This window comes from Bos taurus, chromosome 12, assembly GCF_002263795.3.
Source record: "Bos taurus isolate L1 Dominette 01449 registration number 42190680 breed Hereford chromosome 12, ARS-UCD2.0, whole genome shotgun sequence".
In the NCBI taxonomy this organism is placed as follows: Eukaryota; Metazoa; Chordata; class Mammalia; order Artiodactyla; family Bovidae; genus Bos; species Bos taurus.
In genome coordinates this window covers 83,779,899-84,848,905 of record NC_037339.1, presented here as the reverse complement: position 1 = coordinate 84,848,905, position 1,069,007 = coordinate 83,779,899, and the positions used below count along the sequence as shown (strand labels likewise).

The 1,069,007-nt window shown below is 45.9% G+C and overlaps 2 protein-coding genes, 5 long non-coding RNA genes and 1 other non-coding gene across 11 annotated transcripts; 5 read left to right on the top strand and 3 right to left on the bottom strand.

Moving 5' to 3' along the window:
- The first annotated feature begins 193,266 nt into the window (after positions 1–193,266).
- IRS2 (insulin receptor substrate 2) lies at positions 193,267–223,825 on the top strand. The gene is made up of 2 exons (XM_025000170.2): positions 193,267–197,799; positions 221,400–223,825. Exons 1-2 carry the CDS (start codon positions 193,827–193,829, stop codon positions 221,402–221,404), a joined length of 3,978 nt encoding a protein of 1,325 aa, XP_024855938.1. The 5' UTR covers positions 193,267–193,826; the 3' UTR covers positions 221,405–223,825.
- Positions 223,826–302,155: 78,330 nt separating this feature from the next.
- On the top strand, positions 302,156–312,972 carry LOC101905776 (uncharacterized). Its single transcript, XR_009496752.1, has 2 exons — positions 302,156–310,784; positions 311,684–312,972. It is a non-coding gene; the product is annotated as an uncharacterized lncRNA (long non-coding RNA).
- Positions 312,973–340,137: 27,165 nt separating this feature from the next.
- On the top strand, positions 340,138–344,565 carry LOC132346801 (uncharacterized). The gene is made up of 2 exons (XR_009496751.1): positions 340,138–340,546; positions 341,623–344,565. It is a non-coding gene; the product is annotated as an uncharacterized lncRNA (long non-coding RNA).
- Positions 344,566–462,309: 117,744 nt separating this feature from the next.
- On the top strand, positions 462,310–487,045 carry LOC112449089 (uncharacterized). Its single transcript, XR_003037580.2, has 2 exons — positions 462,310–462,768; positions 486,707–487,045. It is a non-coding gene; the product is annotated as an uncharacterized lncRNA (long non-coding RNA).
- LOC132346800 (uncharacterized) lies at positions 477,899–486,710 on the bottom strand. The gene is made up of 3 exons (XR_009496750.1): positions 486,543–486,710; positions 484,111–484,282; positions 477,899–478,102 (listed from the first exon to the last, which is right to left on the bottom strand). It is a non-coding gene; the product is annotated as an uncharacterized lncRNA (long non-coding RNA).
- A 62,324-nt stretch (positions 487,046–549,369) lies between the features above and the next one.
- Positions 549,370–1,068,493, bottom strand: MYO16 (myosin XVI). Of its 3 annotated transcripts, none has more exons than XM_059892322.1 (35): positions 1,068,421–1,068,493; positions 940,878–941,141; positions 909,047–909,117; positions 901,168–901,311; positions 876,030–876,138; positions 867,495–867,619; positions 854,426–854,551; positions 842,550–842,625; positions 839,738–839,891; positions 820,399–820,549; positions 812,569–812,679; positions 808,616–808,681; positions 806,711–806,838; positions 804,567–804,672; positions 797,895–798,012; positions 789,203–789,350; positions 751,654–751,765; positions 748,831–748,948; positions 747,988–748,059; positions 746,702–746,843; positions 726,506–726,578; positions 711,578–711,730; positions 708,495–708,695; positions 694,082–694,157; positions 688,814–688,989; positions 686,430–686,510; positions 685,943–686,148; positions 648,221–648,323; positions 627,709–627,805; positions 622,767–623,013; positions 619,840–620,111; positions 606,871–607,896; positions 580,164–580,322; positions 569,179–569,264; positions 549,370–550,609 (listed from the first exon to the last, which is right to left on the bottom strand). In XM_059892322.1, the coding sequence occupies exons 2-35, from the start codon at positions 941,101–941,103 to the stop codon at positions 550,400–550,402; spliced, it is 5,469 nt and encodes a 1,822-aa protein (XP_059748305.1). In that variant the 5' UTR covers positions 941,104–941,141; positions 1,068,421–1,068,493; the 3' UTR covers positions 549,370–550,399. The 3 variants fall into 3 exon arrangements, with proteins under 3 accessions (XP_059748305.1, XP_024855937.1, XP_059748304.1); XM_025000169.2 differs by lacking the exon at positions 1,068,421–1,068,493 and adding an exon at positions 1,067,696–1,067,902; XM_059892321.1 differs by lacking the exon at positions 1,068,421–1,068,493 and adding an exon at positions 968,709–969,226.
- Positions 609,779–609,850, bottom strand: TRNAY-AUA (transfer RNA tyrosine (anticodon AUA)). Its single transcript has one exon. It is a non-coding gene; the product is annotated as a tRNA-Tyr (tRNA).
- LOC132346799 (uncharacterized) lies at positions 640,060–643,341 on the top strand. Of its 2 annotated transcripts, XR_009496749.1 has the most exons (4): positions 640,060–640,635; positions 641,482–641,648; positions 642,023–642,062; positions 642,418–643,341. It is a non-coding gene; the product is annotated as an uncharacterized lncRNA (long non-coding RNA). The 2 variants fall into 2 exon arrangements; XR_009496748.1 differs by having other exon boundaries at positions 640,063–640,635; positions 642,023–643,341.
- Positions 1,068,494–1,069,007: the final 514 nt, after the last annotated feature.

Here is a 1,069,007-nt window from a genome sequence, read left to right as displayed (position 1 = left end):
AAATTGCCAACATCCGCTGGATCATGGAAAAAGCAAGAGAGTTCCAGAAAAACATCTATTTCTACTTTATTGATTGTGCCAAAGCCTTTGACTGTGTGGATCACAGTAAACTGTGGAAACAAATAGATGGCTTAATTCAGTGGTTTGCAGAGTTCAGGCCCTAGACCAGCAGCAAGAGCAGCCCTGGAGACCTTGTTACAGACACAGACCCCGGGGCCCCAGCCCAGACCTTCCAGCCCAGCAACTCCAAAGAGCTGAGAGCCGACATCCATGTGTGACGAGCCCTTCACGTGGGGAAGATGCACAGTCAAGTGTGAGCGCCCCTGGTTTACTTAAATAGCAACCTGGAGATATGAATGAGTATTCAAAATTAAAGGGGTTAAAAATAAAATTGTCTTTTATCCAGTGAATCCCTTCCTAGGAATGGACTTTCTTTTATGCATTTATTTTTATTGTTAATTAGAGTATAATTACTTTACCATATCGTGATGGCTTTTGCAACAACATAAATTGCCCATTGGAATACACATGTCCCCTCCCTCTTGAACCTCCGTCCCGCCTCCCTCTCTATCCCACCCCTCTAGGTTGACTCAGAGTGTGGACACACTCCTGCAAGTGTGCGATGAGGCAGACACAAGTTCTGGACAAGATGGAGACACTGGAGGGTGGTCTGGTGGAGCTCTAGTGAGCTCAGGGAGGATGCACATGTGGTGAACACCTAAAATTTCTCGTGATGCGTTGGCTCTGCAGATGCTGGTCCGTGAAGACGCTGGATTCCTGGTGGTAGAGGGAAAGCCTCCTGCCCAACCATCTACAGGACGCAGCCCTGCTGTGTGTGCCATTGGCGGTAACATGCACACACAAACACATTGGATAGTTTGTGCCTGGAAAATACACAACATGAGCTCGTACAAATTTAATAATTTTAGAACTAGCCAGTGGGAAGAAATAAAAACCAAAAAATGAGGCAGGGGGAGCCCAGAAGTTTCTCTGGGCTCTGCTGTTTCTCCCTGACCCCCGTTCTGGACGGTTATTACCCTGCTTCTCAGCAGACCGGAGCACGAGCTCATTTCCTCTGTCTGTCTGTCTTCCACAGAAACCGAGATATGAGGTTGCATCATGCTTGAAGATTCGCAGCAGCCTCATAACCTTTATTTCCAGAATAAATAGTCTAATCTCATTGCCTAATTTCTCCTCAGAAACCCTTAGTCATCTTCGGGGTTCTTCTGTGGAAGTGCCTAGAGTTGGGCTGATCTGGAGATGCCAGGATAAGGCAAAATTCATTTCACCAGATAAGATAATTTTGTTAGGGTCATTACAAGTCTGTGGCTAATCATGATTGCAACAGCGGGGTCCTCACTGGCTGAGAGTGATATTTGGCTGATAGATATGAGAGAAGCAGACTTTAACACATGGCATGAATGAGGGGATATGAACAATTAAGTCAACGAATAGATAGAACTGATGCTTTTGAATTGTCGTGCTGAAGACTCTTGAGAGTCCCTTGAACTGTAAGGAGATCAAACCAGTCAATCCTAAGGGAAATCAACCTTGAATATTCCTTGGAAGGATTGATGCTGAAACTGAAATTCCAAAACTTTGGCCACCTGATGGGAAGAACTCACTCCTTGGAAAAGACCCTGATGCTGGGGAAGATTGAAGGCAGGAGGAGAAGGGGATGATAGAGGTTGAGATGGTTGGATGGCATCACTGACTCAATGGACATGAGTTTAAATACCCTCTGGGAGTTGGTGAAGGACAGGGAAGCCTGGTATGCTGTAGTCCATGGGGTCGCAAAGAGTCGAACACGACTCAGTGGCTGAAAAGCAACAACATAGCTGGATAGACAGATGGGATAGATAGATAAACAGATGATAGACATAGATAGATAGATGGATGATATAAATGGAGGGATGGATGGGCAGATAGGTCTTTATAGATGGATATACAGATGATAGATGACAGAGAGATATGAAGGTCATCAGTGATCAAACCTCGACCACAAAACATGCTCAGCTCCTCTTGACACAAAGCAGCTGTCCAGGGGGACGCCCCAGTCTCCTTACATGGGGGCCTGGAGACCAAAGCTCCCAGGGACGGGGCACCCCGCTGATGAGACATTAGGGCCTCCTGTTAGCCGTTGGCGTGTTGGGTCTGCAGAGCACCCACGAGAGCAGCTGCCTCCACAAGGGAGCCCCGGTTCCCCCACTTCCTGGCCTCCCCAAAGACTCAGGGAAGAAAAACTTCTCTAGAAGGAGAAATCTATCACAACCACATCCCGAAGCACTCTGCTCCTGTCGGAAGACAAGCCGCGGGGCTGAGGCACGTGCCTACAAGGACCCTGGGCCTGCGAGCAGGTGGGTAGGCAGCAAGGGGGAGCCGCTGTCCGTGTCCGTCACCCGTGACTGAGGGTGTTAGGGCAGAGAGTCCACTGCTCTTAGGGCCGATGGCAGTGGTGGTTTCAGTCCTTTTAAACTCTCCCGTCGGAAAAGATGTATTTACTCATTTTGGGTCTATGCTTAGTCGTGTCCAACTCTTTTGTGACCCCATGGAATTCTCCAGGCAAGAATACTGGCGTGGGTTACCATTCCCTTCTCCAGGGGGTCTTCCCTACCCAGGGATCAAACCCGCGTCTCTTCTGTCTCCTGCACTGGACGGGAATTCTTCCGAGATCAGGTGAGATCGGGTGCGTTCAGGGTGGTATGGCCATAGACGGCAGGCCAATTAGTTACCATTGTGCCTCCATTTTAATTGGGAAAAGAAGAGAAACATGGAGACGAGTTAGTTGCCCTGGAAACACCCAGAGTTCTCACCTGGATCCTGACTGTGCAGCGGGGAGCTAGGCTTCAGCCTCAGCTTCATGGCGCCTGAACGGTGTTCTTAAACTTGGCAACCATGAGAATAGAGGAAGTGTGAAGCCGAGTGCCCATGAGGGTGGATGCGCAGCAGCGGCCTGTCCCCTCTCTGGGGGCTTGGAGAGCGTGTAATCCAGGTGTGAGCCCCCTGCCTGCGGACTGGTGCCATTTTCTAGTCTCTGGGGGCTGTGGCAAGGCCCCTGTTCTTGGAGCTGGCTTCTTCTCTGCACTCAGCATCATTCTTACCAATTTCTGGATTAGTTATCTGTCCCTTTTAGATAAAGTGTAAATGATGTATCAGAGCTTATAAATTACAAGTAATTGTTATATCCTAATATAAACCTCATTAAACATAAAGGGATTATCCAACTGACATTGCCTAAAGCAGCAGTTCTGGGCAGGGGAGGCTGGAGGGCTACAGACCGTGGTGCCAAAGAGTCAGACACGACTGAGTGACCGAACAACATCAGCCAGAGCGACAAAAACCAACAGTTAAATGTGTGTTTAAAGAATGATGATGGAAAGCACCCAAGAAATGAAAGATAAACGTGTACTTTTAGAACCACATGAATGCTTTATTTTTATAATTAAAGACAATTTTTTTAATGTTCTATAGTGGAGAAGTATAATTCTAAATATGAGGCATCCCTTTATTGTATTTTTTAAAAGTTCTAATTAAAAAAATATGTATCAGAAACCACTTTAGTTTTGCAATATTTTGTAGAAAAGAGTTGCTGATAAATCTCAACACAAGTTGAAGAAAGTAGAAAAAATGAAATGCATAGTTGGAGATGTTCTACTCACTGAAAAAGTATCATTGGGATAATCTGGACTAATTTATCTCATTAGCAAATAATCACAACCTCTGGAACTCTTGGGAATTAACATGGACATTTTTTCAAAGTAGTACCTCCAAATTATGTTAGCTCACAATGGAATAAATGTGATTCTGAGGACAAATTATTACAAGACCTCAGAATGGAATTAGCATTTTATCAGATTATTCAACACACGGACATGAATCCAATAAGATCAATTGTTTGATGAAAGAGCTCTTGTCAATTCGTGTGAGGTGTGTACAGAAAACGTCAAAATCGGTCTTAATTAATGAAATATTCTTGTTTTTTAAGCAAGTTATAAAAGCATGTTCTCTCATTGGTGTATCTTGGACATTTTCGTTCTGTGGAACTTCAGAATCATGGTAAGTAATTGCCTTAAAGCGACTGTAAGGAGTCCTTCCCTGACCTCTGGACCAGTCATGTACTTGACCGTTCGTTCCCTGGGAAGCAAGGAGGGCTTTCTTCTCTGTGCGTCCATTTTCCACGTCATGAGTCTTTTCTAGGAAAGAAGAGGTTACATTTGAAAGACACTTCTCATATAGAACAGGCAGATTTCAGAGACTTACTCAGTTCAGTTCAGTTCAGTCGCTCAGTCGTGTCCGACTCTTTGCGACCCCATGAATCGCAGCACGCCAGGCCACCATCACCAACTCCCGGAGTTTAACCAAACTCATGTGATGCCATCCAGCCATCTCATCCTCTGTCATCCCCTTCTCCTCCTGCCCCCAATCCCTCCCAGCATCAGGGTCTTTTCCAATGAGTCAACTCTTCGCATGAGGTGGCCAATGTATTGGAGTTTCAGCTTCAGCATTAAGTGTCTGTTTCTGGAGACAGAGGAGCCTGGGTTGACAATGAGTTTTCTGTGTTTGGTATCCTGATGTATCATGGTGACAATACCAGCCAAGACTGAGAACACAAAAGCTAGAATAAATGCTCGAGTAAGGAGTAGAGAAAAAGCCCCACTTTTTAGTCCCAGGGTCTTTAACAGCAGACCCTGAGGACATCAGGGTCCACATTTGGCAAAAGGACACAGGAGGGTCAGCGTGGAGATCCAGGGCGAATGGGTCAAAGGGCTAGTGCCGTCACTGCGTCAGTGGTGGTGAGACATGGTGAATGGAATTCACCGAGGGAAGTAAACGAGCCAGACTGTCGGACCGAGTATCTCCTTGAAACTACTTCCTGAAACCACTGGGTCAGGCCCTGGTGAAAGAGTCTGAGGATAGGAGAGGCTAGAGTGGAAAAGACAGGTGGGCCCATGCTCTGGCGGAGAGGAGGCCAGGTTTCCAGAGAAGGGGTCTTCCTGGGGGGTGCTGGGCGGGGGATGGCCAGGGGAGGCCCTGCAGCACGAATGCACAACGCAGGCTCTGGGGTGAGGGCCGCTGGCCTCCTACTTGGCTCTTGTCAGCCTAAATTCATCTGAACAGACTCTACTTCTAACCTTCCTGCTAGAAACAACAGCAGGATTGGATGCGTCTTCCTCCCAGAGTATAAAGCATAGGTGACTCGACACTTTCTTGTGTGCGCTAAGTCACTTAAGTCGTGTCCGACTCTTTGCAACCGCGTGGACTGTGGTCCGCCCGGCTCCTCTGTCCGTGGGGATTCTCTCCAGACAAGAATACTGGGGTGGGTTGCCATGCCCTCCTCCAGGGGAACCCGGGGATCGAATTCGTGTTTCTTATGTCTCCTGCATTGACAAGCGGATTCCCTACCAGTAGTGCCACCCGGAAAGCCCAGTAAAGAATACCTGTGCTTATTTTAGACTGGTGAGGGGGGGACATTAGGAGGCATTTCACAGTGGCTGCAGGAGGTAGAATCACACGCCCCTGGCCCAGATGTCCACACCCCAGTCCTTGGAACCTGTGAGCATGTTACCCTGCATGGCAAAGGTACCCTGCGGGCTCGATTAGATTAGGATCTGAGCTGAGGAGGTCAGTCTGGATTTCCTGGGTGGACACGAAATGGTCACAGGATTCCTCAAGATCTGAGGACCTTCCTACCCGCAGAGGACCAGCGGGTGGGCAGGTGAGATGGAGTTTGGCTGCTGCGGATAAAGAAAGTGGATTAGAACCGAGGAATGAGGTGGCTTCCAGAAAGCAGAAAAGACCATGAGGCAGGTTTCCCCCAGAATCTAGAAGGAACACAGTCCTGCCTTGATTTTAGCCCAGGAAGACCCACCTTGAACTTCGGAGCTCCAGAGCGGTAACATAATAAACTTGTATTGTCTGACACGTTACCGTATTTATCACAACAGCGACAGAAAACTCCCCGGGGGCTTTTTAAACACGTAGTATGCTGACATTTGTAGTCTGGAAGTTTATGTTTGAGTACATATGTGAAGAAACTGTGTGTGTCCTCGAGCTTGGAAGGCCCTGTTGAATCACACATGGCTGTCTATGTACGACACAAAATATGGTCTCGAGATGGAAAAAGAGCAATCGCTGCTCAGTCGGAGGAGTTCTCTTTTTCTCAAGCAAGCCTAGCACTCTGCTCCCAAGTGGAGAAAAAAAAACCTGCCCTCGTTTCGGGCCACCTGTGTCACCGTCCGGTCACGTGACGTAGAAAGCATTCCTGTCCCCGAGCTAAAAATAGGTGGGTGATATCGTCTTCTGTTAATGAGCACACGGGCTGATTGGAAGGCTCGACTTTGATCTAGACTTCAGTGGCTTCACGTCTTTATAATCATTTTCCGTGAGAACTCTAGACTGACTTCCTTCTTCGTTGTTTTTTTTTTTTTTTTCCCCCACCGAATGATCAGTACATACCGCATCTGATGCACCTGTGACTGTTGTTTCTTGAAAAGAAACCTTCTTTTCCCCTTTAAAGTCTTGAATCGAGTCATTCTTGTCCCTGTCTTCTTTAATACACGAACGTTTCCCATCACTGCCCACAAGGAACCAGAGCAGATTGCTTTCTTCCCGGGGTCAGATTGACTCTCTCGTTCCCAGACAGGGCCCTCTCACAGGGGGTGACGGCCCTAGTTCATGTTCAGACCTGTTGTTGGGAATTTGGAACCGATTTCTCCAGATAAACAAGGTAATGGAAGACGATCCGGCTGCCTTTTTCAAGTGTCTTTGAATCTCCCCCAGGTAACGGACCCAGTGCTGTCAGAGGGTCTCAGGAGGAGCGAGAAGGGTGAGGAGGACCCCTGCCCTATTTCTGGGTAAATACGGTAGCCAATTGTTGAAAAGGGCAGTTCATTTTCTTCGTCCACCAATCCGACCTTCGCCGTGGCTTTGCCCCCACAGGAAATCCAGACTATCAAGCTCTTTCCTGTGATCTGAGACGCAGGCTCTCCAACACTCCCTCTTCAGAGGTCCCTGATGGACATTCATCAGATCAGTGATTCCTTCAGGAGGAGCCCCTCAGGACTGTGGTCCACTCTGAGCCCCTCATTTCTCAACTGCTGTGGTCTGAATGTCTGAGTGCCCCCCGCCGGGCCCCCCGCCAGATTCATAGGTTGAAACCTGATGCTTAAGGTTAGACTTTGGGAGGTGGTTGGGCCGTGAGGGTGCAGCCCCCATGAAGGGATTGAAAGTGTTGGTTGTTCAGTCGTGTCTGACTCTTTGTGACCCCATGAACCATTGCCCACCAGGCTCCTCTGTCCATGGGAGTCTCCAGGCAAGAACACTGGAGTGGGTTGCCATTCCCTTCTCTAGAAGATCTTCCCCACCCAAGAATTGAACCCAGGTCTCCCACATGACAGGCGACTCTTTACAGTCTGAGCCACCAGGGACATGCTAAGGGGATTAGACAAGGGTCCTTGTAAAGGAGACTCCAGAGAGCTCCCCACCCCTCCACCAGTGGGGGCCCTGGCGGAAGGCGGAGATCTGTAACTCAGAGAGACCTCACCAGACTGCAGCCGTGCTGAGAGCCTGCCCTTGGATTTCCAGGCCAGAACAGTGAGGAATAAATCTCTGCTATTCATAAGCCACCCAGCCTTGGGGCTCTGCAGCAGGAGCCCCAGTGGACTGGGACATCAACACTTAGGGGCTTGCGTGGGGTGAAGCCTAAGGGGTCTTCCACCCTGACCTCCTTGTTAGCAAGCCCAACAGTTTTAAAGGGGACAGACAGCCCATGCTGGAGGCTGTCAGATCGTGGACACCAGCTGAGGGTCCCTGAGTCCTGGCTTCCTCCCAGGGACCTCACTGCTCCCTGCGGAGGCCACCTCCACCTCCTGGGATACTTGGAACACTCCCTGGCCCTGGGACCTCTTGAAGGACCCTCCTGGCCTTGAATTCGGGAACCTCAGATTTGTCTCCCCTCTCTGGGACATTTTGCCATCTACATTTGCTGAAGATAGGGAGACCCATCTCTACAGGCTTGCAGCCTGAGTAGAAGGGAAGGGAGAAAAAATGTGGTCCCACTTGATCTGCACGGTCATCTCTTCCAAGAGCTGGCTGCCTGACACTCATCTCCGGCTTTCCTCTGTGAAGAGGAGCCATAGATACAGATATATTGTACCTAAAGAAGAATATATATCTATGGCTTCCCAGCTGGTGCTAGTGGTAAAGAACTTGCCAGAAAATGCAGGAGACGCAGGAAACATGGGTTCAATCCTTGGGTTGAAAGATCCCCTGGAAAAGAAAATAGCAGCCCACTCCACTGTTCTTGCCTGGGAAATCCTGTGGACAGAGGAGCCTGGCGGGCTACAGTCCACAGGGTCACGAGAGTCAAACATGACCAAACACACATATGCGCACACGCTCACACACACACACACACACTCAAATCACTTAGTTGCACACTAGCAACTAATATAACATTGCAAATTATACTTCAATAGAATAATAAATAAATGTGGAAGATGTAATATGGAGTGTTTCCTGTACTATTTTAATATTTGATCGCCAAGAACTTTTTACTGGGAGCATCTCAAAGCTTCCAGGGTCATGCCTCTGAAGCACAAAATGTTGGGTGGGGAGGGAGGGACCCCCATGTGGGTGAAAGTAACTGTTCATGGTCCTGAACCTCCTTCCCTCCGGGCGACTCCAGGGCTGGCTCTGAGGAAACCTGGCTTCCGAAGGCTTCTGCAGACTCTTTCAGGGGTTCCGAATGACAGAGGGAAGAGGAGCCACAAGAGGATGAAGGAACGAGGGAATGAGGACTAGCCAAGCCCATGGGGGAGGCAGAGCCCCGAGGGGTTGCAGGGAGAGGGAAATTAGGAGACCTTGCTCCACTGTTTTAGAAGAATTTAGTCACCAAGAAAGCAATCGCCATGGACTATGATCAAAACTTCAAAGGATAAAGGGGTGTAAGAGGTTGACTTGTGAGGTGGTTGAGATGAGATAAGTGCCCTTGTGAATAGAGGAGCTTACTCTGCAGTCAGAGTCGCCAAGTGATAACAAAAGTCTCTTTTTTAACATTCAGTCGATCAGTTACGTGTCCCACTCTTTGCAAACCCATGGACGGTAGACCGCCAGGGTCCTCTGTCCATGGGATTTCCCAGCAAGAATACTGAAGTGGGTTGCCATTTCCTACTCCAGGGGATCTTTCCAACCCAGGGCTCGAACCTGTGTGTCTCTTGCATTAGCAGGCGGATTCTTCACCACTGCACCACCCAGATGTTTGTAACTACTTAATTCATTATTGCCAAAATTTGTCCTTCAATAGGTGAGTGGACAAATAAACTGTAGCACTTTTTTAATGGTGGGAAAAATCTGTCCATTTAATGCAGGTCGAAGTGTCTTTCCTTATTGTAAACATTAAGCAATATTTTTCCATACTTTGAGGAATTGAGGAAGCTTAGTCCCATCTCTTCTCAGGGGCTTCAGGCCAGCAGGCACTCGGGCTGCTGGCCCACTGCTTCTCATGGGGATGTTCAGGCTTCCGTGAACCCGTTTCGGATGTGGGGCACAATCTCTGGTCTTTCCGTTCTCATCTGTGTCTTCCCAGGCAAACATCGCTTCAAATATCAAAGCAGTTATACTTTAGTTCACACTCTGAGTTCTTCTAAAATACCTCTGTCAAATAGAAAAACATATTTTTGTTTTTCCAAATCACTAGAGAAAAAAATAAGTTGAAAAAGTCCCTTTTAAATCCATAACTAGAAGTACTCTGTGAGGTGTCTGCGACTTTAAAAAGAAATGTTACTTTCTTTTTTTAAAGTATTGAATTTGTCACAATACTGTTTCTGTTTTATGTTTTGGTTTTTTGGCCCTGAGGCATGTGGGATCTTACCTCCCTGTTCAGTTCAGTTCAGTTCAGTCGCTCAGTCATGTCCGACCCTTCGTGACCCAATGAATTGCAGCACGCCAGGCCTACCTGTCCATCACCAACTCCTGGAGTTCACTCAGACTCTCGTCCATCGAGTCAGTGATGCCATCCAGCCATCTCATCCTCTGTCGTCCCCTTCTCCTCCTGCCCCCAATCCCTCCCAGCATCAGAGTCTTTTCCAATGAGTCAACTCTTCGCATGAGGTGGCCCAAGTACTGGAGTTTCAGCTTTAGCATCATTCTTTCCAAAGAAATCCCAGGGCTGATCTCCTTCAGAATGGACTGGTTGGATCTCCTTGCAGTCCAAGGGACTCTCAAGAGTCTTCTCCAACCCCACAGTTCAAAAGCATCAATTCTTCAGTGCTCAGCTTTCTTCACAGTCCAACTCTCACATCCATACATGACCACTGGAAAAACCATAGCCTTGAATAGATGGACCTTTGTTGGCAAAGTAATGTCTGCTTTTGAATATGCTGTCTAACCAGGGATCAAACCTGTAACCCCTGAAGGAAGGTAATGTCTTCACCCCTGCAGGAGGCAGCGTCTTCAACCCAGGGCCACCAGGGTTGAAGAGTACGCAAACGTTACTCTTATATTCTACTGCTTTTGACCGTGGTTCTCAGCCCAGGGGCAGGATTAGGGGAGGTCAGTGAACCCTTTCCGAGTCCCCCTTTCCAGAGATGCTTCTCCCTTGGGATAGGGGGGTGGGCATTTTAATGAGCTCCACACTGAACATTCTCGGGGCTCTTTGTCTATCTCCAGTAAAACTTTGCAAGTCAATCACAGCTGATAGATATCTTGAAAATGATGTTTTAAATGGCCTAAATAATTTAGCGTTGAATTCTTTTAAGAGGTGAGTTGAGTCTTCACTGGAGATGTTTTTCCTATTTTCCGTTTCCTCTGCTTCAAAATCCATTCTGGAATTGGAGCAGAAGAAATGCAAAAGTGACTAATGGAGGAAAGATAAAGTAATGAATTACTCCAAGTTTGGAAAGAACGGGGTGGATGGCAGAGTGAAGTCTGGCTGCAGGCAGGAAATGCAGGAGAAGACGGCCATCTGAAAGAGGGACAGCTGGGCTATGCCTATGAAGAACCACACTCACCACTTGAAAGCCTCGTATTTCTTAAAAGGCGCAGTGTCAGGGGCTAACTGGCTTAGGAGCAGATCTGAACATCGAAGAGCAATGAACGAGCTTAGCATCACAGAAATCAACGAGACAGCTGCTCGAACTGTCTGGATGTACTTTGCACAGAAGAAAATTTGGCTTTAACTTCTAACCTGGCTTTGGATAAAAGATGTGCATTTGGCAAAATGAAAGAAATGTGAAGAGGATGTCATTTTTGAAAACAAGGAGTGGTGACGTCACATTTAAGGTATGCTATGCTATGCTAAGTCACTTCAGTCGTGTCCGACTCTGTGTGACCCCATAGACGGAAGCCACCAGGCTCCCCCGTCCCTGGGATTCTCCAGGCAAGAACACTGGAGTGGGTTGCCATTTCCTTCTCCAATGCATGAAAGTGAAAAGTGAAAGCGAAGTCGCTCAGTCGTGTCCGACTCTTAGCAACCCCATGGACTGCAGCCTACCAGGCTCCTCCATCCATGGGAGTTTCCAGGCAAAAGTACCAGAGTGGGGTGCATTGCCTTCTCCGCATTTAAGGAAAGGCGTAAGTAAATTTTTGGTTGTTTATTGTCGTAAGTAACTCTGACAGATGCCTTCCTGCAGGGGTCGAGCGCTCTAATGTGAGTTGGGAAGTAAAGCTCTGCTGATGTGTTGGAGAATACTATAGCTTTATAGCGAAAAGTAGTTATATCCCATTTAACAAGGGATTCTCCTAAAATTATCACGTCAGATGGGCTTTTTCACCCAGTATCTTTCCCAAGACAAGTCACTACTCTAAACTCAGCGTGTTAAAATACAACAGTATACAAGGACTATATTACCGCTCGAGTTTGGTTTTTCTAATTTTTGCTTTAGTTTCTTATTTTGTGGGCAAAATTCCAAATGTTCCTGAGTGACACAAAGTAAAAAGTGAAATTTCCCTCTTTCTGTAACCCCTGGGGACATTCCCGGGTGCTCAAAAATCCTTACTCAGAGATCATTATACTATGAGTTCTCTTCTGCAATATGCTCTCTTTCTTCATTTAATACCACTTACACTTTTCTCCAAGCCTCGTTTTTCCAAAGGACTGAAAGATACTCTTCGGGAGGATGTTCTGTAATAAATCTAACAGGCGTGTCTTCACGAGCACCTAGCCTGTTTCGGACGGTTTCCCTAGTTTCAAAGAACACTGCAGGACTATTGCAGAGCGTGAATGCACAGGCTCCCGTAGTTGTTCGAGTAGCGGACATAGTTTTGGAAGTAGAATTGCTAGGGCAAAGCGGACCTGCATTTTCAATAGTCGATCACCCACCGCTGCAAATCGACCTCCAAAGAGAGTGCAGCCAGATTTTCCAAATTATGAGAGTGTTAGCTTATTTCTGGCTTGACTGAAGACTTGGTTTATCAAACTATTTTTTCACTCTGGTAGATAAAAACCTATCTCTCATTGCAGTTTAAAGTTCCTTCATGATATCGAATACTTGTTCGCACTTTAGTGTCAGTCTGTATTTTTAACTTAAGTTTTCTCTGTGTTTTGTGAGAAGTGCTTGTGTAGAAGGGAATTAAACCTCGGTATGTTTTCTATGTTGAAATATTTTTTTGCCAAAATGGTATTTTGAATTTGTTTATGGGATTTTTAAACATGCATTAGTTTAAGTGTGTGTTTCTTTTGGTATTGTGTAATCATGTAATGTACTAATCTTTTCTTTCCTGACTTGTGGGAGATACTGCGATTTTAAAGCTAGTTTAATTCTGTTCTCCCACCCTTTTTTCCTCTTGCTATATTGGTCATATTTTGTTACTTGCATAAAAGACTCCCTACAACCGTATTGCTCATTTTTTTCTTTTACTCTTTCTTCCCCCAAGGACAGTTTAAGGAGTATAATAACTCCATTGCGGGCACTGGGGTGCAGTTCACACAGGCTTTCCATTTGCTAAGCATGTCATTATCCTGATGGGATTCTCCAATTAATATGAGCACAGACCAGGGAGGCTGGGCAGCATATTTAGAAGCTGGAGGAGGGATGCAACTCAGGGACCCTGAGATCACTCAGTTTCACGTTGGTTTCTTGTTTGCAGCTCACACATGATTTCACATTCTCATGTACTCTTTCTAGGTGAACAGTGATTCTGTGTCAATCTTACAAGTAACTGCTGTTGTTGTTCAGTTGCTAAGTCATGTCCAACTGTTTGCGACCTCATGGACAGTAGCCCGCCAGGCTCCTCTTTCCATGGAGTTCTCCAGGCAAGAGTACTGGAGTGCGTTGCCATCCCTTCTCCAGGGGATCTTCCCGACCCAAGGATCAAACTCGGGTCTCCTGCATTGCAGGCAAATTCTTTACCTTCTGAGCCACTGCTGCTACTGCTGCTGCTAAGTCACTTCAGTCGTGTCTGACTCTGTGTGACCCCATGGACGGAAGCCCACCAGGCTCCCCCATCCCTGGGATTCTCCAGGCAAGAACACTGGAGTGGGTTGCCATTTCCTTCTCCAATGCATGAAAGTGAAAAGTGAAAGTGAAGTTGCTCAGTCATGTCTGACTCTTAGCGACCCCATGGACTGCAGCCTACCAGGCTCCTCCCGTCCATGGGATTGCTGAAATTCTCCCTTCCTCCCTTGCTTTTCCAAGATGAATTTAGATAAACAGGGACAAGCTTGTTTGACACCAAATCAAGATAAGTGTTAGAAGCTTTGGATAAAATGTTGTTACGGAAAAAAGTGACGGACGGCCGAGAACGTGACTTTCCAGGCGGTAACTGTGCCTATAAACACCAGAGAGACCTGCGTCTTGTCAATTTCAAAAGTGGAAGCGTTGTTTTAATTACTTTCTTTGACGACCGGCAAAGTCAAGCACGGCTTCATATGTTAATGGCCTTTTGTATTTCTTGCTTGGAGACGTAAAGCCAGTCCCTTTAAAACTTGTTTTTGCAAACGGTTGCTTAGGCAATGCTTTTACCCTCTGCTGCGTGGGTGGGGTACCTCTGTGGGCACAAGAAAGAAGGAGCTGGGTGCTGGCTCTGAAGGCACGGTCCTTACCGCACGATTACGCGTGTGTGATGTTGGCAATGTCTTCATGGTGCATGGTGACCGTCGTGACACGCGCCGACTGTTCGTTCTCACAGGTTTGGTTGAGGAACAAAAGAGATGGCAGCTGGGAAGTGTTGTTGAACTTGTAAATCACGTATAGATGTTACACCACAGAAAACCTGATCCATTTCCTCCTGTTGAGGATAATGATCACGTCAAACGGGCAGTAACCCTTGGGAACTCTTCTGTTCCCACAGATGCGGACTCCAAGCCTCTGCTTCTGCACCAGCCCCGGTGCTGGTCTCCACTTCCCTTTATCTCAAGGCAGGGTCTTAGGACTTTAATCTGAATCCTAACATTTTCTCATGAGGAAGCTTGAGCTCTCCCCATGCCCAGGAGGAATTTTCCTGAATGGATTTTCTCTGAATTCCCAGTTTTAGCAAATGCCATGGATTTTGTGAAAACTGAATTTTGCTTCCAGGTGTTTCCTGCCGGGGTGTTTCCAGGACTTGTTTGGTCCGGTGCCATCCCCCTCTGCTGCTTCTGCAGGCTGTAGGGTTACTGCGATGGTTAGTGAGAGGCCTCTGTGGGGCAGGGGAGCACACCTGGTTTCCTGATCACTCTCCTTGCTGTGAAGGAGTTTTGCAGATATGCATCTGTAGTCAAGTGACTTTGAGCAAAGGAGATCACCTCTGTAAGGCAGATGGGCCTTATCCCAACGGTTAAAGACTTTCCACACAAAACTAAGGTTTCCCCAGAAGAAGAAACTCTGCCCCTTTACGATTGCATTAAATTTGTAATGAATTTCAGATTTGCCAGCCTCCCACAGTCATGTGAGCAAACTCCTTAAACCCTATCTACCTACCTCCTTACCATCTATCATCATTTACCTGTCTATCATCTACCTACCTGCCTGTCATCTATGTATCTGCCTCCGTCTTCTATCTTTTTATCTGCCTACTATCTATTGATCTGGACTTCCTTGGTGGATCAGACAGTTAAAGGATCCACCTGCAAAGCACATGGAACCTGGGTTCGATCCCTGGGTCAGGAAGATCCCCCAGAAAAGGGAATGGCAAAACACACTCAAGTGTTCTTGCCTGGAGAATCCCACAACAGAGGAGCCCATTGGGCCTCAGTTACCTACTATCTACCTAGCTGCCTGTTGCTGCTGCTCCTGCTAAGTCGCTTCAGTTGTGTCCGACTCTGTGTGACCCCATGGACGGCAGCCCACCAGGCTCCCCCGTCCCTGGGATTCTCCAGGCAAGAACACTGGAGTGGGTTGCCATTTCCTTCTCCAATGTATGAAAGTGAAAAGTGAAAGTGAAGTCGCTCAGTCGTGTCCAACCCTCAGCGACCCCATGGACTGCAGCCCACCAGGCTCCTGCGTCCATGGGATTCTCCAGGCAAGAGTACTGGAGTGGGTGCCATCGCCTTCTCCACCTAGCTGCCTACGTATCATCTTATCTATCGACCAGCTCCTATTGGCCCTGTTTTCCTGGAGAACCGGACTGACATTATCACGGGCAAGGATCAGCAGGTGTGGGCACCCGAAGTCCGACGTAGGCATGAGGATTTTGGTATTGACTCTAGAACGTACCTTAGGCACTTTCCAGGTGGCGCTAGTGGTAAAGAACTCGCTCGCTAGTGCAGGAGACGTAAGAGGTGAGGGCTTGATCCCTGGGAGGGGAAGAGCCCCTGGAGGAGGGCATGGCAACCTGCTCCAGTGTTCTTGCCTGGGAAACCCCATGGACCAAGGAGCCCGGTGGGCTACAGTCCATGGGGTCACAGAGTCGGACCTGACTGAAATGACTTGGCACGCACACACATACCTGGTATTTTCTGCACACACATACCTGGTATTTTTTGCTCATATCCTCACAATCGACTGGTACACGTTGGTGAAAGCCAACGTGCTAAACCCAATGGACACCAGGAAAACAGCACAAGCTGAGGTGCAGAGTTGCCCCATCTTCAGAGCCTTGTAAATTGTGCTTTGAGTGGAATTTAATGTCCAGATAGTTAACTAACAGGGACTACTCCCTGAATAGAATCAGAGTTTCAGGACGAGCCAGGTAAATAAAGCTGCTTATCTGAAGGCACTCTGTGCTCAAGCTCCTTTGAACTTTATAAAATGTGGTAATACTTGCACTTGACTTTGTAAAACTTGATGAGGGAAGAGTTTGAAGTGAAATTCTGTCACAGTTTATTCGATATTTGATTTAAATCCAGTTCCTAGAAACCTCAGATGAATGTGGTTCGTGTATCAAAGTACTGAGTTTAATTTATTGTGGCTTTAAATACGCAGCTAGCTTACATGTGAATGAATACACATACCGAGAAAAATCTGTTCCCTTAAGAGCAGTCAAGGGACACCATTTATCAAATTTCTTGGTATGTGGAATATTAATGGCTCCAAAGCGCCAGTGTGAAATTATTTGACTTGAACTCACAAAATCGGAGTATCTTGCTATTTTTAAACAAGGTTCTAACATCTTTTCATCTTGAATGCCAGCAGTTCTCAGGCTCTAGCTCTTCATTTTTCCTTTCCTGTTTCTTTTTTTTTCTTTCTAAACAAGCTGTTTTTCTTGACATAACATGATGCTTAGAAAACTAATTTCTCTTTATCTGTATATAAAGAATAAAGAAAGTGGAAAATTGTCAAGAGAACATTTTGGGGTTTAAACTGCCCTTGGGGAAGCAATAAATTGCTAGGTATTTGTGTTTTATTTTGTTCAACATCAAAATGCATTTGCAGCAATGAATCATAGGTGAACACGATTGGATCAGGGAAACATGGGAAGGTGTTCTGGAGAAGTTAGGTTTGCTTGGAGCTGTTATGTCTGTTGGTGGGAGGCTCCCTGCCACCTGCCACGTGAAGCTTGGGTCTTGGCAAGGACCCTGGTCGTGCGGGCGCTGGCCTCGCGGGTGTCCCACTTGCCCCCTGCGGCTTTGGTCTGTTGAAAGATGTGTTAAGCGTCCTTAGAGGGAGGCTGACGTTCACTCCAACACGGATCGTTTTCTTTTCGTGCGGTGAGTTATATTTTAATGTTGGCAACTATCCACTTTGGAATTTCGATATTTGGTGCTGGGATCTTGAAATTTTATCCCTCCATTTATTTATTATCTGTCCTTTTTTGGGGAAAAGGATATGAAGTGAGTAGGTTTCCACGACAAAGAAGGGCTTGTCCCTTTCTCAATGTCATCACCTGAAGGCCAACCACTGGCTTTAAAAAGCAAGCTGTCCACTGTCCATGAAGTCATTAAGATTTTCCTTTATTCTCACTTCATTTTGCAGGAGACTGTCATTAATGATTTCAAAATCTCATTTTAGAACTTTTGCCTTTCAGATCCTGAATCTGCATGATCTTATCCCGGCGAGTTTTAGTTTCAAGGTAGATTTACCGCAGAGACACACTTTTGCAGGGGGACTTCCCGATTGGCAATGAAGGAGCAATGGAAAAAACAGCAGGCTCATGGCTTTTCTCTTTCTTTTCTCTAAGTTTTAGTGAAGGGAAGTAATTAATGCCCTCCATCAAACCTGCCCCTCGCCCTTCTCACTTCCCCCACCCCTCCTCCCCTTGGGACCCGAGTGTGTGATGGGTTTGATTTCTGCACAAAGGAAGATTTATTGCTTTCATGTCTTTGTGATTTGGTCTCCTGTAATCTTACTCGGGACACGAGGCAGGGCATCCTGTCCTGAAAAGCACTGTGTCTGTGTCGGGGGAACAAAGTGGCCGCCATCACCCTCTTACATCTTACGTCCCCGAGTTAAAAGTTGGCATCTGTGATAAAAGAAGATCAAACACTCAGGACAGGAGACACTGAACACCGAGAACGTAGGGAACACCGATGAAGCATCTCACGTCTTTCGTATCTTCTCCATGAACCCTATGGTGACTGCGACTGAAAATGCTTACCAAGTGCACACACACCTCCGTACACGGAGCATCCCAATTTTTCATTGCTTTCCAACTTCCTTAGATGTTGGATAGAACGGTGTCGTTGTCACCTTGAACTGCATTTTTTGATTCACGATTTAAAGATATATACGGGTGGGTGGAGGTCATTCAGCCGCTTTTGTGAAGATGAGCCTCCCGGCGGGTCTCACGCCTCGCCTGTGTCTTGGAGGCCTGCTGAGTAAGCTTGAGGTTGGCCAGAGCCCCAGTTTATATTAGAAGTTTGGCAAAGTCTTTGGTTTTCTGGCAACTCTGTTGATAATTGAACACAAACGGGCAAGTTGGTTTCCTCTTTGTGCTTGAGGTGACAGTGGGCTCTGTGTGTGGACGGGATGTGGAGATACTCATGTGCGCCACTCAGGTGGGGGGATCTGTGTGACATCAGTGTCCCCGCTGTGACTTCACCGCTGGATGAGGGGTACAGAGCCTTGTCCCCAGGACTTCTAACCACCGTAAGCGAATCTACAGTCATTTCAATAAAACTTTTTATTAAAAAACCAAGTTAACCTCATCTCCTAAATACACTTTCCAAATCTCTAAATGTTAGCACAGCAATGGAATCAGACGGAAAAGTGAAATGGTGCCCTTGGTTATTTTAACTGTGGATAATGTTTTCCACACTGCTCCACCGATAGGCATAAAAATTGATTATCACGCTCAGTTAGGCGAAGGATGGCATCCTGTGGCCGTACTGGGACAGATGAATGAAGTGATGTGAACATTTAGAGCTGTGCCACCGAGGCCTTTTTATTTTTTCTCTCTGACTATAAACATAAACACTGAGGCCGTTTCATTTTTCTCTATTTATAGAAAATTGGGAAAATAAAATAAGGCACAAAGAAGAAAAAAACTCTGTAACACCCGGGCTCAGATTTAACCATGGTTGACATTTTGTTATAGTTCCACCAGACTTCTGAATAATTCAAATATATGTTTACATATAACAAGTATTCTTCCATTTTCTAGGACGCTCTTACAAACGACATTTCCAAGACTATAAAAAGTACATTTGAAATATGCTCGTACAAATCTGATACTCTGCCCACGGACACCAATATGGCACCAAGTCAGGGTCCATGCTGGTCAGCCAGCATCTTTTTATGGCCATGCCCTGCTTGATGAGGCCAGTTATGAAATATTCTGAAAACTACTTACAGATTGTAGTATTTGATTAACCATGTATTTGATGTTGGGTAGGCAAGTTGTTTTGAATTTTTCATTATGATAAACCATGCTGTGATGGAAAATTTTTTGCATAATTTCTCTTCTGAATTTGGGGTTCTTAAAGGTCCGTCTAGTCAAGGCTACAGTTTTTCCAGTGGTCATGTATGGATGTGAGAGTTGGACTGTGAAGAAAGCTGAGTGCCGAAGAATTGATGCTTTTGAACTGTGGTGTTGGAGAAGACTCTTGAGAGTCCCTTGGACTGCAAGGAGATCCAACCAGTCCATTCTGAAGGAGATCAGCCCTGGGATTTCTTTGGAGGGAATGATGCTAAAGCTGAAAGTCCAGTCCTTTGGCCACCTCATGCGAAGAGTTGACTCATTGGAAAAGACTCTGATGCTGGGAGGAATTGGGGGCAGGAGGAAAAAGGGATGACAGAGGATGAGATGGCTGGATTGCATCACTGACTCGATGGACGTGAGTCTGAGTGAACTCCGGGAGTTGGTGATGGACAGGGAGGCCTGGCGTGCTGCGATACATGGGGTCACAAAAAGTCGGACACGACTGACCAACTGAACTGAACTGAGGATAGATTCCCAGAAGTAGAATTAATATGTGAAACTATATGACTTTTTCAGGCTGTTAATATGTAAATTGCATTCCAAGAGGGCATCAATCTTCAGATATTCACAACTGTATAGGTTCCCTCAGTAGGCAACCTCTCTCAACTTTACTGATGTTACAGATAAAAGTTGGTATGTCACTTTTAATGTTCAGGAAAGGCAAACATTTTTCTTATACGTTTGTCAGCCACGTGAATTTCCTCTTTTGTGATGTGCTCGCTTATGCACTTTGTCTGTTTGTTGGGACAGGGACCAAATTGAGCAACCCTGATACGACTTGTCACTAATAAAGAACTACTCGGGGTTTGCTTTGTTGAGCATTTTAGGACTTTGTAGTAGTTAAACACGAGAGATGTTCTGGGGCATTCATTACTTTCTTCATAATGCTTAATTTTTATCTTTATTACTATTTCCATTTTGAGATGAAATCCAGTGCAAAGGGGGGTGAAGGATGGTTTGAAACCCAAAGCACTGGAGTGGATTGCAGGGCCGGGTCTCACGTCATTTGGATCGGAGGAGAAGTACCGGAGAGAACAAAAGTTACCCTCTGCCTCCCTGGGGCTCCTTTTCCTGCATCCTGCTTAGTTCTAACCCCCCGGGGTCCCCAGGCTCTGCCTCCTCACTTCCTGTTTTGCAAATCTATTCTTCGACACTGTTCGTCTCTAAGACATGGGATTTTAAAACGTTGCTCTTTTTTTTAAAGGAAATTTTGTGTGATGATATCGTTCAGATAAACTGCAATTCAATACATTTAAATTCAAATAAATCCTTCAGATAAATTGTAGAAACGCTGTCAACTCTTAGGCAGCAGCCGGGAAACAAGCAGACCCTGAGGTTGCCTCTGTCCCGGGTCAGCGTCAAGTCCGGCCACTTTTCAAAACGACTGGAGTTAAGTGAGGAGCAGCGCCCTGAGGCCGGAAGGACGGCTCTACACGTTGAGGCTTCAACTCTGGACGCGCTGGTGCGCTGTGGTCATCAGATACCAGCAGGAAGAATCTTTTAAACCAGCTTTATCTGTGCCCGAATCACGTCTCTCTTTTTGGACCAAAAATAAACTAAACAAATGCTTAGTTCCATGTAAATGGGGGCACTTGGAAAACTGTGGTTTTTAACTCTGGGTTCGTACAAGTTTGTGGTTCCCTCGTGATTGCATCACTCATCAGCTTCAAAAGCTGTCCCCACGTTTTCCGTGGCGCCTCCAGAAAGTACAACGGATGAACTTTCACCAGTTGGATGGAATTGCGGAAAATACGGCATGTACGATTTCTAAGGAGATGATCATCCTTCTACTTGGATTTTCCCCATGGAATGAATCGATGGAAAGAACGATGTCTTTTGCCTCCTGGCTTCTTCCTAAACATCCTTCAAGTCTGCTGGGAGGTGTCGCTTCCCTAGCCTCTGGGATGCCGGGGCTGGCTCCGCTGTGCCCCAGTCTCAGGGCTGGCTGGCTGTCTGCATGACAGCCCACAGGAGGCCATGTAGTGAAGGTTTGGGGGTGTCTGTGCTTCACCTGCTGTGTCCCCACTGTCTCCGGGGCTGTGTCATCTTCCCTGCTCATCCCTGGATCTCTGAGCGATGCTGGCATTCATGGAGCGCAGGAAAAATATTTCACCAATGGATCAGTGAGTGAACAGAGAGTCCTCCTAACCCTCTAGAGCTGGTATGTGGCCGTCGAGACCCGCCACCCCCACCACCAGTCACAATCCTACCCAGCCTGGCAGGAGAGCAGCTCCCAAGACCAGGCCTTCCTGGGCGGTGGACACAGCTCATCCAGCAATGCTGCCCTCCTTGCCTGCTTTCTCACCCAGAACAGGTGCCGCTTTCTCTGGGGAAACCCACTTATTGACCTTAGATGCCGGCCTCCACCCATGGAGGACATCCCTGGTGGCTCAGATGGTAAAGCATCTGCCTAGAATGTGGGAGACCTGGGTTTGATCCCTGAGTTGGGAAGCTCCCCTGGAGAAGGAAATGGCAACCCACTCCAGTACTCTTGCTTGGAAAATCCCATGGACGTAGGATCCTGGTGGGCTACAGTGTGCTGCTGCTGCTGCTGCTAAGTCGATTCGGTCGTGTCCGACTCTGTGCGACCCCATAGACGGCAGCCCACCAGGCTCCTCCGTCCCTGGGATTCTCCAGGCAAGAACACTGGAGTGGGTTGCCATTTCCTTCTCCAACGCATGAAAGTGAAAAGTGCAAGTGAAGTCACTCAGTCATGTCTGACTCTTAGCGACCCCATGGACTGCAGCCTACCAGGCTCCTCCATCCATGGGATTTTCCAGGCAAGAGTACTGGCGTGGGGTGCCATCGCCTTCTCTGGGGCTGCAGTCCATGGGGCCGTGAAGAGTTGGACCCGACTGAGTGACTTCACTTGCACTTTCACCTTCCATCCATGGATATTTTTATTTAAAAAATTGTGTTTTGGGTAGGGAAATACTTTCCATCATTTATCTGGAAGGACAGATGCTGGAGCGTGTCACCAGCAGGGCTGGGTGGGAAGAGCTCGGTCCCTCTGTCTCTCTAGGCACCGGCGTTTCTATCCTAGACGATGTGTCAGGGGTGGCGCTCTCACTAACACCATCATCCCTATTGTTCCAGAGCACCAACCCCTAGAGCAAAGAGATCCATGCTTGTTGTAGCCACAACATACTCATTCTTCCCTGTGAAATCTGTTTGTGCAGATGCTTGCAGTGTCTTTGTGGTGATCAAGCAAGATTTCCAACGGTGAATTTTCAAGTTGATGATATAAATGTATAATGAGTTAATTTTCTTTATTGTTCAAGCTATATTCTGTCCGAGTCCTCAGTAGCTAGCAAGGTTTTCTTGTCATTCCCGAGTGATACTGAGCCGCTATCTTTTGCATGGTTTTTCCAGGGGTCATGTATGGATGTGAGAGTTGGACCATAGGGAAGGCTGAGCACCAAAGAACTGATGCTTTCAAGTTGTGGTGTTGGGGAAGACTCTTGAGAGTCCCTTGGACAGCAAGGATCAAGCCAGTCCATCCTAAAGGAAATCAACACTGAATATTCACTGGAAAGACTGATGCTGAAGCTGAAGCTCCAATACTTTGGCCACCTGATGTGAAGAACTGACTCATTGGAAAAGACCCTGATGCTGGGAAAGATTGAGGGCAGGAGGAGAAGGGGACAACAGAGGATGGGATGGTTGGATGGCACCACTGACTCGATGGACATGAGTTTTAGCAAGCTTCAGGAGACAGTGATGGACAGGGAAATCTGGGGTGCTGCATGCAGTCCCTGGGGTCACAAAGAGTCAGACATTACTTAGCAATCAGATAACAACAACTATATTCTTCATAAAGAGGTACACAGGTGATTTCTTTCTGACGGTGTGAAGGACTGGTGGAATCAACATCCACAGAAGCCCCCTTAGCTTATGAAGTGGAGGTGAAGTTTCCTTTTCCTCATTTGGAAACCAGGGAGACTGCAAAAATGAAGCTGATAGTTCTGTCTGGACAATATCAAAAGGTATTAGATCCACTGATTTTGCCTTAGAGGTAGGGTGGGGCTAGAGAGTCTTACAGCACAAGACACTTTTTATTTGACTGTTAATAATTTATCATCAGCATCCCAGTTGTCTTTGCCTTTTGAATAAACCTATTCCAGGCAGACAAGGAGTTGTTGGAATATGCAGATGGATGTCGGCCTCCCAAGATGAAAAGCTGCAGAGACGTTTCTGGGTTCTTTCTGCCTTCCCGTGGATTTTGGTTTCCATCTGGTCTAACTTGGCTTCAGCCTGAGTTACTTCTTTCTCGAGCAAATATGATGGTGATGAATTCTCCCAGCTTTTGTTTGCTTGAAAACGTCTTATTTTTGAAAAGCATTTTATTTTTGAAAGATATTTTCATTGTTGTAGAATTCCAGGTTGACACTTTCTTTCTTCCGTCCTTTATATTGTCATTCTATTGATTTCTGGGCTCTGTTCAGTTTTTCCTGATGAGAAGCCTGTCATCGATACATCACTGTGTCCCTGTAGGCGACGTGAACCTCCTCCCTGGCTGACTTTCAGCTTGTCATTTGGGACGTCCCTGGTGGTCCAGCGATTAGCCTCCAAACTTCCAATGAGAAGGGCATGGGTTTGATCCCTGATCGGGGAACTAAGATCCCACATGCTTCATGTGCTGCCAAGGAAATGTATTTTAAAATAAAAAAAATAATAATTTTTAAAAAATCTTCAACTCTGTGGTGGTTATGTACCCAGGTATGATTTTTTTTTGGTTTTCTACCCCAATATCTCTGTCTTCTCCTTGATTCTAGTTTCATGTATGTTACCATGTGTGATATCGTCTCAGGGGCCCCTAAGACTCTGTTAGGTCTTATTTCCCCTTATTTCAGCAGGTTTAAAAAAATCTTTTTTTCAAGTTTGTTTATTTTTCTTCTGCCGTATCTGCTCCGCTGTTTAGCCCATCAGTGGATTTTCCATTTCAAATACTGTGCTTTTCAGCTCTGGAATTTGCGCCTTCACGGGTTCATTTTTCTGATGGGATTCTCCTGTGCTCACTCATAACCGTATTCTTCTTTAAGGTTTTGAACGTCCTCACTCCATGTGTTCTAGGGACCTTCTTTCTGCACCATCTCAGGGGTCTGTTTACACTGGCTTTGTTTTCTCTTTATTAAGTCGGATGTGCTACTTTTCAGGTCTAGAAGCTTTGGATTGGATGACAGAAGCTGTGGCCAGTCCCTTGCAGGGAATCTGGATGGTGTTTTTCATTTACACTATTTTTATTTAATTCTTGTGCTCACCCTCACCATTCAGTGAGCAGTTTGAAGTAAAAGAAAGTGAAAGTGTCAGTCGCGTCTGACTCTTTGCAACCCCATGGACTGTAGCCCACCAGGCTAGACTTCTCCAGGCAAGAATACTGGAGCAGCTTGCCATTCCCTCCTCCAAGGGGTCTTGCCCACCCAGAGATCAAACCCGGGTCTCCTGCATTGCGGGCGGATTCTTTACCATCTGAGCCACCAGAGAAGCCTCAGTTCACAGATGAGCAAACTGAACCTTGAGCTTGAGGAGAAGCTGCCCGGTAGCTGGCACTCACCCGGGGGGTGAAGTTGCCACTCCCAGGAAGGACTCGCACTGTTACGGGGTCAGCTACACTGGAAAAGACCTGATGCTGGGAAAGACGGAAGGCAGGAGGTCGAGATGGCTGGATGGCGTCGCCGACTCAAGGGACATGAGTTTGAGCAAGCTCCGGGAGCTAGAGGTGGACAGGAGGCCTGGCGCACCGCGGCCCATGGGGTGCAAAGAGCCGGACACGACCGAGCGCCCGAGCAACAGCACAACAGCACGTTCGCCCGTTAGAGCTGCCTCGTCCCGCCCTCCTTGGTTGTGCCCTGCGGGCGAGCGCCTGCTTTCTCCGAGAGGCCGGGCCTGCGAGGCCCTCTGCTGTCCAGGGGCTGCAGGCGGGCCGCGGACCTCAGCCCGCAGTTTCTGCAAACCGTGCGGCTGCAGCCGCTGCGTCGAGCCTGCCCGCCTGCCGCCTGCGCCTGCCGAATAAGGCGGCCGGCTCCCGGCCGCTAAGTAACCCCCAGGGTCTCGCTGAGGGGCCGCGATCAGCTGAGGTGTTTACTTGTCTGAAAATGTACCAGGCTATAAATAGAAGCTGTTCCCAGTCTCCTGCGATCCTGGGCTGGTTCTTCCCTTATTTCCTTCCCCCGTTTGTCAGCTTTAATAAAGAGGAACGAGAGGAACGGGGGAAGCAAAGCCCACTCAGTGCGCTGTTTTCAGAGCCACAGCGAGCGCGTTCGCGTAGCTTCTCGCAGACTCTGCGGCAGGGCGCCTGGGCCGCGGGAGAGGAAGCTGACTGCAGAGGGGACACTCGGCTCCTCGAGGACCCCGGTGCGGAGCGAGTCCAGCGCGGCAGCGTCGACGGGGGCGCCCCCGGGCAGGTCCTGCCGCCGGCACCCAGCACACCCAGGCGGCTCCGGGTCTGCTCCATCCTCGACGTCCCCCAGTCTTGGTGGAGGAGACCGTCTTCCTGTAGACTGGGATCCGGCAGCTGCAAACTGTGGGGTTTTCTCTTTCCTGCTCAGGTTTCTCTCCGTGGGGCGCACAGGCTGTTCTCTGAATGGACACAGAATTCATTCCCAAAGGGGAGCGATGCACTGGGCCCCCGCCATGGTACTCGCCCCATTTTATACTTGCAGAAATTGAAGCAAAAGGGATTAAGTAACTAACCTAGGCTTATGCACTAGTCGCTGTTTTAGTCACTAAGTCATGTCGGACTCTTTGTGACCCTATGAACTGTAGGGCACCAGGCTACTCTGTCCATGGGATTTTCTAGGCAAGAATACTGGAGTGGGCAACCCAGTATTTCCTTCTCCAGGGGATCTTCCAGACCCAGGGATTGAACACACCTCTCCTGCTGGGCAGGTGGGGCTTCCCCCCCCCCCCCCCCCCCCCCAGCACTGAGCCACCTGAGAAGCCCCAGGCTCACACACTAGGGAATATCCTAGCCAGGTTTCCAGCCGACCTGCGTCATCTTCCACTTCTCGTGCTCGGGGCTGACCGTCTCCAAAGGGACGCTGGGAAAAGCCGGGACTGAGAAGCCTGCAGTGAGTCCTGTGGGCCTCAGCAGTTTCAGAAACGCGGAACAAAGCGAGAGCAGCGCTGCCTGGGGAGGAACCCAGGGCTGAGAGTCCAGAGAGGACAGAAGCGCTGGTTCCGAGGTCGTCTGTGGCCGCCCCGGAAGCCCTTGTGTTCATGGTCTCTCTCCCTCCGCCCAGCAGCTGGAGGGCAGCTGATGGGTGAGGAAAACGAGAAGCAAGAAAAGAACAAAGATCCGAGTCTGGCTTCCGAGTTCCCCCGTAAGGAGCGGGCTTAAGAGCCGGCTCCCTCTCTCCTTGGGACCCCGAGGCCCTGAGTCTTCAGCTCCTTTCATCTGTTTACACCCCCACCCACACACGATGCCTCACCAGAGGGTCTGCCCCGTCTCAGGCTGCTGGGTGGGAGCACAAGGTAGATCCCCAGTGTTCTGGAACCTTCTTTCTTTGTCCGCCCCCTCCCCCGCCTGCCCCCAAGTGCCTGGACCAACGGTGCTCTGGTCCCAGCTTCTTCCTGCAGCTCCTGCTTCCGAAACCCAGGCCTGAGTGAAGGGGAGGGTCTCTGGGAGCTCCCCAGCCAACCTGGAGGCACAGTTATGACACCCCTTAGACCCCGGGGAGCACATACCCAGGACCCAGGGGGAGGGGAGACACCTGAGACTTACGCCCGTGAGCAGCGCGAGGTAGCGGCCTCTTCAGGCTCCTCCCACCGCGGCTCACGCCGGCCGCACGCGAGCGCTCCATCAGCCAGAAGAGCGTGTCAGGCGGAGGTGCCGCCTCGGGGCGCCGTTTAGCGCAGCGATCGCGTTGCTGTCTCCGCTGCCTCTGGTTTGTTCTTGCTCCGAGCATGCAGTGGTCTTTCAGGCCCAGGTCCTCCTTCCCCGAGACATCCTTCGACCCGTGACTAGGGAATTTTAAAATAATACAAATATCTCTTCCACTTAAAATATCTCAGCATTTCATCCTCGTCTCCAGGATGAAGTCCAGACTCCCCGCTGACTTTCTGGACTCTGGCTCCCTGGCCGACTCCGTGAGTATCAGTCGCTTAGTCATGTCTGACTTTTGCGACCCCATGAGTTGTGGCCCACCAGGCTCCTCTACACATGGGATTTTTCCAGGCATTTCCAGGATTTTTCCTGGACTGGGTTTCCTTCTCCCCACCCAGGGACCGAACCCTGGTCTCCTGCATTGCAGGCGGATTCTTTACCGACTGAGCCACTTGGGACTCTGGCCAGCTCAAGGCCCCGTCGTCCTAATGGGCATCAGCTGTTCTTCCCAGCATTTTGTGTCTTGACAGAAGCTGTTCGTTTGTGTCCTTCCCTTTTACGTTCAGGGTGTGAAAGTCTGCTCGCCCTTGAAAACCCCCCTGAGCATCAGCTCCTCCAACAAGTGTTTCCTTGCTTCCTCGGAGGGAGTTGACTACTTTGTCTTTCGTGGCTGGAATTTGTCCTAGTCCTTCTCAGGGCACTTATTACACAATGTTGTAGCAATGTGTGCACGTCTCTGCTTCTGTTTACTGTAAACTCCTGAAGGTCAGAAATCATCTGTTCGTTCATATTTATGTCCCTGGTGCCTGGCACGAGTGTGGAAACCCCTAAATTGCTCAGAAGCTATCCATTCGTTCATGTTCGCTTCCCTGGTGCCTGGAACAAGTGCGGAAACCTCTCAGTTCTCAGTGGATCACGTTCTGTGTCACGTGTGGCTTCCAGGGACGGGGCGGCGGCGCTGCTGGCGGGGGTGGGAGGCAGGACCTTTCTTCCCAGAGCCGGATGAAAAGAAGGAATGAGAGGGAAGGGCCTGTCTTTCTCATGCCAAGACTTCTTTTTAAAAGAAAAAAATTTTTGACAGCAAAATCATCAAGAAAGAATTATGTTTAAAAATCTCTGGGTTCTAGTGTGAGACTGGAGTGGCCATCAGGAAGAAAAACTGTCCTGGAAAAGCAGAAAATAGCAAGAGCTGTCAGACACTGGACCTCAGGTGTATGTCCACTCTACGAGCTTACAGACGTCATCCCACTCAGTGGCTGCTCCGTAAAGACGTTATTCCTTCTCACCATCATTATCATCATCAGTAAAGGCATTAATTGCCTGAATTGCTTGATCACCAGCATAGGTGCCATATTCACTAAATTCTCTAAAGGCATGTTGATGTTGGGTAGAAACCAATGCAATACTGTAAGGCAATTATCCTTCAATCAAAAATAAATAAAAAAATTCTCTCAAGGCAGAAATAAAAATATGATGCAAAGAAAGTTTCCAGATGAATGCTCAGAGAAAAGGCCTTTTGTCTGCCGCATGCAAAGTGTCTTGCACAAATGCAGAAGAGAAGGACATGGTGTGTCATTTGAGGGGAAACTGAGAGATGAGTGAATTCATTTGACTGGGACAAACGATTGGGATTCACATGGCAAGCAGATACAGTCGTGTGGGACCTAAAATGCCAAGCTCAGGCTTAAATTCTGCCCTGGTTCTGTAACTGTTCGTCTCTGGTGATTTAGTGGTTAGGATTCAGCATTCTCAGTAACTATTGGAGAAGATTAAATCAAAGTCACATTTTAAGAGAATTGGTATCAGCCAGTGGGACACTGTGGGAACGAAGACTTTCTGGGGACAGGCGTAGTGATGGTGGCAGCCTGGTGTCAGTTGGAGCAAGGGGGGGCAGTGAGACGCGCCCCTGATGCGGATCCCAGACCGTGTCCTCCTCTCTCGCAGTGAGACTGGCTGACACTCTTTAGCTCCCCCAGGTTTTGGTTTCTAACCTGTAACATGCTGGGCAAGATTGAGGGCAGGAGGAGAAGGGGCGACAGAGGAGGAGATGGTTGGATGGCATCAGTGACTAGTGGATATGAATTTGAGCAAACTCTGGGAGATAGCGAAAGTCAGGGAAGCCTGGCATGCTGCAGTCGCAAGAAGTCGACCACAGCCGAGTGACTGAACAATAACAGCATTAATGTGTTGGGAAGCAGCCTCAGAAACCCCTTTGAACCTTTCAGATTAGCAGTCTGTATTTTTGTGGTTCCAGAGACACATCCTTGAGGACAAGGATGAAGGGAGACTCAGCAGGGACTTGGAGAGGCTGAGCCCCAGTGGATGAGGAGATGGAGATGGTGTCTGTTGGGGACCCACATGCAGAGATGCTAAAGCGATGGCATTGTAGGAAATCAAACAAGCAGCTCTGAATGGCAGACGCTGGGCTGGCTTCCCTTCCAAAGGCTTCTTGGAGGTAGATCCTTAAGTGAACTTGGAAGGAAGGGAGGAGGAGGATTGGCTGGTGAAATGGTGAACAAACAAAACAAACCAGACGGGCTTACATCTGTGCATGGGGAGCTCGCCCACTCCTGGGTGTGCTTCTTCGTCTGCCTCCAAGGGGCTGCCTCCCATGAGGCGGGTGCCGTATTAGAGACGAGAAACGAAAGGAAATGAGGAGGAGGGGGACTGCTTCTGAGGCTGTGGCTGGGGCAATGCTGCAGTAATTTGTGTGTGAGACGGCAAGAGAAGCGGAAGGCAGGATCAGATCCGAGAACCACAGGTTGTCACATCCAGGCTCAGGAGATGCCCGTTGGAGCTGTGTATGGTCCGTCCCTCTGCTGGGTGCTGAGCAGGGATGCAGTCCAAGCTGGAGATGTTGAGACGTCACCGAGCTCCCGGCCCTTCTGCTGTATGTGAGAGAAGCCGCAGATGCTGAGAACATGCCTAGAGGCCAGTGTGATGACCGCCATGTGGATGACGACATGACATCGGCCCTGGAACCACCGTGAACACTCAACAAAACCTCACCCCCTGATGCTCCTGCATTCTGGCGGGCCCTGTCCTTCACTGATGGAATACCTGAGCAGTTGGGCGTTTTGTTGTTTTATTGGGGCGTGTGTGTGCTAGGTTGCTTCAGTCGTGTCCAACTCTGTGCGACCTTATGGACTGTAGCCTGCCAGGCTCCTCTGTTCATGGGATTCTCCAGGCAAGAATACTGGAGTAGGTTGCATGCCCTCCTCTAGAGGATCTTCCCAACCCAGGGATTGAACCTGTGTCTCTTAGGGTCTTCCTCATTGGCAGGCGAGTTCTTTACCACTAGTGCCATCTGGGGAGCCTTGTTTTGTTGGAGATGTTTGCCCAAATTGCCTTACTTATGCACTGCTAATAAAAGTAAGAGAAATAATGTAATTTGGCTGAGTTGAGCTGTGTTATCTAGTCGCTCTCTACATCACGGAAATGATCCTCTGCACTTTCCCTAAAGTTTGCCTCAAGACCCCTTGGACATCATGGACTCATTGGGAACCACAGCTACACCCCATCAAAGGGTCATCCCAGAAGCAGCACTCAGCGAATTCTATGCACACCATGTGGGCGACACTCTGCCATGTAGAAGGAGAAATCATTAACCAAGGATGTTTCCACATAACAAAGGCAGAATTATACTAGCAAGGAAGGAGGAAAAATAGATACTGGGTAGGCAGATAATAGTATCTTTGAAAAGAATTACTGAAGATTGCATATAGATTTTTATATATACGTTATATAACATACATGGGCTTCCCTGGTGACTTAGACTGTAAAGCGTCTGCCTGCAGTGTGGGAGACCTGGGTATGATACCTGGGTCGGGAAGATCCCCTGGAGAAGGAAATGGCAACCCACTCCAGTGTTCTTGTCTGGGAAATCCCATGGACAGAGGAGCCTGGTTGGCTACAGTCCAAGAGGTGGCAAAGAGTCAGACACGACTTAGTGCCCAAACAGAAACAACATGAAATGAGAAATGTAAGATACCATGCAGACGGATAGACGGGCGCAATAGGAAGCAACCGAAAGCCTCTCGAGTTAAGAGTCTGGCTAGAGAAGTGGTGAAAATCCACACAATATGATATGACTTAATCCTTATACGCCAGGCAGGAGAGGCGTATTTCAGACTTGGCAAGACTTCATAAGGCATTGCAAAATGAAAGGTGAACTTGACTCCATACGTGTGGAAAGAGATCACGCAGGGAGAGGAAAGCTAACACGTGTGTGTGTGAACACAGAAAAATGCACGGGAAGACGCGCAAGATGCTGATGGCAATTATAATGGCAGGGGATGAAATTAAGAGCGTCGGAAGATTAGGGAAGTGTCTTTTGTGTTTTTATGGGCTTTCCAAGGTTTCTCCATCAGACAGATACTACTTCTGTAATCTAAAAATAAAAAGTGATGAAAAAATAAAGAGGTGAGTTTACCTTTTCCTGACGGAGTCCCAGGGAAATGAGTCGCTTCATGGACTGGGGTCAAAGCAACAGAAACCTGCTTTCTGGGTTCGGAGAGTTTATGTTCAAGGAGTTCAGGGCTTATTTGTGGTCAACAAGCTCATGGCTTCCTGCCAGACGTTCTCACCCGTCCACATTTGCTTTCCGGGCAGGTAAACAGATGGGAATTACCGTGCTCTGGTCTGTGCTTCATTGAGCTTTACTCTCATAATTGTATTAATTTTTAAAGCGCTCGTTTAAAATTCATGCTACGAACATATTGATCTTAAATTTCACTGTTCCCCATGAAACGGGAGGGTTTTTTTGGGTAACTTTTCATTTGAAACTTTTCCTTGGCAATTGTAATTAACACTGAGAAAAAGTTTCATTTCTTAGGGGAAAATCCTCCTTCCTGAAATGAGTGCGCTCTTGATTCCTTGCAGAGCACACGGCACAGAGTGTGCTGGGAGGGGATCTATATTTGTGTTCCGTGGGCATCCGTGTTTCGATGACGCACGTCCTAATAAGGGCATCCCAGAGCTTCGTGACCGGCAGGAGCCCTTCTGTTCCTGGCGTTTCAAGTGCTGCTGACGGAAGGCTGGGAGGGACCCCCTCCCTCGGGGGTCTAATAGGGGCCGCTGAGCCCGTGCTCGCTCACTGTCAGCTGCAAACAAACGGCCTTGTGAGCAAAGCAAGAGGCTCTGTTCTCTCCCCGAATGCCTGGGCCGGCTCCCTGGAGACAGAGCGGCAGGTTGAAAGCTCACCCTGGGGAAGCCCAGGGCTCTGCCTCATTTGTTCAGTGCGGAGTATTTCTATGTCCCGGGTTAGGAACCCTTTCTAGAAAAATGACCTTGAACTATGCTGGGCTATTGTCATATTTATTTTATTTTTCAATGACAGTGTCTGTCTTTCCATTGTCCTCCTGGGACAAAAAAGAGAAAATGACCAGATGACATACAGGAAGACGGGGGTTGGTTGAGACCCCAAATGAGACAGCCCTTTATATCCAAGCAGCCTTTAAAAAAATTTTTTTTAGTTAATTGATTTTTGGTGGAAGGATTATTGCTTTACAATATTGTATTGGTTTCTGCCAAACCTCAACATGAGTCAGCCACAGGTATACACATGTCCCCTCCCTCCTGAACCTCCCTCCCACCTCCCACCGCAGGCAGTCTTTTATTAGCTGAGACAGGTATGAAATAGAGGCAGAAGAGTCGTATTCTGAGGGAGGCTGATATAGAACACTGGCTTTGGAGTTGAAGATGGATTCACTCATCGAATAAAGGACCATTGGGCAGTCGCAGTGGGTCAAGCACAGTCCTGGGATGTGGGGCACAAACGAGATAAAACCACCCCCAAAACACGTGTGCACTCAGGTGTGGCAGAAGAGGCAGACACAAAATAAGATGACTTCAGGTTAACAAGGGTGAGGGTGAAGGGCAGGCCCCGGTGCCAAAGGGAGACGCTGGACCGGGTGGGGGGCGTGGGGGCTGCAGGCAGGACAGGCAGGGACGGCTCTGGGAGAACGTGAGCTCTGGGCTGAGACGCTTACCACGGGTTGCGGCCGGCGTGGAAGGATCTGGAGGAGGGACACTCCAGGCAGAGGGAAGAGCAAGGCAAAGGTATGAGGGGGCAAGGGACCTACCTGCTGGGAGGACCGAAAGAGAATGGGACAGTTTTTAGGGCCCTTTTGGCAACAAGGTGAATTCGGCTGAACTCTGAAGAACTGATGCTTTTGAACTGTGGTGTTGGAGAAGACTCTTGAGAGTCCCTTGGACTGCAAGGAGAAGAGTACTAGAGAAGGCACTGGCACCCCACTCCAGTACTCTTGCCTGGAAAATCCCATGGACGGAGGAGCCTGGTAGGCTGCAGTCCATGGGGTCGCTAAGAGTCGGAAACGATTGAGCAACTTCACTTTCACTTTTCACTTTCATGCATTGGAGAAGGAAATGGCAACCCACTCCAGTGTTCTTGCCTGGAAAATCCCAGGGATGGGGAGCCTCGTAGGCTGCCGTCTATGGGGTCGCACAGAGTCGGACACCACTGAAGCGACTTAGCAGTAGCAGTGGACTGCAAGGAGATCCAGCCAGTCCGTCCTAAAGGAGACCAGTCCTGGGTGTTCATTGGAAGGACAGATGCTGAAGCTGAAACTCCAATACCTTGGCCACCTGATGTGAAGAACTGACTCATTGGAAAAGACCCTGATGCTGGGAGGGATTGGGGGCAGGAGGAGAAGGAGATGACAGAGGATGAGTTGGTTGGATGGCATCACCAACTTGATGAACATGAGTTTGAGCAAGATCCGGGAGTTGGTGATGGACAGGGAAGCTCAGCATGGTGCAGTCCATGGGGTCCCAAAGAGTCGGACACAACTGAATGACTGAACTCAACTGCGCTGGCAACAAGATGAGAATCAGAGAAAATAATAAAAAGTGATCCTAAAGTGTTGGTCTGCAGGAAAGGGGGTTGGAAGGGAGGCTGATGGGTGGATGTTATTATCACAATACGGGAAGATCCTAGGCCAGTGTGTCCTGGGTAGCGTCTAAAATAAACGTCTCCTGCAATACTCTACATGACAGCTGTTTGAACAGAAGTATAATTTAATGTGCAAGTTAGTTATTAAGTAGTTGACACAGTAGTTTTGCACATTATCTTACTAAATAAATCCAAACCCTCAGTCATTCATCTTGTACTAATAAAAAAAAAATACCATTTTGTTTGTTGGGTCAGATTTGCCAAGTTCATGGAGCAGGTTCCCGTCCTGCTCAGGGGCCTGACTGCTGAGTAGAGCTGCCATCCAAGGCTGTGCTTGCAGAGGTGTGTGCTCAGACCGAGCTGTTAGCTCTTTCATCATGCGTTACGATTACTTGGAGCTTTCACAGCCTGTCTGCTGATGGTGGTTGGGTGTAAGAACCACCTTTTACCTGTTCTCAAGCCTTCTAGACTTCTCTCCTAAGATGGCTGTGAAGCTCTGTGAGATCCTTGGTGGGGCACCGATGCTCATGCTTATCCCCTTTAATCCTCCATGAGAGCATGGCTGTAAGTGAGAACAGGGTGCCATTCTATGAGAAGCTGCAGATTCTGCCCTGGAGGGTAGCTCTGGTGTGAAACCACACAGCTTGAACCTGTGATTCACACCACGTCTTGAGGAGTGAGCATTGCAAAGGGGCAGACCTCAAAGGAGGGTGCCCCGTGGGGGCCGCACGCAAGCCTGGCTGCTGCTCCATCGGGAATCACGAAACGCCGTGTCCCTGAGTTCATGCCTGTCATCTTCCTTTCAGCTCTGCTAAACATCTGCGTAGACAAGAAACAATCCTCTTACTTGAAAACAGCGATGACCATGAGGATTAGGTTTATATTTCAGTCCTTTTTAAAGGAGGGAGTAAGTACCCTTACTCAGACCTACAGAAAGTTATTTATGGGAAATAAAAACCGCAAGAAGACACGTGGGGGAAAAGGGATAACACGTTCCGACCAGGGAAGGGAAGTTGTAACGAGATTAAGTTTCTTCCTTTTTAAAATTCTCTGTTTGACACAGATGGAATGCTTTATGTTGGAAATAAAACCACATTTAACCCCTCAAAGATGTGTCCCCAGGCCATTGTTGTGGGGTCATATTTGTCACAGATTCTACTGAAATGTGCTCATTTTGCACCAAAAATACAAAATAGAGGGAGTGAATTTCATGGTCTCCAATCGTGAGAATGGATTATGTGGAGAACTGTATGGAGAACTGGCGGAGGGCGTTGTGGGGGGGGGGGTTGGTGCTGAGCCAGCGTCCTCAGGCTGTGACCAGGAATCTGGGGGGAGGGCCCATGACAACTCGCTCTTGACTCGCCCCATCTCTTCCACTCTAGGAGGGGTTTTAAACACTTCCCTACACGTCCTCGGGCTTCCCGGGGGTGCTGTGTGAGTTAGTCACTCAGGGGTGTCTGACCCTTTGCGACCCCATGGCCTGTAGCCCCCCAGGCTCCTCTGTCCATGGGATGCTCCAGGCAAGCACACTGGAGTGGGTTGCCATGCCCTCCTCCAGGGGATCTTCCCCAGGGACTGAACCTCGATCTCTTGCATGGCAGGCGGATTCTTTACCATCTGAGCCACCAGGGAAGCCCCTTAGTTCATCCACAGTGTGGTGTTAGGTGTGCAGCAAAGTGGTTCAGTTATACATACACATACACCCGTTCTTTGTCAGGGCTTTTCCCATGTAGGTTATCATGGAGTGTTGGATAGAGTTCCCTGTGCTACACAGGAGGCCCTTGTTGATTACCTTTTTTATATAGAGTAGCGTGTATATGCGGAGAAGGCGATGGCACCCACTCCAGTACTCTTGCCTGGAAAATCCCATGGACAGAGGAGCCTGGTGGGCTGTAGTCCATGGGGTCGCTAAGAGTCGGACACGACTGAGCGACTTCACTTTCACTTCCATGCATTGGAGAAGGAAATGGCAACAACCCACTCCAGTGTTCTTGCCTGGAGAATCCCAGGGATGGGGAAGCCTGGTAGGAGGCCGTCTATGGGGTTGCACAGAATCGGACAGACTGAAGTGACTTAGCAGCAGCAGCAGCAGCAGCGTGTATATGTCAATCTCAACTTCCTAACTTTTCCCTCCGCGCCCGACCTTCCCCTTTAATAGCAAAGTCTATGAGTCTGTTTCTGCTTTGTAAACAAGCTCATTTGTGTCCCTTTAAAAGTTTTCATGTGTAAGTGATATCCTATGACATTTGTCTTTCTCTGATTTGCTTCACTTGGTATGATAATCTCTAGGTTCATCTATGTTGCTAAAAGAGGCATTGTTTCATTTTTTGGTATGGCTGAGCAATATCCCATTGCATATGTATAATATCTCACTGTATATCTTTCTAAGTATAAAAGTGTTTTAATCTACTGACTGTGAGTCTTAGAAGAGTGATCTTTACAATCCAAAGAAAACTGGTGCACATGTTAAAAATTAATGCTCCTGTGACCTTCTGATGTATTTTGACTCTTCTTCGTGGCTTTCTTGGTATTAACTATCTTTTTTATTATCAGTGTTAGGGCAACGTCATGGCCTATACATGGGTTTCCAGTCTTCACTGATCAAAAAAGATTGACCAAAACCACCTTTATCATACACTCCCTCCAAATCACTTCCACCCCATATGATTTTTTTAGGCTGGAGTTGTAATACACGTAATTGGCTCCAGCTTCTCGTGGCGGTGGCTTCTCTTGCTGTGGAGCTCGGGCTCCAGGGCGCGAGGGCTTCAGTAGTTGGCTCCCAGGCTCGAGAGCACAGGCCTGAGAATGGTGCCGTATGCCCTTGGTTGCTCCAAGGCATGTGGCGTCTTATCGGATCAGGGATTGAACCTGTGTCTCCTTCACTGGCAGGCAGATTCTTTGCCAGCAAACCACCAGGGAAGCCAGAGAATAAGACATTTTGGGTCAATTACATTTCCACTGATTTAAGCAGGGGTGCTGGCGATGAGGAAGAAAGCCATTTAAACCTCGAAACGCTTTGCCAGACAGGTCAGCGTCAAGTGTTTCGAATCATGTTCTTTGTGAGTGGAAAGCGAGGAAGTCCCTATTTCTTTGTGCCTGAAGAACTGGCCCCGGCTCTCCTTCCGACGGTCCTTTGAGGGGTCCCCAGCTAACTGGGGTCACACTGTCTTCTTACCAGCCACTTGCTATCTTGTTAAGTGATGTGGTGGTTGCTCTTGTGGAAAAGGTTCTTGAGTGATTTTAAAGGCACATCCTTCCATTTGTGGTGAAAGTTTCACCCACTTTCTTTTCACTTACAGGCTTGCTCAGAGGCTCCTAAAAACGCCTCTGCAAGGATGGGTGTCCGGCTGCCTTTCAGAGGGGTGTAGACACGTGTTCTCCATAGCAGTGGAGTAAGTAGCAGTCGCCTCCTCACAACCGGACCTCTGTGGCCTCAGGTCAGGGGCTGAATGAACGTGTCATCACGCTTCTTTCTGATGGATGAATTCAATACATCAGGGTAGTCTGAGTATTCTTAAGGGATAAGAATAAAACGGTTAGGGAAAATGGAAATAAATGAGTGCTTTTCAAAGGCAGAAGATGAATCAGTTGTTTAGCAGCTCAGTCGTGTCTGACTCTGCGACCACATGGACTGCAGCACGCCAGGCTTCCCTGTCCATTACCAGCTCCTGGAGTTTACTCACACTCATGTCCATCGAGTTGGTGATGCCATCCAGCCATCTTGCCCTCTGTCATCCCCTCCTTAAAACTTTCTCAGCATCAGGGTCTTTTCAAATTAGTCAGCTCTCCACATCAGGTGGCCAAAATATTGGAGTTTCAGCTAAAACATCAGTCCTTCCAAGGAATACCCAGGACTGATCTCCTTTAGGATGGACTGGTTGGATCTCCTTGCAGTCCAAGGGACTCTCAGGAGTCTTCTCCAACACCACAGTTCAAAAGCATCAATTTTTGGGCCTTCAGCTTTCTTTAAGTCCAACTCTCACATCCATACGTGACTACTGGAAAAACCATAGCTTTGACTGGATGGACCTTTGTTGGCAAAGGAATGTCTGCTTTTTACTGGACCTACCGGAAGTCATGTCAGGAAAGCCTGTCCGGTCCCTTGGTGAACCTGGCCCTCTTCTGATGGCGTGTCCTCTGCCAGGTCAGTGCTGGTCCTTTGCTGTGTGCGGTCCGTGCAGCTCACACGGACTCTGCTCTTAGTTTTCACGACTGAGGTGGGGCAAAGCCCTTTCCAGAACACAGAAATGAACAGACTGGCATTGCTGTCAGCATTAGGGATTCATTTCTTCACTGTTGTCCCGATGTCACCTAAGTGGTGAGGACTGGTGACCATCAGCAGACAACTGGTGACCATCTCCGTCAACAAGGAGAGAAAATAGTGGTTTCAGATTCTATTAATATGATGCAGATCTCTGAGGGTCAAAAGCCTCTTTCCAATATTCCTGCTTCCTAAAAAAGTGAACATTGCCCTGTGAGTATCTCTTAATGATATGGTGGTTGTAGCCCTGCCCATTATGTCCTTGTGAGACGCCAAATTTATCTTTAAGATGTCCCAAGTTTGTATGATGGTGCAGCTTCAAGATTGCAAAATAAAAAAAAGAAAGCATGTTTTCTCATTAGTAATTTGGAATTACTGAATTATGGAAATCAGTCTTTGTATTGACTGATAAAGTGCTACCACCTTTAAGAGCCCTCGATTTTATGCCCAGTTCCAAATATATTCATTCTTTCCTTTCTCCATTAAGGTGATGTGTCTGTGGGTAATGACTTGTTCACACAAGGTTACCAGAATGTGAAAAGAGTAAAGACCTCTAGCTGGAACCAGAGGCATATTCTCTTGGCCTTTAGGACAAATATTAGCCGAGCGGAAGAATGTGAGCTGGTGGCAGTGACAGAAATGAGTGCTGACCCAGGGCATCCATGGTAAGAAGTGGCTTTACCCCCTCTTAATCACCAGCCCCAGCACTCTGAGTCACATTCTAATTCCAGTAGTCCTTGGAGGCCACTCTGGTGCTGGGTTGACATCTAAATAATAAAGTGGAGATAAAAACAGAATCACTTAACAGGAAATAACTGGCAAGTAGCTTTTTGATCTATGGCACTGATGAGAGGCATCTCACGAGGCCGAGGAGAAACTCCCAATTAGACGATGTTGATGGATGGGCTCCATCAGGTGGTGCGTACACCTTCTTGGGATTTCTAGAGCTTCATTTCCTTATTTGAGGGCTGGGATTAGCTACTTCTTCTATTATCAGAGATTATAAGTGACTCCAAAAGTTGACTCACTGGAAAAGAACCTGATGCTGGGAAAGATTGAGGGCAGGAGGAGAAGGTGACGACAGAGGATGAGGTGGTTGGATGGCATCACCGACTCGATGGACATGAGTTTGCGCAAGCTCTGGGAGATGGTGAAGGACAGGGAAGCTTGGCGTGCTGCAGTCCGTGGGGTCACAAAGAGTCGGACACGACTTACTGGCTGAGCAATAACAACAAGTGACTAAGCCCAGTACTTGTTTTCTTACTAAAAAAGATTTCTATCTGTCGTTTATAATGTTGAATACAGACAAGCCTGATTGATAATGGGGTTTTATGATGGATCATTAACTGAGTGTGCAAAAGATTCTGAAGCCATGCCACCTCTCAGAGCATAGGCATGAAATGCATTTAAAAAATTCAAAATATTACCTGTATATCAGGCATAAAGAGAAGCAACAAATCAGTCTTAAATTCCATGAGTAATGAGCCCTGGAATAAGAATATGCTTTTAAAACAGACTGCTTAGAAGAACAAAATGTTTCAGGATAATGTAACCCTGGTAATTTTTTTCAGTGGAACTTTCCACCCACAACTTCTGAAAGGAAAAAATAATCTTGAGTCTGTGCAATCCAATGTACATTTACTTTTTCCTTAATAGTAGCTGGCACACTCACTGTTGAGCTGGGTGTCCTGGGACTTCTCACCATGTCTTCATTATTGCTCTTTTATTCTGTGAAGTGGCATTCCTTGTTAGTTATGAAGTGGAAAATGCAGGTATTAAAACTCACTATTCTTGCTCATAAGAAGTAAGACTAAAAAGAAACTAAACTATTTTTTCCTAGGTCTGAAAAGACAAACAAAGGTTTGCAAGAATATTTCAACTCTCCAGTCCTCTTCCATATCTAACTGGAATAATTTCATAATCAATTACTAATATAGTGGAATAACTTAAATGAATATCATAAAAGTTGATGTCATATGTTTTGAACTGTTAGAGTTTTTATTAGAAATTTGAAATAAAGAATTAATTAAAAGAGTTAGCAGCTGAGCTATATTATTTGATCTACTATTTGGAAGGACCCACATGCCTGTACCACTGAACCCTAATAATGCTTGCTGACAAAGGAAAGAAGGCATTGAGAACCACACTGGTGTGACCCCACTGAACTTCGAGTGCTTAAACTGTGGTGAAATCACCAGGAAGAGACCAGAAAAGACATCGCAGGCTTTCTTAGGACACTCTCTGTGGAGTACCAAAGTAAGCATTCCGTTAAGCTTATATCTTACAAAGTTGAATAGCTCATCCTGGGGTTGACAGGAGGCTCCTCTTCATGCCTATCTTACTAATAGAAGAAAACGTCAGAAAAGTAGCTGGTATGATATTAAATGTTTGCCGGCTTCGATTTTTATAGGAAGTCAAAACTCATGGCAAAATCAGATGCCTGAGTCATTCAGGTATTGTGATGCCTAGCCCTCATCCCTCTTTTTCTCCCAGGGCTCCACACAGGTCTTATTGGCAACACCAATCCGGATAATAATCTGATGAAAGGTAGTCCTGAAAACCAGCAGACTCTCACTTACCCATTCACGCTTCCAGGTACTTTTAAAGTAAAACATAGTGGAATCATCTTCAAATCGAGGTCTTTCCTCTTGCTGTCCGCACTGAGCAGAGTGCCTCACTTACCTGAGCCTTAGTTGATTCATCTGTATGACTGCCATAACTCTTCCTTAGTAGCATAGTGAGAAGCACCTGGAGTCCCTGTAAGTTAGTAGATACTCAACAAATTGGACTTGGTATCATACAGTCCAAATAGATGGAACAAATAGTTTTCTTCCCCAAATTTTATTTCCATCTCTTACCCAGATTTATCCACTAATTCCTGAATTCTCTGATATAATGTGTATTCCTTATCACTATTAAACTCAGTAGAAAATTTTGAAAAGTGTGTGAATAAAATTAACAGTTTCTATGAAGGTCATGACAACCATTAATCTAATCATGAGGTCACATTCCCTTCAAGCTCCTTCCTATCTCTTCTCCTAAACTCTTGTCTAAACCCCCAGGAGATACCCAACAGGCAATCCAACCATCCCTAATTTTCAAATAACTCTCGTTGTGCAAATCTCACACTCGAGACAATCTTGCGTAAACCATTTGCTCTACGACTTAATTCCATTGTGCTCGATGCAGTTCATGTGTGATCAGAGGTTTTGTGTAGTTAATAATGGTTATTTGGTCCATGTATGTTATTTTACAATTCAAGAGGCATTAATCGTTATTCATGACTTAAAAGCAAAATCATTGCCTGAATAAGAAGAAGACTTTCTGCTGATTTGCAGCCGCAGGCACGGACCCCGTCTTGTGGAGCAGACACAGTCTAGACATTTGACTTTGATTTGAGGTCCAGCCAACCTGATATCCATGGACCCACTGAGACTTAGAACTGGGAGTCCTCAGTGTGTCAAGAAGAGTGGGAGGTGGGGTTTCAATGGCATACCCACTCTGTCTTACCGAGACGAAACTAGAAGACGGATGGAAAGAGACCGGAAGCAGACCGCATGGTAGGCGGCGTGCATCCTCGCCTTGGAAAGGGCTTGAGTCTGCTGGTCCCGGCGGTGCGTGCGCCAGTCGGAGACACGAAGACACGGATTTGCTCACGAACGAGGAAAGGCGTGCCCTCCCCTTGGCTAGATCAGACATAATCCCTAACACGGAGTCTTCCTGGCAGAGAGAAATCCTCCCTCAGGTGCTGCCAGCGTGGAGCTGTTGAGTCACCCCGTGTTATGGAGCGTGTCCAGGGTGATTACAATAGAAACCATTATGGCTGGGGTTGGCAATGAGATTCTCATTTTTAGGGTCTATTAGTTGTTCCATGATACAACCCAATTTACCTCAGTCATTTCAACTGCCTTTTAACTAAAGCTTGGTAAAATTTTCCTGGTAGTAAAAACTTCCTCATGTTTTATGGTGACTCCTGGTGCTATGGAGGCTGAATGGGAGAAAAGTCAGGAGGTGGTGCAGGGCGCAAGGCTCCTTTTGACATTTAAGTGATGGTGGCTGACAATGTGCCCTGTACTCATCAGCGGGTCTTAAGAGAGTTTCGTGTGAGTGTGCAGTATGTAAGATTCATTTGCATCATCGAGTTACTCAAAGGGCCAGCATGTAATACCCCAACCCAAATCTCAAGGATGTTCCCACGTTCTCTCAAAGATATGGCACCTAATCATATCAATAGATCAACTCGTAGGTCAAGCCAGCGTATTAAGCTGTAACATGAATCTGAATAGTTGGCTGGTTTATCAGGGCAGGACAATGTTAGTCGCTCAGTCGTGTCTGACTCTTTGCGACCCCATGGACTCCTCTGTCCATGGAATTCTCCGGGCAAGAATTCAGGAGTAGGTAGCCATTTCCTTCTCCAGGGGATCTTCCCAACCCAGGGATTGAACCTGGGTCTCCCATATGGCAAGTGGACTCTTAACCATCTGAGCCTCCAGAGAAGCCACTTAAATGATGTAGCCAAAAATTCTCCTTCAGGGTGTGGCTGGATTGCTCCGACCACATGTGTCAGTTAAAACCGCAGAGCAGGATTGGAATGCTTGGACCGGACAAGGAGCTTTCCCTGGTTGCTGTCTCCTCAGACTGTCCCTCATTATGAGACATCTCCCCCTCCTTCTGACATCAGGCACAGGCCCCCTGAAGCCCAGCTCTGTCTGGGACACAAGGCGAGGACCAGGGCAAGGTCCAGGGAGAGGGGCCGTCCTGGGTGAGCTGTGTAGGATCAGTGTAGACTTCAGCACGTGCTCACTTTCCAGGGCTGAGCCTGGACCTGCCCAACCTGGGTGCCTCCCTCGCTCACCCCAGTCCTGGCCCTACTTCAGGGCCAACTGGACCCCAGGGCTGGTTCTGAGACCCGCCAAGTGATGCTTGCTCCACGACTGGCAGTGACTTCATGCCACACTGATGACCCCCAGGACTGTCCCTGGGATCCTTGGTCCCTGGGATTCTCCAGGCAAGAATACTGGAGAGGGTTACTGTGCCCTCCTCCAGAGGATCTTCCTGAACGAGGGATCTAGGGATGGAACCCACTCTCACGTCTCCTGCTTTGGCAGGGGCTTCTTTACCACTGCACCACCTGGATGCCTCTGTCCACGCTTCATCCTACAGAAGCTGTGAAGTGGCTCATCGTCCTTGACGTTCAGACGAAGCTCAGAGAGGCTGAGAAAGTGGCCCAAGTCTCATAGCAGATAGTAGGGGGCCTGGGGCTTGACTCTGGGGTGAGGCCAGCCTGTATGTGTCCTGGTTCTGATGCTGGTGCCCTGGGACAGAGCTGCCTCCTGTCACCCTACACCCACACCCCACCCTAGGCCTGTGCTCTCACATGTCTCTGTCATAGACGCTGTCTGAGGGTTCCCTGGAGATGCACCCCACTCTCCAACAAGAGACTGCGTTTTCAGCCAGCTGCTGGAGCCTCCAAGATCACTTCCTCTTGGTCTGGTGGTTGGTGGGAGGGGGGCAGTCTCTGGACTCCTGGTTTCACATCTAGCGGTGTGTGACCTGGGGAAGCTCCTGACTCCTTGGCACCTCAGTTTTCTCTTGTAGAGTGGGGATCCCCTAAAACCTATGCCTCAGAGGCTGTTGGGATGACTCAGTGGGGCGTGAACCAGAAGTCCCTTAGAACAGCACCTGACCACATGCACCGTTCAGCCAGCCTCTGCAACTATTGTGATGCTTTCTGATGTCGGATGTTTACCTTCCTCTTGGGAGACTTCCAAGGTGCTAGCCTCTGTCTGCAGGACCACCCTGGGGACCACACTTCTCTGGCATAAAGTGGTGGGCTGGTCTCCAGGCCCCTCCTAGATGCCGTCAGCCACTGTGATGAGCAGGGCCCTGCCTGACTCCGTAGATAGGCGGCCTTCACGAGGAGTGGGCTGATGCATGGTATGAGAGATGCCATATTGGGAGAGGGCCGAAACCATGCCTGTGAGCAGAATGACCTGGGTACCACCTCACAGACTGTGAGCCAGAGCTGCCCTTGCCTCAGAGCCCCTTCCAGGGAGAACCTTCAGCATTTTGTCCATCTTCAGGGCTGACAGGGCTTCCCTGGCAGCTCAGCTGGTAAAGAATCTGCCTGCAATGCAGGAGACCGTGGTTCGATTCCTGGATTGGGAAGATCCCCTGGAGAAGGGAAAGGCTACGCACTCCAGTATTCTGGCCTGGAGAATTCCATGGACCATACAGTCTATGGGGTTGCAAAGAGTCAGACATGACTGGGTGACTTTCACTTTCATTTTCACAAGGCTGAGAAGCACAGCTGTCTTTTGTGAAAGACATTAGCGGCCTTGTAAATAGTGAGAAGCATAGGTTTCTGTCTTAGAGAGACTGAGAGAGAGAGAAAGAGATTTGATAGAGTCGGCATGCATGAATGTGGGGCTGGCAAACCCCAAATACCCAGAGTGGGCTACAGGGAAGGGCCAGTCCTGCAGTTCAGGTCAGAGGGCATCTGCTGGCAGAAGTCCCTTGTCTTCAGGGATGTCAGTTTCTTTCTAACGTCTTCAACTGATTGAGTGTGGCCCGCCTACACTGTGGAGAGCAATCTGCTTCACTCAAAGTCTACTGATTTACATCCTAATCTCATGTAAAAAATGTGTTCATAGTAATATCCAGATGCCTTTGGTCAAATATCTGGGGACCATGGCCTAGCCAAGCTGATGTGTAAGATTGTCCGTCACACCAGGCCTTTTAAATGGACTGGATGTTGCACACACTTTCATCCTTCAAGTGGGACCTGACGGGAATTATCTCAGGCCAGAAACACTTTGTCTGGTCTATGACGTCATGGTGATTAAGAAACTATCCTCTTTGGGTGATTGTGAGGGCTTTTCAAATGGACAGCTGGCATGCTCATGCAAATGGCAGATGTATCTTTGTAGAACATTCTCCAAGCATTGGGTGAGCGCTTCTGTGACTCTTAGCAGAGTCACACACACACACACACACACACACGCACACTGCCTCTGGAGTTCAAACATAGAATGTTCTGATTAGGAAACTTGGTCCTGGAGGGAAAAGGAGTGGAATTTTCATCACAGGCCTGGAGCCCCACTTCTCCATGGCAGATGTAGAAAGAAATGAGATAGTGTGTTATTACCGATTCTCTGACTGAGGATACTAAGATGGCGTTATGGGGGGGAGTGACTTTCTACATTTCTGGGCACCAGCCTGTTCACGACATAATGAATTATTACGATGGCAGAGAACACTTTGGTGCTTCTGATATGCTTCTGAGATTTTATGGATGCTGGAAGGAACAAAAATATGATCTTTAATACTCCAATTTGTGCGTGTAGTACACTCTGTGATTGTTTGGGAAACTGCTCGCTCGTCCTCTCAGAGGAACGACATACGTGGACAGACATTTTTTATGTGTAGTGGATAGTAAAATGGTGCAGAGGCTGAGCGATCTGAGGGGGCAGGGACTGGATCGCCTGGACCTCCTGGTTATCATTTCTGAGCACTGCTTTTTCCCTCACGGGACCCGCAGCTATTTTGAAAGAATGTGGATGTGGGAGTCAGAGCTTATGAATGCAAACCTCAGCCCTGAAATCAAAGCTTTCTGTCACGCCTGAGAGAAAGGAGAACTTGGAGGGGTTTAAACTCTGCCGCATGAGACCTGTGACTCTGGGAGGGCGGTTGATTTTCTGTGAAGTCCAGGCACTGCTCTCTTTTTTTAAGGTTCCCATCCTGGGAGCGGGTCTGGGCCTTCTAGCACAGAATCCCATCTGCACGGGGTCACGGCCCTGGTCCACACTGGCCAAGCCTCTCTGCAGCCGCCCCCCCATCCCCGCTGGCTCCCGGCTCCATCCTGGGGCTCCACACGGCTTCATGCCACTCACGGGAGTGCCCGTCCGTCCAGGGATTCTCCCAGAATTGCTTGCCTCTCATGCCTACGTTTTGGACGTTCCCTTGCTCTTTGCCTGTAAGACTCACCCTTTCACGGTTTTGGACCATCTTCTCCGCTTTTACCCTAGAGTTTGCGCTGCTTCTCTTCCCCAGTAGCCGTCTCTTCTACTAAACATTGAGGAGTTTGATGTCCTACAGAGGTGGATGTCTTGCTCTAAGAGCAGGCTGATCTAAGCTCTCATATCTCTCCCACCCTTGCTGCCGAGAGGACAGTACAGCTCTCTTCTCCCGTATCCCAAACAGCACCGAGCAGGAGCCGGCGCTTGGACGCCGTGAGGGCTCGTGTGACTTAATGACCGTGGAGCGCTCTGTGAAAAGGGCCCCGATGTGTGTTTCTCTTCTAGTAGTAGTTCATGGCACACGTGTGAGCTGACTCACATTTGGGGAATTTGGAAATAGAATATTTTATAACAACACTGAAACCACAGTCTTTTAGATTATCCCCATGCGGTCATCCTTTCTGTAGTTATCTGGATAATTCCAGTGGACACTGCGGGTTAGGCAACATCCTCTCTTTAGGGGAAACAGATATTCTTAAGATCCAGGGAGTTAAAACGAAGCTTGGGGTGGGCAGGAAGGAGCTGAAATGTAGAATGGAGGGACAGGGACTTCCTCTTGTCAGTGTATATGGACGAAGAGAGGAGCCAGGTTCTGTGTGAACCCCAGCACAGCCCCAGCCGACTGAAGCGGAACGCAGACTGGACTTAGGAGTCATGCTCCCAGCATTGCTTTGGATCTCATTAGTCAGGAAGTGATGCTGGAGGGTCTGGCCAGTTGTACCTGCGTCTCTTTGCTTCAGGGCTTTTCCTGGCAGCTCAAGCTTGCTCTGTCCACAGTAGGTCACCCACAAACTCTTCCCTAAACCAACAACTGTCGGAAGCCGGTATAAACACCTCCACTCTCTCACCCCTAGGATGCGACAACCCACCCACAGTGGTTCCCAGCTTCAGAAGGTACTCAGTTCAGTTTATCTCTTGTCTGTGGCCCTCATCCCATCCCTGACGGTGAACTTGGTGAGACAGTCAGTGCCTACGCCTAGCTCCTTCATCTGCCAGGTAATTATACGCCAGCCAAACTACCTCCCAACAGGAATGTATGTGTCTCTGCAGATCCTGGGTCTAGAGGGACCATCAGGGACCATCTGGAGGGTCTGGATGGACTCTGCCCTCACCCCATCCATGTGCTGACGTGCGGGGGGTTCAGTTCAGTTCAGTTCAGTCGCTCAGTTGTGTCTGACTCTTTGCGGCCCCACGGACTGCAGCACGCCAGGCCTCCCTGTCCATCACCAACTTCCAGAGTTTACTCAAACTCATGCCCATTGAGTCGGTGATACCATCCAGCCATCTCATCCTCTGTTGTCCCCTTCTCCTCCTGCCTTCAATCTTTCCCATGTGTGTGTGTGGGGTAAATGTCCCAAAGTCAGTGCCTGCCATTGCTGTATGGCAGGAGTTCAGAGGGAAGCCGCGAAACCTTTGTTTTAAACAAAGTAAAATTCTATGTGACTTTTGATGAAAGTAAGTCCATTTTCTGTTAATGGGTCCTACTGCCCCCTGCCTGGGCTGCCCCCCGCCCCCGTGTCTGAACTGCTTGCTGGTATCTGACTCCTCGAGAGCCCTGGGACTGTTCTCTCTGCCTGTAGGGCAAGCACTGCACGCAGCGCTGATGGAGATGAAGCTACGTGGCTGCTTGTTACCCATGGAGTGGATGACCTGATGGGACCCTGAGCTTCATCTCGGATGAGCAGCTGACTGGGTACCAGGCAGGAGAGAGCTCTGGGCTCCATGCTCTCTGGAACAGAGTGCCCGGGGCAGACGCGAGGCATCTGCTGGGTTCTTAGAACTCCTGGGCGTCTCTCCTGCAAATCCTCCTCTAAAATAGCCTTTTCTGAGCAGGCGTTTCCACTTAGCTCCTCCAGCGACTTTCCTTCAGGGACACGCTTTAGAATATGTGCCAGTGAGTACGTGTGTCCCAGCTTCACACCATTTGCAGACACCGAATGGCCTGGATACTCACGGCTCAGTCCAACAGCCTCGTGTCAAATGACTCAACTCCACTTTTTCCAAGCTCACTGGGACGTGCCGGGCCAGCGTGCCCTGTTTGCCTCTCACCTCCTGCAGCACGGCAGCCGGAACGCCTGGGCTGATGTGCCTCCCCTGCCCCGGAGGAATCTGAGAAATCAGCTCCCCACCCAGGTTGGTCCCAGTCACGGAAGCCAGTCACTGTGATGGCGGGGCATCAGGTCAGATGCCCCCTGTGCTGGGGGCCGAAGCGTCCTCTGATAAACATGATCACCTGCTCATTCATGGCCTCTGGAGCTGGTGGACGGGGGCTCTCACCCAAACAAGGGCAGGAGGGACCTAACAAGCTACGGCGGCTGGCAGCGCCCGGCCAGCCCGAGCTCTCTGCATCCTCTTGCAAAGCGGTGTTGAGTCACCTTATGCGCAGTCACCAGGAACTAGCATAATCGGACTCCTGTATTTGCAAACTTTGCGTCTGGTTTTCCTTGGAGGTGTTGCTGTTGGTGTTGTTCAGTCCTGACGTCTTGTCCAGCTCTTTGCCACCCCACGGACTGCAGCACGCCAGGCTTTGCCGTCCTCCACCATCTCCCGGAGTTTGCTCAGAACTCATGTCTACTGAGTCGGTGATGCCATCCAACCATCTCATCCTCTGTCGTCCCCTTCTTCTCCCACCTTCAATCTTTCCCAGCATCAGGGTCTTTTCAAATGAGTCAGTTCTTCACATCAGGTGGCCAGAGTACTGGAGCTTCAGCTTCAGCATCAGTCCTTCCAATGAATATTCAGGACTGACTCCTTTAGGATGGACTGGTTGGATCTCCTTGCAGTCCAAGGGACTCTCCAAGAGTCTGCTCCAACACCACAGTTCAAAATTATCAATTCTTCGGCATTAATAGTTATATCAAATATTCATAAAATGTGTTTAGAGGAGAGAAAGAACAAACATGATGAACTTTGGGCTGCACTGAAGAAGTTCAGGATGTGGTCAGTGTCACTCAAACATGTTGAATTAGTATTTACTGACTGCAGGTGGAAGAGGTCTCGCTAGGAACCGCGTGGAAGTTTAGTGTTTCCCAAATCCCATCTGAAAAGGAGGAGCAGAGGAATGTTTCTCTCTCCTGCCATTGTCTTTAGAGATGCTCAGTCAGTTCAGTCGCTCAGTTGTGTCTGACTCTCTGCAGCCCCATGGACTGCAGCACGCCAGGCCTCCCTGTCCGTCACCAACTCCCAGAGCTTGCTCAAACTCATGTCCATTGAGTTGGTGATGCCATCCAACCATCTCATCCTCTGTCGTCCCCTTTTCCTCCTGCCTTCAATCTTTCCCAGCATCAGGGTCTTTTCCAATGAGTTGGCTCTTTGCATCAGGTGGCCAAAGAATTGGAGTTTCAACTTCAGCATCAGTCCTTCCAATGAATATTCAGGACTGATCTCCTTTAGGATGGACTGGTTGGATCTTCTTGCAGTCCAAGGGACTCTCAAGAGTCTTCTCCAACAGCGCAGTTCAAAAACATCAATTCTTGGAGACGCTCACTGCTTCCCAAACAGCTAGATGGAGCTCTTTCCTCTTTAATTAGGTGGAAGCCATTTTAGGAAATAGTCAAGCTGGAGGAGGAAGACCAGGAATTACTCAGGGAACACATCTTCCTGGAGACAGGGCGGTTGATGGGAGAAGATGGGGCGGAAGGAAGGTGGGCTGAGGTTAGCTAATAGGTGATTCGTTGCAAAGAAGCTCTCTGCAAGCTAGTGCACAAACATGATGCAGGTGGGAAAGCACCCAAGTGTGTGACATGGCCTCGCATTACTTGAGGTGATGCCTTGAGTGGGTATCTCAGAGCGAGTCAAGCAGAGGGCGATGATATTTGCTTGATAAACCCTGGGGCCAGTTATTCCACCAAGTGGATTTTTCTGTAAGTGGTTAAGTAAACCTTGCATGTTTTTTTCCCCAAGGGTATTTCGGCATTCAGGAAAAAAAGACTATTGGAAACTTTAGACTCTGGTAGGAGAAGGCAAATACAAACTTTGCTGTTTGTTTTCGAAGAGAGAAGCACATATTTCAATCTTGTCTTCACTCAGCCATAAGATTCTTGAAGACTAATGTATTCCTACGTTCTCTAAGCTGACTTGATGTTGGATCTTAGGCAGTAAATACGCTTTGTTTCGGGGTATGAGGGGCAGAGGCTTTTGTGTTAAGAAGAAGCTCATATGGAAGTTCAAACATGGTGTGATGAAGGGGGATAACAGTTTCCAACATTTTATTAGAAACATTTCAAACATGCAGCAAAGTTGAAACGGTTTTGGTTAACACTTGTTTCGACACTGCCTAGATTCTATCACTAACATTAGATTGTACTTGCTTCGTTATTTATCTGCTATCTACCTATTATCTATTTATCTGTCATTTTTATCTATTAATACCTGTCATCTATTATTTATCTATCCTCTATTGGTTTCATCTCCATTCATTAATTCAACTTACATTTTAGTACACTTGCCTTGCATGCATAGACATGTGTATCTTTCCGTAGAGTTCAGTATTTATTAACTGATTTTTCTTTTTCTATAAAACTTAGTCTTTGAAATGCACAGTACCAAGGGTGTGCATTCTGAGCTTTGGTATGTGATTACACCTATGTTGTCGAACCTTCATCAACCCATAGAACATTACCACTGTTAACCCAGGAAGTTTTCTTATGCTTCTTCCAAGTTAACTTCAGCTTTCCTCATGCCCAGAGGGAACTATGACTCTGATTTTTTTCAAGGGAGAGTCTGGTAAACACTTATTTCTCTTTTGTTAAATGTACCCTAAAATACCATTCACAGATTATATCTACTGCCTATGTTTTAGAAAAAAATAGCTATGCCTTGGCAAAGAATGGCAATGCCCTCTGACCCACAGTAACCCCTAGGGGTTTGACATTCACCCCCCATGAGTTCCACTAGGGCAGATGACCCCAGGTGGTTCCCTGGAACAACAGAGGGTAATTTCTAAGGTTGCTGTGATCTTTAGTTAAAAGTTTTCAAATACCTATACGTTATAAAGTTTTTATTTTCCTACCCAAATCATTCAGACAGGTCTATGCCTTCTGTAAACCCACTCTGTGTTTATAACCAAAGTGACTTTCTTGCAAAGTACAAAGTATGAAGGAAGATGCTTTAAAATTTCCCTGGCCTCTGTGTGCAAGTCACTGTACAGTTTTGGAGTTTTCCAAATTAGCTGAAAATGGTATGTTTGACCAGCTCAGAAGTCAGTTCATAAATTTCCTTTTTACGTGAATCAAAACAGCCTGAACTCAATGGCAAAGCTCCCAGGATGTGAACAAGAGGAGTGGGGACAAGCTTCAGTGACAGGTCGGGGAAATATGCAAAATTAGTCCCAGCTCACTGGCTGGGTTCAAGAAAAAAATACTTGTGTTATGAATGTGGTACTATGCACGCCATTTCTGGACTAATTACGCTGCTGCTAAGTTGCTTCAGTCACGTCCGACTCTGTGCGACCCCGTAGATGGCAGCCCACCAGGCTCCTCTGTCCCTGGGATTCTTCAGGCAAAAATATTGGAATGGGTTGCCATTTCCTTCTCCAATGCATGCATGCATGCTAAGTCGCTTCAGTCGTGTCTGACTCTGTGCGAACCCATGGACAGCAGTCCACCAGGCTCCTCTGTCCACAGGATTCTCTAGGCAAGAATACTGGAGTGGGTTTCCATTTCCTTCTCCAGGAGTAATTATGCCAGCATTTGACTCTGGAGAAGAAAAGAGACCATGAAATTATTTATGTCCTAAGGCCTCCAGCAAGGTTCATGTAAAAACTAGAGACCCCAAAAATCTCTCTTTCCTTCTTTAGGAGTACACGACCCTCCAGGAACAGGCTCCAAGGCTGTGGGACGTGGATGGTGACAGGGACATGTCCTCCGTCCAGCCAAGTGCCCCCAGGGTGGCGGATTAAAGGCACTGACGAGTGCTCCTTGGATTGAAGGTTCTGCAGAGAAGCAGCCTTGTTGTTGTCGTTCAGGTGCCTTGCTGTGTCCGACTCTGTGACCCCATGGACTGCAGCACGCAGGCCTCCCTGCCCCTCACCACTCCCAGAGTTTGCCCAAGTTCATGTCCAAAGGTCACTAGTTTCTGGGTAAAGATCTCGTTTTCTAAAAGCAGGTGATCCATTTTGCATTCTGTTTTATAAACAAACAAATAAATAAATAAGTGATTCATTGTAAAGTTGGATCTTTCCAGATCTGGAAAGAGCTTTTCTCTGGCTCCAATTTATCCTTGTATTTGTGGATTTCTCAATGTCAGCACAGTTCTGGGAGCTTCCCAGGTGGTGCTAGTGGTGAACAACCCACCTGCAGCAGACGCAGGTGTGATCCCTGGGTTGGGAAGATCCCCTGGAGGAGGGCATGGCAACCCGCTCCAGTGTTCTTGCCTGGAGAATCCCAGGGACAGAGGAGCCTGGCGGGCTACAGTCCACAGGGTCACAAAAGTCAGACACGACTGAAGTGGCTTAGCACGCATGCTCAATGTTGAGGGCCTGAATGCCAGGAGAGGCTTCATCGTGTGGTCGTTTCATGGATGCCAGAGCTGAGGCTGGGGACGCGTCTGTTCCCGGGCGTCCTTCCTTGAGTTGGCCAGCCTGCCTGCTCCTCTGGTTGGAGGGGTGTTCTCCCAGCAGATTCTGTTTGCTCCCGGGGCTATCCCCTTCAGCATCTACCTGAGTTTGTTTTCATTCTTAGATAATCTCCCCTCCCCTGGACAAGAGGACCAACTTTCTGTGTAAAGTGCCTCAAGTCTGAGTGAGACTAGACAGTGTTCTTTGGAAGCCTTTGCCTGGGAACTCACTCACAGAGCAAGGAGCTCTCTCTCTCCAGACACCAAGGATGTATCTCATCCTAAAATACGGTAAAGCTCCTTTACACCATGATATTCATTACGATTTTCTCATTGTGTCTGATTTTGACCTCTAAGAGAAGGAACACTTTTAATTACCCTGATATATATAGATGAAGAGAATTGTCAATAAAATGTATAACCACTGAGAAATATTGCTTTTCTGTTTGTCTCATCTGTACCCAGGTGGGTGGGTTGTACATTTACAGATGATGACCATGCTAGACGAGAGAAAGCTGAGAAGCTGGACCGACTTCTATTGAATTAATTAATTCAGCAAGTAGTTAATTGAATGTCCTTCATAACCCAAGACTCTCATGGGTGCTGAAAAAGTAAAGAAATAAGACATCTTCTCTGTCTTCTCAAGTTAATGGGAGACGAAGAAGTCAAGAACTTTCCTTAAAAACTGGTCAAAGTGAGGGGGCTTCTCTGATGGCTCAGGGGTGAAGAATCCGCCTGTCAGTGCAGGAGACACGGGTTCGATCCCTGCTCCAGGAAGATCACAAATGAAGCAACCAAGCCCATGCACCACAGCTACTGAGCTGTGCTCTAAATCCCGGGAGCTACAACTACTGAAGCCCATGTGCCTGGATTTCCACAGCGAGAGAAGCCACCGCAATGAGAAGCCCGTGCGCCACAACTAGAGAAAAGCCTGTGTGCAGCACGGAAGACCCAGCACAAAGTGATCGACCAGAGGGACTGATGGAATACATTTAAGAGTCAAGCTCTGTGCTCTTGGATTTTGAACGGAGGAAGCCGCTCATCTTGACTGGGGTGATCTGAGTGATGACACAAAGGCGTGGAGTTCCGGTGGATCCGGACCTTGGAGAACAAGCAGAGGCCTGCGGAAGAGTAAGAAAGTTTCAGGGGGTTCCTGGAGAAGGAAACGATAGAGGCCAAAAGCTGATGAGAAAGCAGACAGCGTGATTTCAGAACCATTACAGAGATGGGAGGACGGACTGGTTTGGAATCAGAAGGTCCCATGTTCTGTGTGTGGGCTGCAGCTTGTGACGGGGTCGTCACCTAGAGGCTCTGAGGTTTGGTTCCTCAAGTGGGAGTGGAGGAGTCATGATGCTCCACAGGACTGGGAGCGTGGAATGCACAAGGCACGTGGTGAGTAGAGCCCCTTGGGGTGCGCGGGCTCTTGGGGCTCCCTCTGTCACGGCAGGGCAGAGCCCAGCAGGGAAGGGCCTCATATCAGCCTAAGGAGAGGGGGGACTCTGGGGCAAGCACTGGGGAGGCTTCAGTATTTTCTTAATCAACTAGGGGAAATTGACTAATGCTGTCTGTGTTTTAAGCAGCAACACCGTTTGTCTCATGAAAGATGGGCCAGTAATAGAGAATGAAAATAGAGCATTTCGGCTCTTGCACTTACCTGTAGAAGAAAAGTCAAAAACCCTGGATTTAAAAAGTTTTCCACACAAACGTGATGCATGCATCGTGGAAATTTGAAAATTACACAAGAGAAAAAGGGAAAAATATCAGCCATGGTCCTGCCACCTACAGGCAAATAGAATCATAAGTACCTTGGTGCAGTCTGTTCAAGGTTATTTTTGTGTAAGTTTTGTTTTGTATCACAAAATTCTGCTCACACTCAATCCTGCCTACGAAACCCCCAGCGCTTTATCGTGTGCATGATTCTACATTCCGAATCACGGCTCTTGATCCTCATTTTAAAAGCTTAGCTATTATGAATCTGTAATGAGCATTTTTGTGCCTTAAATGTTTTCCATATTTAACAGCTTTTTCATAGGATGGAGTCCAAGAAGTGGGATTAACTGATGAAACTATACTTACACTTGTGAAGTTTGGGTAAATTTGCATACTTTCATCCATGTAAGAGGATGCCGTATATTAATTGATAATTAGTAAACAATTATTAAGGCTTCCCTGGTAGCTCAGCTGGTAAAGAATCTGCCTGCAATGAAGGAGACCTGGGTTCGATCCCTGGGTCAGGAAGAGCCCCTGGAGAAGGGATAGGCTACCCACTCCAATATTCTGGCCTGGAGAATTCCACGGACAGAGGAGCCTGGCGGGCTACCATTCATGGAGTCGTTAAGAGTCGGACATGACTGAGTGACTGAGCACAGCCCAGCAAACAATTATTCCTGCTATGTAAAATGTTTCTTAGTGTTAAGAAAATGATAGTACATTTTCATTTTAATTGGAATTTCTCTGGAAGGACTTTTCTCATGTCCTCTCTTGAATATTTCTATTATTTGAGTGATAAATAGTGATGGTTTGTCCAGAAGTTTTGTACTAAGACCTGGAGTACTTGGATCTTCCGGTTCCGACGTCATGCCTCTAATGGCTCTGCCCACTCATCCTACTCGTTTATCCATCCTCTCATCCAGTCGTTTGGAGAACCTGCTTTACGAACCTAGGACATCGACTCTTACAATGGCGCGCCCCGGTCTCTGCTGGGCTAAGAGCGCCACTTTCAGGGAAGCTGGAGTATGGAAACGGTAATGTGCATGTAGGAAGGGATGGTCTAGTCCAAGTTACGTTTGCAATCTTCATGTCCTCACCTTTTTTTTTAAAGCCCCTCTCTTCTAAGCTGCCATTTGGAAGAATGTAGATAGATTCACTTGAAAATGATGAATGAGAAAGCTCTAGTCTCTAAATACTGGAGGAAAGAAAGTTATATTAATACCTTTAAGCACTAACAAGATTTAGGACAACATCAGGCACTCACACAAGGCAGAACAATAGCTTTAAGCACTGACAGAATTTAACACGACATCATCCTACTATCAGGAATATCTTTTGGACAGATCTCACCTCGGTCTCTGTTTACTGTTGGTGAATAAATCCAGGGTTCTCTCCCTCGCCTCCTTCAGCATCTAGAGGCAAGACAGCAGGGGAGGGGGATGGTCTGCAGGCCTGCCTGCAGGTTGGATGCTAGACGTCAGTGAGGGAAAGGACGGGGGTGCAGGGAGGACACCCCCTTACAAGCTCTCAGGGAAGCGGAGGCTCTTGCCCTGTTGGAACTCCGTCTATGGCACCTCCCATTTTTCAACACAACACCTACCCCGGGTGGACCAGTGTTCACAGCAGCAAATAATTACCCAAATTAATTAACTTATTCTCTTTGTGTACAGACATCCATGCTCCAAGGTAATGGTTCATTTAATTAAAGCCTTCAGCCTTAATCAGGGTTACCTTATAAGTAAACCACACACATTTAAGATGCGTCAACTGAAGGCTCTGGAAGGCCTGCACGGATAAATGCTTTATCTTGATTCACTCTACTTCTCAAAATGTGAGTGTCAGTGTTTGCCGAGGAGGTGCACGTCCATGTTGACATCCTTGGATGCTCCTGGACTGGATAGGAACCCGTGTGGGCAGGAACTTGAATCGTTTGCACAGAACCATTGCTGGCAGAAGGGATGTGTATGTTCCCATCAGAGGAAGCCCAAGCCTCTTTAATACTGGGTTCAGCTCGTCTCAACTAAAGCGAGGTGCTGAGGAAGGGATCTTGGGGGTCCTTCTTTCTCAGCTGAGTTTTGGGCTCATCAGTCCTTTGTATTTATAGTGGTTTCTTCTCTGCCTTTCTCTTCCTTTCTGGAGCCTGTTTAGGGTATTTGGAAGTTTGTGACAAACGTTTCTTCTTATTTGTCCAGCTGGGTTATCTGTGTTCAAGTAGCATTGGTTTCTGATGATTATAAACACTTGAGCAGAAATATGTGGAAGCAATGCTCAGAGTCGAGGCTCTCTCCCACCCTAAACTGGGCTGCTGCCCTCTCACGAACTGAGGGGTACAAACCGTAAAACTCTGGGAAAGGATCAATATTTCTTAGATAACATATTATGGGAGGGCTCTGACATGAATGTTATCTACGAGAATTTGCTCTGAAAAAAATCTGGTGTTCTCTGCGGGAAGCTGACTTAGACCACCGAATGCATAAAATGAATTTGAAATCAGGTCTGTTGTAGATGCAGCCTTTATTTAGGGAAATTGTCAGAATGCAGTTTAAAAATTGTGTGGTTAAATGATTTTTCTGATTTTTTAAAAAAGCCATGTTGAAGTTTTGACAAGCTCTTGGCCTATTCCCACGATTCTCCATCTGGGCACGCGTAAGGATTTCTCCCTTCATTCTGCATTTGCTCTCAGACATCATTCCTTTACACAGAGCCCTCTGAACTGAGAGCGATAGAAAAGCACTTTTTTTTAATGTCAAAAGAATTCTGCGAACAAGTGTCCAGTCTCCCTAGGCACGTAATCAGGGAGGCCAATAACCTTAAAGCACATTCTTCTGTGTTCTTTACATGCCTGTGCTTGTACAGACTGAGACAGTTCTTGCTCTGTGTCCTGTTCAGGACGGTCAATAGCACCAATGTTTTCTTTTTTTTTTTTTTTGGCCACATCGTGCAGCATGTGGATCTGAGCTCCCTGACCAGGGACTGAATCCTGAACTCAATGCCTGCCTGCATTAGAAGGGCAGTCTTAACCACTGGGCCACCAGGGAAGTCCCGACTGGTTAATAAAACATCTGGGCTTATTGAACATCTTTTATTGAATTCTTGATGGGTGTCGGCTCCTGAGGAAAGGACTGTAAGACAGGATTTTATTTAACCTTTATAACAACCCTCTGAGGCAGTCTTAACCATCTAAGCCACCACTCATCAGAAGGGGAAACAGACCCAGAAACAGTTCAGTGACCAGTTGTGAGGTTTTGGCTCATTTGCATCGACTTCTGGAGTCGCAGTTGGCTTCTTTTGTGCAAGCAGGGTGATGAGACGGCTCCTGGGAAAGTTGCTGTGACGTGTAAGCGGGTTGCAAACAGAGCCATGGAGCGGAGTGACCGGCGGGTGTCATGCTCTGAGTAAATTTTTAGCCTTTATTTGTTGTAGAGTAACCCCCCATTTTTTTTTTCAAAGAGCAAGGTGTGCTCCTCTCAGATTGCACTGAGCACATCTGACTTCGGGAGGGCTGCCCGTGAGAGAAGGTCACGTTTGCCACCAGCTAGGCCCTGACTTATACTTTATCAAGCATTGTTCACAATAGCAGCAGAACTGTGTCTGACTAGCTCTTTGAAGTGTGATTACAGTGTGATTTTGGCGCTAGACTTACGTGTTGTATTTTAGCTATTGAGGAGTGTGTGTGTGTGTGTGTGTGTGTGCGCACACACTGATTTATAGCTCCAGGTTGGAGCTAAGGGTTGCATAAATCGGGAGTATACAGTCCCAAGTGGTTTCTGAAACACACTTCTGGTGAAGAGTCATTGCTTTACCAAATGGATCTAAATTAGAGTTCCTGAAGAAAGACACAAATCAGTCTTACCTACTGGACTCCTGGACTTTCACATCCTGGTTGCAGGAGCTCGTGGGCCCGGCATAGAAAGTGGTGATCCTACCAACTGGAATTATCTTAAAGCACAACAGCATCTCGTCTGGTGAAACTGTTTAAGGGCCACTGTATGGCAAGGTAGAGCAGAATCGAGGCGTTTCACGTGTGCATCTGATGCCTGACTCAGGTCCAGCCTGCTCATCTTCTGACCCAGGGCGACTGCGCATGTGGCTAATCAGGGTTTTACACTTAGTATCCTGTGATCATCTCCTATGGGACACAGCACAGCTTCCTTCCTTCCTACCTTTTCGTTACCCCGTTCAAAAATTAGCAATTTGCCAGGCACTTCCTCCTCGCACCGGTAGGTAAGTGCTAAGTGTGGTTTAGATTCCCTGAGAACTTTCGCTGCCTTTTAGCGGGGCATGAAGTGCTTTAACAATGTTAATGTTTAAGCTCTCGATTCTGTAGACTGTGCTAAGACAGAAAAACAGTAACACAGCCTAATGTCTTGCCAGAGCGCAGTGTCTCTTCACTTCAGCTCCGTGCCAAGGTTTGTGAGCCTGAAATACAGCTAGGTAGGCTGAAACAATACGAATCTGTGAACATCGAACATAAAGACAGCATTCACCAGGAAGGCTAAAGCCACACCCGACTGCGAGGCCGCAGACCCTCAGAGAAGCCGCGTGCTGTGCTGCGCTCAGCGTGTCCATCTGACTCTTTGTGACCCCAGGGACTGTAGCATGGACTCTGTCCGTAGGATTTTACAGGCATCAATACTGAAATGGGTTGCCATTTCCTTCTCCAGGGGATCGTCCCGACCCAGGGATCGAACCAAGATCTTCTGCGTCTCCCGCATTGGCAGGCAGAGTCTTTACCACTAGCGCCACCCGGGAAATCCCTTATGACATCTGTAGTGTAACATAAACCACTTTTTTTTTTTTTTGCACAGAAGTTAAAAAAAAATTTCCTGTTTACTGTCATCTTTGTTTGCATGAACAAGGCACGTGCCCCACGTAGAAGTGAAGGATGTGCGTGAACCTAAGTTCCTTGTCACAGAGAAATTGCCATCGAGTCAACCAACTCTTCCCTAAAATGAAATAGTTTAGCAAATGTTTATTTTTATGAGCCCGCACTGTATGTTTATACTGTGTTATCTGAGCAGGATGGCAATTTTATATGATATCGTATCATAAGATGTGCTGGAATTAGCCTCTGGTCTCAATTAACTGCCTTCTCACTCAACTCCTTACTGCTTTATCCTGTGGCTGAAGTGTTAGATCTGCATCTTCAAGGTTCTGAAGAATAGCTTCTGACATTTTGCACTTTCTGGGTTTAGCAAAACTTGTTTAGAAAATGTAACTGAAAAGTCAAAAAATCTTTAATGCATTTTGAGTTTATTTTTGTGTGCGGCATTGGGAGGCCTTCCTAACTTCATTCTTCCTAACCCTAGATGTCCCAGAGGAGATGCCACAGAGGAGTGGATACAGAAGGTGCATCCGTACGATGGGGTGTGACCCAGCCATAAAATGGAATGAAACTGGGTCACTGGTGGTGGTGCGGACGGACCTAGGGTGAAGTGAGTCGGAAGGAGAAGAACATATATCGTACATCAACACACACACGTGGAATCTAGAAAAATGCTGCTGATGAACCTATTCGCAGGGCGAGAATGGAGACGCAAACGCGGAGAATGGGCTTGTGGACACAGGGAGGGAAGGAGGGGGTGGGACAAGTTGAGAGAGCTGCACTGACACATGGACCCCGTGTGCAAAGTCGTGGGGAGCTGCTGCGTAGCACAGGAGCTCAGCTCGGGCTCTGTGATGACCCCGAGGGTGGGTGGCGGGAGGCGAGGCTCCAGAGGGAGGGGATACACATGTACTTACCGCTGACGCTCGCTGTTGGACAGCACAAACGAACTAACACAGCATCGTAGGGCAATTATCCTCCAATTAAAAAAATTCATGAAGAATCTTGAAGATCCAGTTGGGCCCATTCTAGAATGTCAGAGAAGCACGCCATCAAAACAGAGGCGTGAGTGGCTGCAGAGAGCCTGCCTGAGGCCCAGTGTCTGGGGATGGTCCCGGCCGAGCCCTGGAAGCCGCAGAGCAAGGACCTGGGCGCCTGGCCCTCGGTGGCTTCATGGTTAAATGAGTAAGGCAGGCCTTTTGCCTGGTTCGCTCTTGAGGCCTGTCCTGATATCTGATCCTTCTAAAGTATTTTCTGCTTATTCTCCACACATCATCGCCAGAACTGTTCCTATAGGAATGGTCACTAACCTAAGAGTTTTTTACATACTCAAAAGCCTTTGGGTCCCTTTTTCCATTTTAATGACAAGGGGACCAAAAGACTGCAGAGAGTCTAGGTTACAAACTAGCTTTCTTAGTGCAGAAGCCAGGTGAATTACGCTGATGTACTTTATAGGAGCCAAACTAGCTTTCTCAGTGCAGAAGCCAGGTGAGTTACGCTGATGCACTTTATAGGAGCCAAACTAGCTTTCTCAGTGCAGAAGCCAGGTGAGTTACGCTGATGTACTTTATAGGAGCCAAACTAGCTTTCTCAGTGCAGAAGCCAGGTGAGTTACGCTGATGCACTTTATAGGAGCCCTTGCCGTTAGAGACTGGATTGGGTCACCCCAAATTCATACAAGGACCCTCTCACCCCTAATCCTTCAGCATGTGTGTTAAGGTCGCTTCAGTCATGTCTGACTCTTTGCCACCCCATGGACTGTAGCCCCCCAGGCTTCTCTGTCCATGGGATTCCCCAGGCGAGAACACTGCAGTAGGGTGCCATTTCCTCCTCCAGGGGGTCTCCCTGACCCAGGGATCGAAGCCGCATCTCTTCTGTCTCCTGTATCACAGGCAGGTGCTTTACCACTAGGGCCACCCAGGAAGCCTTCAAGGCGTGACCTAGTCTGAAAGGTGGGGTTGGGCTGATGTAGTTAGGTTACGATGGGGCCCCACTGGAGCAGGGTGGCCCCAAACCCAATGGGACAGGGTCCTCACAAAGGGGGATTCCAACCCAGGCACACACAGCTGTCAAGATGGGGACAGAGATGCGGTGATGCTTCTGGAAGCCAAGGAGCCACCAGACGCTCAGGAGGAGCCCACCCTTGGACACGGCCATCTCGGCCTTCCGGGCTCCAGACTCCGAGACCATACATTTTTGTTGTTTAAGCAGCCCAACCTGTGGTATTTGCTATGGCCACCCAGGCAAACCAATATGCCCACACACTTTCTCGGGGTTGAATTTGTCTGTTACAGAATTTATGAAGGGGCTAGAGGAGCCCAACATCTTGTGGATTTGGAAATATCCGTGGCGCTAAGGCAGTCATCTTACCGAAGGCTGCACTTAACCCTTTAGCCCTTTTTACAATTTCACCTGATTTCTTCTCAGCCCCCAATCAATGGATGTCTGCTAATTTACGCACTGAACTAAGTTGGAATGGGAATGCTGCCTGTCTGTCCCCTCCCCAGAACGTAGGTACCAGCTGGGGCCAGCATACACAGCAACCAGTCACACACCACAGTCCTGACTGGTGACGAATGAAACATCAGGGACTCAGAGTCATGAAGCCTGTCTTTTTATTGCCAGAGTACAGGAGACCCCAGCTTCCACACTACAGGTAGCATCTTCGTTCATTTCCCAATGGTTAGGGTTTCAGAAGAGTCTACTAGATTTAGGGCATTCTGCCCCATCTGTAGGGCTTCCCAGGTGTCACGGTGGTAGAGAATCCACCTGCCAATGTAGGAAATGCAGGAGATGCGCGTTCAGTCCCTGAGATGGGAAGATCCCCTGGAGGGCATGGCAACCCGCTCCAGTATTCTTGTGGAGAATCCCGTGGACAGAGGCACCTGGCAGGCTACAGTCCATGGGGGTCGCACCTTGCAAACTCCTGGAGGAAGGGCATTTTCGTCACAATCCTAAAGTTATCCTCTTAATTCATTTCTCAATATTTCTATCTGCAGAATTTTTAGACTCAGTCCATCCCCTCACCCCCCATTTCTCTAAATCCTGGGGAAAGAAAAACAAAGCACATTTCTCTTTCACTAAATATATCCGAAAGGAGATACTGTGAAAACACTTGCAAATCGAGAGAGGTCTCCAGGTTCTGTGCTAACTGCTTTCTCAGCTCTGATGTCACCGCGAGGGATTTGGTCTGTTAACTTGCCTGGTGGTTTTTGTAACCTCGATGCTTCTGGGAACATCCAGGGTTGAAGCATTCTGGAGGGTTTGTGCCTTCTACCTGTTTGGACCACATTTCTCTGCCCTGAGACCCAGCCCTCTCTGCAGCCTGGGCTCGTGACGACGTCGGTCCTGGCGGGACTTGGAGGGGCCCCTGACTGTAGTCGTGCGGTCAGCCTCCACCTGCCTGCGTGAGTGTGTGTCGCAGGGAATGTCTGAGATCTCTTTATCGCTTCCTCTGAAATTACTCTCAGAGGTCTTTACTGCTGATAGAAAGAAAGGACCAAAGCAACAGGAAGTTTTGAGTGAAGTGAAGCTGAAGACAGGGATGGCTCTACTGTCTGTGGTTCACACCTGCGGCTGCCTCGTGTTACCCTGGAGGAAGGCATAGCGTGAGGGTTCTGGAAACGAAAGAGAGGGGCGGGACAGCGGCAGAAGGAGCCAGAGTTCCGCAAAGAGAGGGTCCAGTCTACGGCCAGACCACCCCGAGCATGCCCCATCTCAGCCGACCTCGGAAGCTAAGGAGGGTTGGGCTTGGTTAGTATCCAGTTGGGACAGGGCCCAGGTGCCAGGAGGTGATTGCCTGCCTCACTGGTAGCCATGCTCAGGGCTGGGCTTCTTGAAGAGAAGCTGGTAACCGCTCCCCCAAGTATTACGGTGGGGGCACTCTGCAGGGACCCGTGATGCCCAGTCTAGGGGCGTCGTTCTCAGCACCAGGCAGGGGGCCGGGGGGGTGTGCATGCCAGCAGGGTGGAAGCCCCCCACCCGCATTTAAGCAAAAACACTGGATCTCAGGGAGGAGGCGGTGCATGTGGTATTAATATCTGGAAACCAAAACATGTACATACTGTTTTCATAAGGCAAAAATAGAAAGCCACGCGCAATAAAATCTTTGTTTTACGTATGTTGCAGTTTATCATAGTTTGAGTACATAGAATTTTCTCTTTTAAAGTAAAGCATGGTTTATTAAAAATAATGCTGATTTCTTTTCCTTCACTGAAGAAAAAAAAAGATGAGGGGGCAAAGAAGTGTATGAAGTATTTTAAAAATGGGAGCATGGGTTTTAAAAGTTGCAGAAACACTGACGGAGAAGTTTTCCATTTTGTCTTCCAGGATTCTCCTGCTGGTCCCGTTTATTAATCAATGACTTGCATGGAAACGTTTAGCAATGTTGACAGATACGCAAAGCATTTCAAGGTATGCGTCCTCTACATAAAGCAGGCTCCTTTACTTTGTGAAAAGCACAAAACTTGCGAGGGCGGCTGGGTTTGAACCAGAATCCTCAAAGGTCTTGATATATTGAAATGTGGGGCAATGTACGTGCGTAGAATTCAGTTGTGATAAGTGTGTCGTGCTTGCTAAGTTGCTTGAGTTGTGTCTGAGTCTTTGCGACCCATTGGACTGCGGCCCCTCAGGCTCCTCTGTCCATGGGGGTTCTCCAGGCAAGAATACTGGAGCAGGTTGCCATTTCTTTCTCCTAGGGATCTTCCTGACCCAGGGATAGAACCCACGTCTCTTACGTCTCTTGCTTTGGCAGGCGGGTTCTTTACCACTAGCGCCACTTGGGAAGCCCTGTGATAAGTGCATCTGCTCTTAAAAATCCCAGACGTATCTCAGGTGTGGGAGAATCAGAGCTGAGCTAAAGCTTCTGTGAAATAGAACTCAGAGGCTTTAGCAGACAGAATGCCAACCATGTAAGTGATGCAATGTGCTTGCTGAAGGGAACTGAGCTGCGTTAATCAAGGTATTAACTTTACAAAAGGGAGGTGCTCATCTTAATATTGATTAGAGAGGCCGTGTCTGGAGATATGAGGCAGCACACACAACATGGGGTTTAAGGGTGTGGGTTCCAGAGTCTGTTTGTGCTCAGATGCTCAGTCGTGCCCAACTCTTTGTGACCCCATGGACTGTAGCTCACCAGGCTCCTCTGTCCATGGGATTTCCCAGGCAAGAACACTGGAGAAGGGTGCCATTTCTCCAGAGTTTGTTTGCCTGGGTTCAAATCCCTCTTCTCCTCCTTCCTGGCCGAGTGAAGATGTCAAGTAAATTATTCAGCCTCTCTGAGCACCTGTCTCCACTCTGTTAAATGGGGTGATAGCAGTTATCTACCTTTCGAGATGCTTTAAGGCTGAATGGCACTCCTTAGTCTGCTCAGGCTGCCATAACAAATACCACAGTCTGGGTGACTGGAACCACAAGGGGCTGGTAGCCCCTGATCAAAGTGTGGTTGGTTGGTTCCTGGAGAGACCAGCCTTCCTGGTGTGTAGATAGACAGCTGTCCTTGCCGTGTCCTCCCCTGGCAGAGAGAGCTGCTGTCCCTTCTGGTAAGGACACTAATCCTGTGGGATCAGGGCCCCACCCGTATGACCTCATTTAACCCTAATACAGACTCCTAATACAGTCACCTGGGGCATGGGGTTCCCACATAGGAGGGAACATCACTCACATAGCAGGGGTCATAGGCTCAAAGCAAACCTGAAACCCTTTACAAGGGCATCTGACAAGGTCGGTACACATTGAATGATGGTTATTATTATCTTGATTTTGCAATTCGAATCTGGGCACTACTTCCCTTGGACTGCAGGGAGATCAAACCAGTCAATCCTAAAGGAAATCAACCCTGAATATTCACTGGAAGGACTGAGGCTGTGGCCAAAGCTCCCATAGATGACTCATTGGAAAAGACTCTGATACTGGGAAAGATTGAAAGCAGGAGGAGAAGGGGATGACAGAGGATGAGATGGTTGGATGGCGTCACTGACTCGAAGGACATGAGTTTGAGCAAAATCCAGGAGCTGGTGAAGGACAGGGAAGCCTGGCGTGCTGCAGTCCACGGGGCCGCAAAGAGTCGGATATGACTGAACGACTGAACAGAAACAGCTACTGCTTTACTGAGGGCGTAAACAGACTGGAGTAGGACCCGCTTCCATGATTGTTCAGTGGATGTGAACTTCTGGGCTAAACATATAAGACTTTGGGAAGACTGCTAACCGTCCTGAAATATTCACAGGCTGTCAGATTGATGAGTTGCAAGCTTTGTCCTGGCTGTCTGTGAGTGTTAGAGTGGGAAATTACAGAGCGACTCAAAGACTCAGTGCAAGGAACGCCTTTGCAGGAGCTGTCTGTAATTCAGTGTTGAGTGATACTTCTTCTTTTTTTTTTTTTTTTTTTTTTGAGAGGACAATTTAGTGATTGCAATCAAAAGTCTTAAGAATGTGTGTGTTTTTTAATGCTGCAATTTTATTTGGAGAACTTTTTCAGAAGGAGAGAATTCAACGTACAAATGTGTACACAGAATTTATTCCACTGTCACTTAAGATAGCAAAATCTTAGAAGCAGCCCAGCTTTCCCCAAATAAGGGATTGTATAAATAAACCAGTGCACATCTAGCAAAGAGAATATTGTGTAAGAATTTAAGTAATTTTATGTTCCTAGATGGGCTTCCCTGGTGGCTAAGTGGTAAGGAATATGCCTACAATGTAGGAGACCACATGCAGTGCAGGAGACATGGGTTCAGTCCTTGGATTAGGAAGATCCCCTGGAGGAAGAAATGGCAGCCCTCTCCAGTGTTTTCGCCTGGGAAATCCCATGGACAGAGCAGCCTGATGAGTCCATGGGGTCACAGGACTCAGACACAGCTTAGTAACTAAACCACCACTACCATGTTCCTGGATATATTTGGAAGATTGAGGAAAGTATTTAAAATAATTCTGTGTTTCTCAAGATGTCCATGAACAGTTGATTAGAGAGAAGGGCAGGACCCAGGAGGAGATGTTGTGAGTAATCTAACTTTTAGAAAGTTAAAAAGAAGGAAGATGGCTACATGCTATGCACGTAGGCACATGTACCGTGAGCAGATAGCCAGGAGACATGTAATGGGATTGGGTTGCTATGTCGCCTTTCCTTTTTTGTATTGTATAGTTTTTTCTTCAGATGTTTTTCATGGACAACTTATGTGAAAGTAAATATACACTTCAAAATGAAGATGGCACTTGGGGATCTGAAGACCTGAGACATTTAAAAAAGCTAAGTGATGGCCTGATTTCAGGGGAATGATGATGTGGTCTTGTAGTGGGAAAGGGCAGGAGCAGCAGCAGCTGTCCTGTGCAGCTGAGGCAGCCTCACCCACCCCAGGTTTCTCCTTGTGTTGGCGACAATCAGGGTTGCCATGGCTCCCCATCCTGGGTATCCGTATCTTTACAGTTATTACTTGTGGTTAGGATATCTTGATCAGTGCAGAACCACAGACTGTGCCCATCATGGCAGAGGCTCTGTTGGAAGGTGCTGCCTTCTAGCAACATAGGAAGTGGGCGTGTGCTGTTGAAAGAGCAGAGCTTTGTTGGCAGACCAGAGTGGATTTGAGACCCAGCTCTGCCACTTCCTAGGGGACTGGACATGATTACTGGAGTGGGTTGCCATGCCCTCCTCCAGGGGATCTTCCTGACCCAGGGATCAAACCCACATCTCTAATGCCTCCTGCATCAGCAGGTGGGTTCTTTACCACCTGGAAGTGCCACCTGGGAAGCACTTCACTAAGGATAAGTTCATTGTAGTGCTTGAGTGGAGAGACCACTCTATTGATATTTGTTTATAAATAGATGGAAAAGCATGTAGAGTTCCAGCACCTGGTAGTACTTCCTCAAGGGGGCCATAAGTTGGTGGATATGTTTGAAGGGGGTTGGAGCCCAGCAGCCTTCTTTCCCACCCCCGCCCCTGCCCAGTATCAGTTCAATTGAGTTGCTCAGTCGTGTCCGACTCTTTGTGACCCCATGGACTGCAGCACACCAGGCCTCCCTGTCCGTCACCAACTCCTGGAGTTTACTCAAACTCATGTCTATTTAGTCGGTGATGCCATCCAACCATCTCATCCTCTGTTGTCCCCTTCTCCTCCCAACTTCAATCTTTCCCAGCATCAGGGTCTTTTCCAAAGAGTCAGTTCTTCACATCAGGTGGCTAAAGTATCGGAGCTTCAGCTTCAGCATCAGTCCTTCCCAGTATAGATTAGGCAATTCATTATGAAGCTTTTCAAGGCATGCTCTAATAAATATTAGGAGGATAAGGTTTCTCACAAGACACAGGCATTCGTGATATTGCTAAATGCGTGCTGCCACGAGCAATTTGTCAAGAACCCATCTATCAGTGAGCATGAGAAGTATTCTAACAGGGAAGTCAAATTGTCTAATCCCTGTCTGTATTACGTGAATGATCGGTTCTGTCTGCTTAGCAGGGCGAGCTGGGTACTCGCGTCTGTGAAATGAGTAGTCATCGTCAGTGGCTTGTCACGTCTTCAGGATCCCGACTCTGCAACAGATACGCGTGGTGGCAGAGAGAGGAGCATGTGATGAGCCAGCCTGAGAGGTCTGGAGGTGCCAGGATGTGCCCGGGAACCTGCAGGCTAGCTGGCGGTGCCGCGCGGACGGATTCAGTCATTCCATCTCTGCGCTGCTCCTCTCTGCATCTGGGACCTCTCTTGTGTTAGGTTTGAATCTCTCATTTGAATTCTGCTGGGGCTCCTGGTTTCGTCCGGATCCATCCCTGCTTCATCTGTGTATCTGTCACCCCTTCCCACATCCATTTTAATGATCCCATTTCTGCCACATTTTTTTTTTTTTTTTGGCACTAGGGCTCTTTGTAATGGGGCCCGGAGAATATTCTATTTCTCCTGATTAAATATGTTAGATTTTTCTTTTTTTCAGGGCCTTGTTGAGTTCTTTTAATTTCCTCCTGTTTATTACTTTTCTTCTCGATGACGTTACTATGCCTCGAGTTCCTCTCCTGTGCGTGTGTGTGCGAGTGCGCACGCGCCTGTGTGTGCGTGCCTTTAATTACTTGCAAATGAGCACATAGGGGGATGAAAGAGCCCGCGGAGAGAAGCGTGGCTGACTTGCCAGCCCCTGACTTCAGTCTAAGACCTCACTTCGGTCCGTGATGAAACATCGTGAATCCACTCGGGTCGCCCTTTCAGAGCAGCTTTGGAAAACAGACATTGGGTTTGGGGGCGGGGCGGGGGGTGGGGAGCTTGTCAAAACTGCCTGATTAAGAAGCTGGCAGAAGCCATCCTTTCTTCTTGGCTTCTGGCCCCCAGCATCGTTCACGGGGCTCCTCCGCCAACCGCCCCGAGACGCACCGTGCCGGCCTCGCCTCCCGGCTCCACTGAACGGAATCCTTCGTCCCCAGGGCAGCGCTCTCTGCCTCCATCACACGCCCCGTCTAAGCATCCTGCCGTGTGATTTCTCCAAGGGGACAGATGTCTTGTGTAGCTAACTTGTTTACTTTGCTAGACAGTATGTAGCGGGTTACTGACAGTGGGTCGCTTGGGCCGGGGGCTTCTCGGGAGGTCGTTTGCAGGCGGAGTCTCCAGTCCTGCTCGGTGGGAAACCGTTAGCTCCGCCCACCTGTCAAAGGTAGGCTCGCTGCAAGGTGATGAAACCTGAAAGGAAGGCTCCAAGGTGATGAAACCTGAAAGGGAGGCTCCCGCAGAGAACAACTGGCACACACCGGGGCCCCGCCCGCCACAGGACGCCCGGCACTCCGGGAGTCACATGTCTGAAGGGTGCACGCCCTCCCCAGGCGGGCAGGGCTCCCGGCTCCAGGATCTGACCGACGTCCCAGAGAGTCCCGGCTGCTCCACACGGCTTCCTGTCCCTCTGCCTTCCTTGGTCCACTTTTCGAGCTGATCCCAACAGCTGCCCAGCACATTTACAAGAAAACCCAAGCTCTTTCCTTGGCCGACCAGCCCAGGCCCTTTGCCACCTCCATCAGTCACCCTCGTCTCACGCCTGCCTTCACGAAGCACACCTTCTCCCAGCTGCACCCCACTCCTCCTGCTCAGAATTTTGTACGAGCTCTTCTCCCCTTGCCTGCCTCCCCTGCGGGATCTTAATACCCTCAGTTCTCATCTTAACTCTCGCTTCTGGAAGTGCCATTCCTCTATCATATGCCTCATATGATATGGACCAGTGGATCATACGACCCACTCCTGTGTCATAAAAAGTATCCCCATCCCATCCTCTATTATGGTCATCTTTTGTTCCCCCATAGTACTTAATAGAGTTTCATTTTTCAAAAACTCACTTACCTGTTTATTGACCATCTTGCTCACTGAACTATAGGTTTTACGAGGACACGGCCCCTACCTGACTTGTCCCTGCCCGTCTCAAGAGTCAAGCACTCTGTGGCACAGAAAACGTACCCTCGGAATTGTAAACATCATGAGCCATGTCAGGATTGAGTCATTGTGTGTACTTTAAGTCACATTCATTGGTTAATTTCTATCATGGGGTCAACATTTTGTCTTTTTATTTCTTCATCCCTCACTTTCCATCATTTCTAGAGTGTTAATGAACAAAGACGGAAGAGAAAGATTCTATGTACATGCTGGCTTTATATTTCCTCATGGGCAGAGTTTATTATTCTCAGCTTCAAACAATTGTCTGATCCAGAAACAAGCTCCTATAGTTGTTTTTGCTGTCGTGAGATTAATCACACACATGCAATGTTTATTGATATTCATGTATAATGTTAATGCTTTTCCATCATGAGGTCCTCTGAAGCTGGTGATGGGTCAGCACTGCCAGCTGCTCTGTCTTCCTTGTGGCCGCTCCTGTCTGGGGCTGGACGCTGCCTGGGTGTCGAGATTTTAAAGAGTGGGTGCTGTAGATGCCTCAGGCCTTGAAGGGCTAAGTCTTCCTTTGCAGAGACTGATTTATTTTTCACTTTGAATAAAAACAAAAGAGACAGACTATTTCTAACTGGCCTTTGACAATCACAGCACTCCCTGGCTGAAGTTGTCAGAGCGCATGGTTCGGGGGAGCTCTGGGGAGATGAGATTTGAGGCTGGGGAGATGAGATTCAGCCCTCTTCATCCACTCCGCTTTTGTTTACAGTGTGATTACTAACATGTCCAAGCTCTCTGGAGTCCAAGGAGAATACAGAGCAAAGAGTTGGCCTAGATCACCAATGCTGGTCAAATTAACAAAACAGACCAACAGAACAGCACTATCCGGAGCTGTCTGGTCAAGGGCACTCTGTGGAGATGGCCTCCTAGGAGAAGGATGGCCTCAGTAAGACCCCCGTTTCCCGGGGTGGAGAAAGCCAAGAACTGAGGGGCCCTTGGCTCCAGGCTAGGTCCTCCATCTCCCATATCTGCCATCCCTGCCTCCTTCCTTTAAGGCTGCTGTTCCTCATCTGAAAAGTGAGGATAAAATATACTGCGCCCCCCGACAAAGGGCCACTGGTAGGATTAAAGGACCCTCTTCAAATAAGACATTAAAACTCAGTTATTATTGGTGTTATTATGAGTGCAAATCTCCCAAGACTCAGTCACATAACACGACTCTCCCTTGACTGGTCATACCCACCCTTGGTTCCAAAGCTTCCGCTGAAGTAAGATCTGTATACTAAAGCTGTTTACTTAGGAATTCATGCTTTACCTGCACCAATTTCTAGATGTCCCTATCTCCAGGTCCATGGCTCTCAACTGGGGGGTGACTGCACCCCGCCCTCCTCAGGGACACCTGGCAATGCCTGGAGACGTTCTGGCTTCACAGTGGAGGTGAGGGGAGCCCCGGCATCTTGTAGGGGCGTCCAGGGAGGCTGCCAAACACCCCACAGCACACAGGGCCGCCCTGATGATCGTCGTCTGACCCCGCGTGCCAGCGGTTCCAGGCTGAGAAAGTCCGGTGTGGGGTGCTGTGCATTCAAGGACCCCCTTCTTCATTCTCTCCCCTTAACACAACTAAAAGCACACACGGCTTATCTTGCAAACTGGTCATTTTTCAACCTGAAAACAAAATTGCATCTTGAGTATCTAAGTCACACAAGCAGACTTGATCTTCCAAACTCTTCATTTAGGGCTTTAAAAATATACTGCTGTTGAATTTATGCACCAGGGAAAGCCATTCCTCTTAATTACTTATTGAGAAACACAAACAACAACTATAAGCCCAGAGCAGTGTGTAAATTAGCAGTGTAGTAACAGATTCAGTTCCTTCAGATCATCAGCGATTTGTTTGCTGAGTATCCAAAATAGTTTCTAATCAATGGGTTCTAAATGAATGGGAGTGGAATGCAATGAAGAAACAGTAAGGAAATACGTGTATTTTAGAGCCAGGAAAGCAAAAACTGTCATTTTCTGGTTTTCCCCCGTGCAGATATATTTAAAGATCTTCAGCATTTTCCTTAGCTTTCTGAAGATTATATTCCCAACGTGTAAATACGGGTCTTGACCCAGATGACTCTGAGATCGCTTTAAGCACTTAAATCCTAGGATTACATAATATTTCACCTGGAAATAGCACATGTTTGTACAGGCATCACCGGTCTCACTTTCCTCTTGATTTTCCTCCTAAAACAAAGTGCTTTCCCCTCTTGACTGGTTATGTCTTTCCCCTTGATCTCCGTTAGACTCTGCTGTCTTTAATACGTCCCAGGAATCAGATGTTTTAATGCACTTTCCTTTCAAAATGGGCTGCTTTCATCTCTGATCAAATACAGGATGACAAGGAAGAGGCACGTGCCTTTCTCAGCTGGCTGGCACCGCTGTGGAAGGACGGTTAGGGTTTTACAGCCCTGTGATGTGAGATGTCAGATGTGTCAGCGGGGCCGCTGGGAGCCCTGGACTCCTGTTCTGATGGCGCCTCGGTGCCCGGGGGGCTGCTGACAGGTCGTGGAGGAGCAGGGGCCTGGGCTCCGGGGGCAGAAGAGGCGCCTTAGCTCTTTGTTGGGGGCTGCAAGAGCGCTCGAAACTGGGGACTACCTAGAGGGCTCCTCTGTCCGTGGGATTCCCCAGGTAAGAACACTGGAGTGGGGCGCCATTCCCTTCTCCAGGGGATCTTCCCGACCCAGGGATCGAACCCATATCTCCTGCATCTCCTGCACTGGGAGGTGGATTCTTTACCACTGAACCACCTGGAAAGCCCCTCTAGAGGAGCTGTAAAAGGCTCTAAAAGGCACATGCCTGCCTGAAATTTTCTTGAGCGGTGCAAGGGGCCCCAAAGGCTTGGCCACTGCCCAGCTCTTGCTGCTGCCTCCTGACTCAGTGCTGGGACGTGGTCCTAAACCCCGTGGGAACTGGCGCGAACTCACCAGGGCAGTGGGTCTCTTGGTTTTCGAGCATGACCTATTTTGTGCTTCCATACATCTCATTCGCATGTTCAGAGTAGTCATTTTAGCCTAGGCTTTCCCATGTGGCTCAGTGATAAAGAATCTGCCTGTCATGCTGGAGATGCAGGAGGCATGGGTTTGATCCCCGGGTCAGGAAGATTCCCTGCAGGAGGAAATGGAAACCCACTCCAGCGTTCTTGCCTGGAGAATCCCATAGACAGAGGAGCCTGGTGGGGTACAATCCACAGGGCGGCAAAAGAGTTGAGCACGACTGAGTGACTGAGTGGCCCTGGTCATCTTAGCCTGGCCCTGTTTCCTTTAAAGAGAGTAGTCTTAGAGTCCTCATTTGAAAGTCATACCAAACACACTTCATGTTCAACTTCTTGTCACGTCCCTCTTCTCACTATGACATTCTGTGCAGGAGAACTGGCCTGTGTTCCCATGGAAGCGGGGGGCAGGGTCCCTGCTGTCCACCTTCCCTGCCCCCGCCCGGGACCCTCCCCCTCACCCACCTCTACAGTGCCTCCTCTGTGGTCCTCAGCCCCACACCGTCTTGGGTTCAGGATGGAAGAGAACTTCTGCACAGGGAGGTGGGGGTCCCCGAGCCCCCGAGTTTCATCCCATGTCCTTAGAACTCGGCGTGGACCAAGAGCACAGCAGGCTAACCGAATCCATGTGACAAGTCAGCTGGCTGTGAGAGCTCCGGGTCTCGGCTTCCTTCTGACTGAAGAGGCCCGGGGGCTGCGTTATAAAATCCATCTGCAGCCAGACATCGCTTCATACTTTTCCCTGAATCCATATACTGTATCTCTGTTCTGAGTGTTGTAAGCTTCAGTCGGTGATAGCATTTGCAGTGTCCTTTCCTGGGAGATACTAATTAAATTGAGAGTTGTTAGGTGTTACAGGGAAACATCACCAATGAGAAACAAATACACACTCCTGGGAGGTGCTTCCCCATCTCACGTGGAGGAGGCACCTGCAGGATCCGGACAGGCTGATCAGGGAACAGAACCTGGTGGCAGAGAAAAGTTTACTAGTAACCCGTTGGCATGACTCTGCAGGAACCACACTGGAAAAGATGGAGCTAGAAATCTACACACTGATGAAGCCAGATGACGGTCACTTCAGAATCAGACTTGGGGGTGGCAGGTACCCACGTATCCCTGTGCTTATGGAGGAGACAGCAGAGATGCTACAGCTGAAGCTGTGCTGTGTCGATTATCGAACTCTCCTCCCATCAGCCTCGAAGGAGACGACGTCTTCCTTCATTCCCAGACAGCCGTCTGTTTGTGTCAATTTGTTCTATTTTAATCCGGGATGAAAAACGGACTGTTGGAGCCCAGTCTTGCCAGATCTTTACTGGCAAAGGGAAGAAGGAAATTGTGTCTATTTCCTGGCTATTTCAGACAACACCTTTCTCTTGCTCCTAAATGATGTGGGCAGTTTGCAGCAGAGAAGGTTTTTATTTTCTCTCCTGAATTTTCCAGATCAGGGCCCCAGCTCTCTGCCTTCCTGGCCATGGGAGCCTGGCCTTCCAATAGGTGATACAGAACACGGCTGACTGCAAAGAACCACTGGATCTTTGAAAAGCTCAGACCAGAGGCGGGAAAGTGGATATTTCTTTCAAGCTGAGAGGAGAAAGCCAATTTCATTTCTGTCTGTATTTAAGGTCTGGTCTCTGTGGCTCGTGTCCCTCCTCTCTCTAGTCCTGTCATGAGGGTCACCCTGTGGGACTGGTGGATGCTGGGTTTTGTAGCATCCCCAGATCTGAACACACAAGCCTCCATCCAGCACTTGGCAGGGAGGTGGTGGAGCACTCCATTTTTCCTTCATTTTTTTTTTTTTTTACTCCCAATCTATCCCTCTCCCTCCCTGCCCGCCCAGTAACCATAAGTTTGTTTCTGTGTCTGTGACTCTCTTTCTGTTCTGTAAATGAGTTCATTTGTATCATTTTCCTTTAGACTCCGAATATAAGCAGTAACATGACATTTATCTTTCTCTGACTTGCTGCTCTTAGTATGTTAATCTCCGGGTCCGTTCATGTTGCTCAGATAGCATTAGGGAAAGTGAAGTGAACGTCGCTCAGTCGTGTCTGACTCTCTGCGACCCCACGGACTATGGAGTCCATGGGATTCTCCAGGCCAGAACGATGGAGTGGGTAGCCTTTCCCTTCTCCAGGGGATCTTTCCAACCCTGGGACCAGACCCAGATCTCCCGCTTTGCAGGCAGATTCTTCACTGTCTGAGCCACCAGGGAAGCACTATTCATTCTTTTTAATGTCCGAGTAACTTTCCGTTGTTTACACCCCGCATCTTCTGTATCCATTCCTCTCTTGGGGGACATTGAGGCTGCTTCCATGTCTTGAATATTGTAAACAGTGCTGCCGTGACCTCTGGGGTCTACATCCCCTTTTGAACCGTGGTGTTCTTAGAGTATCAGCCCAAGAGTGGGATTGCTGGATCACATCATCTTCCTACTTTTAGTTTTTTAAGGACCCTGCCTACTGTTTTCCACAGTCTGCAACAATCTGCCTTCCCACCGAGAGTGTGGGAGGTTCCCTTTTCCCAATACTCTCTCCAGTATTTATTGTTTGCAGGTTTTTTTTGATGATGGTCATTCTGGTTGGTGTAAGTGATACCTCTCTGTAGTTTTGATTTGCATTTCACAGATAATTAGAGATGTTGAGCACCTTTTCCTGGGACTGTTGGCCATTTCTGAGGAGAGATTGAGTTTAAAGGATCTAAGACACACGGTTCTCTTAAAGCCAATGTGGAGAGAGAGCAAAGGCAAGTGGCAGACAGTCGGGGAAATACCGTCTAAGTGCCTCCGCTCTGGAGTTGAGGGGTGGGGGCTGCTGGGATCACACGCGATGGCAGTGTCCCCCAACGTCCTTTTTCACCTTTGGAAGCATTTCAGTGTCTCCTTAGGCACCCCGGCTTCCTACAGCATCACTGAACCCACCAGAGGTCAGGTGCACAGACATTCTTTACTTTCCATCTTTCATGTTTTTTAAAATAACTTTGTTACTTGGGCTTGGATGTAAGAAATGCTGATGTAAAAGAAAAAAGAAAGAAAGACAAGGGATTCCCTGGTGGTCCAGTGGCCAAGACTCCATGCTCTCAACGCAGGTGCCCCAGCTTCGACTCCTTGTAGGAGAACTAGATCCCACATGCTACAACTAAAAAGACTCAGCACGGCCAAATACACTTAAAAAGGAAACAAATGTGTATATTTCCCCAGGTTCTATTGTCAGTTCAGTTCAGTCGCTCAGTCGTGTCCGACTCTTTGCGACCCCATAAATCTCAGCACCCCCGGCCTCCCTGTCCATCACCAACTCCTGGAGTTTACTCAAACTCATACCCATTGAGTCAGTGATGCCATCCAACCATCTCATCCTCTGTCGTCCCCTTCTCCTCCTGCCCCCAATCCCTCCCAGCATCAGAGCCTTTTCCAATGAATCAACTCTTTGCATCAGGTGGCCAAAGTACTGCAGTTTCAGCTTCAGCATCATTCCTTCCAAAGAAATCCCAGGACTGATCTCCTTCAGAATGGACTAGTTGGATCTCCTTGCAGTCCAAGGGACTCTCAAGAGTCTTCTCCAACACCACAGTTCAAAGGCATCAATTCTTCGGCGCTCAGCTTTCTTCACAGTCCAACTCTCACATCCATACATGACCACAGGAAAAACCGTAGCCTTGACCAGAAGGACCTTTGTTGGCAAAGTAATGTCTCTGCTTTTTAATATGCTGTCTAGGGTCACAAAGAGTAGGACACGACTGAGAGACTGAACTGAACTGATGCTGGTCATAACTTTCCTTCCAAGGAGTAAGCGTCTTTTAATTTTATGGCTGCAGTCACCATCTGCAGTGATTTTGGAGCCCCCCAAAATAAAGTCAGCCACTGTTTCCACTGTTTCTCCATCTATTTGCCATGAAGTGATGGGACCAGATGCCATGATCTTTGTTTTCTGAATGTTGAGCTTTAAGCCAACTTTTTCACTCTCCTCTTTCACTTTCATCAATAGGCTCTTTAGTTCCTCTTCACTTTCTGCCATAAAGGTGGTATCATCTGCATATCTGAGGTTAATGATATTTCTCCCGGCAATCTTGATTCCAGCTTGTGCTTCTTCCAGCCCAGCGTTTCTCATGATGTACTCTGCATAGAAGTTAAATAAGCAGGGTGACAATATACAGCCTTGACGTTCTCCTTTTCCTATTTGGAACCAGTGTGTTGTTCCATGTCCAGTTCTAACTGTTGCTTCCTGACCTGCACATAGGTTTCTCAAGAGGCAGGTCAGGTGGTCTGCTATTCCCATCTCTTTCAGGATTTTCCACAGTTTATTGTGATCCACCCAGTCAAAGGCTTTGGCATAGTCAATAAAGCAGAAATAGATGTTTTTTCTGGAACTCTCTTGCTTTTTCGATGATCCAGGTATCAAAGTAGATAATTGAAATAAAGGAGACCAAGGACATTTTTGTTTCATGAAGAATTTTCTCAGGGCTGACTTCCAAGGTTGGGATTTTTATGCTCATGGATGCAGAATTCTATTATATTCAAGGTTAAATGTGGTCCATGCAATTTCAGCTCAGAATAAAAACAAATATTTTTACCAACACACTGCTTTACAAGTGACAAATTTCCCTGAGAGAAGGTTTTCCAGTCGTCATGTACATCCATACAGAAAGAAGGCTGAGCACCAAAGAATTGATGCTTCTGAATTGTGCTGGAGAAGACTCTTGAGCATCTCTTGGACTGCAAGGAGATCCACCCAGTCCATCCTAAAGGAAATCAACCCTGAATACTCATTGGAAGGACTGATGCTGAAACTGAAGCTCCAATACTTTGGCCACCTGATGTGAAGAGCAGACTCACTGAAAAAGACTGTGATTCTGGGAAAAACTGAAGGCAGGAGGAGAAGGGGACAACAGAAGATGAGATGGTTGGATGACATCACCAACTCGATGGAAGTGGCTTTGAGCAAGCTCAGGGAGGTGGTGAAGGACAAGGGAGGCTGGCGTGCTGCAGTCCATGGGGTTGGAAAGAGCTGGACACAACTTAGCGACTGACCAACAGAAGCATGGAATTGTGGAATCATGCCTAAAATAAGCATCTATTTTTGCAGTTCACTGTTTTGTGGCTGGTTGTTACCGGACACTGTTGGGCAGATAGCTGATAACTGAAGCAGGGGTGACGGTCTCGATGTGGCAGGGACTCTTTAAGGACATGGCTGTGTACCCAAAACATGGAACAAATGTTGAAAGACAGATGAATACATTCAGGTAATGTCTCGAATCACAGGAAACACACGCCTGCTCTGCAGCCCTATTTAGCCTAATCAGAGCTGTGTCACACAGTCTGAAATCTTGATTTATAAATTAGTTAATGAAGTTAGTCCTCGTCGACCACCAGAGTAGTAAAAGTAGAATTTAATAAGGCAACTCTGGATGCTGAATTGCCTGGAATTGAAGGTGGAAATTGTCTGGCTAACGGTGAGTCAATGCCCCCTTTTGTTACAGGAATTCCAAGGGTTTGAAGATAAATCTCAATTTGATTAAAGGCTTATTTTTCCATGAAACCAAGAGAATAAGGTATAGAACGAGGACAAAAATTTCAAAACACAATACGCATGCCTCATGTTACAAGCGCACATGTATTTCTGTTCAGCACTGCAGAAGTATTTTTGTGTTTGCCAAATTCGCTACATGCCTCTCTGTTTGAAAAGGCCAGAGAAAGGTGGTTTTAATAAAGGTTTTCTAATGTAATAGAGCAAGCAGTAATAACATCCTGTTTGAAATCCCTGGGAAGAAAAGAAGTTTCTTTTTGAAATGTTTTTTCAAGAATTGTTTTCAACTAACCCGAAGAGGAGAGATCAGTGTCAGGGTCCTGAAATGGGCCCTCTGTAGAATTTCAGAGCTATGCCTTTTATCTCCCTGATGGATGATATTATTCGGGCTCGGAATTACTCTATAATCAGACGAAATATCCAGAAAGCTGAAAGCAAAGGGAAGCCTTTGAATGCGGTCACAAAGGGAAGTGAGTTTTCCATTTCTGTCATCAATTAAAGCAGAGAAAGTGTGCATGTGAAATCTATATGTGTGCGTCCTGGAGCTGGTGAAAAAGCTCTGGTACCATGAGGAGGGGGGTGGCTGGTTCCCGGAGGAGGACAAGTGATCCTTTAAGGGAAAGCAGTTACATAACAGCAGAGAAATGTGACGCTGAGCTGCGAGCTCCGCAGGACGAGGCCCTGGCCTGCGGTCAGCCGTGACCTCAGCCGCACATCGTGAGGCTCTGGGCGTCGTGGGCCGCGCGTCAGCCCGGGAATTTGTCCGTACCTGTTATTTGGATGCTAGTCGGGGGGCTGAAGCAGTGGAGTTTTATTTTCTTGTTTGCTCTCGGGATTCTCTTGGCTTTCCTTCTCACTGACCTGGACGGTCTGTGACAGGATCTAGTCTGTAGGCCTAATTTCCTAGAACACTGAGCTGCAGTAACTGGTGGTCCCGCGAAAGGAATTCGGGTTTAAACAGCACTGTCTCCTGCCAGGAGAGCATGGGAGTAACAAGGAGGCTGTGTGTGAGTCCCGGCAGCGGAGGACCGGCCGGCAGAGAGGCCTCCTCGGCCTTAACTGACTCCGTGGAGACAGGGCTTCCTCCACGGGCAGAGGCCAACTGCCTCACATGGCAATCAGGAGCTTGCCCCACAGCTTGTGGAGTTGTGACAAAGTGGAACAGGCCAGAGATATGGGAGATGCGGGTTCGATCCCTGGGTTGGGAAGATCCCCTGGAGGAGGGCATGGCAACCCACTCTAGTGTTCTTGCCTGGAGCATCCCATGGACAGAGGAGCCTGGTAGGCTGCAGTCCATGCCGTCGCACAGAGTCGGATATGACTGAAGCCCCTGAGCATGGGCCAGGCCCTGGGGGCACATCTCAGCAGGAGGCCGCCTTCCAAGCGGAGGTTGGAGTGGCCGTCACTTTGGGTTCCGACAGAAATCGTTTTCCTCCAGAGTCCTCCCACAGCGGCCTCCTAATTTCTTTTCTTCTTCCAAGACCTCAACTCCCCCCCCCAGAGCACTGGACGAGCTGAGGTAATAGCAAAATCCACCACCCTCTGGGCACCTCCTTTCTTCTGCCAACACTTGTTCTAAGGAAGATTTTTCATTCCCATCTGAAGGATGGGATAACTGAGGCTTCTGGAGGCGGCCTCTTGCCTGGGTTGCACAGTGACGTTGACCACCTTCCTGGTCATCTTGGGTCTGAATTTATGGGATGTGCAGAGGGGTAATTGTTGGCATCAACTTGGCTTGTCCATGGTGCCCAACTGTCTGGTCAAATGCTCCTCTAGATACTACCGTGGGGATGCTTTGTGGATGTTGACCTCTCTGATGAGCTAACGAGTAAAACAGGTCACGGGCCACTCTGTGGGTGGGCCATGTCTAATCAGCTGAAGGCCGTTAAGAGCAGACACTGAGGTTTCCCGAAGAAGCAGCTGGTAGATAACATGGCTCCTGGCATACACAGATACAGATATTTGCATGTGTGTGTATAGACTGCATAGATTAGTCCTGACTCTTTGGAGACCCTCAGGCAGACGTCCATCCCTCCTCCATCTCCTGTCCTCCCCCCAGGCTTTTCCACACTGTGACTATAATGTGAGAACGTGGCTGAGTGCAAACTATATGAAACCACGAGGAAGTAAGCTGTGGGGCTCGCGACTTGGCACCGTATCCTGTGAGTCCCCATTACGCCGTAAGAGTTAAACAGTGACTCTAGGCTTGGTCGCCAGCTTGTCTCTCCTGTGCAAGGCCCTTCACTCACCTTCATGCCCCACAACTGTCATCAGTCTAATTAACCAGCTGGACCTGGGCCAAGCCTCCCCACCTGGACCCCTGCGTGGCTGGACACGGTGCTGGGTGATGCTCTGACTCTGAGACATTGTGTCAATCAGATTCTCCAGCGAAACAGAACTAACAGGAGAGATACAGACATGGATGCAGCTATCCACAGAGAGAGAGATGATGTATCGATGTAGAGAGAGCTACACAGATACAGACATGCAGAGAGATACAAACACACAAAGACCCAGACAGACACAGCAACGTCTCAGGGTCCCAGCCATCCTGCAGTCTTGGGGCTCTTTTCTGGGGAAAATGCTGAGGAGTCTGCCCCTTGTGCAGGGGCCCTTAGGCTTGCACTAAGTGGCCAGGGTCCAGCCGACCGTCTCTAGGGGACTGTGTAACTTATTGCCCAAGCTGGACTGTTCTTGAGCATCGGAATGATGCTCTGGACAGTTCCACGAGGACCAGTGCAGGATGCGCGGCCCTGCCTCCGCGTCTTTCTCTGCACAACCCACGTGAGCCCTTGGGAACTCCTCTTCCCGAACATCCTCAGGGTCTGAAGACGTTTTAGCTGCTCCCTGTAAACCCCGCACAAGCACACCCCATCCACTCTTCCACGAACGCTGCCATTTCCCAGCCCACTAAGAAGAGTCTCCATGTAACCGCTGCAGACGGTGGTCTCAGAATCTTGGTCCAGGGCAGGGCTCACCCCAAGCCCCCTGGCGAGGTCCCTGCCTCTCTGACCCTGAGCTGGCCGCCTCTCTCCTGCTTTCCCTCCTGATGAAGATACACCCACGTTCCCCTGCTCCTCCCCCAGCCGCCCCCCCCCACCAACATGAGACCTTCCAGCCCAAGACTGGACTGCCCTGGGGTCCCCCCTGGAGCGGCCCACAGCCCAAGGACCCTAAATTCAGTCTGTCTTCTTTTCTGAATAAAGAAGATTTCAGAAGCACTGTAACTGTAGACAGTTTGAAAAATGCAGACCTGCCCTAATCCTCGCCCCTTTATCCCCCCGCCCCTGCCCTGCTGCTGCTGGAATTAGAAGCGCGCTTCTCCGGGCGGGGTTGGGGTGGGGGAGAAGGCCGGCCACGGCGCTGGGTTTGGCTGCGTGGCTCCCCTCCGGCCTGGGACGTTAGAAGCAGCAATGGATGCAGAGCCCGAGAGGGCCTTGGGCCGGTGCCTGGCCCCTCTTCTCTGCTGACCCCGTGAGGAGCCACCCAGGCCGGCCGCGGGCCCGGGCGCGGCGGCGGGGGACCGGGAGCAGGAGGAGGAGCCTGTGGGGACATGGGCGGAGCTCCGGGGGCCACCGGGCCCAGACCTCAGAGCCACCGCGCCGGCCCGGCAGCCCCGCTGAGGCGGGAGGAAACGTCCCCCAGCAGCCGGCGAGGAAGGCAATCTAAACGCGGGCTTAGCAGTCCGCCCCCACGTTCTGGGGAGACTTGTTACACGGCATTACAGCGGCGCTAGGTGACCGGCTCAACAGACGAGGCTGCACGTCCACACTTTAAGTGAGCACCCAGACAATCCTGGAGTAAGTGGTTTGCTGGCTAAAAACTGGTTAAGTCTAAGCGATGATTCATTGGAAGGATCAGAGCCTTTGGATCCCACATTCCGAAAGGTTTTTTCCTTTTTTCTTTTCCTTTAAACCAAGAACGGATACTGTTAATTTTTTTCACATGCCTTTTAGGGGCATCTTTTTAGATGATCACATTTTTTTTTTTTTTAATGTTACTGAGTTATATTAAAATATCCTTGTGCTTCTTGAACAATTTCACTTGATCGTGAACTATTATCATTTTAATACACACTTGGTCTGAAATTGCTAGTATTTTCTTTAGAATTTTAATAAGCCTATTCATAGCCTGTCATTTTCTTTTTTGTGCCATTTTTGTCAGCTTTTGGGATCAGAGTTGTGCGGGCTTTGTGAATTGAACTGGAAGTTTCCTGTAATTTCCTCTGCTTTGGAGCAGTTGACATAGCTCGGTAATTATCAGTTCCTTAAAAGTTGGAAAGGGCTTGGCCCAAAAAGTCTGGGCTTGGCATCTTTGGGGGGAGTAATGCTTTGATAATCCTTCAGTTTTTTTCTGTGATCATTATACATTTAGATGATATATTTCATCTTCAGAAGGTTTTGGAAAATTACCATTCCTAAAAAAAAACATCCATTTCTGAAAGATTTCCAAATGTGTTATCATGGAATTAACCATCTTGCTTATAGCGGGGTTCACTGTGCTATTAATCTGATTTTCTCTCTAGCTAGTTCCTCGTTCTTTACTCTAAGTTGGTGGGTTTTCTCATTTTTCTAGAAGAGGTTGCCAGATGTTTGGCATTTTAATTAGCTTTTTTTCCCTCAAAGTATAAGCTCTTTGTATGTGTATCTGGTTTTATTCTATTTTTGCCACAATTTTCTATTTTAAAAATTACTTCCTTCCTCCTGCTTTGTTTTTCTTATATTAACTTCCTGTACTGAATGCTTTCTTTTATTTTCATTTCTCCTTGTTTAATAATAAAAGCTTTTATGGATATAAATCTGACTTTGAACACAGCTTAATTTTATTTCCCTGTGGTCTGAGTATTTGGCATGCACAATTTCTGCCTTTTGAAATTCAGCGAGGTTTTATATGTGGTCTCATGCATACTCAATTTTTGTAAATTTTCTGTACAATCCCTAAAAAGAATATATGTTTTTCTATAGGGAACAAAATTAGGGATGTATTATTTCACTTACCTTTATAATGATTTCATTCAGGTCCTTTAAAGATTTATTTTATTTTCTCATTCTTCATCCGTCCAAGACTGAGGAAATTTTCTGATAGTAAAAATACTTTATTGAATAAAAATACATTTTAACAAATGTGTACGTGGGCAAACCTTTGAAAACGTCCTTGCATCTTTTCTCTCTCCATTCCCTCCATCCCTTCACCAAAAACAAAATAACTACCATAGGCAGGCACCATTATTACTTTCTTATATTCTTTCAGAATTTATTTATGAAAATCAAGAAAATGCGAATGTATATTCTCATTTTCACACCGTATTGTTTCACATTTTTGCTGAAATCTTTTCATGTTATTCATAGACATCATGGTACAACACTATAAAATACTTTAAAACCCATCTCAAAAATTAGGAAATCTTTCTGTTTAGTCAATATAGCATTACCCCAACCAAAAATTATTAAGTTCATAATATCTTCTAGTACTGAGCGCATAAGCAAATTTTCGTACTTTGTTCTGTTCGCGTCGGCATGTCTGCTTTACTTTCAGTTACTTCGTCTTGTACGTCTTTTGTTCCTCCAGCGTTTTACAGTATGTTTTCACGTGTTCAGAAAAGTGAAAAGATACACTATCAGTTACCGCAGACACAAACCAGGGTGGCCAGGCAAATGCGGACATGTTTACACAACTGAATCTAATCGTGGTCACTACAGCCTCTCTCCCCCTCTCCACCATGACTTCATGGATATTTATTAAATCAGGGTTTTCCAGTTTCAGCCCACGATTGTGGCTGTTCTCGTTGTTCCAGGTTTAGCCAGCCGTCACCTCCTCCTGGCTCCTGCACCTTCAGCACCCCTGCCTTAATCCTTGAGCACCTTCTTGATCTCTGGTGAGACGGGGTCAGATGATGGTTGTGTGTGCGCCCCAGTCCTGGGATCAGCCCTTCGGGCTTTTAGAATTTGTCTTAGAAACCAGGGCCTCTGGGCGCAGCTGTTCACTGTCCCTAGAAGCCAATGCTTCTAAGGTCTCCCTGTGAACAGTTTGCAAGGTACTGGAATGGCCTGCACGTGGAAGTTTCGTTGGTATCACCCTGCCGACCATTCAGACCTGACTTTTTAAGACAGAATTTGTCTTTGTTTCTTCTATGGCACTTGCTCTGTTTGGACGTCTCAGCAAATTATCCAACTTAAAATTTAAAAAAAAATATTTTTGCATACAGTGACAGTTTCTTTTGATGAAAAAAAAAAGTCATCTCTTGAAGGATTTTCTTCTCTGTCATTTTTAATTTTGTATTTGTGCTCTCATCACCTTTTCTTTCTTTTCCTCCTGTGACTGGGCTAGCCACAGGTTCAGTGTCGTCGCTGAGATTACAGGGGATTGCCTTTGCTTCTGTTTTTACCCGCTGGTCCTGTTCTTACTCTGTTGTACACTTTTTATCTGGGCTCTTTCAGTATATTTTGATATTGTGTTTAACTCCTTGACTTGGTTGCTTAATTTATCTTGCTGTTTTATTTCTGTGGATATAATTTTTTTTTAATCGGAGGATAATTGCTTTACAATGCCATGTTGGTTTCTGCCATACGTCATCGTGAATCAGCCGTACGTGTACACATGTCCCCTCCCGCTTGAACCTCCCTCCCACCCTCTCCCCATCCCACCAGACTAGGTTGTCAGGAGCACGCACTTGAGCTCCCTGTGTCTTACAGCAGCTTCCCACTGGCTCTCTGTTTTACACACAGCAACGTGTATGTTTCGGTGCTACTCTCTGAATTCATCCCATGTTGTCTATTTCTTCTTGAGTGATTTCTGTACTCATTGCAGGAGCTGGTCTGTGTCATGTACCTTGTCACACTTATGACAGAGTTGCTCGTAGTGCTCCCTTGCTATCTACCCAAAGTCTGCAGGGTCTGCAGTAATATAATGTCTTTTCTTTCTGATACTGCTAATGTGTCTTCTTTCTTTTACTGTGATCGGTTTGTCTAGAGGTTTATCAATTTAATTGATCATTTTTTTTTTTAAACTTTTGTTTCAATGATTTTTTCTATTTTTATAGTTTTTATTTCAATGATTTCTGATCCTGGTTTTATTATTTTTTCCTTCTGATCATTTTGAGTTGAATTTTCTCTTTTTTTTATTTCTTAAGTTAGAAGCAAAGATAGCTGTCTTGGAATCTTTTCTGATATAAATATTTCATGCTATGCATTTTTTCTAAGTTATAATTTAGCTGAATCCCCAAATTTTCATATATTGCATTTTCCTTTGTATTTTTTTCCAAAATGTTTTCTGATTTCCTTGAGACTTCCTCCGAAGGTCTTAAAGTGCAATGCTCAATTTCCTAATGTTTGGACGTTTTCAAAGTATGTTTCTGTTACTGATTTATAGTTACATACGGCCAAAGAAATTACTTTGTATAATGTAAATTCTCTTAACTTTTTTGGTTAAGATTTGTTTTATGGCCCAGATATGACCTATTTTGATGACCGTCCTCTGTGAACTTGGCAAGAATTTGTGTTTTGCTTCTGAAACGGAGAGTCTGTGATGTCAGTGAGGTGAAGTTGCCCTGTGGTGCGGTTAGGGTTTCTACTTTTCCTGTTCATTTTGTATGACTTTTTGATCAATCACCGCAAGAGGAGAACTGACATTTCACAGGACAGAGGTGGATTCATCCACTTTTTTTCAGGTTTTGGGTCACATCATCCAGAGCTTTGTTGTTAGATGCGCAACCTTTTAGGATTATTATTTCTTTTTTATTAATTGGCCTTTTCAAATTTTGAAATGTCTATCTTTATTCTCAGTAATTTTCCTTGTTCTGAAGTCCTTTTTCTAATATTTTCAGTTCAGTTCAGTCACTCAGTTGTGTCCAGCTCTTTGAGACCCCATGGACTGCAGCACGCCAGGCCTCCCTGTCCATCACCAACTCCCGGAGTTTACTCAAACTCATGTCCATCGAGTTGGTAAAGCCATCTAGCCATCTCATCCTCTGTCGTCCCCTTCTCCTCCTGCCTTCAGTCTTTCCCAGCATCAGGACCTTTTCCAATGAGTCACTTCTTCACATCAGGTGGCCAAAGTATTGGAGTTTTAGCTTCAGCATCAGTCCTTCCAATGTATATTCAGGACTGATCTCCTTTAAGATGGACTGGTGGATCTCCTTGCAGTCTGAGGGACTCTCAAGAGTCTTCTCCAACACCACAGTTCAAAAGCATCAATTCTTCAGCACTCAGCCCTCCTTATAGTCCAACTCTCATATCCATACATGACTACTGGAAAAACCATAGTTTTGACTAGACAGACCTTTGTTGGCAAAGTAATATTTAGCTTTTCTAATATCTAACTTTTTCTAATATTACTGTGGTCAATCTAGACTTTTTGATTAATGTTTACTTGGTATATTGTCACTTCTAATTTGTCTATATCATTATATCTGAGAAAGGAAATACAATGAACAGTGGAGGCCTGGTGGGCTACGATCCACCAGGATTGTAGGGTTGCAAAAGAGTCAGACATGATTCAATGATGAAACAAGAACAACAACTTATAAATAACATATTGTGAGTGTGTGTTTTTTTAATCAGTCTGTCAGTTTCTTTTAATTGGTGCTATTGTAGGCCATTTATATTCAGTGTAATTGCTAAAGAGGACTGGATTTGGGCCTCCAGTTCTATTGCCCAAAATGCTGTAGATTTGACATTTGGGAATTTTCAGATCGGCTCCTGTGTTCCTGACTTGTCAACCTAAGGGCACTTCCCTAGTTTCTGCCACAACCACAGGATGTTCCAGGCACCTGTCCCTGCCTAGCCTTGGAGTAGCTGTTTATCTCGAGAGCTCTAATTATCACCAGGAAAGATATTTAGGAACCAAGGTACAAGTGCTGACTGTGTTCATTGCTCCTTTAGTTCATTCATTGTTTTTAAGCTTTCTTCATGGATAGCTCAAAAAAACATTTATATGTGTGTAAATGTACATAAATACATCTATAACTCTTTCAATATCTATCTGTGTCTCTTTGTGTTTTATTCTTTAGTTCAGGCCTTCGGCGTCAGTTCAGCATGCTGAGGTTCATTTTAGCATCCCCCCTTCTTCATTTGAAACTCATTATTCTGACAGAGAGAGTCCCGGTTGTCACTACTCAGACCCTCAGCTGTGTCTGACTCTTTACGACGCTGTGGGCTGCAGCCCACCAGGCTCCTCTGTCCATGAGATTGTCTCGGCAAGTGTACTGGAGTGAGGTCCCGTTTCCTCCTCCAGGGGATCTTCCCGACCCGGGGATCAAACCCACGTTTCTCACATCTCCTGCATTGGCAGGTGGATTTTTTATCACTAGCGCCACCTAGGAAGCCACTGCCTGAATGTATTTACTTACTTTTTCAGTCTTGTAACACACAAAAACTAGTTTCAGAATTTCTATCCTCCGCGCCTGTGAAAACAGATTTGCCAACTAGAGTACAACATTTGTATGCTGTTCTGTTTGCCTCAAAGTCCCTCACATTTTAATTATTTCTATATAATTAATTGACATATTTAATTAATTATATATTAATATATTAGCACTGATTACAGCCAGTTCTCTGGTGTTTATCAGTCATCCATCTACCAAGATCTACTCCACTGAGGTTTGCTTTCCTGTTACTGCAGCCCAGTCTTCTTATTAAATATAATAATTGGGAGGAGGATTTATTTTTGGATAATATGAAATAGGCCTTTGCTAGAAATAATGAACTAACGTGGTTCAAGTTCCAGAAGGCGTTGCTCCAGTGGCCCTTCCAAACTCAGCACCTTACCCTGCCAGCTTCACATTCAACATGGAGAGTGCTATCCAAAGCGCATTCTGCCTAACTGGAAGCAATTGAATAAATACAGATGTAGTGGGAGGGGGGGGATTAGAATGGTCCTCGAAGCCTTAGAAAGGAGCTCTTTGTGACGGGGAAAGCTCTTTCCTACTGGAGATGCAAGAGTGGCAGGGGTGGGGTGGGAGCTGCCTCATTTCCTTGTGTGCCGTCGGGTTATTGTAAGTCTGTCCTCATTTAACTTTAGATTCTTGAAAATGACACCTCTCCTCTGGCAGAGCTTGATGTTTCTTTGTCCCATTTCTTTTGAAATCTTTTGTCTGTTTCTTTGTATTTAAGAAAATCTGAAGAGTAACGTTTCTCTCCAAAACTAACTTTGGTCTTAATAGTCACAGAGTCATTTTACTTAAGAGCCACCATCTTACTCTGATGCTAGAAATTTCCTGTTTGTTTTCTAATTTGCCATCTTCTGAATAGTCTAGAATATACACAGCCTAACAGTGTCAGTCTCTTTCTGGAGGAGGAAGACTATTTTGCTCCTGTATTTTAAGGACTTCTGGGGTTAGACCATTTAACATGTAAGTGGGGGCTGGCCTGTGTTACTGAAGTTATTACTGGTCTTGTTAAATTTAAGTAACTAATTGAACATCCAAGAATGGGGGCTTTTAATACTCCCATAAGTTTTAATGCTGAAAACTCTGTGTCATTTGTTTTACGGGTACGTTCCATGAAATTACAATATACTTCTTTGCAGCATGCAGTAAGGGAGAGTTTCTTAACCTCAACGTTCCCATATTATCCAGAGATGTGTTTAAGAGACATTAGCCTGCCTTTCAATTTAACCTTCTGTCTAAAGACAAAAACAACTGCATGCAAATGATGTTATTAAGTTTGTTTAAGAGATGGTGACTATACAGAGTAGGATTCAAATAAACATCAATGCAAATTTGATAAACTTCAGTAATTGTTTTTAATGACTTTTATTTGTGACTTGTTCTAACCTGAAATTTGTTTCTCAACTCAAGAAGTGTTTTTTTCCAATGTGTTGTTTTAACATGTCCTCAGAACATTTGATTATGCTTGTTTTCAAACATCAGAAAACTTGAAAGGCTTTCCCAGTGAATAGCTAGGTGCAACCACTGACATTTCATCGTAGCTTGTCTCACATCTATTCATCAGCATATTTTTAAAGGAATTCTTAACTTGGAGTCAGACTCAATATTGAAAGATGCTTGGCTTTCAGGTAAACTTGAGGTCAATATCCCTTGAATCATATTTGCCTTCAGCTTCCAACCTGAGCCACGTGAACCTCCCAGCTCTGCTCATCCCACGTCACCTCCACGGCCCTGGACCTTGGGCTGGAGTGCAGGTAGGCTGGGGCTGGGGTGGACTTGGGTGGGCCTCAGGTGGACTCGGGTGAACTTGGGTGGACTTGGCTGGTCCCGGGTGGACCCGGGTGAACTTGGGTGGACCTTGGATGGACCTGGGGTGGACTTGGGTGGACCTTGGGTGGGCCCAGGTGGACCTGGGGTGGACTTGGGTGGGCCTGGGGTGGACCCGGGGTGGACTCGGGTGGGCCCGGGTGGACTTGGGTACACTCGAGTAGACTCGGGTGGACTCGGGTGGGCCTGGGGTGGACCCGGGTGGGCCTGGGGTGGACCCAGGTGGAATCGGGTGGACCCCGGGTGGGCTCGGGTGGACCCCGGGTGGGCAGTGGCCCTCGTTGGTGTTATTCGGGCAGCACCTCAGTAGGTATCTGGATCTCTGATGGCTGCCATCCCACCACAGCTCACCCTCCCCGCCATGGACCCCAAGACTGAGAGGGCCCACGCTGTCTCTGTGTCACGGCTCCACAGCAGAGCCGAGCTGGTGGAGGCTAGGGGGCGGGGTCAACTGGGAGGGGAAATGGGGCTCGCCCCCAGGATGGCCTCTGAGCAGACCCACAACAGAGTGTGGAGGCAGCTCAGACCTGTCCCTGTGGCTCACAGCAGCCAAGGCCCCACGTGGGCCTCGATGGCTCCAGTTCTGGGGCAGGGGTCCTGGGTGGGGGCAAGGGAAAACACCCACTTAAGGGGAACAGAGCCCGCTCAGACCTGACCCTTGGGACCAGAACCCCCTCCCCAATGGGGCGCTGGTAGCGTCTGTGCAGAGGGGAAGGCTGGGACCAGAAACCCCACCCCAATGGGGCACAGGCCGTGTCTGAGCTGAGGGTAAGCCCGGCCACACCTGGTTCTGGCCCTGGGCCCTCCACCCCCAGCCTGGCCTCCTGCACAGTGACCGCTGTCAGCCTGCCCAGAGGAAGGGCACCAGCTGTGCTCACCTCGCTTCTGCGCGCCCATCAGAAGCCTATGGGGTCTGTGTGGGTGCACCGCCACCTCCGTGTACCCCTTCAAGACCGCAACGGGTAACTCTCACCTACAGTCGTAGAGACAGAGGAGTTAAGCAAATGGAAAGGCAGAGAGACTGCTCTCCATGGAAAGAGCAGGAGAAAACCCTTATAAAGCAAACAATGAAGCAGAAATAAACAATTACTCGATAAAGAATTCAAGGCAGTGGTACTGAAAATGTTAAGTGAATTAAGGCAAAGAATAGATGTGCACTGTGAACATTTTAACAAGGAACTGGACCACATGAGAAAAAGACCTAATCGAAAAGAAAGGATTCAAGAGCGGAGCCCCAGGACTGAGCACCCTGCTGGGAGAGGCGCTCAGGGTGGTGGAGTCACAGGACCGCTCCTCCAGGCTGCCTGTCACTGGCGGCACCAGAGAGATGATCAGAAGTCCTTCTCGGGGGGCCCAGAAAGCTGAAAAGTGAGGGAAGCTCACAGGGTGTGTGTGATCCCAGCACACTGAAAAGGCACATTCTTCCTGAAGTTTCCTGGAGAGAATTCGCGCGGACCTCGCCGCGGTCCATCCTCTCTCCCGAGAAGCTGGGCGTCCTGATGCTCCCAAGCTGCAGTGCTGCAAACGTCAGGCTTCAGGGCCTGTAACGCGTCCCTCAGCCGCTTTCCTGGTACCTGAGTGAGCCGGATCAGCTTTTAACTCCTGGGATTTCCCTTCAGTTTTCTTTAAAAATAGAAATATCAAGGGCCACACGTCGCCCACTTTCCTGTTGTCCTTTTGAGAGGCTTTGACACCCACATCTGAGAGTGCTGATTGGGGTGTTAAAGAGTCAGGAGAAACTGACCCCTAGGGTGAGTGGCCTGAGTGCAGAGGCAGGGAGCCTGTTTCCCGGTACAAACGCCGCGGAGAGGAGGTTGGAGACCAGGTTTGCACCAGCCTTCGCCTCTGACCACGTGAGGACGGTCACTCTACCGGTTCGCCTTGAGGCACCAGAGAGCCACTCGGTGCCCTTGATTCACTCACGATTAGTACCTGAAGCGTGTCACCTCGTGCCCTTTTCTAATCCTTCCAGATACTTTCCCAGCTACTGAACAATCTGGAATGAAAACAAGAGCATTGTCCATTGATATCTTGGTGCAGGGTTGCCGCAATCTTTCTCCACGAATGGGACTGGTCAAGTTTCAAATTTGGAACAGTGGGCGCCCAACTGTGGACTGTGATTCAAGGGTGTTAAGACTGTCCCTGTGTCAAGAAGAATCTATCTCCTCTGTTCACTTAGGATCTTTCCCCTGGGGTGCATTTCTTTCCGTTACGGAGGATTTTATTCTCTATGTTGTAATAACCTAGAATGGAAAAGATTCTGAAAAAGAATGTGTGTAACTGAATCACTTAAATCAACTGCACTTTGATTTTTAATGCACATTTAATAAGAAGGCTAGCTCCTTCGCCTGTAGTGGGTAACAGCTTTTCAGAGGTCAGTTGGAAGTCCTCTGGAAGTGAGATCGCCATGCTGGGGGTGGCCCTGTGCATGGGAAAAACCCTGCCAGGGTCAGGCAGACACACCTGGATGGATGCCAGGAGGAAGAGGGGTTTGACATTGGCAGGGAAAGATTGAAGGCAGAAGGAGAAGAGGGTGACAGAGGATGAGATGGTTGGATGGCATCAGTGACTCACTGGACATGAGTCTGGGAGATGGTGATGGACCGGGAGCCTGGCGTGCTATAGTCCACGGGGTTGCAAAGGGTTGGACACAATTAGTGACTGAACAACAGGCGGCATCAGTCAAGGGTCTGTCACCTGAACATCACAAGCTACAGGTGTGCAGACCCAGTATCTGAGGCTTATTGGAAAAGCAAGCTTGTCCTTATCGAAGCTTTCAGCAAGCTGCTTTGTAGGACAAACACAGGCAAGAAGCATCTGAAAGCTTCTCAGAGTCATCTCTCCAAGTCCCCTTCATCACAGCGCCCCTGTGATGAGCCCAGCGCTCTAGGAGAGGGGACAGCAGCTGCCTTCAGCTTCCTCATCATTCCCCATGCCAACTATCATGCTAATCAGCCGACCACCCTCATTAAACACACCGTGTACCGGCCCCTATGTCTGATCCAGGGGAAAGAGTCTGTGTCTTCTCCTTCTTTAAATCAACCTGACTACAAGAGACAAACATAAATCAGTTCATTTCATTCAGGTTTATCACATTGCATCACAGGAAAATTCTGACGAAACATGAAGATAATGGGTCTCTCAGAAAAAGACAAATACCATGTGATATTGCGTATCAGTTCAGTTCAGTTCAGTCACTCAGTCATGTCCGACCCTTTGCAACCCCATGAATTGCAGCACGCCAGGCCTCCCTGTCCATCACCAATTCCTAGAGTTCATCCACACCCATGTCCATTGAGTCGGTGATGCCACCCAGCCATCTCATCCTCTGTCGGGCTTCTCCTCCTGCCTCCAATCCCTCCCAGCATCAGAGTCTTTTCCAATGAGTCAACTCTTCGCGTGAGGTGGCCACAGGATTGGAGTTTCAGCCTCAGCATCAGTCCTTCCAATGAACACCAAGGACTGAACTCCTTTATGATGGACTGGTTGGATCTCCTTGCAGTCCAAGGGACTTGCAAGAGTCTTCTCCAACACCACAGTTCAAAAGCATCAATTTTTCGGTGCTCAGCTTTCTTCACAGTCCAACTCTCACATCCATACATGCCCACTGGAAAAACCATAGCCTTGACTAGATGGACCTTTGTTGGCAAGATAATATCTCCGCTTTTGAACATGCTATCTAGGTTGGCCATAACTTTCCTTCTAAGGAGTAAGCGTCTTTTAATTTCATGGCTGCAGTCACCATCTGCAGTGATTTTGGAGCCCAGAAAAATAAAGTCTGACACTGTTTCCACTGTTTCCCCATCTATTTGCCATGAAGTGATGGGACCAGATGCCATGATCTTCGTTTTCTGAATGTTGAGCTTTAAGCCAACTTTTTCACTCTCCTCTTTCACTTTCATCAAGAGGCTTTTTAGTTCCTCTTCACTTTCTGCCATAAGGGTGGTATCATCTGCATATCTGAGGTTATTGATATTTCTCCCGGCAATCTTGATTCCAGGTTGTGTTTCTTCCAGTCCAGCATTTCTCATGATGTACTCTGCATAGAAGTTAAATAAACAGGGTGACAATATACAGCCTTGACGAACTCCTTTTCCTATTTGGAACCAGTGTGTTGTTCCATGTCCAGTTCTTACTGTTGCTTCCTGACCTGCATACAAATTTCTCAAGAGGCAGATCAGGTGGTCTGGTATTCCCATCTCTTTCAGAATTTTCCACAGTTTATTGTGATCCACACAGTCAAAGGCTTTGGCATAGTCAATAAAGCAGAAATAGATGCTTTTCTGGAACTCTCTTGCTTTTTCCATGATCCAGCGGATGTTGGCAATTTGATCTCTGGTTCCTCTGCCTTTTCTAAAACCAGCTTGAACATCAGGAAGTTCACGGTTCACATATTGCTGAAGGCTGGCTTGGAGAATTTTGAGCATTACTTACAGGTAGAGCTAAAAATGGTGCAAATGAACCTATTTACAAAACAGAAAGAGAATTGCAGATGTAGAAAACAAACTTATGGTTACCAGGGGGTAAGAGGGGAAGGGGTGCATTAGGAGACTGGAATTGACATATACACGCTGAAAGTGAAAAGTGAAGTCCCCCAGTCGTGTCTGACTCTTTGCGATCCCATGAACTGTATACCCTCCTAGGCTCCTCCGTCCATGGAGTTTTCTGGGCAAGCGTGCTGGAGTGGGTTGCCATTTCCTTCTCCACATATGCTACTATATATAAAATAGATTAACAAGAACCCACTGTACAGGAAAGCCTACTCAATACTCCATAATGGGGCTTCCCTGGTGGTCAGTGGTAAAGAATCTTCCTTGCAATGCAAGGGACACTGGTTTGATCCCTGGTCTGGGAAGATCCCACAGGCCGCAGGGCAGCTGAACCTGTGCGCCACAAGTAATGAGCCTGCTCTCTGGAGCCCAAGAGCCACAACCACTGAGCCCGTGGGCCTCAACTTCTGAATCGCGAGCACCCTAGAGGCCACGCTCTGCACCAAAAGAAGCCACTGCAAGGAGAGAGGAGCCACGCAAAGCAGTGAAGACCCCAGGCAGCCAGAAATAAGTATTTTAAAAAATAGGGCACAATGACCTAATGGGAAAAGACTCTAGAAAAGAGCACACGTGCTCGTCTATGTGTAGCCGATTGTCTACGTGTAGCTGGTTCACTTTGCCGAACAGGAGAAATTAACGCAACATCGCAAATCAACTACACTCCAACAAAAAATTTATGAAACATGAGTTTGTGATCTTGGTTCTTCTACATGTGATGGGCTTGGATAAAGTAGCTCAGAGTAACTTATGCTTTAAAAGTAGGGTGGTGTGTCTGCCCATTAAATGCACGTTCCTTCCTTTGATAACACGCGAAGCATGAATTATTGTCCTTGAAAGAAAGTAAGTGAGAGATCGTTCTGTTCCTGCTGACTCAGGGCTGCTTTTGGAAAGGAGGTCAGGACAGTAACCTCAGAAAGTGTGGGCTCCTTTGATGCGACTCTGAGGAGGCGGGGGTGTCATCAGTCCACACAGACAGGACAGCAGCTGCTTCTCATCCCATCGCCTGGGGCCCGGGTCCCCTCGCCTGGGGGCTGGCTCCCCCCCAGGCAAAGCTTGTGTCCCCGAGGAAGTGTGGCAGGTCTCTTGAGGAGGTTCATGGAGAGAGCTGGTTGGTTCAAGAGTTTAGCCTAAGTGGCGTCTGCTGGGAGCATCTTTCTCAACCCGTCGGTCTCCGTCTCTGTAAACTAGGCATCTTCGAGCACATAGCGCAATCTCTTGGCATCTCAGTCCAGGAAAACTTTTCTCTCCTTGGCACTGACGGCTGGGGCAAAAACAGAGCCAGGCCACGTACAACTGCGCCCACCATGTGTCATGGTCCTTACATGGGAGACAAAACACTGAACGTGTTGGCAAATAACTTCTTACACAATTGACTTATATTCTAAGCACAGGTGAAGAACTCACATTTTAAAGGAAAACCATGGGTGAACCCTTAGAATTCATTGCTTTTCTCTGGTTTTATGTGGTTTGTGGTAAGAAGTTTAATATGTTTAATTCTTTTTTTTTTCTTTTTTGCCCCAGCATTCATGTAAGGATGTGAGAGTTGGACCCTAAAGAAGGCTGAGAGCTGGAGAACTGATGCTTTTGAACTGTGGTGTTGGAGAAGACTCTTGAGAGTCCCTTGGAGTGCAAGGAGATCAAACCAGTCCATCCTAAAGGAAATCAACTCTGAATATTTATTGGAAGGACTGATGCTGAAGCTGAAGCTCCAATTTCGGCCACCTGATGTGAGGAGCCAACTCATTAGAAAAGACCCTGATGCTGGGAAAGATTGAAGTCAGGAGGAGAAGGGGACGACAGAGGATGAGATGGTTGGATGGCATCACTGACTCAATGGACATGAGTTTGAGCAGACTCCGGGAGACAGTGATGGATAGGGAAGCCTGGTGTGTTGCAGTCCACGAGGCCACAAAGAGTTGGACACCACTGAGTGACTAAACAACAGCAACGTATTTAATTTGGGGCTTCTCAGGTGGCGCTGGTGGTAAAGGACCCGCCTGCCAATGCAGAAGACACAACAGATGCAGGTTAGATCCCTGGGTTGGGAAGATCCTCTGGAGGAGGGGGTGGCAACCCGCTCCAGTATTCTTGTCTGGAGAATCTCATGGACAGAGGAGTCTGGCAGGCTGCAGTCCATGTGGTCACAAAGAGTCAGACACAACTGAGCAGCTCAGCACCACAGGTATTTAATTCAGTGACTTTGGGGTAAACACATAGATCTTTCACTTACATATTATTCAAATATATTATTAATGACAAGACCAAGCTTGGGGTGTTTGCGAGAACAAGACAGGAAAGGAATTAACATCACTCCCAAATTTGCCCCTTGAGCCTGGCCAGGAACATGACCAGAACCCTAGCTTGGTGATTCCCAAGTTCCCTAACAGCGATACAAATACTGCCCGAGTGAGGTCCAGTTTTTTCACGAATTAGATGATGATCAATTTCGAGGGCATCTTGAGGGGTAGAGAAGCTCATGATTAACTTCCTTGGAGTGATCTGCACACACGTGGGCAGCAGAGTCGGTGGGGACCACATCTGGTTTGTGACGGAGGCCCTGGCAGACTGGTCCCGAGAAGGTGGATGTGACCGCATTGATATTCCCAAGCCGTATCACGAATGCAAATCCTATTCCTTCTGGGGTGTTTAAAGATCACACTTCTAAATCATAGAGCCATCTGCCTCAGTGCCTGTGGAATAATTGGGCTGGTTTAGAATCCATTTACGAGCGGCTGAGGCCATGACGCGGCCATCACGGCCAATGTTATGATATGATATTCACGGAGAGTCGTCCCTTGCCTGGGACTCAGCCCAGCTTCCCGGGCGTCACCGGCTCTAAGATCCATGGAGATGTGGGCTTCTGATTGCTTCAGCTCATAAATATGCTAATCATGAACATCAAGTGACCACAGAACACGGATCTAAAAGAGATTTATGGGCGTATAAAAATAAAATGGATGGCACCGTCTACACCAGCAGAAAGTGTTAAAATTGAGGTTAGCATTAGGTGTCCGAGGCAGCAGAGGAGACAGGGACTCTGAAGGGCCTGGCTTGTGGATCTGAGCCCGAGTGGCAAGGGTGCGCTTTGGGGAAATGCAGACTCAGACGTTGGCACCGCCGGCAGGGGTCCTGTCAGCTGAGGTGCCAGGTCAGCTGCCAGGCGGTGAAAGCGCGGATTTGGGGATGCTGTGTGGGGTAACTCCTGGGAGAGAGGAGGTGAACTTGGCTCCTCAGGGCCAAGGCCGAGGATGCCTTCTTGGCAGGCAGAGCCGAGGCTGGACCGTGGATGTCCCAGTGGGCAGAGCTGGCCCTGAACGGACCCAGCTCTCGGAGGAGGCGATGCCTGGCTGCCGGCTATGCCCGATTTCTGCTCTGCACACGGCGCTTTTTGGAGTGGAGATACTTCTTCCCTGTGGCTTTTGATTATATCTGCATCTTCCATTACAAAATAAAATATCTTTTAAAAAAGGGCCTCCAAACAGAGGAATTCCTACCGAACAGAGATGCCGAAAACTGTGTGCCTGTGAGCCAAGTCACTCAATCGTGTCCGACTCTCTGCGACCCCCTGGCCTGTAGCCCTCCAGGCTCCTCTGTCCATGGATTCTCTAGGCAAGAACAGTGGAGTGGGTTGCCGTTTCCTCCTCCAGGGGATCTTTCCGACCCAGGGATCAAACCTGTGTCTCTGATGTCTCTGGCATCGGCAGGCAGGCTCTTTACTGCTAGCACCACCAGGGAAGCCAAAAACTGTAACTCTTCTAATTATTATAAGCGGACAAAACACGGCTTAAGAAATAGAGGTACGTGGTGACAGTCATTTATCCGTGCATTGTTTTTACATAGGTCGACTTCCCTGAAAGTTGGTCTAGGAAATAGAAACCAGAGAAACTAACCCCCAGAGATCAAAAGCCCTTAAGAAGAAATTGAGTGTCATGAAAACTGGCCCGGCTGTGTTCACAAGGCCCCCGAGTAGCTGGGGACCCTCCAGCTACGTTCGCAAGGCCCCTGTTGCCAGCAGCAGGTAGGTTATGTGTCAGACACAGGGAGGAGCATCTGTGAGCCCCCTGGGGGCGGGGGATGTGGGATGCTCACGGAGCTGGCTGGAGACAGTGCTCTCCAGTTCATGTTATTGCACTGGTCCTGGAAGAACGCAGGCCTCAAGGCCATCAGGAACGCTGCATTGCTAGCAAGGTGCCCCCATATCCACCCCGTCCCTGGGTGCCACTTGTTTCCCGGGCTCCTGCCTTGCTTCTCAGCCTTTCTGAGTCTGCCACGCCTGCTACCCCTCTAGTCCCTCTGTGGAAGCTTTCTCAGCCTGCCCTCTGCCTGCCGCCCGTGGCTGCCCCTCCATCTCGCTCTCTGGCCCCGCTCCTAGCCCGCTGTGACCCGCTGTGGTTTCAGACCTGCCCCTGGTGGCTCTACTCTCCTGCCACTGTCACGTCCAGACTCTGAAGTCAGGGACTGTGACCAGCCCAGCTCGTCTTTGCAGGCCAGTCGCCTTCAGGCTGGCCGATCAGCCGTGGTCAGCCACGGCCTCTTTCCTTGGTCCCACGGGGGTGATGGCCACAATGGTGTCCACGCAGAGGGCAGGCACACTGGCCGGCGGGCCCAGCACGACAGGGCCGCAGGGAGGGTTCTGTGAGCGGAGGGGACGGGGGAAGGCTGCAGTGTCTACCGGAGGCTGCCCCAAGGAGGCGAGCTTTGAAGACAGGCGAGATCAAGAATCTATACCAACTGTACCAATCTATACCAACCAAGCAGATATTTTAATAGTGCCTGTGTTTGTTGAAATATTGAGCTCCCCTACTTCCACAGTTCACAGAATGTTTTAGAATGACCTCAAGTTTCACAGAAGGGAAGCCCTCATAGATTTCTCACGGGGGTGTGAACACTTTAACGGTGGTTACTGTGTCTTACTTCCTCTGAGATCCCCAGAACTTATTCTAAGTTCTTCCCGGCACACGGGAATTACTTACAAAAACAAACCCAAGTAGACGAGAAAACAAAACGTAACAACAGAAAGATCAGAGTTCACAGAAAGCATTCCTAAGTCAGATGAGCAGGGGCGGCTTACTTAAAAGCAGTTTGAGATCAGTCTGACCGGAAGACATGGGCCTTTGGAAGACCTGCCTCCCCTGGTCAAGTTCAGGGTTTCACTGCTTGAGTTCGGTTTCAAACACGACACAACCAGGCCCAGCTTGTGGGCTGCCTCTGAACCAGGCTGCCAGGCCAAGGGGCAGGGGGCCCAGGGCTGTGGCCCCAGAGGAGGGTTTCCTAACTTCCCACAGCTCCATAAACAAAATGGACCGCATCCAATGGCCCCATCCTCTCAAGGAAACCAACCTTCTCGTGTGATTCCTGAATTCTTCAGAATTTCTCCCTACCCCCGACATGCCAAGCAACGAAAATCCACTTGAATGCAAGCTCGGTTCTGTATTTGTTTATCCCCTCCGAACAAGGAACCAAAAACCACAAGTTGACAAAAGCTCAAAAAAAAAATCAAATATTTCACTATACCCATGTTTGCTGAATCACTGAGCTCCTCTACTTCCACAGTCCACAGAATGTTCTAGAATGACCTCAAGTCTCACAGAAGGAAAGCTCTTATAGACTTCTCATTCACAGAAGGAAAGCTCTTATAGACTTCTCATGAGGGTGTGAACACTTTCAGGGTGGTTGCTGTGTCCTGCTCTCTCTAAGATCCCCAGAACTTATTCTAAGTTCTTCCTGGCACTCAAGAGAAATGTGATGGGTGCCGAAGGGCTTCTCAGTCCGGTTTCTTGGTGTAGTACTGAGAGCAAAGGCCAGAGGCTGGGCTCTGAACGCTGTGTCTTTGGCATGGGAGCTGGAACCTTTAAGCACTCAGAAAACATGTTTAAATGAAAGAATCCATAAAAAGTAGGTTCTTAACAGCGGCTATTGTCTAATGAATGAGCGGTTAGTAAGTTTATACTAAAGTGCAAATGACTGACATGACACGCTTTCTGAAAGCAGGCATTTGTTTGGGTGAGGAGCTGGTGTTCAGGAGAGAGCAAGGCCTGTGGACTTTTGACAAATTAAGAAGCAGCAAAGACTGGAGTAGAAAGGGGACCCCAGACAAGACATAACTGATTTTTGATTTTTTTCCTGGGGTCAGCCCTACATACTTTCAGAAATTTAATATCTTATTACAAAAAATAAAATAGATAAAATCTAACCTTGTATTGTGGGTAGAAAATGATTTGCTAACCAGTTAGACATTCTTCGTCAAGGCAAGATTAGAAGATCCACTTCCTTCCACCTGATTCATTCATTCATATTCTTTAAACTCTAGGCTATTAATGGCCCAGCGAATTTTTTGAGCAATACCCACTGTCCCTATGACTTTTTTCAGCTGGCTATCATAATTTCATCTTTTTTTGCTAAATCATAGTCATACAGGTCTGTTACATCTGTGAATGGATGAGGCTGCATAGAAAAGAGGAGGACTTCTTAAGGGAGATTTTTTTTACATGAAAGTTAAAAGACTTCAGAGCAAGCACACATATGCTAATGACATGCAAATGACATACAAATCATATGCAAATCTATCTCTCATCTCCCCACCCCTCCTCTGCTTTGATGTGGCCCATGGGAAGCATTCTCCTGGAGATCATTAATCCAAAGAGTTGATTTAACAGCTTTCCCATTCTTTAACCTTTTGTTATCTAATTGCCTTCATTAGCTTGGATAGTGCATAAACCCATCCTAGAATTTCATAAATAAGAGCCCATAATTTCCACAAAGGGATTTTTATTTGGTGAGTACTCACATAGATATGTGTGTGTGTGTCTATACACACACACATACACACACAGAAGCTCTGTCTTGAAAGATGTTATAGAAATTAGAATGCAAATAGATGTATTCATAACAGTTACCACTTTCAAATTAAGTACATGGATAGAAATGCCAGCTTTATGCTTCCCTTAACAGTTGTCCTTTGAAATTCATTGTTGTTGTTCAGTCACTGTCCCATTGGATTTTGGGGGCCCATAGGCTGCAACATGCCCGTCTTTGCTGTCTTTCACTGTCTCCCGGAGCTTGCTCACACTCACATGCATGGAGTAGGTGATGCCATCCAACCATCTCATCCTCTGTCGTCCCCTTCTCCTCTTGCCTTCAATCTTCCCCAGCATCAGGATCTTTTCCAATGAGTCAGTTCTTCGCATCAGGTGGCCAAAGTATTGGAGCTTCAGCATCAGTCCTTCCAATGAATATTGAAGGTTGATTTCCTTTAGGATTGACCAGCTTGATCATGCTAACTCTCTTGTGTGAGCTGTTGGATGTCAGGCAAGTTGTTCATAAGTTTCCCTTAAGTATCTCTATTTCTCAGTGGTGGCAAAGAGCAGGAATATGAAAATATGGAAAAGTACTCAATGATAGACTTTGTTCCTCGATCATGACCTGCCCCCTCCCCTGGTGTGGACAGAAAAGGAAAGGAGAACAGTGAACTCAGTTCAGAAACGTGTTGCCCTCAGAAACATGTTAACAAGACCTCAGGGGTCTTGTTAACACTGAATTGCATTTAAAGGAGATGAAGGGGGAAGCTTTATGATGAATCAATACTCACATTTGTTTGCATATCTGCAAATATTGTCCTTTCCTCTGCACATTTTTTATCAACGTATTTTCTCACTCCCAGATTTACCTAAGAACTCAACATCTTATCTCATGAAAATGTAAGAGAATAGCCTTAAAACTGCCATGTCCCTGTTGGTGGGAATGTAAAGTGATATAGCCACTCACTATGGAAGACAGAGGAGAAGGCAATGGCACCCCGCTCCAGTACTCTTGCCTGGAAAATCCCATGGATGGAGGAGCCTGGTAGGCTGCAGTCCATGGGGTTGTGAAGAGTCGGACACAACTGAGCGACTTCATTTTCACTTTTCACTTTCATGCATTGGAGAAGGAAATGGCAAGCCACTCCAGTGTTCTTGCCTAGAGAATCCCAGGGACGGGCAGCCTTGTGGGCTGCTGTCTATGGGGTCGCACAGAGTCGGACATGACTGAAGTGACTTAGCAGCATGGAAGACAGAATGGAGATTCCTCAAAAAAATGACAACTACCATATGAACCAAAATTGAAGAAGGTCACATGTGCCTAATGTTCCTTGCAACACTATTTACGGTAGCTAGGACAGGGAAATAACCTAGATGTCCATCATCAGATGAATGGATAAAGAAACCATGGTACACATATACAGTGGAGTATTACTTAGCCACAAAAAGGAACATATTTGAGTCACTTCTAATGAGGTGGGGGAACCTAGAGCCTGTTGTACAGAGTGAAGTAAGTCAGAAAGAGAAAAACAAATGTCCTATACTAACGCATATATATGGAATCTAGAAAGACAGTACTGATGAACCTATTTCCAGGACAAGAGTAGAGACACAGACACAGAGAACAAGCTTATGGACACGGGCAGGGCGGGAGGAGGAGGAAGAGGGTGGTACGAACGGAGAGAGCAATGTGGGAGCATGTGACTGCCATATGTAACACAGGCAGCCAACACAACCATTTGCTGTGTGACTCAGGGAACTCACACCGGGCCTCCGTAACAACCTAGAGGGGGCATGGGGAGGGAGGTGGGAGGCAAGTTAAAGAGGGAGGGGACACATTTATTCCCACGGCTGATCTGTGGATATGTGGCATGGGCCAACACAATATTGTGAAGAAAATTTCCTTCAGTTAAATATAAATGAGTTTGGAAAAATAAAACAGTCGTGACATTTCAAAGAGGAGCTGCCATCCCAGGCGTGACTCTGATCCGTAGCAGACAGATCAGGCATGAACAAACAGATAAACAGCCCTGAAATGATGTATCTTGCTTAGGTTCATACACCACAGATTCAAACCCAAGACAATTTAGCTTCAGAGTCTACACGTGTAATCACTGGGTTGGGCTGCCTTGCTTCTCAGTAGCTTCACATGATCCCCTAAAACTTCTTGTTGTGCTAGTCAAATGCAAGAGTGAGTCCGAGGATTAGGTACTGGAGGGGGTCCAAGGCAAATCAGGTACCTTCCGAACTGGGCAGGAAACACACATCTAGAAGTACATCAAGAAACAGAGGGCATATTTGCTTATAATCTTGGTGCAGGAAGTGATGGTCCAACCTGGTTATCATCTGAGCTCCAGGGGGCGGCCGGGCCCTGTGCTGCCTGAGATATGAGTCTGCATTGCAGATGAAGGGCAGGCCAATTATTCCCAGGGATCAGACCGAAGACTTCAGTGAAGCCGGAACAGAAAATGCCTCAGGTTTTGAAAACTGTAGCCAGCAAAGAAGATAAGGTGGAAGGTAGCCAGACAAAAATCAAAAAGATCCATGGCTGCCTCCCAAGGGGCAGCCTGTGATCTGCGATGCTGCAGAAAGCATGGGATCCAGAAGGGGAATGAGACAGTTGTCAGCGGGAGGGTCCGAAGCTAAGTTTTCAAAGCAGGTATGTGTTCCTCCTTGGAGAAGAAAGTTTTGGGCTGTTGCGAAAATGCTTCATGTCTAGCCCACCTCGGTTACTGGCAGTACCCCATGGGGGCAGGTGGTGGGGATGGGGCTCCATCCAAGTCAGAGGGAAGGTTGGAAGCTCCCTGATTTGTCATTCAGCACCTTCTCCAGCCTGCCTTCCTCTTTCTCCTCTTAAGTAAGTGTTAGTCACTCAGTCTTGTCTGACTCTTTGCAACCCCATGGACTGTAGCCCCACCAGGCTCCGGATTCTCCAGGCAAGAATACTAGAGTGGGTTGCCATACCATTTTCCAGGGCATCTTCCCGGCCCAGGGAATGAACCCAGGCCTCCTGCATTGCAGGTGGACTCTTTACCATCTGAGCCACCAGGGAAGCAAGTAATTACATTGGTCATCACGAAATAAGGCCACATTCTGAGGTCCTGGGGCTTAGGATGTCAACAGATGAATTAGGAGGGCACACAACTCAACCCATAGTGAAACCTAGTGGCCTGAGATTTGACTGCGCTCACATGTCGTGTAGGTCTGGAGGTCACACAGAGCCCAGTGGGAACGGCTGGTCCCTGCTCCATGGCATCTGGGTCTCATGTGGGAAGCCTCACATGAACCTCACATGTGTGAACCCAGGCTGGAAGCCACCGAGAGGCTTGATGGCTCACACGTCTGGTGCCTGGGCTGCGATGCCTCCCAGATGAGGACTGCTGAGCTGAGCGCACCCCAGGGTCTCCCGTGTGGTGGGGCTTCCTTTCCACGTGGCCACCTCTGGGTCGTCAGACTTCACCTGCTCGCTCCAGGCTCCCCAGGTGAGGGCTCGAGTGGGTGAGGCAGAAGGCGTGCAGCCTTTCATGGTCCACACTGAAGTCACAGGGCACTTCCCCTCCTCCACACTCCTCGGGAGAGAGCTGATGGAAACGCCCAGATTCAGGGGAAGAGGAATTCAATTAAAGGTGGTGATGGGAGGGTAGCATCACATTGTAGAAAGACACTCAGAGCAGGAGATGCTGAGGGGACATTTGGGGAAAGTGAAACCAGCCCCGAGAATTGCCCTCCACACAGAGTTGGGGCTGGTGGGTAGTGAGGTCTCATGGGGCCTGCCTTTGGGGATCTTTTTCTATCTGTCATCTATCTTTCCTTTTTCCTTCCCTTCTTTTCTGCTTTTTTATTTTTGTTAAATAACTCCTTTTGTGTACTCTCTTCTTTCTTGATTCAATTTTTCCAAAGGGGGGGAAAATCTATTTGAGAATTCCTCTATGACATACAGTAATACTAATTCACAGTTTCTGTCCTAGAGGACCCAGGATAAATCATATCGGACCCTGGTGAGACTTATAGAACAGTCAGAGAAGCCAAAGCAAAGGGAAAGTCCCGGCCAACACGTAACAATTCAGTGTTTGTGTGCTGAACGAACCACTGGCCGCTGCAATTAGCTTTCTGTGTCAAAGAAGATCCCACAAATCCTCATGGAAAAATCAGGATGGAGTGTTTCCATCTCACAGAGAGAAGATACAGGGTATACTACCTGTCAGGAGAGAAACTGCAGGCAAGCCTTCTCTGTCTTGAGATGGGGGCTAGCGTTCACTAACAATAATTCAAATTCTTCCAGACCCTAGAAAGCCCTGTCTCACCAGGTAGAACTGTCATCCTCAGAGCAGCCGGGCTACGGGTTTCCCCAGCTGCCTACAGCAGACTTGCCTCCTCTGACTCCTGCTCTCAGCTTGCACAGGTCAAGGGTCGCGGTTCCCATTCTCTGCCGATTGTCTGCGGTAGCGGCTAGAAGCTGGCTTCCAGGACCGCTAGCCCTCTGGTCACGTGAGAACGCCCTCTTCCCCACATGCCGGATGCTGAGTTGGCCAACAGGAGCGCAGTGCAGAATGGTTTTCTTCTGTGTTCTGGGAGGGCTCCTCAAGCCTGCTCCACAGTTCTGACTTCTTTCTTACAGTATCAGTTCCCACTGTTAGGGGAAGCACACGGACTGAAACCGCCCACCTTGGCCAGGCACCGTAGTAACCATTTGCATGAGTTGTTTTATGACAGGAGGTCCTGGTGAGGAACACGAACTAATGAGCCACCAGCAACCGGAAGAGTTCAGGAAAGGTTAAAAGGGGGCACAACGTGTCCGACCACCTCCCAGAATCCTCCTCTCTGGCGTCCATCTTGGCTGGACAAAGCGTGCACCGCCAGGAAGGGCTCTGAGTCAGAGTGGCTGGCTGAAGATAACTTGGAAACTAATCCCATCACCATAAACTTGAGACTGGGAGCCACGTGGCAGAGCAGTCCTTCTGGGTCCCCTTACCCTCCTGCTCTCCACCTGGGCGCCCTTTCCCAATAAAATCTCTTGCTTTCTCACCACATGCATCTCCTGGGACAGTTTATTTCCGAGTGTCAGACAAGAGCCCAATTTCGGGCCCTGGAAGGGGTCCCCCTTCCTGCAACACCACTGTTTACTCTTCCCCATGCCAAGTCACTTTCCTTATTGCACTTTTTGAATTATTTAAATTTTTAAAATTTTCTCATCCACACTGCCTTTGTTGCAGGTCTTATGGACTTTTCCTTTAGCTTCTTGGAGACCTCTGTTGCGTCCCAATAAGGTCATTAAACAATCTAGAAAGCATTGTTCTGGGTGTTCAGTTCATTTTCAGAGGTCTTTCCTGAGCCTGACAGGTTGGGGGGTAACCTCGCATCCCTCACCTGCTGGGTCATCCCACGCTTTCTGTGTGTGTGCGCGTGTGTGCTCAGCCTGAAGACTGTTCAGTCAGACCCAGCACTGGCCAAACAGCTGGTGGACCAGGTGCCAGCACCCAGCACCCCGATGCCCCATGGACTGAGAGATGCCCTTTTACTCAAATGGTAGGAGTTGGCGGAGGCAGCCTGGAGCTCTCTGTCGAGGTCGGCTGAGCTTCCATGTGGGGTGGTCTGCAGGGAGCGTCTACTCAGCCCCGCAGGTGGTTCTTGGACACCTTGAGCCGGCCGGGCGCCTGTGAGTCTCCCCAGGCTTGGCCACCATGCCTCTCTCCATCCTCCAGGAATACCATCTCATCGGAACTGTGCGGTGCAGACTCCCCCACGCTCCTGACCTCCATGTTCCGCCACTGTTCTTATTTTTGTGTGGACACACTAAGCGTATGAAAAATGGTGACGGTGGTGGGTGTTCTTTTGGTATCAAGGGAGCTGTCCTGGACAGCCAATTGCAAACAACCCCCATTTATAGCAGAGGTTTGGCTGCCAAGTTTCCTGGTCCCTGAGGGGGGAGTCAGGAGGGGAGGGGGAGAAATGTCTCCTTGTGGCTGTCTGTCTGGCAGTCTGCTGTTCGGGGCAGGAAAGAGAACGTGTGTGAGGTGCTCACTTGTGTGTCTCAGATTAGCGCCCTGTGGATGAACTTTCCTTTCTAAAATGTGTATAGTTAAGTGTGGTCATGCTTTGCTGTCTTTTCTTTGTCTTGGAGGGCTGTTTCAGAGGCTATTGGCTGGAATTCATGCTTGATAACAGCATCCCAGTAGACTTTCTGGCAATCTTATTTCTGTCATAAACGATTTTCATTAGCTATACATGTAAACATTATTGGGTGTCAAACAGTTATCAACCAGCTTTAATTCCATTGAACGGTGGACTCATCAGGGAATCAGTAACTTGTGGTTGGTTCTCAATTATGTAGGTGGACTGGCTGAAGTTAAGGAAGAAAGGAAGAGAGGAAGGAATAGGGGGGAGAGAAGTGGGGAGGAGGAGGTGAGGAGGGAGCCAGAGAGGAAGCTCTGAGCTCCTAAATCCAAAATCTGCCAGGCAATTAGAAACATGCGTGAAATGAATGTTTCATTTACTGACTACCTGCAGATCAGGAGAAGGCAATGGCACCCCACTCCAGTACTCTTGCCTGGAAAATCCCATGGACGGAGGAGCATGGTGGGCTGCAGTCCATGGGATCGCTAGGAGTTGGACACAACTGGGCGACTTCACTTTCACTTTTCACTTTTATGCATTGGAGAAGGAAATGGCAACCCACTCCAGTGTTCTTGCCTGGAGAATTCCAGGGATGGGGGAGCCTGGTGGGCTGCCGTCTATGGGGTCTCGAAGAGTTGGACATGACTGAAGCGACTTAGCAGCAGCAGCAGCAGCAGATCAGGAAGTAAACGCCCTAACTAAAAGAGAAAATGCAGCATTCAGATAAGTCAAGTCCGTTGTGTTTCCTGTGCATATAAGCTAATATTTTATGGTTAAGAGCCATAGCCAGAATACGAATTCTATCTGGACACTTTTGTTGATATTTTTGTTATAAATTTAGAAGCATAGAACATACTAGGCTTTTTATAAACATCACAGCTTATTAAGTCACTGGAAAGCTGGCAACAATCCACAGCTTTTCCGTATCTCAGTAATAATTCCCAGGCTGTTCTTCTGTGTATTCCCTTCTCCTGCCAAGTGCCTCCACCAAACAATTCATTTATTTCACATTAACTTCAGCCGTGCTCCGAGTTACTTCATCCATAGCCTTAAAGGAATGCAGTTAACCCTGCCAAGTATTTCTGCAAGTTTCTGCTTTACTTATAGTTTATCTCCTGCTTTCCATAGCCTTCGATTCCAGACATTAACTGGCATAATTCAGGATGTACTGGAACCTTCACCTACTTACTGCTAATAGATGTTCCCTGAACAGTGTCTCTTTGGGGAGGCATCCTGACCATGCAGAATTTTCCTCTGATAGGTCACTGAGGAGTCTTCCTGACATTGAAATTTATTTGTCATTTTCCCTTCTGGAAGATTGCTCCCCGGGGTGAATCGTGCCTCTGTACCAATGAATCAACCAGTCTGGATCATCCGTCCGTGTGACTCAGTTACATCTGATTTTTATGAAAGTGGCTCAATTTTGTCACATGCCTGCCATGCCCTTAGATTGCCATCAACATGCAGAATTGCTAGAGATGATGTCTCAGTAGGAAATCCTGTGACTTTTCACCAGGAACTCATGGAAAATCACAGTATCTTCTGCCTGCCTAAAAAATAATAATAATTACCTTTAAACTTACAATGTATAAATTTTTGTCAGAAATTCTACTCACAAAGGAATGTGAGCTGATAGCTTTTTATGTCAACCTGAGGATCTCTGAGTGAGTCATGGCCCCAACAGGGTTTGGGAGACTCAGGTCTAAATACCACCCTAATTAACATTGTTAGACAAAGATTAATTCGTTTGCTGTGGATTCACAGGGCACCTGAAACATGATTGCTCTTTATGAAGCAAAAGAAAACTACATTCCACTGTACCATGTAGGTGAAATGTTAATTCTGGACTTCATAAGACCTGATGAAGCTTAAACAAGCTAATAATATTTCACCAAAGAGAAGCTAATACCAGGTTGATGAATAAGGCCAATAGGAAAGCATTTTCAATTCTGCATGACACACTCTTGTCCCTTGTACTATAAATAAGAGACTTGGGTACAGTCACATTGCTGCAGGCTGGAATTGTTTACCATCTGAGGTCACTAAAGCTTATTCTGGATCACAGGTTAATGACCCAACTTTTTTCTTCTAGAAGGAATGAGCCGTCGGTGAGTGTGTGTGTGTTAACTATGTCAGCAGCTAATTCAGTTCCTCTGTTCACTAGGTCTGGGTCTATTTTGAGCAAATGATATCAATAAAGTTGATAGAAGGACCACATGAGGTCATCACCCGTGATGCCTGCATGTGAGCGGCCACTTGGGGTTTTCTATACCAAGCAAAGATTTTGTCTTTGGTGATGAGAGATGCATAAAGACAAAAAGCAAGAGAAAGAAACCCAAATACTAGGCACCAATAACCTAAAAAGAGGCAAAGGAAGGCTTATTCTTGTTCAGTTACTAAGTTGTGTCCTACTCTTTGCGACTCCCTGAACTGCAGCATGCCAGGCTTCCCTGTTCTTCACATCTCCCAGAATTTGCTCAAACTCATGTCCATTAAGTCGGCCATGGAACCATCTCATCCTGTGTCTCCCCCTTCTCCTCCTGCCCTCAGTCTTTCCCAGCATCAGGGTCTTTTCCAATGAGTCGCCTCTTCCCATCAGGTAGCCAAAGTATTGGAGCTTCAGCAGGAAGGGTGCTGAGAGAAAAGCCACAGAGGAGTCTAAATACAGAAAAATCAGGTAGTATCATGGAAGGCCACAAAATTTAAGTCAGTTCAGTTCAGTCACTCAGTTGTGTCCTGCTCTTTGCGACCCCATGGACTGCAGCACACCAGGCTTCCCTGTCCATCACCAACTCCCAGAGCTTGCTCAAACTCATGTCCATTGAGTCTGTGATGCCATCCAACCATCTCATCCTCTGTTGTCCCCTTCGTCTCCTGCCTTCAATCTTCCCCAGCAGCAGGGTCTTTTCCAGTGAGCCGGCTCTTCACATCAGGTGGCCAAAGTTTTGGAGCTTCAACTTTAGCATCAGCCCTTCTAGTAAATATTCAGGATTGAATTCCTTTAGGATTGATTGGTTTGATCTCCTTGCAGTCCAAGGGACTCTCAAGAGTCTTCTCCAACACCACAGTTCAAAAGCAAAAAGCATTAATTCTTCAGCACTCAGCTTTCTTTATAGTCCAACTCTCACACCCATACATGACTACTGGAAAAACCATAGCTTTGACTAGATGGACCTTTGTTGGCAAAGTAATGTCTCTGCTTTTTAATATGCTATCTAGGTTGGTCATAGCTTTTCTTCCAAGGAGCAGGCATCTTTTATTGTCATGGCTGCAGTGACCATCTGCAGTGATTTTGGAGCCCAGAAAAATAAAGTCTGTCACTGTTTCCACTGTTTTCCCATCTATTTGCCATGAAATGATGGGACCAGATGCCATGATCTGAGTTTTCTGAATGTTGGGTTTTTCACTCTCCTCTTTCACTTTCTTTAAGAGGCTCTTTAGTTCTTCTTCACTTTCTGCCATAAGGGTGGTATCATCTGCATATCTGAGGTTATTGATATTTCTCCTGGCAAATCTTGATTCCAGCTTGTGCTTCATTCAGCCTAGAGTTTCTCATGAGGTACTCTGCATACAAGTTAAATAAGCAGGGTGACAATATACATCCTTGACGCACTACTTTCCCAATTTGGAACCAGTCTGTTGTTCCATGTACAGTTCTAACTGTTGCTTCTTGACCTGCATACAGATTTCTCAGGAGGTAGGTAAGCTCGTCTACCATGGTAAGATGGTATTCCCATCTCTTTAAGAATTTTCCAGTTTATTGTGATCCACACAGTCAAAGGCTTTGGCATAGTCAATAAAGCAGAAATGGATGTTTTTCTGGAACTCTCTTGCTTTTTCAGTGATCCAACATATGTTGGAAATTTGATCTCTGGTTCCTCTGCCTTTTCTAAATCCAGCTTGAACATCTGGAAGCTCACAGTTCATGTACTGTTGAAGCCTGGCTTGGAGAATTTTGAGCATTACTTTACTAGCATGTGAGATGAGTGCAATTGTGCAGTAGTTTGAGCATTCTTTGGCATTGACTTTCTTTGGGATTGGAATGAAAACTGACCTTTTCCAGTCCTGTGGCCACTGCTGAGTTTTCCAAATTTGTTGGCATATTGAGTGCAGCACTTTCACAGCATCATCTTTTAGGGTTTGAAGGTCACAAAATGTAAGTCAGCTAATTTAATTTAATTTCATATTCTATTCAAGCCCAACAATGGATAGCCCCTCTGCTTGGAGTCAGAAGAATGTGACAAAGGAGAATTGTCAATGCTGGGATTCCCCGATTAAACCTCTCCCATTCTTATGAATTATTCAGGAACAAGAAAATGTTGAGGATGGTGTAACGGCTGGTGATGTGGCTTTCTTGTAAATTTCCCTTCTTTCCAAAGTATTTGGAAGGCAAACTGTAGTTCCTTAGATGGGGGAATCTCTTGAAATCAGGGGCCGTGTTGAAACTGAGGTCCACCTTGAACATCAACTTGATGTTCTGAAGTCTCATAAGCTTTACTGGCATTATTTCGCTGCTTAAACCTTCTAGCAACAGACAAATCCCATTATTTTTCCTGTGAAAAGTGCTACTCCTCGAAAAAAGCACCTGGTCCAGTTTCACTGGAGAGTCCCTTCTAGACTCCAAGGATAGAATCAGTACTGTTTAAACCATTGCAGAGCTTTAGAAAGACTTCTTTTTCATAAGTCAACAAAACTAGAGTATCAAAATGTGATGACAATACTGCCTGCTACACACACACACACACACACACACACACAGCCCAAACTCAGACTAACCTAAGAAAGCACATTTATGTGGATACATAAAAACTCTTACTTAAAACAACAGCAAGTAGAATTAAGGAGCACCAAACATTTGATTCTCCATGAACAAGTATGATAAGCCAGGGATACAAAGAAAGTTTCCAATGAAAATATATGTAATATGTACATGTGGAGGGGATGAAGAAGAGTTTATTAATAGGGGAACACTCTCCAAGGCCTTAGCATTTAATTACTTGGCAAAGACCTTGGAGATTGAAGTAATGTTACAAGTTTAACTCTTGAAATCTTTCTTTTCAGTGTATTTTTGTATGCTAAATAAAAAAAACACTCACAAAAAAGTAGTTTGTATTCATTCATTTTGTATGAATGTATAATACTAAGTTTCCACCTCAATATTAAGAAGATGAAAAACCCAATTAAAAGTAGCAGGAGATTGCAGACACATGTTACAAAAGATGTACAGATGAGCAGACACATAAGATGCTCAACCCTGCTAGTCACCAGGGAAATGCAAATTAAAACCACCATGAGATGCCAACACACGAACACACACACACAGCAGAAAGTCTGAAGTCCTCGTCTCCTCGCCTCTCCATAAAATCTATTCCCCCCTTTCCCCAGATAACCAGCAACCCTGTTTCTGCCGCTAGAGATTAGCTCACCTTTAACAGAATTTTATACAAGTGTGCACGATTTAGTGTTTCACGTCTGGTTGCTTTTACTCAGCAAAATGATTTTGAGGTTCACCTGCACAGCTGTGTGCATCGTAGTTTAATCCCTTTTATTGGTGAGTGTTATCTCACTGTATGGATATATCAGAATCTGTTCGTCTTGCTGATGGGCATTTGGGATGTTTCCTGTTCTGGTCTAATAAATAAAATTGCTGTGAACCTTTGTGTACGAGTATTTGTGGGGTATATGTTTTTGTTTCTGTGGAGTAAACGTCTAGGAATGGAATAGCTGGGTTATATGATAGATACTTTTCTTTTTCTTTACATTTAAAGAAACTGTTGGTTTCATGAAGTGTTGGACTGAAATGCTTTCTGCCCAACAACACTCAACCTCTCTTGAGCTCACTCAGTATGATAAGCCCAGCACCCTGTTTACAGTCTCTTGCAGTTGGACGGTGGCCTTTTCAGTCTCAGTCAGGTCATGTCACTTCCCTCCTCAGCCACCTGCCCTGGCAGGATGAAGGCGGAACCACACAGAACCTCAGCCCTAGCTGAGTAAGCCCAGCCCGTGAGACCTGGGTCAGCCGGCCCCTGGACGTCTCATCTCATCTGTGCCGAGACCCGCTTTGCTTCACGCTTGGCTCCTGCAATAAGCCAAACTTGTCTGGCTTCTGGGAATTTGTCCCTGGTCCTCTCCTTTCCCGGAACACTCTATTCAAGCATCTCATGAAGCAGCTTCTTTGTTCTCTCTGCTATCTGATCTCTTCAACAGAAACTTCCCTAAACGTCTCATCTCCATGACGACCCAGTCTCACTCACTCTCCCCTCCCTTCTCTGTCCCTCAAGGCTCTCTGGCCGTGTGAAAAGGACCTGCGTGTAGCTGACCGGTCCATCCCTCACTAGAGCATACGCCCGCAGAGCTGGGGGTCTCCTCTGTTAGATGGCCCAGGTGTGGCTGCCTCTTCAAATCCCCAGGGAATGCGTGCTGGACGCCACAGACCTCTGTTTGGGGCTCATGAGGAGTTCATGGTAAACCTGGGTGTTTCAGAGCCCCAGGCCGTGGGCTTGGAGGCCGCGCTCAGGCTGGGAGGAGCCCTACCGACTTCTTGTACACCACCCGGGGCACACGGGCAGCTCTGTGCAGGAGACGGAGTGGAGGATTACACACGGGGCCTTAAATCCTTCCCCAGAACGGACACCAGCCCTCTGTTCATCCTTTACTTACAGGACATGCTACATGGCCCTTACCCGCTCCGAGGGCACATGGGCCTGGGGCGGAGGAGGAATGATTGCAGGAGAAAGATTGCAGGAGGAGAAATGGCTGAAATGACGTGCCCCCCACTGCCCTCCTATTCACTGGACCCAGAGCGTCTAGAACTTAGTCACCAGGGCGCGCCTTACCCTTGATTCGCAGTACATGCTTATTCAATGAGACTCACCATGTTCAGATCTCAGTTTTTCTTGCCAGGGAGGCAAGATCCTAAGAGAATCCCTAAGAACTAGTGCCAGGGGTCCTACCTCCCTCCTCCTGGCATGTGTTCTTAGCCAGCGTTCTCTTGTACTTCACTCTCTCTCCCACTAGAGCTGACGCATTTGGTTACGCATTAACGCGGTGCATGCATGCGCGCTCAGTCGCTTCAGTCATGTCTGACTCTGTGCAACCCCATGGACTGCAGCCTGCCAGGCTCCTCCCTCTGTGGGGTTATCCAGGCAAGAATACTGGAGTGGGTTGCCATGCTCTCTGCCAGGGTGATCTTCCCAACCCAGGGATCAAACCCACATCTCCTGCCTTGACAGGCAGATCCTTTACCACTAAGCCACCTGGAAAACCCATCATTGACACAGTACTGAGAAATAATAGACTTCCCCGGTGGCTCAGATGGTAAGGCGTCTGTTTACGACACAGGAGACCCGGTTCGATCCCTGGGTTGGGAAGATCCCTTGGAGAAGGAAATGGCAATCCACTCCAGTCCTATTGCCTGGAGAATCCCTTGGACAGAGGAGCCTGGTGCGCTACAGTCCGTGGGGTCGCAAAGAGTCGGACACGACTGAGCGACTTCATGTTCACATTTATGAGAAATAATTGACAATATCAGCCGGCCACAAAGTACGGATATTACACGTGGGTGCTCCAGTCTGGGAAGGATATTTTTTTGAAGGATATCTTTCTGGTGTTTTACAACCAGAAGGCAGGAGTGACCACTTACTTCTAAAAGGGTCATTTTCTCTGATGCTCTCTATCTTGTTCGTTTTCATCACTAATCATATTACTGTTATAGTGAGCAATTTATCCTCTGCCCAGAAAGGTGGACCGAAGTTAGGAAAACAGCAAGCCTGTCTTTGAGGGTTCCCTCATTTTTGTTGGTACCAAGGTCTTGTCTGTGCGTAGGATGATGTACTCTGGGTGTTGGAGGTCTGAGGAATCTTCCATTCTGACTCACAGAGGAGCAAAGCAGAAGCCTGGAGGTTGAAGGAGTCCCCTGGTTACACCACTATCTAGGGGAGGATTAGGCATGAAAACATAAAGTCCCCACTTCTAGCCAGGAGCCAAACTGTCTAAGAAAAAAATACGTAATCTTACTTTTGGTAAGTAGTTGGTTCTTTAAAAATTCATTCTTTAAAAGTCTGAAGTAAGACTTGCCTGTTGGTTCAGTGGTAAGAGTCTACCTGCCAATGGAGGGGACATGGGTTCAGTCTCGGGTCCAGGAAGATCCCACATGCACGGAGCAACTGAGCCCGTGTGCAGTGACTACCAAAGCCTGTGCGCCCACGGCCTGTGCCCCACAATAAGAGAAGCCACCGCAATGAGAAGCCCATCACTGCAACAGAGAGTAGCCCCCTCACAACACAAGAAAGCCCACTGTCAGCAATGAAGACCCAGCACAGCAGAAATAAAGAAATGAAATAAAAGGGTGAAATCATTAAAACACGGTTCAAAAGGACGCACACATCCCAGCGTCCATGGCAGCACCGTTTACAATAGCCAAGACGGAAGCTACCTGTGTCCATCAACAGACGGATGGATAAAGAAGATGTGGTACCTGCAGACAGTGGAATATTACTCGGCTGCTGAAAGGAACGAAACCGTGCCATTCACAGCAGCATGGATGGACCTGATGTTTATCATAAACAAGTGTCAGATGGTGTCACTCACACGTGATTCCAAAGGAAAAAATGATACAAACGAGCTTATTTACAAAATAGAATCAGACTCACAGTCTTAGAAAGCAAATTTAAGGTTACTGGGGGAAGGGTGGGGGAGGGACAGATTGGGAGTTTGGGACTGTCACGTACCCACTGCTGTGTTTAAAATAGATAACTAACAAGGACCTACTGCACGGCACAGGGAACTCTGCTCAACACTGAAATAGCCTGAATGGGGAAAGAATTTGAAAAAGAATATAATAGATTCATGTATTCATGTAACTGAGTCACTTTACTCTACACCAGAAAGTAACACAGCATTGTTCTTCAACTCTACACCGATACAAAATAAAAAAAAAATTTTTTTAAATCTATCTGAACTCAAAGATGTCAGTAGGAACACACTGTCTTCTCATCAGAAAGAACATATCACTTAATTTCCACTGAAGTTGAGTCAGGACTTACAAAGCACCGGCAAAGCAAGCCCTTGAGGTTTCCACGAAATTTCACCCTGTATTTCTTGGAAATGACACAGAGATCCTTCGTCACTGAGAGGAATTAAGTGAGATGTAAATTAAACTCTCTCCAGCAACAGCGTGTAATTTACAGATATCAAACCCTCAGAACTGATGTCACTTTCACTCTGCAGGAGAATTAAATTCTTGCTGGATCTTCATGAGCAGAAACCAAGGAGCTTATATATTTTGGAACAAGTGAAGAAAGAACTGAAAAACAAGAGGTGAAATTTTTTCCCCCCTAAGGACCAATAAAATCTCCATAGCGCTATCTGCTTAAGCAACACATTCTGACAAAGGCAACGGGGTGAGAGGTCAAGGGCACGAACTCTGGAACCAGACTGGACCCGCCAACCCCGCCGCCCCTTACCGGCTGTGAGACTGTGGCCCGGCGGTGTCTGTTCCTGGAAACTAGGGGTGCTGAGCCTGACAGCACCTGCCTTACAAGGGGGTTGGATGAAATGCCTCAGGAGCATCAGTTGTTGTGACCTGCTGTGTGTTACGCACATCTTTTAAAAAACATATTCTTTGCGTATTTTATTGAAATATAGCTGATTTACACTGTTTCATGGGAACAGCAAAATGATTCAGTTCAGTCCAGTCGCTCAGTCGTGTCTGACTCTTTGCGACCCCATGAATCGCAGCACGCCAGGCCTCCCTGTCCATCACCAACTCCCGGAGTTCACTGAGACTCACGTCCATCGAGTCAGTGATGCCATCCAGCCATCTCATCCTCTGTCATCCTCTTCTCCTCCTGCCCCCAATCCCTCCCAGCATCAGAGTCTTTTCCAATGAGTCAACTCTTTGCAGGAGGTGGCCAAAGTACTGCAGTTTCAGCTTTAGCATCATTCCTTCCAAAGAAATCCCAGGGCTGATCTCCTTCAGAATGGACTGGTCGGATCTCCTTGCAGTCCAAGGGACTCTCAAGAGTCTTCTCCAACACCACAGTTCAAAAGCATCAACTCTTCGGCACTCAGCCTTCTTCACAGTCCAACTCTCACATCCATACATGACCACAGGAAAAACCATAGCCTTGACTAGACGAACCTTTGCTGGCAAAGTAATGTCTCTGCTTTTGACTATGCTATCTAGGTTGATCATAACTTTCCTTCCAAGGAGTAAGCGTCTTTTAATTTCATGGCTGCAGTCACCATCTGTAGTGATTTTGGAGCCCCCAAAAATAAAGTCTGACACTGTTTCCACTGTTTCCCCATCTATTTCCCATGAAGTGGTGGGACTGGATGCCATGATCTTTGTTTTCTGAATGTTGAGCTTGAAGCCAACTTTTTCACCCTCCACTTTCACTTTCATCAAGAGGCTTTTGAGTTCCTCTTCACTTTCTGCCATAAGGGTGGTGTCATCTGCATATCTGAGGTTATTGATATTTCTCCCAGCAATCTTGATTCCAGCTTGTGTTTCTTCCAGTCCAGTGTTTCTCATGATGTACTCTGCATATAAGTTAAATAAACAGGGTGACAATATACAGCCTTGACGAATTCCTTTTCCTATTTGGAACCAGGCTGTTGTTCCATGTCCAGTTCTAACTGTTGCTTCCTGACCTGCATACAAATTTCTCAAGAGGCAGATCAGGTGTTCTGGTATTCCCATCTCTTTCAGAATTTTCCACAGTTTATTGTGATCCACACAGTCAAAGGCTTTGGCATAGTCAATGAAGCAGAAATTGATGCTTTTCTGGAAGTCTCTTGCTTTTTCCATGATCCAGCGGATGTTGGCAATTTGATCTCTGGTTCCTCTGCCGTTTCTAAAACCAGCTTGAACATCAGGAAGTTCACGGTTCACATATTGCTGGAGGCTGGCTTGGAGAATTTTGAGCATTACTTCACTAGCGTGTGAGATGAGTGCAATTGTGCAGTAGTTTGAGCATTCTTTGGCATTGCCTTTTTTTGGGATAGGGATGAAAACTGCCCTTTTCCAGTCCTGTGGCCACTGCGAGTTTTCCAAATTTGCTGGCATATTGAGTTCAGCACTGTCACAGCATCATCTTTCAGGATTTGGAATAGCTCAACTGGAATTCTATCACCTCCACTAGCTTTGTTCGTAGTGATGCTTTCTAAGGCCCACTTGACTTCACATTCCAGGATGTCTGGCTCTAGGTCAGTGATCACACCATCGTGATTATCTGGGTTGTGAAGATCTTTTTTGTACGGTTCTTCTGTGTATTCTTGCCATCTCTTCTTAATATCTTCTGCTTCTGTTAGGTCCATACCATTTCTGTCCTTTATCGAGCTCATCTTTGCATGAAATGTTCCTTTGGTATCTCTGATTTTCTTGAAGAGATCCCTGGTCTTTCCCATTCTGTTGTTTTCCTCTATTTCTTTGCATTGATCGCTGAAGAAGGCTTTCTTATCTCTTCTTGCTATTCTTTGGAACTCTGCATTCAGATGTTTATATCTTTCCTTTTCTCCTTTGCTTTTCGCTTCTCTTCTTTTCACAGCTATTTGTAAGGCCTCCACAGACAGCCATTTTGCTTTTTTGCATTTCTTTTCTATGGGAATGGTTTTGATCCCTGTCTCCTGTTCAATGTCATGAACCTCATTCCATAGTTCATTAGGCACTCTATCTATCAGATCTAGGCCTTTAAATCTATTTCTCACTTCCACTGTATAATCATAAGGGATTTGATTTAGGTCATACCTGAATGGTCTAGTGGTTTTCCCTACTTTCTTCAATGTAAGTCTGAATTTGGCTATAAGGAGTTCATGGGCTGAGCCACAGTCAGCTCCTGGTTTTGTTTTTGCTGACTGTATAGAGCTTCTCCATCTTTGGCTGCAAAGAATATAATCAATCTGATTTCGGTGTTGACCATCTGGTGATGTCCATGTATAGAGTCTTCTCTTGTGTTGTTGGAAGAGGGTGTTTGTTATGACCAGTGCATTTTCTTGGCAAAACTCTATTAGTCTTTGCCCTGCTTCATTCCGTATTCCAAGGCCAAATTTGCCTGTTACTCCAGGTGTTTCTTGACTTCCTACTTTTGCATTCCAGTCCCCTATAATGAAAAGGACATCTTTTTTGGGTGTTAGTTCTAAAAGGTCTTGTAGGTCTTCATAGAACCGTTCAACTTCAGCTTCTTCAGCCTTACTGGTTGGGGCATAGACTTGGATTACTGTGATATTGAATGGTTTGCCTTGGAAACAAACAGAGATCATTCTGTCGTTTTTGAGATTACATCCAAGTACTGCATTTCGGACTCTTTTATTGACCATGATGGCCACTCCATTTCTTCTGAGGGATTCCTGCCTGCAGTAGTAGATATAATGGTCATCTGAGTTAAATTCACCCATTCCAGTCCATTTCAGTTCGCTGATTCCTAGAATGTCGACATTCACTCTTGCCATCTCTTGTTTGACCACTTCCAATTTGCCTTGATTCATGGACCTGACATTCCAGGTTCCTATGCAATATTGCTCTTTACAGCATCGGACCTTGCTTCTATCACCAGTCACATCCACAGCTGGGTATTGTTTTTGCTTTGGCTCCATCCCTTCATTCTTTCTGGAGTTATTTCTCCACTGATCTCCAGTAGCATATCGGGCACCTACTGACCTGGGGAGTTTCTCTTTCAGTATCCTATCATTTTGCCTTTTCATACTGTTCATGGGGTTCTCAAGGCAAGAATATTGAAGTGGTTTGCCATTCCCTTCTCCAGTGGACCACAGTCTGTCAGATCTCTCCACCATGACCCGCCTGTTTTGGGTTGCCCCATGGGCATGGCTTAGTTTCATTGAGTTAGACAAGGCTGTGGTGTGTATCTGTTCATCCCAAATTTCTAACTTATCCCTCCTGCCCAGATGCTACCAGCAGTGATGTTGCTGTCATATCTGTGGTCTCTGATGGAACAGAAGGACCATCCACCCAATAAACACTGCCAGGAACCCACAGCCACCATTCCTTGTAGGGATCTCGTATTTGAATATAGTGCACATAATTACCGGACTAATATTAACTAATTACAGAGGTCATGGGGGTCGCCCCAAGCCTGAAAGTGAAAGCGTTAATCACTTCAGTCACGTCTGACTCTTTGCAACTCCATGGACTACGGCCCACTTGGTCCATTCTTGTCCATGGAATTCCCCGGACAAGAATACTAGGGTTGGTAGCCCTTCCATTCTCCAGGGTATCTTCATGACTCAGGAATTGAACCTGGGTCTCCAGTATTGCAGGCTTATGCTTTACCATCCGAGCTGCCAGGGAAAGCCCTAAATGATCAAACTCCAGGTGGTTCTGACTGCACGTGTTTAGGAGGTGCTGGCTTAATAGCTAGCTATTGTTGATGTAATGTCATCATCACGATGACCTTCATTATAATATATATTTTACTATGTACACAGGAATCGAGCCAGGGTCTCTGCATTGCAGGTGGATTCTTTACCAGCTGAGCTATCAGGGAAGCCCCAATATATATTTTAATGTATCATAAAATGCATTCAATATACATGTAATAATTTAACTGTGTCCAGAGAGCTCGGAAGAGTTTAATTCAGCTTTTTCTTGGGAAGAAAAGTTTATTAAGCAATTACATTATTTTTATGAGTCCAGATTAATTATCAGATTATTTCTACTCTCCTGGAAGAAGGGGATCCGGGCTGAGTAAACCACACCAAGGGGAGGAAAGGGGCAGCGAGCCGAGAGCCCAGGGAGGATCCAGAGGGTAGCCCTGGGCTCCTCTCACAGGACTCTGGGGCTTTGGTGTCTGGGAAGAGGGAGACAGCCTGGACTGGCCCCAGGAGGTCACTTCAACCCTGCTCACCCTTCAGTCCTGTAAAAGGAGACGGTACCAGCGTGGATGTCAAATCTCCATCAAGCGGAAGCTGAGACTGTCTGCTCAAGTGCCAGATTGTGTAGTTCATACCCAGCAGCTGCAAGGTAGGAAGCAGCCCATCCCAGCTGAGCAGAGTCCAGGCTCAGCTTCCAGCCCGGGATAGCCAGGGTTCCCCCTCTTTCCTATCACCCCTTAGTATGCATCGTGTGTCTGGTTATAAACAAAAATTTTCCCACACTTTTTTGGTCATCAAGCTAGGTTTTTGAGTTGAGTCACCTTCACTAGAAAGGAGCTCATGCTAAGTATTTCTTTTTCTTTACAAAGGTAGGATATGAATATCATGCTCATAAGAAGGAACACTTGTTTTGTATACACAATTGGTATTTTCCAGACAGGAAACATTGTCATACACAGAACCACTGAATTACTCAGCTGCAGGTTCCCTTTGTCTATATGTGATGTGTTTGTTACACGTTTGTCAACCAACATCCTGCAAGTAGGCAAGGAAGCTGTCGTTCCTTTGAAATTTGAATCATAATAATTGTAAAATTACAGAGAAACCAATGAGCACGCAACAACCAGTTGATAGAACGGTGATGGTGAAAAATAGATTTGTAAAAAAGAGAGATGTTAGCCTCTCCGTCGTGTCTGACTCCTCATGACCCCATGGATTGTACCCTGCCAGGCTCCTCTGTCCCTAAGATTCTCCAGGCAAGAACAGGAAACCATTTCCTTCTCCAGGGGGGTCTTCATGACCCAGGCATCAAACCCGGGTCTCCCACATTGCAAGCAGATTTTTTACCATCTGAGCTACTGGGGAAGCCTAGATTGGTAAGAAAGAGAGAGGGGGGCACCCTTACATCCACAACCAAACCTCTGAGAGGATGGGAAGGAAAAGTCACAGGTCGCCTGTTTTGTCTGATACGCAGAGGTCGGGGAGGACGGGTCTAGATGTGGCGCCCGAGGGAGGGACCACAAGTCCTCCTGGGTGTGTGGAGAGGTCCCCGCCTCCCGTTCCCAAACCCTGATAAATAGGAGGATGAGTAGGCAGGGACCCTTCTTTAAGAAAACTTGAATATCTCTTTGGAGTAACATGAACTAGAAACACTGATAGATGAGCGTCCCCTGTGAATAGACCGCTCTCTGGCTGCCCCCGAATCCTGCCCGTGACATGTGAGAGCCTCTGCGGGTCAGAGCGCTGCCTTGGCCGCCCTTGGGCCGGTTCTCATCCGCACACTTCTGAAGGGAGCATCTGGGGCAGCCAGTGGTGTCCCCGTCAGTACCGGCTCAGTGGAGGGAGGCCCTTCCCTCTCCAAACTGGCTCCCTGGGAACTCCTTTCACGGTGCAAACACAACGCTCAGCCCAGGCTCCCCTGGGCTCTCACCGTAACCTCTGTGGGCCTTCATCACAGGACTAGAATTGCCCCTCTATCAGCCCCTTTGAGGGCTGCTGGATCTGACCCTGGTAGCCGGGACATAAGGAGTGGACAGTGTGTGTCTCTTCTCACGCCTTGCTTCTCAGCGTGTGGCCCCCGAGGCACCGGCGTCGCTGGGAAAGGCAGAGGCAGGTCCTCCAGCCCCCTGGCCTGCAGCGCCAGCCTTCCTGCAGCCAGAGGCCCAGGGACGCGGGCCACGCCCGGGGCGGGATGCGGTCCACGCACGCCCGGGGGCAGGATGTGGGGGTGCGGGTGCACACCCAGGGGTGGGAAGCCGGTGCACGCCCAGAGGCCCAGTGGCACGGGAGCACCACCGGCGCAGGACGCGGGTGCACGCCCGGGGGCGCGATGCGGTCCGCGCCCGGGGGCGGGATCCACCAGGGGGCGGGAGGCGGGTCCGCGCCCAGAGGCCAGGGGTGCGGGTGCACGCTCTGCGCGGGATGCGGTCCACGCCTGGGGGCAGGATCCACCAGGGGGCGGACGCGGGTCCAAGCCGGGGGTGGGAGGCGGGTGCACGCCCAGGGGTAGGATGCACGCTCCTAAAGCCCTGCAGAGGCGACTGCCTCCTTTCAGGACAGTCTTCGCTTTCTAAACAAATTTTGGATCACGGGAGGGCTGGAGAGCAATGGAAACACTCGTGTCTCTCTCATCCCTACATTTGAGGCCGCCCAACCGTGAACTCAGACATCAGGTCTCCTGATGTTCAGGTGACTATTTCTGGAGCATCACTGAATTTTTCCATTAAAAAAAAAAAAAGAAGCAGAACTCTACGGTCTGACTACCACTAACATGTTTGTCCCATTTTCAGCTGAACATTGCACCCCGAGAAGGCAGGACGAAGACCGAGTGTCATGAAATGCAGCTTATTTCTTCCTCTAGAGATCAAGAAGGGAGAAGCAAGGGCAGCCCACTCCAGTGCTCTTGCCTGGAAAATCTCATGGATGGAGGAGCCTGGTGGGCTGCAGTCCATGGGGTCTCTAAGAGTCAGACACGACTGAGCGACTTCACTTTCACTTTTCAGTTTCATGCATTGGAGAAGGAAATGGCAGCCCACTCCATTGTTCTTGCCTGGAGAATCCCAGGGACGGGGGAGCCTAGTGGGCTGCTGTCTATGGGGTCGCACAGAGTCAGACACGACTGAAGTGACTTAGCAGCAGCAGCAGCAGAGATCAAGAAGGAAAAAAAAAAGCACTCTACGTCACCTTTCAAATGACTTTTACCTGAAATTTAACCCATTTTCTGAGTTGTTTGCTGTATCCTGCATCATCCCACACTGGAGCTGGCGTGTCACGCATACCCTTGGGCTTCCCTGGTGGCGCTAGTGGTAAAGAACCTGCCTGCCAATGCAGGAGACATGAGAGATGTGAGTTCGATCCCTGGATCGGGAAGATCCCCTGAAGGAGGGCATGGCAACCCACTCCAGTATTCTTGCCTGGAGAACTCCATGCACAGAGGAGCCTGGGGGGCTACAGTCTGTGCAGTCACGAAGAGTCAGACACGACTGAGTGACTGAGAATAATAACAAATGCACACCCTCTCCTTTCTCTCTCTCTCTCACACACACATTAAAATAAAGACTGAGGACATGGCACCTTGTAAGTTGAGCTTGATCAGGGTCAATCTCCCTCCATACAGCATCACTTTGGGATTATTCCGTAATTCTGCTGCATCTGTTTTGTTACTGGGTTTAAAGCCAGGCTCCCAGAGACCTGAGCTGTGTGTCTGTGACCTGTTTCCCTGGAGGGACTCCCATCCAGGGACGGGGCAGGTCTTGCTTGCCTGCTGGTCTGGAATGCTCTGCACCCGTGCTATGTCTAAATGTGTGTGACTGTGCAATGGTTCTTCCATCAAAACCTCCCACCGCACTGACTTTGCCCGTGTGACACAGGGCTTGTTCAGCCACCACTTGGATAACCACCTCTACACCACACTTAGATTTAGAGTTTAAAACGTTAGAATGCATGCCCTTGTGGCTCTTAAAATTCTGCTTTGACCTATTTCAGTACATCCATGTTTATCCTGGAAAGAAACCAGCACAGTAGCCGTGGCTTCTGTTTCGAGCAGAGTCAGAGGCATGGCTCTCGCTGTCCCAGGCTGACCGACCCCACTCAGGGAAGCAGAGATGCGCTTCCCTGAGGTCAGGTGACAGGGCTCCCAGAGCCCAAAGGAGGCTATTTCTAGGCCATCAGTCAGCTGGCCGACCTGTGTCTGGGCCCCTGAATCTCACAGACGTTCCTTTTACACATGGAGAGTGAAAAGGGACACATTAAAGAGAAGATGCTTTACTAACCAGGAAAAGATCTGTTCGCGCTCTGCCAGTCCTTAAACGCTCGGGGTGGAGAGGGGACTGGAAACCCACAGAGAGCCCCCCTGCCACCATCCTGGCACCCACGTGGGAGGCCTGCTCTGTACCCCGTGTTCCAGGGCGAGAGAGCCCCCTGCCCCAGGAACGGTGGGGGCACGGTGCTGGAGCGGTGAGAGGCTGTGAGCTCAAAACCGCACAGTAGGTCTTAAAAAGTGACGCTGTGATTGGAAACCCAACTGTTCATTTTCTAAAGGCAAATCCTGGCATGAGTCCCAAAGTGGAAACCGCACTGAACAAAGGTGTCACCCTCATTTATGAAGTCCTCCCCCATCCTCTTTATCCTCCTCATCCTCCCCATCCTCCCTTCTATCGTCCCCTATCTTCCCTCCATCCTCCCCATCCTCCCCCATCCTTCTATCCTCCCCCATCCTCCCCCCATCCTCCCCATCCTTCCCTGTCCTCCTCCGTCCTCCCATCCTCCCCATCCTCCCATCCTCCCCCCATCCTCCCCATCCTCCCCCGTCCTCCCCATCCTCCCCCTCATCCTCCTCATCCTCCCCATCCTCCCTTCTATCATCCCCTATCTTCCCTCCATCCTCTCCATCCTCCCCCGTCCTCTCCCCATCCTCCCCATCCTCCCCTCCATCCGCTCTCTCCCTGTTTCTTTCTCCTTTGCTTCCTTTTCTCTCTTTTTTTTCCTTCTCTTTTTAGACAAAGTACTCAGTGTCTCCATCAAACTCATTCCAAGCATGTCATTTTGAAGGGCCCTGTGTATTAACCGGGCTCTGGGCTCTTGCTGGGGCAGACAGTCCTGTGTCCGTCACGTGTGTGGACGCAAACTCTCTCGTGTTTGGACACCTGTCAAAGCCTTGCCAGAAGCCAGGGCCGGCCGGGCGTGTTGCGGGTTTCTTTTATCCATGAATCAGTATCAGAAAGTGCTGGTATGGCTGGCTCTTAAGTTTCTTGGATTTTTGAGATGTTTCTCATACCAGTCCCAAAGATTATTTTATCAGTGACCTTTGTAGACTAACTCTGCAGTAAACAGGAAAATATCCAGCCCCTGCGAATTATGTGATACTTTGAGATTGTCTAGACAGTGTGAGGAGGGCAGTGCGTGGAGCGGATTCTTAGAAACGGAAAGCAAGTTGGCAGCAGGCTTCTCTCCCGCGGGGACGTCCGTGCCTCCCTGTTGCAGCCTGTCCGTCCGTCTGCTCTGCACTTTTGCTTGCCCACCCTTTGGTCCCAGGACACAGAAGGATTTGTTCGTAGCTGGGTGTGTCTACCCTTTCTTCTGATTTAGTAACGGGGTGTAATGTCAGCGACAGGCTCATCAGTCATATTTCTTCAGTCTCCTAGCTGCCTGGAAAAGTTAATAGGTGAAGAGTCGAGGGTTTTGCAGGCCAGGAGAACGCGTAACCGTGGAAGGTAGGCTGCGGGGCTTTAGCTACGAAGGCAGGAGGCTTGAAAGGGGGACAAACGGATACACTCCCTTGAGCACGCTGCTGTTCACACACAACACCCATCTTCAAGCGCTTTCTCCTCCCAGCACACAAAACACTGTGCTTAGAAGCCTGTCTTTATTTAGAGCGTATTTACGTGGTAGGTGTGAAATAAGACGTTATGAAAAAGACCTGATAATCCGGTCATCATTTACTGAGAAGTCGGGTGACTGTCTGATGAATGAATACATGCAAAACTACTATCAGAAGAACTTTCTTCCTGAACGAAAACAAAACAAACCCGAGCTCTGTGTCAAGGTCCATTAGGAGCTGCAAGAAAGTATGAAGTCGGGCCCGGTCTGGGCAAAGCTTACACGTCCATCTGGGAGCGAGGCGGCGTGCAGATGAAGGTGGTGCTGCATCACGCGGTCCCCTCGAAGGACCAGAGGGACACGCTGATGGAAAAGATCAGGTTCCTGTTGTGCCCAGGACTCAGAAATGGGTCGGCGGTGGTGAAAATGGCTCTGAAAGGAGGGGAAAGTGAAAGTGTTAGTCGCTGAGTTGTGTCTCTGACTCTTTGTGACCCCACAGACTGTAGCCCACCAGCCTCCTCTGTCCATGGGATTCTCCAGGCCAGAATACTGGAGTGGGTTGCCATTCCCTTCTCCAGGGGATCTTCCCATCCCAGGGATCAAACCCGGGTCTCCTGCTTTGCAGGCGGATTCTTTACCTGCTGAGCCACCAGGGAAGGGAGGGGAGCCCCAGTCAAATGCAGAGCAAGAAGGACATACCGGTGAAGGTGGGAGAGGGTGCCCAGTGGAGTTGGCAGGCAGAGGAAGCAGCGGCTGGCTAGGCTGGGTCTGGACCACTGGGGGTGTCCCGAGAGCCCCGCAGGACACCTGCCAGCTCTAGTGTACCAGCTCGCTGCGGCTGGAGCTGGGACCCCTCCTGTCCCTCCGTACCCCACAGAGGCCTGTGGGGCAGCGTCTTCCCTGGGTCTGCCCCTGCCCCCAGCAGACCAGGAACCAGGGTCTCAGGTGGGAGCAGTTTCGCGTGGAAACACAACAGGAGGAGGCCAGCTAACAGAGGAGGGGCCATTCAGGGACACGGGGGCACTTCTGCACGTGGCTGCCGCGGGGCACCCTCAGAGGGACGGGGACCCCTCGCAGCCGGGTGGCGTGACCACAGACCCCCCCGGGTCCTGGCCCCTCTGTGGTCAGGCTGTCCTGGGTCCTGAACACCCCAGGAGGTGGTCACGGGGAGCAGAGGCTCAGCCGGCAGGCGGGCAGCTGGGACTGTGGGAATAGGCAGGGCTCACCCATCTTCACAGCAGCTGGGGGGCCCTGCTGGACGTCTGGGTGAGATGGGTGAGTAAGACGCCAGCGGCACTTCCCCAGTGAAAATAAGGCAAAGCCGAGTCGCCGTTTCTACAGGGCTTCTTCACGGACTTGTTTTCAGTGACCATGACCGGGGTCCCTCATCTGAGGCCACCTTCGGGCGTCAGGGATTACCCGAGCCTGGGGCCAGGGGCTGGAGGTGGAGGTGGGCCCTCCCTCATCTGAGGCCACCTTCGGGCATCAGGGATTACCCGAGCCTGGGTCCGGGGCTGGAGGTGGAGGTGGGCCCTCCCTCATCTGAGGCCACCTTCGGGCGTCAGGGATTACCCGAGCCTGGGGCCGGGGCTGGAGGTGGGCCCCTCCCTAGGTGTCAGCACCCCCTCCACCTGGGGGCGTCGGGGTTAGGGGAGGGCTGCAGGGGGAGGAGCAGGGGCGCCTGTCAGGACTTCTCAACACTCCCGGAAAAGACAGGGAGAGCAGACTAGAGTGGAAAGACACAGGAGGGGGTGTTAGGGATTTGGGGGCCTTATTGGAAAACTGAGTCTTTGAAAACCATTTGTTTTTTGGAAACATAACAACTTGTCACTTCCAAGGAAGATTCCCTTTGACCTCTGCCTGCTCTCTCCTCTGGAAAGAAGCTCAGTGGTTTCTGGCAATGTGCAAGGATGGATGTTGACGAGCACGAGAAATGGGGAGTGAGCCTGAGCAGAGACCCCTGCCCCACTCCTGTGTCCCTCGAGAAGGATGCTGGGGGTCTGACTAGTGGATTCAATTAGGCCTGACCGAGAAACCCAGGCACGGCGGGGTCAGGCTTCCTGCACTGTCCATCAGCCTCCCCTGGCACTGCAAGGGCAGAAACCTCCCCGGGGCCACCGCACCAGAGACCAGGGTCTCCCCGAGAGGGTCTGAGGGAGCAGGACTGACCAGCTTTCTCCACAAGCCTTTAAGAAAGAACCTCCCTCCCAGCAGCGCCCTCCCCGCTTCATCAGGACCCCCTCCCCACTTTGAAGCCCCTCCTTCCTTGGGCTCACAGAGGAGTGGAGCAGAGCGCGTCACAGCTGGAGAAGAAGTCAGCTGGTCACTAAGAAATCAAGTCAATGGATGTCCCCTAGCCCCTGCAGAGGTCACATGAGCTGCCTGAGCCAGAGCAGCGTGGAAAAACCTTCCAGATTTGATCTCTGGGTCTGGAAGATCCCCTGGAGAAGGAAATGGCAACCCACTCCAGTATTCTTGCTTGGAGAATCCCATGGACGGAGGAGCCTGGTGGGCTACAGTCCCCTGGGGTCACAGAGTCAGACACGACTGAGCGACTACCACTCACTTTTTTTTTTTTTTTCATCTGAAACTAACATAGTAGTGTAGGTCAACCAGACTTCGATAAATAGAAACGTGTATCATGTACAGGACTGCTCCCCTCACGCTCTGCAGTGCTAACCAGCAAAAACACCTGGGAGGGGGTTCTCGCTTCTCCCCGCTTCGACGGCAGGCCTAGAAGCATGACTGTGGCTCCATCTCTCCTCCCCAAGGCTGAGGCCGAGGGTGCTGGTGCCATCACGGGGCTGAGGCAGGACAGTCTCCGCTTTGTGCACAAAGATCCTTTGAGCATGAGTTAAAAATCTGAGAAAAGCACCACCTCCTGCCACCTTGTAAGCCACGCCCGGGCTTCATTCCAGCGTCTCTCCAGCGCTCACAGGTGCCGAGAAGACAGGCCAGGTGAACACAGACGTTCTCCAGAGGCCTGGGGTCCCCCGGAGGAGACCGGCCGCTTCCCCAGCAACCCCTCCTGCACCCTCGGCTGGCTATGAAGTGAAGTGAAAGTCACTCAGTCGTGTCTGACTCTTGGCGGTCTCATGGACTATACAGTCCGTGGGATTCTCCAGGCCAGAATACTGGAGTGGGTAGCCTTTCCCTTTTCCAGGGGATCTTCCCAACCCAGGGATTGAACCCAGGTCTCCCGCATTGCAGGTGGATTCTTTACCAGCTGAGCCACCAGGGGCTGGCTGGGCCCTGCTTAACTCATAGGAGCTCGATTCTCCTGGGAAGCCGTTCCCTCCTGGCCCGGCGGAGTCGGGGTTGTGCCCGTCTTCGCACCGTCCCGAGGACACATACACCTCACGATGTGCTCCCGAGCTTGCCCCGACGGGTCTGAATCCCTCGCCTCTGTTGTCGCTGTTCGGTCGCTCAGTCGTGTCCGGCTGTCTGTGACCCCGTGGCCTGCAGCCCGCTAGGCCTCCCCATCCCTCTCCTACTCCGGGAGTTTGCCCACAATCGTGTCCGTTGAATCCAGTCCTCACTACTGTCTCCTCAAGTGGGAGCTGTTCTGGCCCAGGCCTGGCCACAGAGCAGAAAGCCCAGACGTGTCTCACGACAGAACGGGGGGGAATCGGAGCACACAGTCCCCGGGGACCAGCTGTGAGGCGTGGGGGACACCAGAGTCTTCCAGGGGCAGAGTGTCCTGGAGAGTCCGGAGGCTGAGTGAGAGCTGGTCCAGCCAAGAGCGGAGAACAGCCTCGTGGGCGGAGACTCAGCGCCGGCAGAGCCAGCGGCTGTGACAGCACCACAGCGGACAGCGGGGCACGGGGGGCCCGAGAACAAGTCCTCACGAGGTGCAGGGAGGCCCCTGGGAGGAGGGGCAGGGCAGCCCAGAGGGCTGCTGGAGAGTGGCCAGGGCATCGAAGAGGGCACCGGGGGCGGTGGGAGGCGGGCGTCACCGACGGGTGGACAGACGGAGTGACATAGCCCCGAGGTTCTGACTCCAGCGTCCCCAAGCAGCCGCACCCAGACCCTCCTGCAGAAACTCTCTGGAGGGACTCTCCTAGGTCTGGGCCTGAAAAGTCTGCTCTGGAGGGTTGGGTGGGCGTCCCGTGTCTTCCACAAAGGCCGGCGTTGCTGTTGTGAAGGAGGGAGAGCCTGGGAGTTTGGGGTTAGCGGATGCAAACTCTTATAGATACCCTGGATAAAAACAAGCTCCTGCTGGGTGGTGCAGGGAACTATATTCAATATTCTGTGATAAACCATCGGGGAAGAGAATATGGAGAAGGATGTGCTCAGTCGCTCAGTTGTGGCTTTTCGACCCCTGGACTGCAGCCCACCAGGCTCCTCTGTCCAGGGGATTTCCCAGGCAAGAATACTGGAGTGGGTTGCCACTTCCCCCTCCAGAGGAATTTCCTGACCCAGGGATCGAACCCGTGTCTCCTGCATTGGCAGGCAGATTCTTTACCACTGAGCCATCTGGGAAATCCCAAGAAAGAATATATATAAAGTAATTCCCCTGTGGCTCAGAGAGTAAAGAGTCTGCCTGCAACGTGGGAGACCTGAATTCGATCCCTGGATTGGGAAGATTCCCTGGAGAAGGAAATGGCAACCCACTCCAGTATTCTTGCCTGGAGAATCCCATGGACAGAGGAGCCTGGCGGGCTACAGTCCATGGGGTTGCAAAGAGTCGCACACAACTGAGTGACTTCACTTTCACTTTCACTTTCATATATATATGTATAGGAATAACTGAATTGCTTTGAAAATTTAATCATTTTGTTAATTTTTGCCGTGACAGCAGAAGTTAGCACAATACAGTAGATCCACTGTGCTGCTGCTGCTGCTGCGTCACTTCAGTCGTGTCCGACTCTGTGCGACCCCATAGACGGCAGCCCACCAGGCTCCCCCGTCCCCGGGATTCTCCAGGCAAGAGCACTGCAGTGGGTTGCCATTTCCTTCTCCAATGCATGAAAGTGAAAAGTGAAAGTGAAGTCGCTCAGTCGTGTTCGACTCTTAGTGACCCCATGGACTGCAGCCTACCAGACTCCTTCGTCCATGGGATTTTCCAGGCAAGAGCACTGGAGTGGGGTGCCATTGCCTTCTCCAAGATCCACCATACTCCAACTAAAGAAATTTAAAACACGTCCTGCTGACACTAACTTGTGTGGCCATCCCAGCAACCCCATGGAGGGGTCCTGAGTGGGCTGGTGTAGGACTGATGGGATGCGGCCTGGAGATGGAGGGATGGTTCGGCATCCACCCTCAGGTATCGAGAGGCCATGCTGACCAGCAGCCGGGTTTGGGGAGAACGGGCCCCCTGTCCCTTCCTCCAGCACACAAGCATCTCCAGGGCGGCCGAACCCCAGGGGGAGGGACGCCCATGAGAAGATCAGCACGTCCCCGGGAGACGTCGCTGTTTCCACAGAGGCCGCCGTTGCACCGTTTTCATTCACAATCGTGGTGGCACAGCTGACGGTTACCACTGCGTCCCTCGAGTGGAGGCTTCCTCTGCGAACAGGGTCCTCGCCTGCCCCCTTGGCCTCCCCCCTCTCTTTGACTCTCCGGCTGATCCCTTTCGGATTCCGGGTCTGTTCCTGTGGTTTCTCAGCACTCCCCGTCTATTCTCCAGGGGCACAGGAAGGGCCTTCCGGGGCTGGGGGAGACGGGCGACCCCTTTGTGAGCACGCTTCTTCTTTGTATGCCAGCCGCGCCCAAGGATGCCGGCTGCCTTTTGTCTGGGCGGCGGGCTGCTCCGTTGCCTGGCAACGAGCGGGCGCCTCCAACTTGAGAAACCACTTTCTCTTCCCGTCATGTGTGTGCTCGGCCAGAAAGACGACAGAGCGATGGGGGAGTCCTTGCCTCCTGGACAGGGTACCGCAGATGGTGCCCTCTCAGCTGAGGCCTGATAATGTTTCAAGGGGCTGCTCTGTGTCGTTCCCAGGAACGCGGCCTTTCTCGTTCTGTCTGGAAGGAGGGGGCCTTGTCTGCCTCTGGGAAGGAGGAGCAGTGCTCTGGAAGGAGCAGTGTTTTCCTCCGGCCTCTGGGTGGCCAGGCGGCCAGGCCAGGTGTCTGTGCCGCATCCTGCCATGAACCTGCCAGGCAGACGGGCACACCGGGAGCCCGGCCCCTTTCTGCGCTTCCTGTGTGGCTGGCCGCTCAAGGCTGGGGTTTTCTCAGAAATGATGATGGCAACTAGGTTTGCTTCTCATCCATCTTAGACAAGACAGTCGTGTGACAGGCAATCCGGCCGGCTGACATGATCGGCATAAAGTCATCACCCCGTTGATGCTCCTACCTTTCTGTTTGTAACGTTTGGAGACGATCAAGGTCCTCTGAAGCCGGGTGACCGAAGGTCAGGTTCCCTCGGAGTTTTATGAGCCCGGTGATCTTGGGGAGGAAGTAACAATAAAATCCTTCTAGTAAGTCCGCCACGTGGGTTGAGCTCGTCCTCCCTGCCAATTATTGTGCTGAGCTCCAGCAGGACCGTCCCATCCTCAACCCACGGGGATCCTGGGCAGGTGAGTCACTCACCTTATCTGCCCACTGTGGCTCAGTGGGGGATGATTAAGTTGCCTTCCTGAACCCAGAGACAGCCCTGGGCATCAAAGCCAGTGGCCTCCCAGGGGGGACCTTGCTTCCTGCCAAGCAGGGCACGGACGTGCCGTGATGCTGTGCCTGCCCCTGTCTGAACACAGCCCTGACTCACAGCTCCTAGTGCAGGCGCACAGGGACGCTTTGCTCAGAGCAGGATAAAGTCAGTCCTGCTCAGCTAGGCTCAGCTCAGCTCCCTAGCAGAGGGTACCAGGCACCCCGTGATCGCGAGCAGGATGGCCAGCAATGGGCAGGAGCTTAGATCTTGTCACCCGAGACCCTGCGTCGGTGAGCAGCGAACCTGAATCAGAGATTCCGTTGCCCACGACTCTCGTAGCATTTGTTTTAAAGTGCATTGCACACTCGGTTGTGTCTGACCCTTTGGGACCCCGTGGACTGTATTCCTCCAGGCTGCTCTGTCCATGGCGTTTCCCAGGCAAGAATACTGCAGTGGGTCACCATTTCCTCCTCCAGGGGATCTTCTCGACCCAAGGATCGAACCAGAGTCTCTTGCGTCTCCTGCATCGGCGGGCAGATTCTCTCCCGCTGTGGCACCTAGATTCTAGCAGTGCTTGCTTAATTTTTAATAAAACGCTGATATGTCCGTGTGTAAGTCAGTCTGAAACAGCAGCTGACTCTAGTTGTAATTACTCCTGGTGACACCGTTTTCTCCATTGTGTAAGTTTTGGTTAAGGACCCACAATTCCACGTACAAAGGATACTGGATCACTCTCCAGGTTTAGTCCTACGTCTGGAGCTCACTTATTGCATTTTTTACTGCCCCAGGCTGTCCTGAGCGCTGTGAACTCAGCTATAAAGCTTTGCCACTAGGCATTGGACTAAAATTGCATTTTCCAAGAACAGGCTTTGATCAAAAGGCAAGATTTTATTAAAGGACTGCAAATATTTCATAGCCCTTCTTATGTGTTTTCCTGAGTGTGTGTGTGCGTATGTGTGTGTAGACACAAATAGTATTATTGGTTGAATTATGTTCCCCCCCATTCATATTTTGAAATCCTAATCCCCAGTACCTCAGAAAGTGACGTCACTTGGAAATAGAGTCTTTGCAAAGGTAGTTCAGTGAAGATGAAGTCGTCAGGGTGGACTTTAGTTCAGTCGGACTGTGTCCTTTTAAAACGGGGACCTGGGACGCAGAAGCACATATGCTGATAATGTCATGTGGCGATGAAGGCGGGGACCAAGGTAATGTGCCTACAAGCCAAGAACCACCAAAGACCACCAGTCAGCCCCCAGAAGCTGGGGGTGAGAAACAGGTTTTCCTTCCCGGCCTCAGAGGGAGCCAGACCTGCCCACACCTTAATCTCAGACTTCCGGCCTCCAGAGCTGTGGGACGATGCGTTTCTACTGCGTAGCCACTCAGTCTGTGTAGTTTGTTATGGCAGCTCCAGCAAACGCACAGAAATTTATAGATGATGGATGGACGGAGAGATAGATGATTGGCAGAGAGATGATGATTGGCTGATGAGATTTAGCAACCTGCTTTGTATCCACAGTCATTTTCTTTATACATAGAGAGTCGGACACGACAGAGCGACCAACACATACATGTATATATATAGTCTGTTTATACATTTTACATATATATACTTAAATATATATATATATGTGACTGTCTATCTGGATGCCTGCCTGCCTACTCAGTCACTTCAGTCGTGTCCAACTCTTTGCAACCCCATGGCTGCAGTCTGGCAGGCTCCTCCACCCATGGATTCTGCAGGCGAGAACGCTAGAGGGGGCTGCCATTTCCTTCTCTGTATATCCATGTATATCTACACAAATTTTTATTGAAGTGAAATGTGCGTTCAGACAGGCACACGTGCTGTAGGCGGACAGGCTGGCAACTTTCTCAAAGTGGATGTACCTGTTAACCACCACCCGGAATCAGAAAGAGAACACGACCAGCCTCCCGAGAGGCTGCCCTCCCGTCACAACCCACCACCTTCCCAAAGGTACGGCTATCCTTATTTCTGCTAACACAGGTTAGTCTGCTGACCTTGAAATTTATAAACACAGAAGCGTATCATAGGTCCTACTGTGGACCTGACGCTTTTTCCTATCAGGCTACGCAGTTTGTCCACGGTGTTGGGTGTAGCCGCATCTCATTTGTTTTCACTGCTGGACAATATTCCACGGTATGAACGTATCACACTTTATTTGTCATTTTACAGCTGAAGGTCGTAATGTTGCCAGCTTGGGACTCCCACGAATAATACTGCTGGAAATATTTTTGCTTAAGTGTTTGGTGCACATTTGTATGCATTGTGGGTGAACACATGCTTAGGAGTGGAATTGCTGAATCGTAGAGCATGCGTATGTCGGGTTGTAGAAAATACTCCACTTTCTACCACAGTTTCAGTTCCACAGGCTCACCAACACTCATGCCAAATCTTTTCTTTCTTTCTTTTTTCCTTCTTGCTTGCTTTCTTCTGCTCTCTCTGTCTCTCCTTCTTTCCTTTTCTTTCTTCTTTTCTATTTTTTAATAACTGTAGCTATTCTGATGAATATGTACTGTTGCTGGGTTTTATTTTCATTTCCCTGCTGAGTTTGAGTATCTTCGTGTGTTCTCATATGCTTATTGGCTAGTTGGATAGACTCTTCTGTGAAGTACCGTTTCAAGTCCAGACTTAAAAAAAAACAAAAAACAGTTTTCTTGTTTTCCCTTACAGATAAACAGGGAGTCTTCATTTATTCTGACAAGTCTCTCGTTAGCTATATGTATTGCAACATCTTTGGCAGCTTTGGAGTTTGCATTTCCAAGTTTTTTTTGGCGTTGCTGTGTCTCGTGAGGGCTTTCCTCTGGTTGCGGTGCCCAGGGACTGCTCCTCGTGTGACGGGCGGGTTGCTCACCGTGGCGGCTCCTCTGGTTGCGGTGCCCAGGGACTGCTCCTCGTGTGACGGGCGGGTTGCTCACCGTGGCGGCTCCTCTGGTTGCGGTGCCCAGGGACTGCTCCTCGTGTGACGGGCGGGTTGCTCACCGTGGTGGCCTCTCATTGCGGAGCACAGCTCTAGGGAGCACACGCTTCGTTACTTGTGGTGCTCTGGCTTAGTTTCTCCGTGGCATGTGGGATCTTTCTAGACCAAGGATCAAATCCGTGTCTCCTGCTTTGACACAAGGATTCTTATCCACTGTACTTCCAGGGAAGACCCTCCAAGTTCTTAACAGTATCTTTTCATGAACAGAAGTTTTTCATTTTAACGAAAGTTTATCTCTGTCCCCCTTTCTGGGTAGCACGTTTTGCCTTCCATTTTTCTATAATTTTGCCTACTCCAAGATCATAAAGATACTTTATATTTCATGTTTAGATCTACAACCCACCTGGAATTTATGTATATGATGAGGTGGGAGTCATAATATATTTGTAAAACATGGACACTCTGTTAATTCTGCAGCATTTACTGGAAAGGTTCATCCTTTTCCCGCTGTATTACTGGATCATTTTAAGCTTATATTAAATACGTGTGTATGAAGGGGGCTTTTTCCAGGTTTTCCTTTAGTTTTTCATCCTTGTGATAGCAACACACTATTTTAAACAGTGTAATAAAAGCCGTGACATCTTCGAGGACAGATTTCCCAGTTTTGTTACACTTTTCCAATATTGTCTTGGCCACTCACAGTTTTGAAACAGCTGCCAGTGTTTTGATTGAGGTCGTGCTGAGTCTACAGAGCAAATCACAGACAACCTCCAGCCTCTCACTCCACGAACATAGTATGTCCTTTTACTTATTTAGATGTTCTTTGATTTATTTCTATACAATCTTCAACTTAATTACTATCATTAGATTGATTCCTGCTGCTGCTGCTGCTAAGTCGCTTCAGTCGTGTCCGACTCTGTGCAACCCCATAGACGGCAGCCCACCAGGCTCCCCCGTTGCTGGGATTCTCCAGGCAAGAGCACTGGAGTGGGTTGCCATTTCCTTCTACAATGCATGAAAGTGAAAAGTGAAAGTGAAATCACCCAGTCGTGTCCGACTCCTAGCGACCCCATGGACTGCAGCCCACCAGGCTCCTCCATCCATGGGATTTTCCAGGCAAGAGTACTGGAGTGGGGTGCCATTGCCTTCTCTGAATATTAATTCCTATTTGCTGTCTTTTTAATGTTATTATATTTTGTGTTATATCCTATTAGTTTATTGCTGGTATATAGAAATAAAATTGGTTTTTGCATGTGAACTCACCATTGAAATTGCTAATTTGGTAAATTGATTTTAGTAGTTTGTGGACACATTTGGATTTTCCATCGGTATTATCATCTTGTCTGTGAATAAATACACTTCTGTTTCTTCTTTTCAAATCCCCATACATCTTCTTTCCTTAAGATATTGGCTAGAAACTCAAGAAGAGCTATTCACTAAAAGTGGTGGCAGCGGGCATTGCTGTTGCTTGATCTCTAAGTCGTGTCCAATTCTTTTGGGACCCCGTGGACTGCATAGCCCGAGGAGAGCCCAATCTCCTCTGTCCATGGCATTTTCCAGGCAGGAATACTGGAGCGAATTGCCGTTTCCTCTTCCAGGGGATCGTCTCAACCCAGGGATGGAACCTGCATCTCCTCTATCTCCTGCATGGTGGATTCTTTACTGCTGAACCTCCAGGGAAGTCCTGGTCTTGGGGGAAAAACTTTAAACACCTTTAAAAAAGGTGTTTTGCATAGCTGTAGTGCACGTTTATCAGACTAAAAAAATTCTTTTTATTCCTAGTAGTTTTAAAATCATACATGTATGCTGAATTTTATCAAACAATTTATTTATATCTGTTAGAACCATCTGACTTTTCACAATATAGTGAATTACAATGATCAGTTCTTGAATCTTAAATCCACTTTGTATTCCAAGAATAAGTCTTGGCTTGGTTTGATGGATTACACATCTCATATATTGACTCAGTTTTCTATATAGGATTTTGTTCAGGGTTTTTGCATCTATACGAAAGTGGTGGCTTATAATCTTCCTTTCTGGTAATGTCCTCATCAAATTTGCTATTATGATTATGCTGTTTTCATAAAAAGTTGAGAAATACTCCCTGTATCTCTATGACCTGAAATAGTCTGTATTAAGGTCAATGCCTTTTCTTCCTTAGAAGTTTGGAAATTTTTACCCATGAAGCCACGTGGCCTGGATGTTTGTATGGGGATGGGGAATAGAGGTTTTTAATACATTTATTTGTAAGATATAAGGCTCCTCAAATTTTCTATTATTTTTGTCTTCATTTTGGTAAATTGTGTTCTTTCAGGAATTTACCCTTTTTATATAAGATTTCAAATTTATTGGTATAAGGGTTATACATAATATTCCTTACAATCTTTTCAAAGTCTATAATGTCTATAGTGATTTTCCTTTAGTGATATTCTTCATCTGGATAGTATTTGTCTTCTCTCTCTGTCTCATTCTCTCAATCTTGTCAGGAACTTAAAAATTTTACTACTCCTACAAGAAAACCAACTTTTTAACTTATCTATTATCTTAATTGTCAGAGAGAAGGCAATGGCACCCCACTCCAGTTCTCTTGCCTGGCAAATCCCATGGATGGAGGAGCCTGGTGGGCTACAGTCCATGGGGTCGTGACTGAGCGACTTCACTTTCACGTTTCACTTTCATGTATTGGAGAAGGAAATGGCAACCCACTCCAGTGTTCTTGCCTGGAGAATCCCAGGGAAGGGGGAGTCTGGTGGGCTGCAGTCTATGGAGTCACACAGAGTCAGACATGACTGAAGTGACTTAGCAGCAGCAGCATTATCTTAATTGTATATTTAGGTTTTAGTCTTACTTCTTATTATTTTTATTCCCTTTGTGTTTAATACGTTTGGGTTTTCAAATTCCTTGATCATTTACTGGGATTATTTAATAGTTAGCCTTTCTTTGTTTGTAATATATAAATTTAAGGCTATGAATTTCCTTCTGAGTCTGGTTTTCACCTCACCTCACAAGTTTTATTGTGCTGCATTTTCATTATGATTTAGCAAAAAATATTTTCTAACTCCCTTTGATATAGCTTCTTTAACTCATAGGTTTTCTTTAAGTGTATTCCAATACACTTATTCCAATACACTTATTCCAATAATTTCCAATATTTGGCAGCTCCTGGCTATATTTTTAAATTAATTTCTAGCTTGTTTCCAATGTGGCCGCAAAACACAATTTTTAGTTTCAGTGTTTTGAGACTGTTTTTTTAGATGTGTTTTCTGGCCCCATATTTTCAGTTTCGTTAAGCGCTTATGGGCTCTTACCAAAATAATCATATTCCTCTTTTGTTGGTTGGTGACTGCTAATTTAATTTTGGCCGCAATTAAAGAACACTTGTGTTCCTTGATTCATTCCATTGGCTTCCTGGAGAAGAAGAGAACTTTAAATTTCTGAACGCTTACATAGCCATCAGCAAGAAAGACAAGCTCTGTTCGTGGCACGTGCTGTCAGTCAGGCCAAGTGGCAGCCTGTCTGGGGACAGATGTGCCCTCATCCGAGGCGCCTCAAGTCCCTGGGTGGGGCACGGACGAGGTAGACTCGCTCTTCTCTGCAGAGGTGCGCAGGGGTGTTTCAGGGTGCTTCCAGGTGTGCTCTGCTTCCTGTGGTCCTCCTGTTCATCCTTCCTCTCTCTTCTGGTCCCCGCTCTCTCTCTCTCGCCAGGCTCTCATTGGTTCTTCTCAGATAGGACTGCCAAGCCTCACGCCAACAGCCTCTTAACTGGTCTTGTTGCCTCTCATCTCACCTCTGCAAATAAGATGGTAAAATCCACACCACCCAGGTCACTGCTTCCAGCGGCTTCCCAGGACCTACAAATAGAGTCAATCATGTCTCCATGACATCTGAGGCCCCCTGACCAAGCCCCATCCCGCATCCCGTCTCATCAACCCGTGTACCGCGTGTGTGGCCGTGTTTAGCACAGCCCCTCGTGCTCAGATTTTAGGCTGTGCTATCCGTGTGGGACGCTTCCCCCATCCTCACAGGGCCTACTTATTCTTTTTGTTTCACCTCCCTCTTAGCATGCTCTCGGGTAACTCTCCTAACCCCTTCGCGGCCCACAGCTTGTCCTTTTCCTGCGATCTCCATCTCTCTTCGGCGTGTGGGGTCCTGTGTCCTTCTCTGTCACTCCATGATGTTGGCTCCTGAAATGCACAACCCTTGTTGAAAGCATGTTCTGGTCCCCTCGTTCCGTGTGACTCCTTCAGAGTCACTTGATAAATGAATGTGGAATGGAATACCCTAGAGTCTGCTACTGCCCATAGTAACTTGTAAAGTATGCGCACTTCTTAGAACCAGTTTTTCAAGTGAAATGAGTCATCTGAAGGTCAGGCTATATCGATGTGATGTTTTCTCAGTAAGTATGAAGCAGGAAGCGTCAAACAGGCAACAGCCCAGAGCTGGGGATAAACAAGATTAAGGAGAAAGGGGCTTGTGGGTTGCCTTCCAACTTAGAAGATTAGAATTTTCACTTTCTGTGTATTAAAAATAAATCTACTATCTGAAATCCGAGGGTGTGGTTAGCGTGTTCCCTCCCCCACCGCCCCTTGGAGGGCTTGGCCTCTCGACGGCCAGTGTTTCAGAGTCTGCCTCTGTAATCCTGAGCTCAGATATATCAGCTGCAGTTTGCGGTGCTTGAGACGGGAGGGATTGAATTGGCAGAGAAAAGTAACCAAGAAGGACCTGAGACGGCTGTCCCGATTATGTTTCATGTCCTTTTCCCTTTCTGTAAAGAAGGGGAGTGGACATCCTATCACACACCACGAGGCAGTGGGCTTCTCAGCGCAGCGCCCAGCCCGGAGACCTTGACGCAGGGGTCACGTCTGCGTGTCTTTCATTCCCTTCTTTTTCTGCCGCCAAAGGCTGCTATTTCTTTCCCCGAAACTGACCACAGCTTAGACGTTTCGCTTCCAGCCTGTCCCCTCTAACCTGCCCTGGGCTCCATTGTTCCTGCTGGTTCTCGGGCCACCAGTGTCTCTCCTCTTGCAGCCACTTCGAGTGCGTTTGCAGAGCTATCTTCCTTAATCGAGGTATAGTCACGTCACTCGTTCTGACGAGCACACAACAGGTCCATATTCTTTCGCCAATCGTGTTTCACTTCCTCCGCCTAATTGTCAAATCACCTCCTTACCCAATCCTGTCTGCTTCTTTTCGCCAAAATCTAGTGCAGAGTTTGCATGACTTGGTGGTTAAGAAGATGCATTAGGCTCCACTGTTTGCAGGCCGTGACACCAGTGACAGCTATGTGCCTGCGTATCCTCACAGATAAAGCAGGTGTACTAATATCCCCTTACAAACTGATGGTGGAAATTGAGTGAGTCTACATATGATGGTACCATGCCTGGACTAAGCTGTGAATACGAAGATGATACTTACTGCCAGGAAGTGGATCTGCTTACTTCTACCGGCTTGTGTTTGCGCTTTCCTCTCGAATTCTACAGAATCATCTGAACTCTGGAGCCTTTCAAGACTGTGACCACATCCCAGGTCGCTCACAAAGATTAAGCTCCCCTCCGTGCTCTGAGCCCCCACCTTCTTAGATGGACTCTTCGCAGACTGACAGGCTAGCAGGTTCTTTTGTGATGGTTCATTTTTGTGTGTCAACTTGACTGGACGTGGGTTGCCTGGATTATGCATTCTTTTTGGGTGCATCCGAGGAATGCATTTCTAGATGAGATTAGCATTTGAATCGGTGGCGCAGTAAAGCGGCTCGCCCTCCCCCGGGTGGGGGCAGGGGGAGGAGGGCACCCAGCCCTCCACCGAGGGCTCAAGGGAACAAAAGGCTGAGGGCGGAGGAGTCTGCTCCGGGGCTGCCCGCCCTCCAGGCGGTGCTGGGGGTGCTGGCCTCCACCCTCAGACTGGGATTCCTGCTCCCTCGTGCTCAAGCGTTTGGAATTACACCACCAGCCTCCGGGGGCTCTGCAGCTTCCAGATAGCAGATGGTAGGACTCCTTGACCTCCGTAACTACTTGGCCAGTTCCTCACCATAAATATCTATCATCTGTCTATCATTGTGCTGGTTCCTCTGAAAACCCTGACTAATCTGGCTTGCAAGTAGTTTATGTTGATCTCCCCTAGCTAAATTTTAATCTTAATTTATTATTTATGAATCCATTTTCTCAGTGAGTATTTATTGACACAGTGTTCCTGGCTTTGCAAACTTCTGCTCAGGGGAACACATCCTTGGTCTGCCTTGTGGCCTGTTACTTTTGAATAGGATAATAAGCTCACAGTCTAAAGCAGACGTACCCTTTTAGCATTAGATCATTAGTGCTTATGTTAATTACGTCCTGGAGGCATCTGCATTTGTTCACTTGAGGTAAAATTTCCTGTAGGTATTTCTTTGGATATATATAAAATAAATATGTGTATAATATATGTATATATACATTTCAAGAAAAAAGTGAAAGTGAAAATGTTAGTCGCTCAGTTGTGTCTGACTCTTTGTGACCCCATGGACTGTAGTCTGCCAGGCTCCTCTGTCCATGGGATTCTCCAGGGGAGAATACTGGAGTGGGTAGCCATTCCCTTCTCTAATTCTTACTAACCCAGGGATCAAACCTGGGTCTCCTGCTTTGCAGGTGGATTCTTTACCGTCTGAGCAACCAGAGAAGCCCCTAATACATTTGATATAAGATATAAAAACTCTATTCATACATAAATTCCATTCATATATGAATTCCATATATGTGAGTTTGATCTCTGTCTGTATATACACCTATGCTTGTCTGGTGGCTCAGGCAGTAAAGAATTCGCCTGCAATGTAAGAATCCTGGGTTTGACCTCTGGCTCGGGAAGTTCCCCTGGAGAAGGAAATGGCTACCCACTCCAGTATTCCTGCCTGGAGAATCCCATGGACAGAGGAGCCTGGTGGGCTACAGTCCCTGGGGTCGCAAAGAGTTGGACCCAACTGAGCGGCTAACACTTTCACCCCACATATCTTACCTGTGAAAAACATTCATTGGTTAATGCCTTAGAGTTTTCACTGTGCAACAAGCAGTTGGTTGGTCTTCAAAGAAGCTCTGGAATGAGGTAGCCCAGAAGCCCCTCTGTGAGAGTCACCATGAAAATGGACACATGGAGTCTCTTAAGTAAGCCTTCAGTAAAGAGAACAACTAACTTTGTTTAATTTAGGATTTTTCACACTTATATGGACCTGCACAATTTTTCCTAAGAAATGTAGTGCTATGAGTTCTTATGTCTAAAACTCTATCCCTAATAAGCAATTATTATTAAACAATATGTGTTTGTGGCAGTGAATGGACCCACAATGGATCTGAAAGATCAAATATTAAATAAGGTGCTATGCTACCATGGTGATTTTACTATTTGTGTAAACATATGTACGGATATGGACTTCTCCAGTGGTCTACATCTGGGCCAGTAAAGAATCTGCCTGCAGTGCAGGAGACTCAGGAGACGTGGGTTCGATCCCTGGGTTGGGAAGATCTCCTGAAGAAAGGCATGGCAACCCTCTCTAGTATTCCTGCCTGGAGAATCCCATGGACAGAGGAGCCTGGCGGCTACAGTCCATGGGGTCGCAAAGAGTCGGACACGACTGAAACTATTTAGCACACACACACACACACACGTGTATAAAAGTTAATTATCGATTAAGCCGATTAACTAAATTCCTAAAATTCTGTGTATTCATTCCCTAGCTGGTAGAAGCTAAAAACCATAATGGCATTCCTGTAATAGTCAAGTGTATCTCTTTCATTACCTGTCTTTTCCTGAAAATGTCAGGAGCCTATCTGGTTTGGCTGTAAGCCAACTTGAATAGTTCACACCCCAACCCCACATTGTTCATCATTTCCCTATTTCATTTCTAGTTTCATTTCACTCTGAATTCTTACTGTAAGTGAAGCATCTGTTCCTTAGTTTTTAGCCAGTTGAAAGAATGCATAGGCTTTTATCATAAATTGCTACACTAACATCAGAGAAGGCAATGGCACCCCACTCCAGTACTCTTGCCTGGAAAACCCCATGGACAGAGGAGCCTGATAGGCTGCAGTCCATGGGGTCACTAAGAGTCGGACACAACTGAGCGATTTCACTTTCCCTTTTCACTTTCATGCATTGGAGAAGGAAATGGCAACCCACTCCAGGGGAGCCTGGTGGGCTGCGGTCTATGGGGTCACACAGAGTCGGACACGACTGAAGCGACTTAGCAGCAGCAGTACACTAACATGGCCTTTCAGATGTGTGGACATTAGGAAAGACCCATTTTTTTTTCTTAGGAAATATTGACAATGTATCCTTTTGGGGTAGACAGGGTAACAGGCCCCACCAGTGTCTCCGCCGGTCTCCAGAACACGTAGACAGGATAAAGTTGCTGACCGCTGACCCTGAGACGGGAGAGCACCAGATGACCCGGTAGGCCCGTGTGGTGGCAAGGGGTTCAGAGTCCGAGAGACACCCTGTGAGCCAGGCCCCATGGCCACTGCTGGCCTGGGGGTTGACAGGGGCATGAGCCGAGGAACGCAGCCCTGCAAACATCCTGATTCAGCCCCTTGAGACCCATCTTGGACTTCTCACCTGCAAGACACCAAGATAAAAAATGCAAATTTGCCACCAGGTGTGTGGTTGCTTGTTACAGCAGTGGTTGGCAAGTAACATGCCCCCCTCCTCCAGTGACTTGTGGGAAAGGAAGGAAGTGGTTCTCCTGAAAGTCTGTGCTGATTCAGCTTCCCTGGTGGCTCAGCTGGTAAAGAATCCGCCTGCAATGCGGGAGATCTGGGTTCGATCCCTGAGTTGGGAAGATCCCCTGGAAGAGGGAAAGGCTACCCCATCCAATATTCTGGCCTGGAGAATTCCATGGACTGTATAGTCCATGGGGTCGCAAAGAGTCGGACGTGACTAAGCCACTTCCACTTTTTAGGCTATTAGAGAAAGCTTTTTGCTTACTGCATGTGTGCTCAGTCATGTCAGTCGTGTCTGAGACAGTCATGTCTCTTTGTGACCCCATGGACTGTAGCCCGCCTGGCTCCAGTGACCATGGGATTCTCCAGGCAAGAACACTGCAGTGGGTTGCCATTTCCTTCTCCAATTCATGAAAGTGAAAAGGGAAAGTGAAGCACTAGAGGCAGAAAAAAGCTACCAGGGTCCATGAGATAGACACAGGGCTTGACTCAGTCGTTAGACCAGCAGACCCCTCCCCACCTGCTCACGTGGGGCCTGGGATCCCTCCCCAGGGGCTTTGGCCCTGGTTCCAGCATCAGCTGGGACAAGAGGAGACCGGGGTGGTCCCCGAAGCCCCCAGATCCTGCCGACGCTCAGAAGCCCCTCCCCAGCTGTCTCTGCGCTCCCTCTCCTGTCACAGGTAAACTAACCGCGCTGAAAGTCTGCTTCTCTGGTTGTGAACCTCTTCCATGGCTCGGTTCATTCCTCCGAGCCTCCCTTTTCTCACGGCCTTTCTCAGGACGTGAGTCGGGAGCCAGCCTTCCATCTTCGTGCAAACCCATCCCGATGCCAAACACCCATGATTTCACCTTCTGGAACACCCCTTCCGGCCCCTTGTCTCACCTCCCAGCCAGCGCAAATCCCTGGGTCCGAGCCGCTCAGCATCTGGTAACAGAGGTATCCCGGGGAGCCAGTGACAAGCGGAGACTCAGTGCCCGGACGTGCGGGACGAGGCCCTCCTCCATGCAGGTCCCAGGTCCTCTTTTGTGCCCATCGACATCCGAGCGGCGTGGCCCACCATCCCCACCCTGTCCCGGCATCTCCACGCTGGCCCTCAGGACCCCATCCGCCTCCTGGCACCTTGGTCCTCACGCCTTTGTGGGCTTGTTTCCTCACCCCCGCACCTGGGTGTCAGATGCCCTGGGCTCTCTTGCCAGACCCTTCTTCTGAAACTCAACCTGTTCTTCTAGCAGCTTCTCATCCATCCGTGTGGCTCCTGGGGTCACTTACACATACCTGAACCCAGACACTGTGTCCAGCTGAGAGCTCTCTCTCTAACTCCAGGCTATAATGTATCTGCTGGGTGGAGCTCTCCAGCCTCCCGGCCCCACCGGGCACACAGCCCCTGGCCCACAGGATCCAGCTCAGTCCCAGGCTCTGCTCTGTTTCTGAAGGAAGCAGCGTCATCTCGACAGTCACCCTCAGGTCAACCTGATTCCTCCTCTTTTCCTTATTCTACTTAGTAACCAAAGCAAGGCAATGGCAACGCGCTCCAGTCCTCTTGCCTGGCAAATCCCATGGACAGAGGGGCCTGGTAGGCTGCAGTTCCATGGGGTCGCTAGGAGTCGGACACGCTGAGCGATTTCACTTTCACTTTTCACTTTCACGCATTGGAGGAGGAAATGGTAACCCACTGCAGTGTTCTTGCCTGGAGAATCCCAGGGACGAGGGAGCCTGGTGGGCTGCCATCTCTGGGGTCACATAGAGTCGGACACGACTGAATTGACTCAGCAGCAGCAGCAGCAATTCTGTTTAACGGGGGAGCCTGGTGTGCTGCAGTCCACCGGGTCACAAAGAGCTGGACCCGACTGAGAGACTGAACTCAACTGGGGCGCCCCCAGACCTCCTCATTTCAGGGGACTCTCCTGTGACCCTCCTTCCCTCCCTCTGGGGCATAAATGCTGTGTAGTTCCACAGTCACCACTACAGTGGCCTTAACTGGATTCTTGTCCCTAGTCTGAGTCCATTGTGACCTGCTGTCTTTAAAAAAATACGTAGTCCTGTAAGTCCCTTAATGAAGAACATGCAACGTCTCCCTGTTACCTATTGACCCAGGTCCAAATTTATGTTAAGACATTCACGTTTGCCTCTCATTTCTCTTAGTCTCCTCCTCCTGGTCTATGTTTTATATCAGTGACTCTATACTCTGCCTGCAATTAGAATCATCTTCGGCGATTTAAGGGGACTCCCCCTGTAAAGAATTCGTCTACAATGCAGGAGGTGCAGGTTCAATCCCTGGGTCGGGAAGATCCCCTGGGCAAGGAAATGGCAACCCACTTCAGTATTCTTGCCTGGGAAAATCCCACAGAGGAACCTGGTGGACTACAGTCCACGGGGTCTCAAAAGAGTTGGACACGATTTCGTGACTAAATAACAATGGTTATTCTAGAAGAACGGGTTGAGTTTCAAAATTGATAGTTCAAGACAATCAGTGCCTGAGGCCTCCTGTATATCAGAGACTCTGGGTATGGGGTGGTATAGACATTATAATAGGAGTGGACAAGAATTCTTGAAATTCAAGGCCATACCACTTGCCATGGTCTCTAGCAGGTGGCATCTTAAGTCCCTACCCTAGCAAAGAATCATCTCTGTGAGGGAAATGAAAGAACATTCTTTCCTTTGCAAAGACAGCCCTTTTTGTAATAACCATAATGGATTTCAGTTTCACTCCAACTTGGTGAAGATGAAAGTGAATGTAAGAAGTTCAGTAAAATATGATCTTCCAGGAATTAAGACTTGCCAGAGGATGCATTAACTTAATTGGTCTGTAGTAATAGAATGAGGCAAGTAAGAGTGGTCTTCACATGTATCATAAAAGGATATTTGTTGTGTAGATTTAAGAGAAAATCATAGTGATTTGTGCACGTGTGCATGCATCCAAGCATGAACTACCAGTGTGTGTGTGTGCGTGTGTGTGTGTGTGTGTGTGTAAGGGAGGAGTGTGTATGGGTGCAGGTGTGTGGCTGTGGAGTCTTGAATGCTCTTTTTCATACCTGCTTTGTCTCTGGAGCCTGGTAAGGACACCCAGGAAGTCTGAGCTGGGACTAGCCGCACCCTGATCATTCACCAAAACCAGAGAAGGGGGTGCTCTGGAGCCAGGGAGCTTGAAAGGCTCCTTGTTGGGTTTTTTTATTAATTATTTTTTTGAGGCTAATTACTTTACAATATTGTTTAGGTTTTGTCATACATTGATGTCGAAAGGCTCTTTGAATTGATCTACCTGGTGGCTCAGACAGTAAAAAATCTGCCTGCAATGCAGGAGACTTCGGTTGGATCCCTGGGTCAGGAAGATCCCCTGGAGAAGGAAATGGCAACCCACTCCAGCATTCTTGCCTAGAGAATCCCATGGACAGAGGAACCTGGTGGGCTACAGTCCATGGAGTTGCAAAGGGTAGGACACGACTAAGCAACTAACTCTTTCCCTCTTTCCCTCCTGAAAACAGAAAAACTCACCTCTAACAGAAACGGATGGCAGAATACTCCCATACCATCTTATTCTCAGATAAAGTAGAGTAAGGGAGGGGAGTGATATTCCTACAGACAGCGCCTGACAGGCACAGCCATTCACGACACCTACAAGAAACAGAACCCATGATGCTTCAACGTCAACCAGAAGGGATGACGGAAATAACAGAAGATACTAAAGGGTGGAGTAACTCAGAATTAGCACAGCTCAGGGAGGTGGGGACCGTAGTCAGGGATGAAGAGAGAAAATCATGTTGGAAGTGAGATCTAAATAGGAAGAAATACAAGGCAAGAAGAAGGGAACGTTTTAAGATCAAAAAGAAGAGATTCAAGAAAAAGTGGAAAAATTGAGACAATAGGCAAAGACATTTAAAAGAAGTATAGCAGAATTTTCTAAAGAAGAGAGCAATGAAATAAAGGGTTAGAAACTAAACATCAATCCATCTTCCCTGAAACAGAAAGGAAAGCCTATAGACATACTGAAACGAGCCCCAGCTTTCCTGCGGGGGTGAGCCCACAGGGCCAGCGGGTGGTGACGGCGAAGGGAGACTGACTCTATGTGTTCGGCTTCTGTTCATGGGAACAACATGCGGATCCAGAACATCAACATGGAGAAGAAACCAGTGAGGAGAACGAAAGGCTCAAAGCCCTTTACCTAGTTCTGAAATGTGGAGCCATAACACCGCTATGGTTTCTATACTTAGGAAAACTCACTTTCTGTTTGTGATGAGTTTATCCAGATGCTCCATCCAGACAGACAATCCCTGCAACGGTGGATCTCGTCCACGGAGCACGTTGTCTTTCCAAAAGCGTTATCCAAAGACCCTTCAGGGAGGAGCAGGACCAGCTCGGTAACATCAGCTCCGCTCCCACGGCAGTAAATTAGGAAGCTCTGAGGGCAACCTCGGAGGAGGAGTAAGGCCATCTCCCCCTCTTAATTAAAAGAAAACAAAGCTGTGTGGGCTGATGTGTTTACTTATGCCACTGACACGTGTTCCCTGCTAGGAACCGTCACTGGGTCCGGGACTCGCTAGTGTTCACGCTGCCGTCCTTTCCTGTGATGGCTATTTTGACTGTCTCACGATGAATGCTATCATTCCACGTCACAGCCAGCCTGGCATTTGTGATGCTCCCTTGTGCTTCTCAAAGAAGAAGCTAGTAGGGCCATGGGGCCCAGCAGGATGAAGAACTGCAGATTGGTTTTCAGGTGTGGAAGAGAAAGAAGATGTCTGAAAAGTTCATTCTAGGCTCTCTGAACACAGCTAAATGCTCTGGCACTCAAGCTGGCCACTTGGCAGGTTCTTTCTGTATACAGTGAAACGGCTGGAGGTACGTGATGGAGTCTCCTAAAGGCAGAAAAGTCCACAGAAAATTTAGTTCTCCAGCTTTTAGATCAGAAAGTTGGCAAGTTTGAAATATTTTATGAACATTTTAAGTATGGGATTTCTCAAGAAAGGGAGCTAACAAAGGAAATAGGTATTTTCTTATCCTGGAAATAAAACTGGAAAGAAACAAACAAGAGTTATTTACTTTCTTACCTAATAAGTAAGTCAAGTGTAAAGTCCTATAGGTGATTTTCCAGAAAGGGTATTATAAGTAAGAGACTTTCCAGAGAGGGCGTTACAGCTAAACCGAATGAGCAAATATTTGGGACAGACCGTGTGCAAAGCATTGCCCCGCCCTGGGATTCCACGGAACACAGTGGTTTCTTCAGAAATAATAAAGGGCACTACACTAAAGTCAGAGATGAATTTTGACTTTTAAATATGAAAATTTAACTTTTGACTGTTGTTGACAGATGCCAAAGTCCCCAGTATCTTAAGGACTTACTTTGTTTGTACGGAAATGGAAGAAGAGTAAGAAATTATTTTTCTTTTTTAAATTTAAACACATATATATTTTATTGTAATAATATATTTATTTTATTGAAGTATAGCTGATTTGCAATGCTGTGTTAGTTTCAGATGTACAACAAAGCGATTCAGTGATACACGCATGAACACACAGTCTTTCCAGACTCTTTCCCCGTGGAGGTTATTACGGACCATTGAGTAGAGTTCCTTGTGCTGTACAGGAAGGGGCTGCGGCTTAAGGCACAGTTGGGAATAGTCCATAAATAAGACCTGGGGATTTAATGATCACAGTCTCCAATGCTGTACCATAAACTTCAAAATTGCTGAGACTAAGGTCTTAATTGTTCTCTCCATGAAAAGGAAATGACCGCATGTGACATGATGGAGGTGTTGGCTAACCCTGAGGGGGACTCACGGTGCAATAAATACATGCATGAAACCAAAAAGTCAAAGCCCTTAAACTCACACAGGGTTTATGTCGACTGTGTCTCAATTAAAAAAAAAAAAAGACTTCTGTCCTGGAAGTGACCGCCAGGTTCTGTTACCTCTCAAGAGAAAAGATGCCCTTGTAGTGAAAAGCGGCAATTTTGACTACAGAACAAGGAGCTGTGGCTTTGCATCTGGGAGTGTGTGGAAGTGAGGATCTGCCTGGTGAGGCCGGTCTGTACCTGTTAGAGCAGGAAATTGAGTGAATGTGACCATTTTGCCTTCTAACTGACTCTTCAAGCCCTCAGCTAACTCCTGCTTAACACCATTAAGTATCAGTGGTGATCTGCTGGGGGATTTCTGTTTCACTAACAAAGCAAACCCATGACTGGAGCTGGAGAGCGTCTTGGACCACCTCAAGGTCCTATGAAAGCAAGAACAGATGCTGAGGAACGTTCTTGGCTGGCATCTTGGAGATGTGATTTGACCCTGGAAGATTCTTCGTGTTTAGGAAACACTTGTGCCGTGTTGAAACTTTCCCTGGTTTTCTTCTGCCGCCCAACTTTTCCATCAGGTACATTGTTTTACTCTTTCACTAAGCATTCTGAACAAAAGAAAGAAAACTTGGCATTTTGGCCTATTAATTTTTAAGAGGTTTGTGATAAGTTAAATCAATGGTAGTAACAGTCTTTGTCCCCAGAAGAGAAAAGATGCTAGGCTGACAAACGTGGGTAGAGATCACTACTCCTTTTAATTATCTGCTGTGCAACTTTAAGTGGTTTAATTGACTTCCCTGAGCTGCGAACTCATTCTTTGCACAAATATGAGTGGCTGCACCTCCTGCTGTAGAAGAATCAAGAGACCAGAGCCCCCAGGAGGGGTTCAGGAAGTTCTCGTCGTATCTTCTTTGTCCTTCGCTCAGCCTTGTGACCTCATTACTGTGGATAATTGAGGAGGTTGTTGCTGTTGTTTTAAAATTTCAGGGGTCCTGCGTAGGTCTTGGGTCAAGTGTCAACTGACCGGGATCTTTCTGCTCAGGAATGCGCAGATGGCTGGCTGGACGGGGGGCAGGAGGGCAGGGCAGGGCAGGCGAGCTGGCCCAGTGGACCAAGTGGAACAGAGAGCTGCCCTTCTCCTGCGGTCCCCACGGGAGGGTCCTGAGCCCCACCTGCCAGCTTGGCCTCCATCCTGGGCTTCCCTTGTCCTCTCTCGGGTTTCAAGGCCACTGGTCACCTGGGGCCAGCGCTCACCACCCAGAGCTTTCTCTCAGGCTGCGCATGTGATTCACATCCTTCCCCAATATGGGAAAGACTGGATTCCTTCCGAAGCAAGCAGGCAGGGGGTGGACACTAAGGCTAGAATTTGCACGTTTTGAGGTCTGTTTTGTTTTGCTGCGAGCTAGCTGGGTAAACAGAGAAGGCAATGGCAGCCCACTCCAGTACTCTTGCCTGGAAAATCCCATGGATGCAGGAGCCTGGAAAAGCTGCGGTCCATGGGGTCGCTGAGGGTCGGACACGACTGAGCGACTTCACTTTCACTTTTCACTTTCATGCCTTGGAGAAGGAAATGGCAACCCAATCCAGTGTTCTTGCCTGGAGAATCCCGGGGACGGGGGAGCCTGGTGGGCTGCCGTCTATGGGGTCACACAGAGTCGGACACGACTGAAGTGACTTAGCAGCAGCAGCTGGGTAAAAGGCTCACTGAAAGCATTTCATTCAAACAGCTTTTACAGAACAAAGTGTTGTGTATTTTAAAATGAAAACCCATCGGAAGATGGCCAGGGGCTCAGGGCTGGTGGGTCAGGCATGGAGGCTTGGTGTCACCAGCTGACATCTGGGCGGCGTGGCTCCTCCCAGGCTCAGTCCGGACGCCTCGGTGCTGGAGATTCCACCGAGCACCCAGTGAGCCCACCTAAGCTGAGCTCTAGTGGAGTTGGGAAGATGTGTGGTGAATTAAACACCTCTAATGACTCACGCCCTGGAGTGTTTTTATAGAATGCAATGCAGCAATTGGAGGCTGTGTTCCAGGCTGCCCTGTGAGAGGGCAGTGGAGACCTGCTCTATTTTTAATAAGTGAGGTCATGGAGTATTTATATGTACCCTTGGGGCGGCCCCACCACCGAAAGAGGAACGTAAAAACGTACTCTAGTGACCCCGTGGCCCCGCAACTTCCAGTTTCATTACAGTCAAGCCTTTTATTACTTTGGTATAAGGCAGTAGGGAAGAGAAACAAAAGAAAAAACTTCACGGATGAAGAAAGCATTTTCTTTTCACCTCCCCCCCAGATGTCGTTTTCTTTATTTAAAAAGATCAACAGACTTGGTCTATTCAGTCCGTGGGGTATTATCTGGTGATTAAGAGACACGAACTATGAACCCACCAACTTGCACGGAGGAATCTCTTTAAAAACTCTCTTCCAGAGCTTTCACTTTTGCTTCTTTTTTTTTTTTTAATAAAAAACATGTACTGAGGTATAAACTCGATTTACAGCATCATGTGCATTTCAGGTGCATGGCACAGAGGTTCAGAGAGAGTGGGAGACGGCCCTACTCCCAAGAGACTGGGCAGAAGGATGAATCCCATAGTAACGTGGCGAGCGCTGTGCAGAAAAGGGCATCTTCAAGGGGGATGTCCGGGGCAGACCTGTAGGATCAGCAGGAACCAGCCAGACCCAGAGGAGGGGGTGGGCAGGAAGGCCCCTCAGACTCCCTCCGGCAGCCCTCCAGGTGCCAGGTGGCTCCCCTGTCCCCAGCTTAGCTGGACATCCCAGCGGCAGCCAGGGGCACAGAGACCCATCCTCACCCTCCAGTGGTACCTCCCTCCCTCCATGGAGCATCCATCACTTCGTGGATTATCCTTCAAGGGACCATCTCCAAAGTCCTTTGGGGCAGTTACACTGCTGGGTAAGCCTGTGGATCATAACATCTAACACTTCTAACTCACCTGGTCACATAGCATCACAGTCGCGAGGGGTCTCGGGAAGCCTCCATCCCTTCTAACGCTAAGGACCGAAGCCCTGAAGTCCAGTCTGATTAGTGCTTTCCCTTCACAGTAAGGCTATTTCTCAGAAGCAAGGTGAGAAGGACAGAGGAAACTTGGGGAGCAATCGCTTCATTTGGGCACCTTCCACCTGAGCAACAGTGTGTTTATCACATCAAGGGCACGGATCCTATGTTTTGAGGTCAGCCCGTGGATGGCCATGTACATACACAGTCCAAGGCGTTCTCAGGACGCACCCCCACCGCACACTCCTGCCCAGGTTTGGAGACTTCTAGGGGCATGTGACATCGCCGTTTCCTGGAAGTGAGCCTCTGGATCAATGGTCGCCTGCTGCTGCTGCTGCTGCTAAGTCGCTTCAGTCGTGTCCGACTCTGTGCGACCCCATAGACAGCAGCCCACCAGGCTCCCCCGTCCCTGGGATTCTCCAGGCAAGAACACTGGAGTGGGTTGCCATTTCCTTCTCCAATGCATGAAAGTGAAAAGTGAAAGTGAAGTCGCTCAGTCGTGTCCGACTCTTCACCACCCCATGGACTGCAGCCCACCAGGCTCCTCTGTCCATGGGATTCCAGGCCCTGCCAGAAGCAAGACACAGGGGTGCTGGCCGCGGTCCCCAGAGCAGGTCTCAGCCTGCTAGCAAGGACTGAGAGCTGGCCCCTAAACCAAGTACCTTGGTTTTGTCTTAATTCATCTCCTAGGCATTGTCTCAGAGAAGGCAATGGCACCCCACTCCAGTATTCTTGCCTGGGAAATCCCACGGACAGAGGGGCCTGGTAGGCTGCAGTCCATGGGGTCGCTGAGTCGGACATGACTGAGCGACTTCACTTTCACTTTTCACTTTCATGCATTGGAGAAGGAAATGGCAACCCACTCCAGTGTTCTTGCCTGGAGAATCCCAGGGATGGGGGAGCCTGGTGGGCTGCCGTCTATGGGGTCGCACAGAGTCGGACACAACTGAAGCGACTTAGCAGCAGCAGGCACTGTCGCTTTCTGTTTGCTGTATTAGTTTCCGGTTTTCTTAAAAGAGGACAGTGCGGTGCAGCCCTGAATATGCAGTTGGTGGCTCTGCTCTGTGGCTGAAGTGAAAACAGGGCTGAGAAAGGCCCTGGGGGTGGCTGGCTGGCTGACAGCATCCTCAAGCCAAGCGTCTTTAGAGGGCGAGGGAGGTCGAAACAGTGGCTCCAAGACAGAAAACCGCCGCCACCGCCACCACCAACAGCAACAAAAAGTGCCTGTCGTATGAAGATACAAGCTTTCCAATCCCAAACTTTTCAGTTAGCCTCGTAATTGTGAAAAGCAGAAGCTCTGTTTTGCTGTGTATCTGCCTGTCCCCATCCCTCTGATGTACTGTTTCGTCTGCAAACCCCGCGGGCTGTTGGTGTTGAAGGCGCTCTCTCTGCGCGGGTTCTCTGACGTTCAGGAAGCAAGCCTGCTAGTGTGGAGCACGGGGCGCGTCTACGCAGCCCTGGTCTGCGTGGCGGGGGTCCCCGGCTGGCCTCGCCGCTCAGGTTCCGGCTGCAGGGTGGTCGGGGCACACACGCCCCCACCCAGACCAGGGGGACTTTTCTCAGAGGAAGGAGCGAAGCGAAGGGAACATGCAGTTGTTGCAAATGAGAGGAGTTGAGACCAGCTTTGCAAACAGGCGTGTGTGCCGCCCAGACCGGTCTGGGCGTCAGTGAGTCCCGTCAGGTCTCCGTCTCTGTGAGCCCGTCCCTGGGGCGACTGTGGGCACCTTGGGGGAAGATGCGGGCAAATGGGAGGGCTGAGGGCAGGCAGGGTGGTCTTGACGACGAGGCTCGGGGTGGTGCTCCTCTGGAACTCACATGGGTGCTGGCCGTCCTTCCACTGGCCCAGCTGTGTAGCCGCTTCTGGGCGTCGGTTCAGATAACGTCTGGGAGACCCTCCCCACCCCTGAGACGCTCTGCGAGCCCAAGACGCTTCATCCCGAACGGCGACGTCAGCGGGGTCCGTCCCCTGCCTGTCCCATCACAGCTGAGTCCTGGAGAGGAGAGGCCAGCCCTCAACTCTGTGCCCCACGACCTGGCACAGTCCTGCTGCTCATCAGCATGGAAAGACAGCAAGGAGATATCGCACAGCACATATTCAGTATGCTGTGATAAAGCATGATGGAAAAGAGTATGTAAAAAGAATGCATAAATATGTATAACTGAGTCACTTGATTGTACAGTAGAAATTCACACAGCCTTGTCTCCAATAAAAAGTAATTAAAAAAATAAAATGCTCACTCAAAAGAAAAAAAAAGAAAAAAAAATAAAAAAAATGTTGTAAACCAACTCTCTGCAGTCCGCTCAGTCAGTCGTGTCCAGCTCTCTGCGACCCCATGGACTACAGCCCGCCAGGCTCCTCCGCCCATGGGATTCAACAGGCAAGAGCAGTGCGGTGGGTTGGGGTGCCCTCTTCCGTAAATCAACCAAGAGTAAGTAAGTGTTAGTTGCTCAATCATGCCAGACTCTTTGTGACCCCGTGGGCAGTAACCCACCAGGTCCTCTGTCCATGGGATTTTCCAGACAAGGATACTGGAGTGGGTTGCCATTTCCTTCTCCAGGGGATCTTCCCAACCCAGGGATTGAACTCCTGCACTGCAGGCAGATTCTTTTGAAAAAAAAAAAAAGAAAGGAATACTTGAGATGAACAAGAGCCTGGGACTCAGCCAGCAGGATGGGGGTGCTGAGCGCCAGCTCCTGGCCCCACCTCTGCTCTCACTGTCCCCCCACCCCCAGGCTAAGCACCCAGTTCCTGGACTACAGGAAGTAGACCCCACACATCATGGTGGCTTTACTGTCTCTGCACTTAAGCTAATCATTCCTACACAGTCTTCCTGTTTTCTCTGAAATGTCTCTTGTCTTCCATAATTATATATATTTTGGAGTACTTCCTATGCCTCTGTTCTATTGTTTGCTTGATTATAAAAGAGAGGCTGCCTTTTTTTAGACTGAGCTATGAATTAGCCTATTGCACTAAGTTATGTAACAGGTATCATTTGAAACTGAATAGAAATTTTGCATTGTCATCCAAATGACAAAATTCCAAAGTTTTATGACGTGGCAAAAACTGGTTGCTTGGGTTAACTGATCCACAATATAGTTAATTCATTCAAGAGAAGTGCCCTATTTTTTCCTTTGATTACTCATGATTTCGTGAAAATGTCTTTTTTCTGTCAAACATGGATATGCTTAAGCTTCAGCCACCAAGGAAAGATATTGTAGAAAAATATCGAATGACAATAGAAAAACAGGCCTTACATATTAAATAAGAAAGTGTGTTAGAATTTCTATTACAATATGATCCCAAATGTGAAAAAAGCTGGTAATCTTCTCTGGTTGGTGGGCTTATGAATGATTTTCATTTCCTTTTGTATGTTTCTCTGGATTGGTGTGTTCTGAGATGAAACGAAATTTCCTCGTATCAAGGGGGAAATGTTTTAAAAATCTTTGGCATTTTGGAAGCTTAAGCTCTGCATTTCCTTGACCATCTGGAGAGCGAGGAGCCCTTAATTCACAGGAAGACCAGAAGACCCGCACTGCTCTCCAGAGGTGTACAAGTCTTCACTGCTGCTCTAGGTTCACAGCAGGAGGGAGGTCACTGGTATTTAAGGTTAGGAAGCTGAATTGGGGAAAGACAGGAGTGCTCTGAACTAAGAAGTCATCAGTGACCAGGAGAACCATGGGCCCAGAACGGGTGTCGCTTCGGGGACTCACATATTCAGGGAGCGCTAAGAGACCAGCCCTCCAGGAACAGTCCCTGGGTGTGTCATGGAAGGTCACGCCTTCCACGGTGACTCTGTAACAGCGCCCAGCGTTGCCTAAGGAGGGACAGCACCAAACGATGATATGGGAGAGACAGACTCTCCCATCATGTCTGCCAGCTCGAGATGCTTTTTTCAGAAGTAACACTTTCCACAAGGAGGAGAACATTTCCAAGTGTGTGCTCCGTAAACCGGGCAGTTTACATACGGCTTTCTGTTTAATGTCTGGAAAATAAATCACATCCCCATTATACAGACGACAACACTGAGACCTGGGGGATAAGAGCCCCAGAGGGAGGAAGAGGCACAGTTATCACCCACACCTGCTCCCAGGTCCATCCAGCCCTCCCCCTCCTCACCACCTTGCACCCCATCAGCAACAAAATGTGGCGGCTGCACCCCCTTTTTAGAAAATGTTTACTTTTTGGCCACATAGCTCGGCATGCGGGATCTCCGTTCCCTGACCGGAGATGGAACCTGCGCCCCCTGCACTGAACACGGGGGTCTTAACCACCAGACCACCGGCGAAGTCCCAGCTGCACCATCTTGAACAAGCCCTTGTCTCCTAGCTTCAGCTTCTGCCTGTAAAAGGAAGTGGCTGAGTTAAGTGGATTTTGATTTCTCTTCAGCCCTTGAGTTTATGCTTCTTGACTGATTTCACTCATATGCTCGATGACGACTTAATACAGGTTTTAATGAAACGCTGCACTCCTTTCAGCATTAACTACACACAGTCTAACAAGCAAAGCACAGCAAAGTCAAGTCAGGTCACAGGTTCAGATGACAGGATTCCAGGAAGGCCGCCACCAGAACTGCATTTCCGGAGGCCAGGGCTTCCTTCACTGAACGAGAGCAGGAGGCTGGTGAGACGGGAGCATTGCCTGCAGTGGGAGCGTGAGTTTCTGAGCGGTGCACTTAATTAAGCATTTACAGCGTGATCGCTCTCTCCTTCCAAGATCCACACGATATGTACCGTTGAGGATACACAAGTAAACTTCCCATCTTGTTGGAATTCGAATTTCCTCAAAGTCTTTAAAACGAGACTCCAAAATGGCAAACGGAATGCCTCCCACCTTCACTTGGAGTCTGAACTAGGATTGAAATAAACATGCCCATCACACAAGAGCATGAAAACAAATATTTTCAGTGCCTGTAAGGGTCTGGGCTTGAGAGGCCACTGGAAACCGAGGGGATTAACACAGTAGCGTTTTAGACAATGAGCCAAGGGAGCCGTGGGGAGTCCGCTCTGGTTCAGGCAGCACTTGAACTTGGGTTTGTCTGCAGGTGATCTTTATCGAGTCTGGAAGGAAGAGTACGTTTGACTGCAAAAAACGTTACAGTTCTCTGTTTTTTATCCAGTGCTAAAAATGGGAAATTAAGTTCCTAATTTTTATGAATGTGTTTGTAAAGGCATACAGTTAGTATTATTTTTTGAATTTTAAGAGTTGCATGTGTATTTATTGAGGTACAATTGACATATATTACATTTACATTTCTTTTTTATTTTCTTTTTTAAATTAATTAATCTATTTTAATTGGAGGATAATTACTTTACAATATTGTGGTGGTTTTTGCCATACATAGACATGAATCAGCCACAAGTATACACGTGTCCCCTCATCCTGAAACCCCCTACCACCTCCCTCCCCACTCCATCCCTCTGGGTTGTCCCAGAGCACCGGCTCTGAGTGCCTGGCTTCATGCCTTGAACTTGAACTGGTCATCTGTTTTACATATGGTAATATACGTGGAGGTGATGGAATTCCAGTGGAGCTCTTTCAAATCCTGAAAGATGATGCTGTGAAAGTGCTGCACTCAACATGCCAACAAATTTGGAAAACTCAGCAGTGGCCACAGGACTGGAAAAGGTCAGTTTTCATTCCAATCCCAAAGAAAGGCAATGCCAAAGAATGCTCAAACTACTGCACAATTGCACTCATCTCACACGCTAGTAAAGTAATGCTCAAAATTCTCCAAGCCAGGCTTCAGCAATATGTGAACCATGAACTTCCAGATGTTCAAGCTGGTTTTAGAAAAGGCAGGGAACCAGAGACCAAATTGCCAACATCTGCTGGATCATGGAAAAAGCAAGAGAGTTCCAGAAAAACATCTATTTCTGCTTTATTGACTATGCCAAAGCCTTTGACTGTGTGGATCACAATAAACTGTGGGAAATTCTGAAAGAGATGGGAATACCAGACCACCTGACCTGCCTCTTGAGAAACCTGTATGCAGGTCAGGAAGCAACAGTTAGAACTGGACATGAACAACAGACTGGTTCCAAATTGGAAAAGGAGTACGTCAATGCTGCATATTGTCACCCTGCTTATTTAACTTATATGCAGAGTACATCATGAGAAACGCTGGGCTGGAAGAAGCACAAGCTGGAATCAAGATGGCTGGGAGAAATATCAATAACCTCAGATATGCAGATGACACCACCCTTATGGCAGAAAGTGAAGAGGAACTAAAAAGCCTCTTGAGGAAGGTGAAAGAGGAGAGTGAAAAAGTTGGCTTAAAACTCAACATTCAGAAAATGAAGATCATGGCATCTGGTCCCACCACTTCATGGCAAATAGATGGGGAAACAGTGGAAACACTGTCAGACTTTATATTTTTGGGCTCCAAAATCATTGCAGATGGTGACTGCAGCCATGAAATTAAAAGACGCTTACACCTTGGAAGGAAAGTTATGACCAACCTAGATAGCATATTCAAAAGCAGAGACATTACTTTGCCAACAAAGGTCCGTCTAGTCAAGGCTATGGTTTTTCCTGTGGTCATGTATGGATGTGAGAGTTGGACTATGAAGAAAGCTGAGTGCCAAAGAATTGATGCTTTTGAACTGTGGTGTTGGAGAAGACTCTTGAGAGTCCCTTGGACTGCAAGGAGATCCAAACAGTCCATCCTAAAGAAGATCAGTCCTGGGATATCTTTGGAAGGAATGATGCTAAAGCTGAACCTCCAGAACTTTGGCCACCTCATGCGAAGAGTTGACTCATTGGAAAAGACTCTGATGCTGGGAGGGATTGGGGGCAGGAGGAGAAGGGGACGACAGAGGATGAGATGGCTGGATGGCATCACTGACTCGATGGACATGAGTCTGAGTGAACTCCGGGAGTTGGTGATGGACAGGGAGGCCTGGCGTGCTGTGATTCATGGGGTCGCAAAGAGTCTGAGCGACTGAGCGACTGAACTGAACTAAATATACACTTCAATGCTATTCTCTCAAACTGTCCCACCCTTGCCTTCTCCCAGAGTCCAAAAGTCTTAACTAATGACTGAGAACTGTTGGGGCATCTAGGTTATATGGGTTTTTTGGTTAAAGGAACCTGTCTGCCAATTCAGGTGATACAAGAGACATGGGTTAGATGCCTGGGTTGGGGAGATCCCCTGGAGGAGGGCATGGTGACCCACTCCAGGATTCTTGCCTGGAGAATCCCATGGACAGAGGAGCCTGGCGGGCTACAGTCCACAGGGTCACACAGAGCTGGGCACGGCTGAGCACGCATGCGTGTAGACGGGTGTCTAGACTTCCTCTGTGTTCAGGGGCACGCAGGCTACACCTGGTGGCTGGAGCCGCTGGTGCCAGCTGCTGGCCAGCAGACTTGGCCTGGGGACAAGGATGCCTCAGTGTCCAAGCTCTGGGCACAGGGGAGGTCGTCTGGGATCCGGTTCTGCCATCAGGCAACTGTCGGGTTTTGGCTGGTTTTGCCATGTGTTTGAAGTCATGTGACCACAGACACGTTGCTCATCGTCTGAGCCTCCGAGTCTGGGAAGGCGGCTGAGTAACCTGCTTCTTCCTAAGATGGCGGAGAGGCTGGCAGCAGACAGCCCAGCTGACCGGCCAGCTGAGGGCAAGACTCAGGCCAGGAGTCCACTGAAGGCTGGCATCACTGGGGAGGAAGCGGGCGTGGGGTGGAGTGCCCTCTCCAGGGAATCCCGGAGGGGCTGGGGAGGGGCGAGGGGGGCCCTGACCAGGGAAGGCCACGCTGCTCGGAGGAGGCCCCAGGGGTGGGTATCAGTCACTGGGTTCTCCTTCCCTCCCGAGACTGGCACGTAACATGGTGTCTTCTTTCCTTTTTTTTAAAGCATCATTCATTGGACGACTCCGCCAACCACTCAGCATCACCTCAAAAGTAACTCTCACTTGCATTTTCTCATGGGGGCTGCTCTTGGCTCTTGCGTTTGCAGGAAAGGTGCGTCCACAGACACGAATCTCCACCTGCCACGGGTCCCGGGCACGTCTCTGCACTGGTCTGCACCAGCGGCCCTTGCAGGCTGGAGAAGCTCGGCGGCTGAGCCAACGCCCTCAGCCAGAAAGGCTCTGCGCTGCAGCAGAGACAGGCCAGTGACCTGCGGAAGCCACGGGGCTGGCCGACCGGAAACCACGCAGCAGAACAGGGCAGGGAGCGGACCTGGGGGACGGTGCACGCCGGTGACAAGGCAGGGGGCCTGGGAAGCCCCACCCCACCCTCACGGGGGCACAGTGTCCCTGCGTTTCTCCCAGATTCAGCCATGGTCTGCCCTGACTGGATGGCTAATCTTGGATAAGGTCGTCATTTAGAAACGTGAAATCGCACCATGCAATACCAAAGACACTCACTTTAATTTGAGGGAGGAGAAAGATAATTTCCATCTTTCATAGCTTCAGAGTAGAACGGAGCGCAAGACCCACCATCCACTGAACGGTTTTGTCATCGGCTTAGAAAGTGGACAGCATGAATTTTGGTAAAGATATACAATCTTGCAATGCTAGTAAGTCAGGTTTGCAAAATTCACTTTTAACAGATGCTGATTAATCTGTAGGCAGCCATAAAATAAGAAGTCATGAGTTTTAAAAGTTAATTGTTCTATGGCATCCAAGGCTGTCCACCCATTAACCTATTTCTTTCTGCGCACCACGGAAAGCACAGATGGAAAGGGTTTTTTTTTTTTTTTCCTGACCAGTTATACCATCATTTTACTTTCAACGAAAGATCATGGCTGAATCAAAGGCTTACTGGGCAAAGTAAAGCTCTCCTGTGGATACTCTTCAGGATGGTGAGGCAGCTGTAGGGTTTTGGCTGGTTCTGCCATGTGTTTGAAGTCATGTGACCACAGACACATTGCTCACCTTCTGAGCCTCCGAGTCTGGGAAGGCGGTTGAGTAACCCTGCTTCTTCCTAAGATGGAAGAATCTTCTTCCTAAGATTGTCCTGGCTCTTAATACTTCCCCATTGGTTTCAGCCAAGGGTGAGCGTGTTATTTAGAATCTGATGTATTACAAGAGTTTTCAAGGTAAGAATAATTATATGATCCTTATCTAGGGAGTGTGCCAGGGTTTTAATCTTATAATAGCAAAGATAACATTTTAACCTGACGTATGCCTGAGGTTCTATTAAACTATAACATTCAGAGCAATTTGGATTAAAATGCTCTGCACTGTCTTGTCCCAGGAGACTGTCGTGCTTCTGATGCATATGGGGGGGGGGAGGGGAAGTGTGGGTTTTGAAATAAACTCCCCACAAAACATAGTTAAAAAAATTCTCTTTCAATGGTGAGGCAGAGGGTTGGTGCAAATAACCAACAGATGAGCAAATAAAGCTTCAAGGGGAGCTGCAAGTTGTTACATTTGATGTTTTTTTTAAATAAAGATACAGACAAGGGGTGCACAGTGTCCCTGGGTGGGGTGGAAGGGCAGAGACAGAACAGAGTGGAGCCCTGTCCTGGAGGAGAGGAGTCCTCACCCGCGAAGCTTTGTTACTTTTACAGGAAAACAGCGATGTTTCCTTACCCATCAACCATGGTGTTTCTGCATTCCACTTGGGGTGGATGCGGGGATTTTCCAAAAAAAGCAAGCCTTGGACACTCTAGTCTGTTGATCCAAGCAATTCATATCGTGTTTCCAATAGTTTGTGTCTCAGTGTTTATGGATGGATGTCCAGCCCCCCACCCCCCAACCCTTGTCAGAAAGAATTGGAACCCTGCTTGGCAGGTCTGAGGTCTGGGGGAAGGGGAGGTTCTGGGACCCCATCTCAGCAGAAATCCCTCCAGAAATCAGGGACAGCACGTGAGAGACAGAGAGAGGGGCGAGCAGCGCCCGGACCTGCTGGGAAAACGTTTATAATCCTAGGGCGTCTCAGTATCCCAGGCGTGAGCCCTGCCTTCGGGCAAAGCAGATTCATAGGATCATAAACAAACCAGCTGATTGGCTGACTTTCAAAGTACTTCTTATCGACAGGTCCTGTCCTCAAACATCTTCTTAGTCAAATCTCTAATACTGCAACGCGTCCTCATTTGCTCAGTCGTGTCTGACTCTTTGCGACCCCCGGGACTGCAGCCCGCCAGGCTCCTCTGTCCATGGGATTCTCCAGGCAGGAATGCTGGAGTGGTTTGCCATCTCCCACTTCTGGGGATCTTCCCAACTCAGGGGTTGAACCCATGTCTGTTGCGTCTCCTGCCTTGACAGATAGGTTCTTTCCCACTGCAGCACCTGGGAAGCCCATAAAACAACATTAGGAAAAGGGCTGGAAAATAAATAGTGAAAAATACAGGCGGATCTGCTCTAGAGAAAGAAGGAGGTGTGTGGGCCCAGAGAGGCGCATTCTAGATGGTTGTAGGTGGTTCTAGATCAAAACAGCGAACTTCAGAAGCAAGGGAATTGCTGAGTAGGGCTGTTCAGCAATTCAGCTCAACGGGAGCAGAGACGCTGCCGGAACCCAGTGCCTTTGAAACATGGTGGGACGACGTTCAGTCCAGCACACACTGTGTCTGTGGAAATGTATTTCAGCAGGAGGTACATTGTTTAGGAAGCAGTAAGTGAAGTCGCTCAGTTGTGTCCAACTCTTTGCGACCCCATGGACTATAGCCCACCAGCCTCCTCTGTCCATGGGATTTTCCAGGCAAGAGTATTGGAGTGGGTTGCCATTTCCTTCTCCATTAAGAAGCAGCGGGATCTACATTTCATCGTAGAAGACTTTCCATTGAATGGTTGAGTGAATATACCAGGTGTTAAAGGAGTCACCTTTTCTTTTCTTGTCTAGACAATTATTCTCACGAGGGGGAAATTCATTTAGTGACACTGGACAAAGAGGTGGTTTGTTAACATTAGACAACCTTCCACATACACTGGTCTTATTTTTCACATTAACGCACCAGTCTTTCGGGGCATGGAGAGCCCAAACAGGCACCACTAGCCAGCCTGCTGTCTCCTGCCCAGCACCTGGAATCTTCTCCAATCAAGGTGCTGTTAGCCACGTCAGCAGTCTGGCCACTCTCTCTTTCAAGGTAACACTGTCAATCCATAAGAGCCTGTTCTAGGCTCTTTCCTTGCTCTTGCCGGGTGAGTACCAAGGATGTGTTAAATCACGGGGATGTGGCTTATCAGAAGCAGGTGTCACAGCTGTATAAAACCTATTGTGTCCGTGAAGACGAGCAGTCTCCAGGTGCTCCCTTCGCCTCTGCCCCTCCTCTCTGTTCCCGCCACCGCCCTCCGTGTGAGGGGAAGGAGCAGCCGTGGAGCTCTCCTAGAGGGAACAGTCCCACTCAGGAAGCTGCAGGGATGGTGAACCGGCGCCCCGCGCCCTGCAGCAACGCCCGCCTCGTGGTCCTGGTGCTGCAGCGTGCTGTGTGAGGTCTCACCCTCGAGTAAAGTGGCCTGTGGGGATCAGAGGCCTCTCTGCATCGTGTTTGTAGCTACCTGTTATTCAAAGTCAAAAAGAGAGAATCCCTTCCTAGTTGGCACACGCCCTTTCCCCCCATCTTTCTGGGTACCCCTCCTCCACAGCCCGGCTGGCTGGCCACAGTCACCCTGGCTCTGTGGGGTCTGGAGCGGGGAAGAGGGTGGAGACTGGAGAAGCCAGGAGGCCCAGGCCCTTCTCCCCCTCCTCTGGGTTCAGATCCAGGCTGTCCCTGCACACCAGCCCGAGGACCAGGGTGCCGACAGTTTGAAGGCATCTCTGCTGTTTTGCATTCAGTATCGGTGTCCACGTTCCCGGACGACAGCCCTCTTGAGATGGATGTTTTTATTACCTTAGAGGACAAACTCACAGCTATTCAAGCACATGGCTTTTTAGGTACTTTTCTGCATCTCATGCAAACGCCTGTAGTGATAACAGAGCTGATCAGAGGATGCCCTCTGGGCTCCCGGGGGCTGTGGGCGGGAGTCCAGGACAGTCCTCCCGGTCCGTTTGATTGGAGGTGAGGAAATCTGGGTGATTTCCCCCACTAAAGTCCTGGGTAAAACGAGTAACATCACAGGACGCCGGGAAAACCCAACAAGAAAATTTCAAGTGTTTTCCAAGCATTACTCCTCTGAAAAGCATTTATGTCCCATCACCACATGTATCATAAGACGTGTGCCTGTGGCATAAGAAACGCATGCCTGTGCGTATAACGAACTTTTCCCTCTGAGACCTGCAAAGTGTAAATCGGAAACAATGGAGCAGAATTAAAGCATCTTCACTAGTGGAACGAAGATACTGCATTTTTGACATGTTGGCATAGTTCAGTCGCTCAGTTGTGTCCGACTCTTTGCGACCCCATGAATCGCAGCACGCCAGGCCTCCCTGTCCATCACCAACTCCCGGAGTTCACTCAGACTCACGTCCATCGAGTCAGTGATGCCATCCAGCCATCTCATCCTCTGTCGTGCCCTTCTCCTCCTGCCCCCAATCCCTCCCAGCATCAGAGTCTTTTCCAATGAGTCAACTCTTCGCATGAGGTGGCCAAAGTACTGGAGCTTCAGCTTCAGCATCATTCCCTCCAAAGAAATCCCAGGACCGATCTCCTTTAGGATGGACTGTTTGGATCTCCTTGCAGTCCAAGGGACTCTCAAGAGTCTTCTCCAACACCACAGTTCAAAAGCATCAATTCTTTGGCACTCAGCTTTCTTCACAGTCCAACTCTCACATCCATACATGACCACTGCAAAAAACCGTAGCCTTGACTAGACGAACCTTTGTTGGCAAAGTAATGTCTCTGCTTTTCAATATGCTATCTAAGTTAGGACATGTTGGCATAGCCACTGTTAATTTCTTTTTTTTTTTTTTTAATTATTTTAGGACTTCTCTAGTGGTCCAGAAGTTAAGAATCTACCTGCCAAAGCAGGAGACACGGGTTTGATCCCCGCTCTGGGAAGATCCCACAGCCACCGACGCCCGAGCTCTGCAACAAGAGGAGCCGCTGCAGTGAGGAGCCCGAGCAGCACAACTACAGGAGGCCCCGCTCACCGCAACCAGAGAAAGCCCCGAGCAGCGATGAAGGCCCAGAGAAGCCAAAAATTAAAACATAAAATTAAAAAAAATTTTTATTGGGGTGTAGTTTGTTTACAATGTTGTGTTAATTTCTGCTACACAGTAAAGTGACTCAGTTACACGTACGCCTACATCCTTCTTCCTATGCTTTTCCATTACAGTTTATCACAGGACACTGAGCATAGTCCCCTGTGTTATAAGTAAGATCTTGCTGTTTATCCATCCTTAACAGCGTATATTAGTTAGTTAGTTAGTTAGTTCAGTCGCTAAGTCATGTCCGACACTTTGCGACCCCATGAATTGCAGCACGCCAGGCCTCCCTGTCCATCACCAACTCCCGGAGTTCACTCAGACTCATGTCCATTGAGTCGGTGATGCCATCCAGCCATCTCATACTCTGTCATCCCCTTCTCCTCCTGCCCTCCTGCCCTCCTTTCCCAGCGTCAGGGTCTTTTCAAATGAGTCAGCTCTTCCCATCAGGTGGCCAAAGTATTGGAGTTTCAGCTTCAGTATCAGTCCTTCCAATGAACACCCAGGACTGATCTCCTTTAGGATGGACTGGTTGGATCTCCTTGCAGTCCAAGGGACTCTCAAGAGTCTTCTCCAACACCACAGTTCAAAAGCATCAATTGTTTGGCGCTCAGCTTTTTTTATAGTCCAACTCTCACATCCATACATGACCACTGGAAAAACCATAGCTTTGACTAGACAGACCTTTGTTGGTAAAGTAATGTCTCTGCTTTTTAATATGCTGTCTAGGTTGGTCATAACTTTTCTTCCAAGAAGCAAGTGTCTTTTAATTTCATGGCTGCAGTCACCAACTGCAGTGACTTTGGAGCCCCAAAAAATAAAGTCTCTCACTGGTTCCACTGTTTCCACTGGTTCCCCATCTATTTGCCATTCAGTGATGGGACCGGATGCCATGATCTTTGTTTTCTGAATGTTGAGTTTTAAGCCAACTTTTTCACTCTCCTCTTTCACTTTCATCAAGGGGCTCTTTAGTTTCTCTTCACTTTTTGCCATAAGAGTGGTATCATCTGTGTATCTGATTTTATTGATATTTCTCCTGGCAATCTTGATTCCAGCTTGTGCTTCATTCAGCCCAGCGTTCCTCATGATGTACTCTGCATATAAGTTAAATAAGCAGGGTGACAATATACAGCCTTGACGTATTCCTTTCCCGATTTGAAACCAGTCTGTTGTTCTAACCATGTCCAGTTCTAACTGTTGTTTCTTGACTGGCATACAAATTTCTCCAGGGGCAGGTCAGGTGGTCTGGCATTCCCATTTCTTTCAGAATTTTCCTAGTTTGTTGCAGTCCACACAGTCAACGGCTTTGGCATGCCCAAGGTGGGGGGTGTGGGGGGAGGGATGGATTGGAATGTTACACTGACTAATCCCAAACTTCCCATCCAGCCGTCTCCCCCAACACCCACAAGTCTGTCCTTTCTGTCTGTGAGTCTGTTTCTCTTTTGTAGACAGGTTCATTTGTGTAATATTTTGCCACTATTAATTTCTAATTGTGTCATTACTTTAATGACTGTCAGATCTGTTACTAAAAAGGTTCAGTTATTAAAAACATTTTGGAACATAGTATTTAATAATTCTAAAACACTGACAGCAAATGAAGCACGTGAAAAATTTTCTCAGGGGTTTAAGTAAATTATTATTAAAGAATTGAATGTAAAAGGAAATAACTAATCCTGGTCTTTGAAGTCCATTTGGAATTTAATTGACCATTAGGCCACCAACTATCTTGGCACATGACCATTTAATAATGAGAAAGTCAACCTTACATTAGGAAAGAGAGCAGCGTAATTCATCAAAAGCCACACCCCATTTGCATCGCTGTCGGTGGAGATTTCGGGGGAGTGCAGAGCATACAGGTTTAAGTGGTTTATGAGCTTTTAGCAGTGTTATAGCCATTGAGCTCTGACAGTAATGAAGCTGTTTGTTGACAAGTGTTGTTTGACTTGGGCTGTGATTGCTCCCTGTCTCCTGCCTTAGAAGCTCAGGCTAAAGCTGATGAAGACATGGGGTGGTACGTTTTGAAAAACCTTAGCAATGCTGATAAACAAAACATCTCCAGTGTTTCAACCAGGCTAAAACAATAATGCCGCCGTATGAGTGAGTGAGTGAAAGTCACTCAGTTGTGTCCGACTCTTTGCGATCCCATGGACTGTACAGTCCATGGAATTCTCCAGACCAGAACACCGGAGTGGGTAGCTTTCCCCTTCTCCGGGATCTCCCCAACCCAGGGATCGAACCCAGGTCTCCCACGCTGCAGGCAGATTCTTTACCAGTTGAGCCACAAGGGAAGCCCAAGAATACCGCCTTATATTCAAACAAAATCAAGTTGGAAAATTGTATTGCTGTTCTGACAAATTTCATTCAACCCATATGGAGCCTATTATCAAGATATCAACTTAACAATTAATTATCAGGCTTGAACAAGTATTACTCTCATGTTAGCACTGTGATACACATATAACCTGGAGAAGGAAAAGGCAACCCACTCCAGTATGCTTGCCTGGAGAATTTCATGGACAGAGGAGCCTGGCAGGCTACAGTCCATGGGGTTACAAAGAGTCGGACATGACTGAGCAACTAACACACACATGTATAACTAAGAAATATGATCAACACCATGTTTACAAATTTTGATCTGAAAATGGACATAACCTTGGTTCCACCACTGGGCTCTCCATGCTTAGGATACTGCATAGATCCTCACCAGCTTCTCTGTCTTGAGAGGTGGAACCAGAGACCTCAAAGGAAGGATTCTGCCTTCCCTTTGCATGAGCTCTGCTGCCCTGAGAATAGCATTCCGCCTCTCTGGACTGCAGGTCACTGCCCAGGATTCTAGAAAGTCATGGAGCACTGTGACTGTCAAGCTTCATCACATAAGGACCATTCATGTACCATTAAAATCTCCAGCAGCCACCATACAAAGAGCAGGCTTACCTTCCTTCTCCACTGATGAAAAGAAACAAATAAAATACATGCATTTATTGAATCCAGTCTATAAAGTCATTAGAGTTATGACTCTTAGCTAGTAAGCGTTGTGCTAATTACATACTTGACGTTAAAAGTGTACCTTATTAGTGTACTGATTTTACAGCTGAAGACACTGACACCTTGAGAGATTAATTAACTTGTTCAGGATCATAGCGCTGGAAAGATGTGGATTATTGAACCTTCAGAATTTACCCCAGACCCTAAATGCCATGTTGCAGACCTTGTGTGGGGCACAGCCAGAAATGACTACCGTAGGCTTCAGTGACATGTGAGTCTAAGGAAATTTTTCCTCATCAGTCACTGGAGCATCAGAGTAGACAATTATACCCGTTTATTCATCCATAAGCATTGACATGGGCTTCCTAGGTGGTGCTAGCAATAAAGAGCCTTCCTGCCAATTCAGGAGACGTAAGAGACGTGGGTTTGATCCCTAGGTCAGGAAGATCCCCTGGAGGAGGGCATGGCAACCCACTGCAGCATTCTTGCCTGGAGAATCCCATGGACAGAGGAGCCTGGAAGACTGCAGTCCATGGGGTTGAAAGAATCGAACATGACTGAAGCAACTGAGCACACTGGCTTAAGCAGTGATGATGGGCTTTGGATGGATGTAGAGGGTGACAGATAAATAATCAGTTGTGTTGGCAAACCCATCACTGGCTAATAAGGGCTTATTTTGATTCCCCGTGAGTGTGGGATGCCTCAGATTAGAAATGTGGGAGGCACGTATGCTTTCGGAGAAGCTGACTTCAGATGAATAAACAAAAAGATAACTCGAAACTTCTTCACATGGACACTACTGTATTATTTATCAAATGGTATAAATGCCTCCATTTAAGGAGGTTCCCAGGGTAAACAACAGGTAAGCAGCCTTCCCTGCCCAGATTTTCAGGTACGGCTCTGTCGTCGTGAGTGTCCTCACTGTGACATAGTTTAGCACCTCTGAAATAATTTTGACCGTCTCTGCTAGAAGAACCTTATTTTCCATTGCGATCACTGGGCAGGTATAAGACGCTCATTCTGAACTTATACCCAATAGACACCAACTGACCCCTGATAATGTTTATGTCATGAACCCAACTCCACCGCTCCATCCAAACCAGAGTCCTTAAGCAGCTTTGGGCTGGATTAATCTCATCTGGGATTCAATAAGACTCTTTTAACTGTAGGACTCATTTTTGGGGTGCAGGGTGGGGGTCCAGCAGTTACTCACACGAGTGAATCAAGCGCACAGGCTTTATCTCACTGTTCCATGAGGTTGGCATTTGCCTGATCGAGCAGCATCTTTCTAATGCCGCGCTCCGTACGTGTGTATTCACAGGGTGTCCTACGGGAAATGTACATTCACAGGTATTGTCACCTCGGTGACTAATGTAAATTGTTCCTAATTCCAACAGCATTGTTATTGTTTGGTTGCCAAGTTGTATCCAAGAGTTTAGCAGCCCCATGGACTGTAGCCGCCAGGCTCCTCTGTCCATGGGATTTCCCAGGCAAGAATATTGGAGTGGGTTGCCATTTACTTCTCCAGGGGATCTTCCCAACTCAGGGATCAAACCTACATCTCCTGTATTGGCAGGTGGGTTCTTCACCAGTTAGCAAGGAAGGCCCCCCACCCAAATTGCAATATCTCAGTGTATATATATAAATCCCATCATGAAAGTTATTTGAGTGTGGTTTAAAAGAAATCTTCACTCCTAATTATTTTTTAACCACATCCTTTATTTATTAACTTGAATCTTTACTTCAAATAGTCAGCAAGAGAAAACATTTCCCTACAGGAGTCAACTGATGCTGGAACGATCTTCATGTGATACCACGCTGCAGATGCCAACCGTTCTCCTTTCTCCAAGTTCTATTTGCTATTTGAAGTTTGACTAGCAAGTATTTACCAGCAATTCGTATTTTTAAAGGAGTAGCACAAATTTTCTTAACAATAAATATATTGTTAAGAATATATTTAACAATATATATTTAAGAATATATTTAACAGTATGTCTCAGTGATACTTAGATTGAAAAACAAAGGCTTCAAGAAAGTGTCCCGAGATGCAGAAATATGTGATGCATTCTCAGTAAGCGCCAACGACAGGACACGCTGTGTTGACTTCACTAATTGAAGCAAAAACAACAACAAAAAGCCCTCCACTGACGTGTTGTTTCCAGGCTCAAAAAAATTACTGACGCACAGGTGCTGTACACAATAGTGTGTGTCACGGGGTAACAGCGTGGTGATCCACAATTTTTACATGTCACACACCATTTATAGTTACTAGAATACTGACTTCTGCGCCCTGGCTGGTACACTCTTGGCATCTCACTTTATCCCTGAAAGTTCACCTACCGCTGTACCGCTCTTCCCCTTTCTGAACATAAAGAGCACTTTTGAAACTTTTCAGAAGCCCGACATTTCCCTACAAATTCTCAGAACAGAAATCTATCGGTTCTTTTCCTTTTGGCCAAAATAACATAGTCCAGGCCTCTCAACATTGGTTTTATATGAGTATTTTACCGGCGTGATTAGTTGCTGTACCTAATCTGTGGCTCATCACATCATTTTGAACAAAAATCAAAACCTGTCATTTTTTTCTTTTCAAAGGGGGCATATCCTCCAAAATATTTGACAGACTCAAGAAAAGGAATGTTTGGAAGGAGGCGTCCCCAAGTAATGAAGATCCACCACGTTCCAGACAGTTAGCACATCAGTGAACACGCCTGGTGCGGACTTTAGACTCTGATGGCAAGAAATGCTGTACAAACTGGAAATTATAAATAAACGTATTCTTTGCAAGTTACACAGAAAACTTTGTTATGAAAAACACAGCAGAGGAGGGGAGAGGAATTAGGTGTCATGTGGGTACTGCCCTGACGCGGATGGGAGAGTGTCCGGGGCAAACTCACGCTGCCACGTGCTGGAGTTGCTCACCCGCCGCTGGAAAGAACGTCACGTTTTTCACCCAGAATGAAACAGGGAGCCAAGGATTGCCTGAGAGAAAGCCCGCTGTGCAGAGGGAATGGAGAGACACAGCTGTCCTTTCTGGGTTAAATCAAGTCCCCCAGAGAGACGCCAAAGCCCTAACCCCCGAAAAACTGACAGACCACAATGATACAGCCGTAAGCTGTACTGCTCACAAAATCAGGGTTTTGGGTTTAAAACAGTTGTTTAGTCCCTAAGTCACAGTCACTCTTTGCTACCCCATGCACTGTAGCCTGCCAGGCTCCGTGGGATTCCCCAGGCAAGAATACTGGAGTGGGTTGCTGTGCCCTCCTCCAGGGGATCTTCCTGACCCAGGCATTGCCTCTGAGTCTCTGGTGTCTCCTGCGTTGGCAGGTGGGTTCTTTACCACTCGTGGTACCTGAGAAGCCCTTACATGTGGTGGAAGACTGTAATTTTTTAGAACAGGAAGGTGCCTTAGCAGACACCTAACCCAGACACCTGCCTGTGTTTAGACGGGAAGCATTACTGCTTAGGGTAAGTGTGCTACCCGTAAGTACACAGCTGTAAATCGTAGGAACAGAAGCAGAATTCAGATGGTCGGTTAGTCCAGTGTTCCTGCCACAACTACAGCTCTCTGACTTAAATGCCCATCAGCTCTGGCATGCCGGAAATGACTTTGAAGTGCACTTCTTTTGATGTGTCTGTTAATGGTTATTTAGAACAGCTTACTTAACACTTTTTAAGAATCAAACAGTATTAGAAAGAAGTAACTGTATTATTATATCTATGTTCTATTTTCACCCATTTGCTTTTCCCACTAAACTGCACCATTAAAAACAAAACAAAAAACCCTAAGTTATTATTGTGTCGTTTAGCAGACGCAGTCACTTGGAGATTACTTGGAGGGAGCTGGGTAGCCTGTGTAGCAGTTTGCATTGAGATGTATGCTAGACGCTGGGTGATAATTTACAGACAACGTGTCCCCTTGTATTCGTCTGGTCATCGTGCGTTGAAAGGAAACATCGGTCATATGTGGGAGCATCTGCACCACTGGCCACTCGAGCGCACGCGTTTGTGTCTCACTCTCCGCCTCGCATGGAGTGGGGTGGAATTCCAGCAGGGCTGCCTGTGTCTGCTACTGGTCTTCAGTTCACGGTTTTCCTCCTCAGTTTTGTTGTTTTTCAGTTGCTCAGTTGTGTCCGACTCTTTGTAGCCCCATAGACTGTAGCCCACCAGGCTCCTGTGTCCATGGGCTTCTCCAGGCAAGAATACTGGACCTACTTGCCATTTCCTACTCCAGGGGATCTTCCCAACCCAGGGATCAAACCTGCGTCTCTTGCATCTCCTGCATTGGCAGGCAGATTCTTTATCACTGAGCCGCTAGGGAAGCCCTCTCCATGGTTTACCTATTTTCAGAATGTTCATGCAGGCTCAGTCTTCTTTTCCTTCCACTCAGCATCTCAAACTGCAGGCACCAAGCAACAAAGCCGAGAGAGGAGATGGGAGCTCACTTCCGCTCCGCTGAAGACGGCAGCGAGCGTACGCTGAAAAGACTGAGTGCTTTCATCGTTTCTGGGGGAGAGTCAAGGGGCTTCTGTGGTCTGTTCTCTCACGACTGCTCCTGCGGTACCTCTGCTGGCCACTTACTCTCCAGTTCCTTATTCTATGGGTCCTGACACTTCTCTTTCCACTAAGAACATTCCCCTCCATCCTACATGACTCTGGCTGGCTGGTTACCTCTGGGACCCCCGTCCTCAGACACCAAATGGGCCTCTGGCTCAGCCTGGCAATCCTGGTGTCCCATTTGCCATTCTCAGCGGTGGATTCAAGGCATAGAGACCAGGTAGGACCAGCTGGAGTCCTTCTGTGATAACCAACACGGAGATGCTGGCAGAGAGGCTCTTTCTGCCTCCAGGTCACTCGCTGTAAAGACCAAAGACCCAGTCATCTTTCCAACCACGTGGAGAGAGTCAGCTTGCAGCTGTTGACAACAGAGCCTACAGGGAAAATGCAATGTAAAGAAGTTGAGAAGGGGGAGGGGAGGGAGTGGAGGAGAGACAGAGGCTAGATTATACCCTACCATTTAAGCTTTAAACTCCAGGTCCCAAAGTGCATTCCATCTGGATTTCCTGCTCCAGATCAGTAAGTGTTTTCTAATGAAGTCAGGGCAACATGTGGGTACCACGGGCTTCAAACGCCTTCTACATCTTTTCCCCTTTCTGCCTCTTAAGACACTCGAGTAGGTCCCGCGACTTTTCTGTCCTCCTCGGTCATGGGCACACTCACTTTCTCAGACACTAAAAATCCCACTCCCATCCTGATCAAGACTTCCCCTTTCTTCCTGGTCAAAGAGCTCTTCCGTTCAGCTCAGAGATTCCCTGAAATGCGGGGATGGGCGAGGAGAGAGGAAGGCTGGCATTTGTCCTCCAGTTCTCGGTGCCGTGGCTTCCCCCGGGTACACTGGCTTCCACAGAAGGGAAGGGAGACAGTCCTGCCTGAACAGCATCATGGTCTGACTGTCTGTTCCTTGTTTGCCAACGTCTAGACACGGGCGTTTCCGCACCGCGGAGTCAGGAGAACCATCCCGACCCCGCCGTGCCCCTCTGCCTTCCTGGGAGAAGTCCTGGGGCTCCATCCCGCTCAGCAACCTTTCCCGGGCCCCAGATGGTCCCTGGGGAAACCTGGCGCCCTGGCCTCTCCACCCCCGATCCCGGAAGAGCGTGTTTCTCATGCCCGTCTTTGCTTCTGCCACTGTGGGTACTTCAGCCTTCCTGCTCCTCTAAGGAACAGCCAGTCAAGTCTCTTCCTCCAAATACGCCCGCCAACTCCAGGAGAGCCGGGCGGCCCCCTGAGGCTCCTGGAGGCAGACTTCTTGGTGCAGTGCAGGTCTTGTGAGGGTCTCGAGGGTACCCTCTTTTCGTGAAAGTGCATCCTTGGTGGTCAAAGATTCCCCTGGATGTCCATCAGTTGACTTGAGAGCACAAAATCCAAAGTTGACCAGCAAGTGCCTTTGGGGACCGCAAGCTCAGCCATCAGTCTCCTTGACTTGCTCGTCTTCTATCATTTTGGCTGGTGGTACGTGATGGCGAAGGGTCTCAGAGGACCTTCTGCAGGGGCTGTGGCCTTTCCCATCACTGAGGGGGGACAATCCCGTCCCACAGTCTTGAACCTCTGAGGCATGAGGGAGGTTCAATGTATTAACAATATCCCAAGACAGTGATTTCAGCTTAGACTGAGTTCATGGCAAGCCAAGGAGTCCTGACAGGTGCACCTCCTATATCTCATCCATTCCTGAGGCCTTGGGGTCCACTTTTTATAGAAACTAACTTCTCCTCTGGAAGGTTCCTATAAATGTCGGGCTGATTAATGTCTCAAATCCCTCCCATCCACTTGGCATCCCCTGGGATTTCCCCTCTGCTTACACAGAGGTCCCAAATATTCTCTTTCTCACTCTTTGGCAGCAAGCGCTGGATGGATGTACAGACAGACAAGTCAGTGCAGAGATGGACCCGCTGCCATCACCCTGCTGTGTCAGACCAGTAACGCTCCAAGCGAAAGTTCATGACCAGGGTTCACGACTGCCAAAAACGTCAGACCGTTTTCCATCCCCACAGAAAAGTGCGCCTCTGTCTCTGTAGAGACTTGTCCAGCCTAGAGAAGTAAACCCTATTAAATGATCTCAGAGACAATGAGGACTCTCAAAGAAAGGGCAATGAGTTGACATCAACTTGAAAACAATGGAAAGCGAAGAGGCGCATCCTCTGGCCAAGCCCGTAAAACATGGGTCTGATGATGCACCAGCGAGGGCGGGCCTTAATCAGCTGCTACGAAGCCAGTGTGTTTGTAGTGGCAACCAGGTCAACACGGTCAACAATGCCAGCCTCCCCAGAAACCCTGGCTGTGTCCTTATCCACATCACGGGCTCTTGACCCCTCCCCCAAAGTCACCACTATCTTGGCTTTGACACTTCCTTACGTTACTTTATTGTTGTATTGCTGTCATTCAGTGGATAAGTCGTGCCTGACTCTTCATGACCACATGAACTGCAGCACGCCAGGCTTCCCTGTCCTTCACTATCTTCTGGAGTTTGCTTAAACTCATGTCTATTGAGTCGGTGATGCCACCCAACCATCTCATCCTCTGTCACCCCCTTCTTCCCCTGCTTTCCATCTTTCCCAGCATCAGGGTCTTTTTCAGTGAGTTGGCTCTTTGCCTCAGGTGGCCAAAGTATTGGAGCTTCAGTTTCAGCATCAGTCCTTCCAATGAATATTCAGGGTTGATTTACTTTAGGATTGACTGGTTTGACTTCCTTGCTGTCCAAGGAACTCTCAAGAGTCTTCTCCAGCTCCACAGTTTGAATTGTTGTATTGGGTTGATACTGTATTGGGTTGGTCAAAAAGTTCAAAGATGCTATGAAAAAACTGGCAAGAATGTTTTGGTCAATCCAATAGTTAAACTTGATTGAGTTTTGAATTCACACATAACTCCCCACCATCTAATTCATCGGCTTACTGTTCATCTGTTGAAGAATGTGGACTGTTTCTCCAGTTGTGCTTCTAAAGACTAGATCTTACTGATTGAGTCCAGCAGTTATCCTGTGCCTTCTGAGTGTGGCTGGATTCAAAGATTCGTTCAGATTTGGGTTCAGTTCCTTCAGTGAGGCCACACTGAACCGAACCCTCAGAAGGTAGGTTACGTCTATTTATTTGTCTGTTTTGATGCCCAGATCCAGTAGATTACTGGGGATTGGTAAATAGTTTGAGTCAAAATTTATCATTTTGTTTCTACTTCTTAGCTAGAATAAGTTTATAAGAGCTTTCTCCTCATCTAATCTTTTGTTAAATGTCTACATTTGATGGCAGATAAGCATTAAAAGTGCTTGATTCTATCCTTTTATTTACTGAGGTTTCAAAATAATAGACTCATTATTCATGCCTCTCAAGAAGTGACCAATTTGGCTTTTCAAAATATCATTATGATCACAAGGATTGAAGCCAATGTGACATACATCAGTCTTTGTCATTTCTACCCTTATTCAAACTCAAATTGCACCCTTTTCGCCAAGGGGGTATTTGTCAAGCTGGCTCATTAGTTCTTTTGAAATAAACCCAGTCGTCTTTTATTGCTTTGTAATTATCAGGAATTACAACATGTTTCAGGCTAATTGTGGTAGTTTCCTAGGGCTTTCATAGCGAAGTACCACAGATGGATAGTTTAAAGCAATAGAAATGTATTCTTACAGTTCTGGAGACCAGAAGTCTGAAATCGAGCTGCTGGTAGAGCCGAGCTGTGAGGGGAAGGACCAGGAAAAGCTGCTCCACACTTTCCTCTTGGTTTCTGTTGCCTGCGATCCTTGCTGTTCTGACCCTAACAGACCTGCGGCTCCAGTCTCTGCCTCCATCCTCAGGTGGCTCCTCCCTGGGGGTCACCACACCATCGTCCCTCCCTCTGAGTGTCTCTGCGTCTCTTCTGTAAGGACGTGTGTCCTCCACCACCTAGGGCGTGTAAAAAAGGGAGACACGCATGACCATCTGCTCTCACCCCTCTGGGGCTCCACCTGGACCTCGTGGTAATGTTTTCCCATCCTTGCCAAAAGGTCGGAGGCAGAATACATAACAATGGATCCAAAGATTTACAAAGAACAATAGCTTACAGACCTTTATACCTGGGCCAAGTTTTTGTAAATCTGCAGCCACGTACTTCCAGGAACCCTCTTAGCATCACACTGGAAGTGCCACGCTGAGCCCAGGGCTCAGGGCTAGGGAATAGCCAGGGATTTCTGAATATGGCAGGATCCTTCAAGCCCATGTTTGCTCATGGTACCATGAGCAGGGCACCAGATGGGCTTCTCCAGCGTGGCTCTTGCCAGGGGCTGACTGGAAGCATCTTAACAGTGAATAGCCAGTGGATCGAGGTTCTGAGAGGCGGGCTGAGATCTGGGGTTCCCTGGGGATTCTGTGTTGCTCTGGTGGCTGAAGGATCTACGGGTCATTCTCTGAAACTCAGTGAATCAAGTGAAGTTGCTCAGTCATGTCCGACTCCTTGTGACCCCATGGACTGTAGCCTACCAGGCTCCTCAGTCCATGGAATTTTCCAGACAAGAGTACTGGAGTGGGTTGCCATTTCCTTCTCCAGGGGATTGTCCCAACCCAGGGATCGAACCCAGGTCTCCTGCATTCCAGGCAGACGCTTTACCATCTGAGCCACCAGGGAAGCCCTGTTCCATTCCTCGGGCAGCGGAATGTCTTGGGAGCCAGGACACCTGGCTTCTAGGCCTGGCTCTGACACTAGCTGCATGGCTTAGGGCAAATCACATCACCTCTCTGGGCCTCCATGTTCACACCTGGACAATCCATTCCTCTGAAAATCCCTTCAATATCTGGCCCTTTTCTTTCCTGTGGAATTCGTTCAGCAAAACTTCAACCCGACTCGCACTCCAACTTCTCCAGGTTCTTGAAGCCAGCACTTAAATGTTACGGGCTGCGGAACGATGGGGTACTCAGATGAATGCGGAATGAAGAAACTCAGAGCACTCCGCAAATCAAACTCAGCTCCTTAAAGAATTTGAGGGCTGAAGGCGGTCTCAGGTCACTGTTCCTTCACATCCCATCTCCCATCTTCCTCCCCCAGAGCTTCTCCCCAGGAAGGAAGGGAGGGGGACCCAGAACCCTAATCTGGGTTCCTGGTGTGTGTGTGTGTTAGTTGTTCAGTCGTGACTGACTCTTTGTAACGCCATGAACTGTAGGCCACAAGGTTCCTCTGTCCATGGGATTTTCCAGAATATTGGAGTGGGTTGCCATTCCCTTCTCCAGGGGATCTTCCCAAGCCAGGGATCGAACCTGCATTGCAGGCAGATTCTTTACCGTTGGAGCCACCAGGGAAGCCTGTCCTGCTCTGTAAGCACAGCTTCATCGCTGCATCATTACTGTGATGTCTCTCCCAGCATACGGCTCAGCATGTTGCACACAGGAGGACCCAACCAGCCTTTTGCTCAGCTAATGGTGGGAACGGGAAAAAGTTATAGTGGCTGCGTGCATCCTGAGCCCAAATGTAGCCACACAGCTTTTGGGGTGGGGTGGCCCTGAGTCTCCACTGTGCTCCTCAGTAGCTGTGGGATTTCAGATTAAGCACTGCCTGTGCCTCAGTTTCACCACCTATAAAATGGGGATGCTGAAGTGTTTGGGACCATTCCCGCTGTATCTTCTATTTCCTTCACTCTGTTTTATGTCCTTCCTCTTTGGGTCCTCATTAGTCAGGACTCCTGTGTGCAGGAGGGTCACAGGCACGCAGCAGAATGTGTAGACCACTGTCCACGTCCACGGACAGCATCTGCTGGGGCCACAGCGCCTTGGGGACACTGGCCGTCAGACAGCGGTGATGATGCTCACAGGCTGATCTGGTTCTTCCAAATATGCCGAGCTTGGTGGCCCATGGGCAGCAGCAGGCCGGTGAAAAGACCAGGTGATTGCGGTGAAAAAATGGAAGAGTATGTAGCCATAAGACATTGATGCCACTGGGGACATTTTAAAGCAGTGTGGTTTCCATTTTGCACAGTAGCGCACATGCATGCAAAAAGATGGATACAAATGTCCTGAAAGTGCTGACAACGACCACCTCTGGGTGGGACACTCATGTTACCTTTTGGTTTTCCTCTATTCACTCCTCTGTAGTCTGAAGATTTTCTTCCCTAAGCAGTTATTCCTTCAATAATCTAATCAGAATACAGAGGTAGCATTTTATACGGCGACAGAAATCAACCACCGTCTCAGCAAACACGTGTTCACACACGGAGGTTCAGCGGCGGCAAAGCCTCATGTGAAAGTGAGCGTGTGCTGCAGGAGGTCAACGGGGAAGACAGACGTATGTTTGTTACGAAATAATTACGTGGTTGGGGGTTTAAAGCCTCTTTGGGCAATCAAATTAGGGTGTTCCCCCAGACACTGTTAACCCTGGATCATGGGTCCTGATGCTTTCTGTTCAAGGGCACCCCAGGTGATTCAAACTCAGGGCCTGCACCTCCCAGAACCCCCCAGGAGGGGCTGGTTGGTTAAACTTTTTTTGGATCTGGCAGATTAGGGTACTACCTGGTTCTTTTCTCCTTCAGGTGGGAAGGTCAGCGTTTTGCATTTCAGCCTCGCCTTCCCTTCTTTGATTTTCTCCATCCGTTTCTGGTCTCTTTTTGAAATAAGAACATCTTTTGCCAGCAAGATCATGCTGCAGTTTGTCTCCTTAGTGCTGTAGGTAACCACGGAGTTATTTGAACCCTCTCGGTAGAGGTGAAGAGCTGTAATCAAGGTGTGTTCTTGTAGGTAGAATTCACATTCCATAAAAGAGCCATGTTAAAATACGCGGTTCTGTGACATGTAGTAACGTTCTCACGGGACGTAGTTTTGAAACAAAATTTAAGACTTCGTTTTTTTAGAGCAATTTTAGGTTTACCACAAAATTGAGAGGAGGGTTTAGAGGTTTCTCCCACCCGACCCCCCATGTATAGCCTCTCCTGTTATCTATCACTCAACAGAGTGATAGATATTTACCACTAGTGAACACATATTGACACATTGTAATCACCCGAAGTCCACAGATCGCCTTAGGTTAACTCTGGGTGCTCAGTAGTCTGTGGGCTTGGATAAATGTGTAAGGACACAGAACCTTCCTCACATCAAGCACAATTTTATTTTCACTGACCTAAAAATCCTCTCTGCTCTGCCTGCCCTCTCTCTCCTCCACCCCCAGCAGCCACTGCTTTCTTTATTTTCACTGACTCCATAGTTTTGCTTTTGCCAGGATGACACGTAGTAGGAATTACACAGTAAGTAGCTTTTCAGATTGGCTTCCTTCACTTATTAACGTGCATCTCATGTTCTTCTACACCTTCTATGGTTTGAGAGTTCATTTTAAAGAAATCAGTGAATAATGCTCCATTGTGTGAATGTACCATAGTTTATTTATCCATTGACCTATGAATGGTAGTCTTGACTGCTTCCGATTTGAGCAATTATGAGGAGAGCCGCTATAAACATCTGTGCTCGCATTTTACACGGACGTAAGTTTTCCACTCCTTTGAGAAAATTCCAAGGAGCATGACTCCTGGATGGTACGCTATGATTGGGTGTGGCTTGGAGAAGGAAATGGCAACCCACTCCAGTACTCTTGCCTGGAAAATTCTATGGATGGAGGAGCCTGGTGGGCTACAGTCCATGGGATCACAAAGAGTCGGATACGACTGACCGACTTCACTTTTAAGAAATTGCCAAGCTGTCTCCCCACCAGCCCTGCCTTCGTCCGGCATCTCCAGAAGCCTTCCGCGTTTCTCTCATGCTCCCAGTCGCCGTCCATACGAGTCTGTGTCACCCGGCCCTCCCTTCCCTCCCGAGGACGCTGCTGGCCGTCCACCTTGGCTTTGCTCAGAGTTCCGTGTCCTTTCTCATCCCCGCCGCTCCTGCCAGGACAGCACTTGCAACCCATCATGGAAGAGCTCATCCTCAGGGACGAGGCTCATCTTTCCTGTCTTCTCTGGGCTGCCTTCTGACCTCCTCTGCTCCACAAACACCTCACCCAAGGAATCAACTCCCGTCTGGACCCACAGTGGCTTCCCTGTCACCAGATCCGCCTCCCTGGGTCACTCAGCATCATGATTCCCGAGGCTCTCCTCCACGCCTTCTCCTGATCACGAACCCTGCTGTTTTCCCTGCTTCAAAGGCTGCCTCTCCCGAGTGTCCTCTGTCAGCTCCCCTTCCTGACCCTGACTTTGAAACCTGAGCGTGATCTGGGGCCTCCTCCCGATTTCATCTCTCTCACCGCGAGTTTAGCACATTGCTGCTGTTCAGTCGCTAACTCATGTCCAGCTCTCTGCGACCCCAAATACTGCAGCATGCCAGGCTTCTCTGTCCTGCACCATCTCCCTAAGTTTGCTCAAACTCATGTCCATCGAGTCGGTGATGCCATCTAACCATCTCATCCTCTGTCGCCCCCTTCTCCACTTGCCCTCAATCTTTCCCAGCATCAGGGTCTTTTCAAATGAGTCAGCTCTTCACATCAGATGGCCAAAGTATTGGAGTTTCAGCTTCAGCATCAGTCCTGCCAATGAATATTCAGGACTGATTTCCTTTAGGATTGACTGATTTGAGCTCCTTGCAGTCCAAGGGACTCTCAAAATTCTTCTCCAACACCACAGTTCAAAAGCATCAGTTCTTCAGCGCTCAGCTTTCTTTATGGTCCAGCTCTCACATCTGTACATGACTACTGGAAAAACCATAGCTTTGACTAGACAGAGCTTTGTCAGCAAAGTGACATCTCTGGTTTTGAATATGATGTCTAGGTTTTAGCGCATCCCATGGATAAATACTCCTACATGCCTGCACTCCCAAACCGATACCTCCAGTCCAAACCTCTGTGACAGCCTTTCAGCATCTCAGATCACAAGCACAAACGCACTAGTCTACAGAGCCCTTAAACGGTAAAATACGTTACTTTTACACCTCTGAATAGTTAACAGATTCTTGTGTTATATTTTCCTTGCTTAAACCACATCTTGGGATGTTATGGTATGAATAAAGCTTCGACACGTCACAGTTGTATAATATTGCATTCATATATGGTTTGACCAGTTCCAAATTGCTGACCTTCGACTTGCTTCCAGATTTCTGCTGTTCCAGGTGAGAATGGAATGAAGGTCCTCCAGAACATACTATTTCTCACATGCACATCAGGTTCCGTTCTCAACAATACTCTTGTAAGGCAATTATTTCCCATACGTACCAATGATTTTTAGACATGAAATTGTCAGTCAAAGAGCACGGACATTTGTCACTTTAATGGACAGTCGGATTGCCCTGCGTGGATGCTGTTTGGGTCTGTACCATCAAGCAGCCTTGTATGGGAACCTTTCCTGACATCTGGATCAAGTAACCCAACTTCTTGATCGGTGCCAATCTGATGGATAAATGACTGTACCACACTGTGGTTTTAATCTGCACTTATCTTATTGTGAGAAAGGTTAAGCAGGCTGTTACTGGTTTAGACTTCCTTGCATTTATTCTCATCACTGTGACCTTTGCGTCCAGATCTTTCCCCTTTTATATTGTCTGTGGTCTCTTTGTTGCTGCCTTTACAGGAGCCTTGAACGTATGAAGTAAACACACAAGTAGCACTTCCTGTGATAACGTCTGCGATTTCTTTCCAGTTTGCTGTCTTTGATTTTGCCTTTCCTGTATTTTTCTGCACAGAATTCTATTTCAGAAAGTTAAATTTATCATTTGTCCCTTTCTCCCGCATTTGCGGTTTCATGTTTTAACATGTACATCTTTTATTCACCTGACATTTTCGTGAAAGGAGACAGGGATGCAATTTTAGTGTGTCTTCAGATGTATTTTCCAGTTATGCCAACATCATTTATCAAACAGTCTGTCTTCCTGAGACATGAAATAAAACGCCAGCTTTGGAGTACACCAGCCTCCCCTGTGAAGCTGGATCTATTTCTGTATTAAAGGCCGCTGGCCCCTGGCTTTGCCTGTGTACACACAGGCTGTCTCCCCCTAGTCTGTAAGCTTCCCTGGGGGGCTGAGACTTCGCTGCAATTTCCTTACGAGCTGATCACTTAGAGGCATGCTCGCTGGAAGAGGAGGTGAGCTTTGGGGGTCCGTGGTTTGTGCCACAGAAAACAGCAAGACCCGCTTCTGCTCCCTCGTCCCCTCCCTGAGCATCACGGGGATAACATGAGCGTCCCAGTGGCTGTCCCTACTGCGGGGGCTGGGGTGTCCTGGCTGGTTCACCAGGCGTGGGGATCCACCTCTTTGAAGCAGGAAATAAGCAAGCCTGCTGTCTGTCCTGGAGGGAGCCATCCCTCACTTTATTCCTTTTGTTGTTGTTGAGTCTCTCAGCCGTGTCTGACTCTTCTGCGACCCCGTGGACTGTAGCCTGTCAGGCTCCTCTGTCCATGGGATTTCCCAGGCAAGAATACTGGAGTGGGTTGCCATTTCCTCCTCCAGGGGATCTTCCCAACCCAGGGATCAAACCTGCGTCTCCTGCATCTCCTGCATTGGCAGGCGGGTTCGTTACCACTGAGCCACCAGGGAAGCCCTCATCTCTTAGGGCAACTGCTACAAGCTCAGTGCCCAGAAGGGGCTAGCACCAAGGGCACCCAGGGACTTGCACATCCAACTCACCCAGCAAGAGGTGTGGGCACCGGAGGTACCCCTGGAAGGCAGCCCCTCCCAAGAGGCACAGCTGGGTGGCTGATGTAGATTTGCATTTTGGAGTCAATAGTATCACACACACTTGAGCACAAAGTAGATGTTTAAGACACTGATAAATCTGATAGAATCAACTACTTTATTGGGTTAATATGAATTTATCACCAGATAATGTAACTGGGAACCATTTATTATTAATAGTATTTCCTACAAAGCAGGTAGTTCCTCATAGGATATAGACCTTTGGGATCATTGTCCAAAATATTAGCTTAAAAAATTAACTTAAAAATATGCTTGATAGAATTACTGTTTGACTAGTTGAAACGAATTTCCACTAAATGAAAGAGACTTTTTCCTTTTTTCTTCCTATTTTCATTCCCAGCGGAGTGGGTGTAAGCACTCTAAATCTCTCTTAAACAGATGCGCCTTGTTTATAAAATGGGCATTTTGTTGAAGTGAAGTGAAGCGAAGTCGCTCAGTCGTGTCTGGCTCTTTGCGACCCCGTGGCTCCTCCATCCATGGGATTTTCCAGGCAAAAATACTGGAGTGGGTTGCCGTTTCCTTGTTATTACAACTAAATGCTTTAATGATGCCTTGTTACGCGTGAAACTGTAGTCCAGTCAGGACTGAGAACAGTATGCCGAAGGTCAGCTGTGGAGACAAAAACGTGTTTCCCCCTCCCCGGAAAGTAGCTGGAGATTGCAAACGGCACTTAGAAGAGTGAGCCTGCGAAGGATTTAAAAGAAGGGAAAACAGAGAACCAGTGGAGAACAGCAGTGAGCCCCAGCAGCGCGCAGTTTAACCACAGTTAGGAAAGACTGTGACATGAAGGACAGGAATGTCAATGCCATGAACATCGGGGTTGTTACTCTAACTGAACACGGATGAGGACTCGGAGGTGCTTGTGTGACCACGTGGAAGCCCTCTGACAGCGCAGGGCCCCCTGCAAGTCAGCCTAAATGTTAACTGCTCGACACCTACAGTTGCCTCAGTTTACCTTTTATTTCTTCCCATGTATCCCCTTTCTTTGTTCTAACTGCAAATGGGATTTTTATCAGAAGATCCTTGCAAGTAACCAAGATGAAGTTCATTTCTGTTTTTTTTTTCCTTATTACATCTTCATATCACCTTTTCCTGGAATTTTCCTGAACGTTATATGATATGAGGAACTTTACAAAACTTCCTGGGCTTAAAGATGAAAATCACTTTATCTACCATATCTTATTAATTAGAAGAGGCTAAAACAGCAACATTACAAACTAAAATATAGTATTAAGAAAATTAAGAAAAATGCCATATGATCAGTGTCATAACAGACAATTTTTGTCTCCAAATTACATGTAACAATATTGTAACAAAAGATACAAAAAAAGGAAACTCCTCCAATGTAAATCATTGAAGAAAGATAGTACTTTATTATTTAGACAGTAAACAAAAGGGGCACAACCTATGTTCTAGATAATTCCTAACACGTTTGACGCTTAAACAGATAGTTCACACACCTTTAGCAATTCGATGATAATTCCTAACACGTTTGATGCTTAAACAGATAGTTCACACACCTTTAGCAATTCGATGCTTGCTGATTTTTATCTCTTGAGTTGAGAAAGATATAAATTCAACTGCATAATAAAGAACAATCCTACTTTTCTATTATTCTATAAGTAAAGAGTAATGTAACTTTTAACAATGACACTCATTAACAATCTGCGTATTCGTTTCCTTAAATTTATACCATGAGGGATACAGTTGCCATTTTGGAATTGGAATCCACTCTTAGCGTGTAGAAGCTTTCAAACCAGGGACATACTTGCCAAAATAAAAACAGAATAATAAAGTAAAATACCAATATATTTCATTTTCTGTGTGCTGCTCAACAGCAGTGAAAAATATGGCTTTTTAATACTTACTACTATCGAAAAAGATATTCTTGTAGTATCAAATGTAATTTCAAGAAATTTTCAGTATTTAAGTCTTATTTTTTCTCTCTCTTCGAGCAAGGTGATAGGCTGACATCTCGGTGAAGAACTAGAAGCCGTGAAGATGCAAGCTGGTGCGAGCCACCCAGTGACTCCTGGAATGTGTTTATCTGAACCGGAGTCTCCACTTTACATGGAACAGCCAGCGGGGAATGGTGATAAGTGGCATCTGCTCTAACTTCACAAGTTGTTGCTCTAATTATTTTCTCGTGAACCTCACGAATTCCTCTTTCCTCAAATTACTTCAGTTGAGTTAATATCATTTGTGTTCTAAGTGATTTAAACAAGGCAAAAAAACATCCTATTCATAAAAATAGCTAGTCATTCTTAAACATTGTATATGGGCTCATAGGATCCAGAAGGGGAATTAAAGATCTACCTGGATGCTTGCTTGTGTCAGAATCATATATTTATAATATTGGCATTATGGGAAAATGATACATGTTTATTACATTACAATAATATATTGATATACTGTTATTATAATATAGTTATAACTATACTGCTAGTGGTAAAGAACCCTCTTGCCAATGCAGGAGATGAAAGAGACCTGGGTTCAATCCCTGGGTGGGGAACATCCCCTGGAGGAGGGCACGGCAACCCTCTCCAGTATTCCTGCCTGGAGAATCCCATGGACAGAGGAGCCTGGCAGCTACAGTCCACAGGGTCGCAAAGGGTCAGACACGGGTGGCGACTGAGCATAGACATAACTATCCTAATTATACTAATATCAAGAATATAAACTATACTATTTGATTTGGTTCTCACAGACTGGTGAGCATCAAACGCCGTAACATGTGAACACGCTGGTAAACCACTCTCATCAGTTGTTGTCATTATCGTTGCTATTCTATGTACTAAGCTGTTGTTTCGTTTTTCTCTTTCATCCCTGCTAAAGGTACTTGAAGAACAAACTTGGGAGCAAATACATTATGTCTTCTGATCCCTTCACACTGTTTGGATAACTTAGCTCAAATACCATCACTAACTTGAATATCTCTGTCATTGGCACAGCCAAAAAACCGAGACTAGAGCAATTATGAAAGAAGGTATAATTTATACGTTTAACTTTGATAAATAAGCTATGAGTTCATAAGTTCAAATTAATCAAAAAGGTAGGCACTTTTGACATTTCACTGCCATTTGTCTTTTGTAGCTTTTAAAATGTTATTGATAGTTCTGAAAATGTATTTTCTTTCCTCCATACTTTTTCAAATACTTTTCAAAATCTCTCAAGATGACTTTGGCTTATTCTAAAATAGAAAAAAAAAAAAGAAATTGATAGGTCAATTTTGTGGAGAAATACAACCAAAAGTTTGTATCCTGATTGTAACCCTGAGGTTCCCCCCAGGAAATATTTGAAAATAATCTTGTTTAGATTCTTATTTTTAATTTGTTGGTTAGGTAGTTTTCTAAAGTCTTAAAGGACAATGACATACATTTTTTATATAATAGCTGTTCTCGGTAACTAAAGATGCAAATTGAGATATAAAGTGTATCAGAAAATGTGACCATATTAGCTTGACACTGAATCCAAAAAGAAAAGAAAAAATTATGAAGCTTCCTAACACAGTCATTCCTCATTTGTTATCTGACATCGTCTTTAGTCACTCCTTGATGCTACTTCTCTTTTATCTCAAGCAGTTTCTATCGACTCTAAATGTAAACATTTATGCCCAGCCAGGGTCGGTGAGCTTGCAAGCAGCTCTGCACAAAAGCAGGCACCTCTCTGGCTATGAGAGCTCGCAGGGGAGCTGGTCCTGCCTTGGGAGGAAGCCTTGCCAGTTGGTGGCAGCATTCACAAGAGCGGGTCATGTTTCCTCTCTTATCTGTAGGTTGGGTTTCAAAACAACTCTTGAAAACAGACTGAAAGGCGAGCTGGAAATGGCACGTGAACGACTGCAGGAAAGCGGGAGGCTTCTGACTACAGCCCCAGACGCCAGAGCATCTGGCGACAAGCGGGCAGCCGCTGTCCTATTTACCTCCTGAGCAGTTTTGCAAAACCAGGGCGAAAGCTGGCTCCTGGAGCAAATGTGCAACGGTGGGATCAGTGAGCTCCGGCTGACCTTCCTCCTTCCTTAACATCTGGGCTGTGTTCAAGGGCACTCCCAGCTGGCCTCACTGCTCACCCCCTCCCCTCCCAGAAAGTATAGCTGTGTCATTTTAGAGCCCCCCCCCCTTATTTATGTCATCTGCTCAGGAAGTACATATTGAGAAGCAGACACTTTAATTCTGATCTGATAGAAACAAAACAAAAAAACAAATAGAAGATAAACAAGGCTTTAACTCAGCAGCACAGCATCGCAGGACATCAATTTAGCCATGCAAAACGTAAGCTATATTATATTTCAGGGCCAAGAATTCCAAGGAAGAGGGATTTTCTGAGAAGGAACAGTTTTTGTTTGTCTTGATGATTCAGTAATGTTATATAGCCATTAATGTAAACTTTTAATTTCCATCATGGAAAGTCTTTAGGGGAAAAAAGTGTGTATGTGTTTTAATATAGAAACATATTCTCAAAATTCAAACACAACAGAATTCAGGGATGAATGAATAAGAAATGTAAGTCACTGGCTGTAGTCACTCTGTAATTGCTTGTTTATACGTTAGTATTTCTTCAATATAATTCTTTTAAAAATGAAAATGTTCTGAATATTGGATTAGCTGTCCTGGAGCTTACCACATAACTGAGCATTATTCTGAGCAGTTTTAATTCAATTTTTACACTTTTCAGAATAATTCTTGAGCATCAGAGTAGTTTGCTCAAGAATATATACACATAAGAAATCATTTACTTTAGAAAACTCTTCTTCCCCAAAAGAATATTTTTAAAAAGGATTATTTAAAATGCATCAGGATTTTTAAAGAGCAAAATAAATACTAAAGTGGAAAGCTTTACCACTTCCGAGAAAACGATACAGCCTATGAACAAATCCTGCTTTTTCAAACATTTGCAAAGCCACCCTTTGACAGTAAATGATCTGAACAGCAGTTACATTCTTTCACGTAAAACATTCTGTTGCACAGCACTGGCATATTACAAAAGCCTTGTGAAATTTCAGTTGAAACATATTAGCAAATATATTTGTGAGGAAAAACTAGCAGTTAAAGTGTAGGAAGACCCCATATGGACCCTAGATGAGGGAGTCTGTCCTTGGAGTCCATTCATCACAGAGGGGTGATGTGTTACATAAGCTACTGAAATACATTATCAATTTATTTTTAATTTTTTTTGAAATACATTATTTAATATAGCAAACTTGATGGAATGCTGCCACTCCTTCTAAAGACTGGGACATACACCTCTGATGTTAAAATCTCTACTCCTAAAATACATTTTAAGTTAAAACTACTCTAACTGCTCATATAATATTTCACTGATCACCTTCAGTTCAGTTCAGTTCAGTCGCTCAGTCGTGTCCGACTCTTTGTGACCCCATGGACTGCAGCACGCCAGGCCTCCCTGTCCATCACCAACTCCCAGAGTTTACCCAAACTCATGCCCAGCGAGTAGGTGATGCCATCCAGCCATCTCATCCTCTGTCGCCCCCTTCTCCTCCTGCCCCCAATCCCTCCCAGCATCAGGGTCTTTTCCAGTGAGTCAACTCTTTGCATGAGGTGGACAAAGTACTGGAGTTTCAGCTTCAGCATCAGTCCTTCCAATGAACACCCAGGGCTGATCTCCTTTAGGATGGACTGATCAGCTTAGTCAGTTCATAAATAGAGTCCATCAAGACAAAAGTACTGTCAAAGAGCTACAGGGTTAAGAATTAAAAACAAAACCCAAAAAACTCTCATGTTAACTTTTCTCCTGCTATACACACTTCCTTATGTGAAACAGAGAAGAAAATTAATGGTCATTATTATTATTACTTCCTGGAGAAGGGAATGGCAACCCACTCCAGTATTCTTGCCTGGAGAATTCCATGGACAGAGGAGCCTGGTGGGCTACAGTCCACGGGGTCACAGAGTTGAACACAACTGAGCGACTGACACACATTATTATTACTATTATTTGTATTATGAATTATTGTATATTTTTAATATCACACTTTTATGAAATTGACTACTCTATGAAAGGTAATTAAATTATTCCAGAAAGGACTTTTTGGTTTGGTTAAAAAAAAAAAAATCACTGTGTAAGATTTTATATTAAAACAACAACAAAACCAACCAAACAAAAACCAATATTTGTTCGAAGATACGGCCATTTTGTTATCCATTTCGGACCATGGGAAAGCATTTCATCCGGGCTCTAGCTGGCAACAGGCCACGCAAGCAGCACCCAGCCCTGCATAGGGAACAGGTTGGCAGATGTTATTAGCTGACTTTTGCTGGAGAACAGTTGGAAAAATCACAAGGTGTCAAACAAGCTTTAAATAAATAAATAGCTTATTTGGCAATGGAAAGGGAGAAAGACAACCAGTTCTTTCCTTGAGGAAGACTGGGATGTTTCTAATTACAGAGTTCCTTTCTGCTGGTTTCACCGGCTGACTTCTTAATGAGAATGGAAATTGTACTCCCACACTTGCAGCTAGAGGTTCTAGGACTTCAGAATGACAATTAGTTTGCAGTTTTGCTGCAGCTCTGTGATCCTAGAGTATGAGAACACCACTGATAGAGAAGATAAATTCTTCACCCTGGCTTGTCTGTACCTAACCAGGGACCGACTAACTAGTATAGGGGGGTGTTAGCTGCCAGCAGACAACTTCTGACACCATTACTGGAACGCTGGTATTGAACACCCATTGGAACAGCTTTAAGGGGCGGGGGACAAAAAACAAAATCCAAGATGGACTTGTTGACATCCAAAGGGCACAACAACTAAATATCCAATGAGTATTTGAAAACTTATTTTGTTTGAAAAGCCAAAATCAAGCGCAGAAATCCTTTCTTTGAATAAATTATTATGGCATGATGCTGGAAAGAGGTTACCCCAGAATCACCCTCTGCTTGCTAGGGTTCCTGAACATTTAGGCAGGTCCGTTCACTGGAAATGATCACAGAGACAACAGAATCGGTCTTGAAGCTCCCAGATGAGAAGCCCCATCAACTCTCCTTGCTGGGTGGACAGCTTGCTAGGCAACATCTGTTACCATAAAAGGGACAGCAAGATCTAAAAGTAATAGGACACACACAATCACACACACGCAAATGTACGTACACACCCATGCCCACTCACAGAAACGCGCACGCGTACACACACACACACACACACACACCACTCATGGAAGTATTATTTTGTAAAGCATGGTTTGTCTAAAATGAAGGATCGACTTTGAACACACCTCTTTGAGGCAAATTCTGGTGATTTCTGTGTCATTGATCCTTCTACGTTATTCATCAGGAACCGTAATTCACACAGCAACTACCAAAACCAAAACCACTACAACCTTCCGCTAAGTAGGGGTCTCTCGGCCCATAATATTAACTAGCAGAGTTTTCAGGTCACATTTCTACAAATATGTTCAAATACTTATCACTCTTTCAAAAATTACAATCTTAAATTATTTTTCTTCAATGTATGACTCCATGACATTGGAAACGAAGACTTTTGTAAGGTATAGACAGCATTCAAAGGCAAACTTCCAGGAGTTAAAACAAAAATTTGTTTCAAATCATTTCATGAAGACGCAATTAAAAACAAACCCAAAAACCCGACTAAGGCTTGTGTCTATAGCCTTTTTCGTTTCAGCAGGATTCGTAGCCTGCTCGGATCTGAACTCGGGGACTCCCACCCTCAATAGCAGCCCTCACAGTCATTTAGGAGACGCGTTATATGGTAGGTCCTAATTTGTAATCGACTTTGAAAGTCACAGAAGCCACGTAGATGGAAATATCTGAAGCATCCAAGGGCATCTTTCACGCGGCACCCGCTGCTGGCGTGTAGTCCGGAGACGCCCACTCCCGCGCCTCTGCGCGCGGGGCCGGGGGTCGGCGGGGGACTGGCCGCGGCCGCGGAGACCCGGCTCGGCTCGCCGGAGCCCGCCCTCTTCCTGGCACGATGGAAACTGCAGTCTTCTCCGCCCGCTCGTCCTCCCCTTTCTCCTGTTACATCTAAACAGACGATTTCAACTTCCCGAGAACCTGCAAGTGAATGGCGCTGATGACGCCCCGGAAAGGGCCCGCGATCAGGCGCGGGGGAAGGGCAGCCCTGAGCGGGTGGGACCCGGGGAGCGCCTGAGGCCCACGCGGCCCGCGGCTAGGGCGCCCCCATCCGCGCCCCTTACCGACCCCGGTTCCCCTTCCAGGAAGGGGCTCGAAGCTGCTATCGATCCTGAGCTCACCGGTGACTAATGGGATGCTCGTAAACAAGCCGCGGGCCGGGCACCAAGGGAACCACCCAGGCGCGAACCCGCAGTGCCGGGGGTGGTGGTGATGGGGGCGCGCGCCCACCCCCAGCCCGGGCACCGGATCCGCGCGCCGAAGTGTGTGCTGCTGGGGGAGGGAATTTCGAGGGGGCAGCCAAGTTCACTGCCTCCTCCGAGCCCTAGCCAGTGGGGCGGCGGCGAGGCGGTGCGGGGCCCGGGGGTGGAGGGGGGGTGCCACCGCCCCCTCCCAAGCCCCGAGCCCGGGCTGGCGGTCTCGCCCCTTGATCTCGGTCGGCCTCCGCCCCCTGCAGCGTCCCCTCCCGGGCGGAAGCTCCGAGCCCAATTAATTGAGTCAAAGGCGGGAGGGCCGGGCCCTGAGCAGGCGCCCGGCCCCCGCCCCTCCCGCGCGCCCCTTTTCCCGCCCTGGGTGGCATCTCCTCCGCCGGCCTCCGCAATGAGCCTCTGATTAATGAGGCCCGGCCGCCCCCGCCCCGCCGCGCCCCGCCCCGGCCCGGGCCCCCTGCGGGAGGGGGCGGGGGAGGGGACGGCGGGAAACGCGGCCCCGGGAGAAAGGGGGGCGGGGCGGGGACGCGCGGCCCGCCCTCCCCGCGGCCCGCGCCCATTGGCCGCGCGCGCCGTCCGTCGGGGGGCGCGGCGCCAATGCGGACGGCGGGGCGGGGCGGCCGCGCCGTGTGTGCCTGCGTAACGGCGAGTCACATGTTGTTTTGCTCTTCTTAGTTCAGTCACTCGGTGCGCGATGTGTTACTCACTGTGCGGCGGGGACCGCGACGAGCCCGGGTCGCCGTTGGCAGCGGCAGCAGCAGCGGCAGCAGCGGCAACGGCAGCCCCGGCAGCGGCGGCACGGACCCCGAGTCCCCGGGCACACCCCGGCACCCCGGAGCGCAGCGCGGCGGCGGGACCCGTGCGGCCGCGCGCGCCGTAGGCTCGGCCCCGCGGCTCGGGGACCCCGACTCTCGGCCCAGCCAGAGAGTCCCCCAGGCGCCGCCCGAGAGCCCGGGAGGCAGCGGCCGCGGGCAAGCCGGGCCGCGGGGAAGGGGGGGCGGCGGCCACCGCCCGCGCCGGGCACCTTCTGGGGCCCCGGATCGCAGAGGGCGCTGCGCCACCGCACGGGTGCCGGCCCCCGCGGGGCCTCCCGTTCCGAACCTTCCCCACCTCCTGGGCCCGAGGGACGCGGGCTCCGGCGGGCGAGCAAGGGGTGGTGGGGAGCCGCCCGCGCCCCCCTGCACTCCGTCCCCCGACCCCCAGCCCCGCCCCCGGCCCCTCCAAGCCGGGCCGGGCGGCGCGGCCTGAAGCGCCCGCGATGGCGAGCCCGCCGGAGCACGGGCCCCCCGGGCCGGCGGGCGGGGACGGCCCCAACCTCAACAACAACAACAACAACAACAACCACAGCGTGCGCAAGTGCGGCTACCTGCGCAAGCAGAAGCACGGCCACAAGCGCTTCTTCGTGCTGCGCGGGCCCGGCGCGGGCGGCGACGAGGCGGGCGCGGGCGGGGGCCCGGCGCCGCAGCCGCCGCGGCTCGAGTACTACGAGAGCGAGAAGAAGTGGCGGAGCAAGGCGGGCGCCCCGAAGCGGGTCATCGCGCTCGACTGCTGCCTGAACATCAACAAGCGCGCCGACGCCAAGCACAAGTACCTGATCGCCCTCTACACCAAGGACGAGTACTTCGCCGTGGCAGCCGAGAACGAGCAGGAGCAGGAGGGCTGGTACCGCGCGCTCACCGACCTGGTCAGCGAGGGCCGCGCGGGCGCCGGGGACGCGCCCCCCGCCGCCGCCGCCACCTCCGGGTCCTGCAGCGCCTCCCTGCCCGGCGCCCTGGGCGGCTCGGCGGGCGCCGCTGCGGCCGATGACAGCTACGGGCTGGTGGCGCCCGCCACGGCCGCCTACCGCGAGGTGTGGCAGGTGAACCTGAAGCCCAAGGGTCTGGGCCAGAGCAAGAACCTGACGGGCGTGTACCGCCTGTGCCTGTCGGCGCGCACCATCGGCTTCGTGAAGCTCAACTGCGAGCAGCCGTCGGTGACGCTGCAGCTCATGAGCATCCGCCGCTGCGGCCACTCGGACAGCTTCTTCTTCATCGAGGTGGGCCGCTCGGCCGTGACGGGCCCCGGAGAGCTGTGGATGCAGGCGGATGACTCGGTGGTGGCGCAGAACATCCACGAGACCATTCTGGAGGCCATGAAGGCGCTCAAGGAGCTCTTCGAGTTCCGGCCGCGCAGCAAGAGCCAGTCGTCCGGCTCGTCGGCTACGCACCCCATCAGCGTGCCCGGCGCGCGCCGCCACCACCACTTGGTCAACCTGCCCCCGAGCCAGACGGGACTGGTGCGCCGCTCGCGCACCGACAGCCTGGCGGCCACCCCGCCCGCCGCCAAGTGCAGCGCGTGCCGGGTGCGCACAGCCAGCGAAGGCGACGGCGGCGCCGCGGCGGCGGCGGCGGCGGGGGCGGGGGCCGGGGCGGCGGCGGGCAGCCCCCTGAGCCCGGGCCCGGTGCGCGCGCCCCTGAGCCGCTCGCACACGCTGAGCGGCGGCCGCGCGGGCAAGGCGGCGCTGGCGCCGGCAGGGGGCGGCCTGCAGCACAGCCGCTCCATGTCCATGCCCGTGGCGCACTCGCCCCCGGCGGCCACCAGCCCCGGCAGCCTGTCGTCCAGCAGCGGGCACGGCTCGGGCTCCTACCCGCCGCCCCCCGGCCCGCACCCGCACCTGCAGCACCCCCTGCACCCCCAGCGCCCCTCCAGCGGCAGCGCCTCGGCCTCGGGCTCCCCCAGCGACCCCGGCTTCATGTCCTTGGACGAGTATGGCTCCAGCCCCGGGGACCTGCGGGTCTACTGCGGCCACCGGAGCAACACGCCCGAGTCCATCGCTGAGACGCCCCCGGCGCGGGACGGCAGCGCGGGCGAGCTGTACGGCTACATGACCATGGAGCGGCCGCTGAGCCACTGCGGCGGCCGCGCCTACCGCAGGGTCTCTGGGGACGGCGCCCCGGACTTGGACCGAGGGCTGAGGAAGCGGACTTACTCGCTGACCACGCCTGCCCGGCAGCGGCCGGTGCCCCAGCCGTCCTCCGCGTCCCTGGACGAGTACACCTTGATGCGGGCCACCTTCTCGGGCAGCTCCGGCCGCCTGTGCCCATCCTGCCCCGCCTCTTCTCCCAAAGTGGCCTACCATCCTTACCCCGAGGACTACGGCGACATCGAGATTGGCTCGCACCGCAGCTCCAGCAGTAACCTGGGCACGGACGATGGCTACGTGCCCATGACCCCCGGCGTGGCCCTCCTGGGGACGGGCAGCGGGAGCTGCAAGAGCGACGACTACATGCCCATGAGCCCCACCAGCGTGTCGGCCCCGAAACAGATACTGCAGCCGCGCCCCGTGCCCGCCGCCTTGCCCCCTGCTGGGGCCACGGTGCCCACGCCCGCATCGGCGGCCGGCAGGGCCTTCCCGGGCACCGCGGGCAGCTACAAGACCGGCTCCCCGGCCGAGAGCTCCCCCGAGGACAGCGGGTACATGCGCATGTGGTGCGGTTCCAAGCTGTCCATGGAGAGCGCCGACAGCAAGCTGCTGCCCAACGGGGACTACCTCAACATGTCCCCCAGCGATGCGGGCACGGCGGGCACCCCGCCCGACTTCTTCTCGGCCGCGGGGGAGACGCTGCGGTGCGTGCCCGGCTACTGCTACAGCTCCTTGCCCCGCTCCTACAAGGCCCCTCACGCCTGCCACGGCGACAGTGACCAGTACGTGCTCATGAGCTCGCCAGTGGGCCGGGTCCTGGAGGAGGAGCAGCTGGAGCCACCCCCCGGCCCCGCGCAGCCGGCCAGTGCCTTCCCGGCCGCGGCGGCTGGCAGCGGCCACCCCCAGCCACTTCACCCCGTCGTGCCTTCTTCTGGGAGGCCTGGCGGTGGCGGAGGCAGCCGCCCCGACGGCTTCCTAGCCCAGCGCTGCCGGGCAGTGCGGCCCACGCGCCTGTCCCTGGAGGGGCTGCCGGCCCTGCCCCGCATGCACGAGTACCCGCTGCCCCCCGAGCCCAGGAGTCCTGGCGAGTACATCAACATCGACTTCGGGGAGGCCGGCGCGCGCCTGTCACCCCCCGCGCCCCCGCTCCTGGCCTCGGCCGCCTCGTCGTCCTCGCTGTTGTCCGCCAGCAGCCCAGCCTCGTCCCTGGGCTCCGGCACCCCGGGCACAAGCGGGGACAGCCGGCAGCGCTCCCCGCTCTCCGACTATATGAACCTCGACTTCAGCTCGCCCAAGTCGCCGCAGCCAGGCGCCCAGGGCCGGGACCCTGTGGGCTCCTTGGACGCCTTGCTGTCCCCCGAGGCCTCCGTGTACCCGCCGCTGCCCCCGCGCCCGGCCGCCCCCTCCTCGGCCCTGCAGCCGCCGCCCCCGCCGCCCCCACCAGGCGAGCTGTACCGCCTGCCTGCGGCACCCGCCTCCCAGGGCCCAGGCGCGGCCTCCTCCTCGTCCTCGGACACGGGGGACAACAGTGACTACACAGAGATGGCCTTCGGCGTGGCCGCCACCCCGCCACAACCGATCGCGGCGCCCCCGAAGCCCGACGGTGCCCGCGTGAGCAGCCCTGTGTCCGGCCTCAAGAGGCTGAGTCTCATGGATCAGGTGTCGGGGGTCGAGGCCTTCCTGCAGGCCGGCCAGCCCCCAGACCCGCACCGGGGGGCCAAGGTCATTCGTGCGGACCCCCAGGGGGGCCGCCGCCGCCACAGCTCCGAGACCTTCTCCTCGACCACCACTGTGACCCCCGTGTCCCCATCCTTCGCTCACACCCCCAAGCGTCACAACTCGGCCTCGGTGGAGAACGTCTGTCTCAGGAAAGGCAGCGAAGGGGGCGGGGCCGGGGGCAGCGTCCTGGGTGGGGGCGATGAGCCCCCCTCGTCGCCCCGCCAGTTGCCTCCGCCAACGCCTCAGCAAGCGCGGGCCTGGACGCCGGCTCAGCCCGGCGGCGGCCTGGTTGGCTGTCCCGGGGGCAGCAGCTCACCGATGCGCCGGGAGACCTCCGCCGGCTTCCAGAACGGCCTCAACTACATCGCCATCGACGTGAGGGACGAGCCAGGGCTGTCGCCGCCCCTGCAGCAGCACCCGCACGCGCAGATGGGCGACAGGAGCGCCTGGGGCCGCACCCGAAGCCTCGGGGGTCTCATCAGCGCCGTGGGTGCCGGTAGCCCTGCCGGGGTGTGCGGAGGGCCGGGCCCCGGCGCCCTGCCCGCGGCCAACGCCTACGCCAGCATCGACTTCTTGACGCATCACCTGAAAGAGGCCACGGTGGTGAAAGGTGAGGGCCTGGGCCGGGGAGGAGCGCGGGCCTGTGGGGTGCTAGAAGCCGCTTCCCTTCGGGGGTACCGTGACCTCAGTGCCCGAGTCCTGGCGCAGGGCTCTCGCTTTGTTTTGCCTTTGTCCCAATGCAAGTCTTTCCCCAGAGACCTCGCCAGAGCGCTTAAGTCGCCTTTGAGTTGAACAGTGAGTTTTCCGACCGGGGAGGCAGATCTGTTTTCTTTGGCTCCAGAGCCCCCCTCCTCTTCCCTTCTGTGAACACCTGGCGGGGGGCGGCGCGGGCGGGGCGGGGTGGGGGGGCAGGTCAGCCACTCCCCTAGGAGGTGGCCCAGGGGGGTCCTCCTATCTGTGAGGTGGGAAACTTCCACTTGGAGGGACCCGCCGCTGGCGGCTCCCAGGCCCGCAGACGTCACCTTTCTCTTTGTTTTCCTGGAGCCTGGCCGGGCTGATTCTTGCTGAGCCTCAAAGTTTATAAAAACAGGCCCCAAACTTGTTTAGGAAACTAGCATCCATTTTGGCTGGCCGTTGCAGGGAGCCCTGAACCATTTCAAGTTTACGTGGGGACTGTAGGAGCGTTTCCACCAGAGACGTGCCTGTTCTCTAGGGGGCTGAAAGGGTGACTCTGCTTAACCCAGCTCCGGAGCTTGAGCCCACCTGGGAGTCACCTGGAGAGTCCGAGGCGGGTCTGGCCGGGCTGGGTGGCCCCATGCAGCGGGTCTGGGATGTGGCTTCCAGTGCGCCTTCCTAAGAAGCTCCCCTGTTGCGCTGGTGCTGCTGGTCGGGGGGCCCTGGCTGGGGGCGGAGTTGGGGGCACTTGCCCCAGTTAGACTGCTGGAGCAGGTCTGAGAAATTACCTGAGGGGTCAGCCGCAGTCAAGGAAAGCGGCCAGTGGGCGGAGCCCAGGCGCCAGCATTTTCCCGGTTGCCCAGGCGATGAGAATCTGGGCTTCAGAGAAGACAGTGAAAGCCAGCCACATGGGTCTTTTCAGGAGCAGTCACGGTGGGGCGGTGCCCAGTGCTGTTCCTCCCTGTCTCCTCACAGATGGGCAAGGACAGAGGTGTGCTTGCCTTGACCTGGTTGTCTCAGACCCTGAATGACGAGGGGGAGGAGAGGAGGGTGGGCTCAAAGAGTTTCTTAATTTTATAGCTGCTCCTGTGCAGGAAGATAGAGGCGCTGTGGGAACCCCAGAGCACAGAGTAATGAACAGTACTCAGATGCTGGCCTGAGGTCAGCAGTCTGCTGGGGTTACAGGGTGATGATGGACACAGCTTGGGGGTCTGTACACCTTGTTCTGAAAGCAAACGCATCTGATGCGGCGTAAATCCAGCATGTGTTTCCTCGCATCCATGGGATGTAAAGTTACAGCTGGGTTCAAGAGGGCGGGGACATATGTACACCTGTGGCCGATTCATGTTGATGAACGGCAGATACCAACGCAATATTGTAAAGCCATTATCCTCCCAATAAAAATAAGTTTAAAGAAGAAAAAAAAAGTTGTAGCTGTAGGGTGGATACCCTGTTATACAATAGAGGAAAAGCGATTTGCTTTTTTTCTAAAATCATGGACTACAAGATGCAAAGAGGCACAGCGACCTCTCAGGGACACAGCCCTATGGCATCTAATGACGCCGTTGGAAGCCGTCAGGATGTGCCCCGTAAATGAAGGTCGCTTTTCTTGGAGGCACTTACGCCCTACAGGTGCGTCTGAAAAATTGCTGGCGCGTCTGGAGTTGAAGGATTATTAGGTGCAGTCCAAGACACAAGCCAGATAAACAGAGCAGCGTAACTAGACTTGACTGGGGGGAAAATCCGCATGCACAGGAAGGGGTACAGACCACAGTGAACACCGAGTACGTCTTGCTGAAATCTGATTCTCATCAGAAAAACAGCCTGAGAACACACCACCTTGTACTGCCTCTGGTGGAGCAGGCAGGAAAAACCCGGGCTGGACTGAGGAGGGCCCTGGGAGGCGGTTCTCGCAGCAAGCGGAACAGTGAGCTGGGGTGTGTGCCTCCAGGCCTGAAAGAATCCAAGGCCTTTCGGATAAAGTAGATACATTCAGAAACATGATTCACAGCTGATATAATGCCCTTTTCAGATGAGGGAAAATTTTAAACTGCAAGAGATAAGTTTAGCAAGAGGCCTGGTCTGCCTTGTTTTGTTCCCGATTTCCCACCAGTATAACATTCTTCTCAACCTATAGGATTCAGGGCTCTGAAATCAAAACAGTTTGTAAGTTCCGTGGTCACTGAAATCACTTTGGATGGCTGTTTGTCCAAAGTCTCTGTGGGTGTTATGGTAAACACCCTCTTAAGAACGGAAAAAGACTATTTTTAAACAAAATAGATAACTACAATTGATCCATTGTGTCCAAACCATTTTTTTTTCCCTTTCTTTCAAAAAGGCCTACATGCTAAATGGATTTCTAGTAGACCTATTTGAGCACAGAGAACAGCAGAAGAAGGAAGAGGAGGGTCTCATTTTAATTAACAAGGGAAGGAAGCTTAATTGTGTTCTGTGGAGCCAGAAAGGGACTGCCGGAAACCTTGAAGGAGCATCCACTTTTATTTAACTCCTGTTTGCACATAGACATTGGTTTGTGATGCTCATAAATAAAAAGTTAACAGGAGATGAGTGTTCTTTGAGAGCATGATTTATGGAGGGAAGACTTGCAAAGCATTTCTTTGAAGATAAAATGGAAAGCGAGCTTCCTGAGTCATTGGGTGCATGCCCTGACCCTCAGAAGGGGCTGTGTTTCCACACCCAGCTCCTCGGGTTGCCTGTGGAAAAACTCTGTGAGCTCCACAGAGTTGGCATCGTTCGGGGTCGCTTGGGTAGTGTCTGGCGTTTGGATAAGCAGTGACAAAGAGTTAAGGTTTCAGCAACGGGTTTGCTGGTTGGTTGTTTGCAGTAGAATTGGGGCTGGGGGCGGAGTTTCAGTGCTGGAGCCAATTAAAAAGTTAGTACCCCTTAGATTGACACCCAGACATGTGTTTATATCTGTGTAAGTGGTCCAGAGAAGACGAAAATTTAACTCTTAAGTTATGCCTCTCCCTTGGGAGCAGGGAGAAGGTGCTTGCTCTGTGTTTTGTGGGTGTGTCTGTTGAAAAGTCTAAGCCATCTTTACCGTGTTGTTGTTTGGGAGCAGACATGCTGCTGCTGAATTTACTGAGCATTCAAGCTGCTTTTTAAAATTAACTTTGTATGTTTGGTTGTTAGGATTATAGATTGTCCTATACTGTAAACTATGCTATTTTAGTATTCCTCTTTGGTGAGGTTTTTGTTCTAAAATTGGTGTGTGTGTATGTATAAGGCGGATTAGATAAGAATTACCCTGAAAGTATCTGTATTTAAATTTGTTTGATAAAAGGACTATTTATTCACATCCCACAGAAAGAATCGTGGGATAAGAGAGCAACACCATCACCATGTATGTTTAAAAGTGTTGTCTGTTGAAGTCTTCAAGCAGGGGACCTGAATATTTTTAGAACTCCAAGGAGATGGCTTGACAAACCACACACACTTTACTTTCTCTGTGGTGCTTGCTTTTCCGCTTTGGTTGGCCGGCTCTTATCGTAATAAGCCAATCGTGTGCCCGGCTCCCACCCTGTTCCCAGGGGCAGACGACTAAGGTGCTAATGGAAACACACACAGGCTTTCCTGAATGAAAGTCACATGACTCATTCTAGTTCCTCTATTGAAAGAGAAACCTTTACCAAAAGAGTACTGCGGAAAAGGAGGCAGGGTGTGTGAACACCAACCAGAAATCAGGAAACCGGGTTTCTAGTTGCTGATGTTGGTGAGTCACGTAGGAGACGAGTCCCTCTGTCCCACTTTCTCTGTCTGCAAAGCAAGGCCCTTATTACCCTTTCCTCCTGTGCTCCACCAGGAGGTCCAGGAGCTTGTCCACACCCAGAGAGCTTCAGCTCCGCTAAGAAGAATGCCAATAAATCCCGCAATGCTGTCGATACTTATTACCTTGAAACCGCGAGTATGTGCAGGAAAGACACTTCTGTCGATGCATGTTCTTAAATTAAAAACAAAACCCCAGACCCTCACAGTTGTCTGAACGTGGAGCCAGTACCTTCCTGAGAAATGCAGGCCTCTCCTGTTAGGTTTCACCCCAGTCTCTGAGAGCCTTTGTTTTCTCCAGACTCTGTTTCACTGGAGTTTTTTTTTTTTGCCATAGATAATTATCAGTTGTCACATAGTGTTTTAAATCAGGTAGCAGAGTAACAGCAAAGGAAAATAGCATTCTAATCCTGAAACTATATCAGGACCACACTTTCTGATGACCTTTTATGATGTGGCCATATACTTAGAGATATTGGCAAGATGAACCTGTGTAACTGGAATGTAGATTTCTCAGACTGACAGTGTTGGCCCTTCATCTGCAGAGCATCAAGAGAAAAACAGATCCCTGAAGCTTTGAGCTGCTGAGTCATCACTGTTTGGGCCTTCACTGCTCGGGGTTGACTCACGAGAGTGGGCACTCCTGACTGTTTTTGGTTTGGTCGTCCCAACTGGCCAGGAAAACCTCCAGTGTTTGATTCATTCATTCTTCCATGGGCCCACCACCCTCCTGAAAAGGATTTTTAATAGATAATTAATGCTTTATTTTCTTTAGACCTTAGTATTAAAACGAGTCTCTTTCTGAAAAGAACTTGCCAAAGTTTCAGGACCAGCACGGGGATAATGGCTTTTCTGTTAAAATTCCCACTAATGCATTTTCTGTAGCAGCGGAGTTCCGAGAGCCAGTTAACTTTTTGGTATCAGATTTGGCAGGTGGAAAGGGTTTTTTGTTTTGTTTTTTTGGGGTAGAATCAAGTGTTCCCATTTCACCTTAGAAGCTTAAGGGAAAATGTATCTTGACTCTTTTATCTGCTTTGCCAAGTACACAGAGTGGGGGGAAAACTGAGCGGGAAGGCGACCACAGTGTCCTGCCCCAACAGCTGGGTCTTCACCAGGGCCCCTGTAATAGCTGAGTTTCTGTAGACTTTCGCTGCTGCAGACATGGGTAGAATGTTTTTCCGTACAAGTTGGGGAAGGCTGTTAATGCTGGCATTTTTCATCCGCTGAACAATTTTCTGAACCTGCAAAATCAGTGGTTATAAACCTGTTACCAATCAGGTTGTAGGTTTCCTGAGAACAGCGCTCTTCACGTTTCAGTGCGAAGATTCTTTCTGTGTTAAGTTCATCAGTTTGGATGCGTTCTTCAAGATGGCAGCGAGTATTCTGAATCACTCAAGGCTGAATATTCTAGACGAGCTCGTCTACAATAGATTTGTAGATTTGTTTCTGGAGAGAACTGGTGAAGTCATCAGTCAAGATGGAGGAAATGCTGAGGCTGGTAATTGCTCCTGACTCTTCGATGTCTTTCTGGCTGGCTGGCACAGGCTTGCATTAACTGTGCGTGGAATTAAAGAGCAGAGAAGAAAGTGTGGACAGGGAGAGCTGGAGCCCCTGTTGGAAACTAGCGTTCACTCTGTGTGCTTGTGGGGTGGGGGGTGGGGGGGGGTCTCATTTAATTGAATTCATTGCATCAGAATGGAATTCATTGAATTGGGCTGAAATGTAATTGGGTTAAAACTTGTAGGCTGCATGTTTACAAGTGTTGTAACAGTCGAGTCAGCGGTTCTGATTTCTTTTCTGTTGGATTAGGAAATGTTAAGTGTGTATCAAGTGACTTTTACCTGTCCGGAGACTTTTCTAAAAGTTGATCAGGCAAAGTTGATCACGCTTGTCTCCAAGCGTGGCCCTGTGCTCTCATGCCCATAGACAGGACTTAGAAAATATTCTTGGCTTATGGTACTTAATTTGGAATATTTGGTCAAATATGGTGGCCTACAACATACATTAAAGAATGATTACATGCATAGCCTTTGGTAAATACTGGGCTTTTAGTATCAATTTTAATTAAAGAGTACCAAACTTTCCATAAAAATTATCATTTGGGGGTGACGTGTGTGCGTGTATGTGTTTAGTTTCATAATTCCTCATCCAGTTTTGCTCCAAGAGGCTTGATGTGGATTTTTTTTCATAATTCAAGGTCCAGTGCTGAATAAGAATGCTCTCTAATCATGCTAAAGCTCTGTAGCCTCAAGCATACTTGCACTGTTGGCTGTGACTTTAGTCTGCCCATTAGGTATTGGGGCAGACACTTGAGTGAATTACTATAGTACAGTGTTCAATTCCAGTTCTTTCAATGTGAAAAAAACAGGTACTATATACAATTCATCATATTAGTGATTTTAATAATTACTTTAAAATCCATATGTGTATCTTAATAATGATTTATATTTTTGCATAGAATCAATACATAATCTTTAATATTTATAAATGAGACCTAGTACTTTTGCAATGCAAATTCAAAAGTCCATACTTATATCTACCCATTTTTTTGCCTCCAAATTATAAGTGTAACTAGTAATCCCCCAAACGTGAAGAGCAGTGAATGAGGCTGAAAGAATGCTACTGAAAACTGAGATGATGAAAATGCAACCGTTACCCTGGTCAGTGCTGAAAGATTATTGCATGTCCCTCTCTCTCTCCCCTTTCAGCCAAGAGAAGTGTTTAAAATTCAAAGAGTAGGGTTTTTGTCATTTGATAGTGTTCAGAGGTTTTGATACCTAGAGTCTCACGTGATACTCCAAAAGCCGTACCTCAGAGCAGAGCTGCCTGGGTCCCCGTTTTTGGACTGAGGAGCCTGCAGCTCAGAGAGTCCCAGCAACCCGTCTTGGAATCCCTGAGCCAGGAAGGGCGGTGGTGCCGTCTTACACGTGACTCCCGGCCAGGGTGTCCCATCTTCCGCAGGCCCTACTCGTTGTTTGGGAAGCTCATGTGCCACAGTGATCTTGGGATTTTCTGTAGACTCGCCTCAGGCAGCTTTCGAGTTAACAGCTGGGTTGTTGTTTCACTTGGTGCCACTTACGGAATCTCCCTGTCTTTCCTTCCACACATTCGTTCAGAGTAAGATGGGGACAGCTAAGCAGAAAGACTGGATGATAAAGGAAAGTGCCCTCATTTTTTTTTTAATATATTAATTTTTTTTTACACTTTTGTTGGTCTGTAATTGACTGATAATGTTGTGTTAGTTTCAGAAAGCTCCCTTATTTTTTAAACTGGTTTCCACACCTGCTAGGTTGAAGAGCTCAGGATTCAATATTATTTTCAAGGCTCTGGTGGTGGTGGTGGGTTTCAGAGTTGAATCAGATTGTTGGTTGGTCATCTGTTCTGGGGATCCCAGGCTGTCTTCCTGGACTTCCAGTGACCTGCAGAGTGGACACTTATATTCCGCAGCTATCTTTGTTTTCATGAAACAAACTGTATATTATACCTGATAAGATACTTCCCCCTTGAAACACCAAATGCTTGAGAGCTCTCTCCACACAGTGTGGTGAGAATCAGAAAAAAAAAAGATCCAAGGTCGTTTTGAGGAAAAGGGGTGGAGAACTCTCAGGTCTGATGAAACTCACTTGAAGGTTGTGAAAACAGAGGCAGGGGAGGTGGGTGTCTTCTGCAAGGTCACTGATTTAATTAGTTGGTAGAGATGTTTGTAAACATTCTCAGGAAGGAATGGGATGTTCTGTGTCTCTGCGGGCCTGTGTGGTGATGAAGACCTTGCTCTTCTGACTTGGCCTGCCCCCTCTGGAATGATGCATTGTCTGTAGAAGTGCTATTTACTAGTCTTTTTTGTTTTGGAGCCTCTCAGGAAATTGCTTCGTGCATGCGCTACGAGGTGTGATGGTGGACAGAAGCAGAGAAAGCAGAAACACTTAGATGAGGAAGCAGCCTGGAATCAGGTTGATGGCCCAACGCCCATGTGGGCAGCGTCTCCCGGGGGTGCAGAGGGTGAGGGCTCGGCGGTCAGTCAAACTCATGTGCTTCCTTGTAAGAAAAAAGAGAGAAGGAAGAAAGAACGTTCTTGGGGTAATTCAGATCAAAAGACCTCTACGATCTGGGAAATGTAGGTCCTTTTTCTGTCGGTGGGTCACCTTGGTCCACTGAGCCAGCATCCAGTGGGTCTGTGGTCTCTGTCATTCCGTGAGGGGTCCTTAAGATGCACTCCTTTTCTAAGTGAAATACCATTTACTCCTCATGATGGATAAGTCCATTAACAGTTTCCTAAGAAATGAGTCATCTGTTGGATGATGAGTCTGTCTGAAAACCAACAATTTGAGAGTTTGCCTGAGGACCCCAGCGGGGCTAAGTGGCGATCTTCTCCGGAAGGGATCATTTCATCAGTGCCCTTGTTGTTTTTGAGGTCTTTTTCTTTTTTTTTTGAGGAAAAAAATGTATTTACTTACCTTCATTGTTACAGGATGAGACATGATTTTTCAGAAGGCGCTGCCTTCCTGAGGGGTGACTCCGAGCCCCCTTCGAATGGCAGAAAGGAAGATATAAACACGTGTAACGGTTCCCACAACAGCTCTCCACGCTCAGAAGAGAGGGTAGTCGGGGCCCTTCCGCCTCGCGCCCTGGGGAGTGGTCCGGGGCTGTGTTTACACGAGCTGACAGTCTCGCCAGCATCCGAGCAGAGACCACTTCCTTCCTGGCAGATGCAGCCTGGGGGTCAGGCGCCTGCCATCAGGAGCGAGTGCGCCAGCAATTCCGCAGCGTCGCTGTCTGCCGGCGGGGGGTAAACAGGCCGGGAGTGCATGGGGTGATGAAACTGCCCCTTGGGATCAGACAGAAGCCGAGTTCAGGGGCCCTGTCTTGGGGAGTTGGCTCTGGGGAGCACTTCCGCAGTTAGGTGGAAAGCGGATGGGAATCAAGATGCGAGTTAAAGCCACAGCGTCTCCCTGGAGGAGGTCTGACGCCTCCCCTGAAAACGTGCCCTCCTGCGAGGACCTGGGACGAAGCGCTGGCTGCCCGACCTGGTGCTGGTGCTGGAAAGCCACTGAACGTGGAGGCTTAGCTCAGTGGCCATGTCCCACCGTGGAGAAGCCCGGACCTGCCCTGGGAGGGACACACCTGTTCCCTGGCCTGCCAGGCCCAGTGGAGGCCCCACACGGTCCCTGCCGCTTCCCTCTTGTAGGGCTTCCGGAGCCCACGGTGGGTGGGTGGCTGGATGGATGATGGGGGAATTGAGAGGTGAGGGAGAAGTTTTGAAATTAGGCCAGGATGCTCTGCCTGAATTCACAGACTGTACAGGCAGTGTTTTAGAAACTCCAGGCAATAAGCAGGGTTAGGCAGGGAGTGGGATAGAGCCTGTGGTGCGGGTTGACTTTGTTTGAAGGTGAGGGATGGGGCAGTACAGCCCAGGACCCTCAGCTGCTAAGGCGACGGGAACTCCTAGAAGGGGAAAGGGTCCGTTTCTTACACCACAGCCTGCATGCGTTTTTTCAAAGATACATTGTTAACGTGATTTGTGGTGGTGCTATGCTATTGTTTTATTCTTATATGCAGTGAAATGAAGTCGTTCAGTTGTGTCTGACTCTTTTCAGCCCCATGGACTGTAGCCCGCCAGGCTCCTCTGTCCATGGGATTTTCCAGGTAAGAATACTGGAGTGGGCTGCCATTTCCTTCTCCAGGGGTCTTCCCAACCCAGGGATTGAACCCAGGTCTCTCGCATTGTAGGCAGATGCTTTTACCATCTGAGCCACTAGGGAAGTCTCTTATGTGATGCAGGTACTTTTTTAAAGTTGTTTCTAGCATAAAAGAGACCTAAAACAACACTTTCCATATTATGCAAGTGAAATGGAAAACAAAGCCATAAACTACTCATACGCCCTTAACTTATAAGCTCAGTTGTATTTATAACCAGATTTTTTAAACAAATGTCTAATCAAATATTTCTATCAAATAGGTTCAGCGAAACTACTACAAAGAACTCTTCTTACTTCACCAGTTAAACTTTTAATAAATGTACAGTTTAGTTGAAAATATTTAGATGGATTTTCACAAAATATCTTAGTAGCAAAACTGCAGTATCTATTTCTTTTTTCTTTTGAATATTATATAACAGGGGTGGATGTTTAGCTCAGTTTCAGAAAACCCACCTTAACTGGTTGATTAAACAACAAAAAATTTAAACTTTAATAGTGAATGATGTGAATATATTCAATATGAAATATCGACACACTCCTATAAATAGCACTCATGGATTTTGAAATATTCTTTCAATTTCATTTATTTTGACAGCTGTTTTAAATGAGCATTTTCTTTCCAAGGTGAAAGTTCACGTAGCTTCCAAGTCGATAGACGTTCCGGTATTGGGGATCGTATCAGAGCTGTGAAGACGCAGAATCAGGGACAGAGCTTAATGCCGTTTTAGTTCTTGCTTCTTGCCACAAGCAGTTTAGCCTGTGGGTCGTGCTGGTTTATGAACGGACTTGGTACCAAATGAAATATGCACCCTAGTAAAATACCCACGTTTCCCTGGCGTGGAGCGTTTCATTCAGCGCCTAGAGTAATTCTGGGTGATGAGCGTGCACCTTCGCCACTCCAGTCTGTGGCCATCCATCTGGGATGCTCAGAGTTCATCTTTGCGTTCCTGCTTGAGCCATTCTCGGCCAGAGACACAGGATGGACCATCGCTGCAGGGCCTGCAGGTGCCTTTGCCTGGAAAATTCCGGTGGGACCACAGCTTAGAGTGCCCCACCCACCCCCTCTCCGCCCCACACACTCACTTGGGGTCCATCCAAGGAAGTGGAATTTCCACGCCAGTTTTCTTCTCTGAGAACCCCCAGGTTGGATCTGCTGCGGTCCCAGCCCCGAGCTGCCAGCCCCTCCGCTCTGGGCCATCTCACCTCACCATGCATCACTCCATGCATCTGGTCTTTGCCGTCCGGCCCCAGAACCTTCACTAGGTCCCAGGACTTGGGACCCCTTCCCCTGCATTCTGAGTCTCCTCTGCTCGCCCATGACTCCTGCTGGAGAGAGATGGTCCCCTGCGGTCCGTGCGAGGGGTGGCTGGACCCACGCCCACCCCGGTCACCTGTCCTTGCCTCTCGGAGCCACGAACGTGAGCGTGCAGTGTGTTCAGGGCTGTGGCTGTCCGTGAGGAGTCAGCATTTCGATTTCAGTTAATATTTTTCTCATAAACGATCTGTGAACATTTCACATTATCACAATTCTATTTATAGGTCAGGCTTCAACCTTGCTCAGCTTTTAGACGTCCGGACAGTTTCTAAGGCAAGTTCTGTTTTCTTTAGGCACTCCTGAAACTGCTTGGCACACCCTGACTTGAGCCTTTTTAAAAAACTGTGTGTTTTATCTGTTTTTTTTTTCCCCTCGATAAAGCAAGCAAACAAATGTCAGGAGCTTCCTTTCAGGGGCTCTGGGGAAGAGGGGAGGGTGGGCTTGGGAGCAGGAAAGACGGGGCTGGGGAGGGTGCTCCTGCCTTCAGATTCAGACAGCCAGCTCGCTGTGCACGTGCCACGTTGATTCAGTCGTGTCCCTGACTCTCTGTGACCCCATCGGCGGTCGCCCGCCAGGCCTCTCTGTCCATGGGATTCTGCAGGCAGGAGTACTGAGTGGGTTGCCATTTCGTCCTCCAGGAGGTCTTCCCGACCCAGGGATGGAACCCGCGTCTCTTACCTCTCCTGCCTTGGCAGCCGGTGGACCAGGGATGGAACCCGCGTCTCTTACCTCTCCTGCCTTGGCAGCCGGTGGACCAGGGATGGAACCCGCGTCTCTTACCTCTCCTGCCTTGGCAGCCGGGTTCTTTATCACTAGTGCCAGCTGGGAGCAGAGATGCAGATTGTGGCGTGCTGTGGACTTTAAAACCCTCTCACCCATTTGAAAAAGACCAGAGTGCAGGCTGGGATGAAAGAGTTAGACTTCCAAGTGGAAAAACAAACGAAGGAAAAGCAACCCCCACCCCACCACCAGCAAAGCCAAAGGTACCGAATCTTCAAGCCTACCTTTGAAACTGAGGAAATAAATCCAACATTGACGTGTGTTCAGAGCGTGAAGTAATATAGGTGGTAACAAGTGTTCCAGAAACTAAAAGAAGGGAGAGGGGGGCAGAAGGCGAACAGGAGGCAAGGTCTAGGGATATTCATGGGGAGAGTCCGCGTGGGCAAGGGAGTGACTGGGGGTGAAAGGCGCTGGTGTGCCCCAGGACCGGGAGACCCATGTAGCTGACGGGGAGGGAGCGGGGAGAGAGCAGAGGCTGCTGAGGGTGAATGAACAGCCGCCCGTGGCGTGTGGAGCCTGGGGTCAAGGCTGTGTCTCTACTTAACAGCACAGGCGGAAAATGCAGGTGCTTTGGAACCACACGTGAAGCGTTTAAGAGCTTTCCGCGTCATGTCCCCATAGCGTCTTTTTCTCTTCCACTTAGCGTGGTCTGTGTCACCTCTTGACTTTCTTTCTCAAAGATAGTGCATCACAGGTGGAGAGACCCCAAAGTTCTGGGGGAAGGAAGCAGCTGAGGTGTCACTGGGGTGGGAGGGCAGAGGGGGCATTGTCACAGGGTGAACAGTGGCGTCAGGGCACCCGTGTTCAGTCCCAGAGCTGCGTATTCAGCTGCACAGACATATCTGGAAAGCGCCTTATGATTTGTAACACGCGTTTGGTTGGTATTTCATCCTCAGGCCCTCCAAGGAGGACGAGTCCCTGTTCTTGCTTTTTAAAGGGACCACCCGAGGGGGAAGGGGCCCAGTGCTCGGCGGGCCTGGGGGAGCCTCTGCCGGGCTGTGGGGAGCGATGCTCCGGGCGGCTCAGACTGCTTGGGCACCCTGGGACCTTCCTTTGAAACACTGGGTCGGTTACTCCCTCCCTACCCAGGACGTCCATCCGGCAGGGGTGCTGTCCTGTAAGGAGCCCCAGGTCAGGCTCTGCAGCAGATGGGTTTCCTTCCTCAGCTGACTGGGACACTAGAGGGGTAGATAAGTCAGTATTCCCTTTTTTCTTGGGGATGGGACCTCAACAGGAAAGCGCTGATGGGGTATTTTGGAGCTGAGGGTGTCAGAGCCCAAGAAAAGCTAGTGAGTCACACGGGAAAGACCCTCCCCTCCTTTCATCCTGCCTTCGAGGAAACCGCATACTTGATACATAGACTGGTGTGTGGTTATTTGTAACTTCCTTGACTTTTAAGGGCTTAACATGGGTATAAGTCTGTCTTTAGAATGTAGGCTGAGTTTTACTTAATTTTTCTTAAATAAGTAAGAAAGTGATGGTCTGGGTGAAGTACCTTAAGGAACTTCGTCCATTTGAACAAGAGAAAAGCGATGATGTCGTCCTAATTATTTATTTCACCTGTATTAGTCGTTATTTCTTCCCTTGGGGGCTGCCGTGACATCGTCCCAGACAGGAAGGATGAAATTCCGTTTTCTCCGTCAAGTGTGTATCTGAGGAAACATGCTTATGCGCATGGGTCTCTTGATGTCTCTGGTTCATAAAGTTGGTCTAGAGAACTTGATGGGTAGGGAGTCCCGGCAGGAGGCTGTGTGTTCGCATGTCGGGAGTTTTGTGACCAGCGCCCGGGGTCTCAGCGGGGGCTGTGTGGCCAGGGGCTGTGCCTGTTTCTCGGTGTCTGCCTCCCCGGCCCTGCAGGCAGACAGCTCGCGTAGACTCGGAAATAACTGGACTCCTGCGTCGTCTTGCCGGAGCCGTCCAAAACATCTGACGTGAGGTTTCCTCTTGTTCAGTTCGGTTACGGTTCAGGGCACTGTGGAGCCTCCCGCCCCATTCACGTTCAGTTCAATACAACAAGCAGAAATTGTGAAATGGCCAGCTGCCCTCGACGGACGATGGAGAAAACGTTATCTTAATCCATGTAGAGCGAGTGTCACAAAATCGTAAAGCTGTGAAGTGTGACGCGGTGAAAGGGATCTCCTGGGTTGGGGCACCCTTGTCCGCGCGATGCTCTGTGGGGGGCACGGGCCTCTGCGTGATCTTGGGGAGTCATTGTCGTCCTGTGCGTCCTCCGATTCCTGAAGAGGTGGGTGGGAGCCGCCTCCATTCTCGGGAGTCATAGAGAACTCCCGCCCAGCTTTTGGAGCCCAGGGATGTGTTCATGTCAGTCAGCACTTCCTTTTACTGTAAGCAATGTCTTTACACTGAGTTGATCGTCTCCCCGCGTTTCTCTTAACTTCAGCGGCTTGGGAAGCTGTGTTGGCGTGGCTGGGTGTTGAGTTCCCGCCCTCTGCCTTCTTTCCAGGGGAGAAGGCCGGGGCAGCGGGTTTGTGACCAAGGCCCTCCCAGCCGGTCCCCTTTGTGTGCCGTCCGGACAGGCCTGGGTGTCCTCCATCTCGTGTCTGCGGTCCTCCCACCTGGAGGCACCTCCCTGCTCAGCGTCTGACAGCTGGCGGCCCTGGGCCCTCCAGGAGGGGCTGGGGGCCAAGGGTTCCAACTCGAGGCTCCCACGGCTCTTGCGAGGGGCCCGGCTGTCCGGGGTCCCTCCCAGCAAGCGGGTTGAGGAGGAATTGTGCTGAGGTCAGGCTGTGCCGAGGCTCCACAGTTCTCTCGGCAGGTTTGCCCAGCCGAGGCTCCAGTTCTGAAGATATAAAGATGCTGCAGGTGTGGGCTGAACATGGGTATCCGGCAGCTTCACCTGGCCGGCCAGGCAGCTGATGTCTGCAGGTGAAGCTGGGCGGGGAGCAGGCGGTCATCTACAGATCAGGGGGTACCGGGGTCTGGGTTCCCCCGGCCCCTCTTCCCTGGGAAGGCATGGCCATCAGATGCTGTCTCCCCCCGCCCCTTTTTTTTTGTTTCCAGTAAATGAAGCTGATAAAGGTGGTCTGGAACTCTGCACGTTCCACTTTTTGTTACTGAAATCTCAATCAGGGGTACTTTCTTTGATCAGGCTGTGAACGGCTCTCATCGGCCACAGGGAATTGACACGTCTGTCTGCACTGGGGGCACGGCTGTGTGTGAGCCCGAGGGAACCGAGGTCTTGGGCCCCATGGCCCACCTGGTGGGGGGCTCCGCCCAGACGCGCAGGCCGTGCCCGGGGCCTGCGGAAGGCCCCTGAACCAGGCGCTCTGTGCCGCGTCAGAGAACGTTCGCTTCAAATGCCCCGGATTTAACCCCGTCCCCCCACCCCATCAAAAAACAATTCTGCTCTGTTCTGCTCCTTTCCAGTGAAAACAAGTTTATTCATTTTTTTCTGGGAGCTGTTTGCCCGCGTGTTTGTGCATTCATGGACTGTTTACTTGCTGCCCGAAGCTGCAGTTGCTGGTGACGTCACTCACGGGTGGAGGTTTGAATGAACCAAAGGCCGCGATGGCAGATGTGCCCCAAGACTCCGGAGTGCGGGGCTGCCCGGCTGGGGACCCGCGGCCTCCCCTCTGCAGGCAGAGCCTAGATCTCAGCCTGAAGGCCGGGTGGATTCTTCTCCCAAGGAGGGGAGCTGGCCGCCCGGTCAGGGATGTGTTGTCGGTGGGAGACTGACCCACCCCACAGCCGAGGCTGTTGAGGCCCCCATGGTCTGTGTCCAGTGCTGAAAGATGGTTCAGGTCACTGGCTGGAGGGTGGCGGTGGGTCAGAATATGTTCCTCCTTTTTTCTTTAAATCCTTTCTTTTTTTTCCCGTATAATGATAAACAAGTTTTTCACGGCTCCTATTTTTAATACATTTCCAAGTTCTTGCATCATCCTTAAGTATAAAAAACAGAGTTTCAGATTCCTGAAGGTGTATCTTTTTAACTAGACTCGTAAGTACATTTCCTATTCAGTGATATTTTAGAAGGGGTTTAAGTTGTATTTGGCATAATTTCAGATTTCCGGAAAATGCTTATTTCAGTTTCAATAATAAAAACAAAATGAATCAAACTGTAAAACAAAAAAGACCTAATAGAAACTCTTAAATATTTAAATATCCGAAGGAAAGAACAGTTCATTGGAATGTTATGTAACAGCAGGATATTTGGGGACGCTTATATTTTGAATAAATTGTTATTCTACATTGCTTTCACTTTATAGGTAGGTAGGTTTAGTCACTATGTCGTGTCCAACTCTTGCGACCCCACGGACTGTAGCCTGCCAGGCTCCTCTATCCATGGGATTCTCCAGGCAAGAATACTGGAGTGGGTTGCCATGTCTTTCTCCAGGGGATCTTCCCCAGTCATGGATTGAACCTGAGTCTCCTGCATTGCAGGCAGACACTTTACTGATAAGCCACCAGGAAAGCCCTTTATAGGAAAACTATAGTATTTAGGTTTGAAATATATACATATATATGTGTATATAAAGTTTCCACTTCATGAGAAAAGTATAGTATTTAGGCTTGAGAACTTCACCTAGACGCAGTGTTAACATTTTATAGTGTGCCTACTATACAGCTAAGGAAAGAATTGTCCCATTCACAGCACAGTTGGGATTTTAATGCATGTTCTATCATTTGGCCCCAAAACATTTATTGTTTTCGGGGGCAGACACATAAATAGTTGCATTTTCAAATGACCCAAGAAAGAGAAGAGATTTGGACCCTTTTTGAGTTGCAGGTCTAATGTATGTAACTTCTTTTCAAGTTGAAAGAGCAGTACTGTAGGATATATTTAGTTATAATCCGATTTATTCGATTCTGCTATGTTATTCATGAAACATCAAATAGACTTGTAAGGAAAACCGCTTCCACAAGAGCGTGGTGGCTTCATAAATGACTTCATGACTTGCTTTCTCCTTCTCAGGAGGGTCTGTAACAGGATAGCAGGCTGTAAGTGGATGGGATCAGATCTCGAAAGCACACAGGCTCGCAGATAATTTTCCAAGGGGCTATCCGTGAGTCTCGAGGTGTAACTCGCAGAGGGAAATACGTTTTAACTCTCACAAATTTACCCTTCCTCCTCCTCCTGCTTGTGTTCTGGGGCCACAACGTCTCTGCCACCCTCACTCAACCCCACCGTTGAGAGTGAGAAACAGCTGCATCCGAGTGAGTGACCGGGGCCACGTTCTGATAAAACTGCATTTGCAGAAATGGCAAGGGCCGGGCTTGGCCGTGCACTGCTGACCTCTCTCTCCGAAGGCCACTCGTGAGGTGACAAAGGATGCTTTCTCCCGGGCCTCGGACAGCTCCGAGTTGCTTTTGTGCTCCTTGAGAAGATTTTCATCCCGCTTTTCTGCCTGTGAGAACTGACACCCACCACGTGGCTTTTGGTTTCCGTTGAACTCCTCAGGGCTTCGTGAAGGACTTTAACAGGCCCGCGCTGAGTGCCGGGTACAAGATGGTCCAGGTGCGCCAAGCAGAGATCCACCGTCCACAGGGCTCCATGTCCTGGGGGAGTTTAGAGAGAGCTGATGGTCGCGTGTAAAGGTTTAGACGCCAGGACCCAAAAGGAGTCCTCCTCACTCCTCCCCGGGTCCCTCCTGTCTTTTATTTGCAGAAAGGGGTAGTGGCGTCCCCCTGCTGCAGTGACGAAACTTCTGGGAGAAGTTTAAGGATTATCCTTTCTCGCCGATTAGCCCTGAGGCGGCTGGCAAGTCACGGAGGCTCCCTCATTTGGCTTTACCTAGAAAAGGCCTTCGGAGAAGGCAATGGCACCCCACCCCAGTACTCTTGCCTGGAAAATCCCATGGACGGAGGAGCCTGGTAGGCTGCAGTCCATGGGGTCGTTGAGGGTGGGACACGACTGAGCGACTTCACTTTCACTTTTCACTTTCATGCATTGGAGAAGGAAATGGCAGCCCACTCCAGTGTTCTTGCTTGGAGAATCCCAGGGACGGGGGAGCCTGGTGGGCTGCCGTCTCTGGGGTCGCACAGAGTCGGACACGACTGAAGTGACTGACACACACACCCACAAACACGCACGCGCAGCAACCAGCCTGGGACACCTGAGCGCTCTCGTCTTCGGTGGTTCAGGTCTCGTGTGCAGGTCAAACACGAGCAGAGCAGCAGAGATGCCTTTATTAGCCCAGCCTCCTGTGAGTACTTGGATGTCTCACCCTGTCTCCTATCGTGTCATTAACATCAAGTTGCAACTTGATGCCAGGAAATGTCTTTAATCACAAGCATTCGGGATGAAATGATTTTAATTGTCCGTGATGAGCTCACCTCCAGAAGGTTCTAGGTCTTCCACAAGTTGGGTTTGTCAAGTCACTGGCCACACCCGTTTGTCCTGGGGACTCCGTGCTTCCGTATTTTCCTTGTGAGTTATTTTTTTTTTTTCCACTTGCAAAGTTTAAGTAACCGTTTTTCTTAGAATCCTTGGCTTGCTTGTTATCACACCCAACCTTACTTTTTTTTTTTTGTATATACTAAGAGTGTTTTTGCTTTTAGTAAAGTGGGGAGATACTGAATTATCAGGTTGCCTTTTCTAGGAATTTCTCATGTAACTGAAAACTATTTTCTCCCATCATTGTGTGTTTGACATAAGAAGTCTTAATGAACCTGTAGGCCATGTTTGGGCTCAGCAGCAGGTTTAGCTCTTTTTTAATCGTGTTTGCTACTAGAAATATAAATGTTTATTTTAAGAAGTATAATGTTTCCTTTTTGTCATGCAAACAAGTGTCAGTACTGCCTCTTACTCAGATCTGCCTGAAAATACTAACCCGTGTGTACCTGCTGCTTGGGTTTGCTTTCTGTCTGATGCAGTGGTGTTCACCAAAGCCCTGGGAGGTCCCGGTCCCTCCCAGGCAGGGAGGCCTGCACGAGCCCCACACGGGACTCTTGTCTACATCCAAACCCAAATAATCATAAGAAATCACTTTTAAAAGCCATGAGTCAGAACATGCTCCAGAATGCTGTTTGAGTTTTTTTTTTTTTTTGCCAGAGCACATTTCCCCGATTTATTTCTGAAACCTTCTTGATCCGCCACTCACCACATTTTCCACCGTGGTGTTTGCAGTCTTGGAGGCCAGCTCGGTGGTGGTGTGACGTGTGTCCTATTCCAAGGCTTGGCGGCTCCCCTGCTTGTCTCAAGGACAGAGTTTTTCAGTGATGTGTTTCCTTTTTCTTTCTTTCTCTAAAAAATAGAGCATATTGGAGGCAGGCCTTTGCTGACAACACTTGTGCTCATCTGCATTCTGGTTGGTCTTTTAAATGGAAGAGAAAGGGCGGAATTAGCCCCGGTCCCCAGGGAGTTACAGTAGCTGACAAAGGACTGTGTCCGTCACGAGGATGTCATGTGTCACCTGTGCCAGAGTGGAAAGAAGGTGGACGTGGCCGGGCTGCCTGGTGTGCTGTGTGGAACAGCTTCAGTCTTTCTGCTGAAACTTTTTTTTTTTTTTTTTAATCGAGTAGCTCTCGATCGATGCTTCCGTGAATGGGTCTCTTTACACAGCAGTGTCTAAGCTACAGAACAGTACCGCGTGTAATTACACGACCCGTTCAACGTCCGTCAGTGTTTCCACTGTTTCTAAACGCATTACCTCCAGGAGCAGAGTCAGAATTAGCATATGCTGCTCTCTGACTGTGTTCATGGGCAGCACGTGATTCCGGCCACGTTTGTTCCTCAGGTAACCCCGGCACCCCTCAGTTCAGAGAATGTCTCACATCGTAGTGATCAGCGCTGTGGAGAGATCAGAAAAGTAATCGTTTGTTCTTTGCCCTTAGTAGGATTAACATAGATAATAAGATACGGTTTTGCTGGAATTCATCGTTAATAAAGTTGAGGGGTGATGATCTAGAAGTTTTTTTTTTTTTCTAGTTGGCTGAACCAGGCTAATTTTCAGAGGGAGGAGTGATTTTAAGCTTCCCTGGTGGCTCAGCTGGTAAAGAATCCGCCTGCAATGCGGGAGATCTGGGTTCGATCCCTGGGTCAGGAAGATCCCCTGGAGAAGGGAAAGGCTACCCACTCCAGTATTCTTACTGGGAAAGTCCCCATGGACAGAGAAGCCTGGCGGGCTGCAGTCCATGGGATTGCAAAGAGTCAAACACGACTGAGCGACTGACTCTTTCACTTTCAAAAGTAAATAAATACAAGGTAACAGTGGGCTCAGGTCCTGGGTCCCCGCTCCTACTTCTGGCCCCTTCTTCCTGGGATGCGGGGTGTGGGATGCAGGATGGAGCGACAGGACCAAGAGGGGTTCTGGATGCTCGCCTGACCGCAGAGGCTGCTTGCTCAGCGCACGTGAGCCCTGAGGATCCTGGGTTGGGATTCCTGCCGGACCACATGCAGGAGGATCGCCCTGTGAGTCAGGGGTGAACCTCAGGGGTTTCAGTGGCAGGCGACGTGGGCGGCCTGGACTGACGTTCCAGGGGCGGGGGATGCAGAGGCTCCCTGCCCTGACCGGGGGTGTTCGGGGGAGACAGCTGGCGTCCACGTGGTGCCGCTGTGTCGGTCCAGGACACATCTACACGCTTGGATGCCGTCTCTGAGCTGACGCCTGTCCTCTCTCTGGCCTCAGCCTGCCCACATCCTCCCCACGTGCTGTGAGCACACCCTGCTCGCTCCCCATGACGGCTGAGTGTGGTGTGTGTGCGTGTCCTCGGGGCTCCCCCAGCCGCATGCGGGGCCACGCCCCTGCCCCTGCCTTTCCCTGGAAGCCTGAGGCTGCCCAGCCGTTGGCTCAGCACCTTGGGGAGCCCTGTTCCTCGCTGTCCCCACGTCTGGCTGTGTCCCTGGGTTGCCGATGGCCCACGCCTGTGCCCTTGGAAGGGCTGTCTCTCCCTTCGCTGGCGACCACAGCTGAGCGTCCTTTGGAATGCAGGTGTCTGCAGAGGGCAGAGCACCTGTGAAACAGGTACTTGCTTCCAGGCTGGGAAAACAGCCGTCCTGTGACTCCCATTCCGGCGGGAACTGCCTTCCTTATCCTCCCACGAGCCTCCCAGAGGTGCTGCTCAAGAGCAGAATTGGGAAGAAGGCCGAAAGGGCGCCGGGAATAAAAACACAGTTCACTTCTTGCCTCCTAGCAGCTCTCTGCTTTCATAATGCTAATGCTTAGAAATTAAAAGTTTTGACAGTTATGCAGTTTGTGCTTCAAAGAAATGACACATTCAGCTTGATTAGAACTGATGGAGTTCTAATGATAGGAGTTATTTCATAGCCGTAAAACATCTTCAAAAACAGAGCAAAAATGTCCATGGCCCTGTGAATCTGCAGATGGTAAAGGAAAGTAAGTTTTTCAGCAAGTATTAACCCTCATTTATATGACTGTGTTGGAGAAGGCAGTGGCACCCCACTCCAGTACTCTTGCCTGGAGAATCCCATGGATGGAGGAGCCTGGTGGGCTGCAGTCCATGGGGTCGCTGGGAGTCAGACACGACTGAGCGACTTCACTTTCACTTTTCACTTTCATGCATTGGAGAAGGAAATGGCAACCCACTCCAGTGTTCTTGCCTGGAGAATCCCAGGGATGGGGGAGCCTGGTGGGCTGCTGTCTATGGGGTCGCACAGAGTCGGACACGACTGAAGTGACTTAGCAGCATATGACTGTGTGCTTAGAGTTTGAGGGGTTAGAGAACTTACTTGCTTAGCTGTTTTCAAGGTAATGGGGTTGAGTGTTAACATGAGATGTTTTAGCCACATTTAGCTAATCATTAGTATAAAAATAAACTGAATGGAACTCTTTCTGTAAGTGTGACCCGCAGGGTCGTGACTACCTCTGTGGTGGCCACAGGACTCTTCCCGCAGTCAGGGCCGGGTTGACAAAATGCGGGCTCATTTAGGGGAGACTCGGTCCAGGTTGCTGTTGTTCAGCTGCTCAGTTGTGTTTGACTCTTTGTGACCCCTGGACCGCAGCACGCCAGGCTTCCCTGTCCCTCACCATCTCCTGGAGTTTGCTCAAGTTCATGTCCATTGAATCAGTGATGCCATCCAACCATCTCATCCTCTGCCGCCCTCTCTCCTCTTGCCCTCAATATTTCCCAGCACCAGCGTCTTTTCCAGTGACTTGGCTCTTCACGTCAGGTGGCCAAAGGATTGGAGCTTCAGCATCAGTCCGTGCAGTGAATATTCAGTGTTGATTTCCATTAGGATTGGCTGGTTTGATCTTCTTGCAGTATGAGGGACTCTCGAGAGTCTTCTCCAGCACCACAGTTTATAAGCATCAATTCTTCAGTAGTTCAGGTAGATTTTGACAACTGCCTGTGTACTTAAGGGGATGCAAACCCTTCACGTTCTCAGTTGAGAACTTGAAATAGATGGAGCCACGTCTGTGCTTTGGAGGAACTCCGGGGCCCTGTTCTCCATTACATTTCATGTTCTGAGTAGTTTACGTATTAGGTTCCTTAAAAGATATAAGTCTTTTTAAATATGATGAGATAAAGTGGCGCTGTCTCAAACGCCGCGTTGTTGGGAACTTTAAGTCATGAGAGACGACAGTGTTTACGTTGTGGGTAGACAGCCCTCGTCTGTGCCGGCTCTGGCTTGGGCACCACCTGGCTGCAGAGCAGGTGCCCACTCTCAGCCGTGGGACACCCTGGACACTTCCGTCTCGCTGGGATTAGCCCTCAGAGCTCAAGGTGAACAGAAAGCAGTAGACGTGCAAAGAAGTAAATCTGGGAGTGTGATCATTAGACTTCTAAGTGATTTCAGAATAATACGCAGAGGTGCTGGTTAAGTAACCTACAGCCTCGCAGGACGACACTGTTCTGTTTACAGCGGTGCGTGGCCCACCGGTCGCTCGTGTGACCGAGTGGTTACCAACATGAGGAGGGATGCTCCACCTGGCATTTTTGTTTAAGAGGCTTAAGAGAAGAGAGGCAGTATGCTGTGACGTGTCAGTCTTCACGGGTGGTGTGTCCCCTGAAGAAGGAGCACACACATCCAGTGGAAGTAAGCTGAGGGAATTCGGGAAAAGCTGAGGAAGTTTAGTCTCTCAGCCCAGAAGGGAGGAAGCAGTTGGAGCTGGTGGGCATCCTGCCAGGTCAGCGCCAGGGGGGTCGTCGGCAGAGGAAGGAGTATGTAACGGGAGGTTTTGAAATCTAGGATCATTTTAGGAACAGGGACTATTCATTGGAAGGACTGATGTTGAAGCTGAAACTCCAATACTTTGGCCACCTGATGCGAAGAGCTGACTCATTGGAAAAGACCCTGATGTTGGGAAAGATTGAGGGCAGGAGGAGAAGGGGATGACAGAGGATGAGATGATTGGATGGCATCACCGACTCAATGGACATGGGTTTGGGTGGACTCTGGGAGTTGGTGATGGACAGGGAGGCCTGGCGTGCTGCGGCTAATGGGGTCGCAAAGAGTCGGACACGACTAAGCGACTGACCTGAAGTGAACGAGGAGTAGGGTAGAGGATCCAGTGAGAAGGGTTTCCTTGCAGGGGCAGACGTGTGGACTTGTCACTTCTCCCCCTTTCTTATGTGACACATTTGTACCATCTGTGGTTGGTAGCACACTGTGACTTGTGGTGAGGTTTTCATTGTCTCTGCAGCCCCGTGAGGGAGGCAGTGGTTCCTCCCGCTTCCCCCGACTATCCACATGATGATCTGAGCCCCGGGCGGTGAGGGGGCCGTGGCCAGGTCACATGGCCTCTCCCCCCACCAAGGGGAGAATGCTGGCTAGTTTTCTTGCATTAAAAACATGACCCTCACTTGGTGGGTCTCACCAGCACACTGTGAGTCCATCAGCCCTGCTTCCAGGGACACCACGTGGGAGTCTGGCCCATCGAGCTTGTCTCTGGAGAAATGGAGTGAATAAACATTTGCTTCCCAAAGAGGGTCGTTTCCAAAAAAGGGACAAAGACGGTGAAGAGGGGGCCCTTGCCTCCCCACCCAGGGTGACTCTGTGTGCACAGAAGCCCACTGACGCGTCTCCTTCTCTTGCAGAGTGAAGACCTGTCCGGCTCCATCCCTGTGACTACACACATCACAGAAAACCATGGGAAGAAGACGCTCAGCATTTTTTTTTTAAACACATTGGAAGCTGCTTGCCATTTCCTTTTGGATCTGAGCGATCGTCGCGTGTGGACGCGCCTGTGACCCAGTTAGACGTGGACGCGCCCGTCTCCCCCGGTCTCCGGGGGTAGGGGGTGCAGTCATCCTCCTCGCGCTGTTTGTGTTTTGGTTTTCAACAACATGAGCGGAAGGAGTGACTCACGAGAAGGTCGAACAGTCTTGGTCGCGGCCAGTGTCTTTGTTCTCCTCGCCCTCGTTTGACGCAGCAGATGTATCCCGCAGCATGCTCGGAGATTCTCCCAGCTCGCGTTCAAGTGGTAAAATCTGGTGTTTATGGACGTCCACTCAAAACTACCACCGTCCTACCTCAGTCCCAGGTGAAGCCGGGTCGGCGTGGTTGGTGGGGGGTCCCCCTCTGCTGGCTGAGTCTCCAGCACGGTCATCTGCCTTATCCCCCAGCCCCGGACACAGCTGCTCATCGAAGTCCAGCCCAGGGACCTACGTGTTTACTCGCACACAGAGCCCCGCGTGGGACTGACGTCTCTCCACGGAGGTGCAACTAGAGACTGGACTCTGAAGATGGATGGATGAATAATAATTATTATATGTAACGGAAGCAAGCTACTCTTGCAAATCATCAACTGTACGGGGTGGGAGATGGTGGGAGGGCAGGGTCTGGGAAGGCCGGGTGGGGATGGGGTGAGTATCTCTTTTTACCTTTAAGAGACTTGTTCCAGCTTCTCTTTGTAGGTGTTTATGTAGGCACTTCAGACTGCAGCCACCTTTGATCCTATTGACAAGCTCAAACATCTCTGCCGTCCTTAACCTTGAGCTTGCGTTTCTCTAACCAAAAATTCACGTAGGCATGGAGCCCTTCCAAGACGGGGGGTCAAGGGTTTGGCAGGTCTCCTCTAAAATGTATTGTCTTGATGACGCTCTCGTGTCGGGCCACGAGGCTTTCCCAAACAACGACAACAAAGACACAGAAAGACAGAAAAGGAAAAGGAGCTGAGAAAGAAGGCATCCTGGGACACAGAGGAAGAAAGCGATCTCACAGTGCATGTCACTTGTCAGAGGAGTTCCCAACAAGCGACCCCTCTTCTGTGTGTCTTCAGTGTTCTGGGAATATCAGTGTTGTGGTGATCGCTGAGGGTGTCCCCAAGAACTGCCGCCCTTGAGCTGCAGAGTGTCAGGTCGCCTCCTCGCTCCTTGACGCGTGGGGCAGGGAGCTGCAGGCGCCCCCCACTCCCACGGGCTCATCCTCAGTGCCTCTTCTCTGAGAGTCCTGTAGACGTTACACGAATTTGTTGGAGATAATGAGTTGGGGTGTTTTTTTTTTGGGGGGGTGGTAGGGGGAGAAAAAATATATATAAATATATAGATATATATCAGTATAGAATAATGCATTCATAAAATGAGGCTTTTCTAGAGGAAGACCAAAAAGATTCAATGTCTTAAATCTATATTTAATCGCAATGCAAACGTCTTTCTCCTTCCACGCTGACCTTTCAGAACAGAGGATTGTATCGCAAGACAAAGTTGAATGTAAAGTGACCGCCCTGAACATTGCTCAAGTTTCACGCTTCTGGAATCACACAGCACAACCGTGCACAGACCATCTGATGTTGGTTTGAAGGTCGTTTTCAGTGTGTAATATAGAGAGACTTCATGAAAAAGATGTATAAAGTGTCCTAAAGTTTTGGTTTAGTTCTGGGACTCGGGATGGATGGAGTTGCTATGGAAACCGCCCCTCCCGCAGGACGGGTCATGGACCCTGCCGGATGCAGCGTCAGAATCCCCTTCCCTCGCGTGGTCCTGCCACCCTCCCTGTGGTCATGTTCCTCCTGCCGCTTCAAACAAGCGACATAAAAAAGTTGATAATATACTAAATTTTCTTCTATCCTGTACATTTCAAAAAAAAATTAAAAAAAAAAGGCATATGCAATATTTACATTTTTAATTTAGTTTACAGAATGGAACCAAAATGTATAAATGTTATGTTTGTTAAAACTTCACAATGTATATTGGGTCTTTGTACATTTTGCCTGACTTACCTTAAATTTAAAATATTTTTTGCTATATAAACTTTAACAGTTATGACAGTGTTTTCTTTTTGGGGGTACGTATTGTTTCTGGAGATCAAGATGTTAAATATATTTCTTGCTATCGTGAAATGACGAAAGACTGCCTTCTGCTGTCTTCCACCGTCTCCGCTGTACATAAGGACCAACATGGTACTGCTGGAAACCAGACTCCACGGAACTAGACTAGTGCATTGTATTTAGTCTGTATTGATCATGGATGCTCTCCTTAATAGCCATATGCAATACAATAAAATGCATTATTTATGAAATGAAGACCATCTGCACGATGCTTTTTCCTGTGTGGATAATGAATTTGACATCAAGCCATTCTTCTGGTGTTCGGAGTCATTAAGTAAATATTTGGCTCTTTAAAAACGTTTTGTTACATCTTCATTTAATAGTTGTATTCTGGAAACCAGATAACACCCCCCCCCCACCCCACGCCACAACGTGTGTGAAAAATCGATGTATTAAGAAAACAACAGAAAAAAATTCACTTTACGGAGCGTAGAATCATTGCAGGCATACAGGATGCTGTTTTGTTATTTTCTTTATTGTCTTGATGTCTTTTTGTTATTTGATTTTAGTTATTTTCTTGGCCGTGCAGCATGAGGGATCTTAGTTTTCCCATCAGGGATCAGACCCAAGCCCCCCGCAGTGGAAGCTCAGAGTCCCAACCCCTGGGCCACCAGGGGAGTCCTGGGTGCTGTTTTAAGTGCTGTGCAAACATTAATTCCCTTGTGGTTCCTAATAACCTTTGGTGGTGGGAATTGCCATCCCATTTTATAGATGAGCAGACTGAGGCACAAAACGGTTAAAGGACTTCCTGGGCTGGGGGACACAGAGCTCAGGAGGGGCGGAACCAGGACTTGGGTGCAGAAGCACACCCCCGAGTCCGTGCCCGTGTGCCTGCTGCGGCCCGACTCCCGAGATGCAGGTGTCAGACACACAGCGTCCAGGGCGTGGGGTGGTCACAGCACCGGAGCCAGGAGGTACAGAAAGCAGGAAGAGGACCTCTAGTGATTGCTATCAAGGGCAACTCCACCTCTTAGGAATCGCTTTTTTATACATCCACTTTACTGGCATTATATCAACTGAAATGCAGTAACGGGTGGCATCTCTTTTGAACAAATAAGATCAGAGCAATGTGGAAGGTGATTTTTGATTGATGGCTTTTAAATCTCAAGCCCATAAGCGCTGTGCAGCATCTGGGAACTTGGTGATGACATGCGGCCTGTTGGTGCCCAGACTGGTTGTTCTGGGGGTTCCCGTTAGACACCTAGGAGGAGGCATGATCTACAGGGTTTGACGCCCCTGAAATCTGCTATGTTAGTGATGAGAGGACTGTCATTTTAAGGGAGACATATAAGGCAAGAGTCAGAGAGTGTCTTTACCAATGTTGACTGTAAGTAAAGGAGGGAGGGGTTTTTAATCAAGGTCCTGTGGAAGCTGGAAGTATTCACCAGAAACCAATTTCTGAACTTGGAGGAGAATGCTAGATTAGCAGGGCATCATCCCAAGATGTAGGTTAAAGGCCCCCCACGTTGACTGGGGAGAGCTCGATTCTGAGCCGTTCGTGGGCAGCGTGGAGGATGCGGATGGGCGCCTTCAAGGATGACAGCACCTGTGAGCTCACCGGCAGCATCACAGCTGGCCCGTCTCAAAGCCCCGAGTCCCACGTTGGAGGTCGCTTGGCAAGTTTGCAAGCTGCTCGGGCTGGCCGTTCGCTGCTTTGTGCGTCTAACGGTGAGCTGTGCGGGCTTTACTTCCTCATCCATTCCACCCTTCGGGGCCACCAGTAGAAAGACAAAGGGGGTCGGGGCCTGTTTAGACCTCGACGGCGCTGGGTCCACCGCCGCTCGTTTAGACTATGCCTGTGATCAGTCAGCGCGATCCCAGGTCTCCAGGCTGTGTGTTTTGTCCACGGCTGGATGGCATCACTGGCTCAGTGTATTTTCCTCGTCCGTGGGTGTAATTGTTGTTAACCACATTGCTGTGATCTTGTTACGATGACCATCAGTGCAGTAAGGCCCGTGCTGCCCAAACAAAGCGAAACACACAAGACTCGTGACCCTCAGGGGAGCGGAGATTGGCACCTCCGTTAAAATAACTGAAGATAAGCTTCCAGTCAAGTGATGCCAGCTCTCTCGCCACGTTTTCCACCTGCCGCCTCCCTCCACCGTTCGGCGAGGCCAGAGGATACCCTGAAAGCATCACGCCCACAGCGACTTCACAGCAGTAGAGGTTTGCTTGATAACTGTCGCGCCGGGTGTGCGGAAACCGTTTTCCCCCTTAAAAATCGAGAGAGAGGCCAGGTTGTTAGTAATTTACAAGGGCGTCACACGGCGAAAACCCAGGAAAGCCCCTACCTTTACAAAATTCTTTTATGGGTGTGGTCGCAGCCCTCTCAGACTCCTTGAAAGGGACGGGGGATCCCTGGGCTGGGACCCAGCCTGGTGCTGCCTGAGGGACCCCCTGGTCCCTTCTCGTGCAGGAGTCCTATCCTGGCAGAGCCAGGAGATGCCACCTGGCCGTTCTCTGTGTCCTCTTCCATCGGGGGAGCTGAGCCCCGGTGGGTTTACCCCAAGCCCCATGGCCGGCCTGGGCTCCTCTGTCTCCCCTTCCGAGGGTGGGGGGAGCAGGGACCCCCGCCCTGGGCCCACAGCCCTCCCACCACCTTCTGAGCATCCCCCGAAGGGGCTCAGCAGCCTCCAGGCTTTGCAGGGTCCGTGGGAGATGTCAGCTTCTCCCAGGTGGGCAGCCGAGGTTTTGCTCCCCGCTCTCAAAGCAGACCGGAGCTCCTTTCTCCCATCCAGTCTAGTTTTTGAAAACACTCAGCTCCAGGCCGGCGGACCTCGCTTCTGCTTTCATCTGCTCAGCTTGGACCGAGGATGTCCGGCCCGCGGCCGGGGCAGCCCTTCCCAGGGCAGCACCTAGAGCCGCACAGAGGCCGGGCGACCTCGTCCCCTCCCTCTGCTCTGGGTTGCTCGCTAAGTTCAGTGACTTTTGAAGACTCGCCCAAAGGGCAGTGAGTCCGCTGGGGCCACAGGGTCATACTGGGAAAATAGTGCGTCTGCCTGCAGCTCATGCTGACCCTCACCCACCGGGGCGCGCAGGCTGCCGGCTCCCGGGGGCCCTCCAGGGTTCGCAGGAACTCCAGAGTCACTCTGGGGACGGCCCCTGTCAGGCCTCCTCCAAAGGGTCCTTGGATCCTGGAGGAAGCTTTCCACCGCAAATGTTTCCAGTTAGCAAGCGAAGCCGCTCCCCGACCCCTCCCACCACTCAACCTTCCTGCACGCAGACTCCCCTCAGTGAAAGGGATGCTTGCCTTCCGCTCAATGTTTTCTCCTGATCACCAGTAGGCATCCAGGTGTGGCTGGAAATCTGCTCCCGCCCTGGAGTTAATATCTGCCCCCCGAGGGTAGCGCATAGCCGGGCAGGCTGCTCTCCACACCCAGTGCGGCTCACTGCGTGACTCAGGTGGGAGGCAGGGCCAGGCGGTTGCTTCGGGCAGAGGCTGCAGGGCGGCTGGTTGGTTCAGTTCTTCTGGGAAGGGGGTTTCACACTCCACATTCTTTCTGTGGGGGCTTCCCAGGTGGTAAAGAACCCGTCTGCCAATGCAGGAGACACAGGAGATGCGGGTTCGATCCCGGAGTCCAGAAGATCCCCTAGTATAGAACATGGGAACCCACTCCAGTATTCTTGCCTGGAGAATCCCATGGACAGAGGGCCCTGGTGGGACACGACTGAGCGACTAAGCACAGCGAATACCTCTCCTAGGCACCCACCTGTAGCAGGCACGGTTCGGTTCAGTCGCTCTGCCGTGTCTGACTCTGCGACCCCATGGACTGCAGCACGCACGGGTCTTTCATAAAGTTCACTAATTTTATAATAAATGACAAGCACGAAGATAAGCCAGATAAGAAGCACTGGAGATGCTTCCCCCAATTCCCTAAACAACGTTCTGTGAGACAGACGATCGTGTCAACCAGCTACTCATTTGGTTTCAGGAGCTGAAAATGACCTGTGGCCAAGGTCTCACAGGGCCCCGTGTCCGCCCCCGAGAGGTGATGGGAGGCCCGGCTCATGAGGAGACGGACTGTGGGCCTCTCCTGGCTGTGGCCCGCTGTGTCCGGGGAACGTGGAGCCAGTGGCAGGCACCAGGCATGCTCCTCCGCGAGCCCGGTGGCTCCTGCCTGCTCTCCTGAGGGCTGGCCCTGGCGGCGGAGCAGGCCCGGGCTGGTCTCCTGGCTGACGGGAGAGCCTGTGGAGCAGACACCGGTCAGGCCGGTTGTTCCCACCCCGGACAGAAGCCCGGGCTAGATGAGGAGTCACCCCGCTGACTCACAGACTCAGGGCCTGCCCTTCGGAGCAGAGGGAGAGGTGTGTGCACCCCCAGGTGTCCCTGCTGGTTCTGTGGGTGATGTCGTGGGGCAGGGGGGGTTTCCTCCTGCACTTCCTCCCCCAGTGCCCCCAACCCTGCCCCCCGCCCTCGGTCACTGCTGCGCTTCCCTTTCCTCCAGCCCCCAGCCCGTCCCCCCCGACCCCGGTGGTCCCACGTGCCTCTCCATCCACATTACAGAGTCCAGCGGTCAGCCCGGAAAGTCCAGACACAGCTCACCTCCTGACCAGGGGACCCCGCGATCAGGGCCTCCTACAGGGGACACCCGCCCTTTCGTTCCTGCCACCCCCAGGATGCCCACCTGGGTTTTCTCATGCTCCCCCAGTTCGGCCTCCCCCTAGCACCCTGTCTCAGCACGGGAAGGGGGTCCTCGTTTCCACAGGGTCGTGTGCCCCATGCAGAACACCCACCCTCCTGCCTCCTCTTGCTGGACGACCAGCGGGTGAGCTGACCCTGCTCCGGGGCTGGGATGTCATGCCTGTTTGTCTGAGTCACTCTCAGGCTAGCTGGCATGGGGGGCTGGGGTGAGGAAGTCAGCGAGCCCCGCTAGGGCCTCTTGTAGAGAGCAAAGACCGGCAGAGGCGGGACGCTGGAGCCCCCGGGGCTGCTCTGCAGTTGTGGAGAGCTTCTGAGAGAGAACCCGTCAGCTCCGTCTTGGAAGGAGGATGGATTCCCCCTCTTCCGGGTGGAGCAGGGCAGATCGCGGTGACCGCAGGCCCTGCCCGCCGGCGACGGAGCCGTAGCACCTTCTCTGCGGACCGCTCACGACGAGACCCTCCGGTCTGTGGCCATCCTCACGCAGCTCTCCTGAGAACACAACGGGGGAGCTGGGAGGCAGCTGCCCCCGTTTCCCCAGGTGTGTGAGTTTGGAAGAGCACTCGAATGGCACGGATTGTCAGCCTCCACACCTCCGCACGCACGGCTCTGCCTCCCCCGGGGTCCGGCCGCCCAGCTGGCCGCCTCCCGGACGCAGCCCTCCCTGCGTCCTTTACCCTTTGACTCGCGTGGACCCCAGCATGCCTTCCGTGACCTCCTGGGTCTGCGTTTCCCTCCTCTGCGACCTCCTCCTTGGCCTCTGCTCCCACCCGTCTGCAGCTGCTCCCCAGCCCACAAGCCAGGATCGCACACTGATGGGCCTGCAGCCTGCCTCTGTCTGGATTTCTTGTTCAGTCGCTCAGTCTTATCCTCTGAGTCTTTGCAAAACCCCATGGACTGCAGTACGCCAGGCTTCCCTGTCCATCACCAACTCCCAGAGCTTGCTCAGACTCATGTCCATCAAGCTGATGATGCCATCCAACCACCTCATTCTCTGTCACCCCCTTCTCCTGCTTTTCTGAATGGCATCCTAAATCTAACATGCCTACAAGCATATCCTGTCTTCCCTGAAAACCAGTTCCGCCTCCTGACCATTTCCTCTGAGTCAACGAGGCTGACACTTCCTTCTGACAGCCCCTGTGGCCCTCCCCACGTCCCATCCATTTCTGTCTTTGGTGTCTCACCCGGCTCCATCCCTTGGCTAATTTCACCTGCTCTGGTGGGCTCTCTGCTCCAGCCTGTCTCTAGTCCCCACCTCTGTGTGTCTGCAGATTCTGTCGTCCTGATGCTCAGCTCAAATCATGTCAGTGCTCGATGTACAGACCCTCAGCAGATCCCTCTTGGTACCCAACAGAGTCCAAGCTCTTCTCCTTAGGGTTCCAGGCCCTCATGATTCAGCCCCATCTCCAGCTTCTCATCTGAGGATCCTCAGGGCCATGTGGTCCAGGGACGAGAAGAAATCAGGGGCCCTCCCTACACAGTTACGTGTGGGGAGCAGGCCCCTGGCCCGGCCCCAACAGATGTATGTGTTTAGAAAACTGACTCAGAATAAGAGTATGGAAGTAACTGTGGTTTTCTAACCAGGGATAGTCCTTGTAGAAGTGTGAACATTCTCTAGAAGAGTGGATGGAGCAGTAATCTGTGGATGCGGAGGAGCGAACAGCTTGAGGGGAGCTTCAGCCCTTCGAGGGGCCAGACTCTCCCTGGCCAAAAGTTTGCCCCTGTGCTGCTGGAGCTCAGAGAATGTGAATGTTTGGGTCTTCAGAATCACTTGCGGACTGGTGGGTTGATGTGAGGAGGCCGTTCTGTAGGGTCTGGGGTTTGATAAACGACGTTCGTGGCCAGTTTGCTCAGCAGCTACACTCTGCTCTCTGCTCTGGCAGGTCTGTTCTTGGGTGATAGGAATATGTGTGACTCAGACCAACATCGTAAGTGCGCATCATTTTTTGGCCATTTGGATTTGATAAACCTTTCCATAAGACAACTCCTAGATGTTTCTTTAGACGATCTAACCAGCTGATATTGGCCATTTGAGAAACTCTCTCCCTGAATTCTTTTGTTCATTGAAAATTATGTTAAACCTCATAACATGCACATCCATTTTTTTAAGGTATGGAGACTTGAAGGGGATGAAATCAGTTTGCATTGGGGTTGAGGGGGCAGCAGCTCTGCTGTTCCCTCCCTGAAGCTGATGCGTCTTAATGGGAAAGGACGGACATCACTCCCCAAACCTACTTCCTACCCCATCAGCAGCAGATACAAGGACTCCTCCCTCTAGTAAGTTGGACGCTTCGTATGCTTGCTCTGTGCTTTAAGTGTGCCGTCCTGGCTTGGCGTCAGAAGGGCAGATGCACAAACAAGGTAGCCGGAGGAGGCTGCTCTTCTGTCCACCACTTCCTGTGCCTCCAGCTTCCTCATGCTCTCCACCTCCCTGCATCTCTCCCCCGCTCCTGTTCCCAGCTCTCGCTCTTCCTGCGTGACCTTTCAATGGACCTTTCAATCATGCAGATTTGACCTGACGCTGCCTCAGACCCCCTGACCCCCCTTCCCCCTGACAGAACCTCTCCACGTGGTCCCCAGAACCGCCCAGGCCCCCACCCGGCCTCGGGCTTGCTCCCACAGTGCTCCGCTCGCCGCTCCCTCTGCCTTTCAGTTCATTCTTCATTCGGAAGCATCGTGACCCTGTTAAGAAAACAGGTCAGATGTGTCCCCGCGTCACTTGGAGGCAGTGTCTATGTCCTGGAAACCTTTCCGGCCCCATTGCTGGCTCTGCCTCCCCGCCCCTGACTCCAGCCCTGCATCTCCTGTCTCCCTGCAGGGGCTGGTGCCCGTGGACACCTCCCTGTGCCCACCACGGAGGACAGCTCCCTGGGCCTACTCCCCGCCCGCCCCTCAACTTCCCCGCTGGGCTTCCTGGAGTTGGCTCCCGGATGAAGGATTTGAACCCAGATCTTTGCCTCAGGGACAAAGATTGGAGGCACGAGACTGAGAGAATTATTTTCTCAGTCCATGCTTCCCTGGCTAGTATTTAAAATGAAAACTTGAGCATCGCCTCAGTACTTCACACGCACTTTTCTGTCTTGCTTTTTCTTGCTTGTCCGTCTTCCCAAGACCGTGTGTTTCCCTGATTGATCTTGTGTGCTGTCCGTCTTTCCTATAGAACGTAAGTGACCGGGGGCGGTGAGGTCCGCCTTGTTCACACCTGTTCTCCCGACCCTAGAATAAGTGTGCCATGCATACAGTAGGCATTCAATAAGTGCTCTGTGAATCTTCCGTCCTGGCAAAGTGAGACCGTCTCCAGCAGGTGTAACGCCACAGGCTCTAGGAGTTGGAAGGAGCCTCAGAGTGCGTGAGTCCTATTTTCTCGGCACAGAAGTCCTGGGTAATCGATGAACTTGTGTCCCCTTGCGTTATTTTGGGGTTAGGGACTTGAAACTGCACACAGCCTGTTCCTCTGCTGGAGAGCCCCAGCTCCAATCCACAGACATTTCTAAGAGAACGCCGATGCCCATGCAGGCCTTAGTGGATGTAGGTAAGTTCTCAGGCTGTCAGCTTAGGACTCAAAGAGGTGCCAGCCAGGGGCACAGTTAATGCAGGATGGATGAGCCGGAGGGTTGAGGTTGGAGACGGATGGGCCCTCCAGGCTGTAGCAGGCCCTGCCTCTGCACTGACTACATTTCCTTATTAAATAAACTAGTTTGGTACAGGGGCTCTGCGGCCCTAACTGGCTCACGCTAACTATGCAGGTCGGGGGAGGGGCATGTACTCTAGACATACGCTCAAAGCATGAGTCGGCAGTGCTGGAATTTCTGCTGGTACTTTGTGTTTAGGGGTGAATGAGCACCCCTAAACGCTCGTTACAATGAATCTTGACCTTCATTCATCTCTTTGGAATTTTATAAATAGACGCTGATCTTCCCGACCTACGGATTGTCAAGCAGATTCTTAACCACTTGAACCACCTGGGAATCCCAAGTAAGGAACTAGAGTAGCTCTATTTTCAGTAAGTCAACTGGATTTCCTTATTTATACTGCTATCTACTTCCACATGTTACATAAATTTTGGAGTAATCTGCTCTTTGGCTTAGAAACTGAATTGCCTTTGTTCAGTTCCGTTCAAATCAGTCGCTCAGTCGTGTCCCACTCTTTTCGACCCCATGAATCGCAGCACGCCAGGCCTCCCTGTCCATCACCAACTCCCGGAGTTCACCCAGACTCAACGTCCATCAAGTCAGTGATGCCATCCAGCCATCTCATCCTCTGTTGTCCCCTTCTCCTCCTGCCCCCAATCCCTCCCAGCATCAGAGTCTTTCCAATGAGTCAACTCTTCGCATGAGGTGGCCAAAGTACTGGAGTTTCAGCTTCAGCATCATTCCCTCCAAAGAAATCCCAGGGCTGATCTCCTTCAGAGTGGACTGGTTGGATCTCCTTGCAGTCCAAGGGACTCTCAAGAGTCTTCTCCAACACCACAGTTCAAAAGCATCAATTCTTTGGCGCTCAGCCTTCTTCACAGTCCAACTCTCACATCCATACATGACCACAGGAAAAACCATAGCCTTGACTAGATGGACCTTAGTTGGCAAAGTAATGTCTCTGCTTTTGAATATGCTATCTAGGTTGGTCATAACTTTTCTTCCAAGGAGTAATTTTAATTTCATGAAATTAAAAGACGCTTACTCCTTGCCTTTGTTACAAATGACCAATTAGCCTTATATTTTGCATTGTTGAATTTAAATCGCCTGACCCTTGATTTTATAGGGAACAAAGTTCTCTAAAATCACAAAGAAAGACGTATCCTTAACATCATCCAAGAAGTTTATGGATACAGTCCAAATTGTAATTCAGAACTGAGAAGGATGTATTAGGCTAAACTATCTAAAACCTAAGGCAGTAACTATGACTTAACTTTGTTATCCTGGGGGCAGATACATGAACCACATGTACGTAACGAGGGAGTCCTGGCATTATTGTATATCTTAAGGACCACTACAAACCTTCAATTTAAAAATGTGATATTATGCTATTAGAAGCTGCAGATTGAGGATGCAGAGTCAGAGACTGGAGCAGGCTGCTGGAAGCCGAGTCTGTCGTACAGTTTTGCAAGTTGAGTGTTCAGGTTTCTGTGGTTTTCAAACTTTGAGTCACTGTGATTCCCTAAAAATATATCATCTAGACAAGTCAACTTATTCCTTTTTTTTTTTCAGTTTTTTAAAAAAATAGGGCACAGTTGCTTTACAATGCTGTGTTAGCTTCTGCTGTACAGCAAAGTGAATCAGCTCTATGTAGTTCCCTTATGCTTGAAATGTGAATTTTCCAGACACGGCTGGGACAGGAAACAAGAAGAAAGGAACAGGCTCGTAGATGAGATGCCTATGGATTTGGGAAGAGATGGACACCCTTCCGGCCGTGTCTTCTGCAACTCAACTCCCTTAAATTGCACTGCACCAGCGTCTTTGCAGGGGAGTTGTCGGGGGTGGGGGGGAGTGATGGATGAATTTTGAAAAGCTGTGTTGAGGTGTGTCTCCTCCAGCACGATGCCAGTGAGGGCAGCCAGGGTCCCGGGGCAGACTCGGGAGAGGTTTAGTCCTTGAACCCTGCACGAGGGAGGCAGGGGCCCCGCGGGGTGGCAGGCATGAAGGGCCTTTGCTGAACCCTGCCAGCCTGCAGGCATTCCTGATCGGGGAAAACACTTTAATTAATATGTAAAACAGCAGTGGGAAGAGCAGCCAGGTTAATTTCCAAACCACATCACTGCGGGCTGCGTTCCGGTTGTGAAACCCGGGGACCCTTCCCGGGGTTGCAGTTAAAGGCACAGAGGTGCTTTTGTAAGTGTGGGAGCCGCCTCCGAGGTGCCTGGGGCCCTTTGATCTGCCCCCACCGTGGCATTCCTCTTCTCGTGCTCAGCAGCGTTGCCTCGGCCGGGCAGGCTGTTGTTTTTCATCTCTGCTTTCTCCCACCGTCTGCTGGCAGTTGCCCGGGACCAGCCTGAGAGCGCGTTGATGGGGGAGAGTGGCGGCCTTTTGTTCTCCTGCCTGCTGCTTGTGCCTCTCTGCTGCTGCTGCCTCTACCTGTGGAATGTGCGGAGGGGGCCCTCCCTGTCTGGGCTGGGACGGGAGCTCCGTTCCCGGGCGGAGGTCTCCAACCCTGGGCGGAGTGTGTCACGTCCTCCCCGTGCTGAGCATCACGTGGCCCCTCCGGGGAGAGGTGTGTGAAGGAGCCGGAGCCTTCCCTGGTTGGGCAGGCCCCGCTTGCCCTGGCACTGGACCGCTTAACCCAGTTAAAGAGCAGGCGCAGCTGCGACGCGCGGGCCTGTGGGCACGTGTGCCCTCCTGGCTCGGCCGGCTCTCTGGCGCGTCTGTAGGCCGCCCTCCTCTGAGGCTCCCCCCTGAAGAAAGGAGAAGCCTGTGCACAAGTAATGGCCTCTGCTTACCTCTCGTTATCCGGTCAAGGACCCCGTCCTGCCCGCTGGACGCCGCGCGTCTCCAAAAGCAGATAGGGGCAATTTTCTTGGGTCGTGGACATCTTTTAATAATTGAAGCTCCGCCCCCAGGAAGAAAACCATATTTTTGCCTGTGTGCAAAATTTGCCCACGTCCAGTTTTTCACACAGCCCGGTTCCAGCTCAGTTAAGTTGTCTCCACCAGCTTTCTGTCCTGTCTTCTCGGTCACCACTGCCAATGGCAACTCCACTCGCCACCTGGCTCTTGCCTGGATGGTTACTCTCACCCCCCGCCCCCAGCCCTGGCACCGGTTAGCTTCCCATCCGAGATCCAGGCAGGTGCCTTGCCTTGAGCCCCAGGCCCACCGATGGCCTTTACAATGAAGCCCCAGTGCCAGCTTGGCAGCACAGCCCCTTGCGTCCCTCCCCTCCTCTGGGTGTGCCAAGCGCCTCGGGTTTTCCCACACTCGGCCACCCAGCCCTCCTGACCTCCCCACACTTTCCCGTCAGCCCCATGTGAGTCCCTGGTTTGTCTAACACGCGGGCCTTTCTTACTCCCTCCGGGAATTCCTTGCTCCGAAGGACTCGTGTGCTCCCTGGAGCACCACCCGGTCAGCCTCCCACGCCACTCAGTGTTCTTACTGGTGGCTGAGCGCCTTCTGCCTTCCCTTGGGCTTCTGCAGGCACCGTTTCTGTCATCTGGGTCCTCCTCTCTGGACCAGCCAGGGCAGGAGCAGCCTCAGGTTTCCACAGGAAGGACTGTTGGGGGTGGTGAGCTGGGGAGGGCGCTTGTCCTGAAGCTGAATTTCATGGCAAGGACCACGTGCCACGCCGTGTGAAGTCCCTTCAGTCGCATCGGGCTTTGAGACCCCATGGACTGTAGCCTGCCCGGCTCTTCTGTCCATGGATTCTCCAGGCAAGAATATCACAGTGGATTGCTGTGCCCTCCTCCAGGGGATCTTCCCAACCCACGAATTGAACTCACATCTCTCAGTGTCTCCTGCATTAGCAGGGAGGTTCTTTACCACAAGTGCCGCCTGGGAAGCCCGGCGAGGACTATGTTCTAGCTTATATCCAGTGTATATTTGGGGCGGCTTGAGGGTTGGCAATTACACAGGGCAGGAACTAAGGCCCCAAGCCCGACCCTGCAGCTGTTACCCAACTGGTCGACCAGATCCACACCAGGGCCTGGTTCTGCAGCTGGCTCAGAGCCCACCCCACAGGACAGCTCTCTGTCCACCTGCATTCAGAATCCTAGGGAGAGGAAGGAACATGGTGTGAGAAAAATGCTACATGTGTCGATGTGTCTTGAGCTGGGCCAGGTACTCAATCTCTGGGAGCCTCACTTATCCAGCTTGTTGGTTCAATAATACTACCTCTCAGGGTCATTGTGGGGGTTAGAAATATCACCTGCTTAACACAGTCAGCACATTGCCTGCCACATAAAATACGTGGAATAAAAGTGGGATATTGGGGGAAGATGGCTTCATTCTGGGACCGTGCCTCACCTGGGAAAGGTGGCTCCTTAGAGGTCTGGGGTGGGGGGATAGAGTGGAGCCCTGCTGGGGACTAGCCCACCCCCGCCATCACTGATCCTCACCCATCTCTTGCTCCTTGACCGGTGGCCACAGCCTGTCCATTTGCGTGAAGGCAGAGAGTCTCTGTGGGGAAATGAGGCTTAACGTTTAAGGTTCATTCACCTCATTAGCACCCAGCAAGATCTGCATCCCTCTGGTCAGAGATGCTGGGGCTCAGAGAGGCTCCTTCCTGCTGCTAAGGTTCATTTTTGTGTGGTTCTGCTATTTCTTCTTTGAAGTTTTCTCCAAGACTTCGAGGAGGTCTGCAAGAAGGTGGAATTTTCCCTCTTGTCACTGATGATGCCAACCAACTTTGTACCTCTTTCTCACAGGTCCCCACTCTGAGCTCCAACCGGGAGAGTGTCTCTGTGGAGCTTATATTAGGGTAATTATGGTACCCTTGTCTGGGGGCCTTTGCTGCTTGGCATGGACTCCCATCTGTCACAGTAACCCAGAGGCTTAGAGTGATAATAACTGGTTTGCAGAGTACTTAGGTGCTGGCCTTGAAGCCTCACAGAGCCTTTGAGGTAGGGGGTCCCGATTTGCAGTCGTGGAGACCACGGCTTGATGAGATGAATGTCTCACTGGGAAGCCAGCCCCCACCCCCGGCCAGTGGCACCATCAGGGTCCCTTCAGATCCAGGCTGGCTTTCTCCCTTACAGAACTGGGAGCGTTCAGTTGATGTTGTTGTTGTTCCAAATTGGATTACACATAAATTCTCTCTCCCTCCAACATTCAGCAAGCTTCCTGGCAGTCACTGAGGACTCCTGGCCTAATTGTTGCCATGGGTGATTTTCTCAAATCGCTGCCCTGGGCCCAGGGCCACCGAGCCGATTCACCACGCTCAAGAGATGTCTTGTCAGAGCACAGGTGATCATCCACCCTTTGATCCACCTCCCGCTCTGAGCCCCAGGTTAAACTTAGGAGTTGCGTAAGGCAAGGCGGACCCTTCTCACTCCTTGGGGAGTGGTGGTCAGTGTGAGCTCCCGGGGTGGGCGGCCCTGCTCCTCCCTGTCTTCACCCCAGACCGGAGCCGTCTGGGGGCCAGCCGCGGGTTCTGCGCCAACATTATGGGCGATCGCCAAGGACTTAGAATAGCCTGAAGATTAAAATGCTGGACTTCAGATTCCATGGGGTCCCACTTCCCTGTCCCACTCTATCAGAACACTTAACACCCACTTCCTTTCTTGGCAGATTTATGTACTTGAGTTACCTTTTTTTTTTAACAACAAAAGCATTGTATATTGGGGTATAGCTGATGAGCAGTGTTGTGATAGTTTCAGGTGAACAGTGAAGGAACTCAGACATATACATACATGTATCCATTCTCCCCAAACTCCCTTCCCGTCTCGGCTGGCACAGTGTTGAGCAGAGCTCCACGTGCTGTACAACAGGTCTTTGTCGGTTACCCATTTTAAGTACGGCAACGTGTACGTGACCTTCCCGAAGTCTTTAAGTCTTCCCTCCGCCTGGCAACCGTGAGTTCATTTGCCAAGTCTGTGAGTTTGAGTTACATCTGATGGTTAGAAAAGTAAAAATAATCAATTTGGAGGGCCCTATATAGTTGCTTCCCAGATGGCCCTTGTGGTAAAGAACCCTCCTGCCAATGCAGGAACCACGGGTTCAATCCCTGGGTTGGGAAGATCCCTGGAGGAGGAAATGGCAACCTACTCCAGTATTCTCGCCTAGAGAATCCCATGGACAGAAGAACCTGGTGGTCTGCAGTCCATAGGGTCGAAAAGACTTGGACTTGACTAAAGTGACTTAGCATGCATGCACATGGTTTTATACCTCCCTGCAATTCTGCTCTCGGGCTCGGAAGCAAGTGAATGAGTGAGTGAATGAATGAAAGCTCCGAACCTAAAGAAATCAAGCACTTGAGTATAGAAATGATGATAAAATTTGTAATTGAGTTTCTGCATAGGGTTAATTAGAGCTTCTTAAAAGCTTGGGGCAAATTGCAAAGCATTCACAATTAATGGAGAAAGTAAATCACACGTTTTCAAACATCTGACACCATATATTAGCTATCTGAGTTTTTAAATGTCTCTACTGAAAAGATAACCCCCGCTGCCCCGACACCGTCGGTAGGAATGTAATGTACGAAGTGAAGCCATCATGGAAAACAGTATGGAGGTTCCTACAAAAAAAAAAAATAGGATTGTCCTGTAGTCTAGCAATTCCACTCCTGGGCAGAGAGCCTGAGAAAGCTCTGATCTGAAGGTACAAGCCCCCCAGTGTTCACAGCAGCACTGTTTACAGCAGCCAAGACGCAAACGCGACCCAGAGGCCCTTCGACAGCAGGGGGGATGAAGAGGATGTGGCGCGGATATATCCATATATGCAGCAGAGTCTTGCTGAGTCACAAAAGCGAGTGAAGTAATGCCATTTGCAGCAACATGGATGGATCTAGAGATGGTCATTCTAAGTCAGACAGAGAAAGGTGAATATGTGCTGTCACCTACGAATGGAATCTATAACAATGATACACGGGAATTACTTACCAAATAGGAACAGACCCACAGACACAGAAAACAAACTTCAGGCTACCAAGGGGAAAGTGCGGGCAGGCGTGAACGTGGAGCTTGGGGTTAGCAGATACACGACTGCATGTAAAAGATAAACAGCAAGGAATTGCATAGCCAGGGAACTGCACTCAGTACCTTGTAATCAACCTTTATTACATCGTATATTACGTTAATAGAGGCTGAGGGCAAGAGGAGAAGGGGGCAACAGAGGATGGGACGGTTGGATGGCATCACCAACTCAGTGGACATGAGTTGGAGCAAATGCCGGGAGGTAGTGAAGAACAGGGAAGCCTGGCGCACTTTAGTCCACGGGGTTGCAAAGAGTTGGATGCGACTAAGCAACTGAACACAACAATAAATCATAATGGAAAAGAATACATATATGTATACGTATAATTGAATCACTGTGCTATACACCAGGAATTACCTCAACATTGTAAATCAAGTATGCTGCTGCTGCTGCTAAGTCGCTTCAGTCGTGTCCGACTCTGTGTGACCCCATAGACTTCAGCCCACCAGGCTCCCCCGTCCCTGGGATTCTCCAGGCAAGAACACTGGAGTGGGTTGCCATTTCCTTCTCCAATGCATGAAAGTGAAAAGTGAAAGGGAAGTCGCTCAGTTGTGTCCAACTCCTAGCGACCCCATGGACTGCAGTCCACCAGGCTCCTCCATCCGTGGGATTTTCCAGGCAAGAGTACTGGAGTGGGGTGCCATTGCCTTCTACTTCAAAAAAAAAAACCCCAACAACTTGGGAGTACAACTTTTAAGAAATAAAGTAAAATGGAGTATTATTCAGCCATTAAAAAGAATACATTTGAATCAGTTCTAATGAGGTGGATGAAACTGGAGCCTATTATACAGAGTGAAGTAAGCCAGAAGGAAAAACACCAATACAGTATAATAATGCATATATATGGAATTTAGAAAGATGGTAACAATAACCCTGTGTACGAGACAGCAAAAGAGACACTGATGTATAGAACAGTCTTATGGACTCTATGGGAGAGGGAGAGGGTAGGAAGACTTGGGAGAATGGCATTGAAACATGTAAAATATAATGTATGAAACGAGATGCCAATCCAGGTTCGATGCACGATACTGGATGCTTGGGGCTAGTGCACTGGGACGACCCAGAGGGATGGTATGCGGAGGGAGGAGGGAGGAGGGTTCAGGATGGGGAACACATGTATACCTGTGGTGGATTCATTTTGATATTTGGCAAAACTAATACAATTATGTAAAGTTTAAAAATAAAATAAAATTAAAAAAAAAAAGAAAGAAATAAAGTAGAATGACTCCACCGTAGACCAGTGCTGTTCTATGACTGGGACAGTCAGGGCCATACTGGGATCTGCAGAATTTATTCCAGCCGCTCGAATGGTTTCATCTGACCACCTTTCTAACCTGCTTGTCGTTCCTTTCCCCGTGTTTTTTCTTTGTCTTCTTGGGAAGTATCACCTTAGTAGGGGGCACACCCATCACGTTTGACCGAGTGTTGAATTTAAGGGAGCCCGGAGGTGAATCCTTCACACTGAATTTTGCCTATTAATGAAAGTCCGTATAAATCAAGGCTCCCACAGCTCTGGCATGAATAAAATATCGCACCTGGAGGCAGCAGGGTACGCCGTATTTTACTGTCTTCATTAATCTGCAAATTTGCCGTTCAAGGTAGAGGCTGCCCATCACGGCCAGAGAGAAGATAGTCTACTGTTTTCTTGGACCAAGATAGTGTTCTGTCTTTAGTAAGGCGCATCTCTTTTCTCTGATAAACACCTTGCTGTGCTTTTCTGAGGAGTTACAAAGTCACTTAGTCTTATTCTGCTTCAGGGCTTGGCTAAGTCTTTGAACCTTATCTTTAGGCGTCTACTACCCAGAACCTAGACAGCATCAGCTAGACATCACTTTGCCAACAAAGGTCCATATAGTCAAAGCTATGGTTTTTCCTATAGTCATGTATGGATGTGAGAGTTGGACCATAAAGAAGGCTGGGCCCTGAAGAATTGATGTGTTTGAATTGTGCTGGAGAAGACTCTTGAGAGTCCCTTGGACTGCAAGGAGATGAAACCAGTCAATCCTAATGGAAATCAACCCTGAATCTTCATTGGAAGGACTGATGCTGAAGCTGAAGCTCCTACTGTGGTCACCTGATGCAAAGAGCTGACTCATTGAAAAAGACCCTGATGCTGGGAAAGACTGAGGGCAGGAGGAGAAGGGGATGACAGAGGATGAGATGTTTAGATGGCATCACTGACTCAACGGACATGAATTTGAGCCAACTCTGGGAGATAGTGAAGGACAGGGAAGCCTGGCATGCTGTAGTCCATGGGGTCATAAAGAGTCAGACATGACTTAGTGACTGAACAACAACCTTTTACTCAGGTCAGATGTGGTAAAGACCCCAGTGCGGTCAACAGAGTAACAACTGGATCCCCAGATGCGGTCACAGGCCAGGTTCTGTGAATGAGGGAAAATCCAAGCTTAAGTCAAGGTCTAGGCAGGAAAGTTACTGTGAACTCTGGAAAAATTGAGACCTTAAATATTTTGGTATAGTCCAATCCAATAGCGAAAGTGACCTAGTCTGACAGTTATTCAGGATGTACAATATTTCTTATAAACTATCTTATCTACCGAGCAGATTCTTCCGTGGGGCCATCTGCTCAGTTCTGCAGCCCTCAGCTGTTCTTGGAACTGAAAAAAAAAAAAAAAAAAATCCTGCTTTGGGAAAAAAATCAATTACTTCTCTTATAGAGACATAGATTTAATATGTCACAGGAATAGATACTGTAGAAATCCCTAAATTGATCACACTGATTATGTCTCCACTTGATTGAGAGATCTTAGGGTAAATGAAGTGTGGTTCCATGTAGGGGCTGTCAGATGATGTAGGTTACCATTTTAATAATGGATTCAGCAGTTTTAGAAAGGAGAGTAAGAACGCCATGGCATTTTCACACTGAAATAGATTTCAGGCATCTTTCCTGTCATAATGCCTGGTTGAGGCTCTTTTCCTGGTGTTTTTGAAGCTGTGGTTCTCTGCTACTAGCAGTTTCAAAAATAAAGCTTCGAATTTGGCTCCATTTGGGGTTCAGGCAAATTAGTGCAGCTTGTTCTGGTTTGTGCTCGAGGTGCTGTTGGGTCCAAGTCCTGGCATGGATGCTGTGTTTGTGAACAGGGCCTGCATCAGCTGAGCCCATGAGTAACAGGAAAGGCTTGGCTGGCAGCGCCTGGCGGCAATTACCCCGGTGCATTTGCATTCGTGTCCACAGGGCCTCTGCACTCCCTCCCAGAAGGGAGCATGGGCTCCCCGCCACCTCACCCCCATATTCAGGCTGAGCTTGGGGAGAGAGAGATGGCAGGGTGTCAGTTGGTGGATAAATACAGATGTTGAGATGCCTGACTTCTGCTCCCAGCCCAGCACACCTGCCCAAGGGTCAGACTCACACCTGTCAATGCTTGTGTTTGCTGCTGGGACCATGTGGGGTGGGGGGTTCTGAGGGGCAGGGCGCCAGTGAGCCCCACCCGTGGGTCAGCGTGTCTGTCCTGCCAGGCAGCGCGCTCAGCCCTTCTTCCATCCACGTGAGCCTGGTGGTCCCGCCAGCTCTGCCCTAGGTCATAGCGCCTGCATTTTCACACCCGAGGGAGGTCAGGCTCAGAAAGGACTGGATTGGAAAGCTCCACGACAGTCAGTGGTGGTGCTCATTCAAATTCTTTTCAGCCCCCAAGTGGTTCTGTTTTCTGCCTCGTGGTCTCCGTAAATACAGGTGGATGGTAGCATAAATAAATTGTTAACTTCAGCATTTTTACAGGCCAAACATCTGTGGAAACCACAGTAGTCTGATTATAAAGATCTCATGTAAATCAAATATCTTAATATGGTCCCACCAAGTGACAGCCACCTGTGTTACCTGAATGTAGCCTACGGTTGGCCAGGGATCGAACCCGTGTCCCCTACACTGGCAGGCGGATTCTTATCCACCACACCACCAGGGAATTCCCTAGGGAAGAACCTTTGTATCCTATTCCAAGTTCATCAGTAAAGGGGTGTTGCCTGTAAGTTTAACTTCTACATATAGGCCCATCTCTGGGAACCCTGCCTCCCAGGTAATGAGGGCTAAGCTAAAATACCTTTGTTTGGCTCACAGGAGACATCCTGACCTGGCCCACCTGTGAACGGATGCAGGAAGGAAGAAACTGGCACATCCCTTCTGAAGGCTGACCAGAACCAGGATTTGACCCCTTCCCCTTCCAGTATAAAAGCGGCCTGAATTCTCACTCAGGGAAAATGGGTCTTCGGGGTGCTAGTCCCCCATTGTCTCAGTTGACTGGCTTTCTAAATAAAATTGCTATTCCTTGTACCAGCAACTAGTCTTTTGATCCACTGGCCTGTCGTGCAGAGAGCAGTACAGTCACTTACGACCGTAACAGCCACTTACGACCGTTTCATTAGGCCCCCTTCATCTCCCGCCCACGGAGGTGGGAAAGATACATGACTATCCAGTTGATCAAGTCAGACCTGAGTTTAGTTGTGGACTCCATCACAATCGATGTACAAACCAAATTTATATACATCTCTGTTTTCATTTGCTGTGGGTTAGTTAAATCGAGCAGGCAGCTAGAATATGCAGCCAGTGCAGAATGTGGATTAAATAGATAAATGAAGTATTTATAGCACGTGTGATTATTAATTTTAGTACAGAGTAAAACTCGTACAGTGTGGTTTAGAAATGTTGTGTTTTTCACTTTTTTAAAATGAAGGAATGATATTTTATTTTTTGTGTGTTTTGTGGTTTGCGTTCCTGAGTTTTCCTACAAGCTTTGCTCACAATTCTAACTCATGGTCCTTGGTTGTGTCTTCATATATCATTACAGTCACCCTTTAAATGAACAAAATGGTCCCTTTGAACCGTGGAAGAGGTGAATGACCTTTTGAAATAAAAACACACTGGTGCAATGCAGCCAGAAGAGCCAAACGAGTTGCAGCCAAATCAGAAGTGATTGGTTCAGTGGAGGTGCACCTGCCAAATGAAAGCTGCCAGCTGGGAGATTCTTGCGCATTTTCCTAAGTGGCTGTTGTATAAAATATTGAGGCTGTATATGTAAGCAACCATCACTCTGATGTTTAAAGAGCCTTGTTCTTTTATTTTTTCTCTCTGGAATGGAGAGGCAAGAGACCGGGGCCGACATATCGAGGACAAGAAACCAAATCAGTGACTTCTTCTTTAAAGTAAGCCGGGCAAAGTCTTCCCACAACAGATGTAACCAAGAGCTGCCTTTCTGCAGACAGAGAGAGGAGGTTAGGAAAACAAAAATCTCTTCCACTGAAGCAATTATCTTTAATTACTGATTGCTTGTAATGTTTTTCATTTGCACAGAATCTTAGGGGTAAATGATGCTGACAAAGACCGATGAAAAACGGGAAAGGCTGGTTTTACATTCGGGGGGGCAGTGGTGGTGGTTCTGAAGGACTACCCTTCCACTTTGCCTACACGGACCCTTCTCCTTCAAAGCTCTGCTGCGACCCCTCCTCTTCAGGGGCCCTCTCCAACCCCTACCAGGCCCTGGTCCTTTCCAGCCTCTGAGATCCACAAGGTCAGTTGTCAGAGCTTCCACCTCGTCACATGGTTGAGCCCCTTCTCTTTAGCTGATAACCTGGGGGACAAGGGGGCCTCCATTCAGGGTTCATATTTAGCAGCGGAATTTGAGTAACTGTTTCTTGTATCGTCCCCGTCACATGGTCTGCACTGCAGACAGAAGGGAGACTGTGGATGTCTCTCTCTGTCCCCCCAGGCCCCGGTGCCTGCCGGGTTGACCGTGAGCAACCGGTGCATGGATGTGGAAATGTGGCCAGGTGACTTGGGCACTCTGGCTTCAAAAGTATATTCAGATATTTGGAGCAAAATCAGACACTCTCTCCAAAAGGTGGTAAACTCTGATCCTCCTGCCACCAGCTGGGGGTGAGCGGGCTGTCTGCAGAATCACAGTTGGCAGAGGACTTGACCTCTGCTCGGGGGTGTGCGTGACCAGATGCCAGGTCTGGTGTGTTGCTGTTCTTTGGCTTCTCAGGTCTGACCTTGGTGCAGCTAACGAGGTCCAGCTCTTCCAAGGTGGACCCATTGTCCACGGTGAGCAGTGTTGCAGTGGGAAGCTGAGGTTTCCTGATGAGATTGTAGGCCTTCCAAACCCCGTGGCCGGCCCTTTATCGCTGACCTTGACCAGACTCTGCCCAGGAGTTCATGACCTCTGTTACCACAGGTCCTACCAGTTCACCTATTCATCCCGAAGGCAAATTCTCGTTCTGGATTCCATCGACATTTATTACAAATATCACACATGGCACTAATTTCCTCCTCCAAAGGCAGTAGGCTCTCTCTTCTACTAGTTTTTACGAAGTTCTGAGAACTGTTTACTACTCAGTACACAGTTGGTATGTGAGACCAACTGTGAATTCCAAGTGCAAAACTAACCCTGAAGTATAGACAGGGTTTTGCCCTGGTGGTCAGCACAGTGGTGATGTATCTCCATTAAGTGGGGGCAGTATGGATGGATAACAGCATTCAGAAATAGATTTGAGGGACTTACCCAGTGGTCTCGTGGCCTAGACTCTGCACTCCCAATGCAGGGGGCCAGGGTCAATCCCTGGTTAGGGAACTGGATCCCACATGCTGCAGGGCAACATCCTGCATGCCGCAACAAAGATCGAAGATCCCATGGAAATATATATATTTCCGTCCTTTTGGATATGCCTTCTATTTTTTTTTTTTTTGCAAAATACATATTTTATCATCCCAAGAAAACATGTGTCTCTCCAAAGTGTATTGAAATATTTAGGTTGGTAATTCAAGCACAATTTTCCTTGAAAACAAACCATGATTTGTGTTCAGTTTCACAGGGTTCTTTAATTCTATTCCATACCCTTGAGATTTATATTTTAAGGAATTTCATCTTTTTGCCCTTTCTGTAATTCATGGTCAACCATGAATCAAGTTCCAGAAACTACTGTGGCTGTTTTCCCAAATCAATAGGAAACTGATAATGCCCCCTTTTGGGGCTTTTTAGTATTAATAACAATTATATAGATATGCCTTGCACTGCAAGCCTCTAAGGTATAGAGCAAAATGCTTCAATGCACTGTCGCATATAAACCTCCCAGTGATCTTTATACTTCAGGAGCTGATGAGATTCAGAAGCTCAGCCAAGCCCACCCAGCCTGGAGGCACAGATGCTATAGAAACCACACCCTATGCTGGGCTCATAGTTGCCCCTGCACTCAGCTGAGTGAAATCCTTCCACTTTGCTGGGTCAGAGCCCAAGGCATCCCCACCGTGAGCTGCTCCTCTGTTTGAAATGTCAACTTTGTCGTCAAAACAATGATCTTTTCAACTCAGTGCAATGTTCAGGGGGGTGTTAAATTAAGTAGGAATCCTCCTTCCTAGTCTCCAAATAGCAGGGGAATCTGTTAGAACGAAAAGGGTCTTCTCATCCATAAGCCCTCACCTCAGAGCTGATGGGCACACAGGGTTGTTGGTATTTCTGGCGACGGAGGGTTTGGGTCCTGAAGGAAGTGAGTGAGCTGCCAGGCAGGACACCCTCTTAACGAGCAGGTCCGTGTTTACCGCACACAAGTGATGCTTGTGTGAAGTGAAGTGAAGCAGTCTGGCTTCCCGTCCATCAGTGGGCCTGGGGTGGTGGGCGGCCGGTCTCCAGGCTTCCATGGAAGGAGAGGGTCTCAGGTTCCCTTCTGAGACCCCTCATCCAGACAGCTGAAGAACATCTTTTCCTCTTGACAGACTAGAAATGGCCGTGGGGACAGATGGAAGCTTTGAAAAGCAGACCTTGTAGGCTGGGTGTCCTGCACTTTCAGAAGGTCATGTCAGCCATGTTCCTTACAAATACATCCATTTTGGGCAGAATGGAAGCCTTAGTAAGTGGGTTTTTCTGACTTGCCTTTTCAGATCGTTCAACATTTACTGCTTTCTCTAAGATTTACTGATCTTACAGACAAAGGCTTTCATACAGAGATTCAGGGAAATAGGAGTAGATGTATAGTATTTATATGACTAACTAATAAAATTATCCCCTAAAATTGTTTAAAGTCCAAAATCTAATAGCAATGGACTACCTCTCATTTTTGGTTGCCTAGATCAAATATTTAGTTCTGAACATTCATTGGAAGGACTGATGCTGAAGCTGAAACTCCAATACTTTGGCCACCTGATGCAAAGAGCTAACTCACTGGATAAGATCCTGCTACTGGGAAAGATTGAAGGTAGGAGGAGAAGGGGACGACAGAGGATGAGATGGTTGGAAGGCATCACGGATTCGATGAACATGAGTTTGAGTAAGCCCCAGGAGTTGGTGATGGACAGGGAGGCCTGGCGTGTTGCAGTCCATGGGGTCGCGAAGAGTTGGACATGACTGAGCGACTGAACTGAAATGAGATCAAAAACGATTAGTTGAATCACTGTTGCTGTGGATTCTGTAGAATTCTTGTACTAACCAGGCGCTATATTGGTCATCATTATCCATTTCCCTCATCAGATGTGATATTTTGATCTTTTTACATAATGAGAAGTTGAGCCCTCCAGAATCTACCTGCAATGTAGGAGACCAGGGTATGATCCCTGGATCAAGAAGACCCCCTGGGGAAGGGAATGGTTACCCACTCCAGTATTCTTACCTGGAGAATTCCATGGACAGAAGAGCCTGGAGGGCTACAGTCCATGACTGAGTGATTGAACACTATGTTTAAAGAACTGGTGTCCCTGAGCAGTTTAGATCCTAAACTGAGCACCTTCAGAAAGAAGAGAGAGCATTCAAACAGAACTGAGTTGGTTTAGGAAATGTAGTTCATTTCACCCACCTGATGAACCCTCCTGGTTTCTCCCTGAATGGGCTGTGAATGGTGACTGTAGCCATGAAATTAAAAGACGCCTGCTCCTTGGAAGTAAAGTTATGACCAACCTACACAGCATATTAAAAAGCAAAGACATCACTTTGCCAACAAAGGTCCGTCTAGTCAAGGCTATGGTTTTTCCAGTAGTAATGTATGGATGTGAGAGTTGGACTATAAAGAAAGCTGAGTGCCAAAGAATTGATGTTTTTGAACTGTGGTGTTGGAGAAGACTCTTGAGAGTCCCTTGGACTGCATGGAGATCCAACCAGTCCATCCTAAAGGAAAACAGTCCTGAATATTCATTGGAAGGTCTGATGCTGAAGCTGAAGCTCCAATACTTCGCTCACCTGATATGAGGAGCCAACTCACTGGAAAAGACCCTGATGCTGGGAAAGATTGAAGTTGGGAGGAGAAGGGATGAGATGGATGGACAGCAGCACTGACTCAATGGACATGAGTTTGAATATGCTCTGGGAGTTGGTGATGGACAGGGAGGCCTGGCATGCCGCAGTTCATGGGGTCACAAAGAGTTGGACACTACTGAGCGACTGAGCTGAACTGAACGGAACTAGACTTGACTCACATGGAACCAGACAATTTTGGGTGAGAAAGGAACCATCTCATGGTGGCCCAATGGCACATTTTATGGGGAAAACCCTGTGAGACGGGCATTGTGACTTGTCTGAAGTCACATACCTGGTAATTGGCAACACGGAGATTATAAGTCAACTCTCCTGATCCTTAGTAGTGTTTCTCAACAGAATCCCAACGTCACCAATTATTTCATGAGTCAGACCCACATGGTGCTGCTCCGAAAGGGCAGCAACTGTCTTCCTGCCCCTGTCTTTGCACAGCCACTGTCTGCTGCACAGAAGGAGCTCAGCTGCATCTGCTGGACCGAAGCTTAAAGAACAAACATTGTTTCTCTTACAGCTCACTTTCAAGTGATTCTAATGCTTGTCTTTGCCAATGAATGTCTGCATGTTCAAAACTATGGTTTTTTCAGTAGTCATGTACAGATGTGAGACTTGGTCCATAAAGAAGGCTGAGTGCTGAAGAATTGATGCTTTCAAATTGTAGTGCTGGAGAAGACTCTTGAGAGTCCATTGGATGGCAAGGAGATCAAACCAGTTTATCCTTAAGGAAATCAACCTTGAGTATTCACTGGAAGGATTGAAGCTGAAGCTGAAGCTCCAGTCGTTTAGCCACCTGATGCAAAGGGCTGACTCAGTGGAAAAGATTGAGGGCAGGAGGAGAAGGGGGCGACAGAGGATGCGATGGTTGGATGGCGTCACTGACTCAATGGACATGAATTTGAGCAAGCTCCAGGAGATAGTGGAGGACAGGAAGGCTGGTGTGCTGCCGTCCATGGGGTCACAGTCAGACGTGATGTAGCGACTGGACGACAACAGCAAAGCTTATCTAAGGATACTAACAGTTTTGACCCTTCTGTTGCTCATGAATATGGTCATCTGAAGCTGAAAATAAGGAATAAGAATTAAAATTCAGGTCTGCTTTGGTACTTGTTAGCAAAAGTGAGAAGGTTCTTGGTGACAGAGACACAGATGGATGGGGAAATAGAGTTGGGAAGCTGCTACTTCTGGCATCTCCTGTCTTTGCTGTGTATGCTGCCATGATCATGCATGGAGCTAATATTCACAAAATATGTATTTACAAAGCCCATGCTCAGCAACTTTTGGTGATACTTAAGGCCATTAGGGTTGACCAATGCAGTTACAAACCCAATTAAACTTTGAAAAGCTTACTAAGCACTATTGCTTTCAGGAAGTCCATAGGAAACATATGAAAAAAAAATCCCAGCGAATTATTTTCTCTAGGGGGTATGGTTCCAAGAAAGCACTGTGACGAGCTTCTGCCGTTAATTCATCAATACAAGCAGATGTTTGAAGGTAATGCATGAAAACTATAGCCAGGGTACTAGGAAAAGGTACAAGTAGGTTTCATATTTAGACATGGGATGTCACGTAAAGCATGGTGTGTGTCTGTATGTCAGTCACTCAGTCGTGTCTGCCTGCCTGCATCCCCTCGGACTGTAGCCCGCCAGGCTCCTCTGTCCATGGGATTCTCCAGGCAAGAAGACTGGAGTGGGTTGCCATGCCCTCCTCTGGGGGATCTTCCCCACCCAGGGACTGAACCCAGGTCTCCTGCATCGTAGGTGGTTGCTTTACCATCTAAGCCACCAGGGAAGCCCAAAAGAGTGGTGACTATAGTTAAAGTTGCTGCATATTTGAAAGTTGCTAAAGAGCTTTTTCTTAATTTATCGAAGTATAGTCAATTTACAGTATTGTATTAATTTCTGCTGTATAACAAAGTGATTCAGTTATATGTGTGTGTATATATATTATTTTTCACATTCCTTTCCATTATGATTTTTATAGGTTATTGAATATGGTAGGACCTTATTGTTTATCCATTCTATATATAGTAGTCTGCATCCGCTCATCCCAAACGCCCCATCCTCCCTGCCCCACTGTCCCTCCCCTGACAACCACAAATCTGTTCTCTATGCCCATGAGTTTGTTTCTGCTTCACAGACAAGCTCACTTGTGCCATACTTCAGATTCCACGTAGAAGTGGTATCATGAGGTGTTTGTCTTTCTCTTTCTGACTTCACTTACTATTATTAATCTCTAGGTACAGCCATCTTGCTGCAAATGGCATTATTTCATTCTGCTGAAACAGTAGATCTTAAAAGTCTTCATCCCAAGGAAAACAATTTTTTGATTACTATGTAAAAATTAAAAAAATATATTCTTAAAGCAGAAGAGAAATTTATCTTTCAAATTCTTCAGCAACAGTTTGTAGTAGAGTGTGTTAGTTGCAGCGTTAGAAGAATCTGGTGAGTTTTCAGGATGTAGGTTGATCCGTACTGGCTATTCTGTTGACTACGTCTTTACATTTTCATTCTGCTCACGGGGTTCTCACAGCAGGAATACTGGAGTGTTTTGCCATTAAAAAGCAGAACAAGCAAAGACTTGCTCACAAAAGTCCATCTAGTCAAAGCTATGGTTTTTTCAGTACTTATGTACGAATGTGAGAGTTAGACCATAAAGAAGGCTCAGAGCCAAAGAATTGATTCTTTTGAATTGTGGTGCTAGAGGAGACTCTTGAGAGTCCCTTGGACTGCAAGGAGATCCAACCAGTCCATCCTAAAGGAAATCAACCCTGAATGTTGATTGGAAGAACTAAGGCTTAAGCTGAAGCTCCAATAATTTGGCCACTTGATGCTAAGAGCTAACTCATTGGAGAAGACCCTGACTCTGGGAAAGATTGAAGGCAAAGGGAAAAGGAGGCAACAGGGGATGAGATGGTTGGATGGGGTCACCGACTCAGTGGACATGAGCTTGAGCAAACTCCGGGAGACAGGAAGCCTGTTGTGCTGCAGTCCATGGGGTCACAAAGAGTGGGACACGACTTAGCGACTGAATGACAACAAACAAATGTCTTTACTTAACATGTGTTTCTATTACTTCTAAAGTCTGATCTCCAGTATACGAACATCCCTCAGGGATCGTCTAAATGTATTTGAAGTCAAAAGTCAATATTTTTCCATTGTTTTCAGGGTTGGTGTTGTTTGCCTTCCTGCCTGCCCCCCTTACGCAGATTCAAATTGCTTCTGAGATGACCTAGATGTGCTGAAATGTCTTGCATAGCAACACAGGAGCTGCCATTTATCTTTTCGGTCGAAGCCCAGCACCACGAGGTTAGGAGTCTGGACTGTACCAGAGACTCTTGAGTTGGAGTCTGGTTATCAAGTACGCTCTCCCTGCCTTTCCCTCCGGCTTTCCCCCCACCCCCAGGCACTGTGCCTACATCCCGTTCTTTCTTTCTCTCCGTGGGCTGTTGGCCAATCGCTCAAAAAGTGTCAGCTGATAATTTAAGGTGTGACTGCTCCCAGGAGTGTTGCATTTCAAAAGGGGCCTCCAAGGTAGAAAACACTTCAATTAAAGAAGCTGAGAAAAGGGAGGACCCTTGTTATTTTCTAACTCACTTGTAAGTGGATTGTCAGGACATTTAACTCAGTCCTTAGCTGGAGCCTCCTCGGAGCACCCTCCTGTGCATAATTCCTTCCAGTTCCGAGAGCCCAGGACTCTGAGACGCTTCCCACCTCCCAGGCATTACATCACAGTAACTTCACCCTAAAATCTGGTTTACTCACCTGTGTCTCAGCTACAGACTGAGGCTGAGTGTGGTTGATTTCCTCCTGAATAGAAATATGAAAAATACTCAATTCTCGAAGGATGCCTCAACAGCCTGTGAAGAAAGAATTGGTATTTCCAGGGCCCTGCACCTACTATAACTAGCCACACTTTATAAACACAGTGATGGAGTTCAGGCTTTGAGTGTAAAATGCAGTTACCAATTTGAGTCCCTGCTTCCCCAGATATTTGAATACACTGAAACATGAAGCTCCCAGTGTGGCAAAGTTTACTCACTAAGATTCTTTTGCTGCCCAAATCTGTACATAGTACACACTATGCGTGCTAACATGTGTATAGGATGTGTCTATACTTTGAATTCATTCTCATGTAACACCACGCTCCCTGGTGGCTTGTGGTGAAGAACCTGCCAATGCAGGAGACAGGTTCGATCTCTGGGTCAGGAGGATCCCCTGGAGGAAGGGACGGCAGCCCACTCCAGTATTCTTGCCTGGAGAATCCCATGGATGGGGGAGCCTTTCTGGCTACGGTCCATAGGGTTGCAAAGAATCAGACGTGACTGAAGCGACCTAGTATGCATGCATATTAATTTTACCTTTTTTAATGCTATTTTAAAACAACAATGGAGGTAAGAAAATATCCTTTACTCTTAAAAATATTTTTACCATGGTCTTCTTTAGTCACTCAGTCGTGTTGCTGCTGCTGCTGCTGCTAAGTCGCTTCAGTCGTGTCCGACTCTTAGCGACCCCATGGACTGCAGCCCGCCAGGCTCCTCCGTCCACGGGGTTTTCCAGGCAAAGTACTGGAGTGGGTGCCATTGCCTTCTCTACCCTTTCATTTTTAAATTAAATTTGTATTGAGTGATTAGTTTCTGCCAGGCACTGTGGGGAACAGAGGGAAAATAAATCTCCCTTGTAGACACAGGGCTTCCTTCAGTCCAGAGGAGCTGGGGGTGGTGGCTGAATATTCTCTAAAGACATTCCGACTCAGATACTGCATTTTTGGTGATTTATTTTATGTTGATATTTGTTCCCAAAGCATCCACTGTTCCCTGTTACCTATGGGATAAAGCTTTCAGGCTAACATGGGGAGTGACCACACTCTGACCCAAACCTGCCTTTCTAACTTGCGTTTCTCCTTCTCCCTTACTAAAGTCATTCTCTCCAGTGACAATGCCTTCTATTAATATTGTCATCAGACACTGGATCACCAAAGAGTCGCCTCTGCTTCTGGGGCCCTCACTGCTTCCCGTGAGCATCCGATTTACACATATTCTCCAAGAGTCAGCTCGCTTCTCATCTCCTCTGTAGACTCCCTCCTCCACCCCTCACTGCTCGTTCTGTGCAGACGCCCGTCTTCAGGTGTCCCCTCTGCCAGAGAGACTCCCTGACCTGGTACCCACTGTGGGTTCCCATGGCAACCGCTGTCTTCATCTTTCTCACCTCCCTCTCCAGCCAGGACGCTGGTGGACAGAAAGTAAGTTTGTGAACAGGAAGTAACTTTGTGGACAGGAAGTAAGTTTGTGGGCAGGAAGTAACTGTGGACAGGAAGTGAGTTTGTGGACAGGGAATTGGCCTCACTCATCTGGATCCCAAATGCCTAACCAACACGATGCTTGGTCCAGGGTGTACTTTCAGTAAAGGATTGATGGTGGATAAAAGTTCGTCTCTTTTCCTGTGTTGTAATATTATTTTACCTGAGTGTATGTGTGGGGAAGAGTGTGGAAAAGTTTTAAATCCTCCGTGGCTCCCCAGGTACAATTTACACAAGAGACCTTCAGTTAGCAGCAGTCCATTCTCAACATATAAAGTAGTTATATTTTCAGATCTTTCACAAGAGCTAATGATTTTAAAAACTAATCAATTGTTAAGTATTTTATGAATCATAACAAAGGTATTCTATGATAATTCTTAATTACATACAATTCCAAATGCTTCACTATTTGGAAATACCTGGGTGTCTTCAGTAGCTATATATAATTTATTTAATGTTTTTATAATCTGTGGAAAAATTTCTCAATATTTTTTTAAAAAGTATTTTCTGCTCTAATTATGCTTCAACTAAAATAAAATCTTAAAAACCACCAATGATGGTATTCTGTGAGTTCAGAGCCCCTGAAAAGCATCTGAAGCAATTTCATGGATCCTGTTTTATTTGAGCCTTAAAATAAACAGTGACTTAGACAGCTTCCAAGCTTAAGTACTCTCTCACAGTCAGCGATGAGGAAATTAGGTTAACACCCATCTTTGAGGAGCTGTGTAGAGAGCAATAAACAAGCCACAGTCTGGTTCTCGTTGGCCAACGTGTTAACCACGTAACCCGAAAGATGTCTGGAATGTACATAATCTGAACAAGATGAAGCAAATCTGACAACCAGGGAAAGACAGGGGTTCTTAAAATCGTGACTTGGCAGCGTGGTGCTCACACACTGGTGGAGGGTGGTGACTGGTCCCCGACTCCTTGGGGTTGAGTCCCGCTTGCCCTTCATCCCTCTGGCCTCGGGATTGCCCGACCGCTGGAGCCTCAGCCTCCTCGCCTCTCTGTGGGCGACAGAGTGGATAACGAAGTGCTTCAAAACCCTGAAAGTTCTTACGTCAGTCCAGGCATGCACTTGCTTCTATTGTTATACAAATGAATTTGATAACAAGATGGTAACTTCACGCAGTATCTTACCGGTCTGTATTTTGTTCTTTATTCAGTTCATTCATTTATCCGTAGATAAGATAAACCGTTTTCACAGCGACGTCTCAATCCTGTGCTCACACGTACTACTTGCCAGTGTGAGAAGCCGCGTGCTGGACGCTACATGTCTGTGTAAGGCCAGGGGAGCAGGCCTCTGGACCCGGGTCCCATAGGCCGCAGGCGGCTCACACGCTGTTCTCACGGAGCCATCCCGAGGGCCCTGGCCCCAGTGACACATTTCAGGGAGCTTTCCTTCATCGCACGTGTGCCCTGCTGGCCTGGCCTGCGCTCACCTGCTGTGACATTCCCCAGGCTGGCCTCCTCCTTGGGAAGTGGGAGCCCTAGAAGAAGCTCCCCATCCGCCCCCCACGGCCCCCAGGACCACTACAAAGGGGCCCCGAGGACCTAGCATCACTAGGGTCACTCCTGCTCTCTTCCCTTCTTGTGTGTGTGTGAGTTATCTCTCAGTTGTGACCCTCTGCGATCCCATGGACTGTAGCCTGCCAGGCTCCTCTGTCCATGGGATTCTCCAGACAAGAATACTGGAGTGGGCTGCCATTCCCTTCTCTGGGGCATCTTCCTGACCCAGGGATCGAACTTGGGTCTCCAGCATTGCAGGCAGATTCTTTACAGTCTGAGCCCACCAGGGAAGCCGTCTCTCCCTTCTTAGGGGATCTTATTTCTACCTATGCTCTGCTCCAAGCCCTCTTCCCATGACCTGTGGAGCAGTCACTCAGACTTTCTGAAATAAGCCTTGGCTTTTTATCCGAAGGTTTGCATTATGACCCCCACCTGCAAGGATTCCCACTCTTTAAAGATGGATCCTGCTTTTCAGAGGAACCACCGCTTCCCTGAGCTATGGGAGGCGGTCGGCCCCACCCTCGCCCTCTGGCCTCCCCTCATCTGCTCCTGGAGACTCTCCTGGGACAGAGTTACCCCCGCCTCTCTTCCAGTTTCTCCTTTGACGAGAAGTGGGTCGTTTTGCATCAGGTTGCATCAGATGATGTCAGAATGTGGAAGAAAACAAAGTGTCCTCCCCAGGGACCCAAAGACTCACAGCAGCGGGCTCGGGGAGGCCTGGGCGAGAGCATCATCTCAGCTTTAAACAGTCCCCCTTACACCCACGCTTTGTCATATTTTTTTTCATGGGCATTAAAAACACATTCTTAATTCTTAAGTGTTTTCTAATGCTCGAGACTCATTTTGTTTATATAATAATATTCAAGGTTATATTCAATTCAATAATATTCAATATTCAGGACTTGATTTTGCGTTCATCCTTTTTCAAGGACAGGGGATTAAAGAACCATCCATGGTGGGGGGGCGGGGCAGATCTTGTAGAAAGCTTATACCCTGTTGATGACTGTCCTGATGCATTAAAAAAAATGACTTATTTTTTTTGTCTCAGGATCAGATGTTTTGAAATAAAATTTATATGCCAAAAATATCTGCTTTTTTTTGTTTTTCTTTTGAGAGACAGAGGCAACAATAAGACTTGAATTGTACTTACTTCTTATTCTGGTTTCTTCTGCAGATGGTTTTTGATTACATTTCAGAAAAGAGTCTTTGACTCACATTGGGATGAGTTTGGGTAAACTCTGGGAGTTGGTGATGGACAGGGAGGCCTGGTGTGCTGCTGTCCATGGGGTCGCAAAGAGTTGGACACGACTGAGCAACTGAACTGATACATTTCCTATAGTGAGATCCTGGTCGACAAGCCCAGGGAAGGTTTTGGAGGGGGCCGGCCACCAGAGAACTGACTCAGGTCTCTGCTCAGAACATGAGGGTTGGCTGTGTGGCCCTTGGAGCATCCGGGCCCTGCCCGCTACAGGTGTGAGGTCGTGTCTGCGAGAGGCTTTTGTGTGCTAACTCATCTGAGCGTCAGAAAGGCACCCGCACGAGGGGGGATTATGTCGCTCACCTTGGCCTGTGCCTCTAACCCAGGGCAGCTGAGAATCAGTCCAGTTTCCTCCCTGACCCATGGTTTCTCCATGGATGCAGAACCAGGCCATCCTGAGGCTTCCAGCTGTGGTTCCCTGCATGGCGTCTGTCCACCCCACAGGCCACCCTATTTGAGGGGCATCCCCGGGACAGAAGGCCAGGAGAGGGTGACATGGGGATTCTCCCTCCTGCTCTCTTCTCCCAAGATGATCTAGAATGTTCCACCGTGTTTGGAGACATTTTTTTCCCACTGCTTTTCACACCCAAGGACAGCTGGCCCCACTGCTGAGGGGGAAGTTCTGGAGGGCAAGGAGAACAGTGGTGTAGGTAGTGAGCCTTCCCAGGTGGCACCAGTGGTAAAGAGCCCGCCTGCCAATGCAGGAGACACAAGAGACGCAGGTTCCATCCCTGCGGTGGGAAGATCCCCTGGAGGAGGGCTTGGCAACCCACTCCAGTGTTCTTGTCTGGAGAATCCATGGACAGAGGAACCTGGCGGCCTACAGTCCAGGGGTCGCAAAGAGTAGAACACAGATGCGTGATTAACATTCTCCCTCTTCCCACCTGTCTGCTCTGTGTCCTTTTATTTATTTATTTTTAAATTTTCATTTATTCATGCTTTTATTTTACATTGGAGCAGAGTTGATTTGCATTGTTGCTCTCGTTTCAGGGGCACAGCAAATTGATTCCGCTGTGCAAATACATATGTATCTATTCTCCTTCAAATCGTCTCCCGTTTAGGCTACTACGGAGTGCTGAGCAGAGTTCCCTGTGCCACATGGTAGGTCTTTGTGGGTTCCCGATTTTACATATGTAGTCGTGTGTATATGTCAGTCCCAAACGGCCATTTTATCCCTCCCCTCATCTGTCTGTCTTGGCAACCGTACGTTTGTTTTCTAAGTCTGGGAGTCTGTTTTTTAAATAAGTTCATTTTTATCATTTTTTTTTTTTTGGATTCCACATATAAGCGATATCGTGTGATGTTTGTCTTCCTCTGATTTATTTCACCTACTATGTCCTTTAGAATGTTTACATCTATTTGTCTATCTGTCTATCCATCTTCCTCCTCCTTCTCATCACCACCATCTCTGTCTTCGTACACGTGTGTGTTCATATGCACATGTGTGTGTTTAGTTTCAATAGGGTGCGAGTGCCCACTTCTACAGCTTGTTCCTTTCCTGTGGTACTTGTCCCTCCCTGGCAGCACATAATATTATAATTATGCAACTTCTATCCTCTCCAAAACCAGGTGTGTGTGACTGAACTTGTCCCAACGGCAATGTAACCCACGTCACTCACGCTGACCACTCGAAGGAGCGTCCACCGAGGCCAAGGCCTCCTGCGTTCCTTTAAACTCCTTGTGAGTGTTCTCAGCTTCCTGCAACTGCCGGTGGTTCGTCCCCGACACTTTCCCCTCTTCTGTTCTCTGTCCTGTGAACTTTCAGAATTTTCCTCTCATGTTTGATGTTCTCACATGTCATCAGGATGTGGATGTATTTCTTCTTCCTGTTGGGTCCTTGGTGGGCCGTGAGCTGAGCAACTTCAGCCCTGAAAACGATGCTTCAATCATTTCTCTTACTCTTTCTTTCTTTCTAACATCTCTGTCTCTGAACCTCTACTAGACAGTCTGAGCCTGCTGGACAAATCTTGCAAGACTGTGAAGTTTTCAGTTGCTCATCTGTCTGTTTAGCTCCTGGATCCGAGGAATTGCTTTGACTCCGTCTGTGGACTGTCTGGCCCACACGGTGGAGGAGGATTGTCCAGATAACCAGCTCCGTGTTTCCATCCATTTTTATTTTGTCGATCCTGTGACCCTGATTTTATTTCCAAGCGTCTCTTTCTCTTCTGTGGACGCTGTTTCCTTCTTCTCCTTCCCCTTCCCCCTCCTTCTTCTAATCGCGGCCAATTCTAATTTTATGGGTGCAGTTTCCTCTCTAATCTTTCACGATCAAATTGGGTTTATTATTATTATTATTATTGTTATTTCTGTTTCCTCTCTGGTGAGCTGCTTTATTTGTTCGTCATTATCCTTATCTTCCGCGCTGGTCTTTCCCCTCCTGTCTCGGGGCCCTGGATTTGCTGCGTTTTTATGAATGGAGGCCTGGGCTGGTTCCCGTGGGCGGTGATTGTGGGTTTCCTCTGCAGCCTGCACATCTGTTTCCTGAGCAGGCCTCTTCCGTGAATGGATAAGTCCAGGCCCCGTAGAAGCGGGTGAGGCGCCGAGAGTAGGGAAAACAAGAAGGCATCCTGGGGGCCCTCCCGGCCCCCTGCCCGGGCCAAGTGCCAAACCAGGGCGTTGATAACAGAGCTCAGAGACTTCTGTGCCTCCTCTGTCCTTGGCCTCACGTCTCAGCGATTTTTCACAGCAATCCCTAAGTCAAAAGCACATCCTTCCCACTCTGTATGAGGAATTGGGTCCGCACAACGTATTAGCTATTTATGTCCTAACAACTTAGCAACTGTTTAAAAAACTGAAACCAGAGTCACATTACTGTATTCTAAAATAGATAAGCAACAACGACCGACTGTACAGCACAAGGCGCTGCGTTCAACAGCAGAAGAGAACCTGGACATAACGTGTATGTATATGTGTAACTGAATCACTTTGCTGTTCCCGAGACACCAGAAATCAGCTATGCTCTGATTAAAAACAAAACCTCCCAAATGCGTGTAAACTTAAAAGAGAAAGCAGTATCTCTCTACTATACTAAGAGAACCCCACGGTTAGTGGGGGCTGGATGTACCCGTTGGAATGGAGATGCGTCAGATCGAGTACCCCATCCCACATTTTCCTGCCCACCTTGGTTTTATCATTCACTGGCTTTTGTTATATCAGTGTCACTGTTCAAAGAGGTGATGTTGCGGGAAGGAATGTTCTTTACTGCTTTTTCTAAGAAAAGCTTGAGTGGCTTCATACTCACTGAAGTGTCTCCAGCTTCAGTTCTAGACTCGCTATTCTGTTGTTACGTGTTTGAAGGTAGTGTTCTCTTTCTTCCAAACTTGCTGAGCAAAATCTGATTTTTAAAAAATTTGTATATCAGGGAGGAAATTTGACGTGTTGGCTATATATGTGTGTGTATATTTATGTATATATTTGTTGTTGTTGTCCAGTCGCCAAGTCATTTCGCACTATTTGTGATCCCATGGACTATAGCATGCCGGGCTTCCCTGTCCTCCACGATCTCCTGGAGTTTGCTCAGGTTAGTGACCAATGAGTCGGTGATGCTGTCTAACCATCTCATCCTTTGCCACCCTCTTCTCCTCTCGCCCTCAGTGTTTCCCAGCATCAGGGAGTATATCTATATATCTATAGATTCATTTACTGAGATTTATCTGGGAATAATGGAGTGAGCTGAAAATCTTAGGCTCTGTGGTGTGACACTTAACATTTCTGCAAAGAATAATTTCAGTTGTATAATAGATTAGTTGTCAGGTTTGAAACACTCGTGAGATTTGTTTTTTAAAGCTGTGTGGTAGTTGCTGAGCGATTGGAAGGCCTGGACAAGTTACCCCAGCTTGGAAATTCCGTCTGTTTCAGAGAGTCTCCATACCCCGGGGGGATAGCAAGTAGCACATATTTGGGGAAAGAAAATGGAAAAGTAAAGGCTGGGGCGAAATATACTTTCTGTCATAGTCACCTGAGGAATCTGTAGGAGCGAAAGTTGGCGAGTTTATGGCCAGTTCAAAAGTGAACTTTACGGTCTACTGCTTGGCGAGAGAAAGGCGAATGAAGTTTCCAGGCAGGCTGGTGATTATTCATTCAAAAAGAAGCAGAAAAATGGAATTCAGTCAGTCATGCTGGTTCTGACTTACACCTGGCTTGGAACAGAGTGGGGTTTTTCACCTGTAAGTGGACATAAAGAAAATTGATGATGAGCTATATTGACTAAAATATACACACACATATATTTTTAATGGAAGACTTATTGAAAAATCCAATTATTTCATTCCAACCTCTATGCATTTTGGTTGCCAGTGATGGACTTCCCATGAATTAGCCATGGTAGCCCAAACAAGCCGACTAGCATTCGTAGGGCTTGGAGTCTTTAGCTGTGAGATGAGGCTGTGGATGAGGCTGTGGACTGGGGAACACGCAGATGGCCCCCTGGCTCTGTGAGTGGCTGGGCTGCTCACCCATCCGTCGTTTGAGAATAACTGAGGCTCTCAGCACGAGGGGCAGTCCTCTTGGGTCCTCTCTTCTTTCCTCCTGAGATGCCATTTTCTCCTGGTTCCTTTCCTGCCTTCCTTGGTCATATAGTCTCAGCTTTCTTCCTCTCTCTGTTCTTTTTAGATAGTGTGATCCCTTTTGTTGCATTCCCAAACTGCTTTTTTCCTCCCGAACCTGTACACAATTCATTAAAAGCAACTTTACCCATAAGTACGAATTCACCTATTAAATTAATACTCTTAGCCCAGGCCTCTTTCCAGAGCGTCAGGCACGTATTATTCAGTCCCCTATAGACATCTTGCTTCAATGTCCATAAATGTCTTTAACTCAGAATGTCCAGAGCTGAAATCATTATTTCCTGCCCTTAATTGATCTCTCACAATAGAATACTAATTGATTTTTTGCTTTCAATGTAACCCTCTCCAATCCATGTTCCATCCTGTCACCAGAATGACCCTGATAAAACCCAAATCTAATCATGCTTCTCTCCTGATTAAAAATCTTTCGTTTCCCCATTGCATTCAAAGTTCATTTAAAATCTCTTTGCAGCTCTCCACAACCCCGTGCTCACCTGCATCTCAAGCTTTTGTTCTCTACCAGGTAGACCTTTCAAGCTCACAGCGATGGTGATATTTTTCTTGAGGTTTGCAGTTCTATCGGTTTTGATATGCGTGGATTTCCATGACCATCACCATGGTCAGGACACAAAATGGTCCGGTCAACTCCCCAAACCTCCCTCGGGCGATCCCTCACACACTCCCCACCCCTCAACCCTGGAAACCACTAAGCTGTTCTTCATTGTTGTTTGTTACTGTTCAGTTGCTAAATCGTGTCTGACTCTTTGAGACCCAGTGGACTGCAGCACCCCAGGCTACCCTGTCTTTCACCACCTCCTGGAATTTGCTCAGACTCACTGTCCATTGCATCAGTGATGCTGTCTAACCATCTGATCCTCTGCCGCCCCCTTTTCCTTTTGTCTTTAACCTTGTCTAGCATCTCTTTTCCAGTGAGTCAGCTCTTCACATCACGTGGCTGAAGTATTGGAGCTTTGGCTCCAGCATCAGTCCTTCCAGTGAACATTCAGGGTTGATTTTCTTTAGGACTGCCTGGTTTGATCTCTTCTCAGTCCAGGGGACTCTCAAGAGTCTTCTGCAGCACCACGATTCAAAAGCATCCGTTTTTTAGGACTCAGCCTTCTTTATGGACTAACTCTTACGTCTCTCACATTACGGCTTCCCAGGTGGCTCGAGTGGTAAAGAATCGGCCTCCTAATGCAGGAAATGCTGGAGAAGTGGGGGATGCGGGTTCAATCCCTGGGTCGGGAAGATCCCCTGGACAAGCAAGTGGCCACCCGCTCTAGTATGCTTGCCTGGGAAATCCCTTGGGCAGAGGAGCCCGCCGGGCTCCAGTCCATGGGGCAGCAAAGAGTCAGAAATGTCTGAGCATACACAAACTCTGCACACACCTGGTTGAGAAAATGAATAGAATTATCTCATTTTAAAAAGTTTCCTCAGTTACTTAAATTGTTGGCACATTTATGGCTTACCTGCCAGAAAGCCCTTAAACTGATGAAGAAAAGAGGAACAAGCACAAACTCCGAGCGGGATCCCTTGGATACAACTAATGGATGTCGCTTGACAGCTGGGTTTTCATAGAGAGCTGTCTTTGTAGTTGTGGATTTGGGTTGTGTGCTTCCCATTCTTTTAAGCACTAAGAACGAAGAATCCTAGTTTGGAAAACAAGAGTTGAATATCAGTACTTCCTTAGGCTTCACAACTTTCCGGCGTTTCACTCCCTAAATAAATTTAAGGACCCCTGTTTAAATCCAGCCACTCTACTGGATACTCAAAAACACCAGTGAAGGCGTTTTGCCAGGACAATTTATGCCCAGAAATGTGTTACTGAAAATAAGGTGGGGTCCATTTTACTTGATATTGCTCATCTTTCTTTGTTTTTCTGGGTGATAAACAGGAGCTCTTTCCCCAAATTTCCCCACATAACCGTTTAGCGCTTCAGTTGATGTCGGCCGTTCTGTTACAGTTTAAAATGTCAACCACAGCGTTAACCTTTCACTGCAAAAGTCCAGGCTTGCCCCAGAGCCTTTGGGCCAGCGTCTTTTCTATTTGGCCTCAAAGGGCTCCATTTGCTCCAAGAGGTCTGTCATGAGCCGGTTGCCATCAATCAGCAAAGAGTAGCTTTCGGGGGCAGAGACAGATGAACGCAGGGAGGAGCACAGGGACCCTGTCCCGCAGGAGCCGGGCCTGCATCCACCCCCGTGCCCCTTTCCGCCGGCCTGGCCTCCGTCCTGAGAGGGTCCTGCCCTGTTTTGCCAGCCCTGGGCAGTCTGGAGGCACCGATGTCCCCGCTCAGCCCAGTTTCTTGACCCTTCCCTTCGTTTTAGCCTGTTGACACAGCTCCGAGTCCAGATCTTAATCTTCTGTGTTTTCAGGCCATTGCCTAACGTTTCCCCTTTGGCCCGTCCACGCAGACCTGGCCGGAGGGGCCGCTTGCTGAAGCCCCACCTCGGCCTCTGTGGGCTCAGCTCCTGAGCTGCAGTAAACATCACCTTTTCCCCAGTTGACCTGCGGGTGCACAGAGAACATACCCACCCCTTCCTGCTCAAGTTACTCACTCGGACTTGACCGGGAGCCAAGCTGCTTTCACACAGGAGCCAATCGTGCGCCTCCAACTCTGTTTACCAAGGCGGGGTGGGGACCGAGGCTGCAGGAGGTGATACCAGAGGCTTTTTATCCTCAGGGCCACGGCAACCGCACAGCATTTATTTCCATTAAGTGAAGTTTAATGTGAGGAAAGGTCGTTTCTCACGTGCCCCATTTTCAAACCTTTGCTGGTTCTCCATCCGACCACAGGTGGTCCTCCGTGGCACGCTGCTCACTGAGATTTGCCCAGTCCTGTGCCCGCTGCCGGGGACCCGTGCACCCTGAGGGCCCAGCCCCGGGGCCAGTTACAGCTGTGTCCCCGTCAGACTCTCTCTCCTGGCCATCCTGGCTCTTGGTGATGGGAGTAAAGACCAGAGCTGGCAGGTTCCTTAGGCCCTGAAACACATTAGGGAAGATTTCGGATGTGCAATAAACAAATCGGAACTGAAAACTGGCAGGTTGGTTGGGCTTCAGTGTTCTGGGAACAGGGTCAATTAATGCCACACTTTCACTGGACTTTAAATAGCTTAATGACTCTTCTTTGGTTTATGAAGCAAAACTTTCAGACTGCATCATTCTCTCTGATGATCACCCCATGTCCACCCCCACACCCCAGTCCTGAACCACTTTCTGGAGCCACCAGCCCTGAGATGCGTAGATTGCCTCCAGGACTCACCTGCCCAGGAGCCCGGCCTCGTCTCTGCTGCAAGCTCCTCTCTCCACTTCTCTGTGTACCCGCCCCCGCCCCACGTGCCCCTCGCTGGCCATGCAGGACTCTTCCCAGGAAAAGCACACACCTACGTGATGTCTAGACAGTGGGTGTCCATGCTGTTGGGCTGGGGGAGGGGTCCTCTTCCCACCTTTGTAGAGCTGCCTTTCCCATGCTCTTCAAGAGTCATTTTAAACTTGAATGGTTTTCCCTGCAACTCCCCAAGCCCTACCCCTAGCAACTGAGCAGGTGCCCTGGACTTAGACTTGCAACAAAAACAGAGACCAGAGGGACACATCCTCGCCTTGCAGACCCCTCCCCACCAACCACACTAGCTAGCTCTTTGAAACTCAGGGAGGTTGTTATGGACTGGATGTTTCCCTCTCTCCAAATTCTAATGTTGAAACCCTACCCCCTGTACCTCCAGCGTGTTGGTGTTAGGAGCTGGGCCTTTGTGGGGTGATTAGAGCTAGATGAGGACAAGGATGGAGTCCCCATGCTGGGACTGGGGTCTTTGTAAGGAGAGGAGGAGACCCCAGAGCTATGTCTCCCCTGCAGGAGGACCCTGGGCGGAGGTGGACCATACGGGCACCCTGCTGGTGTGCTTCCAGCCAAGAGGACCCTGAGGTTCAAATTCCTGTCCTGGCTATGCGATTCTGTTACAGCCGCCGAGCTGACTGAGACATCCTGTAACTTCAGGGCAGCATGCACCACTGTCTTTTTCTGCACCAACCCATTATTTGGTGAAGTTCTCCTCTTCCCCTTTTCTTTCTTTTTTCCTCTTTTTTTTTTGGCCAAGCTGTGCAGCATGCAGGATCGTAGCTCCAAGACCAGAGATCGAACCTGTGCCCCTTGCATTGGAAAGTGAAAACGCTAGTCACTCAGTTGTGTCCAACTCTCTGCGATCCCATGGACTGTAGCCCACCAGGCTCCTCTGTCCATGGGCTTCTCCAGGCAGGAATACTGGAGTGGGTTGCCATTCCCTTCTCCAGGGGATCTTCTTGACCCAGGGACCAACCCAGGGTCTCCTGCACTGCAGGCAGAGTCTTCACTGTCTGAGCCCCCAGGGACGCTCCTCTTCCCTTTTTCTGCTCTTCCCCACGCTCTGTACGTGTATTTCTCCATACTCAGCACTGCATGGCCATCGTCACCCCGAAGCTTACCATTTCACACTCACTCGACAGACTCAGCGGCCATGCTGCTTGTGTCAAATACTAGATTGGCTCTCGGAAGGTAGAGAAGGAAGTGACAGCCGCACTGTACCCAGCGTCCTCGGGGGTCGTGTTGCTGATGTTCACTGATTAGCATCGACAACCCAGGACTTGGGCCTTCAGCGCTGTCTGCCCAGTGAGTGTGCCCGGTGAGAGCTGGGTCTGCACCGGTGCTGAAAGGCCAGCTCCGGGAGAGAATGAGCGCGGTGCCTCATGGCACAGCTGCGTGTGCATGGTGCACTGAGGGAGGGCTTCTGTGTGTGCCGTGCCAGAAGGTTCTCCTGCCTTTGCCTGCTGGGGAAGCAGTTCCTTGAGCTGAGTCTTCAGGCACGAGAAGGAAGGGGTCAGGGGTCGGGGGGTGGGGAGAGAGGGGGGCACATCCTAGGCAGAGAGACAAGAAGGCTTGGGGATGAGGGGCTGGGGACAAGCTCGGTGTGTGCAGGGAGGTTCCAGCCAGAGAGAATTTCACAGGACAAGTGGTCCAGGTGCCGCTGGGGGGAGGGGAGGTGGCCAAGGTGAGCCCCAGCTTGAACCTAGGACTGTGGGGAGATGTCTAGGGGGTCTTCTGATTGTAGGACTGTGGGGAGACGTCCAGAGGGGTGTTCTGACTGTAGGACTGTGGGGAGACGTCCAGAGGGGTGTTCTGACTGTCCTTTACCCAGCTGTGACCTAGGATTGTGGGGAGACGTCCAGAGGGTCTTCTGACTGTAGGACTGTGGGGAGACGTCCAGGGGGTCTTCTGACTGTAGGACAGTGGGGAAACGTCCAGGGGGTCTTCTGACTGTAGGACTGTGGGGAAACGTCCAGGGGGTCTTCTGACTGGCCTCTGTAGGGACCCTGGGGAGACGTCCAGGGGGTGTTCTGACTGTAGGGACCCTGGGGAGACGTCCAGGGGGTCTTCTGACTGTAGGACTGTGGGGAGACGGCCAGGGGGTCTTCTGACTGTAGGACTGTGGGGAGACATCCAGGGGGTCTTCTGACTGGCCTTTACCCAGCTGTGACCTAGGACAGTGGGGAGACATCCAGAGGGTCTTCTGACTGTAGGACGGTGGGGAGACATCCAGGGGGTCTTCTGACTGTAACCTAGGATGGTGGGGAGACGTCCAGGGGGTCTTCTGACTGTAGGACGGTGGGGAGACATCCAGGGGGTCTTCTGACTATAGGACGGTGGGGAGACATCCAGGGGGTCTTCTGACTGTAACCTAGGATGGTGGGGAGACGCCCAGGGGGTCTTCTGACTGTAACCTAGGACTGTCGGGAGACGTCCAGGGGGTCTTCTGACTGTAGGACGGTGGGGAGACGTCCAGGGGGTCTTCTGACTGTAGGGGCCCTGGGGAGACGTCCAGGGGGTCTTCTGACTGTAACCTAGGATGGTGGGGAGACGTCCAGGGGGTCTTCTGACTGTAGGATGGTGGGGAGACATCCAGGGGGTCTTCTGACTATAGGACGGTGGGGAGACATCCAGGGGGTCTTCTGACTGTAACCTAGGATGGTGGGGAGACGCCCAGGGGGTCTTCTGACTGTAACCTAGGACTGTCGGGAGACGTCCAGGGGGTCTTCTGACTGTAGGACGGTGGGGAGACGTCCAGGGGGTCTTCTGACTGTAGGGGCCCTGGGGAGACATCCAGGCAGTCTTCTGACTGTAACCTAGGACTGTCGGGAGACGTCCAGGGGGTCTTCTGACTGTAGGACGGTGGGGAGACGTCCAGGGGGTCTTCTGACTGTAGGGACCCTGGGGAGACGTCCAGGGGGTCTTCTAACTGTAGGACCCTGTGGAGACGTCCAGGCGGTCTTCTGACTGTAACCTAGGATGGTGGGGAGACGTCCAGGGGGTCTTCTGACTATAGGACTGTGGGGAGACATCCAGAGGGGTGTTCTGACTGGCCTTTACCCAGCTGTGACCTAGGACTGTGGGGAGACATCCAGAGGGTCTTCTGACTATAGGACGGTGGGGAGACGTCCAGGGGGTCTTCTGACTGTAACCTAGGACGGTGGGGAGACTTCCAGGGGGTCTTCTGACTGTAGGATGGTGGGGAGACGTCCAGGGGGTCTTCTGACTGGCCTTTAAAGGACCCTGTTGGGCACAGTGCAGCCCTGATTGGAACGGGGCCAGATCAGAGGAGGCAAACCTTTTTCAGCAACTAGGTGAGGGCCAGGGGGCCCTGAGTGATGGTAGGGTTGGCGAGAAGACTGCAGTTCTCCTGGCCTGGAGGTTGGGATGCGGGAGGACAGATATCAGCTGTGTCCCCCTGGGTTTCAGAACAGGTTGACTTTGCTGACGATTTGATTCTATATCAGTTATCAATCTGTGCTGGTTGTTCGGTTGCTAAGTCGTGTCCGACTCTGTGACGCCACGGACTTCCCTGTCCCTCACTATCTCCTGGAGTTTGCCCAAGTTCATCTCCATTGAGTTAGTGATGCCATCCAGCCATCTCATCCTCTGCCGCCCCCTTCTTTGGCCTTCAGTCTTTCCCAGCATCAGGGTCTTTTCCAGTGGGTCGGCTCTTCCCAGGCGGGGACTGAGCTGGAGAAGGACAGACTACCGGTTTTCCTAGGTGATGAGGAGCTCTGGGGAGGGCAGAGATCAGGGAGGGGCAGGGAAGGAGGACCTCCTGCCCCACCGGGCCTGCTGGGTTCTGGATCGCCAAACCGGGCTGGCCGGGCTGCGGGCGGGGTCTCAACCTGCTTCCATCGTCCTGCTGCTCGGCTGGCACGGCTCCCGGATGCCAGCCGTGGGGGGCACACCATCCTGCTTCTCCCTCCGGGCTGTGTTTTTCTTTGGTCTGTGTTTTCTGGGAAGTGGCCGAGTCAGGCGCTGTCTGAAACACACGGTTTCAGTCTTAAAGTTCCTTTGGGGGAAAAAAGTTAACTTTTTGGAAGGAAAAAAGAGCACCTTGGCACTAGCTGGTTTTCCGAGCTTCCCAGGCAGTACATGTGTGGGGGTCAGGCAAGCAGAGGAGAGGGCGGGTGTAGAGACACAAGGGGAAGGCGTGGTCCTCCGTCCCGGGGCCCATCCTCGGGACCCATCCCCTGGGGGGACTCTGAGGAGCAGTCAGAGTCTCCAGGACACAGACCGCGTGGAGGCCCGGGGGTGTCAGTGGGCACCAGACGGGCAGAGCTGGAGACACATTTGATGACCATCCTCCCTGGAGACGGTGGCCTGCGTCCCGCTCTCCCCATCCTGGCTCCAGACCTGGGGGCACGCATCCCCACTGTGCAGGCTCTTTCCCTGTCAACCCACGTTTTCCAGTTTTCTCTGGGACATCCTAGCCCTTCACTGCTCTAAGTCTTGGCCCCTGGACGCTGTCTTGTCCGTGTCCCTGATGACATTTCCACCTTCTCTTTGCACCTCCTCTGATTCAAACAGAGCTCCTCCCAGGGACCCCCCCAGGGACAGCTTCGTGCCTCTGCTCAGGTGTCCCCCTGGAGAACGTCCCGTCTCTGTGCGCCCAGGTCCCTTTCCAGCATCAAGGCCATCCCACGGGAAACTCCCCAGATGTCAGAGCTCTCTGATGCGACTCACGTAGCTTGTGCGTCTGTCTCTGGAGGTTTCCCTGCCATCATTTGTGGTTGTGTGTTGTGCCCCTCCTGGACTGTGAACTTCCAAGGATGTGGCCATGTTCTGGTCCTAATTCAAGGTCCTTCCGTGTTCATCACCAAATTCTGCCCACGGCGGGTGGCCAGTGCTGCCCCCGCAGGGACGGAAGGCTGACCCTTCTGCTCCCATCTTGGCTCAAAGGCTCATGTCAAGCTCTTCATAGTGGTGCCTCCGTCAAGGACAAGCCACACACAAAGCTTCCTTTATTTTTCTTTTCAGTCTCTACCCAAAACCTTTGAAATAAAAATGAAACCATTGAATACTGAAAATTCATTCATTCAGTAAGAAAATATTTCCTGTGTACAGACTACGTTGCAGGAATATCAATGGATGTCTCTCTCGCCTATCCCAACCTACCCCCAGAAAATCCCTGCCTTCATAAAGCTGCTCTTCTAGACAGATGGCAGATAATAATTGTAGACACCATAAATGTTAGGATGTGATAAATGCTGTAGGAACAAGACAAAAATAGAGCCATGTGAAGGGTAGAGGGCTATAATATTAGACAGGATAACCAGGGTGAGCCTTACTGAGGCAATCTGACAGTCCAGAGAGAGAGAGAGAGAATGAGAGAGCTTAGCCAAGCAGGCATCTAACGTAACAGTTGTTCAAGAATAACGGGAAAGAATTCTATCTGGAACATAATTGATAAATATGGCTTGTGTGGGTTTTGGGCATAATTTAGCTGTTTTTTTTCTTTATCCCTGCATTATAACTCTTCAAGAGATAACAGAGAAATTAATTGAATATTGTAGTGGAGTTTTTATTACAAATAGATTTATAAATCCTACAGTAAAGGGCTTTGAATCCATCTTAATTTTCAAGCGAGGATTTGAGAATCTCATATTTATCTAACACGCGTCTCTGGTGGAGTCTCCTTTGTTTTCATCGTCCTCATCTGCTGTCTCATCCATCTGGACATTGCTTTGCTGTTCTCATCTCACCGATGTTTCTCTTTGACTTACCTTTCTAACTGCTGTTGTCTTCGTGGTGGCTGACGGATGTGTGAGCAAGCAGCATTTGTATTTACCATATCGCATGCTGCGGCAGCTCTGTGGTTAGAAGTATAAAAAGTTGATCCTCGAAACAATTAAATTAAAAAATACGTAAACCATGATCCAAGATCGCCATTGTTCACAGAAGGTTTAATTCAGATGCTGTAGGCTCACACACGGCCGTGAGAAATAATATAGAGAGATCCACATGTCCTTTGTGTAGTTTCCTTTAGTGGTGGTGTTTTGCAAAACTACAGTAAAATATCCTAGCTGAGGCTGGCATCCACGCAACCCCCAACCATATTCAGATTTCTGTAATTCTACTTGTACTGTCTGTACAGGATTCAGAAGTACTCTTTTATAAGTATTGGTGGATATTCACAACCAATAGACCATACACCTTATTCAAACATTGCTGAATTACGGGAGCTTTCGTTGTATGTTTTCTCAAAGATGTTTTTTGTCAAACAGAAAGATTCCCCTTCTCCACCCAGATCTCACACACGCTCACATTTACACACACACACATGCAATTCACATACCACACACATCATATACCCACTCAGATGCACTCACACACACTCACGCACACACACACTCGTACACCACTTGTACCATATGCATCATACACCTCCTCATATGCACACATACTTACTCATATACACACATGCAACACACACACCCCCACGCATACTATACGCTTTATGCACCCGCTCAGATGCACTCACACACACTCATACACCACATACCGTATGCGTCATACACCTGCTCAGATACACTCATATGCTCATACACACACACTACACACCACACACACCATCTGCGGATCCAGGTGGGGCCTGATCACCAGCGTGTCTAGGAATAATGGCGTTTCTGCCAGGTGCCCCCGCTGGTCTGGGGCCCACCCCTGGGAAGCACCGGAGTGTGGGAACCCGGGATGCGGTGCAATTGCCCAGCTCTCCCCCGCGCGGCCTTGAGTGACTGACTCGCTCTCATGAGGGTCGGAGGCCCTAGCTTGGCCAGTCTCACGGCCTCCCCTCAGCCCCATTGTCTTTGCACCCCTCACGCGGCTCTCCCCTTCCGGAAAGCCCCTCAATCCCAGGCCCCTGTTGCCCCTGCTTCCTCTCTCTTCTCCTCCTCGGCCCCCGAGGGGTGGCTGCCCTCACGAGGTCCTCATGTGCTCCTCACCTCGCTGCTGGCTCTCTCCCAGGGCTGTCACCCCCGTTGCTAAGGCTTCAGTCCTCATTTCTAGGCAAGTGATGCCCAATCTCTGTCCAGTCCCTTGGACCGCAGCATGCCATTCCTAACATGTCCTCAACATTTCCCCTCCACATCTGTCCTTGGTGTCTAAATGATTAAGAAACAAGAGTTTCTTACTCAACATTTACTGATGTGGAAACTGGGGATGTGAGCTGGGGGCCCTGTCTCCACCAGGCCGTGAGCGTGTGCACAGCACAACAGGGAGTCCGCCAGCATACTTAGGTTGAGAAATCAGCCTGCCTGCAAATCCAGCCCCAGCGGGCCAGCTGCACGCTCCTATAGACAACAGAGTGCAGATCCCCTGACGCGAGTCAACTGCAAGCACAGTTCACTGAGTTGAGGATTTGTTATGAAATAGATCAACACGCGTGGTTTCCAGGCCAAAGTTACTCAAACAGTGAAGGTCCTGGCCAAGTTGGAGGTTCTTTCTCGATGCTTCTTCGTGCTGCAGGTTCATTCACACTGAAACTCAAAGGCACATACGCCTTAGCCAGGAAACTGCGTAAGACCAGGTCCCCTAGAAAGTTTGATTGTAACGTTAGGTACTCATCCAAATCCTAGCGACCTTTGCCTCCTGAGCTGATTGCAGGAAAGTAGGGCAGTGTCAAGGCCTTGCTGGAAGGCGTGATGAGGGATAAGAGCCATCATTTCTGCTTCATCGGCCATTGCCCCTCCTTTGGTTTATTTTATTTCTTTTGAGATATGATTCAGGTATCATAATATCCACCTTTCAAAGTGTGCAAGTCAACTGTGTTTGGTAGATTCACAGACTTGTGCAACCATCACCACGGCCTCATTCGAGAACATTTACATCAGCCCTGAAGGAAGCCCGTATCCATCTGTGGTCACTTCCTGTTCCTCGCCACCCCCAGCTCCTGGCAAACACCCATCTGCTTTCTGTCTCTGTTAACTTGGGCCTGCTGGTTATTTCAAATATATGGAATCACACGCCGTGCGGCCTTTGGCGTCTGGCTTCTTTCATTTAGATAATGTTTCAAGGTTTATCCGTGTGTATCAGTACTTCATTCTTGATGGTTGGGTAACATTCCATTGTACAATCAACCACATGTTGTTTCTCTGGCTTTATCATAAGGAGATTATTCTTTAAATGATAACGCAATGTTTTCAAGGGTGTTCCTCCTGACATGCCTGGACTGTCCCCTCACCCCTCCTGCAAAGCTCCTGTTGCTTATTTGGTGATCTCTCGAGTGGTGCTCCTTTGCTGTGTTCTTGTCCTGCCTGGGTGCTGCCTGTCGTGTAGACTCGGGCGTGGCCACAGCCACAGGCGGCTGCTGGTCTACCGTCACTGTCTCCAGGCTTTCCCTGAGATGGGCTCTCTGCAGTAGGGAAATGGGGGTCTTCTGAACCCACCAGCGAGGAGAGCACGTTCTAGCTCCAGGACAGGCACATTTTCTGCACTGCCCACATTTTCCAGGTGGGCAGCACATTTTCTGCACTGAAAGGAGAGCCAGCCCTGCTGTGTGTGTGTGTGGTAGGGATGGAGCAGGGTGGGGTGGGGTAAGTAGGTAGAAAGAATCAGTCTTTAGTTTTCCAAACGCCTTTCAAGTCATGGAGCAGAGTCTATAAAAGTACATGGTGGTTCTCAAGACTCTGTTTCCTCCCCTCCATCCCAGGCTTCACCGGTTCAGAGTCAAGTGACAATCTGAGGCTCGGTGCCTGGTGGCATCACGCCCTGAATAACCCTTGTAGGGTCGCGGGCTCTCCCCGTGACATGACCGGCCACTCGGCCGGGCAGAGTCAATGGAGGGCCCGGTGGGGCCGTGTCTGCTCAGCTTGGCTTGCAGGGTCCCCACCAGTTGGAGGAAGCTTCACGGTCTAAAGAAAGAACCCTCTTCAGACAGGATTTACCGAGGAGCAAACGCCCGCTTCCTCGACCCTGCACCCCAGCGATGCTAGGCTCCTCTCAGGCATGCCCTGGGAGCTGGCGAGGGGGCAGGGGGTCCTCCCCCAGCCTTGTGTACCCTCTGCTCTCCACTCTCCACCTAGCTCAGCCCACCCTGGAGCACACATTCTGAGATCGTTTGCTGAAGAAATCGTGAGGCTTGCCACAAAGATTTCTCTGACTGTGAGAGGAATATCCCCCAGTCTCAGAAGTCTGCTGTTTTGGTTTTGTGTTCTATAAGAATAAAATTAGTAACTGAACTTGTCTCTGAAGCTGGTGGAACAAAGAGATCCAAGAGCTCCAGTGTGGGACGGTCTTTCTCCAATTGTCTGGACTGAGCAGAGAGCAGACTTGGGCCCATGACTATCACAAGAAGGGAATGGCAACCCTCTACAGTGTTCCTGCCTGGAGAATCCCACGGACAGAGGAGCCGAGCAAGCTACAGTCCATGGGGTGGCAAAGAGTTGGACATGACTGAGCAACTAACACGTATCCTGAGGTCTAAATATTTTTTGACTCAAGGTTTACAAGATTCCCTAAAACCAACCTCAGAGCAACGTGGGAGGGAATGAGCTTTTTGGGGGACTCAGCCTGCTGAGTCACTGAGGGCCCTGCCTTCCAGGGTCTGGCCCCAGGTGGCTTCGGGAAGGCTCTCGCTGGTAGAGTTTAGAATGTGAACATCCCCCTCCATTTCTGGATTTCCTTTGTGACATTGGCTCAGGAAAAGTCACAAGAGGTCGGGTCTGGCTTGACCCCAGCCAACATCAGACACATACAGTGGAGCCTGCACTCACCCCAGACCCTTGTCTCCTCGGGGGAGGGACGTAGGGTCAGGTGTCCAGCCAAGCTGCTGTCATCCAAACCTCTGACACACCGTGGGATGGGGGACGGCCAGCCCGCCCCCCAGAAGGGCCGAGCCGGTGGCCGTGGAGCTGCAGTTGGCTCAGCTGCTCTGTGGCCCTTCACCTGGACTGTGGATATCACGGAGCAGATTTAGAACATCTGCGGAAGACTCCACCATAGGAGACATTTTCTCAAGCATTTTCATAAAAGCAGGACGTCCTGGACAAGTGGACACAGTTCAGCTGCGCCCTGGTGCTCCCGGAACCATTAGAAGGAGTGACCCAGGGCCCGGTCTGAACCTCCGAACTGGACGCACCTTGAGACCCCTCTCTATCTGCAGGGCATCAAGGGCGGGGGGCGGGGGGCGTGGACTGTGACAGCCCCCAAGGCTCAGGACACAAGCAGGGCCCACCCCGGGGGACAGCAGGCAGCAACCCACAGCGAACAGAGAAGGTGCCTTCCGTCAGTGTGAACTGGGTACTTTGCGCATGAAGACGGGTTGATCACGGGGACTTCTTGCCGCATAAAGTGCCACGTGTTTGTGCTTGCGTGTGCACTCAGTCACATCTGACTCTGCAACCCCATGAACTGTATCTCGCCAGGCTCCTTTGTCCATGGAATTCTCCAGGCAGGAATACTGGGGCAGGTTGCCATTCCCTTCCCCTGGGGATCTTCCCAACCCAGGGATGGAACTCGAGTCTCCTGCATTGCAGGCTCATTCTTTGCCATCTGAGCCACCAGGGAAGCCCAAAGTGCTGTGGCCCACTAAGCAATGGGAAAGCCTGCAGGGCTGTTTTCTGCCAGGAAGGGGTGGAGAGGACCGCCCCCTTCTTTCTTCTCCGTCACCTCCCTGTGCCCACCCTGCAGCAATGCAGAGAGCTCGGGGTGGGGAGGGGGCTTCAAGCTCAGCGGAGGTGGGGAGAGTCAGAGCCTCAGCGTGGTGGAGGAGGAGGGCTCGCCCACGCCTCAAGGCAGATTTCTGGGATAATTAAAATTTGAATTACAACCTTTCATACAAAAGCTCTTGCAAAGCGGCTCACATACTCCCTCTCACACCAGCGGGGCCTAATGTCACCTGACAGCTTTAAGCCCTTTGGAAAAATATCTAAAGGGAAACGGGAAGATTACGTTTCCAACTCGAGGAAGGCCCCGGTGGCCAACGATCTCTCTGGAACGTAGCACAGCCGCCATACGGAGTGAAGCCCACCTTGGTGGCAACCTGTGGCCCTGTGTCTTCAAGGAAGCATTCACTTAAAAAACGAGTGACTGTCTACAGGGAATATCTTTAGGGACATTTATCACAGGATCACATCTCTGGTTGGAAACAATTATATTTTTGACTTGATTTTTTTTTTAACTGTTAGAAGCTGCTTTCTGATCTCCAAATACAAAATTCTAGATTCAAAACAAATACCTTGCCAGTCAACACCAACTAAGCCTTCTTCCTCCGCCCCACCAGAAAAAAACAAAACAAAACAAAAAACGGAAGCAACTCCCCCCAGCCCCCTCGCAGGGCCACGGATTGTAGGAGCTTTTAATCGGGTTTCAGAAACTCCAGTCCAAATAGGAATTCCTGACATATTCCAGGCAGCTCTGACCTCCCGGCACTTAGCAACCGCGGGCACAGGCTTTTGAATTTGCTTAAAACTATTAAGAAGTAATTACGTAGTTAAAGGGTCTTTTTCCGCCTGGCTGAGTTTGGGAAGGGGTTTCAAAGAAGGAAAACAGCACCCTTGCTGGCCTGGCCTTCCTTTGAGCTGACCTTGCAGGCTGACAGATTCATCCTGTATTTTTCTGCTACTGCCAATTTATGGCCTACAGGAAACTAATCTTGTACAATAACTACCTTCCTGTACTTAGTTCCTAAATAGAGCCAAATGGATCTGGTGGTGGAAACGCTCATCCGCGGCCCCCGGGAAGCCAGGCCTAGGCTGCAGGAGCTCGGAGGCTGAGGCGGGCGCTGGGCCCCCACTGCCGACCCTGCCACATCCCGGTGCCCTCGCCTCTTGGCTGCCGTGTGCCCTTGTGAACGGAAAATTGAAAGCCATCCTCCGTGCCAGGCCTCCCGCGAGGGCCTCAGCTTCCACCGGAGGGAGGGAGAGATGAGCCTTGAGAGACACGGTCGTGTGAATTTAGGGAGTGAGGTGCACGCAGCCCGGCACCCTGGCGCCGAAGACCTCAGATGCTCTGGTGTGAAAGAAGAATCCCCAGGGAGTGAATCTGGTGCTCAGCTGGTGACAGAGCTGTGTTCTCCTTTGAAAGTCAAAGTCTTGCATTGTAAGGGGAAGGGAGGAAGAGACAGAGGCTGACTTGAGCCCTGGTGACGTTTATTCCAGAGTCGTTCACGGCCAGGTTGAGACGACAAGGGCACCCTTCTCAGAGCCTCAGGTGGCTGAGCCGGGAAAACTCTGGAGCTCTTGGCCCTCCACAGGGGCCCTGGTCCTCGGGTTTTCTGCTCCCCACTTCTACTCCATGAATTAAATGACTTTACGCCCACTTTGCTCAGCGGCTCACTCAGTGCTGTGTAGACAGGGAGCAAACCCAGATCTCCTGCGTTGCAAGCAGATTCTTTACCATCCGAGCCACCAGGGAAGGCCCAGAGTCCACTTCCTGTTAACTTAGAGTCTTGTTCTAAGTTGCGGGGAAGCCGCTAGCGCAGAGGGAAGTGGAGCCTTCTATCAGGGATGGAAAACACCACAAATCACGGCTGGGTCGGCGCTTTAAATCCAGGGAGGAGGGGCCCCATGGAGGCAATCAGGTGGGAAGCTCTGGAGTCTCTCTGTCCCAGGGGACTGGCCGGTGAGGCCCAGAGCTTGCGATGGCCGTGGGGGATCCCAGGGCTCTGTATTCAGCCTGAGCATTGTCACAGGGGAACCAGGGCAAGAGTGTCCCACGTGGAGCCCCCACCCTGGGCCCCTTGTCCTGGGTGTGCTGGGCACCAGGTTCTCAAACCGTTTACCTCTGACTGGGCCTTGAACCCGTATGCCAGGACTGGAACGCAGCCAAAACCTGGTCTTCCAACTGAGATCACAGACCTGGTTTCAGGACCTAATGAAGCTCAGGTTCTTGATGTCTCGTTGCAGAAAGAATTCAGTGAGAGACAAAGTGATAGGTAAGAAGTGGATTTATTCAGAGAGAAATACCCTCCACAGACAGAATGTGGGCCGTCGCAGAGGGCGGGCGGGTGGGCGGCCTCCAAACTTGGCGCAGATAGCTTTTATGATAATTTCATAGGCTAATGAGTGGGAGGAATATTCCAGCTATTTTGGGGAAGGAGTGGAGATTTCCAGGAATTGGGCCCCCACCGCCTTTTTGGTCTCCTGAGGTGCCTTGGAACTGTCCTGGCCCTTCCGGGTGTATCATTTAGCTTGCTGATTGAGGATTCTCTGAGAGATCAGTTGGTGAAGAATCTGCCTGCAATGCAGGAGACCCTGATTCAATTGCTGGGTTGGAAAGACCCACTGGAGAAGGGATAGGCTGCCCACTCCAGTATTCTTGGGCTTCCTTGTGGCTCAGCTGGTAAAGAATCCGCCTGCAATGCAGGAGACCCGGGTTCGATTCCTGCGTTGGGAAGATCCCCTGGAGAAGATCCCCCGTATTCTGGCCTGGAGAATTCCGCGAACATTATAGTCCATGGGGTCACAGAGTCAGACAGGACTGAACGGCTCCGCTCACTCTGAGGGTCCAAGTCCAGCCGCGGTCCTGTGTCTTCCTCCCGGACTCACTGGGTTGGAATGGTTTAGGTTGTGTCCTCGGGCCACGCTTTGTTTCAGAAGTTGTGCCCTGCCCCCTTCCCTCCTGTCGCAGTCCCCGTCTCAGGAGGAGATGTGAGCTTGCAGGTGGGGAGGTGATGATTCCGAGTCGCTCAGAGCCCAGTGGGGACGTGGGGGAGGAGCGGAGAGCGTGGTGCCGCGGCCACGGCTGCAGAGTGTCAGCCCAGGAGCGCTGCTCGCCCCGGGGGCTGCTCACCTGGCGTTTCACAAAGTCCAGCCGCGATGAAGCCCACAGCCACGCATGGAGCCCTTAACACTGGGCGCAGGAGTCCAGAGGGGTGGCTCAGAGAGCAGCCTGGGGATGAAAAGTGGGGTGTCTAGGAGTCCAGGGGGGAGGGCTCAGAGAGCAGCCGGGGGATGAGAAAGTGGGGTGTCCAGGAGTCCAGGAGGGCAGGCTCAGAGAGCAGCCCGGGGATGAAAAGAAGGGTGTCCAGGAGTCCGGGGGGGCAGGTTCAGAGAGCACTCTGGTGATGAGAAAGTGGGGTGCCCAGGAGTCCAGGAGGGTGGGCTCAGAGAGCAGCCTGGGGATAAAAAGAAGGGTGTCCAGGAGGGCGGGCTCAGGGAGCAGCCGGGGGATGAGAAAGTGGGGTGTCTAGGAGGGTGGGTTCAGAGAGCAGCCTGGGGATGAGAAAGTGGGGTGTCCAGGAGGGCGTGCTCAGAGAGCAGCCTGGAGATGAAAAGAAGGGTGTCCAGGAGGGTGGGCTCAGAGAGCAGCCGGGGGATGAGAAAGTGGGGTGTCCAGGAGTCCAGGAGGGTGGGCTCAGAGAGCAGCCCGGGGATGAGAAAGGGGGTGTCCAGGAATCCAGGAGGGCGGGCTCAGAGAGCAGCCCAGGGATGAGAAAGGGGGTGTCCAGGAATCCAGGAGGGCGGGCTCAGAGAGCGGCCCGGGGATGAGAAAGAGGGGTGTCCAGGAGTCCAGGAGGGCGGGCTCAGAGAGCGGCCCGGGGATGAGAAAGGGGGTGTCTAGGAATCCAGGAGGGCGGGTTCAGAGAGCGGCCCGGGGATGAGAAAGGGGGTGTCCAGGAATCCAGGAGGGCGGGCTCAGAGAGCAGCCCGGGGATGAGAAAGGGGGTGTCCAGCCCTCCAGTCACAGACGGTGACCCTGGGCCTGTCCCTGGTATTGCTGCCTCTGGGTCCTTACCTGTGAGAGTTGGGGAATATGCGTTACCTTCCTGGGGTCACTGGGATGCACTGAAAAGCAGAGTGAACCAGAGTGACCCTAGCTACGCTGCTTGCTTGTATTTGGCTTTCCTTAAATGCAGTCAGCACAGCCCCTTGGTCAGTTTCAGGTGTGCTGCAGAAGGTGCCGCCTCTGCGCGCGTTGTGAGATGCTGGCCACGGTCCGTCCACGTGTTGTGAGACGCTGGCCACAGTCTGTCCGCCTGGCAGGTCACAGGTGTCGCGTCCTTTCGCCTTCCGGGCCTCAGGTTTCCTCCTCCCGCGGGGACACTAATTATACTCCCTTTGCAGGACGGCGGCGCTGGTCACATGAGATGCTGGAGCCGAGGACTTAGCGCTGAGCATAAACAGCCGCTCTGGTTATTTTTAGCACTGCCATTACCCGGTCCTGAGATTGCCCGGGCGCTTCTCACCGGACGTTCACCTGACTGGCCTCCCCAAGCAGACCTTTCCTGACCCTCTCCTTTCCTCCTGGGTTGGCAGCCCAGGGGTGTCATTTGTGGCCTCACTGTCCTTTATTTAGGACGCTGGCACACTGCAGGGGGTTTGGTCACCATCCGCTGCAGTGGCAGCCTGGGGCACATTTGTGTCATCACAGGTCACATTCAAACGACCTGGGAACACCCGGCTGGAGTGGGGACAGCATGACCCCACATGGGTCCACAGGGTCCCAGGGGTCCAGGGTCTTACTTTCATCCAAAGTTCTTACCCTCTCTTTATGCATAAAGGAATCCCCTTTAGAAAGTCTGAGTTTTAAACAATCATAAACTACTCACAAAAAAGCTCAAAGTACCACCCAAATAATTTATTGCCTGAACCTTTTGAGAACGATTTGCCTCCGTTACATCCCACGACCCCTGAGCATTTTAATCTGTATCTTCTGAACACACGAATGGTCTCCACATGACCTCAACGGAGCCAGCAAAACAGACTTAACAGATCACACCCCCAGATGGCAGGCACGTTCGCCCTAAAAAGCGGTGGAGAATGAAAGGACCCACTTCAGAACCTCATGTTGCATTTGGCCATCACATTGCTTTGCTCCTCCCTGCCCTGGAGAAGCTCCTAGATCTTCTTTGACCCTCACGACCTTGGCCCTGTGGAGACTCCGGGTCTGTCCGAGGCCTCCTCTTGACCAGAGGCAGCCAGGCGTCTGGCAGGAAGGGCCCTGCAGGGACGATGTCCATCCCTGGCCACTGAGATGGCCTCTGCTGGTGTCCTCACGCCTCCTCCCTTCGGAGATGACACCATTCGGGTGGGAACCATCTTAAAAACGTGTGTGCAACCTGCTCCTCCTCCAGCAGTTGGTTTATTCACTTGTCTTTTGCCCCTACTGGTGTGAACTCGCAGTTTCCACTTCACTTGATGGATTATAATCTGTCATCACTATCACTCACTGTGATGCTCCAAGGTGCCTGGATCTGATGCTTCATCACCCTCTAAACATGTCCTCCCCATCGGCTTGAAGACAACGCGCCCGTCCCTGCCCTGGACTCTGAGGAGCGCTGGTTCCCCTAAGGGGAGAACGGAACTCGGCAGCGAGGTCTGGAGCGGGTGCTGGTGTCTGGACAGAGCCAGCCGGCATGCGCACCCACAAGCAGCTCCAGACATATCTACTCATACTGAGAACCCCGAGTTCACCCTGGAACCCCCTGTTCAGCAGCCCAGGATGGGCCCTGCCTCTCCTCCTGTGTCTGTAACCCCTGCCCCCGGTGCTCAGCCTCGCCAGCCGCTGTCGACCGCCGCTGCTACCCTTCCCTGACCTGCAACCTTCCAGCTTCCGTTTGGCCTCCTGCCAGACTGCACCCCACCTGGGCTTTCTGCCCACACGGTCACCCCCACCTTGTAAGCTCTGCTGTTGCTGTTCCTCCCATGTAACTCTCTCCTCCCCATGAAGTCTCTGGCCCTTTGCTCTGGTGCCTGGCCCCTCCAGATGTCCTCCTCATCCTGCACCCCCACCCCAACTCCGACCGCCACTTGGATACACTCTCCATTCTGCTCGGGGTCCCAGTACTCAAGTGTGTCCCTGATCTCAGGCTGCAGCTGTCCCAAAGGCTGCCCTGTTCCCACACCCTCCCCTCCCATCCCAGCCTCCATCTTACTGTACCACAGTGCCCAGCTCTGCCCCGGGCAAGGTTCACCTAATGCCGCTCTGCACCCCAATCTTCCATGGCTCATTCCACCCAACATGGACATTTATCTGGCTCCAGCCAACCAAGTGGCTTTAGGAGTGAATTGATGGGGAAGACAAGGGTTTCAAAGAAAAGAAGAAGACCCCCCCCTAAAATGCTTTAATGGTTTCAGCTATTTTCTAGAACAATGCTAATAAAAACTCACTTTAAAAAATGTACCTTGTTATGCCCCAGGACTTAATAGGCATGGAGCTTGGTGAGGATGAGACATCTGGTCACCCAGACCTGCCTGTCGGTCAGCAGAGCCCCTGGGGGTGTCCCTGGGGCAGGGGGGGTGGAGGACGCCACAGTAACTGATAGAAGCGCAGTGGCAACGGGCTCCCGGGAGCCTCCACGTCCATGTCTGTGCTGGAGGTACTCTGTCACCAGGCTATGGCGGAAGTCCCGTGGCTTCTTTCTGTACTCTCTGTCGACCTCCTAGGTGATTCTCTGGATGTCCGTTGGGGAGGCGGAGGCAGCGCGCCGGCTCTTACCCCAGTGTGGTCCAGGCCCAGGGTGATGCTGTCAAGATCCATCGTGTGGCCTTGAGAAACAGCGTGTCTCGAGCCTGGACCCTCTGTGCTGGGCGTGCTCCGTCTGGCTCAGACTCTGCATCTGCTAAACACTTCAATATGCAGTGACTTGTTTAGTGAGTGCAATGTTTACTCAGGAAATGCCAACTAGCCAACAGAAAGGTTCACGAGCTCAGAGCCTATTAGCAACGGGGCCTTGTGAAGCTGGGGAGGGGAGGCGCCGTGGGAAAAGAAGGGCTTGCTCACCGGAGACCTGCTAAGATGTGATGCCTCTTTCCCTCCCAGAGTCACGTACATTCTCGGTGTTCCCATCTCATCTGTAGATGCTGAAGGTCACTTTAAGAAGGCATTTTCAGGGACAATTGCCCTTAGATAAAACGTTTATTATGTGATTAAGTAAGCATGTTCAAATCAAGTGGAAGATGACATTTCCGTTTATAGATAACGCTAGGATATCAGAATATTTGTAAACATCTAGCAAAGCAGCAAACTGACAAAATGACAAAACTCAGATTCTTACTTCAAAGGAAATTTAAAAAATCGAGATGGACCAAAGGGTCAAATATAAAAAAGAAAAAAAATATAAAGATCTAAACTGAAATACAGGTAGAAATGTAACCAATCTCAGAAGCATGTTTTCTAAGCGTGAATCAATGGAAGAAACTACGAGAGGGAAGAGTCATAAATCTGACTTTGAAAAAATTAAAAACAAAAATTTTAATGAATCAAACCCAAAAGCAGGAATGAAATGAAAAGACAATCAGAGACCAGGTAAATATTCTGGACAAATTGTTCATGGCCTCTGTTGAGGCAGCTCTTTTGCCAATCAGGAGGAGAAAAAAAAAAAAAAGATGATTGTTCCCAAAAAGAAAATTTCCAAAGAGAAGAACAACAAAAATATAATTGCAAGTGGCCTAAATGAACTTTGAGCAAGTGCAGAAGGAGAGAGGATGTTCCAAACTGATATGTCAGTCCTGGTGTAAAGAAAGCCTCCATGTGACACAGATTGCTATGACACATTCTGGAGTTACTTACAAATGCAACAGAGAAAAAGTGCAAAAAAAAACTGACAGTGAAGGAAAAATTTCAGATCCAAGTCAGGAATTCTGCCAGCCCCCTAGCAGGCAGGGAGTGGTGACATGAGAACCCCACGGACAAATCGGAATTATATTTTGTTTCATGACCACATTCAAGTTATTCTTGGGTAAAATGCATCATAGATTTTCCCAACAAGTTTGCTATGGTAAGTGTTCACTCCCTATCAAATAATCCATTTAATTAAAAATAAAGAATAAAAATGATAGTACCTAATATTTACTGAGTACATTCTAGGTACAGTGTTACATATACAGAAATTTATTCAGTCATCACAATAAGCCTGAGCCTTAGGTTTTATTATTATTATCCCTGGTTTATAAATGAGGGTTTTGTGTCTCAGCTTTCATGTATCAGTTAGTGCCAAAGACAAAATCTAAGTTCCAAGGGCCCCCTTAATGTTAGTCATCACCACCACCATCAGCTTCTTCATCACTGTCACAACCACCATCACCATCTTCATCACCACCATCACCATCACCACCATCATCATCATTATCACCACCTTCACCATCATCACTACCACCATCACCACCATCATCACCATCATCATCATCATCACCACCACCTTCACCATCATCACCACCACCATCACCACCATCATCACCATCACCACAATCACCACCATCAGCATCATCTCCATCATCACCACCACCTTCACCATCATCACCATCACCATCATTGTCACCTTTAGCATCATCACCACCATCACCACCATCATCACCATCAGCATCATCATCACCATCACCATCATTGTCACCTTTAGCATCATCACCACCATCACCACCACCTTCACCATCATCACCACCACCATCACCACCATCATCACCATCAGCATCATCACCATCACCACCATCATCACCACCATCACCACAACCATCACCACCATCATCACCATCACCACAATCACCACCATCACCATCGTCACCATCATCACCACCACCATCACCATCACCATCATTGTCACCTTCAGCATCATCACCACCATCACCATCATCACTACCATCACCACCTTCACCACCATCATTGCCATCTTCACCATCATCACTACCATCACAACCATCATCTCCACCATCATCACCATCATCACCATCGTCACCATCATCATTGTCACCTTCACCATCATCAACACCACCACCACCATCATCACCACCATCATCACCGTCATCACCATCATTACCACCATCACTGTCGTCACCACCATCACCACCATCACCACCATCATCACTACCATCACCATCATCACCACCATCATTGCCAGCTTCACCATCATCAACACCACCACCATCACCATCACCATCATTGCCACCTTCACTATCATCACCATCATAACCATCATCATCACCCTCACCACCATCACCATCACCACTATCATCACCATCACCACAGTCACCACCATCATCACCACCATCATCACCATCATCATCACCACCACCGTCACCATCACCACCACCGTCACCATCACCACCATCACCATAATTCTGGGCCCAGTTCACTCTGGCCCTATAATCCCAAAGGTCTCCCACCCCTGATCTTTGACACTCCCACCTTTAACAGTTTGGCTGTTGAAAGATATTTTTCCTCCAAAGTAACTAAGTAAGTGTTAGTCGCTCAGTTGCGTGTGAATCTTTTCGACCCATGGACTGTAGTCCACCAGGCTTCTCTCTCCATGGAATTCTGCAGGCAAGAATACTGGAGTGGTTTGCCATTCCCTTCTCCAAGGTTTTCCCTCAAAGTGCATATCAAATGTTCCCTCTCTACAAACCCTGTGGTTCCACATCCTCAATGCCAAGTGAAGGCGTATCTCCTTACTATGGTATTATATACATATATATATAAATTCAGTGATAATATATGCCTATATCATATATAATGTATAAATATAAATATATATGTGTGTGCTTAGTTGCTCAGTCATGTCCCCATGGTTGTGTCCTCTCTGCGACCCCATGGACTGTAGCCCACCAGGCTCCTCTGTCCGTGGGGATACTCTGGGCAAGGATACTAGAGTGAAGAGCCTATCCCATCTCCAGGGGATCTTCCCTACCCAGAAATTGAACTGAAGTCTCCTGCCTTGCATTCGGATTCTTTACCAGCTGAGCTACTAGGGAAGCCCTAACCATATAAATATATATACACATGATTTTTAAAATGTAGAGTTTAGACCTACCCAAAGGTCTAGCACTTAAAACACCGCAGGTTATGGATTTGTGGAAAGCATGGAAAGCACATGACATTGCACACGCTTCCTATGTTTGTATCAAATAAGTCGGTTACACACTAAAAGTGAACAAATTCTGCGTCACCTGCTCTGTCGATTACAATGCAGGCCACAGCCACCTCCAGCAAAGCTCAAAACTATGGTGCCCACTTGGGAACAAATAAGGCCATTATTTGATATCTAAAGTGGATGGATCTCTTGAAAAAGAAATCTATTTGTTGGATTTCCCACCATCCTCTCCAGAATTTGACTCTTCTGAGTATGCCCTGGCTGAACAGGCTAAATGCTAACGATGCTCCGGAGTCTCATCACCTGAGACAGGTAAAGGAGGCTCCTGAGCCACGGCCCTCACTGTTTCAAAGCAGAGGCAAAAAATGACCAGTCCGTCATTGAAGCCGGATGTGTTTATCTGTACCCGCATTCACTGGGGACAAATACCAGACCCACTTGTGATTTTTTCCTACTGCTGGCAAGGCATTACCAAAATCAACATTGAGCTGCTGCAAGTGGGTTTGGAGATTATATGTATATATTTATTTAAAAATGAAGTTCTAAAATTGTAGCTAAAGCGGATGGGCACTGATCCCAGAGGACCGTGTTTCCTTCCGTGACAGCGCTTCTCGAGAGAGAATGTTTGCTGTGCTAAGATTCGCTCTTAGGATTTTCAAATCTGTAGCTTGCAAGAGCCCATCCAGAAAGATGAACATCCAGGAGGCAGATATGTACCTTACATGTGGAGTGGCTTGGTATTGCCAACTTAGATGCATGTCGATAGCAAAAAGCCTGTTTACGCTCCTTGGTACAGGGTTTAAGATGAGCGAGAACAAGGAAAACGTGCCAGACTCTCCCCACCCTCCCACCTTGAAAACTCCCAAGACTCTTTCCTCTGTCCAATTAGATAATTTCATCATGACTATAAAGGCTTTCATGGAGCTTGATTCTTTTAAAAACATATACCACGCCTTGGCATGGCAAACCTGAGACTCAGCATCATGCAGAAAGGCAGCGTCTGCATGTTGATCGCAGGATGGCCTCCCGCACGGCCGTGGTCCTGAGACTCAACAAACCTTTGGATGGCGGACTCTGGGGCTGTCTGAGGACACCTTCGGTGACAAAAGCTGAGCTTGCTCATTCATTCTGCTTGCCACCAGGAAAAACGGACAGCTGTCTCCTCTTGTGTGTGTTTCTTACAAGAGACAGGACAGCAGGGAGGAGGGGCAGAGACAGAAGGAAGACATCCGAGAGGTAAGGACACCAAGGGATCTGTAAACCAGTGACAGGGAAGTTTTGTAAGGGAAGAGGCAGCTGATCTCAGAGACCAGGTGTGGGTTCCTCTTCACGGTGCTGTATACGAGGGACAGGTTCTTCAGATCAGAAGCGGCACAGACAGGACCCCACGGTCAAGGGAGTTTACACTTTCTGCACCACCAGCGGACCCCTGCCTTCCTGTTTGGTCGCGTCGTTTAGCGGAAGCCTCTCCAGAGGGCCTCTAACCCGCATGGTTTAAAAGAAAATGCAGAAGAGGAATCTTGAGCATGTGGGAAGCCGCTGTCTCACTCTCCCCTTTGGGGCATGGAGAAGTCCTGCACCTGTGTGACTGTGAGGGCCTCTGTGGCCACCTCCACTTCCTTCTTTCCGTCTCGCGCCTCTCCCACAGCCCCCCCTCCCATGGAGGAGTTCTCGGTCTGGTGCCCCAGTGGCTCTCTGCTCCCCTGATAAGGAGCTTGCAAGGTTTCTAGCAACTTCCATGCCACTGATTCCTTCTGGGAAGTTCAGATGGACTGGAAGTTCCATGTAAAGGCACTGGATATTCATAAGGGCCAGGCTCTGCTCTGAGCTTTGCATTCAATTTCTCATCTTTTTTTTTTTTTTCCACAAAACTGTTAGGTTTGAACCCCCACCCCCCACCCCCTCAAATTATAAAGAAAAATGGCCTGGAGAATTCAAAATTTACCCCACTGACTTTTACGTGATGGCAGCCAAGATTCCAACCAAGATGGGTAACTTCTGTCTTAACCTGAATATTTCCTGTGAGCGAGCAGGTCTTCCACATACTGTGAGATGATAGTTCCCAGAAATAAGCCTGATGGCCCAGACCTCCTCTTGGGAACCAACCTGGGAGTCAAGGGCATCCAGGCTGCAGGCAGGCAGGGAATTTGCACGTGGATCTTGGAGAGAGCTGCGTGGAAGGCTGGTGAGGGTGGGCACTGGTGACGCTCAGATAACCCTGCCGTGACTCCCTGCACTGGCTCCAGGGCGGGCTCCCCTCATCCACTCACTCTGGTCAGAGCTGTGGTTTCTCCAGTGGTCATGTACGGTGTGAGAGCTGGAGCATAAAAAAGGCTGAGCACCAAAGAACTGATGCTTTCCAATCGTGATGCTGGAGAAGACTCTTGAGAGTCCCTTGGATAGCAGGGAGATCAAACCAATCAATCTTAAAGGAAATCAATCCTGAATAGTCATTGGAAGGACTGATGCTGAAGCTCCAATACTTTGGCCACCTGATGCTAAGAGCTGACTCATTGGGAAAGACATTGACGCTGGGAAGGATTGAATGCAGGAGGAGAAGGGGATGGCAGAGGACGAGATGGTTGGATGGCATCACCGACTCAATGGACATGAGTTTGAGTGAGCTCCGGGAGATGGTGAAGGACAGGGAAGCCTGTCATGCGATAGCCCACCTGGTCACAAAGAGTCATCCACAACTGAGCAAATGAACAACATCTTCTCATGTGCAACATCCTCCTGTGTCCATTGTCACCTTGGGAGGATCCACAGAGAAGCCCTCACTTGTCTTATGAAGGTATATTACTGCTAAATTGAAGAGGAAGAGAAGAAAAAGGGGAAATGAAGACATCCTCAGTTTAAAACTTAACTCTTCCCCTGAAACTGGGAACAAGTGTGTTGTTTATGTTGAAACTTCAGCCTGGCTTAGCTCACATGACACCATCTATCAAAATTCCTAGCTTGCAGAGTCATCCTGCCAGACTCAATTATGGAGTTAATTCCATCCTAACTGGAAACAGAGCTTTTGGTTCATTTCCTCTCCAACCTCTCTTGGGATGCGTTTGATACAATTCCAGGGCGTCCAAGTTCAGGCCAGTTTGGTTGGAATCAACGGGCGTTTTCTGTGGTGTAAACACACACACACATTCACACACACCACACACTCACACATGTGCTTGTGTGCTCTCCCAAAGCGCAGGTGTGCACACCCACACTCACGCACACACACACACGTACACGAAGGCCCTGGCTCCCCTCTCACATCTGGCCGCATGTTTTCGACAAGGTGCCCTCCTGCTCTTCCTCAACATTTGCAGGCCACGTTGTTGACCTCTGGCCTCTCTCCCAAGCTGTTTTCGTAGGTCACTACCTTCATCCTCTCCCTCATTGCAAAAGTCCTGTTTCGATGAGCAGGGTCTGACAAGAACAGAACACCGTGTCTTCAGTGAACTCACCACAGACGTATTACAACACCGCTATCATCAGATCGCTTCCTCAGACAGAAGGAATTCCTGCCAGTTCTGATACGCAGTTGAGTTGTGGTTTAACTCCTTGTGCTGAGAACGCCACGGGGAGTCAGATGGAGCGGCCCTGTGTTCTCTCTACGCAGTGCAGGTAGAGAACACCTTTGCAGAGACAGAGGCCATGTCACATTGATATTCTCATTCATTCGCTTCAAGGTAATGCTGGCAAAGTTTTCTGCTTTTTGTTCAACTGGCTGTGTTTGGTAAAACTGTATAAAAGAATCATTTTTTGTAGGTGACAGTCACTGAAGATCATCAATTTATATGTCTTATCACTAAAGATAAGCTCCCATGGTTGGAAATGTCAGATAGAAGGAGAATATGGCTTTTGACTTTATTGTAAGACAATCAGCTTAAGCCTGCATGCTTCGCGCTAAGTCATTTCAGTCATGTCTGACTCTTTGCAACCCCATGGACTGTAGCCCGCCAGGCTCCTCTGTCCATGAGATTCTCTAGGCAAGGATACTGGAGTGGGTTGCCATGGCCTCCTCCAGGGGATCTTCCCAACCCAGGGATTGAACCCGAGTCTCCTGCGGCTCCAGCGTTACAGGTGGATTCTTTACCACTGAGCCACTAGGGAAGCCCAATCAGTTTAAGACAAAGCATACAACTTTAAAGTAAAAACTAAATTAATTTAAAATTAAAAACTATGGTCATTTTCAAAAATAAGAATATAAAAATACCCCAACTTTCTACACAAGAGCACTTACGTTTAATGACAACACAGATGTACTTTATTATTTATTTACTTGGCTGTACCATGTGGCATGTGGGATCTTAGTTCCTCCACCAAGCATTGAACCCAAGCCGCCTGCAGGGGAAGCGTGGAATCTTAACCACCGGATGGCCAGGGGAGTCCCAAGCATGTACTTCAGTAGAATATACAAAAGTACAGTATATATTTTGAGCAGAGAGTCACTTTTAGTGAGAGACCACTAGAAGTGGTCGAATTTAATTGTATCAGTTTAAATAAATAAGTTTGTATAAAGTTTAATTGTATCAGGTTCTTGAGATGGAAATAAAATATGACGATGTGGTCACACAAGGTAAAATACATTCCTGAACAGGAAAAGCTCTTTTGTGAGTTGTATGTTGTGTTACCATCAGAGACACAGAAAGAGAAATTAAATAAGAACCATTGAAAGAGCAGATGCATCGAACTATAATTTCATGGAGAAAACAGTAGTTTTGTCTGTCTTGTATGAACATGAACCATTTTGATTCTAAATGTCACTCCAACCCCAGATCTCGTGTGAGCCTGTCTTATAAACTGGGAAAGTGCATAAGCTTTTTAGCCCCTACTTTTTAGGTAAAGTGTTGCTCACAAGGTCAAGTTATCTGAGGCTACGCCAGAGCTCAGAGTTGGTTGTTGAGAGGGGTCAGTGGCTACAGGACACACTTCAGGGCTCCTCCAGGACAGAGGGCAGCAGAGCCTCAGCTTCTAGGCTGCGGGGAGGAGACCTTGGCTGCATCTCCGTCATTGCTCTTCTGAGAGGGGAGGTCACGTTGTCGCTTAGCTGGGGTCACATCCCCACGTCTCGGGGCTCCAGGCAGGGTGCTGAAAGTTGTGGACCTCGGGTTCTGACTCCTGGTGTTCGAGTTCTTCTTAGTTTTATGACTTGGGCTGGGTTATTAAGCCTGAGAATTGCTTTCCTCCGGTTGGAATCATGACAACCTCTTCTCTGTAGAGCTGATGAAGGTGAAAGAGAGTGTTAGTCGCTCAGTCGCATCCAACTCTTTGCAACTCCATGGACTGTAGCCCACCAGGCTCCTCCGTCCATGGGATTCTCCAGGCAAGAATACCGGAGCGGGTTGCCATGCCCTTCTCCAGGGGGTCTTCCCTATCCAGGGGTCGAACCAGGGTCTCCGGCCTTGCAGGCAGATGTGGGAGTTAAATTAGCCAGTTCCTGCAAAGTGCTCAGCAGCGAGCCCGTTGCCTGTGCAGCCATTGGTCAGTGTTCTCTGGGGACACAGCCGCCACTGAATCACTTTCTGCGCTGGGACCTTTAACCCTGTATCTCAGGCCTCTGGCAATAAGGAAACACTTCGTTTCCGGCTTGGGAGCGAAAACCATGGCTCCAACTTTATGACAGGAAATACAATCCAAACAGTATTTTTGTTTCCCCAGGCTCAAGTTTCCTCCTTGAGATCACCAAGTGCCCTTTGCTGAGTCTCGGCGGGCACTTACGGCACTGATTCCCAGAGGCCGGACTGTCACAGGGCCCGGGGCACTTACAGCACTGATTCCCAGGGGCCAGACTGTCACAGGGCCCGGGCACTTACGGCACTGATTCCCAGGGGCCGGACTGTCACAGGGCCCTTCGGTTCTGGGAATGGGTATTTTCTGAATGTCAGAATTCTTGCACCTAAGTGACCCAAGTGGGGTCCCCAGACCTCAACTCCGTCACTTTCTCTCCAGGGGACACCTCCCTAATCAGGTCAGAGGGAGCGTGTGGACGTCAGAGCTCATGGCTCTCAGCACAGTGTCATACGTTTCAGAGTTGAAGGGCACGTTCAAAATTATTCTTCTGATCCCTTCAGTGTGCAGGGCCTGAACCTAAGACTGGGCAAGCAGACGTGGATGTGTGAGGCTTATTTCCCTGCAACCGGGCAGGGCTTAACTACTAGGCTCTGAACTTTAGTGGAACAGGGCGGACTAACCAGTTCTTCCCCACAGAGCTGGTCATTGCATCTTGGTAGATGTGCGCTGGTCGTGAGCGTGGACAGCCACTGAGCAGGAAAGGGTGGGGGCACCTTCCCTCTCTGTGCCACTGATCAAATAACAAATAAAACTGCGTGGGCACTGCAGGGTCTCCTCGAGCTGCTAGCATCTTACACATCTCTGCAGTGTGTCCGACCCCCACAGGGCTGGGATGGACCATCGCTGCTCCATCCCATGGACGGAGAAGCCTGCAGGCTACAGTCCATGGGGTCTCTGGACACGATTTCATACCCACTTCTGCCTTTTGAAGAGTCTGGCTTCCAGTCATCCAGAGCCCCATCTGCATGTGGCATGAACTTTCTTCCAGGAGTGGAAACAACTTCCCCGAGACCGGCTGTCCCAGAGCCTTGGGGACCCAGCCTGGCCCCTGGGCTCAGCCCTTTGGCTTCTGTCGGGGCTAATGCTTCCATGGTGCTCAGACCTGGCAGGCAGCCAGGAGAGGAAATGTGCAACCTGGGTGAAGAGCGGGCGCTCAGATGTTTCACCTCCTCCTCTCCTCAGTACTTTAAGGAAGTATTCATTTCCTCTCTTTTTTAAACTTCCTCTGGGAATGTTAAAAATGGAAGACTTTATTTGAGCTTATCTGAATTTGTTGTTACCTGCAAATCCAAACCTCCGTTTACCTGCTCACAATGCACTTGTCATCTGTGTCAGGAAGATTTTTACAGCTTGGATAAGATTGCCAAAATCAGGGAAGCGAGCCTATGTTCATACATACTCCTGTAAAGAGATTTTTTGGTTGCTGTCACAAGTCCTTAAATGTTTATTGGATAAATGAATGAATGACCGTTATAGCCACACCACTGCTATGACTTGAGACAGACTCCATCCACATTCTGAATGTTTATTTCAAATATCTATCTGCTGAGAACTTTTCTCTAAATAACATTTATATCTTGCAATAATTTTAGATTTTCAGAAAAGTTGCATGCATTTCGCAGAGAACTTTCCTAGTGTTAATGTTTCATGTAACCAAGTTGCATTGAAATTAACATTTCTGTAATGCTTTTAACTACAGACTTTATTCAGATTTCACCATTCTTCAAACCAATGTTCCTTTTCTCTTCCAGGATTTAATTCAGGGTACCATATCATATTTAGAAGTGGTTGGAGACATTTCTTCTCCCTCATAAAATTAAACAAGCCAAACTTCCCCTAAGAAAATAACAACTGATAAAATTTATTGGGAGGTGGAAGGATTATTCTAGAAAGGGCCAGATAGTACAGAGAATCCTGTGGATGGAGAAGCCTGCAGGCTACAGTCCATGGGGTCACAAAGAGTCGGACTCGACTGAGCAACTTCACCTTCACTTTTCACTTTCACCTTTGCAAAAGTAGCCACAGACAACGATTAAACAAGTGAGCACAGCTGTGTTCCAATAAAACTTTATTTGCAAAACACGAGGTGGTCATATTTGAGTCTTAGGCAATAGTTTTCCAACCTCTGATTTTATTGAGCCGTGATTTAACATCAAACTTGGTGTAATAGTCACTCCCTTCTTTCATTGTTACCAAAGCATGTGGAGTTCTCCTATGCCCTGGAGTGAGCTACATAGAGCCCCTTCTCCTCTTTTCTAGACTGAAGGTGGCAGAATTCTCTTGACTAAAGATACCTCTGTCTACTTTAACCTACACTCAGAAATCCTCTACTGTAACACTCAGAGAACAGTCACTATACAAATTTAAATTGCCAGTTAATGATCATCATCTTGCAATAAGGGTTGTATTAATATCCGCTTGGCTGAAGGGGAGAGGCTTTTGAAAACTGGTGAATCTTGTCAATCAATTCCACTTAACTGAAATTTATTTTTGTAAGATGCATTCACCTTTCATGTAGCTATGTTTGGAGATTACTTCTTTGAAAAGTGAGCTATTCATTCTGAGTTGTTAATCTTTTTTTTTGAACGTATATTTTATTCTTTGGAGCATTTTTAGGTTCATGCAGGAACTGAGCGAGAGGTGCAGAGTGTCCCCATAAGCCCCTTGGTCCCACCACTGCCCCCAGCTTCCCTCACTGGGTCATCCTGACTGGTCCATGGGGCCCAGATGTTGGTCAAACAGTATCCTGGGTGTGTCTGTGAGGATGCTTTGAATGGGATTAGCACTTGCATTGGTAACTAAGTAAGGCCGATTGCTCTCCCCAGGGTAGGCGTGGGCCTCACCCAGTCAGTTGAAGACCTGAAGAGAAGAAAGGCTGACCCTCCCCAAATAAGAGAGAACTCCTCCCCACTAACTGGCTCTCCTCTGGGACACTGGCTTTCCCTGAGCTCAGGCAGTGGTTTTTAATTTTAATGAAGTCCACCTGATGCACTGCGTCTTTCCTGGATTGTGTTTTTAGTGATGTTGTCACCAAATCCAAACTTATTTCGATTTGCTCCTGGGCTATCTTCTGGGAGTGTATGGCTTTGCATTTTGTGCTTAGTTCTGCCACCTATTCTGAGTTAATTTTTGTGAAGTTTGTAGGGTCTGTGTCTGGCTTTATTTTTTTGCATGTGGATGTCCAGTTGCTTCAGGATGTTCCTTTGTTGCAGAGTCTGTCTTTTCTCCATTGATTTACCTTGGTTCTTTTTTCAAAAATCATTTGTCTTTATTTGTGCGGGTCTATTTCTAGGTTATCTGTTCTATTTCATTGATCTGTTTTGTCTGTTCTTCTGCCAATCCCATACCGCTGTAATTATTCTACTTCTATAGTAAGTGCTGACGCTTGCTACATTAGTACTCTGACTTTTTTCTTCTTAAATACTGGGATGCTATTCTGGGTTTATTAACCTTTTAAAGTTTTGAAAGATTTGCAGGTGTGGATTCTTTACAACTATCTCTCTTTTTGTGTATGTAGGTAAAAATACATAGGATTTTTAATTAATACATATAAATTTCTTGGAAATCATTCCTTATTTTCTAGGCCCTGAGCCCTCCAGCTATGTTGAGCTTCCTGGGAATACACCTAGAGCTTGATTTTATTTCATTTTTTTCTGTCAGGGAAGCATGTGCCCAGTGCTGTTTTTGGTTATTTTTAAAAAAAGTTTCTGAAAGCTTTTAATGCTTCAGCTATCATCTGTAGAAGCCACAGTCTGAGGTGTAGAGAGTCCTTTCCATAGCTGTGGAAGATGAATTTCCCAGAGTTACAAGGTGTGGTTTTTGGCATGTTCAGTAAAAAAGAAACGAAGAATAGTAGAAAGGAATTTCTAAGAACATTCCTTTACCTGTGAGTGATCTTGTTTATTTCCTGCTTGATCTCCCTAAAAGGAATTAATCCTCCCGGGGACACCCCGAGGTTTCATGAGACCCCAAGGAAATTGTAGTTTACGACAGAGCTAAAAACCCTTGGTGAATGTTGCTGTCACAGAAGGAGGAGTGGACAGCTTCAGTCTGCGACTGCACAGGGCTTGCTGTCTCCTTCTCCTGCCTTTTGGGGAGTTTTCTGGGCCCACGAATGTGACTGGGGAATCAGGCAGACTAGATAATGACATTGCTAGTGGTTTAGCATGGCCTTCTCTGGAGTAGAGTTTGGTAGAGTGACTGGTACCATCATTATTAGGAAATTGGAGATTGTCCACTTTGAAATTTGTATTTTATTTTAAATCAGTGATTTTTAGCCTTTTTTTTTTTTTCAAGCAGTTTGGGAATCTCCTGGCAGTATATAGATTGAGTCCTTGGAAAAATACTGTTACACAAAGCTTTGCTTATAATTTTTAAGAGATACAAAGATGTTCTGCATCTCAGAATGAGAACTTATCTTTTAAAATCTCATTTTTGAACTTACTTTTTGTAAGGTATATACCAGGTGTTGGAGAAGGAAACGGCAGCCCACTCCAGTGTTCCTGCCTGGGAAATCCCATGGACAGAGGAGCCTGGTGGGCTACAGTCCATGGGGTCGCGAAAGAGTCGGACGCGACTGAGGGGCAGAGCACGTACCACGCTTGCCATATAACTTCTTCTAACTCACGTTTCCTGGAAGCATGCTCTGTTTACTGTAACAATTTTGTTTCAACGCTATAAACCAAGAGTGAGTCAACTGTGGCCCCCGGCTCTGATACGGGCACCCACCTGTGCTTGTAAATAAAGTTTTATTGGGACGTGGTGGGCACCCACCTGTGCTTGTAAATAAAGTTTTATTGGGACGTGGCCCTGACCATTTGTGTATGCCTTGTCTACTGCCGCTTTCCTGCTACAAAACAAAGTGAATAGTTGAGAATGAGGTCGCACAGCCTGAAGAACGGAAATATTTACTATCTGGACCTTCTTGGAGAAAACTAGCTGACTCATGCTATCAAGAGTGAAATTTGGGACGGTGCAATGTATGGCTTTTTATTTGATTCATGTCAATAATAAATTATGTTTGAAACATTCTCCAGATCACACGAGCTTGATATTCATGTAGCAGGATGCTTAATGAGACTTGCCCTGTTATCTCAGAATCTGGGCCAAGCCTGCAAGCTGAGACAACGATTGCTCACCTCCCAGGCTGAGAACAACAACCCCTCACCCCCGCCTCACCGGAGACCCTCAGTGGTTCCACTCAACCTTGCCCATCGGGTTCATCTCTGCACTCCCTGCCCTCGAACACACTGTTGAGAAAACAAATGAGTCAGTTCTAAAGGTTGCCATTACTCCATGTTAATGGGGTATCATGTATGTTTACCTTTTTCACTGGCCTGCCAAGAGAATCCAGGAAGAGTCTGTCTCATAGCACCCAGCTCTCACTCTTAGCCATTGTAGCTGCTTCTACTTCTTGTATAAAAAGTAGGAACTCGGGAGAAATGGAAGGCGGTTTTGAGAGTTGCATTCACTCATTTCTGCAGCCAGCATCCCGTTGGGCGGCTTCCCCACGCACTGCTCTGAACGTGGCCCAGAAGTAGAAAGACAAATCAGTGTGGTGGTCTTGCAGCTGATGGCCAAGCCTGGACCTCAGGTCCTGCCTGTGAGCCGGCCACCCTGGGCGCCATTGTTTCTGCTGACCCAGCATTAGGATGGGGGCAGCGCCACAGTCTGGATTTGCTCCAGTCAACCGAGGAAGGAAAGTCCAAACTTAAAAGTTCTGTGCATTGGGATCCACTCATCTCTTTCAGAATCAGTTCACCAGAGTGTAAAGACAGAATCTGAAGGAACAAGGCCAGGTGAGAAGTGACTCTGCCTTGTGGATCAGTTTGCATCTTTATGGTGGGAGAGGATGGGGAATGCAGAAGCCATCCCCCACCCTCACTTTCCCCAATGCAACATGTCTGCCGGAGGATCCATCCTGCAGAGCCCTGGGTCTGACCTGTAGGGAGCATGCTGGGGATCCCAGGAGCATCAGATGGCACTCACCTGCTGGGAAGAGTGCTCCAAGGACGTGCCCTCCCCAGCCTCTCCTTCTAGCACTTTGTAAGAGCCCCGGAGCCCCTCGCTCTGACCCTTCATGTGGCTCAGGCAGCACTAGGGGCGCTGGGCAGGATGGCACAACCTCTCACTCCTCCTGGAAGGAGGAAGGGATGCTGTCAGAGCCGCATCTGCAAACTGCAAGAGGCGGAGGGTTTGGCTTAATGCTCCGAGGTAGTGTATGCACTGGCTTCCGGACATGTGCTGATGGCTCCAGCCATCTGCTGGATGGACGTCTGGCCAACGCCCAAACACAGGTGCCAAATGGCCTCAGGGGCACCCGCCTAAGCTAGACTGTGGGTCCCTGGGAAAACGCTCTGTGCCCGGCGGGGCTGACCTCTCCACGGAAACAGCGACGTGGGGCCGCTTCCCCTGCAGAAGGTGGGAGAGTTCCCACACTGAGCGGTACTGAGATGCTGGAGGTCTGTTTTTATGTTAAATTCTGTAAACGGAATCACAGAGTAGAGAACAGACTGATGGTTGCCAAAGGGGAGGGTTTTGGGGGAGGCGTGGAGGGGGAGGTTGGGGTTCCGCAGATGTAAGGTTTTGCATGTAGAAGGGATAAAGAAGGTCCCTCTGTAGAGCACAGGGAATTATATTCAGTGTCCTGTATAAGGGAAGCTGCCCAGTCGTGTGCGACTCTGCGACCCCATGGACTGTAGCCTACCGGTCAACTCTGTCCACGGAATTTTCATGGACTGTAGCCTACTGGTCAACTCCGTCCACGGAATTTTCCAGGCAACAGTACAGGAGTGCGTTGCCATTTCCTTCTCCAGGGGATCTTCCCGACCCAGGGATCGGATCGAATCCAGGTCTCCTGCATTGCAGGCAGACACTTTACCATCTGAGCCACCAGGGAAGCCATCCTATATAAACCATATGGAAAAAATATTTTTAAAAGGAATATATAACTGAGTGACTTCATTATGCAGCGGGAATTAATACAACATTATAAATCACCTGCACTTCAGTAGAGTTTTTGAAAAAGTAGTATGTCATTTATTTGCAACACCACCATCAGAACCCCTGAGATAGGCAGACATTCCTTTATCTGCCTGTGAACAGTGCCTTTCCTTTCCTGCTTACGATGGAGCATGCCTGACACTGCTTGTCACCTGGCACCCACTTCACGCCACTGCCCTTCCCTCCTCCGCCCTCCCAACCCACGTCCAAGGGCGGGTGTGGCCGCCAGCATCGAATTTCACACCCTTCAGGTCTCCATGGGAAGAGGCTGACCTTTCCTTTCACAGGGCAACGCGGGATCATCTCAAGAGTTTTGAGAGCAGCAAGATTGTGTATTAAGAATTGCTCATTGGAAACGGGAACGAGAATTTCAAACGCTCTCCACACACCTCTTCTTAAAAACGGGACAGGGAAGTCACGAATTTGGTAGAACATGCATCTCCAACAGGGCAATGTGGTTCCCAGGAGGTGAAAACTGATCCTCGGTGGACAGAAAGCCCCTGAGATATGACCGCAGTCTGTGGGCCTTCAAATGACCACAGTACCACCACGTGCAGCGTATCTGTGACCAGAACAGGTCACAGGGAGGGGTTAGGAAGGACACGTCTAAAAACTCCTTCAGGGGTGGACAAGAAGATGTTTGAGGGACACCCACGCAGAGAGGAAATATTGCAGCAAGAATGAAGTCTGCAGGCAAAGTCACAGAAACAGGCTAACCAGGGACCGAGAGACTGAATGGTTTACATAACACTCCTGGGAGACCTGCTCCCGTGACCAGGTTTGATTCCTGGCAGGGAACTAAGATCCTGCATGCTCTGCCATGAGGACAAAAAAAAAAAAAAAAAAGATGTTGCCTACTTTCTTCAAACTGAGGGTTTGGGCCAACCCTGCCTCTAGGAAGTCTCTCAGTGCCGTTTGTCCAACAGTATTTGCTCACTTGGTGTCTCTGCATCATCTTTTGGTAATTCGTGTGATATTTCAAACTTTTTCATTATTATTACTGTATTTGTTTTGGCAATCTGTGATCAATGACCTTTGATGTTACGACTGCACCTTGCAGGCTACCCTGGTGGCTCAGCAGTAAAGAATCTACCGCAATGCAGGAGACGTAGGAGATGCAGGTTTGATCCCTGGGTTGGGAAGATCCCCTGGAAGAGGGCATGGCAACCCGCCCCAGTATTCTTGCTTGGAGAATCCCATGGACAGAGGAGCCTGGCGGGCTGCAGTCCACAGGGTCACAAAGAATCGGACACGAAGCAACTGAGCACGCATGTGCACTGCACTCTGCTGAAGCTCCGATGGTGTTAGCATTTCTAAGCAATGAAGTATTTTTTAATTAAAGTATATACATGCTTTTTAGACATAATGCTATTGCACACCTCCTAGGTGGCCATCCCTTGTAAATGGAGCTTTTATATGCACCAGGAAAGCAAAACATTTGTGTGATTCCCTCTATCGCGGTGTTTGTTTTACTGGGATGTTGGCTTCATTACAGTGGTCTGGAACTGAACACCTGCATCTGAAGGTATGCCTGCAGCTGGTTTGCAAGGCTGGGGAACACCATTTTCTCAGACTCAACCCCAGAGAAGACACACACGGGATGATATCCCTGGTGACACAGTGTTCGGCGCAGAGCTTGTAGTGCTAGGAGAGGAAGGAACTTTCCCCTGAGAAGGTCCCCCTAGGGTAAGTCCGCAAGTCGCTTAAGTGAGACGGCCTGGCTGCAGAGGACGGTGCTCACCAGGGCCTCGAGTCCAGGCTGTCCGGGCTCCACTGGCACGGTGGGACAGCGGTGCCCCGCATCCCTGGGGCGGCCCCTCCTCCGGGCCCCGTCCGCCTCCTCCTGGTCACGGCCACTTCTGAGGCCCCTGGCCTGCCTATTGCTGGCCTGTCCTGATGGCCAGGCTGTGTCCCACCAACGTCCGAATTCAGGGCTCGCTTTCAGAGCCGAGTATGGAAGCAACTCCTTCTTTTCCTCACCATGCCTTTTACATGCAATGTGTAGTTGATCTAATTTCTTAGTTTCCTATAGTTCTCCATCTCTAGGAACTTTGGGAAAATTTGCCCGAGTCTTGTTTGGGGGAATATTTGAAGAGTCTCACCTGCTGTCCTCCTGTTTCCCTGAGGTGTCAGGACACACCTCCCCTGGGATACCTTCCACTCGCTGGACCTTTAGAGGCTGCAAATAAACTGTACTGCTTTCTGTGGCAAAAACTCTAACTTTAGCCATTTTCCATTTCATGCTTTGTAGAGCTTCCCTGGTGGTTCAGATGGTCAAAAATCTGCCTGCAATGTGGGAGAGCTGAGTTGATCCCTGGGTCGGGAAGATCCCCTGGAGAAGGGCATGGCAACCCACTCCAGTATTCTTGCCTGGAGAATCCCACAGACAGAGCAGCCTGGCAGACCTCATGGAGGACCTTATTGCCAGGAGGACCCTTCCTGAACCTTCCTGGTGCCTACAAATACATATCCAGTCTCTTGTCACAATCAATATTCTTGGAAATAAGGAAAATTTATAGTTCTTAATACGCTGATTTTCTCCACAAATTTATTGACCATGTCAGATGAAGTTGAGCAAAACATGCTACATCAGAAAATTGTTTTTAATGTCTTTGTGCAATCTTCCTTTAAAAACAAAATGGGAGCATTTTAGTGCTGAAGCATTTTGCAAGTTGCCAGGCGCCGGATTGTATTTTGGTGTGTCACAGCAGAGGTTGTGACAGAACCATTGTCTTCTGAGGCAATCGTTTTCCATGGAGAACAGACAGCCTGGAAATGCTGGAAATTAGGGATCTTCTCATCTTTTGACCTAAAGGGTTGATCCAGACTCATTTATGGAGTTAAGGTGTGGAGTAAACGATGTTCAGGAAGGTTCAGCTTGGTAGCAATTACATAAGCAAAATCTCTGGAACAAAACAAGCAAATACAAACATTGCTTTGGCGTGTGTGGGCCCCGATTGCACAACTCGACGCCTTGAGCTGACCCTGTAATTAGTCATGATGGTTCCTGACGTGGATGTACCTGCATGGGGGCGGGGGAGACACGGTTACACCAACAAAAACATTCTCATTTTTGCATGACCTGACGTGGCCTCCTTTCTCCCAAAGGGGAGCTCGTTTGGACAAATGATGTTCGCCACGGGCAGATTCTGAACTGGCAAATGCAGGGAAACTAACAAAAAAGCAGCAATCAATGGAGAAAGAAAGTCCAAATCAATTCCACAATATGAAGAGGTGAGAAGAGGCAGGGGCCGTCTGTGTGAAAAGCAATGAACTGGGAGAAAAACGTGGGACTCGGGCCTCTCTCCTCCACCTCAGTCAGACTGCGTGTCCCTCTTGAAAATGACAAGAGCCCTGGAAACGCAGACGTCAAATTCAGCAAATAGGTACCCTGTGTTTCTTCCGAACAGCACAGACTTTCTGTTAGAATGGGAATCAATCTATGAAAAGAAATCAATCTGTCAATATGTTCCTGTTTTTCTCCACCAGCAAGGAACTCAGCTCATTTTGAAAAGCCAAAAGGAACACAGGCTGCCTCTTAGAATGAATGCCCCAGGGAAGCTCAGTGTTTGGAGGTCAGATGTTCTTAGGAGATCAGGAGAGCTCCTCAGTCTGCCTGGCTGTGGGGAGGTGGAGAAAGCAAGCCTGGGTGATGCTATGAGGTTCCTCCACTCACTGTGGAGGGCGGGGCGGGCAGAGGAATCCACAGGGCCCCAGTGGTGAAAGCAGAAGTATTAGTCGCTCAGTCGTGTCCGGATCTTTGCAACCCCACGAACCGCAGCCCGCCAGGCTCCTCTGTCCGTGGAATTCTCCAGGCAAGAATACTGGAGTGGTTGCCGTCTCCTTCTCCAGGGGGTCTTCCCAACACAGGGATAGAACTCGCATCTGCCACTTGACACTGGGGAAGCCCAGAAACAGGATGAGGTGTGCTAACTCCCATGCAGGGTTTCACTGAGGGGAAAAAAAGTCTTCGTCTGTCTAGTGATTATAATTCTCTCTCCGGATGAGCCTCATTTCACCCTGGGCTTCTCATCTTGAAGGAAGGAAAAAAACAAGTTGTATTCAGCTATCAGGGATTCTTGCAGACCTGGTAGATTCCCTTGTTCAAAGCTCTTGGGTTTGTGTGAAGAAGCAAACAAACTCAGAAAGCAAAACCCTAAAGCTTCTAACAAATTAGAAATATACAGTCAATGAGGGACAATATTTATCTTTTGGGGAAGACCTTTAAATAAAGACTCAGAGGGGGGGAAAAAAAAAACTAAAGAAAAAGAATCATTTGGTGTATTTCCCCAACATATTGGATTTTTGATTGTCAGTATATGCATTTTCACTTCCGCCAAGACATCTGCATCCATCCTGCTTATTACCAGAGATTGAGCATCACCAGGCAAGACTGTTACTATGGCAAGCGCTTTTATCGGAAGAGGAATGTAAATGAGAGGAACTCACAAAATGTACGGCGAAAACAGGAAGGCAGAGAAAAAAAAAATCTTCCTTCTTGGGCCTAAGCATTTTAAAGGAGATGGTGACCATGAAATATTTAACAATTACCTATTTAGGTAAGCAACCTCATTGTAAGAACTGTAGGAGGCACCAAGGCAAACACGGGAGGTTTCCTGATCTCAAGGACCTCGCATTCTGGTTGGGGAATCCTGCCATAATCAGCACAGATGGATGATCCCCTCGATGTGATACACACGTGGTGAACTGAGAAAGAAGCTAGAAAACAGGTGCGTTGGGAGCCCAGGTAAGGGAGATACGATGGGCGAAGTTTGATCAAGAAAGATCTCTTCTGGGAAAGGGTGTGTAGGCCTTGTTTTTAAAGGGCAGATAATGTCGGGATGGATCAGAGACAGTTAAGCATTACGGAAAAGTTCAAATATATATTCGACGGTTTAAGGGGTTGACTAAAATAGGGAAGAAGTAAAGGGAAAAGCTGGAATCCAGATGAAAAAGGTAAATGCATCTCAGTTCTGGGGGGATTGCTTTTGAAAGGCTAAGGAATTCGGACGATACCCTGTAGGGAAGGTTAGGGGCTGTAGGTTTCTGACCGGTCCTGGCTTCCCGCTTCTTTGTAAATAGGGACAGGTGTTGAATGACAGGTCCCCCGGTCCACCTTCCCCCGCTGGGGTCGGGCTGGGGGCGTGGATGAAGTCCTCATTCAGCAGTTCGCCCGCTCACCATCCAGCTTTGTTCTCATTCCTGTTCTGAGCTTGGCAAACACTCCCTGAAGTGTATTGTACTGTTTCCAGGCTACCCCTCACGTAGCACAGCCTCTGCAGAGTGTCGGCTCTCTGCCAACCAGCCCCGATCTGTTCCTGAATCAACATTGAGTGTCTGCAGCCATATCTCCCAGCAGCTCGCCAGCCCCCTGCAGGAACCCACCGGTTTCTAGGGGGTGCTGACTGCGTCCATGCCCTCTCACCGTCGTGGGCAGGGCTGGGCGTCAGAGGGAATGGCTCGCACCCTCCACGTACTCTTGGCCTGCCTTCAGATAGTCTTCTGGTTGCTTCCGAATTGCGGACTCACATTTCCAAGTGCTAGAAAAGTCCAGTCTCCATCACCCCTCCCGAGCTGGCAGGCTGGATGCTCAGACCTGGTGGATACTCTGTCTTCACCAGGAATCTCAGCTCAGCTTTTCCATACCCAGTCTACCTCCTAGCTAACCAGGCACGGGCAAGGAACATGATCTAGAAAGCACCGCACTGGGTATTAAACCTGCTCTTGTGTGAAATGCATTAAAAGAACAAACAGTGTTAGGAAGAAAGCTAGTGAAAGAGGCTCAGTGTCCATGCGGTGGAGATATCTGGGTTCTGGAAGTGATAGGTGTTCTTAGCCTCTGTCGGGTCTGACTCTTTGAGACCCTAAGGACTGTAGCCCACCAGGCTCCTCTGTCTGCAGGATTCTCTAGGCAAGAATACGGGCGTGGGTTGCCATTTTCAAGTGGTACTAGACGGGAAAGGAAGGGATAGATATGAGATTTGTTGTTTCTGTTCAGTTGCTCAGTTGTGTCCGACTCTGTGACCCTTTGGACCACAGCATGCCAGGCTCCCCTGTCCTTCACTGAGATAGATAAATAGGAAAAAAATGGACCAGACACGGCGACTCCTCGGCCCGAAGGAACAAACAGGACGGAGTCCAAGGCGACTGAAGAGCTTCTGGTGTGGACGATGGAGAGGAGGCAGGTGCCATTAACAGAAATAAGGAAACAGGAGGGACATTTACCATCCCCACCCCGGGCTGGGTGGGTTGAATTTAAATGCTCAAGTAAAAATGGAACTCTTCCTCAGTGTCTTAGAGGGGGAAATGGTGCTACTGGGTGAATTTGTTAGTGAAGGGGGAAAAAAAAAAAGGAACAAACTGGTAAGAGATGCAGGAATTAGCTCAGGGAAATGTTCATGTTTAAGAAGAAGTTTGAGGGGGGAAGAGGAAGAAAAGTCAATAAAGAGATAGAGAAGTGAGAGCCAAAGAGGTCGCGGTTGAGCCAAAGTAACTCAGGGTCACAGAAGTCAGGCAGCCCCAGATTTCAGAAGAAATAGACCAGTCATGTCACACGCTCTTAAGAAGTCATGGTGAGCGGGGAATAGCCCGGACTGGGAGAGAGGAGTTCACGCACGTTCAGTGGTGCAGTGCACCCGTCCTGGTGGAGATGGAGCAGACGCCGCCAGCCAGGGCGTCTGTAAGTATGAATAGTTCGAGAAGTTTACCCAGATCTGGATATGAATAAGCAGCGATCGTTGAGAAATTTGGCAGAGTCAAGAATGAGGGCTTCTGTTCAGTGTGGGCAAAGCAGAGACTGAGAAGATTCTGGATGAGGGGGGTCATTGTTTAGAAAAGAGGAGGAAGGTATTTTATGCTCATTTAGAAGAGCATAAAATGTAAAGTACTTTTGTACAAAATTTGTGCAACTGTAAAGCTGAGCGCTGAAGAACTGATGCTTTTGAACTGTGGGGTTGGAGAAGACTCTTGAGAGTCCCTTGGACTGCAAGGAGATCCAACCAGTCCATTCTGAAGGTGATCAGCCCTGGGATTTCTTTGGAAGGAATGATGCTAAAGCTGAAACTCCAGTACTTTGGCCACCTCATGCAAAGAGTTGACTCATTGGAAAAGACTCTGATGCTGGGAGGGATTGGGAGCAGGAGGAGAAGGGGACAACAGAGGATTAGATGGCTGGATGGCATCACCGACTTGATGGATGTGAGTCTGAGTGAACTCCAGGAGTTGGTGATGGACAGGGAGGCCTGGTGTGCTGCGATTCATGGGGTCACAAGGAGTAGGACATGACTGAGCTGCTGAACTGAACTGAACTGAAACGATGTAGAAAATAATAAACATTTTTTACCAAGAAACATCAATAGAAACCTATATAAATGGAAGGATCTGAATATCTTATCAGGGGAATCGTTAAAATATTTTGTTTTTTTCTTTTCTCCTTGTCTGTCTCTTTCTTTCTTATTTTTTAAGTTATGAAAATACGATAACGTATTTATAGGAGACATAGAAAATACAGAACAAAATTACGTATAGTTCCACTATATACTACAATTGCTTGTTTTAAGTAGATAAATTAAGATTTTTAGTTGGAATTTCAATATCGAATTCTCCAAAATTAATAGAATGAATGTAGAGAGAAGTAGAATACAGTAAACCTGAAAGACGTTGTGAACCAATTCGACACAATTAAGATTTACACAATTTTCACACAACAGTAGGGTACAAATTTCTATTCCAGTTCCCGTCAACTATGAACCAGGATACACTGGAGATGCTGGCACACTAAATCCAGAGACGTAACACCAGGTGCAGAGGTTTCATGGTGTAAAGGTGTTGAATCAACTCTCTGATAACTGATCGGCACGTTCAGCAAAGTCGCCTCTAGATCCCATCGCTCTTTATCTTTCTCCTTTAGCAGCTCCACAGATTCCGTGCACAGAGTGTCTTGAAGAACACTTGAAGCTAGGCGCCATCTCCATTTTTATTTGTAAAATCTGACAGCCCTGCCTACTCTCCGCGCCTGAAAACTGTCCAGGAATGTCCCCTCTGTGGGCTTCCCAGGTGGTGCCGTGGGAGGGACTCTGCCTGCCAACGCAGGAGATTCAGAAGACTCGGGTGTAATCCCTGGGTCGGGAAGATTCCCCTGGAGGAGGGCACGGCAACCTCTCCAGTATCCTTGCCCGGAGAATCCCATGGACAGAGGAGCCTGGCGGGCTATAGTCCATGGGGTCGCACAGAGTCAGACATGTCTGAGCACACACGTGCATCCCCTTCCATATCTTTATTTTGGTGCAAATCATCAGTACCCAGTTCAGGATTTATTTCCTTTTTCTGTTAGTGAAAGAGGTGTGGTGGGGTCTGGCTTCTTGCTGCCCAAAAGCCGCTAAACAGGCCAGGATGGTGGAAAGGACAGTCTGCTGTATTTCAGACGCTGGGAACTAGGGAGGGAGGGGGGCAGACATCTGTCTGAAGCCTGACTCCCCCTACCAGCCCCCAACTAGTGGGGCAGGAGCTTAGACGGAGTGCGGGAGAGGGGGGATCTACATCCAGAAACAGTCATCTCTGACAGTCGCCTTCAGGTTGGTCCTCGATGGTCTGATCAGCTCGTGCTGGTTGCTTTAGGTACAGCTAATCTTCAGTTCCAGGGCCCATTTTCCCCCATTTCTTTATGGCCAGTTCTCAGAGTGTGGCAGCTCGTGTCCTGGGTACGGTCTGGTCATCACGTAGTTATCCCGTCCACCTGGGGTTTCAGTATCTATAAGACAGCTCACACGATGTGGCCCAGAATATCATCTATAGTCCTGGAGAAAGAACTGAAGGTCCTTGACTATGGTTAATGAGTGCATTCTTAGTATTTGGTCTCCTTTGACTGTTTTCCTCTGTCTTCAAGGTTCTCAATTTTCTGCCGGGCCGTGGGGTCCTCGTCCCTGTCGGGTCCCGCTCTGTCTCGTCCACATCGTCGACTCTTCTCTTAGGAAAGCGTTTTTGTGGACATCTCTTCTCTCCTTGGGCACCTCCACTTAAATGTGTCTGAGAACAAGCTTGTTACCTTGTCTCGGAAACAAGCTAATGCTTCACCCCTGGCCTCCCTACTCACGTCAGGGATGCTGCCTCCAGATTCGTGGTTGCAAGGGACAGAAACTCCTCGGGCCCAGCCGTGGTCAAACGGCAATTTACAGCCTCGGCGACGAACCTGCCTGAAGGGCGAAGGCGGTAGGGCCCAGGGCGGTGGAGCAGGGCTCAGGCATGGTCAGCACCCTTCTTGTCCCTGCCCACCCTGTCGGACGGCCTTGTTCCCTCTGGGCATGCGGGTCCTAGAGGGCAGCCCGGGCTAGACTCTGGCTCTGCCAGTTCACAGTACGACCCAGCACCTAGTTACCGACCCTTCCTGAGGCTCCCTTTCCTCCTCTGCCAGCTCCACTCTGAATTTGGTTCTCGAGAAGCAGAGAGATTTGGATGCACTTGGTTGCCCGAGGGGATAGTCTCAGGAGAAAAGGAAGCAGGGAAGAAGCCGGACAGGCTGGGGCGATGATGTCGTCTCAGCTAGAGTCTGCACTCCCTCTGATTCCCTCTGCACTCAGCTGATTCCCTCTGCACTCCTCTGATTCCCTCTGCACTCAGCTAGAGTCTGCACTCCCTCCGATTCCATGGGGAGCTCTGCAGAGAGAGGTGGTGTGCAAGGCTGGACCCCTTTGAGACAAGGAGCCCGGAACCAGCCTGGGTGTCCCTGTGTTAGCTGGGTGCAGGTTGTCTCTGCAGGAGACAGAGCTGGGGAGGAATAAGCTCCCGGGAACAGAGGCTCCAGCAGGGTCAAGGCCAGTGGAGTAGGAAGGGGTATCCTTCAACTGGAAGCCTTGATGCTCAGCAGTGGAGGAGGCCAGGGCAGGACGCCAGCAGTGTTCACACTGCATGTGGAAGCAGGATCCGCCTTGTGGGTCTCAGTCACAGGAGGCGCATGCCTGCAGCGTGCTGAGGCGCTTCAGTCATGTCCGACTTTGTGCCACCCCATGGCCTGTAGCCCGCCAGGCTCCTCTGTCCATGGGATTCTCTGGGCAAGAATATTGGAGTGGGCTGCTATACCCTCCGCCAGGGGACCTTCCTGACCCAGGGTTCAAACCAGAGTCTCCCATGGCTCCTGTATTGCAGGCAGATTCTTCACTGGTAAGTGACAAGGGGAGCCCCGTGAGAGATGCTTAAGTCATTATCTGGCATACAACAGGCACTTGATAAATGCTACATGATGATTAGAGCTACTTTTCCAGTTTTACTAGTAGCTCATGAGAGATACTGGGCTTCCCCCGTGGCTCAGGTGGTAAAGAATCCGCCTGCCAATGCAGGAGACGAGGGAGACGTGGGCTGGATCTCTGAGTCGGGAAGATTGCCCTAGAGGGGGAAATGCAATCCACTCCAGTATTCTTGCCTGGGAAATCCCATGGACAGAGGAGCCTGGAGGGCTACAGTCCATTGGGGCGCAAAGAGTTGGGCACGACTTAGTGATTGAGCACATGCATGAGAGATATGGAAAACAAAAAATATGTGTTTTGCCAGAGTTGATAAAACTTTTAGTTTTTGCTCAAGAATCTGTGGTCTGTGATCCATGGTTTTACCATTTTTTTGGTACCATTTCTGTAGTTCCAAATATTCAGCAAGGGCGACATGTTTGACTATCCTTTGACTGTTGGTTTTTAAACAGATTTTTCAGCATCAAATCCAAGGTCATCTTTGTTGTCAGTCAGGGTTACAGGAGGCTCCAAAGAAGCAGTTCTATCTGTTCTTACTCATTTCTTGGCGGCCTCTCCTTGGCTTTCTGTTCTGTGACAGTCCCAACCTACACAGATGTATTTTGCAAGCGGGATTTTGTGCTACACTGTATCAAGTGTATTATATTGCAGTCGTCATTCTAGACATACATCAGCTGCATTGCTTTCATCTGTAAATCTTGTAATTCCATCACAAAAGCAATCAAGTTGTCTATGGCATGATTAGTTCCCAACAAACACCTGGTGATTATGGCTCCTGCTTCTATTATCCACGGATGCTTTCTGATTTCCCCCTCTCCTTCCTCCATTATTTACTGGAGATTCAGGGTGTGCACAAATAATTCAGATTTATCATGTCTCACCAGTTATTTTATAATGCCATTAAGTAGGAAGATGGTACTGTACTTCACAGATGAAAAAGTTAAAACAAAGAAATGTGTGAATTGAAGTGCGATGGTCCAACTGTAATTTTTATCTTAAAAGTCCTCAAGTTCCCTGGAATTGAAAATTTGGTTTTGATAGGAGTCCACCTTGCCCTTCATTTCCTTTGGGATCTCTCAAGCCTTTCTGACTTAGTGGGGCTGCAGATGACTACCACCTTTTATCTGCCTAGAGAAAACCAAGGTTTATCATTGTAGCTTTTCCTAGTGCACCTACTAAATTTGCAGCCACAGTTTTTCTCTTTCTCCATCTCACAGTTATTTGGGAACACGTCCAAATGCTGTAATTTACATGGTCACTGAGCCAGAATGTATCATTGTGCATGGAATACGGGTTGTTCAGTCGCTCAGCCATGTTCGACTCTTTGAGGCCCCATGGAGCACAGGTGGCCCTCAGTTCAAGCTGGAAAGGCGACAGAGTCACAGTACAGGGAGGATGGTCCCTGGGCCGAGGGTGCTCCAGGCATGCGTATCCTCTCTTCCTCTGACAGATGATTAGACAGTTGCAGTTGGGATAAGAAGGGGAAATAAGAGGAAAGAACTGGGGTGGAAGCACCCAAAGTGTTTGGCTTGAGCGGGAAGTGGGGAGCAGTTGCTGTCTTCATGTTAAGATCCTGGAGTACCTTCCGTGTAAATGAGCTCTTTCATGCTGAGGGCAGTAGAAATTGGTGTGGATGGTTAGGAACAGAGGATTGAGCTGTATAGCAAGCAAGGTTTTGAAATGTCAAATTTTGTTGTTTACTTGCTAAGTTATGTCTGATTCTTCATGACCCCACAGGTTGTAGCATGCCAGGCTTCCTTGCCTTTCACTATCTCCTGGATTTTGCTAAAACTCATGTCCATTGAGTCGGTGATGCCATCCAACCATCTCATCCTCTGTCACCCCCATCTCCTCCTGCCCTCAATCTTTCCCAGCATTAGAGTCTTCCAATGAGTCAGCTCTTCGCATCAGGTGGCCAAAGTATTGGCACTTCAGCTTCAGCATCAGTCCTTCCAATGAACACCCAAGACTGGTCTCTAGGATGGACTGGTTGGATCTCCTTGCATTCCAAGGGACTCTCAAGAGTCTTCTCCAACACCACAGTTTAAAAGCATCAATTCTTTGGTGCTCAGCCTTCTTTAGGGTCCAGCTCTCACATCCTTACCACAATTTGAATGCATCAGTTATTCGGCGTTTAGCCTTCTTATGGTCCAGCTATCATATCCATACATGACTACTGGAAAAACCACAGCTTTGACTAGACGGACCTTTGTCGGCAAGTTTAGAGGCTAAAAATCAAATTTCAGTCAGAGAAATTCTAGAAAACTAAGGACACGGTTGCTTTTTGACTGCATTTTGTTGAAAGATGGAGAGAACAGGTTGGCTCTTCGGAAACTCCGCAGAGATTCTTAGACGCTGGGGGCCTGGGGGACGTTACCTCACCCTGCTGGCAAAGGCAGCTCTTTGGTCAGTGGGATTGGATGGAAGGAGGCTCCACTCTTAGAAAAAGACCAGGTCTTTTCTGCATCTAGGGAGTGGGTGGAGCACACTCCGGACCTGGTGTTTGCTGGCAAACAGAAGTTAAAATGATGTTTAATCACGTTGTTTTTACATTTGGGGACAAGCAATTGTGGGAATCACAGAGTAGGCTTATAACTAGAATCGACATATTTGCATTGGATCTCATTTGCTTTTTTTCTTGTAATGATATCATTCAATTGATCTCTACATATTGATCAGAAACACGTGTTCACTTCATGAATAGAAGACGGAGAAGAGGTTCCCGAAGCAGCAGACTGGAGCGATGCCCTGAATAAATGCCTCGTTTACGGACACCAGTGTGGCTGTGTCCCCAACTCTGCCACCTGTGGGGGTTTATTGGTGCCCTAACAGCAACCGATGGGCCACATAAACACGTTGCATATTTATACAGAAGGCTCTGGATCAAACACGCTGCATTTGTGGGGTCAAACCTTTCCAGCTGCTGGCGCTCTACTGCCTATGCTCTGCCCATGATCCAAGCCATGGATAAAGTGCAACATATTTATTCTCAAAAACAAGACAGACTTATCCCAGTTTATTACATTTCAGCCACTACAAGCTCAAGATCATGAAGCCTAATGTTCCCGACTCACACTTTCCCACCCATGAGAGCAATGACCTTGTGCAGGTGAAGGTCATGCCCCCGGAGAAGGGCCGAGTGTAGACCTGTGTGAGTATACACAGGGGAGGCGGGCATGGGGGCCTTCCAGGGCTTGCAAACGGGGTCTCCTGCTCGAGGGTGAAACAGGGAGTGCGGCTGGAAACGGGAGGGCTGGTGTCTCTGGGGACCGGCAGCGGTGAGTTTGCTCTGCACCTGTCCTCTGGGCATCATGGGCTGTGTGGATGTGACGTCTGTGTGGAGGACGGGAAGCCAAGGTTGCCTCCCATCCACCTGCACGAATTAGCACAGCAGAGTGGAAACAGTGCACTCTGAAGCTGCACAGACCTGAATGTAGCTCCAGCTTTGCCTCTGTGTCGCTTCAGGGCTCTGCTGCCCTGAGCGGGGCGGTGCAGGGGCGATCCCTGGTTTCCTTCTGAGGGGCAGGGTGGCCGTGGTCACCTTGCCAGATCGCAAGCGCACTGCCCACCGTGTAATCAGAGCAGCTGGCAGAGTGGCCATTCTAGAGATGAGAGTAGTCGTTACTTCCTTTATCACCGCGGTACATACATCAAGAAGCATGTGAGGTTTTCTGGGTCTTTTCTGCTTTGCGTTGACCTGTAATACTAAGTGCGGAATGAAGTAAGCCAGAAAGAGAAAAACAAATATTGTACATTAGCGCATATACTTGGAATCTAGAAAAATGATAAAGATGAACCCACACACGGAGCAGGAATGGAGTTGCAGACACAGAGAGCGGATGTGTGACACAGAGGGGAAGGGGAGGGTGGGGCGGATCGGGAGAGCAGCGCCAAGTGTGAGTTTTCCTAAATGAAGAGAGCTTTGTGGAGTTAAGTTCGCAGTTCTTGTAAAACTATCTAATTGGTAGGCTATCCATCAGCTCTGATAACACAGGACCCCGAATCATAAATGAGCAGGATTTTCATCATTTTTTTTTCTCACCATTTCAGTTCTTTGACCAAAGTCAAGAATGAAAGGGAGAAGATGCTTCCTTAGTGGAAGGCAAAGGGGGACATTTTAAGTAAGTACATCTATGTTATGAGGTCATGGATCAGGATCTGAAACCTTATCTGCTAATTTTTCCTTCCATTTCGTTTGCAAGGAAGAGAATGACTGTCATTATCTGATGGATGTTTACTGTTGCATAGAGGGTTCAGCTCGAAAGCCTTATTGTGACTTTGGGGTCATTTCAGTCCACAGAAATGTGCGTGTGAGGAACGGGAAGCAGAACTCAGCTGCCTTGGTTTCCGGCGGGTTTCCAGCTGATGTAGGGGGAGCTCCCTGAAACCAGTGCAGCCGGAGCCCAGGAACCCAGAAAGGGAGACGCTCCGTGCCTGCCCTTCCCTGCCCCGCACAGGACCCCCCGCAGCCGGCACCCAATGCCCTTCTGGCCACACTCTTGCTCCTACTGGCCTGGCCGCAAACAGGACCCTGGCGCTTTGTGAGTCCACCCGGCGGTTCTCTCTGTGAAGTTGCCACTAACACTGAACTAGGCCATCCTGAACCTTTGCTTCAGGGGAAACACAGCACTAGGAAGGTCCCGTGAGCCACTGGGTGCCACATTTTCACCAGCTGATGAGAGAGAGCCCTGCCTTGGAGGGAAGAAGTTTGTTTCACGTGTCCTACAAAGGGTTTTGATCGCAGAGGAATATGGATAAAGCTGGACATGAAGGATATGAGGGGCATCTGAGGAGACGAGAGTGAGATGGAGCAGGACCCTGTGGGGCTCCTGGGCACAAAAGACGTCTGTGTCCCCCGTTTCTTGATTACAGGAATTAGGCTTCATTCAGGCTCCATGACCTTCTCTGAGTTCCAACAGGAAGGTTCAAACAGCTGCCAATCAGGGAAGGGAGGGGGTGCCGAAACCAGGAAAGAGCAGTCAAGAAACAGTAGGGCAGCCTTGGAGCCGGGCCCTGGTTCCCCTCAAGGGATACACAGGAAGATATCTTGGAGCTTTCTGCAGATACTGAAACCCTCACTACACAGAAGTTAGCTGCTTTCTGCCCACAAACACGGAGGCCCTGGACGGCTCGGAACCAGAAAGTTGATGATGCTGACTCCACTCCCTCACTGCCAAGCCATCAGAAGAGTGTCCACGAGCTGATCACGCCCTCTTTTAACTAATACCATACAATTCTTCACTACCCCCTCCAGATGGGGTCAGAGTTTTGAAGGCATTAGCCCGCTGGGGCAAACCCCTTTCCCTGGCAAAGCAATAAAGCTATTCTTTTCTAGTTCACCCAGAGTTCAGCCTCTGAGAATTTATTCTGTCCTAGGTACAGAGGTCAGACTCAGCATCAAGAGCGTGGCATTGCCTTAACTGAGATGCCATCTCCACTTGCTCCCATGGCCCAGCTTACGATGCTCTCGTCGGGACAATGACAGCTGAGTGGGAAATGGGATTGAGGTACAAGCATCAGGCGAGAAGGGGCTTTCCCGGTGACTCAGTGGTAGAGAATCCACCGGCAATGCAGGAGCCACAGGAGACGCGGGTTCGATCCCTGGGTCGGGAAGACCTGGAGGAGGAAATGACAACCCACTCCAGTGTTCTTGCCTGGGGAATCCCATGGACAGAGGATCCTGGTGGGCTACAGTCCATGGGGTCACAAAGAGTGGGACACAACTGAGCGACTAAACAACAGCCTGGCAAGAAAGAATGATGCACAAAGGGGATGATCTATAAGTCCTTAAAGCAGAGAGCCATTTTCCTATGCGTTTCACAGCTGGCTCCCCCGGCTCTTCCAGACAGACCTGTGCTGTCTGCATTATGACAGCTCTCTGCCTTTGTCCCTTGCACTTTTGTAATGCGGGAAGAGAGAGATTAATTGTATGGTGAAACTCTTCCACAATTTGCTGAACCTCTGCATTCCTGACATTAATCTTTCCCCAAGTGCCCTATGATTAACTTGAAAAATCAACCAGGCACAAGCATAGACTAGATTCATGTAAATGGAAACACATAAATAGCGTGCGGGATGGAGAAGGGGCAAGGCTGTCTGGCTGCCGAGAATCTGCAGCAAGATGATACATGAAGCTTTTCTGAAGACTGCTTTATCCGCGGAACGTGTCGGTTATCCGTCAGCCGGTGCTCAGGAGTTAGAATCGCTTCTTCTGGGCAGGGGCCTGGTAAGAGCACAGACCGGGGCTCCATTTGCAAGCTGCTTTCAAGTCATGCAAATAAGGATAACTTTTCTGTCTTGATCTTTAACAGAAAATCTCTCTTCCTCTTTGTTTGTGGAGTTTAGCAATCAGGTGCCTTTACCTGGATTTTCCTCTTTGTGAAGAGATACCAAGCACAGGAGGTCCATTTGGAGATTTTCTAGACAACGTTCCTGCGTGTTTACATCAGAGATGCTCTCCTGACGCCAGCTCGGATTAGTCTTACGCAGTTGGCTAGAGGGCTCTGTTGATCTATTCGCTTTGTAAGTTCTGAACCTCCTTTTCCTGATCGGACGCTTCCACACGTGAATTTGTTCTTATGTAAATAGAGCTCTTGATCTGTGCTCACAGAATGATGAGGATGAGCTGGATGGAAAAATGGAGCCCGTGTGCAGGGAGGCGAACACGGCCCTCGGGTGAATCCACCAGGGGTGGATTTTACCCCAGAGGCAGCCCCGGGCGCCTGCAGTCTGTGAGACCCTGAGCTGGCCTTCTCTTTCAGCTGCAAACTGTCATCTGAGTCATTCGCTACAGAGTTTCACCTCAAAGGCTGGCAGTTTGAGAATAAGTATGCACCATTGTTTCACCGACTACTTTGAGATTGCTAACCCTTGGCAGTCTGCCCTGAACTACAGCCCCAGCACATGAACCCGTCGTCCACCAGCCACCTGATGGGGCTTTCCTGGTGGCTCAGATGGTGAAGAATCTGCCTGCAATGCAGAAGATCTGGGTTCAATCCCTGGGTTGGGAAGATCCGCTGGAGGACAGCATGGCCACCCACTCCAGTATTCTGGCCTGGAGAATCCCACGAACAGAGGAGCCTGGTGGGCTATGGTCCACGGGGGTGCACAGCGTCAGACATGACTCAGCGGCTAAGCACAGCACAGCACAGCCCCCTGATAGAGGCAAAGCGATCAGGACATAATTAAAATGCAATTAGTCCAGTGGACAGACGTAAGTAGAGATTCTTAACAAGGGAAATGAAGGAATATGCTCAGGCCGTTTTCAGAGCTCAGTTGAAACTTAAATACATAAGTCATATCAAACCTGTAATGTTTGTATTTGAAGCAAAAATTAAAGTGGAATTTAGAATGGAAAGCGGCTCCCACTGATTATATTTTTTTCCTTTGTATATAGAAAGTGATTATATGACTGAGAAAGTTAAACCTTAGCAAAGGCTTGGATTTAAGTGAAAAGGCATGTAGGTTTATTTTCAATTATTCTTTCAATTAATGTTTATGGAGAGCTTCTGGGGTGCCTATCTCAGTATTCAGCAAATAGTCGTGAAGCTTATAGTGTCAAGAGCCTAAGACAAATACCTGGACGACAGTTTACACGGTTACATTAAACAGGTCACACGCAGAATTTCCTGAGCCTAGCCCCCTTGTCTCTCATGCCCATGTCTGTTGCTGGGAAGAACAAGAAAATAATTAGAGATTTAATGATTACGGACTTGTTAGGACTTGATTACTAACTAAATTAATAATTTATTTTTATAGGCTAGATGTTCAGCTTAAAATCACACATGAGTTTATATATGTAAGGGAAGTGCTTTTGAAATGTAGATACTTGTAGGGGTATAATATCAGGGAGCCAGATTGGACTAAAATTTGGCAGAAACATCACTAACCCACACGAACCATTTCCTTAAACTAAAGGTAGTGATTAATACTTCCATGTCATGCTGTGCTGTCCTGAGTCGTGTCTGACTCTCTCTGTGACCCCATCGACTGTAACCAGCCAGGCTCCTCTCTCCATGGGATTTCCCAGGCAAGAATACAGGAGTGGGTTGCCATTTCCTTCTCCAAGGGGGATCTTCCAGACCCAGGGATCGAACCTGTGTCTCCTGCATCTCGCGCATGGGCAGGCAGATTCTTTACCTCTAGCGCCACCTGGGAAAGTGTTAGTTGCTCAGTCATATCTTTTTGTGACCCCATGGACTGTAGCCAGCCAGGCTCCTCGGTCCATGGAATTCTCCAGGCAAGTATACTGGAGTAGGTGGCCATTCACTTCTCCAGGGGATCTTTCTGACCCAGGGATGAAACTTGGGTGTCTCACATGGCAGGCAGCTTCTTCACCGTCTGAGCTCAGGGAAGCCCAGGGCCACCTGGGAAGCATTTATTAAATTTATTAAATACTTACATAGCATTTATTAATGGAGAAGGCAATGGCAACCCACTCCAGTACTCTTGCCTGGAGAATCCCAGGGACAGCAGAGCCCGGTGGGCTGCTGTCTATAGGGTCGCACAGAGTTAGACATGACTGAAGTGACTTAGCAGCAGCAGCAGCATTTATTAAATGCAAGGGATTGTTCTCAATTCAGTTCAGTTCAGTTGTTCAGTTGTGTCTGACTCTTTGCGACCCCATGAATTGCAGCACGCCAGGCCTCCCTGTCCGTCACCAACTCCCGGAGTTCACCTAAACTCATGTGCATTGAGTCGGTGATGCCATCCAACCATCTCATCCTCTGTCATCCCCTTCTCCTCCTGCCCCTAATCCCTCCCAGCATCAGGGTCTTTTCCAATGAGTCAACTCTTTGCATGAGGTGGCCAAAGTATTGAGTTTCAGCCTCAGCATCAGTCCTTCCAACGAACACCCAGGACTGGTCTCCTCTAGGATGGACTGGTTGGATCTCCTTGCAGTCCAAGGGCTCGCAAGAGTCTTCTCCAGCACCACAGTTCAAAAGCATCAATTCTTCAGCGCTCAGCTTTCTTCACAGTCCAACTCTCACATCCATACATGACCACTGGAAAAACCGTAGCCTTGACTAGATGGACCTTTGTTGGCAAAGTAATATCTCTTACACACACACAATTCATTTATTTCTTTGAAGGAGCCTTATGAAGGGGATGGACATCATCTGTGTAAATAAATAAATGAAGGGTAACAGAATGTGTCACCTGAAAATATGCTTTTTTGAGGTAAAGGAGCTTGAAAAACAGCAGGTGTAACAAGGGTGCTCCATTCCCCCTGCCTTCCTAAAACCAGGAGATAAAGTGCCACGTGGAAGCCACGTGGAAGGTGTCCTCCTTGTACCAGGAGGGGAGACACACTCTTCTGACCAGTGTTGGGGATGGAGGCAGGGAAATCTGTGCAAATAGATCTCACTAGAGTAAGTCTAAGCTGTCCTTTGGTCCCCGTGTGTTTCAGTCACTTTCCTCAAGGGTCTGTCTTTGTTCAACCTGGTGTATGGGCAGGGAGACCTTGCGCCTCCTTTGAGTCTTCGTGTTTTCTGTGGGGTCTCACAGACACGGACCAGCTCCTGTGCCTTCCCCGGCTCGCCTGTCTTCCGTCACCTTAGCTCTCGTGCCCAGCCGGGAGGCAGCTCGCCTCCGCTCCCCTGACAGCCTCGGTGGCCCAGGGCAGTGGGTATGCTCACAGCCTTCTTCATCTTGCAGGGGACTTAGGGGATGGTGGAGACCAGCAGTCACACACCCATCAAACTCCGATTTATGGCAGGCCATGGACATGCACAGACAGTCAAGACCCAAGCTTTGGCCCCCAGCTTCCCTTCTGGAGAGAGGTGGGGGGCTGGAAAGCTGGTGAGAGCAGAGGGAGACCCCTGAGAAGGGAGCGGGCATGCAGTTCTGCTTAGAGGCCTCACAGAGGACTGGACACTCAGATGCTTGGGCTGTCTTCTTAGAAGGTGGTCAGGGCAAGGTGAAGTCATGTCCAACGTTCCCCCGATTCTAAGCCTGGAGTTGAGGCCATTTGGTGGTTCTAGCTGTGATCTTGTACCAAGCAGAGCTGTGGTCGAGATTATGAGCGAGTAAGACAGTGACTTGCTAGGCTTGTTCCTTCTAATGGAAAGATCTAGGTCAACCGTAGGAGACAGAGAATGGAGACAGTGTCCTTCAGGTAAAAGCAGAAGAAACTAGAGTCTCTGGAGATAGACTGAAACATTTTCTCTTGCCCCCTATTCCATTCAGGAAAAAAATCCATCAGCAACAGACCCTGACATTGACTCAATATCTGGGGTAACGAGATTGAAAAGCTAACAACACAGGGGAAAGGAATACTTCCGAGATCTGTATAATCCAGTGGTTTTAGCAGCTATCTTAAATCACTTAGTAAACATTTCTGAGGTGCTAAAACATGCCGGGGCCTACAAAGCACTTCATGACGTGAGCGTGTGGGAATTAGATCCTACACATGGTGTTGTCCGCCACCGTGTACTGACACGTGTGCACACGTGTGTGTGTGTGTGTGTGCATGCATGTGCACGCCTGTGTATATGTGTGATTTAACAGTCTCCAGTAGCAACATGGGATGTCTCCCTCCCAACATAATCTACCTAAGAGCCTGCACCTAATCTAGTAGGACCAGGCTCACGGTCACACGCGCACGGTCACAGCCACGCACTTCCGCTGGCTGTTACTTAGACTAGCACCACTGCGGGTAACTCTTTCCCTAAAGAAAGTGAAAGTCGCTCAGTTGTCCCTGACTTTTTGCAACCCCGTGGACTACACAGTTCATGGAATTCTCCAGGCCAGAATACTGGAGTATGCAGCCATTCCCTTCTCCAGGGGATCTTCCCAACCCAGGGATCGAACCCAGGTCTTCTGCTCTGAAGGCAGATTCTTTACCAGCTGAGCCACAAGGGAAGTCCAAGAATACTGGAGTGGGTAAAACCCTTTCTCTAAAGCACATTATAACATGTAATGACTGCATTGTAATAGCGTTTCAAGCATTTGCAGGTCACTTGCAGTCTTTGCTAACTTTAAGAAGGGGAGCGGACTGAACACCTTGTAACAAATGGCTGAAGGCTCAGCGTTGGTCCTTCCGGCCAGCTCGAATTCCACCCTTGCGAATTATGCTGGGTATCTTTATTTTGCCTGGGGAATGTACCGAATGGAAATAGTTGGCCACTGACCACATAAAACCGTTATCAGACATCTGGGCACTTGCTTCATAAAAGAAAAATTGTAATCATGAGAAAAGTAAAATTTCCAATTAAGATCTATATAAGTCATCTTTATGAAATGGAGACAAATCACGAGTTCTTCAGCCTCTGAGCCCTGAAGAATATGTCTCTCTTGATTGCTACCTGCACAGTATCTTCTTTGTCTGCAGAGCCATTGACCATTTGCTGTGATGATCCTTACTGGGTCAGGGAAAGCTTGAGAGAGAATGACTCTGCCTCAAAGAGTGGACACATGCGACAAGGAATCTCGTCCCTGGAATCCTATCCTGCAGAGTGGCCAGGGTTTTGAGAAGCTGTCAGCACTGGGAAAAAGAGACCATTTCTCACCTCCCCTGAAGAGGATGGTTATCACATCCCTTCGCCCTATTCTTTGAAAGAAATTCTGAGAAATAAAGACACATTCTTCATATGCCAGGACAAAAATCTTTCTGAAACGAGCATTGGTGAGGACATGGAGAAATCGGAACTCTCGTCCACTGCGGGCAGGAATGTAAAATGGTGCAGTCACTTTGGGGAACAATTTGGCAGTTCCTCGAAAGTCTATACATGCCTTTTGGCCCAGCAATCCTACCCCTAGGCCAACACCCATGAGAACTGGAAACTTACATCCAGGCAAAACTGTACACAAAAGTTCCTATCAGCATTATTCATAATAGTCAAGTTGGAAACAACCCCAGTATTCCCCAACAGATGGATGGATAAACAGAATGTGGTGTATTTGCACAATGAATACTCGATATTTTATAAAAAGAAAGAAGTTCTGATACTTGATACAACATAGATGACCTTGAAGGCATTATGCCCACTGAAAGAAGCGGTAACGGCAGGCTGGATACTGTGCGAGCCCATTTACATGATATGTTCAGAGCAGACAAATCCGTGGGCACGGGAAGTGGGTTAGTGGTTGCCAAGAGCTTGGGAAGACTTTGGAGGGAAATGGATTGTGACTGTGACGTGTTTTATTTCGGGGTGATGACAATTACATGGTGACAATTTCCCAACTCCGTGACTATACTAAAACCCACCGAATTACACACTTTAAAAGAGTGAACTTGGAGTCTGTGAATTATATTTCAGTAAAGCGGTTATCAAAAATCTTTCTGAGTGGCTTTCTAGAGTCCAGGCCCGCGTGCCTGTGAATTCCTGTAAATGATCAAGATTTAACTAGTTGTTTTGAGATGTACTATAGCCTGAAGATAAAATAAAACCTTTTAAAAAATAAACAAAGACAACAAAGCAATAAGAAGTGATTTTTGTCACATGTGCTGGAGTTTCATGTTTTCAAACATCCGAAGGGAATCATCCATAAAATGAATCAGAATGATAATAGATATGTTTTTGCAATGCTTTCACAGATGGTCTTATTCAAACACATTCTGAGTGATGATAAATACAGAAGCTTATAGAGTCAGACTGCGCTTGTGAGACTCTGGGTTGGAGATGAGACCAGAGAGCCAGTTCTCTGAGGGAGCGTCTTTTATTTGTCTTTGCATTTTCCGGGGCATGGATGACACGTTAGCTGAAGGAGAGATTAAATGGGTTATCACTTTCTGAGGGAGCACCTTCAACCGGCAATAAAATATCCCTTTATCTCTGAGATAATACAATCTTAAAGAATCACCGATTTCAGAATGTAGTAGATGCTGGGAAATGCTTCATGAAAGCATGCAGGAAGCAGTGCACATGTGAACGGAGAGGTGTAGAGTGTGTGCAAGTGGTTATCTGAGCAGATCCCCAGTGGGCTTCTAAAATCAGTTTCTCCTTTGCCTTCAGTGTGGGCTTTGCTGGTGGCTCAGACGGTAAAGAACCCGCTTGCAATGTGGGAGACCAGTGTTCCAGCCCTGGGTTGGGAAGATCCCTGGAGAAGGAAATGGCAACCCACTCCGGTATTCTTGCCTGGAGAATTGCACGGACAGAGGAGCCTGGCGGGCTACAGTCCATGGGTCGCAAAGAGTCGGACACAACTGAGTGACTAACACTTTCGCTTTCACTTGCCTTCACTGTAATGGAGTTGGAATTCTGAAACATTTTTAAGAAATGAAATGATCCACAAATATTTGTGGTCTGGTTTACGGGCAGAGTGTGTACCAAGATAGGCTTCCCAGGTGGCTCAGGGGTAAAGAATCTACCTTCCAATTCAGGAGCCGCAGGAGACATGGGTTTAATCGCTGGGTCTGATCCCTGGATCGGGAAGATCCTCTGGAGAAGGGAATGGCTACCCACTCCAGGTTATTACCTGGAAAACTCCATGGGTAGAGGAGTCCATGGGGGTGCAAAAAAGTTGGCCATGACTGAGTGCACACACACACACACACACCTGCCAAAGTGTTCTCTTGTGTCCTAATTCCTTCATCAGTTATGCTAAGAACTTCAGACTTGATGGCACTGTGAACAGGCTGCCACCCCTGAAACTAAAAGCAAGAACAACGTCTCCTGGTAACACACTGCAGACTCCTTATTCCGGAGTGAGACCCATCTCTCAGTTATATCATGGGATTAGAAATGCCTTTATAGGAATTAAAGTTACATTGAATCAGCGTGGGACTTTTCACCAATCTCTAACTATTGGTTTTCCCTCACACCAAGGAAAACCAATGTCCCTCAGCAATACAAGGATTTTAAACTTTCCCCAGTAGGGAAATGCTTATTGTTTTCGGGGGCGGGGGGGGGGCGGAAAGGAAATCAAGGGGAATGTGGTTTCTGACTATTACCACACTCTTCATTATTTGAGTTTCCCATAATTTTTCAGGTCACTTGCCTTTTTGAAAATATTTTTAAGCATTAAAGGTCAGCATGCTTCCCTCATGTTATTGAACTGGGGAAGTTTATAGTTCTCAGAATCTGTTCATGTATTGATTTAAAGAACAGGAAGATCCTCATTGGACTTTCTCTAAAATAACTGACACGCAATGAATCAGTTCACACCAGCCGCCGGCTTCAGCAGCATCTACTTATGAGGTCAAGGTTCATAGCCCAGGAGGGCAGAAATGATGGTCAAATCAACCGATGTTTAAACATTTTTAGAATTTCTTATGGGTTTACTGACATGGACCAGCACATTCTGAGATGAAGTAATAAGTGCATATGTCAGACTCGTGGGGAGACTCTTGAGTTAAACTTAGATATAATTATATTGCAATATTAGTATCACAGAGCATTTTATAGATAGAAAACTATACAGCGTGATAGATCTCCTACTTCTAGACTTTAAACGGCTGTTGCAGTCTTGCTTGATCAGTTTTGTTTCTCACCCTGCGACTGCTCGTCTTGTGTGTGCTGAGTCACTCAGTCTGACTTTTTGCAACCCCATGGACTGCAGCCCACCAGGCTCCTCTGTCCATGGAATTCTCCAGGCCAGAATACTGGAGTGGGTTGCCAGACAGCTCATCTTAAGTCATAATAAATATGAGACCCCCATCACCTCCATTCTCACCTCCAGCTAATTCAGTTCATGACCTCCCATCTAGCCAAACTCTCTAGTTAAATTCTCGACCCTCTGATTTTACAGCCTCCAATTCCTAATCCTGGCACTTTCTTCCCATCAGGATGCACAGGTCATTGCACTACTCTAGATCTACTTATTCTGTAAAATGGCCTCTGGGTAACAGATTACAGTCCCGAACATATGAAGGACTTTGATTCCCAGCATGCCTTCATAAGTTCAACAAAGCTAGCCTGGTTATGCAGCTAACACAACTGCCTATACAGTAGTGTGTGTGTGTGTGTGTGAGACAGTCACTCAGTCGTGTTCAACTCTTCACAACCTGATGGACTAGACAGTCCATGGACTTCTCCAGGCCAGAATCCTGGAGTGGGTAGCCTATCCCTTCTCCAGGGGATCTTCCCAACCCAGGGATCGAACCTAGGTCTCTTGAATTGTAGGCAGATTCTTTACTAGCTGAGCCACAAGGGAAGCCCAAGAATCCTGGAGTGGGTAGCCTATCCCTTCTCCAGCGGATCTTCCTGACCCAGGAATAGAACCAGGGTCTCCTGAATTACAGGTGGATTCTTTACCACCTGAGCTATCAGGGAAGCCCATATAGTACTGTAACAGGTTTCTAATATGTTTCACACAAATAATACATAAAAAACAAACACAAAAAATTAAGTCTGTTTTCATCTTAGAGTACAAGGTCTTGAAACGTACAGTAGTCGTGTACAACGGTTGGCGCACTGGGGCTGGCCCCGAGCGAGCAGGCGAGGAGAGTTCCTGAAGGGAGGAGGGAGAGGGCTGAGCTGAAGGAGCGTCAGAAGTGGGAGACAGAGGTAGGGGGAAGCTGCAATTTGACTCACTCCTGACGCCGATGGAGTGCAGGTTTGCATCGCTGAAAGTCTGCAACTTGAAGGTTTGTCTGTAGGGGACTTATTGTACAAGCATATCACCCTCCTGTGAGCTCTTGGCCATTCTTCTCTGTCTCAAACACGCGGCGCACACATTACCGACTTTGATTTGAAGTTCCATGAGGCAAGTCCGTGTCCGGTGCGAGACAATGTATTCCTGGAATTCACAGACCATCCTGGTTGATTTCTGCACGTGACTCCCTTCACACAGGTAGCCTTGCGATGACTGTTTGCGGACTGCCCGCGTGGAGGACAGGAGAGGAACACTGAGGCATGACTCCTCTAAGGGGTGTCTGAAGGGTGAATGATTAAACTTGCACAGGACACATTCCGTTCTTCCGTTTGACCTGTGGCTTTGGAAGTTGAGACCCTCCCGTCTCTGGGGCATCAGGTGGGGAGACGAACTCCTCTGAGAAGTACCTGCAGAGAACTTTGATCGTCAAGCACAGAGCAGAGACGAGGACAGATCTGCTTTGCAAAACTCTTGTTTTCTGCAAAGAGGCGTGCTTTATATAACACCCCTTGGTCACAAATTTGCCATCTGTTGCTCAAAATAGTGTTTAAGATTTCACCCCAGAATGCTTCCAAGGAACCCAGGATGAATGTGTTTGTCTTGATATAACAGTCAACTTGATTTTGAGAGTGAAATTGTCATTTTGGTTCCCTTACCTAGCAGAATGTGATGGCTACAGAGCCAGAGGATTTCCGCAAGTACCATAAACACATTTAACCAGGTGGATTGTTTTCAAAAGGTTCTTACACAGGCCACTTGGGTACAAAGGGTCAAACGCAGTCCAAACAAATGCACACCAGTAATAGGTACAAAGGGCCCGTGTCCTTGGTGAATGATTAATCATAAGCCATCATAAACAAAAATGTTCCATACATTTGATAAACAGGTTTGCAAAGGAGACCGGAAGCACAGGAGATAGTCACATCTTTCAACATGAAAGGTCAGTGGCAAGAGAGCTGTGTGCATTGGGGCCTTTACAGTTTTGAAGGGTTTTGTGTAATACTTGGAGTCAGACCGGGGTGGCTATGTCTGTACCCACAGGTCAGTAACAATATGTACATCTGTAATTGAAACTTGAGGTATTTCTTTCACCCTCTTCTGTTTTCCAGTCAGTAGATTATTTTATGCACGTCGACTCCCAGAATGGTCTAAGGGGATGTCAGTTTTCTCTCCCTGCATTTTCTCCTTGTGGGAATAAGAATTAACCATGGCAACCACAGATGGAAAGGCTGTTACACCCGGTTTGCAAAAATAAAAACAAAACACCGTCACATCCTCAGAGTAGCCTAAGAATAGTAGGCCAGAAGACGGGAGTGGGTAGCCTTTCCCTTCTCCAGGGGATCTTCCCAACCCACGGATTGAACCCAAGTGTCCCGCATTGCAGGTGGATTCTTAAGCAGCTGAGCCACCAGGGAAGCCCAAGAATACTAGAGTGGGGAGCCTATCCCTTCTCCAGGGGATCTTCCCTACCCAGGAACCGAATTGGGGACTTCTGCCTTGCGGGCGGATTCTTTTCCAATTGAGCTGTCAGGGAAGCCCAAGAACACAGGGAGATTATAAAAAAGAGACAGACTTTTGTTTTTTATCCACAGATGTGCTGAATGACATAGCCAAGTGCATGTCTTCTACTTGGAAGATTACACAAATATTTTCCAATTTTATTTTTTCTGTATTGGACAGCAGAATCTGCTTGCTTCAGAACACTTCTCAAGCTTAAGGAATTGTAATTGAGGGCCACTTTATATTAATAAGTCACATAAGAAAACTATTTCTTTCCTCTGGCTGAGAGTCGCCGGAAGTATAGGTACAGCTGACCTTCTCAGTACGTAAAGCAGGAAGGAAGCCTGCTGTGGACACAGATGATGGCAATAAAGACACCTCTGTGGGACTTACCTGGCCATCCAGCGGCCAAGACTGCCAGCTCCCGATGCAGGGGGCCTGGGTTTGATCCCGGGTCAGGGAACTACATCCTGCATGCCACAATGAAAGATTCCACATGTCGAAATGGAGACCTCGGGCAGTCAAATAAATAAATATTAAAAAAAAAAGAAATAAGCGAAGAATGAAATTCTTAAAGGAAAAAAAAAGAAGGAAGAAATCTGTGGGCCGACCCAGGCAGGCCCCTGTGACTTAGGGAATGGAGCACAAGCGGAAAGAGCAGAGGGAGTGGGCCCGGCGAGGAGAGCGCGTTAGGGTCCTAGGTCGACGGAAACACTCGAGAAATGGTTGCTCAGCCTCATCCTTGGGGCCAAGGCAGAAGAGGCCCCTCTCCCTCTGCTACCACATCCCCCCGCCTCCCCAGCCTTGGTCCCCAAGTCTTGTCTCTCTGGACAAGGAAAGCAAACCACAAGGAGAACAAAAGCCCACGTGTGTTCCAGGAGATTTTGGTCATGAAGGGTCGGATATCTGGCTGAAGCATGAGGGGAAAAAAAGGGCAATAAAGAAATGGAAAGGCGAAAAAAAAAACCCCGATCCATGTATATCCTGAAAGATGTTATTTCCTTTATGTAAATAATCATTTTTTAAAAATTCTAGAGGATGAGATGGTTGGATGACATCACCTACTAGATGGACACAAACTTGGGCAAACTTCGGGAAACGGTCAGGGACAGGGAAGCCTGGTGTGCTGCTGTGCATGGGGTCATGAAGAGGAGGACCTGACTTGGCGACTGAACAACAAAAACAATTCTAGAATCTATGTTCTCTCCTTCTCCTCCCCCCAAGAGTACAAAGTCTGAAGGACCCGTGCGTGGAGCTGCCCACAGGAAGTGCTTTCCTTCCACGCTGTATCCCGGCCCCTGGGATGGGTGTGTGCACCCCGGCATGGTCTCCTGAGGGCCCACTCCTGCTCTGACCCCCACGCCCACCAGGCTCCGGGGTCCCTGCTCTTCAGTGCTCTTCATTCCCTTCTGCCCCCCTGGACTGGATCATGGAGGTCAGAGCCCAGGGAGTTTGAATGGATAGTACAGATTCTCCGATTTTGTTACCATTTTATGCTGGGGTTTTCTATACAAGGGGTTTTACGAGATTCTCCAGTCCTCCAGGATTCTTCTCTTTGGACAGAAACCTCAGCCCCACAAAGGGATGGACGCATCAGACCAGATGGTGCCTAGAGCCTGTGTAGTGTGGGGCTGGGCATCGCAGGAGCTCCGTAGACGGATGGCTCCTCCTTCAGGAAACTCAGGCGAGCATCACGAGCTCCTGACCCTTCCTGACCTGCAGGCTGACCCCTGCAACTTCACTGCAGCCCACAAAACCGGAGTCACCCCCTTGGAGGTCCTTCTCATCTCCTTTTTGCCTTTTCAAACATCCTCGCTTTCAACTGTTCTTCCTAGGATATGATTCTTCTCTCCAAGTAAGTTCCAGTCTATTTTTACCAACAAAGCAAATATTTTAAAACTACCGTTTTGATGGATATGTTGAAGTCCATGTGTGTCAATCATTAAGCTATAATCCTTAAACAGGTACAACTTTTAATCTCCAGCTGTACTTCACAAATCCAGGAAAAGTTTTATGTATATAAAAACATATATATATATAACATTTTATATGTTTATATGTAATAACTTTCTATTTTATAGTTTACTTTTTAAAAAAAACTTATGCTTCCCTATTTTAAATGTTCTCAAGACATATTTTAAATGATTCTAATTAATAATGGTTATAGAGAAGGAAATCCTATAACCGTTGGTGGGAATGTAAATTAGTGCAGCCATAATGGAGAACAGTATGAAGATTTCTTAAAAAACTAAAAACAGAGTTCTGATATGATCTAACAATCCTAGTTCTGGGCACATACTCAGAAAAGATGAAGACTCTAATTTGAAAAGATACGTTCACCCCAGTGTTCATATCTGCACTATTTATAACGGCCAAGACATGGAAGCAACCTAAGTGTCCAACAACAGATGGATGATAAAGAAAATGTGGTACATATACACAATGGAACATTACTCAGTCTTAAAAAGAATGAAACAATGCCATTTGTAATAACATCGATGGATGTATGTAGAGATTCTCATACTAAGTGAAGTAAATTAGAAAGGCCACGTATCATGTATATCACTGATATGTGGAATCTGAAAAAAAATGATACAAATCAGCTTATTTACAAAACAGAAATAGCCTCACAGACATAGAACTCAAACTCACGGTTACCAGAGGGGAAGAGGGGGGGATGAATCAGGAATTTGGGATTAACAGATATACACCACTATATATAAAACTGATAAGCAACAAGGTCCTACTGTGTAGCACAGGGAGCTATGTTCAATATCTTGTAATAACCTGTAGTGGAAAAGAACCTGAAAAAGGATACCTGTGTATGTATAACTGAATCACTTGCTGTACACCTGAACAGTTGTAAATCAATTATGCTTCAATAACACATAAATGAAATAATGGCGCTAGGCATGATATCTTGCACAGACCACGTGCTGCACCAAACCTGCTTCATTCACATCCATCCTGTGCTTATCATCAGCATTTCATAAGTGAAAACCATGATCAAGCCACAATACACGTAGGCTCCACACCTACCCAAGTTCATCACAGATGAGATGGAAAAAGCCAGGAGTCAAACCCAGATCTGACCATTTTCAGAGCCCGGGTTCTTCTCTGCCGCCCGGTCTGTATTCCTGCTTCTGTGCTTTATTCGGGTTACAGCTAGAAGGCTGCTCTGTTGCCTGGTAACATTTGGTAGCTCCAGCTCTTCGGCACGTTAGCCTGGTGGCCACGTTCCAGAGGTCCCCCTCTCTCTCCCACACTTCTCTCTGGTTATATTCCGTTTTGTAAAATCACATCCACAACTGCAAGGAATCTGAGCCTGTAGATCGTCTGTCTGACGGACACCTGTCAGTCAGTTTCACGTTTCAGATACATTCCATGTTTCTTTGTTTGAATCAGGGTCATCTTTCAAGTCTCATTTCTTTGTATCTACCTACTGTCAGAAACTTTCAAACTGCCTTTTTGATACATCTGGCTTCCTAGGATGTGCTAGTGGCAGAGAATCCACCTGCCAATGCAGGAGACTCGGGTTTGATTCCTGGGTCGGGAAGATCCCCTGGAGGAGGGCGTGACAACCCACTCCAGCGTTCTTGCTGGGAAAATCCCATAGACAGAGAAGACTGACCGGTTACAGTCCATGGGGTCGCCAAGAATCAGACACAGCCGAGCACCCCCACACACATTGATACACATGTGACTTTGAAGAACCTTTTTTTTTTTTTTTTTTGGTCTCTGCTCCCAGGGTCCTGGGCTTCCCACATAGCTCAGTTGGTAAAGAGTCTGTCTGCAATGCAGGAGAGCCAGCTTCATTTCCTGGGTCGGGAAGATTCCCTGGAGAAGGAAATGGCAACCCACTCCAGTATTCTTTCCTGGAGATTCCCTTGGGCAGAGGAACCTGGTGGGCTACAGTCCATGTGGTCACAAGAGTTGGACATGACCTAGCAACTAAACCACGAAACCACCACCACCCAGAGCATCCAGTTCTTCCCCTCTATCAAATAGTAGTCGCTGCCAATGTCTTTTCTAAAATCAGGGTGAGGACTCATCAGTACGATGAAAGATGACTGTCTGGTCACATCCTCTGTGTTCAGCCCGACAGCTCTGGGGAGTTGAACTGTCCACCCATCTCTTTATTTCGCCTCTGTGTGAAACTTAAAAGCTAAACTGCAATCACAGCCTCAAGTTTTCTCTTCTCTTTCATCCAGTGGGTGATTTGTGTGTGCTCTCTGACATATTAAGATGGCCTTTGATCTACACCAAGAGCCTGTCCACCCAACCCTTGGGTTTGCAGTGTTTCCCAAAGCACAGCTCCGTCTTCCTTATGGGCGTATTAGTCCGTTACGGCTCTTGTCGCCAAGGACCACAAACCGAGTGGCTTAAAATCACAGAAACGTCTTGCACCATAGTTCTGGAGGCCAGAAGGCCCGAATCCAGACGTTGGCAGGGCCACGCTCCCTCTGAAACCAAGGAAACAGTCTTCCTTGTCTCTTCTGTCTTCTGGAGGGGCTGTTCCTCGGTGTCCCTTGGCTCACAGCGGCGTCAGTCCCTGACGTCACATGGCCCCACGCGTGCCTCTGCCTCTTCTCTCCGTGAGGACATCATCCTGTTGGATTCGGAGTCCACCCCGCTGATCTCATCTCAAGAGGATCACATCTGCAAAAATCTTATTCCCAAATAAAGTTACATTTACAGGTGCTGGGGGTTTGAAGATTTCAACATATCCTTTCCAAGGAAACCATTCAACCCACACTAGTATGGAGCCCTGCTTCTTTTTAAGACTGAGTACCCTTTGTCACCAAGTTCCATAATAAATCCCACCAGTCTGAAGCACCGTGTCATTTGTAAGATCACAATTACCATCTTAAATGATGACCTCAAAGTCACATCATTTGTTGCCTTGGGTACTGGCTGGCAGAAAAATGGGTACACACATCTTGTTCGGTTTTTTCTCTTGTCCTACCTTAGTGTCTCAGGATATCAGCATTTCATCGTCTGCAGGTTCCTACGTGACACAGCACCCACCACTTGCAAGGCTGTGTTCGTCTCCAGCCTCCAGAACCCACCAAATCACAGCCTGCCATTCTCCTCTCTCATCCTCTTTTTTTCAAATCACTCTATGGAGGTGATTTAATATATACAACTGTAGATATTTAACATATACAGCTTAATGACTTTGGGGATAAATACACGCCAGTGAAACCATCACCACCATCAAGGCCATGGACAGCTCCATTGCCCCCCAAAGTTTCTTCTTGTCCCCTTTATTTGTATTATTATTACTAGTGTGTATGTCTGTGTGTTAAGACCACTAAACGTAAGACCTATGGTCTTAGCGAGTTCCAAGTATACAATACAATACTGCTAGCTGTAGGCATGTACTGAGCAGTAAACCGGTATTATTCATCCTGCATACCCAGAACTTCATGCCCTTCAACCTTCATCTCCCCATTGTCTCCTCCCCACCATCCCGGGAGACTAGCATCCTCCCCTCTGTTCTACAGAAAGCGTCATCCATCTGAGAGCTTATAGTCATCCATCTGAGAGTTTATAATCATCCATCTGAGTGCTTATATCATCATCTGGGATCTTGACTTGCACAGTCAGTCTTTCATTTCTTACACCCTCTTTGCAGACATTTTTCCAGGCACAATGTGAGTGCTTTACCTCTATGTACTGTCATATGTAAACCATAGAATCGTTTTAGTGGCCTGTACTTTGATCCCCTGCAGAAGGCAATGGCTACCCAGTCCAGTATTCTTGCCTGGAAAATCCTACGGACAGAGGAAACTGGTGGGCTACAGTCATGGGGTGGCAAAGAGTTGGCCATGACTTAGCCACTAAACCACCACCATACTTTGAAGATCGGTTTTCAAGAAAATAAAATATACCGCCAAAGCTCAGCAGCTCAGAAACATTTTGAAATGACTCTTGACTCTAAAGAGAAAGCAAGGAGACGTGTCCTCTCTTGAAATGGGACACGGCTTCCAAGATGCCCCTTTCAGATCACAACTGCGTGGGCCCAAAAGAAACGCTGATTCTGACTAGCTTGTAGGAAAAAGCAAGTGGTGGGATTGAATTCAGTATAATAAAAACAAAACGAGCAGATGAACACCAGAATACATGATCTCAGTTTGTGGGTGAGTCTGAAGTGAATAGGACTTGTGTTTAATTCTTGCTCCTTACGTGTGTGTGGTCTGTTTCTCTGTGGGGCTGGGATCATGTTTGGTAAAAGTCCCAGATGGGACTCTGCCCATAAGAAACTCAGCTCAGAAGGACTGTGACAGAGGTGTTTGAACCTTCAAACACACCTGTAAGTTATGCCACATTCTGCAGAAGCTGGGCGTGGGTGCCAGCCAGTTCCCAGCCCCGTGGAGACCCCCTCAGACGTTGTCTTCAAGTCCCTTGGCTTACTAAATGACAAAGGAAGAAACCAAGAAAACTCAGTTCCTTTCCCAAAACTTGGCCCTCTCCTCCTCTTCTGATCCTTCTCTGAACAGTTGAATGTGGTGCCTGTGATCACCTGCTGAGATTTAGCGATGTCCCTTGAGTTAATCCCCCAGTTTCAATCTACTTCCCTTCTCATAATTGACAAGCACATGCCCGTCTGAGGGCAGCTGCGATACCCTTTGCGATTCTTCCTTTTCTCCCCATTATGTGGAAGGAGAAGTCCCACAACTCAGCCTTTCTCACCAGATACCAGCCTACAACTCGCCATCACATTCTCCTGCGAGTGAGAACGCAAAACCAAGGTATTATTTCTGTCCTCTGGGGAAAAGGTCCACAGCTATGTGTTCACAGAAGGATGTGAAGAGCTGGACGAGGATGCGGCAGTGGGCTTCCCGGGCAGATCCTCTGCTGGAGGCCAGGCTGTGTCTGCCTGGCTGATGGTCTGGACACCTGCCTCTCTGAAGCGGGCCACGGGAAAGACACTTCAGGTGTGGACCTATGATTGTTGAAGACAGTCCACCGTTGACTCTAAACAGGAAGACCTTTTCTCGAGTGGGTCATTACAGCCATCCAGACTGTGCCACTGAAAGTCACTCAGACGTGTCTGACTCTTTGTGACCCCATAAACTATGTAGTCCATGGAATTCTCCAGGCCAGAACACTGGCATGGATAGCCTTTCCCTTCTCCAGGGGATTTTCCCAACCCAGGGATCAAACCCAGGTCTCCTGCATTGCAGGCAGATTCTTAACAGCTGAGCCACCAGGGATGCCCAAGAATACTGGAGTGGGTAGCCTATCCCTTCTCCAGTGGATCTTCCCGACCCAGGAATTGAACTGGGGTCTCCTGCATTTTAGGCAGATTCTTTACCAGCTGAGCCACAAGGGAACTATGGTGACCAGTAATGGCAAATGACCATTTCCAGATGTAATGAGCCAGGAAAGGATCTCTGAGATGAGGCAGAACCCTCCAAAATCAATAAGTCCAAGCCAGAAATGCCACCCATTTTTACCTGCCTTTCACGTATCAATAATAAAAGTGCCAACCTGGTGAGAGGGCTCCGTGGGTATCGCCCACTGGAGCTCACTCACCGATGTGTTCCAGCACTGAAAGATGATTCTGTGGATGCCGATTAGCTCACAGGGCCAGGTGTGGCTGTACCTGTCAGGTGAGGCCCTGGGCAGCCCCGTGCGCTCCAGGTGCGTGCTGAATGTCCTCTGGGCAGCGGTCACAGCCGCTATTTGCATTAGGTTGTCACGGTGACACTGACGCTCACATTTCTGGCAGCAAATTGACTCTTCCTCCCTCCGTTGGCTGGGTTATAAAGTGAGGTGTAGCATATTAATGACCGATACTCACGTCAGAAGATTAAATTGAATGCACTGAAATCCGAATTGGCTATTAAGATGTAGACACAGGAACATTAAAAAGAGAGAGAGAGAAGCCACAGACTGTTAACCCTGACAGCTCATCGCAGCCAGTGCTCTGCCTCCTAAGGTAACAGGGTGTTTGATTAACGATGCCCCCACTCCGCCCCCAGCATCGTCTCCACCTCTGTCTGCCAATTTCTTCTCTTTTTCATCTTTTAAAAAAATTTTTCTATATACTTTCCTTGTAGCCTTACTCCATCCTTAAATGAGATCATGCTTTTGTAAATGAGAGCGAGTTCATGTTAGAGAGGAGCTGTGTTCGCCCAGAAGATGTCGGGGTTCCTTGGAATGTCATCAGTATCTTCACCAGGGTGTCCAGATGAGGTCAACAAGAAGGATATTTAGACAAAGAAGGGAGAATCCGCAGCAACGAGCACACTCCAAACCTCAGGGATGCTGGCGGTCTCCCCTACATGGGGGCCGTGAGCTGGGCAAAGCCCTTATCAAAGGCACCCTGGGATGGCTGAAGAAAATGATGATATATGAGACTGGACTCGCTGTGCGTATAATATATCATTAACTCATTCACTGTTGTTGTTCAGCTGCTCAGTCGTGTCAGACTCTTTGTGACCCCGTGGCCTGCAGCATGCCAAGCTCCCTGTCCTTCACTATCTCCTGGAGCTTGCTCTAACTCACGTCCATTGAGTTGGTGATGCCATCCAACCACCTCATCCTCTGTCGCCCCCTTCTTCTGCCTTCAGTCTTTCCTAACATCTGTCTTTTCTAATGCTTCGGCTCTTCACATCAGGTGGCGAAAGTGTTGGAGCTCCAGCTTCAGCATCAGTCCTTCTGATGAATATTCAGTGTTGACTTCCTTTAGGATGGAATGGTCTGATCTCCTTGCAGTCTCAAAAATTCATCATTGAGAATGGAGCAAAAAAGGAGTCAGAGGAAAATGCCCTCTCTCTGGCGTCTCTGGCACCCCTCACTTCTGATCAGGGTGACCCGATCTCCTAACTGCGCCACCCCTCGATGGAGTCGGGTCAGAACTGAGGGAGGTCCACCTGCTTCTCTCAGCCTCCGGTTCAGATGCTCGTCTCATCTAGAAACATCCTCGCAGGCACACCCAGCATCACGTTTGACCACATGTCCAGGTGTCCTGAGGTTCAGTTGAGCCGACACATAAAATCAAGCCTCGCGCCTTCTGCCCCGAATCCTTGGCTCTGTTAGTGACATTTTAGCAAGCGGAAAGGAGGGTTCCAGCTCCTTCTCAGGCCTCTCTTGGAATCAGTTGAGGTACCTAAGGAAATGGATGAAACCCATCAACAGAGCAAACTGTGGGTAATCATGTGTGAGATTAAAGAAATATGTGATCTAAACAAGCAAGTTTATAACAGGCTTTTACAGTGTTTTGCATACCAAGTAGCTGCAAGTACATCGGATATAATTTGCCTTTCCAAATAAACTGACACACACAGGTCTTCCTGTGCCCTGCATGCAGAGACCTCTCTCTGGAAACAGCCTCGGGCCCTGTTGAAACGATTCTTCGTACCCTTCCTTTCTTGTTCCTGGGAGCTAGGATCGGAGGGAAAGGCAATTTACATGATGCTTGAAAGATTGCACAGTTGCACAGGATAAACCACGCAGGTTCTGAGAGAAGACCTGTCCGGGGCAGATGGAAACGGGCTTCAACCCTCCTGCTGGTGGGGGTCACCACCTGCAGTCAAGAAAGATCATTCCTGGAGAAACACACCTACATGCACACATGGGCACACACACGTGCGTGCACGGGGCAGCTGAGAAAGGAGACAGGAAGGGGAAGATTTGAGTTGAAAAGCCACGTCCCCCCGGGACTTGTACTTTTCGCAGGCAATTTTCATGTCAGTGGGTAAATCGAAAATGTGAATAAGAGCTTTTTATTTTTTTCCCTGAACCTGAGGGAAGATTCTATCTTTACCCCCAATTCCAGTGCATTCTGTGAGAGCTGTCAATTTCGGCTTTTAACACGAGGCTCCAGGCTCCCCTTTCCTCGAGTAGGGGGTGGATCACTCACTGTCACATACATAATAGAACCTGTGCTCCTCTCCCCGCAGCTCGAGTGTTACCGATGTCTGTAGCCTCACTCTCTTAAAGTCGGAACTGGTACCCAGAGCTCAAATCTTGCTCTTAGATAAAGTGGCCTCTCGGTACCATTTTGACAATTTTGTCTCTCATCACTGTAGCTGGTGAGAAGGGCCCCGCGGGATGGTACTAATTTAAATTAATTCTTTTGTACCAAGATGATATGGGCTGTGTTCTCCCTTGCCATCTTTCCAGTAGTTTCTAAATGTTACTTCTCCCTAAGCCTCTCCGGGCCACCAGCCAGATTTGGGGCCATGACTCTCCCCCGCTCCCACTTGGAGTAAACAGCCACCTCGCCCACCACCCTCCCCCCACCCTTTGCATCTTGAGATGTCCCCATCAAACTGCTTTCATGAAACGGAAGTTTGCTTTTTGTTTTATGATCTGGGATTAGCACAGAGCTTTTATGGGCGTCTGTCTTCTCCTGTACCTTTGTTACTTGTTCCCGAGGGGTCTGTCCTCAATGAAGGTTCAGGGTAAACTTTGGCAATTTACTTTGAATAATGACTATCAGGGTCCCCTCCAATATTTCAAATAAATACTGCGGACTGTAATAAAATGGAGTTCTGAAAGAAAGCCTCAGACGCCAGCCAGACTTCAAAACAAATATTTTAATATTGTACTGAACTGTAAAACCATTTATTATTAGAATTAATTGTTGCTCGATTTATTGCCATGATTCCCTTGGTATCAGACAGGAATTCAAGGACATTGCAACTTACATCCTGCTGTCTGCTCCCCGTGTAATTGTTCTGCAGGGCGTACCCTGGCCCCCTGGGGGGGGGGTCCAAGTATTTGGAAGTGGGGTGCTCTGCAGAAAGGAACTTCTGGGCTCCACTCCATTCTCAAAATTGTAGTCGATTTACAATGCTGTTGTGTTCATTTCTGGCATACAGCAGAGTGATTCATTTATATACATAGGTATATATTGTCATATTCTTTTTCATTTTCATCATAAGTTATTATAAGGCATTGAATATAGTTCCCCGTGCTCTATACGCTGAACCCTCTGAAGAGAATTCTCAAAAGATGAGGCTCCAAGAACGTTCTGAAGCAAAGAAGGACAACTGAATTAAATCGTAGCCTCTTGGGATCACAGGGCCATTGAGGGACTGGGCTGAGCTTCCTCTGTTTGTATTTAAAAGAACACGCTCTTCTGTACCAAGGCGGCCCGAGGTGTGTGCGGAGCAGTGGGCTGCAGCCAGCGCTGGCGCTGAACCCCATGGGCCACGGGAACCGCATCCTCCTTTGGGCCGCGACGAGCCCAGTTGTGGCTTGACACCGGACGTTTTCCAATCTGCCCCTGCTCCCGGACCTTCACAGGACGATTCGGGACCTGAAGTGTGGATCCTCCCCACTGCCTACAAGTAAAATAAACCGTCGCTTCCCGCCCCCGTGCCCGTGGTCTGCGGGCCACCGGGAAGCCGTCCAGTGCCTTCCTGTGATCACGCAGGCCGCAGTGCTCTCTTCGGATCTGAGTGAGGCCAGTTTGGCTTAAGTAGGAACAAACGCAGTGAACCTTGAGAAAGCATCGTTCTTCTTCCTCTTCTGTGCTTCCCTTTGGCAGCTCTTCACGGGAATCTGGGTTTCTTGGTTGAGGACAGAGCCTTGCGTTCAGAGTGAATTGAAAGGAGAGGCGGGAGGAAGGAGCAGTCAAAGTGAGTACGAAAGGCTTCCTTGACAAAAGTGGGCGCGCCTAGGGCAATCTTTTTCCGTGGACATGTTGACCTTTCAAAGTACCTGAAATCTCATATAAGCTTTTTTAAAATCGTGCAATGATGATACAGCGAGGGTGCGTCTGGTATTCCCGGCTCACGGAGTTAGGGCGATCGCTCTACCAGCAGGCTGCCCGCGTGCCTTTGTATATCTGTCCTCGGGGTCTCAGACTTCGGCAGAGTCAGCGGACAGGACCCCATTTTAAAAACCTACCAGGTGTCTGGACTGTAGGATGCAATCAAGACTCACGCAGTCTCTTGTCTCAGATCTCAAGGCTGAGAGGGTCGTCCCAGTCGTGGACCTTGAGCCCCACGGGGTCTCTGTTCTCTCGAGATAGACGTTACCTGGCGTGCTTTGCCAAGTGGAATTTTCGAGGTGACTGGCTGGCACACGGATGTAGTACGTCAAGTCAGTGACGTGTCTCTCTTTTGAAACAAAACAACATCCCTCGGGGTTGTCCCCTCGTGCGCACATGGTGGCAAATAATTGTTTGCCAAGCTTTCTCTCTCCTCCCTCTCTGTGTTCCATTGAGATCATGGAAATGCAAAGCAAATAGCCATGGAGTAAAATGCCTCAGAGAGTATTTGTTTAAGAGTATTATTCCAGGATATGCACACAGATAAAGACTTTGTGTAATGAGTGAGTGACTCCAGAGGCCAAATACCAAGAAGTCATGCTCTGTACCCACTGTGTCCTGGCCGGGGTGAGGTCACTCAGGGCCCCCTCAGGACATGCCCTTAAAAAACGGTCACCTTGCCAAGCTCCAAATCCATGCGCGCAGGCGGAAACTCAAGGAAGGAGCTTAGGAAAATACCCCAGGGTGCTGTCAGTTTGTCCAGAGATCTAGGTTAGAAGCAGGCAAATGAAACCCGGTGGGCAGAGGACAAGGGAGGCCTTCCAGATCCTTCTAGAGCCAGGGGGCACTGGCAGATGTCCAGGAAGCCTCCGGACTTGGCAAGCGCTGGCAGCTCGGAGCTTGCTTCTCATTTAGTTCTTCAAGGACCCAAAGAGGCAACAGCAGCTCCTGCTTTTGATGTCCTGCGGGGTCTACGGAAACGACAGGAACCATCCGTGTTTGGAAATCAGGGTCGTGGGTGCCGACACGCCCTTGTTCCCTGCACGTGCAGCGGACAGACACAGCGCTGACAGTCTGCTTTGGACTAAGACCCGGAGCAAGAAGCACACGAGTGTCTCTGCATATTTCATGATTATTGACTTTTTAAATTGGTTTTAAAATAAAAGCTTTCTGGACGAAATACAGGTTTGAAAGGATGGCTAGGCGGTGTGGCTTAAACCCCACACTCCTCGTTCATTCTCGCCTCCGTGCATTTGCTTCACCATCCCCCTCGAGTTTCCCATAAACCTCTGTCTGCGCTGCAAATCGTTTTACCACCGAAAATGCTGTGCACGGGGCTAATGGGGTAATGAACAGATTTTTCATGAACAGACCCGTGTGTTCACTGACTGCCTAGAAGCAGGCTTCGAGGTGCTCGTGAGGAAGCACAGCGGGGCCCAGCACCGTCTTCCTTAGGGAGCCAGGCTTCCCGCTTTCCATAATAAGAACATAAAGAATCGCTTTTTATTGATATGGGAATGCATTTTTATTGCTTTTTCTGATTTAGCATCTTTCCTGAAAGTAGTGGATTAGACTCCTCATTTCATTAAAGGAAGATTACTGGCCCTGCTTCATTATCAGCGTTCTGGTTCTCAGGGAAAAGCAATTTTCCACAAAGCTTTTTGTTACTTAATGATTACAGAGGGTGGCGATCGTAAAATTCACATGGAACTCTGGTAGAAACGCACACGTGGTCTTTATGTCCCAGCCGTGGGGAAAGCGGAAGGCCATATTTTTGTTTCCTTTGTTAGACTGCTTCACCTTAGTGGGAGAAAGGCTTCTCAGGTGGGTTGGTGGTAAAGAATCTGCCTGCCAATGCAGGAGGCACTGGTTCGATCCCTGGGTTGGGGAGATCCCCTGGAGGAGGGCATGGCAACCCACTCCAGTGTTCTTGCCTGGAGAATTCCATGGACCGGAGCCTGGTGGGCTCCAGTCCGTGGGTTGGCAAAGAGTCGGACGCGATGGAGCACACATGAAGACCAAGCGGGAGGAATGTTTTCAGCTCACTTGCTCAGCAAGAGATCGTCATGAGTCCTAGGCTAGGATGCTTCATAGCTATGTGTGGTGCCCTCAAGTCAGATGGGTACCAAGGAAATTTCCACTCTACAGATGGAGAGACTGAGAAGGGCAGTGTTGGTAACTCCCCTGGAAATAGAAAATATGCAAGTTGTGAAGAGGAGAGGAGAATTTGAGATGTTCTGAAATTTCCATCAGCCCCTCCACACAAGACTTTTAAGAAATGGCAGTGGGTGCAACCAAAGTTTTTGCTGATTCATACCAAATAATCCTCACTTTCTCCTTTCTTGTCAGAGGGCCAAGAAAAACCCCTGTTGGTCTCTCCTGGATGTTCTGTTCCACCTGGATGTGTACCTGTGGTCACCTGCAGTGGCCCGCCAGGCGTCCACCAGCCAAAGCTGGACGGTCCAGGCAGCTCCCACCCGTGGGTGCTGCCATCCAGGGACCCAGGGCACACTCGCCTCCACATGCCTTGTTCCTGCTCTGTCTACACTGGGAAAGGGACCCTTGCCCGGCCGCCCAACTGCGGGAGATGCTTCACAAAAGTAGGGGTCTACCTCCTGGGGACCTGGGGATGGAAAAAGGCATTCGTGGAAAGTGCTGGGGCAGCCCCACCCGCCTGGAGAGGACACAGTCTATGCCAGCTACGACCTCCGCTCTTAGTGGAGTAGAACACCAATACCTTCATTCCCCGGAATCTCCAACCCCCAGCGCCTGAACACTGAGCCTGCATTTGTGGCTACCATTTCTGATTCAGTAGGAGGGACTTGACCTGGTTTAAACCCTTCCAGGTGACTATGATATGCAGCCCAGCTTGAGAGCCCATTGCTTTGGGCCCTGCAGTGGAAATGGCTGTCTCCTCATTCATGGTGAACACAGAGGCTCAGAGAGACCGAGTCATTTGCCCAAAGTTGCACAGCTGGGTGTCAGAGCTATGATTACAAGCTGAGGTTTTCTGAGCTTGAAGGCGGCACCGTGGCTGAGTATTGGGATCACCCAGGAAGGGGCGCTTGGGGACTGACGCCAGAGGCTCGTGTGACGTCAAGCATCCTTATCTTCAAAGTTCCCTGAAGAATCTAATGTGAAAACTGGATTTGAAGACAACTTCTCTGACCTGAAAATGGACATCCCTGGGGGATGTATTAACAAAACAGATTCCAGATTCCACCCCGAATCCTGCAAATCAGAACAGGTGAGTAGAAGCCAAGGATCTGGATTTAGCATCCAGGGAGAGCTTCTCTGGCAATTTCCTTACACACATACACATGGAATTTTGAGCACCGGTGTTGACCTTATGCCTTCCAGCTATCTCCATTTAGGGAGATTTCTCTCTGTTTCTCTCACTTTTCTCTTCCCCTCTCCTACCTCTTTTGGTTCTCAGTGTAATAATACTAACAACAATTTCTAAACTATGTTTTATTATTTTTTTTTCAGTCAATAGCTGTGCAGAGAAAAAAAGTTTCTTTTTCTCACATACACATACACACACACATCTCTTCTGTAGTTGGTCTGACAGTCTGCGTATTAAAACAAAATGAATCCAGCTTCTTAGCATAAACTTCTTTTTAGACTGAAGACTTTTAGCAGAAAATTATATAGATTCTGATTAACCAGCATAGTTACGAGAAGGGCTGTCTTGGCCTTTGTCTAGCAGGCAGAGCTATGTATATGGTTGAAGTTTATATAATTTTTTATTTAGATTAATGAGGTTTTACCCTTCCTTTTTTTTTTTTGCCAGTTAGGGTAACACAAAATGATGTTCTTTTATTCACATAGCCTGGATTTGCTGGAACAGAGAATGGGGAAAAGCAAGAACACAGGAAAGGGACAGAAGAGAGAACAGAGGAAGATGAAGAACAGACTGAAGATGATAAAGCAGTAACCCCAGCGACAAAGTGGAGGAGGTCAGGAAAGAAGGGCCATGGAGGGGCGGGGGCGGGCGGGGTGGGGGGTGGAGAAAGAGAAGAGGCTGAGGAGTAAGAGGAAGAACCACTTGGCGCTGGGTCAGGGGTTGAACGCGTTCCTTCCTCTTTGATCCGCAAGCAGTCCCAAGAGGCAGCAGAACACGAGCTAGCGAACTCGAGCAGGTGGGAACCCTGACGTCCAGGAGGTCAGGACCTGCCCCCTGGCTCCGGGGTCAGAACTGCGGCCAGAGCCCGGCGACCCGGTTTCCTGATGGCGCTTTCAGTTTTACTTTCTGGTCAACCGGTCCCACAGAAAAGACTACAGGGACACTGCATCTGCCTTCCTCAGGGCAGGAGCCCGAGGGGATGGACAGAGAGCCGGTGACGGAGGGAAGGAGAGCCGGGTGACGGACGGACGGAGAGCCGGGTGACGGAGGAGGGACAGAGAGCCGGGTGACGGAGGGACGGAGAGCCAGGTGACAGAGGGACGGAGAGCTGGGTGACGGAGGGATGGAGAGTCGGGTGACGGGTGGACGGAGAGCCGGCTGACGGACGGACGGAGAGCCGGGTGATGGAGGGCCCCGCTTGGGGCTCCCGATCGGCCAGCTGTCCCTGAGTTGTCACGTCGTGGGGGGGGGGACTGCCTCCAGGCACAAAGCGAACCCGGTCTGAGTTTTCCAGTCTCCTCTCGGTTAACTCAGGCCAGGGCTCAAGTTCCAATCAGATGTGAAGGCTTAGTTTCAAGGCGACTGGAATTTCCTTCCTGGGTGGTGAGCTGCTCCCGGGAGGCCTGTGGAGGGCTCCAGCTGCTCAGCTGCTGGCCAAGGCCACCGCTTGCCCTCAGGTGTGGCACATGCCGGGGCCTGAAGGCAGAGAGGGACAATGGCGTGGCTCCTCTCTGACTCACCAGCAGTGTCTGCCTTTTCTCGTTCACTTTGAAGGAAGAGGTGTCCCTGTCTCAAATCTCCTCTACTACTTGGAAAGACAGAGAGGGAGCCTTCTACCTTTGGGTGGTTCCCAGGGGACGCCCACTGTGGGTGTTTTGTTCCGAACACTTGGAAGTGTCGGAAGTAGCTCTTTTGTAAATGAACTTGAAGACAGGAACACCGAGTCCAGGGTGCAGGGTGGGTGTGTGTGTGTGCTGCACTGAGTCGTGTCTGACTCTTTTGTGACCCCATGGACTGTGGCCTGCCAGGCTCCTCTGTCCATGGGATTCTCCAGGCAAGAATACCAGAGTGGGTTGCCGTTTCCTTCTCCAGGGGATCTTCCCAACCCAGGGATCGAACCCGCATCTCCTGCATCTCCTGCTTTGGCAGGTGAATTCTTGACCGCTGCACCAGGATGTATCATAAGTAAACAGAGCAGTGGAGGCAGAGGTTCCCGTGGGAAGCCAGCATGGAGCGGGGACGCACCTGAGTCAGCTTCATGTTTCCTACTCTAAGGATGGTGCTTCATCAGAAAAAACATCCCAAGGTGACGGTGTTTTTCTCCGCTTATCTCTAATGCATGTTTTATGAGCCTCGAGTCGTGTCGTCTGAGGAGCACAGGAGTGGAAACAGCGGCACAGAAAGTCCTGCTGTGTATGCAAGTCTTAGAAATCTGTTTTCCTGAACAAACAAGTCCGTTGAAAGAACAAAGTCTGAAAGTGAATCATAAACTCCTGTTTTGTTGGAGCCGAAGCTGTTTTTGAAAACATCCCTGTTGGATTGGGGTCACGGATGGGCAACGGAGGACCAGGAATTAACTATAAATTTCCAGGAAGGACACAGACCAGCTGACAAGTCTGCTCTGTTCTGTTTCTTTTTTTCCTTAATCAAAGGCAAAGATAACACAAAATTTCCAACACACTGAGAACATTGTACCCTGGGTAAGCTTCAAATAAACAACTTTTGTTAACTCTCACATAAATGAATGTAGTAAGTGGAAACAACATCCTTAATAGGAAAGCTTTGTCAGAAGCCCAGAATGAATTTTCAAAGAATTAATGCAAGCAATGTGGTAAAGACTTCTTTAAAAAAAAAAATCCTGAAACATTATAAATTCCTGAAAATTATGCAGCTGACAGAAATCCTCTGAATTGTATTATTTCTCTCCTGGAGGCAGGTATTGCTCTTTCTAATGGGAAAGCAAACTCTAGTAAATGGAAAAATCCAAGTACTTTACTTTGAAGCATTATATTCAAATATTTTCTTTTTAGAACATGAACATAGATACAAGGAAAGCTTTGGACATTCTAATGAAGGGTATAGGCTACTTAGCTGGTAGAATACTTGTTTGGGATACTTGAAAATTACTTAAAATTAATCTTTGATAGTAACGGTGATCTGGGGATCACACTTGAAAATTACTCACAATTAATCTTTGATAGTAATGTGATCTGGGGATCACACTTGACAAGTTCAGTTTTCCATGCATACACACGGGACACTCGGGAGACGCGTGTCCGTTTGTGAAAACTGGCAGACTTTGAAAATATCCAAGAGGCCTCATCCAAACAAAAAAACAAAAGAGCAAAAATATTAAGCTTTGGGCAATTTCCTTCAAAAACAAAAGTAAAATTTTCTTGAGTTTTAAAATAAGTAGATTTATCATTAAAGTTCCCCACTTTCGGATGACACATAAGAACCACCGTAACTTGAATTGCTTTGGAAATCCCTGAATTAAGCTTTGTTCACTTTCGTTTGCCTCAGACGTCAAAACTGACCTATATTTGACTAGATGGAACGAATAGAAATACACAGAAGAATGAATTGTCTTCTTTAAGCATTGGGACATTTTTAAAAAAGTAATTACAAAAGGCTTGATCAAAGAGGCCATAATTAAAGGTCAAGAACAGGAAATGCAATCTTAGTCCCGAACACGCTGACTTTTCACACTTATTTTCCTCGTGTCTCATTCTGTCATAATCTACGCACGTGAACACAGCCAGATGATGACTTCTGCTTCATCCTCCGGAGTGCCCACGAGATTCTGGGCAGCAGGTGGGCATGGCCAGGGCCCTCGAGACCGCCAGCCACCTGCCCCAGCCCGCCTTGCACGGGGCTGGCCTTCGGGCACACGGCGCCTCTGCACAGCCTGCCAGGGTGTGGCACGGATGTGATCTTGTTTACAGGGCAATGGTCCTTCTGCTGACACTCTGCCAGGAATCCAGGCTGCTTTCCCAGAAAGGATGTTTTCCGCAGGGTAGATCAATATTCCCTCCCACTATAGGGAGAGTCAGGGAGATAACCCGAGAACAGCAGGTACACACCCAGGGCTGGCTGTGCACACCCGGGGCATGCACGTGCCACGAGGGACACTCGGGCGGCTGTATAGGGCAGTGCCCTGCCCTGGGCGCCCGCTGAGGGCGCGCGACACAGATGCAGGGGGAGCGGAAGACAGATGTCGCCGGGTTCCTGAGTTCCACCTGGGAGAGTGTCAGAGAAGAGAGAAAACCGAGCTGGGGTCTGCGAGAGGGGCAGGGGCTGAGAAAGCCCTCACACACACATGGCCGTCAGCTGGGATGGGATGACAGGCTAAAGAAGGAACAGGGAATCAAATCTGGCCCGTTTCCTTAGAACCCAGCCCAGGGCGGGAGCCAGGTCCACAGACGGTCAGCGGGGGAGGCAGAGGGCTGCCCCTGGAGGCAGGTGTGAGGACCGGGCTGCCCCAGGGGCACCCCGCTCTGCTCTGGGGCTGCAGGAAATCTCTGTCGGGAAGAGCGGCTGGGGTCCTGTGGTGGAGCATGACATGCAAGCTTCAAAGTTAAGTAAGTTCTTGGCATAGATTCATGAAAGGAGAACGCGCCTGAAGTGTAAAGAGAGCATCGGGGTGACTGGGGCAAAGCTGCTACCTTGGGGAGGGGAGGGGATGGGGTGAGATGAGACGGGATACATCGTTTCCACCTCTATTCTGTCTTTGTGCATTTATTGAGCAACTACTATTTTCAAGGACCTGCCTGAGGTGCTTCGACTACAGAGAGGCACGAAAGATCATCTCAGCTCCCCTAGCACGTGGATCTGCTGCGACGCCACGGAGTCCTGGGGGAGGGGCTGGAATAACCCCGGGGCTGTCCCCGCTGATCACCTGAACGGTGGAGCTCTCCTTACTTTGATATATTGACTGTGCAAGCTGTCTTTTTTGGAAATGCAAAGAAACTGGTACCATTTATCTCTTGTAGCTGCTCCTGGCCTGTGATAATAGAACTCTGAGATGTTTCTGTATCACGTTCTTGTCGGAAAACCCTCATGTGACACGGGTTGTATCAAACAGTTCACGGTCTAGATGCCCCACCCAAGCTGTGTTCCAGAACCAGCGTTTGGGAGACATGAACCTCACCAACTCTGCCCTTTTGGTACAGAAAGTGGAGGGATGGTTACATAACTTAGCCCCAGGATGTAGTGGGAGAATTGAACATGGAATTCTCAAAAAAGTGAAATTTGAAGGCTGTGGAGATTCAGGCAGCAGCTAACGTTTCTGCAGGCACCCTGGGAACGTCTGGGGATCCAGAGACGAGTAACGCTTAGTCCCTTTCCTTCCGGAGCTGAGGACTTGGCAATGGAGGCAGGTAAGCACCTGAAAAACAGGTGCACACGTGCCTCCTCTGAAATCTCGGCTCGTACAGTCCGTGGGATTCTCCAGGCCAGCACACTGGAGTGGGGAGCCTCTCCCTTTTCCAGGGCGTCTCCCCAACCCAGGGATGGAGCCCAGGTCTCCTGCATTGCAGGCGGATTCTTTACCAGCTGAGCCGCAAGGCAGGCCCTGTGACCCCACACCGGGGTTCATTTTCTGTTTATGGATCCATTCTAGTTTCTTCCCTGGTGGCTCAGATGGTAAGGAATCTGCCTGCAACGCAGAAGACCTGGATCTGATCCCTGGGTCAGGAACAGGGAAAGGGATGGCTACCTGCTCCAGTATTCTTGTCTGGAGAATCCCATGGACAGAGGAGCCTAGCGGGCTACAGTCTATAGGGATGCAGAGTCAGACACGACTGAGTGTCTGATGCTTTCACTTCTAGTTTCTGCAGTTCCTCTTTCCTCTGTTCTCTGCCCCACCTCGCGCCCCTCAGAAGCCGGGGAGGGGCAGTCTGGAGGCCTCGGCAGGGCAGCTCCAGGCCAGAGGCGCTGGTTTGCGCTGGCTCCCTGTCTCCAGGGGAGTGTGGGGACACCCACAGCACAGACCCCTTTCTGACTGTATTGCAATGTCATCTTTGGGGTTGTGAGGGGAGTGTTGACATTTCAGGGCTTCTCAGGTACGGTTAGTGGTTAAGAACCTGCCTGCCAGTGCAGGAGATGTAAGAATGGGGGTTCGATCCCTGGGTCAGGAAGATCCCCTGGAGGAGGGCATGGTAACCCACCCTGGTGTCCTTATCTGCAGAATCCCATGGACAGCGGAACCTGGTGGGCTACAGTCCATGGGGTCCCAAAGAGTTGGACACAACTGATGAGCCTTGGCACACACGCACGCAATTTGACATTTCCGAAGCAAAGCCTCAAAGGGTTAACAGAACATTTGAAAGCTGACAGTGTCATGACCCAGAGGGCATCACCAGCTGTGGCTCCATCCACAAAGGTCCAGGAAGGAGAGAGCTGCTGCTTTGGCAGGTTGGATCACTTCCTCACCACTTAAACCTGATTCCAATAAACTTCCCCAAATGATCACGTACTTGTTGATACACTCTCTGCCTTTGTGACACACGAGGGGCCCTCTTTCCTCTTCGTTTAATCTGCCTTCTGCTTTTCCATCCATTCGTTTAGTGCATCACTGGAGGACCTTGCAGATACCAGGCAAATGTCAAGCTCAGCTGCCAAATAAAGTCCGGACAGCCGGTGGTGCCGCAGCACCTTCCTTTGTTTGCTGGGGACCCAACTCCTGGAGGTCGGCTTGGTCCCAGGGAGACACAGGCCCCTCAATATCTCATTCCAGACCATGGTGCATCCCTCAGAAACCCTTTCTCAGCACCAGCCACTGAGTCCTTGACATAAAAGTTGACCAGGTGCATGAAGGTCTGTGGTCACCCTGCTGTCAAATAGCCCTGCTCTTTGGAGCAGAGGAGACTGAAGGCAGAAAGTATGACATAAAAGAAAAGACAAACTAATTATCTTGTCCAGTTCTTCTCAGACAGCACAGATGCAGTAATAGGTTTTTGCGTAAGGACGTATGATTTCTTGCTAACACAGGGCTTCGCTTCCATTACCTTGATCTATTTTATGCACTGATTTTTGCTCCAAAGGTATTTGTGGATTAGCACTGATTTCACAAAAGTTGTGAAAGACAGATCAAGGGACATTTTACAACATTAAATGCATCAAACTACTCTTACATGTGTTTCCCTGGTGGCCTGCAACGTGGGAGACTCGGGTTCAATCCCTGGGTTGGGAAGATCCCCTGGAGAAGGCAATGGCAGCCCACTCCAGTATTCCTGCCTGGAGAATCCCATGGATGGAGGAGCCTGGCGGGCTACAGTCTATGGGGTGGCAAAGAGTTGGACACGACTGAGTGACTTCACTTTCACTTTTCACTCTTACGTGTGTGCCTGTGAAGGGCTAGTTGTTACATAGATGAGGTATGATACCAATTTTTTACCTGGGAGCTCAGTGGATATTAAACACAAAACTGTGAATTATTTTTAGTAAAAGTAGTTAATAAGACTTTATTAAATTTTTAAAAGCACATTTCAGCCTGTTTGAATATTTTGATGTAGAATGCTATTATTCACTAATTTATGGCTTGTACTTTGCAGGACTGTTAGAAAAAAGATGTAAAAATCCTCAAAAATTCATGCAGTACAAATAATCCTCAAATGAATTTTTAAGGGAACTGTTTTGACCATGAACAACTTTATTTCAATTTTTGGTTTAATTTAAAATTTCCCTTCCATGAAACACTTCAAAAGACTACAGAAATATTTTTTGAATCTAGCTACCAATTTAAGTAAAAATTGCTATATAAATAAGTTATCTGTATGATCAAATAAAATTATTTATATATTTGCTGCAATAATAATGACTCATCCCATACAACCACATTATAGTATTTGATCATGGTATATAGAACTCATAGTTTATTTCCAAATCTATGAATCGCTTTAGGAATTTTATTTATAAAATAAATTTAAAATTTATTTAAATTGTATATAAAATTTCTGTTGCTTCAGTAGTCTGTTATTTTTCCAAATTGAAATAACAAAAATTGCCTCATAAAAGTCTAAAAGCTACCAAGATCCAAGAAAAATTGCTTAGGGTGTTATTACTGTCAATAGGACACAAATTATGTAAGAAAAGTCTTCATGATAGCATCAAAGCTAAATTTTTAAAAATATAGGCAAGGAAAATTGTTATGAAAGAAATATGTCATAATTTAATAATTGTGTATGTAACTATTTCATCACTTATCCAAACATCTCCAGGCCATCAGCAGAACGTCTAGAACTAAGCATGTGGAATTTATTTTGTGATTATAAAGACACAGTTGTCAAGGTGAGGAGAGATTGCATTTACTTAGCTGTTTATCCGTGTCTTCGTCCGTTTGTGCCGGTGTACCAAAACTCCTGATGCGAAGAACCAGCTCATTGGAAAAGCCCCAGATGCCAGGGAAGATCGAAGGCAAAGGGAAAGGGGGCAACAGGGAATGAGAATGTCAGAGGGCATCACCGACTCAGCGGCCGTGACTTGGAGCAAACTCTGGGAGACAGTGGAGGACAGAGGAGCCTGGCAGGCTGCAGTCCATGGGATCCCAAGGAGCTGGACACAGCTGAGCGACTGAACAGCACCATGGTGGATGGGGATGTTTGCAGAATCCATTGTCTGTTGACCTTTTCAATGAAGGATTGAATTCTGCTGTGGAAAGAACACTGGGCTTCCCACCGTGCTCACTGTAGCTTCTTGATTCTGAGGTCAGGGAAGTTTGCAGGCATTTGAGCACCCAGGTTATCCAAGAAAGCATTTATCTGGACAGTTATACTAGAGAAGGGAATGGCCACCCATTCCAGTATTCTTGCATGGAGACTTCCATGGACAGAGGAGCCTGGTGGGCTACAGTCCATGGGGGTCTTGAAGAATCAGACACTACTGAGTGACTGACACACACATACATACACACACACAATTATAATCCACACAGAGATGGCGCCCAAACCCTGAGGGTGTTGTTTCATCTCCCCACATTCTCAGTGAAGCCAGGTCCCCACAGGCAAGGCAGACACAGGAATTAACCTCAGAAATTTGTCACTGGAAAATAGAGTGACAGGATCATTGTTCTGTGCTTACTCGGTCATGTCCAACTCTTTGCGACCTCATGGACTATAGCCTGCCAGGCTCCTCTGTCCATAGGGATTCTCCAAGCAAGAATACTGGAGTGGGTTGCCATTCCCTTCTCCAGGGGGTCTTCCCAACCCAGGGATCAAACCCAGGCCTCCTGCATGGCAGGCGGATTCTTTTACTGTCTGAGCCACCAGGGAAGCCCACTGCCCCCGTCTTCAGGGAGGCACTTTCTCAAGATATCAGTGTGCTCAAGGAACACAGAACCCGGTGCATAGTAGGTGTTTGGTGAACAAGCAAAACTGAAAGTGAAAATGTTACTTGCTCAGTCGTGTCTGACTCCTTGCGACCCCATGGACTGTAGCCCTCCAGGCTCCTCTGTCCATGGGGATTCTCCAGCCAAGAATACTGGAGTGGGTTGCCATTCCCTTCTCCAGGGGATCTTCCCAACCCAGAGATCAAACCCAGGTCTCCTGCATCACAGGCAGATTCTTCACCATGAGTCATCACAAATGAACAGGTAAAATGTATGTGCATGTGAGCATCACCCAATAGAATAAATAGAATTCACAGAATTCTGAAAAGGGCTTGAATCAGCTTGATGGTAAAGGCTGAAGTGAGAAACCACGTACCCAGGTCAATCTGGCTTCTCTCCAAGTAACCATGTGAGAAGTGTTTTATTTGGACTGATATTGAAGAGTCCAGCATTTTCCTTCCGATAGTTATGCTACTGGGAGGCTGCTAAGTTCCCCAAATAGAGGAAGGAGTAGGCGACTCATCAAAAAAACTTTTTTTTTTTCCATTTTTTTCTGCATCTTCTTGGAGCATTTAGTCATCATCACTACATTTGTGGTCACATTTGAACGCTGCCTCCATTCCCTAAGTGGCATCTTCCAGAATTCAGAGGCCAAACCAGGGGGATCCTCAGTTCCCTGTTTGATGCTCATATGTTCAAAGCAGCGGATGCAGAGAAAGATTCGCAGGTTTTCCGGTGACTGCAGCGTGTCTGGGCCTGAGGAATGCACTCCATAAAGCCTCCTGTAATAGGTTTTGGAACACGGTGATTCCACTTCAGCACGTTGGCTTGGAAGTCCAGTAGCAATTTGCAAATGAACTTTGCTAACTTTCAAATCAGCAGTGGACTTGGAAGGAGGAGAAATCCCATTTTATCTTTTTAAAAACATGGCATCGGGCTCCCCTAGGTAACCAGCGCTCGTCACTGTTTCGTGAAGTGTAACTTGTTAAACTTTAAAAAGGTGAAGCCCAAGGGAGCATCACGAGACATCATTGCAATCTAGCATCTTTAAAATAAAAAGCAATGCTTGTCTCTTACTTGCAGTTCCCGGAACCAGCATCTCCCCTGGCTTTACCAGGTGCACATGGGCACTTCAAGGCCCCAAGGCTACTTTCCTTAAACTAGTTCCTCTGCCTCGTATTTTCATTGCCTCCCTAGAAAGTTCTAGGAAATTTTAAGCCCCTCTTCTTAGGAAAGGGAGTCAGAGTGTGGCATTTCTATATTATATGGAAAGAAAAGGGCCAGAGTGGAAAAATAACCCTGAAATGACTGGAGATTCCGGAAATCCCATAGAAGTATTGGCCACCAGATTCTGAGCCGAGTAGTCTCGTATCTCGTTCCACGGGTACCTCACTTGCTGTTGAAGTCTTTCTTAGTTCCTTAAAACAAAACTTCTCCACCAGGTTGAAAGCCAAGATGAGCATTTCCTGAGTCTGCATCCCCAAAAGTAGATTGAACATTTTCATCCTAACTGACTTTTAAATGTGACTTAAGCCCAGTAGGGTCTCTCTTTAAATATATATAGTTTAGGTACATGCATAATATATACATATATGTACACATCTGAATCATTATGTAGCTTTAGCACAGGCAGAGAAAGAGCTGATTTCTTATGCAATTACCAGCTTCTCCCCTCTTTAGGAGAATTAACATATTATGTAAATTATTTGACAAATATGGCGCAGATGTCATTAATAAAACATGAAAGTGGATCTGTGTCACCAATTAGCATTTTCATTGTATTTCCAGTCCACTCTCAGCTTACAGATTCTCTAGTTTGTGAAAAAAAAAAAAAAGTGTTGCCATCCTCAGAAGCCTTCTCTATGTAGAGTTCCAGGCTGAGAAGAGTGTGGCTGCAGGGCTGGTGGGGCAGGGCAGGGGGCTTTCTGATGGGAGAGGAGGGAGGGGACAGAGAGAGGAGAGTCCAGGTGGGCTCAGCTTCACCCACCCACCCCTCCCCCCCCCCCCGCCCCCAGCTGTCTTGGCACCTACACGCCTGGCAAAGCCTCATGTCCATCCCACCTGTTTCCCAGGTGATGACATTCTGGGCTTGTTTACGGAAGCTGGCTAAGTAGAAGGTCACATTTAGATATGGTAGACTTTACCCTCTTCTAATAGGTTGAGATACTGTTTGGTGTCTGGATTCAGAATCATCCACACAGTGAAATCTGATCTTCAGTGGTTTGTTCTGGGGGCACTGGTTGTGAGCAGGAGATGCAAGATTCCCGTTTCTGGGTGGGCTTCTGGGTGGCCGTCATAGGACGAGCATTAGCTTCTGCTATTGTGGACTTTTGGAGAAGGCAATGGCACCCCACTCCAGCACTCTTGCCTGGAAAATCCCATGGATGGAGGAGCCTGGCGGGCTGCAGTCCATGGGGTCACGAAGAGTCGGACACGACTGAGCGACTTCACTTTCACTTTTCCCTTTCCTGCATTGGAGAAGGACATGGCAACCCACTCCAGTGTTCTTGCCTGGAGAATCCCAGGGACGGGGGAGCCTGGTGGGCTGCCATCTCTGGGGTCGCACAGGGTCGGACACGCCTGAAGCGACTTAGCAGCAGCAGCGGCAGCATTGTGGACTTTTAAAACCAAAGATGCTTCTTACTTTGAACCATCTTTGGTTTTATAAACAGTCCATATAAACGTAGTGTACCATTTCAAAGGAAAAGAGGGTTCTTTTTTTTTTCCCAACAGGGACAGTGTAGTAATTGTCATCAGTCTTCACACAGCATCCCAGAGATGAGACGACGCCCATAACCTGGACAGAAAGCTTTGGAGAAAAATTACTTAGGCAGGGCTGTCCAGAGCGTGCATTCTAAAATTATTTCCCAGCCTAATGGAAACAATCATGCTAATAATTAAAAGGTGGTGCTATCAGGGGGCCGGATGAGAGAGGAATTTATATCTCTTTGCTCGGATCAACTCGGATGGCATTATGTGAATGATTTAGCAAGGCAGGGCACCTGCTGCGGCTTCCGTTAACCGGTTTGGGGAGTGGAGGGGGGAATGTGTGGTGGCTGAGGGGCTGGGGGTGGTGGAACAAAAGTCAGGGGGTCCGATAACCCAGCCAGACTGCCAGGTTGGCCACAGTCAAGGGTGGTCAACTCTCCCTTTCTCTGCGACCTTTGGTGGGCCAAGCTGTCATTAAACACATGTCTCCTTTCTTGTTTTGAAATTCCCATTCTTCTTGTCGATCACAGAAACTCTCGGGGACGTGGTCAGGAGCTCCTAGATGAGGATAAAGGATGTAAACCTCAGTCACCCGCCCAGTCAGATCCTGACCCACGACTACCCACAGGGCCTGGCCCCCACATCTTGCAAAACGCCGACAGCAGGCAGCGACCCTGCAGCAGCTCACCCATCTGCCCTCCCTGGGGGACCCCAGCTGCATTTCGTTTTCAAATATTTAACTTTAACCTGTTTAATATTTAGTAAGGCTAAAGGAATAAAAGATGAATTATTGAAGAGATTAATGTTTTTAACCGCCCCCCCGCCAAAGTCACAGCCAGGCAGCTTTGTATCAAAAACTCATTTCACAGGCATTAATTTTTTAATAAAATACTGATTGTGTGATGAAGAAGTGCTTCTAATAAGCTCCAACAGTCCGTGGGAAGGGCGTTCTTGTTTTCTTGGGCTAAGTACAATCCGAATTGAGTCGTTTATACTGTGGGTTCCAGAAACGGTTGGGAAAAAAAGAGGGGTGGGAGGTAGACCCTTAAGTTTTCTCCTAATTTGTAATCCAAGTGACCATTTGAAACCTGAATAACACTGGAAACCTACCTCCCCAAGAAGGGGAAGCTGTGGCTTTTCAGACCATAACTCAGCAGACAAAGGGAGCATCATTAGGAGTTGTGTTTTCTGGGGGCACAAGGAGAGGGAGGGGAGCCGGGGTGGTGAATATTCAAGCAGAGTCAATAGGTGGGGCTTTGTTAATAGAGAAATCCAGTCTGGAGCCAGCACAGATGGTGGGGCGGGGGAAGGGTGTGTGTGGGGGGGTGGAGCGGAGGAAAGATGGTGGCTAATTTCTTCCCCCACCATTTTTTTTTTGCCATGCATGTAATTTGCAATATCATCCTGTATTTCTCTTTTCTCTCTGCAGTTGAGAAGAGATGGGAGCCTCACATCTATTATTGCAACCCACAAAAATTCCTCAGTCATGTTTCCCAGGGAGGGGTATTTTCAGTAGTACATGGACGTGATAGTGGTAGAGACCGTCCCTCGCATGCAATTTCAAAACGGACACTGCAGATGGAGGCAGATGAGGAAAGACGGTGGACACGCTGCGATTTGGAGACTACTGACAAGATTTAGACTGAAAAACCTTGCCACTGGGAGAAATTTGCAAGTTTAGAACATCCAATTGGAAAATAGGGGGAATCTTGGATTCAGAGAAAAGGCAAAATTGTTTTAACTGGAGAAGGAGACGAGTCTGTCCCCGCGGCAAGCACTGCAGCACCGACTCTCTGCATAGCGACAGTTTATGGGGATTTATGCCTGCAGGGCTGCAGGGATGTATTTGTAAATGCATATTTATAAGGCCTCCCAAAGAAGCTGGAAGCAGAGCCGTGTGACAAGAGAGGGTCCTACTCAGAAAGAGTGACTCCTGCGCCCCTGGGTGGGAAGGGGCTCCGGCGATCACAGACACGAGACCCTCTGTTTTCCTGGGGAAGACCAAGGCTGCACCGTGCATCTCTTAGGAGCTCTAAGAGCCACCGTGTGTGTTGTTCCAAAGACAGCACATGAGGAAATGGAAACCCACTTTCAAGGATGCCATTTCACCAAGCTGGACGTGTGTTCCTTTTGTGTTCATTGTTTTGAAGGAATGGAAATTAGCAGCCAAGGTGAAGGGCTGCGGTGGTTGCAGACAGAAACACAGGCTCTTGAACTCAGCGTTTCACTAGAGAAAAATGCTAGACTGTGAAAACCCCTTTTTAAAAACATCGATACCTGCTATTTATAGGGCTTGGAAAATTGGTTTGAAGTCAAAAGCAATCATAGCGAACGCTTTAAAACTCTGCACATGCAAAATCAACTTACAAAGATCTTTAAAAACATGAGGTCAAAGGTTCAGGAACCAACACACGAGTCTGTCATCTCCAGTCAGTCTTGTGCACTTGGAGGAAAGTATGCAAAGTGACCACCAGACGTAGTTTTCATGACAGCTTCTACAGTCTGATCCAGTGGAGCCTGTGCTGTTTGGCTGAGATAGATTTCTAGAGTTTTGTCTGATGATTTCTTCTGGTAAGTTAGATATTTTATTTTTCCTGAAGTTCAGTATAACTCATGTATTTCAGAGAATGAAAAATCTCTCAGCACAGGGACTGCAGTTATGAGCAATCATTCATTGTGAATGTCTGTGACTGGTTGGTTTCATGTTTGCATAAATGCTTTCCTGGAGGCTCAGACAGAAAAGACTCTGCCTGAAATTCAGGAGACCCAGCTTCAATCCCTGGGTTGGGAAGATCCACTGGAGAAGGAAATGCAACCCACTTGGCATGGGAAATCCCATGGACAGAGAAGCGTGGCGGGCTACAGTCCGTGGGTTCACAAAGAGTCAGATATGACTGAGTGACTAACCTTTTCACTTCCCTTTCACAGTTAATTTACAATGTTGGGTTAGTTTCAAGTGTACAGCAAAGTCATTCAGTTACAGTACATACATATGCATATATACATATATATTCTTTTTCAGAGCCTCTTCCATCAGAGGTTGTTACAAGACAATGAGTGTATCTCCCTGGGCTCTACAGCAGGTCCTTGCTTCAGGATTTGTCTTATCCAGAGGTACCTGCTGTGAATATGCTTCACACGAATTCCTTCCTATGAAACTGAGAACAGGAACCGATTCTCATCAGACACAGCTGGGGCATCGGTGGCTCAGAGGTCACCCCAAACGTCCCCCACTTCTCAGGTTTTCCACCTGAGCCTTGATAACTTTCAGCAGATGGCTCCGTCCAGAATCCGCCGAGATATACTCACTGCGTGGTCTGCTCCTCTCCCTTCTCTTCCATCGACCTCGGTCTTTCTCACCTTCACCCTCTCCACCTGGCTGGGGACACACCCCTCTCCCGTTCACACCGGCCCCATCCTCAGCCTTCCCTCCAAGCCTGCTGTGTGCAAAGATGACCTCCCCTTCGCGGCCACCTCTCAGGGCTGAACTTGAACCTGACTTCCACCCCTGAGCCAGATTGTAAGCTGTGCCACTCACAAGTCTCCCATGCACTTTCCTCCTCTCTTTTCAGTCTCTCTTCCTTCGGCCTTGCCCTCACATCCTACCTTGAGGTCAAAAGGCCAGCAGCTGCCCCGTCACTGCTGAGACTTCTCTCGGACTGGATCCAAGGGATCCTTCTGTCCTGGGGGAAGCTTCCCCCCTGAGGCTGGGCCGCCACCTCGGTCTGCCTTGAGGCCCCATGAGCCATGACCCCCAGCTGTCTCTGGGATAATCATCACCAATGGGGTTGCTTCCTCCCATCAGAGAGCTCACAACTTAGAGAGAGAGCAACAGAGAGAGAGAGAGAAGGAGAGCATGCCCCCCTTAAACCCCAACGTGACTTAGTACAGAAGCCATGGTCCAGCCTGACCATTGACAACTACGTGAATGTCTGGTCAACAAGGAGAAGAGCACCTACCCTCCTCACACCAGAGAAGAAGCTCCTTTGAAGACATTGACCTCAAGGAATAGGATTAAGTGAGTGTTTACCCAATTCCCTGCTAGGAGCATGTGGAATGCTGAAGCAAGACCAGAAAACGCCAGAAACCCCCGTTCAGGGCGACTCAGTGGGTGGGAAGTCTTCAGATACCCATGCCTCCAAACAGGATATGCGAGAGCGTGCTATCTTCTACGTTTGTAATTTGAAGACAGATCTTCATTTCAGCCATATTTATAAAGTTGAAGATTCCAGGAATTTTGAGGTGGGCTTTGGGGACAGTTTCTTGCTCCTTTTCACTTGGGGCTGGGTCTCCGCTGAGGTTGCCACTCCTGCAAACATCTGAGCCTGAAAGTGAAACAAAACTCTAGTTTCCCAAGAGCCAGGCAAGCCCATGAGTCTTCCTGGTGTCCGCTGAATGCTGAATGCGAAGTTCCACAGTTGGGGTTAATGGTTAAGCAGACTTGGAGGAACTGAGCAAAGTTTTTGCTTTTTATTCCTTCTTCTTTGACACCAGACCCCAGGAAGCTCCCCGGCCCCATGGGGTGTCAGGGGAGCTGGTGCTGGGAGACCCACCTCCACCACTGGGTTATGGTAGCTCTCGTCAGTGATAAAGGCCAAGGGACTGGGTCCCCCACCAGGTGACTTTAGGGAAAAGAAGAGGCGGAGGAGTGGCCGGTGGACACGGGTTGCTGCCCTTGGGGTCCAGTGACCCTGCCTGGCAGTACAACCAGGCCAAGGATCTCACCCTTCAGATACAGCTTCATCCAAGTGTGGTGTGAGGTTGGGTGGCTCACAACCTCACACGAGTTTGGGTGTGTGAGAGTGAGAGAGAGAGAGAGAGATAGGAAGGGAGAGAGAACTTAGAGCCAAGGTTCTCCCCTTTAGGCAGACCCAGGGGAAGCGCCCCCATTTCAGATCACACGGAGGTAAGGGGATAAGAAGGTAAACACAAGAGCTGGATGATCCCTAAATACCTTATCCTGCCCTCAGGGAGCTTGGAATCGAGACAGGAGTAGCATTCATTCCACAAAACCGATCATTCATAATATTAACACCGAGTTGCTTTAGACGTGAGTCAGATGGAAGGGGAACACTGAGTTGGTGTTTGGAGCAGAGTCTTGTCCTGGAGGCAAGATGTTAATTAAAATATGAGAGATGATTCCAGCTCAATAAACAGAGAGCAAGGCATTTTGGATGGGAGCGCCTAAAGCAGTATTAAATGTCTGATCTTTTACCTGCTCCCGCAACAGATTCTTTGATTTGGGGGTTCAGGTTGTGACAACAACCTGCTAATTTCACATAAAACACGTGTTCCTATTTTAGAGACAAAAACAGGGGTTTGCAGAAGCAAGTCGAGCACCAGATGCTGGTCCTCCTCCATTCATGGTCCCAAAGTTTAGAACTTGTTGCGATGGATGCTGTTGGCTGATGCACAAACAATAAACCATTTTCTTACCTTTGGCCCCTGTCGTTCCTGAAGGGAAAGCTAGAATTAGACATATGAAGATAAAAATTCCTCAGGCAGAATGTTGTTAGGAGATTGAAAGTCTGAAGAGTTCTCATCACAAAGAGCCGTTTTTCTCCCCTTTCTTTTTGGTGTAGGCACAGATGAGGGGAGAGGTAAACTGGATCTAATCTGTCCCTCTCCCCCTTTGCCCCCCGCCCCCGGTCGCCGTGAGTCTGTCTTCAGTCTGTGCGTCTGTTTGTTTTGTAAATCAGTTCCCATGCATCCTTTTCTCAGATTCCCGGTCAGTGGGGTTTCATGTGAAAGCAAAGGGAAGCCGCTCAGTGATCCCTTTGGGGCGTTGACTTGTCTCTCTTGCTCAATTGTAACCGCGCGATGCTAGAAACCTAGATGAACGTGGCTTTGCCTTCCTAATAGCAGCAGATGCTGTGATTCGTCAGCTGCATATTTGCTAACGAGAGTGTCCCCCTCCTGAGGGGTTTCTCTCAAGCTTTGCCCCCAACTTGAAAACCCCTTGAGCTGCAGGAAGAAGATACTGTTACCTTTGTTCCCTCAGCCTCGGTATGTTTTATGATGGGAGGCACATACTCACCCAGTGTCAATGCATGTATATTTGTGGAAGGATGAATGACTGCGCAGAGCACGTTTCCTCCCTTTTGAAGTGTTTTGGGGTTGTTTTCTCTTGTTCCCTTCGGGCTTTTCTGGATATTACAGTGATGCTGGTGAATGTTTCCTGGAGCTCTTGGCTGTCATTTCACAGAGGAAAAACAAATGGAGAGACCTCGGGGTGACCGTCTCTGTGTCCTGGACAGGGAGGCGATCGTTCTGGAAGCTTGCCCTCCTGGTCCTGCAGACACCAGACCCAGCTGGGAGTGTTTCATCTCGTCTCGTGGCTCATGATGTGAACCAGACAGACCTCTCCTCCTGTCCTCCTTGCTTATCCTCGCCTCAGCCACCTTTATTTATGATTTTTTATACCAGACAATTGGGCTTCCCTGGTGGCTCAGCTGGTAAAGAATCCGCCTGCACTGCGGGAGACCTGGGTTCGATCCCTGGGTCGGGAATATCCCCTGGAGGAAGAAATGGCAACCCAGTCCAGTATTCTTGTCTGGAGAACCCCGTGGACCGAGGAGCCTGGCAGGCTGCAGTCCACGGGGCCACAATGAGCTGGACCTGACAGTAACTGAGCACAGCACCGCATACCAGACAATCATTAGCCACTGTCTCCTTCCAGGAAATGTACCTTAAAAGTGGAAATGCTCACATTTCTCCTGATGTTATATATATATATATGGTTTCTCAAAGGATTTCTTGATGAATATCTCCTTCTATAAATTCATTGAATTAACAATTAGGCATATAAATGGATTGGATAAAGAGTTCTCCTGAAGCCCTTTCCCCACGCTCTTAACTGAGTCTGCTTTTCCTGTTGAGGTGTGGCTGATTTACAATGTCGTCTTCAATTTCCGCTGCTGTACAGGTATGCGTACACATTCTTTTCACGTTCTATTTTGTTACGCTTCATCTCAGGATATTGGACACAGTCTCATGTGCTACACAGTAGGACCTTGTCTATCCACCCTATATACACTAGTCTGCACTTGCTAACCCTGAACTTCCCCCCGCCTCCATTTTTCTCTACCTTGAATAAAATAGGATAAGGGTTTTTGCTTTACTTTCACGAGGTCCTCACCCCCAAGGATCAAAGCCTTATTCTAAGAATTGTCTGTAGAGTTATCATTTGGGGAAGGGGATGTTTTTGGTGGGCTTTTTTTGTCTAGTAGAGTTGACAAGGAGAAGGGGACCAGAGGATGACATGGCTGGATGGCATCACCAACTCAATGGATGTGAGTTTGAGCGCGCTCTGGGAGATTGTGAGGGACAGGGAAGCCTGGATTGCTGCGGTCCATGGGGTCGCAGACAGCAGATACTTAGGGACTGGACAGCAGCAGACAGTGGAGTGGCAGAGGAGAAAGTGAGCTGTCTACGGTACCAGCAGTTCAGTGGGTACGCGGAGCCTTGTGTTGGGGGAGCTCAGTGGGAAACATTCATTTGATATATGAATCTTTGGGGGTGAGCAGATGCAAACTAGCATATACAGGGGGGATGAACCACAGGGCCCTACTGTGGAGCACAGGGAGCTATATTCAATATCCTGTGATAAACCATCATGGAAAAGAATATGGAAAAGAATGGATCTATGTATAACCAAATCACTTGGCTGTACAGCAGAAAGGAATGTAACTAAACTTCAGTAAAATAGAATTTAAAACCACGACTCGAATGGCGGTAAGGACACAGCAGTGGGCAAAGCAGCGTCCCTCCTGAAGGAGTCACACCGGCTCCCGGCTGAGGACGCTGGACCGGACAGGAGCACGTGTGAGCAGCCCCGGCTGCTCTGACCGGTCGGGTGTGGGGTGCGAGCGGCCCGGAAGCAGGGAGGACCGGGGCTTCACCCCAGGATGTTACCACCAGAGCCCCTCAGAGGCCACATCCCACATTTCAGATCGTCACCGTCAAGCAGCCACAGAAGCCGCGACACGCCTTCTCCACGCGCTGGGGGAAGGCCGCACTCTGTCTTCTTTGATTATTGTCTGCCGGGGTCCAGCCCCGGCTGATCCAGGGTATTCGAAGCGGGGACGGCGTCGGCGAGGATCAGGAAACAACTGCTTAATTAAACGTTAATTAAGGATATAAAGAGTAATAGAATAAGGATAGCTCAGTGAGGAAATTCAGTGGAGAAAAGAGGCTGAAATAAGGATAGCTCAGTGAGGAAATTCAGTGGAGAAAAGAGGCTGAATAATTCAGCCAGAAGTTTAAGAGAAAGAACGACATGGGGAGACCAAGTTTCGGTGAACAAGGCCCGCACTTTATTTTCCAAAGTAGTTTTTATACCTTAAGTTATGCATAGAGGATAATGGGGGAAGGGGTAGAGTCAGGCAGCAAACCAGGCTTTCTTCCTGCAAACTTATCATATGCAAAAGCTTAGGTGATTTGCATCATCTTCTGGCCCGGAGGCCTGTTAACATTTTAAGACCCTTTCTTCAGAAAACTTATTTTTCTCTGAAGGTGATTGGTCAGGAGCCACCCTCCAAAAGCATTAGATAAAGTTGCATTCCTACAGAGCAAAGGTGTGGTGGGCTATAACAAGAAAAAGAATTAACTCAAGGGTCCCAGGTTGCAAACATTAAAGCTACTACTTACACCAATTATATTAATCAATACACTGCCAGGGACACAGCAGGTAAGGGATATGGAAACTTAGCAGCAAACATTGGCCCAACAAGTGAAAATCCCTTCACCAATACACTTTCTAATCAATCTTTTAACTACTCAAAAGAATCTGTGTTTAGACAGTTTAGAACATCTCCTGCCTCTCACAGTTGGGAGGCTCTGAACAATCACATGTGGCTGGAAAAACCTATTCAGGCAGGCTAGAGGACTTCCAAAGGAGTTTGTAGGTTGAAACACTGTCACATCCAGGAATTATTAACTGGAGCTGTAAGCTAACTCTTTTTTCAGAGAGAGGTAGTGGGGGACAGCCCCCCCTAAAGTCAGAGGTGTAGGTGAGAGCACAAAGCAGAAAGTAGGCAGACTCTGGTTTGGGGGGTAAATGCTCGAGAATTTCCAGGGGAACTCCTGAGGCTCGATCCCGCCTTTGCGTATGCCAAGCCTCCTTCCTCATGACCTTTGCCACGGGCGGAGCTCGCTCCCAGCAGTTGTTCAGTGGCTTAGTTGTGTCTGACTCTTCGCAGCCCCGTGGACTGCAGCACGCCAGGCCTCCCTGTCCTTCACTGTCTCCTGCAGCTTGCTCAAACTCATGTCCATTGAGTCAGTGATGCCATCCAACCATCTCATCCTCTGTTGTCCCCTTCTCCTCCCACCTTCAATCTTTCCCAGCATCAGGGTCTTTTCCAATGAGTCAGTTCTTTGCATCAGGTGGCCAAAGTATTGGAGCTTCAGCTTCAGCATCAGTCCTTTCAATGAACACCCGGGACTGATTTCCTTTAGGATGGACTGGTTGGATCTCCTTGCACTCCAAGGGACTCTCAAGAGTCTTCTCCAACACCATCGTTCAGAAGCATCAATTCTTTGGTCCTCAGCCTTCGTTATGGTCCAACTCTCATATCAGTACATAACTATCAGAAAAACCATAGCTTTGAGTGTTTTGTGTGGAAGGAAAATTGAGATAGCATTTGGGAGGGGGGATCAGCCCTCCTATGATCTGCAAATATTTCTCCCACAGCCTCTAAAATAATTTGGAAAAGCTATGGATGTACCTCCTCACACATCTAAGAAGAAAATGAGAACTTTCTCACGTGCTGTTGCCAGGAAGAGCTATCCCTTACAATGTGTGTGGAGGTCTACTTGTTCTAAATGCATTTTTGTTCACACCTTGGAGTGGAAGATTTTTCTAGTCGCATTTATGTAAAATGATTATCACATGATCTAATTGAAACAGCCAGCTCTCAAGGTCAACCTGATTTGCTAAAGTAGACTTAATTTTTCCTAGAAAAAGGCTGACTTGGTCTTTTGCGTTAGCTGAGCGTGTCCCCATGGCAACCGTGTCCATTCTGAGCGCCATCCTTGGGAGACAGACACAGAGCGATGGAACTGCCCTGAGGTTGTCGCCTACGTGCTGTGAGCACTGGGGCTCTCGGTGACCCTTGTCTAAGCTTTCTGGGCTTGTCCTCGAAGGACTGTGGTTGTTTTTCATGCCCCTTTGTTCAGTGCCCAGAGGATTTTTGGTCCCGCCCTGACCCCAGTCCAGTCGGAATGGGTGTGTCTGACTCTCTGTGATAGAGTGGGAGGTGACAAACGTGAAGAGAGGTAAAGTCTCAGGGGCAGTGGGGATGCTGTTTCAAGCTAAAGGAAAGAGAGTCTGTATAAAGTAAGGATCCAAAAAAATGATCCCATGATAATTATTCCTCTTTATTTCCTACCTACAAATCTCACACACCCCGGAACACGCAGACTGCTGGCCATGATGGCTCTGCTGTAGATAAGAGCAAGTGTTTGAAGAGCTCAGTGATCAAATGAACGAGAAAGTTGCCACTCCCATGTTCCCTGGGATACACAGGTTCTCTGGCTACGCAGGGACCTGATCACTTAAGGGAAATGCAGGAGCCCTTCTGTATGGATGTAGCATCAGGCATTTAGATGTACATTTATTGAAGAATATATGGCTTCCCTGGTGGTCAGACGATAAAGTGTCTGTCTGCAGTGTGGGAGACCTGGGTTCAATCCCTGGGTTGGGAAGATCCCCTGGAGAAGGAAATAGCAATCCACTCCAGTTCTCTTGCCTGGAAAATCCCATGGACGGAGGAGCCTAGTAGGCGACAGCCCGTGGGGTCACAAAGAGTTGGAGACGACTGAGCAACTTCATTTTCACTTTATTGAAGAGTGACTTTCAGCAATAAGCAATGAACCATAATTTCTTTTCTGAACACTGACTTACAAAATGGAAGCTTTTATGTTTTGAATGTATATCAAATTAGAAAAAAAGGTTTTTCAACTGTTATTTTTAAAATCTTTTTAAAAACTATGTCAAGAGTTCAAATGATGGGCTGGAGGAAAGACATCAGAAGGACCGATGGTGACCCACGTGGACACCCAAAGTTTCAGGGCCACTGTTTAAAAGTAGACTGGCCTTGTTCTTACCGCTTGAGAGCAAAAAGCGCTCATCAAAAACATAGTGAAAAGATACCGAATGTTCAGTCACTGAAAATCATCGTTTCCATGAAAAAATAAAACAGAAGCTTAAGGGTAAATGTATTTCTAGTCTCAGGAGCTAGAAACCCAGCTTCAAATACACAGTGGTTTCAAGCTCTACTGAACCAGGGCCATCCCATTAATTATGGATGACATTAGGGTTTAAACAAATACAAACTGTTTTGCCCTCACCTTTAGAAGCTCCTGAAGCAAATGTTTTATTCCCAGTGAGAACCGCTTTGCAGAGCTCAGATCTTGGAATTATTAGAACAACTGCAGTGCTGGGAGGCCATCCACAAATATAACAGCGGCTTCTCGACACCTGGCTTTTACTGGGTTATTTACGGGAGGGGCAGGGGAGGACTTGAAGTTACTGAAGATGACTCGACAGGCAAATGAAGGCAAATGTCATCCCCAGGCCAAAGACTGCACACATTCTGACATTTGCCCGTAATCTGGGCTGCAGCAATCATCACTGATGGGTAAAGTTTCACAAAACTTCTCCACTCAGCTCGAACATAACAAGAATTTGCTAGGGTTTGTCGTAGTTACAGTGACTATGCTGAAAAACAAACAAACAAACAAACGAAAAAGGGCTTGTTAGAACACAGAGCTCCAGTTAGCCACAAGCCACTGATGCGAGAGGCTGACTGCGTCTCAGTTACAGCTTGTCGGAGCCAACACGTCTTTCTTCTGGGTAACCATGGACTTCAATGAGTTCGTCCGGCCTGGTCTATTCTCTTCCCTCTTGTAGGTTCAAATTATTTTGAAGGCTTTTTTAAAGACCTGCTCTTGCTGGACTGACATGTGGTGTGTAATCAGTGAGGCTCAGGTCTATGTTTTTCTACAGCCAAGTGCCCTTTGTCTATGGGCTACTAGTCCAGTCGCTGCTGTAATATCAGACTGGAGGCGGTGCCCGTGGGAGGGGAGGCATTTTTCCTGTTTTCAGCTGTGGCTCACACGACAAGCCACGGATCAGAAGCTCTGTCTGTGTGTACAGGTTGATTCGACTGACGTGGCTTTTGGTTTCATGCCTTGTCACCCACTTTGGGTCTTCTCCATCTGGGTCACAAATCTCTTGATCATCTCTAGACTGGGAACATGGTTTAATGAAAAGTGAAATCACTCAGTTGTGTCCGACTCTTTGCGACCCCATGGACTGTAGCCTACCATCCATGGGATTTTCCAGGCAAGAGTACTGGAGTGGGTTGCCATTTCCTTCTCCAGGGGATCTTCCCAACCCAGGGATCGAACCCAGGTCTCCCGTATTGCAGGCAGACACTTTACCACCTGAGCCATCAGGAAGCCTGGTTTAATGAAGAAGTATTGAATTCAAAATCCAAAGTCCTAGATTCAAATCCCGTGTTTGTCTTTCAAAAAAATTTCTATAGTTTGGGGTTGATATGCATATACTGTTATATTTAAAATAGATAACCAGCAAGGACCTCCTGTATAGCACAGGGAATTAACCTAAATGGGAAAAAAATTTGAAAGAGAATAGATACATGTACAGATATAACTGAATTATTGTTCTGCACGTGTGAAACTAACACAGCACGAATCAACTGTGGCCAATATAAATTATCAACAATGAATGTCTATTGAGAGCTTACATTGTTTTAGACACCGAACGTCAGCCTTTCACAGTTACTGTCTCATTTAACTTCACAACAGTCCTAAAGCAGATTCACAAGCTGTCCATATTTATTACGATGGAAAGAGTCTACGTAGAATGTCGTACGGAGGAAATACAGCCGCGGAGACAATGCTCTCAGTCAAGATTCTGGGTTGCCCCTGGCCAGTGTGCGACCTTGGACAAACTAAGCGACTTCTCAGAGCCCTGATCTTCCCATCTGAGTTTCAAAGTTCTCATGTGAAAAAATAAGTGTGAGAATGACAACCTCAGGGTGTTGTTGTGTTTGTCCAAAGAGGGGTGAAATTTCCTTGGGAGCATCCCTGGCCTACGAGAAGGTCGTTTGCTGTTTCTATCAGAGGAAGGAGAGCTCAGTTCTGGAATAGGGAACTGATGGGAGATGAGAAAGCTGCTGAGGCTGGAGGAAGCCTGCCCATTTCACTCCACGGTCCCAGCTGCAAGTCAGTCACAAATATGTCATGTTCAGTGTGCTAAGAGTGAGTGAGTGAGTGAGTGAGTGAAGGTCACTCAGTTGTGTCTGACTCTTGGCGACCCCACAGACTGTAGCCCTCCAGGCTCCTCTGTCCATGGGCTTCTCCAGGCAGGAATACCAGTCTGGGTTGCTCTAGTAAACAGCAACAGGTGAACATCTGGGCTGGTGGGGCACCTCTTCTGGTTTTTATACACAAGGGTAATTTATCCTGTGGGTCCTCAAAAATGCTGTGTCATATGACGGGGACTTACCCATTAAAGAGCTTTCATGACAAACTTTAGGAGGGTGGATCTTAAAACGTCCATCAGTGCTGTTCTGCAAAAAGCCAGAGCACTGTGGTCCAGGGAGAGAGCCCTCTGATGGTGTGACTTGATTTGTAGGGGCGTCTAAAGGTGTAGATTTTCCAGCATCTCAGGGGAGTGGGTCGGGGGGGTCCTTGCTGTTCCTCTTCACCTGGTGGATGACAACTTGGGGGCAGAGGTGAACCCTGACAGCTGAACCCAGAGCCAGAACACAAAGGGTTTAGAGATGTTGACAGAGCTCCCCGCCTGACCCACAGCTGCAAAGATGATCTGCTGAAACAGCGGGACTGCATTCCCTGGGGGCTGGCTTGAGCTCAGTGACACCAGCTGATTTCAGGCACGAAAGGAGCCTGAGGATAAACACAGATGAGGCTCTCACTGCAGAAGCTGCCAATATCCTCTAGAATCTTCTGCAATCTTTGAGCTAGTTGGGCTCCCTGGCTAATTAACTGATCATTCAATGCTTCTACTAATACTTATTGGGTCCACTTTGTCCTGGGAACCATACAAAGTGCTTGCTTATGGATAATCCCTAACTTCATGGAGTCCCTCTTGAAAAGAAGCTGGATACAGTGTGTCATTATATGAGACCAGGAAAGATGATAACCTGCCAGGAGCAGATGGCTCAGAGTGCTCTAGCAGGGCAAAATCACTGGAGATGAGACTCAACGGTGAGTAGGCGTTCACCCAGAGAGGACAGTGATGGACGATGTGGAGTGGGATGTGGAAGGCAGAGGGCTATGCAGAAGGTGAGGTGTTTGAGGAGGTGCAAGGATTCTCCCTGACCTGAAAAATGCAAAGATGGGGATGATGATGGACAGCAAAGGAAGATGAGTGTAAGGAAGGAAGCAGGGAGCTAGACAACTGATACACTGGCATTACCCCTTTGATAAAAAATAATGAAAGTGGATCTGAAATACCTTATTGAAAGAGAAACACTCTCAGATGATATATACAAATAGCTAAACTCCAATCATAGCCCACGAAGTCTAAAAACAGGTAAATGCAAAACACATACCCAGGAAAATGCAAAAAGGAGGGCAGGACGGCAGGAAGGGAGGAAGAAAGATAAGGAGCGACATAAACATGATTTGGTTAAGGTATTTCAAGGCACACGTGAAAAGAAAAAAGCATAGGTTTGAAAAATGCAAATGCAACATAAACTCAAATGTCACCGACTTTCCAAATATCAGGAGTGCTGGCTTCTTCCCTCGCGTCCTGCCAGGTGAGGTAACACACAGGTGGTAGCAACCAGCTTCAAGGCTGCTTGAAGATCAAGTGCGATGCTTTGGATTTTGGTGGAGTCCCTGCTCTGCTGGCTCTAACTGGGGCCGACACTTGGGACATTTCTGTCCAATGCATACCGATCTGCACACAGAGAGGATAATTGAAGACAGAGATGAGTGAAGACGCTTTTCAAGAGTATGAAGAAGTTGAAAGGCTTCTTTGATGCTCACTGTAGCCACAGGATTTAGAAATGTTTGGGAGACTCAAATGGGGAGCCAGGCAGGCCAGTTTTGTGGGGCCCCATGCCTTTTCCTGAGGGATCCTTTGATCACTGGGGGTGTGTGCAACTCCCTGGCAGCTCTGCAGCCACGTGGATGCAGGATGTGCTTCTGTGTGAGAGACAGTGCTTGAGTCAAGCTCTGATGATTCACGTTGGGAGAGCAGAGGTGATGCTGTGGGAAGTGGAACATGACGGTGACTCAGTGGGAAAAGGTGAAACTGTAGGCGAGAGGTGGGTGGGATCAGTCTGTCTCCCACTTCCCAGCTCACGGTCCTCTAGTCCAGCACACTCGACACCTAGAGCCCGACTCCGGGCTTGCTGAGGCAGGGGAGCAGGGCTCAGCATGGTCAAGGCTGTGAGTTGGATTTCCCTAGTGAAGAGGTAGTCTTTTGGGATAGGTAAGTGAGTAACCAGGCTGAGAAACTGATCAATTTTAGAGGCAGATCAGTTTCATTCCGTTGGGACATACACCTGGGGCGTACTCTGATGGGGAAAGAAAAAGCAGCCAGGAGACCCCAACATGCGGCTTTACATCCAGAATCCAGTGCCATGTGGATGGTCTGGCTTCCACCGTCTGCTGTCCTGGGGTTACAGGTGTAGGATGATGTATCCACGCTGGCCTTCCCAGAAGTAAAGCAGAGAATGACTGTGGTGCTATCAAGTTTAAGCTTCGTATCACTGAAGGGTTCTGGGATGGATATAGAAGAAAGAAAATGCCTGGTGGGTGTGCATCTCCGGGGGGCTCAGAAAGGAGGCAGATAACGCTCCCTGAGCCAAGAGCAGAGGTGCGTGTCGACACTGCCACCCAAGACAGGTGGCTCTGAAGGTGTCCAAAAGTGTGTCTCTTTTCCCACCCTGGCTTTCTGCAGCCTCCCAGTGATTTTAGAATCAGTGAGGTGAATGAGCAAGGTTTCATAGCACTGACTCGAGGACCAACTTGAAACTCAGGAGACCTTGGGTCTGCGTGCTCTGCTGAGGGCTCAGGTACTCTGGCATGGCTCAACAGGAGCCACATGAAACCCACAGTGGGCACAGCTCAGCCTCCTGGTCTCTTCTGACCCCAGGGTCCTCTCAGCCCCTCTCCTGGCCGTGCCGTCCACTCACTGTGTCCACAGTCCTTCCTGCCTGGTGAACTCCAGTCCCTCCCACCTGGATGACTCACCATCTCTTACACCCCCAATGGCTGTGAACTCTAGTCTCTTTGCAAGAAGACTGAACTGACTCCAACTTGGGAGACTTTTCTCAACTTGTGTCTCCCTGGATTGAATGGTAATAAGGACTCAACTGGTTGTATTAACAAAGTCACACACAAACACATGTGCTTATGTGTGTGCCTCTCCTGTGAGGCTGGAATTCCCACAAGGGAGATACTGATTTTACTCCCAGTTGAATTCCCAGTAGAGCCTAAACCTGTATGTCATAGGCATGCACATGTGTGCAAGATCAATGAATCAATACTCTTCGTGTACTGCTATACTTGGAAGGCTTTGTAGCCTCCTATTATGGGTCCTGGGGCTGGAAAGATCCCCTGGAGGAGGGCAGGGCAGCCCACTCCAGTATTCTTGCCTAGAGAATCCCATGGACAGAGGGGCCTGGTGGGCTACAGTCATGGTGTCTCAAAGAGTCGGACATGATGAGCATGCACACATTATTGAGTTAACGTTACCAAAGAGGTGTGTTGTAATTCTAACCCCCAGGACCTGTGAACGTGAACTAATGTGGACATAGAGTCTTTGCAGATGTAATCAGGTTAAGAGGGGGTCAGCAGAAGAGGCCTTAATCCAGCATGGCGGTGCCCTTCTGGGAGGAGAAAAGCCACGTGGAGACAGATCCACAGGAAGGTCATGTGATGATGGAGGCGGAGCTTGGAGGGAGGCAGCTGGGAACCGAGGGCCCTGAGGCTCAGCGGCCTCCACCAGCAGCTGCGAGAGATGAGGCGGGAGTCCACCTAGGGTCTGTGGGAGGGCGGCTCTGTGGGCACTTGAATCTGTGAGAAGACGTGCTTCAGTTGCTTTCAGCCAGCCACTGGGTGGCACTTTGTTGTGACAGCCCAGGACACTGGTCCACCTCCCAGTGCTGCTGTCGTTCAGTCGCCAAGTTGTGTCCAACTCTTTGTGATCCCTTGGACTGTAACATTCCAGACCTCTCTGTCCTCCATGATCTCCCAGAGCCTACTCAAATTCATGTCTACTGAGTCTTTGATGCCATCCAACCATCCCATCCTCTGTGGTCCCCTTCTCCTGCCTTCAATCTTTCCCAGCATCAGGGTCTTTTCCCTTAAACCAGCTTTTCACTTCAGGTGGCCAAAGTATTGGAGCTTCAGCATCAGTCCTTCAATGAATATTCAGGGCTAATTTCCTTTAAGATTGACTAGTTTAATCTCCTTGCCGTCCAAGGGTCTCTCAAGAGTCTTCTCCAGTACCACAATTTGAAAGCATCAATTCTTCAGTGCTCAGCTTTCTTTATAGTCCAACTCTCACATCCATACATGACCAATGGGAAAATCATAGCTTGAGCTAGATAGACCTTTGTTGGCAAAGTGATGTCTCTGCTTTTTAATATGCTGTCTAGGTTGGTCATAGCTTCCCTTCCAAGGAGCAAGTGTCTTTTAATTTCATGGCTGCAGTCACCATCCGTGGTGATTTTAGAGCCTAAGAAAATTAAATCTGTCATTTCTTCCATTTTTCCCCTTCTATTTGCCGTGAAGTGATGGGGCCAGGTGCCGTGATCGGAGTTTGTTATCCTTAGGGTACCCTTTTTGCATTCTGTTTAATCGATCCCTCTCAACAATCATATGCTTCCTCCAAAGAAAGGCAGCTTACATTGACAAAACACTATTTTCCTGGCTCCTTGCAGACAGAAAGCCAGGAGGAAGGGGAACGGACGGCAGAGTTAAGGCGGCACCTGAGAGAGGACTGGAGAGGGTTTTGACGAGACGTAGAGACTCAGGCGGAGAAGGCAGTGGCACCCACGCCAGTGCTCTGGCCTAGAGAATCCCATGGATGGAGGAGCCTGGTGGGCTGCAGTCCATGGGGTCGCTAGAGTCGGACACGGCTGAGGAACTTCACTTTCACTTTTCACTTCCATGCATTGGAGAAGGAAATGGCAACCCACTCCAGTATTCTTGCCTGGAGAATCCCAGGGATGGGGGAGCCTGGTGGGCTGCTGTCTATGGGGTTGCAAGAGTCGGGCACGACTGAAGTGACTTAGCAGCAGCAGCAGCAGAGACTCAAAAGACATCCTGGAAAGGAGCCTGAAGGGTCCCAGTGCCCCGCCAGTCAGCAAGCATCCTGCCATGGGGCTGTGCCTCCAGGATGACACACAGGTCTCGGAAGGCTGGGCTGACTCCACCCTGCAGGCGCTCGTGGGCCAGAAAGACCACCCTTCACCTCCCCTTGGGTCCCAGCTCTCTCACCAGCCCAGCCCAGCCCAGCCCAGGGCTCTCTGAGACGCACGTCTGGCCTCCGGGTCCCGGGTTCTGGGGGGACTAGGGCTGGGTGCCCCCTCTGCTAGACAAGCTTCCTGTAGCGGAGAGTTGGGCTGCAACCCAACAAGAGAGGAGAGAGCAAAGGACTTTTGAGCTCCAGTGGGGTGAGAAGTACTCAGGAATAGGAAACAATGATTTTTTTTTCAGCAAGGCCTGTTCAGTGTCTTCTGGGGAATACTAAGCCCTGAATACTCACAGGTAACCTCTTCTCGCGCGGTGCTGGGCGCTTCTCGCTCTGGAGTGGATGCTGGTGGCTCACAGTCCCTGTTTGGCCCCCAAGTGCTCTTCCCCAAACTCCCGCTTCCAATCACCATCCACCCAGGGCTCTGTTTTTTGTCGTTGTCGCTGCGTCGTTTCTCATGGATCCTGAGACGCGCTCCCCTCCCCAGGCCTGCTGGACCAGCACGAGGAGCCTGCAGTCCTTGTCCAAGCAGGAGAAGCCCCTGCGTTCCCAAGGGGACCCCATTGCTTTGGCTTCCTGCCTCTGGTGGCCGCCGGCAAGGTGGTGCCCTCCCTGCCTCCACAATGGCCCCAGCCCCAGGTCCCCAGACTATGACACTTCACATGGCCAGAGGGTGTCTGCCGATGTGTGTAGTTCAGGACAGGGAGATGGTACTGGGTTACCTGGCTTCCAAGGTGGCTCAGTGGTAAAGAATGGATATATGTACGTGTGTAACTGGATTGCTTTGCTCTACTCCTGAAGCTAGCACAACATTATGGATCAACTCAGCAGCTTCCCTGGTGGCTCAGGTGGTGAGGAATCTGCCTGCAATGCAGGACACCCAGGTTTGACCTTTGGGTTGGGAAGATCCCCTGGAGAAGGAAATGGCCACCCACTCCAGTATTCTTGCATGGAGATTCCCATGGACAGAGGAGCCTGGTGGCTGCAGTCTATGGGGTCACCAAGAGCCAGACACGACTGAGTGGCTAAACAGCGACAACCAGGTTATCTGCTTGGGCTCAAGGTGACCACGGGGTCCTTATGGAGAAAGAGGGAGACGGGAGACTCAGCATCTCAAGATGCACCGTCAGAAACTGATTGTCGGGGTCCTTGAAGAAGGAGGAAAACGGCATGAGCCCAGGAACACAGCAGTCTCTGGGAGTTAGAAAAGATATGGAAACTTCCTCTTCCCTGGAGCCCTCAGAGGGGGCCAGCCCTGCAGGCTGCGAGACACTGTTTGGATTTCCAGCCTTTACAAGGGTGAACTTTGCTCAGTGTCAAGAAGACAACATGTGTTTGGTAGAGAGGAGAGAAGAATGGAGCTGCAGTTTGCTGAGGGAGGAAATTGCAACACTTAAGGAGGAGATTCATGTCCAAGGTTTCAGCTCTGTATGTTTCATCCCGCGTCACCATCTAGTGCCTTCATTGTAGAGTTCCACCTGCCATCTTTCCTCTTATTCTCAGCAATCATTTGAACATGAAATAAAGCATCAGTAGACTTCTTAGAGGAAAAGGATCATCAAGCAACATTTAGCAACATGGAGAGATCTTGAAAACGCAGCACCAAGTGGAAAAACACAGCAGGGACTGTAGCCCAAGATTGTTTGGGCGGCTGAAGATCCCATTTACATGGTACCTCTTTCAAGGGCACATTTGTATCTGAGGACTTCGAATAAATACATCTGAATGGGTGCCTGGTATGGAAAGGGTCGTGGCATAGATGAAGAGGAAAATGATGAAATGGAATAAAACAGGAGGGTCCTTGGATAGGCCAGTAATGATGACGTGCCTCGATGCCCTCGACCCTCACTCAGTAGAGGGAAATGGAGAGAGAGAACTAAAGTGAAGAGATTTTTTCCCAGTTCTCTTAACCCAGTCTCTGCTTTGAGCACACACATCCTGTTGTGTTCAGAACCACCTGGGTTTCATTCATTCTATAGGAATGAGGAGCTGAAGGGAATCTGACCGTCAAAACCTCTCTTTTCTGGAAGAGCAGAGGTTTGCAGGGAGATCAACTGATGGGATGGGATGGATCAGGTTTTCCAAAATGTCCTCAAACTGAGTAAAATACACACACATATACACATCACCTCAGAATTCTCTGAAAGTGAAAGTGTTGGTCACTCAGTCGTGTCTGACTCTTTTATGACTCCATGAACTGTAGCCCGCCAGGCTCCTCTGTCCATGGGCTTCTCCAGGCAAGAATACTGGAGTGGGTTGCCATTCCCTTCTCCAGGGGATCTTCCTGACCCAGGGATCAAACCCAGGTCTCCTGCATTACAAGCAGATTCTTTTTCAACTTAGCAACCAAGAAAGCCCCTCTAAGGGCTAGAAAAAATATGAACAAAGTGACACCAGAACCGGGTGAAGGCAAGCATAAAAGCTGATATGTCAAAGTTTGGGCACAAATGAGAACTTTGGCAGCATCATTTTGCAGATAGATGTGGCCTTTGGGGGCCTTGGGTATGCTCGCAAAATCCTGTAGTTGAAGTCAAGCCTCCTGCATGAAACTAGGACAATTGAAGGAACTATATATAGCTTCAGAGAAATGATGACCGAAAACAAACCGCCTGCCTGCGAGGAAACCGAGACAACCTCTGTCCCTTTCCGAAGGGAAAAGTCGTCTCCTCTGAGGACGCGGGGTCCTGAGCGCGGCCTCTCGTGGACCTGGAGCTCCACCATGCTGCTCACCGCCTTGTGCTCAAGGAACCCCACCCCAGGCAGTGCGTGAGCATCTCCAGTGAAGTCCAGTAGATTTAAGGCAGATCCTCTAAGGGGAAAGTAATTCCTAATTCTGGACCCCAGGGAGATCCACATATCCATTTGGACACATACTGTGTGCTCAGTCACTCAGTCATGTCTGACTCTTTGCAACCCCATGGACTGTAGCCCACCAGGCTCCTCTGTCCATGGGATTATCTCAGCAAGAACACTGGAGTGGGTGTCCATTCCCTTCTCCAGGGATCTCCAGGGATCAAACCCAGGTCTCCTTCCAGCTCCTGCATTGACAGGCAAATGCTTTACTCCTGAGCCCTCTGGGAAGCCAGATATTGGACAGATATTACTCACAACAGAAAACAAATCACCACACCTTACAGACACAGGTCTGTATGAGGGAAAATAAACAAGCCACAAGTGACTCTTCTCAATTCACAAAGACTTCACATACCATAAGGATCGGACACATGTATAAAATGACCAAGAAAACAGAATCCAGGGAGGTTAAGAAAGAAGAATTAATAACAGGGAATTTGTCAGAGCTGATGAAAAGAAACGAAACCAAAGGTGCACGCTGGAAAAACAAATTTGGATAAATTTGGATGGCACCTTTAAAGGAATGAGAAGAACGAACTTCAGCCTGGGTTTCTGCCTGTGAGGAGATGATGTCGTGAGATCTAGAATGAAATAAGGCTTTTTAGAAAAACGAAGACTGAAGAACTTACAACCCCTGATCCTTCCTAAAGAAATTGCGGTGGAATCGATTTCAGAGAGATGAAGCATCTCATCTCCAGAGGAGAACCTGGACAGCAGGTGACCTCGGGGCCCGTGGGAAAGTCCAGCCATCATTGGCTTGTGGAACGGTAATTGAAACATCTAGTTTATGGGATGAAATTAAGCTATGCGATCACACAGCCACCAAGAGCAGGGAAGCCAGATGGGGGTGGGATGAGAGTTTGCTAAGTCCTCTGTGTCGTTCATGAGAAGAGTTGATATACTGAATTAACTTTAGACTTATATTTTAATTCAGTATGCATACATGTATACATATGTATACATATATATGAAATATGCATACATATATGCATACATATATACATATGTATATATACATTTGTAAAATAGATGAGAACAGAAAAATGAAATAATGCCGAAAACAGGGTGACAAAGAGAAAGGACAAAATGAGATGGTGGAAACCAATCTGATATGTTAGCAACCACAAGGAATACATCTGCTAGGTAAAGAGATTTCCAGACGGAATTTTAGAAATCAGATTATGTGCTCTTTGCAAGAGATATGCCTAAAGCATAAGAACAGAAACGCTCAGGTAATTAATTGAAAAATGTATGCAGGGCAAATAATGACCAAAAGAAATCTGACATAGTAATATTAACATCAGAAAAAAAGGCTAAAAGGGAAAAACATTGCAGATGAAGGAGGTCATTATATCTTGATTTAAGTTTAAATTGCCTACGAGGGCATAAAAATTCTAAATATTTATGGGTGTAATAAAATAGCCACAAAATATAAAAACAAAAATAGAATTACATGGCAATGCAGGCAAATTCATTAAGAGGCTTGGATATTAGCCACATAACTTGGTTAGAGATTGACAGGTCAGGCAGCAAATATTTAGTACAGATAGAAAGATTTAAACAACACAATTAACAAGCTGGATTTAATGGGCATATAATAAAAACTCCACTCAACTGTGTGAGAATACCATTATTTTCATTGCTGCAAGGAACATTTACATAAATATCATGCCCTGGGCCAGAAAATAAGTCTAAATGAGTCTCAAAGAATTAAAACAAAAACCAGGCCACATTTTCTGATTGTAATGCAGTCAAGTTGTACATCAAAGAGAGGACAATAATATTGAAAACTGCCAATACCGAAACATTGAAAAACTTCTGATTTATATCTCAAATATCTATTTAAGAAAAATCAGTACAGATCAAAAGAACACAACTAAGCAATAATAAAAACACCACCCATCAAACTATGGAGGGACAGTTCAGGTGAGGCTCACAAGGAAATTGAGAGAAATATACCAGGAGAGAAGTTAACCAGATATTAATGTTAAACTTTTTATTTAAGATGCTAGAAAAAACTAAGCAACAAAAGACTGGGATATAGAAAGAAGCAATAATGATAAAGGTAAGAACAGAGAGAAATAAAATAGGAAAGATAATATTGGGATGGTCAGTCAAGTCAACGACCAGTTCTTGGAAAAGACAGCAAAAGCAATCTGGTGACATGATCCAGAATAGATGGGGTGGGGGTCACAAATGCTCAAAAACAGGGCTGCAAAGTGCACCGCAGGGCAGACTTCAAATGCTTTTAAAAATTTAAACAAAATGGGCAGATTCCTAGAAATCTACCACGATTGGCTTTTAAAAACTGGAGATGATCTGTATTTGAGTTAGAAAACCTGAACAGTCTTATCAGCATTAAACAAATTGAATGAATATTTTAAATCTTCCCACATAGAATACCCGTCTTCATCAATTTTACAAGCAAATTCTTCCAAGTTTTCAAGGAACCCTTTGTTTTGAACTTTGCAAACTCTTCTTGAAAGTGAGAAATGAAGACCCCACTCCCAATCATTCTTGATATCAAAATGAAAGAAGGAAAGATGCAAAATAAAAATGAAAAATAATAGGGATGAAGAGAAAATTTCCAACGTCTCCTAGAAAGTCTGGCATCTTTAACATAGGCATAATAGAAATAAAAATATATGTATTTGGTACTGATAAAAAAAAATGAAAAATAAATCTCATTCAGGAACAGAGGTGAAATTCCTAGACATTACAGGAATGATCTTGGTGATTCCAGTCTGAATCCTGAATCATTCTGGGAGGAATCGGCTTTCATAGCTACACGTTAAGCTTCCTAGAGGTGGCCTTTCTCACCACCTTGGAGCTTCCCTACCAGAGAGCGTGGGGGGAAGTGAAGAAGGCAGGCAGGCGGGAAGGACCAACAGCAGCCCTGGGGGTGATGGGACTTCTCCTGCCAGGGCCTGACTCTGTCCGCGGCTCCCTGCATCTTTGCTGAGAACCAGTTGGCATCATGTCGGCTTGCGTGTCGTGCTTCCGTGCACATGCCCAGTCGTGCCTGCTCTTTGAGACCCCATGGTCCGTAGCTACCCAGGCTCCTCTGTCCATGGAATTTTCCAGGCAGGAACACTGCAGTGGGCTGCCATGCCCTCCTCCAGGGAATCTTCCCAACCCAGGGATTGAACCCTTGTCTCTCATGTCTCCTGCACTGGCAGGCAGGTTCTTCACCACTGCATCACCTGGGAAGCCCTTGGGGTTGGTTTGCCTTGGTCCTAATCAGGAGCAAAACAGCCTCGATCCTTGTCCTCTTAGAGCATCCAGCCTCCTTAGAAAGACAGACATCAAGCCAACCACCACAAACACACACAAGTAGAAGCACAAACCATGGCAAGAGGGAAGATCTTGCAGGTCCTCGTGGTTCTAGAAAAGCACGTAAGGGAACCTGGCTTTGCTTGCGAGTTAGTGAAGCCCATGGGGAAGGAATAAAGTTTAGTCTGAGATGTAAAGATGGATGAAGAGTTAGCCAGTTGAGGAAAGGAAGAAACGACGGACAAGGCAGGGAGAAGAGGATGCTCTCTTGCTCCCACTCTGGAGGGGACGCGGCGTCCTGTGGAGCTGGAGTCTAGAGCAGGGGGTGAGTGTCTGTAGTCAGTCCTGCTTTCTGAAGTCCAGTTAGTGCTGTTGAAACACGACACTCTTGCTTTCTCTGCTGGAGCAGCATCTTTCCAGGGAAGGAAATGACTTCCCTGGACAAAGAAGGGAGCCGTTCATTTTTCTACTTCAGTCACACATAGCTTTTTTTCTTTTGAGAAGAGAATTTTTGCTTCTTAAAGTACAGTGCATTCTAGACTTTATCAAGAATTGAAAAAGCAAGACAGATTACTAAGGCTCGTTGCCGCTCTTTACTCACTAAGTGGTGTCCGACTCCTTGTGACACACGGACTGTAGCCCACCAGCCTCCCTTGTCCATGAGATGCTCCAGGCGAGGACACTGGCGTGGGTTGCCATTTGCTTCTCCAGGGGCTCTTCCTGACCCAGGGATTAAATCTGGGTCTCCTGCTTTGGCAGGCGTGTTCTTTACCCACCGAGCCATCGGGGAGAGCTTTCTGCTAAGGTTCAGTTGACTAGTTAACTAGTGTGTCCTTATTTCTTGGAACTGGAGAGCCTTTGCTTCCTTGGAGGCTACTCACACCGTGGTCGGTGACATCCTTTGGGAAGCAAGGCATCCTTGTCCCTTTTTTCAGCAGTGGTTCTACCCTGAGCCTGTCTTTCTGCCTCTTAGGTACCTCTACAAGGACTGCCTTTGGGCGGGATCACGAGCACTTTATAAATGAAGTGGGGCCTGAACCACGTCTATATGCTAAAGGGACAAAGAAGGAAAAGAGAAAAACTAAGGTATCAACTACTTTGTAATTTAGATTTTTTTTTCCTTTCCTCAAATCTTTGAGGCTCCAGGCCAAACAATAGCAGGGAAAAAGGAAAAGGAAAAAAGATGGCCATGTATGTTCAAAATTCTATATCTAAATTGTTCACCATTTATTTATCCTTGCCAGTTCTATTAATTTCGGAAGAGTAGCCACATGCAGACTGAAGCATTTTAATGCATTATAATTACACAGAGAAATGTGAGTAAAGTTTCAAGAATGTGCATATAAAATACACATATAAATTATAATGTAAGGGCCTTTCCAAGAACATTGGCTTAATAAACAGTAAGAGAATGGGAATTTTTGCAATGCTAATTATGACACTACTTTCTCTTTCCAAATCTTACCAGATGCCAGGAGATATGTTACAGGTATTCATTTGGAAGAGAAATAATCTCTAACATACATGTCATGAGAAGACTGGAAGGTTAAAGAAAGCCACAGCTCGTGGTTCAGAAATGGCTGTTTCAGAATATTGTAAATATCAACGGGTGTTTGTGTAGTGATGGAAAGAAAACATGTTCATTCAAAGGTAACAAAGACGGCCATAGCCCCGGTCCAGGAAATAGGTTGGAATAAATCCATGCATCGTTTCAAAAATAGAATATGGAGAGGCTTGGTTCTGACCAAGATTGCTCCAGTGACTGTTTCATTAAGGAAGAGGGTATTATAACAGGAGTACAGGCATACTCAGTGACCTCTGAAGTATTTGCACTAATAGACTAATAACGTTCTCAAGTGTTCCCCTGGCACAAACCCACCTCAGGTTGGTTTCGCGGAATGCAGAGGTCAGGCAGGAGTTCAGGAATGCGAGTGAGGTCATTCCTCTGCAGCCTCTGGATGTGCTGTGAGAACCCACAGAGAATCAGTCACAGCTCAGGAACCGAGCAGCAGGGTCCAGGCTGCAGTGAAGAAACCCACTGCACGAGCTTGTGAAGTCTGACTCCATGGAGCAAGGCATCGGAAGCTCAAACTAATCATAATGCCAATCTTAGAAGTGCTGTTCTCCCTTAAAAGTAGTAGACCTCGCTGGGCTTTGTCACAGGTGGGAAATGAAATTAGAAGAGATTGTCTAGGCACTTAATCCAATGTCCACAGCCAAGCTGAAGGGCTCCCATGGAGGGCACAGCCAGAAGTGTCTTTTACCCCCTTGGGCAGTTTCTGAGACGCCTTCATAACCTCAGAGGTTTACTTTACTGGGGGTAATGAGGATAAACGTGGTTCAAGCTCTCATAGCTTCTCCGTTTCTAATTGTTTGAAACTCTGAGATCCGGACACACTGTAGGGTGAATTAGGGTGGTTCCCTCAGTGTCCATAAAGTGGCTGCCATTGACACTGAACTAAAAAGTAGCCAGTGTATGTATCGTACTTCCTTCTCACGCAGGGCTTCTCCTTCCTTCCGCTCCCTCCCTCCTTCTCTCCTCTTTTTCTCCTTTTCTTCCTTTCCTCCTCCTCTTGGCTTCTCCCTATCTATGTTCCCGTGTCCCCCGCCTCTCCCCTCCCCCTCCCCTGCCCCCCCAACACACTCTCCATTCATTCCAGCCACTGTGAGCATCATATACTGGAGGAGTAGAAAGAGGTCGGAACTGTTGTTACTTCACGTGCCCCCAGCCAGGGTCAAGGCGTGTTCTGGATGCCCCAGTCCTGTCTCCCATCCTTGGGGAGGCAGGGACAGCGGACATCATCCCCAAGAGGGTGCCTCGGGGGACAGGATTTCTTGATTTCACCAGGAGAGTGAGTTTCTAGCATGTGAGGCCACAAGGCAGACTTCTTTGGCTTTGATATTTGTTCCTCTTTTATGTTACCAATTTTTCATTTCAAACGAGAATAACACAATTGTTTATCCTTATCCGTTGTATAATAATTCTTTTAGCAAGACAATAGCAGTATTGTTACTAGTAATATCATTCGGAAGACAGCTTAAGGCTTTTTGTTTCAATTTGTGTTTCTTTTCAGTTCCCTTCGTCCTCAGGTTATAAGCCACTGAGAAGGTGCAGTGAAATGAAAAAACATCACTTGAAGTAACATTTCTCTGTGTGATGAGTCCTCCATCTCAATACACAGCTAGGTGCATATAGCTGCCGTGCATTTTCACCTTTAGGTATTGCTTTGTAAAATTGTGTATAATTCCATACAACGTTTGCATAGTTCCTAAATCCAGTCTACAAAATATATCATAGACAAAGTTTAGCTCCAGTCCCCTCAACTTTATTCCATTTCCATCTCCGTTTATAGCCTTTTAAAAGACGTTGGCTTATTTGTCCATTTTTGCATGTTTATGCACATGTACAGACACACACATATCTGTATATACTTAACACGTTTTGTTTTGGTTATTTACCAACGTGCAACAAATTGCCAGAAAACCGAATGACATGAACATAACCACACTCGTTTTCTCTCTGTTTCTGTGCAGAAAGTCTGTGGACCAGCTGAAGGGCTCAGCTGGACGATCTGGGCTCAGAGTCTCTCCTGGGGTTCCACTCAGATGCCGCCTGCAGCTGGAGCAGGAAATGGTGTCTCTGGGAGCAGCTGGGACTCTTTCCACGTAAATCTCAGGGCTGCTCCGTGCAGAGTCACTAAACGGGCCAGGTTAGGCTTCCTTAAGCATGGCAGCTGGCAAAGATGACAGGCAGGACACCAAAGCCTGCTTGAACAACATGAGTGTTAATAATAATAACATAAACGTGAATGGTAACAAATGCATGGAAGAAACATAATGTATGTTTAAATCCGCTGGTTCATAATGATAAAAACATTTTTATAAAGAACGCACTGGCTTTCCTCACTTGTTTAAAAGATGCTGGAGAAACAACAAACTATTTGGAAAACCAGTCGATAAAGGGAAAGACTCAAGTCATTATCCTGCCTTTCCTAAAGGCAGGAGGCCAGAGGCCCTGGCTCCCATGCAGACTTGTCTGCTTGTGGAACGTACGAGCTACATACTCTTTAAAAAGCACCTTTGGGTGAATGATCCTTGGGTCCTTCCTGTTTCCAGCATCATCCTGCTTCCCAGCAAGCTCTTGCCATCAGTACTACCACGGGAAATAAAGACACAGAGAGATGTAATTACTAGAAGAGGAACAGGAAGACCGAGGCTTTCCTCTGCAGCCCTGTGGATGTCGTCGAAGCCAATCCTGCCCAAGCACCGGGTATCACTTTAGGGAGCAGATGCCTGCTCTTTCTTCTCTTCTAGAGGAGGGTGGGGGTTTCTGTGCTCACACAACTTATCCCGGTGTTCCTGAGTTAGATCTGAGGCCACCGTTCAGACCTCAGGTGGTGCTAGGGGAGGCCTGCCCATGCAGACACACGCCTCCAGTGGGTCCATCCTGGCAATGCCCAGGTGATGCTCCATCTCAGGTCTCATAAACAGTCACGAGCTGTGGCTCCCTTTGGAACAGGGGACTTGCAATGCTGACACGACGCCGGTTTATCTTCTTGGAGCGCAGGCCACGCTGACTTTACCCTGTGTTTCTGCATTTTCGAATCAGAGGAAGACACTGTCCCCCATGTGCTGAGTGGAGCAGAAGCTCGTTACTGCTTGCCTGTCTGTGCCGAGGCTGGCACACAGCAGGCAAGATTGACTGATCATCAGAAAGAAATACGTGTGGGAAAGAAAACACCAGAGGAATGTGTGTTTTAGCTCACAGGCTGGGAGAGAAACGGATGCCAGCTTTGCTGTCCACTCTCTGCTGAGCTGCCATCAGTGAACGAATTTCAGCCCCAGATGGTCTGGGTGTAAAGCAAGCTGTTTAATCATTTAGTCCCGTAGACCTCTAAAGAGAAGGGTGGAAATGTTTCCACTGGCCTGGAAATTTACCTGAGCGGCTTCTGTTCATATATTGTAATGGCTGATGGGAGGAATTCTGGAAAATGGGTGGATAATTTTATACCACTTCTCTGATGATTAACTGGGACCCACAATTGGGTTTGGTTGGTTTGGAAACAACATCATTTTCTTTCTTGTGTGCATGCGTGCTAAGCCGCTTCAGTCATGTCTGACTCTTTGCAACGCAATGCATCATAGCCCCCCAGGCCTCTCTGTTCATGGGATTCTCCAGTATCCTTATACTGGAGCGGGTTGCCATGCCCTCCTCCAGGGGGATCTTCCCAACCCAGGGATGGAACCCCTGTCTCTTGTGTCTCCTGCATTGGCAGGTGGGGTCTTTACCTCTGTGCCACCTGGGAAGCCCCATCTTGTTTTTTATCATCACGTAATAATCACAGGTAGAAACGTGAAGAAAAATCGATGAGCTATATATTGTGTCTGTAAGGTGAAGTGATAGAATCCTGAATGGAAAGCAGGGGTTTTCACAGAAGGAACAAGTTTTGTGTCCGTTCTGTTCATTGTTATTGCCATGATGAGATACCCTTTGAAAATAAATCATATGTATTCAATCATTTCTTGGAGGCCTGTCATTAAAAAGAGGAGCGTTTATTACCTAATAGGTAATTCTCTTCTGCTTTGTCAGATATCTCACAGTATTTGCTTCCTATTACAGCTCAAACAAAGATAAATGGGAGAACTAAGATAAAATAACGTCTCAGATACTATACTTCATCCCTCATCACAAAAGGCAAATCAGATTTTTCACAGTGAGCATTTCTCCTGCGACGTCACGCAGCTCCCCTTTGTACGAGATGAGTAAACACCCCTAATGCACTAACACACCTTTGGCAACACATTTGTGTTATGCTGGTTTTTAATGTTTGTGGCTAAAATCAAGTTGATATTTCCTCTCAAACCCAGTGCTTCGTGTCATCAGCTTTATGAGGTAATGACGTCAATCCACAGCTGATTAATAGCCCGTGATTAAAAATAAATTGTTTTTGAATGGCAGACCATGATCATAACATCAAAAATATCCCCGGAAACCAGAAACAGAAGCAGCCGTGCCCATGGCTGCCTGCGTCTGTGATGAGACATCCCTTCGTCACCCTTCCCGGGCTGTACAGACTTCTAGAAAACACTGTTTCTGTGAAATCTAGGTTGTCAGCATGCAAAGAAAGTTGGCAGAACACAGGGTTCCGTTGCTAAGTGATCCTTGGCAAATAAGATACGTGTACATTATGGCATTTGATGACACCTTCAGGAGAGCAGAGATTCCAGCCTGATGGGAAACACAGTTTCCTAGAGATGGGAGAGGGTGGGGGGTCTGTCCTTCCTGGCCGAGAACCCCAAGCCTGCGGTCGCCTCAGTCTCAGTTGGGAAATGAAATCAAGTTCTGTTTAATATTCAGAGTCTCGGCTCTCTCTCCCTGTTGACTCTCGCCTGACCTTTGAAAGGGACAGAGTGATGGGTCTGGTGTTTCCTTTCACTTGGTCAGAAGGCAAATTCAGTGATAGCTCCATGCCCAGGCGAGGAACAGCTCTTCAGGGCAAAAGAAAAGGAAAAGCATTTCTTGAATACCACTGCATGCACTGGGGCAGGGCAGGGGGGAAGCATCTGAGAAAATGCTGGGGGTCGGGGTGTGGTTTTTAGTACCAAGTTCCATTCAGTTAGACTGGTCTAGTCTCCTGCTTCCCGTGTGAGATCCAGAGGCGTGGGATGAACGGCCCGTGAGTGATGACCTGAGTCCTGAGGTCATCCTTTGAACCTCTGTAGGGTATCCCTCAGGATGTGGCCATGTCTCTGCAAATAAACCAACTGATAAGACACAGGTGCTGATCTTTGAGAAACATAGACCCTTAATTTATGAGCTCTTTAATTTCAGCAAGAGTTACCCTTAATGACCCAGCAAAGACACCTTCCAAATGAAGACGAACGTGGATGAGAGATTTGACCACAGGATTGCCAGCTTGCTTGGTGGGACTTCCCCCATCACCCTCCTCTGAGTTGGCTTGGTTGTGGGTATTTTCTCCTGATTTTAACTGAATCCATTGGATTTTCTGGGCCAGTTGCTCTCAATTAGAATCGACACCTTCATCCAGGTCTTCCCAGCGCTTCAGGATGACAGCTGTGCCCATGATAACAATCCATTCTTTCTGTACTTGGGGATGACCTGATATTCTTAGTCACATCCACTGCTGTATACACAGGACTGTTGCACATGCCTGGAAGATGCTGACCAGAACGGTCAGCCATGAGGAAACTTGACAAAAGCAAGCAGAACCCAGCCACACTGAGAGGAGAAAACCTTTCAGAACAGGGTACTGTTCCGAAATTGAGACGTTTTTCTAGCAAACAACATGAATCTGGCAGTTGAAAATTGCCCAGCATGGATGTTCAACAGGCATTTCATTTCAGTGGGGACTCCTTTATCAGCTGTAGAGAGACTGCATCACTGAAAGCCTCCTCTATTTCTTAATCCTCCACGATCAACGCTCTGAATATTGTGCTGTTAACACGTAGGAAAGTCCCCAGTGTGAGGATTTTGAAGGCTGGATCTGTTTAACTCAGGGGCCTTGAGTTAGGAGCTCATTGCCTGCAGATGTTTAGCCCTAACGGGACTGGAAGCCTGGCTGCTAACCACCAGCTATAAAACGGGGTGAGTGGCCGTCACTCCAAGTTTCAGTTTCTTTACCTATAACACGTGGAAAATAAAACTACTACTTCTCAGGGTTGGTATAAGATGTATATTAGTTAATATGTGTGAAGTGCTTAGCACAATAAATATGTTACCATTACTTCATCTGTAAAATTAGGATAATAAAAATATAATACCTACCTGTAGGGTCTGGGAACACTAGCAGTGAAAGTCATTCAGTTGTGTCCAACTCTTTTCAGACCCCATGGACTGTCCATGGAATTCTCCAGGCCAGAATACTGGAGTGGGTAGCCTTTCCCTTTTCCAGGGGATCTTCCCCACCCAGGGATCAAACCCAGGTTTACCACATTGCAGGTGGATTTTTTACCAGCTGAGACACAAGGGAACCCCAAGCATACTGGAGTGGGTAGCCTATCCCTTCTCTGGAGGATCTTCCCGACCCAGGAATCGAACTGGGGTCTCCTGAATTGCAGGCAGATTCTTTACCAACTGAGCTATCAGGGAAGCCCAAACTGACCCCAAATGACAGGAATAAACAAAGCAGACAAATTATCAAAGGGAGAAACGAGCACAGTTGACAAAGGACTCAGAGAGGTTCGTAGATGAGTTCCAGCGACTTTTTAATACCCAGATTACCTCAATACTACTTCCACTCCTTCAGAGCATGAGAAAAGAATTCTGGATCCTTTTTTGTAATGTTACCATTAACAGTAAACAAGAAAAAAAAAGAGAGAAGCTACAGGTAAATCTCACAAATGATGATACAAAAGTACTAGATTAAATATTAGCTTACAAAAATGTTAAAAAGCACCGTATGAAGAAGTAGGTGGATCTAGTTTTAAAACAACTCCATGTTAGCTAACCTATCCATATGATTTTTATATGAATGTTGTAAAGGAAACAAATCCCAAACTTAAATTCATTGAAGCTGAAAAGGCAGGTGTTAAAATTTAACATCTGGAAATTCCCTGGAGGTGCTTGCCTGGAGAATCCCAGGGACGGGGGAGCCTGGTGGGCTGCCGTCTATGGGGTTGCACAGAGTCGGACACGACTGAAGCGACTTAGCAGCAGCAGTGGGTAAAACTCTGTGCTTCCCTTGCAGGGGGCACAGGTTCCATCCCTGACTGGGGACCTAACATCTCACATGCCGTGTGGTGCAGGCAAAAGAAAAAAAAAAAGTTAACATCTATTTGTAATTTAACAAAATGTAAGATAGCAATAGCTAGATAATAGTTGTATATGAATAGTTCTGTGTCAGCCCAAATCCAACATAGTACCAGGCTTAGAGGGCAAACGCGAGGCACGCTCCTATTAACATCAGCCACCATCGATGATGTTTACTGTTGTCATCACTTGTAACTTTGCTTTGGAAAAACCAAGGCATTGTTAGTTAAGAGGAAAGGAGAGGAGAGGCAAATGCAGCGGAGAGAGAGCAAAAGCACGTATATTCACGCAAAGATTCCATATATACATCCTCTGGTACGTGATAAAGCGGTATTTATAATCACTGGGACAAAACGGTTTGGTTATTTAATAAATGGTGTTGGAACAATTGAATCGCCATCTGCAGGAAAAAATAATGAAGTGAGATTCCCCTCCTCATTGCCAACAATAAAATAACTTTCAGCTGGATTAGACATTTGTTAAAAACAACAACAAACACACAAGCAACACAAGTTCACGTGAAGGCTGCTCTCACAATGGTTTAGGAAACAGAAAGCTTTTCTCAGAGTGCCAAAAACTCAGGTAATTCAAAGAAAGCACTGATCAATTTATTACAGGGTACTTTTTAGGAGATTTCATTAATAAAAATACAAGACATAGAGTCACGACATATTCAGAAAAAAAAATTTATAACACAAATTCCAGTGCTATAAATTGAAAACATCAGACTAGTTAATTTCTAAAATTCCTTCCAGCTCTAAATTTCCATTAACTTAATTTAATAGAATTCACATTTATTGAGCCATACACACTAGGCTTACCCCGTACATAAAGCAAAACATTTGGGTTGAGTTCCTAACCCCTAGAAAAATCTAGAATGTGGTTGAGGTGGCAAGTACATGAGATACTTAGAAGACTTGGAAAGAATGAACATCAGGAAATCTGGGAAGATGGTGTTGCTGATGCCTAGATAGTTTTGGACTTTTCCAAACATCTATATAAAACAGCGACTGGATGATCAAAAAAATCAGTCAACAACATTTATTTGTTGTTGTTGCTTTTCAGTCACTAAGTCCCGTCCAACTCTTTGCAACCCCATGGACTGCAGCATGCCAGGCTCCTCTGTCCTCCCCTATCTCCCTGAGTTTGCTCACATTCATGAATTCATGTCCACTGAGTTAGTGATATCATCCAACCATCTCATCCTCTGTTGTCCCCTTCTCCTCCTGCCGTCCATCTTTCCTGGCATCAGGGTCTTTTCCAATGAGTCAGCTCTTTGCATCACGTGGTTAGAGTATTGAAGCTTCAGCTTCAGCATCAGTCCTTCCAGTGAATATTCAGGGTTTCCTGAATGCTCTATCCAGCAAAAATTAAAAGTTACCGTGAAATATAATTTATATTGATCCCTATATTCATTTAGCAAATTTATAAAGAGCCTTTCGAATGTGCCAGGCTCGACACTGAATATTGTCCCTGAGAGAAAGCCAAGGGGAGCCGGGGTGCAGCATGAGATTCAAGTCTGGGAAATTTCAGAAATCTGAAATCCCAGCCGGTTAAATGGTTTTCTGAATCTTGCTCAGATTCAGACCAATTTGAAAATAGAGGTAAAACACTCAAAGATGCTTATTCCTGAAGCAAAGACCTGAAAACAAGCATTGCCATTTGCAGGCTTAATACTAAAGAAATCCACTCTGCACACACCCACCTGTGGGGCTGGGAACAGGGGAGGTGCACTGTTATATTCTCATGTCCCACAGGCTTCCAACTGGTCAAATCTCCAGTTAAAATGCAGCCAAAGATACAAAATGGCCAAAAGTTCAGCCAAAATGTTTCCTAACAGCATTGACCAAAATGACGACTTTGCAGATGAGCCTTGAATCGGAGCTAGACACCTTAAGCTTGCCTTACAAATTAGAAAGCCAAGTGACTGGGCGTGCTTTTACAATAAACAATAAAGGTAAAATCTCCGAGCGGTTCCAGCTTGTATCCAGGATATAAGACAAAGGAGTGTCTTTGAGAACAGAAATATTAAAGGATCTGTCACCTCTGGCAAAGGATGTGGTCATTGGGAAGACATCTTTTATTTAGAAACACTCGAGCCCTTTGTTTGAAGCTATTTTATGTTGCATTTGTGTGTGAGAAAGGAAAGTTTCCAAGCAACCGTATTTTACATTGACTCTCTAATCCCAGTAAAATCAGAGTGCTTTTTCCTGCTTTTTTTCTAGAAAAAAACTATGTATCTATTTTTTATATACTGAATCCTTCAGATGTGTGATGCTTGGTTTTCAGAATTGTTTGAAAATTGATAAAATTTTGACATTGAAGTTTCCAGGTGAGAGAAAAGACAAAGCCAGAGATAGACAGAAGCTGGATTGTTTTTCCCCTGCCTGCAAATGAAATACCTACAGCTTATTCTCATGTCATCCCTTATCCTTGCCAACAAATAGAAAAATCACATGAGTTTTCTTTTCCACCCAACAAACCCATTGATGGGTTTGATGATAAACTGAAGAATCAGATGCCATCCAGTGGGAGTACCTGTTTGGACTTGAGCAACCATTGCCCCTAGGCTTGTTAATGAACAAAGCCATGTATCCTACATCTTCCAGGGAAACGAGTTTGATCCCTTGGCTTGGGGAGTTCATGTAGATGATGCCCTTTGTGTCATGATCACATGCTCTTTCCCTGACAGACAGCATCTGGCTGTTCAGTTCATTACATTATGCTTATAAGGCAACTTCGCAGGACAACAATTATGGGCCAATAATAAACAATGACTCTTTCTTAGTCCCTTAGAGTTGGGCATAAGGCTGCTGTTGTTGTCCAGGCACTCAGTCGTGTCCGACTCTTTGCCACCCCATGGACTGCAGCACGCCAGGCTCCCCTGTCCTTCATCATCTTCCAGAGTTTACTCAAACTCATGTCCATTGAGTTGGTGGTGCCGTCCAACCATCTCATCCTCTGTCTTCCCCTCTCCTCTTGCCTTCCATCTTTCCCAGCATCAGGGTCTTTTCCAAAGGCTTGGTTCTTCACACCAGATGGCCAAAATATTGGTTGAGGGGATGTAGTTTGTAGTTAAATGTGCAGACTGGCAAGACGAATTGGGTTCATACCTTGGATCCACCACTCACTAAGTGTGTTTCTGGACAAGTTAGTTCAGCTCTGTGTCTCTCCATTTCTTTATGAAACTGAGCCAATGATGTCTCACTCGTATTGTGATATAAGTGCTCATTAAATGGCATCTGTTACGGGCTATTCAAGACTTATTATCACAATTTCTCCACAAAATAATTATTTATAGTAACTGAATAGTGTGTTGGGGACTTTTCCCTAGAATCCCTTCACATACATTTATGTCAGGAATAAATGTATGTCACATACATTTATGTTATTCAAGCAGGCCTGACCACAACTTGGGAATCAGTCTTTAATCTCATTAAAGTGTTCTTTGGACTACCGTTTTCTGGCAGTGCAGTGCGCATGTGGGATCTTAATTCTCCCAACCAGGGGTTGAACCCAGTCCCCACCCCTGCAGTAGAAGTTTAGGGGTTTTAATCACTGAACCAGGGAAGTCCTTGGGCCATCTATTTTGGGGAAAAAAATTAGCAAGTGAAAGATCTTGGGCCCCTTTTTGACTTAGAGAGCAGAGGATGTGGCCAACTCGATGATGACTTTGTGCCCAGTGCCCTGCAGAATTATTTGCACTTGGTCTGAAGCCACACGCCTCTCTCTGCGTTTGCACGTGCTGGAGGGAGACCGGTTTGCTTGTGGCGGGACGTGTCCTGGTCTGTTTCTCAACAGCCTTTGCAGCTGCCCCCGTTTCACTGAGCTTCTGTCTCAGTGGAGACTTCTCCACCAGGACAGAATACTAAATAGACAACGGCCGGAGGATTTGGGCCCGGGTTCACTGCCAGGTCAGCTGGAAGCAGGGCGAGGAGGGAAACAAGAGGCCGGGAGAAAAGCAACTGTGGACAGCGTGGACCTTGGCATGCGGGCAGCTCCAAGTGGACATGTGCCAGCAGGTTCTGAGTGTACACTGTGTGTGTGGGTGCCCCCCTGGGGAGGGGGCAGAGACCTCAGTGTTATGCGGGGTCCCCTGCAGAGCACCCAGGCTGGGAGGATTCCCAGGGATGCTGTGCTTTATCTCTGTGTTCAGCAGCATTTTGGACTTGATGGAGCAAGAGGGGTGGACCTGCTGAATGCAGTGTGCATAATGAACACCTTATCCGATGCAGCAGGACTTGGGCAGACATCCAGCAGACATTCTTCCCACCCAGAAAGAAGATGGAGAGGCTCCTGGGTGTCAACACGGGGCCTCTGTTTCCTCTGCCTCGGGGTCAGGTCCTGGGAGAACCGTGGACTTTTCCAACTTGCCTGTGGCCCTGAGGAAGCATGCACAGTATCAAACCAGTGGCATGTGGGTAAATGCAGAGTGGAGGTGCTCCCACCGCAGAGTGGAGGTGCTCCCACCTCAGAGTGGAGGTGCTCCCACCTCTAGGGTTTGGAGCGGAGAGAAAGCCTATGCTTTCTGCTCCTCCATTTCCATGTGCCCCAGCTCTCACCCTGTCCATCAGTCCTCCACCCTCTGCTCCAGTCACACCACCCTTGGGTAACTAAATCCCAGAGAAGGTCTGGTGCCCAGGCTTCTTCTCAACACAGGTTGAAGCCCAGTGGGTGGTTGTACAATTGTTTTTGATCAAATTGAGTAGAATGGAAACAAAGTCAGAATTTATCATGTTCAGTAAAGACAGGCATCACTTAATGAAATTTTTGTTTCAGTGCTGTGTGTGTGTCTGTGTGTGTTGTGTGTGTGTGTAATGGTAGATGCACAGACATATAGTTTTGCAGTATGAAATGCATTTCCTCTCACCAGTCACAGTCTATGACATCACAGACTTAGAGCAGAGGCTCCACAGGGCCAGGGCTGCTGTGAGGATGTCCCACTGTGCCTGCTGTGAGGATGTCCCACTGTGCCTGCTGTGAGGATGTCCCACTGTGCCTGCTATGAGGATGTCCCACTGTGCCAGGCACGGCCCACAACTGATGTGAACACTTCGGGGGCTCTCCAGTCTCGGCAGTTGAGTTTGGACCACAACTCTTCCCATCACTCATTAGAAAGTCCCTGATGGAAAACTAGAAGTAGAGCTACCATACCACTGAACAATCCCACTCTTAGGCATACACCCAGAAAAAACAGAAACTCAAAACTGGAAGAATACATACAGCCCTACGTTCACAGTAACATTGTTTATAATAGCAAAGATGTGGAAGCAACCTAAGTGCCAGTCAACAGGAGAATGGATTAAAGGATGTGGCATGCATATACAGTGCAATATTACTTAGACATAAAAAATAATGAAATAATGCCATTTGCAACAACATAGATGGGCCTAGAGATTATCATACTAAGAGAAGTGAGTCAGATGAAGACCAGTATCATATGATATCACTTATATGTGGAATCTAAAATATGATACATATGAGATTATTTACAAAATAGAAATAGATTCACAAAGAAAATAAACTAGTTGTTACCAAAGAGGGAGGGATAAATTAGGGGGTTGACATTAGCAGATACACGCTACTATGTATAAAATAGATAAACAACAGGATCTACTCTGTAGTATAGGAACTATATTTGATACTCTTCAATATCTTGAAATAATATATTACCTTCCCCCAGGCAAAAAGGTTGCCTGCATGCAGCTCATCGTGCTGAGGGTAGAGAGCAAGATGGTATAGCCTAGAGTTTGGACTGGCAAATAGAAGCCTGGGATGGGGGGAATCAGTGTGTCTCAGGTTCCTCCCCCCAAACAACTGAACTTATATAATATCTGAAAATTGGGGAAGGGGGCTTCCCTGGTGGCTCAGATGATAAAGAATCCACCTGCAATGCAGGAGGCCTGGGTTCAATCCCTGGGTCAGGAAGGTCCCCTTTATAAGGGAATGGCTACCCACTCCAGTATTCTTGCCCAGAGAATTGCATGGACAGAGGAATCTGATGGCCTACAGTCCAAGGGGTTGCAAAGAGCTGGACATGACTAAGTGACTAACACACACAGAATAATGTATGCTGGGAAAGAATATACAAAAGATTGTATGTATATAACTGAATGACTTTTCTGTGCCCCTGAAACATTGTAACTCAACTACAGTTCAATAAAGATCTTTAAAAACGTAGAAAGAGAAGGCTTTCTGACATTCTCCTGTCAGTGTAATGTACAAAAATATCGTAAACATGCTTTGCCCAGCCTGCGTGTGCTGTGTGCATGCTAATGCGCTTCAGTCATGTCTGACTCTTTGCAACCCCACGGACTGTAGCTTGCAGGCTCCTCTGTCCATGGGATTCTCCAGGCAAGAATACTGAAGTGGGTTGCCATGCCCTCCTCCAGGGCATATCCCCAATTCAGGGATTGAACCCACATCTCTTACATCTCCTACATTGGCAAGTGGGTTCTGTACCACCAGCGCCACTTGGGTAGCCTTCTACATGCGGTACCTGTGAGCTATTTGTGCTGCTGTGAACAAGGACGCAGTTACAAGAGCATCCGGGCAGGCTGTCCTGCATACTGCCCCTGACTGGAGTCAGAGAAAGCTCTGCAGGAAGTGGCGGTTTCTGGAATTAATGGTTAGCCAGCCAGAGGCTCTGCCCTGAGAACCTGACGCTCTTTGCTGGGGAGTTTTGAATGCATCAGCATGGCTGTCTGTAATGGCTGTGAAGACAATGAAAATGTTTCCATGCCACGTGTTCTGCTTTCACATTTGTTCCGCACCTCCTGGGGCTCTCCTCCAAGCCAGGCTTGCCTTCCCTGCGGGCTCCACAGTCCAGTCTTCTCTGCGGCAACTTGTTCCTAATTCTGTATCTCGATTGATCTCCAGCCCCACATCCGGCAGACATAAACGAAGCTACGGATTCAGAGAGCTCCTCCCTTGGGTGTTGTCTCTGGTCTCAGCAATGGTAATTTTTTTTTTTTTAATCTAAGACATTTTTATGTGAATAAAATAATCTCAGTTTCTAAACGAGACAATTAAACTCCATTTTACCTTGTTTCCCCAGGCCGCTGAGGCCTTAAATTGAGGGAACATCTTTGAGCCGTGCATGGGAGCTTGGCTTTTATTCTCTTTATTGACTGACATCTGTGCTCTGAATGCTTCCTGTCTGCACCAGGCGGACTGGATGGGGTGGGGATGAGTGGTGCCCTGCAGGTGTCTGTCTGAATGGTTTAAACCCAAGTGATAACCAGGAACTTGGGTTCGAGGTCCTGTTCTCCTTCCCGAAGGCCCACATCCCGGTGGGGGCAACAGCTGAGCCCCTCCAGGGTCAATTCCTGAAACTCCATGCAGGCGACAGCATTTCCCTTCTGTGCCCAGGGCCCTGTGGCTCCGGTGTCGCTGGGGGTACCGCCAACCTGAGAACTTGGTCGCCTGTGAAGCCTGTCACTGTAGGGGGAGCCCTGACTCTTGAGGGGGGATTGGTTTTGTTGTTGTCTCCTTTTCTGACGGACGACGCTTCTCTGCTGGTGGACACCAGCTGTGGCTGTGGCGTTGTAAGTATTCCTTCTGAGAGAGGTCTTGGGAAGATCAGGTCAGCCCGGCCCCCACCTGGCTGAGAGGTTTGTCTTGTGAGTGGACGGTACAGTGAGGGAGGGGTGACTGAAGCCTCAAAAGCCAGTCCACAGGTCTCCTGTTCCCCCCATTCCTGTGTCTAGATGGATGAATGCCCAGATCATGGTTCCCTGGGGTTAGGTCCCAGACTGAAGATAACCCTGAGCACAGCTAAGGCTGACCTCGATGGATGTGACCACAAGCAAGAAGTGAAGCTCTGTGGGGCGGTGGGAGTGGTGGTATTTGTTAGTAAGCAGCATACCCAGACTATCCTAACTGATACACTTTCTCATCTGCAAGTGTTTCCTAGAGAGTTACCACACCTTTGAACCTGGGGCCCACTGTAAATCGTTCTCTTTGGCCCCTCAAATGAGAGGATCCTAGTTCTAGTCCCCTTCCTCAGTAAATATTCCCATATAGGTTTTTTGACTACAAAGTTGTACAGTGACTTTTACTGAGAGGTTGAGGGGATGTCGGCCCTGGTGATGGATGGAGAGTCACTGGGACCAGGGCTGGTGTGACTCGAGCTGGGCGTATACCCACGGTGTGGAAGACACAGGCTTCAGAAGGGACTGTCTCGGGTGGAGCCAGGCAAGCTCAGAGCCCCACCGAAGGGTGTGCGGGCCTCTCAACTCAAACTCATGCACCGCATGCCTTTCCCCATCCCACCACAGGTTTACATTCCACCTAAACAGGGCCGGTGCAACGTGTAACAGAGGGGATCGTAAATGGAATCCACCCACACGCTGCACAGACATCGTACAACTTCAAAAGCGCCAGAGAAGGACTGGGTAGGTGGGACCTTGATCATTTTTAAAATAAGATTCCTGACTGAGTTCCTGCACAAACTTTGTGGACAGAGGATGCTTTTCTGTGCATGCATTTATATGGTGTAATGTATTGATTTTGACAGGGGCATTGAGCATGAACAGCTCATAAAATACTTGGAAAAGAGGAAGCTTTGTTGTTGTCACTTGAGAAACAAAAATGGAGAGAGTAAAAGCACTTTTGATTCATGGGGTGAGGGTCACTGAGAAGTGTCTTGCCTGAGGAGTGGGTGTCTTTAGCCCTGGAATCATGGCTGTTTTTTTTCCCACTGAAAGCAAGACCTGAAATGATTAAACGGCTCTCAGAAAAGTAGCTGTGCCTGAGAATAAAGCCTGAGGATATTTGTAGGAATCTAGAAACATCCATCACAGACTAAGTCCATGATGTCTATCATTGAGTAAAAAATTGTCCTTATGTAAAGAACTAGACAAATAGGAACAGGCCCTAAACAGATCTGAAAACCACATAGAGGATGGAATTAGTAGACAAGCATTTAAAACAGTTGCTGTAACCGTGTTCTTTATGTTCAAGAAATTAGAGGAAAAGTCAAGCATGCCAGTGACAGAGACTCGGAAGACACGAAACGCCTCATCAAGCTTCTAGTGTGTCTGTGTCAATCCCAATCTCCCGGTTTCTCTCTCCCCACCTCCCCTCTGGTAACCGTAAATTTGTTTTCTACATCTGTGACTCTATTTCTGTTTTGTAAATAAGTTCGTTTGCACCCTGTTTTTAGATTCCACATAGAAGTGATATCATATGGTGTTTGTCTTTCTCCGTCTGGCTTACCTCACTTACCATGACAATATCTAGGTGCATGCATGCCACTGCAAATGAAAAACAGATAAACGAACAAAAACCCCAACCCCTTCCCAAACTCCTAGCAATGAAAACTCTGGTGGCTGAGGGGAAAAATACATTCCATGAAATTAGTAGCAGACGACATATGGGAGAGGAAAAGATACTTGAAAAATAAATCTCAAATGAACTTGAAAACACTGCAAAAAAAAACTACCCAGAATGAAACAGAAAAAGGATGGACACACACATCAGACGGTACCATCAGCGGCCTGCGGGGCAGTGTCAAGCAACCTTGTTTTCTTATAACTGGAGGCCCCAAAGAAGAAGAGAGGAAAAACAGAAAAAGTATTTGAAAAAAATAACATGCAAAAAAGTTCCCAATTGAATGAAGGCTATAAAATAACGAATGTAAACAGCTTCACCAACCCACCTAAAAAAAAAAGCATAAAGAAAACGACATCAGGGCATACAGTGCTCAGTGATGAGTACCGCGGTACTGAAGGGGCGGTCCTCTTTCCTCCTTGGGTGCGGAGGTTTTATTCCACAAGAAGGCCTTCCGCTCGCCCCCCCTTGCCTGGAAACGTTCACTCTGCATTTCGTGGGGCCCTGGTTTCTTCATTCTTCCCATCTCAGCTTCAAGGCCTCCTCACGTCAGGTGTCTCCCACTGTTGCCATCCATCACACACTTCTTTCCTTTGAAAGCCATGTCACCTCTTGTGGCAAGGCTGGTTCTGATGGAATGCGCTCTTTGCTTCTCTCTGATGTGTGCAAAGGTGTGGGAGGACCAGAAAATTAGGGAGAGTGAAATTTCAGGCATGACACAAGGATGCTACCTGTGGGTGTGTGAGATTCATGCCACTCAGCTCTCTGGCCTGTTAGCCCTCAGGAGGAAGGCCCAGGGAAAAGCCTTTTTTTCCATCTTCAAGCATAAAGTGGAAACCCTTTACTGATCACACAGAACACTGTCACCCCAGGACTATATTTCACCCTGGGAACAAACGCGGTTAATATCACGCGAGGCGCTCATAGAGTGTGCAGAGGTGATGGGAAGGCTGTGGGCCACTTGTGTCCTTTTGAAAGCTTTATAAGTAAACAAAATTGCTTTTAAAATAAAAAGGCTGTGATAGGACTGGCTCTTCCTGGAATTATTCCCAGGACACGCTATATAACAGAACGAATGTGTTTGTGAGTTAAATGAAAGAACCATGAAATTCTTGGATAAAAATGGAGCATGTTGTGTTTTGGTCTACGAAAAGGGAAAATACCCTTTCCACGATGCCATAAAGGGATGGAGCTTTGGCATAACTAATGAAAATAAATCACATAGTCTTACAGAACATACGGAAAAATAGGCACTATTAGTAAACTTAGAAAAATGCTGTCAGTGAAAGACATTTTCATACGTTTCTGGGTTTAAAATGCACTAAAGGATGCCTTGGTTATGAGTGCTGGTAATTTGGTAATAACATAATGTGCTAGTTGGGTGACTTAGTTTGCATTAATTCGAAATTAGGGATTATAAAAAAACCATTATTTTAAATAAGCTATATTACATCTTAAAAACCTCAGTCATATAATTCATTACTTAACTACAGTTTATGAAGGGTTTTCTTTGTACTTATATGCTCCTGGACACAGTAGTAGATATGCTTTTGAGTTAATGAATTTTATTAGACTGTTGGATTCATCAATTTTGGGGGGGGGGCTATTTTCAACATGTACAAATACATTGAATAGTCTTCATGTATTCAAGCAGTCTATCAGACATCTCATCTTCTGTAAGTGAAAGTCGCTCGGTCGTGTCTGACTCTTTGCAACCCCATGACAGTCCCTGGAATTCTTCAGGCCAGAATACAGGAGTGGGTAGCCGTTCCCTTCTCCAGGGGATCTTTCCAACCCAGGGATCGAACCCGGGTCTCCTGTATTGCAGGCAGATGGATGCTTTACCAGCTGAGCCACCAGGAAATCCCTATCTTCTGTAAGGAGCATTTAAATTCCTCATCTTTCCTTCCTTCCATCCTGCCCTCCCGCCTCCCTTCCTTCCTTCCTTCTCTCTCACAAATTTGCCCTCCCTTGTGTGAAATAAGGTAAAACACTTAAACAACTTCAAAAACAGGAAAACAACATATTTTGGAAGCGGGTATGTGAAGGCACAGCCTTCCCGATGCTAAGGAATTCTTTGAAATAGAAAGGAACATCCCAGAAGGGAAAAGGGAGTCCTTGAACAGTGAACTTAATCAAGAATAAAGACTAACAGGGGTGACTGTAAGAAAGGGCAGATCACTTATTGCTTATAATTTACAAAAACTATAACAGACGAAGCATATTAATAAATCTCCTAGCAAAGTACTGCAGAAAAACCACAAGTCCATTTCAAACCCTTTGAAATCCCTAACAGGCTAATCCTTGAGAGTTTAGGACTCTTTCCCCCAGTTTTATAGATGAGGGCGTTGGGAGAGTCTCTGGTTTAAGGCCACGAAATGAGCAAAGAAAGGGGTGAAACTCATAATCAACAGCTCTGCGCCCAGACCGCAGAGAGACAGCCCTTCCAGTTTACAGAGGGCAAAATGAAACAATTCCACTGCTGTTCCGAGTGACCGGTTCAGCTGACATATGTATTTGCAACAGACAGAATCTGTCTCTGCCCCCCGCCCCTCCTCCCCACAAAGCCCAGTGCTCCACAATAAACGTCTGTGAAAGGGATGAATGCGGAGAACAAACAGATAAACAAGCAGGCTTCAGAGAGAATGTGTGCGCGTGTGTTGTGTAAACGCCCCGTTACCAAACGTTGGACCACAGCGTTCCCAAAGAGAACCTGATCACGTCGGCAAATGGGCAAAACCAGGAAGTGAGGGCCTTGGCGGATTAGCCCTGAGGCCCATTCAAACGTTCCCTTCTGATACCGAGCCAGGACCTGCCGGTGATGACGTGAAGACAGAGAAAAACCATTTTTTCTCTGGGTTAGGGACGAAGCCATAACTCTCTTTCACAACAACCATGCCTCATTCATTTCCTCTTTTCAACTTCTCGACGTGACAGGAGTTTCATTGCTCTTCTTCACTTGGATCTATGGGGTTTGTGGCTGAAGTTGTGATGCAAAAATGTATGTAAACAGCAGAGGTTTAATCGTTGAACAGTAGCTCCCTACTGCCTCTGCCTGGCCTTCCTGTCTACTGGGCAACAAGGCCGCGGGCACTGAATGCCAGTGACCTACGCCGCGTTGAGCTGTCAGCCTAGAGACAAGTTTGCAAGAGGGCTCACCACCTCCGCAGACCTGGCTCTCAATGCTGAGCTGCTCAAGTCACTTCTATCCTGCTGTGCTCCCTTCCTCAGACAGAGGTGTGTTTGTTTAATTGAACTAGAGTTGATTAACAGTATTGTGTTAGTTTCAGGTGTACAGCATAATGATTCAGTTACACATGTGAACCCTGAGACCCCATGGACTAGCCCACCAGGCTCCTCTGTCCATGGGGTTCTCCAGGCAAGGATACTGCAGTGGGTAGCCATTTCCTTCTCCAGGGGACCTTCCTGACTCAGGGATTGAACCTGGGTCTCCTTCACTGCAAGCAGATTCTTTACTGTCCGAGCCACCAGGGAACCCCCATGTACATATACACACATGTACGTATGTATTCTTTTCCGGATTCATACAAAGTGGCTCCTGGTGCCATACAGTATGACCTTGTTTCTTGCTTGCTTTATGTTTTATCCGTCGCGTGGCGTTTATGCTAGTCCCAACCTCCTAATTTATCCCTCCCTTTCCCCTTCCCCTTTGGCAACCAGACTTTTGCTTGCCACGTCTGTGGGTCAATTTCTGTTTTAAGACTAAGTCCACGAGTATCTGTCTTTCAGGGTTTGCGTGTGCGTGACAGCACACGGTATTCACGAGTATCTGTTTTTCAGGGTTTGCGTGTGAGTGACAGCACACGGTATTCACGAGTATCTGTTTTTCAGGGTTTGCGTGTGAGTGACAGCACACGGTATTCACGAGTATCTGTTTTCAGGTTTGCGTGTGCGTGACAGCACACGGTATTTACTTCACTTACTGTGACAATTTCTAGATCCATCCATGTTGCTGCAAATGGCATTATTTCCTTCTTCTCCACAGTTGAGTTGTGCTCCGCTGTATACAGGTACCACCCCTTCTTTATCCACTCATCTGCCGACGGGCATTGGTGCTGCTTCTGCGTCTTGGCTATTGTGAACAGCGCTGCTATGAATCCTGGGGTAGAGCTGACTGAAGTCAGATGACGTGGGGATGAATAGGCGTGAGCCAAGTACTGGTCTGGCCTGATGCTGAAGCTCCAGAGTGGAGACACAGAGGATGGATCGGAAGGGCATCCTTTCTCAACATCTCTAGGGGAAACACTTGACTAAGAAGACCCTCCTGGATGGTTGCAAGTTAGAAGATACATTTGGGAGTCAACAGAAAAGCCAATAGGGGGCATGGAATTATGAAACAACATCATAAACCTTCCCCAAAGGAAATTCTTCTAATAACATCTTTACTTCCTTTATTGAGTCTGAGAGTTTATTTGGTTATTAAAATCAGGAAGAGGATCTTCAGCTTCAGGAAAGATGGACAAAGAGAAAAAGACTTCAATCAAGATAATGCTTTTTTGGGCTGAGAGTACACAACATTACTGAAGCGTGTTTCATTTTATTTATTCTTTTTTTTTTTTTTTTCAAACCTGGGTAGGAAATTTTCAGCCTATCCTCTTAAATTGTTCTGTTTATTTATAGCAGCATTAAATTGGTACATTAGTGATTTCCATCTTGCTTTGCACAGTACATTTTTAATTATATTTATTGTAAACATCTCAATCTATTATCACGAAAATGTATTTTAATGCACTTTAATTTAAAAAAAAATCCACTCAAGCATGGAGGAAGAGATTTATGCAGGAGAAGCCGGGGGTGGTGGTTGTTGAAAAGTCAGACAATGAGAGGGTGAGCTGATCCCAAAGCCTGAGAACTGTGGAGCCAGATATTTCTGGAATTTCTTATCACCCTTTCCCTTCATCCATCAGCCTTGACCTCGGAAATACACCAGCATCTGTGACAAGAATAGCTTAACAAAACCTGTCCAAACTTCCAACAACTCTCCCAACCATTTCAGACTTTCTGCCTGAGGCTCCACTCAGGGCAGCGGGTCCCCAGGCCTGGGGTCCCCCTGGGGAACCGGACCAGCGCTGGCCAAGCCCCGGCTCCCCCTCAGGGTCTGGTCAGAGTCCCATCTCACTCACTTTAGTTGGAGGGAAGTTGAGTGTGTTAGCCCAGGGTTCATGTTAGGCATCACAGCTCACCAGATCTGGATTTGAAAGTTGACTGTTCTTTCCTGTTCTCTGTCAACCTCCATCAGTTCAGTTCAGTTCAGCCGCTCAGTCGTGTCCGACTCTTTGAGACCCGTGGACTGCAGCATGCCAGGCCTCCCTGTCCATCACCAACTCCCAGAGTTCACTCAAACTCATGTCCATGAGTCGGTGATGCTATCCAACTGTCTCATCCTCTGTTGTCTCCTTCTCCTGTCCCCAATCCCTCCCAGCATCAGAGTCTTTTCCAATGAGTCAGCTCTTTGCATCAGATGGCCATTGCCGGCAATCACTGACACACTTAAGGCTTCTCTTTTGTGGTCCAAAATGAATGACTGGATATTTGCTCTCCCTTACGACATTTGGGAATGTCTTTAGCTCCTGATGCCTGGGGGCTGCAGAGATGCCCAGCAAGACTCTCACTCACCCAGACACAGGGTGTCCAAGAGCCTGTCTTTCTGGGTCTCCCGAGCACGGCCAGGCTGTCCTTGTCCCCTGGCGAGGCTTACTGCCCACCCTCACCCCATTCTTGTCAGATCTGTTGCCGAGGACAGAGCCCCGTTTCTGCCGTGGGCACAGTGATGGATCTGAGTGGCCCACCAGCCCCCTCTTTCTCCTTCTGCTGTTCTGTCTTCTTCCCATAACAGGAGCCTGAACTTGGGCTGGAGTTTGACCCTGGCCCTTAAGCATGCGTGTCTAGCTTATGCAGCCCACCCCTAGTTCTGGGGAGAAAGAGGCTCCCACTCTCACAGGTGACTCCCTGAAAGGCCAGCCCTCCTGTTGCCTGGACTTGCCCCTGCAAGATCCACAAGAGCCCTAACTCTGTGGGCTTTGGGCAAAGTCTCCTCAAGAGTAGGAAAGTCTGTTCTCAATGGCTGTTATAATCATTAAATTTGGTGACATGTCTAAATGGCCTGGTAAATGCTTCATGATGTTTTAAAAAATTTTTTTTCTGATTACAGATTGGTTAATCTCTAAAACACTTAATGCTTGACATGGCAGCATTAGACTCACTGTTGATCTGGATTATCAAAGATGATTTTTTTTTTTAGAAAAAGGGGATGTCTGACCTGAACGGTGACTAGGAGGCCCCAAAACAACATGCATTTTCTCCCTTTTATGAGAATGCAGAGGATGCCTTGCTGACTTGAGCATCGGCTTCAGCGACACCAGATTTAAACACTGAGATATCTCCTGGGAATGGCCTTGGTCTCAAGGCATCTTTTCACCTGTTTCAATTTTATTCACTATTAAAATCCTCCCAAAAAGGGCTGGGAGGAAAGAAAATAAGAGAGATACTGGCATACTCTGGGCTACAGAAACAGAACATCAGATGGGAGATGAGGCTAATCCCATCTGCTGAGTGTCCAGAACCCAGACAAAGGGTCAGGATTTCCCCCTTTGTTGTTGAAGGCTGTCACGTCACAACCTATTACAGTGACTGACACAATCAATAAAGATGTGCTGAATGAATGATATGCACTTTACAAGGAGGCAAGCGAGCCTTGGGGAACACTTTCTAAAAGCACAATTCAATATCGCCCAAGTCTGTCCTTCCAGCTGCTGCTGCTAAGTCGCTTCAGTTGTGTCCGACTCTGTGCAACCCCGTAGACGGCAGCCCACCAGGCTCCCTCATCCCTGGGATTCTCCAGGCAAGAACACTGGAGTGGGTTGCCATTTCCTTCTCCAATGCATGAAACTTAAAAGTGAAAGTGAAGTCGCTCAGTCGTGTCCGACTCTTCTCGACCCCATGGACTGCAGCCTACCAGGCTCCTCCATCCATGGGATTTTCCAGGCAAGAGGACTGGAGTGGGGTGCCATTGACTTCTCCGTCCTTCCAGCTACAATGCGTTACATACTTGAAAGTCGTCTACTTAAGCCTTAAATTTAAAAAGCAGACAAAACTGCTTTTTTTTTCCTTTGTATAGTTTTTGTTTTCATGTTCAAGTCTGGCATTTTGTCACACCATCTGAGAGAAGTCGCTGTCACTCTTCAAAGATAAGGTCAGTTGAACAGAGAAAGTGGTACAGTGACCACCACAAGAGGAAATGCAGCATTCACACCCATAAGAGCAAATTTTATTCCAATAACTGAAAGTGGAGTTGGAAATAGAATGATAATCTGGTAGCTAATGGAGGAGTCTCATCTTCACACTTTGCTGAAAAAATGCATAGGTACATTCATCAGTTTTTCTCTCTGAAATGGAATAGGTAAAACGAAGGAGAGACCTAATCCATATTTCAAAGAAGTGCAAAGAAATGGGCTGAAATCCAATTAGTTCTTTGAGAAAAAGAAAGAATATAAATGAGGTTTGTTATGAGGCTTTTGGAAACTAATGATCGAAGGTCAGCTGTAGGAAGATGCTCTCGGTCTGGATGTGGTTTATCAGTGCAGTGAGCAGAAAATTCAACCTTGGGTTAAGGCTCCACTTGATCTAAGAAGGAGTATGTGTGCTGCAAAGGTCTGAATGTACCGCACATCGGCTGAGAGTGTGCAGAGTGACTGTCTGCATGGCTCTTTCTATCTCATTGCCATCTGTTCCTGGGAATGTCGTCAAGCCGCCATACTGGCTCACTTGGATTGGCTGGCTGTAAGCAAGAATCGATAGTCTTTGGGCCATAAGCACACACCATCCACCTTCTTCTCAACGCAGACTTATCCTCACACAGGTGTGGGTGTGTGTGCAGGTCTAGGAAGGTGTCAGCGTAAATAAAGAAAACGAATGAAAAGACATGACTTAAGATAATGTCAGACTCCTATTGCCGTCTTTGACTTCCCTCTGCAGTCCTTGTGGGAAGAAAGCACACGTTCCAGGGGTTACAACTTCTTTTCCCATTTGCCTCCACTCTGCCCTCACCAGACCCAGACGTTATGTACCAGTGGACAAATCTGTACCAGTGGGCCAATACTTTAGCCTCCTGATGTGAAGAACCGACTCATTGGAAAAGACCCTGAGGCTGGGAAAGATTGAAGGCAGGAGGAGGAGAGGATGACAGAGGATGAGATGGTTGGATGGCATCACCAACACAATGGACATGAGTTTGAGCAAGCTCTGGGAGTTGGTGATGGACAGGGAGGCCTGGCGTGCTGCAGTCCATGGGGTCGCAGAGAGTTGGAGAGACTGAGTGACTGAACTGAACTGGGCAGATCATGCTGTTAAGGCCCAGATCCCCTGTTACGCACCATGTCGTAGGGTGACTGTCTTGAGCACAAGGAAACGCTGCCTCAGTCCCACACGCAATTCGCAGACGGCCCGGACTGCACTCTGACGCTGTCATATACAGGGCACCGTTGGCTTAAAGAGCTTCAGGCAGCCCTACACACGCAGGGAGCTTTGTGGTCACGTTTATGCTGTGATCCACGAGAAGGGGGTGTGCCCAGCTCCCGAGGCTCCCAACCGTCCCTTCCAGGGGCTCCTCGTGCTTCGAATTTTCCCCTCATGACATTGTTTGCATGCGTCACAGCATCTCAGAACTTTACGTGTGTGACAATAGTTGGGAGTTAGGAGGAGTTGGACTAAAATGTGTCCTTAACTAGCTATTTTTTAAAGTTATTATGCAGCCAAGAGAATGGAGAGAAAATTATTTAAATCCACATTATGTATTATATGTCAAAAGAAATATAAGAGCTAAAAATCAACCAAGAATTTATTTCAGAAAAAACAGGAGAAATTTTTAAAATTTTCCACAATTTTGGAGAAAGCACATCAGACAAAAAATGAAACTATGAAAGAACTGATTGATAGACTTTTTTACTATAAAAATGTTATGATCATCAAAGATGAAAAGAAACAGAAATAAAAGAAATAAGGAAATAATAATAGGGAAGACATTTGCATCAAGTAAACTATAGAGAGAAGGTTAACACCTGAAATACACAGAGTTCTTCACAAAAATAATAAAATCACAAAGACTATAGTAAATGAAAGAGCCTAGGATAGGAATAAAAAATTCACAATGAAATATAAATAGTAAGAAGAAAATGTTTATACTCTTAGTTATCCAGGAAATGCAAATTAAAGCAAGACTTCCAACCATTTTATCCCTGTGAATCTTTTTTGAGAGAATAGTGTTCTATTCTGCTGGGCCTGTTGGAATATTTTCATAAATAATAAACAGTAATACAATCTGATACAGTCCTTCCTTGGTGAATTGTATAATATTGGATATACAAGCAATTGAATAATATTTCAATGCCCGCAACGTTTCAACCAACCTCTCATTCATTCAAGAAATATTTATTAAGCATCTATGAGGAGCCAATAACTATAATATGCTGGAAAATTTATGATTATTGCCTTCATAGTTCTTACAGTTGTTCTAAGGAAAAACGGATACCGCTATTTCTGAAGAAAACAAAAACACGAGTTCAGAAAAATACACGCACCCCCTACCTTCACTGCAGGCGTATTGACAGTAGCCAAGACACGAAGCCACCTAGGTATCCATCAACAGGAGAGTGAATAACGAAGATGTTGTAGGGCCCCCCGGTGGCTGGGCGGCAAAGCATCCTCCTGCCAATGCAGGCGGCGCGGTCACGATCCCTGATCCGGGAGGTTCCCACATACCACAGAGCAACTAGGCCTGCGGCCCACAAGGAGTAAGCTGGGCCCTGGAGCCGGTGCTCTGCAACGAGAGAAGTCACCACGGCGCGAGAAGCCCACGCATGGCAAGGAGAGTCACCTGAGCAGCAACGCAGCCCCAGCACAGCCAGAAGCATAAATAAATGGACAAAGAAAAACTGTGGAAGAGTTTAAAATGGCCCACAGCAAAAAAAAAAAAAAAAAATGTGGCATGTATACAATGGAATATGACTCAACATTAAACAAATGAAATCTTATCATCTGTGACATGGCTGGATCTCAGAGTGTATTATGAGAAGTGAAATAAGTCTGACAGAGAATGTCAAATACCGCGTGGTTTTGGAAAGAATAAAGCAGTGCCATGGTGGGCACAGTATCTGCCGCTTCTCCAAAGATGCCCTGGTCCCTGTCCCCAGAACCTCTGGCTCTTGCTACCTCTAGGGCAAAAGAGGCTTTGCAGGTGTGGTTGAGTTAAGAACTTTGAGATGGGGAGATTATCTTTGGTTATCTAGTTGGGTCCACTGCCTTCACAAGGATTCCAATAACAGGGAAAGAAAGCAGAGACAATGAGGAGATGTGAGGATGGAAGCTGTGTCATGTGAGAAGCCAACCCTCCATCGCTGGCTTTGAAGATGGAGAAAGCGGAGCATCAGCCAAATAACCCCAAGATGAGGAAGTGGGTTCTCCCCTAGAACGTCTCAAAGGAATGCAGCCCTCTCCAGGGACGCCCTGTTAGACATCTGACTTACACAACTGTTAGATAAGAAATCTGCATTCTTTTAAGCCACTAAGTTGTTAGTAATTTGCTACAGTAGCCGCAGAAAACTAAGGCAATGTTCAGTAAATATTTATTGAAATCGAACCAAAAGAGCTTACAAATATATAATGTATGATGCATTAATCATACATGGAAAGAGAAGAATTTAAATATGAGAGGTTCTAGCTATTAAGCTTCTGAATGTCATGTTTCAGAGCATGAGACAAAAAGATGGGGCTCAATTCAAGATTCAGAAAGATGAAAATTCCCCAATTAAATGAGATTGTTGAAACCAGGTTGAAGAGACAGTATGCGTCAACTTCTTTGAACCATCTCTTGGAATAGGAAAGTGCTCAGAAAAGACAAAATATTTGAAGGGACATAGAAATTACTACATTTCTATTGCTTTAATATTTTTTGAACTTGCATTTCTGAAGCACATTAAGAAGTGATGGAAGGCCCATTTCGTGGCTTTTCTTGTGTAATCAATGCCTTAGGAAGCCCCTCTCCCCTTTTCTGGGTTATGACTCCTCAAACTAGGCAAGCCTTTGCTTTCAAAAGATATGCATGAGAAATAATGGCTATCTTTAATAAAAGTATTTTGCAAAATATTGAGATATCTGATGAGATAATCAAGGGACATGATGGCTTTTTCCCAAGGTAATTTTTGTAAATCTAATTCTGATCCATGGTCACAGTCAGCTGATTTAGCACTGAAATCTGTCATTGCCAATGCTTTTCTTAATCCCCTAAGAATAGTATATTACTAAAAACCCTTAATTTTTCCCAATAACCATACATATCTACTGCTTTATAACTACATTTGGAAAATAATATAATTCTTTTTGAAAAAAGTATTTTCCTTTATTATTGTTTAGTTTCTAAAAATAGGGTGGAATTAAATGTCATGTACCTTTGGAATTCATTTTATAAATACACTTGGTAACTAGGAAACTCACATTGCCATTATTTATAATCTAGGAATTCTTTCCATGGTAACTGTTATAAGGTCACGATTGCGGCATTGCAATGGAGGCTATTTAAGAATCAACCAGAAAAGCCTTTTCCCAAGAGGTGGTAATGTCTGATGTCTCTATCACCCAGATTAATGAGGCAAGGCTTACTGACTTCAGGGGGTGGCCCCACCTACAGTTCATCTCTGTCTTCTTGCCATGGACCTTCTTTGGGCCAAGAAGTGTTGCCAGCAGCACCAGCCCTTTGATTTCAGAGCCCTTGGAGACTGGAGTGCCATGTATAGTGTGTGCCCCCTCTTGTGACACCACGAGTAGGTCAATCACCCTGGCATATCACAGGGCTTACCAAAGTCCAAGATGTAGGGGAGAAGTGGGAGGTCAAGTGTGGCTAAACTTCCTCACATCCCAGAGCCTTGCTGGGCAGCCCGGAGGGGCCCCGGGAACAAGCCCCAGGGGAGAGGTCCCAGCCATCAGCTTGTTCTCTGATCCCAAAAGAGGTGGAAATTGGCTCAAAAGCCACACAAAGAGTGCTTGCTCTGAGATGATGTCACAATTCATTCATGCTAATGAGAGATGCAACCTCTTGTCCTTATGCTGACAATCTTTACTATGCCAGCAATTACCCTAACCCCACTTCAAGTGGAAAAGACACTGAATTAGGATGGGGGTTGATGACAGACAGCAGCCAACAAGATCCAGGTGTCCAAAAATAATCCAAGGGCTTTGTTTTCTAGCAACCAGATTAGTCGCGAAGGACTTAAGCCCCATTTGAAAGCTTAGTGTGTAAAGAATCCGCCTGCAATGCAGGAGACACAGGAGATGCAGGTTCAATCCCTGGGTCGGGGAGACCGCTGGAGGAGGGCATGGCAACCCACTCCGGTACTCTTGCCTGGATAATCCCATGGACGGAGGAGCCTGGCGGGCTGCAGTCCATGGGGCCTCTAGCTTCAGGAGATGCTGGCAGGACAGCAGGTGGAGGCAGAAAGTCCAGCCAGAGGGAAGATGCTTCACTTCTTCTTGAAAGATGGAAGAGCATCCAGGGCATTTCATCCCCACCCAAGGACAGCAGCCCCATAGGAGAGGGTTATTCTAGTCCTATCCTGACACGCATTACAACAAACTTTGAAAGGATCACGATGCCAGGAAATGTTAAGAGGTGGGTGTACCAGCTGTGGTGCTTCCCTGGTGGCTCAGTAGTAAAGAATCTGCCTGCAATCCAGGAGACTGTCTACAGTGCAGGAGACACGGGTTCAATCCCTGGGTCGGGACTATCCCCTGGAGTAGGAAATGGCAGCCCACTCCAGCTCAAGTATTCTTGCCTGGAAAATTCCAGGGACACGGGAACCTGGCCAACCCCAGTCCACGGGGTCACAGAGATTCAGACACAACCGAGCAACTGAGCACACAAACAGCAAAAGCACAAGCATTAGAGCAGCTAATTTAAAACTCGGTCAACCAGTAATCGTGATGCTTTCGATTCAATGACGCTCTCATTCGTGGCTGGTGGGAGAGTAGGTGGTAGAACTACTGTGATTAAAATAAATGATTTAATGGTCACTGAAAAAGTCGAACACGCATCTACTCTATAACCCAAGAACGTCACTCCCCAAAGAAAGGAAACAAAAGAGCACCAGAAAATTCATGCACAAGTGTTTGCAGATGATTTATCCGCATTACACGTAATCCATAACACTGACACTAGGGAGGGACACGCGGGGACTCGGAGGGCTGCGGGCAGCGGCTGTGAGAGTCGCACTTGCTGCCGTCTGACTTTCTGTATTATAAGATGGTTTACCGTATCGCCCACAGTGTGATGGAGCCTGCCAGGGTTCACGTAAAAATCTTTACAGTTTTACACTATGCTTTGAAGCCAATTTTGGATTCTCTTTGAGTCAGCAAATTCATGTCTAGAAATGGATCTGAAGATAACAAGAATGTCCTTTACAGGGCTATTTATAACAGCAGAAAATTAGAGGCAATTTAAATATCCCAGAATAGGGGTTGGGTGGTAACGATTACAGTGCATCTATACAAGCTTTGTCCACAGCAGTGAAGGAGAACATTCAACGCCACGAACAACATACACTATCGCAGAAAAGATGTGTGCCTTGTGTGTGATCTGGAAGGCTGTACTCTGAAATGCCAATAGCCAACATCTCTTTATCTTCTGTAAAAACACGTCCCAATTTCCCAAAAGGCCTGTCCTCTCTTCCTTGACGCTCTTCTTAGAAAGCTGTGTGTGTCCGCCTGCAGTGCCCTTCAGGACACGGGGGCAAAGGAGGTCGGTGGACACAGGCAAATGCTCACGCTGCTTGCCTGGAGTGAATTGTAAAGTCTTTGCCACCAACCCGGGAGTCTTGCGTCTTTTGCCAACATCTGTGAAACTCTGCGGAGAAGGCAATGGCAACCCACTCCAGTACTCTTGTCTGGAGAATCCCAGGGACGGGGGAGCCTGGTGGGCTGCCGTCTATGGGGTCACACAGAGTCAGATACGACTGAAGCGACTTAGCAGCAGCAGCAGCATGAAACTCAGCCCATCTAACCCAACGACTTGTGAAAAGGGCAACACCGCTGGCCCTTCATGCCTCTTTGCAGCTCAGATGGAGCCAGAGGCTGGCATTTTGGGTAGAGACACTGGTCCACCAGTTTCATCAACTGTGAACACACTCTATTCTTCCCAACTTCCGCCAGCCTTGAGCATCACTTCTTCATGAGAGATGCTGGTTATTTCATGGGTTTTAACTCTGGATAGTGGTCTCCGTATTTCTCTCCGAGCTCAGGGGACTCTCACATCTGGCAGGGCAGGAACCCCAGTCCCAGAGACCACTTCTCTTGTTCATCACAGGACTTTTGTATTTTATTTTATTCTTAATTTTTATTTTTATAGAAGTATAGTGTATTTACAATGTTTCAGGTATACAGCACAGTGACTCAGTTATATATATCCTTTTTCATTATAGGTTGTTACAACATTGTAAGGGCTTCCCTGGCGGTTCAGTGGTAAAGAATCCATCTGTCAGTGCAGGAGCCGTGGGTTATATCCCGGGATCAGGAAGATCACCTGGAGAAGAAAATGGCAAGCCACTCCAGTATTCTTGCCTGGGAAATCCCATGGACAGAGGAGCCTGGCAGGCTACAGTCCATAGCGTTGAAAAGAGTTAGACATGACTTAGCAACTGAACAATAAGAAGAACCCAACATAGTAAATAAAGTTCCCAGTGCTATACAGTAGATCTTTATTATTTACCTATTTTATATAAAATAGTGTATATCCATTAATCTCAAACTCTTAATTTACCCCTCCCCTACCTTTCCCACCTGGTAACTGCAACTTATTTTTTATATTCTTAGGGCTTTGGGGATGTTCATTTTAAAAATCACTCATCTCTAAAGAGATGCATCTTCCCCAAAACATCTGAACACCAAATTCCAACCAAGAAAAGATTAAAGTAATCAGACAAGATGTTGGTGACCCTTACCCGACAAAAAAGTCAGAAAAGCTCATTTAGTGTACATCTCACAGATTAATCCTAATCTCTAATTAAATCAGTTCAATCCAGTTGCTCAGTCATGTCTGACTCTCTGCAACCCCATGGACTACAGTAGGCCAGGCCTCCCTGTCCATCACCAACTCCCAGAGCTTGCTAAAACTCATGTCCATAGAGTTGGTGATGCCATCCAACCATCTCATCCTCTGTTGTCCCCTTCTCCTCCTGCCTTCAATCTTTCCCAGCATCAGAGTCTTTTCCAATGAGTCAGCTCTTCTTATCAGGTGGCCAAAGTATTGGAGCTTCACCTTCAGCATCAGTCCTTCCGATGAATATTCAGGACTGATTTCCTTTAGGATGGACTGGTTGGATCTCCTTGCAGTCCAAATGACTCTCAAGAGTCTTCTCCAACACCACAGTTCAAAAGCATCAATTCTTCTGCGCTCAGCTTTCTTTATGGTCCAACTATACATGACCATAAATATACATGGACCACATCTATACATGACCACTGGAAAAACCATAGCCTTGACTGGATGGACCTTTTCAGCAAAGGAATGTCTCTGCTTTTCAATATGCTGCTATGTCATAGCTTCTCTTCCAAGGAGTAAGCATCTTCTAATTTATAATTAAATACACACATTTAATTGATAACAGGGACACTTACGTGAGAAACAAAGATAGATGTTGTGCTGTTTTTTTCCTCTAGATACTGCAGTATCTATATGAGATGATGGATTTTTACTAATTTATCGTGATTATCACTTAAAGATGTATATGAGTCAAATCATCACACTGCCCACCTTAAACTGTACAGTGCTGTATGGCAATCATATCTCAATAAAGCAAAAAGGATGAAAACATTAGAAGATTTTTGCAGTGATGTGGGACTGGGGTTACTTTGGCTCCCAAGGAGACTTTCGGCCACGTCTATAGACATCTGGGCTTGTCACAGCTGGGAGGAGGGGGGCTTCCCTGGTGGATCAGATGGTAAAGGATCCGCCTACAATTCGGGAGACCTGGGTTCCATCCCTGCACTGGGATGATCCCCTGGAGGAGGGCATCATATAGGGCAACTCACCCCAATATTCTTGCCTGAAGAATCCCTATGGACCGAGGAGCCTGGCAGATCACGGGGTGGCAAAGAGTCCTATATGACTGAGTGACTAAGCACACACACAGCTGGGAGAGGAGTGACTGCTGATAATGAGTGGACAGACCTAGGGGTTATGAGAAACACCCCACAGTGCACAGGACACCCCCCGCAACAAAGAGCCATGGAACCTGGATTCGTCACAGGGTCGAGGTTGAGACACCCTAGACAGAGGGACGAGTGACTCTCCAGTCCTGGGTCAGTGCAGGGGGGCAGGGAGGTATGAGGTCTGAACTGGAAATGTGGCGGCCAAGACAAAAGCAATGGATGGAATCGGAAAACATTTCAGGGCAGAACCCACAGAACTAGGAATTGACGAGTCCTGAGCTCCTAGGTGAGGGCTGGGTTCAGAGAGACACTTGGGTTTCTGAGAAGAGTCCCCTGCTCCCTGTCACAGCAGGGCCACACCTGGGAGGGGCACTGATGAGTCTGACCCAACAGGGCTTCCTAGTACCCGGCTGGAGTTCGCCGTCTGGTGGATGACTGAAAATTGATTTTGAAGGTGTTTGAAAGCCCCAGTGGAGGGATGGAGCTGTGCTCTCCAGGAATGCATCCCGTCACAGCCTTTTGTCTCCCTCGTAGCAATGGTTCATGGAGCTCTTCTTTGCATACGTTGGTTTGCTTGGTACTGTCTGTGTCTTCCCTCTTGAATGGCACTCCGCGGGTGCAGGAGTCTGGTCCACCCTCCTGGTCGACGTGCTTCCAAAGCCTAGAACCATGCTTGTCACCAAGGCACTGCTTCACTGCTCGTTCACGTGATCGTAGAATGAACACATGGATGGATGACCACACCCATGCCCACATCAAAGAGCGTGTGTGTGGACCTCGGCAAAGCTCAAGGCTGGAAACGCGATTTTCTGAGTTTATTTATTTATTGCTCTGCTGGGTCCTTCATTGCTCTAGTTGAGGTGAGTGGGGCTACTCTTCCTGTGGTGTGCAAGCTACTCATTGCTGTGGCTTCTCTTGTCATGGAGCATGAGCTGTGGGCTGCTCAGGCTTCAGCAGTTGTGACACATGGGCTCAGGAGTTGTGGTCCCGGGCTCTAGGGCACAGGTTATTCAGGAGTTGTGGTCCCGGGCTCTAGGGCACAGGTTATTCAGGAGTTGTGGTCCCGGGCTCTAGGGCACAGGTTATTCAGGAGTTGTGGGTCCCGGGATCTAGGGCACAGGTTATTCAGGAGTTGTGGGTCCCGGGATCTAGGGCACAGGTTATTCAGGAGTTGTGGGTCCCGGGCTCTAGGGCACAGGTTATAAAGGAGTTGTGGTCCCGGGCTCTAGGGCACAGGCTTAGCTGCTGCACTGCACGTGGGATCTTCCCGGATCAGGGATTGAACCCGTCTCCTGCATTGGCAGGTGGATTCTTTACCACTGAGCCCCCAGGGAAGCCCTGGATGGAAATATGACTAGAAATGGTGAAGCAAGTATTGTCCCTGCTCTGAGCACGGTGAGACTTATCTTGGAGAAAGAACCAGGCATGGGAACCAAACCAAACCTGGGAAGCACCCAAGAAACACGTGAAGTCAGGAGAAGGAGAAGTCTGGGAAATTATCATAGAAGGGGCAGAGAGGTGCCCACTGAAAAACTACCGGAGAGTGAGCAAGGTGCTCGGGGAAGGAGAGTGAACGAACAGTCAGGATGCTGTGAACATCAGTGGACAACCAGGAATGGCAGGCCTGGTTTAACCTGCCCAAAGGTGAGCATCGGTCCCCTGAGACGTTTATTCAAAGCCTGTGGCCCTCGTGTATATGCAGCCCCTTAGTCGTGGGCACCACCCTGACTGGGACCTGACCCTACAAGGCCCTGCCTGACTCAGCTGTGGAACACCCTCCTCAGTCTCCTGGCTGAGTCTTGATCTTGTTCCCACCACCCCCTCTCCCCACCAGCCTGTTCTCCCCCAGCTTGTGCGTGTTCCTTGCTCTGTCTGTGGCACCGCCCTTCCTGGCGGATTCCTAGTGGTCCCCAGGGACCCCCTTGCAGAGGGTCCTGGTCCCATTTTGCAGCCTCTCATATCCCCACAATGCCTCGTATACAGTTCAGTTCAGTCCCTCAGGCGTGTCCGACTCTTTGCGACTCCATGGACTGCAGCAGGCCTCCATATCCATTACCAACTCCTGGAGCTTGCTCAAACTCATGCCATCCAACCATCTCATCCTCTGTCGTCCCCTTCTCCTCCCGCCTTCAATCTTTCCCGAAATCAGGGTCTTTTCAAATGAGTCAGTTCGTCACATCAGGTGGCCAAAGTACTGGAGTTTCAGCTTCAGCATCAGTCCTTCCAATGAATATTCAGGACTGATTTCCTTTAGAATTGACTGGTTGGATCTCCTTGCAGTCCAAGGGACTCTCAAGAGTCTTCTCCAAAACCACAGTTCAAAAGCATCAATTCTTCGGCGCTCAGCTTTCTTTATAGTCCAACTTAAGCATTCAGTGATGCGTAGACTCAGATAAGGGAAGAGATTAGAGAAAGCAAAAGTAATCCACTCTTTATGCAGTGTGATTATTTAAGGAAATAGAAGTGTGAAGATACGAACACCCCCAAATATGTCAGCCTACAGCCCGTATTCCTTCACCCTGTCCTCAGGGAGAAGCATTAAGAGATCTTGTGAAGAAGCCTTATCAGCCTCAGATAATATTACAAGAGCAACAATCAGGCAGATGTCTGCCAAGCACTTTCCATGTGTCAGGCAGTCAGCTCTGTAACATGACTTAATTTAATCCTGGGCAACACTCTGCTGCAGCTCCGCTTGTTTACAGAGGAGATGCTGTCGGACTTGTGTGCTGTGGTATTCTGGGCTCCCGGTAGAGGACCAGGCTCCTGGTACATGCTTCATAAGCATTTGCTGAAAGAAAAAACAAACTCGTTTCACAAATGAAGAAACTGGCTTGAGAGGCTTGAAGCATGTTGCCAGAAGCCCCACAGTCAGGGAGTAACAGAGCAGGCATCTCCCTACTGACTCCAAACCCCCCTGGGAAGACGGCCGATTTACCAATGCCCTGCTGGTGGTGTGACCTGAGCACTCTCCAGGGTCTGGTGGGATGGCCCACTCCTCACCCTTTCATAATGTGTGTTGGGTTTCACCCTCAGTCTCCTGCCCACCCTCACACTCCAGTTACTATGGAAGGTCCCTGTCCTCTACGTAGGTGTGTGCAAGCCAAGTTGCTTCAGGCATGTCTGATTTTTGTGACCCCATGGACTGTAGCCCATCAGGCTCCTCTGTCCGTGGGATTCTCCAGGCAAGGATACTGGAGTGGGTTGCCATTTCCTTCCCCAGGGGATCTTCCCCACCCAGGGATCAAACCTGCATCTCTTACATCTCCTGCATTGGCAGATGGGTTCTTTACCTCTAGCCCAACCCGGGTGGATTATAGCAACTGAGCCAGAGCTGAAGGGTCCTTTTCAGCCTGGTGAGTCCCGTGCTGACGTCTTTGTGAGGGAAACTAGACCCTCCCCTTCCCCAGGCTCCCTCTCCTGTTCCTTCCCAAGAATCCTGGGACCAGTAACTCAAGGAAGTCATCTCCAATCCATTACCGATTTTCACTTCCTCACAGATGAGGATGGCTTCCTGGGACTATCGATTTCAGCGTTCTCGAGAAGAGAGTGAGAGCCCACTTGTGTGTGGAGGGCGGGGGGAGTGGGGCTTGGGGCACGGCCGTGTGTGTGCAGGCATGTTTCGAGGGTACTTGAAGCCGCAAGCACTCACATCATTCCGGTTTTCACATATGCCTCGCAAGCATGAACTTCGTTGTTCACGCTGCTCAGATCAAAGATTCCCTGTTATTTAATTGCGGTAAAGAGCCTGTCCATGCCGTTAATGAAAGCACGTCATCCTATACGCCTGTTAAAAGTGATATAGACGAAGTGTGGAAAGTGCTCTGTAGGGAACAGTCTGATGCTGGTCCCTTTGGGGATGCTTGAGATGAACTAATAGGTCTCTTTCATGTCTAATTTATATGATTCTAATTATAGAGTCATTTTCATTCCTGTGGTTATTCTCCTCTGCCAACATAAATGTGCTATACTTGTGACCCAGCCATCACTCTCTCCACTTTGCAACTCCCTCTTGGGTCTTCTCTCAAACTTTGATATCACTCTTTTTAGGAGACATTTTGCAAATTGCAGCCTTCTCCCCAGCAACACTGTACATTTAATAGAGACAGAAGAAGCCCAAGAGAGAACGCTTTCTCTGAGATCAGTGTGAAATAAGTTCGCTGTGGGTGAAAAGAGGGCAATTGTAGAGAGAGGAATGTGGCGATGTAAGCCACGTACCAATGGGAGAGTTGGACCATAAAGAAGCCTGAGTGCTGAAGAATTGATGCTTTCAAACTGTGGTGTTGGAGAAAACTCTTGAGAGTCCCTTGGACTGCAAGAAGAACATACCAGGCAATCCTAAAGGAAATCAACTCTGAATATTCATTGGAGGGACTGATGCTAAAGCTGAAACTTCAGTACTTGGGCACCTGATGCGAAGAGCTGACTCACTGGAAAAGACCCTGATGCTGGGAAAGATTGAGGGCAGGAGGACAAGGGGACGACAGAGGATGAGATGGTTGGATGGCATCACTGACTCAATGGATGTGAGTTTGAGCAAACTCTGGGAGGTGGTGGGCAGCGAAGCTTGGCATGCTGCAGTCCATGGGGTTGCAAAGAGTCAGGCACAGCTAAGCGACTGAACAACAGCAATGGAATCTGTGATTCTGTTCAGTGGTCATGACTGGATCTCACGTAACACATTCATGTTCAGTGTTTCGGCAAACACCTCATACTATTGCAGAGAGGATGGAGTATGTTCCCAATCCCAGACTTTTGGTAGCTTTTTGTCTGCACTGAAAATCAGAAGATGAAAAAATGGTCCAGAAAGAGCGTGTGGCTCCCTGGCTCGTCTTAGGCTGGGCAGGCTTGGGGGAAACAGAGAGTTGATTGTGGAAGCTCTTAGGATAGGTATGATCAGCCCAAGGAAGGATACTCTGCAGAGAACATCTGAAGCCTGGGCAATTTGCTCTTGGTTTCTGTCCAATCAAACGGCAGAGGAGACAATCCAGGGAAGAGATGAAACAGTGTTCTCTGGTTATATGTCCAGGAGTGGGATTGCAGGGTCAGAGGGTAATGTGAAGAGATATACGCACCCCAGGGTCCATAACAGCACTGTTTACAACAGCCAACACTTGGAAGCAACCTGAATGTTCGTTAACAGATGGATATACATATATACAATGAAATACTACTCAGCCTTAAAAAGAATACAATAATGCCATTCGCAGCATCATGGATGGACATAAAGATTATCATACTAAGTGAGGTAAGCCAGACAAAGACAAATATATTGCCTATATGTGGAATCTAAAAAAAAACAAAAAAACAAGTAAACTATTTACAAAACAAAAATAGGCCCACAGACATAGAAAACAGACTTATGGCTACCAAAGGGGAAAGGTGAGGGGGTGAGTTAGGAGATTGGGGTTAGCAGATACACACTGCTGTGTGCAAACTAAGAATGAGGACCTGCTTTACAGCACAGGGAACTCTTCTCAATGCCTCACAATAACCTAAAAGGGAAGAGAACCTGAAAAAGAATATATTATATTTGCACAGTTGCTGTTGTTTATTTGCTCAGTTGTGTCCAGCTCTTTGTGACCCCGTGGACTGCAGCACGCCAGGCTTCCCTGTCCATCACCATCTCCTGGAGTTTGCTCAAACTCACATCCATCGCGTCAGTGATGCCATCCAACCATCTCGTCCTCTGTTGTCCCCTTCTCCTGCCTTCGTGTATAGATGAAACTGAATCACTCTTCTGTACACCAGACACTAACCCAACATTTTACATCAAATTTGGAAGGAATGATGCTGAAGCTGAAACTCCAGTACTTTGGCCACCTCATGCGAAGAGTTGACTCATTGGAAAAGACTCTGATGTTGGGAAGGATTGGAGGCAGGAGGAGAAGGGGACGACAGAGGATGAGATGGCTGGATGGTACCACTGACTCGATGGACGTGAGTCTGAGTGAACTCCGGGAGTTGGTGAGGGACAGGGAGGCCTGGCGTGCTGCAATTCATGGGGTCGCAAAGAGTCGGACACGACTGAGTGACTGAACTGAACTGAACAACTGATGCTTCCATAAAAAATAAAAATGAATGTAGAAAGGCGCCCAGAGCAGGTCGCAGACCTTTTTCCAGACGCCCGATCGCTGAGATGGGCTTCCTGGTGCCCCTCGGGGCTTGCGGGCGAGCCGTGTGTGAGTGGACAGGCAGAGCCAGGCGGTGGGCAGTCTGCAGTGGGCTTCTGCCCGAATCCGTTGCTGAGGTCTCCACGTGTGCGTCCCCCTTGCGCCGTCTTTGTTTTTATTTACCCTTCTGCTGCTGTGCTGTTTCCTTTCATCTCTCTGCAGAGGCTGCACCGTCTTTCACTGTTTGACTTTCTCAAAAGATTTAAGCCCTGCCAGTGGCGGCGGACTGGCAGCCATAAATATTCAGCTTTGAAAATCCACACTAATCAAACAATTTCCCTATGTCGTTTGCATATTTTGGTGACTTGCAGATGAAATTAACTCACCAGGCAATCTTTACACACACACACACACACACGCTTTCATCACTGGAGAATTTTAGAATAATATCCTGAATGATATGCGTTTTTCTTCTACACAAAGACCCTCTCTTCTGATGGGTGTTTTTGTCTAAATTTCGACCTATTGAAAAAAAGGAAAGAAAACAAAATACTCTTGCAAAATAGTTTTAAGTGTGTTTAAAGTGCACGATGGTTCCTTGGACCCATTAAAGCCGTCTGTCTCAGCAACAAAAGATGGAATCAACAGAGAACACAAGTGGAATTATGCATGTCATTTATAATGAACCTCATTATACAAGGGGGCCTCATTCTATTATGAAGCACTGTAGTTTACAATCTTATTGCTATTCAGCTTTGAATAATGACAAAGAAAAAAAAATCCCCCCACCCATGTCAGAGCTAATCTTTTTTAATGCTTGCAATTTTGTATTACTTGTATATTTCCCTCAAAGAAAATTTCCCCATCACGATCATTCCACTCAGCTGTGTTCACCTGTCACCTTAATGACATTTAGCATCTTACTTCCACATGTCCTGAGAAAAATGAAAGAATTCCATATATCCTTCTGCCTCTAATAAGTCAGACACAATGGCCATCTCGCAGTTGAATATGGCATCAAATTTATAAACAATAAGGTCTATTTACCATCCCGGGTAAGCCTCTAATTCCATCAAGAGTGTTTATGTGCCTTCTTTGACAGAATTATAGCTGGGGGTGCGTTACATGGCCCAGTGCTGTGTGCTGGCTGTTTGCATGGCTTCGAGGTTTAATAAGACTATTTGCCATCAAACCCCTTTTCTGTACATTTTTATGACTCTACAATAAATTCAGAGGCGGAGAATCTGTTTGGTGCACGCATATTTGGAGGCATTTTGGGGCTGTTATTTTTAAGCACCAACTCGTAAATTGCAGAATAGGGTTTTAAACGCCGGAGCGTTTCAGCCTGGTGCGGCTCTCGTTTCTAACACAACACCCTGGAGTCAACGCGTGTCTCCTGCTTACCTGGGCTGCTTGTCAACATCATTTATTTATCTGCACAGAGAAGAAAGTCATGTTGGGACCAGTGGAGAGACAGGGAAGAAATAGAAAATTAACCTCTGTTCCGAAAGTGGTGCTATTTGTGTGTTTAAGGAGACAGAGGGGCTGCCTGTGTGTGTGGCTCAGGAGTGCTCGGGAAGTCTGAACAGCTGAGGGTGGGTGCAGTCGGCGGCGAGCTGGGCTTCTCGGCCTGGCCCTTCTCCTCCCTTCTCTTCCTGCACCGCCGCCTCCTCCTCTTCTGTCCCAGGCAGAGGCTGATTCGTAGCTTTGGATGCCAGCTCCATCATTTCCTAGCTGAATGTGGGATGGGTCCTTAGCACCCACTAAGCCTCATTTTCCTCAGCTGAGGAATAAAGATAATAGCAATTCCTCCACCACACGTATGTGGGTGAAATTTCATTCACATGAGATGTGCCTAGAAATCACGGTGCCCCGTTACCTTTGCTTTCCAGCTTATACCCATTTTTAAAGAATTTATTTGATTGAAGTATGGTTGATTTACAATGCTGCGCTAATTTCTGCTGTACAGCAGTGAATCAGTTATATATATATATATATATATATATATATATATATATATTCTTTTTCACATTCTTTTCCGCTGCAGTTTATCACAGGAGACTATAGCTCCTTGTGCGGTACCGTAGGACCTTGTTTATCCATCCCATACACGTTTGCACCTTCTAACCCCAAATGGATGGCGTTATGGCGGATGGATATTTATGGCGGATAAATGCCATATGGCGGATGGATGCCATTCCATCGCTCTCCTCTACCATCCCCTCTGGCAACCACAAGTGTGTTCTCTACGTCTGTGACTCTATTTATGTTTCATAGATAAGTTCATCTCTGTCCTGTTTTGGATTCCACATATAAGCGGTATCACACAGTATTGATCTTTCTCTGTCTGATGTACTTCGTTTAGGATGATCATTCAACTTACATCCATTTTAAGGAGACAAACGAGAGCACTGACTTGACCCTTGAGTTTGGTGGTCAGCAAGGCCCTAACGTGTGTGGGTGAAGGGTTCTGATTGTCCGAGTCACTGTCAGTGATTGGAAACAAACGGCAGACCGAGTCGGAGATGAGTCAGCGATAACTGACCCCTGACTCCTGTACGACCGTCTCTCCACGGAAGCATTTATGAAAAGGCAGGAGGATATTAGCTCACAAAAGGCTGAAGGCGCCGATACATGCCCCAACACTGACATCCTTGAAAACTCTAGCCAGTCACAAAAGACCCTCTATCGTACGATTCCATTTATGTTAGATGTCCAGAGTTGGTAAATACATAGTCAGAAAGTACTGGCTTCCCATGCGACTCAGTGGTGAAGAATCCACCTGCCAGTTCAGGAGACGGGGGTTCCATCCCTGGGCCGGGAAGATCCCCTGGAGGAGGGCATGGCAACCCACTCCAGTAGTCTTGCCTGCAAAATTCCAAAGGAATAGGAACTTGGTGAGCTATGGTCCATGGGGCCTCTAAGAGTCTCATACGTGGATTTGTGGTTGCCAGGAGCTGAAGGGGCCGCTGAGGAGTCAGGTCTTACAAATTCGGTTTCTTTGGGTAGGGAGGAGAATGAGAGAGCTGTGATGTTTACCCAGCTCTGTGACAGTCCTAGGAACCACACGAGGTACACTTGGAAAGCGTGGATCTTATGGGATGTGAATTCCATCTCAATAAATCTGCTCTGCAAAGTATCAGAGCAGGGCCACCGTCAGATCCTGAGGTTCCATGCATGTATGTGTGCTGTCGCTTCAGTCGTGTCCAGCTCTTTGCAATCCCATGGATTAGAGCCTGCCAGGCTCCTCAGTCCATGGGATTCTCCAGGCGGGAACACTGGAGTGGGTTGCCATGCCCTCCTCCAGGGGATCTTCCTGGACCCAGGGATCGAACCCGCACCTCTTCTGTCTCCTGCATTGGCAGGCGGGTTCTTTACCTCTAGCGCCACCTGGGAATCTAAGTGGTTTAATAACTAATGAATTGTGTAATAGTTTTTCTTTCTGGAGTTGATTCACTAGAAATAAATCCAAATAGCATCCACCTCATGAACCCACATACAAACCCACAGGAGATGTGAGGGGCAATGTTTTCCTTCATTCTTGCTGCTGCTGCTGAGTCACTTCAGTCGTGTCCGACTCTCTGCGACCCCATAGATGGCAGCCCACCAGGATGGCCCGTCCTTGGGATTCTCCAGGCAAGAATACTAGAGTGGGTTGCCATTTCCTTCTCCAATGCATGAAAGTGAAAAGTGAAAGTGAAGTTGCTCAGTCGTGTCCAACTCTCAGGGACCCCATGGACTGCAACCTTCCAGGCTCCTCCATCCATGGGATTTTTCAAGCAAGAATACTGGAGTGGGGTGCCATTGCCTTCTCCTTCCTTCATGCTTATCTGCTGGTAAAAATCTTCCCGTAAAGCAAAACACCTAAACAAGGATTAACTAAGATAACACCATGATGCATTTTGATACTATAATGCATTTGAAGAATCAAAACTCCTGAAAGTTTTTATCAAAAAAATGTTGAAGCAAACAAAAATAGAGTGAACTACCAGAATTCTTAGCACTATTTAATAGTTAGAAATGATTGTGTGCTTTAGACACTAAATATTAAGTAGAACTTTAAAAAAGATTAGCATCAATAAGAGTGTTTCATTGAAAATTAGAGCGATGGACCCTGTTAGCACAAAACTTTGATCTTTCCAAATAAGACAGTAAGTTTTTTGAAAATCATAAAAATCAAGGCAGTAAAATTTCAATCATTATTGATGGCAAGGTTTCACCGAAAGCTCTTTTAATAATTTCATGTGAAATTCAATATTTTTGAACTTAGTGATGTTTTCTAGTGATCTTGGGAGCTGTAAGTGATGTTATCGGGAAAAAAAAAATCAAACCTTGTTCTTCGTACATGGAAAAAATAAAGAGGCTTACAATAAAAACTTATTGGATTTTGTATAGATGTTATCCAGACAAAGTAATAGAGACAATCTGAAGTTTCAGCCAAAATTTAGAAACATACACTTTTAAATTTGGTGACATCAAAGTCATGATAAGATCACTATTCTGAATGTGTTATAAAAGGTGCAAATTGTCAGGCTCCTGTTTGCTGCTCCAGATAAATCTCATATTTGTATGATGTGCCAAATAAGCGCTAGAGAAAATTCAATAATGCATCTGAGACAAGTGGGATTTAAACAAGGAAAACTGGAAGATAATTCAGTGTTGATAGTATGTTAGGTTTAAAGTTGCAAAACTAATTTGAAGATTACATCACAATTTTTATACTCACTTTAATAGCAGTTGAATGTAGAAACAGTTAAACGTCAGAAAATATTAATCATTCTTTTTCATATTTGACTTTGTTAAAACTCCTTATGAAAAAGATGTTACTCTCTTTTTTTTTTCTTTAAAGCAGTAAAACCATTTCTTTCTGTTAATAGCCATCCAAAAGCATTCAAGTTATTCTCTTTGACTTAACAATAAAGAAGTGTTTTCAGCCATCAAGGCCGATCTATTTCTGCAAATCTCTTTGGATTGAGAGTGATCTATTAATAAAATTAAGTCAATGAATGGATGGAGCATGCTGATAAACAGTGTCTGTTGACTTGGCTAACTGAGATATTGAATGTTCTATGCAAACCTCAGACTGTATAACTGAGGCTAGAAAATACTTTGAGTATAATCACTGTGAAAAAAAATCAGAGGGAGTAAGGCTTGAGCAGTGAGATGAATAACGTGGTTGAGTGTAAATTCTCTGCTTGCTGAGGCTGCAAGGACTCTAATGACTGTCCAGGGACTGGAGGTGTCAGTGGGAGAGTTTGCTGCAGTCAGTCCTGTCGCGTCACAACAGACTGGGTCGCCCCTGATCTGATGACTGCAGTGTCAAAAGATCGTGGAAACAATTCCTCACCTATCAACAAATAATCTGGAAATTACTGTGATCATTTGGGAGAAAGTTATGCTAAAATATCACGTGATAAACACTTAAAAAATACGTGTAGTTTAATTCAAGTAGTGAATGGATAGAGAAAGACGTGGGTTTCACTCTTTGATTTGCATATGGATTCATATGTATGTAATTCATATGAACATAACAGTTAAAATTTGCAATGTCATTCGCCGTGTGACTCAGGGAACCTAGAGGGGTGGGATGAGGTGGGAGGCGGGAGGCAGGGTCAAGAGTAGGGGACATATGTATACCTGTGGCTGATTCGTGTACGGCAGGAACCAGCACGACATTGTAGAGCAATTATCTTCCAATTAAAAGTCAATCAATAAAATACCATTTCCCCAGAAAGAGACATCAAACAACTTAAATTAATAAGAGCTGAAAATTCAGAAAGCTGAATACCCTTATTTTTTATTCTCAAAAATTGTTGGTTTAGGGCAATTGCAAACAAAATTCCCTATGGAAAATTTGGGCTGGGGTTATAGGCAAAGTGAGTCTGAAAATGATCAAGAAGATCAGCCACGTGTAATTGAACAGTAAAATTTTGAAATAAAGTAGCGAGAAGCATTTTTGCCTAGACACAAAGCTCTGATAGAAAAGTCACTTTGGTCCTGGAGAAGGGCTCAGTGGATGAAATAGATGAATAAGAAACACGATGGCATCGTGGCTTTCCTGGCGGTCCAAGAGTTAAAACTGCACATTTCCACTGCAGGAGGCCAGAGTTAGATCCCCGGTGGGGGGAGTGGGATGCAGTGGGCAGCTAAGATCACGCATGCCATGCAGTGTGGCCAAAAAAATAAAAGAAACACAGGGACATATTGCAAAAGCAGTAAATAATAATAATAGCATCATGAGGTTATGAAAAACAGGAGGATTACAGTTTTCTGAAACAATGTATTATCTGTTGAGAAAACAAAAACAAAACCGGGTCAGAGTCTATCTTTACATATGGTGCAAAACGCAGGGGAAATACTTCTCTGTTCTGAAGACGGTCAAGAATTTTACAGTCAAAGCAACGGAAGAGAGCGTGATGGTTAATCAATACCGTCAGCTACATAAAAAGCTCCTCTGTTCCGCAAATCAGCATAAATAATATTAAAAGGCAGCAACAACCTAGGAAGAACTGCAGCAAACACGGCAAACATTAGATTAATGTCCGTTATGCAGAAAAACAGGGTATAAATCAATAGATGAGACAGTAATGCACCTAGAAGGGAAGTTGGCAAAGAATGTGAACCAGCAATGTATTAAGGAAAAGCTGAGAACCAGTATATGTGAAGCCATCTTACCTTTGCTTTCAAATGAGCAACTTTTCTATCATGTTAATAAGATTGTTTTCCCCTGAGGACATGTACAAACATATGCTATGATTTGCTGTGCTTTCCACTCTAAAGTTACTATTATGCCCCTTTGTGATCAATAAGTATCACATAGAGAGAGAATTTGAGATTATGGAAATAACTCAATTCTCATCACATTTTGGGAACCACTTTTAAGGTCCAGCCATGATTTTTGCTTGAAACGGTGTCTGCTGTGGTGCTTGTCAAATGGAGATTTTCTTCATTCTTCATTTTCTCCGCCTGTATTTATTAACTGGGATTTTGCTGAAAGGTCAGACATCTCCACTGGTGGAGAAACCTCCCAGATGTCAGCACCTATACAGTAGCATGCTGCATTAATGACTCAGTCATGTCCCAGGCTTTGTGACCCCATGGAGCCCGCCAGGCTCCTCTGTCCATGGGATTCTCCAGGCGAGAACACTGGAGTGGGTTGCCATTCCCTTCTCCAGGAGATCCTCCTGACCCAGGAATTGAACTCAGGTCTCCTGAATTGCAGGCACACTCTTCACCACCTGAGCCACCAGGGAAGTCCCAGTGGGGTCTACCAAATGGTGACTTTCTATTTCTAACTTTCCTTCTACTTGTAATAATTGGGGTTTTACTGCGAAGACAGGTTTTTTTTTTCCCAACAGTGGAGAAACCAGGCAGAAGCCACATTACCAAATGATCAAAGTTACCATCAGCAACGGAGCAAGTAGACATGTTTCTAGGTGTGATGCACCGAGCACATAGTATCTCCTCTGTTTAGAATTCAAAACCGAAATGCCATTATGGGGAAATGCCAGTCACACCAAAATAGAGGAATATTAGAAAGATAACTGAGCACTATTCCTCCCAAGTGTCAAGACCTCTGAGGACAGACCCAGGAAAGATCCAGATTAAAGGAAATTAACAAAACATGGCAATGCAACCGACTTGCTTTCTTAAATTTTATCCTGGACCAGAAAATGGACATCAGTGTAACAACTGGTGAAATTTGAATGAAATATGTAAGTTACATAACAGTATTATAGCAGTGCTCTTTTTTTCCTATTTTTTAAAGCTATTATCATAAGAAGAATTGGGATGAAAGATATACAGGAATTCTTTAAAGCATTTTTCCAACTTTTAAAATTCAGCAAATAAAAAATTAAAAAGGAAATGAAAACATAATACCTTTTTGAAAATAGTTTATTGATCTCCTTTAAGACACTTAACACTGTTTCAGCATTTCTCCACTTCACTCTTCTGTATTATTTTCTTAAAGAAATAATCAGAGTTGTTCTCGAAAAACATATTTCAAACATTTTCATAACAGTATTTTCATTTTTATATAAATGCAGTAAATTTACATCCAGACTGTCACTGAAGCAACAAAAATTGTGTCTAAATATTATTTGATGGCATGGTATTTGGGAGCTGGGTGGAAGAGGTGTTATATACAGAGAAATCCTAAACCAGTCTGAGAGCCTCAAAAGAACACTCATCCAAAGATAAAAAATAAGTTGAAAATGTTCAGATCTGTTTCATTAGCAAACAGGTCTTCTGCTGAGTTGCAACACCAGGGCCCATAAAGCAGCCCACGGTGCCAGTAGGAGCCGTGGTCAGGGTGGATGGTCCTGAGCCGTCAGAGGTGGGCAGGCAGGACTCACGGAGCAGAGAGCCGCCTCGCCCTCCCCATGATCTCACTGCTGACTCCGTGGGCGAGGAAGCGCTCTGACGGGGTCCATCCGGGTCACCCTTGATGAGCCTCCAGGCAGAGAGTGGGACGGAGAAAGGCGGACAACGGGTGTCCCTACCTCACAGCTGTTTGATTCTCTCCATTTTAAAAATGTCGAAGCATAGTAGATTTACAATGTGTTAATTTCTGCTGTGCAACAAAGTGACTCAATTATACAGGCACGCATCCTTTCCCATCTTCCTTTCCCTTTCCGGTTAATCGCAGGATACTGAACGCAGCTCCCTGGGCTCTACAGCAGGTCCTTGTCTATCCATCTTGTGTGTGACAGTTCGCTTCTGCTAAACCCAGGCTCCCAGTCCTCGCCTTCCCACTTGGCAACCACAGCTCTTGGATCTTTTGATCTTCCATTTCTTCCCCCTCGGACCTCACCAGAAAATTCCTGTTCATCTGGAGCTCAGGGGCTCCACTGTAAACCTGAGCCCCAATCCACCAAGGCTGGCACTTGACCTGTCAGAGGAGGACAAGCCGGGAGTTAGCAAACCCCGTCTCAGGGCGGAACGATGGTGAAAACTGGTGAACTTGTGAAGAGGGATTCACTGACCCCTCTGAGCCTGAGATGAAAACAAGCAAATCCGAGTCTTTCTCAGCAATGTCTTCTGGACTTCCATTCTGAATGTCAGAAGCTACATTTTTTTCTGGGCATCTCTGATATAAAGTCTTCGATCCTTCAAGGCAACTGTGCCTTGGGGGGACTCCAGTGACTGTCTGTCTCACTGGGGAAAACGAGAGATACCCAACGTGTTCCTGTTTATGTTTCTCAGACGATTCCTATTTCTCTAGGAAAAAATAGAACTGGAAATAACGTAACACATTAATACTGGGTTTTAGTCAAGGGATGGTATTGTGAGAAATTCTTGCTTCTTTTACACCGTTATTTTTTTTCCAAAATGTTTTTATTTTTATGATCAAGGAAAGAAACTTTTTTTTTCTTCAAGTGACCAGAATCATACTTGATGATAGAACACCGAGTTTGAGAGGTTATATTTGGGAGAAATGAGGCATGTGGCCCATCATTGCCCTAGGTACTCAAAAGGTGAGTGTTCGTCGCTCAGTCATGCCTTGAGTCTCTCCAAATCCATGGACTGTAGCCCACCAGGCTCCTCTGTCCATGGGATTCTCCAGGCAAGGATGCTGCAGTGGGCTGCCATCTCCTTCTTCAGGGGATCTTCCTGCCCCTGGGATCAAACCCAGGTCTCCTGCATTAGAGGTAAATTCTTTACTGTCTGACCCATCAGGCAAGCTCAAAACTCTGATAAATTTTTATCTTTAGAGGCACACATAATCGTACTGTATTAGCTTTTTGCAGAGTCACATTTTCTGAATTCTGTGACAGCCACACCTTTTATTCAATGTTGCCACTCTTTGACGATTTATGAGACTTCACACGCATATGTTAAAAGATATCTTATAAAATAAAATTGCTCTTTTCTTTGGAACATCTGTCTCCCTTATGTGGCAGTTATAGGGCAATTTCCTTAGAAATTTATTATTAAAACAGAAGAAGGAAAAGAAGTCTCAGGATAAACTATGAAAATTATGTTGGATATGGCATGCTTAAAAGATGAGGTGCCCTGAAACGAAAATTCTGGAAAGGCTTTTCCTTTTGCAATGTTTTCTTGATTTTATGCAAATAATTTGAGCTCCCTTTTTGACTAAGTCTCTCAGGATGGTGTTAGTTTGAGCATGTTCTAAGATAGCCAAGCTTGAGTACATGCAAATAATTGGGAATTTTAAAATACGATGATATCCAGTTTCTTCCCCAAACTGTCAGCTAAATTGATATTTTCTTCAAGACAGAGTAACAGGTGCCAAATTAAAAGGCAGTTTCTGCAAGAAGCTGTTTTGTATCCCTGAGATGTCATTTTGTTAGACCAAATGACAATGACTAGCCAAGAATTTGCTTCTTGGAAAAACTGGCCAGCAAGTGCTGTTAAACAGTCTCCAGCTTTACTTCCCTCCCTTCTTACCCCATGTCCCACTCCTTTCACATGCACACACATACACACACACACACACACACACACACACACACAAGCAAGCAATTAAATGCCAGCAAAGTGCAAAGAACAAGTCAGGACAAGAATACTTTTTCAGTTCAGTTCAGTTCAGTTCAGTCACTGAATCGTGTCTGACTCTTTGCGACCCCATGAATCGCAGCACGCCAGGCCTCCCTGTCCATCACCAACTCCCGGAGTTCACTCAAACTCATGTGCATCAAGTTGGTGATGCCATCCAGCCATCTTATCCTCTGTCGTCCCCTTCTCCTCCAGCCCCCAATCCCTCCCAGCATCAGAGTCTTTTCCAATGAGTCAACTCTTTGCATGAGGTGGCCAAAGTACTGGAGTTTCGGCTTTAGCAGCAGTCCTTCCAGTGAACACCCAGGACTGCTATCCTTTAGAATGAACTGGTTGGATCTCCTTGCAGTCCAAGGGACTCTCAAGAGTCTTCTCCAACACCACAGTTCTAAAGCATCAATTCTTTGGCGCTCAGCTTTCTTCACAGTCCAACTCTCACATCCATACATGACCACTGGAAAAACCATAGCCTTGACTAGACGGACTTTTGTTGGCAAAGTAATGTCTCTGCTTTTGAATATGCTATCTAGGTTGGTCATAACTTTCCTTCCAAGGAGTAAGCGTCTTTTAATTTCATGGCTGCAGTCACCATCTGCAATGATTTTGGAGCCCAGAAAAATAAAGTCTGACACTGTTTCCACTGTTTCCCTGTCTATTTCCCATGAAGTGATGGGACTGGATGCCATGATCTTCATTTTCTGAATGTTGAGCTTTAAGCCAACTTTTTCACTCTCCACTTTCACTTTCATCAAGAGGCTTTTTAGTTCCTCTTCACTTTCTGCCATAAGGGTGGTGTCATCTGCGTATCTGAGGTTATTGAGTTTTCTCCCAGCAATCTTGATTCCAGCTTGTGTTTCTTCCAGCCCAGCATTTCTCATGATGTACTCTGCATATAAGTTAAATAAGCAGGGTGATAATATACAGCCTTGACGTACTCCTATTCCTATTTGGAACCAGTCTGTTGTTCCATGCTTATTATCCAGATTAGACAGAAACAAGGATGTATAAGTTTAGGATGTGAACAAAAAAGTTACAATCTTTCCTGTTCTTTCAAACAGGTTGCATAATCCTGGGATATCTCTCTGCATTATTATCAGTCGGATGGGAGTAAAAAAAAGCAAATGACTTCACGTTGGCATCTGCTAGTATAAAATACTTAAGAAGCTGGTCAAACCTGTAGTGATTCACATATATATGTGAGAAAGACTAGCTAAGAAGATGGGTAATTGGAGAGGACAGCAGCAGGCATCCTCCTCACAACCGAGGAGCAGGTCAGGGCCTTAAAATGCACCCACATGGTGATTTTTTTAAATTAATTTTGCAAAAGTAGAGAAGGAATTAGATACCCTAGATCCTACTGGGCTACACGTTCTTATCCTTTCCTGACATAAAGGGAGTTAGTTGGCTCTTTTTTCTAAGTGAAAAAGAAAAGACTTCTCTTTAAAATTTATCTTCTAAGAACAATAAATGAGTTCTATGGAGTAGGTTTTATTTTTAGCTCACTAGGAGCTATAGTAAGATGTCTTATGCGAAATATCTCTTCAAAATGTACCTTTTGGGGAATATTAGTTAGTTCTTTGAAATAGGAATCTATGATGAGTTCAAAGGGAACAGGCCATAGTTTCTTTTTCCTGAGAGATCCTTTAAAAAGTTCCAAGTTCTGAATTTTTGTCTAAGTACCATGAAAACTAAAATAAAAACTCTTTCACTCTGAACAGTCAAAAAAAAAAAAAGGGCAAGTTATTCGTCCCACGGTGTCTGATCTGGAAAGTCTGTTAGCCATGGGGCGTTTTGGTTCTTTGAAGATTTCATTATAGCAAGTAGAATAACACATGCCAGAAAGAATGCATACACAATATAGGGAGTGCACAGCGTATAAACTCTTGTGGAGCTAATTCCCTTCATTAAATAGGAGAAGGCACTTTGAATGGCTGGGTTAGTACCTGCAGAGCCATAAGCTTCGTGTGGATTATAATATTTCTATTTGGTGTTTCATGGTTTTTGGAATCACGGGGCACATTTAAGGTTTTGACTTTTAAGGTTAAAGCTGGTGTATTTACAGCCAGGCCTACTTGGGAACTGGGCACCTCGAACTGTGTTAAAGCCACCGTGCTTACTTTGCCTCTGTCTTTTTTGGATAATCAGGCTCACTCTCCCATTGAACAAGGAAAACTGCGCTCATCGCCTGCAAGCAAAAGGCTCTTTCACAGATAACAGCGGTGCTGCGGGAGGCTTTGCAGGCAGCCTGCCGCTCCCTGGCGGGCAAAGCCAAGTGCTCTGCAAAAGCAAGGGACGCACACGGCACACGGAATCCCGCGGCGACCCTCGCTTCATTGCAGCCACAAGCGCTTTTGGAATTTAAACGTTTTTTTTTTTTTAAAGACGTCTCAGTCGAGGGTTATAGGAGGCCGCTTCTGGTGTTGGGAAAAACAACCAAAATATGTGTTCTCTCCCTGTCTAGACAGAATGGTACTGTCCCAGACAGAAAGGTCTCCACAGGCCAGACAGTCCGTGTAGTGCCCAGAGCACTGTGATGCCCTGTTGTGAGGCTGCGTCCTCAGGGTAATTAACAAGACCGCCAGGGAGACAGCCGCGCGCGCGTGCGCGTGTGTGTGTCTGTGTGTGTGTGTGTCTGTGTGTGTGGTTCTCGGCACGAGGCTCACGTTCTTGGACGCACATTCAGACACGAGCCCAGGGCGATAGCGATCCACATGGATCTGTAAATGCTGTGAGTGCACACAGAAACTTATTTTGAGCCCCAGATTGGTGCTAATGGAAAAACACAATTCGGTCTCACTATTTTATTTTAAAAATCAGTTTTCAAACTCAGAATTTCAGCCATGGTTTCGTTAACATCTAACACTTACTTGGATTTTGTGTTCGGAAGGAAAAAACAATGGTTCAAAATCCATATCATTTGCAATGTGCATGTTTTTAAATCTTAATGTGGTAAATTGCACACTTAAAAAAAAAACTCTTCTCCTCATTTTTCACCTGGTTCCCAGCCATAAAAGACGATGACTTAGCTTCCTTGTGGAAGTCCCCTGGTTTTCCTGGGACACAGGCACCCATTTATCATTCCAAATCACTATTTAATGTTAGGAGACCCAAAAGAAAGTTTGTGTGAATTTGGGTACATTTAATCCTTAAAGTCTTACTTTGTCTTAAACAGACCCCTTACTGAAGATCAGAGAGAATGGCAGTTTAGTCCCTTTTTGCATATTTTTCTGCTTTAAGAGCACAGTAAAATGTACTTGGCTTTAAATAACTTAAGTGTGCTGCTTTGTACATGGAGAAAAAAGTCACAGTGTATCTCAGAGTTTATTCTGATTGGTCCCTTTAAATGACGGAAATGGCTTCCTCTGCTTACAGACCAGTGCCGTTCATCTCCTTAGTCCAGAGATGACAAGCTTTGAGAAACACTGCCTGAAGTAAGGCCGTGGGCTCAGCCAGAGTCCCGAAGATGCTCACCTGATATATTGTCAGATTTCAGAAGATAAGAACTGTGATTTCCAGGTGCAATTTTGAGTCTTCACGGGCAAGTGCTTCTGCTGAAAGCTTCCTGCAGGAAATCTTTCCTGATGTATCCCAGTGGATGCACTTGGTCAAAGAAGCTGTGGCCAAGAACAGAGCTGGCATCGTGCCATCTTGCGGCTCTGTGTCCAGGGACAGGAGGCCCCCAGCGGTGGCTTTTGGTGGAAGGTGGCCTTCTCCCCCCGGAAGTCCTGAAGTCAGTGAACAATTTCATCGCCAGGCAAGCACAAGTTCTGTGATGCAGAGCACAGAGGAACAGGATGCTGCCTTTGAGATGAGGTGGTGGGCGTGCAGACTTGAGCCCACCAGGAGGGAAGCCTCGCCAGGTCCTGGAGGAGGTGACCTGGGGGAAGGGGAGCAGAGGGTGCGCCCCACGTGCCCAGGAAGCGGCTTCAACTTGGTCCCCAGGAACAGGCTCCGCCTCCACGCCTGCCCCACATGGCAGCGTCGTCTCCTGGCCTTTGGGCTGGTGGCCTGCCCACCAGGTCTGTGTTTGTCCTTGGTCACCTCGCCCTCCAGAGTCCAGCCAGGGACAAGCTGAGGATTTGCACAAACACACCAACGGCTCCCTGAGCTGCAGGTGGCTACCAGCAGCCCAGAGTCTACTTTAGTCTGTTCTGCAGGCTGGACGTGTGGACCAGCGCTTCATTTCATGCCTGATGTGTGGTCTAAAATTGTCCTCGCAAAAGAAACGCCTAGAGGTAGGTTATTAGAGTGGGGAGGGACAGAAACACAGAGTGGTGAAAAGAGTGGGGAGGGACAGAAACACAGAGTGGTGAAAAGGGTGGGGACAGACAGAAACAGAGTGGTGAAAACAGCGGAAGATCCCCAACAACAGCTGTGCTCCACAAGTCACGAGAAAAAGCTGTTGGACAGAAATTGAGCCCTCAGATACCAGTTTGAAAAGTACAGAATGATTATACCTGACTCAGAAAAGCTGAAAAATTGGTTTCTTTAAATCTCAGTCTACAAACTTTAAACTCTATTTTTGATGTTCATGTCTTTAAGAAGGATATTTTAAAGAATTTGAGTAGAAAAATATCCACTGTCAAAATCATTTTCTACAGATAAGAAACAATTTATCTACCATGTAGCTTTCTACATGGAAAGATTTCTCAATTCTCTACATTGAGCACTAAAATAATAAATGCATTTTCTCAAAAACTATAGTGTTCAGCATTGTATGTCAAAGTCAGTCATCAAGCACAAAAAACAAAAAAGCAAATCCTTCCCAACTTGGATATTTCAGGTTTTTTTCAAGGTCTCTACTAGTTTGAGTTGCTGTTTTGTTGTTTAGTTGCTAAGTCGTGTCTAACTCTTTTGTGACCCCACAGACTGTAGCCCACCGGGCTCCTCTGTCCATGGAAATCCCCCAGCAAGAATATGGCAGTGTATTGTCATTTCCTCCTCCAGGGGATCATCCCAATCCCGGGGATCAAATCTGCATCTCCTGCATTAGCAGGTGGATTCTCTACCACTGAGCCACCAGGGAAGCCTGTACTAGTTTAAGGGATCATCTAATTGAGAGACGCGTGGAAAAGTGCGAAAGCGGCTATCCTGGGAGGGGAGGGCTCCAGGGAGGCTGTGTTTCTTCTGTATGAGGTTTCATATTCTCTAAGTTTTAGACAATAGACCGTGTTAATTTAGAAATCTTAGGAGTACTGAGATTAGGTGATGGAATTCCAGTTGAGCTATTTCAAATCCTGAAAGATAATGCTGTGAAAGTGCTGCACTCAATATGCCAGCAAATTTGGAAAACTCAGCAGTGGCCACAGGACTGGAAAAGGGCAGTTTTCATTCCAATATCAAAGAAAGGCAATGCCAAAGAATGCTCAAACTACCGCACAATTGCACTCATCTCACACGCTAGTAAAGCAATGCTCAAAATTCTCCAAGCCAGGCTTCAGCAATATGTGAACTGTGAACTTCCAGATGTTCAAGCTGGTTTTAGAAAAGGCAGAGGAACCAAAGATCAAATTGCCAACATCCGCTGGATCATCGAAAAAGCAAGAGGGTTCCAGAAAAACATCTATTTCTGCTTTATTGACTATGCCAAAGACTTTGACTGTGTGGATCACAATAAACTGTGGAAAATTCTTCAAGAGATAGGAATACCAGACCACCTGACCTGCCTCTTGAGAAATCTGTATGCAGGTCAGGAACCAACAGTTAGAACTGGACATGGAACAACAGACTGGTTCCAAACAGGAAAAGGAGTTCGTCAAGGCTGTATATTGTCACCCTGCTTATTTAACTTATATGCAGAGTACATCATGAGAAACATTGGGCTGGAAGAAGCACAAGCTGGAATCAAGATTGCCCGGAGAAATATCAATAACTTCAGATATGCAGATGACACCACCCTTATGGCAGAAAGTGAAGAGGAATTAAAAAGCCTCTTGATGAAGGTGAAAGTGGAGAGTGAAAAAGTTGGCTTAAAACTCAACATTCAGAAAACGAAGATCATGGCATCTGGTCACATCACTTCATGGGAAATAGATGGGGAAACAGTGGAAACAGTGTCAGACTTTATTTTTTGGGCTCCAAAATCACTGCAGATGGTGACTGCAGCCATGAAATTAAAAGACACTTACTCCTTGGAAGGAAAGTTATGACCAACCTAGATAGCATATTCAAAAGCAGAGACATTATTTTGCCAACAAAGGTTTGTCTAGTCAAGGCTATGGTTTTTCCTGTGGTCACGTATGGATGTGAGAGTTGGACTGTGAAGAAGGCTGAGTGCCGAAGAATTGATGCTTTTGAACTGTGGTGTTGGAGAAGACTCTTGAGAGTCCCTTGGACTGCAAGGAGATCCAACCAGTCCATTCTAAAGGAGATCAGCCCTGGGATTTCTTTGGAGGGAATGATGCTAAAGCTGAAACTCCAGTCCTTTGGCCACCTCATGCAAAGAGTTGACTCATTGGAAAAGACTCTGATGCTGGGAGGGATTGGGGGCAGGAGGAGAAGGGGATAACAGAGGATGAGATGGCTGGATGGCATCACTGACTCGATGGACATGAGTCTGAGTGAACTCTGGGAGTTGGTGATGGACAAGGAGGCCTGGTGTGCTGAGATTCATGGGGTCGCCAAGAGTCAAACACGACTGAGTGACTGAACTAACTGACTGAAGTTTTAGACAATAGACCATGTTAATTTAGAAATCTTAGGAGTACTTATTTTAAACAGAGATTGTGTGTTGCTGGGCTGCAGAGAAAGCATCCTCCTCCCGCCCTCCTCCCCTGGTTTCCAGGCTGCTTCTTTCCCTTCTCCTTCTCACTCGACGCTTTCGGGCAGTCCCAGGCTTACTGCTCTCGGGATCCATCTCTGGGGCCCCACACCTTATGCCCCTGATTCCAGCACAGTCAACTGACTCTCTGTACCCTGACCGTCTCGATAACGCCTGAATGGTCAGCCAGCCTCCCACACTGTCCAGCCCCTCGGTGGAATCCCTTCGGCACATCACAAGAACCCCTGAGACTCCAATTTCAAAGCGGCATTCACCTGCCTCACCCAACCTCTTTCTAGGCGGTGTTCTCATCTCCACTCGCTGAAGCTGCCGTCCGGTGGGGGGACTTTGACGCGAAACCTCACTGTCCTTCTACATCCGCCCTCAGCAACCATCAATTCCTGCCTGTCCACCGACTACAGGGCTTTCTCCTGTCACCATTGCAAGGGGCCTCTAGATTGGTTTCCTAGACTTCGGGCTCATCTTCATTTGCTAGCAACTTATTTCCTCCCAAGGCTGCCAGAGTGACTCCTTTAAGAAACCACCTCTGATCACACCATTCCTCTCTGTCAGGTCTCTCGATGGCCCCAGATTGCCCCTAGATGAATTCAGACGTCGTGGTCCAGTCAGCGAATTTCAGCCTCTGCAATCTCCTCTCCTCACACTGGACTTCCTGAGCTGTCAGGTTACTAAATTACTTGCTGTTTCTATAATGAGCCTCATGTTTTCAAACCCACGTTTTCAGTGAATGCAGCCCTTTCCCCAGAATGCCCTGCTTGACAAAACTCCCACTTCTTATTTCAGAATTCAGACCTATTGTCCCCTCCTCCAAAAAGACTTGTCTGAGCAGAGTTGGGACCCTCTCCAGGGTTTATCACGCCCAAATAATTCCCTGCAGCCACTTCTCTACTCCCCATCTAGAGCTCTTTAAAGGCAGATTTTTTTTTTTAAATAATTCATTGTGCTGTTTCCAGCCTTCTTCATAGTGCCTGGCACATAGTTGATACTCAGTAGATACATATTGAGTGAATGAATGGATGTTGTTGCTGCTCAGTCATTAAGTCATGTCCAACTCCTTGCAACCCCATCAACTGCAGCATGCCAGGCTTCCGTGTCCTTCACTATGTCCCAGAGTTTTCTCAGATTCATGTACATTGAGTAGTGATACCATCCAACCATCTCAGGGATTCTCAATACATGTTTAAGACCATAAGCAACTAGGTTTGGAAACCATTAAGGGGCCAAATATGACCCCTTATTATGAATTTCAGGACACACCATAAGTTTCCTGAGCAGCTGTCCCATATTTAAAGCATCTCAGGCCTAAGGCAATAATAAATGATATGGAAATGCAACTAAATTTCAGACAGAATTGTTGGACAGGAAGGCCACCCCCAAAGAGATTGAAAAGCCTAAGTCTTGGGGGTCACACAGGGCTGGCATGGTGACTCTGACTGCTACCTGACATTAGCCTAACCCCAAACCATTCAGTCTCCGTGCCTCTGTTTCTTCATTTTTGAAACATGTCTGTAAGGTTTATAAATAAAACGTCTACACTATGCAGCCATCTCTTTGGGTAGGGTGGGAAGTTTAAAGAAATCAACATCCATTTTTAACCACTCTCGGCTTAAGAATTTCTTCTTCCCAGTAAGCAGGTCATCTGATCTCAACCTTTTCCTTGAGATTCTCAGTTTCACGAGTACATTGTGTTGGGTGCTCTTCAAGGAGCTCGGCAGCTTTGTGTCCCTTCTTGTCTCCGTGTGGCATAGTTCCAGGCTGTTGTCATTGGTATTTTATTTTCCTTAATTAACGTTAGCTATCTGTGATGCCTAGTTACACCTTTTGAAACGAAATCAATGTTTAGAAACAGTCTCTGATAATCTTGAACTGCTGTGTATCTCTTAAAATCTGAAGATTCACTGAAAAAACCAGTAACACAGACGGAATGTCTCTGTCTCGCTATTTAACATTTTTTTTCCTTTGAGACTGATCTACTATGCACTTAATTACCAATAATTGCCCACCAGGTATGAGATTATAAGAAGTAAATGTCAATAATTAGCAATCGTGTGAGACAGTTTAAATTTTTCCTTCGGAGAGATTTATTTCTAACTGTCTCTGTGGTGCGTAGCCTTTGAAATATTAGATAATGGATTTTTATTGATTTTTAGCTGAACACGGAAGAGGTATGAAATACATTTCCATAACTTTGATGGTCAGGAGACTCAGAGTATATTGATTGGATTGATGTAATACATGGGTTTGTTTAGAATATTCACGTCAGGAGAAGAGAAAGCACGTTTCGGCAGATAGATGCCAGGCTCCGCCCCAGAGGAGGAGGAAGACGAGGGGGAGCAGAGGATGAAGGCAGGGCGGGGGTGTTCGGGATCTGATGGCAGGCGTCAGCCTGACTGACTGTGTGTTTCAAAGACCTGCTCATCATGCCCACTGCGCTGTGCTTCTGGGCACCCAGAGTGCATCACACAAACGCTCTGTAACCTTAGCCTCCCCCTCTTTAAGTGACTGAGGCCAGGAAGCAGCAATTGCCTCTTAATGCGTTTGTGGGAAGAGAGCTTAGGAAAGCATAAGACAAAGCTCTGAGCCTGACGGCAATGCGGCCGGGGAGGCTGTCTCATCAGCATCACTTTCAGAGAAACGGTCTTCCAAGTGAGGTGCCAGAGGGGTCCCAGGGGCCGAGTTCTGGTCCACATCTTCCTTTCTTCCCCAGAGACACCTGAACAGTTCATTCAGAGGTGAATGGGGCGGGCCAAAAGTGCGGTGTTAAAACATTTATCAGAGAGACAGTTTGGGCTGGATCGGTCAGGCCTTTAGTTGTTCAGTCGCGGAGTCGCGTCTGACTCTGCGACCCCATGGACTGTAGCCCACCAGGCTCCTCTGCCCATGGGATATTCCAGGCAAGAATACTGGAGTGGGTTGCTATGCCCTCCTCCAGGGGTCTTCCCGACCCCGGGATCGAACCTGCATCTCCGGCATTGCAGGCAGATTCTTTACCGCTAACCCCACCTGGGGAGCCCACAGGTTTTAGACGTGTGACTCTATGTTCTGTTTCGCTGTGTCCTGTCTGATCTTATCTCAATATGATGATTCCAGGCTCACGCATGGTTCGTTTGTGAATCTTTTCTAGGAAAATGCACTTTCCCACAACTTCCAGAGGCACTGAGTAATAATGGATTTCAGTGTTGCTGAGCTCCTTGAAGATCAAGTGCAACCCCTGAAGGTGGGTAAAGTGAGGTTCAGGGCGTCTCCGAGGTGTCTCTTGATACTTGCTGGCAGAACGGTTTCCCTTCAGTGTCGTTAAGTGCCGTCCCTTCCATGGGGTGTACAACCCCTCGGGGCTCTCTGGAGTCAGTCTGTTGTTCTCTGTCTCTGTGCTGAGTAACCCTGGAAGGCCAAGCCACAAGATTCTGTGCGGAGATTCGGAAAAAAGAGAAAACATCGTGGGACGTGTATGCTATCCTTAAAGCCTCCGCTTTAGCTCTGAGTCGCCTGCTTTGATGACTTATCTTTATTTTCTCAGAATGATGTTTATTCTTTCCAAAGCCTTTAGGAGATAATAAAATAAGGATGGAAATAATAAGAATATATTTAGAAACCTAAAGTGACCCAGTATCATCAGGGTTTAGTCATTTCAGAGGAACATATCCAAGAAATTCAGCCCAGAATTAAACTTGGGGAATAAAAATAATATCTTAAACATTTGTGGTAGACCAGGGCAGAGAGTATGATTGTTAAGATGACTCTTCTAAGGAAACTATCCCTGCATTGCATTGAATATCTTATTGTTGTTTCTCTTTATTCTCTCAGTCGCGTCCAACTTTTGCAACCCCATGGACTGTAGCCTACCAGGCTCCTCTGTCCATGGGATTCTCCAGGCAAGAATACTGGAGTGGGTTGCCATTCCCTTCTCCATGGGAATCTTCCCAACCAAGGGATGGAACCCACATCTCCTGCATTGCAGGCGGGTTCTTTCCTGCTGAACCCCCAGGGGACCCCTTGAGGGATTCTCGTGACCACTATTTCCCACGGCATAAAGGAGGCGATGCAGGTATAATGTGGTGATTGAATGAAAGACCTACCTGCTGACCTGTACACTAAGTGGAGTGGCCCTGATGGATTTAACCAAATCAAATTTGAAAACACACAAAAAAATCTGTTGGAGTCCTTCCCTTTGCCTTCCTTCGGTTTTCCTGTGTCAGGAGGGGGAAAAAAAATCAGTAGATCCAAGGGCTCAGGATCGGATGCTCACTGCCTGCCCCTCCCCTGCCGTGGCTGCGTGCACGTTGCCATCTGGCCTCTCTGTTTGCTTTGCAATTTCCTATCGTTCATCATCGATTCCTTGTTTATGTGACTTCGCCTCTCATCGGACGATGATCCATACCTTTGGAAGCTGTCTGTGGCTTTCTATCTGAGCTGACTTGAGTAAACAATCAGAAAACAAATTGCCGCCTAATATTGTCTCAAGATGAACCGAGGATTAATGTCTGGAAAGACGGTTCTGTGCACAGCGTGTCAGGGTTGTCATCCCCGCTGTTGTTTGTAGAAATGTACGAGCCCTTCACGCCAAGATGATGCTCTAGGCGGTGGGAATAAATTACTCGGAACCTGTTGTCCTTTCTACCGGGACGATGTGTGCACTTGTTTGTTTTTCTGCCCTGTGGTTGCAGCGGTGGCCCGTTTCCAGGGGGGTTTCCTCTCCCATTGCTGGCTGCTCCTTGGTTTCGGCCCTTACTCCATCTTCTTACAGCGTGGTTCCACCTGTGTGCTCCGCATGAGTTTATTTTTCCACTAGCTGTTTCATGGTAACATTATTTCAAGATGTTTCACCATACCCTCGTCTTTCTTTTCCTTGCTTGTGCATGCGTGCTCAGTCGCTTCAGTCATGTCTGACTTTGCAACCCTATGGACTGTAGCCTGCCAGGCTCTTCTATCCATGGGATTCTCCAGGCAAGAATACTGGAGCATGTTGCCACGCCCTCCTCCAGGGGATCTTCCCAACCCAGGGATCGAACTCAGATCTCTTACGTCTGCCTTGGCAGGTGGGTTCTTTACCACTGACGCCGCCTGGGAATAGTGTTTTTAATTGCCCTAGGGGCACCTTCCATGGTGCCTGCAATAGTCCTGGCTTCCTACCTGTTGCCTTACTGTCATTACCAATGGTCTTCCCTTTCACACTGAAAAGGGAAAATGTTGAAATGAAAATTATAGTGGGGGTTTCTCTCCCCCCCTGGATCATGACGTCTTTCAGATTTTATAACCATCTTCTGAGGATCTTTCTTCCAGGTAAAGACTGATTTGATAGGTACTTAATTTGGATCCACCATCCCCTGCCATGAATGAAATCATAAAATGGGGCCAAGCTCTGAACCTAAGACTAAGTCAGTCCTAACGGGTGATTCTAAACGACAGACAGGGCGGGAGAAACATTTTCGAGCCTGCTAAACCTTTCTAGTCGTTGCTGTTGACTCAGAAGCTGCTAATGGTTCTGGGCTTGGCAGCGTGATCACTGGTAGTGAGCATGTAGCAATCACTTTATTTTCCTCTTTCCCCCAACACGTCTATTATATTTGCACAGACTGTGCACCAAACACTGCGCTTAGCATAAAGCTGTATCCATGAGGGTATCAGATAAACCCCCTACTGTTTATTCGGAGGGATGGAAGTAGAGTCACAAAATGACAGGTTCAGTAATTAAATCTTGAAAAAACAACAAAAAAAATCAGATACTATTAAGGCTTGGGAAAAAAAAAAGTGATATGATAGAAGCTGAAAGCCGCCGTGGAGCATAGCTAAGGATGAGAGACCCAGGAAAGGTCCTCAGAAACTGAGGTGGCATTTAAGAAGAGAACCAAATGGTCCATCCCCTTACTTTTGGCTGGACAGGGCTCACCCATCGTCCACTCCATTTTTCAGACTTCCCTTTGGCTAGCTGTGGTGTGTGAATAAGTTCTAGCCAATAGGTTATAAGATGAAGCATCGTGTGCAGCTTATGGAATGCAGCCTTAATGTGAGGCATGAGCGTCACTGTTTATCTCTTCCGTTTCCTTATTCTGCTGCTTAGAGCGGAGCCTTAGCTCCCGGAGTTCGAGCAGCCATCATGCACAGCGTGGTAGAGCCCAGTGCGGAGTCTGATCAGAGGAAGGTCCTAAAAGGACCCCGGCTCCCTGGTTCTTCCAGATATCTCTCTGGCTCTCTTCAGCTCTGCGCTGTGCTGCGCTTAGTCATTCAGTCAGGTCCCACTCTTTACGGCCCCATGGACTGTAGCCCGCCAAGCTCCTCTGTCTGTGGAAATCTCCAAAGAAGAATACTGGAGTTGGTAGCCTATCCCTTCTCCAGAGGAACTTCCTGACCCAGGAATCAAACCAGGGTCTCCTGCATTGCAGGTGAGTTCTTTACCAGCTAAGCCTCCCAGGAAGCCCCTTGTTCAGCTCTTGATGCTTTAAATAAGAAATTGATGGTATTAAGCCACTGGCATTTCAACTTTTCTGCCACACTCAGTTGTGTCTGATTAAAACAAGCGCTAACAGCCCCAAATGCAGAATGCTCCCGCAATGCATCATGTCACGCAGGCCAGCAACTCAGAGGAGATCGTCTGGGGTCGGACACTTGGAGCTGAGCTCAGGAGAGGATTCTGGTGGGGTGGGCTGGGAGCAGCAGTATTTTGAAGACTCTAAGACAGGAGAGCATGCACATCGTCAAAAAGCCCAAAACTGCGGCTTGAGCAGAGGAAACCCGTGTTTAGCAGGAGCCTGGAGAAGCCAGCAGGGCCAGATTATCTGTGACCTTGGAGGCCATGGAGCAAATGTTGGTCTTCATTCTAAAATAAAATGGGAAGCTATTTCAGAGTTGTATGCAGGTATTTTGATGATCAGATTGGGGTGTTTGAAATATCACACTTATTGCTGTAGGAGAACTTATTGGACTTGAACAAGGATGGGTAGAAGACCATCTAGGAAGTTAGTTGGGTCACATTTGGTCCAGGGGCGGGGGGAGGGGCCAGGAGGTGGCGTGGGAGGGTCAGCAAGAGGGTGGGGCTTCTGGCTTCATCTGCATTTCCCCTGGATGGGAATGACCTTCTCTGCTCCCTGCATATCTCCGTCTGTAGTGTGCCTACTGTCTCCTTTCCATCTTTCATTTTCTCTCCCACCCAGCAGAGTGCCTTGCTCACAGTAGGTTCTCAATGCATATTTACTGATTTAGTTAAAGGGTGGGTGAATAAAGCACAGTTGTATAATTCTTCCCAAAGAAACCCAAGGATGCTCACAGATCATGCTGCAAAGCTCCTCGGAGACGTTTTTCTTGCTGACTCTGTCAATGTTGGTCACTATGGCGGCATCATCTGGAAGCGTGGGTCTGATGTTGCAAACCCCTTTGCCTATGAAAACACCTCGTGTTGCAGAGCTATCAGCATGAGCAACAAGGATGGTGCAATCCTGGCGCTTTGGCAAATGGAATTTCTGAAGGAAAAAAAAAAGTACAACTTTAACCCACTTGCTCTTTTGCAACCTTGTAGCAATATCTGTAGGAGGCCAGTGGCTTTTCTCCCTTGGTAATAATGTAGGTTGAAGTAACAAGGTTTGAGTAACAAATGATTTTGCTCTGTCTGGTTAATTATTATGGGTGGTTTATCCCTGGATTGAATGCTCTTTGCAAGTATCAAGAAATGAAAATGGGAACAGAAAACCATCCTGTATTCCGAGAATTGCTAGGGGCTGGGTGAATCAAATGTTCCGTCTGTAACAATGTCGTTCCTGGGCAGTGCCCGCCTTCAGGGTGAGACATCCCAATGACAGGAGCTCATGACAAGACAGGGCCAAGTTCAGAAAGGCCTCCCGTGTGATGTCAGCGTGACCCACCCAACAGAGGTAAAGGAGGGTGCGAAGACCACCGCCCAGGGGTGCTGCAAACTGTGTCCTCACAAGGACTCAGAAGGAGCCCACTTTTAGGGGCTCCTTCAGCACCCATCAGCACGTTCACGACAGAGAAAAGTCAGTGACCCCGCTAAACGCTCACAGATCAGATCAGATCAGATCAGTCGCTCAGTCATGTCCGACTCTTTGCGACCCCATGAATCGCAGCACGCCAGGCCTCCCTGTCCAACACCAACTCCCGGAGTTCACTGAGACTCACGTCCATCAAGTCAGTGATGCCATCCAGCCATCTCATCCTCTGTCGTCCCCTTCTCCTCTTGCCTCCAATCCCTCCCAGCATCAGAATCTTTTCCAATGAGTCAACTCTTCGCATGAGGTGGCCAAAGTACTGGAGTTTCAGCTTTAGCATCATTCCTTCCAAAGAAATCCCAGGGCTGATCTCCTTCAGAATGGACTGGTTGGATCTCCTTGCAGTCCAAGGGACTCTCAAGAGTCTTCTCCAACACCACAGTTCTAAAGCATCAATTCTTCGGCGCTCAGCTTTCTTCACAGTCCAACTCTCACATTCATACATGACCACTGGAAAAACCATAGCCTTGACTAGACAAACCTTTGTTGGCAAAGTAATGTCTCTGCTTTTGAATATGCTATCTAGGTTGGTCATAACTTTCCTTCCAAGGAGTAAGTGTCTTTTAATTTCATGGCTGCAGTCACCATCTGCAGTGATTTTGGAGCCCCAAAAAATAAAGTCTGACACTGTTTCCACTGTTTCCCCATCTATTTCCCATGAAGTGATGGGACTGGATGCCATGATCTTAGTTTTCTGAATGTTGAGCTTTAAGCCAACTTTTCACTCTGCACTTTCACTTTCATCAAGAGGCTTTTTAGTTCCTCTTCACTTTCTGCCATAAGGGTGGTGTCATCTGCATATCTGAGGTTATTGATATTTCTCCTGGCAATCTTGATTCCAGCTTGTGTTTCTTCCAGTCCAGTGTTTCTCATGATGTACTCTGCATATAATTTAAATAAACAGGGTGACAATATACAGCCTTGACGAACTCCTTTTCCTATTTGGAACCAGTCTGTTGTTCCATGTCCAGTTCTAACTGTTGCTTCCTGACCTGCACATAGGTTTCTCAAGAGGCAGGTCGGGTGGTCTGGTATTCCCATCTCTTGAAGAATTTTCCACAGTTTATTGTGATCCACACAGTCAAAGGCTTTGGTATAGTCAATAAATCAGAAATAGATGTTTTTCTGGGACTCTCTTGCTTTTTCCATGATGCAGTGGATGTTGGCAATTTGATCTCTGGTTCCTCTGCCTTTTCTAAATGCTCACAGTGACCCTGAAAGAGGCAGACATTGCAGAGCCCCAAGGGTCAAAGACACCCACCAGAGGCCCAGAGCAACCTGGAGGGGCGGTGTTTCCTCCCAGCAGGCCACTTGGTTTTCTGCTGCTGCTGCTGCTGCTAAGTCGCTTCAGTCGTAGCTGACTCTGTGTGACCCCATAGATGGCAGCCCACCAGGCTCCCCCATCCCTGGGATTCTCCAGGCAAGAACACTGGAGTGGGTTGCCATTTCCTTCCCCAATGGGTGAAAGTGAAAAGTGAAAGTGAAGTCGCTCAGTCGTGTCCGACTCTTAGGGACCCCATGGACTGCATCCCACCAGGCTCCTCTGTTCACGGGATTTTCCAGGCAAGAGTACTGGAGTGGGGTGCCATTGCCTTCTCTGACTTTGTTTTCTACTTACACATAATTGGTGACAGCTCATCAGGAATCACTCTGACTTCAGTACTTCCTGGAACCAGGTAAAATGCACGAGTTAAGAAGAAAATGCACAAATGTATGTGCTCTCTCTCTTTTTCACACATACATGTACACACGTACACAGCTTATCCCCAATCCATAAATTTTGGAAAGTCACAACTGCCTGAATCATGCAGTGTCCAGCTATTAATCAGCAAATTTAAATAACCAAGAACATCAGAAGAATTGTCATCCAGTGAGATGAATAACCTCTGAAAGACAATTGCTCCGTTTGGAGGCTGTATTACGGTGTTTTTTCACTGCATAATTGCTTTTGTCCTAAATCTCATCTTGTGAATGTCAGAATTCGTCCTTTGTGCTTTAAAAAAGAATGTGTGACTAAGCAGATGTAGTTTCCTGTTTTTTTTCGTCACAAATTTTATTTTAATTACAAATGGCCTATGAACTCACTGCAGAAAACGTAGACAACACGCAAGAATAAGATTACTGGAGATGCTGTTTTGAAGACTTTGTTTCAATTCTGGGCTTTCTGAAATGTGCACCTGGGGACTGGCTGAGATAACAGTGCACTTTGACTGCATACGTGTCAGGCGTTATTGTGATATTGTACCGGCATCGACTCAGCTGTTTATCCAATTCTGCGTGACTTTGAACTTTCTTATTATGCCTTTCAGACACAGTTCTGTATATTCTTTCTATATCTTTAAAAATTCTTAGTAAACATAATTTTTAATGCCTGTGCCTTTTATGGGATAGATGTATCAGGGCAGGTTTATGTCATGCAAACAAGTAATGTTTCCAATTTTCCATTAATGTGAATAATGTAAACATTGTAATTTACTGTAACTGTATCACAATTATTATTCTGATGAAAAATCACAAGTTATTTTTTATATAAATCCTCAAATGTGTTTCTGATTGTGGAATTAAAATCGATTCCCAGAAGCAAAATGCTGGCTCAAAGGCTTGGAATATTTTCTATATATAGTATTTTTACAAGGGAATTTTCACAGCAGAAGGTATTTCAGTTTGACCAGATTGGCTAAAGTGCAAGGCCTGAATATCAGTTAATTATTCAGTTTCTCCCCAAACAGGGGAAGTGGGTGTTTGGAGCCCCTGGTCGGCTGGATATTTGCTTCTAATCCTGTTCTGCTTTTATTCAAATTCCCTAAGGAAAGTCGAAAAGAGCACACACAGTGCTCAGTGTCCCAGTGATTTCTGATGACTGGGGGCAAGGGGGCCCAGGCTTCCTTTATCAGCCCCCAGGTGCTGCCTCGGGGGCCTGTTTGTCAGAAAGGCATCCTGCTGGGCGGGGCCTCGTGGGAGCCTGGACGGGATGTCTCGGAGCAGGGCTCGGGTGTCTGGTGCCCAGTCAGCCCTGCCTCACCCTCTATGCAAGAGGACAGGGTTTCCAGGTCCGCCCCCGCTCAGAGCCCACTGGCACCAGCAGCGTTGGTCAGGACCCGGAGAGCATCTCTGAGTCATCGGTGCCTTTGAAGCCTCATCTGCGCCTTCCACTGAGAGAGACCAGATTCGGGGTCCACGTGGAAAGCCGCCGGCTTCCTACATTGCTGACGCCATCGTCCTTTTCTGCCGCTCTTCCTTGAAAGTCAGGACCGTGCTTAAAATAGAAATGAGTAAACTTAATATAGATGCAGCCTAACCGAGAGAGTCTTCACGCAGGAACCAAAACAGAGGAGATGAGAGGGATGTTCATACGGAGAAACCAGTTTGTTCACTGTATCCCACGTCACGGCTGACGAAAGCCTCCCAAGACGTGGAGTAAAATCGAGACTGCACCCCTGGAACGTGAATCGAGCACCTACAATGGCAACGAAGGAGAAAGTGGCTCTGTGATTCACAGAGTGTGGCGGGACCTAGGTCAGCTCTGGAAACTTTACTCTGAGCTGATCATTAAGTGATAGACGTGCTGGCGAGATTTTGGACGTGGTGAACTATTTTACACATTCGGTGATTGATTGAGACGGTGCACATCAAAACTCAACTCATTCTATGAGAAGAAAAATGCAGATGTGATTTTAATAGATTCATTGGCACGTGATTAGCAGTCATAAAATGCACATATTTAAAGTGTGCAGCTTGCTAAGATCTGGCCTGTGTGCACACCGGTCACCACCCCCTGCCCCCCACAGTGAAGGTGATGCGGGTCCATCCAAAGCTTCCTCGTCATCCTGTGTCATTCCTTCCTACCCGATCCCCCAGCCTCCTGCCCCAGCAAGTACTGTTCAGTGCTCCGACCCTTTTGATTAAATTGTTAGAATGTTACAGAAAGGACCAAAAGTAGCCATTCATCTGCTGCTTTAAGAGTAAATAATACCCTACACAACACGTGTTTAAACAATAAGGATCAATGATGCTACAGAAAACCCATCAATCATCTTGGCCGCCGGAGAAGCCAAAGTCCGCGTGATTGCTCCATGCAACATCGCAGTGTTACAAACTCATGAACTGGGGTTTCCCAACCCTGTCAGGACTTCTTGACTCTTACTGGAACTTAGTGACCATTGTGTTTAGCTATTCTCAGACCATTATTATAATAACCTTCTAGATTCTTTCTGATGTTCCAGCTGGTTTTAGAAAAGGCAGAGGAACCAGAGATCAAATTGCCAACATCTGCTGGATCATCGAAAAAGCAAGAGAGTTCCAGAAAACATGTATTTCTGCTTTATTGACTTTGCCAAAGCCTTTGACTGTGTGGATCACAATAAACTGTGGAAAATTCTGAAAGAGATGGGAATACCAGACCACCTGATCTGCCTCTTGAGAAATCTGTATGCAGGTCAGGAAGCAAGAGTTAGAACTGGACATGGAACAACAGACTGGTTCCAAATAGGAAAAGGAGTACGTCAAGGCTGTATATTGTCACCCTGCTTATTTAACTTCTATGCAGAGTACATCATGAGAAACGCTGGACTGGAAGAAACACAAGCTGGAATCAAGATTGCTGGGAGAAATATCAATCACCTCAGATATGCAGATGACACCACCCTTATGGCAGAAAGTGAAGAGGAACTAAAAAGCCTCTTGATGAAAGTGAAAGTGCAGAGTGAAAAGTTGGCTTAAAGCTCAACATTCAGAAAATGAAGATCATGGCATCCGGTCCCATCACTTCATGGGAAATAGATGGGGAAATAGTGGAAAGTGTCAGACTTTATTTTTTGGGCTCCAAAATCACTGCAGATGGTGACTGCAGCCATGAAATTAAAAGACGCTTACTCCTTGGAAGAAAAGTTATGACCAACCTAGATAGCATATTCAAAAGCAGAGACATTACTTTGCCAACAAAGGTTTGTCTAGTCAAGGCTATGGTTTTTCCAGTGGTCATGTATGGATGTGAGAGTTGGACTGTGAAGAAAGCTGAGCGCCGAAGAATTGATGCTGTAGAACTGTGGTGTTGGAGAAGCCTCTTGAGAGTCCCTTGGACTGCAAGGAGATCCAACCAGTCCATTCTGAAGGAGATCAGCCCTGGGATTTCTTTGGAAGGAATGATGCTGAAGCTGAAACTCCAGTACTTTGTCCACCTCATGCGAAGAGTTGACTCATTGGAAAAGACTCTGATAATGGGAGGGATTGGAGGCAAGAGGAGAAGGGGACGACAGAGGATGAGATGGCTGGATGGCATCACTGACTCGATGGACGTGAGTCTGGGTGAACTCCGGGAGTTGGTGATGGACAGGGAGGCCTGGTGTGCTGCGATTCATGGGGTCGCAAAGAGTCGGACACAACTAAGCGACTGAAATGAACTGAACTGAACTGAGATTCTTTCTAGGGATGTACTTTAAATTCACCAACCTGCCCTTTGCCTTAAGGGAATCTGCGTTTCCTTGGAGGGGTTTGAAATGCTTTTGTTTTCTGCCGTCTTTCCTTCTGCTCTCTGTTTTTCCAAGATCATGAAGAAGCCCCAGCGATCACACTTACAGAAGTTCTCTGGCCCCTGAGACTTCATTGTGGGAGCTCACAGCTTGTCTCCCTGCTTCTCTCCTGCTTCTTCTCTCCCTGCGTCTCTCGAACTAGAGACATTGGGTCTCTAGTCTTCTGATGCATCTCTGAGCCACTGGGCTCCTGTTGGTCTCAGCACGCCATTATTTCCAAGATTATCCTCAGGACAGAAAAAGAGGGAGAAAGAAAGAGAGAAACAAAGGAAGAAGCGAGGGGGAAGGGAAGGAGGGAGGGAGGGAGGGAGAGCTGCCGTGCTGAGTACTTGACCGCATCGCCTCATTGGCAGGTCCTGCTCATCTCTCACTGGCCAGGGGCCACTCTGAGGCACAAGAGTCTGGGCCTGGCTTTCCAGACTCTCAAACACATCCTTTAAATCCCTTCCAGCTCTTCTCAGCCATGTTATTCTTTTCCTGCATTTTCTCCTTTTAATGGACCCCTTAATCAGCTCTGCATTCTCAGCAGCTCTCCACGTAACTGTTCCTCACTAAAAGGTTTCCACTCTCCACAGCTCTACCCTGCAGTCCATGGCCGTGACCTAGAACTTTCAGCAGCATTCCAGCCTCTTTCTACTTACGCCCAGGCCCTTTGTCTCTGTCTTATCTTGTCCCTGAAAAAATAGCAGTTTGGGTTGGGGTTACTCCTGCTCAGCTGGGGGTGGGCAGCGGGAGTCCTGCAGGACGGAGGAGAGGGGTCTGGCGCTGTGAGCATCCGGGGCGGAAGAAGGGGTTTTCTGTCGCTGGTGCCGCTCCCTTTCCAGCGCAGGGGCTAGTTTTCAGTTTACAGAGGGAAACGCTGAACAAAGGCCGCATTCCTTAAAGCCCGCGTGTATTCCTCGCCACAGCCACCCAGGCACTCGGGGACCCCACGCAAACGTGCAGTGGCCTCTGGAGAGGAACTCGTGGTGAAATTCAAGAAACAGCAGCAACAGAAACAAGAACAGAAGCACCACCGGCTGGCAGAGCCTGAAGCCCCAAATCCCAAGGTTCTTCTGCATTTTGAGACCTTCTTCAACAACACGGACACTCTGCTTGGTGAGTCGGTAAGAACGCTCGCTCTTAGGCGCAGTGAATCCCTGTCTTTGTCAGGTTGGGGGGCTGACATGGCAGAGAAAGGCTGTGATCTGAATTTCTCCAACCAGGTGCAACCTAACAAGCACGTGGCTGGGGTCAATGTTGGGTGAACACCCAGGATTACCGGACAGATGTTAGCCTCCACCTGGCTGGGTGCTCACAGAATCCCCTTTATCCCCTGAAGAATTGCTAAAACCAGCAATTAGGAACAGTAAATGCCAGTACTTTGCCTTGAGGGGACTGGGAGCTTCAGGGCAAAATATCTAAGATGTGAAATCTGTCATTAAACAGAGCCTTGGTCTTAAATGTCCACAACCCTCTCCTTGCCCAACAACTTCTTTCTGAATTTCGCTGCCTCTGTTTAACAGTTTGTTTTCTTAGGGAGTAAGCTCTGTAAGCAACCAATTGTTTTCATTCCTGTGTTGTTTTTCCAGCTCTCTTAATTGGGATAAATGAACATATGGCTTGACTTTTAACCTAATTTTCCTTGTGCTTAAACCAAAAGAGTATACCATTATTTGTGTGTGTTCTGTGCACTGGTTTATTATCAATTCCAAGGACCTTACCAGTATGACCTGGGAGATTCTACAAAATGCGAAAAATTGCTCTCACCCTTTGCCATACCTAAAATCAATGGTAAAATGAAGATAAAATGGAATCTGATATGCCAGACAGTACTATCTTTACGGAAAGACTGCTTGCACTGGTATTTTGGACAAAGAGAGTTTACTAAGTATCTTTTGCTGAAAACTTTTCGTAGTACAGTGGATAATGGTTATGTTATTCATGGTGGTTAAGCTCTGTAGTCACCATGGACACAAGATTAGTGAATTTCAGGAAAACTCAGGAACCATCATTCCTGTAGAAAATAGTTCCTTTAAACTTCTGCTATGACATTTTCACCAGCCAACCGATTCATACCTTTGTTTTATGTACGTTTCTGTTTAGAGGTACCTTATTTAACAGATATGGATGGTTCAATAATGATAAGGTTAAACTCATGGTCAACCGCCTTATAACTCAGTCCCAAACAAAGCTGAACTAGCAAAGGTTTTCTCCACAAGGCTTGTCTCAGCCTTCTCACGCTTAGGGAGAGCAGACAGCACTCTGGTGCCACACTTGAGAGCCATTTTAAGCAGCAAAATCACCCAAAAAAGCACATGACGTGGAAAATGTGGCACTAACTGCCGTGAAAGGACCCCAGTCTCCAGTCTGAGGGCTGGGGCAGGAAGGCAGCTCAGTTCAGTTCAATCTCTCAGTTGCGACCCCATGGACCCCATGGACTGCAGCACACCAGGCTTCCCTGTCCATCACCAACTCTCGGAGTTCACTCAGACTCACGTCCATCAAGTCGGTGATGCCATCCAACCATCTCATCCTCTGTCGTCCCCTTCTCCTCCCGCCTTCAATCTTTCCCAGCATCAGAGTCTTTTCCAATGAGTCAGTTCTTCGCATCAGGTGGACAAAGTATCAGTTTCAGCCTCAGCATCAGTCCTTCCGATGAACACCCAGGACTGATCTCCTTCAGGATGGACTGGTTGGATCTCCTTGCAGCCCAAGGGACCCTCAGGAGTCTCCTCCGACTCCGCAGTTCAGAAAAGGCAGGCTGTCCCTGTGTGTTCTCACCTGGGAACGTGCCCACCAGGCCCACTTCAGAGTTTTTCAACTACATCCATGTCCGTGAGTGAGTAAGTAGCACAGTGTTGATCTGGGGGTTACAGAGAAATGTAATGAGTTGATTTGCAAATACAGAATCCATGGCCAATGAGGACCAGCTGTACTTCTGGAAGAATCTCTGAAGGCATCTCTATTCTTCCTGTCCTAATATATTTTTTGCCAATACTGATTATCTCACTTCTGACTATTCCAGCCTTCCTGACTTAACTTTCTCTTCTTAAAAAATTTTGTGGAACTAAAAAAAAAAATTTTTTTTCTGGTTCCTTATTCTCCACACCCAGCCTCCAATTCAGAATGATTGCACTTTGGTTGTCTGTGTAAACAATGATGGGAAAGGACGCTCAGAGGTTGCAGTGAGTGTGCCCCCCCCCGCCCCCGCTTGCATCCCCACACCTCGACATCCCCCAGCTCACCCCAAATACAGGTGCAGACGTGCTGGAGGCTGGCTGAGTCTTTTTGTCCGCGGACACTCTCTGTCCAGAGGAATATGCTAGATCCCCAGAGGGCAGAGCAGGCGCATGCGAAGGCGCGTGCGAAGGCCCGTGCGAAGCGATCAGACACCCAGCTCCTCACCCCTCGGCGGGAGGATTCTGGGGCATCTCCCTAGCAGCCCTTGGCCCCCCTGGCCCCAGGGCTCACCTGCACCCTTCCATCTCCTCATGACACCCTGTGGATTGCCTCTCTCATTAACTCGACCCAGGGACTGAACCCATCTCAGGCATTGAAATGCCAGGGCTCCTGCACTGCAGGCAGATTCTTTCAGATCCACCAGGGAAGCTCTCTCATTAACAACCTTTATTCAAATCCTTAATGCAGGTTCTAATGCAGGTTCCTTAATGCAATGCCCTTAAGGTAACTCATACTAAGGTGGAAACACTTTTGGGGTGGGGTGGGAATCCTAAGGAAAGATTTGCATTTCTGTAAGATGGTTTGAGCTGAGAGACACCAGAGGGCCCAGAGGAGAGGCTGCCCTCTGACCTGGCCTCAGCTCCCCCAAGACCCTGGCCTCTGTTCCCACTGCCAAGCTCCCCAGTGCCCTTGGAAGTTTCCTGGGCTGCTCTCACAGATCCCTGCCAACCGGTGCAGGTAAGGCCGGGAGAGGCTTTCTTTCACCACGTGGGCGGCCAGGAGCCTGGAGTACAGGAGCTGGCAGGGTCGTGAAGGCTCTGAAGGCCTGTCCCTTGGGCTCCGGGCTGGCCAGCAGTCTTGGGTGTCCCCTGGGCCGTGGACACATCACTCCAGGGTCTGTGTCATGTCAGTGTCCACATCTTTGCCCTTCTTCCTATAAAGACACCAGGTGTTGGATTCGGGCCCATCCTAGGACCTCATCCTATCTGCATTCTGCCTGCAAAGTCTGTTTCCAAATGAGGTCACGTGTACAGAGGGTTGGGACGTGAGCACACCTTCCGAGGACGCCCTTCAACTCAGAACCGTGCCCGATGCCCTTGACTATGAAATGCAGGCGTTGGGCGGACAAGTGATCTCTGAGTTCCAGTCTAAATTGTGTAGTTGCACAATTTAGGCGTCAACGATAAGTGTTGCTAGCACTTTCATGGCTATTGTTTTTCTTCTCTTTACTCTCTCACTTTCCCATTATAACCACAGTAGAAATCAGACTGTTGTTGTTTAGTCGCTAACTCGTGTCCGACTCTTGCGACCCCATGGACTGTAGCCCGCCAGGCTCCTCTGTCCATGGAATTTTCCAGGCAAGAATCCTGGAGTGGATTGCCACTCCCTTCTCCAGGGGATCTTCCCGGCTGGAACCAGAGTCCCCTGTATTGGCAGGCAGATTCTTTACCTCTGAGCCACCAGGGAAGCCCAGATATCATATTGCTACTGCTACTGCTAAGTCGCTTCAGTCGTGTCCGACTCTGTGCGACCCCATAGATGGCAGCCTATCAGGCTCCCCCGTCCCTGGGATTCTCCAGGCAAGAACACTGGAGTGGTTTGCCATTGCCTTCTCCAATGCATGAAAGTGAAAAGTGAAAGTAAAGTCGCTCAGTCGTGTCTGACTCTTAGCGACCCCATGGACTGCAGCCTACCAGACTCCTCCGTCCATGGGATTTTCCAGGCAAGAGTACTGGAGTGGGGTGCCATTGCCTTCTCTAAGATATCATATTACAGTTCCTCTAAAAAGAAATACACATATCACCTCACATTAAAATATAGAAAAAATAAAGCATACATCAAATTGACATCTCTTCCAATAATTACATTCTCAACTCTAAGCGTTTAACTTTCTAATTCAACCTCAGATACTCACTGAACATTTATAAAACATTTTGAAAGCACTGGGTGAAGGTAACTATTAGTCATGACACAGATTTCCTGAAGGACCATTATGTTACTTCTGATCCCCCGCTCAGGTACAACGTGTTACAAAGTTAATGTCAGAATGTTATCTGCCCAGGACTCCAGTGGGTTTGCAAGGTTCAGGGTGCCTTCCCCACAGTTTAACTGCTCCTGCCAGGGAAGGGATGAATAGAACCGACTGTATTTTATTTTTCTCTAAGCTGTAGTGTGTTTTCCGCACGTCGGGGGACCGGAAACGAGAATAACAGGTATGAATCATATCATTAACCCCAGGGAGCAAAGTCTGAGCGAGTCTGCTCTCCTGGAAGGCTGGTTTTTCTTTTTTTTCAGTCTGATTGTTTATTTTGTGAGATTTTTACTTTTTAAAAAGATGCTCTGTTTACGCTATAGCCGCCAATGGAAATAAAAACGAATTATCCTTGGAAGGAGGTAGGAAGCGTTTGTAGTGCTGTGCAGTGGGGCCCTGGCTGTGTCCACTGCGAGGAGAGATGACGCCTGGCCCAAGGGGCTGAGGGAAGCCACGTGGCCACCGAGCCCCACCCGTGATGTCTCCCGAGTCTGGGGACGGGAAGTCACGTGTGGTGTCATTTTCAGCTCCAAAGGGAGCCAGATGCTCCCAGATCGATATCGCACTCCAGTGTCAAAGAGGTCTTGTGATCTTACCAGGCATCTTTAACCAAAGAGAACAGCAAAACTTTCATTCCATGGGACCTGGCAGGAGCCTCCAAGGTCTCTTCCCTTTTCTCAGTCCAAGGGGTGAATCTAGGCTGAGCAGGTGATGGGATTCCTTTTTTTTTTTTTTTAATAGTTTTATTTATTTATTGCATTTATTTTGGGCTGCGCTGGGTCTTCGCCGCTGCATGGCTATTCTTTAGTTGCCACGAGCGAGGGCACCTCTCTGCTGCAGAGGGGGCTTCTCACTGTGATGGCTTCTCTTGGCGCGGCTCCCAGGCCCTGGATCACAGGCTCAGTAGCTGTGGTACAGTTTCCGTGAGTTCTTCCTGGGTCAGGCATCTGACCTCCGTCTCCTGCATTGGCAGGTGGGTTCTTTACCACTGAGCCACCAGTGAAACCCCTGGGGTTCTTAGATATTTGGAAACCTCCTTCAGCTGAAAGCCAGGATGGCCACTTTGATCTGATTATACTGTTTGTTGGGGTCACGTGGAGAATGAGCAGACAGCAGCAGTAACCCTCCTGGCCTCTTCCGACTTGAATGGAGAGTCAAGCGGTTGGTACGTCCACGTGCTGACGAAGAAGCTGGTCAGTATCCTGCTTACAAGCTGTCTTCTCAAGATGAACAGTTACATACGAGGAGTCTCAATGCATGATGAACGCGACTCTCGCCTTCAGAAGTTACCCAGGCAAAGTCAGAGAGAGAATTGAGGTGATCTGCTCTGAAAGGAAAAGGGGAAATTGGCTTCACTTTTCTTTCTGCATGAACAGCATAGTGGGCCTAATTTTTCACTTCACACTGTGGTCACACAGGAAGGTGGACACTGCCAACAGGAAGCCTTCCAGGCTTTCATTCATATTTTTCCCAAGTGCCTCCACCATCAGACCATATTAGTGTTTTGTGGGCACATGCAATATGACTGGAGCGTTGTAAGAGCCCCCTCCGGTCCCTCCAGTGTCATTTTCTACAGGGATTTCCACAGGTGGCAGAATATGGTCTTATTGCCACATGCCCAGAAAGTGAGGAAGTGGCCACGTTTTGCACACTATACATTTTAAGAGCTGGATGTTAAATGACGTCCCTGAGGTCACGCCAGGGCAAGAACGGTGGATAATGTTTGCTTAGTCTCCAGACTCACTGCTCACCCGACTGCCCACATGGGGAACCCCAAAAGCCCTGGTTTTAACTCGACTAGATTCAGACAGAGGGTATCTGGCTCCCTGATTGCTGGGCCCAAAGTCAACAAGACACATGCCTTTCTCCGGCAATTGGAAACTTTTCAGTCTCTCGCATCAGGTTCCTTAACATGTATCTCCTCATCACTCAGTTGTGCTGGGGACTTGTCCGGGTGAGAACACATTCAGAAGGGCAACGGTGTGCTGGGACCCCGGTTCTCAGCCTCATTTTGCAGGTCTCACCACCCAGCACAGAAGACCCTTATCAACACGTTTCCATTTTTCTTGCAAAGAGGGTTTTCGGTAAGAGAAAACACGGCGGTGAGGAGATACCCCACATCCAAGGTAAGGAGCAGCGGCTGCGCTTTGCTGGAGCAGCCGTGAAGAGATACCCCACGTCTACGGTAAGAGAAACCCAAGTAAGACAATAGGTGTTGCAAGAGGGCATCAGAGGGCAGACACACTGAAACCATACTCACAGAAAACTAGTCAATCTAATCACACTAGGACCACAGCCTTGTCTAATTCAATGAAACTAAGCCATGCCTGTGGGGCAACCCAAGATGGGCAGGTCATGGTGGAGAGGTCTGACAGATTGTGGTCCACTGGAGAAGGGAATGGCAAACCACTTCAGTATTCTTGCCTTGAGAACCCCATGAACAGTATGAAAAGGCAAAATGATTGGATACTGAAAGAGAAACTCCCCAGGTCAGTAGGTGCCCAATATGCTACTGGAGATCAGTGGAGAAATAACTCCAGAAAGAATGAAGGGATGGAGCCAAAGCAAAAAGAATACCCAGCTGTGGATGTGACTGGTGATAGAAGCAAGGTCCGATGCTGTAAAGAGCAATATTGCATAGGGACCTGGAATGTCAGGACCATGAATCAAGGCAAATTGGAAGTGGTCAAACAAGAGATGGCAAGAGTGAATGTCCACATTCTAGGAATCAGCGAACTCAAATGGACTGGGATGGGTGAATTTAACTCAGATGACCATTATATCTACTACTGCGGGCAGGAATCCCTCAGAAGAAATGGAGTGGCCATCGTGGTCAACAAAAGAGTCCGAAATGCAGTACATGGATGCAATCTCAAAAATGACAGAATGATCTCTGTTCGTTTCCAAAGCAAACCATTCAATATCACAGTAATCCAAGTCTATGCCCCAACCAGTAATGCTGAAGAAGCTGAAGTTGAACGGTTCTATGAAGACCTACAAGACCTTTTAGAACTAACACCCAAAAAAGATGTCCTTTTCATTATAGGGGACTGGAATGCAAAAGTAGGAAGTCAAGAAACACTTGGAGTAACAGGCAAATTTGGCCTTGGAATACAGAATGAAGCAGGGCAAAGACTAATAGAGTTTTGCCAAGAAAATGCACTGGTCATAGCAAACACCCTCTTCCAACAACACAAGAGAAGTGTCTATACATGGACATCACCAGATGGTCAACACCAAAATCAGATTAATTATATTCTTTGCAGCCAAAGATGGAGAAGCTCTATACAGTCAACAAAAACAAGACCAGGAGCTGACTGTGGCTCAGATCATGAACTCTTTATTGCCAAATTCAGACTTAAATTGAAGAAAGTAGGGAAAACCACTAGACCATTCAGGTATGACCTAAATCAAATCCCTTATGATTATACAGTGGAAGTGAGAAGTAGATTTAAGGGCCTAGATCTGATAGATAGAGTGCCTGATGAACTATGGACTGAGGTTCGTGACATTGTACAGGAAACAGGGATCAAGACCATCCCCATGGAAAAGAAATGCGAAAAAGCAAAATGGCTGTCTGTGGAGGCCTTACAAATAGCTGTGAAAAGAAGAGAAGCAAAAAGCAAAGGAGAAAAGGAAAGATATAAGCATCTGAATGCAGAGTTCCAAAGAATAGCAAGAAGAGATAAGAAAGCCTTCCTCAGCGATCAATGCAAAGAAATAGAGGAAAACAACAGAACGGGAAAGACTAGGGATCTCTTCAAGAAAATTAGAGATACCAAGGGAACATTTCATGCAAAGATGGGCTTGATAAAGGACAGAAATGATATGGACCTAAGAGAAGCAGAAGATATTAAGAAGAGGTGGCAAGAATACACAGAAGAACTGTACAAAAAAGATCTTCATGACCCAGATAATCACGATGGTGTGATCACTGACCTAAAGCCAGACATCCTGGAATGTGAAGTCAAGTGGGCCTTAGAAAGCATCACTACGAACAAAGCTAGTGGAGGTGATGGAATTCCAGTGGAGCTATTTCAAATCCTGGAAGATGATGCTGTGAAAGTGCTGCGCTCAATATGCCAGCAAATTTGGAAGACTCAGCAGTGGCCACAGGACTGGAAAAGGTCAGTTTTCATCCCAATCCCAAAGAAAGGCAATGCCAAAGAATGCTCAAACTACTGCACAATTGCACTCATCTCACACGCTAGTAAAGTAATGCTCAAAATTCTCCAAGCCAGGCTTCAGCAATACGTGAACTGTGAACTTCCAGTTGTTCAAGCTGGTTTTAGAAAAGGCAGAGGAACCACAGACCAAATTGCCAACATCCGCTGGATCATCGAAAAAGCAAGAGAGTTCCAGAAAAACATCTATTTCTGATTTATTGACTATGCCAAAGCCTTTGACTGTGTGGATCACAATAAACTGTGGAAAATCCTGAAAGAGATGGGAATACCAGACCACCTGACCTGCCTCTTGAGAAATTTGTACGCAGGTCAGGAAGCAACAGTTAGAACGACATGGAGCAACAGACTGGTTCCAAATAGGAAAAGGAGTTCGTCAAGGCTGTATATTATCACCGTGCTATTTAACTTATATGAAGAATACATCATGAGAAATGCTGGGCTGGAAGAAGCACAAGCTGGAATCAAGATTGCTGGGAGAAATATCAATAACCTCAGATATGCAGATGACACCACCCTTATGGCAGAAAGTGAAGAGGAACTCAAAAGCTTCTTGATGAAAGTGAAAGAGGAGAGTGAAAAAGTTGGCTTAAAACTCAACATTCAGAAAATGAAGATCATGGCATCCGGTTCCATCACTTCATGGGAAATAGATGGGGAAACAGTGGAAACAGTGTCAGACTTTATTTTTCTGGGCTCCAAAATCACTGCAGATGATGACTGTAGCCATGAAATTAAAAGATGCTTACTCCTTGGGAGAAAAGTTATGACCAACCTAGACAGCATATTGAAAAGCAGAGACATTACTTTGCCAACAAAGGTCCATCTAATCAAGGCTATGGTTTTTCCAGTGCTCACGTATGGATGTGAGAGTAGGACTGTGAAGAAGGCTGAGCGCCAAAGAACTGATGCTTTTGAACTGTGGTGTTGGAGAAGACTCTTGAGAGTCCCTTGGACTGCAAGGAGATCCAACCAGTCCATTCTGAAGGAGATCAGCCCTGGGATTTCTTTGGAAGGAATGATGCTAAAGCTGAAACTCCAGTCCTTTGGCCACCTCATGCAAAGAGTTGACTCATTGGAAAAGACTCTGATGCTGGGAGGGATTGGGGCAGGAGGAGAAGGGGCCGACAGAGGATGAGATGGCTGGATGGCATCACTGACTCGATGGACGTGAGTCTGAGTGAACTCTGGGAGTTGGTGATGAACAGGGAGTCCTGGCGTGCTGCAATTCATGGGGTCTCAAAGAGTCAGACACGACTGAGCGACTGAACTGAACTGAACTGAATAAGAAATAACAATGCATTCTTCAAGTCCAGCTTTGGGTCCTGCAAGCCTTCCATCTGGGACTGGAAAACGGGCTGCCATCCAGCACCTGCTCTTAAATGTCCCGGAGCCCGGAGCTCCGTTGAATGGATACACCCAGGACGTAAACAGGGTGCCCAGTGTGCGGGTTTGAATCCCCCAAATCTGGAGGTTCATTGTTCCCAGATTCTCGTATCATGTCGTATGCGCAGTGAGCGTTTCTTCAGAGCCCTTAAACGTTCACTAATCAGACACCGTGTTCTCGCCGCACTCTCCAGTTCAGCTCACACCTGCGGCAGGCATGTGGTGCCTCCGGGACGCTCGCGACGAGTACGGAGCGGAGACAGGCGGTTGCCCAGTGGCCCCAGTGCCTGCGGAGACTTTGCAGGGGCGCACGGGGGAGCCCCGTGCAGAGAGGGAGAGAGCCACATGCAGCTGCGGAGTTCCGGAGAGGGCCTGCAGGCAGAGACAACGTGCTTTCCCTCTTTCATAATCAGCCCCTGTAAACATGTAAGGAATGGTTTTATTTTGCGTGGGAAAAAAAAAAAAAACTATGCTGTTCATGGGACGGTTCCTTTATTTGTGAGGCAGGCACCAGTTGGTTTGGAGGCGGCCTGGGGATACTGCTGGCAATTGAAGCCAGAGGTGAGGAGGTCACACCCTGCAGGCTGCGGTGGCAGGTGGAGAGGACCCAGGCCCGGGAGACACGGGAGCTCGTGTGGCTTTATTTGAGGGGAGCTGGTGCAGTCTAAGGCCCAGGTGTGGGGGCCGCTGAGAGCTGCCCAGGGCCCTGCGGGGCAGGGGATCGTCCCCCGCCGCTGGCGGTCCCTGTCTGGGAACTGCTTCTGTGGGGCGGAGTGGCCTCGGCCGAGTTCAGCCCTGCCTGCTGGCAGCCTCCCGCCTTAGTCCACTGCTGCGTCTCTAACAGCAAGGTCTCACGCCGGGGTGGGCACCACCTGGGCTTAAATTCTCACACCTCCAGAGGCTGGAAGTCTGACGTAGGGGGGACAGCGTGGCGGGAGCTCGGAGGTCAGGGGGACCGTGTGGTGGGTTTCTACTGCGAGAACCCCTGCCCTGGGTGCCACACTGCCGACTTCGCATTGTGTCTGCACGTCGCAGAAAGACGGCGGGGGCTCTGGGGTCCCCTTTACAAGGGCCCTACCTCAGGGCATGGGACTCCACCTCCCCAACCTACTCGTCTCCCCAAGGACCGACTCTCTAATTCCACCACCTGGAGGTAAGGATCTCAACCAGTGAACTCTGAGAAGACACAAGTGTTCAGTCCACGCACCTCTGTCCAACGGCTGGTCAAGGCAGGCGTGCACACTTCGCCCCTGTTGCTCACCTCCAGACCATCACCCAGCCCAGTCCCGACCATCACCCAGCCCCACCCTGACCATCACTGAGCCCCGTCCCGGCTCCAAGGCCCTGGTAAGCTCAATGCATCTGCCGCCCGGCTCCACCTCCGTGGACACCATCCTGCTTCCTGACCCCCTGCGGTCGCTGTTCCCTCCCCTTGTCCCCAGTGGACTTCTTCTGTGCAATATGTGTCTTGAGTCTGCTTCCTGGGGAACCTGAGCTGTAAGTGTTCTGGTCAAGGGCGGCCTGAGAAAGCGGCAGGTCAGCTCGCTGTGAGGGCAACCGGGCCGCGGTCAGCATCCGGCATTGGCAAGGCTGCTGCAGCTGCCGTGACTTCCTGCACAGGAGATCTGGGCTGGGGGTGGGGGCAGGAGGGTGGGGGACCGATTCACAGCCTTAGCAGCTTTCCAGGCTCCAGGAGCAGTAATCCCAAAAGAATCCAGTGTCCTTGCTGGAGGGAGCTGATGCATTAGAGCGGAGGTTCTCAGCAAGACCGATTTTGGCTCCCTGGGGATATCTGGTGATATAAGACTCATCACAACTGAGAGGGGACAGTTGCTACTGACTGACATCAAGGGGCAAAGTCCGGGGATGCTGCTGAACACCCTGCAGTACACAGGACACCCCCCAAAGCAGAGAGCCACCAGGCCAAAGGTCAACAGGACCAGAGTCGAGAAACCCTGCATCCAAGGCAGTGAGAGGCAGGGAACTTCCCCGGAGGACCCGTGGTTAAGACTCTGAGCATCTAATGCAGAGGCCACCGGTTCAGTCCCTGGTTGGGGAGCTAAGATCTTGTGTGTCCCACAGGGCAGCCAAAATTCTTTTTAAATAAATAAATTAAAAAAATTTTAAAGATATTGAAAAGCTAAGAGTGATTAAGTTAAGGCAAGTGTGAAAGTCAGAGGTCTATGTTGCTGAAGCTGAAGTTCCAATACTTTGGCCACCTGATGCGAAGAGTTGACTCATTGGAAAAGACCCTGATGCTGGGAAAGATTGAGGGTGGGAGGAAGGGGGATGACAGAGGATGAGATGGTTGGATGGCATCATCGACTCAGTGGACATGAGTTTCAGCAAGCTCCAGGAGTTGGTGATGGACAGAGAAGTCTGGCGTGTTGCAGTCCATGGGGTTGCAAAGAGGTCAGACATGACTGAGTGACTGAACAACAACAATGTGTTATTTACTGAATGTTTGTGTCCCCAGATTCCTGTGCTGAAGCCCTAACACCAATGAGCTGTTCTTAGGAAGTGGGGGCTTTGAGAGCTGATTAGATGAGGTCGTGAGGGTGGGCCCCCACTGTGGGATTAGTGCCCTTGTAACAAGAGGAAGCAGAGAAGGCAATGGCACCCCACTCCAGTACTCTTGCCTGGGAAATCCCAGGGATGGGGGAGCCTGGTAGGCTGCAGTCCATGGGGTCGTTGAGGGTCAGACACAACTGAGTGACTTCACTTTCACTTTTCACTCTCATGCATTGGAGAAGGAAATGGCAACCCACTCCAGTGTTCTTGCCTGGAGAATCCCAGAGATGGGGGAGCCTGGTGGGCTGCTGTCTCTGGGGTCACACAGAGTTGGACGCGACTGAAGCTACTCAGCAGCAGCAGCAAGAGAAAGCGGCACCAGGGCTCCTCCTGCGATGTGTGGACACAGAGAGATGGCAGCCACCTGCAAGCCAGGATAAGGGTCCCCCCAACCCCCGCCCAGGAGCTGAATCTGCCACAGCTTGATCTTGGTCTTCCAGCCTCCAGTACTATGAGAAGTCAGTCCAGTGTACGGTGTTAGAGCAGCCTGAGCTGACCAAGAAGGCCTCCTTGGCTGGAGGGCAGAAGAAGCAGAGAATGGAGATCAGCACCTGGGGGTTAGGATAGCAGGTCCCAGAGGAAATGGGATTCCCACCTCCAAAAAACCTGCTGAACTGTACCCAGTCCTGATTTCAAAGCAGCCGGGCCTTGAAATATACTTCTTGGTGAAGAAATATGGTTAGTGGAGGTTAGTGGAGCTGTTTACAAGATGAACAGGGAAAACAGTGAAGGAGCCATGAAATCTTATTCGTTTATCCATTCGGCAGAATACTGTTTTGTCCCTTTAACGACCCTGGAAATGTCCGCATCATGTGGAAACATGGGTGTAATAGTGTTGAATAATATGGTAAATGCTGTAAGTGCCGTGTCAAATGTAAAAAGTTATACAATGTAGAGAAAATGATTTAAAGTATGTAAGATGTTTTCTTAAGAAATGAAAAATACATGAAAACACTGTTTTCTATGTTGTTAGAGTGTTGGAACGGTGCCTTGTGACCCAATAAAATGCCGTTTCTGAAATATTTTTCTTAATGACTGTAAATTAGTAAGAGTACTACCCCCTTAGGCCTTCCCAGGTCGCTTAGTGGATAAAGAACCCGCTTGCAATGCAGGAGACGTAAGAGAAGCAAGCTCAATCCCTGAGTCGGGAAGATCCCCTGGAGGAGGGCATGACAACCCACTCCACTGTTCTTGCCTGGAGAATCCCATGGCCAGAGGAGCCTGGAGGGTTACGGTCCACAGTGTCACAAAGAGTCGGACACAACTGAAGTGGTTTAGCATGCACACACACCACCCCATTGCCGTAAATATAATTTGCATAGTCATATGCCCTGCACAAAGGCTCCTGGCTTTGGGGACTAACATCCAGCCCAGAGGGTCTCCAATTAGCTTTCCTCATCTGCAGCAGGATGGATTTTCTAGCTGGCAGACAGGCTCAGCTATGCTGGGAAAGAACCTATAGAAAGTTTCAGGATGTGCCCACCAAGAGGACAGCTCTAGACTTACTTGCTTTGCAAAAGGGGTCCCACAGACACGTGATTAGACCCCTACTCAGAGGGGACTTGACCAATTGGACTTGAGTCACTGTCTTCCCTTCTGTGAACCGGGATGCATTCGTGAATCAGGAGACGATGAGGGCTCCACCTCTCCTCCTAGCCTGGCTTTCTAACAAAGATCCTGCTCTCCTGCTCTGCTTTTGAGGCGTCTGTGAACAAGTGCCGGGGTGAAACGTGGAAGGCAGGTGCCGGGAAGCCGCTGGAACGACCCTCCTGGGTGCCATGACCCATGAGAGCAGGGCGGGGGAGAGGAAGTGAGACAGCACAGGTGCCCTGGGGCTGGGACTCTGCATCCATCTGCTGCCTGGAGAGAGGAGGTCGCCACAGAGCAGAGTGATGCTCCGGAACCCTGGCCATGTTCTGGTTGCCCTTGGAGACACGGCCGGATGGCAGAGGAACAGGACCCGGAAGACGTGCTGAGGGCAGAGAAGTAACGAGCGTGGGCCCTGACAGGTGCTCCCGACCCATCGGCTTTCCTAAGAAACACGGGTGGGCTAGTGAGGGTGGGTGTGGATGGACACAGGGGCCTCTCGTGGCCCTGGGAGGTGATCTGGGGGGAAGATGGGGCGGGGTGCAGAGGCGAGGTTTTACTCTCAGCCCCAGGAGCAGGGAGAAGCCGCTGCCCGGGGGGAGGGCAGGGTGGCAGCTGGGCTGGCCTAGAGCCGGGCTCTGCACGTGGCGTAAGGCGCATCCTTCCCCTGCCCGGCCTCGGGGCTCCCCTCCGGTCCTGAGGTGTCCACAGATGGCACCGCGGGGCCTTGGTTCAGGTCTGCACCTCCTGGTTGCTTCACCACCACCGTCAGGTGGTCGCTCCTTAAGGAGGCGACCCGGGGGTGCTGAGCCCCTGAATTAAGCAGGGAGATCTCGGAACTGGGAGGGTTTCCCTCGGGCTTGGAGAGGAACAGGAGGCCCCCGAAGCCCTTCTCCAGGCTGGTGGTGTTTCAGAGGCTCCTGTCCCAGAAGAGATGGGAAAGGGGCTTGGCCAGGACCCCTTGGAGCCCAGCAGAGTCCCGTTCCAATTTGGGAATTCTGAGTCCAGTGACCCAGTTGCTTTCAATGGATTTTTCTATTTTTGCCACTGCCTCTGCAGCTGATCTCCAGTACATATTGGGCACCTACTGCCCTGGGGAGTCCATCTTTCAGTGTCCTATATTTTTGCCTCTTCATACTGTTCATGGGGCGCTCAAGGCTATACTGAAGTGGTTTGCCGTTCCCTTCTCCAGTGGACCACATTCTGTCAGAACTCTCCACCATGACCCGTCCGCCTGGGGTGGCCCTACGTGGCATGGCTCATAGCGTCACTGAGTTAGACAAGGCTGTGGTCCATGTGATCAGATTGGTTAGTTTTCTGTGATTGTGCCAGAAATTTTGATTTTCAGTTTGTCTGCCCTCTGAACTGGCTCATTTGAAAAGACCCTGATGCTGGGAAAGATTGAAGGTGGGAGGAGAAGGGGATGACAGAGGATGAGATGGCTGGATGGCATCACCGACTCAATGGGCATGAGTTTGAGTAAGCTCCAGGAGTTGGTGATGGACAGGGAGGTCTGGCGTGCTACAGTCCATGGGGTTGCAAAGAGGTGGACACGACTGAGTGACTGACTGAACTGCTGCTGAGGACAGATTCTAGCCTTTTCCACTCTTTTTACAGCTCCTGCTACCTAGATGCAGATACAAATATTATACACTGGCACAGGCTGTTCAAAATCAGGGCACCAGAGAAATCGGAAAGGGAAAGAAACAACATCTTTCTGAGGTGTGTTGTCTTTCCTCTGCCAGCCAATGACACTTAATGTCACTGAGCTGGGCACGTGGGCTTGTTTACTACAAATCGGCATTCTGGTGACTTCCTTATTTCAGTGATCTTTGAAAACTAGCCCAACGAGGAAAAAGCCTCGTTTGTCTGTTATGACTGCACGGGGGCAACCCCCTGCGTGGCATTCTCTTCCCAATGGACCGCCTTGTCCCTCGGGGCCTGGCCAGGGAGACCTGCCGGGGTTGTAAACCTGCTCTGGGCGTCTCCTGACACTACGTGTGTGTTAGTGAACGTGTCCGGAGTCTCGGTGAGAAGCTGAGGGTGGGGCAACACGAGGGGGCAGGTGATGGAAAGGGCCCCCTGGGGACCAGATCCTGGGAGATTTACTCTCCTGAATTCTGGAAAGGGAAGGGCTAGATGAGCTGGCGGTTCCCACAGCGTGGGGGTCCCTGGGGTTTCCAACAGGGTAACAGCGCATCACAGGCTTGAAGAGATTATTCCGAAGTAAGCCTGGCCCTCAGCTCCAGAGCCTCGGCCACTGACTAGTAAATAGAGGGGCCATGTAAGTTCTCTGGGGCTGTCGTGAACAAGTGTCACAAACCAGGCGGCTTAATAGACATCTGTTCTCTCAGAGTCCCGGAGGCCAGGATATTGGGCTCAGGGTTCTGGGCAGGGCTGGTCCCTCCTGAGGCTGCGAGGGAAGCTCTGATCCCCCGGCTCCTCTCTCCCAGCTTGTGATGGTTTCCCGGTCATTCTTGCTCTTACTGAGCGTGGACATGCATCCCTTCCAGCAATGCCTCCATCCATGTGGCTTCTCTGTGGCCAGACTTCCAGGCCCCATAAGGCCACCAGCCTTACTGGATCAGAGTTCACCCTAATGGCCTTATCTCACCTTGATTATTTCTGTAAAGATGATGTCCAAATATTATCATCTTCAGAAGTTTTAGAGTGTACAGTTTCAAGCTGCTTTTGAGGGGGCTAGGGAGCTGGGCAGGGGGTGAGACTGCTCAACTCGTGACAGCCACCAGGGAAAACTTAGCTTGGCCAGCTCATGACCTGCCCCAGGGACATGTTCCGTGTCCCTCGTTTATCGTGACCTACCTGCCGAGGACCCAGAGAGAGCTGGCTGTTCAATCGAGAAGCGCTTCAAAGCAGCTTTAAAATTAAATATTTATCTTGATCTTTTATAACCCTACTTACACAAGGGGCAATTACTGTGATGCTAATTAGTTTTACCAGCATATAGTTCTTGGCAATAAAAGGCCTTGGTGCATAATTAGTTTGCAAGAAAAAACAACCCTGGCAAATATTAAATATTTAAGAACTCAAAATAACTACGTGTTGTACTTGACTGTAGGCTGGACAGTCCGGGCTCCAGAGTGTGCTGATGGTTTAAAGGGTTCATAAAGCAAGCGCGTGTGCATCCCTTTAGATCTTACCTGGAAGCAGCCCAGCCTGCAGGCGACCCTCTCTTTCCGGCAGCTTCCCTTCCAGTCCCACGCTTCCAGCCTGTCCACAGGCGAGTGGAATGAAGGACGGCGCCACTTCAGCTGGATGGCAGGTGTGAGCACCGTGTGGACAGGCCTTATCATGACCTTCAGTTTCACCCAGGGGCTCTTGAGATTAAGGCTGCATGTTCTGCCAGAAGCTCAGTTTCTTAGAAATAATCTTTCCGAAAGCACTGGCTGTGTTTAAGCTGCTACACAAACGGGACCATTATGCCATTATTATTGTCCTCATCATTTCCATGACCTCTTTCAACACTGCTAGAGTGACAATCTCAGGTCCCCGTGCCCTGGACCTGTACAGGCAGGCCACGGGGCAGGTGGTGTTCCGCTTCATGTCCCCTGCTCCTGGAACTGTTGGCCTCCATGTCCCCTCCCTGAGCGTGGCCAGACTCCCACCCCTCACTGAGGAGGATGCCCAGCAGAAGTGCTTAGTGAGGTCGGCTGGTAAAGCACCTGACCTTCCTGCCTTCCCCTCCTTTCCTCTGTCCCTCCTCAGTCGCCGACTCTGATGAAGCTAGCAAGGCCCATGGGACAAGGGGCTGAGGGCAGTCTCACGCCCACAGCCAGAGAGGAAGCCTCAGGCGTGAGTTCACCCCTTGACTGAGCAGGCAGTTCAGTTCCGTTCAGCCGCTCAATTGTGTCCGACTCTTTGCGACCCCATGGACTGCAGCACACCAGCTTCCCTGTCCATCACCAACTCCTGGAGCTTGGTCAAACTCACGTCCATCAAGTCGGTGATGCCATCCAACCATCTCATCCTCTGTCGTCCCCTTCTCCTCCCACCTTCAATCTTTCCCAGTATCAGGGTCTTTTGAAATGAGTTAGTTCTTCTCATCAGGTGGCCAAAGTATTGGAGTTTCAGCTTCAGTATCATCCTTCCAATGAATACTCAGGACTGATATCCTTTAGGATGGACTGGTTGGATCTCTTTGGAGTCCAAGGGACTCTCAAAAGTCTTCTCCAACAACACAGTTCAAGAGCATCAATTCTTCAGTGCTCAGCTTTCTTTATAGGAAACCCTCTTAATATGGCTTACAATGATCAGAGACCTGGGTGTATTTCCTTGGTGGCTCAGTGGTAAAGAACCCTCCTGCAATGCAGGATTTGCAGAAGATATGGGTTCCATCCTTGGGTCTGGAAGATCCCCTGGAGAAGGAAATGGCAACCCCCTCCAGTATTCTTGCCTGGGAAATCCCATGGACAGAGGAGCCTGGCAGGCTACAGTCCAAAGGGTATCAGAGAGTCGGACACTACTGAGTGACTGAGCATTCACGCATAGACCTGGGTGACATTTTGACTGCAACCTGAGTGGTGTCCAGGCTCCCCATGTGAACTGTGAGTCATAAAAATAGTTTCCATCTGTTAGGGACTGACTTGTGGCCTTGAAAAATCTACATGTTGAAGCTGTAAGGATCATCACAGAGCTGCCAAGACTTGCACTCAAGTCTGCGGGGTGAGAAGAGATCATTGGAGGAAGCCAGCTTCTAACAAGTCAGACAAAGAAAAAACTGAAGAGAGCCACTGAGAAGGGGTCGTGTGTGTGAGAAGAGAAAAACCAGTATCTCCCAGGAGTTTTCTAGGTTGGAATAGCGTTCGACGCCAAACACAGTAGAGACATTGCGTACGTTCTGGGTTTTTGGGAAATCCACAGTGACAAGTTTCAGAGCTTTAAGAACAGAAGCAAGATCCCTGTTCACTGAGTGGTAGGCGAGCAACGTGACTGTAAAGTGAAAGGGAAATAGGGCGATGGGTGGCCAGATCACCTCGTGGTGAATTCTGGTGTGCGGACCCTTCCCTACGGGATTCCTTCCTGATCTGATGCTAGAAGTGCCTTCGTTCAGCTGGGTTTTGGATGTCCACACGCTGCTCTCCTTGAACGTTTTCCTCCTTTTTCCTCCATCTAGAGCATCACTGTGGAGCATGCCGTCAGATGTCGGCTGGCAGGCAGCACGTGGGGGAAGTGCTGAGGTCCACACGGGGCCATAGAGATCAGACTCGTGTATTTATGCAGAGGCAAGGTGTCTCAGAGCCCAAGCGCCTCCAGGCAGGTCTTCCAGCCACCGCACCCCCCACAAGTCCGTGAGTGTGGGGCAGTGTGATTCTTGAGCCAAAGGAAGTTTGGATTGGAAAAGACGGAGCTCAGAGTTGTCTGAGATTTCATCATCTTTGTGAGATTCCGAGAGTCCGGTTGTTCACTTCTCAGTCTACAGTAGAACGCAGCATGGCAGGAGTAGACCGCAGCCTCGACACAGCACAGCCTGGGGTGGGGGCAGCGGTGGCTGTGGAGGGGGCCCTGGGATGCGGCCAGCGTGTGTGATGCCCAGGCAGTAAGCAGTGGGGATTCCGAGACTCTCAGAACAGTCACAGGGACCTGAGACCCGCTCTTCGTAAGTTGGGACCATGTCAGCTGGCAGAACGCCCTTTGGAGGTGACAAAGACCACGGGTGTGTCTCCTGATGGACGGACCTGCCGTGACCCCAGTTGGCCACGCCCAGGTTGCCCGGGCAAAAGGAGGGACTGGTCCTCCCTGTCACTCTCGCTGTTGTTTCTCTGCATGGTGCTTATTGTGAACCCATCCTTCTCTGCTCGCTCTCATTTCTGCGTGGTGTCTGTGGGCCGGCTGTGTCCCCAGGAGAGTGTCGTCTGAGTGATGCTGGGGCCTCTGTCCCACTGGACCTTCACTAGGTCCCAGCGTTTGCTGCCCTCTGTCCTCTCCCGGGGCAGCCCTGGACTGGTGGTCTGTGGTAGCTCAGCGTTGTCAAATGTGCGGTTGTGCCCCTCAGTCTGCTCTCTCCCTGCTGTCCCCAAATCTCTTTCCTGCTCTGCCTGGGGAAAGGCTGTAAGGATACCAGGGTGAGAAATCCAACTCCAGATCGTCATCATGCCATTAATTTGCTTGATTATTTTAGACAGGTATTCTGGGTTGAACTGTGTCCCTCATACACAAAAAGGGGGCTTCCCAGGTGGCGCTAGTGGTAAAGAACCAGCCGGCCAGTGCAGGTGAAGTCAGAGATGAGGGTTCAATCCCTGGGTCAGGAAGATGCCCGGGAGGAGTGCATGGGAACCACTCCAGTGTTCTTGCCTGGAGAATCCCATGGACAGAGGAGCCAGGCGGGCTACAGTCCATGGGGTCGCAAAGAGACACAACTGAGCGACTAACACTTTCACTTTCCCTCCTAGTGTTAACATTAATGGCTATCAAGTAGATCTTTCTTTAGTTTCCAAGTGAAAGTGTCAGCCATCCTATGTCATCAATGGGATTGATTAATCCTGCCCCCTCGGGCCTTGTGTCCAGTGTGTATGGAGTAAACAAGGATGCCAGCCCGGCCTTGTAATATCCACCCAACCTTACCACCTTGTGTGAAATATTGATTCACACAAGCAGAAATAGGAGGCAGCGGCCAGGTAAGCTAAAAACTGAACAAGGATCAGGGACAAGGCCAAAAGAGAATGAGACCAGTTTAAGGGAGATCTCAGGATCACTGAGAAATGTCAAGGCCGAGCATCATTACAGGATGTCACAACTGTTTCTTCTTCCATGAAGGTGTTTCCATGTCCTGAAGAATGACGAGAGTCGGGTGTCAGTTCTCAGTCACTTTTTGTATGCACAGCTATCGAGATCCTTTCAGTTGGATAAGCACCAGGTGTCTGGGATATGAAGACATAGATAAATACCATGCTGTCTGTACTTTAAGTCATATTTTGCCCATGGGTCTGCCTATAGTTTTGTCTTAAGAGTAGCTCAGGTTAGATCTACAAATAAAGGGGGAAATTCTGACAGATCTGGGTCATGTTCATTATGTAGAAAGCAAGAGCTGGAGCTCAGAGTACATTGGAATCTGGTGGCCGGGTGGGTAGTTTGAGTTGGAGTCCTTGATGAGACAGTCTATAATGAAAGGGAACTAAGAACTAGTGAACTTTTCTAATGATGAAGCGTTGTGTAAAGTAGAAACGTAGGAAGGGTTAGAAAGTAATTGAATTTCTCCTTTTAGTTCTCTGGACACCTCGATGTTACATGGTTGTGACACCATTCCCCATTTATCTACCTCTGAGCAGACAGAGGCTCTGGATATACCTACATACAGTAGCGATACAGATATATTAACCACCGATCCATGGCCAGCTAGTGAGTGGGCCATATTTCACAGCTCTAATGTAATCAGAAGCTACAAAGTTTAATCAAGGTCTATGATATCTCATGCTTGTGAGGCCATTACTTTGAAATACTGTTGCTTTTTTTTTAAGCACCAAGAAAAGACCAGTACTTACATTGGATTTTAAACCAATATTATTGAAATATTCAAAAGAACTTAGATGAACCATGTAACATTGAGCTCAGATGATTGGAAATCTTAATCTGAAAACATTTTCCAAGTAGAAGATGAAGAGCAAAGTTGTCGGCTGTTTTTATTTTCACTGCTTCCTCAAGTAGAAGATGACTGGTGGGTGGCCAAGGTATTGTGCTCAGTCAGAAAAGAGAGAAATATTTCTATTATAATTATTCCTTTAAATGTTTCAGGGAACAGATATCAGCAGTTCAATTTTATAACAATTATAAGTAAGCCTGTCAAACTTTTCTGGAGAAAAAAGTATTGCCTTAATGTAATTTTTATGAATTGTTTTAAAGCCAGAGTATCATGGAGTGATGCTAACCTAAGTGTAACAGACTGATGCGGGACACCATCCTGGGTGCTGTTCCTCCGGCACCAGGGCTTTCAGTTTAGGGCTTAGAGACCTCATCTTTACGAGGGACTATTTATAAGGACCTTTCAGAAAGTCACTAGAGTTATTTGCAAGTTGGCAACAGATAATTCCCATAGTAAAGAGAAAACCATACATCGAAAAGATGCATCCACCCTGATGTTCATAGCAGCACAGTTTGCAGTAGCTAAGACATGGAAGCAGCCTAAATGTCCACTGACCAATAAATGGATAAAGAGAGTGTGGTATAGACCCACAGTGGAATATTATGCAGCCATAAAAAAGAATGGAATACGCCATTTGCTGCCACATGATGGAACTTCAGATTACCATACTAAGGGAAGTAAGTCAGAAAAAGAAAGACAAATATGATATCATTTAAATGTGGAATCTAAAATACGATACAAATAAACTTATTTATAAAGCAGAAACATACTCATAGACACAGAGAACAGTCTTGCGGTTGCCAAGCGGGAGGGACTGGGTGGGAGAGGGGTGGATTGGGAGTTTGGGATTACAGATGCAAATATTATACACAGGTTGAATAAGCAACAGGGTCCTACTGCAAAGCACAGGGAGCTATATTCAATATCCTGTGATAAACCATAATGGAAAAGAGTATGAAAGAGTGTGGAGATATATATATAGGGGCTTCCTCATAGCTCGGTTGGTAAAGAATCTGCCTGCAGTGCCAGAGACCCGCTTTCTGTCCCTGGGTCGGGAAGATCCCCTGGAGAAGGAAATGGCAACGCACTCCAGTGTCCTTGCCTGGAAAATCCCACAGGCGGAAAAACCCATAGGCGGTGGGCTGCAGTCCATGGAGTCGCAAAGGGTCAGGCAGACTGAACAACTAACACACACACACACACACACATATAAACTGAATCACTTTGTTGCGCATCAGACTATACAGCAAACAACAGCTAAGCTTCAATTTTTAAAAGAGAAGCATGTCAACACCCCGTAGATGGATGATTTCTAAGGTTTCTTCCAGCCCTTATTGCTTTATAATTCTGCTCCCCTTCATCAGGACATTTTAAAGAACCGCGTGTTCTCTGTTCTCAACTTTTGGCTTTGCCCGTCTCTTCCCCAGACAACCCATATCTACAAATCACTCACTGGGGGAGATTTATGTGGAAGTATTATCAGAAAGACATGCTTTTGTAGCAAGTGTCTTTCAGAACACACCAACCCAAAGCATTAAAAAAAAAAAAAAAACTTCAGTAACTCTAAATCAAAAGCACGCGTCCCTCCTTCACAGCTCAGGACCGTCTTCAGAGTGTCCGGCACACTTTCCCGTTGTGGGTTCCTGCAAGAGCAGGGGAATAACTGTCTTTAAATAGTGGCTGATCTTCGTATCATGAATTTCCTGCTCCGAAAACTGAAATGCCTTGTAATTAACCAGCTGTAAGAACACATAAGACGGTACTAAATTTTCCTTAAGTACAGCCTATTTCGAAAACGGAAGCCAAAATATATAATTAGGTTGGCATTAGAATTTGCTAGCTGTGTGTCTGGGAGGGGCACCGGGGCTGGGGCCCTTGTGAAAGGCAGGCTGCCTGGGTGATGGAGCACAAAGCGTTATCTGAGAGAGAGCGTGCCCTCTCTGGCCCTGTCTCCACGCCAGCACGGCCGTCCTATGACCAGCCTGCCAATACAGTAGGATTCCACTTGGCGGGCTCAGCCAAGAGAAGCAGCCTTGCCCATCTTTGGAGCAGACGCCTGCCCAAGTAAATGAAAGCAAGGGCTAATCAGATCACTGGGTTCCAAGATGACTGGCACAGGAAAACAGGCCGTTGTGCCCATTTACATGAATAAGCATCGCACTCCTTTTCCCGGAGGCTGCTCACGGGACAAGGGTCAGGCTTTTCCGGAACGAACTCCAAGAGAACTCTTCAGACAAGGAAGGAAAGGCTCGAGCTTTGACCTCTGGTCTGTCTGTAATTGTGATTAAAAGTCACTCTGATTCTGTGACAAATACCTTGTGTCTATGTCATGCTTTAAAAAACAAAAAAAAAACTCTTGTGATGTGGCTGCTGTCAGACCAATGTGAACACTTGGACAAGAAGAAAATAAACGTCTTCTGCTCACAGGTGGCTTCAAGTTTACAGCATATTCTTAAGAAGCAAAATGATATTGGCAGTTGCTAGGGTGCTGTCCGATAATTAAGCTCTTCTGACCAATAAAAGGGAAAGCGTGTTGGACTTGCTGGCTGGAGAAACAAATCCTAATTACTATTAATGAGATTCATTATAATATGGAGTCTCCCAGCAGTGAATTTTAAATTTCCCTTGTCAGTTTTTCTATCAACGTGGCACAGCAGAAAGCATCTGCTCAGGAGTGCCCATGGAATGGCATGCTTATTAGCTGATATGGTTAATCTATTTATTTGGGGACTCATCATGTTGGTAGACAAGGGATCAATCCCTCTCTCAAATCAACTTTTCCACATAAAGCTGAAAGCTGGGGTGTATGTGTGGCATGTTTTAAAAATCATATATTAAAAATAATTGAAAGGAATTAAACTCTAATGGCTTTTTTCTTCTTTCTTTTCCATTTTCTCCCGTTTGGACTAACACAAATGACCCTCGTTGCTTCTTGTTATCAGAGGGAGGGAAGCCCTATGTTGGTATATTTCAGAAAAATCAAGTATTTTTGTGGACGATACAATTCTAACTCTTTATTGGAGGGTGAGTATTCGAAAAGTGATGCCCACTAAAAATGAAATGTGACCCGTCTAAGTAATTTTAAATTCTCAGTAGCCACCTATTCAAAAATAAGAAGAAACATATGAAATTGGCTTCAATGATGCTTTATTTAAGCCAACAGATCTGAAAGAGCTTTGTCAACATGGACTCAACACAAACCCTGTGACTGCCTGTTCTGCTTTCTCTTCTTGTATTTCGCACTCACGGAACTTCATCACCCTCCTTTCAAAGTCTCCACAGACTGACGTGTGAGTGACATCACCTTGTACAACCCTGGTCCTGAGGAAATACTTCCTCGGATTCTTATTTGAGAAACTGGAAGGCAATGCTTTAAAAAAGAGAGACAACATTTAACAAAGAGAGACTCCATTTCATTGAAGACATTCAATGAAACATTTTTTAGATAAAATCTTTGTGATTATACAAGTGAAGCATTGTAGAGCTGTTAAACCTCACCCTTCTAACATCTGAATGACATGTCATTGCTAAAATGCAAACTTTTTCTTTTAAAGGTTAAGACTTAATTAAATATATTCGGGATGAATTTCACCAGCCAAAATCGCTTCAGATCTTCAGAATATCTAGCCAAGCTTCAGTAGATGTAAAACAATTTAAAATTTCCACATGTAGAGACAAATAACTTTTCTCTATGTATATTGCATATGGAAATTAAGCAACTTAATGCAATAACATAGCTATTTATAATAGTTTTAATTAGTCAAACATATCTGAAATGTTCATAAAAATAATTTTTAAATTTATTAATTTCATTCTCCATCTAAATCCTATTAATTTTTTAGTATTATTTGAGAAGACGACCCAGAAACATTGCCTGCTCCAGTTTTCCTGACAATTCCACTGCATCTAGATCTAAATGGTGACAGCCAACCACGTATGCTCCAAAGGAGGCATTTTTCGGAAGACAGGGTAGGGGTGGGGCGTTGTTTTTCTGTTTTTTTTTAATTTTTGTTTTATACTGGAGCGTAGTCAACAGTATTGGGCTAGCTTCGGGTACACAGCAAAGTGATTCAGTTACACATATACATGCATCTATTCTTTTTCAGATTCTTTTCCCATTTAGGTAATTACAGAGCAGCGAGCAGAGTTCCCAGTGCTACACAGGGAGTCCTTAACGGTTATCTGTTTTATGTATAATAGTGTGTACACATCAATCCCAAACTCCCAACCTATCCCTCCCCACCACCCTTCCCCCGGTAACCATATGTTCATTCTCTAAGTCTGTGCCTCTGTATCTGTTTTGGAAATAAGTTCATTTGTATCTTTTTTTAAGATTCCAAATATATATGATACCATGCGATATTTGAGGCTTCCCTGGTGGCTCAGCATTACAGAATCTGCCCACGGTGCAGGAAACAGGAGACACGGGTTTGATCCCTGGGTCGGGAAGATCCCCTGGAGGAGGAAATGGCAACCCACTCCAGTATTCTTACCTGGAGAATCCCATGGATGGAGGAGCCTGGCGGGCTACAGTCTGTGGGGTCACAAAGAGTTGGACACGACTTAGCAACTAAACAATAAAAACAGCTCCAACTCTTATTGAGACCACTTTGTGCTCCACCAGAGTCTCTGATCATGACCCAGTAGTAACTGTGAAGAAACCTGTATTGATTTGTAGCTATGTGAAGTGTATTTTAAAATTTTGCCATAACTGCTCCTTTGTGGGCCTTTAAACATCCTCTGAGTATGATGTTAAACATACTTCACCATTAGAAATGGTGTAACTATCCAGCTTTGGCAGTATGTGTATGGGAACTCTTGCTGGTAAATGTCTGTAGAAAACCAAGAATCAAGTGCTTAGCATTTAAAGACTGTTGACACGTTTCCCATCACCATTATTTGTTTCTGCAGAGAGCCCTGTGAGCTACAGAGCAGGTAAAACAGAAACTTAGGTTGTGTTCAGGTACCAGGGGCAAGACTGGGGCAGAATTCAGACCATAGCCCACAAGAAAGCTGTTCCCACTCTGGATGACTTACATACCCACTCAGGGCTTCAGGTGTATTTGTAAATATTAATATGTATTTACTAATGCTTTGATTATCCTCATATTCCGAATACTCATTGGAAGGACTGATGCTGAAGCTGAAGCTTCAATACTTTGGCCACCTAATGCAGAGAACTGACTCACTGGAAAAAACTCTGATACTGGAAAAGACTGAAGGCAGGAGGAGAAGGGGACAAAGAAAAATGAGATGGTTGCATGGTATCACCGACTCGATGGACATGAATCTGAGCAAGCTTTGGGGGATGGGGAAGGACAGAGGAGCCTGGCTACAGTCTACGGGGTCACAAAGAGTTGGACATGACTTAGCGACTGAACATCAACAACATCGTCATTTTCAAGGTTGGAATTGAATTACTAGAGGAGAAAGGACTTGCCGCAGGACTGACAGCCACAGGATCCTGGTAGGAATGCTCACAGGAAGTGTTATCAAGACCAGTAGGAGCCCTCGGCTCCGGTTCCCAGTTAACAGATGATAGAAGGCAAAGCCCCTCCTCTCCAGTGGGTTTTTCCAACCTTCTCTGTTAGTAGGACCGATCTTTCTGGTGAAGCTAGGGAAGGAACAGGAGTTGCATCCCAGACAGCTAAGGGGAGGGTAGCAGAGCGCTGGCCCCATGCCAAGGATGGAGGCTCCAGTCCAGGGGACTTTTACTGCAAAGTGTGCAGAACGTAAATGTGTGATTTTGCTGCTGCTGTTTTTGTTTAGTTGTTCAGTCGTGTCCGACTCTTTTGTGACCCCATGGACTATACAGTCCATGGGATTCTCCAGGCCAGAACACTGGAGTGGGTAGCCTTTCCCTTCTCCAGGGGATCTTCCCAACTCAGGGATCAAACCCAGGTCTCCTGTGTTACAGGTGTATTCTTTACTGCTGAGCCACCAGGGAAGCCCAGATGTGTGATTACAAAGCCCATTTCAGCTACATTTAAAGAATCCCAATAAAGATGAAAGGTCAAAGTCATGGGTATCGGAAGCTTCCAATAAGACAGACTTGATGACACTTTCTGGGAAAACTGTAGAGTGAATTAATAGACCATAGATTTATAGGTCCTTTGGATAAAGAAGGAATGATTTTTGAGGAGTCAGCGTGGGCTTGCTTCCGGCAAGTCATGCCTCGTTTTCTTTCTGAAGCTCTCACTAGTCTGGCAGCTCCTGGGATGACAGGGACACGGTGTATCTGGCTCTCATCAAAGCAAGTGACAGAGCCTTTTTAATGCTCATGGAACAGCAGGATGCCATGATCTGACTGATAGTAAGATTGGATGAAATGTAAAGGAGTGGATAGCCGTTAAAAAAAAAAAAATGGTGATTAATGTACTGATATCCACCTGAGAGGAAGTTATTAGCAGCAAGGCGAAGGGCCATGATGTGATTAAGTTCAGTCAAACACTTTTATCATTCACTTACTTGAAGGCATAGAAAACATGCTCCTCAAATGGGAAAGTGATCTAATGATCAGGAGGAAGAATCTACTACAGGAGATGAGTGTGTCAGATTCAAATAACCCAGACGTGCTAGCGTGAAGCTGAAACAAAGTGTCAGGCCCTTCTCCCCTAGAAATCCTTCTGAGCAAGGGATACGCCCATCAGCTCGAGGTTGGTGAGGATTCCTGCTTTTATCATGGCGAAGGGAGGCTGGCACTTCTCTTGTAAGAAATAACTCCGCAACAAGGGGCAAAAGAGAAATAAGTAAATTTCACTATTGATGAAAAGGAAGGAAGGGGGAAAACAGGAGAACAGTCTGTCAAAAGCAACAGACGTCAAACTTAGAAGTTATGGAAGGTGACCGCTGTGGTCTCAGGTCCCATAGAAGTCCGACAAAGTCCACAGGTTTGCAGGAAACAGCAACCCTGAGGAGCAGACCCAACCACACACCCACGAGGTCTGTAAGCTAGTCTCTCCAGTTGAAGGAGATTTGACTCACCTGTCTTAATCCCAGAGTGAGTCTGGCTCTGAGAAGTGGCTGAGCACACAAATGCACATTGGTGAGCTAGAGTTCATTATAGAACAGCAAACATGGTGCAATCATGCTGAGATTCTTTTTGGTAAAATTCAGTGCACGCTATAATACACAGTGTTCTCAAAGGTGTCATGAACCATTTGCTTTTCTACTTTACTGGGGAGAGCATGCCTGTGAATCACATTTAAAGAGGGCAGCTGGATCCTTTATCAAGATTTGAAGTGTACATAATCTTTGATTCAATAATTCCACTTTTGGAAAAAAATCTACTGATATATATGCATGTTGGCAAGATAATATGAAAAAATATAATATATAAAGTAGTATTATAAGCCTATAAGATACAGAATAAATATCAATTAGTCCATGCTATTATAAAAAATGATTGAATAATCCTTCACTCTCGTGTGGATAAAAATAATTCTGCTAATATGTAAGTTAGCACAAACATACTTAATGTTGGAGTCAGAATGGAAGGCTGCAGCTCAGGACCGTGTCTTGCATGGGGGTCTTCCTCTCAAGGCCGTTTTCAGGAATTTCATTATATCTTTTCAAGCATCTCCCATATAACAAGTCTAGCCAATTGGTATGTTATTGTTTAGTTACTAAGTTGTGTACAACTCCTTTGCAATCCCATGGATTGAAGCTCACCAGGCTCCTCTGTCCATGGGATTTCCCAGGCAAGAATACTAGAGTGGGTTGCCATGCCCCCCTCCAGGGGATATTCCCCACCCAGGGATCAAACCTGCGTCTCCTGCATTGGCAGGCAGATTCTTCACTGCTGAGCCACCAGGGAAGCCCATTGGCTAATTGGTCTGACTGTCTGCAAAATCAAACTATTTGAAGAAGGTGATGTGTTTTTATGGATACCCAGAACATGAGTGCAGGCTCACACACTGGCAATAGAACCGCTGACACACTGACATCGTGAGAGATTATTTTGCATGTGTTTTATTTGTGGTGGATCATCGAGGTTTATACAAGTTAAAATACATGAGAGAATGAATTGTGTGGTTTGTGTCTTGTTTAGTTTTCTTCTTCGCAGGGACAACACAAGCCTATAGAGGATAAAAATTCCATGGACCAGAATGTGACTTTTTATGAATTGAATTCCAAGAATAGGATCACTACAACTGGAACTGGAAAAAAAAAAAAAAAAAAGTCAAAGACTGCAATTAAGCAAGTCATTCACATCAATATCCGTGTCTGGGCTTTCAGCCCATGAGCTGGCTCATCGTCAAGGCCAACTTTGCATGACCCTAAATTCAACAGGTGTGTTAAAGCTATGAGCACCATGATTTGCTGTTTCGTGGGACAATTTGGTTACACAGTCCCCCTCTCTCCAAAAAGGCTGAGGCGTTTATACCGTCAAAGCTAAAAATCTAATCTTCCTCATCACCTGGTAACATCCCCTGGCTTTTAACAGCTGTCTTAGGAAATGCCACCAAGAATGCAGACAAGAAACCACAAGAGATGGCAAAACCTCCCCAAAGGTGCCATTTTTGGTCTTTGTCATGTTGTTGACCTTGCATTTTCATGCGCACAGAAGTAAAGTCCAGATGTGCTCTTCTTCTTTTTGCAGGAGCTCCCCTGGATTTCAACTATGACTCTAAAACAGGAGGCTCAAGGTTCATATTTTACAAGAGTCTTTGTCTTGTCTAGTGCAGAAACTGCCCCTTTAGAGTGCAGGCTTTGTTCCTTTTTTATTGCAGCAATGTTCAGCATGCTGCTAAGCGTCCCCCTCTGGTCTTCAAGGTCCTCATCACTATTCTCTGAACAGAGACTTGCCTGCAGAACTATTTGCTATTGACCAGGGCTTCCCTCGGAGAAGGCAATGGCACCCCGCTCCAGTACTCTTGCCTGGAAAGTCCCATGGACGGAGGAGCCTGGTAGGCTGCAGTCCATGGGGTCGCTAAGAGTCGGATACGACTATGCAACTTCACTTTCACTTTTCACTTTCATGCATTGGAGAAGGAAATGGCAACCCACTCCAGTGTTCTTGCCTGGAGAATCCCAGGGACAGGGGAGCCTGGTGGGCTGCCGTCTATGGGGTCACACAGAGTCGGACAGGACTGAAGAGACTTAGCAGCAGCAGCAGCAGCAGCAGCAGCAGCAGGGCTTCCCTGGCAGCTCGGATGGTAAATAATCTACCTGCAATACAGGAGACTTGGGTTTGATCCCTGAGTCAGGAAGATCCCCTGGTGAAGGGAACGGCTACCCACTCCAGTATTCTGGCCTGGAGAATTCCATGGACTGCAGTCCAAGGGGTCACAGAGTTAGACACTCCCTCCCCTTCCCTTTCAAGGTTCCAAGTTTTTCTCAGAGGCTCAGACCTTGGGATTCAAGGCAGCGAGCGGTCCGGCTTGTGATTCTGTGGTCCTGCTCTGATTACCTTTCAAATGCATTTGGGCTAAGTTTGTGTCCATCCTTTGCTGACAGATATATCCTGGATCTTTAGACTTAAATGCGTTTTCTCAAAAAAACCCAGCCATAATGTTGCATTAATGAAGCTTATTCATTAGGTTATGTAGGATTCTTTTCTCCCATCGATGTGAATATTTAGTTCCCATTCACGGTGAATTACATGGACATATTGATGCCAAAGGGCTTCCCTGGCCACTCAGATGGTGAAGAATCCGCCTGCCAATGCAGGAGATTCAGGTTCCACCCGGGGTCGAGAAGATCCCCTGGAGGAGAAATGGCTACCCACTCCAGCATTGTTGCTGGAGAATCCCATGATTCTCCAGCAAGAGAGGAGCCTGGCAGGCTACAGTCCATGAGTTCGCAGAGTCAGACACGACTGAGCGACTAACATAACACATTGACATTAAGACCGGACTGTGCAGAGAACATCTGTTAATATGTACTTTCTTTAAAAAAAAAAAAGTCACAAATCAGAAAAAAATTACTTTGGAAAGAAAGAGGAAAACTCTTTTGCTAACTTGGGAAGAATAGGGTTTGAAAGAATGCCAAGCTGTGGTTCCCAAGTATAAGATCAAGGACTGTGTTTCCCAGTAGGAGGCATCCAGAAGCAATGCGCCTTTGTTCCAGCCCCCTCCTTTCCCTCCCAGTTCCTACTGGCCATAGTCTCCTGCGGCAAAACCATTCCCTCTGTGGCCGCCCTGCCTGTGATGGATAAAGGGCAAGGTGGTGGGGGGCGGGAGGGGTCCACTTCACTGGCCACACGGGCCCCTTTGTGGACCCAAGCATATGCTGTCTGTGTATGTCCTCACTGAAGTCCCCAGTCAGACTATTTTTCTTCTGGCCTTTAACTGACTCCTGGGGGTTGTTTGGGCCGGTGGGCCTGGACCAAACCTCCTAGGAGCCAGAAGAGAGGAAAGGAGGGGGCTGGGGCTCGGCCAGCGGTAGGCCGTGTGAGTGCAGAATGGCCCCAGGGCGGCCAGTGGCTGCAGCGAGGCCTGGAAGCGCTCCACAGCGGGGCGTCCTCCGACCCCAGCTCCAGCCTCCCCAGGACCCCCCTCTCCCGGCGACTCCAACAGGGCTTTGTCCGGGCCCAAGCAGCACCTAAATTGAGCCCCGGCAACCGGTGAAGGTTTACAGGCTCAACAAGGACCAGCCGTGGGACAACCGGGGCGCCCGGCATGTCATCCCGCCGCGGGGAGTGGCGCAAGGGCACATCCCTGCCAGTCAGAACCTGGTAAAACGTGGTCCCCCGGGGAAGGGAATGGCAAACCACATCAGTGTTTTTGCCTCAAGAGCCCCGTGAACAGAGTGAAAAGGGAAAAGGCCATGACACCGGAAGACGAGTCCCCGGGTCAGGTGGTGTCCAATGTACTTCCAGGGGAGAGCAGAAAAACCGCTCCCCAAAGAACGCAGAGGCTCGGCTAAAGCGGTAACGGAAACATCTCTCAGTTGCGCCTGTGTCTGGCTGTTTCAAGGAGCTTGGCTAACTGAAGCTGCTGTTCCCTGGCAGTTCCTAAAAGGGTCCCTTTTTAGCAAATGGCCAAGCCTCATAATTTCCCCTAGACAGCTTGTTTGCTTGCCCTGTGCGAGCTCATGGTGATGGCAATGAACTTGAACTTTTGAGTAATAATTTCGCATAGCACGGGGCACGTGATTCAGAACCCACACCGGGTCTTCCCGTTCCTCGTGCAGTGGGCGTTGCCCTGGACTCCGGTTCCACCAGACGTGTGAACAATGTCCATCACAAAGGGAAGGAGCCGCACAAAAGAGTCAGGGCTGCTCTGAGAACGGGCTCTGCCCCCCTGGGGTTTCCTTACGGCCTGACAACCTGAGCTGCGGGGACAACCTGCACAGATGGTGTCGGCAGCTGTGGGAACCAGGTGCAGATCTGGACCGACTTCAGGAGGTCTCTCGTGCTGTTAGAACGATACAGACGCTCTCTAGAGAGCGGTGGGAGGAAAGGGGAGTGGGCAGGGGTGCCAGCTGTCCCTCTGGTCTGCCTAGGTTGGTACCTACCGCCCTCCCCACCCGTGTCAGTAATGTGACCTTTATGTCACCTGTACAAAAGCCTGTCTCTCTCTCTACCGGGGGGAGAGACACAGGAGCTGCACGGGATGGGGAGAGAGTTAAATTCTCACCAGCAGCACAGGAAATAGTAAACAAACGCTCTCCTCTCCCGCCTCCCAGCCCCGGGTTTCAATTAGAGATGTAAATATATTCAAATGTTCTGCCTGATACACCCTAGGGTGGTGCTGGAAATTTGCTGCCGTAGGCAAGATGGGGGAAAAAAAGAGCCACAAACCCACCTACCCCCTCACAGCTTACAGACCCTCCCATAATAAAGTCACTAAAACATTTTGCTGCCCTAGGCAACCACCTGCTTTTTCTGTAAAACCCATCCTAGGCCTGAATCCAACTCAGCCCTGTGGATTCAGATCACAGGAAGACAACCTCAGGTCAGGGCGAAAAGCAATTCAAGTGCATTCTAATGAATCAGTAAAACAACAGTCACCCCTCCAAACTAGACTGCTTTCAAGCTCTTCTTGTTAAACCATGGATCTTTAGTTCTTTGCTGTCAGGAAAAGACTGAAGGCAAAAGGAGAAGGGGGTGGCAGAGGATGAGATGATTGTATGGCATCACTCACGCAATGGACATGAATCTGAGCAAACTCCGGGAGATGGTGAAGGACAGGGGAGCCCGGTGTGCTACAGTCCAGGGGATCACAAAGAGGCAGACGCAACTTATGGCTGAACCACAAAAACAACATTGCTGTCATATTTCCTTTGGGATTAGAAATTCTAGATCACTTAGGAAGAAGCAAAGAGGAATGAAGTGGGTTTTTTTGTTTGTTTTACCAGAAACAAATTTTATCTCTATTTCCTTCCATTTTGATCACTTTTCCAACTTTCATATTATTGTATCACATGTCCCTTCCAATGTTACCTGGCTGGTCACTGAAAGTGAAACTTGCTCAGTCATGTCCAACTCTCGGCAACCCCATGGACATCCATGGAATTCTGCAGGCCAGAAGGGAATAGCCTTTCCCTTCTCCAGGGGATCTTCCCAACCCAGGGATCGAACCCACATCTCCTGCATTGCAGGCTGCTTCTTTACCAGCTGAGCCACAGGGGAAGCCCGGTCACCACACATTTTTAAAAATCCCTTTGAAAAAGAACAAAAATAAGCGAGTCAAAGTGATGGCTGCATCGAATAGCTTCTTGGTGTCCATGTATGCACTGTGCATCTGTGTGACTTGCTTGCTGTGTGTGGGGGCAGTCGGCCCCCCCATTTGTGGGGGCCAAGTCAACAATGCAAATGTAGCCTTCACACCTGTTACAAAAGGAGCTGGCAAATAGTTAATTCTGCCTGCTTATCCATACCCAGAAAGCTTGGGTTTGAATTGGATATTCTCAGATCCTTCTAACATCTAAGCTGGAATCAGGACTGGGCTTCATGACCCGGCCCCTCTTCTAGCTTCTTACCTTGGTCTTTGGTGTGCAGGTGGGCCCCCAGCCTGCAAGTCCAGGTTCAGCCCATTCCCCACAAACAGTGCTGGCTCCCTGGGGTTGCAGGACCCCTCAGGATGATGGATGGGAACCTGTTACAGGCTTTGAATGTGAATTCAAGAGTGTTTCTTCGGGATTCCTGGATCCAGAGGATGCAGAGTGTGGACTAGAAAAGAAAGCATCTCGCTCTTTGGAAGGACGAGGCCAGAGGAGGACCAGAGGGGGACCTCCTTAGCTCGGGCCGAACAGTGACCTGCATTCGTCTGTTGGGACCTTGTAAGCTTGATTCTAGCCAGGAGTCTGCACTCTGATCACATATCAAGTTCATTATCTCATTTAGTCCTTGCAGCTCCTGCAGGCTGTGTGTCACTCCAAGCAAGGGAAGGCACCCTGGGGGAATTAGCTCCCATAGGGGTAAGTGTACAGCAGAGATGACCCTGAGAGGGGACACGTGTCCCACTTCTCTCCACTACACCCAGGATGTGGGGCATTGAGTGAGCATCACGTAAGGACGGAAGAGGAGCAATGAGAGCCCAAAGCTCTCACGGAAGAACATTCTTCTACCAGCCGAGGAAGGAAGACAGGGTATTGAACTGTCAGGGACTCTCCAATAGGAGATCAAAAACTGCAGTGCTGGAGGAGACTCTTGAGAGTCCCTTGGACTGCAAGGAGATCCAACCAGTCCATCCTGAAGGAAATCAACCCAACTATTCATTGGAAGGACTGACGCTGAAACTGAAGCTCTAATACTTTGGCCACCTGAGGGGAAGAGTGGACTCCTTGGAAAAGACCCTGGTGCTGGGAAAGACTGAAGGCAGGAGAAAAAGGGGACGACAGAGGATGAGATGGTTGGATGGCATCACCGACTCAACAGACGTGAGTTTGAGCAAGCGCTGGGATTTGGTGAAGGACAGGGAGGCCTGGCGTGCTGCAGTCCATGAGGTCGCAAAGAGCTGGACACGACTGAGTGACTGAACAACAACTGCATCTCCAATAAGAGGGGGAGGAGCCTATAAATGACATGGAAGAGTCAGAGTCTCTGCCAGCGTCTCAGGACAGTGAAGCCACCTGTCAGGCGTGAGGAACTCCCCAGCATGCTCTCCCTCGAGCCGTCCTCTCAAAGCCCTGGCCGCTGCAGGGCACTGGTGGGCCCAACCCCCCTCTGTTTTCTGTTCCCAAACTCCTCGAGCCCTCGCTTTCAAGTGTAGTCACATACCTGTTGTGCACCTCATAGCTGCTGCAGAAGGTGGTTTTTATGGCCTCTGTAATGAGCTCATTTCTGCATTAGGCGGCCTCTCAGTCCAGTCAGGAAACTTAACACCTGGAGCTCCAGGTCTTTCTGAAATGCCCTGTATTCTGATACGTGGATTTAGAGTCAGGTTCCAAACCTGAAAGTCAGGGGTTGAAATGTCAACATTTCTCAGCCCAGGAGCCTCCTACCTAGGGGCAGTTTGGGTAGCGTTGCCATGGTAACCCCCAGCCAGTTTCAGATAACTGATGGTTACCCAGTGCAGGACAAAGGAGGAAAGATCAGCTTTCCAGGCCAGGTCCAGTGTGAAGGCCGAAGAATGAGGAAAGCCCCATTTCCCAGCATGGAGGATTCTGCAGCTCGGAGCAGGGATATAGCACGGGTTTACGAACACTGACCACGAGCACCCTCCAACTAGCGCATGCCAATTGTGTTTTCGTCTTCCTGCTCTGCAGTCATTATCCTTAAACTGTAAACGTTGGCGCAAAGAAATACAATCTGTGAAATCCTTCTTTTGTGTTTAGATGGAAAAACAGACGTGGTGTCTGAGAAACATCATCTTCCCTTCCCACCTGCCTCCTGCCTAGTGGGCTTCAGCATCCAGGCTGAGGGCTGATTCGGTTCCAGTGGGTGGAGCTGCCAGCAGACGCTGGGGATTCCAGGTGGGAGAGGCAGGAAGAGTCCCACACTGAGAGATGCCCAGTGAGGCAGTGGCCTCAAAGTACCATGTCCATTGGCACCGCCAATACTTGGAGCAAAGAGAAAGCTGTCTGGTCCTTCTTGTAAAATCCATTTGTTTCAGAAAACATAAGAGCACAACATTTAGGGTTGAGCCATCCAGTTCAGAAACAGATCCACTCTCTGAATTTAAAGGACCACAAATTTCTCGGTACTTGAACCGTAATATTGATGCTGTGAGTATTGACTTGCACAAGGCACACTCAGGAAGGAATCCTGATTAAATGTAATGGGAAAATGATGACCTGCGTACCCCTCATTGACATCATTATGACATCAACCAGTTTGCACTCTTGCTAGATAAACAAATTTGTGTATTAAAAAAACAAAACAAAACCGGGGATCGTGGTGAAAGCAAAGCGGTTGTTAATTAAGAACTGAATCCATAACTACGATGCATGGTTATGACTCATCCAGGTCAAAAACAGATTGTGAGTCTTGAAACCCGGCCTTGATTATTTGATATCATATGATAATGCAGCATGCAGTGTTTGCTAAGTGCTTGCGTAGGAACTGAAGGCTGTAGGCTCTGGTTGCTCAGCCTCCGGGGCCACCTCCTACGTGTCAGGAAAACAAGGCAGTGCATAAAGGTGATTTTCAATCTCCGCTGCACATTAGAGTCACCTGGGAAGTATACTTACAAGTGTGAGGAGGGAGTCCCATCCCACACACGAAGAATTAAAATTTTCAGGCAGATGTGCTTTGCACTCACTCTCTAAATATTTCTAAGAGCGTCCGGGCTTCAGAACTGCTGTATGACTAGCTTGACTTGTCGAATTTCCGTTCATTCCAGAATACCATGTCTTATGGCAGTGATTGGGCTTCCCAGGTGGCTCAGTGGTAAAGAATACACCTGCCAATGCTGGAGACTCAGGAGACACAGGTTCAATCCCTGGGTCAGGAAGATCCCCTGGAGAAGGAAATGGCAATCCATTCCAATATTCTTGCCTGGGAAATCCCATGGACAGAGGAGCCTGGTGGGCCACAGTCCATGGGGGCTGCAAAAGACTGAACAACAGCAACAAAGGTTCCCACCCCTGAGAACATCTCCTGAGAATCCCTTGAAGGACCTGGTATCCGGCAGGTGGCTCAGGCAGCACTTCTGAGCTCCCGACCCATTTGCCTGAGTCTGGGTCTTGGAAACTCGGGTTTCTAACAAGTTCCTAATCAGTCCTGATGCTGCTCTCTGGGTACCAGCCTCTGAGAGTCTCTCTACTAGGGTATATTTACACCCCCAAATTGCACACAACAAGCTTGCAATTTAATAATATGTATGTGATAGTATGATGTTATAATTTCACAGCCTAACGACTTCCCATAACAGAATCCCCCAATCAAATGATTGCATTTCTGTGGGTGGTTCTTGGTGACACAGCCCAGGGAAAGAAGACCCTGGAAAGTGTCCAGAGGGTTAACTCCCTGGAGGTGCCTGCAGATGGTCCCTAAGCATCACTGCTCAGCCTTCATTGACTTACGATTGCTCGAGTCTTCACCCCAAACGGGCAGAGACATTTTGTTCTCCCGGCACACTTTCCACCTTGCTCCCCTCCCCCCATCCATCATCTGCGGCGCTGGCTCTGGGACCAGCACACACCATAAAGCCGACGGGCAGCTTCACCTGTGCTATTTCCCAAACTTTTTGGCTCCCCCGCTTCTGGTACCTGGAAGCTTCCTCCTCCAGGGTTCCCGTTGCGGAGCGAGGGCCTTGTGGCAGGGGCAGCCAGTGAGTGACGAACTGTGCGTCCTCGTCAGGCTGAGCGTCCGTCACTCAGAAAAGCACACTTTGCATCTTCCGCCTTCCTAAGCAGTGTCTCTGCTCTCTCAGCCTCAGATGCAGAACGAGGAGACACTCCAAGTGATGGGCGTGGAAACGCTGAGAGAGAAATAAACCGACTGCTGCCAAACCTCCGAGACCCCCAGGCTGTTTGTGACTGCAGCAGAACCGCGCATATCCTAACGCAGACGCCGGGGCCGGTTGCCTTTGCCTGGATTCACACCAACCGAGAACGCTTCCGGTCCAACCGAGAACGCTTCCGGGCCTCGGAGTGACCGCCCAATGCGCAGTCAGTGCTTCTGCCCCCGTCTCTTCCCTGGGTCTGAACTTCTGCCTTGCATGCTTGCTACTCAAAATCTGAATACAAATTGCCGCGCCTTCATTTTTAAACTGTTGAATGTTGACAAAAGAATAGTCAGTTCTGGTTTCCTAGTTTTCCCAGTTCATGTTTCTTCACCTGTCACATGATAACAGACACAGAAGCCGCCTTCGGGAGGCTTGGTGTCAAAGGTCTATCTGAATTTCAGTGGATGTCAGATTCCCAGTGGTCCAGAGCCCCCGACTTGGGGCACCCAGAGTCTTCTGGTGTGTGCCGGGACATCCCCTCTGTGGTGTGACTGTGCCCTGGGGCCTCCCCCAGGCACGGCCTTCTCCACGGCCACTTCTCTTACCACAGCCGGCTCTCTGCAGAAGAGCTGGTTTGGAGGAAGTGTTGTGTGTTTTCCTTTCAACGCATCTGGGCTAAAACCTGTATGCTTTGTATGAGGTCCATCCAAATGTCTGATGTCGTCAATTCCTGAGTGTCCTCTAGGTAAGTTCAAGGCACAGAATTCAGAGCTCGGCGTGAGTCATTGGACCTTCACAACAAACTGGGAGTAAGTATTGAACCCATGTCACAGGTTAGGAAACTGAACCTCAGAAAGGGCAGGCCTGTAGCCCAAGATTCAGGCTTCACTGCTCAGTAGCTCAGTCATGTCTGACTCTTCACGATCCCGTGTATTGTAGCCCACCAGGTTCCTTTGACTGTGGGGATTCTCCAGGCAAGAATACTGGAGTGGGTTGCCACGCCCTCCTCCAGGGGACCTTCCCAACCTGGGGATCGAGCCCAGGTTTCCTGAAGTGCAGGTGGAGTCTTTACTGTCTGAGCCGCCAGGGAAGTCCATATATATACATGCATCCCCTCTTTGGGGGATTTGCTTCTCATTCAGGCCCCCACGGAGCACTGAGTACAGCTCCCTGTGCTGCACGGCAGGTTCTCGTTCATTGCCTGTTGTACACACATCATCTGTCAGCAGCGTACATGTGTCAACCCCAGTCTCCCAACTCATCCCACCCTCTTTACCCCCCTTGGAATCCATGCCTTTTTTTCTCTGTGTCTCTATTTCTGCTTTGTAAATAAGATAGTCCATACCTTTTTTTTTTTTTTTCTACAAGAGGTTTTTAAAAGTGCAGAATACAGTCCTGGGCTTGGGAACTCAAAGTTCTTTCCAAAACTGGAATGACTGAACCTCATCCCAAGCAGTGCTCAAAATAATAGCCCTTATGACTATTCTTGTTAGCGACCATCGGTGGAATAGTATTTTCTCTGGAGTCATTCTGTCGAATTCACTTTATGTATCAGTAAATGGGCTCTTTCAAACAGTCGTCCAAATAGAAAAGATGATCCACTCAGCCACACAGAGTGAGAGCAACAATCTTCATACACTCCGGATCCAAGGCTAATTTGCAAGGGTATATGTCTATTTTCACTTTCTCTGGAGATAATCCCATAATACAAAGCTTCTCCACAGGGAGAAAATTCCATGGTGGGGGATGAGAGGTCCCAGCTCTGCTCTGAGGATTCACCTCTGGGCCAGAAGACCCCATGTCAGGGCCCCGTTCCCCTAAGCCCCCACCACACAAAAAGGAGATGGGAAAGCCCTAATGCTCTTTACCTGGCTCCCATGCAAAGCAGAAGACAGCTGGCCGATTTTCAGCTTCCAGTGGGGTGATTCATTAGAGAAACAAAATTAATGCTTGTGAAATTTGGGAAGCAGGTTTATTACAGTCTGAGGACCTGCTCATTAAAATTTAATTTCTACAAAGTGGAAATAAATACAGATTTGCTGAAGATCTTAAAAAGAAAATGATTGGGGTAAGTGTTGGGAGGAAGGAAAAGAAATCAAGTTCTTTGTCCTGAACCAAAGTGGAAACTAAGAATTGTTTTGAATTTTCACCTCTGAAAGCTTGAGTTTTACAAAATGCTTTGGAGAAGGGAATCTCTTTTCGAATACATAATCTACTTTGCTTTCAGTTTTTCCTTTGTTTTAAAATGTATACTCAAATCACTTGCTAAATGAATATTATCAGTCTTGGTTTACCTTTGAGTATGAGGATCTTCCCATCCTATAACCCCACAGTAATGTCTGTGAAGATAAAGGCTGGGGAGACTTCCTTGGTGGTCTAGTGGTTAAGACGTTGCCTTCCAATGCAAGTGGTGTGGGTTCAATCCCTGTTCAGGGAGCTAAGATCCTGAATGCCATGCTGTCAGCCAAAAAAGAAAGAGAAGAAAAAGGAAAGTATAAAGAGAACTTGAAAAACCCCAGAGGGTTGGAAAGTTGAGAAAGGCCATAGCAGCTGCCATGAGGGATGACTAACTCCAGTTCTGCACCCTTCCTGGAGGAGGGAGCACTTGGCCCCTCTGGGTTTCCTTATTTCTGGTGGTTGTGAGATGCAAGTAAAACGTAAGACATTTGTAAAGCACTGCCCTGGCATATCCTAAGTCCTCAAGCGATGGTTGTGGTTATTTATTAAATATTCTATGACACACCAGTAATATATGTGATCCTTTTGTTGTTTTTTGTTTAGTCGCTCAGGCACGTCCGACTCTTTGCAACCCCATGGACTGTAGCCCACCAGGCTCCTCTGTCCATGGAATTCTCCAAGCAAGGATACTGGAGTGAGTTGCATTTCTTCCTCCAGAAGGTCTTCTGGACCCAGAGATAGAATCCGAGTCTCTGCTTGGCAGGCAGATTCTTTACCTCTGACCTTCCAGGGAAGCCCACACGTGGTCCTAAAGTGGAAGAATTTCCCACGCTTTATCCTGAAGATGACCAAGATCTTTTCTCTAACATGGAATCTGGTCTCGTTCCTACTTGCTTTGTTCACCACAGGCCATGTTGCAGAGATGGGGAGGTTTGTTTAATTAAAGAGATGTGTGCAATTTTGGCTAGTGGTCAAACATGCCCTACAGTGGGGCTCATTCCAAAGTTAACAATTATCTCAACCTTGGGGCTTCCCTTGTAGCTCAGTTGTTAAAGAATCTGCCTACAATGCAGGAGACCCGGGTTTGATTCCTGGGTTGGGAAGATCCCCTGGAGAAGGAAATGGCAACCCACTCCAGTATTCTTGCCTGGATAATCCCATGGACTGTAGCCTGCCAGGCTCCTTTGTCCATGGGGTTGCAAGAGTTGGACACGACTTAGCGACTAAATCTCCACCACCAATATTTACCTTATCAAGGGAGCTGCACTCTTTGCCTTTTCTTTCAGGGAACTCTCCTGCTGAATAAAGCTCAGATCAGTCAAGGCAAGTGTTAGCTTTTCAGAGCATCGTGCTCTGAACCTGGGAGGTGGGTTTCGGGTCACTTTGACGGTTGCAGGTGGGTTGAGGGTCTCCTTTGATAGGGGGTTGAGACCCCCTATCTTCACAGTAACATTGTTTCACCTTGCATGTCTGATTGATAGCTTTTAGCAGGTGGCCTCTGCTGAAACATACATTTTCTTCTTCCAAATTATGTCAGCGTGTGGCATAATGGATAAAGCCCTGATCATTTTCTTCTGCTAAGAACAAGTGAAACTTTCTGAAAACCTTACCAAGAAGTAACTGTATTGATTCTTTTAATTATTTTCGTAGTTGACCATTTTATCTTATCCAAGTATACACCCACCCACCACTGAACTGAGTGTGGTATACAGCGTCTTGGGACATGGGCCCCCTCCCTCAGAGGGTCATAACCAAGGTCAGTGTGAAGTGACTGAAACACGAGACTGGTAACCCCAGAGCCACAGCCCAGCCTTTAATAATGGCCAGGTGTACAAGCAGGACTTAATACCTGTTATAAACAAATGATTCAGGCCTCTAACTTGCACCTGATTTCTGAATTACTTTGAGATGGAGGGTCCAGCCATCACACTGCTGTCCTGTGTTTCTGTAACACTGAATTGCGTTATGTGATGATGATGCACCAAATTAAGAGGTGAATGGTGACCACAGAAGCTTATGCAGATCTCAGGGTTAATTTACCAGCCCTGTCATCAACCCCCAGGAGAGAGAGCCTCTCCGTGGGGACCCAGCTGTGGAAGATACAAGAACGTGTGCCACATCACACCTCTTGGGAGGAACTTCGACCTAGGTGAGAAGATTTATGGGCAAGAAGTAATTAGAGAATAATACAATTCAGTAGATAGTCAAGCACTTAACCAACTATAAATATGACCGATTAATGAGGAGAGGTGTTTAATGGCACTGAATAAGAGAAGAGCCTTTTTGAAAGAAGGCAAAAACGGGTTGGATTTGAGATAGTTTTACTCCCTATATATAAATTTTTGGCAAATAATCCTTATTGATATATATTAATTTTGACAGTGTTACATACATTTTCAGTATTCAGTATTATAATATATAGGGCCTCCCTAACGGCTCAGATGGTGAAGAATCCATCTGCAGCGTGTGCGGGAGGCCTAGACTTGGTCCCTGGTTCAGGAAGATCCCCTGGAGAAGGGAGTGGCTACCCACCCCAGTCTTCTTGCCTAAACATTCTATGGACAGAGGAGTCTGGAGAGCTATAGTCCATGGGGTGGCAAAGAGTTGGACACAACTGAGCAAACAGACACACACATTATAACATGTATGTTTGCATTGCCAAAATTATTTGCTCAAAATTTGTATGTCTGTGTATGTGAGCATGCTAAGTCACTTCAGTTGTGTCTGACTGTTTTCAGCCTTATGGACTGTAACCGCCAGGCTCCTCTGTTGTGTGTGTATAGCGTTGCCAAAAATTATTTATGCACAAAAAGCAACAGAATATAACACATACAACACTGCTCCTTAAGGTACTTTATTGCACATGCACACATACATACATACACACACACACACACACACGCACACCCCACTATATGCTCCAGCACCACTGAACCATTTGAGGACTTGGAAAAAATGTTGTGTGGCTTCAAAATGTTATTGTACTAATTCTCAACCTTGACCACACAGATAAATCACAGGGGAGCTTTAAAGATTACTAATGTCCAAGAAGAATCAGGCGCAATCGGGTGCATTCAGGAAGGTATAGCCAGAGACATCACTGTCTGAAATAATCAAATCTCTTGTTTGGGTGACAGCATCCGGGCAGGACCTGCATTTTAGGGCTGTGGGTAATTCCAGTGTGCAGCCAGGGCTGGAGCAGCACTCCTCCAGGCGAGTGTCAGCTATATTTTCTCTCAAATTCCCTCTCTCGAGGTTCTGTCTTCCAGGTGAGCCGCTTTGGACCTGTCAAAACCATCACAGAGTTAAACTTTGCAATAAAATGCCTGCTCCTCCAATGTTTCCAGTGCTGGTATAGAGAGTCACTCTTTCCTCTGTATCTTGAACGGAAGGATAGTTCACGTTCCGCCAAGTCAAAGCAGGTGACACCCATGGACCAGTGGCTTCACCATGTGAAAACTGGGACACATCGGAGGTGTATTTCAGACTCCACAGTTCCTCAAGGGGCCAGGCCGAAGCAACAAGCCTTCTGCAGTCACACCCCCTGCCTCCTTAACCATCCCTGCTCTGGGCTCACGCCCTGCCCAGGGTGCCATGGAAGCACATCGTATTCTTGGCTGATTCTGCAAGAGACTAAGACATAAGACCTAAGGCATTCACAGTGGTGTTTAATCCAGGGGTGGACAGGAGCTGGCTTGTGTGTGTGTGTGTGTGTGTGTGTGTGTGTGTGTGTGCACGCTCAGTTGCTCAGTCACTCTGTCTTATCTGACTCTTTGCAACTCAATGGAGTGTAGCCTGCTAGTCTCCTCCTTCCATAGGATTATCCAGGCAAGAATACTGGAGGGGGTTCCCATGCCCTCCTCCAGGGCATCTTCCTGACCCAGGGATCGAACCTCAGTCTCTTCTGTCTCCTGCATTGGCAGGTGAATTCTTTACCGTTGCGCCACTGGGAAGCTTCTACCAGCGTACAAAAACTAATTGTGAACATCTTGTCTCAGATCTGTACTGAGGGAAGTCATATTGATAGCTTGAAACCATCCACAGTGGGATGTGGCAGAGAGACTGAGGATTTAGAGAAATTGTATGAGTAGAAGCCATGAGAGCAGTTGTTGGATAAAGGAGTGTTACAGATAATTTTAAGACAATTCTGACTCAGGGAAAGGTGGTTCCATGGTGCATTTGGTCTGAGGTGCAAACTAGATGTGCAGTTTGAGAATCCAGGAAATGAACCAGACCTCCCACCTTCAGAGGTCACAGGCTCATCATAGCAGGTCAAACCAGAACCGGAAAGATGGTTGTACCATGGGGAAGGGACTTTGGAACTTTCCAAGATACATGAGACCTTAGTTACAGGTAGGAAGTGACCTGGCAAGAGCAGAAAATAAGCCGGTTCCCTGGGTCTCCTTCTACCTGATTAGACACTCTTCCCTAGGTCGTTGTTTCCCCTAGTCCCCTGGGTGGTTCTCACTGCCATCCAGACGTGCAGTTGCCTCCTCGGGGTAGCGCTCTGGCAGCTCCCCGCCTCTCCTGTAGGTTCTGTGCTCTTGTCTCCGATGCTGCTGCTGTTCACTCGAGAGCTCTTCCGTGGGGCTCTTCCCCCAAACCCTGGAGGTTTGCTGACGGTTTCTTTGGTGCTGTTCCCAGTGAACAGTTTGTAGGCTCCTTCTCTCTGTTTCCAGTGATGGTTTGACACACTCGATTACTCCATCCACGAAGGAAGACATTCTGGTTTTGCTCCTACATCCCAGGTCACTCCTTCTGAGTCTCCTTTGCTGCAGGATATTCCCCATCACTCCAACTCTCTTACATGGGAGGGCTCCAGGACTCTGTTCATGGTCTTTCCCCTCCTTAACATAATTAACTCCATGACCTCAGCCAAGTGTACACCTTTCAGTGCCAACCATATCCTTTAGGACTTCCAAATTCCTATTAGGTCCAGACCCCCCTCTTAACCCCCAGATTCACATTCCACTCAGTGTTTCCCCTTGGGTGCCTAAGGAGCATCTTGAATGTAACAGGTCTAAGACAGAAGTATGGCTCCCCGCTGCCACACACACACACATATTCATGTCCTTCCCTCCCTTTGTTACCTCCGGTCTCAGAACACCATCATTCTACTTTCTCATCTATGACCTCTCCTTTTTTCCACACTCCACATCCAGTCCATGACAAATTAATTTGTCTCTACCTTCAGAGTGTATCCAGGATCTGACCTCATCAGTGACCTCCACAGTGACCTTCCTGGCCTAAGTCTCCATCGCATCCCAAGATCATGCCTTACCCTCCTAACTGGGCTCCCAGTGTGCATTGCAGCCCTCCTGCAGAACATGCTCAACACAGCCATTCCTCTGAAACGTGTCAGTATGTGGTTGTTCCTCTGCTCAAAACCCTCCACAGGGTCTCCATTTCTCTCTGAAACCAGAGTCCCTACATGGTCTGGGGCAGGGGTCCCCAACCCCCGGGATCTAAAGCCTGATGATTTGAGGTGGAGCTAATGTAATAATAATAGAAATAAAGTATGCAGTAAATATAATGTGCTGGAATCTCCCCAAACCATCCCCTTCCCCCTGGTCCAATTCTGTGGAAAAATTGTCTTCCACAAAACTCATCCCTGGTACCAAAAATGTTGGGGATGCTGGTCTCATGGACAAAGCCCTTCATGATCAGGTCCCAATGTTTCTCCCCTCCTCAAGTCCTTCAAACCTCATAAGCCACCTCTCAGGCCCCCAAACCCTTTCCTGGACCCTTTGGTACTTGCTTCTCTCTCTGCTTGGAAATTCTCCCAAGTATCACGTTTTCATTGAGGCCACTATTTAAAGTTGCAATTCCTCTCCCTTTAGGACTGTTATTAGCAAGCTCCCTATTTCACTTTTCCATTGACTTTATCACCATCTGACAAATTGCATAAACAGTCCCATCACTTTAGTGCTATTTGATTCCTGAGTCGGGTACTCAGTTAGAACATCATGAGATAAGACATTATCAGAATTTATTTGGTGCCTGAATTTCAGATAGCAAGTAATGAGATATTGGGTAGCAAGAGATTTACCCAAATATTTACCTGTAGATGTGCAGTTCCCGTCTTTGGAAAGCTAGGAATCCTTACTAAATTTGCTTATTTATTTTGGTTATAGCACTCTACAAGTGAGATCATAAATGCATGGATTTTTCCTGTTTCAGTTCAGTTCAGTTCAGTCCAGTCGCTCAGTCGTGTCCGACTCTTTGCGACCCCATGAATTGCAGCACGCCAGGCCTCCCTGTCCATCACCAACTCCCGGAGTTCACTCAGACTCATGTCCATTGAGTCAGTGATGCCATCCAGCCATATCATCCTCTGTCGTCCCATTCTCCTCCTGCCCCCAATCCCTCCCAGCATCAGAATCTTTTCCGATGAGTCAACTCTTCGCATGAGGTGGCCAAAGTACTGGAGTTTCAGCTTTAGCATCATTCCTTCCAAAGAAATCCCAGGGCTGACCTCCTTTAGAATGAACTGGTTGGATCTCCTTGCAGTCCAAGGGACTCTCAAGAGTCTTCTCCAACACCACAGTTCAAAAGCATCAATTCTTTGGCACTCAGCTTTCTTCACGGTCCAACTCTCACATCCATATATGACCACTGGAAAAACCATAGCCTTGAGTAGACGGACCTTTGTTGGCAAAATAATGTCTCTGCTTTTCAATATGCTATCTAGGTTGGTCATAACTTTTTTCCCAAGGAGTAAGCATCTTTTAATTTCATAGCTACAGTCACCATCTGCAGTAATTTTGGAGCCCAAAACAATAAAGTCTGACACTGTTTCCACTGTTTCCCCATCTATTTCCCATGAAGTGGTGGGACTGGATGCCATGATCTTCGTTTTCCGAATGTTGAGTTTTAAGCCAACTTTTTCACTGTCCTCTATCACCTTCATCAAGAGGCTTTTTAGTTCCTCTTCACTTTCTGCCATAAGGGTGGTGTCATCTGCACATATGAGGTTATTCATATTTCTCCCGGCAGTCTTGATTCCTGCTTGTGCTTCTTCCAGCCCAGGGTTTCTCATGATGTACTCTGCATAGAAGTTAAATAAGCAGGGTGACAATATCGAGCCTTGAGGTACTCCTTTCCCAATTTGGAACCAGTCTGTTGTTCCATGTCCAGTTCTAACTGTTGCTTCCTGACCTGCATACAGGTTTCTCAAGAGGCAGGTCAGGTGGTCTGGTATTCCCATCTCTTTCAGAATTTCCCACAGTTTATTGTGATCCACACAGTCAAAGGCTTTGGCATAGTCAATAAAGCAGAAATAGATGTTTTTTTCTGGAACTCTCTTGCTTTTTCGATGATCCAGTGCATGTTGGCAATTTGGTCTCTGGTTCCTCTGCCTTTTCTAAAACCAGCTTGAACATCTGGAAGTTCACGGTTCACATATTTTTGAAGCCTGGCTTGGAGAATTTTGAGCATTACTTTACTAGCGTGTGAGATGAGTGCAATTGTGTGGTAGTTTGAGCATTCTTTGGCATTGCCTTTCTTTGGGATTGGAATAAAAACTGACCTTTTCCAGTCCTGTGGCCACTGCTGAGGTTTCCAAATTTGCTGGCATATTGAGTGCAGCACTTTCACAGCATCATCTTTCAGGATTTGAAATAGCCCCACTGGAATTCCATCACCTCCACTAGCTTTGTTCCTAGTGATGCTTTCTAAGGCCCACTTGACTTCACATTCCAGGATGTCTGGCTCTAGGTCAGTGATCACATCATCGTGATTATCTGGGTCGTGAAGATCCATTTTCCTGTTTAGCTCACAGCAATCTTCTAGAACAGCACCGAGCACAATTCAGGTCATTCAAAAGATAAATGTTGGCCAACTGAGGTAAGGGAGGAAGGAGAAAAAGCGAGAGACATCAACTAAACATAGATGGACATGGAGGTCAGGATATTTAATACCTTACATCTCCTCCAACCCTAAAATGTCGGCATTCAACAACGCTGGTCCTATTAATTCCAAAAGCAAACAGCAAGATCAGTCCCCAGATCAGGCATCAAGCATCATTGCTGTTTGAGGTCTCAATTCACTTCTGTGTAACTCCGCTCACTTTGGAGGGTTCCAGGTCATGAGTCCCATCTTCTGAAAGTAGGTATCTATCTTCCCCAACCACCCTCGAAGCCGAGACCCCATGTATCCCACGGGTCCTCCACAAGATGTACCTGTCCCAGACACTGATGAAGCTTGCACAGAGAGCAAGAGGCCCCCACAGGGCCCTCTGTCTGCAGAGAAACTCACAGAGGCTGAATCTCTGGACCACTTCCTGGTGGCAGCAGCAGAAATGAGTGTCTGTCTCGGGCCCGCTCTGCCTCGTGGCCGCAGCCCTTATGGGAGCTCAGGGTTACCCTCTTAAAGCAGCCCTCATGAGGACTTTTTGAGCCATTTAATTTTCTTTGATAAACTTATTTCTTTTGGGCTTAAAATAGACAGAGGTGGGATTTTGGCTTTTGCAGGTTGGTACCGGGTTTTACTGGGAAAGACTGAAGGTGGGAGGAGAAGGGAAGGACAGAGGATGAGATGGTTGGATGGTATCACTGACTCAATGGACATGAGTTCGAGTAAGCTCCAGGAGTTGCTAATTGACAGGGAGGTGTGGCGTGCTGCAGTCCATGGGGTTGCAAAGAGTCAGACATGACTGAGTGACTGAACTGAACTGACCAGGTCTTAAAGGGAGAAGTTCTGGTTACTAGGACACTTCCTGCTTCCTTTGGGAGAAAAGGATGGGAAGCAAATTTCTTGGTAGGTCAGTCTTTTTTTTCCCATTTGTGCTTATCTTTCTCCCCCCCTTTAAAAAAAAATAATTTATTTTTAATTGAAGTATAATTACTTTATAGTGGTGTGTTGGTTTCTGCCATACATCAAGACGAATCAGCCATAGGTATACATATGTCTCCCTCTTGAACCTCCCTCCCACCTCCCACCCCATCCCACCCCTCTAGGTTGTCACGGAGCACTGGGTTTGAGCTTCCTGCATCATACAGTAGTAGGGAGATTCTTTAAAAAAAAAACAACTAGGAATAAAACTACCATGTGACCCAACAATCCCACTATTAGGGATAACCGCTGAGGAAATCATAATTGGAAAAGACACATGTGCCCCAGTGTTCACTGTAGCACTATTTGCAATAGTTAGAAGATGGAAGCCATCTAGATGGTCATCAACCAATGAATGGTAGGTTGGCTATTTAACTGCAGTTTGAAACTTTCACAGTTGAAATGCTCGAAATCTTTTATAAATCGCTATTGTTTTGTCACTAAGTTGTGTCTGACGCTTTCCGATCCCATGGATTGCAGCCCACCAGGCTCCTCTTTCCTTGGGATTCTCCAGGCAAGAATACTGGAGTGGGTTGCCATTTCCTCCTCCAGGGGTTCTTCCTGATCTTGGAATCTAAACCACATCTCCTGCATTGACAGGTGGGTTCTTTATCACTGAGTCACCTGGGGAGCCCCTTCTTATGAATTATTTAACTGAAAAACAGTCCATCCAGGCCAGGATTCCTGAGGCTCAGGACTATTGATGTCTTGGGGTAGATTGTTCTTTGTTGTGGGGCATCCTGTTTACTGGAGGGTGTCTCCCAGCCTCCCTAGTTTCTATCCATGAGAGCCTGGGAGCATCCTCCCCTGCCCATGAGAACTGAAGATATCTCCAGACACTGTCCGTCCAGTGCAGCCCCAGGGAAAAAGCACCCTGACATCTGCAACCTCTACTCCAGAGGCAGTTGCACTGGTCCTCCATGAGTTTCCTTGTCGCGTGAGGGAGCCACGGTGCAGGGCCAGGACCACAGCCTGTGCCTCCCCCATATCCAAGGACGATGCTTTTCAGGGCCCCTGGTCGATTCCAGAAACCGTGGATGGTACCAAATCCTATGTATGCTGTGGCCTTTCCTATACATGCATACCTGTGATAAAGATTAATTTATAAGTGAGACACAATAAGAGATTAACAACAACAAACAATAATAAAATAGAGCAATTATAACAAGATACTGTGATAAAAGTTATATGAATGTGATCTCTCTTTTCCCCAAAATAACTTATGGCACAAATTTTGCTTCTTAGCTAAGCCCTTCTCATGCACCGTGGTGGGAACATCTGCCATTTAAGGTGCGACAGCAGACTAGCATGACTTTCTTCTTCCCAATCTCATGGAGAAAAGATGCATTCTTACTGCAGATCTTAGCTGTCTAAGCATACTGACTTTTTAACCTGTCCTCGTGACATTGAGAACTTGGACTTTTCACTTAAAGGAAAGTGAGCTTTGGCATATCAGAGTTTCCAGCATGACTTGTCTTGCGCTTTGGGGCCATGATTAAAAAAAATCAGAGTCACGTGAACACCAGGGCTGTGATCCGTGACAGCAGATGGGATAACTGAGGGGCTAGTAAGTGGCAGAGGAAAGGGACACCGGGGACAAAGGGAAGGTCCATGTCCCAGGCAGGCTGGGGCAGGTCAGTGAGAGATTTCATCACGTGACTCAGAACCGGGAGCAGTTTACAACTTATGAATTGTTTATTTCTGAAACTTCCCATTTTAGTGTTTTTGAGCTGTGGGTTGGCCGCAGGTAACCAAAACTGCCGAAAGTGAAACTAAGGGTGGGGGAGAGGACTAGATGATTGTTCGCTGGATGCGAAATTCAGAAAGAGTAGATTTTGTCCAATTGAATTCCTTATTGCTATATGAAAAATAAAACACAACAGTTGCTTTGAATCATAAATACTCTGTGTTGTCTTATTGCTAAAATATCTATGAGCTAGTCACTTCTCTATTATTAGAAATGCCACACTTTTATATCATATAGCATTTCTTGAAATGACTTGGCTGTCTAAAGTTAAAATCAGCAATGATGTGTTTGGGAAAGTATATAATTGTGGACAGGTAGATATATTTAATGTTTTTCCCCCAGATAAAGCCTTGCCTGCGGTCAGCCTCTTCCTGCTCAGGCCCTAATGCTCTGTTATTTTCATGTTTGTGTCGTGTTGGTAATATCTATTACTGCACATTTTACATTTCCTGGAAGTTTTATTAAAGCCATTTATTTGTAATAATAAGGTGAACAAGATATTTATAGCAGTCTCATTTTTAAAAATACTGTAAACACATATTACAAACCTAATAGACCATAGCTAGAATCTTGATATGTGGAAAATCTGTCATTAACACAACAGAGTCACTGATTTTCTAGCACAGCCACAAGATAGGTTATGGCCAACAGTGATTCCTAAAGATTACAAAAAATTTAAAAAGCTATTGTTAATATTATAAATAATTGATTATCATTTATTACAAAATAATTACCTTTAAGCAATTATCACAGTTAACAAGCAATTGCTTCGGGATTATTGCTTAATTACTATTAAACAGCAAAGTACATATGGCATATAAAATTCATTGTTTATTATTATTTTTACAAGCACAGATGGCTTGGTACAATCAGGAAGACTGATGGAGAGTAATCTTTTTTTAATGTAATTACCACATGACTATGTCAAATGACTTTTTTTTGTTGTTTTGCTAACATTATAATGTTATTTTAATTAAGAGGCTAAGGACAGTAATTTTTCCCACCTAATTAGACCAAAAGGAAAAGAGATATTCAGGATATTTTTAAAACTTGATTATAAAAAATTTAAATTTCATGAATATGAATCACATTGGTACATCTATCCTTGCTTTTAGCTTAGATGGAAAAAAATGCATTTAAAAAAATCTTGTAACTCAGTGGCAGTTCAGTATATCATAAAACTCTAATGGCTTATAATAAATAATAAAGTATCTATTATGGATGTGTGTGTAGCTTTGGAAACTGTGGTGATGAGAAGAAAAGACAGCACCAGTGATGACTGATGGTTCAGAAGATGCTCAGATTTCTGCAGGTCTTCGTTAGACCAACATGGCTATTCATAAACATTACATACGATTCCACACCACTTTTGTAAATACAAGACTGGCATTACGGACGGATGATTTTCTTTAGGGGGGTTTCTGCACCACCACCATCTCCCTGCAAAACTCTGAGACCCACCTTGTGTTTCCTGTAATTAAGCCCAGCATGAGGTTTGTCCAGGTTTAAACAAAACCAAATGTGGGCAGAAAATAAGCTGGTCCAAGGGTGAGTGCCTCCAGCTCTTGAGAGGATCGGGGTTTCCCGGGAGAGCTGATTCACAGCAAGTGTTGCCCTGAAGTCTAGGGCATTTAAGGACTGAGTTTCAGAGCAGACCCCTGCTTTTGAGGGGAAAAGCAGCCTTGTGTGCAAAACACAGATGGTCAGCCGACTTTCTGGAGGTGGTTGGAAGATCTGTTTGGTCAAACTGAAGAGCTGGCTGGCAGTTTGGCTCCCGTCTCTGGTCAGAATCACTGCTTTCGGCCACAGATGGTTGCAAGATGGTGGTGCATATGGTTGTTTCCGACTCTAGGGCCATCAGCATGGTCACCTCCTGATAGGATGCTCAGACCTTTCAGGGCTCCCCAGGCAGGTCCTGAACAGATGCTGAGGGTTCTCCCTGGGGTGCACACGCCATCCATCCTGGCCACAGGCGTCAGGGGGCTGCTGAAACCTGCGTTCAAGTCCCAGGATCCAGCTGTGTGATGATACAAAGCCCGATTCCCAGTGCACAGTGGTGACCTTGTGTGGATTCTGTAAAGCTTTCTCTCCCCAGTGGACACCAGCACCTTCCTCTCCTAAGGCAATGCCAAGCTCCAAAATCATGTGTTCTCTGGAAGACACATTACTTCCTGCTTAGAAGCGAAGCCGTGTGTTACTCTCAAAAACTGGGAGAACGCAGGGCTGTGTGGTCCTAGGGGCCTGTCCCCAGCGTGTGGCCACCTGCCACCAATTCACCAGCAGTTCTCTGAGCTCGTCCCCTACTAGCCAAGCCCCTAGGGAAGGGGTCTAGCACCCACCAAGAGCCTCCTCTCGCTTCCTGAGCTGAGGCCGTCAGGGCCAGCGTCGGGGTTAAGCTGGAGCTCTTTTTCGCCCAGAGATTTATTTCAAGTTCCTAAGAGTTCAGGCCAGTGACTACAGACAAATCACTTGAGTCTCTCTGCGCTTGTTCTTCCCTCCATCGTACGGTGAGAGTAGACTTTCAACAGCCCGCCTCTGAAGTGACGGAATCCTGCTCACGGTGCTTCATCTGATTTTTGTCCTACTCCCAGGCGATTCTCAAGGCTGGCCGCACATTACAGGCATCTGGGATCTTTTAGAGGCCACCTGAGGCCAGGACCACGCACATTCTCACATACCGGAGCTTCTGCGGGTGGGGAGCCGGCGAGGGGGTGTGCAGAGGAGCCGTCTTTCTGATCTCCCGGGAGGAACACGGTGGCTGCGTGTTCCTAAGGACAGGGTATAGGTAAGAGAGCGAGGTACGCCTACTAAGGCTTTCCTCCTGTCTAAATTAAACCCTATGGTTTATTCCCACTAAAACGATCCCACTAAATAAATACAGCTTTCTGAAAAAACCCCTGTAATTGTCTATCAGAGAAATGATGCAGAAGAACTGGGCAGAATAACCAGACTTCTCCCGATTTAAGATGTTTTTAAAAAGAAGAAAGAGAGAGAGAAAGGTACTCACGACTAGTGTGTCGTTTAGTCTTCTCTGTGAAGAGTCATCCATTCCAATTAAACAATTTTGTTATATTCTAGAGAAAAAACCCATGAACTATGAATTTCAACACATTTCAGTCTTGGTAGTTTAAAAGGTTTCTGTCTCAACTACTCAGCTGCGTCATTAGCAAAAGCAGATACAGGCAGCAGGTGAGCGGGTGAGCATAGCTGCATTTCAACAGCATCTATTTGGAAAATCTATTGGGGGCTTCCCAGGTGGCATTCCTGGTAAAGAACCTGCCTGCCAATGCAGGAGATATAAGAGATGTGGGTTTGATCCCTGGCTTGGGAAGATCCCCTGGAGGAGGAAATGGCAACCCACTCCAGTATTCTTGCCTGGAAAATCCTATGGACAGAGGAGCCTGGCAAACTACAGTCCATGGGGTCCCAAAGAGTTGGACACAACTGAGCAACTAACAGTACTATTTGGAAAAACAGGCATGGCTGAACCCACAGAGGACAGTTTGCTGACCCCCGGTAACTCCAAGCAAGCGATAAAGTTGCATCACTATAGCTTAACACCAGCTTGACGATAGGCTCTGTAGAGTACATCGAATCATCTCGTGTGGGAGCTTCAGCCCCAAGTTCCTCTCTGTCACGGAAATGCAGTGAAGTATTTTGTATTGTTTTCGCTTCGTTTCTGTTGCTATTATAGAATGCAAATCTTTGAAAGGAAGAAGAAACAGTTCTCAGAGGTTTCTGAGATGCTCTTTCTGGGTTATAATTCTCAAATTTGGCTGAAATAAAATTTTCCACTTCTTTGATTAAAGAAAAAAAAAAAAGAATATTTGATTCCCCTCACAATCCCCTTAGTGATTAAAAAAAACAAAACAAAACAAAACAAAACACAGAGGCTGGGCTGAAAGTCACGTCCACTAATAAGAGCAATCCCATCTAGTAAAAACTCTGATTCCTTTGCAAGATGCAAGCAAGGAAGCAGAAGCTTCCTCCAATCTCAGAAGCTTGCATTCAATATCTGGGATGGATTTTGCCAGTGAGAGGGATAAACTCTATCAGGTTTTAGAAATACAAATCCAAGGATGACTTGAAGGTTAATTGGAAATGAATAAAACCCAAAAGTTCACATAAACTACAGGGGGAACCACGGAGCTTGTTTCCAAGCGTGGTTTGGCATTGAGATCGTGTCAGCTAGGTCTTGTCAGGATACTTCATGCAGGCATTTCATTTCTTTTCAGTTTTTCCTCTGTGATTTTATTTTTGTTGCTGGAGTAAACATTGAACTAGTGGAAAGTAAATTCAGATTTCAGAGAACCAGTTTTGTTGTTAACCTGCTTGATGAACCCTAAGGGGACCTGTCCACACCTCAGAAAGAGGACAGACATCGTCTAGGACCACAAATTGTAAACTCCCAGGAATCACAGAATTCTGACTGGAGGAGCATGGAGACCAGCATGTTCCACGTCCACTCTCTTTCCAGCTTGCTCTTCATCTAGGAAAGCCCTCCTTTGGGATGGCAGGCCCCAGGGCCCCTGGCCAGGCAGGTGACGCTGCTGAGGATAGACAGGGGAAGAGGAAGAGGGATGAAGGGAGGTCGCGTCTGTCTCCGGGTGAAGAACCTGGAGTCCTTGACCAGCAGCTTGTTGTCCAATGGATGCCAATGGCCCAGCTCCTGCCAATCCCTGCCTTGGAGAAATGTAGCTTCTGGGGTTTCACATCTAATTTCTGAGGATTGGTGTGAAAATTCCCAATTTGTCAATATCGGTGCTTCTTGTTTCAGGGAAAAGGCCAACCTCCCTGTGCATGCCAGCAGCAGCTGGTGGGGTGGTGGTCTGCTTAGAGCCCCTGCTTTAGCTCTCGGAAGAGTATTTACATTTCAGGGATCTCCCTTAATTACAGAGAAAATCATCTTGGGGGAAGGTAAGGAAATCATTACCAACAACTCTCTTACTGTGTTAGTCGCTCAGTTGTGTCTGATTCTTGGCGGCCCCATGGACTGCAGCCCACCAGGCTCCTCTGTCCATGGGGTTCTCCAGGCAAGAATACTGGAGTGGGTTGCCATGCCCTTCTCCAGGGGGCCTTCCTGACCCAGCGGTTGAACCTGGGTGTCCTTCACTGGCAGGCAGTTTCTTTACCATCTGAGCCACCAAGGAAGCCCTATGGTAAGAGCAAATTAAGAGATTCTAGTGGCAAAAACTGTAGGCAGAGGGGTGGGAAACATGTTCTGTTTCTGTTATGAACATCATGGTCCTCATACACTGCTTTGATGGGTCCAGAGCAAAAGTGTTGGTGGGAAACACATGTCTGCTATATCTCAATATTGTTAAGTTATGCCCGAAAATTACCCTGAGTTAAAAATCCTCAATCCACGACCCCCTCACAAACACACATAACAATGAACTGAACAAGCTACGCAAATGTATGATACCAAGGGTGGACAATTACCTCTTTCTCCTTGATTTGATGACTGATAAAAAGGTTAACTGGAGGGAAAAAAAAGATTCAAGTAAGGACATATGCAGGGAAGTATCACAAAGAAATGAGCCTCAAGGAGGCAGCCAGGTGATGGAAGCGTATACACACCTTAGACCAATGAAGGAAAAGGGATTTTGAACTTCCAAGAGGGAAAGGCAAGTTATGGGAAGATGAGGGGAGAAAACCTACGTGAATGAAGACCGTCTTGTTACGCAGGCGAGAGTCTCTCAGGTGATGAGATTCGCGTCTGGAGTCGCTCTCTTCCTGGTAGGAGAACACCGTTAGTAGTGGGAATTTCCTTTACAAAAGGAGAATCTTATTTCCTATTTTTAGGCAGCTGGTGGGCGGTAAAGAGCTTTTCCTATGTCTGCTGGGACTCGGTCGCCTTTAGTTCAGCTAATCCTCGATCCAGAGGCGTATTTTGGGTGGCTCAGCCTAGTGAGCTCCACGTGTGCTAGTTACTCAGTGTCTAACTCTTCGAGACCCCATGGACTGTAGCCTTCCAGTCTCCTCTGTCCATGGGATTCTCCCAAGAATATTGGAGTGGGTGGCCATTGCCTTATCCAATGGCCAGTGCCAACCTGGAACTTGTTTCAGGGGTAGAATGTTGTCCTCTTAACAAGTGCCTTCCAGTCATAAGAACTGACTACTTAAAGATGATTTTATAACAGAATTCTAACTATAGAAGTTCTAGTCTCACACAACATAGCTTCATCTTTAGTGTGCTGCTTTCTGCTTATTATACCCACCTAGGATGGGGCTTCCCCAGTGGCTCAGGGATAAAGAATCCTCCTGCAATGCAGGAGACCGCTGTCCAATTCCTGGGTTGGGAAGATCCCCTGGAGGAGGGATAGGCTACCCACTCCAGTGTTCTTGGGCTTCCCTGGTGGCTCAGCTGGTAAAGAATCTGCCTGCAATGTGGGAGACCTAGGTTCGATCCCTGGGTTGGGAAGATCTCTAAAGAAGGAAATGGCTACCCACTCCAGTATTCTGGCCTGGAGAACTCCATGGACTGTATAGGCCATGGGGTTGCAAAGAGTTGGACACAATTGAGTGACTTTCCTTTTCACTTTCAAGGATGAAAAGCTATGAGTTGGAGCTATGGAAGGTGTGGTATAATTTTGGGGTGCCCTTAGTGGGGGGCAGGAATCTGCCTGCAATGCAGGAGACCTGTGTTCAGTCCCTGGTCTGGGAAGATCCCCTGGAGAAGGGAATGGCTCCCCACTCCAGTATTCTTGCCTGGAGAGCTCCATGGACAGAGGAGCCTGGAGGGCTATGGTCAGTGGGGTTGCAAAGAGTCAGACACGACTGAGCGACAACACTGCTGGGCAGCGTGTTCCCACAGGGACGTATCCACCTCGTGGGCTCATGGCCATGCAGACATTGCCTGTCAGCTTCCCAGGGGCCCGGAAAAGCAAGTTCGGTAGCACTGGAAGAGGCAAGAAGCTGATAATGCGTGTTTTCGTGGGCGTGAGGACTATTTGGCTGGGACACAAGGGAGAAATAAAAGTGTTTCGCTTTTGGGATTTTGGCGCCTTGTGAGTTCATGACCTGGTTTGCAGCTCAGTCATGGAATGGCTCCATGAGCAAATGGATAAACACAGGCCCGGCACAGAGGCTGCGGCGCAGCGAGGAGTGGCTCCATGAGCGAATGGATACACAGGCCCGGCACAGAGACTGCGGCGCAGCAAGGAGCCAGTTTACCGTCTTGGCTGAAGAAAGACGGGAGGTGTGAGAAACCGCACAGGCTGCCACCCCAGCCCTGCAGGCCTCCGTCGAATGGTCCCTAAAGAAAATCGGGTGAAGTAGAAGTTCTCTCAGCAACTTCCGGGAACAGACCCCATGCCTTTGCTGAATATCCCACCCGAGGCCAAGATGATGAATTCTGTGCGGGTGTCTCCTCGCTGGTGTGGGTACCACGTTCTTCTGCTTCCTCTCTTCTGTGGCATCTTTACCATGTGTCTCTGCCCACACCTCTCTATGTCACTGTAATTATGAATATGTGCTGTGCTGTGCTAAGTTGCTTCAGTCGTGTCCGACCCTTTGTAACCCCATGGACTATAGCCCCCAAAGGCTCCTCCATCCATGGGATTCTCCAGGCAAGAAGACTGGAGTGGGTTACCATTCCCTTCTCCAGGGGATCTTCCCGACCCAGGGATCAAACCCCCGTCCCTTACATCTCCTCCACTGGCAGGAGGGTTCTTTACTACTAGCGCTACCTGGGAAGCCCGATTATTAATATGTATGTAATTAAATACTGTGAGATAAAATGCAGCAAAATTGGAGGGAAACAGGTGTTGCTATGGAAAGCACAGTTAAATTATTTGGAAGACTTTGACACAAACAAGATGTTATTTTAGACTTTTTCCCGATGAGAGTAGGTGAGATTGTTGTAAAGGCACAGATGACGCCTGTATTTAATTGAAAAGAGAATAAGGAAGAGAGAAAGAGAACTATAGCAACAGAGCGTTGGCCTTACGGTCATCGGCAGAGTCGGATGCCTCACACTCCAGAGGCCTTTTGGGCTGAAATCTTTATATATGGTGGTGGGTGAGGCTTTGGAGCCCAGGCTCAAAGCCATTGCTCCCACTTACTTAGGTGAGTTAGGAAATGAGATTTCTCCGAAAACTGGCATTCCATCCGTAAGATTTTCAACCCTCCTATAGGTAAGAGGTAGAGCTTTGAGGCGTCACAGCTGCCTCTGAGGAGAAGGCAGACCCTCAGGGTGGCCCCCTGTCTCTGCTCTTCTAAGGCATTTTAACTCATCTGTCAGCCTGGGGATGTGTCATGCAAGCGGGCCCCTCCACCTCTGAAAGTGAAAGTGAAAGCCGCTCAATGGTGTCCAGCTCTTTGTGACCCCATGGACTATACATTCATGGAATTCTCCAGGCCAGAATACTGGAGTGGGTAGCCTTTCCCTTCTCCAGAAGATCTTCCCAACCCAGGGATCAAACCCAGGTTTCCCGCATTGTGGGTGGATTCTTTAGTAGCTGAGCCACGGGGGAAGCCCAAGAATACCGGAGTGGGTAGCCTTTCTCTTCTCCAGCAGATCTTCCTGACCTGGGAATGGAACCGGGGTCTTCTGCATTGCAGGTGGATTCTTTATGAGCTAAGCCACGGGGGAAGCCCAAGAATACCGGAGTGGGTAGCCTTTACCTTCTCCAGCGGATCTTCCTGACCTGGGAATGGAACCAGGGTCTCCTGTTTGCAGGCGTATTCTTTACCAGCTGAGCTGTCAGCCCACCTCTGACCATGCTTTATTCTTAGTGCTGTGAAACAAAGGAGCAGTGAGGGGCGCCGTCTCTTTGGCCAAAGGATCTCAGCCCGCAGAGGGCCCTGTTTGGAACAGGGAGGCTGCCTACCACTTGCCAAAACACGCTCATTCCACCTGATGGCAGCCCCTTGCTTCCACGTTAGAAATGGGCCTGGAGCTTAGAAGATGTGGTGACAAAAAATTATCAACTCTCAGAATGGATCAAAATCCCCCTTTTTATAAAACCGATTCATTTAAGGTACTTATTTAAGTGCTGTCAACACTAGCATTCTTTTTTGTTTGTTTGTTTGTTTTACTATAACCTTGTTCTGTGCTAAGTCGCTTCAATTGTGTCTGAACTTTGCGACCCCCGCCCCCCACCACCTCCATGGACCATAACCCACCAGGCTCCTCTGTCCACGGGCTCCTTCAGGAAAGAATACTGGAGTGGGTGGCCATGCCCTTCTCCAGGGGACCTTCCCAACCCAGGGATCAAACCCATGTCTCTTACATCCTCTGCATTGGCAGGCCAGTTTCTTTTTACCACCAGCACCACCTGGTAAGCCCCCACTGTAAGTGTTCATTTTACTCTAGTGTAAATCCATGAGCAGTCAAGAGCATTCTCCACCCGGTAGACATTCACCGGTGCTGTGTTCTCTGCCAGGCCTGCTGCTGGGTGCTGCCTGGAACAGCAGGAAGAGCAGATGCGAGTTGGTCAAAGGCACAGATTCCCCCTTCCCTTCTTCCTCCCGCCCTCCATCCCTCCCTCCCTCCCTCTCTTGCTCTCTGCTCTCATTCTGTCTTCAGTTATTTGCTTCGCGTCTGCAGTGTGGCAAACACTGCATCTCTACGGATGCATCCATTGGCCCTACTCTGCTGCGTAGACTCCGCAGTTGGATGGAAGAGAGAGCGATGCGTGTCGGCCACATTGTAAAGCGCCCTTTGAGGCCCTTATGCACAAGGAACATATTGAGTGGCAGCAGAAAGGCGCTGTGTCTGCCCGGCAGATGCCGCGGGCACCGACAGGCATCCCAGGGCCTTCATCCCGGTCGGCGGGCTCCCGGCCCGGGGACGTGGCGCGGCGGCCGCACACAATGGCTCCTTGGTGTGGCCGGGCTGGCGCTCTTTCTTACACATTCTGTTGCTTCAAACAGAAACGCCACTATCTTCCTCACCCCTTTCAGAGGGAAGTTGTTTTTTTCCCCCATCTGATCCTCCAGAGCATTCTATTCTGTGCAGATGTTGGTGGCAGGATATTAGAGGCTTTCCTGGCAAACGAACAAGTCTGTCTTTCTAACAAAAATAAGCAAGCAGCCAAATGCGCAGGAGACACAGGGTTGAAAATAGCTCAAGATAGAGGCCAGCTCACTCGTATTAGAGACCTGGCCTTCGTCTCAGGGCGGACGTCATCATCATTACGTGTTGGAATTTAGCTAGAAGGTGGATTCTTCTCTTTCAACTGTCAGAGCTTTGGGAACAGATGGCTCTCTTCCTCAGGGGCACTTGGTGGCTGATTGGCAGTGTGAGGCAGAAACAGGCAGAACTGCAGAAAAATCCTATATATTGGACCCTAGCAGCCTTTTTTATTTGGATTATTTTCCTCTGAGTAATGACAGCAGAAACCACGCAAATGCAGAAACCCATCCAGAGGAGATTTTACAAGATGTATGAAAAGTCTACTAGAAAGCCATCATTATCTTCCACTTGAACGGGGAGGAGCCCCACATATAGCTGTGTCTTGTTGAAATGGCCCTGACCTGTCACGTTTAGAGTGACCCAAGTCTATAGTCCGGAGAAGGCAATGGCACCCCGCTCTAGTACTCTTGCCTGGAAAATCCCATGGACAGGGAAGCCTGGTGGGCTGCTGTCTATGGGGTCGCACAGAATCGGAGATGACTGAAGCGACTTAGCAGCAGCAGCGGCAAGTCTATAGTCAAAGCTGTGGTTTTACTAGCAGTCCTGTACGGATGTGGAGTTGAACCATAAAGAAGGCTGGGCGCTGAAGAGCTGATGCTTTCACACTGTGGTGCTGAAGACTCTTGCGAGTCCCTTGGACTGCAAGGAGATCCAACCAGTCCATCCTAAAGGAAATCAGTCCTGAGTGTTCATTGGAAGGACTGAGGCTGAAGCTGAAACTCCAATGCTTTGGCCACCTGATGCGAAGAACTCACTCATTTGAAAAGACCCTGGTGCTGGGAAAGATTGAAGGCGGAAGGAGAAGGGGATGACAGAGGATGAGATGGTTGGATGGCATTGTCTACTCAGTGGATATGAGTTTGAGCAAGCTCCAGGAGTTGGCGATGAACAGGGAGGCCTGGTGTGCTACAGTCCACGGGGTTGCAAAGAGTCGGACGTGACTGAGTGACTGAACGACAAGATCTTCAGTTAGAGAGACTGAAGGAACTGCCTGTCTATCACCACTAGTTACACGAGAACAAGAGCAGCACTGCCGTTGGTCACCCGCAGATTGTGTAACCGACCAGGACGCTATGGGACCTTCCCAGGACAGGGGTGGGGCTTACCCCATATCCTCTGCTTTAGCTCCTCTCTGAAGTACCTGTTGAATAGAGAACAGAATTTGATGCACATTTCCTGAGTTTTGCAGATGTGACACTCCCTACCCCACCAAATGGAATAAGTTGACTGCTTGATTGTCATGAATGCCTAGCCCTGGGCCTCCTGGAGCCTCAGGACTGAGAATGTTAATCCCCACGACCCAGCCCTGTTACCACATCACCCACCACACCAAATCAACCAAACAGAGAATTGTCCGAGAGCTGATCACACATCCTGAGACCCTGAGACCCTGAGAACCCATCAGGAGCTCAAGGCTTTTCAGGGCACGAGTCACTGGATCTCCTTGCTTGCCCTGCAATACAGTTTGCTTGACCTCATGGTGCTTGGGGCACATGAATGCGTGTTAACCATTGTTCCTGAGTGTTTTTATACAGGGTGTTTCATAATATACTTCAACGGAGATTTACATATGCATTGCGGAAATCCGTCCTGAATATTCATTGGAAGGACTGATGCTGAAGCTGAAACTCCAGTACTTTGGCCACCTAATGTGAAGAACTGACTCATTTGAAAAGACCCTGATGATGGGAAAGATTGAAGGTGGGAGGAGAAGGGGATGACAGAGGATGAGATGGTTGGATGGCATCACCAACTCCATGGACACGGGTTTGGTTAACTCCGGGAGTTGGTGATGGACAGGGAGGCCTGTAGTGCTGCGGTTCATGGGGTCCCACAGAGTCGGACAAGACTGAGCGACTGAACTGAACTGAATTGTTGGAGACGCAGATCAACCGTTTAAATAACTGAAAATTACAGACTGGGCTGAATCTCACCAGCAGACAGGCTCCTTGCTTGTCCACTTTCTCTTCCCTGCCTCTCTCTGCACTTCTTCATCTCCCTCTCCTCTTCCTTCCTCTAGGACAAGTCAGCACCAAGAGCAGCATGACCAGAGTGGTGGAGACGGGCCTGGGGAACCACTGCTTTGGAAACTGGGGTTTCTATGCTCTCTCCAGGCCACACAAAGCTAAGCTGATAACTTAAAAATGTGGAAGGCATGGTGAGGCTGGACCCTAAAATTTCCAAGATTAAGAGAACTTATTTTATTATGCAAGTTATAATACGACCATTGTAAAAAAAAAATTAACTGTAATACTATATATTATGAAAAAGGAAAAAAAATCACTAGTAGTCTCTAGCTAATATCACTCTTAATATTAATATTTGTTTCCAGAATTTTCTCCAGTTTTGCATGTTTGTGTGTATGATTTTTAAAGGGTGATGCTATAATTATTTACAAAAATTTGCCTTATAAATTTGCCATGCCAATATATTCCAATCTGTTTTAACATTCTTAGACTGAGCGACTTCACTTTCACTTTTCACTTTCATGCATTGGAGAAGGAAGTGGCAACCCCGTCCAGTGTTCTTGCCTGGAGAATCCCAGGGACGGGGGAGCCTGGTGGGCTGCCGTCTATGGGGTCGCACAGAGTTGGACACGACTGAAGCGACTTAGCAGCAGCAGCAGCAGTAGCACATACATACTGTGCATGTCTACAATATGTGTTTAATAATTTAATAATGCCTGTATTAATGATCAGTTCAAAGTCTGATATCTCTCATGTAAAAGCAATGCTGTGAACATTCTCATGTATATATTTGTTAATTTGTCTTCTTTATTTGGATCAATTTCTGCCAGTGGAGTTCCTGAGCCAAAAGTTAGCTGACATTTGAACTCTGATTCCTACGACCAGAGGTTTACGACCCAACAGCCCCATAAGAAGAGCATGGTATGCTGATCCCAGGCAGAGAGGGGATTTAAGTCAAAAGACGACAGGACTGAGGCCGGCTCTTCTGGCTCATGGCCCTTCTTCCGCACGTTCGCATATATTTAAACCTAGTCTGCCTTCCCAGCCAGCTCCTCTGAGACTTCTCATCACCAGGAGTCACCCTGCCCCTCTCAAGTTTCCACAGATTTCATAATTATTGAGAAAAGACTCCCAGAAAGTAAAGAGGACAAGGGAAGCGTAGTGGGTGTGAGCAGGGGAAGGCTCGCGGCGTTGGTGGGGTTGAACGGAATGGCAGGATGGAGGCGTTTAGGTGCGGCGGGGATGAGGCTTAGTAACTGGACCATTTCACCTCTGGGAGGATTTTTCTTTAGTTGGGAATATTTATATGATGATGGGAAGGGCCCAGGAGAAAGGAGGGAGACCTGAACACACAGGAGGGAACTGTCTATCAGTCATCACGCCCTTTGATTACTAAGCAGATGAGATGAATGGGATCCAAAGCAAGGCAGGGGAGGGCAAGAGGAGGCTTTCCTTCTGTGCCACAGGTCTTCTGCGTAACAAGAGGGGAGGAGGCGAGTGAGTGCCAGCTCATGGCAAGTAATAGATCGTGGATGACCTTGATGGAGGAGCTGCCCCCAAACAGCCTCATAAGGAGGGGAGCTGGGGGCTGCCCCTGACTGTCTGGGAGCCCATGGAATCACCACCAGCAGCTCCAGAGAAAAGCGTGAATCAAGGAGATCACAGTGCAACCAGAGGGAGAAGCATAGAATCTCAGAGAAGTTTTAACTTAATTTCACCATCTCCTTTCTTAGAGCTCTTTCGTTCCCCCCTAAAAATCAGCCCACAGCACCAGCCCCGCCCTGCATTTCAAGCTCTGAGTCGTGGGGGTCTCAGCCCAGGCTGCCTCTGCTCTGTCTTGGCCAGTTGCAGGCAAGCAAGCGGTCTTCCGAAGGCCCTCGCATGATGGGTGAGCATCCATTTCACCTCCCTCTTTTGAGCCCCTTACGTTTCTTATCTTGGAGGATAACGAGCCACATTCCAGTTTCATCTCTTGCATAAGAATATAAAAATATCACCATTCTACCCCCGTCCCTCCCCTTGCCCCCATCGCTGTGTCTCTTGGCCAGGGCACAGTGTCATGCTCCAGGACTAGCCCCTGGTTCACCAATCGGACATGTGTGTTTCAAAGGACACACTGAGGCCACTCCTTTGGGGCTGGCCCGCTCCCACATCTCGGGAGTGTGTGTGTGTATGTGTGTGTGTGTGTGTGTGTATTAGTGTCTCAGTTGTATCTGACTTTCTGCGACCCCGTGGACCATAGCCCACCAGGCTCCTCTGTCCATGGAATTCTCCAGGCAAGAATACTGGAGTGGGTTGCCATTTCCTCTTCCAGGGGACCTTCCCGACCCAGGGATCAAACACTGGTCTCCCACATCACAGGCAGATTCTTTATCTTCTGAACCACCATCTATTTGTTTAATAAAAGTTCTGTCTGTTTGAGCTGTTAAAAAAAAAAGGCACATTGAGGGCCTGGTTTGGATGTGAGAAGGGAAGGAAAGAGATTATTAAAGATGATTCTTAGGTCTTAAAGCAGGAAGACCAAAGACTCATCACATCATGACAAGCCGAGGAGAATTGAGAACGTTGGTTCGGGGAGGGAAGACCCTGGATTTCCTGTTGGCTTGGCTGACCTTGTAGACTCTGAGGCTCGGCCAGGGACTGGATCTCTGATAGAACCCTGGCTGCCTGCAAGCAGACCTGTGTCCGAGTGGACACAGTACCTGATATACAGCCAGACGGCCTGCCTGCAAATCCGAGTGAAAAGTCAAAGCGTTAGTTGCTCAGTTGTGCTGGACTCTTTGCAACTTTACAGACAGTCACCCGCCAGGCTCCTCTGTCCCTGGAATTGTCCAGGCAAGAATGCTGGAGTGGGTAGCCATTCCCTTCTCCAGGGGATTTTCCTGACCCAGGGGCTGAACCCAGGTCTCCTGCATTGCAGGCAGATTCTTTACCAACTGAGCCAGAGGGAAGCCCATGGAAAAGGAGCAGCGTGGTGGTTCAAGGCACAAACCTTCACGTTCCAGAAAACAGTTACCTGGAGCTGATGTGCGTGCGTGCTAAGTTGCTTCAGTCGTGTCTGACTCTGAGCGACCCTATGGACTGCAGCCCGCCAGGCTCCTCTGTCCATGGGATTCTTCAGGCAAGACTACTGGAGTGGGGTGCCATGCCCCCCTCCAGGGGATCTTCCTGACCCAGGGACTGAACCCACGTCTCTTATGTCTCCTGCATTGATTGGCAGGAGGGTTCTTGACCACTAGCGCCATCGGGGAAGCCCGGGTGAGGCCAGGCTAATCTCTCAACCTCTCCCAGTCTGGTATTCCCCGCTCTTTCAATGGGGATGATTTGGATGGTAAGAAAAGCAATGCTGTACCTCACGAGCAGTAATGAAACGGAAATAGGGTGAATTCTCTGAAAATACTTTTTTAAGCTTTATAGAGCTTTTTGTATGTCAGTTGTTATTATTACAGAACATCCCCAAATTGATTTCCCATGAGAAACAGAGTGAGCTCTAAAGCCAGATGCCATCTATAGTGTCTACTTCATAGGGTTATTGTTGGGATTAAGTAAGTGAATACGTGCAAATTCCTTAAGACAGGACCTGGCACATGATGGATGCTCAATAAGTGGGAACACAAATCCCTTCTCCTGTGAAGCTCTTGATTCTTTTCTTTTTAATTGGAGTAGAGCTGTTTCACAGCGTGGTGTTAGTTTCTGTGTAAAACAATGTGATTCAGCTGTATGGGCGTATAGGTATGTATTTGTCCCCTCCCTCCTGGACCTCCCTCCCATCCCCCCGTCCCTCCTCTCTAGGTCATCACAGAGCTCTGAACTGAGCTCCCTGGGTTCTACAGCAGGTTCCCACCAGCTATCTATTTTACACACAATAGTGTATACACACACCAGGATTCCCTGGTGGCTCAGACAGTAAAGAATCTGCCTGCAGTGCAGGAGACCCTGGTTCGATCCCTGGGTCAGGAAGATCCCCTGGAGAAGGGAATGGCTACCCACTCCAGAATTCCTGCCTGGAGAATTCTGTGGACAGAGGAGCCTGATAGGCTATGCTCTGCAGGTTCTCAAAGAGCTGGACACAGCCGAGCGACTACCACACGAGTGTGTCTAGAGCAACTCCAGTCTCCCACTCCTCCTCCCAGTCCCCACCACAGCGTCCACACGCCCCGTCTCTACATCTGCGTCTCTGTTCCTGCCGGGCAAATAGTTTCCTCTCTCTGTTATTCTTTTATGGGTCAGTGACTGGAGGGAGAATGGAGTGCAGAGCATCAAAAAATTGTCTCTCTGATTCAATAAGACAAGAAAGGCGAGCTGACTGGGGGGAAGTCCTCCAGGGTGACTTGGAAAGGAGCAGAGCTCAGCGAGGTTTCATCAGAGGTCAAAGTCCCCCAGTTCCCTCGTGTGACTCGGGGAAACACGGCCCGTCCTCTGCCTCTGGGGTCTAAGGGAAAACCTCTTTCTCAGCCTCCACAAGAGGCAAGTGAGGGCAGGCCTGAGCTGGGGCGAAAGATCTCGGTGCTGATCGCTCGCATCCCCAGGTCCCCGAGGAAGCGACGACTCAGGAGAGCGGCCCGTTCCAGTTGAGGAGCCTGTTCTCTGGAATCGCTGTTTGGATGATGGGCGGATTCCTAGGAAGCCTGGCCAAGGCTGTGAGCCAAGTGGGTGAAGGTGGAGAAGGCGGGGAGGCCGCCGGGATGGGGTGCCAGGAATCCACAGCCTGACCCCCCGCCCCGCAGGGACGCAGGATCTGCAGAAAGGTCTTCTTACTTCTTCACGACAGTCTCCTTGGATTTTGGATCTTTCCACCCGTGATAACTTAGATGCTTTCCACATGAAGCCTCTCGCCGTGAAACAGTAGAGGGAGATCAGCTTGGAATCAGGCCGCTCTTTTGACCTCTACTTCAGTCTTGGCCGGAGTCGTTCCCCTAAATTTAGCCTTTGAACGGGAGGCCGAGCCAGGTCCCCTGTGGCCGAGTGAGTAAGAGTTGGCTGTGAAAGCCTGTTTTGTCTGCATGATCTAAAGAGAATTCAGAGCCAGGGGCTCCAGGAAGCCCTGCCCCTTTCAAATCCACTGCTCCTCTCGCAGCTGTTCTGTTGGGAGCAGGGGAGGAAACAAAGAGGAAGCCTTCCTTTCTTCATCAGAGGATTGGTGTTGTTTTAAAAGAAAGAAAAAGCAAAACGAAACATCTCTAGGCAACTCGTTCTTAGAAGACGGTCTCCCTGTGGGAGAGGCCTATGTCTGAGCTCTGTGACTGCTGCAGCGCACAGGCTTGCTCCTCTGCTTTATGACTCAGCACATACTTCTGGATGAGATTGCCATGATCACTGGGTGAATTGCTCCCAGATTACCAGGTTTTCAAATACAATGCCCCAGCCAGATGCCTTTCCTGACGTGACTATTAATTTTAGGTGTCTAGTTAGCTGGGCCAGAGTGCCCAGATCTTTGTCTAAATATTATTCCAGAGGTTTCCAAGAAGGTATTTTTAACATGAGATTTTGTGTGTGTGCTAAGTCGCTTCAGTCATGTCTGACTCTTTGCAACCCCATGGACTCTTTGTGACCTGCCAGGCTCCTCTGCCCATTGGCTCCTCCAGTCAAGAATACTGAGGTCAGTTGCCATTTCCTCCTCTAGGGGAGCTTCCCGACCCAGGGACGGAACTGGAACTCGAGTCTCTTACGACTCCTGCACTGGCAGGCGTGTTCTTTAACTCTAGTGCCGCACGGGAAGCCCGGGTAAGCCGTCACTACGTCACAAACCGGGAGAACCTTCTCCCAATTTGTGTAACTCCTTTATCATCATGCCTTTTGTTTCTAGATGTCCCTCTGCCTCACTCTGCCCTCCTACGATTGACAGCTCCTTTCCCTCCTAGGGATGTCCGTGGTGTTTCCCTGACATCCAAATAAAAATAAAGGAGAAATTATGACTAAGACCTACCCTTACAGGTCACCCATTCTCATTCCAGGCACTTAGTAAATGTATGAGGAATGAGTAAATGAATTACACTATTTAATAACGTGGGTAAAAATAATCATAAAGGTTTAGGGTTAAAGAGTCCTGAGACATTACTGATTATAATCATTTGTCTGACGTTGTCTCCTCTGAGCAGCACTGAGCCATTTGCGATAATTAAAAATTTTGATTGCTAGTGTCTATCAGCATGTACCATGTTCAAAGCAAATCAGAAGGAGGTACCTAATGCTGTGGAAAGTTCACGGACCTGCTGTGCACGTGACTCCAAGCCCTTTCAGGGCCACTTAGCGTGTCCTGGGCTCCTGGACTGAGGCCATTTGCCTCTGGACCTCAGTTGCCATCATGTCTCTCCAAGTCATGCGCCCCAGCCCTTCCTAAGACTAGAAATCCTCATTAATGGGCAGCATTTTTGTTTTTAAAGCTCTTTCTGAAAAGTGGTTCTCAATTTTCCTTGACTTTATTAGAATAGATACTGAAGAGTCAGTTAAGAGTTTCCTTAGGTGTGCATATGGACGGGTCAGCTCGTCCTTGCAGACCAAGCTCCATGGGATCAGTCAGGCAAGGGCATGGCATTTACTGAAGGGTCCCATTTACCAAGGCTACCAGGAGCCTGCAGGGGATGTAAATAATTTTCGCTCACTGAATAATCCACTCACAAGTGATCATTAAGTCTTTATAATATAGCATCTGTCAGGCGAAAGCATGAGCCTGACCTCTGTGTTTGAATCTTGGCTGGGCCACATGTGAGTGGTGTGTGTCCAGGCAGGTGTTTTTACCTGCCGACGCTCAGTGTGTTCACCCGTCAATGGGCAATAGCTTCACGGACCTGGTCAGATGCGTGAGGGTTGGATTCGCCAGTGCAGGTGAAGCTCTGGACCAGTGGGGTCCTGGTGAGTGCCTGGGGTTGCCTGTGGTTGTGGCTGTGTGACTGGCCTTCACATCCAGTTCTCTATGATGGGGACATGTGTTTTTTAGAAGACAGACGATGCCCAGGCCCTCATGGGTTACATCTATTGCTGGGAAGATGTGTAAACTGTCCAACAAATGACCATGCAATTAATTCAGGCCACGAGAAAGGCCATGACAACAAACAGAGCAAGGTGACAGCAAAGAGCGTGACGAGAAGTATCTTCTTTAGAAATAGATCAGGAAAGACAATGACTGGAACGTATAAATGGCCCAGAAATCCCAGCTAAGGAAATTCCAGGAGTCTTGAGAAGGTCTGCAAAGGCCTTCTGGAAGCATTTAGTGGGTCTGACCTACTCAGGAAAGGCCAAGCACCGAGCTGAGGGACATGGGGCAGAGTGCCATCAGCAGACCATCACGGAAAACCAGCAAGCTGCCTGGCTCCAGGGCCCAGGAGACTTTGGAAAATGATGGAAACCACTTGCAAGTAGCCAGGGCAGAGCTGGGTCATGAACAGCCCCCAAAGCCAAGTGCACAGTGCAGACTGGCTCTGGGAGACACAGCCTGTCAAGGACTCTATGTGGTCACGTGATGTTAATAGTGTCTATAAGGAGCAGGACAGGTGGTGGGAGCAGCTGGACGGTCCAACCCCCACCTTCCTGTGAGGTCAGAGGACCCAGCAAGTCACATTTCATATGAAGGGTACGGGGTGCAAGGGGAACGATCCTCTCAAGGCCCCTGGCTGACTGAGCTTGAAACTGAAATGACAAATCCACAGGAGGAAAGCAGGCATGCTTGGTCGCTTCCATTGTGTCCGATTCTTTGTGACCCTGTGGACTGTAGCCCACCAGACTCCTCTGTCATGGGATTCTCCAGGCAAGAATACTGGAGTGGGTTGCCATGCCCTCCCCCAGGGGATCTTCCCACCCCAGCGATCAAACCCACGTCTCATGTCTCCTGCATTGGCCGGTGGGTTCTTTGCCACCTGGGAAGCCCCAGCGAAAAACACATATGTGTGTTGTAAAGAATCTGCCCGCAGCACAGGAGACCTTTATCCATCCTTGTTGATCACGAAGCAGAGAAATGGGTGGTGGGTGATGAGAAATGGAATATTTGCTGCCATATCCGTAAAAAAGGATGTCACAGTCACCAGCAATTGCAGCCACCATGAATGGTGAGCTGGTGAACCTTGAGGGAAGTCAGGAAGGAAAGGATGCCTGCTATCTGGCAGCCATCAGACTGCAGCCACTCCCTACGGTGAGCCCTGAGGAGACTCAGGATGTGAAAACACAAGATTCTGGCCACAGATAGCTGAGATGCATATCAAAGGAATGATTTCAGTGAGCCCAGACTCATCAGAAAAGTCACTGATGTTGAGAAAAGTTAAAGGCAGGAAGAGAAGGGGGTGACAGAGGATGAGATGATTGGATGGCATCACTGACTCAATGGACATGAGTTTGAGCAAGCTCCAGGAGTTGGTGATGGACAGGGAGGTCTGGCGTGCTGCAGTCCACGGGGTTGCTGAGAGTTGGACACAACTGAGCGACTGAACAACAACACACTCTTGCATCTTTCCGTACATAGGAAAGTGCTTCAATCCTTGAAATGCATGGTTTTCTCTTTTGATTGTCAGACTACCTGCCCTTTGTTGAAAACCTTCTATATAACCTGGATTCCCCCTCCCACTCTGGCCTCCCTGGAATTGTTCTTTCAGGGTCACTTGAGATGCTGCCTCTGAAGCTTGAAGTCCTAAAAATTCTTGCCGAATAAAACAGAACTCTCAACTTGAACATGGTGCATAATTTTTCAATAGACAGTGAGCAGAGCAGAGAAGGGAGGGTAGAAAGAAGGTGGGGGCTTTGTGGGGCAGGCCTGGGGGGCAGGAGGAGAGCAGGGACTCTGCTCCAGAGCCACTGGGACGTTCGGTGCTCCCCGAAGTATGGATGACCCCCACGTTCACACTTGAGTCCCGACACTTCTCTTTTAGAGATCTGCTGTTTTTGCTGCTCTTGAGTCACTCAGTCGTGTCGAGCTCTTTGAGATCCCAAGCTCTTTGGGATTCCCTTGTGGCTCAGACAGTAAAGAATCCGCCTGCAATGCTGGAGACCAGGTTTGATCCCTGGGTTGGGACTATCCCATGGAGGAGGAAATGGCAACCCACTCCAGTATTTTTGTCTGAAGAATCCCCTGGACAGAGGAGCCTGGCAGGCTACAGTCCACAAGGTCACTGGGCTGGACACAACTGAAGGGACTTAGCGAACACATACACACACCACACACACACATACACACACAGAAGAATTAGATTTCATTTTTCACTGAAAAAAAAAACAAAACAAAACTGTGCCAGCTGCAGATTACCCACTTCAGGTTTCTAGAAGGTTTTGGAAAGGACCAGAAGTAGACGCAGGTTAGGTGTGGTGTTGAGGGCCCAGTCCTCTTTCAGAACAAAGGAGCCCTGGAGTCACACGTCTCTAGGCCCGTTCTAGCAAGTTTGATCTTTCCATTAACCCCTGGGAAACGTAACCCCTTCCTAATGCCAGTTAATTAACCGATTCCGGTGTGTTACCAAATGGATTCCCGGCCGGCTCTGGTGTGGTCCCGGGTCTGCCACCAGCCTTTGTTCTCACACTGCTCTTCCTGTGGGTTCACATCACTGTGAATCTCAGATGAGCCGCCTAATTAATCTGCAGCGCTCCTTTGGGATGGGGGGGCCTCTGTCCATTATCTTCACTCTGCAGATAGAAACAATTTAGAGGGCTGGGCCGAGGTCACAGGAGAATTAGCAGGAGAGACAGAATGAAATTCCCGGTTCCTAAGCCCCCATCCTCTTATCCTGTTCCCTAGACAACATCGTTTGGTGCTCTTGGTATAAAATTAGTAAATGCAGCGCAAGGCCCTCCCTGCCTGGAGATGAACTAGTTTGTTTGATACACGTGACCCAGTGGCTGCGGGGCTTTAAAGATGCACAGACCAGGCCCTGACTGTGTTTATTGGAGAATCTATCATACAGGATGGTTCTTAGACCTCATCCTGGAAGCTGTCCCCACAAAAACAGTCACACACACGAGCCACCTAACATCTGGGCTCAGAGGTTCTAGGTCCATGAGGATGTGTGGTCCCTCAGGCATTTTCTTGCAAATTAAAGAAGAAAGAAAGTCGAAAATATTAGTCACTCATTCATGTCCAGCTCTCTGCAACTCCATGGAGTGTAGCCCATCAGGCTCCTTTGCCCATGGGATTCGCCAGGCAAGAATACTAGAGTGTATTGCCATTCCTTTTTCCAGGGGATCTTCCCAACCCAGGAATCGAACCTGGGTAGTCTGCATTGCAGGCAGATTCTTTACTGTCTGAGCCACCAGGGAAGCCCCAGTGCAAACACAATGTGGGTGAAATATTATGAACTCTGTGTGACCTGTGGTGACTGCAAAAGATTACCTGTGCGTGTGTGTGTGTGTGTGGGGGGGGGGGGGGGTCTTTGTTCTGCAGTCTTGCTTGACCACTGAGAGTGGTTAATGGCGATCTTATGGTGAGAGACATCTTTTCCCAACACAGCAGGAAGTGTCTCACTAGCTTTGTGTGGCTGAAGCACAGGCTTCTGATTTTTTTCAGAACTAGATGTCTGGCAGGAAAGGGTATAAACCCAAGCTGTACTTACTCAATTCAGCAAACGCACTCAGAAACACCATCTCAGGACCAGTCGGGGACTGTGAACGGACTCACAAGCAGGCAGGGCTCCCCAGGCAGACTGTCAGATGACCTTCCCCTGCGTTTATTTGGAGAATCAGAATGGCAACCCTGATCCCCTGATTTCCTCCAGATCAACAGTCCAAGAACACTCTGAGCATGTCAGAGAAGTTTATCTTAGTTTTGATATTCAGTTGACTCCAAAGGCTAGATGCCCACCCCCTCTGTTAACAAGTAAACAAGTTCTTAAGCGGATCCTGGGAACTAAGTAATGAGTGATTAGTGGCATTCCATAAAGTCACTAGAATGGAATCCCAGGGTGGACCCCAGATGAGGGGAGAGTCTTGGATAATGCAAACACATTCTTGGGATTCCAGGTTTCAGCTGGGATTCTAAGTGGCCATGGAGCTTGCTGAGCTGAGATGCTGACCAGACTCCTAGGAGGGCATATCTGACCCTATGAGCTGTTATCCAGCAGGTCAGCCTGGGCAGGATCGCTGGAACCATTCTGATATCAGTTGTGCCTGCTTTGAGAATGAACGCCATCTTCATACATAGGTCGTACAATCTATACTTTTAGGCTTACTATCAACATGCAGCCCTGAAAAACTCTACAATTGTTATTAATGCATTTGAGTTGATTTTCAAGGAAACGGGCCTTCTTTCCATTTGGAAAATTGCAGCCAATAAAAGGCATTCCATTTATCATGCACTTAACTTCTGAGACGTAACAAATAGTCCTCCTGATAATTATCAAAGCTGAATGTTCATGGGAGAAACACTCTGTCCATAAATCTAAAAAATTGCTTATCCTTATAACTGGAGCATGTCTCAAAATTTGGAAATCATTACGAGTGTTTGTTGACTAGTTAAAGCTGACACATGGTAAACAGAAATGTCGTTTATTTCATTAGAACTGAAAAAGCCCACTCCTTCCCCTCCTCCAAAGTCTGATGTTCTCTTTTGATGAATTGGTCGATTATTTCCAACAATATCATTGCACAAATAGACATTAACTTGAATGATGGTGGCATGTCACTTCCCTGGAATTGCATTCAGAAGGCCTGCCTCTGACAGCTCACGTAGTCTTGTCTTCAGGCCTGTTTTTATGCAGCAGGAAAATAGGCTTTCTCAATGGATCACTTCATCACAGGTGTCTTACCTACCTGAGAGACAGCCTCCTGTCAAGACTGGCAGACTTTCTCATGCATAAACGACCCCGCACTCCGCTGGGAGCTGAGGACATGATCAATTAGCTGAAAAGAGTTCATTTGTTTTGTGTGTCAAACCCAAGCAGAAGCCCCGAGGTCTAAGTTTTGCAAGAGACTGTGCTTTTTTGACATGTGAAAGAAAAACAAGAAAAGAAGAGAGAGACAGAGACAAGAAAGTCAATGGTGTTTCCGAAGGAGCGCCTCACGGGGATTGAGCTCTGAGAACATCAAAGCCAGTCCACTGTTGTTCGCGTAAGGAAAGAGGTGCCTAGTGGTGACGCTGGTTGGCAAGTTTACGGAGCAAAAACGCCATCTGACAGACCCTGATGCTACCTGTTGCTGCTGGAAAAGGCATCCACGCACCCTAGCTAACCTCAGAGGGTGGCCTTCCCCAGATAAAGTCACTGTGCTCAGGGGCTTACCCTTGGCTTTGAACTCCCGGGAAAGCAGATCTGTCCGTCATCCCATGATGGTCTGGATTCAGGGGAACCGATGTAAATGTCAAAACAGTAATGCACAGTGGGAGATGTGAGTGCGTAGAGGGAAATATCATGCCCTCCCTTCCTGGTGCCCCTCTAGGACAGGAGGCACCCTGGCAGTGACCACGGCAATGAAGTGAATCTCCAAGTGGCCAGGTTAGTGTAGAAAGGGCCGGGAAGAGAATGGGGTCCAGGCCCGACATCTGGCCACCCTGATTTGACCACCGAGGTCACTGCTTTACTACGGAGCTGAAGACTGATCACCATCCCTGTCTCTTTTCTCTGAATAATCATGGCAAAACGCTGGCTTTCTGGATTTCCTTCCTTCCTCAATAATCCAGGTTGGGCTTTGCCTACTTAGTTTCCAGATAGTTAAGTAACATGGACATGGTCTCACTTGACTGGAGCTGATTCACATTTTAATTTCCCCCCTTGAACCAGTCACCTTGGTTGGAGCTCTGGGGGTAGTCTGTTTTCCCTTTTTTAAATAAACTTATTTATTTATTTTTGGCTGTGGTGGGTCTCCACAGCTGTGTGGGCTTTTCTCTAGCTGCGCTGAGAGAGGCTCCTCTTGGCTGTTCCGTGCAGGCCTCTTGTTGCACCAGGTTTTCTTGCTACAGAGCATGGGCTGTAGGTGCACGGGCTTCAGCTGTTGCCACACACGCGCTCAGCAGTTGAGGCTCTCGGCCTTAGCTGCTAAGCACCATGTGGGATCTTCCCGAACCAGGATCAGATCATGTCCCCTGCAGTGGCAGACGGATTCTTTACCCCGGACCACCAGGGAAGCCCTTGGGGTATAGGGGTTCTTACGGGACAGTGTTTTTCCTGCTTATCGGGCCATTTCTCAGAGAAGAGAATATGAAGGTTCACGTTCCGCAAAACCCTGAAGTGTCAGACCTGCCCCAGCAGATGCTGTTGCTGGTGTACCTGCTGGGAGGAGAGGAGAGGAACGAGGCCCTCTGTCTCCATGAGAGCGGACTCACCAGGACCCAGCATTTGTCTCCATGAGAGCGGACTCACCGGGACCCAGCGTTGCCGGTGGCGCACGCGCCTCTCTCCCTGGAGGGAACGATGCTGTCCACCTCTGCACTCTCCTTTGCTAAGGATGCTTTCTTTGCTTCCCCACAAAGTTGCCAGACAAAAACCTGCTTGTATTTTTATTTGGACTCAGAATGTTTTACTCTCTAAAGACACGATTGGTCATCAGACCTAACATAATCAGTCATCAGGATTGCACAGGTAAGTGTCAATCATCTCTCCCTTGTTTGCAGCCCATTGCTTGGTCGAGTATCAGATACAGCAAATCGAACTCATCACGTCTGCTTTTGGCTAGTTTTTCCTAGCAGGCTGCCTTAGGTCAATTCCTCAGGGATGCGGATTGAAGAGCCTCTGACCACTGCTGCCCCAGAGTGGGGCTTGGGGTCCCAAATGAGCCTAGTGGTCCTGGGAAAGCAAAGGAAGGGGTGACAGACGGTGTGGACCCAGTTCCAAAGGCAACACTGGAAGGAGGAGCTGAGGGCGAGGGAGAGGCTGATGCCCAAAATCATGGAAACAAGGACCAAGGGAAAGGACTGATGGTTAAAGCAAGTTCTGCACATGGCACCTTGTTAGCTGCTTCTAGCTCTTCCTGAATGAGACTCAGTTTCTCACCTAGTGGGGGACCTTGTCTTTCAGGGCACACAAAGAGTCTGGTGGGTAGCTGCCTATGATGGACTTTATAGGGAATGTCAGAACATCCCTGGGAGACAATGCAATGGAAAAATTTTATTCTTTACCATTGCTCCTTGAAAGGTCCCTATACATGATTAGAAAAAGTATCCAGATAAAACTTGGGTTGGTTGTGAAAGTGTCTCCTTCAAGGAAGATGCCTGAAAAATAACAAGTTAAATTCTCTCTTGTAACTTCAGGGCTTTTCTTCTGTTAAGGTGACTTGATAGTTACAAGGATGTCAAGTATTTGGGACGGTAAAAGTGGTCCTTTTTCTTTTCTGTTTTTCCATGTTCTGTACTCAGCTTCTCTTAATGCATGTTTCACAAATCTTTATTGCCCAATAGGCAGGTGGCTTAGATGGTAAGGAATCTACCTGCAATGCAGGAGACCCAGGTTCGATTCCTGGGTCGGGAAGATCTCCTGGAGAAGGGCATGGCAACCCACTCAAATATTCTTGCCTGGAGAATCCCATGGACGAGGAGCCTGGAGGGTTATAGTTCATGGGGCTGCAAAGAGTCAGACACAACTGAATGACTAACACACACACACAGACCAAGCTGCTCCTGAACTGGGTACTCAGCTGTTTCCGTCTGGGCTTGCCTTTCCTTTCTCTGTCCTACTAGCTCTTACACATAAATATCAGTCGTAAATATTGATTGCTAATAAATATCAATAATCAAATACTTAGTAGCATGTAGCACTTAACACATGTTGCCTGGCTAAGAATTCTGACCCCATCACTCGCTAGTGATACCAACAGTGCGATGAGGGCAATTTAATTAACCTTTCATGGCCTCGGTTTTCTCATCTTTAAAAAAAAAAAAAGAGATGCTCACACTCTCTCATGGGATTCTTTGGGGATTAAACGACAATACACATAAAGCCCTGCTGATAACTCCTGCCACACAGGAATTGCTCAATCATGCCAGTTATCAAATGCACTCATTAAACACCAACTGGATATTTATCGTCCGCCTGCCACTGTCCACAATGTCACACACATCAACGGTAATTACAAGTCCATGTGGTCACATCCTCACGATAAAAGTCTTAAGAGATAAGCAAGGGATCCTGACCCTCTTTAAACAATAAACCCGGTTGATGGTCAAGAAGGTTAAGTGATTTGCCAATGCATATATGGTCTGGTCTTTTATAATTGAGCCAAGGGATATTTTCCCAATTATATTTTAAAAATACCAGATTGTTAATCATTTTGAATATCTAATCTGTAGAACTTTAGAAAGTACAGCAAAATAGGCTGAAAAAATTCAAGGTTGACCCCAGGATGTTGATGTACAAACCCAGGTCTGCGAGATTAGAAACCCTCTTGTCTTAAAAATCAAGGGATCATGGTAACACTGATAACAGTTTAGAGACTCAGCCAGAAGGGAAAGCAGAGCATCTTTAGGGGTCTTTATACAAATTAGAGAGGGTAACCTCTCCACGTGTGATCTTGTTAGAAGACAACGGTGCTGTCTGATCCCGGCAGTGTGGGGACGCCAGTCCCTCTGTTTTAGATGAGAGTTCGGTCCCATGGAACGTGACTAGTGGGACCCCACCCAGCACGCCCCACTGTAGACGAGCAGCTGGGGCCCTCTGCAGGGGCAAAGCTGTGCAGGCAGGAAGCGCCAGGGGGCAGCGGGTTAAGGGGGCTGTCCCCCACCCCCAGGAGACCACATCCCATGAAAAGTGGGCCCGTTCTGGCTGGGGGATGACAAAGAGCTTATCAGAAGTAATTCTGGGGCTATCCCTCCTTTGAATGTCCCAGGTGGATCAGCAATAGAGAATCCACCTGCAAGGCAGGAGACCTGGGTTCGATCCCCGGGTTGGGAAGATCCCCAGAGAAGGAAATGGCAACTCACTCCAGGATTCTTGCCTGGGAAATCCCAGGGACAGAGGAGCCTGGCGGACTGCAGTCCTTGGGGTCACAGAGAGTCAGACATGACTGAGTGACTGAGCACTCACCCACACATTCTCCCTTCTACGTAGGATTTCTTGCTATTCTTCTCGGGCATCTCATCAAAAGTATGAGTAAAAACGTTTTAAAACTGGCTATAATTTGCAGTCATTTGGGGTGACTTACACTTGCTGTTTTCATGAGCCTTTAGAACTGCACAAACTGACGAGGTTTCTGTGTTGAGCATGCTTCCCTTCCTGGTGTCCTTCCTTCTCTGCCTCCCTCCCTCCCTTCTTTTCCTCCTTCCTTTGTCCCTTCCTTCTTTCTTCCCTTCTAAAACTTAGAGACTGTTAGCTCTCAACTATCTTTTTACTACCAAGAAATCTGTAAATTGCTACTGATCTCAAAACTTCTTTTATTTAAACTAATATCAATGGTAAGGCACTTTTAACTTTACAATATTGTATTGGTTTTGCCATATATCAAAATGGTAAGGCACTTTTAAAGGCACTCCTTAAAGAATTATTATGGAAATCGCGAAGCGCTAAGAAGCAGAGAGAGAAGGTATTAGAAGAACTCCACAGACTAATGATTCAGCTTCGAAACTTGACTTGAGGATAGTCTCTCACTTCATCTCCAATTCTAGCTTGTACCCCCTTCCCTGATTATTCGGAAACGAATCCCATATATCGTATCAATCCTTCCGTAAATATTTCAATGAGCATCTCTGAAAGACTGCTACAAATGTAACCTCAATACCATTATTGCATACAGAAACTGAGAGTAATTCCTTACTACAATTAAGTAGCCTGGGGGTGCTCAAGTTCCCAGTTCTCTCTTTTTATTCTCTTACAGTTTGTTTGAGTCAGGATTTCCATCAAGTTACAATCATTGCACCTGCTTGACCTTTGAGTCTAAATAAAAATATAGCCCCACCTTTTTTCTTGCATCGTATTTGCTGAAGAATCTGGGATGTTTGTCCTAAAAAGATGTTTTACAGTCTACGTTTTGCTGTATACCAGCTGAGTGATTCCCTTGAATCCCGTATTTTCTGTAAATTGGTCGTTAGGCCTAGAGTTTTGATGAGATTTGGATGATAGTTTTATTTATCCCACTTTTTATGCAAAAACATCTCATAGGCAGTATTATATAAGTCTGTCAGGAGGCACATGGAGTCCAGCTATATTTCTTTTTGTAAAGAGAGCTGCCATTAATAACCTATCTAGAATAGGTTAAAAGTAATTTAGAGGTTGCAGTATGGTGATATCCTAATTTGAGCATTCCTTTTTAATTTATTGTCTATAATGTGTCTTTCCCTCATATATTATTCAATTACCCTCAGGTAGAATCCTTTCAGAATATAAAAGTGCTTGACTATATCATCTTACTTACTATTCTTCAAAATAATGAATTGTTTTCCTAGCATCCTCTAAATATGGCCAATGAGATTTATTATTATAAATACATGAATTAATATCTTTGATGTGCTTCAATTTAGTGCACTTGTTAACCTTACATTTTTGTTCAGATTTACCCACTGTGCTCACTCAGTCATGTCTGACTCTTTGCAACTCCAAGGACTATGGCCCACCAGGCTCCTCTGCCTGTGGAATTTTCCAGGCAAAAATACTGGAGTGGGGTGCCATTTCCTCTAACAGGGGATCTTCCCAATGACCCAGGGATTGAACCCACATCTCCTGCATTTCCTGCCTTGGCAGGCAAATTCTTCACCACTGAGTCACCAGTTTAGTGAAAACCTCTTCAAGGTGAATGGTGAGTTTTTTGTCCGTGAGTCCAGTGGTCCTTGCTTATTTCCTGATTTCTGGTCCTAGACTAGCCCTCTAGCCATAAACAGATACACAGCCTATACAAAATGCATGGCTTTCAGTATCAAACAAACAATAGCTCAGGAACATAATCCACGGTAGGAAAGACACTTACGAAGTCTTTCTGATGTCTTGGCTTTCTGCCTGAAAATTCTTCTGGGTCGTGGCCCAGGAATGGGAACCCAAACAGAGAGCGGGGCCCCACAGTGACGGAGATCAGAGTTTGGGAAGCTGAAGTTGTTCGTTCCCAGGTCATTTCACAAGCAATGCACACTTGGGATTTGTGGGACAGAAGAGTGGGGGACAAGGAGCTATGCAGAGAAAGAGCTTCCCTTGAGTCTGAGTGTTAGTCTGGACAACTATTAAAGAAAGATCACCACCAGGAAACTACAAACAGAAAACCTACTGAGGTTCACAGAGAGCTGGGGGGCATTTGAGTCCCACCCCGCCCGAGTGGAAAGACCTTGCTGAACCCACATGGCATTCAGTAGTGGCTCCAGAAGAGCCGTGCATCAGGAGTAGGACTATCTAGCCCTGAAAAAAAGCTACTCTAAGCCCTAACAAAGCATTAAAGACAAAGAATTAGAAGGGTTAAACTAGTGTTCGAATTAATTGCCTTCCAGAACGAAGCCCAGTGCTTTGGAAAGGACAGCAGAATCCATGCGCTGGACAATACAGACAATGTCAAGCGCCGGGTTAAAATTACTGGGTATGTGGAGAAGCTGGACAGGGGGCTCAAGACCAGGAGAAAAATTAGTTACCAGAAACAGAGCTGTGATTCCTAAAGACCAAACCTGAAGATTTCAAGTCAGTAGTGATCGTCCTACTTGCCGTTGCGTTGTGCGATCCCACAGCCACACCCCACAGTCACCAGATCCCCTGACACGAGACCCCCTACTTACTCATCACTCCCACTCCCCTTTGTTGCTTAGTTGCCAGTTTGTCATGTTCAACTCTGTGACCCGGCCAGGCTCCTCTGTCCATGGGATTTCCCAGGCCAGAACACTGGAGTGTGTTGCCATTTCTTTCTCCAGGGGATCTTCCCGACCCAGGGATCGAACCTGCACCCCTTACAGTGGAAGGCAGATTCTCTACTATTGAGCCACCAGGGAAGGCCCTGTTGGCCCTTGGGTCGGTCCTGTTCCTAAGTATTAGTCTACCTCGTGGCTTGTATTTCTTTCTGGCTGACACTAAAAGTTCTCTTGGACAGTCTCATTAATCCCTTGTCTTCAACTGCATATTTAGTTCTGCATAAAATCCTGCTTTTATAATAATAAAAATATTACAGTAATTTTTCTCATTGTTGTGCCTATATGTATTAGGGGAGCTTCCCAGGTGACGTTAGTGGTAAAGAACTGGCTTGCCAGAGCAGGAGACATAAGAGACACGAGTTCAATCCCTGAGTCAGGAAGATGCCCCTAGAGGAGGGAACTGCAGCCCACTCCAGTATTCTTGCCTGGAAAAATCCCGTGAACAGAGGAGCCTGGTGGGCTACAGTCCAGGGGTCGCAAAGAGTCAGACACGACTGAAACGCATATGCATTCGATTTCATCAAGCACTATTATATACATGATCTCCTTTGCTTTTCATGGAACTCCTGTGGGAAGGAAAATTCAGGGACTCCTTCACAAAGAAGGAAATGAGAGCTCAGAGAGATTAAGAAGTTCGTTTCTCTAGGTCACCTGTCTGGCACAGTGTAGCATATAGGATTTCTGTCTCTCGGAAACGTGCACTTTGCAAGCCTCTAGTTTCCCCACAAGGACCGAACACGTGGTGGATTATCTCACATTCAGTAGTCGTGACACTTGCTGCTAAGAAATTGGTGGGGAGTTCACTTAATTTTGGAAGAGAAAAGTCTCCTTTTTGGGCAGTGATGTGCAGATGGAGTTTCTTTGCATAATGTCTTTAAATGGACCTAGGCAGAGCCCATCAGGTGATTCATAGGCCACGTCGACATTCCAAAGAGTCAGAGGGCTCAGCGAGCCTCTGGCTTTGTCCTCTGAGCAATGTGAACTATGTGAGCTCACACGTCCTCTCGTGGAGTTCTGTGCCAACGTGGATGTTCCGTTTCATTATAGAGCGGATTCTTACCCTGGTGGAAAGAGTCAGGAAGGTCCAGGGTAACTCCAGTCTCGGGCCTTGGGTTGCTTACCCTGGAATGCACTGGTGTTCACTTTCTTTATAGGGAACCCAGCGGCTTACGTAACAAACATTTGTCACTGGCGATGACAGCTTCTTTCTGGAGTTCATGCCCCATCAGAGTAGTTAGGAATGTCCCTTTACGCAGGAATCCCTAACACACTCGCTGATGTAACCCCATCGTGTTTGTTTGCTGTCTGACTTGGAAAGTCAAAGGGTTGGACACATTTTAACTCTCAGCAGGTTGCCTTAGCACAGTCAAATATGGGTCAGACTCAGTGCCCCAGGAAAGAAGTCTGTCTGTTCCATCTCCACACACACATACACACACACACACACACACACACACAAACCACCCTGAGAAAACAGAAGTTCTGTTGAAGCTCTTTTCTGTCCAGATCTAGCTTATCACTCACAATTTTAAAGTATTAATGCAAAGCATAACTTAATCTAATAAAAAATGTTAAATCATAGCCTCTGTTATACTTGTGAATCTAGCAAACATCTTTTCTATTTTTCAGATTGCTTACCTAAATCCTGCCTGTGGGATAAGTCACTTCAGTCATGTCCGACTCTTTGTGACCCCATGGACTGTAGCCTACCATGCTCCTCTGTCCATGGGATTCTCCAGCCAGGAATACTGGAGTGGGTTGCCATTTCCTCCTCCAGGGGATCTCCTGCCCCAGGGATTGAACTCGTGTCTCCTTGGTCTCCTGCAACGGCAGCTGAATTCATTACCACTAGCACCACTTGGAAAGCTCCATATGACCACAAAATTAAAATTGTGTTTTTTTCAAAGGAGGAACAAATTTCATATTTGTAGGTATGAGCATATAAAATGCTAAAAAAATTGTGTTAGTGCCCTGTGATATAGCATTTATTTTAGTGGGTATAAAAAAAAATTAGGGGCCTCCCCTGTGACTCAGAAGGTAAAGAATCTGCCTACAATGCAGGAGACCTAGGTTTGATCCCTGGGTCGGGAAGATCCCCTGGAGAAGGGAATGACAACCCACTCCGGTATTCTTGCCTGGAGAATTCCATGGACAGAGGAGCCTGGTGGGCTACAGTACATGGGGTTGAAAAGAGTCAAATGTGAATGAGCAACTAACACACAAAATAGTATTTTGTAACTTTGCTATTTATTTCTACGTAAAAAAAATGCATGCTTGCCACTAGAAAGCAAAACTAGAGCTAGGGGAGTAAGGAGCCGAGAAAGGGTAAATTTTGGGGTCTTTTCTGAGCTCCTTTCGCCCATGTGCTTGTATCATGTAAGTAGCTCACAACAGTGGAAGTCTTGCTTTCCGCTGTTTTTTGAGTTTTGTGTTGTTTGTCGTACGCTTTTTCACACCAGGCATTCACTCAGTGCTCCACGACAGAATCCCCGTGGTGAAGCCCGTATTTCCTTTGGCAAGAGCCTGAGCTAATGATGTTTCTCGCCACCTTGAAACAGTTAGGTTTAATATGGAGGCTTGTTGTGGCAATTCAGTTGGCATGAAAACAAGATAGGGTTTGGTTGACTTATGTTTCTAGAAGATGCATGATGTTGATTTCGCTAGAAAATGTGTTTATATCAGCGGCGTAGTAAGCAGATCACTGGGAGTTTGTTTGCCAGGATGTTTGCCAAAATTTAAAGTTGAAAGTGGTGATAAAACAGCACTACGTAAGTCCCCACGTCTCACATGGAAACTCTCGAGGCCTCTGGCTGCACCAGCACCTGCCGGAAGCTTTCATTCCGCCACCTGGTAAGGACTGTAGCGCTGGGTGGCGCCTCCTTAGAGCTACAGGCTTGATGGGGGTCACAGTAATCCTGCATGGGTCTATTATCATCTTCATTTAATTAATGAGAAAACTGGGGTTCACATAATCTAAGTAATTCCTTCTCTTACTATTTTAGGAATCCGTCTCTTGTTAGCTTATGCTAAGTCTTCAAAAAGTTGGCTTCCCATGTCCATCAGTGACAAGAATGCTTATTCGAAGTCTAATGCATATTTCAATCAGGTTTGTAATGAGTCCGTTTGTTGGCCTCTGCAAACTGTGTTACAACAATGTTCCATCTAAAGGGAGAGAAGCTAGGCTCAGAACCAAGAGTCAAAGAACTGGGTACAGAGGTCAGTGCCAGCAGCTGCCTGGCTGGGTTCTGTCCTTGTAGAAGTCTCAGGTTCTTCCAACATAGGTTCCTTGTCTGTGTCATGAAGGCATTAGGTGACATAGCTTCTAGGTCCTTCCACTGCTAAATTTCTGTGCATCTGTGCTGAATCATTTGGTTACAATGCATATTCTCTTTCAATCTTTTTGCCTACTACACAATCCACGAGATAGACTAGAAATAGGTTTTGGTTAGATAGCCTAGCTGCTCTATGGGGATTGAACTCTGGTGGGCAGAATAGACTTTTAAAGGGGGGCTCTGGGAGAACCTCACGTGGCCTGGAGGACCTTTTCAGGCATGACAGAGCCCGAGGGCCACGTGCCTGTGGTCTGGCTGCCTCTGAAACCTCATCAAAACAGGCCATATATGTTCTTTTTTTCTGATTTTTGGAAGAACTTACATATTGAAAAGTTGCTTTAGCTGTCTATTTTAAAGTAACAGATTACCTGGCTGAAAATTCCCCTCCATGATGAAAATTAATTTCATTCAAATCAAACACTTAGCTAAAATGTTTTCTTCTCTGCTGATCTGAATATGTAGACTTTAAAGTAAATGTGGTCAGAATTTTATGTTTTACTGTTATAAATAATGTTGCTACTGTGTTGCTGTTTAGTCGCTCAGTCATGTCCAGCTCTTTGCAACCGCATGGACTGTAACCCGCCAGGCTCCTCTGTCCAGGGGATTCTCCAGGCAAGAACACTGGAGTGGGTAGCCTATCCCTTCTCCAGCAGATCTTTCTGACCCAGGGATCGAGCCCAGGTCTCCCGCATTGCAGGCAGATTGTTTACCAGCTGAGCTGCCAGGGAAGAGAGTAAGTTTCCTAAAAACAAAGGGTCATTTTCTGGAAAGACTATTTAGCTAACAAATTTGAGAGAACTTCCATGTAAAAAACAAGCAAACAAAAACCCCCTTTGTTCCTGACTTAGCAAACTGCGTCAATCCATCTGCAGTGAGAAATTTTCTCAAGGTGTTTGGGTCTTGCTTCTAGCCTTGAAACTTGCAAGATGTAAGGACTGAAGATGACCCAGAGCATCCTCAGGACAGACTCCAGCCATTGCCTTGAGAGAAAACTCCTGTAGTCTCAGTTAGGACCAACTCCTGACTTCCTACAGAGGCAACATTGTTTTTCTTTTGTTCTTCAAAACTCTTGCTCAAAATAATGTTTTATTTTTGGCAATTTGGGTGAAGGAGGAAGAAGATATATAAAGCTACAGTTCATAGTTTAAATCAGGTAAATGCTACCTATTTTCCTTTCCAAGCTAAAATTTTCTTTCCCTCTCTTAAATCTGACTAGGTTCCTAACAGGTACCTCTTAATCATTGTACCGCATTTCAGGCCCTTTAACTGAACCACACATTATACTTTTAATGTGAGGGAGGAAACAATTTTGTTGACAGTTCAGTAGGGAATGTATCTTTCAATAGTCTCTGATCCTTTCCAACTGCATCTCTGTTGTATCTTCAATACGGTATTTTAAATCCTGTTGTCAGAGAAGAAAATCCTCTGTGGTCTGATTGCCCAGATTTTCTTGTTGCACCCTTTCCCTCAACTAAGTGACCTCAAATGTGTTACACTTTTTCGCTGTCTTGTAATGAGCACATAAAATGCCCTTGTGAACTATTGACAGAGTTTTACTTGGAAAATAATGCCAGTATTAATTCGGAGAACTTGGAAGAAACCAATTAGCTTCCTCAAATCAACAGTTCAGATTTGCAGGTGGTGTTCAAGGGATTTTTAATAATGAACACTTACCCATATTGATCTAGAAAATGCCTAATATTGCTTTGAGCAAATCCCACTGACTCCATAGATAAGAAGTCAGACTAAATCTGGCACCTGCTCAAACAGCACCAGGCAAGGCGTGTGCCGGACTTTTCCGAGCTTCTAGGCCATCAGTCAGACTAAAAGCGTCCACTGAGTTCTCGCTTTCTGAATAAAAGACGTGAAACAAAGAGACACCGTTTTGGCCCCACCAGACTTAAGGCATTAATATAGAGAATACTAAAGAGTTGCAAAAGCATATTATACTGTGCCTGGATCCTTACATGCTCAAGGAGTGTCAGAGTTAAACTTTGAAGAGCTGAGAATAAGGAGAGATGAAGAAAAGAGTGGAGTAGAGAAGCAGCGTTGGGCAGGAATGAGAAATTCTGATAGACGAGAGCATTAAAAAAAAAAAAAATCCTTTGCAGTGAAAGCCGGGTGGATGTGGGATCAAGGCCGTGGTCATCAGCTTTCTTTTCTTTACATGACAAGTGGGTCAGTTTCTCCTGAATATGCCCCTGTCAGTAACGGGGGAGAGTCCCAGCAGCCAGAGACTGAAGATTCCTGTCTCCCCTGGGGGTCCACATGCCCTGGCTGTTCCAGGACACCCCGTCTCCCCTGCCCTGTCCCGTGTTCCTCTCCCAACGGTCTCCTCTGCTGACTTGGACTCAGCAAGTTCCTGGAACTCATTGTAAAAAACAAGCAAGCAAACAAAAACACAAGATCATTAGCAGTCATGAATGACCGGGTATCTCTACCAGGTGAAAAGTGAAGAGTGCGGGAGACTCGTTCACTCGAATTCAAAGCCACGTTTCCAGTTCTTGAAATTGGAAAGGTCATTGTTTATTTGCTCATTTTTGGCTGCACTGGGTCTTCATTGCTGCTTGCAAGCTTTTCTCTGGCTGCGGCGAGCGGGGGCTGCTGTTCATTCTGGTTTGCGGCCTTTTCACTGCGGGCGCGTCTGCTCTTGCCGAGCCCCGGCTCCAGAGCACACGCTGCATAGTGGTGGCAGCTCGGGCTCAGCTGCTCTGCGGCCGGCCTGGGGGGTCTTCCTGGACCAGGGAGGGATCCCGTGTGCCCTGCCTGGGCAGGCGCTTAACCCTGGACCGCCAGGGAAGTCTCAGAAAGGTCATTCTGAATGAACATTTTATAGCAGAAGGTCACCCCGAAACATCCTCTGACCCCCTTCCCCACCCCACCCAGGACCATTCCTATTTCATTCAAAACTAGAAGAAGAGAAAAGGAGGCGGAAGGAGGAGAAGGATGGGGAAGGAAGAGCGGAGCTGCAGCCTGAGGGTGCCTCCATGGCTGTTTCCTCAGCCAGCTTCCCTGCTGACTCCAAGTCGCTGTGCTGTGACCATTCTGCAGTCAGGACAGATTTTCTCTTGACAGATGAATTCTTCTTGCCTTTCTGATGTTGGTTACATGATACTTGCCCTGTGCCTACTACTTTTATAGAATCAGGAGCAGGAGGAGACAGGGGTATGGGTTGTGGAGGTCAGGTGTATAGTCACCACCCCCTCCCAAGTGGTCCCGTTTTGAATGCCCTGGGCCTCCGAGTACCTAAGGCTCAGAGGAAAATAAAGACACATGATGTTCAGCCTTTCTTCAGAAAAAAAAAAAATACCAGGGAGTCAAAATGCAATTGTAAGCCTTATTATTCCTTAGCATTTAATAAAGCCCCCAGTGAGAGATGTTGAACATAAAATAAGCTGGCGTGGTATCTGCTTTTTGAAAAACTGAAACTCAAAAGACAAACCAGAGAAGCCAAACTATACAGATGGGCCAAGGACTGAAGCAAATACGGAGGGAGGGGCCCCGAGGCAGATGGTCAGGTCCGTGGAGCCTTCCTTTTTTTTCCTCCAAGATAATTCTTCTGGGTAATAAGGACCACAGAACATTCTGGAAGGAACTTGAAAAACAAATTTTTTTTTGTTTGTTTCATTTGCTTGGTTGTATTTAATCAAGGTTTGCTGTAAACAGTGAAGCCAAGCTTCTCTTAATCACGCTTACCATCAGGGGGTTTCAATACAAAACTCCCACTTAAAATTATAACGCTACTTTGATGAAAAACCTTCCCAACCCATTGCATTTTACATTTTTCCTGTTGGCTTTCTAAAACAGGACTGGAAAGTGCTAATGGCGTGTTTTGGAACTCTGAGTTCTTTGTGGTTCTTTAAGCCTCGTTAAAAAAAAAATATTCGGTCCTTATCACCACTAATCAGGGCTTATGTGTGACTGGAAAATTAGACGGTTCACACGTGGCAGGCAGGCAGGAGACACGGAGGCCTGGGCATAGAAGGAAAACATGTAGACACTGCTGCGATTGCTGAGGACAGACGATTCCCCAGTACCCGTGTGGGTCTGGATGCCTTCCAAGGTATTAATAGCTGAGGGGACAGGACTGTACATTAGACTGTTTCCTCATCGGCGGGAACAGAATGTGAGCTGTGGGGACTGTGACATGGAAACTATGTGGGCTGGCTCTCCGGGGCTTTCTTTTCTCCTTTTGAGGGCTTTCTGTCCTTTGTGCTTTCACTTCCGCTTGTGGGCAAACATCTCCGTGGACGACGAACAAGAAGTGACCTCACGGAAACAGTTTGGGGATGACCTTTGACTGTTTCAAAATAACGCACCCGGATTGGGCGAGGGGGCGTCTGCTTTCCCTGGGGCTGTCTTCTTGATCCCCCGAAGAGAATAAATCTGAACCTCTCTCCCCTGAATCTTTGGGGTGAAATGCCTGTCCCGGGAAATTCTGGCCTCAGATTTCCCTCTGGTGAGAAAGAGAGCGTTTGTGTTCCCATTGAGGTTGGGATCAACTCAGAAAGGGCAGTGGGGTCTCCCACTCCCCACTCAGCCCCTCATACCAAAGCCAGCTCCTGGGCAAAAGCCAAAATGAAGGAATGAATAAAACCACAGAAGGCAACCTTTACAAGAAAATAACCTGGGATGGATAAAATAATTCCTTCCTTATTTGTTCTTTTTATTCCAGTTGTTTCTAAAATAGGGCTGTGGCTTATTTTAACTTAATTTTTATTTGTATTGGTGTATGGTTGATTTACAGTATTGTGCTGGTTTCAGGAACATGGCAAAAGGGTTCAGCTATGCATATACATATATCCATTATTTCAAACTTTCTGGGGATAAACCAGGAGATTGGGATTGATGTTTGCACAGTACTGTGTATGGAATAGATAATCAACAAGGACGCTATAGCTCAGGGAACTCTACTCAATATTCTGTAATCGCCAATATGGGAAAAAGAATCTCCTTTCAGTTCTATTGAGATATAATTGACATATGTGTGTACTCAGTCAATCAGTCATGTCCAAGTCTTTGGGACCCCATGGACTATAGCCCACCAGGCTTCTCTGTCCATAGGATTTCTCAGGCAAGAACACTGGGGTGGGGTGCCATTTCCTTCTCCAGGGGATGTTCCTCATAGAGATCAAACCCAAGTCTCCAGCACTGTTCAATATTTTTCTTTTTCTTTTTGGCAGTGCTTCTTGTGGGATCTCAGTTTTCTGACCAGGGATTGAACCTGGGGCCGTAGCAGTGAGAGCTCCGAATCCTGACCTCTAGGCCACCGGGAACTCCCCAGCACTGCCGAAGGTGTATGACATGATGAATTAACTTACAGACATCATGAAATGTACATTCATAAGTTTAGTGAACACCCACCATCCTCATATTGATCCAAGATAAAAAAAAAAAAAAAGAAAAACAGTATTTTTGCATAAGAGAAGAACTCTTAGGCTTTACTCCCTTAATAGTCTTCATGGATGACAGAGCAGGGCTAATTGTATGCACCGTGTTGAGGATTCCCTTCCTAGTATTTGTTTATCTTCTAAGTGGATGTTCGTGCCTTTTGACCACCTTCATCCAGTTCCTCCTCCCCCTCCCTACCTCTGTAAACACAAATCTGACGTCTTTTTCTACGTTGCTTTTTTGCTTTTGAAGCATAACTGACCTCCAACACGACGTTAGCTCCTGTTACGCAACATTTGCGTTGTGTGCTTGCTCAGTCGTGTCCGATTCTCTGTGACCCCCTGGGTTGTAACCTGCCAGCCTGCTCTGTCCGTGGGATTGCCCAGGCAATACTAGAATGGGTTGTCATTTCCTTCTCCAGGGAATCTCCCTGACCCACGAATCAAACTCTGGTCTCCCGCGTCTCCTGCATTGGCAGGCAGATTCTTTACCACTGCGCCACCTGGGAAGCCCCTACAGCATTAATTTTAATGCATTTCTTTGTCTATTCAAAGGGATATTACCTTTGGTATCTAACATCTAAGAATTTGTCCAGGTGTAAAACAATCTGGGTTTGGGGGTGCCATGTGGCAAGATGGGATTTTGGGGTGGCATATAACTCCATGTCTCAGAATTAGTTTATTATCGTCCGCAAGCTACCTCTTCTCACAGTGGCTAGATTTGTATGCTTTAAGTCTTACGGCTGCTACTATTACTCAAGGGTAGAGATTGTTACATACTCAGGACCTGGAGCTCTGGAATTTTCAGTTTTTGTAAACCCTGGGACCACTGTAGACTCACCACATGGTAAATTCTCAAGAATATGGGTTGTTTGATTGTTTCAAGGGCCTAAGATGCTCTCTTTGGAATGATGGCTTAGGAAGCCATTCGTTCTGCTGTCGTCGCTTCCCCCCACCCCTAGTATATTCGAGGGAAAGACGACTACAGACCAAGCAAACGCATAATGGTTTTACTTGGGGAAAAAAAAAGTTATGCTGTCTGCCTAGTTCAATTTCAGTTTTAATAGCTATCTAAGTAGTTAAAAGGCTTCCCAAGTGGCTCAGTGGTAAAGAATCCACCTGCCAGTGCAGGAGACCCAGGGAGCTCAGGTTTCATCCCTGCATCAGGAAGATCCCCTGGAGAAGGAAATGGCAACCCACTCCATCATTCTTGCCTGGAGAATCCCATGGACAGAGGAGCCTGGCGGGCTACAGTCCACGGGGTCGCAAAGGGTCAGACATGACCGAGTGAGTGAGCACACACGTGTATTTAAAATGTGCAACGAGAGAGCAGTTTAGGGGTCTTTCCTGTTGCTTTGATCTAGAATCCTTCTAGATTTTGTGGAGACTCACACAGGAATTCTTTAAATTCCCACTTTACAGTTCTTGCCACAGCTTTAAATTTCAAAGGACCTAGCAGTGTGGCTGTACCCTGAAGACGTGTGCATTTCAGGAGCTCCTCTTAGTAATACCCCTACTTGGTCAGGTTGGATGTTCTTTTCTATGAAATCATATTTTAAACCTTCCTTGCAGTTTTGAAAAAGATCCTGTTTGACTTTGATAAACCCTGGCACTCTGAATTCCTTGTGTTTCTTCGTCTTCTTCCTTGGGCTTGCTGGAGGCAAGGTCTAACACTGTCAAATCATTAAGGAGGGGGGCTTTGTTTCCAGTTCCAAATCATCTCTATTTTCATCATCCAGAAAGAAACACCACATCTTGGGAATAAATGTTACAGCCTTCTTTGAAGACAATGGGCTCATGCTCCCAGCACAGTGAATCCTTGAAGTCACTTTTCTGCTTTACTTATTTTAACATGTATATATTCTTAAAACCGACTGTACACCTCTGATGGGTTTCATTCTTTGACTGTAGACAGGCCACCTCCTCCTTTGGGGTTGACTGTGGCTTTTATATTTTTCAGTTGGAACAAAAAAAATCCTTTAGCTATTCTACTGTGGTTATTTTTCCGCCAAAATGTCGATTATCTGATTACGATGAGAATCGTAACATTTTAGAATGATCATGTAGTGACTCACTGTGCATCCTCTCAGGTTGGGCTTCCGTGGTGGCTCAGTGGAAGAGAATCTGCCTGCCAATGCAGGAGACGTCGGTTTGATCCCTGGGTTGGGAAGACCCCCCGGAGAAGGAAATGGCAGCCTCCTCCAGTACTTTTGCCTGGAGAATCCCATGGACAGAGGAGGGCTACAGTCCTTGGGGTCGCAAAAGAGTCAGATATGACTGAGGGACTAAACAACAACACATACGTCCTTTTGCCTCTCTGCTCTGCAGCACACGCACAAAGACAGGCTAACCAGGATTTAGAGCCTGGACCCTAGGGTTCCAGCCCAGAGCTCCTTATGAAGGAGCAACATCAGACCCCTTCGCTTGGCACATAGCAGGGACTGGCCTATTAATTTTTATCTTTCCCAGGGCAAAACAGAATAACAAATAGGACCCATATTTATTCTTTTTATTTCTTCGCCTCAGGGCTGTCTGAGATCACCTAGGAAAGGCTAAGTTCAGTATTTTTCTGCTGTTCCAAGGGCTGCTGCTGCACGCTTCAGTCATGTCCGACTCTGTGCGACCCCAGAGACGGCAACAGAGAGTGAAGAGACGGAGCAGTGTAAGCCCAAAGCAGTGATTTCAGATGAAACCACGGCAGCTGATGTTTGCACAGTTGACAAACTGCCATCACACGTGTCTTCCCATTTCACACTCACGCCAACTGCACACAGTAGACTTCCACGTTACCCCGCTTTTATCGTTGAGCAGATCCGGGGTCACGAGACTTGAAGGGATTTTTCACAGAAGGCGATGTATCTGACGGTGAATTCTGTTTCAGCTACTGGGTTCCTTGTCTTCCTCTCCTTCTTTAATTTTGTTCTCTCTCTCCTTTTTTAAAATGCACTTTGATTTTTTTAAAAAATGCATTTTGAATTTCACCATCTTTCCGTAAGTGAAGATAACCTGTCTGTATTTGCTATGACTTCTGATATTTTTAATTTAGGCTTTTAATGGGCAATGCCTCGGGCTTGTTTATTGATGTGGCAGGTCCTGCCTCTTGTGATTAATCGAGTCAAGTTTTCTTTTTTTAGGTTTAAATTTTTTCTTCTATTTGTTTAAAATATAAAGGTCTGTATCATTCCTCCTGTAACTGCAGCAGAAGAGCCTCAGAGTTGGCGCATGGGACCCCCTTTCAAGCCAGCTCCCGTGTTGTGTTGCTGTGAGGGCTTCCTTGCGTTCCTGTCAGCCCAGACCACCCAGGCTCACTGACTCGGAGGTGACACTGACCAATTGGAAACCTAGGTCTGTGTGCTCCGTGTATTCACTTCTAATAGGGTTTGTTAAGGTGCTTTCAGTGGACAGAGCTCGGTTGTTTTTGTTTGTTTGTTTGTTTTCTGTTTTATTCTGAAAACAAAACCAAATCTTAAACCACAGAATTCTTCCTCATGATTCTCTATGGCTCTTATTAACATGTCAACTCATCTGGGTGATTCTGTCACAAAGCAAAATAGGTTCAGAATTATGTTTATGATACCAAATTATCAGCAGAGTTATTAAGTAAAATTCAAGTTCTCTTTGGAATTCTTTTCATCTCTTTGTACATCTAGTAAAGATGTACAAAGTACTCATTCAAAAGTTAGCTGAATTAATTTCTTTAATATATGATTACACTGTTATTTTGATTAGAGGAGGAAGTGGCCACACACTCTTGCCTGGAAAATTCCACAGATAGAGGAGCCTGGTGGGCTACAGTCCACAGGGGTCCCACAGAGTCAGGAACGACTGAGAGACTAAGCACATACATTACTTGGATATGCATCTTGGTTAATTTGCAACTACTCTTAATTTCAATATTTACTTTTTTATTATTTTGATTAAATTTTACTTTTTAATAAGTAAAACACTTAAATGTGTCAATATTATACAGAAAAGATACTCAGATTTATCACGTGTATGTGTGTATGCTAAGTTGACTCTGTTGTATCCAACTGTGACCCCATGGACTGTAGCCCACCAGACTCCTCTGTCCATGGGATTCTCCCGGCAAGAACCCTGAAGTGGGTTGCCATTTCCTCCTCCAGGGGATCTTCCTGACCCAGAGATTGAACCCAAGTCTCCTGCGTCTCTTGCATTGTCAGGCAGATTCTTTACACTGAGACATCTGGGAAGCCCCCTGTAGAAGTATTACAGTCCCCAAAATCAGTGAAAGGAAACAATGATTATTAGAAACACTCATGCAAAAAAATGTTTTGACTGTTTTTTTCATTACTGACCCTCTCTGAAGCCAGACTGAAAAGTACATGCATAGAAATTACGAGCTTTAGTGGACACTTTTGCCTAGGGAGATGTTTGGAATGAGGAATGAGGTGCTTCCTAGGAGAACAGAGGTATGGAGACATGGGTTTCTGTGTCTAATGCAGATGGCAACTCTCAGCCCCCTGTTTTACCCGGAGGAAAATTTGGGGTGACATCATTCTGCCAAGTGAGGGCAGAGGATGATTTGAAATGTGTGAGTCATGAGTTCTTAAGCTCCAGAATGATAAAAAATGGAGAAATCCTTAAGTGGGGGCAGGTACAATGCAATTAATAGCAAACCTTCCAGCTGAGTCATGGGGGGGGAGGCCCTTCTGAATAAGAAAGGCTTTGGGAGCATTCGAGTTCATTGTGTACTTACATACTTAAAGGATGTATTTGTTAGAGGGGATTGAATTGCGACTCCTCTTCCTCAGTGTCCAGTAAACCCTAGGATGACGGTCATTGAGACACCACAGGGAGGGGTGCTGGTGAGTCGCTCAGTCGAGTCTGACTCTTTGTGACCCTGTGGACTGTAGCCCGCCAGGCTCCTCTGTCCATGGGATTCTCCAGGCAGGCATATTGTAGTGGGCTGCCATTTCTTTCTAAGAAACAGGTTCCTCATGCGAGGCCAGTAGGTGATTTTTCATCTGTTCCAGGGGTCTCGGCCCTTTCTGGGCTGGTTTCAGGGACACCAGCTTTTCCATGGACTGGGGGTGGCGAAGGGGTGCCTTCAGGATGACTCAAGCACATTACACTTAACGTGCACTGTATTTCTGCTATTATTATACCAGCTCCGCCTCAGGTCATCAGGCATTAGATCCTGGGGGTTGGAGACCCCTGATACAGCCAACGTGAGCCAAAAACATATGTAGGGCTGCAGACTCAAATAAGACAACTCCTCGCTGGGCCAAACACCTACTGCCAGGAGCAAAATTCAGGGATGTAGCACCTCGGACCTTTAATGAGTCTTTTCTTAGAGTCATTGTGAACAAGCAACCTTGTGGCGTTTGGGCGTCTGGGCATCAAGCATTCTGGCTCTGGAGGGTCTGCCTTTCACCTGGGGCTGGAAGGTAGGCATTTCCAGTGCCCAGCAACGAGGCAGCATCACCTCAAATTCCCTCCGTCCCTGCCCTTGACAACCTTCAGGAGCTGAGATCACGGCCATGTGGATTTCTAGCCATGTCTCTTCTCTTCTCCTTGGGAAGTTATCTTGCTTTTGAAAATATGGAACGTTATCTTCTTAAAACAGCTCCGAGGCCCAAGGGAATCACAACAGTTCTCCAAATGCAGAATTTTTATGAAGAATCCTTTCCCCTACAACAGAAATGTATATACAGTCTGTTTATATACAAAAGTATTCCAAAAATGCTCCATTTGTTATTATTAAGGTTGCTTATGTTAGTCAACAATTATGTCGGTGAACCCCAGTAGGGACTCTGCTGGGTGGACCAGCTCTCCTGATTATCATACAAGACCTCGTTTGATGGAATGTAGCTTAATAGAGCCCCCAAGACAGGTTCAATGAGAAGAACCTCACGTGATGTGACAGAGTTTACACACTTTTCCACTCATTGTTTTAGATCAGGGACCTCTTTCTCTTTGTTTGCAGCAATCTTCAAAGATCAAAACCTCCAGTTGAATTTGGTATTATTCCATTTTTCTTTAGCGCTTTGATCTTTCCCCTTGGAATTTATCAATAGTTTCATTCTTTTTCATTTTCTTTATAAACTAAGTGGGGACATCAGGAGAATGTCATCCGGGCCAGCTCTGGAGCCTTCTTTTGAAGCAAATCCGCTCCCCAGGGCTCTAGGAAAACGCAAGCAAGCAGACAGCCCTGGATGTCTGTCGATGATTAATTCAAAGGAGAGAGAAGACACATCGGATGCATTCCTATTATAAAACAACAATTGAAATAAATGCATAGGTTTATCTACCTTTGATATTTTCTTATGAGAAGACATCAAGATTTTCTTCCGCCATTGTAACGATCCAGGAAACAACATAAAATTCAGATGCTATTGTGCTGTCAGATCATACAAAATTGCTATTTGAGGTATAAATAGATTTAAAAAAACCTGAAAAGTCATCTGAGAAATTAGAACAGGTGATAGAAATGTATTATAGGCAATCTATTAAGACTTATCCTTTGAAAGTGTCATCTTTACAGTTTTACAAAGCATCCTCTGGGTTTCTGAGAAACTTACTGAAACCACAATAATGGAACATCCCAGGGGACTGTGGTACTTAGGTAAAGAGAAAGACCACAAAGGTAATTCTTCCAGGCTGTATCTCAGCATGCTCCAACCCCTTGCTAGGTGGGTAACTTTGTAACTCACAGGGTTCTTAGAACATTGTAGGATTTGTTTGATAAAGTCACTGCTTATGAATAAGATGTAAAGGAAGTACAATAGGGTGAAGAATATATTTTCAGTTTTTTGGAAGCAGTGCTAATGTTTTGGGAAACCATGAACATTGTGGAGTACCTACCATTGCACAATAAATAGAAATATAATGGCTTTCATCCCTATTACCTGGATTTTTATGTACAGCTTTGAAAAATGTAATAAAATTACGTCAAACTTTTACTTGGAACACTTTTTTTCCAACCTTTGAATGACTTTTGTTGCAAATTTCCCAATGAGAATCAAAATAAAAATCAAACTTTTAAACTTCTAACTAAAGGCATACATGTAAAAGTTGAAACAAAGGGCTTCCATGGTGGCTCAGATGGCTAAAAATCTGCCTGCAATGCAGAAGACCTAGGTTCAATCCCTGGGTTCAGAAGATCTCCTCCAGGGGATCTTCCCCTGGAATACCCACTCCAGTATTCTTGCCTGGAGAATCCCCATGGACAAAGGAGCCTGGTGGGCTATAGTCCATGGGTCTGCAGAGTCAGACACGACTGAGGGGCTTTCACCTTAGCGGTGAAATGTGTCCCACTCTGGAGTGTGGGACTTGTGGTGCGACTTGTGGGATCTTAGTCCCCCAAGCAGGACCTGAACTTGTGGCTCTTGCACTGGGAGCCGAGTTTTAGTCACTGGACTGCCAGGGAAGTCCCCCAAGTTGTAATAACCTAGAGCTCTTTCTCACGATTGGAGTTGCGTTTGATGTCTGGCTAAAAATGGGCAGGAATAGAATTTTCCCAGAAATGTATCCAAACTTCTGGACTGTGGAATTCATAATATACGTTTTGTTCAAGTCTGTAATGTTCTTATGTGAGGTTCATTTACAAATCTAAGATTTTAATTGGCTGTTGCTTTTATTGGGTAGCATAATTCTACTAAATTACATACCACTATTTAAGAATACTAATGATATATTTTTCCACTGTAGAAAATGCATTTTAAATCATTTTAACCCACTATGAACATTTTGATAGTAGCTTTTAGAGCCCCCTCATAAAGCATTTCTTTAAAGCAATGAGGCTGGGCAGTGTTTGAACACAGGGTAATAATTCATACCAATTATATTGCTAAACATAAGGTCTCAAGCCTGATCATATATCATAATTCATACCTTATGGTCTGATAGCAATTAAAATACCATCATTAAATATACTGCAAACATACATATTTGTTGAAATCTTGCTTATGTGGAATAACATTCTGTGCTTTATTACCCAGAATAGCACCCCTGTTTATTATCCTGACAACGCTGTAATTGCTAGAAAACCAGTTTGAGAGTACATTTAATACCCCCTCAGACTCGGACTTTATCTCATATTATTACAACTATTAATTTTGTTATTAATAATACTATCGTGGCTATGAATGCTTTGCGTCTTGGCTGATTTTTCCATCATGTAAGTGGAGCAGGACAATCTGCTGGGTGCAGGGTAGTGATGAACACTGAAATCTCCCCACTGTGTGGAGAAGACTTGTACTGACTGAGTCAGGAGACTGTTTTAGAAAATCTTCAAGGGGTTTGGCCTTTAGCTGTAGAAGATGAATGACCTTAGATGAGACAAAAGGATTCAGTTCAGTTCAGTTTGGTCGCTCAGTCGTGTCTGACTCTTTGCGACCCCATGAACTGCAGCAAGCCAGGCCTCCCTGTCCATCACCAACTCCTGGAGTTTACCCAAACTCATGCCCGTTGAGTTGGTGATAGCATCCAACCATCTCATCCTCTGTCCTCCCCTTCTCCTCCTGCCCTCATTCTTTCCCAGCATCAGGGACTTTTCAAATGAGTCAGCTCTTCACATCAGGTGGCCAAAGTATTGGAGTTTCAGCTTCAACAACAGTCCTTCCAATTAACACCCGGGACTGATCTTCTTTAGGATGGACTGGTTGGATCTCCTTGCAGTCCAAGGGACTCTCAAGAGTCTTCTCCAACACCACAGTTCAAAAGCATCTTCAGTGCAAAAGGATTACTAGATATTAAATATTTATTATTGCATCACTCAAGGTACCCTGAGGAGGTGATGGTCAGGATCAGATTGTAATTACACGAGCCCCTAACCGTGACGACTGATAGAACAGTGTGTCATTTGGATCCACCCGCTCCTGGGAGGCTAGCTTCATGCACAGTTCCCTGTCACAGGTCTCCACCAGAGCTGTAGCAACAGTGCAACCTCCCAAAGACCATTTAATCAGGTTTCTTGAGACAGATTCCACACAGTAAGTATAGCGTTTCAGTATATCATGTTCAAATGGCCCGGGGTTTGGAACCGTGAAGATGAGGGTTTATATTCTGAGCTCAATTAAAGCTCTGAGCTTCAATTCAGGGTCAATACTTAGACGATGAGAATTATCAAGAAGGCATAGGTCAGTATCAAGACTGGAATACCGGGTGCAAAGGCGCTGAAACAGTCACAGCTAGGGCTCTGGGCACATTTGAAACAAGGTCTCACAGGTCGAATGCCCAAACTGTTCACTCTTCCCTCTGGTCTAAATAAAAACACGGTGTGTTAGGGGCAGAGATCCAGTTCACCCCTTTCATCCGACCAGGGCCACGGAGTGCCTTCGGTGTAAAGGTGTAGCCGGGAAAGCCTGTGTGTCAAGGACAGTGGGGTCTCTGTTGTCAGGGGCTGAGGTTCGGAAGGCAGTAGGAGTAGGGCTGGGTGACACCCCCTGAGGTTGTTGGATGTCATCGGTCCTGGTGCGTCTTACCCATGTCTCAAATCCGCCTTTAATTTTCTGCGTTCCGATGCTTCCGCATCCCCGCCTGGCCGAGGCTGGAGGAATGGTCTCTCCCGGGGGCACCTAAGTCCCAGGGACAGAGAACAACCACGACCACCCCAGACACCCCACCCCCCTTCTCCATACCCTTTCCAATTCCCCAACTCCAGAGCACTGTGCCCCTGCTTGGGGCCAGCAGGCGACAACCACGGGCAGCCTCTGCACCAGAAGTCCCCGATATCCTCCGAACCCATCAGTTCTGGACATGCACGCCTCGCCTCAGCATTCCTTCCCAGGAAACCCAGGAAACGCTCAGCCCCCCAGCTCCCTTCCTCTGTCTCCTGCCCCACCCAGGAGCTTCTCCGCGTGGTCTCCTCCACTCGGTGTGCAATCTGTGAGGACACGCACTGTCTTTCAAGGGAAGGCCTCTCCTCATTTACTTGCCTATTATTATTCCCATGTAATCAACATACTATGCTTACAACTGAAGTATGTCTATCTAGTAGTTTTATATGAATAACCATAAAAATCTCTTAAACCAGGGCACTTCCCTGGTGGTCCAGTGGTTAAGACTTCACCTTCCCACGCAGGGGGTGCTGGTTTGATCCCGGGTTGGGGAGTTAACATTCCACATGCCCTAAGGACAACACCACCCCCCCCACCCCCCCGCCCCAGAAAAACAAACATAAAACAGAAACAGTATTGCAAGAAATTCAATGAAGACTTTTAAAACTGTCCACATCAAAAAACCTGTAACACAAACAAACCAAAACTCCATTGATTCTGAAGTTTGCAAGATGCTGTGAGAAGAATGCAGGGAGGTCTCCTTGCCTCCGCAGATCAGGAAGCAAAAGCAACCGAGGAAAACGACGACAGCACATTCACCACACCACGGGAGAACAGAGTTGCACCCTTTTATTGGCACAATAACTTGTCAAAGGCTGGTATGAATAAAAAGTTCCAAGATGCAAGACATGCCAGTCCCAGGCCAGCAGAAGTGCACGGAGGAGCGAGGCGGGCGCATCACCACAGGGGCGGGGTCTAGCGGGGCGAGCGGGCAGCGGAGCTCAGAGAGGACCAGAGTCTTGCGCCGCATCACTGCTCAGACCAGCCATCTCAGCCCACTTGCCGGTACCCTGGAGACCTTTGAACGGCTGTGTCACCTGCATACCCTTCAAAGGAGGGTGCATCATTTCCTGTAATCCCTACTGAAGTCAGAGGATGAGATTTCAATAAAAGGCTCACCATCCATGTGCCTGGAACACAGGGCAAGGGAAGGAACTGTCTCCCGATCAATGAATGAAACATTCGAAGACATCGGACTCGAGCTGTAAGTCGACAGAGCTTGCCACGGCGAAGCTCAAACAATGACAAGGTCCCAGGAATTTCAGGTACTTTACATCAAAAAAAAAAAAAAAAAAAAGTAGGAAAAAAAAGTTCTAGAAATGATTTTTTAAAATCTGTATTTTGAAGAAAGGGAGCACCACCCATGGCATAAAATTATAAAATACAGTAACAAACATGTAAATCATTATCAGGATTGTAATTCCCATAAAACACAAACACCTACAGAGAAATAAACCCTATGTCCTGGAGAGTGCATGAGAGGCAAACGACTGGGGGACAAGAAACACGCGGCAGGACCGTACGAACACAGGTGTGCGGTGCGGGGGCGCCGTCTGCACCAGCCTCGCCTGCGGTCCATGCTGGGCCTGGCCTTTCCCTCCCCACCTCGGAGTAGCACGGCCCGGGGACCACGGAGTCTGGAGGCTAGAGTGTATCGCCACTGAACGGGCGAGAGCGCACACACACACACAGGGAACCGCGAGCATCTGACCGGGCTGCCTGTGCTTTTGTGTGTCGGGGCAGCCTCTGTCCGTGAGCTTGGCACCCTCGGGCGGCCACCCCGCGAATCTGCAGCTGGCCGTCACAGGGTGGAGTCCCAGAACTCGGGGGGCAGCCTGCGGCAGGGGGCCCCCTCGGGCTTCCTGCACGGAGGTGGGGGAGGCGCCCGGGGCTCCCCGGGGGGCAGGATCCGGGGCCAGTCCCCCCGCTCCTCGCAGAGTCTCCGTCTCCAGTCCAGGAGCTCCCGCAGGGCCACGCTCTCATTCTCCGACAGCCTCAGCTGGTGGATAACCTGGGGGAGGAACGCAGGAAGAAAGAGGAGCATCAGACACAGCGCAAGAGTGAGACAGAGGGCAGGGTCAGCGTCAGACGCTGGGGCTCCGCTGGCTGGGGAGAGATTTTGAGCACCCCCCGAGACCATCCCAGCTCTCCTGCCCTGGGAAGTGGCATCCTACGAGAAGCTGACTTCTAAACAGCAACCTGGAAGCCAGAAAGCAATGCATCACAGGTTCAAGTACAGAAAAAAATTCAACCTCGGATTCTAGACTCAATACAAATGTCCCTCAAAACTGAAGGTGAAATAAAAAATGTTTTTGGACAAACGAGAACTAGGAAGTTTCGCTATCACAAGTCTTGCCTGTTGTGTGAACCTCAACAAAACAGGCATGATGGAAAAAAATGGAAATTCAAGAGGGAAGTGAGGACCCTGGAATTGAATACATGGGTAAACGTAAGTTATGTGTTGGGAATGTTACAGACTTTAAGTTGTACATAGAACAACACACCAACAATAGCTGCAAAAGTCAGGAGGGGTCACGTGGAGCTCAGAGGCTCTGAGGTTCTAGCAGTATTAGGAAAAAGACAAAATTAACACAATTTAAGATGAAATTAGGGTTTCCCTGGTGGCTCAGTGGTAAAGAATCCACCTGTAATGAGGGTTTGATCCCAGGGTCAGGAAGATCCCCTGGAGGAGGGCATGGCAACCCACTCCAGTATTGTTGCCCGGAGAATCCCATGGACAGAGGAGCCTGGTGGGCTACAGTCCATGGGGTCGCAAAAGCGTCAGAAAAACAACAACGATGATGAAATAAATGAAGATTCATGCTTTATTTCCTAGTGAATGTACAAAAAGAATAATGATAGAATGTGTAATTAACAAATTAATATGAAATAATAAATTTCAATTAACCTAAAAGAAAGTAAGGTGCGATATATATATGCAGAAAAATATGTGTGTATATGAATACATATATACAGGAGAAGCTATATATATATCTAGGTGAACATTATATATATAGGTGAATGCATACATGGACATACAGGTGAATATATATCTAGGTGAACATATATATAAATGAAGGCCAAGTCCTCATGAAACGGAGTTGAGCAGAACAGGATCCAAATCCCCACCCAGCAGCTGGTGCTGCTCCTCCTCTGCGGCCGGCTGGCGTGTGCTGTGCTTGCTTCCACGCTGGTGTGACCACACACCCCTCCTCCTATCGAGCACAAAATACCTCCATTCTACAGCTCATCTCCATGCGAAACTCTTTTCAACAGCTTTTCACAATGACCACAAATACAGACGAGCTGGGCAAGGTGTGACCCTCGGCTGAGACCTTCGTAACAGGGAAGACCGGGAGACTGAGTCACTCCAGACACACCCTGACCTGCAGGGAGTGACTTGCCGCAGCTGCTGATCTGAATGAGGCTTGTGGGAGGGATTTTGACAAAAAAATGTCCTAAATCCCCTGAGTCATTGCTTCACTGCGGAAAACAAAAAAAGCTCTCTATCCTTTCAAAGCTTCTCAACGTTTACTAAAAATATCTGATTTCCCAAGCACATTATAAAAGGTGAAACCTATACACACAAGGCATTAGAAAGCACTTTCTTAACGAGTATATCGATGTCTTGAATAATGTAGTGGGTACAGAAGAACATCATCTTTGAATCAACCACCAAGAGCTTTCTATGCTTCCTTGATAAGCAAAAAATCGGACTGATGTTTGCAATAATCAACTAATGCTCAGAATAAACCCTCTTATTGAGAGATCCCATGAAACTTGATTCTGTATCACAGAGATTAATAGGTATTGAGTAAAATCTAATAGGTATAGAAAGTTGCCAGAATGGCATAAATGGGATACTAAAATATTAACATTATTGATCTTCATTTTAAAAAAACATACACAACAAATCTTCACAGGTTATATCTTACACGAAGGTTAAAATTCCGTGTAAGGACAAGTGACAGGTCACTGCTGTCAACACAGTGAAGTTCAGAGGGCGTTTTAAAACGATGACCCGTGAGACAAGAAACAGACGATCAGAAGGCGAGAACGGGACACTGTGCCTAATGATCCCTAACCTGATTTATTTAGATTTATTAAATGTATCAGGCTATGAGGCACAAAGGCTGTATGTGTCACAGTGAAGGAGCTTTAATATTTTAGAATAGCGAGCACATGCAACTATGAATGTTATTTAAATGGTGGCCAAGCAATACGTGAAGAATAAAAAGTATCTGCAACGTTATCCAGCACGGTAAAAACATCTAAATCACTTTTATCATTCTTTAAATTTCATGCCCTATTGGTAGTAACAAAAACTCTTACAACTTCTCTTATCATTATTTTATATTCCACAAGTTAAGTAACATCATTAATGACACAGAATAATACACGTATTATCATTACAAAGCCAATAATGGCTTTGTAAAATTTTGGCTTCAGTGTTGAAAGGAAACCATTTCTTTCCAGGAGGAGAAGTGACCCTGGGGGTTAAGGATGTTGATGTTTCTGGGAACCTGGAGTCAGCTGGCATCACCCCAGGCCTCACTGATCCTGACACGTGGAGGATAAAGGATGGCATATTGGTGTCCTTTAAATATCTTCTCATTGCTGTAAAAGACATATCTCCAACCCACGCCACCACTTCAGACAGCTACTTCCTTACTTATTTTCTTATCTGGCATGTTTTATAGAATAGTGTTTGCACAGACAATCATTCTCTTTCCCAGAACCGGAAGGTAAGAGTTGTAGCTGTGGAAGTAAGAACGGTTCCACACCCAGCGACCTCTGCGTTCCACGTGGCACCACCCCTGGGCTGCATGAAAATGACCAACGCCCTGTTTTTAAAGAAACTTCTAGACACGTCAGTCACGTAAGCGTCTTAACATGCTGCATGTGGCATGGAGACGGAGGAGTCAACAAGAGTTTGATTCTTGTTATTAAGTTTTCCTTTCTTTGTTTTTACCATTTACCTGGGAAAAGGGGCTCTATGAAGGAAGGTCTGGAGAGACTTCACAGAGGTGGGAACTTTCAATCTGAATTTTGAATAAACGAGAGGGGCATCAGTAGAACAGGGGAAGAAAAGACTGGGGGAGGCATTTTCACACGGCCGACGCAGACAAGCACCGTTTATGACACTGAATGTCCTTCTCTAACAGGGAGTCACAAATCCACGGGGATTTGGACTCTGGTATGAGCAGGGATGTGATGGTTGACCAACCAGGACTCTGCAGCCAAGGTGTCTGGACTGGAATCCTGAATCTGCTGCCTGATGACTGTGTAACCTGGAGCAAGTGCGTTGGCTTCCTCATCTGTAAGTGGATTCCAGTAATCACACCTCAAAAGGACAGGTGTGGGCTACTCCAGTGCCCTAAAAATGTAATGAGTGCTCTGTGAATGTGAGCTGTTATGACTGTGTCATTGCTACTAATAACTGCTTGACTTGAGAAAATCCCTAAACTTTCTGGTTTATGGTTATCCTCATGACTCAGTCAGATAATGTTACACGAAAATAATTTGTGGCCCAGCTCAAACGGTAAAGAATCTGCCTGCAATGTAGGGGACCCAGGTACAACTCTTGGGTTAGGAAGATGCCCTGGAGAAGGGAACGGCAACCCACTCCAGTGTTCTTGCCTGGAGAATACCATGGACAGAGGAGGTTGGCGGGCTACAGTCCGTGGGGATGCAGAGTTGGACAGAACTGCGTGACTAACAAGGAAAACAATATAAAGTAGTCTTCTCCTTCCTTATTCATAAGATCTCAAAATAAGAGCAACACTCTGGATTTATAACATAACTGTGACATACAGGACTCTAAACTGACACATGAATGATCATATTCTGAAGCCATTTCCCTGTGGGCTGGGATCCTCATCCTTGAACGAAATCTTTTCATTTCAGCAGGTTTTTCAGAAGATTTCTTCACTGAAACAAATCCTTAGAAAATGACACTAATAACTTTATATGGGGAACAGATGGTTGCTAGACTTAACATGGTGATCCTTTCCTAACATATGCAAATAGCAAATAATTAGCCTTGACACTAACACAGTGTAGTAAGTCAACTGCATTTCAGGTAAAGCCAAAAAAACACCACGGGGAGAAACTGGGCTCTCTCCAGTCTTTCTGACAACTGCATGCAAATCTAAAGTTCCCAGCTAAAATTTCAACAGAAAAAAAAAAAAGAAAATAGTGTTAACTAAGACACTGGTGAATAGGACCTGGAGAGTTTGGTATAGGGGGTTAGAAATAATGTTTTCTTCCCATTTTTGAGAAAATCTTGCTTATTAGGTATTTAAAAGTTTAAGACATGAATAGAGACTCAATCCCCCCACCCCCAACTCCAGAATTATAAACTGTTTTGTGTCCTCTAATGTCTTCCCTGGTGGCTCGGTGGTAAAGAATCTGCCTGCCAACGCAGGAGACAAGGGTTTGATCCCTGGGTCAGGAAGATCCCCTGGAGAAGGAAATGGCAACCCTCTTCAGTACTCTTGCTTGGGAAATCCCATGGACAGAGGAGCCTGGTGGGCTACAGTCCACGGGGTCACAAAAGAGTCGGACACGACCGAGCGACTAAGACAAACAACAGACACAAGGCCATGCTTGTGTGTATGTGTGCACATAATCGTGCTGGACACTTTGCGACTCCAGGGACTGTAGCTCACCAGGCTGCTCTATCCATGAAATTTTCTAAGCAAGAACACTGCAGCGGGTTATCATTTCCTTCTGCAGCGGATCTTCTACACCCTGGAATCAAACCTGTGTCTCTTGGGTCTCCTGCATTGTCAGGCAGGTTCACTACCAGCTGAGCCATCAGCGAAGCAACAAAGAATGTATCAGTTCAGTTAGCTCAGTGGCTCAGTCATGTCCGACTCTTTATGACCCTATGGACTGCAGCACGCCAGGCCTCCCTGTCCATCACCAACTCCCGGAGCCTATTTAAACTTATGTCCATTGAGTTGGTGATGCCATCCAACCATCTCATCCTCTGTTGTCCCCTTCTCCTCCTGCGTTCAATCTTTCCCAGCATCATGGTCTTTTCCAAGGAGTCAGCTCTTCACATCAGGTGGCCAAAGTACTGGAGTTTCAGCTTCAATATCAGTCCTTCCAATAAATATTCCAGACTGATTTCCTTTAGGATGGACTGGTTGGATCTCCTTGGAGTCCAAGGGACTCTCAAGAGTCTTCCCCAAGACCACAGTTCAAAAGCATCAATTCTTTGGTGCTCAGCTTTCTTTATAGTCCAACTCTCACATCCATACATGATTACTAGAAAAACCATAGCCTTAACAAGATGGATCTTTGTTGGCAAAGTAATGTCTCTGCTTTTTAATATACTATCTATGTTGGTCTTAACTTTCCTTCCAAGGAGTAAGCATCTTTTAATTTCATGGCTGCAGTCACCATCTGCAGCGATTTTGGAGCCCAGAAAAATAAAGTCTGCCACTGTGTCTAATGTTTCCCCATCTATTTCCCATGAAGTGATGGGACCAGATGCCCTGATCTTAGTTTCCTGAATGTTGAACTATAAGCCAACTTTTTCACTCTCCACTTTCAGTTTCATTAAGAGGCTCTTTAGTTCTTCTTTGCTTTCTATCATCAGGGTGGTGTCATCTGCATATCTGAGGTTATTGATATTTCTCCCAGCAATCTTGATTCCAGCTTGTGCTTCTTCCAGCCCAGCGTTTCACATGATGTACTCTGCATATAAGTTAAATAAGCAGGGTGACAATATGTAGCCTTGACGTACTCCTTTTCCTATTTGGAACCAGTCTGTTGTTCCATGTCCAGTTCTAACTGTTGCTTCCTGACCTGCTTACAGATTTCTCAAGAGGCAGGTCAGGTGGTCTGGAATTCCCATCTCTTTCAGAATTTTCCACAGTTTATTGTGATCCACACAGTCAAAGGCTTTGGCATAGTAAATAAATAAAGCAGAAATAGATGTTTGTCTGGAACTCTCTTGCTTTTTCGATGATCCAGTGCATGTTGACAATTTGGTCTCTGGTTCCTCTGCCTTTTCTAAAACCAGCTTGAACATCTGGAAGTTCACGGTTCACATATTTTTGAAGTCTGACTTGGAGAATTTTGAGCATTATTTTACTAGTGTGTGAGATGAGTGCAATTGTGCAGTAGTTTGAGCATTCTTTGGCATTGCCTTTCTTTGGGATTGGAATGAATACTGACCTTTTCCAGTCCTGTGGCCACTGCTGAGTTTTCCAAATTTGCTGGCATATTGAGTGCAGCACTTTCACGGCATCGTCTTTTAGGATTTGAAATAGCACAACTGGAATTCCACCACCTCCACTAGCTTTGTTTGTAGTGATGCTTTCTAAGGCCCACTTGACTTCACATTCCAGGATGTCTGGCTCCAGGTGAGTGATCACACCATCGTGATTATCTGGGTCATGAAGATCTTTTTGTATAATTCTTCTGTGTATTCTTGCCACCTCTTCTTAATATCTTCTGCTTCTGTTAGGTCCCTACCATTTCTGTCCTTTATTGTGCCCATTTTTGTATAGCAGACACCAATTAGATATGAAGACGGAATGTAAGTGATATAAAGACTGACTTCTTGCAAGTTTTTGCATCCCTAAGTAGGAGATTTATAATTTGTTCACTTACTGTCAAGGGTTAAAAAAACTCACAAAATCTCTCACAACTCAGAGGGAAACACAACACGATGGAAAGGCTTAATGAGGTTTATTACATATATATCTACTTACTAATTTCTAATGGTTTTCTATTGTGTCATTAACAGAGTCCTGTGACATGAACTAATTACAAAATGAGATTCAAATTTTCTTCACTTCCTGTGGCTATGCATTTTTATGAATAATACTAATAAATGTAAATTAATAATTTGCTGCTGATTTTTACCTTAAGTCTTCCCCTTCTAGGATAAAAATAATCTTTGTTAAATAATTCATATGTAAAATCATGTTGCTGTTCATTTGTCACAGAATTGATTTTCCTATTGACTGTTCACCCAAAGGTGAAAAGAGGCATTTACTGACATTTATGGAAATTAAGAGAAGGAAGCGGCTTGGCTGACTGAATACCGAATATTAGCGTTTCAAATGCAAATCCCATTTCCACTCATGCTAACAAGATGTTGGAGGAGAAAAACAGTACAGAATGAAATTCAAAAATCAGTTTGTAAAACCAAAGTTTACCTAAATAGACCCCAATGATATGGCTTAAAATGAAATGCCCTTTAAAAAGTCTTTGATTAAAGGGGTGTATATCTCCATACATTTTGAAAAAATTAAAAAAAAAATCTGAAATCGAAACAGCATTTCTCCTTCAGGCAGAAAAAGAGTTGATCCTTCTTAATTCAGAAATGGTCATTTATACAGCAATCCAATTAAGCTCATTCTTGCTATCTTGTTTCCTGTTTTTGCCTAAGGGTTAAACAAGGAAAACTACTCTTCCAAGGAAAGAATTCTATTGGAAATAAGAGTGTGTCTGGACAGCAGGCAGTGAGGGAGCAGAGGCTTTTAACTGTTTACCTTAGTCGTGCATGTTGACCTCTTAAAAAAATTAACCACTCTCCTTTACTTTTATAATAAGTAACATTATATTCGGAGAAGGCAATGGCAACCCACTGCAGTACCTAACCCTGGCAAATCCCATGGACGGAAGAGCCTGGTAGCGCTGCAGTCCATGGAGTCACTAGGAGTCAGACATGACTGATCGACTTCACTTTCACTTTTCACTTTCATGCATTGGAGAAGGAAATGGCAACCCACTCCAGTGTTCTTGCCTGGAGAGTCCCAGGGACAGGGGAGCCTGGTGGGCTCCTGTCTATGGGGTCACACAGAGTCGGACACGACTGAAGCGACTTAGCAGCAGTAACGTCTATTATGGAGAAGGGAATGGCAACCCACTCCAGTGTTCTTGCCTGGAGAATCCCAGGGACAGGGGAGCCTGGTGGGCTCCTGTCTATGGGGTCACACAGAGTTGGACACGACTGAAGCGACTTAGCAGCAGTAACGTCTATTATGGAGAAGGGAATGGCAACCCACTCCAGTGTTCTTGCCTGGAGAATCCCAGGGACTGGAGAGCCTGGTGGGCTGCCGTCTATGGGGTCACACAGAGTCGGACACAACTGAAGCGACTTAGTAGTAGTAGTAGTAATATTATATTGGAGCACACTTAATATAATTTAAACAGACATTTATTTGCATTTTGCAGCTGATTTTAAGTTTATAGCTAAGAATAAAAATGGACTCTGATGACCAGATGCATGTTTTGTTCCTACTGATGGAAAGTTATGAAATAGAAATTCATGACTATACATCTCATGAGATAATTAACCTGTGACATTTCAGAATATGGATTTTATATGAGCTCTAGTCTCTTACCTCAATTCACTGAAAAAACACGGCAGCACCAGTATAACTGCTCTAAGATTGTAGCAAAAATTAATAACATATATTTAGTGCACATTTACAGTGATGACATATAGTAATGGGTTCAAGAACTGAGAATATATGGAAAACCATAAATCCATGTTATTGGAAGCAGAGAAAGTAAGAGTGCCACAATTCCTTTAAAAATATTTTTCCTGGGATTAAATGGGAGACTCACTGGAGGGCCCAGGAGGCATTATTAAGGACAAACAATCTGTTGGATTTTCTCTCCAAAGGACGTCTGTTTATACACTTGGCTTGTTCAAAAATCTTCCAAGCCACTGCCTTTCCCTAGCACCTACTTTAGTAGGTGCACTAAACAGCCAAGTGCACCTGCCTTAGCGTGTCACAGAGAGCCCTGTATCTCCTGACCACACTAATCACTGCAGCTTCATCATCGCTCATCTTCACACAGACTCTGTGCCAGTCTAATGAGAGGTGCCCGTCCGATTACAGAACATGCTCTGTAACCCGACGTATCTTCTCTGTAACAGCCCCAGTCTGTACACCCAAATACAGAAAGCTCTGCAGTTCTCAAAAGCCCATTCCAAACATCAACTTTGTGATCTTGTTGTATATTCTTTTTTTAACTTTTAAAAATTAAAAAAAAATAAATTGGAATATTTACAATGTTGTGTTAGTCTCTGCTATACAACTGTGTGAACCGTCTGTATGTGTACATATGGCCCCTTCCCCTTGAGACTTCCTCCCACCTCCGATCCCACCACTCTCGGTCATCACAGAGTCACATGTTATCCTAGTAAAAAATCTCATAACCATGTGAAATAAGCAGGTTAAGGATTGTTAGCCCTCTTTTCATAGATGTTGAAATTCATCTTTAAAGCCCAAACTCACTTCGCCAATCAGTGGTAGAATCTGGATTCAAATTCAAGTACATTGAGTTTAGTCAACCTTCTTAACCACACTGACTTCCAAGTTTTTCCTGTCTGCTAGTCAATGAATGCACATACTTTCAACAATTACGAGACAGAAAGTGCTGTGATGGGTTTACAGGACTTAGAAGCACACAATATGACCAGCTCCCTCAAGAGGCTTTCATTCAAAGTGAGTGATAAGATGTAAAACTCAGAGAGTTAGATGAACAAACATGCGTAAACAGGACATCAACGCAAAAACCGCATGAGGAACCATAGCATTAATTGGCCAATAAATTGCAGATACAGTGACTGTGGCTGCAAGACTGCAGAGATGCCACTCATTTCAAGGCAGCATGGCCAAGAAATATCTACTGGGCTGCGGGATTTGTATTGGAATGAAAGGATGAGTCAGACACTAAAAGAAGAAAGGCTACTTGAGTCAAGTGAATCAGGAACCCCGTCCATCCTTTTGTTCACATCTACACTGACAATGACCCAGAAACGCAGGAGACAGCGAAGCACTCTGCCATGTGGTATGCAGCTTGAGACTTAGCTCCAAGCTAGCAGTGGAGAGGGAAGTCAGAAGGGAGGCAAGATGCCGGTGTGAAAGTAAGCAAAGCAAGGGTCTCAACCACGGCAGCTAAGTACTCCACAGCCTCCAGACGACGAGGTTCACGTCCAAGGACGCTCACCCCCACTGTCCAAACAGCCAGCACCCCCACTTGCAACAGTTCGTAGGGCACAGCTCACCTGACAAGTTATTCATTTCTGAAAATATTTTTTCTGCAAACAATTACAATCTGTGTGTCATAATATTAAACATTATTAAATAAGAGTGAGAAAAACCACTTCATGAAACTGAATGCTAATAAAACCTTTAGCCCAATTCCAATAGATTTTTTAAATCAACTATAATTAGCCAAAGGGTACAGTTTAGCAACTCCATGGACTGTGAACTTAGTGCATGGGGGAATGATCTCTGTCCTCAACCTCGAGTCTCCCTCCCAAGTCTAGCTGCCCACCAGAGCCGCCCACGTGAGAATGAGAGAGAAGACAGGCAATCCTTTCTAATCATGAAATGCACAAACAGGTCCCGAAAACATTAGACCGTTTCTCCAGGGCACCCAGTGTATTACAGGGGCTGATTTTGTCCCTGATTAAAATCAAGTCTATTGATTTTGAGGGATTTCTAAGTGACCAGTTGTTAAGAACTGCAAGCTTCTGTTTTACATATGTATGACTTGGTGGGGGCACTAATGATGATTATTTTGTATTAAAATGTCTGATAAGTAACATCCCAGCAATTCTATTATCAGAAGATATCAACAGGCATTTTTTTTACTATCTTAAATAATAAAGATTGCTAAATAATGGAGGTTAAACTTATTATTTAACTTTATAATATTTAACCTTATAAAGATTAGGTTAAACTAATTATTTATAGTGCTTAATTAGGTTAGGTCTGTCTAGTCAAGGCTATGGTTTTTCCAGTGGTCATGTATGGATGTGAGAGTTGGACTGTGAAGAAAGCTGAATGCCAAAGAATTGATGCTTTTGAACTGTGCTGTTGGAAAAGACGCTTGAGAGTCCTTTGGACTGCAAGGAGATCCAACCAGTCCATTCTAAAGGAGATCAGTCCTGGGTGTACTTTGGAAGGACTGATGTTAAAGCTGAAACGCCAATACTTTGGCTGCTTCATGCAAAGAGTTGACTCATTGGAAAAGACTCTGATGCTGGGAGGGATTGGCAGCAAGAGGAGAAGGGGACGACAGAGGATGAGATGGCTGGATGGCATCACCGACTCGATGCATATGAGTTTGAGTAAACTCCGGGAGTTGGTGATGGACAGGGAGGCCTGGCGTGCTGCAGTCCATGGGGTCGCAAAGAATCGGACACGACTGAGTGACTGAACTGAACTGAATTAGGTTAAACTTAATTAATGCTAAGTCACTTCAGTCGTGTCTGACTCTGTGCAACCCCATAGACGGCAGCCTACCAGGCTCCCCCATCCCTGGGATTCTCCAGGCAAGAACACTGGAGTGGGTTGCCATTTCCTTCTCCAATGCATGAAAGTGAAAAGTGGAAGTGAAGTCGCTCAGTTGTGTCCGACTCTTAGGGACCCCATGGACTGCAGCCTACCAGGCTCCTCTGTCCATGGGAGTTTCCAGGCAAGAGTACTGGAGTGGGGTGCCATTGCCTTCTCCGAAACTTAATTAAGCACCATAAATAATTCTCAGTAGCAACATGTAAAACATTAGGCCAAATAAATGATAAAAGGTATCTATCTGATGTTTGACAGAAAACAACAAAATTCTGTAAAGCAATTATCCTTCAATTGAAAAAATAATAATTTTTTAAAAAAAGGTATCAATGTCTTTTACTCAAGCTGCTATCTGTAACTGGCAAACCACAAATACCAATGGATGACCCCAAAGAAGTATATTGCTCATGTTAAGGCTAAAATGGGTATTTCTGCTCAGTAAATGACCTTCTACATTGTTGTGACTGTACTTTGCATCTTCCAGGGTCTTGGAATATTGTGCAGCCAGCTTTTGGATGGGAAAGGAAATGGAACACTCATAGCTGAAGGGAGGTTTGTAGGAGTCATGCCTGGACAGAGTGCATATCACTGTGGCTCCCTTTCCATTGGCTAGAACTCAGTCACATGACTGTTCCCAACCACAAGGATGCTGGGAAATGTAGTCTAGCCAGGTGCCTCAAAAGAAATGGATTAGGTGGGCATTAGGTCTGCCAGGGTGCGATGTCTGGGGTGAGTGACAGCGTCTTTAAGATATAATCATGGCAAACCACTGGGTACAGACGCTAGAGAAAATAGGGAAAGGAAACCAGATGTCAGGAAGCAGTAGGAAGAAAAAGAGACAAGATTTTGCCAAAGTTGGCAACATAAGAGAGCAAATCTCTTTAATTGAGACTTCCTTCCCAAAATAGATAATAAAAATCACCTGCAAGTGTATAAAATTAATTTAAATCCACTAGGGCTTCAAAATTTAGGCTTTTTATATCATTGACTTCATGAAACTTCTTCCCAATATCATAGTTCATCTGTTTTAGAACCTATTTCTAGCAGAGTCAGAAATACGAAATGACAGTTTCAAATAATAGTGTAATCAAAGAGATCAGCAAAGAATCAGGCCCTGGAGGTCTTCTAAGGTCATAAAATAAATTCCTTCACTGATGTGGGCTGATTACGTTTTAGCACCATGGAAAACTTTCTGTTCCTTTAGCCTAAATTTTTCTTTCAAAGTTGTCAGATCCCATTAATATACAAAGCATTGATAACCTCAGATACGCAGAAGACACCACCCTATGGCAGAAAGCAAATAAAAACTAAAGAGCCTCTTGATCAAAGTGAGGGAGGAGAGTGAAAAAGTTGGCTTAAAGCTCAACATTCAGAAAATGTTGATCATGGCAATGTAAGATCATGGCATCTGGTCCCATTACTTCATGGCAAATAGATGGGGAAACAATGGAAATAGTGAGAGACTTTATTTCGGGGGGCTCCAAAATCACTGCATATGGTAATTGCGGCCATGAAATTAAAAGATGTGTGCTCCTTGGAAGAAAAGCTATGACCAAGCTAGACAGCATATTAAAAAGCAGAGACATTACTTTGCCAACAAAGGTCCGTCTAGTCAAGGCTATGGTTTTTCCAGTGGTCATGTATGGATGAGAGTTGGACTATAAAGAAAGCTGAGTGCCGAAGAATTGATGCTTTTGAACTGTGGTGTTGAAGACTCCTGAGAGTCCCTTGGACTGCAAGGAGGTCCAGCCAGTCCATCCTAAAGGAGATCAGTCCTGAATATTCATTGGAAGGACTGATGCTGAAGCTGAAACTCCAATACTTTGGCCACCTGATGTGAAGAACTGACTCCTTGGAAAGACCGTGATGCTGGGAAAGATTGAAGGCAGGAGGAGAAGGGGGTGACAGAGGATGAGATGGTGGGATTGCATCCCTGACTCGATGGACATGAGTTTGAGCAAGCTCTGGGAGTTGGTGATGGACAGGGAAGCCTGGCACGCTGCAGTCCATGGGGTTGCAAATGTCGGACACAACTGAGCGACTGAACTGAACTGACTGAACAATTAACAAGTCAGAACATCTGGGGCCCAGGTTCCCAGGGGTCAATATTCCAATTCTCTGTTATTTTGGGAGGAGTGGAATTATTTGTCTTGTATCTCCCACTTACAGAAAATGAAAATACTTGCCCTTTACTTATTTTCTGAGCAGACCAAGGTTTCCAAAGCTGGTTAATTGTTTTAAAGAAAGACAATGCAATACGATCATAACTGGTATTTTACATTTAGCCTCTTGCTAGAGTATGTAACTTAACAGCTCCCCTTTTCTAGCACTAACATGTAACTCATGGTAATTTCTATTGCTCTTCATTAAAACATGGAGTAATATGTAGATTTATTCCCTTGCAGCCTCGCTGACCATCTCAAGGTCCAGGCTGGTTGTACGCAGGGTCTCTGCTCCTTCCCACCTGAAGGGCTCCCCTGACCCCAGCCTGGCTGACACTCTGACTTTCTACTTTATCTCTGCTCAGCAAGGTTTTTGTTTTGTCATCTGATTTAAAATTGCAACCCAACCCAACCTTCCTCCACACCACTCTTGTCACTCCCAGCCCTGCTTATCCTGGCTTCTTTCTTTAAAAAAAAAAAAATATTGAAGGAATGAGAAATCAGAATCATGACTATGTTTTTATAATCTTTGGCCATGCCACACGTGGGATCTTAGTTCCCTGACGAGGGATCGCACCCGTACCCCCCTGCAGTGAAAGAAGAGTCTAGACCCCTTGACCACCAGGGAAGTCCCGTGACCAAGTGTTTAAAAAGGAGAAAGGTGACCTGCAGAGACATCATGAGATCTTTCTCCTTTTAAAAACACAGTCACCAAGTGTCCTTCAATAGTTCAGTTTGGTTCAGTCGCTCAGTCGTGTCTGACTCTTTGCGACCCCATGGACTGCAGTGGGCCAGGCCTCCCTGTCCATCACCAACTCCCGCTGTACAATGTATAATTCTGTACATTGTAAAATGTCCAAAAGCACAGTCACAATTCTGCTCTCTCATCCTTTTCATACTTCTTAAAACTGAATTTTCCTCTTTGATGACAGTCAATGTCTTCACCGGATAAAAACATCATGCATTCGAAACATCTAGGTTACACATATGGTACAATTCTATGAAGGAAACATGTAAAATATGGAATTTATTTTCGTTATTTTCCAAGTTTCTATATATCTCTACAGGACATGTTCCTTCTGTTGAAAGTGCTGCCGTTTAAACTTCTACCATCCAATTAATTTACTGCCTTCATTTCTTGCACATAATCTGGAAGTCATGAGGTGTGCATACAGATTTCCTGAAACCTCAGCTGTGTGGAAGCATGCTCTATGTTAGGTCTCCCTTGGTTAGTAGCTTATCAGTGAGATACATATGATTCCATTTGAAATGGTTGTCTAATTTCTAATTCCCAGCATGTGTTTTAGAATCACGCCTTAACAATTAAAACGAAAGGTGTCTACATTTTACTGTTTTATCTACCACACTGATTCTTTTCCCTGCCACAATACATTTCAAGCAGTCCGTGTGACAAATAAAATGGATAAAGAAAGAAGGCATTGGGTTTATTGAGTGGTCTGCAGCTCTTCATTTCTTTGATATGTGACATTACAAAAAGGTTCCTTTGATGGTTCAGTAAAACAAACCACATAACAATTTGTTTCTTGATGTGGATCAATTGCATATTGATTCTGTTCGGGCTTTCATTGGAGGCTGTGTCGAGAGGCAGTAGATATTTATTAAGCTCTCAGGCACTGGATGGCCACTATTCTATCAGAAACCATCTACAATTTCTTACAGTGAATATCTGAATACATCAGATAGTAAGAACAACTTTTAGTGCTCTTTATAAAAGCTAAAGGATATAACAGAAGCCTTGGCAAGAAATACGATAAATGGAATGAAAATTACAGATTGTAAACCATGGCATATCACTGTGAGGGAAGGAAAGAGATGGACTAGGAGTGTGGGGTTAGTAGATGAAAACCCTCATATAAAGAATGGATAAAAAACAAATTCCTACTGGCTAGTACAGGGACCCTATCCCAGCTCCTGGGATAAACCATAATGGAAAAGAAAATTTCAAAAAGTATGTATGTGTATAACTGAATCACTTTTCTGCACAGCAGAAATTAGCACAGCATTGGAAATCAACTATACTTCAATTTAAACAAAATAGAGAATAGAAAAATAAAATTAAAAAAGAAACTTGTGGCTCTAAAGTAAATTTTATAGATAAGGAGAATAAAATCAAATTTGTGTGCCAGTCAAAATTCTTCTTTGTAAGCAACAGAAACTAACTCTCACAGGCAGAAGTGTTACTGGAAAGCAAAGTAACTGGGCATGAATTTAAGAAGGGCAGTTTTGGCGGGCGGGACCCAAGGCGACCGCAGTGGCTTGTGGTCACAGACACGGGCTAACGGCTATGGCCCCTGGAGGGAGCCACCACCCCCAGGTGGCCCCCCAGGGGTGACATCTATCCTCGACCCTTCCGTTGTATGTCTGGTAACTCATAATCCGCGGTGGACAGACTGAGTGCGTGTCACAAGGATCTGTCCAGCTCTCCAAGGAGGGGAGGAAGGTGAAACCTCTCTCCTTAAATTGTCACTGTGGTCAGTGAGCAGCTGAAAACACAGCCACAGATGGCCACTACAGCCAGTTAAGACTTTTACCTTGATCCAAACCACTTTCGGTTTGATCTTGACCCAAGTCTTTCGGAAGACTTTGCCTTCCAAATTTACGTAAAAGCCAGATGCCACCCCCATCACTTTTAGTGAGTTATGGCAAGTTTCTTCTCAGAAACAACACAGAGGATCTTGACGTCCATTCAAACCCTGGACTCTGCATTTTCCCTATGATCTCTGGCAAGCTACTAAATCTATTTCTTGATTTCTTTATCTGCAATAATGTCCAGACATTTTATCTTCCTTAAAGGGATTTCATTAAAATCACTGATGATGTTAATTAAAATACAGACATCCTCAAAGAGGAATTCAATTTTTAGTCAGCATTTAATTTTATTGTGGCATGCCCAGTCGGTTCAAGGCAGATTTTATAGAATTCTTACTTAATTGCTTTACTAGAAAATCTAGAATGCAAGATGCCTGACGTGTTTATATTTCCTCTATAAACGTCACCCAAGAGGCATTTGTGCTGAGATATGTGTGGTCATTCAAGGCAGAGCTCCGCCTAACCGTGCTGGGCATCTAGCACTGACCCACATGTCTTGCCAAGAGAAAGCCTGCACCAGGCATGCAAGAAAATGAGCTTGGTTTTCCATTTCCTTAAAAAAAAAAAAGTACTATGAGATAACTGGGGGTTGCCTGCCTTTGAAAATAAGCTCTCAGTGAAAGCTGGGAATGGAAAAGTATTCCCAGGACTTCCTTGGGGTCCAGTGGGTAAGACGCTGCCTTCCAATGCAGCGGGTGCAGCTTCAGTCCTTGGTTAGGGAGCTAAATCCTACATGCTTTGTGGCCAAAAGAAAACACACACATAAAACAAAAGTAGTATTGTAACAAATTCCATAAAGATTTTAAAAATGGCCCACATCAAAAAAACTCTTAAAAAAAAAAAGACAAAACAGAAAATTAGTCCTGGTGACCTCTCCCATCTCTCTTGACAACCAAATCAATGGAAGACCAGAGGGAAATTGCCAAGATGCCTCTGTTAATGCACCTTCTTTCCAGATGAACCCTCTTCTCTGTGACCCACAGCACAGTGGAAGCCCTGGGAAGGGCGTCTCTATTGCTGTGCTCCAGCACATAGGAGTCAACCCTTTGACAAAAATCAAGCCGATGTTCTGTTCTTTGCAAGCAGGTCCCCCGTGACTTACCGTAGATAAAGCATCTGTGATGTTTACAAGGTAAAATAAGTGCATCTCTGAGGAACAGAGGGGAGATCAGCACAATCTATTATTGCAAGCAATCAGCATTTTTTTTCTATTTCAATGTCTATATATCAGCGTAAGTGATTTCAGTATATTGCCTACTGTAAGATTTATCTTTAAGATTAAAATTATTGATTTTTCTCACTACCTCATCAGTGTTATTTAGAAAAATCTCAGTTGATAATATAACTGTGCCTATATAATGTCAAATATTCTGATGGAAACTGGATCCTTAGCTGGCTAGCTGGTTTCATGGAAACATCTAGATACTTGACTTTAGATAATTTTAGTGTAGATATCTGACATAGCAAAAGTTGTAATGCAACTTCATACAAGATAATCTTGTTGCTAAAGCAATGATCTTTAATATATCAACAGTAAAATCTGTAATACATTTTTGGTTGTGTACCACCTTCAAAGCAAAGTCATATTTTTTAAAGACTTTATTTTAAAACTGAACATAAAAAGCACACTAAACTATTGATATAAATCCTTTTTCTTTCTACAAATGCTAGAGTTTATTTTTAAGTGATAATCCTCTTTCTTTTGGCAAACTTTTTGAGGCCAAACACATTATGAATACATGTGAAATCACTGAAGCATAGCAAAACAGTTTTGTGAGCTGTAAACTCATTTTGATTCTGCAGTGTTCTGATGATGGGATAGTTTGTAGATGCATTTGGATTATGTGGGATTTGAGGTGCTAACTGAGAGATAATGGCCATAAAACTACATGGGCCTCAAGCATTTTATGTCCAAGATGTCACTTAAAGCCTTCTTACTTCAGCTGAGGTCAAATGCAGGAAATATGAAGACCTTCAGTGACTGCAATGTTCTCGTCACCTGACGGTGACTCTATAATGCCACAGATAAAGTATGTCTATAATGCTTCATTTAAGACCATTTGTTAAGTTTTATGCGTTTTGGACATTCTTCTTTTAAATGTTATTCACTCAGTCATGTCCAACTCTTTGCGACCCTATGGACTGTAACCCCCCAGGCTCCTCTGTCCATGGGATTTTCCAGACAAGAATACTGGATCTTCCCGACCCAGGTATCGAACCTGGGTCTCCCACACCGCAGCCGGATTCTTTACTGCCCGAGCTACCAGCAAAGGAGCAGAAAATAAATAGGAGTCAGCCAATACAAAAGGAGCGAGAATGTTGAGAAGAAACTTAAGGCAGAGTTGGAAAAAACTGTGTTCCTAGTCCAGCGGGAACAAACGCTCTTGGTCACACCTTCACGAAACTCTTCTTGTCTTTTAGCTCCAGTTATCACAGCAAAGGTGAGCATCAGAACATCGAGGGGTCCTTACCTGAGTGGTGTGACTCTCTCTGTGTCTCTGAAAGGAGGAGGCCCCACCCCCAGACAGCCTGGAGAATCCGTCCTCTTCAGGTAATCCTACAAGGGCAACACAGTGCAGCCGTTAAGTTGCGTGTCCTTTCCTCGAATAAAGTAAGTCAGGAGCTTATTGAACAAACTGAAAGAGTGACATTCCACAGACTGCAATGAAGGCCAGTAAACACTCGATGAATAACAAAGTCCTCAGAGCAGTTTGGGAATACAGGCATTGCTGGAGGCTTAGCTAAGCAAAGAGGAAGTGTGCTGGCCAAAAAAAAAAAAAAAGATAGAATGATAGAGAAGAAAAAATGTCACAATAGCAGAGAAGTAAGCAAAGAAGGCCTGAAAGGGAGAAAGGAAACTTTTCTAGAGGCTAAAAATAAGTCTGATGAAACTCTGATGGGGGAAAAAGAGAAGCTTGTGGACAACGAGGGTGAATGGGTTCCTGGGGTTGCAGTTTGTGGGGTCGGGGCAGTTAATAGGGGAAAAATAAACCTAAAAACAAATCACGAAAAAGCAGGGGAAGGGTGGGCGGAAATCTAAGATCAGACGCAGGCTGGCATTTCCGGGGAGCTGGATGAGCAGCAGTCAGGAATGAAATGTATGGCCAGGTAGTGGGGCAAAGCTACAAGCTTGGGCTTCGTGTGAAGGAGGGGTAGCAACTGTGTGAAGGGGACATGGGGCCCGTGACAAGCGAGCTTAACGTCTGCTTCTGGAGAATTCGGTTCACTGGACTTCTTACAGAGACTGGGGACCTGGGCAAGGAGAAGAAGGCCGTGACCCACTTTTTAAAACTGAATTATCAACTGGAGGATGGCTCGCAGAATCCGGACGGAAACTCAGCTCAGCGAGTATCCAAACTCAGAACCAAGTCAACAGCAAGACCCTCTTGACACAAGGCCAGCCGAGGAAAGTCAGGGAGTATCAGAGTGCCCTCTGGGTCACAGCGCTGGGAGACGCGATCAAGAGCCAAGAGAAGTCCTGCATCTGAGGATCTCAAGTCTTAACGGGAATGATTCTTAAGAAATGGAATTCGGAAAGAAGGTACTGACAATCCTTTGTGCAGGACAGCAAAGGAGACACAGACGTCAAGAACAGACTTTCGGACTCAGCGGGAGAAGGGGAGGGTGGGACGATTTGAGAGACCAGCGCTGAAACATGTATGTCACCATCTGCAAAACAGGTGACCAGTGTGAGTTTCATGTAGGAAGCAGGACACCCAAAGCCGCTGCTCCATGACAACCTGGAGGGGTGGGGCGGGGAGGGCGGGGGGAGGGGGCTCAGGACGGGGGGACACATATACCCACGGCTGATTCATGTTGACGTATGGCCAAAACCACCACAATGCTGCCAAGTAACTGTCCTCCAACTAAAGTCAGTTAATAAATCTTAAGAAAGGACACAGCAGGACAGCTCACAGGTTATATGGAGCATGAGTGGGGTTGAACTGGATCTGGAGAAAGCAAGCATTCCCTCTGGCTGGAGGAATTGAAGGAACAGGGATGGTGGACAGGCCACAGGCTGCGAACCTTCCGGGAGGGGTGGATTTTGAAAGGTGAGGACGGGCTAAGGCAGCAGAACACGAGAGGATTCCGCATTCTGGGGGTGGCCTGCAAGACGGGCAGGGCCGGGGTGGGGACGTTGAGGGGGGTGGGCCGGGGTGGGGACGTTGTGGGGCGGGGGTGGCTCGGGAGTTAAAGGCCCTCCCATTGGTCATTTTCAACCCAACTTCCCAACTACAGTGGGGGAAACAGAATGAAATTAAGTCCCAACTAGAAGTCACTTAATATGACTTCAAAATATCTTCAAATGGAAAGGAGGCGTGGGGCAGGGCTCTCCGAATGCCTGAGGAGCCTGCTGCCCTTACAAAACTACCTTCTGCTGCTCAGAATAGATAATTGCACAATATTCCAGATTGTCAAGTGAAGGCTTGCTTCTCAGGGCAGGTAGGCTCTGAATCAGAAAGCAGCATGAGTTCCAGAGAATCTATACAATTCTCACAAACAAGGTGATGTTGTAAAACCCATAGTCGAGTACATTCCACGGATCCCAACCAAAGGCTCCATCCCCCAGTGGTCTGGATCTATTCTTGAGTATAAGAGAGAAAGCCTTTCTCCGAGGTTCCCAGAGCAGTGTGGCTGGGTCCCACTACGGCACTGGGTTCACTGTGGCCTTAGGGTCTATGCACAGAATGCAGGGCTTCCGGTCTTGTAAGTGGTCTCACTCAGTACTGCATCGTCATAGATTATCCTTACAATGTGCTGAGGATAAATACGGCACAGATTTAAAAAGGCAAATCTTCTGAGAGTGGTAAATGTAAAACCAAATGTAAGGACTCTATTCTTTTAATTGCCATTTTTCTCCCCGATGCCCAATGATAAAATCCGTACTCATTCAAGCAGCAGAAAGTGGCCTATCTAGAATTTGTTAGGTCTGTCCCCACAAAATAAACATCTTGAGATTCACAATATTTTGTTTGATATAATGACAATGTTCTAGCACTAAAAACTGTTCTCTAATCTAATGATAAATAACCACAAGTCCAGGGAATAATTAAGTATACGAGAAAAGATCTAAGCCTGTGTTCACATCAGTAAAAGACGGCAATTAAAGTAAGTGATAGCTATAATTACCCACACATAACTATATTTCAGCAAATGAACAAACAGATCATTATTGCTGGGTAGCAGAGGTAGGGTGCAGATCCTGGCATTCAAGAGAAACTGTTTTCCTCGAAAATAACACGATTTCTGATTCAATTAAAACTTCAAGTTATTTTAAGCATTTATTCCCATCTCGTGACTTTATTCAGAAAGCATATTGACTATATGCTGTTGGTTGTGAATCAGTACTGCTAACCGATTTGGGTTATAATGACCACATTCGTATCATACTTCGTATATATGTAACATACTTAGGCCACGTGATGCGAAGAGCTGACTCATTGAAAAAGACCCTGATGTTGGGAAAGATTGAGGGCAGGAGGAGAAGGAGACGACAGAGGGTGAGATGGTTGGATGGCATCACCGACTCAATGGACATGGGTTTGAGCAAGCTCCGGGAGTTGGTGGACAGGGAAGCCTGGCGTGCTGCAGTCCATGGGGTCGCAAAGAGTCAGACACGACTGAGCGACGGAACAACAGTGTATCACGTGCTGTACACACACGATACGCAGTCAGTTCTTATCATACTGACTAGAAGGGATTTTCTGACTCTGGCCTCGGCACAGGACTCACGGGTTCCTATGAAACATGTGACGCTGTTCCAATCAGTGAAGGCTGGTACTGCATCTGGTACTGCATTGCCAGAGTCTTGTGCCAGATATTTTTATAGTCATGGGAAGGTTTCATGGTGTCAACACAAGTAGGTCAACATAAACACGTCAAGTTGCTTTGAAAGGCTGAAAGCCTAGCTGAAATAACTTTCCTTTTGTGCACATAGCTCTTGAGATTTTCAAGTGATCGTCTACGAATTGCAATACAGACCTGGCGTTATTTTAAAATCTGTTCTCTGTCAGCATTTAAGGGGTAATGTATAAGTCTGTGTCCCAGGGTTTGAACATACACTCTCAGTTACATACTGAAGTTTAGAACCCCAATATTCCTAAATACCTAATTTTATATGGTTCATTTCAGGCAACATATCCCACAAAAATTTCCATTTGGTCTACAGGAGTTTTGTTTTTGTTCCACCGGTTTTGGGATTTAGTTTGATTTTTAGAATAAGACTCAGAGTTTTTGGTATTTCACGAAGCCATAGTTTTTGGCTTTTGACTCAAAACACAGACAAATTAAATATTCTGTCAGAGGGGCATGCCTATTTTCTCTTTGCTCAGGAAAGAACAGCATCACCCTAGATCAGCTAGGGAGAATGGCAGGGAGTGAAAATTTAGTAAAAATGAAGGGATATATGGTTACCGTTTTAAACATTTGTGTATTCAGCTTTGATCATACAATATATTTTAAATTCCTTATTGGTCTAGCAGCTATCCTTAAATACCCCCAAATTGAAAATACATAGTAAATTATTACCTTCATACTAGATACATGCAGGCTTTGAGAGTTGCTTATCACGAACTTGTTGACTATTGCCATCATGCAAATTCCATTTTTACTATTTTAGAAATATGTAATTTCAATGTAATGGTATACAATGTTTTTGTTATCCTTTTCTTTTTATAAAGGGTTATCATCAGAGAGTTTAGAAAGCGATGTTTTTGCTCTTTAACTTTTTATGTTGGAGTAAAGCCAATTAACAATGTTGTGATAGCTTCAGGTGAAAACAAAGGGACACAAGGCCACACATATTCATGTATGAGAAAGATTGCATCTCTGTATTTCCATCTAAACACACACACACGTAATTTCAAACATTAACATGAAAAGTTTTACACAATGCCTATTTCCATCAAGTTGGAGTAATCCAACATAAACACCTAATGTTATTTCAAGGGTGGAAAATTGGGAGATAATTCTAATATCCAACAGGTTCAGTTCGGTTCAGTTCAGTCGCTCAGTTGTGTCCGACTCTTTGCGACCCCATGAATCGCAGCATGCCAGGCCTCCCTGTCCATCACCAACTCCCGGAGTTCACTCAGACTCATGTCCATCGAGTCAGTGATGCCATTCAACCATCTCATCCTCTGTCGTCCCCTTCTCCTCCTGCGCCAATCCCTCCCAGCATCAGAGTCTTTTCCAGTGAGTCAACTCTTCGCATGAGGTGGACAAAGTACTGGAGTTTCAGCTTCACATGAGTCCTTCCAAAGAACACCCAGGACTGATCTCCTTTAGAATGGACTGGTTGGATCTCCTTGCAGGCCAAGGGACTCTCAAGAGTCTTCTCCAACACCACAGTTCAAAAGCATCAATTCTTCAGAGCTCAGTCTTCTTCACAGCCCAACTCTCACATCCATACATGACCACAGGAAAAACCATAGCCTTGACTAGACGGACCTTTGTTGGCAAAGTAATGTCTCTGGCTTTTGAATATGCTACCTAGGTTGGACATAACTTTCCTTCCAAGGAGTAAGCGTCTTTTAATTTCATGGTTGTAGTCACCATCTGCAGTGATTCTGGAGCCCCCCAAAATAAAGTCTAACACTGTTTCCACTGTTTCCCCATCAATTTCCCATGAAGTGATGGGACCGGATGCCATGATCTTCATTTTCTGAATGTTGAGCTTTAAGCCAACTTTTTCACTCTTCTCTTTCACTTTCATCAAGAGGATCTTTAGTTCCTCTTCACTTTCTACCATAAGGGTGGTGTCATCTGCATATCTGAGGTTATTGATATTTCTCCTGGCAATCTTGATTCCAGGTTGTGCTTCTTCCAGTCCAGCGTTTCTCATGATGTACTCTGCATGTAAGTTAAATAAGCAGGGTGACAATATACAGCCTTGATGTACTCCTTTTCCTATTTGGAACCAGTCTGTTGTTCCATGTCCAGTTCTAACTGTTGCTTCCTGACCTGCATACAGATTTCTCAAGAGGCAGATCAGGTAGGACTCGCTTATTTAAGTCATGGTAGTTGTATCTGATGAGAAGCTATGCATTGCATACATTAATGACCAGCGGTCAACAACACAGATATGCATTGCTCACCTAGAGACAGACCACCTGAGATCCCTCAGGGAAAAAAGCAGGTGGTTCAAGCCATGGGTAGAGTGTAGCTCAAGCTTTGTTAAAAAAACCAAACATCTTATATAAGCACACAGATACATTTGTATGAAAAAAATACAGAATTCTACAAAGTGGAATATGAGACATGTTTTGGGGATTTTCAGGTAATATAAGGAATAGTACTTATTGTTTATTCTCTCCTGTATTTTTCAAATTGTCACATAAACATGTAGTTCCTATAACCTGCATAAAATGAAAACACCACGTGAAGAGTAAGAGATTACTTAAGAAGGCTGCTCAAGTCGGAGATAAAACTTAGGAAGACCCGTGCTGCGGGACCCCAGGTGCTGGTGCCGTCTCTGCCTGGTGTTGGCAGTAACACAGTTCTGGGTAACTGCAGGTCCTCTCCCTAGAAATCTTTACGGCTGGTATAAAAATCCTTCCGTGTCTTCCCTGTGTCATTTCCTTACAAGGCACCAGAAAGCCGCCATCCTATGAGTCAGCACTTCCAACCCTTACATGTGATCCCTGCTTAATATTGGGGTTGTGGGTGGCCAGCATTCAGAACCAGCTTGGGGCGTTTTCCACGTGTGTGCCACTGAACCAGTCTTGCTGCTGGGTGCCAACAGAACCTTCCCACATTACCCTGGGATCCTTCATGCCAAGCTTGAACAAACCCCGCTCCAGTCACCTCCCCACCCCATGACTCCTCCTAAGGAAAGCGAGACTGGTGATGCAAATTGCCTGCTAGATTTTATCCAAGATCCATTTGCCTCCTCCTGCTGGGCAGGTCAGCAATGAGCATCCTTGGGTGAGCAACATTCTCAGATGAAAAACTACACACACCCTATGACCTTACGTGGACCTGGAGGGAAGTCAGAGAAAGTAGGGTAAAGCCAGGGTACCACTATCCTGGCTACCAAACGGCCTTTGGGAAATACCTTCCCACCTTCCTGCTCCCTCATTTTAAAAAATATGGTATTTCATTGTCTTTGAATGTCCACTGATTCTTTGAAGGTAATTTGTCTTTGTATTTTAATCTCTGGCTGCTTTAAAGAATCTGCCTGCAATGTGGGAGACCCGGGTTCAATCCCTGGGTTGGGAAGATCTCCTGGAGAAGGGAAAGGCCTGGAGAATTCCATGGACTATACAGTCCATGGGGTTGCAAAGAGTTCGACACTACTGAGCGAATTTCACTTTCAGTGGCTGCTTTTAAGATTCACACTTGGTTTACTATGATATGCCCAGGTGTGGTTTTGTTTGTTTTTATTCTACTCAGCATTTTATTTATTTTTTAAAAAGTCACACTTACAGACAGAAAGATTCACCTTTATCGTACATGCTGTGCTGTGCTTAGTCGCTCAGTCATATCTGAGTCTTTGCGACCCCATGGACTGTAGCCTGCCAGGTTCCTCTGTCCATGGGATTCTCCAGGTTAGAATACTGGAGTGGGTTGCCATGCCCTCCTCCAGAGGATCTTCCTGACCCAGGGACTGAACCCAGGTCTCCCGCATTGCTGGCAGATTCTTCATCGTCTGAGCCACCAGGGAAGCCTGAATTTATAGGAACACACTCACTCCTGTTTGTTAATATCACATTCCCGTCTGCAGTCTGCTGTGGTCTTAACATCTCTGTCCCCCTAAAATCCATACGTTGGAATTCTAGCCCCAATGTGGTGGCATTGGGATGTAGAACCTTTGGGGGGTAACCAGGTCCCTGAAGGTCTGTGTCCCCCTAAAACTCACATGTTGAAATTCTAACCCCAAAGTGGTGGTGTTAGGAGGTGGGATCAACCTTTGGGATGATTAGGTCCTGAGGGTGGAGGCCCCACAAATGGGGTTAGTGCCCTTATAAAAGCAGCCCCAGGGAGCTGGCTACCTTCTTCCCTCCACCACTTGGGGACAAGCAAGAAGCCGGCCACCTGCAGCCTACAGGAGGGCTGCCACCCAAACCGGCGCCCTAACCTTGAACTCCAGCCCCCACCACTGCGGCCACGAAGCCACTGCTCCTCACAGACCGGCCGGCCTGGATGTTTCCTTACAGCAGCCCAGCCCAGTCTCCGGCAGCCCACTCATCTCTCACTGTCCCTGTGCCTGCATTTTCCAAAATGTCAAATAAATGGACTCAGAATCTTCGGATGTTTTTTTTTGCAGTGCAAAGCCTTCGTGATGCACACGTTTTTGTCACCTGCAGTAGCGGTTTATCCTTTTTTATTGCAGAGTTCATCCATGGGCTGGGCAGCCTGTGAAGTGGTCCCTGATGGGCCCACCTGGAGGCACTCACCCCTCACAGAACCCCCTCCCATGAGTTGACTGGACGTGTGGCCCAAACTCAACAAGCTGGACGTGGCCGGAGCGCTGGCTGTCTACTCCAGGAGCAGCCGTGCGGTGAGTGTGGCTTCCACCCCGGGGGCTCTTCCCAGCTTCCTGTGGACAGCTTGCTCTGGGGGAAGCCCCGGCCCTGTCGTGAGGCCTCCCTTGTGGAGATGCTTGAGCAAGTGATACTGAAGCTGGGCCATCTCTCCAGCTAGCCTCAAGAAGCCTGCAGTTCCAGCTGATGGCTGATCACTTCCCCGTGAGAGACCCTGAACCCAAGGCACTCAGCTCAGCCACACCCAGATTCCTGACCTGCAGAGACTACAAACAGCCGCCTCTGCATTCTGGGGGTGGAGGGTAATTGTTACAGGGCAGTAGATATCGAATACTGTCCAGTCACCAGCTGAAGGGCACTTCATTTCCAGTTTTTGTTGTTGTTCAGTCGCTCTGTTGTGTCCGATTATTTGTGACCCATGGACTGCAGAATGCAGGCTCCTTTATCCTCTACTATCTCCCGGAGCTTGCTCACACTCATGTCCATCCAGTGGGTGATGCCATCCACCCATCTCATCCTCTGTTGCCCCCTTCTCCTCCCGCCTTCAATCTGTCCCAGCATCAGGTTCTCTTCCAGCTCTTCGCATCAGGTGGCCAGAGTACTGGAGCTTCAGCTTCAGCATCAGGCCTTCCGATGAATATCAGGGTTGATTTCCTCTAGGATTTCCAGTTTTAGGTGACTGTTGAGTGTGAGCGGGATTTGCATTTGCGTACAGGTGTTCCTGTGGACGCTGTTTGCGCTTCTCTTCTGTAAGCACCTCAGGGCGGGGCCGCTGGGTTCCATGGAAGGCGCGTGTTTATAAGAAAGTGCCAACTTAAGCCAGTTGCTTAGTGTTTGACTCAGTGTTGGAAAATTCTCTCCAGTTTCTCACAAAATCGTGTCTCTCCCCCATGGACTCTGTCTTCTTTCCATCTAGGATTCCCTGACCCTTCTCGCCATATCCTTTATGTCTTTAAATCAATTTCTGAAATTTCCACTCTGCTTCTTTGTGCTTCATTCTGGATATTTTCTGATTTATCTTCCTCTTCCCTAGGATTTTTTTTTTTTTTAATGGCTGTGTCTAATTAACTTTAAGCTCATCCTCTATTGTACTTAATTTTATGACTGTATTCTTCAACCTCAGAATTTCCATTTGATATGTTTTTATGGTTTCTGATTTCTGCTGAGATTTTCATTCTTTTATCTCCGTAGGCAAAGTAAACATACTTACTTCAAAGCATGGGCCTCTGAACTCCAGTCTTCTGAGGCCCTGTGGATACGCTGCTATTTCTGCTCGCAATTTTTCATCTTACTTTGTGTCCTCGTCTGCCTGTTTCCTTTGGACGACGCAAAGAACTCTGTATTTGAAAAGTGGTTTGTAAGGACATCCTGAAGCTAAGGATGATGTCACTGTCCTTCGAGGTAGATCTATGCCCTCTTCTCCTCCGGGTGCCTGTGGCCTCTGTCATCCTGAAGGACCTCAGTCGGGCCCCAGGAACTGAGACAATTCACAGCGGAGCTGGGGGCCAACAAGCTCTGTGTCTGACTCTTACGGTGGACCCTTCAAGCTCACCTAGGGCTGTGGGAGGTTCTAGACACAGCCCGTCCTCACAGACCTAGGAGACAGCCCAGCGTCCCAGCTGCCTCCAGTGGACTGGTGAGCACCTCTGATGTCCTTCAGAGAAAAGCCTAGAATTGAGGCCTTCTGCTTGGCTTTCATTGAAGCCCACACCCATGCCCTCAGGCTCTTTAAGAGAAGGTCGGTCTGAATTTTCTCTTCAGACATTACCTAGAAGCCCTGGGCTGCTTCTAGGGTGGAAGGAATAAGCTGTTTGTCTAAGCCACTGTCAGAGAGCTTTTAGATACTCACAGCCAGGTCAGTTCCTGTAAGACACGTCCACTGACATACCCGCATCGAGTACCTAGACCTTCAATACTACTGTCCTTCACTCTTCTGAGGCATGGAAACAATCAACAGGAACTTTACTCACTGCTTGTAATAACCTATCAGGGAAAAGAATCTAAAAAAGAATATACGTGTGTGTGTGTGTGTGTGTGTGTGTGTGTATCTGAATCACTTTGATGTACATCTGAAACTAACAAACGCTAACAAATCAACTATTGCATACAAAAATTTTTAATTAATTACTTTATTTTAATTGGAGGCTAATTACCTTACAATATTGTAGTGGTTTTTGCCATACATTGACATGAATCAGCCATGGGTATAAATGTGTTCCCCATCCTGAACCCCCTCCCACCTCCCTCCCCATCCCATCCCTCTGGGTCATCCCTGCACACCATCCTGAGCGCCCTGTCTCATGCATCGAACCTGGACTGGCGATCTGTTTCACATATGATAATATACATGTTTCAATGCTGTTCTCTCAGATCATTCCACCCTCGCCTTCTCCCACAGAGTCCAACAGTCTGTTCTTTACATCAGTGTCTCTTTTGCTGTCTCGTATACAGGGTTATCATTACCATCTTTCTAAATTCCATATATATGCGTTAGTATACTGTATTGGTGTTTTTCTTTCTGACTTACTTCACTCTGTATAATAGGCTCCAGTTTCATCCACCTCACTAGAACTGATTCAAATGCATTATTTTTAGTAGCTGAGTAATATTCCATAGTGTATATGTACCACAGCTTACTTACATACAAAATTTTTTTAAAAAAAGAACTATATTTTTCTTTAAAAATACTATTAGAGCATCATCTACTCTGCTCAGGATAAGTTTCATTTTATACTGGCTTCCACAGACCAAATACTCCACAAAAATCTCTGGGGAAAAAAGCTAGCTAATATTGAATGCAATTTTAATTCTTTAACTTGAAAATAATAAGTTGACAGTATACCCTACAGTGATATTTCATCTTTCCCAGTTTTTAAGCCTACTTCATTTTTGTTTTAAATTCATTCCCCCTAGAAAGTTGATACAACTTAAAACTTGTATCTATTTACTTCTGAGTTTAAAGAAGTGCTTACCATTTGAGACGGAATTTCCATTTTCAGCAGTCATTGCACTGGACAGTGAATTAGAAAATTGAATCCCATGGTTATTTGCATTTCTGTCCTGCGTCTCTGATGTAATTTCTGAAGTACCAAAATCATCTCGGCTAGCAAGGTTCATGTTCGTTTCAAAACCTAAAATAAATTGTAGGAAAAAATGATTCTTTCCTGATCAAACGTACTCAATAAGTTGAATCAAATAGTGGAAGGAAATAATAAAACTCAGGAAGTCAAATGTTGATTACATTTGAAATAGTAAATTAATAATCATCCCTAATCAAATTTATGGTCTACAGTATATTCACCAGCCTGCTATACCGCTGTTAAATGCAATGGGCTGCATTGTGACAACAGTGAATTTCATAAATCTGCTATTTTCAAAGTTCTGTAGCATTTCTGATGTCATATGTGTAATTATAGAACTGCGTATCTTGTGAAGGTTATTTCCTGAAAGAAATATGATGATATATTCATGTTGTAGAAGTTTTCTGAGTTTTTAAGTAGAGCTGAGGCAAACTTAACAGTTTTGGAAAAAAAAAAAAACTATACTGTTATGGTTACAAAATATGTTATTATCCACTTAGGAATGCGTGCATGCTCAGTCACTAAGTCTTGTCTGACTCTGCGACTCCACGGACTGTAGCCCACCAGGCTCCTCTGTCCATGTGATTCTCTAGGCAAGAATACTGGAGTGGGCTGCCATGCCCTCCTCCAGGGGATCTTCCCAACCCAGGGATCAAACCCGCATCTCCTGCATTGAATGTGGATTCTTCACCTCTGAGCCACCTGGGAGTCCCCACTTAGGAATATTAAGACTTCAAAACCCTACTTCTGCATTCTGTGTGTAACAAAGTCACCTAAATGTCAACACGCACGTCCTATATTGAGCTCTCTGAGATGCAGAAACACAGAAACCACTGCCCAAATTAGGCTGAGGAGCCAAAAAAGAAAAAAAGAAATAGAGTTCCACCCCTGGGGGGTTCCTGTGTGACATCAGGATTCTCCATGCTGCTCCTGCCCCTTGGCTGCGGGTGCCCAGTAGACTCTTCTGTCTCTTAGGTCCTTCTGAAGTTTTAGGCTAAGATGTTGTTCATAAGGATAATAAACGTAATGCACTTTCCTGGATTTTACAGATGGTGAACAGTTCATCTGCTGTGATGCCGAGGGAGGCAGGAGGAAGGCCGAGCTCACCCCCGGGGCTGGGCTGGGCGGAACCCTAGCTCGCCCTCCTGGACGCAGCCTCCCCTGGTTCGGACGTGCACTCAGATAGCGCCCAGGCCTGGAGCCCCTACCCAGAGGCCCCACACCGACTCACGCTTCTGGGCCTGGGGTGGCCTCTTTCCAGCTCAGTGCCCGCTCCCCCAACCCAGGGTTCTGCTCAGAGCCCCCTCCCCCGTGCCGTGTGGCATCCACTCCATTACGAGTGAGCACGTGCCTGGTGGGCACACACAGGAGTGTGTGCCAGGCTTAGAGAGGCAAGAGGTGGGCAGACAGAAGGAGGGCAAAAAGAGCAATGCTTTGACAACCAGCCAGGAGTGTTTACGTTTCCCATTTCCGTGACCCCGGGAGTAGCTCCTGACCTGCATTTAACACACAAGTGAAAAGAGCACCCCTTGCGGCTCAGAGGTCAGGAATCCGCCTGTCACTGCAGGAGACGCGGGCTCGGTCCCTGATCTGGGGAGATCCCACAGGTCACGGGGCAACTCAGCCTGCAGGCCACAACTATTGAGCCTGTGCCCTAGAGCCTGGGAGCCCCGACTCCTGAAGCCTGCAGGCCGGAGGGGCAACTCCAGCGCGGCCCCACAACGAGAAGCCCCCTTCACTGCAACTGGAGAAAAGTCCGCGCAGCAAGGAAGGCCCAGCACAGCCCAAAATAAATAAATGAATAAAATTATATATAGAGAGAGAAAGTGGAAGTGAAGTTGCTCAGTCTTGTCTGACTCTTTGCGACTCCATGGGATTTTCCAGGCAAGAGTACTGGAGTGGGTTGCCATTTCCTTCTCTAGGGGATCTTCCCAACTCAGGAATCCAACATGGGTCTGCGTTACAGGCAGACGCTTTACCATCTGAGCCACCAGGAAGTGCATGTAGTGAAAAGGCTTTGGCCAGGCCGGCGTGGGAACAATGACGGCCAAGGTTAGGTTTTGGAATCATCACCCTCCTGGCTCATGACAAGCAGAGACCATCCAACAGGCTGGAGCTGAAAGAATTACCTGTTCGATTTGGTCAACTCTATTTTGCCATTTTCAGAAAAATCTTCTGAAAATTAGTAAAACACATTTGGTTTTAAAGCCGTCTCAAGACACACACATTTATCTGCTTCTATTTCTCTGGAAACTATTTGTTTCCACTCTTTAATTCAGCCGTTTATCGTTTATTGAGAGTTTCTCTGCCCAGACTCTCCCCGGGGCTGGGATACCGTGAGGCACAGGCAGGGAGCTGGGAGGTCACCTCCCAGGAATGTGGTCGACAGCCAACAAGCAAAGGATCAGGCCAGCAGGTGATGGACTGCGGTGGGCTCCCAGAGGGGCGGCAGTGGGGCAGGGCAGTCCAGGTTCTCAGGCCTTGTGGGTCAGGAAGCCTCCTCCAGGGGTCTTGTTTGGGCTCAGGGCATGAAACAGGGCATTGCCCAAGGTAACAGGGACTCTTCTTAGATCTGGCAGTTCAGTACTCAATCCTCTGAGACGGTGTGTGGACTCTTGGTAAGAGTGCATGATGCTAGCATCCCCCAGAATGAGCGGCTAGCTCATAAACAATGGATATATTTAATTTTGGTTGGACCCTCCATTTTTGCCATTAAAAGTTTAAAAAATATTCTTCTAATTCCAATCAGCAGGTTCAACTGTAGCCAAGAAATGTTTTAAAACGTGTCATACAAGTTAGGCTGCGATCCTTACATTATCTACTAAAGTATTCTTTATGTTTTTATCATAAAAGTGGCTGTTGTTCAGTTGCTAAGTTGCATCTGAATCTGTGACCCCATGGACTGCAGCACGCCAGGCTCCTCTGTCCTTCACTGTCTCCAGGAGTCTGCTCAAATTCATGTCCATTGAGTCGGTGATGCCATCTAACCCCCTCATCCCCTGCCACTCTCTTCTCCTTTTGCCTTCAATCTTTCCCAGTCTCAGGGTCTTTTCCAATGTGTTAACTCTTTGCATCAGGCGGCCAAGGTATTGGAGCTTCAGCTTCAGCGTCAGTCCTTCTAATGAATATTCAGGGTTGACTTTCTTTAGGATTGACTGGTTTGATCTCTGTAAGACCAGATATTTGTGTATTCCAAGGATGGCTCTGAGTTGGAATAAGGGAGTGAGTCCTTCTTAAGACATAAGAATGTGTGCTCACCCTGATGACGATTCTTCACACGGTTCTTACGGTAATCAGCACCTCCTGGGTGTTCATTGCGTGCCAATCTCCTGCTGCGGGCGGGACTTGACTTAATTCTCCCTTTCCTAACAGGGCGGTGGAGTCCTTACTCCCTCGCCTGTTTTCCAGATGATGTCACGAGGCCCGGGGAGGTAAACCCACCTGCGGACGCTTCACAGTGAGTCAGTGTAGCCGCGGGGTTTAGACCGAGGTGTGCAGGGCTCTGCCGTCCACCCACTCTCATTCCTCAGTTTGGCCTCTTACGTCAAGTCTTTCCTCCTTATTTCACCTGCTGATGTAAAGATAAGGCAGTTTCTTTTCTGGGTCTTTCCCACTGTGCCTTGGTGGGAATGAACTGGGAGCCCAGGTTGAAGAGCTGTCCTCTGGCCACTGAAAAGAGAGTTGCCACCTCAATACTGACATCCTCACTTTGGGGTTATGCTTATTCATGAATATCAACCAGGGGAGTCTTGGTTTCTACTTTCTGTGTCAGCTTCTGCCCCTAAGCGCCCTGATTCCACGGTGGATCCAACTGCATGAGAGTCTGCGTTCCAGCCTGTTCATCTCTCGATTCAGCCTCAGCGAGGGGCACAGGCAGAGGCTCCGGACAATTTGGTTTTGCTCTCCGCGGTCAGCTTCGTGGTGGAACGGCTGCAACATTCGTTGTCAGAGGTACGCCTGTGACCCTGCTTAAGCACTGAAAACATTGCAACAGCAAGACAGCAAGAGGACTCTGGCAGGAAGCCTGGAAAAGGCTTAGGTGTAAAACCGCAGGTTAGATGCCTACTTTGCGGAAAACTAGAAAAAAAACAATAACATGGAACCAATAAGGCCATCGTTTGTTCATGCCTCCAAGCCATGGTCCTCAGGGTTTTGAGGGTGAAGAAAAGTCACAGCAAAAGAAAACGTTTGAGATTCTCAACGAATCTAAGCAAACAAGTAGGCAAGTGAATGCTGGAAAACCCCACCCAGAGCTTTAAAGCAGTGTCTGGGTCCTGTCTGTGTCCCTGCACCTGGTGAGATCAGTGGTCCGTGTAGCTCAGGGCAGACTTCCGATGGACCGAGCGTTGACACTCGATAATTCGAATCCCTGCGGAATTTTCTTGTAGCCTGTGAACTCGGATTCTCCGTGACCCCACCTGGGGCTGCTCTCAGAGGTCTGCGGAAGATGAATCACGCTGGGATCTGACTCAAAGATAAAATCCTGGCCTTTATATTAAGATACAATGACTGAGCATAAGGAGGCCATGAAGGCACATTCTAGCTGAGTATTAATTGAACAAGAGAATTTGAGCAAATCTCAAAATCGAAATGCAAACAAACAAAAGCCCCGTAGTCCAATGCTAGCTTTTGTACATACGTTAGTTATCCTGGGCGGTGTGATGTTTCGAAAGCTGTGACTTTCAGTAAGAGATGACACCGCACCCCCAAACCTCCAGGGGACATGGGACACTGTCTGGAGACATTGGTGGTTGTCACACCAGGGAGGTGGGTGCCCGTGGCATCTAGGAGGGATGTTGCAAACCCGCTCACAATACCCAGGACAGAGCCGGCGTGCAGACCCACCTGACCCGGAGTCCATGCACCTGGCCACGGAGGGCGGAGGTGGACAAGCCCTGTTTCAAAAGCTGAGTTAGACACGTTCATTTGTACCACTGCGGGAGAGACGCAGACGCAGAGAAGGGGCTGTGGGCGCAGCAGGGGAAGCAGAGGGTGGGATGAGCTGAGACTGTGGTTGGCGCATATGCGTGACCTTGTGTAAGACAGACAGTGGGGAGCGCTGTATAGGCAGGGAGCTCGGCTCGGGGCTCCGTGATGGCCTGGGGCGCCGTATAGGCAGGGAGCTTGGCTCGGGGCTCCGTGATGGCCCGGGGCACCATATAGGCAGGGAGCTCGGCTTGGGGCTCCGTGATGGCCCGGGGCGGGATGGGGGTGGGAGGGAGGCTCCAGAGGGAGGGGATATATGTGCACATATGTTCGATCCACGCTGCTGTATGGCAGAAACTAACACAACATTGTAAAGCAGCTATACTGGAAAAAAAATGAAAACTTGGAATTAAAAACATAAAGCTAAGGCAGATCCCGCCCTTCCCTACTCGTGTCTCTCTGCCAGTTTCTAATTTTGTTCCGGTCAAAATCCAAAGGCTTCTTGAGGTTGACAGACCACCCCTCTCTAACCCCAGGATCCCACTCCCTGCTTGTCTTGATCTCATTTCCAACTACCTGCCGGACACCAGCCTCCCCAGCCTCACCAGCATCTCTACAACCCTCAACTCAGCCTCTGACTCTCCCCCGGGTGGTCCGAAGGGTGGGGCGGGGGCTCTGTACTTTGTTCAGGGCTCGGCTCAAACCACCCCGAGCAGAACAACCTTCCTGACCACCTTCGGAAAAAAACAGCACCTTGTCCTCACCCAGGTCAGTTTCTGTCCTTCTCACCATATTAGAAGGTCCTTCTCACCATATGACATGCTAAGTGTCAACTGTTGGCTTATTTTCCGTCTCTTCCCTCCAGAAAATTGACACCATGAGCTCAAAGGCAATCTTGGTGCCCCCAAGAGTGCCTGCACAGAGTAGATGCTCCACAATATTTGTTGAAATAAACAGAAAAAAGGATGCATAATGAACGAATGGATACAACAACAATGTTATACAAAACCCACTTTCTAAAAGAAACCACGCTATGTGTAACTGGAAGAAGAGTTGACAAATTTACGAACTGAAAAACCCGTGTGAATTATTATAGAAAAATCATACATCTCAGCAATTATTTCTCCCCATTCACATGAGATTATTGGAAACATATAAAAGGATTTCTGCTGTTAATGATATGCCTTTTGAGTTTTAATCACTACTTATAAAATTAGAAGGTAAGGAAACTTTCACACTCTGTGAGGAAGATGTGCTCTACTCATTCAAAGGGCCAGAGCTGTTTCTTTCCACCTGAGACTGCTAAATTGGACAAGACCTAATAGCCAAAGATGAAAGCAACCCAAGTGCCCACTGATGGATGAATGGATAAGGAAGATGCAGTACGTATCTGCCGTGGAATACTACTCAGCCACGAAAAATGAAATCTTGCCATTACTGACAACACAAACGGAGGCATTGTTTTAAGTGAAATAAGTCAGAAAGAGGAAGATGAATTCTGTATGCTTCACTTGTATGTGGAATCTTGAAAACAAAACAAATGAACAAACAACAAAACAGAGTCAGAGATGTAAACAGGCGGTTACCAGGGGGGAGGGTGGAGGCAGATGAGAGAGACGGGAGAGGGAGACTGGGAGGGGCAGGTTCATTACAAAATAACTGGGAGTGAGACACGCAGCGGAGGGAATACAGTCAACAGTGATATCATAGTTTTTAAAAACAGACAAAATCAAAGAGCCAGAGCAGTTTGATTTCTACTAAGAGTGTTAACTTGCAGAAGAAAAGATATGTGGATGTTAGAAATCTATCCCTGACTGATGGTGGGAGGTTTCACGTTTTCACTATTTTCCAACAATCACCACTGATAATTATGTCGTTATTGTTCCACAAAGGTCCTATATAGTCTCTTTAAACAAAAAAACCTCAGTGTTGACTGTGGCCTCTTAGCAGCTGGAGATGGGTAGAGGCGAGTGGACCCCAAGGCTAAAGGAGGAGGCTCCAGACTCCACCCCACTTGGAAAGGCCATTTCTAAGTCAGGCAAAGCACCCAGCTCATGTCTGTGCGCCTGATTGTTTTTTTTTGACAGAATTTCTATAATAACCCTGTTGTAGTAATACCTTTGTTATTTACTTTTTCTTTTTCTTTCAACAGATCTTCATCAAGCGTCCACTGTGCACAGGTACTTTTCTAAGCATAGAATAACGAGTATTTTGCTTAGACTGATCTTCTCATGTTAAATAGATGTCCGCTTCACTTCTTAAATTTGGGTCATTTTTACTCTTTTTCTTAAAGAAGTTCCTCCTTCCCCCGATTGCATAAGTTTCAATTTATTGAAAATAAGAAAAAAAAAAAGAGTCTGCTGCAGGCATAGAGGACTCTGGCAGTAACTCAGCTGGCCCAATCCTGACCCCTGGGGCCTGCTGCTCCCGAGGGCACGTCACTGAATTAGCGGATGAGGGCGACAGAGCAGCGAAATGCTGGACCTCATTGACACTCTTTGCAAGACTGATGCTGTTTACACGGGTCCTCAGGGCAACGTCCGAGCAGAGAGAGCCCAGCTCCTCACCGGGCACTGACTAGAGTGCAGGTTTACCTGGACGTGGGAGGTGTGAGTTCAACGAGGAGACGGGTCTGTGGCAGGAGAGCAGCCACGTGTTTTTGGTGGGGGAGAAAGTGGAGGGGAGACAGAAGCTAAGGAGAAGAACTTCTCTCGGGGAAGGGAGGTGAAGATTTTCAAGAGGGGAGAGAAGCTTCTTACTAGAGGGGAGACGGCTCCTTGAAGAAGTCTGGGGAGCTAGAGAAACCCCTGAGTACAGTGAGTGGCTGAGAGAACTTCCAAATCCAGAGCTGGAAAGTGAAAAACTGAAAGTCGCTCAGTCTTCTCTCTTTGCAACCCCATGGACTATACAGTCCATGGAATTCTCCAGGCCAGAACACAGGAGTTGGTAGCCTTTCCCTTCTCCAGGGTATCTTTCCAACCCAGGGATGGAACCCAGGTCTCCCACATTGCAGGTGGATTCTTTACCAGCTGAGCCACAGGGGAAGTCCAGATTTGGAAGACAGTGGCTAAGGGCAGGCTGGCCGGTTCGTCCCTAGGGATGCTGAGATGCCCCTGAGCTGGTGGTCGCCTCGGGGGCTTCCTGGAAACTGCCCAGTGGAGAGCCCTGAGCCAACCTCGTTCTTCCTCCGCACCGGGAGATTCCTCCAGGGATGGCGTTCAGACACTAAGCTGTATACAGTTCGGACCGCATGCAAAGAGTTAAGCCAAACGGTTTTTCAGAAACATATCTGAAAGAAGTGATTCCTCAAATGTTCCCATCCGAGGAGGGTGGTAAGACGCAGTGAATGACGGGGATGTGTGGAACCCATGGATGACCGCAAGAAGGGACTGTCCGACCACGCTGGGGGGACTAGGGATGGATATTCCGGAAGGCTCTCCTTCTGGGCGGAGTTAAGGTTTTGCTGGAGCTTTTTTTGCGTATGTGTTAAAGCCTTTGACACTTAAAATGCCAACACGAGGGGGAGGGACACCCGGTGTGCGTCCTAACAGGTTGCCCCTTCTCAGCCTGCTGGGCGGGACTCGACGCAGAAAGTGACAGCTCGGAGCGGCCCGCCTGCTCCCGACCAGCCGGGACGCGGCAGCGGGGAAGGCCACGCGGAGAGGGAGGTCGGGCAAACGCCCGGGCCTGCGCAGGAGAGACGGGGCTGCGGCGGGCGTGGGAGCCCTGCAGGGCGGGCATGGGGTGGGGTACCGCGGGGTACCACCGGGTACCGAAGCAGGGGCGGGGTGTGGCGAGGAGGAGGGCAAGGGAAGGCCGAACGCGGAGCACAGGGCGAGACCCTCGAGGGCCCGGCCCCAGCTCGGCCCGTCCGGGTGACGGTGAGACGGGAAGGGCGCTGCTAGTTATCAGCCCGGCACCAGAGGTGGACGGCTGACCAGCTTCAAGGAGGGCTTAGGAACGGAAAAGCAGTGAGAACTGAGTCTCGGGCAGCGGCAGGACGAATGGAAGTCGGGGGTTAGGTAAGTTACGGATCCCTGTGAGCCCAGGGCTGGGGGGTAAGTCAGGACCATCGATGAGCAGAAGTCTGGGGCCACGAACGTGGACTCTGGAGTGACAGCCACCTGTTGTCGTTACTGTTGTTTAGTCGCTAAGTCGTGTCTGACTCTTTGCAACCCCATGGACTGTAGCCCACCAGGCTCCTCTATCCAAGGGATTTCCCAGGCAAGAATCGTGGAGCGGATTTCCATTTCCTTCTCCTGGGGATCTTCCCGACCCTGGGATCGAACCTGCATCCCTTGCATCTCCTGCATTGGCAGGCAGATTCTTTATCGCTGGGCCACCTGGGAAGCCCTCGGGGGTTGTTAAAGCGAGTGCTGATGATTTGGACAAGACCATTTACTAGGACTGCAAACTGAATGTCTGGGGGGAGACTTAAAAATCCCTCGGGAGGGAGAATTTCTTCCAGGAAAAGCGACATTCCTATAAGGAGGCAAAAGGCAGAGCACACGTGGCGATGGATACAAACCGACTGCTGGAGACTCGGGGGCGGGGGCGGGGGGAGCACACGGGCGGGGGCGGGGCAGCTGGCGGGGGGTGGGGGTGGGGGGGTGCTGATGGTACCAAATGCCAAAGAAAGGTCAGGGGGACGAGGAGGGCCTGAGCGAGGGAGGCTGTCTTTAAAAAGACCGCTCAACACATGGCTTCTCTCTTAGGTACCTGAACTTGAGGTAGTTTTAGAGTGTGTGTTGGAAACGGATGAGACTACAATCCAGGTTGCAGTAACGCAAGAGCACAACAAATTACAGCTGTTGGATTTAATGCAGAGAGTGCTCTGTAAGGCATAAAAAATGTGAGAATACATTTGAGACTCATTACTTATGCTGGCTATCGTTCATTTTGCAACTCTATAGGAAAATTCCTCTGCACAAAGGCTACTGCATGCAAGAATGCGTTTGTTTTTATCCTATCTGGTGCTAAGGAAAAGCATGCAGGCTGAGAGGGAGCCAGGCATGAACCCACTGCTTCTCAGGCTCTCGGTTCTGGAATTCAGAAGTCGCGGCTTGCAGTCTCTGCCGATGGGCACCGTGGACAATGTGTCATGGCAGGTAAGCAGGGCCGCTCAGACCCCAAATCAGCCTCCGGCTTGTGTTAAACCAAATCTGTTCACTACTTTAGGGGGCTTCCCTGGTGGCTCAGATGGCAGAGAGTCCACCTGCAATGCAGAAGACCCAGGTTTGATTCCTGGATCCAGAAGATTCCCCGGAGAAGGGAATGGCAACCCACTCCAGTATTCTAGCCTGGAGAATCGCATGGACGGAGGAACCTGGCAGACTACAGCTCATGGGGGGACAGAGGCTTGGACACAACTGAGAGACTAACTTGATTCAGTACTTTGTGTTTCAAGGAACAACGCCTGAAGTCTTACGTTATTGCACACGAGTAAAAGGCACACATAGGGACCCAGAAATCACTCCGCAGTCCCCCCCCGGCCCGCCCTCTTCCATAACAGGCTTCTAGGATGTGAATTAGACTGTTTTCTTGCCCATGATAATATAATCCAGACATCTGGCATCTTGTCTCAGAGAAAGACAAATGCCAAGTGTCGGGATTCACCCAGACCCAGTGGCTGGTCCTAAACTCAAACATGTAGGTCTACATAAGGAGACGTCATGTGTGAGCAGAGGGCACGTTTTCAGGGAGATGCGATCAGGAGGACACACGCTGCAGGGGTGTGTCTAAAAAGGCATGCTTCTAAATGACCCTCAGCCCCAGGATCAGACTTCACCACCACTTTGCTAAGACACAGGAGTGAGTCAAGAGACAGTGTCCGTGTCTGCCGTGATGGGGAAGGGGGACCACGTGAGGTCCGTGCGATGGGTCGTGCGGCAGGCACATTGCACGCACGGTCATATCTCTACAGGAGCTGATTACTCAGGAAGCAGCAAAACACAACACTGGGATGGGCAAGGAAGAGGATGGGCGGCTTGAGCAAACAGAACTACCAGACCTGCTTATACCCTGAGAGGCCAGAGTCGGCCCTGGCACTCCCTTATGAAACCACCACCCTTGAGTAGATCAAAACTGCTTTTGAACTCGGTGCTGACCATTCTTCTGCAGCAGAAAGTGCCATCAAGGCTCATGCTCGGGGTTAAGTTGAGTGGAAAGAAAGGGCTTCCTTGGCCACCCTGCCTGCCCCTGCCAGCTCCCGCCACCCACTCCCCTGCCAAGTCTTGGGGAGATGGTTTGTGCTAAAAACACCAACCGAAGCAGGAAGCAGAGTGATATCTTCAACAACATATGTGCTGAGCAGGGCAAGAATGTACCCATAGTAAAGCTAAAAAATGACTGTCAGTATAAATAAGGTTTGCAGAACCCAAAAAGGCACAGAAATTTATGTGGTGCCAGTTTTCTTTCCAGGTTGACCAGCTGGCTCTTTTTGGGTCCATCTCCTCTGTCCGCGCCATAACTAGAAGAGGCCTGGCCACTATTCCGTTCCTTAGAGCTCGTCTTCCCTGTAAGTAGCGAGCGTTGCTGTTGTTTGGTCGCTCAGTCACGTCCAACTCTTTTTGACCCCAGGGACTGTAGCCCACCAGGCTCCCTTGTCCATGGGATTTCCCAGGCAAGAATACTGAAGTGGGTAGCCATTCTCTTCTCTAGGGAATCTTTCCGACTCAGGAGTTGACCCTGAGTCTCCTGCATTGGCAGGCAGGTTCTTTACCACTGAGCCACATGGGAAGCCCGTAAGTAGCTGAATATGTAACATTTAAACAAGCTGGCCTGGCCTGGAGACCCATTCCTAAAGCGTCTAACCTCAGAGGTCACACGGGCATTTGCATACCCAGTGTTTCTACACTTCCTCAGCGCCAGGTGGTGATGCAAACCCAGGAGGTCGAGAACACCGCACCTGCGCAGCTGCCGGGGGTGGGCAGTGCGTGCCCCCCGCTGTGTGTGCTCGCTCCAGAACCAAAGGCAGAGGGGGGTTATTCCTGCTCTTCTCCTGGGAGTGCTCAGTATTCGTGACATGTGCATGGTGTCACAGTGATGGGAGGCCAATAACACCACTGGAAAAAAAGAGGAGACTGCCCCCGGGACAGCTCCATCTTCAGCTCCCACATCCTTTCCCAGGAGAACCACCGAGGCCCAGGGTCAGCAGACCCCTTCCGATGAAGAACCGCTTATTTACTTATGTTTTCATTTCCATGAGAACTGTATTGACTCTATTTTGTCTCTTGGTATTTAACCAACTTTATATACGGCTCATAATAGAGCCTCACTTGGATTTCTAAGAGATAAATTGCTTTAAGAATAACTACTTGGTTCTTCACCTAGCTTCCCTGGTGGCTTAGACGGTAGAGAATCTGCCTGCAAGGCAGGAGACCCAAGTTCAATCCTTGGGTTGGGAAGAGCCCCTGGAGAAGGGAATGGCAACCTACTGCAGTATCCTTGCCTGGAGAATCCCATGGACAGAGGAGCCTGGTGGGCTACAGCCCAGGGGGTTGGAAAGAATTAGACATGACTAAGCCACTAACACTGTTCACATTCTTTACTTCGGTCCTCGAGAAAAATATAATCTACGTTTGTTCCACATCAGGGACGTCAGAAGAATGCTCATGTCCGTTTTCTAGTGTCTTCTGGCCAGCCCCCGCCCCACCACGTGAACCTCGGCACAACCGGACGTATGGCTGAATCACTTAAACGTCATACGAGACGGTCAGACTCTCATTTTTGGCGTTCACCTCACTGGTGTGGTTCCAGCTGAGTCAGAGAGCCAATGAAATCAATGCAAGTGAAAACCCAAACAGCAGTGGTATATGTTGAATCTTTTCAAAATCCTCGTTCAGAACTAATTATGAAATTTATCCACCCAAGGTATTTAAAGGGACTTCTCTATTGGCATAATCAGTAAAGAATCTTCCTGCGATGCAGGAGACCTGGGTTCGATCCCTGGGTTGGGAAGATCCCCTGGAGAAGGAAATGGCAACCCACTCCAGTATTCTTGTCTGGAGAATCCCATGGACAGAGGAGCCTGGCAGGCTATAGTCCATGGGGTCACAGAGCGTCAGACACGGCTGAATGACACACACACACACAAGCTATTAAAGGGCCCCAAGGGCACAGATCAGGGCCAGTGGGAACAGGCAGAAGCCATGCACCTTGAGCCTCTGCCTGAGTCTGCATTTCAGGGATGCAGGCCTGGGGTGGGAAGTCCCAGGAGTTGGGGGGTGTGCACTTGGGAGCCCTGGGGGGCTCAGGATGGCAGCAGTCCCCCTGCTACAGACGTGTGCCCACAGTTTCACAGCCTGGAGGTGCCGTGCACGTGTGTGGATCAGCCCCACTGCCCACACCAGTGGCTGCTGCCCAGCAGCTCTGAGGCCTTACATAACAGATTAAAAATATCTACACAGACTTAAAAGTCTTGTCACAAGTCTCCTCAAGCCACGTGGCCAGTCTCTCTGATGGCTCCTGTGGCTGCATCCTTTATGGAGGGGGGCTGGCCAGCCTCCCTGACTCTGCGTGCCTCCCGAGCCTCCAGGCCTGGGACTGAAGGTCCCCGGAGCTGTCACTCAGGAAGGATGAGTCACGGGGACTCTGCAGGGGCAGGCTGAGCCGGTCGCCAGTGGCCCTCATTTCCCCTGGAACAATCAGGAGAAAGCCCCTCGGAGCCGGTCAGGAGGTGGGGCCCCCTCCTTGTATGCCCAGCACCCGGCATCTCTCACCGTCACTTTGAAGCTGTATGTTTACACAGAAATGAACACAGAAGAAGCCTTTTGGCACCCCTGCTGCAGCTCCTCCAAGCATTATGTGGTGATGCCATCACGCCCCTGGATAAGCCCTCCTCCTTAGGGTTGTAAGATGCCCCAGTCTCAGCCTGAGGTAGGGTACCCCCTCTTTCTCTAGCTGCTTTGGCCTCATCCACCCCCCTTTCCTCCAAAGGAATCCTACCTTCATTTGGATCGGTTTCAAAGGACATATGTATGGGTTGAAAAAAATCAACTTAGTGCGTCATGATAAGCATTGAACAGTCAAAGAGAGTAGAATGAATCGAATAAAAATGCAGCATTTCTCAAGCATTAGGGGTAAGCTGTTTGAGAAACCCAAACAGTGTCTTCACCGACGTTTCTCGCTGTCCTGGGACCTTGTGAGCTGCTCGCGAGCCGATTCCATATTTTACTTTTAAACTCATACGGCTTAGGACAATACTCTGTACAAAACGCATCCTCAATGCATATTTCAAATGAATGAATGAAGCCTGTCCCTTTTATTTATGATTTGTCCCCCCAACGCTCTTTGAAAACTTGACGCGAGTAGCAGACAGCAACACAAAACGTGGCTGCTCATCAAATGGTTTTGCTTGAAGTTAACCTCTGATGTTTTCAATCCTGAAAAGAACTACGTGTCTCAGGGGCGACGTCACAGATTGGTTGTATTATCTGGAAAATGGAACCTTTTCCCTAAAGTCATTACAAAGGGTCCCAGTGATGGATTCCACCCCTGCAGCAATGGAAACGCTTTCTGGTTAGCAGCTGGACCACATCAGTGGGCTGTCTAATGAGCATCAGATTAAAGAGACATTTGTATAATCCCCCATCACCATACAGAAGCCCAGTGCCTTTGCCCCGCGTGGCTGTCCCAGCTGCAGAAATTAGACGAGATTTCCAGGCTGAGTAAGGGAATAGAGATTCCCCTCTCAGCTGTGACTACATCAGTGAAATGAATGCCAGCAACTGGAGTCTGACTGTCTTATTTGACATGTAAATGATTCAGTCGCATCTCTGGTTGTGCTAAGGCTCACACGGTGGGGCAGGGGGTGGCCAGAAGGCACTAGAAAGCATCTTACAACAGGAGCACAAGCTGGTGTCTGAGATGGAGCAAAGGATTACATTGTTCTTAAGGACCGAAGTAGTTCTGAGCACAATTTTCTATTAAAACTCCAAGAGAGATTCCATCACGAGCTATATATAAAGGTGGTTAAATACCGAGGACAGCAAGATCCAACCAGTCCATCCTAAAGGAAATCAACTCTGAATATTCACAGGAAGGACTGATGCTGAAGCTGAAACCCCAGTACTTAGGCCACATGATGCGAACAACTGACTACTGGAAAAGACCCTGATGCTGGGAAAGATTGAGGGCAGGAGGAGAAGGGGACGACAGAGGATGAGATGGCTGGATGGCATCAGTGACTCAATGGATGTGAGTTTGAGTAAACTCTGGGAGCCAGTGAAGGATAGGGAAGCCTGGCGTGCTGCGGTTCATAGGGTTGCAAGAGCTGGACACGACTTAGTGAGTAAACAACAGATATCAAAAGACAAAATAAACTCAATACAATTCTCATGAAAATAAACAAAAACAAAAAACTCTTTAGCTCTACAGAATCTATTGCTGGGCACTGGTTATTTATTTGAAAACAGATATGTGAACTGTGAAAAGTATTGCCAGGCTGGTTGGTTAGTTGCTCAGTCGTGTCCGACTCTTCAGCGACCACATGGACTGCAGCCCGCCAGGCTCCTCTGTCCAGGGAATTCTCCAGGTAAGAATCCTGGAGAGCATGTCATTTCCCCCTCCAGGGGGTCTTCCTGACCTAAGGGACTGGAATCGGCTCTCCTGCACTGGCAGGCAGGCTCTTTACTGATGAGCCACCTGGGAAGTTGGCGTGCTTTGATCTTCTGTGCTTGGTGTGTGCCCCTTTCTGCTCCTAAACCAGCCTGACCCCATCCAGGTGAGCTCACCTGGGAACTGGAACTAACTCCAACAAGCAGACGTGACTTCAGGAGTGATTTAAGGGCTTTGAGCTTTGGTTTGTGTTTCAGTAACATGGACACACCTGCATAGGGGCAGTGTCCACCCGCCGCTCTGTCCAAGTCCTCTGTCTCCTACTTACTCCTTCCTGGATCTTTCCATTTCAAAAGAGAATAATAAAACCAAGATGGAAAACACGCCGATCTGCTTGGGAATCACCCTGCTGCGCCCACAGTGTACACGTCAGTCCCTCCGTTCTTTAAAGTGGACATTTTTGGGCAAGAGTGTGTTTGATTTTGAGCCAGAGTCTGGGGTGTGAAGAAACTCTTTTGCAGGTTTTGCAGGACTTTGGGTGATGCACACATTTGCAGGTATCGTACCCTGAGTGTTCCACTGTAAACGTGTGTCAGCTCAGATCTAGCTCACGTCTGCCGTGGTTCAGTTCAGTCGCTCAGCCATGTCTGACTTTTTGTGACCCCGTGGACTGCAGCACACCAAGCCTCCCTGTCCATCACCAATTCTATCACCAGTTTCAGTAAACTCATGTCTATTGAATCGGTGATGCCATCCAACCATCTCATCCTCTGTCGTCCCCTTCTCCTCCTGCCCTCAATCTTTCCCAGCTCAGGGTCTTTTCCAATGAGTCAGCTCTTCGCATCAGGTGGCCAAAGGATTGGAGTTTCAGCCTCAGCATCAGTCCTTCCAATGAATATTCCGGACTGATCTCCTTTAGGACTGACTGGTTGGATCTCCTTGCAGTCCAAGGGACGCTCAAGAGTCTTCTCCAACACCACAGTTCAAAAGTAGCAGTTCTTCAGCACTCAGCTTTCTTTATAGTCCAACTCTCACAGCCGTGGTTTGGTTCCTGCATATTTTAAGACTGAGTCATATGTGTGGGGAGGAAAGTGAGATTGTCACTGGTCGGTTTCTTACAATTAACATGTATCAGCTGCATGTAAAATTGCAACGCCCAGTAACTGCCAGTGTACGACGTCTAAGGACGAGCATTACAGACTTCAAGAAGAAATTGGAAAAAGGGAGACGTGAAAACCAGGGCAGCAAAAGGCCCAAGAAGCTTCACACACAGCGGGTGTGAGGTGGCTGCTGACTCACAGGGTGCAGGGCTGGCGCAAATGACGCTGAATGTAGCGAGCTCTCAGGTGGTGTGGAAGTTTCTAGGTTAATCTGAGAATTAATCACAAAAATGATTCAGGTCGGCATAAAGGCCCTAAACACTCTTAGGTAGTTGAGAAATGGGTTATTCTCTTCCAATACGCTTAAGGAGAGAGAGAGAACACAGCGGTGATCCAGGTCATCTTCAGGAAAACGTCCACGCACCCTGTAGCTTCTAAGCATTTCTTCACAAAAGGAAGAACACCCCGGGACTGTATTCTGTGGCAATAATGAGATGCAGATAGCCAGGAAGGTCTTTATTAACTAGCTATGGGAGAGTCGCTGAGTGGCTTAGAGGATAAAGCACCGGGTTTCTCCTAGGAGCCCCCAGTGGGAGTTTAATTCGAAATCTAGTCTAGAGACCACCCCCTCCCACACACAATGGCTGCTTGCTTTAATGGGTTGATGGTATGAAAAATATGTACTGCTTATGAAAGATAATCCACTTCTGAAAAGACTGAATTTTTTTCCCCCAGAATTCCAGGTACAAAAGATCTCCTCCCCCTGGATAGCGCACTGAGAACAGTCCAACTGGGATGACTCCTCTGCGTCCTCCGGCTGTCTCAGAAATGATGAACTATTTATGCACGCTCCCTATCTCTGGTCTGACGGCATGCTGGCGGCTGTAGATTCACAGCCAAGCCGTGAAGGAAATTTCCCAGGAGAGTTTCACACCATTCGCCGGGTAACTTTTTGATCAGGTTGATCTAAATATTTAATTGTCACAACTCCCTGCTTGGTTTGATGCCTGGGTGTCAGAGAAGAATGAAGCAGCCACGTCCAGAGGAAGTAGCAAGCTCAGGAGGCCTTTGAGTTTAAGATTCTCCCAACAAATATTTATTGAGGGATCTGAGTATGGGGCTGATGCTCGTTTTTTTGTTGTTTTCAGCCGTGCTTCTAATTTTGCCATTACAGTATCTATATCTCTATATAGATATGTCTGAATATCTGTATCTGTAGCTGTATCTGTTTCTATAGCCACATAATCTAGGAAATAAATAGTTGCTGTAGAGACAGATGAAGTGGGCTTTTTTGGGCTGTGTGCCTTTCTCCTGGGCTTCCTGGGAATCCTGCCAGTGCGGGATACACTAGAGACAGGGGTTCAATTCCTCATTTGGGAAGATCAGCTAGAGGAGGGCATGGCAACCCACTCCAATATTCTTGCTTGGAGAATTCCAGGGACGGAAGAGCCTGGGGGGTTCCGTCCATGGGGTCACAAAGAGTTGGACATGACTGAGCGACTGAGCATGCATGCACGCCTTTCTCCTGCCCTGGATCGTACTGTCTTGCAAATCACTGCTGACCATCCGAGCAGCCCTCAGCGTGGCCCCTGGGACACGGGGAGAGGTCCCTGTGGCTTTACCGTGCGGCCAGTCCTGAGCAGGCATCCGAGACGCCGCACTCCCAGGACCGACACTCGGCCTGCAGTCGAGCACTTCCTCAAGGCAAGATGCTGGGTGAGCGTCTTGCAAGTGAAAGCAACTGCTGTGAGTGACTGCTCACCTGTAATTAGGAGCTGTTCCCAAGCAGAGCCTTACAGAGGCAGAGACAAAGCAGACAGAAAGCCAGGAAACAATCCTTCTGAACCAGAGGAATTATTCTGGTTCACCTGGGTGCTGTGGGTCCCTGACATTGCGGAGGGCAGACTGTGGGACGAGAGGGCAGAAAGGGCCTCTGTCGAGAAGCTTATGCTGAAGGGACATTGTCATTGTTTAGTCACTCGGTCGTGTCTGACCCTTTGCGACCCCATGGACTGCAGCCCGACAGGCTCCTCTGTCCATAGGATTCTCCAGGCAAGAATCCTGGAGTGGGTAGCCATTCCCTTCTCCAGGGGAATCTTCCTGACCCAGGGATGGAACCTGGGTCTCCTGCACTGGCAGGCAGATTCTTCCCCACTGAGCCACCAGGGAAGCCTTTCAAGGCTCGCTGGCCACATGCTAACAGGACCAGGTATCCTGAACTCATGTTTGGAGACAGGGCTCCCCACACACGGGCTCCTCTTGCTGCCCCACCTGCTCCCCTCTTTCTGTACCCACCTGGAGAAGTCCCAGCCCCCCGCCTCCTGCCCCCATCATCGCCCATCAGGCGTCCTGCTCGCGGGTCAGCCCTGGCGGGAGGCTCTCTGAGACACTACCGCAGCAATGAGCTCCTGCTCTGGGGCCGCCAGCTGTGCCCCCCTCCTGTGCCCTGCTCATCAACGCTCCGTGATGAAGTCTGGTCAACCTCTCCCCAAACAAGGCCCGAGCACACTGCTGGGGTTCACAGGCCACGTGGGGCTCAGTCACAGACCCACGGTGGGGGGGTCTATGCCCCCCAGGTAGAACCTCACCTTGAAATGGGGCGGACCCATCTGCCGCCCGCCCTGTCTGGAGAGGGCAGGGCACCCAGAGCTCGCTCTCTCCTCTCTGGATTCCCGGGGGCAAGCCCTGGGCTTGCATCAAGTGAATGCCTGGTGGATGACTACAAGGGAGTTAGCTCTACAAGTTAATGCAAGTCCTGGGTACAGGGCCCTGGTTGCACAACTTCCCTGAGTGAAACAGTTCTCGGGCATTGAGAGAGAGGAGGTGCTGTAAACAGGGAGAGAAATGTCACAGCGTTCACAACAAATATCAGGCACTTAAAAAAAAAAGTCCAATTAACACGGAAGACAAAGAGCCCTGTGCTCTTAACGTAGGTATGCCTGGCTATGGATCCATGTATTCCGGTTGAAAGCTCATCTGCAAGGGGAGACAGACTAAGGATTACTTCAGCTGGGCATCCGGGGAATGAGGAACACTGCAGCATCCGGCTGCAAGTCCCAAACACAGAGACACCTGCGCTGCGGTGCGGCCAGGAGCTGTGCAGGACATCGTCTGCTCACACAGGGCCCCACGTGTGTGTCAAAGCTCGGGTTCGCCGACCCGGCCGGGGCAGCCACATGCTAGCTCTCATCCTTCCCATATATCCACCCAGCGACGAGCGAAGGACTTGCTTCGCTAGAGATGCTAAGCTTGCCTTCCCCGAGGACTTCTTCGTTTGGAAAAACGAGGGAAACTTGGGGCTGATTTAAAATGGTTCCAGAAGGCAGAGGGATGCCTTCCTTTCACGGGAGGGCGGCCAGAGTGCCCTTGACTACACATCCATAAAGTATGTGCTTGCTCCGTCCACGCCCTTTCTAACACTCATGAAGCCTCAGGCCACCACCCTCCACAAATAAATCACCACGCAGAGAAAGCAAAGCAGCTGGAGAGTGAGAGAGATTAACAGCTCAGCACAGGACACACAGCTAGAAGAGCCTGCATATAGGCAAGACGCCTCGGGGATGCCGAGCCCTGCATCCCAGCATGGGATGCTGAGACCTGCACAGGAGGGTGGATGTCTTATGCTGCCATCTCATCAGAAGGCGTCGGAGGTGAAACAGAAGACAAGTGTCGAAACGTCTGCCGCAAACACCAGGAGCAGAGAACGGCAGTTTACCAACGCTGCCCTTGAGCACAGGTCACAGGTTTCCGCCTGTAATTCTGTGATATTTCAGCGATTTTAAAGCATCTTCTTGTCACCAAACAATGCATAAGTAATTGTGCTTAATTTGGCAGAGAAGCTTCAAAATCTCACTCAGTACTGATTGAGGAGGCAATGGGGGCTTTGCTGGTGGCTCAGTGGTCAAGAATCCAACCTGCCGTCGGAGGAGACAAGGGGTCGATCTCTGGCCTGGGAAGATCCCCACACGCTCCTTGGGTAGCTAAGTCCATGTGACGAAACTACAGAGCCTGTGCTCCAGAGTCCGGAAGCTGCAGTGACCGAGCCCACACACCGCAACTATGGAAGCCCGAGTTCCGTAACAAGAGAAACCACCACAGCTGGAGTGTGGTCCCCGCTGGCCCCAACGAGAGAAGCGCGCACAGCCATGAAGACCCAGCCGGGCCCCAAACAAATCAAAACAATTTCTTTGAAAAGATGCAGTTGTAATACATACTTGAGAGATTGATCTTTCATGCTTAGCTCTGTTTGGACATGACATTTAGAAATTCACCCCTTGAGGCTGTCGCTGTAGAAAAGTTATCCGCACAGCTGTCCATGTAGGGGGCTGTGCTCACAGACCCTGTGGAAGTTCTCGAAGGCCAGCGATTTCTGTTGGAAAGCTGACTCCTGAGAATTATTTCAGCTGCATCATGAAAAAATGATGCTCCAGCACCTTAGGGGTAGCTTCTGTTTTGAGCAGCAAGATGATGTTAGTTAATCAAGTCTAAGATGTTCAAACGGATCGACAGGTCTGTACTTATTAAAGTGACTTAGAATAAATCTTTTATTTTTTTTCTAAAGGACTTCCCTAACGAAATTTATACAAATATTTATCAGTAAATTGCTCTGACATTGGGACATATTTCCACATAATTGAGTGATGGTGGAGGAAGCTGGAGATGAGCTAAGATTGGTCACAGAGATAGTTCATTAATCCGCTGTACTTTTGTATGTGTTTGAAATTTTCCATAAAGCCAACTTTGAAAATAATTCTTTAAAAAATAAATGGTTTATGGAATCAAGCATTACACTGTAAAAATTTCATTTATATAATGAAAGTATTACTCAGTTGTGTCCAACTCTTTGTGACCTGTGGGACTCTTCAGGCAAGAACACTGGAGTGGGTTGCCATTCCCTTCTCCAAGGGATCTTCCCGACCCAGGGATCAAACCTGGGTCTCCTGCATTGTAGAAGGTTTCTTTTACCATCTGAGCCACCAGAGAAGTCAAAACTCAAAATATCCTTACTTGGAGTATTTATGCAATGAAATAAAATATTTGAAATTAAGAGTAATTTCCATTTGGCTGCAGTGGTTCTGATTTGTAAAAATGCCCCAGGGCCAGATTTATCAAATATATTTATATGTCAAACTGCTTTTTTAAAGGTAGGTTTTCATCAAATGTATTTACTAAACACCTAATACATGCAAAGAAATATTGTCTCTATGTTTCTTGTTGCCAATATAATTTTTAACTACCTATTTATATTATGTAAACTAAAGATGCACAGTATCAGAAAGTCACAAAATAATTTTTTTTTTTACATATTCTGCAAATCAGACTCCTCCACTTTCTTCCCCACGTTTCTGAGGCGTACTGCATTTTTGTTAATGCCTGATCATCCTGCTCTTTTTCAATGGACACAGAAAACATGCTCATTTTATTTCACATTCTAGATAAACAACCAGCCATGGAAGGAACCGTTTGGAGCAATGGCGCACCCTCGTGGCCCCAAGAAGCAAATGGTATCCACTCTGCATGTGAACTCCGTCTCATAATTTTTGAAACTAAGCAACTATAAAAAAAATTAGCATAATAATATTAACCATAATATGGCATCAGAAGAAAAACACCTTGTGAATGAATGGGATCAACAGAAAGGACAGACAATTAAACACGTGGTTGTTCTTCATTCTAAGGCCCAGCGGCCCCCAGAACACATTCTGCAGTTGTATGTATCCCTGAGCTGTGAAGTACATGTTTGGAATTTTATGAAGCAGTTTTCTTATCCAAACTGTAAGACTCTTACTTGTTGCACCTTGGGTGAGTAAATAGTGCTTTTTAAAGCCTTACTCTCTATTTTATTTTAATTCCCTGCAGTTCTGGGCCTCACGGTGTAGGTAACTGAGACAGTCGCCTCTAGAGCCAGAATCACTGCATTTAAGTCAGGCTGTGTCTCTCAAAGTGGGAGCAAGTTTAATCTCTATGCCTTAGTTTTCCCATCTGTAGAATGGGGACACCACAGCAGACACTGTTTAGTCTTGTGAGAACTAAACAGGTTATTAAAACCATGCCTGGAGCACAGTAGCCCCTGCAACCACAGCAGCTAAGACACCTCCTGCCAAGCTGTCGCCACGGCCGTCACCTGGACAATCACATTTTGTCCACCTGCATTCTGGACTCAAGAGCTTCTGTGACTTTGTGTTCCTCCAGTTGAATATCCAGGAGTCTATAGGAATACGATAGTTATGAAATCCCATATTTAGGTCTACAGAGTAGCAACAGAGTATAATTAAACACCACAGGACCTTGTTTGCTATCCACGACTCACCATTCCTTACGTGTTAATCAGTGCCAAAAGTAGTCTGGAGCGAATCCTCTGAATGCCTTTTCTCAAGTCCAAAGCAAGGAACTGTCAACACTCGACTATTTGTGGAGAGACATTATTTTATCAACAAAGGTCCGTCTAGTCAAGGCTATGGTTTTTCCAGTAGTCATGTACTGATGTGAGAGTTGGACTGTGAAGAAAGCTGAGCGCCAAAGAATTGATACTTTTGAACTGTGGTGTTGGAGAAGACTCTTGAGAGTTCCTTGGACTTCAAGGATATTCAGCCAGTCCATCCTAAAGGAAATCAGTCCTCAATACTCCTTGGAAGGACTGATGTTGAAGCTGAAACTCCAATCATTTGGCCACCTGATGTGAAGACCTGACTCACTGGAAAAGACCCTGATACTTGAAAAGATCGAAGGCAGGAGGAGAAAGGGACGACAGAGGATGAGATGGTTGGATGGCATCACCAGCTCAATGGATCTGAGTTTGAGTAAACCGGGAGTTGGCGATGGACAGGGAGGCCTGGCGCGCTGCAGTCCATGGGATGCAAAGAGTTAGACACGACTGAGCGACTGAACTGGACTGAGGTGGCTCAGACGGTAAAGAATCTACCTACATCTGGGAGGCCTGGGTTTGATACCTGGTTCAGGAAGATTCCCTGGAGAAGGGAATGGCAGCCCTCTCCAGTATTCTTGCCTAGAGAATCCCATGGACAGAGGAGCCTGTCGGGCTACAGTTTATGGGGTCGCAAAGAGTCATATACGACTGAGCGACTAATACATAATCTCTTCAAGGTCGCTCTCCAAAGAATCGAGGGGGAAGTTCTGAAATGCTCCCCAAATTTGCGGTACAATTTCCCCACATCACAACTGTCCAAAAATCGGGCTGTAATTAATTCAGGTGCCTTGAGGCAGAATTAGCTGCCCACTGGATTCTTTGGTAAGAAAGCTCTTTCGGGTGAAGAGAAGAGCATTTTTAAATATAAAGAGGGTAAAGAAAAATATTTGTAATCTTAAAAGAAGTCCCAGGACTTCAGTAAATCATGAATAACAGCCATGAGATTCATTTAGTAGAAAATGGATTCCTGGTTCCTGGATCACAGTGTGTAAACCTTAATAATCATATAAGCAGCTCTGGTGATTAGCTCCAGTGTGATGACTTTTTTTTCTTCCCAGTCTTCTCTTAAGCCCCTCCTGCATGCTGAAAGATGCCACGAGGACGCGTTCTGTGCTGTGGTCCAGGAGTTTCCCGAGTCACGAACTGTGAGGGATCACAGGGTTCTCAGCCGCACAGCTGGACCCCAGTCACCGGGTGCGTGGGGACATTTCCCGAGTCACGAACCATGAGGGATCACAGGGTTCTCATCTGCACAGCTGGACCCCAGTCACCTGGTGTGTGGGGACAAGCCTCTTCTACTGCAGCTGTTATTACAGCCACTGTGCTGGGGGCAGAAGCTGCCAATGCAGGCATTTGTAAGAAAGTCTTAAGTGGCTCCAGACAACCTTTTCTAAGTGAAGAGTATTTTGTAAAAGCCTACAGGAGGAAAATAGATGCTTTCTAATTTTAGAGTTGCACTAACGATGGTGTCCTTGAGGTTTTGATGGATGTTAGCGGGCACTGGTTAATGTCACCACGGGGAAATATAATTAGCATATCCGGGCACCCTGGCTGGAGACCTCTCTGTGGTCCTCCCTGCGAGTCCTAGATTTCAGTTCATTCAGTTCAGTCACTCAGTTGTGTCTGACTCTTTGCGACCCCATGAATTGCAGCACGCCAGGCCTCCCTGTCCATCACCAACTCCCGGAGTTCACACAAACTCATGTCCATCGAGTCAGTGATGCCATCCAGCCATCTATCTCATCCTCTGTCGTCCCCTTCTCCTCCTCCCCTCAATCCCTCCCAGCATCAGAGTCTTTTCCAATGAGTCAACTCTTCACATGAGGTGGCCAAAGGATTGGAGTTTCAGCTTTAGCATCAGTCCTTCCAAAGAACACCCAGGACTGATCTCCTTTAGAATGGACTGGTTGGATCTCCTTGTAGTCCAAGGAAGTCTCAAGAGTAGACTTAGGGATTTCCAAAGGATTGCCACCCATCTAGAAAATCATTAACTTCACTTTTCTGAATACATCCGAGAAGAATTCATCCAACTCTCATCTATAGTAAAAGGAGGCTTATGACGCTTTAATAAACTTTTAGTTCCAAAAGCAAAGCAAACATTAATGTGTTCGTGTAATGCTTTTCTTTTAGAGTCTGTTTTGTTTCTTGGAATGAAACATATGACTTGTGAAATTCAAGTCATCCCCTACTTACAAGGACAATTTCTTTTATTAATGACTTATAATTAAGAAGAAATGGCTAAACAATTAGCTTATTAGTCTGAAGAGTAAACAAAGAGCAGGTTATTCATCCATTTGCTAAGTGTTCTTAGCCTTGACGTACTTTTCACTTATTGAGAACATTTCCTAGGTTTTCTAGGGGGTTTTTTGTACCTCATCAGATGATGAAAGCCAATGCAGCTATGTATTTTCTTTAGGAGAAAGAGCAGGTAAGTGGCTACTTTTGGTCCTACTGCCTGACCTTAAGGAAGGTGCTTAGCCTCCTTGCCCTGAAGTCTCCCATCTCTGTAAAGTAAGGATGCCAGTAGCTGTCATCTACATAATGGCATTATGACCGAGGGACCCATTACAGTTTTAAGAGAAGATGCTTTATATTACTGTAGTTCACTTCCCAAATACAGAACGCTAGAAAATATTTTGGTTTCATATAAAAGCCTTCAGATGCTTTTTGGAAGATGACGATGTTCTTTGTGGTTATTAAGAGAATCTGAGCCCAAAGGCAACCTCATCTGAATGAGGTGAGCTACTAACGAGATCAACAAAAAATTCTTAATGAGCTTTTTTTTTTTGATAGCTACATTCTACTTTTATAGGGACACAAAATAAATACTTTTTGATACAGGCCACGGCCTCTGGCTGCCACAGTCTAGCCCTGAGCTCACTGGGACTGGCTTGTCAACAGCTGAGTAGTTGAGACGCTCCGCGAGAAGATGCAGACAGAACAGAATGGAGTGAAAATGGTCCTTGGGACCAGAAGGCAAATCATTTACTGGCAACAACAGCTGAAGAGGCTGGCCAGCTCCTCCGGGGAGGCTGCCTAGAGGCCTGAAGTTCGGGGGTGCAGCTGTAGGAGGCGGGGGATGGGGCCCCGCAGTGGCCTTCCTGGGCTGGGCTTCCTACCCAGTGGTACTGAGTGTCAGGGAGTAACTGAGAAGTAATCACTCCAGAGGCAGGGAATGGAAGTGAGACGGCCAGTAAGGCGAGGGTGTTCGGGTAACCCCAAAAGGACATCTCAATATAACAGCACGCGGCAACTGCCATTTCCAAGTTATATCCGGATATTGTTAGCAAAGGGAAGTCAGTGGCTCAAGCTGAGTTTTGCTCTAATGCCCATCGTTTCACCAGGCTGTCTGAAGCCTGGTTTTAGTGCAATGTGTTTTTAATATCATGAACTTGTGTCTGCAAAATGGGAAAGATGCATTCTTAACTACTTGGCCATACCGGTTGCATATAAGATGATCTTAAAGCCGCTACCTGCTCTGAAGGACCCTGCAGGGACCCCGCGCATTCCTTAACACCGCATTCCTCTGCACAGCACCCCTACCCTCACATCTGGACCTGTCTGAGCGAGCTCAGTGCTCCAGACTCACCCTGGGGTTCGCGGATCCTCCTGCCCACCGCAGACCTCCGGAGCACGCTCCTGCCGGAGTTGAACAGGCTGGCCAGCTCGTCCAGGGGGCTGCCCAGAGCTCTGGAGTTCGGGGGGCTGTAGGGGGCCGGGGAGGGGGCGCCAGTGGTGGTGGCCTTCCTGGGCTCCCCTCGGGCCGTCTTCCCGGGGGAATACGGGGTTTTGGGGAGGGGGCTGCAGGGCGCGCCTGCGGGGGCCGAGGTGGGCTTCGGGGGGACCCTGGGGGGCTCCGCGGGGGCCGCGAAGGGGAAGTGCCCGGGTGGCCGCGGGGCGGCGGGGGGCGCGGGCGGGGGCGTCGGGGGCGGGGAGGCTCCGTGCGGCCCCGCGAGCGCGGGGACGCCCGGGGACGCGGGCCGGTCGCCGTCCCCCTTGGGGGTTTTGGGGTGCTGGGGGGACAGGGGGCTGGAGCCCTCGGGCTGCACGGGGTACTTGAGGTTGGTCTCCAGCACCGGCAGCTTCTTCACCTCCAGGGGCGTCAAGGGCGACTCGTCGGACGCGGGGGAGCAGGTGGCCGGCGTGGGGGGGAACACGAGCAGCGGGGGCCGGTGCGCCAGCAGGTTGGGGAAGGGCGCGGGGATGCCGCACGCGTCCCCGCCGGCGCCGCCGTCCTCGGGGGCCGCGGGGGGCGACGCGCACGCCGAGCCGGCGCCCGCCCCCCGGCCGCCCGCGTCCCCGGGGGGCGCCCAGTACTTCATCTCCTCGTACACCGCCTCGGCCGGCTCGGGGCTGCCGGCGCGGCCCAGCATCTCGATGTAGACGGGCTCGGGCTCGGGCTCCGGGGGCGCGGGGGGCGCGGGGACTCCCGGGAGGCGCTGCGGGCCGCCCGCTCTGCGCCTCGCGCCCCCGGGCCCTGCCGCCCCTGGCCGGGCGCCCGAGATCTCCTCCGAGGAACCGCTGAGCTTGGTGTGGGGGCTTCGCTTGGGCTTCCGAGGGGGGACCTTCTTCATGGTGCTGTAGTCGTCGCTGTGCGGCCGGGGCCGGGTGAGAGCTGGGCCAGGGACAGAGAGGGGGCCGGAGCGTCAGCGCGACCCAGGCCCCAACCCGCGCCGGCCTGCCCCCTCCAGGGGCCCCGTCCTCCCACCCCCCAGGGTCCGGGTCTCCCCACACTCCCCGCGACTGCCCAGGAGAAAACCAGTTTTGGTCTTGGAGCTGGAGGACAAGGAGGAGGTACACTGGCCATAAGGAGACCCGGGATGCCAGGGATGAAGGGCCTGGGATGCGGTGGGGAGGGCACCGCACATCTCCCCTGGAGCCTGCTCACACCTGGGTTCTAAGGGCCTGACACGTGAGGACTGAGGACTGGCCTGACCGATCCTCAGGACTTCTAGGAGACTGGGGAGAAGGTGAAAATCAGAGACTTGGTGCCCCCTGGGTGTTTCTTATAGGAAATCCTCGGAAGCTGGGTTGTAGAAATAATCTAGGGCTTCCCTGCTGAGTCAGTGGTAAAGCATCCACCTCAAGTGCAGGAGACACAGGAGACAGGGGTTCAATCCCTGGGCTGGGGAGAACCCCTGGAGAAGGAAATGGCAACCCACTCCAGTATTCTTGCCTAAGAAATTCCATGGACAGAAGAGCCTGGTGGGCTACAGTCCATGAGGCCGCAAGAAGTCAGATATGATCGAAGCAACTGAGCAGGCACCCAGGTGAAATGAACACAACCCACCAATGAAAACAACTGCAGCATGGAGAGATTATCTTTCTAAAAAGAACTTTGTGAAAATGATGCCAAGAGTGAGTTTTACAATTAACTAACATATTTGCAGTGGAAGAAGCACAAGCTGGAATCAAGATTGCCAGGAGAAATATCAATAACCTCAGATATGCAGATGACACCACCCTTATGGCAGAAAGTGAAGAGGAACTAAAAAGCCTCTTGATAAAGGTGAAAGAGGAGAGTGAAAAAGTTGGCTTAAAGCTCAACATTCGGAAAACGAAGATCATGGCATCTGGTCCCATCACTTCATGGGAAGTAGATGCGGAAACAGTGGAAACAGTGTCAGACTTTATTTTTTGGGCTCCAAAATCACTGCAGATGGTGACTGCAGCCATGAAATTAAAAGACGCTTACTCCTTGGAAAGAAAGTTATGACCAACCTAGATAGCATATTGAAAAGCAGAGACATTACTTTGCCAACAAAGGTCCGTCTAGTCAAGGCTATGGTTTTTCCAGTGGTCATGTATGGATGTGAGAGTTGGACTATGAAGAAGGCTGAGCGCCGAAGAATTTATGCTTTTGAACTGTGGTGTTGGAGAAGACTCTTGAGAGTCCCTTGGACTGCAAGAAGATCCAACCGGTCCATTCTGAAGGAGATCAGCCCTGGGATTTCTTTGGAGGGAATGATGCTAAAGCTGAAACTCCAATACTTTGGCCACCTCATGCGAAGAGTTGACTCATTGGAAAAGACTGTGATGCTGGGAGGGATTGGGGCAGGAGGAGAAGGGGCCGACTGAGGATGAGATGGCTGGATGGCATCACTGACTCGATGGACGTGAGTCTGAGTGAACTCCGGGAGTTGGTGATGGACAGGGAGGCCTGGCGTGCTGCGATTCATGGGGTCGCAAAGAGTCAGACACGACTGAGCGACTGAACTGAACTGAACATACTTAAATCCTAACAAACAGTAGGGAAATCAAGAGTGTTATATTTCACTAAGAACTTAAGCGGGAACTGAAGTTGGAAAGAAGGACTGTATTTAGAAAAACAAAGGAGCACACTGTTGTGTATTAGTTGCTCAGTCCCGTCCGACTCTTTGCAGCCCCACCTGGACGTGCAGCAGCTACATGGACTGTAGCCCGCCAGGCTCCTCCGTCCATGGGATTCTCCAGGCAAGAACACTGGAGTGAGTTGCCATTTCCGTCTCCAGAGGATCTTCCCGAACCAGGGATCGAACCTGGGTCTCCTGCATTATAGACAGATGCTTTACCATCTGAGCTACTAGGGAAGCCCAAGAGCATACTATTAGAACTAATTTTGAAAGAGGCAGAAAAACTATTTAAATATGACTCAAAACTTTTATTAAAGTTAAAAATTCTAAAAGTCCTTTTCCTAATATTTTTACTATAAATCATAGTAGATTTTATTGAATACAATTTCTCTGGAAACTGAGACGCTAATTTTAGAAAATTACATACAGTTTTGCTGAAATATCAAAACTTCTCAAAAATCGTGAACTGTTTTACCAATTTGGTATTGTGCTAATCTGTAGGAAGTCTTGATCTAAATAAGCACATCTAATTTTGCTGAGTTCCTGAGTTATTTAAGGCAGGCAGCCAGGCTTTTCTGTCATTATGACTGCACATATGAGAGTCTCCACCTCACTTTGGGGGCAACAACTCCACTTTTAGGGTTAAAATGAAAGGCTCTGGAGTCAGACAGACTTGCATTCAAACTCCAGCAGGACCAGCATTCCACGCTGTTATTCATTTAGCTGTGTGTTTAACCAATACTTCTTAAGACACATCAGTGAATACACAGAAAATGTTCCCTGCCTCCTCTGCCCTCTTAGCTGAGTCAGAGAACTAAAAAAAAAAGTTATTTCTAATTCTATAGCAATTAGAACATGATATATATTATGAGGTGGGCAAATACAGGCCATAAGAGGGGGTCACAGAATTGGGTGTGTGTGCACACTTGTGGTTGTGGCATTCATGCAAATTATAATTTTAGAAGACCTCTTGGTCACATCCCTCTAAGCTTCAGAATGTGAAAGTCACTCGGTCGTGTCTGACTCTTTGCCACCCCATGGATATACAGTCCATGGAATTCTCCAGGTCAGAATACTGGAGTGGGTAGCCTTTCCCTTCTCCAGGGGATCTTCCCAACCCAGGGATTGAACCAAAGTCTCCCACATTGTAGGTGGATACTTCACCAGCAGAGCCACCAGGGAAGCCCAAGAATACTGGAGTGGGTAGCCTATCCCTTACTCCAGAGGATCTTCCCGACACAGGAATGAAACCGGGTTCTCCTGCATTGCAGGCCGATTCTTTACAACTGAGCTATCAGGGAAGCTTCAGTATAGTCATGCATAAAATGGTGATATCAGTAATTATCTCAGAGAAATAAAATGGTGTACGCAAAGGGCTTAGTTCAGACGCTGGCACTTTGTAAACATGAAACAAATGGGAGACATCCAGACGAGAATTGAAAAGAACAAAGTTAATTTTCTAACTCAATGGACATCTTTGGAGGCCAGTATTATACAGGGTTCACCAAAGCAGCCAACTTTTAAGAGCAGAAAATACCCCCAAATGCACAATTCTGTAATTAATGCGCATTATCCCGAAGGCTTTCAATGCGCTAAAGCACAGCAACTCATAAGCTTCTCCCAGAAAGTTAATGAACCAAACAAAATTTTAACATTAGTATTATAGAGTTGTTCTGAAGATCTGAATAATTTAAAGGATGTGTGGCAGACTGTATTTTCCAAAATTGCCTTCAACAATATTCTTAGTCCCTGCTGCTCTTCCAGAGCCTGGAAGCTAGAAGGACCTCTGTGCTGGCCCCATGAATAAAACATGGCGAAAGGAATGCCGCGGCTCCGCTGAGGCTTGCCGGGGCGGTGTGGCCCTGCTGGCTCCTCCTCTCTTGGGACACGTGTCTTGGTGGCCCTGATCTCTGCGGGAGAAGTCTGCGGATGCTGAAGCAGCCCTGCTGTGGGGAGGCCAGACAGAGGAGAGAGATGACAGAGCACCGTCTGCCCCAGGCCCCAGCTGTCTGCATTTCCCCAGCCCAGACTCCAGAGACCCAAAGAGCTGAGCCTGTGGGCTGTCCCGGCCCTGCTGCTGTCTAAGTACAGCTGGGAGACAGCTTGCAGGACAGGGCCTTAGCTGATGCCAGCCAACTGCTAGAGTGGAGAGAGAGACAGACCGACAGACAGACAGAGAGAGAGAAAGAGACAGACAGACAGACAGAGACAGAGAGAAAGAGACAGACAGACAGACAGAGACAGAGAGAAAGAGAGAGACAGACAGAGAGAAACAGAGAGCAAGACAGAGAGAGACAAATAGAGAGACAGACAGACAGAGAGAGACAGAGACAGACCGACAGACAGAGAGAGACAGAGAGAAAGAGACAGACAGACAGAGAGAAGGAGAGAGAGAGACAGACAGGGAGAGACAGAGAGCAAGACAGAGAGACAGACAAATAGACAGACAGAGAGAGAGAGAGAGACAGAGACAGACCGACAGACAGGTGGACAGAGACAGAGAGAGAGACAAAGAGACAGACAGAGAGACAGAGAGAGAGAGAGACAGAGAAGAAACAGAGACAGACAGACAGACAGAGACAGGGAGAGACAGAGAAAGAAAGAGAGAGACAGACAGAGAAAAAGAATGACAGACAGAGAGACAGACAGACAGACACACACACACACACACACAGAGGGAGGGAGGAGACTGCTAGTCTTCGCCATTTTAAGGCACTGAAGTTTGGAGAGGTTTGTTACATAGCAGCAGACAGCTACTGCAGATACTGGAACCTGGAATGCAGTGCTACTATTCACAAGAAACGCAGACTTTAAAAGCCTGGCAGGAGCCTTGGGAAACTGGAGAAATCTTGACGGTACTGTTAGCAGAAGTGTGACCTTCAAGAAAGCTCCCGGTGAGATTTAAAGGAAAGTGAGAAAGATGCTGGAAGCGGAAGGAACATGGCCGGTTTTGCACCTTTGTGGAAAGCTTAGCAGCCCTGTCACCCGGAGCAACGCCGACACCAGCCAACACGAGTGAGGAGCCGGATGGTCTACGACAGGTCTCGTCAGTGTGTAGGAGTGGACTCCTGGGTCCCTCCACTTCCCCGTGGGAAACATGGGAATAAAGCGGTGAGCTAAAGAAAGACCAACTATTAACTGTAAAGGAGCCTGGGATTTCTGAGTTTGAAAATAAGATTGTTTCTCACTGGGCCATCCAGATAGCAGATAACTCTGAAGTTAAGAAATGCCTGGTAAGCCCAGATTAAATCCGGGGTTATTTTCAAGAAAATATGATCTGAAGGTGAAGCCAAGGTCGTAACTATGAACCACTTTATTAAGACCCAAGAAAAGACTCTAGGTGGTGTTTCATGGATCCTTTCAAAGAAACAAAACCACAAGACACTCTAAGAATATTAGAACTGTATATATAAGATATATAACCATACAATATAAGAACCACAGTCTAAGAATATTAAGGGTATTGCCCTACAGAAATCTTCCAGAAAAAAAAAAAAAAAGGTAGAGAGGAGGTTATCTTAAAGAGATTTGTAAATGTGGCTTTGACTAAAGGAGTGGAATTTGATTCACAGGAAACTCAACAAAGTTTTTAAGGGAATCGTATCAGCATGCAATGAGAAAGGAAGAGTCAGTACAAGATAAAGAGGTTCTGGTGCCTCAGAGTTCTGTGAGCAGGAATCAGGCTGAGAAAACGACCACCCCCCCAAACAGGACTAGCCTGTTGTGGACTAGGAAATAATATCCTAAGGTAAGCCAAGATTCCAGAGCATGGATCAAATGGCCATGGAAAATACTTTCTAGGCACCAGGACTAAATCCTAACCAAGCCACAAGCAACATGCTAGTTGTGAGGAGAACAGGTAACCTGCCTTCAATAGTTTAGGACAGTCCTAGAGGAGCTGCCTACCTAAGGAGCCTGGTCTGAGCAGCTGGGATACGTGGACCGGATTTACACGGTGGGATCTGGAACTGGGACTTGAGCTTGGTAGTGGGGTGAGGCTTTGGGGAGTTCAGGGGAGGGGTGAGTGCATCTTTGAAGCTGCAGCTCCAATACTTTGGCCACCTGATGTGAAGAGCTGACTCATTGGAAAAGACCCTGATGCTGGGAAAGATTGAAGGCAGGAGGAGAAGGGGACGACAGAGGATGAGATGGTTGGATGGCATCACTGACTCAATGGACATGAGTTTGGGTGAACTTCGGGAGTTGGTGATGGACAGGGAGGCCTGGTGTGTTGCGGTTCATGGGGTCGCAAAGAGTTGGACACGACTGAGCGACTGAACTGAACTGAATGCATCTTCCCTGGAGAAGGAAATGGCAACCCACTCCAATATGCTTGCCTGGAGAATACCACGGATAGAGTTGCCGGGCGGGCTACCGTCCATGGGATTGCAGAGTCGGCCACGACTGAGTGACTGAGCATGCACCCAGACATGAGTGCATCTTCCATGTGGGAGCGATGTGAGCTGTTTTGTCCACAGTCAGAGGCAGTCTGAACTTCCCAAAACTTGGCCACAGTCGAGTTCCCAGTCCCAGCAGGAGGTAGAATCTGTTTGGCGCATGTGTGTGCTCAGTCGTGTCCAACTCTTGTGACCCCGTGGACTGTGGCCCACCAAGTACTCTGCCCATAGGATTCTCCAGGCGAGAATACTGGGGTGGGTCGCCATTTCCTCTTCCAGGGGGTCTTCCCGGCCCAGGGGTCGACCCGTGTCTCCTGCAAGTCTGCTATAGTGCAGGTGGATTCCTTATACCTTGGAGCCACCGGGGAAGCCCCAGAATCTACCTCATCTTTCCTACACCCGGGTGTGCTTTGGGACTGCCTGGCGGATGGACGTGGTGGGAGTGCTGCTGTGTAACTTCTAAGGCAGGCTCGTCAAAGGGAATGTACTGACCACCGGGCGTTCTCTTTCCTGGGTCATGTGCCTTGGACACGCTGACTCTGTGTGAGAAGCCCAGCCACCCCGCACCTGTCATGCTGCACAAACCAGGTGGAGAGACCCCCTAGACACAGAGACGGCCAAGCAGTCCCAGTCCTTAGACATTCAGGGGCCCCCGGAGGTGCAAGTCACCGGCTTCCAGGTGACTGCAGTTCCCACCTGTGGCTTCATGGAGGACCCTGAGTGACAGCCCTTCATGCAGATGAGCTCAGACCCTGAGACAGTAATAAAATGATCAGGCTCAGATGCTGATGCCAAGAGCTGCCCAAGAAAACCTGTCCTGTGCTGCTGTTTCACCATCCGGTGGTCACCATGTGCGGGGGGAACGTCAGCTCGCTGGGTTTAGAAACTCAGCTTCTGGGAAAAGCTCTCCGCTGGGAGCTTCTCAGCAAAGAAAAAGTGAAGTCACTGCCTGTTCTTCCCTTCCTGGTCTCTCTTTGCAAAGAACAATCCTAGACTTCTAAAAATCGTACTTTCAAATAGTTGGCTCTTGCTTGTTAATAGTTTGCAAACACATGTTAAAATTTACTGGCTCACAAGATTGTTTCCAGCTTTTCAGGCACAAAGATAGTGAGGAAAAAAAAAAAAAAAAAAGCCCTGGCCAGACGACCATGTTTACTGGATGAAAACCTCTAGGAAAGGCACATGTTACGAAGAACAGGACTGGGCAGAAAGGAATCTACTTCAGGGGGACCTAACTACTGGCGTCTCTACAATTTTTGACCTTCACTCTCCGGTTGCATCTCTTTGCACTCTACAGCCTTCTGAGTTCTTCAGCAGCTTTATTTCATAAAAGAAAAGATCCTGAAGTTGATTTGTGGTCTTGTTCTTATGAATGGTGTTCACCCAACATTTCAAGCAGTGATCAAATTTCCTTCCTATCTTTTGCAGAAGACAGATAATGGTGTGATACAGTTCTAGGTGCAGAAAACTCAGTATTCCCCTTGTGGTAAAACCATGAATTTGAAATTAGTGCTAATTTACTCTAGCGCCACCACTAAAAGCCTTTGGGTACTTCGGGTAAATTAGCATAGATGCTCTGGGTTAAGGGCTTCCCTCGTGGCTCAGATGGTAAAGAATCTGCCTGCAATGCAGGAGACCTGGATTCGATCCTTGGGTCGGGACGATCCCCTGGAGGAGGGCATGCCAACCCACTCCAGTATTCTGGCCTGGAGAATTCCATGGACAATCCTGGAGAGCTACAGTCCATGGGGTTGCAAAGAGTTGGACACGACTGAGTGACTCACACTTTCACTTTCTCTGAGTTAAAGTCCCCTCCTGTTTCATCACATAAAGAATCTGCCTGCGATGCAGGAGACACAGAAGTTGTAGGTTCAATCCCTAGGTTGGGAATATCCCCTGGAAGAAGGCATGGCAACCCACTCCAGTAGTCTTGCCTGGAGAACCCCATGGACAGAGGAGCCTGACGGGATACAGTCCAAATGGTCACAAAAAGTCGGATATGACTGAACGACTAGAGACACAGGCATGCCTGTCAAAACAACACTACAATCACCAGCATCTTTACTTTGAAGAGTTGTATATGTTCAACTGAACAAAAGTGTTTAGAAGGTTCATGAAAATTTTTTAAATGTACAAAAATAAGAAATTTTTTTGTTCTCTTCAAACAAATAAAAAGTTAAAAAAAATCAGTGCTGTCTATAATGCCATATACAATGACAAGGAGGAAGCTGGAGATTGTTCTACTGAGCGCTGCTGCTGCTGCTGCTACGTCGCTTCAGTCGTGTCCGACTCTGTGCGACCCATAGAAGGCAAGCCACCAGGCTCCCCCGTCCCTGGGATTCTCCAGGCAAGGACACTGGAGTGGGTTTCCATTTCCTTCTCCAATGCATGAAAGTGAAAAGTGAAAGTGAAGTCGCTCGGTCGTGTCCAACTCTTCTCGACCCCGTGGACTGCAGCCTACCAGGCTCCTCCGTCCATGGGATTTTCCAGGCAAGAATACTGGAGTGGGTGCCATTGCCTTCTCCCCTACCGAGTGAAGTCAGTCAGACAGAGAAAGACAAATAGCATATGGTAACAGTTATATATGGAATCTGAAAAAAAGGGGTACCTATAACATGAGCTTACCTATAACATGGGAGTAGATTTACAGAATTACAGGAGACAACAAACTTATGATTACCAAGGAGGTAAGGTGGGATAAGTTGGGAGACGAACTGACACACACACCACTGTATATCAAGAGATAACTAATACAGGTCTGCTGTATAGCATTGGGAACTCTACTCAATGCTCTGTAATGACCTACCTTGGGAAAACAAGCTAAAAAAGAGTGGCTGTGTGGACACGTATAATTGATTCACTTGGCTGTACACCTGGAACTAAGACAGCACTGTAAATCTACTAGACTCCAGTTTAAAGAAAACATCAGTGCTGTCGGATCGACTTTTGTGATGATAAGAAATTTCCCACCAGCTGCTCCAGAGTCCTTGGCACTGATGACTGAGAAACTGAACTTTTAGACTTTGCTCACTTTTAATTATTTTGAACTGAAATAGCCACTAGTGGGGAGTGGGCACTTTCTGGACACCTTTGGCTCCTGCGATGATGGCGTAAAGAGGACCAGGGTCACTGCTGACGGACGGCGTGCTAGACGCTGTGGATCGGAGCAAGTGAGCCCGAGTCCTAGAGCGACAGATGCCGGCCAGCACACCTGCTCTACCCAATCAGTCAGGTTACTCTTCCTATCTGTAAAGATCCACTTAAAACACACTGCCGAACGCAGGGATTCACCTGGAGCCTCAGGAGACATGTGATGGCTGTCAAGCCCTCAGGATTAAGGAAGAAGCACTAATGTGGATCGTGAAGAAGCAGCAGATTTATGGACTGGCCCTGCCTCTACGATGTGAGCTCCCCCCGGGGTGGGCCGCAGTGGGGAGACATCAAAAGCATCTCAGAACCACCTGTGAGCTGAGATTATATTTTAAGAACCTATAATTTATATAAAAGTCTTGCAAATTAATGATATCACAGCATGTTTTTTAAACAGGCAGCATTTAGCAGCTTTCTGATTCTCCATGTAGAAGGAATCTCAAGAGTTTTACACCTGGGGTCTTTCTTGCTTCCTCTTCATTAATCTTTTTTTTTTTTTTCCCTGTCATTTGCTTTTATGTATATTTTTATCCCCTGTGGTTCTTGACTAACATTTTTAAATTGACATTTGCTTTCTGCTACACATAGGAAAGACTCTCAACTGCAGCCTCAATATTTTGTCTCCTTTCCCTACTGTGTGACGAGTTGGCACCTGACTTCTCCAAATTCTCAATTCCAGGGCAGGTAGACTTCTCATGTACACACAGACAGAAAGCATGTTTAGGCTTTACAGGCTATTGCAAGGCCTGTTTATACAAATTAATAGAGTTCATGGATGGTGTTCAAATTTGGTTGGGGCTCCATCTTATATACAAGATTGCAAATTTTCCATCTTGTTCAGTACTTTTTAAAATTTATGATGCTGTCTTGAGTCTATATTTTACATTTTCCCATCTCATTGTGCTGTGCTGTGCTAAGTTGCTTCAGTTATATATGACTCTTTGTGACCCAATGGACCATAACCTACCAGGCTCCTCTGTCCATGGGATTCTCCAGACAAGAGTACTGGAGTGGGTTGTCATGCCCTCCTCCAGAGGATCTTCCCGATCCAGGGATCGAACCTGCATCTCTTATGTTTCCTGCATTGGCAGGCCAGTTCTTTGCCCCTGGGAAGCTCCTCCCATCTCATTAGGCTTAGCCTTTTAGATGCTATTCTTCCTTTCCTAACATATCCCCCCGGCCCCAGTTTTGTTTCAACCACAGTGATCTGCTCTATAATCCACTGTAGAAATCTACAAGTAATACTGGGGAAGTGGGCCTGATCTACCTTCTCAGGGAGCATATTTACAACTTGCGGAGACTATAAGACCCTTCTAGTTTGTCTTGTACACTGAGAAGAAGAGGAGAAGGGCTTGCTCCTTTGGAAGGCCTTCTCTTTCTATTTATTTTCACATCTAAATCCACCTGAAGGCTCTCCTCCAGACGGTTTCTCTCATGTTTTTGCTATGTCCCATATTATCATGATGCTGAAAACACACATTTGTCCTCTTCTCCCAAAGTAATGAATTTCTCCTTCATCTCCATCTAAGCATTACTGTAACGTGACTCATACATGACAACAGCAATTAAAAAAAAATTCTCCTGAAGATCTATTCTTTCTAAAGTAACGGATGAAGAGCGTCTTTGAAGATTACTAGGGTCAAGTCCTTGCTGTGAAAGATCTCACAGACCAGATTTCTGGTCCATGGTCTGCCCATCTCCTTGGTGTCAAAGATGAACTTATGGCTTTGCTGAGCTTTTGCATTTTTGGCTCATTTATTTACCAAAGAATTTGTGTTCCCTCCTCTGTTCATGTAATATTTTCCAATGAAACCTATGCAGCCATCTCATCTAGAATCTCACCTGGCATCACCACCTCTTTCTCTATTTCCCTATGCAGCCGTGGTCTTCTAAAATACTCTGTGTATTTATCTGTCTCTTGTGTTTTCCATCTGTCTCCCCCACTAGAGTGCAGGCCCCAGGAGGGAAGGTATCTTGGTTTGCTTCATATATTGTGCATCCTCCTGGGCCTAGAATGGGGCCTCACTTTCCAAGGGTGATAGCTAAAATCTGTGAATTTGTTAAACTTTTCTGCAAAGAAGGACCGTCTCTGCATTTCATAATTCTAAAAATTAGTAATTAGGCAATAACGCCACATGAACTAACCTATGATGAGTTTACTTGAGAATAAACTGTGGTTTTGCCTAAATATGTCTAGACCACCAACGCAGAAACTTTTGTTGTCTGGTCTCCAAAATTTCACTCATTGAGTTCTGCCGAGTCATGTTTCTCCCCTGCGTGAATTGGTTCAGTTACTGTGTGCAGATAAAGCAGGCTTAATTTTTAATTAGGTTGTGATAACAGGGAAGCCGGATGAATCTCTTTAGCTTTCTAATTCGCAGAAGTTTACATGGACTAGCGACCGACTTTCTGAATTGTTCTGTTTGAGGCTCCTCATTGGATGTGGAAGTTGGGATAGGAGTGAAGGAAAGTGATATATAAGTAGCTTTTCCCTAAGAGGCTTAGAGATTTGAATTAATATTCTTTATCTTTAATGATTAAGGGGCCCCTGGCAAGCCAAGGATGGATTTAATTCTATTAAAAATATACCAGGGCGGCAGTGCTGCACGGGGCACCCAAAGGCCGGAAGTCAAGCATCCATGACCCAGCGGGGCAGCCCCTTCCCTCCCCAGGGCTAACCTTCATTCGCCGAGTCCCTCGCTGCAGCCCATAGGCAGGCGCTCACAGCCTCGTAGGAGGCGCTCAGCCGCGTGGCTGGGTCCCTCTTTGGCTTGGGCGGAGGCTGTTTCCGTGGCGACGGGAGGCCGCTGCCGTCATCCAGGCTGAACACCGAGTGCAGAGAAGGGGGCCTGGAGGGCGGACCGGCCAGGGACTGGGTCAGGCCGTCCACTGCTGCGGGGACTGAGATGGAGCTACAGTGGAGACGCCTCGGTCTGCTCTTGTCTTCAGCTCTGTGGGGAGAGAATGAACACACAGAGCCCCAGCGGAGGGACCCAGAGCCATCGTTCAGATGGTAGCAGTGAAGCGGCTCAAGCACACGTCATCTCGGCTCTTGGGTAAATCAGCCTTCCCGCGAGGCTGGAGGATGCCTGCGGGGCTCCGGTACCCAGGGCCTCTAGAGGCAGCCACTCCATCCTTCCAGCCCCGCTTCCCGACAGATAAGCACGTGCGAATCTCATCATGATTACTTCAGAAAAACATCTCACCCAAACCCAAGACGTCTCAAGGAGTGCCACATTTGCCATCAGGCATTCGCTGAGTCAATTTTTCACACTCCGATTATTAAGCAAATCAAAAAACCAGAATTTCAATCTGAATGATAATTTCTGGGAAGTTCATCTTAATAGAGAGTTACTGATGCATCAGTTGCTGGGAGTTCATCACTGCTCATCCTTGCAAAAGAGTATATACTTACAATGATCAAAGATTTTCATTTTCCCTGTCTCTCTCTCTCTTTCCCTTGCCATTTAAATTCCATCAGCAATTATTTAATTATGTGCAGAATTGTTATTTTTCTTCTGTGGCTCCATCTGGTTGCCCAATGCCAAGTGAACTGCTGGTATTCAATAAATAAATAGACAACTACTTCTTCACTTAATTTTATAGCAGGCAAATGAATACATGATGAAATTGAGAAATTGGGGTGGCTGTTTAGCTCCAGCAGAGAAAATAATAAATATTATTCTGGAAGTCATATAAAATTAATAGTTATCTGGTTAAAAAAAAATTTCCTTCTGGCTTCACATGTCAATGTAATCGTGTGCGAGGGAGATGCCAACGCGTTCATTTCACAAGGAGTCTCGGAGCATTTGTTTTTATAATTATATCTTTGTGTGGCAGAGAACCAACAGGGCTGGGATCCACTGCCGGGCAGATCAGACGCCCGTGTAGGAAATGAACGAGCTGAAGATGAAAGTGTGGCACTCGGAGGATAATTTGTTTTCCCTGTAATGTTTAATTACAGTTTTCCGTACAAAGGGAATTTTTTCAGCATTTAATCACTGAGATAGTTGAAGCTAATTAGTGAGGGACACACCACCATTTCCACTTTAATAAAAAATCATTTGACATTGCAGTCAAGGCCAAGGGGGGCGGTCATCTGCAGTGAGGAGCAACTAGATATTGCTGTGTTCCTATGGGAAAGTACCTCCCTGAGACTTTGGGAAGGTCATGTACACACTGCTATATTCAAAGTGGAGAGCAACAAGGACCCACTGTAGAGCACGTGGAGCTCAGTGTCACGTGGCAGCCTGGATGGGAGGGGGCTGCGGAGAATGGATACATGTATATGTATGGCTGAGTCCCTTCACTGCTGTTCGCCTGAAACTACCATACACTGATAATCGTCTATGTCCCAAATACAAAATAAAACAGTTAAAAGTCTGGGGAAAAACAATCTTCCTGACAGCAAATTAGGATGGAAAGGACCAGGGAGGGCTATCAGGCATGAGTATCGTCATTTGTCACAGGGAGACAAGAGCGGTGACGTGGAGAAGGACCTGGATTTCTTCACTTGTTTATTTCCAGCTCAGCATCCACCGTGAACTCTGAAAGCTTTCCCTGAAGCTTTCCTTACTGGCAAAGAAGATGAGCGAGCTTCCTAAGGGAAATATAATACAGGCCACCACCGATCAAGCTCACTGCTTTTGTGTTTTTAGAGTGGCTTCTCCATTTTGGGGGTCAAACTTTCAGACGTTTCTGTGAGTCAGCCTTATTTATATATATGACACTTGCGTAAAGATGTCGAGATTCCAGCTATACGTTTTTGCTAAGATGGAAATATTAGATGACTTAAAACTCGGTTGGTGAGGGACTTCCCTGGTGGCCCAGTGGTAAAGAATTCATCTGCCAATGCACAGGGCACGGGTTCGGTCCCCAGTCCCAGATTATCCCACATGCTGTGGGACAACATGGCCTGGGCTCCATAACTACTGAGCCAGAGCCCTAGATCCTGTGCTTCCCAACAAGAGGACCCACCACGATGAGAAGCCCACTCACTGCACCTCGAGGGTAGCTCTCAATACCCACTCACGGAAACCAGAGAAAACCAGTGCAGCAGCAAAGACCCAGCACGGCTGATAAAGAACGAAATAAAAAATTAAAAAAAAAAAATCTTGGTGCTGGAGGTGGCAAATGATACAGGCATTAGTGTAGCAATTATTTCACGTGGCCTGAACTAACACACAGAGCATCCGTTTTCTAGAAGGAAAGCCCAGGCAATGTATCCTTTCAGATGTCAGGAGGTTTCACTTTACACAGTGGGCATGCGTATATGAGTGTTCTTCTCCCTACGGTCACGTGTGATTGAACTTTACATTAAGAGCTATCAGCACTGGGACTTCCTTGGGGTCCGGTGGTTAAGACTTCGCCTTCCCAAGCCACGGGGTGTGGGTCTGATCCCTGGTGAGGGAGCTGAAATCCCACGGGCTTCGTGGCCAAAATACCAAAATATGAAACAGAAGCAATATTGCAACAAACTCAGTGAGGACTCTAAAAATGGTCCATATAAAAAAACCATATTTTGAAGAGCACTATGGGCATTTTCTTGCTCCCCCCACCCTGATGAACCACGTGGGTGATGGGAGCTGGACACCGCCCGCCTTTACCTTTTGGAGCCTTCCTCCTGCTTGCCCCTGGCCTCCAACTTCTCTCTGTGGAAAGCAGCGTTCATCTCGTTCCGAAGCCGGTCATTCTCGCGGGCGATGTCCGAGGCGTTCTGAACAACCAGGGCGTCATAGGTCTTCAGCCCCAGGTCCTCTGTGACCTGCAGGAAGCTGTTGATGGATGTGACCTCCTGCTGCCGTATGCTCCTTTTCTGATGCAAGTGCTGGCGGGCTAAAAATCCTCTGACCACTTCAGTGAAAGAACACAACGGTGGGTCAGAAATCCAGACGTACACCAACAAGCCACAGATACATCATGTCTAAAGAATAAGTGTTAGCTGCTCAGTCGTGTCCGACTCTTTGTGACCCCATGGACTGCAGCCCGCCAGGCTCCTCTGTCCATGGGATTCTCCAGGAATATTGGAGTGCAGTTGCCATTGCCTCCTCCAAGGGATCTTCCTGACCCAGGGATCAAACCCAGGTCTCCCACATTCCAGGCAGAATTTTTACCGACTGAGCCACCAGGGAAGCTCTAAAATAAAATATTCTTCACCCAGTCTAGGACTTTACTAAAACATTCTAATGTTGTCTTAAAAAAGATACCCACACTTTTAGGAATGACAGGAATGGAGGTAAAAACCCTTACCCTGACTGGGCAGGTAATATCCTGACAAAGCTCCCTCCTTCTATGGTAACACAGTCTGGACATTGATGGAAGGAAGTCCAAACCCCAGAGAATTCTGGGTGTGTCCCAATGCACCAACTGCATTATATCAGATTATAACAGAAACCTCTGAGGCCCCTGGAAGTAGTCTCTGAGAATGTCATGCACATACTGTTCACAGGACTGGGATTTAAGTCGTAGAAAAACCAGCTCTGCATTTAAGGCTCTGGGAAGAGATTGTGTAGAAATATGGGGCATCCTTCTGCTTTCTGGGGAAGCAGGGCTAGAAAAACATGCAAGAATCAGGGGAAAAACAGGTGGGTGAACACACTTTGAAATCACTAATATGTCAGTAACAAATGTAAGACTTGCAAAGAAAAATCATGCCCGCTGTTCAAAGGCACTGCCACATGCCAGGATCCCATCCCATCTTTCAAGGCCCAAACTCAACGATCACTGATGTACCCATCCCTTCATTCTGTGGGCTTTCCAGGTGGCACTAGTGGTAAAGAATCTTCCTTCCAAAACAGGAGATACAAGAAACACGGGTTTGATCCCTGGGATGGGAAGTTTCTCTGGAGAAGGAAATAGCAACCCACTCCAGTATTCTTGCCTAGGAAATCCAATGGGTGGAGGAGCCTGGCGGGCTACAGTCCATGAGGTTGCAAAGAATCTGACACGCCTTAGCAACTCAACAACAACAAATCTTCATTTTGTACCCAAAGAAACAGAAGCTTACTGAGGTTAAGAAAATTCCTCCAAGGAGACATGGCCAACCAACAGTAGAGGCCAGGGTTCGAATCTCTGCTCTTACGAGGCCAAGCTCCATCATGCAGCCCTGGAGACATGCTCTGGAGCTCTCCAGATGGGTCACAACAGGGAAGGTGTAAGGAAGTGTGTTTGGGATCAATACAAGGAAGACATTTCAAACAATGAGCAAAGCTGGTCAATGGATCAGGCATGTCATGGGAAAAAGGGTCAGTTCCCAGTCCCTGGGCAAGTTAAAAACAGGATGGGCCCTGCTCAGGGAGGCTCTGACAGGTGTGGGGGGTGGGGTGGGGGAGTGGTTTCCAATAGTTGCCCAGATGCGTCTCTTCCCAGTCTAAGTTTCTAAGACTAGAAGGAGTTGTTTGGATTATAGGAAGAGCTATAATTGTAGGGAAGATTAATGTGGGTATGTGCTCAGTCGCTCAGTCATGTCCGACTCTTTGCAATTCCCATAGACGGCAGCCCACCAGGCTCCCCCGTCCCTGGGATTCTTCAGGCAGGAATACTGGAGTGGGTTGCCATTCCCTTCTCCAAATGTGCTATAAAGACACTTTATTCTCCTCTGTAGGGAGGAAATTACCCTGCAAAACATTAAGTGTTTTAAAATATTTCCTGGCTATGGGAGGACAAATGTGTAGGTATCTACATATGTCTAGGATATTTACTGAGATACCTTGACTCTGTTCAAATTGTTAATCAGCCATATCACAATACAAAATGTTTTTGGTTAATAAAAATAAATTAAAAAAATTTTTAAAGGGTGGGAAGGTGGACACAACTTTCTACAATTATGGCTTCAGAGGCAAAAAATACACAGATGTCTAAAATGCTCAAGGGCTCTTTTTTCTCAGACGGCAATACTAAATGTTTAGTTACTCTGAAATGCGGTTGTATTAACTGTAGAAACAGTCATGCTGAACTAATCTAAAAGAGAAAAAGATTAAACAGTGAAAGGTACAATCAGACTTCAGGAATATAAAATGCAGAATAAAACGCAGAAATATTAACCATGTGACAGGCACAGGGAGAGAGAGAAGCAGAAAGCCTCAAACTGGCCAGTTGACTTGCTCATTTGAAAAAGAGAGACTGTGACGTTTTGGTAGCTGAAGGGGAGGGTATATTCAAGATGTTTAATCTCTCAGAATAAAGAGATGGTTAACGTGGACAAGCCAGACTTCTGACCTCCGACTACAGAAGGACAATTCACTGGATTTGTGTTCACCCGGGAATCCTCTGTCTGCTGTTCAGACTCTGTTTTCCTGCACTTCACGCCAGTGATCGTCAAAAAATTTTATTAAAATTGTTATAGGAGTTGCTAAAATGTGGCATCTTTACTACGAGACAACTAATGAACTAAATCTGCCACAAATAGGTAATTGATTGTCTCTTTCTGACAATTCCATGCAGGGTAAAATGAAGGTATACAGTCAGAGGAAAATTTCTGTTGGGAATAATTTGTAATTGAAATGATTAAACTTAAGGAAGTTACAGCTTTCTTCCACCTAATATTTACAAGGAAAACCTGAGAACTCTTGAAAAACTGGAAATGACTCCAGATGCTATAACTTCTGAGTGAATTTCACATGTGCAAAAAGGACCGAAGCTATGGTTCCAAGAGATGTAAAAATAAAAATCAGTAAGTAAATACTTTGCATTGAAGAGCCTGTAAATTTAAAAAAAAAATGCTTTTACAGCCATTATTTCATTTATGCGATAGAAAATTATGGTTTTTATCTTGGTGCCATTTTTAAAAACCCATTCTCGATTTTTATCATTAGAGCTAAGGAAAGAACCACGGTTCTGCTCATTTCTTGTTTCAGCTCTGCAGGGCTCAGAGACTTAACACTGGTAACCAACCCGAGGAGGCACTTCTAGTGGGCACCCCTGCTGGAGGGCAGAGTGCACAGTCCTCTAATTACATGTTCCAGGAGAACGTTCATGCTAGTTGCTCAGTCGGATACAACTCTTTGAGACTCCATGGACTGTAGCCTGCCAGGCTCCTCCGCCCATGGGATTTCCCAGGCACAAATACTGGAGTGGGTTGCCATTTCCTCCTTCAGGGGATCTTCCCAACCCAGCGATCGAACCCAGGTTTCCCACATTGCGAGCAAACTCTTTATCATCTGAGCTACCAGGGGAGCCCTGAAAGAGTGACGTGTATAACAAGGGGGTGACTCCACAGCCCAGGGCCTAGCATACTCAGTCCCACCTCCAGCCCGAGGCTACAAATACACGTTCAGATTCAGCGGGTCTGGGGCAGGCGGGGCCTGAGACTCTGCATTTCTCACCAGCTCCCAGGGGATGCCAGGTCTGACCACACAAACAGGAACTGCAAAGGTGGTGGTCAAGAGTGGACCTGTGAGCCCAGCCTTTCCCTACACTGTGTATATAAGCTACGTGTGTGCTTAGTCACTCAGTCGTGTTCGACTCTTTACAACCCCAGGAACTGTAGCCCACCAGGCTCCTCTGTCCATGGGATTCTCCAGGCAAGAATACTGGAATGAGTTGCTACTTCCTTCTCCAGGGGATCTTCCCAACCCAGGAATCGAATCTGCGTCTCCTGCACTGCAGGCAGATTCTTTAACATCTGAGCCACCAGGGAAGTCCGCAAAGGAGGCCAGACCAGCCTAACCCAGACAGAAGCAAGGAGTGCACATAGCTGGGAGTTGGCCCTTTCCTCACCAGAGGCTCCTCCCACCACCCCGATCTCCAGGCTGGTCAAAGTGACCTCAGGGGACCAGGCAGAGAGCCTGCCATGTGGTCTGGGGTTTGGAGGAGTGGCTGCCAGAGGCTGACTGCAGGAGTAGCCCAGGAATCTGAATGCAGAGCTGCACCCAAGGGTCACATGGGGCTTTTCCCCCCCACTGCAGGTGTGGAGGTGCCTTCTTCTTGTCCTGTGTTTCTTGCAGGATCAACAAACTAGTTATTTTCAAGGTGTGCATGTGTGCGTGATCAGTCACTTCAGTCGTGTCTGACTCTTTCCAACCCCATGGACTGTAGCCTACCAGGCTCCTCTGTCCATGGGATTTTCCAGGCAGAATATTGCCATTTCCTCCTCCAGGGGATCTTCCCAAACCCAGGGATCAAACCCTTGTCTCCTGTGTCTCCTGCATTACAGGCGCATTCTTTACCCACTGAGCCAACAGGGAAGCCCATTTTCAAGGTGAGGGATGCATCCATTAAAAGATACGTATATTCCCTCTTCCAAATGATGGCTTAGGTGACAATGAGGCACAGAACTGCAGATGGAATGACCAGGGAATAAAGCACACTCTGATCTAGAAACAGGTAAACAGCCAACTTAGCCACAGTGCTTTCTGAACTCCAGAAACCTATTTATTTGCCCAAAGGTGGTGCCATGGGATGGACAGACATAGGGCCATGGCAGGGTCCTCTCTAACGTAGGTCCCCCAAAGATTTAAATGTGGGGGTTCACTCAATGGTTTGTATTTCACAGTTCAGCAAAGTTCAGAACTGTGACTGCACTGTGACTGTGAAATGTGTGACTGTTACCTTTTTGGCAGGTGATAATTTTTCTCTGCAGCTGGCGGCACAGATCGTTCAGCTGGCTGGCGTGCCAGTATTTCAGGAACACTTTCCGAACTCCAATCTAAAACGCAAACAGCAGGGAGACATTTAGCAGCAGGAAGATGCCAAAATAACAACGGGAAAATATTCAGGCAAGAGATTTTTTTTTTTTTCTTTTCAGAAAAGGATTAGCAGAAGCAAAGCTAACAAAAGTAATTCCAGTACCTCCTCTGTTTTTTTAAAACATTTTTCCACTTAATCAAAATCTCAAAGCTTTTGCCCTAATAAGTATGTTTTCTGTATGTAAACAGTGTCACTAACGTTTGCAAATACCCATCCACTGCAGTTGGGGTGGCTGCGCCAGGCAGTCGAAAGGAAAACACTGGTCTTGACTCTTTACTGGAAGATACAACCATTCCCATGAATGAATTCCTAAGTTCCAGAGCTAAACTCTTATCTTTCCTCTTTTTCAATCCTTTTCTTTCCTCAACTCACAGTAAGGAGGGCAAGTCTGTGAAAAGGGAAAAAAACCAACAAACAAAAAGACCATAAACAAAACCTACTTAAAGCTGACACATGGAACTGTTTCATGGCAATGATTTTTTCCTACTACTCCATGTATTATTATAAACCAAGTGTTTACGCAACTGCAACTGTAGAACTTCAGCACAAAAGTAAAGCGTCTCCACACAGTCGTCTCTGAGCAATAATCTCGAGGTCTGCCTGAACAGTAGCCATACCGTGAGCATCCTTATCTAGGGTTTGAAAAACGGAGTTTAGGCATGTTACCGAATCAGCTTCTACTGAAAGCTCTGGTGGTATACAAGTTGGCCCAAATGTTCCACTATTGATGAAGACAGCTGCCAAAGAATGTTCTTAAAAACACATAACAATAAGCCACAGCCGTGCATTTTCACGATAATTTTCCGGTGTGTTGTGTTTATTTTCTCAGAATTCACAGGACTTGGGGTACGTGTGAGGACTGTCCTTCACAATGGAAATGCTTACAGTCTCTTCGGGGAAGCAGAAGTGAATCAGTGCAGAAGAGCCTGGGAAATACTAAGATGAAGGGGCTGTGGATGCTCAGAGATGATGTCCTGTTAGATAAGAAAAAACACGGCCTGGGCAGACCTTGTGATACTGTTCATGGTCATCTCCTTAGCATTGGAGACAAGCACCATGGAACACGTGCTCCCAAGCATGGGCTGTGAGCACTGACACGCTGACCCTTGAAGCCTGTGGCCGACCTCACAGGGACACGAGGCTGGCACAGGTCTAAACACCATTAGGTATCAGAGAGGCTGACAGGTCAGACTGGTTATCAGACTGCAGAGCCTGAGGTGATGTTATGAAGCTTTTCACATGGAAGCTGAGTTGACTCCCAGACATACTTTGTCACATTCCAGAGATCAAACCAGTCAAGCCTATGGAAATCAACCTGGAATATTCCTTGGAAGTACTGATGCTGAAGCTGAAGTTCCAATACTTTGGCCACCTGATGCGAACAGCCAACTCTTTAGAAAAGACCCTGATGCTGGAAATGATTGAGGGCAGGAGGAGAAGGGGATGACAGAGGATGAGGTAGTTGGATGGCATCACTGACTCCATGGACATGAGTTTGAGCAAACTCAGGGAGATAGTGAAGGACAGGGAAGCCTGGCGTGCTGCAATCCAATGGGGTTGCAAAGAGTCTGACATGACTTGGCGACTGAACAACAACAGTCTTTCCATCTAGCTCTCCTGTAGGCCAGTTTGCTGTGTTCATGAAACAGTTTTGCAAGAGATTGAGACCTAAATCTTGCATTACAGCAGTTGAGCTAGCTCTTTGAACGGGCAGGGAAAGCCCTCTCCACTCTCCTGTTTCTGAGGCTCCTGGTTGACTAGATGTCCTCCTTCATTTACTTTTCTTTTTGTTGGTTGAAGTACGAGGCAGGCACTTGAGTGGGTGGCCACAGAGAATTGGTACTTTTCTCCCCATTGTATTGCCATTCTGTCTCCCCAGTTATTTTCCATAATTCATAGTGTTTTTTTTTTTTCTTCCCAACTGCTGACTTATTTTGGCAGTCAACAGGAAGAACAGTTGGTACTGTCTGTGAGCACCACGGAGCAAATCTGTGAGACAGGCACTCGGTGCGGGGCGGGGCGGGGGGGGGACATGTCATCTTCTGTTCATTGTCGATTGTGGAATGTAACTCACTGTGGATGTATGTGTGCTAAGTCGCTTCAGTCATGCCTGGCTCTTTCTGACCCCATGGATTGTAACCTGCCAGCCTCCTCTGTCCATGGGATTCTCCAGGCAAAAATACTGGAGTGGGTTTCCATGCCCTCCTCCAGGGGATCTTCCAGACCCAGAGATCAAACCCATATCTCTTTTCTCCTACACTGGCAGGGACTTCCCTGGTGGCTCAGATGGTAAAGAATCTGCCTGTGATGCAGGAGACCTGGGTTTGATCCCTGGGTTAGGAAGATACCCTGGAGAAGAGAATGGCTACCCATTCCAGTATTCTTGCTTCGAGAACTCCATGGACAGAGGAGCCTGGCAGGCAGGCTACAGTCCCTGGAGTCACAAAGACTTGGACATGACTGAGAAACTAATACTTTCGCTTTACCACTAGCGCCACCTGGGAAGCCCATGTGACTCACGATAGGAAACTAAATCCGCAAAGCAAAATCTATGCAGACTTGGATTCTGAAACAAAACTCTCAAAGCATTATAGGTAGCGATGCTATACAGCAGGCAGCCTCAGTATGACCACTGCAGGGCGCTCGCCATGGGGGAGCCCTCAGAGTGGAAATGCAAGGGCTGGAATATAGTTCTTCTCCCTTAATTCAGTGGAGACCATGGGTGGGAAGAGAGCTGGGTAGGATGGCGAAGATCTCTTCTAGTGATATTTCTAACAGCCACTCCAAAAATTCCAAGTAGGTGGATCTTGAGAACTTTGCTAGATTTGAGGATACAAAAAAAATTTCCAGGGATGATGGGAAAAGATGAAAGTGGAACAGGAACACTAGGCAAGGAGCAGAAAACGACAAACAGGCTTGAGTGGAGAGGCAGGAGGGAGGAGGCCACGCCTGTCCCTGCTGGCCACACTGGGAGGCACATTCCAGGGAAAGCAGAGACACTTTCCTGTGAACATGGGGCATACACTGGGAAATTGAAGAGGAGGCCATCTAACTTTTTACCAATTATTCTGGAAATGTACGAAGTTCCAGAAAGTAAGAAAGAGAAAAACAAGTATCATATATGAACACATATATGTGGAATCTAGAAAAAATGGGACAGCTGAGTCTATTTGCAGGGCAAGAATAGAGACACAGATGTAGAGAGATGTGGAGGCCGGGTGGGGAAGGCGGGGTGAGGTGAACTGGGAGGCTGGGATTGACATATATGCACTTCCAGGTGTGAAACAGGTCATCATGGGAAGCTGCTGTATAGCACAGAGAGCTCAGCTCGGGGCTCTGTGATGACCTGGAGGGGTACGATGGTGGGGTAGGGAGTCCCAAGAGGGAGTGGAAATATGTATGCATAACGCCGATTCAGTTCATTGTACAGCAGAAACTAACACGACATTGGAAGGCAACTATAGCCCAATTGAAAAAGCAAGAAAAGCCTGGCTTGAGAATGGATTGTTGGGCATGGTTTTGGCAGGACACCATAATGGGATCAGTGATTCAGGTTTGGAAGGTTGCACAGATGCTGCTTGTCCGTTGGCCCATTTCCATTTGTCCTGGGCCCCGCCTTCAGGAGTGGATTTTTGATGCCTGTTTCTTCCCTTCTGGTAGGGCTTGCATGACCTTCATCTGCTTTCCCAGAGTAGCCGATGAATGACCCTTAGATTCTCTCAGCATGCTGCAGTAGGTATTCACCACTGCACGTGGATATTTACATTTCCAGAAGAATGTGAAGAGATACTCCTGAACTTCACAAGTGGTAGGGTTGTGAGGAAGGTGACCGATTAGAAACAGAAGATGAGGAATTGTGAAGTCCTGGTAAAAGATGAGTCAGAGAAACAGATGATAATGTCTTCCAGGATGAAAAGAAGGTATGATGAACACCGAACACATAAGCCAGGACTGGAAGTCATTCAGCAAGTTGGAAATAAGACCTCTGACTCAGTAGGTGATACGAATAAATGATGGAGGGACTAAATGAAAAAGACAGAAGACAGAAGGTTGGGCACGATGATGTAGCTATTTAGCTGATCCTTCTCTTCCTGGATAGCTCAGTTGGTAAAGAATCTGTCTGCAATGTAGGAGACCCTGGTTGGATTCCTGGGTCGGGAAGATCCCCTGGAGAAGGGAAAGGCTACCCACTCCAGTATTCTGGCCTGGAGAATTCCATGGGGTCGCAAAGAGTCGGACACGACCGAGTGACTTTCACTTTCACTTTGTCCTCTACCGCGGGCTTTCCAGGTGGCCCTACTGTCTACCGTCCGTGGAGTCTTGAGGAGTTGGATGTGACTGAGCGACTTCACTTTCACGTTTCACTTTCATGCATTGGAGAAGGAAATGGCAACCCACTCCAGTGTTCTTGCCTGGAGAATCCCAGGGATGGGGGAGCCTGGTGGGCTGCCGTCTATGGGGTCTCACACAGTGGGACACGACTGAAGTGACTTACCAGCAGCAGTGGTAAAGAACCTGCCTGCCAATGCAGGTAGATGTAAGAGACGTGGGTTCCGTCTCTGAGTTAAGAAGGTCCCCTGAGGAGGGCAGGGCAGCCCACTCCAGTATTCTTGCCTGGAGAATACCATGGACAGAAGAGTCTGGCAGGCCACAGTCCATGGGGTCGCAAGGGTCGGACATGACTGACCAACTAAACCACCACCACCACCATCCAATAGGCAGATTCATTCAGTCATTCTTTATTTTTATTGTTTAACCACATGACTTATCTATGGGTTGCTTATGTCTGGAGATGCTCATTGAAATTTTTGCCTTCTTATACTGTTCATGGAGTTCTCATGGCAAGAATATTGGAGTGGTTTGCCATTTCTTGCCTCCAGATTGAAGGCAAAAGAAGAGGGCAGTAGAGGATGAGACAGATGGATAGCATCACTGGCTCATCACCAACTCAATGGACCTGAACTTGGGGAAACTCCAGGATAGTGAGGGACAGGGACACCTGTCCATGGGGTCGCAAACGGACACCACTTAGTGACTGAACAACAACTAAACTTGTTAGCATTTGCTTGGCTATGCTGGCTGAGGGAGCTTTCCCCAAGAGAGCAAATTGAGAATAGGGCCACGGTTGTGATAAGCAGGACATTATGAACAGAACCACACAGTATAACTGAGAAAAAAAAAAAGAGCATCTTATTTGTTGACACCATGCTAGGATATGTGGCCTAGATGGTAAAGAATCCACCTGCAACGCAGGAGACTTGAGTTTAGTCCCTGGGTCAGGCCTGGAGAAGAGAATGGCTACCCACTCCACTATTCTTGCCTGAAATATCCCAAGGACAGAGGAGCCTGGCGGGCTACATCCATGGGGTCGCAAAGAGTCGGACATGACTGATAGAGTAACATTTTCACTTTCACTATGATAAGATATTAAGAACTTAATGAAGCATTACTGAATGTACTAAACATGTAGTCATCTCAAAGAGACTGTAAAATAAAATATCCCAAATTTTATTCTTCAAAAATATGAAACAGATTCACCCCAAAAATGTTTCTTTCTCCTTAAAAATGAAATTAGCCATTTAGTAGCATTTCAGATTCCTTCTTCAGAAATTATTCCGAATAATACATTTCAGTCCTTAAGGCCTCGGCTCTCAATGATACCAAGGATTACTGTTGCTGTTTGGTCACTCAGTCATGTCCAGCTCTTTTGTGACCGCATGGACTCTAGCCCACCAGGCTCCTCTGTCCATGGGATTTCCCAGGGAAGAATACTGGAGGGGCTTGCCATTCCCTTCTCCAGGGGATCTTCTGACGCAGGGATCCAACCTTTTTCTCCTACATTGCAGGTGAATTCTTTACGGCTGAGCTACCAAGGATCTATACTAAGGATTAGTAGGACATAAATCAAGGAACCTATCTTCATCAGGAAAACCCAGACAAGATCCCTGCGTTTTCAGGCATTTACCTTGTCTATTAATGACACCGACAAGGAGAAAAGTGTTGGTCATTTTGATTTCGTTTGCGTGCTGAATTCATACACATTTACTCTGAAATCAGTGCCTTGGTATGCTATATCAAATCCAGTAAATTAAGATTCATCTGAATGAGACCAAATGTCGGGAGCACCTCCACTCTTGACTTTGGTTGCATTCTCTTCTAAAAAGCTGTTCTCACAACCAGAGAAAAGGAGAGCCTGACACGTTCTCCCACCCAGCCCTCCCCATGTACACCCTGGAGGCAGCGTGTTCCTATCTGAGACGAAAACCTTAATGTCATCCTGACTCCTGTAAAGTAAGCCATCTGTGAGTAGAGTCATCGCTATTTTTATTAGAAAACCATTAGGTTTTTTTTTTTTTCCTTTCTTGAAGGGACAGATTTTAAAAGATGAAACAAAATTGTCATTGATGACTTTGAGAGTTTCAACGACTGATACAGTTTTTAGGGGTTTTTCAGGGATGCAGGCTACGGAAACAGAGACAAGGCTGGATGGGCAGTTGCCATGCAGCGCAGGTGGCCTGGAGGCTGCGCTAGAGATGCTGAGGGCATCTGCGAGGTCCCTACCCTGCCTCCCTGTCCTCATCCTCAACTCTGACTGTCACTTCCAACCAGAGAGGCAGACATGGAGGGCTGCCCTTCTTGGAAAGAGGAGAGGGTCCCACACTTCCTGCTTCCGTGGCCTCACTTTTTCAGGGGCGTCCTTCAACACTTCACCACCATTTCTGCATCACTGGCCTCACCTTTTTAGGGACATTCCCCCATCCGATCACCCCTTGCTGTTTGGAAGATCGTGGGCAAAACTACCTTCAGAAAAGCCATCTGTGAATTAGAGTCATCACTGTTTTTATTAGAAAACCATTAGGGCTTTTGTTTTTGTTTTCTGAAGTGACAGATTTTAAAAGATTAAACAAAATTGTCATTGATGACTTCAAACGTTTCAATTACTGATACAGTTTTGAATGTATCTTTCTAAACACCAGTCTCATTATGTTCTGTTGTGGTTCAGTCACCCAGTCATGTTCGACTCTTTGCGACTCCATGGACTGCAGCATACCAGGCCTCCCTGTCCCTCACCATCTCCTGAAGCTTGCCCAAGTTCATGTCCATTGCATCTATGCTTAAAATTATTTAGTAGCAGGTCATAATTTCCAAGATCATGCTCAAACTCTCTTGAAATGTTTATTAGACTTTCTATAGTACAAGATCCTTTTCCAATGCAATTGAGTTTATTCTCAAATTATATCATCTTTCTTATTGTTTCTAAATAGGAACATTTTTCTCCTTCTGGCTTAACATATAACACTGTATTTTTCTTCATATCTCTCTCTAAATCATCTGCTAGAATGGCTCCTATTCATCCTTCAAAACCCAAATGGCTTCATGAACTCTCAGCCTAGTGGGTACTTTATAATAATGAATCATTAAAGTCATATATCTATGTCAGTAATGTACCTTGTAGATATCTCTATCTTCTAATGTACCTTCTAGAGATATCTCTACAGTGGAAGGCCACTGAATTCCCATTTTTGTCATTATTGGAATACCTGTTGGAATGTTCAACTTGACTGTGAAATATTTGTGGGCTAGGATACTGTTGGAAAAATATGAAGGGCACAATTTACACATATTAGGTGAAGGAAAGCAGATGGCATGACAAAATGGAAAAAACAGAATTTCAAAGAAAATGATTTTAATGGATAGTAGCTACAATGTTAGCTAAGATTTTTAAAATTATTTATTTCAAATAATTGAATCTTAAAAAAAATAAATCCATTTACACTATGTGAATGCATTCACTTAAGAAAAAAATGTGTCTAATGCAGCTGGAGAAACAGATGTTCCATGTCATATTTCTGGTGCCATCACATTCTGGTATAAGATAACTGTATCCAAAATCTAGGACTCCATCCTCTAATTCTTTACCTGCCCTTGGCTCACCTTGCCACTGCCTCCAGTCTATTAACACCCTAGAAACCTTTCCATGATTTTGTATTGCCTGTAAGCTAAAACGCATGCTTTGGGGTTTGGCATTCAAACGCCCTCATAATATGATCTTTATTAATCTCTGACGGCCTAACACTTTTTACTCCTCTAAAAGAGACGTTATTGACTTGAGATTCTAACTCCCCATGCACTGAGGGCAGAAACCCACGGGAGCCTTGTGTCAAGGGCCCGCAGCAGCTGAGCAGCGTTCTTAGTGAACGATGTCACCGCTGTGGCCACTGTTCCGTACGTGCCATCCCTGTATATCTGTGTCTGCGATTACTGGCAGCTTTTTGTTAATAGTTAGCACAGGTTAGATCTGACTGAGAAGGAGTTTACTGTGGGGGCTGATATTTTTGCTGCAAAATGCTGTACCCTTGTTATTATAGATAAAAAATTACTCTTTGAAATTTTTAATCTCCTTGGCTCTAAAAACACTAGCATTATTCAAATACATACTTCCCATATAAAGGCAAGATATATAAAATCATAGCTGGGTTAAAAGTAGTCAACTTCTTTCACTGTGATGTTGGAATTTAAAGTGCCCTCCCAATGTCAACCTGTTCAGTTTTCAAAACAGCTTTATTGACAACGACAAGGACAACACACTGTCTTATGTGTTTTGATGTCTGTGCCTCTCTCCCATCAGGCTTGTTCCTCTCCCTGCTGATCTGAGAATGTCACCGTGCTCCTGTAAAACAGTTCTTCTCCTTTTCACCATGCAAAGCACTTTCTGTACCTACCAGGTAGTCTCTTCCAGACAGAAACAGTCCCCCACGAACGCCTACATTCCCATTTGCACGCTATGAACAGACCTTCACACGTTCCCGGCTATTTGTCATTTTCACATAGGACTTAGGTGCATTGTGTATTGTATCTTTCCTGGTTTTCCTCTCTCACATTTGTTCACCCACTTATCCTACCATCTGTCTTATGTGTCTCTTCACTCATCATTCATCCATCCTCCTATCCACCCCTCCCTCCCTCTTTACATCCAGTCCTCTATCCATCCCTCCCTCCATCACCCCGTTCATAAATCACACATTTGTCAAGGGCTTTCCTAGTACCAGGCCCTGTGCCAGGCTCTAGACCACAAGGATGAATGGAATATGTCTTATACTCTCAGGAAGCTCAGTGAAACAACCACTTAACTAAAAGCCATCTCCTCCAGGCTGAATTCACATATTTCCCCTATTTACTTCTTTTTTAAAAAATTTTTTCTTTTGGGGTAAGAAATGGATTTATTCAGGTTCAGAGAGAAGCACACTCCACAGACAGAGCGTGGGCCATTGCAGAGGGTGAGCGCAGCCCTGTTTACTTCTTTGGTCTGTTACATTTCTACAGAAGATCACTGTTTTTATGAATTTATACTTACTATTAGTATTTCCATATTTTACATTTTCATGGTGGCTAATACAGATATCCTAAAGTTCAGTCTGGCTCTGATTGCACTTTAAAACATCACCAAAGGATACATTTGTGCTAAACATAAGTTCTTTTCTCTTTTTTATAAACAGACCATTCTTGAATTTTAACTTTAACACAGAAAAGATAATTACAGCCACACACTCTAATAAGTACTGTATCTTCTGGTATTTGAAGAAGGTGGTTTGGCTTGAATTACATGTAATTACAGATTAAGAAAAATTAATTACTCTCACTCAGAATCCTATGACCTGTATAGCAAGCAGTGATGAATAAAAACCACTATTTTGAGCTTATGAGTGAATTATGTACCACGTGACCCTTTGTATTATTTCATTATGGAAATCATACCAATCTGGTCAAGAGTGCTCAAAACATATCTCTTCCTCCCAGAGCAACACTTCGTGAAAAGCAAACCAAAGCCAAACCCAAACAAGGTTGATTAGCTCCAAAAAGTGCACTGGGTAAGTTAACGGGTCCTCTCAGGGAGCACCTTTACTCTGTCTTTTTAACAAAAGGGCCTCAAGAATGTCAATAACTGTTATGCTGCCCCGTGGAATGAGGTTATAAATGATTAACAGCAGCATAAACACAATCACAGCCGTTGTCCCCACTGCGGTGTGGACACAAACTCGAGAGCCCTGCCACCACCAGCACTCTCCATGTTACTGCCACTGTGTGCCCTGATGTTGGCTTTACTGCTAAAGACGCGTATCTTCATGAGCCTGTGTCCTCATCATCTGGTCTTATATTCTTTTTTGAGAGTATTTTAGTGTGTTAGTCACTCAGCCATGTCCAGCTCTTTGCAACTCCATAGACTGTAGCCTGCCAGGCTCCTCTGGCCGTGGGATTCTCCAGGCAAGAATGCCATAGTGGGTTGTCATTCCCTTCTCCAGGGGATCTTCCTGACCCAGGGATTGAACGTGGGTTTCCCGCATTGCTGGCAGGTTCTTTACTGTCTGAGCCACCAGGAAAGCCTTCTAAGATATTTTTAAAAGATTACCTAGGCTTCCTAATTTTACAAATATTTCTTCTGTGGTTCATTCATATTTGCTTTGCAACTCACCTATGTTTATTTTGTTTAACTGTCTTCTGCTTTCAATGCCTATGGGGCCAGGTCTTTCCATCTTTTTTTCAGTATGATTTTTACTGGAATTTAGCTGATTTGCATCATTGTGTTAGTTTCAGATGTACAGAAACGTGAATCCGTTATACACACACACGGGGGTTTCCCAGGTGGCGCTAGTGGTAAAGAACCCGCCTGCCAACGCAGGAGACATCAGGGACTCAGGTGTGATCCCTGAGTTGGGAAGATCCCCTGGAGGAGGGCATGGCAGCCCACTCCATTTTTCTTGCCTGGAGAATCCCATGGACTGAGGAGCCTGGCTGGCTACAGTCCACAGGGTCGCAAAACGTCAGACACGACTGAAGTGACTTAGTGCATAAACACACACACACACATATGCCCACTCTTTAGATCTTTTCCCCATATAGGTCATTCTGGAGTGTTGAGTCCCCCGTGCTATGCCTTATTACTTTTCTATTTATATATAGTAATGTGTATATATCAATCCCAATCTCCCGATTTATCCCTTCCCCTCCACTTCCACCCTGGTCACCCGAAGTGTGCTTTCTACATCTGTGACGCTATTTCTGTGTTGTAAAGAAGTTCATTTGCACCATTTTTCTTTGAGGTTTCCCATGTAAGCAATATCATATGGTCTTTTCCGTCTTTCAGAGCTCCACACTTATTCTGTGCAGCAAATTCACACTTGGACATAAGAGCATGAGCGTATTCCTGACCCAAACTGATGTGCTGGTTTTAAAAGAGTGTTCACTCTTTGAGTCAATAAAAGGTCACATGCTTGTTGACTGAAGGTCCCTGTGAGGGCCTATCCCTTCTCTGCCTCAGCCGCCCTCTGTGTCCATCTGCCCTGCTCTGTCTCATGTGGGTGACTACCTAAGGCTTGTTGCCTCGCTCCCCAGACCTAGATTTGCTTTCCAGTAATGTTTTTTTTCTTCTCATGTTTGAAGCCTGAATTGGATCACGGTGACACTCTCCTTAAAGCTCAATGGCTTCACACTGAACTTGAAGTAGGACGCTGAGCTTTGCTCCCATAAGTCCCTAGGGCTCTGGACCCCATGTCCCTCTAAGCATCCATTCTGAAGGGCGATTCTGCCCCAGAGGGTGACACTGGTTCATAATGGGCAAAACCCCTTAGCTATGACAAGGTTGTGGTATACAACAGGTGCTTAATAAGGGCCTGCTGAATGACTACATCATTCCAGGTGGCGCAGTGGGAAAGAATCTGCCTGCCAATGCAGGAGATGCAAGAGACCCAAGTTTGATCCCTGGCTAGGGAAGATGCCCTGGAGGAGGAAATGGCAACCCACTCCAGTACTCTTGCCTGAAGAATCCCATGGACAGAGGAGCCTGGCGGGCTCCAGTGCGTGGGGGTCGCACAGAGTTGGACAAGACTGAGCACGCACACAGCACACGGCGGACTGATGGAGAAAAGACGTACCTCGGGAGGGCGTAGGCACAACCCCCGCTCTCCCAGCAGCAGTAAGCCGGAGCCCGGACCGACCCGGGAAGGCGAGCCTCGAGGGGCCGCAAAACCCCGTAACAGCGGAGGGACTCTGTACCCCCTGCCCCAGTCCTAGTGCCTCGTCCATTGTCCTTTCTGGGGAGCGGGACTGACAGGCGAAGAGCAGAGGCTGAGAAACATGGCCTCACAGGGGGGCGCTTTCCCCCTCACGGCTGGGGCTTGGGGCTCTTCTCGGGGGCCGCCCTCCCGGGGGGCAGCACGCCCGCCCCACGCGCTACTTCCGGCCCAGCCCGTGCCTCGCCGCGCTACTTCCGGCCCAGCCCGGCGGCCCAGCCCGTGCCTCGCCAGCCTTCGCGTTTCAGCCTGGACTCGGTGGCTGTGGGTGTGCCCTTCAGGTCCCCGCCCACCTGACCCCGGGGCCCCCGGATGGCTTGCAGGACCCTAACTGGTAGCTCTGTGTGGGTTTTCTGCTCACGGCCCACTTCCCCGTTCCCCTCGTGAGGGGCACAGGCCGTTCCTCCCCAAGATGGCGGCACCCCTGCCTGTGTGACCGCGGGACACACACAAAGTGCGGCTCAGCAGTGGAGCTGACTCGCTCCCCCGACAGACCTGGAGTCAGCGGAGAGGGGGCTGACTGCTCAGACGTGAAAAACCGGGTTCGCAGGGGGCATCGCCTGCTCTCGCGTAGCAGTGGTTGAGTGCCAGACACTACTACCCTGAGCTTTCTGCCTAAAGAGGCTGAGAGGGAAAACGTAGAGTCGCTTTAAAAGAGAGACGAGCACACAGAACGGCAAGACTCGACTGCGCATGCTTCCATTTTCAAAGGGCGCTTGGGGTGAGGAGGAGATTCGTTCATTCAGCCATTCAACAAACACAAGCCGAGTGTCTGTTCTGACCAGACCCCTGGCGGTGTGATTGTGAAACACACACAACACACACGTGTGTGTGTGTGAAAATATGTAAGAAAAAAAAAAAAAAGAGACGTAATACCTGTCCTCAGAGTATAAAGGGATATACACTGACCAAGAATCAAACATCTATAATGTTATTTTTAAAAACCGAGTGAATACACACCAAGCATCCGGGGTAATTATCTATAGGTAGTTCAGTCAGTGATGGGTGTGATCTATATTGTCTTCTTCCTCTATGTTTCAGATTTCTTACAAAGATCGAACCCTTTGTAACAAAATCACAATTACATATGTGTGTATATGAATGTGTTTAGAACCTGAGAAAAATGGAAATAAATATATGTGCACATATACAGTAATTCCCAGTCATAATGCACACAGTACTAAGAGATACTCTTAGATACCTATTTTTTATTATGCTCAACAGTAATGATGCCTGAGAAAGAGGAAGAACATGAGAGAAAGAGTAGTTTTATAGGCTATTTTCTAGCTTGTACTTGTGGTTGATTTACGAAGTGCTCCTCCAGTAATAAAACAAAGGCTATAAACCATTAATTTATTGTACTAATAAGAGCCAAGGGCCCTAATACAATTGTCTCGTCTTCGAAGACGTAAAGAAAGTGGAGCATGCTTAAAACTTGAACAGTTCCTTGCTCTTACTTTTATTATCTTTTCTCTACTGGACTATTTTAGATTAATGAAATAATAAATCCTTCATCCAACTGATTTTATTTAATGTTATGGTAAAATGTTAATCTTGCAATTCTCAGTACTGTCAGAGTGAATCCTTGCGAGGCCATATATTTCAGAAAGACACGCAGTGGAATCTAGGCCATGCCTTACGCAGGAGGATGTGGAGGATGAAGCCTGCCTCAGAGGAAGGTGATGCAGAAAACAATGGCTGCGATTGCTCTGGTAGCGAATAAGCGCAAACAGGGTGAGTAGACGTCACTGAGTCTGGGGTTCGCTTTCTGCTCGTTCTTTCGGGGTCTCTTTTTTCTTCCTTAAACTACATTAAAAAAATTTTTTTACTAGCCCCAAGCAGCACTGGGACGACCAGAGGGATGGTATGGGGAGGGAGGAGGGAGGAGGGTTCAGGATGGGGAACACATGTATACCTGTGGCAGATTCATTTTGATATTTGGCAAAACTAATACAATTATGTGAAGTTTAAAAATAAAATAAAATTAAAAAAACTTTTACTGGAGTTTAGTTGCTTTAAAATGTCATGTCAGCTTCTGCTGTACAGCAATGTGCCTCTACTGTGCGTATACATACATCCCCTCTTTTTTGGATTTTCTCCCCATCTAGGTCGCCACGGAGCGCCGAGGAGAGTCCCCTGCGGTACACAGTAGGTTCTCATTAGTCATGTGTTTTACACATTGCTGTTGTTTAGTCCCTCAGTCGTGTCTGACTCTCTGACCCCACGGACTGTAGCCCACCAGGCTCCTCTGTCCGTGGGATTCTCCAGGAAAGAATACTGGAGTGGGTTGCCAGGCCCACCTCCAGGGGATCTTCCCGACCCAGGGATCAAATCCGGGTCCTCTGCATTGCAGGCAGATTCTTTACTTCCCGTCTGTGCCACCTTGAGCAAGTCATCGGGAGCCCTCTTGTGTCTGACTCCCCATCCTCACAGTGTTAGGGAAAGCAGGAAGTCTCCCTGAGGTTATCATCTCAGCTTCTCTTTCCATGATGTCCTGTGACAGATGCGCACGGAACACCTTTGCTCGTCCACGAGGCTCCCCTCACCCCAGAGTCCCAGAACTGTCTGGAAGGACAGTAAAAGCCATCCCTGTGGAAGCCTTGCTAAGCAGGGGGCTGCCCGGTGCCCCTGAACAGAGAGATCCATTTCTCTCTTCATCACCCTCCAGATGGCTTGAAAATGAATATAGCATTCAAAGAACTACACAGAAGACAGCATCCCCTACCCAGTTGATTCATATAAAATGTGTGAAAATCAGACGATACCACTTATTTTTCCACTTAGTTTCAGAAGTTTCCCCCTCTACGGAAGTGACAGCATGGCTACAGCAGGCCTGCCCGTCACTGGTGTATGGCTGTGAAAATCGGGCAGAAAGGGTTTGATAAATGAACACAGACTGGAGGGATTATTTTTAAAGGTAACTTTTAAAGTGGGACCGAATTAAAAAAATATATATATTTAAATAAATGAAATACCTGAATAATTTTTAAAAGTACTAGATAGTAGAAAGTTAATAACTAGTAGCTTCATTTAACTTATTTTCAAAATGGTTTGATTTTTTTTACCCCCCACAAAAGAAGCAATCCACAGACCTTTTGTTTCATGAAGAAAAATACCTCTGGTGAGACACAAAACTGTCCTGGAATTCAGTCCTGTAGAGTGTATTCGAATCGTTTCAGGAAACTTCAATTGTTTTTTGAGCAACTTACTTAAATTCTGCTTTGAAATAAGGATAAAGCTCGTCCAGCGTGTTTTTAAAATTTGTCATTTCATGCACATGAACGAGAAACCGCCAAGCACTGATGCCTTTCTAGCCTCACAATTTCCCTTCACTTCTCATCAAGTTAAAACTACCTTCTATTAAGGCAGTGATGCTGATAATGCACAGGAAGCAATGGCAGGACTGAGTCTGCCCAAACTTGTGGTGAGCAGCTCAAATGCTGTGAAGATTCCTTGGAGAAGTAAGGGCCGGTGGTGTGAACTATCCAGCAGGCTAATTGCTCTTTCAGAAACAAAAGTGCTTTAGAAAAAGCACTGTCTGTGTGACTTAGAATTCTTTCATACATGCTTAAAATAATTAAATTGGCCCCATGCAATATTCCACTTAAGCTGTATTTAGGTAGTGATTACAAATTCTAAACATCATCTTTAATTACAGAAGTAATCCACGAATTCATTTCACCTTCTAAATATAGACATACACTAAAATTCCATTTGACTCTCATCTCGAAACCATCCTTCAAATACCAGTGCTCTTAGGTTTCTGTGAATTATTCCAGATTTTAAAGGTTCGTATATGTCTGTGTATGTGAGTGAGTGCTTAGCCTCTAAGTCGTATCTGCCTCTTTGCGACTCTGGACTGTAGCCCGCCAGGCTCCTCTGTCCACTGGATTCTCCAGGCTAGAATACTGGAGTGGGTTGCCATGCCCTCCTCCAGGGGATCTTCCCAACGCAGGGATCGAACCCGAGTCTCTTACGTCTCCTGCGCTGCCAGGCGGTTCTTTACCACCATGCCACTTGAGAAGCCCACGTCTGCGTATATAGAGTCGTTTGATGGTTTCTTATCGATAAAGACTCATTGACTGGCTGGGCAAGTGTGCACCAAGCACCTGCCTGTGAGACGCCCTTGCTGGAGACACGCAGTCCACAGGGCGGACACGGCCTCCGCAACGCGCTTACTCCACTGGTGGGGGACAGACAGGCAGCGGCGCAGTAGAAGACGGGCTGGGTGACCTCAGGAGCGAGGACAAGGCCTGGCCACCCGCCTGCTGGCGGTGCTGCCACTTGGTTCAGCAGGACGGGTCTCCGCCTGCCTCTGCCCACGGGGTCAAGGCGAGGTGAGCACTCCCAGGGTGGCACCTGGACCGTGGATGCTGGCCAGCCCTGCGGCATCCCTGGGTGCCTGGAGCAGCCAGGTCTCCACTCTCAGACTAGAACGGACATTACACACGGGACAGCACCAAACATTTCCTCCCTTGAGCCCAGTTCCTCTGCTTCTCCCTTTTCTCCTTCTCCTCCTTTTTCCTTAAGTCAGGACCCAGCCTCCCAAAGCCGTGGCTGTAGAAGGGTCAGGGGGCTGACGCTCACTTAAGAAAGATTCCAATCAGAACTGGCAGCAACGGCAAGCAGCCAGCGTGTTTTATCTCCATCTACCGGGTGCATGAGAAACGGGAAAAAAAGACACTAACCACGGGAAGCAATCTGCTAGGCTCATCAAGGAACCTCCCAGTGCCTCTGATCAAAGCCCTGGTCTGGAAGCATAATCTGTGCCTTTCAAGTTGTGTCGTCTGAGTAAAGGGACTTTCAGTGGCTACATTAAAAGATACAGATCGGAGCGAGTGCAGCGGAAAGAACCCGCCACCGAAGAGCCGGGTCTGGTCCTGGCAAAGGGCCTTCCGGCCCAGACGAAATATTCACCCCACCTTGCATTTTGATCAGGAATCTGATCTCTACGGCGACTTCCTCATGTCTGCAGTGAGGTTATTCCTGTTCCCTGCCTCCTTTCTTTCTTCTGCATGGCATTGTTAGCTATCAGGGTTAACTTGGATAGAGCAAAGCAAAATAATAAAAACACCCTCGGAGTTGTTGTAACAGACTTCCAGGATGAGAGGAATCATTATTGGTGAGACTTCAGAAATTCCAAGGCCTCGAATACTGACTGGAAACCCACGGCTACGTGAACAGTAAACAGCACCTGCGGATCACTAAACAAATGCACAGCACTGAAGGAAAGACGACTCTCTCTCCTCGTGTGCAACAGAAGCAGACCCCAGGGTTCAGTAGCGCGTACGGAATTGCTCTAATGTGCAAAAGAACAGGAGCGATGGAGCTACAGCCCCCATGCTGATGCGGTGAGGGTTTCCTGCATGGGTTGTGATGGCTGTCGGGGAGAGAGGAAGTGATCTCACAGGATCCTCAAGACCCACGGGAGCCACGAGAAAAGACCCGCTTTTCAGTTCAGGGAACAGAATTTCTCGCTAACACTCCGCGCAGATTCACGCAGCCAAGGATGACTCCAGTCTCTTCCTGTTCGAGCATCACTTCTAAGTGCAATGGAAGAGAACAGCCATCAGTTTCATGCTAACCACTCGGAGCCAGAGGACGCACAAGGGCTGCTTCATGGAAAATATGTTGGCCTCTTAGCAATCTGAGGACCATGGTGCCTGAACAAAACCGCCCATTAGGACCTGCTGCTGCTTCAAACATTTCTTACTTAATCCTCGTCCTTGTTCACCTCCCACAAGAGACTGGTAACAACTCTGCCTGTAACTTTCAATGCATTTCAAACAAACACTTTACTTCTGAAACTGAGGGGTCTGGCTTTCTAGGTAAGAAGTTTTTTTTTCCAATCATTTGCCTTCGGACTAGTACAAGAGTGAAATAGGAATACACTTTATTTCTCTAGAGTCAATAATTCGTCTTATAGCATAGAGAATATGAAAGGTTACATCTTAGAGAAGCTGAAGAAAGCCACCTTTCCTAACTATTCAAGATGGAACGCGTAAGCGAATACGATCTGCAAATGAATACGTTTCTTCTTTTCTTTGGCCTCCTTTAGGGAGACAAAAAAAAAAAAAAAAAAGCCAAGGAAAATAAATTAGTGTAATGAAATGGGAACTCTTCCCCGTGTTTTATTTTGATGTACTTTTTCAAAGCCCCAGTGTGTGTGTGGTTCATCGTCACACCATACCCAGCGGCAAAGTCAAAAGTGTCCTAGCACACGTAGGGGAAGGGACAGCTGCCTGGCTGCCCTGGGTTGTCCCCTCCCTCCTCGTTTGACCCCAGACTCCAATCAGGTGTCTTGGAGGACCGAAGGCTGGTCAGGTGTTATGGCTCCTGCCAGTCCCTCTCTCAGTGGAAGAATCTTCCCAGATCCCTCAACAACTCAACATTCTTTCTCAACAGTAATAAAGTACATCATTCTTATCTATGTTTGTTAAAGAGTAAAATGCAACAAAATGCAACAGGAAAATCTTTGTGTTCTGCATTCACTTCTGTTCAGTTGTTGTTCAGTTGCTCAGTCGTGTCTGACTCTCTGCGACCCCATGGACTGCAGCATGCCAGGCCTCCCTGTCCATCACCAATTCCTGGAGTTTACTCCAAAACTCATGTCTGTTGAGTCGGTGATGCCATCCAACCATCTCGTCCTCTGTCGCCCCCTTCTCCTGCCCTCCGTCTTTCCCCAGACACTGGCTTAAAGTTCTGAGAGTGAGTCAGCACGCCAGCCCCACGTCTGATGCCGCTGAGTCCTGCGTGGCTCGCTGACTTCACTCTCTGTTAGCAACTCCTCCTTCCTCCTCCTTTTTTATCCTGTCTTTTGGCACGGATGTGCATCTGTGCCTACTACAGGCTGTGTGCGCGTCCTCCTTCAGACCGCTATTTAAAGTTCAACTCCGTTATTAGTTAAAAAAGGGAAAGAACAGGAGAAAGGATAATAAAGAAAGTGCTTGGGTGGCACCGACAATTAAACCGTTACTCATCCATGCTAAAATGCTGGGTTCCTGGTTCTTCGTCATAGACGGCTGAGGATGCTGGTGTCAACCCAGGGCTCAACGCCTGCCTTACCCACCCTGTCTTCCCCTTTAAGACACACCAGCAAGTCTGCACCTCCTCTTCGTGCCATTTCTGCACTAAAGCACCCTTTTTTGGACTCATCAACCATCATATATTTTCCCTCGGAGGCACTCTATCTCCCTATCATTTTTGAAAGATGAGACTTATGTCTGCTTTCCCGTAATTGTTCTGTTTTGCCGAAACTGCTGCTGCTGCTGCTGCTAAGTCGCTTCAGTTGTGTCCGACTCTGTGTGACCCCATAGACGGCAGCCCACCAGGCTCCTCTGTCCCTGGGATTCTCCAAGCAAGAATACTGGAGTGGGTTGCCATTTCCTTCTCCAGTGCGTGAAAGGGAAACGTGAAAGTCAAGTTGCTCAGTCATGTCTGACTTTTAGCGACCCCATGGACTGCAGCCTACCAGGCTCCTCCGCCCGTGGGATTTTCCAGGCAAGAGTACTGGAGTGGGGTGCCATTGCCTTCTCCGTTTGCTGAAACTACTGGCTACCAAACTCTCTGCCTCCTGTGCAGGTTCCGATGTTTTATAGCTAGAAACTTGCAGGAGTTCCTGGTGTCAAGGACCCCGATTCCCATCATTGCTCAGTTTTGTTTCTCAGTTCTTTTACATCTCACGTTCCTCTTCCTGGCACTACTCACGGCAGTCTTCTGAGTTGCTTCAGGGATTAAACAAAATCCAGGCTGCGCCACTGGGTTTCTGAAGAGCACTTCCCTGCCCTTCATCTCCTGCTCCTTCCTCCTCTGGAAGCATGGCTACCACCCCAGGGAACCCTGGGCTCTGTCAACCACCCCTGTTTTGGTTCCTCTGACTTCTCCCCTTTTAGACACTCCAGAAGGCTCTGCTGCCTATGTTGGGGTCTGAGATGCAGGCAAACTCCATCCTGAACTCTTCCCCAAGTCATGAACATTGGCTCCGGGCTTCCTTCGTCCTGTGTTTGCTGATGAAATTGGTGAATCAGGGCTGCTGTGTGTTCAGGGACTACGCTTGGCATCTCTCTTTGCCAAACACATCCCAGCACTTTGGTTTTGCTGGTGAGTCTCAGGCAGCGGCAACCCACTCTAATATTCTTGCCTGGAGCATCCCATGGACAGAGGAGCCTGATGGGCTACAGTCCACAGGGTCAGACACAACTGAAGCGGCTGAGCACACACACACACACTTGGGCAGCTCCTGCAATGACTCAGCTCACCTACTGGCAACCCTGACCTGCTCTGGTAGGAGCTTGGGGGTCACCCACCTGCCACCCTGGTAACGGGCAGTGCTTCAGGGCCAGCCGGCACCTCTCCTCGGCGGGCAGTGTCCTCTCGTTGCCAGGGAGGGTCTCGGCCAAGGGCCTGTACCTGCAAAAAGCAGCAGGGACAGGAAAGCCATGAGTGAACTGGTCAAGCAAACGACTTTTTTCAGCAGCATTGCCTTTGCTATCCAGTTTTTAAATCCTTCCCCTTTCCTACTTTGTCCTCTGTGCCCTCACACCTCTGTGTGTCGTGAATTTCACCCTGGATCACTTGGAACGGCCCTTGTCCTTTACATGGATGTGATTTTAAAAGGAACCAAATATACTTCTCAGTCCTCTAATGTACCTTTAATATTACCAGGAGAGATGCAAACCATTTATCAAAAGCGCGTTTGAAGAGAAAGAATACGAATTTATTAGTTCTCATTTAGACTTTTAGAATACTCTTAAAATACACCCTTTACGATATTCCAGCATTCTTTATCAATGTTTGAGACTGAATCTAGATGAAGTTAGAATCTATAATAAAGGCAGAAAGGCGCCCAGAAGTCTTATTTAAATGAGAGGTAGAGAAGTGCCCTCCCCATAGAGTAGAGATTGAGTGCTTTAAATCTTCTAGAGAGACCGTTTATTTTTGGAAAATTCTTCCAAATAATTAAATTTCACTCTCTGGTTGAAATTCATGGCTATATAAAGTTTTCCTCTGGGTTTCTTAAAAAAAAATGTCTTTAAAGATTATATGACCCATTAAAAAAAAAAAAAAAGGTGCAAAGGCATTTAACGTGACATGCGAGCAACACAGCATGAGGAGAAAGGGGAGGGGAGGGGCGGGGAGGGTGAGCACAGGAGGAAGGAGAGAAGCACAGGGGCTGCATCTGGGTGTTTATAATCCTCACACTGGGCCACCCTGGGAACTTAACTGCCGATCGGTAAGTCACTGCAATTCTGTCAGTTTCTGTGGAACATCTTAGCTTTCCATCTAAAGTTTGTTGCAGCAAATCTGGCATCTTCTAAAATGTGCTCTGCTTCCCGAGGGAAGCAGTGAATTCCCTGCACCCTTGGCTGCCCACCCTCCCCACCCGAGCACTGACAGGGCTGGACATGTCCCACTGGCAGTCACATGGGCATGCTCGGTCACCCAGTCGTGTCTGATGCTTCGCTACCCCATGGACTGTAGCCCACCAGGCTCCTCTGCGGATTCTCCAGGCAAGGATACTGGAGTGGATGGCCATGCCCTCCTCCAGGGGATCTTCCTGCCCCAGGGGTTGAACCCATGTCTCTCCTGCATTGGCAGGTGGATTCTTTACCCCTAGAGCCACCTGGGAAGCCCCACTGGCAGCCACACCACTTCTTCATTTCTGCAAGTACAGAAGAGAAATGAGGTGTCCATTGTGCGGGGTCGGGGGTTGGGGGCAGTGCAGCAGGAACTATGGATCTGGGGCACAGCATAAACCCTGAGAAGATACACCAGTGTGACCTTTTCAACAGCAGACTTTTGTTTCCTCTCTAAAATCCTTTTAGCGCTGTCCCCCACAACTCACCATTTTATCTGCCCTGGATTGAGCATCGTCATCGTCCTGCTAGCCATGAATCAGGCAAAATAAATATGGCAGCATCAGCAACATCCCTTCCCTCTCAACCCTACATTTTCCTCATGTATTAACTCAGGGTACAGAAGGGAGTAAAAATAGCAGCAGAGACTGAACATGCATTTGGAGCGCCAGAGGCGAGGCTCTGAAAGCTCTCGCTCATTGTTTTGATCACACCGAATGGTCTAAGACGATCTGTGGATGATATTCAGTGATTATTATTTTTTTTTTTTTGATAAGAGGCAGGAATATGCTTTCCTACCCAGTAGGCACTAGACTTGGTATCTGCTGTATTTATTTTTTAAGCTGGTCTTACTGTGGTTGCTGCAGAAGAGAGTCTTTCCAGGCTGGCACAGAGCAGAGGAAGCAGGGATAACAGAGGTTGTGTGTGGGGGCTTGGGAAGCAGGAGGAAGCTGCAGGGGGCAGTGGAGGGATCACCTGAAGGTGATAGGCATTCCCCAGAGATGCTGGCATATGACCTGAGGGCCTCAGTGGGCAAAAAGGGATGATGCGTTACCACGTTCGAGGGGTTCAAAGGTGATGCCTAACATAATTGTATAATGTTTCTGAATAGGAAAGAAACTGGACTGGGGGCCTAAACCCAGACTCAGGTTTCAGCTTCGCAGCGATTTGCTGTGAGGTCCTTGGCAAGACACCGAGCAGGAATTCTCCCCCTTCTCGGTACTGCACCTGCGTGCTTCTCAGGATGTGACACAAATTCTGTGTTGTGCTGTAAAGGTGAATTTACTTTTTATCTGTCCCTGAAGTGTGTGATCTTCCCCAGGGCACTGGGTTGTCTCTGTACATTGCATGGTGTCTACAGAATTGTCTATGTGTGGAGAAAGTAACTAGTGGGTTGGCCAGAAAGTTCTTTGAGGTTTTCCCATGAGGTGGTATGGAAAAATCCACAGGAGCTTTGTGAGCAACCCGATCAAGGATGGGAGGCCAAGAAGCTGGGCTGGAGGAGTGGAGGACAGGGAAGAACGTTTCTCGGGCGCCGAACAAGTGCCAGGAATTTTCACCTGCTGCTTCCCACGCTCCTTGAAGGTGCAGCACGTCTGGATGACTACCCTCTTTCGACAGTGAGAAGCTGATGGTCACGGAAATGAAATCCCTTGCCCAAGTTGACATGGATGATGTTGAATTGTGTCCCCCCCACCGACCCTCCGCTGCCCGGGATAGACGGCTCAGTGGGTAAAGAGTCTACCTGCAATGCAGGAGACACAGGATACACGGGTCCAGTTCCTGGGTCAGGAAGATCCCCTGGAGAAGGAAATGGCAACCCACTCCAGCATTCTGGCCTGGGGAATCCCATGGACAGAGGAGCCTGGCGGGCTGGTTGCAAAGAGTCAGAGACCACTGACGACCAAGCACAGCACAGGGGATACACAGATGTGACCTGATTTGGAAATAAAGGCTTGAATGAAGCAATGCAGTTAGAATGACGTCAGCAGGCAGGGCCCGAATCCCACAGGACTGGTGTCCTGACAAGAGGCAGAAATGCTGTATGAAGACAGAGCCACAGGGAGGACATCACTTGGCGAGGGAGGCGGGAGTGGGGTGATGCAGCTCAAAGGACTGGGGGCCACCCCCAAAGCTAAGGAGGCAAGGAAGGGCCTCAGAGGGCTGGGGCCCCGCTGGCGTCTCCGGGACTGTGAAAGAGTTCGTTTCTGTGGTTCAAAGCCCCCCCGAGAGACCTGACACAGACGTGGAAGGGGCTGAGCCGGGCTGCACTGGGGCGGCCTGACTCCGGAGCCGGTGTCTCCACCAGCGTCGGTCGTTCGAGGCATGGAGGAAGCCTCCCCGGCCCCAGGTGGTTCCAGAGTAAAAGGGACGACGAAACTGGGCACAAACGTCTCAAACGGCCAAACCCCCGGGGGCCCCAGCGGATGGCACTCTCAGAGACAGGACTCCTTGGTTCTCTGACCTCTGGGTGACTGGGCCTTCCTCTGGCAGTAAACTAAGCTCCTAATGAAATACAGACTCATTCAAACACTTAGGAAAATCAGCGCATTTCCACCACTTAGCCGGTTACACAATGAAATGAAATCACTCACATTATCTCTTTATTCTTTTATAATTGTCTCATTCTGGAACTCTGCTAATTATCACGGAGAATGGAATTGACATAATTCAAGTATCTGAATACAGTATTAACAAGTCAGAACAAAAGTCTTAACACGCGGTGCCTTTCTCTTCTCGTTTTATATCGTTCTTTTGACACTTAAAGTGGTATAATTCTGACATTTCAACCGAAAAGACAAAAGCGTCATCTTAGACAGGGTGAGGTACTCTATTTTAATGTAATTAAAAACATCTTGTCTCTGGAATCTGAGTGTCACCTCTAGATGCAGTCACGGGTCCACCCCTGCACTGAAGCTTGGCCTCTGGGAGACTTCCATCCCAGACCGAATAGTGATGACCACCGCAGAGCCGCACATGGTCCTGAGCACAGGGGGTGGGGGTCTGGAGAAGGGGCTTCTCCTTTCTTGTTCCCACACATCCCTGGCCTCTGGTCCAGGAGGTGGTCACCTCCATCCACCCAGGCTGACACCTGCTCTGGGCCCCAGAGGGACCAGCCAACCATAAGAAGTCAATGTTCACTCTTCCAGCTGACCCCCTCCTGTCTCAGCCCCATCTGGGATGAGAGACGTGACTGGTATCTGGTTCCATGTCCAGAATCGCGTCCTCTGTTTCATTCATTCGGGCTCATTTAATCAACCAACCAAAACTGACTCAGCACAAAACAGATCCCGGGAATGCAGCGGGAAACAAAACAAGTGTGTCAGTCGCTCAGTCATGTGTGACTTTTTGCAACCCCATGGGCTGTAGCCCGCCAGGCTCCTCTGTCCAGAGAATTCTCCAGCAAGAATACGGGAGGAGTGGGTTGCCATTTCCTTCTCCAGGGGATCTTCTCGACCCAGGGATCGAACCCGGGTCTCCTGCATTGCAGGTGGACTTTCTCGTCTGAGAGCACACAATAGATTCCAGGAACACAGCAGGAAGCAAAACGGACAAAAGCCCTTCTGTTCCATGATGGAGACAGAGAATAGAAATGTAAATGAGGAAGGAGGTCAGACCAAGAGCGATGGAGAAAAACGAAGCAAGGGAGGTTTCAGGGTGAGCAGATTCCTGCCCATCAGGAAGGGGCAAGGCCCTTTCAGGTAAACAGGATCCACACTGGACGTGTGGGGTCCGGCAGCCTGGGGCAGGTCGTGTGCGCATGCTCAGAGAACCAAGGGGGCGGGGCGGCTGGAGCACGTGGGAGGGTATACGGAGGAGATGGACCCAGAGGTAACCACACGGGGGGACGAGGACCCCCACGGGTGACGTGAAGGGCTTCATCTGGAACTCGGTGGGCAGATGAGCCACATCAGTGGACACTTGAAGAATCATAAAAGCTGCGAGGCAGAGAGCAGGCAGAGGGAATGAGCAGGGGGCTGGGGAGAGCCTCCCAGGACGTGGCTCTTCCAAACGATGGGAACTGATAACTCAGTCCATATTTGAGGCAGATCCAATAGGCTCTGCCACGCATTGATGTGGACGAGAAGGAAAGAGAGGATGACCCCAAGTATCTTGACCGAGGAGACTGAGGATGAAGTTGGCATTGACTGAGATGGAGAAATCTGGGAAGATAACTTATTTTCCTGGAGAAACTCTCCATAAACAGAAGGAAACAGTCGTGCAACTCAGGAGACCCAGAAGGGGAGTGGAGGCGAAACACCCAAAGGAGGTGTGGACCAGATGTCACCAACTCCCCCGGGCCAGACTTGGCGCCCCCCTGGTTGTCCATTCCTCAGCTGGGGTCAGCTTCTTTTCTGTCGGGACCTTCTGCCTGACTGGCAGGACAGTACTGGCCATGCGGGAAACTGGGTCTGTTTCCTTTATGATGCATAATACTCTGGGTTCTCTTGGGGTTGAAAGCTAAAACTGTGTTAGACACTCCATCTGTCTCATGTCTCTTGTGAAATGTGTCTCTGATGACTTTCAACTTCCCCTTCCTCCTGGTCTACAAGCTAAATTCCCAGCAAGTTCTAGCACAGTTCAGTCAGTCAGTTCAGTCACTCAGTCGTATCCGACTCTGCGACCCCATGGACTGCAGCACGCCAGGCTTCCCTGTCCATCACCAACTCCCGGAGCTTACTCAAACTCACGGCCTATCACAGTTACTGAAAAATTTTACGGCGCCCATACTCATCATTAAGTGCTCTTTCTACATCAAGGATTCATGAAAACTCTCCTTGGTGTACTCACAGAAGACGATGATGGAATAGTAACAGATGTGACCACCACTGACGAAAGTGTGGGCGAAAAAACCACATCACTGGCCCTTTCCTTCTGGGGTCTCTATCTAAGAGGGCTAGGGTGAAGTTGCAGTAACAGAGAAGAAGCTAACAATTAAGAAATGCAAAGTAGAATCTAGGAAAAGTGATGAAATAAATATTCCTCTTTTCAAAATGGGTTGTTCCTCCTAGTTTCAAGAACAATATTGAGATTCTATCCCTCATGGTCCTAGAAACAAAAAAAGAGCTCATTCAGTAACTGCAGGAATCTGGTTAAACATTGTAAAGACTCTTAGCTGACTCTCATAAAATTGTAGAATCACTGCCTTAGAAAAATACAAAGGATATATATTAAGCTAATGCTTAAAAAAAATACTTAGATGCAATCTCCTGAAATCGTTTGTTGAATGTTCCTCTCTTCTTTCTCAAAGAAAATTCTTTCATGGAAGTTTCAATCTCAAAAGCCCTTAAAATTTAATTCTATTCAGCAAATATTCTTTGGGCACCTGTTACGAGCCGCATACTCTGCCAAGGAATGCACTGGTCACCGAGTGAAGTCGCTCAGTCATGCCCGACTCTTTGCAACCCCATGGACTGCAGCCCGCCAGGCTCCTCTGTCCCTGGGATTCTCCAGGCAAGAATACTGGAGTGGGTTGCCATTTCCTTCTCCAGGGGATCTTCCCAACTCAGGGATCGAACCCAGGTCTGCATTACAGGTGGATCCTTTACCAGGGAAGCCCAAGATGTGTTCTAATTACTGCATATGCTCAAAGACGAAACACGCCCTTTTCTGGCTAAAATGATATCTCTGGAAAGATGTGGTTTTTTTTTTTTTTATTTCAAGACCTGATGATTGCATTTCTCTTATTAGGGACTTATTTTAATTACTTCACTGAGAACAATGAAAGGATGTTTGAGGATTCCTGATCACTTCATTCTCCCAGAGAAAGGCCTGGATAATCCACAGGAAGGGGAAGATGTTGGAGGGAGCTTGCCCTCGGGGAAAGACGGAAGAAGACATCAGGTAAGGTGAGTGTTTTGCTTCTTAGAGCCAAGGAAGAGCGGCCGGACCTCACAGGCAGCGCTGGTAGAAATCTACAGATTCTACATTCTCCCCATGCTTATTTTTGTGTATTTCTGCTTTTCTCCAGGTTAACGTGTCCGTTAATTTTTAGCTCCAGAACGATGAGGATGCAGTTTCTTCTCTAACCATTCATTCCCTTGATATTTCTCATACAGGGCCCTGCGTGGTTTCTCTACCTGGCGTCCAGCACAATCGTAGCTGTCTGGCTGGGGGAAAGCAGGATGCATTTCGCCCTTCTACACGCGTGCCTGGATTGCCATTTTGCTCTGCGTATTCCTGCTCTCGCGGTAAACACAGTGCAGGTGCGGAAGGGTGATTTTCTAGCTATTTGGGGCTAATTTCCAGCATCGGGAGGCTGAGTGGTGGGTTGAGGGTAACAGCTGCCTAGCAACGGGGCTGACACGCATCATGAAAATAGTGAGAAGTACGAAGATGAGGGAGCACAAGTGGGCTTGAGAGAGAAATAAAATCTCTCTCAGCGTGGAGGCTGCGGGGAGGATGAGAAGGAGAGATGAGACACACACAGAGAGGATTCACACAAGTGCTTTCCAACTGAAGAGGATCACTTGTTCTTCCGTTTAAAGAAAAGGATGCGAAAGCAAAGAGAGAAAGTTGTCCAAAAAACCCTCTAGTTCGCACAAAAATCTGTGTTCAGTGTTGCCCGTTCCTCTTTCTCTTCTTCTGTGACATTTAAGGTTCAGAAGTCCCCTTCCCAGGCTGTAGGTTGCTCTGAGGTTTATCCCCACTCAAGGGGCGGCCCGTGTGTTGGGTGGGCTCTGCCCTTTTGGCACCCCCCAGGCCGTCTCTGCAGAACAAAGCCTGAGACGCTTATCGGGTCCCGTGGAGCCTTTCCCAGCTGCACTGGCCCCCCTTCTATCAGCTCCCACGACCCTCTGCATTGAGCCGATCGAACCACTGCCGCCCCCCTCATTTCTCTGCCTCTGCTGCGCCCGGTGGCTGGACCTCCTCAGCCTGAAAGTTTCCAGTGGGCTCCCCTCCCTCCCCTCCTCGGCCTCCACTCAGCTTGAGAGGATAAAGGTAACCATGGTACAGATGAATGGATAAATGAGGAGTATCAGCAACAGGAAATGGCAAGAGCCAGACTCCATGCTACTGCCTTCAATGCCAAGCCTTCCAAATCAAGGCTGTTTTCTCCTTCTCTCTGTCTCCTTTTCCCCTCTCATTAAGCTGAGGGTACTGCTCTTGTGACTCTTATTTTAATAACATTATTAGGCGATTATCTTAATGTTATCACATGCATGTTTACTAGGCATTGATCTGTTACGATTCTTAAACACAGCATTCAAAATTCAAACTCTGGGCCTGCTTTTGCGTCATGGCTGGCGGAGATCCAGACGCACAAGAAAGGAGATAACACGGAGGAGACGGGGGGGTTCTGGGCCCAACCCACTGAGCCAGCTGAGAGCCTGGGCGAAGCCCTCTTCCCCTGCCCCCTTTGGTGTGCTCTGTCCCTTGGCTGTGGTCACTAAGGCGTCCACTGGCTGCAGCCTCTGAGCAGCTGGCAGGGCGAAGGCGGCGGGTACCACGCACCACGACCGAAAAAGCAAGTCCACTGACACTCTAGCCACTTCCTTGGACGCATCTCCCCCTTCATCCTGTGGCCACGCAGCCCGCCTGTAGATGCTGCCTCAATCCTGCAGTGTCCATTCATGCAAGACATATAATTAAGACAGAGGTTCTCATCCCGGACAATATGGGAGCCGAATAATAATAATAAAAAAAAGAATGCGAAACTCTACCTCGGCTCCTGGGACTAAGCCAGTATACCAATCTGCAGATAAAAAATGAATTCAGAGCACCTGCCTAGAATTTACATGACAATGCTCTCAAGTTCTCTGACTTCAAGCTGGCCCCACCATCTCATCTGAACTGTACAACAAAACGATATGCTGGATTTTCAGTAAGAGGATGGAAGCGAAACACTCGGAAGTGTCCTGGTGTGAAACACACACAGTGTCTGTTTCCTGAACAGTCTGTGCCTCGGGGCATCTTCTCTTGGTCAGGTCTGTGGGTCCAACACGGCCTGAGTTTATCTTTATATAGAGAATTCCCACCCGTGCACACACCACACTGCAGGGTCATCTACTGTGGGGACATTCAAAGCTGGGATCTGTGACGGAGCTGAAATAACCGTTGAGGCCAAGGACGCCCAGCCTGTCATTTTCCGATCTCGTCACACGTGGCCAGGAGGGTGCTGAGCCCTGCTGGTGGATGGGGAGGCCGCCGGGCTCCATCCTGCCCCCTCATCCCTGCTCTGCAGAATGTACTGGCTGAGCCATTGCCTGTATTTATCAGGTACTAGAACAGCTTGTCTCCCTAAACTGAAAAGAACAGCTGTTCTTTTGCTGTTTAAGCCGAAACGAGAGTCCTCTCTAAGCTTTGTGGCTTAAGTAAAATTACCTCGTCCCTAAATCAATTTACTCCCTAATCAAACATCCACTGGGGTCAGTCTGACCTCTTATGCTTGAGTAGGAACAGGAAACCGAGGCAGGTTGGTTTACTTGTTGGAGATATTTGTTGCTTTACTTGTTTCTCTGAACAGTAGAGAGTTGTTTCTCTCCCTACTAAACAGAGAAGGCACTTCTTGAAAATGGCTGAAGCATTTTATGGAGATTGGTGGCGAATGCCAGTTATTTTATGATTTCAATATGTTTATGTCGAGTTCATATACTGAATTGAGTTACTTACAACCATAGAAACCTGCTGCTCTGAATATCATTGTTATTACAATTGGTTAGCAGATCATGAAGAGGAATGAACTTATTCTGATCTCTGAAGGAGCAGCCTTGCACTGAAGCAAGCTCTCACGATTCCCACAGAGATGAAACTCTTTTCTGAATATCTACTGTAGAAACTGTGTGACGAGAGCTGAAAGAAGACTTGGGGTTCAGTATTTGAACCCAATTATGTTTGCTAACTTTGGAAAATATTAATTATCTAAAAAATGCTTTACTGAAGTGTGTGCATATTTACTACATTCACTGGGTGAGTTTGGAAATAATTGTACCTCTGTGAAATGACTGCAGCTATGAAATTAAAAGATGATTGCTCCTTGGAAGAAAAGTTTCAACAAACCTAGACACTGTATTTAAAAGCAAAGACGTTTCTTTGCCAACTAAGGTCCATATAGTAAAACTATGTTTTCTTCCAGTAGTCATGTATGGAAGTGAGAGTTGGATCATAAAGAAGGCTGAGTGCCTAAGAACTGATGCTTTTGAACTGTGGTGTTGGAGAAGACTCTTGAGAGTCCCTTGGACTGCAAGGAGATCAAACCAGTCCATTCTGAAGGAAATCAACTCTGAATACTCACTGGAAGTACTGATGAAGCTGAAGCTCCAACACTTTGACCACCTGTTGCAAAGATCTGACTCATTAGAAAAGACCCTGATACTGGGAAAGACTGAGGGCAGGAGGAGAAGAGGGTAGCAGAGGATGAAGATGGTTGGATGGCATCACCGATTCAATAGACATGAGTTTGAGCAAACTCTGGGAGCTGATGAAGGACAAGGGAAGCCTGACCTGCTGCCATCCATGGGGTCTCAAAGAGTGGGACACGACCTAGTGACTGAACAACAGCTGTGAAACCATCACCATTATGATGCCACAAAGAGAACTATCACCTCTAAAAGCTTCCTTTTGACTTCTGAAGTTTCATCTACTTACTTGTGATATGAACACTTACATAAGATTTACTCTCTTGGCACGTTTTTAAGATAACGAGAGAGCACCAGTAACTACAGACGAATGCTGCCCACGGACCCCCAGGGCTTACAAATCTTGCGGAGCGAAAATGTCGTCCCCCTTGACCGTCACCTCCCTGCTCGCCCCTCCTCCACACTGTGGCAACCACACCCCACTCCCTGTTTCTGTGATTTTTGACTACTTCAGGGCCACATGTAAGTGAGATCATACAGCATCTTTCCTTCTGGGTCTGGTTTATTTCACTCAGCATCATGTCCCCTAGGTTCATCTATGTTGTCACCAAAGCAATTCATCAAGCAGAACTTCCTTTATTTTTAAGGCTTACCTACAATGGAATATACATATTATATGTAAGTACCATCCAAAAAAGCATTAATTTTAAAATACATCATATAATCAGACTGAGCGACTGAACAAGTTCTTAACTTGTCCAAAGAGGAAATACAGATGGACAACAAGCACATGAAAAGATGTTCAGCATCACTAAATATCAGGGAAAAGCAAATCAAAACCGCAGTGAGGTATCACCTCACAGTGGTCAGAATGGCTGTTATCAAAAAGTCTACAGATAACAAATGTTGGTGAGGACGTGGAGAAATGGGAACCCCTATACATTGTTGGTGGGAATATATAGATTGATGTGGCCCATATGGAAAACAGTATGGGAATTTCTCAGAAAACTAAAAATACAATGACCAGATGACTCAGCAGTTCTACTCTTGGGTATATATCCAAAAAACACAAAGCCAAAAATTTGAAAAGACACCATTTAAAATTGCAGAAGGCATGGAAACCACCTCAGTGTCCATGAACAGACGCGTGCAGAAAGAAGATGTGGTGCGCACATACAGTGGAATATTATTCAGTCGTGAAAAAGAAAGAAGCTCTGCCGTTTGCAGTAGCATGGATGGGCTTGGCGGGCATTATGCTAGGTAAAATACGTCAGATGGAGAAAGATAAATGCTGTGTGACACTGCTTATGCACGGAATCCAGAAATTACAACAAACTAGTGACTATAACATAAAAGAGGCAAATTCATAGATGCAGAGAACAAAGTTTTACCAGTGGGGGGGGCAGGGCGATGCAGGGGTGAGGGGACGGGAGGCACCGACTACCCGGTGAAGGCAGGCTCTGGAGACGCTGGCGCACAACGCGGGGAACACAGCAGAGATCTGTAATAACTGTACATGGAAGGCAGCCTTCAAAAATTATATGAAAAGAAAGACGAGAAACTAAAAAAAAAGGCAAAATTGACATTTGCATTGTGGTGAGTCATGGAAAATTAGCAAGTAGTAAATTCTAATGTTAGTTAACTGAGTTGTCATCTTGAGCCAAGGAATGCAAGTAATGCACATTTTTAAAAACATGGGATCAAAATGCTACATTTAACATCTAATTTCTTTCCTCTTCAACTGTTAAGTCAAAGTCCCTCAGTTGTGTCCGACTCCTGGTGACCCCAAAGACTGAATTCTCCAGGCCAGAATACTGGAGAGGGTAGCCGTTCCCTTCTCCAGGGCATCTATCCAACCCAGGTCTCCCGCATTGCAGGCAGATCTTTACCAGCTGAGCCACCAGGGAAGCACAAGAATACTGGACTGGGTAGCCTAACCCTTCTCCAGGGGATGTTCTTGACCCAGGAATCGAACTGGGGTCTCCCACATTGCAGGCAGATTCTTTACCAGCTGAGCTACCAGGGAAGCCTCCTCTTCAATGAGACACTTTAAATACAGATATGCTACTCTTGAAGGCTATAACAGGGATGCTTTGATAGTGAAGAGTAACTAGCACTTTTGAATCAGAACCCAGCACACCCATAGCTTGAGGGAAATAAGAGGTGCATGTAATTGTCATATTAAATCTTGATGACTTATTACTATTTGAAAATATTGACTGAATAAATCCAAATGGTATAAGATGCACGCTGTTTGAGATATCTTCAACATCTAAGTATGTTTTGAATTAAGACATGTTTTGATGTCATGACAGGGGAGGGGATGGTCCTGGAATCTGGTGGTCGTTTCCAGGGATCCTGCTAACCAGCCTACCACGTGTGGGTCAGCTCACCATGACAATGACCTCACCCCAAAGCAAATATTTTAGGCTCAGCCCTCCCTTTGTAGGTGCCACTAGTGGTAAAGAACCCACCTGCCGATACCGGAGACGCGAGAGATGAGGGTTAGACCCCGGGTCAGGAAGATCCCCTGGAGAAGGAAATGGCAACCCACTCCAGTATTCTAGCCCAGGAAATCCCATGCACAGCACAGGCTGGTGGGCTGTAGTCCATGGGGTCTCAAAGAGTTCAGCATGACTGAGCACACACACACACTTACTGCCTTTGCAACGTGAAAGGAGCCACAGGCAGCCCGTGAACACACAGGGTGCCGTGCTCTGATGACACTTTCCCTAATAACCAGGCTACCAACCCGTGTGGCCCGATGCAGCGTGAAGGGGAGTAAAACCACATCATGACACGGTTTCAAACATTTAATGCTTATTAGCTACAGGGTAGCTAAGGGTACCCAAGGCACAGGGTAGCCGAGTTTTGTGCCTAAAACACACAGCTCTTCCTTCCTCTGGGCTCTTATTCTGTCTGATGTACTCAGGCTCCTGCAACGGGAATATCCTCCCGGGATGCCTTCGGATGCTCTTGACCGCCTCTCTTTATTCAAATCAGATCCTTAGGTCTCGCTCCAAGTCTGGGGTTTCCTCCATGACCTCGTGCAAGGAGCTCATTCGTCACCATCACCCAGGAGTCCTCTCGGAATTCTGTCTGGTGGGGTCACGGGCTTCACTTCTAGGCTCCGACAACAACCCTGGTACCATCTCAACCTGGGAGACACGTCAGACTTGGCCAAGACAGACTCATCTTTGTATCCTTAACATGGAGCACAGCCTCAGGTCGTTTGAAGGAACTCTATTAACTCTGATGGATAACTTTTATAGAGATGTCTTTGAGCACCCAAGCTTGTAGGTCTTTAGAGAATTCTTAGGTAAGATTTAGGGCAAGAAATAAAATAACTTTCAGAGGGAGATAAAGGACAGGCATCATGTAATGTTGCACTTCACTAGGCTGCATGTGTGATTGCTACTTAATGTTAAATACTTCAATGAGTGATATGTCTGCAGTTTCATAAGACTTTTTTTAATGAAATGAATGAATGATGTGAAAATCCTGAGGAAATAATATAAATATATACACATTGTATTAATATATTTATGTATTTTTTATACACACACACACATATATATATACACATTTCAAAGCCTGTGTTAACTAGCCTTTTTGTTTCTTAGAAACAGATCAGCTGTTTCTAGTATTATATACCTATTATATATTTTACTGTATATGTTATGTATATTAGTCAGTTCAGTTCAGTCACTCAGTCATGTCTGACACTTTGCGACCCCATGGACTGCAGCACACCAGGCTTCCCTGTCCTTCACCACCTCCTGGATCTTACTCAAACTCATGTCCATTGAGTCGTTGATGCCATCCAACCATCTCATCCTCTGTCATCCCTTCTTTTCCTGCCTTCGATCTTTCCCAGCATCAGGGTCTTTTCCAATGAGTCAGTTCTTCACATCAAGTAGCCAAAGTATTGGAGCTTCAGCATCAGCCCTTCAAATGAATATTCAGGACTGATTTCCTTTAGGATGGACTGGTTGGATCTCCCTGCAGTCCAAGGGACTCTCAAGAGTCTTCTCCAACACCACAGCTCAAAAGCATCAATTCTTCAGTGTTCAGCTTTATGGTCCGACTCTCACATCCATACGTGACTACTGGAAAACCCATAGCTTTGACTAGATGGACCTTTGTTGGCAAAGTAATGTCTCTTCTTTTTAATATGCTGTCTAGGTTGGTCATAGCTTTTCTTCCAAAGAGTAAATGTCTTTTAATTTCATGGCTGCAGTCACCATCTGCAGTGATTTTGGAGCCCAAAAAGTAAAGTCTGACACTGTTTCCATTGTTTCCTCATCTATTTGCCATGAAGTGATGGGAGTGGATGAAGCCAGTTTTTTTCACTCTCCTCTTTCACTTTCATCAAGAAGCTCTTTAGTTCCTCTTCACTTTCTGCCATAAGGGTGTTGTTTCTGCCAATATCTGAGGTTACTGATATCTCTCCTGGCAATCTTGAGTCCAGCTTGTGCTTCATCCAGCCCGGCATTTCACATGATGTACTGCATGTAAGTTAAATAAACAGGGTGACAATATACAGCCTAGACATACTCCTTTCCCACCTTGAAACCAGTCCATTGTTCCACGCCTTGTTCTAACTATTGCTTCTTGACCTGCATACAGATTTCTCAGGAGGCAGGTAAGGTGGTCTAGAATTTCCATCTCTAAGAATTTTCCAGTTTGTTGTGCTCCACACAGTCAAAGGCTTTGGTGTAGTCAATGAAGCAGAAGTAGACATTTTTCTGGAACTCTCTTGCTTTTTCTACGATCCAACAAATGTTGGCAATTTGATATCTGGTCCCTCTGCCTCTTCTAAATCCAGCTTGAACATCTGGAAGTTCTCAGTTCATGTACTGTTGAAGGCTAGCTTGGAGAATTTTGAACATTACTTTGCCAGTGTGTGAGATGAGTGCAATTTTGCAGTAGTTTGAACATTCTTTGGCATTGTCTTTCTTTGGGATTCCCTGACCACTGAAATGGAAGGCAATAGTACACAGTAAAGGCCAGAGGTATCTGCTTAAACCTTAACTTTTTGAGCCCTATTCTTGACCTGATAAATGGCTGATAAATGGTAGAGCAATATTTGCATGCAATGGTTGCAAAGATCTGTGAGATAACATATGAGAAATGTAAGTAAAAGGTACTTCTAAAAAAGCAGATCTCCCTATCCTTGTTACTTATTAATTTTTGAAATGCTTTAAGGATCTTTTTAATGTCTCAGAGTTTCCCTGGGTTAAATTGCTAGCAGGTCATCTACTAGAGAATGAGAAATTTCCTGTGAACTCATAAAATTCTACTGTGGGCAAAGCAGGTGAAATTTTTCTCTTGAGTCAAAGGTTTTTTTTTTTTTTTTTCTTTTCTTTTTTGCATGGGATGGGGGGCAGAACGTTCATAAATCTATTTAGGGCCCTGCACAAAAATATGCATTTCTGGCCATTTTGGTCATAGAAGCTTCCAAGCCATGAATTGCCTAAGAAAAAAGTCATCAGCTTCCTGGACAATTTCTAATGTGCTTAATTTTAGCTTAATTAAAATCCCATGCACATTCAAACAAATATAGTATTCGCCTCCACTTCCTATCCAAACTCTTGTCTAGCATCATTTTATAAAATACCAGCTGCTCTATGCTAATTTTTATTCAGAGATACAAGTATGTTTAGGAAAAACTGGTATACATAATTTGAAGATCAAAAGAGAAAAGCGTACCATTATCCAGGCTATCAAGAATTACCTTTAGAATACAGAAGCTTTCAAATAATAGCGTTCATTTTAGGAAGTTTTCTGTTGAAAGAAGAGATTACAGGTACTTACAAGCTAGCCCAGAGACAATTTAATAGAGAAACTTCCCATCAATTAGGAAACCAATATAAAAAAATAAGTTTATAAATGTCTGCTTTCAGTTAAGATGGAGAAACAGGGGCCAGTTTGACTCTCCCTCCTCAAACAATTTAAAACTGGACAACGTGTGAAACAGTGGACACTCGACAGGGAAGGGCAGTGACCTCTGGGAGACCGGAAACAGATGCATGAGGGCCTGGGAGCCCCCAGCTTACGGCCTGGCCTGGGAAGGGGGTTTGTGGTTAAAAGAGGAATCCCAAGCGATGCCTGAGGCTCTCCCCGAGGGCAGGAGACGGCGCTGGAAGAAGAGGGCCACCAAGGCAACTGGAATTCACAATCCAAGAAGACAGAGCCACACCAGAGAAGACGCCAGAGAGCCCCAGGGCCGCCCCAAGTCTCGAGCAGAAGAGCAATCACCACACGCAAGGGAAGAAACCATCTATCCAAGAAGACAGAGCCACACCAGAGAAGACGCCAGAGAGCCCCAGAGCTGCCCCAAGTCTCGAGCAGAAGAGCAATCACCACACGCAAGGGAAGAAACCATCTATCCAAGAAGACAGAGCCACACCAGAGAAGACGCCAGAGAGCCCCAGAGCCGCCCCAAGTCTCGAGCAGAAGAGCAATCACCACATGCAAGGGAAGAAACCATCTATCCAAGAAGACAGAGCCACACCAGAGAAGACGCCAGAGAGCCCCAGAGCCGCCCCAAGTCTCGAGCAGAAGAGCAATCACCACATGCAAGGGAAGAAACCATCTACAGCCCGAGAAAGAACCACCCGCGTGGAGGAGAGGAAACCAGCCCCACAACAAAGGGAGGAAGGGTGTAGGGCTCTTCCCATCAGCCAGAGTGAAAACTTCCACAATTCATCGGGCACCAGAAAAAGATGGAGAAGGCAATGGCACCCCACTCCAGTACTCTTGCCTGGAAAATCCCATGGGCGGAGGAGCCTGGTGGGCTGCAGTCCATGGGGTTGCGAAGAGTTGGACACGACTGAGCGACTTCACTTTCACTTTTCACTTTCATGCACTGGAGAAGGAAACGGCAACCCACTCCAGTACTCTTGCCTGGAGAATCCTAGGGACGGAGGAGCCTGGTGAGCTGCCGTGTATGGGGTCGCACAGAGTTGACACAACTGAAGCGACTTAGCAGCAGCAGCAGCAGCAGCAGCAGCAGCAGCAGCAGCAGAAAAAGAACTCAGTTGCTTTGCATCAGCAGTGTAAAATAATTAGGCCCAGACTACACACTGATTTGGTTCTAACAAACCAAGCATGTAAGAGAAAACTCTAAACAACCACCTTTTCCAAGTGACTTAACTGCTTTTTAGGCAAAATACAAGAATATTTATTGAAATAAAAAATACCACCTGAAAAAGTAAAATTCACAACATGTGATATCTAATGAAAAATAATTATCAGAATACTGTCACAGACCCTGTAGATATTAAAAGTGTAGTGAGGGAATGTCACAAACAACTCTTTATACTAATAAAAAAAATCATCAATTTAAACAGTGCAACTCCTTAAGACTACAAATTACTGAAATCCAACCAAGATGAACTAGGCAACATGAATGTTCCTAGAACTATTAAATGAATTGAATTCATACTTAAAATTCTCCCAAATAAGAAATCTCCATACCTAAGTGGTATATCTAGTAAATTCTACCAAATATTTAAAGAATGGGCTTCCTTGATAGGTCAGTTGGTAAAGAATCTGCCTGCAATGCAGGAGACCCCGGTTCAAATCCTGGGTCAGGAAGATCCCCTGGAGAAGGGATAGACTACCCACTCCAGTATTCTTGGGCTTCCCAGGTGGCTCAGCTGGTAAAGAATCCACCTGCAATGTGGAAGACCTGGGTTTGATCCCTGGGTCGCGAAGATCCCCTGGAGAAGGGAAAGGCTACCCACTCCAGTATTCTGGCCTGGAGAATGCCATGGACTGTATAGTCCATGGGGTCATAAAGAGTTGGACATGACAGAGCGACTTTCACTTCATTTCATTTAAAGAATAATTAACACCAATTCATTGCAACCTTTTTCATGACGTAGAAGACAGGATATAATCCTGGAGAAAATGCTTGCTAATTAAATGTTTAATACATACATGTCTTCAGAATCTATAAAGAACTCTAAAAATCGATGAGCACAGAGCAAAATTAGGCAAGACATCTGAACAGAAAATTCATCAGAGAAGATGGATGCGTAGCAAACACGCCCATGGGAAGGTGGCTGACACCGTTAGTCGCTAGAAAAGTGCAAAGCAAACTCACAGTGAGATGCTGCTTATATTCATTAGAATGTCACAAACGACATGACTGATCACACCAGAGCTGGAGAGGATGTGAGTGACTAGAACTTTCATACCCTGCTGGTGGGAATACAAAATGGTATGACCATTTTGGAAAACAGTTTGGTATTTTTTAAAAAGTTTAACATATGCTACCCATATGCCTGAGTCATCCCACTCCTATATTTCTACCCCCAAGTCCATCCCTAAAATGAAAACATGCATGCAAAGATTGGGACACAAGTGTTCATGGCAGCTCTCCTTATAATAGCAAATACTGGGAGAAACCTAAATACCGACCAACAGGTGAGTGAACAGTCAAAAGGAATACAACCCAGCAAAACCCGGATGACACGCAACCACACGGTGAAATGTCAGCATTATTATGGTAATCAAAGGAGCCGGATTAAAAACAAAGAGTACACAATTTATGATCCCATTTGTAAAATGCCTTAGAAAATGAAACGAATCTACAATGAGCAGCAGCATCAGTGCTTGCTTGGGGCTGAAGAAGCAGAGATGGGAAAGGAGGTGAGACTACCGAACGGGCAGGAGGAGTCTTCTGGGGCCACTGGGCACATTCACCGAGTTGATTTGTGAAAGGGTTTCTGAGATGTGAAATGAAAGTCAGTGTCACTCAGTCGTGTCCGACTTTGTACAACCCCATGGACTGTAGCCCAGCAGGCTCCTCTGTCCATGGGATTTTCCAGGCAAGAGTACTGGAGTGGGTAGCCATTCCCTTCTCCAGGAGATCTTCCCAGCCCAGGGATCAATCCCAGGTTTCCTGCATTGTCAGCAGATTCTTTACCATTTGAGCCACCAGGGAAGCCCTCTGAGATGTAGGTTTATGTCAAAACTTGTCATTTTTTTAAACCGAAAAACAGGTGCCGTTTACCACATGCCAATCATCATTTATTAAAACTGTTAAATTTTTGAGAAATAAGTAAATTCACATTCATAAAGAGAATTCAGAGAAACAACAAAAAAATCTGTTCTAGATGCTTACAATAGAAACCAACGTTCTTGCTTCTTCTGATGTTTAGTTTGTATGTTAAGTAAACACCAGAGGAATATCTCCTCTTGATGGAAAAAAAGCAAGGAAAACAGATTCAACATTTGCTGTTTATCTGAAATTTAACTGGATATCCTGTATCTTATCTGGCAATCTTACCTCCTCCCCAGGGCCCTAAGACACCCATCCATAATTTTTTTTTAACCCAAAGAAAGAAAGCCTTCCTCAGTGATCAATGCAAAGAAATAGAGGAAAACAACAGAATGGGAAAGACTAGAGATATCTTCAAGAAAATTAGACATACCAAGGGAACATTTCATGCAAAGATGGGCTCTTTAAATAAAGGACAGAAATGGTATGGACCTAACAGAAGTAGAAGATATTAAGAAGAGGTAGCAAGAATACACAGAAGAACTATACAAAAGATTTTCACAACCCAGATAACCACGATGGTGTGATCACTCACCTAGAGCCAGACATCCTGGAATGTGAAGTCAAGTGGGCCTTAGGAAGCATCACTACAAACAAAGCTAGTGGAGGTGATGGAATTCCAGTGGAGCTATTTCAAATCCTAAAAGATGATGCTGTGAAAGTGCTGCACTCAATATGCCAGAAAAGCAGAGACATTACTTTGCCAATAAAGGTCCATCTAGTCAAAGCTATGGTTTTGCCAGTAGTCATGTATGGATGTGAGAGTTGGACTATAAAGAAAGCTGAGTGCTGAAGTATTGATGCTTTCGAACTGTGGGGTCGAAGACTAGAGTCCCTTGGACCACTAGGATATCCGACCAGTCTATTCTAAAGGAGATCAGTCCTGAATATTCATTGGAAGGACTGATGCTAAAGCTGAAACTCCAATACTGTGGCCACCTGATGCGAAGAGCTGACTCATTGGAAAAGACCCTGATGCTGGGAAAGACTGAAGGCGGGAGGAGAAGGGGACAACAGAGGATGAGATGGTTGGATGGCATCACCGACTCGATGGACATGAGTTGGAGCAAGCTCCGAGAGTTGATAATGGACAGGGAAGCCCGGCGTGCTGCAATCCACGGGGTCACAAAGAGTCAGACACAACTGAGCGACTGAACTGAACTGAACAACTTAAGTAGTAGCCACCAGTCCTGTATCTGGTCCTGTGTTAGGTACTCGGGAAACAATCTATGATAGGAAACTGGTATATGTCACTAAGGTCACATCTAGATCATGTAGTAAGGAGATATTACGATAGAGTGGGAAGACCAAACTGCTTTATTCCCAGTATTTCCTATTCCAATACTAAAGAGTTGGGCTGGGGAAAGATGCCTTTGACGTTGCATTTCTAAGGTACGTTATAGCAGGTGTGAAGAAATGAACCGTTCTCAGTGAGCATGCCCCAGGGGGTGTACTCACTAAGAGGCCCAACCTGCGCTGTAGAACAAGAAACACAACTAGGACACGGAAGCTGCGGCCGTATGAGCCCGTCGGTCACTTGCCATGAACCAAAGATGCTGGCTTAGGCACCGGAGGAAATGCAGACCCTGTTAGCAGAATGCGTTTGCTTTGTTTGGAGTAAGGATCGAAATACAACAACGAATTAGAAGTCAACATACAAAAGAACCTAATTACACTGTGCCGCACCGCTCAGTCCGAGTGCAGGAAGAAGTTTATGGTGTCCACGCTGGTGCTGAAATGGGCGCACTGGGCACAGAAAATGAACTCCCTGCATGCCGGCTGCCCAGGTTTCCCGGCAGCACTTACTGAAGAGACTGCCTTTCCCACTGAATAGTCTCGCCTCCTCTGTCAGAGACTAGGGGCCACAGGTGTGTGGGTTTACCTGTGGACGTCCTGTCCTGTTCCATTGATCTGTATTTCTGTTTTTTGGGCCAGTCCCATATTGCTTTGATTAATGTAGTTTTGTAGTATAGCCTGAAGTTCGGGAGCCTAATTCCTCCAGCTCTGTTTCTCTCTCTCAAGACTGCTTTTTGGCTATTCGGGGTCTTTTGTGTTTCCATACAGAGTGTAAATATTTTTGCTCTAATTCTGTTAAAAATACCATTGATAATTTGGTAGGGATGGCACTGAATCTGTAGATTGCTCTGGTAGTGCGGTCATTTTCACAGTATTGATTATTCCAATCCAAGAACATGGTATATCCCTCCAGCTGTTTGTGTCATCTTTTATTTCTTTCAAAAATAAAATCTTCTTGCATCTAAATCTGTTCCAAATACACCTTTCACTGGGACAACACAGGTAGGTTTTTAACTGGTAGGTTAAAAACACAGGTAGGTTTTTAAGCCCAAGGAATGACTCCTTTGAATAAGTTTCTTCCTGATAATCCTATCAATGTTAATGTAGAAGCGGCATGTACGTCAGTCTCTAATGGGAAATGTATAGGTACAACCTGCTTGTTTTACTATCTTGGTAAATAACCATTGCTTTATTAAATCTAGTCTGTAAATGATTGCTTCTATTCCTCAGCTTTGTAGAGCTCTAATAGACATTTCTTAAAAAAAAAAAAGTGAAGGATGTAATTTTGCTGAGTGCCACACTTGGTGTGCTAGTTCCTGAGTGGGACTCTGATTTGTAGTGTCATGATGGTCAGAGCTGGAACAAAGTCATGTTGCCCCATCTCTAACCATCTGGCAGTGGTTGAAAAAGATTTTCATTCCTATTAAAGTATTTCTTCTTGAGTCTCTCACTATGTGCATTGATAATTTTCAGGTCACTCTGTATGATTCATTTTCCTGCAAACTTCATTGTTTTGAATACATTAGAAGTTCTTTCCTAATATAAGTTATCCCATTTTTGACAACTGTGAAGAAAATAGCTGAGAACTATGTACAGAAATACATTGGAATTTTTTTGGTAGTAAGTGGAGAGAGATCTGTAAGAATATTAGTTTAAAAAAGTTGTCCTCACCGTACTTTTAAAACCATGAATTAAAAAAAAGTAAGAATTTACTAATAATAAAACAAATTACTTTTATTCCTCCAAAAGTGATTTCCACTAAATGCAGAAATCTTTATTTCACTTATTAACTTGCCACAAAAGTGAATTTTCAGCTGTAAGTAATAGGGTCTCACAATGATGTAGGAAATGGTTCAGGTGAGTATACTGTGAAGATAGTAGTAAGTGGGTCAGCTCTACCTATAAATTAACTCTTAGTTAATAATAGCTTCTCCTTTAAATATAGATCATGAAACCAGTGTCTATTGTGATGTTTTTATTCCTAAAAGTATTTTTACCACGTAAATTGATCCTCCACTTTACAGTATTATGGAGAGTACTTTCAGTTAACAGAGCATTTCAAAGAACAAAGAAAGATCCATCAAATGAAGCCATTTTAAAAATCAATATAGAATGCTAACCCATGCACTGCTGTATAATTATAATACGACTAGAAATTTCAGAGAAGGACTCAGTGTTTTTTGAGGAGAATAATATTAAGCTGTGACAAAGGCAAGCCTGGGATCTTTATCTCATACTAAAGTTTAAATGGCTACCCGAAAATGGGAATTTTTAAGGACCTCTCTGGCAGTCTGGGGGCTTCCCTGGTGCCTCAGTAAAGAATCTGCCTGCAGTGCAAGAGACCTGGGTTCGATCCCTGGGTTGGGAAGATCCCTGGGAGAAAGGAATGGCTTCCTGCCCCAGTATTCTTCCCTGGAGAATCCCATGGACAGAGGACCCTGGCTGGCTGCAGTCCATGGGGTCACAAAGAGTCAGACACAACTGAACAATGAACACACAGACACACACAGACACACACACACACACTCACACACACACTCACACACACAGTGGCAGTCCAGTAGTTAAGACTCCATGCTTCCACTGCAGGGGGTTTGATCCCTGGTCGGAAACCAAGACCCTCCATGTTGCATGGCATGGCCAAGAAAAAGGCATGATGACACCATACATTTTAATTGGTTGGCCCCGGAACGCATCTCATATAGATGCGCTGAATGATACTAATGAATACTACTTGTTGGACACAGAATTTAGGGCTCAGTTATAAGATGATACAGGAAACTAAAAGGCTATTCATGTCCCAGCTTATTGAACAAATGTTTCTCAGCCGCCTATTATATATGCATATTGTTGCTGTTTAGTCCTTAAGTCATGTCCGACTCTTTGTGACCCCATGGACTGTAGCCCACCAGGCTCCTCTGTCCATGGGATTCCTAGGCCAGAATACTGGAGTGGGTTGCCATTTCCTTCTCCAGGGGATCTTTCTGACCCACGTCAGAATCGAACCCATGTCTCCTGCATTGGTGGCTCTTTACTGCTGAGCCCCCTGAGAAGCCCCGTTATGTGCGTATAGAAGAAGGCTTTCTGTAACAGGGCTTCTAGTCTACTGGGAATGACAGAGGTTAAAGACTCATGAAATGCAAGGGTACTCAGATAAGTAGAGGTTAAAGAGAGCTTTGGTGGCCTATTTTCTGGTATGCCAGGGACAGTCCCAGTTTACACCTATATTTCTGGCAAGATTATTAACAGTGGCCCTATTTCACTCTTAAACTTGCCCTGGTTTGGTCAACATGCACATGATCATTCTTATCACTGGAAAAACAAAATATTAGATTCTAGAATTCTTGCTGTAATATACTGCTTAGAGACTAGGGACAGAGTTCTAAATTTTGTGCATATGACGTTAATATGCAAATGACCTTATGTTTAGTATTTACTCATTGGACTCTCACTGGGAAACTGATGAGAGACTTGGCACTGACACACACCACAAACAAGCTCTAAATCAGGCACGTCATTAATGTGACTACCACGCACTGAATGTTTCTGCCCCCGCCGCCCCCCCAAAGAAACTTCATATATTGAGACCCTCACGCCCAATGTGACTGCATTTACCTTTAGACCCTTTAGGAGGTAGTTAAGGTTAAATGAATTCATCAGGATGGAGCCCTAATTCAAAAGAACTACTGTCCTTTGAGCCAGAGGCATTAGAATTTTTACTGTCTCTCTCTATCTCCCTGGCACCTTGATCTTGGATTTCCAGTCTCTGGAACTGTAAGGAAACAAATGCCAATTGTTTAAGCCACCCAGACTACGGTATTTTGTTACGGCAGCCAAACAGACTAATACAATGACTAACCGCTCAGAATGTTACACTGAAGGGCCCTCAGCTCCGAGCAAGTCATCTGGAACCTTTTTAGTTAAGTCTGAGCCAAGTCAGAAAAATGGAAAGAATGCTTCAGAAACAGCCAGTTCACTTATGCATATGGAATTTGGGACATTTAATTCAGAAAGTCAAGATAGTCACATTTGGGCTTTCAATTCCTTTGGGACTGAGTATCTCTGGACTTTCATTTGCAATATGTATTAATCCTTCTTACCAGGAACATAATAACAGAAGAAGATTTATAGTCAAATCTGAGAACATTACGGCTTTCCTGGTGGCTCCGACGGTAAAGAATCAGCCTGCAATGCAGGCGTTCTGGGCTCCATCCCTGGGTCGGGAAGATTCCCTGGAGAAGGAGATGGCAATCCAGTCCACTATTCTTGCCTGGAGAATCCCAGGGAGAGAGGAGCCTGGTGGGCTACAGCCCATGGGATTGCCAAGTCAGACACAACTGAGCAACTAACACTTGGGAATACTTAGGCTACTGGGATTTTATTACTGGACTTACTCTTTTGTTTTAATATTTTCACTTATTCTCATTGCAGAATCTCTGATGGGCTCTGTTGCACAATGTGTCAGAACGGGGTTTGAGATGGGAGATAAAATGCATTATAGTCTTGAAAACAGAGTGGCCTTGAAATCAATTAAAGTAATGCACTGTTGGCCCACTTCAAAATCTTTGGGTACAAAATCTATATTGCTTCTCAGAAAGACATGCAGGGAAGCAGTGGGTAAAGACAAAGGAAAGAATATTCTGAAAGCCTCAGCTGTCCCCCAGGAGCACAGCCAGTCCCCCTGTTATTGCAGGCTTCCTGGATGAGATCTATGGTCAGAACACGATACAAGGCACGGGGCTGGCCGAGGACACTTCCTCGTCTCTGCTGCTTCCTTAGAGTCAGAGGTAGGGTGATGCTCTGGGTCACTCTCTGATCCTTCACGATTCGAGGGGAGGTGAGGTGGCCAGCTAATCTAATCTAACCAGTAATTTTAATGAGAAGAAAGACAGGATTCTCAGCTGTTTGAGAACTGTTTGGAAGAAAAGTTGTCTTCCTTCTTTTCTGCGAGGTCCATGCTTTACCTGAGCAGCATCTGTCATTGGATGGTCTGCCTAAGCCCACATTGTCTGTAATTGGGGGAGGAGGGTAATTCTGCCCAATTCTGGGGTTCCACTAGCAGACACTGTTGCCTCTCACGCTAAGCAGTGTCCTTCAATCTAGACTTTATGCAAGAAATGTAATATTTTGATCGTTTTTGTCTTCTCAGTTTGGTCAAGAACTAGATAAGTAAAATGATAGGAATCAGGTCCAATTCAATGAACTACTGATAACTGGAGCTTCTTTGTGGATTCCTGAGTTCCTAAGATCATTTAGATACTATGAATGAAAACTATCACCGATGTCTCATTCAACAGTACTCCTATAAAGCTCTCCTATAAAGAGAATCATATAATTCATAAGGAATGAAACAAGCGACTTAGGTAATTATTTAAGAGTGGTTTGGCCCTGCAAGCAAGGTCATTTTGCAATTATGTTTTACCTGACATAACTTATAATTAAAAATATGAAGTTGTATCGGTGGAGGCTGGAAATGGGGGAGCCTATTTAAATCAAATAATCAATAAGATTCAGAATTCTGGGATGGGATTTTTTGGATGTACTCCCAAAATTTTATTAAAAATAAAGTATAGCTCTCAATATACTGAATTCACCCTTTGAAAATAACTTCTGGTCTATTTCCCTGATTTTGGTTGTTTCATATTGAATGCTTTCTTGTTGCTGTTTAGTTGCTAAGTCCTGTCTGCATCTTCTGAGACTCCGAGTACTACATCCCACCAGGCTCCTCTGTCGATGGGGTTCTCCAGGCAAGAATACGGAAGTGCATTGCCATTTCCTTCTCCAGGGGATCTTCCTAACCCAGGGATCGAACTTCTGTCTCCTGCACTGGCAGTCTGATTCTTCACCACTGAGCCACCTGGGAAGCCTTGACTAAGTGGAATCATATCTTGGTTTTGAATCATTTAGACTGGTCAGTTTTGCGTATCATCTCCAATGTTGTTTGAAAGTGAAGTCTTTTTGATTTCAATTTTCATATGATTTTTAAGGAAAACATTCTCCATTTTCAAGCGCCATTTTTCTCACTCTTCTTGAGCTGATTTTCGGAGGTCGTCACCTGCTGCTGTGTCAGCACCACACAGATTTGTGGTGCGTGTGATCTCTAGTGAACACGGCAGTAACTTCTGTCCAGGAAACTCCGCAGAATTAACCGGACTGTTCATCAGGAAACCGAGCAAAGGCCATCCAGGGTCAAGAGTCTAGTGCTGGGTTTCTTTGCCCCCACTAACGTCATAGAGCTGTTTGGGCATCCCTGTGGTCTGGCCTGTGGCTGCGAAAGGCAGTCACGCCTAAAGAGACTGCACACATCGTGGAAAAAGTAGAAGGAGCAGGTCCTTGAGGACATGGCCACTATCAGCACCAAGGCTGACGGAGGAGCAGTTAAAAATCCGCAGGGCTGAGGTGTGTGAGGCTTTGGACCACCAGCACGCTCCTTGGGATCTCAGTTTTCTCAACTCTAAAGCGGGCAGGGACTGATAATGCAGCTCGTGGGGACGCCGCGAGGATTTGATGAGACAACGCTTTCGGTCAGTCCTGATCAATCTCACCCAAGGCAAAAGTCCCGCAATTATTAGTTATATCGTACTAACAGGTGTGTAGTGAGAGCAGTCACCCCAAAAAAGGTTATTCTGAGGAACAGAGTCACGTATAACATGCAGATCTGGAGCTTCATCCACGGCGGGAATTCAACAACACCCATCAGTGACGCCCCAGGCACTCCTGACGGGAACTTCCCGAGGCGTAAGGGCACTCTGAGTCAGTAAAACGCCTGAATAAATTAAGCTGTTAAGTAGCTTCAGTCGTGTCTGACTCTGTGCGACCCAAGAGACCGCAGCCCACCAGGCTCCCCCGTCCCTAGGATTCTCCAGGCAAGAACACTGGAGTGGGTTGCCATTTCCTTCTCCAAGAATAAATTAAGAGTGAATGGAATAATGACAAAGAAGTGAGTGGTGAAGGAATGAGTAAATTAATGCTTTCATGGGAGACCATCTAGCTTATTAGAGTAGAAATTAGGATCAAGGCCAGATACTGGGGATAAAAGAGCAAACATCAAAGTCACGTTTCACAACCTGTCCCTTTTTCGATGGAAAAACATGCCCCAAATTCTATCAGAAAGAAGACAAGACTAGATAAAGGGTTAGGCACCCATGGGTCAAAACCACCCACCTTCTGTTAATGCCGACAGTTTAGCTGCGGTCTTGGCTGGCAGACTTGGAAAGGTCGTGCACGTGATAAATAAACTCTCCTCACTTGTTCACTGACAGGCTATCTACGAGTCAATGGCTACCTCATGGCTACCTTCTGCCACGAGGCAGAGCTGAGTAGCTATGTCAGTGATCTTGTGGCCTGTAAACCTCTTATAGAAAAAATTTGCAGATCTCCAGTAGATTAGAGGGGAATTTTATGATTCTTAATCCATTGAGCAGTAGAAAAAATTCCCAATAAAGATAAACCTAATTGTATTTAAACTGAAATGGCCTCGAGAATCTATTATACTTCTCATTCCTATTTTTATATTTCATTGAAAAATAACAGGTCCTCATTCCTCCCCAACCTCATTAAACTTTAGACAATCAGCCAACCCTGCAGAAGGGTTTTAGCAGAAAGAATACGCTGAGACTTGGCAAAATTATCCCTGAAGAAACTATATCCCTTGCCAGTTACATTAGAATATTTAACAGCTCCTAAACATGTTAATTCTCATTTCTATTAAAGATGTATTGACAGTAACTGACATCACTTCCAAGGAACAAGGAAGACGTTCAGACGATGCCAGCCTGGACCTGGAGCTGGTGAGTGCTGCACGGCGGGGCGGCCTTGGCCCTTTCATTCAACCCAATCAGCTGACGAGCATCTCCTTTCATCTGTCTCCACGCACCCAATTTAACGTCATGGCTGTGTGCCTTCACGGCCTGACCTTTCAGCAACAACTGTGTCATTTGAACAAGCTAAATGACTCTATTTCTACGAGGGATCTCATCCAGGAACAATCTCAAAACAGAGATCACAGGTCCTCACCTTGCCAAGCATAATACCAGTCCCTGCAGTGCTTTTACTGGACAAGCCCTTCTGTCTTCTGCAAATAAGGCACCTCATTAAAGGGTCAACCTCTCCCCATGTTGGGGATACTGTCCTGCTCTCCCCTCCAGCCACAGAGAAGTCCATACACAAATGACGTGCATGACCCTTCCAAGTCTGCCACCCAAGACCCACAGCAAGATCCTCAAAGATGTGCCTTTTACATCTGGAAAAAGATTACCATTCTAAAGGCTAGCACCCTGAGAAGAGTGGAAATGCACAGGACTAAAATCTGGTATGCCCCTGCATGACCATTAAAAAGCTACGTTACCTATAATGTCATAAGCATCATTGTTCCCTGTTCAGTTGCCAAGTCGTGTCCGACTCTTTGCAACCCCATGGCCTGCAGCACGCTAGGCTTCCCTGTCCTTCACTGTCTCCCGGAGTTTGCTCAAACTCATGTTCATTCAATCAGTGATGCCATCCAACCATCTCATCCCCTGTTGCCCCCTTCTCCTGCCTTCAATCTTTCCTAGCGTCAGGGTCTTTTCCAATGAGTCAGCTCTTTGCATCAGGTGGCCAATGGGTCAGCTCTTTCTTTGCATCAGAGACCACTTGAGGCCAGATTCAAGGAATGCAGGCCCTGCATACATCCAGACCCTTATCAGCATCCCTGCCCTTGCACCACTGGATAAAACTCCCCTCCTAATCCCCTGGGTGGTTGGGATACACTGGATAAAACTCCCCTCCTAATCCCCTGGGTGGTTGGGATACACTGGATAAAACTCCCCTCCTAATCCCCTGGGTGGTTGGGATACACTGGATAAAACTCCCCCACTAATTCCCCGGGTGGTTGGGATACACTGGATAAAACTCCCCCACTAATCCCCGGGTGGTTGGGATCCACAGTTTTTGAGAAGTACAATGTGCCCACTGTATCCTTCTTTGCTCCACAAAGCAACAAAGCTGCTCTTTTCCACTTCACTTAAAATTCTCTCTCTGAGATTCAGTTTTGCACCAGAGCACAAAGGCAGAGCTTTCGGTGTCATTTCGTTACTTGCATGTTATCCCTTTAAGAGGATGTTGTTGCTGTTGTTTAGTCACTACGTCACGTCTGGGTCTTTTGTGACCCCATCGACCATCGCTTGCCAGGCTCCTCTGTCCATGGGATTTCCAAGGCAAGACTACTGGGGTGGGTTGCCATTTCCTTCTCTCGGGGATCTTCCCGACCCAGGGATTGAACCTGCCTCTCCTGTACTGCAGACATATTCTTTACCACTGAGCCACCAGGGAAGCCCCCAAGAGGATGTGGTAGCTTGTCCCAAGTTGGCTGCTGTCAATCGCCTGCTTCCTAACAAAAATATCTTAGCCGCTCTGCAACTTTTTTGACCAGTAACATACAGAGGAAGTGATGCTGTGCTAATTCCCAGCCCAGCTTGTAAGAGAAGTTCAGGTTTCCTCTCTTGCCCCTGGGAACAGAGCCACAAGGCAAGAAGTCAAGACTATTCTGCTGGAGAAAGACCACATGGAGGAACATTGAGGCGCCAGGCACAGGGATGAGAAGCTGTCTCGTCCATCCATCGTAGGCCAACCTCTCCCGCTATATGGCCACAATGGCTGGAGAAACCCCAAGCAAGTATTGCCCCACTAAGCCCAGTTATCCCACAGAAGTGGGAGAAATAAAACTGCTGTTTCATGGCACTAAGTTTTGGGGCAACTGCTAACTGAGCCAGAAGTGTACACACCCCCACTCTTTCTTACCTGCTCCCTGGTGGCTCAGCAGTAAAGAATTCACTTGCAATGCAGGAGACTGCCTGCAATACAGGAGATTCTGGTTTGATCCCTGGATTGGAAGATCCTGTGGAGAAGGAAATGGCAACCCACTCCAGTATTCTTGCCTGGAGAATCCCATGGACAGAAGAGCCTGGTGGGCTACAGTCCATGGGGTTGCAAGAGTCGGACATGACTTAGCAACTAAACCACCACCACCATCACCTGGGTTACCTCCAGCAAGTACGGCGATTCTCCAAACCACAGGTGGCGGCCTAGGCCAGGTGACTGCTTTAACAATCGAATATAAGAGAGCAACAGATGCTGAATCTCAGTACACGTTGTAACAGCCACTCAGCCAAGCCTCTTCTCCCCTGATACAGGAAGGACATGTCCTAGACCCGGGCTATTCCTTAACCCGGGGTGCATCATGAAAAAGAGACCCAAATCAGAGATGATTCAAGCTAAAGTGTGTGACTTCTGCTGCTGCCAAGTCACTTCAGTCGTGTCTGACTCTGTGCGACCCCACAGATGGCAACCCACCAGGCTCCCCCATCCCTGGGATTCTCCAGGCAAGAACAATGGAGTGGGTTGCCATTTCCTTCTCCAATGCATGAAAGTGAAAAGTGAAAGTGAAGTTGCTCAGTCATGTCCGACTCTTAGCAACCCCATGGACTGCAGCCTACCAGGCTCCTCCGTCCATGGGATTTTCCAGGCAAGAGTACTGGAGTGGGGTGCCTTCTCCAGTGTGACTTCTAAATACAGTCAAATATAAAAGAGAAAGAAACCTTTGTTGTTGCAAGCCACTGACTTGGAATTTTATGTTCTACAGAATGTACTGGTGTGTCTGTCTTTTACAAAGCCATCAGAAAGTTCTCACAAACTGAAGGATCCAACTAACATTAGAGATAGCTGTTGAAATGGAAGACGATGGCAGATCTTTCCTGTTCAGTTTCGAGCGTAGACCCAGAAGCACGAGGGGTGGCTGGCAGCCCAGCCCAGTGCTCACGATGGTGTCCATGCACACAGGGAAACCCGCCCTCACCCACGGAGCCTGTGGTCTAGCGGAGGCATAGCGACTTTTTTCTGCAAAGGGCCAGAGAGTATTTTATCTTTGTATGTCAAGAGGCAAAAACGAGGATACTATGTCAGTTCAGTTCAGTCGCTCAGTCGTGTCTGACTCTTTGCGACCCCATGAATTGCGGCACGCCAGGCCTCCCTGTCCATCACCAACTCCCAGAGTTCACTCAAACTCACGTCCATCAAGTCGGTGATGCCATCCAGCCATCTCTTCCTCTGTCGTCCCCTTCTCCTCCTGCCCCAAATTCCTCCCAGCATCAGAGTCTTTTCCAATGAGTCAGCTCTTCGCATGAGGTGGCCAAAGTACTGGAGTTTCAGCTTCAGCATCATTCCTTCCAAAGAACACCCAGGGCTGATCTCCTTTAGGATGGACTGGTTGGATCTCCTTGCAGTCCAAGGGACTCTCAAGAGTCCTCTCCAACACCACAGTTCAAAAACATCAATTCTTCAGCGCTCAGCCTTCTTCACAGTCCAGTCTTACGTCCATTCATGACTACTGGATATTATGTAGGTAACCATTTAATATTTGACAATTTTAAAATGTAGAAGACATTCTTATCTCTCAGGTCATAACACAAGTAAGTGGCAGGCCAGATCCGATCTGATCGTCTGCTAACCTCTGCTCCAGTGAATATTTGATAAATATTAATAAATAATATTTGGATATAATATTATTCATAAATACTACTCATAAATATTCATAATAAATGAATATTTCCAGTGAATGTATAACAAGTATAATACATAAGGTCTTTCTGAAGCTTAGAGAAGAGACACAAACCATTTGGGGATTTTATAAATGATTTTTCAATAAGAGGATGGCTGAGTGAATCTTAAATATCAAGTAAATGTCACTGAGTAAATAGACAAAACAGTAGAAATGTGATTACGTGAGCAGAGACACAAGTTGTTGAAACCCCATGATATGTACATGTTAACTTGACTTCCTCCCATCAGCACAAGGGTATCATGTAACACAAACAAGGTATCCAGAACTTCTCAGTCAAACCCCCGTGTAACAGGTTTGCTATGTATTGACCCCATAGAAACACATACCCACAAACACAGGTGCCTCAACCAGCTCAGGAGACCACAGAGCTGGAGGGTTATAGCAGCAGAAGTGTGTCTTCTCAAAGTTCTGGAGGCTGGGATGTACAGCATGAAGGTGTGGGCTCATTTAGTTTCTACTGAGGTCTCCTCCTGGTCTGCAGACAGATGCCATCCCACTGGGCTTCCCTGGTGACACAGGAGGAAAGAACCTGCCTGCAGTGCAGGGGGACCCAGGTTCGATCCCTGAGTGGGGAAGATCCCAGGGAGAAGGAAATGGGAGCCCACTCCAGTATTCTTGCCTGGGAAACCCCACGGACAGAGGAGCCTGGAGGGCTATAGTTCACAGGGTCGCAAAGAGTTGGACGCAACGTAGCGACTAACCCAGCACCACGTTGCCTTCCCACTGCAAGTTCAGAGAGCAGAGAAGGAGATGCTCTCTGGCGATTTTTCCTATAGGGACACTAATCCTATTGGTTCAGAGCCCCACCCTTATGACCTCATTTAACCTTAATTACCTCCTCATAGAACCATCTCCCTGGAGAAGGAAATGGCAACCCACTTCAGTACTCTTGCCTGGAAAATTCCATGATGGAAGAGCCTGGTAGGCTACAGCCCATGGGGTTGCCAAGAGTCGGACTCAACTGAGTGACTTCACTTTCTTTCTTTCCGTAGTTCCTTTTGGAGAAGGAAATGGCAATGTGCTCCAGTGTTCTTGCCTGGAGAATCCTATGGATGGAGGGGCCTGGTGGGCTATGGTCTATGGGATTGCAAAGAGTCAGACACGACTAAGCAACTAACACACACACATACAGAACCATCTCCAAATACGGTCACATCAGGGGTTAGGGTTTAACATATGACTATTAAGGAGAAACGATTCAGTCCACAGTACGTGATCCAATGATGTGTCATGATTGCACTTAATAATTTACTTCTATTGCTCTGTTCTTTCTGGACCTAAACTTGTGAGGTCTTTGCCATGGAGATAGTATCTTGCCTTATTACCCCACTCAGAAGCTACTGCTGCTATTAGGGGGAAAAATTCGACAAGCATGCTTCTTATTTAATCAAAAGAGGATTTCTCCACAAACACAATTCTCCACTTTTGATTAGGAAGTCTCAGAATGATGGACAGCTATTAAAGCCAAGAAATCAGGAGGCACGTTTGCAAATATCGTCGCGTCGCCTCTGGATTCCACAGAATATCCATTATCCACATCCACTGTCCTGCTGGGTTTCAGAAGCAATAAATGCAGGTCCGATGAATAGGTGCTTGTTTCAAAACCGGACATGGTTTTCTTTGTCCAGTATTTTTCCAGTAACCATACTCCTCTTTGTAAACTAAACAAAATAATTGGTTTGATGGGTTTCGGTCCTCTAACACGTAAGACAAGGTGATATGAACAGAAATGTTTTACATAGGAATTGTTATATGATATTCTGAACCAAAGACTTCTACTAATCTGCACATTGAGGCTTTGTTTATACAACAATGCTTGACTGCCTGGGGGAACTTCAAGGTTCCGATGAGCTTTATGAATAAATATGTTGATGTGAATTGTGTTTTATTCAAGTTCTAAAGAAACTGAGAATCTCTCTATGGATCAGTGTTTTTGTGATAATATTCCAGACAGGTGTCCTTTATTCAAGCGATATGGTGACAAATTTCCACTGAAATACATTAATAATTCCATTCATGTATGTGCTTAGTCACTCAGTTGTGTCCAACTCTTTGTGACCCCATGGACCGTAGCCTATCAGCCTCCCCTGTCCATAGGGATTCTCCAGGCAAGAATACTGGAGTGGGTTGCCATGCCCTCCGCCAGGAGATCTTCCCAACCCTGGGATCAAACCCATGTCTCCCACATTGCAAGCAGATTCTTTACCATCTGAGCTACCAGGGAAGTTTAATTCCATTTATACTGATATGCAATTATAAATAAGGATGATAAATTGAAACTCACATCTCCTTTTATGTAAGGGGCCAGTAGAGATGCAGAGATTTACCAAAAAGCATCATTTTTCCAGACAAATATAGTATAGCTATGCTCTCTGTTATGCAGAAACAGTACTTTAAATTGAACAACTATTAACCTCCAGTGCCAGCTTCATTCTGAAACATTGACTAAACAGACAAATGCACAGGCACTGTGATTGAATAAGAGAAAGTCTCTGTTTAGAAGTCAGAATACAGCGAGAAATGTATATATGTGGAAAAGGGTACTTAATTTTAAAAGACAATCATTACAAATACTATTTTAATAGAGATAAGTCTTGGTAAGTATATATGTATATATATTAAATGAGACAAAAATAAAGGTCAAACATTTTTCTAATTATTATGCCATATAATATTGTATACACACACAGACTCATGTTCTCCACCCTCTTCTGGGAAAATAGGACAGTTTAAGTGACTACTTGCTGGAGTAGCTAGAAGGAAGATCCATGCAGCTATTAAAAATTATTCCAGAGAAACTCTGAGGGACACTTTAAAGCCAACTTTCTCTGATTGCATGAGTCTAAGACACTCTAACAAAATAAAGAGCAGAGAATGCATTGAATGAGCTTTAAAAAATTGTTTATAAAGTGAGATTAATCCTATTTCATATCCAATACAGAATCCATTTACAGTGCTCCAGAAACTTCAAATGTACACAGATCACTTGGAAATCTCAACAAATTTGCAAAGTTTTAATCCAGTAAATCAGTAAATGCCTGAGACTTCCTGGTGGCTCAGATGGTAAAGAATCTGCCTGCAGCACAGGAGACCATGGTTCAATCCCTGGGTCGGGAAGATCCCCTGGAGAAGGGACTGGCTACCCACTCTGTATTCTGGCTTGGAGAATCCCTTGGACAGAGGATCCTAGTGGGCTACAGTCCATAGGGTCGCAAAGAGTCAGACAAGACTGAGCAACTAACACTTTCACTTTGCATCCTCAGCAAGTGCCCTTTGATAATCATCAAGGCACTCACATACTTCCAATCCTTGGTGGAAGAAAATCAAACCAAATAAAATAAAGATATAATCTCCAAGTGAGTAGATGTTCTAGGGCGGTGATTCTCTAAACGTTGTCCACATACCAGCAACACCAGCTTCACCTGGGAACTCGCTAAAGATGGTAATTTGCGGAACTCATCTACACCAGGGGCTTTCCGGGTAGCTCACCTGGTAAAGAATCTGCCTGCAATGTGGGAGACCCGGGTTCAATTCCCTGGGTCAGGAAGATCCTCTGGAGGAGGGCATGACAACCCAGTCCAGTATTCTTGCCTGGAGAATCCCCATGGTCAAAGGAGCCTGGTGGGCTACAGTCCACGGGGTTGCAAATAGTCAGACATGCCTGAGTGACTAAACACAGCACAGCACATCTAGACCAGCTGACTGATCTAGAACACTGGGGCTGCCGCCCAGAAATCTGTGTTTTAACACGCCTAAATGGACGCTAACATTGGAGAACCATTGCTTTCAGCACAACTTGGGAAGGGAGTCAGTACTGCTGAATGAACTACAATTCATCAAGGCTGGGGACCCTCTGAGATCATATGATGCCTGCAGATAACAAAACCATACCCTTCTCCATCAGAGAAACCAGGGGTCCCGGGACCCCACTCTCTGTTGACTGTCGTCCAGAAGGTCTGGGATAAATATGGGGATCTATTACTTTAAACTTGTATTGGGCAGGCTTCAAACTCATTGATCCAAAGACTTGGATTGAAAGGGGTGGGAAGGCTGACTTTTAATACTTAAATTCTTATGCATGACAAATACATACTCATGAACAGACCAAACATTTCTGGGGACTATAAACAGCTGTCCATTGGGGAACAGCAAGAGGCAGATCAGAACTACCAGACACCTCTCAGTGTAGAATGAGCAGTGATGGTACCACCACCATCCCCACCCAACAAGAGCACAAATAATTCTTTCATTCAGCACGTATTAATTCTTAATGTAGCCCTGTGTCCTGCCTAACTTTGCAGTTCCTCTCTATAGATAGGAGGCAGTGTGTCTCTTCACTCATGAATAAGCATCTTTTACGTTTAAATCAAATATTTTGTCTATCTGCACTACACATTCTGCAGGCTAAACATATTCATTCTCCAGATACTTTATCCCTAAATGTGGCGAATTTTATCTTCTCCCTTCTGAACAGTCGATCACTTCTTTAACAATGAATGGCGCACACGATGCTTACTTTCTTATTTGTGTCTTTGGGAAATTTAAAATGCACAATAAACAACTTCTATTTCTGTCCTCTGGAAAATACAAAGGTTAGAAACGCTAAATTTAGTCACAGTTTAAATAGTATGCCCTTTGTTATGACTATTTCCAACTGGGTGATTTAAGTTTTTTGGTTGATAGGTTGTTTGAGTTTAGCAGCTTCTTCATACCAGTGGCCCAAACTGCATTGCTGCTCAACCAAAGTCTTAAACTGTCTTCTTTTAGATAAATGGTTTCCCAAATAGATTTCACCACACTACTGTTGCTCTAGTTTTTATCCATTAATGTTAAATTTTGTGCTCATAATATTGATATTACTTTATATCAGTATCACTTTAAATTTCCTGTTTTTATATACGATTACCAAATACTTTCTTTTTTGTCCACACTGCTTATTGTTTGACTGCCTATAAAACAGATACTCTCATTATGTCCACTGCCTGTGTTCCAATAAAACTTTATTTACAAAAAAATAGGTAATGGGCTAAATTTGGCCCATGAGTACCAATGCTTCACCTAAAAAATATTTTGTTCATACATTTAAGGAGAAAATAATCCCACACATAGCTTCTTATATTCAATTATAATTTTAAGTCAATATTATAAGCAACAGTTTTATAAATCTTTAAATCCAAGGGAACCTAAATTTAAGGAACTATGAAAATTGTTTCCAAGTGACTGTCCTCAGTAAATTTAAAAGCTTTTTATATAAGTTTTTATATAAGTCATGGTTTCCCAGAGCATTTTGTTTACTCATGGTAAAAGAGTATGAACAATAGAAGAAATGCCAGAAAAGCAATCAGAAGGTCCACCTACAATAACACCAGTATGGTTCTGGGGATGGTGGACACGAGAGAAAAACCTACCTCGACAGGAAATCGGAGAAGGAAAGGCGGACAGGGTACCCGTGTCGGATGCTCTTCACCATCTCCAGGATCCCGACATACTGCAGCTGAGCGGACACGTAGAAGTTATCAAAGGTGTCTGGCAGCTTTGAGTTATTGGGCTTGATGCAATGAATAAAGTGTGGAGTGCACTTCTGAAGTTTCCCAGTAATATCCGTCAGAGTTTTCTAAGGAGAGAAGTAAAACACAACTGATTCTCCAGAGAAGATCCCAACTGACAAGGTTGGGAATTTTAAATAAAGGTTGGCAATTTGTAAATAAAAACCTTTATCTTCAGTCCATGATTCTTATGTATTATGCATTCACTCACTGTGTGTGTGTACATGTGTGTGCATGCTTACTTTTCTGAAGTTACTTAAGTGGTCAAAATGGAAGAAAATTCCATGTAAAACCTTTACAGTCGATACAATCAAAACGGAAAATTTTGAAATCTGAAAACTTCACTAACCCTGAGTTGCGATGCAATGGTGGCTGGACCTCCCCGGTCGAGTCTTTGAAGAAATGTAGAATTTCCTTTCTTTTTTAATAACTGTAATGAAAACAAAAGGAAAGCGTGAGCAGGTTTGTTTTACTAAGTTCCCGTGTAGGAGAAAAAAAATTAACCCTCCCATGCATGTACGTTCACTCACAGGCAGATGGAGATTTAAAAGAGGCTATAAAAACCAGTGCCAAATGATTTTCTGCAATGGTGGGAAAATAGGCGACTACATGTAAAATAACCTTCACTGCGTCCTTTTAAGTCCGTGGCTGCCACCAATGTGCAACTACTTTAATTTGAGAATAAACAGACGTTGACTAGCTTGGTGGTACAAGAAACTGACCCTGGTCTTCTTAATTGTATTACTAATTGTTTGTCATGAAATGCAGCTTATTCCGGGGTAAAAGGATGCTATTTTATGTTACAAAAATCTGATGTTTTAATAACCATTGTTTTGTTCCCTAAGTTAACTACCATCGGTGTCTTACTCATTTTCTCCCTTCCTTTCCTTCTTCTTCATTTTTTAATGTTACAAGGGTTAGTAAACTACTCACCTGTGAAAACTGATGGTAGACTTTTTTGATAAGTAATTATATACAGCTCTTAAAGAAAAGAATTCACGTGCAGCAAAGATGAAATGATTATGGATATAAAAGAATTAAGTGAAAATGAAGGCAGTGGGTGAAGAGAGAAAGAGCAGAAGGTAATTAATTAAATTCTACCAGGGGTTAAGAGGAACCTCAGCCACTAACGTTCTGTTACATTTCACAGCATCATATACACCGCGACCAATGGATCTATCGATCCAGAATCACTTATCTTAAACTAAAAGGTCTCGATAGAAGAAAAATTGGATGAAACATTCTTGTCAATATGGTGCTGCTATCAAGGCAGTAGCTCATTTCCTCGCATTAGGATGAAGTGTCAAGCTGGAATGATCAAGTGCAACTGACAAGGGAAGGGAAAATGAAGTGACTGGTCGAAGATCAGACTGTTTTCTATAAACACAAAGCTGGGCATGACGCTCAGTTGAAGGGTGGGTAGAGAGCAGCCTTCTGGTCACAGGGGTGGGTGTGCAGGGGTGAGGACCCTCAGAGGGAAGTGAAGGATGGAACACTTAAGGAAAAATCATAATAAATAAATCTTCATCTGGTGAAATTGAACACTCAATTTCCCTTTCTGGGTGGAGGAACGGCTGTGAATTATCTCGCTTTTGCAGTCCTTTAGGGGAAAGGCTAATGGCATCTCTGCCTGGTAATGTTTAATAATTAAGGTTAAAAATTACAGTTTGGAGGTGTGTGGTGATTTCTTGCTCATGATTTCCAGGATGATTGAGAAAGCAGGGGCCAGAAGTTTCAGTGAAACCCCTGGGAATAGAGATCTTCCTTACAAAGGGGAACTCTTTGTCTTTTTTATGTAAAAGATGCCATTTTAATATGCAGTGAGATGGAATTCCTGTGATCCTCCAGTTATGTAACAGCTATATCAAAAGATTCGTAACTCTAGGGTCTACCGGCTACACACACACACACACATCTCTAATAGGCTGTACACATTTCTGCCACTCTTCTGTAACAGAGCTCATTTTAATTATGCTTTTATTTTAATTGGTAAGCAAAAATGCATTCCAGCAGGCTACAACGACTGAATTTCTAAAATGGATCATCTTGGACCCTTCCCAACCATACTTCTCGTCTTTTAAAGTTTCTGTAAAGGCGAGCAAAACACACTGGCACTGAATGCATAAACTCAGTACACTTCTGAAACAACTCTTCACTACATTTTTGTTCTATTTTTACAAATCATCAAAATCTTTAGGTTGTAAGTACAACCTCGCGGGTGTGGAACGAATACACATTAAAAAATTAGCGTAATGCAGAAACAAATTAAAAATCTACAAAACGCACAGTGAAACACTCCAGGACCTGAAAAATACATGATGTCTGTGTGAGAAACTACAATTTATTGTTTAGAGACCTAAAACCTCTGAAGTGACTAATGGCAACGGAATAAGGTAGCTAAGTGTATTCCCTTTAAACCTTCTGTCCCTGAAACCTCCCATTCATCAAAAACACAGTCGCAGAGATGAGACTTAAAAAGGGTGTTGCAAAGACAACCAATAAAATGACTAAGCCTGTATTTGCTATCAAGTTTTCACTCCACTGCATGCTCTCATACCATCCTCTCTCCAAGGGTTATACATTGGGTAAGCAGTCTTTCCGTTAATTTTGTTAAATTAAAATACCAATTTCTTTCCATTAGCATAGAGGACTGTACATTTTTTGTTTAAAAGAAGCAGCAAATGTGCTGAGCAAATTTACAAACAACCAGATACGAATCATAAAAACTCCTACCTTACTAAGTTCTAGATAATTCCTGTTTTCTCCCATCATTGAAGACGCTGTCATTCTCTTACTGAGCCGGGCAGATTTATGTCCTCTGAATTTAAAAGAAGGAGAGGACGATACGAGGGCTCCTGTTTGTGACAGTTTCGACTGGAACAAATGATTGATCACGACGTTTTCACTAGCTAGGAAATAAATAAATGAATACTGTAAGTGGCATTAGAATCGTAATTTACGCAAGCATTAAGCTAACCCCTCATCCTAGCGCTCTCACCATGAAAGCATTCTGTGCGGGGAGGGAATCGACATTTCCTTGTCCTTTTTGCTTTCATTTTCCCCACTACTCATCACACCGTTTGATGAATTCTGACTTTCTTTGCCCTCCACCCGGAGTCTGGATCCCAAGCTCTCCTGCCCTCGTCCTGCGCCCTGAAACCTTTGCTCTCAAATTCAGGGGCACTTGCTGCTCTCCTAACATCCAGAACCAGATCGGACCTGCTCAGACCTAAGACCTCAGGGCACTTGACCAAGCCATGAAGACTTATGGTTTCCATTATCAGCTCTCCGTTCCAGGAAAACAACTGCCAGGAGCCCACAGCCCCAGGAGGAAGCTCTCAGGGCGTCTGCAGACATCGGGGGAGCCCCTGACTCACTCAGCTGTCTCTGCTGTTGGGGGAAGAGGTGCCTCTTTTTCTGATCCAGTTAGGCTGCAAACGTGAAAGCAAGCTGATAACTTTTAGATGTCAGCTTACAAAAATTCTAGTAATCCTGGGTCCATACGTGTTTCCTGACACCTCAGGGAGAAAAGAGTGCATGAATGAATGGAGTTTTGGTGGCAAATCTGAACAGTCAAGTGAGAACCTTGTCTGTCAGTTAAGCACCTAGAAGGCAAGCTTCTCGTGTTACTTACAGCTGTATACAGGCAGTGTTTAAGCCTTAATTTCCTTTTCTAAAAAATAACCACTGAGTACCTACTTTGTGGGTTCCTATAAGACTGAAGGGTGATTTGGGATCAGTCTTAGCCCACTGGACAGTCAGCAATGGCAGAAGCAAGTGGTTTAGTTTCTACCATTTCCACACTCAGATGATTTCACTTGCCCAGCTGATATATTTACTAGCAGTGCATTCAGTGAAAAGTCACTGCAAGAATTAAAAAAAAAAAGAAACAAACAAACCAGCGAGCCAGGAGAAGGGACAGAGAAGCGAAGACACAATTATGGATTACAGGAAGGTAAACAGGAGCCTTGTGGTTATAGGTTTGAGTTTTGGGAATCACAATAAACTCATGACTTTTAATATACAGTTTTATATATGTGTGCGTGTATAAAATCTATAAGTATATTTAAAATTTTCTAGTTCTGAAAGGGTCTAAAAGCAGTAAGACTCCAGTTGCAATGAGCCCAGCCTGCCCCCATTTCTAAGTTTCTTAATACTATTCGTTTATAAAATAAGGCATCTTGGGTAAGTGGCTAGTTTAGGATGTGAGGCAAGGTAGAGGATCTTAGAATATTTTGGAAAGCCAGAATGTAAAACAGTGCTTAAAAAGGACAAGAGAACCTGTCAAAAGAACACAAGAACCAGCTTGGAGGGGTTCTCATTGGCTAAGTCTTGGGAAATTTTAGTATCAAAATAACGACAGTAATGGATTGTGTCCCTTAAATAAAATAACAATTCGTGAGTCCGTACTGATAATGAATGAACAAATGGATGGATGAATTATTAGAAAGGAGAGCTCTTATAGCAGGATGTCATTGCTGAAGACGGGGGTTATAAAAATCACACTTTTGTAACCAAAAGGGAAATCACTGATGTAGGCAACAATCATTGCCTCAGTCAGAACTAACGGGTGAAAGCTTGTGACAAACACTGCTTTAGAAATGACGTATCAGTTACAAACCGAAAACAGTGACGTTAGGGAGCTCTGAAGGACAGAGTGATCAAGGTGAAGGTCACCATGAGCTTTGGAACACAATGTGCTAAGAAGGAGACATCGTCACCTCCGTGGGGCTCCTGCCAAGAAGGTGGAGACTGATTCCAACGTGAGGAGATAGCAAACAAGCCCATATTGAGGGACATTCTTCAAAAACTGGTCTTCCACTTTTTAAAATATTAATGTCAAGAAGAAAAGCTGAGGAAGGGTCCCAGATTAAAGAAGACTACTGAGAAATGGCAACTAAACTCACAAATGATCCTGAATTGGGGGGAAAATCATTCTGAAAGAGATTTGTGGGATAATCAGTAAAGTGTTATTTGAACTCTGAATTAGATACTTGTGCCATATCAATATATAATAGTCTGATCCAGTGTTCTTGCCTGGAGAACCCCAGGGACGGGGGAGCCTGGTGGGCTGCTGTCTATGGGGTCACACAGAGTCGGACATGACTGAAGCGACTTAGCAGCAGCAGCAGCATCAGCAGCCATATCGATATTTAATAGTCTGGTCATTTCCTGGGGTTATGGAGGTCATGTCCTTGGTCTCTGGATAGGGACCAAAGGATTTGGGCAGAAAGACATTTGGCCATTCTCCTGTGGTTCAGAGCATGTGTGCACACACACACACAGATGGGAAGTAGACAGCAAGAGAGAAAAAGAGGAAGAAGACTAAAAAAGTCAGTCTGGGAAAGAGCATATGGGAGTTCTTTGTACTAATTTTGCGACTTTTCTTTAAGTCTGAAATTGTTTCAAAACAACAGTGAAACAGTAAACATATAATGCCATGACCTGTTTAACTAAAAATATTATTTATAACTGGTCTGTGGATGAACGGAACCACGCATAAAACAGTGCAGCAAGTCATTCCCATAATTGGGAAATGTCTTTACTAAACCTCTCAACTCTAGAAGTATGAACGGAAACACATAACTGACGGTGTCTGTCCCTTCTCTGGATCGCAGGCTGGGGCCGCGTGAAGGTCAAGTGGAGAAGCCGTGCCCTGTGATGGAGACACATCATCCTGTGACAGTGAAGCCCCGCCCACAGGCAGAGTGCGTGCGCTGAGACTTCCGGCCTTGATGTCGCGCCTAAGAACCTGGGGAGGAAGCCCTTGGAGAAGAGCCAGCTCTGGCCTCCCTACTCTATTTCTAGGAGTCACCTGCTGCAGGCATTTTCCTGCAGGTCCCCATATGCACAAGCGGCAATGAGAAGCACCCCTTGCTGGGGTCTCCACACAACGCTCTGGGCACCTTCCTGCCAGGAAAAGGGGATGAGCTGACGGAGGTGCCCAAGGTCTGTAAGCAGGAATGCAGAACCGCCAGCAGCAGCATCGGCAGTAAATAGCTTTCCTCTACTTCTGAGCAGACTGAAGAGTCTGGATTTTAACTTCTCTGCATCTTTTGGAGTCAAGTGGACCTGACTTCTCAGCTCAGGTGCCCAGAGGGACCCATGCTGATTTTCTGTTTAAGCAGTTGTCACCCAGCTCCCGGTCTGCACTGGGCAGGGGTCTCAAAGCCCCAGCCAGGTTGGCGAAGATCCTGCCACAGACCCCACCTCCTTCCTCAGGCAGAGCTTTTAGATAATAGGATACAAATCAGGTGCTGTAAGCAAAGTTCTTAGCAAGGTGTCTGGAAACATTACTGTTATCTGTAAACTACACTTTCTTTTAATAACTGTTTGCAGTGTTACAACATTCCACAGATTCATAAACTACTATCTCAATCCTCTTTGCTTGTATGACAGAATGGGTGAGCCACTGTGGCTTGGGTGCCAAATCCAGCCCCTTGCCTGTTTTTGTAAATAAAGTTTTATTGGAACACAGCCACATCCATATGTATTGTCTATAGCCACTTGCTCCTTATCATAGCAGAGTTGAGTCACTGTAACAGTGAACTTATGGCTCGCAAAGCATAAAATATTTATTCTCTAACCCTTTGCAGAAAGTGCTTGCCGCCTCTTGTATGAACATATAAGGACACATTGTAAACTTTATGCTCATGTTCAGATGTATCTATAGTCTAAAATATTTAAAATAAGGTTCACCTGTTTTCTCTTGGCACTTGTCAGGCAGCATACACAAAAGAGTAACTTTAAAATATAAGGCCTCTATTAAGATAAGCAGAATTGCAATAACACAAGCTATCTTGTTTTCATTCTAAATACATATTCTTGTGCCAACTTTGAAAACATGCTGTACACTAGACCTTCATAAAGTATATGGATTAAACTGAAGTATGTTATAAATGAAAGTCCAAATATTTGAAAACCAGAAGGAAGGTATTTCCAGTGATCATAAGCTCAATTATCTCACTCTTTTCTTTCTACACGGTATTATTCCAAGTCCATGCTTTTATCATTAGCCTCAACCTTTAAGAGAACTCAATAACCATACATCCTGAGAGGCAAGTGGAGTCATTCTCCATGAAAAGCAATATATTGCAACTCTGCTATTTGATTTAAGGTAACGATGTTCCTCAAGCCAGAAGTGATATGGATGTCTTGTTTCCAGCTCAAAGGCATCCAGCTATTTCATGAAAGGCTATCATATGCTTCTTTTCCCAGGAATGATAAATGGCTTCACCTCATTTAGAGCAACTTAAAGCACAAAAGATGATACATTTTAATTCTTTGAAGAGGTTATTAGGAAAATGTGAATCACTGCAGAAGTGCTATTAATAAAATAATTACTAGAGGGGATAGAATTTATATGTAATATATATAGATCTGTATATGGGCATCTATGTATATAACTATACTCTATATAAATACAGTACATCATTTTACATATACTATAGGGTTATATATATATATAAATATATGTATAAAGTACTAAGGTTCACTAAGTAGCTGTTGCCTATAAATCTATATTGGTATATACATATATGCGTGTGTGTGTATATATAAACTTGTACTCTCATTTTACTTTATAAACATCAGCTCTTTATATCTGAAAGTGCATGAGAATAAAATACCAGCCTTTGGTGTACTCCCGAGTCATCTTAAGTAATGGAATTCACCCTGCTGTGGCCTAAATAACTCTGGAAACCATATTCATCTTCATCAGTCCACACAGAAGAGCTTTTTTATATTCACACCGCCAGAGTGGGAAAGGTGTTTTATATTTCTATTTGCTAAGAGCTTAGTTAAATTATGGTTTCTACTAGACTCCAAATTAAATTGTAACCAAAGTATAGCATGGCAAGATCCATTCCTTATTATTCTGGGCATTAGAATGCAAAAGATATTTCAATTATCCTTAGCTGGTGGCATATTTTACAGGACCATGTTCAGAGACAGGGACATAAAGAATGGGTGGCATTTTAACCAAAGAGCAGGGAAACTTACTTTTCATTACAAATAGAAGATTCTGTGAAAGGGAGTCTTTATTTTTTTCAATTGCTCCAACAGCTTCATACATTACCTATAATAAAAGAAAGTAGCATCATTACTAATGGTTAAACATGACCATGAAAGTAATTTTCTTTAAAGAACAACTTGACTCAGTGACAGTTTTAAATTATTCATAAGAGCAGTATCTTCAGGTCATAAAGTTTTCGCTCCAAGCAAGTTCAAAGCTCTCCTTCCCAGGCTCTCCTCTGCACATTGAGTCAGGGACGCCTCTCCTGTTCGGATGGACAGAGTCCTCCTCCAGTGTTGGAGAAAATGGTGCTGATTCATGTCCACTGTGGTCCCTTTGGTTTCAAAAACTCTCACCTGCTCAGAAAACTCTCTAACCCAAGTTAGAAAGGCTTCACGACACCTTGGGAAGGAAGCAAGTGTCACCTCAGGACGAGAAAAGGAATGGCTTCTGCATTAAAAACTAAAAATGGAGCTACTGTGTGATCCCGCAATCCCACTCCTGAGTGTATATCCAGAGAAAACTCTAATTCGGAAAGAGACGTGCACCCCAATGTTCATGGCAGCAGTATTTGCCGTACGACAGCCAGGACACAGAAGCAACCTGAACGTACAGCGACAGAGGAACAGATAAAGACGCATGGCATGTAAACACAATGGAACACTGCCCAGTCACAAAAAGAATGAAACAATACCATTTACAGCAACATGGACGGATCTAAAAATTACCATACTGAGTGAAGTAAGTCTTTATGATGCTGGGAAAGATTCAAGGTGGGAGGAGAAGGGGTCGGCAGAGGATGAGATGGTTGGGTCGCATCACCGACTCGATGGACATGAGTTTGAGCAAGCTCCGGGAGTTGGTGATGGACAGGGAGGCCTGGCGTGCTGCAGTCCATGGGGTCGCAAAGAATCCAACATGACTCACCGACTGAGCTGAAGTGAAAGTAAGTCATGCTCAGTCAGGCAGTCATGTCCGACTCTTTGTGACCCCACGGACCATAGTCTGCCAGGCCCCTCTGTCCATGGGATTCTCCAGGCAGGAATACTAGAGTGGGTTGCCATGCCCTCCTCCAGGGGGTCTTCCCGACCCAGGGATCAAACCTGCGTCTCTTGTGTCTCCTGCACTGGCAGGCAGGTTCTTCCCACTAGCACCAGCTGAGCTAAGCAGTAAAGCAGACAAATAAACAACTTTCAGATACTTCTATAATCACTACCCAATTTGGTCCTAGGCCAAAACATGGCTTACCCGTGTCAGAATGGTTGCTATGTTATATATTACACGTTGTTGAATACAAGCAAATTTCTGTATCATCTAGAGCAGTGGTTCTCACCCAGGGCGACAGTGACCCTAACCAGTGCCTGGAGACGTCTGTGTTTGTCATAACTGAGGGGCTGGAAGGACCGGAATGCTGCAAACACCCTGGAAGCACTGCCCTGGAAGCACCACCGTGAAGAGTATCTGCCCCAGATGCTATCGGATTGGGGTTGAGAAACCTCAACCTGGAGCGTGGCTCCTGCTCGCCTTCCTGTATTAGAGGCAGTGACGCCCCTGAGACTCCCAACACCCAGCTAAGGCATCTACATCTTTGGGTAGATGGCAGGTTATTTAGCAGGGTATTTGGTGGGTCATTTGGTGGGTGTTTGGCAGGTTATTTAACATCCCAGAGATGACCCTGCAGTGTTGGGTCCTCCTCTCTACAGCCCCAATCTATAACTCTAACCTCTGCTTTTCAGGGGAATCTGATGATTCTGGATTGAACACACACACACACACACAAGTGAATGACTGATTGTCTCTAAAAACATTCCTTGTCTGTCTTTGCTCCTGTTACACCTTGTTTTCTGAGGGGCCTTCTCTTGTTTCTGGAGGGAGTAACTATGGATTGTTCAGCTCTGCCTCTGCAGCAACAAGCAAAGTGTCTTGTCCTTCGGGCAGATTCATTAAATAGTCAATGAAATGAACAAAAAGGTTCTGTTATAGTGACCACATACAGCACAAAATCATGCTGCCTGTTTTTATTTAAGATTATGTTGGTGGTGAAGTCACTCCCTCATGTCCGACTCTTGTGACCCCATGGACTGTAGCCCACCAGGCTCCTCTGTGCATGAGATTTCCCAGGCAAGAATACTAGAGTGGGTTGCCATTTCCTTCTTCATGGGATCTTCCTGACCCAGGAATTGAATCTGGGTCTCCTGCATTGCAGGCAGATTCTTTACCAACTGAGCTACAGGGGAAGCTCAGAGAGTATGTTGATGTCATTAACACAAGATCCTACGCTCTAGGACATCTCATGAATGGCATCCTGATTGTATTTGGATAGTTAGAGAAAAAGCTAGAGGTCTCCCACCAAAACAAAAGCTCAAAACTTGCCAGTCGGAGACTCCAACTGGCAAAGTTACATGGAAAAGGTACTGAACAAAATCCATACGTGTGCAGACACTCAAGGAGGGCGGTTTGATGCCTGTAGAAAGCATGGATTGGGCAAAAGTTTTTGCTTCATATAAAATCGATGAATCTTGAAGCAGGTGAACTTCATTATTTTGTGGCAATGGGAACACTGTTTTAGCTCTCTAAGTGTTTCTTTTTGGGGGAACAGACAAGGCTGTTCTAGCTTAGCTGGGCCACTCGGGAGGGGAAGAGCAGGTGCTGCTGGATGGCAGGAAGCAGGCTTCAGGCGTGGGTCTTTCCAGGTCACTCAGCCCTGGGGCTCTGATTTCAGCACCGCCCTTCCCCTTCCTGCTGGTTTATTACTTAGGGGATGAAAGGAGAGAAAGCCTGAAAGTCACAAAAGACAGAGGGCCAGGTTAAATGCTCTTTTCCACCCTCCATCTTTACATAATTGAAATTCAAACTAGTTTTTTTCTTTTTTTTCCTCTTAGGATTCAGGCTGTAAGTGACAGCGTCCCTCACACATGTAATAGAGACTTTATATGCACAGGGCCCCCTACGAATCTTTAAGGAAATTGTCATGTAGTCAAAGGTTTCCTCTCGAATGATTCTGTTGAGTAAAATGGCTCAAAGGCAACGGAGTCTCTCCCCCACGTTTCAGCAGTTAGCACACTCATCTGAACGCATTGCTGTGGACGCCAGGCCGGGAGGACAGCGTAAGCTGGGCGCTGCAGTCGCGCGTGCTCCTTTTTTGGATGTACTCGCTGTAGCACAATAGCAGGTAAATACAGTTCATGTCCCTGAAAGATGAATTATGTTCGCCGTATATAAAAACAGGGGTATACAACTTTCACCCTGGGTGTGAATCACTATCCATCAAGGTTCCTGGGCTCCTGGGTCCACAGAGAAAAGTTTACAAAAGGCCAGACCACACACACGGTCTTCCCAACTGGAGGTTGTCAAGCTCAGGCTTGGCTAATCGCCAAGGAAAGCTGCGGTGCAAAGGTGAGTGAGCTCCGAGGAGACAGCTCCAGCCAGCACCTCTGGTCTTAATTCCCTGAGTTAAAGCAAGAGCGGCGGGCTTATGCACCCGGGTGAAGAAGGCGTGGGCTCTTCCAGCGTGTCCGTACCGAGTCACTTCAGTCGTATCCACGTTGTGCAACCCCATGGACTGCAGCCTGCCAGGTTCCCCTGTCCTTGGGGATTCTCCAGGCAAGAGTACTGGCGTGGGCTGCCGTGCCCTCCTCCAGGGGATCTTCCTGACCTAACCTGTGTCTCTAAATCTCCTGCCTTGGCAGGCAGTTTCTTTTACCAGCAACGCCATGTGGTTAGCCTGGCGTCTTCCAGTACAAGGTCCTGACTCTCCAAGTCTGTGGTCCCAGTCCAGCTCCAGATGTCGGCACGCAGGAGGAGGGCTGTGTGAGGTCCAGGAGATGTGCCGTGGGAGCACCCACTCAGCTGCTGATCCACCGAGGACCTGCAGCGTGTCCGTAGCGTGAGCACCCACAGTGTGTCTGGGACTCACGGACCACACTCTCTGGTGTCGAATAAACATGCACACGCCTTGGAACCCACCCAGACCTTTTTTTCTTTCTAAGATTTACTTATTATTACTTTTGGTGCTGCTCTAGGTCTTTATTGCTATGCAGGGCCTTTCTCCAGTTGCGCGGAGCAGGGAGGACTCCTCACCGCGGCGGCCTCTCGTGTTGCAGAGCACGGGTTCTAGGCACCAAGGCTTAAGTAGTTCAGTGCGCTCAGCAGTTGCAACTTGCAGGCTCAGGCTCACAGGCTCAGTAATTGCGGCCCACAGGCTTAGTTATTCTGTGGCATGGGGGGGGGGTCTTCCCTAACCAGGGATCGAACCCGTGTCCCCTGCATTAGGAGGTAGATTCACTGGATCAACAAGGACGTCCTCCACCCTGTCCTTTCTGATCATTGTTTAGAGGGGCGGGGCCCAGCAATCTGCACTTTGAACTTGCCCCCTAGCTGATCCTAGTTCACGGTCAAGTTTGAGAATCATGGCTCCAGGGACTACTGCCTTGATGCTCTGTGAACTCTGCCTCTGGCGTGATGCTGGCAGGAGATGGGGCATCTGGGAACAAGGTCTGCAGAGGATCAAGGCTTCCTGGGCATTTTAAATATGGAACAGCTACTAAAGCAGATATTTGCTCCTAAAGTTTAAGACTGCTGCTAAGTTTAAGATGAGAATACAATATAATTATGAAGTATCTGAAGCGAAGGTCGCTCAGCTGAGTCTAATCTCTGCGACCCCATAAGCTGTAGCCTACCAGGCTTCTCTGTCCATGGAATTTTCCAGGCAAGAATACTAGAGTGGGTTGCCATTTCCTCCTCCAGGGGATCTTCCCAACCCAGGAACTGAACCTGAGTCTCCCGCATTGCCGGCAGATTCTTCACCTTCTGAGCCACCATGGAGGTAAGCTGGGAGGTGAAAATTGTGGCCAGCAAGCAGGCATCACCACCTCTGTTTCAGGACTATTATTAGCAAGTGGAATCAGGGTCATCACATTTAATCGGGACAGTGTTACCAGAGAAACAAGAAGATACATGAAGCAGAGGCAGTCTGCACGCCTTTAAGTAAAGAGAGGTATCCATCTCTTTACTGAGAATTCACATTTTTTCTACCGGTGAGAATTAGGAGACTGTTGAAGGGACCCAAGAGGGAGAAGGACATGACCTCGGCGGCTGAAATGGGAAGCGGGTGTTTGGATTCCAGGGTAAACGGGACAGAAACGCTTGTATTCAGTCATTAACTGGGCTTCTGGTTTCACCATGAATTGACAAGTGGGACTAATATGGAAAATCAGTTTCATTTATTTATTTACATTTTTTGAGTCAGTTGAGGGAGTGTCCGGAGATTTAGTTTAGTTGAGCTTCTGGATTTGTGAACGTGAAGACGCGACGCAAGCAGAGATATTAAAGGTAGACACGGAGCTGTGAAGCCCATAGAGACACAGGCAGGAGAGAGACAGGAGCCATCCCCATGAGAAACCGAATCATGAGAGCATATTGACTCCCCGAAGGAGACAGAAAATACTGTCTTGGGAAACACCAACATTTACAGAATGGAAGTAATTTCACTCGTCAGTCAATCCCCATCTCCACCACGATATTTACATGATGCAAAATATAATCCATGAGAAAGAGATGGGATTAACAGCTGATAAAAATCAGACTTTTGACATACATTCTCGAATTCTCTAGACCACATCAGAATGTCTGTAAAGTTGGATTTTACCCAAAGAAATAAGATTGTTTTTCAGCAAAGGTAAATGGGTCTGATAATTCTTCATGCCTGGCTTCAGCTTTCTACCGGAGGTTTGCTAAGAAGTCTGGATTTCACGTGTAGTGGTAAATTGATCTCTCTATAGCATCAATATTTGTAAGCAGAGGTTTCTGTTTTTTATTTTTCCATTAACTGATTCCATCCAGCAGTTTTGCTTGCTCTCATTCTGATTCACTTTAAGTCGATAGATACTAATCAACAAAATAAGTTACTAGAAGCAGATAGTGTTACTGTTAAGTGTTTTTAATATAAATATCTAGAATCTGGATATGGGCATTGAATTGAAATTACCATATCTGAAATTTATGAACACGCTTCTTTGGTTCCTTTTGAGAAGAAAAAAAATACCAGTCAACTAACAATAAGATATCAATATTCAAGGAAATTCTAAAGTTTCCTATTTATAAATGTCTGTCATTCACGAAGATGAAGGAACCAGTTAAATCTTTGGGAAAAAAAAGAAAACAGTGAGATTCCCTAAATAAAAGCCTGTGTTTTTTTTCTTCCTAATAAAACCCTGGATAAGGAAACATTTATCAAATCTACAAAAATCTACACCACAAGTGGTCCTGACACAAGAAACGGGGCACCAGGAGCCTGGCGGAGCTCGTTCTTATTTTCCTAAAAGTCTGCCCAAGAGGTGAACAAACACAGATGTAGATCAAGCTCTTTCTGTATGGGTCAAAATATCCTTGTCAAGTAACCTTTAATAGTAACAGTTTGGCCTAGACCAGACAGATTTCATTGTTATGTCTGGGGATTCTGCCTGGAGAAAAGAAGGAGAGAAATAAAAGGAAGCTTCCTTATTGATTGTGCGTCTCCTTTTTCTGCTGATTTAAAGGTTCACTTTCAGAGCTGTCTTGGGCACATGGGGTCTCCCACAAATCTCTGGGGGTGAAGGCCAGCCAACAAGCTACAGAAGACGCTCCTGACACAGGTGGCCTGGGGAGATTGAAGGGACCAAGGCATCCCCCCTCCTCCGCACACATGTTATGTAAATACGTCTGAGGGCAAAGAGGTTGGCTGTCATCCGCGTATCACCCAGAATGTAATGTATGGCAGCCTCCGTGAGATAAAGATCTCCGCTTCTCAGAAGTCTGGGCAACACCATAAATCTCACCCGACATGTTTCACACTTAATTTATTCCACAATGGGGGTAGATCCTTTTCAAGGAGCAGGGGGAAAAAAATTACGCATTTTACAGACTGGCCACAGATCAGTCTCTCCCCCACATCACTCCGATCAGCAATCTTTTCGTAATTGGGTTCCCGGAAAGGCTTGTGGAAATGAGTGACATGATGATAAGGGCCAGGGTCCACTGTCTGGGATTACGACTTTATCCATCTCGCTAGGATGTGACTTAGGGGGCTGGGAAAGGAACCCCGGTGAATGCAGTCACGCCCCACCCTCATAAAGATGCACCTACGAGCACATCATATAAAGTGCTTTACCTTTTCCTCCTGCCGTAAAATGACATCTCAGAATACGAATGGAAATTGCAGAGAGTGCTTCCATTTTCTTAAGGGAAATAACAGTGAAAGGATCTTTAAAAATCTGCAATAAAACTTCAAAGACCTTACAGGTGTGTGCTTGATTAAAATATTAGTCACAATGCTTAAATGGTAAAGAATGTAATTTTTACAAAAATTGTCTTTAATCAAGGTAGCATTACCGATCACAAAAATCACCAGGTAGTCAGTGAAAAACAGAATGTCACATCAACATAAGGTGAAACAGATTTCTAAATACTTTTTCTTTTAATATTATAGTTTCCACAGATAGAGGAAAATCTCAATTTTCTGCACTAACATTCCCCTGAAGGCTTTCAAATGATACAGGAAGTGTAAGAAAAGATGATGCCATGACTGTGGAGGTTATATATTCCTTATCATCTGCTAAAGCTGCATTAATACCATAAATATTCTAACACACTTAGAAACATCGATTTATATAACACGAGCATATGTATAACATACAAGAAGTAACAAATATCTTTTCTAACGAATCAAGGACCTTTACCAATAATTTAGAAAAGTTAGTCGGGACTCTAATATTCTCAGTGTAGCCAGTTGCTTACATGGCTCCTGAAATACGTTCATGACCTTGATATCTGTGATGGATGAGTTTAAAAGTGTGCTAAATATGGTGGTGATTCTGCATAGAAAGACCTTCGGCTCTTGTTGGGGAAATGTGACTGGCGTCTTTGACAGAAGGCTGCACAACAGTCCTCCTTGCACTGATCTCGTGCTTCCCACTTCACCTTCACTTATCTTAGCCAACAGGCCGAGAAGCCGTACCGCTTAAACTTCAAAGCGAGTTTTTTTGAGGTTCACAGCTCTGTTCCTCTTAATCACAAACTCCACCGACGTGCCGGCTGAGGGTCAGCGTGCTCCGCAAAGTCACAGCAATGGAACCCCAAGCACCCTGGAGCATCTATCACACGACGCAGATTCCATCAGGTGAGGTAACACAGACTTCACCACACACCACAGTGGAGAGAAAAAGATGTGGGGGTGGGGGGCAGCAATGAGAAAAGTGAGACACGCCCCCCAAAATTCATGCCCCCCCAGAACCAGAATGTCAGAATGTGCTCTTTTTTGGAAATAAGATCTTTGTGGATGTAATCAGTTACGATGAGGAGGTCCTACTGCATGGGGGGTGGGGTGGGCAGGGGGGTATGCAGTGACTGGTGTCCTTAATAAAGAGAAGGGGATACACAGAGACCCAGGCAGAGAGAAAACCTCATGAAGATGGAGGCAGAGACCTGGGTGCTGTGTCCACAAGCCAAGGAATGCCAGCTGCTGGCAACCCCAGAAGCTGGGGGAGAGAGACCTGGAACAGATATTTCTCAAAGCCTGGAGAGGGATCCGACCTGCAGACACTTGATCTCAGACGCTGGCGGGCAGAACTGTGAAGGATACATTCTACGGTCTGAAGCCACGCTGTGTGGGGGAGTCTGTCATGGTGCCCGCAGGAGGCTCACTCACAGCGGTGCAGTATTTGCTAAGTCACAGAACACCGCTCCCCCCACCCTGGAACATCAACACCGACGGTTGGGGTGGAAATGTTTCAGAGGCACTTTGCAACTTGAAAACGGCTATGCAAGCATCAGCCATGCTTGCTGATGAGGGAAGAGAGAGCAGAGTAACGTGGACGAGGCAAGAACTGGGGCCTTGGGAAGACAGGAAAGATTTGGAAAGAAAGAGGAAAGGGGTGTTCCAGGTGAGGAAACTGCGTGAGCAAAGACAGACATGGGGAAACGCGGACGTCATTTTCAAATGAATCAGGTGTAGTTTAAAAAAAACAAAACTACAGTATTACAAGTTACAACTCCTCACTACTTTTCTGATCTGTAAACGCTGAACCAAGGAACAGGCGCATTAATTCCCAGAGCTGCTGGAACCAACAGCCACTCTGGAGTCAGACATCCCTGCTTGCCATCCTGGCTTCTTCCAGCTTCTGGAGGCTCCAGGCTGCATTCCTTCAGTCCTTTCCTTTCTCAACTCGCCCTTGCCTCACGCTTATAAGGACACTTGTCACTGAGCTTGGGACTCAACAGATAATCCAGGAGGATCTTCTCCTCTCAAGACTCTTAACTACACATGCAAAGACCCTTTTCCAAATCAGATCCCATCTGTAGGCTCCAGGAGTGAGCAGCAGGGCCCGTCCTATGGGACGGGGACACTCTCTCACCCACCGTGCTGCTGTGTGTTTGGAAAGAGAGGGAGGCTGAAACACAGACACAGCACCCTAGGTAAGAGCGACATCACCAGCTTGATTTCCATGAATCATCAATGGGCCACTTACCCATGAATCACTTCATGCCAAAAAAACAACAATGATCACAACAAACAGTGTTCAGACAAAGACTTGCTGAGTAGACACCAAAGAGGATCAAATACGTGTCATATCAGTTCAGTTCAGTTGCTCAGTCGTGTCCAACTCTTTGCGACCCCGTGAACCACAGCACGCCAGGCCTCCCTGTCCATCACCAACTCCCAGACTCCACCCGAACTCATGTCCATTGAGTCGGTGATGCCATCCAACCATCTCATCCTCTGTCATCCACTTCTTTTCCTGCCCTCAATCTTTCCCAGCATCAGGGTCTTTTCAAATGAGTCAGCTCTTCGCATCAGGTGGCCAAAGTATTGGAGTTTCAACTTCAACATCAGTCCTTCCAATGAACACCCAGGACTGATCTCCTGGTGTTATAGGACGTGTCATATATTTGACAGCTATTAATCCTGATCTCTATTTTCATGAATTTAAGTTTTATTATTTCAGATTGCTTTACTATCTCTTAATCGATCCTCTTTTCTCACATTAAAGTGTAGGGACTTCAAAATACTACTTCTTTTAAAGTTTAGGAATCACCTTCAAGAAATTCAGCTTTCCTAGGAGCCAACGTCTTTTGCCAAATCATAATTCCTCCTTCCTTCAAGATTCTTAATTTTAAAAGCCAAATTAGATGCTCTTCCGGATTTAGTGCTTATCCATCATTTAAATCACCAGAAGTTTAAGAGCAATCCCTAAAACAGGTAACTCCATATACAGTTTAAAATTTGCTAAAACAAATAACAACAATTAAAAAAAAATCCCACACAACTCACAGCTTCTTTAATTCAAATTCATGCTCACTAACAAGACCTTGTTAATATTTCATGCACAGTCTCTTCCCACTGACTTTAAAATATTTCTGAAACGGAGAGTGGAAAATACATCACGCTCCTATGAGTAATGAAAAATTCAAATGTGTTTAGGGAAGATCTTTGGCTATAATTTAAATAATGTTGCTTAAACATTTCTAAAAGACCTCTGAGCCTCTGCTCCAAATGAAATTCAGAAGCCTGGTCGGGGCTCCTGCAGTCAGATGTGTGGGTCCTGGGGGCAGGCGGCTGGAGTCAGAATCATCACCAGCAGTGATGATCGCCCTTCCTGTGAGATGTAGTACCCTTCTACTAACAAAACCAGGTAAACGAGTCACGGAGGAACAAGTGGTGATGGGAGGGACTCTAGCACATCTGTCTGGGCTAAGAAGAGATGCCCATCAAGCCTGCAACCCCCCAAGCCATCGTGGTCTCCCTGGGGATCAACTCGGTCATCAGAGGGCTATTCAGGCTTGCTCATCCTACAATCCAAAATAGACCCCTGCCTGCTGGTTTTAAGCCAATTAGCTCTTTGTTACAACTTCTGAATTACAGGATGCAGAAATGTGCTGCTTTCCTTGAAAATGCAGTGCCTCAGAATTGAAGTGTACGCAGCTACATCTGATGATTGGAATGGCATATGGCTTGACATACTGCCACAAATTACATAGACTCTATGCTTCAACATGTGAATAGTCCTCAGGGAGTCCTTGGGCTAAGACTCATCAGTACATCTCAGTGAAATTAAAGACTTTCATAAAACCACAAAATTGACTCCAATTATGGAAAATCCTGCTTTAAAGTATAAAGGTGCTTTTACAGGAAATTTTGTGATTCCACAGGGTCTTAGCTATGTGGCAATTAATCAATGGGCTTTCTCTGCTTTGCTTTATTGCTCTCAGAGCTCGGTGATATAATTGTATTCATTCAAACTCTTCATTGCTTTCCCCCAGATTTTCTTAAAACAACTGAAATTTTATTAAGTGCTTGTGTAATACTTTTTGAATGCAAACATAAACTAATTAGCAAGCAAAATATTATTCCAAAGCTTGGTGCCATTGTTTAATACAATTAGCATTTACTGAACATCTAGTATATCCCCAAGATACAACACAGACTTACAAGGCAGGTCAGGAGGGTCAGGTGTATAGTTACTGAAGATGAAACTTGCAGAAAAATAAGTTTTCAACTAAATACTATGAATTCAGTAAATTATTTTTTAAAATCATCAAATAATTCATTTATTCATTAAATATGTATTGATGTCTTTTACATGCCAGACACTTTCCCAGGCACTGGGGATATGAAAGAATATAGAAACAAAGATAGTTGCTTAATAGAACGTCCATCAACAGAATAATGGATAAAGAAGATGTGGCACATATACACAATGGAATATCACTCAGCCATGAAAAGAACGAAATAACGCCATTTGCAATAATACAGATGGACCTAGAGATTATCGTATTGAGCGAAGTAAGTCAGAAAAAGACAAATATCATAGGAGGAACTTATCTGCAAAACAGAAAGACAGACTCACAGACGTAGAAAACAAACGATGGTCATCAAAGCCGAAAAGGGCAGAGGGATAAATGAGGAATTTGGGATTAGCAGAAAGATAAACTACACGTGAAAGATAAATGAGATCCCACTGCATAGCACAGCAAAGTATACTCAGCACCTGGGAATAACCTACAATGGAGAAGAATCTGAAAAAGAATATGTGTGTGTGTGCATATATACACACGCATAAATATACTTATGTGAAACTGAATCGCTTTATTGCACACTTGAAACTAACACAACATTGTAAATGAACTAAACCTCAACTTTTTTTTTTCTGACGCAAAAAGTTTTCTTGAAATGAAAAGTATCCTAGCATTCTAATGGTATTTTATTACGCAAGTATCTTTGTTTCTATGTTCTGTAATAAATTCTCAATATAAAGAAAATATAGATCAAAAATCTAAACACAGGACTAAAGATTGTCACTGCTATAAAAATCTTAAAGGCTAACTCTCTCAAATACAAAGATAGCTAATGATTTCTGAGAACATCCATTCATTATATAAGATGATTCACTGCCTTCCTCCCCACACCCGAGCCATCGCACCGGAACTTCCCCAGGTGTCCTGCCTAACCACCCTCTCCAGGCACACTTCCTGTTGGCCCTGACCTCTGCTTCCCTCTTGGTTTCCGTGATACTTTCCTTTCCTACTAATATCTTTCTCCCTCTTCTCCACGTTCAATTATCAGATACACATTTTCCAAAATATGACTGTTTCTAAAAACAACCAACCTCCCAGCATCATTTTCAGCATCTCCTGAGGGTTTCCATTCAAAAATCTCTAATTCAAAATATCTGAAACTGAGTTATCTTTCCTTCCAAAGTGCCTTCTCCTCTAGCATTTCCCTTCTTGGTTGGCCTATGACAACCTTCCATCAGTCAACAGGGTGAGACCCTTAGAGTCATTTCCAGTCCAATATTACTCTAAGCAAGTTACAGCATAAACACTTGTTAATTTCGCCTCTCCTTACTTGACCGTGGTATACTTGAGGTCTCTGGTTTGCTAATGCCTGGGCTGTGGCAGATGGGAGCATCCAATAACCACTGGTTGAAATGAACTGAAATACACTGAGAAGGAAAGAATAACTAGGGATCCCCCCCCAAACGGTTATTTGTACTACAGCCCAAACATGGGGGGCAAGCCTGGAGGCTACAGATTCAGAAGTAGAAGAATTCACCGTGGATGGCTAAGCGGGATGTGTAGGTAAGTATGGAAAGATGGATACAATTGGCCCTTGAGAAGAAGACAGGAAGGTATTTCTAGCTTGAGTGTGAGGGGCTTCATCTGGGGGTGCATAGAGAGCTGCAGGAAAACAGTGAGTGGACTGGAATAACGCATCTGCCTAGAGGTTTTGTAGAGGAGAGCTGGGCACATGAGCCTTGGAGGAAGTGAGGGACCCACTTGGAGAAGCCCAACATGAGCCTGGCCTCAGGGGTGTGACGGGTTTACACAGATCAGAGTTGGTCTGTGAAGGATTTGAAGCATGAAGCATGCTTTACAAACCTGGTTAGGGAATGGAGAGGGACCTGAGAGCAACTTTCCTAGGTAGACATGCTTCAGGAAAGTAATTTCATACTAACAACTATCGGAAAAGACCCTGATGCTGGGAAAGCTTGAGGGCAAGAGGAGAAGGGGACGACAGAGGGGACAACATGGTTGGAAGGCATCACTGACTCAGGAGACATGAGTTTGAGCAAACTCCAGAAGATGGTGAAGGACCTGTCCGTGCTGCGGTTCATGGGGTCGCAGAGAGACGGGCACGACTGAGCGACTGAACAACAGCAACAACTGTTTTGAGGGTAAGTAACCTCAGGTGTCCAGCTGGATTTCGAAAATATCCCGAAGTTCACAGCAGACCTTCTGCATTAAATCCAGCTCTCTTTTGCTCATATTGTTACAAATCTGGCATGCAAGCTCAGTCACTCACTCATGTCCCATTCTTTGCGACCCCATGGACTGTAGAAAGTCAATCTATATAGTCGGTCCTGTGTCCATGGGATTTCCCAGGCAAGAATACTTGCCTGGGAAAGTATGTAGTTTAGAATTTTCAACAGCAGAAAAGTTGCATTTTTTCTTTCTGGTACATAGACCTATACATGTGCCTGACTGCTAAGTCACTTCAGTCGTGTCTGACTCTTTTCAGCTCCATGGAGTGGGTTGCCATTTCTTCCTCCAGGGGATCTTCCCAGTCCAGGGATCAAATTTGAGTCTCCTGCATCTCCTGATGCAGGTGGATTCTTTACCACTGTGCCCCCTGGGACGTCCCAAGTAACAAATCTGGCAACATTATGAAAAGAATTCTACTGCACGCTTCATCACCCATGTTCTGAAGATGCCTACTCCTTATCAGGCAGAAAGGAAACAGCTCAGGGAAGAAAGAGCTTGTGGGTTGTTCGCCCAGTATCAGTGACCAAAACTCTACAATGTCAAGATCTTAAAGGGTTGCCCTTAAGGCCTTCGGTCCACGAGTGCTCAGTCCTGTGAACTCACCCGGCCCGCGTAGTGCATGACAGTGAAAGCTGCGCCTTGGTCTCGGAGGGCGAGGTTCCCATTTCCATCCTTCACGGGGGAGTAGACTGCATTTGTGTTTGAGGATTCTAGCAGACCGTGGAGCTTTTTGGGAAGACTTGGTTCCACTGACCAAATCATTTGACTTTCTTCGTCCAATAGAGAGAGAAATCCAGAAGGCTTCTGAAAGTTAAAAAGACAGCTGTTTTTCCCTTCCATTCCTCAGTCTGCTATTTTCGTTACTGTTCACACATACCATTTGCAGCCTCATCATGTTAATACGATCACTCAGAACATGAGTTTGCCTTTCAATACACGTCTATTTTTGTTCTCCACTGTGTCCCCACCACCTAGCAAACCTCTGATGTAATGTTGGCCTTCAGTAGTATTTTTTGATCAGGAATTAATAAATAAATAAAATAGCATGCTTTGACGTCCTGAAAACATGGGCGCTGTTCAAATATATATTCTCATCTTAAGAAAAATAGAATTTCCAACCACCGAAAAGTTGTATTTTTTCTTTCTGGTATATAGACCTATACATGTGCCTGCCTGCTAAGTCACTTCAGTCGTGTCTGACTCTTCAACTCCAGGGACTGTAGCCTGCCAGGCTCCTCTACACATGGAGTTTCCAGGCAAGAATACTGGAGAGGGCTGCCATGCCCTCCTCCGGGCGTCTTCCTGACGCAGGGGTCGAGCCTGCGTCTCTCAGTTCTCCCACTGGCAGGCGGGTTCGTCAGCACTCGTGCCACCTGGGAAGCCCCCAGACCTACGTATTTATGTAAAAATGCAACTTTCACTCTGTCTTTTCCTTGCACTTTGCAGAGAGATCAAAGAGAATTAGCAGCAGAAATACCCAGGGTCATTTCCAGACCCTTATGGCAGAAAGTGAAGAGGAACTAAAAAGCCTCTTTGATGAAAGTGAAAATAGAGAGTTAAAAAGTTGGCTTAAAGCTCAACATTCAGAAAATGAAGATCATGGCATCTGGTCCCATCACTTCATGGGAAATAGATGGGGAAACAGTGGAAACAGTGTCAGACTTTATTTTGGGGTGCTCCAAAATTACTGCAGATGGTGACTGCAGCCATGAAATTAAAAGACGCTTACTCCTTGGAAGGAAAGTTATGACCAACCTAGATAGCATATTGAAAAGCAGAGACATTACTTTGCCAACAAAGGTCCGTCTAGTCAAGGCTATGGTTTTCCCAGTGGTCATGTATGGATGTGAGAGTTGGACTATGAAGAAGGCTGAGCGCCGAAGAATTGATGCTTTTGAACTGTGGTGTTGGAGAAGACTCTTGAGAGTCCCTTGGACTGCAAGGAGATCCAACCAATCCATTCTGAAGGAGATCAGCCCTGGGATTTCTTTGGAAGGAATGATGCTGAAGCTGAAACTCCAGTACTTTGGCCACCTCATGTGAAGAGTTGACTCATTGGAAAAGACCCTGATGCTGGGAGGGATTGGGGGCAGGAGGAGAAGGGGACAACAGAGGACGAGATGGCTGGATGGCATCACCGACTCGATGGACGTGAGTCTGGGTGAAATCCGGGAGTTGGTGATGGACAGGGAGGCCTGGCGTGCTGCTATTCATGGGGTCGCAAAGAGTCGGACACGACTGAGGGACTGAACTGAACTGAACTGAACTGAACTGAATGACGAGGGTTCCACTGAGATAACCATTCCAAAGATGACCCCCAAGGATGAGAGTAACCAAAGAGATTAATTTTGTTCCACTGACCACTGTTTAGCAGCCAAGGACACAGCAGCAAGTGAGGAGGAGGGCAGTGGTACCCAAGGCTTTCCACATATGGTTAAGTATATGTTAACTTAAACGTATGTGTATGTATATGTTAAGTATATGTATTGTCAACCCATTTTTAAATGAAGAGTTAGACTATATATGATGTGCGTCATTGTGAGAGGAGGCTTTCTGGAAGAGAAGAACTTCTGTAATTAAAACACAGCACACTGACAAGTTAGTAACAGAAAGGAGACCATTCTGCATGTTATTAACAGGAAAATGAATAAAATAAAATAATTTATAAGTGCACAGTTAAAAAATAAAGGGTAGAAAGCCATATATTACTCTTTCCAATACTGAAATGGCATTCGTTTTAAACAATGTTCAAGTGTTTTAAAAATATTATTTGCAAATCTGTATAATGCCTTATGTTAGTAGACACAGATTGCTGTTTATATGAGAGATTTTCATTTTATGATGGTGACATGGAGGCAAAGATTCTTGCTTTATAAGGTACAAACAATAAAGATAAGCATAAACACCCACAGAAGTACTAAGATTATATGGCATGTATGTATACACAGTTTTCTTCCTGCCAAAGTTTTCCATATTCAGACTCAGAAATTTGGAGATAAACAAGATTTTTAGAATTTATTTTATGATCTTGCTAGTTTGGAAGTGAAAGTTATTCAGTTGTGTCTGACTCTTTGCAATCCCATGGACTGTAGCCCACCAGGCTTCTCTGTCCATGGAATTCTCCAGGCCACAATACTGGAGGGGGTAGCCATTCCTTTCTCCATGGGCTATTCCCAACCCAGGAATGGAACCCAGGTGTCCCGCATTGCAGGCAGATTCTTTACCAGCTGAGCCACCAGGGAAGCCCAGGAATACTGGAGTGGGTATCCCTTCTCCAGCAGATCCTCCTGACCCAGGAATTGAACCGGGGTCTCCTGCATTGCAGGCGGACTCTTTACCAGATGAGCCACCAGGGAAGCCCAGTCAGTCTTGGTACTATTTATAAAATAGTATATTTGTAAAACGGGTATTGTAACTATTCCAAAAGGAGAGTTTTAACGATATAACTGCTGTTGAATATTTTTATAACAAAATGATCTGATTATTTCTTGTTCTTTCAATCAATTGGTAATCCTTCAAGCATCCTTTCAGAGAAAGGTTGTATGCTCCTCAACTGACCCTGAATGATTATAAATGAATTAGAAATCATCAAGTCTCTTATAAATTTTCTTGAAAGAAAATTCTATGTCTCCAGTACTTTGAAATGCATGCATCCTGTGAACTATCCAATTATATTATATGAATACCTGAAAAAAAAAATCCAAAACTCCAGTCTGGTTACCAAGAGAATAAGCCGTTTCCATGGTAACTCCCTCTTGTACACATTCTGCTTGCTCCTGTAGAAAAAGCACTTCATTGATGTAGTGGTGCATCTTCTCATTGGTCATGTTGACACAGAGCTATTGTGGGGAACAAGAAAACAATTCACAAGGTGATTCGGCATGCACATGCGTTGTTCCAGGCCAGGTTTCAGACGGGCCAAGTGCTGACTCAAGAATGGTCAGCACCAATTAGCCATCCAGTCGGCCCTGAGAAGCCAAAGTAGAGAGCTTCACCAGATGTTGTTGAATTTATATGGTCTGATTATGCAATTGAAAGTGAGTATGTTAAAAACAACAAGAAGTATAATTCCAACATTAACTTACAAATTTGGGGTCTAAAATATACTTCAGTATTTAAAATATATATTTCCAAAATGAAATTATATGTGGGCCCTTGTAAACAAGTGAAGATAAAAGCTCCATTTTAATGAGAAACCAGAGAAAGGAGGAGCAATTTTTGCCTCCTCATTTCTGAGGCAAAAACAAAAACAAAACAGGATTAAAAACGAGGTCTCGGGCGACTGCCCTGCTTCCAGCAGTGTTTCTTGCACCTCTGCTTCACAGGAAAAAATGGTTTCAGTAAATCTGATGATAAGTGAATGTCTATAAAGCTGAAACTTCAGTACTTTGGCCACCTCATGTGAAGAGTTGACTCATTGGAAAAGACTCTGATGCTGGGAGGGATTGGGGGCAGGAGGAGAAGGGGATGACAGAGGATGAGATGGCTGGACGGCATCACAGACTCGATGGATGTGAGTCTGAGTGAACTCCGGGAGCTGGTGATGTTCTGGGAGACCTGGCGTGCTGCGATTCATGGGGTCGCAAAGAGTCGGACACAACTGAGCGACTGAACTGAACTGAACTGAATGTCTATAGACTGGATAAGCTTCCCTATTGCTTCAAGTACAAAATAAGACCTTTAAAAAAGAATTAACAAGAAAGAGGGAAAATTGCTATTAATATCTCCCTTATTCTCAATTAATAGTTTGAAATAAAAAAATATTTTTTTAAAGTGTGTCTGTCTGAAGATCCCCTGGATTGCCCCAGCCCTGGCTGATGCCTGAAGGCAGCAGGCCGACCCTGGTCTGAGAACCCAGGGAGCTGAGCGGCAGGGGCCTGGAGGGGCCAGTGGGCACAGGGGCCTGGTTCCGGGTATTCAGCTGTGGCCTCACAAGAGGGGCAGAGGGAGGGGCCCACGGTATACGTTTGTGGGCAACTGCGTGCCCAGCCTCATCCTTCTATGTAATTGATTAAACAAGGCTTTTTATACGCCCCTCCCCAAAGAGTTACAAATAAAGTAAGAATGACTGCTGCTGTCTTGGAAATCATTTTAAAATTGAAATAACTTGAGAGAGAATTTGTCCAGACTTGGAACATCACCTCTTCCTTCTACCACTCCATCTGGGATCTCTGAAATTTCTTGAATTTTCTTCTTTCTCTCTGATTTGGCCAGTAGATAACCAGAGCCTTTTCTCTCTTCCTCTTGATGACTACATCTCATGAGATATATGCAAAGCTGGAAGGGTTTTAAATTTAAAACTGTTTCCTAAATTAACTCACAACTTTGCAGATCAATTCTCTGAATATAAACATATTAAAAATATAGTTGCTTTATTTGAGAACGTACCATATAGAACGAAGTTTCCACTCTTGGTTGTTAAGGCAAAAACATTTTGAATACAGATATAGACCCATAAATCTGCATATGAGAGCCAGGAAAGGAAGGTACGGAATTCAGAATTTAAATATCATCTGAAACATATTTCTTTCCTGATACAATCCTGATACAATTGTGAAGTGAAAGTCGCTCAGTCACGTCCGACTCTTTGCAACGCCATGGACTATACAGTCCATGGAATTCTCCAGGCCAGAATACTGGAGAGGGTAGCTGTTCCCTTCTACAGATCTTCCCAACCCAGGGATCGAACCCAGGTCTCCTGCATTGCAGGTGGACTCTACCATATGAGTCACCAGCGAAGCCCAAGAATACTGGAGTGGGTAGCCTATCCCTTCTCCAGCAGACCTTCCTGACCCAGGCAATCAAACTGGGGTCTCCTGCATTGCAGGCAGATTCTTTACCAGCTGAGCTACCAGGGAAGCTCCGATTGTAGCTGATACAGTCTAGCACATTCATCCCCCTGACTTGTCCCATCAAAACTAAGTGATATCAATACATCAAGGTCTATGTTCATCTTTTCCATGTGGTATAAATCTCTGGGAATGATTCAGGAAAGACAAATCTTTCTCTGTAAAACAGTGCAGCATCTGTCCACAATAGGAGCTCACCGTGAAAGGAATATATTTTCTTATCACTGTCATTATAATCATAAACGAATAACAGAAATTTCTGAAAATTGTTGACAGAGTAAAAAACACAAAAATTAAAAAATACTTCACTTTACTTAAAAAAATAATAATTTGAGGTGTTCCTCCAAACTAATAATGTGATAAACTCCTTTTGTCCTGAGATAATTTCTGTACCAAAGGTTAATAAATGCTATAAAAGAAATTTCTTCAATTTGAAGTGAAATATTTACAGTAAATGTACAGAAAATAAATGGCTCCATTATGAAATGAAGCCATTGGAAAAGATTCACTTTGATTAGATGACATACGCAATTGAAATTTTTCAAACTTTTTGACATTAAAATATGCATTGAATCATCTAAGACAACACAAATAGATCCTACATCTCAGCAGTTTGATTTAAAAGCAGTTACAGAAGGTGTGCCTGAATGTTATACATTTGGGGAATAGATCACCCAAGACTTAAATGGAGAAGCCGTGAAAAATAACATGATGTCCATGACTGCATGAAAAAATAAAAAGAAGTCTGATAAAGGATTCTGAAATAAGCCCAGCAATGGCTGATTCTCTGCTGTAGAAGTGACATCCAAATTATGTGACACTTATCCTTCCCTTCATTTTGAGATGCTCTTGTTAAAAAGACTTAGGTAGATGTAGATTTCTCAAACATTTAATATAATAATTTTATATAAATTATATAATATATGATATGTATAAATCATACAATATGATAGTTCTCTGATCGTTTTGCATTCAGAATAGACTTCAGCTCTGTTATAAAAATTACTTTTGGTGACAACTGACTCTTGCTCCTGACTATTTATAGCTGACCACCTCTATATGTACACCTGGCTGCAGTGTTTGAACTGACTCAAATGCTTTTATAATAAAAACTAGACATTTTGATTGGTTTTGCTTCCTAACATTTTACTGAACTGAATATGGAGTTCAGCAAATTGATTCACTGTTTAGAAAGAATGACAATACCAAATGTGGATGTGGAGAAAGCCACCGTCGTTAGAAAGAGCTGGAAAAAGGGTTTTCGGTCTTTTTTTCCCCTACCTTTTTTTTTTTAAGCCCAGGAAGTAAAGTCTAAAATAATCTACCAAACTTTGGGTAACAACAAAAAAAAGATTCGGATTGCACTTCTAAACAGAGGAAGCCAAATGAATGCTCTTCTGGTCAAAATGATTCATAAAACATACAGCTTCTGTCCCGAGTGTTACTGTTTTGAAGCTGCAGTGTTGGGTGGGACTCGGTGACAGTCCCACCATATGTATTAAAAGTTCACATATATCAGAACTTTTAATTGTATACTGTGTTCTTTGTATTCTGGGGAGAAAAAAAATTTTATTAAAATCCCAAGGAAAACTCCAGTTAGATACGTACTGGTGAATAGCCTGTGATTTCTGACTTGCAGCCTTTTTAACAGAGGCGCTTCCTGAAACCGAATGTGGGCCTGGATTTCTAACAGCGCTGAGCGATGCATTTAAGGAAATCACAGCGAGCACACGGGGTTAGAAGTAGACGCTTTTCAAACTCATTTTGAAGTCATGCACACAAACATTTTCACCAGAACGGTTTTCCTTTCCCTATTCTAAATTGTTGGTCGCACTCACTGTTTCAGCAAAGGTTAAAATATAAAAGAAGTGCTAACAGCATGGACTTCAGAACCACCAGGACAGGCAGCTAGGGGGACGGCTGTGGACATATCGCCCTGAGGCAGGCCCCTCGCTGAAAAGAGAAAGAAATGCATGCCACTAACGGGACGGTGGCCAGAACCAGGACGCGAACCTGCCCATCTTGGTTTGTCCTCACTGAGCTGTCTGTGTTACACGTGCATACGCATGCGTGTGTTAAACACCGTCAGAGACAGACACAAAGATTTGCAAAGGCAAAGCACTTTACGTATCTAGAAGCATAAATCTGCATCAGTAATGAGATATCTCTGACGTCAATGCAAACAGTCATTATTTTTATTTTTCAACTCTATCCACGGAACTATGTTTGAGTTTCATTAAAACCCCCCAGTATTCCCTGGAGTAGATGTTAATGTAGGTAAAAGGTGGGTTTTCATAAATGATAATGAACAATTATTAAGAACTGTTTAATTAGCATGCACCTTCTCTGATTAAAATACATGCTTTGTACATTAGGTGCCATTGTGGAGCAGTTTAATAATAAAAACCATGCACCCTTTGAAAACACTCTTTAGTAACAGGCCATTATTGCTTATCCAGATGGCCCATCATTTGTATTAATGACAAACTTAATTTCTTGAGTAAATTTTCACCAACTGTTCTCCCTTTATTTTTATTACTCAGTGAAATTTATCTGAAGCAAAAATATAATAAAGCATGACATATGCATCACAGAATTAAAGTGGAGATTAATTAAAGCTGACTCCAGCTGAAGGCAGAGCCCCAGGCGTTAGACGGGGATTCAAAATCCTACTGAACACTGGAATGAACCAGGCACTTTTAAAAAAGGCTGATGTCTGGGTCTGACCCCATACCAATTAAATCAGAGTGCGGCCTGGCATTGATAGATTTTAGAAGTTTTCCGGGTGATTCGAACGTGGAGACAGATGATGGCATACACAATCCATTAACTGATTTCCACATCAATTTACACACACACACATGTGCATGACATATATCATACCATTATACCTTAAAGGACATTTGTTTCTGTCCAAAGTGTCCTTTAGTGGGAGCGAGGCTCACGAGGCAGGGGACACATGCCTACTTACAGCTGATTCATTCTGCACAGCTGAAACTAACACAACACTGTGAAGAAACTATTTGTCGTTGATGTTGTTTTAGTTGCTCAGTAGCATTCAACTCTTTCGAGAGCCTGTGGGCTGTAGCCCACCAGGTTCCCATGTCCATGGGATTTCCCAGGCAAGAATACCGGAATGGATTGCCATTTCCTTCTCCAGGGGATCTTTCCTACCCAGGGTTCAAACCCATGTCTCCTTCATTGGCAGGCAGATGCTTTACTGCTGAGCCAGCAGGGAAGCTCAAAGAAAATATACCCCAAATTAAAATAAATTAAACAACAAAAAGAGAAAACACCAAAATGTCCTTTAGACATCTGCCTCATCAGACATTTGGCCCATCCCACGCCAAAAGGTCCTTGATATCTGCATGTGGGCTCAGCTGCTTAGTCATGTCCGACTCTTTGCAGCTCTATGGACTGTAGCCCACAGGCTCCTCTTGTCCATGGGTTTATCCAGGCAAGAGTGTCAGAGTGGGTTGCCGTGCCCTCCTCCAGGGAGTCTTCCTGATCCAGGGATGGAACCCACATCTCTTGTGTCTCCTGCACCAGCAGGCGGGATCTTTACCACTAGTGCCACGTGGGCCATCTTCTGGGGAGATCACTGTTTCTTTAAGAAACCAAACACCCTTTCTGTCTCTCTGGATTCTCACTGAGATTTCAAATCAAACTCTGTGTTATAGGTTTTAAGCTAATAGAGCTGGCACTTACTTCACAGGCATGGAGACACTATTTTTATACAGATAACAAAAACACTTTCTCTTCCGACCATATTTCTTTTAGGGATTCTGTCATTCAGTGCAACAGGGGTTCAAAAAATAAATTCAAGGGAGGTGGGAGGGGGGTTCAGGATGGGGAACATGTGTATACCCGTGGCAGATTCATGGTGATGTATGGCAAAACCAATACAATATTGTTAAGTAAACAAACAAACAAACAAACCCAAAAAATAAATTCAACATTTTAATGAGTTTAATTCATGCCTAAAATCCCCTTTAACGTGAATCGCCAATATTTAGGGGTTCGTCAACAATAAACGTATTGGCTAATTTTCTGGCCATATTCTGCATCACAATCTGTTAATGTCAGATTGAAACACACAAACACTACTGAAATAAAGGTCTTTTTCAAAGAGTTCTCCTTATCCAGGATTAAACACAAAGCCTAGAGATACGGGCCACAAAGGAGGCTGAGCACCGAAGAACTGATGTCTTAGAACTGTGGTGTTGGAGAAGACTCTTGAGAGTCCCTTGGACTGCAAGGAGATCAAACCAGTCCACCCTAAAGGAGATCAGTCCTGAATATTCACTGGAAGGACTGATGCTGAAGCTGAAGCTCTAATACTTCGGCCACCTGATGTGAAGAACTGACTCACTGGAAAAGACCTTGATGCTGGGAAAGACTGAGGGCAGGAAGAGAAGAGGGTGACAGAGGATGAGAGGGTTGGATGGCATCACCGATTCGATGGACATGAGTTTGATCAAACTCCAGAAGATGGTGAAGGACAGGGAAGCCTGGTGGCCGCAGTTCATGAGGTCACAAAGAGTCAGACGCGACTTAGCGACTGAACAACAAGAAAGAGACCCTGAAAACATCACAGACGTCAGAGCACTGGCTAAGGTGCCAGAGAAAGAGCGCGCGGCACAGAAGTGCCAATTTGGGACCCAACGGATTTGCATGTGGATTCCCGTGTAGCCCCGGAAAGGTTTCTAGATGTCCCTCAGCTTTCTGAGAAGGTGCTGCAAGAGCTAGTGATCATAAAGGAAGAACGTCCGGGTTACAGGAGCGACTCCAGAAATCGTAGCCACTACTGACTGTTAGCAGAAGGCTAAACGGAACCATGCTCGCAGTCTGCACTCCTGGGGCTTTGCATCTGCAGACTCATTATCGTAAAGCTGAGCTTCTTCCTGGTCAGTTGTCATCAAAAGAACTCAACTGACTCTTATCTAAAGTGACCTGATACATATTTTCAAATACATTAATTCTTCCTATTACATTTTGCAACACCTCCTTTTAATCACCCTGGGGCAGGCACACCCCAGAGATACTTGAGTTTAGTTCCAGACCAGGGCGGGAACAGGAATATGGCAATAAAGCTAGGCACATGCATCTTTTGGTTCCCCAGACCAAACTTCTTGGTGAATGCAGGGGATTCACTGAGAAATGTTACGCATACACTACACTGTACTCTATTAAGTGTGCAATAGCATTATGTCTAAAGAAATGTACATAATTAAAAACGACTTTACTGCTAAAAATACACTGAACAGCGTCTGGGCCTTCAGCATGTCTTAGCAGTAATATTAATGCTCACCGATCACAGACCGTCATAACAAATACAACAATAACAAACAAGCATGGTGCGTGAGAATTACTAAAACACGACAGAAAGACGTGAGCTGAGCAAATGCTGTTGGAAAATTGGCTCCAGTAAAGCGCGCTTGATGAAGGGTTGTCCCAAAACTTTAATTTGTAAACAGTGCAATGTGTGTGAAGCCGAACGGAACAAAGCGCAGTAGAAGGCCTGCCTCCACTTTACAGGGAGAGGATACGCCTGCACTCGCCAACTCACTCATTCATATTAAACAAATGGATCTGCTGGAAAACTGCACTATGAAAAAAACAACGGCATATCAAATTTATTAAAAGTTTATTGCTTCTGTATTTAATAGAATAAATAATATAAATAAATAAATATTGTATCAGAAATACAAAAAAATATACCCGTAAGAAGGTACCAATTAAAGCTTAGGAAATGTATAATATAATAATAATGAATCTTAAAGTTTAACTTTCAAACAACCTTTGAAATGTTCTGGAATCAGATGCTGGTTCTGTGTATTCTTCCTTGAGTCGCTTAAATTATCTGAACCTTAGTTTCTTTAGCTCTAAAATGGAGATGTTGCTTAAGTGAAAAAGTTTTGAGGGGAAAAAATTCATTAAATGTGCACTTTCCATGCTCAAAACTGTTTTCTTCTGCTTCATTTTTTTTTGTGCCCCCCAAAATATTCTCAAAACTGTTAACCTATTTTTAAACACAGACTGCGATATTATTATAAGTACATTAAAATAGCATGTCATTAATTAATCTGCTTATTTTTCAATAGGAATCTGAATAGAACTATACTAGGGTTCTGCTATGTAAAAAAATAAATTTCCTCATTTGATTTTTTCTTGTATTGTATTATCAATAGTGTGGTGAGTTCCTGAAAAGATTTCAGAAAATTAGATTTCAGAAAATTAGATTTCAGAAATTAGAGAGAAGAAAATGTTCTCAGAGCTAGACATTTAATGAATGCATGATTTGGGAATTTAAATGTGAAACAACTTAATAATATTTCTTGTATTCGTAGATCGATTCATTGAGCTGAAAATAGATTTTATTGATACCTAATAGTCTATCAGAACATGTGCTATGATTAAACACCACAATGAGGTATCACACCCCCAGCGGTCAGAATGGCCATAATTTAAAAATCTACAAATGCTGGAGTAGATGTGGAGGAAAAGGCACCCTAAAATAGGTTAGAAACAAGGACCTACTGTACAGCATAGGGAATTATATTCGATTTCTTGTAATAGCCTATAATGGAAAAGAATCTGAAAGGGAATCTATGTATACACATAACTGAATACACTTTGCTGTACACCCGAAATCAACAAAACACTGCATAAATTAACTATACTTCAATTAAAAAAATCAAAGGAACAATACATGGGACTTGCCATACTAGGGGTGAACACAGAAGCCTTTTCCTCACTAAGGTTTTCCTAATTCTTCTCCCAAGATATCCACTTAGAATTAGTCCTTCTCACATTTGCACCCCACCTACCTCGCTGTAGTGTCCCTACCTTTCCTAGTGCCTAATGCAGAGTCTGGAACTTGGGACACATACAAAAAACATTTGTTGAATGAATGAACCACAGAGAACTCTGATGCAAATGAGCCAGAAAAAATGGACCCTTCCAGGTTCCGAGAAAACACTTTCTTACAGAGCAGAGACCACAGTACTCTCAGTTTTCCCATCTGTAAAATGGAATTATCTACATCAAGAGCAAATGGCTTGAGTTCAACTGATGGGTTCAATTGATGGCTGTTAATATATCCTCTGAGCTTCCCTGGTGGCTCAGATAGTAAAGAATCTGCCTGTAAAGCAGGAGACCGAGGTTCACTCCCTGGGTCGGGAAGATTCCCTGGAGAAGGAAACGGCAACCCACTCCAGTATTGTTGCCTAGAGAATCCCGTGGACAGACGAGCCTGGTGGGCTATGGTCCATGAGCTGGCAAACAGTTGGACATGACTGAGCGACTAACACTTCCACTTTCTTTCCATATGTCCACTGATTTCTTTCTGTATCATATCTAGGATAGTGATTTCACAACTAGGGATTGCATGGGGTTTTTTACAGGTTGAGGTTGACAAACTACATAATCTTATTTCATAGAACTTTAGAAGTCCAGGCATTTGGCTTTTTCCAAACCTTTGAACACTTAGCCCAAATCTGAGTTATTGTTCACCAGGACTTTCCAAAAAATCTCACTCTTTAGAAAAGATTTTGTAAGCAGGGAAATGTTTCAAATCCTTGAAGACTCTTCTGAAATCCGCTTAGACGAAGCCTCACTTGACGACTGGTCAGCTGTCATTATCTTATCTTCTACAACAGAAGCTTTTACTTTGAACAACTGTGTTATCTTTCCAAATTCTCTGTATTCTTGTAGCAAATTGCTGATAAGCAGTTTTACAGACTCCATGGCTTTAAGTTTCATTTCATGTGGCTGCATGCTATGTGTCTAGTGGGAAATGGGGGGAAATTATTGAATGTTAAATCATTAGCTTCCACTACTTGGTTCTTTATGACTTTGGTGAAGATCTGTAGCCTGCAGAGCTTGGCAATAGCAACTGTTGGGAGAACACATTCTAACATTTATTAAAATAATTTTCATATAATCTTAGCGTTTTCTCATTTATTCTAGATGGTACAGGCATATTGTATTTTATTGTGCTTCTCAGCCACTGCCTTTTTTACCAATTGAAACTCTCGAGTTACGTTGGGTCAAGTAAGTCTACCAGCATCAGCTTTTCAACAGCAGCTGCTCAACTCTTGCCTCTGTGTCACATTTTGGTAATTCTTGCAATATTTCAAACTTTTTTATTATTATTATATTTGTTATGGTGACTTGTGATCATTGATCTTTGGTGTTTCTACAAAGACTTGTTGAAGGCTCAGATGATGGTGCTTTTTAGCAACGAAGTCTTTATTATTAGGGCACATACATCGGGTTTTTCTTTGGCTTTTTTTTTTTTTTTTTTTTAGATTTAAGCTATAGCACACTTAATAGACACAGTGTAGTGCAAATATTACTTTCACACGCACTGTGAAACCAAAGGAAATACACGTGACCAGCTTTGGCAGTATTTGCTTTTTCGCTGTGGTCTGAAGCTGAATCAGCAGTATCTCAGAGGGGCACCTGTATATTATGGACGCTCTCAACATACTCAGTGATGAAAAGAATAACCCAATAAACCCCATCTGCAGTCAACCGACTGCAACAATTATCAACAATTACCACCTCATGGCTAATTCTGCCTTATCCATTTCCTTATCCATTACCCTCAAAATTAGATTCACTGAAGTAATTCTCAGACATTGTGTCATTTAAACTGCAAATATTTGAGTATAATTCTCTAACCTACAATGTCTTTTAAAAAGTACCTTCACAGTATCTATATCACATGTAATTTATATCAAGGATAATTTTTTTAATTTTGTCAAATATCCAGATTTCACATTACATTGATTAACTCATAATGTTTATACTTAAGCAAATCAGGACCCACATAGTGCCTATATATGTAACTGATTTATATGTCTCCTGGAGCTCCTTTAATCTGTAAGTCACCTTCTTCTTTCACATTTTTATTCTTGCATTTTATATGTTGAAGAAATCAGGTCATTTGTCTTGCACTGTTTCTTACAGGTTAGATTTTGTAGGGTGAACTCTTATAGTTTAGTTTATCATTCTGTCATCAGCTGTTTTTTTAAGATTTTTTTTGATGAGGACCATTTTTAAAGTCTTTATTGAATTTGCTATAAATATTGCTTCTGTCTTATATTTTGAATTTTAGGGCCTTGAGGCATGTGCGATCTCAGTTCTCGGACCAGGAATCGAACTCACAACTCGGCAAAGGAAGGTGGAGTCTTAACCACTGGACCGCCAGGGAAGTTCGTCCTCGGTCCCCAGTTTCTGTTAGTTAGTAGTTACATCAATGCACTTGATTACGCTCAGGACTTTTTCCTTTCCTTCCTTCTGCCCTCCCTTCCTTCCACCCTACCTTCCTTGGTGAGACACTTGACAAGCATCTGATATACTGTCCGCCTTCTTTGTAAGCCAGCTGTGATCGGCCCTCATCGCAGAGACGCCTAGATTCATTACTTATCAGGATCGGTGACGCTGACTTGCTCTAATTCTGTCATTCATTCTTCATTTATTTGTAGTGAGATTGCACCAAGTTATACTTATAAATTAACCTGGGGAGAATCCGGATCTTCGTAATAGCAAGGCTTTCTACTGATGCAGGAGGTCTTTTCATTTTTCACCTGTGATTATGCACCTTCCAGGAGCATTTTAGCTCTCACTTAGGCCAGTGGCTAACTTTGCTGATGTAAATGTTTTCTTCTTTTCCTCTGATTCCGGTAAACTGCCTTAAGAACACACAAAAGTCCTTTGTTTGACGAGCTGATGCACAACGTGCCATGTACCAGGCGCTCTCGCTGTCTGCGGCCACGTTTTCATTCGTCCTTTTCAGCTGTCTAAATATTAATCATCTCTGGACTGAAAAGTATTTTTGCCTCTCCCTGTCACATCATGCCTTAAATCGCCTTTGCTTTTCTAACATCAGTGGCACCACGATGCCCACGGGCACTGACATTTCCTAGTAGCAGAAACAAGCCCTCAGGTAGAGCATCACAAGCTTTCAGCTAGTTTTTGGGAGCTTCTTGAGCATACCCAGGCTGGTGGTCCTGATTTTTGGAGCACTTCTTAGGATCTTCTGAAACTGTCCCTGTCCTAAATATATGTCAAGTTTCTTATGGAAAATGCTTATGGATGAACAATTGTCAAGAAATATATAAATATATATTTTCCTATTCCTGAGCAAGAAGAACCACTAGCAAATTTACTAAAGATTTTTTCTTATGAGTGTGCTCTTTAAATTTTAATTGAAACACATTTGTTAGTGACCGGTCACTCAGTCGTGTCTGACTCTTGGTGACCTCATGGACTGCAGCCCACCAGACTCCTCTGTCCGTGGGATTCTCCAGGCAAGAATACTGGAGTGGGTTACCATTCTCTTCTCCAGGGGATCTTCCCAACCCAGGGATTGAACCTTGGTCTCCTGCATTGCAGGCAGATTCTTTACTGTCTGAGCCACCAGGAGAGCAAGATTTTTTCTTATGAGTTTACTCTTTAAATTTCAGATGAAACACATCTGCTAAGCTTGTTTTCTATGCATAAAGTGGTATCACACCTGACTGCACTCTGTGGCGGCTGACATTCTAGTGAGAAGCTCATAGGTCAATAAGCTCAAAACAGAATAGAACAGATACTTATAAAGACATTAAGATCCTTCTGAGTTTGGTTCTGAATATAATATTGATCTGGTAAACACTCTGCTGCAAGTTTCCAGTGGAATAAGACATGCGGAAGTTCACCATTCTATCAGCAACTTCGAATCTAAAATGCATCATTCAATCCAATGGCCTTTAAAACACCTCACAGGCAAATTCAGGAATCTGCTAAATCCACCGTAAGTTGAGATATGATTCCTCACAAAGAAAATAATTTTATTTTTCAGATGCCTCCTGGGTACTATCGTGCCCCAGTAATTAAGCAAGCCAGCGAAAACGGCATGGCCAGCCTACCCAGCAAACTAAAAGCACATCTTTCAAAATATTTACTGTTTTCTTAATTTAAGTCTAAAAAACTTCGTCTTGAGCTTTTACCCTTAAGTATCTAAAGCTTTTGGTATTTAACAGACTTGTTTTTTTAGATTAAAAAAAGCCATTCTTTGTTATATAAAAATCTCAAACCATGTATATGTTGTTAACTATATAATTAAAATATTTAACTTAAGGAAAGAGTGGTAAGGGATGCACATAACTGTAGTAAAGATGTTAGTTTTCATGAAAAGATAATATGAATGTTTTGCGCATTGCAGCTGCCAGCACAGGCCTGATCGGTGCCCAGGCATGGGCGCAGAGTGGGGCCTGGGAGCCCAGCCTGTGCGGACACTGCCCACCTGTGATTTTTGTGTATCACTAACCAGGAGATGCAGAAACTGTGAGTCTCCTTAGAGACCAGAACTCCATCTTTTTCTAAGACAAAAATGTAAGGAATCAGTACGACTGGCATCAACATTCAAACACGGGGGCTGAGCTGCGTTGGCAGAGGCGGCTGCAGGCCTGCATCTCTCGTGGGACAGCCTGCTGCCGGCTCTTCACTGCCTTCTTCTGTACGGGCATCACTGCTTCTCTTAATATTAAGCAGTAAATAAACAGACCACGAAGTCCTCCCTTTTGCATGAATCCATGGACACAGAAGCACAAAGGGAGAAGCAATCTCTGATCTCCTTGGTATTATTTCAGAGGAGAATTTGGGTAGGGTTTTGCAGAGAAATGATTCATGATGATTCACCCTGGATTAAGCGAGTCAGTATGATTAAGACCTAGTCACAGGGCTTTGCATCCCGTTTTTAGGGGGATAAAGGCCGAATTGGAAAAGGTTTTTGGGTGTTCCCACTTACAGAGGTGATCATAGCTACCGACCATTTCTTACACACGTGCAGAGAGCTGGAAAATGATACCAGAACCTCCATAATAGGCATCTTGTCTATGGTCACAGCTCTGTGGGTCTGTTGCCATCTTGACATTACAGATAAGGAAACCAAAGGTCATTACAGATTCTACATCTTAGCCAAGACAGCTCTGCTAGTGAAAGTCACAGAATTGGGTTTCAACCTCATGCTAGTTAATTTCTTATCTGGTGTCACTAACCACCCTAAGCATTGCATGCTTGACATTTTTCATGTAATATAATGCAGTGTGGCTTTTCCTTTTTCCACCTGTACCTTTTATAGGTTTATTTTTTCTTCTCTTCTGAGGCAAGTTTTATTTCTATTCTTAACATTTAATTTTTAGATACACTTAATTCAATTAAACTATTTGCACTATACTAATAGCATGCCTAAAGAACTGAGTGCCTTTCAAGTCCCCTAAATTGTAAATGGATTAAAAATAATCAATGCCTCTTTAACCTCCTTTTATGAGTTGGCCATTAGTCATATGTATGCATATGGCGTAAAGCTGAATCTACAAATAAGATCGTTGACCATGAAAGAGTATGTCCATTCCGATTTTTGGCCAGGGCTTGCTAAAGCCCTTCACCCTCGTTTCAGAGATGCCCACACTGTCTCTGGCCCAGTTGAAATGGCATTTCCATAAATACAGCTCCAGTCTTCATCTAATACTGTCTTTTAAAACAAGCGCCTCTGTTTAAAACTAAATGATTAGGCCAGTTTACAAGGTCATATAAAAATGATGACTATGTCAACAAACCAGGGACATTAATTTAAAACAGGGTGGCTAAGTACTTCTTTTAATTATATGTGTGCAAGAAATCATGGGGACAGTCTCTAATGCATTCACAAGAGGTAACTATTTGTTGGAAAAACCATTCATGTTAATAAAATTTCAAAAGAAATCCACTTACTTGTTCAAATTCATTCTTTTGAAATTCTTCAAATCCGAAGATGTCCAGAATCCCAATGCCCCACGTCTGTGAGCTGAAATGGAACAGAACACAGTTGAATGGGCATCCTTAACCCTGCCCACAGCCACTCCAGGTCAGAGGAACCCGGCCACTGAGCACGTCGTCGATAATCTGAAGTAAAAGCATGCACATGGTGATCTTAACCTGGTGAAAAACTGAAAATTAGGAGGGAAGAATGTTCTTTGAATGCTTTGATTCAAACACAGACTCATTAACAAAAATGCGTTTGATATCTAAATACAAACTGCAACAACAAATGGATGGTTTAACATTTGCTTCTCTGCAACACTTTCTCTGTCGTCTCCTTCAACCAGACTTGCTTCCTCTGAAGGACTTTGCAGCTATCTGTTGAGTGGGTCTCCTCAGCTAAAACTTGTACCTTGCCAGGCTACTCCAGCCACAAGTCAAGCAATTTCTCCGTCATACATAAGTACAACACGAGTTAACCCCATTAAGCCACATGCATGTTCTTTCACAGATTAAACTGAGCCTCAAAGTGTTCTTGTAAATAAAGAAGAACTGTGAAGATCATGAAATGCAGGTGCAAAATGGACAGGGATCCACGTAATGACTTCATTCTCCCGCGTAAACGATCATCCTCAGAACTCGCTCGTCCCGGACGGTCAAAACACAGATGCTGGCAGCCTCGCTCTATCAGCCCGTGTCCAGTCCTGCATCTTCTTTCAACCGCCCCGCCTCTTTCCACGCCACACACGGAGTCAGTGAGGAGAGGAGGGGGACCGTGCTTGACCCGGCGACACCGACAACCTGGATTCTGTGGGGCTGTGGGGGTAGCACAGGGTGGGGTGGGGGGTACCCCTGAGGAGCTTCTTGCAAAGAAAGGCCTGGATGCTTCTGGAACACTGGTCAGCCCACCCGTCACGTTAATGTCTCTCTCCAGTGCATCTGCAGGGGGAATGCGGTCCGCATTTTCGGCCAGTGGGAGTGACGGTCCCTCACGACGACGGTGCTCCCTGTCTCATCACCAGTCTCCTTGCCGGCGCAGAGGGTGCGGGTTTTGCTTTTGTGTGCTTGGCCGCGCCGCATGGCTTGCGGGGTCCACTATCCTGTCTCTATTTACTGCCAGTAGTACAAATGTGAGCTTCCTAAGTAGGAAGGAGAGCACTTTTAAAGCCCTAATACAAGCATCGCATGGCAAAGAGTGTGAGTCAGTTAAGGAAGCAGAGAACCATTCACTGGAGGTCTCTAGGTAACTAATTCAGTATTTTAGAAGAGAAAAAAAATAAAGTATTTCCCCCTCTGTCCAAATAAACTCTACATGGTTTAGAGAGTCAAATGCTAGAACAGGAAGCTATAAACACATACAGGAAAACAAATGTAACCATTTTCCCCCCCTTGTTTTCAGTTCTGTGTAAGGTCAAAGGAAAACATTCACAAGTATGATTATGCAAGTACTAAATTCCTCTGGAGGATAAATAGTTTAAATGCAATTAAATTCTGTTAGAAGTCACTATTGTTTTAAAATGCACGGTCTCTTTCATGTTCATAGATCTTTTGCACTGTCTTTTGCCTGCCCCACCTCTTTCTACCATCTTTACAATGTGGACAGAGGGACGTTGGGGGTGAAGCTCGCTCAGTGGGGACCATGGTGCTGAGGTTCAGGCTGACCCGTCGCTTTGCTGTTTGTGTGTGTGTGTTTTCCATGTAATGAGCTGCATCATTTCTCTTGTAGGAGGCTAGTGATGAAGCTTGTCAAGTTTGGGAGTTACTCTATCTTCGCAAGAATCCTGATTCAAACACTTTTTAGTTGGATAACTTTGGCAAAGTCATTAATACTTAAATTTTCTGAGCTGAAATTTCATCATCTGTAAATCTAAGATGACAAATCCTATTTATCCAGCTAAACATTCCCTATGTAAGAAGTGAGGTAAAGAAAGTTCTAGAATAATAACTAGTATACCGTGTGTCTCCAGTCACTGGAAGTTGCTTTAAGAAAAGTTGTTTAAACATGCTCTTGAAGTAAAGAGGGTGGCTAACAGAAGAAATATAAACATCAAATCAGCATAGTAAAATGTCAATCTCATGAAAATTGCAAAGGAAATAAAATTCTGAAAAATTATGATGAGAAAGATATTCCCGAATACTTTTGTTGGCAGCTGAAAACTGGCAGGGCCTTCTTGAAAAATGACTTCCTTACGTGGCATACGGAGAAGGCAATGGCACCCCACTCCAGTACTCTTGCCTGGAAAATCCCATGGACAGAGGAGCCTGGTAGGCTGCAGTCCATGGGTCGCTAAGAGTCGGATATGACTGAGCGACTTCACTTTCACTTTTCACTTTCATGCACTGGAGAAGGAAATGGCAACCCAGTCCAATGTTCTTGCCTGGAGAATCCCAGGGACGGGGGAGCCTGGTGGGCTGCTGTCTATGGGGTCGCACAGAGTCAGACACGACTGAAGTGACTTAGCATAGCATAGCATACGTGGCACAAAGCTTTGAAATATTCATATCATTTGAACCAAGACTTCCATAAGCAAGAACCAATACTAAGACAATGATCAGAAATGCAATTAAAGACAGAATGATGCCCATTGTTACAGTTAAACAACAAAAAGAAGTAACAGATACCCCACTCTAACGACACAATTAATTAAACAACATGCATCCTAGACGGGATTTAGTGAAACTGTCAAGTTAACAGAAACCAATACACAAATTCTGTACAAATAAGCTCTATTATATATCTAGAAGACCTAGAAAGAAGTACAGTCCACCTGAGAAGAGGACCTGGAAATGTCTTCAGTGGTAGACCCAGAGGTGACTTCTTACTGTTCACAATGTCCTATGTGTGTGAGATGCCCAGCCACTCAGTCGCGTCCGACTCTTGAAACCCCATAGACAGTAGCCCTCAGGCTCCTGCGTCCACGGGATCTTCAGGAAGAACACTGGAGTGGGCTGCCATTTCCTCCTCCAGGGGTCTTCCTGGCCCAGGGATCAGCCCTCAGCTCCTGTAGTGTCTCCTGCACTGCAGGTGTTACTGCCGAGCCACCAGGCTATTACAATTCTATTAGCCTTTGCTGGAAAGACGTGTGATTGAATGCAGAGTGGTCACCTTCTGAGCTGGTGGAGGAAGGGTAACTGTGACCTTCAAGGCAATGGAGCCCAGCCGAGGTGGTGTGGACAAGGGTCTGTTTTTCCACGCATGGGAGGTGCAGCAGGGACCCTGGGAGTCAGGGAAGAGCAGGGCTGCTTCCTGACGGCCAGGTGCCGGCCCAGAGCACGGCTGGTCGCTGCCACCCTGCACCAGGACCGCGCAATCAGGCTCTCAGGTCCGACTCCCCAGACTGGCCTGCTCAGCGGGCCTCCTCCAGACAGCCTGCAGTGTAGACAGGAGTCAGGAGAAAGGGTGACAGCCACGAGTGGCCAGACCTCACACACACTCTCTTCCCTTCTGTAACAACGGGGGCTTTGTGTGGACAGAGGACGCCAAGGCGGTCCAGCTGCACGCAGGTGAGCATGACGTTGATCATGGTTCCGATCAGGGAAAGTAAATTATTAATTAGTAACGTAGACTAGCATGTATTTGGTTCAAAGAACACTCCTTTCATTTATTCACATTGCATACGTATCAAATTCCAAACTACATTTTGTTACCAGATAAAATGTTTAAAAAAGATGGAGAAAAAGGAATAACTATTTTCAGGAAAAAAAAAATTAATCCAGGTTTAATGCATTTTAAGGATTATTTTTGCAACTACTGACAGACAAAATGTGTTTGCCTTTTTTTTTTTTCAAAAATCTATTTCATCATTTATGATTGAGTGAAATTTTGTTGTTCAGTGACTCAGTCATGTCTGACTTTTTGGGACCCCATGAACTGCAGGCTTCCCTGTCCTTCACTTTCTCCCGGAGCTTGTTCAAACTCATGCCCATTGAGTCGGTGATGCCATCCAACCATCTCATCCTCTGTCGTCCCCTTCTCCTCCTGCCTTCAATCTTTCCAAGCATCAGGGTCTTTTCCAATCAGTTGGCTCTTCGCATCAGGTGGCCAAAGTACCAGAGATTCAGCTTCAGCATCAGTCCTTCCAATGAATATTCAGGACTGATTTCCTTTAGGATTGACTGGTTTGATCTCTTTGCAGTCCAGGGGACTCTAGAGAGTCTTGTCCAGCACCACAGTTTTGAAAGCATCAATTCTTCAGTGCTCAGACTTCTTTATGGTCCAACTCTAACGTCTGTACACGATTACTGGAAAAACTATAGCTTTATGTGACTGCTACTGCAATAGCTACCTTGGCAGGAGGGAGTCAAGGGCCTGCAGCCAGCAAAATGCCCGTTCCATGCGGCAGTCAGCAGTGCTGTCATTTCACTTATTGATATCTCGACTCGTATTACACAGGCATTTAACTCAACATCCAATTTCTAGCAAGGAGGAGCAGACAGAGGTCATCAAATGAACCGGGATTCAATCCGTTAGGCAAAATTAACATATTAATGAGATGATCTGCTTTAGTTCAAATTCTGCCCTGGAAATCTCCTGAGGGTTTTCTTAACGGTTAACAAAAATGCCTACCCCGCATCGACTCATTAGTAAAATACACCACTTTCGATATCAGACAAAACGCTAAATGCCAGGGCATCTGTCTGACTTTGATTTGCCTTCCAGGCCTGTGGGTATGAGAAAGGGGAAAGCCTAAATTAAAGAGCATGTCCTCTTCGGAACACGGATGAACTAATTTTATTTGGGCAGCGAGGTTGGGGGATCTATCCACATCAGGTTTTGTCCTCAGTCATCTCTGGGCAAGGAGGGGAACTGACAGTTACCTAAGTAATTCAAAGTCAGCTCAGGAAAGAAATGAATGCTGTTTGGCACAAAACCCTTAGATGGAGCCAGAGCTGAATCAGACCCTGTGGCTGATCGCTGACACGTCAGACCCCAGATGGGGTAAGAAATATGAACATCCTAGCATCATCTGCAGTGTAGAGGGCTGATTCAGAGTTCACCCCCTGCCAGAACGCAGGGGGCCACCAGATGTTTGGATGTGACCAACATCTTCCAAGGGCTTCCTTGGTGGCACTGGTGGTAAAGAATGGAGACGCAGGAGACGTGGGTTCGATCGCTGGGTTGGGAAGATCCCCTGGAGTCGGAAGTGGAAACCCCACTCCAGTATTCTTGCCTGGAGAATCCCAAGGACAGAGGAGCCTGGTAGGCTATAGTCCATGGGGTCACAAAGAGTCAGACACTGGGGGAACATCTTCCAAAATATCCTGACTAGGAATCATAGAATCCTAGGTCCTGAAAGCAAAACCAAGCCAGAGAGATAAGCCAACACCCTTCATTTGTAAGCAAATGAAATGCGATTATCGCAGCTTCAGAGGTTGAACAAATTAAGATTCACAAGACATAAATGTCTCACTAAAGATTTCATTAATGCTAAGTGTCAAGCTTAGAATAGAAACCCAGATCTCTCGATTTCCAACTCCCTTAAAAAAAAATTAAAACCGAGTTAAAAGATAAAATTGCTGTATTCATAAATTAACTACCATCTTGAATATCCACAAAAATGAGACCTATATAACATCTCAGCCCACTAGTCGAAAGTACAGTAAAAAGTGCTGCTTCATTTTTCACTTATTATGCTTTTCTCTTTTTTCAACCATTTTACTAAGATTTAATTACATACAATGTTGTATAAGCTTAAGGTATATAGCCTGTTGACTTGCCACACACAGACTGCAAAATTATCATGCTTTTCTTAATAGGGTTCCTTTTCTCCATAATAATTCTGTCTGAATACAAACCCTTCTTTTTATGAGGTTCCTTCTATTTAAATTTTAAAGAGCACTTTGGATTATCTTTGCTAGTTAATAGTAGATTTTGAAGATCGTTAAAGTTTGTGATTAGTCTGCCCCTCAGATGATGATAGAGAAGAATGTTTGGAAGAACTGGGATCAACAATCATCTCAGAATCCCTCAGACCACCCAGGAAATGGACACCTGTCTTTCTAATCATCACCTTCAAGTACATACACTTGCAACTTGAGGTTCAAAGGAACCGCCATGAAAATTCAATTAACTAGATAGTGACTTCCAGCAAGTGGCTATTGTTGGTAAGCAACCAGCCCAAAACTCACTGACCAAACAAAACAGGAAGTCCTCATTATGGTTCTAGGTCCTTTTGTCAGCGTGGGTGGCCTGATGGGGGTTGGCAGGTCTAAGACAGCACCCTCCTCCCCAAGGGCCCTGGGGTTGGCCAGCCCTTGGCTGGCTCACAGCACCTCTCCCCACCCGAGAAGGACCTGGGCTCAAGCGTGAGGGGCAATGACAGGGATCTCAGGGGGCTCTTGTGAGGCATTAGAGTTGGCGCCTCTTCACCTTGGTTGTATTCTCTTGGCTACAGCAAGACACAGGGGCCGCTCAGACGCCAAGGTAGAGAGAACCGACCTCACCTCTTGATGAGAGAAGTGTCAGAGCGGTTGGGCAGGGCAAGGAGGCAGAGATGCAAGCAGCCGGGGGCAGTTTTGCCCCACGCTTCTTCACTTCACTTATTAGCTCGCTCACCTTTCAAACGGGTAGTTTGAAAAGTGCACCTCGTTCTGCAAAGGTCTGACAGAGACCCAGATACAAAGAACAGAGGGACAGAGGGCAGTGCTATCCTCAGGGACACGCCCGTGGACAGGCACGCTAACTCTAAATTATCATCTTGGGAGGAAATAAAGAAACCATTTACATTTTTTAAAGGTAGCTTTAAAACTATGCTTTTTTAAAAACTCAATTTTCTGACCGTTTCCATGTGGGAGATGTTCCTGGGAAAACTCAGGTTTCAAGTCTGACACGCAGGGTTCATACTCCAAGCCCACTAACTCCTCGCAGCTGGGTGACTCAACCCCTCTGCGCTCCAGGTTCACCATCTGAAGAACACGCTCAGCTGCTTCAGTCAAGTCCGCCCCTCTGTGACCCCAGGGACTACAGCCCACCAGGCTTCTCTGTCCAGCGGATTCTTCAGGCAAGAGTACTACAACGGGCTGCCATTTCCTACTCCAGGGGAGCTTCCTGACCCAGGGATCAAACCCGAGTCCGCTGCACTGCAGCCGGATTCTTTATTACTGAGCCACCTGGGAAGCCCCTATCTGAAGAGAGGAGACAATAATTCCTTCCACATGCTAATGTCAACATTAGCTGCAATAATCCCTGGCTCAAAGCCTGGCTCATTTATAGGCAATTTCCAATTTATTGTTTATAGGTAATTTCCAATTTATTATTTATTTCCAATTTATTGCATTCCAATAAATGCACCTCACCACCTACTATTACATCTGCACCCAGGAAAAAGCCAGGTTTGGAAAGTGTATTTTTAATAAGACGATGTGTCAAGAGAGAAAAGTTAAAAGCTTGGAGCTGACAAAAACTAAAAATGTCCTTTTGTTGAAAAGCCCATCCTCCTCCATGAGGAAATGATATTAGAACAAGGCACACCCCATTTAAATCGGGGGAGGTTTCCTTCCCGGTTTTCCTTTGGGGAGAGGCAGGGTCCCCGAGAGCCGGCCTGGGGCATCCTGCTCTCGCCTCTGAACGGTGCTGGGCCATCGTTTATTCTGGCAGAGCTGCCAGTGTGCGCCAACGACAGGCGCGGAGGAGCTGAATGCATACAGATTCTGTTAACTCTACCCAGCAGGACAGGTTATCGGGGGTGGAGCAGAGGCCAGACGCATTTCCCCAGCGAGAAATGAAACAAGAGCGCGGGCACCGCTAGCAAAGCGATGGGTTTCACCCTCAGCATAAAATAGACAAGCTTTAGCCTCTGCACTCTTGGCTCAAGACAGGGCTACAGGAGAAGGCCCACAGGTTTTTATTAGCCTAATACATCACTGAATCTCTTACATACATTATTAGATCTATTTGGCCCTCAAATAATATTTGCAAATCACATACTAGTCATTATCAAAAAGGAAAAGCACCAGTGTTCAATACTAAAAATGCCATGGTCTCATAGATCTGAAAGATCATCTCTTTTCCCCTCATGTCTCCTAAACACATGCACTCAGGGAAAAGTACACAGCTCTCTGTTGGTTTGATAAGTGACCTATTATTGAAATAATTTATCATATTATCATGATTAATATTTGTATTTAAACATTATTGTGTCCATAGTATGTGGTAATTTTTATAATAAGGATGGTAATTTTTAACCATCATTTTATATTTATTACGAAGTATTTAAAAAAATTTTGAGTAATACAATATACATGAAACTTTGGTAAACCTCTCACATTTTTTTATTTCTCTGGATCCTTTTATTTTTTTAAAAAAATGTATCTCACAAAAAAATGAAAAAAAAGTGCAATTACAAAGAAAAGGTTCATAGCTCTTTAGGAAATCATTATACATATGAGTGTTTTGGTAAGGAAATGGAGCAGAAGGAGAATTATTTAGAAAGCAGGTTTTGTCTTAGATATTTTGCTAAATTGTGTAGTTTTGGTTGTCATGGCAATAAGTACCATGATTTAAATGTCTATGCAGAAATAGAAGTCACTCCTACCATATCCATAAGAATCAAAGAAATCTCATTACTTAATGGGAAAAAAAATTCTCAATTTGGATGAAGGAGGGAAAAACACGGCATGCCAAATTTATTTTTCTGACAAACTGCTTGTTATTTAATCTCTGAAACAAAAATAAAGACAAAATATTTAGAATTAAACAACAAAGGAAGAGCTACATACAAATCTCCTGGAATGCACTAAGTAGGCAGAAGATACTTCATACACTCAGGTCAACAAAATCATCAGAAACTATGAAACAAACATTTCAGTGAGGAAGTCAGATAAAAAAGAGAAAAATTCAGAGTCAAAACAGGGTATCATAAAACTGCAAAGATTAGTCAAATAAATAGCATACACATGAGGAAGGACAACAAGGCAAATAAATTGAGTTTTGAAGACAATTCATACAGGCAAATTTAAGCAAGACGTGTCAATGAAACTGGGGCAAAGGCATAAATAAATAATATCAGGACCGAAAGCTATCAAACCAGAATTATAAGAGATACTGACTGGAAGATTATAAACAAAAGAAAACTGTGATTTAGTTGGTGAATGTACTTAAAATCTTAAAGTGGGCCATTTTCTAGAAAATATATATGACCTTAAAAAGAGAGAAACTAATCTGATTAGAGCCACACACTTTAAGATAGTATTCATAGGTCAATTCTCCCTTCATCTCCTCAAAAATTTTTTTGGAGAATTTCACCAAACACTCAAGGCATATATAATTTTCATTTAAAACATCTTAGAAGAGAAGAAAAACAGAATGCTCTCAATTCTTCCTTAAACATAGATGCAGAGGATAAGGTGGCGGGATGGCATCACTGACTCAAGGAACATAAATTGTGGCAAACTCTGGAAGATAATAGAGGATAGAGGAGCCTGCTGTGCTGCAATCCATGGGGTCACAAAGAGTCAGACACAAGTTCCCCACTGAACAACAGCAGAAACATAGACATAAAATCAAAAGATTCTATAAAAAAAAATCTTATCTCATTAATGAAAATAAATGCAGACATCCAAAATAATGACTAGAGAATTAAATTCAGTACATCATGACCAAAATAGGACTTACCCTGAAAATAAAGAATTACTCGACATCAAAAAAATATACATCACTAAAATTTGCCACATAAGCTAAAAAAGGAGAAATAATCTTAATAGATAAAAGAAAAACATTCAACAAAACAGCATCCATTATGGTTGAAAACATTCAGCAAAGATTATCTACTGGAACTCTACCTAAACAGATTTGCTGCTAAGTTACTTCAGTCGTGTCCGACTCTGTGCCACCCCATAGACGGCAGCCCACCAGGCTCCCCCGTCCCTGGGATTCTCCAGGCAAGAACACTGGAGTGGGTTGCCATTTCCTTCTCCAAGGTATGAAAGTGAAAAGTGAAAGTGAAGTCGCTCAGTCATGTCCGACTCTTATCGACCCCATGAACTGCATCCCACCAGGCTCCTCCGTCCATGGGATTTTCCAGGCGAGAGTACTGGGGTGGGGTGCCATTGCCTTCTCCTACCTAAACAGATTACTCACTGACAAATGTTTAGAGGTATTACATTAATTTGGACACAAGACAAGAATAGTCTACTATCACCAGAAATTTTTAACACTGTACTGGGAGTGCTGGCCAATGCAATAAAATAAGAATAAACAGAACGACGAAAAAGACAAAGAAGACAAGATCACTATGATCATTTTCATGAAGATATTCCACTGGAAAATTATTAGAACTAATAAAGTCAGCAGGGTTTCTAGATATAAGATCAACATATGAAACTCAAGATTGAGTATCCCAATAAACAAATTAAAATATAATAGAGAAAGAGCATTCGTCATAGCAACAGAAAGTACAAAGTAATTAGAAAAGAATGAAATAAAAATGTGCAAGAAATTGATAGAAAAAACACAAACATATTTAAGAAATTACAGAATGTATGAAGAAAGAAATATATAAGAAAATATATATATATTTCATATTTATGAAAACAAAGAATCAACAGTCTAAAAAGGGCATTTCTCTCCATATTAATCTATAAATATATTTCTCCACAAAATCCCAAATGAATCTTTTAATGGACTGAATCAAAATGACTATAAAATTCATATGCAAAAATAGAGATCCAGAGATAACCAAAATAAATAAGAAAAATAAGAACATATTGTGAGAACTTACTTATTAAAACAATATATTACTGATACAGTTTAAGTCAAATAGATTAAAAATCAGGAGGGGGTAAAAAAGTATTTCTAATAAGTGAGATAGGGATAATTGAATATCCATCTAAAACATAACATTAAATCAGTTTCTCATATAAACAAAAATAAATTCCTGATGTATGGAAAATCTTAAAGTTTGGGGGGAAAATGTAAGATGACCTTGAAGTAGGAAAAGAATGACTATGCTAAGTGCCTAAGTCAGGTCACTGTAAATCCCTGAACAAAGACCACCATGCCTGTACGAGCACGTCACCACGGGGGCAGCGCAGAACCTGCTTTTCGTGTAAAACCTCACTGGTAGTCAGAGAAATGCAGGTTAATACTCTCCCCATAATTCTGCTACTAAATATATACCCCAGCGAAAACTCTAAACAGATATCTCAGGGTGTGACATTGTGACTGAGAAGGAAAGAAGACCTAAGTGTCCATGTAAATGCAAGCAAATGTGGGCACTGTGGTTTCTCTGCAGGGAATTCAAGCAGCAGAAACAAAGAATGAATTAGCTCATTAGTATCAATGTAGTTAAACCTCAAAAGCCATGTGGGGTTAAAAAGGGGAGCACAGCATAAAGTGTACTGTATGAGAGCGTTTCCTTACTTCTTGATGACTCATGATGTTACACACTTATTATGAAACACCAACATCCAGATGAATTTTTAAAACTGTGGGACATTTACACAGAATCGATGACACAGACTTCCTGTGTTTGAGCAGGAAGGAGAAGGATGGATTTATGCAGGATAAACAAAAGTAACTTCAGCTTTTAGCTGCAATTTTCTATTTCTTTTGTGTTAAAAAATTCTGAAGCAGAAGTGGCAAATGTTAATCATATGAGATAATAGGTAAGGCTCTTCCTGATTATAATCTTTCACCTCCCCCAAATACACTTAATGAAGGAAGGTATTACATGCTAAATGGGGAAAAAATTCAAAAGCCTATTTTCCTTTTCTCACAAAGGCACAGCAGGTATTTTAGTATTTCTATGAGGCATCTGGGAGTTAACAGTATAAATTCATTTATTAAGAAGTGTTTTACATCATAATTAACAAGGCAGTGTACAAAACATCATTTTACCAACTCTTAATTACTTACAAGTGTTGGTATAAATTTTCAGATTATCTTTCTTCTGGATGTGCAATATCCATCAGAGAACTTAAATCTTTATAATCATTTTAACAAAGTTCTAAGAGGGAAAGATAAAACTAATAAGTAGATACTCGAGTCTGAATCAGATTTATTTACACATTCAGTCTCTGCTTCAGCTGCAGGTTTTGCTTTGTACTTGCGTGTCTGAAATGAGGACAGGTAAACACGAGAGAAACAGAGAATGAGATATACTCAGGATTCACAAGTGGTGTTAAATATATCAACAGGATCAGACGTTTCCTGGTGCAAACTAATTTCCAATTTTGTTATCAAAATAACGGTGAAAAGTATTTAATTTCTAGACGTTGTTCTCCTTACTTCATTTTCTCATCACCCAGTTTATCAATTAGATAGTTAACTTATTTTGGTCTCAAAAATCCTGTGTGCGTGTGCACCTGTGGGTGATTCACATCGATATATGGCAAAACCCACCACATACTGTAAAGAAATTAGCCTCCAATTAAAATTAATTAATTTAAAAATTCTGTGTGTGCGCATGCCAAGTCGCTTCAGTCGTGTCCGACTCTTTGTAACCCCATGGTCTGTAGCCCGCCAGGCTCCTCCGTCCATGAAATTCTCCAGCAAGAATACTGGAGTGAGCATTAAAAATTCTTCCTCACTGAGATTCCTTGAGTATAATGGGACAGATGTGTGGGGTTAAAGTATTTAATTTTGATATTCCTCTGCTTCTCAGTGGTCACACAGCCCTGCCAAGCCCTGTCCTGAACTACTGAGAATTAATACAGATCAGCTAGTGGATGGTCTCAAAGAGGAAAAGTATTTAAGCCTGGAGGGAGACACGAATTCCATTACAGATTTGGCAGGCATGGGGCAGGGGGTGGGGAGGGAGCAAGCAGATATCTGACAAAGTGTGTTGCTTCTTTTCAATAAAATTTTTCTGCAACCTCTGACTCAGGAAAGAGGAAACACTGCCCACCTTAACACTTCCTGTTGGAGAGAATGATGTCAGATCCTCGGCTAAGACCAAGGTAACCATCTCTGAGGAGGCAGGGCAGGACAGGCGTGTGGATGCTCTGAGGCCCTTTGGAGAGTTTCAAGTCCCAATAATGAGCGATTACAGTTGCCTGGGATGTAACCAGTGGATGTGGCCACTGGAAGAGATTAATCTTCAAATTTTAAACTCAAAGAAGTAACCTGACCAAACTGACTTCCTTGCAAAAGAGGAAACAAATGATACTTTTGTAGGAACCATCTGTAACTCTTGATGGCTACATTCTAGTCCTTTTAAAAAGTCAGGTAAAGTGAAGTCGCTCAGTTGTGTCCAACTCTTTGCAACCCCATGGACTGTAGCCTACCAGGCTTCTCTGTCCATGGGATTTTCCAGGCAAGAGTACTGGAGTGGGTTGCCATTTCATAGACATTTATTTAAAAAATCTTTTGTTTAAACAACTTAAGAAAAAAAATAACCGCCCCCCGCCACACACACCTGATTTGAATTTTTAGACATTTGCATCCTGGGAAACAGGAGGAGATGGTGCAGGAAGCATGACAAATCCAGCTGCACAAAAAGCTAAAACAACCTGTAGACAGAATTTGGAAACTGTCCTAAGACTCTAGGTACAGCATTAACATTTACAGGTGACGTATGCTAGCAGTATGGGCACGGACTAGAATCTAGAAGACGTTTCTCATGGTTTGTCTGTAATGCAGAGGACAGGGCTCCATCCCCAGGCCCCGAGAGTTTCATAAACTAAGACGCTGACTTCCTGTCCCTGATGGATGAGATCCTTGACAAATCCTCAGTTATAGCTGCAAATCTAATCTACTGAAAATAATCTTAAAAAGATTAACATTCTTACCCTCATATTAGTGTAGTAAAAATCACATCTATCAGGGGGTATCTCAGTGTATGTTTTTAACAATCACAGATTATATCTAAAACTACAAAGTCAATTTTCTAATTAAAAAGAAAGTCAACAACAAAATCATTACAAACAAATTATTTGACTTAAGAATCCTCAAAAACTAGCAGGAGACTATGAACCAGATTGGCGGTACTATCTCAGAATTTATTAAGGTATTTAATCAACACATTAAGAAGTTAATACAGTCCAGTGACATTGTTTGTTGTTTTTGTTTTTTTTTTTTGAGAGGAGAGTCCCCCAAAATTATATGTAAAATTGTGCATTTATTCCATTCATCAGATTCTCAAACTGGACTTTGACCTTAAATAAAGTCTAAATATACTATAACATTTCATAAGTACATTAAGTGCTATCTGGTTGCATCAATGAGAAAAAAATGGAAATCATAAAGAAGATTCATTATATCATATCATGTATATTATATCATTTCAATATAATATACAGCAAAACAGTCAATTCTGTTTAAAAATCCTTGGAAATTCAACCAATGTGTATATACACCACTGACTATTCATAACTTGTTATGAATTACTTGTGTGTAATACTACACACAAGGAGTTCTCAGCAGAACAAAGCTGAGAAAAATTCCCAAATGAAAACTTGAGCCATAAATCCACTTAGCCCAGTGAATTCACCTTGTCTTCATCTCAGAGCGTGAAGGTAAAACTCTGCTTCCACTCCAGTTCAGGGGGGCAATCTTCAGAGCAGCTACATAGGATCTCAAATCCTGAGCTGGGTTGTTTTTAAACCAGCCTTTAGAGTTCTTCAAGGCTATCCTCACTCTTTCCCCATTTGAAACACCTGCTGCCTCTAGGAAAGATAAACAAGTCTCACCGGTGAAGAAGTGCCATTTTTCTGAGTATGAAACTTACACTGCTTGCTACAATCTCAAGAGCGCAGATCCGCTGCATGCATTCCGATGCATCTCATGTTGTCAGATGCTGGAGAGGACCGTGCCCACCTGATGCCCCGACAGGACCGCAAATCCATGCCCCTCTGCTCTTCCGCCTCAGGCCAGGGAGTGAGGTGCTGGTTGTGAGACGCCAGGACCCGCTGTTAACATCACCATCCTTTACAATGACTCACCCGGACTGCTGGGGAACACATGTGCCTTGTGGCAATGCAATGATGCAAATCTCTCTGGAGACCCAGGGCATTCCATGCTGACTTACAAAATCACTTTCTTATAAATTAAAACATATGAATTTAGAAGTGAAAGTGTGAGTCACTCAGTCTCATCCAACTCTGCAACCCCGTGGACTGTAGCTCTCCAGGCTCCTTTGTCCATGGGATTCTCCAGGCCAGGATACTGAAGTGGGTTGCCATTCCCTTCTCCAGGGGACCTTCCTGACTCAGGGATTGAACCCACATCTCCCGAGTCTCCTGCACTGCAGGCAGGTTCTTTGCCTGCTGAGCCACTGGAAAAGACTGTGTTGCAGGGAAAGAATGAGGACAAGAGGAGAAAGGGACGACAGAGTAAGACGTGGTTGCATGGCATCACCAACTCGATGGACATGAGTTTCAGCAAACTCCAGGAGATAGTGAAGGACAGGGAAGCCCGGTATGCTGCAGCTCATGGGATCACAGAGTTGAACATGACTTAGTGACTGAACAACAACAATGAATTTAGAAATGGGATAAGATACCAAAAATATCCTCCTGATAATTTCAAGAATTAAATCATTGCATTGATGTGTGGATTTTAAAACAAAACAAACAAACAAAAAAAACAAATAAAATAACTTCAATCTCTGTTTAAAATAGTCCAGCTTTTCTCACGGGTATACCTATTCTAAACTTCTTCCTGCGTCTTCTCTCTCCAGGATCAATCTAAATCTACAGATCGAAGGACAAGGCCTCTGGACAGTTCCTGGAATGGTGACCCCTGCCTCCCGATGAGAAGCAGGATCACTTTGATATTTCAAGCCCGGAGCCTTCATCCCAATTTGACCAGCCACCTGTCTCCCAGTGCTCACAGGGTTGGCATCTCAGAGATCCCAAGTTTCCCCCTCGTCCAGTGCTTCCTCCACCACGTGGCCAGTTTCTGTCTACTCACTCGCCTGTCCACGCAAGGATACTACATGACTTTTTCCTCAAGGAGCCCCCACCAAGTGGGAAATGCCGTGATTACTAAGCCTCATGGACTTTATTTTTCCAACAATCAAAGCCCACAAACTGCGCTCTGGACCCCAGGTAATACTCTGCAAATGTGTCGCAGACGTGTCAGGAGAGAAGGGAAGGAGCGGAGGGGTGTGGGTACTGATCAGAGGTAACCCAACATCGCTGCTTCCTCTAAACTCAGCCAACAGTCACGCCTCAGATCCCAGTGGTGCACAGGAGTAGCCACACTACTCTTTCCACTACTCTTTCCCCATTTGAAACACCTGCTGCGTCTAGGAAAGATAAACAAGTCTCACCTATGAAGAAGTGCCATTTTTCTGAATATGAAACTTAAACTGCTTGCTACAATCTCACGAGCGCAGATTCGCTGCATGCATTTCGATTTGTTACTGTAGTTCAGTCGCTCAGTCATGTCCGAATCTTTGCAACCCCCTGGACTGCAGCCCGCCAGGCTCCTCTGTCCCTGGGATTCTCCAGGCAAGAACACTGGAGGGGGCATGGTTGCTGTGCCCTCCTCCAGGTGATCTCCCTGAGCAGCAACATCCCTATTCTTAAATTATTTCCTTTATTTGCTATTCTCCAAACAAGCAAGATTACAGAATCCACACAAAACAAGGAGTCTGGACTACACCTAGGGTTTCCACCATGCCCTCCATTTGCCTGTTTTTCCCAAGCTCCACATCACCACGGATGAACTAGGAAAGCTTCTTTCCAGCCACGGCCACCGAGATGCTGCTGTGGAACCACCCTGCTGTGTCCAGCACTGTGCTGACAGCTGTGTGTCCATCTCTCTTATCCTCGGGTGATCCTTGAAAGGGAGAAGGCAATGGCAACCCAGTCCAGTACTCTTGCCTGGAGAATCCCATGGACGGAGGAGCCTGGTAGGCTGCAGTCCATGGGGTCGCTAAGAGTGGGACACGACTGAGCGCCTTCACTTCCACTTTTCACTTTCATGCATTGGAGAAGGAAATGGCAACCCACTCCAGTGTTCTTGCCTGGAGAATCCCAGGGACGGTGGCGCCTGGTGGGCTGCTGTCTCTGGGGTTGCACAGAGTCGGACACCACTGAAGCGACTTAGCAGCAGCAGATGCTTGAAACCAAGCAGAGTTCTCAGCACCAGGCGCTGACCAGAGGGGCCGGCTTGGAGACACGAGAACTCAGGATGGAAATGGGTCAGAGTGAACTGGAGGGTTTGGTATCTGGCGACATTTGGAGAGCTCTCCGAATTTTCTATGATTCACTGAAGTAATTAATCACAAATACTTACATGTTTATGTTTAGCTCAAATAAAATATCAAAAGAATGTAATATAAGCATTTTTAAGACTTCAAAGGCTCAGTGACAAACAAAAAAATCTCCATATGTATGCTTGAAACTCAGTTTATTTACTGTCTTATAATCTGCGTGCCAAATTGTGCTCTCCAAAAATGTGGGTTCCAGATCATGCAGATATAAAGGAATAAATGAATGAGTGAATGGAGCATGTCTTCATTGCTCCTCTACTGAGTTATCTCCAAAACATCACCTACTTATAACCTTCCATCTATCAATACTTACTGTTAAGGTACTTCTACGGTAAAAAGTGGGGGCTGTTCCACAGGTTATATTCCTCAGGTGTCCCCGTATATATAAACCACTTTATTCAGAACTCATGGTGAAAATGAGTAAAAATAAACTAGAGGTTTCTATATCTGAAGAAATTTCCCAAAGTTTCCACACCTTCTCTGCCTCCCCAAGACCCTCTAACTTACAGGTGCCTCTACAGTAGGCATGTTAATACCAAAACTCTGCTGATGATGTCGGTGCAGGGAAAAAACAAAAAAACTTAAAGTCTAACACTGGTAATTCAACCCTGGATATGAAATGCAGAGATTGGGAAATAGGTCCAGTTATGAGAGATGCAAAAATGTGTTATCATTTGAACATTTTCAAGTTATTATTGTCCATTATACCTTAGGAAGAATCTGTATCTCATTTCATAATCACAAGGATAATAAACCTATTTGGAACCAAGGTAGAAAAAGTAGAAATTTTTTAAATGTATAACCTTATAATACTGTGCCTACTCTACTATGATCCAGAAAATGAACTCAGCGTTCTAGGAACAAACATGTCATCTACTTAAATGTCACTTATTTTCCCTTTACAACCTGTTAGAGTACATCTTATTTATATTTATTCTCGCATATTTTACAAAAATTATATACTGTGATAAATATGTCCTATTAATATAAAGCGTGCCTGCCAATGTTAACCACAGGGAGATACAGATATATATAGATAATACAGATTTTCTGACATAATTACAACATTTTTAGCAAGTTGAGGACTCATGAACAATAAGTCTATCCCAAGTTTATCCAAGTTTTGAGACTTCTCTGTGGCTTAGGAAATGGTTCTGTAAATCTATAAGCTTTCCATGAACTTCAACAAATTAAAAATACTGCAAATACAACCTTTCTATGCATTATATTTGTATTGAAACTCAGGTTTGGGTGAGTCATGGGAGAAACAGAGAAGAAAAAAAAGGGGAGTTATGACTCAAATGAGAACACTGTCTTTTAGAAGTCAAACTTCTGATACACTAATTTATCTCTAATTTTCCAATAATCCCTGTCCCTATGCATTCACTTAGTAAATAAACACAGAGCTAAGACTTACATCATAACCCACACACTGACACAGTAGCCGTGCTCCCACGGAAAGGCAAATAAAGTGTTTTCCAAGGTTTGTGTTTTCCTATGTGTGCAGTCAAAAATCCAGACTTTCTGTCAGTTTTTCCAACTGTATAATCTAAGTCTCTATAAGATTTAAATGGCAAATGGAAATTTCCTAAAAGTTCTTACCTGCTGCTAAGTCATTTCAGTCGTGTCCGACTCTGTGCGACCCCATAGACGGCAGCCCACCAGGCTCCCCCATCTCTGGGATTCTCCAGGCAAGAACACTGGAGTGGGTTGCCATTTCCTTCTCCAATGCATGAAAGTGAAAAGTGAAAGTGAAGTCGCTCAGTCCTGTCCGACTCTTAGTGACCCCATGGACTGCAGCCTAGCAGGCTCCTCCGTCCGTGGGATTTTCCAGGCAAGAGTATTGGAGTGGGATGCAATTGCCTTCTCCAAAAGTTCTTACCTGCAGTGGGACTTAAATACATTAAGGGTTGCAATGTCAGCTTCAGCAGAACAGCCAACAATTGCATACAAGACACATTTGGTTGTCTTAGCCTACTTGTATTATCCTGTGAATCGTCTTCATATTTAAAGGGAAATCACAAAGTAACTGGTAGCAAGAAATAATGACAAAATCCAGAGTCCTCACCACATCCAAGATTACGGATTATCTGCTTAAATGCAGGTAACACTACAGTGACCCTCAAGTCACAGACCATATATGGAACATGCCGATCAGTGCTCTGGGTTTTTTTACGTGTATATTTTAGTGAGAATTTTAGTATGCCTTTGTCCTTGGAGTCTTCTGAGATGTCTGCGTGTGTTTAAGAACTTTCCTGATAATACAGGGCTGTGCTAATGTTTTCCGGGGACCCTCTAAAAGGAGCGGCTCTCAGGAGTTTGGTGAAGTCTGTATGGACAACAAAGAAACCCTCAGGACGCGGCGTTCAAAGACCAGCAGACGTGTAAAGACTCCTGGACGTGATTTCGCTTCCAGGGGCCTGCCCTGCCCAAGGTCATCATTAGTGATGAGAATACTGACAAAGCCTTCCATTGGCAAGGTGCCGAGGGGATCTGTCGTTTTTAGATGATCAAACAGCCCCGAAAAGCTGCTGCTTAAAGATGACCGAGGCCAGGAGTCAACGTGGTTACCATAGAGATGCTTCATCAAATAACCCCCCAAAAAGGAAGGAAACAGGAGGGATGACCGAGCTGAAACACGGCATCCCATCGGGTCTAGAGAGACACGGGCGTCTCAACAGCGGCAGGGCTGCAGATATGCTCAAACGGTCCTCGCCCCAGATGTACACGTTTCTTCATACTTCTGGGTGCTCAAAAGGCCGCGTATGGCTTCAGCCCAGAGAGAAGGCATTTGCATCTCTATGCACAAGACATGACTGATTAATTCACCTAGGGGAGTGGGTGGGGGGCTCAAATCCCTTAAAAAAATAGTCTCTGAAATCCTGAAAGTAGAATCACCTCACTAAAATGAAATGTTCTAGTGACACTGGACTAGGAAGCATCTTTAAGAGCATGCCTGGCTGAATCGCCCTGGCGGGAAGGACGCGTGAGAGGCGTCCATCACACCCACCTGCTGGGCTCCTCGTCACTGCGGAGGCGACAGTTCACCGCGTTCACCAGAAAGCTGAACAGACGACTGTACAGGGACTTGGCCAGAAGATCCCGGTAAAACTCAGCCATCGCCACGGTGTGCCGCCGTGTAGTCACCTCTCCTGGGAGAGCGAGGAGGGGAGAGTAAGTGAGCACGAGGCTGTTCCTCGTTCAGAAGCCAACAGAGCTGGGCTGTTTATCCCTCCACATCCGCGCACATCAGAAGACGCTACCAACATGCTGTGACTCTGACAAATGCAGCCCCTGCCAGTTATTACAAAAATACATATCGGTGATTTTGAGAAAAAAAAAAATAATCCAACGGAGGAGGAGCCCTCAAAACCACAATCCAGAGGCAGGCTGGTGAGGCAATGAGCTACAGTGAGTGAGGGAAGGACGTTTGGGGAAGTCCCTCTGTGCACACCGAGTGCAGACCCACACCACAGAGACGGCCTCGGGAGTGTCCACTCGTCAAGTCACGCCCGACTGTCTATGTGTGACCCCACGGACTGTAGCCCGCCAGGCTCCTCGTCCATGGGATATCCCAGGCAAGAATGCTGGAGTGGGCTGCCATTTCCTTCTCTAGGGGATCTTCCCAACCCAGGGATCGAATCTGCATCTCTTGTGTCTCCCGCATTGGCAGGCAGGTTCTTTACTATTGAGCTACTTGGGAAGCCCATGAGTTGAATGGCGTCAGAGTCTAATTCCCAGCATGCCATTTACGAGTGATTTGATGCTCAAGTTTATCTAGCCTCTTTGAATCTTAGTTTTCTCATTCACTAAAGTGGAAAGAGGAGGGGATGGTTGGATGGCATCACCGACTGGATGGACATGAGTTTGAGTAAGCTCCGGGAGTTGGTGATGGACAGGGAGGCCCGGTGTGCTGCAGTCCATGGGGCTGTAAAGAGTCGGACACGAATGAGCAACTGAACTGAAAATGGAAAGAATTAAATCCATGCCTTAGCAACGTGTGCCAACTAAAAAATCCAGTGCTTATGGCACCCGCTACAGCTCCCTTCAGTTCACAAGTGCCCAGGAGGCAGCAGCTCTTGTTCTGTCTGATGAAGCAGAGGGAAAACGGTGCTCGCCAAGGAGGAGGGCGGGCTGCTACCACGGCCACAGCCACAGCCGATGTTTTAATTGCACAAATCCTCTTGGGTTGATGACTTTATGTCTAAAATGCCCCATTACCTATAAAAACGCAGCTCATCAGAATGGTCTCTCAAAAGTTCACAAAGGTGGAAGGCAAAGTACAGGAAACCTTACCCTTAAAATACTGGATGTCGGTGGTTAAAGCAGATGCCAGCTCATCCGGAGATACCTGTAGCATTCCAGCCACTGAAATTAAAGCGGTGAGGAAAGCATCAAGTTACACACATGTTGACAGCGAGAACATGGCGTTTTATAGTTGGGAAGTGTGTACAGACCCATTCGAATATGTGTGTCTCAAAGAAATGGAGCTACCACTGAAATTGGCAAATTCAACTAGAGAAACGGCTTGATTAAAACGTCGAAGAGCTCCTGGGGCTCCGGCATTAAGCTGCTGCAGGAGTTTCCCCCTCCTCACCCTTACTAACGGCCCGGGATACTTTTTTCCCCAATTTCTGGCTAAATCACTTAGATATGGGGTAAAGATACCAGTAGTTACCACAACCATCATTGTCTGTTAAGGTTATTTTGAAAATAAAGCTGGGAGTGACTAACAAGGCCACTTCAAAGGAGAGAGGTTTTTGGCAAGATCTTTAAAGGGAAGTAATTATGTTCTGTTTAAATGTTTAGTTAATAACATGCCCTCCAAATATACAGGGTAGAGGGGTGGGGTGGAGAAAACTCAGAACGATATAAATAAGCCCAATTACGTGCCAGAGCAACAACACTGTTACTCAGGCGGGCAGCGTGGGGACATCAACGTGCATCTTATTAATTTACACGACCAGAAAGACAAAAGAAGAAAGCGGATCTTGGCTTGTTTTCCCCACCACCCTCCCTGAATCCCACTCTGGCAGAAAGTGGGGTGAGCCCCCTGACTTTTCTGTACTGTGTCTCCATCTACTGGCCAGCCTGGAGAACTGCACGTCAAGGCATCGACGGTCCATGAGTTCCACTGACCTTGTTCCAGGAGCTGGAGGTCAGACACCAGCGCGGAGTCGGCCTCGGAGACAGCGGTGAAGCCAACGTCGCCGAGGTGCAGCACGGCTGCCAGAATCACGCACAGGTTCTCCACCTCCTACGCGGGTGACCAACAGAGAAGATAAAGAGTGTTGCTTAGGAAGAAAAGATGCAGAGACCGATCCTTTGGAAAACCTCCAAGTAGGTTAAACAAAATGATGCGCGGCTGTGATTTTTTTCCGACTCAGAATGTCCCATAAGGGAACCACCGATCAATGGTGAAAATGGGCACGTCCCATTTAGGGCAAGCAATGTTAGCCTTAAAAATTCCCAATAATTCCTGGATTCCTAATTGGTACTTTGGGCAGGAAAAGCTCCTGCCGGAGAGAGTTTTTTCCTAAGAGCAATTCTCATTTGCTCATTTGCACGGTGTGGTCTCTGTGCCATCCGTGAATTTCGTGCTGAACTTCCAGCTTTCAGGACAAGTAGTTTTATTATTAACAGCTTTAAAATGAGCACATTGAGAAGGATAATGTGCCATTTTCAGGTATAATCCTCTCTGACTTCAGCGTTACTTAGACATGCTTTTGGTAGCCTCCAAATCACAAATTAGGGCCTCAGATTTTATTGATCTGTGCCTGTCTGAATAACCTTTTCCAAGCTCCTTAAGCTACCCAGCATCTCCCTCTTCTGTTTTTTAAATAAATCCAGTCGACAGCTCCCTCTCCCGTTTTTAAATAAATCCAGTAACTCCTCATTAAAGTTCCCAGTGCTCCAAAAGAGACACACTCCTGGACACAGACATGAAGACTTTGTTCCGTCATCAAGGTTCTTGCGGTTCCGTACCGTGATGGAGACAGAACGGTGAAAAGCAGCCCGAAGGTGAGTGACGGTGTGGGGATACTAACAAGCTGCTCTGCGAGCAGGGGGTGGTGGCTGCTGTCAAGGCATTGACAGCAATGCGGTGAGCCATCCCCCTGTTGTCTTGCTGGTGATGGAGGATCACCTTCATGGTCAGATCTCCCGGAACCACACTCACGAGTTCTGACTCAAGGGTCTTGCCAGCCCAGAAGTACCTTCCTCCCAGTCTAACTTGATCTTTTCCTGCTGATGGACTAAAACTGTCACCATCTCAGTCATACCTGAGGATCAAGACGATCACTTTTCGGTCTTGGCTTAATCGCATGAATTTCTTTAACCAAAAAGCTTGTTAAATGCCCTGTTTGGCCCCTTATGTGGAGGACATATTCTGTGTGCCCTGCCTTTGAAAATCAGTCATGGGTTTCTACAGCCCCGTTTCCAACGAGCTGATACTTGGTGGAATGATTCCTTACCCGCCTCTCTATCTCAGTTTCCTGTAAGTGAGTAGAGATTGCAGACATAAATGGAGGAAGGGAAAAGAAGTAACAACAGCAAAAAAAAAAAAAAAGTAGCAAATGCAAAGACTGAAGAGTGCGAGTGGCAGGAGTTCGGGAAAGAGAGAAACAGGGGGATGGACAGAGAGAGCAGCAGAGAGCAAACGCCACATGGCCGCTCGCTCCTAGGATTCCAGTCCCTGATTGGAGATGGACAGAGAGAGCAGCAGAGAGCAAAACGCCACACGGTCGCTCGCTCCTAGGATTCCAGTCCCTGAATGCAGTGAGGCTGGCGTGGACCATCCACTGAGGGGGAGCCCCCACCTCCTACCCCTCCCTTGCTGTCACCCTGCAACCCCTTCCACCCCTTGCTGCCCCATGAGCCGAGGGGAAAGACAGGGACCCAAATCGATCAATGTATACTTAGTTTAAGAAAAAAAAACTAAATCTGTCACTAAATCTTGGCTCATGAACTACAGGCATACCAGTTACCCATGCAGTCTTATGTTGATTGCTAATGAGGAATTAGCTGTCATTTAAAGTGACCCCATACTGAATGTCGGGGACACAGAGATGATGCATAGGAAAAGGAGATTTGTGGGAATTTCCGAGGTCTTGGTGGCTCAGTGGTAAAGAATCTGCCTGCCAAAGCAGGAGACACAGGTTCGCTCTCTGGGTCGGGAAGATCCCCTGGAAGAGGAAATGGCCACCCACTCCAGGATTCTTGCCTGGAGAATCCCATGGACAGGGGAGCCTGGGGGGCTACAGTCCATGGGGTCGCACACAGTCGAACCCGACTGAAATGGCTGAGCACACTTCACATCTCTTGTTCTCTAGACCTGTGTTATTCAATTCAGTGAACACTAACCATGCAAGACCGTGTCAGTTTAAACTAATAAGAATTTTTTTAAAAAAGTTAAAAATCCATGTCCTCAATCTACCTCAGCCTCCTCTACCGTGCCCGGCAACCCCAAGTGGCCAGTGACTGCCATACTGTAGGTGAAATCTGGAGCATTTCTGAGATCACGGAAATTTCCATTGTGTATCAGCGGGCGTATGCACTTTAAATAGTACGTTTCAGCTTTAGAGGTATTTGATAATTCTTTAAGAATTAAAAAAAAAAGCACAGCATTCAAGAATATAGTTTAATCGAGTGATTAGATTACTCTCTCAAGTGGTACTTGGAAGCAGACAGTCCCTTCTGTCTGCCATTTTTCTGGAGTCAGCCAGTGCCCAGTTCTTATCTGTTTTGCTCATGTGGTCCCCGTGGGAAAAGGTCTCAAGCGCCTTCTTGAAGACGGCAGCCCATCTTCACGGTACCCTGTGGCCCTGGGCGTGATGTTTGCTCACGGCTCTCTCCCACTAGCATGCAAGCTCCACGAGGCAGAGGAATGTTTCTGAATGAATAACTTTTACAAACTAGCAGAGGGTTGATTTCCTCAGTGGAATATTTAACCGCATGACTCACCAAGTTACTGAAGCCAATTACATTGAGGGCTTGTTTCAAAACAGCAAATTTCTCCCTGTTCAGAGAATGCTCTGCTGCTGATATATCTTCTCTAAGGGTCTGGCGCAAATACCTGTGAGGAGGAAAAGCACACAGTTTTATGGCTTGGCTTGTCAACAAACCCCAGCGGTGAAGTCACTTCAGCCATGTCTGGTCTCCAGAATAATGGACATCACCTGGACACTGTGTCCCTGTGGTATTTATACGGCTTTGGTCCCTAAGAGCACATGCTGTTTCCGGAAGCAAGGAAGGAAGGTTCTTGTTGTACTAGAACATATTTACACTGCTTTCCTTGGTTCTCACTTGAGTGGCTCCCCTCCTCAGAGAAGGTCATGAGTACTTTGTGTATTTCATATAGAAATCTAGCAGATTCTACCGCATGCTTTGTAATTCATATTTGTAGTCAAGATTTTAAACTGAGAGCAATCTACGATTTCTTCTCATCAATATCTTTTAATTACGAGGTGGATGATTAATTCATGGATTTATTCCTTTCATTCAAAAAGCACAAAAAGGAAAAAAGAAGTTGACAGTGTTAATTGTTTAGTCGTGTCTGACTCTTTGCGACAGCATGGAGTGTAGCCCACTAGGCTCCTCTGTCCATGAGATTCTCCAGGCAAGAACACTGGAGTGAGTTGCCATTTCCTTCTCCAGGGGATCTTCCCGACCCAGGGATCGAACCCAGTCCTCCCACGTTGCAGGCAGATGCTTTACCGTCTGAGCCACCAGGGTAGCCCTAAGCACAAAGGACTCGCGCACCAAATACACAACACTAACCCTTGAGGATACAAAGAGCTTATCCTTGGAGGCCCAAGAGCACACACGGTGTGTCCACAGGCAGAGACAAGGGAAAAACATGGCTGGGATGCAACACGGAAGCAGAGTAACAGAGAAGGCCTCGGCCTGTTTGCAGAGTGCAGAAAGGGAACCAGGGGAAAGGCTGCAGGCCAGGACGAGGCTTCGGTTTCAAGAGCTGACGTTTGAGTGAGGATCGCCCAGGCAAATCCGAGATCCAGGGTGATCCTCAGAATAACTGGCACCACGCGCGAAGGCGCACAGGCAGGATCATATGTGATGTGTGTGTTGGAAACTTGCGTTGTTCGGCACAGTTGGAGCCTCTGGGGAGGGGGCGGAGGGTGATGAGGCCAGACAAGGAGCCAGGGCCCCGTGTGTCCTGCAGAAGAGTCTCCATGGTGGCGTGGAAGTGAGGCTGTGCCCAGGGTCTTGAAGCCAAGAAAGACTGGCGGTTCAGCAGGGATTTCCCCGCAGCCAGTGAGGTGGCCTGGAATTAGCACTCAGCAGCTGTAGTAGTTCAGTCGCTCAGTCGCGTGTGACTCTTTGCAGCCCCAGGGACTGCAGCCCACCAGGCTCCTCTGTCCATGGGACTCTCCAGGCAAGAATAATGGAGTGGGTTGCCATGCCCTTCTCCAGGGGATCTTCCCAACCTGGATCTCCTGCATTGCAGGCAGATTCTTCACCGACTGAGCTACGAGGAAGGCCTGGGAAGAGATGAGGCAAAGAAATGAGCCGGCAGGTCTAGGGAGAGACCAGCAGTGAAGAGAAGTGGAGGAGATGGAGAGGCAGGTGGGCGAGAGGAGGGCTGGCTGTTCACGGGGTCCGTGGGGGCGACGTGTCGATGGCGCTTTGTAAGTTTCTGTGTGGGGAAGTGGGGTGGAGTGGGCCTCAGCAGTCGGGGGGCATCTCGAGAGGAGGAGTGTGTTCTTGAGAGAGGGAGACAGAGTTTATCATGGCTGTGTTTGTTCACTTTGAATTACTTGCTAGAAGTTCATGTGGTGTTCCAAGAAATAATCGGCTAGAAGGATCTGAAATTCAGAAAAGTCCAGAAAATAAGCCCTGGAAGTCATCAACACGAAGACGACTAAAATCGCGGGAGTGGATGAGCGCCCTGCAAAGAAGGTGCCCACATTTTACGGATGAAGACAGAGCTGATGAGAAGAGACCGTAGGGGCAAGGGGAGGGGGTGACAGCAGGCAGGTGCAGACTCTGTCGGTGTCGACGAGGGGTCTAAAAGGCCTTCTCTGCCCTTGACCTTGGCTGGGATGGGGGTCAAAGTGAAACAGCCCACCAGATGGGGTGGGGAGTGGGGAGACATCAGGAGGCTTCTATGGTGAGGCAGAAGCACATTAAGACTGGAGGAAACGAAAAGACAGAGGAGGAAGGAGAGGGTCTGGACTCGGTGCCCCTCGGCCCAGTGGAAGGATGCTGCCCTCCCCATATTTGGGTCAGGCGATGAATACCGGCCAGTGGCTGGACATCTCAGGGAGTAGAGGGACCCCTGCTTATGGCCTCAGTTTCTCTAGGACGGAACGTAGATGATGAGGCAAAGCGGATTTGAGGAATGGGCTGAGAATCTAAGACACTGACTGTGGACAAGGGACACTGTGGTCAAGCAGAGGGCTTCCCAGGTGGCGCTAGTGGTAAAGAACCCACCTGCCAATGCAGGAGACACAGGAGAGGTGGGTTCGATCCCTGGGTGAGGAAAGTCCCCTGGAGGAGGGAATGGCAACCCACTCCAGTATTCTTGCCTGGGAAACCCATGGACAGAGGAGCCCAATGGGCTACAGTTCATAGGGCCACAGAGAGTCAGATATGACCGAAGTGACTCAGTAGGCATGGAGCCAAGCAGGGAGACATGGGAGGTTTAGTGAAGCAGCTGAGGACCCCGGGGAGCTGCTGGTCAGCTTCAGCGGGGCTCTCTCTTTCTCCGAGGATAGGTGAGCTGGGGGTTGGGGTCTCGCACCAAAAGGAAAAGGTCACGGGCTACCATGCTAGCAAGGGGTTGAGTTAGGATGGTCAGAGCCGTCTGGCCTAAAATTCACAAAATTCTAGAAGCTGTAACCAGTCTTAATTCTTCCTGTTCTTACAGAAGTTTTCCATCCATCTTTGCTGGTGTCATCTTTTCTTTTCTGCTTGTAGCATAGGATAGAATTCCATTCAGAGTGGTTATTTGACATCTTGTAAAGAACAATTAGCTCTCATTAACATTACAGAGTCAAATATGCAAAACATCACGGTTCCTTTCCACATTCTTGCAAGTTAATCAGTTAATGAACTCCACCTATGTAGAATTCAGTATTTCTTTATACCTCAGCATCTCCCACTTCGTGTGTCTTTATGGTGGGGATTTACGGCAGCTCTGACCTACTCCATGAAGCAGTTAAATTCTGGGCAGAAGGAACCATTGGAGTTAATCTGGGTAATTTAGACAGGGCTATTAAATCTGTGAGAAACCAGATCAAAATTGGGGGTTTTCCAGGGCAGCTGACCTGATGGCAGGAATGATGCTTGAAGACTGTCTGTGTTTTCCTCGATAATCAGAAAACTTGTTGGTATGAGGACAATGCAAAAAAAAAAAAACTAGATTTCAATGTCTTCTATACAAACTTTACAATCCTTCTACTTTTCAGTAAGGCCAAGGTTGATTTCACTAGAAATACAGGTCTTTACTTAACAGCCAAACTCTATCTTAAAGTGGGAAGGTGAGTATCAGGAAAAAAAAAAAAAATCAAATGTCTACATTTTAGACATTAAAAGCACGTTTTTTCCCTTTGAAATCATTTAATAATGAAACCGCACATACGGCAGGAGCTAGAGCAGCTCCAGGAGACGGTGACGGACAGGGAAGCCGGTGGGCTGCAGTCCACGGGGTCACAAGAGTCGGCACGACCGAGCAAGGGAACAAGGTCACACAGGCAGGAAAATCCTGGAGAAGTACGCCTGGCAGAACACTGCGACCAAGAACGCAGCAGAGCTCTGTCTGACCCTTTCTGATGGCATTTTAAACTTTTATTGTCCATAAAATGGAATAAAAGTAGGTTAAATGTGAAATTAAAAAAAATTCATTTCTCCTTCATGATGACTTTATGTTAATTAAACACGACACTATGTGTGATATGCTTTCTAAACTCAGATCGCAAGGTACACATAGAATAGGAGTATTTCCTGGAAAAAAATGTATCTTGCATGTGTGGAGAGCTTTTTCAGTGTGCTCGGTCATTAATGAACCTCTTTAATAAGATACATAACTAAGTCAAACGAAATACGGAACATTTTGAGAAATTACAACACACGCTATTAAGCATGTAGAATATTTTAAACTGTAAAATACACTTGTCTGTTCGCCAATAGATAAAAGTAATAAACAGATAAAGAGATCAAAATGTTCACTCCTGATCATTTTCTCCCCCAGCGTGAGTCACTTGAAGGTTGACAATCACATGTGTGTTTCCACGCGGTTTTAACACATGAACAGAGGCAGGAATGACCGTGGGCCACGGCTGACTGACGTCCCTGGAGACGAGCCAGGCTGCGTTGATGCTTTCCCCCAATCTCAACACCGTGGCTGAGACCCACCCGGACGAATCTGTGCAAGTGTTTCGTCTGATAGCTTCGGACTCTGTCACCTATCCATTGACGGTCCCACACATCAACGACAGGTTGGCAGGTGCCAAGAGCACTTGTCGGCAACTGAACAGCAACGACCACAAGGGCCTCTGCCCTCTGCCTCTGCGGAGATCGGACCCTGTACTGCTGCAGCTGCGCACCTTCGACACCCCCGCGGGGAATTCAGGGAGGAGAGGGAGGCACTCTGTGCTCCAAGGAAACTGGTGGAAGACGTCTTCAGATGGATAGATGTTTTCAGGAACTGATTTTGTGATCCTAATCCTCGCATCTCCTCAGATGTTGAAGCACACTGAATCCCTTTGTGGTGACATCAGCTCCTCGTGACTAGCAGAAAAGTTTTTGTAAAGTAGGCGCTTGATTGCATTGAGCTCCCCCTTCAGCAAAATCTCATATTTGGACCTTCCCCAGTGCCTCTCTGGAGCAGCCTCTCAGAGTGAGCTGTGGTGCTCTCTCCCCAACTGGAGTCCTCATTTTGCACAAAATAATAACTCACAGCTCACGCTGTGCATCGTTTTTAGTTGACACACAATTCCCAGTATTCAGATCTTAGAATATCAATCTTCAGGGTCTTTCATGGCATCTTTTATGTCTTGAAAGCCATATACTTATAGCTCAAACAGTCTGCTTGTATCATCTCCTCTTAGCTCATACAGAACTTGGAACAGTAGCATTTGGCAACGCGGACATGTCTGACCAGAGACAGAAACATCAGCAATGTGTCATTTGTGGAATCAGGAACCGTTGCTGTTTTATTTTCAAAAGGTGGACAGACCAGGGGACGCTCCGGGTGTTGTCCCGCCACAGAGCAGAAGACAGTAACGTGGGCTGGGCCGTGTTAAAAACAGTTGGTGGGTTAATACTCTGATTAACTGGACTCAAAAGGAAAGGTGGTGAGAACTGAAAACACATGTCAGACACTTCACTGGAGGTTCCAGAAGCACTTCCATTCGTCTTCAGATTGATCCTGAAAAGCAGACCTATCCTTGTGCCCATTTGTGATATGAGGGAACTGAAGCGCGTTTAAGATTTCCAAGCCCGCACCTGGCCGACGGACAGCACCCTCTGTGCCTCTCAGCCCTCCTGCGAGGGGCTGGGAGGAGAGGAGAGGCTGAACAGCACCACAAGGTACCTTCCTCAAGTTTCAACTGGGCTTAAAAATGTGGGCGAAGGAAAATGAGACGTGGAATTACTATTACACACGGATGGGTTTTAAACAGAATGCAAAGTCTTAACGAGGTTTTAAGATTCCACAGCATAGTTTATGATTATTCGATTGTGTCTCAACTCTATATGGTATTACAGGAACAAAATGGAGTAGCTGGTAACTGAGCAGGACCCCATGGGACCTTCCAGGGACAGACGCCCCTGAACCTCCACTGCCTCTTGTTTGTGGGCAAGTTTAGCTCCCTAGATCTTCCCCACGTTCCAAAGAATAAACTTAATCAGAGAAATGAGAACATGCAGAAACAGAGGAAAGCAGTCAAGTAAGACAAAATTATAATACCTTGATCGTTACGCAAAGAGTGCCAGAGAACTGATGCCTTCGAACTGTGGTGCTGGAGAAGACTCTGGAGAGGCCCTTGGACAGCAAAGATCAAACCAGTCAATCTTAAAGGAAATCTACCCCGAATAATTATTGGGATCACTGATGCTAGAGTTGAAGCTCCAGTATTTTGGTCACCTGATGTGACGAGCTGACTCATTGGAAAAGACCCTGATGCTGGGAAAGATTGGGGGCAGGAGGAGAAGGGGGCGACAGAGGATGAGATGGCTGGATGGCATCACTGACTCGATGGACATGAGTTTGAGCTACTCCAGCAGATAGTGAAGGACAAGGAAGTCTGGCATGCTGCAGTCCATGGGGTTGAGAAGAGTTGGACACGACTTAGCAACTGAACACAATAATCATTAAACAATGATTAATGATTAAACAAAGTCAAGGACCTTTAGTTCCTCCTGAAGAGCTATAGACATTATTCTTTAGCCATGTCCTTGAGCTGTTTTGCAGATACTGAAACCCCCACCAGTTGGGAGAAGTAAACTATATTTTTCCCTCAACAACTATATTCTATTCTATATATAGACCCCAGACAGGTTGAAACCAGAAGGTTGATGACATTGGCTCCTGATCACTTCACCACCAACCAATCAGAAGACTGTCTGTGAGCTGATCACACACCCTGCAGCCCTCTAGCTCACTCAGTCTTAAAAAGCCGTTCCCTGGAAATCACTGGGGAATTTGGATCCAGTGAGCTTTAGCTGCCTGGACGCTAATGGGATGTAGCAATGGCTATTTCAGTCACACTCCTGTGACTGGATGAACTCATTTCCTAGTTCCAGGAAAGAGTTTTGTTTGTTTGGGGTAGGCTCCTTGGGTATCTCCCCTCTCCTTTGTTGCTTTTTATACAAAACATGATGGTGATTTATTCCGAACAACTAAGTTTATAAATCTCATTTTTGAAGATCAGGATGAGAAAAGCACATCTGTACCAAAGAAACAAATGACTTTGTTTTCACTCACATTAAAAATAATGGCAAAGCAGGTGACTAGGTGTTAAACTGAAAGGCACAAAATCCCACTCGGCTCTGAAGGTTTTCATTACAAGTTAAATTTAAGGTAAGCCAGTAACAAGAAATGTTGACTTATGCTATTTCTAATCAACTGTTCCATGGTTCCAATCTGTTGACTGTCGCGACAACGAACAGTATTCCAGGAACGCATCTTCTAAGGTGGGGCAGAAATCTTGCTTGTGTCTGTGGTGTGCATATGCCTGTGAGTGTGTGAGTGAAGGGGGTGTGTGTGTGTGTATTGATAACTTTTGCTTTGCCATAAAGGGACACAGATTCTGGAATACACTTCCTATGGGTAGAGGGGCAAATTAAAATTGCTAATCCCCCAGGGTATGGCACCGCTGAGACAAGGGGGACGGAATTCAAGGTGGCAGCGATTTGATCCGAGTATCAAACAACGACCTTTTGCAAAAGAAGAATTTCAAGGGCGTGGTACCCCCCGGGGCACCTGCACCTCCCTTCTCAGAGCCCAGCCCGACACAGCACAGCTGTGAACTTGCAACTGGTGGGTGAATGAGTCCTGCAGACGTGATGTGCGGCATTGTGAATCAGTCTACCAAGGCGTACTATATGCGTCCAAGTTCTGCTAAACCTTAATAGTTATCCCCACAAAAAAGAAATGACAATTACGGGAGGTGACGGAGGTGCTAAATAGCACTAGAGCACATCCTATGTCAGTGTGTAAACGTGTCAAACCAACACGTTGTCCAGCTTCAACCGGCACAGCGGTGTTAGTCTCAGTCACGCCTGGCTCTTTGCAGCCCCATGGACTGTAGCCCGCCAGGCTCCTCTGTTCATGGGATTTTCCAGGCAAGAATACCGGAGTGGGTTGCCATGCCCTCCTCCAGGGGACTTTCCTGACCGAGGGATTGGACCTGGGTCTCCTACCCTGCAGGCAGATTCTTTACTGCCTGAGCCACCAGGGAAGCCCAAGCTCACCACACAAAGCTGTATGTCAATTACATCTCAAAAATTAACTGACTTGATTTAAAAACACAAGAACAAACAGAAACAGCCACCCTGGCCATGCTCATCAGGCCTCTTGGTTCAGCAGACGGGGGACGGCTCTCCTATGCCCACACGAGTGCCCAGCACAGATGGGGAGAGCAGCCTCCAGTGGAAACGCTGTAACGGGGGTCCCTCCTTCAAACCACGTGCCTGCCCCTTCACCAGGGGCTCACAGACCACAGACGGCGATTTTTTGCTGGTGTTTGATCTGCCGCAGAAACAACAGAAGAACAATGTCTTCTGACCGTGGGCAAAGCTGCCTTCTACTTGGGGAAGTTTAATATGTAAGCAGAAACCAGATAAGGCCCAAACCAGACAGTCGGCATCAACAAAGACAGCCCTGTTTACCAGCTGACGGAGGAAGATGGCAGCACGCTCCTTCCTGCTCCCCCACCCCCACCCTGCTCCTCAAAGGAAATTCTTTTCTTGACTGTTTTAAAACAATCTGGAAAGTATTAACCAATTTTAAATCCCCCCTCCATGGAATATGAATAAGATTTTTTTTTTTTAATTAACCGCAGGTTCAGATCCATAAATCTCCCCCAATGAAAATGTTAATCTATTAGCCGCAAACTGTTTTGTTTGGAGAGAGGAAACCCTGCCCGTGGTCCTAGGAGAAGAACAGAATCCGTTTAATAAATTACGCATTCAGAATGACTTCGGGTCTTGTGACATTCCCGGAATAGTTTGTCCATATTTTTCTCATCAGTCAGAATATTTCTGCAAAACATCTGGTGGGACAAACTCTAAACTCTCACCATCTTTCCAACGGGGGTGGGGGTGCGAGCGGTTGGTGCGTCTCATAAAGTCGTTTAGTTCTTGAACACAGAGGTGGAGACGCGAGAACAGAGCAGCTGCCTCCAGCACAAAGGGTCCAGGACACGGATCTGGGGGTCGAACCCCAGGCTGCACTCTGTCCCCAGCCCTCTGTCTGGACGGGACTCCTCCTTGCCAGCGGAAGGGGCGTCCTTTCCTCCTCACAGACATAGAGGACCAGCAGTGATTACATGGATGACTCAGTGAAATGGGAAGAAAGGGACATTTTCGCTCAGAGCCAGGGTCAGGGTCTGGCCTTTATGAACCTGTTTAACTCGCCAAGGCCTGGGGGAGCTGAGTCTGCTGGGTGGAGTAGGGGGGCTCCATACTTCCCCCAAGTCCAGGTCACAGCAGACCAGCTCAGGTTCTGCACGTGGGGAGGGGCAGCAGGTACGTCTGTATTCATCTGGCTCCGTCCAGGCTGAGCAGGTGCAGAAGTCCTCCTCGGGAAATCTCACCAAAAAGCTTTGTGTAGGGTCATACCCACAACACTGTGGTGAAGGATAACTCAGACCTACCCTGGGGTTTGAAATCCTGACTGAGGTTGACACCTGCATGGGAACGCCGGTCATCTGCAAGTGTTCCAGAAGGTGACAGTCCCGCTCATGAGCGTGTAGGGATGGTTACTGCTGATGCAGGGATTCCAGCACTGGGACCCGCTGTGGACTTGCACGGGTGTTTGTGCAAGCTTATCTGTGTGACAGTGCCACGCTGATGGCTGCTGTGGTTCAGCCGCTCAGTCGTGTCCAGCTGTGCGACCCCACAGACTGCAGCTCGCCAGGCTTCCCTGTCCTCCACCATCTCCCAGACTTTGCTCAAACTCATGTCCATCGAGTCGGTGATGCCCTCCAACCATCTCATCCTCTGTCGTCCCCTTCTCCTCCTGCCTTCTATCTTTCCCAGCATCATGGTCTTCTCCAATCAGTCAGTTCTTCGCATCAGATGGCCAAAGTATTAGAGCCTCAGCTTCAGCACCAGTCCTGCCAATGAATAGTCAGGACTGATCTCCTTTAGGATGGACTGGTTGGATCTCCTTGCTCAAGACTCAAGGGTCTTCTCCAGCACCACAGTTCAAAAGCATCAATTCTTTGGTGTTCAGTCTTCGTTATGGTCCAACTCTCAAATCCATACATGACCAGTGGAAAAACCATGCTGCTGCTGCCGCTAAGTTGCTTCAGTCGTGTCTGACTCTGTGTGACCCCATGGACTGCAGCCCATCTAGGCTCCCCCGTCCCTGGGATTTTCCAGGCAAGAACACTGGAGTGGGTTGCCATTTCCTTCTCCAATGCATGAAAGTGAAAAGTGAAAGTGAAGTCGCTCAGTCGTGTCTGACTCTGAGCGACCCCATGGACTGCAGCCCACCAGGCTCCTCCGTCCATGGGATTCTCCAGGGCAGAGTACTGGAGTGGGGTGCCATTGCCTTCTCCGTGTAAAAACCATAGCTTTGACTATAAGGACCTTTGTCAGCAAAGAGACCACCACAGGCGAGTCTTTGAATCCCACCAGGGGGAGCATGCCAAGGAGCCGTCCCTCTGGACTGAAGAGCCTGAGTGTACAGGCGAGTCCCCCAACAGATCAACCTTCCCAAGTCTTACTGGCCTCATGTCAACTCTCTACTCAGCTGAAACTTTCCCCTAATGACAGCCTCGTGCGTGTTTTCCAGCCTCCCCACAACACTGCTCTGCTCATCAACCCCTCCCTCTGTCCTGTTCCTGGGGGCCCCACAGGAGCTGGCCACCAGGCACCGTGACATTGACCATCTGCGCTTGGGAGCAGCCACCCCGATTCTCTTCCAGCCACACCATGCGCCCAGGAAGATTCATGGAACAAAAAGGCTGACCCTCCCAAAGGTAAGAGGGGTCTCCTCGCCCCACTGTCTTCAACCAGGACACTATCTTCTCGTCTCTACAGACCGGATCTGAAACACCAGCTTTTCTTGGGTCTTGAGCCTGAGTGCTTTTGCATTGGAGCTCAAGCCACTGCCTCTCCTGGGGCTTTAGCTCACCCTCGCAGCACTGGGGACTCCTCAGCCTCCATGTCTGTGTGAACTCAATCAGGTATATATATGTGAGCTCCCCTGGGCTCAGCGATAACGAATCCAATGCCAATGCGGATGTGGGTTTGATTCCCAGGTTGGGAAGACCCTCTGGTGAAGGAAATGGCAACCCATTCCAGTATTTCTGCCTGGGGAATCCCATGGACAGAGGAGCCTGGCAGGCTACAGTCCACGGGGTTTCAAAAGAGGCAGACACAACTTAGTGACTAAACAACAAATATATATGTGTGTGTGTGTATATATATATGTATGTGTATATATATACACACACGTATATACATGTCTATTACATATACACACAGACATATATAATATACATAAAGAAATTTATTCTTCCCCACTTTATTCACACATTAACACACTTAAATAGTAAATAGTTTTCATTTAACATCTACAACTTATAGGTCATCAATTTGACTCTTTTTGGATAGAGATCATGACAACCATGTTCCTGATTCAGATTCTTATAAAATCTAACTCAGTACTGACTGTAAGATTGTTTCCACACACACCTGAACATTTCCATGTGTCTTTGGGTTTTCAGATACACCTGCTTGGCTCTGTTTATACCCCGCAGGTTTCCAACATGCCTGTGAGAGGCCATAGGTAACTGGTTGATACATAAGCAGTGAACAGAAACTCCACTTTTTTCTTTGATTAAAGGTTGGCAAAAGTAAGAGAGAAATCGAGACCATAAAACTCAATCCTTCTTTCATCAGAAAAAAAACCCAAACAAAGAAAACCCCAGTGATACTACAGTGAAGAATTTCTCTGGGAAATGTTCTAGTGAAAAGGAGCTTCGGGTAAGAGAGACAGACATGCACGTACATGATCAGAGGTGATGCATCCGCTTTGAATTCTTCAAGGAAGGGCCGAAGGGAGGACTGAGAAAGCGGATGGGAGGGGAGACTGAGAAAACAGGACACTTCTAAACAGAAAAAGAGCTCACTTCATCAGTTTGCTGGCCTTTCTGGATAACGTAAGTAGACAAATAGCACCCTTTCTGGAAAACAGTGCACGTCCAGAGCAGGCAGAAAGACACCCACCCGTGGGCAGAAGCTCACTGCCCTGGCATCAGAACAGCGTCCATGCTAGCGGGTCTCTGTCATCTGAATAAGAAACACCAGGCTCTCCTTTTCAGCAAGCTGGGATTTTTGTAAAGAAGTTAAAATGAGTAAGGTCAAAATATGCTACGTCCGTAACTTTCATGAAGATTTAAAAATAAAGTTCAGGAAAATCTCAACCACAATGCCTTCTTAAAATGCAGGTAATGCATTAAAAAGTAATCTTGCCCACGGCTAAGTGTGCAACCAGAAGATTTCAGATGTGAAATACTAGAACTGGTTATCCCAGGAGAGATTCATAAATTAAACTAAATATCCCAGTTTTTCTTTCTGATAAATACCAATTCTCACTGAAAAGCTAAATAAAATTGTTCACACACAAATACTCCTGTACTCATAACTGATCCTAATGATGTCTAGAAAAGGGGATGGGGAATGAGATGTCTAGTCCGAGCCCTACTATTCTATTGTACTTTTTTGCTCTTAGTTTTGAATATTTTCTAGCAAAATACTTTTGTTGAACCTGTCCTTGTGATTACAAATGTGCTACACATTTTCAATAAAAGAATACATTATATAAAAATACAGTATAATATTATAACACAGAATTTAAAAAATCAGAGCCAAGATCATCTAAAGGAAAAATGATTGGAATTGAGTCCTTAGCACTCAACATGAAATGTTAACATATTCTCAGTTCAGTTCAAAACTTCTCTGAACTACTGCAATATTTCCACCTGAATGCTAAACTTGAACTACTTATTAGTAACAACAAAACACTATTCCCGAAACAACCGAGTTCAACCAAGTGCTCGAGTAAGTCCAGACAAGTGATCGCTGTGAGCTCCCCAATGTTGCACTGTGTTTCTAGGTCAAAATCCTTCTATGTGAGAAAAGAACATTTGCAGAAAAGGCCCAGGCATGTTGCCTAACTGCCATTATTCCCTGACACTTAAAAATTAACTGAAAGTCAAAAGTTCTGAAAACATTATTATTGATGGTGAGAATGACATGCTTTATCTCTTTATCTCCAGATGCAATAGCCTAATTGTGATATGTCAATACTAGAAATCCAGGAAGTTACACAAGAATATTAAAAAGCCACCAGTTATGCCGAGAGGTGTAGAATAAGTAAAAAAAAGTTCAAAACTAGTTTTTCCAAAGAAGGATGCTGGAACCTTCAAAGCCAGTAGGCATGGCTGTTTTCCATGCCTACATATGTTCATCCATCTAGAGCAATAGTAAACATTCTGCTTCAGCTTTCCTCTCCAGTGCTGAGGAAATGAAATGATGCTGTGACCTAGCAGCAATCAGGTCTTCAACTATTACTCTTCAACTATTACTACTACCATCACTGTAGTATCATTCTTTGTAGAAATAATGATAGTTTTCTAAACCAATTCTACACTTGAAAATGTTAATAAGTAACACTTAAAGAGAAATATGATGAAGCTCAGATACACCTTCCCTATCAGATTTAAATTTTCATATGTACAAAACTGCACATTTCCTTAGAAATAAATTTAAATGGATTTTGGGTACTGTGGATTCTTTAAACATTCTGCTGCTGCTGCTGCTAAGTTGCTTCAGTCCTGTCTGACTCTGTGCGACCCCACAGACGGCAGCCCACCAGGCTCCCCTGTCCCTGGGATTCTCCAGGCAAGAACACTGGAGTGGGTTGCCATTTCCTTCTCCAATGCATGAAAGTGAAAAGTGAAAGGGAAGTCGCTCAGCCGTGTCCAACTCTTAGCAACCCCATGGACTGCAGCCTAGCAGGCTCCTCCATCCGTGGGATTTTCCAGGCAAGAGTACTGGAGTGGGGTGCCATTGCCTTCTCCTTTAAACATTCTAGAAACATTATAAACATTCTCTGGTGTCTTCTTCCTGCCCAATCTGCTGCTTCTAACAACTTTAGTCTTTATATTTCAGGTGTGAAATATAAAGAGAGTTAACCCTTCAAAGAGTTAACCCTAACGCTCAAATTTTTTTGAAAATAAAAGGCTCTAAAACTAGGAAGATTTAAATCAGTAGGTATTCCATTCTGATTTGTTAGAAGACATACAACTTAAAATTGAGGGGCGGGGTGGGGGGGGACGGTAAGGCAGAATTAAATTATGGTTTCCCAGGTGGCTCAGCGGTAAAGAATCAGCCTGCCAATGCAGGAGATGCGAGTTCAATCCCGGGTCAGGAAGATCCCTGGAGAAGGACATGGCAACCTACTCTAGTATTTCTTGCCTGGGAAAGTCCATGAATAGAGCAGCCTGGCAGGCTGCAGTCCATGGGATTGTAAAAGAGTCAGATACAACTTAGTGACTAAAGAACAAGAGGATTAACTTACACAAATTAACTAATAAAAGTTAAAAACCATAGCTGTCATTATTAAAAAAAAAATGAGGGTGATCACTGCCTATTTCCCTGCAGTGATGATTTTAGGAAAGCTTTATTTGAAAATCAGGTGGCATGGCCTCTTTCGGTCTTTCTTTTTTCTTTCTCTTTTTCCTCTCCTCTCCAGGAGTGATGTTCCTGTCCCAAGCACAGTGGTAACAGAGGAGGTGGAGTACAAAGAAAAAACATCTAGCATTAATGTTTCATCTGTTCTGCGCTTTGTTTTCCTTCCTCTGGCTTCTAACCTTAATCAGCTGATTTGCTCACAGCTCTAAATTTCCTTCTCACTTCCCACTAATCTCCGTTTTCAGATAAGCAATCTCTTCCTGCTGAAATTGAAAAGCTTCCACTAAATGGAATCAATCACACTATCAGCCAAAGAGAAATCAAGATCCATTTGAAAAGGTCAGATAAAGTAGGACATTTACAATGTTGATGATGCTACATTTAAACAAGTGCACTGCATCCTTATAATGACCTAGTTCAGGAAATTGCTGTGAAGTTTAATGATATGTTACTAAGTTACACTGCATTTCAGCAGCCTCCATATATTGCGATGTGAGCCTTGTAAATAATATTCGAGTAGCTAAAGCAGAAATTTAAAGGCAACATTTTATCAACCATAATTTAATTTGCCCAACATCTGATGCTAAAGTGCAGTGCTTATGCTCGGACAATGGGTACTCATAAAAATGTTCATGTACTTTTTCTTTTGGGGGCCAAAATTTCATTTCTTTCACTAGATGACCATTTTTATCATCACAGCAAATAATCTGAGCTTTGTTTATGCATCAGTTTATTCTCTGTTATCTTCAGGTGTCTGATTTAATGCCAGTCACGCTTTCTTAGGCTTCCCAGGTGGCTCACTGGTAAAGAACCCACCTGCCAATGGAGGAGACGCAGCAGACATGGGTTCCATCCCTGGGAGGGGAAGATCCCCTGGAGAAGGCAATGGCACCCCACTCCAGTATTCTTGCCTGGAGAATCCCATGGACAGAGGAGCCTGGCGGGCTACAGTCCATGGGGTCACAAGAGTTGGACAGGACTTAGTGAGTAAACCGCCAAGTCTGAGAGGCAAGCCAATATTTGAAAAGGTGAACATTTTGGTGTTCTGAATCCTGAAATACTCCTTCATGTTTCAATCAACAATCGGTTTGATCAAAAGCTCTCAGTGTGCACTTCAATTAGCAACAGGATCAAATGTTAACAATTCTGTAAATGCCCTTCTCAGCCTACTGTCTAAGAGGCTTTATAATCTTGGGGGTTCTTCAAACATTAAAAAAAAAAAAAATCCCTCGTCTAAGGGAATTGAACTTCGAAGTAAAGCAGATACTTAGAGGAAATGTGCTTGTAATTCTATGATGCAAGACAAAGAAAAATTGTCAAATAATAGAGTTACTGTTTGAAACAATAATGAAGGATTAAAAAAAAAAACTCTAATCAAAGATGAGGTAAAACAAAGCACTTTTCATGAAATACAGGCCTCTTAGCCATGCTGGTATTCCTTGAAAGTGAGGAATTGATTATTTTACAGATTCAAAACACAGTCTATTTCTGCCAGTTAGTACACAAAACAGATTACTGCATTTATGCATAATTAAACTGACTTCAAGATATGAAGGAAAATTCAACGTTAGTTGAATAAAATTAATTTGCTCTGAGACAAGGAAGAAAATATGTTTGTAGTACCCAGAGCAGTAAAACATGTTATGCTAATTTTGAATTAGTTAGAACTTTGGTGGCCACAGTGAGCTTTTCATACCAATATCTACAGGAAGGGGCATTTCAATTCAATCAATGTTTGGGAGACATTTTTAAAGAAAATAAGAGGGCAGATGCGCATGGCCATCCATTTTCTGGCCCCTTCGAGTGTATCTGCGGCTTACTCTTTCCAAGGGGTCTTCTGAACATGGGACAGAGTTCTCAGCAGGTGCTTTTCAAAGATGGAGGGGCAGGGGGCCCCTGTCTGTCTATCTTGAGGTTCCCGTCTCCTGCCACTGACCTCCAGTGACCTCCCATTCTGGCTGCTGTGTTCCTGAAATGGGTTCACTCCTGCAGATCACGCAGAACCACTCCTGCAGCAGACCCCAGCCCAGCCCAGCCCGGCACAGAGCCCATCCTCTGCGGAAGCTGTGTCTGTGCCGAGCATCTCCAGCCATGGCTCCCACCGAGGACCCAGGACAGTCCTGCATCCTGGGAGGGGGCTTGAGGCTGGTAGAACACACAGCCAGTGATCCTTCCTGGGAACATTAAGGAAAGACTCTCTTCTGTGTAACGCAGGTCAAAATGTGCGTGCACGTGTGCTAAGTCGCTTCAGTCGTGCCTGACTCTTTGCAATCCCATGGACCACAGCCCACCAGGCTCCTCTGTCCATGGGATCCTCCAGGCAAGAGTACTGGAGTGGGTCGCCGTGCCCCCTCCAGGGGATCTTCCCGACCCAGAGACGGAACTGGAATCTCTCACATCTCCTGCCTTGGCAGGTGGGTTCTTTACCACTAGCGCCACCTGGGAAGCCCCTACAGATCAAAATACTTGAGTTTATTTCATTTTTAAAGAATTCACTGTGAAGAACACCTTGATACGATATCAGATTTATACCCAGTATACCTCAGTCTCTTGTACACCTCAGTCACATGGAAATGTGTGCATTTTGAGTGTTCAGGGTCTCTCTTTATTACGAATGCACTTTGCAAAGGTTATCAGCAAGCAATGATTTCCTGGTGAGGGTTTACAGGTACGACATGTGGGTGATTTTACGAAGCCAGCACACTGGACCTAAGGGATGATTGAGAAATAGATCCGTCGCCACTGCAGGATGTTCTGTTTACTGTGAAATATTTAAACAGGTGGGAGAGTGCAGTATTCCAAGACACGCTCTTCTGTACCCGGACACACGCACACACGTGCCATATTATGTGTGACCCAACCACTTGTCAACATCAGCATGGGGTCACTATTGTGTCACGCCACCCAGAGGCTTCTATTGACATTGATATTTGTAGCACTTGTCTTGAAAGAGTTGGATTAATCTGCCTAAAAGCTAAAGCTCTGGACTAGCTGGCTCTAACAAGTACAGAATAAGTACAGAATAAGTACAGAAATGTTTAGAATCTGTCCAAATATTTAGCTACAATCAAATTTAGTAATATGCATTTCTTGGGTGCATATAAACATGCGTCCAGTCACACACACACACACACACACGTCAGCACGATCCAGTCTACATACATAGATTGCTCATAAGTCTTAACCTAAAGCCACTATTCACTCTAGATTTGTAGTGAAGGAAGAGTCCCTTCATCCCTCCAAAAAGGCCATATTTTAGGTTGGTGCGAAAGAAACTGCAATTTTGCACTGTTGAACTTTGCCATTTGATAATAGAATATATTCTTAAATAAATGTGGCTGTGTTATACGTCATTTTAATGCACATTTCTCACTTTAATGTTTTTCTGGTAATGACTTATCACTTGTTGTTTATATTTATTTTAGACTATAGAAACGATGTTAGACAAATAGCAAATTCAAATGAGTTTTTTTATTCGAGTTCAAAATGGGTTGTTAAGCAGCAGAGACAACTCACTACATCAAGAACGCATTTGGCCTGGGAACTGCTAACGAACGTACAATGCGATGGGGTTTGCAAAGGAGAGGAGAGCCTTGAAGATGCGGGGCATGGTGGCCAGCCGTCAGAAGTTAACAACGGCCAGCTGAGAGCATCATCAAAGCTGGTCCTCTTACAGCTACACAAGAAGCTGCCCAAGAACTCACTGTCGACCACTCTATGGTCTTGGCATTTGAAACAAATTGGAAAAGAGAAAAAGCTTGATTAGTGGGTGTCTCAGGAGCTGACTGAAAATTTAAAAAGCTGTTGTTTTGAAGTGTCATCTCTTATCCTACGTTACAACAGCGAACCATTTCTCGATCTGATTGTCACGTGCAATGAAAAGTGGATTTTATATGACAACCTGGTGATGGCCAGCTCAGTGGGTGGACAGAGAAGAAGCTCCAAAGCACTTCCCAAAGCCAAACTTGCACCCCAAAATGGTCATGGTCACTGTTTGGGGGTCTGCTGCCAGTCTGAGCCACTACTTTTCTGAATTGTAATGAATCCGTTACATCTGAGAAGTATGCTCAGCAAATCGAAGAGATGCATGGAAAACCTCAACGCTGGCACTGGTCAACAGAAAGGGCCCAATTCTCCTCCGAGACAACGCCTGGCTGCATGCAGCACAGTCAGAGCTTCAAAAGTTGCACAGACTGGGCTAAAAAGCTTTGCCTCGTCCGCCATCTTCACCTGACCTCTCGCCAACCGAATACCGGTTCTTTGAGCATCTCAACAACTTTTTGCAGGGAAAATGGCTCCACGACCAGCAGGAGGCAGGAAGTGCTTTCCAAGAGTTCGCCAAATCCCAAAGGACAGATTTTTATGCTACAGGAATAAGCAAACATTTGTTGTTGGTAAAAATAAGTTTACTGTAATGGTTCCTATTTTGATTAATAAAGACGTGCTTAAGCTGAGTTATAATGATTTAAAATCCAACCACAATTGCTTTCGTACCAACCTGAATATATCAGCAGTGAAGAGCACCTCTAAGTGCACGTCTGGGACCGTGAGGACCAGACAAACTTAAACCTGAGTAAGGAGCGGCTCCTCGGCTCCCCAGAGGCAGCTGTGGCCTGAGCCTCAGCGTTCACAGGGACTTTTGTTTCTTCTGTTAACCAGGGGGCTGAGGTCCACGTGGGAAGGAGAACGTGGTTTTGACCCTAGATGTCACACAAAGCCAGACAACCCAAAGGCTGCTACCTCAATGGAAGAAACACCATAAAAACAAAACTCTTCCATAGACACAGACAAGCAACATGGAAACACATCTGGGTGGATTCTGGGAGGGCAAAGGGCACTCTACAGAAGTCACAACCACAGCCAGATCCTTCTTGGTTTCAGGGGTTTACATGCAGGCTACAGGTGCCCTTAGGACATTTTAACTAAGGAATTAGCATTAGAATGGTCCTGGGTCTTAAAAGACCCTGAGCGTTGACCAAAGCCAGAGACACTCTCTAACCTGCAGTGGCCCACAAGGTTTTGCCATCTGGGAAAGACCTGCTTTCCCGCAACACTATTTCTCCCACAGATTGGCCAGGGGCGGGGGGCGGTGGGGACTGGGGATGACTCAAGCTCATCACATTTATTCAGTTCATTCAGTTCAGTAGCTCAGTCGTGTCCGATTCTTCACATTTACTGTGAGCTTTATTTCTGTCATTATTACATTGGCTCCACCTCAGAGCAGCTGGCATTAGATCCTGGAGGCTGGGGACCGCTGTTCTAGGGAGCCAACCCTTGACCCGGGACTCTCCCAGCCTGGCCACCAAGGGACACCAAGTCATACCGAGTCACACCCCAAAGGACAAACATCAGGAGACATAAGCTTCCCTGAGCGGCTGTCAGCAGATGCAGTAAACAGCAATACTAGAAGCTTGAGAGCTTCAGATAACACAGTGATTGGTTACAGACAGTGAAACAAGCATGTCGGAAACAAATAAAAGAACTGGAAATATGAGAAAAGAACAAGCAGCAGCATTCAAGACAACGCAGATTTGAGAGAGCAAAGTACAACTCTTAGAAACAGGGAAAAGACATTGAAGTTAAAACACACGGTGTGCCTTAAACATCCAATTAATAACGGCTCCAAAAGAACGTGTAAACCATGAGAAAGCACTGCAAAGCTACTAGAATGAAGCACAGAGAGACACAGAGACGGAAAACAGAAAAGAAGGCAGGGAAAGAGAGAGGAAATGAGAAGGAGCAGCATGGATCTAACAGCAGTTCCAGAGCGCGGTGGGGGGGGTCATTCACAGAGATGCTGGCCAAGAATGTTTCAAACTTGGGAAAATATACGGCTCTGATGATTTGCAAATCAAAGTCTTGAGCAGAATAAACAAAACCAAACTTATATCTAGAATCAGTGGTATAAAATCAGAAATCTCCGTACACACCAGCACACACACACATAACAATGTTTGTTTTTTTATCCGTTTGATCGCACACCTATTTTGCACTCACGATGGTGCCAGGACCCGGAGGCATTAAGCTGCTGAAGTCAGGCTCCCAAGTCTTAGAATGCTTGCTTCTTCGGCAAAGACAGCGATGCAGTCACACAATATATACAACCCCGTGACGAGCTCCACGGCAGAACCAGGACATACTGGAGTTTAGGAACAAGAGAATACACGTGGTCCTTGTCATCATGAAGGACCTTGGAAGGAGTCAGGCAAAGCGTCAAAGGATGGAAGTACTTGAGACGAACTTTTAGAATGAGGGTGTTTTCTGTGAAGAAGGAAGAGCACGAAGGCTTTGATTCATCCACTCATTCACTCACTCACTCACTCCTTCATTCATTCACCCACCCTTTCATTCATTCAGACGCTGGTTAATACACTCCTTCACTTGTTCATCCACAGAACCCACTCAACCGAATCTTGCCACCAGAGGACAGAATTGGTGGGAACTGGGAGAACAGCTTGGTCAGGACTAGATGGAGATGTGTGCACGTGACTCTTAGGCAGAGCAGAATGCTGTAGAGAAATGATTTCAGAATTTTTTTCCATCATGAAAACTTTGAATATGAATCTTAAGGGATTTCAGTACACAAGACGGGTAAAAACAGAGATGCTCAGATCTGCTCAGACGAGGAGGACTGTGTACACGTGTGAGTGCATTTAAGAGTGTATGTGTGTGGGTGTGTTCACAGTTGGAGCCCTACGAGTCACAAGTCTCTGTTCTCAGGTCTGCATTTTATTTACTAGGTCTTTCTTATTCACATAGATTTTATACTTCAGCAGTACTGTTAGAAGAACTACCTCTGGTCGTCTGTGTTACCTAAGTGGTTATGGCTGGTACATATATGACCTTTTCATTTTTGCATATGTTTGTTTTGTAACTCAAAACACTACTGAAATGTATTATTAGTGGAAATTCAGTTCAGTTCAGTTCAGTCACTCAGTTGTGTCCAACTCTTTGCGACCCCATGAATCAGCACGCCAGGCCTCCCTGTCCATCACCAACTCCCGGAGTTCACTCAGACTCACGTCCATCGAGTCAGTGATGCCATCCAGCCATCTCATCCTCTGTCATCCCCTTCTCTTCCTGCCCCCAATCCCTCCCAGCATCAGAGTCTTTTCCAATGAGTCAACTCTTCGCATGAGGTGGCCAAAGTACTGGAGTTTCATCTTTAGCATCATTCCTTCCAAAGAAATCCCGGGGCTGATCTTCAGAATGGACTGGTTAGTGGAAATACTGTGCCATAAATTAACTGAATTTTCTAGGTAAACTTTCATTTTACTTGTAAACAATAGTAATTGTGTCTTATCCTTGATAATGTTTATTCCTTTTTATTTTCTTCCCTTATCACAATTATGACAACTTCTAGATCAATGTGATAAAGAGCCTGAATCATTTTCACAAATAAATACGATGCATACCTGGGCCTTGGGATAATATTTTTTTTCTTAGGAAAGACTCCTTTTACTTATAATAAAAAAAAAAAAAAAAAAGGATTTCGGACTTGAATGTACAATCTTTTTGGCACCTATAGAAATGGTCAATTCATTTTTCTGTTTTTACTTATCCGTGCGATGGGTAGTACTAATAATTAAATTTCCTCATCCTGATCGTTGAGTATCTTTTAATGATTTTAGACTCTACTTGTTAATATTTTATTTATGCTTATGTAACTAAAGTCAGATAGTTTGTATTCATTTCTTTAGTTGGTATACCTTTTGATATATTGCAGTATAGACATTCTGGATTTTAAATATTTTTTTAAAAAGTCTGACAGTGAGACTAGTTGTAAAAGTGGAACATACAGAGAGCCAATAGACCATTCTTTAACAATCTGAAAATGGCAAGTGTGACATATTTACTTCAGATCTTTGTTTTTTATAAATAAATTTCACAAAGTTCACATTCCCATCTATTCATTTCCTTCCTTATTAGACAGAGAAAGTATGATCGATTCTGTGTCAATATTCTCAGTCTATTTTTTAAAAATTAAATTATATCAATACACGTATGTACCTACAAAATACGTAATTTTGCTGTATTTAAAATTATATAAATATTATGTACATTATATGCATCATTCAGCAAATTACCTTTAACCCAACTTTAGATTTAGAAGATCTATTTTACACAGAGTTTAGGTTCGTGTGTTGATACCGTTTTAAAAATCCTCCACCACAACCACAACCTGATTATTTTATTTCCTGAAATAAAGTCGTTTCTTTCCTCCTTGCGTATCTGCCTCTTTGGACGGTGCGTTTCATGTCCACGTCCGTGATTTTCACGCACGTATGTGGGGCTCCCCTAAGCAGTGCTGCTCCACCAGGATGACTGAGTGCTGGGGTCCGATGACTCGTGGCTGTGGGCCGCCCCGCGGCGGGCAGGGGGTTCTGCCGTCCCACTGCCTCTGCTCACGAGCTGCCAGAGGCACCCCTCCCCAAGGGGCCAGAACCAAAGACGTGCCCACCTGCTGCCCAGAGCAGCCTGTGGGGTAACACCCACCTGCCTTGGTACGTTACGCCCGAGGCCAACCTGAACAAACACCGCTCCCCAGAGCGGCCGTCTGGATCTAAACTCTCGTCGGGAGTGTGTCAGTGCGGAGCCGGTCCTGTTATCTGGTTCGTTTTACCGGTGCAAATATTTTCACTGTGAAATGGCACCCAATTATCCTTTCAGTTTGCATTTCCTTGATTACTTGTGAGACTATGCATCTTTCACGGGACCACTGGAATTCTGGGGTTTCCTTTCTGCATAAGCTGCCTTCTGAAAAGGGAACAAAGAATTGTTTGCAATCGGTGATTTCTGTGATGCTTTAAACAATTTTCTGTTCTTTGAAGCTTTGAAAGTACAAGCTTTGGAACTTCCTGGGTGTGCCTTCTTTCGGGGATGGAAGTTGTCCAGGATCCTTCTGGTTTTCATCTCATTTGATTTTTCATTTTTTGAGTCAATGTCAACGGATTTTGTTTCTTCAGTGTCACACCCTCATGATCCTATGTCCTTTGTCTCTGCCACCAGGGATCAATATTTGGTTTTCTAGTGGCCTTTGTTTGCTTGCTTTTACTCCCACGTTTGGTTTCTAACTTTATCACTCTGTAGACAGAGAATAGACCCTGTACAATTTCTGAATTGGGGGATTTATTAAACTTTACTCTGTGGCCTACGATGTGCTCAATTTTTTAATAAGTACGCCACAGAGGCCTGAAACACAGCGTTTACACGAAAAGCGCAGACTTGGCTATAAGCTTTCATCTGCTCACCCAATGCATCTCAGCTTGTCATTTTACTTTAGGTTATTTCAGTTCAAAAGTAAATACAGCTTTAGGCTAATTCCTTTTCTATGAACTTTCACTTTACAGAACTGATTTATGTGGTCCTTCACATAAGCTACGCAGTCTGCCCACATACATCCCTTTTACCTACCCAGGGGTCAAACCCACGTCTCCTGCATTGGCAGGAGGGTTCTTTACCACTGAGCCACCTAGGAAGTCCACATATTATTATGTACACTACAAATAAAGCTGATTTCTCCTGCTTTATATTTGAGCTGTGACGTGGCACTCACTCACCTAGAAATCCATGTTTCTTGGATGCTAACATACTGGGTTGGCCGAAAAGTTCACTCAGGTTTTTCCATAAGATGTTTTGAATTAATGAACATTTTGGCCAACACATATAAGATAAGGATGCCTTGGAGAGAAGTCGCTCAGTCATGTCTGACCCTTTGCCACCCCATGGACTGTAGCCTACCAGGCTCCTCTGTCCATGGGATTTTTCAGGCAGGAGTACTGCGGTGGGTTGCCATTCCCTTCTCCAGGGAATCTTCCCGCCCCAGGGGTTGAACCCAGGTCTCCCACGTTGCAGGCAGACGCTTCATCGTCTGAGCCACTAGGGAAGCCTCGTGCGACGTGTGAAGGACTCAGCAAAGAACAGTTTGAAAGGAGTTTGGGAAGGGCGTGTGGTAGGCTGGTGGACGGGTGGAGAGGGGTCGGTGAGGCAGGGCCCAGCAGGCCAGAGACCAAGCTGCTCTTTCCCTTTCCATCCTCACTGGGAAGGAAACCCCATAGCCCTGAGTCACCTAATCCAGAGTACCCCCACCAGCTCTCAGCAGTCAGCAGCCCGTCCTGTGCAATGGTGTTACCAGAGTCAGAGACTCTTAGCAAAGTTTGTTGAGTTGCACCTGACCACCAGTTCCTGCAACTCCTCACTCTTCCCTGTGTCCGAATTCACACCAGTCTGAAGTGAAGTGAAGTGAAACTCACTCAGTCGTGTCCTACTCTTTGCGACCCCATGGACTATACAGTCCATGGGATTCTCCAGGCCAGAATACTGGGGTGGGTTGCTGCTGCTGCTAAGTCGCTTCAGTCGTATCAAACTCTGTGCGATCCCATAGATGGCAGCCCACCAGGATCCCCCGTCCCTGGGATTTTCCAGGCAAGAGTACTGGAGTAGGGTGCCATTGCCTTCTCCGACTGGGGTGGGTAGCCTTTCCCTTCTCCAGGGGATCTTCCTGACCCAGGAATTGAACTGGGGTCTCCTGCATTGCAGGCGGATTCTTTTCCAGCTGAGCCACAAGGAAGCCCAAGAATGATGTAGTGGGTAGCCTATCCCTTCTCCAGGGGATCTTCCTGACCCAGGAACTGAACTGGGGTCTCCTGCACTGCAGGCGGATTCTTTACCGGCGAGGCCACCAGGGACGTGCACATCAGTCTGAACCACACTTCACTGCACCCTTTGGTCAGCTAGCACCATCCCAGGGGCTGGCGGGCACCAGGACGGAGGAGCAGCTGGGATCTCTGCCCGCAGGGACCCCGGCCTCCCCGCCTCGGGTGTTGGACAGCCTTCCTCTGGGTGCTCTGGTCTTTTGTGGCTTCAAGTGTTTCCACAGAATCTCTCATGTGTTTCTAGACATTAGGGTTTGAGAGGCAAAGACATGAGGTGTTTAAGACAGGCTCCCGCACTCCTGGGATGTGACTTTGGGTGTTATTCACTCAACCTCCTGTCAGGCCGGGCTATGGATAAAGTGAGATGATACGCATCAAGTTCTTAGCATGAGCAAATGTTGGTTATTCTGATTTTAATTATGCCTCCCACGTGCTTTTAGACTCCACTGTGGATTCGCAAGAACAAACAGCCTTTGCTGAAAAGCAGTCCTTCTTACCACCGCCTGGAATGTCATTTTAGATCTGTGCGTGCGCACGCACACAAATGTTTCACTGTAGGATTCTACACAAATATCCACATCGTGTTATCAGTCTCCAAACTCACCCCGTGATGGACACAACGCACGTGTGGTGTGAACTGACAGAACCCACTTGGGGAGACAGGTGATCAAGAAAGAAGCATGCATTCCAAAATCTCATTGGGATCATTGTCCTCTCTGAGAAGTAAGTGTAGGTTTTTGGATTTAAAAATCTATGTTCTTTTTTTCTTCCCCCCTACTATAGCTGGTACAGAACGGCAAAGAATCTGGGGCACACGGATGGATTTTCTGGTGCAGGGAAAACGTGAACAGGAAGGTCTCCATGAGTGTGCAGGTTCTGCCCAGGGCTGCGCTTTCCCCCATGTCTCAGTCTCAGCAACACGATGCTCTCCGCGGAGGTGGGCTCCGTGGGCTCATGGGAGACCCCCGATTTCCCAGCCCTTGCTGCCGCCGAGGGGCCCCTGGTCCCCCTTTCCATCCTTCACTTCTTCAGGAAGGCTGCACGGACTTCCATCAAAAGATCCAATTACGCGTGGATCACCGAAACAAGTCATTCATCAAGGGGACCAGAGACTCAGAGCCCTACTCCCACAGCAGACACCGGGGAAGGTCCGGGGGAGCAGCCACGTGGAGGTGGAGTCAGAGCCCGGAGGGAGGGCGGCCCACACCCAGAGCTCCTCTGAGCGCTCTGATGCAAACCCCTCATCCGCTTCAGAACAATTACCAATTCGGCGGGTCTCAGGGACTTGGGTGGGAGAGAGCCCCCACAATCATGGTGACAGTTTTTCTGGTCCTTCTAGAGCGCGTTCTGGGACCTTCTGTGGAGGGCTCCCGAGGCAGCCCGCACCGTCCTCAGTCACAGCAGTGCCCGCAGGTCAGCCCTGCTTCACCCACAAGCACACACAGGTTGCCCGATTTTCCCCAACTGCCCAGCAGTTGAGTGAAGCGGCTCAGTCTTGTCCGACTCTTTGTGACCCCATGGACTGTAGCCCACCAGGCTCCTCCATCCATGGGATTCTCCAGGCAGGAAGACTGGACTGGGTTATCATTTCTCGAGAGGCGGCTTTAAACTGTGTCCTTTCAGCCAAGCGTACTGCTCTTAGCAGACCGTGCATGTTTGCCAACGAATATCGGGGACACGCAAAAGAGAGTCACCTGTCACGGAAGGCAAGTCCCTCCACACGCCAGCAGGTGTAGGACTTGACATCACAGCCTTCTGAGGAGCCTCTGCTCACAGCTGCTCGTGTTGACTGATTCCATGATGTGACTGTGAGAGAGTCAATTCCTAGGTAGGCTGATAAGTCCAGGGTTCCTGACGAGGAGAAAGGGGTCTGGGGCTCTCAAGGAGAAAAAGACAAACATTCTTTTCTACGTTGCTTTTCTTAGTCAATATAACAATGTATCTGGCTTGAGGACATGTTTCTCCTTAACAAGAACCTTCTGACTAATCCTGTCATCTTAAAATGTCTATTATGGGAGTGGGTCTGGTAAGATCTTTCTATTGTTCATTCTAATCTTGTTCCTTTAAGATGAATGTTGTGGGAGTGGGTCTGAAAAAAGTGTATAAGGTCCTGATAAAACTAGCTGGGGTGGGGGGATGTTCTGCGTCCCCCTTCTGATGTCTATGTCAGAAGCTTTCTCTCTCCATTTTCCGACTTTCATAAAACTCTGCTACACCAAAGCTCTTGAGTGATCAAGCCTGGTCCCTGGTCCCAAAGCTAAATCTTCTTCTTCAGAGATCACAAATCCAACATTGTTGACTGTAAGCTATCAACTGCCTCGATAGGATGAGGAACAGCATCTTATCCACTGGTTCATTTCAATTCAGTAGCCTGACTCTTTGCAACCCCATGGACGGCAGCACGCCAGGCCTCCCTGTCCATCACCAACTCCCAGAGTCCACCCAAACCCATGTCCATCAAGTTGGTGATGCCATCCAACCATCTCATCCTCTGTCGTCCCCTTCTCCTCCTGCCCTCAGTCTTTCCCAGCATCAGGGTCTTTTCAAATGAGTCAGCTCTTCGCATCAGGTGGCCAAAGTATTGGAGTTTCAGCTTTAGCATCAGTCCTTCCAATGAATATTCAGGACTGATCTCCTTTAGGATGGACTGGTTGTATCTCCTCGAAGTCCAAGGGGCTCTCAAGAGTCTTCTCCAACACCACAGTTCAAAAGCATCAATTCTTCGGCACTCAGCTTTCTTTACAGTCCAACTCTCACATCCATACATGACTGCTGGAAAAACCATAGCCTTGACTAGATGGACCTTTGTTGGCAAAGTAATGTCTCTGCTTTTTAATATGCTGTCTAGGTTGGTCATAATTTTCCTTCCCAGGAGCAAGCGTCTTTTAATTTCATGGCTGCAATCACCATCTGCAGTGATTTTGGAGCCCAGAAAAAATAAAGTCAGCCACTGTGTCCACTGTTTCCCCATCTATTTTCCAGTAAGCCCTGTCAATTCTGTCCCTCTGTGAACTGCAAAGGAAATCTGGGAGATGGTGGGGGTGTGCCTGTGGACAGCGCCGATGAGCCCAAGGGGCAGAGCGAGTAACTGACGTCTGTGTGCTCCTTCCTCTCTCCTCTCCACTGTCGGGCAGACATCGCTCACAGATGGAAGTAAGAAAGCCACAGACCCTGACTTCTTCCTATTGGCCTTTTTCACAAGTGAAGTGTACCGGCCCACTCACTGAAGTGATCCAACCTTCCTTGTACTTTGAACAGGACCTTCAGCTAAGGTGATCAATGCGCTTCAAACATTTTCTTACGCTCCTGGATAAAGAAACGGGCCAGGATTGCTTTTTCTGGTAGTTAGAGGGGGAGAGACTCCAGAAATGCCCTGAGTTAGTTGTGCTTAACTGACTGTAAATATTGATAAAAATGCACATACACACTTGGCCTTGCGCTTTCCCTCTCAGCTTCTTTGAAATCTCCTGGATGCAAAGCTGCAAACGCAGGAGGTGATATTTTACAGGCAGCGCTGCTGCAGAGACAACACAGGTTTAAGACCAAGAGGCAGACTCGGCTCCTGGCCAACCTCCCCATCCTCACGGCCTGGACCGTCTGGTGAGGCTGTGGTCCCGCATCCTCTGCCCCATAACAGGTGGGGGTTCAACATGACAAGGGAGACCCAGGAGAGGACCCCAACTGTGGTAAGTGCTCTGTAAGTTGCACTTATCACAGTTGTGATCATCATTTAATTAATAACAGAATCAGTCAGAAACTGAATGTAATACCTCCTGCCTCAAACCTTTGTCTCGGGACCATCTTTAAGCTTGGGGTGCATAAAATGTGCATCGAGTAAACTGTGGATTATATCACAGCATCGTTAAAAATCATCCTCAAAGAAATTTAAATTTACTCTTAACTTCTTAAAATTGTGTGCGTCTTTCTCAGGTTAAGTTCAACACGCATAATAAACCCTTAGCAAGAAAAAAAATGCATGTTCACTGAGAGTTCAGAGCTGCCTCACCTACTGTGACAGGTGTACTGGGGCAGCCCTCTCAAGTTCAAGTGCTCGGTGAGTCAGAGTTTCCCTTCACTAACACACAAGGTTAGAAGCAGGTCACACACGCTGAGTCAAATGATTGCTTGCTCTCGGTTTATAATTCAAACCTGACCTTTGCAGAGAATGCTCTGAGGCCACATCCCAGTCATTTCCATCATTAATCAACATGAAGGGAGGTGAGGAATCAATTCTCTAGATTTCAGAGCCCAGCTGTTCTGGGACTAACCCCGTAAGAGCTGTGCAAAGCAGGCTGAAGATGAGCAATTGATGACTACTTCTGACTTTCTTTAAATCTCAGTTCCCAGGAACAGACACTGTATTTACTTTCCAGATGCAGTGTTGGTATCACTTAAAATGTTTTGAAATAAAATCTGAGAAACAAACAGCCAAGAAAAAGAAACAGGGAATCATAGGAAGAACCGTCAATAAAAGAGACCTTTGGAGACAGGATAGGGGTGGGGTGGGTGGGCTGGAGTGAAGCTCCTCTCGTGGATGCCTCAGGAACACATCCTCGGATGCGAAGGATCTCACAGGGCACCAGCTGAGAGCTGGCAAGCATCCCCGGACACTGGAGAGGAATGTACAGATCCACGCAAAACCTGGGAGGGTGCAGGAAGGAGGGAGCAGGAGGAGACTGAGCAGGACCAGGCCTGCACCCGAGACAGCAGGTGGGGCTGGGGGGACCGAAGCAGGGGTCCGATCCCCCATCAGGAAGATTGTTCGGGACAGAGGGCTGGCATCAGAGGCTCCTGGAGAGCGCAGCAGCTCACCCGTGACCGGCTGAGGCTAAAAGGACTGAGAACCATGTGGACAGTTCCTGCTGCTGCTCTGCGTACCCCGGACAGGGACGCACGAACCCTAAAAAGGGCAGCTGCTGGGTGCTGGGCTGTGGGGATCGGATCGGAGCTTAATCCTAGGGCGAGGTCTGCTTTGCCTGTGGGGAGAGGGCCCAGGAAGACGTGAGGGAGGGCTCTGCGGTGGGAACGCCTCGGGGAAACGGGCGGCCACGAGGTGACACTGCTGAGTCCCACATGGCAGCTGGAGCCATCCTTGGGGCCTCTCCGCCCAGTACTGGCAGCTGAAGAATCGAGAAGGACCCCGGAGGAAGGTGGCCTTTACGTGCTTGATGCACTGAGTGACAGAGAAGGTCCCCAGCCAGGGGGGATGTTTAAGTGCCTTGAACATGCAGAGCCACAGAGAAGGAGCAGCCAAAAAGGATCATTTGAACACCAGCGGCCAGAGGCTGGAACGAGGCTCCAGTCGGGTCACAGCTCCCGCGACCGAGGCAGATGGCGTCCCTGCACACTCGGTGCCGCCAGGGTCCCCGCGATCCAAGCAGGTGCGCCCACTCCACGCTCAGTCCCCACTGGCACAGAGCTGCCAGAGGCTCAGAAGAACCCTGAGAGCCCCGTGCTTCCCTCTTCCCTAGCCGCCAGCTCCGCTGGGTGCCCGGTGCTGCCAGCGTCCCCGGGATCCAAGCAGGGGACCTCCAAGCTTGGTTCCAAGCAGGGGATCCAAGCAGCGCCCCCTCCACGCTCAGGCCCCGCTGGGGCAGACCCCGGTCCTCCAGGGCCGCCTCAAGAGGGAGCCCCAGTGGGCGACACAGGCAGCGGTGGACACAGAGCCACAACCGAAAGCCAACCGAAAGCTGGGGCAGCGCGGCCCAGAGGCCAGAGGCCTTCCCACCAGCTGTGCAAGCTGCAGTCCACACGATCAACGAGGCAGACTCTGCCTGTTGAATACATAAAAGGACAAAGAGAGTTCCCGCAAAAGAAAACTCAGGAGCTCTGGCAGCCAAGGACGTCGGAGGCAAGAACATGCAGCAGCAGGACTAGATGAGAGTCCCCGCTGCCTCACAGCAGGTCCAGAGACCCGCGCGGAGCTGGAGGGCACCCTAGGAGCTGAAGGTGGACTCTGACTCACAGCGAGGGGAAGGACTCGGGGCAGCCGAGAGCTGAGACAGACGTTTCTTCTTCTTCTTCATTTTGACTTGTTCTGTTTGGTTCTGGATTTTTTTATTCTTCTTTTTCTTTTTTTTCCTCTGTTGCTGCAGTTGTTGGTTTTATTAACACTAATAACTCTATTTAAGACTTTTTTTTTAATCTCACTTTTTATTTCCTTTATATATTTTTGCCTCTCTGTTGGACTTTTGCAATTCTGTGGTTTTTTTTTTTTTCTTCGAATTTTTCAAAATTTATTTTTAAACTATTTTTCGTCTGTTTTCTTACTGCTTTTTTCCTGCTGTAGATATTCTTTAATACATATAGACCTTTTTTATATACTCTATTTAACTTTGCTTTTCTATTCTCCCTTTCTTTTCCTATTTTTCTTTCTTTTTTTTCATCCTGTTTGTTAGTTTATTTTGTCTTCTCTGCTTTCTTCCCCAGTTGGCACCCTGCTTTGATTTTGTTTCCTGGTTTGTGCTTTAGATCGTTTTTTTTAATTGGCCGATATCATTTTTGGTTTCCTTTCTTACTGGGTTAGTCTCTTGTACTTACTTTATTTCCTTTGGACTGTTTTGGTTTTGTATGGGTGTGTGCATGTTCCATTATTTTTGTTATTATTTGCTTGATTTTGTACTCGCCATTTGTCTGGGGTTTATCTTTTGTTTCTTGTTTCTATGTTAAGTCAGTTCAACCATGTCTGACTCTTTGCGACCCCACGGACTGTAGCCCGCCAGGCTCCTGCGTCCATGGGATTCTCCAGGGAAGAATACTGGAGAGGGTTTCCACTTCCGACTCCAGGGGATCTTCCCGACCCAGTGATTGAACCCACGTCTTTTATATCTGCTGCACTGGCAGGTGAGTTCTTCACTGCTAGTGCCTCGGTATGTTTGTTTTAATCCCCTTTAATGCCAAAACAAATGACTTGCGGAGCCTCGGTCCCCTGGCCAGAGACCGGGCCGGAGCCTCTGGAGTGGGAGCAGTGAGTCCCAGACCCTAGACTGCCAGGAACTCCCAACCCAGGGAGCACTGATTGGTGAGAACTTGGCAAAGGCCTCCACCTGTGTACACGAGCTGGCATCACCCAACTGCTGCCAGCACTCAGGGCAAGATGCTCCGCCTGAACAACAAGCAAGACAAGGACCCACACCCAACCGGCGGCGGGCAGGATTACCAGGGGCACCCAAAGCATAAGGCCTCACACAGCCCAGGATTACCAGGGACACCCAAAGCATAAGGCCTCACACAGCCCAGGATTACCAGGGGCACCCAAAGCATAAGGCCTCACACAGCCCAGGATTACCAGGGGCACCCAAAGCATAAGGCCTCACACAGCCCAGGATTACCAGGGACACCCAAAGCATAAGGCCTCACACAGTCCTACCCATCAGGGGGGAAAAAACCCCAAACTCACATCCCCCCACCAGAATGCAAACACAGATCAAACCCAACCGGCGGCGGGCAGGATTACCAGGGGCACCCAAAGCATAAGGCCTCACACAGCCCTACCCATCAGAGGGGGAAAAAAGCCCCAAACTCACCTCCCCCCACCAGAATGCAAACACAGATCACTCCCAACACGAAGCCTACACGAAACACTGGCTCAACCGTACCATCACGGACAGAAGCCAAACGGAAGAAGGAACACGACCGTACAGCCTGGACAAAGGAGACTGACAAGGGATCCCTTTCCAAAATATACAAGCAGCTTACGCAACTCAGTAACCGAAAAACAAACAACCCAATCAAAAAGTGGCCAAGAGGCCTGAACAGACATTTCTCCAAAGAAGACATACAGATGGCTAATAAACACATGAAAAGATGCTCAACATCAATCGTTATTAGAGAAAGGCATATCAAAACTACAATGAAATATCTCCTCACACCAGTCAGAATGGCCATCATCAAAAAACCCCACAAACAATGAATGCTGGAGAGGGTGCGAAGAAATGGGAGCCCTCTTGCATTGTTGGTGGGAATGGAAAATAATACAGCCACTGTGGAGATGCCTCAAAAAACTGGGAGCATAGGACCTAGCGACCCCACTACTAGGCATATACCCGGAGGAAAACGAAATTAAAGAACACACATGTACCCCAGTGCTCATTGCAGCGCAACTTACAAACGCTCAGGCATGGAAGCAACCTAGACGTCCATCAAGGGATGACTGGGTAAAGAAACTGTGGGACGTATATACAATAGAGTATTAGCCATAAAAAGGAACATATTTGAGCCATTCTACTGAGGTGGATGATCCTAGGCTCTATTATACAGAGTGAAGTAAGAAAGAGAAAAACAAATATATTAATGCATATATATGGAATCCAGAAACGTGGTACTGACCAACATATTTACAGGACAACAGCAGAGACACAGACTCAGAGAAGAGACTGGTGCGCACAGTGGGGGCGGAAGGAGAGGCGGGGCGAATGGAGAGTCACGTGGAAGCACGCACAGCAGCACGTGTGGCGTAGACGCCAGCGGGCATCTGCTGTAGGACTCAAACCCGGGCTCTGCAGCAACCCAGAGGGGTGGGATGGGGTGGGAGCTGGGAGGGAGGTCCCAGAGGGAGGGGACACACGGATACCTATGGCTGACTCATGTGGAAGCCGTAGGTATATTGTGAAGCAACTTTCCTTCAATTAGAAATAAATAAGTTTGGTGGAAAAAAAGAAACCTTTAACGATGGAGACGTATTTTGGCCGTCTGATTTTGTGGAGAGTGTGCCATCTAGTGGTGGTTTTCTATAATGCAACTTACTGCTGCTGCTCAAAATGTCAGGACCCAGAGACATTTTTCCTGTGGTCGTTGTTTAAACCATCTGTCCAGGAAGATTCTAGGCAAAGTGTTATAAATATTGCTTTCATGCAGTTAAGCTATAAGATTTGATGTCTAGATCTGCTCCATTTCTATTCTATAAACAAGAGTCCTATCTGCTTGTTCTAGATACTGTTCCAATTATACAAAAAAGAAAGTATTTGTAGGTGCATTTAACACTAAAATAAACCTCCATAAATTTCATGTGAGACTCTGAAAACTTTTAGGTCCAAACCAGAGTCAAAGTTAAAAAAACAAAACAAAAACACTTCTGCAGCTTTAACTGCAGTAGCATAGCACTAGTTACAATAATCCTTTCTTCTCTTTGATCACATAGGGACATGTGATGAATCTTGGATATGTCTTCAGCTTACAATTCCTGTTCCATGTTTATTTACATGTTTCATGTAGGTAACCAGTTGGTAGTAATAAAGAAAAGAGGCATTTTAAGGAGGCAGGTTTGCAAACGTTTGTAATGTTTGCTTTAAAGACTCACTATACATCATCAAAATCTCAAGACAAGTTGCATTATGGAACAAGCATTGAATAAGCAAAGGGACATTTAGATGGTAAGGTAGATGCTTACTTGTTCTACCTGATAATATATCAATATCTCTTAAAATCAGATAAGTATGTGTGATAATAATATTGTTTACGTATAAACAATATGTAGTTTATTTATATATTGTTTATGTAACAATATATAGTTATATAAATACAGTGATATCCTTTACCTATGAATTCCTTAAGGAGGAAACTCAGAAAGATCATCAAATTGTGAAAGGTTAGAAAGCTAATAAGTTATCAATACTACTGATTGTGAGCAAGCCAAACAATTTACAAAACTCTAGTACTTAATGTATGTAATGACTAAGCAAGGATGATATACCCCCAATACAAATATAAGCTCCTCAAGGCTGACCAGGACTGTAAAGGCAAGAAAACCCACAAACGCTGTGACTGTTAAAAGACCCACAGGACACAAATCACAGAAATATTGGGATGTATAAGGCATTATAACTTGCAAAACTGCTGGTTTTATTATTAAAGAATACTCTGTCTGTGCAACTGTCATGGTACAAACTCTCCAATGGATATGTTTTATGAATCTGGAGTGGCAGTGTACATTTTTACTGAGGAATGTTGTTTTGCACTCGTTAGATATTTATAATTCATTTTAATAAAATAACTTCTTTGTTCAAGAGAGTTGAATTATTCATGATTTTGCTGAGCTCTTTCCTGTTGGGCCTTCTCACAAAGCAAGCCCTGACGTTTGACTTTCTAAATGGCCTCAGCGCTTCCAAGCTCTCTTTCGCAAAGAGAAACGGATGTTGGAACGGAGGTCAATAGAGAAACACTTGTTTTCTCCCACACGCTCTCACACTTCAAAAGAGGGGTCCAAACCGTGGCCCAAGAGGCTGAATCGTGTCTTTGAATGCTGGACTAGACGGCTGCCTTTTGTTCCTCAGTGGCTCTGCGTCTGCAAGGCCAGGCACACGCGTGTACAAGCACGCACACACACGCGTGCAGACACAGCACCTAACGCAACGCTCTGCCGCCAGCTTTGAGCCTTTGCTGGCAGGAAAGATGAGGAATGCAAGCCACCGAGACTTTTCTTCCCCACAGGCTGCCCAGAACACCCCAACAGCCCCCAGTCGGATGCTTTCCCTCCTGTCTGAGACGCCTGATGCAGAAAAACAGAGAGTGATTCAAGACCGGGTTATCTCACTTCTGCTGTTGTATTCACTTCGGTATAGACCTCCCTATACCTCCAGATCTGATTTCTTCCTTTAGGAAATGAGGTGATTTGATAAAAAAATAAAAATGCCAGCGCACCTGTAGGTTTGCTGTTGTTCAGTCGCTCAGTCGTGTCCGACTCTTTGTGACCCCGTGGATTGTAACATGCCACACTTCCCTGTCCTTCACCATCTCCTGGACTTTACTAAAACTCGTGTCCACTGAGTTGGTGATGCCATCCAGCCATCTCATCCTCTGCCGTCCCCTCCTCCTCCTGCCCTCAGTCTTTTTCAGAATCAGGGTCTTTTCCAATGAGTCAGCTCTTCGATCATGTGGCCAAAGTATTGGGGTTCGAATCTCTGTTTTTAAAATTGCTTTTGCCTGGGCTATGATTCTTCAGTATCAGTGCTTTCTTTTTCTTCCGAATTTCTCTTGTTTGGGGGACAGTAAATCTCCAAACCACCTCTCACTTTGAACAACAATTTTGCTAAGGCCTTCTTCACTTTAAGTCTCTATCAACATGATAAACGGGATCTGTACTGTTGGCTGTAATAGTTTCAAGGAAACCGAGTGAGTTGTCATTAAATAATTAAATAATGTAATTAAATAATCATCTGAGGGGGCCTTCGAATAAGGCCAGTTCATTCCTCGCCCCTGGGCGCACGCCCCACCTCCTTCCCCTCTGCAGCCGTGGTGACCACAGACGTGGTCCTGTCCCCGCCTGGACAGGTCTGGGGGTTCAGCTCCATGGAGACCCCAGGGGGCTGGAAAAGGCCCCTCTCTCAGTGCCGGCACTGGGCCCCTCCACCCCCCTGTCCGCTCAGCGTGGCCTTCAGCTCTCAGACGTGACCGGTTCTCCGGCCACGCTCGACCCTGCCGTTCGTGTGAGCTTAGTCGCTCAGGCGTGTCTGCTTCTCTGCGACCCCAGGGACTGTAGCCCACCAGGCTCCTCTGTCCATGATTCTCCAGGCAAGAACATGGAGTGGGTTGCTATGCCCTCCTCCAGGGGATCTTCCCCACCCAGGGATCGAACCCACGTCTCTTGACTCTCCTGCGTTGGCAGGCGGGTTCTTGACCACCATCCCCACCTGGGAGGCCCTCCTCCTCCCCCTCATGCATCCTTTATTTTCTCTCACAAAAATTCTCATAAAATCACAAGTACATCATTCTTCTTAAAGCCGGCAACAGCCAGTTGTCAGGGGTCAGCGAATGTTTGAAGTTAACGCACAGCTTTATCAGAGTGCGGCCCCTCCTCGCTGCTCGGCCAGGAATTCACCACTGGGTTTGGACATGCCCACCCGCCACCCTCTCCCCCCGGCTCCCCCACTCCTCGTCTGAGTGGGGTTCCCACTCCTTGCTGGCTCATTCTCATCCTCTCCAAGTGTGGACCCGTCCATGAAGGGAGACACACAGGGTCAGGTGGTCGGCAAAAACGCATACGTCGCCGAGTCACCCCTTGCACGGCCATCCTGTGACCAAGGCCCCCTCCTCTGCCTCCCCTGCAGAAAGTCAGTGCCCCCAGCCTGTGGGCATGGTTCATCTGAAGCCATTATGTAACCTCATCTGTTCCTAATGCACCATAATTGCTCAAATACCATGTCCCATTATTTCAAAAGACAACCCCAAATTAGGAATTCATAACTGTTACATCCAGAATATCCAAGGGAACACAAACGCTTAGAAATGTGCTAACCCATTATTCTGATCTGAAAACTAGAAAAAGATAATACACACACACCAGACTTCACCTGAACACTCAATAAATGGCAATACACAGATAGTTCAAACCTAACAGTACATCCAATTATGCTCCTAAAAGAAGTCACCATTTCTTCTCTGAAAAATAAGAAGAAACTTTAAGACTGCTAAAACACAACCACAATTTGAGGGCAGAACTATCAAACTGAAAACACATAATCACTTACCGATGGGCATGTAAATTATTAAGGTGCAGTCCATACTTCTCTTCAGCAGATAATCCGTCCATCAGCAGGTAGAAGATGAGAAAATTGCTCTGGCCAGGGGGCTGTGAAACGAGTCTGGATTTCTCTAGCATATACGTGAAGATTCTGGCTGGTTAAAGAAAAGAAGAGGAATTCTGTTAAATGGCATTATTAGTTTCAGCTCCGTACATTTACACGTATTATCAGAAGAGAAAAGAATGCAGCTTCCTTTCAAACAGACTTAAAAAAACAAAATAATAGACTTTGTTTTCAGAGAAATTTTTTAAGTCCAGAAAAATTAAGCAGAAATTACTGAGAGTTCCAATATATCCCTTCTCCCTTCCCTAATAAGTCGTTTCGCTTGTTATTAATATCTTGCATTAGAGTGGTGCATTTGTTAAAATGAATGAACCAAGTCTGATACACTATTATTGACGGAAGTCTGTAATTTATGTTGGTATTCACTCTTTGTGTTATACGGTTCTATGGGTTTTGAGAAACGTATGCATCATGTGTATAGACTGGATGGCTGAATGGCATCACCGACTCAACGGACTCATGAGTCTGAGCAAGCTCCGGGAGACAGTGAAGGACAGGGAGGCCTGGCGTGCTGCAGTCCTTGGGGTCGCAAGGAGCTGGGCACGACTGAGCCACTGAACGACGGTATGTCATGCGTGCACCCTTCCGGCATCATACACAACAGGTCCACTGCACTAAAAGTCACTGACACGCCTGCTCCTGCCTCTGCCCAGCTCCCGGCAACCAGCGACCTCTGCACTGGCACTGGAATTTCGCCTCTTCCTGAATGCTATATGGTTGGACTCACACTAAGAACCCTTTTCAGACTGCCTTCTCTCACATAATGATACGAAAGGGTACTTTTTTGTTTTTTCAAGGCTTTATAGCTCATTTTTTATTAGTGAATACTAGTCCACAGAATGAATGTACTACAGTTTATCCATTCACCTATTAAAAGACATCTTGGTTGCTTCCAGTTCTTGGGATGATGAATGAAGCAGTTATAAACATTCGTGCCTACACCACGTGGAGATGTAGTTTTCAACTCAGTTGAGTCAGTGCCAAGGAACATGCTTCATGGATCGTATGTCTTTCATAGAATAGAAATTTTTAATTGTAATGAAGTCTGGCTTATCAATTATTTCTTTTATGGATTGTAGATGATGAAATTCCATTTAAAGTAGGTGGGAAATGATGAAAGTATGTAGCATGGAAATGACAACCCTGGCGCTGCTTCAAAGAGGGCTGGGAATTCAGACTCTGGGTGTTGGTCAGACCTTTTGACATATATTTGACATGTTGGAAATTCTGCTGTTTCTGGAGTATGCTTTTCATTTGCATCTAGGTTTATTCTTATCCGTGTGAATGGCAGAAAATAGTCACACATTTCAATTTTAGCTGCAATTGTAAATAACTATAGTTTTCCACTTTGAACCAAAAATTTCTGATCAATAATTTTTTTGGATCCTAACAGCAATTTTAGGAAGGCAAATAAATTCAATTTCCCTACATTTGAACTATAAACAACTCATGTAATGAGTTTGCAACTAATTATTCTAGAGTCCAGTCTCTAAAAGCAAAAATGTGAGGTCTCCAAGCTTGTTTTTATACAGTGAATCTCAGGGAACCAATGCAATCACTTCTTCAGTGCTTTATACCTGTAAATTTTGTGAGTGGTCAATTTAGTCTCAGAATGATGATCAGTGCTTTAAAAGTCTCAAAATTCATAAATTTTATTAAGAAAAGTTCTCTCACTGGACACCTTCTAGAAAGGTTGCCATGAGTGCATAAAGAAAGACTCTTTCAAAGTATCCCTTTAATTAGTGGTATTAAAGCCCCAAAGTGATAAAATTAGAAAGAGGTGGTATAATTTCTTTTCCATTTTTCCATAGGCATTGAATCAGTTGGTAAATTTCAAGTTGAGGTCTAAATTATTAAATTTTACTTTTCTTTCTTAAGCAAAATGCTGAAAACATGTTCCATTTGTTATTAATAGTATTGACCCTGAAGTAGCTAACTGCTAAAATCTGCACTCTTAGGAAATGAACTGTCAAGAGTTGTCCCTACTGTGGTTTTCTGTTCACTAACTAAAGACATCTCAGGTGGAAATGGAGGACCTTCATTCATCCTTCTGATCATCAAGCTTCTATCCTCAGAGGAAAGACTGACTTGATGCCCATTTGTTCAAGCCAACACACAAGCTTAATTTAAAGCAGCATTCCGAACTAATCAAATTCCACATCATAGAGCGACATCAGTACACTTCATCTTTCAAAAATGGAATAATTAGTAATCATCCTAGTTAGCTCATCTCCAGCAGTAAATAAAATTACTGTGCATTAGCAGAATTCTGATCAGTAGATTTTTAAAAAAATCCATCTTGAAGATGGACAAAACAACCAAAAATTCAAATTTTCATGAGACTCTACTATTCTTCCAAACAAGGGAAGTGCAGGACTTTCTGTTGTGCCTGAAATGACACTGGAAGGAAGAGGATAGGTTTTGGAGCCAGAAAGGTTTCTGACTCATTCATGCAAGTGACCATGAACAGAAAGTTCCCACTTATTTCTCGAGTTTTCAAGACGTGTATGTTTTAAAAAGTGTTTCATGTCAGAAACAGTCTTGACTGGAAATACGTCTGTGATCCTCCACATTTTCAGAACTCTATGTGAACATATCTCCCAGAAAGTTTCACAACTGAAAACATACATGTCAATATACACCTTGGCAGATTATATATAATATGCTGTGAAAGCGTCTTACAGATCTGGACGCATTTTTGATCAAGATGAAAGGAGATGGAGGTGAGAACACTCCCTCTCCTTCAAGAAGGAAGGAGCCCTTGGTGTTAAGGGAGCCACTGACTGAAGAAGGGTTTGGGCAACCTAGAAAGGTTATACTGTCAAATAAGTAATCAGAAGGGGAAGCCTGGGCTAAAAGCCAGGCTAGAATGTTATTTATTGATTAAAATTTCTTCAAATTAAGAAACAATCCTTACTTCACTGTAGCAGATGGTTCATAAAACTGATACTTGTATTTTTTATGTTACAATTTGTGTTTGAATGCCTGATCAAGGAGTTGGCATTATATCAAAGTATCAGCAATAGTATCAATAAAGGAAACATACAGCATCTGTCACCCTTAAATGAGTAAGACAGCATTCCCAGTATAATAAAATCACAAAGGGATGTGAGAGCTGGACCATAAAGAAGGCTGAGCGTCAAAAAACTGATGCTTTCGAATTATGTGCTGGAGACAAGTCTTGAGAGCCCCTTGGACTGCAAGGAGAACAAACCAGTCACTCCTAAAGGAAATCAACCCTGAATATGCACTGGACATACTGAAGCTGAAGCTCCAGTAGTTTGGCCACCTGATGTGAAGAGCTGACCCACTGGAAAAGACCCTGATGCTGGGAAAGATGGAGGGCAAGAGGAGAAGGTACGACAGAGGATGGGGATGGCATCACCGACTCAATGGACATGAGTTTGAGCAAACTCAAGGAGACGGTGAAGGACAGGGGAGCCTGGTGTGCTGCAGCCCATGGGGTTGCAAAGAGTCGGACACAACTTAACAACTAAAGAACAACAACCACAATAAAAGCATTACAACTATTATATGTGTTCATAATTTAAGGACATTGCTGTTCAGTTGCTGAGCTGTGTTTGACTCTATAAAGCACAAAATGAACCTGTAACCTACATATATTTTACCTAATTTGAGGTGTAAAAACCTTACTCCGGTTTGATTAACTATTTTCGCAAATGCTTAAAATTCAGAAGGCTTTTACCTGGGACTAATTTGATAACTCAGCTCGCTTTAAAAACTATGTAAAGTGAGTTAAATTAATACCTTTTATATTTTTCATTCAGAAAAAGGGCTCTTGGTGATGAAGTTATTCAAAACTCAGAAGTCAGATCTTACAGCTCCTTGAAGCGTTCAGAGAGTGCCTGTTTTTGAGGTGATGATGATACTTTTTCTTAGACTGAAAATAATTTTGAAAAGTAAAGACGAACACAATAGATCTGCCCTTAGTCTCTGTTGTGGGTGAATCATGTCTCACACACAAAAGAAAACACTTAAGCACTGGGCCCTGTGACCGGTGACCCCTGGGCATGAGGTTCCATCTGAAAGTGGGTGCTGGCAGGTGCTCTCACGCCGAGACAAGGCCACACTGAGCAGGATGGGGTTTCCAGATCAGAGCAGCCTCTCCGGGCCTGGCATCTCACACTCACTCCACTCCATTCTCGTCCAAGCTCTGCCTGGTCTCAGCTCTAACTTCTCCATCCTACGAATAAGCCTAGAGCCTCTATGGGGTTTGATCCAGGTCACAGAAATAGGGACAGAGGGAGAACTGAGCCTGGGCCCAGGACTTGCGGAATCTGAGCTCAGAGTGAGACCATCAGCTTCAGCCCCTCTTTGGAATCCAACAAAGACTTGTAAACACTCAGAGCTGCCAATCCTGGGCTCACATTCCTTTGTGTGCATGCTCAGTTGTGAAGTGTCTGACTCTGTGCAACCCCATGGACTGCAGCCCGCAGAGGCTCCTCTGTCCGTAGGATTCTCCAGGCAAGAATACTGGAGGGGGTTGCCCTTTCCTACTCCTGGGGATCTTCCTGACCCAGGGATCAAACCTGTGTCTCCTGCATCGGCAGGTGGATTCCTTATCACTGCACCAGCTGGGAAGCCTGGGTTCCTCAAGAGCTTTTCTAGTCCTTGTCCTCTGTTAGAGTTTCTTCTGTAGCCTCCTTCCGCCCTTGATTCATCTGCTCACCATGTATCTACTGTCCACTGACTCTGCCAGATGCAGTGCCAGACCCTGCAGATGCGGTACACAGCGGTACATGGGGGGACAGCAGGTCAGAAAGACACGTCTTAGCCCCTGGATGACCCTGCAGGCAGGACGCACTCCAACTGACTTCAAAGTGAACACCCAACACAACAGTATAAACAGAATTATCTAGTAAAATGTAGAATAACTGTTTTTTAAAACGATAAAATGGACAGAGTGGAATGGGTCCTAACCCAACATGACTGGTGTCTCGGTAAGAAGAAAAGAGATGCAGGAAGAACCCCCGTGACAAAGCAGAGCAGGGCAATGTCTCTACAAGTCAAGTGTCAGCCAGAAGAACGAGGACAGACTCTCCCCCGGGAACCCGAGGAACCCTCAGTCCTGCTGCACCTGGATGCTGGGCTTGCAGCCTCCAGAACTGTGCAGGATAGCTCTCCGCCAGGGCATGGTGCTCCGTTACAGCAGCTGCCGGTCACTGATGCCCTCATCTCCTCCTGTCGACCCTGTGTACCCTGTGCTGCCAGCACCGGGAGGCCACAGTGCTAACGAGCCACCCTTCTCGGCATCAGAAGATCTCATCAGTGTTAACACAGGGCACATATTTGGACCCAGAGAACACGGACGAGGGGGAAGGTCTGTAGCACCCTCTGGTCCAAGCTCCGCATCGCAGGTTGGACCGTCTTTAGCATGCTAGCACCTGCTCTGCATCCTGCCTGAACTTTTGCCTGGGGTGGGAGAAAGCACAGTGTAGTCACGAGCAGGCTCCTTCTCTGGAACCTCGGCCAACTCTCTGCTGCACAAAGAATCTGCCTTTGTATTCAAGACGCTTTCCCCGTGGGGGGTGAATATTTGATGACACTCGTCACATCTCGCTCAAGTCTTCAGCTTTGCAGTGTACACTTTGAAGTTTCTTCAAAGTTCACTCCAAAGAAAGTGCCCTTGAACTCTCACTCTCCTAATAAGCATCCTCTGAACATTCCTCGTCTTCCTCTTAAACAGAGTAAAACTAAGATCTGAGCCCACAGACTGCTCCCGTTAGCCTCCCCCCACCTCTCATGTCCTAGGCATTACACGTCAATTAGTGTAGCCTCAACGAGCACCAACGTTATATGCTTCTTTATTTATTAGCAGTTGTACTATTCTTCAAATCAAAAAATACATATATGTATATATATATAAAACCACTTCAAAATCAATTTGCCACATTTTTAAAAGAGCACAGCAGGAGGCTGCCCAGCAAACATAGGCGACGGGACCTGAATGAAGGGTGATCCTCAGGAGAAGGGGATGGGGGGAGAACCACAGGGCAAGTGGAGCTTGCGGGGCGCCCTGCCCCGTGGGAGCCTGGACCAGCACATTCCTAAGAGGATGCGCTCAGCTGCAGGCCAGGCTGAGACTACACTGATGCCCTCAGCTCAGCACCTACGCCGGGCGCATCCCAGCATCTGGGAGTGCCTCCGGTTCGCCCGCAGGAGTACTTATCGTCCTCGAGTTACAGCCTGCAGCCCGGAAGGCGGTCTGACTGTGCGGCGGCTCTGCGGGGCTGCCGGCTCAGTAACACAAGGCTCCCCTCGAAAGCCTGCTTCTGTATGCTTTCTGTATGGCATACGCTAATTTTCTAAACTAACATGCCTGAAGAGGACATTTTAAACTCTATCCATAAAAAAAGTAAATGAAGTGAGGAATGGATAAGACTGTCAGAAGGACTTCCCGGGTGGCTCAGATGGTAAAGAGTCTGCCTGCAACTCGGCAGACCCAAGTTCAATTCCTGGGTCGGGAAGATCCCCTGGAGAAGGAAATGGCAACCCACTCCAGTATTCTTGCCTGGAGAATCCCATGGACAGAGGAGCCTGGTGGGCTACAGTCCGTGGGGTCGCAAAGAGTCGGACTCAACTGAGCAACTAAACAATGAGTCCGTCAGAAGCCACTTAGTGCGTCTCTATCTTGGCCATGGGAATACCGACTCAAGAACAAGCTGCATCTCCTCCAAGGGAATCCTGTAGAAACCCTAGCGTCCAGCTGTAGTCGGGTTGGGTTAGAACCACTGCTTCCAGATGTCAGGGTCTGTCGGAACTTCCGGGGAATCCTGTTGAAGATTCCCAGTCCTGAGGTTCAGGGTGGATTATGAGACTGCAGTTCTAACAAGCTCCCTGATTACACTGGGTACTTATCTTTGGGTCCCCTGGAGTGACAAGGGGCTGGAACATGGGGCCTCTGGAACCCCCCGAGCTCCCAGCTTCTGTGGCTCCAACCCCTGATGCCTGAAAAGGTCAGGAGGAATTAATGCTCCTAAATGAAGTGATCCCTTCACTTGGAGGGATGTTCTGACTGGGTTGTCACAAGCAAAGCTGTGAACACAAGAGTCTGATGCTTAAGACATTTGTCCTCTGAGGTTTTCCTAAATTGTAGACCTTCAAGTAGAGCTCTTAGCCATGGATTAAAAAATCAAAAACAAAACAAAACAATTTTCCTATTGCAAAATTTAAACCTCTAACTTTAACAGCTAAAATTATCTTTTCCTACTCCTTTTATGCATTTTTTTAACCAAATTTCATTTAGCCATAATGGGATTTAGACATACGATAACTGCAAAATACAGGCTTGTTGTTCTTTAGTCGCTAAGTTGTGTCCAACTAGGTGTGACCCATGGACGGTAGCCCGCTGGGCTCCTCTGTCTGTGGGATTTCCCAGGTAAGAATACTGGGAAGGGAGTGGGTTGCCATTCCCTTCTCCTTCTCCAGGGGATCCCGACCCAGGTATGGAAGCAGCATCTCCGCTACTGGCAGGCGGATTCTTTATCATCGAGACACCTGGGAAGCAGAGAATACAGGTTATTTGTTTCTAAACTTTGGTCAGAAGTGACCATCGTTTCCTGAAAGGAAGATAGGGTAATTCAAAATGCCAAATAAAATCGGTCTACTTAAAAGGTCATTACAATTAGCAATTGTTTTCATGCCGACCGCTGTTACAAAATTTTGAAAATTAATATTTCTTCCAAGTAGATTCAGGCACTCTATATACAGTTGTATTTATGTTACTAATTTGCATATATACTCTTTTGATTTGAAAGATATAAAATCATGTTTATTTTAAATTAGTTGGGTTTTAAACAGGAACCCCTAGTTTAAAATATACATTAAATATATAAATAAAATTAGAAACAGTTCAGTTTGGTTTAGTGGAGTGATTATTTTGATTTTTTGACTTGTTTTAATCCAATCATTTTAAAATACAGATTCACTGTTCTTAAAAATAGATTTCAATGTATGTTGCATGAAGGAATTATATACTCAAGTTATATTTTATTTTGATTATTTTAGTTTGTTTCTCTGTTTGGCAAGTGTGATTCATTTCAACTGGTTTTGGTTTGGTTTCATATCATACAGTTTGTACAAACACTGCTGTAAAAGGTTCACCTTACATTTCAGAAGAGTTTTCAATTTGCAATCATTTCAGAACCATGACTCGACACCCTCGATGTGCACACTGAGACACTACACACACACAAGTGCATGCGCACCATACACACACTGTATACAGACAGTACACACACACGCACGCATGCACACATGTGTGCACACACACGCGCGCGCACACATGTACACACGCGCACACACATGTACACACATGTACACACATGCACACACGCACGTGTGCACACATATGTATGCACACACACGTACGCACATGCGCACACACACGCACGAACACATGCACACACACGTACGCATGCACACACACACGTGTGCACACATGTGTGCACACACACATGCACACACATGCACCTGTCACTGTTGCTGCCATGCTCAGTGTGTCTCTGGCCCCTTCCTGTAGCTCCTGAGGCCTCCTTGTTAATTGTACACTTACCTCCAGTTAAGTGCTTTTTCCTCTCACAGAACTGTAGCTCAAAATACTTTATGAAGCAGCTGGACAGGTCATTAAGAGTGGTCCTGGCATGTCCAAATGCTTCTAAGATGCTCATGACCTGTAGAAAAAGGGAAACAGTTACTGTGCTAATAATGTGCTTAAATAAAATGGGATGATTATAGCAAAGAGACAGGAACACTCCATCAGCTAAGAGGTCATTGACTGCCCATACGACACAATATTGCATTTTTAAGGTCACTCTTCCCTCAAGTGCAAACTGTTAATGTCCTTCGTCCCTACGGGTAACTAGTGGTAACAAGATAGTGATGCACAGAGCACACGACTGCCTTCCTCACACTACCCTCTCAGGGTAAGTGGAGGATGGCATTCTCTTCACACACACACATACATGCACACACACACACCTGCACACACACACACAACTCAGCACGTACTGTTGGTTTTTTCCAACTTAAAAGTGCTTCAGTAGCTTTGGAAGGAGGAATTAAGAGTTTATATATGCAATGATCAGAATTTCTTTTAAACATAACATGTTCACTTACACATCTGTTTACAACCCGCTTTTTGACTGGCGAATAGGTACCATTCTGCACCCACCCCCCGGGTCACCCTCCCACACCCTGGTTTCACTCCACGCCAACCATTCTCCCCGTAGGAGCAGGAATTAGAATTCTAGATGAAGCCTTGGACGCAGTGTGTCTCATCGCAAGGTGCTACTACAGAGACAGCTGTTTGCAGCTTTAAAGTGTTGTTACCACAGACCCTCAGAAAACTCTGGCCTCTGAAATTCTCTCTTGACGTATATCCTTAAAAATTGACTATAGAACTAATGCTATTCTTTTCTCACAATTAATTGTACCTGTGATAATTAAAATGCTCAATATTCTCCAAGCCAGGCTTCAGCAATATGTGAACTGTGAACTTCCAGATGTTCAAGCTCGTTTTAGAAAAGGCAGAGGAATCAAATTGCCAACATCTGCTGGATCATCGAAAAAGCAAGAGAGTTCCAGAAAAACATCTACTTCTGCTTTATTGACAATGCCAAAGCCCTTGACAGTGTGGATCACAATAAACTGTGGAAAATTCTGAAAGAGCTGGGAATACCAGACCACATGACCTGCCTCTTGAGAAATCTGTATGCAGGTCAGGAAGCAACAGTTCGAATTGGACATGGAACAACAGACTGGTTCCAAATAGGAAAAGGAGAATGTCAAGGCTGTATATTTTCACCCTGCTTATTTAACTTATACGCAGAGTACATCATGAGAAATGCTGGGCTGGAAGAAGCACGAGCTGGTATCAAGATTGCCAGGAGAAATATCAATAACCTCAGATATGCAGATGACGCCACCCTTATGGCAGAAAGTGAAGAACTAAAGAGCCTCTTGATGAAAGTGAAAGAGGAAAGTGAAAAGGTTGGCTTAAAACTCAACATTGAGAAAACTAGGATCATGGCATCTGGTTCCATCACTTCATGGCAAATAGATGGGGAAACAGTGGAAACAGTGTCAGACTTAATTTTTTCTGGGCTCCAAAATCACTGCAGATGGTGACTGCAGCCGTGAAATTAAAAGACGCTTACTCCTTAAGGAAAGTTATGACCAACCTAGCTGCTAAGTCACTTCAGTCATGTCCGACTCTGTGCAACCCCATAGAGGGCAGCCCACCAGGCCTCCCCCGTCCCTGGGATTCTCCAGGCAAGAACACTGGAGTGGGTTGCCATTTCCTTCTCCAATGCATGAAAGTGAAAAGTGAAAGTGAAGTCCCTCAGTCATGTCTGACCCTCAGAGACCCCATGGACTGTGCCTTCCAGGCTTCTCCATCCATGGGATTTCCCAGGCAAGAGCACTGGAGTGAGGTGCCATCGCCTTCTCCGATGACCAACCTAGACAGCATATTAAAAATCAGAGACATTACTTTGCCAACAAAGGTCCGTCTAGTCAAGGCTACGGTTTTTCCAGTGGTCATGTATGGATGTGAGAGTTGGACTGTGAAGAAAGCTGAGCGCTGAAGAATTGATGCTTTTGAACTGTGGTGTTGGAGAAGACTCTTGAGAGTCCCTTGGACTGCAAGGAGGTCCAACCAGTCCATCCTAAAGGAGGTGTTCATTGGAAGGACTGATGTGGAAGCTGAAACTGCAATACTTTGGCCACCTGATGCTAAGAACTGACTCACTGGAAAAGGCCCTGATGCTGGGAGGGATTGGGGGCAGGAGGAGAAGGGGAGGACAGAGGATGAGATGGTTGGATGGCATCACTGACTCAATGGACATGGGTTTGAGTAAACTCCGCAAGTTGGTGATGGACAGGGAGGCCTGGCGTGCTGCAGTCCATGGGGTCGCAAAGAGTCAGACACAACTGAGTGACTGAACTGAACTGCGATAAAGAAGACGACCAAGCAATGCTCTCGAAAGAATGAAAAGCTGGAAGGTTCAAAAGTATTTTTCTGGATCTTTCAAGATGTGCATGCCTGCTCAGTTGTATCCAACTCTTTGTGACCCCATGGTCTGTAACCCACCAGGGTTCTCTCTGTCCATGGGATTCTCCAAGCAAGAATACTGAGTAGGTTGCCATACCCTCCTGCATGGGATCTTCCCGACTCAGGTATCGAACCCCCGTCTCTTGTGTCTCCTGCATCGGCAGGTGGATTCTTTCCCACCGCACCCACCAGGGAAGCCATCTTTCAAGGTACTGACAAGCTACATGCAGTTCCTCCATCAGCCACAAGAGGGCCACAATAACACCTTATTGATACACCGAGTGGTGGTTACAATTTCTGATGACAGTATAAGAATTTTATTCTAAATTTTAAAATTTTGCAGCTCCTCTTTAACTTTCTGGATACTGCTCTACTAAGGCATTGAATTCACCTGGAAGTATTTTATATTGTGAAAGATTACAAAACAACATTAATTCTAATCACAGGTCTAAGTACTAAATAAATGTTGGGCAAACAGTGAAATATATGAAAGTGTCTGTTTTTGAAGTTTGAACTTTTGGAGAGAAACAATGAATCCTTACACAAACTCTGTGATTTAGGTCTCTTTGCTGATGCTAAGTCTCGTCAGTCGTATCCGACTCTCTGCGACCCCATAGACAGCAGCCCACCAGGCTCTCCGTCCCTGGGATTCTCCAGGCAAGAATACTGGAGTGGGTTGCCATTTCCTTCTCCAATGCATGAAAGTGAAAAGGGAAAGTGAAGTCGCTCAGTCGTGTCCAACTCCTAGCGACCCCATGGACTGCAGCCTACCAGGCCCCTCTGTCCATGGGATTTTCCAGGCAAGAGTACTTTATAATAACCTAAATTTAAAGATCACAACAGTGCGTTGTTAGCAGTAATAGCAGAAATATTTCTGAAAAATAATTTGAAAGAATACTTATGATGGTCCTATATTTTCCCTTTTCCCCAACAACTTAATATGAAATAAATATATAGCAATATTATACTGTAATTATATCACATTTAAACCTTTATAGTAGTTCCTTCAAATAATCGTTTTAAAACTCATAAAAAAGAATCTAATAAAATTTTTAAAGTGTTTTTTGGCTTCTAGTTACATTGGCATTGGAGAAGGCAATGGCACCCCACTCCAGTACTCTTGCCTGGAAAATCCCATGGACAGAGGAGCCTGGTAGGCTGCAGTCCATGGGGTCGCTGAGCAACTGAGCGACTTCACTTTCACTTTTCACTTTCATGCATTGGAGAAGGAAATGGCAACCCACTCCAGTGTTCTTGCCTGGAGAATCCCAGGGACGGGGGAGCCTGGTGGGCTGCCTCTATGGGGTCACACAGAGTCGGACACGATTGAAGTGACTTAGCATAGCATAGCATAGCATAGCATACATTGGCATTGTATCTGCTAATACACTAATTTTTATTATAATAGAAAATGAATATAAAAGGTAATTAATGACATGCACCTAGAAAGGAAGTATGCTGCTGCTGCTGCTGCTGCTAAGTCGCTTCAGTCGTGTCTGACTCTGTGCGACCCCATAGATGGCAGCCCACCAGGCTCCCCCCTCCCTGGGATTCTCCAGGCAAGAACACTGGAGTGGGTTGCCATTTCCTTATAGGGTAAATAATTCAGTGCATGTGCCTTGGAATAAGAGACACCTGCCCTCAGACTCCAACTCTGATAATGACAAATGCTATAACCTTGAGCAAGTTTTGTAAATTTCCAAACCTCATTTCTTTTATTCTAAATAGAACAACTCAGTGATGATCAGAGTCCAGTGTATGAAGTGTTCAGCCTGGTGCCTGTAACATGGTAAGTATTCAACAAACAGCAGAATTTATTTTTGCTTTTGTTAATAATAGTAGAGAACAATTATATTGAACATTATATTGTACTGACTATGTGCCAGGAACCATATATATATATACACACACACACACACAATTATATATACACATACATGAATGTACATTTGTATGTATATCTGTACATGTATGTCATTATATGTAAAATTATATATAACTGTAAATACATACATACATACATATGTATGACTGTATATGCATGTATGTGTTTATTACATCTTTTAATCCTCACAACTAGAGTCTCCATTTTATAGAAAAGGAAACTGACAAATCTAGAAAATTTCCCAAGATTGAAAACTTATAAATAGTGGAGCTGGGATTAAAACCTGAGTGATGTCTTGGGTCGGTGTGTTTAGTCACTGTAACAGAATAACAGTAAAGATATACAAGTGACAAGAGCCGCTGAGCAAAATATAAACATATGCATGTCTTCACTGTGCAGGGCTGACCCGTGATTCAAGAGTGAACTGAAGCAATGAGTGGTATTGTTTCATCTTTTATCATCCTCCTGGCCAATAGGTGGCACCAAACAAATGTGTTAAGAGAAACACTGCAAAAAAAAAAGCAAATTGATACTGCTCTGCTACTGCTACTGCTGCTAGGTCTCTTCAGTCGTGTCCGACTCTGTGCGACCCCATAGACGGCAGCCCACCAGGCTCCACCGTCCCCCGGATTCTTCAGGCAAGAACACTGGAGTGGGTTGCCATTTCCTTCTCCAATGCATGAAAGTGAAAAGTGAAAGTGAAGTCGCTCAGTCGTGTCCGACTCTTTGCGACCCCATGGACTGCAGCCCACCAGGCTCCTCCGTCCATGGGATGTTCTGCTACTCAACTTTAAAACAAAATAATGAGAAGACTGTGTCATAATAAAACTTTAAATAAAAATACAGGCAAGGGGAAATACGTATTTCCTCAGCACTCACTGACTCACATTTTATTGGCATGATTTGTTCCTATTTATATTGGAATTTTTTTCTATAACATGTTTGTGGTTCTGCCATTAAAAGCTGTGCCATATTATTACGGTAGTAGGTAACCAATTGGCCTTTCTAAAAGTAAAGACTTGTACCCTCCTCAATAAAAGATAATGGCTTAATCAGGGCGACCCCATCACTCTGCTCTGTGCAAAGAGTTGCTCAATAAATGTTGATTTAAGGAACTTAAATGGGATTGAATGTCTCAAAGTTGAAACTCATTTGGACCAGAATTAGTGAAGAAAAGTCCCAGGCAATGGTGTTTTTTCCCAAAACATGAATTTCATGTGCCAATAAACCTACCGGCGTGGAAAGTCCCTGTTTCCACAGCTTGAAGTTCAAATACAGGGACTAGAAACAACTGCTGTTCTAGCTGATCTCAGCGGTTTTGAAGTTGCCAAGGGAAACACAAGCCATGTCTGTAGCGACAGGACTCAAAGCCACACTACTTTTCCCAGGTTGGCCCAAAATGTCAGATTACTTTGAGCTGTGCTGTAGAATTATGCATGTGCCTAGTGTACAGATCAAGCGTAATAAATGGCTGTGAGTTAACGTCGTGAAGGAACACATATGATACCACAGATACACTGCAGAGGGATTTATAGTATGTTTTTTGTAAAGTGAAAAACTGAGAAGAGCTTCTCCTTATAATCTGATCAACATGCTAACAGAACTTGCTAGAACAGTGTGAAGACAAGAGAATCAGACTACTTCAGGGGTCTTCTTGAATACACTGAATTTTACTATGTGAAATTGGACCCCTCTCTGAGCTGCCAACAGGCTCTCAATCAGCTTTCAGTGATTCCCTACAAAAGATGCTTATCTGGTCAATCCCCACAGATATATCCTATGTACACCCCAAACTGTCTCTTTATCAGTAAAAGTAATCAACTCTAATTATATTACATATTTTCAGCTCAACTGTTCTGAGTGAATACAAAAGAGAATGTCCACAGTATATTAAAATACACACAAGAAAACAAAGCTCAACCTCAACAGTGTTCATTTGCACAGAGCCTCCATCTTTTTTCCTTTATTTTCACAAATTTTGACCAACTTATGGTTAAAGTGAAGTCAAAGTCACTCAGTCATGTCCGACTCTTTGTGACTCCACGGACTTTAGCCCACCAGGCTCCTCTGTGGGATTCTCCAGGCAAGAATACTTTCCCTTCTCCAGGGGACCTTCCCGACCCAGGGGTGGAACCTAGGTCTCCTGCATTGCAGGCTGATTCTTTACCATCTGAGCCACCAGGGAAGTCCTATGGTTCAACTTAAAGCCTATGAAGATGTCTCCCCTTCTATTTGCAGTCAGGTTTTTCCGATCCCATCATAGTCTCTAACTGAAACCAGTGACTTACATGCTTAAGTTTGGAATCGAATATAGGCCTGCTGGAGCCAGACCTGCAGGTGAGGTGTCTCATTATCTGCTTGCTGGCTTCAGACTTTCCAGATCCTCTTTCTCCACTAAAATAAGACAGAAAAAATATACGTTTACTGTTTTGGCAAATATAGTAAAAAAGGAACCAGACAGTAATTCTCAGATGCAAAGAAGGTAAGCTAACTTTCAACGAGAACATGCCATCGTCTGACTTTCCCACTTGGTTCACTCATTAGTGAAAATGCAGAAAGCCGCGCGGTAGGGAAGACAATCTAGGGAAGCTACACATCAGCACAAACACCAGTCTTGAAAGAAGAAAGAAAACGCCTCAACCGAGCATCACCAGATCCCTGCGGTCCCTGATTTGCTCTTCATTTCTTGACCCTTGAATGAAAAAAATGTTTTTTTTTTCTGAGTAACGAGTTGATACATGGCATCATTAGCCTTTAAAGATGTCCCAAAGGAATACTCGTTCTGCGGAAAATAAAGAAATCTTACTACTGACAGAAGAACAATCCCATGAGCAAGGGCATGTAGAAACAAGCAACTTCTTCACTGATGGAACATGCTTGGCACTGGGAGCTCTATAATTGGCAGGTTCCCAAAAGATGTCATTGGCTCTTCAGAGCTTCACTAAGAACCACAATTTTTGACAAGAATTAAGTGCATTCAGTGAGAGTTTACTTAAGGCCGTGGATTTGTGACAGTCATTTTAGGCTGGGGGTACCTCCGAAAGCCCCCTGAGGTGAGCCGCAGTGGATGAGCATGGCTGTGAGTGTGGGCAGGGGGCACTCAGGCTCAGGAGCGAGGCTGTTGGGCTCACATCCCAGGGAGACCCCACACTAAGGAGCTAACCCTTCTAACACTCAGCCCTTGACACATAAAATGACAGCAGTAACACTGGTCATAGTAACACGCATCCTACAACATCACTAAAGCGATGGACAAGATAACACGTGGACGGTACCTAGGGGAGGGCCTGACACCAGCAACTCTCAAAAATATTGGTTGTTATCACTGTCAACACAACTACACACTCCTTGCCATCTCCCTTTTTTTTTTTTAAGTTTCCCTTTTTGTCTAAGCAAGACCAGGACCAGGAAACCCAATAGATAAAGCAGATAAAAGCAGCATTTCTTGGCTCAAGAATGCCAGGGTCCCCTAACTCCCACTTGGGGGACCCTTCAGAGCAGGTATAAAACCACCACTCAAAGCTATTTTGAAACCACATGACCAACGTCTGCCACACGCCGGTCTGACCGTCCATGGGACTCTGATGGGGTTAATAATATAAAAGTATATACAGAAGTGCTTATTTACAGATTTAATGTTACTTGGGTTCTTTCCAGGGTTCCCTCTTCACTCTTTGATCTCGCTCTGACTCAGGCTGTGCAAAGCTTTATTTACATGTTCAGTCTTCAACTGATGCTATTGAGGATAACTATGCAAAGACAGGGGTATTTATGGATGTCTCCCTCTCAAGGAGGTGTAGCCTGATATACAACATAATTCTCAACTGTGCTTTGATACCTAAATATTTATTTAATTCTCTATCAGTACACACTCACATTTCACCCTTACTTCTTATGATACACTTTTTTTTTTCGCTCCAATGTAAATGACCCTCCTGAGCATCTTGACATTTAGGAGCTAACACTGCCATTGCATTCCAATAAAAATGACTTTGGGTGTATAATTCTGGTGACATGAGCCAAGGTAAATGCCTAGAAGCAGCTGGGAAATTTCACCTCTGCAAGCTGCTGCATGGTGTCTCGCTCAGTACCACATTTTGGAGAAAGGTGGAATACTAGTCCCGGGCACCCTTCTTTCCCTGTGTTTTCTAAGGTTTGAAAGCAAGGCGCTCTGGTTCTAAGACATAAATCTTCAAAATGAACTGAGCTTCAGGTTAAGTTTGTTGAAATATTCCAGCCACACCCGGGGCCGTTTGTAATAACAAAGATGTTTCTCCTCTGTAGCGAGTCAAGTGTACCCCCTGCAAAGACTTACAGGGACACAAACCGATGAGGAAGTCAATAAACATAAAGCAGAAGAAATGTGGACAGGTTTACCGCCAAGCTCCCGGGGCACAGCCGAGCCTGGGGCTGGGGCGGGTGAAGGGCTCACCTGAGGACGAAACACTGAGGTCTCCGCTCCTGGAAAAGCTGGTGGAAGGCTCTCTCCGCACAGCAGAAAATGTGAGGCGGCAGGGAGGGGTTGGGCTGCCCAGTACTGCTCAGGTACAGCTCAGAGACCTGGAGAACAGGGCCGGCACCTCTGTCAAAAGGATTCAGGGTCCTTTGCCCCACGAAGACACTGATACATTTCCAATACACAAAAGCACATAAATCTCTAATCTTGAGTCTCACTTGTAAACACAAACCATTTGTGCAATGATGCCCTCCTCAGCACATTTTAAGCATCTCTAATGGTGGTTCCGTCTGGTCAAAGCTATGGTTTTTTCCAGTGGTCGTGTATGGATGTGAGAGTTGGACTATAAAGAAAGCTAAGCACCGAAGGATTGATGCTTTTGAACTGTGGTGTTGGAGAAGACTCTTGAGAGTCCCTTAGACTGCAAAGGGATCCAACCAGTCCATCTTAAAGGAGATCAGTCCTGGTTGTTCTTTGGAAGGACTGATGTTGAAGCTGAAACTCCAATATTTTGGCCACCTGATGTGACAAACTGAATCATTGGAAAAGATCTTGATGCTGGAATGATTGAAGGCAGGAGGAGAAGGGGACGACAGAGGATGAGATGGTTGGATGGCATCACCGACTTGATGGACATGAGTTTGAGTAGGCTCCAGGAGTTGGTGATGGACAGGGAGGCCTGGCATGCTGCTGTCCATGGGGTCGCAAAGAGTTGGACACGACTGAACGACTTTCACTCAATCACTTGATCCCATACAGATCAGTACAGAGTGTTGTGGAGTTCCCTCTTCTACATGGTGGGTCTTTATTGCTTCGGGCATCTATTTTATACACAGCAGTATGCCTATGTCCTCCTCTCCTTCCTCCCAAACCTTCTCCTCCTCCTCACCCCCCTTCTCCTTCATCTTCACCTATAACCCCCAAAATAATACAGGTAATTCCTTTTGCTCTAGTCAACCCTACTTCCATACATCTGCAGACAGCCCAGGGGTGGGACTGGGGTCGGGCTGGGTGGGATGAGGAGAGTGGGCATGTTTCAGGGCAGCTTTAAAGCAGCAGTGGAACTGACTTTTGCTAAGAAGAGAGGAGGGTCGGGCGGTGAGGGACCCTGTTTTACCCAAAAGTATTTCTGTGCTAATTCTTGGTTGATTCGTTGGGAGTTCAGAGACAGGAATGTCTCTCTCCCTCTCTCTTTCCCTCCCTGCCTCCACCCCACCTCCAGCATCTAAAGGGCATCCTTGCTTCAAGAACACAGGCTTCCTCCTTTCATCTCCTGCTCCCCCACCAAGGGTTCTGCTTCACACTGGAGGCAGCCTGTGGTTGCACAAGAAAAAGAGTTCCCACGACGGCATTTTGATCCCAAAACACTTGGCAAAAATCATACTGTGCTTTCAGTTGCCTGGAATACTTTTTCAAAAGCAGCTTCTCTTTTAATTTTGACTCTCATGATTAAAGCTGGAAAGGCTCGGAAAATGTGTAAAGGCAGCACTGTCCTGTCTGATCCAATTGCCCAAACATCACAGGGCTCTTCTGAAAGTGTTCAGAGAAGAATTCTAAACCAACCGACCTTGAACTAGTCAAAAATGCATGGGAACACAGAGTTAATACAATATTTGATTTTAGAAGTCTGTCTAGGGACCACAGTCATAAGAACCACACATGACAACTGCAAGGGACTCTTTTGATAAAATAACATTCCTTTTCAATATTTTCTCAAAAGAAAATAAAGTCACTATTATGTAACCACTCAGGGCAGAATTTTCTGAGAAGCTTGATTTTACTTCCAGTTTTGCTTTTTCTTCTTAATCATTTGACACAATAGGTATGTCTAGAAAGTGGTTACTCTACATCATTAAAGGACATTTAAAATTTTATACTCACCACGGTGGAATAAATTGGAATCTCTTTGAATGGATTAACCAGCAGGAGAATGTCCCCAATAAAAGTCTATTAAATTGAAAGGATAGAAATTGTTATTGGACCATATAAATAGCACTTTTAAAGTTAAATATTGTATAATTTTTAAATCACTGATAAAACTATAGAGAATAAATAAAAATTACACTTTAACATTTTGTGAATTGTTTTAAAAGTTTGTAAATAAAAAGTCAAATTCACATAAAATTAAACCAATAAGCTTGTCCCACTGAACACACAAGTGAAATGACTATCTTAAGTAATTAATTGAACACATGGATGAAATTTTGAAATAAGTAATTACCAAGTGGAATAATTAACTCGCATTGAACACTATTACCAAGAACTGCACAATGTATGTTCATTTAAATTGAACACCAGCCAGTTCCAGTACGTTTAAAGGGTTTGAGTCACATAAAGTGCATTCTCTGATCACGGATTATGATGCAAATTAACCATGGATAGCTAGAAAATCACCAAATGTGTGGTGATTATACATTTGCAAATAACCTATGAGTCAAAAAGAGAAATCACAATGCAAATGAGAAAACATTTTAATTATGATATATCATAACATGTGAGATGCTACTAAAGATACACTCGATATGAAATTATTATTATTATTTTTTGATATGAAATTATTGCCTGAAACATATGTTAAAAAAGAATACAGGCAGGTAATGATCTAAGTACCTGTTTCTAGGAACTCATCAAATTACAAGAAATTATCAGAAATAAGTAACCAACATCTGAGCAGAAATGAATGGAATTAGTAAACAAAAGCCATGGAGTAAATAAACTAAAGCCAAAAGGCGATCATTGGAAAAGTCAAATAAAAACCTGGTGTCCTAACAAGACCGACTGAGGAAAGAAGAGGAAACAGACCACCAATATGCCAAGTAAGACATCACTACAGATCCCACTGAAGTGGGAACAGATGAAGAGGGATATTTAGATGATGTGGACAATAACCCACAATCTTACCAAGACAAATGCAATAAGATGTCAGAAATCTAACTAGATTTATTTTCGGTAAAAAATTGAATCCATGTCTAAAACCTTCCCGCAAAGAAAACTAAGAATTCACCAGTGAATTCTTGCCAACACTGATGTAAAAATAAACAAATTTCATACAAATTATTCCAGAAAGTAGCAGAAGAGGGAACATGAATCACTTCATTAGAGGTCTGCATAAACTTAGTATTAAAAACAAATATATTGAAAGAAAATTATAGGCTGTTTTCCTTCATTAAAATACATGCTAAAATAATGAGAAAAATACAGACAAACTGAATCCAATAATATATTCAACAAATAATAAATTTCAACCAAAGAGGCTTTATTCTAGTAATTCAAGGTTGGCTTCATATCAGAAAATCAACTCTTGTAATTTGTATTACTAAGAAGTCAAGAATAAAATTTATATGATTATCTTAATAAATGCAAAAAGCATTTAATAATAGTCAATTCCCACTCTTGATTAAAAATAATAATAACTTTGAAAACTACTAATATAACGGAACTTTCTTAATCTATACAAAGTAATTACATGTGGTAATAACTTGCTTAATGATAAAACACTAATTTTAATGATAAAACAGCTTTCTGCAAGGATCAGAAACAGCACATAAATGTGTAATATGCTGACTTCCAGCCAAATTTTTAAATTAATAGCCCCTATATCATCAAATGGGGCTTCTCAGGTGGCGCTAATGGTAAAGAATCTGCCTTCCAGTGCCGGACACCAGTTCAATGCTTGGGTTGGGAAGGTCCCCTGGGGGAGGGCACAGCCACCCACTCCAGTATTCTTGCCTGGGGAATCCCATCGACAGAGGAGCCTGGAGGGCCATGGTCCATATTGTAGAGTTGGAAACAACTGAAATGACTTAGCACACACACATATATCATCAAACAAGGCAGAAAAGGTAAGGATCTATCAGGGTTTCAAAGAGAAACATGAAAGCCATTATTTGGCTCCCACTTGGTGGTGTGTGCAGAAAAGCCAAAGAAAGATGGTCCATAGTAACTTAATCTGGAAGCTCTGGGAAGGTTTACTTAGAGACTGAAAAAGTACCTAGAGGGAGTTTATAAAGCTTTGCGTTTCATGGAGTGAGAAAGAGAACTCCAGGGAAAAATTCTAAGGGGGGTGACTAGGAATCACCAATGATCATGTTTAGGGGCCAGACAGGGAATAAGGACATGTGGCCATCCTTCCACGAAAAATGACAAGCTACCGAAAAGTTCTAAAATGGGAGTTTTGAGATTACATTTCTTCTGCATAAAAATGGCCCTAGTTCCTTGTGAGATCAGACTGAAAAGGGGTGAAGTTTCCCCTAGGAAGGCAGGAGGCTGCTGGGGCCAGGACGATGAGGGTGGTGAGCACGGGGAGGCAGAGGACGTGAAGGTCGCTCAGGCGTGTCCGACTCTGGGGATCTTCCCCACCCAAGGATCTAACCCAGGTCTCCCTCACTGCAAGCGGATTCTTTACCAGCTGAGCCACCAGGGAAGCTGTGGACTAAATGATATTTGGGAGAAAAAGCCACTTGAAAGGCATGAACGAAAGAAAGGAAATCAGAACCATTCAACACAGATTTATGGTTAGCAGGGGGGAAGGATGAAGGAAGGAGGGAGTTCGTACACACTGCTAGATTCAAAATGGATAACCAACAAGCATCTGCCCTGTAGCCCACGGAACTCTGCTCAATGTCATGTGGCAGCCTGGATGGGAGGGGGTTTTGGAGGAGAATGGATACGCATATACGGATGGCTGAGTCCCTTCACTGCATACCTGAAACCATCACAACCTTGCTCATCGGCTCTACTCCAGCATAAAATAAAAACTTCAGTGGTCTACCGATAACGTGACTAAGACTTTAACAGGAAGAAGAATCAGCAAGACGTTATGGAAAGAGAGACAATGGCACAAACCACACAAGTGGCAAGGCAGCAGCAGAGACCAAAGTAATCAGGCTCTGCCTCTTCATGCTGATGACTCAATTCCATTAGTTCTGATAGAAGTATTTAGTTTTAAGTGTATTTACAGTGGCAGGCAATTTATCCAAGTGTTAAGATGCTGCCCTGAATTTTCATAGGTTAATCAGCACCTGACAATTTATTACTTGTAAAGAAATCTCAGATTTCACATTTACATGAAAATTACTTAATCAATTGCTCAGTGGAGGAGGAAAAAAAAAAAAAGGGTGTGATCCAAAAGGCATAGCAGACATGTGCATAATCAGATTTCTCTGTAGACCTTCTGATTGAATTGCTCTGAGTTGAATTTAATGAAATCAATGAGAGAGAGAAAGAGAGTCTGAGATTACATACTGCCAAAACCGATCCACATACTGGAAGAAATAACACATATAAACCAGAGTAGAACCAAGCAAATCAATCCTCCGTGCTGTTTGTCATCTAAGTCAGATATCTGTATCTTATTATCAGAGATACGTGTATAAATTACTTACTCAACAAAGACATTTCTTGATAATTTGGAAACACAGTATCTTTTTTCATGCAGACAGAGGCAAGCCCTCAAGGCTCACTTAGCTTTTCCTCTCTGGCTTCCTTTTCCAGATCTGAGTGGCCGAGTTAAAGCAGATGAAACAAGCAGCATTTTTATAACTGACCTGCAGATCCTGCGGGATCTAAGCAGGATCTTCTCCTCCAGCAAACCTGACCACAGGAAGTTGTCTACCCTCAGGCAGACAACTTTAACCACGCTGAAGTGTGGGTCATTGCTGAAACTGCCTCATACCTGAATCAGAAGAACTGACCTGAACCCTGAGAAATCCACCTTAAGCTATCGGGATGCTCCTAAGTAACAAAGAGCCCTCTCCTTGTAATATTATCAGCACGGATGGGTGAATATACACACAAGACAAAGCCATGCAAAAGGCAATTTCAAGGGCACTTACGTAAATCTGATTGTTCCCAAAGCGCTTCTGAATTTCATAAAGCAGGCTGCTGTCTGTGAGCTCGCTGAGCGTCGCCAGGTCATCATTGGGAGCGGGAGGCATCAGCTTGACCTGAGGAAAATCAGGTAAGATGAATTCTACTTCCCAATCAACTGTCCTCACAGCTGGATGTTCCAGTTTCAATTACATGTCAAAAGTTTACAGACCACATGACTGTGAAACTGTTATTAAAAGATGATACGGTTCACTTAGAAGGAGCAAAAAAAACTCACCAACCGTAGCAATGTATTCAGAGGAGAATCTGTTCCTGTGCCCCGCAGCCTGCACATGGACACGCACACACTCACCAACACACACACGCCTCATGTGGCCCAGCATCCACCACACCCTGAAGTCTGTCTAATTTACACAGCTCTGAACTGCGCTGAGCCCTCTGTAAGGCCAGCTATTAAAACGCTCACGTTTGCAGTGCTTCCAAAACTAAAGGAAAACTCTTTTCAGGAAACTGAAATAGGAAGAAAGCAGTGTACACAGACGTCAGCTTCGGCACATGTGGAGGAGGATGCTGGAATTCCACAACAGACTCTAGAATTTTGGCTTGTAATTTTCATCCTGCCCTACACTACTCTTAAGGCAGTGGTGAGGTTAAGGTAATTCTGCCAGAAAGAAAGAGAAAAAACTGTTTTCCCACTCAATTTAATGTTGAGTGACAGAGTTGAAAAACTGGAAAACACTTCAAATAAAAAAAGAGATGAATTTGAATTATTTAATTAGATGAAAATCTATCATTTACAAGTCAGAAATGGACAATGTTTAGTTTTATAGACACAGACTAACACCTCTAGCAAGTTACCATACATGTTGAACTTCCAAAGCAACCATAAAAGAGAAAAACCAAGAGCAGGATTTTTTTTTTTCCTTTAGGAGTAATGATTTACACTAAGATAATAAAATTCTCTTACAGTCACTGTTCTAAGGAGCAGAATGCAAATTTGAGTGCACGTTTAGAAAAAAAATAAAAAAGCATGAACAGCACTAACAGAAGTTTCACATTTGTCCCAACGAGCCTGTAAGAGCTATTGCAGCATCTCCTTGGAATTCTTGAGGATTTTCATCCACAGTTAAAGCTGCTCCATGGTGAGAGAAAGTACCAGGCTGACGGTAAAAATGTGAAGACTTCCCAGCCAGCTTGCCGGGATGAAACATGAAAATACAGTCTTCGGGTAGATCAAGGGAAGAATTCCTTGTATTTATCATGTCGGATTCCAGACTGATCAGGAATGGAGCTCTGATAATCAGTCTTAAGCAAGGCTCCCCAAGGGACACATACTTTATAAAGATTCCTAAAGCATTGTGACAGCTGACAACCAGTAGAAAGAAAAACAAGAAGTATGTCTGCAGATATTTTTATGTTCAGAGTGGAAGGCTTTGTGTACGCTACCAATGTCTCCCGAACAATTACAACTACAGTCAAAACAGAGACAGCATAAATATGTAAAAAAAAAAATTAACATCTTCACTAGGATTGATCATCATGGTTCTCATGAAGATATGCACGTTTCCATACGCACTGCTGTGCTTTGTTGTATCTGACTCTTGGCGAGCTCCATGGACTGGAGTCCGCCAGGCTCCTCTGTCCACGGGGATTCTCCAAGCAATAATACTGGATCAGGTTGCCATGCCCTCCTCCAGGATATATATGTGTACACACATATATTTTCTCCTCTTTATACATCCCTGGAGAAGGAAACGGCTACCCACTCCAGTCATTCTGCTCGGGAAATACCATAGACAGGGGAGCCTGGCGGGCTACAGACCATGGGGGTCGCAGAGTCAGACATGACTGAGCGACTGAGCATGCACACTTTATATACATGTATATTTCCCAAAATAGAGATCTCAAACACAAAACATACATAATTCAGGATAGAAAGTCAGGGAGAAATTAGAGAAGCGTTTTGATAAATGTTTTAAGACCCAAAAGGAATTTACATCTTGGAAATACTCTGAATTCACCCCTTCCTGTTTCCTATTTGTCAACAGGGCTGTGAGTGCTGTCAGATTTACTGCTTTGTTCTCATTTGTTTGACGGTGTTTTCTCTCTATGGGACATAAGCAGTGTATGTCAAGGAACCAGAACTTCAGTGGGCAAAGAGGAGTTCTGACAAATGGAATAAGTACAAGAAGACCCTGAGGAAAAGGTTGTCTAGGAGGAAAGAACCAAGGATGCATGAATGAAGAGGAAAGAGGAAATTAAAAAAAAGAACAAAAGATCTGCCTGGGATGGTCCTACCAGGGAAAGGGGTGACGAACTGACCAAATACCATGCTCCCCAAAGCTGAAGCCCTCAGCCTGCCTGCACAGCACTGTAACTGCTGTTACCTGCTTCTGGGGGCTTCCCTGAGAGCTCAGCTGCAAAGACTCTTAACTTCAGCTGTTTGGCATTTCCTGCTTTGTAGAGCTCCCCGGCAGAGAAGGCAATGGCACCCCACTCCAGTACTCTTGCCTGGAAAATCCCATGGACAGAGGAGCCTGGTAGGCTGCAGTCCATGGGGTCGCAAAGAGTCGGATACAACTGAGCGATTTCACTTTCACTTTTCACTTTCATGCATTGGAGAAGGAAATGGCAACCCACTCCAGTGTTCTTGCCTGGAGAATCCGAGGGACGGGGTAGCCTGGTGGGCTGCCGTCCATTGGGTCGCACAGAGTCGGACACGACTGAAGCGACTTAGCAGCAGCAGAAGCATCAGAGCTCCCCGGGGTGGCTCAGACCGTAAAGAATCTGCCTGCAATGCAGGAGGGTTGGTTTCCATCCCTGGGTCAGGAAGATCCCCTGGAGAAGGGATGGAACCCACTCCAGTATTCTTGCCTGGAGAACTCCATGGACAGAGGAGCCTGGCGGGCTACAGTCTGTGGGTTCACAAAGAGTGGGACACACCTGAGCGACTAACACTTCACACTTGCTTTTTATTCCGCTTCTTAGAGAGCGCGGTTTATCAGGTCCTGTGTTTGCTGAGGATTTACGCTTTTGTGTACCTGGGTGCTGGTACAGAAGGAGAACCACTGCCAACCTTCAAAAGCCCTCTGTGCACAAGGAGCCGTGGGACACACGCTTTGTCTCCCATGCGTAGAACTGTCCTAGGTCAGTCCGGCTGTGGGAAATAAACCTGGAGCTTGCAGTGTTTTCCCCAAAGGGCACCGGAAACTGTAAAAGAAACACTTGTGATTCTAGGCATCTTGAGTTTGTTTGGTCAGCTGAAATACTCAATTCGGAACTTGAGTGTCAGTTGAGAAGTGAAAATGAATTTTGAGAATTAAGATAATATATGTGAAAGTGTTTTTGTAAGCTCTTAAAGTACGATTTTGTATTATTATTTTTTTAAAGTAATCTATCCTTACACTGCAAAAAAAAAAAAGAGGAATTACATGAAGTAAGAGCAGACAAATGAATGGACAGAAGACTAAGCTACTGGGGCAAAACCTTACAGTCAGTCTATACAAGTAACAATCATAAAAACAGTAACTGTGTCTTACAGAGTTTTTATTCATGCTTGGTAACTGTGCTGTCATATTGCAAGCTTAGCCTTTGTCATCTTCAAAACAAGCAAGTAAGGTGAGTACTATATACCCATTTTACAGATAGGGCTTACTGAGGTTAAGGGGCTCCCAGAGCACAGAGCTCCAAAAGCAGGCCCGAACCAGAGCAAGTCTGCATGACTGCATCCTCCTCTCTCTTCACCCCTAGGAAAACGCACCTTCACTAAACAGAATAAAATGACCTGAATTTTAAGCTGGAGCCAAATTTAAATAAATATACTATGAAAGTAAAGGAGAGAGAAGAGAAGAGGGAGAAGCCAAGCAGGTAGGAGACTAAAAAGAGCACAGAAGCAGGCAGGCAGAGAGAGGAGGGATGGGAGGCAAGAGCAGTACAAAGTGAAAGAGAAGGAAAATACCGCACATTTTTAACCATCTTAAAAAACAAAAACAAAACTCTACATTCTCAGAGATATGATCAAGCATGTGAATTTTGGTCACTATCAGAATCAAGGGAAAAAACATTCAAATCAAGCCTTGAATATTCATTTACGTAGTTTGCTGTTGTTTCCACTAAGTTGTGTCTTGCTCTTTGTGATCCCACAGACTGTAGCCCGCCAGGCTCCTCTGTCCACGGGATTTCTCAGGCAAGAATACTGGAGGGCATTGCCATATCCTCCTCCAGGGGATCTTCCTGAACCAGGGATCAAACTCAGGTCTCCTGCTTGGCAGGCAGGTTCTTTATCACTGAGCCACCTGGGAAGTCCCATTTATGTAGTTATCATTTGATAAGACCTACATTTTCTAAAAATCTGGAAGGAGAGATGCTGTGGATTTTGTTCAACTTGAATTACACATGATATGTTTCTCTTTAAAACGTGAATCAAAACTTGATTGCTCTGAGAAGGCTTTTCTAAAGCCCTCCTGGGAAGTGTGGGTGAAGAATCCAGTTGATGGATATTCCTGCCAAGAAACCAAGCACCTTGAGACCAAGAACGAACGATGACGATGATGGCGTGATGCTCATAGTGGGAGATATGAGTGAATATCCACCCAGTCAATCCTGGAGGAAATCAGTCCTGAATGTTCATTGGAAGGACTGATGCTGAAGCTGAAACTCCAATACTTTGGCCACCTGATGTGAAGAACTGACTCATTGGAAAAGACCCTGATGCTGGGAAAGATTGAGGGCAGGAGGAGAAGGGGAAGACAGAGGATGAAATGGTTGGATGGCATAACCAACTCAACGGACATGAGTTTGGGTAAACTCTGGGAGTTGGTGATGGACAGGGAGGCCTGGTGTGCCGTGATTCATGGGTCGCAAAGAGTCAGACATGACTGAGCGACTGAACTGACTGAACTGATTCCATAGATAACATAAGCACATGAAACCTGAACACTAATTTCTCCTAGTTTAATACCAGATCAACACAACACGATGACAGTTGCTTTCAATGCCTGTGACACATTTATAAAGAGCTAACAGGAAAAAATTGAAAAGGTTTTCCGCAAGGATCACATTTGACATTATGCTGCTAATGTCTTTTCATTATTTTCAGATTTTATGTCTTAGAGCTGCTTTAGGTTCACAGCAAAACTGACAGGAAGGGACAGAATTTCTCATATACCCCAGCCCTCTCCTGGATAGCCTTCCCTATTATCAATATCCCTCTCCAGTGTGGCTCTTCTGTTACCATCACAAACCTCCACTGAAACGTCATCATCACCCAAGGCTCACAGTTCACATCAAGGATCAGGATGTGAGGCCAGATCCTTACAGCTTGGCCACTCTTAAATCCTTTCATCAAGGCCACTCTTGGTGTTACATGTTCTCTGGATTTGGACATACGTGTTACATCAGGTATCTATCTATCAGGTATGACAGGGTCATACAGAGAGAAGCTCCACTGCCCTAAAGACTCCCTTCTCCTCCTATGTATTCCCCCCGCCCTGATCCCTGGCAACCTCTAATGTTTTTAGTGTCTCAATGCTGCTGCTGCTGCTACTAAGTCACTTCAGTCGTGTCCGACTCTTAGCGACCCCATGGACTGCAGCCTACCAGGCTCCTCCATCCATGGGATTTTCCAGGCAAGAGTACTGGAGTGGGGTGCCATTGCCTTCTCCCAGTGTCTCAATAGTTTGATCTTTTCTTGAATGTCAAATAGTATAATCATACAGTATATAGCCTTTTCAGACCAGCCTCTGTCACTTAAGAATATGTATTTAAGGCTACAGAATGCTCATAGGATCTTTAAAACTGTTAAGAAAAAGCTTTGTCTTAAACTTCACCTAACACTCAATTTGCCTGTCACTGTGGACTGAATGGTTCCCCTCCTCCAAATTCACATGCTGAGGCTCTAGCCAGCATATGACACTGTTTGGAGATAGTGATTAAGAACAAGAAAAGGCCCTAAGTCATGTCCAATTCCTTGCAACCCCATGGACGTAGGGCTCCTACATTCCATGGGACTCCTCTCCGTGGGATTTCCCAGGCAAGAATATTGGAGTGGGTTGCCATTTCCTTTTGCAGGAGAACTTCCCAATCCAGGGATCAAACCATGTTTCTTGCACCACAGGCAGATTCTTCACCACTGAGCCACCAAGGAAGCCCTATAGGGCCTTTAGGAGGTTATAAAGGTTCAGTTCAGTTCAGTTCAGTCGCTCAGTCATGTCCGTCTCTTTATGACTTCATGAATTGCAGCACGCTAGGCCTCCCTGTCCATCACCAACTCCCAGAGTTCTCTCAAACTCACGTCCATTGAGTCGGTGATGCCATCCTGCCATCCCATCGTCTGTCGTCCCCTTCTCCTCCTGCCCCCAATCCCTCCCAGCATCAGAGTCTTTTCCAATGAGTCAACTCTTCGCATGAGGTGGCCAAAGTACTGGAGTTTCAGCTTTAGCATGAGTCCTTCCAAAGAACACCCAGGACTGATCTCCTTCAGAATGGACTGGTTGGATCTCCTTGCAGTCCAAGGGACTCTCAGGAGTCTTCTCCAACACCACAGTTCAAAAGCATCAATTCTTCAGTGCTCAGCTTTCTTCACAGTCCAACTCTCACATCCATACATGACTACTAAAAAGCCTCTTGATGAAAGTATAAGAGGAGAGTGAAAAAGTTGGCTTAAAGCTCAACATTCAGAAAACTAAGATCATGGCATCTGGTCCCATCCTTTCATGGGAAATAGATGGGGAAACAGTGGAAACAGTGTCAGACTTTATTTTTGGGGGCTCCAAAATCACTGCAGATGGTGATTGCAGCCATGAAATTATAAAGGTTAAGTGAGGTCAAAAGGGTGGGGACCTGAACCTATAGGATTGGTGTCCTTAAAGGAGACACCAAAAAGGCTGTTTATTCTCTCTCTCTACCATATGAGGACACAGGGAGAAAGCAGTTGTCTGCAAGTCAGAAAGAAGACCTTCACCAGAAATGAGTCAGCCAGCACCCTGACACTGAGCTTCCAGTCTCTAGAACCGCAAGAAAGAAGCTTTCTGGTGTTTAAGGCACGTGGTGTGTTGTATTTTATTCTGGAAGCCTAAGCTGGTGACTACACCCACTAAAATTTGAAGATATTTCAAAATTACAAAACTGAATTTGTTATTTTAAAATAACAAAAATGAATGAAACTAAAAGTAGAGGTTCTTGAGAAAACCTCAACAAACTGTCTTTAAAACATCGAAATTAGATACAGTAGAAAAACAAAACACTTTCAGAGATTACTCTGACATTTATAAAAATGCTCTGTCATTTATAAAACATGAAATGTAAAACTGTCATTTATTTCTGTGGAATTGACAAACAAATACACTAATATCTGTTAAGTTCCTCAAAGTAATCTCCCATCTTTTTGACATTGGGACACACACACACACACACACACACACACAATACACCAACACAATTGCATTTAACAAGTGACCCAGTGACTGACTTGCCTTTTTTCATTGTTAGGTAAAATATTTGATATTTGTAAGAAACAAAAAACACAGTCTACATAATAATCAAAATGATGACTAATGCCATAACTGAAAATATTCAGAAATTTAGCGTATTAGCTGAACGTCCATTCCTGGTTAAGTCAAGATTATAAAATTCAAATCCTTGTGAAATACAACAGCAATTTTTGTTAATGGTCAGTATAATACCATAACAATATGGGCATTTCACAAAATATTAACATATGCACTTATTAAGTTTTCTTTGAATGGAAATTAGTGGGAGCTTGCTTCTGAAAAGTTGGCCCTAAGGCATGAACTCGTAGCTGCAGCCGTGGCGGACACGCAGGAGGGTGTGATTACCTGCTCAGGCTTGGCGGGGCCATGCATGGGGGTGTTCTCCACTGTGCTGTCCTGAGACTGTCGTTTGCAGAGACCTTTTGTTGCATCTTTGAACATAATGTCTTTTTCCAACAGGCTGTCTTGCTTGGCGATTGGCAATACCAGGGGACTGCTGTAGGAAAGAATCCATGCTATAATTAGTCTCCTAAAGTTGCCACCTCAATCAAAAACTACCATGACCAAACAGCTCAGTCTGGTTCACCCAAGAAACACTCTCAACACTGCAGGGAAAATCCGTGAGAAACTTGAAGCTTTTCAATCAGCTCCAAATTTCTTTCAACTTTACTTCCAAGAGAAACATATACTTATTTCAACTGGAGAAGAAAATGGTTATGAATGTACAGTACATAGGCCTTAACAGACAACCAATGGGCACTTTAAAAGCTAAGGTTGAAACTCGTGACTGAACTAAGCAAAATATCTAAATGTGAAAATGAACTACAAACAAGTGAAAGCAACATTCTACAGTTGATTAAATTATAGGATTAAAAATATATTATAGAATCATGTGAAAGGGGCTCAGTCGTATTTGACTCTTTGTGACCCCGTGAACTATACAGTCTACGGAATTCTCCAGGCCAGAATACTGGAGCGGGTAGCTGTTCCCTCCTCCAGGGGATCTTCTCAACCCAGGGATCGAGCCCAGGTTTTTCATATTGCAGGCAGATTCTTTACTGTCTGAGTCATCAGGAAAGCTTGAAAGAATCATGGGAAACAGTTAAAATAGTTTGTGATGAAATGTTAACAGGGGAATTAAAACTGAATGACGCAATAAAGGGCTGCATTGTGATAAACAAGTTCTATTAGTTCTTTACCATTCAATTTAGGGAAAAGTAAATAAATAAAACCTATATAATTTTGTTGTTCTTCTTCCATTGACTTCATGCCAAAATGGCTCAGTTTGGTCAGTTCAGTTGAGTCACTCAGTCATGCCCAACTCTTTGCGACCCCATGGACTGCAGCATGCCAGGCCTCCCTGTCCATCACTGACTCCCGAAGTTTACTCAAACTCATGTCCATTGAGTCCTTGATGCCATCCAACCATCTCATCCTCTGTCATCTCCATCTCCTCCCACTTTCAATCCTTGCCAGCATTAGAGTCTTTTCCAATGAGTCAGATCTTGGCATTAGCTAGCCAAAGTATTGGAGTTTCAGTTTCAGCATCAGTTCTTCCAATGAATATTTAGGACTGATCTCCTTTAGGAAGGACTGGTTGGATCTCCTTGCAGTCCAAGGAACTCTCAAGAGTCTTCTCCAACACTACAGTTCAAAAGCATCAATTCTTCAGTGCTCATCTTTATCTATACTCCAACTCTCACATCCATACATGACTACTGGAAAAATCATAGCTTTGACTAGACGGACCTTTGTTGGCAAAGTAATATCTCTGCTTTTTAATAAGCTGTATAGGTTGGTCATAACTTTCCTTTCAAGGAGCAAGTGTCTTTTAATTTCATGGCTGCAATCACCATCTACAGTGATTTTGGAGCCCAGAAAAAATAAAGTCAGCCACTGTTTCCCCCATCTATTTGCCATGAAGTGATGGGACCAGATGCCATGATCTTAATATTCTGAATGTAGAGCTTTAACCCAACTTTTGCACTCTCCTCTTTCACTTTCATCAAGAGGCTCTTTAGTTCCTCTTCACTTTTTGCCACAAGGGTGGTGTTATCTGCATATCTGAGGTTATTGATATTTCTGCCAGCAATCTTGATTCCAGCTTGTGCTTCATCCAGCCCAGCATTTCTCATGATGTACTCTGCCTATAAGCTAAATAAGCAGGGTGACAATATACAGCCTTGACGTACTCCTTTTCCTATTTGGAACAGTCTGTTGTTTCATGTCCAGTTCTAACTGCTGCTTCCGGACCTGCACACAGACCTCTCAGCAGGCAGGTGAGGGAATACCAGGTGGTCTGGTATTCCCATCTCTTTCAGAATTTTCCACAGTTAGTTGTAATCCACACAGTCAAAGGCTTTGGCATAGTCAATAAAGCAGAAGTAGATGTTTTTCTGGAACTCTCTTGCTTTTTCAATGATCCAGCAAATGTTGGCAATTTGATCTCTGGTTCCTCTACCTTTTCTAAAACCAGCTTGAACATCTGGAAGTTCAAGGCTCACGTATTGTTGAAGCCTGGCTTGGAGGATTTTGAGCATTACTTTACTAGCGTGTGAGATGAGTGTAATTGTGTGGTAGTTTGAGCATTCTTTGGCATTGCCTTTCTTTGGGATTGGAATGAAAACTGACCTTTTCCAGCCCTGTGGTCACTGCTGAGTTTTCCAAATTTGCTGGCATATTGAATTCAGCACTTTCATGGCACCATCTTTTAGGATTTGGAAGAGCTCAACTGGAATTCCATCACCTCTACTAGTTTTGTTTGTAGTGATGCTTCATAAGGCCCACTTGACTTTGCATTCCAGGATGTCTGGCTCTAGGTCAATGATCACACCATCTTGATTATCTGGGTCATGAAGATCTTTTTTGTATAGTTCTTCTGTGTATTCTTGCCACCTCTTCTTAATATCTTCTGCTTCTGTTAGGTCCATACTATTTCTGTCCTTTATTGAGCCCATCTTTGCATGAAATGTTACCTTGGTATCTCTAATTTTCTTGAAGAGATCTCTAGTCTTTCCCATTCCATTGTTTTCCTCCATTTCTTTGTACTGATCACTGAGAAAGGCTTTCTTATCTCTCCTTGCTATTATTTGGAACTCTGCATTCAGATGGATCTATCTTTCCTTTTCTCCTTTGCTTTTTGCTTCACTTCTTTTCACAGCTATTTGTAAGGCCTCCTCAGACAGCTATTTTGCCTTTTTGCATTTCTTTCCCTTGGGAATGGCCTTGCTCCCTGTCTCCTGTATAGTATCACGAACCTCCATCCATAGTTCTTCAGGCACTCTATCAGATCTAGTCCCTTAAATCTATTTTTCACTTCCACTGTATAATCGTTAGGGATTTGACTTAGGTCATACCTGAATGGTCTAGTGGTTTTCCCTACTTTCTTCAATTTAAGTCTGAATTTGGCAATAAGGAGCTCATGATCTGAGCCACAGTCAGCTCCTGGTCTTGTTTTTGCTAACAGTATAGAGCTTCTCCAGCTTTGGCTGCAAAGAATGTAATCAATCTGATTTCTGTGTTGACCATCTGGTGATGTCCATGTGTAGAGTCTTCTCTTGTGTTGTTGAAAGAGGGTGTTTGCTGTGACCAGTGCTTACTCTTGTCAAAACTCTATTAGTCTTTGCCCTGCTTCATTCTGTACTCCAAGGCCAAATTTACCTGTTACCCCAGGTGTTTCTTGACTTTCTACTTTTCCATTCCAGTTCTCTATAATGAAACGGACATCTTTCTTGGGTGTTAGTTCTAGAAGGTCTTGTAGGTCTTCATAGAACCATTCAACTTCAGCTTCTTCAGCATTACTGGTTGGGACATAGACTTGGATTACCATGACACTGAATGGTTTGCTTGGAAACAGAGATCATTCTGTCATTTTTGAGACTGCATCCAAGTACTGCATTTCAGACTTTTTGTTGACTATGATGGCTACTCCATTTCTTCTAAGGGATTCCTCCCCACAATAGTAGATATAATTGTCATCTGAGTTAAATTCACCCATTCCAGTCCATCTTAGTTCGCTGATTTCTAGAATGTTGACGTTCACTCTTTTCATCTCCTGTTTGACCACTTCCAATTTGCATTGATTCATGGTCCTAACATTCCAGGTTCCTATGGAATATTGCTCTTTATAGCATCAGACCTTGCTTCCATCACCAGTCACATCCACAACTGGGTGTTGTTTTTGCTTTGGCTCCGTTTCTTCATTCTTTCTGGATTTGTTTCTCCACTGATCTACAGTAGCATATTGGGCACCTACTGACCTGGGGAGTTCCTCTTTCAGTATCCTATCTTTTTGTCTTTTCATACTGTTCATGGGTTTCTCAAGGCAAGAATACTGAAGTGGTTTGCCATTCCCTTCTCCAGTGGACCACATTTTGTCAGAACTCTCCACCATGACCCACCCATCTTGGGTGGCTCTACATGGCACTGCTCATAGTTTCACTGAGTTAGAGAAGGCTGTGGTCCATGTGATTAGATTGGTTAGTTTTCTGTGACTGTGGTTTTCAGACTGTCTGCCCTCTGATGGAGAAAGATAAGCTTATGGAAGCTTCCTCATGGGATAGCCTGACTGAGGGGGAAACTGGGTCTTATTCGGATGGGCGGGGCCATGCTCAGTAAATCTTTAATCCAATTTTCTGTTGATGGTTGGAGCTGTGATCAGTCCCTGCTATTTACCTGGGGCTAGGCTAAGAGAGCTAAGTTCATAAAATATAAACACAACCTGAATGCTTAATTTGTAACATTTTAGTATAGAAAAATTTAAAAATGTACTTCCCTAATTGTGACTATAAAGCAGAAATACATATTTAATCAAATGCAACATATATAAATATAATTATTTCATGAATTTTACAGTAGTAGTTGTGATTCTAATTAAAGCATAATGCATTTTGTTGTTTTAGAAAGTTTTAGTTTTAAGGAGGATTTCCAAATAGCAAAATTCACTCTGTAGATAAACAGTTCAATGAGTCTTGTCTACATATATATAGTTATATATAGTTGGTTAGATATATAGACACACACACACTCATATAACCTGTGTAACCAGCAACACTTAGGATCTTCATTGCTCCCAAATGGCTCTTTGCACACGGCTGTAAAGTCATCAACCTCCACAAACCCATCCCCTGTGGTAGTGGTGTTTTTCAGTTGCAAAGTCGAGTCCGACTCCTTGCAATCCCATGAACTGCAGCATGCCAGGCTCTTCTGACCTTCTCTATCCCCCGGAGTTTGCTCAAATTCATGTCCACTGCATCAGTGATGCTATCTAACTGTCTTATCCTCTGCCGGTCCCTTCTCCTCTTGCCCTCAATCTTTCCCAGCATCAGGGACTTTGGGAATGAGTTGGCTCTTCGCATCAGGTGGCCAAAGTATTGGAGCTTCAGCATCAGTACTTCCAGTGAATATTCAGGGTTGACTTCCTTTAGGATGGACTGGTTTGATCCTTGTAAGCATGGGTAATTGTTTCCCGTTTTCTAAAATGACATATGGGAGGAATTACAGAGCATGCAGCATTTTGTGCCTTGCTTTGTTTACTTAATGTCTTTGAGATTCACTCAAGCCGCTGCACATACCAAGTTTTTCACGTTTTATCACTGAGCAGCGTCCTCCTGTAGGAAGCACTGCACTTTGGCTGACCTTCAAAGCTTTGGGATTGTCCAGTTTTTGTCAATTATGAACGGAGCCTCTACACACACTCATGTGCAGGTGTCTGTGCTGATGTAAGACAAATGCTTTCATTCATTTATCTCCCCAAATACTTCCTTCCTTATCTCCCTTTATACTTGCTGTCTCCCTTTTCTGCATTGCCAAGAAATTAAAAAAAAAAAAAACAATAAAAAGTAAAGAGAGTTTTTGCGTATACTGAACCTTTTGAGTACGAAGTAATTAATAAACCAATAGTTAGATTAGTCAAGGTAGAAACTAGAATGATAGTTTATAAAAATGTAAAACCAAATCTAAAGGATTTCTAAAAGGAAGAAGGACAGAAATGGTATGGACCTAACAGAAGCAGAAGATATTAAGAAGAGGTGGCAAGAATACATAGAAGAACTAAACAAAAAAGATCTTCATGACCCAGATAATTAAGATGGTGTGATTACAAACCTAGAGCCAGACAGCCTGGAATGTGAAGTCAAGTGGGCCTTAGGAGCATAACTACGAACAAAGCTAGTGGAGGTGATGGAATTCCAGTTGAGCTCTTTCAAATTCTAAAAGATGATGCTGTGAAAGTGCTGCACTCAATATGCCAGCAAATTTGGAAAACTCAGCAGTGGCCACAGGACTGGAAAAGGTCAGTTTTCATTCCAATCCCAAAGAAAGGCAATGCCAAAGAATGCTCAAACTATCACACAATTGCACTCATCTCACACGCTAGCAAAGTAATGCTCAAAATTCTCCAAGCCAGGTTGCAACAGTATGTGAACCATGATCTTCCAGATGTTCAAGCTGGTTTTAGAAAAGGCAGGGGATCCAGAGATGAAATTGCCAACATCTGCTGGATCATAGAAAAAGCAAGAGAGTTCCAGAAAAACATCTACTTCTGCTTTATTGACTATGCCAAAGCCTTTGACTGTGTGGATCACAATCAACTGTGGAAAATTCTGAAAGAGATGGGAATACCAGACCACCTGACCTGCCTCTTGAGAAATCTGTATGCAGGTCAGGAAGCAACAGTTAGAACTGCTCCACGTCCACATGGAACAACAGACTAGTTCCAAATAGGAAAAAGGCTGCATATTGTCACCCTGCTTATTTAACCTATATGCAGAGCACATCATGAAAAGTGCTGGGCTGGAAGAAGCACAAGCTGGAATCAAGATTGCTGGGAGAAGTATCAATAGCCTCAGATGTGCAAATGACACCACCCTTATGGCAGAAAGCGAAGAAGAACTAAAGAGCCTCTTGATGAAAGTGAAAGAGGAGACTGCAAAAGTTGGCTTAAAGCTCAACATTCAGAAAACTAAAATCATGTCATCTGGTCCCATCACTTCATGGCAAATAGATGGGGAAACAATGGAAACATTCAGAGATTTTATTTTGGGGGGGTCTCCAAAATCACTGCACATGGTGACTGCAGCCATGAAATTAAAAGATGCTTGTTCCTTCAAAGAAAAGTTATGACCAAAGCAGACAGCATATTAAAAAGCAGAGACATTACTTTGCCAGCAAAGGTACATCTAGTCAAAGCTATGGTTTTTCCAGTAGTCATGTATGGATGTGAGAGTTGGACTATAAAGAAAGCTGAGCGCTGAAGATCTGATGCTTTTAAACTGTGGTGTTGGAGAAAACTCTTGAGAGTCCCTTGGACTGCAAGGAGATCCAACCAGTCCATCCTAAAGGAAATCGGTCCTGAATATTCATTGGAAGGACTGATGCCAAAGCTGAAACTCCAATCTTTTGGCCACCTGATGCAAAGAGCTGATTCATTGGAAAAGACCCTGATGCTGGAAAGATTCAAGGCAGGAGGAGAAGGGGACGACAGAGGATGAGATGGTTGGATGGCATCCCGGACTCAAAGGACCTGAGTTTCAGTAAACTCTGGGAGTTGGTGATGGACAGGGAGGCTCGGTTTGCAGCAGTCCATGGGGTCGCAAACAGTCGGACACAAGTGAACGACTGAACTGAAGTGACTGAAACGGAAGATGGGGCTTCCCCCGTGGCTCAGTGGTAAAGAATCTGCCTGTAATGCAGGAGATGCAGGAGAGGAGACGTGGGTGTGATTCCTGAGTTGGGAAGCTCCCCTGGAGGAGGGCATGGCAATTCAGTCCAGTATGGCTGCCTAGAGAATCTCATGGACAGAGAAGCCTGACAGGCTACAGTCCACAGTGTCACAAAGAGTTGGGCATGACTGAAGCCACTGAGCACGCACGCGTACAAAAGGAAGAACTGGTGAGTTTACTGAAACAGCTGAAATACTTCTTTCACATCCCAAATCTAATCGCAGTGTTAACAGAAGGCTCTTTGAAAGGTACACTTGAAAAGAAGACTGCTCCAGGAATAGTATAGTGACCTCATTCTACATCAGTCCGGGCCTCAGTTTGGTTTCTACCTGACCTTCTAAGACCATCCCTGAGCCTCAGTTCCACCTTTGCCAAATGCAGGAATTACAATATCTAAATGTATTTCAAGTCCAAATATTCAATAATGTTAACACACTCACCTGCGTTTTAAAATATCATGTATACACTCAATAAGATCACAGGTTATAAACCCTATGACTTACTACCAACAATAATTATGAGCAGCTAGTTACGAACACCCTCATTCGTGTGAGAATAATGCCTTGGAATGATTTGGTTGGGCTGATAGACAGCATATTAATTAGTCAGGCAGATATTTTCTGTAAGGAAGTGAAAACCATGTACTTAGGTTCACGGCATGTGTTAATGTTTCGACATCTGTGGAGCAATTTTTCTTCAGGTTTCTATTCTAGTTTTTAAACAGAACACGTTGTATCCATAATCACTGTGGTTAACAATAGCATCCTCCTGTTAATGTCTATATATTTAGCTTTTCACTGATTATCCATTTGTAGAATATAAACATACATTAAAATTCTATTCTTTTAGAAAAAGGAAGACTCTTAAAATAATCATGGGTATTTTAATGCTCACTAAACCTTTATAAATTATGGCAAAATATTTGATATAAGATTAATTTAAAAAATAAGTTGCAATTATATAGAAAGAAGAATTCAGCTTCATAAACAAGAAACATATAAAGCATATGAAGAAATATGCCCAGTGAATAGCAGTTTGCATCAAAAAGATAGACTCATGCTGAAGAAGGCAGTAACATTCCTCTCATTCCAACGGAGCATCTCCCTGCTCTGGACCCCTGACCCTTCACTTCTTAGAGAAATTACTTTAAAGATCTTAAGATTATGATTTTTTTTTCTCTGCCTGCCTTTGAGATGTAAACCCCTCCTAGGCTTCCAAGGGCTTCCCAGGTGGCTCCAGTGGTAAAGAACCTGCCTGCCAATGCAGGAGATGTAAAAGACAGGGCTCAGTCCCTAGGAAGAATGGCTTCCCCAGTAAAGATCCCCTGGAGGAGGGCATGGCAGCCCACTCCAGTATTCTTGCCTGGAGAATCCCATGGACAGAGGAGCCTGGCAGTCTACGGTCCATAGAGTCACAAAGAGTCAGACACGACTGAAGCGACTTAGCACCCACGCATGCCCAGGCTTACAACCCAGGGGTTCTGTCTGCAGGAACTGACAGCCACCCTTCCAAGATGCAATCATCATGACAGATGGCCCCTGGTCTCCCTGTCACTGCCAGAGGGCAGGAGCCTGACTTCCATAAACACCAGCGAGCAAACTCATGCCTCATCACTCCGACCAGTTCTGGTTAACTTCACCAGCACTTTTCCTCTAAGCCCGGCACTAACAAGCTTTCTGGCCCTTACTCTCAATCTCTCTTCCCGACTGCTATGCATGTGTGCGCTCAGCCACTCAATCGTGTACCACTCTTTGTGACCCCCTAGAATGCAGCTCGCCAGGCTCTTCTATCCATGGGATTTCCCAGGAGAAAATATGGAATGGGTTTGCCATTTCCTTATCCAGTGAGTCTGCCATCCTCTTGAATTAAGTATTTACTGACTTTTCTGGTGCACTTTTTCTTTGATGCTAACAAGAGATTACTGTCATCAGATCAGATCAGATCAGTTGCTCAGTCGTGTCTGACTCTTTGCCACCCCATGAATTGCAGCACGCCAGGCCTCCCTGTCCATCACCAACTCCTGGAGATCACTGAGACTCACATCCATCGAGTCAATGATGCCATCCAGCCATCTCATCCTCTGTCGTCCCCTTCTCCTCCTGCCCCCAATCCCTCTCAGCATCAGAGTCTTTTCCAATGAGTCAACTCTTCACATGAGGTGGCCAAAGTACTGCAGTTTCAGCTTTAGCATCATTCCTTCCAAAGAAATCCCAGAGCTGATCTCCTTCAGAATGGACTGGTTGGATCTCCTTGCAGTCCAAGGGACTCTCAAGAGTCTTCTCCAACACCACAGTTCAAAAGCATCAATTCTTTGGTGCCCAGCCTTCTTCACAGTCCAACTCTCACATCCATACATGACCACAGGAAAAACCATAGCCTTGACTAGACGAACCTTTGTTGGCAAAGTAATGTCTCTGCTTTTCAATATGCTATCTAGGTTGGTCATAACTTTTCTTCCAAGGAGTAAGCGTCTTTTAAGCTCATGGCTGCAGTCACCATCTGTAGTGATTTTGGAGCCCAGAAAAATAAAGTCTGACACTGTTTCCACTGTTTCCCCATCTATTTCCCATGAAGTGGTGGGACCGGATGCCATGATCTTTGTTTTCTGAATGTTGAGCTTTAAGCCAACTTTTTCACTCTCCTCTTTCACTCTCATCAAGAGGCTTTTTAGTTCCTCTTCACTTTCTGCCATAAGGGTGGTGTCATCTGCATATCTGAGGTTATTGATATTTCTCCCGGCAATCTTGATTCCAGCTTGTGTGTCTTCCAGTCCAGCAGTTCTCATGATGTACTCTGCATATAAGTTAAATAAGCAGGGTGACAATATACAGCCTTGACGAACTCCTTTTCCTATTTGGAACCAGTCTGTTGTTCCATGTCCAGTTCTAACTGTTGCTTCCTGACCTGCATACAGATTTCTCAAGAGGCAGATCAGGTGGTCTGGTATTCCCATCTCTTTCAGAATTTTCCACAGTTGATTGTGATCCACACAGTCAAAGGCTTTGGCATAGTCAATAAAGCAGAAGTAGATGTTTTTCTGGAACTCTCTTGCTTTTTCTATGATCCAGCGGATGTTGGCAATTTGATCTCTGGTTCCTCTGCCTTTTCTAAAAAGAGCTTGAACATCAGGAAGTTCACGGTTCACATATTGCTGAAGCCTGGCTTGGAGAATTTTGAGCATTACTTTACTAGCGTGTGAGATGAGTGCAATTGTGCGGTAGTTTGAGCATTCTTTGGCATTGCCTTTCTTTGGGATTGGAATGAAAACTGACCTTTTCCAGTCCTGTGGCCACTGCTGAGTTTTCCAAATTTGCTGGCATATTGAGTGCAGCACTTTCACAGCATCATCTTTCAGGATTTGGAATAGCTCAACTGGAATTCCATCACCTCCACTAGCTTTGTTCGTAGTGATGCTTTCTAAGGCCCACTTGACTTCACATTCCAGGATGTCTGGCTCTAGGTCAGTGACCACACCATCGTGATTATCTGGGTCATGAAGATCTTTTTTGTACAGTTCTTCTGTGTATTCTTGCCATCTCTTCTTAATATCTTCTGCTTCTGTTAGGTCCATACCATTTCATATTTATATATATCATTCTACACTCTCCATATTTTCTTCAATGAAAAAGTATTCTGATTACAAAAAAAATTATGGCTAGACATTTATCAGTGAGAAAGAAAAAATAGGATTAAATAGTTTACTTTCTAAAAGAAGGCTTTTGGTAAGGCAGCCTCCATAAACATCAAGAAAATGAAAGAGCTACCAGCCAAGGGTACTTTAGATTAATGCAGGAGAGGTAAATTTAACTCGACTGTGGAAGAAATTAGATAGGACTACACCAGCATACACCCAATTTCTGAACTCGACTAGATTTATTCAAGACTTACTTATTTCTATAAACATAAAAGGCATTTCATGCAGAGCAAGTGTGCCTGGAGGAACTGGGATTCTATTTCTGAAAATTGAAAGAGGAACATCATAAAAGTAATGAAGGCAACAATTATTGCCCATTATAACTCAGGAGGTTTTAGAAAACTAAAGAGAAGAAATAAAATGGACTATATTGAGATACATTTGACCCATAAGGGAAGAAAACTTAATAGAAACAAATGTCGAGAAATGGCAAATGTGATTCAGTTATTTTGATGGTTAAAGTAATGGACCAAGTAAATAGTTCCCGATTTTAATCTTAGGAAAATAGCTACATAAATTATTACAGGGAATTGGAGTTATTCTGCATCAATGAAATAAAATAATTAACCAAAGCTTAATGTGGAATGAAACATTTCTTGGAAAGTGTTTCAATTAATTGCTATTGTTGACACCCCCCAAAAAAAACAACAACAACAAAAATCAACCTTAGGTTTTTTAAGAAAAACCCACAACTTAAAAAACCACTTTGGTAAAATATCACTTGTCTCTAAAACAAAAATAAAAATTTCAGTGTGTCACTTGTGGTTGGATTTGAAATAATACTGTTTTTAAGAAATTCATGCAAAGATGGGCTCGATAAAGGACAGAAATGGTATGGACCTAACAGAAGCAGAAGATATTAAGAAGAGATGGCAAGAATACACAGAAGAACTGTACAAAAAAGATCTTCATGACCCAGATAATCACGATGGTGTGGTCACTGACCTAGAGCCAGACATCCTGGAATGTGAAGTCAAGTGGGCCTTAGAAAGCATCACTACGAACAAAGCTAGTGGAGGTGATGGAATTCCAGTTGAGCTATTCCAAATCCTGAAAGATGATGCTGTGAAAGTGCTGCACTCAATATGCCAGCAAATTTGGAAAACTCAGCAGTGGCCACAGGACTGGAAAAGGTCAGTTTTCATTCCAATCCCAAAGAAAGGCAATGCCAAAGAATGCTCAAACTACCGCACAATTGCACTCATCTCACACGCTAGTAAAGTAATGCTCAAAATTCTCCAAGCCAGGCTTCAGCAATATGTGAACCGTGAACTTCCTGATGTTCAAGCTCTTTTTAGAAAAGGCAGAGGAACCAGAGATCAAATTGCCAACATCCGCTGGATCATAGAAAAAGCAAGAGAGTTCCAGAAAAACATCTACTTCTGCTTTATTGACTATGCCAAAGCCTTTGACTGTGTGGATCACAATCAACTGTGGAAAATTCTGAAAGAGATGGGAATACCAGACCACCTGATCTGCCTCTTGAGAAATCTGTATGCAGGTCAGGAAGCAACAGTTAGAACTGGACATGGAACAACAGACTGGTTCCAAATAGGAAAAGGAGTTCGTCAAGGCTGTATATTGTCACCCTGCTTATTTAACTTATATGCAGAGTACATCATGAGAACTGCTGGACTGGAAGACACACAAGCTGGAATCAAGATTGCCGGGAGAAATATCAATAACCTCAGATATGCAGATGACACCACCCTTATGGCAGAAAGTGAAGAGGAACTAAAAAGCCTCTTGATGAGAGTGAAAGAGGAGAGTGAAAAAGTTGGCTTAAAGCTCAACATTCAGAAAACAAAGATCATGGCATCCGGTCCCACCACTTCATGGGAAATAGATGGGGAAACAGTGGAAACAGTGTCAAACTTTATTTTTCTGGGTTCCAAAATCACTGTAGATGGTGACTGAAGCCATGAAATTAAAAGATGTTTACTCCTTGGAATGAAAGTTATGACCAACCTAGATAGCATATTCAAAAGCAGAGACATTGCTTTGCCAACAAAGGTCCGTCTAGTCAAGGCTATGGTTTTTCCTGTGGTCATGTATGGATGTGAGAGTTGAACTGTGAAGAAGGCTGAGCACCAAAGAATTGATGCTTTTGAACTGTGGTGTTGGAGAAGACTCTTGAGAGTCCCTTGGACTGCAAGGAGATCCAACCAGTCCATTCTGAAGGAGAGCAGCCCTGGGATTTCTTTGGAAGGAATGATGCTAAAGCTGAAACTGCAGTACTTTGGCCACCTCATGTGAAGAGTTGACTCATTGGAAAAGACTCTGATGATGGGAGGGATTGGGGGCAGGAGAAGAAGGGGGACGACAGAGGATGAGATGGCTGGATGGCATCATTGACTCGATGGACGTGAGTCTCAGTGAAGTCCAGGAGCTGGTGATGGACAGGGAGGCCGGGGCGATTCATGGGGTGGCAAAGAGTCAGACACGACTGAGCAACTGATCTGATCTGATGTGATCTGAAGACATTCATCTGAGAATAGTCTCATTCACCTTAAAGGAGTTCTCAACAATTATCACCAAAGAAACTTTAAAAAAGTCTCTTAAAGTAAGTTGAATCCAGAAGTGCTGTGCATTACGAAGGGAGTTTCTGAATACCTCAAGAGTTACACAGTCCCTTAGTCATCAAGAAGAAGCTAACAAGACATGGGCCACCTGCATCATCCTGTGTTGTATTACAGCGTGTTTCTGATACAAATGGACCACCTAGAGTCAGCATGAACCTCCAAGGTAAGGGCGCCGTCCTCAGCAAGTCAGTCCCACTTCGCATGTCAGCCACAGGTCTGGGCATTCCCAGGCCACCCGCACTTTGGAGCCAACTAGCTACAATTTCAGGTGTTCCTTCAAACTGTCTCAGGTTAGATGATTCCCTGGAATGACTCAAGAAAGCCTTATACTTAAAACTGCATGGCTACAAACTTCATTTGGGTTTTCCCATAACATCCCAAACCAACTTTTTGGGAGTTTCAACATGAAGTATACAGACCAAGATAAACAGACACACACGGTAAGGTCTTGGAGGGCCCTAAACTCAGGTCCTGTGTCCTCTTTCCATGGAGCAAGGGCACATTATCATCCTAGTGTATCGGTATGTTTACCAACAAGGAACAGAGGCTAGGCTGGCTCAAAGCTCCCATCCTTATCCTGAAATTGCATCATTGGATTTTAGATGCTCAGAGTGAACCAGGTCAAAGGGTTGGGTGGATAAGACGGTGGACAGATGGAAAACAGTGGCCCTGTCTTGTTCTAATGCTATGGGCATCTCCGTTTGGAAAGCGATTTCATAGAAGATGGCAAGGACCGTGAGCGAGAATTTTGTTGAGGCTGCCATCACCCTAATACCAAAACCAGACGAAGAAAACTACAGGCCAACATCACTGGTGAACATAGACGCAAAGATCCTATTTCCTTTTGTGTTGCTAAGTTGGCTTGTTCATTTTACCTTTCCCCTGAAGGCAAAAGGTAGTTTTCTTTCTTTGTCTGGTTTTGGTATTAGGGTGATGGCAGCCTCAACAAAATTCTAGCAGACAGAATCCAACAACATACTAAAAAGATCATACATCATGACCAAGTGGGCTTTATCCAAGGGAAGCAAGGATGCTTCAATATTTGCAAATCAATCAATGTGATACAGCACATTAACAAATTGAGATAAATTTCAATTTGAGATATGATTATCTCAATAGATGCAGAGAAAGCCTTTGCAAAATTAAACACCCATTTATGATAAAAACTCTCCAGAAAGCAGGCAAAGAAGGAACATACCTCAACATAATAAAAGCCATCTATAATGAACCCACAGCAAGCATTATCTTCAGTGGCAAAAAATTGAGAACATTTCCTCTAAAGTCAGGAACAAGACAAGGGTGCCCACTTTCACCACTACTATTCAACACAGTTTTGGAAATTTTAGGCACAGCAATCAGAGAAGTAAAAGAAATGAAAGGAATTCAGATTGGAAAAGAAGTAAAACTCTCATTGCTTGCAGATGATCCTCTACATAGAAAACCCTACACACACCACCAAAAAATTACTAGAGCTAATCAATGAATAAAGTTGCAGGATACAAAATTAATACACAGAAATCCCTTGCATTCCTGTACACTAACAATGAGAAAACAGAAAGAGAAATTAAGGAAACAATCCATTCACCATTGCAACAAAAAGAATAAAATACGTAGGAATAAATTTACCTAAGCAAACAAAAGACCTATATATAGAAAACTATAAAACACTGATGAAAGAGGTCAAAGATGAGACAAATAGATGGATAAGTATACCATGTTCATGGATCAGAAGAATCAATATAGTGAAAGTGAGTATACTATCCAAAGCAATCTATAGATTCAATGCAATCCCTATCAAGCTACCAAAGGTATTTTTCACAGAATTAGAACAAATAATTTCACAATTTGTGTGGAAACACAAAAAACCTCAAATAGCCAAAGCAATCTTGAGAAAGAAGAATGGAACTGGAGGAGTCAACCTGCCTGACTCCAGACTATCCTGCAAAGCTACAGTCATCAAGACAGTATGGTACTGGCACAAAGACAGAAATATAGATCAATGGAATAAAACAGAAAGCACAGAGATTAATCCACACACCTATGGACACCTTATTTTTGATAAAGGAGGCAAGAATATACAAGACAATCTCTTTAACAAGTGATGCTGGGAAACCTGGTCAACCACCTGTAGAAGAATGAAACTAGAACCCTTTATAACACCATACACAAAAATAAACTCAAAATGGATTAAAGATATAAATGTAAGACCAGAAACTATAAAATTCTGAGGAAAACATAGGCAGAACATGCACTTGCTTGCTCAGAAATCATAGCAGGAACCTCTATGATCCACCTCCCAGAGTAATGGAAATAAAAGCAAAAATAAACCAATGGGACCTAATTAAAAGCTTTTGCACAATGAAGGAAACTATAAGCAAGGTGAAAAGACAACCTTCAGAATGAGAGAAAGTAATAGTAAATGAAACAACTGACAGAAAATTAATCTCAAAAACATACAAGCAGCTCATGCAGCTCAATACCAGAAAAATAAATGACCCAATCAAAAAATGGGCCAAAGAACTAAACAGACATTTCTCCAAAGAAGATACACAGATGGCTAAAAAACACATGAAAAGATGCTCAACATCACTCATTATCAGAGAAATGCAAATCAAAATCACAGTAAAGTATCATTTCATGCTGGTCAGAATGGCTGCTATCAAAAAAGTTTACAAACAATAAATGCTGGAGAGGGTGTGTTGGTGGGAATCCAAACTAGTATTGCCACTATGGACAATAGTGTGGAGATTCCTTAAAAAACCTGGAAATAGAATTGCCATATGACCCAGCAATCCCACTGCTGGGCATACACACTGAGGAAATCAGAATTGAGAGAGACACCTGTACCCCAATGTTCATTGCAGCACTGTTTATAATAGCCAGGACATGGAGGCGAGGTAGATGTTTATTGGCAGAAGAATGGATAAGAAAGTTTTGGTACATAAACACAATGGAATATTACTCAAGCTATTAAAAAGAACACATTTGAGTCAGTTCTAATGAGGTGGATAAAACTGGAGCCTATTATACAGAGTGAAGTAAGTCAGAAAGAAAAACACCAATAGAGTATATTAACATATTTATATGGAATTTAGAAAGATGGTAATGACAACCCTATGTGCAAGACAGTAAAATAAACACAAATATAAAGAACAGACTTTTGGACTCTGGGAGAAGGTGAGGGCACAATGATTTGAGAGAATGGCATTGAAACATGTATATTACCATATGTGAAATAGATGACCAGTCCAAGTCTGATGCATGAAACAGGGCTCTCAAAGCTGGTGCACTGGACAACCCAGAGGGATGGGATGGGGAGGGAGGTGGGAGGGGGGCTTTGGAGCAGGGGACGCATGTACACCCGTGGCTGATTCATGTCGATGCATGGCAAAAACCACCACAATATTGTAAAGTAATTAGCCTCCAATTAAAATAAATTAATTTTTAAAAAGGAAATAGGAAGCTGGGGGGTTAAATGATGAAGAAAGATGGGCAACTGTAATTCAGATGAGGTTTTATTTGTTAAATCTTCATAATGAGGACTAGAGATAAAAAGTGGGAGAAGAAAAAATTATAGAAGAAAAACTGTAGATTATATGGAGGAGAGAAGACATTTTAAGTTCTTTATAACTCTATGCTTCTCCTATCAATGAATATGCCCTGATCTGTCCTGGGAAAAATAAGGAAAAGGGAAAAAAAGGAGGGGAGCTTGCAGAAGATCTCAGCAACAGTGAGGAGAGAAGATAGAGACCCAAACCCTCCCCAAACACTGGGTGTTGTAACCACTGACTTCCACCCTACTAGTGGTTAGGAGAGAAATGCTGCTTTGTAAATGACGCCTAAGAGATTTTTAAAGAAATACATTTCTGTTTCCTGTCAATCATGTCAATTGTCTGATTCACTTCATACATGGCCTCTACTTGAAAATGTCCCAATGTAGCTCAGTAAATTGTTGCCCAAATCAATCACCACTGTGAAACTGTGCTAAAAATCAACAGCTAGTCTTATTTTTTCTCTAAAAAATACATGCATTTGCCAGCTTTAAAGAAAGTGTTCTCATTCATAATGTTTGTGGGCTTCTTTATAGCTGGGGTTGTTGTTTTTGTTCAGCTGCTCAGTCGTGTCTGACTCTTTGGGACCCCATGGACTGCAGCACACCAGGCTTCCCTGTCCCTCACTATCTCCCAAAGTTTGCCCAAGGAGACTTCAGATGTCCACATTTTCCCTTCCCACACTAAAACAAGGTCTGAAAGTCAACTATACAAATTAAGAATTTTTGCCTCAAAACATAACTATACCTAGTTATTTTCATCCTGTCTGTTTATTCCAGTTCATATTTATTTCTAACACTACAAAGATAAAATCACGAATGATAAAAGAAACTTTACAAAATATCTTACTTGAGTTGCTCTTCAATATAATTTTTGATTTTATCCCCAAAGAAAGTCTTAACATTAGACTTAATCTCCACCACCTGACAAAACAGATTCGGAGATGGGAAGCACCTTCCTCAAGGTCCCACTGATTGTATGCAGCAGATTTTTGCTTTAGTCTGAAATAGTTTTTCCTCGTGCATGTATATTACTGAGATATAAAATACACAGCACAAAATCCACACTTTCATGGAGTACCAGTCAGTGCTTTTTAGCACATTCACAAATGCGTGTAACCATCTCATCTACTTCCAGAAAATTTCCATCATTTCCCTAAAGAAACCCCATATCCATTCAGAGTTACTTCCCATTTTCCTCTCACCCTGCTCATCCAACTACTAATGTACCTTCTGTCTCGGTGCATTTGCTAATCCCAGGCATTTCATTATAAATTCAGCAATACACTATGTGGCCTCCTGTGTCTGACTTTCTTCACTTAGCACAATATTTTTTAAGTTTCCCCTTGTTTATAGCATGTGTCAGTCTTTAGGACATACTTTAGATAGTAAAAAATCATTAGTTTTATACTTAAGACAGAAAACAGTGACTATTTGTATTAATTCCCTCATAGCTTAGTTGGTAAAGAATCTGCCTACAATGCAGGAGACCCTGCTTTGATTCCTGGGTCATGAAGATCCCTGGAGAAGGGATAGATTATCCACTCCAGTATTCCAGGGCTTCCCTTGTGGCTCATCTGGTAAAGAATCCACCTGTAATGTGGGAGACCTGGGTTTGATCCCTGGTCAGGAAGATCCCCCAGAGAAGGCAAAGGCTGCCCACTCCAGGATTCTGGCCTGGAGAATTCCATGGACTATATAGTCCATGGGGTCACAAAGAGTCAGACATGACTGAGTGACCTTCACTTCACTTCATTTGTATTAATATTCCCTACTTGAGCAAATTTAGCCATGATGATAGTTACTGGAAATCTCTTGCTTTCTTGTTAGATAGTTATTGGTTCAGTTAGAAATATGGAATGTACTTAAAAAAATACTACCATTGGTCTCATGATGACAAACTGAATGAAGGACTGAAATGGCAATGTTTAAAAATCAGAGGGTTTTCACGCCTGACTTATTTACTGTCCACAAGCATCTTTCAGCAAACACCGATAGGCAGGCTCTAACTTTTGGCTGCGAGACGGGCTTAACGTTCACTGAAAGGTGACAGGTGACTAGGGAGGATGCCCAAGGAGGAAGACTGAGTCCTCGGGAGTGAGGTCAACGACTCTGTGATCGGGGAGGAGGCACTCACAGCTTGCTGGGAAGGACCGGAAGGTCAGGGACGATCTCTTCATAAGGGTCCTCTTGGGCCAAGGTCTGAACACAGAGAGACGCCTGCGGTTTTCCTTCCCAGGCAGACTCGGCCTTCAGCAGCATTTCCTCAATCAACTCCGACGCAGCGACGTCTGCAAGAAACCAGGAGGCGATCGGAGCCGGTGAGTGCTGACGTCACAGGAAACCGCTCCCTTTCAATGACCCTGCTGCGCTTACCATGCTACGACTTATCAACACACGAAGCAAAACGAAAAACAGGGAAAGTCCACGGTGGGAATACAATGGCAGCATCACCATTGCAAAAGACCATTCCCTGGTACATCAGTGAGTGGCATATTTAATTACAAATGAAAAGAACAAATACAAAAATAATACTCATGGAGTGGTCACGGGTAAAATGCGAAATCACTGAGAAGCCGGGCTTGACAGAACTTAAAGCCGGTTTTCCTCCATGAGAATCTCCCTTCATCCTGGTGAATATGAGTCAAGAGAGGAAAAGAGCTGTACCCTCCCAACAACTGGGCACTTATAAAACGGGCAGCAGGCGTTCTACAGGCATTCTGCTAAGTGGGCAGATGAACAAGTAAATACTCGGTTGTGCCTTTAAAAAACAGCGGGTCTGGCCTCTCTCCATAGCCTAGTTTTCACTTTCAATAAGAAATAAAAATAATCATATTTCCCTACAAATCACACGTTAACAATGACATCCGAACAGTCTCCGGCAGCACTATAGATGTGCATTAATCAGATTTATGCTTGTTAGCAACTGAAACTGAAAATCGGCACATCCTGAAGAAAAAGTGGCATTAACAATTAGAAACCTGATGGCCACAGCTGCTCCTTTTGGCCCTCACCACTAAACTGTGTAACCTCCCGTGTCCATGGACTTGAGTTACATGCTTTACAGGCTGGGTGAAGTAACTCAGCTACTGCAAGAAGATATTTAAGCCAGGATTTGATCATCATTTGCTTTAGATTAAATCATTCCGTGTAATGAGCAGGAGACAGCTCAGGGCCCTCATCTCGGGAGATTATTTCTGTACCAAGAAACAGCGCTACGTCCAACTGCTTGTATCCCCTAGATAATCCTTCATGTGTTCATTCCAAATTCAAAGAACACAAAATAGCAAGAATAGAATGCAGCAGTGATGAATGATTTTTCTGTGCTCAGCTGAAATGGGTGTGTAGCTCACTGTCCTTTGCACTATCATCTAACTCCTCGCTCTTACAGTTGCATGAGATGCCGTGTGCCCTGTGTCTGCTTGAAGCTTCTCACTGCCTCGAAGTCCTCTGTCCCTTGTGTGTGTGAGAAGTATTTTCATTCAATCAGCAAGTGTTTACTAAGAATCTACTTCGCACCCATCACGATGTCCCCTGTGATCAACACGGCATGGAAAACGGATTACGCGGATGCTAGACGCTGCATGGGCAAAGCAGGCAAAACTGTCTGAGGCTCATCAGACACAAGGTCCGCGGCGGCCGGGGCGAGCCTAGACCAGCAGGTTAGTCACTCCTGGGGCTCTGGGACTGTCCCTGTCAATCGCCTTGGGTCTCTCTTTTTTGGCAAGTTCATACTAGACCTGAGAGGTCAAAGTGTGACAGACAGGGGTCCCTGCAGTCGGAGGTCAATCATATACACTATTCTCCGGGAGAAATGCCAGAATTACGATCCTGGAAAAACGTCACCTTCTCTTAGAACTAGAGTTAACAGAGGACGTGACTTGAATTTCCAATAAAAATGTTTGGAAAAGGAATGGAAAAAGCTACAAATTTCTATTTACTCTTTTCATATTTACCATTAAGCACATATTTTTGTAGGTAATGGTAAGACTACTGCCCTATCATTAATATTAACGTGATTCTGAAGTTTGAAACTATTAAGCTGTCTGACAGGGGTTAGTTAAGTCTTCAGTCTATTTTCAGCAAATAAGATGAATAAACATTAGACAATGTTACTTAATTCCAATAAAATAAGAAATAGAGCATTCTGTCTTAACTTGGCGGTTTATCAGGTAATCATACTTTGCCTTGAGACACCCAAGGCGATTGAAATGAAATAAGAAAGTTCAGGCATGACAAGCTTTTAGGTCACTGGAGGAATAAAAATGAGAAGAATAAGCATATTTATGTTATTCATATCAATTATTACCTTCAAAATTTTTATATCATTTTGTTACTTTCACTAGATTTTTCTCTTTGTTACTTAGAACTTTTATTTTTTAATATACCAAAACACCTTACAGGTAGTAACATTGTTGTCAACTTTTAAAAATTAGAAAATTAATGTAGCACTCAGTTTTTAAGAGTGGCAGAAAGAACTCTAGAAAACTTTAAAAGGTATTTATTAGAAAATAAGCAACATTAAGATTGTCAAAGTTTTAAATTAGGTTGGTAATACTAGTCTCTATTGTCTGCAATATAAATATTTGTGCAGAAAGAAAAAAATACTATTACCATTTTAGAATACCCTAAAGAACAAGCATGTATTTTAGAAAATCTATTTTGAAGTGAGCGACAGTGCAAGAATCACTGCCCAGAAAATTTAAAGCCTCAAAAGCACATTGCAGTGCAGTACAATGCAATGATCCCTATGAACGGTAACTATTCTCTAACAGACTCCCGTAACAGAGCAGTGTGTAGGAGTCAGCGACACAGGCTTGGCTGGCGTGGTGGGGGGAGCGTTTCACTGAGCGTCCCCGGAGACACTGACTCACGAGGTAGCTGGGGCAGTGATGGGCCAGCCACTCCAGGAAGACAGAAAAGGGCCTGGTATGATGTTCATGGCTTACCAGAAGCCTTCTCCTCATGGCAGTTCAGAAGGTGCGGATTTGCCTGATGCATCAGAAGAAGCTTCACCAGGTTCGCCTGAAACAGGAAAGGTAACTGACATAGTAACGATTACGCTGGATGCTCAGGATTCAGCGGCAAAGTGTCCACAGCCACCATCCTCCAGGGGCACAGATGGAAGGGAAATGCATTAGCGTGACCTACTGCCCCAGAGGTTTCTTACTCTCTGCTCCCAGTCCTTACTCATTTTTTTTTAAATGACAATCAAACTGTTTCATCAATTAACACATTCAAATAAAATATTATTCATCACATAAGGGTTAAATCATTGAGGTTATGAAAAGGTTCACTTAATATTTCTCAGGTTTATTTTAGGGCATTGTTTGAGAGGGAATGGGGCTTCCCTGATGGCTCAGCAATAAGGAAGTCACCCCTAATGCAGGACAGACTGGAAATGTGAGTTCTATCCCTGGGTCAGGAAGTTCCCTTAGAGGAGGAAATGGCAACATGCTCCAGTATTCTTGCCTAGAAAATCCCATGGACAGAGTTGCCTGGCAGAATACAGTCCATGGGGTTGCAAAGAGTTGGACATGACTAAAGTGACTTAGCACGCGCACGCACGCGCACACACACACACACACACACGGGAGGGTTTATACGTTATAGCGTGCTTTGTTTTGGAGCAGGAAGTGGCAACTCACTTCATTATCACTGCCTGGGAAATTCCATGGACAAAGGAGTCTGGTGGGCTACAGTCTATGGAGTCACAAAAAAGAGGGGCACATGACTTAGCCACTGAACTAGTGCTGTGTTTCAGCAATTCATGAAAGTCACACTTCTCATTTCTCTCCATCCATTACAGCACCAGGGCTGAACTGCAACCTAAGGTCCCACTGGACAATTAGAAGAACTTCATCTCAAGTTATCAGAATAAAGCACCTTGATGAGAGATTAATATATTTTTAAGTTTATTATAAGACACGATACATCAAAGAGTATATATAATGGATATGTACCACTGAGAGAGCAAATAACAAATAGAGTCCCATGCACTCAAGTTTTTAAAATGTCATTCATGGTATTTCTGTGTGTTTTTCTCCCAAATTATCCCTGTTCCTACTTCCCAGAGTTGGCCACTGTCTTGAATTTTGTGTTACCGATTACCATGCTTTGCAGGCTTAGTCCCTCGGTATGGGAGGGCCCCTAATCAACATATCGCTTGGCTGCATATGTTTTTGACATTTATAGAAACGAAAGTCCTGAAGTATGAATTCTTCTGTGCTTTTACTTTCAAGAATTATGGCGGATTCATTTTGATATTTGGCAAAACAAATACAATTATGTAAAGTTTAAAAATAAAATAAAATAAAAGAATTAATACTGCATTTCCGAGCATCCTTGGAGGTGATGGGTTTAGCAACCCTTCATTCCTTTGTTTGGCTGCACAGAATTGCCTTGTACAAACATATCACAATTTAGCCACCTTCCTCCTGGTAGACATTCAAGCCACAGCAATCATTCATCTATACTTACAGATAATGGTGTTATAAATACTCTAGTTTGTATCTCTTGGTGTACACCTTGTTCAAGATGGCAGTGGTGATAGGCTACGTGCAGAAATCTTCACTTGGCGTTGGGGCCGTGAGCAAAGCGACTGTGCTCACCCCCAGCTCCTCCTCTCCTACTGAGAGATCCCCATAAACCAGCCCTGCCCACACCTCTCCGTCCTCTGATCAGAGAATAAAGCTTCCACACAGGGGACTATACTCAATATCCTGTAATAGACCATAGTGGGAAAGAATACTAAAATCAGTAACCATGTGTCACTGAATCACTTTGCTGTAGACCAGAAACTAACATAACATTTTAAATCAACTCTACTTAAATTAACAAAAAAGAAGAAGCTCCCCTTTGGTTGTGAGCCCAGCTGCTCAACCCTGTTCTATTGCTGTGAGTGAAGGAGGCAGGAGGATCCTTTCTGGAGCCAGATTTGAAAGGGTCAGTAACAGCATCTCAGTAATATTCATCTCAATACATGAGTATGGCTTACTGCCCCATTTATTTAGATCTTCTTTAGCTTTTATTACATTGTTTCATATTTATATTATATTGTTAAATAGTTTCTAATGTATAAATCTTACACATCTTTTGAAAAAAGATTTCTATATATTTTATGCTTTTAATGAAATACTGTGAACAATTTAATGGTTCTCGGTTTTTTTTGTTTTTTTTGTTTTAATTTTGGGAGATTCCTTTGGAATTTTTAATCTTTCTTTTCCTAACTTTGTCCTTCCATTTCTTGGTTTATTATATTGATTAAAAGGGGGCTGGCTTTTCTGGTCTGTGGCTTTGTTGTTTTTGCAACACTTGAGGGTCATTCTCCACCCATGCAAGCACTCTGTCCAAACATCCCCAAGTATTTCCCCACCCACCACTTACTGATCTTGTTAGTGCTCTCATTCGAAAATGAACTACATTCTAAATAGTCTGTCCCCTCGCTAGCTTTCCCACAGGTTCATCCCAAATCAGGGTTTGGCTTTACAGAACATAAAATATAACAGTAACACTTAAATCATGTTACAGCAGACTGCTTCTATTTAGGGCTTAATTTTATTTCCAAATATACACAGTTTACTAAAGATGCAGATGTTCTCTTGAAATCTGAAAAGATGTAATACATAGAGCAGGGTCCCAGCACATTAAAGTGGGTTAGGAAAGAGTTTTGTTTTATATTAAAAATGTGAGAGATTTGCTTGCTTTTCAACCATAAGAAAGGAAGGGAGGTTGGGAGGAAAGGATAGGGGACAGAGAGAACAGAGTGGAGTGAGGGAGGAAGGGAAAGTGGAAGAGAGGAACAGGAGAAAGGAAAGACAGAAACACAAAGCCAAGAACTAAGTAAGATCACTCTTGATTTTCACAATTTGGAAAAAACGGCAGCACCTAAAGGCTTTTACGTCTCGGCAAAACTGTCAGATTGTCGGGAGAGTCTAACAATCACTCTGCATTTTCTAAATTCAATTCACTCTTCACGACACTCCAGAGAGAAAACAAACTCCCTCCCTCCACAGCTTCCCCTGTACCTGCAGAGAGCATTTAAGTCATCAAAGCAAATGGTTTCCTACATGAAAATCTTTAACAACAAAAAGTACTTCCATTTTATTTCAGGCCTGTAAAAACAAACATTCATCTGTGGAATGAAGAAGCTTCTCTCGCTTGGGGAATTCCATTCCTTTTTGTTGAAAGTCAGTAATTCCCGAGCGCTTCCGCTTGGAAATCAAGGAGGCATGCTCCAGAACTAAATTAAGCAGGGTAGTGGTGATTTCACTCTCAGAGTAGTCTGGAACATGTGTCTTAACCTCAGAAAAGATCTTGGCAGTAAATGACTTCAATGCGAGTAGTAAAGTGTAGAACCGAACAAGGATGCACCTTCACTATTACAGAAGCTTTATAATCACCGAAACGATCAAAGGGTAGTAAGGTGACTGACGTTCTGTGTGCGTGTGCCTGAGTGTGTGTGTGTGTGTGTGTGTGTAAGGAGGCTCTACATGACTGATAGAAAATGTATTTAAGCTGAAATTTAAATTCACACTGGCTATGGACTTTACTCATTCCTTGGATAATTATATTTCGGATTGGATAAATTCACCAAAATTAATTCCTTGATGGTCATTTTAAGTGACTTCTTTAAAAAGTAAAAAAATAAAATGAGTGTTCAGAGACAGACAAATTCCTAGTTCAGAAGCTAAAAGAGATTGTTTCACTTAAAGAGAAATTATAATAAAGGTCTCCGGGAATTCAGAATTTATATATACCCTCCACTCACTGGCTCACACGCTACATCTTCCTGAGTAAACGTGTCTTAACTCAAGACCATCTGAAAACCGTCAGGTGTACAGACCCCTCGATGGCCTCTTTGGACCGCTAACATGTTCTGCCCTTCATGGGGCTCCCCCTCCATCGTGTGCGGTTTCTTTGGCTCGTCCATCAAAAGTCTGTATGTCCAGCCCCACCTGCACGCGCCCAGCTGTCTCCTGGATCTCCACCTGAACATGTCTCCCGTTGGCCCAGGGATCTCACGGTGCGTGCTCCCCCACCCTTTCTTCACACATGCGTTCAGTGACGCACTGAGACAGACAAGCGTCTGCACAACTGGAACATTCACTGGCTCTCGTTAATAAGTGCTAACTGAGAGCTCTGTGCCAGCCCTCTGCAGACAAGAAACCAGTGTTGCTCTCGGTTCTCCCAGACTGGAGAGCGACAAGGACAAATGCTAGAGACATTCCTAACACATGATCACTGATGTGACGGGATGGATACAGTTGCTACGCAGGGCGCCTGAGGGGGAATGTCACTGGGACCCAGAAAGGTAGGAAAGACGGTCAGTGAAGTGACCGCTCCGAGCCATGCTGCAGGGCGGGGAAGGGTGAACCAGTCAACACTTCTAAGAAAAGCAAAGAACATGAAAAGGATGAACAGGGTGGCCTATTCCAGAAATTAAAAGACGTTCGGTATCACGGTGTCCTCCAACCTGGTGGGGGAATAGGAAGAATCATGAAGGAGAATTAAGCAGGATTCCTGGCGCATGGGGACTCATGAACTGTGTTACGGAATAGGCATTTTATGTCATCAGCTGTGGAAAGGATGGTGAATTGAATACTTTGTTTGTATGTCCATGCAGAAATCTCACTGTAGCCCCACTGCTGAGAGTGGAGTGGCTGAGAACCAGGGGACTCTGCTAGGAGGCTGATGGGTTAATCCAGACACCACAATGCTGATCGTGAGGTGAGGGCAGACCCTGAGGATGCATGGATTGGTCGGCCGTGGTGGCAACTCAGGCAGCTTGAAGCTATTCACCAGGGAGGAGTCTGTGGGCGCAGGGGTTTCCCAGGTACAAGACAGGCAGGAAAATGACCATGCCCAGGTTTGTGATAAGACAATGATGAAACACAGAAGGAGTGACAGGCGGGGGACAGGAAAAGAAGAGGGTAACTCCCTTGGTACCAAAGGTGATGCTGAGGACAGGTGGACAGAGATAACCCACTGGGCAGTGGTCCTCATGGGCCGGGAAACTCAGGAGAGGGCTTTGGGGGCCGTGATCATGGTGAGTATTTGGAGCTGCAAGTGTGAGATTCTCTGAAGACATGGAAATGCTGAGAAGACAGGGAACCTAGGGTGAACCACTGAGCTGGTTGATATTTGATGCTCAGAGTGGTAGGAGGAAAACCAGACAGCGTTTTCAGGTTTTTCCAATGGAAAATAAATAACCAAAGGAAAAAAAAAAAAAAAAAAAACTCTGAATGTGTCTCAATTCTTATGTAATTGGGTAAAATGTATTTGAGAATACAAATAACTCCTTTGACCACCAAGATACTCAGATGTGTGATACAAATAATTTTGAAGGGAAGGAGATTTGGATATAACATTTGTATGATTATTTTATCCTTGTTTCAGGATTGCCAATCTTATTATAAACACTAAAAATATATACAAAGCTAGAAGCAAGTTCCATTTCAGGTACAAAACATAAAAATTGTAAAATCAAAGGATTTATTGCTAACATAACTTTTTCAATTCCTAGTTTTAGATAAGAATAGGCATCTATTATTCTTCTCACTGGAAAAGTTAATATATTTATAAAGGCAAGATTTAAAGTATGTATATATGTCAGTTATAAATCCCAGTACAGACGTCAATTATAAATATTTTTATAAATTATGGACCACTTTCTTCATAAAGGTATTTATATTTGTAAGACATTTATAAGAAACTGAAGTTGTTATGAATATCTGTAAAAATGTCATTAGTCTCTCCAAAATGTGAGGCTTTCTAAAATATTTTTCCACTCAACTGAGATGTATTTATTTACTTCCTTAGAGAGTTATAAATCTCCTGCGCATATAAACTGATATCCAGATAATACCTCTTTTGAAAGTATCATTCCCAAAATGAATACTAAATGGTATTTTTATGGGTGAACAAGTTTTTAAAATATCGTATGTTATTTTCTTGACAAAATAATTAAGATGCAATCTGCTCAGAATCCTCTATTAACATAAATCTCGGTTGTTTCTTGGATCTAAATCAAGGAAGAGTATTTTGGGTTTGGAGTTTTGTATTCTAATAGAAAAGCCCTGCTCTACTGACTCAGGGCCAGTGCTCAGCTCCTGGTTCTGGGCTGATAGACCCGGCCATTCAAGTGCTTCTGTGACTCTGCTGGGCACCAGGAACGCACACAGGCCGACACAGACAAACTCTGCCAGGCTGGGTCCTGTCATCTGGGGGTGACTCCATTCGCGTAGGTTTAGTGGATTAAAATGGAAAAGACAGGTGATCGTCAGACCCTATGCTTCGTATCAAAGTGTTTAAGGACTTAGAAAACTGAATCAACGGTGAGTCACTTTCCAGAGATGTGGAAGACAAAGGTGAGACGACTTTGTTTAAAATCTGCCTCATGTGCACAACGTGATGGCTGCTTTTGGAGAACTCTGGGCTGGACGTCTGTGTGAAGCTAGCAGCTGGATCAGTTGACTTGGACACTGGCTCCCTGATTGTCTGATACATTTGCCTCCATAGTCCTCCCCAATCTTCTGAGCTTCGTAATCAGAAGGGGATGGTTCTCACTGATCGAAGACCGTGGCTGGGTCCAGGCTCTGGGGACGGAGACGTGGTGAGTCTGGTCAGGCTCACACGGCCAACAAGGGCTGGCAGGTGCCCAGAGCCGGTGAGAGGCCCTGGAAATCCCTGGCACAAAGCTGCTTTAATCCCTGAGATGTACAGAACGACTTGCAAGTGTGTCGAAGTGTGAAGCAATGTCTGAGAAATACAAGGAAATATAGGAATCCCCAAAAGGAGGAATATGCTTTATAAAAGTTGGGGTCAGATACTGTGCAGCTGATTTGGGGGAAAAAAAATGCAGCAACTGTAAAGCATTTCTTAACTCATCTGTTGTCATGTCTGACTCTCTGCACCCCATGGACTGCAGGACGCCAGGCTTCCCTGTCTTTCAGCATCTCAGTAGGTGATGCCATCCAACCATCTCATCCTCTGTCATTCCCTTCTCCTCCCAAGTTCAATCTTCCCTAGCATCAGGGTCTTTTCTAATGAGCTGGCTCTTTGCATCAGGTGGCCAAAGTATTGGAGCTTCAGCTTCAGCATCAGTCCCTCCAATGAATATCCGGGACTGATTTCCTTTAGGATTGTCTAGTTGGATCTCTTTGCAGTCTAAGGGACTCTCAAGAGTCTTCTCCAACACCACAGTCCAAAAGCATCAATTCTTTGGTGCTCAGCCTTCTTTATGGTCCAACTCTCACATCCATATGTGAGTACTGGAAAAACCACAACTTTGACTATATGGACCTTTGTTGCAAAGTAATGTCTCTGTTTTATAATATGCTATCTAGGTTTGTCATAGCTTTTCTTCCAAGGAGCAAGCATCTTTGAATTTCATGGCTGCAGTCACCATCTGCAGTGATTTTGGAGCTCAAGAAAATAGTCTGTCACTTTTTCCATTGTTTCCCCATCTATTTGCCATGAAGTGATGGGACTGGATGCCATAATCTTAGGTTTTTTAATGTTGACGTTTAAGCCAGCTTTTTCACTCTCCTCTTTCATCTTCAAGAGGCTCTTTAGCTCAGCTTCACTTTTTGCTATAAGGGCGGTGTTGTCTGCATATCTTTGGTTATTGATATTTCTCCCGGCAGCCTTGATTCCAGCTTGTGCTTCATCCAGCCCAGCGTTTCACATGAGGTACTTGGCATATAAGTTAAATAAGCAGGGTAATGATATACTGCCTTGAGGTACTCCTTTCCCAATTTGGAACCAGTGTGTTGTTCCATGTCTGGTTCTAACTGTTGTTTTTTGACATGCAGGTTTCTCAGGAGGTAGGTAAGGTGGTCTTGTATTCCCACCTCTTTAAGAATTTTCCACAGTTTGTTGTGATCCACATAGTCAAAGGCTTTAGCATAGTCAATGAAGCAGAAGTAGATGTTTTTCTGAAATTCTCTTGCTCTTTCTTTGATCCAACAGATGTTGGCAATTTGATCTCTGGTTCCTCTTCTAAATCCAGCTTGAACATCTGGAAGTTCTCACTGTCATCACTCAGCTAGAGCCAGACATCCTGGAGTGCGAAGTCAAGTGGGCCTTAGGAAGCATCACTACAAACAAAGTTAGTGGAAGTGATGGAATTCCAGCTGAGCTATTTCTAATGCTAAAGGATGATGCTGTGAAGGTGCTGCACTCAATATGCCAGCAAATTTGGAAAACCCATCAGTGGCCACAAGACTGGGAAAGGTCAGTTTTCATTCCATTCCCAAAGAAAGGCAGTACCAAAGAACGTTCAAACTATTGCATAATTGCACTCATTTCACATGCTAGCTAAGTAATGCTCAAAATTCTCTAAGCTTCAACAGTACGTGAGCCAAGAACTTAATTCCTTTACCATTAATCATGAATAAATGGTGAGTGTTGGAAATGTAGCAAGTACAAGGGAAATACAGTAATAATATTCATCTTAATTACTCTTCCTTTTGTAAACTACATGCAAATGTTGAATCATATTTCCCACATAAGTTCATGACTATGTTTCTCTAGGCTAAAAACATAGATCTAGAAAGGTTTTGGATCACAGACCAGGAAGGTTGTGGAACGTGACAGAAAATGGGGTGGAATTCTGACGTCCGCCAATGCTCCCTGCCTGATTCACCCATGATTCTTCTGTTTCTTGACTTTTGTGTGACAACAGTTCCAGGAAGTTCTGTGAACGAAGCAGCACCTGCATTGGGCTTATGTGTCTTACACCAAGCTCTGCAAGTCTTCCAGAAATAAGCATTTTTTTTTTTTAAATAGAAGCAGTTGTTTTAAAACATACCAGCTCAGACTGATTTCTTACTGGTCCTCCCCATTAATTAAAATAAACTTGGGAAAAAGCAAGCAATCCCAGAAGAACTCTGACAAGTGGAAGAAGGAAGATGGACTGGCTCAGCACCCGTGGAGGGGAGGAAACACAGGGAGGCAGGGCAGTCTGTGTCCTCACACACAGCAGAGGAGGGCACCTCTGGGCCCAATGCTTCAGCCCAACCCAGCAATGGAAGGGCAAGGGCATGTCCCTGGTGGGCAGGGACACGCTTCCCACATCTTTCAAACCATGTGTCCCTGACAATGTCAGGTGGAGCCAGCACCATGACCCTGAGAACAGTAAGTGCCAGAGGAGGCACTCTTTATCCTATGAGACTGATACCCCCCCGCCCCACTCCATGAGAGACAAGCGTGGCTAGGGAAGGGGGGCTTGCGAGCAGCAGGGGCACAATCAAAAGCCCCCAGCCCTGGAAGTTTGCTATCTCCATAGAGATTCTCCTACCCTACCCAGAGACATGGGCAGCTTGGCCCAAGGAAATACCTTCTGTCCTTCCTGGGGCACCGAAAAGAAACCCACAAGAACCCCAGGGACCCAGGTAGACCAAGCACACCAGAGTAATACCCGAAGGATCTGAAAATTAAACCATCGCTGGGCCCACATCCCACTCCAGTAGACCAGAGCCTGGATGCTAAAGCTGAACACAGCTGCTGTTTGCTAAAACAGATTTCCATAGGACCAAGATTCTCCTAACAAAACAGTCAAAATGTCCAAGAAGCAACTAAAAACCACTCATCTTAGTCAACTAAAAGTCAGAAGAGTACACCTTGATTGATAAAAGACAATCAGTTGACACCATAAATCAAGATGAAGCATGTTGAAATTATTTGACGATGATTTTAAAGCAGGCATCATAAGATTACAAATTCTCTTGAATTATAAAACAGAACACCTCTTCAAAGACACAGCAGTTATAAGAAAGAACCAAAAGGAAATCACAGAACTGGAAAATATCATAGCAAACAGAATACATCAACTCATACCAAATATTTCATTTGACCTGAAGGCAAGTAAAACAAAAAACATACCCTGGGTTCTGATAAAACCATTTAAATGTCTAATAACAGATCTATCAATAGTGACATGTCTTAAAAACTTTTTTTTTTTTGGTTAAATTCTAGTCCTGTTCCTCCAGAGTTGATAACCTTATGAAAGTGGTTAAGGGAGCCAATTAGTTACTCTGAAATGATGCCTGACCCAAAATCTAAAAGTCCTGTCGGCCAAAGTGAAAAACTGGGTCAAACTATGCATTCCAGTTTGGGCAGCGCTCTGCGACATTTCACCACTTTCTGATTTAGTTCCTTCTGGAAGCAGTCTCTGACTGCCTTGGGCACATTTTGATAGTTCACTGACCATCACCTCCTCAGCACAAGCCAATAAGTTGTGTCCAAGGAATCAGTACTAGCTTATAAGTCCACGTCTCTGTTTTTTAGAGAACTTCTCCCCTACCGCATCCTGGGATCCTGCTGTGCTCTGGTGGACTACTGGTATATTGATGGTGTACTTTTGATGCCCCAAGACTCCTGTGATCTCGAGAGAACTGGAAAGCCGGAACTCTGAGGCCAATGGTTTTAGCTACCTCCAGTCTCAGCTCCTCAACACAGCCATTCACTTACACACACGTGCTTGCTAGAAGCACAGACCTGGTGTTACTAACAGCATGATAAAAATGTTTATTGAATGAATGAATCTTTTTCTACAGGAAATGTTGTCAAAGCAAACAGTGTTCCTATTAGTTTGGAAGAAGCATATCCTCAAGTAATATACTTTTCCTAAGATGCCTGAGATGCAAATAATTTCAGTGTTTTCAACAACTGGATGATTCAACTTGTATGATACATATTTTACACATTGGCTAGTATCTAAGGGATTTAACTTACTATGGATTCGGTGAGTGACATAGTTTGCACCAAACTAATGCTTGGACATCAAGAAGTTTAGCTCAAATCTTCATATATATGTAACCTCAGTTGTATTTTATACTATTAATACTAAGGCTTTCCCTAACACAACATATTATATATATTTTAAAAAATCAACTTTAACATTAATAAATTATTATGAATACTGCTGAATTACATTCACTCACATACATTAAATACAATTGTATTTCTTCTTCATGGTAAGTCATAACCTAGTGAGAAGTTAGTTTGTGCAATAGTAACTCAAGATATATTAGCTATAGAGAATCAATTGAGAATCAATCAACTGAGAGTCAATTCAGAGAAAGAATTCTGCTATCCTTCATTTGTTACAATGAAATATAATTTATTAAGGAAAATAAAATATGGAATATTATTTTGCTTTAAATCTACTAACTGCAGGAAACAAACACAATTATCATAGACTCATGAAACCTGTACATTGAAAAGGACTGCTGCTGCTGCTGCTGCTGCTGCTGAGTCACTTCAGTCGTGTCCGACCCTGTGCGACCCCATAGACCGCAGCCCACCAGGCTCCCCCGTCCCTGGGATTCTCCAGGCAAGAACACTACAGTGGGTGTCCATTTCCTTCTCCAATGCATGAAAGTGAAAAGGGAAAGTGAAGTTGCTCAGTCGTGTCTGACTCTTAGCAACCCCATGGACTGCAGCCTACCAGGCTCCTCCATCCATGGGATTTTCCAGGCAAGAGTACTGGAGTGGGGTGCAATTGCCTTCTCCGTGAAAAGGACTATATAATGTTAAAAAAAATAGTATTAAGACCATAAGTCTATAAAGACTGTTTCTGGTTTTGACTATTTCTCCAATGAGTCGGAGTACATTATGCAGAGTGTTGAGGAATGTAGGTTATGAAAGCTCTTTTGAAAGGTAAAATTTTTCTTTCAACCAAAAACATATTTTCTCAGTAAAACAATCCCATTAAAAGTCAAGTCACATCATGTCAGCACACATTTTGAAAAAAATTAAATATGAAATGATGCAATGATCATATGATAATTTTTAAAACTGAATTCAGGGCATATTTTACCTGGCCATACTTTGCTGCCAAGTGAAGCGGGGTCCAGTGCTGATTATCTGCAGCGTTGAGGTCCCCGCCATGTTCCAGAAGGAGAGACACTACTTCCTTGTAGCCACTGGCGCAGGCCATGTGCAACTGCAACAAAAACACCCTTAGTCATTGAACGTGAAAGAGCAGTGACAGCGATGTACTTCATCTGGTGGTTTAAAGAGATGCATTTAATAAAGTATTGGAGCTAAAATACAAAGACCTTTAAAAAAGAAGTTATATATAATTGTATTTGTACAAGTGGACATCATTATTCTTTGGGGAAAAAAGCTAATGGGTTAAATATTATTTTCTGACTCTGACAACATGCATTTTTTCATGTAATTGTTTCCCTCTCCAGTGCTCCTTTCTACTACTGTAGTCTGAATACTTTCAAATACAAAATAAAATATTTAGGTACATTATCCCTTCTTTTTTTAAATTTATTTTTAATTGAAGGATAATCACTTTACAGTGTTGTGTTGGTTTCTGCCATACATCAGCATGAATCAGCAATAGGTACATATACATCCCCTCCCTCTGGCACGTCCCTCCCACTTCCCACCCCAAATCTCCCCTCTGCTGTGTCACAGCACTGGTTTGAACTCCCTGAGAAATACAGCAAATTCCCACTGGCTGCCTGCTTTACATGTGGTAATGTATGTGACTCCACACTGCTCCCACTATCTCTCCAGCCCTCTCCTTCCCACACCATGATCACGAGTCTGTTCTCTATGTCTGCATCTCCAGCTCAGTTCAGTTCAGTCGCTCAGTTGTGTCCAACTTTATATGACCCCATGGACTGCAGCACGCCAGGCTTCCTTGCCCGTCACCAACTTCTGTAGCCTGCTCAAACTCATGTCCATTGAGTCGGTGATGCCATCCAACCATCTCATCCTCTGTCGTCCCCTTCTCCTAACCGTAACCCAGCATCAGGGGCTTTCCCAATGAGTCAGCTCTTCGCATCAGGTGGCTAAAGTATTGGAGCTTCAGCTTCAGCATCAGTCCTTCCAATGAATATTCAGGACTGATTTCCTTTAGGATGGACTGGTTGGATCTCCTTGTAGTCCAAGGGACTCTCAAGAGTCTTCTCCAACACCACAGTTCAGAAGCATCAATTTTTCGGCACTCAGCTTTCTTTATAGTCCAACTCTCACATCCATACCTGACCACTGGAAAAACCATAAATTTCACTAGATGGACCTTTGTTGGCAAAGTAATGTCTCTGCTTTTTAATATGCTGTCTAGGTTGGTCAGAGCTTTTCTACCAAGGAGCAAGTGTATTTTAATTTCATGACTGCATTCACCATCTGCAGTGATGTTGGAGCCCAAAAGAATAAAGCATCTCCATTGCTGACTTGCAAATGGGTTCATGAGTACCATCTTTTGAGATTGTGCATATATATATGTGTATATATATAGTTATATATATATAAAATTATATAACGTATGTTATATTTCTCTTTCTGACTTACTTCACTGTGTATAATAGGCTCTAGGTTCATCCACCTTATTAGAACTGACTCAAGTGTGTCCCTGAAAATGCTGAGTAATATTCCATTATATATATATATACCACAACTTCTTTATCCATTGATTTGTATATATATATACATACATACATATACACCACAGCTTCTTTATCCATTGATTTGTCGATGGACATCTAGGTTGCTTCCATATCCTAGTTATTATCAACACTGCTGCAAAAACACTGGGATACATGTTGTCTTTTTCAATTATGGTTTTCTCAGAGAATATGCCCAGTAGTGGGATTGTTGGGTCATATGGTAGCTTTATTCCTAGTTTTTTTTTTAAAGATATCTCCATACTGTTCTCCACAGTGGCTGTATTAGTTCACACTACAACCAACAGTGCGAGAGAATTCCCTTTCTTCACACCCTCTCCAGCATTACTAACAATTTCCCCTTCTATGCCAGCATTTGCCTTATGAATTGAGGTGGTCTTATGTTGGGTGCATAAATATTTAAAATTGTTATGTATTTCCCTTGGATTGATCCCTTGCTCATGATATAGTGTCCTTCCTTATCTCTTGTAATACTTTTTAAGGTCTATTTTGTTTGACATGAGAATTGCTACTCCAGTTTTGATTTCCATTTGCATGGAATATCTTTTTCCATCCTCTCACTTTCAGCCTGTATGTGTCTCTATGTCTGAAGTGGGTCCCTTGTAGACAGCATAGATAGGAGTCGTGTTTTTACATCCGTTCAGCCAGTCTGTGTCTTTTAGCTGGAGTGTTTAATCCATTTACATTTAAAGTAATTATTAGTGTCTATGTTCCTGTTGGATTTTCTTAATCGCTTTGGTTTGTTTTTGTAGGTCTTTTCCTCTTGTTGTGTTTCCTGCCTATAGAAGTCCCTTTAATACTTGTTGTAAAGCTGGTTTGGACGTGCTAAATTCTCTTAACTTTTGCTTGTCTGTACAACTTTTATTTCTCCATCAGTTTTGAATGAGATCCTTGCCAAGTAGAGTAACTTTGGTTGTAGTTTTTTTCCCTTTCAGTACTTTAAATATATCCTGCCACTCCCTTCTGGCCTGCAGAGTTTCTGCTGAAAGATCAGCTGTTAATCGCATGGGGTGTCCCTTGTATGCTACTTGCTGCTTTTCCCTCGCTGCTTTTAATATTTTTCCTTTGTGTTTAACCTTTGTTAGTTTAATTAGTGTATGTCTCTTCACTTTCCCTTTTCACTTTCATGCATTGGAGAAGGAAATGGCAACCCACTCCAGTGTTCTTGCCTGGAGAATCCCAGGGACGGGGGAGCCTGGTGGGCTGCCGTCTATGGGGTCCCACAGAGTCGGACACGACCTAAGTGACTTAGCAGCAGCATGCTGCTGCTTTATCCTGTTTGGGACTCTCTGCACTTCTTGGACTTTATTATTTCCTTTCCCATGTTAGGGAAGTTTTCAACTATAATCTCTTCAAAAATCTCTGATGCTTTCTCTTTTTCTTCTTCTTCTGGGACCCCTATAATTTGAATGTTGGTATGTTTAATATTGTTCCAGAGGTCTCTGCTGCTGCTGCTGCTGCTGCTAAGTCGCTTCAGTCGTGTCCGACTCTGTGCGACCCCATAGACAGCAACCCACCAGGCTCCCCCGTCCCCTGGGATTCTCCAGGCAAGAACACTGGAGTGGGTTGCCATTTCCTTCTCCAATGCATGAAAGTGAAAAGGGAAAGTGAAGTCGCTCAGTCGTGTAGGACTCTTAGCCACCCCATGGACTGCAGCCTACCAGGCTCCTCTGTCCATGGGATTTTCCAGGCAAGAGTACTGGAGTGGGGTGCCATTGCCTTCTCTGCCAGAGGTCTCTGAGAGCATCCTAAATTATCTTCATTCTTTTCCTTTATTCTGTTTGTTAGCAGTTATTTCCACCATTCTATCTTCCAGCTCATTTATCTGTTTTCTGCCTCATTTACTCCATTGATTTGTTCTATAGTTTCTTTAATTTCAGTAATTGTGCTGTTTGTCACTGTTTATTCTTTATTTCTTCTCGGTCATTGTTATATGTGTTAAATAATTCTTGCATTTTTTCCTACCTATTTCTCGGGTTTTGTACCATCTTTACTACCATTACACAGAATTCTTTTTCAGGTAGTTTGCATTTATTTGGTCTTGTGAGTTTTTAACCTTGTTTCTTCATTTGTGCAATACTTCTCTGTCTTTTCGCTTTTTTCTGACTTGCTGGGTTTGAGGTCTCCTTTTCCCAGGTTTTAGGGTCGTACTTCTTCTCCCCTTTGGTTTCTGCCCTTGGTGGGCGAGGCTGGCCCAATGTTTCTTTAGACTTCGTGTTGGGAAGGACCTGTGCCTATGCTCTGGTGGGAGGGGGTGAGTTTTTCTTCCTCTGACCGGCAGGGCTGTGTGAGGTGGTATGTGGTGGGGTGCCTGTGGGAGCCTGTCTGCCGATGACTGAGTTTGTGGTTTTGTCTCGCTTGGTGTTTGGGTGAGGTGTCCTGCACTGGGGTGCCACGGACGGTTGGGTAATGCCTGGTCTTGGATCCAGCAGGAGACCTTCATGGGAGTTCTCACTAATTAGTACTCCTTGGGATCAAGGGTTCACCAGTCCAGGCCAGTGTTCTGGACTCACTGCTCCCATTCCAGAGGCTCAGGCCCGATCTCTGGCCGGGAAACCGAGATTCTGCAAGACGTTTGTTATGGCATTAAAAGGGATTAAAAGAACCACACAAAAACAAAAAATAAAGCCAGAAACAAAAGACGAGCCCCACACAAGTGGTAAATGTAAAATCAGACCCAAAAGAAGGAACAACTGCACACACACAGACAACCAGAGCAGTTCATAGAGAACACAGCACAAGGAAGTCACCTGGCGAACAGAGGAAACTGAGAGTAATGTCGACCAATTGAAAACAGAACTGACCGAAACATAAACCAAAAACAAGACCAAATGAGAGTTCCAACTGGTGGACAAAGCAAACAAAACAAACTAACAAACATGTTGAAATAAAGGAAGAAAAGAAAAAAAAAAAAAAACAGGAAAGCAAAGTTAAACAGAAGTATAGAAAAATATTTCATATATTAAAGATCAACTACAACAGCAAAAGAATGTAAGAAAAACAAACAACAACAAAAATTAAAGAAAAAAAAACAAACCGTAGAACCACAAAAAGCCAAAGTGATGAAGAAATATATAAAGAAAATAAAAAGTGTGATTTTTAAAAAAAGTTCTCAAAAGCTTAAATAGAATTAATAATAAAAATAAAACAACCACAGAAAAAGAAAAAAAAATTCAGAATCAAGTACAGAATGACTCAAAATACAATAATAATACATGTTTTTCTTGGATCTCTGCTGTCAGAGCATCCTTCCCCTCACTGTGAATCACAGTCCACCTGACCTCCCCAGGATGCCCTCCAACTCTGCACTGGTCTCTAGACCCGCTGTGGGGGCAGCCTAGACTTTAACCTGGCTCTATTCCTGCGTGTTCTTGCCTCCAAGGTCTGCAGCTGCCAGAGCTAGGATGTTTTCTTGTGCAGGAACTCTCACTGTCTTTTTATATCTTCCACTGACACAGAGTCTGCCTAGTTGATCGTGTGGATTTAATCTGCAGCTTGTACAGCTGGTGGGAAGGTTTTCGATCCTCTTCCTTAGCCGCACTGCCCCTGGGGCTCAGCTGTCGTTTTACCTCCACAGCTGCCTGTGTGTCTCCACAGGGGTTTGCTCCTGAGGCTGCCCTGGAGGACCTGGCTCTCTCCCAGGGAGGACCAGCTGTGGAGGGAGTGCAGCGGCTTGGATTGCGGGGACCCTGGCAGGGCCAGGTACATAGGGTACCTGGCAGCCAACAGGCACAGGAGATATGGCCCTCTTGGAGATTTTGCTAACCTCTGGCAGCTCTGCCCCAGTGAGAATCAAGCATGGAGGTGGTTCAGCTGCTTAGATCGTGGGGACTCTGCAGCACCAAGTGTGCAGGGACATCAGTGGCCTTGGATGCAGGAGCTACAGCATTCAGATCAATTCAGTTCAGTCCCTCAGTTGGTGTCTGACTCTGCAACCCCATAAACCGAGGCACTCCAGGCCTCCCTATCCATCACCAACTGCCAGAATCTACCCAAACCTATGTCAATTGAGTCGGTGACGCCATCCGACAGTCTCATCCCCTGTCACCCCCTTCTCTTCCTGCCCTCAATCTTTCCCAGTATCAGGGTCTTTTCTAATGAGTCAGCTCTCTGCATCAGGTGGCCAAAGTATTGGAGTTTCAGCTTCAACATCAGTCCTGCCAATGAACACCCAGGACGAATCTCCTTTAGGATGGACTGGTTGGATCTGCTTGCAGTCCAAGGAACTCTCAGGAGTCTTCTCCAACCCCACAGTTCAAAAGCATCAATTCTTCAGTGCTCAGCTTTCTTTATAGTCCAACTCTCACATCCATACATGACCACTGGAAAAACCATAGCCTTGACTAGATGGACCTTTGTTGGCAAAGTAATGTCTCTGCTTTTTAATACGCTGTCTAGGTTGGTCATAACTTTCCTTCCAAGGAGTAAGCGTCTTTTAAGTTCATGGCTGCAATTACCATCTGCAGTGATTTTGGGGCCCCCAAAATAAAGTCTCTCACTGTTTCCACTGTTTCCCCATTTATTTGCCGTGAAGTGATGGGACTGGATGCCATGATCTTAGTTTTCTGAATGTTGAGCTTTAAGCCAACTTTTGCACTCTCCTCTTTTACTTTCATCAAGAGGTTCTTTAGTTTTTCTTCGCTTTCTGCCATAAGGGTGGTGTCATATTTTCCTAGCCCCTGGCCTCCGTGGCTGGTCCTTCTTTACTGCTCAGCACAGCAGCGCTCAAATGGTACCCCTGGCCTGGGCCCTTCTCCATCGGTCAGCACATCAGGCACAGATTGCCACCCTCTCTGTGGTCCTTTTCTATTGACCAGCTGCCGGCACCGGCAGGTAGGGAGAGAAAGACTACAGTGACGGCTCCACCCCAGGCATGACTCGGCAGCAAGCCAGGCCTCCATGTCTGCCGGGCATTCCTCCAAAGGCATTCCCCACCGTGCTCCCATCCCTCACGACTCCTCCGGCCACCTCCCCGCAGTTAACAGCAGATCCTGCCCTGGGATTGCTCTCCAATCTGAAAGCCCCAGCTCCCAGCCACCTCTGCGCAGTCCAGAGGACGTGCGTTCCTATCCGGGTACATAGTGCTGTGGGAAGGATTGTCCACGTGGTTCTCATTCCATGCAGCCAGTCACGGATGCGCTGCTGCGCTCTCCAGGAGCCTCTGATGCCAGCCCTCTGTCCCGAACAGTCTTCCTGACGGGGGATCGGATCCCTGCTTCGGTCCCCCCAGCCCCACCTGCTGTCTCGGGTGCAGGCCTGGTCCTGCTCAGTCTCCTCCTGCTCCCTCCTTCCTGCACCCTCCCGGGTTTTGCGTGGATCTGTACATTCCTCTCTGGTGCCCGGGGACGCCTGCTGGCTCTCAGCTGCTGCCCTGTGAGATCCTCTGCATCTGAGGGTGTGTTCCTGACGCATCCGTGAGGGGAGCCGCACTCCAGTCCACCCACCCTGCCCCGATTCTGTTTTCCTGGTTTCCTTTCTTACTGCACACTGAACTACCATGATGAGATCAGGGGATGGAGGAAGTTTTCAAAGTTTTCTTACAGAGGAATTCTGCTTCTAAGGCAACCGGATTTATCTGTAAGTTATCATCACACTTGGATTTCCCTCCTAGCTCAGTCGGTAAAGAATCAGCCTGCAGTCCAGGAGACCCTGGTTCGATCCCTGGGTCAGGAAGATCCTCTGAAGAAGGAAATGGCAACCCACTCTGGCATTCTTATCTGGAGAAGCCCATGGACAGAGGAGCCTGGTGGGCTGCAGTCCATGGGATCGCAAAGAGTTGGGCACCACTGAGCCACTGACACTTCACTTCACTTTATCATCACACTCAATTTAAACTAGGTTATTAAGTAACTACATGGTTGATTTTGTAATTGTAATAATTAAGAAGAAGGATCTATAAGGAAAAGAAAAATAAAAACTAATTAAAAGTAGTAAAAACAAGGACTTCTAGGTTTTGAAGAATAGAACTTTGTAGCATAATTCCTTTCCATTTTTATTACAAAGACAAAATTACAGTAAAGTCAAAAGGGTTTATTAAATAAAAATTTTGATAAAATTCAGCAAAAAATTTGCTTTTTGGCCTTAATTATGCTCTTCAATCTACAGTGACATTTATATGTTTATGTTTTGTATGTACTTTCAACTACATTAGAATAACAAATACATTTAATCTAACTTAAGGCATAAACATTCAGAAGTTAAGTTTCACATTAATCTTGCCACACTTTGTTACATACAAACTTCATCTCATTAACATTTTATCAAATACAATGTATCCACAGATAGTTTAGAGAAATATGAATTTACATACATATTCACCTAAAGAACTCATTTTTCACCTGCTTCTAAATTTATTCCATATTATCTGAATCATCAGTCAGTGATTGGCAAATTATTGCGCTTTAAGCACCAGCAAGTGGATTTCAGGTTTTCACTCACAGTATAAGCCTGCAGGAAGAATAGATCCACTTGGTGGTTAGTGCCTGATACTAATGATGCAAAGTTCATAGGCTCAAACTCCTTATGAGTAGGTTTGCTTTCCACATGGCAAAAGTCCTGCTCTACCATTTAGAATATAGGCCGAGATACTCACCAGGGAAAGACTAAAAGGAAAATGATCTTGGTTCATTTAGTAGCAAAGCTGCCCAGAGCAGGGGCTACCAGTGAGTGACATCTGGGACAGCAAGCAACTCTAATCCCAGGTAACATCAAAACAAAAGCAAAACACATAACTTTCTTTGAAAGTTGAAATGTGGTTGATTTACAATGTCATGTTAGTTTCAGGTGTACAGTGATATGATTCAGTCATTTATATATATTTTTATATATATATATATTCATTTTTAGATCCTCTTTCCTTATAGCTTATCACAAAATATATACTATATATATAAGTATTATTTATAAATATATTATATATAAACTATTCTATGCAAGCATGTGAAGTCCCGTTGCTACCAAGTTGCTTCAGTCGTTTCCGACTCTGTGCGACCCCAGAGACGGCAGCCCACCAGGCTTCCCCGTCCCTGGGATTCTCCAGGCAAGAACACTGGAGTGGGAACACTGAAGTCCCATTAGTTGTGTCCAACTTTTCATGACCCCGTGGACTGTAGCCGGCCAGGCTCCTCTGTCCATGGGATTCTCCAGGCAATAATACTGGAGTGGGTTGCCATGCCCTCCTCCAGGGGATCTTCCCCACCCAGGGATTGAACCTGCGTCTCTTATGTCTCCTGCACTTGCAGGCAGGTTCTTTACTACTAGGGCTACCTGAGAAGCTTATTATTATAAAACTATCATATATATACTTATTGTATATATTTATACATATACAATAAGTATATATAATACTTTATATATACATATATACTTAAATATAATATACAAATATACTATATATATATACACATTTATAAAGTAAATAACCAACATAACCAACAATAACCAACAACAAAGTTCTACCATGCAGCATGGAGAACAATGCTCAGTATCTTATAATAACATATAGCTGAAAAAATCCAGAATATATATATATATATATATATCTCTGTGTGTGTGTGCATATATATATACATGTACAACTGAATTGCTTTGCTTTACATCTTTAACTAATAAAACCTTGTAAATCAACTATGTTCCAGTAAAAATAAAATAAAAAATGTTAAAAAGATTTGTCTTACATTTGGTTATTATACTGCATATTCTAAAAAGGAAGAAAAGGCAGCAGTATAAAAACCGTCTTACTAGGAGCAGATCTTCACCGAGTTTTTTGATAGTTTTTTGGTAGTTTAATCTGTTTTGCAGTGTAATAGCATGGGGTATAACGCCCAATTTTGAATCACAGCTGAAATTCCAACTCAGCATACAGAAGCCATATGTGGATAAGACTTTCTTCTTATCATTATCAGCAACAATAGGCAAGCACCCACTATACACATACCCGTTACAGAAAGACAACTCGAAGCATTAACATAATTGACCAACCAACTCAGACCCAAGAATCAAAGAGGCTGCTGCTTGCTAACTGCTGTGATCCTCAGGGAAGGGCTGCCTCCTGTTCATTGTTCCTTTCTCTGTACAAAGCTCAAAGATGATCACAACATCAATAATAAAACCAGATTCAGCTATTACAGAATAATTATATGCCGCGTTTGTGTTCTCTGTTCAATAAAAGAAAAGTCACAGGAATGTCAAAATTGAAGATGGCTGAAAGTGATAGCAATTTATTGCTGTGTATTGATTCCCTCCATAGCTTATCTTCTGAAGTTTGTAAGCCTTTTAATTTAGCAGGCATTTGAACATGTGTGCTGTTTTTATTTAGCTGTGATTTCAGAAAAACAACACAAAGTTGTAATATCTTCTGCCAAACTAAGAAACAGAGAGCCCGTGGATTTTTACTATGAGTTGGACGTCTTAATTAATGTAGCTCATGTGTTAAATCAACTATGGATTATCTTTATGTTAAATTTTTTTATTGTGGTAAAAGTAATATAAAACACCCGATTTTAACCGTATTTAACTGTACAGCTTGCGGCACTGAGTACACCGTGTTGTTGTGCAACTCTCACCATCATCCTGAAGTTCGCACTTTCCTAAACTGAAACTCTGCCCCATTAATCTCTGACTCCCCCTCCCCCCTCCCCACCCCACCTCAGGCCCTGACACCCACCAGTGCACACTGACACTATGATTTGACTATTCCAGGCATTCCGTGTAAGTATTTGCACCTACTGTATACTGGAATGCATTTTTAAGGTTAACTTAATATATGTCCTACAAACAGACTGTACCTTCTTCCCCGCCCCCCGCGAGATATACAGTAGAAATGAACTATTAATTACACAGCCCACTCCAGTCTGATTTTGATCCCATCGCTCCACCAAAGCTGCCCTGATGCAAAAACCAAGGACTCCCAGTTACTAAGCCTGGCAGCAAGTCTCTGCCTCTGCCCACTTGACTTCTCAGCGGTATTTATTTGACGGTTACTCATTCCTCCTCCTCCTGCTCCTCCCGCTTTCCTTGCAGGGCTCCCAGGACACCTCACTCTCTTGGTCTGCCTCCCACTTTGGGAGTTTCCACTCCCCCCTCATTCCAGGATCTTCCACTTTGCTATGCTCCATGGGTCAGTCCCCAGTCCTCTTTCCTCCATATCAGATTCGTGACTTCATCCAGCGTCAAAGAGCCTCAATAGCACAAACATGCTAAAGATCCCAACACTGCTTCTCCAGTCTGAACAGAACCCAAATTCCAGACACCAGTTGTTGTTATTATTTAGTTGCTAACTCCTGTCCAACTTTGTGACCTCATGGACTGCAGCACACCAGGCTTCCCTGTCCTTCACCATCTCCCAAGGGTTTGCTTAAACTCATGTCCATTGAGTCGGTGATGCCATCCAGCCATCTCATCCTCTGTCGTCCCCTTCTCTTCCTGCCTTCAATCTTTCCCAGCATCAGGCTCTTTTCCAATGAGTCAGTTCTTCACATCAGGTGGCCAAGTGTTGGAGTTTCAGCTTCAGCATCACTCCTTCCAATGAATACTCCAGGTTGATTTCCTTTAGGAAACCCTTTATGCATCAGACTCAATAACCCACCACAAACTCAGCATCTCCATGACGATGGCTAAGAGGCACTTCAAACTTCATGTTTCCAGAATCCACCCTCATTTCCTTTGCCCTCAGCCCGTTCTTCTCTCATTCCGTGTCAACTCCAGCATTCCAGCTGCTCAAACTAGAAATATTCAGAGTCACGCTAAAGTCTTCTTCTCTCACCAAATTTCCATCAGGAAATCCCAGCGGATCTTGTTTTAACGTGGACTTTAGAAACGAGCCACTTCTTACTGTTGCAGCACCCACCGTGTTGGTTTGAGTCGCATCACCACCTGTTGGACAAGAGCCTCCTCACTGAACTCTCGGCTCCACTCCTGCCCGTTGACAGTGCATCCTCGTCGAAGCAGTTGGACTGAAGATCCTTCTGGAACTGAAGGAACATCCTCCCCTCAGGACTCTCCAGCTCATTCCTACTTCACGCAGAGTAACTGCCGCGGCCCTCACATGAGCCCACCAGGCCTGGGGTGGTCCGGTCCTGGTTGCCGCCTCCTCTTGCTTTCTCTGCTCAGCCACGCTGGTCTCCTAGCCGCTCCTTAGTCACAGCGCACCCGGCCCTGCCTCAGGACCTCTGTGTTCCCACTGCTCAGCCTGCAACACCCCGCCTCCACACCTGCAGAGGGGGCAGACTTCCTGCAGCTCAGCACTCACAGCTCTTCATGTCAGTGAAATCTTACCTGTCTACCGACCCAAAAATGCCAACTGTACTCTACCACGTCCCGGTCTTTGTGTTATTTCTCATTTGCGTTTAGTACTATGACTGCATTATATCCTTAGCCCACCTACACTGCATGGTGAATGTCTTCCCCAACGAAACGTGAGCCCCTGACAAAGACAAAAGGACTTTTGTGGTTTTGTTCACGGTGATGTTGTACACGGGACGCAGTTAGTAAATATTTCCTCATTAAACAAGTTGGAATGTTTTTTCCATTTGAAGATGTTATTTTTCAATAAACTCTAAAACTGCTTTGTCCTCTTATAGCTTATAGTTCCGTTTTCGGTAGTCTTCTGAAATTTATATTCCAAAGATGAACATCAATGTCCGGGAAGATAACTCTATTGAGAAGTCTCAAAGCACTTAATTTGCACTTAATAAATCTACAAAGGTATCAGGTCTCACACAAGTCTTATTCACTCAGTTACACTGCTTTCCTCATCTACTGTGTTCAACCTCACACCGTATTTTCCCATAGTAGAAATGGAATCATTTTCTAAAATTGGTTGCAACTGCTTCTGTGCACCCCTTGCTTCAGAGCTTTTCCCTTTTGCTTCTGTAGCTTACTTTCTTGAGACAACACATTCATCTCCATAATAATTAATTCTAACCCCAGCATGCCCGATCCAAGTAATTTTTATGGGTCAATAGGACCAAATGTTCTTCCTGTGATGATAAGACATTGTGCTTACATCCAAGTGAGTCCACATTTAATTGTTATGTGTTCAATTTAATGCAACTATGCCTGAGAGCATTAAAAAGCAATGGCAGGCGTTTGTTTGAATTTAGAAATTCATTCATCAGAGTAACACAGGTTCTTTTGCTTAAAATGAAAACAGTCTCCTGTAAGTTGCAGCTCAGAAGTCTCACACTAACAAAAATAATATAAAAATTACTCTAAATTTGTAGGAAAAACATGCATAGGACTTAAAGAGAATATATCAACAGATAAATGTTGGGTGATGGTATGTTATTTGCACTTTTTTTTGCATTTCTGTTTTGCAAAATTTCTGCAATAAATACGTATTACTGATGTAATCAGAAAAATAAAAAACCTTATTTAGGAGTTAATGGTACCCAATTCTCTGTTTTCGAAATCCATGCACATTTGCGTTGTAAGCAGTGTCTCCTAGAGAACCTTGTGACTCACCAGTGTTACGCCATCGTCGTTTCTCTCATTAACGTTTCCTCCACAGGACAGGAAGTGTTTGACGTCCGTTAACATGCTCACCGGTCTCTGAAGCTTCATCTGCCGCAGTGAGGTGAGATCCACTCCTGGAGGGAGAGGGGGAGAGCCTTTCAGACACAACGTAGAGCTGCTTCTCAGCTGCTGGGGGTAAAAATGTCATCTTGTATATTTCAATGTGTTCCTCTTTGAAGCCCCTCTTCCACTTTGAATTCTCATTCAAAGCAGCTATAACTGTTTCTCCTGGCATGCAGTCTTACTTCCAGTCAGAAGATAGTCTTGAATAATTTTCCTTTTATATCCCAAAATATGACAGAATGCCTTAGCCATGGGGATCTCTCCGTGGATTTCTGTGTTCGTATAAATCATCAGCAGAGACTGCCCAAAGTATTTTAAAGTACCTGGACTGAATCGAAATGACTTTAAAGACATGCTTTCTGTTCCCTATGATTTTCTCTTTAAAATAGTTGCTTCTAAAAGGAATGGAATAAAAAAAGGATTTAGTGGGAAAACTGGAAAATTTTGGATAAAGGCTGTGTTATAGATAACATTATACCAATGTTTGGATAAATGCACCATTCATTCGCACATGCTAAGTCACTTCAGTCATGTCTGACTCTTCGAGACTCCATGGACCATGGCCTACCAGGCTCCTCTGTCCATGAGATTCTCCAGGCAAGACTACTGGAGTGGGTTGCCATGCCCTCCTCCAGGGGACCTTCCCAACCCAGGAACTGAATCTGTGCCTCTTATGTCTACTTCCTTGGGAGGTGGGCTCTTCATCACTCGCACCAGCTGGGAAGCCCATGGCTGTGTACATTTTGAATGTGAGAAGAAGCTGGGTGAAGGGTACATGGAATCTCTCTGTACTATTTTTGCAAATTTCCTGTATATCTAAAATGTCTTTAAAATATTTTTAAAGGATGCTCCAATTGATCATTTCATGACTACTAATTTTAATAAGAAGAAATAAACTGAGGGGAGAACTTGAGAACTGGGCTTCACTGAGGTGGGTGATTTATGCAGCAAAGATTCAGGTCAGCTCACCTGTTCATACCTCTGTGCTGTGCTTAGTCATTTAGATGTGTCTGACTCTTTGAGACCCCATGGACTGTAGCCCACCAGGCTCCTCTATCCATGGGGATTCTCTAGGAAAAAATACTGGAGTGTGTTGCCATGCTCTCCTCCAGGGGATCTTCCCAGCCCAGGGTTCAAACCCAGGTCTCTTGCATTGCAGATGGATTCTTCCCATCTGAGCCATCAGGGAAGCCCAAGAATACTGGAGTGGGTAGCGTATCCCTTCTCCAGGGGGAACTTAATGACGCAGGAATCTAACTGGAGTCTCCTGCATTGCAGATGGATTCTTTACCAGCTGAGCTAACCAGGGAAGCCTGTTCATACCTGTATCCAACCTGAGCTTTCATGGTGGTGTAATGTCCATGGTAGCATGTATCTCTGCATTTCTGCATCTCCTGTTCCTAGCCCTGGTTCCTGGACATATTAGGTGTTTACTAAAGGGAAATAATCCACATCATCCCAAATGAAAGTAATAGTAATAGAAATAGTGATATTAGAGACGTTGATGATGGTGATCATGATGAGGTGACATGAGATGACATCTGATTCTGAGAAAGTGTTTGCTGCGAACCAGCTACACCGCTGAGAATTGTTCTCTCTCATCTGATTGAATCCTTGCTGCAAATGTGGCGATACAGCAGCGGGCTCGACCAAAAACGATAGTGTGGTCCTCCTGGTTCCCCTGGACTGTGGCTGGCTTCCCCAGGGTGGGACTCTGGGAAAGTGACTTAGCCTCACCTTCCCTAACCTCCATCACAGATAAAATACACATCCCAGAGGAATGAAGCTAGTGGTAACACTTGGAAGACCCGGCTGCTTGGCAGAGGCTGGCATAGTGCCCATTGGGGGTCATGTCCCCTGTGAGCACGCCACGCCGGCCTCACTGCAGCCTCCTTCCCTGAGCTTGGACGAACTCCAGAGCAGAGATGGTCCAGAGCTTCAGTGGTGTGTCTTGCACTTATTAGTTGTACTGATAGGGTCAGGTAACTTATCCGCTGCCTCAGTTTCCTCATCTGCAAAGGGGCTGACAGTTTATTCCACTAGTTGGCATGAGAATGACTCAAAACACACACAGCATAGAAAACAGAGCTTGCAGGAAGCACTCTATGAAAGGGGCCCGTCGTTTCAGTATTAGTCAGCCTTCTGGTCCAAGCATCACCTGCCACTCACACAGGGATGTTTTCCTTTACAATAAGGAGGCAGGGAGAACTCAAACAAAATGAAGCCAAATGCAATACTTGAAAAGCGTAGCTCATTTCAAACACTCTATCTAAGGTAAACCCAGTTTAGTGGAAACAGGAACGAGAACCACCAGCAGCCATATCTCAGCTCCCTGGTCATCAGAAGTCATCTCAGAAGAACTAACAGATTTCCCCAATGGGCACATTGGCAGTTTCTTAAGAACCAACTAACACTGTCTGTCCTCTTCCTTCAAGGATTTTGGAATTTGACATGGGAGTTATATTTGGAAAACACTATTTCTCAGATGTCAGTGTTCAATTTTGGATGTTGAAGTAGCAGAAAAAACCTGATGGTTACAGTACTCTATGGCTTTGCTAACTTTTAAATGTCGCATGCTTACTGAAATGGTATGCATCTTCTAGAGAATTATTTAAACATGCAATTAATGCTGAGTGATAAAAAAGAATAGGGCTCAGATGAAAGACACAAATTAAAACAGAAATTAGCTGTCACTCACTTTTGACTTATTCACATTACAACATGTTATGGGAAACAATCTGTTTCTGGTCGCCGCTGTAAAGATATGACTGGAAAGATATGACATTGTATCCCTTTATTTTAAAACTTGATTTTGAGTCAAATATGATACCAAGTAAGACATAACTTTTAGATTTTTGTAATGTGTTCAGGGAAAAAAAGCACAGATGTATTTTTGGTAAACCAATAGAATGGAAATTCCCTCATTTCTTGGTCAAATTTCTTAAGATGCCCCTGGGAAAAAACCAATCATGATGACTACAGCCCATAAGAAATCTATTATTTTGTGGTGGGTAACTGGCCAATCTGAAGCTGAAGCACCAATACTTTGACCACCTGATCTGAAGAAGTGACTCATTGGAAAAGACCATGATGCTGGGAAAGACTGAAGGCAGGAGGAGAAGAGGACGACAGAGGATGAGATGATTGGATGGCATCACCGACTTGATGGACATGAGTTTGAGCAAGCTCCAGGAGTTGGTGATGGACAGGGAAGCCTGGTGTGCTGCAGTCCATGGGGTTGCAAAGAGTTGGACATGACTGAGTGACTGAACTGAACTGGCCAATCCTCGCTTTTTAACTTTCATACAATTTTTTGAAAAAATTAATACCTGGTCTGCTTAGATTGGCTTCCTAGCTGGCGCTAGTGGTAAAGAACCCACCTGCCAAAGCAGGAGATGCAGGTTCAATCCATAGGTCTAAAAGATCCTCTGGCAACTCACTCCAGTATTCTTGCCTGGAAAATCCCATAGACACAAGATTCTGGCAGGCTTTCCTTATGGCTCAGCTGGTAAAGAATCTGCCTGCAACATAGGAGACCTGGGTTTGATCTCTGGGTTGGGAAGATTCCCTGGAGAAGGGAATGGCTACCCACTCCAGTATTCTGGTCTGGAGAATTCCAGGGACTGTATAGTCCATGGGGTTGAAAGAGTTGGACACGACTGAAGTGTATTAATCTAACAATCTGCTCAGATTTATTATTTTGATTGGAGTTTAGTAATTTTTTTTGTCTAATTAAGAACATAAGAAACAAATCATTTACCTGAGTTGCACAAGTTATTACATGTGATACAAATTATTATTGCCTGATTACATTTGATCATATCAATAAATGCTAGTGTGGAACGGAAAAGACATTAACACCTCAGGTTAATCTGAACTTTATCTTAACTTTCCTTAACTGTCCCTCTTAAGGTAATATTGTTTTGCAACAATTCAGCTTTTCCTTTTCTCTATTATCCATCCTGTATTGGGGATACTCTCTGCTGCTTTCAAAGATAATTTTATCATTAGGCTATGATATGACCCATCCCATGACTACACAGTGGGAATCCTTAAGCTGCGAGAATTGCATCTAATTTCAGATTTTGTCTTCATGGTAAGCTTTCTAAGAGATCCAAGACTTTAAAGAAAAAGGGTTAAGCAGGCAAATAAAGGAGTTGTAGCAAAGAAAAATAAACCAGGGATGCCAGACAGGTGTCATAGACCTCTACCAAATCCTTTCCTCCAACTCTGACCACAAGTATGCTGCAGGACTGTCCTCAGCAAACTGGGATCACTGTCACCACCAAACTGGGTGATTCTGAAGGGGCTGGTGCAGGAACAGCATTCTGAATGAACTTTGCTATGCGGGAGGAGTATCCAAGGTCATCTGTGGACTGACAAATCTGGAAGTCCTGTGAAAACTGCAGAGGGAGGGCTAAGGCTGGAGGCAAGAAGACTGGTGTCTAAGGCTGTTCCAAAATATATAGAAAGACCAGAATTTTAATCAAGGCAGTGATAGCATGGCTGGTGACATACCCAGACATATGAGAAAGATTAGCAAAAGGCTCTGTAAGATTTGGTGCAAATTCAGTGGGAGGGATTTAGGAGAAGAAAAGTGATGGTCAAGTAGTCAGATTCCTAGGTGCAAAGGCAGGCAGCCCAGAGGGCGTACGAAAGGGCAACAAGAAGGTCCACATCGGACAGATTATCTCAACTTATCTGACATCCAAGTCAAAGACGCAGAACAGGTAACAGAACTGCACGTACAAGGTCTGGAAAGACTTCTCAGCTTCAGGAATGTCCCTGGGGTCAGGTGGGCGCTAAGTACTCGAGGAAAGGGAGAGATGAGCCGGAGACAGTGTGTGGAGAGAAGATGCTCGAAGACAAAGCCTTGGGAACAACCAATATTTTGGCTTCTGGGTGCATAAGCAGCACATCCAAAGGAAAGTAAGAGAAGGGAGAAAAATGATGGGACATTCGTAGAAGGGAGACTTCAGAGCAGAGTGTGAGCAAGGTCCCTGAATGTCACAGGGAGGGGAGGTAAAGAAATACTGAACAGAAAATTGGCAGCTGGACAGAGAAGCAAGGGCAGCGGCAGGCGCTGTAGGGAGTTTCCAGGTCAGTGGGGGTAGAAGCTGAATGTCGGTGGGCTTAGTGGAGAAGGTAGGGAACTCAGAAGATAAATGTGAGCTCCTTCTTCTAAAATGATGCATTTGAAAGAAAGAAGAAAGCACTACAGGTGAGGATATATGTAGAGCAAAGTAAAAAAGTTTTGCTTTATTTTTCAGGGCCTTGAAAAAACACATCTCTATGTTTTCCAGTAGACACGTACAGATGTGAGAGGTGGACTATAAGGAAGGCTGATCCCGGAAGAATTGATGCTTTTGAACTGTGGTGCTGGAGAAGCCTCTTGAGAGTCCCTTGGACTGCAAGAAGATCCAACCAGTCCATCCTAAAGGAGATCAAGCCTGAATACTCATTGGAAGGACCGATGCTGAAGCTGAAACTCCTAACACTCTGGCCAGCTGATGTGAAGAGCCGACTCATTGGAAAAGACCCTGATTCTGGGAAAGATTCAAGGCAGGAGGAGAAGGGGACGACAGAGGATGAGATGGTTGGATGACATCACCGACTCAATGGACATGAATTTCAGCAAACACTGTGAGAGAGTGGAGGACAGAGAAGCCTGGCATGCTTCAGTCCATGGGGTCGAAAAGAGTCTGATACAACTTGGCGACCGAACAAGAGCAGCATTTTGCCCATGGTGAGCATCCTTCCTGGATACCTCGAGCTCCCCCAGCAGCGCTTCTTTCTCTGCCAGCTCATTTTATCATCAATTTGCTTTCCTTGAACACCAGCTGCTTTGCCGCACACCGGAGATGTCACAGGCATCAGATGCTCGATTAGAACTCCTCAGCCATCCCGTCTTCCAGCCCAGGAAGCTCAGGCAGTGAGCTGAGGTTAATTGCTGTGCCCGTGTGTACAGCGTATGTCGGTGGTGACAGTACAATTAGAACTTGTGACCAGCGATTTTCCATGTAATCAACTTGCTCACGACCCGGCCTGCCTCCTGCCACATGCGTCCTGACGGGACAGCAAGATAAGCACCCTGATTTGAAACGGGGTGTGCCACCGCCGAGTGAGAAGACCGCAGTGCACCGAATGATGAAAATCCCATCTTGGAATATGAGAGATTTCTAACAGTATCAGCCCATGCTGTCACAACAGATCACTCTGAAAGGGCACCAACAAGGGAGGGCTCAGGAAATAAACTGAATTAGACAGTATTTACTGGAACGACGGCAGCGGACCTAGATAAGAAGGGCTGCGCGCAGAAATGGAACCAGATTGTGAGCGGGGCGAGGGAGGGGCAGACGACTGCAAGGCAGAGGCCAGGGCAGGGGCAGCAACAAATGGAAAACAGAATTAAAAATGTAAGAGATATTAAATCGAATTTGTTCCAGCAAACATGCATTTCACAAACAGACTGTGACAGCCAGCATCGTGATGGATTTTTCTCCCAACCATCCAGTCAGTATCTCCCTTATATTTTTTTCCTTAATCATTTTTAAAACCAAGAATGCACTTATTTTTCTTTATATGGGATAGCAATACAGCTCCGGCAAATACTCAGTGTTCTCGTGGAACAAAATCTTCTTGTGAGTTGGAAAAACATAGAAGCAAAGCTAATTATTTTATAAATAAAGATACTTAATTTTAGTTTCCAAACAGAAAGAGCTACAACTGTAGCTATTAGGAAAACAGATCAGTGAGAAGAACAGGAAACTATGCTAGAAAAGTGAAAGTGAAAGTCACTCAGTCGTGTCCGACTCTTTGTGACCCCATGGACTATGCAGTCCATGGAATTCTCCAGGCCAGAACACTGGGCTGGGTAGCCCTTCCCTTCTCCAGGGGATCTTCTCAACCCAGGGATGGAACCCAGGTCTCCCACGTTGCAGGCAGATTCTTTACCAGTTGAGCCATAGGGGAAGCCCAAGAATACTGGAGTGGGTAGCCTATCCCTTCTCCAGGAGATCTTCCCGACCCAGGAATCGAACTGGGGTCTCCTGCATTACAGGTGGATTCTTTACCAACTGAGCTATGAGGGAAGCCCATGCTACAAAAGTGGCCCAGCTAATTAAGACAGCCCCAGACAGCCCTGTTCTTCACTCTGAGGCACCCCAAGTTTTGCAAAGATCCAAATAATAGACCTCCCAACAGTGGAATGTGCATAGCTTTCAGCTTGTTCCCTTTGGAAGCCGTGGAGTCTGACTCCGACAACTCACAGCTGACAAGATGTGAGAAAGTTCAAGGTCCCTTCTGCAGGAAGGAGCAGGTACCAGGGAGTGACTCCACGTTACCGCCTGTCACCCCAGGGATGTGACTCGTGACTTGGTGACCTTCAGACCCACAGCTCAGCTCACACTGTCTCCAGGGAAGATAACATCCTTTACCTTGCTTTCAGAATTAATGAGACAATTTTTTTTAAGAACCCATGGCTGCGAAGCACTAATTATTATTATTCTAAGCCATCCTCAGAATAAACCTTTTGAGAGGCGCGATCTGGAGGAGGTGCGGGACCCAGAGAACAAAGAGGCAGCTGTGCAGGCTTTTCTGGGAGGCGAGAAGTGCACAGTCTCAGCACGGCGTGCCCCTCGGACACGCTACACCGTTTCTCTGACAAAAGATCACACTTGAAGGGATAGGAGTTTCTTTGGTGTTATTTATACCTGAACCGCAGAAAGAAAAAAAAAAAACTAAAGACAGGGCATACTTCTCAGTTTAAGACCACATGGAACTCAGGGTTCCGAATGCCTCCCCCTTGGCCAAGGCTGGACTTACTCATGAAATTACACACTGGGGCTGTGCAATTAAGCATTCTCTGTCAGGGAACACATCTGGGTCCCCAGCCTCAGCTTTTCAGGATGGCACCGGGACCGACCGTGGCTTTCTTCTGACAAGGGTTGAGCTTCCAAGTGTCCCCAGGAATGGATGCAGAGTTGCTGGGCAGACTGCCCTTGACTTGAGCCCTTGCTCACCTGCATGAGATGCTTAGGAGGCTGGACGTGTTCTCCCAAGAGAAGAGACTGCATGCGACCTCACGCTCATTAGCCCCAAATTCAGTTGTGCTCATTCACTTCTCCTCCCCTCCCAGCAGACAAGAGATTATAATTACAAACCCAGTCCCACTAATTAGGGACTTTGGGGGCCTGTTAAAATGTCCCTTTACGGTTGGCCTCCAGATTTCTGCCGGCTTGCAAACGTGCACTGATGAACCTGACTACGAAACAGTGCCCAGAACGAGGCCTCGTTTCACACAATCAAGGGGAATGACATCTGTCTGAACTCATGGAAGCACGGCTGAAATATATGCACTAAGAATCCTACCATCCTCTCTCTTCATCTACTGTTCCGTGGCTTTTTGCAATATCAGCCTACCATTTTCATCCAGGTAGGTCAGCAGGATGGAGCTCGAGTCAGTGCCTTCCGTGGCATAATCCAGTGGGATGTTTCCATTGACGTCCTGGAGAAGGACGTTGGCTCCAGCCTACAAGCGGAAAAGAAAAATGAACATGTACATGGTCAGCATAAGGGCTTCCCAGGTGGCTCAGTGGTAAGGAATCTGCCTGCCAATGCAGGGACTCGGGTTCCATCCCTGAGTTGGGAAGATCCCCTGGAGAAGGAAACGGCAATCCACCCTAGTGTTCTTGCCAGAGAATCCCATGGACAGAGGAGCCTGGCGGGCTACAGTCCATGGGGTAGAAGAGAGTCGGACATGACTGAGCAAATACACATCAACAACTGTTAATACAGAAAGCAGACCAAAACTTGCATTTCTAGCCTATTTAGGAAACCGACCCAGGAAAGTGCGCATTAAATACAGCTGGCAGGATCACATAGGAAACTGGAGTTATTTTTTGAAGACAAATTATGGTAGATGTTTTGTGATCAACTCTGATGGACCAAAAGGTTCAACTGACCCTTGAGAGGATCAAGAGCCCAGCCCCAAGTACTCGTCCCCACCCCTACCCCCGATGCTGTGCTGTAAGACGCTCAGTCTTGTCCGACTCTTTGCGACCCCATGGGCTGTAGCCCACCAGGCTCCTCTGTCCATGGGATTCTTCCAGGCAAGAACACTGGAGCAGGTTGCCATTTCCTCCTCCAGGGGATGTTCCCAACCCGGAGATCGAACCCGCTTCTCTTATGTCTCCTGCATTGGCAGGTGGGTTCTTTACCACTAGCGCCACCTGGGAAGCCCCGCCTCCACAACCCCCCTGAAAAACCCCAAATAGCCAATCCCTGGCTGCTGAGCCAGGCACACCTCTGTGCCCGCTGCACTAGAGCAGCCTGGCTGTCCTAGCACGACACAGTGGCCCTGCCTTCGGATTCTGACGTTCCGTGTGAACTCCAAGCTTCCCCAGACTATCCTGTTAAATCCTTATGCTCCTTGCTCTCCGCAGAAACTCACTGCAGAGCTGTCCTCATGTTACCATTGCTTTAATGAAGCCTGATCCCACAGACTGTAGCCCGCTGGGCTCCTCTGTCCATGGAATTCTTTCAGCCAAGAATACTGGAGTGTGTGGCCATTCCCTTCTCCAGGGGATCTTCCCCACCCAGCGTTTGAACCCGAGTCTCCTGCATTGCAGGCAGATTCCTTACCATCTAAGCCACAGGCAAGTCCAGCACAGTCACAGTTCAGTCCCTTTAATAAAGACTGAGCTCATGGCTTCCGGCTGGTTTTTCTCTTTCCAGAAACTGCTGCTGCTGCTGCTGCTAAGTCGCTTCAGTCGTGTCCGACTCTGTGCAACCCCAGAGACAGCAGCCCACCAGGCGCCACCGTCCCTGGGATTCTCCAGGCAAGAACACTGGAGTGGGTTGCCATTTCCTTCTCCAATGCATGAAAGTGAAAAGTGAAAGTGAAGTCGCTCAGTCATGTAGGACTCTTAGTGACCCCATGGACTGCAGCCCACCAGGCTCCTCCGTCCATGGGATTTTCCAGGCAAGAGTACTGGAGTGGGGTGCCATTGCCTTCTCCTCTTTCCAGAACTGCTTTCTGACAAAAAAGCATCATCCGGAGACGTTAATGGATGAAGTACATCGGATACGACTATCAGACATCTTTCAGCTTCACAGGCTCTCTCCCTCAGGCACCTCTGAACCCACCTGCTTGACGCTCCCCCTCCCCCAGCACAAACACAATGATGGATGCGCTTTCATCCTTATTAATAAACAAGTAGTCACAGCAATTGTTACCCTGTCTCTACCTTCCTTAATGAGCTCCGTAAAATTTACCAGGCAAGACTTCCCATGCGTCTCCTCCCAAAAGCCTGTCACTAAACTCAGGCCAAGAAAGCGAACGCTTCACCCTGTTCTTCTTCCTGAATACAAGTGTGTATGGCACTGTGAATATAGTTAATATGGTTCATATAATATCCAAACCCATGGCTTTACATGAAAAGGAATAGCCTTTTATATTAAATAGTTTGTATATTTATAATATTAGGGGCTTCCCAGGTGGCACAGTGGTAAAGAGTCAGCCTGCCAATGCAGGAGACCTAAGAGCTCTGGGTTCAGTCCCTGGGTTGGGAAGATGCCCTGGAGGAGGAAATGGCAACCCACTCCAGTATTCTTGCCTGGAGAAACCCACGGACATAGGAGCCTGGTGGGCTACAGTCCACGGGGTAGCAAAGAGTCAGACACGACTAAGTGACTGAGCACACACACACATTTATATATTAAATAGCCATATAGCAGTGGTTTTCCCAGGTGGCGCTAGTGGTAAAGAACCTGCCTGCCAGTGCAGGAGGCCTAAGAGCTGCAGGTTCGATCCCTGGGTCAGGAAGATCCCCTGGAGGAAGGCATGGCGACTCACTCCAGTGTTCTGAGATCTCACCTTGTTTGAATGTGTGTGTAGCTATATAGTGCTTCCCTAAGCCTTAGCAAGTCTGCACAGGTTTTCGAAAAGACTGCTCTAATTATAGTAAAAAGTAGGTCAAAGTGGTAGAACATTCCAAATCTTCATGTTTTCCCTCCATGTAAGCTGTACTGTTCACCTGACCGTCCAGAGTGAACCACATTTCTATAGCCATAAAAAGAGACTCCCTTATTTGAATAGAACACGTTAGATATTTCCGATTTTCCCTTACCTAAGGAAAACTTCATTTTAAGGGTCTAAAGACGTCAAATTATCTTCTCGGTGCCTTTCATTTTCTTTCATAGTCAGAGTTTGAAAGGAGGTTACTTGAGGCAGTAGTCTGAAGTAGATTTGCTAATGATTTTTTTTTTCTCTTAGTCTCCAACCAGGCAAATAAGGTTTTGCATATTTATCCTGGCTTCACTGGTTAAAGAATCAATTAAGACACAGAACCACAGGGCGCCCTTACTTAATTCAGTTCTAACAGGTAGGAGGTAATGAAGTTATTTTTTCCCCAATGCATAAATGTTTCAGGTAGAATCTTATCCATGTCAGACATCTGGGTGGCAGATGACAGCGAATATAATTAAGGGTCACATATTATCAGTAACAGCAAAAATAAATAGTACAGCATCGAGGTAGCCCTGAAGGCAGGGCACTGGGGGAGAATGCTTTCTTAAGGACTAATGAGGCTTTTTCAGAGAAAGTCTGAAAACGAAAGGTGGTGCTGAATGTTTCATTTGGGTTCATTCACTGAAATTTCCACCCGCTAATCACTGGTCTATGCTGCTGAAAAACCAGGTGTCGTCCCACGCACAGACCTTCCCAGGGGGGCGGGAACTTCCCTAATCACAGACCACAGCTAGGTTCTCTTTATGTTCCCAACAGTGCCTGGCGCATATGAGATCCTAAAAACTATTTACCGGAAAAAAAGGAAAATAAGCAACCAAACACTGAACTTAGTTACTACAAATTGAGGCAAAGGATTATGATTGCAGGGAAAGTTACTTTTAACTAAATTTTCTGACATGCGTTTTTAAGAGTCGATACATACAATTACAAAATCACTCTACGCATACTTAAGTTTCCAGCCTTCACTGTTTCTAGATAGGTGACAATTGCAGGAGACTCTTTCCTCCCTCCCTCTCCCCATCTCTCCTTCCTTTTTATTTCCCTCCTTCTCTCCCTCCCTCCCTTCCTTTGTCACTGGACACGGGTGAGACATCCCACCAGGGGTGGCTCTGTCCCCACCGTGCAACTGTCTGGTCTTAGCCAAGGTCCCCAGAAAGCCTGATCCTGTGTAGTAAAACATGCAGCCAAGGGACACCCTGAAAAGGCAGTACTTCTAGACTCAGAATTCTGAAATTGTGCACATGTATATAAAAACCCCACTGGCAAGATTCCTGGCTGATTGTCATTCTTTAGTCTGATGAACTCAGGGTTCATGTGCGCTGATGGCTCCTAATGGGTCCCCCTGGAACGGAGCTGCTGATGACTTGCAGAGCAGAACTCTGAGGCAAGTCCTTCCGTTGGGCGTCAAGAAAATCAATCACACTGTGATTGGTTTCATCAGGGAAATGAATGTTGTATTATGCAAAGCAAAGTACTCAAATGCTTTTGTAGTTGAGGATTGGATAGTTCCTACTGGGAGTCCTGAATACATCTCCTCTCTCGTAATTCAAACTGGAAGCCCCACTTTGTCCTAAACTCTGCTCCGGGAGTATCGAAATAGAATCCAAATCTCCCATTCTCCTCAAATAGGAATCTTCTTTCCTGCATGTCAGATAACATACGAACGAATAAATGCACATTTCTGCAAGTAAATGTTTTATTAGTTTATGTAACAATTTACTGTCAGTGAATAGAAACTTGTCCATGTTTCATTTAATAATAATTCTCGAGCATATTAATATTGAAATTTGAAAGACGGGTACCTGATGGACTTTTAATCAACGAATACCACTTTTTATATGAAAATACTTTGGTAACTTTTGGTTTTGATATAACTACAAGTTAGCTCAAAGTTGCAAGCGCAGTGCCAGGAACCACGGTGTGTCTCTTATGGGTTGAATTGCATGGCCCCTAAGGAAATGCTGATGCCCGAACCTCTGGTACCAGTGAAGGCGACCGTTACGTGGAAACAGGACCGCTGCTGACGAGAATCGCTACGATGCCATAAGGATTCTGGGGTAAAGTAAATGACAGGCGTCCTAACAGGAAGAGTGGCACTGGGGACGAAGACAGAGGGGAGACGGCCATGTGAGGAGGAGGCAGAGACTGCAATGATGGCTGCCACAAGCCAGCAGGTAGCTAGGGCCACCAGGAGCAGAGAGAGACACAGAGGACGCCCTTCAGAGGTGTCAGAAGGAGCACGGCCCCACCAACGCCTTGAGGCTGGACTTCTAGGCTCCAGAACTGTGAGAAGCTAGTTGCTTCAAGCTACCCTGCTTGTAGAACTTTATTATGGCAACCCCGGGAAAGGAATACTTTACCCTTTAGTCAAATTCACCAGTAAGTTTACTTTCCCCTATTTTTGCTTTCTCTTTGTCTCTTTCATTTTTCCTAATCTCTTCAAAGTGAGTATAGCATCATGTTGCTTTACTCTGAGATATTTATGTGGCTGTTGTTCAATTGTAAGTCACGTCCAACTCTTTACGACCCCAGGGACTGCAGCGTGTCAGGCTTCCGTGTCCTTCACCATCTCCCAGAGTTTGCTCAAACTCATGTCCATTGAATCGGCGATGCCATCCAACCATCTCATCCTCTGTTGCCCCCTTCTCCTCCTGCCTTGAATCTTTCCCAGCATCAAGATCTTTTCCAGTGAGTTGGCTCTTCGCATTAGGTGGCCAAAGTATTGGGAGTTTCAGCTTCAGCATCAGTCCTTCCAATGAGTATTCAGGGTTCATTTCCTTTAGGATGGACTGATTTGATCTCCTTGCTGTCCAAGGGACTCTCAAGAGTCTTCTCCAACACCACAGTTCGAAAACATCGGTTCTGTGACACTCAGTCCTTTTTTTTATAGTCCAACTCTCACATCGATACATGACTACTGGAAAAACCATAGCTTTGACTATTTGGACCTTTGTCAGCCAAGTGATGTCTCTGCTTTTTAATATGCTACATTTCAATAGCTTTCTGTTTTGGTATATACTTCAAAAAATAGGGACATTATTTCAAATGTGTTATCAAAATCAGAACATCTGACATCACAAAAACTCTATCCTATACAGCACCAACCATATCTGAGCTTCATTAATTTCACTGATGACATCCTTGATCGCCATCACCCTCTGACTCAGAATGGAATATGGAGTCTCCCAGTTTATTGTATTCCCCTTTCTCTTTAGCGTGCTTCCAGCTGAAACAGTTCATCTGTATTTTTCCTTAAGACCTTCTTGCATTAGGTTCTTCCAATGAAATTTTTGGCAGGCCAAGGACACAGGCAGTCACATTAGGTATGACACCTGGGTCCCGCTGGTGATGCAGGTAATTAGATCACCTGGTCAAGTGATGTTTTTATGCTGTGAAGTTGCAGCTAGGAACCCATGGCTTCATACTTATATCAGTAAACGAATGAATCCCTGATACATGGGAGAAGAAAGCTCTTCCATACAGTAGAACACCAACTCATACATGCAGCAGGAATGGCAAGGTTAGAATCTAACATTCATTACAGGAATAATTCAGAGGTTTCCCTGTGGCTCAGCAATAAAGAATCCACCTGCAATGCAGGAGACTTGGGTTGGATCCCTGGGTTACAAATATACCCTGGAGAAGGGAACGGCAACCCAATCCAGTATTCATGCCTGGGAAATCCCATGGACAGAGGAGCCCAACAGGCTACAGTCCATGGGGTCACAAAGAGTTGGATATGAATGACTGAGCGACTGAGCACACAGATAATTTTGATCAGATGCAGACGGAAATGATGATGCACATGCTTTTGTGCAGTCCCTGCCCTCTCCACTCTGCACCACTGTGTACTCTTATTGTTGAAACAGATGGATTGGCAAGGATTCTATTTTATTCTGCATTATTCAAGCCACCAAAAGGAACTAGTGGAGAAACACCTTAATCTGGCTACCTCAAACAGTTGAATCGCAACCCCTTTCCCCAAACTTGAGCTGATACGTCAGAGTTGTTAGTCTCAAGGAAGTCAGAGAGAAGCTTCAGGCAGGGTGTGCACCAGCAGATGGCCGTAACAGAGCGACTTAACCCTGATGACCACTTAACCCTGATGAACACCTAACCCTGATGAACAGGGCTGAGAAGGAAGGACTCGCCATCTTGCCATTCCGTCCCTCCTGTTACTTGAGTCAGACCACCCAGAGGACTTCAGAGCTGCCACCTGCCTGAGAGGGCAGGGAACACAGGGAACTGAACCCCAAAGTCCATGCATCCCCAAAGTCCCAAGCAGAGGCTTTTTCACCGATACCCATTGTCCAAGCAGAAAGAGAAAACTAGAAGCACATAATTTTCCTTTGGATCCTAGATTTTTGGGCAGATAACACAGGAGGCAATACAGCTGAGAAATCCATTTATTCATCAAGGAACTACATATTAAGCGCTTATTATGGTGAAAGTGTACTTTGAGATTTTAATGATGGTGAATTTCTATGGTAATAAAAAATTGAAAACCTGTATGACAAGCATTTAAAATTTTCTAACAGTTGAAATTACATTGAAACCCATTTTTACAGCTCCCTCTGTGAACATTCTGAGGTCAGTAATTATTACTTTGGGAGCATGTAAATATTTATGTGTAGCCTGGCTGCCATGCTAAACAGTAAACCATGCCAAGAAAAGAAACCCTGCGACAAAGAAAAGGTAACTGTAGAATTCCAAGGGACTGGGGTGTGAATGGCATTCACAGTCCTAACTAAAGAAATCTCTAACAGTGATCCGACGGAAGTTTAAGGGGACCACGAGCAGAAGATGAGCACGTGGACAGAATGGGGTATCCAACCAGGGGTTAAAGGAGCTGAAGCCCTGTCTTCCACACTGAAGATGAAAAATCAAGGTGTACCAATCTAAATAGCTATTTACCTCGAAACACATATAAAAGTCAGAGGAACCATCTAAAAGAGTTAGAAGTGGTTGTATCTGGGAGGAAAAATTTGAAGGGTAGAGCTAAAGAGAAGACAGAAGGGCTGACCTTTGCAGAGCCTCCAATAAGCCTTGGAAAACTCTCTGGCTTTTGAAAATATGGGTATGCACGACAGTTAAAAATCTAAAATAAAAAAAAAATGCATGATAAGTCGCTTTGGTCATGTCCGACTCTTTGCGACCCCATGGACTATAGCCCACCAGGCTTCTCTGTCCGTGGGATTCTCCAGGCAAGAATACTGGAGTGGGTTGTCATGACCTGCAGGGGCCTTCCCAATCCAGGAAGCCCACCTGTGTCTTCTCTACCTGCTGCTCTGCAGGCGGATTCTTTACCGCTGAGCCTCAGGGGAAGCACACACATGGGAGACTGGCCTAGGTACAAATACGGCATGAGACGCGATCGCCCTAATCATAAGATGATGTGATAACAGTATTGTAAGAATAGAAAGTAGTGAAAACACGCCAAAAAGAGGGTAATACTTAGTTAAGGACATTTTATGATGCCACTGCATACCACTGAAAACCATGATGCAGAACAAAATTTTAAGGCCTGGAGAAATACAGAAAAAGTGAATATAAATAGGCTACCAAGATGTATATATTAATATCAGATAAATTCTGTGTGAATTTTACATGTGTGGGGAAGAGAGAAAGGAGAATGAGACTGATTTAAAAACACATCAAAATATATTCAGTGGGGACATCCCTGGTGGTCCAGTGGCTAAGATGCCCTGCTTCTGCTGCAGGGGACACAGGTTCAACTCCTGGTTCGGAACTAAGATCCCGCATGAGGCACAGTGCAGCCAAAAAATAGAAAAAGAAATTTAGATAAGTTAGTATTAAAGTAAAAGAACAAAACAAAAGCAAGAAGTTTTATATATATATATATCCAATGACTATGTGAAGGAATTATGAATGATATTAATTTTCTATACATTTGTGGGTGTCTTTCCATTTTATACAATAAACACGTGTGATCTTTATATTGAGAAAACTATCTTTGAAGCTGGACTGGAAGAACACAAGCTGGAATCAAGATTGCCAGGAGAAATATCAATGATCTCAGATGTCATCTGCAGAAAACACCACCTTTGTGGCAGAAAGTAAAGAGGAACTAAAAAGCCTCTTGATGAAAGTGAAAATGGAGAGTGAAAAAGTTGGCTTAAAACTCAACATTCAGAAAACGAAGATCATGGCATCTAGTCCCATCACTTCATGGGAAATAAATGGGGAAAGAGTGGAAACAGTGTCAGACTTTATTTTTGGGGGCTCCAAAATCACTGCAGATGGTGACTGCAGCCATGAAATTAAAAGATGCTTACTCCTTGGAAGGAAAGTTATGACCAACCTAGATAGCATATTCAAAAGCAGAGACATTATTTTGCCAACAAAGGTCCGTCTAGTCAAGGCTATGGTTTTTCCTGTGGTCATGTATGGGTGTGAGAGTTGGACTGTGAAGAAGGCTGAGCACCAAAGAATTGATGCTTTTGAACTGTGGTGTTGGAGAAGACTCTTGAGAGTCCCTTGGACTGCAAGGAGATCCAACCAGTCCATTCTGAAGGAGAGCAGCCCTGGGATTTCTTTGGAAGGAATGATGCTAAAGCTGAAACTGCAGTACTTTGGCCACCTCATGTGAAGAGTTGACTCATTGGAAAAGACTCTGATGCTGGGAGGGATTGGGGGCAGGAGGAGAAGGGGACGAGAGAGGATGAGATGGCTGGATGGCATCACTGACTCGATGGACGTGAGTCTGAGTGAACTCCGGGAGCTGGTGATGGACAGGGAAGCCTGGCGTGCTGCGATTCATGGGGTCGCAAATTGTCAGACACGACTGAGCGACTGGACTGAACTGAACTGATCTTTGAAGCTGAACAATGAACAAAACTATGAGATGCAATGAGATGAAAACACACAACCATTCTCTTGGGTCCCTGGCAAGTTTTAAATCTACTAAATTCAACGGTGAGGAGTAAAACTGGAGACAAGTCAACAATGATCTGATGAGCTGGCTCCAGTAACATTTGAATTAGTCAATGGCCAGAGTATAGTTAAAGGTCAACCATCCAATTAAAAGATACAGTTTCGTAAGCAAGCCTATTGAATATGAATTTCTGAGAAAAAAAAAGTAAGAAGAGAGATCACGGGTTCGAGGGTTCATAAAGATCCCCCACATGGTTACGGTTAAGTTCAACATCATTTCAAGTACTGGGCACATGTTACATGTTCTATGAAGCCACTGATTTCTTCCCATAGACTGCTTTGCTGGAAGCACACAAATTTCAGTAAATACCTGTTGACTAAGACCTGAAAGAGCCAGGTAAGAGCCAGGACATTCTGAATTCATTCATCATCCATTCATACAGTTATTCTCCAATACCATTCTGATGTTTATTCTGCTTTAAAAAAAAAAAAACCCTGTTTGACTAATCGGAACATGTGTTATCTGTTATGAGAAAACACAGCCTTTTCTGGGTCTATTTAGCAATAAGCTGAGAATACAGGCTGTGAATATTCTCTGTCCCTTTAACATGTTGTGTTGTTGGTCTTCATGTGGGTTTATCTCCAGTGCCTTATGATGTCAGGGCCTTTATCTCCTTTTCCTTCTGTGGTGCAGAAAATTCTATGACAGTTTTCAAGTCCTATGTTGTAATATTTAGGTACGTACAGAAGGGAAACCACGTAAAGTTTAAGATGCTTTTACGCTTGATGTAAGGATTCAGATCGCAGTTTTCTCAGAGGTTTGCTTTTTTCATGTTTCAATGACTAGCTTTTCCTATACAGTAAGTCCCCCCGATACGAACGAGTTTCATTCTGAGAGCGTGGCTCTAAGTCCAATTTGTTCCTAAGTCCAACGCAGTCAGCCAAGGCACTAACACAATTCAGATCAGATCAGATCAGTCACTCAGTCATGTCCGACTCTTTGCGACCCCATGAATCGCAGCACGCCAGGCCTCCCTGTCTATCACCAACTCCCGGAGTTCACTCAGACTCATGTCCATCGAGTCAGTGATGCCATCCAGCCATTTCATCCTCTATCGTCCCCCTCTCCTCCTGCCCACAATCCCTCCCAGCATCAGGGTCTTTTCCAATGAGTCAACTCTTCACATGAGGTGGCCAAAGTACTGCAGTTTCAGCTTTAGCATCATTCCTTCCAAAGAAATCCCAGGGCTGCTCTCCTTCAGAATGGACTGGTTGGATCTCCTTGCAGTCCAAGGGACTCTCAAGAGTCTTCTCCAACACCACAGTTCAAAAGCATCAATTCTTCAGTGCTCAGCCTTCTTCACAGTCCAACTCTCACATCCATACATGACCACAGGAAAAACCATAGCCTTGATTAGACGGACCTTTGTTGGCAAAGTAATGTCTCTGCTTTTCAATATGCTATCTAGGTTGGTCATAACTTTCCTTCCAAGGAGTAAGCGTCTTTTAATTTCATGGCTGCAATCACCATCTGCAGTGATTTTGGAGCCCAGAAAAATAAAGTCTGACACTGTTTTCACTGTTTCCCCATCTATTTCCCATGAAGTGATGGGACCGGATGCCATGATCTTCGTTTTCTGAATGTTGAGCTTCAAGCCAACTTTTTCACTCTCTAACACAATTAATTGGCTATAAATACTGTATGGTAATAGATTTATAATTCTTTTCACACAAATAATACAAAAATCTTCCAGTACAGTAGCATAAGCCAGTACAGCAGCTGGCATCCAGGGGCTGGAATCCACTGAACAGGAAAGAAGAGTTACAGGCTGGAGGAGGGAGAGGAGGTGGGCGATGGTAGAGCTGAACCAGCAGCAGCGATAGGAGATGCAGGGCGAGCTGCAGCTCCACTCAGGCCTTGATGGAATGCACATTCCCATCGTCGAAAGCTCGCAACTCGAAGGTTCTTACGCAGCAGATGTATTGTGATTAGTATAGTCCTCCCATCACCACAAGGAAACTCTCAAGGCATTTATCCCCTTGACTTTCATTGTCATGAAATACAAGCTTCTGATTCTCCTTCTAAATCTGGCTCGCCTTTCTCAGTCTTCTCTTTAGCATCCTGTTTCTCTCAGAATCTTTTGATTAGTTTACTTTGGCCCCATTTCCCATGTTTTTTCTCGGACTTCACATTTTCATGGGTTGATCTGATTTACTGGAGGGCTTCTGTTACCCTGTGTATACAAATAAGACTCCTGTCTCTCTCTGCTGAGTTTCAGAACTAACTGCATCCTAGACTTCCCCAGGTGGATGTCTTCCTGTCTCCTATTGATCCTGACCTTCAAATATTCAAAGAAGTTCACAGTCCTTCTCATGGAAAAAGATTTCTTGGCTGCTGTTTGCTTTCTTTGTACATTGCAACCTCTCTCCCAATTTTCAGAATCAGAAAGCTTTAGTTCATTCTAAAATCCCCTCCTCTTCTTTAATGCCTACATTTCAAAGGTCAATATTACTATTGACTTCAATGCAAAATATATCATCAGTATTTCCTTCATTCGCATGGTTACCAGTCTCAACTCACAATCACTGGGTTTTAGGAAATGTTCTCCCAAAGGCAGGCTCTCCAGGGAGATGTCTGTTGGATTTTACTCCACTGCTTCCCAGGCCTCTCAGACCAGCTCAGACTCTCTACTCTCGAGCTTGCAGAGCACCCTTTACTAGCTCCTCACAGGCCTCACAGAAAGCTAAGATTGGATGCATGATATGCATAAAAATATGCATGCTGCTGCTGCTAAGTCACTTCAGTTGTGTCCAACTCTGTGCAACCTCATAGACAGCAGCCCACCAGGCTCCCCTGTCCCTGGGATTCTCCAGGCAAGAACACTGGAGTGGGTTGCCATTTCCTTCTCAAAAAAATATGCATAAAATGCATAAAAAACCAGGACTTCCCAGGTCGTGCAGTGGTTAAGAATCTTCCTGCCAAGCAGGAGACACAGTTTCTATTCCTGGGTCGGGAAGGTCCCCTGGAGAAGGAAATGGCAACCCACTTCAGGATTCTTGCCTGGAAAATCCCCATGGACAGAGGAGCCTGGTGGGCTACAGTCCATGGGGTCACAGAGTCAGACACGACTGACTGACTTGACTTGTAACCTTTAAAGCCCTAGCCCACTGTTTTAATAATATTCTTCAAGGATTACAGAAAGGAGCACCAGCACTTGTGTCTAAAAAACTGTTCCCAAACTAAATTTTCTTTTGCATTTTAATGCCTAGGAAGTCAAATTGGATTAAATTTAAATATATTTCATAGTCTAATCGCACTTTTCCACATCATTTCTTTCATATAACATTCCTTCATTTTCCCAGTTTCTTGGGCATATAGACTGCTCCTTTCTTCCTGAGTCATCGCTTATCAATGATTTAGCAAACAGTAACATGCCTAGCAAACAAATACCAAAAATACAGGACAGTCATAAAAGCAAGGGTATAATGTGTGCATTTTATGAAACAGTAACCCTCACCTCATCTACATTCGCATTTTAACATAGAATTCTGAAAGTTTGTTAAGATGTTTGCAAATTACATAGTTCTCAAAGTAAAAGTCTTTGGAGGATTTAAATATTACTTTTCTTACAGACTACAATCATTAAGAGAATATAACCTACAGAATTTGTCAGAGTGATTTTCATTTGGCAAGTTCTGGCTGGAGATTTCTAAATTAAATTATTTTAAAAAACATGGATCTCATAATTTCTTCATTGAAAGAGATAAAATATCTAAAGTGTAAATGACCTAACATCATATTTCTATTAATATTAAAATACCCAAATCTTACTACAGCCATTGATAAAATATTGAAAAAGAAATAAGGGTGTCAAGAATATGAATGCAGACAGAGACGTTAGATTAAAGCATTGATCAGGAGTATGACTATTCTGGGTCTGATATCTGTGTTTCCCCAAAGTAAGTGAGCAGTTTTCACTACAATGGTATAATACAGCACTTTTCAAATGTGGTTTAAATATTCAATGTTTCTTTAAATTTGAATGTGAAGAAATTTCTGATTTTGTGCAGCTTGATTTACTAGCAATCACTACAGACTCAGGTCCCTGGGATGAGTTCTGAACCAAATAAAAAATCACTGATAACTGCCACCCACACCAGACGCCAAGTGAGCCAGCCAAGTGTGCTCTCCTCCTGGAGTCAGAGCATGAAGCAGCACGCTCTGGTGACTGAAGTCCAAAGAGCGGTATTCCTGCCCTTGCTCAGGCATAGGAATGTGAATTCATCCTCTGCTCAGATGAATGGACTGTATGGAAGTCAGCCTCAAAACTGAGCAGTCCTGAATAACACACAGAAGTGTGTTATACACAAGCCATTGGCACTGAACCAAAATGCACACTCACAAACAAGCTCTAGGGATAGGACACACGGTTAGACAGATGTGCATGGGACCCTGGTGAGCGGCTTCCAGGGTGTGCAACTGAGAAAAAGCACAAGCTGGATAGAAAGTCTAGGCGCCAAATTACAGGATTCAGGGTGTGGCGTTTCCCTTCCGATAAATGTCTGGGTGTGACCTGAGGGTTCAGTACAGGTGTGACTAGCACTGAGTTAAACGCTGAAATAACCATCCTTCCCTAGAAAGTTCATAAGATATTCTCTTTACCTTTTTCTTTATGCTATACCATGGAGGGAAGACAGCACGATTCTGCCAGGACACACTGACTTCTATAAAAAATCCTTGCTGATGCTTCCATTGCTGATAATTTGCAACATAAATACAACGACTATCCAAGAAGCTGATGTGACGTCTGTAACACGAATACCCAGATAGCATCAGCTGTGTAAGATCTGACAGCTCTCAAAATACAGCGCCGGTTTTTTGAATGTATTTTATAGTAACCATCCAGGTCATTAAATGTAAGAGGAGTGCAAGTGGATGGAGAACCTGATTCTTTTCCAGCTAACTGTCATTTGATAGGTTCATTCTGATGGCCCAAAGGGGCCTTATTTTCAGAAATGTAATTTAAGAGTGCAGGAAGGCTACAGCAGCAGACTGAGGCATTCCAATAGGTTCTATATTATCTTAGATTTTAAAAAGCTAATGAATTTCCAGGATCCTGCTTTTACTTAACAACTATTTCAAAATCCATTTCACTTCTTTAACTATGAATGAGTTAAGTCTATTACAAAGTGTAGATTCCTTTTAGAAGCCTAGTAATATTTTTGGATAATGGATAACTCAATAAAGCCATTCTTGAAAAGAAGTAACTCCAAAAAGAAAAAGTACATTTAACTAATGCAAAAACATATAATATTCCAAAATAGCGGGATTATGCTTTATTGTTGTTAAGCCTCTCTTATTATGCATTGGATTTATTATACAATACTGGTATAATGTCCCAGTTCTTACATCCTTTAGATCAACCTTTTTGATGTACTTACTTGATGCAATTTAATGTTTGACATATTTAATAATCAACGTACTTATTTTAGAACCAAACATTAAATATTTTAATACTTGATTGACAAAATTATTTTCCTCTACAAATTCATATATTTTTTTCAAATAAAATGGAAATTTCAACCTGATATCAAGCTCTAGTTGGCTGGATTCACCTGTGGCTCAGATTTTGAGGTTGAAATATATTCCTGGCAACTTCAGTTCTCTGATGGCTCCAAGAAAAAATACTGATTTTCAGTTCATTCAGCCTTTTTTCTTCTTTTAAGGACAGGAAGGACAAATTCCTAGCATATCTGAGCTGAAACCAGAAATCATCCATATGTGTGTTTTTATTAATGACACTTTGCTTATTTTCTGAAATTTACTTTTATGGTCTTAATCACTGTTTAAAATGAGCAAGTATTTTCATTATAGATAAGATACTTATACCATGAACTCTACTGTTGAGAAAGTCGAGGTAGCAATAGATTTAGGAAAACACAACTTAAGAACAACCAAAAAATTCAGAAACAGAAAATAAAACGGTGGTTCCCAAGGGCTGGAGGGCAGACAGGATGGGAGATGCTAATGAAATGGCAGGAGGCTTTAGTTCTAAGATGAATAAGCCCTAGGAGTGAATGCATGTTATAGCGACTACAGTTCATAATACACATTGCACACCTGAATTTTGGTAAGAGAAGAGATTTTAAGCATTCTCACTCCAAAAAAAAAAATTAATACTAATTATGTGAGATGAAAGTGAAAGCTGCTTAGTCGTGTCCGACTCTTTGTGACCCCATGGACTATACAGTCCAGGGAATTCTTCAGTCAAGAATATTGGAGTGGGTAGCCTTTCCCTCCTCTAGGGGATCTTCCCAACCCAGGGATCGAACCCAGGTCTCCCTCATTGCAGGCGGATTCTTTACCAGCTGAGCCACCACGGAAGCCCAAGAATACGGGAGTGGGTAGCTGATCCCTTCTCCAGGGGATCTTCCCACTCAAGAACTGAACTAGGGTTCCCTGCATTGCAGGCAGATTCTTTACCAGCTGAGCCACCAGGAAAGACCATGTGAGATGACAGATGTGTTCATTTACTCGATTGTTGTAATCATTGCACAAAACTGACTTAAGTCATCATGCTGTAAAATACATACAGGCTTATTTGTCAATTACATAAAACCAATTACCATAAAACCGAAAAAAGAAAAAATATATCATTAATCAATAGTCACTAACCGGGCTTGTACCCAGAGTAGCTGTCTTCGAATTTGTACTCCAATTAGCACAAAGAATACAAACTTGAGTAAAAAATATTGAATATTTGCCCCATTTCCTTGCTTGACAAACTTGCTTTTAGACCTAGTGAAATATACATTAAGTGGGATAAACCATGAAATGTGTCCACTGACCCCATCACAGAGATGTCAAAGCATTCTTATCAAAGGGCCATTTGAGGGGCTTGAGTGGAGAGAAATCATGTCACCTAGATGGAGGGATGGGGGCCATAAATTAAGGTCAGCAAAAGTACACTGTCCTTCAGAGAAGTTTGACTATGAACATGAGAAGCATAACAGGGTGACCATCCAAGGAAAGAAGTTTGATCAATTTTCTATTCTTTTGTTTTTCTGATTTTTTTAAACTAATGGAAAGTACTAGAACATCAGTCAGTAAGTTCAGGCACTCAGTCATATCTGACACCTTGGGATCCCATGGACTGCAGCACGCCAGGCTTCCCTGTCCATCACCAACTCCCAGAGCTTATTCAAACTCATGTCCCTTGAGTCTGTGATGCCATCCAACCATCTCATCTTCTGTTGTCCCCTTCTTCTCCCACCTTTAATCTTTCCCAGCATCAGGGTCTTTTCCAGTGAATCAATTCTTCATATAAGGTGGCCAAAGTATTGGATTTTCAGCTTCAGCATCAGTCCTTCCAATGAACACCCAGGACTGATCTCCTTTAGGATGGACTGGTTGGATCTCCTTCAAGTCCAAGGGACTCTCAAGAGTCTTCTCCACCACCACACAGTTCAAAAGTATCAATTCTTCAGTGCTCAGCTTTCTTCACAGTCCAACTCTCACATCCATACATGACTACTGGAAAAACCATAGCTTTGACTACACAGACCTTTGCTGGTAAAGTAATGTCTCTCATTTTTAATATGCTGTCTAGGTTGGTCATAGCTTTTCATCCAAGGAGCAAGCATCTTTTAATTTCATGGCTGCAGTCACCATCTGCAGTGATTTTGGAGCCAGACAAAAAAAAGTCTCTCACTACTTCCATTGTTTCTAAATCTATTTGCCATGAAATGATGGGACTGGATGCCATGATCTTCCTTTTCTGAATGCTGAGTTTTAAACCAACTTTTTCACTCTCCTCTTTCGCTTTCATCAAGAGGCTCTTTAGTTCTTCTTCGCTTTCTGCCATAATGGTGGTGTCATCTTCATATCTGAGGTTAATGATATTTCTCCTGGCAATCTTGATTCCAGCTTGTGCTTCATCCAGCCCAGCATTTCGAATGATGCACTCTGCATATAAGTTAAATAAGCAAGGTGACAATATATAGCCTCCTTTCCTGATTTAGAATGAGTCTGTTGTTCAATGCCCAGTTCTGTTGCTTCCTGACTTGCATACAGATTTCTCAGGAGGCAAGTCAGGTGGTCTGGTATTCCCATCTCTTTCAGAATTTTACATAATTTGTTGTGATCCACATAGTCAAAAGCTTTGGCATAGTCAATAAAGCAGAAGTAGATGTTTTTCTGTAATTATCTTGCCTTTTGAATGATCGAACAGATGTTGGCAATTTGATCTCTGGTTCCTCTGCCTTTTCTAAAGCCAGCTTGGACATCTGGAAGATCACAGTTCACATACTGTTGAAGCCTGGCTTGGAGAATTTTGAGCATTATTTTGCTAGTGTGTGAGATGAGTGCAATTGTGAGTAGTTTGAGCATTCTTTGGCATTGCCTTTCTTTGGGACTGGAATGAAAACTGACCTTTTCCAGTCCTGTGGCCACTGCTGGGTTTTCCAAATTTGCTGGCATATTGAGTGCAGTACTTTCACAGCATCATCTTTTAGGATTTGATATAGCTCAACTGGAATTCCATCACCTCCACTAGCTTTGTTTGTAGTGATGGTTCCTAAGGCCCACTTGACTTCGCATTCCAGGATGTCTGGCTCTAGGTGAGTGATCACACCATCATGATTATCTGGGTCATGAAGATCTTTTTTGTACAGTTCTTCTGTGTATTCTTGCCATCTCTTCTTGATATCTTCTGCTTCTGCTAGGTCCATACCATATCTATACTTTATTGTGCCCATCTTTGCATGAAATATTCCCATGGTGGAGAGTTCTGACAAAACGTGGCCTGCTGGGGAAGGGAATGGCAAACCACTTCAGCATTCTTGCCTTGAGAACCCCAGAAACAGTATGAAAAGGCAAAAGGATAGGGCACTGAAAGATGAACTCCCCAGGTCGGTAGGTGCCCAATATGCTATTGGAGATCAGTGGAGAAATAACTCCAGAAAGAATGAAGAGACGGAGTCAAAGCAAAAGCAACAGCCAACTGTGGATGTGACTGGTGATGGAAGTAAAGTCCAATGCTGTAAAGAGCAATATTACATAGGAACCTAAATGTTAGGTCCATGAATTAAATGTCCATGAATCAAGGTAAATTGGAAGTGGTAAAACAGGAGATGGCAAGAGTGAACATTGACATTTTAGGAATCAGTGAACTAAAATGGACTGGAATGGGTGAATTTAACTTAGATGACCATTATATCTACTACTGTGGGCAAGAATCCCTTAGAAGAAATGGAGTAGCCATCATAGTCAACAAAAGAGTTTGAAATGCAGTACTTGGATGCATTCTCAAAAATGACAGAATGATCTCTGTTCATTTCCAAGGCAAACCATTTAATATCACAGTAATCCAAGTCTATGCCCTGACCAGTAATGCTGAAAAAGCTGAAGTTGAACGGTTCTATGAAGACTTACAAGACCTTCTACTACTAACACCCAAAAAAGATGTCCTTTTCACTATAGGGGACTGGCGTGCAAAAGTAGGAAGTCAAGAGATACCTGGAGTAACAGGCACATTTGGCCTTAGAATACAAAATGAACCAGGGCAAAGGCTAATAGAGCTTTGCTAAGAGAACGCACTGGTCACAGCAAACACCCTCTTCCAACAACACAAGAGGAGACTCTAGACATGGACATCACTAGATGGTCAACACCAAAATCAGACTGATTATATTCTTTGCGGCCAAAGATGGAGAAGCTCTATACAGTCAGCAAAAACAAGACCGGGAGCTGACTGTGGCTCAGATCATGAACTCCTTATTGCCAAAATCAGACTTAAATTGAAGAAAGTGGGGAAAATCACTAGACCATTCAGGTATGACATAAATCAAATCCCTTACGATTATACAGTGGAAGTGACAAATAGATTCAAGGGACTAGATCTGATAGAGCGCCTAAAGATCTATGGACAGAGGTTCGTGACATTGTACAGGAGGCAGGGATCAAGACCATCCCCATGGAAAAGAAATGCAAAAAGCAAAATGGCTGTCTGAGGAGGCCTTACAAATATCCGAGAAAAGAGGAGACGCTAAAGGCAGAGGAGAAAAGGAAAGATATACCCATTTGAATGCAGAGTTCCAAAGAATAGCAAGGAGAGATAAGAAAGCCTTCCTCAGTGATCAATGCAAAGAAATAGAGGAAAACAATAGAATGGGAAAGACTAGAGATCTCTTCAAGAAAATTAGAGATACTAAGGGAACTTTTCATGCAAAGATGGACTCGATAAAGGACAGAAATTGTATGGACTGGAACACAAGCATGAATGAAGTTAAAGGAAAACGATACAAGGATGACTATGGAAATGAAAGCTCCATAAATGACGATGGAGAAATCTTTGTAGAAGGAGCAACTCATAGACTCTGAAGAGGATGTGGAAGCAATTAGCTTATAAAAGAGAACAAATGCCTCTCTAAGGGTGGAAGAAAGCCGAAGTATATTTAGGAAAAAATCAATACAGTTTTTAGTAGGAAGTTGAAGGTATTGAAGCCTGAAAATTTCAATTTTCTCAGAAAAGCTGAAGGCAAGACCAACCTTTGAAAAAAATATTAACTCTGGCATGTGTGTCATTGTTTACATAAAGAGTTGAGTGATACTCATATGTTCTGCCCAGTTCCTACTGGAAACCAAGGCGTATCATGAACTGTTAGGCTTTAGCTCATTTTCTAGGGAGAAATAAAATGTCATGAAATGGCAGGTTACCCTGTGTTCTAATATTTAACAGATCAAAGTGATGGAAAGGGTAATTTATAATTAAACAAATATAGAAAACAGTGTACTAAGATTTAACCTGGAAATAGTCTAAGTAATGAATGAATGAAGTCTTGGAATGATTTAATTTTGGTCTATCAACTTGGCCAGGCTCTACAGGCAGTACAGTGTTGAAGAATCCTCCTGCCAGTGCAGAGGATGCAAGAGACAGAGGTTTAATCCCTGGGTCAGGAAGATCTCTAGAGGAGAAAAGGGCAATCCACTTTAGTATTCTTGCCTGGAAAATTCCATGGACAGAGGAGCCTGGCAGGCTACAGTCCATGGGGTCGCGACTGAGCACAGCACACATCGGCTTCGGCCACCTCGCACGGAGCAGGCAGTGTGTGTTTTGAAACATGATTTGCTATTTCAGTGGCAGCAGAATCGCTCGGTCCCGGCGGCCGCCTGCAGCGCCCGTTAAAAGGACCTGGTACCGCTGTGCCCACTGAACAGTGTGCGACACACTACGTCCCGCAGGCAGAGACATCGCTCACATGAGACATGCAAACACCAAAGGCCAAAGGTGGGGGAAACACACAGGGCAGTTTCAGGGGATCAGTCCTCTGTTACTGGAGAGACACAAAGATAGTATGTCCGTACTGAAACACTGCTGTTTCATTATTAGTGAAACAAGCACAGTATTGGTCTCACTCACTAAATGACTATCCATGTGCTGGTATCTCCTACACTTCGTGATTTCAGGGAGTGAAAATATACTGCAAGATATCCTGGGAAAATTTAACAGTAAGGGTTCACCAATTCACCGTTCCCTGTCATCCCTTGAAAAATAAAACTATTAAATAACACTTTATCCTTCAGTTATCTATTAGTCATTTCTTGACAGTATGTATAATAGACACCCTTTAGAGTAAGGTTTATTAAACAGATCCAAGACAAGTGAAGAATCAAAGCTTTTCCTCTCCAAGATAAAACAATCTGAGATGACTATTCAGGAGCACAAGTAATCATTTTCCCCCAATAGAAGCATCTTATAGTTCTTAACTCAAATTATTTTCCATTTAAAATGATTAACTCCACTATAAAAAAAATGATTTGTTTCTTATGGTTCAAAATGCAATGGGCTGCTAAAGTGGACAGACTGGTCACAGTTTTAGGATTGCTAACAGGACAAAGCAGCTTAGCAACTGTGGCCACAACAAAAAATCAAATGTGAAAATTCAGATCTAGCATGCCTCAGATAAATGCAACCCTCTTATTCAAAGTCCTGTCAGCGAAGAAGTGGACACGGAGCAATGCTATTAAGACACCATGGTAAGAAACAGCACAGAAAAGTCTATGGTTCCTCTCTCCACAGGTAAGAGACGGAGCAGATTCTGACGCTTACAAGTATACATTCAAGGCATAGATGCGCCAATAAAACAGGCCATGAATCAGATGTGTATGCAATATAATTATATATATATATATATATATATATATATGATCAGGTTGAAATAAATATGAAGTCAAGATTTTCAAGAGATGGTTTATATATATATATGATCAGGTTGAAATAAATATGAAGTCAAGATTTTCAAGAGATGGTTTGAGTTAACCACTTTTCAGCTTTTACAATTTACTCTTGGCTAACAGAGAAGTTTCTTAAAGTCTGGGAAACAGCAAATCACTATGGTATTATTTTAAAAGAAATCGTTTAATGTGCTGATGATTGTAGCAGCAAGTGGGAGAAAATGCCAAAGAATAGGGGAATAAAATAAAAGTACCCCAAAAGGAGTGTCGAGAAATCCTTCTCATCAAAATGGAGCTATCACTGAGTCTGACAATGACATGAAGGGGGTGTCCCCAGTCAAGACAACAATTTAGTACTTCTTCAGACTGTCATTTTTTTTCTGAGCAAGAATTTGGGAAATGGCATTGGTGCCAGAGCTTCTTGATTTTCCTTGGAAGATACTGTTTAACCTCAACAAGAACAAGGCTCACATATATTTCCTCAGATATGCAAAAAGTCACACAGAAGACCTAACTAATTTGCCACTGTATGTCTAACTTATTTCTATAATTATTGTGTACCTTCTATATTGACACCACAGGCACCAGTTCTTGCTCCGGTTGTAATCATGCTTCATCCCTGCCCTCAGGGTGGTCAGGGTGATTCTCTACTTCTGGTCCATCAGTGATATTTCTGGCAGCCATGCTGCTCGAGACCACAGCCTCCATATTCTGAAGGGGAGTCTTCTGCTCGAGACCACAGCCTCCATATGCTGAAGGGGAGTCTTCTGCCTGTGGTTGCAGCTTCTGTGCCTTCAAATCAAACCCTGCCACTCTCGAGCCCTTCCCCTGGCTGTCCGTAAAAGTTTAAATTGTCAGCATCCTATGAGATGCCTAGACCAGGACTAAGTGCAGACTCTATAAAGAAGTCAGATCCTCCTACCCTTTTCCATCAGAAGAAAGAAACAGATATTCCAGAATGAAGGCAGGAAGGAAATCCTGGCAGGCAGTGAAATAAAGCCTGACAAATTCTCTGAACTCAAGAAAGTCTTTATCCAGCAATACATTGAGGAAATGAGAGAAGGATTTTAAGAATTCAAGTGCAATCACATGAATATGGGGTTCTCAGAATAACCATAGGCATTTTGCATGAATGAAACAGAAATAGAAAGCCTATTCTGGCAAAGGTTTAGCGTAACTAATCACAATCAGAGAAAATAAATGGAGACGGGGCTTGAAAAAGTGACTGAATCTCTCAACTAATATTCAGAAAAAAAATAAATTGAAACATAGGAAAACAGCAAAAGCTACGAATCTAACTTTCTAACTTATTCTTATAAAATTAAAGTTCAGCATCACTCAAGTCATCCAGTGGTTGAACTTTCAAAAAAAAAAAAAATATATATATATATATTAGAATGTTCCTGGCAGTCTAGTGGTTGGGACACCATGCTCCTAATGCAGAGGGCGTGAGTTCGACCCTTGATCTGGGAAGCAAAGTGCCACATGCCTCACATCCAAAACATACAAATAAGCATGGGAAAGTGAGGAATAAATGATTTCTGAAAAGTTAGCCTGCTCTTCTATGAGTTCAGAGAATTCTAAACAGTTCACAGTTGATGATTTCATAATGTCACTTGAAAGGTCATATGGTTCTCTTCTGAAAAATCGTCCCTATAATATAAGCAACTAAGCAAACCCCACGGTCTTTATGCTGACTTGCAGTGCAGTTCCTCTTAGGCTAAGTTTCTGTAAAATGAAGACTTGTTCTTACCAATGAGCGAAGTGCCTTACTGTGTGTTTTCCTGTAGAGTCCGAGCCCTCCAAATGATTCTATTTCAAGCTAAACAGTTCTTATTTCCTTTATCTTTTTTAATTCATTTATTATAGCCGCCACATTCCAGGATTTGAAAGGAACACATTCCCAGTGACATACACTTCTACTATAAAAACAAAAAAATATATATATAAATTCTTGAGGGACAAATTAGACAAAACTAGGCCAAATTAAACCTCTTACAAGATTAAGGACATCTCCAGTCATAGTCTTCATCCTAAAATGTTTCTGCTTATGATCATAAAAAGGGAGAAGAAAACGGTGTGGCAGGATTGTGTTTTCTAAAAGGATATCTTCAAGTCCTAACCCTAAAATCTGTGACAGATCTTGTATGGAAATAAGGTCTTTGCAGATCAAAGTGAGATGAGGCTGTATCGCGTTAAGGTAGACACTAAACCCTATGACTGGTGTCTTTATAAAGGGGTATTTGGATGCAGACACATAGGAACGAAGGTCCTGTGATAACAGAGCCAGAGATGAGAGTGGGGCATCTCTAAACAAAGAACACCCAGGACTCTAAGGGGTCTCTGGAAGCTAGGGGAACCCACGGAAGAATTCTTCCCTAGAGCTCACAGAGGCAGTGCTTACAGTGTCGCCAGCATCTTGATGTTAGACTTCTGGTCTCCAAAATGCAGGACAATATGGTTCGTTTATATTTAGCCATCAAGTGTGCGGCGATTGGTTAGAGCAGGCACCAAGACCCACAGGAAAAAGGATCAACTTTGGACAACAATCTTGGGTTCAAATCTACACCTTGTTTTCTGGACTATGGCAACTTGCTTAATATCTTTGAGTATCGATTTGCTTGCATGTAAAATCTTGAGGGCTTCTGTAAAAAGCCAGGTACATAATAGAAAATCACTAAGGAACTGTATAATTTTTATCAATAAAGCAAAAAAGCAAAATCATTCATTCTTACTCTTATATTCTAGTATGCATTCTAACAATCCTGCATAATTTCTTAAAATCTTTGTTAGAGATAAACCAATCAGAAAGGATTCCAATTCTAAAGTAATTACAGTATGTGTAAGGATCCATGTCTACATCTGAGCTATAACTGAAGACAATGACAGCAAAATAATTCCAGTGATTTTATACTTAAAGTTTTCACTTTCCTGGAAACACAAATGTTGTAGGCACCTTTTTGCTAGATTTTAACATGAGAAGAAGATTCAATATAAGCCGTATATCCTTACTATCATATGCCCGGTTTGGCTGAACATTAGGAAAATGAATTGAGAGAGAAGACAATAATCATCAAACTAGTTAGCTCTGACTTGTGAGGTATCAAGGCATACAATTTCCAAGAAAAAGGTGAGAGGAATTCAGTTTGGTATATCTACAAAATGGCTTTCCTAACTATACAGTGACCCACAACCTCAGTCTCCTAATTATCTTGTAATTCCAGGCAAATAAGTGCTGACATAAACCCACGTATTTTTTCTCAACTGAAGTATCACATACTATCAAAGAGTATTAGTTAAGTATGTAGACTTTTCCACGTCTGGATACTTAGGTAAGTATCTAGACTTCTCTATGCCATCAAATCTCTTCAAATGGTAACAAACTGGATCGCTTTACTTACTAATATAAGCAGCAGGACAACGTCAGGGTTGTCACACGCGCAGGCAATGTGCATCGGTGTCCAGAAGTCTTCATCCTGGTGGTTGACATTGGCCCCTCTGTCAATCAGGATCTCTGCGATGAAGACATTATCATACCGAGCGCACTAAAAAAAAAAGAAAGAAAAGAAAATATACTATTGCAATAAACCATGATAGGCTTACTCCTATTCCAAATTTCTTTTCTACATACAGAAAACTTTAGTGCCAATTATGGAAGCTGGGAGGTGGAGCTCAACTGGCGAGGAATTTGCTCCCCTTTTGTACTAACTTACAAGGAAAGAAGCTTATATAAGAAAGGAAAACCGCATCTATGGAGTGTAGAAAGGAAAAACAGACTAGGTATTATAGAAGACAAGATTAGTGACTTAAAGGCAGTAAAAACTATATGACATAAAACAGAGAGAAAAATGACTAAATAAATGAATGGAGTATCAGTGAGTTGTAGGAAAACTTCAAACTGACTGACTGATAACTGACTGATAACTGACTGATAACCCAATAGACTGACAACATTGGAAATGGGGACTACAGGATAAATTTCTGGTTTTGTCATTATTTAATTACCTTTAAAACTAGCAATTAGAAGACAGCCTAATTTTTAAGCTTCCCTGGTGGTTCAGCGGTAAAGAACCCACCTGCCAATGCAGGAGACACAGGTTCAATCCCTGGGTTAGGAAGATCCCCTGGAGAAAGAGATGGCAACCCACTCCAGTATTCTTGCTTGGGAAATCCCGTGAACCAGAGGAGCCTGGTGGGCTACAGTCCCTGGGATCCCAAATAGTTGGACAAGATTGAGCGACTGAGCAGAGCAGGAAAGTGATTGAAACACTTGGAATTTAAGCTTCTAATAAAAACACAGTTCACAGTATTTTTGCATTATTTTCTTTTACTGTATAGAAACATACATGCTTTAATGTTCAAGCAATATGTAAACAGAAAGAGTTAAAAAGAAAAAGGAGATTCTGCCTCCTCTCCCATTTGGGTCACTGATAAAAATTTCTTATCTACTCTTCAAGATTTTCTCTGCTGTTGAAAAAGATTCTCCCCCTCCTCCATCTATCTGTCTCGAGTCTAGAAAATGTACTATTCCCTAACCTGTTTTTGACATTTAACAATATGCCCTGAGCATATTTGCGAATCTGTTGCAGCTTGTTTCCATTATGCTTATGTGTGTGCTCAGTCACTCAGTCGTGTCTGACTCTTTGCAATTGTATGGACTGTAGCCCACCAGGCTCCTCTGTACATGGGATTTCCCAGGCAAGAATACTGCAGTGGGTTGCTATGTCCTTCTCCAGGGGATCTTCCCAACCCAGGGATTGAACCCAAATTTCTTGTATCTCCTGCATCAGCAGGCGGATTCTTTACCATTGAGCCGCTTGGAATTCCACTGCTATGGACCTCTGCTGTCATAGCACAGAATCAAAAGAATCCGCATTTCATACTCCAGTCAAGGGTGTTTCCTTAGAACCAAGAGCTCCTTCTCAACAGTTTATACATTAAAATCTGAACTTATTAATAAAACTCCAGACAGCATTTCAGCAAAGCCCTTTGTGACTCTGTTTTAACTCCATACATAGCACCTTTCCTTCCAAAGAGTTAAGTCTGAGTTTTTTCTATACTGCCCTCAAGAGACTAAATCCCTGGGGTGGAAAAGAGTGTTACTTGTTTTCATTACTTTTCCTCTGATAGTAGCTGACACCTGCCAGAGATTTGATTCATGAATTACTGAATATAAATAGGCAAATTCAGACTTACTGAAAGCTTATTAAAATGTGATAAAACTAAAGACTGCATACGATGAAAAATATTAAAACCTGTGTATCGATTATCCAGGGCTTCCCCCGTGGCTTAGCGGTAAAGAATCTGCCTGAAATGCAGGAGTCCCAGGAGAGAGATGTGGGTCCAGTATTCTTGCCTGGAGAATCCCATGGACAGAGGAGCCTGGCGGGCCACAGTCTATAGGGTTGCAAAGAGTCAGACACGACAGAAGCAACTAAGCCCTCAACGTGCATCAATTATCCACCTTTAACACGTATGGAATTATTCTTCTCCAACTTCACAGTTACTGGGCATTTCTAACAGAGGTCTTCCAGAAATCTCACTTAGACTCAGATACTCAGTGAATAAATGGAGTTAAATAAATGAAACTGGAAAAGCTTAGCAACTTCCACAGCTTTTTCCTGATGCCCTGCACAAGCATGCGATGTCTTTTTCTCAAAGATGTTGATCTAAGAATATATAATTAGCACGTTGGTGCTGATAAAGCATCAGGACTCATAATGCAGGATAACCAAGAGGTGGGGCGAACACAGAGCTGCTCACGCTTGACATTTTCAAGGGCGAAATTGCCTTTTTCGGTACCTAAGGCATTTTGAAACCCTGTAATTTTGTCTCTCTGGCAACCTGCAATTTTTTATTTGTTTTTATTTACTCAGTAACCCCCGGAAAAGGAGGTTCGGTGCTGAGCCCACGTTCCTGCAGCCGTCAGGAGGTTTTCTTACATGTATTCCAGCTTCAAAGCCTCTTCATCTTAGCCTGACAACCAAAGTCTAACAGTACAAAGATGCAGAGCATTTGCACTGGATTCAGAGCTAAATGAGTGCTTCCTGTTCACCTCATCACCTTCATCTTCTCATTTCTTCTTTCTTCCAACTCTACCATTTCTGAATCTTTTTACTCTGTTCCCTGGGCCGTCTCATTAGGCAAAGATCCCTATATTCTTAGAGTTCATCCATCCATCCACCCATCCCTTCATCCGCCCATTTATCCCTTTAGGATGCACTGAGTACCTACCATGCATCACAGGCTAAGGATACAAACATATCTAAGACGTCACAGCTTTTGAAAATTTACTCTAGCAGAGAGAAAAGCCACGTTCTCCACTCATTACAATCCGTTATGACAAGATTTATAGCAGAAGCAAGGACCATGTGTGATGAGACCTTGGATAAAAAAGTAAGTCTGACCAGAAGGGCAGAGGAGGCTTCAGAACTGACCTCTGAAGGTGGCCAAGTGATGTCATCATTTTCCTCTTTCTTATCGCCTGCTTATCCCTCATGCAGGTCTGCTGTGATCAGTTTATTTCTCTGTCTTTCTGAAAATTCCACTCTAAATAAGACTGCTTGCATCTTAACTCGTAATATCTATCACAGCATCACATTAATAAATTAAGCAATTAAGGGGTTAATGTGGCTCCCCAACAAATCGACTGAGCACCTCTGAGTGCCAGGTCTCCCGTGAGTGCTACAGATGTGATGAAACTAGCCAAGTCCAAGCCAGCCGACAGTCTGGTAAACAGAACATAATTACTCTGAGCCTGTAATCTGTTTGGTGGCAACTGTGTGATAAGAAAGGAGACAAACAACCACATAAACTTGAGCTGATTGTGGTCCGGTGGGGGTCGGTTACCATATCCTTGGGGACAAGCCCTGGGAGAGTGTTTTCGGTAGATGATTTTTGAGCAGAGACGCGAAGCAAGCAGAGGAGGGAGCCATGTGGATTTCATCGGAAAGTGGAGTAACAGCGAGAGCACGGGAGGCTGGGGTTGGTGGGCCCGTTAAAGGGTCAGGAGGGGCAGCAGAGATCCCTGGACCTGTGGGCACGGAGTGTAGGCTCATCCCGCGTGGCCATCGGCGGGGCTCGGGGTCTTCCCTGAGCGGGAAGGGAAGTCGCTGGGACATTTTGACAGAGGAGAGACCCAGCCTGGCTGCTGTGGGGGTCACAGAATGCAGGCTGGACATAGATGGGGCCATGGAAGTGTGCGAGGAAGCTGCAGGCCCAGGGGAGAGGGCGGTTTAGGGGAAGACTGTTTATCCAGGTAAGGAGAGACGGCAGCATCCTGGCCGTATTTCAAAGGTCAAGAAAGCAACTGCTGCTTTGCTGATGGACAGGATGGAGTTCTATGTGCTCAATAAAGTTGGACACAGCATGTGTATATGAAGAAGTGGTCATCCTCCTCTGCTTCTTTCTCTCCATCTGTCAAACACACACACGTACACACACGCACAGAGAGTAAAAATACATTACATTCTTATCTCTTGCACTACTATTGGGAATGCAAATTGATATAGTCACAATGGAGAAATGGAAGTCCCTTAAAAAGCTAAAAATAGAACTACCATGTGATCCAGCAATCTCATTCTTGGATATATACGCAGAGAAAGCCATAATTCAAAAAGACATACACGTCCCAATGTTCACGGCAGCACCATTTACAACAGCCAGGACATGGAGACAAACTAAATGTCCAGTAACAGAGAAATAGACAAAGAAGACATGGGCCATGAACACAGGGGAATATTACTTAGCCATGAAAAGAACAAAATTTCATCATTTGTAGACATGGATGGGCTGTCAACAATGAATCGACATGATTTTTTTCCAAAGAAAATATCTATCTGCCACTAGTCCAATGGAATATGCATTCTCTGAAAACTTAATCCAGGTATTGCTGGGAAACTTACTGTGGAAAGACTACAGTATTTATAGATAGAAGGTCAGAGCTTAAGCTCTGGTACTAATTTCTGCTGTGTGAGTTTAACTGTGTTCCTCAGCTGCTTACCTACTAAAGTACATAAGCCTAGGCCCACCCCCACAGATCTACTATGAATATAAAAAAAGTCAAACGAGATGAAAATACATCATAAATACTACAATGCAAGGCAAGTATTGATTAATATCTAACATATCAAAATCGCTTTATGGTTTGAAAGTCATTTGATCAACACAATTCATGCTTTGAAGTCCTGTTCATCGTAGTAAATACTTTGAAAGTATCAGCTTGTATAACATCCCCAACTCACAGATGGGAAAAAAAAACGAGGCTCTGTGAGCTTAGAAGTCTCCTGAAGCTTAATGGAAAGGGTACATGGACCCCATGTGATCACACAGAGGGGAAAAAAGACAAAGCAGCTGGCACGTGACTTACTTCCCTCCTGCTCACCTTCTGAAGGGGGACACAGAGGGAGGGGTCAGTGCCCCCAAGAAAAGAAGGCAGGGCCAGGGTGGTCTCCTCGAGAATATGCAGACTGCTGGACCTCTTGGTAAGGATGCCAGTGATACTGACCAAGAAGAGAATCTTATCTCCAGGAAGTCCTTAGTCTAAGACTGCTTGTTACAGCCAAACCTGGGGCCCAGAACTAATGGGCCACATGGCTCCTTGGAAATGTCATGTAAGCCAGGTAATGATGTGAGGATAAAACAAAGGCTTCACAGCCAGAACACCCGAGAACCCTTTCCATCTCCGTCAATGCTGGAGCGAGGCGGCTTTCTAAGGATAAAACAGAGACTTCACAGCCAGAACACCCGAGAACCCTCTCCATCTCCATCGATGCTGGAGCGAGGCGGCTTTCTAAGGATAAAACAGAGGCTTCAGAGCCAGAACACCCTAGAACCCTCTCCATCTCCGTCGATGCTGGAGCGAGGCGGCTTTCTAAGGATAAAACAGAGGCTTCACAGCCAGAACACCCTAGAACCCTCTCCATCTCCGTCGATGCTGGAGCGAGGCGGCTTTCTAAGGATAAAACAGAGGCTTCACAGCCAGAACACCCTAGAACCCTCTCCATCTCCGTCGATGCTGGAGCGAGGCGGCTTTCTAAGGATAAAACAGAGACTTCACAGCCAAAACGCTCTAGAAATCTCTTTCCATCTCAATCTGTGCTGGAGAGAAATGGCTTACATTCTTCAGCTGTGTTGTCCACCCAGATTCTGAGTTACCATTCTACTCTGCTGCGTGTGTAGTATGACTGCCTGCACCCTGGGTGCCCCCCAGGCTTTGGCAGACACAGGTTTCTCTTGCTGGCAGTGGTTATCAACCTTGCCCATAAATTAGAATCACCTGGGGGAGTTCTGCACCACCCCAAAGTTCAATCGACACCCCAGAAAAGTGAAGTCAGAATCTCCAGGCTGGGCTGTCACCAGAAGGTCGATGTTGGCATCTTACAGCTGCCAGGTGACGCTAGGAGGCAACCAGGCTCAGATCCAGCCCCAGGTTAGAGAGCTTCCATCTGATCGATGCGTGACCTCCCTTAACATGGTTTGTGCTAAGTGAAGAAATACAGTATTTTTAAAATATTGGTACACAATTATAAATTAGGCTTTTATATTAATCTGGGCATTTTTTCAAAATCATGTCTTACGCTTGTCCTAAAGACCACTAAATTGAACAACTATTGACATCTCCCTTTACTTAAGTTTTGCCCTTAACTGAAACAGCAAAAATTTCTTGCATGTGAAACGGCTGTATTTATTTGTTTATGTGGTTATTTACTTGTTTATTCACTTAATCGTTCCCTGCTTGTTTCCACAAGAATGTAGTAAAGTTTTATTCACATTTATATTATCCAGGCCATGAGCAGAGAATTGTAAAAACTCAGTGGGATAAGAAAGTAAATAAAAGAAAGGAGGGCTGCCTAATGCTCTATAATTGATGCAATATTATTCTGCTTATTTGTTGAATACAATTCATGTTCAAAAGGATCTTCTTTAATGCAGATATGCAAACTCCATTCACTAAAGATTAGCTGGCTCAACGGTAAAGAAGCCGTGTCTTCCTATTTCTGACCAACAATACGGTTCTCTGGGCCGTATATTTTATCATTCAAAACCGTTCAATTTAGCCTTGTATTATATATATATATATATATATATATATATATATATATATATCTCACCCTGGGTTGGGAAGATCCCTGGAGAAGGGAAAGGCTACCCACTCCGGTATTCTGGCCTGGAGAAGTCCATGGACTGTATAGTCCATGGATGGGGTCGCAAAGAGTCGGACACGACTGAGCAACTTTCACTAACTCACTATTTTTTTTTTTTTGTGACAGTGAATATGTAAAATGTTGCATGTCTTCCAAGATATGTAGAAATTGCCCACATGTAATAGAGCCATATGACAGCTCCTACTTTTACATTTAACATCTTTCTGTTGTTCATATCTGCTTTATTAGCTTCAAACCTCATATGCAGACCACAAAATCTGCCCTTAGGGCACTGTTGAGCTGAAAGCATCTCTCTGCTTCAAATGTTATTATTCTACTACCATATCTGCAGCTTTTTATTTTTTAAGTTTTCTGAAAATAGGGTCCTTGACTTCCTCCCATGTCATTTAGATTTAATTTATTCTTTTAAAAATCACATTCAAGTCAGAACCAGTTATTACTAACTGTTATGCCCCCACCCCCTTTTCTAATGCTTTCTCCTTTGTTTTATTCTCTTTTCTATGTTTTTCTTTTGACTTTTAGGACATGCCCTAAAGATCAGCTACTTCATTTTCCTCTCCCAGGCTTAAAATCCCGTCTGTAGTAATGCCAACCAGTGGTCATTCTGCTTGATTGAAACACGCTATGAAACATTTGGTTTCCAGTCTCCTGATAATTTTGTATAGAATTAATTGACAGAGAGAGGGAGAGAAAGAGAGAAAGATGAGCTTCCTTGGTGGTTCAGGAGTAAAGAATCCTCCAGCCAATTCAGTAGACAACAGAAGACATAGGTTCGATCCCTGGATCAGGAAGATCTCCTGGAGGAACAAACGGCAACTCACTCCACTATTCTTGCCTGAGTAATCGCATGGACTGCAGCCCACCCGGCTCCTCTGTCCCTGGGTTGCAAAAGAATCAGACATGACTAAGCAGCTAAACAACAACAATTTACAAACTATATTACGAGTAATTAACAAGCATCAGCGTGTCACTATTCAGGCCTGTTCCTCTGAAGCACATCACTGCACTGGTCGTCGTCTGTTACAAGTGCATTCCGCTGCGGAGTTTGGAGTCCACAGTTGGTTCCCCTTCCACAGCATGTCACCCACTCCCACCCGGGCATCACAGCTCTTACCAGATGGAGCAGGGACCCTCCGGAGGACACAGGCATGTGGGGGTCGGCCCCCTCCTTCAGGAGTCGCAGCACTGGAAGAATGAGAGAGGGGAGTTACAGCACGTCTTTGTTCCACACTGTGAACCAGAAGGGGCAGCGTTTCATTTGTGTCTAAATCCCAAACAGCCATGAAAGCCAAAGAAGATGCACGAATCACCGTCCAACATTATTTTGGGGATTTAACCTTGGCAGCATTTCTCTTCACATTGAAATCCATTTCTTGGTTTGCCAACATCATCACCTATTTCAGCCCCACAAACTATTCCCAAAGGGGACCACACTCTTACAATTTATTATTTCAAAATGCCTGGCTTAAGCTTCTATCATAGATCAAGGAGAAATAAGCAAAAAGAAGGGAATCACTTCACTCAGCTCATGTATGCTTTAGCTCACTCTTATTTTTTTAAACTCATTAGGACTCATTGGCTTAAAACAATAAAAGCTGACACTTTGCACATTAAGCTTTCCTTCGTGCAATTACCCCTCGGCCCCACTTCCATCATTCTCCCAAAGCCATTTGTAGCTAAATTAGCAATGTCAGACAGCTCAAAATAGATGCCACTCATCAGGATAACAGCACAGCTGGAAAGTGACCCGTGTTTCCATTTGAACAGCAGAGGTGGGCCGGATAGGGCATGGAATGCAACAGGCCTTGGGAGATAGGCTGTGTTGTTAATGTATCTTCTGTGACACTCTGTGGGCTCCAAGAGGCCCATCCATTCCCCAAGACACTATTCCAGTTCCCACTGTTAACAGCAGTATCATCATTTTCATGAAGAGCCATTCACGTTTTGTCCACAAATAGATAACTAAAGCAACAGTTCTTCGAGTTTGTTATTATACAGAACTGTACAAGAATGACTAAGATTCAAACTCATACTTTCTAGAGCAAACTGTCTTTCCACTACCTTTCTCTGTAATTTGTTAATGTTATTAGAACACAGACACTGTCCTTGTCACCCCACTTGACATACCTGTCACCCCAAGTCTTGACTGTGTTCCAGTCTCTGGTTTGTTACCATATTCCCCAACTTTAACTGCACATCACAGAGGACGGACACAGCTCCTCTCACACCACTTTTTCTCCCAGACTATCTCTTCCATGACGCTTGCACGAGGGATGAAGAGGAGGCATGCCAGCCCCACAGATGTGACAAACCCACACCCAGCCCCGTGCAGTCTCCAAACAGCCTCTCCTGAAATGGGAGCATCCCTGTCCAAGTCTCTCTCCTTGGGAAAGCCGGATGCATTCCTGCTCTCAGACCAACAGTGATACTTGGCCTGGCTCCTTGACCTCACAGCTTGGTCCTCCCAGCCCTCTTCCACAAAGAAGTGTCTCCACAGAAGCATGTCTACACTATTCATTCACCCAACAGCTTTGCTTGATGATGTTCTTTCTTTAATCATTTAACTCTTTTTGTAACCTAGATTCTCCTAATGTGGGAGGTTGGTGACAAAGGTATAGGTCTTACAGGATGAGTTGTAACCTGGCATCAGACGGCTCATCCATTTGCAGACACAGGTACCTCCCTTGTCTGCCCTCTACAGGACAGTCCAGCAAGGTGAGGCTTTGGCTTCTCTTCCCATCTCTGAGCTGCTGTGAACCAGCCTGTTTCCTGGCTGTATGTCAACAGGCTCCCTTGCTGCCTTTCTCAGTCTTCTTCTGCACATACATGTAGTAAGTGCATGCATGTCTTACTCCCTCATATACTTCCCACGCTTAATTTTAGAAAGTGTGTTCATGAAAACAGAAAGTTCCTTAACTATATTTACCAATAGTTTTCTCAGAATGAAAATAGCACTTTTACCCTAATAATTATTGCTTAACAAATGAAATTATTCATCTTGAACTGGCTGAAACCTCCTTAGTGCTTTATGGTCTTTACAACAAAGAACTTGTACTGGTGTGATCACACCACCAATAGTGAGGACGATTATATGTTACTGGTTAAAATGTTAGTAAAATGCTATTATATTTCTACAAAGAACCCACCATGCACACATGTGGTGAACTATACATTATATAAATCAGTGATACACTGGCCTTGCAGTTTGACCCATTTGAGACTGAGCCCCATTGGGTAAGTGAACGGACTTCTCTCTATGTCTTAGTTTTCTGTTAGTAAAATAATAGACAATTTTTGGACTCCCACGATGAGAGTGTAGTGTGAATTCAATGGAACAACACATACAGCAAACTGATCAAGCTTCCTGGCCCCGGTCAGGGGGTCGCTAAATGATTTTTATTAGTAAAACTACTGTTTAAGTTATGAAACCGATAATGATATATCATTAAACACATACCTTAAGGTTTATTCTAAATTTTTTCAAAACCCTATGATTATTAAATGCTGAATTTAAGTATAGGATGTAAGCCAATGCAAATTTACCAATATTTATTGAAAGATGAGTATACAATTTATCAGGCAGAATAAAGGGGCAGAAGAGGGCAATGGAGGAGATGATGGGAGAATGATGAGCAAGGGGGGAGCAAACAACAGTCAGGAGTAGAAGGCTGTGTGTGACTTGGAGGAATGTGTTGTGGGGGATATTTTACATTACACTACAAGACGCAGGCATCATTCTGTGGCCAATGAAGAGGATCATAGCCTATTAAGCAAAGAAGTAAAAAAATCCTTAGGTAGGTGCTATGGACTAAATGTTTGTGTTTCCACAGGAGCAGGTGGGCCACAATGATGTGCTGGTGAATGCTCAAGGATGGATGGAGATGTCTAGATGATGGATGGATGGATGGGATGGTGGATGGATGGATGGGTGGGCAGGTGGATGGATGGGTGGGTGGGCAGATGGATGGATGGGTGGGATGGTGGATGGATGGATGGATGGGATGGGATGGTGGATGGATGGATGGGTGGGTGGATGGATGGATGGGTGGGTGGATGGATATGCATTTAGGAATTTGCTGCTATACAGGCTGTGCAACTCACAATTTGTTGTAATTCCATATAATCAAATGATTCTCACAAAATGATTTTGATTTTTACTTAACACTTGTATCCATACAGTCAATCTTTGTTTCCAATTAATGAGTGGGACCTTAGTATTCTGGTTGATATTTTCACTGAAATTAATGCATATGAGCCAGGGATCAGGAAACTCTGGCTGTCAGGCCAAATCTGTCAGCAAACAGCCCTTAAGCTAAGAATGACTTCTACAGTTCTGAAAGGTGTGTGAGGAGAAGATAACAATTTAAAAAAATACAAGACAAAAAAATCCAAGAAGAATGTGTAACCCAGATTGTATGTGACCCTTAAAGTTTAAAATACTTGCTAACTGACCTTCACAGAAAAGGTTTGCTGACTCCTGAGTACGACTGAAGTGAAGCAGTGAAGGATGTCAGAACTTCAGGAATTTATAAATAACCTGAGCGACATCTTTGCTAATCAGATATTAGTTTCTGAACAATGTAATCATATTTTATGACATCTTTGTGCTTTGGCCACTGACACAATATGTATTAAAGTACAATCTGCATCATCAACACTTTCTCCACCACTTCTTGAATTCTACACAGTCAGGATAATAAATTAAGCTCCGACTTCTAGCACTGACCGGTTCTTTTGGTGTGAATCTTCCACCATGGCTGATCCCAAGCTACCAGGATGTGGTGTCACTGAGCCCAGAGTTTGGAGGCTATGTGACTCAGCTCACAGTTCTGTGGCATTTCTATCACACAGACAAAAGAGACAAAACGTTGAGAGCAAAAAAGGAGAAGAAATGTAGAGAACTGAATAGGAAGTGATGAGCTTTGAGTTTTACCTTTGTGTTTATTACGATCTAAGTATGGCACCCCACTCCAGTACTCTTGCCTGGAAAATCTCATGGACGGCGGAGCCTGGTAGGCTGCAGTCCATGGGGTTGTTAAGAGTTGGACAGGACTGAGTGACTTCCCTTTCACTTTTCACTTTCACGAATTGGAGAAGGAAATGGCAACTCACTCCAGTGTTCTTGCCAGGAGAATCCCAAGGATGGGGGAGCCTAGTGGGTTGCCATCTATGGGGTCACACAGAGTTGGACATGACTGAAGCAACTTAGCAGCAAGTAAAAATGAGTTAATTACAATTCAGTACTTAATTTTATATACTTTAATTGTTAATATAGGTTTGTTTTTTTTTAAAAAAAAAACAACTGTTTTACATCCAACTCATTAATTCCTGATATTTTAACAATCGGCCCTCAGGGGCTGTGAGAATAGCCACCAGCATGGTACAGGAAGCACCATGGTGGACAAGCGTGAGGTGGATAAGGAACACTGTCCAAGAATATCCAGGAATTAGACAGACTCTGCACCCAGCAACTGCAGCGCATCCTTCCTGCCACAGTGAAACCAATGAATAAACTCCAGCCCCTCCCTCACCCAGGCAGACTTCAAACTCAGGAGAAAAAGAAGGGAAATCCGGCATTTTCTCTTCCTAGATAGAAAGACCATTTTCTTAAGCATTGTTCACACTATCAGAACTAAAGTGGAACCACAGACTGGTTATGGGCTGGTTTGCCCCTAAATACCATGGATCCAGAGCAAGAATAAGACGAAATCGACTACTGACTAAATAAAGAAACAGTATATTCCTCACATATACAAACAGTAGAATGTGCTACATTGTAAGCCTGTGCTAAGGGTTAAAAATGACATTGTAAGATACCCAGATGTAAATATATAACAAAGAAAAAATATATGTGTGGTAAGCACACACTGAGCTTTCCGAAGTATGCAGGGATCTGATACTGCTCTCAGTGCTTTAGTATAAGAATTACTTTGATTCTCCCAACTCTGTGACACAAATACTGTACTTGTATACATATCAATACAATTGATAAGGAAACTGAGGCTTATTAGTTATGTGATGGTAGCATGATGGATGTAAAGCCTGTGGCTTCCAGGATTGTGTTCTTAACCGTGAAGAGCATCAGGACCCCTTACCTCTCATGTGACAAGAGACTGGAAGGGTCACCTTCAACTCGGGAACAGCAACAGGATTCAAGATCTACGGCAATGTCCTCACAATTACTGATTTTGTGGGAAATGGTCCCAATTCAGGTTCAAATACTTTCTTCAGAAAGGTTCCAGTTCATAACAACTTTATAACAGCGTGGTTGGAACTGACAGGCAAGTGAAAACGCACCTTGACTCAGAGTCTGTTACAATAAAATCTGCAAGGAAACAGCTCAAGGAAAAACAGCCATCTGGGGACCAAACAGAATAATGAAGCTGAGGCTCCTTTCAGAGTGTTGCTGCTTGGAACCGATTCAGCATTTATTGTATATTTGTGGCTTCATCACCAAGCTGCCTCAGAAGTTCCATCGCAATGTCTGTGTGGGGGCCATGATTTGATATTTAAAAAGAAACATTCAGTCTCTAAATCTTCAGCTATTGGGGTAAAAATGGATGCAAATCCATCATCGGCAGTAGGATCTGCAGCTGTCTCCCCTGCACATCCCCACCGTCATCAACCATCACCAACACCAACGGTGATGACAGTCATCACTGTAAGTGTCTAGACACGACAGATTTACCTGTGTTGAGGACAATCGGCACATCGATGATGGTAACTTGATAGCTACTTGATAACAGCAAGTGCTTTGCTGACCATAGGAGCTGGGGTGGACATCTGATTGCACAGCCATCTCTGCTCGCACATGGTTCTCGTGATAACAGGGGTTTTGTATTCACAAAGATTTCACATTTGAGATCAACAGAGTCAAGGAAGACTGAAACAAAACATTACTATGGCTTCTAAGCTGCATCCTCATAGGAAGCCCTGCGAAGGAACATCCTCTAGAGTACTAAAGTTTAGAAATATTGGTTACTAAGTAGTACCTGTGTGCATACTAAGTCACTTCAGTCGTGTTTGACTCTTTGTGACCCGATGGATCACAGCCCACCAGGCTCCTCTGCCCATGGGACTCTCCAGGCAAAAATACTGGAGTAGGTTGCCATGCCCCCCTCCAGGGGATCTTCCCAACCCAGAGACTGAACCCGTGTCTCATGCCTCCTGCACTGGCAGGCGGGTTCTTTACCACTAGTGCCACCAGGGAAGCCCAAGTAGTAACTCTTTTTTGGTAAATTTACCTACTACAACTAATATCAGTGGGAACGATGAAGAAAGAAGATATGAAGTGGCAAGGTGCTCCTTCATCCCCCAGGACATTTTCTTATCAAAAAGCCAAAACATCTCCCTATCAAAACCCATAGCATTTTTTGTAGAAAAAACACAAGCAGGTCCTAAAATTCATAGGAGACTCAAATAGCCAAAATAATCTTGAAAAAGAAAGAATGAAAAAAAGAAGAAGATGAAGCATGTGGGATGACTCACTTTACAATTTCAAAGCTTACTGCAAAGGTTTGGTCAGCAAAACAGTGTGGTGCTGACTGAAGACAGATAAACAGACCAACGAAACGGGAACGAGAATTCAGAGCAGCCAAAAGGTGAAACAACCCAAATGCCCATCAATGCCTGATGAGTAAAGAAAGGGAGTTAGAGCTACATAATGGAAAATTATTTAGCTATGAAACAGGAAGTAAATTTGTGTTACAAGATCAGTTCAGTTCAGTCGCTCAGTCGTGTCCAACTCTTTGCAACCCCATGGACTGCAGCATGCCAGGCTTCCCTGTCCATTACCAACTCCCGGAGTTTACTCAAACTCATGTCCATCAAGTTGGTGATGCCATCCAACCATCTCATCCTCTGTCGTCCCCTTCTCCTGCCTTCAGTCTTTCCCAGCATCAGGGTCTTTTCAAATGAGTCAGTTCTTCGCATCAGGTGGCCAAAGGATTGGAGTTTCAGCTTCAACATCATTCCTTCCAATGAATATTCAGGACTGATTTCCTTTAGGATGGACTGGTTGGATCTCCTTGCAGTCCAAGAGACTCTCAAGAGTCTTCTCCAACGCCACAGTTCAAAAGCACCAATTCTTCAGTGCTCAGCTTTTTTTGTAGTCCAACTCTCACATCCAAACATGACTAGTAGAAAAACCACAGCCTTGGCTAGACGGACCTTTGGTGGCAAAGTGATGTCACTGCTTTTTATTATGCTGTCTAGGTTGGTCACAGCTTTTCTTCCAAGGAGCAAGTGTCTTTTAATTTCATGGCTGCAGTTCCTATCTGCAGTGATTTTGGAGTCCAAAAAAATTAAGTCTGTCATGGTTTCCATTGCATCCACATCTATTTGCCATGAAGTGATGGGACCAGATGCCATGATCTTTGAGTTTTAAGCCAAACTTTTCACTCTCCTCTTACACTTTCATCAAGAGGCTCTTTAGTTCTTCTTCGCTTTCTGTCATAAGAGTGATGTCATCTGCATATCTGAGGTTATTGATATGTATTGAGGTTATTGTTACAACATAAATGAATATTTAAAAACTAAATGAGAGAAGCCAGACACAGTAAGCTATATAGTGTGTGATTTCACTTATATGAAATATCCAGAGGAAGGAAATTCATAAAGATAGAAAGCAGTCTGGTGGTTGTCAGTGGCTGAGCGAGGGTGAAATGGAGATTGAGTGTCTAAGGGATTCAGTATTTCCATTTGGGGTGATGACATGCATGTCCTAAAATTAAATAGTGGTGATAGATGCAGAACATCGTAAATGTGCTAAATGGTACATTTTAAAACAATGAAAATGGGCAGTTGTATTTTAGATGGATTTTATCACAATAAAAAGCTATAATCCTCCTGCTGTGATGCTCTTATTGAACTTTATAACCTTCTTAAACCACATATGCTTTATTATATCTTATTAAATTATGTATGAAAGTGAAAGTCAGAGTCAGTCTTGTCTGACTCTCCGTGACCCCACGGACTATATGGTCCATGGAATTCTCCAGACCAGAAGACTGGAGTCCAGGGGCTCTTCCCAACCCAAGGGTTCAAACACATGTCTCCTGCATTGCAGGTGGATTCTTTACCAGCTGAGCCACCAGGGAAGCCCAAGAGTACTGGAGTGGGTAGCCTATCCCTTCTCCAGTGGATTTTCCTTACCCAAGAATAGAACCAGGGTCTCCTGCCCTGCAGGCGGATTCTTTCCCAACTGAGCTACCAGGGAACCTATGTAAAAACTGTATACAGAATGAAAAACAGAAATCGTTCTTTTTGCATAAATCCTATTTGTGTTTCTCAGTAACTCTGAAGCAGCATGGGAATAATTTTCAGTGATAATAAAGTCTTCTTATCTGTAAAATATCATTTTGGAAAATTTTCCTCCAATGTGCTGAAATAGGTATGTTTAGCCAAAAGGATGTAGGTAGAGAGCAGTTCTGAATTCAGAAGTATAGTTTCTGGTCACTTAAGAATGACTCAGCAGGGGTGTTCAAGTCTAGCCCCCTAGACACTACTTTTTACAGTTTTCAACTCAGCATCAAATAAACCACATGTTAGTCGTTACTTGACTCCGATATTTCCCAGGTTACTATTTCAATGTCTACCTTTTTTCTGAGTCTCATTCATCAGTACATTTTTCTTTTTTATGCTCTGACCTGTATGCCATTAAGCATTTATAACTGTTGTCCCCAGAGATGCTCATGTGGAAAAATATGTACCATGTGACACATTTAGGAAAGAGATAAACACTGCCCCTAAGAAATGATCAATTCCAATTTCAATACTTGCCAGAGGCTTCCACACTCAACAAAACCGAGTGAGCCCGCCCTTGCCTTGGTGCTCATGACCTCAGAAGCTACCATAAAAATCTGTTTATCAGAATTACGTCTTCACAGAAAGAACCGCCCTACAAATGCAAAATCAACAGTTTTTCATGTTCCTGCATGTTGCATACTTTATTTTAATTAACCGATTTCAATTTGTGTCTTAAATACTCTTGAAATCCAGCATTCTGTGCGCAGGCTAAGTTACGCCAATGAATCCCAAATACCTCCGTTCGTCTCAGAAGTACTGAGGACATTTCCGTCTCATGAAAAATCAAGGAAACATAAGGCATGCATCATGGATATCATTCCTTAAAGAGTAGGTCTTGAAGAAAAATCTGTTCCTGGTACCCAGCTCTTTATTTAGCTGAAATCTATACTGAGCATTTACATTTGACTCATGACATTATGTGTTTAAAATTCCATTATTAAGTGAAGTGAAAGTCGTTCAGTCGTGTCCAACTCTTTGCGACCCTGTGACTATACAGTCCATGGAATCCTCCAGGCCAGAATACTGGAGTGGGTAGCCTTTCCCTTTGCCAAAGAAAGTTCCCAACCCAGGGATTGAACCCAGGTTTCTGGCATTGCAGGCAGATTCTTTACCAGCTGAGCCACCAGGAAAGCCCAGGAATACTGGAGTGGGTAGCCTATCCCTTCTCCAGCAGATCTTCCTGACCCAGGAATTGAACTGGGGTCTCCTACATTGCAGACAGATTCTTCACCATCTGAGCCACCAGGGAAGCTCGTTATTAAGTGTGAGGGGAAAAGAAAAAGGCAGAGGCAAGTGTCCAACAAGTTAGGCTTGTTGGACACTTGAAACAGTATACAGTTTCAAAATGCCACTGAAAGCAGTGCCTTTTAACTTAGAGACACTAATGACAAATCCGCTTTTGGATCTGAGAAGGGCACTTCTGTGCTGTCATCTAGTCAACCTCTAAACCGAGGTCAACACCTGTGCAGAGCAGGCTTTCCTGAAAGTTCAGGAATGTGGCGGCAGTAATAGACGTGGTTCTTTTTCTAGCCTATTTATGTTCATTAAACATGTAACCCATGAGAGTGTGGACTGCAAAAGTCACCTCTCTTCAAACCAGAAATAACACTGACTTAGCTAGATACTAGAATGGCTAAACAAGTGAGGAGGTGCATCGTCCACCACTCTGGACTCAAGACCAAACGAATCCTTATAACACAAACAACGGTAAGCAAAAGCCCAAATGATGAAATGGCCTGTGCTCAGACTTCGTGTTTCTTTCTCTCCCCTCACGGGGGAGCCTGGTGGGCTGCCGTCTATGGGGTCCCACAGAGTCGGACACAACTGAAGTGACTTAGCAGTAGCAGTAGGAAGACTCTACCCTTCCCAAAAGGAAATCAGCTAACCTAACTACATGTGTCTTTTTTTTTTTTTTTTTTTACATTTAACTTATTAATTCAGCCTCCACCTGGTTAAGTTCAGGACAGGATTTAAAACTCCTTGTGATTTTCACAGATCTTTTGCGTCTTATCCCTTTGCTGGCTACACAGATGCACGTTGGGTACCACATAATGTGGCTTCTGCTGCTGCTGCGCCACTTCAGTCGTGTCCGACTCTGTGCAACCCCATAGACGGCAGCCCACCAGGCTCCCCATCCCTGGGATTCTCCAGGCAAGAACACTGGAGTGGGTTGCCATTTCCTTCTCCAATGAATGAAAGTGGAAAGTGAAAGTGAAGTCGCTCAGCTGTGTCCGAGTCTTCGTGACCCCATGGACTGCAGCCCACCAGGCTCCTCCGTCCATGGGATTTTCCAGGCAAGAGTACTGGAGTGGGGTGCCATTGCCTTCTCCACACAATCTGGAGGAACCACAAAAACCCCAAGGTGGGAGAAGGTTGTGCTTTGAAAACTACCTGTAAGAAAATCTGATTAAACGTGTCCCCCTTCTCACCGTAAGTCATCCAGCAATGTTGCCACCAAATAATTTTTTGTTCAAATCAACCCATTATTCATCTCCATGTACTAAATAATCTTCATTTTTCTCAGACCGTAACATTCAGTTCTAACAAACATTGTTTCATCATTCTTTAAGCAATGTTCAGAGTTTTGGGCTGACACATGCATTGCTCATCACTGCTTCAAGTTTTCGTCTACTGGATTTAAGTGTTAGTTCCCAAGGTTTGTGTCAGTTGGGACTAGAACCCATATATTCAAATCATCAAAAAATATTTTTAGATTATCACAGAACTGAGGTTAGGAAAAAAGGTATTTACAATAAAAATGTATATTAAAATGTCTATGTGTGTAATAAAACACATTTAAGCTCCAAACTAAGAAAAAGATGCTTTTTATTTTTATTGGATTAAAAAGACTTAGCAACGTTGAGACATTTAGTACATTGGCAGCTTTAGTCTACAGTACAGTTGACCATGAAGATAGGCAGCTATCTAGAAGATTAAGGGATTAAAGAGCGAGTCAAAGGAAAACAGACAAATGAGATTGCAAGGAACGAAGGGGCTGAGGTGACTTCAGGGAAGCAATGAGATGCAGATATAGAGGAAATGTAGAACGGTACAGCTGGTGGCAAGTGAGGCAGCTACCAGATAACACCACGGAGAAGATGGAGAGATGCATGGTCCACCAGCAACACTCTAAGATAAAGCCTCCCCCACACACAAAAGGCCAGACACATGGATTTTACAGCATGATTTTGTGAGCGTGTGTGTGTGAGAGAGAGAGCACGACAGAGATCCAGTATTTTCTGCTAGTATCATTATTTTAATTTCACTGATTACAATCAACCCTGATTATCAGAGCAATCAGTTAAAGTAGCTTAATTTAAAAATGGGCTAAATTATGTAGAACAAAATTTACAGAACACATGCAGGAAACATTAATGCAGCACAAAAGCTGACTGTCCTCTGTTGCACAGATATACTAATCGGTTCAATGTATTTCACAGGTCACGGTGATCCTTGGCATGCGCCTGACAGCCTAGTCTCATCTAACTTGTCTACTCTTAAAAATGTTTTAAGTTTTGTCTTTTTCCTCTCAAAAGGAGTTTTTGTTTGCTCTTCAATCTTGATCTCACAAAGAGCATTGTCTAGTTGCTGTTTTTCAACAGACCTTTTTTTCTTTGGTTTTATAATAAATATATAAAAAGTAAAAAGGTGACTTAGAGTCAACATTAAAAGAACTGTTTGGCAAAAATACAGTTGTAAAATAAGAATATAAGCAACAGCATAGGTACAGGTTAGCATGGATAACAGAGCATCTTTGTAAATTCTTTGCCATGAACTAACGGTCTAATTTAAATTTTTCAAACCACATATCACTACTAAAAGAAGAAGGAAAAATATTTATGCAGTAAAGAATAAGATTTTGCACGTTGGGGTGGCATATATCACCAGAGGATCATTTCTTCAGAGGGGTTGCTGTGAACAGTTTAGAAGAGTTTCAATGGCTTGAATTGTAGCTAATTTGCTTATTTCTAAAAGGTTCTCTTAGAACCTTTAGCAGTTAAGTTCATTTAATAGAAAATACATTTAGGAACTTTCATATGAAAAAGATTTAAGATTAATGAAAAAATTTTGAATGAATGTCTTCAAGGACGTGGAATTCAAATGATCAAAAGGAGTCATTGCATGCCTCTGTGTGTGAGAGAGACAAGGAAACAGAGAAAAAGAGACAGAAATCCAGACACAGGTCTTCATAACCAGGTTCCACTCATGGAGAAGGCACAGCAGTATGGTTGGGAGGCATTCCCGAGGGCACCCCTCTCCCGTGACCCACTCTCTGTGCTCATATCTGTTATGACTCTCTCTCTTTGAACATGGTTGAGACTGTGACAACTTGTCACCAAGGTTCCGGGACATCAGTTCTGTGACTGTCTTGACAGACTCACTCTAGAGACTCTATTTGAATTTGGCCTCAGACTAAGCTGAGAGGCCACTTGCCAAGAAGCTAAGATGGGTTCTAGGACCCGAGACATCCTGCAAGAAGCCAGGGCCCTTCGTCCTAACCCCCAGGGAACTAGTCAGCTTACAAGAAGGTTCTTCTCCAGTCGAGTCTCCACCACGGCCCACCCTCAGCTTAACCACAGCCACTTGAGACCCTAAGTGCACAGTCAGACTCCTGAACCACAAAAACTGAGACATACCAAGTGTGTGCCTTAAGGGGCTACGTGGGTGATTAACTTGTTACAGAATACTCATTGTTGTTCAGCTGCTCAGTCAGGTCGACTCTTTGTGACCCCATGGACTATGCAGCACGCCAGGCTTCCCTGTCCTTCACCATCTCCCAGAGCTTGCTCAAACTCATGTCCACTGAGTCCGTGATGCCATCCAACCACTGAGCAACAGAAAACTCGTAAAGCCCACCCCAGAGTGCTTCATGAAAACAAGCTTATCAATCAAGGAAAACACAATTTCACACTTTTGAGTATCTGGAGACTTTTGGAAGAGAAAAGAGAGGAAAAAAGAGGAAAGTGGTGGAATATTTTAGCAGGTTTTTGGTTACAGATATTTTATTTAGTGGAGGAACCCAGCAGAGGTTGAGAGAAGAGGGAAAAGTCTGTCCATTGGAACCAGTACTATGAAGAAAGCTGAGAAGCCAAAAAAAAAGAAAAAAGAAAGAAAAGAAAGTGAGATGCATTTGAATAAACCCAGAGAGAAGACTTAGAGCAGGGACTTAAGTTGTAGTGAAATCAGAGATAATGAAAACCGTGCTGAGATCAGGTTATAAAAATCTTGAAACTTCACAACATGAGAGATGATCTTCATTCTTCCAGAAAAAAATGGCAGGTAGGCTTAAGTGTGTGAGATGTCAGAAGAATGAAATACTGAAGGTAGAAACTCCAGATAGAAGACCATTGAAAGTAAAAAGTGAAAGTGTTAGTCGCTTAGTCCAGTCTGACTCTTCGCGACCCCATGGATGGCTCCTCTGTCCATGGAATTCTCCAGTCGAGAATACTGGAGTGAGTAGCCAGTCCCATCTCCAGGGGATCTTCCTGACCCAAGAATCAAACCTGGGTCTCCTGTTTTGCGGGCATGGTCAGAGTTAATGCTGGCCTGGCCAACTCAATCCATAATAAGTATCGCCCAAACATAAAAATTCGGAGAAGGCAATGGCACCCCACTCCAGTACTGTTGCCTAGAAAATCCCATGGACGGAGGAGCCTGGTAGGCTGCAGTCCATGGGGTTGCTAGAGTCGGACTCGACTGAGCGACTTCATTTCCACGCATTGGAGAAGGAAATGGCAACCCACTCCAGTGTTCTTGCCTGGAGAATCCCAGGGATGGGGAGCCTGGTGGGCTGCCATCTATGGATCGCACAGAGTCGGACACGACTAAAGCGATACAGCAGCAGCAGCAGCAAACATAAAAATTATGGTGGTGGTTCTGAGAGTATTTCAACTTGCCACTGATGTTCACTAAGTTATTAGTGAAAACAAAGAAATTAATGAGAAGAGTCAATCGGGTTGTTATATATTCTACAAGCATGTTTCTCCATCAGATAAATATTGATGAAAATGAATGGACTTTGGCTAAACAATGAGTCTGACATCTACAGCCAGCCCTCTTCCAGTTCTTGAGTAGGAGGTGAATTTGGAAGTAGGGGAAGAAATATGCAAATAAATTGTCATATAAAACAGCGGGAATTTCAATTTTAACCACTGTTGTGCAAAACAGCAGAAAGAAAGAAAAGCAGGAGAAGCCAGTAGAAAGAGAGCAGTCTAAAAAGCAGTTGGTGCGCTCCGTCTTGCAAACCTACGCCTGAGTCAGAAGCACTCCCAGAAACTCCCACAAGAGCCCTTTTGTTCTGTTTTGTATGGTATCCATGTTCTAAGGCAGTAACCTGACCTTCACATGAACAGGACTGGAGGGTGCCTCGTGGAAGGCACTGGACTTACTAAGCTGGAAAAGAGAGATTTTAAACAATATTGGGAGAAAAACAGTGGAAAATGAGCTGAGAGCTGGCTGATGGACAGAATGGTAAAATCACTCAGGCACATACATAATTCATTATATTCTGTGACATTCTCAGTCCCCACCGAAAGTTGTTAACAGAATTTTATTTAGAAGACGGTTTCTGTATCATGTTAATCTCACTGTTCCTCAGTTAATTGGTGCTTTTCTGTTAGAAATGAAGCATCCACCGCTGAGTGGGCTGTGGGGTGTTTCCAAGTCCAGTTTGGTATTTCAGGGGCTTTTCCACTTCCACTTCTAGATCACTATCGTGGTTTTTCTTTTAACATTAAAAAATATTATTGGAGTAAGATAATTTACAATGTTTCGTTTGCTTCTACTGTACGGTAAAGTGAATCAGGTAAACATGTACCTGTACCCACTCTTTCTTTCTATTCCTTTCCCATTTAGGGCATTGCAGAGGGTTGAAAAGAGTTCCTTGTGCTTAGAGTAGGCCTTTACAGGTTATCCCTTTTATATAGAGTAGTATGTATGTGTCAGTCCCAATTTCCCAGTTTATCCCTCCCACCACCCCGCCACTGCCTTCCCCTCTAGCTACTATTGTGTTTTTATCCTTCATATTTCAGAGATTGCGTGTTCATACACTTTATAAGAAATGATTGTTAATGAAAAGAGAATAGGCAAAGGATATAGGGTATTTGTCTGGTTTAACAAAGATACACTTTGACAATGAAAGTGTATTGAATTCTTACCAAACATAGTCATGGCAAGGATAATCAAAAATGTCTATTACTCACTAAAAGGTTTTTGGGAGGCATTTGAGTAAAATGATTAATTTTAATTCCTGTAATATAGCCCCTTGATAAAATTTGGGGGTCAATTAAAATTAACTTCACTAGCAAGTATGATTAAAAAAAGGTCTGACTGTGACATTTAAAGATAAACACATGCACACTGCAATAGCTAAATTTACAATTATCTTCAATGTATTTTTGAAGGTTCTTAAAAATTGTGGTACCACATAAAATTTCAAAATTAAATCCCCAATTGTGACATGATTAGCAGTTTTGAAAACTGTTTAAACTATGAAAATAAAATTTAGTTAAACTTCAGATGTCAAGTCAACAATCTATGTTCTTAAAGCTTGTAACCGAAAGTTTTAAAAGTGTCCCAGTAGTTTAGGGCATTATTTCAATCCTATCTTCCTAGTGATGACTATGAGTTATAACAAGTATAGTGACAATGCTCATTCTGAACAATAAGAAAGCTACCATTTAATAAGTATCTACCCAATGTCCAATCTTTACACGCTTGCAAACTAGTATGAACTCCATTTAACAGGTAAGAAACTTGAAACTCAAAGATGTTGAGTTGACTTGCATGACGCTGGCACCTTGACCCTCGATTTCAAGGCTTCAGAAACACGAGGAAACATCTGCCTGTCATTCGGCCACCAGCCTGTGTTCGAAAGCCGCGGCAGCCTCAGCTCACCAACACAGCTGGGTCACACTGGCATCTCGTTCTGAAGGCTCCTCCAGGTGCCTCTGCGTCCTTCCCCTTTTCTCCCTGCTGGTGTTCCCCCCACCAAATCTCCTACACATCTAATTTCATCTTGATGTCCACCTTCCAGGGAGCCAAGAACAAACAGTCCTTGGAATGAGAATTCAAGGGAAGGAGAGGGTGGGACAAATGGAGAAAGTCGCTCTATCGTGTGTAAACCAGACAACAAGCGCAACTGCTGCAGAGCACGGGGAGCCCAGCCTAGAGCTCTGCACCAGAGAGGGAGATGAGGCCCGGGAGGGAGGCGATAAACATACACACACATAGATGTGACGGCTGATTTGCATCGTGCAGCAGAAACCAACAGAACATTGTAGAGCAATTATCTTCCAACTAAAAAATTAACGAATTAATATTTAAGAAGAAATGAGAATTCAAACAGAATACACCTTTGTGAACAGAACTGCATCCTCTCCAAATCGGTACGCTGAAGCACTGGAACCGTACTTGGAACACACGTGTGCACGCTCGGTCGCTTCAGTCATGTCTGACTCTGTGACCCCATGGACTGTAGTCTGCCAGGCTCCTCTGTCCACGGGATTTCCCAGGCAAGGATACTGGAGTGGGTTTCCATGCCTTCCTCCAGGGGATCCTCCTTACCCAGGGACTCAACCTGCATTTCTTACGTCTCCGGCACTGATGGCACGCAGCTTCTTCACCACTTCCCCGCCTGGGAGGACACTTCTGAGGAGGTAAAGGCAAATGAGACCACACGAGTGGAACCCTGGTCTAACAGGATTGGTGTCCTTATATCAAGAGACACAAGAGAGCTCATTTTCTCTTCAGGTATCAAGGGCGAGTCATGTAACGATACGGGAGAAGTCACCCATCTATAAGCCAGGAAGAGACCTCTTGCCAGAAAGCAAATGTGCCCCAAACTGCAATAAAATTAATTTCTGATGTTTAAAGCTTTCATTCTGCAGCATTTTGTTATGGCAGCCCACGTAGACAGGTACACAACACGTTTCCTCCTGAAGACAATCCCACAAGTGGGTTAAAAAAATAAAAAAGGTAAAATTCCTCCTCAAGTGGCACCATATTGTCATCCAGCTCATGCAGCCTTTCTGCAATGTTGAAGAAGGCAATCCATTTCAAATCCTCAAGAGTTTCTAAAAGCAGAAAGCATGTTGCTCCTACCAGTTGTCCTAGTTGGAAAGGAGATTCAGAGGATGAATGCCAAGGGCCTGAATTCTCAGGCTTAACATCAAGCTTTATCTTCCTAAAAATCAACTTGGACATAAAATTGCATTTGTGATCCTCATTTTATTAGAGCCAGAAGGTAATCTTGTTTTCCTATAGAATCAGTTCCAAGTGAGAAGGAAATAGAGGCAATTGTCAACTCTATGTCACCCCAGGGTCTTCAGAAATGGCTTCTAGAATTACACAGCTGGAATGAGGCGGACTTACAGCTTCTTATATCACACGCCAATTCCACATGAAGCGGCTCATTTATCAGACACAGATTTTTGGTTGTAGATGCCTCCCGTGAGAGTTTGGTCATGGGTTGTAACGTGTGGGTTTTTCCTGTTTTTGTTGTTTTTTCTGTATTTCCAGACACTGCTAAATCAGGCAGTAGCACTCTATTCTAGTGCTCAGGAGCTGCTGCAGTAAGGAAGGTTCCTACTCTGAACCAGCAACTGCAACTTGGGACAGAAAGTGACTGAAGACATAGCTTTGTTGTGAGTTGCACAGAATAGGGAGGATAGGCATTTATATTAAGAAGGACATTAGAAGGCAGATGTAAGTAAGTGAATCTAGATCCATGAATAAAATGCAAAGGAGACTTTCTTTTGGGATTGCCAAGGAGAAATATTATTAACGTTGTTTCAGAAATCAGAGATTATTTAATTCAAGTCTTGAAAGGTGAATAAAATATAGACATTTTGAGATGAAGATAAGAATAAGAAACAAAGAAACTAGAGGAGCAGGAAGCCAGCCTTGTATTCAAGGCCTGGCAGCATCTCTGTTAGATCAGATTCATCATGCTCTTCACAGGGACGACTGGGGCCTGAGACAGGACTACTATCTGTTTGTCATGGCCCCACAGATGGTGAAATGTGTGCCTTCTTTGTCCCTTGGACAGAGAATTTCAGTGAATCCCAAGAGTAGGTGTGACTGACGTGCCCAGTGGGAAGCACAGCAGAATCCCCAGAAGGTCTCTGAGAACACAGCTTCCTGCCCACTCCAGACTTTCAGATTCAGCAGGTCTGGGACAAGGCCAGCCGACCTGCATGTCTAACAGGCTCCCAGGTGTGGGCGATGCTGCCTTCGTGGGACCACTCTTGGGGTAGCGCTGTCGATGGCCCACAAGGTAGAGAAATGAAAACCAGCGTCGGAAAAAGGAAATTATGAAGGGCTGTGAAGAGTAACTGAGTTACAGGGAGAAAGTCTCTGAGACGCCTAACTGCACTGCAAACGTACAGAAAGGGAAACAAAAAGCACCTGCATGGTTGCAGAAATCTCTTATGAGAAAACATGAATAGCCATATAAAATATTTGCTCGTGTAGTTCTCCATTCCACAGGGAGAAAAAAGACAAGCAAGGGATTTGTTGCATAGTGATAAGTGCAACGAAAAAAATGAAAAACATGGACAAATTCTGAGGAATTTTGGTTAAAAAGAAGCCAATGAAATGAAAGGGGTGTGGTTTAGTTTAGTTTTCTTTTCTTATCGCTTTGGAAAATATTACAAAGTATTTTTTCCCACGCAAACGATCTTGTGCTGTGAACAATGAAGGAGACCCTGGGAGAATGAAGACCTTGAGAAGGCCGGAGGGAGTGGCCTCCCAAGGGGGTCTGCAATGCGCTGCTTCATAAGGCAGCATTCTTAAGCTTCTAATTCTTAGAAACTGTCTGCATGTTGAAAATCCTCAATAAAACCTCTGAAAATATATTCTGTCCATTCTTACATGCACTACATGACTTCTCTGCTCTTATAGATGGCAAGTGTACATTTTCCATGGAAAACACCTTACTCTGGAGTGTACAGCAGTCATACCGTTGAAGGCAGACATGACCTGCAGACTGCCCGGCTGCTGCTGTTGTACCCTCAGCCGCAGTCTGGGCCTCTGACAGATTGAGCCTTTTTCTATGAAAATTACTAGTTTTTTTTTTTTCTTTTTCCTTTTTCCATAGAGTATTCTAAGCACAACGACTCAGAGAACTCTTGGTTTATACCAGAGGCAGCAATGCTACCTAAAATGTGATGGATTGAAGGCCTCAGCCACCATATTAATTCAGTGAACTAAAATACTTGTTTTCTTTTTCAGTCTCAATTTAATTAAAATTTGAGAGTACGCAGACTGAGAAATTGCAGATTTTAGATTCTACCACTAATTCTCATGAGACATTCACATTAGTCAAAAGACATCGAGTCTAGGAAGCAACTCCATACGGAACAAGACACTGACACAGGTGAGTGATGCTGTAAAACTATACGACAATATTTTCTTGCACACACCAGAATTCACTACCCGTCTTTCTCTCCTCTAAAATATGAAAACTATTGGGTTAATTTTTTAATCCAATATTTCCCTTTCATACTTTTTCTTATATTCATGTAAGAAATGGTATTAAAAAAAAAGAAAGGTATGATACCTAACTGGAGGTGGGCATGGCAACCCACTCCAGTGTTCATGCCTGGAGAATCCCACGAACAGAAGAGCCTGGCAGGCTACAGCCCAGAGTCAGACATGACTGAAGCGACTGAGCACACACACAGGCATACCTAAATGACTAGTTTCTACCTTTACGCTCATGCTGCCATGTTGATGCTCTTGCTGCCATATACCGTTCCTTCAGATAGCCAGCAAAGGCTTTGAGTCCTTGTCCATGGAGAGGAGAGGGGTGACAGCATGCATGCTGGGAATGCAAAGGTTCACATGTATCTAAAGCCTTTACCCTCGCAAAAGTTCTGCTGGCCCTGCTGACTCCTCCCTACAAAAGAAGTGCCTTTTTATGTTTAATTCTGAGATGCTCAAAGGTCCTGAGGTTGGAGTGCTCCACCTATTTCAACAGCACCACTTAGTCCCCTTTCAAGGCCTAATAACAGCCTGTAGTAATACATGACAAATATGTTCTTTGCATGCATTATTTAACTAATCCTTAACCTCAGATATGCAGATGATACCACCCTTATGGCAGAAAGTGAAGAGGAACTCAAAAGCCTCTTGATGAAAGTGAAAGTGGAGAGTGAAAAAGTTGGCTTAAAGCTCAACATTCAGAAAACGAAGATCATGGCATCTAGTCCCATCACTTCATGGGAAATAGATGGGGAAACAGTGAAACAGTGTCAGACTTTATTTTTGGGGGCTCCAAAATCACTGCAGATGGTGAGTGCAGCCACGAAATTAAAAGACGCTTACTCCTTGGAAGAAAGTTATGACCAACCTAGATAGCATATTGAAAAGCAGAGACATTACTTTGCCAACAAAGGTCCGTCTAGTCAAGGCTATGGTTTTTCCTGTGGTCATGTATGGATGTGAGAGTTGGACTGGGAAGAAAGCTGAGCACCGAAGAACTGATGCTTTTGAACTGTGGTGTTGGAGAAGACTCTTAAGAGTCCCTTGGACTGCAAGGAGATCCAACCAGTCCATTCTAAAGGAGATCAGCCCTTGGTGTTCTTTGGAAGGAATGATGCTGAAGCTGAAACTCCAGTACTTTGGCCACCTCATGCGAAGAGTTGACTCATTGGAAAAGACTCTGATGCTGGGAGGGGTTGGGGGCAGGAGGAAGAGGGGACAACAGAGGATGAGATGGCTGGATGGCATCACCGACTCGATGGATTTGAGTTTGAGTGAACTCCGGGAGTTGGTGATGGACAGGGAGGCCTGGCGTGCTGCAATTCATGGGGTTGCAAAGAGTCGGACACGACTGAGCGACTGAACTGAACTGAACTGAACTGAACTACAAGCACTTATGAGAGATGGTCATCTCTGTCTCTTAACCTTATGTACAGAAGAGGAAGGTGAGAATAGGAAGGTGGCCTGTCCCTGACCTGGGACACACAGCTCCTAAGTTTTAGGGTTGGGATCAAACCCATCACTCCAAACAGAGTTAAAACTCTTGGTGCTAACTTCTTCCAGGACACTCTCCTATAAGAAACCTACTTTTCTCTGCCTTCAAGCTGTTTTTCATAGCCAAAAAGTCCCTTTCTCTCTTTCTACTAAACTCTGAAAATTTCCCAAAGAGCAGAGTTATTGATTCATCTATTCCTCACCTCAGCCCAATAAATGCCCACTGAAATTGCTTTTAAGTAGATAGACTTCTAATTTCTTTTTTAAACAACAGTGTATCTTTCCACCTAGATTATAACTGCTTATGGAGCACAATTTTTTCTCTAGTTTTTTTTTTTTTTTTTCCAATTGCTCTCAGTACCCAATAAAGCTGTGATTACATGGCAGGCATTTAAAACAATTAGTACTTCTCAGGAATATGCATTTGGTATTGTGAACTACTAAGCCACTCATTAAATTCACAGAATCCCACAGAATTTAAATGCACTTAATTTGAGGCTATTTATGATTTTATAGCCTGTTTTGAAATATGTGTATATGCTCAGTCACTCGGTCATGTCCAAATCTTTACAACCCCATGGACAATACCCTGCCAGGCTCCTCTGTTCATGGAACTTTTCAGGCAAGAATACTGGAGTGAGTTGCTATTTCCTACTCCAGGGGATCTTCTATGACCCAGAGATCATACCCAGGTCTCCTGCATTGCAGGCGGATTCTTCACCATCTGAGCCATCAGGAAAGCCCATGTCAAGTAAATCCTCCTACTTTTAAGTTCTAGGCATATTTGTCCTTGTGGAGTACTTAACACGCAGCACAATTAGGTTGAGAACAAATGCAAGTAGGGAATGAGGACTGGGTACCGACTTACTAGATTCGATCACTGTTCTCATGTTGGTAGAGTCTTATATCATTTCTGTACATATTAGCTTAAATTTGCCCATGGACCATCATTTTCCAACTGCCTATTTGTGCATCTGGTGGCAGGGAGGTTGGGGAGAGAGAACAAGGCTGCATTTGGTAAAAATCCACAGTCTCCACTGGGGAAACACCACCAGAGCGCAGGGGTCATGTTCATAATGATGACCTAGACGGGTGGGATGGTGAGGATTGGGAGGGAGGTTCAAGAGGGACAGGATATATTTAAACATGCAGCTGATTCGTTTTACAGCAGAAAGTAACACAATATTTTAAGGCAATTATATTCCAGTAAAATTTTTTAAAATAAATAACAATATTTTTAAAAGATTGTATCATTAGATGGTAACAGTGAAAAATCTTAATTGGCTCCTCCATTTATACTCTAGATATTAAAAAAACAAATAAATATAAATTTTATACAAATTTTTAAAATTTAAATAAATTTATGACGTAGCCAACTACTTCAGAATTTTAACTTCTGAGCCAATCCAGTAAATGTAGGGAAAGGGCTAGGAGCTTTACTAACTGCAGTCTCATTTCATTTTTTCATCTATGAAACACATAAAGAATATATGAAATGCATTCTCTGACCCAAGGCTTCACACTTGGTCCCCAGTCATCTACTTATGAAATTCTAAGCAAAACCTCTTAGGAGATGATCCAATAGGTAGTGAGCATTCACTGCATTCTAGGCATATTCTGAGAAGGCTCTGGATAATATGCAGACATCTGACATTACCCATAAACTATTCAGGGGCAGTAGAACCATTAGCACTTTACAAATGTGTGCCTAAATCAATGTGACCTCCAGATATCCGGACGAGAAGGTGGGGAAGGGGGGTGACATTAACTGAAACAGAAAACAGGAGTCTGGGACTGGGAAAAATATGGGGACAAGTACTCAATTTTGAACCTAAGTTAGACGTGTGAGGCCATCAGAATGGTGGCATCTGGAGCTGAGAAGAAAGAACTAAATACGATTTGGGAATTGTCAGAGCAGGTGAAGGTAGATGCAGTGCGGAAAGGGGAACCTTCCAGGGAAGATGGGTGGGACGGGAAGAGTTCAGCTCAAAGCTCTGGCTCCTGACCCTAGGCCACAGCCTTCCAGGAAACCAAAGACCAGGGGTGGGAGAGACAGGAGAAGGAAACAGAGTCTCACGTTCCTATAATTTCATAGCTTCCTTTTTCCTAAGTGACGACGTAGAACTTTGAGTTACATGGAGTGGAGCTTGACATTACAGGTCTATAACTGCTTTCAAGCACTCTGGGTATCTGGAATAAAGCAGGCTCTCGGTGGGTATTTTATATGCAAACTAATGAATAAATGGTTTTAAATTGTAAAAAGGGTGGGGGGAAGGAAGGGCAGCTGACCACGGAAAGAGGAGGGAACACATTAGAGCATATCTGCCCAGTCCTTTGGCCGTTCCCTTAACAGCAGACTGAAAGTTCACCTGCCCAGGAGAAGACACTCAAATGGCCGAAGGAGGAGATCAGTGGGGTGGAGGGCTCAGCTCATTTTACCATCACAGATAAGCTTGAGGGGCGCTATCATGCTCTCACCACAAAAGAAGAGAATCTAATGAACAGGATTAAGGGAGTGTGATAGATGTTTATGGCCTTGATGCTGGTAATGGTTTCTCAGATGTCCATTTCTCTCCAAACCCATGAAGACGCTACATGTCACTCTTATCTCAACAAAGTGATTTTCTTTTTTTTTAAGAAACTAACTTAAGAGACAGTGTAGTGTTGTGAACAAAAACAATGAATTCTCCTAAGGTTCAACGTCCTCACACACACAGAGGGGAGAACATTCTTGTACCTACTGAATATGGTTGTTGAAAGACTAAGTGACTAAAATCATGTAGGGAACAAACACTGCTGAAAACACCTGTAGAATGCTAAACAGCAAACACATAGGAAAGCCACTCCACTGCCGTTTACATTACTTTTAGTCAAAACACATTGTGGACTACTTAGTGAAAACTGGTATCTAGGAGTAGCAATTCTAACGGAATTGCATTCCCATCTAAATATTTTGTTCATATAGAGAAAATTTCCCTCTCTCTTTCTCTCTCTAACATGGTATAACTCAAAGAGAGTTAAATTAAAACCCTTAAAACAATTTAGAAAAAAATTTGCTTTCTAGATGGAAAAGAATTATGGAGCACATTTTAAACTGATGGAATACATTAAAATGACAGATTACACACTAAAAAATCACTATCTCCCTGAAGAGAACAATAAAGTGTTGAAGACATTACATTTATACTTACAAAAAGGCAACATTTAGAAAGTTAAACAGAAATCTGTGAATTTCTTGTTAATGAGACACCATAAACCTCAGCACATACAATATGTTGTCCTTTGACAAAGTACATTTGATCCCTTATACTCAGCAAGCCTTGGGGCTTCCCGGATAGTGCTAGTGGTAAAGAACCTGCGTCCTGGTGCAGGAGACATAAAAGACCCAGGTTTGATCCCTGGGTCGGAAGATCCCCTGGGGGAGGGCATGACAGCCCACTCCAGTATTCTTGCCTGGAGAATCCCATGGACAGAAGAGACTGGTGGGCTATAGTCCATGGGGTTGCAAAGAGTTGAACATGACTGAAGCAGCTTAGCACACACCCACTCAGTAGGCCAATGAAAGAACTCGAGACTAAGTGACAAAATAATTAAAGCAAATACACACTCTGCATAGTTTTTAAATAATTCAAATGGAAAGTTTTTTTCTTATGGCAACATATTTTGGTGTGTTAATTGTATAATGCATACATTAAAGTATGTGAGTAGCTTAAAAATAAATAAAAGTATGACTACCGTGACTATATGAACACTGTGACAAACCTAGATCGTGTATTAAAAGGGAAGAGACATCACTTTTCCAAGGAAGGTCCATATAGTCAAAGCTATGGTATTTCCAGTAGTCATGTACAGATGTGAGAGTTGGAACATAAAGAAGGTTAAGTGCTGAAGAATTGATGCTTTTGGACTGTGGTGCTGGAGAAGACTCTTGAGAGTCCCATGGACTGCAAAATCATCAAACCAGTCCATCCTAAAGGAAATCAACCCTGAATATCCATTGGAAGGACTGATGTTGAAGCTGAACCTCCAATACTTTGGCCACCTGATGCAAAGAGTTGACTCATTGGAAAAGACCCTGATGCTGGGAAAGACTGAAGGCAAAAGCAGAAGCGGGCAGCAGGGGATGAGATGGTTGGATGGCATCACCGACTCGATGGACATGAGTTTGAGCAGACTCTGGAAGACAGAGCAGGCAGGGGCCCCTGGTGTGCTGCAGTCCACGGGGTTGCAGAGAGTGAGACACAACAGCAAATTTCACCCATCGAATACCCTCAGTGTGCAGTTAGGGTTTGTGAGCCTTTGGGGGTAGTTAGGTTTGGGCGAGGCCAGGAGGACAGAGTCCTTGTGATGGGATTAGTACCCTTGTAAGTAAAGAGACAGGAGTCTCTTTCTCTTTCTCCATCATGGGAGGACACGGTAAGAAGGCAGCCATCCATGAGCCAGAAAGGGAGCCCTCAACAAGAACCGGATCAGCCAGCATCTCAATCGTACACTTTCCAGCCTCCAGAACTATGAGAAAGTAATGCCCGTTGTTGAAGCCACCAGGTGTCGAGTATTTTGTTATGGCAGTCAGAGCTAAGACAACCTCTGTGCACAGAAAGTTTTATTTTATATTTCAATAACGTGCTTAAATGTTTATCATTGACTACAAATTAAAACTCTGACTGAATCTGAAGCCATTCAACTATTTCTTCATAATTTGATGGCAATATTGACCTTAGTTAATGAACATCATCTCTGCTTGCATTAGTAACAGAAACGCTTTCCTGGGAGAAGGAAATTTATATAAGTTGTATTTGAGGACATTTGTGTCTAAGAATCTTCAGAAACTGACTGTGTTGTTTCACCCCTAAATAATAAACAGGTAGGGGCTTCCCTGGTGGCTCAGAGGTAAAGAATCCACCTGCCAATGCAAGAGACATGGGTTTGATCTCAGGTCTGGGAAGATCCCACATAGTGAAGTGAAAGGCGCTCAGTCGTGTCAGACTCTTTTGTGACCCCATGGACTACACAGTCCATGGAATTCTCTAGGCCACAATACTGGAGTGGGTAGCCTTTCCTTTCTTCAGGGGATCTTCCCAACCCAGGGATCGAACCCAGGTCTCCCACATTGCAGGCAGATTCTTTACCAGCTTAGCCACAAGGGAAGCCTGGGAAAACTGGAGTGGGTAGCCTATTCCTTCTCCAGCAGATCTTCCTGACCCAGGAACTGAACCGGGGTCTCCCACATGCCATGGTGCAACAAGCCTGTCCTGCCATAACTACTGAGCCTGTGCTCTAGAGCCCGCGCTCCGCAACAAGAGAAGCCATCATAGTGGGAAGCCCACACACTGAAACTAGAGAGTAGTCCCAGCTTGTCACACTAATAAATTAATAACTTTTTTATAATAAATAAATAAAGGTCCATCTAGTCAAAGCTATGGTTTTTCCAGTAGTCATGTATGAACATGAGAGTTGGAACATAAAGAAGGCTGAGCACCGAAGAATTGATGCTTTTGAAGTGTGGTGTTGGAGAAGACTTGAGAGTCCCTTGGACTGCAAGGAGATCCAACCAGTCCATCCTAAAGGAAATCAGTCCTGAATATTCATTGGAAGGACTGATGCTGAAGTTGCACTCCAATACTTTGGCTACCTGATGCGAAGAACTGACTCACTGGAAAGGACCCTGATGCTGGGAAAGACTGAAGGCAGGAGGAGGAGACGAAAGACGATGAGATGTTTGGATGGCATCACCAACTCGATGGACATGACCTTGAGCAAGCTCCGGGAGTTGGTGATGGACAGGGAGGCCTGGAGTGCTGCCGTCCATGGGGTCGGAAAGAGTTGGACACGACTGAGCAACTGAACTGAACTGAACTTATAACATAGGGAACTGTATTCAATATCTTATAATAAACCGGAATGGAAAAGAATATATTATATGTGTTATATATAGAGAGTTATATACTTACACATACACATATACATGTATACCCTTACAACTGGTACATATAACTCATATATGTACCCTTTGAAGTACACCTGAAACTAACATAACAGTATAAATCAACTATACTTCAATTGCGGAGAAGGCGATGGCACCCCACTCCAGTACTCTTGCCTGGAAAATCCCATGGACGGAGGAGCCTGGTGGGCTACAGTCCATGGGGTCACGAACAGTTGGACACAACTGAGTGGCTTCACTTTCACTTTTCACTTTCATGCATTGGAGAAGGAAATGGCAACCCACTCCAGTGTTCTTGCCTGGAGAATCCCAGGGACGGGGGAACCTGGTGGGCTGCCATCTATGGGGTCGCACAGAGTCGGCCACAACTGAAGCGACTTAGCAGCAGCAGCAGCAGCATACTTCAATTGATCCAAAAAAAAAAATCTCTAAAGAGCTCTCCATATTCTCTGGGCCCATTTCTGTTTTCCCACTCTGTTAGAACTCATACATTTAAGATTTCTGCTTCTTACAATTAGCCAAACCAATCATCTCCATATTCCTAAGCTTGATGGTCAAGACCCAACTTTTATCCCACTAGACTGAGCAGAAGAACTGGAAATAGTTGATTACTCATCCCTCCTTGAAAATTTCTCATTATTTAACTCCAAGAAAGGCACCTTCACCTCATTTTTCTCCTTTCTTCTGGGGATTTTACCTCACTTCACTCAACTTCTAATGCTGGAATTCCTTGAGACCCAGTCCTTGTACCCCTACAATTTAAACTCATTCCCTAAGTGATACTATAATATAATTGGGCTTTCAATACCACCTATATGTTCATCTATCTCAAGTTTACATCTCCAGCCAGTGCAACACCCCCTCTTATTCTGACTTTTTAGAGGCACCCCTGGAGAAGGCAATGGCACCCCACTCCAGTACTCTCGCCTGGAAAATCCCATGGACGGAGGAGCCTGGTGGGCTACAGTCCATGGGGTGGCGAACAGTCGGACACAACTGAGTGGCTTCCCTTTCACTTTTCACTTTCATGCATTGGAGAAGGAAATGGCAACCCGCTCCAGTGTTCTTGCCTGGGGAATCCCGGGGATGGGGGAGCGTGGTGGGCTGCCGTCTATGGGGTCACACAGAGTTGGACATGACTGAAGTGATTTAGCAGCAGCAGAGGCACCCCTAACTCAGTTAATAGCATTTCATTTTTCTGATTGTTCAGGGCAGAACAAACTTGAGGTCATCCTTGAGCTTCTCAGTCCCCATGGCAGGTAGAATTTTGCTTCCATGAATTGCACCTTCTGATGTTATGCATGTGAATATGTTACATGATCTGAGGACAGAGAATTAAGAGTGATAATGAGCTGACCTTAAAATAGGGCCATTTCTCTGAATTCTATTATACAGACGAGCCCAATGCAATCACAGTGCCCCTAAAAGAAGAAGAGGAGGGCAAAACATCTGGTCAGAGAGATGTGAGCAAGGACAGAAAAGAAACAAGAGGAATTCAAAGCTTGAGAGGCAGGTTCAACCTACCGCTGCTGATTCTTACAATGGAGGAGGAGGCTAAGATTTCATGGATGCAGATGGCTTCCAGAAACTGAAAAAGTTCTGCAAGCAGACTACCCAATAGAAACTCCCAGAAGGGAGCAGCCCTGATGATAACCTTGATGTCAGCCCACTGGGACCCACACCAGACATCTGTCCTATGGAACCATATGATAATTACTGAGATTATTTTCAGCTGCTAAATTTGCAACAACTTGTTATGGCAGCAATGGAAAATTATTATATTCCCCATCACCGGTTCATCAGCATTTCCTGTCAGCTCTATTCTAAAAATGTATCCCCAAATTGACTACTTCTCACCACATCCTTGTTCCATTTTGGTCCAAGCCCCCATCATCTCTCGCTGAGTTTATCAATAGAGCCTCCCAACCAATTTCCCTGCTTTTGCCCTGGAAATCCTTCCATGAGTTCAAAATGCAGCAGCCAAGCCAGTTCTGATAACTCACAAGGGACAGCTGATCTCTCTTCTGCTCAGATTCTCCAACAGCTTCAGCAGGCCCTGGACGCAACAGCCAGAGGCCATTCCACGACCCTCCAAGTCCCCAGGGGATCTGGCTCCTCTCCTTCTGTGTACCCACTTATTCATCTGCTCCCACCACCCTGGCTCCTTTATCAGGCTCGGATGCTCCCTGCCTCTGTACGCACCTGACATGGCCCTTCCCTCATATACCTTCAGGAGGCAACTGTAGACTCCTCAGCGTTTATCACCATCTGATACTACACGGGGCTTCCAGGTGATGCTAGTGGCAAAGAGCCCACCTGCCAACGCAGGAGCCGCAGAAGACGCGGGTTCAATCCCTGGGTCAGGAGGACCTCCTGGAGGAGGGCACGGCAACCCACTCCAGTATTCCTGCCTGGAGAATCCCCATGGACAGAGGAGCCTGGTGGGCCGCAGTTCATAGGGTCACAAAGACTTGGACTCGATTGAAGCGACTTGGCATGGACTACTCCTTTCAAACAGAGCTCCGTGTGTGGGACTCTCCATTCTCCGCAGCCGTTCACCTGCAATGCTGCTCAAGGGGAGTGATTTATTCTTTTCCTTCCTTCAAGTATCTAAGCTTTAATCAACCATCAAAACCAGAGTCACTCAAAAAAATCACAGACGCCAGGAATCTTTTCCCACTCTGCCACCTCCATCAGACTTCGTTTTCAGTCACTGTTTTCTATTTTACCGATTTTTTTCTCTCTTTTTCTACTTAGACTGGAGTTTTTCTGAAGATAGGATTCATCTCTCTCCCTGCTTTTTGATTACCCATGTGGCAGCACAGTTCCATGCCTATAGCAACTCTTTAAACATATTAATTCAGATTTTATGGTTCCAATGTTTTCACAAATTATAGTACCTAACATAATATATTAGAGCTTCCTCTTGTTCTCTGGGTTTATTATGCTACTATGCTTAATTTCTTGTCAACAGTAACTTAGGTATTAATTTTTTCCTGTAACTATTTTATACAGAGGGCTTCCCTGGTAGCTCAGTAGTATAGAACTCAAAGACCAAGGAAGAGATGCAAGTTTGATCCCTGGGTCAGGAAGATATCCTGGAAAAGGAAATGGCAACCCACTCCAGTACTCTTGCTGACAAAATCCCATGGACAGAGGAGCCTACAGTTCATGGGGTCGCAAGAGATATGCCTTAGCAATTAAATAACTTTACACAGAAGGCTTTATAACTTTGTAAATATTTTCTTGCTGTTTCTTTACTTTTAAATCAACATAGGGCTTAAATCCACCTGCATTCCAATTTAGGAATTCTCCGCCAACACCTGCTGGGTAACTTGGAAAAATCGCTCACTCTTTCCCTTCACACCCATGGAGGGTGCTGGGAGGGGCAGGTGGGTATGCTGAAGAAGACAGTCCCTTGTCCCCTGATGTACATACAGCTTCACAGAGGAGACGGCCATTCAAAGAAGAGCTTCACATGAGCAGAGAATAATAAAATGGGAGGTGAAAGTGGGACAGCCTTCTGTAAGATTTGACACGTTGACTGACTCTCAGCTCCTTCATGTGTAAAATAAGAGATTAGACTAGGTGATTTCTTAGGTCCTTCCCAGCTAGGAGATTCTTTGTCACTTATTCTATGTCACCAAAAAAAAAAAAACCACCCAAAATCTCATAACTTCTAGTTTGACTATCAAGCCCACACAAAACCATGAAAAGAACTGCTTAGTCTTCTTATTACTGCTGTTATTGTACAGAATGAACTGACAGTCTTCTAAGATCCACAATTCCTCTTTGAAAGCTTTGGAGCCAAGAATATTACTAATTTCTCCAGACTGGACAGGTTAGAATTATAAAAAGCTCAAGGGACAGTTCTTCCACCAAATGAGTTACACTCTCCCTGCCCCCTATGGCCTCCCACCCACAAAAAAAAAAAAAAGAAAAAAGAAAACTTGTTTTCCAGAGATTTTTATTTTTAAATGTAATTAATGGGTCATGGGTATCTACTCTTTGTATGTGTATGCCTGCTTTAGATTAATTCAGCCAGTAATTTTAGAGACAATCAAGACAAATTAACTTATATTTGATTCTTTGAAGCCTTCTACATTTAAACCTAAAGTTGGAGAGTTTCTCTCACACTGGAACTTTGGAAAGTAGGTTGTAAATCAAACAAAAACATCATATAAAAGAATACACAAAAATTGAGAAACATTATAGTATTGTAAGGGCAACCAAAATTTTAAGTGTGTATTCTTAATAAGATGTGATACTAAAAGTCAACCAACTTTAAAGGATAAGCCAATTGATTATTCTATCCTGTGAGTTTTGGAGGTAAGTGACTTCACTACTCTATCTATCCAGCTATAAGATAATAATAAATTTTGTAACACAATCTCATTAGAAACAGGAGCAATTTCACTGGGAAAAATTTTCATAACAATCTGAAAAATTTGCAAGGAAATCACTTGATTTCCATGTAGGTAATTTTAAAAACTATACATATAACAATTTTACAAAAATTTTGCCTTTTTTCCTCTTTACCAAGAGACTTGGGACCTTTACCTATATTCACTGAAGAAAGCTATTTTTTCCTTGAATATTTCATATAGTTAAAAGAAAACCTCTCATATTTAAAAGCAATTCTATCTTGCACTTCTCCACCAAAAAAACAACAAAAAATACGAAACACCACATCAGAAAATGATTGTCTCGTCATTACCTTCCTTGTCATCATGGTGGATAATGGCATCCTGTATCATGTCAGCAAGATTAAAGTGAACCTTCTGGTTCTTCCCATGCTTCAGCTTCTTCAGGAGCCCCTCCTGCTTCTGAAAAGCTTTCTCTCGCTCATAGTACGCTTTGACTTGCTCACAGCGCATGCGTTTCACCAGCCGCTGCCGTTGGCCCAGGGGGAGGGACTCCAGCAAGCACTGGTCAATTTCCATTTCATGGGATCGGAAAACGTTACATAGCTGGAAGCAACCTGAAAGAAACAGTGCGAACGTCAGCAGACCTATCGCCACAGCCAAGACGAAAGCACTGCGAGCATCGCCCATCTTTCAAGCTGGAAACCCATTCAGGCCTATTTGTGTTCAGCAACTAATACAAACCCTTTCAGAGATTCCTGGAAAAGCAAAGCGAGTGGACGTCTTACTCAAGACTGCAAGAGGGACTTCCCTGGGGGTCCAGTGGTTAGGACTCCGTGCTTCCACTGCATGGGGCACGGGTTGATCCCTGGAACTAAGATTCCACATGCTGTGGGTCATGGCCAAAAATAAACAAAAGTAAAAATTGATGCAAAAAATTCATGATGAACAAAAAAATCAAAGCTAAAAACAAGACTGCATAGTAGTAAAATAGATGACATAATGAGACATCAGTTCATTTCAGTTGCTCAGTCATGTCCAACTCTTTGCAACCCCTTGGACTGCAGTACACCAGGCCTCCCTGTCCATCACCAACTCCTGGAGTTTACCCAAACTTAGGTCCATTGAGCCAGTGATGCCATCCAACCATCTCATCCTCTGTTGTCCCCTTCTCCTCCTGCCCTCAGTCTTTCCCAGCATCAGGGTCTTTTCAAATGAGATACAGATATGTAGTTTTGCTCAACATAATTACTAACAATCCATCCTTTCCTGTTTCTTTAAATCCCTACCAAAGTCTTAAATATTTTACCACAACATTAAGCTCCTTTGTCATTGAATAATTCCAACTAAATCTTACATGATAAATTTTGGCAGAAAGCCATTCCAGGTCTTTGCAAACATCCTTGTAAAACTGTACTAATGACTCTGCTGAGCTAATGTAATAGAACATATGATGGTGGTGGTTTAGGTGCTAAGTCATATATGATCCTTGCGACCCCATGGACTGTAGCCCACCAGGCTCCTCTGTTCATGGGATTCTCCAGGCAAGAATACTGGAGTGGGCTGCCATTTCCTTCTCCAAATAGAACTTATTAATCAGTTCAGTCAGTTCAGTCACTCAGTCGTGTCTGACTCTTTATGAGAGTCAAATAGAACATATGCATGCTAGCAATTGTCTATATGACACAGTGACCATTTTCCACCAATTTATTGCTGACCCCTTTTCCTTGTCACTAGTGATGTTCATTTCTAGAAGACCTAATGATGGTTAAGTATAAAGATTGTGCAATGGAAGACAGATTTTTCTCTTGGCAACTCAAAATCATAGATGGAACTGTTGCTGTCAAATCTTTATCTTATTAATATAATGATTAGCAAAAGTGAGTTCTCTGCCGTGGACCTGAACATCACCCCTTTCTATTTCCTATAAACATGACCCAAAACACCTATAATGGATTATACAAACATGTGTCAAAGTCTCTGTCTTAGTAATATAGGGATGAGCAAGATGAGTTCTCTGTCCTGGACCTGAAAACCACCCCTTTCTCTTTCCTATAAACACCACCCAAAACACCTGTAATGGATTGTACAAATTTGTATTGAAACTGGACAAAGGCTTGTGGGGTTCTCCTAGGTTAAAAAAAGCCTTTATTGATCCCCAGTTTCTTGTTTGTAGGAAAAAGGTTTCAGCCCCCTAAACCTGCCTTGAGTTCAAAAGGGCAGATTCAAACAGCCACAATTAGAGGAGTGAAGGAAATGCAGAAGCAAAGGAGGGGCGGTGCAGACGGCAGGGCAAGGACGGGGCAGGGACCTGGCAAGCTGCGCATCTCCTGAAGGGCGCAGAGAGCACTTTAACACAGATCCCTGAGTTCTTCTACAGGAACTAAGGCCCTCTTCAAGAGGGGTGATGGTAACTTCAGGCTGAGCACAGGCAAGCGCACCCCAGACTGGCTGGAACCAGAAGGCTGATGACTTCTGCCAAACGCTATCCTGTTACCTCCCCACAAACTGATCAGAGGAAGGTCATGTACCCTGCAGACCTCCCTGCCAATTTTGTCTATAAAAACTATTCCCTGAAACCCATCAGTGAGTTCAGGTCTTGTGAGCACAAGCTACCGATTCTCCTTGCTTGGTCCTGCAACTGGGAGCTTGTTTGGGCTTACTGCTCATCAGGCACACAAACTTGGATTTGACACTAGCATATCTACCATGACATTAAAATTTTACTATTGACAGAAAATAAATGTTAGACCACTGAAAATTCTCAAATGTGGCTAGCAAATACAGGTTCAGATAATTGTTTATAGGTTCCTCTCTGAATATATTTATGATGTAACTCTCAGGAAAGTCAAAGTCACTGCATGCACAAAAATGTGCCTGATCATAAGTCACGTCTGGGAAGATCATACCATAAAGGTTTACTTTGAAAAGATACAGTATTCCTCTGACAGTAAGGAAAACTGTCACAAAGCTATTTTCATTTTTTTTTTCTCTAATTTTATTTTATTTTTAAACTTTACATAATTGTATTAGTTTTGCCAAATATCAAAATGAATCCGCCACAGGTATACATGTGTTCCCCATCCCGAACCCTCCTCCCTCCTCCCTCCCCATACCATCCCTCTGGGCCGTCCCAGTGCACCAGCCCCAAGCATCCAGCATCATGCATCGAACCTGGACTGGCAACTCGTTTCCTACATGATATTTTACATGTTTCATTGCCATTCTCCCAAATCTTCCCACCCTCTCCCTCTCCCACAGAGTCCATAAGACTGTTCTATACATCATTTTTATCTCACGTGACACTCTGAAAAACTACTCTCACATGCACCAGGCATCCCTGTTGTGCAGGAAAAGAAAGCCAAGTTGAAAGAGGCTGTGACTTGTCCAAGACCAAAGAGATGATATTATGATAGAGTCAGAAATGCTCCATAGAGCCTCAAGACAGAAACAAAATAAAAGACAGCGATTCCTGAGAGCCAGATTTTATGTGTATTATTATACATGTACACATATGCACAAGGGAGAGAAGCAGAGATGGGGAGCTGTGTTTAGTTGTTTGTTAGCGATGACAAAAGAACCGTATGTTTTAATAAAATGCTTCATAAGTCTTTGCAAGAGTGATGTTAGAAGCATCAAATAGCTACACACAAAACATTCCCTTTCCAATGACCCAAACCCAAAGGGACACCAGGGGTTCTGAAATTATGACAAATGGCTCTCCAGTATGTCTGTCTGATAAAAGCCACGATCATGGCCATAGACAGATTGCCTGTGAGGGCTCATGAATAATGGACAGGAGCTATTCTCTACCTTCAAACCTGTTTAGAGGACATCACCAGGTTTGATTTATTAACTTAGATGCTCAGGACACTCTGACTTCCTGAGACTCTGCCAGGTTGTCAGTAGGTGCCCAGGGAATCATGGGAGCCACGGAAAAACCTAAAGAAGTAAGACAAATGACATCGCAGAGCGCCCTGCGCTTATCAGCATGCAGTCCAAGGGGGAGGTTAATCTAATAAACTCACAGTCCTCTGGTTTTTCACTCTTAAAGAAGGGTCTCATGGTGAAATTTTCAATTAACTTTTGAGGAATCTGTGGATACAGCTGGTGATTCATTGAACACTCTCCACTGTCAAAAAAGGAGCACAGAGGGTTATTCCTAAATGAATTATTCGCTTATGATTTGGAAAAACAGAAGCCAGGGCTGTCAAATTTCAAATCCGTACATGTACCAAATATTGCTCTTTTAACACTTTGCTGTTAAATAATCCCCCACGCTTTGATTTTAAATGGTCTGAAGTTTGATTAATTTTATATTGCTGAAAATATGCTGGGCACTGCAACTTTCTTTTTAGCTAATTATGGGTGGATCCGTTTTGTCGTGTGTATGCGCTCCATAAATCTGTAAGATAGACACTAAAAATAGAGTTATGGGAAGCATAGCTGTGAGGCAGTTTACTGAAAATCTATGTAACTTCATCACCAGGGCACTCAGAATAACAGTAGCTGATTCTTCAGGTGATAATCGGAAGGGCCCAGGCAGAGGACAGGCGTCTGAACCGGTCGAGACTGGTTTTCTCCCGGGACGGGAGTCCTGAGCAGGCACTGGTCTCCCGCTGTACGATGGAGTTGACAGGGTAGTCTGCCCACCTACTGAACCTGGGTCTCTTGCCTGATAAATATCCCAGTTCTTTCCTCACTATTTTGACTCTGTTTGCCTAGAAAAAAACACACGTGAACCACCGAAGCTTCAACTTTCTACAGACCTCTTTCTCTCAGTAATACAGGAGTTCATTGGTGTGACAAAGACGCACGCTGTATTAAAACAAGGCGTATTTTCATTCTCTTACAAACTGACTATGAAACAAGCCTTGTCTTCCCTTAGACAAGTGAGTGGACTTCATTTGCCAGGAGGTGGGGAGGGTGGGGGAGGAGATTCCTATATATATATATGGCGACCCTCTAATTCTAGATAAAAATGTACAGACAGCCACAGCCAGAAGTCCCTCCTCAGCAAATGTGCATCTCCATATGACAAAAACTGAGAGCCAGCAGACAAAATACATAAAGGAAAAAAACCAAGATCTATATTCAGAAATAAACGTGCAACATCTATTAAAAAATTAGTAGCCCCATGCTTTGGCTTTGGCGGGCACCATATAATGTGCTGATTTCAGGACTTTATACTGTAGCAAACAAAAAATACAAACAGTAAGCTAAAGGAATTAGGAAACTGAACTCCTAAAGTTATTCTACTGTACAACTACCAGAAATGCTTTCATCTCAGTTAGAATCAAAGTCTTCATGTGGCCATGGCACACTCAATGTGGGAGATTTTTATGCTTATCTCTCCATGATTGCTGGTGGCTCAGATGGTAAAGAATCCACCTGCAATGCAGGAGACCTAGGTTCAATCCCTGGGTTGGGAAGATCCCCTGGAGGAGGAAATGGCAACCCGCTCCAGTATTTTGCCTGGAGAATCCCATGGACAGAGGAACCTGGCGGACTATAGTCCATTGGTTTATCAAGAGTTAGACATGGGGGATGGTGGTCCCAAGATGGTGGAGGAATAGGACGGGGAGACCACTTTTTCCACCACAAATTCATCGAAAGATCATTTGAATGCTGACCAACCTGTACCCAACAACTTCTGAAGTGTGGTGGAGGACACCAGGCACCCAGAAAGGCACCCCATTCTCTTCAAAAGGAGGTAGGACAAAATATAAAAGACAAAAAGAGAGACAAAAGAGTTAGGGATGGAGACCCATCCTGGCCGGGGGGAGTCATGAAGGAGGAGAAGTTTCCAAACAGCAGGAAACACTGTCACCAGCAGGTCTGTGGGGAGTTTTAGAATCTCAGAGGGCAACATAACTGGGGGGAAAAACCCCCCACCGAATACACACCTAACTGCAACTGCCAGCAGAAAAGTAGCCCAGACCCTTGCATCTGCCACCAGCAAGCAGGGGCTGGACAGGGAGGTACGGGTTGCATGCTTAGGGTCAGGACCAGGCCAGAATGCCCTGAAGACAATCTGAGGGAGCTAACGTGAGATAGCAACCCAAACTGTAGGATAGCCAGGGAGAGAAAGGAAAAAAAAGAGAGAGAACTTCCCCCTGAAAAGCTCTAACTTCACAGAACAAAGGATTGAGCGAACACCAAAGGAGATCTAGCCAGCTGTGGACTGGTCCTCCCCCCGCTGGTGGCAGAGAGGCAGGCGGGCGACAGCCAGAGTTGGAAGGCAAGGGGCAATCTGGGCACCAGAGACGACATCCCCACCAAACTGTGAGCAGGCTCCCAGTTGCTAACCATGTCTTCCTGGGATACTGGCTGGCTGACATCTGCCAGGAGGGTCGCAGCCTGAGATCTGCTCCCCAGAGGAGACACATGGCACACCTGAGATGGTACTCTTGCAGCGCACCCGGGAGCGGCCAGGACCACGGAGGTGATGAGACCCACGGCCCACCTGGGACAGTGCGCTCACCACGCACCTGGTTGCCTGAGCTGCTCGGACCTGGGAAGGGCAAAAAACGCATGCAAACGACGGAGTCTGTGCCTTTGTGGAGTACTCAAGAGCCTGGACCTGAGAAGCTTAGATCTGGGAAGTGCACGAAACCCAGGGCCTGCTTTGGACAGATCCCCTTCAGAGCAACCTGGCGCCCGAGCAGTGTAGACACGGAAGGCACACACTGCCGTGAGCTGGGGTAAGCCCAGTGTCCACACACTGCAAGCACTCCCACACACGAGTGGTGTTTGTCTGCAGTGTTCCTCCCTCCCCACAGCACAACTGAACACGTGCCCACCTTCGCCCCCTTGTGTCAGGGTGGAAATTAGACACTGAGAGGCTTGCAAACAGAGGAAGCCAAAATAAACAAAGAAGAGGGAACCGCTCTGGAAGTGACAGGTGCAACAGATTAAAACCCTGTAGTTAGCACTGACTAAGCTTTGGAAGGGGCCATAGACCTTGAGAAATATAATCTGGAACAAGGAACTATCTGAAACTGAACTGACCCCACTGCCCTCAACAGCTCCAGAGAAATTCCTAGATATATTTTTACTATTATCATTTTTTCATTTAAAAAAATTTTTACATTCTTTATTACTCCTTTAATTATTTTTATAACCCACTATTACCTTGCAAAAAAAAGAGACCATATTTTTAAAGCAAATCTCATATATATATATATATATTTAATTTTTGTGATTGATTTTGTTTTGTATTTTTAATATTGTATTTGAGAGTCTAACTTCTACTCCCAATTTTTAATCTTTGCTTTTTGGTATTTGTTATCGATTTTGTACCTTTAAGAATCTAATCTTCAGTACCCATTTTCACTTAGGGGTGTGATGACTGGCTTGATTGCTCTCTCCCCTTTGACTCTCCCTTTTCTTCTCTGGGTCACCTCTATCTCCTCCCTCCCCCTTCTCTTCTCTGCTTAACTCTGTGAGCATCTCTGCATGTTCTGGGCTGTGGAGAAAACTTAGGGAACTGATTACTGGATAGAAAGGTCTCTCCCCTTTGACTCCCCCTCTTCTCCACCTGGTCACCTCTATCTCCCTCCTCCCTATTTTCTTCTCTATGTAACTACATGAACCTCTCTGGGGGATCCAGCCTGTGGAGAGCACATAGGGAATTGATTACTGGCTAGATTGCTCTCTCCCCTTTTGATTCCCCCTCTTCTCCTCCTGGTCACCTCTATCACCCTCCTCCTTCGTCTCTGAAACTCTCTGGGTGTCCCTCACTGTGGAGAATCTCTTCACCATTAACCTAGATGTTTTATCAACTGTGCTATATGGATGAATTCTTGAGGCTACTGTAAGAATAAGACTGAAAGTCAGAGGCAGGAGGCTTAAATCTAAAACTTGAGAACACCAGAAAACTCCTGACTCCAGAGAACATTATCTGACAAGAGCTCATCCAAAAGCCTTCATGCCTACACTGAAACCAAGTTCCACCCAAGAGACAGCAAGTTCCAGAACAAGACATACCACGCTAATTCTCCAGTAACACAGGAACACACCCCTGAGCATTAAAATACAGGCTGCTCAAAGTCACACCAAACCCATAGACACCCCAAAACTCACTACTGGACACTTCATTGCATTCCAGAGAGACGAGATCCAGCTCCACCCACCAGAACACAGATGCAAGCTGTCCTAACCAGGAAACCTTGACAAGCCACTAGTCCAACCCCACCCACAGGGAGCAGCCTCAATAAAGAGGAACCACAAACTTCTAGCCTACCCCAAAGGCCACCCCAAATATAGAAATCCAAACAAAATGAAAGGCAGAGAAATATTCAGCAGGTAAAGGAGTATGATAAATGCCCACCAAACCAAACAAAAGAGGAGGAGATAGGGAGTCTACCTGAAAAAGAATTCAGAATGATGATAGTAAAGATGATCCAAAATCTTGAAACAAAATGGAGTTACAGATAAATAGACTACAGACAAGGATCGAGAAGATGCAAGAAATGTTTTACATGGAACTAGAAGAAATAAAAAAGAGTCAACCAATAATGAATAATGTAATAACTGAGATCAAGAGCACTCTGGAGGGAACCAACAGTAGAATAACTGAGGCAGAAGATAGGATAAGTGAGGTGGAAGACAGAATGGTGGAAATAAATGAAGCAGAGAGGAAAAAAGAAAAGAAGAATTAAAAGAAATGAGGACAACCTCAGAGACCTCTGGGACAATGTTTAATGCCCCAACATTCGAATCATAGGAGTTCCAGAAGAAGAAGACAAAAGACAGGCCATGAGAAAATACTTGAAGAGATAATAGTTGAAATGGATTAAAGATCTAAATGTAAGACCAGAAACTATAAAAACTCCTAGAGGAAAACATAGGCAAAACACTCTGTGGCATAAATCACAGCAGGATCCTCTATGACCCACCCCCCACGGTAATAGAAATAAAAGCAAAAATAAACAAATGGAACCTAATTAAACTTAAAAGCTTTTGCATAATGAAGGAAACTATAAGCAAGGTGTAAAGACAGCCTTCAGAATGGGAGAAATAATAGTAAATGGAGCAACTGACAAAGAATTAATCTCAAAAATATACAAGGAGCTCATGTAGCTCAATACCAAAAAACTAAATGACCCAACCAAAAAATAGGCCAAAGAACTAAACAGACATTTCTCCAAAGAAGACATACAGGTGGCTAACAAACACATGAAAAGATGCTAAACATCACTCATTATCAGAGAGATACAAATCAAAACCTCAATGAGGTACCATTTCATGCTGGTCAGAATGGCTGCGATCCAAAAGTCTACAAACAATAAATGCCGGAGAGGGTGCGGAGAAAAGGGAACTCCTTTACACTGTTGGTGGGAATGTAAACTAGTACAGCCACTATGGAGAACTGTGTGGAGATTCCTTAAAAAACTGGAAATAGAACTGCCATATGACCCAGCAATCCCACCACTGGGCATACGCACCGAGGAAACCAGAATTAAAAGAGACATGTGTACTCCAATGTTCAACGCAGCACTGTTTAAAATAGCTAGGACATGGAACTAACCTAAATGTCCATCGGCAGACAAATGGATAAGAAAGCTGTGGTACAAATACAGAGTGGAATATTACACAACTATTAAAAAGAATGCATTTGAGTCAGTTCTAATGAGGTGGATGAAACTGGAGCCTATTATACAGAGTGAAGTAAGTCAGAAAGAAAAACACCAATACAGTATATTAACGCATATATATGGAATTTTGAAAGATGGTAATGATGACCTTATATGCGAGACAGCAAAAGAGACACAGATGTAAAGAACAGACTTTGGGCTCTGTGGGAGAAGGCAAGGGTGGGATGATTTGAGGGAATAGCATTGAAATATGTATATTGTCATATGTGAAATAGATCACCAGTCCAGGTTTGATGCATGAGACAGGGCACTCAGGGCCAGTGCACTGGGAGGACCTTGAGGGATGGGATGGGGAGGGAGGTGGGAGGTGGGTTCAGGATGGGGAACACATGTAAACTCATGGCTGATTAATGTCAATGTATGCCAAAATCCACTACAATATTGTAAAGTAATTAGCCTCCAATTAAAAGAAATTAATTAATAAAAAGAAAAAGAGTCAGGCACAACTGAGCAACTAACACTTTTACTTTCTTTCTCCATGACTGCCAGATTAAACAGGAAAAAAAAATTAGTAAGGGCATAGATAATTTGATCTAAGGGACATCAATAGAAACATGCTCTCAATTTTCAGGGAAAAACCTTTTTCTAAGAACTCATGGATGATTTACAAAATTGATTATGTCTTAGGCCAAAAAGCAAAGCAAATTTCAACAAATATGGAAGAAGTGACATTAGACATTTTCTTAACCCAATTGAGAATTAGATTTCAACTACAGAAACGAAGCTAAACCTCCCAGTATATTCAAAAACTTGCTAAGTTGCCAATACCACCAAGAGGTGGAAACAATCAAAATGTCACGGACAAATGAACAGATAAACCAAAGGCATATGTATATGGAGTACGTATAAGTAAATTCCACATAATGGAATATTATTCAGTCTTTTTAAAAAGAGAAATATTATCATAAGCTGTAAAATGGATCGACTTTGAGAACACTATGTTAAATGCAATAAGCCAGTCACCAAAAGATAAATACTATGTGGTTTCATGTATATGAGGTGTTTAAAATGGTCAAATTCATAGCAACAGACAGTGAAACCAAGCAGAACCTTGAAGGGCCTTCCACTGGACAGACCCCTCCCTTGGTGTCACTCAGCTCTTGCTTAGAGAGAAGCCGTAGTGTCCTATGCCTTCTCTGAGGTCCACAGAATAAGTTTAATCAGTGAAGTGAGGAAATGTAAAAACAAAGGCAGACAGTCAAGCAAGACAAAATAACAAGAAGACCTTTAGTTCCTCCTGAGCCACATCCTGTGAACTATTTTGCGGACACTAAAACCACCCACCAGTTGAGTTAACTGCATGCTGACCGATAGCACATAGACCACAGACCAGCTGCATCGAGAAGGTTAATGATGTTAAGTCCTGAAATGCTACCTGATATCTCACCACCAGCGATCAGAAGACTGTCCATGAGCTGATCACACACCTTGCAACCCTCTGCTTCATCTTCCTTTAAAAAATTCTTCCCTGAAAGTCACTGGGAAGTTTGGGTCTTCTGAGGATAAGCTGCCCCTTCTCCTTGCTTGGCACCTGCAATGGCTTTAGAATCAGTTCTAGGTTTGAGTACCAGTTACTTCACTGGCTCAGGTGGTAAAGAATCTGCCTGCAATGCAAGAGAGCTGGGTTTGATCCCTGGGTCGGGAAGATCCCCTGGAGTTATGGCAACCCAGTCCGGTATACTTGCCTGGGAAATCCCATGGACAGAGGAGCCTGGAGGGCTACAGTCCATGGGGTCGTAAAGCTGGGCAGGACTGAGCGACTTTCCCTCTCCTTTTGCTTCACCACAACCTGTAACAGGAGGCATGTACAGCACATTGGGTGGGGGACCCAGGTCAGGAGGCCAGGCTCAGGAGCAGAAGTAGGATGGCGGTTACCAGGGCGTAGGGGAAGAGGGAGACAGGGAGTTGTTTAACCAGTTTAGAGAACCGTTTTGATTTTAATTTTTGACATATATACACTACTGGTGTGTGTGTGTGTGCGTGCTCAGTCACTCAGTGTTGTACGGCTCTTTGTGACCCCATGACTGTAGCCCTCCAGGCTCCTCTGTGCATGGGATTTCCCAGGCAGGAATACTGGAGTGGATTGCCATTTCCTCCTCCAGCGGGTGTTCCCAACCAAGGGATGGAATATATTTCTCTTGCACTGGCAGCTGCATTCTTTACCACTGAGCCGCCTGGGAAGCCCACACAGTACTGATACTCTGTATAAAATAAATAGCTAATGAGAGCTTACTGGATAGCACAGGGAACTCTACTCAGTGCTCTGTGGTGACCTACAAGTGAAGGAAATCCAAAAGGAGGGGATACATGTAAACATATAGCTGATTCACTTTGCTCTGCAGTAGAAACTAACATTGTAAAGCAACTCTATTCGAATTAAAGATTTTAAAAAGAATCAGATTTTAAAGATGAAACATTTTGGAGATCTGTGGCCCAGGAATGTGAACATGATTCCACTACTGGACAGGACATTTTAAATTGGTTAAGGGAGTAAATCATCAGCTCAGTGGACATGAGTTTGAGCAAACTCCAGGAGATGGAGAAGGACAAGGAAGCCTGGTGTGCTGCAGCTCATGAGGTTGCAAAGAGTCAGACACAGCTGAGTGACTGAATAACAACAAAGGTAGTAAATTCTATTTTATATATTTAATCATAATAAAAGAAGCAGAAAAAAGAGAATGAGATGACACAAAGGGCTGGATCACAGGAGATTTTAAAACATACATAGACTAAGTGTTTTTTGAAAAATGTAGTTGCAAGCGTATTCTTTATTCCACTTTATACTAATGTTTTCTATGGACTCCAGGAAGGTAGTTTTCTGGGAACAAAATTAACATGCTTACACATGGGTGTTACATGTACACAACACACACACACACACATTTTATCTATGCACCCAACAACTCTCCAAGCATAAATTTCATCCTCAGAATCAGTTGTTACAACATGCTTCCAGAGATATTTTTACTGCATATACAATGACAATGAAACAAAGGAACAGTGAGGATTTTCAAAGGCGAGTATAATCAATTTCAACATACTCCCCCAGAGTATTAAAAAACACCCCTTTAAAGCCTTTTAAAAGTGCTAGATTTTAGCATCCTAGTAATCAAGCTGTAGGTCCATATCCCTATTTGCAGAGCAAAAAATAGTAAAAAGAAATTATATTTGGGGAAGATATGCCAAGCCCAAAAATATCTCAGGATTTAGGTCGACAATGCCTGTCTCATGTAACCCTGCACTGAAACACTGCTCTGAAAAATGAAGAAATAAGCTTAAATAAAATAATTCTTCTCAAGAAAATCAACAATATTTGCAAATTTATGTACCAAGAACTGATTTCTTGGGTTTCCATCCCATTACTAGGGCATACTTTTCTAATGAGAGAATGTAAAAAAAAAAAAATGTTTTCTCTTTAAATGAAAATGGGAATGAAGCAAATACATATGACATAAAAATGACTGCACACTCTTGAGTACATTTATTTTTTACACATCAATCTATACTTTTCTTTTTACTTATAATCTTTGTGTTACCACATTTCTCCAGTAATGAGTGATTTGATTATGATAAACAACTTTTCAGTGGAAATAGATCCACAGTGATAATTCTTTCCAGGATTTGTTCCAGGGTGACAATAAAACTGAAGATTGTCATCCCGAAGTGATGATGTTCCTGGTTTATTACCGAAGTGGATCCACATTTTACCAAATCTACAGTTAACAGAGGGCATCACGTGATGAATGCTCTGTCCCGTGTCATCATCAGCTCCACAGTCACACCCATGTGTTGGTGCCCTGCACACTGACTTACCCTGATACAGAGAGCGCTGAATGACCAGGCTCCATTTTGGAGAGAAGCTGGCTACATTCAGGATCTCCAGAGCCTGCTGACTGACTCCCACCTAGACGTCAACTAGGAAAGTGCAAGTCCCACTCTTTGCGACCCCGTGGACTATACAGTCCGTGGAATTCTCCAGGCCAGAAGACTGTATCTTGTCATATGCACATTCAGTGAGAACTTCTCTGAGGCAGTCTAGCTTCTTTAATATCAGAATTGCTTGCTGATGGCTGAAATGTTCTGCCATATTGCTGAAATGATGCCCTCTTTTCTTGAACGTCCCTGCCTTTCTAAACACCATGATTCCACCACTGGTTATCTCTAGGACTTGGAACTGAAATTGCTACCCTGTCCTTTCAAGAGAGGGCAATGCCACGACATTAAGACAGTCTCAGACAGGGTGTAACTGCTGGGTAGCTCAAAGAGAGGCATTCTCTTTGGACTTACAAGCAACACAATACATTTAGATCCTCTACTCCCAAATATATGTTTTTGAACCCTGCAACTTTAAACAGTTTTCTTCCCTGAATCCGTATCTACACATTTCATCCTTAGTCAAAATCTTCACTTCTAGTTGGAAGAAACTCAGCTAGCTCTATTCCTGCCAGACGATGTATTTATTAGACAAATTCCCAGGTGTTCAGATAGTCTCAGAATGGGATTCGTGCCAATTTCAACACATTAGTCCCCTCCTAAGGCAACAGAACCCATGACTGGCTCAGGGTCCTCACCAGTGAGTCATGAAGCTTCCTGGATTCCTTGAGTCTGGGTTCTGAAACAACAGGGTAAAATGAACATTGTGCATTTCAAGTTCAAGGTCAATGAGCAAATGTCATGTGTGCTTTATTAATGTTAACAGCTCCTTTTTAATTTTCTTTTTTGATTCAGAAGTTTGTGTATGCATCCATACAACATAATTTCATGGCTGCATGTAATTTTTTTAATGTTACCATTTCCCTGAGTCTTACAAAATTTTCTATTTAAAATGTTACTTTAACGCATAATATTTTATATTTGACATAATTTTGGTATAAAGTATTTTCATTCCTGAAATGTGAATTTCACATTTAATGTTTAATTTTGGCTTTAATAGAGTTTCTGGTTCCTGCCCCCACTCCATTCTTTGTAAAGGGAAAACTTTAGGGAAAATTCAGGTGCTAAAATTTCTATTATCCTTTCTAGAATAATAAATTTTCTAGGTTATAGTTTGCATCTTTTGTGATTTTGTTGTTTGGTTAGTCGCTAAGTAATGCCAACTCTTTCGAACCACGTGACTGTAGCCCACCAGGCTCCTCTGTCCGTGGGATTCTCCAGGCAAGAATCCTGGAGTGGGTTACTGTTTCCTTTTCCCAGGCATCTTCCCAGCTACCACTGCTCTTAACATTAATTTGTAAGACACATTCAGATAAAAGAAATTCTCAAGGTCCATTTCAAACCCAATGTCAGAACAAATAATACAATTCACAGGGAAATCTCCCCGTGTCCAAGATAAGAACTGCCCTTGTCCCAAGTCTTAGTTATCAAATTAAACAACCTTGGCTTTGGTCACTCGCCACTCCATCCTGTTGGTCAGACTTTTCAAAAATAGCCATCTCAAAACTAACACAAATAGGGGTATAATTACTAAAAGCAGCCAAAATCTATATGCCCAGCATCAAAGGGCTCCACCCTGCTCAAGGAAGATTGCCACTCATTTGTCGATCATACGAACAAACCAACCTTCTACACATCTTCCAACTTTACTCCTGTGTTCCTGCTACTTCGTTATGTGGAAGCTGAAACTATCATTAACAACCTAGGGTTGCCCTTCATACCTTCTATAGCACCCTCCTCCTGGCCATCACCTCTCCGCACTCACTGCTTGTGGTCCTAGTGGGGAATTAAGAATGCTGTCCAGTTCAACTGCCCACAGAATTGGAAACACACCTAGGTTGAGTCCACCACCATGGCCAGTACATTGAGAACCAGTGACTGGTTCTGGTGTGGGGATGTGGGCCTTGAGGGACAATTCAGGATGCTTTCCGTGAGATTTGCTAGATGGACACTGGGAGATTAAAAAAAGACGCAGTCTTGTTGTTATAATATCAATTCACTAGGCAATAGGTATGTGTCTCATATCTTCTGAGAAGAGAAAGAAGCAGAGAAGAAAAACAGATAGAGATAGAGAGAGTGCATAATATCAGTTACATCTCCAGATCCCAGATGCAGCAGTGCCTGAAGCCAACTGAAGTTAGAATTTCCAGGTATTTGGACCATTTCCCCCAGGGCATAATGGTAAAGAATCCGCCTGAAGAATCCACCTGCAATGCAAGAGACACAGGAGATGTGGGTTCAGTCCTGATCTAGAGATGGTATGGCAGCCCACTCCGGGATTTTTTCGGAGAATCCCCAGGACAGAGGAGCCTGGCGGGCTATGGGCCATGGCGTCTCAACAGAGTTGGATACGGCTGAAGCTACTGAGCACATGGACTATTTCCCAGACATGAAAGCTAACATTCCCTTTTGTGCTTAATTCATTATGAGTTGGTTTTATACCAATGGCAAACAGGCAACTCATAAAACAAACTAGTCCACGAGGATCTTTTCTTCCTTCCTCCTAAACAATACATTCTTATTACCATCTACTTCCTTTCTCTTCTGCCATGACTGTGCACCTTATTCCCACAGAAGAGGAAGGGTTTAACTTTTATGTCATAGTGAATATTTATTATAGATTATTTATTTTACAATAATATGTTTACAAATTTCATAAAATTTGCATGGTGTATGTTTCAGATGTGCTGGGTTTAAGATGGAGAACAAAAATTTCCTTTTGTCTGCCAATTCTCAAAAGCAAGAAAAAATAAAATGAACAGAGAAAGCCCCTCTTCTTTCTAATTTATTCTTTCCCTTCATGGAACCAACATTTTTTCTTCATGTAGACTTGGGATCACAAACTCAGGATACAGGAAATTCATGCAGCCCTGGTAGGTGCGTGCGTGCTAAGCACTTCAGTTGTGTCCGACTCTTTGCAACCCCATGGACTGCCAGGCTCTTCTGTCCATAGGGATTCTCCAGGCAAGCATACTGGAGGGGGTTGCCATGCCCTTCTCCAGGGGATCTTCCCAACCCAAGGATCGACCCTGAGTGTCTCATGTCTTCTGCATTGGCAGGAGGGTTGTTTACCACTGGGAACACCTGGGAAGCCATAGTCCTGGTACACAGGTCACAGTCAGCCTGAGTTTTGGGTAGAGTGGGAACGAGGTTGTGAGTGAGTCCTTGGAAAACACTCTTAAGAAGGGCTTCCCTTCTCCTCCTGAATCTTCACCTCCCTGTGTCCTGTTTAGTCTGAACTGGGGAGCGTAGGTCCCTGATTCTAACTTTCTCCACGGCTCCAGCTTCATGTGGTTGGTATAGATCAAGGTGGGAGCAGGAAAGGATGGAGAGAGGATAAAGGGTGAGACAGGGAGTGTTGGGTTCTGCTGTCATTTGGGGCCAAATCCAGTCCTTTCAGCTGCTTCCACCAGCTACCATCCTCCTCTGATCCTGTCCGGAGGTCTGTCTTCTCCTTTGTTACTTGGTATGCCTGTTTTGCAGAAAAGCCAGAGGTCTTTTCCCCAGAATTATTGTAGGTAAAAGAAACAGTGCTCCATATTCTTGGGGAGGTTTGATGGAGAACATGGCGTCAGGAGATCTAACCAGAGGTGGGCAAGACCGAAATCACTGAATGTCAAGAAAGCGTCAAGAAAGTGCATCCATACCAAAGCTTACAAGGTTAAGAGGCCACTGCAACAAAGGAAATTGTTGTGGATACTGGGAAAATAAAGAGAATATGTGAAAACACAGCTTTGAAACAGAATATTAATGATAGTCATTAGGTGAACTGATAACCATTGATGATGCATTTTCATTTATCAAACATTATAGCATCATTAATATGTGTCCAATGTTATTGATGTAAGTTTGGCTTTACCACTGAATCAGGATTGTTGTAGGATCAGTCTTCTGTTGCCTGAGGGACTTCAGATCTAGCTTAGCTCTGACGCAAGTAAGCCCTGACCTTGAGTAAGGGAAGTATGAGGCTCCCCAGGGGCGCTAGTGGTAAAGAACCTGCGGCCAATGAGGAGATGTACGAGACGTGGGCTCGATCCCTGAGACCAGTGCCGAGTGCTGAGATGGATGAACGCATGATGGATAAATGAGTTTAGTCCTCGTGGTGTAAACTCAGCCCCACAAAGCTAACCTAACGAGTAAAGTTCTTCAGATAAAGAATAATGAACTAGAAATTTAGGAGACGATTCAATCTCCAAATGGCTTTCTCCCTTCAATGATGCTCCACAGGATTGAATTTTACAAGCTTACAATGTGAGGCACCAAGAGTCATACCTTTATCAATCTCGTATTTTTTCTCAGCCCACTTCCTGAGTGTTTCCTCTTTTTCCACCTGCATGAAGAACGGCCAATTGATTTCCATAAAACCAGTCATTAATTTGTATCTGTCTGTCCTGTCACTCCTCATTCCTAGTACATAAATAATTCAAGCTTCCTTCATCCTTCCTTATTCAAAAGACCCTGAAGCTTTTGCCTTTTATTTGTCCTTTCCTCGACCACATCCTATGAGCAAAAGGCCCTTCTAAGCTGAACTAAGCAAAACCAGAGGCAGTTTTAGAATGCACCATTGATTCATGCAATGCCATAATTTCCCTTCTGCATTTTATCATTGTGCTTTAAGGTATACAGATGCTCCCAATGGCCTTTTTTAAACAAAACTATCTGTAGAGATAACATTTATTGAACTGTCTATAGTGACATGTGCATAGTGTTCTGAGGATAGAAATCGATTTAAAACCCAACAGTTTAAGAACCATTTAAATGAACTCTGAAGTTGTAGACGGCTTCTCCTTAGAAAGGAAAACAGAATTCCACTGTGATTTGGAACAGAAGTTTTCAAAGCATGGCACACACAGGGCTGTTCTCCTAGAACATCTCCCATAACAATAGTGCAGGTGCTGCCGCTGCTGCTGCTGCTGCCAAGTCGCTTCAGTCGTGCCCGACTCTGTGCGACCCCATAGACGGCAGCCCACCAGGCTCCCCCGTCCCTGGGATTCTCCAGGCAAGAACACTGGAGTGGGTTGCCATTTCCTTCTCCAATGCATGAAAGTGAAAAGTGAAAGTGAAGTCGCTCAGTTGTGTCTGACCCTCAGCGACCCCATGGACTGCAGCCTTCCAGGCTCCTCCATCCATGGGATTTTCCAGGCAAGAGTACTGGAGTGGGATGCCATTGTCTGTACAGGTGCTCTTCTAGCATAAATGTATTTATGACAACTGATGAAAACCAAGGTTTCCTTTCTGTCAAAGCTCTTCTAAATCTGCATTGCCCTCGATTTTATTATCATTGTTGCTATCATTAATTTCTTAAGCAATTAAACTATGCTCAAAGATATAAAAACACAAAAACAAAACCAGCCCCAACACACAGCCTTTAGTGATAAGTATGGAGTCATAGATGGATGTGAGCTTACCAAGATGAGGAAGTATTAATAGATACAGTGAACAAAACTACTCAAACATTTCCTATCTTAAAAGCGAACTTTTCTAAGCTCCACGTCTCTGGCCACCAACTGCCCTTTCTTTTCTTTTCCTTTTAGAAGAGACCGTCTTCTAACCCCCTAAGTCTCCTTTCATTTTGCTTCCCTGAAAAACGTCCTTGTAACTCTGACTGAGCCAAACTAGACCAATATTTTGAGATAAATGGTGAACAAAAGCATTTGACATTTCAGTGCAATAATGGTATGGAAGCTTAAACACAGTAATTGGGTAGCAAGACATTGAAGGGACATCTACAGAGAACTTTTTAAGGAAGTATGGAAGTAAGACATTAACTTGGATATTAACTTGAATAGATAAGAACATCAAAATAAAAAAACTGGTATTTACATATAAGTTTGAGAAATATTAGTAAAACTTTAAACAAAAAAGTTGACTTCTGAGAGCTTAGATTCTCAGAATCAGCCTGCGAACCATGCCCATTCTGGTCAAGGGGGTTTGCACCCACTGTTCCTTCTGCTGGGCACACTCTGCCCACAGGTCTTCACACCCTGCCTGCTCATTTTATTCAAACACTCACAGGTCGGTTCTCAAGAGTAGCTGTCCCTTAACCACCTATTTAAAATAGTCCCTTAAAATTGTTCTGTTCCCAGACCACCCATTAGATCTTTCAGTTCAGTTCAGTTCACTCGCTCAGTCATGTCCGACTCTTTGCGACGCCATGAACCGTAGCACACCAGGCCTCCCTGTTCACCACCAACTCCCAGAGTCCACCCAAACCCATGTCCATCGAGTCGATGATGCCATCCAATCATCTCATCCTCTGTCATCCCCTTCTCCTCCTGCCCTCAATCTTTCCCAGTATCACGGTCTTTTCCAATGAGTCAGCTCTTCGCATCAGGTAGCCAAAGTATTGGAGTTTCAGCTTCAACATCAGTCCTTCCAATGAACACCCAGGACTGATCTCCTTTAGGATGAACTGGTTGGATCTCCTTGCAGTCCAAGGGACTCTCAAGAGTCTTCTCCAACACCACAGTTCAAAAGCATCAATTCGTCAGCCCTCAGCTTTTGTTATAGTCCAACTCACACATCCATACATGACCACTGAAAAAACCATAGCCTTGACTAGATGGACCTTTGTTGGCAAAGTAATGTCTCTGCTTTTTAATATGCTGTCTAGGTTGGTCATAACTTCCTTCCAAGGAGTAAGCGTCTTTCAACTTCATGGCTGCAGTCGCCATCTGCAGTGATTTTGGAGCCCAGAAAAATAAAGTCAGCTACTGTTTGCCCATCTATCTGCCATGAAGTGATGGGACTGGATGCCATGATCTTTGTTTTCTGAATGTTGAGCTCCTTCACAGCATTGGCTGATACCAAATATTTTACATCTGTTTCCTTATTTACTCTCTGTCTCAGCACTGGTACAGGAATTTCAAAATATAAGGAAAGCCAGCTAGCTCTATTCTTCTTGTATGCATAAACCTTAGGCCAGGGCTTGGAAAACTATAGCAGTTCAATGATATATCTTGAATGAATAAATATATGAGTTAAGAAATGGATGAGACAGAAGGAAAGTGAAGCCAACTAAAGTGACCCACTTAGTGTAGTTGCCATGGCACACCCATGCCCCTCAAGAGACACTAGTACGAGCCAACCATTGAGGGTATAAAGAGTCCCCTTTCATTCACCAAAGAACCTACAGAAGGGAGGGCATCACATTAGCATAACAGATGCCAGGTAAGGACACTGGTGTGGAACCCTCAGATATAATGAGAAGCCTTTAATTACACAGTGTCAGCACTGCGGCAATACATATAGCTATATCATGGACGGGCCATCAGGACACAAGGAGCCTTGACACTCCTAAGAATCTTTATAAAAGCGAAACACAGGTCAAAAGTGGAACAACAGACATAGACATAGGCTCTAGTGATTGTTCATTTCACAGTCTTCACAGTCAGTCTTCAACTCTGCTTCTTCACAACTGGTGACACGGGAAGAACAGATACAGATAAAAAGTACAGACAGATAGACGGGTAGACAGATGTGTGTGTGCTCAGTCGCTTCAGTCGTATCTGACCCTTTGCAAGCCCATGGACTGTAGCTCACCAGGCTCCTCTGTCCATGGGATTCTCCATGAAAGAATACTGGAGTGGGTTGCCATGCCTTCCTCCAGGGGATCTGCCCAACCCAGGGATCGAACCCACATCTCCTACACCTCCTGCAATGCAGGCAGATTCTTTACCCACTGAGCCATCAGGGAAGCCTTACGGGATAGATGGATAGATATTAGATTTGTATATAGAAAGAGATATCTTACATTAAAGATTTATCTTTAGCAACATATTTAATGGTTTCCATCTTGCTCTTAACTGTATTAGGTTTATGAGCCTTAGATTCATCACTAGATGAGAATTTTAAGCATTTTATTTTAAAAGATGTTCAATAATGTAATGTTGATAATAAAATATTTCATACATATAAGAAAGATTCATATATTTATCAATGTACTGCTATAAAGGTATCACTTTGGGGGAGTTGTGTTACATACTGAAACTAATTGATTTAGCAGAACTATAGATACTATTGATCTACATATCTTATTCTAATATATTATTAAATCTAAACTTCTGAGCAACATTTTTAACCTGATGGGGGATTTTCAAAAAGTTAAGATTAGTTGAATAATTTTAATATTGAATGGAAAAGTAAATTTGACAATATCTAAGAAAGGTATGAAAAATAAGAAGGGACACGTTTTATTATATATTGAAATTACTATAAAGACACAGTAAACAAAAGCATAAGGCCCAGAACTAGACAAACAGATCAGCAATGAGGGGAAAAGTGATCCTCATCTTACTTCACGCAAGCATATTAATTTTACAAGGACTAGAATTTAAAATATAAAGATTAAAGTTTAGAATAAGATGTAAAAGATCAATCATTTAGCTTCAGGAAAAAAAGGACAACCCAAAGGAATAAATGAAACCAAAATCTGTGAGACACAAGAGAGCCATTGTTTCTATACAATTATTGGAAAACTAGATGCAAACCAATGCCCAAAGCCAAGACAGAGCAAAAAAATAGGAAATCTCTCTTCACCACATATCCAGGAAATATGACTATTTCTTAACAGAAAAATTACATAAAGTTGATAAGAAAAAAATAAATCTCAACATAAAACGAAAACAGGTTTGAAGAAATAAGACTAATTAAAAAATGGAGAAAATATCTTCATTATTAGTAAAATAAAAATAGAACCTTGTGAGAAACTATATTCCCACCGTGGAGTTGACAACACTCATCTTGAACTGGCAGAGATGCCAACATTCTCTGCTGGTGGTGGGAATCTTGCTATAGCTACTTGGAAAGAAATCTGGCAGTTTCTACAGTACTTAAAGATGCACATGTTATTTGATTCAGCAATACTGCTTTTGTGAATCAATATTCTATAAGCCAAAAATGCTAAAATATAATGTTTTCATGCTTAACAAAATGGAAAGAGTTTATAAATAAATGGCTTTGTTGTTGTTCAGTCGCTCAGTCCCATCCAACTCTTTGCAACCCCATGGACTGCAGCATGCCAGGCTTCCCTGTCCTTCACTATCTCGCAGAGTTTGCTCAAACTCATGTCCATTGAGTCAGTGATGCCATCCAACCATCTCATCCTCTGTCGTCCCCTTCTCCTTTTGCCCCCAGTCTTTCCCAGCATCAGGGTCTTTTCCAATGAGTCAGTTCTTCGCATCAAGTGGCCAAAGTATTGTGGCTTCAGCTTCAGCATCAGTCCTTCCAACGACTATTCAGGGTTCATTGCCTTTAGGATTGATCTGGTTTGATCTGGTTTGATCTCCTTGCTGTCCAAGGGACTCTCAAGAGTCTCCTTCAGCGCCACATTTTGAAAGCATCAGTCAGTATGAAAAGGCAAAAATAAATGGCTTAACAAATGCTGAAGAGTGTCACTTAATTATCAAAAAAGGAATGCTCAGATATACCTCCATTAGCTGGAAAAGATGTCCGTGTTGTTAAGGGAGAAGCGGGGGGGACACCTGGGTTAAAGGAACGTATCTGAGAAAATACAGATGGTGTTTAAACCACAGGAATGGGTAAGGTCACCAGGGGTTTTGCAAAGTGTCAGGACCAAGTTCTAAAGAGAAAAGGCTGACAAGGAGGTAGAGGACAAGCTGCCAGGGAATTAGGAGAAGTATCCTAAGAAGTGTAAACGAGGAGGCGAAATCCCATGAGAAATTAACTCACACGAGGAAGGACTAAAGTCTGCTTGGTTTAGACACACTAAGGTGGTTTAACCAAAGCACATTCAGTGGAGCGGTGAATGCACCAGCTTGGGGAGTAAAAGAAGCTGACAAGGTTCATAGGTCATGTGTTTCAATGTTCCCAACGTGTGACCCTGAAAACAAAAAGACAAGGTGTTGGCCAACAAGGAACAGGAGGTGGAAGGGGACTGCTGGACTGCATTTAAAGCGATGGGAATGCTGCTGCGGAGAGCGCTTGGTGGTGCGGGAGAGAGGAGCAAGTGAGAGAGGGAGGCGACAGGTAGTGCCCAGAGCACCTTGGCTTTGGGTACAAGGAGGAACTACTCAGGCTTACACAACACAAGTGAGCACAGAGAACTCACACGCTGGCCCTCCGCAGATGTCACGGTGGGAGGATGCAGCAGTTACATTGACAGTTTCCACTTTCTCAAGCAGGGAGACCCGAGGGGTCTCTAGGTTTCAGCCATCGTGACCACTGGGGGAATACGGTCAGAGTGTGGAAGCATGTTCTCTGTCTGGAGTGAAAGTGAGGTTGGTCTTCTTTTCCTCTGACAGCCTCCTTCAATGACCATCCATTACCGGAAGGACAGAGGAGTTGGAACGCTGGATTCGACCAGCGTCAGACCTTTGTCCCTTGAGTGCAACAGAGGGAGGTGAAGATGACGGAGCGGAGGGGCTTCGGGATGGACCATGGGTCTGGAGTGGGCAGAGGGCGAGCTGGGAGACAGGGGCTGGCATGGCAGCAGCATGAGCTGATGGGACTATGTGGGGGAGGTTTTCAAAGAAGTGAAGAGCATGCACAGTCAGTGCGAGATCTGGGAAGGCATCTTAGCAGAAGGAGCGTTTATGAGAGTGAGTGACAAGAAACAGATAAAGTGACTTTGTGCACTGTAGAGGGCTTCTCAGGTGGCACTAGTGGTAAAGACCTTGACAGTCAATACAGGAGACAGAAGAAACACGGGTTCCATCCCTGGGTTGGGAAGATCCCCTGGAGAAGGGAATGGCTACCCGACTCCCGGACTCTTGCCTGGAGAATCTCATGAACAGAGGAGCCTGGAGGGCTATGGTCCATAGGGTCACAAAGTGTTGAACACGACTGAATCGACTTACGATGCATACACTGTAAAATGTACTTAATGTGCAAAATATCATCCTTTCTGGTACAGTTCCTCCTCAGTTGTCATGGCTGAATTAGCAGTTCTGGAGTCCATCCATTGTAAATAACTTTAATCTTCCTCCAACCACAAAGGATGGTGCCCCAAACCCATGTGCTTAGAGAAGAACCGAACTAGGGGAGACAGAAGCTTGGCGAAGTCGTTCCAACACTTTGATTCCCAAGATACAGAAGGAAATTTCATGGGGCAGACATGAAGCTTTTGCTCCAGTTTGTTAAGAGGAAACCAGGAGTGCAGTCACAAGATTTCACGAGGCCCTGGAATTCTGAGGCCCACAGCTCACCCGAGCTCTGTTTCTCATTTCTTCTGGGACCTCGGCTAAGGCTTCTGGCCAAATTGATACATCATCTCATCAGGTGACAGTGAATGAAAGTGAGAGTGTTAGTCGCTGAGTTCTGCCAGTCAGACTCTTTTCAACCCCATGGACCATAGCCCCCCAGGCTCCTCTGTCCATGGAATTCTCCAGGCAAGAATACTGGAGTGGGTTGCCATTTCCCTCTCTGGGGGATCTTCCCGACCCAGGGATTGAACCCAGGTCTCCTGTATTGCAGGTGGATTCATCACCATCTGAGCCAACAGGTGTGTCCGGCCAAGTTCACACATCATCCCACCAGGTACGACTCAGAGTCTCACTGCAGACCCCCCAGAAGGTCCTTCTGAGCCACAGAGACGCAGGAAACATCAGCACGTTGCGGTGGTGTTCCTAAACCTTCCTGCTACACCTCACTTCCACAATACGCTTTTACACTAGACTTTGTAACATTTCCGAGTGAGATGTATGGTGTGGCTCAACTGGTAAAGAATTCGCCTGCAAAGCGGGAGACCTGGGTTCAATCCCTGGGTTGGGAAGATCCCCTGGAGAAGGGGAAGGCTACCCGCTCCACTCTGGCCTGGAGAATCCCGTGGACGGGGGTCGCAAAGAGTCGGACGGGACTGAGCGACCTTTACTTTCACTTGTAGCGTTTCTGACTAAGATGTATGGTGCATGCGGAATTCGGTCAGGTCCCATGGAGTCAGAAAGGAATATGGGTGTTGGTGTGGGTCTAATAAGCCATTTCTTTCTCTGAATAGTCTCTCCTACAATGCCTTAAAGTTCTGCTTTTCTGACTGTAAAACATGCCCACTGCAGACAATTTTTAAAACACAGAATAGTTTATCAAAGTAACTGATATTATTATCCTATAATTATGCATTTGATTAGTCATAAGTAATACATAAATATTTATATATAAATGTTTAATTATAATTGATTATTATGCTAATGGATGATTATAATACCAATTACAATTCATTTTAATCAAAGTTAATTAAATTATAATAACTAATCATTCCATAAGTCAGAGTTAGCTACTGTTGCAATCTGTGTTCAGATCTTTCAGCATACACATACTTTAACATTAAATAATGACCATTTCCACAGGCAACTCAAAGTTCCTTCTAAGGACTCTTCATGGTCTCCCAACATCCTGCCATAAGGTTCACTCCTAGGACCATGTGAGGTTCTGTTGTGGAATACTTTCAGCTCTGTCCCCTTCCCTGGGATCACTCCACTTCCTGTATTGGAAGGAATTGGTCCGTCATGGAAGTGGACACATGGTATCGTGATTAAACAGGGGCCGGAATAAAAAGGCAGGCGTGTGGAAGAAACAGAGCTCATCACAGAAGGAACGGAGTATGAAGAATGGAGCAACCGATCACCCCAGGACCAAGGTCAAGGGAACACAGTGCGATAATATCTTTTGCATCAGGAATCATGATTAAACTGTCGATTATGATCCTTATCAATAGCCCTTGCTGATTCTGTAAATGCCCTTGTTTCCCCGTCTATATTCTAATCGTCCTTCAAGATCAAAGTCAAGACTATAAAATGTCCCTTGAGTCACGGCACATGACGAAACATAATGTCTGAGCTCCTTTCACCTGCTGTTCCATCCCACCGAGGAGAAGTTAGCATTTGACAATATCCATGCTGCCTTCACATTTTGCAGCTACTGCCAAACTCAGAGCTAAGGACACAGCCCAATTTTAGTAAGAGGTCGGCAATTACTCTGATAAATTCATCAGGAACACTTTTTTCCCAGGTATTTGGAACATTTCCCCGTTCATTCATTTTAGATTTCACCTGGACTGCAAGAATGATCTCAAACGTGTCCCTGTGTCAGACATCATCCCTCCTAATTTTCTGAACTTCTAAATTCAGATAATTCAGCTGCAACAGAAGGAACGTAGGGCAGGAAGGGGCAGCCTCAAGTTACATTTGATGACTGACTGCTCCCTGAACCTCCAAGTTCTGGCCACTCTGTCCCTTTGAGCTTCTGTTCATGCCCAGGGGTGCCTCCCACCAGATGGGTGCTCCCTCCCTGGGAGCACCCGGGCTCCTTGTAGAAATGGCGCAGAGGGTTCCGGGAATTTCCTCTGCAGAAGCACAGGGAGGGGAGAGAGTGACATTCTGCTGGTGCAATGAAACATGAGGGGCAACACAAAAGCCAAGAGTGGGGTCCCCTGTACATTTCACCAGGATGGGAACCCCAAGATTTCTGGGGTTCAAAGACTCCTCCTGATTCCTAAAGATGCTGCCCATGCTTAATAAATCACTTTCAATTCATTAAAGAGCTAATTTTTAAACTTGCAAACAAGTGATTTTACAAATGAATTGTTTCTGGAGTTAAAATTGTCCTGCAAGCCAACATCATGCTTCTATGGGTGTGCTGAATAGCATGGAATTTTTCTTTTCATGAATCATAGAGTTTTCATGCCTATATGTATTCCCCACAAAGGTGACTATTGTCCCTTCCATATTATCGTGATTGTTTTAGGTCCCCTTTCAATATCCATTCCAAACACATGTTCCCTGAATGATGTTACTTAAATTTAACATTATTATGTCTTCTGCCAACCTTCATCTTAGGAAGGAACCATTTTCTACAAATATCACTCATCACTTTCAGACAATGACATATATGTACAGAACTTTACAGAAGTGCTACAGGAGGAAAAAAATGCATGTCTAGCAAGCTATTTTTACCAAAAATGTCTCCCTCTTCATTATAAACCAGAAAAGGCTTAGATGCAGCGTTTATCTAGCTCAGAAAATCCTGTTAAAAATTCAGAAACTAAAGAAACCCTTCATGAACCCATGAGAAAAGCCAGTGCCAAACTATTTTTCACCAAACTAGCATCAGTGTGGAGCGTCTGGTCACAGATGTTACCTGAGTCCCTGAGTACGGCAAGGTGAACGGTACAAGGACAAAAGTTTACAGTCAAGGATAAACCCAAGGTGAAGCTCACAAGTTAAGCATGAAATGTAGACACAAGCAGCACAACCTGAGAATAAAATAAGCAAATGGAGTCAGCCACGTATTAACAAGCTAAGTTTCTATGCCCACATTTTATTCATATATGCGTATACCTAGAAATAAACCTTATAAAATTCTTTTTCAATAACTGCTTTTTTAAAAAAATTGCTGTATCTTGTTCTTCAAAAGCTAGAGTTCTAAAGATTTCAATACTATCAGCATTTGGATCACACTGGAATTATTTCAGAATCCGGTAGGAAGAGGACATTCATTTAGCATGTGAAACACCTTTCAAAGTCACCATTCTCTGTCACTCAGGCACATGTGGCATGCCAGCAGACCGGCTGGCATCTGCATAAAATAGTATTTCAAGACCACGAATAATCCGATGAGCCAAAGAGCAAGGTTACTTACAGCACTTGATAAAATGAGAGTGAAACATCTTTCCATCTCAGACAGAAATCTTGCTACGGGTTCCAGCATTCTCTTCGGCTACAACTGTCGTCCCCAGGAAATGCATTACTGAGAGCTCCTACTCAGGTGGCACTTTACCGCGGGACGCATTACTGAAGCGAGGCTCAGTTCCACGGCCGTGCAGAAAGCTCCCGACTCATTCTCATTCAGCAGCTGGAGTTCAGATCGCGTCCCCCGAGGCTCTGGAGCCACCACTGCTGCACGTGCTATTGTAGCCCCTTGATTGACAGGGCTCCTGGTGCCAGGAACCCAGGAATAGTCGCGGCTAATTGGTCCTCACAGATACCCCACCTTCCGCCGGCTCCGAGGTGTGCTGCAGTGCGGCTCTCTCTCCCGGTCCTGCCTGTTAATGGCTTTCAGTAGCTTTCAGATGAGGGGGCTGCAGAGAAGCGACTGCAGGAGGGACCCTGAATCTCATTTCTGCACGCTGTCCATGAGCCAAATGTGACCAGATTCTTAGCTGGTCCTGAGCTGATTATTTTTAGTTGCCACCAGTTGCTGTGTGTGAACAGAACATTGATAGTGGCATCTCAGAATAACCACCTCCTAGAATCACAGGTCTTAGGAGCTGCCTCTCCTAATGAGGAAATTGCATTGTGCTTCTCAATCCATCTTGCTGGTTTTCTACGCAGAATGTGAAACTTAAAGGATCCACAAAAAGCTTTTGGTTTGCAACGCTTTACAAATTTAGGTTTGCTGCTACCTCTGCAGACTGCAGTGAATGCCACTGTACAAGCCGGCAAAGTAATTCTCACTGAATTGGATTCAGGAAGAAGGATGTGTATGATCTTCAAGGGTTATTGCAATAAAAAAGTATAAAAATATCATATTCACAATGCAATAGCTACATGAACCAAAGAAAAGGTCATTTATAAGTCGCTTATGAATACAACATAATTTTTAAATTAATTTTTTAATGATGATCTCAAAAAGAAGTTGACATAGTCAAGAAGCTGTGTTTCAAATTTTGAGGGCGTGGGAAGATGAATATAAACAATGTACATCCTTCTAAGACAGAAGCTTAGGTCTTAGGTTCCCTTACTAAGCTAAACTCAAAGAGTAACGCCATTATTAAACCCAAAGATTGTAAAATTCAAGTCTATGCAACAAAGACCATAACTTAGATGACAATCGAGGAATCATTCTATTTTTGGAGTACGACACAGAAGAACGAGTTCAAGGTTTCGATCAGAATGGCCTGATTTCATATTTAGATTCTATCCCTCACCATGGTGTCAAACTGGACAAGTGATTTGGCTTCCAAGAGTCTTAGCTTCCTCACCTACAGATGGCAAGTACAAGTCTTAACCTTTGCTGTGAAGGTCCGAAAGATGTATATACAAATTCTAGTTGATATCATTGATTTTCAACAAAACGGGAGCATCAGCAGTAACAAGGAAGTGACTGACATTTAGCTATATACCAAATGACTACTATAGACACTTGAAGTGGTTTCCCCAAGAATTAGAATGAGGCTTTCAGTCATTATCATCAATGCATAGTCCTCATTTATTCGTTCATTCCGTATTACTTACTGAAAGTCATTGTGATCAAGTCACCATTTTAAGTGCTTTTCAGGAATTAAAAACATGTCTAAACCATACCCTTTATATACATGGATTATAGAGTCTACTGTCTAAGATTTCCTTATGTGTTTTGAAATGATTTCTTATAAAACTATAAAAGACAACTACATGTATCAGCTTCCAGCAAAGAACAAAAGTCTCTCCTCTTACTTTAACACAAGTCTTCACATACACACATAGTAATACGACTTTATATGAATATCATTCAGTGTCTCTTTGGGGAAAGTACAGCTGATCTTGATACAGCTGTCCCCTCCTCTGAACAAAAGGTGATGTGTGTTATCTATATAACCTCCATTTCTTTGTTTTCTGCAAATTGCACATCTCTACATAATACATACTCAACATCCTAAGTGAGTCCTATGATACCATTTATTCATCGAAAGGAAAAAAATATAATGTATGAGTCAGAGAAGCATGGTATATGCTTGGCAAAGAAAATATGAAGAAGTGATTGAAAATATGATTGAGTTGAGCTTGAAAAATCTATTATTAAGTAACTTAAGCCATGCCTCCTACAAGAGCTCTTGTGTGTGTGTGTGTGTGTCTGTGTGTGTGTGTGCACATGCGTGCTCAGTAGTATCCAACTCTCTGCCTCAGCCATGTCCAACTCTTTGCAACCCCATGGCCCACCAAGCTCCTCTGTCCATGGGGTTCTCCAGACAAGAATACTGGAGTGGGTTGCCATTTCCACCTCCATGGGATCATCCCAACCCAGGGATTGAACCTGCGTCTCTTATGTCTCCTGCATTAGCAGGCAGATTCTTTACCACTAGCATCACCTGGGAAGCCCTATAAGAGCTCTTATTAAAGTCTTCTGTGAGAATTATCATCTTTCCCCATAGATCAGGGGCTCATTACCAAATGTGCTTATTATGGATTCATTACATAAACATTTGACAAGTCACTGACTCTTGCTACTTGAAGTACATTGGGAAAGGTGACTTCATCCTTGCCCTCAAAGAGTTTATAATCTGGTGAAACATATGCAATCAAGTTAGGACAGTGTAGTGTACTAAAAACTCTATGACAAGAACTGTGTGTAGGAGCAACATCCAACCTACTTTTGGGTTAAATGAGACTATCACCAGAAAGTTATTCTTAGCTTTATCAAAATACTTAGAATCTGGTTCATATGGATTTTTTGGTTTATAATAGATTTTTATAGTAAATATAAAAAACTATTATAATCAATATATAATCTATATATAATAAGTCTATTATAATTTGGTTTATAATAGATCTTTTCAGACTGAACTCAATCATATTTTCAATAGTATACTTTCTTTGCCAGGCACATACCATACATCTCTGACTCTCATACATTATATTTTTTTCTTTTTGATGAGTAAATTGTGTCATAGAACTCATTTGTCTTAAGATGTTTGTCAAGTATGTATTAGGTAATACACAATATTATGTATTATGAACTGTAGATACATCTAATTCTCCTTGATTAAGAGTTTCTCTCATCTTTTCTTCTCTCAGAACCCAACACTCATGCTCAAAACACTAGTAGAATTACGTTTAACCACACAGAAATATATCTTTATATTTTCCATCATTATCAAACAAAACGTAGCTTCTATTACAGGCATGATAACTGAGGAAAAATAAATTTGGCTCTATTCACTTCACTTCCTTTATAAAAAATAATGAAAAATACTGGTAATTTACAACTGTTTAAATTCCTTGATCTCTGCCCAACTCTACAAAACTTAATTCAGTGTTAGAAAGTCACATGGACCACATTGGGGTCCTCTGAGTCTGATATAAGAAATATAACAGAAGAATCGGTGACGATGGAGGCAATAAAGACCTAGACTGGGTTAGATATAATGTTAATGATTTATTTCACAAGAATATGTCATTAGGTACAAAAGGAAATTCCACATTTGAAAGTTATTTTTCATTGCTACAAAACTTAAAGGCTAGTAACGCATGAGGATTTGATTATCATTCAGAATTTATGGTGAACAATTGTTCTCACTGAATGTCATGAACAATATTTCAAAAGCAATTTGGAATAATAAAGAAATTCATGTTTCTCTTTTATACACCAAACATCTGCTCACTGTTCATGCTAATTCTGATTTTTTTAAAAAATGGCTTTTTTTTTCTTTTAAAGGTTAGCATCATTATACCAGGTTTTTTTTCAAATAAGTCTGAACTATTTCCAGAAAAACAACAACAAAAAAGAAATATGAAACTGGAATGATTCTAATGACAGACAAGTACTTGCTTACTATTAAATATCTTTAAAAGTGGGATACATGTGACACCAAGCTTCAAAATAGTTTTTCTCATGAAAACTCATAGGTGAAATACCCATTTAAAATCCTATTTGGCGGCATCTGTCATGCCGGACTTTGTGCAGATAATTCCCAAATCCAACACTTCTGCATTTTTTTCAGAATTTAGTCAATGGTAGAATTAAAACTCAATTTTATAGAAACCACCAGTTTAGGTAGGGTACTATAAAAATTCCAAATGAGGCTATAAATCACATGCACAAATTGTTAGTTAAGCAACTGCAAGTCCTGGGACAAAGTCATCTTTGTTTCTGCTGGAATTGGTCAGGGGCTTAAAAATATTAGACTTCGATGAAGAAAATCACAGACAGGTTTAGGAACCTTAATCCACAGGTAATCAACCTCCACAAATGTCTGGAAACCTAATTTATAGCATCGCCCATCACAAATAATGAATACTTCTGAATGATGGAGTCGAGGTCTTCTCTCCTGAGGACAATAATCTGGGTTAATCATTTAGGACCCTATAAGGTTAAATGGTCCAAAGGCTGTGAAGAAGGAAAGCCCCAAGTTTTCAAGAAGAAAAGCTGTAAATACACTCAGTTCTTGCTAGACTTTCGCCTCACTAGTCATCCCCCCTGCCCCTCAGGACCAGGATCGAGCCTGCCTTGCCTGACTGATCAGACCCCAGCCTCTCCATGCGTGCTCCCTTCCACAGTCTGCTGACTGTTGGAGCCAATGTGGTTTTCAATCAGACCATTCAACCATTGGCAATCAGATTTCAGGTCTCCTCACCTTCAAAACAGCCTCAGAAGTCTCCTTCCAGAACGAGCGGACATTTAACTTAGATGTGGACAATGGTGGGGCTAACAGAGGAAAGAATTTACAATATGGATCTGAATGGCTAGAAGAGAGAATAGAATAATGTAGACCACCCTTTCTGTGTCAGCATAACAGTGAGGACGCAAACCCAGCTGAGCACGGCTTGAGGGTCTAGATGTGGATATGTACCATAAGGGACAGAAAATGTTCATCAGCATTTACACTAATATTTTCATAGAGGAGCAATGTAAAGTAAAAAAAAAAAAAATTACAATTTTGAAATTGCCCCACAAAAGATTAAAAATTAATTTTTATGCAATGCAATAGAGCCCACAGAATTCTCTAGGCAAGAATACTGGAGTGGGTAGCCATTCCCTTCTCCAAATATATACATATATATGTACAGTGCTCAGTTGCTCCAGTTGTGACCAGCTCTTTGTGACTGTAGCTTGCCAGGCTCTTCTGTCCATGGGATTCTCCAGGCAAGAATACTGGAGTGCGTTGCCATGACCTCCCCCAGGGGATCTTCTTGACCCAGGGATTGAACCAGCGTCTCCTGCACTGCAGGCAGATTCTTCACCACTGAGGCACTGGGGAACCCCACATATATATTGAACCAGAAAAATAGATAACATATAGAGAGACAGATAAGGATGCCGCTATACACACAGGCTATATGGATGCTCAAATTGATTCATAAGGGCATCTGGTTACCACATACCTTTTGTGATTTTTTTTTCTCACTAATTACAACAAAATACTTTGAATTCTAATGTGCTGTGTGCTTAGTCGCTCAGTTGTGTCCAACTCTTTGCAATCCCCATGGAGCCTGTCAGGATCCTCTGTCCATGGGGATTTTGCATGCAAGGAATACTGGAGTAGGTTGCCATGCCCTCCTCTAGGGGAACTTCCCAACCCAGGGATTGAACCCAGAGCTCCCACATTGCAGGCAGATTCTTTACTGTCTGAGCCATCAGGTACCTAGCAAGGGAAATTTGTAAAACCTTCACAAATTCATTCACTTGGATTTTGACAACCACTTTCAAATCTCTCCAGCGTATGTTACGACTATCTAGGCTGACTTGCCCATTTTCAGACATTGTTTCACCTCCCCAAGTGTGACCTTGCCAACAAGAGTCTGCATATCTTAACTACAAGTACGCAGTGGACAGTGTCAGCTTGTGTCTGTATGACTGCACCTAAGTGTGTGTGCACAGGTGCATGGACAGGAATGACGAAGTCCTCTCCACCTTGTTCTTCAATCCCCTTGGAGCAGTGAGCCACTCTGTAACTGGGGGAACAAGCACAGGAATGACACTCCACTGATGATGAGTAACTATGGACATCAGCGATGGGCCAACTCAGAGCTAGATCTGGGACAGGAGGGTCAGATAATTGGGCGGATCTGTACACAACTGTCAACTAGAAGACAATCAGCTAAAGTATCGGGTTGGCCAAAAAGTTCATTCAGGTTTTTCGTAGCATCTTACAGAAACACCCAAACAAACTTTTTGGCCAACCCAATATTTAGATGACCTCATATATGTCAATTTTCCTGAAAAGGATGAAAGGAATTTTGAGACAATTAAATCTGGAGGCTACTTTACACTTTCCCAGTTTATATACATTCCTTTAAAAAATGTCTCATAGAAAACATCTCCTTGTCTACAATTTAACCACCCATGCACTTATCCACATACATAACAAGTTACTTGTTCACTTTGTATGCATCCTTTGATATTCACTTCAAACCCATTTAACCTAAAAACCCTTCTTGGCTGATGTTGGCTAAGTAAGTCCTGGCCTTACCTTGAACCCTCTGCTCCCTTTTCCATGGGACAGTCCATCTAGCCTCTGATAATACAATGCTTTAATATATTTTTTACTTGTATCACAGAAAAAGCCTCTTTTAGTAAATAATTACTTATTTGAGGTATAGACTTTCTAATTTTCTTATTCCCTATGAAGGCTAAAACATCAATGAACACTCAAGGGTCATCAAATGAAGAAACAGAGAATTAGAAATACTCTAATGCATCTTCTGGGGCACTACACGTAACCTCAGAGGAATATTTTATTCAATGCAGGATTATCAAACAACTGGGAAAACATTACTATACTTGAGAAAGGAGAAGAGGTGAGAGGTGGAGTGGAAGATAAGCCTTCTTCGTGTGAGTGTAAAGATACAATAAATTTATTCAGTTGCCTTTTCAGTTCCCTACGAAGGCTTCTTTAAAAGGCCTTATAAGATGATTTGAGGGCAAGTTTAAACACTGATGACTTCCTTCTTCCAAATAAACTCCCTGGTTTCAGATTTTACCTTTCTTGTTTGTTTTTTAGTTATGTTTTAACTGGAGGATAATTGCTTTACCATGTTGTGCTGATTTCTGCCATATAACAACGAGAATCAGCCATGATTATACACTCACCCCTCTAGGTCATCACAGAGCACCGGCCGGGCTCCCTGGTTACACGGCAGCTTCCCACTAGCTGTGTGTTTAACACGTGAGAGTGTATACATGTTAACGCTGCTCTCTCAATTTGTCCCACCCTCTTCTGCCCCTGCTGTGTCCACAAGTCCTCTCTCTAAGTCTGCATCTCATTCCCTGTAAATAATAGGTTCATCAGTACACTTTTTCTAGATAAAGAAGATGTGGTACGTATATACGATGGAATATCACTCAGCCATCGAAAGGAAACAAATTTGAGTCAGTTGTGAGATGGATGAACTGGAGCCTGTTACACAGATTTCACTTTAGCTTTCAAAGGATAATGTATGGTCTCTAAACTGGGCAAGGGGGTGGGAGGCATGCGGACAAAATGTTAACAGTATTTTAAAGTGATTTGGAAAAAAAAACTGTATGGTGAAATATCCAAATCCATAAATAATATTATTTCCCAAACTTAGAAACTTAATTTTTTTTGAGAAATTGCAATAGAACTCATTGTTTGGGAACAGATCTCCATAACTGTTTGCACGTCTACACAATCTGCTCTGCAGGGCAAAGGGCATCAGCCACTTTGGTTTAAGGATAATTGCCTAAAAACACTCCTGGGAGGCTAGGGATGGGGTAGCTCTGGGGAGATTTGGAGAATCATCTCTCCAGACTCATCTGGTTATATTTGAAGGTGATGGAGATGGAGACATCCTCCTCCCTCTCTAGAGGTCTGCATCCTGTGTGTGTGTGTGTGTGTGTGTGTAGATGGGGAGAAGTGCCCAAAGTCTACATAAGCTTTGTTTTCTAATTCTCTCCAAACCCACTGTAATAAGGGGCTTCCACTGCATTTTTTGGTGGGGACTGGGGCTCAGGAAACCAGCACTGGGATGCTGTGTGAGAACACAGTCTGCTCTCTGATCCGTAATCCATGACCTCACATTTCTCGCAGAATCTGTCTCTGCTCTGCCTTCTTTTTTCTTTTCCTCTTTCTCCCCATCTTCTCCCTCATCCCCTTTCTCCCTCTCCCTCCTTTTCATGTCTTTGGATGATTGGAGAACCTTCTCAGAGTTAAGCAATAAAGACATGGCCATTCTGCCAACCTTGGGTGAAGCTGATGAAATGCTAGGAGGATGGTGCCTCCTTTGCAGCACCAAGGCTCCTGCAGTGAGTGACCTAGAGAGGTGAAGGTGGAGAAGAGGCGAAGGCGGGTAAAGTGAGGTGGGGACACAGGAGGACAAGAATCTGACCCACGGCCCCTCCCTGTGCCCCACGCCTTTGTCCTCAGCTTAGCTGTGCCTGACTGCTTCATCGCTGCAACGCCCCCCGCCTCTGCATCCTATTCAGGTTTATTTATGTCCACTGTGGGCTTTCTCTCAAAACGCTAATATGATGCTAACCAAATGATGTTTACTCTTACACCTAGAGTATCCATCATGGCAGACACTGCAATGTGGGGTCAGTCATCCATAAACGCACAAAAGGGTTTAGAAAAGATTTACAGATAGAGTAGGACATTATAGAAGGGAGAGGGGGTATATCTTTATATGTGGGAATTAAGTGGGTAGAGAAGAATGGACTTTTTAGATGCTTATAAAGCATCTAAGCTGGAGCACCTTTAATAGAATCGTTTTTCAATTTAATAGATATATGCTGGCAATCATATGTAAGCTGTTAATAGTATAGAATAATTTCCAGAGCACCAAAGATGTTGATACACATCTCTAGACCCCAATATGGAGGTGTTAATTAAGTGGTTTAAGGTAGGTAACAGTGTGAAGAAATATCACCAAAATAAAAGTCTCACATGAAGCTGATGGGGGATATTTTGAGGGTGTCAAATTACAGCTCTTGGTTTAGAAGAAGTTCAATAGCAGGTTAAAACTAATTTATGATGATAGAAGTCTTTAAAGTGAAGTATTGATGGAAAAGGAGCATAAGCGAACTTTCTAGAATGATGAAAATGTTTCCAAGTTGATCAGGATTATATAAGTACAAATATATAGAGATATAAGGGTATATAAAGATTTACTGAACTGTAAGATTTGTGCATTTTACCATATCCAAGTGTTTCTCTAATTATATCTAAGATTTTATTTTTAAGTGTCAAAGAAAGTGAAATAGTTCCTAATACAGCAGCAAGAGGTAATAGCAAAAGAAAGATCTCCAAGGTGTATAAAGCTAAGGCAATTCACCTGACATTTATTCATTTAACAGCCACTCACTGACAGGCTACATACATCATGTTTCATCCTCGGGGCCAGGCTTATTTAATCTGGAACCTCATAAACTCCCCGAGACTCTCTGGAGAGGGTGCACAGCTTTTCAAAGGGGTCCCTGACCTCCCCAAATAAAGACCACTCTTGAGACTGACGGAGAACAGCTAGCAGATTTTAAACAGATGAGCTAAATGTTGAAATTTCTCTGAAGGGCAAACTTGAGGGAAACAAGATGAGTAACAGGGAAGTAAATTAAAAGCTCTTATTAAAAGCCCAGGGTCTTCCCCAGTGGCTCCACTGTAAAGAATCTGCCTACAATGCAGGAGTCCCTTTCAATCCCTGGGTCGGGAAGATCTCCTGGAGAAGGAAATGACAACCCACTCCAGGGTCCTGGCCTGGGAGGTCCATGGGGACAGAGGAGCCAGGTGGGCTGCCATCCATGAGGCCACAAAGAGTCGGACACGACTGAGCAACTGAACACAGAGGGGACAGAGAAGGTTTTCAGGAAACAGTGATGCTGAGATTGCCAGGATGGGAAGTGAGATTCAGCAGGGGAGAAGGGAGACCAAACTGGCCACCACTGTCTAGCTGCTTGCTCTTCAGTGAGGTCCTGAACAGACAGCAGAGGAGGAAGACGCAGAGGAGAGCAGGGAGGAGAGGTCTGGGGGAAGGTCAATAAGCTATTCTCCGGAGACAAAAATGTAACCAAGCAGGGCCCTAAGAGACCTTCTGAAAACAGAGCTCCCTCCAGCATCCTCCGCCTACCTCCCATCTGTAGAAAACCTTTAGCCCCCTAGGCTTTTATTCTAAAGGATAAATTTAACCAAAGAAGTGATGAATAAATGAAGATTTGATCCACAAAAGAGTGCACTGAGTAATGCAATGATATAAATCAATATAACTTTCCAAACAGGGAAAACTAAGCCATGACATTTTCTGTTCTTTTTTTTTTAATTTAAATTCACATTCAGTAAGTAAAATTAAAGGGAGGAAATTAGGCAGCCTCAAATCTATTCAGGAAGAAGATTTCATAGAATCTGATGGATTCCTTGATGGTGGGTTGGGAGATTGCAGAAGTTGAGATCTCTGTGCCTGCCTAGGACATTTTGAGGACCACGGTGAGGGCTACAGACATCAGGATGAGCTCAGAGACAGTCTATTTTAGGATGAGGTGGCTTCCTGATCTTTCAGGGAAGCATGAAATAGGGAATGAGTCATTTCAATCTACCTAGGAAGGAAGAAAGATAAGGAAGTCCAGATTTCAGAATAGCATACACTGGTCAGAAAAGGGAAATGCATGTTTTAATTTTATAATAGACTGCCCAGTATGGAGGTAGACAGCTGTAGACAGTGCTGTCTTGAAACGAAACCCAGAACAATCTGAATGCCTCTGACAACCACTCAGGCACTTTCCATGTCTTTGGATTTGCCAATTATGGACATTTCATAAAAGGAATCATACTATATGTGGCTTTTTGTGTCTGGCTTCTAAACTTGGCATAATATTTTTGCAGCATGGAACAATGCTCTTTCCTTTATATGGTGGAATAATACTCCATGTGTCTGTGTGCGCTCAGTCGTGTCCAACTCTTTGCAACCCCATGGACTGTAGCCCACCTGGCTGCTCTGTCCATGGAATTTCCCAGGCAAGAATACTGGAGTGGGTTGCCATTTCCTCCTCCAGGGGATCTTCCCAACCCAGAGATCAAACCCATGTCTCCTGAGTCTCCTGCATTTCAGGCAGATTCTTTACCACTGGGGCACCAAACAGTGGATTGGAAGCCAAATCCACTGTATGGACAGACATTTTGCTTCGCTGTTTCAATTGATGGATATTTGGGTTGCTTCCACTTTTTACTATTATAAATAATATTTCTATGAATCTTTATGTATAGGTTTTTGTTTGGACATTTTTTTAAATTATCTTGGGTAATATGCTGGAAGTAAAAGTGAAAGTCGCTCCATCGTGTCCGACTTTTTGCGACCCCATGGACTTTACAGTCCATGGAATTCTCTAGGCCAGAATACTGGAGTGGGTAGCCTTTCCCTTCTCCAGGGGATCTTCCCAACCCAGGGATCGAAGCCAGGTCCCCTGCATTGCAGGTGGATTCTTTACCAGCTGAGCCACCAGGGAAACCCAGGGAAATAGTATATGCCTACTGGTAGAATTTCTGGGTCATATGATAACCCTGTGTTTAAAATTTTGCATAGCAACCAAACCGTTTTCAAAGTGGGTGCGCCCTTTAACGATGATACCAGCAGGGTACTAGAGCTGTAAGTTCTTCACAGACTGGTCAGGACTTGACACTATCTGACTGACTTTTTTATTTTAATCATTCTAGTGGATGTTGAGTGTAACTTGTAGTTTTGATTTGCATTTCCTTACTTTTTCTAGTAATGTTGAGCATCTTTTCATGGGCTTATTAGTCATCTGTATGTCCCCTTTTAGGAAAAGTTTATTCAAGTTCTTTGCCCACTTTTTAATGGGGCTGTTTGTCTTTTCATTGTTGAATTATAAAAGTACTTTATATATTCTAGAGCAAAGCTCCTCATCAGATATATAATTTTCAAATATTTCCTCCCATTATGTGAGTTGTATTTTCATTTCATTGTCTTGATGGTTCTCTTTCTACAACATAGTTATTCATTTTGATCTATGAAGTTTATCTTTTTTGACTAATGAGTTTAGTCTCATATCTAAAAACAACCATTGCTAATCCAAGGTCATAAGGATTACAAGGTCACATTACTTCAATGTTTCATCCTAAAAATTTTATCATTTTAGCTCTTACATATAGGTCTGTGGGCTTCCTTGGTGGTTCAGACAGTAAAGAAACTGTATTCTCCCAAAATACAGGAGATCCAGGTTTGATCCCTGGATCAGGAAGATCCCCTGGAGAATGTAAAGGCTCCCCACACCAGTATTCTTGCCTGGAGAATTCCATGGAAATATGAGTCTGGCAGGCTACAGTCCATGGGGTTGCAAAGAATCAGACACAACTGAGCAACTAACTCTTCCACTTTTCTCTTTAGGTCTATGATTTAAGTTAATTATTGTATATGCTGTGAAGTATAAATCCAGCTTCATTCTTCTGAATGTGGATATTCAGTTGTCTCTACACTATTTGCTGAAAAGCCTACTGATGCCCCATTGGACGGTCTTGACAATCTTGTCAAATACTGACCACAAAGGTAAAGGATTTTCTCTGGACTCTTGATTTCATCCCACTGATCTATATATCTACGTTTTTTCTAGTACCATACTGTCTTGAATACTGCAGCTCTGTAGTAATTTTGAAATGGAAAACATCAGTATTGTTCCTCTTCAAGATTGTTTTGGCTAGTCTGGGCTCCTTGAATTTAAATATTAATTTTAAGCTCTAATTGTCAATTTATGAAAAAAGGTAATTTTAATAGGAGTTGCATTTAATCTGTAGACCAGTTTGTGGAGCACTGACATCTTTTCAACATTAAGTCTTTTTGATCCATAAACACAAAATGCATTTCTGTTTATTTTAGGACTTCTTTAATTTTTCTCAACAATGATTTGTATTTTTAAAAACACAAATATTGCATTATTTTGTTAAATTTATTCCTAAGTATTTCATTCTTTTTGATGCTATTTCTAAGTGAAATTGTTTTCTTAAATTCGTTTTTGGATTGTTCATTGTTGCCTTATAGAAATACAACTGATTTCTGTTCACTAATTGTTTATCCTGTAAATTTGCAAAACTCACTTATTAATAATGTGTGTTGGGAGGGAAGAGATTCCTTAGATTTTCTATATGCAAGATCAAGTTTTCTAAGAATAGATCATTTTACTTCCTCCTTTGCAATCTCAGGGCTTCCCAGGTAGCTTAATGGTAGAAGAATCCATCTGTCAATGCAGGAGATGCCAGAGACATAGGTTTGATCCCTGGGTGGAAAAGATGCCCTGGAGGAGTAAATGGCAACCCACTCCAGTAGTCTTGCCTATTACTGAGTTAAAGTGATGAGAGAAAATATCTTCTTGATCTTAGGGATGAAGCTTTCTGTCTTTTACCATTATATAATTTGAGTTGTGGGTTTTTCATAGATGTTCTTTATCAGGTTGAGGAAATTTCCTTCTACTGAGTATTTTTATCATGAAAGTGTTGTCAGATTTTGTCAGATGTCCTTTCTGAGTCTACTGAGATTATCATGTGGTCTTTGTCCTCTGTTCTGTTAACCGCACATTGATTTTCATGAGTTAAGCCAACCTTGCATTCCTGGGATAAATCCTACTTGGTCATGGCATATAATCCTTTTTATATATTTATGGATTTGATTTGCTAGTGTTTTATTGGATCCTTTTCTTTTTATATTCATATGGGGCTTTTGTGTAGTTTTTTATTTGGAAGGTTTTTGTGTGGTTTTAGTATTGGGGAGATACTGTCTTCATAGAATGATCGGGGAAGAGTCCTTTCTCTTCTAGCATGACACTAAGTTTTGAGAGTGTTTTGTTACACATTAAAGCCCTAACTCACATGAACATAATATGCTGGCATAATAACTTCACTGGATGTCAAGAATTAAAGAGACGGAAGGAGTAAAGACGCATTTTAGAAAGTCTCAAGCATATCCAGAAATGAGGGCATATTTCGATGCCATCACTCATTTACATATTTCCAATGTTTTTACAGGCAGAATGTCAAATCCAGAAGAAATATGTAGATTTTCCCAGACATTCAAATGTGTCCTACTATATTTAGAAAAAGCGGAAAACAAGTAGCTTCACGTTTTCGTCAAATTTATTTGTACTTTAGCCATTCTCAATGTGTCCAAACTACTTTCTTGACCTTTAGACATGTCCATAATCAATCCCACCTTTCCAAGCTATACCCATTATTCAACAACTTTAGTCAAGTTTACTTGTGGGCCCTTTCAGCTCCACTCCCTAAATAGTATATCACCTTCAAATGTGCAGTGCTATTTCTTGCTTCAGAGTCTGTCTCCGAATCATCCCCTCTCCTCATCCTGGCTACTTCTCCATAAATTGTATCCTAGTTTAATTTCGGGACCCAGTTAAAATAAGAACTACCCTTTCTTAGTTTATTTTCTCATTCAGCAGGAGAGACAGGGTCTACTAACAGAGGAGAAGAACACGAAACGTTGCTTCTGATTACCGACTGTACATGCCCTGCAGTCTAAGGGTAGAGGGCAGAACGTAACTGGAGGATCGGTTGTCATGGACTCCAGTCCCTACCTCAGTTCTCCCCACCTATCCAATCTCACTGCCTCATACCCGATAGAACTGCTTTCTTGAGCTCCCCTATGTGTGGGTTAAGGATAATCTTGGCATCCATCACTTGATACGCCATTTATTCACTTGCTTGGGAGCCTTCTGTGAAATCCACATATGCAAGGACCATGTCTTATTTGACATTTTAACCTAGCTACTGTACTTGGGGCATGTTAAGTGGTAAATTAGAACAGTGCATTCAGTTCAGTTCAGTTGCTCAGTCATGTCTGACTCTTTGCGACCCCATAGACTGCAGCAGGCCAGGCCTCCATATCCATCACCAACTCCGGGAATTTACTCAAACTCATGTCCATTGAGTCCGTGATGCCATCCAACCATCTCATCTTCTGTCATTCCCTTCTCCTCCTGCCTTCAATCTTTCCCAGCATCAGGGTCTTTTCCAATGAGTCAGTTCTTCACATCAGGTGGCCAAAGGATTGGAGCTTCAGCTTCAACATCGTCCTTCCAATGAATATTCAGGACTGATTTCCTTTAGGATGGACTGGTTTGATCTCATTGCAGTCCAAGGGACTCTCAAGAGTCTTCTCCAACACCACAGTTCAAAAGAATCAGTTCTTCGGCCCTCAGTTTTCTTTATGGTCCAACTCTCACATCCATACATGACTACTGGAAAAACCATAGCTTTGACTCGATGGACCTTTGTTGGCAAAGTAATGTCTCTGCTTTTTAAATAGTGCATTAGAATTCTTTAAAATTAAGGTATTCCTCTGTCAAAACTGCACAGATAGTAACTAGAACTATCTCATGTCTAAGGCCCAAACATACCATTTCACATAGAATCGTATATTTTAATATAATGATCAGCTAGAGTAAACCCATAATTCAAGTATATTAAAAACTTCTGTATCTGGCATCAGCAGCTTATGTGTGTTCCCTTTTTAATCCTTGAAGATTCCTTCTTTCCTGAGGCATTCATTCACTCATTGAACAAGCAGTGTACAAGATATGGGACTACAGGATGAGTAAGTTTCATTTCGTGTCCAGAGGAAGCTTCAGAAGAATCAACTAAATAGGCAATTAAAACATTATAATGCTCAGTTGTATCCATAAACTAAACCTTACGGTTGATTCAAATCTCTGCAAAGATGCTCACACATGCATGTGTATGTGTAAAAAGTAAAGCATATACTTTATCAGCATAGATCACCTGCTTTCTATCTAGCTCACCTGAATACAGAACTAAAACATGAAAACTTGTCAGACACAGATACATTTCTGTTCCACACCTCTCGTCTCCTTTGTTTAATAAGTACTATGCCTGAAATGACAGAGGATGAGTTGGTTGGATGGAATCACTGAATTATGGACATGGGTTTGAGTAAACTCCGGGAGTTGGTGATGGACAGGGAGGCCTGGCGTGCTGCAGTTCATGGGGTCGCAAAGAGTCGGACATGACTGAGCGACTGAACTGAACTGAACTGATGCCTGAAAACAGCAGTTTAGAATTGTGGGTTTTGACTCCAACTCTGAGATATTTAGGTAAGACGGGTGTCACCTAGCTGTTTGTCTTCTCCCAGGCTCCTTGTGCTCAACTGTCATGTGGGATGGAGACCTTTGCTAGACTTCTCTGAGGTTTTGCAGAGAGAGGGCACAAGTTCAAGTAGAATTTTTGAGTCCCTAAATCATAAATGTGATTTATATTTTCCCTGATCACTAATTACTAACCGAAATCCTGGACAGGCACCAACATTATTTATTCTGGTTTTATGTTCTTTAAATGGCCTTTTTAAAAAAGTTGTCCTCATATGGGAATCTCTAAAGATTGTAGTATTCAGATTTTACACGGCTCTTGGTGAGGCAGATGGTAAAACATAAAAGTTGTTCTGATTTTAAATTGAACTGAGTCCAACACTGGCTACATGTCATTTTTCTAGTTGTTCCAAATTAATTCCTTTCTCATTTGTCTCAGTGTGACTTCCAACTTGGAACTTTTAAATGATTAATTTGATTCATTGAATTGGTGCTTTTTAAAGTTTCGTCTGCATGTGTGTGCTTTCTGTGATTGAATACAGGTGAAAACAACAGACGAGGTCCACCACCCAAGTCTTTGAAATTAGAAAGCTAAAGTGTTACTTTGTGCATATCTCTTTATATCTTATATTGACTTACTCTTACTTACTTAGCTAAGTTATATGGATTTTTAGATCACTAAAATGATACATCTTTCAAATTTAGACAGAAGATATGACATTTTTTTTCAAAATGACATATGTGATACCTAATGGATATCTTTAATTTTTAAAGTTCATATACGAATTCATCACTCAAAACATCATGGCGTTTGCGCCCCTGCTGGTTTTCCTATCACATTTTTTAATTAAAATTAGTCAATTTTTAAATGAAGCATCTGGAAATGAACGTCCAGCAGATCTTTATTTATCTGGAGGAAAAAATACTCTAACATATCCAAAGTTAAAGAAGAGCAGATGCTTGCTTTTTAACTTTCCACCAATTCTATCTGCTCAGCTCTCTCAGCTTTTCTCTTTGCTTTTTCTCAAGGTCACCAGTGCCCTGTGCGGATAGCACAGCCTTCACTTATCAGAGCCTCCGCCAGATCTCACAAAACAGAAGCCAAGAGTGGAGCGAACACAAAAAGGAAGATTTGCTGCGAACTGCGATGTGAGTGCGGCTGAGACCGAAGGCCCGCAGCTTCAGCCCAGAACTCCCGCATCAGCATCTTTCCACACACATTCAACATCTTCCTTGCAGTATCACTGCTCTGCACGGCCCTTCCTAAACCACTGCTGTGGCCTTATCTGCCCCTCCCACAAGGTGAACCAACGCAGGGGGGATGGGCAGAAGAGCCCTGTGCCCCACAACACACCCACACGCCCCAGAAAGCACCGTTTGGAAGAGCAGTCCAAGAAACAAATCCCTGCACACCACAGTCATTAAAGGAGAACCCGGAGAGAGGCAATGGTCCGATCAGACAAATGGCAATAAACGCGGCGGGTGAACAGAAAGGCCTCCATCTAGTGATCATGAACTTGACATGATCTGACACATGGGCCAGTCTCTGGGCTAAGCCCTTGAGGTGCTTTCTCTCCTTTTATCTTCACTATTAGTCGCTTAGCCATGTCTGACTCTTCGAGACCCCATGGACTGTAGCCCACCATGCTCCTCTGTCCATGAGGTTCTCTAGGCAAGACTGCATTGCCATTCCCTTCTCCAGGAGATCTTCCCAACCCAGGGATCGAACCTGGGTCTCTCGCACTGCACATAGATTCTTTACTGTCTGAGCCATCAGGGAAGTCCCTTTATCTTCACATATTTTAAGTTCTTGTTTAACACATACTCATTACAACCTGTTCACAGATGAGGAAACAGTGACTGTTCAAGGTCAAAAGAGAATAAGGCCTGGATATCTGTTTTGGGCAAAGCAGTCTGTCCAAAGCTTCATGGGAATTTGATTCTGCTTATCCTAGTGAAGTGAAAGTCATTTAGTCGTGTCTGACTCTGTGACCCCATGGACTATACAGTACACAGACCATGGAACTCTCCAGGCAAGAATACTGGAGTGGGTAGCCGTTCCCATCTCCCTATTGCTCCCATCTACTTTATGAATTACATTCATGACTTTATTTGTGAGAATGTGAGTCCTTGTATTCAATATACATGACTTTCTGGCATGCCACACGATTTCAAGCCCGGTGTTTCTCTCCCCAGCATCCCTGCACGCATCCATCATCTGTCATTTCCAATTACTATTAGTGGTGTTAATTCTAGCCCATCTGCTTAATGATATGGTGTAATTTCATGAGACTTCTTCTCAAATGACTATTTATCTTAGGATGCCCATCAGCATTGCTACATTTTTCCTACAGATGGTAGGGGTCATCATGGCTTGTATTAAAAACACAGAAAGCATTTGCATCCGATTTAGTTCAGATTTCACACCATATTCATATATATATATATATATATATATATATATTTGAATTCGAGACAAGGAAGGAGAAGTGACATTTCCATCTGAGCAAACACAGCTAAAACTTGACTTCTGCTGGATCCATCCTGTTCAAGTCCTTCTCTGATCTCCCTCTAGCGTCTCAACGCAGTACTGCAGCTACTCAGCTCCACAACTTCAGGACTCCAAAACTGTTCCTTCCTTTATTCATCAACCAGCACCCCGGGGCTCCCTCTGGGGGCCCAGCATCCACTAGACCCCTGCTCTGTGGAGCCAGCAGCCTCTCGCAGGGTGGGCATTAAGGACCCAGTACTCAACTACCTGAGAGTGTCCCTGGACACCTTTTATTGCTTGGGGCTCCCTGTCTGTGTGCCCACTTGGTGGGGCACTTTCTGCCTGGTGGAGAGACTCAGAGCTCAGCTGTTTATGTCATAGCAGCAGAAGACTGGCCAGGCCAGGTGGGGACGCAGCCCCCAGAGAGGACACCCAGGAAGAAGAGAGAGGCTCCAGGGAGGCTCCATAGGTACACCCCGAGAGAAATTCAGGAGACCACACAGAGAGGAAACAACAGGAGCCTGGGGGGCAGAGATGGCTGGACGTTCCCAGGCTGGCCCAGGACAAGGTTCTCGTTGTTAGAGAGTCAGATGTCCCCAACCTGCTTTCTGGGAAAATCAGGAAAAACAAAGGCAGTGAGGAAGACGGCTGAGGATGACTGTGCCAGGGTCACACAGGAGTCGATGACCTTCAGTGGTGCTGCAGAAGACTCTTGAGAGTCCCTGGGACAGAAAGGATATCAACCCAGTCCATCCTAAAGGAAGTCAACCCTGAATATTCATTGGAAGGACTGATGCTGAAGCTGAAGCTCCAATACTTTGTCCACCTGATGCAAAGAGCGGACTCATTGGAAAAGACCCTGATGCTGGGAAAGATTGAGGGCAGGAGGAGAAGGGGAGGACAGAGGATGAGATGGTTGGATGGCATCACCGACTCAATGGACATGAATTTGAGTAAACTCCAGAAGATAGTAAAGGGCAGGGAAACCTGGCGTGCAGCAGCCCACAGAGACTGGACAACGACAACAACATAAAGAAGTCCTCACACAGGCTCCATTTTTGACGCTAATTTTGGGTAGGGGAGGCGTCGCTTTTTAAATGCCGTTTCCTACATAGAATGGGCAGACAGGCGCAATGATTTATTCGGTTTACACACAGGTAAGTACATAAGCATTTAGATAAAATTTGTGAAAAATCCTGTCAAGGTCGGGAATAGGACAACAGGAAAGAAAATAACAGAGAAGTGTAATTGGATTGGACTGTGAGAGGAGGGGGTTCTGGCCAGGTCCGGCTGAGAAGCGGCTTTGGGATGAGATGGGCTTGATGGACAGGTGTCAGTGGGGCGGGGATTCCTGGTCGCTGCAGTCCAGGACGCAGGGAGCGTGACGGCAGGTTATTAATAGGTGAGCCGAAAAAATACCGAGGCGGCTTCCACGGAAGAGGAAGGAAGATCCGTGAAGGTTACAGGCCGGTCGTGCAGGAACTGCAAATGCCTGCTAACAGGCCTCTAATGGATTTCAGTAAATACAAGGTCATGTTTAAACACTGCCTTAGGCTGCCTCCCAGGACTCACATGTGGAAGGGAGGCTCCAAACCCGCGATGGAAACTAACATCCGAGTTTCCAGAAATGTGCAAAACGGAAAGGGATAATTATCGATGGTTAGACTCACAAAATGCCATGGGAAAGAGATCCTGACTAGCTGAGAAAATCAAGGGGAGCTTAATGCTGTTTACACTGTTTATTTTAAAAATGGGCCGTTTTTAGGCATTCGGAGATGGAGCTCTAAGATCAGAAAACTGTGGGCAAGGCAGCAGAGGGAAGAAAAGCTCCCACTCACAGAACAGCCAGCGGGTAAAGCCTGGCCGCGCAGGAGGCCGTGGAAGACAGAGGAGGGGTCCTCGGGGTCCGACACCATCGCGCTGTGCACCGCAGCTGAAGGACACGCCAGCATGCAGAGTTCAGTTTCAGAAAGTTCCAGGGGGTACAGAGAGGGGGTGGGGATGCCTTTTCAGGTGAGAACCACACATCTAGGGGTCTGGGGGACCCATTCACCATCAGAGAGACATTAAAGCGCAGGGTGACTGTGGGGCGTCAGAACATTTAAAGGTGTTTCTTCCTTCACATAGAGTAAACGAGATGAGAAGTATTCTTACTACATAAACAAAAGGATCCACTCTTAGACATATGACTAAGACAGCCTCCTGAGAAACACAGGCAACTGTGTTCTTGGCGCTGAGGCTGTGTGCGAGTGTGCTTAGTCGTGTTGGACTCTTTGCGACCTCATGGACTCTAGCCCATCAGGCTCCTCTGTCCATGTAATGTTCTAGGCAAGAATACTGGAGTGGTCACCGTGTCCTCTTCCAAGGGTTCTTCCGGACTCAGGGATCGAACCTGCGTCTCCAGCATTGCAGGCAGACTCTTTACCAGCTGAGCCACAGAGGAAGCCCACCAACAGCTGCATTTAGCTGTGAAGTATAATTCTTTCACAGGAGTCTGTACTGTACCCATGAGTAGGTCCTTTGACAAATGAGGTTAATATGTAATTATGATATAGGACCATGATATAGGATGCAAGGAATTTGCGTATAACCAGAACCCAAGTACTATTACCAGACATGATTTCTTTCCTGTAGAAAGTTATCCTGTCCATTGATAACTGCTGGAGAAGTAGAAATGTTTTTATGAGGATTACAAGTTTCAAAAGTGCGTTGTCTTGCTGAGGTCTCCCAAATCCACCCATCCGTGTAGATGTCAACCAATCCACCTCTAAATGCACACATCATTTCCTCAGCCTTATTGCTGTTAGTTATTGCAGTTGTTAGTATTTTAATCCATCCCTGGTCTCCCAGAAAAAGTCTCAAGAGTTTTGGTAGAGCAGATCTTTTCCACGAAAATATTTTTAGCGTCCCTTAAAAGACTGCATGTGGTACGTGTAGGTCTTCAACACATTCACTGAAAGTATTTGTTGTATCAGTCAAGGGTCACTAGTGATAAAGGCGAAAAAAAAGATTTGGAAAAAGAAGGATCAGCCTTGGCTTAAAAACAAGAAAATTGCATAAAAATGGATGTCAGGTTTAGTTGGAGGGTTGAATAACTGCTTTTGTCCCTTTAATCCTGTTCCATCATAGCCACTGACCTGCTAAATATAGCTAATTATAGCCAGTGCCGTGAAAAATAAGCTATTCAAATGAACTTACGTTGAGAGAAAATTAACACATTAATCCAAAGAAGTTAATAGCATGTTTTAAAAGAATGATAAGTAGTTTCAAATAAATTTAAAAGCATCAATCAATCCAAACATCAACAGAAAGTGACGGTCAATAATTCAAATAATGTAAGTAAAAGATTCAATACCTAACATGACAAAAATGAAAAAACAACAAAGTTATATATTAAATAAAGAAATAATATTATAGATTAAGATCATAATTTTTGCCTCCTTTGGCATATTTTAGAAATAAAATACAAATAATCTCAGAGCCAATAAGCAGTATTCCTATTAGGAAGAGTAGTCTATTTAGGGCTTCACAGACTGATCACAACATTTTGGGATGATATAAATATTTACAGGATTTTCTGTAGTTAGGAGAATTAGCCCTTTCCCCTACCTTCATTCCCTAACACACTCACAACACACACCAAAGCTGTCTGGGCTAGTCTGGACAAGATGTTTCAGGATATTTCACAATACCCTCTTAGAATATATCCTCTGGAATAGAGGTAAATCCTTTGCAAGTTCTTCTAGATGCTGAGTCTAAAATTCTCATTTATAGATATTGAAACTCAGCAAGAGCCTGTGGGGTCCTCCCAGGTGCAAAAGCCCCTCCATGTCCCTTGCCTCTTATTTTTAGAAAAACTGAAGTCTCCCAGGCCCCCTTGAGTCACAAAACAGCAGGCTCAAGCAGTTAATGATTAGGACAATGGAGTCACAGAACCTTCAGTTCCTCCCTGAAGGACTTGGATAACAGTGTCTCATGTACATTCCTGAGTTGCATTGCAGATACCGTAACTGCCGCCAAAGGGGAAAAGCTAACTGCATGCTGACCAGACTGCAGTCACGATGCGAGTGGCTCCATCTTGAGCAGTACTGAACCTACGGAATAGGAACAAGCTGACCCTGGAGTGGAGATCACCTTCTTCACTAGTTATTGTGGGGTTTTATCTTCTAGTCCAGGGGATTATAATCGGCACAATGACTCTTTGCAAAGAATTACTTTTTAAAAAGTGGGTAATGAGATGCCTCTTTAGAATCTCAGCTGGCACTTAAGAGAACCAACAAAGCACCTTGTCAGATCCTTCCACTCCAAGAATCCTTCAACACCCATGCTCAGCTTGAAGAAGTTCCAGAAGAGGGACCTTTGTGCCTTTTTCATAGAAATGGAAGGGAAGTCGGATGGCAGGGCCTGTCACTGAGGTGGTGAGACTGGAACTGGGGACTCTTGGATCCGCAGCATTGCCCAACTCTATGTCTTCTTTAGCATATGGCTGTGATCTTGTGCTGACTACCCTGACTTCTATCCCAGTTCACCATAAGCTGAGCTTAGCTTGTGGCTGATGGACAACACTGCTGATGCAAATCAAGACTGAAGATGAGCTGCTCTGTGGTCTTTACCTTGTTCCTCAGTCTTCAGGACTAATCTCAAGTGAACCAGAGAGTCATGACTTACTTAAGTTCCAACAGCAAGCCAGACTTGATGGCTACTTGCAGTCTAGTGATCAAGACAATTGTCTCTAACCCTCCCCGGCATGTAGGCAGCCAACTGTTCTTTCCTCTGTATAATCTCCAAGCAAAACCTGGGGAGTTGGGAGTTGGTTCTTTGGACATGAGTCCACCTTCTCCCCAGGACTGCTAGCTTCCTCAATAAAGTTGTCATTCCTTCCAACAACACTTGTCTGTCAGTATTGGATTCCTTTTTAATTAATTTATTTTTATTGAAGTGTAGCTGAGTTACAATGTTGTGTCAGTTTCAGGCGTACAGCAAAGTTACTCAGTTATACATACATATATACCTATTTTTTTCAGTTCTTTTCCTTTATAGGTTATTATAAAATATTGAGTATAGGTCCCTGTGCTATGCATTAAGTCCTTGCTGGTTGCTGCTCTGCTGTTCAGTTTTGACTCTTGGTGACCTCATGAACGATAGCCCATCAGGTTCCTCTGTCTATGGGATTTCCCAGGCAAGAATACCAAAATGAGTTGTCACTTCCTTCTCCAGGACACCTTCCTGACCTAGGGATCGAGCCTGAGTCTCTTGCATCTCCTGCACTGGCGGGTGGATTCTTTCCCACTAGTGCCGCCTGGGAAGCCTTGTTGGTTACATATCTTATACAGAGTAGTGTGCATGTGTTGATACCAAGCTCCTGATCCTCCCTCCTCTTTGGTAATAACGCTTGTTCTCTGTGTCTGCAAGTCTGTTTTGTGTGTAAGTTCACTTGTATCATTTTCTTTAAGATTCCACATATAAGTGGTATTATAAAATATTTGTCTCTCTGTCTGGTTTACTTCACTCAGCATGACAATCTAAAAGCATTATTTCATAAGCAATATTCCATTGTATATATACACCACATCTTTTTTACTCATTCATCTGTCAATGAACATATAGTTTGCTTTCTTGAGTGACCAGCAGCCAAATCTGAGCTTGGTACCAGTGCTTTTTGTAGACCCTTTCTTTCACTTTCAAACCACATGTTACTGAAGCAGGGTTTTCCTTGCTGTTTGAAATACAGAAGGAAATATGGTGTGAACAGTGGAGGTCTTTCCAGGTTCTTTCTCTTGCAGCATTCCGTTCCCTCAATTAAAGGTAAGGGGTATTTTTTAATTAATTAATTTTAATTGGAGGCTAATTACTTTACAATATTGTGGTGGTTTTTGCCATACATTGACATGAATCAACCATGGGTGCACATGTGTCCCCCGGTCCTGAACTCTCCTCCCACCTCCCTCCCCATCCCATCCCTCAGGGTGGTCCCAGTGCACCAGCTTTGAGTACCCTGTTTCATGCATCGAACTTGGACTGGTGATCTATTTCACATATGGTAATATACATGTTTCAGTGCTATTCTCTCAAATCATCCCACCCTCGCCCTCTCCCACAGAGTCCAGCAGTCTGTTCTTTACATCTTACTTCACTCTGTATAATAGGCTCCAGCTTCATCCACCTTATTAGAACTGGCTCAAATGCATTCTCCTTAATAGCTGAATGATATTCGATTGTGTATATATACCACAACTTGCTTATCCATCTGTCTATCAGTGGACGTCTAGGTTGCTTCTGTGTCCTGGCTATAGTAAACAGTGCTGTGATAAACACTGGGGTACACGTGTCTCTTTCAATTCTGGTTTCCTCAGTGTGTGTGCCCAGCAGTGGGATTGCTGGGTCGTATTGCAGTTCTATTTCCAGTTACACACCTGTGTTACATTCTCTTTAGGTTCACCTACAAATTCAGTTAACAAGAGAAGCTTATAAAAGCTGAGATGGAAAATCAAGTGGTACAAAATGAAAGTTCTTCTAAAAAATACTGAATTATTTTCTGGAAGATCATTCTTCAGTATTCTCCAAAATATTGCAGGGCCAAACCATCCATTTATAATGTGGCCTTTACTTAACATTTCAAAGCCAAGACAGAGGAGATTTTTTTCAAAAGCAAGACTCCCCACCCAAGTTACAATATATAGCACATTTTTTTTTCCTGTGTTTGGTGACATTTTAACGTTTCAGCTTATTAGTGATATATTCTATGACTGCTTTGGTTTTGAAAAATACTAGATGGGAGGAGATTTAGTCCTGCCAAAATACATCAAAATCCTACTGACACCTTAAAATCCAAACATACAGTTTCAAGATTGGAATTATATATAAAATGACTACCAGAATCAGCTAAGAATATCCACAAGGGGCAGAGAAGTAGAAAGCCACTGGTAAGACGCTGTGAGCCTGTGTAGGGAAGGAGGGTGCAGAACACAAATGAAAAGGTCACACTTTCTCAAAATGACCTAAAGGCCAAGTAACCACTCAGTGGAGTTAGCTTAGCTCATAGCTAAATTCTAAGCCGTGTGGGAAATAGGAAAATACCAAAGCAGACTCAGCATAGCGTCAGGGAGGGGGTCCTGGTCTGGGATGCAGAACAGCCTGTGGGTCCTGGGGATCGTTCCACCATTTCCCTGGTACACAGTCTCCAAATACACACTCTACACAGGAGCTGAGCATCACCTCGAACATGAAAAATTACTACACTATCATTATTAACAAATAAGACCTGTCCCCAAACTGAGTTTGAGGCGACCCTACAATTTACAAGTCTCTAAATGTGAAAGAATTATTTTCCCTTTGTTTTCTATATTCATGACCCAAAATTATGTCCCTATTAGTTTAAAAAAAAAAAAAGACTATTGGGAGAGAACCCACTGAAAGATCAAATAATTTTCTCCGACAATGGAGTGCAACTATTACAATAAATAGGAGAAACTTCTCTCAGATTGGTTTTATGAAGCTTTCTCATTTTCTGCTTTTTACAACACAGTCTAAAGTCCCTCAAATACTCATTTCAAAAGCTTGTAATTCAGTCTCAGTGCCCCCATGGGCTACATTCTCCTAAGGAACAACGTGCGTTGAAAGGAAGGACAAGTTCACAATTATCTCTGAGCTGCCTCTCAAAAAGTGGTCCTTTTTTGGTAGATTTTTATATGGGTCACAACACCTACATGCTGAGTTCAAAGTCATCTAAGAACCACTCAAGTAAAAAAGGCCCTCTTATTACATTTTTCTCTCTCCATATTTCTTTCCATTAAAAAAAAAATCTTCTAGAGAGAAATGTACCACAGCTCCTCAGTAGCCTGCAAAAAATGACTTTTTAAATAAGATCCGTTGGAAAATAGAAACTTGAGAAAGCTGATTTACTTATAAAATGATAGTGAAATGAGTAAAAGGCCGGCATTTAAGCAAGACCAATTTCACCGTCAGAGATCTGTCATGGGCTCCATGTACTAAATGCTCAAAGCAGCAGACACGAAATAAAAGGAGAAAAAAAACCAGGGCTGCCACTGATGCAGTGGTTGCTAAGTTTCCAGCATTTCTAGTTAAAAGCACTAAAATTTCTATCAGAAAGTTAAGTGGTCCAGCCATGCTAGAAGTCGAATGGACCATTTTTTCCTCCACATGACACGTGTTTTTCTAGTTCCACTACTTGAGTCCCTCCTAGGGAACTCTTTTTCAATGTAGTAAATATAGTAGAGAACATTTTGAAAGATGACACAGAACTTCAACAATCCAAAGTCTTTGAGTGAAACAGGGCTCACAATAGCAGTATGAATAGTATGATTCAACAAAAGAAAAGGACCAGCTACTTCTGAAAAGCTAAATAGCATTTTATGCCCCTTCCACGCATGATATGCTCACAGCTCGATGAAGCAGGTAAAATGTTACAATTGTCCGCATTTCATAGGAGGACAGAGCTTAGAGAAGATGAGCAAATTAACCGATGTCAAAGATCAACAAATACAGAGCCAGAATGTGAACCCAGTTCTGCCTGACATCACTGCAAACTCTTAAGCAACTTTTGTTCCTCAGTCCACACTCCCAGGGCAAGGTTGCCAGAATCTCTGCATTGGAATCAGAGAACTAGAAAACGTAGTCTTAAAAAGTCAGGAATTAGGGCAAACAGGAGTAATTAGAGAAAGGCTTACTTTGTTCACTTGAATAATTTTGTTTGTAAAAGCAGGTTCTGTGGGGGGCAGGATGTCTGGGCAGAGGAAAATGCAAATAGATGGCCCGATAGCCGCACAGAAACACCAAGAAAATGTTCCGAAACTTGGAATAAAGTCTGCTTCAATCACAAATACATTTTCTTTTGTTGACTTTCCTATCCATGATATACCATGTTAGGAAAAAAAAATCAAAGGAGTCTAATGCCATTTCTGAACCCTCCTCACACAACAGCAAGAAAATATGAATATTTTTGCGAGACAACCAGAAAATTTGGGGCTTCCCAGGTGGTTCAGTTGGTACAGAATCTGCCTGCAATGCGGGAGACCGCATGGAACAGGAGATCTGGGTTTGATTCCTGGATCAGGAAGATCCCCTGGAGCAGGAAAGGGCAACCTACTCCAGGATACTTGCCTGAGAAACCCCATGGACAGAGGAGCCTGGCAGGTCCCAGCTCTTGGGGTCACAAGAGTTGGACTGAGCAGCGAACATCTTCATTCTTCAGAAAATTTTAGTAATTGGTGGAAGAAGCAGTCTTGAACAAAAAGGAACCATAAATATTTTAGCCCCCCTTCCCGTAGGAATTCACAGAAAATTCTGAAAAGGTATCTGATCTCCTACATCACTGAAGAGGGGGATTTTAGTTAATTCTATTCATGCACTGATGCCAAGTATATTCATTGAGCACTCATCATGTCTGTGATGCTCCTTACCGGGTACCACTCCATCTTAGATGTGAGTGGACTGCGGCCTACGTCGGAGGCCAGGAAAAGAATAACTTAGAGGAGCACAGCCCTGGCTGCTGCCCAAGGCCCCCACAGGAAGGAAATGGCCATATGAGGAGCAACTAAACCACAAGGAACTTGGTTCAACAATCCCGTTGATCACACACGCAATATTTCCTGCTCTAGTTCTCAAGGCAGAGCCTAAGTCAGGCCAGAGAGGCTGTTTTAGGTTCTGATGAAGAAAAATAGTGTAAGTGGAGATCACAAGTGTCTCTTCAAATCACAGAAGGAATCAATACACACTTGTCCATCCCTGCCTATTTTGCCATGAAAACCATTTTTTAATGAAATGACAGGTCCAGCAACAAAAAGGGATACATAACAATTCACATATGATAGTACCAGTTAAACAAACAAACAAACAAAAAACTTGAGTAATCACTTTAATAGCAGCCTCTAAAATGTTTTTCTCAATTATAGAAAGATAATTCACTTGTGGTATGTGCTATAAATTTGGTATTTCATAAAAAAATCAGTGGCTCATGCAGTAAAAAATCTAACTTCCAATGAAGGAGATCCAGGAGACAAGGGTTCGATCCCTGAATCAAGAAGATCCCCTGGAGGAGGAAATGGCAACCTACTACAGTATTCTTGTTGGGAAATCCCATCGACAAAGGAGCCTGGCAGGCTACAGTCCATGGGGTCGGAAAGAGCTGGACATGACTGAGTGACTGAACACACACACACACACACACACACACACACATGTACATATGGAAACACAGACTCTTTCTGAACCAATGCACTGATACAAGTGAGAATTTTACTAACCTTATGTTAGAGATAACAAATCTGGTATTAGAGAAAACAAAGACATTTGTATTCTACCAGCACTCATTCAGTAAAAAAACAAGTCAACTCACAGGACAATCTGAACATGCTCTAAAATCTCAGTGAATTTGGGAAGCATGTCAGCCCAAGTTCCATGCACATGCATGCACGTGTGCATTCACACACACACATACTCAGTCCCCCACTGTTTATTTTGTAGAATGCCACAAGATGGCCACACGAAAGCGCCATCCCCTTGAAGCCTGGGACCTGTGTCTGATTTGCTCTTGTCTTACCCTGGCGTCTGGCAGGTGGTAGGTGCTCAGTAAACATCTGCAGAACAAGTGAATGAAAGTGATGCCGATACTGATCGCTGCCCACCTTCTTCATCCATGTCCCTGATACAGCTCTCCCCAGCATACTAACGACGAGCTCAGCCTGCACTGAAAGCACCCCTCAATCAACGAATATTCTCAAAGGCTGAGCAGCTGTGTCTCTGGGTAAGGAAACAATAGACCACTCAAATGGGAGTCCATTCTAAAGTAAAGAACAAAAGGGATAATAAAGAATGAAGACTTCATCTTTCACATGGTGCATCATATTTCTAAACACATTTACACCATCATGGAATATGCATAATATTAATTGGTCTTCCATTTCAAAACCCATCCATTAGGCACAGAAGCCTTAATAATGCTTTTGAAACGCTGTGTAACTTCTATACACCTTGAACACGACCACAAGAAACTGCCAATTTTATAGGTCAGAGGCCGGGGCATGTCAGCAATTTCATACTCCTATTAACTCCAAACTGATCAAAAGTAAAGTGTGGCTGACAGAAACTGGGAAGCAGGGAGAGGATGGCAGCTCAGGAAAGGGTGGGAGAAATAACTGTATTTTATAAAATGGGGAGTTCAGAAATACTCTCTGTGGCTGACAGAACCACAGATGCAGATGAGGTGTGACTATGTTTTTCTGAGGTTTCAGTGGTAAATGACCAGGAAAGAAACTAAAAATAACTGTGCATTTATTTTTTTATTTATATTTATTATTCTATACATATATTCAACTGAGTGGGTGAAAGGGAGCTGGAGGAAGGCATAAATGAGGTACATGATGAACTAAATGGTTAACTATCAGCTGGACATCAAGGGACAATGGAAGTCTTTACACTTCAGTTCAGTTCAGTCCAGTCGCTCAGTTGTGTCCCACTTTTTGTGATCCCATGGACTGCAGGATGCCAGGCCTCCCTGTCCATCACCAACTCTTGGAGTTTACCCAAACTCATGTCCATTGAGTCTGTGATGCCATCCAACCATCTCATCCTCTGTTGTCCCCTTCTGCTCCCACCTTCAATCTTTCCCAGCATCAGGGTCTTTTCCAATGAGTCAGTTCTGCACATCAGGTGGCCAAAGTATTAGAGTTTCAGTTTCAACATCAGTCCTTCCAATGCATATTCAGGACTGATTTCCTTTAGGATGGACTGGTTGAATCTCCTTGCAGTCCAAGGGACTCTCAAGAGCCTTCTCTAACACCACAGTTCAAAAGCATCAATTTTTTGGCACACAGCTTTCTTTATAGTCAAACTCTCACATCCATACATGACTACTGGAAAAACCATAGCTTTGACTAGATGGACCTTTGTTGTCAAAGTAACATCTCTGCTTTTTAATAGGCTCTCTAGGTTGGCCATAACTTTCCTTCCAAGGAGTAAGCGTCGTTTTATTTCATGGATGCCATCACCTTCTGCAGTGATTTTGGAGCCCCCCAAAAATAAAGTAAGCCACTGTTTCCACTGTTTCCCCATCTATTTCCCATGAAATGATGGGACCAGATGCCATGATCTTAGTTTTCTGAATGCCGAGTTTTAAGCCAACCTTTTCACTCTCCTCTTTCACTTTCATCAAGAGGCTCTTTAGTTCTCCTTCACTTTCTGCCATAAGGGTGGTGTCATCTGCATATCTGAGGTTGTTGATATTTCTCCCGGCAATCTTGATTCCAGCTTGTGTTTCTTCCAGTCCAGCGTTTCTCATGATGTACTCTGCATAGAAGTTAAATAAGCAGGGTGACAGTATACAGCCTTGACGAACTCCTTTTCCTATTTGGAACCAGTCTGTTGTTCCACGTCCAGTTCTAACTGTTGCTTCCTGACCTGCATACAGATTTCTCAAGAGGCAGGTCACGTGGTTTGGTATGCCCATCTCTTTCAGAATTTTCCAGAGTTTGTTGTGGTCCACACAGTCAAAGGCTTTGGCATAGTCAATAAAGCAAAAGTAGATGTTCTTCTGGAACTCTCTTTCCTTTCTGATGATCCAGTGGATGTTGGCAATTTGATCTCTTGTTCCTCTGCCTTTTCTAAAACCAGCTTGAACATCTGGAAGTTCACAGTTCACATACTGTTGAAACCTGGCTTGGAGAATTTTGAGTGTTGCTTTTTTTTTTGAGTGTGTGAGATGAGTGCAACTGTGTGGTAGTTTGAGCATTCTTTGGCATTGCCTTTCTTTGGGATTGGAATGAAAATTGACCTTTTCCAGCCCTGTGGCCACTGCTGAGTTTTCCAAATTTGCTGGCATATTGAGTGCAGCACTTTCACAGCATCATCTTTCAGGATTTGAAATAGCTCAACTGGAATTCCATCCTCTCCACTAGCTTTGTTCTTAGTGATGCTTCCTAAGGCCCACTTGACTTCGCATTCTAGGATATATGGCTCTAGGTTAGTGATCACACTGTGATTATCTGGGTCATGAAGATCTTTTTTGTACAGTTCTTCTGTGTATTCTTGCCACCTCTTCTTAATATTTTCTGCTTCTGTTAGGTCTATACCATTTCTGTCCTTTATTGTGCCCATCTCTGCATGAAATATTGCCTTGGTATCTAATTTTCTTGAAGAGACCTCCAGACTTTCCCATTCTATTGTTTTCCTCTATTTCTCTGATCACTGAGGAAGGCTTTCTCATCTCTCCTTGCTACTCTTTGGAACTCTGCATTCAAATGGCTATATCTTTCCTTTTCTCCGTTGCCTTTCGCTTCTCTTCTATTCTCAGCTATTTGTAAGGCCTCAGACAGCCATTTTGCCTTTTTGCATTTCCCTTCCTTGGTGGTGGTCTGCATCCCTGCCTCCTGTACAATGTCATGAACCTCCGCCCACTGTTCTTCAGGCACGTATATGTAAGTGTTAAGTCATTTCAGTTCGTGTCTGATTCTTTGTGACCCTATGGACTGTAGCCCACCAGGAGCATCCCTTGGACATGTCCTTCTCCAGAAGATCTTCCCGACCCAGGGATGGAAACCACATCTCTTACATCTCCTTCACTGGCAGGCGAGTTCTTTACCACTATCACCACCGGGGAAGCCCCGTGGTACACACGTACAACTCAGCCACAAGAAAGAATGAAATAACATTATTTGCAGCAATGTGGATAGACCCAGAGATCGTCATAGTAAGTGAAGTAAATCAGAAGGAGAAAGACAAATATCATATGATATCACCCATGTGTGGAATCTAAAGTACGACACAAGTTAACTTATCTACGAACCAGAAACAGACTCACAGACATACAGAACAGACATGTGGCGGCCAAGGCAGGGTTGGGGAAAGAAGGATTGGGAGCTTGGGATTAGCAGATGCCAACTATTATACACAGGATGGATAAACAACAGAGTCCTCCTGTATAGCAGCGGGAACTATATTCAACATCCTGTGATAAAGCATAATTGAAAAGAACATGAAAAGAATGTATATACAACTGAGCCACTTGGCTGTGCTGCAGAAATTAACACATTACAAGTCAACTATACTTAAATGAAATAAATTTAAATGAAATAGACAATGTCTGCGTAAATCCACTGCCGTCCTGTAACGGTGTTAGAATCTGGAGGTAGCTCCCTAAAAACTGAAAACAGAATCAGACATGGTTGTTGTCTCTGGAGTGCAAAACTAGGTGAATATATGATGGGGCCAGAGATGATGGGTTTTTACTGTGAGCCTTTCACTTCCATAACAGGCTTCCGTGGAGGCTCAGATGGGACACCCAGGTTTGATCCCTGGGTCGGGAAGATCCCCTGGAGGAGGGCATGGCAACCCATTCCAGTATTATTGCTTGGAGAATTCCATGGAAAGAGGAGCCTGGCAGGCTACATTCCATGAGTCGGACATGATTGAGTGACTAACACCTTCACTTCCACTTGGTTATTTGAACCATGGTATGTACCATTTTGATATAAACATATTGTTAGAGAGTAATAAAAATGCCTAACTCAGAGGATGAGATGGGTAGATGGCTTCACCAACTCGATGGACATGAGTTTGAGCAAGCTCCAGGAGTTGGTGATGGATAGGGAGGCCTGGATTGGAGAAGGAAATGGCAACCCATTCCAGTGTTCTTGCCTGGAGAATCCCAGGGATGGGGGAGCCTGGTGGGCTGCCGTCTATGTGGCTGCAGAGTCAGACACGACTGAAGGGACTTAGCAGCAGCAGCAGCAGCAGCAGGGAGGCCTGGCATGCTGCAGTCCATAGGGTCATAGAGTTGGACACGACTGACCAACTGGACTGAGATCATGAGTTTGTTGTAAGTATGTAATAAGATCACACATAAAGGCCTAGCAGAGTCTGGAATTCAGGAAGCATTAATAAATGGTGGCTATTACCTTTTAAGTTATTGTCAAGGTTGAAAAATTCAGACCATCTAGATGCTAGAATCCTACAAAAAATACACCAAGTTTTGTGAAAACAAAGAAAAATGTGTGCAATTTTAAGTCACCCAATACACCTTACAGCAACATTTAAAATGGATGTTTACTTGTTCCTCAAGATGAAAAGTCATGATTTTCTACTACAAGCTTCAATCTTACGTCAATCAAGCATGAGAATTTGCCAAAGCATTTTTAACTGAGAAAATCACCTTCTTTCTTCCTCTGTCTTTCAGAACGTTGCCTATCTTTCCTTTTTGAAGGTGTGATTCCCTAAGGAAGACTTTCAGAATTCAGTTGTTATTTCCAGGTTTAAGTAGAGGTAAGATTTTCAAGAAAGGGACTGCATTAAACGATATTGAGTCTAACTATCAAACAGCAAAAACAGAAACCAAAACAAACAAAAAGCTTTGATAGCGAAATACACACATTCTGAAGTTCCAATAAGGGACTTAAAGTCAGCTTGTGGACAACGCAGGGTTAATTCTGCAGGAGTTTTCCCTCCTCTCCTAATAGGAAGAGTGAACTAGAGTTGACCCACTTACCAGTGTGGACCAGAGGCTCCGCCCAGGAGGAAAGACAACCTTCGCCTACCTCTCCTCGGCCTTACTTAGTCTCAGGCTTCCGTGGCGGCTCAGCTGGTAAAGAAACCAGCTGCAGCACGGGAGACCTGGGTTCGATCCCTGGGTCGGGGAGGTCCCCTGGAGAAGGAGTGGATACCCACTCCAGTGCTCTGGTCTGGAGCATTCCATGGACTGTATTCCATGGGGTTGCAAAGAGTTGCGTGATGGCACGCCTTTCACTTTGTCACTTACAGTTAATTACACCTGGTCACTGATTTGCACCCTCCACGCCCTGCCCCCGCCTCTACCGCCCACCCCAGGCAGCTGATGCGGCCATTCTTGTAAGTCAAACCGTGACTTTTTTTTTTTTTCTTAAGTCATTCTAGAAAACAAAGCAGCTCAATATGCCCTAAGGCAGCCCCAAATTCAGTTCCACAGCCATCAGCCACTGTTCTTCTATGACTGTAGTACAGATCTTTAATTCACAGGAAGAGAAGAATTAAGTCTGCTCAGGGTAAGAAAAAAACACTGAAGTCTTAAATTTGGTAAAGGACTCTGGCTTGAGCACTACTTTTAATCTCCAGACACACTCATAGGAGCCAGTGTGATGAACATCAAAATCAATACAATGATAAAGTTAAAGGTTTACCAGTAAGACAAGAGTGAACCTGAGGGGAGTTGGGGGAAGAGGAGGGTGGCGATCATAGCTTTGTTTACTGAAGGGATCAGAGGCAGATTCAGTGTCAAAACACTCCACAGGAGGTGGACAGGAGCTGTGATGGCACCGTGATTGGACAGCCCATGTCCAGAGGCGGGAGGAGGGCTTCTTAGAGGCCAGATTTAAGACCAGGCTTCTTAGAGAGCCAGTGGGCTTCCCTGGGGGCTCAGATGGTAAACAGTCCTGCAGTGATGGAGGCTCAGGTTCAATCCCTGAGTCGGGAAGATCCCCTGGAGGAGTGCATGGCAACCCACTCCAGTATTCTTGCCTGGAGAATCCCATGGGCTGATGAGCCTGGTGGGCTACAGTCCACGGGTTCACAGAGTCAGACAGACTGAGCGACTTCACCTTCACTTTTCAGAGGCCAGATAAGCTTCCTTCCAGTAAAAGAATGTCACCATCTTAACCGCAATGGTTGTTTTAATCACTTGGGAGCATAACCTTGTATAATATTCAAAACTGTTTTGAGGAAATTTTTTGAAGGAAAAAAAAAAAACTAAGAGCCAGCTCTGAGTCAGGACCAGACATTTTTCTAGTCATGTCAGGCTGGGGAGATTTGACCTGATTCCATGAATCCATTCCATTCTGTAGAAGGAATTAAACAAGCCTATGAGACTTCTATGAAAAACTGAAGCAAGATTAATAATAAAATATGAACTACAGTTTTCCAATCTGACTGTACAAGCTCCTGGTCCCTGAAAGAAGTAAATTTCTGTGTAAAACAATGAGCTGATTAAAAAGGAGAGATGAAATGTACATGAAGGACAAATTCTCAAGAGAAGTCAAGACTTGATGTTTTTATCTCAGAATTACCCACACGGTCAAAGTACCCATGAAATATACAGACTGAATATATTTTAGAATTCAAAGTCTGGAAAGGAATAAATTACTTTTTTTATATATATATAAGTTACCCTGACTTACCTTTCAACAAAAGCAATCCATAACTGATCACAAAGAAGCAAGAAAAATTCCTTTTCTTCAAGGAAAAGGAACCATAACATCACAGAATTTTAGTTTAGAAGGGGACTCGCTAAGGACTAGTCCCAACTCTTTGCCAGCACAAAGATCCCATCCAGCCCAGGACTGAATGTTTCTAGTAGCTCATGACTGTCATATGTCAGATGGTGATGGCCCACGACCAGTCACGTGCTCCATAACACAGCGCTGGTGGAGCCTAAGGGAACTAACCAAGCTGCATTGCAGTGAGATGTCAGGCCCTGCATCCCAGAGCTGTTTGAAAGTGATCGGTACCCCAGTGTCCCACTGGGAGACAAGTAACGGGGAATTCCAGGATGGGTAAATCAGAGCTCATCTCCCAGTATGGATGCCCACATGGTGAGGGAGGACTAGAATAAACCAGCTGGGATTCAGAAGCAGCTCAGTTAGCCAGAGGGTGACAGAAGCAAGCGTGGGGGAAGGTGGAAAGAAAAAGACAATGCCTCCAGACAGACCACCAGGAACACTCCTGAAGTGAAGCAGGTTTGAGTGGCACGCACGGCACGGAGGGACAGTGCACACGTCATGGGCTGCAGAGCATCTCAGCAAGAGGGGCTCGTTAAAGGACAGGCGGCGGAGTTGGGGAACTTTGGACTGGGTTCTAGGATCTGAGATTTTTTTCTGGATCATTTGATGTCAAGATGTTGGGTTCATTCTGTGCTTGGTCTCAATAAATCATATCCCTTAAGAGGGAGGACTGGGCAAGACTAAAGATGTAATTGTTCCAAAAGCAGCATCACCGACATTGACCAGCGTGAGAGATGTCCTTTCGTTTCTGTGGCTTGAGGATGTTTGTGTTTTTGTCTGTATTCACACAGGACAATGGAAGGACCTTGTTTTTGTCTCAGTCCACCACAGATGCAGGGTCTGATATTGATATTCGGTAAGTGTTTATGTTCATCAGAAGAAGACCCTGGGCTGGCAGTCGGTACCACGAAGCTCCTGGATGGCAGGGGCTCCTTTACTCTTCTCAGAGGCTGGGAGGGGGTGTGGGGTGAGGTACTTCTGCTGGGCAGGGGGCTGGCTTGCTGGGATGCTTGGGAGCCGAACTGGGAGCCGCAGACACCCCAGCCGGTAATATTCTAAGCGTGACTCCAGCTCAGGTTTGAGAGGAGGGGATACCCACTGACCTTGAGCGAGAGTGGGTTTAGTGGAATCCTAGGCAGGGTCAGAGGAAGGCAGGGGACTGGGCTGGAGGTAACAAGTCGCTTACTAGCTGGTCCCACCCAGGCCTGTCCCGAGTTCTAGGCAAATACTTCCCAGTGGGTCAAAGTTGGCCACTTTGTAAACCACAGTCCGACTCCTCATTGTTAAATACACAGGAAAACCATATCTGCCAGGCTTCAAATTGTAAGGAACACACTGTACTCTCCCGTCCTTAGTGGCGTCTTGGACGGGTCCAGATCAAAGATTCTCAGTAGCACTCACATCCATCTCTAGAGCTCTGCCTTCAGGTAAGGAATTTCCCAGAAGCCACTACCAGTTCTCTGTCCCATTGGACTAACCCAACTCCAGCATCCCTTCTGTACCCTCCATAAAGCTTACATCATGCAGTGCCATATGTTTTGATCTTAAATCCTCCTCTAGAACAGTTTCTTGAATTTGAGGCTTGAGAACTTTATTTTATTCTCTTTGTTTATACTAAATAACTGCTAATAAATCCTTCACCATGAGTTGTGGGTCATCTAAGCATAATAGTCACCTCTACTCAACTACTCTCCATTTATCCATAGGTCTCAAGAGAGAAAATATTACCCTATTAGATAACATTGAAATGTTAGTTTAAGTATCGGCTTTCACATGATACAAAGTACAAGATGTTTTATTCCATCCATGTTCACAAAACTACCAAAAGAGGTTATCACCCAACTAGTTCAGTTTAAGCATAACTCTGTAAAGGGAAGGTATATTATTTTTCTGGGGGAAAGAGTACAATGGCTTACAAGTGTAAATGAATAATTACATAAAAGCCTTCCATTTCAGGAGATCAAACCAGTCAATCCTAAAGGAAATCAACCTTGAATATTCATTGGAAGGACTAATGCTGAAGCTGAAGCTCCTTGGCCACCTGATGGGAAGAGCAGACTCATTGGAAAAGACCCTGATGCTGGGAAAGGTTGAGGGCAGGAGAAGGGGACGACAGAAGATGAGATGGTTGGATGGCATCACTGACTCAATAGATATGAGTTTGAGCAAATTCTGGGAGATGGTGAAGGACAGGGAAGCCTGGAATGCTGCAGTCCGTGGAGTCACAAAGAGTCAGACACGACTGAGCAACTGAACAGCTTCTATTTCAACAACAGCATACTTTGTTCCTTTATTAAAAAAAAAAAAAAACAAACAACATTTGCCATGAAGCCCTGTTGAAAATGACTACACGCTTCTCACAAAGCACCTAAGATAGGAAGGATCCTATGTAGTAAAGGGTATGCCACCCCAGACTATGACCACGGGAGTTCAGGACATGGCACCCCAAAATGTGTGACTGTAATTTGATCATTTTACAAAACAGCAGATTCAGCTGGAGCTCCCTCTGAACCCCCTGATCTGCCTCAAGACAGATCCTCTAAGGAAGATCCTCCAAAGGAAACTCACTAGTCATAAATCCCCCACCCTCCAGCCCCTGGAGTCTCACCCACCAAAAGGTGGACCCCACACCCAGGCAAGCTCTGTCCGAAGCTTCCCCACCTCCCACCAGTTCTAAGGCCCATTCTCCTTCCTAACAATCACCGAGACCCCCTGAGGCCTCCGCCCTCCTCCCCTTCCCCTAGTAAGACCTACTGGACCCTGAATTCTAAGCCGCCCCCAGCCCCTGGGTTGCTCATTCCCTCCCGGTGTGTAAGTGACCTACAGTTAGTAAACTTCTGTTTGTTTTTCTCCTGTTAGTCTTTTATTAAAGACGGTCTCAGCAAACAACTCAGGAGGGTGGAGGGAAAATTCTTTTTCCTCCCTACAGCAGCTCAGCACACACACACACACACACAGGATTTGCTCCCTTAAAGATTAGTCATCTTATGTCTCAAAAGTGGGTAACCATCTTTTTATTTCTTATTTTTTACATTTTAACGAAAATGCTTCTATTCATAGAGTGCAAACATTGGCAGGCTGGTGGCTTTCCTTTCCAGCGAAAAAAGTTCTCGTGAGTGGACCAGTAAAAATAAAAAATAAAAGAACACAGGAAATGCTCTTTTTCTTCTCCACACTCAGCCATGTTGCACTCAACGTCAGGACCTCTTCCAAATTTGCTAGAAAAAGACAGAATCAAGAGCCAAATAAAAGCCTATTTAACTTCTTTTTATTTGAAACTTCAAAGTAGGTCATTTGCGCAGTGAGAAGGACATGGGAGAAGAAAGAGAAAGCCGTTAACATACAAACGAAGGCTGCACAGCAGTGAAACCCACATCCAAGCCCTCCTTTCTCCCGACACCACACTGTCCAGCATCGTCAGGAAAAATAAGTCCCACAGTCAGTCTGGTTGTTATGTCTCCTTCCAGTCCTGGTGAAAGGCCATTGACTGGAAGCTGAAGAGGAGAAAGTAAATAGCCTGGCGCTCAAAACCCAAAGATGGAAAATTAACCATTTATGAACCCAAAAGCCAGACTTATCTTTCAAAACCCAAGCGAATCCATATTTTCTGTCGAACTCAGGTTTTTAACTGTTTTCCATTCTGTGCAGGAAAATATACTGTACTCATCCACTGACTGCATTCCCTGGGAGACTGAAGAACACATTCATTTCAAAAATTATGTTCATGGCTTGGGCCACCAAGTTGCTGCTTTGGGGTACCTCCCCACCCCTCCAGGCCAGGCCTCTCAAACCACAGGGCAGCACAGGAACCACACAGGGGTCTTGTTCAGAAGCTGTTGGGACTCAGGACTCCGGGCTCAGTACCTGCACTGGCTTCTCCAACCGGCCCCAGGTGATGTCAGCGCAATGGCCACCCACTGCTGGGCCCAGAGAAGTAAGGAAAAACCCAGGAACCTGTGATCCACACCCAGGACTCGGTGTAAGTCCTTGGGTGGTACAAACTGAACCTCTTGATTTTCATAAAATCCAACCAAAGACCGCAACGTGCTGGACCGGTGTCCTAGGGCCATGGTCACTAAGGGCCTGAGCTGTCTGGCTTACAGCACCAGAGAGTCCTTCCCATTGTGACTGGAAGCTAGGGATCCAAAATCGAGGCACTGGCTGGCCATGTGACCACCAGCACCTCCAGGGGAGAATGGCGCCCGTCCTTCCGGTTTCCGGTGTGGCCGGTGGTCCCCATGCTCCCTGGGTGGTCTGTGCATCACTCCAACCTCCATGGCCATCTCCCCAGGGCCTTCTCGCTTTCTGTCTCCTCTGCCTCTGTGACCTTACACAGCATTTTCCTCTCTGTGCAACCTAGCGCCCAAATCCCCCTCTTTGTAACTTATGATTTCTTTATTATTATTTTTTTTTTTGATGGCACCACGCGGCAGGCGGGATCTTCCCTAACTAGAGACAGGAACCCTCCTCTCCGCACTGGAAGTCCACAATCTCAACCACTGGGCCACCAGGGAAGTCCCTCAGTCCTCTCTCAAAGACCCCAATCATTGGATTAGAGCCTACCCAACCTCATCTTAACCAATTACGCCTGCAAACACCCTATTTCCAAATAAGCTCACATCCACAGGTACAGGGGTTATAACCTCAACACACCCTAGGGACACGACTCCACTCAAAATGTGTGGACAGCAGAGTCTGCTGCTGCTGCTGCTGCTGCTACTGCTGCTAAGTCACTTCAGTTGTGTCCGATTCTGTGCAACCCCATAGATGGCAGCCCACCAGGCTCTCTGGTCCCTGGGATTCTCCAGGCAAGAACACTGGAGTGGGTTGCCATTTCCTTCTCCAATGCATGAAAGTGAAAAGTGAAAGTGAAGACACTCAGTCTTGTTTCTCCACACTGATGACTCATTAGAATCACCTGGGGAGTGTTCACAATTACACTAATTAAACCTGACCCTCGGGGTAAAACCCGGCATTCCTGTCTTTAAACACACAGCATTTCTAGTGCACAGCAAGGGCTGAGACCCACTGCATAAGAGTCAGGTTACTGTATAGCTCTTTGTGAAAATGTGAAATACTTAAAAAAAAAAAAAATTTAGCATGAATTAGAGAAAAATCTACCGGTAATTTAGTCTACGCTAAAAATACGCTGTTCAAAAAAACAGAGACATTTTGATAATACTCTTCCAGAACCCAAAAGTTTCTCATCCACATAATTACAGATATTTCGTGAAAGCATTATCCACTCAGTCGTGTCAGACTCTTTGCAATCCCATGGACTGTAGCCCTCCAGCCTCCTCGGTCCGTGGAATTCTCCAGGCAAGAATACTGGAGTGGGTAGCCATTCCCTTCTCCAGGGGATCTTCCCGACCCAGGGATCAATCCCACATCTCCTGCACGGGCAGGCAGCTTCTTTACCATCTAAGCCACCAGGGAGGACCAGTAGATATTTGGTAATTTCTTTCAAATGGACATAATAGAGATTATGAAAGTTACTCATTATAGACATTGAGAAATACAAGTACAGGGTTAAAGAAGAAAAAAGCATATGAGAGAATAAAACTGAAGACATGTGAACCTGGGGAGTTACTCTGCCTACGTTCTCGACATCTTAACACAGTTTTCAAGTCTCGTCCATGGTGCTCTCTAATTTTGCTCCAAAGGGACTATAATAAAAGACTATTAGGTCTATTCCCTCCAAGTTGATCCCAATTTTCCAGAGTTATGATTTCAGAAAATACTTGAAATGGCTTCTAAATTTCTTAAGTAGATAGATGCAATTTCTGGGTTAAAAAAAGAAGAAGAAAAGAGAAACGGAAGAATGAGGTATTTAATATACATACAGTCAGCCAGGAGCTCTAGAAAATATTTTGGAAAAGCTTAAATGGGTAATATTGCGTGTCACACACCCAACCACGAAAGGCCTAGAAAGGGAAGACCTGTTTCATGTCTGCAAGAGGTAAAATGGAACTCTTTGCAAAAATCACTCATGACTACCATCAAAATACCTTCCTCACTCAGCATCCTCCCGAACCCTGCTTTTGCTGTAAACTTTCTAGTTTGGGGTGTGGGCTGTTGTTCTGGAAGGGAGGCCGTGTCTGACTTCTGTCTCCCTTTGAACAGTTTGCGTAACTTTCTGATGAATGTAGATAAGGGGCTCCCGCTACAAGAACGCTGCAGACCAAGCCATATTTCCTGTATGCCACTTTGCTCCACAGACTCCTCTGTTTCACGCTCAGCAAGCAATGAGGCATGTCTGTGATCAGCATGGCCTGGGAAATAGCCACATTTGTCAAAGTACAAATTAGGAAAACGTCCCTTTCCCAAACAAGCAACTGATTGTAACACACAGGTGGTGTTCCTTTAAGACATGGGATTTTGAGTAGATTGCGTTTAATCCTCTGAGAAGCAGAGAGCAAATTCCATACCCAGCAGGACCTTTACCATGAAAGGGCTTCCCAGGGGGCTCTTCTGATAATGAATCAGTCTGTCAACACAGGAGACTCAGGAGACATGGGTTCAATCCCTGGGGTCAGGAAGATGCCCTGGAGAAGGAAATGGCAACCCACCCCAGTATACTTGCCTGGAGAATTCCATGGACAGAGGAGCCTGGTGGGCTACAGTCCATGGGGTTGCAGAGAGTCAGACAACTGAAGACAGACAGACACACACACACAGAGTTCATGGGGTCACAGAGAGTTGGATAGCTAACACACACACATGTACACACACACACACACACACACACTTCAGGAGAAAGTCCTGGAAACCAAAGCATCATTCTGAAAAGTACTGGGGAGATCTGAATTAACTCACATTAAAAAATTAGGAAAAAGATTTAGGTCTTCCTCTTATCCTGGAATGGCCTTAATAGTACAGAGAAAACATATTGAAACTATACTACTGAATCTAAGTGATTTACAGTCTCTCAAAAGGAAACAATGAATATGCATTAGTTCAATAAACACATGGGGAATGCTGGAAGCATTTAAACAGCTTCACTTGAGTCTAACAGCGTAACATACTGAGCCTGCTTCATGTGTTGCCCAGGGCTACCCCCTGAGACACAGCAAAAGAAGAGTAAACCCTAGTGAGAGCAGGAAAATGAGAAATACAGATATTACACCCAAAAATAAGCAAGAAGAAAGGTGGAGGTTTACAGGGAGAAAAAAATTAAAAAAACACCTCAATTACTGAAAACAGCTTTGAACAAGAATCAGACAGTAATAGAGTTTGAAGATTTTGTTCCATGTGGCTTATATTGAATAGTTTCAGTATGTTTTTTTGCATGCCACTAAGGACATTCCAGAATAAGATGAATACTTACAACGTTTCCTAATTTTTGTACTGTAAGTTCAGATCCCCCAGTACTTTTAAGCCTGATGTTTTGGTTTTTCAGGACTTTCTCCTGAAGGTATGTGACTATTTCAGATTCAACTTGCATATTATATGCAAGCTACATTGTATATGACTTAGGGTTCTGACGGTCCCAAAAAACTTCAACCAACATCTCTAATGATATTCACATTCCTAGGATGTGATTCTACCTTTAGGTGCCTTAGGTAACATACAGCCTACAGAACACCCCTCTTCCCTCTGTGAAGTATGCTCATCCACATTGGTGGCATTGTGACCACAGTCAGCCTGGAGAATTCTATTCCCACCTGTAGAGATGGGAGTTCCCCAAGAGTACATGCTGCTGCTAAGTCGCTTCAGTCATGTCCGACTCTGCGACTCCAGAGACGGCAGCCCACCAGGCTCTCCCGTTCCTGGGATTCTCCAGCCAAGAACACCGGAGTGGGTTGCCATTTCCTCTCCCAATGCATGAAAGTGAAAAGTGAAAGTGAAGTTGCTCAGTCGTGTCTGACTCTTAGCGACCCCATGGACTGCAGCGCATCAGGCTCCTTCGTCCATGGGATTTTCCAGGCAAGGGTACTAGAGTGGGGTGCCATTGCCTTCTCCAAGAGTACATGACCTAGTCCCAAATATGGATGTGCTGCTTGTACTTCCTATGGTCACATAATTGAACTAAATAAGCAGAGAAGCTGGAGAAGGCAATGCCACCCCACTCCAGTACTCTTGCCTGGAAAATCCCATGGATGGAGGAGCCTGGTAGGCTGCAGTCCATGGGGTCGCTAAGAGTCGGACACGACTGATCGACTTCACTTTCACTCTTCACTTTCATGCATTGGAGAAGGAAATGGCAACCCACTCCAGTGTTCTTGCCTGGAGAATCCCAGGGACAGGGGAGCCTGGTGGGCTGCCGTCTATGGGGTCGCACAGAGTCGGACATGACTGAAGTGACTTAGCAGCAGCAGCAAGCAGATAAGCAGTACAAATAGAGTTTTCACAATGAAAACTAAGCTTAATATTCTGCAAACAAAAAGCTGCCCAAATGAATACTGTACAGTTAACTGGGGGACAAGCAACTTAAATGCTTGAGGGGAAATCCATAAAACCTAGAAAAACCTCTGCATTCAAATTGTTGGGTGTGTGTCCTTCTGTTCTGGTTTAAGAATTTTAAACCTAGAAATCACAGGGCACGTAATTATGAGGGTGATTAAGAGAAGACAGACTCTTGAACAATCCACCAACCTGTGGATCTCTACCCAGGAAAGCCCTCCATCAGAATGTTCGGGTATATGTTTTCAATTAAGTATTGCAGTATATGCAAACCATAGCATTAATCATGCTCAGTCACTCAGTCTTGTCCAATTCTTTGCAGCCCTGTGGACTGTAGCCCGAACAAGTTCCTCTGAGCCTGGAATTTTCCAGGCAAGAATACTGGAACGGGTTGCCATTTCCTACTCCAGGGAATCTTTCCGACCCAGATTCTTTACCACTGAGCTACCCGAGACTAAATGTCTAAATGGCTTCTAATTTGAGTTATTGAGTTTGTCCCAAAGGCACTGGTGATTGATGGAAAGACTCCACATGACCTAGGGAAAAGATACCAGCAACATCCCCATCAGGGTGGACATACAGTCTTAACTGCAAGTCATGAACTGCATGGAGCACGGGCCTCCACTGTGTTCCAGGTCCCAAGAAGCCTGCAGGCCCGTGGACCCCTCTCCCCTTTGCATCTCTAATGGGCTGTGTGGGACCCACCTGGTCTCTTCCCTGGCTCCCCAGCCCCACGAGTAACTCTTCCAGGCAGTATGACTCTGTACTCCCTGCTTCCCAAAAACAAGTCCCTGGGGCACAACAGCGCTGTCCTGAATGTTTCCTAAAGTGAAGAAAGTGTTAGTCGCGCAGTCATGTCTGACTCTTTGCAACCTCATGGACTGCAGCCCACCAGGCTCCCTGCCCCATGGGATTTCCCAGGCAAGACTATTGAAGTGGATTGCTATTTCCTTCTCCAGGGATCTTCCTGATCCAGGTGTTGAACCCGGGTCTCCTGCATTGTGGGCAGATTCTTTATCATTTGAGTCACCAGGGAATCCATAATGTTTCCTAAGACCCCAGGAAACCAACCCTCCGTCTCTTCGGTACTGCAGCTCTCCACACGAGGCAGCATGAGCTCCCTGAGACCACCCCAGCGGCCCCACAACAACACGTGACCCAACACTTTGGCTTGGATGACTTTCCTGGACATGATCCACTTTCCTCGTGAGTCCAGCTCCTCAAAAAGGATCCAGGGATTGACCACCAGCCCCCGTGAAAGAGCCTAAACTCTCCTCTCTGCCCCAGCTCCACAGAGAAAAACAGGGTCAGAGAATCTTCTGTCCAGCACCTCTAAGCACCATGACTTAGAGGGGAAGGGATGAGAGAGAGTGGGGGTGTCAGCCAGTAGCTGCTGGGAGACAGAACCACACCAGCTCGTGTCTCCAGGGACTTAGGCATAAAGTATGCAGCCATGACCCCTAGCATCTGGGGAGAGGCTTGAGAGTGGGTGTTGGTGCTGAAACCAGGATCCTAGAGAGAAAATGCTGCCTGCAGTCACTAGCATGTTGAAAGGAGCATGAAAAACTGGAATGCTAGATTATGCTCCAGGAAAGAACTGCCAAGGCTAATATCTCTATGTTAAAATCAACCATCTGATTTTTAAAGGAATATTTGCATCCTAGGGCTTCCACCTACATACAATTTTGTAGCCAATGCCTGTGGAAAACTCAAGTGTTTGTACCTTGATTTTAAGTAAGTCCTTGTAATGTTATTTAGCCTCTAAACTGAAATATCTATATCAAAGGAGATATATAGCTTCTTTGTAGCTTAGAAATAAACATTAGTTCAGTTCATTTGTTCAGTCCTGTCTGACTCTTTGTGACCCTATGGACTGCAGCACACCAGGCTTCCCTGTCCATCACCAACTCCCAGAGCCTGCTCAAACTCATGTCCAAAACTGGTGTCCATCAAATCAGTGATGCCATCCAACCATCTCATCCTCTGTTATCCCCTTCTCCTGCTTTCACTCTTTTCCAGCATCAGGTGGCCAAAGTATTGGAGCTTCAGCTTCAGCATCAGTCCTTCCAATGAATATTCAGGACTGATCTCCTTTAGGATGGACTGGTTGGATCTCCTTGCAGTCCAAGGGGCTCTCAAGAATCTTCTCCAACACTACAGATCAAAAGCATCAATTTCTCAGTGCTCAGCTTTCTTTATGGTTCAACTCTCACATCCATACATGACCACTGAAAAAACCATAGCCTTGACTAGACGGACCTTTGTTGGCAAAGTAACATTGCTGCCTCTTAATATGCTGTCTAGGTTGGTCATAGCTTTTCTTTGAAGAAGCAAGCGTCTTTTAATTTCAAGTCTTCAGTCACCATCTGCAGTGATTTTGGAGCGCAAGAAAATGAAGTCTGTTCATTGTTTCCCCATCTATTTTCCATGAAGTGATGGGACCAGATGCCTTGATCTTGGTTTTTTGAGTGTTGAGTTTTAAGCCAGCTCTTTTACTCTCCTCTTTTATTTTCATCAAGAAGCTCTTTAGTTCCTCTTCACTTTCTTCATACATTAAATGAAGAGCAATTGGAAAGTGATTTAGACTGGATCTTAATCAATAGATGATGTTATCATTTTGATAACATCAAAATGATATCTAGCCACATAGATTCTAGCCACATAGATTAACTATATAATTTCTATACATGCAAAATTCTCCACATTGATATGGAAGAGAACATGTACACCTCTATTTTCTTAAAAAAATACCAATTTTGGTTTTATCCCCTAAAAACAAAATCTTGGTTCTTTCTCACATCTCCAGTCGAAGTTACACACAGTCAATGTCTTCAAGACATTGTGAAAAATTCTGCAGGAGATGGGAATCCCAGACCACCTGACCTGCCTCTTGAGAAACCTGTATGCAGGTCAGGAAGCAACAGTTAGAACTGGATATGGAACAACAGACTGGTTCCAAATAGGAAAAGGAGTATGTCAAGGCTGTATATTGTCACCCTATAAATAGGGTGCATATAATAAATAAATTTAACTTATATGCAGAGGACATCATGAGAAACACTTGGCTGGATGAAGCACAAGCTGGAATCAAGATTGCCGGGAGAAATATCAATAACCTCAGATATGCAGATGACACCACCCTTATGGCAGAAAGTGAAGGAAAACTAAAGAGCCTCTTGATGAAAGTGAAAGAGGAGAGTGAAAAAGTTGGCTTAAAGCTCAGTATTCAAAAAACTAAGATCATGGCACCCAGTCCCATCACTTCATGGGAAATAGATGGGGAAACAGTGGAAACAGTGTCAGACTTTATTTTCTTGGGCTCCAAAATCACTGCAGATGGTGAGTGCAGCCATGAAATTAAAAGACGCTTGCTCCTTAAAAGGAAAGTTATGACCAACCTAGATAGCATATTAAGAAACAGAGATGTTACTTTGCCAACAAAGGTCCATCTAGTCAAGGCTATGGTTTTTCAGTAGTCATGTATGGATGTGAGAGTTGGACTATAAAGAAAGCTGAGCACTGAAGAACTGATGGTTTTGAACTGTGGTGTTGGAGAAGAATCTTGAGAGCCCCTTGGACTGCAAGGAGATCCAACCAGTCCATCCTAAAGGAGATCAGTCCTGGGCTGGGTGTTCATTGGAAGGACTGATGTTGAAGTTGAAACTACAATACTTTGGCCACCTGATGCAAAGAGGTGACTCATTGGAAAAGACCCTGATGCTGGGAGGCATTGGAGGCAGGATGAGAAGGGGACAACAGAGGATGAGATGGTTGGATGGCATCACCGACTCGATGGACATGAGAGTCTGAGTAAACTCTGGGAGTTGGTGATGGACAGAGAGGCCTGGCATGCTGCAGTCCATGGGGTCAGAAAGAGTCAGACATGGTTGAGCGACTGAACTAAATTGACCTGAATGTCTTCAATCTCCATTATCTATATCGCAAAACTTTCTAACAGTTTCTTTGCTCTAATATTAACACATCGCCATAATAGTTCCAAAATAATTTCTTGAAACTCAAATTGCTTATGCCACAGCTTCAAGTGACCAAACTGTAGACCAAGGGCCAGAGAAGTTCTCTCAAAGTGCAGATAGTTAAGTTTTTGGATTTTGTGATCTACCCAGTTTCAGTAAGTGAAAGTTGCTCAGTCAGGTCCGACTCTTTACTACCATATGAATTACATAGTCCATGGAATTCTCTAAGCGAGAATACTGGAGTGGGTAACTGTTCCCTTCTCCAGGGGATCTTCTCAACCCAGGGATCAAACCCAGGTCTCCCACATTGCAGGCAGATTCTTTATCAGCTGAGCCACAAGGGAAGCCCAAGAATACTGGAGTGGGTAGCCATTCCCTTCTCCAGGGGATCTTTCCAACCCAGGAATCAAACCGGGGTCTCCTGCACTGCAGGTGAATTCTTTACCAATGGAGCTAGCAGGGAAGCCCCAGCTTCTATAACAAAATCACAGAAGCAGCCCTAGACAATACTTAGATTAAGGGGAGTATCTGCTTGCTGGTAAGTTTTATTTAGCAAAGACAAAGGGTGAGATTTCAATGGGTTGGTGCAAGCTGGGCCCATGGGCCAAAACCAGCCTGCCTCAGCCCTGTCTACACTGGGTAACATGTCACCCAGGCACTGTCCACACAGCCTGAGGTGGTTTTCACACCACATGGGCAGAGCTGAGCAGCTAGTTGAGACACTCGTATGCTTCACAAACTGGAAACCATTTGCATTCTGGTATTTTACAAAAAAAAAAAAAAAAAAAGCTTGCTGGCATCTGCTCTAGAAAAGAAAGTCCAAATCCCACTGCTCAGTACATATGTCTTCAGGGTCAGGCTCCTGCTTACTTACATCTGCCAGGGCCCCCATGCATCCTACTCTCGGACTCTGCCAATTGCCAACCCAAACTACAGATCTCTGTCTCTTTTTATAGATTGAAGGGTAGTTGATTTACAGTGTTGTCTTAGCTTCTGGTGTGCAGCAAAGTGACTCAGTTATACCTATACATATATGTTCGTATATTTCATATGGGCTTCCCTGGTGGCTCACACAGTAAAGAATCTGCCTGCAATTCAGGAGACTCAGGTTTGATCCCTGGGTCAGGAAGATCCCCTGGAAAAGGGAAGATTCTGTCTCATATTCTTCTCCACTATGGTTTATTACAAGATATTGAATACATTTCCCTGTGCTATGGTTGTAGGGTGTTGTTGTTTATTTATTTGAAATATAGTAGTTTGTATATGAAAAAAGTGAAAGTGTTAGTCACTCAGTTGTGTCCCACTCTCTGCAGCCCCATGGAATGTAGCCCGCCAGGCTCCTCTGTCCATGGGATTCTCCAGGCAAGAATACTGGAGTGGGTTGCCATTTCCTTCTCTGGAGGATCTTCCTGACCCAGGGATCAAACCCATGTCTCCCGCATTGCAGGCAGATTCTTTACCATCTGAGCCACCAAGGAAGTCCAATTTGTATCTGCTAATCCCAAACTCCAAATTTATCCCTTCCCCACCTCCTTCCCCCTTTAGTAGCCATAAGTTTGTTTTCCATGTCTGTCTGTTTCTGTTTTACAAATAAGTACATTTGTATCATATTTTAGATTCTACATATAAGTGATATCATACGATATTTGTCTTTCTTTGACTTGCTTCATTTAGTGTGATAATCTCTAGGTCCATCCATGTAATAGCAAATGGCATTATTTCATTCTTTTATGGCTGAGTGGAATTGCATTGTATATATGTACCACACCTTCCTTATCCATTCATCTTTAGATGGACATTTAGGTTGCTTCTATGTCTTAGCTATTGTAAATACTGCTACTAAGATAGATGTTTTACAAATATCAATACAAAAAAAATTCTCAACAGTTACGAGCAAATGAAATCATAAACATATAAAAAGGATTATATACCTGATCAAGTAGAATTTATCCCAGCAATGCAAAGTTGGCTTAACACATGAAAAGAAAGCCATGCAACACACCATATTCATAGTATAGAGGACCAAAAAATACATGGTCCCTGCAGCACACAGAGAAGCATTTGGTAAAGCCCAACAACATTCCTTACCAAAAACATGCAACAACCTAGGAAGAGAAGGGCTCTGCCTTAACCTGATAAAAGCCCAGAGCTAGTATCAGACTTAATGGTGAAATCCTGACAGTTTTCCCTGGAAGATCAAAACAAGACAAGGACGTCTGCTCTTACCACTTCTATTCATGGTAATGGACTTTCTAGCCAGGAGAGTCAGGCAGTAAAAGGAAGTAACGGGCACCCAGCCTGGAAATGAAAAATAAAACTACCTCGATCAACAAAGACATGCTCTTGCATATAGAAAACTCCAAGAAACCTGCACCAAAAAAAACCTTTAAGAACGAATAACTGAAATGAGCAAGTCTGCTGAGCACAAGATCAACCTTCAAAAATCAATTACGTCTCTGTGCACTAATAATGAACACATCAGAATGAAATTGGGAAACATTTATTTACAGTAGCAGCCAAAATAATGAAAATACTCAGAAATAATTACACCGGAATTTACAAGTAGCCAATTTTGTTTTCAAAGACAAAACGGCATTAGATAAGTCGCTTGGGGTTCTTCGCACGCCCATGCTGGTGTGAAGTCTACAGCTCCTCCTCTATTCCTCCATGGCCTGCAGGTTTGAAGCCTTTTAAAACATGTTTCACTCTCAGCATACCACCAACGAAAACCTTACATTACACTTCACTGCCACACTCCTGATTAGTCTCTTACTTCGGAAATTTCTCAAATCGACTTCATATCAGGAACCTGAGCATCCGCAGCGTCCCCCCGCCCGGGCCCAGGTTTTGTGTTTCCTACTCTCCACAGTTCACCAACCTTGACAATTCTGTCTTGATCTCCTCCTGGGGCTAAGCCTCAGTTCTGAGCCATCCTCTGATGCTCCTGCTTTCATCTCCACCAGATCCTCTTATCCTTAACCAGTGAGCCAATTCCTAGACTTCCACAGTTCACAGAGATTCAGTCATCAAAGAAGTATTTTATTAGAGCCGGAAGGAAAAAAAGAAAAAAAGGAAATACAGCAAAACTACTTGCCTCATTATCTCTCTTTTTTTTTGCCTTTTACCAATATTAAAATCTGAAATAATCAGATCTGGACTTGCTTCTACCAAAAACCAAAATTACAACAACCTGTCAGTGTCACCTCAGGCCTCCTAAGAATGTCTTTGATAAATGCATTGTCCACAAAGCTAACTTTAAGCAAGTGTCTAATAGACCCAAGAGATGTTTTACTACAAAACAATGGCCCTCTCATAGGAAAGCCCTAATCTCAGCACAAAATCACTGAAGAGCTTAGCTGTAAGACAGAATAACAGATACAAGACCAGAAAAGAGGCGGCTCCTCACTTTAACAATGCCATTTATAATTATAAACAGATTGGATCATTCTCAATTTTTAAAATTTCTCTCAAGTCCTGAATTAAAGTCTTCCATGTATTATTATCTCAGACATATACATTGACTTGGGGGAACCTACAAAGTATTTCAGACTCTTGTACCCCAAACAGGCAACTAAGTACAAAACTCTAGCTTTAATTGTTGGCTTTCCAGGCCCATCTGGCTTTGTTTGGGAAGCAGAGCACACTTTTAAGGAAGAAGTAATACCAATTCTTCACAAAAACTTTCAAAAAATGAAAGATGAGAAAATGAACTCTAGCTTTAATTGTTGGCTTTCCAGGCCCAACTGGCTTTGTTTGGGAAGCAGAGCACACTTTTAAGGAAGAAGTAATACCAATTCTTCACAAAAACTTTCAAAAAATGAAAGTTGCCAACTCATTCTATGAGACCAATATTACTAAAACCAAGCAGATATCACAAGAAAACTATATAAAAATGTTTTAAGAATATAGCTGCAAAAAATCCTCATCAAAAAAAAAAGCATTTGAACTTTAGGAACATATGAAAACAACCATACACCATGATCAAGTGGGATTTATCCCAGAAACGCAAAGTTGGTTTAACATGTGAAAAGAAGTCCGTGCAACACACCACATTAATAGTATAAAAGACAAAAGCCGTACGATCATTGAAATAGATACAGAGAAGCATTTGATATTGTTAAAAACACTTAACAAACTAAGAAGTGAAGGGAATTTCTTCAACATAATAAAGGAAAGTGAAAATGAAGTTGTTCAGTCGTGTCTGACTTGTTGAGACCCCATGGACTGTAGCCTACCAGGCTCCTCTGTCCATGGGATGCCCCAGGCAAGAATCCTGGAGTGGGTTGCCATTTCCTTCTCCAGGAGATCTTCCTGCCCCAGGGGCTGAACCCGGGTCTCCGGCATTGTAGGCAGATGCTTTACCATCTGAGCCACCAGGGAAGTCAACATAATAAAGGCATTCACAAAAAACTTAGGCCTAGCATCATATTTAATGATAAAACCTGAAAGCTTTCCCTTGAAGATCAAAACAAGACAAGGATGGCTGCTCTTACCACTTCTATTCAATACAAAAATGCAGGTTCCAGCCAGGATTATTAGACAATTAAAAAAAAAAAAAAAGGTTTCCAGACTGGAAAGGAAGAAGAAAAACTATTTCTATCAACAAAATGCATCCTCTTGTATAAAGAAAATCCTAAGGAATCCATACCCAAAAAAAATCTATTAGAACTAAAAACTGAATTTAGCAAGTTTTCAGGATATGAAATCAACATACAAAATTGATTCTATTTCTATGCACTAATAATGAACAAGCCAAAATAAAATTAAGGAAAAAACCTACTTAAAATAGCAACAAAAATAATGAAAATGCTTAGAAGTAAATATAACAGAAGTTCAAGATTTGTACAATCAAACTTACAAAACATGGCTGAAAGAAACTAGAGACTGTATAAACGGATAATCCATATTCATCAATGAAAAGTCAAAGTATTATTAAGATGGCAATATTCCCCAGAATGATCTACAATGATTCAACACAAATCCTATCAAATTTTAGCAGACTTTTGTGAAAAAATTGGAAAGCTGATCATAAAAGTTATATGAAAAGGCAAAAGACCCAGAGTAGCCAAGACAGTCTTAAAAAAAAGAACAAAATTAGAGAGCGCACAAAGTTATGTTTTTCCAGGAGTCATGCACAGATGTGAGAGCTGGACCACAAAATAGACTGAGCACCAAAGAACTGATGCTTTCACACTGTGGTGCCGGAGAAGACTCTTGAGAGTCCCTTGGACAGCAAGGAGATCCAACCAGTCTACCCCAAAGGAAACCAACCCTGAACATTCATTGGAAGGACTGATGCTGAAGCCAAAGCTCCAATACTTTGGCCATCTGATGCAAAGAGCCGACTCATTGGAGAAGACCCTGATGCTGGGAAAGACTGAGGGCAGGAGGAGAAGTGGGTGACAGAGGATGAGATGGTTGGATAGCATCAGCAATTCAATCAACATGAGTTTGACCAAACTCTGGCAGATTGTGAAGGACAGAGAAGTCTAGTGTCCATGGGGTCACAAAGTGTTGGACATGACTTAGTGACCGGTGGTGGTGGTTGAGTCGCTAAGTTGTGTCCAACTCTTATGACTTCATGGAGTGTAGCCCACCAGGCTCCTCTGTCCATGGGATGCCCCAGGCAAGAATACTGGAGTGGGTTGCCATTTCCTTCTCCAGGGGATCTTCCCGACTCAGGGATCAAATCCGGGTCTCCTGCATTGCAGGCAGATTCTTTACCAACTGAGCTACAAGAGAAGCCCAAGGGAAGACTTTGCAATTAGACAACAACAGCAGAGAGCTCACAATGACGATTTCAAACTGACTGAACAGTGACAACAATCAAGATGCTGTGGTAATGGGATAAGGACCATAGATCAACAGAATTTAATTGAGAGTCCATGAATAAAGTTACATTTATGGTCAATTAAATTTTGACAAGGGTACAAATAGGAAAGAATAGTATTTTTAATAAATGATGCTGAAAAGCTTAGTATCCCCACATTGTGAAAGTGTCTCAGTTGTGTCCTACTCTGCAACCCCATGGACTATAGAGTCCATGGAATTCTCCAGGCCAGAATACTGGAGTGGGTAGCCTTTCCCTTCTCCAGGGGATCTTCCCAACCCAGGGATCGAACCCAGGTCTCCTGCATTGCAGACAGATTGTTTACCAGCCAAATGACAAGGGAAGCCCAGTAGTCCCACAGAAGAATAAAGTGGGACCCCTGACTTAACACTATATAGAAAAATTATCTCAAAATGGATCACAGACTCAGAGACCTAAAAAATAGTGCGGTTCTACTAACATATGCAGCTCACACCATTTGCAACACATCACACAGGCTCAGAGGTACCTTACATGGTCCCTGCTGCTCAGAGATGGGTCCCCTGACCAGTTCCCTGGATGTCACAGCAACACCACACTGTCTAAATATTCCTAAGCACATTCTGTCAACATCTGTCCATTAAAGACCAACAACAACAACCAAAAAAATCCATGAACCAGCACTGGTCCATCTAAGAGTGCAAATTACTATCGTGATTGTCTAAAATGTCACTTTTAAATGCAAGTACCCCAAGCAGTATACACAAATCTTCCTAGAAATGGAGCTCATTGCTAATAAATTGTCACACCCTTAAAATCCACAGCAAATGACATGCCAGTGGGTACCATGGCAGTGATTTCAAAGTAAATAATCCCTTTTTCTACACTTCTGATCTACTCTTATGTCCTCTGACACTCAAAGTACTTTCTGTGAAAAAGTTTACTTGGGCAAATAACACTGGAAGGTTGACTACAGAGGCCAGACTCAGAAATGCTCTCAAGACACTGACGGAGTGAGGTTGTGTTTAGAAACATTTTTCTTGTGTCCTGAGATTCCATTTTGAATACTGCTGATGTAGTACCTTCATATCAGAAAATATACCATTATTCTAAAAGTAACTTGGTACCAGAAGTTTTTTTTTTTTTTTTCACTTACTTGCTTGAATGGCTTGTCTTATTTAGTATTTCAAATATGCATTTTTCCTAAGTCTGGGTGCTCAGAGCTCTAAATGGATTTACACATAAGAAACAGGTAATAGCATTTATATAGAAACGTAACTACGAGAGTACGAAGTAAAATTTGATTTACAGCATCACATTCATGGGCCAGCCCGTTTCAAATCAGTGTGATCATGAAGCAAAGGGGAACATATTTTATAATATCTCACCTCAATCTGAATTAAAAAACACTCATATCTTTTGATAAGAAAAATCAGTGGATCCACCTAGAACGGTTAGAAAGTCATAATATGCTGGAAGCATTGTTTGAGTTTAGAGAGTTCCATTTTATTGCCCAAGGAGAAATGCATCGTCAGCAAGGGTTTTGCCAGGATCTGGCAAACGCTGCCCTTGGAAGACTATGCCCAGAGAAAGGAAGAGAGCAAATATTGGTTTCTGTTATGTAAACAAGTCATGTGCTTCTGTTCTCCAAGTTGAGCTAATGGGAAAGTAGACAGCTCTTAGCATGGACTGGGCCCCTGGGGTTAGCCATGTTCTCACTGCAAACTGATCATGCCTGATAAATATATTTTGTTAATGTGAACCACATTTAATAGAGGCATTTCAGTAATTACCACATAACAGATCTTTCTCTGGTCCTTTCTGCTTCTGCAACCTTATGAGGAGACAAAGCCGAGTATGTATTATAAGTAAGAAATGAAAGAAAGCAAAGCACATCCATTTTATCAGATTACCCGAAATAAGCCATTTATCATAAAGATTACATTGACCAAGTTCAAGACCTATCTCATACCTAGAATAACACTATGTAATAACTGCATGCTAAAAACGAGTGCTAAGCACAATTTAGTAATATGTCGTGTGAATATATTATTTTTATAAAGCCTTACCATGGGTTCCTTAAATACTAAAATAGCAAATCTTTTATTTTTTCCCTGATTTAGACTACTTACATGTTACAACTATTCAATGTAAAACGGAATTTACATTTTACAAATGTTATCTAAAAATAAAAACATACAATAACGACTTTCATTTACATTTTCTAAAAAGTCATTTCTCTAAACGTGTTCATCTAAACAGAGCAAATAAAAGCAGCTTGACATCAAGGATACATAACTTACAGGATTCATCTCACATATAAAATTCTGCTTTAGATATCCAAATTTAGATGAGTGAAAACAAATTCAGTGTTACCTGAAATAACTGCAGAGCATTTATAAAGAGCATAAAATTTCCATAATACACTTAATTTTCAAACATCGTTTTACTAGAATATCCAAAGTAAATATTTAACATCATATTCATCATGTCTATATAATTTAAAATGCAGTTTCCTACCAGAAATGTTATCCTGACAAATTTGGCTTGAGCGTATTCCTGTGTACAACTGAATCAATTTCACACTTACTCACCTCCCTGTCTCTGGGAGGTGGTCCATTCACTGGCTTGACATTGCCATGGCAACTCTGCAACACGGTAACATGCCAGCCAAGCTCTGCTCTTCCAGCCCCAGTATATAGTGAACTGCCTCATGCAAATAGCATCACTGCGCCTTTATAGGCGGGTCTTTTCCACTCTTAGCCTGTTATTTTAAAATTGATATTTTAACGCCTACTAAAGATAATTTAGCACTAGGAAAGCAAATGTAAGTTTACTTCTTTTTGTTAGAGAGTGTGTGTTGGAGGGCATATCTAAAATTTTCCAAAAGCCCTCATGAAAAGAAGCTGAGCTCACTTGTATTATCACTGTGACAGGTGTGAGAGGACCTGTCGTTTACCCGAACAATGTTTAAGTCACTAGTGTTCAGGGTGAATCACAGGTCACTATAGTATACTTTCAAATAAAAGGCAGTTCTCTAAAGTGATGGTGGTACTGTTCCTTGTTTTTCTGACAGGATCTTCCTGGAATGTGTGTTTGTATTGGTTTACTAGGACTGTCGGAGCAAATCGCCACAAACTGGGTGGGTTGAAACAACAGAACAAGATTCTCTGGCAGTTCTGGAGGCCAGAAGTCCAGAATCGAGGAGTGGGCAGGGCGGTACACCAGGGGAGGCTCTCCCACGCCTTCCTCTCAGCTCCCGGTGGCTGCCCCCAGCCTTGTTCACCGCGTTTGCTGCAGCGTCACCCCAGGCTCTGTCTCTGTCTTCCCCGGGCTCCCTGCCCTCTGTGTGTCTGTGTCTCTTACCAAGACATGGGTCACGTGAGGGCTGCTCTAGGGCCTCACCCTGGGGCTTCCCAGGTGGTAAAGAACCCGCCTGCCAATGCAGGAGACTCAAGAGATGACAGTTCGATCCGTGGGTCTGGAAGATCCCCTGGAGGGGGAAATGGCAACCTGCTTCCAGTATTCTTGCCTGGAGAATCCCATGGACAGAGGAGCCTGGGGGGCTATGGTCCAGGGGGTCACAAAACAGTCGGACACGCCGGAAGCCCCTGAGCATGCACACATCTTCGTGAATTACGTCTTAAACACTTCCAAATAGTCACATGCAGAGAGGGAGGGGCACTGGATTTCAACAGCTTGGTGGCGCGGGGGAAACAAATTCAACCCGCCGCGGGGCTGCTGAAGGGAGGTTTCACAAAGTGCAGAAGGACCAAAGGCCTCATCAGGCCCTGCTCCATCCATCCGTGCGGACAGGCAGCGCTAAAAGGCGCTCGCCAACGTGAGGACAGTAAGAAAACGATTCAGCACGTGCCAAGGGACGTGAGGCGACGCCTGCCTTGGAAGCTGCACTCTTCGCTGGCACCTCGCTGCGCTCCAGGGCATCGCTGGGGTCTCCGAAGCAGGTTCCCACCCACTTGGGCACTCAGGGGGCAGAGGAGCCAGAGGGAGGAGCCGGCCCTGCCATCTGGTGCTGGGAACACCCCCCGAGGGCACAGCATTCATAATCCATCCGCGAAGCCGGGCGGGCGGTGGTTTTGGCAGGACAACGATGAACGCACACCCCGCTCACGTCCCTCACACACATTTCCTCCGCAGACATCCCACGAAGCAGAGCCTGCCCTCTGCCTTTCTCCCCACAGCTGCTAATTTCCTTCGAGAAGACCCCCGTCGCAGGGCCCTCGCTCAGGACATCAGGCCCCCGGCAGCAGCTTCGCCCTGATTCACAGGGGAGCTCAGGAAACAGGACCAAGGATGCTCAAGTTCACCGGAAGTCTCCTCCGAAAGGCAAGTGGCCGGGAGACCAGGGACTTGTCCTAAAAAAAATTCGGTGGGAGCCCGAGCTCGGCAGGAGTCGCCCAAATCAGTTGGACCCCAACATAAAACCGGCAAATCGGCACAATGAACAGCCTGAAGACAAGAGAAGGGAGCCCACTGGTTATGGCACCTGGCACGTTATCTTTGTCAGGAGAGTAACTCAAGCCCTCTTTGTGGAAAACTGAAATCACAGTATTTTTTTTTTAATTTCACTGCAGCAAAGCTCCTAATATTTGGATCCTTCTTTAAGAAAAATGACAATAATAAGACTTCAATAAAAGATTGCCTTAATTATTCTCAAGGAATGCTGGTGGTTGGCCGCTAGATTTAGTCTAATATCATGAAGCCCTACTATGTGAAATGTGTGTGTGTGTCTTTCATTTATCTATCTATCTGTGTATTTGTATACAGACATTCAATTTTAGACATGCTGTTAATCACAATCTAGCAATCAAGTTAAATGAGAGAAAATGCATGTGCAGTACTCAAGGTTTTACTGGCATAATCCCTTTGGCCTTTAAAAGAGATTGCTGAATGAGTAAGCATGGCAGCTCTTTCTTTTGAAGAATTTATTAACCCAGTCTATTTAGACAATTGAAAAATTCTATAAAGTTTTAGAATAAACATAACTTTTTCCACTTTGAGGACAGAAATCGATAGCAATTGTCCCCAACTGCAAGTAAACTACAGTGAACGTGTTCAAACTGTGAAACCAGTTTAAGGGGTAGCAACCAGCATTGTCAGTAGACTTGAAAATATCAGTCTGTCTCATGGAGTGAGACAAGTATTGCTTTGTGTAACTTTTTTTTTTTTTCAGTTGTAAGCTACAGTTACAAGTGTCCATATACATGTGCCTGGGGTAGTTTGGTGCAGCACTAAAAACATTACCTAATGTGTATCATGGTAAAAAAAAAAAAAGTCTGAAAGCCACTACCTCTCAGGGACCTACCCATTGTGCTTGTACCTAGCAGACATGACCTGAAGTCAGCTAACCTGTGTCCCTGTGACTTTATTCAACTTTGAGCTTTAATTGACAAGGAGCACTTGATGAAAGTCTGTTGAATGCTGAAGAAATGGTTTAACATTTAAAGACCCTTTTTTAAAGAATAACCAATTGATTAACAATGACTTCAATACTTGCTAGATGTCCAATGATAGCAAATAAAATAGAATATATAAATTAGACAGCTTTATGGTCTGAGAAGAGCTACCCTGGTGGGTCAGATGGTAAAGAATCCACCTGCAATGCAGGAGACCGGGATTTGACCCCTGGGTCAGAGAGATCCCCTGGAGAAGGAAATGTCAACCGACTCCAGTATTCTTACCTGGGAAATCCCATGGACAGAGGAGCCTGGAGGACTATAGTCAATGGGGTCGCAAAGAATCAGACATGACTGAGCCACTAACATGTCTGAGAAGGTGGCTTTTATTAGATAATACCCAGATCTTTTCTCTTATAAAAGACCGTCGCCAGAAGATGAACTGAGGCACCTCATTTTCAGATTCAAGATGATAAAGGTAGCCTGGAGAAGCGAGTAGAATCTGCGGAATATTAAAATCTCCTGGAAGCAGACAATAGTAAGATCACAGCTAATACTCAGAGAAGATGGCAAAATTAATCATTTAGAACAGGGAGCCAAGATAATAAAGGTAGCCACTCAAAGAAGGGATCAACACTCTGTGACAGGTATTTATAGAAAAGATTGGAAGATAGCACATACCTCAAATATCTACCTTTGGTTAAAGAAAAGCAAAAGAAAAAGACCCAAGGAAAGAAGTCAAATAATAATAAAAAAGATTAGAGTAGCATGACAGGGCAGTATCAGAGAAGAAATATTTCAGGAAGGAAAAGCATTGCCATAGTGTACAATTTCCGCAATTGTTGGCAAGTCAAGAGAGCACAGATCTTGATCCATGAACAGAGTATAAAATAAAGAGAGAATGAAAGTGAAAAGAAGGTGAAAGTTGCTCAGTCGTGTCCGACTCTTTGCGACCCCATGGACTACAGAGTCCATGGAATTCTCCAGGCCAGAATACTGGAGTGGGTACCCTTTCCCTTCTCCAGGGGATCTTTCCAACCCAGGGATCGAACCCAGGTCTCCCACACTGCAGGCGGATTCTTTACCAGCTGAACCACAAGGGAAGCCCAAGAATACTGGAGTGGGTAGCCTAGCCTTTCTCCAGTGGATCTTCCCAACCCAGGAATCGAACCAGGGTCTCCTGCATTGCAGGTGGATTCTTCACCAACTGAGCTATCAGGAAAAACCAAAGAGAGAATGTTTGCCCCCAAATGTAGAGATCCCCCTGCTAAGAAGCTTCACAAGGCACGTGAAGGAAACCAATGCCCCTGTGAGAGAGCTCGGCTGCTTTGGGACATTGAAGGACTGGCTTCATCCTCCTTCTCCGGCACTACAGTCGTCAGCTGCAGACAACAGGGGGCAGCGAGGCGGGGAAGGACAGCAGTGTGGTGACCTAGTCCACAGGGCAGCTGAGAGGATGGTGCCAGGAATATGCACGACATGCCCCTTGCGATTTCTTAACCTGTTGGTGGAGGGCACAGTCTTGAACTGGAACCAGCATATTTGCAACTGGGAGTGGGAGCCAAATACAGAAAACTTCGCTATCAAACCCACCACCTCATACTCCCCCACGCTGGGACAACTCAGAACGCCAGCAGACACAAGACAAAGTTGTTGCCCAGAGCCTTTCCAGTCCAACGTGAGAGAGCAAAGCAGCACATGTGAAATTACAGTCAATCGTAATTAAATACTACCACAGACAGAGACAAAAGAAGCATTGTCTTCTGGTCCACACTGGAGGCTCCTGGATGCTTCCGAAGGGAGGAGACGCAAGATCAGACCTTGAAGGGTGAATGAAAAGTAGCCTTGAAAATGGAAGGTAGATAGATGGAGAGGGGCGCCAGGTCATGGAGACACACCATCATGTGAGGCTAGAGCCAGGCAGCATTGGAGGTGATGCATTTGAGAAAGTGTGGTGGCTGAGACAGTAATGAATCTGCCAGCAGTGTGAGGGGCCTGGGTTTGATCCTTGGTTGGGAAGATGTCCTGGAGAAGGAAATGGCAACCCACTCCAGTATTCTTGCCTGAAGAGGAGCCTGGCGGACTATAGTCCGTGGGGTGGCAAAGAGTTGGACACAACTGAGTGACTAACACTTTTGACTTTTATTTGGAAACATTTAATTCAGATTGAAGGACAAGACATATGAACAGGTTGCACAAACTCTTATACAAAGCATTCAATGTAAACTGCGGGCAAGTTAGTATTTCATGAGATAAAGGCAACTGGCAGGGCATGTGTAAACAGAAAAGTGCACAACACAGGCTGAACCCGGGCGAGTGTCGGGGAGCTGTGAGACGTGCCAGGACACATGGGGTAAATAAAAACAAGGGCCAACAAACAGGAGTACTGCCTGAAGATGGCACGACGGCAGGACCACACCGTGATCTTGCACTTCTGAGACGAGAGCTCTGTCCCCCGAGTGGGCCACCCACCCACGACACTCAGGATGTCACGTGTGGTGACATCCACATGTGTGGATTTGACCCCACGTGTGGTCTAGGCCCTGGAAAAGCAGAGAAAACCCACATCCGACGGCGGTCGATGAGCGAGCCCCAGCTGTGGCCGGGTAAACCTGTTCTCTAAAACAGGAAGCGTGTGACATCAGCCCAGGAAGCCTTATATCCACAGGCCCCTGGTTTGGCCCTCAATCTGGGTGCATAACCACACCATCACCATCCTCAGCTTGTCCCGGGACTCAAGGGGTACATATGGGCCTCCAGCTGCCTGACCCTATCATATACACATTCCCGCACCCAACTCTTTGCCCAGCTCTTGCTGCATGTTTCAAATTAAGTTAGTGGCATTTTAATTTGGTGAGCTTTTCTGTTCCTGTGACCCCTGGGACAGCCTGGCTGGTACTGCATCTGGAAGCTACCCTTACATCAGGATCATTCCCCCAACAAGAGTATCCTTGAGGAAACCACTGGGAATTCAACATGCTTGGAATATTAGATGTTAGCTGTGAAGTGGCCAGAGACAAGCTGAGAAAAACAAGACAGGCATCAAACCATAAGGCTTATCTACAAAGCTTCAGGTTGAAGAAGGGTGAAGAATTTATCCCTTTGGCAACGCCAAAACCTGGAAAGATTTCACAAGAGGAAAAATGGGATGATGCGTGACATGCTTCGGGAAGAACTACTGAGAACAAAAAGGAAGGGAACCAGACTCGAGGAAGAAGCAACAGTCAAGATGGTCACATACAATTGCGATAGGAAATAAAGAAGCCTCGGTGCAGGCTTACCTGTGCAGTCTTGGGTGATGACAAGAAAACAGACTCAAGAGATGGCAAGCGAGCAAGACCAGGTGACGGGAGGACTGAGAGGGCTGCAGTTACAGCCAGACAGGAATAGCTGCTTCTTTGTGGAATGAAGAAATGGCAGTTGCAGGGGGTAGGTGATGAGTTCGGTCTCTGACCCAGGGAGCTAGCCACAGGATGGGGTCCTGTAGGTTGTGGTGTAGACGCATCTGAAACTTAGGAGAAAGACTTGGACCTAAGAGTAGATAAGGAAGTTACCTGGAAGAATGGCAAGATGAACCCAAGGGAACAGCTGCAATCACCCCAGGGGACTGTGTAGTGTGAAAACAGAGATAGAACAGATGGCTTTTTCAGTACCCCAATATTTAAGAAAAGTACAGATAAAAATAAGCACGTGAAGAGAGGAAAACAAGCATGAGCTGCTCCATCACAGGGGACAGTGAGATTTTGGCATTTATACAAAAGGCAAATAAGAAGTTTCAGCACAGTGCCGAGCGCTACACAGTATGGACTTGCTGATACTGTATTTATCAAATGCGTGAAATGTTAGATTCCACTTTAATCATGCAGTATGGCTGTGGATACCATATTTCTCTTTAAGACACAGTCTCAGAGAGCAAGTTAACAAAGATACAAAAAGAATTAAAGAGAAAAATAATGGAACGTTCTTCCCCCAAATGCAATAATTCATTTTCAAAGCATTAGCAGGGATTCAATAAATGTTTTTTAATTGAAAAAGCAAATTTAGAAGAGAGAGACGGCTCTGGTAAGCATAATAAAATAAAGACAAATGGTGATCATTACTTTCCTCTTTCAATTTAGTTTATTACTATTACAGATCCACAGACATTATAATTTAAATACATCGCTAAGTACTATAAATGATTCAATATTATTTGCTTTAGTTAAAAGTCACGACAGAGTACACACGGCAGATCTAACATCACCAGCTTGGCTTTTCTATTTAAAGTTGGGTTTGTAACTCTAGCACGTGAGAGAAAAACTATTTTTATACTTTCTTTAAAGAACCCCAAAACTCCTTATTCTGGTCCGAGGTATTAAGTCGAAGGAAAGCGTCGACATCACTTGGAGGATAATTTTCTGACGTCACTCGAGCGTGCATGCTCCACGTCTTTGCCCACAAGTTACGTGCTGGGAGTTAAACGCTCAAGGGCACAGCAGAGCTGGACAACCAAGCAACTGCAAAGACTTTTGTTCCCTCCGAGACTCTGCGCAGTTGCCAACAGGCTGACGCCACTGGCAGCGGCACCCCTAACCTCTGTCAAACGGCGGATGGGGGGCCCGGTGTCGCCAGTGACTGGACCATCCCTGAAGGCGGCTGTCTCGCCTCACAGCTCACGTGTTCTCCAGCCGGCCCATGGGCAGTCGAGGCTGGGGCCGAACAAAGACAGTGAGACGGTGTGCCAGCCAGCTGGCCCCGTCAGCATCCTGGTCGTGAAACGGAGCTGGGTTCCTTTCCAACACATGGGAGACCATCAGAGACAGAAAGCCCGAGCATCTTGCCCAGGCAGGGACCAAAGTGAGCTCATGGCTGTTTCTTCTGCTTCACATTATGACCAAAACTAGCTTTCCTTTCAGGTCAGATTTGTCCAAAGTTTTTAAACGAAGATTTTATATTTTTAGAGAAGACTCTTGAGAGTCCCCTGGACTGCAAGGAGATCCAACCAGTCCATCCTAGAGGAAATCAACCCAGAATATTCATTGGAAGGACTGATGCTGAAGCTGAAGGTCCAGTACCTTGACCACCTGATGTGAAGAGCCGACTCATTTGGAAAGACCCTGATGCTGGGAAAGATTGAAGGCAGGAGGAGAAGGGGGTAACAGAGGATGAGATGGTTGGATGGCATCACCGACTTAATGGACACGAGTCTCAGCAAACACCAGGAGATAGTGGAGGACAGAGGAGGCTGGCGTGCTGGAGACTGTGCGGTCGCAAAGAGTCAGACACGACTTAGTGACTTAACGACAACACTCATTTATTGATTTTTGGCTGTGTCTTGTGGGATCCTAGTTCCCTCACCAGGGATCGAACCCAGGCCCTCAGCAGTCAAAGTGTGGAGTCCTAACCACTGGACTGTAAGGGAATTCCCACAGAGCAGCTTTAGATCCACATAAATTTGAGGGGAAGGTACAGAGGCCTCCCGGGTGCCCCCTGCTCCCACAGTGCACAGCACCCCCCAGTATCAGGATCCCCCAGAGGGGACATTTGTTACAAATGATGGGCCTGCATGGACACATCAGAGGCATCCAGAGTTTATAGTTTATGGTACAGTCTGCTCTTGGTGTCTACCTTCTGTGGGTTTATCCACCATAATAGAATCATGCAGAGTATTTTCACTGCCCTAAAAATCCTCTTTGATCTGTCTATTCACACCCACCCCCAACTCTTAGCAACCACTGATCTTTTTACTGTCTCAACAGCTTTGACTCTTCTAGAAGGTCATACAGTTATTAATAAAACCATACAGTATGTGGCCTTCCAAAATTGGCTTCTTTGCCTTAGTAGCATGCTTTTAAGGTTATGTGTGTGTGTGTATAATTGAAATAGCATTTTAGAAAGGCATAAAATTATTAGCTTACTTATAGACTGTACATTAGATAACATAAGATAAAACACTATTAGGCTAAAGATTATATTATGTAAAAGATAATTCACCATGAGTTATGTCTCAAAATATAAACAAAGACACCTTTCATGCTGAGGTCTTCTAGGCCAAGAGAAATTTTTTTCAGCATGCTGAATGCTTTGAAGGTAAGCAGATGAGCTAAAATTCATAATTTGAATAAGTAATATTTAATTTCTCACTAATAACTATAGACCTCTTGGTTGATATAATCCCGAAACACATATCAGAATTTACTAAAAGGCAATATTAGTTTCTCAAAAGGTCTCTGACTTTCCCAGCAAGGCTGGAAATCTGCGTGAGGAGACTATAAAATCTGACCAAACAAAAACCGGCTGACAGCAAATAAATTGGAACCAATAAGTAATCATCATACCTTATCATTTAATCTTTGCAAGAAACAAGACAGATATTCTGGGCCATTCCCACCCAACAAAAACAACCATTTAAAATCCTGATTTCTATTATAGGGTGCACTTGGCACTGGAAGCACTGTCATGATGTAGCCGGCATTCTGATTGATTACCTCTTTACCATTTTCTCCCAAATGAAATGCATCATTGTTGATACAGCGCATGTATGCAACTGCATGCGTGCACACGCACACACACACAGCAACATCGCGTACACACATTTCCAGCAGAACCTGGCCTCACTCAAGAAAATAACAAGGATACGTTTAGTCTTTTAAAAGTTTCCAGTGGAAATGGGCAGTTTCAACATAATAGTTACCTACATTTTAAGCGAGATTGTGCTAATTGGAATGAAAATAGAGCATAAGTATTACATAGAAAGTATAAACAAAGTTCTTAATTGATAAGAAAGGCATGGATAGCTCTTTAAAGACATAAACTTACTACAGACACTGAATGGCATCTTTCTGCACCTTAAGTCTCTCACGCACGTTCTGTCTGATTTCTTATGCCAGGCGTGAATCATGTTAGGACGGGTGGGAGGATTTATGTAAATACTAGATAACTTTTCTTTCCTGTAAACATACTTTTTGTATAGAACCTCTTTTCTTTCTTTCTCATCTTACAAAAGTATTTTAACACACGGATGGCCAAGGCAAAGGAGACGGAGAAGTTAAGCAGGCTGGGGAGCCTTCAAGGTCCATAGGAAATTAAACTGCTTGTTGGCCTAATGCCACCAGAGCTTCCCCCCAAATAATGGAGAACAGGACCTTGGGTAACTGAGCACCAGAAGGAATGTAGGCATTGGAATTCCTTGCCTGTTCCATAGTACTAACCACCCTAATGTAACTAGTTACAACAATTAATTAGCTCCCAAGGAACTTTACTTGCTCACTTGAATCTGAAAGACTCGAGAGGACAGTCAAAGGAGGGGTATTAATTAAAACCCCCACCATTATCCCCATCATCCCCAACATCATCATCCCTAATGTCATCATTGTCTCCAGCATCACGTCACTGCCTTTAGTATCAACTCCACCGTGCCATCACCAACATCATCATCACCATCTTCCTATATCAGCAGTGTTACAGCAGTGAACACTTATAAGCTGATTTTTATCATTTGAATACATCATTTTCCATCAAAACAAGCTTGCAAAAAAAAAAAAACACGACTTTTTAAAAAAGATTACTTCATGTATTTCACATAGGAAGACAACTTGGGCTCAGATCAGTGAGGACACTAAGGGACCTGCCAACACCTTCTGTTTGAAAGTAACAAACCTGTTTTCAACCTAAACTTTCTGACGACTCAGGACTCATTCCTCAAAACCATGCTGTCTCTCAGAAAGCATAAACAGGGTAGTATCTGAACTAGAAGGGATGATACAAAGAATGATCTGAACCAGAAGTAGAGGATGGGGCCTGCCCTCGTGACTCAGTCTGGACACTGAAGAGTCCTGCTTGTTTAAATTCTGTTAGCCAAAGCTGCTCGTGCAGGCATGGGAAACCCCACCCACCTCGGCACGTGTATGGCTGACCGTTAGACAACCGATGCCTAATGACGTCAGAGCACACCCTTTATTCATCCGTTTACCAGTTTTACTGTTAAGCTCTGGATGACAGGGTATTCTGTGCTCTACATCTTTATAGCTGCTAGAGTCCATTGTGCTGCTCTTGGGAATAACAGAATAAAGATCCAGTAAGTGACCCCCTGAATATCCCAAAAGGTGTGCATCTCTTTCCAGCTCCGAGTTCAGTAACGTCATGTCAGTGCCTTGAAACCCGCCATAGTAAGACTATACGTACTTCAGACACTAGGAAGTGCTGCTATCAGGGTCCCCTCCAGCCCTGGGAAGGGCCAACTGTTAACCCTATGGACACTGCTGCCTGCAGGCACAGGTGAGATGGCAACAGCCTCTATTCAACAGCCCTGGAGTTTGCTCTGAGTCCTGATATGTGTTTAGTAAGCGATGCTGAACCCAGCTCCAATTTCTGCTATCGGTCTTTATTCTGGAGAATCATGGTTACCAGTTGCCAACCTCATGTGAATTCTCTCCTGAGTTATTTGAAAACCAGTTTGGACATGGGGACTGCAAACACAAAATTCTATTATTTTGGTTTTCCTGAAACATAAAAATGAGGTAAGAAGTGGAAACACAAGGCCTCGCCTCTATCGATGAGTCCGTGTTGTACTGACTTTGCAGTGAGAGAAATAAAGACTCTGACATCTTGTACATTAAGCTCTGAAGATCTCAGTTACCAGTTGAATGCTCTGGCTGTGAGGATTATCTCTGCTAAACATTCCGAGAGCAAATGAGGGAAGTAAACGTTTAGCACTGGTAAGAGCCAGCAAGCTTTATAATAACCTACATTTGGAGCTGTGTGTGTATGTGTGTGTGTGTTGGGGGGGGGGGTGAGGCGGGGAGGTCTGAGATAAATCTATTCTCCAGAGATATTACATTGCCAAGTTATACACTTTACAAGGTCCTCCTGATGTTTTAACACGCTTCAACTAAATGCCCTAGAAAAGCCGACTTTGAGAAGAGCCCCCTACAGAGGCAGGCTTCCCCGATGGCTCAGCAGTAAAGAATTCACCTGCAATGCGGGGAATGTGGGTTTGAGCCCTGACTTGGGAAGATCCCATAACCTGCTCCAGTGTTCTTGCCTGGACAATTCCATGGACAGAGGAGCCTGGCAGACCACAGTCCTTGGGTCACAAAGATGACTGAGGGACTAAGCACCCAAGGCCCTCAAGAGGGCACTTTCAGTTTTTATATGCAAAACACCAGAATAAAAGATGGACAGCTGACCACGGGAGCCATGTACTCGAGACACAGCCCAAAGGGCTTCAAGCCAGCAGTGACCTCTGCCCCCGAGAACCCTGGTGTTATTCAAACGCCACTACTCCAGGCACGTCTAGGTGGGCCATACCTCACTTTCGAATGTACCCCATTTTCACATGCAGATCACACTCAGGCCTGTGTGTCTCAAAATCATGAGGTTCTGGCTCATGCAGAGCAGTGGGGCCCAGCCTAGCTTAAACAGAGTCATGCCACCATGACCAGGGTCCCAATCTCAACATCATGGCAACCTTGACCTTCAGTAACTAGAGCACACTGAGAAATCATTATCCACACATTCTCACATCAGGTCCTCATGGAAACTATGAGAGAGACACCTCTGATTCACAACAGCTGAAACAATCTGAGCACAGAGATGGCGACTGCAGCCACGAAATTCAAAGACCCTTGCTCCTTGGAAGAAGAGCTGTGGCAAACCTAGCATCATATTAAAAAGCAGAGACCTTACTTGGCCGACAAAGGTCCATCCAGTATAAACTATGGTTTTCCCAGGCATCATGTATGGATGTGAGAGTTGGACCATAAAGAAGGCTGAGTGCCAAAGAACTGATGCTTTTGAACTATGGTGTTGGAGAGTCCCTTGGACTGCAAGGAGGTCAAACCAGTCCATCCTAAGGGAAATTAGTCCTAATATTCACTGGAAGGATTAATGCTAAAGCTCCAATACTCTGGCCACCTGATGTGAAGAGCCAACTCATTACAAAAGACTGTGAAGCTGGGAAAGATCGAAGGCAGGAGAAGACGGGGACGACAGAGGATGGGATGATTGGATGGCATCACCGACTCAGTGGGCATGAATTTGAGTAAACTCTGGGAGTTGGTGAAGAACAGGGAGGCCTGGCGTGCTGCAGCCCATGTGACCACAAAGAGTTTGACACGACTGAGAGACTGAACACCAACAGCAACAGAGAAAGCGGCAGTATTGGAGCCCACCCTCGGCCCTGACCCCACGTGTCCAAGTCCCGGTGACTAGCAGGCACCGCGCTCAATGTGGCCCCAACTCCGCTCCTGCTCAACAGCAACCTTTGGTTAAATACGGCTTCACAAGGCCTTCTATTCTCATCTAATATCTAGGATATTCTCATCTAATAGCGAAAATGATGGGAACATTTCTGAAGACTTGTGCCCAAAGGGAGATTCACAGAGGGTAAGAACTGGCCTCTACATGCATCCTATAATAAATCAGATCACAAATAAGAATTTTAATGAAACACATGAATATATCCAAGTGTCTACAAACCACTGAAATTTAATACTGTACAGTTTGGGAGATTAAAAAAAATACACTAAGGAAGGTATCATTCTCTCTTATGATAAAAAGCATTAAATGACAGCAAAACAGTTTGTCTGGCATATTTACTTTGATTAAAGAAGAGAATCTAGGCTTCTAGTTTGCTCAAATAAAATCTTATTTTATAAAGGTATATTAGCTTTAAAATATACCAAAATTACTTACTGGGTATTATGCATTTTATAATCACAATAATCATAGATGTTGGCTGAGGGTAATTAAACTTTAAATACTTGAAAATTTCTCTTTCTTCAAATAAATAAGTCTGAGGAATCATTCTTTATTTTGTTCATTTAATAATGAATTTCCTTATATTTACCAAATATTCATTTGATATTTTCTATAAATAGAAGCTTGTGAATTTGATACTGAAAAATGCTTTTTATTAAAACAAGTAAGTAGGATATTTTAGGATGAAATCAAGCATCTGATTTCTGGGGTAAAAGACAAAACAATATTGTATCTGCTCATAACCATCTCCATGTAGATGTTAATGTATCATAAAGAAATCACCACATCTGTTACATAACAATAAAACCTTAATTTAACAATTAATGGCTTACTTAAAAATTAATAAAAGCATAAAATCCAGATGAGCTTCAGCATAATTCTCCCCAACTCACACATTTACTCTAGTCAGAGAAAACTCTTTCTCAATGTATTATTAAAAATTATAGACATAATCAATTTTCTCTTTCATACCATTATGGGATAAATTCCAGTACCTTGTCAAAATATCAGTAGCAACATTTATGTAAATTTCTCTGTGTTTACTACTTTCTGGGAATTTGTAGATAAAATTTTAAAATGCTTATCCGAAGGATAAATTTGTTTATTATCCCACCTCAAGAAATATTACAGAATTTCAACCACTGAAGAAAGTCACGGAGCACGAAGCTCCAGTAACTTTCTTGTTAAGAAATAAATATTAATAGTTTAATTTAGAGTATCAGAATATTTCCCATACTATTCTATTTCCATGTTTGTCAGAAACTTTTTCATGCTAAAATGTTGAAAAGGAAGATGAAAGAAAATGCTGAGCCCATGACTTTAAAGCATAACATAAAAAGTATGGAACAAAATCACCTAGTAGCTAAATTGATTATTCACTGAGTATTACAGTGCATTGAAAATGCATTCTTTCTAGAATATTGTGTATATGCCTATATTCATTTTAATATTCACACAAATATATATATATAAATATGTATAATGGATAAATATACATAACATAGATCACAAAGAGTTGGATATGACTGAACAACTAACACTTTCACTTTTGGGGCTTCCCCGGTGGCTGAGATGGTAAAGAATCTGCCTTCTAATGCATGAGACTTGGGTTCGATCCCTGGGTCAGGAAGATCGCCTGAAGGTGGTCATGGCAACCCACTCCAGTCTTCCTGCCTGGAGAATTCCATGAACAGAGGAGCCTGGCAGGCTATAGCCCACGGGGTCCCAAAGAGTCGGACAAAAAAACAGCCAGGGGTAGGGCGTCATCTGAGGGTATTGAGGAACTTCCAGTTACAAGCATTCAATAATACCAATTCTCCTTTGGAAATCCTGTGGTCTTCTTGGAAAAGTCTCAGTTCATCTCAAATGAAAAGAAAAAAAACAAAAACATACCCTCTGTCTTCATATTTATCTCACCTACAATTTTTCCTGATCTTCAAATTTCTACTTATCATGTGAATTTGGAATAATACAATTGAGCTTTATAATTTTAACATGTAGAACATTAAAATTCTGCTATCACTTTGTGAGACAGAAGTTTCTCCTTCTTGGCCAACTGACTTGGAGCCCGCATTCTTTAGAACAGTTCTGCTTCTGGAGAAACACAAAGTTGGATACACTTCTGATCCAAAGAAGCCATTTCACATTATTTCCTAAGAGAGACGCTTCAGAAACAGAGTCTTTACGACTTTCCTCTTAAGATAAAAATGGAAACAGGTGAAGAAATGGGAATGGTATATTCCTAACTAAAGAAGACATACTGCAACACCAAAACGATTATATGCCTCTTTTATGTGAATGGGAAAAAAAGAAAACTCCAATTTTCTAGCCTTTAATAGAACTGAGCTTTGAACATCACTGTTTAAAACCGTACAAATTATAAACAACCTCTTTCTTGTGTGATATTTTTTAAGTTCGTTAATTTTTCATTGGAGGCTAGTTGTTTTACAGTATCGTCTCAGTTTCTGCCATGTGTCAGCATGAATCAGACACAGGCAGCCATGTATCCCCTCCCTCCTGAACCGCCCTCCCAGCTCCCACCCCATCCCACCCCTCCAGGTTGGCACAGAGCACCTGCTCCCTGCACATACAGCAAGTTCCCACTGGCTGTCTGTTTTACACATGGTAATGAATATGTTTCCACGCTACTCTCTCCCCTGCCCTGCGGTGTTGGAGAAGACTCTTGAGAGTCCTTTGGACCGCAACGAGATCCAACTTAAGGATGGACTGAATGTCCATTGGAAGGACTGATGTTGAAACTCAAACTCCAATACTTTGGCCACCTGATACAAAGAACTGACTCATTGGAAAAGACCCTGATGCTGGGAAAGGCTGAAGGCAGGAGAAGGGGACGACAGAGGATGAGATGGTTGGATGGCATCACCGACTCAATAGACATGAGTCTGAGTGAACTCCTGGAGTTAGTGATGGAAAGGGAGGCCTGGTGTGCTGCAGTCCATGGGATCGCAAAGAGTCAGACACGACTGAGCAACTGAACTGAACTGAACTCCCTTACCCTACTGTGTCCGTAAGTCTGTTCTCTTATGTCTGAATCTCCGTTGCTACAAACAGGTTCATTAGGACCATCTTTCCAGACTCCATATATATGCATTAATATACAGCATCTATTTTTCTCTTTCTGATTTATTCCACTGTGTATAATAGGCTCTAAGTAAAGAGGAACTTTCAGTTACCATACAGACTAAGGTCCATCAAGGTGTTTCTTGATCACACCAGGCTCCTTTCTTTTGGATGACATCTCCAAGCCCCATTGTGAGTAAAATAAAGGCTTCTTCCAAATGGACAAGAGAAAAAAAATTTTCCAGTATCCTCATTTTACACAAGAGTTACTGTGATTTAACTGTTCTTCAAAATATTGGCTTTTCCACAGAGCAAAATCCACAAAAACAGGCATTCCAGATTGACACCACAAAGCGCTTGGCATTTCTGCCATTTATGCTGACCATTACATGACTGTGCAGATATGAATATCAAATATTTTCTCACCTGTGTCCTTTATTACAGTCTGGTTTATGTAGAATCTAATTCAACAACTGTGTCTGAAAAGGGATGAAGCTAGTCTTATACCTACAGAAAACAAGCTGATTGTTGTCCCTAAAATTTTTAATCTTTTTCTCAAGAAGGTTCTGTTGATGATGTACCCTTCCCCCATCACTGTGTGCTATTAATTTGAATTTTAGTGACAAATACTGGTTGCATAATCCTGGAATGTGACTATCATCTTCAATGACACAAATAATCTAATAATACTCTTTGTCCAGCCCTACACCCCCTTGAAAATTATTGGAAGGACTGATACTGAAGCTGAAGCTCCAATACTTTGGCCACCTGAAACAAAGAACTGACCCACTGGAAAAGACCCTGATGCTGGGAAAGATTGAGGGCAGGGGGAGAAGGGGACGACAGAGGATGAGATGGTTGGATGGCATCACCGACTCAATGGACATGAGTTTGAGCAAGCCCTGGGAGTAGGTGATGGACAGGGAGGCCTGGCGTGCTGCGGTCCATAAGGTCACAAAGAATCGGCAGTCACGACTGAACAACAAAGGCCTCCTCAAAACAGAGCGAGGAGAATATATGTGTATTTCCTCTTCCTAGATGACCAATGACAAAAGACAAAATAAAATATTGATCTACTCTTTGGACTGAGCCTTCTGAGGTCTGTAACCATCCTCTTCTTAGCTGTGAACTGAGCAAAATCCAAAATTGATTATCCCTCACTTCTAGATCTGAGCTTCATGGATCTTCAACAGCTGACTAGTTAATTAAATACAGTAACAGAACACCAGATTAGAACTTTCTTTATAAGCCTGCCGTTAATGAACCTATTTTTCATTGTAAGAAACATCAGCACATAACCACTATAATATTCTTTTTTAACCACAGCATTTCATTCACTGTTTGACCGACCCTAAGTTATTTGACCCACTGGGAGAAAGATCATCAATTCACAGTTCCTTGTCCTGGTTTCCTGGCTAAACCCTGATGTTTAATATACATTTGAGGTCGTTCATCATTCATTTGCTCAAAGGATAAAATGCCAGCTCTCTAAGAACTGAAAACTGAAAGAATGTTCCAAGTCTATTGTTGCTGGGCCAGCAACAGGGAAATGTGAGCCTGGTCTCCTGTGCATGTCCATCAGTGAGGACTCAGCCTGTCAAACAGCTCGGAAGCGAAAGCTCTTCTGCAAAACAGGTATTTAGTATTATTTGTCTCTGCCTCATGTGAATTACTAACATCAAGAAGAATATTTTCTTAGGAAGACACAGTCTTTGGAAAACACTGATGAAGTCCATTTCCCTTAACTGAAGCACAGAACATGGAATACTGAAAAGCCGTTTTTGGGATAAATGACACCTCAGCACTGTGTGTTTTTTTAATCTGGTGGCGTAGCGAGAATGCAATGTCATCTGGGAAAACACCCGCGGGAAGACACAGGGCCCCGGGGTGCAGGCGGTGAGAAAGGACTTGATGGTGTGTCTTTTCCAGTTGAAAGAACTAAAAAAAAAGAACATTTAAAACCAACGTCCACTCTTGTTGGAACTTAGATCAAATATTCTTACAGACAGGGGCCACGTCCAACTCAGCACTGGCGCCTGGAATGGCACAAAAACCAGCTTTATGTTGGCGCGTCAAGAGAGGCTTTTTCTTTCCTTCCACAGATACACTTTTGAGTGTTGTAGCCACTGTGCGCAGCTCGAGGGATAAAGAGAAGAATCACAGGGAGACCTGTCCTTTAAGACCCTGGATGGAATGAGAGAGAGGCAAGGAGACCAAAAGGACTCAGTCCTAACTGGACCTAGACAACTCTTAGGCCCAGAGTGACAGGCTGCCAGGAAAATGTCCTGGACATTTCATCCTGACCATCACTGAGACCGTCCTGGCCTCTGCTGCTCTGAGCCTCATTGTCTTCCATTCTTCCAGGGACCACCCCCACCACCCGCCCTTTCTAAATCAGGTCTTTATCTTGCAATTTCAACCTATTTCTTCCAGTTGGACAGGTCCTTCTATATCCAAACACTCTTCAGAATCAACCTATTTCTTCCAGCGGGCCCGATCCTTCTGCATCCAAACACTCCAGAATCGTTGATTTTACAGCATCCATCTCCTTCCATCTCATCAGCCCCCACTCTCCCCATAAACAAGCTGGAAGCTGTGGCCAGCTCACTCCACACCCCTCTTCAACACACTCCAGTTTCTCTCCTGAGGCCACTGTTCTGCCCAAACAGCTCCGCTGAAGATCACCAATAAATCCTCTATTGCTTACACTGGTCCTCATTCGACCTGACCACTTAGCAGGATTTTACACACTTGATTATCCCCTCTTCTTGAAATAATTGCTTCTTTGGCAAACCCACTCCAGTGTTCCTTCCTGTAGAATCCCACTGAATGAGGAGCCTGGCGGGCTACAGTCCAACAGTCCACGGGGTTGCAAGAGTCAGATGGGACTTAGCGACTAAACCACCACCATCCCTGGTTTTAATAGCTGCCCATCTTCTCACACTTGCCCATTTTTCTATCCTAAAGTCCCCATCCGTCTGATCTCTACAAGCAGGATTCCTCCCAGTCTGGAGTCAGCCTTTTCCCTCACTCGGACCCTGTCGGCTCACCCACACCCACAGGCGTTCATTGCCAGCGGTGCACTCTGATATTTCATTCCCAAGACAGGCCTGGCTGGTGAGCTCTACGGAGCACAGACGTGCCCCCCTCATCCCAGGATTCAGTGTCTCCCCCACCAGCAGCTGGGATCAGAAATCTGATCAATTTCTCCGCATCCTCTTCTTCCTCCAAATCCCACTTGAGCTCTGTCCCCAAGTCCTGGTGGTCGTGCTTCTCACGGGGTCTCCTCAACGCAGGCTGCCCTGGACCACAGGCTCCCGTTTCAATGCAGACCACTAAGAGGGCCCTGACTGCACGCCCTCTGCACGCTCCGCCCTCACCTAACACCGGCTACGCCGCCTTCACCACTCCACCTACAAGACAACCAGAGTAGTCTTTAAACTCACTAAACCATGCTCTTGTCTAAACACCTCCATCTCCCCCGGAACAAAGACTCCTCCGGTCCCGAGGACAGCCTTAGAGCCCTGCTCACTGTGACCGCTGACCATCCTTCTCGATTGCTCTTCACCCATCCCCACAGAGCTGGAAATGAGAGGAAGCCTGGGGGGCAATCAATTCAGCACTGATTTCATAAACAGGATTCAGGATAGGGCTGTGTTTTTTTATTTCTTTTTCAGAATCGTTTGTGACTTTTTCTACCAATTCAGTGATGCTCTCCACAAATCAAGTATCAGGTTCAAGGGGGAAAAAAAAATAGCCTTGAAGATGATTAAACTGGGGTCCATCGTCTGACGCCCCTAACGGTCCATTCGTCTTGACAGCATTTTTTTAGTCCGTGTGTGTGGGGAACACTACCAGCTCCAGTAGAGCAAGGAGCTGACCCTGGTTTTAATGGGAAAATACAATTTCAAAATAAATAGAGGGACTACTCTTCTTTCCCACTGGAATATCTGTGAGCCTCCCAAAGAGGGCACTTTATTAAGTTATAAAAATAGGTTTAATGTGAAACTGTGTAAGGTTCCAGATTGACAGTTCAACAAATGAGGAAGTAAAGTATTTAATAAAGAATGGATTCTCTTCAAGAATCATGGTAGGTGCAGGAGCAAGAAAAGAGCACAAAAAACAAACAACCAGATCCTACCTTACAGCACAGGGACCAGATCCTACCTTACAGCACAGGGAACTCCATTTAATATCCTGTGATGAACTGAGATGGAAAAGCATAGGGAAAAGAATGTGTGTGTGTAACTGAGTCACTTCACTGTATAGCAGAAATTAACACAGTATTGTTAATTCACAAAATTCAATAAAATAATTTTTAAAAATGTAATGGAATCAGTTACTAAGGAGTGGACTGCAGCTGTAGTGAGGTCTACTTCAGAGGCATGTGGAATAAGGAGGAAATCATAAAACAAGGAGCGTATCTTGGAAGTCCATGAATAAGTAAGAAAACTAACATCCTCAGGTTCAAAGAATCTTTTCACTGGCACACTTGTGAACACAGAGATTTTAGAAAAGCAGACTGAGAAAAACTTGTTTTTTAAATAAAGTAGGCAAAGCAAACAGGATTATTATTGAACCAAGATTCCTGTTTTAATAATCCTCTCAAATGAAATGAGTAAGTTGTGAAACTGCCCTCTCCTGTTTAAAGAATCCTTTTAAGTGACATATGCTGTCCTCACGTAGATGTTACAGCAGCCAGGCTACACAGACTGATGACTCGTAGACAATATAAGTCAAACTGCCAAACAACTTCTGAGCTCCTATAGGAATCTCTGCTAAAGAATCTCTTTACGGAGTGAGCATGGAAATGAAAAACTCTAAGCCCCATATTCTTTCACTCAGCCTTTACTCAAAACTATAACCACAGCCAGAAACTCCAGACCTTAATTGATAGTTTAAGAAGGAATTGTGAAAAGAATTAGGGCTTCCCAGGTGGCTCGTCGGTAAAGAATCAGCCCGCAACGCAGGAGACACAGGAGACACAGGTTTGCAGGTTCGATCCTTGGGTCAGGAAGATCCCCTGGAGGAGGCAATGGCAACCCACTCTTCTTGCCAGGAGAGTCTCATGGACAGAGGAGCCTGGAGGGCCACAGGTCAGGGAGTCACAGAGAGTCTGACACAACTGAGCACAAGCTCGATGAAAAGAATTCAGGGAAAGTTAATACAGGGAACTTAATGAGATAAAGCACACGTTATCTATTACAGCTTATTAAAAAGGGAGGAAAAATGTTGTAAAATTTAGTTACTGATTACCATCGAGTTCAAGGTCACTTACATTTAATCTGTCACTTGCTATTATAAACTTGAATTTCTAAAGAAACTCAGTTTGTTTATAATGGGAAGAACAGTTTTCCAAGAGATATTCCAAAATAGGCTTAAATAGTTTAAAGGTTCCAAGGGCTGTATTTCCAATTGCTTGTTACAAGAAGCTACGTTCATTAGAAATTTGTCTCTGAAAGCTATACTTGTTGACTTAATATAAGCCATTCTGTCACAGAAGGTTGATTTTATCCACTGATCTGATGATAATTAACTCACCATCTGTGGTTTCACAGTATTTTGTAACTCCATCCAAATTTAATAACTTGACCTAATTGTCAGTGAGAGAGCAGAGATGATGCTTTGTGATGACTTTCTCTGAAATCAACCTATTGCAGAAGGAAGATATGAACCCAGGCAGTTTGACAATAAATTCCTGCTTTTAACCCTAACACTATAATGCTTCTTCATGAAAGAAATGAAATATTAGAAGGAATATTAACAGTAGAGTTGGTAGCATGATGACTAGCAGAGGAAGACCAGAAGTTAAATAGAATATTCACTGGAATATCCCATGGACTAGTTAATGAAACACTTTGACCCAAATTCAAATTTAGTGGATTGAGGAGTAAATGGGAAGGGCAAAAGAGGAAATGGTAGGTAGATTATAATTTTGGATTATTAAGATCCTTTCTTTCAACTATATAATGTAAATTAAAATAATTTCATTTATAAGATTTATTAATATAGTAACATCAGGATCAGCAAGGATCCTGTTTAACCATCTGCATTTTTGAAACACTCTATTTCAGTGCAATTAAACCATTAAAATGATCAGCATTTTGAGGGGGGGAATATCTCCCCCCAAAATTGATGGCTCAGATGGTAGAGTCTGCATGCAATGCAGGAGACCCAAGTTCAGTCCCTGGGTCAGGAAGATCCCCTGGAGAAGGAAATGGCAACCCACTCAGTACACTTGCCTGAGAAATCCCAGGGACAGAGGAGCCTGGTGGGCTACAGTCCATGGGGTCACAAACAATCAGACACGACTGAGCAACTTTCACTTTCATTTTCAAAATGTTGCCATAAGCACAGCATATTTTAAGAGTCAGTTAGATATTAGCAGGATCACTCTTCACCTATCTGAAAGTTTCCTACTTCTAAGACAGATGCTTCCACTTTAATCCAGCATTTTGTGACATATATTTATCCAGTTGTATTGAGCAGAAATTCAAGCACTACCAAAATGTTAGTGAATTAATAAATTTTAAAGTGCATTTCCAAGGCAATAACATGTCGAGTCGAAAATTTTCCTTAGATGTGGCATCTGTAACAAAGCTTCCAGTGTCCAAATCCCCCCAAATTGCAACATACGCTTCTGAGAAAAAGAATAAAGTATCTGTTCAGTTACTGGTAATCCTAAAAGGGCAGGAACAGCTGCCAAAATCATTAGAGGTTGGTAATCCATGTGTGTCTTTTTTGAGGGAGACAATCTGTAATTAATTCCGCATTCGCCAGCTGGTGTCACTCCCGTCCCTCTCCTCCCCCGCTAAAAAAATCAGTCGTGGGAAGATGAAGAGTAGTGTCTGCTGCCAGACTTAGAAAAAGAAGAAAAGAAACTGGCGCCACATGCCCAATACACTCAGAAAATGTGTAAAATGAGTAAGAAGTAATTCTACTTCATTCGTTACCTGCAATACGCTCGTTGAAGGAATTATCAATGTACGGATTTTAGCTTCAAGTGCGGTTGTCGTTGTTCAGTCGCTCAATTGTGTCCAACTCCTTGTGACCCCGTGGGCTGCAGCCTGCCACGCTCCTCTGTCCTCCACTATCTCCCAGAGTTTGCTCCAATTCAGGGCCATTGAGTCAGTGATGCCATCTAACCATCTCATCTTCTGTTGCCCCTTTTCCTTTAGCCTTCAATCTTTCCCAGCATGAGGGTCTTTTCCAGGGAGTCAGCTCTTCACATAGGTGGCCAAAGTACTGGAGTTTCAGCTTTAGCATCAGTCCTTCCAATGAATATTCACGTTTGACTTCCTTTAGGACTGACTGGTTGGATATCCTTGCAGTCCAAGGGACTCTCAAGAGTCTTCTCCAACACCACAGTTTGAAAGCATCAATTTTCAGCGCTCAGCCTTCTTTATGATCCAACTCTCACATCTGTACATGACTACTGGAAAAACTATAGCTTGGACTGCAAAGTGAGTCTTGTCAAAGCTCCTTTAATCAGATAACAAGTCTAGGAGGCATTCGAAAGCAACCATGAGGTGAGGCACTGATAGGTGTTCTTCACAAAGTATTGAATATTTGGCCACTTAGTGGAATGAAAACTAGAATTACAGAGTTGGCACTAATATCTAGATCAGTGGTTTTCAATTGAGGGTGATTCTAAACCCTAAACATCTGGCCTTGCCTGGGGACTTTTCTAAGATTTTAAAACCTGGTGCAGGGCGTGGCTTCCAGCATCTCAGGTGGAGGCAGGGATGCTCCACCCTGCCTCCTTTAGGAGGAGGGTAGCCTCCAAACACCCAGCAACACACAGGGCAGCACCACAAACACAGAATAACCTGGTCCAAAATGTCAGTCCTGCCCAGGTTGAGAAACCCTGATGAAGATTCCAGACACTAATGAATTTCCCACTTTATAGGTCTCTCTAGTGATGCTTCCACAGAATCAGAAAACATCCCTTGGGTCAGGATGTGCCTGCAAGTCCCACGGTCAGTCAGCTGGTGGCAAGGCTGGGACCAGAGGCTGTGAGAATCCCCTTCTCATCCCGTCTCGTCTCCTGAGATGGAAAATACAAACTACCCAAGGCCACTGCAAGACTGGGACACCACACCCTTCACACTCAGGCTCAACGGAATCACACGACGTGACACCTTCCCCACACGGCCCAAGGATCACACACAGAACACAACCTTCACACGGTTTAGCAACTGGTCTTAGTTCATCATTTTTATTATTTCCATTATAAATGGAAAAAAAATGCCTAACACTTGTTACTTCAAAGTTGGCAGATCCAAATAATTTAGCTATCGATCAGACTGTTTCCTAACATATATGTTCAGTCATGCTGTTTTTGAGGCAATAACACTTGCTGTGAAATGTAGTGATGAGTGAACGAAGTAAGGGAGCTTGGTTTGCACCTTCCACACTCATTCCCTCTCCGTCTCCTGGTGACCTAAGGTGGTTCGCACTGCGGTTCTTGGCGGGACCCAGGCATACCATCTATGCCGGCTACGGGTGTACCTGTGTGGTCCCCAAATAGACCTCTTTTTACTTTGATTTCACTTCTGCACTTGGACTAGTCATATTATAGCTGTTTTATTTTTTTTTTTAGTTTTAAAAATATAAACCATATGGCAATCATTTTACCTTAAAATCAGAAATAATCAAATATAGGGAAGCTGATTTTAAAAGTCACCTTCACATTTTCAAAAATAAATTGTATGTAAACTATCCACCCGTTAACAAAACTCTATATCTAAATTCCTCCTATCCTTTATCCTACCATCTACTACCATCTCAATCTTTAGTTTATCACTTCACTTAAATATGTCACTTGTCCCATCATCACAGCATAACCCTTGCTTGGCTCAGGTGTGATTATGTGACAACCACAGTCATTTTCCATCAGGAGGCAGCACAGGAACCAGGTCCTGAGGGATGGGGTTAACAGGAGCAAGGATGAAGTTCTTCTGGGAAGAAGACAATGAATATTAGCACAAAAAGAAACAGAAGAGGAAAAGCATAGCCGCGTGCTTGCAACGGTCCTGAACAGGGGTTGGCTGTTAACAGGCAAAGGTCCCAGAACTGGGGACAGAAATAAGACAGGGCCACTTAGCTGGGATGTGGTTGAAGGACTCATGCATTTTGAGGGGAGGAGGGTAAACCCCAGGACTTCTAAAGTCCACTCCCAAGCTGAGATTCTTCTGCCCTACTGAACACTGACGTGAGAAATGTAGGTCAAGGCCAGGCTGTGAAAAGATTTGACTGCTTGCTGGGGTAGAGAGCTTGAAAAGGACTGACAGCTAGGGAGAGGATACGGAAGGTTTGGGACCTGCAGAGCAACGACCCGAGGTACCACGGTGACGAGTCAGGTATCGAGATGCAGGATGGATGATGACGGTGGGTGACAAATTCAGTGCATCACAGGAGGCTACCAGCCACGTCACTGATGTTCTGGAACTAAGGTTGGGGTGGGGGACAGCAGAGAAAATGGAAGGAAAGGAAAAGACACAAGTAATTTATGAGATTCCCGGTCTAAAAGAGTGTAATGGAGGAGCGCACGAAGACCCAGATTCCACTGGTCCATGAATGGAATTCAGAATTCAGGAGCTGCTGCAAATTCAGTTAGAAAACTGAGTTTCCTTTTAGACAAGTTACGTGTGAGGTGCATGTTCACCAGAATTCCAACACATTCTTCAACTCTCAGATTCTACCTCCTCTGTAACGACTTCCTCGACGTCCTCAGCCACGCGTGACAGCTGTGACATCATCACCACCACTACACAGAGACTCTCAACACCTACATCTTGCTCTGTCTCAGGTTCTGCACTTAATCTCATCCTCTGTCTAGGAGATTCCTATGTAGAAAGGATGGGGGCCTTTTTTTAAACACACTGTTATGGGCTGAATTCAAGAACTAAACACTCCTGAGATACCAATTTTAAATCCAAGGGGAAAAAACGTGACAGATATTAAATATAACTTATCTGTCTATTCATTTGCTCATTCAGTAAACAAATAGAGGTTTGCCTTCCTGCACTGTATTTGGATCACATAATTCAAGAGGACTTTCCTGGTGGCTCAGATGGTAAAGAAGCTGCCTGCAGTGCAGGCATAGACAGGTTCTACCCCTGGGTCAGGAAGATTCCCTGGAGAAGGGAAGGGAAACCCACTCTAGTATTCTTACCTGGAGAATCCCATGGACAGAGGTGCCTGGTTATAATCCATGGGGTTGCAAAGAGTTGGACATGACCGAGTCACCAACACTAACTCAGTTCTTGTCTTAACACTAATTCAAAGAAGTCGCTGCTCTCTGTACAGGAAAGAATTCGATCATCTCCAGAATTCTGGCCCAGTTCCAGCTCCATCAGAGCACACGTATTAAAGCAGACTGTCCTTTCTAGTACGACGTCAGTAACTGTCCACCACAGGCTCTGTACGTGTTTCTTTTCTTCTTCCCTGTGTGAATTTTGCTTTTACACTTAAAAAATAAAAACTACCTATTCAGCATCCTTTGTACCCAATGCTGAATACATTCTACTGAGGAGAAGAAAGGTTGGAACAAGTAGAAAGAAACAGTCACAGAAACCTACATCACAGTTACGTTGTTTGAGACTAATAATCATGAAGTTGTGCTTATGGCATACCTAGAAAAAAGGAGAAAAAATACACAACATCAGGAACATTTAGGAACATTTCTAAAATGTGTGATGCCCACATTTCTTTATTTTTTTCCACATTCTAATTCAGTCAACTATCAAGCCAACGTGCTTATAAAACAGATCATTAAATATAATTATATTTACGAGTAAAACTACTTAAGATCCCAACTACCAGGATCAGAGGCAGATGATCAAACCTCAGGAGGACAGTCGTCAGTTTGCGGACTGCTATTTACCAGGCTGGTGCTCTATGGTGGCGGAGTAAGCAGCGTGCAGACACCTAGTACAGTTATATTACAGCCAACGGTGTGTGAGATGGAAGAAGCTGGAAAACAGGACTGCTGCACAGGTATCTGTGCTAGAAATAAACCTTGCAGACAATTAAAATCAGTTGGAATCCACCAGGAACATTTTCATTGTTTGCATTATGTGCTACCTCACACTGAGATTACAAAACAGAGTCGGTAAAGGACCGTATCTTATCATGTAACCTTGACTTTTATTATCCGCATAACTTAATTGTTTCTGACCTTCGGGCATCTCAGGAGACCCACAACACTCCCATGAGGTCTCGCCCACCCACTTCAGTCTCACTGATCTGCTGTGTTTCTGGACCGCTCTTGGACTGCAAGGAGATCCAACCAGTCCATCCTAAAGAAAATCAGTCCTGAATATTCACTGGGAGGACTGACGCTCAAGCTGAAACTCCAATACTTTGGCCACCTGATGGGAAGAACTGATTCTTTGGGAAAAGACCCTGATGCTGGGAAAGATTGAAGGTGAGAGGAGAAGGGGACAACAGAAGATCAGATGGTTGGATGGCATCACCAACTCGATGGACATGAGTTTGAGTAAACTCAGGGAGTTGGTGAAGGACAGGGAAGCCTGGTATGCTGCGGTCTATGGGGTCAAAAAGAGTCAGACACGACTGAGTGAGTGAACTGAACTGAACTGGACTCCCTGTCCACCTCAGTCCTGTTGGGACATGTCCTCATAGGCTGCCTTGCTGTTTGCTCATTTCCCACCCCTCCGTCTAGAGTGTGACTCCAGAAGGAGAGAGAACATGCCTCATGCTGCTTGGATCTCACAGCTGGCACCACAGGGCGCTAAGCCCTTTGGATAAAAGGAGTAAGGGAAGGAAAGACAGAAAGTGGAGCCAGGGAGGAGGACAGGGACGGGAGTGGGGAGGGCAGGAGGGAACACACGCGACAGGGACCTGCCGTCACACAGAGGAACCCAAGTCTATCGGCCCAAATCCTGATCAAGGCCAATCCTCTACCAACTGGAAGAGGCCAGCGTGTCAGAGCCCCTGCAGCCAGTGATCAGAGAAGGCTGGAGAGGATGCCTACAGCCACTGAAATGGCTTTACCTCCGAAAAGACACCCTTTCATTCAGTTGCAAGTTCATTTGTCTTCTTTTTTTCACTGAAATATAGTTGATTTTTTCCCATAGTCATGTACGGATGTGAGAGTTGGACTGTGAAGAAAGCTGAGCACCAAAGAATTGATGCTTTTGAACTGTGGTGTTGGAGAAGACTCTTAAGAGTCCCTTGGACTGCAAGGAGGTTCAACCAGTCCATCCTAAAGGAGATCAGTCCTGAATATTCATTGGAAGGACTGAAGCTGAAGCTGAAACTCCAATAGTTTGGCCACCTGATGCGAAGAACTGACTCATTGGAAAAAACCCTGATGCTGGGAAAGATTGAGGGCAGGAAGAGAAGGGGATGACAGAGGATAAGATAGTTGGATGGCATCACCGACTCGATGGACATGGGTTTGGGTGGACTGCGGGAGTTGGTGATGGACAAGGAGGCCTGGCATGCTGCCGTCCATGGGGTCGCAAAGAGTCGGACACGACTGAGTGACGAAACTGAACTGATAGTTGATTTACAATGACTCTGAGGTACACTAAAGCGATTCGGTCCCATACACACATGTACAAAACTTTCCCGGATTCTCTTCCATTCTAGGTTATTACAAGACACTGAATACAGCTCCCTGTGATCCAGTGAAACTTCTTCTCACCTACCTATTTTACAGTAACATAGTGGTGTGAATCTGTTAATTCCAAATTCCTAATTTATGCCCTCCCCACTTTCCCCTTTGGCAAACATAAACTTATTTTCTAGGTTTGTGAGTCTATTTTACTTTTGCAAATAAATTCATTTGTATCATTTTTTTCAGAGTCCACATATCATACGATACTTTGTCTGACTCATTTCCTTGGTATGAGAGTCTCTGGGTCCATCCACGTTGCTGTGAACGGCGTTCTTCGTTGTGCATAGCCGAGGAGCATTCCACTGTATACATGGACCACATCTTCTTTATCTAGTCATCTGGCAGTGGACACTTAGGTTGCCTAAATATCTCGACTATTGGAAACTTGTCTTCTTTGCTTATGAATTCAATGCACCCATACCACAGAGTGTGTTAAAAGTTTATTGACTTAAACACATATGAAACTAAGGAAAGTTCCAATCTATAATTTAATAGAATTGCAAAAATACACCAGACTGTCAATAGATTTTTACAAGCCTGGTTTTCTCCTTGACAAATACCGATTTTGTTCAGTGTACCATATTTTATTAGTTCAAGGTTTCAAGATCATTAATTCTCCCACATGAGTCTTTACTGGCAAGATTCTATTAATAAAAAAATAAATCTCAAATTCACAATGTAGATAAAAATAATTTGATAATTATATTTAATTTATTTATAACTATATTTATAAATAAGCTCAGACGGTAAAGAATCTGTCTGCAATGCAGGAGACCTGGGTTGGATACCTGGGTCAGGAAGATCCCCTGGAGAAGGAAATGGCAACCCACTCAGTATTATTGCCTGGGAAAGTCCAAGGATAGAGGAGCCTGAAAGACTAAAGTGCACGGGGTCACAAAGAGTCAGACAGGACTGAGTGTGCACGCACACACACACACACACACACACTTTACTCACAAACACAAATTATATTTTTCAAGTAGAGATACGTGATAGTAATAGATACGTGTATACACAGAGTGAATATTACAGTCTTGAAAATGACTTTCACAAGCATCATTTCATTTGGCCCTCACTAAAACTGAAGCAGATCAGACAGAATTTATGATGCACACTTTATGAAACATTATAACAGTCACACAATGATGTGAGTGACTTGCCATGGATCACAAAGAAGTGGAGAGAGAAGGAAAAAGAAGACAGCGAAGGAAAGAGAAAAGGAAAGCTGGTGAATATAAACATGCTAAAGGCTTTATTCTCATTTTTCTTATTTCCCCAGTGGCAATATTCTCAAAACTCTAGTAAGTTGCTGCCCTGTAAACTGATGGTTCCAGAGTCATAAAAGCTAAGCTTCCTTTAGATGCAGTTCAGTAAATCAAACTCTTTATTAAAACAGATGGGTATCAAAATGTACAAGTGCTCAATTGTTCACAACTTGCATTTTTGTTTATGCAATGCCCACAATGCCAAGTCCTTCTTTTAAAGGAATGAGGAGACAAGAGAGCCACTTCCTAGCACATTTTCTCTGAATCTCACAAACAGCCTTCCCATCATTATTTTCTTAATTTTACATAATGTCCACTTATGATATAGTTTTTATAAATGATCAGAAAAGATTCGGACTTTGCTAAAAGTTGGAACTTTTTGTTCCTGATATATATGTGTGTGAGAGAAAGAGAGAAAGAGATACACATATTACATATTGCTTATTTTAGCCGAATAAGTTTCATTTTTACTATTTTTTCAGTTCAGTTCAGTCTCTCTATCATGTCCAACTCTTTGCGACCCCATGGACTACAGCACACCAGGCCTCCCTGTTCATCACCAACTCCCGGAGTCCCCCCCAAACCCATGTCCATCGAGTCGGTGATGCCATCCAACCATCTCATCCTCTGTCATCCCCTTCTCCTCCTGCCCTCAGTCTTTCCCAGTATCACGGTCTTTTCAAATGAGTCAGCTCTTCCCATTAGGTGGCCAAAATACTGGAGTTTCAGCTTCAATATCAGTCCTTCCAATGAACACCCAGGACTGTTCTCCTTTAGGATGGACTGAGGGGATCTCCTTGCAGTCCAAGGGACTCTCAAGAGTCTTCTCCAACACCACAGTTCAAAAGCATCAATTCTTCGGTGCTCAGCTTTCTTTACAGTCCAACTCTCACATCCATACATGACCACTGGAAAAACCATAGCCTTGACTAGACAAACCTTTGTTGGCAAAGTAATGTCTCTGCTATTTAATATGCTGTCTAGGTTGGTCATAACTTTCCTTCCAAGGAGTAAGCGTCTTTTAATTTCATGGCTGCAATCACAATCTGCAGAAATCTTGGAGCCCAGAAAAATAAAGTCAGCCACTGTTTCCACTGTTTCCCCATCTATTTGCCATGCATGATGGGACCGGATGCCATGATCTTAGTTTTCTGAATGCTGAGCTTTAAGCCAACTTTTTCACTTTCCTCCTTCACTTTCATCAAGAGGCTCTTTAGTTCTTCTTCACTTTCTGCCATAAGGGTGGTGTCATCTGCATATCTGAGGTTATTGATATTTCTCCTGGCAATCTTGATTCCAGCTTTTGCTTCTTCCAGCCCAATGTTTCTCATGATGTACTCTGCATATAAGTTAAATAAGCAGGGTGACAATATACAGCCTTGACGTATTCCTTTCCCTATTTGGAACCAGTCTGTTGTTCCATGTCCAGTTTTAATTGTTGCTTCCTGACCTGCATACAGGTTTCTCAAGAGGCAGGTCAGGTGGTCTGGTATTCCCATCTCTTGAAGAATTTTACACAGTTTATTGTGATCCACATAGTCAAAGGCTTTGGCATCGTCAATAAAGCAGAAATAGATGTTTTCCTGGAACTCTCTTGCTTTTTCCATGATCCAGCAGATGTTGGCAATTTGATCTCTGGTTCCTCTGCCTTTTCTAAAACCACCTTGAACATCTGGAAGTTCACAGTTCACATACTGCTGAAGCCTGGCTTGGAGAATTTTGAGCACTACTTTACTAGCGTGTGAGATGAGTGCAATTGTGCAGTAGTTTGAGCATTCTTTGGCATTGCCTTTCTTTGGGATTGGAATGAAAACTGACCTTTTGCAGTCCTGTGGCACTGCTGAGTTTTCCTAATTTGCTGGCATATTGAGTGCAGCACTTTCACAGCATCATCTTTCAGCATGTGAAATAGCTCAACTGGAATTCCATCACCTCCACTAGCTTTCTTTGTAGTGATGCTTCCTAAAGGCCCACTTGACTTCACATTCCAGATGTCTGGCCCTAGGTGAGTGATCACACCATCGTGATTATCTGAGTCATGAAGATCTTTTTTGTACAGTTCTTCTGTGTATTCTTGCCATCTCTTCTTAATATCTTCTGCTTCTGTTAGGTCCATACCATTTCTGTCCTTTATTGAGCCCATCTTTGCATGAAATGTTCCCTTGGTATCTCTAATTTCCTTGAAGAGATCTCTAGTGTTTCCCATTCTATTGTTTTCCTCTATTTCTTTGCACTGATCACTGAGGAAGGCTTTCTTATCCCTCCTTGCTATTCTTTGGAACTCTGCATTCAAATGGGTATATCTTTCCTTTTCTCCTTTGCTTTTCACTTCTCTTCTTTTCTCGGCTATTTATAAGGCCTCCTCAGACAGCCATTTTGCTTTTTTGCATTTCTTTTTCTTGGGCATGGTCTTGATCCTTGTGTCCTATACAATGTCACGAACCTCCGTCCATAGTTCATCAGGCACTCTGTCTATCAGATCTAGTCCCTTAAATCTATTTCTCACTTTCACTGTATAATTGTTAGGGATTTGATTTAGGTTGTACCTCAATGGTTTTCTCCACTTTCTTCCATTTAAGTCTGAATTTGGCAATAAGGAGTTCATGATCCAAGCCACAGTCAGCTCCCGGTCTTGTTTTTGATGACTGTATAGAGCTTCTCCATCTTTGGCTGCAAAGAGTATAATCAGTCTGATTTCGGTGTCGACCATCTGGTGATGTCCGTGTGTAGAGTCTTCTCTTGTGTTGTTGGAAGAGGGTGCTTTCTACGACCAGTGCATTCTCTTACTATGTTTTCCATTGTTCAAATTTTAGATGAGATCCCTTTAGGTATAAATTTATTTACATATGTAGTATGTTTACCCAAGCAAGGAAAAAACTAAGCACCGTGGACTCCACGACTTGGAAAGAAGGAATGGAGGAAGGGAAGAGAGGGAAAGGGGGAAGAAGGAAGACAAATTTTCTACCCTACAGAAAAAGTCACCATCCACTTTTGTTTTTCATAAAGCAGGTTGCATTACAGGGACAGAACTGGCTTCCTCAGAGCATCATTGCTGTGTTACAAATTGTTGTTGGCCACTGACCCTGAGCCATCTGCTGAAGAAGCCCAAAGCGTTCTGTGCTCAGCTGTGTGAAACCTGGACTTCTTGCCTCTGGTAAGATGACCCTGATGCAGATTAAAGAAACTTATTATGCCACTGCTATCTTGAGAATTTAAAAAGACTTAAGCAATAGCATCTCCCTTTCTTTCTATTTTCTTGACACTTTTAAAGCAGCATCTCTTCCAAACGCTTAGGGACAGTATTTCTGAAGTACATCAATTTCAGGTCACATCATTAAATGCATGTCCATTCTTTGACCTGAGAATTGAATTCTGTTAAATTGTCTTAGAAAAGTAAAACAATCATTGGGTTTCTAACACACATGGATTCTGACATCCTTCTTTCTCAGTAGGAATCCCCTCCCCTATAATTCCTGTACTTCTGTCAGTCAAGGTTATTCTGAACTAAGTAAGCTGGAGGTCTACAGAAGACCCCATAAAGGGTATTCACCTTGGAATGTGATTTTGCACAACTTACTTTTTCAATGTGTCTGTCTTGCTGTTGCTGCTGCTAAGTTGCTTCAGTCGTGTCCGACTCTGTGTGACCCCATAGATGGCAGCCCACCAGGCTCCCCCGTCCCTCGGATTCTCAAGGCAAGCACACTGGAGTGGGTTGCCATTTCCTTCTCCAATGCATGAAAGTGAAAACTGAAAGTGAAGTCACTCAGTCGTGTCCAACTCTTAGCAACCCCATGGACTGTAGCCTACCAGGCTCCTCCATCCATGGGATTTTCCAGGCAAGAGTACTGGAGTGGGTTGCCATTGTCTGTCTTAAGGGTTACCTTTTCCTTTGTTTTCACTTTATCCTTTTTTCCAAGTAATAATTACTCACATGGAAAACAGGTGCAATTGTCTGAATCACTTTACAAATGGTAAATGGAAACTATAATTTAAGACTAAGAAATATCTCCCTGTTCAAGATGTACAGAAATGTTTTCAGCAGGATATTTAAGGTTGCCTAGGATTTCTCTGATGGGAGTGAATTTTTCCTGCCTCTCCTGAAAGGAAGATACAGAATCACATAAGACAATTCCTAATTTTAAAAATCTCCTTTTTATCCCATTGATTTGTGTTCTTTGGATAACCTTGACTAATATATCCCTACTTTCAATAATGTCTGGAACAATCAGACAGAAGACCAGCAAGGAAAGAGAGGACTTGACCATTATAGACCAAGACGGCTACCAGACCTGAACACTGCACCCAGCACCAGCAGCAAGCTTGTCTTTTCCAGGGTGTGCCATTCTCCAGAGGAGATCACGTAACACATTTAACCACAAAACAAGTCTTACAAACATAAAAGGGTGGAAGCCATAGCCACTGAGTGAAACCAAAAATCAGTATTAGACAAGTAACTGAAATATTAACAAATATGTGGAAACTGAGCAACACAGGCTTGAAAAACCAATGAGTCAAAGAAAACATCATAAGGGAAATTAAATAACATCTTGAGTCGAATAAAAGCAAAAGCACAACATACCAAAAACACAGGATGCAGTAAGTCAGTACCAAGAGGAAAGTTTACAGCAGTAAACACATGCAAAGGAAGAAAGATCTCCAAACAAAACAAAACTTTACACATCAAGGAAATAGGGGAAAAGCAAAACTGAGCCCGAACTTACCAGAAGGAAGGAAATAATAAAGACTAGAGCAGAAATAAATAAAATAGAGAATGGAAAAATACAGGATCAATGAAGTCAAGAGTTGTTTATAGAAATGATCAATAAAATGACAAAGAGAAAACTCAAATACGTAAATCAGAAATGAAAGAGGAGATATTGTAATTAATGCCACAGACATAAAAGAGTATAAGAGATCACTATGAACAATTATATGTCAATATTGGATAACTCAAGAGAAATGAATAAATTTCTAAAATACACAGCACTCCAGTACTGAATCATAAAGAAACAAAAGTTTTGAGCAGATCTCTACCTAGTAAGGAGACTGAACGAGTAATCAAAACATCCAAACAGAATTCCAAGCCCAAACGGCTTCACTGGAGAATTCTACCAAACATTTAAAGATGAATTAATGCCAATCCTTCTCAAATTCTTCCCAAAAGTTGAAGTCAAAGGAGTGTTTTATGAGGACAGTATTACCCTTATACCAAACCAAAAATACTACAAAGAAAGAAAACTACAGATGAATATCCATGACAAGTATTGATACAAAATACCACCAAACTGAATTCAACAGCACATTAAAAGTATAATAAATCATGACAAAGTGGGAATTAGTCCTAGGATAAAATATGTTTCAGTACATTAAAATGAATTAATATCCCTGATGCTGGGAAAGATGGAAGGCAGGAAAAGAAGGGGATGACAGAGGATAAGATAGTTGGATGGTATCACCGACTCAATGGACAGGAGTTTGAGCAAGTCCGGGAGTTGGTGATGGACAGGGAAGCCTGGCATGCTGCAGTTTGTGGGGTTGCAAAGAATCGAACACAACTCAGGGACTGAACTGAACTACATTAACAAAACAAAGGATAAAATTCACATGACCATCACAAATGACATAGATAAAGCATGTTGCAAAAGTCAACATTCATTTATAGTAAAAATGCTCAACAAACTAGGAATAGAAGAAAATTACCTAAACATAAAAAGCCATATATGAAAAGCCCACAGCTAACATCATACTCAATGGTGAAAAAAGACTGAAAGTGATTCCTCTAAGATGACTAAGGTTGAGTGCCAAAAAATTGATGCTTTCAAATTGCGGTGCTGGAGAAAACTCTCAAGAGTCTGCAAGGAGATCAAACCAGCCAATCCTAAAAGAAATCAACCCTGAATACTCATCGGAAGGACTGATGCTGAAGCTGAAGCTCCAGTACTTTGCCACCTGATGCAAAAAGCTGACTCTTTGGAAAAGACCCTGAGGCTGGGGATGATTGAAAGCTAAAGGAGAAGAGGGCGGCAGTGGATGAGATGGTTAGATAGCATCACCAACTCAACAGACATGAAACTGAGCTAACTCTGGGAGATAGTGAAGGACAGGGGAGCCCGGCACGCTGCAGCCCATGAAGTCGCAGAGAGTCCCATGTGGCTTAGCAACTGAGCACAGTAACAAAGATCAGGAAGAAGGCGAGAACGTCCACTCCTATCACTTCTCTTCAACACAGTACTGAAGGTCCTAGCCAGAGCATCAGGCAAGAAAAAGAAGTCGAAGACATTCAAATCAAAAGGGAAGAAGTTACACTGTCACCAGTAAGTTCTTATTTATTAAGGAGAGTCAAGTCCACCATGGCACTTCCTCTCATTGTTTAGATTTGGCAACAATAGCATGTGAAATGGCAACACAAACTTTTAAAAATAACTCAGACTGTCACAGAATAAAACATTCAGCAGAAGCCCTAATATATGAAAGTCTATGGCAGTCTATTAAAGTCCATATCAGGCTAACAGCACCTGCAGTTTACAAAGTTTCTCAACCAGTCCCTCCTAAAGGAAATCAGTCCTGAGCATTCATTGGAAGGACTGATGCTGAAGCTGAAACTCCCATACCTTGAAACTCCCTGATGCGAAGAACTGACTCATTGGAAAAATACCCTGATGCTGGGAAAGACTGAGGGCGGGAGGAGAAGGGGACAACAGAGGATGAGATGGTTGGATGGCATCACCGACGCAATGGACATGAGTTCGAGTAAACTCCAGGAGCTGGTGATGGACAGGGAGGCCTGGCGTGCTGCAGTCCCTGGGGTCGAAAAGAGTTGGACACAACTGAGCGAATGAACTGAACTGAAGCATATACTGGAAATTTTATCTCATTTAATCCCACATTTAACCCTACAAGGCAGGCACTCTGCTTATCCCATTTCACACATGAGTCTTAGAAAGGTTTCTCATGTATTCATGGTCCCAGAGAAATATGAAGCAGAACTTGAAATCCAACATAAGCTTCTTTACCTCAAATTTACCATTTATGTAAACAACATTTTGGTTTTTGTGCCTCAAGGCTTGTCATTCCATGTATTAGAAAAACCCTACTTACCAGGCTTATTTGAACTTTATCATGTATCTATAGTTCCAGCAAACCCCTTCCAGGGAAATAATGTATCTCAGGTCCACTCTGAAACACTATGATTTCTTTCTACAGGCTATAAAGTGAAACTAGCAACCTAAAACCATATGAAATATTCTGCAATATTCCACTCAACTAAATTTCTTTCTTCTTTATGTCAAAGTTCTTTTGTCTTGCTTTTGCATTTAGTTTTAAATTATTGAAATAGATGTAAAGTGAATGACTCGCTGTTCCAAATTATAAAGATAAAAGGCATATTAATAGACTTTTTAAAAGAAGATTTGGGAGGTCGTGAAATGATTTCCACCCAGGGACTCCCAACTACATATTACCAAGCTGCTTATAACCAAGAATCTAAATTAGAAAGAAAATGAGCAAGTCTGAATAAGACTTTATCATTCTTAAAGGAATTAGTTAATATTTCAAATGTGTTCATTAAAGATACACAGTGCCACAGGCCAGAGGCTTTAACTTCCCAAGCTTATTTTTAAAACCCTAATTATAGTAATAAAAATGAAAAAAAATGCACTCCATACATTATTTATAGAAAAAAAAGCATATTTGAATGCCTATTTTTATGTATAATTCAATTCCTCTTATAAGAATTTGAATATCAAACTCAGCTTATCCATACCCACAATGATATTTTTTAACCAAAAGTGCCCACAGTGATTCTTACGAGGACTTATCTGATTTAACTTACATTACTTAATAGTAGTGATGCCTTTCATGGTAATTATTCATGGGTAAGTGAGAAGCATCAAAAAGGGAAAAAATAAACACAGGACCTCAGCCATCTGAATGAGGTATGAGTTATGCCTTGATTCTTTTCTTCCTAAAATTCAGTTAATGTGTCTAGTTTTTCCCAGTATTAAAATTATTTACCAAAGTTAGTTTCCACATAAATTAAACTGGTTACACCTCCAGTCCCATTGTTCCTCTGGGACTGCAAAATTTTTCTGCAAAGAGCAAGATGGTAAATATTTTAGGCTGCAAGGACCATGGGGTCTCAGTGGGTCACACAGCTTTTGTTCTTTATTGTTTTTTGCTTATTTGTTTGTATTTGCTTATTTGTTCACAGGCTGTACATAAATAGGACTTAAGTTACATCTGGCCCTCAGACTATAGTTTGCTGCCCCAGCTGTGATGGCACCTGTTAAAGAGGCTTTTTTTTTTTTCTCTTAAGAAAAAAGAAGTTGGATTTTTGCTGACTGATAAAACCACTACAATATTGTAAAGTAATTAGCCTCCAATTTAAATAAATAGATTTATATTAAAAAATAAAGAAAAAGAAAAGGCTTTCAGCTTTTCAAAAAGAAAAAAGAACTTGGATTTTTGCTGAGTGATAACTTCTATGAGACTTACTCTCCTATAAGCTAGTGGTACAACTTTGAACAAATTACTCAGTCTCTCTGAGTTTTCTTTTCTGATTTACCTATAAATGAGCAGATGACTTTCATGGGAGGGAGGAGACAGACAGATCCATGGGTCTCGGGGTAGGATGTGGAGTGATAGGAGAGAGGAGAGCCCCAGTAGGAAGTGGGTGGAGGTTCCGCGTGGTCAGAGCTTGGGAGCTGTGGAAGCCAAAATCTCCAAACGGCGTTTGTAGGCAGCTTGCCTTCTGCCAGCTGCAATGGTTACATCCATCCATGTAACATCTATGAAATCTGGACACCTACACAGAGATGAATAAAGTATTCACCTCAGCACAGTTGTAAGTCTGATATTCAACCGGAGACACAGGTTCGATCCCTAGGTCAGGAAGATGCCCTGGAGGAGGAAATGGCAACCCACTCCAGTATTCTTGACTGGGAAATCCCATAGACAGAGAAGACTGGTTGGCTACAGTCCATGGGGTCGCAAAGATTCGGACACAGCTGACCTCATATTGCCCACCCCATGAGAGCTCGATAGACGGAGTTGTTGGGAAAAGGAATAGAGACTTTATTCAGCAAGTCAGCCGATGGAGAAGAACCTGTCTGGAAGAACCATCTTGCCTGAGTTAGAATTCAGGTTTCTTTTATACTAAAAGGGGTGAGGCTTACTGTCACACATTACGTGGCGCTGGCCAGCTTCCCAAAGGAGGGGGGCGGGGCCTCTTTATGTCTTCTTTATTGCCTCCCTCCACAGGTGGGCCAGATCAGGAGGGGAGGTCAGAAAGCTGGACATCCCTGGGGAGAGTTTCTCGGGAAAGACATTCTGGATTTGACCCCAGCCCTGAGCAAAGACAGAAGCAGCACCTTCCCAGCTTGAAGGAGCAACAATCAGGTCTGTGGGTTAAGAGATGCTAAGTTCCATGTGGAGGGGCACATGCAGGTTGGGGTGGTCCAAGCAGAAGACAGGAGTCAAGAGAGTCGAGAGGAGGTTGGAGGGTGGGCAGGATGAAGTCAGGAAGGACAGCACAGGTCGTGCGGAGCAGCCCATGCTGGGCGCTGTAGGCGAAGGGATTCACGGAGGGCTTTTCAGCAGGAGGCCTCAGGGTCAAACCCACATTTCTGATAAATCACCCTTGCGTCTGTTAGACTGGATGTGAGGGAACAGGCTAGAGCAGGAAGATGAATTAGAAACTGATCCCTTATCCTGGGCAGGGGGTGATGAAGCCCTGGCTAAAAGTCATAAAAGGTCAGAATAGAGAAGATGAATCTCAGCAGTACTTATAAGGTAGAACTGTAAAGACTCGGGGGCTGATGGGAAGTACTGGGAGGGAAAGGGAGGGGCGGAGAAATGAGGAGACTGTGGACGGTGCTTCCCACTTCACTGGGTGGGAGAGAAAACCCAGGAATCAGAGGCCAACCGCGATTAGGGACTCCAGGGCAGACACATGACGGTGCGGAAGGTCCAGGAAGGATGGAACACCTGGGAAAGGTGCCCTGTGGGCAGACGTGGGCCAAAAGGAAGGTGGGCAGAAAGGAGGACCACCCAGGAAAGGAGAGAGGGGCGGGGAGAGAGCACTGATGTGAAAACTGACACCCTACAGACCCCCACCGTCACACCTGGCGGACACTCCTGTGGGCAGAAAGAGCAAAGCCTAGACCACCTACAGACCCCCACCGTCCCACCTGGCGGACACTCCTGTAGGCAGAAAGAGCAAAGCCTAATAACCTTGCCAAGATCGAGTTCTGGGATCTTGACCAAAATGACCCAAGAACTCTGGGCCTCCTGTTCTTCATTTGCAGAACTGGGGCTTGAGTAGTTTATCTTACAAGTTCCTTCTCACCCAGCCTTCTCTCATTCTATAACATGTGCTGTCACTGGCCAGGATTTGCCCTGATGATAAGACCTCAAAGAGGCAGATATACTTCTGCGGTCCTCAGCTAAGCACATGCTCAGATTCAAAGAAACATCATATTCAAATACCCCAGTTCCATAGCAATGTCTCTTCTCACCTATGCAAATGTAATAAATGCAAAGATCTGCAAGTCACGTGTATACAGATAGGTATGTACACACATACATATGCATAATATAGGAGCACACAGGCATTATACAAGTTATGGTTTCCGCAACAGATTACTTTCCTGAGTTCTTAAGTAGGAGGAAATGTTTCTATTTCTATTCAGTCTCCCTCGAGAGCGTTCGTGCTCCGCACAGGCTTATACCCAGTGGACATTCTGTCTATCTGAAGGATACTGATTTACCCACAGATTACAGTGATGACCCACCCCTGTAGCTACTGGAGCTGTTATCAAGCGTCCTCAGACCAGAAGAAGCGAATCTTTAAAGTATTAACTGCTTGTGCAAAATAAACTAGCTATTTCAGATTAAAACATACTAACTACTATGCCCAAAGTAGATAACCTACAAGGACCTACTGTATAACACAGGAAACTACAACTAAATATTCTGTAGTAACCTATGAGGGAAAAAGACTCTGAAAAGCAAAACATAGATATGTATTCAGTTATATATATAACAATATCTATTCAGTTATATATTTTTAGTTTTAGGTGTATAGCACAGTGATTCTGTGACCATACATACTATAGTGTGTGGCACACAATATATAGTTATACAGGTATACACATATATAGTTATATATATATTAAACTGCATCACTGTGGCTATACATCTGAAACTAACACAACACTGTAAAATTATAGTTTAAAAAACACTTCAACTATCTTACTGTGTACTAAAACCATTTCACTCCCCCAAATTTTACAGGACACAGATAAGCTCGACCATACCATTATAAAACTGTACTGATTAAAAGTATTTTTCCTTTAATAAATAAACATCCCACTTGGAATGATTTTTTTATAGCAAGTACTATATCCCTGGAGCATATCAGTCTCTAAAGCAATGGCATATACTCTGGTTTCCCAAAAGCCCATCAGCTATAACCTCATATGCACACACAGGCTGATCACATATGATTAGGGACCCTGGCAGTTGAGTACGTATCACACAAGCTTGTGTAATAAACTAAACAGCGTCACACAGACAAATAGATATGTTCAGGAGGACCCTTAACCCAAGGATGACAAATCACCTTCAAAGCCTTTAGACTTACCCGAGCAAAATGTAACCCACCCTGGCAGCTAGGCAGTAACCCCATAAAGAGGCTGCTAGCCGGCCCGGGCGGGGGTGTGACTCCCCTGCCTTCCTCCCAGTCCCACGGTTTCGTTTCAGGATCTAGGGACAACCTTGGAGCCTCTTGCTCTGAATCACTAGGAAATTCATACAGTCTGTAGGGGGTTCATAAATAACGGCCCCCCCCCCCACAAAAAACAAACAAACAAAAAAAAACAAAGCAAACGTTCGAGACATTTTAACCTTCACCTGAGCAGAAATTCCAGCCGCCCTTACGAGATCCCCAAAGAAAGCCCCCTCTCAGAGGATGAGCGCTTCCGGAGCTTTCGCACTTAGCAGGATAAAGACCGCCCGGCGCGCCCCCCTTCCTGCCCACGGACTGCTCAGGCCAATTCACAGCAGCTAAGTTTTCTCGGCTCCGCTGAGCAGAAGACAACCCTTCCTCCTCCAATGGCTAAGAAATTCTTCTCAGTAGCAAACGCTTAACACACAACTGAAATGCCTTTGGCTCCTTCCCCCCCAAAACTGGAGGTCTGAGCCCCCCGGTGAGTAGCTACAGCTTTTCCATAAACGACAGAAATGCTAACAGAACTTGATGACAATCACCTGCCTTACCTTTCCGGGAAGTGGGGCGTACAAGGAACCATTAAACCCAACATTTTCACAGACCTCCTTGGTTTCCCCCAGCCAGGAAAGATGGGGCGGGGGCCGGCTGCGGTGGGTGCGGGGGGAGCGGGAGGCCCGAATGAAGAGCCCGGGGTGGGGACCGCGCCCCTCGCCGACGTGGCCCACCCCGTAGTGGCCGGACCCCTGAGACAATGGAGCGACATTGTCCCGCGAGGGGTCGCGGTCAAGGGTCAGTAGATGGGTGGAAGGCGGCCTGGGGGGCCTCCTTCACCCCTATATCTTTGTTTTCTGAAGTAGTCGCCCTCTTGCATCCCCAAAGAAAAAGAGGAAGAGGCCGACCCCTCCCTCGCCCCCCAGGAGTGGCCGCGGAGGGCCCCCAGCGCCGCTCCTCCCGTCTCCCGTGGCAACCAGAGGCTTCCAGCCCCTATCAACGGGCAGCCTGTCGTCTCCTCCCGGGCTGGTCCAGAGTTCGGAGGGTTCCAGCTCTCAGCCCGCGTCCCCTTCCGGGAAAGAGATCGCCAGCCCCCTCTCCACGCCCGCTCCCATCTCCACCCCGGGACTCTGGCTGGGGAAGGGGGAACCCGGCGAGGCAGGTGCCAGCAGCCCACACCCTCCCGGGGTCGCCCCGCCGAACCACGGGACCGGGAGGCGAGGCTGCCCGGCCAAAGCACCCCGCGCTGGGGACCGCGCCCGGCGCCCGCCGCAGCCCCTACCTGCTGGACAAGGGTGCCCCGCAGCCGGGACCCCGGGAGTCGACTCCGAGTGCGCCCCGCGAGGGTGCGCGGCGCGCTGCTGCCCTGCGCTTCCCCGGGGCCGTGGCGCGCTCGGGGCGGGCGCGCCGGGCGCACCCGGGGCCGGTGAGCGCCGTTCTCGTCCCGGCCGGCGGTGCGGGCTGGGCGGCCGGGGTCCGGGTTCCGCGGCCGCGCTCGGGCTCCCGGGCGCCGCTCCGGCCGCCGGGGCTCCGCGGGGCCCGCCTCCGTCCGGGCCGGCCGCCGCCTCCTTCCCACGCGCTCGCGCGCCGGGACCGCGCCTCTCTGCTCTCGCTGCGCCTCCGGTCCCCCCTCCGGCTTCTCCCGCCTCCCGCCTCGCAGGCCAATCTAAGAACGGGGCTCACTCTTCAAACTTCTGCGTCCGGGCTCGGCCAGAAGCGGGGCAGCGAGACCGGAACGCGGGGGAGGCGGCCCGGGCGCGGGGCCCCTGCGCGGTGGCCCGGGGCTGCGACCTGGAGCGGGCATCCCCCGTGAGCCGGCCGACCCGAACAAAGGCCATCGCGAGGACTGTGGCACTTGTCACCCGAGCA

What these genes read in the sequence shown, in the direction of transcription:
- IRS2 (XM_025000170.2), top strand. Translation starts at nt 193,827, where the DNA reads ATGGCGAGCCCGCCGGAGCACGGGCCCCCCGGGCCGGCGGGCGGGGAC.
- MYO16 (XM_059892321.1), bottom strand. Translation starts at nt 968,736, where the DNA reads ATGTTTCACTCTCATTTTATCAAGTGCT. An exon ending in TTCCAATTTATTCCACCGTG is followed by an intron (nt 806,839 to 808,615) that starts GTGAGTATAAAA and finishes CCTGTTCTCCAG; the next exon opens with GTCTCTGAGCTGTACCTGAG. An exon ending in ATTATCTAGAACTTAGTAAG is followed by an intron (nt 686,511 to 688,813) that starts GTAGGAGTTTTT and finishes TTTTCATTACAG; the next exon opens with TTATTAAAAAAGAAAGGAAA.